This window comes from Rattus norvegicus, chromosome 7 (genome assembly GCF_021556685.1).
Source record: "Rattus norvegicus strain SHRSP/BbbUtx chromosome 7, alternate assembly SHRSP_T2T, whole genome shotgun sequence".
Classification (NCBI taxonomy): domain Eukaryota; kingdom Metazoa; phylum Chordata; class Mammalia; order Rodentia; family Muridae; genus Rattus; species Rattus norvegicus.
The window spans coordinates 77,716,632-78,870,064 of NC_141540.1; the positions used below are offsets into that span (position 1 = coordinate 77,716,632).

General features: G+C 44.9%; 5 protein-coding genes, 7 long non-coding RNA genes and 2 pseudogenes across 56 annotated transcripts in view; 9 read left to right on the forward strand and 5 right to left on the reverse strand.

Annotated features, from left to right (window-relative positions):
- The first annotated feature begins 84,534 nt into the window (after positions 1-84,534).
- LOC100910524 (uncharacterized) lies at positions 84,535-133,691 on the forward strand. Of its 7 annotated transcripts, XR_015625459.1 has the most exons (6): positions 84,535-84,591; positions 84,685-84,925; positions 85,081-85,284; positions 112,764-112,828; positions 116,837-117,473; positions 117,571-117,722. It is a non-coding gene; the product is annotated as an uncharacterized LOC100910524 (long non-coding RNA). The 7 variants fall into 7 exon arrangements; XR_015625462.1 differs by lacking the exons at positions 116,837-117,473; positions 117,571-117,722 and adding an exon at positions 132,676-133,691; XR_015625458.1 differs by lacking the exons at positions 116,837-117,473; positions 117,571-117,722 and adding an exon at positions 113,619-114,464.
- Positions 104,309-105,999, forward strand: LOC148004758 (uncharacterized). Its single transcript, XR_015625465.1, has 3 exons — positions 104,309-104,560; positions 104,729-104,873; positions 105,631-105,999. It is a non-coding gene; the product is annotated as an uncharacterized LOC148004758 (long non-coding RNA).
- Positions 133,692-139,532: 5,841 nt separating the features above from the next.
- On the reverse strand, positions 139,533-148,138 carry Zfp706 (zinc finger protein 706). Of its 2 annotated transcripts, none has more exons than XM_087558650.1 (4): positions 148,058-148,138; positions 144,117-144,253; positions 142,072-142,179; positions 139,533-141,417 (listed from the first exon to the last, which is right to left on the reverse strand). In XM_087558650.1, exons 2-3 carry the CDS (start codon positions 144,249-144,251, stop codon positions 142,084-142,086), a joined length of 231 nt encoding a protein of 76 aa, XP_087414776.1. In that variant the 5' UTR covers positions 144,252-144,253; positions 148,058-148,138; the 3' UTR covers positions 139,533-141,417; positions 142,072-142,083. The 2 variants fall into 2 exon arrangements, with proteins under 2 accessions (XP_087414776.1, NP_001381303.1); NM_001394374.1 differs by lacking the exon at positions 148,058-148,138 and adding an exon at positions 147,496-147,757 and having other exon boundaries at positions 141,107-141,417.
- A 25,342-nt stretch (positions 148,139-173,480) lies between these two features.
- On the forward strand, positions 173,481-181,793 carry LOC148004759 (uncharacterized). The gene is made up of 2 exons (XR_015625466.1): positions 173,481-173,668; positions 181,704-181,793. It is a non-coding gene; the product is annotated as an uncharacterized LOC148004759 (long non-coding RNA).
- Positions 181,794-219,777: 37,984 nt separating this feature from the next.
- Positions 219,778-227,454, forward strand: LOC148004760 (uncharacterized). Of its 2 annotated transcripts, none has more exons than XR_015625468.1 (3): positions 219,778-220,061; positions 221,343-221,397; positions 225,738-227,454. It is a non-coding gene; the product is annotated as an uncharacterized LOC148004760 (long non-coding RNA). The 2 variants fall into 2 exon arrangements; XR_015625467.1 differs by having other exon boundaries at positions 219,779-220,061; positions 226,843-227,454.
- A 46,292-nt stretch (positions 227,455-273,746) lies between these two features.
- On the forward strand, positions 273,747-274,375 carry Ftl1-ps7 (ferritin light chain 1, pseudogene 7; annotated as a pseudogene).
- Positions 274,376-365,943: 91,568 nt separating this feature from the next.
- Positions 365,944-495,946, forward strand: Grhl2 (grainyhead-like transcription factor 2). Of its 6 annotated transcripts, none has more exons than XM_087556497.1 (16): positions 365,944-366,598; positions 399,549-399,744; positions 403,461-403,528; positions 408,718-409,114; positions 419,150-419,205; positions 420,462-420,618; positions 423,393-423,504; positions 440,610-440,704; positions 457,763-457,921; positions 466,839-466,926; positions 467,939-468,078; positions 469,528-469,559; positions 476,109-476,200; positions 479,572-479,657; positions 491,111-491,175; positions 493,046-495,946. In XM_087556497.1, exons 1-16 carry the CDS (start codon positions 366,579-366,581, stop codon positions 493,158-493,160), a joined length of 1,878 nt encoding a protein of 625 aa, XP_087412623.1. In that variant the 5' UTR covers positions 365,944-366,578; the 3' UTR covers positions 493,161-495,946. The 6 variants fall into 6 exon arrangements, with proteins under 6 accessions (XP_087412623.1, XP_087412622.1, XP_087412625.1 ...); XM_087556496.1 differs by having other exon boundaries at positions 365,944-366,397; positions 476,106-476,200; XM_087556499.1 differs by having other exon boundaries at positions 366,240-366,397.
- A 2,403-nt stretch (positions 495,947-498,349) lies between these two features.
- Positions 498,350-933,634, reverse strand: Ncald (neurocalcin delta). Of its 14 annotated transcripts, none has more exons than XM_087558791.1 (7): positions 933,321-933,372; positions 872,843-872,895; positions 786,834-786,888; positions 675,783-675,856; positions 528,916-529,312; positions 504,994-505,099; positions 498,350-500,947 (listed from the first exon to the last, which is right to left on the reverse strand). In XM_087558791.1, exons 5-7 carry the CDS (start codon positions 529,291-529,293, stop codon positions 500,850-500,852), a joined length of 582 nt encoding a protein of 193 aa, XP_087414917.1. In that variant the 5' UTR covers positions 529,294-529,312; positions 675,783-675,856; positions 786,834-786,888; positions 872,843-872,895; positions 933,321-933,372; the 3' UTR covers positions 498,350-500,849.
- On the forward strand, positions 554,046-555,571 carry Nacc1-ps1 (nucleus accumbens associated 1, pseudogene 1; annotated as a pseudogene).
- LOC120093633 (uncharacterized) lies at positions 848,638-898,735 on the forward strand. Of its 9 annotated transcripts, none has more exons than XR_015625480.1 (10): positions 848,638-848,865; positions 853,002-853,135; positions 858,615-858,733; positions 868,852-868,967; positions 870,413-870,561; positions 884,026-884,073; positions 884,826-885,126; positions 885,462-885,597; positions 889,341-889,481; positions 890,121-890,349. It is a non-coding gene; the product is annotated as an uncharacterized LOC120093633 (long non-coding RNA). The 9 variants fall into 9 exon arrangements; XR_015625479.1 differs by having other exon boundaries at positions 885,465-885,597; XR_015625478.1 differs by lacking the exons at positions 889,341-889,481; positions 890,121-890,349 and adding an exon at positions 898,444-898,735.
- Positions 933,635-976,470: 42,836 nt separating the features above from the next.
- LOC120093634 (uncharacterized) lies at positions 976,471-1,004,055 on the forward strand. 3 transcript variants are annotated; one of them, XR_015625496.1, is made up of 5 exons: positions 977,164-977,491; positions 977,895-978,090; positions 992,917-993,622; positions 999,561-999,695; positions 1,001,478-1,004,055. It is a non-coding gene; the product is annotated as an uncharacterized LOC120093634 (long non-coding RNA). The 3 variants fall into 3 exon arrangements; XR_015625494.1 differs by lacking the exon at positions 1,001,478-1,004,055 and adding an exon at positions 999,817-1,001,036; XR_015625495.1 differs by lacking the exons at positions 977,164-977,491; positions 977,895-978,090; positions 999,561-999,695; positions 1,001,478-1,004,055 and adding an exon at positions 976,471-976,783 and having other exon boundaries at positions 992,917-993,210.
- A 3,059-nt stretch (positions 1,004,056-1,007,114) lies between these two features.
- On the reverse strand, positions 1,007,115-1,011,490 carry LOC148004761 (uncharacterized). The gene is made up of 3 exons (XR_015625497.1): positions 1,011,448-1,011,490; positions 1,009,860-1,010,012; positions 1,007,115-1,009,407 (listed from the first exon to the last, which is right to left on the reverse strand). It is a non-coding gene; the product is annotated as an uncharacterized LOC148004761 (long non-coding RNA).
- A 34,571-nt stretch (positions 1,011,491-1,046,061) lies between these two features.
- Rrm2b (ribonucleotide reductase regulatory TP53 inducible subunit M2B) lies at positions 1,046,062-1,077,306 on the reverse strand. Of its 3 annotated transcripts, none has more exons than XM_087556495.1 (9): positions 1,077,128-1,077,240; positions 1,069,338-1,069,493; positions 1,062,441-1,062,557; positions 1,060,527-1,060,660; positions 1,059,888-1,059,982; positions 1,058,786-1,058,919; positions 1,053,099-1,053,203; positions 1,050,699-1,050,812; positions 1,047,143-1,047,287 (listed from the first exon to the last, which is right to left on the reverse strand). In XM_087556495.1, exons 1-9 carry the CDS (start codon positions 1,077,173-1,077,175, stop codon positions 1,047,228-1,047,230), a joined length of 963 nt encoding a protein of 320 aa, XP_087412621.1. In that variant the 5' UTR covers positions 1,077,176-1,077,240; the 3' UTR covers positions 1,047,143-1,047,227. The 3 variants fall into 3 exon arrangements, with proteins under 3 accessions (XP_087412620.1, XP_087412621.1, NP_001124015.1); NM_001130543.1 differs by lacking the exon at positions 1,047,143-1,047,287 and adding an exon at positions 1,049,663-1,049,832 and having other exon boundaries at positions 1,077,128-1,077,306; XM_087556494.1 differs by lacking the exon at positions 1,062,441-1,062,557 and having other exon boundaries at positions 1,046,062-1,049,832.
- A 6,621-nt stretch (positions 1,077,307-1,083,927) lies between these two features.
- Positions 1,083,928-1,153,433, reverse strand: part of Ubr5 (ubiquitin protein ligase E3 component n-recognin 5) — a 109,600-nt gene continuing 40,094 nt past the window's right edge. The window contains 54 exon segments of one of the 7 annotated variants that reach the window (NM_001419542.1): positions 1,083,928-1,086,096; positions 1,088,001-1,088,086; positions 1,089,495-1,089,639; positions 1,091,069-1,091,182; positions 1,091,419-1,091,574; positions 1,093,722-1,093,806; positions 1,094,178-1,094,353; positions 1,096,077-1,096,137; positions 1,097,306-1,097,436; positions 1,098,215-1,098,359; positions 1,098,865-1,098,976; positions 1,100,602-1,100,845; positions 1,102,519-1,102,617; positions 1,102,718-1,102,838; positions 1,103,809-1,104,029; positions 1,104,956-1,105,069; positions 1,105,153-1,105,325; positions 1,107,004-1,107,077; positions 1,107,753-1,107,983; positions 1,109,485-1,109,696; positions 1,109,855-1,110,123; positions 1,110,619-1,110,876; positions 1,111,186-1,111,317; positions 1,112,665-1,112,776; positions 1,113,340-1,113,463; positions 1,115,009-1,115,248; positions 1,115,349-1,115,509; positions 1,116,573-1,116,702; positions 1,116,792-1,116,918; positions 1,117,002-1,117,120; positions 1,117,210-1,117,356; positions 1,118,614-1,118,705; positions 1,119,148-1,119,296; positions 1,120,360-1,120,457; positions 1,121,120-1,121,243; positions 1,121,604-1,121,699; positions 1,122,105-1,122,256; positions 1,125,967-1,126,093; positions 1,127,500-1,127,710; positions 1,130,380-1,130,577; positions 1,130,976-1,131,130; positions 1,131,349-1,131,460; positions 1,131,545-1,131,688; positions 1,133,599-1,133,711; positions 1,134,519-1,134,628; positions 1,136,569-1,136,753; positions 1,138,618-1,138,735; positions 1,139,462-1,139,616; positions 1,140,700-1,140,810; positions 1,140,898-1,141,014; positions 1,148,815-1,149,026; positions 1,151,597-1,151,746; positions 1,152,284-1,152,443; positions 1,152,625-1,152,814. In NM_001419542.1, coding sequence (NP_001406471.1) covers positions 1,085,884-1,086,096; positions 1,088,001-1,088,086; positions 1,089,495-1,089,639; positions 1,091,069-1,091,182; positions 1,091,419-1,091,574; positions 1,093,722-1,093,806; positions 1,094,178-1,094,353; positions 1,096,077-1,096,137; positions 1,097,306-1,097,436; positions 1,098,215-1,098,359; positions 1,098,865-1,098,976; positions 1,100,602-1,100,845; positions 1,102,519-1,102,617; positions 1,102,718-1,102,838; positions 1,103,809-1,104,029; positions 1,104,956-1,105,069; positions 1,105,153-1,105,325; positions 1,107,004-1,107,077; positions 1,107,753-1,107,983; positions 1,109,485-1,109,696; positions 1,109,855-1,110,123; positions 1,110,619-1,110,876; positions 1,111,186-1,111,317; positions 1,112,665-1,112,776; positions 1,113,340-1,113,463; positions 1,115,009-1,115,248; positions 1,115,349-1,115,509; positions 1,116,573-1,116,702; positions 1,116,792-1,116,918; positions 1,117,002-1,117,120; positions 1,117,210-1,117,356; positions 1,118,614-1,118,705; positions 1,119,148-1,119,296; positions 1,120,360-1,120,457; positions 1,121,120-1,121,243; positions 1,121,604-1,121,699; positions 1,122,105-1,122,256; positions 1,125,967-1,126,093; positions 1,127,500-1,127,710; positions 1,130,380-1,130,577; positions 1,130,976-1,131,130; positions 1,131,349-1,131,460; positions 1,131,545-1,131,688; positions 1,133,599-1,133,711; positions 1,134,519-1,134,628; positions 1,136,569-1,136,753; positions 1,138,618-1,138,735; positions 1,139,462-1,139,616; positions 1,140,700-1,140,810; positions 1,140,898-1,141,014; positions 1,148,815-1,149,026; positions 1,151,597-1,151,746; positions 1,152,284-1,152,443; positions 1,152,625-1,152,814 — 8,011 coding nt within the window. In that variant the 3' untranslated portion in view covers positions 1,083,928-1,085,883. 7 annotated transcript variants of the gene reach the window in all.

Here is a 1,153,433-nt window from a genome sequence, read left to right on the forward strand (position 1 = left end):
ATGTGGCAATACTTAGAAGGACTTCTTTCCTTCCTTCCTTCCTTCCTTCCTTCCTTCCTTCCTTCCTTCCTTCCTTCCTCCTTCCTCCTTTTTCTTTGTAGTGAAGTTTGTTTGTTTGAGACAGGCTGGCTCTTCTAGGTCCGGGCTGTCTTGGAACTCACTTTGTAGACCAGGCTGGCTGTGAACTCACAGAGCTCTGCCTTCTGTCTCCCAAGTGCAGCAGCTAAAGGCCGTGCCACATTTCCTTTTTAATGTCACACTTAGAAAGGTTCCCCTGACGTAAAGATTATAAAGAAAACCTATGTTTCCTTCTAGTGACTTTAAGATTTTATACATTTAAATCTTAGATCTATTTATATATAATTAATAATAATATTATATATTAATATATATCCTCATATATTAGCCTGATTTAGTCTTTTCCAGATGGCCATATTCTCTTGTACTTACTAACTCTTAACATTTAGCTGCATATATATATATATATATATCATACATGTGTATGCACATGTATGTATGTATGTATGTATGTATGTATGCATGTATCCTGATAGCCTGACATTATGAAAGAAGGGAAGAAGGAGGCTTGTTCCTTCATTCCCACTAGGTGATCATGCTATAGAGGTATTGGCCAAAGTTTTTGTTTTTGCTTTATGTCCAGCAAGGATTGGATTCTTAGCTTCAAATATTAGGGGGAGGGGAGGGAGAGACTCTACTGACAGGTTCATGAGGGGTGGGTTCATTCAATGATGGGTCCGCACTGGAGAACTGAGTCGACACTCAGACCTAGGGAGGGATGTTAGCAAGCACAGCTCCGGGAACTCAACACGGATTCCCAGTCATCGTGATTCAGCCAGAACCAACTTCCTGTGTGTCTGTGTTTAGGCTTCAGTTCCTGGGGGGATTGAGTGATGGGACTTGGTGACTTGCCTACTCCCTGGGAGCAGTGGTCGGGGGTCCTCAGATTAGTTGAACATCAGAGCCATGTGCGTGGTGGCGGAGGCCAGCTTCTCCAGGGAAGAAATGCTGGGTAACAAAACCAAACAAAGTCTGGCAGCAGCTGTCCACAGTGATTGTAAAAATAGCAACAATAAAAATAGCAACGATTTGCTGACTGTTTTCTAGAGGCTGGGAACTGGGCTAACTCTTTCATCCCAGTCACCTTTTTACCACCTCCATCTCCCTTTGACTGGTGAGAAAACTGAGGGTAGAGAAATCTTCTTTGAGACATAACCAGTGCATGGCATAATGGGGACCCGGAGCTGAGTGTGTCTGCCCAGCCTGGCTTCTGCATCACATATCTTATGGTATTGTCCCCTAAGAATGAAAGTGGGCTTTCAGTGTGCCACGGGTTCCAAGCACAGCTGTAGGTACCTGCTCTCACACCTAGAGTGCCCCTGCTGAATCCTTCTGGAGATGCTTGACTCTTGTGACAAGTCCCTGGTGCCCAGCGTATTCAGGGTCAAGCCTTTCCATCTATCTATCATCGACGCCATCTTTGGCCAATGTCTGCAGTGCTGTTGGCAACAGCTGTGGATGCTGCTTCTAGCCATAGCTGCATCCCTCCCTTTGATCTTCGGCCAGTGCCTGGGCTTTGTGCCTCTGCTCACTCCTGCCTCTGTCCCAGGGATCTTAGTCACCACATTCTCTAGGTCAGACATGCAGGTGTGCTGTCCAAGCACTACCTGCCCTGGGCCTCTGCAGCTGCGTGGCTGGGCAGCGGGTGGTACCCTTACCATGCTAGAGTGCTTATCCCGAAGTCTCAAGCCCCTGTCAACATCAGCAAGGGAGCCCTGGGAAACTACGCATTCCTCAGTGTGCCAACTCCTGGAGGCCATGCCCAAGCCTGCATGCCTTCTCCTCCTCCCTCCCTTTCCTGACTCAGAGATCTGCAAATCTTTGTCATCCCTTGGGTTGGGCAGCTTCTGGTGGGGTGTGGTCTGGATTCATGCCTGTAGAAACAGTGTGATTGAGGTGAGATCTCTGCTTGTGATCTCCTCAGGAATGGCTGAGTGCTTGGATTTCTGCGTCGCATGCCCTACAACCATCTGGAGTGAGCACAGCTCCATCTCAGCAGGCCTGGGGTCAACAGGACACTTCATCCTCCATGCTGTGGGGATGGGGAAGACTGTCTTATGGGTGTTCTTATGGGAGGAAGAGAATCCTCTTTCCCATCTGTGTCTTGGCAGAGAGCTAAGAGGACTAACCAGTGTTCAGATGGGACAACTGGGATTTGCGGCTGTCCTCTGCACAGACTTCAATAGACTACAAAGCCAGCCAGTTCACCCTGAGGAATGATACTCAGGGGTTGACTTCTGGCCTGTACATGGGGGCATATCTCCTGTGCATGTGTAACACTGTCTCCATCATTGTATCCCCTGCCACACACACACACACACACACACACACACACACACACACACAGAGAGAGAGAGAGAGAGAGAGAGAGAGAGAGAGAGAGAGAGAGAGAGAGATAATTCCTTCTCTTCAGGTGTGAGCTGAACCTAGTGACTGAGTGCCTTTCTAATGAGTACAGTGTGACAGACATCATCCTGTGTGACTTCCAAGGCTCTGTCCCTTGGCTAACAAGCTCATGAATTGCTCACTGGGGTGAAAGTGTGTCCCCATCTTGTTATGAGGACATTCAATCTCTTTGTCTGCTCACCACATGCATGAGCCAAATTGCAAAGGGTTCTCTGGACAAGTGTGTCCTGACCACACCTTAGGAAGATTCCTCTTTATTCATTTCTGTGACAAAAATACCTGAGAGGAACCAACCCGGGGTGGGGGGGGTGTCCCTGATTCTGGCTTATAAACTGAGGGTCTGTTCATCATGGCCAAGAAGGTATGGTGGCAAGAGAGGCTTCAGCTCTAATGACAGGAACCTGGGGTCCATCGCTCAGGAGCTGTGTAGCAGAGAGAATCAGTGCTGTGTCCAGCTTGCTTCCTCAGTTTCCCTTTTCTGTCCAGTCCACATTCTGGTGCACTCACACCCGGGTTCACCTCCCCACTCTGCCCTCCAGACTTGGCCAACCTTTGGCTCCCAGAGGAATCCCCAAATCCAGTCAAGTCACAGTGCAGATGAGGCATCACAGCACCCCAACCAGAGCTGCACAACTAAGGCACTCTGCCTGTCACCTGCGAGTACCATGAGGGTGACAGGAGACTTCAGCACTGTGCTCATCTGCCATGCTGGGAAATAATTTGCTATGTGATAAGAGAAAACATCTACAGCTTCACAGCTACCTTGTGAATTTTAAGGACAATTTCTTTTTTTTTTTTTTTTTTTTTTTTTTTTTTTTTTTTTTTGGTTCTTTTTTTTCGGAGCTGGGGACCGAACCCAGGGCCTTGCGCTTCCTAGGTAAGCGCTCTACCACTGAGCTAAATCCCCAGCCCAGGACAATTTCTTTTTTAAACAATGGGAGTAGTCCCAGCTTAATAGAAAAGAGGATCGGAGTGCACCGTGGCTGATATTGAAATGGGGGGCATGTAAATTTGACGGAGACATAAAAAATAAATAAATAAAATGACCATATTCCCCAAGAGGGCACTCATCTTGGAACTCGTGAGTGACATTTTGAAGGCAGCAAGTCCCTAGGAGAAGTGTCTGTTAGCCTTGAAGACAATATTGAGCAGCGCATGCTCCGTGGCAGCACCTGACCCCATATTCAAGTGCCCCTTCCGGTTTATTATTGGCGCTTGCTTGTAAGAGGGAGCTGGCCTCAGCTCCGGTCTGGATGAATCAAAGCCTGCAGCTGCCATTGTCTTCACTTAACTTCACAGTGACCTTAAATTATATCCCCAAGTGGTGGCACAACCAGAAAAGAATCCCACTGGGGGGGGGGGTGTTAATTAGCCCCCTGCAGGATACACAGAAAATAACCACTCGGAGAGTGCGCGGGCGCCTGCCGCCCCAGCAGCGCCACAGCCTCCATCATTCTCAGGGCACTATTACTCACTGCTGCGGATAGTGGCAAAGGAGAGGCTCTGGTGCCTTCTGGATCTCCCCTTGATTGGCTTGCTCATCAGCCCCATCCTTGCCCACAACAGGAATAGCAAATTCACATCCTTTGACTTACACAGTAGAGCACTCTCTTGCTCCTTGGTCGTCTGGGTGACTTCTCCTGTCTAGAAGCTAGCCCATGTCTAAGGCAGGGAAGACAGTGGCCACGAAGGAGATGAAAAAGTCCCGAGAGGGACTAGCTTTTGTTACAAAAGTGGAACGCTCACGTGGGTGTGAGCTGACTCTGAATATGATTAGAAAGGGCAGTGCTAGGTTGGTCATTCTCTCCCAGCTTTGAGGAAATCTGAAATACACTATAGTTCTTGGTTGGCCAATCCTGCTGTCACCTCAGCCATGGCAGTGATACTAAATTGGGCACAGCATATGGAAAATACTACAGTTTCATGCTGGGTGCCGTTGATTCTGGTGACCTAATGTCATCAAAAGCACATTAGGACAGACTGACAAAAAGTGAACTATAGGACAATTTTTCTCCAGTAAAACTTGCTAGACTTTGTTTTAGAAAGTCAGGAGGTAGATAATGCTACAGGGTGATCCCTCATGATCCAAAGGACTTCATTCTGGCAAGACAGTGTCAGCACTTGAAGGGAAAATTCTCAAATTCTCTTATCTGGGATATGCAAAGCATCTGGTCCTGTGTGCTGCTTGCACCTCACTGAAATTGAGTGATGAGCTTCTCATAAGCGTCTCCACTGTGAAAGGAAATATGGCTGTGATATGGTGACACACGTCACTGAGTTAAGAAACCCAAACTAGTGTGCAGTTGCTCACCAGTGGGAGAGAATGAGATTTAAATATTAATTTTTTCCAAAATTGATGCCTTTAAAATAGAAAAAAAATTGTGTGTCTGTGTGTTGTGTGTATATGCATGTGTATGTATGCATGTGTGTACACATGTATGTCTGTGTTTGTGTGTGCACATGTATGTGTGCATGTGTATACATGCATGTGTGTATTGTCTGTGTGCACCTTATGTGCACATATGTGTACACATGTATCTCTGTGTGTGTACAAGTGCAGGTGCATACATGCATGCTATCAGTTGTCATGTTATATTTTGGTTTTTGTTGCTGAGCTCTGCATTCCAGGCTAGCTCTCCTACAAACTTCCAAATGATTCTTCTCTCTCCCTCTCCTGTGTGAGGTGGGATTACAGATGTCCAGGACTGTAGCTGGCTATTCCCATGGATTCTGAGAGCAGACCTGGTACTGCCCAGACCCCCATGCCTTTCTAAAACAAATTTTGTTTGGAAAAGGTTTTAATATAGATTTAAGTATGGAAAAGAGAAAGCAGGGGGGAGAGGGGAGAGAGAGAGAGAGAGAGAGAGAGAGAGAGAGAGAGAGAGAGAGAGAGAGAGAAGAAGAAGAAGAAGAAGAAGAAGAAGAAGAAGAAGAAGAAGAAGAAGAAGAAGAAGACGACGACGACAACAAAGAGATAGCTGTCCACATCCGCAGGTACAGTGTGACAAGAGAATGGGTCAGCAAATCCATAATTTTTTTTTCAGATAATGTCCCTCTTTTTGGTCATGACAGACAGGAAAGATACACTGAACATACTTGGATGAAACTGAAAACTTATGAGCCTTTAAAAAATATGAATACATTTGATCTATTCATTCATAATGATATCTTTCCTTTAAGTAATTATTTAGCCTGGTGCATGATGGTACACGCCTCTAATCCCAGCACACAGGAGGCAGAGGTGGGCAGATTTCTGAATACAAGGCCAGCTTGGTCCTACATGGATACTTCCAAGACAGCCAGAGCTACATAGAGAAAGCCGTCTCAAAAGTGCCAAAATAAAAACAGTAACAACCACAACAGGGTAAAATAAAAGACATCCTAGAAGACAAGGGCTCCCATCACTACCCAGATGCTTTGAATTTCTCTGTAGAGATCAGCTCACGGCACCTTTACTCCGGCTCCCTTTGGCCACGTTTAACCAAATAGCGACGCTTCGTCTGATCACAGTCTCAGCTTTCACATTCATCATCAAAAGACTGAGGTCATTTTCATATAATCAAGTGCACGAGTGAATGGAGAGTCGGGCCATGAAGAACTTCTAAAACCTGCACGAGGCTTTAGAGCTGACTGTGCGGTTATGAGCAGTGTTGGACATGAAAGCCATCATTTATTTGTTCAACAGATGATGTCACCAGCCATCCAGCATGTGATAGCAGCCCTCCATTCTCCCTTACACTTTGCTGGTTGCCACAGGGTCTCAGTTAAAACATAATTAAGAAATCCACCAGTCAGAGAAGTGATCAGCTTGATGGTGAAATGCCAGGCCGATGGCAGAGTTCATGAGAGCCTGGTCTAAAGAGTCCTTGGGCTCTGGAGATAGTGGAGTCTATAAAGTGTGTGCTGTGTGAGACCTGAGCTCAGCCCCTAGAACTCTAGTAAAAGGGGTGGATGTGGGGGGGGCACACTTGTAATCCCAGCACTGGGGAGGAGGGGGTAGGCAGGTCCCTGAGGCACTCTGGACCTCTAGCCTAGCTGAGTTGGTGAGCTCCAGGAGACAGACAGACAGACAGACAGACAGACAGACACACACACACACACACACACACACACACACACACACGAACACACACACGGAGACGGAGACGGATTTCTATTCTGGTGGATCGAAAGCATTGGTCTGAGGGGTGAGGGAACAACATTGTCTTTGGTCTGAGGTGCAGAAGAATTAGAACAGAAGCCATTTCCCTAGTGTGGAAAGGATAACAGAAAGGAAAGTAACTAGGGCAGAGGCGTCAGCGTCTCCTTCTGTCACCTTGTTGGTGCTCCATGGCGAGCCTGGCACTTTCCCTGGGAGAGGACAGCTTTGAGGCTTTGAGGCAATCTTCTGTGGTGGCGCTTTCTCTAACACTGGCAGACTAAGGATAGGCAACCTCACTACTTTCAACCTGCAGCTGTCTGCGTCGCCTCTTAACATGTGGAGTGGAGCCAAGGAGCGGCCGAGGCAGGAAGTCGGCTCGGAGTCACTTGAAGTCACTGAAGTACGGATTGTTCCATTGGTCGAACAGTAGTTACCTCTGCGCCAGCCGGCATGTGTGTGACGTGTGTGTGACAGGTCACACCTGTGAAGTGCTGAGGGAGCCTGAGCTCGTGGCTCTGGCATTGAGCCCAGGGAGTTGGACTGGAGCAAAAAAATACGCTGTTGGGGGAGAACTAACTTAAAGTGCACCTGAGTCAGTCTTTTCCCCTGAAATCAAGTCTCCGATGGACTTGAACATTTGAATATTTGACAACCCCATAGCTGAGTTTGATTCATACCCAAATTTAAGAGCCTTTGTAGATCTGGGAGCCTCAAGAGCCGTGTTCTCAGCCCTCCTAAGGCTGCAACCCTTCAACACAGGCCCTCATGCTGTGATGACCCCAACAATACATTATTTTGTTACTGCTTCATAACAGTAATTTTGCTACTGTTAAGAATCGTATTGTAAATATCCGATATGCAGGAGATCTGATATTCAGCCCCTGTGGGGGGATCACTACCCACAGGTTGAGAACCACTGCAGCAGAGGAAGGGTTCTGAAAAGCAGTGACTTAAAGAGAAGATCACACGTCATTGCTCCATCAGAGTCCTTTTCAGAGCACAGGGCGAGACCATCCAGGAAGAACTAATGCTTGGCAGCATGCATGCGAGGGGGAGGGGTTCAAGTGCACTTAGCACATTTGTATACTGTATTGCTTAAAATCTGTTCAGAAGGGCTGGAGAGCAGCTCAGTGGTTAAGAGAGAGCACTGTTTTTGAAAACGATCCATGTTTGTCCCCACCGTCCAGGTTGGTGTCTCACAACCCTTATCTTTCTTTAATCAGGGCTCTGTAAAGGAACAGAACTAATAGAATACACAAGCGCACACACACACACACACACATCTGATATATATTCTATCTGATATACATTTTAGTTGATAGAATATATGTATATGTGATTTATTCTGTGAATATATATGTTATATATGCCATAATTCCATATATATGTATATATATATGACATTTATTACAGTAACCTACAGGTTGTGGTCCAAGTAATCCAACAATGGCAGTCTCCTGAAAGGCTAAGGATCCACCGAGACTGGAAGTCTCACCAGCCCCAGTCGGGTGCTAGAGTCCCAGGAAGGTCCTAGAGCTGCCAGCTTTCAGTCTACCCTGAAATCCTGAAGAAGTGGGTTCTAACATCGGTGAATGAATGGTTCAGCAACAGTGTAGATGAACTTGCCAGTGAGACAGAACAAGCAGGCAAAAGGCAAAAGCTTTCTGCTCCCTGTCCTCTTCTGATGTCAAATGATCAGGATTTTAGGTGGGTCTCCTCCTCACACAACCCAGCCAAGAAAACCTCCTCATAGCTGTATGGCCCATGGGGCCCCCGTCTTCGTGGGGTGCAGATGCTGCTAGCCTCCTTGGGCTCTAGAACTCTATTCACACATCTCTCTTCTATCCCCACCACATGATTTTTAAAAATCAAGACAGAAAAAATTTAATCAATGCCAGATACCTTTGTTTGTTTTTCTGAGACCTGGTTTCTCTGTGTGTCCCTGGCTGTCCTGGAACTCTCTCTGTAACTCAAGCTGGTCTTGAACTCAAGGAGAGCTGCCTGCCTTTGCCTCTGAAGTGCAGGGATTAAGGTGTGCTCCACCAACACTCGGCTTGGATATTTCCAGCTGAAGTGCAGTGCGTGGAGCGGACTTCTCGGGTGTTGGGATATCCCACATGGAGTGGTAGGTTTTACGTACAGAAGCTGTCTGGGGGCTGGAGAGACAAAAGAGAGGGTTTCATCGTCAGAACTGAGGGGTGGAGGGAGCCTGCCTTGGATGTTTGGCAGCTTCACACTTACCTGGGATGCCAAGAGGCCGCTCTGGCTTTCTGGAAGGAAAGCTGTTTGACCCTGAGACCGGGAATGTCAAAAGATACAGAATACGTAGTTGTTTAAAAGCAGGTGGTAGAACACCTGAGATAGACAAACATACACACATAGACAGACACACAGAGATGCACACACAGATACAGACCCATACATATAGACAGATACACACCATATATGCATACGTACAGGCACAGAGACACACAAACAGACACACGTAGAGACGTACGAGTCCTTTCCTGCCTCCTGCCTCCTGCCTTCCACTCATGTCCCCAAGCTGTAGACCCTAATTGGAAATTAGTTTGCAAGGGAATTTGGGGATTGTAATGTTGAGACTCCAAGTCTTCAGAATTACAGATCAGAATATAGCATGATGTGCATATACCTCGAGTGGTGACAGGTATGACACTCACATTGCAAGTCCTTTCCCATCCTGCAGTCCTGGAATCAGAGGCAAAATGCAAACCAGAAAGGCAACACCCTGAGGCTCAGCCCCTCCCCTTCCTTTAGCATTAATTGACAGTTGTGGTGTGCCCAGCCTGTTGTAAATGTTGGCTTAAGCTTTGCCTATTTCAGTTTTAAAGCAGTATGCATAGTACTGACGAGAAGCTGCTCAGTCAGCAGTTAAATGGTGGGGGGAAAGCACAAAGAATAAAACCTTATTTTTAAAAATAGGTGGGTCAGTCCCCAGCTCCGAAAAAAAAAGAAAAAAGAAAAAAAATAGGTGGGGTGCATTTGGCTATGGTTTGTTTTATGTACATGTGTATGTGCCTCTGTGTGCACAAAGGAGTCAGAGAAGGACCTCAGTGTCTTGCTCTAGCCATCTTTGCCTTATTCCTTTGAGGCAGAGTCTCTCACTGAACCTAGAGCTAGAGGATAAACTGTGTGGGATGCGTACTAGTGATCCCTTCTAGTGCAGGGATCACAGGTACCGAGGTGTCCACACTTTTGTTTTAATGGGCTCTGGGGATTTGAGTGGAAGTCGCTATGCCTGAACAGCCAGTTATCTGACCTGCTGAACCATCTCTCCAACCCTCCATGCCTGCTCCTTGACTTGTGAAATGTGTGTTAGATGGATAGATGGATGGATGGATAGATAGATGATAGATAGATAGATAGATAGATAGATAGATAGATAGATAGGCAGACAGACAGAGACTGTGTAGACTATTCAGATAGAAGGAAGAATTTCATCCTGTTACTCAGAGTATTCTAACCAAATTCAGTTCAGACAGAGGAGAGAGAGAGAGAGAGAGAGAGAGAGAGAGAGAGAGAGAGAGAGAGCTATTCAGTTACTAAGAGAAATTTCCTCCTAAGTTGCTTGACATTCTAACCAAGTACAGCTCATTTATAGTGTGCCTGGTGGGCGTGCCTTTGTGCCTGACACTAATCTAGAGATTATAGGGGATTCGGGGACATGTTGTCAGGACACGGCTCCTACAAAGCCAAGTGTCTAGGTTTGAAACCAAGACTTAGCTGCACAAAATGCAAAGGCCAGGAATGTGTGGAAAGTGTCGACTGGGGTTGACTGGGAAGGTTTGAGGCAGACATGATGGCTGAGGGGTTGGGGAAGGCAGCATGGGTATGAAGACATGAACAGAATGTGTCATGACAGGGAAGCCATGGATGAAAACATCCATCTGTCATCATGGACATCGGAGGAGACCGAGCCTGGTGACAGAAAGCAATGCCACATTGATGAGTGAAGCCAAAACTCCTTACCCACTTAGTTACCAGCATCCTGCTTTTACCATTTACATGTTTTCTGACAACTCTGTGCATGTAAATAATGTATTTTGATCATATTGATCCTCCATCACTCTTCCTGTGCCCCGCCTACTCTCCTCTGGACCCCTTCGTTTTTCATTACCCTCTTCCCACCCCCATCCCCACCACTGAGTTGAACTGGTATTTCTTACATGCATGAAGATAAGGATTATTTACTATAGCACCAGCAACTTGTCAATGGCCACACCACTCAAGAAAAGCACTCTCCCCTCCCCCAGTGGCCATTAACTGCCAATAGCCCATCAGCTAAGGGCAGGGCCCACATGTTTTATGTTGAGCACAGGGTCAGCCCCCGTTGTAGCTAGCTGTGAGCATGTGACTGGATTCCCGCTGGAGGGATAGCAGCAAATGTGACATCCTTTGCTACTAGTCCTCTCTTCCTCCTGCAGGCTGGAGTGTGGATGTGCTGTCAAGCCATTATGGACGGTGTGACTAAAGACAGCCTTGCAGGGTGAGCAGAGAGATAATCTTGACGTTTTCTAGACTCTCAACATTGACAGCATGCTGTACCTGCCCTGGACTTCAGCATTTGATCTTTCGAAAGCCACCATAGCCATTTGGAAAGACCTTTGAAAGAGTGGCTGCCTCGGTAGGAAGAGTGATTTTTCTCTCCATATGCCAGGCAAGGACACTTGAGACCTTGGCCAAGCCTGTTCTGAAGGAATCAGGGCTGGCTACAAATCTAGAAAGCGGCTGTGAGGTTTACAGTTGGTGTGGGGGAGGCATTAAGCACACTGATATTTCTGGAATGAAGGTTTTAATTGAACACAAGGAAGACATCACAAGTCTTTTAGAAATGACTTTTAGAAATGAAATCCATCGTTTTTAGAGGCCCTGACCTGTCCTTTTTCCCGGTAGAGGATGTGCTTGCTCTAACTCCGTGGGGCCTTTCTTTTCCTTGGTTAAGAATCCAACAGCTTAGGACCAGATTTGGGGCAGAGGGGGCAAAGGCAGTGGTTTCGACCTGGGTTCATTGGTAGAGGTTATGGGTTTCAAAATTGAGATGAGAAAAAGATAAGATGAAATTCACATAAAATGAACTCTGTGTGTGTGTGTGTGTGTGTGTGTGTGTGTGTGTGTGTGTGTGTGACTCTCTGTATCTCAAGCTGGCCTTGAATTTTCTAGTAATCCTTCTGCCTCAACTTTCCAAGTGCTGGCTGAGTTGTGTGTATGAGCCACCACCCAGTTAAAATTAAGCACTCCAACATGAAGAGTTTACTGGTGTTCAGCACAGCCACAGCACGCCAGCACCGCCTTTATTAGCTCTAAACTACTTCTGTCATTTGAAATGAACACCCACTATCCATGAGGCAGTTGCTTCTCACTGCCCCTTATGAAATCCTCTCACCAGCATGCATTTGCTTGTTTTAGACATTTTCATATGAATGGAACCATGCAACGTGTGACCTCACGCTCGTGGTTTTTCTTTTATTTAGCATAATGCTTCCGAGGTTCATCCAACTTGTCCTATGAATTGTTCCTTTTCTCTGCCAAATAATATTCCACATGTGGACATTCCATATGTTATTTATCTATCTACCCATGCGTTGATGGATATTTGGGTCACGTCATCTTTCGGCTGCTGCAAGCAGTGCTCTGATTAATGTACACATAAACATACGTGTTTGAGTGCAAAGCCTTATTTTTAATGACTTTGAACCTCGGTACTTTTGGACATGGCAATTAGGAGCTTCAGTTGCTGTTGCCTTCAGTATGTAGGGGCGCACGCCACGAGACAGGCCTGCCCTGTCCTAGGAGGCTGGCAGTGCCTCCGATCACGATGGCTCCTTTGCCACTCTTGCTGCATGCTCTCCGTGCTCTTGCTTTGTCTCTCCAGCCGGCCTACTGTCAGTCACCCAGGACCTCTCCTCTCTTTGCCATGTCCCCTGTACCATACTGTTGGGTTTTTTTTTCAGTGATGCTCTGTCAGTTGGCTCAAAGCCTGTTGTACACACACATCCTGCAAAATCCTTCCTGACTCAGGCTGGAAACCCAACTGCCTAAATAAACCAGAAGCGACCCTGGGCCTACTGATGGGAGGAAGGTTAACCACAAAAGACACTGGTTCTGCAACATTGTAATAATTGTTGTTTATGAGGAACCGGCTGGAAAATAGATAGTATCTTATTTAATACAACAAATAAAGCACCACTGTCTCCATCTACAGATAAAGAAACAATAAATACTTTCCAGGCAGTGCTGGTTAAGTCGTGGATTGAGCTCAGGCAGGAGGACTCCCTGACAGGTGCACAACCTCACCTTTCAGAAAGGCCATAGAAGAAAGGACTTCGGGTGAGCTCAGGTGCTGGGGATCAGATGGTATGTTGGACAGGAGAGCAAGGTACATCCTGGGTAAAAGCTGTGCAAAATGGAGCAGAAAGCCCATCTGGGCCCATCCATGCTTCTAGAAGGAGCAGGTCTCAGAGAACTGTGTATAGAGCGTCTCTCCACTGATGGCCCACTCATAGTGAACAGTCTGGAACACCGTATGCTGGGATATCCACTTTGAAACTGCATTGTCTTAGAGTTTTATTGCTGTGAAGAGACGCCATGGCCAAGGTAACTCTTACAGAGGAAGACATTTAATTGGAGCTGGTTTTCAGTTTGAGAGGTTCAGTCCATTATCATCATGGTGGTCGGTGCGGCAGAGCCCAGGTAGACATGGAGCTGGAGGTGCAGAGACTTTTACATTTTGATCCACAGGCAGCCAGGAGGAGGAAGGGTCTCTTCCACACTGGGCAGAGCTTCAAAGCTCACCCCCACAGTGGCACACTTTCTCCAGCAATGCCACACCTACCCCATCAAGGCTACATCTCCCAATAGTGTCACTTCCCATGAGCCAAGCATATTCAAACCACCATACACATCTTCTCAGGGTGTTTGTTTTGTCAGGGTTTACTCGTCACCCAGATGATGCCTGCCATGTGACTGGCATTCAGTGCAGAGATGTTCAGGGGAATGAAGGAGCACACACACACACACACACACACACACACACACACACACACACACACACACACACAACTCCATAGAGAAATACCACAACTCTATAAAGCCAGTCTCTCTCTCTCTCTCTCTCTCTCTCTCTCTCTCTCTCTCTCTCTTTCTCTCTCCCTTCCCCTCTCTCTCCCTCTCCCTCTCCCTCTCCTTCTCCCCCCCGTGTGTGTGTGTGTGTGTGTGTGTGTGTGTGTGTGTGTGTGTGTGTGTTGTGTGTAAATGATAATGACATGGGGGAATGTCTAGTTACTTTTGCTGGGCTCCTGCTTGCAGGTCACCACAATCTCAATACCTAGTGATTGCTGTCCCGAGGCGTGAGGACAAGGCTCAAACACTTCCTGAAATGAGAAGCCTGTGGCAGATGTGGGTGGTCAGTGAATTCACAGGCAGTTGAGGTCCCTGCAGTGGAAGCCAGTCTAGGCCAGCATCACTCAGAATGCTGTGGCCTGGAAGCTTTATGGCTTTATGAGCCAGCAGGATTTCCAACCTGAGGCAGAAGTGAGCCTAACCCTGTCTCAGGGACCTTGGCTTGTGAGGTCGCTCTGGTCATTTCAGGTCGAGAGTCTGGGGCTGGCCAGCCCACGGCAAGCCGGCCTTTTCTAAATCTGTCTCCAGTTAATTGAGAGGCATTGTTATTCCAGTCCTCTGTGGGGAGGGTTGGCACTCTGGTTTGCTTATGAAGATGCTGGAGCCGAGATCTTCTCTAGTGTGTGCTGTCCTCAAGCCCTCGCTGGAGCCCAGCAATTAGTATAAAGTGCACTCATTATCTTTACAGTGGCTTGGAGATTAAACCTTCACTTGGGTTGTTATTTCTGTGACTTTGCCTAATAACATTTCTACCTGTCCCAACACCAGGAGGCCAGAAAAGCCGCAGGCTCCCTTAGAGCACTGAGGGCTGTGTTTTGTTACATTTAACTCTGTTCCTATTCATCTGGTCAGAGGTGGTTTTCACAAGACTGTCCTAATGGTTTTCTAAGGGGACAGACAGACAGGCGGTGGGGCAAATCCAATACTTGCCCCAGTTTTCTAAACTTCCACTGTGTGTGTGTTTTTACAACTGTTAATTCGTATGTGTTGTTGCACATGTGCACCCATGTAAGTGCCAGTGCCTACGCATGTGGAGGTCAGAGGACGCCGGGTGTCATACCTTGTCACTTCCCACTCTTCACCACCCCTGACAGCACGGGTCTCACAAGTTCATCTGTGTCTCTGCTTGGCTTTTACATGGCTGCTAGGGATGTGACCTTGTGTTTGCACAGCAGACACGCTTATAAGCTAAGTCACAGTCCCAGGCCCAGATAAGTAATGGTGATTGTCAACTTGGTCACCAAGGAAACAAACCTTTAGGCAATTCATGGAGTGGTTTTTAGATAATTTAATTGGCTGGGGCAGGCAGATGTAACCCTGAGTGCTGGCCACAACATTCCCTAGGTTGAGGCCAAAATGAATAAAAGGTGCTGTCTGTGTGAGCACCAGTACTCATCCCTCTCAGCCACCTGACTGGACACATGGCGACCAGCCTCTTCTAGCTCCTGTCTCCATGGATTGCCTGCTGTGATGGGCTGTGTGCTGGAATTGTGAGCCCAATGACCCTTCCTTCCTAAAGTTGGTTTTATCACAGCGATCAACTAATTAAACCGATGCAGTACCTGACACAGCAATGTTTCTCTCAGAAGAAAAGCTTCTATGAGGCCTGACTACACTCAGGCCTCCTCTTCTTGTGTCAGGCTTGGGGGACAGATACTCCAAGGCGGTATGTAGGAAGCTCTGGCTTGCTTGCCTTACAGTTTAGGAAGGAACAATGTTCCTGCTCAGAATGCTCCTTTTCTTCCATAGCCTGGTCCTCAACTCCCCAAGTGCCCAGGATCGATCCCACCTGCTAACTAACACGCTCGCACAGTCTCAGCATGAGAGAAGAAGGCTGCAACCCTCTGTTCAGTCCCATAATTACAGATCAGGACATTTGTTAGTTCCTGTGCAGGTGGGAAATGGCACGGGAATCAGAGGTCCGGTGAGTTAATCACCGCTAGTCAGAGCCTGGGCATTCCTACTGTCTGTACCCGTTTATCTGTCAAGGGCAGGAGCAACACAGAGAGTGGAGCTAGGTCGCTAGTTCCACTCGATAGAATAAACTGTGGATGCTCACAAATGTGCAGAAGTTAATGGATGCTGTGTGGCTTGCCCTACTAAGAGAACATGCCACACATCTTCTTATATGTTAGATCTCTCCTTAATTAAAGTGGCCTTTGTTGTTTTAGCTACTCAGACCTGTTGCCTTGCTCCATCAGCCATCAGAAAACAGGCTTAGGGACAATGGAGACTGGCCCTCCTGTCACACTGGGATTACCCAATGAAGGAGGATGTGGGTGACCCCATGAGGTCCATGCTCATGTGCTGCTCATTTGTTTCCTGAAACACTTAAAGGAAACGGTCAAGCAGAGCATCTCAGTATGGCCAATGGGACTGCCCATACTGGCATCCACCCCAAGAAAACCCAGAATCTGTCCACTTAGGTTTTTCTGAATATCCACTAGGGTAGTTGTGATAGTGGCTTTAGCTACTCCAGCCTCTGGTGGCACCTGTGCCATGACAGGCATCCAGAATCACATGACGGCTTCTGGTAGTATGTCTACTTGTCAGCCTGGCCACAAGAACAGACTGTCTTCTCTGTATTGGGTCCAGAAGTCTACCTGTGCATCGGCAAGCTCGGTCTAAGTCATGTGATCACTCTTGACCTATTGCTGTGCCTAGACGTTAGTCTTGTTTGGATATGCCTAGGGTAAGTGTCTAGTCACAGAAATTTAGAAGTCAAATTCTCACAGTCACACAATTTCTCCAAAAGATGTGTTATTTAAAATGAGATGGGGAGGGGCAGAAATCAGAAGATGGTGACTACACAGCCCAAGCCATCCAGACAGGGATGACCCAGTTGTTTTCTAAACATCTGGACCTGAATAATCCACACAGGCTTCCAAGTTCCTGCGTTAGAGACTGGACTCTGCTTTCTCCCCACAAATTTGTATCCTCTTGGATACACCTCTCGATGCTGCTACATGCCATAGTCTCCCAGTCACACAAACCAGGCTCTACCAACCGCCATTGGCTTCTGCTGGTCCTCGATTCTGTCTGCCTTCCTTAGCCTTACTGCTGCCTCCTTGGTTGAGTCAAAGCATCTCTTCCTAGAGGAAGTAGACTCTTAACTGCATTCTTTCCTGTTAACCTTGCCCTACTCCAAACCAAGTAGGTCTTTCTATAGCTAACACAGGACCGAGTGACTCAGCTGCTTAAATCATGGGTGACTGACCAGTACCTTCAGGATACGTCTTATCTTTAGCTGCTGTGGACAGGTGTGATGTGTGTAGGTGTGTCCATGTTCAAGTCTGTGGGTGCACGTATCTGTGCATGTGTATTCATGTGGAGGCCAGGGATTGGTGTTCGGTGCCTTTCTTGATCACCTGCCACCTTATGTATTGAGGCAGTGTTTCTTTGTTCAGCCCGGAGCTTAAACCTAGAGATGGCTGATTCCGCTTGTCTAGCTAGTGCACTTGCCTCAGGAACCCTCTGCCTCCTTTCCTGAGTACTGAGGTTACAGGGAGGCCACCATACCCACCCAACATTTACATGGGTGCAGAGATCTGAATTCGGTCCTTACACTTAGGTAGCAAATGCTTTATCTGCTGGGTCATCTTCCATGTCACCAAGACGTTAAAACCTGGCCTATACTGTGGGGAAACACTTGCCTAGCACGTAGGATGTGCTGTACCGTACAAACAAGCACAACCAACCAACCCACCCACCATCCTGGGACGGCGAAGCCTCCCTTGTATGCACAGTCCCTCGTCTGGCTTGGGGAGCATTTCTCTGGCTTTCACAGCTCATCTGTATCACTCCGATAGCACTGTGGTGCTTGACTCATGACTCTCTCCCCAGGCTGGGGTTCTATAACAGAAAGGATTTTGGAGTTTAACACGGTCAATCCCATTCCACACCCTTATGGCTCACTCCCCTGCTGGATTTGAGAAGCTCCGAATGCACCCACGCCACTGGAATTCTTGTAACTGGAATACAGGTTTGTGCTACAGCTTCATCAAGTGTGTGAGACTTCAAATGGACACAAGCAATGAAGATGGCATCTTTTGGAAACTTCAGTAGGAGTATCCTTCTTCAGCCTGTGTCAAAGGCTTCCACTCCGAAGTCTCATAGCCCTTGAGTATTTCCTTAGCCCATACAGCTTTTAGTTACATTGTTGCTGCCCTCATATAGATGCTAGCTCGTCCTGTTCTGAGATGCCATTATAATAAATAAGTAAATAAATAAATAAATAAAAATGATAAAAGCCATTCTGCTTAAACTAAAGGGACACAGGTGTCTGTAGACAAGCATCTTGGTGACTATAGATCATGTCTAATACTCTAGTATTTTCAGTGTCCAGGACAATGGATAACCCAGAATTGCTTCCACATGCTCACGGAGTAAATGGACACATCCCCTTCTCTTTTTTCTCTCAGAGTATTCACTGTACGCCAAGAGAATCACCAAGGATAATAAATGGTTCAAAGCAACTGTGACAACAATGGTCTGCAAAGGCAATGGAAGTGCCAAGACCAGAGCACCAAGACGTCCTGGGAGTGAAAACTTTTGTGACAGTCTTTGATTGTGTGTGCCAGGGGACTGGAGTATAGCTGGATGGTAGAGTACTTCTCATGCGCATAGGGCTCTGAGTTCAATTCCTAACCCTGCAGGAAGAGCAAAGAAAAAACGAAAATGGTTTACACAAACACATCATCTATCCACATTTGGGGAACACGTGTTTATCTTACAAAATACCCCACAAACTAGGCGGGTTGAATGATGAGGATGGGAAACAGGTGTGGTGCTGCACACCTGCAAGCCAGCACTTGGGAGGCAGAGGCAGGCAGAGCTCTGTGAGTTCAGGGCCAGCCTGGTCTATAGAGTGAGTTCCAGAACATTCAGGGCTACACAGGAGGGTGGAGAGCTTAAGACTAGCCTGAGACCTTGTCTCGAAAACAATGAACATTAACTCCATAAAGTTGAGAGCAGAAGTCAGCGTTTGCAAAGCATCAGGAACAGAGAAAGTCAATATTCTGCAGTACTGCCTGGATATCTGCTAGTGAACCAATTCCCTTACTCACTTTATCTTCTTTAATTCTCGTGCTATTATTATTTTACAGGTCAAGTGCATTTTCAAGGTTGTAGGTAACAGAGTCCAGCCAAGCTGAGCTCTCACTGAATACCAAGCAAAGCAGGCTTTATCCTATATTGATAAAAATAAAGGATGGGGGCACCCATATGACCAGATTATGCAGAAGAACTGGTTAAAGGAATCCTAACAGGAGGAGTGCCTTAAGAACCTAGGGGAGGGCTAGAGACATATTTTAGGAACAGTGTTTGCCTAGAGTCCCTGGATTTGAGCCCCAGCACAGCGGCTCAAACATTAATCACTCCACGAGTCAATTATCAATACATCTAGATGTTGAATGTCTCCAGTCGTGGAAATAGGGGGCACTGACTAGCATTGGGAAATATTTCACAAGCGCCAGAGCCAAATTTGACACCAATCACCTGTTGAGGGTTAAGGGTGTAGCCAAGGGTGACAGGCATTTGGGCAACTGGAGAGATGCTAGTACCATTAGCCAAAAATAGCAAAACAGGTGAAGAAGCTGGGAGAGGGTTAATGGTGTGGGTTTTAGATGCCTTTAAGATTTCATCCCTTCAGAACAATAGCCAGAGGTCACCAAGCCATGCATGTGCCAAAAGCTGAGGTCCCCATGACCCTGGAGCCCTAAAGGCCTGGTGCCCCTGGAGTCTTGGCAACTGCTCAAACATGACTGGAATCTGGCTCAGCCCTGCTGGGTATTTAAAATGGCTGGCCTGACAAGGAGCAGTGGAGAGGAAAGGCTGTCAGAGAAGGCAAACATCCGCACTGTTCAATAATTCAGTGCAGAGGCTGCCCCGGCTGCAGAGCGACAGTTACAGAGAGTGCTTTAAAAAACCAAACCCAATCTCCCTGTTAAGTCACGCTGGGGGGTGGGGGGGCACTGGAGAATTGCTGAAAGAGAAGATTCTAGATCTCTAATAAACAGGTCCTGAGAGATACAGGTTGTTATAAAATCAGTCTGGTCTGGCACGTGACCCATTTGCATGTCAGTTCCTTCAGCTTAATTCAGTCTACGGTCCCCTGAAACCCGTGAGCAAATAAAGCCATCTCGTATAAGCTGTTACTGTGGGGACAGATGAGCTCACAGAGCGTGGTCTAGCCTCCTGTCCCTTTTCCTTATGCTGCTTTGGACCAATTCTGACAGAGATGGAACACCCCATCGAGAGGTGGGCCGGTCTGAGGGGAGCAGCTAGATGATCCTGCTGGGTCTCAGCTGCCCTTCCTACTCTGGGAGCACGGACTTTCTCAGTATGTTTCTCTCCAGCCAGTCTGGAGGGCAGGCTCTCCTGTGCCCGCTGTTGTCTTGCCCCTACTCAGCCTTGGTTTTTGCCTTTCTGGAGCCCAGAATCTGCTTAGATTTGAAGTCAATGAGTAAGCAGAGGGCCTTATAAGAGACCAGGACAGGATGCTTACAGCTCTGTCAAACATAGTGAGGAAGGGTCCTGATATTAGTAGAGTGGCCAGTTGCCTGGTGGGGGATTGACTTGAGCAGCTGTGGAGGTGGGCGCGGGATACGCAGCTTCCAGTGGGAATCTGCCGGGTGTGCTACTGATGTCCTGTCTTGCCAAGGGCCAAAGAACCCCACAGTCCAGCTCTTCCATATCAACCAGGGATATGGAAGGGAACACAGGGAGAGACAAGATAGAATTCTCTGTTGGCGGGCTTCTGCATGGGCTGTATTTCAGCTCTCTCTTGCCCCTTTCATGGACGTTTGTGCCCGAGGTGCTCCCAGCCTCGTGTGAACACCTGTGATCTGTGACGTGCTGGGCCATGAGCTCAGTTCAGGGCCTTTTGCAATCCCCCCAACTTTCCATCATTACGTAATCCAAAATAAAGCCAAGGCTGACCCTTGGGGTAAGAAACAACAAAAGTGCAGAAATTAAAGTGATTTTTCTTGAGATATTTAGATTGCAAAATTTTGATGGAGATTTTACTGAAGCTCAAGTTGGATTTTTTTTCTTCTTCAACTTTGTAGGAAGTGATTGGCTGCGGCCTGACAGCCCAGCCCTTTTGGGTCTCAACATTCTGTTTTAGAGGACAGATTGGACCTTCTCAGAGTTTGTGATGCACGTGGCTTCTACCTTGCTGGTTCCCTGTGTCTGGCGGGACCTTTGGGATCCCCTGAGCACGCCATTTCTTGAGTTTTGCCTCACACTTGCTGTTTAGATACTGAACTCTTCCCAACTGTGGCTAACTCCAAATCCAAATCTTGTCAAACGAGCCTCCAGTGCTGTGATGACTGGGTGTATAATAATCCGCTGTTGGGGGACGTCTCTGTGTACTGTGTACTCACACGCCAGCTTCTGTACCCAGAGATAGTTGCAGTCCAGACTTTGGTATGAGTGTTTTGTAAAGCGCTATGCTCCATCTAATTCTGATGGCTAAAAGCTGAACAGTCTATGGGTAGGCAGGAGAGGATAAGGCGGAATTTTCTGGCCAAGTGAGAGAGAAAGAGGGTCTCAGGCGGGACGCAGAGGGTCATCACTGGACACGAATGAGGAAGGAGGTACCAGGTGGAGACTAGGACGGCAGGTGACCAGTTGTGGTCGTATGGCTGGGAAGTAAGCCAGGCCAGCATTGCCGGGTTAGGATTGTTCAATATCTGCCCAGCTGTGGTGCCTGAGATTTTTAATGAAAATATAAGTCTCCACATTATTAATTCAGAGCTAAGCTGGACATAGGAAAGTCCCTACAGTTACACCCACCACATTGAGAGAGTCAGGTCAGTGGGAGAAATTGATGTCCTTTGTGGTTTCGAAAACAAAGATAGTGTGTGTTATTTCTCCCCTCACGATGCTGTGTGAGGACATTGCTAGTTAACTGCCTCTCAAGGAGATGCTGTTTCTCCCTTCCCTCTTTCCAGTCTTTCACTCTGAAGAATGCCTGCAGACCCACAAGGAGGACCACGTGGTGAGAATTAACCGGCCAGTGGCCAGCACTAGACAGCCAGGAGCTGCCTCAGAGTGGTGCAGTCCACTCCCAGTAAGCCGTCAGATGCTGACAGCTTGGTACTCTTGAGACAGCTTGAGCCTGCCCTACCTTGCCCTTCGAAAATGTTTCCCAACTTCAAGGTCATGAGGTCATGCTTATCGATTTAAGCTGCTAAATGTTGAGGCAATCATTACTCAGTCACAGAGAACTGATGCATATCCCAAGGATGGTACTAGGAGAGGGACAGATGTGATCTCTAGTGTTGATGGTTAACTTGGTTGGCTTAAGAGACACCTAGGAGACTAGTAAGGTACCACTTCTGGGTGTGTCTGCAGAGACATTTCCAGAGATGGTTAGGTCTTGAGAGCTCTAACCAGATGACTGGTAGATTCCAAATTCCATGAGCCAAGACAACTGGGATGTGGGACTGTGGTAGCTGGAGCCCTAGTGGTGTTGGGGCCAGGGTCACTGGGCTGTGCCCTTGAAGAATATTCTTTTGTTCTTTTTCCTTCTGTTACTCTTCTATCTCTTGGCTGCCTGCCGTGAGGTGAGTAACTCTGGTCCTGTGTGATGTTCTGGCCACGAACGATAGCCTGTAGCCATCTGAGGACCAGGATCTCTGCACTGTGAACCATAGCAAACACTTCCTCCCTGAAGTTGCTTTCTTACAATAACTTTAGGGAACACTGACTAAGTAACAGATCTCACTTCTGTACAAAGAGCTTCTTAGCTGCCCCTCTGCCCCCAGGATGACACACCCTAATGACTTGTGTGTTCTCTGTCCTCCAGATAAGCTTGTGTCCCTGAGAGCAAGGCCTGTGTCTTACTCATCCTTCATTAGCCAAATTATCAGGTGATGTATGAGTCTTCCTCTTTTCTATTGCTCACCCTGATTTGTGTCTGTCGTGAGGACAGAGCAGAACAGTTCTGGGGTCTTTCTCCTCTCAGCTTCTTCCTGGTGCCTGTACTCTGCAGGATGCAGATAATCCTGCTGGACATACTGTGCTGCTGGGACTCTAAAGTCAGTCATTTCCTTGTCCCTAGAGAAGGGACCACAACCGCTCCATCCTGTAACCCTTGAAGCCAATTTTCTCTGTCATTCACACTTAGATCCTTGTCTCCAACTTCCAAATAGGTGACTAAGGAGCTTTTGTGGATTGTGGGGTGTGTGTTTGTGTGTGTTTGTGTGTGTGTGTGATATGTATGATATATGTGTATATATATGATGTGTGTGGTGTGTATGATGTATATGGCATGTGTGATATGTATGATATATGTGTATGTGTGGTGTCTGTATTATGATTTTTAAACTTTTACGGAAAATTACAAAATATTTCAACATGCAGTAAAAGAATATGACACCTTTGTATCTGCTACTAAGAATAAACAGATGTTAACATTTTACCATATTTGTGTTAGATCTGTCTCTTTTTAAAAATAAAATTAATGACTACAGATAGTGCCAAAACCCCCCACTCTCTCCCACTCCCTAAAGTGATGACTAGACAGGAGCTGATGTGCCCTGAAGATTCTCCCTCTGCTGTTACTAGTTCATGTCTTTTCAAGACCACATCCAATGTTGTAACCATTTAAAACTTTTACGTTATCCTTTACGTTATCCTGCTGTCCACACTGACTTCCCACTTCATTCTAGTGACGATCCAGAGTAGATCTGTCACTTTAAAAGGTCACCACTTGGACCCTGATTTTTGATACCCAAACACTACACTGTAGTGAATAGGAAGCCATGTCTGAATCTTCTGAATCTCAGAAACAATCTGTGTCTGTCTGTCTGTCTGTCTGTCTGTCCGTCTTGTGGTGCTATTCTTTTGTGTCTGTCTGTTTTGTGGTGCTATTTTTTGTCTGAAGCAACAGATGCCTGTGGTGATGAGGAAACAGTTGGGGGCAGTGAGAAATTTCCAAGCAAGAGGCTCAATTCATCCACCCACATTAACATTGAAGCTAAAGATGGAGTCACAAGAAAGACTGGAAAACTAGCAAACGAATCAATGAAGGAAAAAAATCAGAACAACGAACAATGTCTGAATAGGGAGATGAGGAGGGAGCCACCTTCTGATCTCTCTGTGCACCAGAAATCACCAGAGGCTTCAGAGCCCTGTGACTGGTTGTCCCTGCTCTTCTGTTTCTGGGGAAGAGAAGGATGTCACCAAGGAGACAGGCATCAATCATCCTTACCTCTATCTTGCTCAATGCAGCCATGGTAGCCCTCGGACTGAGGAAGTAGCTCCTTCTAGGTCCAGCCCTGCTCTTGCCTGTGACCATTTACCCAAATAAGCCAGAAGCTCCTTGTCTCCTCTCTACAAGAAGAAACTCGGACTCCTAAGATTTTAAGTACCAATAAAGGCCTCTTAAACCATGACCCACAGGGTTTAACCTCACAGGGGAGATAATGTTCTCTCCGCTTTCTCAGGAGCCCAGGGACCTTTGTCAGCAGCTATGGCTCCCAGGGATGGTACATGCTCTCAAGGAGAGAGAGAAAAAGGTCATGATTGATTAGTGATGTCTGTGTGCAGCGTGGATAGAAAGCCTGAGAGGAAATACAGCACTGTGTGTTTATCAACCCTGACCTATGCTTTTCCTGCCACATTATTGCTTCTGTAGAATGTTCTGTGAACAAGCCCTGTGTGGCATAGATTCTCCCTGCCTCCTTCCCACAGGAAGTCTAGTTTCTTCAAGTCCCACAGCTCGCTGGTAGTGCAAGGCTTCCTAGCTGCGGCCACCGTGGAGGCATTCTTCCCGTGGGTGGGCTAAGGTGGTGGATGGCAGCGGAGCTGTCTTAATATTCCTGCAGATTCTCGGTGCTGCAGGCCATCCATGCAGATGTCTGAACTGGCCCTCACTTACTGAGAGTCTTGGCAGCAAGTCCAAGGTTTTCATTCCTTAGCATCCTGACTGAGGTGTACGCTTCTGTGAGTGTGTGAGTCATTTGGGTCCCACCGTCTCATTGCTTTTCTGATGGAAGGAGTCAGGCAGCCAGGCCTTGGGAATTTTAACTTGCAACAGGAAAACTGTAGCCACTCTCACGTTGCCTGCGCTGGTCCTGCTGGGGTGTGCTGTTCAGTAAGGGCTTGTGCACATCTTTCCCCTTGATAAGTCATGCTGAAAAGGCAAGATAGAATCTATGGGACTTAGAAAAGAATTTGCTAAAACATGAAAAGAGTTCCTGCCCTATTGGGGGTGGAGGTAAGGGAATGGAGGTGTCCAGCAGTGCCCAGTAGAAACAAAGCTTCGGCAACAAGAGGTGAGCCTTCACCCTACGTGGTTCCCAGAGGCCCCAGGGGAGACTGTACTGGGGAGCACAGCCAAGAGATAGCTCCTGAAGACCAGCCTTGGGTGGTTCCCCGCCCCCACGCCCAGCCCTTGTTATAAATCAAAGCATACTTGATGGATTCAGATTACATAAATATTGAATGAGGATGCTGGAAAGACCAGAATCCTTAAAGGAGTTGGGGAGGAGAAGGAGGAAGAGGAGGAGGAAGAGGAGGAGGAAGAAGAGGAGGAGGAAGAAGAGGAGGAGGAGGAGGAGGAGGAAGAGGAGGAGGAGGAGGAGGAAGAGGAGGAGATACAGAAGATGCTGACTGTCAGGTAAGGGCTAGCAGGAAAGCCAGCGACCGCAGAGTAAGGATGGATCCTGTCAGGCAGAGCCTCTATGCCTGGCCTGCGACTTGCACAGGCCTTGCTGTGAAGCTACAAGATGTGAAGGAATTTGGCCGACTGTGTCAAACAACTGGCAGGAAGAAAGCATTCATTTCTAGGTTTGATTGCTGGAAGTCAATCTTTTTCTTTATCTGAAAGCTCTGCCCAATGAGTGCATTCATCCAGACTAACCTCCCGCCCTTCACACACATACACACGCACACACACCATATGCACATACTCACACATTCTCACACACACTCACACATACATACACTTGTGCATACACACTATCACACACACGAACACACACTCATATGTGCACACACACTCATGCACACACGCACTCACACATACATGCTCACACTCACAGTCACACACACATACTCACAGTAGACACACACATACACATGCACACCAGATGTGCACACACACACTCACACACACTCAAGTACACTCAAGCACACACTCTGACACAAGCACATATACACACACACTCACCTGTATATATATACTTGTGCACTCACATGCGCTCACACACACACACGCATATATACACACACTTATGCACACACAGGCTCACACTCATGAGCCCACACACACACACTCACACACTCTGATCTCAGAGTGTTTTTTATTCAGCTACATCCTCACCTGAACCTCTAGTCAGCTGAGCCTCTGGACCGCCCAACACCGCCCCCTGCAGCTCTCCTCAGTCATTTGCCCACCTCCCTTCCTTTCTGTCCTTACTTGGGAAAGGCCTCCTGGTTTCAGTGTCTCCTCTTCCCCACTTGCCCTTTCTAGTGAGGAAGTGCCATCGTGACCTTGAGAAAGTGAGGGACTTACCAGGAGGACAAAGGGAAGCCTTACTCCAGGAAGAGGAAGCAGTTACTACAAAGGCCCTAAGAAAGCAAATAACAGAGACAGCCAGAAACCTGGGCCCGTGTGGAGGCGGGGTGAACTTTCCTTGAAAATAATTTTATGTTTAGTCATTAAAATGGTCAAAAGAGTTACTTATTAGCTCCACGTATGTTTAAATTAATTGTCTCTCTGATCATAGACAAAGAAGTAATCTTGATATTGATAAGAAAGTTGGAGAAAATTAGCAAAATATTTGATTTTTTTAAAATAGCCAATAATCCCACAGAGGGAGAAATGAGCTAATTAATTAATTAACAAACCAAGATTGGCTCACACAAAAAGAATGACAGCTGGCTCAAATACATATGAGACATTTGACCTCAGCTCAACAAACAAAATGCCAATTAATTCTCTACTAAGCTATTATTTTGACCTATTACATTGACAGAAATCAAAGACTTTGATAACATTTTCTGGCGCTCTCAGACACTGATGGTAGGACTTTAAATTAGCCTAGCTCCAGTGGAGAGCAATTTGGCAACATCTATCTATCCAAATTGTGGAACTTTGTCCAACATTCCTCTCTTTAGCTTTTGTTGAAGAGGGGCTCTCGGTATGTGTGAGGTAGTGTGTGTTGGGGTGTTAGTCACGCTCAGTTTCGGCAGCAGCTCAGCATCCATCCAGAAAGCATCATTAGGTAGCTTCCGTCCTGGCTGTGCACAGAGGGCTGTATGACTGGAAGAGTGAAGACATGCTCTCTGTATGAACAGAGCCCGGAAACAGGCTCGAAGGGCTAACAACACGCAGGACAGGCTCTGCAGAGCGCTGTGTGCAAAGTAGATTTGGAAATAGGAAGATACGTACTGTGTTTTCTGGTAAAGGTATAAAGGAAGTTGGGCTGGGTCCAAACGAGCTTAAGTGTTTGTCCCTGTGTACAAGTATGGGAGTAGAGTGGGGACCAGGCAGACAGGTGACTAGGGTCTCTACTCCGGCTTTGTTCCTTATCCTGTGAGTATGTATATCCTATTCTAAGCTATGCGTACTCTTGTGGACATGCACACGCGTGCACCCACCCACCCACACACACACACACAAACACACACAAACACACACACACACACACACACACACACACTATCGTGTATAGATAAATAAATAAATTCCCTTTTTTTGTAGTCTTTTTCAGAAAAATGATTTGTAGCCTGGCTGCTCAGTACCTTCGTTTATAACTCACAAATCATCCCCAGAAATTCTTAAGTAAACAAACAAACCAAAAGTACCTCAAAACAACCCAAAACGACTCCTAAATGTTTTTGGAGGCAGCTCTGACTTTTAGCCGTTATGACTCCTACTAGGTCAACAGGGCTCCTTCTCTGCCTCCTCTTTGCCATCCCCTCCCCCTCCTTCCTCTTGTCTTCCTCCTCTCGAAGCACTGATTTAGGGTCTTCCGAGTATTAGTTTCCCAGTCAAGTTTCATTTTCAGGTGACATCTCTGGAGTAAGACTATTCTGGTGTCTTTGTTCCTTGGCCATTCCTCTCCTGAGACAATTTGCCTGGGGAGTCTGTAAGAACTGGTCGCGCTGGGCCTTTCAATCATTTGTCCAGACCCCATATTGTGTGCATGTCAATTGTGTGGCCAATCTGGACGCCTTGTAAAAAAACATTTCCAACAACTTCGTGAAAATCCTTCAAACGAGAGACAGCTGTGCTGGAGAGCAAGGCAGCTGGTTGCTCACCGGCTTCTCAAACACGACAGGGAGCAGTGTCTGGAGATTCCTGGAGGCGAAGGGCAGCATTCAGCTACACACGTGACAATGGTCCTGTCAGATGTGCTAAGCAATTGCTCTCTTCAGATTTTATTTGTTATTATTGTGTTGTATATGGTGTGCGTGCGTGCATGCGTGCATGTGTGTTGTGTGTTGTGTGTGTGTGTGTGTGTGTGTGTGTGTGTGTGTGTGTGTAGAACAGAAGATGACTTCCAAAAATCATTTCTGTCTTTCCACTGTGGGTTCTGTGGGCAAGTGTCTTAACGCCATCCCAGTGGCCCCAATTGCTCTCTTTAAAAGGCACCATTAAGTTGGTCTGGTTGCACAGGTCTGAAATTCTATCTTTCCAGGAGGCTGAGGCAAGAGGATTGCAAGGTTCCAGGTCAGCCTGAGCAGCTTCATGGCATCTGCCTGAAAATAAAAACACAAAAGAGGGGTGGGGTTGGTGAGGAGACAGAACTCAATGGTACAGCTGCTTGGTACAGCTGGTCTCTGAGATGCTGATTTGAGTACTTAGTATCCTGAAGTTCTTCTAGGAGGTCTTTAAGTGAGAGAGAGAGAGAGAGAGAGAGAGAGAGAGAGAGAGAGAGAGAGAAGACCAGAGGCTAGAGGTCAATATTGGGTATCTTGGGTCAGCTAGATGTCTCAATAGGTAAAGATGTCTGCCGTCAAACTTGGAGCCTGAGTTCGAACCCTAGAACCCACATGGTGGAAGGAGAGAACAGAGTTTTTCAAGTTGTCCTTTGACCTCCAGATATACAGACCCCAACACCCCCATGTGTGTGCCTACACTCCCCATGCGTACCCCCATGTGTGTGCCTACACTCCCCATGCGTACCCCCATGTGTGTGCCTACACTCCCCATGCGTACCCCCATGTGTGTGCACTCACATACACATTTTTAAAATATTGAGCACTTTCCGTCATTCTCCATCTTTTTTTTAAAGATAAGATCTCTCATTGAACCTGGAGATCTCTGACTGGCTAGACTGACTGGCTAAAGAGCAGGAAGGATTCTCTCCCTCTCTCTCTCTCTCTCTCTCTCCTCTCTCTCTCTCTCTTCCTCCTCCTTTTCCTCCTCCAACCCCCAAAGTTTCTGTATGTAGCCCTGGCTATCCTGGAACTTGACGTGTAGACCAGGCTGGCCTCAAACTCCTTGAGATCTGCCAGCCTCTGCCTCCCGGGTGTTGGGGTAAAGGCGTGTGGCACACACCCGCACACAGGATTCTTTTGTCTTTCCAGCTCTAGGAAGGCCCGTGTAGACCAGAGCAGGATAGCCAGTCTTTTGCGTGGGTGTCAGGGTCTGAACTCATGTCCCTTTTGCTTGCTCAGACGTGCTTTTCCGACTGAGCCACGGCTTCCGTGGCTTCCCTCTCTGTGCTCTGTGGATGGCAGCTGCCGCTCCTTTGTCAAGCAGATGCTACGTGGAAGGCTGGAGAGCTCAAGCCTCACGGATGACTCACTCCAAGCTAACCTGGAAGGGCTCTGCTCATGTGTGTGTAGCCGTCACCCTCAGGATTGTGTCTCCGTCTCTGATGACACAGTTATGTTCCCAGCCAGTGACAAATGCCTCCAGCACAGTCTGCTCAGCACGTCTTTATTCCTCAGAGCCTTGCCTGGCCCTGGCCTTACGGCGTAAGTGACTGAATGCTTAGTCGGCTGGTTCTCTAGACTGTGTGCTTAGATCATCTCTATCCCGTGGGACTTTCTGTGACGATGTTCTGGGAAATTCTAGAGCTGTGCTGTTTAAAATCAAAACCACCCAGTATTTCAGCCATGTGGCGCCTGAGAACTTGCGAAAGAAACGTGGCTCGTACGACTGGGCTACCAGATTTCTCTTGATCGGTTTTGCTAAATGGTCAATTCTGACTAGTGCTGCCATAGCGAGTGATACAGATTTAGATTAATTTGCTGTCTTAGTTAGGGTTCTATGACTGTAATAAAATACCAGTTGTGAGGAGCAACTTGCAAAGGAAAGGATTTATTTCAACTTACAAGTCTCAGGGCACACTCTCCATCAGTACAGAACATCGGGTCAGGACCTCAAGGCAGGAACCTGGAGGCAGGAACTGAAGCAGGGGCCATGAAGGACTCCTGCCTACTGCCTTGCTCTCCACGTCTTACCCAGCCTGCTTCTTTTAGTACTCAGAGCCACCAGCTTGGAGTGTCTGGGCCCCTCACATCAATCACTCGTTAGAACACTACCCCACAGGTTTGCATACAGGCCAACTGTACAGGACAGCTGCTCTATTGGTGTTCTCTCTTCTCAAACAACTCTAGCCTGGGTCAAGTTGACAAGACAAATAGAGCCAACTGTGACTTTGGCTAATGGCTATTTATTTTGCTACTGGGAGACAAGGTTTCATGGATCATAGGTGGCCTCAAATTCACTAAAGTTGGAGAAAGAACCAGAGTGAGATCAGGGTGAGCTGTGCCCATGTGAGGAACGACCGCTTTACTTCCCAGAGCCTTAGATGAAGCATTGTTTGTCCAACCGATACGTCTCACACTTCATATACTGTATGCACTCCGCCCACCCTGCCTGCTGATCTTCACTAAAAGGCAGAAGAGTGACAACTTTGAACTCTGATCCTCTTGAGAGCAGAGGCGTACGCTGGCACACCAGGCATCAGGAAGAACACAGGCATCGTGAGGGCTCGGCAGGGACTCAGACAGGTGAGCTATCCCCTTGACCCCACATTACTGACTTTAGTACTTGATTATCTAAACTGACAAATCATCTTTTGTTCAAGCTTCCTAAGCAGCTTCTTCTTTTTACTAGACCCAGAAACGTCCAGCATGTTTTGGAGGTGTGAAGAAGCATCAGTGCTTCCTTTGGTCACCCGGCACACGGAGGCCTTAAAGGAAGAGAGTGAATCGGTGTTGCTTCACTGCTTTATTTTATTTTATTTCTTTCTGAGAAAGCCTTGAGTCCTCTAGGAGTGAAAATGGTCGGCCTCTTGATCTATGAGTCACCCAAGAGCCACCCCCACGACTGTTCTAAGCCCCTGACAGCAGGCGTTCTCAAGAGTCAGGGCTGAGCATGAGTTATCATCAGTTTCTCAGAACAGGTGCTCTCTGGCAAAACTCTGTGGATAGGGCTCCACCAGACCCACCTTTCACGGCGGGAGATGGTGGCAGCCCAGTGCCAGGTGAGAGGTTCACTCCCGCTGAGGAATGTGTGGGGCTCAATTATCCAGAACATTACATCCAGGAGTAGCCACTGTGTACAGGGCACTGTGTACCGGTTGCCCATCTGGAGACCAATTCCCCTGGCTGTACATCAGGAGCACCATTCCTTCCCAACAGCCAGGCTTTCTCTAGCAGTCGGATCTCCTGGTTATACCCATCATCCCCACTGTCAGAGAGCAAGTACTGGGGTCTCACAGTCACAAGCAGGAAGATGCTGGAGAGGACATACTTGTGTGTATCTATCTGCACACTTGCTTGAGCGGGGTCCCATAGCTGCCTCTGTGCTCTCTACTGCATGGTACAGGCAGACGATACACGTAGTGTCAGCAGTGTTTGTGCCTGCCTGCAAAATGAAATCTGTTCCCCTTTGCTTTTTGAATTAGAGAATGACTACAGAGCAAACCCTTGAAGCCTAGGCCACTAGCCCTGAGCTCTTAAAGCTGGCAGTATACTATCGTCTGTCCTCATTCCTCAGAGCTTGCCCCTGTCCTGTAGCACAGTGTCTCCTCTGGCATTGCTCAGAAGACAGAAACACTGCAGTGCCAGGTCCCTGGTATAGCAGAACTCTTAAGGTTCCTGAAGCCCAGGGCAATATTTGACTGAGGCATTGCCAGAGCAGCCTTGAGCTGTTTTAACACATCCAACACAGGACTCAGGCCAGCAGACGGGGTGGGCGGAGTGCATACAGTATATGAAGTGTGGGACGTATCGGTTGGACAAATAATGCTTCATATAGGGCTCTGGGAAGTAAAGAGGTCGCTCCTCACATGGGCACAGCTCACCCTGCTCTCACTCTGGTTCTTTCTCCAACCACAGCCTAAAGGCTTTGAGGCCAGGGCAAGCCGAGGTTTGTGGGATAACTGATGCTCATGAACCCAGTCCTTGTGTGAATAATATACAAAAGGCAGCAGAGGACGAGGCCGGGTTGGCAGAGTGCTTGCCCAGCATGCTCAAAGCCCTGAATTTATACCCAGCACCACACAGAGATGCAGACACTGTAATCCCAGTGCTATAAGGCTGGTCTGGGCTCTATGAGGTCATGGGACCCTCCAGTCTCAATAGAGTCTGGTGTCACCTCCCTGTCTCAGTAGAGAGTATGGGAGGCATGAAAGTCTGGTGTCACCTCCCCGTCTCAGTAGAGAGTACAGGAGCAGGAGACTCTGGTGTCACTGTCTTTCCAGCTTTTACTTCTTGAATTTCCAGCTATGCCTAAAGTCTGTGGTTGCCATGACTTCTTACCTCAGAACTCTTGACGGTGGGGCTGTTTCTGTGTTCTGTGTTGCTGAAGTGCTAGAGTGAGCAGATCTTCTTGACTGCCTGGAGAAACATGGCTACCGATCTCCTGGAGAAAAATGCTTTCCCAGCATACGGAGTGTGGCTCTGTGTGTATCTTCAGCTGCTGAAGAAGGTTAATTCCTGCAGAAATTATTCCCTTAATAAGGAACACATATGTAAGTAATCTCTGTGTAGCATGGTCTCAGAGCTGTGGCTTTTGATCTTTGTAATGAGGGAAAGGTAAAGAAGCAGTAGCAGTGTAGGAGACAGTGTATCCCAGCCACAACGAGTGCCTTGAGCTGACAGCTGACAACAGGTGTCAACAGTCAGTCAACCAATGAGATTAGGTTCCTGTGGAACCCTGGCCTGGGTCTTCCAGGTGGAGAGCTATGGATTCAGAATTCTCTTGCTTAATATTTGCTGTCCTCCTCACAGCATAAGATGCCTTAGAATTTACAGTTCACTAAGTGGGTTGAAGACCTATGCCCACTTTCATTCTAGGATGCTTTGCCTTTTCTTTTCTGCTAGGCTGCAAAGTTGGGTTTTTTTGTCAGTGGACCTTAGCTGATTGGTTGACTTTGATCACAAGACCTGAAAGAGGCTCTCATAGTCATCCCAGACCCATCTTCACCTCTCTAGGCTCTGGGAAACAAAGACACTGAAAGCTCTTGGAGAGACCACATCCAGGGTTAACCAGGATCAAAGCTCATTCACCCCATTCCCTGATGATGTGTCTGGTGCTATCTGGAGATACACGGTGGGGGAATGGGATGCCGCCACCCTTATGATTTGTAAGTTTTGGTTATGTGGACATCTTCAACCTACTGAGAGATGCTCTGAGCCCTTCGTGTGGAGGAGGGTACACCAGGAGATCAGTGAATTGTGCATTTTTGGAGTCAGGTGACTCCTCAGCATATTCTGGAAACGCAGAGGCCAGAACAGGGCCCCTCAAAGTAGGCTCTGATGAAAGGACATGCTAGCGTTTGTCCCATTTGCAGAATGTTACTTTTCTTTTGTATTGTTCTTCCAGAGGTTATAAAGCTCTCTTTAAGAAATCTGGCTGTCACTCATCCTCATGCCAGGCCAGTTCTAGGACGACAATCAGTGTGTCTGGTGATAGCGCAGTTATAAACCCGAGGTGACTGATGGCCCAGTGCCCCTCTCACCCAAACTCAGCAACACCATTAGGTAAAACTCTCTCAAGAGTTCACATATCTTGAACGCAGACAACATTTTTTATAATTTCTTTGTTCTCCCTTCTAATGCTTTAACCAAACACACTGCAGTCAGTGAACAATTTAATTTGAGTTTTTAAAGGTTTAAGTTAAACCCCAAAGTGCATTTATAATAAAATACATGAGTTGTTTCTAGTGTAAAAGTTAGTTAAAATATGGCGCTGCCTATTCAAATTAGCTATTGGAAACAGAAGTATTTCTCATAAAAATTACTTGGTAAGAGACTTTGGTTCCAAAAGGAAAGGAAAATTCCAAAGGTTGTCAATAATATCCCTCAAAGTATGTGGTCTCCCTGTACACAGGCAGTAGGTTAGCCCGAGAAGCTGCCAGCTTCACATTCTCGAATGCAAGGAGGAGAACCAACACCCCTTGAAGCCCACAGCAATCTTTTAGGAAGTTGAGAGATGCCATAGGTGCCGAACACATCCCCAAGAGCAGAGGGTAAACTCGTAATGCAAGAGGGCTCTCTGACCTCAAGATTACTGGTCAAAGTGTGACCGACAGCCACCATACAGCATGCTGTGAACAGCTTTCCCACGCCAGTGACCTGAGCGAAGGAGAGGTGCAGACTCTTAGGGCTGTTTGCAGCCTACGGACGCCTGCACAGCATAGAAAGCAGGTGCTCTCCCAGGTGAGTCAAAGGCCAGGCTGCCAACCGTTGGAATGCAATCCTTTCCACAGCACAGTCCCTACCACATCTGTTTTACAACAGAGAGGGCAGAGGGCATGGGGCAGAGGGAACAGGTTAGAAGGCAAGGGAAAGGAACTCCAGCTTTGGAAAGTAGCACTTTCTAGAGACAATGAGCATGAGTAGCTGTGATTCTTTAAGTTGAGTCACTCAGCTCTGGAAGGTTCTTTCAGGCTAAGGAAGGATGAGAGGAGGAGTTGTTCTTGCTCTCAGGGTTTTGACAGCAGATTGAATATCAGCAGTAATGCACACGATTCAGTCACTCCAGGGGTGTGTTCCTGTAAGTCCACTTATTGCCAGTTTGAGGTAAGCCAGTCTAAGTTGTTGCCTCAAGTTTTTCACCGCGTTTTTGCACTGGGCCTTGATCGCACTGTCACATGGGATCTTGGGGGGACTTTTCTGGTTTTGCAAACTGTTCCTTCCACAGGACCCCTTGTGCTTGTTTTCGCTGGTACAGCCCTAAGACTCCTCTGTGCCTGGAATGTTCATGTCCCTCTGGCCCAATTTTGTCCTGGCTTCTATTCAGAACCCAGAAGACTCCATCTTCCTCTCTCTGAAAGAATCCTGGTTCTGGCAAAAACCAACAAACAAAAATACAACACATGTAGTTGCAGTTAGTTAGCTCTGTGCTCCCGAGGGGTCCCAAGCTTGCACCCGCCCAAGAGCTATCTGGATTCTCGAATGAAACACACACACACACGAACGCACATGCACACGCATGTGCACGCACACACAAGCACACACACACACACACACACACACACACACACACACACACACCCCAGTTAATTTCGATATGCCTTGGCTAGCTCAAAGGTTGGGCACTTATAATCCCCCCTGGCTAGCAAACACTCCCCTCTGGGATTCCTGAGTTAACATCTTTTAAAATCTACATTTCATCTCTAATTACCCCAGACCCAGTCAGGGAAGTGGCCACTAGGGCCACTTACCTAAATTCTTACATGGCTGGCCTGTCCTACACCCCTTTCATGACGATTCTGCTTCTTCCTGCCTTCTTTCTCCCAAGTCCAAAATCCTAAAAGCCTCTGTCTGTCCTGCCCAGCCATTGGCTGCTGGCATCTTTATTTACCAATTGGAGCCAACTGTGGTCAGGGTCCCTCAATGTCTTACGCGCGGACACTCATGTAAGCAATTTTGGGGACCAAAATTAACATAACACAAGCAGTGTTAGGCCAAACCTACTTCAAACGTGGGCTTAGGAAATACCACACAGATTTTTTCCTGTTTCTGTGTTGTCAGAAACAGAACAGTCGTTGCTTTCCTCAAAAGGGTGTTGGAGGGTGATGGAGTCTGAGACATCTAAGCTCTTCCTTCCTTTCCTGGATGGAGCAGAGTCTCTGGCCAGAATCTCAGCGCCTTGAAGGCACCCACTGCAGACGGAGGAGTGCCATCTCTTGCTAGCCTTAGACACCACCTGGTGGGTACTGGTGCTGATGGTGTGCCCTGGGGCTCAGTGATCACTTTTGAACTTTGAAACGCATATGAGACGTCTGAAATGTTTGTGGCAAACATCTAACAACTGCCTCTGAACGGCTCCTGGATCTTGCTGGCCAGTCAATCTAACTGAACAGGTAAGTTGTACGTTCATGGAAGGGGACTTTCACCAAAAATAAGGCAATGTAAATAAAGACTCATTCTCTGACAGCATCTGTCTCAAAAAGTACGGAACTATAAACAAACACAACCCGACTGACTAAAAACTAATGTCCTGTTGTCAAACCAGCTTGCAAATTTCCCAAAAATTAACAATGGGCTATTGCAACCGAACCAGACTCCGGCTCATCACTGGCTCCAGCCCAGCCCAACACGGCTGAAACTGGCCCTGGACAGAGTACTGGCTCTGGAGCCAGACAGGTCTAAACAGGATGCTTAGCACATTATAATCCCCTTTCGATGTCTCCTACATTCGAAGCCCACCTGTATGGGAGCTGGTCCAGGCTCCCTCTGCTGAAGATAAATGACTGCTACTCAGTTCAGTTCAGGAGAGCAAGGTGGGATTCCACCACACATACCTTGGTGAAGTATTTTCTATGTCTGTCCTGAGAACTGGGAGGGACTCAGGAGGATGGTGACCTGTTCACACAAGGCCTCCAGCCTGAGTGGATTGGCACGGAGATGGTCCACTAACAGAAGAGAGAGAACTGTGAAGCAATGCTCTGGGTACTCGATCCAACATGGCGCTGAGAAAGGACCAGGGATAAACGATGCCTTCAGAACAAAGGATTGGGCACGGCATCGTGCATTTCAGACAAGTATGAATCCTCTAACAGAAGGTCAAATACACAATAGCCTTTTCATAAATCCCAATGCACATCTAGGTCCTTTCTACCCTAAGAGCTGTACTCCAAGTACAGATGTACAGAGAAAAACTCATAAATGATAGATGAGCCCTAACTTTGATTACCTGTGAAACAGACAGCACAAAACCAAGGGTCTCTTCGCTGTGAAGCCTGGCAGGGCCTAGTTGACCATCCTTGCTTCCTGAAAGTGGGGTACAGTTTCCTCCCATATATCTCACTGGAGTGGTGGCCCCTGGACCCCAATCACAGATACTAGGGTATGAGGTGGAGATGATAGCGGTATAGAAGAGATACTTGCAGGAAGAAGGATGCGGGACGAGGGGCGTTTTCAATAGCATCCCCTGTGCATGCCATTGCTGATGTGCTAGTCCCCAAGGCTCCAATAGACAGACACACCAGCCAAAATGGCATGCCCCTCTCTCTTACTTATGGAGAGGGAATGTGCTTGGGTGCCTGATGGAAGCTCTTCCTGGGGTATACGGAGGAGTGGAAAGGAAGAAGGAAAAAGATACCCTTAATTTGTGGAGCCCAGATTCAGGGACACCAAGTAAAGCTCTTGGAATACCTTGTCTACCATCACCTTCACCCTGATTTAGGTGCAAGTGCTCTGAGCTAGCATGCCCTCAGCCCTCCCACACAGCAAGAGGAAAACAGGCCACCCGGGAAGGATGCTCAACCAGTGCCCTTGCAGGTCTGTGTGTGGCCTCTCACAAGCAGCCAGAGTGTGGAGTCAGGGATGAGGGCGCACAGAGCGATGCTCTGGAGGGCCTCCTGAATCCTAGTTAGCGTGGGGTGGGGCAACTCTTTGGGGGTAAGAGGTAGATTAAGAAGGTGCTTGAAGGAGAACAGGGTAGCTGGTTCATTCCAAGGGAGCCAGGAAACAATGGTTTGCAAGATTGTGTGTGTGTGTGTGTGTGTGTGTGTGTGTGTGTCCGTGTGTGTGTGTGTGTGTGTGTGTGTGTGTGTCTGTCTGTCTGTCTTTGTGCACACAAATCTATGCATGTGTGTTTGTGTGTATGAATGTGTGTACACATGTCTGTGGTCACAAGAAGAAATTTGAGGAAACAGTCAATCTCATTTTTAGCAGCCTTTATGCTAATCATGATAATTAACATTTTCATAAATGGACTCGTTTGTTAGATCTGATTTGCTGATAAATTGGATTGGTGACTGCCATTCTTGCTTGCCAGTTTCCTTTAAAGATGTCGAAGAGTAAAAATGTGTGATGGAGCAGTCAGGGCTTCTCCCTCAGCAAAATGAAAACCTGCTCATAGAAAAGTGCTTTCTTCTACTGCTCCACGCTCTGTGATTGCTTCCTCTCCATTCATCTCTCCCTTTTCACCAGTTTGCCATGTTCATCATCCACTCATTCATTCATTCACTCATTCATTCATTCAACTAGGCAGTTGGCTAGTCATTGCAGGCACACAAGCCAGCCATTGGTATCTATGGGAAGACAAAGAACTTTCATTTTTATTTGGTTTGAATAAGAATTTTCTAAGCATTTTACTCAAAGGGAGCATGTGTTTTTCTTGCAGGGAAAATGTCTGGTTAATTTCAATATTCATAGTAGATGAGATCTCTTGGGCTCAAATCCTGGTGATAGTTCCATCAAAGTGGAGCTCAGATCTGCCTTCTCCCTAGCACTCACCCGGTCACTTGAGTGTAGGCTATGCAGGAACCAGGAGAAAATGCCATGTGGAACCTTTGGAAGAGGAGAGGACACAAGGCCTGCACTCCAGGGACTTCTTGAGCTCCATGCAACCCAACTCGGTGACACGAGCCCCTGCCTACACTCTGGCTTCTGGGGATCAGCCATTGGCACCTACAGGATGCAGGGGATGGTGGTCTGCAAGGTTGTCATCCCGCAGCCCCACACACCTCGTCTGCAGTTGCTGTTTGCTGCAGGAAATAAAACAAAAACAAAAACAAACAAACAAAAATGGCCTGGTCTTGCCCCAGTCCCTGTGATGAGCATGAGGATAATAAGTTCTGACTGCAATAACCCTTCCAGAAATGAAGCAGTTCTCTGCAGGGCTGGCCCTCCTTTAGGTGCTGCCTACAAATTAAATATAAATCAGAATTTCTTGCCTTTTCTTCCTGGTCCAAGGCTAAGCAGTGAAGCTGCACGAATCAGAGAATTTGCAATGATGTGTTTGTCAAAGGCTTGTTTTACAGTTGGGACCTGCCTGCTGTGGGGAATGAGGTAATTCCTTCTTAAGCTTCTGGTATCCATGGAGAAAATGGAAAAGCAAAAAAAAAAAAAAAAAAAAAAAAAAAAAAAAAAAAAAAAAAAGGCATGTTGATAAAGATTCACGAGCCTCCCTCTGGGTGTTTGGTGTTTTTAAAGAGACCTTCTAGAAGGTTGCTACCCCGCCTGAAAGCAAGCTTGTGTCAGGTTCATTTAAAAAGCTTCAAAGGCACTGGAGTCTGAGAGACCAGGAGGCAGGAAGAGAGCAGGGAGGGAGGGGGATGAGGAGCGGCAGGAGGTGGGGGAGCCCTGATCCTCTGATGTCAGAGGCATAACTCCAAGCACCAGCAGTTTGATAGCTGGAAAGAGCAAGAAAGAAATGTCTGCCCTTCCCTTTTCTCCTGGTCTCTCTTTGAAAGATGCGTCTTTTCTCCTGTCGCTTTGTTTGCTGGAATCCCCTTTCCTGCTCATCTGTGATCCATCCGTTCTACAGGGCTTCTTCAGTACCCTGTGCCCTGCAAAGCCTCGTGGATATCCCCAGTCAGATACATTATTCCTTCTGCAATTTTATAGAATTTTTATTAATAATTTAAAAACTCACTGTGGATATATATTATCATATTCATGATTTTATGTATGTGATATATGTGTGTGCACATGTATGCATGTGCATGTGCATGGAAAGGCCAGAGGTCAGTATTGGGTTTTTTTTTTCTATTGCTTTCCACATTCTTTTTTGAGGCAGGGTCTCTCCCTGAAGCTGGAGTTCACCAAATCAGCAAGGCTAGCCATTTGGTGAGCTCCAGAGATCCACCTAACCCTGCCTCCCCAGAACCACTGTTACAGAAGCACACACCATAGCTAGCTTTTTATGAGGTTTCCGGGGATCCAAGTGCAAGTCCTTATGCTTGCACAGCAAACACGTTGCTGATCGAAGCTGTCTCCCCAGCCTCTTAGCCATCTTTAAGTGCAGTTAAGTAGCATTGCGCATGCCCACTGCTTAATCAGGCTCCTGAGCATCTTTGTCTTGGGAAAAACAAAAAACAAAAAAACCTCCTAACCTATTAAGCAGTAAGTCCACACTTCCTAGCCCCTCAGCTGGGAAAACCTTCAGCTGTTTTGTCTCTGGAAGTTTGGTTAGTTCAAGTATCTCCTAAGAGAAACCCGGTGATCGCTGTCATTTCTTATTGACTTGTCTCACCCTGCACCAGCTGTCTTTAGAGCCTAGAATTGCTCTGGCCTAGGGTAGAACTACGTTCTTCTCCAGGAATAATAATTTGGCTTGTTTCCCAGTGACCTATATAATGTGCTGTCTTGTTTATGATTTCATCTTCTTTATACAGTTCTAAGCTTCTAGAGGACAGGGTATCAGTCTGTAGTCGGAGTCTTCAGTGTATCTATTAGCGTGATGCATGGCAGAGGGCATGCGCCATCTAGATCTGTGTAGAGAGAATCAAGAACAATTGCTGCCACCTTGTCTCAGTTAGACTCTAAGGGCCGCAGTGCCCCCACCCCCGATGTCCACAGCTCTAAAATGCTCAACATCTAAAAGCGATGTCAAAAAATCCAAAGCTAGAAGACAAAGAAGAAAGAGAACAGTTGCTCTCATCAATTTCAGGCCCATCTTGTTACCCAGCATCCCTGACCATCCTTGATTGGCCCTGCGTCTTCTTCTGGATGGAACTCTGTGCTTCCTTTGGGAAATAACTCCTTTGAGACTGGAAAGTGACTCAGTCATGGAGAACCATAGAGGAGTGACAGGGACCATTCATACAAACTGGGATGTAGATTTTTTTCCAACCTGCTATGTTTCGGTTATGAAAGTCATTGTTTTCGAAATGTATTTTCTGACAAAGATGAAGGTAGGGGTCAGAGGTCAGTGAAAGTCTTGTAGCTCCCAAAAGTTCACATGATAGAAATATAGTCCTCAATGAGGTGTGTGGAGATGGGGTGTTTCAGAGATGAGTATGCCTAGACTCATGCTGTTATCATGAGAGTAAGGTGGTCAGTTGGCCGTTGAGGAAAAGCGTTCCCGGAAAATGATGAGTCATGCAGGATGCTAGCACCTGTCTAGATTCTAGGCATTTGTGAGGCAGAGACAATTCACCTCTGGACATCACAAGTTCAAGACCAACATGGCCTAATTCTTGAGTTCCCAGCCAACCAGGCTATATTGCAAGACCCTTTCTCAAGAACCAAACACCAAACAAACAAAGGTGGCTGACTTGAGCCTCTCTGCCTCCACTGCCTCCTCCTCTCTCCTTCTGCCTCTTGTCAAGGGATGATGGTATCTAAAAAGCCCTTGGCAGGTGCCGGCCTTTTGACCTTGGACTCCTCAGAGCTGTAGGAAATACAGCAGCATTCTTCTTTATAAATGAACCAAGCTCAGATACTATGTTATAGCAGCCAAAATGGACTAATGGTACCTAACAGACAAACAGAATCTTCTCTTCCTAACTTGCCTGCCTAACATTTTGCTCATTGTGCCGGGCAGCAACAATAGGTAAAAGTTGCTAGAATCTGGCTAAGGATCGTGGAGAACTCACTGTGACTTCCTGCCTGGTCCATCAGATGGTGGTGTGATGTGGGGCAGCCACTTCTCCTCACAGAAGATGTGGAAATTGCTATCTTCCTCGAGAGGCTTCTCTGGGCCTTCAGTGAGATTATTTGCCTTCAGGCCCTTTAAGGTCTTACACGCTATAGGTGGACAACGCTGTCAGGTTTCCTCCTTCTTCTAAGTTGCTGCCCCTGTGCAGAAAACTGATGAATCCGCTTCATTTGGATCCAAGACTCCATGCTCAGACTTGCTGCCCAGGCTTGTTCTTCCCTAGCTTCCTATCTATCTCTGGTCACCTTGGCCATTCATTCTTTTGGAACAAACTCCTTACAGAACAGTACTCTGATGTGGAGTGGCCCTTTGAGACCCAGGGGAGCCTTGTTTGAAGATGGAACTTTCAGACTCATAAGAGAATTTACACAAGAAAGAAATACTCAGATTTCTCTCCAGATGTTTTATTTCTGTTGAGAACCGGTTCCTCGTTTTGTCTGTAAATGTTTGTCAGGGCTGGTGGGATTTAGCCTCCAGAAGGGTCCTCAGTCTCTTGATGCATACATTCATTCGTTCATTCATTCATTCATTCATTCATTCATTTTGGGATAGTCTTGAACTTGCTTCATAGGTGATGACCTTGAAGTTTTGACCCTCCTGCCTCCCAGGTGCTGGTGTTACAGGTATACACCACTACACCTAGTTTTGTGCCATACAGGGGATCGAATCCAGGACACTGCCAGCCAAGCCTCACCCACAACCCTTCACATACATCACTCATGTCAGAGAAGCCGTCTGCTAAGAGCTGGCATATAGGCAGGTGCCAGCTAACCCAACCCAAGCAGAGCTAGGACGCAGTCTGTGCAGGCATAGGAGCAGGTACCTGGATGCTCACTTCCTTCCTGGGAACCAGAGAAGGCCATGGCTGCTTCTTGACAAAGGGAGTGATTTGCAGAGGCCTCAAGGATGCAGTTTTCGTCTGGCCTTAAAGGATTTGGAGAAGCAGATCCAGAAGAGGAACCTTCGAGGAAGGAGCAGTAGCTACAGAATGCAGACACAGGAAGTCATGGCGGCAGTGGTGGAGAACACTCTGAAGAACAAAACACAAAGGGGGAACGATAGAAGCAAATACCACACGTTCAATGCCGTGATGGGCATTCTCCAAGACAGTGCCCAGTGGCCTCTGCCTCTGGGTTTCCAGAGTAAAGGACCCAGACTACCACGGGATGGAGCTGGGCTGTGTCTTTTCCCAGACCCAGCCAAGCCTTCAGATGAGACCGTGTGGCCAACTGCTTGATGTTCACAAAAGACGTTACTCCCGGAGCATCCATGTAAACAAATCCATTTTCTGATCCATAGAAACTGTAGAATGAAAGCTCCTTGTTGTTTTAAGCCACTTAATTTGGGGATAACTTGTTACCTAACAATTAGTGAGTAACAGAAATGTGTACATTTAGTACGCCAGACATTGTGGTAGTTGTTTTGTAGAAGTAATTAATCAACGGTGTTAGATGGGAATTTATAATGACTCGCATGTGAATTGTCTCCCGATAGGTTCGTATGTTTGAACACCTCAGTTCCAGTCAACTGTTTTGGGAGATTGTGGAAGTAATCTTTGGACATGTGACCTAGTTGGCAGATATGGGGTCACCCTGAGAGTGGAACTTACAGGTTGTATCCCATGTGGGTCTGCCCAAGTCTCTTGGGTATTATTGTGGTCTGGGAATCACTGCATAAACCACTCAGACACCGATCTCGGTCAAATAGGAATGGCTTATTGAAAGCCACTCCCCCCAAGACTGATTGATCAGGGCCACAGACCAGACTCAGGAGCTGGCTGCAACATTGAGTTAAAATCCTAGAAGGCTTTTAAGCCTAAAATCCACAAACGTCTGTGGCAAGTTATTCCACCAATCAGGGTTTAGGGGTAGGGATTTCCCTAGGAACATGTCTTTGTTGCATGTTTATCCATTGATTGGGGTGTCAACTGTAGTGGGGGCTTGTCTTGTCTAACAATCATGCCTTACCTTGCCAACCAGGATGTCAGTTACCCACACACATGATTCTCTCTGCCAAGGCAGATGGCAGTTCCCAGGGAGGTCTTGGGAACTTAAACTATTCGACCCCTACTCAAAATGGAAGTCTTATTCCAGAGAGCTTTTCATATTGGAGCAGGTGTCTCTCTTTTGTTGGGGTCCATCCCAGGGACAGCTTATAAAAACAAAATCATAAATCTTACCCAGGTGCAGGAAGTGCTGCTGGGCAGTTGGTTTGGGTCCAAGCTGATTGTGGCTAACTGGACAAAGCAGTTCTGACTGACCTCTATTGTGATTGGTTTCCAAGAACACCAAAGCACAGAATATAACAGAATATGTAATCAACTTGGGCATGAGAAAGTTTCCTAGTAACAGCAGTAACGATATATGAGAAAGTGTCCTTGTACTATTAGTAACAGCACAAAATGGCAGGCTAGCCAGGGAAGAGTCACCTAGGCCTTAACAGTAATGTAACAAGTAGCTACCACCGCATTTCCCCCACCAGGATGGTCTTGTATTCCCTTAAACTGGGAGCCAAGATAGGCTTCCCTTCCTTCCTATTGCTTCCTACTAGGTCGCAGTGGTAAGGATCTAACGTAGTACTACTGTCCCAGTGATTTCAGTAATCACACTATGGTTTAGGCGTCAGCACTGGCCCTGCTCCGTGGTTAGCAAGCAGAAGAAGGCGTTCTCCTAACTCAGGCACTATATATTCAGCAAGCCCCTCAAGACTGCAGCTAGCACACCCCTGTGGTCCTCAGTTCTGTTTCATACCTTAAAGTCTTTTAGTGCTAACATCTCAGCAGAACTAGAAAAGTTTGGGCTCCTCTGCTTGACGATCTTGACGTCATTATCTACAGCCCCATCTTTCACACAACAGGGACCTACACCCCTTGTCCCTTATTTCTTTGCCACAGCTGGTGCCCATGTAGTGCCTACCCATCCAGTGGTGGTACCAAGTTGATGATGGCTGCGTTTCCTTATATCACAGTTCTGTGAGGAGCTAGAAGGTCCTGTGCTCCCTGTAAGGGATGGGGGACTCCAGCCCTAAGAGCCTCTCCCTAGTTTCTGATGAGAAAATGAAAGTGTCCCAACCTTATTATCCTTCTTCCACCACTTTGCGGGGTGCGGGGGGCAGGGGGACAGTCATGTTGGATGCTGCATGTGCTACCTGAAACACCTCATATCGCCTACGAACAATCTCATTCAGACCTTTGACACAGTGGCCGAGTGGTAATCATGAATGATTACCTTTAGTGAAGATGAAAAACAAGAAAGTGAACTAAGTCAACAGGAGAGTAAGAAACGACCTTTGCACCCTAGTTCTCCATAAACCCTTGGCAGGAATAAGCACCGACCAACAGATCAGACGGCTTACAATGGGTGAGTCAAGTCCAAAGGCAACCGTTCCCTGGTGGTGAGAGAGCTGGGTTCTTGACTCAGTGCTAACATCCAAGGACTGAAGGATCCTGGGTAGTGGTGGTACTGCTCACGTCTTATTCATTAAATAAGGGATCTAAATCTGAACACCCCTATGTTCCCTTCTAGGACGGTTTTTGTAGGGCTAGCCTCAGAGCGGCATGCCTCTTTCTCTCTATTCACACTGGTCAACATTCTGACTCTGTTCCTGATGGCAACAGAAGTGTTCTGTGGATCTGAGGCTGAGACACTCAGCCCAGGCCTCCTGATAAAGGAGCAAAGTTTCCTGATTCCTGGATGGAGCTGAACAAACCAGGAGGCTTTGCAGAGCACAGTACAATAAATGGTCTTTAAGCACTAGAAACAGCCCCTCCTCCATCGTCTGTCTACAGCCTCACCTGCTGGCAGGTGGGAAGTAAGTGGGCAGTGATTGACACCCGGCAGCTTCCTACAGACACCTCTTCCCAGGGCCTGGACCTGGACTCCATTCTTCTGTAATTGGGAACTCGATGGCCATGTGGAGGCTCACTTTATAGAGGCGGGAAGTTAAAAAGGCTAAAATCAAGACTCAGAACTCAGCTCTGACCAAGGACCAAGAATGGAGAAACATGTACATCATCTTATTAATCAAACCCACAAACATTTGTTAGGATTAAAGGGGCCTCAAAGACCATCGCAGCTGGCTTCCTGGTGCTCTACTAGGCAGAGGCCTGACATGATTTGCTCAGGTCCACAGCAAGGACACGCATTTGGCTCTCACTGTGTGACAGTGATCTTCCACCACACCATCAGCTTTGTAGAGATGACTGGGAGCTTTCAAATCAGCACGGGAAACCGTAGGCTGGAAAAAGCCTTGCTCTGCCTTGTACCTGCTTCCTCTCAGGACTACTTTTTTTTTTTCCAGGGATGCTCTTTGACCTCCACAACAGAAGCCTCTCCTGGTGTAGGAGGCCCTGTGTGGACACAAGCTCCCTCTTATCTTACCCTAGCTGCTTAATCAGGGGTGGCTCACTCCTTGCAAAGACAGGGCTGACAGGATCTGACTCTCCACCCCCTGCACCTCCTCCTCCACCTCCTTTGCTCAGCTCCCTCCAGCCCTGCCTCCAGCAACTCTCTTCAAGGAGCTCTTTCCCTATCAGTAGCTTTTACAGGCAAATGATTCTGAGGAAGTCAGACAGCTAGGGAGGGGGGACGGTATAGAACTGGTCATGGTACAGGCTGGTGATGGCAGAGAAGAGAGCAAATGCTGTGAAACTTGAGCCAGATGACTGCCCCCACACCGAGGCAGGGCTGAGAGACCCTTGCTTTGAATCCCAGTGTTAGCTGCTCCCACCTTCAGTAGTTTTGAGGGCGAGACATCATTTGGTTTCAGGAGACTGTGAAGTCTGGAGCTATGAGGGTTAGAGCTTGCACTCTGGCAGTCATAGCAAGCAAGGCTCAACCACCTGTCCTGAGTAAACAACAAGCGACAGTGAAGAGCAGAGCAAAGAGACTAGTTTGCCCAGTGTGCAAGGAAGGAAAGGAAATAAATAAGGGGGAGTGCATTGCCCCTCCACCCCATCGCTCCAGCCCCTCTCCCCACACCCCTCCCCTGTTTTCTCAAGTCCGTGTTCTGGGAACTAACAGGAGGGTTCAGCTTAAATAGAGGGCAAGGGTTATACAGAATTATACAGGCCTGGTCAAGGTGTAGTCCTGCCTGTTACTGATCTGACTTTGTCTCCGGTTCCAGTTTGCCCTCCAAGATGGTCTGACGGGTTGTGAGAGGTGTGTGAAATCTCTTCAGAGGAGACGTGTTTCTCCTCATCTGGGAGCAGGCTTTAGGCTTTTCCCTTCCCCAGAGTGCGATTCCTGGGAAGTCCCAGTTTCCCTGCAGCCTTTTCTTTTAGTAGTCTGAGAGCTAAAGCAGCATAAGTGTCTCTCTTTAGATTCTTAGTAGAATGTGTCTTCCCTTTGCCCCGGGGCTATCTTTCTGGCCTTGAAGTCAGATGCAGACACACCAGCTACTTTCCCAAGCAGAGTAAACGGGTAACTCCCTCCTCGTGCCCCACACTCTTTTCCCAAGGACTTCCTTCTAGATGGTGTACAAAAAACATGGAATCTGAAGGAGGCATTGCTAGTCATTGCCCTTCTGCCTCTAGAGTCCTGCAGGAGAGAGAGGCACCCTACCTAGAGCAGTTCTGAAGAAGGCTACCATAATGAGTGAGGTCTCTGGGTCCTGAGTCGTGATGCGCCTGACCCAGAGGACAGCACAGGCTTTGCTGATCCCTGAGAGGTTCAGCCTTGGATGCTCAGAGTGAGGTCTGCAGGCAAAGGCTAGGGCAGGATCAGAAGGGAGGCCAGCACACAGCACATGGGCGGTAATCACCTGTTTCCGTGCCATGAGCAGGGCTACACAGGAAGGACTTTTAGGGTGCACTGCATATATGTTAGGGCATCTCCACCTTTTTGCCAAACAATGGGCTCCTTGGGCTCAGCCCTTAAGTAAGGATGCAAACGTGGGGAAATGGTTGAGCTCAGGTAAGAACAGGGACAGAAAGCAGGAGAGATGTCCTTGTTGCCTGCCTTCCCAGATCCTGCATGTCCCTTCGGGAGCCTGACAAGGCAGATCCTCCCAGCAAGAAGCCGCCCTGTGCCACTTCTACCCTGTTATGCCCCAGGTAAGGTGAGCCACCCACCTGAATGGTGAGTTAAGGGAGGAGGCTGGACTGGCAGGTGGGTGGCGTGGCAAGGCACCCAGCATCCTGAGGGATGGAAAGCCAGCCCTCCACCACACTCCCCTCCTCATTGATATCTTGCCCACTTGCCCATCCTCTGCATGGTGCCTGTTCTGGCGTTCTCTCTCTCTCTCTCTCTCTCTCTCTCTCTCTCTCTCTCTCTCTCTCTCTCTCTCCTCTCCCCCACTCAACATCTCCCTGGCTCTCAGCAGACTGCCACTATCACCATGGCTACACTTGCTTCTGCCTCTGCTTCTGCTTCTGAACCACACTCAGCAGGAGTCAGAGCTGGGGGAGGGAGGCCGGTCTCATTAGGCTTCCTGTTGAGCTGGGATCTCTCAAAGTCTGCTCAGCTCAGGGTTGCACTCTGTATGTTTGAGCCCAGCTGGTTCTTTGAGGGCTCACCTTCCATAGAAAACATGGGTTTAACTAAACAGGATATCCTAGTCCAGGGAAGCTTAGCCACACCCTGGAAGGATGCCACTGGCTTTAGTGTGTATGTGTGCATGTATGTGCGCGGGTATATGTATGTGTATAAGTGCACATACACCTGTGTAGCTTCATCAGAGGAAGGACCAGAACCTTGGACGTCATTTCTCACATGTTCTCTACCTTTTGTTGCTGCTGTTGCTGCTGCTGCTGCTGTTGTTGTTGTTGCTGTTGTGGAGGTCTCCCCTGGCCTGGAACTCACCAAGTGATCTAGATTGACTGGCCACCAAGTCCCAGGCAACTGTCTGTCTTTACCTTCTCAGCCCTGAGATTACAAGTGTGTCACAATGCCCAGATCTTTTTTAATGTGGGTTCAGGGATTTGAATGTGGTTAAATGTGGGTTCAGGGCCTCAGGCTTGCAAGACAAGCACTTTGGCAACTGAGACATCTCTGCTGTACCATATCGATGCACGGTAGTGGGTGAGTGTGGCTGATGCCAAAGGTCACTCACTGAGTGGTCAAGGTAGGCTTGATGAGGTTACGGCCGTCTGCATTGAGTTGTAGCTAAATAGGAATGGACTCTAATCCAGTGCCTTCTCATTATCAAGGCATGAAGTCACACAAATCAAGTATGGAACCCTGCCAAGGTTCAGTTTTCTTGTTTGTAAAATGAGGACAAGAATACTAGTTTTCAAATTAAAGGTAATTTATGCGAAGTGCCTGGCACACAGTAGGTGCTAAGAAATGCCTCATGTACTTTATTATTACAGAGTTCTGGCCCCTTTAAAAGGCAGCCTAGCATGAAAGGCTGTTTCCCCCAGACTTGAAGGCTACTGGGACTGGATTCGAAGATGGAGAGGTGGAGCGATTCCCACCCTCACCAACGGGGAGACGTAGCCTTGAGCCTTGGTGTGGGAAGACAGTTGAGGTAGAGTTACCAGAGGAAGTTCTAAGCCGAGGGAGGGTCTGGAGAGAAGCAAGTTGGAAAGTCTCAGGAATTAGGATTTGGGATGGCAGCCCAGGAAGGGAGCAGACGGAGTCTGAAATACTTCTAACAGCAGATAGACTTGCAGGGGCCAAACTACTCCCTTCCAGCAGGAGAGGGGGTTCCTCACTAGAGAAACGGGACCAGAGAAACTTCGTGCTAGGGATGTCAGATGCAGAGGGAAGCTGGGGTGAGATCAGAATTTGTGTTAGAAATGAGCTTCCTCCCTTGCCCCTGCCCTGGGCTGGCAGTAGACTGAGTTTCTTGCTGCAGAAACTAATCCACTCTGGAAACAGTGAGCCTGAGCATGTGCATGTTGACTGGGGAGGTGCCTGGTGACCCTGGAAGGACTGCAGCCCCGCACAGCACTCTGGGGCTTCCCTTGGACTCTTCAGGGTCTTATTGCTCTCTTTCTCCTCTTTTCTCCCCTCCTCCTCTTCCTACACCTCTTCTTCCTCAGAAAGGATATTGCTGTGAAGCCCAGGCTAGCCAAGAGCTCACCATGTAGCACAGGCTGGCCTTGAGGTTTTTGTTTTTGTTTTGTTTTCTTAAATAAGATCATCTATTTTACCAGAAGAGTCAGATGCCCTGGAACCAGAGTCATGGATGTTTGTGAACCTCCATGTATATACTGAGGTCCTCTGTAAGAACAAAAGAAGTGCCTTTTTTTTTTTGATATAGGGTGTCATTATTTAGCCCTGACTGGCCTGAAACTCATTATGCAGACCAGGCTATCCCTGAACTTGAAGCCTTGCTTCTAGAGGGCTGGTATTAAAGGCATGTGCCACCACACGAGTGCAAGTACGCTTAGCTAGTTAGCCATCTCTCCAGGCCCTGGCCTTGAACTTTTGATCTCCACTAACGAAATAAAGTCATGAAGTGGAGACAAAGTAAAGGAGACAAAGAAGGAACAGCAGAAAAAAATGGAGACAAATGGAAGTCGTTGTCTGGAGAAACAGGAAGACCTGCATCTATGTGCTGTGTGGAGCAGTGTAAGTAGGGCAGGAGTTACTGAGTTAAAAATATGAGAGGAGATCTCAAAGCTTTTAGCACAGCATTGAAAGGTAAAATTGACAAAATGTCCCTGGCCTAGTTTCTTCTCTCTTGCTGTGAGGAAAAACCGTGGCCAGAAACAACTTGGGGAGAAACAGGTTTAGTTCAGTTTATACTTCCAGGTAAAAGTTCATCATGGAGGCAAGTCAGGGAAATGATGAAGGAAAAGCTGCCTACTAGGTTTATGCTCAGTTGTTTTCTCACCCTGCCTAGACCCGGCTGCCTGGGGAATGATGCCGCCTACAATGGGCTCAGCCTTCCCACATCAATTAACAATCAAGAAAATGCACAGACACACAGGCCAAGCTCGTGGAGGCCATTCTTCAGTTGGGAGTCCTTCTTCACAGATGATTAATTGTTTTGTCAAGTAACAAAACAAATACCCTAACTAGTACAGACCCTGAAATAACTTTCTTAAAAGACAATAAAAGGCAAACATAAATAGGAAAAGCAACCCAGAAGGCTCAGCAGTTAAGAAGTGCTTCTAAGAGAAAATGATGGTTAGGGATTCATTAAACAAATAATATAAGAAAAATGGCCTGGATGGTAAAGACTGCACTGTCCCAGATACCTGTGAGCAATTGACTGCGCCATGTGACAGAGCAGGGACATGGGGATCTTAAGAGTTTTCCGGAAGAGATTGAATGTGTGACACTGTGCTTCCCACTAGTAACATGGAGAATAGATACATGGAAAATGTCCTTGGTATTCCAGGGGAGAGCTTTTCACCTAAGCTTCTTCCCCAACCACACCCCTTACAAAGTGTGACTGTTAGTGTCAGCCATTATCAATCCACAAAGACAGATGCGAACATGAAAAATGCACAAAGATTTACATCCAACTTATGTTGTATTAGAAGCCGCTAAAGACTCCATTACAAAACAGGAAGGCCAGTCAGACATGGTGCTGTCAGCACTGGAGAGGCAGGGGGAGGCAGATCAGTTTGAGTTCAAGGCCAGCCTGATCTACACGTCAAGTTCCAGGCCAGCTAGGACTTCACTGTTTCAACAAAACAGAACAGAACAACAACAACGATAATAAAAATCCACAAAAATAAAGCAAAAAAAGGGAAGTTTGTGATCTCGGGAGAGGAGAGAGACTTCCAGAAGGCAGCATTGTGCAGGACTGAAGCTCTAGAAGGCACCACATTAGTGAAGCAATAGAACATGGATTGGAGCACCCAGAAAGGGTGTGAAGTTGACCAACAAAGCAATAGCCAAAGACTCGGACGCTTTAGGAAAACAGAAAGCAAGATTTGAAGGAATTGTCCAATGCAGGAAGGAGGACACATTGAGACAAAGGATCTTTTCTCAATCTATAACTTGGTGCAGCAGTGGATAATATTTATTTCACAAAGTAACGGAAATTTACCAAAGGTTCATGAACAGTTACCTTGGAAGGGAAGCATGCACAGGAAGGAGAGGGAATGAGCTAAGCTGGTCACCCACAGTGACTGTGGTAGTGTACGCCTGCAGTTTCAGCTCCTGGGTGGAGGCCAGAGGGTACAGCAGTGCTCGCCTGCGGTAGGTGCCAAGCTCCAGTCCAGTTTTGACTACAGACCAAGCTCTAGGCCAACCTGGATGCGGAATGAGACCCTGTTTCAAATAAATATATATAATTTAGGAATATCCACATGTTATAGTGAAAAGAATTTAAATAAGTTCTCCAAGAAAGAAAAATGTGTGCCTGTATTCTTAAAATAGGACTAGAAGTTGAAAAATTAGCAAAGTTGTGAGTGGCCGTGTTGATTCCAGGGGTTGAGAATAAGACGCCTACCATAATTTAAAGGCACATTTGAAGCAAGCTGTAACTAAATACTGGCCAGGTGGATGGCTCTGGTGAGGTCCAACTCCGGGTTCCAAGACAATGGCCATGAGTCATGCTTTGCAGGAGCTTAAAACAGCAAAACCCAGAATTCACTGCATTTCCCATCACGTCCAATCAGGGGCAAGCATACATCCTGACGTATATCCTGCCCACCTACCTCCGGCCCACACATGATCAAGCACATCTGGTACAGATGAGTCAAACAAACGCAGGACGCAGGACGAATGGGAACTTTCTATCTTAATTAACTGTGTTAATTGCAAGTGGAACCCTTAACTTGCAAGCTGTATTTTTCCTGTTTTGGTCTCCCATTAACTTGCAAGCTGTACTGTTCGTGTTCCTGTTTTGGTCTCACAGTTGCTTCTGGAAATAAAAGGAAGATGAGGTAGAAATGTGGTTGAGAGACCTTGATCTGACAGTGCTAGTTAAGACTAAGCTGGGGTATAACCGTGTGGTAGGCTGGTCTGTGTGAACAAGGCCGTGAGTTCAATCTCCAACACACAAACAAACCTATGGTACTTAAATTCCCTAGAAATAACGAAGCTGGGTCAGATGTGGCCAGAGGTGTCTTTGCCTTCCAGAAGAGGCTTTGCAAAATTTTCAGTCAGTGTTAAGTTAGCAAAGAGAAGAGCAGATTTTCAGAATTTTTGGAATTGGCACTGTCTTTTCTGCCAATAGTAAAGGCCAGCATAGGGTGTCACATATTTTCAAGGCATCTTAGCAAGCTGGGAAGCAGCTTACCCCCCTGCTTTCAAAGGCAAACCCCAACCTAACTAGACAGGTTTATGGTTCAACAGCAGTCTCTGATGAAACAAACACCCAAGCGAGGGAGTAAACATCTTGGCCACACAGCCCAGCTCAGCCTTTAACCGACTCTCCCCTTGTCGCTGTCCGAACTGTCTTGTTGCAGCTAGAGACCCCAAGTGGAAACTACCCCTACTGCACAGAACCATCTGTGAGAGATAATGAGGCTGTTGTTTAAAGCCACTAAGTTTCGGGACACACACCTCTAGCTTAGTCCAGTGTGGCACTTTCAATGAAGTCAGAGCGCTTTCCATGAAGAAGCGGAATGATTCTGACTTTGTAGTCAACCTAGCAAGACCCTGCCTCAACTCCCCCACCCCCACCCACCCCCAAAAAACCATTCTGTACTAGTCTGAATTATCTTGAAGCTATGGTGAGAGGAAGGGCTCAGAGGAGCGTTGACATTTCCTTGAGAGTGGGGCCAGTATTAAAGGGAGGACACCGAAAAGAGTGTGTCGGAAAAAGTGTGTCAAGGCTAAATTATATCACCCCTGGGAACAAAAGGCCCAATGGTAGTGTGGAGTTTTTTGGCATAGGGAGACAAAGGAAAGATTTAGAACATCGGTTCTCAACCTGTAGGTCAAGACCCCTTTAAGATCCCTTTTTACAGGGATCACCTCAGACCATTGGAAAACACAATACAATTTATAACAGTAGCAACATTAGTTATGAAGTAGCAAGAGAAATGATATTATGATTGGTGATAAGTTATTTCTCTGCCAATGAAATGGGCCAATTCAAACCAGATTAGATTCTATTAAATTCAGGTTTATTTGGGAAACTGCTCTTGGGTGAGTAAGTTCATTGGCTCCAAGGAAGGAGGCCAGGGAAGTCACCAGGAGAAGGGGGAGAAAAGAGAGGGGGAAGAGAAAGAAAGAAAGAATGCATGTACAGAGAGAGGGAGAGAAGAGGAAGAGGGAGAGAGAAAAATGTCTCACTTATAGAGGCAAGAGCTCGGGGGGAAGGGTAGCCCAGACCCTGGGCTGGAGAATTCCGGGTTGGGTGCAGGTTATGCCAAACAAGGACTGAGGGATGCTGGGAGAACCTGGAGGCCAGGTCTGCTCTGCTTTGGCATGTGCAATATGCAACTTTGTCCCAGCATCTGAAGTCAAACAGTTGGGGGTCGCCACAACATGAGGAACTGTATTAAAGGGTCACAGCATTAGAAGGTTTAGAAACACTGACTTAGAGTGTCTCTGTCGAAGGTAACGTACAGAATCCTCTAGACAACGGCTTCAAAAGATCCATTTGTATGATTAGTCAGGAAGTAAAGAGCAAAGAGTTCAAGTGGTAACTGCATGTCCAGTGATGGCGGTGGATATAACGGCCACTAAGTGATGTGTGATCCATCTTCCTGGGCCTAGGCTGGCTGTCTTATGTATTAACTTGACTGTGCACTGACATTTAGTAAAACATCATTCTGGTTGTTCCTTTGAGGGTGTTTCTGACAAGGATAATGTCTAGGTTGGTTGAGTGAGCACAGCAGTTTGTGTGCTCTAAGATGAGAGGATCCCATGCAATCGGTTGAAGATCTACACTGAATGAGGAGTGTGAGGGACCCATTCCTGCTCGACTGATTTCAGCCAGGATGCTGTCTTCTCTAGGTTCCAAATGAAAACTTCTTACATCAATGACAGGCATTCTGTCAAGGTGTCAAGGATGAAAAATTAGCCAATCCCCAATCTAGCTATCCACTCATCTAATGGATGTGCTTCTCTGGAGAACCCAGTACGTGTGACCTCATGAGGTCACGATACTGTGAGAAAGGAAACATTGATGTTTTTCTCCAGATTATATAGATGAGGGAACTGAGGCACAGGAGTGCTGAGTTCACATACAGCCTGGAGCACAAAGTCAGTTATACTCCTGGGTCCCCAGGCTAAAGACTCAGGACACATCCCACACATACACAGAGAGGCTTGCTAAGCAGGGTCACTTCCTGAGAAAGGGGAAACTCTGACATCTTAGTAGGCCAGAGAGTCTGGCCCCTGGCAGCTCGTGATGGTCATAAGAGACATATTTAGGGAAAATGTATGTATGTATGTATGTATGTATGTATGTATGTATGTATGTATGTATGTATATTTGAGACAAGTTCTCTCAATGTAGAACTAGGTATCCTGAATTCACTACGTAGAGCAGTCTGGCCTTGAACTCACAGAAATCTACTGGCCTCTGCCTCTTGAGTGCTGGGATCAACAGGAAGTATGACCACAGCCAGTTCTGGTTGTGTGTTTTGTTTGTTTTGGTTTGGTTCTGTAAAGATTGCACTTACTATTTTAATTATGAGTGTTGGGCTGCATGTACAGAAGTCCATCACATGCATCCCTGGTGTCCATGGAGCCCAGAAGAGGGAGTTGGATCCTTGGACTAGAGTGACAGAGAGTATGACCTGCCATGTGGGTGCTGGGAATTGAACCTCCAGCTCTGCTCTCAACACCTGAGCCGTCATGGGAATCTTGGCAGTAGTGGGATTTGGGCATCCACTTCTGAGAACATGTCAGGAGGTTAGGCCAGTTGGAGTGGGCAGGAGGGAAATGGACAGGAAGGCACAGGAAGCTTTGTCGGGGAGGGGCTGTCCTTACCCATCTTCCTCCACTTCCTGCCTCTGCCCCAACCCCCCCACCCAAGGATGTCACACTCAGCCCTGGAAAGCTGATGCCCTGCATGCACCTCACAGCACCACACAGTGGGATAGCTCAAGGCCACCTACGCCTGCTTCAAATGCTGTGTGTGCAAAGAGAAAAGGAACTGAAAACCTTTTCTTAAAAAAAAAAAAAAAAAAAAAGAACTAGGTCAAAAGAAAAAAGAAATTATAAAAAAAATGCAAGTCATGATTAAAGCACTTGTCATTCTCAAAGATGTTCTTTGCTGTCTTGAAGTCAGGGGGAGGGGACAATAGCAACATTTCAGTGACCACTGACCCTTAGCACCTTCAGTGTGCCAGCATTGTGGAGGCTGCACTTGTGTACGGTCTCAGTCTGGCCTCATGGGTGCCTCAAAGAAGCTTCACAAATGACTATGGCAATGGTCACTGCTTCCTACAGGCAGGAGACTGGGGACCAGCTTTGAAGGTCACAGTTGTGGATCACCTTGGAATAGGTCTGCTTTGCTGATGGATTCAAGTGACCTGCTGATCTCTGGGACCATTAGTTCACACTTACCCACACTCCACCAAGCTTGGCCCCAGCAGAAGCCAGCCTCCATTGCTGTTCTACTCTGTGGGTTGGAGAAGAGGTGGCCCACCTAGCAGGTCTTCATGGGTTGGGAGTGGTCAGTCACATATGTGGCCTGGAAGGGGGACTTGTGAATTCTCTGGGATTCCATGGTGAACAGGTCAGAGTTCAGCTTCTGCTCCTGAAGGGTGGACCTGCTCCTCATCCTACCCCCTCCCATTCCTTCCACATCCTCTCCACACTCAGGGTGGGCGAGAAGGGGAGGCCTCATTTCCACACATTTCCCCTTGCAGTGAACAGTACCCTCTGGTTCAGCTTGCACACAGGAGCACATGTGGAGAAAGGGGTTCCACTGTCCAAAATACAGGCCCTGCAGCAGGTGGGCTAAAAGGCAATAGTCAGCAAGTCGTCATGCCTCAGACTGACAGCTGTGCCGGGTGCTATTCTGGAGGATAAGCTGGACAGAGGCCTGGTTACCTGGAGGTGCAGGGCAGGAGATGGGGAAGTAGCCAGTCAGAGGATTTGAGAAAAACAGTTTTAAATGGAACAAGAAGTCTACACACAGAGCCAAGTACCTTCCCCTTGTAGCTGGATCTGACTTCAGCCTCCATCTCTGCTCTCCCAAGCTCAGGGTACAGACAGCAGCACGTCTTCTTGCCCTCACACTTGGTCACTTAAGGTTCTGGCCTCTTTCGTTCTTATTTGGGTTTTACTGACCTGGCATTTCCTCAATTTTAACTGGACTTTTAAGTTCTTTGAGAGCAGGGAGTATTTTTTACCACTTCCCTGAGTCTCCAGAGGGCTGACAGCATTGAGTATACCAGAATGTCTAATAAACACCTACAGGAAGCAATACACAGAGCACAGAGCAGTAATTCTAGCAGCCTAAGACGGGAAGATTGCCATGAGGCCAGCCTGGGCTCATGGAGAGATTTCCAGGTCAGTCAGGGCTACACAGTAAAAACAGTCTCAAAAGGCAAATAAATAGGCAGACTAAAAACAGCCTTACAGAATTAGTAATGGGAGAGGGTTTAACTGGGCAGTGGGGGGTGAGGGCTGGGGAACCCCTCAATTTGACATCTGGTTCCAAGCAACATGAAATAATTCAAAAGAGGACCAAATAAGAATGCTTAGGTAGCAGGGGACAGTGGACAGTATTTAACTTTGCTCCCAGTGGGCTTTTCCCAATATAGTAGATGACCAAAGTCAAATATAACTATAAAAATTAATTTCAAAGTCAAGTACTGGGGTTACTGAGCTATTGTTCTATACAAAAGAGGAAAGAAGGGGTCAGACAACACACTCTGTCCAAAGACAAATGCCCAGGGAGGTGAAAATGTCCTCTGGGTTTTAGTTTTATAAAAGGAGGAAAGGAGCAAGTGAACTGATTCCGAAATTACCTTTAAAATTAATTTTTGTCACAGTGATTCTTCTAGCTAGATCCAGCTGTCAACTTGACACAGCCAAGAAGTCTGGGCGAGTCTCAGTTCAGCAATTGCCTTGATCGAGCAGATGAGTCTGTAGTTATGTCTGTAGGGAATGTCTTCATTATTGGTTGATGGGGAAGGGTCAAGCTCACTGTGCTGGCACCACCCCTGGGCTGGTGGCCCTGGGAAAGCTGGTTGACCATAAGCCATGGAGAGCAAGCCAGTGAGCGTCTTTCCTCCATGGTCCCTGCTGCAGTTCCTGCCTCTGGTCTCTTCCCTTGAGCTCCCACCTTGGCTTTCCTTTCTGACTGACTATAGCCTGTAAGCGAAATAAACCCTTTCTTCCCTCAGGTCGCTTTTGGTCAGTGCTGTATGATAGCAAAGTCAAAGGGTACAAGCTGGACCTCCCTCTGCCCGCCCCATCTCACTCTCTTGTCACCTGGGATACATCTTTTCAGAGAAAAACACTGTGCTCCCCTTTAAATGTGCATCTGGCATTGTCTTCCAATAGAGGTTCCCTGATTCTTTAATTTTAGACACTTATTAACTGTCTTCTATAGGAGGGAATTAGCCTTATGTCATGTACATGCAAGCACAACCTCAGGCTTCACTCTGTTATTCACATTTTGGGCAAATTAATAGTCATAACTTATGTTAATGTATTTTAACGAGTAACATCAAGTATCGTTCATAATTAAGCCTTAACATTTACTATATTTCCTCTCAAGGTGCATCGCTCTCCCCTTGCTGTGCAAAATGCCTGCCAGAAGTAAGGTAAGAAAGAATTTGTTAACTTGGTTTCCACTGCATTTATTACTACTGTAAAAATGTTTTCCGCCAGCACTCGTCTCTCCCACTTGTCCACACAATTCCTTGCTGATTTCCTCAGGAACAGCACAAAAGCCCAGCCTGTTAACTACATTCTTCACAGGAAACAACCCATGCCAGGAAAGGGACGGGGAGGGACAGAGGAGGAGGCTACTACCGGGTTCCATAGCAGGCCAACGGGAAATTCACAGCACTCAAATGCAAAACCAGTAGCCTCACCAGTCTAACAAAAATGGTCTGGGAAGACCTGGAGAAGGTGGCCTTCCCTCCTTGCAAAACATCATTGACCTGTGCCAAACCCAGAGCAGTGACTACCAGGAAGAAGAGAGGACTAAGCGGCAGCCTGTGTGAAGGCCACAGTTTCCATGTAGAGAGATAGTGTCTTACTCCATGACCATCATGGTGGGGAGCACAGCCGAAGGCATGGCACGGGAGCAGTAGCTAAGAGGTTACTTATATCCTGATCTACAAGTAGGAGGCAGAGAGAGCTGACAGGGAATAAAGCGAGCATTTGAAACCTCAAAGCTGATACCCCCCTCTCAGTGCCATACCCGCTCCAACAAGCTCACACCTCCTGGTAGTTCCACCTACTAGGAACCAAATATTCAGATATAAGAGTTTATGGAGGCTGTTCTCATTCAAACTACCACAGGTATGTAAAGTCTAAAGGGCACCAAGGGCAAACCCATTACTCTAGGGTTGGAGAGGTCACAAAATGTCACAGACAGTGAGAAATGCTTTGAAGGAATGAATGTTTAGCCAAGCATAGTGGCCATGGGCCACAACAGTGGGGTTCACACTACTGACACAAACTGTGCCTTCCAGGAGTCGGGTGGGGAGCCCTTCCAGGGAACAGCTCTGTGCCAGTTACCCGAACCTGATGGCTCGCTCAAACTCGATCCCACTTTCTGAAAACCTTGTGAGTTGCTGGGAGCTGAGGTGTCACATTGAGGGACTTAAGAAAAGACAGCAGACTGCTTCTGGGCTCACAAGAGCTGAAAGTGACATGTGGACAAGACGGTGCACCAAAGAATTCCTATTTGACAGTCAACCAGTGAACCAGAGAAAGGTCCAGGAGACAAAATGGGGTGTGAGGGTCAGCCTTGGGAGCCTGGGTCAGACAACAACACACAGCACGCACCGATAGTGGAAAAGCTCTGTATCCCAACTGGGGAGCTTCAGGACAAAGGTGGATGGGAGAGGAACCCCAGGAGCTGTGACAGAAGAGTGGAGAAGATACACTAAGTCCTCTAGGTCCCAAAGAGCTCCTTCTAGCTTGGGTGAGAGGGCGCAGTCTCACAGAGGAAGCCTGAGTAGAAGGCACAGCAAGCTTCAGGGCAATGGTTGCCCTGTTTAGAAACGTGTTGGCAGATGTGACAATTAGATTTGTCTTGTTTAACCATGGGTGGGGTATCCTTAACTGACAGGAGAGTGACTTTTGAACCATTAGGGTTTCTCTGCTTTTAAATGTTTTCCCTAAAGGGACCCCCATGACCTGGTCTAAGAAAAGGAGGTTCAACACTGACAATCCACATATATCAACTAGGACCATATGGGCCAGACCTGGGGCCAAGGTCTTTCCACTGCTGGGGGTGGGGTGGGGTTTGGGTGGGGGTGGGAGTGGGGGTGTGGAGAGGCCACCTCCATCCTGGGAGAGTCTGGGAGAAGTATTCACCTCTCCTCTCCCCTTCTCCAGGCTTTCTTCTTGAGCGGTAGGGGCTGTGGTGGTGCCTGCTGCTGCTGTATCTGCCATCATGGTTGCAGCAATGGCTTCAGCAGGATTTGCAGGGGAGTCTAGGAATATGATTTTGACTCATGGTTTTAATGTCAGAACATTGTGGTAGGGGGACATGTCAGAGCCGCTCCTAGGCAATAGAACCTTTCTTCTTCACATCATAGCACAGAGGGAGCAGAGAATGAGACCAGAAGATGGAGACAAGCTGTGAGAATCAAAGGCCCACTCCCAGCGACCCGCCTCAGGCAGCTGTGCCCCACCTTTCACAGGTCATCTTCGGGTGGAGCCAAATGCCCAAATAGGACCCTGTGGGGGACATTTCATATTTAAGTAATCACATATGCATGGCCTTGTTTGTTTTACAGTTTTGTTTTATTGTTAATGTGTATATGTCAGTTTCTGTGTATGGGTCTGTGCAAACAGGTGCTGGTGCCTGCAGAGGCCAGAAGAAGGCACTGGATCCTCTGGAGTTAGAGCCTTTGTAAGCCATCTGATGGAGATGCTGAGTCTGAACCTGGGTCCTCCTCTATGGCAATGTGCACACTTAACCAGAGTCATCTCTCCAGCTCCTTGGATTTGTTCTTTAGTATCTTAAAGGAAGGGAGGAAGGGAGGGAGGGAGGAAGGGAGGGAAGGAGGGAGGGAGGAAAGAAGGAAGGAAGGGAGGGAGGGAGGGAAGAAGGAAGGGAGGAAGGGAGGAAGGGAGGGAAGGAGGGAGGGAGGGAAGAAGGAAGGAAGGGAGGGAGGGAGGGAAGAAGGAAGGGAGGAAGGGAGGAAGGGAGGAAGTAAGGGAGTAAAGAAGAAGGAAGGAAAGAAAGAATAGAGGGATGGAGGAAGGGAGGGAGGGAAGGAGGGAAGAAGGGAGGGAGGGAGGGAGGGAGGGAGGGAGGGAGGGAGGGAGGAAGTCTCCCATTCTGCTTTCCTTTCTCTAGGGAACTCCTGCTTGGTATTTAGCTTCTTGGGTTGGTTCTCTGATTTTATCTGTCCTCTGCTGCTCGTCTATGTCCTGGGAGACTGTTCTCAAAGCCACTATGTCCACCTGCTCTAGTGAACCACTACAAACTACCCTCGCCTGCTCCAGTGAGACCCTGTAGCCCCTTCCCTTGCACTCTTGATATAGCATCTGCTACCTTTATTCATCAAGGTCTGAAAAACTTTAGGGAAAAATCCCAGATATGAGCAACAATACATTTTAAATTGTTCATGGAGCTAAGCAGTGCAATGAGATCACATGCTGGTCTACTCATCCTGCCCCAGACAGGAGTCATCCCTGTCCTGAGTGTCTGTGTTGTATGTAGTACCTGCTCTTTAGTTGGTTAGTAAGCCATCTCAGTGACTAGATCGACTACTGAGACATCACCATGCAGGCCTTTTTTTTTTAAGAGACTTAATTCATTTATTTTTCTTGTATAAAAACCCTTATGCCATAGCTGGAGCCTGGATCCTCTCAACTGAGACTCTGGTGTGGGTTTTCACAAGATGGTCAGTGAATTCTTGATAACACAGTCTCTTTCCAGAGGGCAGGGGTCAGGTAGCTGTTGATGCCATTTCCAAGATCTACAGCCACCGTGCAGGTCTTAAGTAACCCTTTGGCAGGAGCCTAAAGATGCCTCACAGTTTCCTCCTCATTCACATTGCTCCATCTTGTCCTACAGACACACCATCGTCTCCTGTCACCGTAAGAAGTGGAGGGAATTAGAATACGTGTCTTGAGGGAGACACAGCACATTCCAACAACTTTTGCTGCACCATCGCAATTGTCCCAGTGTATTACTGTTATTGTATTGTGTCCTAGTATATTATAGACACAATTTCTACAAATGCTTTCTTGGTTCTGAATGCCTGTGTTTACCCCACTCTTGTGTCATGGACATGGTTCTTCTAGTCCTTCCAGGACAATGGTTTCAATAGTCGAAAGCTTGCTTCTGCTTTTGGCTTTGTCTCTGCTTTGAGATGGTTGGAATTTTCAAGATTCTTCTGCTTTGTGCATTGTCTCTGCTTTGAGATGGTTGAAGTTGTTGCCTCTCTGTACCAGTTAAATGCTTTCCTCAAGAGTCTGAGCCTCGGCTGGCCTTTAAGGTTTTACAAGATGCTCTTAAAGGCTGTGTGGATGTTTGGCATGTGTTTTTGTTATCATTCCTGTGAGCCTGGCACCAACTAGTCTACTTAATCTTTGACTCTGTGGCCAGGGGTTAGTAATGTGCCCCTTGCAAGCCTTGCTCGCTTGCGTGTTAACAGTAATGGAGCTAATAGTTCCAGAGCCCAGGGCCAAGGCATATGCTCTCAGGGCCTGAGGCTACATTCAGTGACTTGAGGGTGGCTGAGCTGCTGCCTGCTCAATGTTCCCTGTGGTTCCCTGTGGTTCCAGCCACCTCAGAATCCCATACAGTAGCTTTGAGTATTATGCAGTACAATGTACTGAGGGCACATGGTGCTGAACTACTACACAGTAAATACTACAAAACCAACAGCAATCACAACATGAGAAGACATGCACAGAACACTCACTAGTGTGAATCACAACATGGTGAGACATGCATGGAACACTCACTAATGTGAATCACATGATAAGACATGAATGTAGCACTCACTAATGTGAATCACAACATGATGAGACACGCATGCAACACTTACTAATGTGACATTACATCACGGTGGCAAGGAAACTGGCACTCTAAGAAGTAAAAGGATGGGGCTGGGGATTTAGCTCAGTGGTAGAGCGCTTACCTAGGAAGCGCAAGGCCCTGGGTTCGGTCCCCAGCTCCGAAAAAAAGAGCCAAAAAAAAAAAAAAAAGAAGAAGAAGTAAAAGGATAAGAAGAGAGAGGGGGGAAAAGAAACAGAGAGGGAGGAAAACATGTGAAATGAACAATAATAAGGTAGGAAAAGCAAGAAAGAAACCATCAAAAACCTTAAGAAACACTAAACTGAGAGGTAAAGACAGATTGAAGGTGCAACTTGAAGGATTTTGGTGGTAAGAAGAACCCTTCATGAAGAGGGTAAGAACAGGGCTGGAGAGACAGCAAGGAGGTTACAGGCAACCTGGATTCAGTTCCCGGCACCCACATGGTACACTAACACCTGCAACTCCAGTTCCAGGGGACACAGCACCCCCGCCGGCCTTTGCAGGTGCTTACATTCATGTGGCATACACTTACCCAGACACACATGCACATTACAGAGACGTACATATAAAACTTAAAAACACAGTAAGAAAATCTGCATTAGCTTTCTCTCTTAGGAAAAGCAGCTTCGGCAGATTATCTGAGACATCTGAGGGAACGCCACAGCTGGTGACCAGGAGAAGACTGTCTTTATCCCCTGTGTCCCTGTGATTTTAATCAATGCCAGTCAGTTGTCAATGCTTCTGCATTTTAATTGGTTGTGACTATTCCAGGCTTCTGTCTCAAGGTGATTGGACTGACAAGTTGGGAAAATCTAGAGAAATAAATAAACACCAGAATAAGGCTGGATGGGGACTGGAATTAAACACTAGGAAAGAAACTGCTCCCTCAGTCTCATGGCCTTTCCCAACGGTGAGACCCAGTCCAATTTAGTGTGAGCAGAAAGCAACACTTACTGTGCTTTTAGAATTGCTGGAAGTCCCTTCTGCCTTCTGGGCCTAAATATTCCCCTCTGCAGAAATGAAGCCACTACGTCAGAAACTTCAGGAAGCCCCTGCCTTGGCACTGGCAACCTAGATCAATAAACAGTTTGACTTTCAAGAATTCCATCCTCTCTGGGTTGGGATGGCATTTAGGAGTGTGGCTAAGAGATCTAAGCTGCTTCGAAGTGCAATAGAGCTGACTGCAGGGACTTTATTGAGCCATTCAGACCTTAAGGAGAGACTTGGCTATCCGGGAGGCACTGGTGGGGCTGAAGGCTGTGTGCCAGGGCTAGGCATGGACGCTGGAGGGTGCACAGAGGCAAGATCCCTGGGAGGCCTGGAGCAGTGGGACTGTGTTCCGATAATATCGAATTCCCGCTAAGTGGCCCCAAAAGGCTCTTTACAGACTGGCAGGAGCTGAGGGGCAGTGCTACTGTGAGCAGAATGGGGTGGTGGAGGCAGAAGTAGGCTAAGCAAGGCGAGAGCCCCACAGAGCCCCAAGAGGGCTTTGACCCTTGCCCGGGTGGGAGCTCTCCGTACAGTCTGAGTTTCATAGTGACCCGAATGGAGAATAAACATGTCTGGAAGAGGGCAGTGCTGACAGGAAGTGGGTCAAAGTCAAAATGTGTTTTGAAGGCAGACACGAAATGGTTTGCCGAAGAGCTGTACATCGGTGACAGAAAGGGATGACTGGAAGATTTCACCTGGAACCTCGGAGGGTCAGTGTGACATCGTCTGAGAGGAATCTGTGGGAGGAAGAGTGTGAGCTAGGCAGTGCAGCCACAGAAATGACAGGGCAAGAGACACGCAAGTGCCGCGTCGGGTCCAGGATTGGGTGGATCAATCCAGTTGGGTACACGAGAAAGGAGAGTGGGGAGTTGTATTTGTTACTTTTCCTGTTACCAAGGCGCCGTCGCTGACAACGCAGCTTAGGAAACGGAGGCGTGTGCTGTGGCTCACAGTTGGAGGTGAGTCAGTCCTCCTCCGTGTCAGGGAAGGCTTGGCAGTGGGAGCAAGGTGGGTCACAGGCCATCTAAACCTCGGAAGCCGGGAGAGATGAATGTTCCGCCATCTTTTTCCCCTTGATGTTCATCCAGGAACCACATTCAGAGTGTTTCCTTCTTTAGTCAAACCTCTCTAGGAAAACCTTACAGACACACTAAAATATATCTCCCCTAGGTAGTTCAAAATTCAGTCAACTTGATAATGAAAAGTAGCCATCCCATTGACAGCATTTTTAGCCACCAGGCTGGATGGAACTAGTGGCAACAGGTAAAGAGAGTGACCCGGGGCTGGGGATTTAGCTCAGTGGTAGAGCGCTTACCTAGGAAGCACAAGGCCCTGGGTTTGGTCCCCAGCTCCAAAAAAAAGAACCAAAAAAAAAAAAAAAAAAAAAGAGAGTGACCCAAGGGTAGAGCCTGGGGCTCTGACATTCACAGACCCAGAAGAGGCAGATGAGGAGCCGGCAGAGCGGGATGGGACTGACCTGGTAATGTCCAAGAAGCTGCCCGGAGAGGAGTGGGCAGTTGTGTCACATGCTCTGGTGCCTCCATCAGAAGGCAAGCCAGGACAGCCTGAAGGATGTGGGCTGTCTGTAACCTGACGAGAGAACTTGGATAGTGTGACTGAGATGCTGGGCTAAAAGGCCTGAGTTCTGTGTGTTTAACAGAGACAAGAGTGAGGCCAAGAGTCGGATGCAGAGCTAGAACGGAATAGCCTCTCAAGGTTTATACTTGTGTTTTACTACAGACAAGAGAGAAACGTGTTAATGAGAAAAACCAGAAGAGGGAAATGATTTGCCAATGCAAAGGGGGAATGTATGGGAGAAGCCATCAATTTTAATTGTGTAATCAGGACATATTAGAAACACAAACTAGGCGTGGTGATGCACACACAAAACCCCAGATTCAGGAGGCTGAGGCAGGAGGATCCCAAGTTAGACGGTATGTGAACTACAAAGCAAGGTCCAAACCAGCCAAGACTGTAGTAAGACTCTGTCCCATGATTAGACAACAATGCACGTTTGTTACCTTACAGTTCTGAAGGCTACGAGTCCTAAAATCCAGGTGGGCTACATTTCTTCCAGAGGCTCTCAGAGAGTGACTTCCTGTCTTGCTGTTTCCAAAGCTTTTCTGCTTCCTGCCTCTTAGTCCCCTTCCCCAAGTTCAAAGCCAGCCCCAGAGACAGGGCTCATCTTTCTGTCCACTCATACATCACCTTTCTGACTGAACTTCTTGCGTCTCTCCCATAAGGGCTTCCTGATGCCTTGAGTCACACAGTTAATCTTCCCATCTCCAGAGCTAAAATACAGCTGCCAACCTCTGTCCACCATGGAGACGACTACTCACAGGCTCTGGGCATTAGGACACAGGCACTATTTTAACAGTGACAGGCAGGCTGTGGTGTGGTGGCTATGACAGGAGTAGACACTGTCACTGGGCTCTGCTGGAATCTTCTTCTGATTTTCTTATTTCCTAGGGGAGAGCAGGAGCCTTGCCCCCTGACAGAGGATGCAGAGGAGAGCTGGTGAAAGGTGAGGTAGGAGAGAGAGTGCAAGTGGATGGGTTTCAGTGAGCACCAAAGACTCATGGGAATCTGGAAGCAAAATTGACGTGTATCCATTTCTCCGTCTGGGTTGAAGTGCGTGAGTGGGCTGCTGAGCTCGGGGGAGGGGTGGGTATGAAGGAAAGAACTGGGTTCAACCAGACCTGAAACTGCAATCTTCTCAGCAGGACAAAGTGGGGGAGTTAGTGTGTAATATGACGGCCGACCACGGAATTCATGCTGGACTCGGGAGGAGAGAGGTTGCATGAGGGTGGTGATGGTACTTAGAACAGTAGGACTGGTGAAACATAGTAGGACTAGTGATTTTAGATAGCGATTCAGTTGAAGGACGATGGCCCTACCCTGGAGGAGGTGGGTTGCTGAGAAGTTAGGGGTAGATGAAGAAGCTGAAGACAGTGTGCAGCTCTCAGCCCCTCCAAAAGTCCACAGTCCATGAGGGAGAGGAGATGGAGGGGCAGGAGGACTGCTTCTGGGATGGGGGACATTGTTTAGTATAATATTCCCATCGCAGACACTAAGACCTGAGCTCTTACTCCAGAGATGCTGTAAAACAGTAGCAACAACCAGGTATGGTGATGCTTCAGCCTCAGGACTGGGAATGAGGAGAGAGGTGGCTCCCTGGGGCTTGATGGCCACCCAGGCTGGCCCACTGGGCAAGATCCAAGCCAACGAAAGGTCCCCTCTCAAAACACAAGGGGGATGGCTCCTGAGGAGTGACATCCACGGCTGACCTCTGGCTTCTACTCAGATACTTGTGCACATGCACCAACACACACACACACACACACACACACACTTGTGCACATGCACCAACGTACACACACACACTTGTGCACGTGCACCAACACACACACACACACACACACACACACACACAAAGGCCATTTCTTGAGTGGTAATATTGTCAAGACCCTGTGTGTGGTAGCTAACAGGGCAGCAATTGCTCAAGCCTGAGGAATTAAGGGGAGCACTGCAGGGAGCATCACAGGGATCAGTGGACACCTAAGTGTGGCCTCAAAGGCATGAGCTCCAAATCTATATGCTCAGAGCCTCCAAGGCTTGCTGTGACTGACAGAAAGTGCACAGGAAGAGTCCAGTCAGCTTCTCCCAGAGCTTGCTGTGGCTCAGAGAACATAATCACAGCCTGGCCAGCCTCTTCTGAGTCGCCCTGTCAAGGTAACCAGGATGTGCCCTACAATTTACTGGACCTTCTGAGGGTCAGGGGTGATGACAGAGGCTCTGCCAGGGAGGACCCTCTGCCCCATGCCCATAATACTCAGCCCCCAGCTCTCCCTCCCCCTCCCCCTCCCTTCCCCCCTCTCTCTCACACACACCATTCAATCAGTATGCTAAGTCTATTTAGACTTTAGAGTCTATGCTTTAAATCATACACTCTGGCTTCCAGGAATACACAATTGCTCTCACAATAAAGGCTGATTTCTCATTCCCCGCAGTGGGGTTTTGATTATGTGAGTGTATCATACTTTTCACTTAGCCATTCAAACAAAAGCTCCATTTGAGTGAAAAACAAAACTCCTGTCAGTGTGCTGATAAGTTACAGCCATGAGTCAACCCAGTAAGGAGGCAAAACCTCCCCCTCCTCCCCCTCGACTTCCGGACCACCTTGTTAGAATCCTGAGGAACTGAGGGCACCATTTCAGCTCTACTGCCAGCCGGCCAGGTCGAGGGGAGCATAAAGAGCACACTGGCCGCCTCCCCGCCCAGCCCACAGCAGCCATTACCCTCTTCCCTGCACACTCCGCCCGTCCAGAGAATGGCAGGCAGCCCACAGTCCTGCCAGGCTGTCCTGTCTCGAACACTCACACTCAACCATGCACACACTCACACAAGTTCATGCCTTGCACTTCATAGTCTGTAAAGTGTAGCCCAACAGGGGAAGCCTCGAGAAGGCTGGTGCTCACTGTTGGCCTGACTGGGCTTCGAATCACCGTGGAAGTCCATCAGTGGGCATGTCTGTGAGCATCTTCCAGAAGGTTTTACTGAAGAAGGAGTACCTACCCTGAATGGGGTGGGGCAGTATTCAGTGAGCTGGGGTCCTAGACTGAAGAGAATGGAGAAAGTGAGCTGAGGACCAGCTCAAATCTCTTTGACACCTGGCTACAGCTGAGATGTGACCAGCTGCCTCATGTCCCTGCTGCCACATCCCTGCCATGGCAAACTGTAAGCCAAAACCAAAGGCCTCCTCCTCTAAGCTGCTTTTGTCAGGTATTTTAGACAACAATGAGAAACAGAATAAAAGAAGCTGGAAGGAATGGACTCTCTTTCAAGCCCCAAATCAGGAAAATGCAACCTCCATTCCCCAGGCTGTAGAAACCCTCAGACTAGTACGGCCAGGACTACGCTTAAGACGTTTAATGGGCAGTGCATAGTTACCTCAATGGAGGTGAGCATCCCTGTGGCCACGGGAGGCTGTGCTTTTTCCTATTTTGTCTGGATCCACCCCTGATGGCATCCTGGACACAGCCTGCCCTTGAGCTAGTTCTCAAACACCCCTAATTCTCAATGTTCTTACCACTTTGAAAATCTCCATGCAGTTGTACCTGATCACATAGTGTAAACACGGAGACACACACACACACACACACACACACGTGCACACACACACATCTTTTACTTGTGCCGGTAAAATGGAAAACTCCTGGCCCTCTCAGTCCTGGTCTCTAAACAGTTTACCAGACTGTAAAGTAGGGAGCTGAAGCACCACCAGTTCTGCAACCTTCAGAGTCGGCAAATCCTCAGAGTCATGTCAGATATTCTATGCTGAGCAGTCAGAGACTCTGGGGCAGTCATGAGGACAGTAGGCAATCATCTGTCAAAAGGCTCTCCCCATTCCAAAGCTTCAGAGGCCCCTCTACTGGGTTCTGAACTCAGATTTGCCAATACTATCCATGAAAGGAAACAATGGCTTGCTCCCTCACTGTTAGAATTCCTGCGTTCTGAATGCTTGCTTTGGATATGCTATCTGCAGCAGTAGCATCCTCTGTCATAAGCAAGATGCCTTTGTAAGGCTTCCAAGACAGATATAACGCAACCATTGTCAGCCTCCAGCGTCCAGAGTGGTCCAATGTGTCTCCAGCCATTGTAGCCCACAACCATGAAAATAGAACTGAGATTCAGGGCTCATGGAGACAGCCTGGCCATCCTCCATGAAGGATACCCTATATATACAAGTCTCAGTGTCTGTTCTAAGAACAAGTTAATAAGGAAAAGCGAAGAAACCGGAGCCCAAACATTTCAGCAGTGCTACTGTGTGACAACAGCCCACAGGCATTGTGAGAGCTGAGGAATGGGAGGCAAATGGCCGGTAGTTCCCCGAGGATGCTTTAAGGAAGGGGTCTCGAAGGTGACGAAGCCGATTAGAAAGGAGAGAGAGATTTCAGTCAGTGACCAGAACATAAGGACTGTGAAGCCTAACTAAGGACCTGGACCACCAACTCTCCAGGTGACAGGCCACTGGCACTTTTCACAGCAAGGAGCTGCACGATAAATCTTAGGGTACTGTCAAGGATGGATATGAGGAGAGGCTGAAGGCAAGAGGACCAGGTGCCCATGGGAAGAACAAAATGGGGGAAGAGAAGCGAGTGTGTTGGAGGCATGACTCAATTGCTCATACAGTCGCTCAACCTGGAAAGCTGGACATTCATTATTCTGGGTCTGTGCACACTCTTGCTTCTTGTCCTCATTCAGACGAAGTCCTCCTTCCACCCTGACCAGTCCAATGGTTGTTCAGCTCCACCCCCCTCCATCAGTCAAATGGTTGCTCAGTTCCTGCCCCCGCCCACCTCTCTCCCCGCCCCCCACCCCGTCAGCCCAATGGTTGCTCAGTTCCTCCCCCGCCCCGCCCTGCTCCTCCCCTTGTCAGCCCAGTGGTTGTTCAGCTCAAAGAGTCCCCTCTTGGCTGCCAAGGCTTGAATGTCCCCGCTGTGTTGAAATTCAGCCCCTCTCAGGTATTAAGAGGCGAGGCCTTTGGGAGATAATTATGTCCGGGGGATTGTCGTTGTCAGCGGCTCAGCCCTGTCATGATTAGTTCCACCCATGGTTAACCGGTGATCTCTAGGGTAGGTCTGCTGTGTAGGTACCCGTCTCACCACAGGGTTTCCTGTGCCGTGTTGGAACTCTATAGAGCATCCCCATCGGTGAGAAGGCTCTCATCGGTTTTGTCTCTGCAATGCCGTACCTATGCACCTTCATTATAAATTATCCAGCCCATGGTATTCACAGAAAACAGATCAGAGCTGACTGTTTGGCCTTCCCGTGATCTATCTGCTATGCCAGTACCAGAGATTTCTTTAGATGTAGACCATATCATGCCAATCTCAGGCTGGAGCTCTGTGACTTCTCCATGCCAGGCCTCTGAGTGCATTTCTCTCCTGTTAGAAAACACTTTTCCTTTCTTGCCCTGGTGGTGGTCATTCTTTGTCTTCTGGTCCTATCCTGAGGGGAAGAGCTAAGTAGAAACTCTAAACTCCAGACACAGATCACACTCCCCACGAGGGAGGTCTCAGACTTGGTGACTCATGGGAACTTCAGACTCAACATGTCCAAAGCCAAGCCCTGAATCCCCTGCCTCCTACACACTGTGCTGAAACTGCCCATCCTGTGGGCGAGTGGCTCCAGGCCAGGGAGTCAAGCAAGCACTCTCTCTTCCTGGCCCTTCCATACCCTTACCTCCAGCCTGGACACCGAGGCTGACTGTGATCCTGGTCTCTACTCTTGTCTGCTCTGATTAAAGATTTTTTTTTCTAAGTAGTTTGATTTCAGTTATCTTCCCCGGACAGACTGCTTCGAGGACTGCCCTTAGTGAGGGACACGTTAGCTGTGTTGTCCAGTTTGGGGGAAAGTCATCAAGCTGAGAGGGCTTTGTTCAGAAATGAGCAGCCATGAGCCATGTTGGTCTAATAAGGTTAAACTGACTTTCCCATCTGTACAGGGAAATCACTATTAAATATGTAAGTTTTTATTCTCACGAATATCCCCACCTTCAGCCTTCAACCTTCCAACCGCCAGCTGCTTTAGCTGAACTTGGAAACCTCTGCAGATGTCCCTGCCCTCTCTGGGGGCTCTCAGTCAGTGACAGAGAGCAGTGTGGAGCCTTACCAGAGCCAGACCTGCCTAACACAGGCAGCTTCTCCTGGCTCTAAGCTTAGATTCCCAGGCTTCACTGAAGACTGCGCCCTCCTCCCCACCCCCTTCCCCTCCTCCCTCCTGGTTCCCCTTCTCTATTGTCCCTAGCTTTTCCTTCTTCCTCCCTGGGATGGTTGATCTCACTTGTTAACTTCTCTGGATCTGGAAATAACCAGGGAACAAGGTTCAGACACACCCATGGGGGTTTTCTATTTTCTTGTTTATGTTCTACTGTCTTAATCAGGATTTCTATTCCTACACAAACATCATGACCAAGAAGCAAGTTGGGGAGGAAAGGGTTTATTCAGTCTACACTTCCACATTGCTGTTCATCACCAAAGGAAGTCAGGACTGGAACTCAAGCAGGTCAGGAAGCAGGAGCTGATGCAGAGGCCATGGAGGGATGGTACTTACTGGCTTGCTTCCTCTGGCTTGCTCAGCTTGCTTTCTTACAGTACCTAAGACCACCAACCCAGGGACAGCACCACCCACAGTGGGCTGGGTCCCCCCTCCTTGATCACTAGTTGAGAACATGCCTATAGCTGGGTCTCCTGAAGACTTTTCCTCAACTGAATCTCCTTTCTCTGTGATAACTCCAGCTTGTGTCAAGTTGACACATAAAACTAGCCAGTACATCTACCAAAGTGGTAGCATCTTCCCATGTCAGTCAAAATATAAAGAGGTCCAAGGGAAAAGCTTTAGCCTGCTTACCTTAGTGTCTTGCTGGCATGTTCAACCACTTTGTGGGTGCTGTAGCAACTGCCACTGTCTTGCACTGATAATAGGATCCAGAATCTTCTTCCATGGACTAAAGAACAATGCTCTCCAAGAATCTTTCAGGCCTGGGTTACCAGATTGGTTATTATGGCAGCTATGGGGTAAACAGAACATCCAGTCACTCATCCTTTCAGTGTGAAGATGTCTCTGCTGTTGGCCTCCTGGGCCCACATCATCTAAACCTCTTCTAACACTTGTTCTTTCCATGGAGAACCCTGACGCAACCACACATTCAGCAGCTTGATCTCTGGATCCGTGTCCCCGTATACTTTTCTTTGCATTCTAGAGTACCTCATTAGTTTCTGTAATCAGAACCACGGGGGATAAGAACTTACATATTTAATAGTGATTTCCCCTGTACAAATGGGAAAGTCAGTTTAACCTTATTAGGCCAACGTGGCTGCTCATTTCTGGACAATGTCCTATCAGCTTGGTAACTTTCCCCCAAACTGGACAACACAGCTAACGGAACTCAACAGATCTGTATTTCTAGATCTGCCTAGGTGTTTGCTTCCCAGGGGGTCCAGAATGACACAGAAGAATACAAAGCTATATACACTATACTCTGACACCCTGGAATGCACAGTACACCCACACAGAGGGTACACTGGATGCATGCTCCTCGATTTAGAAATGGCATTTGTAAGGCAAAGTGTGGTGGCTCATGCCTTCCATTCCTAACACTTAGTAGTCTGAGGCATGAGGATTGCTATGAGTCTTAGGCCAATTTGGCTACTATATAGTATGCAGGTTGGGTACAGAATGAGACTGTCACACACACACACACACACACACACACACACACACACACACACACACTCGGCCGGTAATGGCTCAGTGGTTACACACTCACCTCTAAGCTCAATTAAACGAGAGTTTAAACCCCAGGACCCACATGATGTTGAGAGGAAACTGATTTTCACAAAATGTCCTCTGATCTCCACCAGCACAGATACGTATACCACAACACACATAACAAACAAATAGATAAATGTGACAACAATTTAAAATAAACAGCAGCAACAACAGGAAGTGTCACGTGTGTATTTCAGCGATCCGTCTACATCTGAACAACCCAAGCTGCACGGTCAAAGCCTTGGGACCTCCCTTTAGTCCTCTCGTGGTATTCTGGTCTTCGGTCTTGGTGATTACATGCAAAGTTTCTCTGAATAACTTTGTCCACACTAATTTTGAAATAATATAGATAAATTCATGGAAGAGAAGGACTAGGCCAGGGGTTTGTACACTTTCCTTTCTGATAAATATTGCCACATCTCTCCCCTTAGGGTCTGCATTGACTTATATTTCTACCAGAAAATATGCACATCCTCTGTTTCCCATGTCTTTGCCAACACCATGTATTTTCAAAGTTTATTTTTTTCCCCTTCTGAGGCTTATTGTGTAGCACAGGCTGGCCTTAAACTTGCAATCGTATCACCTCTTCCTCCCGAGTAAGGATAACAAGCCTGTCCCCCCAATAACTCTTTGCCATTCTGAGCTGTGAGAGAGTGGTTGTTTTTAAAATTAAAAGCTGCCAAGGGTATATAGGCGCATGCCTATAATCCTAGCACTCTGTAGGCTGCAAGAGATTCGCTAAGTTGAGGCCAGCCTCAGCTGTACATGGAGACCTTGCCCAAAAAGAAACAAGGTGGATTGATTAAATTAAAAGCAGAAGTCAAAACCTTTCACTTTCTTGCTTCTAATTCCTCAGTGGCTTCTGAGTGTCTGGCGACCATCCTGTCACTCACACCCACCCACTTTGCCCACATCTCTCCCTCCAGCTGCTCTCGTCCCTCCTCCACAGAACTTGTTCAGTTAGCCATTAAGCTCACCAAAGCCATTCTCAACTCGGGGCTTTTGCATGAGCTGTTCCCTCCACAGGGAACGACCTTGTCTGAGTCCTTCAGATCTCACCACCACGGCTACCTGCTTGGCTAGGGCCCTTCACCCTACAAGTCCAGACTGTATTGCTTGCTGCCAAGGCAGACTGTTGGCTGCCTTCAGTCTTCTTCACAATGTCTGTGTGCTTATCTTTCCTCTCTCTGGCTTTCAGGTTCTACAGTGTCTGCTCATCTAAACAGGCACTTACTCACAGGGCATATGAGCAGATAAGCCATGGAATGAATCGTCCCAGACTTCCAATGGCATTAAGCTGACCCATATCCTCTCAGATGCCACCACTTTTCCATAAAAGCCCTCCTTGTACTTCTGAACTGGAGGGCACCTCATCCCCCAGGGGCAGCTGGAGTCCCCAGCTGTTTTTAGTTTATCAAATGTCTTTTGAGATCCTCTGAGGGAGAAATGTGACTCAAGGTGTGTCACACCTGACACAGCTGTGTCTACTGGAGCAGACCAGGCACAGCAAACATTGTTGCCTTAGGAACCTCAAGTGGCAACATGTTATCTTGGAGAAAGAGTCTTTCTCTCTGGGCCAGTAAGAGTTTTCACTGTGCAACGTGAACTAAGAAAGTCCAAGGTTAGCTCTGCTGGGGAGCAAAGCAAGACAGTTCATCAGAAGAGAGTTGAATTGTGGGGCTCTTCCCACATCCATCTGTGAGGCCTCATCACTGCCTCAGAGTATGACTTTGTTTAGAAATAAAATCCTTGCTGATGCAACTGGTTAAGGTAGGCAGGGCTCAAGGACCCTAATTCAGTACGATTAATACCCTTATATTAAAGGGTATGATACTGTGTTCAGAGGTGGGAAAGGTCCATAAGCCTTAGTACACCAGAGGATTGTAGCAAGCCACTCAGTTTGTAACACTTTGCTCCAGTATCCTTAGTGAACCAATCACACTTCAGCCACACCAGGCCATCTTGGACAACCAGAGTAGGCATGCCAAAGATGATCTTGTACATTTGTCTGTGTAAACAACCTCCATCACAATCATGTCCTTGTTAGACATGAGCTCTGGTCATCCTGGGCTGTGGTCTGGGCATATCCCCTCTGTAGTTTCAGTGGTGTGGAAAATGTCTAGGGGAGGTAGCCTGTCAGCTCCCTCCCTCATTGCCACTGTGACTCAGTTCCCAAACTCCTCCCACTCCCCAGTGTGATTGTTTCCCATCAGATACACACAGCAAAGAAGTCTCACCAGCACTTTTTGTGTTAGAGGGAAGGCTACTGCTGGGACACCTTGCAGTTGGCTTGACTGACTGTATTTCCTCTCCCCACTCTTCCCACTAGCTTGTCTCTTCTGCTGGTATATTTGCAATTCTGTTTTAAGCCATTCCTAGGTAGCTTCATCTGTCTGGAGATCTCTCCCAGGGCTGTCCTTGGGAGTTACTTGGGGAAACTTGAAAGCATTTGAAATTGCCATGGTGGTCAGGAGAGGGGTTATCGGATACACTGGTACCGGTCAGAGATGTGCAGGCAGGTCCTAAAATTGAAAATTGTTCCATCCAAGTTCCAATAATATGACTGCTAAGAAACAGCTCTAAGATGGTGTGGAGGCAAGAATGCCACCTCGGCGTAGGATAACGCTTGGCTTACTTGTTTGTTTGGTTTGTGCTTTGAGGCCATAAACCTCAGACATGTGTGGCATTCTACCCGCTCACTCCCACCACCTCCTTGCACTTAAAAAAGAAATTCTCACTTCCCCTCTGGAGCGATGATGAGCTGCTATCATGCCTTCCACCCCCTCCAGTCATAGGCTGCGTATGTCCAGTGGCTGTGCCCACCAGCACCCCCCCCACACACACACACCCCTGCAGGTACTGGGATGGGACAGAGGAGCCTGGCTTCCAGGCAGGACAAGAGCCAGAGGTACTGTGCATGTAGGGCCAGCACTCAGGATGGAAGAAAGTGTAAAGTGACAGGAACAGGCAGCATGCAACCACACCTAAACAAACCTCTCCACACAGCCCCACCACCCCTCCACACAGCCCCACCCCTCCACACAGCCCCGCCCCTCCATACAGCCCCGCCCCTCCATACAGCCCCACCCCTCCATACAGCCCCGCCCCTCCATACAGCCCCGCCCCTCCATACAGCCCCGCCCCTCCATACAGCCCCGCCCCTCCATATAGCCCTATGTCTCCATATAGCCTCACCAATCTAGAGGACAATTTCTCCCTTGCTGTCTCTATATGATAGACAGGAAGATCTTAAGTGAATGTTGCCCAAGTAGCTTTCTCCTGGGTTTTACAGAGTGGGACAGGGCCAGTGCCCTGTCATAGAAAGGCGGATTAGGCATCACAGGGTTGAATCAAGTGTGCCTGGGGGACAGCAGAGTGGCTGGCACAGACAGCAAGGGCAGAACTTGGATGAGTAAAGTACCCGTGTGGATTTTGGAGGAGTGGGGGCAGTTTCTTCACCCCCCAAAAAATGGGAAGCCCCCAAGGTCCCTGGCAATGGGGAATGCTGTGGCCAGCCAGCTTCATATTTTAAGTTTATATTCTTTTCTTCTTTCCTTTAAAAGCTGCACCTCTGGACACAGCCACCTCCTACACCTCCTACTCACATCAGGAGCTTACAGTGCACCAGGGAAAGCATTTCATATTGGAACTCAACTAGTTCCCCGTTCCGTGGCCGTCAGGTTCCATCTTCTTGTCGAGGAAGTAAAAGGCCCCGTATTTATTACGGACATCCTAGTGAACGAGCCAGATCACCCCCTGTGACCTCACATTCAACCTACATGGGATTCAGATCCTCAGAACCAGAAGGGCCGCTGTTGGCTGATGCTGGCGGCCAACAGGAAGCCGAGAGCGATGGGCACTGGCACTCAGTTGGCTTTCTTTTGTGATTCAGTCCAGGCTGCAGTCCATGGAATGTTGCTGGCCACACTCAGGGTGGATCTTCCTACCTCAGACCAATCTACAAACTCCCAGACAGACATGCCCAGGTTTGTGATTCTAGATACTGTCAAGCTGACCGTCGATATGAACCACCACAAGGATGTTTGCTAATGTAGCCAGAAGGCGGGAGAGGGAGCAGAAATGACAGGGAATTGAAGATCAGATGGGCCAAGGAAAGGCCATAGCCCTCATCGACAACAGTGCTCAATGGTAGGCGATTTTGATTGTTGAAGCATGAGGAATTGTCACCATCACAGCATGGTGGGGGTTGTCACAACTCAATCCTAGCACATAGTGTCCTTAAGCATCGTTCCACACCCAGAACAATGCCAGTCTAATGGGCACTGATTGAGGACGCAGCTGAGCTAAGGGAACAGTAGCAAGAAATTGCAAAAAGAAGCCTTAGTAGAGGCCAAACTCTTCTCTCAGACACAGCTCGTTTCCTGGGTACCACCCCCAGTGAGCCTTAGGGCTGACAGCCCCAGGCTCTCTCCTTCCTCTCCTTCTCTCTTACCAGGCTTTTTATTTGACATTTATTTGCTTGCTTGCTTGCTTGCTGGGAGTGTGGACCTGTTCTTTATGTGAAGAAGGATAGGGAAAGTCTAGAGGTTTTCTGGGGCTGGACTGAAATCCAGGTTTCACGGTTTACAGACCCTCTGCATCTCAGTTCCGTGATCAAATGGCTACTGCTTCCTCTACCTGTCTTATTAGCTTCCGGTCACAGTGGTGATTTGAAAGAAAATGGCCCCATAGGCCCACAGGGAGTGACACAACTAGGAGGTGTGGCCTTGGAGGAAGTGTCTCACTGGGGGCAGGAATTCCCACAGGCTCAAGCCAGGCGCAGCGGCTCACTGTCTATTCCTGCTGTTTGCTGATCCAACGTAGAAGGATCAGCCGCTTCTCCAGCACCACGTCTGCCTACATCACATGCGTCCTGCTCTGATGTCAGTGGGTGTTATGGTTTGTCTATGCTCGGTCCAGGGAGTGGCATATTAGAAGGTGTGGCCCTGTTGGAGTGGGTGTGTCACTGTGGGTGTGGGCTTTAAGACCCTCATCCTAGCTGCCTGGAAGCCAGTATTCTGCTAGCAGCCTCCAGATGAAGATGTAGAACTCTCAGCTCCTCCTGCACCATGCCTGCCTGGATGCTGCCATGCTCCCACCTTGATGATAATGGACTGAACCTCTGAACCTGTAAACCAGCCCCAGTTAAATGTTGTTCTTATAAGAGTTGCCTTGGTCATGGTGTCTTTTCACAGCAGTACAACCCTAACTAAGACAGTGGGCTAAACCTCTGAACTGTAAGCCAGCTGTAATTAAATTCGATCCTTTATAAGAGCTACCCTGATACCTCTTTTCAGCAATAGAAATCCTGTTACCCTATTATGTAGGGACCATTGGAGAGTCAGGTTCTCCAAAAGGAGAAACAAAGGTTTGGCGAGGCCCCTGTGTGTCTCCGGGACCCAGCTAGAGAGACAGAACCCTGACTGGACTCCAAATCCCCACTCTTGCTTTGGAGTCAAGGGAAGTGAGACTCTGGTTTGGTTCTGTTATGCAGTTGTAAAGGTCTCCAGACATCAGCCATTCCTTTTAATATCTCTGGAGGGACACAGTGTGCTACCTGGATCTCCTGGAGCCCAGGGCTGTGAGCTGTGAGGAGCTGGGTGGATACACGCTAGAGATGAGACACCATCTCCAATTCTCTCCTAGCAGGAGCCTGCTTGCCTGATCTTGCAGCATTGGGCACATGCCCAGAGGTAACAATGCCCACTGTCCTTCTTCCAGGCCTGGTTCCTAGGCCTCCTCTCAGTTCACCTTCATGGCCGCCTGCTCAGGACTCATGCCCTTCTGACAGAGGGAGCACAGATCCCTAAGAACAGAGGAGGTTAGTCTTGGCTGCAGGTGGGAATTACATGAGATGCAAGAGAGCCCAGTGCTAGGCTGAGTATCAGGCCATTAGATGAACAGCTCTCCCTAATGCTGGCCCACCTGGGGAGGATGCCCTCGTGGCTGGGTATCCTCACAGGAGCAGTGTGTGGGAATGACACAGAGCAATGAAGAGTCAGCTGTCCTTGCTCCTGCCTTTGACCTCCTTTCTGGCAAGCAGTAGTACGTGGAGGGATTGTGTGTGGGGGTCTCCTGGCTCTCATCAGCCAATTCAATCCATGAGGGCAGCGGGAGCAGAAACGTCAAGCAGGGGTGGAGTGCAGTGCTTGGGAGCCCTGTGAATATGTATGGTGAAGACCACACCGGACCAGCAATCAGTAGGCAGATCAAGTTTATTTAGGGTGATTTAAGGCTTATGAAGTTTTGTCAGACTGAGGATAGGCACATGGAGGATGGGCAAAGGCCATTGGCTGGGGGACTTGGGGTACCTGAAATGTCTCATTAGCATTTGGAAGCATTTCAGGAATCTCAGGTGTTGGGTGAACAGGTTTTGTCAGGAGAAAGGAAATTGATCCTGTAATCTAATTGATCCTGTAATCTAATCTATGTGACAATCCTCAGGGAGAGGCCTATGTGTGAGCTTAGACTTCCCCAGGCAAAGTCAGAGGAGGGGGAAGCCCTGCTAATGAAGGGAGTCTCCCATGATGCACGGAGTCCAGAAGCTTTCGGTCATGGTGGACTTCGACCTTAAATAGCAGAGTTTCCCCACAGTGTGCTTGGGGTAGCCCATGACTTTCCCTCCTGCCCAACTCCAGACCCTTCCCACTGGGTGTTCTTGGTCAATGCTTGGCTCCTCTTAGCCTGTGTCCATGGCCATGTTTGAGTAGTTCCTTGTGGTATTTTGGTAAAGCAATTGGGGCCTCTTTATAAATATTGGCTACCTCCCTTCCTCTTCCTTCTTCTGTGGCCCATCTTTGTTTATTCACGTCTCCTCCAGGGGAAGTGAAACTCAGCCATCTTGTAGGCAGCACTGCCTGGGAGCTGGTTAAGCATCAGAACAGACAGAAACTTAGAAATGCAAATCGGTCTGCTGGCCACATGGACTCTCATGGTGTCTCTTAGTGGGTTCAGGACTGGTGGGTTCCCTTTTTAGGTTCAGGACTGGGCAGGTTGAGCTAGACGGGAAGACAGTAAGACAATATTCTGTGGGCTCCACCTAACTTTTCAAAATGGGTCTTCATTAGTGGGTGGAGACAGTGGCCCTTTCTCTTTCTGAAAGGTCAGGAGGCCAGGGAGCAGCCAGTTTTTTTTTTTTTTTTTTGAAAAAAAAAAAAAAGAGTGTACTTTTGATACTGAGGCATCCCACCAGACTTGTCACAGGATATTGGGAAGTCATGGTCCCCTTCTTGGGGTTCTTGGTCTCATCAATCAAAGAATTTAAGAGTAGTCATAAGAAAGCTGGAAGATGATTTTATTAGAACTTAAAAGAAAAGTTTCAAAGCAGACAAACTGTGATCTAGGCAACTGCTTGGAGGAAGGATACAGAGGCGAGGAACTCCATGTTCTTAGAGTTAGGCTAGGAGGTCAGCTGTGTGGACAAGTGTCCACATGCCAGAGAGGGTCGCTCTTGATGTCCCAGCTGTAGGGTACACATGCATATTAGTACAGATTAGGACAATTTCCATTCCTGTACAGGTGAAAGGAAATGTTGCACTTTTTTGAGTAATTTAGAGACTTGGGCAGAGTTAGGAAGCTGCATGTTGTGACGTCAGTGGGGTGAGACTTCTGGGAAGGAAGAAGACTTTCTCTCATTAAAGGGATAGTTATTCCTCCAGTATCCTTAACATTTCTTAGGGTAAACTCATCCTCCTGAGGGGTGGTATTTGGCCCAACTGGATTAACATTTAAAGAAAAAATGTTGTGAGCAGCTTTGAATGTTGGTTTGAATTCACAGGCCAGAGAAATAGCTTCCCCTAATGGCCTCTGCAGAGCACTGATCAAGGCTCCTGTAACACTGGTATGCCCTCGGGAGTTACCCCAGGGTGAGAATTGGCATGGTGCTTGCTACACCGTAGAAACACAGTCCAGTGTGAAGGCTGAAATATTTAGGGCTACAATGCCACAGGTATCTAGAGGAGGCTCTCACCTGGGGTTACAGATGGCTACTTCTCTGTGTCCTCACATGAGAAAAAGGGAAGGAGAGTGAGGAGGGCGGGGATCGGGGTGGGGACTGTGTACCTGTGGTCTCTTTGTTCCTCCCTCGTGACCTCATCTAATCCTCCCCAAACAGCCCACCTGAAATACCTAAATATGATCACCTGGGGATTGAGGTCTTGAACCCTTTTACACTGCTGTAACAATGTGATGCTGACCCAGTGATGTGTTAAGAACAGATATGTCTTTCTCACAGCCCTAGAGCAGCGGTTCTCAACCTATGGGTTGTGACCCCTTGGGGTGAGGGGGATGTCAAATGACCCTTTCACAGGGTTTGCATAGCATACATCCTGCATATCAGATTATGATACTATTCATAACAGTAGCAAAGTTGCAGTTATGAATTAGCAACAAAATAATTTTATGTGGTTCACCACAGCACAAGAAACCATATCAAAGGGCTGAAGCACTAAGAAAGTTGAGAACCCTTGCTCTAGAGGGTGGGAAAGACAAGGTTGAGAACTGCATGCAGTCAGCCTGCACCATCCTAAGGCAGAAGGGAAAAGAGCTCAAAGACATAGCCTCAAGGCTTTTACCCTGGATACCATTAATGATGCCTGAGTTCTGGGCCCTACTCACCTGTAAGCAGCCCAGGTCTTCACTGCTATTGCCTTGAAGGTTACTTAACACACACTTTTGGGGGTACATAGTTAAACCAACCCAGCTTCAGTGTATGAATTTGGGGGACTGGACATGTAATTCATCCCAAGGGTTAAGGATATAGGTATGTTCTACCTGTGGCCAAGAAGGGCTGTGAATACGGCTCAACACAAAATTGTTTCCACTATAAACATTAAGAGATTTCTGGGAGGATTGTTTTGTTCTGTTTTGCTTTTTTAACAGTTCTAGAGTATGAACATTGTAACACCTTCAGTGTAACAGTGTCAAAAGGCTGGCATGCCTGGTCAAGTCTTAAAGGTGACTCCAATAAACTAGAGAGACAAGAATAAGACTTCCCATCCTTCTGCCTCATCCTGTTGCTGTCCTCACCACAGACGTTCAGCCCCAGTCACGAGAAGGGGGCTCTAGACCAGAGGTTCTCTCCTTTTCCGACCCTGACACTCTTTAACGCAATTCCTCCTGTTTTGGTGACCCCCCCCAAACATAGAATTATTTTTGTTGCTACTTCATAACTGCAATCTTTATTGTTATGAATCATACTGTAGACATGTGTTTTCCAATGGTCTTAGATGACCCCCATGGAAGGACCCTCAAGGGGTCAAGACCCATAGGATGAGAGCCACTACACTAGAGGGTGGTTTGTAGCTTGACTTTGATGAGCGGAGACAGAAGAGCAGAGAAGAGCTAAGAGGAACAGGTTGGAATGTGGACTCCTGCTGTATGTATGGCTCTGGAGCTAGACTGTGGTCCAGGGTAGGGCAATCTTTGGAGGCTGTCAGTGGATGGAGTTTGTAAACCACCACTCCGCTGTGTCCTGGGAGCTTGTAAGTCCTGGGCTTGAGGGACAGATTCACAGTCCCTGAATCCCAATATGCTTTCGTTAAAAGCTAACTTTGGGTCAAAGTTAACTTTGGATCGGATGCTTGTTTGAACCCAAAGCTTTTCAAAGCTCCTCTAAATAACCTCATGTTGATGCCAATTTTCAGAGGCTAGAAGGGAGCTTCCTACATAGAGGCAGGGTGCTAACCAAAGTTGAAAGTCTTAACTTTGCTGTCTGATGGATCAAGTTAGAGGCGACCTCCTTCCTTGCTATGTAACCCGCATGATTACATAATATCATCCACACAATGCAGTGGTTAGGTACCTGCGCCTGAGAACGCCAGGCTTCTCAGATGTTTCTCAGAAGTCTCTGTGCTTCCGTTTCCTTCCCGGAAAGATGAAGATGAAACAATAATTCCCATCTCAGAAAGTGAGAATATGAATTGGATGACTTAACTCCAGCAATGTGTTTGTGCTGATTCATGGTACACACAGTTACTAACTACACAGAGACACAAGAACACCCAGAGATACATACTAGTCATTGTAATACTTCATGACAACACTCACAACAAAACAGCAAACCTTGTAAATCTTTTCAGGCAGCCTGTGGCATGTAGTCAGTCCACCTCAGTAGGGGAAATCTGATGTCACAAATTAGCCCAAGGTCATGTGACTAGAAAGTGGAATTGCTGAGATTTAAATCAAAGCCATCTGCCCTCAGATACATCTGTGTCCACACTTCAAGTTGCTCAAAATGTAATTTGTCTTTATTCAGATTTTTTTTCCCATTGTGGGCTGTTAACAGAGATAGGATGACATTTGCCAAATAAAGGGATAAATCTGCCTTAAGCCTAATTCCCAGTGAACTTTTTCTCTGTCCTCCTTTGACAGACTAGCAAGCCTTTAAGTTGGAAATTATGTTAAAACAAAAACAAAAACAAAAAAACCTCCGCTTGAGGTGATATCTAAGTAACAGACATCAGGACTTCATGTGTCTCCGTGTCTAGGAGGCTTAATGTTCAATAACCATGCACTGTAGCAAACCAGAAAAACAAAAAGCACCCACGTGGCTGCCGCTGGTTGCAGGTGGTGCTCATTACCACAGGGTACCCAGAAGTGGGTGCGGATCCTGAGGCGGCCTGCAGAGTTAAAGCAGGAATCACTGCAGGTCAAGCCCTGCCTTTCAAAACGAAGAGTTCAGAGTCGAGTTTAGACAACTTTTCATGCAGTACTGTAGAGCACCGCACTGGCTTGTGCTTGTAAGCACACATTTGGGGGGGCCTGGTGACTGACTCCTCCCTAACTGCTGACCCTAGTTTTGTTTCTCTAGGCACACTCCATAGATAAATGGTCCCATGACCACCCATCTTCTAAACACGGCTGATGTTCAAAGTGCACTGCACCAGCCACCAGTTTGAAAGAGCCGAGATATTTGTTAAAATGCAGGTGTCCCGGCCGTCCCCACTTTTACTGAACAGGGCAGTGGGCTCTACATTGCTTTCACATCCTCCACATGACACTGGGCCAGCCACTGGGGCTGTACCTATACCCCTGGCAGGGAGGAACCTTCCTGCACCCCCTCCCCACTCGCTGCTCCCGGTCTGTCTGAGCTTCGCCTCTAACTCCTCTAAGGGGTAGCGGTAACCCACGCTGGCTGGATCTCTCTCCATCCCCTAAGGCGCTTCACAGAAGCCACTTTGCCCTGTCCCTACCCTGTCCATCGCCACAGCTAAGCCTGGCTGAGCCAAGGGCTGCATCCACGCGGGTGGGGCCATCTGGCCACACACCCGTCCGTGACTCAGCCTTCGCGGGCGGCGCACAGCTCCAGGCCGTGCGGGGACAAAGCCGTGCCAGCGCGCCGCACCTGCAGGCCGCCCAGCACCCCCGCCCTCTCCTCCTGGGTGGGGGTGGAGGGGAGGGAGGCCCTGACTGTTGCCAGGCAGGCTGGGCCCGCGGCGGCTGCGGTTGGCTCCCGGTCGCCCGCCGCCCCCGCACCGCCTCCGCGCGCTGAGTCACCCCGCCCCACCGGCCGCCGCCCCGTGGCTCCCACACCTCTGCGCCTGCGCATACTGCTGCATTTTTTCCCCCACCCCACCCCCGCCACGGTCCTCGCCCCATCCGCCGCTCTCGTGCGTGTGTGTGCGCGCGCACTAGGCGCCAGGCACGCGGAAAGGTCGTCAGCTCTACTTTGTTGCCAACGCAACATCAGGTACGCCCAGGAGTCCCCTCGACACTGTCTTGCACTGTCGCTTGCTTGTCACCATGGCATCCTCTCTGATGCTGTTTGCAAACCCCTATCCAGGTTTTGGCTCTGCCGCAGTGACATCACTGCACAGCACTGCCACCACCACCTTGTTTTTGCTCGGTGGACCTCAAAGGTTGAAGCCCGCGACACTCTTCTGGCCGCAACATAGTCTGCACCCAGGCTCACCGACCCAGACCACCCAGTGGTGTGCGACCCTGGCCTTTGATAAAGTTGTTGTGGTGCTGCTTGGGCCAGAGTGCTAAATCACCAAAGGTGCAACCCCTTGGTGCACATAAATGTAAGCTTTTGTTCAGAGGACTGGGGGCGGGGATGGGGGTGGGGAGGAGGGGCCTCAGACTAGCATATCTAAAGAGCTAGGAGAGGGGGCTTGGGGGGGAGGGAGTATCCTGCTTCAGTCTTGTTTTACCCTTCAAAACAATATGGTGTCTCCAGGTGCAGCTCAATGGCAAATATGGCCAACATGGACGAAGGCCTGACAGACCACCAACTCTGAATCTTCCCTTTGGGTGATTGTGTGACACTGGGCGATGGATTTATGCTCTGGATCTCCTTTGTCCTTCTGTAAAATGGAGTTGCTATCATGGCTATCTTATAGGACTGTGGTGAGGACACACACGACAGTGCAGTAAGCCCCAGGTCAGTGGCTGACTCCCCTTGGAGGGTATGCACTTGTTATTCATCAAAAACATAGCCAGCTTGAGGCCATGTTTGTGCTGTTTTATCTTGGGGCTCTTCTCAAATCTAAACGCCCGCTTTAACCACTCCTGTGAACTACCCAGCCAGGTATGTTGGGTTCCTCCTTTGCTCCACTCTCCTGAGATCCCATCCAGAGAAGACATTAGAAACCAGAGGCTGTGGGTTAAGGCTTATTACCTCCCTTGGTACTGTAGGAAGGCCACATGCCCTCCCTGAGACTCCCTGAACACCCCCTGCCGCACAGGCTATGATGGATAGCTCAGTAGACAAGATGTTTTTAAGGTAAGCTTGTGAATAGGATACATAGATATCACTCAAGGAACTGGATGCTGATGTCTGGGGCTCCTGTCCTTGCCCTACCCCCACCCCAGCCAGGTTTCCTGAGCACATTTGGATCCTGCAGTTCTGTGGTGTTGCTTGTTCCACAGGACCTTCCATACCCTGCCTTGACAGTAGGCTTTGAGAGCAAAGACTATGTTCTATTGCACCTTGAATTCTCATCACCAAGCAAAATGGCTGACAGGCAGCCTAACTGACACTCATTCAGTCTTTGTTATCAATATAAGACAGCAGGAGGCTATAGAATAGGTACTTCTCTGGGCCTCAGTCTTCTCATGGCTTGGATTGAATGTGATCTCTTAGGATGCCCCTGGTCCTAGCAATCCTTAGGCTGCAATTACTCTTCATCTGGTCATGGTCTAGTGTGTTTTTACATCCCACGTGTGCTGGATAGCTTTAGGCCAACTTTAAGCAAGCTAGAGTCATCTAAAAGAGAAAACCTTGATTGAAAAATGTCTCCATGAGATTTGTCTGTAGGGCATTTTCTTAATTAGTAATTGATGGGGGATGGGGATGCCATCCCTGGGCTGATGGTCCTGGGTTCTATAAGAAATCAGACTGAGTAAGCCAGTAAGCATCACGCTCCATGGCCTCTGCATCAGCTCCTGCCTCCAGATTCCTATCCTGTGTAAGTTCCTGCCTTGACTTCCTTCCATGGTGAACAGTGATTTGTAAGCATATGCCAAAAAAAACCCTTTCCTCCTAGTCTTAGTTTGGGTTGTATCACTGTGAAGAGACACCGTGACCATAGCAACTCGTATAAAGGAAGACATTTAATTGGGCTGGCTTACAGTTCAGAGGTTTAGTCCATTATCATCATGGCGGGAAGCATGACAGCATCCAGGCAGACATGGTTCTGGAGAAGGAGCTGAGAGTTCGACATCTTGATCCAAAGGCAACAGATGGAAACTGTGTACCATACTGGGTGTAGCTTGAGCACAGGAGACCTCAAAGCCCGCCCCTCCAGTGACATACTTCCTCCAAAAAGGCCACACCCACTCCAACAAAGCCACACCTCCTAATTGTGCCACTCCCTATGACCAAGCATTCAAACAGCTGTGTCTATGGGAACCATTCCTATCAAACCACACTCCCCAAGTTGCTTTTTGGTCTTGATGTCTCCTCACAGCAACAGACACCCTAAGTAGGACAGCAGCACATGTTCCTGTGTTTAACCTTGTGTGTGTTGTATGAGATGATTGAACATGTCCTGCTAGTTAAGGCCCCATCTCCTTCCAGTTCTCGCTGGGTTTTTCTGCTGAGGCACTGACTGGCTCTGTCGTTGTTAGAGGCACACAGAGCTGATTGTTCTTGGCAGATGAGGTCAGTTTTGCCTTCCTCGCTTGGCAATCACTGCAGTGGCACATGGCCTCCGAGGGCTCTAAGGATAGGCACCCCCTGCCCGTTCCATTTACCCACAGTTTGTCTTGGCATGTGCAGTATGTGCAGATCGCTTGGGTCAAGGAAGTGTGTTCCACCTGTGCGAGGATCAGTTGGTCAGAGAACCACTAGACTGTCACCATCTGAAGGAACAGACAAATGGTGCCAGTGCACCTCTAACAAATACCTTCTCCTGTTATCAGTAGGGACGAGAGAATGAGGGAAATGTGATTTCTAGGGAAATCTTTTCCCGTCCAGCCAAGTGGCCATGGTGGGATTTTCTGTAACATCAGCCCATCATGTGGCCATCTGTCAGTACCAAGACACTGTGCATACAGGGCAGATTGACAAAGATGTTTACATACAAGGCCGTAAGTCTTACAAAGAAAATCTGTTCCACTTCCCTTGAATTTAGGCTAGCCTTTGACAGAAAGATGCAGTTTCCGTGTTTGACCTCGGCAGAGGCAGTGGGTAATGGGAGCAGCTGAGGTATCTGAGATCTGGCCATCTCACATGGAGCCATCCTGACCCTCACTGTCTGGATGAACACCACCCAAAGCCCTGGCTCACAGACCTGAGAGCAGCAGCAATGGCTTCTGGTTTAAGCCATGGCGTCTCCAGGCAGTTTTCTAAGCAGAATGTAAATGTTCATTCTCTCCTCCATCTCTAGTGCAGAACAGCAACTCCTTAGCTGGCTCAAGTCTCTGTCCAGTGAGCCTCTCAACATCTCACCCCAGACGAGAATCTGAAATTAGGACAATGTCTGAAGTCCTGGAAACTCCAACCCATGCATCAGGACAAGAGGACTATACTGCCTCACAGCTCCCTGTGGCTTAGGAATGGTACTGGGTTATGAAATGGGCTGCCAGCAGCACCAATGTTAATGTCAGGGTGCTGCTCAGCAGGGCGCCCATGTGTGGAAGGGATTTGACAAGCTGCAGCTATTCACTTCATGAGTTCACATGTGAGTATGGTGTGTGTCAGAGCAGTGCACCTCTGAGTGTAGTGTGTGGTGTCAGGGCAGTGTGTGTGTGTGTGTGTGTGTGTGAAGGCTGTTCACATGTGTGTGTGGTGTGTGTAGGGCAGTTCACATGTGAGTGTGGTATGTGTCAGGGCAGTTCACATGTGAGTGTGATTGTGTCAGGGCAGTTCACATGTGAGTGTGATTGTGTCAGGAAAGTTCACATGTGAGTAGTGTGTGTCAGGGCAGTTCACATGTGGGTGTGATCGTGTCAGGGAGGTGCATCTGTCTTAAGGGAGTGTAAAATTAACCAAAGCAAAACAACGTCTTCCTGTCTGAGACAGGAAGAAAATGAAATCCACACCTACCGGGTCCTCAATCAGCCCTCTAGGCTCAGAAAAATTGAGATTTCTGTGTGCTTAAAGGGGGTGGGGTGGGGGTAAAGTAATAGAAGGAGCAGAGAGGAAAGATGACGGGAGCAGTTTCTTCCTGGGCTCTAAGAGGCTCTTGCTCCTTGGATGTGTGAGGAAGGGAAGATTAAAAAGGGTTAAAATTCATGTGGCTTTGTTAAAATCAAGCACAATAAAGGAGAGTCTTGGTTAGCTCTTTTTTTTTTTTTTTTTTTTTTTTTTTTTTGAAATAAAAAGCAGTAGAACAAGAGAAATCAAAAGCTAGCCTTCTACCATCTGCCGCAGACCCGGAGCTCGTTAGCATCTTCAGGAGGCTGACTGTAGCTGCCAGCACAGCCGCAGTAATGAAGGAGCCCCACGCTCATTGCCAACCTGAGCCGGCTCTGCAGCTCCTTCTCGATGGCCTTTTGTTGCCTGGTCCAATTCCCTCCTTCAGACTCCAGAACCTCACGATCTAGTCAGACAGAAGCTCCGGTGTGGCACAGAGAGAGTTAGCTTTTATAAAGGTCCGCTCCAGGCAGTGAGAACCACGGAGGACACTGGCCCAGCAAGCCAAGAATAACACTTCAAACCCACATTTGCTGCTGGTCTGGGCCTCCTGGGCCTGCGCTCTCTGCCCTAATCAAAAGCTCCATACTGGGAAGCTTTGAAAAGCTGGGCTGTCAGATCCAGGTGTAGGGAGAGCATAGCCTCCCTCTGTTCCACCTTGCTTCCTAAAGGCAAGTAGGTCAGCACAAGAGTGTCCTGCCGCTCCCACCCCATGGCTGCCTGAAGGACTTAGCGCTTTCAGGTCAAGATATCACAGGGCTGAGGAGAAAATGTGAAGCCAAGGCATGTGGCCTGGGGAAGTTTTAATAATTCTGATTTATTTTCACTGTTTAAATTCTTCCTGGAAGAACTCATGAGGGTAGAACCCAAGTGACTGAGGGGTGTGTGTGTGTGTGTCCGAGTATGTGTGCGTATGTGTGTATGTGTATGTATATGTATGTGTGTATGTGTATATGTGTTTGTGTGTCTATGTGTGTATCTCTGTGTGTGTGTATATGTACATGTGTGTCTGTGTATATGTGTGTGTGTGTGTGTGTGTGTGTGTGTGTGTGTGTGTGTGTGTAGAGGGCATAGATCAAACTTGGGTGTACTTTGTTAGGAGCTGTCTACTCTTTTTGAAACAGGGTCTCTCACTGGGACCTGAACTCACCAACTTGGTGAGGTTGGTCAGCAAGTCCCAGCAATCCTCCTGCCTCCATCTTCTTCCCAGCACTGTAATTGAAATTACATATGAAATTACCACTTCTCAGGCAGTGGGGATCAAACTCAAGTCTAGGTTTGCATAGCAAGCCTTTCACTGACTAGGCCATCTCAGCACACCCTGAGCCCTCACCAGCTGGGCCATCTTTTAGTTTTTTGGGTTCATCATTCACAGAACCTGATAACACTAACTCTCACAGGAGTCTCAGGTAAGGGTGTGAAATTAGCGCTAGTGAGTCTAACATCCATTAGCTACACTTTGATGGCTGTGAGGTTCCCAACGCCAACAGGCTTACTTACATAGGCATTGCCAGAGAGTTCCCAGACGGCCCAGCCTAGACAGCAGGTGCCAAGAGCTCATGAGGAAGCACCAGCTCTGTCTCTCAGCGTGAGCACTGAGCTACAGCGTGAGCACTACACAGGGCTACACAGGGAGACCTTGTCTCTAAAGACAAAATAGAAAGACATCACAGTTCACTTGCATAAGGACAAGTCTAGATTTATCCTGGACCAAAGGTTGCCGTGGTAACGAGCATAAAAGGGTTCCTTTTTGGGACAGGCCTGTCCTCCTCAGTCCCGTGCCTGTACAGTCACGGTGGAGCCAGCAAGCCTGGCTGTGGAGACACGAAGCTCCTCAGCTTGCACTCGAGGCCTGCAACCTCTTAACTTGGTGACACCATGCTGCCATGTTGGCCAGCCATTGTCTCTGTGGATTTGTACTCACACTGCCCTATGTGGTGTGTGTGATTATCATTGCTCACCTCACAGACAGACCCTGGCGGAAGGCAAGCTTTGTCACACCGCGTCCTTGGATAATCTGCTTGGCTTCTTGGAACCTCAGTTCCTCCATCTGTAAAATGGATCTTCCAAGTTCTCGGTTATTCCTCGACTTCTCCATCCTCTTCTTGGCCTGCTTTCTCCCACTAGGTCATCCTGGTCAGCTTTCAAAGCTACATACGGGCTGATGGCTCAAGGGTCTGTCTTCAGTCTAGCTCTCTCCTCTGAGGAGAGTGGCATTTAGTCACGTGAACGTCCTCATTTGAGCATTCATTTGCACTGCAGGTTAGCAACTAGCACCATTGTTTTTCCTCGCCAAGCCTCTCTTGCTCAGTCTTTGTAGTCTCAGTGCCTGCTGCTGCCGTTTGCTCAGGTAGGGGCTCAGGCTGGCTGATCATTATAAACTGGACTCTTGTTCTTATTCACTTTGTAGTTGATCCCTCAGTATATAGCTTGTCAGCTCGGCCTCCGGGATGTATTCTCAGTGCAGTACACCTTCATGGCGAGAGCCAAGGCTGGCGTATCAGCTTGAGGTCCTTATTTTGCCTCTGTCCTCGATTCCTGGCTCATCCATGATTCTCACCTCCACTTAAAATTCCTCCATGATGGTCCAGGGAGATGGCTCAGGAGTCCAAGCCCTTGCCACGGAGTATGAGGATGTGAGTTCAGATCCCCAGAGCCCATGTGAAGCCGCACAGGTAGCAGAGGCTGACATCCCAGTGCTCCCGCACGACAAGAATGGAGACTAAGAGAATATTAGTCCCCAAAGCTCCCGGGCCAGCCGCCCTGGGTTATTGGAGGCCTGTTTCTAACAAGGCCAAAGCCAGGAACCAACACCAGAGGTCAATCTCTTACCTTTGCAGGCATACTGTGTGCTTGCATTCACATATACCAACACACACACCATACATATATACACACACAAACATGAGTGCACTCATGTGTACACATGCCAAGACATCAGACATACATACATAATACACACCATACACACACACCACACATGCACACATACCACATACACACATTCACACATACACATGCACACACACAGGCATACACCACACAGACATACATACACACACACACACACACACACACACACACACTACACAGACAAACCGCTTCCATGCCTTCCAGCACACATACCAGACATACATATACACATACATACATATACATACACCATACATATCACACACACAAATACACACACCACATGCACATACACCATACACACCAAACACACAAACATGCACAAACACACCACACCACACACACACACACACACACACACAAACACACACACACACACACACACACACACCACACACATAGAAGGCCTCTCTGCACTCACAGCCATGGCTGCAAAGCCAAGCCAAGCCTGTGGCCACAGCCACCACCATCATCAAGCAAGGATTCTCTCCCTGCCGGACCAGCTAGATCCAGCCCATGGGCCCCCACTTGGTTCTCAGCTCCTCAGCAGCTCCCTCTGGCACCTGGGTGTCTGAGAGCCTGAGAACCAGACAACCTGGCCTCCTTGCAGGCCGTGGACCCCCGAGCCAGCTCTGTCTGTCCCTCAGCTTCTCTATGGCCTGACACCTGCCCGGTGACAGCATGGAGTAAGCGCAACTCCCTAGTCCCTCCTGCAGTGGTCGTGCCATGTGGCAGAGCAGACAGGGACCCACATAACCCTACAAAGAAATATTATGTGTCTTGTCTTTGCTGTATTTCTTACCTAAAACAGGGCCTGGCTCAGAGATGCTGCTCCAAAAGTAGCTGGGAACTGATTGACAAACACTCAATGCTGTCATGAGGATTAAACACACACTTGAGCATGTATTCAAGCAAAACTGGCGGTTTACACATACTTGTATGACACAGCAACAGTCCTCCTAGGAAAACATGCAAGAGAAATGACTGTACACATGTGAAAGACACTGGCACAGCAATGCATGCAGTGAACAGGGGACAAGAGCCAAAGCCTGGGAGTAGGCAGATGTCCACCAGGAAGGGCACAGAGGTGCACAAATGTGTGCAGCTGAAAAGCCACTCCGTAAGGAAGAGCCTCGGTGCCGGTGTGCACAGGATGGATGACTCTTGTGGGCAGAAAGTTGATCAAAGGTGGCCACTCTCAGAAAAGGCACAGCATGTGAACCTATTCATACGAAATTCAGAATAGAGCCAACTAGTCCTGTGTGTGCCCAGCGACCCCTTTCCAGAGCCATTCATGGGCATAGGGTAGTGCACACAGTGTTTTTTAATACACAGCAGTGAGACACGCTGGTTAGGGGGTGGGGGTGGGGATTTGCATTGCCGATGGCACTGGGGTCTGCAGAAGGGTGCTGTGGGTAGAAAGAAGGCTTGGCCTTGGTAATTTGGGAAAGCTGTGTGCAAGGTTGCATTAACCAACAAAGGTTTGGGGACAGCTGGGAAAACAAAGCATCTTCAAAGACCTCCATGGAGAATCCTGGGACTTCACACAGGAGTCAGATGAGAAACGTAATGCATGTGGAGAATGCGACCCCGGCAGTGACCATTGCTGTGGCTGGTAGCTTCCTGCCAGGCAGGGAGGGCAGATGGTGGCAGCTGGGAAGGGTGATAAACAATTTCATACAGCCATAAGCCCTGGTCCTCACAGTTGCGCCTGGGGGGGTTGCGCTGGCCAAGGATGCTGCTCCATCCAGTAGCAGGAGATGCTTCTTTGTGGGCCCTTTCCACTTCACCACGGCAAGAGCACACAAACCAGGAAGAGGCCTGTACGGTGTCTATTAAGAAACCCAAAGATCACTCAGCGCTCCAGAGGTAAAGTCCAGACAAAGGCCTTCCAGCCCCTCCCAGAAGCTGCTCTGTAGCCGAGTCCCCTGACATTCATCTTTCTCGTTGCAACAGTGCCTTTAGCCGGTTGGAAAAAAACTGCTCAGTGTGTAACCAGGACCTGGTGAGACCTAGTCGGTCAAATTCAGAAAAGGAAAAAAAAAAAAGTGCGTAATGGCCATAGAAACAGACCGTGTATAGGGCTTCTTGGGGCTGTGGACACGGACCTGCTAATGTCAGCCATTAAGCCATTCATCTGTGGTACTTGCCATGTGTGCTCTCCTCAGATGTTCCTTCGCTACTGACTGGGAAAGAATTACCTGAAAAGTTGGGAAGTGTGTTTTGTTGTTCTTAACATCGGGTTTACAAAGGAGGGTCAGACCAGCACCACCAAGGAGGTCTTGGGTAGTGCTGTCTTTTTTGTTGTTGTTTAAAAAAAAAATGAAGGGTTCATTTCTTCAACCTAAAGACAGCCAAGTAAAGGAGATGAGAGAAGTTGGAGGAAACAGGAATTTGGATTTCGGTTTGTGCTGACAGGCTAAGTAAACAGGATTTTACTTTGTGCTGACAGGCTAATTGTGTACACAGGATTTCACCCTGTGCTGACAGGCTAAATGTGTACACACCTAGAGGTGACAGCATTATTGGAAGGATCATCCCTGAGTGTCAAGAGTTAAGATTTTCTGTGGGCATGACAAGGAGGCAAACTGGAGAGAATCTGCAGCTCCACCTGGGCTGTAAGAAACATTCCTGTCGGATGGCCCCACCACCAGCAGAGACTGAAGGACTAGGATTAAAAATAAAAGAGTAGAAGGTGAGAGATCAAATCTTAGATGGGGAAACTCTGAGACAGTGAGCGGCCAAACAAGTTTGGAAGGTCTTCAGTTCCTCGGATAATGCCAATGGGTTTCTCTAGTTCTACCCTGCTAGATCTCTGAGGGAAACTGCTGTCTCCATTCCAAATGCTAATGGTGAGTCACAGTTCCTGGCTCTGTAAGCAGGTTTGATCCTCGGCCTCTGGGGAATAAACGGTCTGTAATGGACCCAAGATGGCAGAACCATGAATGCCTGGAGAGCCGGAGAAGAAAGAGTGCCTGAGGTTGCGGATGGGCACAGGGAAAGGATGTGCTGATGAGAGGCGCGGAGGAATGCTGGGTAGAGTGAAAGGACTCGAATGTGAGAGCGCACTCCCATGCCGCCCACCCCTCTTCAGCCTTCATCTCTGGAATCACCTGGGGGGGGCCTGACCGAAATGCGGTGTCCTGGGGCCCGGAGAGTTCTCGTGGAAGAGTCAGCCACGTGGACTGGGCCTCAGTCAGGAGCACCCTGAGGAGCAGTCACCGACTGGAACCACTTGACCGGAAGTACCCGATCTCGGTCAGTCCTCAAGGCTTTGCTTCCAGAGCCTCCCCGATTCTGTCACCACTCGGGTATTGTCAGCCACCAGTCATGTCCTTCACTATTGTTTTAATTTGTGTTGAATTCCCGCTGTTTTCTGCCAGAAGAAATCTAACTGAAACACAGAAGCCATTTTGTGAACATTCCCAGCGTTGGTTCAGCCTCAGTGATGCCTCAGGCATGCGCAGAAAAGCCTCGCTTCTGTTAACTCATTAAAGTCCTTCTAATCATCCTGGAACTGGAAAACCCTTTTACCACTCAGAATGAAACATCAAGAGTGACCAGCCACAGTGCACAGCACCTGAAGGAAGCCAGCCCTTGTCTCTTCTGTAGAATGACAGGAAGGAATGCCTTGTGCTCGATTATTCTGTGTACTTCATTTCAGTAAGAGAAAGTGATTGGCTCTAAGGGGTGAGGCCAGTGTGGTAGTGCAAGCCTGCGTCTACAGCTCCTCAGCCAGGTAGCAGGGGACGGTGGCCTGAGCTCAGACAGGCGCCCTAGGCCAGGCTGAAGAGCATAGTGAGACCTTTTCCCAAAGATAATTATTATCAAGAAGAGGGGCAGTGTGTCTGACAGGAGCAAAGGCCTCCCTGGGCTGAGAACAGAACTGACCTCCTGAAGCTGCATCAGGTGAGGGAGGACAGGTGAGCCATGACACAGCTGTCACTGTGCCATCCACAAGCAGAAGAGATTCTGAATTCGGTAGGGACATCTCCTCAGCTCCCATGATGTTGACCTCAGGTCGGGCTATTTCTGGTCACTGCAGAGGCAGGAAGCTGTGCACAGCAGGGTTTCCTGTCAGGCCCATCCCCTCTCATACCTTGAAGTAGAGGAAGGCCCAGTTTAAGATTTAGCCAGCCAGGCAGATGGAGACGGGTCCTTGACAGGCCCCCACTGCTGTGGCTAAAACAAGCGGTAAGATGTTAGAAACACGTAAAGCTCTTGCAGAAACCAAGTGGTTGGCAGCCCTGGCCACCAGATTTCTCCCCTCACAGCGAAAGGGAGGGAGTTTTCTCTAGTTTCACAGCATGGCTTATGGAAAACTCCAGAGAAAGCAAGTCTCTCATGATCATGTACAGTCCATAGACTACCATGGATTCCTGCTTAAACCCATCCTGTTCAAACAAAAAGACCCAAGCCTAGGACCTCTACATACAGAAGAAATGCTGGTCGCTGTAGAGGCAGAGGTCGTGGTGTTACTGGGAACAGGGATGGTCCTAGTTCCTGGGTCACAGCCATCAGAGACATGGGCAGGAGCTCAGAGGTGCTGGAAAGGGCTAACAGGACTCCTGTTCTCTGCCCAAGAAGAGCTTGTGGTCATCCACTCAAACTTCCATTATGGAGCATTCACTATAGGTCTTAGGGTGCCAAGTGCAGTAAGTGGGCATGGCCCTCTCCTGGCAGAGTGAGTGGCCTTATCAATCTCTCTTCTACCTGTGACAATGTCTTCTTGATGCTTCTCTGTGTTCAACTAAACTTGACCAACTTCTGAAATGAGAGGAAAGTCATTACAATGAGCTATTAGACCCTTGGTTTTGAAGGCATACATGCGAAGGCAATAAGGCCATGGAGAGAAAGGCCAGTGAGATAGCTCAGCCATAAGGAATGGCTCCTGGTACTGAGTTCAGTCCCTGAACCCATATGCAGGTGGACAGAGAGAACAGACTCCACAGGCTGTCCTCTGTTGACACACACTTGCGTGCACGAATGCAGACAGCACATACCAATAAGCTATACACATACTCACGTGCATGCACATGCACATGCACATAAATAACAAATTTTAAATATTTTATATAGTTCATCTTATTTATTGGGTATGGCTGTGTGTGTGGGCACACATGTGGAGGTAAGAACAGAATAACTTCAGGGAGTTGATTCTCTCCTCCATTATGTAGGTCTCCAAAATGAAACCAGATTGTCAGGCATGGCAGCTGGTACCTTTACTTCCACCCAAAAGAGAAGGAAGAGAGGACCAGGTATGACAGCTAGTGCTAATTTTCAACTTAAAAAATTCCAGAATCATCTGAGATCTCTGGTCTTGATGGTGCTGAGCTATCTTGATTGTTTTGATTGAGGTATACAGACCTGCCCACTGTGAGCGGCACCATTCCCTGGCTGGATCTTGGACTGTGGTAAAAAGGCGACAGAGGCTGAACATTAGCAAGCTTGCATTCCTCTCTTTGTTTCCTGATTGTGGAGTGAGGTGACCAGATGCCTCGAGCTCCTGCTGCTTTAACTTTCCCCTGGATGGGCTGCACTTTGAACTGGGAGCTAAAACAATCCCTTTCTCCCTTGTTTCTTTTGTCAGGTTATTTGATTATAGTAAGGAAAGGAAAAACTAAACATTAGACAATCACATTGCTGTAGGAATAGTGGACTTTGCACTGGAGACACCTTTTGGGCATGAGGCAGAAAACAGGCGTTTTAAAACAAACTAACTTCTACTGTTAACTAGTCTGGCAATGTTTTCTTTTCTCAATTACTGAAGGAATGGTTTCTGTACTGGATTTGGGGATTACAGACATGAGCAAGTCAGCATCTTGTGCTCTAGGGCTGTAGTTCTTGCTGAGAGGCAGATATGTAACAGCTGTAAACAGTAGGAAGTTATAGGTGCTATAATGGAATTAGGGAGAGGAAGTGGAAAGGACCACAAAGGGAGCAGTCGGCTCTACCTTATCCCGCTCCATACCCAGAGACTAAAGAACTAAGCAACAGCATTGAGGCAGAGTGTCTTGATGGTGTGGAAGATAAAGGATGGAGTCTGGCTGTAGCTCAGCCTCCCGCGATCCATCGTCCCTCCTCAGGAACGCCCGTGATTGTGTAGGAGCTGCTCTGTGACCTGCTGCTAAGTTTGCTCTCACCACAAACCACCACATGGCCTTGGGTTTCTACCTTCCACACAATAGCTGTTTTTGAAATCCTGATCTCATGGTGTTTTAACCTGTTCTTTTTCTCGTAATTGTCTTCTCCTTCATAGAGGCCATGTCCTCCTCTAGTCTAACAAAGCTGGAAAACTTTTCCCCTAGAATTCTTTTTTGATTCCTGAAATCTATTATTCTTGGAAGTGCACTTTTCCACGGGGTTTCTAGATGACACTTTGCCTTCTTTTAGCTGCAGGGTCCCAAAATCTTGCATGGCAGAGAAGAAACTCTGTTCTGACCTCATGGCTGCCAATAGTTACAGTGTGTGTGGCTTTCTCTTGATTCCCTGGCCAATCCCTTCCTGGGATATACAACTGAGGGCGGGGCTTAGTGGCAGTTGTAGTGACTACAAAGTATGGATTCCTTTATTGTGGTTTTCTGGATTTGAGGAAGATATTTGACATTCTAAACCTGTAGTTCTCAACCTTCCTAAAACTGTGACCCTTTAATGCAGTTCCTCATGCTGTGACGTTAAGATTATTTTTGTTGCTACTTCATAACTGTGATTTTTTTTGCTACTGTTATGGATCGTAATGTAAATAGCTGTGCTTTGTCATGGTCTTAGATGACCCCTGTGAAAGGGTTATTAGACCCCCAAAAAGTCTGCGTGCAACCCACAGGTTGAAAACAACTAAGAATTCTAAACAGATCTGACTGTCTCTCTCTCTCTCTCTCTCTCTCTCTCTCTCTCTCTCTCTCTCTCTCACTTACACACCTCTGAATGTACTTTTAGAGGAGTCCTCTCCTCCCTTGTACTCCATTGGCAGCATTAGCTTTGTCGGCAGGATACTTCTCCAGCACAGACCACCCACCACCTGCCTATGTCCTTCACCACCCTCACATGGCCCCCCAACTTCCTGCACTATTGTTGGGGATTGCTGGCTGCTCTTCCAGAGGACTCAGGTTCAAGTGTCAGCACCATATGTTAGCCCACAACCATCTGAAATGCCAGCTCTAGAGGATCCAACAACCTCTTCTGGTCTCCTCAGGCACTAGGCTCATACATGGCACATAGACATACCTACAAGCAAAGCACTCATACACACAATAATGAAATAATTAAAATCCTTTCTTCTAAAGATTATAACGAGTCCTGCCTCAGAACACAGAACCAGGGACTAGGAAGATGGCCCCGTGGTAAGAGCTCTTGATGTGAAAGTGTGAAGACTTGGGTTTGAAGCCCCGGGACCTATTAGAGAGAGAGAGCGCTACAGGTATATACGGAAGGACTTCAATGTTGTGTGCTGCAGAAATGAGGGTCATTGAACTTGCTGGCCGCTTGCTTGGCTCCAGCCTCAGTGAAGACCCCATCTGGAGTGACTAAGGTAGTGATACCAATGGACACCGGTGTCCTTGGATCTCTACACATTACACAAACACCATGGATGTACACACAGACACACTCCATAGGACCAAGCAACAGAGAATGGATTCCATGTTTTTAGTTTATCCAGATCCTGAACCTCTAAGTCAGAGTCAAAATCTGGAAAAAAAAATAATCTAGCTTCCAAGCCCGCCTTACCAGAGGTGAGGACTCATGCTCAGGGCAGGCTGAGCTCATCTTGGCCTTGTTTTTTTTTTAAGATTTATTTATTTCACGTATGTGAGTACACTGTCTCTGTCTTCAGACACACCAGAAGACGGCATCAGATCCCATTACAGATGGTCGTGAGCCACCATGTGGTTGCTGGGATTTGAACTCAGGACCTCTGGAAGAGCAGTCAGCGCTCTTAACCACTGAGCCATCTTTCCAGCTCTCATCTTGGTCTTACAGCATTTAAAACGACTCTACATTTCTTCCAACTTTGGCTGTTAGGTTTCCCATAGCTGATTCCATAGCTGTGAATCATTGTGTACATCCTAAAGAGGTATTTAGCAAAGAGTCGGTAAAGGTTATCTTAGGTCTTCATAAAACCAGCAGATCTCAACCTTCCAATTGCTGCAACTCTTTAATATACTTCCTCAAGGTGTGGTGAGCCCCAACCATAAAATCTTTTCATTGCTACTTCATAACTGTAATTTTGCTACTGTTGCGAATCGTAATGAAATTTCTGATATGTGACACCCAAAGAGTCATGACCCACAGGTTGAGAACTGATGTCATGAACAGGCTCCATCTGAACCTGAATTACATCCTCATTGGCCCATCCAGCTGGCATTTACTGAATACAAGCAGGTGCTTAGCTCAGTGAGACACTGAAGCAAACTCCCAGCCTTTCCCCACCTCTGCCTCCCCCTCTTCCCCCTCCTCCTCCTCGTCCTCCTCGTCCTCCTCTTCCAGCTGACATTAATGCTTCAGGGCAGTGAGAGAGAGATTAAGTACCAGGAGCTGCTTCTCTGCTCTTCTCTTGGGGCCATGAATTCGACATTGTGGGAGAAAACAGAATGATAGTTTGAGGTTTGGTATTGAAAGTCTTGAATGACATGTTGAAGTGTAGACTTTGATGTGTATGGGCACTGGGGAAGGAAAGGAGCTGTGCTTTGGGAAGTTCATCTGAGTGGGTAAGTGAGGATAGCACTGGAAGACTAGCAGCTATGCACAGCAGAGCACAGCAGTGCACAGGGATGCACAACAGTGCACAGCAGTGCACAGGGCTACACAGAGGTGCACAGGGATGCACAGCAGTGCACAAGAATACACAGTGATGCACACTAATGCACAGTGGTGCACAGGGATGCACAGCTTTGCACAGTTTTGCACAGTGGTGCACAGCATTGCACAGGAATGCACAGCTGTGCATAGGGATGCAGTGAGAACTTGGCTTCCTAGTGAGAATAGTAGAAACAGACAAATGGGGCCTGGGAAGGGTCCGATGATCAAAAAGGAGCAAGGACACAGGAGATGACACCATATTTCAGGTTCCTAGACATAAAAGGTCAGCATGCCTCCAAACAAGAAATCGAGAAGATGCTTACTGTGTTGGGACATGAGCAAATATCTGACACAGCCAGACATGGTGATGCGCAGTTTTAATCCCAGCACTTGGGAGGTACAAGCAGACCGTGAGTTCGAAGCCAGCTTGGTCTTGTGAGTCCTTGTCTCAGAAGCAAGCAAACCTGGCATAAGCTACTTCAGCAGAGGGGGTGGTTCTGAAGTAGAGGGGCATCCAGGTAGACAGGAAACGGGAAAAAGGAGGGCCAGGATGAGATAGAGCCTTGCAGTGGTTTGAGTGAGCAATGTCCCCGTAGGCTCAGGTATTTGAATAGTTGGTCAGTGTTAGGGGAGCCCGGTGGAGGAAGTATTTGGTGGGGTAGACTGAGAGCGTACAGCTTCGCCCCACTTTGAGTACGTTGTCTCTGCTTTGCACATCTGGGTAAAGATGTGAACACTCACCTTCTTGCTCCTGCTGCCATGCCAGCCAGCCAGCCACATGCACCCTCCCTCTGGAACCAGAAACCAAAATAAACCTTCATTGAGTTATGTTTGCTCAAGATATTTGACCACAGCAAAACTAACCAATACAAACCCCAAGGACACACCCTAATGACCCACGTCCCCTAGGCCTCAACCCCCATGCTTCACTTCCAAAGAAGGCCATCATATATTGGCTCCTTCGAGAGATTAAGCCGCTGATTAGATCAGAACTCTCAGCCTGCAGCCAAGCCCCCGGTGCCCGAGGCTCTGAAGAACGTGTCGCACTGATTTTACTCAGCATACGAGGTCCAACTAGTACATGAGACATCTCACCAAGAGATCTAACAACGCCTTGGCACTGCCAGGGTGGGACCTCTAGCTGTAATGGTAGCTCATCTCTTTGTGTATGCTTTGGCTGTCCAAAATGTAACCAAAAGCAAGCTGGGGCTGAAAAGGTTTATTTGCCTTACACTCCACATTGTAGTCCATCACTGAAGGAAGTCGGGGCAGGAACTCAAACGGGCAGGAACCTGGAGGCAGGAGCTGAGGTGTGTTGATTACTGGCTTATGCATCATGGCTTTCTTATAGAATCTAGGACCACTAGCCTACGGATGATCCCATCCACGATGAGCTGGGCTCTCCCACTAATTAAGAGAATGCCCTACAGCTGGATCTTATGAAGTCATTTTCTCAATTGACGTTTCCCACCTTTCAGATGATTCTAGCTTGTGCCAGGTTGATATAAAACTAGCCAGGTCAGTGGCTGTCTTCATCCAAGTGAAGCCAGTGAGGCAGAAAGGCAAAATGTGTATTAGTTACTTTTTCTATTGCTGTGAAGAGACACCATGACCAAGGCAACTCCTACAAAGGAAAACATTTAATTGAGGCTGACTTACAGGTTCAGAGGTTTAGTCCATTAGAATCATGGAGGGAAACATGGTGGTGTGCAGGCAGACATGGTGCTGAAGAAGGAGCTAGGAGTTGTACATCCGGATCCACAGGCAACAGAAAGAGAACTGAACCACTAGGCCTAGCTTGAGCTTCTTAGACCTCAAAGCCTGCCCCCCTAGTATTGCATGGCCTCCAACAAGGCCACACCCACTCCAACAAGGCCACGCCTCCTCATAGTGCCACTTCCTGTGGACTTATGTAGGCCTTCTTTATTCAAACCTCCACATGTTGCTTTGCCCAAAGCACCGAGATTGTCCACTGTTGGGAAAAGAATGCTGTTTAAAAAGCTGATGAGTCTAACTTTAAAACTACCATGAATTTGAAGGGAATTGGTACTCAATATCTACAATAGGCAGACTCCCAGGAAAATGCTATTCTGGTTTTCCAATTCCTGTGCATCTGATGAAAGGAAGTTACAAATGAGAGTCAACTTTTGCTTTCAGGGAAAGAGCGTGGAAGGAAAGGGACATTGGGCATTAAAATCTACAGATAGCGCAAACACTGGTTTCAACCAGAGATCTCAATTCCTCCTCCACCATTTTATTTTTAAAGCTAGAGGTACCAAGCACCTGTCTGTGGGGTCTGGACCTCACAAGATGTGAATTCTCTAGAAGGCAGGCATGAGGAGCAAGAAGAACAAGCAGTCCAGGACTAACGGCCTCTTCTTGTTGAAAAGTGGCCTCTCTTGCCTGCTCCTCGATGGTTTCATGTGGAGGATGTACAGGCTCAGCACTGTGAGCTGCCAGGGGACATTTCTTTTGAAAAGCTAGCTCTGTGTTTAACATCAACAGCAACTCCTGGGTGGAGACCCCAGACTGTAATGGCTGTGCAGTGGCCGAAGGCAGAGGGATAGGAAGGATACTGCTCTCATGCACAGCATTTCTCATCTCAGCTGAGCCTGAAGCCCTACCAGTGTGAGCCTCCAATAAGGTACAGAGCTAACCAGTGTACAGTCGCTGCCATTTTAAATGTCATTTTAAATGTCCTGAGACCGATGCTTCCTGGTGACCTCTTTAAGGGCCTCTCCCATTTCGTTGCCCCAGTCAGTCTCCATGTTTCTGGGAATTGTGTTAGCATTGGGCAGACTTTGGCATGGCTTCTGGAACACACTGGTGTTCCCTAACACTCCATTCTTCTTACCATTCTGTGAACCTCCAGCTCTCCACATTCTTTCCCTGCTAAAAACTATACTTTCCAACTCAAAATGACAGTTCCTTCCTGTGTGACGCTTCATTACCATGTCTTCTTGACACTGTGCCGTACTTCCTATCATGTTACTGCAGCGTATTCCCCCTTCACTTAATGTTCTCTGAAATGTGGGTCATGACCTATTAGTGAGCTTTGAAATCACTTTAGTGGGTCATGACCTGAATTTTAAAGAATGAAACAGAAGAGCTGAGAACACCTTGGGATGTATCGAACACACATTCTAAATTACACAAAGGGTAAACATATTTCCTAACTTGATTTATGGCCAAAAAGCCTGGAAAACATTATCACATAGTAACGACGTTTTCAGCGTTTCTAGAACAGCAACCTTGATCCACCTAGGCTAAGCGACAAATAACGTATTAACTTATGTGACAAGAAGTCTGGAGACAGGGCAATACTAGCTAGCTTTGGTTTATCTGCTACTCAGCAGCAGCAAGGACCCAGACCTCTGCCCTTTTCTCCGTTGCAAGAGCTCCCTCCATCATAACACCAAGAGGCAGAAGAGAAAGGTGACATTAATAGTTTAGATCTCTTTTTTTAACCAGCTCTAAACTGACCCCAGCTCTTTCCACTACTCTTCAAAATGCATAACTGAAATAAAACAAACAATGTCTCTCTTTGGACCTAGCAAGGAAAACTGAAACGAGTATCTGAAGATAAGGTTGCCTCTCAGAAACTCTTGTCTGGTTTTATTGCTGGGGGAAAAAAAGGGGGAGAAACTGGTGAACTGGGGCTGGGCAATCCAAAGCATGTGTGGGCCACGCACAGATAAACGCATGGTGAGGTTCGCACCCGTTTCCCTTCATACTCTGCAATGCTTTCTTTGTAGCAAGTACCTCAATTCCAGTGATTAAGTTAAACCAATCACTTTGCTTCAAAGTATACATATTCATGGGGTACAGAGATTAAACGTCCATCCCAGATACAGGCGGCTGCACACAGAGCTTGGGACGTGTTGCTGTCTTTCCCCAGAGCTGGAATTTCTTTCTTTTCTAGGACTCTATTAAATGCGAAGAGCTAGAGGGGCACTGTTGGACACGGGGATGCTATTTCAGTAATAAAATGCATATTCGTCACAATGCAGATGGCACTCTGAGTTCCACAGATGGGACTGGGGCTCTGGGGAGTGGCAAACAGGAACGGTGGGTGTGGCGAGACATGACGTCATCCAGACAGGGCTTTCTCTAGAACCGCGGCAAGTTTACCGCTGAATCATCCTTGGGGCCAGTTATCGGCATGTCAGTTGGACAAAGGTCCCTGTAATTAAGCACTGTTACACCACTTGCCTCGGCACCATTCTGCTTATGTTGCCATTTGAGGCCAGACACGAAAACATGAATACATAAAATTAACCAATCTGCTAGAGCCGCGGTGGAGAGCAGAAGCCAACACTATTGTGAAACCAGTGCTATTGCTGGCCTTCTCCCAACGGCACAAATGTAGGTATGCAGACTTGTGTGTTCATTTACACACACACACACACACACACACACACACACACACACACACACCCCTCCATCAGAGAATACACACATTCTGGACTTGGAACTGAGGTAAATGTTCATTCCTGAAATAATTGGGATCTGTATTTGCTCTGGCTACAAACCCAAGACTCTCCTGCATGTCCAGCAGAGGAAACGACGTGGGAGAGCCATCCCAGTCCTCAAAGGTCAGCACTTTCATCCTTCTGGAGAGGCACAAACCTGCTCTCAGCTGCCAGGCTGCACCCAGTCCCAGGAAGGCAAGAGATATGGAGGTGTCTGGCTTTCTTCTCTGGGTTTAACTCATCACCCACTATCAGTCTGCAAGGGATCAGTGGCCCCAACTAGTCCCAGCTGGGCCAGAGCTTCTCCTCCATCCAGCTACAGGACGGTCCTTGTTAACACATTCACTGGCCAGCTAAGACAGCCATTGTGGGAGGCATCCAGAAAGGATGAAGAAGTCACAAGAGCCCTGGTAGCGTTTTCCTTAGCATCATGCTAGACTCAGTCTCCAACAAAGTTGAAGATATTTCTCTTGCCTTTACAGGAGTGGGAGTTGGGGGGTGAGGTGAGGGGGTAGGGGTGAGCAGAACAGAGCCATTTAACAAATGGGGCTTAGACAAGGAAGCAGTCATTACAGAGAACTGTCAGGGTTTAGCTTTCCTTTCTACAGAACAAGCAGTAATTGCTAAGAGCCAATGTGTATGAAGTGCTTGCTGTGTGCCCTGCACAGTTGAGAGCTTCCATACATTTAGACCCCAGGCCCGACAGGTCAGTGCTTCTGTTACTATTTTTAGATGAAGTAGTAAACCTTGAGGCTAGTGTAATGGCTCAGTGAATAAAGACAGTTGCTGTCAAGCTTGACAATCCGAGTTTGATACCCTGGGACCTACATGGTAGAAAGAAAGAACTGACTTCCCCAAGCTGCCCTCTGACCTCCACACACACACAGAAACAGCCATACACACAACAGACACACACAGATTCACACATACACACACATAGCACTAAACATGTTTTGTGTTTTTAAAGAAAGGAAGCCTTAGGAAGAGAAGAGCCTTTCACTGTCTGCAGCTACCCCGTTTTCCTGTCTGTTTCCAAAGCTTCCACTCTGGAGGATTCAGCTCTGGCGTTAGACAGCTTGGATCTTCAGAGGCCCCTAAAGGCCCACTGGCGCCTACAGTGGCTCCTTTGGAAGGTGGAAGCTAAGAGGGTGGGGTCTGGGGGAAGACCCTTACCTCCTTGCAAGCTGTGGGGCCCTGACTTTTCACTTCCTCTCTTGTTGTTCTCTATACGTGAGGTGAGTACTTGTCTCTCGCACCATGTACTGGCACTGTAGGCCCGAAGCCTTGGGGCAGATGTGTCCCGAGACTGCACTCGAAATAAACTTCTTCTCTGTCAGTGGACTGTTCAGTATACACAGCCGCCCAGCCCATGTCCCCAGTGACGCTTTCCCTACGCATCCATCTAAATGCAGCTCCCAGCCCTCTGGAATGTGCCCCCACCCAGACATTTTCTACATAGAAAGTCTAAGTCTGTAGGTCCCTCTCATTTCCTTGTTGACTCTTAGTCTCTGCTATTGAGAGACTTAGCTGTGTGAGGGCAGGAACTTTATCTCTGTCAGTTGCCCCATTCACCTGTGCAAGCATGCATCCATAAATGAACACAGTTGGTGACATGTGGACATGAACATGTCTCATGCAGAAACCTAGTGTTCAGTCCCTTTGTCTACTCTCGCCGTAACTAATCCATCCTGCCATCAAACATTTATTAATTACCCACCAGTGTCGGGCACCAAGGTAGGTCCTCAAGAACCAAATGAGCAAGACATAGTCTCTACCCTCGAAACCCCACCTCTGAGAGGGATGATAGCGAGGAACGATACCAGGGACACATCTCAGCAGAGAGCTTTGTGTCAAGTGACATAGCAACAGACAGCAGAGCTGCCTCTGCCGGACCAGGAAGACTTCCGCAGAACAGCTGGAGCTCGAACAGCTGGAGCTTGAACAGCTGGAGCTTGAACAGCTGGAGCTCAAACAGCTGGAGCTCGAACAGCTGGAGCTCAAACAGCTGGAGCTCGAACAGCTGGAGCTCAAACAGCTGGAGCTCGAACAGCTGGAGCTCAAACAGCTGGAGCTCAAACAGCTGGAGCTCGAACAGCTGGAGCTCGAACAGCTGGAGCTCGAACAGCTGGAGCTCGAACAGCTGGAGCTCAAACAGCTGGACCATGAACTGGAAAGTGGACTCTGGACTAGAGGCAGGGAGGGAGGTATGCAGAAGTGGGATGACCGGGGAGGATGCAGGATCCGGCACTAGACTTTACCCACCTTATCGAGCTCAGTCACGCTTCCATCTTGTGTCTCAGCAATTAGGAAGACCATGGACCAACTGATCATGAGGCTCACGGAAATGCTGTGAAGGGCACTTCTGCCTGAGGTGCTGTAGAGGAAGAGTGAGTGTATCTGTGTGTTGGATCAGATACCCTCCAACTCTGTCTCAGTTAGGGTTTCCATTACTGTGAAGAAACACCATGACCAAGGCAACTCTTATAACAGAAAACATTTAATTGGGGCTGGCTTACAGTTTCAGAGGTTCAGTCCATTATCATCATGGCAAGAAACATGGTGGCGTGCAGGCAGGCATGGTGCTAGAGACAGAGCAGAGAGGTCTACATCTTGATCTGAAGGCATCAGAGGGAGACTGTGTGCCACACTGGGCATAGCTTGAGCATAGGAGACCACAAAGCCCACCTCCACAGTGATGCACTTCCTCCAACAAGGCCATGCCTCCTAACAGTATCATTCCCCAAGGACCAAACATTCAAACACATGGAGTCTTTGGGGCTATTTCTATTCAAACCACCACAAACTCTTAGAGTGCTGTAAGTAGAGTGTCTGTCACATGAAGGTGTCAGTAGACTGTGTGTGTGTGTGCATGTGTACTGTGTGTGGTGTGTGTGGTGTGTATGGTGTGTGTGTGTTGTGTGTGTGTGTGTACTGTGTGTGTGGTGTGTGTGTGTGTGCTCACGCACTGTAGAACTCACCAGTCCTTTGTTCTGTCTATCTCATCACTGCCAGTTGTAGGCAAGGGCAGGAATGAGAGCATCCACAGAGTCCAGTCTCTTCAGAGATGCTGCCTGTGCTTACAGTTAGAAGCACGAGCTTACCTGACATCATAGCCTCCTCTCTATGTGGCTCTCTCCTATGGATGTGGATCTCGTTTGCATTTTCAGAGCAGCCTATCACAATGAGGACAGCCTCTTCCTTCACATCCTCTCGGCTTCACGTTCAGTGTTTGCTCCTTCAGAGTGAAAGACATGTCTGGGTCCTGCTTTCTACAGCCTGTACCAACCCAGAGTCCATGCATGAAATGAGCTGCCTACTAAGAATAATTAGAGCCCATGGTGCCCTGTCCCCTGCAGCTGCATGGCTGAGAGCTGGAGAGGGATGAGCCCACAGGTGGACTGCCCGTACTGCTCACCTGGAAAACGATGAGTGGGTGGGAGGCAGTGAACTAGTCAGCATCCCTTTACTGTAACAAAGAGTGCAGAAGCCAAGTTAGGCTTTATTTTAGCTCACAGGGCTGGAGGTTTTGGCTCTTGGGACATTGCCCCAAGTCATTTTGGGGCGATGTAGGAAGGCGGTGTGGTGGGAGCACATGGCAGAGAGAAGCACACAGAGAGTGGCAGGTTGTTGCCAGGGCCCTAATGACGAGCTCTCGGTCACCCAACACCTGCTAACTAGACGATCCTGCCTCTTAATGGCTACACTACCTCTCCATAGCACCATGGTTGAAAGACCATGCCTTTGACATCTGGGTGTAGGGGAGACATTTTTCCAAACCATGGCAAATGATGAAAAGACATCCATGGTCCTTTATTCAATTAATTGTGTGTGTTTCCGAGATACATGCTCCATAGCAATGCTCTTTAAACGCATGCCAAAAACCGGTTTTAGCTGTGCTCCAACAGTGCATTGATTTCTCTGTAAGTACACTCATGGGCTAATCTACCAATTCAGTGATAAAAGGATCCGGTGGTCCCTTCTTTCCTAATTCCTTAGCACAGCATTCCCCAGGGAACATGAGACATCCGAGACTAGACTTTATTTCTCAGAAACCCTTGCAGCTAATTGTGGACGTATAAAGCAGCCGGAGGAGGGTGTCATTGCACAAAGTGTCCCAGTTGGAAGATGTGCAGCTGTTTTCTTCTGCTGCAGCTGCCCAGAACGTAGAATACTGCCTGGATACAAGAGTCACCTGAGAAAGGAAGTGGAAGCCACTTGCTGATGTCAGAGCATCAGGGAAGACAGTCAGATGTCAGAGCATCAGGGAAGACCAGCTCTGGGCAGCTCACTACCAGGCTCCATGTAATGACATAAACTTCTCATTTAAGTCATTGTCATCTTGTATAGTCTCTTAACCCAGTCTGGTCCTACCTGATAGACTTGTGTACATTTAATACATATAAAAGGGAAGACAGCATGATATACATCTGTATATCTATATAAAGCATACGTTATGCTAGAAAAACTCCAGGAATTCTAGTCTATTTTGCACTCCACTGGATAGTGTCACAAACCTCCGGGATCTGAGGTTCCACCTTCCCTCGTCCACTTTAGAGATCTCTTCTCGTCTCCTTGGCCCTCGTTCTGCGAGTCCTGTAAATCTAGTTACATTTGGGAAGTTATTTGTCTCTTCTCCTCTGAATATACTTTGCTTTCTGAGGTGAGGACCCCCCCCCGCAAGAATTCTTTGAATCACCTAGCACAGCCAGGGCAGAATTCCTTTCAGGTTGAGCTTTGGCTACCTCTCCTGGCCTGTGCCCATCTCTCAACTCCGCTCTGGTCCAGGAGAGTTGGAGAGGTGGTGAGACACTGAGCCGAGCCCACAGGAGTGGGCAATCTGTAATCGTCAGAAGCACAGATGTGCTGGGAGCCTGTTCCAGCGCTGCTGTAAAGGTACACCCACTCACCAACTTCTCCCTGCAGGCAGGCATGTGATGACTGTGCCCTAACTGGTCACAAGACCATGAAGGAACAGAGAAGGCCAGGACAAAGCAGAGCTTCCCCATCTGAAAGCTTTGCCCAGGCTTCTATAGGAAGGCAGTGTCAGGGTGCCCCCACTCTTCATTAGAGATGCGCAGAGTCTGGAACCAATACCAGAACTCTGAGGCTGAGCGTCCGCACACCCCACCCCCATTCAGCCTATGCTCAGGAAAATGGGGTCTCGTTTCCTCCTCCCCAACCTGGTCCCTTCAACGCCAGGACAAGTCCCTCTCCACCCCCAGGAGGCATTGTGTCCTGTTGTGTCACAACTTCTAAATCCCTGACTCATGCCAGCCTCACAGTTTAGAGAGGAGGTTATTCAAGGGCTGTGGGTTGCATGTTCTCCCGCCCCCTGGCCCTGCCACACACACTCAGCTATTTAATTATAGGACCTCTGCAGGGCAGAGGGGATGGGGAAGGAAGGGGCTGGGAAGGAGAGAAGGTTCCTGAAACTAGAGGACCTTGAGGGACATTTGGCCAGATCTCACTGTGAAAGCAATGTATGGTGTGACTGTTAGACCCTAGGACCAGCAGGTGGTAGATGGGGCAGGGCCTGGAGCCTGGCTAAGGATTCATGCACAGCTAGGAGGCGAGCGCCTTGCCTCCCCTCAGTTTCATCTGTTCTCCTACACATCTAAGTAGCCAGGCTATCATGTGATTCTCCGGTAACTATAGCAACGAGCTCTGTCTTGTGGAATGTGTGGTGAGAAATCTCACAGAAAGATCCCAGTGCTGGGCTCGGTGCTGTGCCCAAGAGCAGCTCCCCTCCACTCAATCTGTCCTCTGGGGCTGCAAGGAGCACTGGGTGACAGTGGAGATGGTGACAAGATGATTCTGAGCAGCTCTCTTCTGAGCAGGAGACATTGATTTTCCCTATTCTCCTGATACTTGCCTCCCCTATTTTGAACCAATCCCTGAAGATGAGAGACAAAAATAACCCTCTCCCAAGGCGACCATGCTAATGCACACTCTGTGCTTTTGGAGATGGGGCTCTATAGTGAGACACCCACTCCAGCGTCTCAGACTGACGAGGGAAAGCACTCAGCGGTGCCAGGGGTCAGCATTCTGTCTCTGCCAGGAGAAGCTGCAGAGAAGTAGGCTGCACAATGGGAGGCTGTGTTAGCATCGAGTAGGCTCTCGAACCGGACACAGGCTCCGCAGCTCGCAGGCACAGTCAGAAGGAAATGGTTGCAAATGAAGGGCATGGTTATAATACGGTGACACACGCGTCAGAGGATTCAGCATGCCGCAGACAAGTGGCTCCCAATAACTATTCCTGTGGCAGCCCGAGTGGCACCGGCACCGCCAGCCACAGGGAGACAAGCCCTGCAGGCTGCCCTTTCAGTGGATGCTGCAGCTGATTCGGCTGCATCTGACCTTGACTGAGTCAGTCTCTTCAGGGGTCAATTTCTCCGTCATGGGAAGAGAGGCCTCTTGGGCTTTGGCTGCAATCATGCTTGATAACATGGAAAGGTACAAGGTACTAATCACACAAGAAAATACTTCAAAACGGGCATCATTGTAAGCCCTTCCTCCTCTTCCTCTTCCTTTCCCTCCTTTCCCTCCTCTTTTTTCCTCCCACTCATCACTCCTACCTCTTTCTCCTTCTACCCCTCCTCCTCCCCCCTCCCCTCCCTCTTCCTCTCCCTCCTCCCCTCCCTCCTCTTCTGTCCCTTTTCCTTCTGATTCTTGTTCATTTCAGAGGTACTTATTCTTAAGGGACTCAGAATGCTGGATGAGTAAGGAGGAGCTGCAACAGTGTGCAGCCACAGATGTGCTGCAATAAGGCTTTAGCTAGCCTGGAGTATGTACAGAGACATTTTTGTTTTAATCCCAACAACGCCCCTTTTAGGATTATTACATCCACTTATTTCAGACAAGACCCAGAGCTGCCTAGTCAATAACAGAGTCAGGATCTAGTCCTGGCCCCTCTGCTTCCCAAACCCAGACTCCTAGGGGCAGCTCTGTCTGAAAGACCCTCTGTGCTATTGGAGTGACCTTGCCAGGTGGATTCCCAGGAGCTCATGGAATGCCATGCTGCGTTTGTGCATGTGTCTGCCTGCTTCTTTGTTTGAGGGTACCCGTTGTCCCATGCTGACATGACCACCTTTTAGGGTCCCTGTGGAAGACTTCTGGCAGAGATCAGAATGTTGCTGTTCCGCATGGCTTCAACTGTGAGAACAGAAGCACCATTAGGGATACACAAAGCTAGAACAGCAGGGTTGCATGACCCTGCCACGGAGGCAGAGGAGCAGAGGCAGCAGTGCAAAGCCAGTGCCTGGGTTCACCAGCTCACACAGTCTCATTGGCTGCCATGCTCGGTTTTGCTTTCTAGAGCCATGGCGACTCTGGACACCCCCACACCAGAGCGGCTTGCATGCCTCTGTGTTCTATCTAGTCCATCCAGCCAATGGGCTCCTTGCAGATGAAAGGGTGGGCAGCTTTCTTCTTGCCCTGGTACTGATGTTTGCCTGTAAGTCACACCTTTAGAGAGGAGGATGCCCAGACAGTGCTGGCCTGGGAATGTCCCATGTCTGCTAGCAGAGTTCCTTTCCTCACTCGCCCTCCATAGACAGCCTTCACTGCCCTCTCCTCTGGCTGATGTACTCCTGGTACTGTCCTGAGAATGTCTACATTACAGTAAAGCACTCAAAGGCAGGGCCACAGAGTTGCATGCACTTAGCAGGTGAAGACAGGGCTAGTCAGTGCATTTGTAGATGGCTTCTCTAGGGCTACAGTTAGGTCAGCAAATTCTGACTGAGTGACAGGGTGTTGACTCAGGATCTCAGCCCCCATCCGGTCTTTAGCTTATAAAGGAAGGCAATGAATGTTAAAAACCAGGAAAAAAATAAGCAAAAGCATGTTTGCAGATGAAGGGTCAAATAGCACTTGCGTTATTAATTTATTTTAATATACATATTAAGTGCCAGTCATGCGTGCTTATAGTCTGGTGAGAATGACACTCTCAAGCAGGGTCTGGGGAAAGCTTCTCCTCCTCATTAACTTTGTTCAAGAGGAGGAACAGAGGTAAGGAAAATGACTTCAGGTTGAGCCATTACAGTGAACTACCCACCAAGAAAGACATCTCATCTGCACATCTTATCTCATTTCACAACACAGGGGAAACAATTGTGTTCTTCTTGCAACAAGGGAGCTGAGACCCAGCATTGACACAATTTATCAAGGTGGGTAATTGGTCAAAAGTCACTCATTAGGTATTCACTGTATAACTTTAATTCTGCTTTGTGTACAGTAGTGTCTCGCCTGCATGTATGTATGTGTACACACCATATGCCTGTAATACCCATGGTGGTCAGAAGAGGGTGCTAGATCTTGGAAGTGGAATTACAGATGATTTAAGTCAGAGTTTTGGGATCTGAGTCCAGGTCCCCCGCAAGAGCAGAAAGTGCTCCTGACACTGTTTTTGTGGGTTTTGTGGGATCCATTTGTCTGTTTGTTTTTTGGAAATTTATAGTCAAAAAGTATAGGTAGTAAAATACATGTTTTAAAAGCAGGGAATGGATGATGGTGGCGGTGTTTTAAGGACTTGCACAGCATGTGCAGTCTTAAGGGAAGGACAGGGCCTGCTGACTCTGAAGGAGTCGCTGCTAACACCATGTTGGAAACAGGTGGTCATCACCAAGGGGCCTCCCAGGGTGAATGTCTGTCCATCCGTCCATAATCACAGAATGCAGGTCTATGGCCGTAAGCAGAGCAGGGAGGAGCACTGGGCGGTGTAGACAGGGTCTGGGAGATTTCCATCCTTTATATGAGGAAGCAGATGTGGAGGCATGGGGCTCTTGCTGTCTCTGTCAAGGGACACACACCTCCAACTCAGCAGCATTCTGACTACAGACAGCAAGAAGTGTGGCCACGAGCCAAGCTGGGACCAAATTTATTCCTGGAAACTTAAATCTCCAATGAGCTACTTCTCAGCCTGAACATCTGTTTGTTCAGGGTTCCCCTCAATTCTAGGAACCACCTTGCAATCTGTCCTCTCTCCATGACTGAGGCAAGGCAGGGAGTCAGGGGAGAAATGAAGAGTTCAGCTCTGGAACTGGGTCCATGGGACACCCCTCTGATGACCACAGGCCAATGGGACACCCCTCTGATGACCACAGGTCAATGGGACACCCCTCTGACGGCCACGGGCCAATGGGACACCCCTCTGATGACCAGCAGCTCCAGCAAGTACGAACCAGAGTGAAAAGAAATGTCTGAGTTGAAATCATCAGCCTGTGAACTGTGGCTGAATCACATAGGGTGTGGGAGTGGGGATGGTTTCCCAGGAAAGCAAGAACATGTGATTCCAGAAGCAACAGCTTAAGCAGTCAGAACAGGGTGAGAACCTTTAGTCAAAGCCAAAGTAATTAGTAATTAGCTAGGCTGTGAACAATGAACAGCTGATGGTTGATGACCTTCAGGACAGTGTCACCCTGACAGTAAGACAGAGCCGGGTTGTGGGACCATGAAAGGTAAATGGTCCCGCTGAGCTAAGGCTGAAGGGACATCCCCTGAAGGGACGTCAGGAGTTTTGCCTGCTCCCAGGCACCAGGCTCCTGTCACTAGCTGCAGCCCATCAGTCACATAAGGGAAACACCCCAAGCTCCTCCATATGTGAGGCCATGACCTGTGGTCACAGAGGCTCAAGACAGATCTCCATTTTAATGAGGTACCAAAAGGCCTGAAGGCTTAGCCAATGAACTTTCCTTCCCAGACACTCCTCCCTGCAAAAAGTATTTAACCTCAGGCCCACCCTGAGAAGTAGGGCATGGTTTTCCTCATCCACTTTCCACCATGATAATAAATGCCTTAAAACCATGGGCTGTCTCTCTTCATCGGGATCTGCTGTGGGGAGTCATGGAGAAGGCCTTCGCCTACCGAGCCGATGTCTAATCCCCTGCAGAAGGCCTCTCTGCACTCCCAGCTGTGGCCACCACCAAGCCCAAGCTCAAGCAAAGGACTGTCCCTGTGGGATCAGCAGAACCCCCTTTCCCCATGGCCCCGGGCCCGATCCAGCCGGCCTCCCATTCTCAGCTCTTCTGCAGTGCCTGGGTGTCTGAGAGCCTGAGAACCAGGCAGCCCCAGCCTCTTCACAGGCCCAGGGACCCCCAGGCCAGCTCCGGCTGTCCCACATCTCAGACTGTGGTTTCCCAATCCTGGAGCCATGTGCTGGGGCTCCCAGAGTGGCTGTGCCCTATGGCAAAGCAGATGCAGGACCTCTAACCCTACAACATGGGTACTTGTGGGAAGTGAAGAGGTGAAGACTTAGGAGCTTTCAGTGAGAGGTAGAAGAAACCAGGTAACAGTAAGCAGGGAAGAGGTGGGCTCCTCAGATCTGAGGTGGGGATGCTAGCTAAGATTAGCCTCACTCCACAGGCCTGCATTAAAACTTGCTGTCCTTGTGTTTGGAAGCAATCAGGATTGCAGTGTGAAGATAACTCCAAATGCACCTCATGTTAGCTTTTCTTCTGCTGTGACTAAACACCTGATGGGAACAGGAGGGAGGACACATCTTGGCTCACAGTTTGAGAGAACACAGTCAGTCCATCATGCCGGGGAAGGTGTGGTAGAGTCAGCCTAGAGTGGCAGGACTCTGGTGAAAGCTTCTCACATCCTGACAGGGAGTAGGGCCAGGCTACTAACCACAAAGGCCTGACCCTAGTCCCTCACTCTGCTGGCTGCCCCACAGCCTCCCAGCACATGGCCAGTGGGGACCAGGATCCCAACACATGAGACCGGAGAACATTTAAACCATAACAGTTCTCATCATTCTTTTCTGCGGTGTTTAGACCGTTAGAATCTGGCCTCCTGGCAGACACATCGTGGTGGTGCTCTAACTAAGAGGCTGAGGGGAGGGCTGAGGGAATCTGGAAGCCTGAGACTGACTGGTAGAACGAGTCAGTCTCTTGCACCTCTGCCTCTCAGCCCAGGCTCTGCCATCCCCGATTCCCACCGGTCTTCTGGATGTTCTCCTGGGTACCATCACTTCTTGGCTGGCAAGACCTATGGGGCAAAGACATTTGTCTACCAGAGACTTTAAGGACTAAAGAAAGAGACTAAGAGCTTGGGTTCCGACAGCCAGCAGGGTCAGACTCAACACCAAAGCTACCCTGCATGGCCATTTAACCTTACTAAATTTGAGTTCCTTTTCTATAAAGTGGGAGAAAAGAGGGAATTTGTCCCACAAACGCACGCAGTGCAAACAGTGATAAAGGCCACAGATCCCTAGGTCAGAGTCTGGCTCAGACCAAGTGCTCAGGGAGAAGAAAGGAGCAGCCATTATGTTAACATTTGGATGGCTCCTGCCTTCCAGACAGGAAGACCTTAGAGACAGACACACAGGGATGTGCAGCAGAGGATTCTCTCGTCATAACTTTCCCCCCTCCCCTGGGGATGCAGAGCTGTGTGATAAGAATACCCAGCCATGGCTCGTTCTTTGGACACAGCCGTGGGTGGCCAGTGGCAGTTAGAGGTGTCAGCTCTCCTGGCTTGGAAATTGCTTAGTGAGGAGGCACTACCATTTAACAGGCATGAAGCATTGTCCTCGGACGGAACACAAAGCAACGGCCGCATCCTCCAAAGGGACACATCAAATCAGAGCACACAGAAACCCTGGTACAGTTGCGTTTTAAGAACAGAATAGATTCCTCTGGCGGACTCAGAGCAGGGAAAAACAAGCTGCTGGTTTTAAACATTGGTAATGTTTTTTTACTGAATTTGAACAAAAATGAAAAGCAGGATGGTGCTGGGGGCAGGGGAACACACCTCTGTGAGAACTACACACCTTCTCTTACACAGAACATGGTTTTCAGGGGAATTACTGAGGTCTGTTTCCTGGGCCTGGAAGAAGGTAGTGACGGCCACTCCCGACTGCAACAAGGGAGCTCCCTGGGCTTAGCTCCCGGAACCCCCAGGCTAGCGAAGCCAGCGTCCTCCCACATCTGCAGCCTGTCCCCAGCTATCTGACGTGAGGTGCATCTGGGTGGCTCTCTTGTTCCCACAGTAGGGCCACAGCCACATCCTGTCCAATTGTCTCCTCACTGGGAGTCGTGCCTGTCGACTGTTCTGTCTGCGCCTGTTTACCAGCTTCTCTTCCCATCCGCACCTGAACGGCTGACCATGGTGACCTTTCTGTCCCCGTCCCTCTAACTGCACGCTCCTCTGACCATTTTTTTCTTGATTACTTTCAGATATGGAGAGGCCTGACTGTCAGAACAACCCAATCTTTAATCAAACAACGGCTTGTCCCGGCCTCCCTCCTCGGGCGGAAGCCTGCTCTCCTTCCTGTGACAGAAAGCCACTTCTCTTCCCAATTGTCACTTTTCTCTTCTCAACCCATTCGCTGGGCAGTGAGCTATGGGGGTGACCACATCTCCTAGACTAATTTGGTCTGGGTATGGCCATGTGACAAAGTTGCTGCCAGGGTGACAAGAAGGAAGCTTCTTGGTTACTCCCTCACCAAAAGTGAGTGCCCTTCCTTCTGATAGAGATGGTGAGGGCTGGAGCCTGGGAGAGGCAGTAAAAGCTTCATGCTGAGGACTGAGCACGTGAGCTTTTAGTCTTGAGGTAGTCGGGTGTGGTGGGGCACGCCTGGAATCCCAGCTACAAGAGAAACTGAGATCAGCCTAGGCAACAAAGTGACGAATAGATTCTAAATGTTCATGGTAGGTTGAAGGGGCTGTGGGATAGCTCAGCAGGTAAAGGCATTTGCGAACGACAGTCTTGCCAACTCCAGTTTGACACCTTGGACCTGTGTGATAGAGGGAGCCAACCTCCACAACTTGACCTTTGACCTCCATAGGGACACCACGGCAGACACGCACACAGGTACGCACGCACGTGCGCGCGCGCGCACACACACACACACACACACACACACACACACACACACGCACACACACATAAATGTTCTTTTATTTTTCAGACAGACAAAATGAAAGGCTGGATGGAATACAGCTGAACAGACTGTCTCAACACACTTCCTGTTTTGCATGCCTGTAATTCCAGCACTTGAGAAAGAGAGGCAGGGGTATCCGGAATTCCAGTCTAGCCTCTGCTACATTAAGACCCTGTTTCTCAATGCTCCGTGGTTTGAACTCTGTCCCTGTAGCTAAGCGTACACGTCACCACTAATGATGACCACAGGCATTCTGAAAGTATCTTCCCAGCCAGACTGAGCCTCTCCACCAGTGGCCTCTCCAGAGCCCGGGCAGTTACCTAGGACCTGCCTAGCTCTGCGGTGCTACAGCTGTCTGTACAGATGTCTTAGCTGTCACTGTAACTTGAAGCAGGACAGGGACCAAACCTTACCCGCGGAGTCTTATTACCGAGCTGTACACAGTACATTCAGTAAGTGAGCCGAGTTAATGGATGGTTCCTCGTTGTCTGTACATGCTAAGTTATAATAAACCGAGGTGGTTAAGTAACTACTCAAAGGTGGCCAGACAAGAGGGCTGGGGAGGCGGCTTAGACAGGAAGCTCTCACCTGGCTTGAGAGATAAGAGATCACCTGGAGGCTAGAGGGTAAGGGTTACTGGTGGGTTACTGGAGCTTTCCTCTGTTTGAAATACACTTGCATCAGCAGCCCCCAGGGAAACCTGGTCAGTATGCATGCGGCACTGTGGAACACTGGAGAAGCCAAAACAAACAAACAAACAAACAAACAAACAAAAGCTGGGTAAGAAACTCAACCCAGGAACCACAAAGATCTGCAGTCAAGAACGTTGGATGGAAATTAAACATTAACTGACAGTTTGTGATTATCAGTCCAAAAATAGGCAAAAGGAAATAACAGAAGCATTATCTTAGTTAAAGATTACATTAGAAAAAGAATTAAGGGTTTTATTTGACTGGAAGCCCATCACGAGTCTAGAATAAGACGCAAGGGTTCAAAGTTCCCAATTCAATTCTGAGCCGGACAAATCTATCCGCAAGCTATTTCCAGGGTACCTGGTTAGTGCTGGGAGAGGAAGATCAAAGGCAGCGCCCACAGCTTCCTAAGCTGTACCCAAGGCACAAAGCACAGAGCATTTGGTGCTGTAAGAGCTAAATCATGCTGGGTGGTTGTGACACATGCCTTTAATCCTGGCATGGGGGGTGGGAGTGGGGGAGGCAGATCTCTGAGGCCAACCTGGTCTACAGAGCGGGTTCCAGGACAGCCAGGACAACACAGAGAAACTCTGTCTTGAAAATCAAATCAAATCAAATCAAAACAAAACAAAACAAAATAAACAACAACAACAACAACAACAACAAAAAAAAAAAACAAACAAGCCAAAAGAGGTAAATCATAAGGAAGCCTGGCACAGCTCAGACTGGGAGTGGCTGGGTCTGACCTGAGGGTGACTGTGGAGAGGAACAAGGCTGTGTAAGGTAGGTATGGTGGTTCTGACTCTCTGGAGAGAGAGGCCCAGTGCTGGTCTGACACTGCAGTTCATGTGAGAGGGAGCAACACAAGTTTCCAGTCAAAAAAAAAAAAGCAGAACAGCTGTGTTCTCTGGCCAGCATGGAGTGAGGTGGTCCAGAGACGGGCTCTCTAGAGCTGGATGGTCTTGTTCAGCATCGTTTTAAGTGAGAAATTGAAACTAATGGAAAAGGATACAGCTAAACTTCTGAGGGTGGTGGGGTATAGCAGAACCAGAATCTAGTGAGGTGCCAAGAGGACCAGAGGTGAACTGAACCAAGAATGACAGACTCACTGTCACTGTTGCAGTGAGGACAGTGTCCTAGAAAGACTCCACACAAGAACAGCAAGAGAGTCAAGTAGAAGACAGTAAGCAGAAGGGTAACACTGGGCCAACGGGGGAGACTGTAGACGAAAGGGAAGGAGACTGAGATGAGAGGATCACTTTTAGTTCAGGGCTAGCCTGTACTACAACAGTGAGTTTGAAGCAAGCCTGGGTTATACAATGAGACCCTTTCTCAAAACAACAATAGGAAAGAATGAAAGGAAGGAAGGAAGGAAGGAAGGAAGGAAGGAAGGAAGGAAGGAAGGAAGGAAGACGACGAATTTGGGGTGACTTTATATATTTGGAGGGCTCTGTTGCTACATTATCACACTACTTCCTAACTTACTTTAGTGGAAGACCCTACCGAGTGGCAGCCATTTGAATCTATGGGAAGAGAAGGGCCAGATGACTTGGGGCAGTGAGTAAGTTGAATACAGAGTTCAGGAGTTGGAGTCACAGAGGCCTGGGTCATTGCCCAGCTGTTAACAGCTGTGTGGACAAGTTGCCTTACACAGACACGCCAAAGAGGGCTGAGCTTCGGAGATCTCATGTGAAGTTAAAGTACCTTGGTTCTGAAAACGTGGGCTCTGTGCAGAGCAGAAAGGGATGAAGAAGAGAGGGCCATGTTGTTTGGAGTTGGCCCCTGTACTGTCAGTGATGGAGTAGCAACAGCCGGCTTGCTTGTCACACCCCACGATGACATGTAGTGATGGAAAGAGCTGACATACACACAAAAGCACTCTCCTGTGTGGGTAGGAGTGGGAACCAGTCCCCTCAGCTCATATCAACTAATTTTTAAAGAAAGCCATATGAGCTAGAGGATTGAGGAGGAGTGTAGGGCTGAGTCAACTGCATTTGTTGCACATCAGAAATGAGTTTCAAAGTTTCTTAGAGCCTTTAAAGCTTGTACTTTGCTTTCCAGAGAGCTTATCTAGAACCATGCTGAAACACATTTGGAAGACTCAACTGTACTCTCATTCCAGGGCGTTTTTGAAACAAAGACTATACATTTTGCTATTTTGAATATAAAATGCACCTTCAAGCAATACTGCAAGCAGGCAACTGGCTATTCCTTATATATAAAAAAATGAAACCACACAAACAAAAGCCAGTTACGGTCTCATGAGATACTCTCTTTTTCCCTTTTCAAATGGAGAGTGTTGCTTGTAAACACCCAGAATTTCCATCAGAAAGGAAACAATCAGGTTTCTGAAAGGCAATATATATATGTATATATATATATATATATATATATATACACACATGTGTGTGTATATATGTATATATACTTTAATCTTAATCTTTTTATTAATATTTTACGTGTATGGGTGCTTTGTCTGCATTCATGTCTGTGTATCACATGCATGCCTGGTGCCTGTGGAAGCCAGAAGAGGGCATCAGGTCCACTGGAACTGGAGTTACAGAGATTGTGAGCCACCATGTGTGTCCTGGGAGTTGAGCCGGATCTTCAGGAAGAGCAGAGCCCCTAACTGCTAGGCTATCTCTCCAGCTCCTTGCACTTTAATCTTTTTTAAAAAGATTTTATTTTATGATTCCGGTGTTGCGGAATCAAAGGGGACAGCCTTGGACTGTAGCAGGAAGAGAACACGCAGCACACTGTTACTGTTTAATGGTGATAACCATTTTTTTTAACTTAGACAATACTTGGAAATATTTCAGTCCATTCTCTGACACACTTAACCATCCATCGATTATTACCATCAGTCAGATGGGGGCGTCATTACTTCATTGCGGGGTAGCTGTGAGGCTGAGAAGAGATGCTAAGTGTGGTGCTTCTTGTCAGTCAACAAGGCATTGCAGGTACCCATGTTCTGCTCCTGTGGGTTCGAGGGGCAGCTCCTGGACAGTCTTTAAACCCTGGGAAGGAGCTTGGTCTAATACACTGCTTTCTGCACAAAAGCTGGGAGTGTGGTTTGGTGTGAAACGACAGTAAGAGAAGAAATCTGGGGGTTGGGGATTTAGCTCAGTGGTAGAGCGCTTGTCCAGCAATCGCAAGGCCCTGGGTTCGGTCCCCAGCTCCGAAAAAAAGAAAAGAAAGAGAGAGAGAGAGAGAGAGAGAGAGAGAGAGAAATCTGCTCCGCGGATCGCCATTGCGACGCACACGCTATTTCTTGGCACAGACCTCCCACTTGAACTATTTAAAGTTCCACACAGGTGGAAAAGAACCCTGACTTGCGATCCGCCATGTGGACGTGGAGATATAACCGTTGGCTCCCCCCCCCACCTCACCCCACCCCTTTCTTCTTTCTGGTAACAGAAAGCGACGTTCTGTTTTTAAAAGCAAAAGCGAGGGAAGGGAATGTATGTGGGTTTACTAGAATGCTGGGAGAAGAGGGAGGAGAGGCTGACTCTAGAAGGGTGAGACAAACGCCCAGGAGACAACGGAAAAACGCTCTGGTGACAAATGCGCGTGCATCGACAAGAAAACAGCCAGTGTTCGTACAGAAGAGGCACAGCTAGAAAACAGGTTTCTCTTTTAAAATAGCTTTGCAGCGGCACCCGCTTCCTCCCTTGCCTTTCCGACTAGCTCTTCACCTAGGACCTATAGGCAGGTCGTGCAAAATGCTAATGGGGCCACAGGGAGTGGGCGGGGCAGAAGCCGGTGCTCCGAGCCACCTAGCGGGAGAGCAGCCCACCACTAGCTTGAGGGCTGCGGAGAGCCAGACTTTCTGTGGGTGGAGCCACCTGAGGTCTGAAACTACACTTTTGGTAAGAGAAAGATGATTCCCTTCCTGGATCGCTCACTGCCTTGCCTCGTTTGGAACTCCCTGCAGGAATATTGTGGACTGTTTATTATCCCCTGGTATCTGTTCTTCCCCCCCTCAATAGTGTTTTTTCAGAATACCTCATAGTGACATTTTCTAGACTTCCTTTCCGTTGGTGGTGGTGTGGGGGCAGGGGGGGGCATGGGTACTTCCTCTCAGGAGGACCCTCCCTTACTGCTCTTTCCGGGCTTGGATCAAGATGTAGCTGCTAGGGGCATCTGGACTCTGCTCATGAAGGCCACTCCTCAGAGATTCTGTAGACATGAACTGGGTTCCCAGTCACTACCAGGGCCCTGGAGTAGGCCTGGGCTGCAGCCTGTTTCTCTATCAAACTAAGAAGAGTTGGTTATCATATTGTTTCCAAGATGAAGGTCTTGCTGCATGTAGCTGAGCTTGTAGTCCAAAATATAGACCTAAGGGGCCAAACAGAGCTTCAGAGGTTAACAGCACTGTCTGCTCTTCAGAGAACCTCAGTTTGATCCCCAGCGCCGACGACTCACAACTGTAATTCCAGTCTAGGGAATCTGGTTCCTTTTTCTGGCCTTCTTGGACACCAGACAACACGTCGTACATGTAGGCAAAACACCCATTACACATAACAAAAACCAAATAGAACTTTTGTAAATCGTCTTATGGTAAATGATTTGTATTTGGAGAATAAGCTTATCTTTTTCTACAACTAACTGACCTAGAAACAATGAAAAGGAATCAAGTTCTATGCTAGGTTATCTAAAAAAAAATAATAATTTCAGAAAAATCAATGTGGTTAAATATGTATCTAGTTAGGAGAGATAAATAAAAATGTCCCAACAATTTGCCATCTCTCCGGCCAGTTAGAAGTTGGTGAACTGGGCCAGCACAGTGTCAGAACACAGAAGCTGTGTGTATGCACAGAGCAGGGGCCGCAGCTCTCCGTGGTGTGGTTCAGAATCGAGTGAATAGTTAAAGCTGGAAGATCGCGCCCAGGGAGGTGCAGGGAAGCCAGCCAATGCCGAGAGTGCTGTGCATTATTTCGCAGTCTGTGGGAGAGGGAAAGGTCTGGAAGGGAATCATGAGGAGTGGCTGGTCCACACCCCAGCATACATTCATCCCTGGCCTCGAGAACAGCACCACTCTGAAAAGATCCACTGTTAAAATTCACTCCCATAAATACAGAGGGTCACAGCGACAGCTTGAATGCATCTCAGAACCAGACAGAGGGGGAGCTCTGCCAGATGTCAGGGCTAGTGCCTGATTGGACAGGAACAGGTTAAAATAGCATAAACACTGATCTTTGTTGCAGCCTCGGTATGTGTCCCAGGCTGAGCTAGAGTTATGGCCTTGAACTTCTGATCATCCTGCTTCTTCTGGATGCTAGAATGGACAGGAACATACCACCCTGTCCAACTACAAATCGCATGCTTAAATTACGCATTTTGTAGTTTTTTTAAATAAAGAACTCCTCTAGCTGGGTGCCTCACACTCGTTATTCAGCTGCCTTGCAGACACTTTGCTATCATTCCTCATAAGCTTTGAGAACATGCGGGTATCCACTTATATCCAAAGATATTTTCAGTTCCCTAACATGCTTTTAGGGCCTGGAGACACAAACGCATTGTACACATCTTCTATGCAGCGTGTTCTTTCAAACGCATTTGTTCCAGCTTTTGTAATCTTGAGAACAAGGTCTTTGATGGAGAAGCAGCAGAAAGGGTTGCTTGTTCACATGAAAAAAAAAATGGACGTCGCATAGGAATGAGCCTTCAAAAATGCTACACTCAGATGAATGGGTCGCAACTGTGGCCACGCTGACCCACCTGGAAAGCTTCAAGCAGTGGCACCACGCCCGGTCCCCAGCACAGTGACTTCCGTGGTCTGCAGGAAGCTCAGGGATTTGTAGTTTTAATAATTATTAAATACTCCAGGTGACTCTAGCACACAGAGCTGGAAATGCACACACCTTGCCATTAGGAAAGCTGCTGTGGGGGACAGGGCAGGCACACTGGGGATCTAACACAGGGCCTTGGCTCTAATATGCTTCCATTGAGCCATACCCCAGCCCCTAGAAAAATGTTTTTCTTTTGAAAGCTTACCCCTCCAGAAATCACGTCTGTGTTTGTCACATGAAGTAAGCTCAGCCAAGCTTTAGCAAGATGTTCAGGCTGTAGCCCATATACTCACGGAACCTGAGGAAGCAAGATGCTACCTGACCCAGCTCACTGTTGCGAAATTGTATTTCTAAGTAGAATCCAATATATTTGCAATGCAGAGTTCTGCAGCCGCCTCTCTCCCATCCTTTAGTACTCCAAATCTGATACAAAAGCGACTCAGAATCTGTGTTCTTTGCACCCGTGCAGCCTGTCTGGTGCTAGAGTTCACATCCATTACAGTGGGGTGTACCCAGCCTCTCTCATGCCTGGGCTGCTTTCCTCTTGCACTGGTCATGTGACTGACTATAGCAGAACCCGCCTTTTTAGGTCCCCATCCCTCATACTAAATTCACTTTTGTTTCTGTCCATGGAATCACCTATAGCTTTTAAAGTGTCCAGTCCAACCTCACTGAAACAGGTTTCTTCATCAGGAGTCTCCATGCGCCCTCAGAATGAGCTCAAGGGCAGCTGGGGGTCCTCCTGCTAGTGCCTGGACATTGTCCTTGCTTTTCTGACTGTTTCCACGCCACCTGCCCCGGCAGTCTCAATGTCCTTCTATATGAAATGGGAAACTCTTCCATCACATTTTCCTTCCTTTTGAAGTTAAGAACTTTATCAAATATACTTTGAGTAGACAGAACAATCTATCAAAGGCCCAAATGGGGCAGTACCTTGTTCTACATCTTATCAAGACCTATAGCTGCTGGGCAGGCCTGTGGTCCCCACTTTTGAACTGCTCCACTATGGTATCAACTTCTGATTCACCTCCACTGTTCCTCAGACGGGTTGCTGGGGATGGCTTTCGGACAGTCTCTGCTTCTCTGCAACCCTGCGCACCAGAGCTCTAGCATGCTAGCAGGAGCCTGGTTTCAGGGTATACACTTTCTACATATACTTCTGTCGGTAACCGTGGAAATGCTTTCATTTCACACACTGCTCACTCTTCCTCCCCACTACTCTCCCATGCAAATGAGGGATCCTTCAGCTGCTTCGTAAACTCGGGCTTCTCCAGGCACAGAGAGGCTGTGGCTTGCAAGGCTATTTGGTTTAGTCTTCCTGGTGAGTTCTGAATGGCTAACCAGCACATTCTTTCCAGGCCTTGCACAGTGAACTTTGATCCTCATTAACAGTCTAGCCCCTGCCGTTCGCCACTCAGGAGGCAAGCAAGAGTTTGGGAAACCTTTACAGAATTAATGACAATGGCCCCTGACATTTTGTGCTCACATCCAGGCTTTCTGCCCATGGACAGGAAGTCTGACATGGCGGTCCACAGTGTGGCTGGTTCTCAGACAGCTCTTGCTCCCTGCCCCTGGCTTAATGCTGCCAAGGCCCTTGCTCTTCTAGTGGTTGCTGGTGTCCTTAGCTGAAGTAGGAAAAACCTCTCCCCTTACAGCAGGGAGCAGCTCTTCCTCTCTGCCTGCCTACAGGAGCTTTTGCTCTGGCTCCAGAGCGGGTCAGAGGCACTCGGGACTATGCTTGGGCCCTCTCTTGCCCTCAGGAGCCTGTCCTGACCAGGCAGGTTTTGTGCTGCCTTTCTGTTCTCCAGACAACCTTTTCAGTTCTTTCAACGCGGAACTCTTGCAGAGGCCTGTACATGCTGGTCTGCCTTCCTACACTGCTTCTTTAACCAACTAAGGTAGCTTCTACCCCCGTCTGACAGGAGGCACAGTGAGACCTCTCTCCCCTTAGCCACCCTCTTCAGACCTCCTTGGACCCACATCCTCTTCCTCTCCTGTCTCAGCTCTAAATGCTGGGATTGATCTTAGGTCTCTTCTCCGCGTACAACCCTTTTCTCTACTTCAGCTAGAGTGACGTTCGGTATTGACGACTGAGTTTCTGGCTCCCCCAAACTCTCCCTTGGAGTCAAGTACATGTCGCACGGCGCTGCCACTTGGCTGACTAATACCCTATCAGGGTTCCTGTTCGCACCCCCTTCATGGCCCTGCCTGTTTCTGCAGAGTGCCACTGCCCACACAGTGATCCGAGACTTTGCTACCTCCTTTTCTCTCTGTTACCCTCAGCAGGTCCAGAGATCCTAAGGACTGACTTCCCACCATCTTTTGGTTTGCTCACTGTCACTGGATAGCTCCTGATCTATTCTCACGCCCCATCCCTTCCAGTTATCTTCTACGTCACAGGCAGAGCACTGCTTATCAAATAAAAGTCAGACCACCTCACTCCCCTGCTGAGGGTGGTTCTATCAGACACTTAAAGTCCAAACTCTTGGCCACCCTATCCTGTCCCTTGTTCTTTCTATCCTGGGTCTGGAGACAAGCAAAGCCTAGGTCATGCGGATCCAAGAAAGGGATCTGGTAAGTCACCCACTTTATAGCTGACCCCACCTGGCTGACAGCACCTCTGGTCAACACAACAGACTCTGAGCTGCATGGGGGCCAGAGTTGAGTACCTAGGTGGTCATTCTGACAGTGGCAGACAAGTGTTTCTGGCCACTCCTAGCCAGCAGCTCAGCACAGCAGGCGCGGTGCTGGCCCCATCTCGTCCAGCACAGGAGCTCCTTGCCTGAGCACATTTTCTTTGGGGCTCTTAGTGACACGAAGAAATCAACTGCCAAAACTGTGTTCCCGTCTTATACCCTTTTCTGCCCAGTCCTCCTTCACAGGTGAGGGTAACACCTTAGCATGGCTAAGGCTGCCTGGTCTCTTCCTGCTCCTGCCTCCATCTTTCTTAGGGTTTCCCTTTATACTTCAGTTTTGCTATCAGCTTCCCAGGGACAATATTAGAAGCTTGACTTATTTTTCCTGGGCATAGAACCCAGGGCCTCAAAAGTGCCAGGCAAGCCTACTCGAGGCTCCGGCTCTAGAAGCGTAGAACAGGGCTGGAGAGATGGCTCAGCAGTTAAGAGGACTGACTGTTCTTCCAGAGGTCCTGAGTTCAAGTCCCTGCAACCATGTGGTGGCTCACAAGCAAAAAAAACAACAACAAAAAACAAAAAACAAAAACAAAAAAAAACTGAGCTTAGAAGCGTAGAACACTGGCAATGTAAATCATGGCCTGTAAAATATACATAAAATCATCTGCTTAGTCCTCACACCATCCACTGGAGGACTGAACACACATTACAACAAACACTAAAAACAAAGACAAAACCACTTGTGTGCCCCACGGCCTCTGAATTACCACCTGCACTGCAGAACCAGTCTGTGGAATGGACAGTCATTGACCTGCATAGTAAATTCTGTAAAACCTTAAAACTACAGGAGAGCCGCACATTTATACTTAGGGTCTAGAAATCACTTAGTAACTTGGTCACCAATACCTGGCACCACTGGCAGCTTCACTAGCTCTGTGGAAGGACTGTGGTCACAGAATGCTGTTCCTGTCACCTGAGGAGTGGCACTCATCCCTGTTCTTCTGAAATCTGAACATGTCAGCTCCACACACACCAGAACTGTTGTCACCTGCGTCCCCTGCTGTGGCTCACAGAGGCCACTGAGTACTGTTGCTGATCCCCTTATCCTATAAGAGACGCTCTCACAGGCTCTCAATTAAGCTTCAAACAATGCCAAAGGCAGTCTTCACATACTAGACCTCAGAAAGACCAGGCCCTCTCCAAGATCACCGGGTACCATCCAGAAATTCAGACCTCAGTTACTCAAAGACATGCCTGCCAGGGTCAGAAAACTTGGTTTCTTAATTCAAAATGATAAAAAAAAAAAAATTATCATTCCTTCCTTAAGTGTCCAGAACCTAAAACAAGTGTGTCAGCAGTCAGGGCCTAGAAAGAATGCCTGCAGTGCTGTAAGGGCACTGACTCCCCCACCTTCCTTTAGGAAGAGTCTTCCTCTGCCGGAGACTGGAGGGACACTTTAGAAAGGGCGGTAGGGGAGGGAAGGCATGCAGTGGGCTTTTCCCCAGGTTTGGTGTCCTGGCAACCTTACACTGGCCGTTTAAATCCCCAGATTCTCTCCTGTGCTCAGCGTTGACTGAAGAAGTATCTGTGTGTGCTTGGGAATGCTGCAGTGCTGTGCTGCATGGCTGCTGCTACTGCACACAGGGGCGAACGGCCAACACCCAGGTGGCTTACTGTTGATGTTTTAGTCAGGGTTTCAAGACAACCTTACAACCCTGGTTATCCTGGAACTGTCTCTGTAGACCAGGCTGGCCTGGAACTCGGAGATCCACTTGCCTCTGCTACCTGAGTGCTAGATTTTTGTTTTTTTCAAATGACTTGTGTTTATGTGCATGATTGGTGTTGCACCTGCATGTGTGTCTGTGGGAGGGTATTAAATTCCTTGGAATTGGAGTTACATACCATTGGGAACTACAGTATGGGATCTGGGACCCAGCTCTTCTGGAAGAATAGCCAGAGTTCTTAACTGCTAAGCCATCTCTCCAGCCCCCAAACTCAGTGTTTAACAACTCCCAGGCAGTGTTAATCAGGAGTCCTTGGCCTCTTCAGTTGTGTCACCAAGTCTTTAAGGACAGAATGACTGAGGTGACTGCTATCAGTTGAAATGGGCCAGGCGGGGGTATTTCATGGCCACTAGCAGGGCCATGAAAGTCATTCAGCCTTGAACACAGAATGCTTGGGGCACTGCTTTCAACCTTGGAAGGACAAACATTTACTACTGAGCTTTTGTCTTTATTTTATATTAGACAAGTTAATGAAGAACCAGTTGAGAACACTAATAAGAGACAAGCCTCTATATTTAGACCTAGGGCCAACGTCCCCGTGTTGACATACTATTTTCTAGTCCATTTGCTCCCTGGAGTCTGAGGGGACACACAACAATCTCAAAAGGTACTCTGATGCTCTCAAGTTAGACTTTCGATAATCAAAAACACTAGCAAACCCCGCTTTTATGTAACCATGTGAGCCAGTATCCCTTATGTAAATGGAGCAGGAGAGCTGTGACAGGAGGCACAGGGCCTCCCTCACAGGGAGCTTCTGCAGTACCAGTGGGCTGTGGCATTTCCTTCAAGTGGCAGGGTCTATTATTAGAGCTTTCATAACACAGCTCCGTTAGACAGCTTTCTCCCGAGCTGCAGGCTCTGCTGCTAACAGCTTTTCAGGTACGTTCGCAGAGGCCCAGCACAGCCCAGCAGAAGCCACCGAGAGCCGGACGGCGGCCACGGGTCCTACGTCTTCCTTTCAGAAGCTGTGAGGTTGGGGGAAGAAATTAGGTGACACTTTGCATCTGAAAATCAAAACTTAAGCTGACCAACCCCCATCTATTACAAACCACCCAAACTCAAGAAGCATGGCAACACGGTGGCCCTGGAAGGCTCCGAGCCTTCTCAGCAGTAGGAGCAGCAGTTGTCTAGCTAGGCTAGACAACTTTCAGCGGTCGGAGGAGGCTACAAATGAGATGGGGTCTCAAAACTAACCACAGCAGAGCGAAACAAAAGAGGACCAGTGCCAACAGCTCGGAGGGGGTATTTCACTATCTGTCATGAAACATTTTATATTACTTCCATAATTAAAAATTATTCTTAATCACACCAGCCAACAAACAGATACTAACAAGAAAAATCTCAAACTACTTAAGAGCCAAACAGGATTCTCCTCATATGAATTTAAAATACAAAAACTCAAACATTTTTAACACTCATACCTAGCCCACCAAACACCCTGATCGAGCATGAATTTTCCCAGAGAGCTAGGCTTTAGATGGCTAACACACCCATCGTAAAAACATTTACCATGTGCAGCTTTAGGTAAATGCTCACAAGGGCTCAGCAGAGAGGCCCTGTCCTCATTTCACAGGCTGTGAGTGTGGCGCAGGCGATGTGGAGGTGAGCTTTCTACTCGGGTCAGACTCTCAGCAGCAGGGACAGTTGAGAAACCCTGGCCTATTTCCTCAGTGATGCTGCATATTTCCCCCAGTCGTTTGACATCCACGTATGGGACACGGGCATCAATTTAGATTTGAATTATAATTACATTTACTTTGTGTGTGGGTCAGAGAGTAACTGGTGGGATCAGTTCCATTCTTCCATCGTGTGGGCCCCCGGGACTTGGTCATCAGGCTTGGCAGAACATGCTTCACCACGGAACCATCTTGCCAGCAGCCCAGACATTGTATTTTGGATCTGTTGGCTGTAATTGAGCCCTTTCTCTAGAAAGTACCCTGAATCACTAGGGAGTAAGATTCTTAGCAGAAAACCCTTATATCCACTGATAAAATGATTACTAGCTAACCACACACCAGCACACAGCAGTGCCCTGGGGGACCCATGCAGCACCTCTCAACAGATTTTATATGCTACAATTCCCTGGGTTTTGTTTGTTCCTTTTTTTCTTTCAGACAGGGTTTCTTTGCGTAGACTTGGTTATCCTGGAATTTGCTCTGTAGAGCAGGCTGGCCTTGAACTAGGAGATCTACCTGCCTTCGAGAGGATCGAAGGTCTGTACCACCACACTCAGCAAATTTCCTGTTCTAAAAAAACAAACAAACAAAAAACAAAACAAAACAATCCTCCTCCTGCTCAGCCTGTGAGGTAAAAAAGAGATGGCTTCAATGCCAAGAAAGCTGGGCCTCAGAGGCTGCAGTCACTTGCCAATCCAAGCTGGTTTCTGAACCTCTATCACTTCCCCTTGCAAAAACTTGGCTGGCTAACCCCAGCCAAAAGACAGCTGCTATGAAAGCATTGTTTGCACTTTTTACCCAGGAACTTTATTCCCAGGAGGTTTTCAAGAAGATAACCACTACTGATTTCTTAACTGGAAGTAAGCCCTTGACTGGGCTTAGAGGTTGAAAAGGGCGTCGTGGGCCAGGTGTATCGCCCCTTTCCATCTACCAGTGAGTGATGCAGGAGTGCTTGTTTTCTTGCTAACCATTAAAATCTAGTGCATTTTATGTATGTGGCAGTATTTTATAATCAATAATGCATAAAATAACAGACTTTATAGGTATAAATCTGTTATGAAAATATATTAAAATATACAATAAATTATAAATAAAATGTAAGTATATAAAATAGTGAAGGCTAAAACACTGAAGAACATAGGCTGAACACAGCATAATCATTCCTAATTATGAATCATAATAATTTCAAGGCAACATTTTAAAATGCAAGTTAAGCTCTCGATGCTTAAAAAAGTGAGCAGGACACAACACAGTACATTTTAAGCCGTGAGTACTTTCTGTTAAGTGACAGACAGAAATACAGCTCCTCAGAAGGAGGCCATGGTCACTAGTTTTTGTTGTGTTCAACTACTTACTTCTCAAGCTGGAGACTGACATCTGCCAGCCTTGATAGTAGCTCGTTTGTGTGAAGCCCATTGCTTGACCCTGGAGGAAGGCTGGGAGTGCTGACTGCTGGTGTCAAGCATGGGGACCACTGATAAGTCCCCCGTCACCTGAGAGCCTTGACTTGACTCCCCCTTTCTCGCTGCTCCTCAGTTACTTACAGCTTTCTACCCATCCACGAGAACAAGGGCATTCCAACATTTTAATCTTGGCTTGTTTGTTCTTTTGACTACATATTGCCTAAAAGATATCATCTGTTTCTAAGATTTCATCTTTATGCATGTCTATGCAAATCTCAGTTCAGTCCTGATTTTGAGCTCTAGTACCATATTCCAAACTACATGCTAAGTGCTCAAGGAATGCCGAGGCCATGTCGCTTTACCAGTATGCTGTTTCACAGGCACACCATGCCTTGGCGTTTGACTTTAACACAGCATGAACCCTTATCATGTTTTCCTGTTAGTTTCTAAAGATTGTGAGTCGCTCGAAATGCTTTAGATTGAAAACAGGAAAACCAGGTCATTTGTCATAGGACAGAGGGATGGTCCCCAAAGCATGCTGTGCACTAAGATGATCCACTGGGACATCAAGTGTACGAGTGTTTATCTACACATACGTATGTTTACCACACATGTGCCTGGTGCCCCCGGAACTGAAATGCAACAGCTGTGATCCCCATGAGAGTGCTAGGAACCACACCCAGGTTCTTGGCAAGAGAAACAAGTACTTTTAACCGCTGAGCCATCTCTCCAGCCCTTGGTGAAAAAGTTTTGTTTGCTGATAGGACTTTTTGACTTCTCTGTTACACTGGCTGACCTGGATAGGTAATGGTCTTCATCTACTACTCATGATACTATAGTGGTACATGCCAGATGATAGGTCTTTCTACACTAGGCTTAATATCCAAAAGTCTATTAAAACGTGGCCCTGAAAGACCTAGTCAGAATGTACCTACCTTATGGTGTACACTTCTGCCCCTACAGACCCAACCATGTCAGTGAATGGTAGTTAGTTAGAAGCACAAGGCTGCTCAGTTTTCTAAGAATAAATGAGTGAGTGCTTGGCCTCAAATGGGAACATTTATACCACCCGTGAGGCTCAGAGAACACCAAGCAAAAGAAAGCAAAAGGAAGTTAACAGTCTGGAAAAGCACTGACAAATGCTCTCTTTAGGACAGGGGACAGCATTGTAAAGATGACCTCAGAGGAGCTGGGATCTCGTACACTGGACCTGCTTAAGACTGAGACTGTCAACAGCCAATCCCAAACCAAGGTGGAGTTCCTTGATGAACTACTGGATTCTAGGGAAGGGACAGTTATCTTCAGTTATGTACCAGACAGTGAGCCCACAGGCTCCTATGGACAAAGGTAGTCCTGGTTAAAAACAGTGGGTCACAAAACAAAAGCCATGACTGTAGGAAAGGCGCATATAGGGAATGTGACAGGGATGGGAGACAGAGAACAGGGGGTGGGTATGATAGTATCCAGAATGCATTACAAATGCCAAGTGCGACACCATGATTCTGACGGAATATTCTTCCCATGTAAAGTTATAAGCACAGGAGGATGAGGACAAATAGTCAAAAGGGTCAACAGAAGAACATAGAAGAAACTGGCTGGGAGTGAGATTCATCTGAGATGGCTTCCAGTGCTGTGGACTGTGCCTTGCAAACGCCAAGTGAGCCTGTTTACTGGCTTCCGAACAAGTACAAAGCCTCACCATACTGTACCTTCCCAGTCAGCACTAGGGACAGCAGAAACTCTAGGGAAAGTTCAAGGTCAGCCATTGTGACACTGAATAAAACCAGGTGCAAGTGCACCCACGGCTCTTGGATCAGGCCCCAGAACTACGGAATACATCTTCCTAAGGCTTCCCTTGTAGGCAGCATTATCTACTCAGACTCCTCCTCTAGCACACAAAATCCTGCCAAGCAATACTTCCCTGAACACAGCAGAGATCGAGAAGTGGGCATCAACTTCACAGGATAGCCAGCTATCTACAAGAAGAATGGTTTGTGTAACCTGTTTCCACAAACTTAAGCTTGCATTTTTCTTTTAAAAACAGAAAAGTCATGCTTGATCTGAGCATGCCTGCTAAAAGCTAACACAATGGCTCCCACAGGAAAAGGTGCCAGGACAGATTGCTGCCATATTTTGGGCTCATGGAATAAATTTTCTTAAACCCTAAATGAATTTGCATTTATTCCACTTAAACAAGTACTTACTGGTTTTACTTCAGTGTTATTCTGACCTAAAATCTCCCCCCATACTTTGTGCAAATTGACCATTTAAAAGAGCACTGGCGGTCCCCAGCTCCGAAAAAAAGAACCAAAAAAAAAAAAAAAAAAAAAGAGCACTGGATGGAACTGTTCTGGAACACTTAGAAAGTAAACATAAAAAACAATGACAAGTATTTGTTACAGTTGCACACTAACTCAAAACTCAAGGAACCAGAAGTAGGACCACTTCTGTTGCAGAGGGCCCTAAAGAACCTTACACAAAATGACAGAGATCAGGTTACTTCTAGTAGTTATGCATTCTAGGAGCAATCCCATCAGACTGGATAGGCTAAACAGAGTCTCACTAAATGGCAGGCAGGCAGGCAGGCAGGCAGGCAATGCAGAAGAAGTAGTTAGTGGCTCAAAGAATGCATGCTAGCTAACCTTGACAGGAGCTCATAATGAAGTCGTGGAAGAGCTGGATGTGCACACTGGGGCTAGACTGAGGAATGCCTGTCACTGACAAGCCACATGCTTCAGGAGAGGAGCAGGCTGGAATTGTGTTCTAGGAAAATGTCTCCTTACAAATGAAATACGGTGAGGGAAGATGCAAAATGTAAACTAAATATGATCATCATGGTTTATAGCCAAGATACTTAAAGACCAAGACCAAACTGATGCTACGACCTTTACTACTTTCTTTTTAAAAGTCAAGACATGAGTTACATTTGCTTATTTTTCTGGATAGCTTCCTGCTGTTAGCACTTTCCTGCACTGACAATGGTTAAAATCTCATATAAATTCTGTAAGCTGTAAAGCCCTGAGCAGGAGCAAGCATGAAGGGCATGTGGAAACCAGCAGAGGCATGTTCTCATCAGGTTCCTCTCCTTAAAAATGTGTAGTTGTCTGCGTGTGTGCGTGTGCGTGTGCGTGTGCGTGTGTGTCACGTGGCCATGGTGTCCTTTTGGATGGAGGCCAGAATACAACTTTTGGCAGTTTGTTTTTCCCTTCCACTGCAGGTTCCCAGGACCATACACAGGTCACCAGACTTACACAAGTACGTCTGTCTACCCACTGAGCCACTTCACCGCCCCACCGTTCACTTTCACAATGCTTTAAAAAACTTGCGGCAAGAAGACCAGAGGCAGGACCACTTAGCCCCATTCTTGTCACTGGGGGCTTCTTAGCATACTTCTAGCTTGCTGTCTTGTTTCCTGTATTGGTATGTGTCCCCCTCACATGTATTTTCTTTAAAGTGCTGAGCTTCATGGAGAGCTTTAAGGAACATGCACATTGCCACCAGAAGAGCCCACAGGCAGGTGAGGAGGAAGCAGTACAATCCCGAAAACAAACTAGAAATGGGCAGGTATGCGTGAACATGCATCACACACTAGCTTCAGCAGCAGGAAGCTGCAAAGCACTGAGCCGTAACGGGTACATGTGCTCACACATTTCCTTTACTTGAGATCCGACACAGGTCTCAGCTTCTCCATCTTCAAAGGTGACTAAAGACTAGACCCCCACCCTTTAATAAAAAGCAGACCAGAAAAAGGCCAAGGAATAGGAAACTCAACATTGCTACTAGTCTACTTTGCTACCTTAGGCTTACTTCCTCCAGAGCAAGAAGGTGCCAATAAATAAAATGTGGGGGTTGGGGATTTAGCTCAGTGTTAGAGCACTTGCCTAGCAAACGCAAGGCCCTGGGTTCGGTCCCCAGCTCTGAAAAATAGAAAAAAGAAAAAATAAAAACAAACAAACAGGTAAAAAAATAAATAAAAAAATAAAATGTGTTTACCGACTGAGTAAAATACATGTAAATACTAAGTTCACACTCCAGCCATGTGGTAGGTAAAGCTTGGCACACACCTGTAATCCTAATACTCTGGCTGAGGTGAAAGTGTGCACTGGAGGCCAGCATGGCTCTACGTACAGCACTTGGCTCTACAATAAGGTGTCTGAAAAATGGGGCCCATGAGAAGTCCTTCCGGCAACTACTGCAGACACAGCCCCCATTTTAGCAGGTTGTGGATTACGGCTTTCATTATCATGTTCCCTGGGAGCCTTCAGTTCTCCAGCTTGCTGTGGACAGCACACCAAGCACACAGAAGGTCCAACAGGAAATGGGTAATGGATAAATTGTACCTGGTAACGAATAAAGCAGAATGTTCCAAGTTTCACTAAACACCAAAGGACTACAGCACATTTAAACAAGTTGTGTGTGAGAGAGAGCTGGCCCTCACAAAGTACTGAAAGGCAACACCGCTGCCCAGAAAACCTGGCCTGCAGTTTTGGTTCTCCCTCACCCTCTCATAAAACACACTGCACATCTCATCATCTGCTTCCCAGCCGGAGCTGTCAGCTTAAGAAAAACTTATAACCAGAGAGAGGGGAGAAGCCATGGCAGGTGATGTTAAGATTCTGCTCTGTGTGTTTACAGGTTGTTATTAATGTTCTCAAGGGATGGAAGGTACCGGGCTTTGTATGTTTAAGTGGGCAATTATATCTTACCAATTGGGTCAAAAAAAAAAAAAAGAAAGAAAAAGAAAAACTTATAACCAACCACAGCTACACCTAGGCCAAGTCATGAAGACAACTGGCTTGCTATGCTATGAACAGCACAGTTCCATGACAGACATGACTACAGAATATGTACATGTGTGTCCAAGTCTCAAACAGACCATGGCTGATTTTTTATAGTTTTAAAAATTCAGTTTTATCATACTCTCCAAAACATACATACATATATATAAATATTTTTCAAATATATGACTTTTTAATCCAGTATCATGTACAGACTCAACACATCTGGATCTCTCAGTGTAGATGAAAACAGCAAGGTCTCTGGACACTACCAACATCACTGTACCAAAGCAAAGCGAAATACCTTTATTTATTTGTTTTTTAAAGACTTATTGTATTTATATGAGTATACTCTAGCTGCCTTCAGACACACCAGAAGAGGGCACTGAATCCCTATTACAGATGGTTGTGAGCCACCATGTGGTTGCTGGGAATTGAACTCCGGACCTCTGGAAGAATAGTCAGTGCTCTTAACCACTCAGCCATCTCTTCAGCCCAAAATTCTCATTCTCTCTCACTCAATATATTCTCTCCATATTCTCTCTCATTCTCTTTCTCATCCTCCCTCCCTCCTTCCCTCCCTCCCTCCCTCTCTCTTCCAGAACTGAGGACCAAACCTAGGGCTTTAAGCAAGCACTCTACCACTGAGCTAAATCCCCAACCCCTTGTTTGTTTTTGAGACAGGATTTCTCTGTGTAGTCTTGGTCGTTCTAGAACTTGCCCTGTAGTCTACTTGCTTCTGCCTCTTGGGTGCTGGCATTAAAGAGGTATACACCACCACTGCCTGGAAAATTCTTAATCTATATTTATAACTACCTGAAAAAATAAAGTTAAATTATAAACAGGTTAGCTGTAATAGACAAGGTACAAAACGGTGTATAAAATAATTTCTTTCAAAGAGTATTTTACCCTAACAGAATCTTCCTACCTCAGCTACATTATATCCCCACTGTCAAGTAACATCATACTATACACACTGCACAACCTGACTCCACTTTAAGAGCTGCTCTCCACTCTCACCCATGGGCTCAAAGGCTGCCATGCATAAGCCTAAGCTGACTAGCCCACCCACTCTCAGGCTTCTGCTCACCCAGCCACCCCCACCTTGTTTTCACTCTTTGCTCCTGTTTCTCTCTCCACAACCCTAGACAACTCCCCATCCCACTGGGCATAACTGACCTCCCTCTCTCCCCACAGAGGCTACCCACAATACACAATGCACTTAATATCTACCCTAGACTTATGTAAATAAATACATGTATTTCTCTAGACGATACTATCATGTGTGAAGTACAGAGGCTTGGGACACTTCTTTACACAATGTTGCTTTCATGTTTAAGTTTACAACCAGCATAAGACTCTCACAGCACCACCCTCAAGTATATCAGCAATTTCAATTTGGAGCCAGAGAAACAGCTTAGGGCTGGCCTAGCATGTGTAGGCCCTGGGCTCAGTCTCCCCTCAGCTTGGGGTATAGCGGGGGCATTGCTAGGTATACAAAAACTCAGCCAGAGAACCTGTCCCATAAACACGTGGACCAGGAGATTCTTCCTTCCCCCAAAAAATATTCAAGTAAAAATGCTAAAAGAAGAAAAAAAAATCTTCCCCCCAAAAGAACCATTGGAGAAATGCTTATTCTGGGAAGACAGTAAATAAGCCTGGCACTTGTTAGTCTTACAAACTGGGAAATTCTGAAAAGCCAAAACACGGAGTATCTGACACTGGAGCCAGTCCGAAAGCTGCTACCAGTCAAAGCTGGAATAATTTTAACAGGACAAATAGAGTACAATCCAGTAGTACTGGGCTGAGAACCCGTATGGATTCACATAGGCAACTGAACAAATGGGACTAAACAAAGCCTCCATAGACCTCCAAGTAACAAAGGCTGCTTCTTAGCAGCCAGAACTCAGCGAGAGGAGCGAGAGGCAGAGAGCGAGCACTGCGGTCCATACAACAGAAGCCATTAGCAATCACCATGCAGAGCGATGTGCAGGTTGGTGCACACCTGCAATCCAAGCAGGTAGAGGAGCACGGATGTCAGAGAGCATGCCGGGCTATACGAGACAGCGTCTCGAAACCCACACACAATTATGCAACAGCACTGTAAACACAGATGATTCTAAAGAGTAACTTTTACATTATCAACTCTGAAGATCACAGCCGTACAGGCACAGACAGCACGTGGCTGAAGTGTATAGTGGACACTTCAAACCTGGAGCTACTCTACACAGGAGATGAAGGAAAAAGTGGCTGCAGAAAGAAAACGACTCAGCTCATCAACAGAACGCTTACGAGGAGTGCTTTACTGACCACTCTGGCATGTACAGTGACATCACATAGGGCATGACTTGGTTCACTATCTATACACACTAAACAAGAACCCCAAGGTAGGAAACTGTACAAGTGAACTCATTCAGACCTGGTTATTTAAGTGTGACACTTTAGACTGTGCTTGATCAATATAGAAAGAGTGACACGGCCACTGCAGCAGGCAGTGTGCTACAAGTGTGAATAATGAAAAATAAAGGCTGGGGCTTTGGGTAACCTGTAGTTTTAACTATTATTTTATGCCATAGCTCAAATTGCAATTACTCTGCAATACCTTTGAAATATTTGTAATATAAATCCCAGTCACAGGGTACATGACTGGTGGCACAGGACTTTAATCCCAGCACTCAGGGAGTAAAGGAAGAAGGATTTCTGAGTTCCAGGTCAGCCTAGTCTATAGACCGAGTTCCAGGACGCCATGGCTACACAGAGATATCCTATCTCAAAAACAAAACAAAACAAAACAAAAAACAAACAAAAAACACAAAAAAACAAAAAACAAAAGCAAAAAACAAAAAAACCCTTACACCACCACCACCACCACCACCGACACATCCCAAGTCTTGCCTCAAGTCTTGAGGTCACCACAGGGTTAACCATCCTAGTCTAGCAGCTGGCCTAAGCAGTTTGTCGTTCTCGTCATTAAGTCAACTCTTTCCTTCCAGTGCAGTACACTGCACACAGCAAGCCTCGAGCATGACAAACCCTTTGTTCATTCGTAGGCAGTATCTCACAGACTCAGTCAGATACAGGGAAAACGATGGCCAAAAAAGAACGAAAAGAACTTACTTGCCGTCCTCTGGATTACCGAACTATAGTTCAGAGACAATTCTAAAATCGGAGAGGGAGGAGGGGGAAGAAGCCATGCAAAAACCTCTTAAAAGGTTCAAGAAATTAGACTAGTTTCATTTTAACATCTTCTTTAATAAGACATTACAGCACAGTGAGGTCCCAAGTGTGTCAGCTAAACATGGGGGTGAGAATGGAAACAGGCTTAATGTGAACCCCATTCCTTTCCACAACTAACGTAAATACAGAATACAATCAGATCAGTCCCTTGCTATTTTATATCACCTTTGAAGACACCAACACAGTTTCTAAACAAACTTGTCTGTTAAGATAATCTCCAAATTAAATTACAGAGATGTTTGAGCTGTCATTTTTCTCCTTACAACAGATTTAACTGAAACACAAAATAGGACCATGCTGGCAATCCCCATGCTAAGAATGAAGATCCATCAACTATTCCCTATCACTGAGATACAGAATGAAATGTGTCTTCAGCTGCTCATAAAACAGTTAAATACAAGATTGAAAATGTTTTATTTTGAATTACAACAGTGAAACGAACAAAAAGAATTAAACTGAAAATTGTGAACAGGTTCTAAATAACCAGTTTGTTACTAAAGGAAACATACATCTGTGTAAAGCACTTTTGAAAGCTCTAAAATTGCCTTTTAACTAGAATGTCACTAAGATCCACAAAAAAACAGGTAAAACTAGTCAGCAACATTTTAGCAGAGGATAACCAATTATGAAAGGCAGGAAATTAAATAAGGAACAGACAACTGTACTTATGTGAGGCTGGGGACAGGGCTGCTGTGGAAAGTACCAGCACTAAGATTCTCCCTTGAGACACCATCCTTCAAATTCAGTGGCACCCTGAGCCAGGTGGTCAGAGTATGTTAAGCTGTCCACTAACTGCCCAGGCTACATCACGAGGGATCCGAACCCCCTGTTATCCACAGGTCAGGGCTGCAGCTCAAAGCGGCTGTCAGGATGTAATGGGTTTCCCACTACATCAATTTCTAAACTTAAACTTTACAGCAGACTTGCTTGTAAATTACAACAGCAGAACTAGTCTTAACTGGCAGAACACTTTGCTAGTTCAGGTGAAGTCAGACTAGACAGTCTTTGATTTCAGGAGCCAGCACGACTAAGTCTCTAAAATTAGAGTTTTATTTGAAAGACAAAGAATGTTCTGGGAATTAGCCTGGAACAAATCACTTTAATCTTCCTGTTAATGCAAAAATCCATTCATAAAATTAGCTAAATAACTTTCAAAATCTTTCAAAACTTATAGTTCAATTTCCAATGACGAATCTGAACAACCCGCGAAGACCCATGTAAGACACAGGCCTTCACAGCTCCCATCGCCCCTTCATTCGCTGCCCAGAAGGGCTCACTGAACCCTACCAGTCTTATGAACTGGATCTGTCATCTACAGTGCACTCCCAGATGGACACACAGGAAATGACATGCAGCTGTGAATACTGAAGCAGCAGCTCAGCCATTCCTTAGCCTACATCAGCTGCTGTAGAATCATGTGCACGATTTAATGAATGAGCCTGCTCTAGTTAACAAGCCTGCCACTGAGCTGAGAAGGGAGGACTGCTCTTGCAACACTAGCTCATCAATTCATTTTTATAAGGCAAATAATAAGGAAAGTTAGAACAGAATTTCTAGAACCATTTATCCTGTGGTGTTGTAAAATCAAAGCACTACTTTATTAAATGAGTTATTTTACACAATATGAACATCAATATAATTACAATTGTAAAAAAATTTTATAACAAGAATGGACTGATTTTTCAGATTTCCACATCAGAGTCAACTGTACATTTACACAGAATTGTCTTTGCATGAAGCCCAAAGGGAACAGCATAAAAATGAGTGTTTCTGTAGCCCCTTTATTTTTTGCTGATCAACAGTTTGTTTAAAAAAGCAGCTGCAGGTTTGTTACCTAATGTCTGAGACAGTAGAAGAGTCCAAGGTGTCATGAATTCACCTGTAAGACATAAGAAAAAGCTTCAGTAAATGTAATCACTGACAAGCATTTCAAATATCTAAAATAAAAGTCTATCAAGATGTCGGTCTCTGGTGTATTATAGGTAGAAAGAACTCTCAAACACACGTGCAGTATGTATCACACTATTTAGGAGGGCAAGAAATCCATCTACACATAAAGTTAAAAATAACTTCAAGGGAGTTCCTACAGAGCATGCCCATATTTTGCTCTTTATTTTAATAGAGAAAAGCTCTGCCTAGCACTGTAAATAAAAGGACAGTAAAAATATAGTCAGTAAATTGCTGACTTTCTGGGAGAAGACCCTTATGACTTGAAATGGTAGTTTCTCCTACAGCTGACAAGTCTTTCATTCTTGGCTCAAAGTTGGCCAACACTCACTCACCCCTCCCCGATATTCTTGGCAATAATTGCAAAAACCTGAATGTTTTGAAGGCATAAAAAAGAAGGGCACAGAGAAAAGGCCTTTGCCAATCGTAAAGTGCTCTAGTACAACCATAGACACTATTGTTTAACTTTAGGACAACAGTTAGACATAAGGCTGCTAGAGGTAGAAACCCATTCCATAGCTGAAGAGAGAGTTTTGCTTCTATATTCAAAACCAAGACCAAAAAACCCAATAAAAAGATCAACTACCTGTAAACAACTTTATGCCTGAACATCAGCCAATTCTGGAGGAAGTGGAGTCTTAGGGTGCTTGCTCTCAAAGTGCTGCTTGAAGGTCTTGGGGTCAGGCATTTGTGTCTAATTTAGAAAGTGTGCAAAAGAAAAGAACCAGACTTTATGTAGGAAAGCAGTACATGTAACCTGTAAAAAAAACGTTGAACTTGCTTATGCTAGACTAGTAATGCAAAATGCTTTTAAATTTCTACTTGTGACTGGTATATGAAAAAGTATCTTACAAAAAGGAATTTCCTATCATTATACATACCAAGAGGAACAGCACATAAAATCAAGGGATTTTATGTCATTAGTAGCATTAGAAACCGTTTACTCATAGGTATGTTATAACTCTCACAGAACCTTGACAGTAGCCTTTAGCTTCTATTAGCTCATTTTACCTGCTAGACAAACTAAAGCCTAGAGCTCTCTCTGCCTGAGACTGAGCTGTTTCAGCTCAATTCTACGTTCTCCTGGTTTCATGTAACACAGAGTAAAACAGAAACTCCCTTTGGCAAGTACATTTATTTATAATTCAAAACGTTCTACTACATAAAACAAACAAAAAAATAAAGTGTTTTCATTTATTTTGCTTATTAAGTTTTTTAAAGTGTATTTCCAGGGACTGGGGAGACAATTCAGCAGGTACAAGAGGACCCGGATGTGGATTTTCAGCATCCACATAAAAGCCAGGCATGGACACACATTTCATGACCCTAGAGCTACTGGGACAGAGACAGGGATCTCCACAACTTGTGGGTCAGCCAGACTAGCCCACTGGTGAGCTGTGGGTTCAGGAGGAGACCCTGATTAAAAACTGTCAAGTGGGACCAATAACACCTGACATCTGCACATGTGTGCATACACAAGCACCTGCACACATATACCAATTCATGTATATACACACGCAGATCACACGTACCTGACAAAATATACCTTTAAAGTCAGGGTATGTCTTTATTACTAACCTAATGAAATTTAATTTCACCTTTCCTCTGTTAAAAAAAAAAAATCAGAAGTCATTCAATTTCATCATTAGCACCAAGGTTCAACATGCTTACAATACTGACTGTTAGAGATTCCCTCTTTTCACAAGAACCTTCGTGTAGTTAGGAACTCCTGTTTCATTTGTAAAGATTTCAACAGATAACTACCTTCAGTCTAGCAATCATGTCATATCAAGATCCCTTCCCATCTGCACCAAGTACAGGGCTTAAAACCACTGTGTCTATACACCAGCCCAACCCTATGTTTTTCCTCTAGCACCTCATTAACCTCAAGGGTGGTGAAGTCACAGAGGCCAGACCTTAAAGCTAGACTGCCTAGACTCAGGTCCTATCTCTTCTTACTGCTGGATCTGCAGCAAATTATACAGGTCAGTTGAACATCTGCACATCAGGAAGGAAGCAGCACAACCCTCTGGTTGCTGTGTGGATTAAACATATGACCACAGTAACACAGCTGCCTCCATCCTCACACATGGCAAACACTCCAAACAATTCTTTAAGCACATTAATTCTCCTAAGAGCCCTCAATGTGGATAGTCTGTGTGATATCACATGTGCCCACATTGCATCTGGTGGAGATGGAGGAAAAGAACCATCATATGGGTAGCATTACATCTGGCAGCACTATACAAGGTTAGCCCCATCAACTCTAAGAACGCAGTCGGGACTTTTTACAGCGCCCAAAGTGGATGATAAGCTCCACAAAGACACCTTTTATACACCTTTATACACAAGGGCAGGACACTGCTTTATCCACTTTTCCCAGCTAGCACTTAGAAAAGTGTGCATGGCCAAGGAAAAACATTTCTTGAACAGGTGACTGCAGATGAATTCCTAGGAAACCCACTCTCAAATCTACTAGTTCAAAGAAAGCATCCATCTTGTTGTGGAGGAATTTTAACCTCTCTGTTCCACAGGGTGAGAACTAGCTACAAGAATGCACCGTCCTGGGGTCCCTTGCCCCACAGACCTTGAAGGTAAATATTAAGGCAGCTTTGGTCTGGGGACCCTTACCCTACAGACTGTGCAGGTATATATTAAGGCAGCTTTGGCAGCAGCCTTTTGGTCATGTCCTTGTTTCTTCTTTTGTCCAGCCTGCTTTTTGGCATTTTTCTGCTGAGACTGAATCTTCTGCTGTCCACGAGCCATATCTAAAGACAAAAGAGTAGGCACCAAGTGACTTCTTCATTCTACAACAGAGCAATTTAAGCAAAGTAATATTCTCAAAGTTGCCTACTTAAATTTCAGACATGGTCAGTAAGCAGCTGTGAGTGGATTTTCAATTTCACACACAATGTTGCTAAATGACAAATGAGTATATTCCTCACAATACATATTCAACAGGATCAATGCATCAATGTATATACAAGGATGTTCACAGGACCTGTTCTAAAACTAGGCAGTTCAAATATCAGTGGTAAAAATAGATAACACACAGAGGGATGCCAGGCAGCATTAAAAAAAAACAAAACAAAAACAACAACAACAATAAAAAACACTTGTAGCCAGGTGTGATGGCACAGGCATTTAACCCCAGCACTGAGGGGCAGATCTGTGAGTCTGAGGGTTAGTCTGCTCTACATATAGTTCCAGATCAGCCAGGGATACAAAAACACACCCAGTCTCAAAAAACAAACAAAATAATTTTTTTTCTGTAAGTTTGTATCTCTATATCAAGGAAAGAAGTCAGTTAGAAAGAAACCACATTGTACAAAGTTCAAAACAGGCAAAACCACAGTTAAAGAGGTCACTTTGCTATTTATGGAGTAATGACTGGGAAGAGATGACAGGAGAGGTATTCACAGGGTGCTGAAAATATTCTTTATCTTGAACCGGTAATGATTATAAAGGTGTATTTGTTTGATGGTGATGATGACGATGATATCAACCCCCAGAGCTGCGTATGGAGGTACCTCCCTACCTAAGCAATTGGGAGGCAGAGGGAGGATACCTGGCCCACACAGCCAGACCACATCTCACTCCCAACAGACTCAAGTTTATTGTATATGCATAGATATTTAGGCCTTTTTTTCCTTCCACTTTACATGTAACCTTCAAAAGTTTGGTATTCCAAAATTTAGTCTTCCTTTATCGCTTGATTACAAAGGTAGCTTCTCCCTGCTAGCATCCACGACTATGACTTACAATTTGTGTATTTTAAAACTGTCAGCTAATCCTCCAAAATACATGTAGGGACACAGCAACTCCTTTTAGTACTCAGGTTTCATTAAACTATTATACTATTTGAAGTTTTCCTTAAGAGCTCTTTCCTGAATAGAAACACAAACACCTACATTTATTTGTGCGCGCGCGCGCGCGCGCGCACGCACACACACACACACACACACACACACAAAACACAGGCTCCACAGAGAGCATTTGTTGTGGAGTCCATTCTCCTTCCACAATGTGTTTTCTGGGGATCCAACTCAGACCTTCAGACTTGACAGAAAGCACCTTCACCAGCTGAGCCACCACACTGGCCCAGCTGCACACATTGTAAAGACAAATTAGAACCCCTGGTGTTAAGGGTACCTCTTACAAAGCTGAAAGGTTCTTTCTATTCCTCACTACTAATGGCCTGGAATAAACAAAAATTAGTTAAAAGAACTGATTTTAAAAGAATTATTTTCCTGTTAAAACCAGACTTCTGGTTAGACAGCACAAGTTAAACCTGTTCACACAGGATCTACCAGAGTAGTGCTTTTGAAGCATATTAAAATGAGATCCTATGCCATTTTAAATAGCACTGTAATTACACTTTAAACTTTGAAATCACTAAAAGACATGAATGTACAAGGGACCGTACTAAGAAGAGGGTTGGCCTTTCCTGACTGCAACCCTCTTAGCTACTGGATATAAAGTCAAGTGTTTCAGAGACAGTCAAAGCTCTTATCCTTATCCCCCAGCCCAACTTACTTGACATACTCCCAGTTGTATTACATAATAAACTGAAAAAGTCTAATAAAACAGGAGGATTGATGCTTTCTTATAAACCCTGTCCAGTCTTTCACCAACTACAAGAATGTTTAATATGCTAGCCTAATGTAAGAACCCCATTCCCACTCAAGGCAAATATCAACTGTTTGTCATCAAAACTATACTTCATTTTGTGTTTTTAAACCAACACTGCATCAGTTCTAAGTTCAATAGCATATGGAAGTGTGTGTGGGGGTGTCTCACTACATACTTCTGGCTGGCCTAGAACTTACCGAGATTTGCCTGCCTCTGCCTCCTAAGTGCTGGGATTTTAAGGCGTGTGCCACTATGCCATATGGCATATTTAAAAGTACATTTTGATGGTGGGTCTTCAATTTATGTACACCAAAAATTTGAAAAGTCTTAATTTCCCCTGTCTTAGTATCAGACCCTTACTAGAACATTCTGGTTATTTAAATAAAACATCTTAACTCTTCCATACAGTATGGCTTGTGTATGTGAAGACATTACTTGGTGAGCAGTCCTTAAGGGTTTTATGTTTGATTTTTTAAGTTACAAAACCGCATATCAGTAATTCCAGAATTTTCCTTGTCATCTAGAAATTAAAGCAGCGACTTTGGTAACCTTTTCATGTAGTGTGCTGTAAAAAACCAATGCCATCAGATAAGCAAAAACTATTTTTAACTTTTGCATTTAGGGCAACAGAAACATAACTGGGCACCTAAGATTTAACACATTTTCTTTACCACCCAACAACAGTTACAAAAAGGCATGCGCTTCAATAGACACAAAATGTAACACTAGGCAAAGGCTATCTGCTCTAACAGGCTAGCTGAGTGGGGCAGGCCCCTGACTTCTGACAGCACAGTGGCACGGATTTCCTTTCCGAAAGCAGAAGTGCAAACGATCCAACCACCTGCTTTCGGACAGCTCAACTTACGATTTGCCCTCGACCATCGAGTTTTCCACAAAATCTTACGTATAAACTGCTCCCTGATTAAGTGGGACAAATTGAAAGGCAATAAATCGTTTGCAAACGGTTACCAGCTGATTTTTAATAAAAGTTTTAGCTTTCCTGGGAGGCTGCAAATGAGCTACTAACCAGGGAGAGCTCTTGGAATACCAAGACTCTCGAGAAGGAGGCAACAAGTAAAGCTCCGGCCCTTAGGGGCTGCTTAAAGCCAAACAACTTACTCTGAGGCCGGGGAGCCAGGAAATGGGCTCACACTCTGCAACCAGTCAGAGCAAGAGGCCCAGGCCGGCTCCACAGCCCGATCCCAGCTTTGAACAGCCATTCGTGGGCAGACTCAACCCCACAGCTGCAGCCCGGCCCGCCCGAGGCCTCGGCCGCCCTCAGCCCCGCGCCTGCTCCGCTGGGAGTCAGCCGCCCGCCCCGGCCTCCCGCCGCCGCGTGCCTCCCAACCCGGCTCCCGCGTCCTGCGACGTCGCTCACCCGGGCCGGGACGGAGTGGCGTCCGAGAGACGGCGCAGCGCGAGAAGAGCTGAGCAGGACGAGCAGGGAAGGAAGGGTCGAGCCCCGCACCGCTTGGGGCCTCCGCCACCCGCAGAGGAAGGACCGAGCAGAGCCGGGAGCACAACAGCCCGCGCCTCGCACACCCGCCGCAGCGCGCGCCCGCCGCGCCTGAGCCCGAGGCAGGCCCGTCGCTCGTGCCCGCGCACGCCGCGCCGCACTCCCAGTCGCCTCAGCGCCGCCCGCCCGCCCGCGCGATCCCGCCCCTCACCTTCCTGCGGTGGCTTTGCCCCGCCCCTCTAGCATGCTCGCGTCCTTCCGGTCTGCAAACCAATGGCAGCTCTCCCCTGTTACATAAGCGCGCAGGGGCGGGGCCTAGGACGGGAACTGCAGAGCCCTCGCCCACCTCCCTCCTTCCAGCCCTCTCTCTTGGTGGTGCCTCTGCGCGGGGGCGCTTTGTCCTGCCCCTGCGGTGTGTGACCTCCGGCCTACGGGCGGTGGTAGGCAGAGTGACTCGACAGTCACTCCCTTGTTTCCCACTCACCAGGCCTGGCCTCAGCCCCGCCGCCCTCGTTCTTCCCTGGCTAGCTCGGAGCCCTGTAAGGCGCTAGCCGGAGCGGCGGGGGAGTCGCGCCCGGGGCCCCGCGTGGCCGCCGGTCGGCCGTGACCCCTTGCCAGACTCGCTGCCATTGTTCTCTCACTGGTTCCGTGCTCAGGGTATTTTGACCTACCAGGGACTTTCACATAGTTGGAGACTTGAGCCTGAAAATCCTGCTAAATCCATCCGAGCCTGCTTAGCCTGTGCAGGCAGGCTATTGGATTGCTAATATTTGGGGAAAGAATAAAAGGTCGCTCCCTGCCACCACTTGATTTAGACAACGTAGTAAACTTAAAATACCTGATTAAGAGCGATTGCAATTCTAACATCGAGAACATCTAGTGGTGATTAGAAATGGTGGTGGTAAATATCTGCATTCCTTGCCCTTGTACCTGCAACATGTTGCTTCCCAGTTAAATCTAATTGGGTTATAGTTATACTGCATTTGTGGCCTTAAAAAAATCACCTTGTGGGCCAGACTGTCCTAGAACTCCTGACCCTTTCACCTTCACAGGAACTGTGACACGTGTCACCATGACAAGTTGGAATCTCAAATTTGCCTGGCAGTGTCCAGAGAATTGGTTGAATATGAGGATAGTCTACTTTCCTTGGACTATGATAGCCTTGTCACAATATTGTTTCAAATAGCCAGAAAGACGTGAGCTTGCTGCTTACTGCAGTTGGGCCATGATTGGAGTGTATTTATCTTTGATTTCACTTTTTTTGTTCACATTAGTTTTGTTACTATTGCTGATGGTAATCAGTTCTGTAAGCTCATTTTTATTACTCTTTAGCCAGTGACCAACAAAGTGCTGATATTGAACAGAATGTGTCTGAAGAGACTGAGGTTTGGAAAAGACATGTCAAGAAGCTATACTATGGGCTGGAGAGATGGCTCAGAGGTTAAGAGCACTGACTGCTCTTCCAGAGGTCCTGAGTTCAATTCCCAGCAACCACATGGTGGCTCACAACCATCTGTAATGGGATCTGATGCCCTCTTCTGGTGTGTCTGAAGACAGCTACAGTGTACTCATGTATATAAATAAATAAATAAATCTTTTTTTAAAAAGCTATAATATAACTATTAATGGTGGTCACATTTGTTGTATTTTGGGTTGAGAGTCTTGGAGGATCTAGACATGAGAAACACAAAGAGCTGTTTGTCTACGCATGAGTGTCAACACTGGAACTGGACCATGAAATCTGCAGGGGTGGGTCAGGGTGGGGTCTGAAGACTTCTGTTGTGAAGTAGGATTGGTTTGTCGTTTTTTCCTCCCGCGGCCTGGGGAAGTATTCATAATAGCTAATATTCCTTGAGTTTTTAATTCATATCTCATTTGAGAACTTAATAGAAGCAATAGGTGGAGTTCTCCATCTCAGGACAGGGCTTTGTTAAACCGGGTCTATCAGGAATCACGAGGTGTTTGGGTTCTACCTGGCTGGTGCCAATAGCATCCATTTACACTTGAGGCAACTAAGAGTTGAGGATGCTTACAGATGTCCCCTGGGGAGTCAGAGTTTACAGCAGTTTCCTTTGCTGCCACCACTTTATCTGCATCCTTCGTGCTTGAGGTTTTTTTTTTTTTAAATGCCACCCAGATTTCTTGTCTCCTCTATGCTTTTTGTCCTTTTTGTCACTCCTGTGTTTAAGTACTGTTGCCTAGAGAACACGATGTGTTGATAATTGTGTGTGGCGATTAGGGCATTTGAAATATAAAGGAGAAAGGATGAAACCAGAGTGGGTAAGCTCCAGCATGTGTGCAGTGACAGTTGGTAGAAGGCGGGTGCCTCTGCTTTGCCACCAGCTAGTGTCTTTCTTGCTTTGGTTACAAAAAAGTGACAGTAAACTAGATGGGAACTCTTGGGTTTCTGTGCATATTCCGGCGTTCAATTTTTAATGCTACAAGTACTTCTGGTAATATTTTCCCTTTTCTTCTTATAGGTAGTCAGTCACTTTAAAATATTATGCGATAAGAACTTGCTGATTTTCTATCCAAAATCCACCTCATGAAATGAAACTGCTTCTCTGGAGATGAAAGATGAAAGGCGCATTGATCTGTTTGGATGCATGCTGGGGTTCCTGCGATGAGAAAATTGGTAAGTTTCCAGCATATTAATTTTCAATAAATAAGTTATTAAAAGATTTATTTTCCGTTGTAGCTGTTGTGAATTGATACCTAAATTAATAAAGTGGCATGAGATTTATTAGGAAACAAAAGAGACAAGGTCCAAGCTTACACCTATAATCCTAGTACCCAGAAGAATGAAGCAGGAAAATGGATAGCCATGAATTTGAGAGGCTATGTAGTGCGTTCATATCCTGTCAGAGTTCATATACCTGTTAGATCCTGTCTTTAAAAACCAAAGCAAAACAGCACTACCGTCAGTAACAACCAAAACGGGCTCACAGAGGGGCTCCTGTCTCTGTAGCACTTTCCTTGGAGAGAGCAGTAGAAAAAACAACACTGGTTGCTTCACTGCCTCCTCTTTACCTGCACACCTTCTGCTTGAGGCTTTCTGAGACTGCAACCCAGATCCTCTTGTCTCCTCTATGCCTTTTAGCCTGGAAGGAGTCTGATTCAGTCTTGAGGCTCTGAAGGTCACTCACTTGAGACAATCCCTGCATTTCCAGCTCTCATTACAGCCTCTCCTCTGAGTTTGTCTTGACAGTGCAGATGCCTGCTGCTCACCTCTGCCTCGGGGTTTTACAGCTACTTCACATTAGTGTCAGATTGTCCTGACTGTAAAGCCATCGACTTCAGGGATGTTTATGTGTTGTAACACTTTAAAACGGGCTGCCAGTTCACTCCTGGTTGTAAGATAAATCTTGATTTCAGCAAAATTAAAAGAAGTTTAAACAGCAATGTGGGGTGTTAGAATGCATCAGAACAAGTAAAGTACTTAAGCGTGGCCTTGGAGAGAGACTCAACATTTGTATTTTGAATGCCAAGCAACACTGATGACGGGCACTGCAGAAGACCTAAGTGAACAGAAAGGCACCTTAACTCTGTAGGTCAGAAGATTCAGTGATCTCTGCATTGATCTGCAAATTAAGTGTGGACCGGACCGAAACCCTGCTGGCATCTTTGCATATGTTGAAAACCCTATCTAAATTTATGGGAGTCGAGAATAGCTAAAATAATCTAAAAACTGATGATACGCATTTCCCAATTTCAAAACTTACTGCAAAGCTATGGTAATTGGTATGGCATGGTAGGGGAGGAGGACGGCCATACACATCAGTTCACGGAATTGAGAGTCCAGGGATGAAGCCTCAATACCGTTGTGCTTTGTTCTGTGACCACTGTTGTCAGCACTGTGACAGAATACCTGAGGACAATGACACCGGTAGAGAGTGCGCTCCATTGAGAAGGCTGGGCTGACTGCATGACAGGCTTGAAATAGGCAGTTCAAGAGACGAGACCTAAATCTCTGTCTCCAAGAACTGAGCAATTCCAGGCAAGTCCAGGCCTCAGAAGCTGCCCTGCATCTGGCCTAAAGCAAGGACAACGGTCAACAGCAGTTTCTAGACTTCCTCAGCTACTTCCTCAGTAACAGTCTCCAGACCTCCCCTGCAAGTTTCCAGCCCCCACACCCCAGTAATGGAATGTCTGTAGAGATGGACCCCATGTGCTTTAAATCAGGCCTGCAAGCTCACTTGGGCGTCTCTCTGTTCTGGAGTCAGGGTATCATTCTTCAGTGAACCATGGATCCTTACACCCGTGGGGGTAGGTATGCGGGGGTGAGTGGGAGGCAGCGGCTCACTGCCTCTGTAGTCAGGAAGTATGTTGATGAATGCTATTGATCAGCTCATTTTTTCCTTTGTATTCAGTTCAGGACTCCATACCATAGGATGGTACTGCTCCCCATTTAGAGGGGATCTTTCTACCTCAAGTAGTCTAGAAAATGCCCCACAGACATAGCCAGAGGTCTGCCTCCCAGGTGGTTCTAGCTCCTCTCAAGTTGACAATTGTAACTATCAGAGCAGCCAAATAAATTTCAACACTAGCATCAGAAACAATTCAGTGGGTAAGGAAAAATCTTGAATAAGTGGTCCTGTAGCAACTAGATGTCCACAAATGAGGATAGACTAAAGTACAAACCACCCAAGGTAACCAAGCCTGCTGTGGAGTGGAGAAGCTGAGGTATTTCTGTGCGTGTCCACATCACTGCTTGTAGGGAGCATTTAATATAACCCCTGGCATGATGTGGGTGCCCATATGTGTTTACAGAATGAATGTATGCCCTGATGATCCCTCCAAACTAGGTTAGAAGGCCTACAGGACATCCAAGAGCCTTCCTTCCACCAACAGCAGCAGTTGCCTTACTTGATGGTTCTAGCTTCTGAAACCAGCTTCACCCAGACAGGCTTTGAGCACCTTGTGGTTCCGATCTATATCTTTATTAATCAGCACCTAATGCAGCACATAGCAGGTACTCAGTATGTGTGAAAGATCAGTGACTATTGGTACAGCACATTTGGAATGAGTACTCTTTCTCTTGAGGGCCTACTAAGTACAATGGTAAAGAAGTTTCAAAGAACACAGAAGCCACCAAGATAGAAGACAGAAGGGAAGACCTGTGTCACAAAATTGAAAAATATTTGAGAAGTAGGCAAGGAGCCTGAGGGTTTCCATACTTTGGGGTAGATAAGCCAGCAATTCTAGGTTGAGAATCGTGGGGTTGAATCAAAGTTTAAGCTGATTAAGGAAAGCCCTTCCCCAAGCCGAACCTGGGAGCAAATGTACTTCACCTACAGTATGACAGTGGGAGAATTCTCCTAGAAATTATCTCAAACCAATAGAAATACCTAAAGATACTTGAAACTGCAGTTCTCCCAAAGAATCACATGGCCTGTTTTCCTGTTTTCATGAGCCCATTTGAGAAGTGCGAGCTCCCTGCACAAACCTTGCAGCTAGATGTCCAGAGCCTTGCTCTATAATGTGATCTAACAGCCAAGGATAACCAGAAATCAGAGACCCCAGACAACAACTAGGGAAGAAAGTAGCCTGAGCGACAGTCTGCTAGCAGAGGAAAACGTCAGAGAACCACTGGAGTCACTGCCTTAAGAAGACCTCAAAGTACTAGCCTGGTGCTATTTGAGAATAAGGAACAGTGGGGAATAGAATAGCAAACCCAATTTCAACGTTGCTCCATCACCTACTGGTAGAAGTGCTGGAGAAAGGCTGAAAGGTAAACTTGAAAAACATTGTAGAAAGAAGGCTGAAAAAGCAAAGAAACTGTGGTGTCAGGAGGCAGAGGCAGGCAGATGCACAAATGAGCTCCAGGCTGTTGGGGCTATGCGGTGAGACCCTGTGTAGACAGACAAGTGAGGAGGCAATCGAGGGCTGGTTTCAGGACTCACAGCATCCAACTGATAAGGATTCCAGGGAAGGAAGTCAGGGAAAGCAGAGAAGAAGGGAGCAATCGTAACATCTATGAACACTACACTAACCTGTTACTTCCGAGTCCCCATGAGTGAGTGCTGACACAACAGATGGGAAAACACACAGAGGCACAAGGGTGACACTGTAGAGCCCTGGACAGACAGCATAGCCAATGCATTCTGAGGAAGAAAATGGATTAGTTTCATCCAAGAACCAAAAGCTGGTGTTTGAGCAATATTGAACACAATGGAAAAAGACATGAAATGTATTGAAATATCTCCTTCCTTTGTGTTATTCTTTCTGGACTCCAATAAGGGGACAAACAAAAAGGGCGAGGGGCATATGCTCTAGACTGGGATTTAGCCCAAGAGTTGAAGGAAATATGGAGGAGGAGGGTGAGGAGGCCAAGATGGCAGCTGGCAGACCGTCAGTCAGGGTAGTTGAAAGCAGAAGAAATTTCAAGAGGATGAGATTGATTGCTTCATAAGTATGAGTTTGTAGGAAGATTATATAACTTGGATTTAATTGGTAATAAGGACATTGGGGAGGAAAAAAGCCAAAAATAAGCAAAACAAGTTTCAACTACTGGGAAGATTAAAAGTTACACAAGGCAACTTGATTGTCCCTCATCCTGTGGCTCAGCAGCTCATTTACATACTGCTGATGGTGAGCATATGGATCGGCTGTGGGTGTGTGTGCATGCGCGTGCTCATGCCACAGTGTACCCGTGGAGCTCAGAGGACGGCTTGGAGTCAGCTCTCTTCTTTAATCGTATGTGGGCTCCAGGGATCTAATGCTGGTCAGGCCCTTATCCACTGAGCCATCTCAGCCCATCTCCTGGGATATTTTAACCACAAATATAAGCTCCTTGAGATGATTAAGGAATATAAAAATCGCTGAGTGGCCACCCTGGTGTGGAGAAGACCTGAGAAAAACCCACGGTGTCTTCTGCCGTTGTGGGAGGTCCATTTATAGTGCCCAAGAGAAGAGAAAATCCCAAGAAGAAACAGTAAATAAGAGTGTTATTTAAAAGTGACATACCCACAAATGCCAAAAGACTGAAGTAATCCCAAGGAGCTGCTGCTGAGACGAAGGTAGCAAATTAGAAATAACTTTCAGAACTAGTGTTGGATTTCTTTAATGAGTTCGTTTTCATAAAACAACATATAAATTAGTAGAATGAAGCTTGGCTTGTGGTATGCTCCTATGATCTGAGACTCTGGAGGTAGAGACAGAAAGACCAAGAGTTCAAGGCCATCGTTGGCTACATAGCAAGCTTGAGACCATCCTGGGATACAGGAGACCACATTGGGTCCTAGGCAGTATGCTTGTCTCCCAGCTCCGGACTTGAGGGAGGTGTGTGTGACTAGGTGCTGTACTAAGGTTCCTGGCATCTCCTGCAATTATAATTCCTCCTTGTTGTTCTGGGGAAGGGCGTGCTTCACCTTCCACCATTCCATTTTTCCAGCTCCTTCCGTACCATTCTTGTTAGGTTTCAAGAAGAAGAACTCGAGGACAGACTGTTTCCATGTACCATGTCTATCCTTGCCTTGCTGCACTGTTGTTGGGCAACGAGTGGGATGGGAAACAAAACCAAACAAATTCTTCTCCAGGCAGAGATTTGCACAGAGATTCGCTGTGGGGGGAGGCTTCAGTTGAGCGTGTACACTTGGCTCAGTCTGATGGGTAGTCTTGATGTGTCTTAGTCCTGTTCACTGTGTTGACGACAGCAAGCCGTTACAGTACAGAGAAGTCTGTCCTAAGAATGCCCCAGTAGGTTTCTAACTTCCAGAGGCTTGGGGAGTTTTAGCAAACCACTTGTCTCTGAATGGTAACTTTAGAGGAGAGAACACAATGAGAAGGTTAGTAGCACCCCGAACATAACTGCTATTTGGATGGATGTGGCTCCTAGGGCTTTAGGTACATACTCCTTTTGCTATAAAGATATGCCCTGGTTTGGTTCAGCCATGAAGGCACAGAAGAATGTCTGCTGATTGAGCCCACGCATGGAGGAGTTGGTTGGAGGAACTCCAAGGCTCCTGCCCTTCCTTGAACTTCTCTGACTTGACTGGTCAGGGATTTCAGTGGTGGTGGTGCTAATGAATTTTACATGTAACAGACAGCAAAAATCCCCCATCTGTATGAAAACTTGAAAAGGAAGACCCCATATTACTTATATATAAAGTAAAAATTATATCTCTATTCCATGGATGTAGATCACATGGTTGAAGGATGAACAGAGAAGAATATGAATTAAGTAAAACTATTTGTTGAAATCTCTGTGACTTTATTAGTAATATTTTTCCTGTATTTTAGACGTTTTAGAGGGCTGACAGCCCTGGAGAGAGACTGCCCTTTGACAGGATGTACTGATTCCTAAGGTTAATACAGTTTGCCTGGGAGTACACATTTCATATGCAAACAGGTCCACTCCAAGGCCTCAAACGCTTGCTGCTCCTGTTCTTCAGGCGGACGGTCTTCTTCCTGCCTGGCCCACTACCATGCAGTCTGATAACCCAAAGGGAGAGCCTAGCTCAACAGCACAAGCCACTGCTGAAGCTGTGCAAGTGAGCCAACTCCTTCCTGCCTTCTGGAAGGCTCCAATAAAGGCTTTTGGTCTCAGCCTTCCCTTCTCAGCTCTTTTTACCTCTAACCAAACTCTGTGCTCCCCACATAGCCCTGAGGTGCTTTGTGGGCCTCTTCTCAAGCAGTGTAGTTAATACATTCTCTTCCCGTGGTGTTGGTCTCCTGTGTCCTCACACAGTCACTGATGAGCCAGCCTGTCTCCATCTCAGGCTTGAAAGCCATCTTGTAGTAAAGACAAACTAGGTCCATTCCTGTGTATGAGGAAACCTCTGTCTCTCAAGGACTGGGCTAGGCCCACCTGTAGCCTTAACTACAAATAGTTATGTACTGCCTGTTCCAGGAAATGGCAACCGTGCCTTTGTTTCAAAACATATAATAACCATCTTGTAACCCTACCTTTGTTTCAAAAGGTTACCTGACCACTGATGACTACCTAGTCATGACTACCTGGTTATGCCCACCTTACAACCGTGTCTTTGTCTCAGAAGGTTGTTAGGAGTGCCTTGTTCTGCTTGTGTTCTGCTCCTGTAACTCTGCCTGTTTTACTTGACAAGTTGCACATTTGGAGAACTCCCTACCTATATCCTATAAAAACCTTGTCTTCCTCATGGCCAGTGCTGACTTCTTGAACCCCACCTTAGGGGAAGGCATCCTGTGTACATGAATTGTTTTTTTCAATGCTTATTTTAATTAATTGTTTGCTTTAATTAATTTGGCCATGAAGATTTGGGTTGGTAGTCTTTCTCCTCCAGTCTTTGGGATTGACATCACCTCCACACATGAATTCAGTGCTTACAATGAGACGGCAACCTCCGTTTATCTGTTGTCTGCGTAAACTGAGGAGTACTCTACTTTTGGTGACCTCACAGATAAGGTGACTTGGTTCCTCTGAATAGATCATTGTCTCACCGATGCCTGACTGTACAACCAGTCCCTGGGAGAGCCAGGAGGCTTTCCAGGACTTCATGATAGTACATCACACCTGTCAGGATGGACAGACAGACAGCAAGGTGGCTCTGAGCTCCTTCTCTGGGACACTCAGTCATGGACTGTGTTACACTAAGCTTAGGTCCCTTGTGCTCTTCCTATGTCAAAGTCCATTCATTGTTACCTAAAGCTTCCTGAAGACAGCTGTAAAGGCTACAATCTATCCAGCAGCCCGCATGGTGTATCCCTACCCTTCACCTGCAGCCTTCAGAGCAGGTCTGATGCTCCCTCACATGTTTACTGATAAAGAAACAGACACCATGAGATTTCTCTTGTCACTCAGTTGTGGAGAGCTAGGATAGAGAATTCAGATTTACCTAATCCAGAACCTAAGCTCTAACCCCAAGCTGTGCTGCGGTTGGAATGAGAGCTTCATTTCCTTAGCCATCAGAGAGTGCAGCTTTGCTGAGGGTGCATGGTTAACGTGGTACACTTAAGAGTAGTCAGTGCTGGAAACTAACTTTATTCCCTGGCTATTGCTCTGGTTTACACAGGGAAATATTTGTTTCTTGTTTCTCAAGCTGAAGAATGAGAGATTTGAAGTATTCCTTTTCTACTAACAATTTGAATTCTTGAGATACAATTATAACTTTGTTATAATATACTCATGCCCTTCTTCATTTCAAGAGTTAATTCCAAGTATTTAACTGACATTTTAACTATTTTTCTTTAATTTCAGAAATTAATTAAAACATGAAACTTAAAGAGAACTATCATCATCGTCTTCAAATTTAAGGTCTGAAAAAAAATGAAACACATCTTTGATAAATTATGTGGGGTAAATGAAAATCTGTATGTGGCTTCATTCACAGCCATCAAAGCCCAGCACAGGGGAAATAGTTATGATTTTTAAGGTGGGTGTATGCACAAGTTAACCTTAGTCATTTATCACTGACTAGCCTGAGCTGGACTTTGTTCACACTTGCTCATGTGTCAGTGGGGAAGAGGAATGCACACAGACCCTTCTGTCACCAAGTCCATGCCTTGACTCATGGCTTACATACGCTGGATGATTATTTTACTGTAATCTGTGACCAGAACTGCATATCCCCTGTCCAGAGGTTGGGACCCCAAACCCTTGTCCTGTTGTCTCTTAGAGTCAGCTCAGTGATTGTAACCAGCTGCTCGGCTCAAGACCATGAACACTGGCTCTGCCTGTCTTACTTCATTTCCAGCCTTAGGTCATCTAAGTTAAGACTTCAGTGGTCTGGCTTAGTGGGCCTCCAGGAATCTGCCCAGAACACATAACTAGCTTCTGAAAGAACCACCCCTGACCAGAGAGAAGGATAGATAACAGATAGGGTAAAACTGTGCTGCGGACTAAAAGATAATCAGAATTAAGTAGAAATTGTCTGTCCAATAAAATGCTGTGAGTTTGGGTGACAGAAAAAGCTGAGAGCAAGGGACACATTGAAAGAAATGGGATGAGATTCATGTTTCCTAGTTTTAAGTCAGAAATTATGGGGGAAGCATACATACTTATCCTGGTTTTTATTTCTGTGGAACACACCATTTATTATAATATGAGGAGTCCTGGATTCCTTAGTTTTCAACAGGTGATCTTTTGCAGGGACATCAGAGTTTCAGTCATGAGCTGGTCTGTCCTAGCTGGCTCAGCAGCTCCTGTTGCATGCCGCAGAATGCTGGGTTGTGATCATGAAGCAGCAGAATTAAAGCTTCAGGTTGTACTAGGTATTGAAATGTGAATGAACTTAGCAGGTCCAAATTACTGGAAATGCAGCTGATGAGCATCCAAGGAGGGTGTGCTCCTAAGTGACACCAATACACATGGCTGCAGCCCAGTTAGGAAACCGATGGATGAGTCAACTTGCCAGACAAGTCCAACAGAGACTGAGCCAAAGCCCTGAGGTTGTGAGAGCGCTCTCCTGCCTTGTTCCCACAGATGATATGTTGGGTTCAGAAAAGAATAAGAAAAGAGCTGCCAAGAAACCCCCTTATCAGCACCTGCAGAGTAGGCCACAGGGGTGTCCTGCTGAGCAGTTTGATATTGGAGCAGATGGCTGCTATAGCAGCCGGTGATCAGTGCTCTATACGCCTTACACTGGAAATCCCTAGAGTGTCCCAGGCAGACCTGCAGAACAGGACAGGCATCTTGAAGTTGTCATTACATTGTTATACAGACACCTCATGAGCACCCCCTCCTGCCACACTCCCATGGATTGGTTTTCTTCCTCACCACAAATAACCCCTTCTGGTTGTCATGACATAGACGCACACGCACACGTACACACACACACACACACACACACACACACACACACACACACACACACACACAGATCATCCATATGAGGGAAAGAAAGCATGCAATATCCACCCAGTGTCTACCTTTCTGAGTCTGCCTTGCTTTGCTTAACATGGCACTCTCTAGCGCAGCCATTTCTCTTCAGATTTAATTCTTTAGAGAATGAATGGCTGATTAAGATCCACTCTGTGTGTGTGTGTGTGTGTGTGTGTGTGTGTGTCTGTGTCTGTGTCTGTGTCTGTGTGTGTGTGTCTGTGTCTGTGTGTCTGTGTGCATGAGCAACACAGAGATCTCACATTTTCTTCATCCATCTGTAATGGAAAGAAGCAAGCCAGTTTTAAAGGTAAAAGACCAGCTAAGGAAGATGTGGCCTCTCCTGGCCCCCAGCTGGCTGATGCGAACGGCACAGCAGGGAGCATGGCTGTGCCTGTGTCTCTGTGCTGTGCTGACTGGGCATGCGTTTTCAATGACCCCAAAATATTTTCTCATTGGTTTTCTGCTTCATAGACAGAAAGCAACCCAGACGTTTTCTTAAATCCCAGCTTAGTGTCATCACAAGGTTGGGAGGGAAGAGGAAGTGGCTTAATGGAGGAATCACTTTGGGAAATTATCGAAGACAATCAAGGGCTTCTCAAGCAGAATAATCACGAGCTTGGTCTTGTGTATAAACATGCTGATTTCTGTGAATATATCACATATGTTTGGTTTGCTCACATATTAGCCTCCTGGAAATTACATTATAGATTTTTTCCTTTACATCATTTTCTCAATTGCTACTTTGAAATCTTCGTCACAGCAGGTAAGGCATTTGCCCATGCAAGGGATATGTGCTTATGTGTCTGTGAAGAGTAATACATACTTTGGCCCGGCCTGGACCACGAGTGGCTCCTTGTCCCTGCAGGAGGCGGGAGAGCTGAACTCCCTGAAGATTAGCAGGAGTGATGGGTGCATCAGGTCCAGAACTTGTCAGAGAAAGGCCCTGTGTAGCTGCTTTTGCACATAAATAAAAATAGTCTCCACACAGTGCAAATGAGCACAGCAGACCTTCAGTCACCTCATTTTCTACTGGAGCGAATATCCCCGGGAAAGGTCACTCAACACAAAACTGTGTATTTTGAGTTAGAGGTCTGCTAGTCTCTCCCCGCATTATTCATTTGAATTAGAAAGGTGTCTATCTCCTGTTCCTCCTCCTCTCTGCCACCCTGTGGATTTAATTAATGTTGCAGTCACACGGTCTTGAAAGGGACAGGTTGGTTGATGATCACACTGTTTAGAATTATTTCATTTGAGTTTTCCCAAAAGATTGACATATATATTTAAAACATTTTTAAAGTCTGTGATAGACTAATCACAAAAATCCCAAGGACATCTAGGTCTAAGGCTTCCTCAAAATTTTATTTTAATATTATTTTTTGCTTTCATACATTTCATGCATGCATTTCTATGGGCATACTGATGCCCAGATCTATCTCTGGGCAGGAATTTTAGTCAAGACTTCTAATTTGTTTTTAACTTTTAAAAACATTTATCTTCTATCTAGATTTACCTTCAATACAATAGCTTTATTTGCTTTGTTATTGATCATCCATTCTCCTCTCTATACCATTTTATTATGTGTGTATGTGTGAGTGAAACGTGTCCATGTGGGTGTGCATTTGTGTGTGAGTGTGTGAGTGTAGACCAGAGGTTAATGTAGGGAGTCTTTTTCAATTGCTCTCCACCCCATTAATGAGCCATAGGGTCTCTCACTGAACCTGGAGCGCTCTGATTGGGTGGAGTTCACTGGCCAACGACCTCTGTGATCTGCATGTCTCCATAACCACATCCCCCAGCTCTGGATTCCAGATGCCACAGCACTTGACTTGGTGCTGGGGATCTGAACTCTGGTCCTCATGAATGTGTATGTACCTGTGCCCGACTCCGACAGAGGCGTCCGTTGTCCTCATTTTCTCTACCACAGATTGTCTCTTCTTGGACTTGGGTTCTTTGGCAAAGCTGTTTGCCTCAGCATAATGTTTTTTATAATGAAATGAAGACATTGTTATTGCATGATATCATCTATAAGCAGTATTTCTCTCTCTCTCTCTCTCTCTCTCTCTCTCTCTTTCTCTCTCTCTCTCTCTCTCTCTCTCTCTCTCTCTCTCTCTCTCTCTCTCTCTCTCTCTCTCTCTCTCTCTCTCTCTCTCTCCCAGCCTCTTACCAACTGTTACCTCCTGTTTTAAGGGGAGTATTTGTTCCACACTCATTTTCTCACAAAGTGCTTTCAAGTCTGCAAGCTATGAATGACAAATACTGGGCTGGAGAGATACCTTGGTGGTGTGAGCACGCATGCTCTTCCAGAGGACCTGAGTTCAATTCCCAGCATCCACATCAGGCCGCTTGTAACTGCCTCTAATACCAGCCCTAGTCAATCTGACAGTGTTGGGCTACATGAACCCCTGTGTATACTCACACACAGAGAGAGACATAATTTAAAAATAAATGTTTTCAAAAGAATGACAAATCCAGATAAATCTAGATTTAAAATTTTAAATGCAAAAATAAAATCATGCCTATGCACATTAGACGGCAGTATGGAAGTGGTACGCTTGGGGCTGTGTGTCTGAACAAGAGTCCATGGAGCTCAGCTCCAGCATGCTTTTACGTTTCCCTGTTTCTCTCCCTCTCTGGGCTTTGTCAGCATGATGTATTTGAGATCCACTCAAGCTTGGATCTATCACAGTTCTCTCATATTTTCTAATAGAATCCCATCATATAGAGGTATGCAAGCCCATGATCTCATTACAGAAGTCAAGCTTTTTCTAGCTTTTAATTGTTACAGTAATGCTGCTATACATGTCTCTCCACAATACCACGTGTGAATGTGTCTTTATTTTGTTTTCTTATGCGGGTCAAGATGACCTCAAAGTTGGAATTTGTCTGCCTCAGCCTCCCAAGTGAAGGTATTTTTAAAAAATATTACACACACACACACACACACACACACACACACACACACACACACACACACACAGTGTCACTGTCTTAAGATACACCAGAAGGGACTTCAGATCCCATTACAGATGGTTGTGAACCACCATGTGGTTTCTGGGAATTGAACTCAGGACCTCTGGGAAAGCAGCCAGTGCTCTTAACTGCTGAGCCATCTCTCTAGCCCCCAATGTATGTTTTTATTTATCTTTTAAAAATGTATATTTATCTCGAGTGAGCAGGAATGAAATACCTAGGTCATGGGACATATTATGTTCAGTTTTGCAACCAGACTTTTCTCCACAGTGGCCAAACTATTTCCAGTATTGATAACCACATGAGAGTCCCAGTTGCCCTACCTCTGATGCTGTCTAGGCCTCCCATCTGGATCCAGGGAAGCCAGACCTGTTTTCTTCTTGCAGAATAGCTTGGTACATCAAGTTTCAACATCATTAGCCCAGGGCAAAGAGCTTCTAGGCTATTTTCAGATTATGTACGTAACACAAATTTCTTTGCTGCTTTGTGCTGAGTCGTTTTATGTCAACTTCACACAAGCTAGTCACTGGAGAGGAGGAACGTCAATTAAGAAAATGCCTCTGTAAGATTGGGCTGTAGGCAAGCCTGTAGGACATTTTCCTAATTAGTGATTGATGGGATAGAACCCAGCCCATCCTGAGTAGAGTCATCCCAGGGCTGTTGGTCCATGGACTGAGCAGGCCATGAGGAGCAAGCCAGTAAGCAGCACACTCCATGGCCTCTGCATCAGCTGCTGCCTCTAGGCTCCTGCTGTGGTGACTTCCTGTCCTGACTTCTTTTGCTGATGGACAGTGGTGTGGGAGCATAAGGCAAGTAAACCCTGTCCCCCAAGTTGCTTTAGTCTTGGTGCGTCATCACAGCAGTAGTGACCCTAAGACACTCTTCTTGTCAAAAACATTATGTTGCACAGCTGGCATGATACAGACCGGCAAATCCCAGCATTCAGGACTGAGACGGAAGGAACCAGAGTTTGAGGAAAGCTCTAGTATGTACCAAGACAGTCTTAAAGATTTAAACTGTTTTTCTTTTAAAAGATTTATTTTGCATGTGTGTTCAGGATATATACATGCATGGTACACGTATGGCTGTCAGAGAACAATGTGCAGGGGTTGGCTTTTCCCTCCACACTGTTGTGTTATGGGTCAACGTCAGGTAGGCAGGCTTGCCTTTAATAACTCAGCCAACTCACTGACCCCATTTTTTTTTTTAGTTTTATTACAAAATCATCCTTTAATCCACACTCTGGAGGCAGAGGCAGGTGAGTGTCTCTGAGTTTGAGGTCAGCCTGGTCTACATAGAGTCCAGGGCAGTCAGGGATACACCAAGAAACCCTGTCTCCAAAAACAAACAAACAAAAATCATCCTTGAGATTATGTGGCTCAGTATATGCCATTCATTTCTGTTAAAACTGAGTTTCCTCCTGTGCCTGAGAGTGATCTGGAGCCTTTCCCCGACCACCTTTTCTGGATAATTCTGCACGATGCACCTTCTCCATTCTGTGAGCAGCACTGTCAGGCGTGTCCTTGGACCCACAGCTGTACTCAGCGTGAAAAAGCTGATAGACATAGTCTATTACACAGCCATTCTCCCCAGTGCAGTGCTGCGAACACCCGTGTTTACTCTCATGGGCTACTTGGGTTTTCTTTTTCCTGTTCAGTTCTCCTCTAGACCCTGTAACACAGCAGATCCTCTCTCTGCTTGGTCAATGGTTAGTGTCGGCCACAGAAACTGTACCTGCGTACCCCACACCGAGCTCCTCACTGCTTCACATCTTTTCCTGTCTGCCTTGCCATATGCTGCCATCCCTGGCTGACTGCTCACTTCTCTCTTTATCTGTTTTCAATAACTCCTCAAATAACTTCCCAACTTAGGTTGGTTCATGAGTAAGTTTAGGCTACTTTATTAATTTGGAGAGGCTCTAACTAATTGAAAATGTTGAAGGCAGAGAAGAGATGAGTCATAAGAACAGGTTAAATGCCATTCCTTTATAATTATGATAATTAGAATTGTCACTAGTCATCAGTTGTCATTGACATTAGTTGCAGGATCCAAATGAAAACAATCTAAGTATCCATCAGTAGATGAATGGAAAAAATAATTGTAGTATATATCTATAATGTAGTATTATTTAGTCATAAAAAGGAATGAGGTATGGATTACATGTTACAACATGGCTGAATGTTAAAAGCATTATTCCAAGTAGAATAGCAGATCCTAAAAGTAATATTGTGTAATTCCATTTATATGCAATCTCTAGAATCTACAATTTCATAGGGATGGGTGACAGAACAAGAGTCGCTGGCAGGGAGGGCAGGGAGGGCAGGGAGGGGAGGGAGGGCAGGGAGGCAGGGAGGTGTTACTCGGCAGTGATAGTTCTGCTGAGGTGATGAAAGAGTGTTTTAAATCAATAGTAGCAGTGGTCATACAGCCCTCTGACTGCTCACAAGGCCACTGAATTGTGCAGCTAGAATGCTAAGGTGGTAAATTTTATATGCGGATACTTTTCTACAATAAAAAACTTTAAAAGGAAATTAAATTTCTTCCTGTTGTGATTTAGAAGTTAGAGTTGCTGTCTTGGACCTGTGAGACGGCTCAATAGAGCCAGCCTGATGACAGTCCCTGGATCCCATGTAAAGGTGGACACAAAGGCTGTTACTCCAGTAAGTCAGCCTCCAGCCTTCACACACGAGGGCCTCCTCACTAACAAGTAAAATGAAATTAATTAAAAAAATTTGTTAGTCTTCTAGTGGATTGTTGAGTTTTCCCATCAGGTATCCTAGGTTCTATTCCAAACAGTTGAGTGTGGAGAACACCATGTTTGGTCAACGGGACAGGGTACAATAGAGTTAAAGTTAGGGAAACATAAACACAGAGGCAACGCTGAGTAACTTACAGAGATGGGCAGGATCACATCATAAAAACCAAGACTTTACAGTGACGTGATGGCTCAGGACGCTGTGTGCCCTGATGATGTTCACAAAGAGACAGGGCAGTGGGGAAAGGCATGGCCTCTCCCGCTGGATATTCAGGAGGTGGGAAAGGAGTCTGAGCAAGAGCCGAGAGAATCAGCTCACCGTGAGACAGACAGACAGAGCAGGGACAAGCGACCATGGCAGAGGCAGACAGGAATGCACTTACAGATTAAGGGAAGGACTTGCCCACCGGGTGGGGGAAGGGCAAGATCCAGGGTGGGAGTGAAGACCTGGGGAGGTGCACTTGCCAAGTACACAGGATAGGGTGTCTAGGGTGCCATGAGAATGCAGCTTCCAGGCTAGTTGTTTGCTCGGCTAGGAGTTTGTTCCACAGAGGCCAACATCCAGCACAAAGATGTAAATTGTAATACAAACATCTTAGAGCAAGAATGCTTAAAATAATAGAAAATTATGATTTGCCTAAATGTTCAGTAAGATGGAAATTCATATAGTAAATTAACAGGTAGCCATTAAAAGGCTGTTGTAGAAGATGTGTGTGTGTGTTTGAATTTTTGTATACAGACCAGACAATTCCTTGATTAGACAGCTTAGTGTTTAAGTCTTTTATTTAAAACAATTTTCTTTTTTATTTTAATAGACATTTTAAAGTTTGTTTTTATTTTATGTGCATGAGTATTTTGCCTGCATATATGTATGTATACCAGATGCACATGCCTACAGAGGCCAGACATGTGTATCTGACTCCCTAAACTCGAGTTCTCAGTGGTTGGGAGCTGCCATGTGGGTGCTGGGAACTGAACTCAGGTGCTCTGAAGAAGAGCCAGTGCCCTTAACCACTGAACCATCGTCTGCCCAGTTCCCGTGTCCTGGGCTTGCTCCTGCGCATATAAGCCCTCCACCCAAAACTAAAGTAGGCTGCGCTGTCAACAGCGGACTATGCCTCAAGCGGTCTGAATTGCTCAGAATTCTGCCTGATTGCACAGTGAGGCTTTGACAAAGATACTTCAATTCTTATTTCTTCTCATGCTGCTGAAGTGTTTAATTATCTTTATGGGTTATTTTTTCTTGTTTACAAAAGTTAGAACTGAAACAGAAGTTAGTCTTTTGTTGTTGTTGTTTTTTTCTTTTCTTTCTTTCTTTCTTTCTTTTTTTTTTTTCCGGAGCTGGGGACCAAACCCAGGGCCTTGCGCTTCCTAGGTAAGCGCTCTACCACTGAGCTAAATCCCCAGCCCCTTCTCCCCCCCCCCCCCCCCCCCAGCTGGGGACCAAACCCAGGGCCTTGCGCTTCCTAGGCAAGTGCTCTACCACTGAGCTAAATCCCCAACCCCTTGTTGTTGTTTTTTAAAGTTTGTTTTGTTTTTGTTTTTTTTGAGACAGGGTTTCTCTGAGTAGTCGTAGCTGTCCTGAAACTAACTCTCTCTCTCTCTCTCTCTCTCTCTCTCTCTCTCTCTCTCTCTCTCTGTAGACCAGGGTGGCCTAGAAATCAGAGTTCCTCCTGCTTGTCTCTGTCTCTGCTTCCTGAGTGCTGGAATTAAAGGCATATGCCCCCACTGTCCATCCAGAACTTAATTCTTAAGTATTGCCTGAACACAGGGGTCAAAGACTGTAATTCAAAAAGATTGCTTCTCTGTTGCCAATGGCACTGCTAAGTAGCACACCAGCCTTGCACCCAGATTTGCCTTACCTGTCAGAGAGTTAGCACCAGGTAAACTCCTGCTTATAGATAGATGGGTTACTATGTTCTAGAGGAGAGATCATAGATAAGTAAAACACACATGACTGGAGCAGCAATAAATATTGTTAAACATTAGACAGGAGAGGGCAGAACTAGGCAGAGGTGTGTTGGTGTGTTGTTGTAAAATATAAAAAATTTTTAAAAAAATGTATGGTTGTCTTTTATCCCCACTAGATCTGGCACCGCAGTATCCGAAGATATCTGCTGGATATCTTGCCAGAAACACACATTCCAATTCCACGGCGATCCACACTAGCTGCCCCACACTCCATTACACTTTAATTTACACATGAAAGAACACACAACACAATAACATTTGACCCAATTGGTAAGATATAATCGCCCTCCTAAACATACAAAGCCCAGTACATCCCTTAAGAACATTAATAACAACTTGTAAATACACAGAGCAGAATCTTAACGTCACCCGCCATATTGTCCTGCCACAGCTTCTCTCTCTGTCCCTCCCGTCTCTTCCTCCTTTCCGTTCCAGTCTCCTCTTCTTCCTTCAAACTTTTCTCCTGCCTATCCTTCCTTCTTTTTTTTTTTTAAATTTGGTTCTTTTTTTTTTTCCCCCGGAGCTGGGTACCGAACCCAGGGCCTTGCGCTTGCTAGGCAAGCGCTCTACCACTGAGCTAAATCCCCAACCCCGATTCCTTCTCCTCCAATGACAAACCTCCTTCTATCTTGTACCTGCCCTCACCTGTATTTTACAAATTAAATGGGGAGAAGGTTCTGGTGAAGTCACCTGAGTCCTGAGTGACTAGGCAGTGGAATTAGCATCAGAATACAGATAACTCCAGGGCAAACCACAACAGAGGTGCTGTTAGGTGGAGTGGTCATAAAAAGTGGCCCTGAGACTCTTGTCTAGGAGCAGTCCTGTGTCTGCAGGCTAGGAGGAGGTGCCATGTGCTTCCTTGTCTATCACACTTTTGATAAATAATATGCTTGCTACTTCATCGATGTATAATATGCCCTGTTAGGTATGGGAGGACAGAAGTAACTATGAATAAGTATCATTTAGTCACCTGTAGCCAGACCACTTTGCATGTGCTTCACAAAATGAACTTCAAATCTTCTATGCTCAGACACATTCTAGGACTTGACGGAGCCTCAACATTAATGTTTCCAGGGAAAATGACTGACTCTGCGGGGAGAGTTCTCCACTCACCCCACCCATCCCCACCCTCAGTCATCCTACGCCAGGCTAGAGAGAGGTGCCTTCCACTCTGCTAGAGACACACAATGCATTTTAATCACCCTACTCACTGAGCTGCGTGTGCCAGGCTCCAGGAGCCCATGAAGACGAGTGGGAAAGGCAGGAAATTACACATGCACTTGTAAGACGCTGTGCCAGTACTGACAATGTTGCCGTGGGGACGCAAGGCAAGAGCCCCTCCCTTGATCTGGAGGTAGTGGGAAGAGAGGACGGTTTCAGCCCAAGAAACCAAGAAGCAATCTGTGCAGAGGTAGGGAGGACAGGAGATAGAGGTCAGAGGAGGAACACAGATGCAGGGCCCAAACCCCAGGAGCAGGAAGCTTTTGTGGCCAAAGCACAGATACAGTGAGAACTGGCAGGAAATATATACATGTATATTTTTTAAAAAAGAGAAAGAACATGGACAGTAAGAGAAAGCAAAAAGGAGTGATAAGGTAGAAGAAGAGGGAAGCTGGGGCGTACTGATCTGGAAGGGACAGAACAGGAAGGCCGGGATTTTCATCACTTCTCATTGCCGTGCCAGGAGAATGCCTGCTGAAAGGAGCATTGCCCATCTCCTGCCAGTTCTCTGTGCCTCATGGGTAAAATGCCAGCCCTATGCAAGGATGGAAGTTGGTCTCAGCATATAACCCAAAGAGGGGAACAGAGAGGGCAAGAGAAAGTTAAATAAAATGCAGTGTTTAGGATCAAGTATTAGTACCAAGGAGCAACTGAACAGTGCAGGAGGGGGTGGGATCCAGATGGGGGCCAGACCCTGGGATGAGAACCTCTGTCTAGCTGGGAACTGGTTCTCTGCCCAGAAGAACTGGGCTGTGAAGAAACATAAGGGCTCTGAGCCAAAGTGTCCAGCACCTCTGAATGGTATCTAACAGAGGGCCCTATGCTTAGCCTCCTCAGAGATACTGGAGCAGAAGGACAGCCACCCATCCCCAGGCACAGTATGTACCCATGTGAGAGCACTACCTATTGCTCAAACGATGAACCAAAATAAATCCTTTTTAAAGTATCTTTTGTTGGGTATTTTGTTACAGCAATGAGTAAAGCAATGAGTACATTTCTTTTGTTGTTAAGAACTCTGTTAGGACCCTCACTTCCATCCCCAAAAAAGAAGATGGCTGGCTCTCTCTGTTGACAAGACAGCCTCTAATGAGGACATTGACTTGACTCAGGACCACAGATCTTTGCCGCAGAGATCCACCAGTTACGTCTTTCTGGGTTGTTTGTGATACAGATGGATAAGTTTCTTCCAGATTCTTTATAGAAATACCTATACCAAAGGACATGAGTAAATGACCTGAGTAAATGAGTTTCAAAGTGTGCATTGTGGACACCATCCATCTCTTAGAGCTGAATGTGACAGCTTATTAAAATGCACCTCACTCTAGGAGGGTGGTGAGGATGGACTCTGAACTTCATTCTGCATGAAGGAGAACTTGTCACATTGCGGTCTCTGGGGTCTTAAGGCCTTCTTGGATTGTCTCCTTGTAGATGCTGACTATTCAGACATCAACTTGCTGGCTTCTGGTCTGTACGCCAAGGCTCAAAGCCCCTAATGGAATGATACAGCTATAGATTACTGTGCATCATGGGAGTTAGTTCCAGATAAAAATGATTTCCCAGAGATGTAACAGCACAAATCTTAAAATGTGCAGATCACAGCCCTTTTAAAAAGACTGTTTTTGATAATATGTGTGCATCACCATGTTTCAGGTAACCAGATGGGCTGGGCCATGGCCTTGTCTTCTGATATGTTAATTTTGGATTCATATTAGACAGTTCTCATAGCATACTATGTGTGCCACGGAAGAATAATCATGCATACTATGTGTGCCACAAAGAATCGTCACAGCAAACTATTCGTGCCATGGAAGAATCAGCATAGTATGTGTGCCGCTGAAGAGTCATAGCATAGTATGTGTGTCACAGAAGAATCCTCATAGCATACTGTGTGGGCTACAAAAGAATCATGGCCTGCCTTTTTCACAGATCCAGGAAACTGACCAGCATAAAACTGTCTTTCTTCTACTCCCCTTTCCTGAAGTTAATAGTCTTACTTTTTTACCAGCCTCCCTCTAGTTTGCTCTCCTGAACCCTAGATATTCATAGAATGAGCATTTTTAGACCTACAAGGAAATTGGAGCCTCTACAGTCTTTGATTGTCAGCTAGGGCAGAACTGCAGGTTACCAAGGAAACTGAATAATCCAATATTGTTGGATTCAGAATTGCTCCCCATGCATCTGGAGGAACAAAGAAATAAGACTTTGCCTTAGTTACCTTTGCAGAGGTCCAGAGTCCCTTTTAACTTATTTACATCTTACAAAATACTCTGTTCATCTGAACTGGGCACAAGAGTGAGAGTTATTACTGCACCCCAATTTATTTCTATCTCCGTGTTTGGTATCGCCAGTGTGTCAGTTTGGGGTCATTTGATGAAATCAATGCTTGATTCAGCCACAGAGAACCTGAGGGAGATCAGGAGGAACATGAATGATCTGGGTCAAAAGTCAGGAAACCCCAAGGAGAAATGAGGGAGCCCACATTTGTTGCATGTTTATTGTTATGATACGACTGACAGATTAGGCTGTGGTTTCTAGAACCAAGAGACAATGTAAAAAGGAAGTTCCCAGAATTCTGGCTCTTTAACTTGGGTAGATACAAGCCAAGATGCAGAGCTCAAGGGAGAGCTCTAAAACACAGGTAGCAGGTTTGTCTTCCTAAAACTATCCAAGAGCTGAGGCACCTTCAGGGAAATAGTCTCCCTGACTTAACATTTAGATTTCAGTTACCCTAAGAGATGCCTCTTGGTTGGCCATGGCCGTGGCCGTGAACATCAGTGTCAGAACATAGTTCGTGAGTAGGGCGATGCTCATAGACAGGCCTTGAGAGGTTCTGTTTTTCTGAAATTAAAACAAACAAACATAAAGAACTTGTAAGGCCATCTACTTTCTTCTGCTTTGCCCTTCATGAGGGACGGCACGGTGTCTATCTGTCCCTTGATTTCCCGTCTGTCTTCCACCATGCAAGGACGTTGTAAGAGGAAGCTGACTGGGTCCCGGCACCTTGGGCTTTGGCTTGTAGCCTCCAGAATGTCAAGAAATGAATTTCTCTTCTTTCATAGCTCTGTTTTGTTGCTGTTGTTTTGTTGAGATGGGGGTCTCAAATAGCCCAGGCTAGTCCAAAATTCACTGTGTAGTTGAAGATGACTTTGGATTCCGGATCTTCTCAGTTCTACCTCACAAATAATGGAATGAATTACAGGTGTTCCCCCCACCATGCCCAACTTTTGTGGGCCTGGGGACTGAACCCAAGACTTCATGCATAAAAGCATCCTTAAAACAAATTACATCTGCATCTGAATGTCTATTACTAAACTACCCCAACACAGTGGCTGCATGGCTAGACATCTCCTCACCCCTACCCAGCTCCTCACCTATGGCAGCACTGTGGGCATGGGATACCAGTCGGCCGTGCCTGTACCTCCATGCCCGCTCAGAGACTGCACGCACTAGCCGGAGCGCAGTCCTTAGGCCTGGCACAGCTTGGTGCTTGTCACCATCTTTCCCTCCCCGGTCTGCGCTTACGATTTCCCAGTGGGGAAAGGCTCATATCTGTCTTAGTCACATCTTGATCATTGTCAAGAGGAACAAAGGACTCAGAACGAGAGTGCCTAGACTCAAAAGTCAGAGCTGCAGCTCCCTGTGTGGACATCTCTCCCAGTGTCTCCTGAGCTTGGTTTCCTTGTATACAGAATGGGATTTGTCATAACTCCTGATCATTTTCCTTCCAGGGAGCTCAAACTGACTGAAGCCTGACAGGGCCTTTCATCTGAGTCTCTCAGGATCCAGGTCTGCCTTGGGTCTACATTCCAAGCACAGGCAGAGCACAGGGTCCACGGTGAGTGGAGTCAGTGATGGAGGTAATCCATCATTGGATTAAATTTAGCTAGGACAGGAGGAGAAGCAGGCCTGGGAGCATGTCACCTCAGTATGTTGTGGCCTTGTTCTCTGGCTGTTCTTTTGGGGCTCTTTATACCAGACTGGATTTTTACTACCCAGAAATCTGGAGTGTTCCTTCCCTCCCCCAGTTGCTATTGAGACCAGAACTGCCTGCAGGAGCAGCTAGCTGAGCAGTCCACCAGGCCCTGCAGCTTGGCTGGAGATGTGAGCCTACTCCAAATGAGCCTTTCAGTGCTGCAGGGCTCCTGTGGGGTGTTATAACTTCATGGCTACAACATTACAGGCATTGCTCTAAGCTTGAACAAAAGCGTTTGCTCAAACCAGATGCCCTGACTTCTTCACCAACTAGCTGGGCAAACTGTCCATCCTCTGCCACACTCTTTCCAGACCAGTTTGCTGAGTAGTCCTCACAGGATTTCAGGGACGGGATTACCTGTAGAGAAAGGCATCTGGGGCAGGACTACCTGTAGACAGAGGCATCTGTCAAAGACCAGAAGGATTTTGTTGTTGCTAATTAAAACTTTGTTTTTTTAAATATAAAATTTGTATCTACTCCTAGACTTTAAGTGTGATACCCAATCAGGGCTGAACATTTCTGTCAGCCCACAAAGCCACCCTTTGTCTCTTTCCTTTCAATCTTGCTCCATCTACTAGACAGCAATAGGCCTGGCTCCCATCATGATAGGTGGAGTTAGCCTTTTGACAGTTTCATACATATGAAACTGTACACCATGTACTCTTTTTCTGTATGTATTTAAAAAAAAATATTTATTCATGTGTGAGAGTGTGTGTAAATGCATGTGAGTTTGTGCATGTGTGTTTGTGTATGTGTGTGCCTGTGTGTGTGTCCATGTGTGTCTGTGTGCATGCATGTGCACACACTGGTGTCTATGGCTGTCAGAAGGGAGTCATTGGATCCCTTGGTTTGTGAGATGCACTATGTATGTGCTGGGACCTTAGGCCCTCATAACTGAGCAAACGTCCTTGACAATTGCACCATCTCCCCAGGCCCTGTATCAGTTCTTTTTGTTCTGTTATTGCTTGGATCCATGGTGTGTTTTTAAAATTTTATTTATTGAGGAGTAATTTCCTATTGCACAAAGTACATTAGGTTATGTTTGTAGCTGAATAGGACATTTGGCTTCTTTTTTCTTTATTAGTTTTTGTCTATCACGAGTAGGGTTGCTATGGGGGATTTATGTAAGAATTTATGAAGATGTTTTCCCTAGCCTTGCTGACTCATGTGGCAGGAAACTGTTTAACTCCATAAGACACTGTCATGCAGGGAAGTCTCTTTTCTCACAGTCATATTACCGTACAGTCCCACCAACAGTTCGTGAAACTCCACTTGTTCCAGTCTTCAATCTTGGCTCCGGGGAGCTCTCCAGGGTTCTGCCTCAGGTTATCTCTGCTGCCAGACACTAGGGTTGCAGGGCCGCATCCAGCCATCGGCTCTACAGGGTGAACTCTGATCTTCTGAGGTAAGCTTATAGTTCCAACCCAAACCCAGATGTCATGACTGTCTGTGTGGTAGTCCAACCCCCCTTTTTAATCTCTCAACCAAACTGCCATGGCCTCCCAACTTAAGTGCATCTAAAATATGGGAATGAATGCCTCTGGGTCTTGTGTAGTGCAGATTCTTAATCTAGCTTTGAGAGGGACAATGGTTTTGCATTTGATTTAGCTCCCAAGTTAGCACAATAGCATCAGTCTGTGTGCCACACGGACCTGCAGCTTGAACTCATGCTCCTACTTCCACTCCTGTCCATCAGCAGCCCTGGGTGTCATTTTAAAACAGCCATTCAGTGTTTTGTAAGAGCACGTAGGAGAAGACCCAGACTCCTTACCGTGGTGGGAAAGCTTTGCCCCCTGCTAGTCTGCTTCTTACCTTTTCCACTCCAGCCACCTGGACTTTTTACCATTTTTCCGGGACCCTCATTATTTCCAACCCCAGGGCTAGTCCATGCCATTGCTTTGGTCTGGGGCCCTTCTTTTCAGGAGGACTTCCTAGTTCTCCAGGGCTCCGCTGAGCTGTTCCCCTCTTAGATAAAATCATCTGGAAAGCTGTTGCATGTAGCTTTCGCTACCCTGCCTAAGCTCCAGGAACGGGCCTCACTACCAGCTTCCCATAAGACCGGTTGTTACTGATACAACCATGTACGTCGCAGTGTTAGCCCGGGGTGGGCAAGCTGATGCAGCAGGCTTCTTTGTGTATGCAGAATAGCCAGGCCAGAATGTTAGATACCCACATGAGCATCCAAATCCTGGTACCTTACATGAGAAAAGGAATGTTAGACAAGCAATTAAATTGGAGATTTGAAACGGAAGAATTCTTTTGGCTTTTATTGGAAGAGAAAAATTCTATGTTTATGGTTTTAAAAGATAAAAGAGGGGGTCATGAGCCAAGACGTGCAAACTGGCTCTTCAGGTTTAAAGGAGCAAGGACATAGATTTTTCTATAGACTCTTAAGAAGAAACCCAGTCCTTCTGACCCACTTTAGATTTTTGATCCACAGAGATGTAAGATAATACATTTGTGCTATTCTAAGTTCATGGTAATTTGTTACACCAACAATGGAGAACTAACACAATTAGTGACATTGGAAAACTTCCAGAAGTCAAATTCATAGCTCCAGCCACAGGTCAGCTCCACAAGCAAGTCCTCAGAAAGGAGACCATCGGGCCTGTGATGCTAGCGCCTGGCAATCCTGTAGCCAGCTAATCTCCAAACGGGTGAGAGGAAGCTGCCCATTACCACAGATGCCCACCCACCTGCCCCAGCTCACAGCTGGCACAAAATGAGCTAAGCCGAGACCAGAAGAACGATAGCATCACTGTGGACAATGTTATTACCATGGGCAGAAGCAAATGCATAAGCCACTGGCTTCTGCCATGATTCTATACCCAATTTACGGAGTTCAGAACCTTCAGACAAGGACTGGAATGCAGCCCAGTGGTACAGCACCAACTTGGCACATACGATCCTATGTGTGATCCCGGCACTGCCAAAGATAATTTTAAAAATGAAAAAAGGAAGGAAGGAAGGAAGGGAGGAAGGAAAGAAGAGAAAGAGAGAGAGAGAGAGAGAGAGAGAGAGAGGAAGGAAGGAAGGAAGGAAGGAAGGAAGGAAGAAAGAAAGAAAGAAAGAAAGAAAGAAAGAAAGAAAGAAAGAAAGAAAGGCAGGCAGGCCAAGACAACGCAAAGCACAGAGCCTTGGAGGAGGAGTCTGGAGCCTTACTATTCTGTCTTTCCTCTTGTTCACAAGCTCTGTTTCCTCCATGCCAACCTGTTTAAACACCTAAGCAAGGCTTGCTGTTTACCTAGCTCCAGATCGTCCCTGTATCTGGGATGCTTTTCATCCATAGCTTTGCCTCCCATAATTGACAGGCATTTGGCACGTGTTTTTGCGAGCATCCTATTTCCAATTCTAGTCAGCTGATGCCATTTGGAATTCGCTTAGGATCAGGCAGTGTGTTACTGAAATTAAACGGGTTTGTAAGTCATTGCCATCTGTAAGCTCTCAAAAGAACAAATACTTTAGAAAACACTTCCCCCTTAGCCGAGAAAAGAGAGCTGCTGAGAGTTACCCAAGACATTGCCATTCTTTTTCCTGATGTAGAAAGGGTTTATTGACTGTCTGTGAAAGTGTGTTTCCTGAGTCCCATTGCTGGGCTGAGTGGTATCTTACTGACTGATTACTTCTGTCTCATAGATGTTACAGATCTCGTTGTATTTCAGTTTTGCCTAAGAGGCAGCTACAAAACCAGCCGCTGTTCTGGGGGAAAATGGCAAATCATGTACAAAATGGTGACGGGATAGTGTTCCCATGGAGTAGTCAAAAGGAAACACAAAACCAACATTTATGGAGTGCTTGTGCATGCTAAGCCTTGGGCTCAGTCACGGAGTGCAGAACAATATAGAAAGGGTCATTAGTCCACGGAACTTACAATACAGCCTTATAACACGTACCTAAGAATGATAATAATTTAAGTCTAAAGCAAAGTAATTTCTCTAATTCAGCAATGATATATAAAGACATTTGAAGGCTTAGAAAAATCTGGCATTTTCACCCCAAGAATGTCCCAGTATCCTTTGAATATTGTAATCTGTTTATTTCTAGTTTTGTGGTATATTACAAAATAATTCTGGTCAGTGAATGGCTACTTCAGTTGCATGAATTCCTTTATTCATGGCTGTGACAAAATCAACTTAAGGGAGGAGGGTTTTCTTTGGGTTCACAGTTTGGGGGGTGAGTGAGGGAGCTTAAAGCAACTGGCTATACTGCATCTGCAGGCAGGAAGCAGAGGTGGGGTGCGGAGGGCTGTGCGGGGCTCTCTCTTCTGTTTGTTCAGTCTAAAACTGAATTCTATAGACTGGTGGTGCCCACATTTAACATGGACCTTCCTACTTCAGTAACCCAATCTAGAAACCCCCTCATAGGCGTGGCTGTAAGTTATCTCCTAGGTGATGCTATATTTTGTCAAGTTAACCATCTGTACTATCTAACTTACACACTTGACACCAAGGAAAATATGAAAAACAGTAGATTTGAAGTCCCATGAGTTACCTGCCCCTTTGACTCTTACATTATTACTGACACTTCAATAATGAAAGACAGAGAGAAGAGCATAGCAGATCTATTTAGTCAATATTGCACATGACACAGGAGTCCTCAGAATTAAAAGAAAAGATCTAGGGAAGATTGTTTTTTGTTTGTTTGTTTTTTTCAGAGCTGGGGACCGAACCCAGGGCCTTGCACTTGCTAGGCAAGCGCTCTACCACTGAGCTAAATCCCCAACCCCGGGAAGATTGTTTTTATGCTTGGACTCAACAAAGAATGTTGAGTCCAGCGTTGTGATTAGACAAAGAAAAAATGGATGAGCTTATGTGACAAACTGAGGGGAACCCAGTCAAGTCTGTGTGGCAGCATTCATGCTGCTCTTTCTATATAACATTCCGTTCTTCCGGATGTCTTCAGAATCCTTCTGAAATGGTCTATCAGTAAGGAAGGCCAGAGAATTTGTTCTTGCGCAGAAAGACAAGGGAGGGTCACAGCAGGTGCATTCTTCAGCTTTGTGGCTTGCTTAAGAGAACGGGGGAGGGGTGGGGGGGGGCTGGGGAGATGGCTCAGTGGTTAGGAGCACTGGCTGCTCATGCAGAGGACCTGAGTTCACTTCCCAGCTACCACATGGTGGCTCACAACCATCTGTAATTCCAGTTCTGAGGGAGCCAATATATTCTCCTGGCTTTTGTGGGCATATGGCACACATACATGCATGCAGGTAAAACATTGGCATACGTAAAATATATTTAAAAACGAAAACCAAAGAGGAGGAGGAAGAAGAGGGAGGAGGAAAAGGAAGAGGAGGAAGAGGAGGAAGAGGAGGAGGAGGAAGAGGGAGGAGGAAAAAGGAAAATTCTAGTTTCTATGACTCAGCTTGTGAGTGATGAGAGAATTCTGCTTCCTGTGACTCCCTTTCAGGAAGACTAAGGGGCAGGAAGTCACTGCTGAGGTTTTCTCAGTGTTCTTTGGTCTTTTCGGGAACCTTCAGTTAAGGGAACTCAGGGTACCAGGGTAATAAATATACTTCGGTGTTTCTGAGCCTGGATACTCCGCTATTAAGATGGCCTTCATATTGGTTCTGTGATCTATTCGTTCATATAATCATTATTTTCATTCTTCTGTGCATCTTCTGGAAGTTTAATCTTTAAGACCATCTGTCTAGGTCTAGGGATGCCTCTAAGACGTAGGATCACAGAGCATGACTGTCAACTTGAGCATCAAGGGCATGAAGGAGCCGGAACCATTCACATATCCTAAGTGGCATCTCAGTATTTTGGGTATAGGGTGGGACCTGGCCCTCCTGACCACCTCCTGTGAGAGTCATTTGCAGTAGTTTCAGGAAGGACTATGGCTTCCTCATTAATTCCCCTCTTACCCATGCCCTTGAACCTGGAGTCTGGCTAGTCTGCCTGCTGCAGAGTCTCTTTCTCTGCCTCCCAAGCATAGGGATTCCAGGGCCAATGTTTCTTTCACAAGTGATCTTGGGAGCCAAGCCCACTGAACCATGTCCTCAACCCTTTATCGCTTATGGAATCCTGCGCATAACATTCTTGACAGCATGAATTGATGACTTACCTCTGAAACCCTGAGTGAAGAACGATGGCTTGGCCAGCAAAGTATCTACTGGGCCATCCAGGGCACTGACAGTCATGAGGAAGTGCAAATGCTGGCTGCCACCTGGCTGCCACCCTTAGCTTTCTGGCCTCTCTCTAATCGGTCCACATTTCTGTTCTCTCTACCAACCACAGTCATTATTTCAAGGACCCAGTTTACAAAAGGTACATTTGGGTTATCTCTACTTCAATACCTGTTTTCACATCTCCAGGGTCAGTGTTTAACCCAACTGTGATGTTGCCTGTGCCACGGCTGAATCTAGAGCCCTCTCCTTCTTCCTATCTAACTCCAACTATCAGCCTGTGTAGGGCACAATGGCTAAGTGCATTTTCTCTGTGCAAAGCCTGCAGATAAACAGGACACAAAGTGGTAGGAGCAGGTACTAAGACTGATGTGAGATGGACCTGGGTGTGCGACAGCTCAGCCACCTGCATCCTTTGCAAGTTGACCCCATAGCCCTCTGTTTCTTCATTTCAGAAGTGGACATTGCAGTTCTACTTAGAGCAGAGTGGGGTTATTAGGATCACATGAGCAAAGACACCAGAAGCCAGCTTGGGCATACGTGTGACATAGGCTTTACTGGTGTGGGTGTGGCACCCACAGTGCAAGCTGCATCATCTCGGGAGAGTTTAAACGAGGCCTGCAGCTTTTCACAAAGGCATGCTCGCAGTTAAGGACAAGGAACACTGCAGAACTGTTAGCTATAGTCACACAACATGTAACGGTGTTGGTCGGGGATGGGGCGCACATACTGCCGTGGGTGCTGAGGGTGATAGTGGAGATGGGAAGTTAGTATCCTCTGTCTGAGACTATCCTAACAGCACACAAGCAACATGTGCTGATGCTGTATAAACAGACCTAGTATTGCTCTGTGTTGCAGTATACACAGATCTGCCCACTGACAGTCATATTAAGCATGGTACATAACAATTGTGCACAATACATAGCACTTGACTGTTGCATGTAATTTTGTAAAACCACGCTTGCTCCTTGCTCAGTCCTGGGTCCTGTGCTGCACTCCAAGATCAACAGAGCCAATAGCTGACTGTCTTACCCAGCCCCCATGGCTAGCTTCACCAAGCCCCTTGGTTCTCACTCAGTTCTGCCAAACGGCCAGCTCTAATGCTTTTCCCATGAACACCGACCGGATCTGTGCTCCCTCTCCACTGGCTAACCACCCAGGGCTAGCTGCACTGAGCCTCTAACAACTGCCCAGGCTGTGCCCTTTCTCTCTCTTGCCCACCTGAGTCGCTGTGGATGGAAAACACCAGACAGCCGTAATATTTTAAAACCAGCCAGATAACACAACTGCTGGGCACAGGATCTACAGCCCTAATTCATCAGCTATCCTATATCAGAATTCTGTCACTGGCTAAGGTTGTGATTGGCTCTAGTAGCCCCCAGGCCTTACGTGATGTTGATGCTCCTTTCTCCAAAGCCTCATTGAAAAGCCTCTCTCTATCTCTTTCCCTCCTCTTCCTCCTGGGACCCAGAAAACCCACCTTTTCCCCTTCACCCAACGATTGACTTCTGCTGTCTTTATTGACATAATCAAGAAAAATTTAGCAAACCAGATTTTAGTACCTGCTCCTCCCGCCTACACTTGACAGTCGTAACAGACACTTTGTTGCTGGCTTATCTGTTTACTAGGTCACACTTTTGTTGTTCTTTTGATGTATGGATGTTAGCTGGATATCGTTACTGGTTTATATACCTATTGGTCTATACCTTTTCTCATTTTCAGCTACACTCACTTAAGAAGTGTATTCTCAAGCAGGATGCTGTGTCACACCAGCACCCTCCTCCTAGCTGTGTTCAGTAGCACTAGGGGCCATGAGGAATGACTAGTGTGCACATTCAGTGTGTCTGAATGCAGCCCGGATAACGCACAGTAAGGGAACTGCTGTGGTGTATGCCTCATGGCCGCCCATCATTAAGTTGTGCATGAGTGACTGACAGAATGAGCTCTGGACAGGTCAGGGAGGAGCACTCCCAGAACCCAGGAAGGGGAGCGGCTGCCAGCTACTAGTCTGACAGGAGCCGTGGCCTTCTTGGAAGAATGCAGCAGCCCACGACCATCTGCCAGACAGGAACAGCATTCCCAAGGCATTGGTGCTGCTCCTGCAGCCTCCTCCCCCCTCCCTCTCCCAGCTTCTACTAGCACCTCCTTCCACTTGACACCAATTGGAAGGGAATCTGTTTTTACAAGCCATATGAGTCAGCCTTCCAAGGCTCAAAGTTGGATGAGAAACTCTCGTGGAGCTGGGGAGACGCTTAGTGAATCCAAGCGCTTGCCGAGCAAACATGGCAGTGTGAGTTCACCTGGGTAAAGTCAAGTGTAGCCACATGTGCCTATAAGCCCAGGAGACAGAGACAGGCAGACCTCAGGTTCTGTGAGAGACCCTGTCTCAAGAGGCTAAGGTGAAGAAGAGTGATAGAGCAGGAAAGTTGACATTTTCTTTTGGACACACACACACACACACACACACACACACACACACACACACACAGAGGGGGGAGGGAGAGAGGAAGAGGGAGAGAGAGAGAGAGAGAGAGAGAGAGAGAGAGAGAGAGAGAGAGAGGTGATGGTGGTAGTAGTGATGATGATGATGGAAGAAGAGGAGGAGGGGGAGGAGGAGGAGGAGGAGAACTACTTTCTGGTAAAGCTGGCGTTCCTAGCTCATCTGCTCCTAATAACTGAACAGTCAGGTGGTCCAAGTATAAAGACCGAGCTGTAGATGAGGCAGGGGACACACAACTAGACTGTTTCCATCTGAAATAGGGGTTCTTGGGGTTTCCATCAGGAAGCAAATGACCACTTCTAATCAGACCTTAGCAGTGTATAAACAACACTTCAAAACCAAGTGAAAGCTGCCAAGCAATTTGTTCTGTTATGCAGTTTATGCTTTCTCTGGTATTGTTTACTCAGCAAACAGAGATAACACAGTGATCACATTTGCTTTGCTCTGCTCTGAATTCATTTTCTTCTTGATCCAACTGAATCTCGATGATACAATTGAATTAAAAATCTGGTTTGTTTCAGGCATGTCAAATAATCTATGAAATGATTTGAAACATTTAAACTTGTTTGTTTTCATTTGCTGTGGTTACTGTAACAAAATACCTCACATGGAAATACTTTTTAAAAAAAAAAAAAGTTCTCCCATAGTTCTGGAGACTGGAAATCCAAGATCAGGAGGAGGCTGCCCCTTCCTCTCTGCAGGTGCAGGAAACGAGGAGCTCTTTTGGCTGGTGAGACTCCCCTGGTTTGGAGCAGCATGACTCCAATCTGTGCACGGCCCTCATTGTGTGCATGTTATTTATCTCATCTTTTATAGGAACTCCAGTCTCAGTGGATTAAGGCCTGTGACGGCAACTGATGGAACAGCCTGACTCCATTTTAAGATTAAAAGCCATCATATTACAAATTCGTTTCTGTTTTCTGTAGAATTTGGATTTGAATAGGTCTTGACCCATATTCTGGAATGTTGACATGTTCCACACGCTATATCCTGACCTCCTCCCTGATAAGATGTTCTGCTAAATAATTTTAAAATGTTCTGCCAAGTTCCTATGTAACAAACAAACAAAACCGTTAAAAGCCCCCTAGCATTGCAGTTTGGGGGGCTATATAAGCCCCACTTTTTTCCTATGTTCAATGCTATTTTTCTCAAACCCCATTTAGGGGGATAGGCCTGTCTGACAGAAAATAAAACTGGCTTATCTTGATCAAAGAGTTTGGATAATGGTCTTGTCTTAAGAGTTTTACTTCTGTGAACAGACACCATGACCACCGCAACTCTTATAAGGAAAACATTTACTTGGGGTTCAGAGGCTCAGTTCATTATCATCATGGCAGGAACATGGCAGCATCCAGGCAGGCATGGTGCAGGAGGAGTTGAGAGGTCTACATCTGGATCTGATGCAACCAGAAGACTCTCTCCAGGTAGCTATGAGGAAGCTCTCTCAAAGCCCAGCTCCAAAGTGACACACTTCATCCACCAAGGCCACACCTCCTTATAGTGCTACTCCCTGGGCCAACCATTCAAACCACCACAGGTCTTCACTAGCATTTGGTGGGGTTAACATAATCTTGGTTGTCAACATCCAGGAAGAGGTCTAACTGCTGTTGTTTCTTTGTATACTTCTAAGGTATATTTGATTTCTCCAAATCTGTGTCAGACAGAGCAATGTGGTTTTTTTTTTTTTAAACAAGTATGTGGTACATGTCTACCATCTAGACATCGGGAGGCAGAGGCAGGAGGACACTGTACGTTCCAGGCTAGCTAGGGCTATATAATAAGACTCTGTCTCAATCCTGATTCCTTCCAACACACACACACACACACACACACACACAAACACAGAGAGAGACACACACACACACACATGTAGACTCACAGATATGCACACACGCTCACACTCACACATGCTCACTTACACACACTCACAAAAGCTTTGACACAATGAATGTTTCTTGACTCTGGTAGTGTGAGTTTCCTAACAGCACAGGATGAATAAGTCTTGTTTGTCGTTATGCTTTCTGGTATCTCCAAATGATTGTTATACAATTATCATTCACCAATTATCACCTCTTCTGTTTTGTACAAAACAGAGTAATTCCATAATGTTTGTTTTCAATATCCCTTCCAAGTGTTAGACACCTACAGGCCCCTGTCACTCCATGTTCCGTAAGTGTTCCTGCATCCAAAGCTCAGCCACTCTCAGCCTTGTTCGCTTTTTTCTAGATTGTTCTCACCTCACTACTGAACCCTGAGTGTTCTCTGCCCTCCCTCAGACTCCTTATTCAGGCAGTCAGGAGGGCCTTCTAAATCTTGCTCCCTCACCTCTCTGTTCTGGCCATGTCCCACTAGAATACAGACTCCATGCTGCAGGCGGGGATATTTATGTTTGTTCTCTGCAGAAGCCCGAGTTCCTGGATTAGATGCCACATAATGAAACTTCCAAAGCATTTGTTGAGTGAATGAATCCTGCAAACACGCCCAGTCTTGGCAAACACTGTCTACATCAATTATCTCTACATAGAGTAATTCTTGAAGACTTGGAGACTTAAAACAGTAGCTTGTGGTTTCTGGAAGGGGGCCCTTGGGTTGGTTTGCAGGGGTTCATATACATGACTTCAGGAGGACTCTCTGGTGGGTCTCTGCTCTCTGTGTTGCCTCTTGTCACCCAGAGGGTCAGACTGGCCTGTTCACATCTCCATCGTCTCAGGACTCCCAGAAACTCAGAGTCTCAGGACTCTTGGGAATGCAACCTTGAGTCAAATCCCATCAATTCCATTGACTGTGCTCTGATGAAGTCATCAGGTAGAGAAGATTCAAGGATGCAGGAGAAAACAGGTTCACCATCTTAAGGGATGTGTCACACGCTGCTGTGCTATGGTTCCCTCCAAAGTTCACATCTGTGCCTGGGGCAGGGACAGCTCTGCCCCGCTGCCTGCTTCTCCATCGAGGCCGTCTGCCCGTTGGTCTGTGAACTAACCTTATGAAAGAAGGCATGCTGGATGAGAAAATAAAGTAGGAGGGAAAATTCGGAAACAAAAGGCAGGCGGCTTGGAAGAGGTGACTCCTATGGGAGGGGGACCGAGACTATAGAGAAGTACTTTCCTCCATTCTATAGTTCCCTTGCAATAGTTAAGACCTGAAGCTGTAAGCTATGAGAGTCCACATCATCTCTCTTTCTATTACTGTTTTTTGAAACAGGGTCTCACTCCTGGTCAGCCTGGAGTTCACTATGAAGAAGCTGGCCTCCTAAGGATCCTCCTGCTTCTGCTTCCCCAGTTGAGATGAAAGGTCTGAGCCACTTCCTGTTATTTTTAATTGAACATATAGATTGTACATGTCTGAGAGACGCAGCAAGAATCACGGTTGCTCTGACTTCGTTACAGAGCTAAGCTGCCATCATCAGCATCCTAGGGAACGGCTTCCCATGTACTTGCCTCATTGCCGTATGGGTTTCTTTTTTCTAGTTTTGTTCCTGTGAAGGCTGTGAGGCATCCTGTAGGAGGGGCCACGGAGAATCTAAGATGACAGGGATGGCAGGTGAGGGCATAAGATGCACACACAGCTGACAGGCTGTGGGCGTGCAGGGTGGGGGCGGAACGATACATGGAGCTTGCCGAAGGACAGCCTTCTGGGAAGAAGTGGGCAAAAGAGGAGTTTCTCCTCTTCCCTTCATTCGTGGGCCTTGCTCTGGTGGGCAGTTGGCAGCTATAATTCTGAAGTGGAAGCTCTAGAACGGCAGACAAAGGACTAACGTTAGCAGCTTAAGGACTGGATGTTTGTCCACAGCAATGAGGAAGTCAGAAAAGAAGATCTCCAGTGACAGGAAAGGGATGCCCAGGGGCAGGTGTCACGTGGTTGAGGTGTGACTCTTTCCTGCCCTCCCCAATCAAGAAAGGACAGCTAGAATGCTCACATCAGGCAGAGTTTCTGAAGACTGGGCTTTGGAATGTGAAGACCATGGATAACAACATGTACCCTGCAGGGCTCTGTGCTGGGCTTGGAGACGCAGCCACCCTTGCTGGTCCACTGGGCCTCCCATGTTTATGCTTGGACCTTCAGGCAGAACTTGAGAGTGGAAGTCCAGCTTCTGCTCACAGAGCGGTTGCTGTGCACTGTAACACTCGCTGAGTCACACTGACATCCCCTGAAGGGTGGCGACTCCTGAGGTCCTATGGCTCCCTCAGCAGGAAGTGCATTCTTTGTCCTGCCAGGTCATCCTCTGAGACATCCACAGCCTAAGAGCACTGCCCCAGAGCAAGGGTGAGTTCTCAGGGAGGAGAAGGAGCAAGTTGTCTTTCCATGAAGCAGACCTGCTTTTTGCCATGGCTACCATGCTGTAAATGGGTGCCCAGCATCCCCATAAACTCCTGATCTACTTTAGAAAGATGGCCACCTCCAGTCAACCTTCAGTCCTCATTGGCCATGGGTTATTGGGCAGGACTGAGCCTTCTCTACTGCCCTGGACTCTGTCCTCTGTGTTCTATCCCTGCATCTTAGCCCTTAACACACCTTCCTGTGGCTATCTTGGTCTCCACCTTTGTGAGTTCCCTGCCTGATATGTAGGGTAAATGTCAGCTGGGAGACTGAGAGACCCTGCCTTGGGGGCGGCTCTAAGTTATGTTCTCATGCTCACAGAGACTGGGAAATGGGTTAGAAAAGACAAGGAGTACACGTAGGCTAAGAGCTTCAAGTCACACAAGGGTCATCAAAAATGCTATTTTAATGCTCTAGACACGAATAATTAGAAGACCAAACATTCACGTTTGTTTGTAAGTTAAAATCAAATGTTTTCATCACCTTTCTGCAGTTATGGTGACAAACAGCTGCTCTATCACTGCTTGGACTGGTTGAGCAGCCTAGCTAAGCAGGCAGAAGAATTAGTCTAGTGCCTAGGACTTTGCCTCAGCTCTCCTTCCACCCAAACACCAAGCTTGGCCCTCACACGAAAACCACTGACTGGGCCCTGAGATGGTTGATTTGTTTGTTGGATTTGATGGGGACTGACTTGGGCATTGTCTAAGTATTGGGGAGACACAGCTACATAGAGGCCATTCTCCGACTCTGGCATAATCAGCCCCACTTGGAGAGGCAGAGGAGACTTTCCTCAGAGTGGCGAGAGGCCCGCCCTTCCTCATTCAGGCCCGCCCTTCCTCATTCAAGCCAGTCCATTTCTTTCAGTTGGGCTGTGTGAGCTATGATAGTGTAACTCAGAAAGTCTTCTTACACAGGAGACAAACACACCACTCTTTGTTAATCAGGGCTGATGACTGCATAAGGCCCTGGGTTCCATGCCCAGCACAGGGGAAAATAAAACAAGAATACATCAACCAGTCATTAATGTTGGATACTGAGATATCTGCAATTTCAATATGTGAGGAATTTCTTGCACCTAAACCCTTGTGTTTGTTTTCCTGCAGGGCCAAAGGTTATGCCCTCAGCCCCCATTACTATATTCCTACCCAGAAAGGTTTATCAAGTGTTCTCTTTATGTGCACATATTTATGTATGTGTGCACGTGTGTGGCTGTGCAGCTATGTGTGTTTGTAGGCGGAGGCCAGAGTCTGACATCACTGTCTTGCCCAGCTATTGCTCTTTTTTTTTAAGATTTATTTTATTTTATTTATATGAGTACACTGTCGCTGTCTTCAGACACACCAGAAGAGGGCATCAGATCTCATTACAGATGGTTGTGAGCCACCATGTGGTTGCTGGGAATTGAACTCAGGACCTCTGGAAGAGCAGTCAGTGTTCTTAACCACTGAGCCATCTCTCCAGCCCCCACTCTCCACTTTTATTTTTGAGGCACTACCTCTCACTGCGATCGCCGATTCGGCTGTACTGGCTGGCCAGTCAATCAGAGGGACACTCCTGTTTCCTTCTCTCCAATGGAAGATTCCAGGCTTTTCCTGTGGCCGCTGGAGATCTGACTCAGGGCCTCACATATGCATGGCAGGCACTGTGGTGACTCTAGCATTCTTCCATCATCATTGTAAAAGGGTGCTAGTGTCTCCCTAGCAACCTGACTGCTAATTGCTGGTTTGGTGTTAGGATTAAGATACTATGCACCAAATGGCTTGACAATAATTATTACCTTTTTTCCCTATCAGGAAGCATTTTTTTCTCTCTTTGGAGGGAAGCAATTATTTAAGTTCTTAGGCATTTTGCTTACAGCTTTGTATAAATCATATGGAGTAAACTTTACCAGGTTACAGTAGTTCCAAGGACTAGGTTGGGATGTACCCATTTTGTGGATGGGAAAGCAGAGGCTCATGTGACTTAACTGATCTAGGTCAAAGTCAGAATCTGAACCCAGGCCAGTCTGATTTCAGACCCTCACTTTAGCCTTAGTAGATTAGGTCACACGTAGTACTGTGCAACGGAGTCACACATAGTGAGAGGATTAGCAAGTCTGCACATTACATAAACAGGAGCTCTTTCCAGGATGACTGAAGTCCCAGTTGATAAGAAGGAAATACAGCTGAGTGGTGGCACACACTTGTAATCCCAGCAGAGGCAGGCGATCTCTGAATTCAAGGCCAGCCTGGTCTACAGAGTGAGTTCCATGACGGCCAGGGCTACACAGAGAAACTCTGCCTTCAAAAAAAGAAAAGAAACGAAAGAAAAAAAGAAAAACAGAGAAAAAGAGAAAGAGAGTCATAACCCAGGAGCTGGTTCCCATGGTACTGTCCTCTCTGTGTCCTCTCTGCATTTGCCCTCTGAGAAGCACCTCAGCTCTAGGAGAGTCCCCACTGCTGACAAGACTGGACTGGGGCCAGGGGTGTTTACACCATTCCTATGGTTTATGGGAACTTACAAAGCCCTGAGATCTCCCGCCTGGCCCCTGGGTCTAATGAGTACACGACTGCTCGCCCCACTGCCCTGGTTTCCTCCTTTCCTCTTGCACTTTTTTTGTACAAATATAAAACATATCGCAGTTACAGAAGTGATGCATCTTTTTTCCTTCTCTTTTATTGGATATTTTCTTTATTTACATTTCAATTATTATCTCCTTTCCTGGTTTCCCCTCTGGAAACCCCCCTATCCCATTCCCCCACCTCCTGCTTCTATAAGGGTGCTCCCCCACTGACCCATGCTCTTCTGCCTCCTTGCCCTGACATTCCCCTACACTGGGGCATGGAGCCTTCACAGGACCAAGGGCCTCTCCTCCCATTGGTGCTCAACAAGGCCATCCTCTGCTACATATGCAGCTAGAGCCATGGGTCCCTCCATGTGTACTCTTTGGTTGGCGGTTTAGTCTCTGGACGGTCTGGTTGGTTGGTATTGTTGGTCTTCCTATGGGGTTGCAAACTCCTTCAGTCTTTTCTCTAACTTCTCTACTGGGGACCCCGTTCTCAGTTCAATGGTTGACTGCAAGCATCTGCCTCTGTATTTGTCATGCTCTGGCAGAGCCTCTCAGGAGACAGCTTTATTAGGCTCCTGTCAGTAAGCACTTCTTGACACCTGCAATAGTGACTGGGTTTGGTGACTGTATGTATATGGGATGGATCCCCATGTGGGGCAATCTCTGGACCTTTCCTTCAGTCTCTGCTCCACATTTCACCTCCATATTTCCTCCTGTGAGTATTTTGTTCCCCCTTCTAAGAAGGACTGAAGCATCTGCACTTTGGTCGTCCTTCTCAAGTGATGCATCTTTCTGCTGATAAAATCTCAGACTGTGAGACCGAGACGACGGCTCATCCTGTACAAGCCAAGAGTTGGAGTCCAAGCCCCAGATCCCACCACTGACAGATCATACCCACTCCTGAAGGCTGTCCTCTGACCTCCACATGCCCACCGTGACATGGATGTTTTCACTAGACATGACATCATGCACACACACTGATGATGATATAATAATAATAATATCAATTATTAACAATAAAATATCAATTATTATTATAACTCTCAATATATTTTGATCCTAGGCCTCTGGGGGGAAAGAAAGAAAAAACAAAATAATGTTTTGTTTAATAAAAAATAAATAAAAACTCAAAATATGAACCCAACCCATCAGGACAACTACTACTGTTCACTCCTTACAGCACCCTTCAGGATATTAGGTAATGTGAAAACAGCTCACAAGTGACAGCTAACGTCCAGTGTCCTCCCAGGCCAGGGCCCAGGTACCCAGGCTGCAAACCATGGCCACCACTTAACAAAGCTTAACCTTCTCAGACTGTGTGCCCAGTGCCCCAGGCACACCTGCCATACTCCCACCACTTCTGAGGCAGAGTGGAGTAAGATGGCAAGATGCCACCAAGGTGACGTGAGGCCTTGTAACTTTCTGGTGACAGAGTGTGGGAACTCAAGCATCTTTTGAGACTTGTGGCCTTGGTGTAGCTTTGGGTCCCTTGTCTGGAAATGGCTGGACGTTGTATTCGTTAGGGTTTTACTGCTGTGATCAGACACCATGACCAAGGCAACTTTTTTAAAAGACAACATTTAATTGGGCTGGCTTACAGGTTGAGAGGTTCAGTCCATTATTGTCAAAGCAGGAGCATGGCAGTATCCAGGCAGGCCTGGTACAGGAGGAGCTGAGAGACCTACATCTTCATCTGAAGGATACTAGCAGAATACTCACTTCCAGGAAGCTAGGATGAGGGTCTTAAAGCCCCACGCCCACAGTGACACACCTACTCCAACAAGGCCACACCTCCAGATAGTGCCACTCCCTGGGCCAAGCATGTGTAAACCATCATAGATTTGAAATACGGAAGTTGGTTGTTAACTAATGGGGCTTTGGAGAAATGGTTGGATCATAAGGACTCTGAGTTAATCCACTAATACATAAATAATCTGATGATGTCATAATCCAATGATATCATTGCAAGGTTATGGAAACAAAGAGGTGGGGCCTACTTGGAGGAAGTGGGGCCCCTGTCTGTAAACACATTATCTTTCTCTCTGCTTCTTGCTGTCATGAAATGAGCAGTCAGTCTCCTATTGCCATGATGGTTTGCCTAGCCTCAGACCAAAGAAACCTTGGACAGAATTTTTCAAACCATGAACCTGAATAAAGCATTTCTTCTGTAAGTTCCTGATTTTAGGTATTTTGTCACAGCGACCAACTCAATGAGCTATTCTTGTAATAAACTCTTAGTCTATGCTACGCACAAATAGTGTTCAAAGTATGCTCGTTAAAGAGAGGTTGGAGAGATGGCTCAGTGGTTAAGAGAACTAGCCGTTCTTCCGGAGGATCCAGGTTCAATTTCAGATACCCACACGGCAGCTCACAACTCTCTGTGAGTCCAGTGCCAGGGCATCTGATGCCCTCATGCCAACATGCATGCAGGCAAAACACCAATGCACCTAAAACAGGAGCAAAGTCATTTTAAAAAATAAAAAAGAAGGGTTGGGGATTTAGCTCAGTGGTAGAGCGCTTGCCTAGCAACCGCAAGGCCCTGGGTTCGGTCCCCAGCTCTGAAAAAAAGAAAAGGAAAAAAAATAAATAAAAATAAATAAATAAAAAAGAGCTGGGAACAAGAGAGGGAACCAAGACTGCTGTGAGATGTGCTGTGCGCCTCTCTGTCTCGCATTGCATTCCGTTGCCTCTTCTGTCTTCTGGGGAAGAGGACAGCACCTATGGTGATTTGAATATGCTTGGCCCGTAGGGAGTGATACTATTAGAAGGTGTGGCCTTGCTGGAGGAAGTGTGTCGTCAATGTGTAGGCTGGCTTTGAGGTCTCCCCATGCTCAAGCTCCACCCAGTGCGGGAGAGAGTCTCCTCCTGGCGGCCTTCGGATCAAGATGTAGAACTCTCCTTCCAGCACCGTGTCTGCCTGGACACTGCCATGCTCCCACTTTGATGATAACGGACTGAACCTCTGAAACTGTAAGCCAGCCCCAATTAAATGTTGTCCTTTTTAAGAGTTGCCTTGGTCATGGGTGTCTGTTCACAGCAGTACAACCCCAACTAAGACAGCAGCCCTGTAGGACTCCCCGGAGTTTGTGCTGCTCCCACCACTGCCTCTTTCCACAGTTCTCAGCCGCCCGACTGCATGCTCCTAGGTATCACCTGCTCTTGCTCTTGGCATCTGTGTTTCCCAAGAGGGACCATGGGTACTCCTCAGTCCTCACTTCACTTTGCCTCCTGTCGGGTTATTACGCTAAACGCGGAGAGCTGCAGGTCTTAAGAAAGGATGAAAATGTTGGGTTCATCCTGAGCTGCCTCGAGAAACATCTGCTTTCATCAAAGCAGAAGGTAAAAGAACATTCTTAATCTGTTTCAGAGTATTCAGTTATGAAAGTGGGAATCAATCGAGGGTTTGCTAACTGGCCCATCAGAGATCAGTTTTGAATAAACCCTTCCCCAGTGCATACTCCATGGGATTGCTCTTCTGAGAATGTGAGTAGGAGTTAACGCCATGTTGGAAATAATTTTTTGTTAATAAAGTGTAGGGCTAGTGGGTTACACAGTCTCCACTGGGCCTCTCAGAACCTTGAAACCTGGGCTGCAGACCTCTCAGGGTATGAGATATTTTCTAAGCTGATGTCCGAGCTCCCAAACTCATATCCTTCTAAACACACTTTGAAAAACAGATCTGAATCTCAGGGAGGTGAAACTGCACTTCCTAATTATTCTAGAAACACAACTGTGGAAGTAATTCTGTGTAAAATGCCAGAGAATTCCCTCTTTCTGTGGCCATATGTCAGGCATTTAGGAAGCAGGGGACGGCAAGCTTTGGAGACAGTGGCATTTATACAGAGTTCTTCCGCCTGACCACCTGTCATAGGTGTAAATAACGTGTGTCCTAAAGAGAGTGGGTCTGGGTCACTGCCTGGCATGCTGGTGTGGGTCTGTGGACCCAGTGTTGAGAGGTGAGGGCAGAAGGCTGTCACTGCTCCTCAGGTCTCTGGCATCAGACAAAGCAGTCACTTCCTTACAACTCCCCACAATGGCCATACCGAAGCTCTTGGTTATTGTTGGGTGCAATCACTGGACAACAGAGAAGTTTCTGTAGACTCAGTCTGGGTCCCATGTTCTATCGCTCCAATCAAGAAGTAACAATGAGGAAAATCAATACGCTGGTTAGCTACTGGAAGCAACTGGCTGCTGGTGACACAAATGAGAGGTGCCTGCCATGTTAGACAGGAAAGGCCTTTTAGCACAGAGGATAAGAGTGATGTACTGCAGCTGCACGTCCGGTGTTTAACCAAGTGTTCACCTTGTTACCTAATTGACAGATCCTGTAAGGTCATGTGCCTCCATTTTCTCTCCTGATGTGAAGATTTTTGTTTGCTTGCTTCTGAAGTTCTATATGCACACCCCTGAGAGCGCTCTGCAGGGGTCGCATGCTCTCTTGGTATTAGCTACTTCCCAGAAGACACATGGACTCCAAGAGACCCCTCAGATATGCACACATACTCTTCTGGCTCTCTTCTTGGGCTTTCAAAATCACGAAGCTAGCAGGAGCAACTGTGAACCAGCAAGAGTCAATAGAGAGCTGGGTGTTTCCGGCACTGGGGAACAAAGGTAGAAGAACTGCTCTCAGTGCAAGGCCAGCTTTGCTACACAGTGCATAGGCATACACATGGCCTAGTGGGTTCTAGGCCAGCCCAGGCTACAGAATGGGGATCCAAGCTAATAAGTAAACAGACGACTATGCATAAAAAGTATAAAAAGTATCAGTAAGGGCCAGGGAGATGGCTTGGTGGGTAAAGGCACTTTCTTTTTTTTTTTTTTTTGGTTCTTTTTTTCGGAGCTGGGGATCGAACCCAGGACCTTGCACTTCCTAGGCAAGCGCTCTATCACTGAGCTAAATCCCCAACCCCAGTAAAGGCACTTTCTATACTAGCAAGAGCACCTGAGTTTAAGTCCCAGACCCATGCAAAGGCCAGGCATGGCCCTGCGTGCCTATGACCCTGCTCTCGGGGATGGAGACCACCTGCTCCTAGGAGCTCACTGGTCTAGCCAAACCAGGGAGCTTCAGGATCAGTAAGAGACACTGTCTTAAATATAACAACAGTAATAAATAACAAGATACACACACACACACACACACACACACACACACAGAGAGAGAGAGAGAGAGAGAGAGAGAGAGAGAGAGAGAGAGAGAGAGAGACATCTGACACCCTCCTCTGGCCTTTGAATGTGCACTCATGGGTGTGTGCAGCCATCCAAACACAATATGCATAGTATAATACACACACATACACAGACGCACACACACACACTCCACAGCAAAAGTACATCCTATTGCTCAGCACACAGATGCACACCGGTTGAACAGGCAACTCCTGATGTGCCCCTGTGCTCGGTGCTAAGCCTACCAAGTTGAACGCCTTGTCTCTAGAACCCCTAGACCTGAGGGGAAGATGGGCATGAAACAGGTTAAGGATGCGCTCACTTGGTAGAATGCTTGGGTAGCATGCATGAAACCCCGAGTCCAATCCCCAGTTCTACTGTGGGGTCCTGCCAGAAAATGGATCACTGAAGACCAGACACCAAGAGCCTACAGGAATGTAACCCATCATGCAAGTGTGTGGTGATGGGTGGCGCCACTGTGTGGATAAAGGAAGAGAAGAGGGGAGGGCAACTTGACAGATATAGCAAACGTTTCATAGTTGTGCCTGCCTTTTACTTCTACAGATTCAGTTAAAGGAAATAGTCTATGAGGCTTAAGCTCAGGGGCAGAAGGCACTTGTAGCCTAGAAGATGCAAAGGCCTGGGCTTGATCCCCAACACTAAGAAAAGAAGATAAGCTAAACACTAGATTTCATCTTAGCTCTCGAAGACTAACCCCCGAGCTGGGCAGTGGTGGCGCATGCCTTTAAATCCAGCTCTCAGGAGACAGAGGCTCTTTGTGAATTTTGAGGCTAGCCTGATCTAATAGAGAGTTCTAGGACAGCTAGAGCTCAATAATAGCGAGATCCTGCCTAAAAGAGAGACAAAAGGAAAGAAAAAGAAAAAAGAAAAAATAGACAGGAGAAAAATATGTTTCATACTTTACTCAGCCAAAAGGAGTCATAAATCACTACCTCCAGTATTGCATAATGATGCCGTATGTTTACACAAGCGAGGTACTCACACACACACACCACACATACACACACCACACATATGCACACACCACACATACACAAACACAGATGCACACATACACACACACATACCACATAATGCACACATACATGCACATATGCACACATATATACACACGTACACCTACATACACACTATACACACTACACATACACATACACACACCACACATACACACACACCACACACACATGCACACATACACACACACATACACATACTCCACACATACACACATATACACACATACACACCACACATACACCACACATACACACACACCACACACACATGTACACATACACACACACATACACATACTCCACACATACACACATATACACACATACACCTCACACATACACCCTACATACCCCACACATACACACACCACACATATGCACACAGATGTACATACACATCACACATATACATACTATACATACACTTACATTGCACACACATGCACACATACACACATACCACACATACACACACCACACATACACCACACATATACACACATACCTCACACACACATGTGCACACACACACTACATATACACACACCACACATATACCATACATACACACACACCACACACACACATGTACACACACACTACACATACACACGCATCACACATACACACACACCACACATACACCATACATACACGAAAACCACACATACACACACACACCACACACACATGTACACATACACACCACACATACACACGCACCACACACACACACACCACACATACACACACACCACACATACACCATACATACACGAAAACCACACATACACACACACACACAACCACACGTGTACACACACACACAGACACATACATGCCTGCATGTATGCACCAGAGGGATACAAATTGTAATGACATGACCAGATATCCGTGGCAGACCTTGAAGCTATTTTGTTGTTTACAGTTTATGTTTATCCTTTATACACGAGTTTCTACTACAAACAATTATAATTCTCACTCTTATAATTCAGGGTGTGTATGTGTATATATGAAATATGTATTACATGTAATATTACACGATAGCATAGCAACAGTACTAGCTGTTGCGACCCAGGGACAGTGATGCCCAAGAAAAGGCAAAGGGGAGAAGGGGACAGGAGGAAGTCATGAGGACATGAGGAGGACAGAGTCATCAGGAGTGGGCAGGGGGGAGGGGAGAAAGAGAGAGAGAGAGAGAGAGAGAGTAGGATGGGTGTGGAGTGTGGTCTTTTGAAATCTCAAAGCCCACCCTCAGGGTCATACTCCCTCCAACAAGGCCACACCTCCTAATCCTTCTAATTCTTTCAAACAATTCCACTCCCTAATGACTAACATTCAAACATTCAGGCCCACGGAGACCATTCGTATTCAAACCCCCACATAGGTAAATGTAGACAGAAATGATTGTGAGGAATTCTGGGCATGGCCTGCTAGAGCAGGAATTATGTTGAATTGTTTAGAACAGAGACAGGTCCCACAGATCCCTGGTGTTGGCTGCAGTGAAAATACTTGTTACTTTTGACCCTCAGCAACAGAAGCTCACTAAAGCTGGTGAATTAAAAGGGACGTTTACTCCAGGTCTGTGTACCAAGTTCCCTCCTCCTGTACATCAGATCTCCCCAGTGCTCTGTACACTGTGCCCCCTGCATAGTGACTGACATCTTAGCAAGGTGACAGCTAACACTTGTTTGTTGAGAAGCTCAGATGTGGTCGTTTTGTTTTGTTTTGTTTTGTTTTGTTTTGTTTTGTTTTGTTTTGTTTTGTTGAAGAGCACTCTCCACTGAGTTTCCTTGTCAGCCTGATTAAGAACATTTGGGAGGAATCCCCGCTGGGCCTGGGAGAGAACTGCAGGCCTCTTCCGTTTCGCGTCTTTGTCTCCTATTCAGTCTTTAGACAATGATAAAAACCTTCAACCTCACCTTCCAACCACAATTGTGCTCTGTAGGAAGAACCAGGATGCTCACCTGGGCATGGATGGGAATCTGGTGGCTGGGGTTACTCTCTGGAGTCTCTCCTGCTTCCTTGAATGCTAGCAGTATTGTAATCCAATTTTCTCTCCCTAGCAGCTGTGTCCCCAACCCCACCCTCTTAACCTCCCTAGCATCCCTTCCTTCACCCTCCTTCTGCCCAGTAGCATCACAGGGTACCTTGCCTGCTGTGCACAATGGGTTCCCCGATTGTTAGTGACATAAGAGTGTGGCATTGTCCTACAGCCTGCTCCATCACGGCCTTGGACAGGTGGGCAGCCTAAGACTTCCCCTTCCCTCCGCTCGGTTTCCTCCTGCAGACCCTGCAGAGCTGTGAGCAGGTCTGCTGCGCTCCCCACACCCACTCTGTCCTGTTGCCTTAGCAACGAAACTGAGAAAATTGGGATTCCTGGTATCCAAGGTTACACCGTTCAGACAGCTGCTACGTGCTACCAGTACGCATGGATCCAGTTGGCGAATTGGAGGTTTTAATTGTATACAGGTGGCAGACCTGATCTGAGTCTGCATGTGAGACTTTTCATTGGGAACGAGAGCTCAATACTGTAAAAAAAGGACATCGGGTTCCCTTTTTCATGTTTTATGGTACCTCCTGTATCAATGGAAACAGCCCTCCTTCCTCCCCAGGCATTAGGGAATCGACTGTGGCTGTGAGAGCCCGGGAGAGGGAGAGGGTGGTAGAGAGGGAGGACTGATGCTTGGGTTTGTCCACTTAGATTTGCACAGCAAGAGGAGGAGGCTTCTTCTTGTTACTCGGCTTGAGTTACAAACTGGGTGGCCCTTTCTGGGTCAGCTCTCGGCCCAGCTTAGTCACATAGGCTCTTTAGTCCATGAAGTGTGTTCTAGAAAAACTGCACCGGTGGCTCATTCGATCCGACCAAAGCCTGAGGAACAGAAAGGTGTTAAGGGGCCAAAGTGAAGAATGGAAGGCTCGGGCAGCCATCCTGTGGGCTCAGAGCCTCAGAATAGGAGCACAGTCCTGCTCAGGGGGAGTGACCTCTCACTGGAGGGAGGTTTCATGTCTTCTTGTGTTTGCTTAGAGAAATTAAAATGATCCCATTCGCTCCAAACCAGCTTTCAATGAAAGGCTCAAGGCTATCATGATAACATTTTCCAAGCTGAAAAAAACAAGTAATCTGATCAAAGACTCTTTAAATTACAAAGAAAGAAAGAACGAAACAGCATAAGTCAACGTGCTTTTTTCATTATTACACTTACTCATGCAGTGCTCGGCAATGGGTTTGGGGCTCGGATTCGACCTGCCACACAGCTTGCCGGAGTGAGCGCTCACCTTCCACAGTCTACAGCAAGTGCCTTTACTCAGTGAGCCATTTTCTGCCCTCCTCAAGATGTCCCCTGCTAATTTAGCAATACAAAATAAATATAAAACAACCTCTCAGTCATGTGTTTAACCAATTGTCATCAGCAGGAAAAATACAATTATTAGTGGGACCCACACTCTCCCAGGAGGTTCAGCATGTGAGGGTAGGTACCATGTGAAAGATACCATGGAACATACAAGGAACATGTGAGGGATACCATGGAGCACACCAGGAACATGTGAGGGATTCCATGGAGCGAACAAGGAATGTGTGAGGAATTCCATGGAGGATACCAGAAACATGTGAGGCATTTATACCAGGGACATGTGAGGGATTCCATGGAGAATACCAGGAACATGTTGAAAGATCCCATGCAGAGAGACCCTTACTCAAGTCTTGGGAAATCGAGGACCCCAGACACAGAGAGACCATTTTGGATGTAATAAGCAAAGGCGAGGTTTATTACAGAGACCTATTACAGAGATCTCCGGGCCGACACTATCCCGCGCAGGAGACAGAGGTGTCGACCCTGAGAGGCTGGGAGAAAGAGCATTTAAAGGCAGAGGCTGTGAGCACCAGGGGATGGGGGGATGTCAAAGGGGAATGCACCGCAAGTTACAGGATTGTTTTATGGCTCCAGGAGATAAGGGGGCGCCAGAAGGTTTTATGGCCCCCTGGTTCCTGGAACAGAGCTACTAAATCAGGAGACCGGTTGGGTCTTTAGGTCCTCATTATTTTTAAAAGTTTGTCAAAATTGATGAAGCATTTGTATTTGAAACACCTCTGGTTAGGCTTGGGCCACCGGTTTCCTGGAGTGCTCTCTGCAGGACACAATGGCTGAAAAGCACAAGTAGGGGCTTATCAGGGTCTGGAGGACATCTGGTTAAAGTATGACTCTGAGTGAGCTGGGGGGACGTCTTTGGATGGTTTATGGGTCAGTCCTCGATAGCCTGAGCTGGATCCTGCATTCCTTTTCTTTATCTTTATGGCCTGCTATTCCTGGCGGCAGGGCTTAGCCCTGAGGTTGTGGCTTTTGGGGCTTACTCTTTTAATTTTATATTTTTAAACCTTAAATTTATATAATTTTCCTTTCAATGTGAGGGATACCATGGGGTAGATTCCCACTTTTATTCACGTTATTTTCTTTCAAAAAACTCAAGTGATTTTTGTACTAATCCTTTTATGAATATTGATACCAATGTTAATAGAAATTGAATATGAAACCAAGCTTCTTTTTTTAAAGATTCATTTACTTATTTTATGTAAATAAGAACTCTATCTGTATGTACATCTACATGTCAGTAAAGGGCATCAGATCTCATTACAGATGGTTGTGAACCACCATGTGGTTGCTGGGAATTGAACTCAGGACCTCTGGAAGAACAGACAGTGCTCTTAACTGTTGAGCCATCTCTCCAGCCCCAAAACCAGGCTTCTAAGAAACAGAACAGAACAAATGTTAAAAGGCCTAATTATTAAGTTCAGATTGGTAAATTCGTAAAATCAAACAGTCCAACTTCAAAAAGTGTGATCTTTGACTTGTGAGTCGTGATCTATTAAAACTTTATTTATTTTATGTGTTTTATGTTTTCTCTGTGTGAATGTCTAAGCGCCATGTGAGTGCACTGCCCTTAGACGCCAGAAGAGGGCGCCAGCTCACTTGGAACCTGAGCTACTGAGCACCGTCATGATGGCAGACAACTGTCCACAGCTCCTGTTTCAGGCTTTCTCCTGGCCGTCAAGAGCACTAGGCATGCATGGGAGTGCTGGGAACTAACCCTGGGTTCCTCTGCAAGAGCAGCAATTGCACCTAACCACTGAGCCATCTCTCCAGACCCCATGATCTATTTTCTAATGGGAATTTTATCCTACTTTCCAGGATTTAATAAGTATTTGGGTCAGCAGATTCTAGAGGTTTTAAGAATGAGACTGAATTCTTCGCACTACACCTATCTTACAAAGGCAGTGTGCTTTGTTTTAGGGGAATCAGAAGTGGCAAGACTTTAGTGGCAATTTGATTAAGCTGTTCTGAACATTTTAGGCAGCATGGCAGCTGTACCATCCTCTAGGCTTTTGAGTTAATAAAATTTAATAGTGCAATTTGCATTTTAATATTGCTTATAAAGTTGTAATTGTGAAAATACTAGAACACATTCCTATAACTCAAATTGTCTCATTTTGTGGAGACAGTAGGTTCTCAGACAACAACTAGCACTTTTAAGTTGCATATATATATATATATATATATATATATATATATATATATATATATATATAATAGCAACAAAATTAAGCACACACCCACCCTGCTCTGTTTCAAGGAAAACCAGATGAGGTTGTGCACATCTGCAATGAGGCCCTTGGGAATTGGAGGCAGGAGAAGTGCGAGCTCAGGTCCTCCTCAGCTGCAGGGTGAGGCCTGTCTCTAAAACCAAAGGAAAAGAAGCCAAGGGAAGAGCATATATATTAGTGTGTGTGTGCGTGTGTGCGTGCGTGTGTGTGTGTGTGAGAGAGAGAGAGAGAGAGAGAGAGAGAGAGTGTGTGTGTGTGTGTGTGAGAGAGAGAGAGAGAGAGAGTGTGTGTGTGTGTGAGAGAGAGAGAGAGAGAGAGAGAGAGAGAGGGAGGGAGAGTGTGTGAAGGAAATCCTCTTGAGACTTGATCAAATGCTCTGTGTATTTGTAATACAGACTTGAGTCAAGTGTGACAGTTCAAATCTATAATCCCGGCACTTGGAAGACACTGAGGATGACAAGCTGCAGACCGTCCTGGGCTTCTGAGGAAGATTCTGTCTCAACAGAACAAAATTTAAAATAAACCAAAGCAAACACACAACAAACAGGGAAACACCTGCACATGGTAGGTCACACAGACGACTGTCCACATAAGTCACGCAGATGCTTGTCCTCAGAGTATGTCACACGGATGCTTGTCCTCAAGGTATGTCACACGGATGCTTTGTCCTCGTGGTAGGTCACACGGATGCTTGTCCTCAAGGTATGTCACACGGATGCTTTGTCCTCGTGGTAGGTCACACGGATGCTTTGTCCTCATGGCTTTGGGTCCTCTCATTTCTCTTTGGATCCCAGGAACCTTTTGTTGTTTAACATATATTTGTGTTTTTTTATCTGTTTTTTAAAATGAAGGAAAACTTAAGGCCATAGGAAATATTTCCACACTTAAAACCTCAGTGTATCACCTTTAAATGGAATTTCCATTTTAAAATGTATTTGTTTGGGAGGGCAGTTGCACGCCATGGGTACGCACGTGGACATCAAAGAACAACTTTCACGAGTTCTCTTTTCCCCATGTGAACCTGGGGAACAAACTTAGGTTCTTGGCTCCACGGCCAGCAGGTTACCCGCTGAGCCACCTCAGTAGCCTGCATATTTTTACTTAAGTTTTAACACTGTAGCACTGGGGATGTAGCTCATGTCCAAAAACCTGAGTCTGATCCTTAACACTGCGAACATACATACATACATACATACATACATACATCATACATACATCATACATAAATACACACAACCATCAAAAACAGAATATTCCAGGCTATTTGTCTATGATCTCATTTCTTCCCACGTTTATCGTTGAATACTTTGAAGCTCACAGGGCAAACGGTGAGGGCATTTCCTTCCTCCTCTCTATCTGACAGGTGTCAGGGTTGAGCATGGAAACATCTTCCCTGGGCTGCGGAGTTTCCATAATTAAGCTGAGAACTACACAGAGTGGAACCTGGGGCACATGCCACCAGACTGAAGCAGGCTTCAGAACCAGCCCAGACCTGTGGTTTGACCCAGCACAGTGAAACTGGGCCAGAGGCTCAGTTTGCATTACAGAGGCTGGCGTATTCAGGGGTGCTATACCCGGGGATCCTTTTTCTCCTCCGTCCCATTTGTCCTTGGGCAGGTGACCCACACACAGCTGTGCCTTTGTTCTGCTGTCCCAGCAAGGCAGCAGACTTCCTAGTCTCCCCTCCCACCAGCACAACAGCAGCTCTCCTCCTGACTCACCCAGTGGGGAGCAGCCTTTGCTTTTAGAACCTCAACTGCAGGGGTGAAGAAGAGAAGAGAATCGAGCAACTTGAAATCAGTCCTAGGTGAACCTTCCCTCTCCCAGGCCCACCCCTCACACTCTGCCATGACACCTGGTGCCCCGATGCACTGTGGGAGATTTAGGCGGCTTCTTTTGGTTGTTGATTTTGAATATTCATTTTTATAATTGTTCATCATGTATACTTGCACACGTCTGTGCGGGGGGTGTGCACACGAGGAGAGTTAGTCAGTCGTGAGGTGCCCGACATGCATGCTGAGAACTGAACGCGGGTCCTCCACAAAAGCAGTTAGTGCTCTTAACTTCTGGGCCATTTTCCAGTCCTTTGCTTTTGGTTTTGGTTTTTATACTGTTGGGGTGGTTTGCTGTTTTTGTTTGGGTTTTTTGTTTTGGATTTGGACCAGGAGCTCAAGGCCATCTTCAGCTAACCAGCAAGTTAGCTCCTGGTCCTCTTGCTTCTACCTTCCAAGTGCTGAAACTGCAGGTGTGTGCCACCAACCCATGGCTTTGCACATGCCAGGCAGCACCCTGGGTAAGCACCCTAGCATGGGACGGCGACTGGAGCCCCAGCTATGCACTTGGCACAGCCTTTGGAGAGCAATCTGTTCTCATCTGTACTTCAGGCTCGGCCGATCATCCCACTAATCAACCCAACACAATGGTTGCTCGTTTGCCATCAGCTAGACATTGTGTAAAGGCTACACAGATTCATTCAACCAAAATATCAGGGTTGGGGATTTAGCTCAGTGGTAGAGCGCTTGCCTAGGAAGCACAAGGCCCTGGGTTCGGTCCCCAGCTCCGAAAAAAAGAACCAAAAAAAAAAAAAAAAAAAAAGAACAAAAAATGCTAACAACTTCCATCAGGGAGAAACTCATGAGGCTCCACCCTCTTCAAGGATCTCTGGACAGCTAATGGTTGTTGGGGACGGGGTGAGATTCTCTCTAGTGGCACAGCCACTGGTAAGGTGTCCATAGCCTCCTACCTTTTCTTTAAGACTCTCATTGAAACTCATTGGTGTAAACACACGGGGACATAAGAGCGTAATGGAGAGGGAGGAGGGAGGTCACAGGAGCGCTTGGGCGTGAGGGAGATGGGTGAAGATGAACTGTATTGTGTAAGTTATAACAATGTCATAATGAGTGCAGTGGTGGGCACTCCTTTAATCATAGCCCTTGAAGGGCAGAGGCAGGAGGGTCTCTGTGAGTTCTAGACCAGCCTGCTCTACAGAGTGAGTTCCAGGACAGCCAGGGCTACACAGAGACACCCTGTCTTGAAAACACAAAACAATTAAAAACGTCATAATGAAACACACAGTTACATATGGTTAGTATATGCTAACGAAATATTTTTTTAATTTAAGCAACTATTAGGTACTCTAGGTGTGAGTTATATATCAAAGAATAAAGCAAACCTTAATGAAGTTCATAGTCCCTGAGAAGGGAGATGGAGACAAATGAGTTATGTACCAGGTGACACCAGTGCCTCAAATAAAGGGACAGAAAGTGACATGCCCATGGCAACTCAAGGTTGGGGACAGTTGGGGATGAGAGAAATCAGGGTGAGGATGTAGATAAGGCAAGGGAGAGAACATGCCATTTGATACTTTGGTATGATTTATAATTTTATGCAATATGGCCAAAGGATGCTCGGGTAACTGAAGAGATGTTGTTTCTAAGTCTGCCTGTGTATTATCCAGAAGATAATGCCATAGTCCGCCTGTGTATTATCCAGAAGATAATGCCATAGTCCGCCTGTGTAGTATCCAGAAGATAATGCCATAGTCCGCCTGTGTAGTATCCAGAAGATAATGCCACTGTGGTCAGTTGGCTGAGGAAGACAATCCATGCTTCACATGGAGTCAGGCACCATCCAGTCCCCAAGGAACACAAGGGTCAGAGAGGGAGGGAGGCTTTGTCTACCAGGCTGGGACATCTATTTCCTGCTTTTGCACACAGAGCTCCTTGTGAGCTACAGCATCAGTTCCCTGGTTCTCAAGCCTTCAGACTGGAACCAGATTATACGTCAGGTCTCTGGGTCTCTAGCTTGCAGTTGGCAATTGCTGGACTTCTTGGCCAACACGGGGGTGGGGGAGGGGGAGTGTGGATGAGTCTTATAATCAATTTCCTCTTATGGGGTCATGTGCTGTTGGTTCTGAATCATGACTAATACCTGTGGGTGGAGCTTCCCAGTTAGAGAGAATATCCAGACAAAGGTCCTGGAGACAGGGCTGTGCGCGGTGAACTCTCAGGGAGACCTGTGGAGAAGCATGGTATGGCGAGACGGAGGCACGAAAGACAGGCAGACATACCAGGCCTTCCAGATAAGACAAGGACTCTGGCTTTAACACTAACAGAAATGAGGACACTTTAGGGTTTGGGGCCTGGGTGACAAGATCAATAATGATAAAAGCAAACCGATGTCCCTGGGTGTGTGAAGTAGAAACTTCAATTAAGCATCCACTGGCAGCCATGAGATGAGGTGGGCTGTGGGAATGGGGAGACAGAAGTTAGAAGTGACAGGATTCACTGCAGACCAGGCATGAAGTGCTAAAAATAATTGAAAAGAAAAGGTTTGTAATTCCAGGTTTGAGGCCTGAGAACTGAGAAATAAGGGACCCAACTCCAGCTCTCAGACATCAGGGTAAGGCGGAGTGCTGTCAGAGCTCTAACCTGTGTGGAGGAAGGAAGAGGGCGAAGGCAGCCTGGTCAGGATGGGAGAGTGTTCCAGGTTAAGAACTGAGCGAGATGCAGAGTGCTTATAAATGGGAGGCTAGTTATTGAGCCAACAGCTGAATAGGCCCTGTGTACCTGTGAGAGGCCATTGGCTTCAGTGGGGCACTCCCCAGCCCCCTTCTTTCTTGACCATTTACCACAGTTAGGAAAATTAACAATACATCTTCTCTGTATCTTCTGTAGCCAGGGGAGCCATGTAACAAAGTTCTCAGCAAGGACAAGCTTTGGTGGTCTTCAACACAAGCATGCGGGGTACTCCAAATGGAGGGCATAATTTTAGCTGATGCTTGAGATGCCTTCTTTCTACTTGGAATGCACAAATGATATCTAGTGAGAGTTTGCGCCCTTAAGGCAGTGAACCCATGTGCTAAAGAGCAAGAAGAGGAAGGGATAGAAGAGTCTTTAAGGGGAGTTGGCCACAGCTCTAGTTGACTGCCTACTTCAGGCTTCCTGTTACATCATTGGAACTTGCAGTCAGTTGTTGTAAAATAACCGTGTCCCTAAGTGGTGGAGCCAAGGCCTTCTGGATGATGCAGAGTTGGATGACCTGTGGGCGGTTGGGAGCTGCTGAGGAAGTTTACTCGGGAAGTGCTGTGATTGATTTCTTTACTAGAGAGCCCCTGCTGGCAGGTCAAAGATGGGGGAAGGAAGCCCTTGAGAATGTTGGGACCTCCATGCAGCAGAGCTCAAGGCAACCTGGGCTAGGAGAAGGGTGAGGATGGCTTGCACTTTCTTATGTTCTTGCTGCTCTGTCCTCTCTGCCTCTGTTCCCCTCCTACCCCAGCCTGCTTTGATGTTTGCCCTTCCATCTGGCCCTGATGGCTCTTAGCTACAGACAGTTCTACAGAAACCCGCCATTGCCTTTCCTATTCCTCCATCCAGACTCATGGCCCTTTCTGGATTCTGCCTTCCTCCATTCATTCTGGCCTTTGTGGGACTGTGTAGGCTGGGAGACCCTTCTTGGGCTTCAAGGTCTGCTTCTTACCCAAGCCTTTTGCTATCATAGAGAGTAGCTGTTCTCATAGTGAGTGAGTAGCTGTTCTCATAGTGAGTAGCTGTTCTCACAGCGAGTAGCTGTTCTCACAGCGAGTAGCTGTTTTCATAGTGAGTAGCTGTTCTCATAGTGAGTGAGTAGCTGTTCTCATAGTGAGTAGCTGTTATATCAGTGAGTAGCTGCTGTCACAGTGAGTAGCTTCAGACATAGTTCTTTAACTTTGGCCGCCGTGATGCAGATGTGGAGGGATTCTGCATGTCCTGGGTCATGTAGCCCTAAGTAGCAATCAGACAAACAGTGTTGGTGTGATGGACTGGAGGTGTTCCTTAGAACCTTCCTGGCCCTGATGACTTCCTGAGCTTGGTTTTCATGCAAACTTATCCTCAGTTAGTTCGTCCTTCCGGTCCTGGGACCTTTGGAGTTACTACCAATGTCAAGTCCACTGGAGAGGCCACCTCTGGTCCCCACGTGTGAGTTAAGGAGAAGGAAAGAGGAGGGTTTAACACAGTTATTACTCAAAGCAGCAGCTGACAGAGCATAGGCTATGAGGGAGGCAGATGTTGGATAATGCTAGCACCAAGCTATCCCAGCTCAGAAAAGCTCCATGGAATCACCCTCAACTCTAATCTCTTCCTCTATACTTTAGCTTTCTCCCCACCCTGAAGTTCAAGGGACAAGACTCTTTTTTTTTTCCTATTATTTTTTTTTTCCGGAGGCAAGCGCTCTACCACTGAGCCAAATCCCCAACCCCAAGGGACAAGACTCTTAATGATCCTTAAGGCCTTGGGATTCTGCCAAATGTTTGTCAATATTTTTAAGGAGGGAGAGGTTACATGAGATCCTTGAAGCTGGCAGAATACTTCCCTCTGACAGAACACATGTCCCTGTTTCCTAGCACACATGACCCTGGCCTCCTGAATTTCTCTTAAGGAGTATGACAAGATGACCAGGGATGGACCAGGGAAGAGCTAGCCAAAGGACTAGATCCCAAGAGAACCTCTACTTTCTGTGGAGGTTGGGGAAGCCAATTGCCCAAGTCTGAGAGACAGGTCTATCCTTAGTCTCTTCCATGCCTTCCCAGGACACGCTGTGGGAAGCAGCAAAAGGCACAGAAGGGACTCTTCCCAGCTTTCCCCAAGGCAGCATCTATGCTGTATAACAAGTTACCACAGAAGAATCAGCTGGAAGCAAGTGGTTCATTGACTCAGCATCTCAGTAGATCAGGGCCGGGATGGCGGCTCAACTAGTACAGTATAGCCAGCCTGAGGATCGAAGTTTAGATCCCGGTCATCCAGCAAAGGGCCGAGTCCTGTGGCGTTCTCTAGAGGAGGCAGAGATCCCTGGGTTTGCTTGACAACCAGGCTAGCCAATCAGTGGACGGACCCTGTCTGCCTCAAAAAATAAAGTAGGGAAGTGATTGAGAAAGACAGCAGTGTGCGCTTCTGGCCTGAACACACCCCAAGTCCATATACACGCACATTTTGGTTCATAACAGTAGCAAAATTACAGGTATGAAGTACTAACAAAAATAATGTTATGGTTGGGGGTCACCGCAACATGAGGAACTGTATTGAAGAGCACAGATTTAGTAAGATTGGAAATCACTGCTTTAAAGCAGCCCTTCAAAAGTTGGGTGACACTCAAAAGCTGAGTCAAGAGTCTGTCTGCAAACACTGAGAGCAGGAAACCAGCTCCTGCCTTGATGTAGGTGCTGAGGGGAGCATGGGGTAGCAACCCCTTTAGCTGCGATCTGAGCTCTGAATAAGCACCCAGTGCGCTAAATCAGATGGGACTTGTCTGTCAGCTGTCCTGCTGAGCACAGGCCTGGGGTGTCCGTTCACACAGCATGGATCCTGCCAGAAGGTTGGAGTGAGGACAGCTCCCACCCCTGACTCAGACACCAGTGCCTTTGTCTTCAATCTTTGTTGTTTGTGAAAAGCCTGAAAGGAGGCTTTCTGTGCCCTTAGGCATGTGACCTGGATGGACCGAGAGAGACAACACTACCAGCTTTGGGCTCAGTAGATTTCCTTTCTGTCTCTTTGTATCATCCTCCTATCTCATTTGGTTTTGTTTGTACCCTGTCTCTTTCTTTTTTTTTTTTTTTTTTTTTTGACTTTTTTTTTTTATTATTATTAACTTGAGTATTTCTTATACACATTTCGAGTGTTATTCCCTTTCCCAGTTTCCGGGCAAACATCCCCCTCCCCCCTCCCCTTTCTTATCGGTGTTCCCCTACCCACCCTCCCCCCATTGTCCCCCTCCCCCCAACAGTCTAGTTCACTGGGGGTTCAGTCTTAGCAGGACCCAGGGCTTCCCCTTCCACTGGTGCTCTTACTAGGATATTCATTGCTACCTATGAGGTCAGAGTCCAGGGTCAGTCCATGTATAGTCTTTAGGTAGTGGCTTAGTCCCTGGAAGCTCTGGTTGCTTGGCATTGTTGTACATATGGGGTCTCGAGCCCCTTCAAGCTCTTCCAGTTCTTTCTCTGATTCCTTCAACGGGGGTCCTATTCTCAGTTCAGTGGTTTGCTGCTGGTATTCGCCTCTGTATTTGCTGTATTCTGGCTGTGTCTCTCAGGAGCGATCTACATCCGGCTCCTGTCGGTCTGCACTTCTTTGCTTCATCCATCTTGTCTAATTGGATGGCTGTATATGCATGGGCCACATGTGGGGCAGACTCTGAATGGGTGTTCCTTCAGTCTCTGTTTTAATCTTTGCCTCTCTCTTCCCTGCCAAGGGTATTCTTGTTCCCCTTTTAAAGAAGGAGTGAACCATTCACATTTTGATCATCTGTCTTGAGTTTCATTTGTTCTAGGCATTTAGGGTAATTCAAGCATTTGGGCTAATAGCCACTTATCAGTGAGTGCATACCATGTATGTCTTTCTGTGTTTGGGTTAGCTCACTCAGGATGATATTTTCCAGTTCCAGCCATTTGCCTACGAATTTCATAAAGTCGTTGTTTTTGATAGCTGAGTAGTATTCCATTGTGTAGATGTACCACATTTTCTGTATCCATTCCTCTGTTGAAGGGCATCTGGGTTCTTTCCAGCTTCTGGCTATTATAAATAAGGCTGCAATGAACATAGTGGAGCACGTGTCTTTTTTATATGTTGAGGCATCTTTTGGGTATATGCCCAAGAGAGGTATAGCTGGATCCTCAGGCAGTTCAATGTCCAATTTTCTGAGGATCCTCCAGACTGATTTCCAGAATGGTTGTACCAGTTTGCAATCCCACCAACAATGGAGGAGTGTTCCTCTTTCTCCACATCCTCGCCAGCATCTGTTGTCCCCTGAGTTTTTGATCTTAGCCATTCTCACTGGTGTGAGGTGAAATCTCAGGGTTGTTTTGATTTGCATTTCCCTTATGACTAAAGATGTTGAACATTTCTTTAGGTGTTTCTCCACCATTCGGCATTCCTCAGCTGTGAATTCTTTGTTTAGCTCTGAGCCCCATTTTTTAATAGGGTTATTTGTTTCCCTGTGGTCTAACTTCTTGAGTTCTTTGTATATTTTGGATATAAGGCCTCTATCTGTTGTAGGATTGGTAAAGATCTTTTCCCAATCTGTTGGTTGCCGTTTTGTCCTAACCACAGTGTCCTTTGCCTTACAGAAGCTTTGCAGTTTTATGAGATCCCATTTGTCAATTCTTGATCTTAGAGCGTAAGCCATTGGTGTTTTGTTCAGGAAATTTTTTCCAGTGCCCATGTGTTCCAGATGCTTCCCTAGTTTTTCTTCTATTAGTTTGAGTGTGTCTGCTTTGATGTGGAGGTCCTTGATCCACTTGGACTTAAGCTTTGTACAGGGTGATAAGCATGGATCGATCTGCATTCTTCTACATGTTGACCTCCAGTTGAACCAGCACCATTTGCTGAAAATGCTATCTTTTTTCCATTGGATGGTTTTGGCTCCTTTGTCAAAAATCAAGTGACTATAGGTGTGTGGGTTCATTTCTGGGTCTTCAATTCTATTCCATTGGTCTATCTGTCTGTCTCTGTACCAATACCATGCAGTTTTTATCACTATTGCTCTGTAATACTGCTTGAGTTCAGGGATAGTGATTCCCCCTGAAGTCCTTTTATTGTTGAGGATAGCTTTAGCTATCCTGGGTTTTTTGTTATTCCAGATGAATTTGCAAATTGTTCTGTCTAACTCTTTGAAGAATTGGATTGGTATTTTGATGGGGATTGCATTGAATCTGTAGATTGCTTTTGGTAAAATGGCCATTTTTACTATATTAATCCTGCCAATCCATGAGCATGGGAGATCTTTCCATCTTCTGAGGTCTTCTTCAATTTCCTTCTTCAGTGTCTTGAAGTTCTTATTGTACAGATCTTTTACTTGCTTTGTTAAAGTCACTCCGAGGTACTTTATATTATTTGGGTCTATTATGAAGGGTGTCGTTTCCCTAATTTCTTTCTCGGCTTGTTTCTCTTTTGTATAGAGGAAGGCAACTGATTTATTTGAGTTAATTTTATACCCAGCCACTTTGCTGAAGTTGTTTATCAGCTTTAGTAGTTCTCTGGTGGAACTTTTGGGATCACTTAAATATACTATCATATCATCTGCAAATAGTGATATTTTGACATCTTCTTTTCCGATCTGTATCCCCTTGACATCCTTTTGTTGTCTGATTGCTCTGGCTAGAACTTCAAGAACTATATTGAATAAGTAGGGAGAGAGTGGGCAGCCTTGTCTAGTCCCTGATTTTAGTGGGATTGCTTCAAGTTTCTCTCCATTTAGTTTAATGTTAGCAACTGGTTTGCTGTATATGGCTTTTACCATGTTCAGGTATGGGCCTTGAATTCCTATTCTTTCCAGGACTTTTATCATGAAGGGGTGTTGAATTTTGTCAAATGCTTTCTCAGCATCTAATGAAATGATCATGTGGTTTTGTTCTTTCAGTTTGTTTATATAATGGATCACGTTGATGGTTTTCCGTATATTAAACCATCCCTGCATGCCTGGGATGAAGCCTACTTGATCATGGTGGATGATTGTTTTGATGTGCTCTTGGATTCGGTTTGCCAGAATTTTGTTGAGTATTTTTGCGTCGATATTCATAAGGGAAATTGGTCTGAAGTTCTCTTTCTTTGTTGTGTCTTTGTGTGGTTTAGGTATAAGAGTAATTGTGGCTTCGTAGAAGTTATTTGGTAGTGATCCATCTGTTTCAATTTTGTGGAATAGTTTGGATAATATTGGTATGAGGTCTTCTATGAAGGTTTGATAGAATTCTGCACTAAACCCGTCTGGACCTGGGCTCTTTTTGGTTGGGAGACCTTTAATGACTGCTTCTATTTCCTTAGGAGTTATGGGGTTGTTTAACTGGTTTATCTGTTCCTGATTTAACTTCGGTACCTGGTATCTGTCTAGGAAATTGTCCATTTCCTGAAGATTTTCAAGTTTTGTTGAATATAGGTTTTTGTAGTAAGATCTGATGATTTTTTGAATTTCCTCTGAATCTGTTGTTATGTCTCCCTTTTCATTTCTGATTTTGTTAATTTGGACGCACTCTGTCCTCTCGTTAGTCTGGCTAAGGGTTTATCTATCTTGTTGATTTTCTCAAAGAACCAACTTTTGGTTCTGTTGATTCTTTCTATGGTCCTTTTTGTTTCTACTTGGTTGATTTCAGCTCTGAGTTTGATTATTTCCTGCCTTCTACTCCTCCTGGGTGTATTTGCTTCTTTTTGTTCTAGATCTTTTAGGTGTGCTGTCAAGCTGCTGACATATGCTCTTTCCTGTTTCTTTCTGCAGGCACTCAGCGCTATGAGTTTTCCTCTTAGCACAGCTTTCATTGTGTCCCATAAGTTTGGGTATGTTGTACCTTCATTTTCATTAAATTCTAAAAAGTTTTTAATTTCTTTCTTTATTTCTTCCTTGACCAGGTTATCATTGAGTAGAGCATTGTTCAATTTCCACGTATATGTGGGCATTCTTCCCTTATTGTTATTGAAGACCAGTTTTAGGCCGTGGTGGTCGGATAGCACGCATGGGATTATTTCTATCTTTCTGTACCTGTTGAGGCCCGTTTTTTGACCAATTATATGGTCAATTTTGGAGAAAGTACCATGAGGAGCTGAGAAGAAGGTATATCCTTTTGCTTTAGGATAGAATGTTCTATAAATATCCGTTAGGTCCATTTGGCTCATGACTTCTCTTAGTCTGTCTACATCTCTGTTTAATTTCTGTTTCCATGATCTGTCCATTGATGAGAGTGGGGTGTTGAAATCTCCCACTATTATTGTGTGAGGTCCAATGTGTGTTTTGAGTTTCAGTAAGGTTTCTTTTACATATGTAGGTGCCCTTGTATTTGGGGCGTAGATATTTAGGATTGAGAGTTCATCTTGGTGGATTTTTCCTTTGATGAATATGTAGTGTCCTTCCTTATCTTTTTTGATGACTTTTAGTTGAAAATTGATTTTATTTGATATTAGAATGGCTACTCCAGCTTGCTTCATCTGACCATTTGCTTGGAAAGTTGTTTTCCAGCCTTTCACTCTGAGGTAGTGTCTGTCTTTGTCTCTGAGGTGCGTTTCCTGTAGGCAGCAGAATGCAGGGTCCTCGTTGCGTATCCAGTTTGTTACTATATGTCTTTTTATTGGGGAGTTGAGGCCATTGATGTTGAGAGATATTAAGGAGTAGTGGTTATTGCTTCCCGTTATATTCATATTTGGATGTGAGGTTATGTTTGTATGCTTTCATTCTCTTTGTTTTGTTGCCAAGACGATTAGTTTCTTGCTTCTTCTAGGGTATAGCTTGCCTCCTTATGTTGGGCTTTACCATTTATTATCCTTTGTAGTGCTGGATTTGTAGAAAGATATTGTGTAAATTTGGTTTTGTCATGGAATATCTTGGTTTCTCCATCTATGTTAATTGAGAGTTTTGCAGGGTACAGTAACCTGGGCTGGCATTTGTGTTCTCTTAGGGTCTGTATGACATCAGTCCAGGATCTTCTGGCCTTCATAGTTTCTGGCGAGAAGTCTGGTGTGATTCTGATAGGTCTGCCTTTATATGTTACTTGACCTTTTTCCCTTACTGCTTTTAATATTCTTTCTTTATTTTGTGCATTTGGTGTTTTGACTATTATGTGACGGGAGGTGTTTCTTTTCTGGTCCAATCTATTTGGAGTTCTGTAGGCATCTTGTATGCCTATGGGTATCTCTTTTTTTTTTTTTTTTTTTTTTTTTTTAGGTTACGGAAGTTTTCTTCTATGATTTTGTTGAAGATATTTACTGGTCCTTTGAGCTGGGAGTCTTCACTCTCTTCTATACCTATTATCCTTAGGTTTGATCTTCTCATTGAGTCCTGGATTTCCTGTATGTTTTGGACCAGTAGCTTTTTCCGCTTTACATTATCTTTGACAGTTGAGTCAATGATTTCTATGGAATCTTCTGCTCCTGAGATTCTCTCTTCCATCTCTTGAATTCTGTTGGTGAGGCTTGTATCTACAGCTCCTTGTCTCTTCTTTTGGTTTTCTATATCCAGGGTTGTTTCCATGTGTTCTTTCTTGATTGCTTCTATTTCCATTTTTAATTCCTTCAACTGTTTGATTGTGTTTTCCTGGAATTCTTTCAGGGATTTTTGCGATTCCTCTCTGTAGGCTTCTACTTGTTTATTAATGTTTTCCTGTGTTTCCCTAAGTGTGTTCATGTCTTTCTTGAAGTCCTCCAGCATCATGATCAGATATGATTTTGAAACTAGATCTTGCTTTTCTGGTGTGTTTGGATATTCCATGTTTGTTTTGGTGGGAGAATTGGGCTCCGATGATGGCATGTAGTCTTGGTTTCTGTTGCTTGGGTTCCTGCGCTTGCCTCTCGCCATCAGATTATCTCTAGTGTTACTTTGTTCTGCTATTTCTGACAGTGGCTAGACTGTCCTATAAGCCTGTGTGTCAGGAGTGCTGTAGACCTGTTTTCCTCTCTTTCAGTCAGTTATGGGGACAGAGTGTTCTGCTTTCGGGCGTGTAGTTTTTCCTCTCTACAGGTCTTCAGCTGTTCCTGTGGGCCTGTGTCTTGAGTTCACCAGGCAGCTTTCTTGGGGCAGAAAATTTGGTCTTACCTGTGGTCCTGAGGCTCAAGTTCGCTCGTGGGGTGCTGCCCAAGGGCTCTCTGCGGCAGCAGCAACCAGGAAGACCTGTGCCGCCCCTTCCGGGAGCTTCAGTGCACCAGGGTTCCAGATGGCCTTTGGTGTTTTCCTCTGGCGTCCGAGATGTATGTACAGAGAGCAGTCTCTTCTGGTTCCCCAGGCTTGTCTGCCTCTCTGAAGGTTCAGCTCTCCCTCCCACGGGATTTGGGTGCAGAGAACTGTTTATCCGGTCTGTTTCCCTCAGGTTCCGGCGGTGTCTCAGGCAGGGGTCCTGCCGCTCCTGGGCCCTCCCCCATGGGAGCCCAGAGGCCTTATACAGTTTCCTCTTGGGCCAGGGATGTGGGCAGGGGTGGGCAGTGTTGGTGGTCTCTTCCGCTCTGCAGCCTCAGGAGTGCCCACCTGATCAGGCGGTGAAGTGTCTTTCCCACAGGGTCTGGGAGCAGAGAGCTGCTGCGGGCCCGGGATCCGCGGGCGTGGGACCTCCGGCAAACACAGGACGTGCCTGGTCCTAGATGAACTCTGCCTCTGTGTGTCCCGATCTCACCAGGCAGCTCTCTTGCAGCAGACAAGTTGGTCTTACCTGTGGTCCCGAGGCTCAAGTTTGCTCGCGGGGTGCTGCCCAAGGGCTCTCTGCCACCCTGTCTCTTTCAAACTATGCCACTGAGTGATTCCACCTAAACACAAAGGTATCTTCCCCTAGATCACTGAGAGAGAGAGAGAGAGAGAGAGAGAGAGAGAGAGAGAGAGAGAGAGACTTAGAAGGTCCTCAGGTCATCCCAATGAACTGAGGCGGCACCCCATTCTTGCACCTTCAGATACTGTAGTTCTTCACAGTAAGCACTGTGGTGAAAGACACCACTGTCTACCCACTCTAGGAGATCAGGCCCCAGCACCCTGGCAGGGTCAAGCCTATGGCAGGCCAACCTACCCTACCAGCCCCTCTCCTGCAGAGCTTCATTCTGATGCTTGTTTCCGAGGGTCATCATCCTCTGCTCCTGGAGTCTGATGGTCCCACGTTCTGGTTGCTATGGTAACGGGAGAGCCCTATTATGTTTGAAGTTTAGTCAGAAGCATGAAGCTGGTGTGTCTATCTTCTCATAGTGACAGAAGCTACCCCTTGGCTTTCTCAGGCTGAAGGACTGGTCTGCCCACGGTTGTCCCAACCACCTGGAATGCTGTCATTACCATAACCACTTGGTAGGGATAGACGGTGTAGGCTAGAGTAATTTACTTGGGTAGATCAGAAGTGCCCAAGGGGTAGGATAGGTGATACAACTCTGGTCCTCTTTACAGCTGTGACAGAGAAGGCAAGCCAAGGTAAAGGACAGGGGAGTCAAGAATGAGGGAGGAGAAAGGGGCTCTTATCCTGGAGTCTCTCACCAATGAGGACTTAAGAATTTCACCTAACAGCAACAATAACAACAATAAAATTGCTGTGAGGCTAGCCTGCAGAGAGACAATATTCTGCTGAGAGAGAAAGAGAGAGAGAGAGGAGAGAGACAGAGAGACAGAGAGACAGAGATAGAGAGACACATAGAGAGACAGACAGACAGAGACAGACAGAGAGACAGAGATAGAGAGGCAGAGAGAGACAGAGAGAGACAGACACAGACAGACAGACACACAGAGAGACAGAGAGAGACAGACACAGACAGACACACAGAGAGAGACAGAGAGAGATAGACAGAGACAGACAGAGAGACAGAGAGAGACAGAGAGACAGAGATAGAAATGCCAAGGTCAAAGTGCGTTACCTTTTGTTTAACTTCTCCCCTTTCCCTCAGTAAATCTGTTTTTAAAGATTACAGTCTCTTCTGAGTATCCTGTAAACAAGAGGATAAACCGTGTTTATAATCAAATGTGTCTTGACCTCCTTGTGACCTCGTACAGCTTTACTTTTCATCAACAGAGTCTCACATAGTCCAGGCTAGCCACCATCAACAGAATTTCACGTAGTTCAGGCTAGCCACCGACTCACTTTGAAAGATGACCATGAACCTGTGATCCTCTTGCTCTCACCTCCCAAAAGCTGCTGTGTGGGCTGTAACTCTCTAGTTGTCCAGTGCTCAGGATAAAACCCAGGGCTTTGTGCAAGCCAAGCCAGCACTCTTCCAACTAAGCCCTCCCTCAACTATTTTACATACTTTTTAAAATATCCACCTGCAACCTGTATAAAGTCTTATTAAGACTGTACAAAATAACCCACAAACCACCTAGAAACATTCTTTAGATAAAAATAAGTCTAGCAAAATGTTTTACTTAATGTTTTAAATCCTATAAACAGTGTAACTTCAGAAGACACCAAAATCTTATTAGGAGTTACTGTTAAAACACTTAAGCTTCTCTCTCTCTCTCTCTTTCTCTCTCTCTCTCTCTCAAGCCTCTCTCTGTGTCTCTGTCTCTGTCTCTCCCTCTCTCTCATCTTTCTCTTCTCTCTCTCCTTTCTCTTCTCTCTGTCTCTCTCTCTCTTAAGCCTCTCTCTGTGTCTCTGTCTCTCTCTGTCTCTGTCTGTCTCTGTCTCTCTTTCCCTCCCTCCCTCCCTCCTTCCCTCCCTCCCTTCATACTCAGATGTGTACGACTGTCCTTTTCTTAGTTTCTGACACCTGTGCTTAAAACAAGACTGAATTTCCACTTCTGCTTCATGCTGACTAGTCTTGGACTTCCTTTTTCACGTGTAAGTCAAGAACCCCTGCTGCACCAATGTGAAGACACTTTCTTCAAGCTGCACAGCTGGGCTGTGTCTCCAGCTGCCCCTGCCAGATCCAGGTGCGTTCATCACCTCTGCACCTGAGAACACTTTCCTATCTGGATAAATGAGCTCATGGACTCCTTTTCTGATGGTTCCCCACATGACTCTCTTTCCACCTGGAGCTGCAAGGTGCTAGCTGTCTGCGTGCAGGGCCTGGGGTTCACCTGTTTATCCTCCTTCCCCCCCACCTATGTGCTTTGACTCCAGACTCAAGCAGGCACATAATGAATGAATTCCACCTGGCTAGTCAGTAACCCACAGCAGTGGACAACAGAGAGAGGGGGATCTTCCAGAAGGCTGGAAAGAGAAAGGTACAGGATTCCTGGTCTTTGGGGATCAGTGTGGGCCCACACCCTGATGAATAGGAGTTTTGACTCATCACAGCATCTGAAGACATGTCTACCCTCCCTCTACTCTGGAGGCTGGGGAATGACCCTCACCCTTCCATAGTCAGCCCAGATTAGCAATGCCATGGAGTTCTAGATGTCTCTATCATGTTTATGACCCATCGTATGTCTTTTCATTAGCTTGCTGCATAAATCATAGAGAACTGTCTCAGCTGTCAATCCCAACATTTTATAGAAGTCATAGGTTCATAGACAGCTAAGCACTGCCCTGGATCTTGGCATCACCTGATACAGGGAGTGATTCACATTGCTCTCTGTCCTGTACCGTGGGAAATGAGCCACAGGTCCATCAACAGGAAGTGGCTGGACTACAGTATCTATCTGGACTGGTGGGAACCTGGCTGGGAGTGGGGACGAGAAATGTCAGGGGTGTGAATGTGGTAGCTGTGGGTCAGAGCCCTGGAAAAGGGAAATATGGGACGTGAAAGCTGTGGTCAGAATAATTAGGAACACGCCACTGGAAAAAGCAGGTACCTTCTATCCCTCACGGATCTTCTACCTTTGTCTTTGATCTGCCTGTGAGTAAGGCCACATGTACCCACTCAGCTTAGTGCTGGGCACCTCCCACTCGTTCTCTCTAAGAGCCCTCTCCTCTTAGAAACTCAGTACCAGACCCTGTGGTGAGCATCACTTCTTGTGGTCAGCATAGTGCCTCCATCAGGACCCCCATCATGCTCTTAGCTCCACTTGTCAGAGAGAATTGTTTGCCATTTCCCAGGAGTTACTGTTAAACTTCGTCTTCATGGTCCTGTCCACTGCTAGGTGGCAAATAGCCGTATGGTGGCCATAGCATTCACAGCAGATATGGCTTTCCTTTGTAACCGTGTCGCAGAGTGGTCATGTACTTCCAGGGATGTAAGTGTGCAGTTTTTTCATGAAGGAGAATTTTTTTTTTTTGGTTCTTTTTTTTTTTTGGAGCTGGGGACCGAACCCAGGGCCTTGCGCTTCCTAGGCAAGCGCTCTACCACTGAGCTAAATCCCCAGCCCTGAAGGAGAAATTCTGATTCCTGGTCAGACTATGTCACATACCAACTTCCCTCAGTGGTCTCAACCCCTCTCCATTTCTTCTGTCACAGGATTCCAAATGCATACCAGAGACTCTCAAAGACACCTCCAGTTAAGACTCGATGGCATCGACCCATCGTTAAATACAGGAGTCTCTGGTGTTTGCTTTCAAAGGTGTGGCAAAGCCACTGTGATAACTGACCCCATGTTCCTCTCATGACACCGTTTAGGCAGTAATGGCTTCTGAATTTAGAGTTACCAACTCATCGAGCGTCCCTGGGATAAGGTAGTTTCCCAGGGGGTGGGTTTTTGGTGGTTCAAATTGAGAAAATAATGGGGCCATAGGAATGAATCAATCATTCATTGCCTCCATGTTTGATCCATCCCCTGATGTCCTCTCGGAAACCTCACTAGTTTGGGTTCCTTGCTATTTTTTGTACCAGTGCTCTGATCTCCTCAACTCCTCAAACTCATCCTCCAAGTGGCTGTTAGAACCATCTCTTTGGAGCCATTCTGAGAGGATCACTTCCCGTCCTGGCTCCAAGACCCTCTTGCGGCCTATGGGAGACAGCCAACCACACACAGGGGCCTGTGTGCTCAGGAGCCTACCAACCACTCCCAGCTCTCAGTAACCTTCCAAGCACCTTCGGTAGGAGTAAAACAAGCAGGTCTCTCGGATTCTCCACGCCCTCACTCCAGATGTTATGGGCCTTGTCTCTGTGTCTTTGCTCTCTATATCTACACAACAAGGGAGCCGAGAGACCAGCGCTGGAGACCTGGTTTTTGTGCCAAGATTTGTGGTGATGACTTTTTGTCATTTTTGACAAATGATCATGAGAAATGACTTTAAAAGAGAGGGAAAGACTCTTTCTGGCTCACAATTCAGAGACGTCAATCCATGGTCCCTTGGCTTTGTCACTTGAATCAAGGCTAAAACTTAGGGCAACGGAAGCCTGTGGTAGAATGGGATCAGTCATCCGGCAGCCAGAAGGCAATAAGGTGTCAATGTTGAGATACCCTTCTGAGCAGACCCCAGTAATTCACCTCCTCCAGCTCTGCAGGCCCCTTCTCCCACTCCCTTCAAGTAATGACAGCAAATTATCCATTAATGGAGTCAGAGCCAACACAATCCAATTACTTCTGAGTGATAGAATACACCCACTGGCTACCCAGCCTTCTAGCTGAGCCTTTAGGGGAACACCTCTTATCTAAATCGTAATACCATTTGGAAGGTGATTGGGGTGCACATACGAGAAAGTCCAGGGTGTGGGAGCCCCCCCCCCCCCGAAGAACAGCCACTCAGTCAGTCCTAGAAGCAAGAGACGTCCCTCAGAAGCAGGCACAAAGCCTGCCACCTTGGCACACTGCAATGCCGGGAGTGAGGCAGTTCTCTATCAGTTCTCAGCCCCTTCATGGAGTCACACCTCTAGGCATAACCTGACTCACCTTATGTGTTTAGCTCTGCAAAGTGCTTAGCTCAGAGATAGATAAATGCATAGTCATGGGGTGGTTAGGTAGATGCCTTCTTGGCACTGCTGGGTTTGACCCATTGCAGCTATGGCTGAAATCAGACGTGAACAGAGAGAGGCCCATCTGCCTACAGTGAACTTCCCCTTATAAAATGGTTTTGTGGGAGGGAGAGATTCAGGCCTGCTCTCATCCATCTTTAAGACCCCCTAAACTTGGGGCTGGAGAGATGGCTCAGCAGTTGAGAGCATGGGCTGCTCTTCCAGAGACCTGGATTTAATTCCCAGCAACCACATGGTGGCTCACAACTTTCTGTAGCGCTGGTTCCAGAAGATCCCGACCCTCGGTCAGGGGTATTTACTTTGAGACACCCCCACCCCCAACCCCCGAGTGAGGCACTGAAATGCAGAGCGATGCAAAAGCAAGAGGTTTATTTTCAGGGTCGACCCTCAATCAGTCCCTCAAGGTTGGTGACAAGAAGGCGACCCCCAATGGCTATAGCAAGCAGTTTTTATATTTTTAGGGGCACAGGTTACATCAGCAAGGTTACAGTTCAAACTTACTGGCAAAGCATATTGACCTTTAAATTTATTGCCTAGCAAGCATCAGTCAATACATTCTGAGAAATTTCTATTCAAGAATGTTCCTGTGGATGAAGAATGGAACTTGGCCTAGCCTTGACCCTAGGTGGGTGAGTGCAAGGCTGTCAAAAGCCCCTAGGGTCCTTCACTGACACTCACGCATACACATATGCAGGCAAAACACCAATGCACACAGAAAAAAAGACTCCCTAAGCTGTTATCTCTTCCCAGAATGCCTGTCTGAAAGACTTCCTACCAGTCAGCCCCTTGGCACTTGGGCACAGGTGAGATGTTCCCCTCTATGGCTGCAAGTCCCCAAAGCTTATGTTTACTCTCCTCAAGGCATGTGGGCGGTACTCCGTGGCGTCATAATCACACTACATGCTTTAACACTTACGAAAACTTTACAAGCTAAGTGTGGTTACCTCCCATTAAACTAAGGACACTGAACCAGGAAGGAGTTGAGTAACCTGAGCCTGAGGTCGTGCAGGCAATAGAGTTGGAGACAAACAGAAAAGCTGGCTCAGAATCGAGTCTTTTCTGCGCTCTATCCAGCTGTGACATAGGCCAGGGCTTCTGGAGAAGCCATGGGGCTGGGAGGAGCCTCAGAGCTCATTTCCTATGGCTGCTGTAAAGAGTACAACAGGCTGGGTGTTGAAAGCAACAGAAAATGGTTTCCTCACAGTCTGGAAGGAAAGAACTTCAAAAGCAACCGCTGGACAGGTGGGCAGGCTCTGATGGTTGTTTGGCATAGTTCTCTCACCTCTGACAGCCTCAGACAGTTCTGGGATTTTAATTCACATTCTCCCTCTCACACTGCTTTCTCTCTGCATGCCTCTGTGTTCAAATCCACTTTCCCGGCCTTTAAAGACAACAGCCACACTGGATGCTAACCTTCTCAGATGACTGCATCCTCACCAGAAGATCCCTTTCCAAATAAGAACATGTTTTGGGGTGAAGCAATTCAACTCACAGCAGTAGGGGATGTTTCTGAACTCACAGACCCCTCTTCTTCATCTGAAAGAGGGCGGAGGGGAGTGGGGTTCAGCACTTGAATGTCTAAGTGTGCTGGCTCAGGTGTGGGATGCCAGGGAACTCCTTCAGTCGGGCCTCAAGAATTATTTCTTTACTTTCTTATCAACGGCTACTTGTCAATGTGAGATCAGCTCTTACCTCAACCAGACTAAAGACAGTTTATTCCAGAGTCAGATGTGAATGACTGTGCATGGCTCTAGGACACAGATTTTGAGTTGCCCCAATAACATTCAAATTACAGCATAACAATGTTTTCATAAAAGTCTGGTAATTTTTAGAACAGAACAAAGAAAATCCCAAGTCGATACACACACACACACACACACACACACACACACACACACACACACATATATATATACCGACAGACAGACACAGGCAGACAGACAGGCAGACACAGGCAGACAGACAGACAGATAGACACAGGCAGACACAGACAGGCAGAGACACATAGGGAGAACATCAAGTAAGCAAATTACAGAAAAATGGGGAAATCTCATGTCTGCTGTAAGCTCAGATCTTATCTGACAGTATTCTTAGCACCCTTTGGATTGATGGAACCTAGAAGATTACGCCTAATGATCGTAAGGATTTTAGTTCAAGCACAGATTTGGGCAGCAAATGCATATTATGGGCTAAGCTCTCCCAAGCCTGCAGCCTCGTGACATCCAGCTCTCCATGTCACAGGCTCTTGACCAACCAGCCGCCCTGTATAACCCTTCACACAGTGTGTCTTTTTCTCCTCCTAGAATGTCAGTGCACAAATTCCTGTCGAGTGGAGCCTTTTGTTGCTCTTTGCTTACAGTGCTGAGGTGTGTGTGGCCAGGGCCCTGCACTTTATTACTGAGCTACATCTCCAGTCCTTCCCGCGGCATCAAATCTGCTCTGCTTGGCATCTCTGAGCTTCTGTACTCTCAGCAAACTCTCCTGCCTTCCCCTCTGACATCCTCTGTGCTTTTCTTGTCTCAGGGGCAAAATTACTCTCAACGGAACAGCACCAAGTCAAGAAAATGGACATCATGTGGTAGGTGAATTCCTACAGTGAAGGTCTGAGGGGAGCAGTGGGTTGCCCTGTCAGTGTCTGCCTCTCTGCCCACTCCTTAAGTGAACCCCTGAAGACTGCCCACAAGCAGACAGGAGGACGTGGGCATTTGCAGCCCTGGTGTCAGATCTCGGCTGCCTTTCTCAGGTGGGGTGCGTTTCTAAGATGTGCATTCTGTCCTACTCCATCTGCATTTCTCTACCTTGCCTGCCCTTCCACCTCCAGAAAAAACAAAAACAAAAACAAACAAAAAACCCCAAACTACACACACTTGAGTCCTTTCCCCAAATCTGCTTCTGGGAAGTTCCAAACTCAAACAACCACAGGAGGATGATAGCCTCTGGCCTTCTGGATTCTTCTATATCAACATGGCCCCAAACCCTGCTGCAGATGATGGCATAGTCTAGACTTTTGCTAGATCTATGACCACAGATAGTCACTAGGCACAGCTGGCGTCGGAGTGTGTGCTTTGTAGCTGATATGACTGAAGAGCTTCATTTCACACTTTTACTGAATTTTAATGAATTGCTACGTAAGGGTCCATTGTTTTCAGAGGAATGATACCTCAGACTCGAACAGTATGCAAAAGCAAGGAGCATGTTATTCTGCAGAAGACCAGCATGAGGGAGTTCCTCATTCCAAGATGGAAAGATCCTGAAATGAGCTCAAAGACCCAATTTAAAGCACATTAGGGGAATTCTGGTGTAGGTGGCTATCTTAGTCAGGGTTTCTGTTTCTGCACAAAACATCATGACCAAGAAGCAAGTTGGGAAGGAAAGGGTTTGTTCAGCTTACACTTCCACATTGCTGTTCATCACCAAAGGAAGTCAGGGAACTCACACAGGGCAGGAAGCAGGAGCTGATGCAGAGGCCATGGAGGGATATTACTTACTGTTTTGCTTCCCTTGGCTTGCTCAGCTTGCTTCTTATAGAACTCAAGACCACCAGCCCAGGGACAGCACCACCCACCATGGGCTGGGTCCTCTCCCCTTGATCACTAGTTGAGAAAATGGCTTACAGCTGGATCTCCTAAAGATATTTCCACAACTGAGGCTCCTTTTCTGTGATGACTCCAACTTGTGTCAAGTTGACACACAAAACCAGCCAGTACAATTGACCCCTTGTCAACTTGACACACAAGCATATCACTATTAAACCTCAACCCTTACTTTCTTATTCATCCCCAAGATCTAAATCTTAAAAAGTCCCAGTCTTTGCAAATTCTTACATATTAAAATTTCAATCCCTTTAAGATACCCAATCTCTCTTAAAATTCAAAGTCTTTTTTCAATTCAAAGTTTCTTAACTGTGGGCTCCACTAAAATACTTTCTTCCTTCAAGAGGGAAAATATCAGGGCACAATCATAATCAAAATCAAATTCTAACCATCCAATGTCTGGGATCCACTCATGATCTTCTGGGCTCCTCCCAGGGCTTGGGTCACTTCTCCAGCTCTGCCCTTTGTAGCGCACACCTTGTCTTCTAGGCTCCAGATGCCTGTGCTCTAGTGCTGCTGCTGTTCTTGGTGGTCATCTCGTGATACTGGCGTCTCCAAAACGCTCTGTCTCTCATTGCAACTAGGCTTCACCAATAGCCTCTCACAGGCTCTCTTCATGGTGCCAAGCCTCAACTCCTTTGCATGACCCCTGTAGTCCTGGGCCATCAATTGCAACTGAGGCTGCACCTTCACACATGGCCTTCCATGGCCTCTCACAGTGCCCAGTCACAATTGTTCTTCATGACACCTTCCCTTCATGCCTTCAAAACTAGTGCCACCTGGGTGACTCTTACACATTACCAAGTCCAGCCACAGCACGAGGTACAACCTTGGCTATCTCTGGAACAAAGCCTCTTTGTGCTCTCAGAAAATACTTCCCAGAAGATTTCACCTCAGTGATGGTGGTCTCTTCTTAATCACCAATTTCTTAGGTCCCAGCATCAATCATCCCAGTGATGCAAAGGTTTCACTTTGGCAGTTCTGGTATCTCATTAATCACGGCTAATTCTTCAGCCCCAGCTGACCAAAACCACAATCTTCACAATCAAAACAGCGGCAGCCCCAAAAAGAATCTTTAATCTTCCCTCTGAAATTTCACAAGCCAGGCCTCCATCTTCTGCACTGTTCTCAATATTATCTTCCAAGCTCCTACAGAGCATCCCACAGAGCTCTTAACATCCCAACATCTCTTCTAGCTCAAAGCTCCAAAGTCCTTCCACAGTCTTTCCCAAAACATGGTCAGGCTGTCACAGGAATACCCCACTATGGTGGTTCCAATTTGTCTTCGTTGGGGTTTCTATTCCTGCACAAACACCATGACCAAGAAGCAAGTTCCAGTCCTGCCTTCCTTTGGTGATGAACGGTAACAAGGAAGTGAAAGCTGAATAAACCCTTTCCTCCCCAACTTGCTTCTTGGGTCATGATGTTTGTGCAGGAATAGAAACCCTGACTAAGACAATACCCGTGTCCGTTTTGACATTTTTCTGTGCATGTCCCATGCCTCTCTTTTCCTGGCACTCCAGAGATGTTGAAGATACTGCGTTAAGGACAAATGCCTATGCCTGTCCCCCAGACGCTGAGACCAGCAGGCCCACCATAGGCTGGGCTCTCCCCATTGATTCCCTCAACTGGGCTTCTTCCTCTCTGATGACTCTGGCTTATGTCGAGTTGACACAGAAAATCGGCCAATATGCCAATGCTCCTTTAATAAACTCCTTTGGGACACAAGCTAGCCTAATGCCTCTGGTTCCTGGCTTGGCAACGTGCTCTTAGGGGCATTTCCCATGACCTCGATTTTAGTAGGCTGCAAGGAGTTAAGGGCAGTGTACTTTGGAGAATATTAAGCACATTTTCCCAGGAAAGAATGTTTGTGAATAACCGTTTGTGATCTGGACAAAGAAATCAGAATCTGTTCTGTGAGTAGGGTGACAGGAGACTGGCCATGCGGGGGTGAGGACCCTGACATTGTAGACAATGTCTTGTCCCCTTGGCTCCAGATTATCTTGGCCTACCATCGATGCCTGGCTCGTCCTCTCTGTGACTGTAAGACTTTTGGTCTGTTGTAGCAGCTACAAAAGGGCAGAATAATCATTCCTATCTGATAACACTGGCATGGGGTTAAATTAAGCTGTGTGGGCAAGGGCTTGGTGTTTGGAAGGTGCCAGGGCTGAAGGTGTAGCTCAGCCACTAGGGTGCTTGCCAGGCAAGCATGAAGCCCTGGCCTCCAACCAGAGCACTGCATAAACCAGGTACGGGATGCATGCCTGTCATTTTAGCACTTGGGAGATGAGTCAGGAGACTCAGAAACTCAAGGTCATCCTTGGCTACAAATAAACAGAAGCGCTTAGTTAATGCTCCCTTCCGATGGCTGTCAGGCAGGCCATCTGTCCTTTCTTGGTTGAGTGAACTTGGCCAACGAGTTTAACGTCTGCATCTCCGTTTCTTCCCTTTAAGATGGAGAAGATACCCAACTTTAAGGATCAGAAAAAAGTAAAGTCTGGGGTTGGGGATTTAGCTCAGTAGAGCGCCTGCCTAGCAAGTGCAAGGCCCTGGGTTCGGTCCCCAGCTCCGAAAAAAAAAAAAAAAGAAAAGAGAAAAAGAAAAAAGAAAAACTAAAGTCTCTATAGACAGTATGTGTCCCCAAATAGGCACTAATCCACAAATCTTTATAACGCGTTCTTTCTCTAGAAAGGCATGTGGTAGATATGCCACAGACCCCTCCTGACTTAATATCTTCCCTGTACTAAAAAGTACTATGAATTTTTAAAAGTGTTTTGCTGGAGTCCTTTTGGAACATTCTAGTGGATTCTGATTTGCCTCTTGTTTCTTTGTTAAAAATTATATATATTTAAATGTTAATTATACTGATGTTATTTATATTTTATTTTTTTACTTATGTTTATTTTACCTTATGTGTATGGGTGTTTGTATGTGCACCACATGCATGCAATGCCTGGGGAGGCCAGAAGAGGGCGACATATCTGCTAGACCTGGAGTTACAGACAGTTGCTGGCTACCATGTGAGTGCTGGAAAACTGAACCTGGGTTCTCTGCAAGAACAGTCAGAGCTTTTAACCTCTGATCTCTGCAGCTCCATGTTCCCACGTCTTACATTCTTTTGTTGCGGGTCAGGCATCATGCATGAACTGCATATTCCACATTCTTTTGGTGGTGGCTTTGTGCAAGTCTGGTCCAGGGGTAAGTCATCTAGACCAGCAACAGGAATGCAGTAGTGTGAGCAGAGCACGTTCCCCCAGGATTTCGCAGGTTTGTCCACACTGTCTCACTTTGGCCTTCCCACAATCCTTTGCTATCTTTCTAACAGGCTATCACTGTGACCATTTGACATTCGCCTGGGGAAGAGAAAGGTTCCATACACATTGATGATCGAAGTCAGGATGCAGCATCCCTCATCGGCACAGCTTGCCACATCCTGGACTGCTTTCTTCTTCCTCAGAATTTCTATTCTGAAATCTTAATGCATCCCTGAGACACATGTGAAGTGGAAATTCCTGGTTTCTTTGGAAACGCAGTTGTGTCATATGTTTTGCTGGGGCAGGCAGGGGAAAGGTTATTTTGCTGAAGTGGGCACAGGTGAAAGAACGTTTTGCTGAAGCAGACACATGAGAGGGTGCGTGACCCCACAGATCATGGGAGGAGGCGCTGGCACTGGTTCGCCTTGCTCTGTATCCAAAATCTTCACTTACCATGACTTCATAGAGAGTAAACCTTCCAGAGAGCTTCTTGTGATATTCCTGTGGCTTCTCACAGACTTGGGCCAATGCGGAGCCTCCCAGTTTCTTCTGGATCAAACTTGCGGATCAGTGAGTGGTGATTGCTAGAGGACTGGACTGCAGCTGCTGATTCATGTTTGGTGTTTGCTAGAGGACTGGACTGCAGCTGCTGATTCATGTTTGGTGTTTGCTAGAGGACTGGACTGCTGACAACCAAGATTGGAATCGCCCCAAAGAACTATTTCAACCCCGTTTGCCCTATTAACCTTTTCTTTCCACTACCTCTTGTGAGTGGTGGACTAAAACAGAGGTTGAAGCATTTAAGAGCCCTTACTAAAGTAGGTTTTGAAACAATCTAAGCTTATGCACCCACGAAGGCAAGCAGGGAGGGTTTGGTACTCATGGTCCTCAAGACACACATGAAGGCAAGTGACAGAGACGGTGCAGCCTCTTGGTAGAGCAGGAAAGAGACTCAGTCTTGGTCACCTCAGCCTCAATAACTCTCGGATCATCTCTCCTCTTTCTTGTCTCTGAACCTCAGGTCCTGGAAGTGAGTGTGCTCCATAGAGCAGCTGTCCACACATGCCTCACGTAGGGTATGACTCTGTGCCCACCGCCCTGCAGTTGGAAGAGCTGGTGAAGCACGTATTGGGGTCATGAACTATAACTAAATTGATTTTCTGTTCTCCACTGCAGGCATATGATGGATATGCTAGAGACTGCTGATGAATGGAAATGTAGTATGGGCTGACAGCCAGGCTGTGGAATCTAGAAGCAAGTCCACCAGTTGTTTCAAACACTGCTGCCTCTGTCTCCCATGTTCAGCAAACAGGATGATGTCACCTGGCAAACACAAACGTGTTGCAACCCTTTCCTTTCCTATTGAGATGGTGTCTGCTTGGATGTGCTGCAGTGGGTGGGGCGATGACCTCACAGGTGCTCGATCCAGCTGTGTCACACAGCTCCAGTGCTTGACCTCCTAAGTCATTATCTGATCTTTGTAAGAGCCAGCCACCTGTAGGTTCAGAAGACAGGAATCCAGATAAGTCCTCTCCATGAGGACAACTGTTTGGGCCCTTGTACCTGATTCTGAAGAGTCCCACATTTAAAGTAACGTGACTGAAAAGCTCTCCTTTATGTGTCTTAATCCCTTGCCGAAGTCGGTGAACATTTTTGGAACAAAAGACATATGGCTGCCAAGGGAGGCTGAATCCGAAAACAGAAAGCATGTCTTTAAATCCAAGCCTTCTTTAAGTGTTGAATTAAAAAAAAAGTTAGAGTTCAAAATAGCAACAGATTGTAAAATTACTCTCTGAGTGAGACTTTTTCTCCAGATCTAGTTGTCACCCCAAAGCGTTTCCTGTCCCTTCGAATCCCACCACTTTGGGTCAGACCCTCCTTCGGTACAGGTCCAGTCTCACCAGACCAGGAAGCAGCTGTGGAAACTCATGCACCGTTTTATACCTGCCCCTTCACAGACTGCTCATTCCCTATGGGCCGTGCCCTGCACTGTGTAGAAACCACATGAAAGGCAGTTCCAAGGAGCTCTCCTGAGGCCTATGGGGAAGGAGAGGGTGAGGCCCGGCTTTGTGGAGGTGAGAACACCCATTGCTTGCCTGATGAACAGCTTAGGTTCTGTCCCAAGGTCCTGGAACTTAGGCCACACAGTGAAGTTACCTTGGAAGGTAACAGATGAAGAAAGGTGGTGGGCGGGGCTTATAGAGAGATGGACAGCACATACATGCTTAGAGAAGGTAACCACCTTTACCTGTCAGTATAGATGTTATGATATGATATATTAATTATGTGATGTTATATTTGTGTGGTTTACATAGAGATGGCCCTCACAGGTCCACAGGGAGTGACACTATTAGGAGGTGTGGCCTTGTTGGGAGAAGTGAGTTTCAGTTTCTTCCTGCTGCCTGCAGATCAGTTCCTTCTCCAGCACTGGGTCTGCATGCCGCCATGACGGTAATGGACCAAACCTCTGAAACTGAAAGCCAGCCCCAATTAAACGGGTTCTTTTATAAGAGCTGCCTTTTTAAGACACCATGGTCATGGAGTCTCTTCACAACAATGTAAACCCTAAGGCTATATTATAATATTATATCACACCATGTTCTGTGATCTATCAACAAGGTCTCACATCTTATGCAGCCCAGAATGGGCTTGAACTCACTGGGTAACTGACGATGGCATTGACCCCTCTGATCCTCAATCTTCACACCCCGAGCACCAATATTATAGCCATGGATGCCACATCTGGCAGCTCCCAGGGTAGCACCTAGGGCCTTGTGCACGCCAAGCAAACACCCCACCAACTGAGCTTCAGCCCCAGACCACAGAAATAGAGATTTTTTTTAAATATATGAAATATTGACATTTTTCTTTTAAACAAGGTCTCAGTATATTATAGCCCAGGGTAGCCTCAAACATGGACCAACCCTCTTGTCTTAGCCTCAGTGTGTGGTTACAGACATGAGCCACCACACCCAGCTTCACTTTATCTTTTATCTTTAAAAACTTCTTTTTAAGTGTACATGTAGGTGTTTTGCCTGCATTTATGACTGTGCACCATACAGGTGCCTGGTGCTGGAGCAGGCCGGAAGAGGGTGTCAAATCCCTTGAGCTGGAATTAAACATGGTGGTGAGCCACCAGGTGGGTGCTGGGAATCAAACTCAGGTCCTCCGGAAGAGCAGTCAGTGCTCTTAACCCCTGAGCCATCTCTCCTGAGCCACCTCAGATTCAGTTTTGTAAGGTTGACAACTGCCGTGTCTTGTATCAGCCCCTGGAATGGCGAAGTGAGAGTTGGAACTTTAAGAGGAGGGCCCAGTGTTAGGTTGCTGGGGGTGGGGGGTCACTTAATGGATCAATAAGGACTTGCAGCATGAGTTAAGAGGTAGACTGCTGTGAGGCTCCAGGAGTTTGCTTCCCTCTGCACACACACCATCCTTTCCCTCTCTGTTCTCTGCCTCCCTGTGACGTGTGTGTGTGTGCGTGTGTGTGCGTGCGTGCGTGTGCATGTGTGTGTGCGTGTGTAGAGCCACTCAAGCAGCCTGAGAAACTTGTGCTGCCCGACCTTAGATGCTCTGTGACCCAAACCTCCCTCTATACCATGCTGAGCCTCAGGTAATTTGCTATAGTGACAGGACGCAGATCAACGGCAAACTGAAACCACACAGACACTATTCCCAAGACCCAAACAGAACACACTGCAGGCTGTGCTGTGCCTCTGAGCTGCCCCTCGGGCTGTGGGAGGAGCACACTGAGCGAGCACCCAGACCCAGCCTGTGCCCAGCCCAGCCCAGCCCAGCCCAACTCGAAAAGGTCTTTAGCATGACAATTCTGGTAGTTTATCATATTTCAATCTTAATTTTATGGTTTCTTTTTTCTTTGTTTCCACCCACTCACTTTATACTGTCCTGTTGTATGTGCCACTGGAGAATCCAATCAGGAATTTAGAAAGGGAAGTCAATTACTAACTGCAGAATCGCCTCATCCCGGTTCCTCCGGGCCCACCCATTGGGATTCATCTCCAAGTCAACGAACGCTAAAATGATCCAGGTGACTCCACTCTTCTTCAAGTTATTAGGTTTGACCTGGTCACATGACCCTACTCTGGCCACAGAGAAGTAAGATAAAGTCAGAGGGTGGGAATACTTCAGGAAATTTGTTGACTTGCCTGCCTGCCTTCCTTTCTCCTTCTCCTCTCCCTCCCCATCCTCTCCTGAGAAAGCTGTTGAAGCCACCATGAACCCTAGCTGACAATCCTGGGACACCCTCCATCTGTGTCTGCTTAGGGAAGAAAGTCAATTTTCCTTATCTCAGTCAAGCTATTTTTAGTCAGCTCTTTCTACTGAAATCTGATATAAAAGTCTCCAGACGGATACCAAAAGAAAATCGTGAGTTATTAACCACACCCAGGTCACAAAGTCAAACTATTTTCCTACAGAAGATGAAGGCCGGTTACCAGGAGGGCTGTCACAATGAGCCCAGATAGAGCCCTGTGTGTTCTGGTGGTGGTGGTTCTGTGTGTGTGTGTGTGTGTGTGTGTGTGTGTGTGTGTGTGTGTGTCTGTGTCTGTGTCTGTGTCTGTGTCTGTGTGTATATGTGTGTCTGTCTGCATGTGTGGTGTGTGTGTGTGTGTATGTGTGTGTATGTGTGTGTATGTGTGTGTGAGTGTGAGTGTGTGTGTGTGTGTGAGTGTGTGTGTGTGTGTGTGTGTGTGTGTGAGACTGTAGTACTTTCACTCAGTGAGCATAGGCCTGGCTAACTGTCGTGGGCCTACAGTGAAGAGAAACAGAAGAAACTAGACACATATTTAGACACAGCCTCATAAAATCCTGGGGATGAAAGGTGAAGGAGACGGCTGCTAAAACTGAATAAATACATTTTACTTTCACAGTTTACATTCTTATACTGTTAGAATTACTGCTAGGCTGTTGCTGATTTTTCTACTGTATTAAAGAACTTAACTATTTTTGGTTCTTCTATTTTCAAAAATGTGATTTGTAAAACTGAACTCCACAATCCTGGTTAGGGCTACCCTAAACAGATAGGCAGGAGTGGCCTGGGAGAAGCCACAGTCACTGCCATGAGGCTCTGGGCCCGGATACATCACAGGGTTGATCTGAGCAACCTCTCCCCAGCTTTAGGTTTCTTCCGCCATTGCCCATTGCTTACCCATCAAGGCTACAGAGACTGCTGTTGATGCTGCTGTTGACCATGGCTGATCCATGGAGATCCCGCAGCTTCGGATCTGCAGGACTGGCCCTTCACGTGGGCTACATATTGGGGTGGGCTGAATCATATCCTTGGGTCTAGGCTTGGAAGGTAGCTAAGGTAGTCAGTCCTCCAGTTCTCCTGGAAGCATTCCAACAGGGCAAGCTCTTGCCGCCTTAAGATCACCCAGTCCTGCAGCCAGCAAGGAGCAGGCCAGCTCTCCTGCCTTCACAGCCTTGGTGCATATTAATTACATAGAATACTGGGTTTTACCATGGCATTTCCATGTGTGTGCCCACGTGTGCCCATTCCTCCAGAGCCAGCCCTACTCGTTGACCAGACAAGGTGCAGGGCCCTCTCTCCCAAGTACCGCAGTTGGTGAGGGGCAGAGCCAGATCTCCTGTTCTCATGACCCTGGGGCCAGCTCTCCCACCTGCCACAGGTAGCACGTATAGTGTGTGTGTGCGTGAGTGCATGCATATGTGTGTGTGTTTGTGTATTGCATGTATGCTAAGTGTGTATGGATGCCTTAGGGGACCAGAGGTGTCTGTGCCACTGTCAGAGTCTAACCGGATGGTGGGAACTGAATCAGGTTCTCTAGAAGAGCAATAGTTTCTCTTAGCTACTGAGCTATTTGTCCTGCCCTTAAAGCAGACTTTTAAAAACCCTGATGCCTCAGCCCTCATCAGAGACTTGGAGTAGATGGGAGTTGTAGAGACCTACAACTGGTCAGTGTGCAGAGAACCAGAGACATCAGTGTGCTCATCCCTCCCAGGGATCTACTGAGGAGAGGCAGTAAGAGCTGGAGGAGGTGGGTGACTTCAAGAAAGCAGTGCCTTTCTGGCATGACAAAGCACATACACAAATGAACTCACAGGAATTGTGATGACATGGGTTACCTGGGTAATCTCAATCCAGAACAATCTCAGCATAAAGGGGAGGGGGGGAGGAAGCTTAGGCATCTGATTGTGAAGGGTTAAAATTTCTAAAAGTTAGGGGTTGGGGATTTAGCTCAGTGGTAGAGCGCTTGCCTAGCGAGCGCAAGGCCCTGGGTTCGGTCCCCAGCCCCGAAAAAAAAAAAAAAAAAAAAAAAAAAGAGAGAAAAAAAAAGAAAAAAAAATTCTAAAAGTTAGTCATGAACAAAGTCCAGACATGCCTGAGAGAATTTGAGATAGGGCTCACTGGCCCGACTATCAGCTCCCAAGGACACTGGCCATCTGGAGCCACCCCCTCCCCTTCCTTCACTCCCTGAGGATGGGTCATCCCCCTGCTGCAGTGAGATGAGTTGCCCTGCCCACATTGCTGAGATGCTAGATTACACGTATGCTTTGTTGATGTAACTCCGTGCCAAAAGTAACTGTGCACCCTTTGTATTAGCCAATTATGTGTGTCCACACAAAAACCCCTGGTTTTCCCTATATAAGCCCCTGCCTAGAGAGGCTCGGGGCTTGACTCAATCTCCTGTGTGAGATACGTGTCAGCCCGAGATCTCGTAAATAAAACTGCCTCTTGCTGATTACATCAAGACCGGCTTCTCGTGTTTCCTGGGGGTACCCCAACCCGTGACTGGAGCAAGAGTCTCCCCAAGTCTGGGGGTCTTTCAATTGCTTCTGGGAGAAAGAAAACTAAGTTCCTTTAAAGGTGTGAATCCTGGTATATTGACAACAACCAGGGTGGGCCCCATGCTTAATATCAGCCAACACAAACTGGGCTAAAAGGGACTCAAGAGTCCTTGGGTGTGGTGCCTTTGATCCTAGAAGGCAGAGGCAGGCAAGTCTGTCTGAGTTTGAGGACAGCTTGCTCAACATAGCAAGTTCCAGGACAGCAAGGGATACATGGAGAAACCTTGCCTCAAAACAAACAAACAAACAAACAAACAAACAAACAAACAAAACAGAGAGAGAGAGAGAGAGAGAGAGAAAGGAGAGAGAGACAGGGACAGGCATAGGGACAGACAGAGAGACAGAATATAAAGTTGGGTAGGGAGATGAGGATTTGAGAGAGGTAACAAATTATGATAAAAAATATTGTATGTACATCTCAAAGAATTAATAAAAATATTATTTAAGCAAAACCAAACAACAACAATAACAAAAAACAAAACAAACCACTGAGTGAAGTGAGGTGGAACTGTTTTCTTCCCTTTCCTTGACATTCAAGGCCCCCTGCAAAGTCAAAGGCTCAGATGTAGGCTCCTCAGCTGCCCGGTGGGAAGACTGACTTCAAAGACACCATACAGCTGAACAAAAGTGTGTCTCCTTCAAGGTTCTCTTCCCAGGCTTCTTAATATCTGTCTTATAGCTCAGTGCTGCACCTGCAGCTAATAGATAATGTATTCAAAGAATGAAGCAAATCCGAAAGGTCACCATTTCAACCCCGTCTGTCTTCAAGTGAAATGTTTGGTTCAAAGCAAAAAAACAGTCAAGTTTATTTAGGGGACTGGTGGCTTGGATAACGGTTGAAGAAAGGGGGTCTGGGTAGAAATAGAGACCCATCACTTCGTCCTTTCTAAAGCCCACATTTTATAACGACTGATTGGCCTTAAAGGGAAACATTTCACTAGATGGGGCTTGGAAAACAGCATGCAACCTGGATTCAGTATATCAGGACTTAGTTCTTATCTGTTCAGAACCGTCTCAAGAAGGTGTCTGCTCCTGTGCTCTGTGCTGCACGCACGACCCTCTCCGTGTGCACAGCAGACGTTAATGATGCTGTAGGATCCAGGCCTCTCTGTCCACCTGGTCACCACTGGATTCTGAGTGTTAGTACACACCATCCCTCCTGGACTCCAAGATGGACACCTTCCCCTGGGCTAGCTGTGGGAACTGCAGCAGGATGCAGTGTGGCATCCTCAGATGACTCCAGACACAGGAAGCCGTACGTCCATTCTCCAGGCAGGAAAGTCTAACTTAGCATAGTCAGAGGGCCTGCCAAGATGGGGACCTAACCCCCAAACCCCTTTGTGGCTGTGGTGTCCTGCTTTCCCAGGCTTCTGTCAGCACCTATGTGAGCACCTTCCCTTCTGCTTTGAGCTATTATGGGTTGGTTCGTAAGTTAACACCCATGTGCTGCTACTCCAAGAACTCTCTGTGGCTTCCTGGGTGAATATCAACATAGAAATCTACTATACGAGAAGGGTGTGTGTGTGTGTGTGTGTGTGTGTGTGTGTGTGTGTGTGTCTTCCTGTGTGGATATCAACACAAGAATCTTAATACACAAGAAAGGGATATGTGCATGTGGATGTGTGAGTGCATGCATGAATGTTTGTGTCTTTCTGAAAATGACTTTAAAATAAGCACACACAGCCTCAGACTCACACACAGCCTCAGACTCACACACAGTCTCAGACCCACACACAGCCTCAGACCCACACACAGTCTCAGACCCACACACAGTCTCAGACCCACACACAGCCTCAGACCCACACACAGTCTCAGACTCACACACAGTCTCAGACCCACACACAGCCTCAGACCCACACACAGCCTCAGACTCACACACAGCCTCAGACCCACACACAGCCTCAGACCCACACGCAGCCTCAGACTCACACACAGTCTCAGACCCACACACAGCCTCAGACTCACACACAGTCTCAGACCCACACACAGCCTCAGACCCACACACAGCCTCAGACTCACACACAGCTTCAGACCCACACACAGCCTCAGACTCACACACAGTCTCAGACCCACACACAGCCTCAGACCCACACACAGCCTCAGACTCACACACAGTCTCAGACTCACACACAGCCTCAGACTCACACAGCGTCTACAAACATGTTTTTACTACCCTGCAGAAAAGGCATTACTGCATGTGAAGCCGAGAAGACAAGTAAGGCAGAAGGGTCACTTCAGGACAGGAGAGGAATAAACTTGTCCACAAATTATATAACACATGAATTGCATAATACATTAGCAAGTAATATGTTACTTCTCAAACTCTCAGCAGAATAAAGACTATTCCCCTGATCTTTTTCTTCTGTTCAATATTAAAAATTAGTTAGGATGTAAAATCGAATTGTTTCAAACCTGTAACAATGCCCACACTTAGAGACAATACTAAAAGGATCAGAGACCTGCTATTCTCTCTTGTAACTAAGCTGAAACAGGCTTTCTGACACAACACAGTTGTTTTCTTAACATTTGCCGCCCTGAGCAGTTTTGTGACCCACCCCACCCCACCCCGCCCCCATCCATGGTCCCTGCTTTGGTTATAAGTTATCTTGTAGGGTTGGGGATTTAGCTCAGTGGTAGAGCGCTTGCCTAGGAAGCGCAAGGCCCTGGGTTCGGTCCCCAGCTCCGGAAAAAAAAAAAGTTATCTTGTCAGCTTTTCACATGTGGAGAGAAGAGGCCCACCATTGTCTTATGAGGTGGACTCAGACTTTATGCTGGACCCCCTTCAATCTCTACTCCCAGGATCTACAGCACGCAGCTAGCACTCAGTGTACTATGTAACAGTCTCCAACCAGTTCTCTGTTGCTGTGTAACAAAGAACCCCATGATATAGGGCTCCATATTGTGTTGCCTTTCCTATAACTCACCACTCTGTGTATCAGGAGTTCTGGGAGAACGTCCCTTGTCACCGTGAGATGGTATTCTCCCTCTGACAATTGCTCTGGTCAAGAACAATGGCCTCGCTCATATATCTAGTAGGGACAATTAGAACACTGTGGTGATTTGAATAAGAATGTCTACCATAGGCTCACATATTTAGTCGGCCCCCAGTTGGTGGCATTGTTTGAGGGGAATTATGGAGCCTGTGGAAAAGTTTGTTATTGGTCAAGGGCTTTGAGAGTTTATAACTTGGCCCCATTTTCAGTTCACTAGTTCATTCTCTGCTCTGTGTTTGTAGTTGAAGACGTCATCATCTATCAGCTCCCTGCTCTGGCTGCCTGCGGCCAGGACTTCCTCACCATTATGGAGTCTCCCTTCTAGAACCGTAAGCCAACAGAAACTCTTCCTTCACTGAGTTTATCACAACAGAAAGGAACTGACAGGCATATGACTTGGGCGCTTTGCTTTTCTTAGTAACCCAGGTCTTTCCCTGTGGGGGAGCAGAGGAAGCTCTGAGAGAGTGTTGTTGACATGATACAGCTACTCAAAAAGCCTCAGACCCACGGGGAGTGGCACCCCACCCCCACTACTCCCTCGCTACCCCGCCCCTCCCCTCGCTACTCCCTCACCCGGTGAAATCAAGGCATGACAAAGCCTTTTTCTCTCAGGGAGATGTCTGCAGTATGGGCAGAAATGAGCAGCTGCAGCTTCCTCCTGCTGGATGACTGCAGCCTGAGACTGCTCCCTCCAGAGGTCTATATAGACTAGCTAGCCTCTTCCACTGTGCTGCACTTAAAAACAAATGCGGAGCTTCTGGGTTGCTGTGCAGTAACGGGCTGTTCCAGCAGGGGGAGCACGACCTACCTGACTGTCCGTACGCGTGTCTCTAACCCAGTCAGGCCAATCCCGAAGCCTTACCAGACACGGCATTTCCCTGTGCCTGCCCCTTCCAGTCCGGCAGTTGGACTTCTTACTTTTGAGTCAAGTACCCCAGCAGCAGAGGTCTTCAACTGACAAAATGAGTCTTAACACTTGGATCTGGTCCAAGTAGACACACAGCCAACATAATTGAAGCAGAATAGACAACGTCCGTCTCCTGTAAAGACGATAATCGCCCAGCTAGTTATGAATGGGCGCTCACAGTTTTAAGGAATTTCCATATGCACAAGAGAGCTACATATTTTCTGCTTTTTAGCCAAAAGGCTCCCAGATGCCTCCCCTCAAATGAATGGCCAGCGATAGATTTCCTGGAGCACAGTATCTGTTGTCAGCTATTCATTCACGAAGATCTTCAGAGAGGGCACAGCTGTGAGGTGGTTGTGAGCCTGGATGTCTGGTAGGTTTTCCCTCCCCTGTGCTAGGCTCAAAATGGGCCGTAAAGATGTCCTACCTTCTAAGCCCACGAAGGCAGCTCTGAGTCACTGAGTCAAATTGAGTTTGCAGATGGAATTTGGTTAAGGATGCTGCAACAAAGTGCTTATCTCACGTTGCCTGGACATACACAATGTGACCACAAGGGCCCTTATAACTGGGATGGAGGAGACCAGGATGGCTAGTGGGAGAGGCAAGAATCAGAAGCAGTGGGCAGCCTCTGGAAGTTAGCACAGACAGGGAACAGGTTGTCCAGTTGGCGCTTTGACATTAGCCCCAGAGCTGGCTATGGAGAGCAGCAAAAGAGGGCTGGTGGTGGTGCCACACCCTGGCTTTCTCTTGAGGACTCCTTCTCTTTTAACGTTTCTGTGACCAGATAGAGTGGAAGAGAACTGTGGATTTGGGGACCAGGACAAATGAGGGGGAGGTGGCACTATGAAGTGTTCTCCTAGGGGCTGCAGAGATGGCTCAGTGGTTGAGTGCTTTCACAGAGGACCCATGTCTGGGCCCCCAAACCAGCTCACAACTACCCGTAGCTCCAGGGCCAGGGGATCCACTCTCCTCTACTGGCCTCAGGGGGACCCTTCATCACCCCTTGAAAGACACACATGCATGCATACAGTAGAATAAATCTTAAATGGAAAGGGCTCTTTTATTGGAGTCGCCTATCCTTGGTCTGCCAAGTTAACCTCTCTAGGCAGTTTTGAGTCTGGGGCAGATGGGTGTGGCCAGCCACCTTTTCCTGGTCAGCATCCTAGAAACAGGGTGTCTGTAGCTGGGAAGGACACAGAGATCCTTCAGACAGTTCAGTCCATCTGTCATCACGTCCATCTGACACTGGCACTGAGGGTCATGTCCCCCGAAGAAAACAGGCAGAATGCAGGAATGCCCGGACACAGGCCTGGAATCCCTCCGGCTTCAAGGCCACACGAGTGCTCTTTCCTGTCTCAGGGACCAGGGCTCCTTGTCCCTCTAGGACTCTGGATAAATAAGCAGGGTGTGCAGGTCCAAGGAGGAAGCATGGGCTGACATCAGTTCTAAGTCTGAGGCCTTGGATGAGTCTGTCTGCTAACAAAGCCCGCGTTCCCATCTCTGAGTGATGTTGGGATAGCTCCCTAACCAGGCCTTGGGAATGAATCCAAAGAGGGAACGAGTAAGATGACTCAGCAACCAGAGAGTGGCAGACATTTCTAGCTGCTGACCGAGCTCTGCTACCCAGTTTATAGGACTGCAGTAGCAGCAGTGCTGGGACACTTTGCTCTGAGATCACTGACAAGGAGCATGCTGTCCTGTCTAGCTACTCAGTCAATGCCCCCCCCCGGGGGGGGCTGAACAGAAACTCAAATCCCTCCGAACCCAGACCTTCAAAACCAGTTAACCAGGCATGAGAGTGGACTAAATTCGCCTACATGATTCCAATGTATGACTGAAGTCATACATTCAGGCCTCTGTGTATTATGTCACTTCCCCTAAATGCTTGCCCACCTGCCCCTTGAAAGCCTCCTGATTAGCTAGGTGGTGGTGGCGCACACATTTAATCCCAGCACTCTGTAGGCAGAGGTAGGCAAATCTCTGAGTTTGAGGCCAGTCCAGGATAGGACTACACAGAGAATCTTGGTTTCTAAAAACAAAACTAACAAACTAACAAAAAGCCTGCTTATTTTCAATGAGCATTTGAGGACAGCAAGTCGTCCAGAGCGTTTTGCTGTTGTAGTTGTTGTTGTTTAGCTGAGCCATTGGAAAACTCTTGTACGTGTGTAGACTTAACTGTCTGCTTCATCCTACCACTACCCCTAGTCCTTAGAATCAGGCCTGAGCCATGGAAAGCCCTGAGCTGTTGCAGACAACCGGCTACATAGCTAGACAGTTTGTACATTTCACACTCACAGGCTTGTGGTGAATGAATAACGTTTGAAAGATTTCAGAGAGAAGGAGGGTTTATCAATGCAGACTCCAGGCTTTGAGAGAAAAGCCCGCTGTTAGGGGGTTGGGAAAGTCCCTAAAATTACCTTCAAGTTGAGACCGGTCCACAGCGCCATCTGCTGGGCAACTGTAAACTAGGTTTAGCCTAAATTTCCCTCAAGGGCTAAATCCACAGATTAGCTGGAAAGAGAGACTGGTCAGAGGCATGCCTGACACACCCAGCTGCTTGAAGTACACCATTGTGTATGTGCAGTGTGTGTGTGTGTGTGTGTGTGTGTGTGTGTGTGTGTGTGTGTGTGTGTGTTTCTTAGTTTATGAATTAGGAAATTCAGACTTGGGAGTTTACAATGATTAACTCAAATGCCAATAAAATTAGAACGAGCTTTAAATCTAGGCCTTTAAAGTGGAGAACCCATCCATTTCCTCTGTGATGAGAATCGATAACCACATGACCCAGAGAAGCAGCAAATAACAAGGGGTCTCATAGCTGGGGAACAGAGTAGTGTAGTGATAAATCTGACCGATCTAGCATGCAGTTTATAAAAATTGTAACTGAGTTGTGTGTTTTTACATGGACTTATTGAGGTTGGAGATTTACTGCAATATCCGTGCGTACTTAAGAGCATTTAAACAATTACCATTATACTACCTTCTATCCTTAAAACCAATTAAAGCAAATTTCATTCATCTCTTTATCTGGTTGTAGGAGACAGGCAACTTCCACCATTTGTCTCTGACTGACTTTCAAGTAGCCTGTCTCTTTGCAAAGCAGGGGCTCCTAGTACCTCTGAGCCCAAACTCTCTGTACTAGTTCTAAACCCACAGGAAGAAATCCCCACTTGGGATTTCTTGGGCAAAATCTGTAGCCTACTAAGAAGCCAATTCTTCCCAACTCTTCATCTAAGTCATGGTGTGTGTTCTCCATCTGAGAATCTCTAAGTAATTTTCAACAGTGGGTATGTGCCTTCCATTTTGCATACCATCTGTTGTGGTAAATTATTAAAGAGTCTTCTCTATGCTTGGGGGGGGTGATCACACGTTCACAGCACCTACTCCAGAGGCTCTGGATCTTGGACAGGGGAAACACACACACACACACACACACACACACACACACCTTTAATATTTTAATATGTCTTGGCTAACTCAATGGATAGGTCACTCTTGTACTTCTGTGTGGCTAACACACTCCCCTCCAACGTTCCAGAGTTAATACTTGCTAAATCTTTATTTCATCTCTGCTACCCCAGACCCAATAGGGGGAGTGGCCCCTAGAGCCACTTTCCCTGATTCTAACTTGTCGGTGGGCTCTCCCTCCTGCACCTTTCCCCATATGGTCCATCTTCTTTGCCCTCCTCTAGGTGGAATTCCTCTTCCTGTTTCTGCATTTCTTTCCCAGGAATCCTAAAAGCCCCACCTCTATCCCCCTGCCCAGCCATTGGCCACTGCTTCTTTATTGACAAGTCAAAAAACCAACTGTTGGCAGGACCTGCAGTGGAAATGTGAATTCCCACGTAAGCACAAATCAAATCCCCAACAGTTTCTTGCAGGGCTGAAAATTTGGCTGTTTGCACTGTAGACAACCCTGCTTTCTAGCAATGGCGAAGAAATGGTATTGCTTGTAAATCGGTTCTTCTGGTTAGGTGGACAGGGAGTGGCATTAATGATGAACGATATCCAGGAAGGTTCACAGCAAGGATCTCAGTCCGTAGCACTACCAGCATGCGCCTGGACCATTCTTCGGTAACTCAGGAAACCGTCATCTTGTAGCTTGTTACTCGGCATCAGCAGAAGGCCAGTGACCCAGACAAGGAGCAACATCTCAATTTGAGCTTCTGGGAATTGAAACTCTAAACAATTTGAAATTTATTTTAAACGCACCCATAATGTGTTTATGTAGATGTGGGCTGTTTTGAGCAAATCAAATGTTACTGTGGCGTTCACACGCTCTTGGTTTTTGTTTTTTTTTTTAAGTCATTCTTTTTAAATTTTAAAATTAAAAACTATTTAGATAATTAAAATTTTTATTTTCTCTGTGTGTATATGTCTACATGTAAGTGCGTTATACATGTGTAGTACCAGTGTCGGTCAAAAGAGGGCGCAAGATTCTTTGGAACTGGAGTCACACAGGCTGTTGAGCTGGCACATGTGTGTTGGGAATGGAACCTGGGTCATCTGAAAGAGCAACAAGTGCCCTTAACCACTGAGCCTCTCCAGCCCTTGCTCTTAGGAAACCTTAAGCACTGACATTCTGGGCTCTGCTGGGTAACTGACTAGTTGCTCTGCATCCAAAAGCCATTCGGTGTTTGCATGGCTTCCACGGTTGCTATCTCCCTTTACCCAACAAACGTCTGTGGGACTGACACCCTGCTTTATGTTTTGTGTCTGCTCTGATCAGTTGGACACATGCCAAGCAAACTGCTAAATATGTATAATTACATTTTAATGATAATAAATTAAATATAATTACAATTTATAATTACTTTTATAAACTTTCAATAGAGGTCTTGGAACGATGGCTCAGTGGTTAAGAGCACCGACTGCTCTTCCTGAGGTCCTGAGTTCAATTCCCAGCAGCCACATGGTGACTTACAACCATCTGTAATGGGATCCGATGCCCTCTTCTGGTGTGTCTGAAGACAGCTACAGTGTACTCATCTAAATAAAATAAATAAATCTTTAAAAACATTTTTCAATTTAATAATAGGCTATAAAATCAACCAAGTACCAGACCTTGGTGGTATGCCTATAACTTAGAAAGCTGAAGCAGGAGGACTGTAAGCTCCAGGACAGCCTGGGCTATACAGTAATACTGCCTTTAGAGCCACACATGGCCAATGGCTGACCAACTCTTCTGCCAACAGCACCCAGATCCAGCGCTTTGAGTCAGCCTACCCCAACATCTACTCCATCTACAAGCACCTGGAGCTTGTGGAGAAGCCGGTCCTACAGAACCAGAGATCACTGAATAGGGCCATCGTAGGCCCGCGCTGGCCATCCCTCAGCTTGGAGCTGCTGTGACCCAACCTTCTCTGCTTGCCCTGTTGGGAGATCAGGAAAGAAGGTGTGCATGTGGTATTGTCTGCAGGCTATAAGCACAAAGGTAGAGCCCAGTGAGCCTCAGGAGGCAGACACGAAGGGCTGGGAGGGAAGCAGCCGCATGGATCCCTGCATCTGGATGCCCTGCCTAGCTTCGGGATCATCCTGACTGTGGCCCACAGCAGGATATTCAAGACTAATCTTGGCCCAGTACTTATGGTGCAGTATTTATGGTCCAGTATCAGAAACCACAAATCTTGAACCACACCAACAATTCATTGCAATGAGTATTTACATGTAGAGCTGTTTGGTCAAAAAGAGAAAAAAAAAAAAAATACTGTGTGACACTTGCTTCCAATGTCACTACAATGAATGACAGAGAAGTGGGGATGTTCATGTGCAGTAGAGAAAGGTAAAACTAGAGATGCGATGCACAGATAGGTGTGAGTGAAGGCTGCAGGTTATCACCAAGGGCCACTCAGTTTCTGTGCTCTATGCTACCGCCTGAATCCATGTTGCCCATGGGCATGATATGATAGTGAGTTGCTACAGAAAGACAGTGCTACTGGGAGTTGGTGACTGGGTTGGTAAAGTGTAAAACTGTTGTAACCTGTTGTGGTTAGAACACAATTCGTGTTTAAAAACCGATCACTAATTCTCATTCCTAACAAAGCATTTGATGTGCTTTCGAATCCATGCTGGCATTTTGGCCAGCAGGTGGCGATATTGTGTCACGGGGGGGGGGGATGAGACAACCTGTGGTTTTTGCTTGTTTTGTTTTTTGTTTTTTGTTTTTTGGGTTTTTTTTTTTTGTTTGTTTTGGTTTTTTTTGTTTGTTTGTTTGTTTTGGTTTTGTTTTTGATACCCACAACCAATTTCTGCCTAGGTTTGAGTCTGGTGGGTTCTGCCTTACAGTGAAGGGATAGGGGGCACGATGCTTCAGGCCACACACTCGTAGCCGCTAGATGTTGGGTGGCTCTCCCTAGGATCTCAGCAAGGAGTGGGTCAGCTCTGGAATCTGCATTAGGGTTGGATGGGCCCACCTGGGCACGGAAGAGCAGGCACAGTCAGAGTTCCCCATTGCAAAGGCAGGTAACAGAAAGGTGTTGTACTTTTCACTTCGAGCCCCTGGCCTGCCATTTTGACTATTAAAAGCCCATTCAAACTGTGATACAGACAGACGGTAAACGTGTGGTGACTGAGAGGTGGGAGCTCTGGCACACGTTAGGCCTTGGGATCAATCCCCAGTGTTGCATGAAATTGGTGTGGAGGTAGGAGCTGGAGATAAGGCTCCGCTGTTAAGAGCATTTGCTGCTCTTCCAGAAGATCTGGATTTGGTTTCCAGCACCTACGTCAGGTGACTCACAACTGTCTGTAACTCCAGTTCCAGGGTGGTGTCTTCCTCTGGCCTCAAGGAGGATCAAGCACACACGTGTCGCACACACACACATGCAGGCAAACATTCATACAATAAGATACAAATTAAAGAAAAAGATAAACAGGTGTGGGGTACATGTCTTTAAATCCAGTGCTCAGGGAGGGCAATGGGGAGGGAGGGATCCAGAATGATCTCAACTCAGGTCTCCAATTATATTTGAAAAACAAACAAATAAAAACAGCAAGCCAGGCAATGGCAGCCCTCAGGAGGCAGAGGCAGGTGGGTCTCTGAGTTCGTGGCCAGGCTAGTTTAAGAGTAAGTTACAAGATATCCAAGTCTACACAGAGAAACCCTGTCTCAAAAAACTAACAATAAATAAATAAATTTAATTAAATAAATAAAGTTACAAAAACAGATCCCAGGAAGTATCTTTTTGGGTCCTGATGGCGCCAAGTTTCCGTTGCTTATGGTCTTATGCTTGCCTCTTGCCATCTGGTTATCTCTGGTGTTAGCTGGCCTCGCTGTCTCTGACTGGAGCCTGTCCCTCCTGTGAGCATGGTTATGATGGACCTCCTTGAGTCAGACTGTCTTTGGGTGTGGGAGAGGGTCTGCAATGCCCAATCTATAAGAGCCCACTCATTATGTATTCCATGATTTGATGGCCACTGAGGTGGAGGGGGCCGTGGAGGATGGCTTTCAAACTTCTGGTTTTGAGTAACTGACCTAGCCTTAGAAGTGAAGCATTTGGGAGACCCACTCACCTTTTCTTCCTTTCCCCTCCCCATCTCACGGACTCAGTAGGCTGAGTGCTGACTAGAAACATCTCCCTCATCTCCTTATCCCCTTTGGAGGTTGTCTGCTATCCACCCTCCTTCAGCACAGCTTCCTGAAGACCAGGAAGACCCCAACCCTTCTCCATGCCCATCTGGATACCTGTCCTGAGAACCCTATCAGGACCCAGGTCTCTTTCTCACACCAGAAACACCTGGCTGAGCCCCTCTCAGGGCTGGGATTAGAAGCAGGCCCAACAGTTTCAGTGCAAACAGAACCCTTGGCAACCAACACACACACCCCTCACATACACCCCTCACACACACCCCTCACACACACACCCCTCAGTTTCATGGTACATGGTAGTATTCTCTGTGTAGCCCTGGATGTCTTGGAATTTGCTCTGTAGACCAGGCTGGCCTTGAACTCAGAGATCCCCCTGCCTCTGCCTCCTAAGTGTTGGGATTAAAGGCATTCACCACTACACCCCAGTGACCATGTGCGTTTTTTCTAACAGCTTATACTTCAACTGAACTTTTGCAAGTTGGCTCAAAAATGTCTTTGCAATATTTTAGAGAGACCAAACCTTTCCTCCTCTCCCTCCTATTGGATTTATACAGAAACACTGAAATTATAAGAAAAATAATCTTTTCTTAGTTTACATATGTTTGTTTTAAAAATTAATTGTTCACAAGGCCCTATGAAAAGCACTTAGTTTCTATGCAAATGGAGTTTGCTTCTGTGATGTTTACTATTGAGTGAAAATGTGGCAGGATCTAGAATCATATGGGGGATAGACCTCTGGGCATGTCTGTGAGATTTTCAAGACTAGGTGGACTGAAGGGCAAAGATCTACCTGAATGTGGGCAGCTCGGGTCATGGGCGGGGCCTCTGATTGAATAAAGGAGAAGGGGAGTAAAGCACCAGCGTTCATCTCTCTGCCTCCTGGCTGCAGATACAAAGTAGCCAGCTCCCTCGGGTCCGGAGCCAGGACTCTCTGTGATGGACTGAGACCTCAGAATGAGTTTTAATCTCAAGTCTCAGTATTTGTGTTCAACAACAAATGAACAAAGAAGATGAAGATGTTTACATTTTCATTTTCAAATGAAAGTATTAATTCAAACCCTGTCCTTTTCAGCACAATAAGAAGTGGGGGTATTAAGTGACATCAAATAAGCCAGATATAGAAACTTGATTACAAGTTCTATGTATACTGAAGATTCAAAGGAAGTCAGCTACTTGTTGAACAATGGTTGTTGCAGCTTGGTAAGGGTATGGGGATAGGGGTTAGAGAAAGGAAGGTTGCATTTGATTAGCACACGCTACACACGTGGACAGAACATCACACCAATCCCAATTAGCATGCACACTAAAAAACCTTTTGTTATTATTGATTGTTTTGTTTTTTTCAAGACAGGGCTTCTCTCCACAGCCCTGGCAGTCCTGAAACTCCTTCCGTAGACCAGGCTGGCCCAGAACTCTGCTTGCCTCTGCCTCCAGAATGTAGAGATTAAATGCTTGCACCAACAAATGTTAATCAAATATGAAAAGAAAAGGTTCTGTAGGAAAGGGGACTGTTTTCAGTGACGTGGCGGCTCCTCATGATAGGAGCTCTTTTAAGAGCTTGACTGTCCTGGGGAGACCACACCCTGGAAAAGCCTCCTTACTAAGCCAGAGGTGTAGAGGGAATGATTCTGTCCAAAGCTCAGCCCATAGAGGTACAAGTCCTGGTAGCATGGAACCTGTGCGTACTTCTATGATGCTAAATTCCATTTTTTAAACATTTATTTATATATAAGATTACACTGTAGCTATCTTCAGACACACCAGAAAAGAGGGCATCGGATCCCATTACAGATGGTTGTGAGCCACCATGTGGTTGCTGGGATTTGAAATCAGGACCTTTGGAAGAGCAGTCAGTGCTCTTAACCATCTCTCTAGCCATTTCTAAGAACATCCCTTTGTATCAATGGCTTCAGAGCATGGCTTTTTGCTGTAAACTTTGATGCCTTTGAGCTGGCTCCATTGAGTTCTAAAGACTTTTAACCCTTTAATATCCATCAAGATCTGCTAGTTATGTCTTAGACATAGTAATTTGGCTATATGCAAATGAACGTGTTTGTGGAAGCCAGATGCTAAGCATCTCATCTACCTGGTAGCTGGAGAAGCAGAATCCACCAGCCCTGCCAAGGAGAAACTTCCAGGCCTGTCTCTTCCTAACTGTGCAGCCAAGGTTCCAGGCGATGTCTTCGAGTGAGAGCCTTTGCTCATTGGCCTTTTGGATGTGCAATTTCACTTGCAGCACTCACCCACATTCCTAGTCTGACTGCATTCTTGAAGAGTTTTGGCATTTTCACTTTGGTGCAACTAGAGACTCCAAAACCTGCCACTAGGGGGCAGGCCGTACCTCTTAGCTGGCCGTACCCATCAAGGGAGACGTCAGATTCTTTCCTGCCTCGTCAATATTGACTTGTGGTTTTGTGTCTTGGCACTCAAGGTTTTTGCTGCCCTGACTGGGTCACACTTTGCACTTCGATTCCCTTCTCTATTGTCCTTCTGACTGTCCATTAGCTGTCTGTCTGCACACTCTCCTATGCTCCATAATCAGGTGGGGAAAATAGCATTCTATTCTGTTGAATTTGCTTAGTTCTTTCTTTGGTATCTTTCCCACTTCTACTCATGTTTTGATAGCTCGTTTCTTTTTTGTGGTAATATTTTGCTGTGGGGATGGACCCTAGTTTATTTAACTATTCATCCTTTAAAGGACACCTCAGTTGCTTCCCTGTTTGGATAATAAGTACAAACTGCTCTCACAAACATTTGGGTACAGGACTTTGTAATGAATAAGTTTTTAACGTCTTTGAGAAAACACCCCAGAACACAATTGCTGGGTTATATAACAAGAGTGCATTGTGTTTTATAAGAAACTTTCCAAAGCGACTCGCCCTGTAGATTTTATTTCTGCCCCAGCAGATGAGCCTCTTCTGCTCATCCGTGTTCTTGGGAGTGCAAGGTGTGGGCAGCATCCCAGAGTTTGGACACTCGGTTAAGCATGTATGAGTGCTTGCCTCACAGTCCTGGGCCTTGTGTTTGGTTACATCGTCCCGTATTATATCTTATTCGTGTGCTTCTACAGCAAAGAACACCGAATGCCAGTCTTGTTTGGTATTTACTTTTGTGTGAAGAATGAAGCAAGAACTAAGCTTTATGGGGTGTTTGTTTTCTTTGCCAAGCAGACAGTTTTCCCACAGTTTTTTTCTCGCTAATCTGACTCGTCCAGTGGGTTTGGAACAGCATGTTCATCAAGCACTAAAGACGCCATTGTCCTACCATGAGGAGCCGCCACTTGGCTGGAAACAGTCCCCTTTCCTACAGAACCTTTTCTTTCTTTCTCTCTTTTTGTTTGTTTTCTTTTCTTTCTTTCTCTCTTTTTGTTTGTTTTCTTTTCTTTCTTTCTCTCTTTTTGTTTGTTTTCTTTACAAAGTGTGCAACCTCAAGTATTTTATTGCAGCAACACAAGACGGACTAAAGTCCTATTTGGAGATATTTAACTTGATTACTTAACTTCCCCAAAATAAGATAAATCTATCTTGTACAAGCACCAAAAATTTTTTCAGTGAATGTTTTTTTTCATATTATCTTTTATTTGTTCATCCTAAGATAAAAAAAAAATCTTACTATGTAGCCCAAATTGGCCTTAAATTTGTAGAGATCCTCCTGCCTCAGCCTCCCAAGTGCTGGATCACAGGGATATAGCAACATGCCAAGCATCCCATCTATTTAGTTCTTGATTCTGTTTTTCTGCTGTGGTAAATGGAGTGCCTCTCTTCTACAGCTCAGTTTGCTATGACTTGTTTAATGTATTTATTTATGTTGGTGTTTCGAGACAGGGTTTATTTACCTTGTAGCCCTGACTGTCCTGTAGCTTCATGCTGAAGATCAGGCTGGCCTTGCACTCACAGGAAGCCACTGACCTCTGCCTCCTGAAAGCTGGGGTTAAAGGCGTGTTCTGCCACACCCCACTTTTTCATTTTTAGGCTACAAGTATGCCTGTGTGAGGAAGTTGGATCCAGTTGAACTTGAGTCACAGACAGTTGTGAGCTGCCATGTAGGTTCTGGGAATTGAATTCTGGTCCTCTAGGAGAAGGCTCAATGTTCCTACCTGCTGAGCCATCTCTCCATCCCCACAACCCATTGTTTATATGAAAACTTTGGTTTAATATATTAACTGCCTTTTGGTGGTTTCTTTCAAATTTTTAGAGCGAGCATCTTTAACTCTTTCAAACTATAGTTATATTATCAGCAACTCCTGGTATATTTGCTTTTTTTTTTTTTTTTATTATTTACACTGCTTTCTTTCTCTGGTTTCATTAAGTGATAGCTTCGCAACTCTCAGGCAAAGGGGGCAGAGAGCCCTGGCTTGTTCCTCGTTTCAGCTTCGCCTTTCTCTCGGAAGGAGTTACCTTCAGTTGATCAAGGTCAGGGTTCCTCTGCTTTGCTCAAGGCCATGAGTTAAAACATAACTCAGTGAGGGAGTTCTATACAGAACCTTGCCACCTTGCCCGGGTAACACACTGGATGTACAGTTTCTCTGCCTTGCTTCCCTGTCATGGGTCTCTACCAGAGTCTCTGTGTGGCCTGTGACTGGACCCTTTCCAGTAACACTGGTCAAAGTTATTAGCTACAACAGTTTGCCACTGATATTTCTACCCTGCATGTAATTATTCCAATGCTCTGTATAGATATTTTAATTCTAGGACCAAACCACCGATCTCCACATCAAGGTGTCCTTCACTTAGCCCCTCAGTGAGGAACTGAAGCCAAGTATGTGAGAGCGCTCATGTGAGGAAAGATCATGTCCTGGAAGACACTCGGGTTCTGAGCGATGAAGAGGACGGCCTTCCCATCATCCTCATTGCTTGGTGTCAGTTCTGGGGTCACGTGAGAGAGGGGATGAGACTGTGCTCTTATGTGAGACCGTACAACAGCTGACATATTTTTACACATGGCATAGTTTTTAAAAAATATCTTAATTAGAGAACCATGCCTGCAGAGCCAGCGATCAAATCCCATTCATCCTGGAGTTCCTAGGTCTTGGCCTGCTATGGGTACTTAATGCTTGTGAAAAATAGTGGAGCGGCAATCAGAAAAATGTGTTTCTCTAGGAGGCTTGCAGTCTCATTGTCTGAGGTTTACACAGAGCAGAGCTCCCACTTTAAATAGGCCCAAAGGCCCATCAGCTGGAAGAGAGGCCCTGTAAGGAAATGTCTGTGGAGGGTGCAGCCCACTCGTGTGGTGCCACCCCTGGGCAGGTGGTCCATGTCAGCAAGCCATGGGGAGCAAACCAGTAAGCAGCCTCCTTTGTGGCTTCTGTGCAGTTCCTGCCTTCGGGTTCCTGCCCTGAGTTCTGTCTTCATGGTGTGCTGAAATAGTCCTTTCTTCCTCCAGCTGCTTTGGTCCTTTTCTGGAGTGTGGTGTTTTAGTTCTCATCTTTCAAAGTACACCTACTGCTTCTGCCTCTGCTCAGGCGAAATGCTTGGTGAAAAACCTATTTTCTTTCTGACACAAAACAAGGTCACAGACTCTTCCAGGACATGGGAGAGGCTGCAGGGAGATGACGTCACAGTGAGTCACGGCTACCGAGCGCCTCAGGGAAGGTCCACTGGGGGCTGGAGTCCATGCGGATTGGAGCAGTGACTGTTGACGGCTGAGTTACGCCTTGTGTTAACATTAGAGAAGTTAAAGAATGTTTGTGCCTAGGTTTTCACGTTGTCTGTCTATTTTTAAATTATGTGCATATCTATGCCGTTATGCTATAGAACACATGCATATTTTAAAAATGGCCAAGCGTGGTGGCACATGCCTTTAATCTAGCATCCCGGAGACAGAGGTTGGTAGATCACTGTGAGTTTGAGGCTAGCCTGGTGAGTTCTAGGACAGCCAGGGGTACACAGGGAGATCATCTCAAAAAAAATACTCATCATTATTACTATTTTAAAACCCTGTAAGTATCCGAAATCTGCTGATTTCTACTCTATTTTTTTCTTTTTGGTAGATTAGATCTCTTACCTTGTAAGTTCAATTTCTTTCAATCCTAGGTTTTAAGACTACTCAAGTCTGAAATGTCACCCATGAGAAAGTGAAAGATGCTCGCTTCCCAAGGACCTTACTTCCTAACCTCCTGACCCCCACATCCTGGGAAATGCAGTTCTCAATCCTAGTCATCTTGCTTTACAGACAGAGCTCCCAGTGTCCTTAACTGCTGAGCCATCTCTTCAGCCCAAACTCTAGAACCAACGCTGTGCCTACATGTTGTGGCTGGTGGATGGAGGAGAGAAGGAAACCGGAAAGAGCAATCTGCTTCCAATTTGGAGCCTCCCAGCTGAGCACGGCGATTCCGGGAGACCCCTCACGGCCTGCTCCACAGTTGGGGATCACTCCTTCACTCCTCAAGTTGGAATCCGTCCTCTTCCTGGCAGATTCACAGTATGATCACCAGGCCTTTCGACTCTCCTTGTTTACCTTCTCAGTCATAAATGTTCAGGCATTTCATTCCTTGTGTGCAATGCTTATTAAAGCACATGCTGATTTATTAAGCTCTCCATGGCCAGAATTTGAAGTGAAGACATATATCACCGTTCAGTCAAGGAAAATCTCAGTAACAGAGTCAGTCAGAGCCCTGTGGGAAGCCTGGGAAATGGCCCACCAACACCCACCTGTGTGCTGTTCCGCCTACCTCCTGATACTTTCTCCTTGTTTCTATGACACGCCAATTCCAGGAACACACACTGTCACACCCACCTATTTTCCACTGGCCTCGTGAGAGGAGCTTTGATGAGACTTATGTGTCTCTGCAAACATCGGAGAACATGTGCTCCAAGTCCCATGGTGTAGTAGTCAGACTTCCAGTCCCCATCAGTTCAGCAGCCCCTCCCGGGAGCATGGCAGGGAAATGAGTTGTTTTGCATAATACATTGGCTTCTAGTGTACAAGCACACACACAGACACAAACAGACACAGGCACACACACCCCCACACACACACCCCCACACACCCCTTTTGGGAGGAAATTCCTCCCTGACTTCAATCGTGTGGTGTAGTTATAGAGGCCTGTCAAGTGTCCCATTCTGATGAAGCCATGACGCCTTCTAGGGTTTAGGGTTGTGGGTCTCTGGGGAGGTGGCAGTGGAGGTTTGCACGCTCCTGTCCCAGATGACTGGATTGGGAAAGCAGGCAGAGAGCATTCAGCAGCCATGGCGCCTATGTGGAATGAGCCTGCCTTTGCAGGCAAAAGAAGAGCTTCCTCATTCAGAGAAGCAAGCAAGTCCAGTCTGTTGTAGCAGCACCCTGCCTTTCCTATCAGTGAACTAAATACACCAGTGCTTACCTGAGCTAGTTTAAACTGAGTTCCCAGTCACTCAAAATTAATCTAAGACCACTCTCCATACTCTAGTGTGCTTGTCTTTCCCTCTCCCCTTCCCCCTTCTCTCTCTCTCTAACTCATGCAATCCCAGCTTAGGGAATAGTGCTGCCCACAGTTGGTGGTTGTTTCTATCTCAACTAACTCAATTAAAATAGTCCTAAACCCAAGAGATGGCTCAATGCTCAATGCTCAATGCTCAGAGCACTCTCTGCTCTTCCAGAGGACCCCAGTTTGGCCAGGCAGCCGATGCTGTTGTAACTCTAGCTCCAAGGGATTTGCTCCCCTCTTCTGGCTACCATAGGAACTACACTCACATGCACATTCCCATAAACAGACACACAGGGGTACTCATAACTAAAAAGAAAGGAAGGAAGGAAGGAAGGAAGGAAGGAAGGAAGGAAGGAAGGAAGGGAGGGAGAGAGGGAGGAAGGAAGGAAGGAAGGAAGGAAGGAAGGAAGGAAGGAAGGAAAGATCTACAAGCATGCCCAGATGTCTGTCCAAGTGATTCTGGATGTCACATAGCTAGTAATGGAGATTAACTGTTGCAAACAGGTGTCTTAGATTTTTCTTTTTTAAAGATTTATTTATTTCATGTATGTGAGCACACTATCACTGTCTTCAGACACACCAGAAGAGAGTATCTGATCCCATTACAGATGGTTGTGAGCCACCATGTGGTTGCTGGGAACTGAACTCAGGACCTCTGGAAGAGCAGTCAGTGCTCTTTAACTGCCGAGCCATCTCTCCAGCCCACAGATTTTTCTTTATCAGCTTATAATGTTTCACATCTTAAAATTTTTATAAAGGGGACACACACACAGAGAGAGAGAGAGAGAGAGAGAGAGAGAGAGAGAGAGAGAGAGAGAGCATTTGGGAGGTAGAGGAAGGTGGATCTCTGAGTTCGAGGCCAACTTGGTCTGCAGAGCAAGTTTCAGGACAGCCAAGACTACATAGAGAAACCCTGCCTCAAAAACTAAAAGGAGAAGGAAGAGAAGGAGCAAGAAGAAGAGGAGGAAGAGGAAGAGGATGAGAAGGAGGAGGAAAAGAAGAAGATGAGGAAACCCTCTCACAGACACACACACCTTTGATCCCAGCACTTGAGAGGCAGAGGCAGAGGCAGGCAGATTTCTGTGAATTCAAGGCTGGTCAAGGCTACATAGTAATGCCTGATCTCAAAAAAAAAAAAAAAAAAAAAAAAAGGAAAAAATAGTATTTTCCTTCAGTGACTAATAAGGAAACTATGAAGTTAAACCTTTCAGCTGAGTTACTGTGTTATCTCTGGTAATAGTTCACACAGTGGTCATAGCATCCCTTCCTAATTCTCATTTCATATTGTGAATTATTTCAAGTTGTGGCTATGACTCCCAAGCTTCTCCGTGTCTAGTCCGAAAGCCTTCCGTTTCTTCCTGAATTTCCTCGTCTGTAGGTCAGTGATCCCTGAACGACACTCACTGCTAAATGCAGGGTCTGTTGTCATTTCTGTCTCTGACTCAAGAGCTCTCCTTGTCTGGAATCTGCTATCTCGTCTGATGGACAGGAGGCCTCCTCAGAGTTTAGTGTGGTTCTTGTGCATGAATGCTCCAACCGCCCTCGGCTGGAACATGACCTTCTACCATTTCCCTCTCTCACCAGCAGTCCTGCATGACAGCACATGGGACAGGGGCTCTGCTGAGCTCTCATACATTCAAAAGTCACAGTAAGTAACACACATGTATACTCACACACTCTCACAGGACACCACATCACACCGCAAACATACACCACACACATGCACACACACTATATACCACACACAGCATACACAACACATACACAAACACACACTACACACACACCAAATATCACACATACACCACACGCATACCACATACCACACACATACACACACACATATACACATATGCACATCCCATACCACATACACATTCCACACATATCACACACACATCACATACACCACACACAACATGCACATACACAGACATACATAAAACATACCTCACATACTACATACACCATACACATACCATACACATTGCACACATGCACATATACATACACATACATGCACACATGCATACAGGCTTGCATTTGTAACATATTCTTTTTCTTTCCAATTTTATTTTAACATGTTTTTGTTGTTCTTATTGTTCTGTTTGAGACAAGGTCTCGTCACAGTGCACACTGTATTGAACTCTTGAGCTCTACCCCAGCCTCTGGAGTGTTGGGGTCACAAACATGTCTACCATGGCCATTTTTGCCTTTTCAGATGTTCTTCAGCCTGACTGATTCTATATGCTGTACTGGAGCTGAGTGCCCACCAAGTGCTTGCAACACTGTTTGAAGTTGGGGCAACCCTGGAGCGATCCCTGGTGCCCCCTTGTTCCCTGGCTGTTTGAGTTTTTTTTTTGTTTGTTTGTATGTTTGTTTTGTTTTGTTAAACTGGGTAGCCTGAAGCTTGGAGGAATTCTTAGAATTCTCGGCACTACAGGAGCCTTCCAAGTGCAAGACTGACTTTGTGGGGATGCAATTCAAACAGTTGTGTGCTGCAGTATCTGCAGACGTGCTCTTACCCGGCTTTACTGGTCTTCTGTGCTAAGATTACCAGCACCTCCACCACATGCATAAAATCACCAAGTCTGATGCTCTCCCCGTGGTTTATAAAACAGGTCCACTCACCCTAGATCCCAGGTGGTGGCCCTCACCTGGTTCAGAAATACTAATGTGAGTTCAAGCTCAGCCTGAACTCCATAGTGAGACCCAGGTCATCTTCAGCTATGGGTGAGACCTTGTCTCAAAACTATCAACTACAGAGAATCTAAGACAGCATGGAAGGTCCTGTATAATACATAAACATTGCCAGTGCCTTAAAAACTTCAGACTCTTCTGGTTGGCCCAGTGATCTTTGAGAGTTCTGATCCTCAATTAGATTATTTAGAGATTACAAACATCTCCAAATTCATTTCTCCACCCTGTCGTTGGATAAACAAAGAAGTATATTTATATTTGTCCCTAGCTTTTCTTTCCTCCTTCCTCCTTCCTTTTTCCTCCTTCCTCCTTCCTCCTTCCTTCCTTCGTTCGTTCCTTCCTTTCTCTGAAACTGTGTTCTGGTTCCCCTGGGGGAGGAGAATGAAAAATTCACCGAGGTGATAACACAGGACTCCATAGCCCATGAGTTTTTCCATCTCTCTCGAGCATTTGCTTGTTTGCTTGCTTGCTTGCTTGCTTGCTTGCTTGCTTGGTTTTGCTCATCCAAGTCATCAGTAGTTCTGCCTGTGACCCCTGCTCACAAGGCCATGGCAGTCAGGAGCTGGGTCCAGCACAGGGCTCAGAGCCAGCCCCTGGCAGAACTCATTTTGTACATTTCTTCCCACCTCCGAGTTGATAACTTGGTAATAGTGTTGGTCATGCTGTTGGCACCAAGAGAACCAGTGGGTGCAGAGCGCTGCTTTTGGAAAAACCCACTGCTCTTGGTTATTTATTCATTTATTTACTTAAGGTTTGTTTTATTTATGAGTATACCATTGCTGTCTTCAGACACACCAGAAGAGGGCATTGGATCTCATTACAGATGGTTGTGTGCCACCATGTGGATGCTGGGAATTAAACTCAGAAACTCAGGAACTCTGAGCAGTCCATGCACTTAACTGCAACTGCTGAGCCATCTCTCCAGCCTTATTTATATATTTATTTATTTATTTATTTATTTATTTATTTATTTATTTATTTATTTTTATGTGCATTGGTGTTTTGCCTGCTTGCATGTGTGTGAGGGTGTTAGATCCCCTGGAACTTGAGTTACAGTCAGTTGTGAGCTGCCATGTGGGTGCTGGGAATTGAGCCTGGGTCCTTTTGAAGAACTACCAGGGCTGTTAACCACCGAGCTGTCTCTCTAGCCCCAGGCAATGCCTATTATTAAACATTTGTTAAAACCCTAGAGATTGAAGCCCTAAGTATCGAGACCACAGTAGGAAATGCCGAAGAACAGGTCCTAGATAGGCCTGACTTCCCTTTAACCTTGACTGAGTGGGGCATGCTGTGAGAAAACAAGCCAATAGGCAAGCCAGACCCTAGAGAAGACAGACACAGCGCTGGGGGAGTGTGTGTGCTAAGGTAGACAGGATCTACAACACTCACTGCACTCTCACTGGACAGTGAGAGAGGCAGAGGCATTTGCTCATTCCTCTGCCCACCTACTCCATCACAAGAACTAGGAAGATATCTGTGGCCATCTTATCATGTGAGACTGATTCCTAAAACCATCTGATTGCAGATGTTGAGACACACATCTGTGATCCTCAGGAGGCTGAAATAGGAGAATTGGGAGTTCTAGACCAACCTGGACTACTACTTTGAGAGATATGCCTCCCCCTCAAAAACAACAACAACAACAACAACAACAACAACAAAACAACCCACCCCAAAACCTAGAGATAGTCCAGTTAGTAAAGCATGTGCCTCACGCACCTGAGGACTTGAGTTCAGGTCTCCAAAACCGATGTAAACTGCTGGGCTCTACAACACCCGCATGCATTCCCAGCAATGAATGAGAGTCAGAAACAGGGATTACCCTGGAAGCCCATACCGACTTGCTTTGCAAAGTTTTGGGACTAAGAAAGACCTTGTCTCAAACAGAAGGTGCAAAGTGTCTGAAAAATGACACCCAAGGTTGTTCTCCGATGTTCACTTGAGGACCATGCACTCTTACACACGTGTCCTGTGTCACCTCTGTTGTGAAGCTGTGTTTACAGTCTTCCACCCTGCTCTGTGTGTTTGGACATCCCGGTAGGATGCACACATGAAATGTGTTGAGGATGATGAGAGTACTTTCCTTCTTGCTGAGTCGGATGGAGATAAATATGGAATGCATCTGGCACTAAGGGCTGGAGAGCGTCCTTCCTCGTTGCTGCTGTTCTGAAGTCTGAGAGCTTCCATCCAGCACAGGCTGGCCAACCTGAGCAGGGGCCAGATAGGATCTGCACAACAGAGCCGCCTAGGTGAAGTGACACCCGGAAATGTGTTCTTCGCAATATTTTCCCCAGAAGAAATATAGTAGCTTTTCTCCTCCTAAAACTTTTCCGGTCTCCTGATTCATGACACTGTCACCTTGACATCCAGAATGGAAGCTTTCGGTCACATCGATTTTACTCAGATTTAATCTGTGAACATTTTTTAAAAAGATTTATTTATTCATTTATTATATATAAGTACACTGTAGCGGTCTTCAGATACACCAGAAGAGGGCATCGGATCTCTTTACAGATGGTTATGAGCCACCGTGTGGTTGCTGGGAATTGAACTCAGGACCTCTGGAAGAGCAGTCAGTGCTCTTAACCGCTGAGCCATCTCTCCAGCCCATCTGTGAACATTTTTAAAGTCACATAAGATTTTCACTTCAGAAATGTATGGGGACTTTTTATTTTATGTGGATATATACGGAGCACAGTCTGGCATAAAAGCTGCAGGAAGTATAATAATATTATTTGATTCAATATGTTCTGGTACCTAGAGAAATATTCAAGGATGATTCAACATTCAGGCAACAGCCATCTTTGCAGACCACAATTAGCATCTCTGGGGAGGAAACTCCTAGTCCAGACTTAATAAATGATACATTTCTTGCCATTAAAAAGGTTGAGACTGGAAATGTCAACTCTGAAATGTCAGAGAATCTTGATGTTCTCACAGCAATGTTAAGTTGCTTCCTGTCAGCCATTTTAGTGTTCGCCAAGACGAGACAACATGGCTCCCTCTGAGAGACTCTGAGTAAACTCATCTTAAGTACGCTACAAGGTTCCTCCCTTTCCTGGCTGGACACAGACCAGACTTTGTTGGTTCTACGGAACAAGAACAGAAAGGCTCTTTGTAGTCCTGATGGGAGGAATCTGTCTGGGAAGCACCAGGAGGAGAGAGGTTGTCCTGTCAAAATCCTCTGCTCATCATGACAGGGTGTTTGTGGCTTGAATGACTGAATGTGTTGTCCCTCCGAGAATTGTGACTTGTAGGTTTAGTGGCAGAGGATTTAAGAGATGGGACTTAGGAAAAGGAAGCCTGTTTCTACAACAGTTACTACAGTTCTCAGGGAACCCTGGTGAGTTAACTGAGAATGAATTGTTTTAAAGGAACATGACTTCCCCCCAGCCCTTTCCTGGCCCCTAGCTCACCAGGTAACCTATTTGGTTTAGTGATATCATCTATCTTACAATGTAGCTAAAAAAACAAAAAAAGATGTAGTGCTATGTTCTTGGAGCTTGAAAACTGAGATGGGGAAATCTTTTTGTTGTTTGTTTGTTTGTTTTGAGACAGTTTCTCTGTGTATCCCTGGCTGTTCATTATGTGGACCAGGCTGCCCACAAACTCAGAGAACTCCTGCCTCTGCCTCCTGAGAGCTGGAATTAAAGGGCATGTGCCACCATGCCTGCTACCCTTTTTACTTTTAAAGTATTCAACTTCAGGCGTTTTGTTATAGCAACGTAAGATCAAAGGTAACGACAACTTAATTTGCCTGCTACATTCACTGTGATACTTGTGTCTTTGGGACTTGGTGAGGTTTGGGATTCAGAAACATCTTTCAATTGTTACATGAGATCCTGTCTCTAACAGACAGAAAACATACACTAAAGCATCTCTAATTCTGCTGGAACTGTGAATGGTTGTTTTATAAAACGGGAGTTTTGTAGACCAGGTTAAACTTGGACTCAGAGATCTGGGTGCCTCTGCCTCCCAAGTGCTGGGACTAAAACCGTGCACCGCCACACCTGGTGAGTCTGCCTTTTGTTTTTAAATGATTTATTTATTTTTCTTTATGTGCACTGATCCTTTGCCTGCATGTCTGTGTGTCAGATCCCTTGGAGTTACAGACAGCTGTGAGCTGCCATGTGTGTGCTGGGAACTGAACCCAGGTCCTCTGAAAGAAGAGCCAGCGCCCTTAACTGCTGAGCCACCTGTCCAGCCCCGAGTCTGCTGTTTTAAAAAGCTTTATTTTTATTTCACATGTATGAGTGTTTTTCCTTCATGTATGTTTGTGCATGTACCATGCGCATACCTGGTTCCTACATAGAGCATCAGATACCCGGAAACTGGAGTGACAGATGGTCATAGCTGCCCTGAGGACGCTGGGGAACAAGCCCATGTGTTTGCAAGCACAACCAGCCATCTTAACGGCTGAGCCAGCTCTCCAGTATAAAAGTATAAATATTATTTATACTTTTACATAATGCACCATCCTGACAGGCATCCTAGTGGTGCATGCCTTTAATCCCATTGCTGAGGACCGGAGGCAGGTGGATTTCTGTGAGTTTGAAGTCAACCTGGTATACACAGTGGATTCAAGGCCAGCCAGGGCAACAAAGTAAAAGTCTGTCTCATGAAAGCAAGTAAACACACCATTCTAAGGGCAGTCTAGGAACTGCTTAAGCTTAAGCTTATTATGCAAAGCTGGCACTTTACGAATCAATCAGCCCCACCTGTTGGAGCTCCTGCGCTTTCTGTCTCTGAATTTGACTAGGTTTCTCTTAGAAACGGAAGCTTATACTAGCTGTCTCTCTATCACTGCTTATTTTCCTTAACATGATGCTTTGCCTGTGCTTTTTTTTTTTTTTTTTCCGGGGCTGGGGACCGAACCCAGGGCCTTGCGCTCGCTAGGCAAGCGCTCTACCGCTGAGCTAAATCCCCAACCCCTACTGCTTATTTTCCTTAACATGATGCTTTGCCTGTGCTTTAGCAAGCCTCGGAATTTCGTTTGTGAGGCTGAGTGTGCTGTTCCCTGGTGCGTCTACACCACATTCTGTTCCTTTGTATCTATGTGGACATGTGGTGTGTTCAGCTACTGGGACAGTTGCTGTTTCGAACATGGATGTACAGATACTTTTCAGGACCCCGCTGAGACTACGCTCAGCTGGGGGCTAGCTAGAGACATGCGCACATCGTTACCCTTCAGAAAAATTAACTTACGCACTGAAGGATGGTGTCGGGTTCTTGTTACAAGTCTAGGGTCGAGAGCCCGGCATTGCAAACTGTTAAGACCTCCTGGAGGGGGTTGTAATTGTCACAGGATTAAGAAGCTGTGACCTCACACACGCAGTTGTACATCCTTGGAAAGAGCTTGAAGAGTCTTTCCCATCATTCGGTGAGGTGGATTAAAATGGCTTATCCGTCGGTACTTGTGCTTCCTGTAACTGCAGATAGGTGGGGACCTCACACCAGTGTCTTCACTTCAGCCTTTGCAAGGAATACTTGTCAGGGCTGGTCTGCCTACTGCCATGGAGTAGGTAGGTGTCATAGCAACCCAAGAGGGAAGAAATGGGACCTCCCCCAACACAACTCTGTACGTGTGAGTGTGTGTGTGTGTGTGTGTGTGTGTGTGTGTGTGTGTGTGAGAGAGAGAGAGAGAGAGAGAGAGAGAGAGAGAGAGAGAGAGAGAGAGAGAGACAGGGGAGAGAGACAGACAGACAGAGATACAGAGAGAGACACATTGAGATTGATTTAGAGCTCTCAAATAGAAACCTCTTTAAAAATCAACTTGCCCTAGGTTTCTATGCGGACTGCCAGCCATTCAGGTCGTATTGTGACTTAAATAGATACTTTTCAATAGCGGTAAGACATGAGAGCACAGTTCAACCTCAGCACTGTTGACATTTGGGGCTGGAGAATACTTTGATGTGGAGAGCTGTGCACTGTCAGATATTCAACCACTATTCTGATCCCCACCTACAGTAGCACCCCAGCATGTTACCACCGCTAAGCATGCCTCCAGCTTTTGACAAAGGTCTCATAAGGGCCACCCCAGCTCCCTGATTAAAATCGCTGCTGAGAAGGAACAGAGTTCTTGAGGAAAGAAGAGATTTTGTTTGCTTGCTTGCTTGCTTGTTTGCTTGTTTTGCAAGACAGGGTTTCTCTATGTAGCCCTGGCTGTCCTGAGGCTTGCCCTGTAAACCAGGTTGGCCTCAAAATCAGACATCATGAGTGCTGGGATTAAAAGCGTGGACCATCCTCCACCCAGTTTAGGAGAAGAAATTTCAAAGCAGACAACGTGGAAGCTCTTAGGCCTGGTTACTACTGATACCCCATTTGCATCTCCGACTCAAACTCCACTGTCCTTTTAACTTTTGTTTGCTTGTTTATTTGGTTTGTTTTTAAGATAGTCTCACGATGTAAGCCAAGCAGACCATAAATTGACAGCCATCATCCTGACTCAGCTTCCTGAGTGCTAGGATTTCAGGCATGAGGCAGCAAAACTTCCTGTCGCAGAGATGAGAGACACGCGCATGCTCTGCATGGAAGCTGCCTTCTTCTCAGCTCTTACTACTTCCAAAATATGAAATGTTATACAGTGTAGATTATCCTGAGACTCACCCCCACTGTCTAAGTGACTAGGCTAAAGAGCCCCACCCCTACATCCTTATTCCCTCCTCCCAGCCCTGTTTCATCAAGATAACGGATCTCAGTACCGCTGTGTGAGAGGATGCAGGCAGGGGAGCCGCCCCAGGGTGCAGTCCCCGGCCCAGCTCCCGCTCGCCCGAAGCTGCCCCGCACCCCACGGGCCGCCATCTTGCGGTGAGACGAGCCATGTAAACAAAGCTGGGAGCTGGGCTGGGATTTAACGGGGGATGTGTGCCGGCTTCCAGCGCTCCTCCGCCCACAAGCCTCAACCACTGTACAAACTGAGCATGACTGTTTGCTTAGTGGCTTTATTGACTCAGGTCCCGCCTCCCGGGCAGGTGGCCTGGCGGCCACTGCGTCCTTGTTCCGCCTGGCTCTCCCCCAACGCCACCGCGGCCTCCCTGCTGAGGCGGCCTTTCTTTATTTCACTTCAGACCTTTGAAGAGTCAGGCTATCAGCTGACTCAGGTGTACTATTTCATTTTTAAACAGGCATTATTCGCTCTGGTCGGTATTTTCAGCTAGCAGAGGGTTTGTTGTGTAACAGGTACTTTTTCCTGGTCCCAGTTGAAGAACGTTTGGCTGAACTCTGCCGGGTTGCCCTGGCTCTACAGCGTTAACTCTTTGTGACCCCGGGGCTTTATTTGTCAGTGGCTTCCAAAGAGACCTAATGGGTCTTAAGATGGGCTACAGACCATCTTCTAACCAGCCAGGAAGCCTGGCTTCACTGCGGATTAGGCACAAAGTGACAGCTTTGAAAAAAAGGAAACACTGAAAAAAAGATTTTCCTCGTTCATCAGGACGAAACTGTCAATTATTATATCGCTTTCTGATGTGCCTTGCTAGACAGGGAAAGGGAGGGCCAGAGAGGTGGTGTGGCTTGCTCTCAGTCCCGGAGTGACTGCAGGCAGAGCATGAAATGGAGCTCAAGTCTATATGGTTCTAAACCCAGTCACGCCTCAGCTTTCTATGACAGAACACTATATTCTGCCACTCATATCTGAGAAAAGGGAACCTCACCAGACCCCAAGTCAGGCACTAGCTAGCCCATGGGGTGTTACGGGTAGTGTGCTGCGCGTCTGCCCACAGTCAACTGGCAGCTTCTGAGCAGTGTGGAATGATAATTCTCTCTTCTCTGTGCCAGAACTGCCCTTGCACAACTCCCTTAATCTTCCTTGTCAGAGAGTTGAATTCGTGTGGCACACACATAGTAACATGCACCCCGTACACAAATCGGTATGTATGTATGTATGTATGTATGTATGTATGTATGTATGTATGCATGCACAGACCATATGTACCATATGTACCCATGCCTTTTTAAAAGAGTAGCCTGTTACTTTTTTTTTTTATTTTATTTTTTTTTCCGGAGCTGGGGACCGAACCCAGGGCCTTATGCTTGCTAGGCAAGCGCTCTACCACTGAGCTAAATCCCTAACCCCTGTTACTTTTTTTAAAAAGGATTTATTTATTATACACACTGTAGCTGTCTTCAGACACACCAGAAGAGGGCATCAGATCTCATTACAGATGGTTGTGAGCCACCATGTGGTTGCTGGGATTTGAACTCAGGACCTCTGGAAGAGCAGTCGGTGCTCTAACCACTGAGCCATCTCTCCAGCCCGTACCCATGCCTTCGTATACATGCGGTGCACATTCACACACATGCACATGCACACGCACACACTCACACATGTGCATCCTCATGTAGTCATACAATTTTATATCCATACACTCCACACACTTACATATCCACTGTTGGCATTCCTTCTAGGCTCTGGCCCACAGTTACCTGGCAACAACCAGGTGTGCCTGACTCACTCTGAGGGGGTTCTTGCCCCCTCCTCACTCTAGTCTCTTCTCCTCTTATCTTGCTTCTTTACCCTCTTCCCTTCTCTCCCCATTCCCCTTCCCCTTCTCTCTCTACATGCTCATGGCCAGCCCCTACTCCTCTTCTCTCTCTCTCTCTCTCTCTCTCTCTCTCTCTCTCTCTCTCTCTCTCTCTCTCTGTCTGTCTCACTGCCTTTCTCTGTCTCTACTACCCCTTCCAGTCCCCTCCCCATGCCCCAAATAAACTCTATTCTATCCTATACCGCCTGTGACACTTCCACCAAACATGTCCCTGGCTTCTTTTCTTTTTATAAAATACAACATCTACCCTCAGCAAATTCATGCACACACTCATGCACACATAACATCTCCACGCACGTACAGATGCACTCACATAATTACAAATGTCACACAGCACACACATTCACATTTACACAGCCCTTTACACTTACCCATGCATATACACCAATATTCATCTTCACTTTTTTTACACTTTCTGAAGCTCTAGTGGAGGTCAGGAGGTCAACACCCAACATACATGAACTGATGGTAAACTGAGGTATGCCGTGACTTTTCGGAGTCTTACAGTGAGGACCCTCAACCTATTGCAAAGAAACCTAGTCTCTCTTCTGACTTTAACGCCCCTCCCCACACCCCTTATTCATGGGCAGGTGTTTGGCACCGGGCCCTTTTCTCAGGGGACCCTGTGGCACCTTGCATGCTAGCTCTCCCCCCACCCCCACCTCCGGAGCTGAGGACCAAACCCAGGGCCTTGTGCTTGCCGGGCAAGCACTCTACCACTGAGCTAAATCCCCAACCCTGGCACACTAGCTCTTAATAGTGTAACTCCTGCTGTTCGCTTCCCCTCTTCATCTATAATGTGGTTCTTCAGGTGGCTGAGGTCTACACCCTGACACTTGAAAAGGTTGGTGTTTGGGAGCTGCTCCTGTATCCTACTTGGTGTCAGAGCATCCATGACTCCCTAGGACAGTCATTGATAAAGCCAGTCACCCTGATCGGCAGGGCCACACTCCACTAACCCTCTCGTAATTATATTGATTTATGTTTTTGTGGGAACTGTGGGAAACCAATTGGAGAAGGAACCATGCAGCAAACAGGATTTTATGTTTATGCTCAGCGTCCAGCCACAGAACCCCGGAATAGACACCATAACCTGTGATAAAGGCTCTCGTTCTCAAAGTTCCTGGAGAAACCGAGGTTATGTAAGAGCACTTGGGCCAGGACATTCTGCTTCCTCCTGCTTCTTCCTCTGAAGTCTGAGGCCAGGGTTCAAGCCATCCAGTCCTCATCCTTTCCTGTTTGTCGATCTGCTCAGACCACTAGGGACTTACTGCTTGGCAATGTGATGGCCTCTGCTTTCATTCTGTGAACCTCTGAAAAAGTATCCCAGGGCAAGCAAACTGCCCCTCCTTCCATCTGCCATCCTGCCCCCCTCCCCCCCATCAGGTGGCTGCAGCATCAGAAGGGCCTCTGCCCTAGAATCTCAACTATGTCCTTATCAGAACTCTCATCTCATCAAAGGCGGGACCAGAAAGAGGTCATTTACAGCCCCCTGAAGTTCCTCTCTAAGAGACTGGGGTGGGAGTAACGATGCGATTCCTTTTTAAATTTGCTTTTGTTTCTGTTGACACCCAAGTTTACAAAACAGTTCCTATCCAGCCTCAGGGATTGCTGGAAGGGTACTTGTAGAATGGCAACCTGGGAAAGTGGTAGAAGGGTGATCTTTACTTTTACATTGGTTTTTTCTTCATTGATTGATTTAAAAACACATACGTCTCCCTACTGGTGTTGGGGGTGTGTGGAATTCAGGCTCTTGTGCATGCTAAGGCTCTGAGTTACATCCCAGTCCAAAACTAAAGTCTTTTTTGAAGGATTTTTTTTAAAAGCACACTTGAAAGGGGATGCTGGAGAGATGACTCTACAGTTAAGAACAATAGCGGTGCGTACTGGGTTCATGTACTGCTCCAGCTCCCATGCGGTCCTTATCCAGATGCTATGTGGGGTGTTGTTTTCTTGCCCCCACTTCCATGAACATCCATCAGCAGGGCAATAATGCTTACAGCAAGGGCAACACCTCCATCTGACCTGCTGCAAGGCATGACCTTGAAGATGAAGATCGCCTGGACAGGAGGCAGCATTCTCCAGCCCAGAAGACATGCTGGAGTGTTTTTTCACTCATGAAGCTTTTGTACAACACTAGTTGGCTTTGCTTCTTAGGTAAGGCTTAGGTTCAGGGAGGAAAAGACTGTCCAGCAGTTGCACAGCGGGAATCCTTCCCAGCATCTTTAAAAGGAAAAAGGTACTTCTAGTTTCAACTTTCCCACAGAGAGAGTCAGGCACACCCTGATAATATTCTCAGGGTTGATTTCAGCATTTATTTTTAGTTAGGGTCTTACAATGTAGCCCTGACTGGCCTGGAACTCACACAATAGACCAGGGTAGCCTCGAACTCATAGAGATCCACCTACTTCTGCATTCCAAGCACTGGAATTAAAGACATGTACCACCATGACTGGCAATTTGCATACATAAATCCAACTTTGGGATCGAAACACTCTTGTGCAAACATCACCCTGAACATTACCTCTAGCCCCCATTCTCTAGCTCCCCACCCCAATCCCAGTATAACCATACTCTTGCGAGTTACGTATTTTAGACAAATACAGTACTTCTTTTGCATGTGGCTTCTTTCATTCATACTCATGTTTGAGAAAGTCATAGATTGTCTGGCAGTCTCGTGCGATGACCGCATTGTGATTTACTGATCTACTCCGTGGGGAATGGGGCTTTGGTTAATTTACAGTTTTGAGCTCTTGCGTGAGTTACAGGAGATGAGCATTTTCACAGGCGTCTTGTGCTGAACATATCTATGCGTTTTCTTGGGTAGGTGCACGGGAGCGGAAAGGGCGTGCAAGCATTTACCTTTGCTTACTGGATACCACTAAGAATTTTTCAAAGTGGCCATAACCCATTTACATTCTCCTCAGTCCTGTATGAGAATCTCAGTGAGATTGAAATTGAGAATTCTACTTTTTTGCAAGATTCATATTGGACCGTAACCTGGAAACTGTTTTCTCAAACCCGAAGAGGATGAAATGGGTAGTTTTTCTGAAGCGTTGGAAGCGTCAGTCAATTTCCCCCTGCCACATATTTTTTTTTAAAGGACCCCATGGAAGAGACGAAGATACAGCATAGCCTTGGACTGAAGAAACAGGGACAGCAGAGGTGAAAAGGCTTTTACAAGACCTACCAGGCGCCTCCAGCTCACAGTAGCCACAGGGCTTGGAATTTAGGTCCCATGCAGATCTGAGAATTCCTTGGGTTCCTCAGGAAGGTCAAGTTCATATGCCTGCATCTCCACCGAACGCCCTGTTTCCAACAACAGAGTGTGTGGGATCTCCCATCCCTCAGGCATTAACTCCTTCCCTCTGTCCAGTCTCCTTTTATCAGTTGTTAGTTGCTGCTGCATAGATTAGAATGAGAAGTTTTCAGAGAGAGGGAGAGTTAAGCTGTAACATTCCCTAGGTGGGAAGACAGACCCTGGACCCTGACTAAACCAGCCTAGGTTTTAGGAGACTTATTTGGGCAGCATGGTCGACAGCAGTTTGGTGGCTTGGCATTGAATGTCATATCTTCCGATATAACCAAACTATTATTTTTACGTCTTCATTCATTCGTGTTTATGTGTGTGCATGCATACGGTAGTGTATTCGTGGAGGTGAGAGGCTAACCTGTAGAGTCAGTTCTCTGCTACCCTCTGCTGTGTGGTTTCCGGGAATTGACCTCAGGTTGTCATGTGTAGCTGAAGGATCTTGCTGTTTGGTCTCACTGACTGTGGATTGAGTTCTAGGCCTGGAACTCACTACGTAGCCAGACATGACAAACTTCAACTGCCTACCCCTCCCAGGCATCGGCATTACAGCTATGTGCTACCTTGTCCAGTTTTATCTGGTGCTGGGAATTTACCCCAGGCAAGCCAGTTGAGTCACATCCTTGGCCCTGACCGGACCACTTTGAGGAACTAAGGAGTGGCCCCATGAAGCCAGTGATAACCTTGAAGAAATTCACTAGGTGGTGTCAGTTATCTAGAACCAAGACCATGCCAGTCTGGCCAAATTAAAGAAAAGGAATAAAAGACCTCCCCCACACATTAGGAACGGTTGGATAAGGTGGTCTGATGATCCCCTGGGACCCTGGGAGACCAATACACTTGCTTGGAACCATTCAGTACACCCTTGGGTACCATTCAGTATACACTTGGATACCATTCAGTACACACTTGGGTACCATTCAGTGCACACTTGGATACCATTCAGTATACACTTGGGTACCATTCAGTACACACTTGGGTACCATTCAGTACATACTTGGGTACCATTCAGTATACACTTGGGCACCATTCAGTATACACTTGGGTACCATTCAGTATACACTTGGGCACCATTCAGTATACACTTGGGTACCATTCAGTATACACTTGGGCACCATTCAGTATACACTTGGGTACCATTCAGTATACACTTGGGCACCATTCAGTATACACTTGGGTACCATTCAGTATACACTTGGGTACCATTCAGTATACACTTGGGTACCATTCAGTATACATTTGGGTACCATTCAGTGCACACTTGGGCACCATTCAGTGCACACTTGGGTACCATTCAGTGCACACTTGGGCACCATTCAGTATACACTTGGGCACCATTCAGTATACACTTGGGTACCATTCAGTACACCCTTGGGTACCATTCAGTGTACACTTGGGTACCATTCAGTATACACTTGGGTACCATTCAGTATACACTTGGGTACCATTCAGTACACACTTGGGTACCATTCAGTACACCCTTGGGCACCATTCAGTATACACTTGGGTACCATTCAGTGCACACTTGGGCACCATTCAGTACACACTTGGGTACCATTCAGTACACACTTGGGTACCATTCAGTATACACTTGGGTACCATTCAGTGCACACTTGGGTACCATTCAGTATACACTTGGGTACCATTCAGTGCACACTTGGGCACCATTCAGTATACACTTGGGTACCATTCAGTACACCCTTGGGCACCATTCAGTATACACTTGGGTACCATTCAGTACACACTTGGGCACCATTCAGTATACACTTGGGCACCATTCAGTATACACTTGGGTACCATTCAGTACACACTTGGGTACCATTCAGTATACACTTGGGCACCATTCCGTGCACACTTGGGCACCATTCAGTATACACTTGGGTACCATTCAGTGCACACTTGGGCACCATTCAGTATACACTTGGGTACCATTCAGTATACACTTGGGCACCATTCAGTACACACTTGGGTACCATTCAGTACACACTTGGGCACCATTCCGTGCACACTTGGGCACTATTCAGAAGACACTGCTTACTCCTTTGCCAGCATCTCTTCTCTCCCAGTGATGAGGGAGATGACAGAACCTTTTCCAGACATGCACGGAGGAGGAACACTCCCTGGGATCTCAGGACAGCAGGGCCGAGGGGGCAGAACCAGTCACCTCTGATGTGTCTGCTGCAAGTTCGGGCTGTGAAAGTAGCAATTAGGAGAATGTGTAAAAATACCCACTTTAGTATGAGCCAAACCTGTTGTAGTGAACTTTGATCTTTTCTAGGTTGTCAGTCAGTTAGGCAAGAATGTCCGTAATCTCTTGTCCGAACTTGAAGGTGTCCAGACAAAATATCAAAAAGGAGCTTGTTCATGCTTCTTGTCCGCTCCCCATCAGTCACTGGATTTACTTGACTATATATAATTTTTATTTGGGTGCCAGAGACAGAGCCCCTTGAGGAAGCTTCTTATTTTTTATTGTTTTTTTAAAAAAAGATTTATTTATTTTATATATATGAGTGCTTGGTCTTCATGCACACCAGAATCGGGAGTCAGATCCCATTACCGGTGGTTGTGAGCCACCATGTGGTTGCCTGGAATTGAACTCAGGATCTCTGGAAGAGTAGCCAGCGCTCTTCACCACTGAGCCATCTCTCCAGTCCTATTTTTTATTGTTTACACTGAGAAGCTCCTCTAATATTTCCCAAACTGGCAGGCCTTTACTCTTGTCCTTACAGACATGTAAGTAACTTGCCTTGACTGGTATTTGAGCTAGAGACTCTCTCCTATCTCTGAGAGCTTCTCATCTAACAAAGGCATTAAGGCAAACAACAATTCACAGTAAAGGGTCACAGAATTTCAAACTTCAGAAAAGACCACACAATGGGACTTCAGAGTCAGAAATACAAGCAGGTTGAGTCAGAAGAATCTACTAAGAAGGGCATCGTTTTGCTGGCTGGGTAGGACTTTTCACCCCTTCTACATTGTGACAGTGGAAAACCAGGCTTGGGGGATATGTCTTTAAGAATCTCCAAAAAACATTTTTTATACAATATATTTTTATCATGTTTTCTCCTCTCTCTGCTCCTTCCAGGCTTCACCTCCCTCCAGGCTCCACCCTCTCCAGGCCCCACCCCCTCCAGGCTCCTCCTCCCTCCAGGCTCCACCTCCTTCCAGGTTCTACCTCCTTACCCATCCAACTTCTTGTCCACTCTCTCATAACAAAACAAAAAATGAAAATCAAGACAAACAAAAAACAAGACAAAAATATCAAAGGAAAAATCAAATAAAACCAAGATCCCTTAAAAAATCATGGAGTTTTGTTTTGGCCACTCTGGGTCATGGGTTCTGCCTTGGAGTGTCATTGATGTACCCACTGATATTCATTGGAGAAAACCGATTTTCCCTTTCATGGAAGGTATCAACTTCAAATAACTTCTTGGCTAGGGTGGGATTTGAGTCCTTTCCCTTTCTCAGGGCTGGGATTTTGTCCAGTGCAGGACTTGTGGGTGCTGCCCACATAATATCAGTCCTGCTGTGTTGGCAAGACTCTGTTTCCTTGGAGTTGTCACCCACTGCTGCCTCCTCTTTCATGTTGACCCCTGACCCCTGGGGAGAGGGCATTGATGAAGACATCCCTTTTAGGACTGAGTGCTCCAAAGTTTCTCCCTCTGTGCATACTGTTCAACTGTAGGCCTCTGTGATAGTTCCCATGTTGTGGGTAGTGTTCCTACTACCCCACTTTAAGCTCTGGGCAGACCTCACCCTGGTTCCCTTGGATCCATGGATGAAAGACACACACACACACACACACACACACACACACACACACACACACACGCTCATTTTTAATATACTTTTTAGCCCAATGGCTAGGATCTTCTAAGCTTCCCCTTCTCTTCTCTCCCAGTTCAGCACCTCTAAATCTTCCCTCAACTTAGATGCCCAGTTGCCTTCTCTTTGCTCAGCACCTTAAATCAGCCCTCAGCTTAGTTGTGTTTCTAATCTCCCGACTGCTACCTCTGACCCAGTTGGGGAAGTGGCCAATGGCCACTCCACCTGAGATCTCACATGGCTGGTGACTTTCCCTCTGAAGCATGGCAAAATCTTTCACTTTCCTGCATCCTACCCTGTTGTGGGTACCTGGAAGTCCCACCTCTTCCACCCAGCACTATCCCCTAGCATCTTTATTGACTGATCAAGAACCAAGTGGGAAACAGGGCCTTCAGGGTTCACACTCAGATCCTGATCAAAGCATCAGAACAACCCCCCACACTCCCATCTACTGCAAGAAAGTTCTCGAGTGAGGGTTGGTCAATGCACTGACCTGAGCCTCATGTGGTTGCTGGGGGAGGTGTCCCTGGTAGAGAAGGGTCTTGCAAGTCAGTAGATATCACAAAGAAATGGCGATGGGCTCCTCAGGACAAGTTTGTTCTTGCAGGGCACCGTCGCTCAGACTCCAGCCTCTTGTCTCTGTCCTGCCTTTGTAGGGGAGGGTCAAGGTGGCTTGTCTTTGTCTCTCAGGAGAGAATTGGCAAAACTTCTTTTTAAACTATGGATCTTGACATATTGTAGATCATATTGTGGATCATAGTGTGGATCACAGGGTGGTGGATCATAGGGTGGATCAGCACACTAGTACATAGCTAACCCTGATGAGGCCCTGTGTCAAACCCTTGTGCTGATTGGTTTTAAATGTCACCTCACCACAGCCCAGAGTCCCCTGGGGAAGGAGTCCCAACAGAGAAGGCACCTTCTCAGAGGTCAACATGGAAGTAGGGCTCCATCTGCGGTCTTTGATGACAAACAACAGAAACAGATGCTAATACGTAAGAAAAGAAAAGAGTTATAGAAGGGTGGGGAGGAGGATCCCAGGAATCACAGGGCAGCTGAGGAGGCTGTGTTAACAGACAGCTTGGGGGCTGGGGGACTGGGAACTGGGTTTTGAGGACTGGGATCTGGGGTCTTCCTGACCCATAAGGAAGAGCCACTCAACCCTTCGGCTCAAGTGGATTTCCATAGCAGGGAAGGAGTTTCTGGTTGGTGTAGCCTGGTCATGTGCTGTTTCCTGAAGTGGAACAGGATGGAGAGCTGGCAATCCTACAGGAAATCAGGGGAGGCTGGAGAAGAACCTGTGGGTAAGGGTAGCCAGTGAAGCAAAGCGGAGCATGCTAAGGGAAGAGCATCCATCAGTTGAGTCCATGGAGAAGCAGCTTGGGATTAGCCTTGTTTATCCTTTCTTGTGGCGCCAAGCAACCTGTGACAAGGGCTGGGCATGCTACCACATACCCTTAATCCCAGCACTTAGGAGGCAGAAGCAGGCAGATCTTTGTGAATTCTAGGCCAACCTGGTGGATATAGCAAGTTCTAGTCTAGCCAGAGCTACACAGCGAGACCCTATCTAGGAAGTAAATAAATAAAAGCTGAGCAGGGGCGGCAGACATCACGGATGCCCCTGTTATGCCCAGTTCTTCCCCTCTCTGTGTTTGCCAGTGGTTTTCCCATGGTGAATATCTCAGACTCTACCATTAGTTATTGCTTGGCACATGGTCAGGCTTGTGGGAAGTCTAGGCTCGCTGGGGAGTGTGTACCTTGGGAGTGGCCTACAACCAGTGTCAGAAGGAATATCTCAGCAACCTTGTCCTGTGGTGCAGTCACAGAGAAGTCTCCACCGTGACAAAGACACAGTCACACAGAGCAGTAAGCCGCTCTTCACAGCATGTTAGAGATTCCCCCTTTTGCCAGCTTTACTCTTCTGTTTCTCTGACTTCCATTCAAATCTTTGTAAGAGATTCGCTGCCTGAGTGATGGGCAAGGAGGAAGGAGCAGCTGGTAGTCATCACTAATCTCACGAAGAAGAGCAGTGCTATGAGGTAGCCCCCAGGCATCTGCCTGACTCACATTCTTGTGTCTGTCTCTCCCCTCCTGCCTTGCCCTCCCCACCTCTGGACCTTCCAACATTATCACTGCTGGTCTCAATGAGTGTGCATGTCCAGCATGGCGATTCGTTCTTCAGTAGTCTAAAGAGACTTGGTGCAGCGTGCAGACACTGCCTGCCCTCCTCACAGCCTGTGATCATGATAGCTCTTGGCTGCTTGGATGGTCTCTCCTGTGAGTTTGCTCCCTACCTGAGGATATGAGATGTCTACAGCTGGTCTCGCTCTCTCTCTTTTTTAAGATTTATTTATTATATATAAGTACACTGTACCTGTCTTCACATCATTAGAGGGCATCAGATCTCATTACAGATGGTTGTGAGCCACCATGTGGTTGCTGGGATTTGAACTCAGGACCTCTGGAAGAGCAGTCAGTGCTCTTAACCACTGAGCCATCTCTCCAGCCCCCTACAGCTGGTCTCTTAGAAGGCAATGCAGATTGTTCCTGAAGTACATAGCTGGAGGGATAACGTCTAGGACGGGACCTTGCCTCAGAGTGAGCTCACGTAAACACGGGGCTAAGGATGGGTTGCTTTTGTTCCTCCACGTTGGTAGTTGGTAGGCGGGACCTCAAAGTCTGGCTCTTTGCTCTAATCCACAGAGGCACCCCCATCACTGTTGGGGTTCCCAACATGCTGGGCTTCTCTTTCTGCCATTCTACAAACAAGCCACCTGTTCTCCTTCCAGGTGGCTTGGTCTCTGCTGCCACAGTCACTTGAGGGACCCTCTGTGTCTTCCACAAAGCTGTGAAGGCCATCCCCATGTCCTCTCTCTTTAGCAGACTTTACTGCAGTTGGTTGCAGGCCACACCAATCTCCCCATCAGAATGTAAACTATGACAAGGCCAGATGTGTAACCCTGGATTCCCTAGGTCACTAGAGCTCCATAAATTCTTTTATGTTTTAAATGAGTAATGAACGGTTTGTAAAAAGAGCCTCCCCTTTTATTGGGATTAGATCTTTCCAGAAGGGATATGCTAGAGAAATTGTCTCTCTTGAGATCTTGATTTAATATAAGGCTTCCTGAGAGATGGCCTGCACTAAACCACATAGCAGGCAGTAAGTAGGAGGAAATCTGGAACAGCCAGGAATGATGGCACACGCCTTTAATCCCAGCACTCAGGAGGCAGAGGCAGGTAGATCCCTAAGTTCGAGGCCAGACTGGTCTACAGATCGAGTTCCAGGACAAGCGGGACTGCACAGAGAAACCCTGTCAAGAAAACAAAACAAAACAACAACAATAGCAAACAAACAACAACAATAAAGAAATCCAGAACTATTTCCTAGTTCATACCTGGAGGTTCTATGGAGAAATGAGCTGTCTGTGGCCAGAAGTGAGCTCTCCTTTAGACGCGTCTAAGAGATGTAAGGGACTCAGGCACTTGCCATGCATGGGTCAGTCCTGAGACCCCCATGGTGGGAAGAACTGACTCCCACCAATTTCTCTCTGTGTTCCAGACATGCACACACGTACATGCACATCCATATACACAAAATAAAGATTTGTATAGTTTTTTAATAAAGTCATGTGATAAATGTCCTTCAAATGAAAAATCTGGGTAGAACATTTGTGCGCATGTGACCATCTTCGAAGGGAACGCGACCACATTCGGCTTTTCCTGATGATATTGTCAAGTCAAGAACCTTTGGCAACTGCAGCTTCTGTACACTCCATCTCTCTAAGAAACTGGTGTAGAAGCAGCACTTTGGAGATCCCGTGGCTCTGTATCTCGCTTCAACAGTGTTTGGACAGAACAGACCTGGGAACTTCCACTTTATTAACTTCCAGCCACCTTACGAGTCTCTTCAGTCTCAGCCTCCAGGACCATCTCCTTGCTGCCTTCGACGGACCACTTTTGCACTTAACCCTATACTCCAGACCAGTCATGACCTCTCAGATTCGTCAGAATTATTCCACCGAAGCGAACCGCCTGGCCAATGTGCACCTGCGGGCCTCCTACACCTACCTCTCTCTGGGTTTCTTTTTTGATCCGGATGAAGTAGCTTTGGAGGGTGTAGGCCATTTCTTCCACGAATTGGCTAAGGAGAAGCTCGAGGGCATCAAGTGTCTCCTCTCTTCCAGAATGTGCATAAGCCATCTCAAGTGAGTGGAGTAAAACCCAGGAGGCCATGGAAGTGCCTTGGCCCTGGAGAAGAACCTGAACCAGGCCCTCTTGGATCTGCATGCCCTGGGTTCTGCCCTCACAGACACTCACCTCTGTGGCTTCTTGGAAAGTCACTTCCTGAATAAGGACGAGCAGCTCACCAAGAAGATGGGCAACCACTTGACCAACCTCCATAGGATGGCAGGGCCATAACCAGCGCAGACTGGCGTGGCCCAGGCATCTCTGGGCGAGTATCTCTTTGAGTGCCTCACTCTCAAACAGGACTAGGCCTCTGCGCCTTCCAAGGGGCTCCCTCCTCTGCTCTGCACCAACCGCCTCAGCACCTCCACCCGAATGAACCTCTAACGCCACTAGGCAGCTTTGTAACCACGCTGGAGCCTCTCCCAAGTCTTGGACCAAGTAAAATTAAAGCTTTTTGAAACAGGAAAAAAAAAAAGAAAGAAAAGAAAAGAAGGAAGGAAGGAAGGAAGGAAGAAGGAGAGAAAGAAAGAAAGAAAGAAAGAAAGAAAGAAAGAGAGAAAGAAAGTGGTGTAGACTTGTGAAAAGAGAAGATACTATTATTAACACCATAGAAAGACTGTGTTCTCAATGGACAGGTAGGTGTTGGCTAAGTAATCCCGACGTCTCCTTCAGGAGAGGTCTAGACAGCAGCACAGCTGGGATGCTAACTCCTTGCACTGCTCTTGCACGGGATTTACACAAGCATCACAGAGCAGCTAGTCACACCCCCCATTCCATTCTTAGCATGTACTGCGTTGTGATCATGACCTGGAGCCCCATGCTTCTGAAGCCCATTTAATCTTCATGGAGACACTGGAGAGAAGGAAGACATTTGTGCCTTTTAGACTCATCCTGGAATCCTGGGAATCACACGACTAACAGCAACTGTAAAAACCAATGCGGTTACAGACAAAGCAGAGAAAGACAGTGCTTGTGGGAAAGAGTAGTTACAATTTAGATCGTGTCAGGAAATGGTTAAGAAAATGATTAGGAATAGGATGCCAATCGGTGCTTCTGAAGGATCTGAGGACGCTGAATAGATATTCTGGGGAAGTCTTCTGGACAGCTGTACAGAGCTTTCAGAAGGCTCCATGACACAGTGCTTAGTGGGTTCTGTCAGAATGCCCAGGCTGGAGAATTGGGGTAAGGGGGCAGAAGAGCGTCCCAGAATACCATGGAACCTTGTGAATCGCACTAATACCTCCCCTTTACATACTGGTCAGACTGACCTCACCGTCACCTCTGCTCAAACACACCATTCATCTTAGCATGAAAGTAGAATTGGCCTGAGCTACACTGAAAGCACGCCTCCGAGCTGGAGTGCTCTGGCAAACATTCCTGAACAGGGTATAGAGGATAGGGACTGAACTAAGAGGTGGGAGAGAGGACTTTGCAGGAAGCCCCTCAGGTGCCACAGGGTCCTCATTGCTCTAAGTCAAGGATGCATCCTAGGAGCAATTAAAGGCTTATTTTAAGAACAGTTCCGAGGATCTGCAAGCATTTTCTTCCCAACCCTCCCTTCATAAGAACCTGGCCATGTTTCCTCTTGGCTCAACTTCTTTTTTTTTTTTTTTTAAGATTTATTCATTTATTATATATAAGTACACTGTAGCTGTCTTCAGACACACCAGAAGAGGGCATCGGATCTCTTTACAGATGGTTGTGAGCCACCATGTGGTTGCTGGGAATTGAACTCATGACCTCTGGAAGAGCAGTCAGATGCTCTTAACCGCTGAGCCATCTCTCCAGCCCCTTGGCTCAACTTCTAATTACTATTAACATCATTTCCCCTTAGTCCAGGCTACTTGTACTTGATCAGCCAAGGAAACCTTGGGTCATCTCCATTAGCGTGATAGCCTTAGCCCACCTTTGACTCCAATGTGGCTGCTGTCTTAGGTGGTAACCACATTCCACACATGGCCTCTAGCGTACACTAGATTCACTTCTAGTTTACCTATCCATCCATCCTGACCATCTGGCCTTGGTCCTTCTGGTAGACTATTACCTGATGCCTGCTACCAGACCACCCCTCCAAGTAGACCTGTGTGGTGCCTCCTGCTGGGATGGACCTTGCGACTTGCTTTGGGCATGGGGAAATAAGATCAAATAATAGGCATCCTTGTGTGCAAACATTGAGGCTTATATTCTAGATAGAAGCCATCTGTTGTGTGGTAAGCTTGCTCAGGATAAACTCCTGCACAGAAATGGGGCTTCCGAGAGGAGAGGGAGAGGAAGGAGAGCTGGAGTTACCGCGGTTAGAGAGGAGCCATGTTGATCTATCAGTGACTCCTGGAGATGTCATATGCTTCCAGCCGCAGCAAGAGAGCTGAGCCCCAGCTGAGGCCCCTCACTTCCCAGACTTAGGACAAGTCAACAAACATTGCATTTGCTAAGTTGTTATGTTTTGTTGTGTCCAGTCATTCAGCAATATACAATCAAAACGATCATTGTCACTTCTTGACCAAAACCTGCATGTCCCAGGCCAGGCCAGGCCATCTGGGCTTGTGCCAGCCTCAGGTTCTGTGTGCCTGTCCACTGTCAACGACGTTTGTTGGCCTAGTTACGGTTGAACCTGAGCTTCTCAGCATGGGGATCTGGACAGTGTGACAGTTCAGCTTTCTGAGTAGATAAAAAGGGAAGGAAAACTGGGTAGAAATGGAATGTCCCTTGTGCTACTCAAGGACCGACTGATGGCTCCCCTCAGTGACTCCCCTCAGCCATTCTTAGGGCCAGTTTGGAGCTGGCACTGCACTGGTAATTATACTTCGATGATTTCTATCATTTTCAATAATGCTTCTCTGTGTGTGTTTGCACAGGGGCATGTGCATAGGAGTAGAGTGCAGTCAGTTAAAAGTTGCTCAAAGTGGGTTCTGGAAACTAAATTTGGAGTGCAGCCATAGTTTAGCTAAACACGTGTACCTGCCCAAGAGTTATCTGGATTTTCGAATGAAACACACACACACACACACACACACACACACACACACACACACACACACACACACGCACACACGCACACGCACACACACACACCAGTTAATTTTAAATATGCCTTGACTAGCTCAAAGTCTGGGCAGTTCTTTTTTTTTTTTTTTTGATTAATTTATTATATTTATTATATAGAAGTACACTGTAGCTGTCTTCAGATACCAGAAGAGGGCATCAGATGGTTATGAGTCACCATGTGGTTGCTGGGATTTGAACTCAGGACCTCCGGAAGAGCAGTCAATGCTCTTAACCACTGAGCCATCTCTCCAGCCCGTCTGGGCAGTTCTAATTCTCCCCATAGCTAGCACACATTTCCCTCCTATAATCCTGACTTAATGCCTTCTAATTCTGTATTTTATCTTTGTTGCACTGGCTCCTCTAGTCTTTGCTGCCCAAAATGCTTCTGGGCAGCCCTTTCAGGAGCTACCATCCTTCTCACCTACATATCAGATGATTTTCTTTCTTTCTTTCTTTTTTAAGATCTTCCTCTAAGCTTTCTTTCATCCTTTTTTTTTTTGTTCCCCTCCTCAACCACTCCTCCTTCCTGCCCGCTGACATTCCCCTACACTGGGGGGGGTGGGGGGAGATGTCCAGCCTTGGCAGGACCAAGGGCTCCTCCTTTCACTGGTGCCTAACAAGGCCATCCTCTGTTACAAATGCAGCTAGAGTCATGGGTCTGTCCGTGTATAGTCTTTGGTAGAGGTTTAGTCCTTGGGAGCTCTGGTTGGTTGGCATTGTTGTTCATATGGGGTTGCAAGCTCCTTCAGCTCTTTCAATTCTTTCTCTAACTCTTATAATGGGGGTCCTGTTCTCAGTTCAGTGATTTGCTGCTAGCATTTACCTCTGTATTTGTCATGCTCTGGCTGTGCCTCTCAGGACATATCTATATCCTGTTCCTGTCAGCATGCACTTCTTAGCTTCATCAATCTTATCTAGTTTTGGTGGATATATATATATATATATATATATTTGTGTACCCATGTGGGGCAGGCTCTGAATGGCCATTCCTTCACCTTCAGTCTCTGCCTCCATATCCCCTCCTATGAATATTTTTGTTCCCCCTTTTAAGAAGGAGTGAAGCATCCGTACTTTGTCTGTCCTTCTTCTTGAGCTTCATGTGGTCTGTGGTCTGTGGATTGTATGTTGGGTAATTCGAGCTTTTGGGCTAATATCCACTTATCAGTGAGTGCATACCTTGTGTGTTTTTCTGTGATTGGGTAACCTCACTCAGGATGATATTTTCTAGTTCAATCCATTTGCCTCGGTTGATTTTCTATAACTCTAAATATCATCTGTCTCCCTCTGAAACGTGGAGATTCTCCCTTCCTCCCTTCCAGTCCCTAGCCCACGCAAATCCAAAGGTCCTGCTTCAGTCACCTGCCCAGCCATTGGCCATTGGCTCTTTATTCATTGATCAAAAGCCAATTGGGGACAAGGACCTTCAATGTTTGGACATGCAGAATCCTGATTTGGGGGCCAGATTAATTCAAAGCACTAGAGCTAATCCCCAACATGGGCATGCTCTGCAAGAGCGGTAAGCACTCACAATTGCTGGGCCATCCCTCCAACCCCTCTCCATTCTCTCTCTCCTTTGTCTGGCTCTCATCTTCCTCCCAGCCTGTGGGAGAAAGACTTACCGTTCAGTTTCATTCATGTATTTCTTTTTATTTTAAAGCTACATTTGTTTGTTTGTTTATTATGAGTGTGTTTGCCACAGAACGAGTGTGGAGGTCAGAAGCCCACGCGTTGGAGTCGGTTCTCACTCCACCATGTGGGTGGGAGGGATCAGACTCAGGGCTTCAGGCTGAGCTGCCTGCCTGGTGCTTTTACTGCCACGCCATGTTGCTGACCCACAGTGTGGCTGCTGCTGCTGTTTTAAGGAGAACTGTGTTGAGTTAGGACTCTGAATATTCCCATTTTAGTTTAAGAAATGCTTACGAATGTTATTTTGATTTTCAGTAAGAGAGTCTCAGTTTTAAAGGATGACTTACAAGCTCATGTTGAGAAATTTCACAGCAAGAAGGGGCTCTGGGATGTTGGGGTATGGCTTCCATTGGGAAATTGGTTATACTGATTTGAATGGTAGACTGCAAAGTGTAAGCTGTGCCGGGAATGACAGGGACAGCAAGCATCACAAGAACAGAGGGTATTTCATGACCATGTCCTCATTGGCACAGGGCCTAGCATAGAGACAGGCTTAATAAATATTTATTGTCTGGGTGAACGGCACGCCTTTATGAGCTATTAGGTGTCTTGGATATCTTTCTACTTCCTACAGGAAATATCGTAAGTGTGTGTGTGTGGGGGGGGGGTGCAGATACTGGAACAAAGAGGTGTCTTCTGTCAGGAAGGTAAAAGTTCTATCCTGTCAGTTCCTGTCATGTTCAGTATGCAAACGAGTTCTGTAACAAATACTCTGTTGAGTGAGGACAGTTGTCACATGGAATCCTCTTTCTTTTCAACTTTCTTTTTGGTTCTTTGTGAGTTCCCCGTTGTGTACCTCAGCCCCACTCATCTCCCTTTCCTTCCATGTCCACCTTCTCCCCTGGCAACCCCCCTTGAAGGAAACAAAAAATAAAAAACATATCTCACATGGGAGTTGTGGTGTCACAGTGTGTCCCACAGTGCATCCCTCTGTCCCCACATCTTGACTTGTGACTCTTCATTGCAGTGAGTCATGGTCTGGTTCCAGGCCTCTGGCTTCTGTGACACCATCAATGTTGGATTCTTACCAGGATCCCTCTCAGGTACCCTGTGTTGCCCTGCGTCATGGAGATGCTGTAGTGTTGGATGTGCAGGACTGACCCCTTCACATGCTGCAGAGGACCGTAGCTGGGGTAGATGTCGGGTGGGCCAGCCCAAGGCCTTGGATCTGGGCCTGGGCGGTTGCTGAGCTGGTCAGCCTGCCACCTCTTCTGCCCTCACACCACCAGGCTTCGCTCAGGTGAGAGGTTCAGAGTGAATTCTTACTGCTTGCTGGAAATTTCCACTTAAATTTAAATGCAAAGATGAAAGTTTAGAAGTGGAAGTTCTTTTCAAAAAACGCCGTCTTTACTGTAGATATTTTAAAGATCAACAGAGAAATGAAGTGGAATACAATTAAAACTACTCTAAAATGGTGAAACTGGCGTGGATTGACCAGAGTCTTGCTGTCCTCTTTAACGGTAAATCACACCACTCTGCCCCGTTTGGTGAGGGTGCCGTGGGGTTTGCTTTTCGGTTGGTTTTGTTGTTGTTGTTGTTGTTGTTGTTGTTGTGCTGCTGCTGCCTTTGCTGCTGCTGCCTTTGCTGTGCTGCCTTTGCTGCTGCTGCCTTTGCTGCTGCTGCCTTTGCTGCTGCTGCTGCTGCTGCCTTTGCTGCTGCTGCCTTTGCTGCTGCTGCCTTTGCTGCTGCTGCCTTTGCTGTGCTGCCTTTGCTGCTGCTGCCTTTGCTGCTGCTGCCTTTGCTGCTGCTGCCTTTGCTGCTGCTGCCTTTGCTGCTGCCTTTGCTGCTGCTGCCTTTGCTGCTGCTGCTGCTGCTGCCTTTGCTGCTGCTGCCTTTGCTGCTGCTGCTGCTGCTGCCTTTGCTGCTGCTGCCTTTGCTGCTGCTGCCTTTGCTGCTGCTGCCTTTGCTGGGGAGCAAAGCCTGTTCACAAACACGTGCTTTAACCCTGAACTATAACTTCCACATCGTATGTTTTTAGTCAGTTCTCCAATTTGAGATGTTTAGACAGTTTTTGTTTGTATTTTTATTTTATTTTTATTATTTTTGAGACAGTGTCTCATTATGTAGCCCTGGCTGGCCCAAGACTTACTAGGCAGACTAGACTAGGCTGGCTTGGGGCTTGTAGCAAATCCTTCTGCCATTGTCTCCAGGGTGCTGCCTTTTTCCATGATCTCAGACATTTTAGACATATTCATTTATACTATTGTGGTTTCTTAACATTTTTAACTGCTTTAGGGGTGAGACAGTGAGGCAGGGTGTTGCTATATAGTGCTGGCTGGCTTAGAACTTACCATATTGTTGAGAAATTTGAATTTTCAGCAATCCCCCTGCCTCTGTCTCCTGAAAGCTAGGATTCAAGTGTGTACCTCGGCTCAGTTAAAAAAAAAAAAGTATATTACATTTTGATCATTTATTTTTATTGTAGGCACGTTCAGATTTTGCCTGCATGTATGTCTGTGTGGAGGTGTCAGATCCCCTGGAACTTAAGTTACAGGAAGTTATGAGCTGCTGTGTGGGCAGCTGAGAATTAAACTTGGGCCGCTTGGAAGAGCAGCCAGTACTCTTAGTCGCTAAGTCATCTCTCCAGCCCCCAGTTTTTGGTTTTTGTTTTTGTTTCTTTCCTTTTCTACGCAGAGGAACCTTTTCTCAGGGGGTGGGGGTGGGGTGAGGGGATGTGTCTCTGGCTGAACAAATCTTACCAACAATTCATGACAGTAGACAGTGTAAATAGACGACAGTAGACAGTTTAAATAGATGACAGTAGACAGTGTAAATAGTGCCTCTATTCAAACCCTGACGTTCACGTCTGACCCATTCCTTCCTTTTAGGTTGTCTTTTAGTCCTTTGAGCATGGTATCAAAAATTGTCCTATAGGTCCCGTAACATTATCTACTCTGGCAGATATTGTCTGGTTTCTGACTCTGGCACTTTTCAGAGCTCCTGTCCTAGGGCACACGTCACACCTGCAGGTAATGCTAGTGGTTCCTGGGGACGTAATCCCAGTAGGAATACTAACAGGTTGTCGGGAATCAACCTGCCACAGCCCTCTTCAGAATGGTGTTGTGGGACTCTGGCTGCTAGGGAGACAGGCAGTAGGTGCGTCCCTGTGGTTTCCAACACTGCTTGGCTTTAACGCTCCTTTTTCATTCTTCTATTCCCTCCTGTCTTCCTACTTTTCTTCTTTCCTGTCTTTTTTCCTTCTGCCTGCCTTCTCCTTCCTTCCATCCTTCCTGTTTTCCTTCCTATCTTCTTTCCTTCTGCCTGTTTTCCTTCCTGTTTCCTCCTTCCTTCCTGTCTTCCTTCCTGTCTTCTTTCCTTCCTGTCTTCCTGCCTTCTCCTTCCTGCCTTCTTCCTTCTTTCTTGTTTTCCTTCCTATCTTCCTGCCTTCTCCTTCCTTCTTCCCTTCTCCTTCCTTCCTTTTCCCCTTCCTTCCCTCCTTCCTTCCTTCCTTCCCTGTCCCTTCCTTCCTTCCTTCCTCCCTTCCTTCCTTCCTTCCCTGTCTCTTCCTTCCTTCCTTCCTTCCTTCCTTCCTTCCCTCCTTCCTTCCTTCCTTCCTTCCTTCCCTGTCTCTTCCTTCCTCCCTTCCTTCCTTCCTTCTTTCCTTCCTTCCTTCCTCCCTCCCTTCCTTCCTTCCTTCCTTCCTTCCTTACTTCTTTCCTTCCTTCCCTGTCCCTTCCTTCCTTCCTTCCTTCCTTCCTTCTTTCCTTCCTTCCCTGTCCCTTCCTCCCTTCCTTCCTTCCTCCCTTCCTTCCTTCCTTCCTCCCTCCCTCCCTCCCTTCCTTCCTTCCTTCCTTCCTTCCTTCCTTCTTTCCTTCCCTGTCTCTTCCTTCCTGCCTGCCTGTTTTCCTTCCCTGTCTTCTCCTTTCTTCCTGTCTTCCTTCTTTCTTTTCATCCTTCTTTTGTTGTGTGTGTCTGTTTTAATTTGTTGCTTGTTTCTTTGTTTGTTTTTTGAGTCAGGCATCAACTTTCTCACTGAGACCTTTGCTCTAAGCCTTACTCAGTCTGAGAGAGAGAATTCAGTGACTCCAATCTACCAGTCCTACCAATCCAGTGCTGGAAGTCCAGTTTGCATCTGCCCTACCTAGATAAGCATCTAACCATCTCCCACAGGGTGGGAGTGGGGACCTTCGGCCTGAAGAGAACAATGTGCACAGAAAGACAAAGACCAGAAAAACAAAAACCCAAGGGGAAGAAGACAGATGGGCAGACCTCTAGCGAGTGTGGCTGGATCCACTCGGCCCCCCACACTCCCCCCCCCCCCCCCGCCCTGTGGAGCTGATAATAAAGAACAAAGGATGGAGTATTTGCATGTGGCTCTTCTCCCAGAGGTTTTTCACTGGCAGCTTGGCACCTGGTGTAGAAGGGGAGATGATGAAATTGCATGAGAAGGGCCAAGGGGAGTGGCTGGCGGAAAGTCTGTTCTGGGATAAGTTCTCGGGAGAGTCCGTTGTTATGAGTGGATCCAAACACTAATAGCTTCCCATTTGGTAGTATGGTCTCTTCCCCTCTCATAAACCTATACCATTGCCATGAAGTCCTAAGCAGAGGTGAACTGAGCCAATTCCAGTGCTGTGCCTCCATAGCTGTGAACCACATAAGCCTCTTTCCTTATAAAGCCAGCCTGCCTCCAGCATTTTGTTATAGTTACAGCAAACAGGCCAATGGCCCGGGATTCTGTCTAGGATGGCTAGTGGCCAAGCAGGAGACCCTGAGCATGCTGTGGTGTCCTATGAAGAGAAGGTTGGAGAAAATACGTGCTGCATTAACGAACAGGGGTAGGCACATGGGAACTAGAAGGAAAGCCAAATCTTTTCACCTTGTTTGTTTTGGAAAGGGGACCCTTAGTTTTTCAGAAACCTGCTGGAATCAATACCCCGGACTTAGTCTCAGTTACGCCAAGACACCTGATATCTGTGGCACGTGATGTGCTAATTCCTTGATCCTAGCATACTAGGTCTTTGTAGGGAGCAGGCAGAGAGGAAAGGGTGTGGGGATCAAGCAACAAGGAGAGAGGTTTTGCCAAGTATCCTTACTATGGAAGTCTGATCATTTAATCTGAGGAATATCACATAATCAAATAAGTCTGTTAATGATGGGAAGCAGATCTGGCTCCACAAACTAAGACCAGAGATTGGGCCAGATATTGAGTCACCTTTTCCCCAACTAGGCCATTGTTTCTACCCTATCACTGATGAAGACGGGAGACAAGGCAGGGGTTTATGTGCTACCCAGAACTTGGGGCTGTGTGTGAGCCCTTGTCCAAATACTGGAAAGCTTGGCAGGAAACACTACTCAGGAACCTCAGTAGAGGGCAGCGGGGAAACAAAGCCAGACTACACTGAATCAGAAGGAAATCAAGGTGTCATCCTGGAGGGCAGGCAAGAGCCCCAGAGGCTGGCGTCTGTGCTCCTGGCTATCTTTGGAATGCACCTGGCCATTAGGAAACTACAGGAAGGGCAGGGTGGTGGTGGTACATGTCTTTAATGCCAGTCCTTGGGAGGCAGAGGCAGGGGCAGAGGCAGAGGCAGAGGCAGAGGCAGGGGCAGGGGCAGGGGCAGGGGCAGGGGCAGGGGCAGGGGCAGGGGCAGGGGCAGGGGCAGGGGCAGGGGCAGGGGCAGGGGCAGAGGCAGAGGCAGAGGCAGAGGCAGAGGCAGAGGCAGAGGCAGAGGCAGAGGCAGAGGCAGAGGAGGCAGAGGAGGCAGGGAAGCTGCCAGATGGTTGTGTTGGTGACCATGCTGAGAGCTGAGCACTGCCCGCTTCCCAAGCCCCAGAACTATATTTCCTCCTTTACCCCTCTCAGCAGCTCCTTGAGGGAATTCCTATTATCATCACTGTTTTACAGAAGGACACTAGACCTAGAGTTAGAGCTAACTACTCACAGTTCTGTGGCTCCTTTCAGGACTCTACTCAGAAGTGTTTGCATGGGGTTGGGGATTTAGCTCAGTGGTAGAGCACTTGCTTAGCAAGCGCAAGGCCCTGGGTTCGGTCCCCAGCTCCGAAAAAAAGAAAAAAGAAAAAAGAAAGAAGAAAAAAGGAAAAAGAAAAAAGAAAAAAGAAAAAAAAAGAAGTGTTTGCATTCAGATTCACACTCTTAGCTAAAGTTGTAGCCCATAATGAGCAGGGGATGGATATTTAATGACTTTCTTGAACATCTCAAACCACAAAACAGTTATAATAACAATAATTGCTAAATATTGATAGTTACATATTACTGTTATTAGGCCAGAGGTTCATGGGTAAAGGCTCTTGCTACATAAGCCCAGGAATCTGCAGGAGGGAACCAATGCCATAAAGTTGTCCTCTCACTCCACACAACACTGTGGTCCACTTGCACACACACATACCATGCACACACACATACCATGCACACACATACCATGCACACACATACCATGCACACACATACCATGCACACACACATACCATGCACACACACATACCATGCACACACACACACCATGCACACACACACACACACACCATGCACACACATGAGCAAGAATTTTTAAAAATCATGATAGATGGGGCTGGGGATTTAGCTCAGTGGTAGAGCGCTTACCTAGGAAGCGCAAGGCCCTGGGTTCGGTCCCCAGCTCCGGAAAAAAAAGAACCAAAAAAAAAAATCATGATAGATATCACAAATATCCAAGATTTCAATATCTCAACTCAAAATGTTCTTATGAGAGAGAGAGAAGAAGGAGGAAGAGGAGGAGGAGGAGGAGGACAAGGAGGAGGAGGGAGGGAGGGACAGAGAGAGAGAGAGAGAGAGAGAGAGAGAGAGAGAGAGAGAACACATGAGTGTCTGTGGAGGGCAGAAAAGGATCTCAGACTCTCAGACTCTGTGGAGCAACAACAGACAGTTGTAAGCTGCCCAGTATGAATGTGGCAACCAAACATCTGTCCCCTGCAAGATCCCAACCATTGAGCCATCTCTTAAGTTTCCATATTATTATTACAAAAAGAGAAGAGAGACTTGGGACGTTCTACACTCTGCCCAAGGCTACGTAGGAATTAAAACAATCCATCTTTGGATGCCATGTGGGCAGTCAGACTCACAAGCCCCCCTGATGGCCATTGAGTTATACTTGGCTGTCTTTCTACCTCTCCCTCCCAGCGGAGCACTTAACCTAAATCTCTGGCATTAACCTCACTGTTAGGCTTTAAGTCCTCGAGCACTGGGCTGGACAGTTAATGTCAGCTTGACACAGCTAAAGTCATCTGAGAGGAGGGAACCTCAATTAGGAAAATGTCTCCATGAGATCAGGTTGTAAGCAAGCTTGTAGGGCATATTTTAAATTAGTGATGGATGGGAGAGGGCCCAACTTATTGTGGTCTTAGGTTCTATAAGAAAGCAGTTTGAGCAAACCATGGGGAGCAAGCCAGTAAGCAGCACCCTCCATGGCCTCTGCATCAGCTCCTCCTCCAGGTTCCTGCCCTGCTTGAGTTCCTGCCCTCACTGCTTTTGAGGATGAACTGTGTTGTGGAACTGTGAGCAAAATAGACCCTTTCCTCCCCAAGTTGCTTTTGGACATGGTGTTTCATCCCAGCAATAGTGACCCTAACTAAGAGAAGGATATTTCCAAAAGAGAGTAATGTTTGGCACCGGACAAGACCCCCAGTAGCTTGGATCTTGAACTGGTTTCATCTCTCTCTAATCTATGCTTGCATTTGAATTATTGTATGCCAGCTGTAATCCCCTAAGGAGAGGCTATCTTCCCTGTGAACACCAAAGAGTTAAGTTCTACCTCCTCGCCACATGGTTAAGTGCTTTAACTTCTCCAAAACTGGTGTGCTCGTGACCAAACATTTATGTTGGTGCCATTTCCTGAGCTGCCAAGGATGGCGGTGCCGTTACTGTTGAGGGCCACGCTCTCAGTGCTGGCTGCTCCTCTGAGCCCATGGCATATTTGCTTACAGATTGAGAAGGTATCAGTTTCCCCATACAAGTAAATGTGGGGTCCTCCAGGGAGTCCACAGCTCCCCCTCACCTCTGTGTAATACACTGTCCTTTGACATTTGAGGAAGGGAATTTCTTTGGTGTCATCGTTTTTGCTCAGCACTAGTTGTTTTGTTTTGTTTTCTCTCTGCATGTTTCTTTTTTTTTTAAAGGCATGTATTAACTAATCATCTGAGAATGTCATATAATAGTTTTTTTATCATATTCATCCATTACTCCTCCCCCTTACTCCTCCTGGATTCATCCCTCACCCCCCCCTCAAGATTTATGTCCTCCATTTTTATTTTTAATAACTTACCAAGTCCAGTCTGGGCTGCCCATGTATCATGGTTGTGGTGATCAGCCTACCAAGAGCCACATCTGTAAAGAAAATGGGTTCTCCCTACCCGAGAAGACATCAACTGCCAAGTGGTCCTGAGGTAGGGATGGGGGATCATGAGCCCCTTCTCTCTCCATGCTGGGATGTTGATGTGATCTTGTGCAGGCCTTGTGCAGGCAGCCATAGCTGCTGGGAGATCATGACTGTGTCAGGCATTCTTAGCAGAAGATACTGCTTCCTCTTGGTCCTACCCAGGCTCTGCTTCTTAGAGTCTTTCTGCCCTTTATGGATCTGAGACTTGGGCTGAGGGAGTGTGATGCGACATCTCTTTGTGAGAACATTTCATAGACACTCATTGTCAGTACTTTGGCCAGTTGTGAATTTAACCACTACACACCCACACACACACACACACACACACACACACACACACACACACACACACACTTTTCTGATGAGTTCTGAGACTGCACTATCTGTGGATAAGGAGAAGAGTTTGATATTATGTCTGTTAAGAAAGATAATACTATTAGTGTCACCACTGGGGCCTGCCTCGCTCCAACTATGGATTCTTAGCCAGACTTACAGTACTAAGTGTGCATTTTCTCCTGTGGAGCCGGCCTTAAATCCAAGCAGAAATCTACTGGCTACCTTGCTAACATATGTGCCACTAATGTGTTTGTAGGCGTTTCTTGCTGTGGTGGTTTCTGTAGCTCCCTGTGTTCACAGCTGGATACAGTGTTCATCACACCCCATCACTCCCACCCTACGCCATCGCTCCCACACCAGCCCCGCAGCAGCTTGCTTGTACCTTCTACAAGACAACCCAGCAGGGAAGAAGCTTTTCCTGCTTAGCATCAACTTGATTGTTCGATGTTCCCATTTTTGGATGCTGATAACTACTTATCAGTTTACATCTTTTACTCTATAACTCTGCGTTTTCTTTATGAAGCAGGGTCTTGGCCAAATCAGTTCATTTCGAACATTCATTTCCTGTCTATGGACGAATTGGACGGGTTCAGTGGTCAGTGGTCAGTTACCGCATAGGGCTGGGTAGAGTTTCAGCTTGTGAGCTGTCTGCTGTTTCTGCAATCACTCAACACTGCTGCTGTAGTGCAGACACAGGGAAAGCCAAGTGTCAGTGTCGCTGGGTTCAACAACCCCAGCAGCAGACATGGAAATTTACATTTCATGTACAAAAGTAGACGTCCAGCCAGATTTAGGCCTTGGAACGAATGATTTACAGTTTTTCTTTTTTCAGAGTTTCATGACATTTCAGAACTGGAGCTGGAAGGATGGTCCATGTTGGTATCAGGCAGTGCTGCCACATGTGTGCCACAAAAACAATCGGTGGTCTAGAAAGTCCAGTTGACTTCTCCCCACTGTGTAAGCATTGCTTACTGGGCTCCACCCCTCAGCAAAACCAGGGAGCTTTAAGAGTAAGTCTGGAAAGAGCACTTTAAGATTTCCATATGTTAAGTAAGAGCACAATCATTTGAATGAATGTATCAGCTGCTGGATTCTATAAAGCACTCTTCTTGTTGTAGCGATGGAAACCAAAGCACACAGCTGCCTAAACTGATTCAGTGTAAGGCACAGATGCCTGACATTGGGATGTTTAGAATAAAAGAAAAAAGGGGCTAGAGAGATGGCTCAGTGGTTAAGAGCACTGACTGCTCTTCCAGAGGTCCTGAGTTCAATTCCCAGCAACCACATGGTGGCTCACAAACATCTGTAATGGGATCTGATGCCCTCTACTGGTGTGTCTGAAGGCAATGACAGTGTGCTCACATATATAAGAGATAAATAAATTTTTAAAAGAAAAAAAAGAAAAAAACGTACTGAGTAATTTTATCTTGAGACTTTTCTCGGTTGGATTGTATTAATGCCCTATAAGAGGAGTAATCACTTGGATAGAAGAAACACAAGGTGCTGGGGACTGTGTTTCCGATAAACAGTGCTCTGTCTCTGCATGCAAATGAATGAATCCTGGCCTCCAACTGTATCCATAAACCAACCCAGATCAAGGACTTAAATGTAAGACTCGAGACTACCAAACTGCTAGAAAAAAATGGAGAAATGCTTCATGACACTAGAATGAGAACACATTTCTTTTTTAAAGTGTGCAACATTCAGGTAACAAAACCACAACGGACAAACGGAATTTCATCAAACTGAAAACCTTCAACACATCAAAGGAAAAAGTAAAAGCAAAGGGAAAGCGACAGTTTACAGAATGGGAGAGGATATTTGGTTTCTCATGATACACCGGGATGGCACACTGTCACTGTGCTCTGTAAAGATGTGTAAGTCAATGTTGTTACCTTAAAACAGAGTCTAAAGGAGCAAAATAATCACATATAAAGAAACTTTTCTACTTATCTTTCCTAAGATCTGGTAAAACTGAGCAGGTGTGGTTGTACATGCCCTAAACACCAGCACTCAGGAGGTAGAGACAGGTAGATCTCTGAGGGCAAGTCCAGCTTGGTCCACAGAATAAGTTCTAGGACAGCCAAAGAAATCCTGTCTCAAAAACAAACAAACAAACCAAAAACAAAGTAAAAACAAACAATCAAAGCCTGGGAAAAATTAAAAATAATTATTAACAACAACAGTAATAATAATAAACAAATTACTGTAGACAGGCTGGACAGAGGACTCATCATCTCTGCCCCTCAAAAGCCTCTACTAGATATTAGCATAAGGAAAACATGGAGTGCAGAGTAGATACATCAATGCGGCATGAACTACATAGACTCTCTTTTAAAGCTCTGCTACCGTCCAAATGAACAGATCACTGAGACAGACAGTCAGACAGGCAAAACCTTGCTTCCCCTTCATGTATATTAAAAAATGGGTCAATGTGGTGGCACACGTCTTTAATCCCAGTCCTTGGCAGGAAGAAGCAGGGGATCTCTCCGAGTTTGAGGGTAGCCTTGCCTGCAAGCGATTCCCTTGCCTCAAATTTAAAAAGAAGAAGGCTAGTGTTGGGAGTGTGCACTTGTGATTCATGGGTTGCAGTGTGGGGACAGGGATGGCTGCTGCTTTACATGTTCAACGATCTGCCTTTCGGTTTGCAGATCGGGAAGATAGAATTCAGGGACAAGGAAGAGTTTCATAAAAGATAGCCATTCAAACAAACTTTGGGGTAATAGTGAGAAAAGGAGGAAGCGACCTACAGAAGATTGTCCAGCAGTTCCCATCTGGAGCAAGGACACTTCCAGAATTCCTCACACGGCCTTTGCAGTTTTCTGGCTTCCAGGAGAGTCTGTCTCTGCATTAGCAGCTAGCTCTGCTCTATCCTGTCTAGAGAGAGAAAGACCCATGCAGAGACAAGGACAAGACACCTGGGTAGCTTTTCAGGCTGCCTCCTGTGACCTGTGCACTCACACACAGACCTGCTCCCCCAGCCTCTCCTCTCACCCCTGGGAAGCAGAACACTGCAGGCTGGGGCAGACAGATGTGTGTGAGGCAAGGTTTCTGCCTGCGTGGTGGTGACATCATAACCTGGCAGGTTCTTGTGACTCAGGAATTCAGCACGATGCTGTGAAGCTCTAAGCCAAGAGGCCAAGATGTGCTCAACATGTGGAAACCTGATCTTACAAGTTTCTAGTCACTTCTTGCTTGGGCCTTTACAAGAGTGTATGGCTCTGTTACACAAAAGAGTCCAGCTTACAAATGACAGGAAGAAAACAGTGATACTCATTTCCTTAGAACTCGAAGGCCCTTAGACTTGGTTAATCATCTCCAGTGGGTTGACCTGTCTCCCTGTTTTCTTAGCTACACTCACCATACAGTCACTCCCTGAAAAGGGCACCCCATATCCATTAGCACAGAACTCCCGGCTTTCTTTCTTTCTTCTCAACAGCCACCATCGTCTGAACCGCTCGGTGCTCTCTCTTTCCCTAGTCAGTGTAGACCACAGTATCTTTGGTTGTGTGCAATGCCTCTCTTATCATTTCCATTTTTGCCATCTGCATGTGCAAGCCCCATTCCTGGAACACAAGGGAGGATGAAGATCAGGATAGAAGAGATTTTTGTGTTCCTGTATTTCCAGTCTAACAAGAAAGAAGACGACAGTAAGAGGTAGTGGCTTGACTAATGTCCTCGTGATGTGTGGACTCTGAGAAGATCCCTGTGGGAGCCCCGGAGGGATGACGACAGACCTACCAGCTACACGCTCAGCAGGGGCTGAATGTCTACTGCAGGATGTATAAGAACTGCAAACAGTCAGTGCTTAAACCAAGTCCATCCATGAGCGGGCTAAGGGCCTAATCTGTACGTCTTCTCACTAGACGAACTGTAAGTGCCTGGTAAGCACTTGAGAAACGTGTTTGGCATCCTTAGCCGCCAAGCACTAACTAAAACCACTCTGAGATCCCATTCTGCCCACATGATCTAGCTAACTCGAGTGTAGACCCAAAGCCCTGTCACTGAGATACCCAGACAGTCATAGGTACAGCCATGCTCTTCTAAGTAGACAAGAAGCAGAGGTTTCTATCAGCAAAGGGATGAGTAAAGGGAACGCTGCAGGCTGGGAGATGGCTGGGGTAAAGGTGCTTGTTATTAGCCAATGAGCCGAGCTGCATCCCTGCACCCACCGTGGAAGGAGAGAGCCCACTCCCGGGAGTTCTTTGTTGCCTTCCACACATGCACTGTGGTACACACACACACACACACACACACACACACACACACACGCACATGTAAATGTAATTAAATAAGTATGCATACACATCATAACGGAACTTTATGTAGTTATGAAGAGAGATTAAATAATGACCTTTGGGGTTGGGGATTTAGCTCAGCGGAAGAGCGTTTGCCTAGCGAGTACAAGGCCCTGGGTTCGGTCCCCAGCTCCGGAAAAAAAGAAAAAAAAATGACCTTTGCAGGAAGGAGAACAGATGCAACTGGAAAACCATGTTAAGCAAAGTAAGCCAGACTCAGACAAAATCTGCTTTCTCTAATGTGCAGAAGCTAGATTTAAAATGGGGTGTGTGTGTGTGAGTGTGTGTAAATACAGCATATACATTTATATGTGTGTTTTGTAGATCACAGAACTAGGGAAGGGACCAGGAGAGGGTAGGAAGTGACCCAAGGGGAGGCAGGAAATAGAAGAACGGGCTGTGAGTGGCAGCCGACACCAACAGTTCATAGCTGCACACATAAAGTGAAGACAGATAAATACAAAGGTAGGAGGGAAGAACTGACTGAAGAACTGAAGGGGGAAAAGGGAACCAAACAGAGTCGCTTGGAGAGGGACCAGGAGACAGTGGTGGGGATGGCGGTGGAGGGTGGGGAGTGGGGAATGGCAGGGGGAGGGGAACAGGCCCAGGAGACAGTGACAGGGGGTGGGGGAGAATAGATGAGCACAAAGTATGACTGTAAGTGGACAGATGCCATGATGAAACTCACTGCTTTGTACCCTGACCTATAAAATTAATTTTAAAAGGAAAGGACATTTGCTCATTCAGTCTTTCTAGAGACCTTGCCAGTGTCGTGCTGAGGACTTGATGGGAACACATTAGCCTCATGAAAGCAGACAAATGCTATGCTTCCTATGCGGACGTATAATGAGTTGCCTAACGGAGTCCCGAGAGTTACAAGTGGCTTCTGGAGTAAATTGTTTTGCTGCGTGTGTCTAAAAGGGAAGAGGCGGCGAGGCCCAGCCAATGCTTTTGACTTCTCTGCCACATGCACTGGGGTGGAGTGCTCTGGGCACCCTTCATGGTGCCTTTTTGTGGCCTTCCGAGGCCTCCCAAAGACAACTCCAGATCCTGCCCTGGCCAATTCCAAGGTCCCAGTTTGACTGACCAGTTTCTAATAGCTCATATCTCACAGTAGGACATGGACTCCCTTGATCTTGCTTAGCAGAGGCCCCGCATAGCATAGCTGTGTATATGTGGCTATGTAGGTCACAAAACTACACAGGGCACTTGGGAGGCAGAGGCAGGCAGATATCTGAGTTCAAGGCTAGCTTTTTCTAGAGTAAGTTCCGAGGACAGCCAAGGCTACAGAGAAAAACCTTGTCTGGGAAAAAGCAAGCAAGGAGGCAAACAACCAAAAAAAAAAAAAAAAAAAAAAAAAAAAAAAAAAAAACCAACAAACTGGAACGGAAACCATGAGAGGGAGGGAGAGTTACTCATTCTTTTATGTGTTTGTGAGTGTGTTTACACATGCGTGCGAAAGGTTAACACTGGTTACCTTCCCCGATTATTCTGCACTTCATTTAGTTTAACTTCATTAACTCAGTTGTTACATACGTGTGTGCATATCATAGCATGCATGGAAACCAGGCTTCATAGCACTAGGCATTGAACTACCTCACCAGCTCACTTCTGCCTTAGCTTTTGAGATAGGGTCTATCGTTGAACCTCCGAACTGCTGATTTGACTTCCAGGCTGGTTAGTGAGCCCCAGGGATCCTCTGTCTCTGCCCCACCCCCACCTCAGCCCCGTGCCTAGCTGTTCTACAGGGAACTGGGGCAACCAACCTGAGTCCTTGTGCTTCCCCAGTGCAGAACCTTCTTCCCAGCCCTCACGTTTATGATAATTAACTTTGTTCTTCTGTGGGTGGGAATCTCTCCCGTTCTTTCTCGAATTCCTCCTAAAGGGGCTACTTGCTGCTATCAAGCAGTAACAAAAAAGCCAATGTTTAACTTAGTTTGAACCCAAACTTCACAGCCATGCTTCCTTCATTGGCCTCTCTAGCCAGGTTGGAAGACTGACCTGGAGGAATGTTTAAAACAATAGAACACTCAGGCGGCCAGCAGGTGCAGGGGAGTGTGGCGGCTCTCTGGACCGAGGCGGGGAAGGGAGGGGTGGGGGGCGGGGTGGGGGGGGTTGGAGCAGGGGCATGACCAGACTAGATGACCTGGTGACAAATCTTCCACCTCTGTCACCATGTATCCTTTCAATTCTCACTTGCCACACACGTCAGCACAGAAAGAACACGAAGTTCTTGTCAATGTCCTCCCAGGGGGTCTCTGAGCAAAGCCACTTCCCTGCTGGGTCTCTCAGAGAAGGAAGAGTCACAAGACAGCCCCCCTGCCGAACTCTCTGGCAGCTGGAAGGGAATCCTCATTATGATAATTTTGGGAACATTTACAAAGATGAAGTTCAGGGTCAGTGCTCCCTGTGGTTCCTAGTAAAGCCTTTGGTTCTTTCTGGAGGGAAGCAGAGACCCAGAGAACATCCACAGGAGAGGCCCGGAGAAGCAGGCCTGGGTCAAGGGGCTGGCCCCACAGACCCTTTGGAGAACCCAGTCAGGAGTACTTGCACTTCACTACTGCTCCTGGCCAATAGGAGTGCGGACAGACCGCCAACCTGGCTGTGCCCAAGGCGGGAAGCAGTTCTTGACTTGGGTTTTTATTGAAAGCCTAATTCATTTTCTCAGCTAGGTAATCACCGTCTGTCTCTGTCTCTCTCTGTCTCACAGTCTCTCTGACAGGCCTCACTGTGTCGTCCTGGCTGCATAGTGACTAAAGAAACCATTTGTGGTCAAAGAAGAAAGCATCAGCTCTCCTACAACATTATAAATGTGAGAAGCCACGGGAATTTAGACAAAAAGAGGACACAGTAGTGGAACGACCTTGAGGCATTGGAAGTTTAGCCAAGCACGGCTCCTGGCTTGGCTCTTCTTGCAGGCACTTTCTCCCTCTGTTTTGACCTCCTGCTCCCGGGTCTCCCACTCTCTCACCTCTATCTGCCACTCGGAACTGAGATCAGCTCCTTCCCTAATTGTCAGCTGCCAAGGTTTCCCTTCTTTCCTCTTCCTCCTCCTCTTCCTCTTCTGCTTGTTTTTCAAAACAGGGTTTCTCTGTATCGCTTTGGCTGGAATTGACTATGTACACAGGCTGGCCTCAAATTTAATAATCCATCTGCCTCTGCCTCCCAAGTACTGGGATTAAAGGCCATCAGCTTCAAGCTCTCCTTTTTTATCACACAGATACGATGTCTTTTCAAGTCTTTAAAATGCACAGTTATACTAGGCAGTGGTGGCAGATGCTTTTAATCCCAGCCCTTAGGAGGCACAGATAGGTGGGCCTCTGAGTTCAAGGCCAGCCTAGTCTACACAGAGAGTTCGAGGACTGCCAGGGCTATGTAGAGAGACTCTGTCTCAAAAACAAACCAGCAAACAAACAAAACAACAAAAACAAGAAAGAAGGAAACAAGTTACTGTGTGATTGCTTGGTGGCCACTGTCCTGGCTTGAACTGTTTTGTAAGAACGACATCCTAGCAGGACCAGGAGGCTGTGTCTTGTGACTCTCCCTCCTTCGGCTTGTCCTGCATCTGGACCTCTCCTGTTTTAGGATGGGGGACAGATTCCCTATTCTTTTTATCCCTACCCACATTAGACCCACTCGCAGAGCCCACACCTCTGGGCAGGTAGCGGTTTCTTCAGTCCTGTCAGCCTCTTCCCTTTGCCTTTTCCCTCCAGGTTAACCCTTTAGGATGTGACCCTCCATCTCCCTCCAAGGGGAGTTGCTGAGTCCTTTGTTTTCCCCCCAAGGGTCCTCTGGCAGCAGCCACTCTCCCGTAATCAGAGGGTGGCGTAGTCTCCAGCCTGCAGGGAGAAAGTGAATGCTTCATAAAGCCTTCTGTTTTCTCGGAAGCTTGAATGGTGGTGCAGGGAGATGAGAATCATACTTCATCAACATTGTCAGTGCACACAGAAAACACCGGGCACCGAAAGGCTGTTGAGCCTCAAGCTGCAGGACCAATGGTGAGCTCAGATGTTATCACAAAAGGGTAAGGAGGGCTCTTCCTCTCCCTTCTCTCCCTTTTCCTCATCCTTGTGTGGCGAGTTTGCAGCTCTTCCTTGCCCATGCTTCCTGCCTGCAAGCTAGCCCAGTAAGACCATTCTCACTGTGGGGACGAGGAACCCTTAACACTGGGAAATGCTTGAGATGGAGAGAGGAGTGGCTATGGACACTGGAAGGGACCCACGCGGTTATTGCTCTTGAATTAAATATGCAGTGGGGAGCTGGTGCCCAGGCTGCCCCAGACTTGGTTGCAGGTACCGCCATCTTCTATGTGTCATGCGGATGCAGGGGGAGGGCATTAATTGCTTGAACATATCTGCCCTGCCATTCTGGGTTACCAGGTTTCTCAAGCTCGCCCCAATTCCTTCCCCAGTCATCGGCTCCTCTGATATTTGGAGGAAGGCAAGGTTCCATAAGCTGAAGATAAAGTCCCAGCAAAGATTCCTCTTTGCCCTTGAGGAGCTAGGAGCTAGGAGGTCGCAGACATAGCAGTGTATTCCATGTGCAGTAGGGAGGACTGGCTCAGTGCAGGACAACTGTAGCAACAGGGAGAATGGCAGTCCCTTCAGGCCTTCTCTAAGCCATCTTGAGATGCAAAGACTTGGGTCTTGCCCTCTTATCTCTCCAGGGTACCACTGGGGAAGAAGGTAGGACCAAAGCAGGTCTCCACCCCAGCCCCCAGTTTCTCTAGGAAGATCGTCATCCTGTCATCCTGTCAGAAAGGCCACCTTTTATTCCTTCAAGCCACTCCTGTTTTCCTGAATGACTTTTAGGTCTCCTCCTGGCCCTTAAGACTCAGCTGAGACCCTGCTGAAGGCTGACTGACTTTCTCCTGGAAGGAGGCTCCAGCACCCCCACTACAAGAATGTCATATACAAAGTCTCCTTTGCACTGTGGTCTGTCCCCTCAGGCTGTCAGCCCTAAGCAACTGCTTGGTCTACATTGCCTGAAATTTAGAAGCCGGGTGGGGTGACCCTATTATGCCCTGTTTCTTTTAGACCTCACCCTTTGCTCAGAATGCAGGATTCTGTTATCCCCTGGACTGTTACCCAGAGCGTGCTCCATGGTTCCTTCCTGATTCGGCCTGTCTCTTCCACCTACCTAAGTTCCGTTTCCTGTGCTCGCCATGTTCCCATGACACAACACAAACTCTTTCATAGTCTCACTTTGTGGAAAACCTCTCTCTATAAAACCTGGTTGTCTCCATGGACCCAACTTGTTAAGGGGGAAAAATTAAACTGGGTCTGCAGAGATGGTTCAGCGGTTAAGAGCACTGTTTGCTTTTTCAGAGGCCCAGGGCTCAATTCTCAGCAGTCATATGGCAGCTTATGACTGACCGTGTAACTCCAGTTCCAAGGGATCCAACACCCTCATGTGGACATATGTGCAGGCAAAACACCAGTGCACACAAAATAAGAATAAATAAGTAAAAACAATAGTAGCCTCTGTCTCCTCAGCTCTCACTCACCACACGACACAGAGCCTGTCCTTTGAGGCTCATAGATTCAGACTATTTGGGGAGAATGCTACCTTGGACTCACCATTGCTTAATAACAGATCCCCATCCATTCCCATCAGCCACGGAAGCACTGTCTTCTAGCTCATGTTTCTTTCCCTCTGAATCACACCGGCATCACGGGGACAACACAGTCTCATGCACAGCTGCTTCTAGCCTCAGGGTTTCAGGTACACTTGGTTTCACCCATACTTTCTATGCTGTATTCAGGGACTCCTCTCCTGCTTCTCCTCCACCCTTTCTTATCTGTAAATGGCCTTGAAGGTCTCCTGTCAGCACCTGCACTCCGGCTGATGTCCCAGGTCTGTGACATCAGTCCTCTCCTTGATCTCTCCTCTCCTGTGCAGAGACACAGATGCTCCAGTGTTCCCCGCTCTCAGAACTTTATTCATTTCCTGGTGATCTCAACTGGTCTGTAAGCTCAAAAACTCACCTTTGTACCGATGCCTCTCAAATCTGTGCCTCCCCCAAGCTCCAGTCTCCCATGGCTGAACCACGGCTTGGCTGACCACCATACCACTTTACTCTCTCCACAGGAGCTCCTAGGCTCCCATCCTTCCTTTCCTCACGCCTTGCCTGCAGCGTGTTCTCCCTTCAGGCCCTCTTCCTCATTGCTCAGGAGGAAACCCTGGGGCCTGCAGTGACTCACGTCTCTCTTCTCTCACGTCTTTCTGTGTTTGGCAAATCATGGATCTGGCCACTTCTCACAAGTTTCCCCCCACCACCTCTTCAAGCCGAGGTCAGATTCCTGACTGATCTGGTTCACAGCTGGCTCTTCAACAGCCTTCTTGATATAGGCGTCAACCTGAGTCAGACCCTGTCACTTCCTTCCTACATAGGCCTTGATGCCCTCAGAGTAAAAGGCCAAATACCATAGTGACCTTGGGGTCAGACCTGGCCTAACCCAACCTTCCTGACTTATTTCCTAGTACTCCTTGTAGCCTCCCTACCTTCTGGCTGTTTCTTGGACACCAAACACAGTCCCACCTCAAATCCTCCCTCTTCCCTGCGGGCAGTGCAGGCTTCCCTCACTTCCTGCACGGCTCTACTCCAGGCTCACCTCAGCAGTGAGGCCTCCTCTCACTACCCAGTATGAATAGACAGAAGCATGACTATTGTCTTTTACTCTATTATATTCTTGTCTGTGTCCGTCTTTCCAGGAACAGACGAACAGACGTTCATTGCTTAAGTCCTGACAGTCATGCCAGTTGAATGGCAGGCAGAGACCTTGTCTGTTTGACTGACGTCTCCTACAGAGTCATGAACTGGATGATGCTGGTGTGTGGATGTGTGTGCATGCACACACATAGCTTTTTCCTATGGGTCAGAGTCTTTCTTGCTCAGAACAACATTGAAAGTTCAGGGGGACAGTTATGGCTGTCTGGAGACCCATTCTTCCCAAGAATGTCTCCAACACGCCCCGTCTGAATCTGCAAGAGCACAAGTCTGAGACCAGTGATCCAAGAGATGACGTCCATCTTGTGACTGCTGATGTGGGTTAGAGGGTGTCCTGTTCTGTGGCAATGGCTTAGGACACATAAACAAGTTCTATCGAAATGTTCTCTATCTTAAAATAAGCTCGTGTGGGAGAGTATGGTGATAGACGCCTCCAGGCCTGGCACTGCCCATCGTCCAGAGAATGGATCAAGCTAAAACTTCCCTGTCTTAGACTGAGTCAGCACTGTACCTTATCATTCAGAGTGATTGTCCAGCTTTTTGTTTTTCTGGGTTTGTTTTTTTTTTGGGGGGGGGGGTTGTACTTTTCTGAGACAGGTTTTCTCCATGTAACCCTGGCTGTCCTGGAACTCACTTTGTAGTCCAAGCTGGCCTCAAACTCGGTAATCCACCTGCCTCTGCTTCTCCAGTACTGGGTGCACAACTGCCTGGTAGGGCTGAAGCTCTTAATCGAATCCTTACCCCCACTTTAAGAAGGATCAAAGGCGGAAAGGAAAAGGGACAAAGGGAAGGGACAAATAGGTCCTAGAAACACCTGTAGCAGAGTGTATAAAATCTGGTTAATGAAAGCGTGCCACTCTCCAAAACACCTGGCCACCAAATACCCACGGTGCCAGTGAAGCTGAATGGTGCCGTTTTGGTTTTTTTTTTTTAATGTGGAAAAAAAAAATCTAGGAAATGTTGCTAATATTGTATTCTTTTTTTCTCCTTTAAAAAAAAAGCCTTCTCAAGTGAATCTCTGAGTTCGAGGTCAGCCTGGGATAGAGAACAGCCATGGTTAAAGTGAGAAACTTTGTCTTGAAAAATAGATATTAGATTAAATTAAAAATACATAATAATTGCCTTCTGTCTTCAATAATGGAAGTTTCGGATGGCTTTTGTAAGTAATGTCGTATTTTCCCATGCATTTCATCTCATTATTTCTATTTTGGATTTGCGAATGGTATTTTCATATCTGTGATCTTTATATAAGCAGAAACAGATGTATCTGCAAAAATCACCCACTGGAAGGCCTTTCCTCAGGATAGCTCAGTGGCCAAGCATGTGCTTAGCAGACAGGAGGCCCTGCGTTCCTCCCCAGGGTCACCACCACCTCAACTACACATCTGTGAAAATTATAACTTAATTTGGATCAATGTATACGATCGCTGACTTTTTGGCATACCCCTTTTCCATGACTGTTTTGGTTCTCCTAGTAAACTACTAACAGGCACATATATCTTCAAAGAATGCGTCCAATTATATTGGGGTACTGATAGGTTCAGTGGTATAGAAGCTTCCTATGCATAAATACAGATTTCAAGGTCAGGAGTAGTGAACTGGGACAAAAAGGAGAATTTCCAGACATATTCTGTGTGATGGTTTGTATATGCTTGACCCAGGGAGTGGCAATATTAGGAGTAGCCCTGTTGGAGTAGGTGTGGCCCTGTTGGAGTGGGTGTGGCCTTGTTGGAGTAGGTGTGGCCTTGTTGGAGTGGGTGTGTCACTGTGGGTGTGGGATTTAAGACCCTCACCCTAGTTGCCTGGAAGTGAGTATTCTGCTAGCAGCCTTCACATGAAGATGTAGAACTCTCGCCTCCTCCTGCACCATGCCTGCCTGGATGCTACCATGTTCCCACCTTGATGATAATGGACTGAACCTCTGAACCTGTAAGCCAGCCCCAATTGTCCTTTTTTTTTTTTTTAAAGATTTATTTATTATATATGTAAGTACATTGCAGCTGTCTTCAGACACACACCAGAAGAGGGCATCAGATCTCATCACAGATGGTTGTGAGCCACCATGTGGTTGCTGGGATTTGAACTCAGGACCTCTGGAAGAGCAGTCAGTGCTCTTAACCACTGAGCCATCTCTCCAGCCCCCCAATTGTCCTTTATAAGACTTGCCTTGGTCATGGTGTCTGACCACAGAAGTAAAACCATAACTAAGACATTCTGTCACACTGGGTTTGGAGAGAAAACCAAGGCTTGGTCAGAGCCTCTGCCTTCCTAGATGTAACCCGCCAGTGTAGACAGACGAGAAACCTGTGGTTTAGAGGGCTCATACCTGTGAACCTGTGGCCATAGCTCTTAGATGCTAAAGTAGGAAGATCTCAAATCCAAGACCTGACTAGCCTACAAAGTCTCACCAGGCTGCACAGAATTTAAGGCCCAAGTAGCAACTTATTGAGACTAAATCTCAAAACAAACAAACAAAGTGTCAGGCAGTGGGGGCATGCACCTTTAATCCCAGCACTCAGGAGCCAGAGGCAGATGGATCTCTTGAGTTCAAAGCCAGCTTACTCTACAGAGTGAATTACAAGACAGCCAGGGCTACACAGAGAAACCATGTCTCAAAGACAAAACAAACAAAGCAAAAGTAAGCAAAAATGTGGGTGGGGATGTAGCACAGTAGCAGAAGGCTTGTCTTGCTCCTGTGAGAGCCTGGGTTCAGTCTCCATGTGGATGCCTCAGGGGCAGATCTGTCTGCCTCCCTTCCACCACCACACACACTTACACAGTAACCGTTACAGGACTGCATGCTGAGTGCATTTCCTCTGTTTACCTCATACAGCGGTACTGGCACACTGTACCTATTTTACAGATTCAGACTTTGAGGCTTAATTGCTTGATTTGTACAACAGAACTCAGCAGGTATGAGTTAGGATTCCAGCTGAGGTGTTCCATAAGAAACCCATTGCATAAAACTTTGCCAAAAGTGAAAAGACAGATCACACCAATAGAAATACCAACCTCTTCTAGAGTAGGTTTGAAGAGAGCTCACCCCCAGGACGCCAGAGTATCTCTATCCTGCTATACCTGTAAAAAGGAACAGACTCAGCCCAGCATGTCAGCCCATATGTGGTCCTGCATTCAGGAAGCAAAAGCAGGAGAATTGAGAATTCAATGCCAGCCTAGGCTATTTAGACTTTCGGGCCAGCCTAGGCTGCATGATTAAAGCCCATCTGGAAAGAAGGAGCAAACTAGAACCTCCACAAAGAGTCTAAACCTTGAAGTAGCGATGCTGATGAGGCGTCAATGGTGGGGATTACTGACACCCGTCATTCCCTGAGCACACTGTGCCAGGCATTGAGGTGTTAATGCTGAGTCTGCTGCCCCTTGACCCTTCAGGTTGGTCCTGCTGTTATTCTGAATGTGGGGAAGAAAGATGTCAGAGTCAAGCCCTAAGTGAAAGACATTTGAGCCTTCGTGAATTTGATGTTTAGTCCTTAACCACTAAAATCCAAGGTCAAGCAAATTAGGTCTCACGAGTTTCATCACTGACGGTGGGAAGACAAAAACATCGTTATCCCTAGGCAATCCGGTCCAGTCAAAAAGTTGTGCTGACAAATCTGGAAGAAAATGATCATTAGTTCAAACACTCAAGTCACCTCAGTCACCCCAACGCTCCCTCCCTCCCTCCCTCCTTTTCCCTCCTTCCCTCCCTCCCTCTCACAGAGCCTGTGGGTAAAGGACAGAAGCTTTTGAAGGTCAGCTGTCAGTGACATGCAGATCCTAAGGAAAAGCTCTTTGCTCCTCATTAGTGCCTTGTGGATATTTAAAGGTAGACTCAGCTCTTAGGAGAGTTCAAGGTCTTAGCAGGAACCAGGGTGGATGTTGGAAAGAAGATGGGCTCCATGGTGAGGTGAACCCCACAGCAGAGCAGAAGTCCAAAGGGTTCTCTGAAGAAATATGGCGGAAGGCATGGGTGTCTGGAGTGCTTTTAGGGCACTGCTGTTTAGCATATGTTTGACTTGTTGTCCATTTCGTTCTTGGCTACAGTTCACATTGTTTGCTTTCTGAATCTTGAGTAAAAGCTTGACATGCTGGTGTCTCCCTGGAAGCAGGAGAAGGAGATGCTATGAAGGCCACAGACACATCGGTGACGCTCAGTACAGGCTGACTGATGCTCCGGTCCCCAGGTGGTCTCAGACATGGTTATGAGGAGCTCCACAGAACCACCTGCCAGAGCAGACATAGTCCTGAGATGAAGTGAACAGGGAAATTCTCAAAACCTTGAACTTGGGGCAGAGGAGTGTGGAATCTATAAAACACCAAGTAGGTGCCTCGCACCCAAAGTCACTGGCAGATGGGAGAGAGCACAGAGGAGGACAGCACAGTGAATGATACAGAGATGACCAAGGCATTTGGCAAGCAAAGGGGAGGCTTCAATCCTGGAAGGACTCCTTAGATGACACTAGGCCTGGGTGAAGGCCAGGAGGACAGGGAAAGACAGGCAAGCGGAGAAAGGTGGTGTGAACATTTGGGAAAGTGGGAGAACGTGGTGGGTAGGCTCAGAGGAGCATGAACTTTGAGGTCTGTGGGAGCCTGGGGCTCCATGTGAGAAATTCATAGTGAATGGTGGGAGGACACGTGGCTGGGTGGTTCTCCACCCAGGTGCTCTGGTACCCAAGCAGTCTCTCGTGATGTTTTCACAAGGCCAGGAAAAGCAGAAATTACGGACACATGTCTAATTTGGGTTTGTTTCCCAGGTAATTATTATCTTGATTTTTTCTTCTATATTTGAAATAAACAGTCTTTTATAAAAGAAGAGAAGATCGTGAACGCTCATTGTTGGGTATTTTTGAAGATTTTACTTTAATTATGTGTATGTGCGGGTCTCTCTGTGTAGCATGCACACATGAGTGCAGGTACGCAAAGAGGCCTGAAGAGGGCACTGTATTCCCTGGGGCTCGAGTCTGCCAATTGCCAACCTCCCTATGTGAGTGCTGAGACCTGAACTCCTGCACTCAAGTGCGGAGCCACGGCTCCAGTCCCCACGGTTGGTTTTGAATGCCTTGCTTTTCGAAAGAGCAAGTTATTGGCTCCTCTACAGCGCACCAACATTTTTGTATTTTGTCATTTCTTTTGCTTTTACTTTCAGTTGCCTAATTCTCTTCTAAGCTGCCCTATCCAGCCCCGGTTTCTGAGAACGGGTTTGAAGATGATGGAGAAGCATCAAGGTAGCAATGAGTGTAAGAGGCCAATTTACAGGATGAAAACTGGAGTAAGAGTCCGGCACCCATGTGGGATCTGCCTGGGAGAAGAAGAGGGGACAAGAGCAAGAAATATTTGGAGGTAAAAAGCTCCAGGAACTAAAGAGTCCGCCCTGGTCACCCATGATGCTGGCCCAGTGGATGGCCTGTTCATGTTTACTGGGGAGTGGAAGCCATGGGATTGACCTGGTGACAGAAGGGAGTTATGGAAGGATAGCCTTATGTGATTCTATCCTGTGTCCCTGAGCAGAGGGTGAAGCCCACAGGTAATATGGAGAAGACAGAAAGCAGGATTAAGAGAGTTGATAAATTCTACTTTGGAGGTATTGGACACAGGGGCTTATAGGACTTGCTGCAACCACACCAGGTCTTCTGTCTGGTGGCATGGTCCACTTGCCCACAGTGTGGGAGGAATAGGTTACCATGGAGGCTTAAAGTGCTCTGATGGGGCTGGAGATATGGCTCAGTGGCTTCTTGCTCTAGCAGAGGACACAGGTTCAATTCCCAACGGCCACATGGACGCTCACATGTAGGGGGTGGTTCTGATGTTCTTGTCAGGAATGAATGCAGAAAATCCTGTTCCCCAATTGGTTCTTAATCCATCAATAAAGATGCTAGCAGCCAATGACTGTGCTGTAAGGGGTGGTGCTTCCAATTTCCCACAGGCAGGTTAGCAGACAGGGAAGAGGAAAGAGATTCGCCATGCTTTGGAGAGAGAGGGAAAGAGCTACCAGCTATGTGAGATCTCGGATGGAGTGACCACTGGCTGCTTCCCCGACTGGGCTTGGAGTAGCAGGCCAGAGATTAGAAACACAACTAAGTTGAGGGAAGATTTAGAGGTGGTGAGCTGGGAGTGAAAAGAAGGATATGCTAGCCGCAGAAGGCTTAGAAGAGGCCAGACATTGTGCTAAAAGCATATTAAATATAAGTTAATGTGTGTTTGTATGTGTTTCTTCTGTGGATCTGGGGTGGCTCCTGGGTGGTGGCTAGTGACACAGTCCACCTGGAGCTTAAAGTGAGGAAGTAGAAACTACAGGTAATATTCACAAACATCAGTAACTCTAGTTCCAGGAGATCCAACTTCCTCTTCTGACCTCTGAGGATATGTGAAATATGGATGTATTAGTCAAAGAGTTCTCTAGAGTAACAGAGCTTATAGAATGAATCTCTCTCTCCTTCCCTTCCTCCCTCCCTCTACCCCCATAGGATTTATTAGAATATATATGGGATTTATTAGAATATATATGGGATTTATTAGAATATATATGGGATTTATTAGAATGGCTTATAGGCTGTGGTCCAGCTATGGCTGCTTGTGAACAAAAGGTAGTAGTTGTTCAGTCCTTGAAACCAGATGTCTCAGTTCGTCTCTAGGACACGCCAGAATCTCAAAGGAGTAGGTGTTAACACCAGTGAAGGAATGGACTTGCTAGTTAGCAAGATCCTGCAAGTAGGCAAAGAAAGAGAGGTTTCCATCTTTAGAGCTTCCAGCAGAGATGTGACCCAGATTAGAGGTGGGTCTTTCCACTTCAAATATTTAATTAAGCAAAAATCCCTCCCAGGTTTGTCTAGCTAGTCTGTTAATTCCAGATGTAGACAGATTGACATAGCATTCACCATAAACAAACACACACATAAAAACAAACACATTTTTCCTCACTGTTCAAGGTTTATTTGCTATTTTCATTGCCACGACACCATATGCAAATCATACTTTTTACATAATATTGCAGTGTATACTACAGTCACGTATACTACACAAAATATCCCTGAGAGCATGTGTAATGGACTGCGATGGCCATTCCCAGTTGTCAACTTGACTACATCTGGAATGAACTACAATCCAGAAACGGAGGGCACACCTGTGATCTAGAACTTGAGGTTGGAAGACAAGGGCTTTTGATCTGGATCTTGACATGGGATGAAATATGCTTTTGATACTGATCTTGAGGCATAGTGGCCATGAAAAGCTTGGGTCCAGGCAAGGTGATACAGGCCTTTAATCCCAGGAGATTGAGGCAAGCAGATCTCTGAGTTTAAGGCCAGCCTTGGACAGAGTAAGTTCCAAGTAAAGAACAGCTTAGGTCCAGACCCACCTTTAATCTGGCCATACCTTCTGCTGGAGGCCTACATAAGGACAATGGAGGAAGGAAGGCTCACTTTTCTTTACCTGCTTGCATTTCCTGCCAGCACATCTAGTGGAACCTACTCCTTCAGAATTCCAGTTTACACAGAAGAGCAGCTGAAACAACTAGCCTTGTGGGATTGAGCAACTACTAGACTCTCAGACTTCCCAGTCACTGCTGCCCATTGTCGGGTTAGTTGGACTGCAGCCTGTGAATCATTCCAATAATTTCCCTTAATATTTGAAGGCATTCCATAAGTTCTGTGGCTCTAGAGATCCCTTACCAATATGTGGACTTACAGCCAGGTTATGACTAACTGGGAACTTGTTGGGCTAGGCATGTTTGCTGAGGGTCTGCAGCATAGCATAATTGAAGCCTGCCTACAATTGGCAGTGTGTCTTGGAGAGAGTGGGACTGTCACACTAACCAGGTTACCACTACACAAGTACCACTTAGCAACAGGGTAGAGCTGTGGGAACTGAGTGTCCCCAGATTACCTTAACACAACTGCACTAACATAGCTCAGATGAGGAGGTTTCTTCCTTTTTTTTTTTAAAGATTTATTTATTATATATAAGTACACTGTAGCTGTCTTCAGACACACCAGAAGAGGACATTAGATCCCATTACAGATGGTTGTGAGCCATCATGTGGCTGCTGGGATTTGAACTCAGGGTCTCTTGGAAGAGCAATCAGTGCTCTTAACCACTGGCCCATCTCTCCAGCCCCAGAACGTTTCTATTCCATTGGACAGTGACAGGCTAGGACACCAGGAAGACTTTAGAATAGTACCTCCTTCTGAATTCCTGAGAGCCTAGCTGTCATCCTCTTCAGGTGGGCTCCTCTTCAGGAATTACAGTCAGCTTCACAAACTCCATTTTGTCCCAGAACACAAGTGACACTGAGGAAGACATCATCATTGATTCCACAGCGAGAGAACTGAGGTAGGCTGACTCCATGACAGGCTGCAAAATGCCAGTTTAGACAACTAGGTTAAGTTTCTTTCTTGGAGCTGAGCAAACCAGTTCCAGGAAAAACCACACACTCAGGCAGTCAATCAGAAGCTACCCCACCATCTGACCTGAGCCAAGAATAGTCAACAATGATTCTGGAAAGTTCCTAAAGACTAAGCCAGTCACACAGACACTGGTGTCCCTTGAAATAGAGCCAACCAAGCAGGAGAAAGTTCACCTGTTCCTACCTGGAATTCCCCCAATTGGCTTTAAATTGAGCCTGTGCGCTTTCCTCTGGGTCACCATTTTGCTGAACAGTAGACCTCTGCATGCTGGATTTTTGCAGAACAAGCACGCTTTCTTTTGGGTCTGCGGTATCATTCTTCAGTGATTCATGGACTCTTACAATAGAAACCCTCAACCATGGTGGAAATGGGATGCACCCACCTAAATTTCTTCATTATGCTCTTGTCCAAGTCTTCCAGAGAGGCCAATGCCCTAGGACATAACTTTCAGTTTGATCACCTCATAGGCACCATCAACTCCTTCCACTGCAGTTCTGAGTTCAGATTCCTCAGGGAGACACCGCCAACATTCATGCCACTCCACATGGACACACTGGAGTCACCATGCTCCCCTAGGATCCATCCATGACAGCTCAGTGGGTGAACACCTAGCCTTTCTCCCATCAGGTAACAGCGCCCAGCTGAGTCCAGATTGTGATCACTCCCGGTAACTCTGTTTTGGGGAAAGCTACATAGGTCGTAGGTCAAGATATCCAGCGGGTGAGACAATGAGCGGCTTGCAGTGCGCACTGCACTTCACAGTTGGGAACGACGGACTTGAAGATGTTCACGTCTCGCTGAACCGTTGAGCCGGCTCTCTCCCTCCAGCTGTCGGCCCCCTTGTGACAATGATCAGTTTGGAGTTTGCAGTCACACTGTAGTCTTTGATGGAGACAGTTTCTGGTGTTCTATGGAAGAGGCTGCCAGGCTGGAGATCCATCATCTCTCCCTTCTGCTCGTCTTCCATGACATCGACAAGGGCGAGCTGAGCTGCCAAGTCCTTCATTAAGACACTGTTGGCATGAGCCTTGCCCCCAGCACCAACCCCAACTACTGTAATCTTGTTCCAAAGGTGTAGCGTGTAATTATTAAAAAAAAAAAATCCACGCTAACACTGGCTACGCATGTCTCTGCTCCCCCATTGGGAGCTGCAAGCTCCAGTCTTCCCAGGTTCTTGCGGTTTACCTGCCACAGAACAGAGAGCCTGCTCGCATTTCTGAAGCTATCCTTTCCCTTGCGAGCCCCTGTAGCTAGCCGGCAGAGACTGGCAGCAACTGGCTCTAAACCATTAGTCCTTATAATTAAGACTCCAGAGGCTTGCAATTTATCAGTCAGATTGGTAACAGTAAATTCTCAGCCCCCAAAATGCCCACACAAAGAACTCAAAACTCAACTGGTGCAGATACAAGCTGCCCACCTAGATTGGACAGATGTGCCCAATGTTATTCTATTGCTCTTCCATGAGATCCACAGCTACCTGTGGGTGTCTCGGGCCACGTGGATCTGGTTTGTCTTCTTCCTCCATCTTCTCCTGTCCTCTCTTCTCTCTGTCTGTCTCCTCTCTAAAACTTCTTAGCCCCGCCTTCTCTTACCATGGCCAAGTGACAGGCTCTAGCCTTTTATTTCATTTGGCCTCACCTGCACTGAAACAGCACTCTCCACGGAGGGTCCGAGTTTGCCATCTTGGACTTTGAGTGGACTTTTTGAGTGCACTATGTGCACAGCGATGTGGTCTGGGGTCATCGACAGTGGCTCTGCCACTCAGCGATGGCATTTTTAAGGGCTAGCTTGCCTGACCACAGGCTGGTCAATTGTATTTCAGTAAGAGGACCGTGTGCTGTGCTCACACCAAAGGGCTGATCCTGTCTTTTCTTCCCCAGTTCAGATTAACGTACAGCACTAACCTAATTTTTTTTCATTGTAAAAGTTAGAGGCAGAAATGCCATGGCTGGAAAGCATCTGAGGCCAGGGGTGCTGGTGCCCACCTTTAGTCTCACCACTCTGAAGACAGAGGAGGGTGCATCTCTGTGAGTTCCAGGGCAGCCTGGGCTATATAGTGAGTTCCAGACCAGATGAGCTAGGGTTACATATGAAACACATTCTCACATATGAACGATATTCTCTTCCACTTTCTTTTTTTTTTTTTTTTTCCGGAGCTGGGGACCGAACCCAGGGCCTTGCGCTTCCTAGGCAAGCGCTCTACCACTGAGCTAAATCCCCACCCCCGATATTCTCAACTGTCCTGGGTGTGTCTATGACTCCCTGACCTATACCTCAGAGCAAAGCCACAGACTCAGACTCAACCCTCTGTGAGGAGCTCCGGCCAGCAGGATCTAGGTTCACTGCAGTCTCAGCTGGTCTTGCAGGCAGACGGACTCACAAGTGTGGGAACAGACGAGTGCTGTTATAAGTCATAAGTTTAAGGGTGGTTCATCAAAGAACATATCGTGTAGCAATAGCTCATTGATACAACCAGTAAGAGCACCAAGAGGCTGTTGGAAAACAAAGCTCCCTCTTACGAAAGCCACTTCAGAACAACATAATGAGAAACAAGGAGCATTTGACCCAAATGCACCATGAAGCAGTCCTTAGCAATGATCTTCCCACACAGTTCCAACTCTCAGCTCCCACGGAACTCTGCAGCAGTCTCAGTACACACAGTTCTGCCTCTGAAAACAAGCAGTGCGCCACATGGGCATGGCCGTCTCCTAGGGCACACATAGCTCCACGAATCTTAGTCCTTGGCCTACTGATGGTCAGCCCTGAACTGATCCAAGGCAGAGATCTGCTTTAATCTGTATTCACCTGTTGGAATCCTTGTGCGTGTGCAGGCAAGTCAAGGGCTTCTCAGATCTCACCTGGACTCTGCCCACCAGACTGGCTCTCTATGAAGAGCAAGGCAGAGCACTCGGCTGTGGGCACACAGAGCCCAGGACTGCGTTGGAGGAAGAGGAACAGGATCCTGGCAAGGACCTTCCATGTGAAATGACTATTGCATCTCTCACAGGGCCTTGCTGCTAATTTTCTCCTCAAATGCTGTGCTTGGTAAGTTATTCAGAGCAGAACCAGAACAAGCCATCTCTCTGCCCACCCCACCCTGCCCCCCCCCCTGCTTCTTCATTGGGCATCCATCCCATTTTTCTTTCCGTGATCATTGTCCTCTGGTTGGGGGATGAAAACTTCAACTAAATGGCTTTACCCAGCTCTTGTTCTACTCAGTGTGTTTACCCAGCGCGCTCTCTCTCTCTCTCTCTCTCTCTCTCTCTCTCTCTCTCTCTCTTTTTCTCTCTCCGTCCCCCTGCCTCCCTCCTATCTTTCCTTTTGCAGTCCCCTCAATTTCCTGGGATTGTTTCCATTCCCATCGACCAGATCATTGGATCATCTGGGCTCAGAGTTGGGGACTTCATGGAATCAGCACGATGGGAAGGAGCTCACTAGTGAGCAGATTGTGGTCATTTAAGGGAGTTGGTCTGCTCTGGTTGCTACTCCTGTTATCCTCTGTCCCAGAACATATAACACAGTCGCTGAGTGCACACAGGGTACCGTGGCAGCTGTCGGTTGACGGACTGATTGGTTCAAGTAGCACTTCTACTCCAGAACAGAAATTTTACCATAGCAGTGATAATAAAATCAATTTCAAGGGACCAAGATTTTTCTTGGTATCTTCAAGGAACATACTGAACAAAACAGCCAATTAGTTGGTGGCCAGTCTCACTTCTGCAGGCTAGGTCCCTTCCCCACCCCAACCACCAGACACTGTCTGGTTTTTGCCTTTTTACTTCCTTCAGTGACAAATCCAAATCTGTGATTTTCACTTGCTATTCTGCTGTGCTCCTTCCTGGCTGCCTGAGTGGGGTGGTAACTTGGAAAACAAACCCAAAGCAAGCAATGGGCAGGGCTCCGGCCCTCATCGATGTTGGTCCTAGCCCAATCTACCTGTGTGACCTTGGCAAATGATTTGACAGCTTGGGGTTATTTCCTTAACCATAATACAAGGCCATGTGCTGGTTTGGTGGCTGAGGCCTGTGGTTTAGTACCAGGGGCAGCAGCAGGAAGAGTATCCTCCAGGACCACTGAGCAACAACAGTGGTGTGTGTGTACATGTGTGTGTGCATGTATGTGTGTGTACATGCGTGTGTCCATGTGCATGTGTGTGCGTGTATGCATGTATGTGTGTGCATGTGTGGTATACATGCATGTGTGCGTGTGTGCATGTGTGTATATGTGCATGTGTGCATGTGTGCTTGTGTGTGTACATTCGTGTGTGCGTGTGTGTGTGTGTGTGTGTGTGTGTGTGTGTTTGTGTGTAGGGGAGGAGATGAGAAGAAAAGAAAAAAATACAATAGAGTGCTGGTTTACAGACTCAACTCCAGGCGTTTTGTACATTTGCTGTCAGGCCTGGGAGCACCCATGGTGTGGGAGCTGACAGAGAACTGAGCCACCTTTAACCAACCTGGCACCTGTGTTTTGGTACCATCAATTGTAAGAGCAAGGGATTTGGGCAGAATGGCACGCGGCCTCTGATTCTTTGAGTTGAAGATATGCATATGAGTTGAAGATTTCGTGTGGCAGCAAGGAAGGCATTACAGTATCTTGGAAAGGAGTGACGCGCTGTAGTCTCACATGGGATGGGGAGGGTGGGGAGGGCCTGCTTTCTTCTGGGTGCTCCACTCTGCACTGGCTCCTGGCTTCCATCCTCACAGTTGCGAGTGTTTACTGGCTGGCTGTCCATTTGTGCTTGGATACTCACATAAACAGAGCTCTCTAGGGGTCTCTCCAGCCCTCCTGTCTGTGTGGTTTGTCTGCTTGCTTTGCTTTGTTTCTTTACAGGTAGCGAGTCCCACCTCTGGGCCCTCTACTTTGTGTACATCTGGCAAGTGTTACGTCAAGCACGCTGCGTGTGCTTCCCTCTGGATATGCAGAGCTGGGATCCTTAACGGGGCACTCTGTCATCCACTTCATCTTTCTGGTTATTACTCTTGAGTTCAGCTTGTAGCTGGACGAGCGGAGGGATGGGGAAGCACTTCATTCTGTCCTTGCCTCTCACCTTTAACTCTCGAATAAGATTTGGATTCTTCAGTCAGGTTTATGGAGGAGAAAAAGGGACAGCAATTATGCAGAGGTCTGGAGCACCAGGAAACTTGGAGGCAGGTTTGTAAGCTTTTAGTATATACATGGAAGTTATGTGCCAGATGAATCAATCTAGTAGATAATGTATGAATGACTACTTACAGGACAGACTGGGCTCAGAGCAGAACAGTGGACCGAGGAATGAGCTCAGAGCAGAATGGTGGACTGCAGAATGGATGGCAATGCCACGATGCATCACTGTTTGAGAAGTAGGTAGGAAAAGAGGATGTCGTGGAGAAGTCTTCTTCTTAAACTTGGAAGTTTTAAATGGAAGCTCATTAAAACTCTGGAACTAAACTCACAAATCTCAGGAGATCCCTGAAACTTACAAGACGCGTGGGGTCCCTCCAACTGACTACAAATCATGCAGAACACTCAGGGTTCTAGTTTTCATAAGCTGCACCCATACTGAGGGAGCTTGTCAGTGGTACAGCTGTCTTTGTGTCATCCATGTTCCTATAAGTAACCCCTCACTCAGACTCTTGTAAGTAACCCTTATAAGCTCATTGGCTCGGCAACTTGTACTTTGCTGGTGTTATCTCTTTACTGTTTTCAGTTTTCTATCTGGGGTGAGTGGATTTGTTCACTTCCCAGAAATAGTGTCATACAATAGAGTATGTCACAAATGAGACTGGATAGAAGGGCAGGCAGGAGGATAACACAGAAAGAAGACACAGTCAGCAGTATCAAAGGCATCAAGTCGAGAGGCCTCTCCTCTATTGTCTAGACCATCTGCTAGACTCAGAGGATTTCAGATGGATTTGGATGTGATCCTTACACTCAAAACTCTCTGAAAGAAGTGTTTTTCCAGAGAAATCTCCTTGCACATAGCAACATCCAGCCACCACAGCCCATCTTCCTCCTCTATAGCAGAGCTACTGCTAAATAGATACCAAAGAATGCAAGCAGAGGCCCTTGAGGCTGCTCATCAACCTGACAACATAAGATTGTTCATTCCCTGGATCTCACATGGTGGAAGGAGAAAACCCATTCCAGAAAGTTGTCCTCTGACCTCCATATGCAACCTCAGCACACTCACTAAATAAATGAATACATAAATATAATATTTTTTAAATTTAAGGAAGAGAATCAGGTCTCTGCCAAGGCTTTGTGTCTGGGGTGGTCCCAGCATTGGTCGACCTACAAGCACTGTAACCAACGTCAAAGCATAAGTCAAGGAAGAAGTAGGGGTTCAAATCGGGTCTCCACACTAGGAGTCCAGTTGCAACACTGTTAACCACGGCGCGTTGGTTCCAGAGACTGTGACTTGACCTGTTGAGAAAAACAAGATGTAAAAAGACTTGTGCAGTGAAATAAGGACCAATCGAAATCAGCTCTCTGAGCCAGGGTCCAGAAGGTACAAGTTCAGAGTCAAAAGCAAGAGAATAATTCTGGAGCTCGCCATCAGAGTGTAGAGCAAAAAGTACAGAGATCATTACAGACATGGAAGCTAGATGCCAGGCTAGAGACACAGTTTGGCCACAGTATTCCTTCCCCTAGCATGCTAGAAGCTTGGGTTTGATCACAAGCAGTACCACCAAAGACAAGAAGGCAGGCAGAGAGAGAGACAGAGAGAGAGAGAGAGAGAGAGAGAGAGAGAGAGAGAGAGAGAGAGAGAGAGAAGAAGAAGAAGAAGAAGGAGGAGGAGGAGGAGGAGGAGGAGGAGGAGGAGGAGAAAGGGGAGGAGGAAGAAGAGGAGGAGGAGGAGGAGAAGAAGAAGAAAAGGAGGAGGAGGGTAGGAAGGAAGGAGGAAGGAAAGAAGGAAGGAGGAAGAAGCACAAGCTAAGAGAATAGGGATGGAGAACTGATGAAGGTCTAGGAAGACTCTGATGGGCTGAGAGTGTGCCTAACATGTGCTGTTGTAATACACGTAACATGCTCCTATACTGTGGATGAATGACGTGCTGAATTACACTTGCAAGGATGGCTAACATGGGCTTGGGAAGGTCATTTTAGGCAGGGGAAAATGTCCGAACAATAGGCCAAGTGTGAGGATGCTTCTGGCAGCAGGTGGCTGGAAAGGAGACCGTGGGGCTGTGGCTCTTTGCACTCTTAGCATCCCCCGGGAAGGAGGAGCTACTTTTAGCCTGGTGCTGTTTCAGGGCACAGCCTTCGAGTGAAACAGGACCCGCTGTCCTCATCAATGCTGGCTTTTGACTAAGAGCCGGCTAAGCTGTGGGCCAGGCAGCCCAAATTCCCAGCTGCACAAAGCAGGTGCCCAAACTTTCCTGGCCCAGGCCACCTGTGCAGAGCTGCTCAGTAGAGCTCAGAAACTGTGTCCCCATGTTCTGAGCTCAGAAAGTCCCATTGTGCTGAGCTGCAGGCATCCAGGCAGGGCCCAGATGGTCCTCTGAGCAGAGGACATTGATGCTGGCCTCTCTGCCTAGCTGAGCAGGAGAACTCTGATACCTGCTTTGTTCCGAAGGACAGGTCCAGTTCTGTGGTTTTGTCAGCCGTCCTGAGGTCTCCTAGTCTACCAAACTGAGGGACAAGAGGTTCTCAAAGCTTGGTTTGAAGGGCTGAAAATGGAACTGGAGAGACAACTTAGTAGTTAAGAGGGTTGCTGATCTTCCAAGGGACCTGAATCAGCTCCTAGCATCCACATAGTGGCTAACTACAGTTTGTAAATCCATTTCCGGGAGATCTGACTCCTCTTATTGCTTCAGTGGACATTGTATGCGCGTGGTATACACACAGACAATATACTCATACACATACGATAAAAATAAATAAGGAAATAAGTAAAAGGTTGAAAACCCAAGCATAATAGTAACTTTGATTTGACTGATGTAATTGTCTTCTCTGAGTCTTACTGCTGAATAAGTTCACCTTTCTAGCTCTTCCTGAACTCTGGCTGACTGGTTCTACTCAGCTGTACTGGCTCAAACTCCTCTCCAGGGTGACAGATTCAATCTGGCTTCTCACTGAATTGCTCTGCTTGGCCTCAAACTAACTCTAGGATCTATTCTAAACCTCTGACTCCTTCCTATTCTCCAGCTCATTCTGTGTTCACCTGTGTCTGTCTGTCTTGGTCTCTGCAATCTGTCTCTCTACAGCTATCCCTGTACAAAAAGATGCCCCCTTTCTCTCTGCCGTTCCTGTGTAGCCTCACTTTCCTGTCTGCTCTCATGAAGGTTGGGCAGATTTAATTTCTGATTCCTTCTGTCGAATCTTTCTCTGATTTGTCACTTTGCCCCTTTCAAACATGGCTGCTCCCTTATACCAACTAATTTTACCTTCACTGTTTGGGATTAAAGGTGTATATTAAAGGCTTGTCTGCATTCTAGACAGTTTGTACTGCAATTCAAGGCGGATCTGTATCCTGGCCTTATCACACAGACCTAAAGTTCTTTGGCTGTGGTCTCATGCTAAAGCAGCCATGTTGCTGGATTAAAATTACTCTGCACGCAAGTTTGGTCCCAGCACCCATCTAAAACCACCAATCTATAGTATCCTCATTGGCATGCTCTAGGCACGTGAGAAATCTGCCTCAAGGGAGATGGATGGCTGCAGAAGAATAATACACAAGACTGCATGCACTGTAACACACACACACACACACACTGCCTTAGACACACACATACACTGTCACACACACACATATACACACACTGCCTTATACACACACACACACACACACATACACACACACAGAGTCTGCCAGTCTGTCTGTCTCTCTCTCTCACACACACACATACACTGTCACACACACATATATACACACACTGCCTTAGACACACACACACACACTGCCTTAGACACACACATACACTGTCACACACACATATATACACACACTGCCTTATACACACACACTCACACACTATCTTACACTCTGTCTTACACACACACACACACACACACAGAGTCTGCCAGTCTGTCTGTCTCTCTCACACACACACATACACTGTCACACACACATATATACACACACTGCCTTATACACACACACTCACACACTATCTTACACTCTGTCTTACACACACACACACACACACACACACAGAGTCTGCCAGTCTGTCTGTCTCTCTCACACACACACATACACTGTCACACACACATATATACACACACTGCCTTAGACACACACACACTGCCTTAGACACACACATACACTGTCACACACACATATATACACACACTGCCTTAGACACACATACACACTGCCTTAGACACACACATACACTGTCACACACACACATATATACACACTGCCTTATACACACACACTCACACACTATCTTACACTCTGTCCTACACACACACACACACACACACACACAGAGTCTGTCAATCTGTCTCTCTCTCTCACACACACACACACTGTCACACACACATATATCCACGCTGTCTTACACACACACTGCCTTACACATACACTGCCTTACACACACTGTCTTGCACACACACACATACACACACATACACACACACTGTCTTATACATACACACATATATACACACACTGTCTTATACACATATACACACACAGTCACACACACGGTGTCTCACACACACTATCACACACACACATATATACACACACTGTCTTATACACATACACACACACTGTCACACATACACTGTCTTACATACATATACTGTCACACACATATACACACAATGTCTTACACATACACACACTGTCACACACACACTGTCTCACACACTGTCACACACACATATATACACATACTGTCTTACACACACACATACTGTCTCTCACACACACTCTAAATAAATAAATAAATGTAAAATAAGTAAAGGCTGGGCGGGCCCGGTCACATGAGCCTGTGATCTCTGCTGAGTACAGAGAAGGATCACATGCTCAAGGCCAGTGCCTGCTGCAGAGCCTGCTCCAGGCTCAGTAGATCCTGCTTTAACATGTGGAAACAAACTAAACATGTTTCAAAACAAAGCACAGAATCAAGAGGATGGGAAGTTGCTCTCTTTTAGTTTGGTGGCCACCTGTGAAAGACTGGAGGAGATGGGAGGCCGAAATTGGGGATGATCTTCCTTTCCCGGCCTCCTCCAGCAGTGCTCTTTAATTTCTTGGTGGTTCTCATTTTTCTTGTGTTGTTTGTTTGTTTTTGTTTTTTCTGAGACAAGTGTTTTTGCTGTAAGCCTGGCTGTCCAGGAACTCATTCTGTAGTCTAGGCTAGTCTTGAACTCACAGAGATCAATCCACCCAACTCTGCCTCCAGAGTGCAAGGGGTCCAGGAGTCCCTCACAAACCACACAAACTCTGATCTCAGTCAGACAGGGATGATTTTTTTTTCTTTTTTCTTTTTTTTTTTTGGAGCTGGGGACCGAACCCAGGGCCTTGCGGTTGTTAGGCAAGCGCTCTACCACTGAGCCAAATCCCCAACCCCGGGATGATTTATTGAACACACACCCCAAGACTGATCTGATCAATCAGGAACACAGCTCAGACTTGGGAGCTGTGACCATAACACTGTCCAGGGTTGGTTTATATAGGGAAAAAATATAATGAGCTCATAAGCAGATACTAGGGGGTAGAGGGCTGCAGGGTGGCCAGTGAAGGCTACCTTGGGGAACATTCTAGAAGAAGATATTGGGTGAGTCAGTGACTGCTCTGCCATAGGACCCAGCTTTTATTGTCAGTCCCCATGTGATTGCTCACACCCGTGTATTCCCCTTTTGGGCCCTGAGTGCATGGGGCACACACACATGGACCCAGACATAGATGCTGGCAAACCCCTATACTTCATGAAATACATTTTAAAATAAATTTTGGTGATGGTCATATGACTATAAATTTCCCAAAAGTTATTGGATTATATATTAAGTGGAAAATTTTTATTGTGTGTAAATTTTTATTGTATGTAAAAATAATAGTAACTGTGTGTAAAAATAAAAATAATTGTATGTAAAAAAAGAGTATCTTTAAAAATATTATAAAGATTTTACAGTAACATGAGTAAATCACATAATATTATGCTAACTGAAAGGACTAAAATCTAAGACCAGGGCTGGAGAGATGGCTCAGAGGTTAAGAGAGCTGGATTCTGTTCCAGAGGTCCTGAGTTCAATTCCCAGCAACCACATAGTAGCTTATAACCATCTGTAATGGGATCTGGTACCCTCTTCTGGACTACAGACATACATGAAGGCAAAACATTGTATACATAATAAATAAATAAATCTTTCAAATTAAAAAAACTAAGACAAAACACTTAAATATTTCAAATGCATATATAGGACTCAGGCGCGTAACTCAGTGGGAGAGAGCTTACTAGAGACTCATGTAACCTCACTAAATAAATAAGTAAATAAATTACAGAGTCCATAAAGGTTTATAACCGTGAATAAGTGAGTAACAGAAGCTAACACAACAGGCGCTGGAGAGATGGCTCAGCCGTTCAGAGGGCTGGCTGCTCCTGCAGAGGAAGAGTCTAAGTCTTAGCTCCCATGTTTGGTAGCTCACCTCCAGGTATAACTCCAGCGGCAGGGGGTCTGATGCTTTCTTCTGGCCTCTGCAGGCGCTGCACACACGTCCAAATACACACACAGTGACACACAGGTACACTTTTTTTAAAAAAAGGCCTGACAGGAGTGTGGTCATGCCTTTAATTCCAGCACTAGGGAGGAGGAGGCAGGGGGATCTCCGAGTTCAATGCCTCCGAGTTCAGAGCCATCTCTCTGGTCTACACAGCAAATTTCAGGACAGCCAGGCTACATCGAGAGGCCCTGTCTTGAAAAACAGCAGCAACAGCAGCAACAACAAAGGTGTCCATGAAATGAAGAATTTTCTCATCTCTTTTCAGAACAGTGCTTACTCATGTCTTTTGACATTTAGACAGACAAAAGCCTGAAGCAGACCTCCTGTTGCCTTCGGCTTTGAAGGGAGAGGAAGGTGGCACTCCTCGCTCTTTGGGTCTTCTTTGCTAGAGAAGAACCATGAAGTCTCCATCTTCTTATGCTGGTTTATTCAGAGATGTGCAAGTTTAAATTAATGATGAAGACTTCAGGTGCAGTCATTCACAATTGTATTTCCATAGAGTGCAGGTAGTCACACATATACAGAAGGAGGGGGGCTTAACAATAGGCACCCCCATGTCTGTGTGTGCATGTGTGTGTGTGTGTGTGTGTGTGTGTGTGTGTGTGCACATCTGGGTACCATTTTTTTTTTTGGTTCTTTTTTTCGGAGCTGGGGACCGAACCCAGGGCCTTGCGCTTCCTAGGCAAGCGCTCTACCACTGAGCTAAATCCCCAGCCCCACATCTGGGTACCATTTAACTGCCCTCTGAATAGCATTTCACCTGGCTTTGCTTTGGGAAGGACTTACTTTTTCTCCATCACTATTAGTGGTGAGGTTCTGTGTCACTGAACAAAGGATTTAGGGATAACAAAGGTCGTTCTTTTTTTTTTTTTTTTAAGATTTATTTATTTTATTTTATGTGAGGACACTGTTGCTCTGCTCAGACACACCAGAAGAGGGCATCAGATCCCTTTCCAGATGATTGTGAACCACCGTGTGGTTGCCGGGAATTGAACTCAGGACCTCTGGAAGAGCAGTCAGTGCTCTTAAGGGCTGAGCCATCTCTCTGGTCACACAAGAATCCCACTGGATGTGCTGTCCCATGTCTAAAGTGCTCCATCCTTCCTTAACTGTCAAGTGAATTTTCTTTACCTCTTTAGGCCTGAACCAGCACCTGTTTCCCATCTTTTCCCTCTGGGTGCTTAATCCCCCCACCTTCTGTTCACAAATGGTCCCTACCCACTCTTTTCACACTGTATTATGGAAGCTAATGTCACCATCGTCTTTGGCCTTCAGCCTATATTGCGAGTTTACTAAAAGTATATCGCAAACAAACAAAAACACGGTGAAACGAAAACAGGGTGACAGACAACGAGTGTTTATTCTCACGGTTCTGAAGCAGGAAGTTGGTGACTGAGTTGTTACAGGACGGATTTTTCCCTGAGGTTGTGTGGATGAGGACATCGACCCATAAACTGATCGAGTGGGCAAGGCACGAGCGATTCAGCCACAGCGGTGACGATAAGGCGTGACTCTCGCTTGCTGAGCACTGTCTACACTGGTAGCACTGGGCATTCAGTGGCTGTCCCTTAGCCTTCAGAAAGCCTACAACTGAGGTCTGTCCCTGTCGGATTGGGCTGATAGGTAGAAGAAGAGAAGTTTAAGGAGACTGTGTTACAGCCTAGGCTACATGATTAATAAGCCTGAGACTTACAGAGGCAGCCTGAGAAATAAACCCACCCTAGGCCACATGCCCACGTCTTTACGCCGTTCTGCCTCAGATAGAGGTGGTGAAACTCAAAAATTCCTGCACCCATAGTGTGAGGGAGTACTCTCCTGGCAAGGTAGCTCTATAGTCCTGCAAGCCCACAGAGGCAGGAGGGATTTAATTAAGCTGTAAACCGGAAAGTTTCTAAAGACAGAAGCTGAGGTCATGCCGTCCAGGCTCCTCAGAGTTGAGAAACTTTGACAAAGCATCCTGCTTAAACATTGTTTCCCAGAAGAGGAAAGAAAGTTAGAGAGGGATCTGCTGACTGGCACACAGTTAATCATGTACCGTTTTTCTCGTTCTGCGGTGTCTGTGGTGTGGAAGTCTAGGTTCGTCTTTTCCTCAACATCATTCTGGAGTAGCTGGAGAGGTGGTAGGGCAACAGAGTTAATCCCTTTCTTCAGACTGACATTTTTACCCACTACGGCTCATGCAAAGATATGAAAGGGGACTTTTCCATACACTGGTTGAGAGGCCTGCTCTCTGACCCTTGCAATGGGAGAACAGAAGGAGAGAGAAATGCTGTAATATAGGACAAGCGCAGGAAATGACCTGCACTTAGATGCCCATCGCTCTTGGCACGTCCAGCCAAGGCACCAGGCCCTGTGAGCAAACCTTGGAAAGTCATAAATAATTAAAAAGGAACTCTGAATGTGCTCAGTCCAACTTCTAGAGATACTGTAGCGGTGACTGGTTCATGATTGATTAGCCAATTACTCATAGCATTGGCATCAACAGGCCTGCTGCACAGATCAATCAGGCATCCTTGGCTAGGTTTCACTGGCTCCCAGAAATCTCCCTAGAGTTAGGTGGCATTTCCTAAGATGATACAGCCTGCACTCACTCATGACTACTTAGCTCTCTCTCCCTCTTTTTTAAGGCCAACATTCTTCTTAATAGTTATGCATTTCAATTAATTTTAGAAAAGCGAGTCCCTCAAAGCTATAAATTCATGGATAAAATTCACTCTGGAGACTTGGGAGAGAGTAATAATTTTATTCATAGATAGTCGGTTCAGGTAAAAGTGAGTTAATTAGAAGGAAACAAGTCCAGAGGCTGGAGCGATGGCTGAGCAGTTGGGGACACAATGGAGGCTCATAACTAACTGTAACTTCAGTTTTGAGACTGGGTCTCACTTTGTAGCCCTGGCTGTCCTCATTATGTAGACCAGGCTGGCCACGAACTCAGAGATCCACCTGCCTCTGCCTCCTGGGTGCTGGGATTACAGGCATGCGCCACCACACCCAGCCTTAAGATGGTCACTCTGTCCCTTGGCCCTGGGGCTGCTCTCTTCTATGGTACAGACCAGGAATCTCAGTGACTTTAGGGACCCTGTCAAATGGAGCCTCCCCAACTGTGGATCAGTCATGTGCCACTTGTCTTGAAAGCTTATTAAGATTCTCATGTCTGGTGCTGAAATGACAGATGAGGACAGCCCCCCACTGCGAATGCTATGGCAGTGTGTCACCTACCAGATCCCAGGCTTTATCTGGGAGTTGGCAGATCGGACAGGGACCAGTCAACACTTGCTCTCCACGGCTGCTGCTCTGACATGTTTACCATGAACAAACACATTCTGTTTTTATAGGGTGAACGATATCCTGAAAGGGTGCTTTAAGTTTCTTGTTGCCCAATTCGAACTGGTCCCGGATAGCCTCTGTTTATTTAAAATGCCCCATTGAGTCTTCAAAATTCACAGAGTTGGAGAGTGGTTTAAGGTAAGGTTTTCTGTTGAGTTTTCTCAGATTTTTTTTTTTTCTTTTCTTTTTTTTCGGAGCTGGGGACCGAACCCAGGGCCTTGCGCTCGCTAGGCAAGCGCTCTACCGCTGAGCTAAATCCCCAACCCCGTTTTTTTTTTTTTTTTTTTTTTGTTTGTTTGTTTGTTTCCCCAGAGCTGAGAACCGAACCCAGGAGTTTTTCTTCTTCATACCACCCCCGCCTTGAAGATTTTTATCTGGGACCTTTGCAGCCAGCTACGCCCCACAGAGATGGGGAATCAAGCACTAATCCTCAGATTGGAAGCGGGCACCAGACCCAAACTGGGCTGAACTCCTGAGCCCACTCCATAGCTGTCTGTGAATAATCCATCCACCTCCCACTGTCCCACAATGAGAGGTGTGTGGAAAAACTATCTGAGACACTGTCAAAGGAATATTCCAGAGCAAATTGGAGTGGCTTAACTCGGCCCTGGGAGGAACGTCATGTGATCCTACAAGTTACAGACCGTCCTCTAGGCGGGCTTTCAAACCTCCCAGGGAACACTGTGTCCAAGGGCCCTTCTAAGGTGCCTCACCTTCCCTTAGGTGTGGCTGCAGCTTCCGACTCTTACCTCAGAAAGACACTTTGGTCAGAGGCCATGACAATGTAGCAGCTAAGAATTTGTTAGGGATTCAAACTGGGGTTGTGGCTGGCAGAAGAGGAACCCAAGGCTCTGGAGAAAAATCTGACTAGGCTCTTCCCTGACTACCTAGCCCAGCATTCACTTCTGCCAGGTCTCCACGCCCTTGAACCACTTTCTCAGTAGAGATGCTTCTGAGTGGGAAGGCCAGCTGTCCTTGGCTGTCCTTTGATCCTGGCTGGCTCTCTCTCCAGTGTCTTTCTGTCCCCACCCCCTTCACTTGTCTGCTCTGTCCATCCCCAGGCCTGAGCTTCTTCCTCGTACTTTGCATTCACCTGGAAAACAAGTCTGCTTTAGTACCGGCTCAGAATTTCATGGAGCCCACTAGGAGACAATTGCTTCAAGTGTCAATCCTGTCTTCCTCTCTGAAGGGCAGGTTCTGTGGTAAATAGGGGGTCTTCTTCAAGGGAAAGGACTTTGTAAGGAAGTAGAGGTGCTGTAACTAGTGGATATTCTCTTTTTATTTGTTTGTTTGGTTTTTAGGTTTTTCAAGATGGGGCTTCTCTGTGTAACCCTGGCTGTCCTGGAACTTGCTCTGTAGACCAGGCTGCTCCTGAACTCAGAGATTCGCCTGCCTCTGCTTCCTGAGCACTGGGATTAAGATGTGCCACAGCTGCCCTCCTGGGATTCTCTTTTTAAATTGCTTTTTTTTTTTTAAGATTTATTTATTATATTTGAGTACACTGTCGCTGTCCTCAGACACACCAGAAGAGGGCATCAGATCTCATTACAGATGGTTGTGAGCCACCATGTGGTTGCTGGGATTTGAACTCAGGACCTCTGGAAGAGCAGTCAGTGCTCTTAACACTGAGCCATCTCTCCAGCCCCTGGGATTCTCTTTTTAAAATGGAATCAAACAATGTATGATGGTTCACTTCTGTAGCCCAGAACCTGTGAGATAGAAGTAGGAAGACTGTGAGTTCAAGGCCAGCCTGGGCCATGTAGCAAGAGCATATCATAAAACGAGACACAATAAAACAGAACAATGCAGTAGAATAAAATGGTGGGAAATGTATTTCAAAGGCTGGAGGCAGAGGCAGGCAAGATCCCTGAGTTCGAGGTCAGCCTGGTGTATAGAGTGAGTTCCACGACATCTGAGGCCACACAGAGAAACCATGTCTCAAAATATCACCCCTTTCCCTGAAGCCCACCCCCTGAAATGGAAAAACCCAAGAGCGTGTCCTATATTTTAATTACCATTATGAAGTCTGAAAGTCTCGGGCTGGAGAGATGGTTCAGTGGTTAAGAGCACTGACTGCTCTTCCAGACGTCCTGAGTTCAAATCCCAGCAACCACATGGTGGCTCACAACCATTTGTAATGAGATCTGTTGCCCTCTGCTGGTGTGTCTGAAGACAGCTACAGTGTACTTATATATAATAAATAAATATTTAAAAAAAAAAAGAAGTCTGAAAGTCTCTTTGGGTGTGGTGGCACATTTGTCTGTTCTTGGCACTTGGGAGGCAAAGGCAGGCAAAGCTCTGTGTACCTAGTGAGTTCCAGGACAGCCAGAGCTACGCAGTGAAGCTACACGCAGAAGAAGTTAGAAGTCTAATGTTTCTTGACCAATGGACACCTTCTGCTAGATAGGCAACACACCAGGTGTGTTTAGCCTCTGAAGTGCATCTATCAGAAGAGCCAAGACATCCTGAAGGAGTTAGCTTCAGGGACCAGACCTGAGTGATTACACAGACTTGTTTATTGATAGCCATTTGCAGGCCATATGGAGCAGGGACAGAAGAGGAGTAAGAAGTGCATAGAGGAGACTGAGTTGTGAAGGAAAAGTTGTAAATGCAGAAGAACGAGTGGGGAGCTGCCTGGGCTCCTGCCCTTGAGGCCAATTTCCTATGCATCCCATGCATGCGGTACTCTGAGTAAACCTCACTGTTCAGGAACAGCTTAAGTGAACCTTGACTCCTGCTTAGAGCCACCATGGCATCTAGAAGAAAGGCAGTCTGTATAGAAACTTACATGGGGCCTCTAGAGCTCTTTCTAGGGCAGGATGGGGAGTGGTCCCGCTTCAGCACCATCTTGGAGAACATATGGCCTGTTCCTTAAATTCTTCATCATATGGCTTGGTTTGAGCATTTTCGTTATTGAGTGTTATCATTCTCTGAGAAGACAACCTTGCAGGCCTGGAGAAGTAGCTCAGTGGTTAAGAGCAGTTGCTGCTCTTCCATAGGAGCTCAGTTTTGTTTCCAGTCACCACGCTGGGTGGGTCACAACCATCTGTAACTCCAGCTCCAGGGCATCCAACGTCCTCTTCTGGCCTCTATTGGAACCAAAACTCATTCTACACACACACACACACACACACACACACACACACACACGAATAAAAAAGCTTTTTATTTATTTTATGTATATATGAGTACACTGTATTTTATGCATATATGAGTACACTTCAGACACACCAGAAGAGGGCATCAGTTTTCCATTATAGATGGTTATGAACCACCATGTAGTTGCTGGGAATTGAACCCAGGGCCTCTGGAAGAGAAGTCAGTGCTCTTAACTACTGAGCCATCTCTCAGCTCAGTTTCTTTTAATCTTAAAAACAAACAAACAAAACTTTTGCAGGTTTATTTTATTTAATAAAATGTTTTATTTTTAAATTGACAATAGCTATCTTTGAAAAAGGCAGGATGAACCTTTTCATATTATTATTACTTTTTATTTGTTTATTTATTTATTTATTTTTTTAGGATTCTTAAGATAGTCCCTGTCTTAGTCACTGTGGCTATACAGAGACACCAGGACCAAGGCAACTCTCATAAAAGAAAGAACTTTATTGGAGACTTGCATACAGTTTCAGAGGTTTAGTCCACAGAGGGCATCTAGGCTTCTTGCTGGAGAAGTAACTGTGAGCTACATTCCGATCAAGAAACAGAGACTGCGCCTGGAATGAGCTTCTGAAACCTCAAAGCCCATCGCCAAGAACGCCTTTCCTCTAACAGGGCCACACCCACTCCAACAAGGCCAGAACATCCTAATCCTTCTCATTTAGTGCCACTCCCTGGTGACTAAACATTCAAATCTATGAGCCTATGGGAGCCATCTTTATTCAAACCACCACACACCTCATACATCAAAACCCGGGCAGGTCAACTTGCATCTGTGTAGTGGTCAGAGCAAACATGGAAATGTTTCTGATTGATGGGACGCACTAGTCGTCAGAGCAATATATCACACCCATGGAGAGTCCTGCTCCAGAAACTTCAAACTTTAATTGGTTCCTCTCTATTTTCACAAATAAAACAAAGCAGGCCTACTATGTGAATGTACTACCTACTATGTAAATGCACTCTACCCTAGAAAATGCCCATTGTCCTTTTCCCATAGAGACCCAGATGCTGAGGGTGTCGTAGTGTGGCCAGAGTGTAGCAGGTCTCTGGTATGGCAGCTGGGGACATTATCAACAAGACCAGGATATAAAGTGTTTGTATGGTTAAGAGGCCACTAGGGGAGACGAGAGAGGTCCGGCTTTGGAGCCTGAGATAATCCGCAGACTCCATGAAGGACTAGAAAGACCAGCTTGGTTCTCTCTTAATACCTCTTGGTACACCTGAGGCCCACACGAGACTCCAAAGTTTATGAATGAATGAATGAATGAATGAATGAATGAATGAACTGCCGTCCATGTTCAGGTCCCAGCTCCTACCAGAAGGAAGATCAGCGGCAAGTTCTGGGACTTCCTCGTCCTTCTCTGTACAATGGGTGTCCTGAGGACGCTTGCCTCAGAGTTGTGATGGAGATGAACTGAGCAGTGTTTGAACCCTGACCGTGTTGTGCAGAATGAGTTCATCTACTGAGCACGGTCAGTGTTCTGACTTAATGTTTCTTTGTCTTGGTTTTCTACACAGGGTTTCTCTGTGTAGCTCTGGCTATCCTGGAACTCACTCAGTAGAGCAGGCTGGCCTAGAACTCACAGATCTCTGCCTGCCTCTGCCTCTCGAGTGCTGGGATTGAAGGTGTGAGCCACCACAGCCCGAGGGTGCCACCTCGGCAGGTCACACTGTTCTCACTTTTTATTGTCATTATTCATGACATTTCGGTTGTTGAAAAGCTGTCTTCATTAAATAACTGTGCCAGCAGCCATTTTGCCACATGCAGGAGTCCACAAGCAGGCTGTTCATTCGCTGTCGGCTTGTCTGTTTCCTGCCTGTTGCAAGATCTTCTAATTGGCTAGAATTGGCTCCTACTGGCCCGAGGGCTGCAGAGCTCTGAGCTCTCCTTGCAATCTGGAAGTGTCTGTGCTTCAAAAGGAGTGGGCAGAATGCCCACCATGAGAAGAAATGAGAAGGAAGGGGACCTAGGTTTTAGAAAACTAACTTGGAAACAGAAGTAAAAGGTTACTTGGAATTGTTCAGTATTGAGTTCCCTGGGTTCTCCATTACTTTACAATTTCCACAGCCGACTGGCATTTCCCCTTCTTAGCAGCTGTGCATATGACACAGGGAAGTTATAACGCACGCGCGTGCGCGCGCACACACACACACAAACACACACACACACACACACACACACACACACACACTCCTTTTTGCTTCTGTGTCTTTTAAGGCGGGGTCTCCTGTAATTCAGGCTGGCCTTAATGTCAAACCTGCCCTCCCAAGTGCTAGGAGACTCCAGACCTGTGTATGTGGCACTGGGATGGAACCCAAGGTGTCATGCATGCTAGGCAAGCACTCAATGGCCCCTACATGCCTTTGAATGTAGAATGTCATATTTATTATGCATATGAGACTCTGTATAGATTCTGCAATGTTCTGTATTATTCATATTTACATACACACATCTATGTACGCACACGGACTTTCTTCTCTCCTTCCTCATAGGTGTTGAAACTAATGGTGAACTGTGTGGGGTTTCTAGACAAGCTCACCAGGGCTAGTGTGTGTGTGTGTATGTGTGTGTGTGTGTGTGTGTGTGTGTGTATAAATATTATCCCAATTTCCGGTTATTTTAAACAATCCAAAGGAGAAACTTTATTTACAACTACTTGTCTTTGAGTACATTTTGTCAGAAACAGTCCCTCGCTTCTCTCCTGGGCTGAGAGGGTACAGGCCTTGCTCATTTAGGCAGTATTCTCCAGAAGAGCTCAAACCCAAGCCCCAGAACAGCTTTCAAAACGTACACGTTAGCTACAGTTTGTTGAGGGAAAAGAGCTTTCTCTTCTGCAGCAACTCTGAGAAAAACAATAAACATTTCTAGACTGTATCAGGCAAGATAGCCTCCTTCACAGAGACTGTCACAAGATCACAATATTCTCACTTCTTTAAAATGGAAGGGAAAAAGGAGGAGGAGGGAAGGAGGGGGGAGGAAGAAGAAGAGGAGGTGTGGGGGGAGAGATTTCCATTCTATTATCTTTGGCATTTTGTACCAGTCTGGGATTTCTCAAATTTTGAGACAAAAAGCACACATTTATTTTAGACATTAAAAAAAAAAGTTCTGAATGCCTTTGAGGTCTCTTCCTTGAGCTGTCTTCAGGGACCTATTTATTTTGCTTCTTTACGGTGCAGACTGTAACGGCTCCCAGCCAGGGCTCAACCCAACCCTCTCATGCCCTGCAGTCATCGTGGCTTTAAAAGAAAACCGAGTCTCTGGAATGCTGTGCGTGCACATGCCTGTCCTAGCAGCAGGCCCCACCTGCCGAGCAGGTAAACCAGATCCCCACCGCGGCCTCTCTAGCCACATTCCAGCCCTGCAAACTCTTCCTCTCTAATTGTTACCTGTCAAACAGGTCAACCCCGCACTTGGGGCCGGTCCAAACGTGCGCATGTTCCCACGAAACGCTAAACCTGCAAACCTTTGACCTTTCCATAGTTCCCAAAACCCCTCGATTATTTTCTCCAGGGCTGACAGAGATTCGAAGATGACTTAACTGGCACACGGGCTCTCTTCTCTCCTTCCTCATAGATGTTGAAACTAATGGTGAACTGTGTGGGGTTTCTAGACAAGCTCACCAGGGGTAATCCAAGATGACAGGAAGGCCCCTGGGGGAGCCAGGGCTCCTGGTGTGAAGCCCACTAAATCCTTCATGGCAATCACGGGCTGTCCCATGACCAAGTGGAGAACAGATGGGAACTTGGTGAGTCAGGAGTGAAAATCGTTTTCTTTTCCTTCCTAACCCTGGGCTGGCAACCAAGACTGTGGGCCCCAAATTTCTCTATCGATGATGTCTGGGAGGGCCCCAGTACTGTCTGGACCTCCATTTACCTCTCCAAGAATGAAGAAAACAGTTCTCTCAGCCAGAGTTCTATGGAGCTTGGTTACTGTTGAGGGTGTTTTGTTTTGTTTCTGTGCTGGATGAGCAGAAGGCCTCACACGGTTCTGGCAAGAGCTCTGCCAGTAGACGATGAGGTCTCCAGTCCCAAATCTGGTCTTTCGTCTCTTTGATGACACCCACAGTAAGCAGTCACGGCACTGGTGGGGGATGTGGTGTCCCTCACACTGTCGTGCTTTGGGTAGGGAATGGGACACCTTGGATCAACTGAAGATTTGTGTTAAGTTGCCAGGCTTGGGGACTTCCCTCAACTCTGGAAAAACCCCAAGCTTCCCCCTGGGGGACTTGTGGGTAGAACACAGGCTGTCTTCTTTGGTTCTTTTTTCTTTTCTTTTTTTTTTTTTCAGAGCTGGGGACCGAACCCAGGGCCTTGTGCTTCCTAGGTAAGCGCTCTACCACTGAGCTAAATCCCCAGCCCCGGGCTGTCTTCTTATACTCTGTATTTCCCCTCATGGTTCCATGTTGAACTGAAGAGACAGGGTACGCTTGTTTGTTTTTACAAACTCCGAGTCTTGTTTTGATTCTGCCCATAACAGAGACAAGACTATGATGTAAGCCTACTGCTTCCTAGCGCCTCATTGGCAGACTCAGACCTGGGGCTCAGAGAGGAGGCTCACCCGAGCTGTCTGGAGACTATAGGAGATAGAGAAATCGTAGACTGAAGACATCATTGTAACCGAAATAAGCAGCATGGAAAGGTGTCCCCAAGGTTGCTCTAGAGATAGAATTTCAAAACTCCAGTGTGAGAACATGAGCCTCGGCGTGGAGTCTGAGACAGTGTTGTGCAGTCAGGCCGGTTTGCTGGGAACCCTCTCCCCTTGGGCAGGACCCGTTCTGCTACAAAGCTCAGAGCTCAGAGCAAGTCGTGCAGAGTGGGAACTGGCACTTCCTGCTTGCTCTGTCCAGCTCAGACTTGTCCACCAGAGCCAAACCTGCTGGGCTGGCTCCCTGGAGAGCAAGCTCCTCAGGGCTCTGAGCTGGTGGAGTCTGGCAGTCTGCAGGCCTGAAGCGCATCCTCCTCCCACCCCTCTCTTTGGGGAGCTGACGGCCGGGCATACTCTCTGCAGACTGGTCATCCATGAGGCTGTTTGGTTAAAGGGCTGTGGGTACTAAGGGGACCATCAGGAGTCAGGGTGGGCAATAAGCTCTTTATCTGCTTGTCAAAATGGCCAATGACACATAGGCCACACTGTTACTGCTTTAAAATAACTTTCCAAAAGTATTTACTTAATAAACCCAATTTGTACTATTTCCTTCTTACTCAATATCAAACTTTCCACAAGTATATACGTTTACAAGGTATTTGTTTATTGATCAAGACCCAATTAAGTAGCTTTCCTGCATGTTTGACCATTCACATGTCAGCTGCAGAACACTGGAAAAGTTACCTGGACCCTCTGAGCCTACACTTGGCTCTCCATAAATGGAGAACAATGGTCCCATTTCCCTGAAAGCCTCGGTGTGAGGTGTTTGTGAAGCCAGGTTCTAAGCCTTACTTGGAGCTTGCACACAGTGAACAGCTATTTTTGACATTGTTGTTGCTACAAAACTTGCTAAAATAGTGACCTGGCTTCAGAATGCTGGGCCATCTTGAAAACAACGAAAAAGGACCCAGTTTAAGCCGTCAAGGTTAGATATAGCTCAGCTGATGGAATGCTTGCCTGTACAAAGTCATGGCATGTGTCTGGGAGGTGGAGCAGATCTTTGTGGCAGAGTGAGTTAGAGGCCACTATGATCTGCATGAAGCATACCCCCCGCCCCCTACACACACACAAGGGAGTGTCACACTGGTCCATGTACCCCTCATCTCCTGGCCATCCTCCTCATTACCCCTCACCCCTATATCTGCCGTTGGTGGTCTGGGATAAGTAACTTGAAATGTGAAACAGATTTTAGCATCAAAGGATACAAAGTATGAAAAGGGAAACAGTTTTGAGAGAGAGGATGACTATGGATTGAGGAATCTGTGGTGACTTCCGCCGCCCGTTCAGTTAATCTGCCTGACTGCAGGGTTGTAGTCACCTCAGCTGAGCAGTAGTTTCTTCCCACTCTTCCCTGATGCCACTACGCTGGCCCCAAAGCAGAGATCAGTGAAGGGAGACAGATCCAAACACAGAATCCGCTAACTGGGTAAGCAGCTCCCCAGCCCTCTGCGTGAGGGCTGACCTTTCTAAAATAGGCACTTCCTAAAGCTACCACTGCCCTGTGGGGAATGGCTGCCGATGGGCAGGTCAAGTGTGGTTTGCTGGACGTTTGACCCAGGGATGAGGAAGGAAGCAGACCCATCCAGGCCCATGAGCAACACAAGGCTGGTTCCTTGAAGATTTGTGGGAGCAACACTAACTGTAACCAGTACACGCAAGGAATTGCAAACCAGCCGGTTCTACTTCCCAGGTCTCGGGTGTACGAACTTCCTGTGACCTCATCCCTTCAGTGCTATGCAGACCACTGAGTCCAACCTCTGAATAACACAGTGGCCTCTTACCTGGTCTCTTAGCAGCAGAGACCTTTGGTGCTCTCGTTCAGTATAGCTCTGCAGACTCCCTGGTTTATCACTCTCTACTCCAAGGACACTCATCCTTCATCTCCATCGTGTTTCTGCTTAGATGCTTCATGCTATAAGAATGTCTCAACTCAGTGGCTCCTGGTCTGGGACTCCCTCCCAGCCTCTAAGCGGTATGTGGCAGGTCTGGAACCCATCCTGGTCGTGACAGGAGGCTGTGTCAGAGGATACGTTTGAGCACTGCGTCTTCTTATCCAGCCTCTATAGTTGTCTGAGATTATAAGAATAGTCAAGCCCCATTGACAGATGAAGAGGGTACAGTTTAGAGACTCCCCCAGGGTCATGTAGTACAAGGGTGAGATCACCTTCTAATCTGAGCAGCTCAAGCCTGTGCTTTGAACCTCACCAAGACACCGTTCCACGTGAGCTCAGTTTACTCTGAAGTTAAACAGGTCAGGGACCAGCCAGTCTGTGACTGAGAGTCTTAGTCACCTGTGATGGAGAGCCAAAGGTTCTAGCTCCCTGAAGCTCGACTCCAAGCAGACTGTGCCTACCTCTTGGGGCCTCTGAGCAATTTGGGAGCAGCCATGGTCTGTGCTGCAGGAGGAGTCAGTCTTACTTTTGTAATACCCAAAAGACACATTTCAGGTTGCATTCTGAAAACTGTCACAGTGACTGAAGAGGTTTGCACCCAGATGCAAATCGCTGCTTTTCCACTGGACTCTAAGAGTCGCAATGTTTTCTGAGAGAGAATCTGAAGGACAGTCTTCCACATGCAGAAAGGAAAGGCGAGGCCTTAATAGACAGTCTCCCAATGCACAATGGTGAGGAGAGAGAGGCCTTAATGTCAGGTTTTTCTTTGCTGTCTTTTAATTTTTTGAGGCAGGGTTTCTCTGTATAGTGCTGGCTGTCCTGAAACTCGCTTTGTAGACCAGACTGGCCTCAAACTCACAGAGCTCTGCCTCCCTGTGCCTCCCAAGTGCTGGGATTGAAGGCATGAGTCACCACCACCCAGTGATTTTTTTTTTATTAAATATCTATCACAAGAGAACTTGCTCAATATTTATAGGCCTTATTACACCTATTTATTGCCTTAGACTATGCAAAGCACATTACATCACTTAACTCCTACATCACTAACAAAAGCCTCTCTGACTGTGGGAAGGAAAGCCACCAGTGGGATCCGTAAGCAATATGTCCAAACCTGAATGTCAGAACATTCCGAGAATCAATCAGTAGCTGAGGGAAACAGCTGAGAGATTTCCAATTGCTTGCCTATGAAAGGTGAAATTTTGTAAGAATGTAGGACAATGACCTTCAAAGGTGTGTCAACACTGGGAAGCTAAGGAAAAGTGTTTAAAGTAACTTTTAAAATCACCTCTGGAGCCTGACAAATACAGAGGTGGATGCTCACAGCCAACCATTGGACTGAGCATGGGGTCCCCAATGGAGGAGTTAGAGAAAGGACTGAAGGAGCTGAAGGGGTTTGCAACCCCATAAGAAGAACAACAATAGCAACCAACCAGAACCCACAGAGTTCCCAAGGACTAAACTACCAACCAATGAGTACACATGGAGCGACCTATGGCTCCAGCCGCATATGTCGCAGAGGATGGCCTTGCTAGCATCAATGGAAGGAGAGGCCCTTGGTCCTGTGAAGGTTCCGTGCCCCAGTATAGGGGAATGACAGGGTGGTGAGGTGAGATTGGGTATGTGGGTGGGGGAGCATCCTCATAGAAGCAGGGGGATTGGGAATGACACAGGGGGGTTCCAGAGGGAAAATCAGAAAAGGGGATAACTTTTGAAATGTAAATACATAAAATATCCAATACTACTACTACTACTAATAGCAATAATAATAAAAAAAATCTCTGGGGAGGGAAATAGACCCGCAGGTAAAGTTGTTTACCAGCAAATTTGGCAACCTAAGCTAGATCCTTGCATTCCTGGGACCCACCTGGTGGAAGGAGAGAAATGACAACTACAAGCTGTCTCCTGACTGCCACATACAGACATACACAAATACGCAGAATTAAAAATAAAAAACAAAGGCTGAGAGGTTGCTCAGTGGTTAGAACACTTGTTTCTCTTGCAAAGGACCTAGGTTTGATTCCCAGCACCCATGTGGCAGCTCACAACCATCTTCAGGGGATCTGGTGCCCTTTTCTGGCTTCCTCAGGCACTAGGCACACAACGGTCCACATACATACATACATACATACATACATACATACATACATACAGCCAAAATAGTAACTCATAATATAAAATAGATGATCAAAAATTTTAAAAATAAAATGAAGGTGTATTCATTTTAGAGTATCATGGTTCACACCTGCAATCCAGCACTTAAGTGGCACCGAGGGGTTCATTGTCTTTTTTTTTTTTGTTTTGTTTTGTTTTTTGTTTTGTTTTGTTTTCTTTTTTTTTTTTTTTCCGGAGCTGGGGAACTGAACCCAGGGCCTTGCGCTTGCTAGGCAAGCGCTCTACCACTGAGCTAAATCCCCAACCCGAGGGGTTCATTGTCATCCTTAGCCATAAAGAAAGTTACAGGGCTGGAGAGATGGCTCAGCCGTTAAAGGCTAGGCTCACAACCAAAAATATAAGAAAGTTACAGATCCAGGCTAGGATGCCCAAGGTTCTTTCTCAAACAAAACAAAAACCCATTCTTACACCAGCAAGATTTCAAAAGTACTTCTTCACTGGGAATTTATCAAAGGCGTTCTGAGATACAAAGGAATTTCCCTCCAATTTTAATCTAGGTGGGTAAGTACAACGGACGTGCAGTAAAGCACTGACAGACCCATGCGCAAGTGCAGGAGGGTCAGGATGCAGGGAGTCAGAGGCTGTGTTACATGTGGGATGCAGGGAGTCAGAGGCTGTGTGTTTTATATAGGATGCACCAGAAATGAATCTAAAGCTATGCACAGGAACTAAAATGGGGTGGTTCTGACCGTCGCAATGATGCTGAGGATTTCCAGGGTCAACAATGTTCTAGGACATCTGACATGAACAGTGTGTCAGGTACATGCTTTAGGTGTATTCCATCATACGACTCTCATACTGACAACAAAAGACAGGCCCTGGTGCGGGGGGGGCTGATATTGGGATGTAAAGTAAATAAATAAATTAATTTAATTTTAAAAAGATAAGAAAAACAAACAAACTAACAAATAAACCAAACCAAACAAACAGAAAGAACAGGCCCTGACTCCGCTTTTGTTTCTCAGCAGGGGAAACTGAGGCCCAGAATAATATTTTTTTTCCAGATAGGGTTTCTCTGTGTAGCCTTGGTTGTGCTAGAACTCACTCTGTGTCTAGGCTGGCCCTGAACTCAGAGATCTGCCTGCCTCTGTCTCCCTGGGCAGTGTTGGGATTAAAGGCTTGCGCCATTCCAGCCTGGCTGCAAATATATTTCTTTTTTTTTTTTTTTCCGGAGATGGGGACCGAATCCAGGGCCTTGCGCTTGCTAGGTGCAAATATATTTCTAAATAGGTAAATATGCCCCGCTTAGTCAGTAGAATGTTCCTCACATGAGCATTTTCAGGGCTGGCCATTGCCTGATCCTTTTAACTGACTTCTTGTAGGATTAATGGTTTGGGTCTTTCTTGGCTGGGAAAGTTTCTGCTAAGATCCTCCAGAGTGAGAAGTAGTGTGACCATTAACCCTTTAGAAAGGCGAGGAATGGCCACAGAGAAATGGACTCTCATTCTGATTATTCAGTGGTCCCAGTGGGAAACTGGCTCTTCTACTAAAATCCCCCTGCAAGGACTCCAGGCTTAAACAAAACCAACATATCAAGATTGTTCCATGAGGAACATACATGTTCAATTTCTTTTTCCTTCTTTCTATTTTCTTGTGAGTGCACAGCTCCTAGTTGCCCAGGCTGGCCTTGAACTTGCTATGTTGATGAGGATGACTCTGACTCCTCATCTTCCCAACACCAGTTCTCAACTGCAGGGATTATAGAAGACAGAGTCTTCCTATGTAGCCCAGGCTAGCCTCAAACTCTGTAGTGTAGGCTAGCAAGGTCTGAATTTCCAGCAGCCCTCTTGCCCTCGGCTCCCATGTGCTGGGACCCCACGCCAGACTTCTGAATTGCTTCTTCCAGCCGTTCACATATATTGGTTGCAGTCCATCATGACTATTGCAAAAATCACTTGCTTTTCCTTTTTTTTTTTTTTTTTTTGGTTCCTTTTTTCGGAGCTGGGGACCGAACCCAGGGCCTTGCGCTTCCTAGGCAAGCGCTCTACCACTGAGCTAAATCCCCAACCCCTTGCTTTTCCTTTTTTGAATGTGGTGAAAGTATCCATTTTGTCAAGCACATAAATAATCTTCCAAAGGTCCTGAGTTCAATTCCCAGCACCCATATGGTGGCTCACAACCATCTATAATACGATGTGATTCCCTCTTCTGGTGTGTGTGAAGATACAGTATTCATATAAAATAAGTAAATATTTTACAAAAAGGACTATACTATATATTTCATAGACCAGGAAGATATTTATTTATCCCGGGGAAATTGTCGCAGGTCATCAGTGGATGTGAGAACCGATCACTGCTGTCTCTTGTGTTGGGGACCTATGGGCGGGGTGGCTGGGTATGAGAAAGGGAGGTGGAGACACACCAGAACCTTTGCAGCCATGAAGAAGTCACCTGGAACGAGGGACCCTCTGTGGAGGAACGGCATCCATCAGGCTGGCCTGTGGGCATATCTCTGGAACGTTCTTCTGGTTAATGATTGATGTAGAAGGGCCCTGCCCACTGTGGCAGTACCATCCCTGGGAAGGTAGTTCTGGATTTTTCTTGTGAGTGCAGAGCTCCTGTTGCCCAGGCTGAGTGAACCAAGGTAAAGACCCCAATAAACAGTTCTCTTCCATGTTCTTGACTTCAGTTCCTGCCTCCAGGACTTCCCTCCATGATGGTCTCTAACATGTAAGCTAAATAAACCTTTTGTTCCCAAGTGGGTTTGGTTAGCATTTCAACACACCAACAAAGACCTAAATAGGGCAGGTATAGCAGGCTACACATCACCACACAGTAACACAGATGCAGTGAAAAATTAACCATTGCGACAAGTCCTGAATACACACAGTGACTAAAATAAAGGCATGGACAGTAAAAGAATAGCAAAATACATTTACAAGGGTTCCAAAGAGCCCTTCTGTACTTCAGTGATACACACGTATCCACTGTGCTTCAGTGATACACACATATACACTGTGCTTCAGTGATACACACGTATCCTCTGTGCTTCAGTGATACACACGTATCCTCTGTGCTTCAGTGATACACACGTATCCTCTGTGCTTCAGTGATACACACGTATCCTCTGTGCTTCAGTGATACACACGTATCCTCTGTGCTTCAGTGATACACACGTATCCTCTGTGCTTCAGTGATACACACGTATCCTCTGTGCTTCAGTGATACACACGTATCCTCTGTGCTTCAGTGATACACACGTATCCTCTGTGCTTCAGTGATACACACGTATCCTCTGTGCTTCAGTGATACACACGTATCCTCTGTGCTTCAGTGATACACACGTATCCTCTGTGCTTCAGTGATACACACGTATCCTCTGTGCTTCAGTGATACACACGTATCCTCTGTGCTTCAGTGATACACACGTATCCTCTGTGCTTCAGTGATACACACGTATCCTCTGTGCTTCAGTGATACACCATATACACTGTGCTTCAGTGATACACACGTATCCACTGTGCTTCAGTGATACACACGTATCCTCTGTGCTTCAGTGATACACACGTATCCACTGTGCTTCAGTGATACACACATATACACTGTGCTTCAGTGATACACACATATACACTGTGCTTCAGTGATACACACATATACACTGTGCTTCAGTGATACACATGTATCCAAAACGCATGAGTGTGTGTGTGTGGGGGTAGTTACACAACAATAGTAAAGAGAACCCAGAGCCTGAAAGCACAAGTTTACACTGGTCTACATGCGTGCCTGCAGGGAGGAATGCTTCTAATGGGTATATAAAGCTAGAGAGGGGTTGAGTGTTATGAAGTGATAAGCAATTCACCTCCACAGCTCGGAGGCAGAAAGTCAGAGGGGAGAGCCATGGCAGCCAGAAGGGCTTCTGTCCTGGCGCTCGGCCTGCAGCTCCCAAGCCAGGTGTGGCAGAGTGAGGTTAATGATTGCCAGGTGGGTTTTCTGAGCTGTTTGGATGCACTTGGATGCTCTTGAGGCAGGAGGCTCTCGGCCTTGGCTGCTTACTAGAGACATTGGAGGAAATGTTAAAAGAAAAAAAAATACACCACCAGGTCCCACCCCAAAAAACCAGCTTAAAGTCACCTCTGGGTCCAAGAATAGTGTGTTCTCCCACCACCACCAACACCACCACCGTTGTGACTCTAACATGAATCTAAAGTTCACAGTCATTGCTTTCAGCTCGCTCGCTCTCTCTGTCTCTCTGTCTGTCTCTCTCTCTGTCTCTCTGTCTCTGTCTCTCTCTGTTTTTCTCTCTCTGTTTTTCTCTCTCTGTCTCTCTCTCTGTCTCTCTCTCTGCCTCTCTCTCTCTCTCTCTCTCTCTCTCTCTCTCTCTCTCTCTCTCTCTCTCGTTGCAAATATTTCATTCTTTGGCCTTTCTAAAGTCATTGCTAAATCAGATTTTTCCTTTTGCCAAACATCTGTTTCATTATTAACTGAGAACATCAAAGATAGCAAAATTTGTTTAGTTACACATATAAGTCATTTGCTGGGCTGCTATGTGAGTTGGGCACTGTATAATTCTGGGGGATGCACCCCCCAAGTAGCTTATGCAGATTGCTCCCTTCACAGTTGATCAGTGTTACATCCATTGCATATAATACCCTATGTGTTCACTATATGTAATGTCTGGGACTCAAGTACACTGGCTGTGTGTTGAACAAGATGATCATTAGTCCAATATGCAATTTCCAAGAAGTATGACAGTTCTGGTCTGGTAGCTCATTCAGGACCCCTCGCACAGTCTTGGGGGAATCAAAGGTTTGCTGTAAGAATTGAAATTTTAACCTGAACCTGAGGAATGAGAATTGTGGGCTGGAGAGATGGTGCAGTGGTTAAGAGCACTGATTGTTCTTCCAGAGGTCCTGAGTTCAATTCCCAGCAACCACATGGTGGCTCACAACCATCTGTAATGGGATCTGATGCCCTCTTGCAGTGTGTCTGAAGACAGTGACATTGTACTCATACACATAAAAAAATTTTAAAATGAGAATTGGCAGTGGAGAGGGGGAAGAGTGCAGAACCAGGAAAATGATTCTGAAAAGGCCATGCTCTCGCCACCAGGAAGGAGCTAGGTGAGCTATGAGGACAGCAGGAAAAGGTCTTGGGGGGTTTGTTACCACTGATGTGTAACTCTGGGACTCTATCCTAAGCAAGTGTGCATTGCTGAACTACAATCCAGCCTTATATGAATCATTGTAAAATATATTTTGGTACTTTTTAAATGGTGTCTTTATTGTGTCATATTCTAGACTCATTGTAACTGTAAACGTAGGCTGCATCCTTGTCATTGTGGTGACGTGAACCCTGTTGCCCCCTGTCCTAGTCAGGTCTCTGTTACTGTGCTAAAACATTGCTCACAGATCTGTGAGCTGAGCTGAGTAATGTGGACTTTATCACACAGGAGATGGGCATCCTGTTACCATAAATGAGACCTGGAAGCTCATGCTAGTAAGTGAAGTCGATGCAGGAGACAGGTCATGGGGCTGTTGTAGAGACTTGTGGGAGGGCTTGGTGGTAGCTCCGATGGGGCCAGCAGCCTGTGAAAGGAGAAAGCCAGATTGTGTGTGTGTGTGTGTGTGTGTGTGTAGGGGTAAGGCCACCTGCTGAGACTGCTCTGAGAGAGTGGGTAGGACACCATGATTTTGTATTGAATGTGTGGTTCTGATGGGCTGGTGCTGTCTCGTTGGTATTCATCCTAGGCTGCTCCTTGGCGGGAATCTCAGAGGCACAGAGGAGATGAATGCTAAAAAGCACCCCTAGAGACTATCTGAAGATGTTGGGGGTTGGGCCCTCTGCTCAGAGCAACAGAAAGGAACTAAGCAAGAGCAGTGCAAAGAGAATGAGCTCCCAGATGCATCTGGCTCCGGTCACCCAAGCTATCCTGTCAAACATAATTAATCTCACCTTCATCCCTCACTCCAGTCTTTGTCTGGACTAGAGGCTCACCAGGCAAAGAACCATTATTCTGAAGAATTGTATTTTGAAGTTGTTACCCCGAGGCAGGAGCATAAACAAGTGTGACCTTAGAAGGATAGGAAACAACGCACTGAGTGACAGCTAAGGCTGAGTACCAAGTAAGTGCCCTGCTTCAGGTACATGACCAAGCAACTGTCTCATTGTGCCTGCCATGATAGTTGTCACGTCCACAACTGTGAATGCCAAGGCCTTAGATGTTGGGAAAGCACCATCTCCAAGGACAGCCAATCTGTAGAGTGGAGAGGCCCATGCTCTGCCTGGTACTGCGCTCTGTATAGGAAGGACTCTGTAGCTTGTTCGCCATTCAGTGAGCATGAGGAAGCTCCACTCCACACCACACACCATTCTGGACACGGGCTGTTCACTTGTTTACAGCCCAGGAGGCCCATGCGGTCCTGACGTTTGCCATCTGGTAAAAGAGAGATGGGGATGAGGTCTAAATGCTAATTGTGCCACAACCTCTGGTTAGTGCTGTGAGAAGGAAAAGTCTGTGGGAGACAAGACATGCAAAGAAGCCATGAGATACTCAAGAAATAGGACTAGGGCTGGAGAGATGGCTCAGCGGTTAAGAGCACTGACTGCTCTTCCAGAGGTCCTGAGCGCAGCAAACACATGGTGGCTGAACCATCTGTAATGGGATCTGATGCCCTCTTCTGTTGTGTCCAAAGACAGCTATAGTGTACTTATATATAATAAATAAATAAATCTTTTTTTAAAAAAAGAAAAAGAAAGAAAGAAATAGGATTTAACAGCCATTCTTACCATGGAGAAGATGTTTAATATGGCCACATTGGGCAAAGTGGGAAAAAGAGATACTTTATCTTCAGCATTTGTAGAGTCCCTCCTCCTCCTCTTTCATTATTAAAAGGGATGGTTAAGAGGGCTAGAGAGGGATCAACAGTTAGGAGCACTCGCTGCTCCTGCAGAGGACCTGGGCTTGGTTTCCAGCACCCACACTGCAGTCCAGGGAACTGAACTATTTCTCCTGGCCTCTGTGGGCACCTGCATACAGGTGATGCATATAAGCTCCCACAACCACACTCGCATACACTTAAATAAAAAGTAGTTAGAGCTAGAAGTCTAGATTAATGGTAAGGCCTAGCATGCCAGGAAACCTCAATGGTAATCCTCAGCGTTGCCGCAAACAAACAACACTCAGCACGGTAAACATTTGACGGAAGAAGGGAGCAGATCACAAAGAAACAGGCTCTCAGTTCCAGGCCTTCAGTGGAGAGTGCTTGTCCAACATCTAAGACCCTGGGATTGACCCCAAACTCGGGGCAGTGGGTGGTGTGGGGTGGGGTAGGGGGATCATGACATATAAACTCATTCTTGACCTCCCGCTGTTGAAAGGCAAAAGCTCCTTTAACGTTTCCTCTAAATGTGTTTAGTCATTAGAAACAGTATCAAAGGAGCTTAACCTGTGGACTAGACTGGCACCTTTAAAACACATTGTAGCACTAGTGACACAAAGCTGACTCATCTGGCAGGAGAGTTTGCCAGTGTGAGCTGGGAGTGACAGGAGAGACATTTTACAGCTAATCAGCCAGATCACTGATAATAACCCCTATGGGGATAGCTTAGTCCTAGCAGCCTGGGATTTGACACCCTCCCCTATGCTGTGATGTATAACTTCAGTTTGCAGGAAAGGGAATTGGACTCAGAAGCTTAAGCACACAAGGTCTCAGAGTAATTTCTCAAAGCCCTTCTCACCAAGCCAAGCTGCCATGACAGAGGTGCAGGGGCTGGGGCTGGGGGTGGCAAAGGGGAACTGAGGTAAGCACTGGCTCCAGCTCCAGAGCTGTGGCCTTTCCCTCTAGAGTTGTTATTCAGCACAGTCGTGTCTGTTTGCAGCATCCTCCAGTCACACACCCATGTAACATGAGGGACAGTGTGACCAGGCTTAGCCCAGGGAGGAGACAACAAGATAGGCCTGGGCCTGAACACATTCAACCTGAAAGGGACGGGCAGGTCAGTGCAGCTGTGGCTGTTCTGACAGAGTAAGCCCGTGCAGGGAGTGTAGTGCATGTGTGTGCATGAGAGAGAGCGTGAACAGCAGTGTGTGTGTGTGTGTGTGTGTGTGTGTGAGAGAGAGAGAGAGAGAGAGAGAGAGAGAGAGAGAGAGAGAGAGAGAGAGCATGTTTGCATGTGGATATGGGATTGCCAGCGAGCTGGTGTGGTTTTGCACATGCCAAAGAACAAGTGTGAAAAGACTGTATGTACTGCAGTTATGGATAAAGGTCTGAGGGTGTGTGTGTGTGTGTGTGTGTGTGTGTGTGTGTGTGTGTGTGTGTCTGAGCATGGTGCACATCTGCATGCTCGCACCAAAGATACTTTCTCTGTCCTGCTTCTTTGGAAGAGCATCAGCCCCTGACTGACTGGAGCACTGGAATCTTCTCCCCCCCACCCCCACCTCTTTCTCTCTCTCTCTTTCTCTCTCAGAGGGTGAGCACAGAAGAAGCGCTGTCCCAGGACGACTCTGAGTCACTAATCCCCTGGAGAGAAATTCCTTTGCCCCAGTAGGTATCATTTAGAGCCTTTCTCAATTAGCAATCATAACACCCGAAGCTTTGAACATTGTATGTTTATCTCTCTCTTCAAGTTCACTCTGTCAGATCCCGTAGCCAGCCAAGTTCAGACAGCCTACTGTCTGGCAGCCATGAAGACAATCCCCCTCCAGCCTCAACTCCAGGCATATATAACCAGACGGAGGTGGCAGTCAACCCCATCGTCTCTGTGTGCGTTCTGCTGATTTTAAAACCAACCGTGCTTTTGAGGCAGCTTATGACGTGACAAGCCCACTCTGAACAGAACTCTTGCAAAGCCACAAAATGCTCACACGAAAATTCATTTCATGGGGTTGTGGAGGTGGTGGAGCGGGTAGAGGTGCTTGACAACCTGAGATCAATCCCTGGAGCCCACACACACTTTCTAAAGAAACGCATTCACAGGAAGGGAATGGTGTTCGGTGTCTGTGCTGGGTGGCTTCGTTTTCACATATGATAACATGAACGGTGCCATTCTGGCCAGGAGAGTATCTGCAGTAGCTCTCGTGCAGAGCAGTCACAGAGCATGTGCAAGCCTGGGTTCAGTCCCCAGCCCTGGAGTTAGGAGGAAAAGTAACACTCTGTGTAATTCATTGTGCTATTTGTTTTAATCCAAGCCTCCATTTCCCTCACATAGTAAGACAAGGATGATGCTAGAGCTCCCTGTTAAGACAGAAGAACAAAGTACTAAGTTGAGTGCCAGGCGCCCAGTGGGTCCTCAGCCTGTTGTACATCGGATTCAATGTTGGGCTGGGATTTGAATTATCCTTCCTTTGCACATTGTAACTTGACTAGGCCCTGATCTAGGGGGAATTTCATTTTCTATAGTCCAGCTGGAAGAGAGAAGATGTGGATGTCTTACCAGAATTCCATATCCAAGAGCCCTAGAATGAAAGCCAAGACTACTACAGCGAGATCGCTCTTGACTTGTTCCTCCAGCCCCTAGTTTTGGCTGTTTCGAAGTTCTGCTGAACATAATCATTGTTGTTTTGACCACGGGCTTGGGGACCACCATTCACAGCCTAGAAGATGCTGGATTACAGGCTAACCCCATTGCAACAGGAAGCACGGTCCTCGAACCTCTGGGTCCTTTCCTAAGGCCCACTTGAGTTCTATTGGTCTATGAAGCACAAGAGATCTTGAAGGTAACGTGTCTCAGAGAACACCGGAAGCCTGCCTGTCAGACACAGCCTGAACACAGACACCTCCACCGAAATACCTGGATGCATAGTCACCGTAGCCTCATACCTATGTCTCCACAGATACGTGAGAGGTTACTTGTCACACTCAGCTCTTCATATATAGTCTAGTGCTCAACAGAGTTCCACCAAGCCCCAGGACCCATTCCAGAACCCCGTGTCTGTCTCCTGGCTTCCCTCTGGTATTGCTTCAGTATCCTCTGGATAGACAAGCGTCATGAGTCACCTCTGAAGCTATGAGTCCCATCCTGCCTGGTGTTTGTCTTCCGTATCTACTCCTGTCTACACTTCTCTCCTTCCATCCAGCAGGGACCTTAGCCCTGCACCTCCATTCCCATCTAGTGCCCAGGTCTCCCTGGTGCCAGGCAGCTAGTTGACACCTGAGTGTTGGTTGAGTTGGGTACATATATGAAATCAAGCATACAACAATATAATGCAGAAAGAGAAAAGCTTGCAGGATTTTAGGGTGATTCCACACGATACAGGCAAAGACATAGAGGTTGTGATGGCTCTAACAAGTAAGAAGTTGAGTCACCAACAGAGTCCCACTGGCACTGGGGCCCTGTGCTGCCTCGTGTCCCCTCTCGTCTGCTCTTCCTCTCTCGTTCTTCTGAGTGATTATAGAAAATGGAAGGCTGACCAGGCCTCAGGCAGCTTCACCTCCCAACAGAGTCACTAGTACAATTACCAGGGTGCGGTTTAGCCTGGTCTCCTTACCAAACCAGGCCAATAAATGTTGATCTACATGTGTGGTGCAGTGCAAACCAGGTGAGACCAGGAAGGCAGGGGACAGAAGAGGGGCCTCTGGGCTGCTTTTTAGTCAACTTGAGGTCTGTTAGTCTCTGTGGACCACTGTCTTCAAGGCAACACATCTCAAAGAACACTCAGAGTCTCTTTTCAGGCACAGTGTATAGTTTACCTGCTGAATGGCCACTCCAACCCTCCGCTCATGTCTCCCCATGAGTGTTCTTACTCACCCTCCGCTCAGGTCTCTCACTCAATCCTGATCAGGCATACTGCATGCTTGTGTGCCTTCAGTGTGAAGGTTGTGTATGTGTTTGGCCTGACTCTAGAGAGAGGCCTTTTCTCTTATAAGCAAAAGTTGGGGGGCAAGGCATGAAAATAGTGCACCTGATCCTACACAGCTCATTAATAAAATTGCCAAGAATTTTAATAAATATTATTAAACTGTAAATTATTATTAAATTATAAATATTAATAAAATTGCCAACCTGCTTGTGGCGCTGGGGTGATCAATGTAAGGATGCAACTCCCCAGTGTCACCTTCTGTCACAGTCGCTTAGACACACAGGACCATAAAAAACCCCAACAGATGATTCAGTCAGATGGAAAGGTAACACTGAGAGTGATCAAAAGACTTGATTATTATGCTCTCATCATGTATTTGCCATAACCCTAGGCACATCAGTCAGTTGATCCAGCCTGCTGCCTGCTCGTTTCAAGAAAGTGAAATGTTAAGTATTGCTCTTAATCTGCACTTTAGGAGCTGAACTCTTTCCAGAGACGCTCTCATCTGGAAAAAGCAACAAGGAGACAGCCTGACCTACAACACAAAAGTATTAAGAGATGCACTTGACAACCTGAGTTCAGTTCCCAGCACTCACAGAGGAAGGCTCACAGCTACCTATAACCCAGCTCTGGAGGACCTGACACTTTGTTTTTTGGCCTCTGTGCTCTGTGGGTATCTGCACACATGCACGCATGCAGGCACACACACACACACACACACACACACACACACACACACTGACACAGACACACACACTAACACAGACACACACACACTCAAACAGACAAACACACACAGACACACACACAGAAACACACACACTCACACAGACACACACACAGAAACACACACACTCACACAGACACATACACAGACACACAGACACACACACACTCACACAGACACACCCACACTCACACAGACACACAGACACACACACAGACACACACACTCACACAGACACACACACTCACACAGATATACACACACAGACACACACACAGACACACACACTCACACAGACACACACACAGACACACACACACACTCACACACACACTCTCACACACACACAATTAAGTTTTTTAAAAAGTATGTCCTATTCTTGAACAAGTAAAATAATTGACTTCCATTTTATCTTCCATAGCAATCAGAAACCGCCCTACTTCAGCTCATTGAGGAGGTACAGGCTTGCGGTCTCAGGACTCTAGAAGTTGAAGCAGGAGAATGGCAGGTTTTAGGGACTTTTCTGTCTTTCTCCCTCTGTCTGTCTGTCTGTCTGTCTCTGTTTCTGTTTGAGACAGGGTTCTGTGTGTAGTCCTGACCATGCTGGAACTTTCTAGTAGACCAGGTTGACCTGGAACTCACGGGGCTCTACTGCTCCTGCCCTCCAAGTGTGGGAGTAAAGGTATATCCCGTGTGCCCAGCCTAGGGAGTCTCTTAAGGACGGCAAAGATGTCTCGTTTTAAGATACCTTGAGGTTGAGATTACGACTCCAAAGAGGATTGTACCTGCATTTTCTTGTTACTTACCAACAGGTTGGGGCTATACACAGATGTGGCAAGAAAGAATTTACGTGATGCGTCTGTAACTAGTGATTTGTTTTGTGTGAAGTCAGTAACGGGTAACAGTGACTTATTTGTAGTCAGCACTCTGAACAGGAAAAAGTAGACCCACAGAAGAGCAAAGTGGGCATTGTGCTAAGAGAATCCTAGAACATTCTGCCGCTTCTCTCAGAGGCAGGCGCACTGCTCTGGCTTTTTTGCAGCAGGAACCTAGGAAGCATGGCTCCACTCTCACACGTACCATAGTGTCCAAGCCCCATCAGACAAGAACAAAACCAAAATCCCAAGTCGGTGCTGTCAAGAGGGCTCCTTGCTTGGCAACGGTGGTGCATCCGTTTGTCCCAGCACTCAGGAGGCAGAGGCAGATGTGTTATTGTGAGTTTGGGGCAAGCCTGGTCTACAGGGTGAGTTCCTGGACAACCAGGGCTACACAGAGAAACCCCGTCTTGAGAAAACAAAAGGGAACAAGAGGAAGGCTCCTTGAATGAGCCACTGGCTCTACACCTAGGCTTTTGCCTGCGTAGTAGCTTCTCCCAGGCTTCCAGCAAGGGGGAGGCCATGCACGCTCTCTGTTCATGTGCATTTTATTCAGTCAATGAAAGGTGAACCCAAGGCAAGGCAGTTTCTCCTCGTATTCAAAAAAGGAAGGAATCTCGAGACCATAAAGTGTGTGTGTGTGTGTGTGTGTGTGTGTGTGTGTGTGTGTTGTTTATATTTGTTGGTGTCCAGGACCTCACACACACTATACAAGCTCCCCACCATTGAGCTACATGGACAGCCCAACAGATACTATTTTTTGATTACTTCCCGGATGAGGTGGTATTTGAAGTACTTTATTCTCCTTCTTGCCCCTTTCCTTCAAATTCCTATTTACTTCTTCCAGTGCCATCAAATAATAACAAAATTAGTAGCCATAAAAGGCTAGAAGAGGGCTGGAGAGATGGTTCAGTGGTTAAGAGCACTGACTGCTCTTCCAGAGGTCCTGAGTTCAATTCCCAGCAACCACATGGTGGCTCACAACCATCTATAATGGGATCTGACGCCCTCTTCTGGTGTGTCTGAAGGGAGTGACAGTGTGCTCACATACATAAAATAAATAAATAAATCTTTAAAAAAAATTTAAAAAAAGTCTAGAAGAAAGAAAGACAGACAAGAAGGGACCTGGTGTTCATAAACAATAAACCTTCTTCTAACAAAACAGGGAAATTGGGGTCTAAAACGAGATGATTGTTAGTGACAGAAGAATTTGCGTGTAAGAAAAATCTAGTGTGGGTCTAGCCTGATCTACATAGTGGATTGCAGGCCAGCCAGAGCTACATATAAAATCTAATTAATATGGAATATTATATTATTTTATATATTTAACATTATTTATATATTAATAACATTATATATTTCATAAAATAAAATCTAATTAATTCAAGGCCACCAAACAACAGATCTACTAAAATAGATTACAGATCTCCAGAGTGCCTAGATACTGAGGCTCTGAGGTCTATAACCTCCTGGAAAGGGCTTTTTGCTAAGTACTATACCCACTGAATGCTGATCTCGGGGCCAGAGCCCGGACACCTGGGTTTTAATCAGTACCAGGCAAACCCAATGCTGTGAAGGTGAAAACCACTAGCTCGCTTCCTGTGCTGGTGCAGCATGGTCAAGCCAGCACCTGACAGGGGCCAACCCTACAGCAGTGACTGTGGACAGAAGAGTTCTCACCCCACTGACAGTTAGAATGGCAGTTGGTGGTGTGCCCTCCCTGTGCATAGGAAGCAGCTAGCTCTGGGCATCCAGTTTAAGGGGATACAGGTAGTCAGAAGCTTGAGTGCTGAGAGGAGCTTGATTTGTCCAAGTAGGACAGTCGTTTCAGATGCCTGGGATGATTTCTGCCCATCTTCCCTCTCATCTCAGCCAGAATGGTGGGGTGTAAAAGTCAAGTATCCGTGCTCTATGGAGAGATGGGACCAGCCCCCTGCCCTCTGGCAGGCAGAGCGGCATCCCAGAGAGAGATGGTATCTCCCCATTCTGGTCCCTCACACACCAAGTAAACAAACAGCCATCTGAATCCCTTTGGTGTTTCTGAGGAATGATGAGGATTGGCCTTGTTTTAGGGCGAGAATTACATAAAAACGCATTCTGTCTTTCTCTTCATTTAAAGCTGCATTTAAATAAGTCAGTTTGCCTAGGTCAAAAAATGTTTAAAGCCTTGTTATTAATAAAAAGTTGGGACAGGAGATGTTTGCTTGCTGTGGCAGAGATGGGGGACAGGGAAACCATGGGTTAGAGCATCATAGTCTGAGGCACCGGACTGAAAGGCAGAAAGATATGTGAGTTAAAGAAGCCCACAGCTCACAAGTCAAGGAATCTCTCCAAGAAGCCGCCGTGAGCAGTAATTGCAGCTTCTGCTTCAGGACTGGAAGACCATGAGTACAAACAGAAACGCAGTTGGGAGAGCTCCCATACTTCTAAATAAAAAACAACAGAGTTGACTGTCCCTGGGAGCTAGAGGGAACTCTGGGTGATGGTGCCCTTGGCGTGTGCATGACCTCGCCTTTGGAAACCCTGCAGTCTGTATGCTCTATGTATTGACATGACGACCCAGTCTCTTTTGCACATTTGATAGCATGCAGCAAGACTGAGGTGCAGCACCCCCACCCTCACTCCTTTAACCTTCTGGTCGTTGTTTTTCCTTTGGAGACAGAGATGTCTGCTAATGACAAAGGGAGCAAGCCCCAAGGGGGGCTTTCCACCCCAAGACCTCTTTGTGCCCAGCATGGGCTGGAGTCAGGGAGGAGGCAGGCTCACTTCAGACCAACAACCCCTGCAGGGGGCGGTTGGGAGAGGTGGAGAACTGAGGGTGAGCCAGATCTAAGCAGAGACAGTGGCCAAGGCTTCTTAACCTTCCTTTGGGTTTGCATGGCACCTGACAAAGATGTGCATTGTGAAGAATGGGGCTGAATCGTTCTTCCATGCTTTTTTTTTTATTTTTATTTTTTATTTTTTTTTATTTTTTATTTTTTATTTAATGAAGAATTAAAAAATCTTTATTATTGTTATATAATAATTTGATAAAGGTTCGCCTACGGGATTCCTGAAAAACAGGATATGAAAAGAACCATGGATTTACATAGTTCTCTTTTTTTTTTTAAATTTAGAGAATACTTTATTAGTTTTTGTAATCAAACCCACGTAGATAAGACCTTACATATTTAATACAGTGTGTTACCCCTGTACAAATGGAAAAAACTTAAGTTCAACATTTCTAGACCAATATGGCTGTTAATTTCTGTACAGTGCCAACTCAACACAGTAAACGGGGATACTTTTTTCCAAAGTTGACAGCACAGCTAAAGTTTCAAAAAATTCAAATTATATATCTGTATATATATATATTTATATTTATATAAAAAGACCAATAATAGCAGTGTGTTATGCAGCAACAGCAGCAACAGCTTTTCCAGGTTCTGCAGTCATCTGAACAAAACTGTAGAGACATCCAGCACACTCCATTAAAAAAAAAAAAAAAAAAGTAAAAAAACAAAACCCGAGAAAACAGCACAGTTCTGTTACTCTTGTGGTACCTGGCACCATTTTTTTTTTAAAATTAGCTTCTCAATCATCATCTGGAAAGAAAACATTCTGAGCAACATCATTAAAAACAGCTCTGATAAAGCACGGTCACTACTACATATCATAAAGCAGGTACAAGCTATTTTACATCCACAGAGGTATGATACAGTACTGTCCTACATCTATAATACTAGAGGATACAATTTAAAAGGCATTATTTGAGACTTGATTCTACTTTTCCAGCAGAGGGCCCAAAAGATGGTGTGACACAGCTTTGTAAAGAAACATACTCTAGACAGGATTTCCTTTCACTAGTGGCACAGTTCTAAGGATTCATTCTCTCCATGAATGTCAGCTAAAACCGTTATTAAAAAAATGAAATATCCCTAGAACAAAACCGTATAACCACCGGATTCACATAAAGATGACCTAGTGGAAACAAGCTGGACCTCACCTTACCAACAAGCTATCAAATCTGTTATGTTTAAACAGTGAGACCTCCAAGGAAGGAGATGCCAAGTAGTGCTTCAAAGCTTCGGACCACAATCAAACACAGCATCCTTTTCAACAGAAGCAGAAGCTCATCTGAATATGCTCAAGGATGCTGACATCAACATTTAATCATCTCCTCACTCATCCAGGAAGAAGGGGAGATCAGTTACTACTGTACTTTATTGTGTTCAACCAAATCACCATGTTACAAAAATAGCAAGCTGCCATAATAAAAAATAAGGCTCCTCTATCCAGCACCAGATAGCATCATTTTACTTTCAAGCCTAGAAATTGCACACTTGTATATAAACCAACCGAAGATGAGGATTGAGAGTTCATCTTGGTGGATTTTTCCTTTGATGAATATGAAGTGTCCTTCCTTATCTTTTTTGATGACTTTTAATTGAAAATTGATTTTATTTGGTATTAGAATGGCTACTCCAGCTTGCTTCTTCTGACCATTTGCTTGGAAAGTTGTTTTCCAGCCTTTCACTCTGAGGTAGTGTCTGTCTTTGTCTCTGAGGTGTGTTTCCTGTAGGCAGCAGAATGCAGGGTCCTCATTGCGTATCCAGTTTGTTAATCTATGTCTTTTTATTGGGGAGTTGAGGCCATTGATGTTGAGAGATATTAAGGAATAGTGATTATTGCTTCCTGTTATATTCATATTTGGATGTGAGGTTATGTTTGTGTGCTTTTCTTCTCTTTGTTTTGTTGCCAAGATGATTAGTTTCTTGCTTCTTCTAGGGTATAGCTTGCCTCCTTATGTTGGGCTTTACCCTTTATTATCCTTTGTAGTGCTGGATTTGTAGAAAGATATTGTGTAAATTTGGTTTTGTCATGGAATATCTTGGTTTCTCCATCTATGTTAATTGAGAGTTTTGCAGGATACAGTAACCTGGGCTGGCATTTGTGTTCTCTTAGGGTCTGTATGACATCTGTCCAGGATCTTCTGGCCTTCATAGTTTCTGGCGAAAAGTCTGGTTGATTCTGATAGGTCTGCCTTTATATGTTACTTGACCTTTTTCCCTTACTGCTTTTAATATTCTTTCTTTATTTTGTGTGTTTGGTGTTTTGACAATTATGTGACGGGAGGTGTTTCTTTTCTGGTCCAATCTATTTGGAGTTCTGTAGGCTTCTTGTATGCCTATGGGTATCTCTTTTTTTAGGTTAGGGAAGTTTTCTTCTATGATTTTGTTGAAGATATTTACTGGTCCTTTGAGCTGGGAGTCTTCACTCTCTTCTATACCTATTATCCTTAGGTTTGATCTTCTCATTGAGTCCTGGATTTCCTGTATGTTTTGGACCAGTAGCTTTTTCCGCTTTACATTATCTTTGACAGTTGAGTCAATGATTTCTATGGAATCTTCTGCTCCCGAGATTCTCTCTTCCATCTCTTGTATTCTGTTGGTGAAGCTTGTATCTACAGCTCCTTGTCTTTTCTTTTGATTTTCTATGTCCAGGGTTGTTTCCATGTGTTCTTTCTTGATTGCTTCTATTTCCATTTTTAATTCCTTCAACTGTTTGATTGTGTTTTCCTGGAATTCTTTCAGGGATTTTTGCGATTCCTCTCTGTAGGCTTCTACTTGTTCTCTAAGGGAGTTCTTTATGTCTTTCTTGAAGTCCTCCAGCATCATGATCAAATATGATTTTGAAACTAGATCTTGCTTTTCTGGTGTGTTTGGATATTCCGTGTTTGCTTTGGTGGGAGAATTGGGCTCCGATGATGCCATGTAGTCTTGGTTTCTGTTGCTTGGGTTCCTGCGCTTGCCTCTCGCCATCAGATTATCTCTAGTGTTACTTTGTTCTGCTATTTCTGACCGTGGCTAGACTGTCCTATAAGCCTGTGTGTCAGGAGTGCCGTAGACCTGTTTTCCTGTTTTCTTTCAGCCAGTTATGGGGACAGAGTGTTCTGCTTTCGGGCGTGTAGTTTTTCCTCTCTACAGGTCTTCAGCTGTTCCTGTGGGCCTGTGTCTTGAGTTCACCAGGCAGGTTTCTTGCAGGGGAAAAGTTGGTCCTACCTGTGGTTCCAAGGCTCAAGTTTGCTCGTGGGGTACTGCCTAAGTCCTCTCCGAGGCGGCAGCAACCGGGAAGATCTGCGCCGCTCTTTCCGGGAGCCTCCGTGCACCAGGGTTCCAGATGACGTCTGGTGTCTTCCTCTGGCGTCTGGATGTGCACAGAGTGCAGTCTCTTCTGGTTTCCCAGGCGTGTCTGCCTCTCTGAAGGTTCAGCTCTCCCTCCCACGGGATTTGGGTGCAGAGAACTGTTTATCCGGTCTGTTTCCTTCAGGTTCCGGCGGTGTCTCAGGCGCAGGGGTCCTGCCGCTCCCGGGCCCTCCCCTACGGGAGGCCTTATACAGTTGCCTCTTGGGCCAGGGATGTGGGCAGGGGTGGGCAGTGTTGGTGGTCTCCTCTGCTCTGCAGCCTCAGGAGTGCCCACCTGATCAGGCGGTGAGGTCTCTCTCCCACGGGGTTTGGGAGCAGAGAGCTGCTGCGGTGACCCACTGTTTTTAACCAGTTTCACTCCTGAGTTCGTATCAGAGGTAACTGACAAGAGAGTCTGAAAGGCATCCGGCTTCCATAATTCACAATCGATTATATGCAGAAACAACCCAAATGATTTTGAAACATGAAGGGAGATTTCATAGACTGTAGGAGCACTCAGTGGGGAAAGGTGCTTGTTACCGAGCCTGATCCGCACCCCCCAGGGACCCCATGGTGGAAGGAGAGTTGATTCCACATGCCCTCTGCTGACTGCCTTCATGTGTGTTCTGTGGTACCCTCCCCCCAGGGAACAAATACATGTAAAAAAAAAAAAAGTTTGTTTTAGGAAGAAAATTAAATAAAAGGAAAGAAAGATTCAATCCTCAGGACAAACAAAAGGAGCAAAATGCAGAGTGAACATAATGGGATATTATTATTATATTATTCAACCTTGGAAAGTCCCGCCAAGGGCTACAATATGGGTGGATGCGGCAGACACCATGCCGAGGAAATAAGCCAGTCACAGAAAGAGAAACACTGTGTGATTCCTGTCAGGTGAAAAGCCAAACGGTTGCCAGGGCTGAGGAGGAGGGAGGAACAGGGAGCCATCATTTAATCGTCTGGACATCCATTTTGGAAGTTTGAGAAGAGTTTCTGAGCTGGGCGGTGGAGGTAAGTGACCACGTGAATACACACAATACAACCGAACTATGTGCCCGTAAAACACACTGAGATAACAAACGTTGTGCTACTTTTTTTTTTTTTGCCACAGTAAAAATATGTTTTAAGGAGAAATATGTCAATAGTAATTACAGGCGCCCTGAGGATGTGGGCAGAAGGCCTTCCCTGAAAGAGGAACTAGCAGCCTGCCAGGTGAAGCTTGACTCACCCATTTTTCTCTGGACTTCTTAGGATAGGGATTCCACCTCTGGCCTTGTTGGTTCTGGCAAACTTGGCTTGGGAAGCAAAGTATCAACAGACTCAGGTTGAAAACTAGAGCGATCCGGCTGAGCCTGCATTAGCGGCCACAGGCGAGAAGGGGAGCTGGAGCAGCCGAGAGAAGCTGGCCCACTAAGCCAACCACCAGCCTCAGCCTTCTGGGACCCTCGGTCTCCCTGAAGTCAAGCCAAGGAGGCAGGGACACTTGAGCCATCCATACCTGCGGGTTCTGTTCCTGCCAGCTCAGTCAGGCAAGGATCAAAAATATTCAAGAGGAAAAAGCCTGCCTCTGGACTGAGCATGCGCAGACATTTTCCTTGCCACTTCCTAAGCAACATGGCTATCACACAGCCTTGCATTGTAGAATATTAAGTCCCTAGGAGCTATTTAGAGATCATATGCATGTGCAGGAGGATGTGTGTTGGCTACATGCAAATACTAGGATATTTTACATAAGGGACTGACGCATCTGAGGTTTGGGAGCTGGCCCGGCTGAGAGGTTCAGGAGCCATCCCCAGGTGGCTGCAGAGTGACCCCAGGTGAAGCATCGCTGACTTCTAACAGAACTCATTGTGCTATAATGTAGCGTCTCCCAAAAGCACGCTCTCTTAGCCTAACCGTGATCTCCCCACCCCCAGCCAGTTGATTGGCAAACCTCACAAAGAGCTGTTTCTGAGGACAATTATCTGTCATTATCCATATATTACCTTACCCTTTTAATTAGACGATAATGCCCAGGGCAAACAAAGCTTGCTCCCTGGCTGCAAATGTGCACAAAGTAGAGGCTTTCCCCTTTCCAACTTCTCCCTCCCAGCGGGGATCTTCGTCAAATTTACTCGGGTCCCCTGGGCGTGGAAAAAGTAAACACCGGTTTGTTTAGTGTCTACCCTGAAGTTTCTTTGGACCAAAATGCAGCCCAGTGCCAGAAAGCAAGCCCCTAAGTCCTTGTCTTGGGCTACAACTGAGGGAACATGAACACTAACGGAAGTGCAGGAAGCTAACAGAAACCAAGGGAAAGCCCCCACGGCTTACAACTAGACACTAGAGAAGAGGAACATTTGGCCTATTTTCCGTTGCTTCCTGTGTCATGGGGAAGATAAGGGATTTTTAAATTTCTGTTACATTGTAGCTACGTTGGTTTTTACGTTGTTACAGGGTCCTTAATGGCAGAGTGAATTTTCCACAGTTACACTGAGGCAGGGACTTTATGTTATATTAAATTTCTGATGTCAAGATGTGAAGACATACACACATCAGGGACCTAGAAATACTTATACATTAAAAACAAAACAATAACAAGAAATCACAAACATGAGGTGCTTAGCAATGTGTGTGCACACATGTGCATACGTGTGTGTGTGTGTGTGTGTGTCCCTTATGAGTCTTATGAAGCTGTCAAGGGACAAATCACCTATCTTTGGGGAATGTGTCAATCACTCCTCAGGGTGCAGGTCCTCACTGGACACTACCTACTTGTATCTACCTCCTAGCACACAGGGATCGGGGGAAGGCATACCCACCATCTGGGTTGGGGGCAGGGATGCTCCACACCCACTTATTGGAACAAACACTTCCTCTTATTGAGTCCAAATGTTGCTTTGAGGTTAAAATTAGGCAAGATTTATTAGGTGGCATAAAGATGTAGGACAGAGAGGAATGTGAAACGAAAGTGTTAAGGGCTTGTGCTAGGAGTAGTTACTGTATCTTTCAACAGTGAAAACATAGGGCTGGAGAGATGTGTCAGTGGTTAAGAGCACTGACTGCTCTTCCAGAGGTCCTGAGTTCAATTCCCAGCAACCACATGGTGGCTCGCAACCATCTGTAATGGGATCGATGCCCTCTTCTGGTGTGTCTGAAGACAGCTACAGTGAATTTATATAAATAAAATAAATCTTAAAAAAAAAATAGGAACAAAGAAAATACTTGCAGTATAAGTTGCTTCAAAACACCCTAACCCACAAGTTGTCCTTGCCCACTGCCCAAAAATAAATGCTGGTAATATACACATATTTGAATTGATTGGTAAATATTGCACACAGAAATCTTTAAATGTATATGTGCTTTATTTGATCTATACGAAATTCAGATTAGGATTGGATTCCTGGGCTGGAGGACCTGGGTCACTTATCTTATGATAACTGACTACAGGAATTTAAAAGAGGGAGAGATTCTGGACAGCAGTAGCACACACCTTTAATTCCAGCACTCAGAAGGCAGAGGCAGGTGGATCTTTGAGGGTAGCCTGGTCTACAGAAAAAAAGGGGGGCGGGAATGTTTCAGCTCTTAGTTTCAGATGCAAAGAATGTTTTGGCAGGAACACACACACACACACACACACACACAGAGGCAGAGGGAGGGAGGGGGAGAGAGAGAGAGAGAGAGAGAGAGAGAGAGAGAGAGAGAGAGAGAGAGAGAGAGAACCTGTGCTAGATGGCCTTTGTTGTATTACTAGGGTTCCTTCCAGGAACAAAACCAATAGAATGAACACACACCACAAAGGAGATCATTGGGTTGCATTGTATAGCATTGTACAGGCTGAAGAGTCCAACACTGCCTGTGTATTATCCCTCAACCCCACCCCATACTGGAGAGTCTGAAAATCAATAGACACTCAGTCCCAAAGGCTGATTTGCTGAAGGCCTGGAGGACTCCTGGAGAGCAGCAGGTCTTTGGACATTGGAAGACTGGTATGTCCGGGCTGCTGCCCTGTGAGGTAATCCTAAGAAATGACCTCTTAGACCCTCCCTCCCAGTCAAGATGAGCATAAGATTAACATGACGTGTCCATGTCCCATGCCTCGGTTGGGGGAACCACTGGGGAAGCTGATTTAAGCTTGGAACAGTGGGTGTCTCTAAACAAGTGTATAATGTCTTTATTTCTGTGGAGAAATGGGATTTCTTATAGTGTTTCCAGTTTCCCCTCATTAATGATGAAGGTGCAGTGTAGAAAAAGAGATGTTAGAAAAATGTATCAATTATAAATGGAGGCTGTAGTCCAGTCTAAGGAGACACAGCACGAGGCAGGGGCTGAGCAAGCAGGGACAACCTACCTTTGCTCAGGTCCCTATTGTCACGTCTTCCAAGTATTCACAATGATGAGATTTCTTTTTAAGTAAATGAAATTTAGCTCGAAGTCTTTATTTTTAAGCCATTGAGTCTGTATGTCCACTGCATACACTCCTGACCTCTCGATCCTCATTGCCACCTCCCAGGCGATAAAGAAAAGTACTCTGCAATCAGAGAGACGTGGAGCCCCAGTGGCTGCTTGGCAGGACTGGCTGCCCCCTCACTCCTGATCCAGACTGACCTTCTAAAGGCTAAGGCTGGAGAGAACAGGGAGGGTTATGGCGGCTGCAGACTCATTCTGCATGTTGCCCAGGGCAATCTAGGGAGCCGGTGACTCACCAGTGCTTGCTCCTAGATTCCCGGCAGAATTCCATTTCCTTAAATTGTCTTTGATTACTGATCTATCCCTTCTAGTTTTGTTTATTCACACAGGCATGTACAGACACACAGACAGACAGACACACAAATGTGCACACACACACAAACACACACAGACACACATACATACAGACACACAGACACACACACAGGCACACATACATACAGACATGCACATAAACACACACACAGGCACACACATATACAGACACACACAAACACACGCGAATACAGACAGACACACAAACACACACATACACAAACACACACACCCACAAATACATACAGACACACAGACACACACAGAAGCATCCACACACAGGCACACACATAGGTACACACACATACAGACACACAGATACACAAACATGCACACACATACAGGGACACCTACATACAGACACACACACACACACGTGCATACACACAGGCACACACACATATAGACACACGTGCACACACACACACAGGTGTGCACACACACGTGCACGTGTGTGCATCAGTAGTCTGTAGGGATCAAACTGCTCTGTCAGGCAGGAAAGTGCCGACCTGCTAGATTGCAATTCACCAGTCATTCCGCATTTTAAACCAAAGAAGCTTTGGTAGGGGTCTGAGGTGGGAGGATACTTGGAAATTTCCTATCAGTAAATGACACAAATAGATATCTGAGACAAGAAACAAACAAACAAACAAACCAAAAAGGTTAGTTCTGTTAGAACAGTGAAATCTCTCTGAGATGAAATACAATAGTCAGGAAGGAAAAAAGAGATTTCATTTCTTATAATAAACACTAAAATAAAGTTGTAACCAGAAGAGATGGCACATTGGTTATCCAGAGTCTGGCGACTCTTCCGGAGGACCTGGGTTCACCCAAATGGCAGCCCACAACTGTCTGTAGTTCCAGCTGCAGGACCCAGCACTCTCACACAGACACTCATGTAGGCAAAACATCAATGTGCATGAAAACAAATGAATCATTAAAAAAATATCCAAGGGCTGGAGAGATGTCTCAGTGGTTAAGAGTGGAGGGTCGATGGGCTCCTTTTTGGCTCCTGCAGAAATGCTACTAGTGGAGAGAAAAGCCCATTGTACATCAGTGGGAACTGTACCAGGGCGGTAGATCGCTGGGGCCTCCTGAAAGCCGCCTACCAAACGCAGACGTGTTTCAGAGTCTATTCAAAAACAAAACAAAGCTGTTAATGCTAAACTCTAAGACAAAATGTGTGTAACAACTGGAAATACAAGGTATACTCTCTACTCTCGATCACGTCAAATCTCTTCTTTTTGTTTTGTTCTTGCCATTTTGGTTTTGTTTCTTGTTTTTTGTTTTTCCTCCAAGACAGAGTCTCATTATATAGTCCAGGTTAGCCTGGGACTCACTACGTAACCCAGACTAGCCCGGACTCCAAGATCCACCTACTTTTGCACCATGGCCAGCACCTCACCTCCCATTCTTTAACTCAAGAATTTTAGCTGACTCACATTTGTGATTTAAAAGACCCCAAACTTTTCTCTACCTATAGCCTTCAGCCCTCACTCAGCATACTGGACCTCACGGAAATGAGGTCTTCTTGAACAGCACAGATGGACTTAGGCAGTCAGGGTTCGGAAGCAGGTCTTTGTTCTGAAAATAGGCTACTCTATCTGTACTGAGAATTGCTGAAGGTTTCCAAACAGGGAAGGGCTGTCTCATGTTACCTGATTGTTTTTCCACGTTGAGATGTTTTTAAGAGTTTGAGACATCAACAATAAATTTACCTCTTTAAAAATCAGAGGGAACACTCTGTTCTATAGAACCCTGCCATGGTCTCTCGGTTCTCATTTGGTATTTCATCTTGGGTAAATGTCATCTTTCTTCTGTTTCTTTATAGTTGATTAAACCATCAAAGCGATGATAATAATAATGACCCCCAGGATTGGGAGAGCCACTATGGTCAGCAGGATACATGAAGAACATTCTTGTTGAGGGTGGCAGTTCAGAGAATGGAGGTGATCTGATATCACGATACCTCTCAGGCTGAATTTCTGCTAAGGCCTTTTCGAAATTGTGGCTCCTCTGTAAAAACAAACTTAAAAAAATTGACTTATTTATGTATTTTATGCATAATGGGGCATGCTTTGTATGCATGTATCCCTGCACACCAGAAGAGGGCATCAGAAATCATGGAGCCACAACTATAGAAGGTTATGAGGTGCCATGTGGGTTCTGGTAATTGAATTTAGGACACCTCAGAGAGCAACCACTGCTCTTAACCACTGAGCCATCATCCTCGCCTCCATGAAACCTTTGTTTGTTTGCTCGTTTGTTTAGAGACAGGGCCTCACTTGTACCTCTGACTATCCTGGCACTTTCTACGTAGGCTGGCCTGGAACGCACAGAGATCTTCCCGCCTCTGCCTCCTGAGTGCTAGGATTAGAGGTGTGCACCACCACACCCAGCTTTTAAAAGTGTTTTCTTTTAGAGACAAGATCTCTCATACTGACAGCATTTTCGGGCCTTTTGCTCCCTTTCCATTTGGCTTGCTGTTTCCTGGGTCCTGTTGCTGTATATTTCCTGGGCGTTCTTCCTGGTTTCCCCGGAACAATTCAGCATTGTTGTTGTTATTGAAAAGTCCGAGGGCTGGCTGGAGAGATGGCAGAGCAGTTAAGAGGCAGACTGCTCTTCCAGAGGACCCGGGTTTGATTCCAGCATCCACATGATGGGTCATAGTAGTCTATAACTCCATGGGGTTTGATATCTTCTGGCCTCTATAGGCTTCACAAACACGAGTGATGCATAGACAAATGTGTTGGTGAAACGCGTATGCATATAAATAAAATAAATCTTTTTTGTTTGTTTGTGTTTTTAGATTTATTTATTCTTTATATATAAGTACACTGTAGCTGTCTTCAGACACCAGAAGAGGGCATCAGATCTCATTATAGATGGTTGTGAGCCACCATGTGGTTGCTGGAAATTGAACTCAGGACCTGTGGAAGAGCAGTCAGTGCTCTTAACCGCTGAGCCATCTCTCCAGCCCTGTTTTTGTTTTTTTTAAGACAGGTTTGTCTATGTAGCTCTGGCAGTCCTAGAGCTTACCTTTAGACCAGGCTGGCCTCAAACTCAGAGATCTGCCTGGCCTGCCTCAAAAGTCCCAGGAGTAAATGAGTACTCCACCACTGCCTGGCTCCAGCTTTATATCTTAAATATCTATTAACTTATTAAAAACTCTCTGGTATTTGCTTTATGTACAGGGTCTCATTATGTAGTCCTGGCTGGCCTGCATCTCAGTATGTAGACCAGGTTGATCTTGAACTCATAGAGATCTGCCTGTTTCTGCCTTCCTACTTCTGGAATTTAAGGCATGTGCCACCACACCTGGTCCCAGCCTCTGTACTATCTGTTTTCCTGAATGCCATATTCTTCTTGTTTTTAAAATGTGTCCCAGGCTGGCCTGCAGCTGCCTGTGCTCACCATGTGGTAGAGGATCTTCAGCTTTGGACCCTCCTGCCTCCACGTCCCTGAAGCCTCCCCACTTTCCTGAAGAGATACTTTTTGTATTGTAGTGTAAGCTGGTACTCTGGGGTAGGGTGGGGAGAAAAAGAACAGGTCCTGACTTGTGCTTATGGATTTCCTTGGGATGTGAATGGCGTTTCCCACTTTCTCCCTTCTTCTCTCTTCCTTCTCTTCTCTCTGTCTGGGAACACCCACACATCAGTATTTTGTTCTAGGACTTTTAGTTCATGCAAGGAAAAAACATCCTCTCATCTCTAGCCTTGGGGGTGGTGAGGCCTGGGCGGTTGTTGTATAAACTTGGCTTCAGGCTCTAAAGTTGGAAGGAAGAAGCTAAGCGATGGTATCGCTCTGAGTAGCACGCAGCCTTTCACTTACTCTCCTAAGGACCCAGTGCTTCAGTCCCTGATGTACCAGATCTGGAGGACTTCCTCCTTCAGTGTTTGGAAAATGCAGCAGTATCCTGCTGCTTCGAGTGAGTGAAGGTTATGGAATGTCTCCCCTCCCCCAACTGTGACAGCACTGAAGGGCTTAGGAAGGGGTTGTGGAGCTGGCGCCTCAACTAGATGCAAAACCTGGTAACCAGAGTTCCATTCCTGCGATCTACCTGGTGGGAGGAGTGACAGACAGACAGATGGGCAGACAGGCAGGCAGAGAGAGAGGAGAGAGACAGAGAGAGGGGAGGGGGAGAGAGAGAGAAGAGAGAGAGATAGAGGAGAGAGAGGAGAGAGAAGAGAAGAGAAGAGAAGAGAAGAGAGAGAGAGAGAGAGAGAGAGAGAGAGAGAGAGAGAGAATGAAGGTAGAGTGAAGTCAGTGCCACAGGATAGATGTGTCTTGAAGACACAGAATGTGTTCACAGTGTAAAGAACATGCAGACTTGCAGAGGGCTCCGTACAGGCCAGGGATAGAGGCCTTAGAAGAAGCCCATTCTGTTGGCACTGATTAGCACTGGCCTTCGTCTGTAGTCAGGTTTCTGTGTGTGGTACTTTGCTGTGGCATCCCTGGGAACCTCATCCAACTCATCCAAACAGAGCCCTTCTGCCTGGCCGGGGACCCACAGATCTTACAACTCTTTTGTGGGTGGTGCTACTTGTGGTGTTTGGTGTCAGGGACTGAACCTAGGGTCTCGTGCATGATCAAGATGTATTTTACTGATGAGAGACACTCCTACTCTGTCTTACCAACTTCAAAACAAGCTTTGGGGTTGATTTTCATGGTACCATTCCTTCCCGTCCCCCTGACTGACCTTAAGTGACCAAGACTTGATGTTCTAAGCTCTTCTGAGGTTTTATAGAATAAACAGTTCTGATCTGCGCACAGATGCTCAAATTCACATTTCTGACACTACAAAATTGATGTTTCTTTCTTTCGTTACCTTGCAGTCTCCAAATCCTGTCATCTTTACATCTTTCTCAGCAGGTCAGAAAATGATTTTCAGAAATCAGTTTTCTTCTACTACTGTGTGGGTCTCCAGGAATCGAACTCACCATGTGAGACTTGCAAAACAGCAGAGACAGCATTATGTCTGGCTTTGCAGAGGCTCACTGGTGTGCTGGCTGCATCGTCTCTGTAGGTAATGAGTCCTGCCTGACTCAATCGGCAGCCTTCAAAATCTGGCCTTTCCTATTGCAACATCTGTGATTCACCATTATAGGAAGGCAAGGTCAGGCTGGTACACATGGTGGTATACATCTTTGTACTAGCACTCTGGAGGCAGAGGCAGGCAGATATCTGTGAGTTTGAGACCAGCCTGGTTTACATACTGAGTACCTGGACAGTCAGGACTATGTAGATAGAGAGACCTTGTCAGAACAAGAAGGAGAAGAAAAGGACGATAAAAAGGAGGAGGAAGGAGAAGAAAAGGAGGCAGAAGAAGGATAAGAAAAGAGGAGGAAGAAGAGGAAGGACAGGAGGAGGAAGAAGAGGAAGAACAGGAGGAGGAAGAGGAAGAGGAGGGAGAGGAGGAGGAAAAGGAGGAAAAGGAAGAGGAGGAAAGGTGGAGGAAGAAGAAAAGGAGAAGGAAGAGGAGGAAAAGCAGCATAGATATTAGATAATACTGTTAAAATATTTGCCATTTTAATAGATGCTAAAATCATTATTTAAATTGTAGTAGTTATCAATGTAATTTCTCTCTAGAGGGGATTTAAAGGAAACATTAATTGCTAAAATAAATTTGTTGGAGACTTGTTTTTCTGCACACTTCTGATATTTTATGGGACAGATAGGCTTGGTTCTAAGTGTCTACTGAGAGGGGTTGGGGATTTAGCTCAGTGGTAGAGCGCTTGTCTAGCAAGCACAAGGCCCTGGGTTCGGTCCACAGCTCCGAAAAAAAACAAAAAAGAAAATGACCCACTTGACAATTTCCTTCACACAGCGATTAGTCTGAGAAAAATAATTATCTAATCAATGTTGAGTCATTAGATGTCAGAAGAATCTTGATCATTATAAAACAGAAGGAATGATCAGTCATGATTTTTATTTTTTCCAGTTATAGAGACAGGGTCTTGCAGTACAGGGATGGTTCGGCAGGGGCTCACAGCAATCCTCTAGCCTCAGACTCCTGAATGTTGGGATTGCAGATGTGTGTTGCCACATCCAGCTTCAAACTGACCACATTCAGATCACACACTGATTTTGTTTGCACATACAAACGTGGTGCAATTTGGTAAAAAGCTTTATGGATAATGTTGCAAAAGGCATATTATTTAAAGAAATAGAACCCCCAACCAAGAGTGGCGGAGGGGACAGTGGCTGAAGGGAACAGCGGAAGTTACACATGACTGCTCATAAAGGCTCAGTTGTTCTAAAAACACAGGATGGCCTGAGCCTTGGAGGTGTCTGAGGCCACCATAAGGGGACTGTGACAAGGAGACTGGGGATCCTGGAAGCATAAGACACCTGAAATCAGGAGTCCAGGGAAACACTGGCAGCTGGAGGTGTTGGGTCCCTTGCTGAGTCTTTCCTTACTTGTCTGCAGACCTTTCTCTCCATGCACAAATGACAGCAAGGCCATAAAAATCTCTCCAAGGGGGGTGGAGAGATGGCTCAGAGGTTAAGAGCACTGACTGCTCTTCCCGAGGTCCTGAGTTCAAATTCCAGCCACCACATGGTGGTTCACAACCACCTGTAAGGGGATCTGATGCCCTCTTCTGGTGTGTCTGACACTGTACTTATATATAATAAATAAATACATCTTAAAAAAACAACAAAAACCTGTAGCAGTGCCAGATGGGTTTGCTGCCTGGCGGCCTTGCTGTAAGGCACTCTGGTGGAAGTTAGTTACCTCTTCATGGGACTGTACCCCAGAGTCAGACACTATTTTTCTTTGGGCTTTTTAGTTCCTAATAAACACTATTTTCAGATTCCCTGTCCTGCCCCTGGCAGCCAGCTGGAGAAGTGAAAAGCACTTACTCACCATCCACAGGAGGACAGGGGACAGAGCCCTCCAGGAAAGGAAAGAGTGAGAAAGGCTGCAGGGCGGCTCACCCAGTCCAGTCCAGACACTATGCGCCTGCTGAATGCTCCAGAGCGCAAGAGATCATAGCTCTCTCCTGATTAGTCTATGAGCTCCCAGGGAAAGACAGCAGGCCCATAGTGAGCAGGCCCATCCCCCACCTCCACAGGGTTGCTGAGGAAGTCCTCATGACCTCATTCCTACCTGGGAATGCAAAGTGAAAGGTCTGCAGACAGCAAGGGCTACAGGGGCAACAGAGCAAACTCAGAGGGAGAGGAGGCAGAAGCCAAGGAGAGGCAGGAAAAGTCCTGTAATAAAACAATACCTCAAAAGACAAAAGTATGGTGGCCATGACAAAGGCACAGAATTGTACTTTACAAATAACAAAAACTCAAGAGTAGTTAAAGTAGCCGAGGTGTGGGGATAAATGCCTGGAAACTGGACAAGAGGGAAATGGCCTCATCTACTCAGCTACTGTCAGGCCAGCAAGGCTACAGAGAGACAACTGCCCCCATCCCTACCACACACACAATGATATAAAACAAACAAACAAAAAAGAAAATACCACATGCCGTGGGAAATGCAACATAAACCCTCAAAGAAGGCTTACCACATAGATCAAGGTGTCTCAGGGTGAGCAAGCCATAAATCCAGTTCATCTCTATTGGATCAGGAGGGCAGGAGTTCTGCAGGCTTTTTGCAAGGAGCGGGGTGGGGGTGGGGGGGTGGGGGGTGGAGGTGGGGGATGGAATTGGCTGTTTGGCCTTCTGGAAACTAAATTTTACAGCCACTTGATAAATTTGTTATAGAAATATACCAGGATGGGTTCGGAATAAACTAAACAAAAGGTAAAAAGTTTTATAAGAAAACAGTCACACTATACCAGTGTTCTCTGTTGCCCCTGAAACTTGAACAGACACATACTTCTTAGTCTCTAACCTGAGAAGGAGCCCTGTTGGGGGTCTGGAACCAGAAGTGAAAGAGTAAAGGAGTTAGCAAGTTAGTAAGTAGCAAGTGGTCAAATCAAGTTGTTGATCCATCAAGAGATATGCACTGCTGAGAAACAGAGAGCAGGTCACAGAGCCACCGGGCAAGGGTGACAGTGGAATGTGCTTGTCTGCCTGAGGAGGGGAGAAAAATAAATTAAGGGGTACACGGATACGAGTTCAAACTGTGTTCACAACATATTGTTTCTAAGAAGTACGTGTATGGTTGCTTATGTTGTTATCTTAAAAAAATAAAAATGTGAAAGTCATTTGCTAAGAGTGGAAATAAGGAACAACCAAACCTAGTCCCGTAATTTAATCCCCCCAAACCATGTGACCTGCAAAAGTTTTAATACAGAAGTTGTGTCAGGCCTGACAGCTTCGGCGCTCCAGTGCTGACTTGACATAAGACGTGGCAAAGCTCTCCAAACCCTCCTGTGTTTCCACAATCCGCACGGATAGGCTAGGTCCCTGTCAGAACTTCCACAAGCGATTATAAAGTACATCAGGCTACTTCGAACTGTTCCGGAGCAGAAGAGAAAACCACACAAACAAGTCAGTTTCATCCTGCGTTGTTCCCCTGGCAACCATATTAAACTGCAAGGATAAAAGCGCCTTTGTAGTAGCTGCTTCTATTGAATTACAATGTAAATGTTGATGCTTGCCTAGAAATGTCAACCGGCGACAGGCTTATGGAACAGATGCAGTAGTTGTTCCGCAGTGCAGGAATCCCAGTCTGCGGAGAGATGCAAAAGGTGCGCCCGGGCCATCTTAAGAGTCTCTTCAACCGAATCTCCTTTCTCCATCAAAGCCTCGCCGCACTTCATAGATCCAGCTCAGGAAAGGTCGCTCGACTGTTTGAAAACTGAAAACGACCTGCTATCTTCTATGCTTCAGAGCACGAGAAGAGTTTGTTGTGGATAAGAATGCTAACAATGCAATTACGCAAGAGACCCGGCAATCTCTGTTTCTTTCCCACTCTTAGCATAGCGTAACTCTAGCTCCCTGACTCTTCTGCCCGTCACTCAGTTCTCGTCCAGCGGGTGTCAAGTGGCAGGTGGTGAACTGGCCATTTGGTTCCGGGTGGCTTGTTGATTCCTGGGTTCAGCCCTCGATCGTCCTTCGGTTTGACCCGCAGTACCTAGTGTCTGCAGGCGGTGCTCCCTGCTCCTTCTCTCCCATCACCTCTACCCCAGCCCCTAGTCAGGGAAGAAAGTCGAAAGTGGGTAGAAGTCAGCTCGCAGAGTCTCCAGCGTGTCACCGCTCCACTCAGGTAAACTTCACAGTGAGTGACCTGCACTTGGAGAAGGGCCTTACCTGAGCGCGCCTCTACCAATGGCAGCTCACCTGAGGGAGCTCCGTAGCCAATCACCGCGCAGCTCGGCCCTCGGGCTTGTACCCTTTAGTGAAAGAATTCAGCGCCTTGCGAGAAAGTTACCTGTGGCCGCCCAAGTCCGCCACTTTGCGCTCTGTGTCTGCCCATTGCCGCGATCCGGGAGGACTCCGCGCCGCCGGGCCGCCTCCGAGCGCGGGCCCCATGTGAGGGCTCCCTCCCCCCCATCCCACCTTTCCGGCTAGGTGAGGGCGCGAGCGAGCGGGCGAGCGAGAGTGGTGAGGGGGGACGAAAGCAGAATTACCTGTAGCTCTTGTTCTGCCATCTCGGGCGCTCTCACACACCTTCACCTGCACAGACTTGAAAGTCCAGTTTCACCAGAGGCTGAGGCTCCAGGAAAAGGGGAGCGAGTTCATTGGATCAAACATGTCACAAGAGTCGGACAAGTAAGTGGGTCGCACGCGCCGGCGGCGGCTGCCGCTGCCCCTTTGGGCTGATGGCAACTGGTTTGTTATTTTTTTTTTTAAGTCGCTATTGTTGGATTTTGGTTTTGTATTTTTTTCCTCTCTTTTTATTTTTTTCTTCTTGATGGATCCAGACCCTCTAGGATTATATTTCTACCCTGATTCAGGGAAGAGACCCTACACGAACGTGAATGTTTAATACTTGTTTTTGGGCCTTGCTAGTAAACGTGGGTTTTCTTTGCTTCCTCCCCGACGAATGAGCTCAGCTCCCACTTCCCCGACCGGACGGACCCTTGGGCACTGATTGAGGTTTTGGCAGATGGTGGCGGGAGGCCTGTAGTTATCCCCTTGCCTGGAGGTGCTCCCCAGCCTCAGATTTCCTGGGCCATTTGGAAGTTCAGTAGACTTCCTTCGATTAGGCCAAAGGGCCTGCTGGAAAAGCGGTCTGGGCCGCTTTTGTGTGCTCTCAACAAAGGGCTTTTATGCGATTGCAGACACGGCCATCTTCCCCACTGCGGCGACCTGGGGTGCATGTGCACCCCAGCGCGGGTCCCCGACGGGACGGAGGCGCGGGCAGGCCGCGATGGCGGGTCCCTGTGTGTGCTTGCTTTTCGTTCCCTCCCGCCCCCCACGCAGTGTCCAGCCACCTCGCGCAGGTGTGGGGCAGGACCTCTCGGGAGTGGGGACTGATTTTGAGGTCGGGTACGAAGGGGCGCCCACACTTAGGCTGGTCTCCCTGCGCCCCGACGTCGTTGGCTCGTACGCGTCCGATGACCGCGCGGCCCACACTTTGGAGGCCGCCACCTCGGGCTTGGGGCTCAATCGGCCTTCGCAAGGGCTGTCGATGGCAGAGGGATGGGGGAGGACAGTGGTGCACGGGGACTCTGGGTTCTCCGCGTCCTCGATCGGAGTTCTGGACTGCCGGGGAGCCGCGTGAGCCGCGGGGCGCGGGGCCTGGTCCGTTGCGGTCCCCGCCTTGGGGACGGCTTTGTGCGAGCCGGGGGAGGTGGGGCCGAGGGCGGGAGCGGGAGGGAGCGGGAGGTGGGTCCCGCTGCCCTCCTTCCATTCGGTGGCGACACTTCCTTCCCCCTCCTCCCGGGGCGTCCTAGGCCGGGAACTGGTTACGTCCTATTGGAAAGGCTCAGAGCCGCACTTTTGCTGCCCCTGGTAACTTAACCCGGCTGGTGTGGCCATTCCAAGGAGACCTTCCTGATAGTCTCGACCGAGAAAGGCGCAGGACCAGTCCCAGGTTGAGGAACCTGGAAGGGAGGAGGGCGGAGAGGGAAAGCCTGCCTGAGCTGATTTTTGGATGGGTAAAGTCGCGTTGCGACTTTCAAAATCTCCTACTCTGGTTACCCTTTAAGTGCTGAAGTGGATACCGGAATCCGAAGAACTAGTGTTAGGAACTCCGCCAGGGGTTCGAAAGCTTAGGGATGGGGAAGCGGTTGATTGTACGAGATAACCCCATCTACATCTCGACTTCCACTTTAGTTCTCTTGGTAGTGGAAAGAGTCATCACTTGAGTTTGAAAACTCGTATAACCCAAGTCCAAGACAACAACGTTTTGTTTTTCGTTTTTATTTTGGTTTGTTTTGAGTTTGATGGTTAAAAGGGGGGGGGTGCACATTTACTTTAATTGCACAATTAACTCTCAGTTTGACTACTTAGTTCTGTGGCACTACATGAGTCAAACGAAAGAAGAATGCAAGTGGATGGGTATTTATTTTCTCCAAGTTATACTTAGCACCAATAGGGATAATTTATTCAGTATTGAGTCTAAGTACTGAGTACTAACAATCTGGCTTAACGGGTATGTGTTATGTAGCTTTTATGGCTAATGTCTATCTAGAATTACACAGCATTTAATGAAAGTGGCGTTTATCTGGTGGTTTTTCAGGATTCCATGTTGCATTCTGGGAAAACGATACTATAAGGAGACCACGATCAAACCTCCCTTGCTTTCTCTGCTCAAACCGCTGAGAACACTTTGAAGTAGACCAAGATTTCTGGGTCACTTTTTTGAATCTGAGACACCCCCTTCCTTATCCCCCCCCCCTTCCTTCTTTCAAGACAGGGATTTCTGTGTAGGTACTGTGTCTGTCCTGTGTCTGTCCTGGAACTCACTCTGTAGAACTAGCTGGCTTCAAACTCAAAAATTGGCCTGCCTCTGTGACTGGGGTGTTAGGATTAAGACAAACATCATTATGACCGGCTCAAGATTCACTTTCTTTTTTTATCTTTATTAACTTGAGTATTTCTTATTTACATAAGATTCACTTTCTTAGTGTTATCATCTACTATGGCCCCTGAAGGGATGGACCGAGGTTGATGAGGCATTTGATGGGGTTGGGACTCAAGAGAGAGTGCCTGAATACTTAGCTGAAGCTGACAGTCAAGTGAGCATGGGAGAGTCCAGGAGCTGGACCTTACAGTGTTTCCGGGTAAATCAGCCTAGGAGGCCTGCCTATGTTTTCTGGAAACACCCCCCTAGAGCAAACTCCTAGAGATTAAATTCCAAATCCCAGTGAGATATAGGTAATCTTTTCAGATTGCCTAGGAAGCTCTTCTCGTTAGAAAGTTTACTTTGAAGATGAATCTTCATAGTATTTTTTTTTTCTTTTCTTTTTTTCGGAGCTGGGGACCGAACCCAGGGCCTTGCGCTTCCTAGGCAAGCGCTCTACCACTGAGCTAAATCCCCCACCCCCTTCATAGTATTTGTACCACTGTATACTTGTGTGTGTTAAAACGTGTACACAGAGGCACAACTCACCATCTGGGGGTGTCAGTATTGGCAGCAAGCACCTTTACCCCGAGCCATCGCACAGCCCAGAGTCAGCCTTTTGGTGGTGAACTTTTCAAATGGAGACGTTCTGCTTTCTGTGTTCCACCGTGCTGATGTTATCATTCACTAAAGCAAAGAAGAAAAGAGGACATTTTGTCTCTGTGTGCGTTTCAAAAGGTCCTGCTCTCCCGTCTTAGCCTTTTATGACAGCTGATGATCTTTAGCAATAAGTACATTTGTGAGCAAGGCTCTGTTTGATTAAAAAACTTCTGCGAGTCTGGGAGATGGTGGCACACAGTTCTAATCCCAGCACTGGGGAGGTCGAGGCAAGCGGATCTCCAAGTTGGAGACCAACATGATTTACAGAGAAAGAGAGTTCCAGGGCAGAGATATACAGAGAAACAAAACAAAACAAAACAAACAAACAAACAAACAAAAAACCTCAAAACTATCAAATACATCAAGAGGACACAATATGTAATAACAGATTCTGTATATATATTTAATAAGCAGAAAACATGCTTTCTAGTTAATGTACTGCTTGCAACGTATTACATAATACACTGCAAACAGGTCATATAAGGGGCTACACTACACTGAAGGTCAACTCAAAAATAGACAAGTTTAAGACAGCACCAGACAAATGCCTGAAAGTTACAATAATTTTAAAAGCAGTTTTAAAAACACAGTACAATTCATTGTTTTGGAATTTCAAGACTGGGTATGAGAACCACCACCTGACACTCCTGGCTATTAATATGTTTTCCCCTATCTGCCTACTACAACTACACTCGCGTTGTTGTGTTTCAGCTTAAGGGGTGGACTAAATATATTTAGTTTAAAATTTCCCTTATTTCTTTTTTTCTTTTTTTTGGAGCTGGGGACCGAACCCAGGGCCTTGTGCTAGGCAAGTGCTCTACCACTGAGCTAAATCCCCAACCCTAAAATTTCCCTTACTTTTAAAATGTCCTTTTCCATTAAGCTATATTAAATATCCTTTAAGGTAAAAATGCAAATGATTCATCACATCTCCTCTCTAACAGTACAAATAAATACCTACTCATTTTTTTTTCTCACCTCAAGTATGTTTGGATATTGGATATTTTGAATTAGATACTGAGATTCACAGGTGAACCTCAGGTTGCTTACAAGTTCAGCATGTGTTAGGAGAACAAGGCCAACCAATTGAGAAATAATCATTAGGCAAGGACAGAATCTGTGCTGAAAGCCATATGCACAAGAGGGGGAGGAGGTGTCCCCGTAGAGCTGTCGACCTCTCTTGAAGGAAGGCCTGAAGAAAATGAGGGGCCAAGCCCTGAAGATACCCAGAGTGGAGGTTTCCCCAAAAGAGCCTTGAGGTGCGCATGCTTTGGAGGACATTAATGTGGTCAGTTCTCTGCTAGTCCAGGCTCTGCATGCTCAATAACAAGGCTATGCTTGAAATGGGTGACCAAGAAGTGACCAGTGAGTACCCAGTGGGTAACGGAAGAGCCAACTGATAACAACGTCAGTCTTCCTCCTTTCCTAGCACACCTGGGGTTAAGGCTGAGGGTTCAGCGTTCTTTGCAGAGGGCTAAACCATGCATTCTTGTTATAGCAGAGTGAATACACACAGAAAGCCCTGGGTTAAAGCTGGAGCGAAAGGACCTCCCATAAATCTCCTGACTGAATTTCAAATGCCTCAGTCCTGTCCACCTCAGACCTGTCACGTTAGCCTGTACCAAACAAGCCGGTCGGCCTTCTCTTTCCCTTGCTCTCATTCAGCCTCTGCGAGCTGCACACATCAGAGGGGTTGGAGTTGTCACATGCACCTGGCGGAAAACGCTGCAGATTGCTTTAATTGGCACCCCGTAGCCCACCAAGTGAATTGACACACGGGCAAGGCTGATTTCCCAAAATAATAAAATGATTGGCCACACTACCAAAATAGAGTAAAAAAAAAAATCTGTGAATCAACTGTGTTTGTACTTAAGAATAGGATTCCACATAGCGATTCTTGATATCTCTGGTTGCTCAAACAAACAAACCACCTTCCACCACTGATAAAGCCTGGAGGTGGCAAATCGTTTCTCTGGATGTAACCCAGGAACCTTTACGTAAGCTTTGACCAGGCTTTATGTGACGATTGAGTTCATTATAGAACTAATTCTTTCAATAACCGCTTCACACAATAAATGTAAAATCTGGAACTTTTTAGATGCTAACGGACACCCAAGTGAAAGGAGACAGACTCCTGCTTTACCCCTGGCTACCTCTGGTGGAGCTGCTGCTGGTGAGATTTTAACTGGATGCAAGAATTCCTAGGCCTCCTCCCAAGCTTGTTTGTGTTCATTGTTTTGCTAAACTGTGGCTGAGGGACGGGTGTGTGCTGGGGTCTTTTTGACAGCTCGCCTGTTTACAGATCTGCTAAAGACCTGTTTGAAGTTTCCCCCACCCGGTCCAAGGCTGCATTAGGGTTAGAAACCCGACTGTCCTTCTTCAGTTTGACGTTGTAGCTCTTCCTGAGGGCCGTGGTTTCTTTGAATCGAGACTCCATTTTGCAGATCAGACTTCCAGTGGGATGCTGGTCCCTGCTGAGACAACTGGGCCAAGAAAAGGATGCTGTAGTTTTTTTTTTTTTTTTTCTTTTCTCTTTTCTTTTTTTCGGAGCTGGGGATCGAACCCAGGGCTTTGCGCTCGCTAGGCAAGCGCTCTACCGCTGAGCTAAATCCCCAACCCCGATGCTGTAGTTTTTTTTGTTTTTGTTTTTCTTTTTCCCCAGGGCTCTGGAAGTTGTTTTTTTTTTTTTTTTTAAAGGTTTATTTATTTTATGTATACACTGTAGCTGTCTTCATACACACCAGAAGAGGGTGTCTGATCCTATGACAGATGGTTGTGAACCACCATGTGGTTGCTGGGAATTGAACTCAGGACCTCTGGAAGAGCAGTCACTACTCTTAACCACTGAGCCATCTCTCCAGCCCCTGGAAGTTTTAAGTATGACCAGAAAATAGTGCTGGAAACAGACCATGAAGTCCAAGCTACCTAAATGGGCCCAGAGCTCCTTTAAGAAGCACTGAAAATAAGTCTGAGATGACAGAGCCTCTATGTAGTCCAGGCTAGCCTTGAATTTGAAGTTTCTTGCTTCAGCCTCTAGTGTGGCGCTGGAGTTACCTGTGGGCCTCACATCCGGGGAGTAGCGTTGGATAGAAAGTAGAGGGCAAATTTAGGAAAGCAGCCAGGAAAGTCAAGCAGAAAGAAGCATCTGAACCGAACCGAAACTAAGAACTCGGTCTGAGCCGGGCATTTGAAACTTTGTTCAGAGCAGACTTACTTTGGGGCCTGTGCTGTTAAATGTACTTGTGAAGAATTCTTAGATAAGTCAGGTGGTGGCCTCAGCCCTTTTATGACTCTGGTCTAACCAGGCATATTGTTTTTTCCTTCCTCCCTGCTTCCTTCTTCCTTTTCTGTGCATCTCCTTTTGCTTTTTTCTTTTTTTTTGAAACGAATGTCTCACGTAGCTCAGTCTAGCCCACTAGCTAGTGATAACCTTAAGCTCCCAGTCCTGCCTTTGCCTCTGGAGTCTTGAGATGTCAAGCGTGCACTTCTGATTTGTCTGGTTTTTGTTTTTTTTTTTTTTGTTTTTTTTTTTTGTTTTTGTTTTTCAAGACAGGGTTTCCTTCTGTAACTCTGGCTGTCCTGGGACTTGCTCTGTAGACTAGGCTGGCCTCAGAACTCGAGGTCTTTTTGCTCTATCTGGGATGCTGGGATTAAAGGCGTGCATCCCGATGCCTGGCTACATTTCTGGTTTTGTAAAGAATGCTTTGGCTGGATAGCGGCTTTTCCTCATTCTTGCCTGAAGCTCGACGTTTGTCTTCGGTCCCTCAGCCTCCCAGACTTCTCTTTACTCACTGTTATTCCTTCTGTATTTGGCGAGCATCGACCGTTGCACTTGTGCCTTACCAGATGTGTTTGCTCACTCAGGTTTATGAACTCCAGCAGCCCATCCTTGTCACTCTGCCATGTGTGGTCACGTGATGGCAGCAGGTGTTGCCCCATCTGCTTTAAATGGGTTAATTTTAATGCGGGGGGGGGGGGATCGAGTGTTTTTAATGTCAGGTTTATTGGGGTCTTTGCTCTGAACCTTGGCGCCTGTGTTGGGGTGTCCTCACAGTCTCTGTCATCCCAGGCGATGGTACCCTGGGATTGCTAATCAGCTAAACAGGCTGCAATCTAGGCTTGTTCTGAAACTGGAGCCATCAGCTTGGCAACCCTGCCCAGGAAGAATTCCTCAGCGAGCAGCGACAGGCTGAATAGGAATTTTGCTTTGGCCCATGAGGTCTGGTTGGCTGTTGGTTGCTCAGTGAAGACTCTTAACCTGGAAGTCCTTGATTCAGTAGCACTCCTGCCTTCCTTTTGGACTCTCCCCCACCTGCCCTATAGTGCATCTCTTAGATAAAGCCAGCATCCTTGCAATGGCTTTATATATTTATCCTTTGCCAGCAAGGTGTATTTTATGATGCTGCATTTCTTTTTCTTAGGCAATCCTGGGGATCAATACTAACACCTCTCACATGCCAGGCAAGCACAGTGACCTCCAGTTCCACTAAGAGTCCTCCTCTCAGACACCTGCTGCCATCTCTATATAGCCCCGGCTGCCATGGAACTCTCTCTGTAGACCAGGGTGGCCTGGAATTCAGAGATCCACCTGCCTCTGCATCCTTGAGTCCTGGGGTCAAAGGCATGTGCCATCACCTTACACACACACACACACACACACACACACACACACACACGTCTATGACTGTTTTGTGGTTTTTTTTTTTTACCCTGCATGTTTATCTGTGCACCATTTGCTCTGCCTGGTGCCTGCAGAGGCCATAAGAGAATGTGTTATTCCCTGAAACTAAACTCACAGGTGACTGTGAGGCACCTTGTGGGTCCTGGGAATTGAAACTTTGGAAGCAGCCAGAGCTCTTAACTGTTGAGCCATCTCGCCTGCCTCCACTCTAGCCTTCTTACCAGTAAACGGCACAAGGCTAGGTGGAATGGAGACTGGAAAGAATCTGAGGGGATCTTTACCCTCCTCCATCCCAACCGTATTAGAAAAAGAAATATTGTAATTCGGTGTGCTTCGGTGAACACTATCAATATTATTTATTAAACACTATACATTCTGAATTGCTCCTTGAATATCCACCATATCTTGAGAACTTTGTGGTGATTTCAGGGAATATTATTATGAAAAGAAGTCTGGTCTGTAGAGACTGGCTGGTGCACTTGAAAGGGCGTTCTGTGAGAGCAGTCACTGCCCCTGACGTTGTGAAGCTACGTATTATACTTTGTAATGAACTGGGGTGGCGGTGAACTTGGGCTGCAGCACTTTGCAGAGGTCTGATTTCACTTGCACTCCCAGGGAAATGCTTCTCCAAGCGCTAATGCTGGCGCCCTCCAGAGCAGAAGAGGAAAGCAGCACTTATTGCTTTATATTTTGGTCCTCGGGATTATCTGAACTTGTAAATAGAAACACGGAAGAGCCCACTTCTCCCACAAAGGCCCATGCTCAAAGCTTTCCAGTTTCTATTGTTGTATCTCACTATTATTATCGTTATTATTATTGTTGTTGTTGTTATTTTCAGCAGGGGACCGGAGCCCAGGGTATCTATGTGTTAGGCATTGAGCCCACCACCACCCTCCGCCCGAGTCAAGGCACAAGTTGGGGAAATACTCAAGTTGGGGAGAGAAAGAGGGAAGAGGAAAGGAAGGAATAAAGCAAGCATGGACAGGAGGAAGCCGCTTTAGCTACGTATGTAACCGAGTTAAGGATTTGGGGCTGAAAATTTCATAAGCAAAATGTTTGGCGTCCCTTCCGTGGTGCATGCTGGGATTGTATGCATGAGATTAAGCCTGCAGTGGTCTGGAAAACTCTCCTTTTTCTTTGAAGGAAGTAGGCGTAGGTATTGTGTGTTCTCTTCTTAAACCGTGGACGTGAGTCTGTGAAGGGCTGGCTCCGAGTGGGTCTGGAGGTCACCAGCGCTTTCCTTCCCACGCTCAGCCCTCAGCGTTGCCTCAGTTCTCAGTTCAGTGAACCCCATGAAAGCACTGCTTTTAGTACTTTTCCGGTCTGTCTTTCCAAAAAACCTGGAACAACATAGCATTTACCTCTTTCCTGTATTGCCAATAATGTAATTAACATAAGATTTTTTTTTTCTTTTCACCTGCAAAATGGAGTTGGATGAAGTGATCTGAGGATAATCGCCCTCACCAACATATGGAGTCTACTTTTTTTTCCGTTCAGAGAGGTCTGGGTTGGTGGAGGCTCCAAGGATCCAGAGATGCCAGGCTGTGGGCCTGACTCCTCTTCATGAGCCTCTCCAGAATAAAAGGTCATCTGATTAAGAACCCAAGTGATCCGAGGCCTCCAGCAGCCTGGGGGCACTGTGAGGGCACAGGATCCACAGGGCAGCTAGGCGGTGATATCAGTGGTTCACTGGAGGATTTCTGCCCTCGCAGCCTCCCAGGGCTGCTAGATAAGTGGTTCAGGAAATCAGATAAGCAGTGCTGGCAAGGACGCTGAGAACTTCTTTACAGACGGGTCCCTGGAAGTGGCTTCCGCTGGGCCCACGGAAGGAGAGGGAGGGACTGGGGGATGGGGAGGGGCGCTTAGGAAGGTGAGAGGCGTGGCCTGCTTCCCTCTTTCTCCTCCTCCCCCCTCTCTTTTTCTCCTTCTTTCTCTTTATTCTCCTCCCTTCTTCATGTTCTCTCCTTTGCCCCACTTCTGCCAGACCTCTGTTTTTCCTCCCTTCTTTCCTCTCTTCCCCTCCTCTTCTTCCCCCACTCCTGCCTTCTCTTTTTCCCTATGCTTCCTTTTAATAGAACGTAATTCAGGGAATTCAGGTATTGAGTTTTGGTTTCTTAAAATACCCAATTATGTGACTATGTTTTTATTTTAATCCCAGGTGTGGGGTAAGAGGCTGCTTCACAGCAGGTGATTACGATTTGCCTGGTGCACTGGTAGGGGTGTGTTTTTTATTTTGCTAGCTGCAGATAGTTTAATTCTGGGGACTCTGGAGAGCGAATAAACAGGAATGCCCCAGAGGGTCTGTGGCAGCCACTGCTTCCCCTGCTGCTTCTCCCCCTGCTGCTGCATTTGCAGTTGTGTTTGCTGGACTGCTGGATATTCACTTGATGAAGATTGGACTTGCCCTTAGGAACCGGATGCCCCTAATCAGCAGGAAATGGTCTAAAGAGGTCTACATACCCCTTTCCCTCTAACTTTCCATCTCTCCTACCTGGTGTTGGGGGGTTGGGGTGGTGGGAGGGATTAGGGTAGAATAAGGGTTGGAAGGGTGATAGAAGAACCCAAAAGACAGCAGCAGCAGTTTTACACCAGGTTCAGAGGACTGTATTAGTTCACATCAGGTGCACAGCTGTCATTGATTTAGGCCAGGAATAAAATCTCATATTGAGCTGAGAGATTAAGCACCTCTGGGGTGGGGGTATTCTCTGGTCAGTAGCCCCTGGAACTTGGGTTGGAAGGACCTTGTTTGAGACACAAGAGTCTGATACATACTTTTAAAGACGTACAGCGGGGACTAGAGGGACGGCTGCTCTTCCAACAGACCACAGTTTGATTCTCAGCACTCACCTGGGTGACTCATAACCACCAGAAACTCCAGCTCCAGGGGATCCAACTCTACTGGGTGCCATGGGCATCAGCACACATATGCACAAATGTCCTCACACAACACACACATATGTACATGTAATTAAGAGTGATAAAGTAGGTCTTATTTATGTATGCCATCCATGTTGAACGAGAGGCAAGCATGAGTCATGATGGAAGGGTGGTTAAGAATAAGCTGAGGTCATAAAACGTATACGAGTGGCCGATACACACAGGGAGCAGGGCTTAGCTTCATTAATTAGAAAACAGGTTTTTGTTTTGATCTCGGTTTTGGTTTTGGCGGTCTTGGAACTCTCTCTGTAGACTAGGTTGGCCTTGAACTCACAGAGCCTGCCTCTGCCTCCTGAGTGCTGGGATTAAAATCTTGAGCCAGACTTTCTAACCGGAATGATCCAGACGTACTCTGACAAGTTGGCCAAGATTACTAGTACTAGAATGAGGTGAACACCACAGCGGGAGCTCACAGATCATTCCTCGACCTCTGAAAGGCAGGTTAGTACACTATATATTCACGTGTGTCTGGTGCCTGAGGAGGCCAGAGTAGGGGGCTGAATCCTCCAGAGCTGGAGTGACAGACAGTTGTGAGCTGCTGTGTAGTGCTGGAAACCTGCAAGAGCAGGAAGAGGTTTTAATTGATGAGCCATCTTTCTAGCCCCTATTTTTTGGTGTGGTGTTGAGACTGTCATATAGTCTAGGCTGACCTCAAACCTGTGTTCTGGCTTTAGCCTCCTAAGTGCTGGGATTGCTGGCATATATATATATATCTATATATATATATGCCAGGCCACAAAGGATCTTCTTGGAAGCCGAGTTTCAGCAAGATAGGGGTATAAACATTAAAAGTCATTAAATGTTACATTGCCAGCCAAGTGGCGGTGGTACATGTCTTTAGTCCCAGCACCCAAGAGGCCGAGGCAGGCAAATCTCTGAGTTTGAGGCTAGCCTGGTCTACAGAGCAAGTTCCAGGACAGTCAGGGCTGCACAGAGAAGCCCTGTCTCTAGCCTCCCAATCCCATCAAAAAAAAAAAAAAAAAAAAAAAAAAAAAGGAAAAAGGTCGTCGTGTTACCTGAGAAATCCTGAGTAATACTGGGTGAGGAGAAATGTCTGGGCTGTGTCCTAACCGAATGTTGGGTGTTCTTAGCCTCTTTGCTTTTCTACTTCGTTGGAGTGAGCATGCTCTGCTTTTGTTCCGAAGGAGAAATTTTAAGGACTGCTTCTGAGCTGGATGGTGGTGGCACACATCTTTACTCCCAGCATTCCCAAGTCAGGCAGTTCCAGGTTAGCCTGGTCTACAGAGTGAGTTCCAGGACAGCCAGGGCTACATTGAGAAACCCTGTCTTGAAAAACATTAAAAAAAAAGAGAGACTGTTTTTAAAAACAGCCACTCTACCATGGAGGCATTTAAAAATGAGACTTACCTCCTCAGAAAAGCTTGCCCCAGCAAGTTGCCCTAGTACACAGCCCAGTCCTCTCTTCCCTTTCTGGTCAGTGTGCCGGGCTGCCCCTTGGCTCTGTTCCTTCACATGCCTGGAGATGGCAGGTTTTGTGTCATAATGATTGGGATTTTTGTGTAATTACAATTGTTAAATATGATTAGTTTTCAGTGTGGATAGCCAGGGGTTTCCATCATTGTGTACTTCGAAACTGGAGAATGACTGTGAAGTCAAGAAACACTTACTCTTCCTCTGGGCTGAGGGCTGAATGTGCGTGTCTGTTGTACATGTGGGCCCTGAGAAGCGCTCTCCAGAGGAAATTCTGCCTCAGTCTGAACTGTCCCAGACTCCACCCGGGTGATCTTGGGAGAGACGTGGTGTTGGCTCCAACTGTGTTCACTTTTTTATGAGGGATGTCACAGCAGAGGCAGGAAGCTGGCCCTCTAAAGCTGAGAGCTGAGGGGTTGTGTTAACGTCCATCCTCCCCGTCACTAACTGGCCTCTGCAGTCTCATGGCTCCTCCTGCAGCTTCTCCAAAGATTACTGTGGGCTGTTCCTTGAGCTTCGTGCTTACTGACTTCACTGTGGGACCTTTTCTGAAGCTTCCTCACAAATGTTCCATTTCTTACTTATCAACAGATCCAAAGAGCATCTACGGCAGAGAACAAAGATACACAATGTGGAGAAACTAGCTTTGTGAAATTGTTGATCTTGCCGAAGTCATGTTGAGAAGGGCAAAAATACCTTTAAACTTTTGCGGCAGACATGTAGGCAGAAATCAAACGTGTGAAGATCTAGAAGAGCTGCTTCGGGTAGTGCCTTCAAAAGTGAGACTTGCAATCTTGGCACACATTTAGACCCAAGTGTCCACACCACCTCATCCTACTCACTGCTGGTCAGAGGTTGGATTACGTGTTTGAAATAGTCATGGAGCATGGGAGATATTGAAACCATTTTTTCAGGGCTGGAGAGATGGCACAGTGGTTAAAAGCATTTGATACTCTTCCAGAGGACCCAAGTTCAGTTCCCAGCACCCACATCAGACAGCTCACAACCACCTGCAGCTCCAGCTCTAAGGCTCTGTCACCCTCTCCGGTTTCCATGGGCACCCACGCATGTGACATACACTCAACACAGGCATACACATATACACATAAAGAGATGATTCTGAAATACTTTTCTCAATTCTTGGATGTCTTAGGGTTTTACTGCTGTGGACAGACACCATGACCAAGGCAACTCTTACAAGGAAAACATTTCATTGGAACTGGTTTACAGGTTCAGAGGTTCAGTCCATTATCTTAAAGGTGGGAGCATGGCAGTATCCAGGCAGGCATGGTGCAGAAGGGGATGAGAGTTCTAGATCTTCACCTGAAGGCTACCAACAGAATACTGACTTTCAGGCAGCTAGGATGAAGGTCTTTTAGCCCACACCCCACAGTGACACACCTACTCCAACAGGCCCACAACTTCTAATAGTGCCAGTCCCTGGGCTGAGCATATACAAACCATCACAAAAAGATAACATTTAATTGGGTTGGCTTACAGGTTCAGAGGTTCAGTCCATTATCATCAAGGCGGGAACATGGTAGCATCCAGGCAGGCATGGTGCAGGAGGAGCTGAGAGTTCTACATCTTCATCTGGAGGCAGACAGGAGAAGACTGGCTTCGGGGCAGCTAGGAGGAGGGTTACAAAGTTCAACCATACAGTGACACACTTCCTCCAAGAAGGCCACACCTACTAATAGTGCCACTCCCTGGGCCAAACATATTCAAACCACCACACTGGATTTTTATTATATGGCATATCAGTCAGATTTTGGTATTTTTGAGACAGATAGGGTCTCACTATATAGCTGTCCTGGAACTCACTATGAGTATCAGGTTGGTCTTGAACTCACAGACTTCTTCTTGCCTTTTTCTCCAGAATGCTAGATTAAAAGCATATACTACTACGTATACTACTACCAGTAGTACCACGCCCAACTTAGATTAATATTTTACTATTTGTTTTGTGTGTGAGATGAATGTGTATGCGTGTGTGTGTGTGCATGTGTGCATGTGCATCTGTATGTATATATATGTGCATGTGTGTATCTGTATGTATGTGTATCTGCATGTGTATATGTGTGTATGTGTGTATTTGTATGTGTATGTGCATGTGTGTATTTGTATGTGCATTTGTATGTATGTGCATCTGCATGTGTATATGTGTACATGTGTATATTTGTATATATGTGCATCTGTATGTGTATATGTGTGCATATGTAGAAGCCAGAGGAAGATACCTTTTCTTCTCTGCTTTACTCCCCAGAGACAGGGTAGCCCACTGAGTTTGGAGCTGATCAGTTTTCAGCTTGGCTGTCCTCCAGCAATCCCCAGAGATCCTCCTGTCTCTGTCTCCTCTCCCCAGCTCTGGGGCTGTAAGTGTGAACCATGCCAGACTGTTTAAATGAGAGCAGGAATTCTGAACTCAGATCCTCATACTGCAGAGCAAGTGCCCTTACCCACTGATCATTTCCCCAGCCCTGGATTGTTCCCCCCCCCCCCCCCCCCAGAGCTGGGGACCGAACCCAGGGCCTTGCGCTTGCTAGGCAAGCGCTCTACCACTGAGCTAAATCCCCAACCCCCCTGGATTGTTTTATAATCACTGTTTTAAAGCACTTGTAGAGAGAGTCAGCTCCAGAGACTCTGGGTTGGGCCAGTGAGTCTGAGAATAGGTCCCAATATTCAGTTCTCTTTCTTTGTCACTTAAACTATGACACCAATCAGCATTTACACATCAGGGAAGGATGGGACTCTGTCTCTGAGCCGACCACTGGTGAATAAGCTCAGGATAAACAATGCCCGTGGCTGAGCCCAGATGAACCTCCCTGGCCTCGAGTGTGGAGAAACTAGACACACAGCTAGCACCTGCTGCATGCTGAGTCCTCGAAGCTGACACAGGCTACTGATGTAAGGTTTAAGGATGTAACTAGAAGGGAAGAATCTTAGAAATCTCACCCATCTTAGAAAACCAGTGCCATTTCATGGCTGGCTTCCGTTCTTCAGGTAATTGGGGAGATGGAGACAGGTGAGGAGACAAGTCCTCAGGTGTGCCCCCTCCTTGTAAAAGGGGTGTCACTGTTTTCATCTCTCAGCTCCGTCAGCCTTCTCTTCATCCCCCACCCCTCTGCCTATCCCTAGTGGTTAGGGAAAGCTTCAGTGGTCATCTACAAAGTAGGGCTACAGGTCAGCAAGAGGGCTTGGCTGTTAAGGGTCCTTGTCATCCAGCCCGGCCACCCAACTGCCCAAATTCAGGAACCCACATGGTAGAGCTTGTCGCACAGATTGTTTTCTGACCTCCACACCAGTGCACACTGTGCTATACACTTGTGCCATCCTAGCTTGCACACACTGAATAAATGTAATAATACACATTTTAGAAAGTAATGCTATTTCAGATGAGTCAATTTTTCAAGAATAAATTTCCAGAGCTGTGTAATTAAACTACACTTTATATTACATTTTGTTGTTGTTATTGTTGTGGGTGGTATTTTCGTTATTGTTGGGTAGTATTTTTGTTATTGTTATTATTGTTGGTGCCATTTTTGTTGCTGCGGGTGGCATTTTTGTTGTGGTTGAGGTGGTGTTTTTGTCATTGGGGTGGTATTGTTGTTGTTGTTGGGGTGGTATTGTTGTTGCTGTTGGGGGTGGTGTTTTTGAGACGGGGGTCTTGCTATACCAGTCTTCACTTTGTAGACTAGACTGGTCTCAAACTGGCGGCAATCTCCCTGACTCAGTCTGTTGGTTAGTTTTATGTCCACTTGACACAAGTTATGGTCATCTGTGAAGAGGAACTTTTAGTTAAGAAAATACCTTCAAGCCAGGAGTGATGGTGCAAGCCTTTAATCCCAGCACTCAGCAGGGGCAGCAGATCTCTGAGTCTGAGACCAGCCTGGTCTACAGAGTGAGTTCCAGGACAGCAGGGCTACAGAGGGAAACCCTGTCCAGAAAAACAACAACAACAACAACAACAACAACAAAAAGAAAATAAGACTGACCTTTAGGCAAATCTGTGGAGTATCTTCTTTATTAATTATTAATTTATTAATCATGTATTAATTATTAATGATTGGTGTGGGAAGTCCCAGCTCACACGCAGTCCTGAGTTATATAAGAAGCCAGTAAAAAGCATCTTCTATGGCTTCTGCTTTGGTTCCTGCCTTGAGTTCCTGTCCCAAAGATGTCTCTAGATGCTGGACTATAATCTGTGAGGGGATAAACCTTTCCTCTGCAGGCTGCCTTTTAATTTCGATTCAGGGAGGTCTCATGACTTAGGAGTTCTAGATTGTAAACTGGCCATGGTGGCTCACCCATAACCCTAGCAGGTGGGAACAGAGGCAGGATTATCCTCTGTACTGCTGAGTTAAAGAGTTAAGACCCCCTGCCTCAAAAGGAACAAAAGCAGCACAGCTACAGGCTGTCCCCGAGGTCCTGCAGGTTTACCTGCAGGTTGTACCTGTGGTTGAAGGTAATGTTAATGGAAACTTGCAGTTTTTGGAAGCCACATCAAACCTCTCCACCAAGACACAATTTGGGCATATCTAGAGCAATTAGGAATTTAGGTGAAAGTGTATGGCCTCCCCAGCAGGAGAGTGTCCACAGTCAGGTACCCAGTCCCCCTCTTGGCTAACTTTTTGGTTATGCGTATCTATATTTCTTTGCTAGCAGATCTAGCAAAGAGGACCTCTAAAAGTATTTCCAGTTTAATTGCTTTGGTCACCAATTAAGGGGACACATTAATTCCCGCAGAGTGTTAGGTATCGTTTCAAATGCTTTCTTAGTCACCTAGGATTTGCAATACCCCCCTACCACCCACATATACAGTGTTTATATGTTGAGATATTGCTTGTTGCTCACCATAGTCTGTCTTTGGGCTGTTCCTCAGAGATTTTAAATTCTTAAAATATTCATCTTCTTTTGTTTTATTTTATTCTTTTTATCTTTCCTATTTTTTGTTGGGGGGGTTCTTTTTCTTGTTTTTATTATTTTACTTATGTGTATAGGGGAGAGGGAAGTATGTGCACATGAATGCATGTGCCAGCAGGGGTCAGAGGTCAGACCTCCAGAGCTGGAGCCGATGTAAGCTTCCTGGTGTGTGTGTGGGGGGCTGGGAATGGAGCTCAGGTGCTCAGAAAGAGCAATGTGTGCTCTTAACCACTGATCCACTTCTCCAGACCTCTTGGATTTTCAAGAGAGTTCCTCTGTGTAGCCCTGGCTGTCTCTAAACTCGCTCTGACCAGGGTAGCTTCAAACTCGGAGATCTACCTCCCAATGCTGGGATTAAAGGCATGTGTCCTCACCTCCCAGCAAACTGTTGTTTTTCTTTCTTTCTTTTTTTTTCTTTCCTTTTTTAAATTAGATATTTTTTTTACTTATATTTCAAATATTATTCCCTTTCCCGGTTTCCTGTCCATAAGTCCCCACCCCCCCCCCCCATATGGGTGTTCCCCTCACCCACCTCCCTGTTGTTTTTCTTAATAAGTTTTTCTTTGCCCTAAAATTAAATATGGACAAACATATAAACCCTCAACATTCCCATCAAATTAAATTAAAGTAATTAAATTTTTGTACTGCTAAGAGTTGAGCCCAGGGCCTCAGACATACTAGACAAGCATTTCATCGCGTGCCCGCAGGTTTTACTCTGTGTCTTCCTGTGGTAGCTTCAGGGCTGTTGGGAGCTTCCATCCGTCTGGAGTTGGTCTGATGAAGAGGAGGCAGACTGTGTTCCTGCTTGCTTTCCTAGGTGGCCAGTTGACTGGAAATTCGAACTTTAATGCCTATCTCATTTCTACGTGGACTTGGGACATTTCCTTAACTTGCATCTCTGCCCCAGTGTGTGCTTCAGGAGGCTGCAGGCTCAGTGTGTGCAGGCTGCAGTGTCTAGAACCCTGGTCTTGCTGCTCTTTGGGAAGCTTGCTGAGTTTTGCACATGAGCTTTAAAATCCAATTCTGTTTGCTTCCATGGAATCCTCTTTTAGAGATAAGGGGAGAGGGGAATATGTTAAATGCTTTGGATACCTTTGGTATCCCGCTGCCATTTTATTAATATGTATATCCTGTACTAGCAGGATGACTCAATGGGTTTGGGAGCCTACCACCCAGCCCGATCCCCGGGACCTCCACATGTGCACCATGGCATGCACACACCTCTCCAATACATGAACATATGTAATCATAAGAGCAGTTATTCATATGAGAATGGCTCTCCTACCCCAACCTGGCATGCTGGTAACTAGACTCGCGGCCTGGTACACTCCATGAATGCCAACAGCCGAATGTGTTTGTTTGTTGCACCGATTTAAATAACTATTCTTTGAAGTTCCTTGGTATCATTAAAGTATTTTCCTAACATAGTATTCACATTTTTATTTAATTATTATCATACTTAGTTTTTAAATGTTTTTTAGTGTGGCCGTCTCAGTCTATGGTGTTATAGTTGGTAGTAGTTTATAATGAATCTTTGGTGTTTTCCAGACAAAATACCTTATTGTATGCAAATGATGTTTCTCTCTGACCCTTCTGAGTTGTTTTTGTTTTTGTTTTTGTTTTTTTAGTTCTTCCCCGACCCCCAAGGTTTCTCTGTGTAGCCCTGACTGTCCTGGAATTACTCTATAGACCAGACTGGCTTCGAACTCAGAGATCTGCCTGCTCCTGCCTCCTGAGTGCTGGAACTAAAGGCGTGAGCCACCATGTCTGGCTTCTACCTTTAACATTTATTTTTAAAGATTTAGTTATTTATTTTATATATGAGGCCCATTACAGATGGTTGTGAGCCACCATGTGGTTGCTGGGATTTGAACTCAGGACCTCTGGAAGAGCAGTCTTAACCACTGAGCCATCTCTCCAGCCCTCTTTAAAAACATTTCTATCTCCTGTCTGTGAAACAGGAAGCTGTGGTAGTTTCCCAGCTATTGCCTCATTGTATTCTGGTCTCTTGCTAGAACAAAACTGACATTCTGGGTGGTTGACTGGGATTCATCCTCAGGGTTCCATAGGCTGTAACTCTCAGATCAGGTTGCCAGCATGGCCGAGCTCCAGGGGAGGCCCTTTCCAGATCTGGACTCTTGGCTTGCTAGTTGTTCCTGGGCTTCCTCCCAATACTGTCACATTGTAGGAGTTATTTCAACAGGAATTTGGGAGACATGAATGCTACTGCAACTATTAATGATGATTTTCATGAACACACTTTTTCTTATCTTCCTTCCTCTTTTCCTTGGTGCTAGGGAAGTACTGTACCACTAAGGGGTATCATAGTCCCATTAATAGTGTGTCGTGATATTCATAAACTTTTCAGTTGTTTGAGCATTCTTTTTCTTTTCCCAGTTTTTTTGAGACAGGATTTCTCTGTGTACCTCCAGCTCTCCTGGAACTCGCTCTGTAGACCAAGCTGGCCTCGAATTCATAAAGATCACCTGCCTTGGCTTGGAGCATTCTTCTATGATCACAGTATGCTATCAGTCTTTGATAATAGTTTCATTTCATCAGCTTGGGGGGAATCTAACTATTTTATTTTTATTATTTTGAGAGCAGCATCTCACTATGGATCTCTGGCTAGTCTGGTGCTCACTATGTAGACCAGAGATCTACCAGCCTCTGCCTCCTAAACTCTGGGATTATAATTCTTGAAAAATTTCACTTTTGCTCTGTGGTAGTGGTGCATGTGTTTAATCCCAGCACTCAGGAGGAAGAGACAAGTGAACCTCTGTGAGTGGACCTCTACAGAGCAAGTTCCAAGACAGCAAGGCTACACAAAGAAACCCTGACTCAACAAATGAACAATTTTTTTATTTTTATTGTACGTGTATGACTATCTTGCTTGTTGGCGTGTTTGTGTAGTATTTGTGTGCAATGCCTGAGAAGGCCAGAAGAGAGTGCTGAACCCCGGGAACTAGAGTTATGGACAGTTGTAATCAACCACGTGGGTGTTGGGAATTGAACCCAGGTCCTTTGGAAGATAAGCCAGTGCTCTTGACTGCTAAGCCACTTCTCCAGGAGTATAATTCTTTTACTTTTAAACTCTTGTTTAACTTTTGTTTTTAATTTGAATATTATATGATGTGTGTATATGCATGCCTGTGCACGTGTATGCACATGTGTGTGTGTACGTGTGTGTGCATGTGTGCATGTGACTGTTCCTTTCTAGAAATGGCATCCAGAACCTTACATGTACTAGGCAAGTTCCTTACCACCGAGTACATCCTCGGCCTAAGGCACATATTTTGGCTGATGATGCTCTGTCCGTTCATCTCCATTGCGTTCTGTTGTGAACTTGTGTAGTTACTTAATCTTTCCGGGCTTTATGGTTCCCCTATATAAAAAGTAAGTGATCTTGTCTCCTAGCCTTGGGGATGAGATGTGTCCCTGTAGTTCACAGGCGTGGCCAACAGTGAATGTGAGCTATGACTAAGTGTGCCCCTCCTCACGGCGGGCTGTCCTCCATGAGTGCACTTCCCTTCGCTGTGGCGTGCTGCCTGGGCTAGACCAGCTGGTTAGAATGAATTGGGCACCATTCTTACAGTCTGCAGCTATTCCTACACTGTTGGAATTGCCTATTCCATGAAGGTTACTAGAGCCTATGAGTGTCCTCAGATGACCCTTTGGTTTCTTCTATGCTTCCTTTGTCTGCTCAGATTGTGGGTCGATGGCCATGTTAGCCCTTGTAGTTTGCAGAAAGCACCTATTCCACGTCCTCTGACTTCTCCCCCTTCATCAGACTTAACTCTCTTAACTCCAGGCTAACAGTTCCATATCACACACTGTGGACATATTACTAGAAAACCTGGGTCACAGTAAAATTGACTTATGCAGGAACTCCTACAGTTAGGACTGGAAGTGATAGGAAAAAGCCGAGGTGTGCCTGTTGTTCCTTATACATGGACCTTATACAGGTCCTCCAGGAGCCAGACACAGAGGTGAGATCAAACATTCAAAGATTTCATTAGGGAAGTCCCTGTGAGGCCGTGTAGGGAAGGCACCAGGAAAAGCCCCAGACCCTTAGGGAATCTGACTATGAGTCCAGACCAGCACTACAAAAAATGTTCTTTTTTTTTTTTAATTTTTAATACTTTATTTATTTATTATCTATGAGTACACTGTAGCTGTCTTCAGATACACCAGAAGAGGGCATCAGATTTCATTACAGATGGTTGTAAGCCACCATGTGGTTGCTGGGATTTGAACTCAGGACCTCGGGAAGAGCAGTCGGTGCTCTTAACCACTGAGCCATCTCTCCAGCCCCTACAAAAAATGTTCTTAAAGTTTAGTGTTCAACTTCCTGCCATCGGGGGAGTTAGCCACTTCAGTTTCTGGCTTGGAACAGTCCCCAGCACGCCTGGTCCCTACAAGGCTTCTTTCTCCAGAGCTGGAAGCTTTGGAATATTCTCCAGTGCCTGCCACAAAGTCCAAGTCTCTGAGCCAGCAGAGATTTTGAGCAGCGTAATGACCAGCTTCCTCAGGCAGCATCCATGCGTGTGTCAGCCGTGCTGCTGGCCTTCGTGTGACAGGGCACAGCCTTGGCTTACTGTTTCAGTCTCCCCTTTTTCTCCCCTCAGCCTTCATTTCCCTGCGCAAGGCCTGGTCCCTCCAACCTCCTAGCTTGTGCAGCCTGGGAGTCCCCGGAAACCAAGGCTTCCTCTCTCCCTGCCTCGCTCTCTTCTTCCCTTCCTCCCCTCCCTCCCTCTCTCTTCCCTCCCTACTTCCTCCCTCCCTCCCTCTGTTCTTCCTCCCCCTCTCCTCCCTCCATCCCTTCCTGCCTTCTTCCTCCCTTCCTTCCTCCCTTTCTTCCTTCCCCCTCCCCCACTCCACTCTCCTTCCTTCTCCCTTCCTCCCTCTCTTCACACACACACCACACACACACACACACACACACACACACACACCAGATATGCCTATCTTGGTGTGAACAGTATAAAACTTTCACAGTATAAAAGTATTATACACACTGAAACATTACATGAAAGAGTTCTTAGAAGCTTCCTGATAATTCTGATTCACTACAATTTGGTAAAGTACCTACCGCCCATCCTTGTAAGGTCATGTTCTCTTAGAGGGTACCTGCATATACTGACATGCAAGTGTTCCTTAGCCACATGCTGATCTCACACAGAATAGGTCAGGAGACCCCAGTTCCAGAAGGGCAAGGGTCATGGTCAGGGCATTACCTATCTTGTAAAACTGGTCTACGTACTGCACATGTTTAACTAATTCTCAGCTTGAATAGCACACAGATAAGTCAGCAGGTCACCAAGGGCAAAAGCTAACAGGCTGTGGTGCTGGGACTGTAACCTGGAGGTCTGACCCTGCCGGCCAGGAACCGTTCCTTGCCCAGTCCCATGTCTAGTGGTTGGAAACTGACAATCTCTGATGTCACAAAGGATCTGCATAATATTTTCTTAAAATATAATTAACACTCATTTTAAAAATACATACATATGTATATGCATGTGTGTGTATATATGCAGATGTATATTTATAGTGTGTGTGCGTGTATGAGCGTGCACACGGAGGTCTGAGTGCTATGGTTCAAGCGTGGAGGTCGGATGAAGTCCAGGTGCCAGGTTTGGTGGCAAGTGGCCTTACCTGCTGAGCATCTCACAGACCTCTCTGGTGATTTTCTTTTCAATCAAAGAAATGCGTTTAGTTTAACAGGTGAGATGATGCCCAGAAAGGAACAGCAGTTTGTGTCAGCATCTCCTGCTGGCATAGGTGTCGGCTTCACTCCTTGGGCTCTTTCTGTCTCAGTTCATCCTAGGTCCCTTCAGTATTCCATGCTGTCATTGCCTGAGCCATGGGCCTTAGGTTCTCCCAGCCCTATTGGCATGAACACATTGTTTTCTGTCACTCTGTGGGCCGAGGGGAGGGTCATTGTGCATGCTCTTTTGTGGTCAGCTTACACCAAGACTTGAGAAGACGTGGTACCACGGGGAAACTTGGCTTTGTGGGTCCTGGGAAAAGTACTCCATACTGAGTCCACTCCAGGTCTTCAGAAAAGTGTCCTCTAAGGGACAGTGAGTGTGTGTGTCTCTGTGTCCCTTCTGTGACTATGGAGTCATGAGTCCCTGCTTCCTCTGGGGACCATCTCTTTGTCTTTGCATTTCCAGTTTCCTTTCTCAGGCCTCTCAGTCACTACCGTGTAAAGGAAAGAAGCCCCTTGGGGGAGAAACATAGTGAAAAGTCACATAGAGCTTCCTCCTTCCTTCCTTCCTTCTGCTCCACCTCCAAGAGGGTTTTGTTCTTTTGTGGGTTTTTTTTGTTGTTGTTGTTGTTGTTGTTTTTTTGCTGTTTAGTTTGTTTTCCTACGAAGAGTCTTAATTGAGTTTATTGACTGTAGCAGCAGTGAGGGCTCTCCAAGAATCAGAGCTCATAGAATTTATTTAACCATCGAAGGGGAGTCATCAGATTGCTTACATGCACACGCCTTGTGTAACTGCTCTCCCGTGTTGTGTCTTACACTTGGCTAGAAGCTGCTTTCTCCTTTCTTGAAAAGTTAAGGTGCAGCTCTCCCAGGGAAGTCACTCCTTGCCTCAGAGGCAAGCTTGTGCAGTGCCTGCCTTTGGGTCCCTCCATCTATATGATCCAGTTTTCCCATCTTCCTTCACTTTACTTATGTTTGTGTCATTTCTCTGCCAACCAATCCTGAGCTGCCCCATCTCAATCCAAAACAAATCCTACCTTCCTCTGGATTAAGAAAGAACTGTACAAAGAGAGCCACCCGTGAGACAGCACCAGTGGAAAAGTCAGAAGAGACAGACTGTATCAAGATCTATCCCCAAGTGAAGGAGGGAGAGGGAATGTTGGGTGGAACCACCACTGTATCTTCCGTGGAAGTTCACAGGGCAGGGGGTTCCCAAGAACACGCCTACTTCAGTGGTCTGCCTGATCCATGCACAGTTACTGGCTGGGAAGAGTCCATAGAGAAGTGTGACCTCCCATCAGTAAGGTAACAGGTTCAGGGCAAGGCAGCAGAACCTTGGTCCACTCTGTTCCCTGTCCCCATGACAGAGTCCCTTCCAGTACCCTGTGCCCTATCTTCATCTGCACTTGTCACACCTACAATTGTGTATTCACCTGGAAAGGTGTCATCGGGACAGAGCCCCCACCTTTGTCATTGCTGTCACTCAATTGCCTATCGCAGCTGCACACCTAAGGTTTTTAAATAGGATGTCCCATCATATAAAACAAACAAAAAATCCACATCAAAACATGAGACCGGCAAGCCATGTCTGCTACGATGTTTGTTACACCTTTACACCCCAGTGGGTGGATGGAGGGATTGGGGTCCAGGATGAAAAAAGGCATCAACATGTGAGCAATGGGATGTTATCATTGCCATAGAGAGGAATCAATCTCTGGATAAGACTATATGAATGAATGAATGAATGAATGAATGAATGAATGAATGAATGGTGTCTTAGGGTTTTACTGCTGTGAACCGACACTGTGACCAAGGCAAGTCTTATAAAAGATAACATTTAATTGGGGCTGGCTTACCCGTTCAGAGGATCAGCCCAGCATCTTAAAGGAGGGAACATGGCAGCATCCAGGCAGGCCTGGTGCAGGAGGAGCTGAGAGTTCTACATCTTCATCTGAAGGCTACTAGCAGAAGACTGACTTCCAGGGAGCTAGGATGAGGGTCTTAAGACCATGCCCACAGTGATACATTCCAACAAAGCATACCTAATAGTGCCACTCCCTGGGCCAAGCATATACGAACCATCACAATGAGTCAGTAAGATTTTCCTAGACTTCCCTGGATGGCTTGCTCAGTACCCCTGACACTTAAACCAGCTCTGTGGAAGTCCCATAAACTTTGCCCGGTGAACGGGTAGATTCGGGGCTGAAGCTTTCTATGACGTTCATGTTGAGCACAAGCTACTTCTCTCATGGCAGTGTGCTCATGAGTTTGCAAAGGACAGTTGGCCCAGGTCTTGTGCTTCTTCCAACACTGATCTCTCCTCTGATCAAATTCAGCATCAACAGAAGTGACTTTGGTCCCAGGATAATGCCGTGATCTCTCTGGTTCGCTATTTGTAAGATGAGGGATTTTTTTTTTTTTTTTTTGAGTAGGTAATCACAAGTCTCCCAACACCTTTTGTGTTTATAAGCGTGAAAACAGGCTCTGCAGATGTGTACACGTGTACATAACAACCACAGGGGAGTTTGGGGGTCTCTGCTGCATAAAATGTGAGTTACCTTGTGAATTTCATTTCCTTCTAAATAGGCATTTTGGTTATAGGGCCAGTTGGATCTGGGCAGTAGAAATCGAATATTAAAACATTTAAATTATCCTGGCTTGGCATGATTGTATGTGCCTTTAATCCTAGGAGGAGCAAATGAATCTCTGAGGCCAGCTGGTCCACAGAACTAGTTCCGGGACAGCCGGGACTACACAGGGAATCCCTGGCTCAACCACCAACCCCCACCCCAAAGTCAAAATGTTTATTTGTTTGCTTTTTCCTTACTGCGTGTGTGTGTGTGTGTGTGTGTGTGTGTGTGTGTGTGTGTGTGTGTGTGTGTGCATGCTCAGGCCCTGCGGTGAATGTGTAGACACAGACAGCTGGAGGAGTCAGTTTTCTCCACCTTGTGGGGCTGGGTCATCTAACTCCCCTCACCCCTGACAGCCAATGTCTTAACTGCTGAGTCACCATGCTGGGCACTAGTAATCTCTTCCTCAAAGGAGTCAAATGGAACTCTTTGCACATTGGCGATTGTGTGACTTCCCTGGAAGAGACCAGGTTTTAGGGTGGAGCAGAGGAAGGGCCCCCAAGAATGCTTCCTGCTGTGTAAAGGAAATCTTTTCTTCCCTCGGGGTCTTCGTTCAGCCCTTCTCTTACACCTGGGGCCTTTTATTCTAGTGTATTAACAATATTCACAAATGCTGCTCAGGCAGACAAACCACGGCTGCCCCTTGATTTCAGTTTTGTGTCCTTACACAGCCTGTGACTGCTCCTCAGAGCCCCGTGCAACTAACTGTGTGTCCTCAAGCTCACTCTGTAGCCCAGGTTAGCCTCAACTCAGAAATCCTCCTGCCTGCGCTTCCTAGGTGCTGAGATTAAAGGGGTGGACCACCACATCTGGCTCAGAAATAAACCTTCTAATAATACACTTAGTAAGTCCTGGAACTGAGAAAGCTACTTCAGAGGCCTTGAGAGGGCTCTAGTCCTTGTCCCACACTGCCTGCTGACTGCATGACCTTGGACAAACCTGGTGGTTCAAATCTATAGGAACATGGTGTCTGAATCTGGCTTCAAGGGTTTTCTTTCTTTCTTTCTTTCTTTCTTTCTTTCTTTTTTTTTTTTTTTTTTGGAGGGGGGAGGATTATTTGAAAACTATGTAATTTAACTTGTTTTTTTTTTTTTAAGTCAGATTTGATGGGTTATTTCTTTAAAGGTTTTTTTAAAAAAAGATTTTATTTATTTATTATATGTATGTATGTGAGCACACTGTCACTGTCTTCAGAGGAGGGCATCGGATCCCATTACAGATGATTGTGAGCCACCATGTGGTCCCTGGGAATTGAACTCAGGACCTCGGGAAGAGCAGTCAGTGTTCTAAACTGTTGAGCCATCTCTCCAGGCCTTTTTTTTTTTTAAACAAAATGATTTATTTATTATATTTATATGAGTATACTGTGTTTGTCTTCAGACACACCAGAAGAGGGCACCAGATCCCACTACAGATGGTTGTGAGCCACCATGTGTTTGCTGGGAATTGAACTCAGGACCTCTGGAAGAGCAGTCAGTGCTCTAACCACTGAGCTATGTCTCTAGCCCCTAATCTAACTTCCGTAAGATGGTTAGAATACTGTGGTGGTTTGAATAAAGATGGCCACACAGGCTCTTGTATTTGATGCTTTGTCACCAGGGAGTGGAACTCTTTGATAGGATTAGAAAAATTAGGGGGTGTGGCTTGTTAGGGGAAGTGTGTCCCTGGGGGTGGGTTTTGAGTTTTCAAAAGCTCATGCCAGAGTAGCTTCCTCTCTGATTCTGTCTGTGGGTCAGAGTGTAGCTCTTAGCTGCTGCTCCGGGATCTGCCTGCCTGCCGCCATGTTCCCCACCATGATGATAATGAATAGAGTCACCTCAGAAACTGTAAGCAAGCCTGGTCAAATGCTTTCTTTTGTAAGAATTACCTTGGTTATGGTGCCTTTTCCTGGCAATAGAAAGGTGACTAAGACCCTGCCCATCAGGGGAGGCATTCCAGGAGTTAGTCAAACCTTTACCAGAAACTGTTCTATTCCCACAATGACATCTTTCTTCTCCCCAGTGCTTCGCCCTGCCTCCCATTTAGCACCTTAGTTTTACCCTTTAACCCTTTTAGCTTTGAACTAGAGTGTGTTTAGGCCATTAGGGGCTCTGTGGAGCACATATGCAAACCAATGGGACTGTAGGTTTTTGTGTCTGTGTCAGTCTTCCATCACTGTGACAAAATGCCAGAGGAATCGGCCTAAAGCAGCGAAGGTTTACTTTGACAGCGGTTCCTGAGTTTTCAGCTCAGTTTGGTTCCATGGCTGTGAGCCCGTGGCAAGGGGGACACAACTAAGCAAAGCTCACCTCTTGGAGGCTGGGAAGGAGAGGAGGCGGGAGGGAGGGAGACTGTGGACAAGGTAAAAGCTTTCAACTGGATTTCATCTCCCACAGTGACTCTGGCTCAGGTTGTCCTCTGGGTCACAGCCTTGTTTTCCGCAGTCCTCAATAGTCAGGGACCCAGCCCTTCAGCACCTCAGGGCAGTTTCTCTCGCCAGAGCTACTGAGTGAATGGAAGAATGGGAGGGAGATGGACTGGAGAGACCTGATTATAACCGTGGCAAGTTGTCCCTTCTGCCGTATAGTAAATACTGTTCATAAACTAATCCCGATGCGGTGTGGGAGGGGCTCTGTACCGGTGCGCATAGTAGGTGTCCAGGATGCAGAGGCTGCGTGGGAGGCGGTGAAACGATCCGAGAGTCAGATGGCGGCGGCTCGGATCAAGGGGCTAGCAGTGCGAGTGGGGAGAAGTGGGCAGGTCCTGTAGAGTGTCTGCAGCTGAAATTCGTGGGATTTTCTGATGAGGTAGATATAAGAAACTAGGACAGCATGGATGGATTCTAAGTGTAACTAGAGGCAGGCTGGAGCCGCTATCAATGGAGAGTGGGGAGGGGCTGGGACTGAGGGCGTGGTGGTGGTTGAAGATAAGATTTTTGGCTTTCCCACTTTGCTCTTTTCTAATCTCTGCCTCCAGTCAGAAGCCGCAGCTTTCTAATTAGTGTCAGTTAGGAGCATTGAGTGCATTTCTTTCATTTAATCTAAGGCACCACAGGTGAGGAAGGGGAGGTGTCGACAGGTGGTAGCTGGTTAGGACCTGAATCCACCACCATCTCTTGCACCATTTATTTGAAAACAGATCATGGATGTAGTTTAGAAGGTCTATATTAAATGCGTCTTGAGCGTTATTGCTTAAGGCCCATGAGGACTTCTAGGAGTGCTTATCAGGGGAGATATGCAGGGAGTGCACTTGGGAATAGGGTGGAAATTGGTGCTTCTGGAAGGAAGCCAAAGGCAAAGCTCGTGAGTGATCACAAGGCTTGGGAGCCCAGAGGAAAGTGAGGAGGACCTCAGGGAGGACCACACATGGAGGTTGCTGGATGGTTTTGTTTAGTGAAATGCCACTTTAATGGCACCTTTGGTGGGTTGTCCTTACGTTGTTGGCAATCTTTGTGTAATGAAAATTTAAAGGTAGATCATGTAGTAATAATACACATGCTTTGGAGCTCCAGCTATAGAGAGACTATAGACTGGGACTACATATGGACTGAGAGACAGAACCTGGAGCCTGGGCTAAGGCCTGGAGACAAGAATGGGTGTCTTCAAGGCACAGCAGGGAAGATGGTTTAATTCTCCATATTAAGCAAGTAGAAGGCACAAATTGTGGAGATTAACTGGGACCAGATAATGACAATGGAGAATAAGAATCTGCTGAGGGGGCTGGACCTGATCTAGGCAATGCTCACACTATATTCTAAAAAATGGTGTTCCATGAAGATTATTTCACCAGATTTCCACCCATCTGATGAGGGGGAAAGTTCTGGAAGATTAATGAGAATGCCTTGAGGGGCTAAGACTGAGGCTGTCATAATGGATATGGTGACTGGTTTAATACAGCGGACACACATGTCAAGTGCTGTTTCTAGAGCTCCCCAACAAAGCCTTTGTGCATGCAGCTCCCCTTATCTCTCCAAGCAGTGGGAGGGCTGTCCCTGACGGGGGATCCAGAGACTGTGGGAGCTGGCTGGCTGAGGTTGTCACCCACATAGTTCCCTTCACCCCTGCAGCCACGCTGCAGAAAATGTTAGCAGAAGTGACCTGAGCTCTGCTGTCCTCAGAGAGAGACCCAGAGATCACATTTGCTTAGAGTTCTGTGTGCGAAGCCACCCAGATTGTGAAGCCTTGGGTTTAGAAGGTTACAAAAGAATTGAGAGATTCTTAATGGACAGAAGCAAGCCAGGCAGTGGTGACACATACTTTTAATCCCAGCAGTTGGGAGACAGAGGCAGGCAGATCTCTTGAGTTTAAGGGATTGAGGCCAGCTTGGTCTATGGAGAGAGTTTCAGGACTACACAAAGAAACCCTGTCTCAAAAAACCAGAAATGAAAAAAAGAAAAGAAAAAGGAAGAAAAAAAGACTTGAGTGCAGCAGAATTAGAGTCGTCTTTCCTGTGAACAGACATTAACTGGAAAGCATTCTAGTTGGTAAGTGCCACTCTGTGCACTTTCATTTCTATGTATTGTACACGACTGTAGTCTCTGAAGAGTGAAGACAGGCATTGCATAGTTCAAAGGGAGAGCATAACTGGCCCTTGCTCTATCAAGAGAAAAAAGGAAAAAAGGAAAAGAAAAGAAGGAATCACCAAGAGTTTCCTGCTAGGGGAGACACTGGGTAAATTCCTAAAGTCACCCGTTCTGTGCCAGGAAGATTCAATCAGGAGGAAGGAGTTGGATACTAAGGAAGAGTCGAGAAAAATCTCTGCAGTGAATCAGGCCGCAGTTTCCTGCTAAATGTTAGAAATGAGCCATCGTTCTAGCCAGCATCCTCTTCCTCAGGAGTGACAGAGAAAACCACCCTTATTCTTTTCAATGGCAAGGCTTTGCAAGGCCACTTCGAAAACGGCTTTCTGGGATTTGGGGTTTAGCTTCAGAGTTAAATCTTATGATTTAACGCCAAAGCGATACACAGTCAGAACCCTGCTTCAAATTTTAAATGTCGGAATATTTGTCTACATCTTGGCACAGTTATGCTATGAGACTCTTTACTACTGCACTGAGTGTTTTAGGAAAGCGTGCGTGATGCCCGGATCTTCACGAATGGCTGGACTTCTGTTTTCTGTTTCACTTTCTCAGTGAAATGTGGGTAAGGCCAGCCCCACTAGACCCCACTAGAGGCTAGCACCATCACAGCCTGAGACCCAGCTCTCCACGAGGCCTCCCCTCTGCCTATAGACGCTTCCAGCCTGCATGTGTAACTCCAGAGTGGAAACGCCATACTCCTTTTAGGAAGAGTTTTTTTTTTTTTTCCTCCAGTGGACTTCCCAAAACATACATCTTTTATAAAAACTGTCATTCTAAAGGATGTAATGTATCAATTTCAAAATCCCCTCCAAAATCAATTTTCCCTCTCGGTCCCTCCTCAAGGAGCAGCACAGTCTCTCTGTCTTTCAGCTCTGACTTGCCCTCTCACACTCTTGGCTGCTGCAGTGGCTTCCTATCCTGCCACGCACTGTGGGTCACAGGGTCAGCCCTCTCACTCTCCATGTTCAACAGCAGCACCACCTCTGAGCACTCAACAAATACTTGTGGAATAGCACTAGATGGACAAATCTTGTTGTTTTCTGAGACAGGGTTTCTCTGTGTAACAGAGCTCTAGCTGTCCAGGATTCCCTTTGTAGACTGGGCAGGCCTTGAACTCTCAGAAACCCACCTACCTCTTCCTCCCAAATGCTGGGATTAAAGGGGTGTGCCACCACACCTAGGTTAAATGAGCAATTTTTATTTCCCTTTATTTATGATCTTATTTTACTATTAATAAATGATGATCAACTCTAACATGGCCCTAGAGGCACAGAAACTTGATAGGAACAACAGAGCATGGTGGTGGCAGTATTATTTAACTTCAGAGTTCTGCCTCCTCCCCAGGACCCACTTATCTGTTATTTATCTGTGAGGCGGGCTGGTGGGCATTGCTGTCCCTACCTAAGAACACAGGTATCCAGTCAGTTTTCCTTCACCATGGGCTACTGAACAAGCAGTCACCTCCAGAGCTGTGTCAGTAGGCATTTGTCTCATTCCACGGACACTCAGGGAGACATTTTGAAACCATGTTATTTGCAACAGAGTTGGCACTGCCACCTAGATGTCATATGACAGTGTGTTAAGGGAGCTGTTACTTGAACACAGAGTATCCTTCTGCTTCTGTTCCCTTTCAGTGAATAAGAAAAAAGAGCTATAAATGAGCGTAGAGTTTCTCCAGACTCAGTTCCTTGACACTTTGTATCCTGACGTGCCTGGGGAGCTGTAAGGACTGTGGTTTTTGAGTATGTGAGTCACTGTTGTCACATTGACCTTAAGACATTGCTGCTTTACACAAGGCTGACCTGGTTAGAATTGATTTCACATCCTGTCACTTAGGGAAGTTCTCCCTGTATGCCAACAGTCTCCTCATAGGGCTTCCTTCCATGACACTGCCATATTACGCCAATATAGTAGAATCCTACAGTGACGTGGGACTCGTCGGTAGAGTTCATTCCATCACTGCAGTCCACTGCTCTATTACAGTCTTATCTGTATGTAATGTGTTCTGTTTGCCAATAGCTTATGCTGCTATTCCAATTAAGAGATTTATGTTGATCTATAATTTGCTGGAAATTCCAAGCAAGGTTAAATTTAATAAAACAATTTTAATCATTAACCCATTACCTATACAAAATTAATGTTTTAAAATTAGGATTTAGTTAAAGGAAAATTATTCTCTCACAGGGTTCTATTCTAGTGCTCATTAACGAAGAATAATTAAATTACTCAGGATAATCAGATGCGGAGAGCTGTGTTTGGGGGAGACCGACATGAACTAAGGAGATAATACTTACTAGCTGGACACAGGCTGGAGTCATCAGGAAGGAGCCTCAGTTGAGGAAATGCCTCCATGAGATCCAGCTGCAAGGCATTTTCTCAATTAGTGATCAATGAGGGAGGGCCCAGCCTTTTGGGGGTAGTGCCATCCCTGGGCTGGTGGTCCTGGGTTCTGTAAGGGAGCATGTAAGCAAGCCAGTAAGCAACACCCTCCATGGCCTCTGCATCAGCTCCTGCCTCAGGGTCCTGCCCTGCTTGAGTTTCTGACTTCTTGATGAACAGCAATGTGGAAGTGTAGAACGAAGCCTTTCTGCCCAGCCTGCTTCTTGGTCGTGACATTTCATTACAGCAATAGACACCTTAACTAAGACATATACTACTCTTGAAAATATTTATTTGTGTGTATGTGTGTGTGTGTGTTTGTGTGTGTGTGTGTGTGTGTGTGTGTGTGTGTGAGAGAGAGAGAGAGAGAGAGCGTTTATGTTTACTATGTGAACGGGGTGTCTGGAGAGTGACCGACCTAGAACTGTAGTTACAGACAGTTCTAAGCTACCTGATGTGAGGGCTGGGAATTGAACCTGGTCCTTTGGAAGTGCAGTAAGCACTCTTTAACCACTGAGCCATGTCTTCAAGTCCAGGCTACCTTTTAAAACCTATTACTGCTCTTCATGCACAGTGAAGATGTAAGTTGAGGCTTTAAAAGTGCAGTATGGTTGTCATTTCAGCTTTAACATGTTTTATGCTGGGCAAATACAAATCAGGGTCACCACATGACCTGTATAGTATCAGCAGTGGTGGTGGTGGTGGTGGTGGTGGCGGCAGCGGTGGTGGTTGTGGTGGTGGTGGTTGTGGTGGTGATGCAAAGTTCCCTGACAATGAGCCTTATATTTCTCTTGTTTTTTTACAGTAATAAAAGACTAGTGGCCTTGGTGCCCATGCCCAGTGACCCTCCCTTCAACACCCGAAGAGCCTACACAAGTGAGGATGAGGCCTGGAAGTCGTATCTGGAGAACCCCCTGACGGCAGCCACCAAGGCAATGATGAGCATCAATGGGGATGAGGACAGTGCTGCTGCCCTGGGCCTTCTCTATGACTACTACAAGGTGGGTCCCTTGGGCCAGCCCCTGCCTCCAGGCCTCATTGCACCTTTGGCAAGATGCAAGTCTTTGTTCTAGGTCAGTGGCCCTAGGTCGTCCTTTTTTTTGTGTGTTTCCCCCTTCCCCCTTATGAAACCCAACTTCATGTCAACAGAGAAGTTTTAATTAAGGATTCTCTCTCCTTCTCTGTCTCTGTCTCTGTCTCTCTGTCTCTCTCTCTTGTTTGTGTGTGTGTGTGTGTGTGTGTGTGTGTGTGTCTGTCTGTCTGTCTGTCTGTCTGTCTGTCTGTGCAGAAGCCAGAAGAGGATGGCTGGCAGGTCCCCAAGAGCCACACCAGCAGTTCAACTGTCAACCTTTACTTGTCTCTAGAGTTTTCAGTTTAATAAGAACCGTCCTGGTGCCTCTATGTCTGCTTTCTGGGGCTCATCCCAGTGAGTGTGTTGGTGAGGGGCTCTCACAAAATCCAGCCCTGACTGCCCCCATTTTTTTTTTTTAAATTTTGGAAAAAGTCCTTAAAAGTCAATATAACATGAGAAGTAATACTGGTCACTCAGTTTTTAAAGTGTATGTCAGGAAATTAAACAAGAAACAATAGTGGATTTTAAATGTAAAGAATTATGACCTGCCCCCTGGGAACCATTGAAGTGTGCAAAGTCAACAGGTGGTGTTTAGCACTTCAGGAGCTGCACTGGCTGCTGTGGCTAGGATACCTCTAGCTACGCCTGGGAGCTGCCAGGGTGCTGGGATACTGAACTAAGAGCTAACCCTCTCCCCCATTCTCCTTCAATTGTAGGGAAATCAGGTTCGGATGAACCCACCAAGAAAAAACTGGTCTGTTTCCTATTGCCTCACCTAAGACAGAGAGCAAAGTCTGAGGGACAGGCATGAGGGATTTACAGATAGGGCCCACCAGAACATTTTAACTGGGCAGATTATTACCTCCGATGACTACATTATTCATTGTTAGAAAGTGCTGGTCTAAGTTGTTTTTCCCCTCCTTAGCTGGAGAGGATGTGTTGTCAAATACTGACAGACAGGTGAGCACATCTTTAATCCTAGCACTTAGAGGCAAAGGGTCCCTTGAGTTCAAGGCCATCCTGGTTTACATAGAGAATTTCAGGACAGCTGGGGGCTACACAGAGAAATCTTGCCTTGAGGGGGGAAAAAAAAGGAAGAAAGAAAAGAAAGTCACAAGCATAGATAGCTTTGATATCTGAAATGAAAGCATGTTGAAGTTTATAGAGAGTAATAGAGACAGAACTCATTAAATCAGAATATGTCACTGCCCAGCCTCTCCCATTCCCGGTGCACCAATCAAAATGCTTCACTTCCCAGCCTCGCCCATTCCTGACGCCAGTAGTTCTTGTTTCCAGTCCTTTGCTCAGAGAGAAATGGGAAAACATTTTTTTTGTCTTTTGTTTTGTTTTGTTTTTAATGACAGCAAAGTAGTTGAAATTTGACAGTTTTAGCAATTAAAAAAATCTATTGACAAATCATTAAATTGTTCCTGTTTTAAATATTCGGGTCATGACAATTTTTTCTGACTTTTATAATCAATATGACAATAATTTTAAAAGGCCTTAAAGGAATATATCAATATATTTAGAAGAAAAACATTGTTCTTATTCATTAGTAAATTTATTTAGCGTCTGTGTATGTGTGTGTGTGTGATGAGTGTAGGCGTCTCTTGTTTGTGCCGCTTTGCTGGCCCTTGGGTCTCTGGCTGCTTATCCTGTCTCTACCCCAGATTCACAGCAAGAATGCTGAATTACGTAAGTGCACCTCTGGATTCTGCCTTTTATGTGGGTTCTGGAACCCGGCTGAAGTTCCCAGGCCAGTGCTGCCTCCTTACCCACTCTATCACCTCCCTGCCCTATTGTTCTTTAAAATAGACTTTGTTGTTGTGGAATGGCCATAATTTTAAATACGTGATTTTGGTGGTGTACTGGGTGTGTATTAGTGAAAAAGAGAAGTTTACCTTGAGGCACAAGTAATTAGAAATTAGATTACAAAGGAACACATTTGGTTTACCACAGGGTCAGAGGATAATTGAGCAACTGAATATGGGCAGTTGAATGCTGGAACATGTGATGCTGGGTGTGTTATCTCCTCTGTACACATTTGCAAACATATTTGATTCAAGCTCAAATCTGGCTGTAATATTTGGAGCTACAGGGTGGATAGGTTATACAAAACCAACATTACATTATACCCAAATCTACTTTTTCCTCCTCATTTAATGACCGTCTCCTAAGTCATACGGTTCCTTACATTGCATTCAAGATTTGCTGTCATTTGTTTGAAGCTTTTTAGTGTCTAAGAAAAGGACCAGTCTCTTTCTTTCTTTGTTTTTGTTTTGCTTTGTTTTGAGGCGGTGTCCTACATAGCTCTGACTGTTCTGGAACTTGCTTTGTAGTCCAGGCTGGCTGCAAAATTCAGAGATCCTCCTGCCTCTGCCTCCTAAGTGCTGGGCGTGTGCCACAAAGACTGGCTAGGACTAGTCTTGCGACATTTGAACTGGATGTCAGAATGGTGGAGCTGAGGCCTCTTTCAGGCCTCTGTCCTCATACCTTCCTGTGCTGGAGTTAAGGAAGACTTAACTGTCCTGTGAGGACAGGGGACTTTTCTCAAAGGTGCTTGTTGATGAAATAGGATAATTCTTTTTTTTTTTTTTTTTTTCTTTTTTCGGAGCTGGGGACTGAACCCAGGGCCTTGTGCTTGCTAGGCAAGCGCTCTACCACTGAGCTAAATCCCCAACCCCAATTCTCTTCTTTTAAACTATAAACTTTGAAAGTTAAATTGTTCTGACACTTGCTGTTGTTATAGTAAATGTGAAATGGTTCTTTTTGCCCACCAGGAACCTCTTGGTCTCAGAGTAGTTTGTGAGACATAAACAAGCAGGCCCTTAAAAGCCGTCAGAGTCACTGGCTTTTGTATGCAACTTCCCCAGGTTCAGCTTAGGCTTGAGCATGGGTGGTCAGACTCTGGGTTTCCAACCTTGGACTCACCTTTGCCACTTCCCTAGTTCAAGCATCTCAGCTTTTGTACGTATTTGGCTGAATGGACACCATAGGAATTCCTTGAGGAATTTAGTAAGAGGAAGTTTGCCACAAATCTGTGTTTATCTCAAAACAGTGAGAAAACTGGTTCAGAAGAAACTCTTCAAGGTTAGCCAGAAGCAAAAAAAAAAAAAAGTCTATATACCCAAACAAATCCATCTGCAAGTAGTGGAGTTTCCTCTCCCCAGGTGGCATGCTGGCATCATGGTTAGGAATAAACTGTATCAGAAAGACTGGAGGCGAGCCTCCTCAGGCGTGGTTAGGGAATGTTCCTATGAGGTGCTCAGAATCACAAGAGCTGAACTGTTAGGCCCTGCCCAGTGTCTTCCCCAACCCCTCATCAGCCTTCCTTTCAGAAAGGAAGCTTACTCCATGTTCTCAGGGGGTTGCTCTCTGTCAAGCCCATCTTCACCCCATACACTTGGCTCTTTCCCTCACCCATTCCTAAGGCCGGTTGCACATGGCACAGTCTTCTATGTCAGCAGAATCATGGCGCTCACGAACCTACATCGGTTACCGCTTTGTTTCTGGTTGCTCTTAACCATTTTCTGACAATAACCTTCTACTTTGAAAAGAAAGCTCCTGTTAGTCTTTTGCCTGTGTTGGTGTCTCCATTTGCACATGGTCAGTAAGTCTGTCTGATGGTTTACTGCTGGTTTTCAGGTTCCTCGAGACAAGAGACTTCTGTCTGTGAGCAAAGCAAGCGACAGCCAAGAAGACGAGGAAAAAAGGTACAGTGTGAGGGAGTCTGTTTGCCTCTTAGAAAAACTCTATTTCTCTGGTTTGTGAAAAAAGGAAGCCAGGCACAAAGGCATATGACAGATCTCTGTGGGTTTCAGGCCAACTTGATCTACACAGTGAATTCCAAGCAGCTAATCTACATAGAGAGACTATCCACCCTCGACGTGGCTTGAAGAGAGGCTTACTGGTTTTGCTGTTCTTGCTCACGACCTGGGTTTGATTCCCAGTGCCCATACGGTGGTTCACAACCTTCCTAACTCCAGTTCCAAGGGATCTGTCACCCTATATTGATCTCCAAGGGGACCAGACACGCAAGTAGGACACATAAATGCAGTCAGGCAAAAACATTCATACACATAAAATTAAATCTAAAATATAACTTGAGTGGAGGTTTGGTTTTCTTTAGAAAAGGTTGGGTCAAAAAGCCTCTCTGTCTTAGGAACCTGGGTCACAACTTGTTCTCTGGCTAGGAAAAGCAAATGGCATAGTTTTGCCTGTGCATCCAGAGGGTCTTCAGCAGTTCTCTCAGATGAAGAGCTGAGAAAGCAGTTAAAACTTAGGGGCTAGAGGTGACTGCCAGGGAGAGCCTGCCGCTGCTGAATACGTCTTTCCGCCCAGTCCCACACATTCCTGCAGTCTAGCCCTGAAGGCAGTGATTACTCTGAGATCAGGGAGGCAGCTGGTTGAGACTGGGGAGCTGCTAGCCCCATCAGGATGATAGGATGACAGGAGATCATATATCATCCTGCCTGACAAGATGTGTGGCAAGAAGACACAGATGAACCGAGACGAGAAGGGGAGAGAGAGGTGATCGCAGCTTTTTTTTCTGATGAAGCCAGTTGGAACATGTAGCTTGTCACCTTGCAGGTGTGACTCAGGCTGTTCCTCCATCCTGTCTCAGCCAGCTTTACTCTGTGCTTACTCTGTGGTCAGGAGTGACTGGAGTGTCCCTTCTCTTTTGGATAAGATCATTGAAAGGAAAACAGAGGGCCAGAAGGGACTGATGCTTTGCTCAGCTGTCGTCCCACAAATCACCTTGCTGTGGGATGGATGGGGGTTCCTGCTGGAGATTTATACTTTGTTCTAATTACCCATTTGGGGGAGTTGTAGTTTTGAAATTGTGGTATCAAGTCCTAAAGTTAATACTGTTCTACAAGTGTAGTTCACCATAAAGTGTGATTCTTGAATCTATGATCTTTTTTTTTTTTCTTTTTTCTTTTTTTCGGAGCTGGGGACCGAACCCAGGGCCTTGTGCTTGCTAGGCAAGAATCTATGATCTTTTATACTAACAATTTGACTAGATTTATATAGCTCCGAGGTTTGATTTTTTTTTTTTTTTTGATAAAAGCCCTGAAAGATATTTTGACTTGTATGTTTGCTTAGAACTCATGTTTTTGTGGTAAGTAGAGAATGACTAAATCTGACTAGAAATAAACTAAAGTGAAGTTTGAATATTTTGGCAAAGCCAGGTGGCTTTGCCGGGTGGCTGTGTTTAAGTCTGTGTGGAAGAACCCATTTACAGCCAGCCTGCAGGATGTTACCCACAGATATTGATGGTCGTGGTTGCAGTGGTTAGGGAAGCCCTGAGTTACAAGAAAAGAGATGAAGGCCTGGACCGTGTTCATCTTGCTTGGGTCCACTCAGGTGTCCTGTTATGGCAACATGGTCTTTTCCTGTTTGTTTTTTAACATTGATTTTATAATGGACTCCGTTTTTGAGGATCTGTTAACATCCCGTTAAGTATTCAGAACAGCGGGCTTTAGGAAACGCTGATGCAAACGGGTGGTCTGAATTTTAGCATCATTTGTCGTGTGGGATTCACATAAAACATAATGTCTAACTCCTCCTGTGTCTTCCATGGGAGCCACTCTGTTATTTGACTGTAAGAACAGCTTATTGCTTAAAGCCAGGGTATTTGTAGACTAGATTTCATTCCTCGGGAGTTAACCGAGTCATTGTTGCAGGTTTGCAAGCCTCAGATGGTCAGGTATCTTTATGGATACCCATTCTTTCTGAAGCTTCCCTTTGAAGTTCTAGATAGAAAATCAAAGCAAAAATCACCAACTCTTGCAGAGACTATTGGATTTCTTTCTTTATGAACTGAAACGGGGAGAGCTTGATTCTTGAGAAAACTAATTTTATTTAAACATTTGTTTCTCCCAGCGAAATGTGCCAATTGACCCCCAAATAGCACATGCTATGTAAAGTAACTCAAACTCACAATGAAGACAAGGATCCATAAAGAGCATGTGCTTTCTTAGGGGTTGGGGATTTAGCTCAGTGGTAGAGCGCTTGCCTAGGAAGCGCAAGGCCCTGGGTTCGGTCCCCAGCTCTGGAGAAAAAAAGAACCAAAAAAAAAAAAAAAAAAAAAAGAGCATGTGCTTTCTTTTTTCTGTTCTATGGAGAACCATTCTCAAGTGTGCCTCCTCCTTCACTGAGTGTAAGATCATTACACACACACACACACTCATACACACACATACTCACACACACTTGCCCACTCACACATACACTCACTCACACACACTCACACAAATTCGCACACACTCACACACATACACCCACTCACCCAATCAAACCCACTCACACCCACTCACATACACTCACGCACTCATATATACTCACATGCACACATACACTCACACACTCACACATTCACACACACTCACCCACTCATATACTCACATCCACACACAGGTTTACTCACACATTCACACAAATTTGCACTAACACACACATACACACACTTGCCCACTCACACCCACTCACATACACACACACACTCACACACTTACATATACTCACATGCACACACATACTCACACACTCATTCACACTCACCCACTCACACTCACGCACCCACCACATACACTCACACATTCCCACACAAACTCACATATACTCACACACACATACACACACACACTTACACATTCCCACACACATATACTCACATACACACATTCGCACACATACACTCACTCACATACACACACTCACACACACACACAAACACTCATAGTAATCACAATTCCTCATTACTATCTAATCCTCACCCAAATTCTTTAAATGCAAGTGTTTCATTATATCCTGCTAAAACTTAACCTTCTAAATCATTTTCTTTCTCTGTACCACAGAAGTGGTCAATGAGATCATTCTACTTAAGCCTACTTAAAGATTTCCTCAAACCCTAAAGTAATTAAGTGCTGAAATAATTCATAAACTGTTATTTCTCTTGATGAAAATATTATAATGATAATTTCTTATTTTGTTCCACAGAATAGTGAGAAACATCCTACCAACTTTTCAAATTACCATGCCTATCTTTCCTCTCTCTGGTTGAGACAAGGTCTCACTCCATAGCCCAAGTTAGCCTGGAATTCAGTAAGTAGCCCAGGCTGGCCTCAAACTTGAGTAGTTCTCCCAAACCATCCTAACTGCTCCAATTGCAGCATGAGCTGCTGCGTGGTCTTTTTCTCCTTTTGAGACTCCCTGTCTAGGACAGAAGTGCAGAGAACAGTGCACCGAGCTCTGTCCCATGTAGTATACAGTGGTGATAGGATTTGCTAGTCTCCCTTGATCCCTATTCTCCCTTCCACCACCTTCCAAATCCCACTGTCGCTGGGCAGTGGTGGTGCATGCCTTTAGTCGCAGCACTTGGGAGGCAGAGGCAACTTGATCTCTGTGTTTTCAAGGCCAGCCTAGTCTACAGAGCAAGTTCCAGAACAGCCAGGACTGTTACACCGAGAAACCCTGTTCTCAAAGCAAAGCAAAGCAAAATAAACAAACAAGCAAACAAAACCCCCCAAACCCACAAGATGCAGACAAGAATCCCACTGTCAAATTATTCTCTCTACTTCTTACTTGAATCTCTGACACTAAGAACATTTTATTACATAAATTTAAAACCTTGTCAACACTTAAATTAACAATATCAAATACTGCCAAATTCACAGTCTCTAGTCAGCTGCCTCAAATGTTACATATGCCTCATACATACTTTGATTTATTTATGACCCAAATAGCACCCTATAATATTTACCTATGAGGTTTAGGTGTTCTCATTCTATTTATTTAAGATGGTGTTTCGCTATGTAACCCTGGCTGGCTTGGAACTTCCTACACAGACCAGGTTGGCCTTGAACTTGTGGACCCACCTACCTCTGCCTCTAGAGTGCTAGTATTAATGGAATGAGCTATCATGCAGGACTGGTTGTTAGTGTTTTAAAAGTCCCTTTTTAGGGGTTGGGGATTTAGCTCAGTGGTAGAGCGCTTGCCTAGGAAGCGCAAGGCCCTGGGTTCGGTCCCCAGCTCCGAAAAAAGAACAAAAAAAAAAAAAAGAAAAAAAAAAAAAAAAGAAAAAGTCCCTTTTTATCTAGACCAGCCCTTCCTTCCACTCTTCCTCTTCTTGTGCTTCTGCCTTGTTGATAAATTCCCCTTGTCCTTAAGGGAACCTGCCTCCTCGTCTTACTGGCCTTACTTGATATTCAGTTTCCCAGCTTTACCTCCTGAGAGCTGAAAGTTAGAAGTCAGTGATAGGTTTAGGACCACCTTCCTACCTTTTATGTTTTTAAAGTAGCATGTGTGTTTCATGGAGGGTTGAGACTTCACTGTATTTGCCACCCAGGAACACGCATACTGACAAAGATCCATTACACCCCATTGTGAAGTTCCTGTCAGTCCTTCTGCTCCTGATATAACCGGATGGCTGCCTGAATTGGTTGATTGTTCCAAAATTTATTTTGATTTTATGTACATTGATATTTTGCCTGAATGGCTTAGGGATGGCTTAGGGAGGGTATGGGATTCCCTTGAACTGGAGTTGCAGACATTTGTGAGCTGACTTGCGGGTGCTGGAATTGAACCCCTGTCCTCTGGAAGAGAGTCTGTGTTCTTAACTGCTCTCTCCAGCCCCTGTACTGTTTTTTTTAAAGCAGTTTTTTTTTTTAAGATTTATTTATTTATTATATATGAGTACACTGTAACTGACACACCAGAAGAGGGCATCAGATTCCATTATAAATGGTTGTGAGCCACCACGTGGTTGCTGGCATTTGAACTCAGGACCTCTGGAAGAGCAGTTAGTGCTCTTAACCACTGAGCCATCTCTCCGACTTTTTAGTCAGTTTTTGAAGTGGCGCTTTATTCTTATTCTATCCTGTCACCGGTCTGAACACAGAAACTGTCTTGGCACCAGCGAAGCCCAGATCAACTTGAGCGGAGGCGAGAACCGAGTGCAGGTTCTGAAGACCGTCCCTGTGAACCTCTGCCTGAGTCAAGACCACATGGAGAATTCGAAGCGTGAGCAGTACAGCGTGTCCATCACTGAGAGCCCCGCCGTCATCCCCGTGTCGGGCATCACGGTGGTGAAAGCTGAGGATTTCACGCCCGTGTTCATGGCGCCCCCGGTGCACTATCCCCGCGCGGACGGTGGCGAGGAGCAGCGCGTGGTTATCTTTGAACAGACTCAGTATGACCTGCCCTCCATAGCCAGCCACAGCTCCTATCTAAAGGACGACCAGCGCAGCACGCCCGACAGCACCTACAGCGAGAGCTTCAAGGACGGCGCCCCGGAGGTGAGCCCCGCTCCCAGCCCAGAGCACCCTACTAATCTCCACTTTCCATTCACGAGATTAAATGAAATCGAGTTTATCCACTCTCGTTATTTTTAATGCTTTGTTGGTGATTTGGTATTTTGAAACACGCGGAGGGACGTTCCTGTCTTGTCTCTTAGGTGTTATTTTGTTTTAAGTTTTTATGAGGGGTTAAGTGAAGCTTATGTGGAACTTCCGGCTTTAAAGGCTTTATCTCCTTGATCTTTTTTGAACTTTCCATGGTAGACACTAGAAATGTTGCATGTCCATTCTTTTTGTAAAAGTGGTGTAGCTCTTGGCAGCTTTTGGCAGACTGACGACCCCAACATCGGTTGTATTTGCCACCCAGTGGGCTTTTGTGTGTCCTTTCTGACAGACCGAGAGGTAAAATTCCTCTCAGGCCCACAAATGTCACACTAGATTCACATTTTCTAAACGCATAAACTTAGAAATTTGATAATTATTTACGTCTGAGCAGACTTTGTTGGAACCACAACCTAGAACGTTTTTTACCCTAAAAGGAGCCTCTCTGACCTTCACCTCTGCTTTCTCTTCGCTCCTGGCAGTTAGGAATCTGACTCTCATTGTAGTGCTTCCTCTTTTAACATTCCATGGAAATCGAATGGAATATAATCTTTTACATTGTCTTCTTTCATTTATCGTAGTTTTTGGTTTGTTTATTTATATTTACTTTTTCCTATGGGTAAATAGTTTTTCAACTGCGGGTCAGTATTCCAAGGTGAGTGCATATCACAATTTATTTAAGAAGCCGTTAATTGCTGTTTGCTGGCTTTCAGTTTGGGGTTATGCTGAATGCTTTTCTAAACAGACTGGCGTATGTTTTAGTAAGGTGTAGCCGTGCATTTTGTGTGGGTATCTGTGTGCATTGCCAGGTGCATGCATATAGCATTTATGAGTTAGTTTCATTCAGTGACGTTAACAGTCACTTCTGTTTTCCACACCCTGGCCAATACTTGTAGGATTAGTCTGCTTAACTTCAGGTATTTTAGTGACTATTTGGTGTCCATTCTGGTTTCAATTTGCATTTCTCTGATATCTTGTGAGGCGGTGTACTGTTTCATTGTGATTCGCTTTTCCTTGTATCTTAAAGTCTGGGCAATTTATGTTTCTTTTATTAAATTGTAAAGGGTTCTTAAGGTAATAGGAATAGATATCATCTATATTCTTTTAATCCCAGAGTCCTTTTGTTTTCTTAATTATGTCATTTAAAGACTATAGGTATATAAACAAAAGTTTTATCTAATCAAATTTGCTTTTAAATGTTAAGATTTTTTAACCCAGTGTCTCAACAGTTTTCTCTTGTATGTTCGTGTGTGTGTGTGTGTGTGTGTGTGTGTGTGTGTGTGTGTGTGTATGTGTCTAAACCAATGTGTCAGCAATTTTCTCCTGTGAGCAGCTAAACTAACATTTCAACAATTTTCTTGTTCATCTCTAGAGAGCGAGTTGTTTCTCCCCTTAGAGGTGGTTTTCTGATCCACTTAAAAATAACTTTATAGTTTTTCCTAAATTTATTTATTTATTTATTTTTTGAGACAGGATTTATCTATAGTCCTGGAACTCTATATGTCGACCACACTGTCCTCGAAACTCACAGAGATCCACACCTGCCTCTGCTTCTCCACGGCTAGGATTAAAAGCATGCACCAGTACATCTGGCTCAAACTTTGCTTTTATTTTATCATTATTAGTATTATTAATTTATTATTATGGGTTTTTGTTTTGTTTTGTTTTTTAGACAGGCTTCTCTGTGTAGACTTCCTTGGTTGTGTGAACTACCGCTTCCCATCATCATCATCATCACCATTATTGTTATCATCATCATCATCATCATCATCATCATTATTATTATTATTATTTGGTATGCATGTGTGTATATGCTTTCATGTGTGCACAACAGAGGGAAGTCAGAGCACAACTTTTGAGAGTCCTTTCTTTCTTCACTCCTTCTTTTTTTTTTTTTTTGGTTCTTTTTTTTGGAGCTGGGGACCGAACCCAGGGCCTTGTGCTTCCTAGGTAAGCGCTCTACCACTGAGCTAAATCCCCAGCCCCCCCCCCCCCCCCCCGAGTCCTTTCTTTCTTTCCCCCATGTGGCTCTTGGAGCTTGAACCCAGCTTGTCAGACTCGGCGGCCTCTACTGATGCTGAGCCGTCTCACAGTGGGAAGCAAGGCTGGAGCTCCCGTGGATTACCGAGATGTGTCCTTGTGTCCACTTACTTGCCACGAAATCTTCGTAGATGATCTCTTTGTGGGCCACCTCTCCGATTCTTGACCTAGAATGGGCAATGAACATGTGCTTTTTCTGTCATCCAGGAGCAGTGCCTCAAACGAGAAATAAGTCATTGGCTTTTTTGATTTTCAGCTTATCTGGGCCTGTAAAAGTAGGACATGGGGGCCGGCTGGTTTCCCAGGGAGAGGCAGATGCTGAGTGCCCTTATCTGGCTTCCTGTTCAGAGTCACTGGGACAGAAACACCAACAGCCAGGCCACATCTGATGATGGCTAGTTATATTGTTACAGGGCAGAAGGTGAATGGGCTGCATGCATGTAATAGATGGCTAGGCTACATACATGTGATAGATGGCTAGGCTACATACATGTGATAGATGGCTAGGCTGCATACATGTGATAGATGGCTAGGCTTACATACATGTGATAGATGGCTAGGCTGCATACATGTGATAGATGGCTAGGCTGCATACATGTGATAGACAGATGGCTAGGCTGCATACATGTGATAGATGGCTTGGCTACATACAAGTGATAGATGGCTAGGCTACATACATGTGATAGACAGATGGCTAAGCTACACACATGTGATAGATGACTAGGCTACATACATGTGATAGACAGATGACTAGGCTACATACATGTCATAGATGGCTATGCTGCATATATGTGATAGATGACTATATATGTGTGTGATACATGGCTAGTTTGCTTTTGTGACAGCCTTTCCTTTCCTTAGTAAATTCACTCTCAGTTCTTGAAGTTAATTTGTTCATGAGGAATGCCCTCATGACCCATCTCTCAACACTCCGGTGTTGGAGATCAAGTTCTTACATGTCACAGCACAGCAGCAACATTCTGAGTGACAGTCATGATGATTGTCATCTGTGTTTTCTTAGTGAGGAAGGTAAGGCAGAAAGGGTACTAATATTAGACACTGCAGCCAGTAGGCAAAGTGTCCTCTCCAACGCCTGTCTCCTTGACTCTCACCTCTCAGTCCTGGAGAAGAGTCTGTGGTCTTACAGAGTCTCAGTAACTCTACTGCACGAGACAATGGCCCACTCAATGTTTGTTTAAAATTGTAGTGTTCCTTGTCTATCTCTACAGATACTGTTTCTCTTTCTGGTAGGGACCAGAGACACAACATGCTGGCCAGCACTGTAGCTCTCAAAGGGACACTGGTAACCCTTCCACCCACTGCTGGCACCAGATGCTTATAAGTGCTGCTACCTTCTGTGAACTCCAGAGTGACCTTAATCAGAGCTAAGAAATTCTCTGCCCTTAGGGGCTATCGTATTTCTTTAAATTTGGGAGTTGTACAACTACACTTTTAATGACCTTGTAATAAAAAGGGGAAAAAAATCTGCCATTCTGCTTAGTATGTGACATCATGTAAGATCAACAATGACCTTTTGTAGTTTTTAAACGAAGTAAAGGATTTCGTGGTCTGATAGTGTTGAATACTTGATTCTCCAAGTACTCAGGGAGCTGTTGGAGAAAACCAAGTAGCTGAACCATCATTCAGTCCCACAGGACGCTCCAGATTTTCCACGGGAAGGTTGTTATTGGTGTACAGATATCTGTTAGTTACGGAAGGATGTGTGGATGTGGACCTGTATATGTTATCAGATGTGAGCATGGTTTAGATAAAGAAGGTTGTGAGAGGAAGCTATTGTACTGGGGGCTTATTTTGAAGTCCTTGAGTTAGCAAACTTGTTGGAAGCTGACACTCCAGTCAGCTGTTCTCTCCTCTCAGCGAAGTCAGTGTTTGCTTTGCTGATTGTATTTCTGCTGAGGTGAATTGAGTCGGTGATCTGTGGGCCTGTGATCTCTACGGATCCATGATGTCTAGTCATCTCCTCGCCAGGTGGTTGAGAACATGAGTGTGAAGTTGTTCACCAGGAAAAGTTGATTGAGGAAAACTTGTCTAAAAACCAGTACTTCTTTTCAGTAAACTACAGAAATGTCTGCCTCTGGCTGAGTTGACAATGTTCATTTGGAAAGTATGAGGAGGTGGGGGTTGGGTTGGATCTTGTCAAAAATGCAATGAGAACGTGGGCATCTCTGTAATTGTTGCTCTGTAGATGACATGAGTCTGCCACTGCTGCTAGGGGTGTCTTTGCTCAGAAGTGCTGCAGCTTCCTTGAGTAGCTGTGTTGTGTGAACGTGGTGATTAGCTGAGGATGTTGCCTCTCTTATGTCAGTCAGTGTTTGTGTTACACCGGAAGTATCAAATGTTAGGAAGCCAGGAACTAGCATGGGCTCCTAACCTTGGTTGTGATGTCCTGTCACCGACATCTCTAGCACCGTGATGGCTAGCACATGGTGTAGTGGGGATTGAACTTGGCCCTGCACATACTAGGCAAGTGTGAGCCACATCCGAGCCTTGGGAGTCTGTCTGTCATCTGTCTGTCGTCTGTCTGTCTATCATCTATCATCTATCTATTCATTTATAAATCTGTATTTAATTTATTTAACTATTCTATTTTTTTTTAAGATTTACTTATTTATTATGTACACAGTGCCTGCATGCATGCCTGCACAACAGAAGAGGGCATCAGATCTCATTATAGATGGTTAGGAGCCATCATGTGGTTGCTGGGGATTAACTTAGGACCTCTGGAAGAGCAGTCAGTGCTCTTAACCACTGAGCCATCTCTCCAGCCCCGAACTTCGTTAATATAGTACTATGGCATGTGGCTTACCAGCTGATGTGAAGAGAATGCTCCGTATAACTGAACAGAGGTGAGTGGGGAAAGGCATCAATCACATGGCTTAGCTGTGTGACTTAGTTGACTTCCCCACAGATAAAGAATTCTTGTCTCTTGTGGACTGTTCTTGGCAGGTGTCTTCTCTTTGCCTCCCACCTCAAGAACAAAACTAGAATGCTAATAGCCATTTTAACTATGCTGGCATGAGCACTCTGGAGGCAGAGGGAGGCAGATCTCTGAGTTTGAGGCCAGCCTGGTCTACAGATTGAGTACAGTCAGGGGTATACAGAGAAACCCTGTCTTGAAAAACAAACAAACAAACAAACAAACAAACAAAGAAACAAACAACAGCAGGAAGCCTCCTAAAACCCAGAAACAAAAATAGCTGATGTGCAAGGGTCAAACATACACTATCACACATCTTAACTGAACATAGATTTTTTTCTTCATGTAGTATGTTCAGATCACTGTTTCTCTCCCTCATGTCCTGCTGGATCCTCCCCACCTGCCCACTCATCAAACACCATGACTTCTCCTCTTTAGAAAAGGATAAGGCAAATGAAACAAACAAACCAGAATAAAACAAGGTAAACAGATGGAAGGGAGGGAAAAAGTCTAAAGAAAAAGCATAGGAAACACATACACATATATACATATGCAACACACATATACACATCACACACATACACATACAGACACACATCACACACGTGTAGACAGACACATACACATGTGGGCACATGTGCACACAAATACATAAGCACACACCTGCATACACACACACACACACACACATACACACACACACACAAGGGGGAGTGAGGAAAAAAAAAGAGAGAGAACCCATAAAAACATAAAAAAATTGAAAACCATAATATTTAAGCCAAGGATCAGTAAAGTTAGAAAAATATTAAAAATGTCCAGACAAAGAATATATGAAAGAAAAGTCCCCCCAAATACCACTGAGTTGTTTTGAGCTGGCTGGTCATGGCCTGCACTTACATGAGGTTGGTCATGGCCTGCATTTACATGAGGTTGGTCATGGCCTGCACTTACAGGAGGTTGGTCATGGCCTGCACTTGTATGAGGTTGGTCATGGCCTGCACTTATATGTGGATGATCATGAACCTGCACTTACATGTGGTTTCTTTTTTTTAAAAAAACATTTATTTATTATATATATATGAGTACACTGTAGCTGTCTTCAGACACACCTGAAGAGGGCATCAGATCCCATTACAGGTGGTTGTGAGCCACCATGTGGTTGCTGAGATTTGAACTCCGGACCGCAGGAAGAGCAGTCAGTGCTCTTAACCACCGAGCCATCTCTCCAGCCCTACATGTGGTTTCTATACCCACTATACACACATGTTCTTTACCAACTTCAGATGAGTGTGGAATCTGTAGAATTTGCATGAAACCGTGGCAAGGTACAGTGATCTGTGTCTGCTGGTCTTTTTATCATGCTATAAACACTACTCAGAGGTTCACATGAAGTGGTAGGCTGACAACCGTGATCAGAAACCCCCAGTTAGGCATTTGGATTCTAGTTCTCAATCCTAAATCATGTTTATGCAGCCTATCGAGTGACCACGTAAATGAGTGCGATGTTTAATAAGTGGATTGCTTACTTACTATTTATTTATTTGGATTTATTTATTTATTGAGGCAGTTTCTCTGTGCAGCCCTGCCTGTCCTGGAACCTGCTCTGTAGATCAGGCTGGCCTTGAACTCATAGAACAAAATCCACCTCCAGAGTGTTGGGATCAAAGGCATGTGCCACACCACCTGGCTTCTCTTAGTTTTAAAAAAGATTATAAAGATATAGAAGGAGATTAAAGAAAATTTAAGATTGAAGATAACCACCCACTTGTGTTGTGGTTAACATTCTGTGGCTTTGCTGTAGCCCCTTTTTGTGTCTAAATATCTATTAGGGGCTTCTACCCTGCTTCAGACCAGATAAAAGACACAGAAACCTTCAGATTTACAGTAAGCCTTAAAGCACTAGAGCTGGGCAGATAGCAACCCTCTGTGCTATTTTGTCTACTTCCCTGTGGCGTTCCCTGAGACATCACTTGCCATGCTCGGACAGAGTGGCTCCTACCCCAACAGGCTGGCCCTCATGGCCATTCACTCAAGATCCACCTACCCCATGGAGACTTCTCTCTGTTCCTCTCCTCCTCATCCCTGCCTAAGACCCAGCCCCGGAACTTTTGCCCAGTGGCAAGGTTTACACAACAAAAGCTGGCATTCCTGAGATATGAGGATCTCCCTATGGGGAGGGAGTGCAGTAGATCTTGGGGGCCATTATTTAACATTTGAACTTGTAGCGGCACCAGTCCGACCATACACACTTGGCATTAGCTGTTCTTTTTTCTTTTCTTTTTTTTCTCATGTACATAGACATTTATGTACTAGGGCAGAATTCTGTTTTGTCTGCATTAATTTTCAGTGTTTGAGAGTCTTAAGTTCTCACAGCATCATATGTTCTCACATCATTTGAGAGAGTAGAAGCAGGGCCTTCATGAGTCCAATGTGTTAAGCTTACTGTCCTATCCGTAGGCTGCCATGTGAGATGGCACAGGAGATTCATGTATGCCATCACAGTCACACGGACTCGCAGCTTCATGCAGCCCTGCTCATGAAGTAGTAGTTGTTGGCATTGTTGTAGCGTCCTTGAAGCACAAACCTTGGAAACTCATCCTCCCTATTAAAGTCAAAATTTCCTAATTCAAACTTATTTTAACAATGAACGTTTTCTTTTGTGCCTTCCAATAGGGTAAGTTTGGTAGCCAGATTTAACAGCTTATTGTTTACGTGTGTTTAGTTGACTGGGCAACTGAACGATTAAGGCTTTGTTAAGTTGAGTTCAGGTAGCACACATGGCTAACAGCTACTGCACTGGACTGTGAGACTCAGACCATCAATTACCCACTTCTCATTCTGTCCATGTTTGTACCGGTTGCTTCGCCTCAACTCAGGGTGCCTCTCTTTACCTGGTTAATTTCTCTCCGTCCCTTCTGTCAACCCAGGTTTTTCTTAACTTTGGAATCAGACCAAAGACTGATGATGGGAAGTGCACACATTTTCTGTTTTTCCTGTTAACACCCCCTCTACGCTATTCCTCTAGGATAGATACAAGAACGAATGCACGATCCAACATGGACTTCCGTGCATAGTAGTCTGTTGTATTCTAGTCTACTTTGCTGTTGCTTCTTATGTGAATTTATTCCTCTCGACCAATTTTTTAAAAAGGTTTATTGCGTACAGTGTTCTGCCTGCATATATGTCTACATGCCAGAAGAAGGCACCAGATCTCATTGCAGATCGTTTTCAGTCACCAAGTGGTTGCTAGGAATTGAACTCAGAACCTCTGGAAGACCAGTCAGTGCTCTCAACCTCTCTAGCCTCCCCCCTTCCCCCGCCACCCCCATATTTATTACTGTATGTCTATGAGTACACTGTTCCTATCTTCAGATGTACCAGAAGAGGGCATTGGATTTGGATCCATCCCAGATAGTTGTGAGCCACCACGTGGTTGCTGGGAATTTGGACTCAGGAGTTCTGGAAGAGCTCTTAACTGCTGAGCCATCTCTCCAACTCCCCCCCCCCCCCATTTTTTTTTTTTTTCATTATTTGAGGCTAAGACAGAGTCTTATTCAATTTCTATGTTTCTTCTGGTGCCAAACGCCAAACAAATGGTAAAGCCCTAGAAAACTCTCACGGAAGGGTTTTCAGACTGACTGATTGCAAAAGAGATACAAACTAATACATTTGATTCTTTGTCACGATTACTCAATAAACCAATATTTGTACAGTGTGCATGGGGTCATGTGGCTGGGTAAATGCTCAGGAAGGATTGTCTTTTTGGATCTGAGGAATAAGACCAGATAAGAATTGTGAATATGTCAACAGAAAATGCAGAAACTGCATGCTGAATTCTGGAGGTGGTGGGTGTGGTTTATGAAGAACATCTGAAAATAGCTGTGAGACCCTCTCCTGAGGAAGGGAATTCTTGAAACATTGGAAATGAGAGTAAGGAGGAGGTTCCTCAGACAGAACTCAAGGAAAGGGTCACAGAGGAACGACCACATATCTATGTATGGGAACAACATGTGGGTATGCCCCATCACCAACACTTGCTCAATATTTGCTTAATAGGTCAAGAGTTGTGTGGATCTTGTGTGAGCATGGGCGGTGACATGTGTGAAGGTCAGAGGACAGCTTACAGATGTCAGTCCTCTTCTTCCATTTTGTGGCATCTGGGTATCAAACTTAAGTCCTCAGGCTTGGAGGACTTTCACATGCTTCACATCCTACGCTGTCTCACCTACCTCGGCATCAAATTGTGAAACTGTCTAAAATGTAAAGACACACACACACACACACACACACACACACACACACACACACTCACCAGGATTAGGTTGCTGTTTGTGTAACACTATCCTTATAGTCTTCTCTCAAAATCTACTCTGAACACATCTGCTAGCAGCGATGCTTAGAGGATCCTGGTAGAGTTAAGATGTTGTTATTTACTAGTACTCAGTACACGTATAAAATGTCTGCTGTATGTATCATGCTTTTTGTATTTTGCTAGTCTGTTTAATGTAATCAAACTATGAGTAGATGTTTAACAGAGAATATACCTCACAATTTTAAATAAGTCTCAGATAAATTAGCTATCACTTGATTCTTGATGGTCCTACCCTAGAAATGATGCTTCTAACCACCCCGTTAGACTTCTTGCTGTGTCATCTCGTCTCTGTAATTGGTTTGCCATTAACTTTGATTCTGTAATGTTTAAAATAAAGTGTTAGAGACAACCTGAAATTGGAAAAAAAAATGACCGATCTGTTGGAAGGCTCAGCACGTGGCACCTGCACATATCTTGGAACTGCACTGATTTTCCTTTTCCAGGAGGTGATGGAATGATGAATTGGGAATAGAATATACTTCTACAACTGTTGTTATTATTGTACATTTGCTTTTTCTGTTGTTTTGTAATATATATGTATGCTCAGCCTGTTTGTATTAATTCTACCATTTAAAACTTTCAGAAATTTCGGAGTACTTCTGTTGGTGCTGATGAGTATACATATGACCAGACGGGGAGGTAGGTCAGCAAGAGATGTGTTTAACTGACAGACTTTAAACATTCTTATATCATTGTTTTATGCCTAGTGTTTGCCTGCCTGTATGCCTGTGCACCATGGTGCCCATGATTGTGAACTGCCATGTTGGTCCTGGGAATAAAACCTGGGTCCTCTAAAGGAGTATCCAGTGCTCTAACCACTGAGCCATCTCTACAGCTCCAAACTTCAGATTTTTTTTATCAAATAAGAGGAATTTTTTTAAACTTTAAATGATTTATAACTAAAAGATAAATAACATTTCAAAAATATTAGAAAGTAGAGTCCCTCTAGTTCTGTAAGTGGGATATTTTAAAAGATGGCATTTGTGAATAATTTTTGCTCCAAGTCTTTTGAAGACCAAGGTGAATAACTGAACCCAGTAGAGAGGGATTGGTGATTCAGAAAGTATTGAGTTTATTAATGGCCCACTTCTGTGGCTTAACCCACAGTTTAACCAAAATAATCATTTCTGAAAGAACAAATTGAATAAAAAAGTCATGATTTCCACCTATTATTAATTTTAAACAATTAGAAAAATCAATGATTTTGTCTTATAAATTGCATCTTAAAAATATGAGAGGAAGTATTTGGGCAAAGATCTTCAGCCTTTTCTGGAATGAGCTAGCCAGAAAACAGTAGATACTACTGTCCCAATAAACTTTATTTGTAAAGCCAGGCAGTGAGCCATTTGTCAAGAGCCGCCACACATAAGCCCCTGATTGGAGTAGCTTCAGCACAACTCCTACTGTAGGTTTCCAAACAGGAAATGGGCCAGTTTTACGGCACATGCTGTGATGTCATATTAGGAGTCAGAGGTGTACGACCATAACCAAGCTAAGGCTCCAGGGCATTTGTGGCCAGATACAAAGAAAACTGGGCAAATGCAGAGGCCGAGGGGAAGTGCTGCTGTTGTTCTTAGTACAAAAGTGGAGCTTCTGTCTAAGGCTGAATTCCCAAGATCTACCCAGGGTTCTCTGGTGGGAGTTTGCCCATCACATCCTGGACTTTCTCCCCCACTTAAAACTATCAGGTTTATGGGCCACAGCTAAAAAATGTATATTGCACCAGCACTGGCCTTTGGTTTGGACTCATTCCTTTTGCTGTATTCTGTATTTTGTCTGTAACATAGTAATATTTGTTAATATTTGCATAAAATACTGTTGACATGAAACTGCTCGGGAACGGGAACGGAGGAATGTCCAGTTAGTGAACTGACGAGTCTGTTTTCTCTTCACAGTGGTACATTTCAGTACACCCTGGAAGCCACCAAATCTCTCCGGCAGAAGCAGGGGGAGGGCCCCATGACCTACCTCAACAAAGGACAATTCTATGCCATAACACTCAGTGAGACTGGAGACAACAAATGCTTCCGACACCCCATCAGCAAAGTCAGGGTACGGGCCCCATTTCTCTGCTCCCTAGCATACCTGTGGGATGGCATGGAGAAAAGTTCCAAAATGAATAACTCAGAAAGTTTGGTGCAAGAGAACCTATTGCTCATAGTTTATCATTTTAATCAGTAACCAGTAAGTCCCCAGGGGAGCAGCTTGGCTGAACATGCTTTTTCACGGTGTCCAAGGGATCCTCTTGCCCCCTCACGGCTTGTAGGCTGTGTAACTATTGTCAGCTGATCTGTTGATCAGGGTATGTTTGTGGGCACAGCGGAGCAGAGCACATTTACAGCCCTTACAAAGCCTTCTGCAGCCCCTGGCTTACCCGGGATTCAAAAGTCAAGGTATCATCCCCACCAGCGGCAGCCTGGGGGCCTTTAGATTCATGGGTATTAATCTCACTTGTGGGAAATGACACTGGAGTTGTCACTGTCAGTCTGCTTTGGAAGCATGCCAGTCACCCAGCATGCCTGCTACTGCTAACAGGGAGGTGACAGGAAATTTATCTTTACTTAAAAATAACTTATAGCAGAGGTTAGAAAAGTGTTGAGAGACTTTCCTGCTGTCTTATAAACTGCTCCATGCCACTGTATTTGTGGTCCCCAGACTCTGTCCATGGATACGTCCTACTAAGAAGCAGGGAACCATGGCATGTCCAGAGCACAGTGCCCTTACCACATATAGGCCAAGTTCCCAAGTAAGGTGAGCCACTGGCAGTCAAAAGGTGCCCAAGGTTCAGTCTGTTGTGACATCAATGTGTTCCAACTCCGTGGCCAGGACCATGGAGGAGGACATCGGTATCAACAAGAATGCATTGCATCAACAAGTCCCCCAGTGATGGTGTCTTCCTCATCAGGAATTGCACTGGCACTGGATGTCCAATAGCTTATTGAAACTAAGCCACAGCCCCTTTTATTAATAATGATGATGAAGCACACTGTTCTATTACAGTACCATACATAAGAAAACTTGGCTTTCAAAAGCTAATAAGTGAGGTAACCAAGATGGGAGGGATTGATTGCTAGGGTAAAGGCCAAGCTACTGGCTTCTGGACTAACTCTGCTAGGCACAAGGGTGGGCTGCATGATGCTGTGTGTGACTGGGGGGTCTCTAGTCCTAGTCTGTGAGGCTTCAGGTTCTATTCCCAGCACCACCAAGAAAACCAAGTACAACTAGATACAGTGCTCTGTGGTGCTCCCTGGAGGGATAAAAAGTGAGAGATTTCTCCTTGGGTCTCGATCCAGACATGGGTGTCTAGGAGTTCACGTGCAATACAGTTTAATCGTATTTGTAAGAGCTCCACAGCCATCACTCTGAAAAGGTGGCAGCCATGTAAGTGACATCAGTTTGGATTTTCCCAATGGTTCCACTTTGGTGGGATCATGGAAGTCTTCTAGTATGGAAATCTAAAACTGAGTGCGGTGACAGAGAGGCTGGCAGATATCTGAAAGTTTGAGACCAGCCTTGTGTGTAAAGTGCAGCCAGTCCGAGAGGGCTCCTGTCTGGAAAAATCAAAATCAAAATCAAAATCACACACACACACACACACACACACACACACACACACACACACCCCTCCCAAACAATAAACCGAAACAAAACCCCAAAGCATTAATAACCAAAAGCAATTGGTTAAAATGGAAATTTTATCTCCTTTTGTCCATTTTGCTGAGAATGGGATCTGAACCAGGTATGGCACCTCGTATCTATAGACCCATCATTCTGGAGCCTCCGAAAGGGTCATGGCGACCTTAATTCCAGAATGACAGCAAGTGTACGTAAATTTATGCAAATGATGTCCATTTGTAATTTAGAACTGAAGTGATGTTTAGATTCTTATTTCTGTGAAATAGAATTAGTTGTTGTCGCTCATGTAAAGAACAGCCACGTTTTATTGACGTGCATAGCTGCTCTTGTACTTTTGGATTATGACTTATCCGACTTGAAATAAGTTTATCGATATGATTTTATCTCAATGTTAATTTCTCTGTTTCCTGTGCAATTCTCTTGTTACCTGCTCCACTCCAGCCTGAGGCACTTTCCTAGATGAGAGAGAGAGAGAGAGAGAGAGAGAGAGAGAGAGAGAGAGAGAGAGGCGCTGCTTCTTTACAAATGGCACCATTTAACAGACATGTTTACTCCCAATGTAGACCAAATGCTTTTCGGGTTTGAGTTAACCCTGCAAAATAACAACCGTGCAAGTGGTTACTTCATCTGGTTGTCATGATGCTGTAGTAGGAATGATAAGGGGTTCTGTTTCTATCAACGCTGTTTCCAGTTTGTGTGTGTATATGTGGGTGTCTGCATACATGCACAAATACCTACAAGGAAGGTAACTTCAAAAGTTGGTTCTCTTTCTATCTATCTATCTATCTCAAAAATCAAACTCAGGTCGTCAGGCTTGGGACAAACACCTTATCTCATTGAAGTATTTTCTTGCTGCATTCTCTGGATTTGGGGGTAGGACAGTAGGGCTTCTCTGTGTAGCCCTGGCTGCCCTGAAGACTAAGCTGGCCTCAAACTCAGATCCTTCTGCCTCTGCTTCATGAATGCTAGGATTAAAGGCAGGAGCCACCATGCCTGGCTCTTAAATAACAAAAGCTACACACCATGTTAGAATTGCCTGTAGTGGGAACTGTGTAGTGTTAGAATGTGAGTTGCAGAGGAGAATGGCCGCCTACCGGAAGTGGGAACCGGAAGTGGGAACCGGAAGTGGGAACCGGAAGTGGCAACCATGTGAGTCAGCAGAGGATAATGGCTGCTTTTCTCTCCTGCAGAGTGTAGTGATGGTGGTCTTTAGTGAAGACAAAAACCGAGACGAACAGCTGAAGTACTGGAAGTACTGGCACTCCCGGCAGCACACTGCTAAGCAGAGGGTCCTTGACATTGGTAAGTTGCCTATCCCTCTAGGCTTTGGCAACTAGCTGGGTTGCCAAACTCAGCCCACAGAGATTGTGTCACTCTCCGCTATGCCAGGTATTGAATTGTACATGTGACCTGTGACATTCAGCACAGATCAAGCTGAAAATCAGTCAGGCCGAGCAGAGAAGAGAGCATTTTCCTTTTCACCAGAGTCAACTTATATAATAATAACCACAACAATGCCTTGGTAACACAACGGCAGTTTCTGAAATATGTAATGCCCTGTGTCTGAGCCATGTAGGCAGTGAACAAGTCAGATCACTCTTGTCCCCTACCTACTACATGCTAAAACTCAGGCCCATGAGGCTCAAGGTCCCTCACAAAAAGCTGTGACTCTAGTGACCTCTAGTCTGTAGTTCTGCCCTAAATCCTTTCATTCCTACATAAACCTAATGCAAGCAGAAGTCGGTGGTCAGGAAAATATCTGTTTGAGAAACTTGCCTGCCAGACAAGAAGAACTGAGCCTGCAGAGTTTATTTTGTTTGTATTTCTAAGTACAATATCTACTCCCTAGAGATCAAGGAGCCCTCCTCCGGACAACCAAGTGGCCAGACGGAAAGGCAGATACTATGCTACCTGCTCAACTAGCTCCTCGCCAAGGCTAGAAAGGATGGAGTACAGGGAGACAATCCAGGCAGCACCTGTGGGGCTGGGGAATGAGGGGAACCGCCCAGCAGGAACTGGGGACCACAGTGGAAGCAGTTTTCCATTGGGAGGTGGAACCCGAGAGGAACTGCTGCCAGCTGCAAGCTCAGTGCCAATGGGGTGGAGAAGTACTCAGGCTTTCCTGCTCCCGAGCCCCCTCCCTGGGCTTCTCGATCAGACTCAAGACCGGGGAGCGCAGGACCCCGACAGAGTATCATTGGACACCACAAAATATTAAGCAAGTAAAAGGATAAAAGGATACTTGCTTTCATGTGTTATGAAGTGGAACAAAGGCTCTTTCCTTCATGGCACCCGTGATAGCTCCCTGGACCAATGGCAGAGATTAGCTAGTAACTAGGTTAATATTAGAGCGTCACCAGAGAACATTTTGAAACTAAATGTTGGTACAGCCTGTTGAATTTTTTTTTTAAAGATTTATTTACTTATGTATATGAATTCACTGTTGCTGTCTTCAGACACACCAGAAAGAGGGTATTGGATCCCATTACAGATGTTTGTGAGCCACCATGTGGTTGCTGGGAATTGAACTCAGGATCTCTGGAAGAACAGTCAGTGATCTTAACCACTGAGCCATCTCTCCAGCCCCCAGCCTGTTGAATGGTTAAGCTACTCCCATTCCTCATTTCTCTTACTGTCACACACCGAGGGGTGGCTACACAGAAAGGCACACTAGCCAAATACTAATCTAATAAACAGGGAAACTGAAGCCACGAGCAGTGTCTTCATGTCAGGAAAGCTGTCCTCGAAATCAGCTCAAGTACTGGGATAAGAACTTCTCCTAACGATAGCCAGTGTTCTGAAAGCCCGAGGCTGGAGCAAGGCACTAGGAAAACGTGCTCTGACCTGTTCTATAACCGTCTGTAGAACAGAGAAGCAATTTTATTTTATTTGAAAAGTTAGTCTTATAATTATTGCCCAAGAAAATGAGAGAAGCAATTAAATGGAAATATAGGCTCAGTTCAAATAAGGTAAGTAATAAAGGGGCCTTGCTGGCATGCCTGTTCACCAACTCCGACACTGTCACAGGCTTACGTTTGCAGAGACCGGAGTAATTTCCCGCTTCTCTAGTCCTTCCAATACATCTCTCTTTATTACCTTCCATTTGCCTCCATACTTTGCTCAGAGAGCCCCACACACATGTATACGCGAATGCAGAGTGTGTGTTTACAAACACGTGTATGCACACATAAACATATGCCTTGCTGCACATACATGCATGCAGGCAAATCATGCATACGTTTGTACATGCAGAACAAGTACATCTAACAACAAAAACAAAAAGACCGTTCCCAAGTTTCCACCAGTGTCTGTGGTGAAGTCCATCCAAGACCTGAGACAGTGTCCTTCAAGCTGGAATAAGAAACAGACAAGACCTCTTTAAAAGTTCACTGTATGTTAAAAAGAAAAAGTGTGTATGTGAGTGGGCACGGACGGGTGTGCCACAGTGTCCACGTGATAGGCAGAGGGCACTTGTGCGAATTGGCTTTTTTTTTTTTTTAATTTTAGTTTATGTGTGTGAGCACACTGACGTGTCTTCAGACACACCAGAAGATGGTTGTGAACCACCCTGTGGTTGCTGGGAATTGAACTCAGGAGCTCTGGAAGAGCAGCCAGTGAGTGCTCTTACTAGCAGCCATCATGTTGACCTAAGCCTAGGTTTTTTGTTTTTGTTTTTGTGGGGTTTTTTGTTTTGTTTCGTTTTTTGTTTGTTTTGTTTTGTTTTTGAATTTGAAACAGGGTTTCCCTGTTGCTCTGGCTGTCCTGGAACTTAACTATGTAAACCAGGCTGACCTCCTATTTATGGAGATTTGCCTGCTGTCTTCCAAGTGCTGGAATTATAAAGATGTGAGCCTCCCTCCATCTCAGCAAGCTTGAGTTCTTAATCAGCAGTCTTTAGAGTTGGGCATTGCAGGACTCACAGCCTCTAAGTTGTACCTGCCACAGTTGTGAGGCTGGGCACGAGTGCCTTCATCCCACATTGTAGGGTCCTGGGATGACTAGCCACCGCCTGTTTTCTCTCTCTGTACCTCCTCCCCTATTCTGGCCATGGCCACAGACCTGGCCCCTCCCACCAGAACTTTCACTTACCCACTCATGCCCGGGGATAGTCACTAGCTTGCATTCTGTATAGTGGGAGAAATTTTTGCCTCTCCTTACAGAAGCTCATTTTACTTGGACCAGGCTTTCAGCCATTCTTTGAGGCTGTCCCTTGTCTCCTGTCCTCATTCTTCATGTGGAAAGGTGTTTTGTACTTCCCAAGGCTCAGAGACATCCCAGGGGTCCAGTCTGTGGTTCTGTGGGAAAGAAAAGGAACGCAGGGCCAGGACAAAGGGCAGGAGGCTGTCAGCTTGGGTCTCTGTTCCCAGAGTCTGTCGTATTTAGTGAAGCTGATTCTTCATCAGCCACCCCACTGCCCAGGGAGCTCTTGGGATGAACACTTGGGAACTTTGTTCCCTCACTTCTTCCAAAGCCCAACAAGGTCCCCGTTACTGAGTTTTCTCATCACCCTGTGTCCGCTGTCTTTATCTCATATGAGAACACATATCACCCGCTCATCTGTTGTTCATTCACATGCTTGTACTTCTTGTTTCCTCTCTTTCTAGAAGGTAATCTCCCTGAGAACAGAGCCTTGTCTGTTTTGTTCCTCTCTCTGCTCTGTGCTTAGCACAAAGCCGGAGACGTAGTGAATGTCTGAATGAATGCATGAGCAGATGTGTGCATAAGGAAGGTCTTAGAATGTCGGAGGGTGGGTCTGAAGGAGTGGACTGAACCTTACTAACAGCTACTCCTTGGGTACAACATCCTTTGCTACAAACTTTTTTTTTTTGTTTTTACAAACTTTCTCTAGCCTTCATACATTAACTTCACCCCCTTCTCGCTGGGTGATGGGTGCATGCCTTTAAACCCAGCACTCGGGAGGAAGAGGTAGGTGGATCTCTGAGTTCAAGGGCAGCCTGCTCTACACGATGAATTCCAGGACAGCCAGGACTACACAGAGAAATGCTGTCTCAAAAAACAAAACAAAACAAATAAAAATCATCTTCAAAACTGAGATGGGAGATGGCAGAGATAAGAACTCCACCTAAGTCTTGGAGAGTGTGGGTAGATGGAAATCTAATGCCCGAGGCTGCTCCCACTCTATGATTCTGTGCTGTATCTCAGTGCTTGGCTTGCCCTGGTCTCTGGTCACCAGCAGTGGCAGAGGACACCATCCCTTGCTGCTCAGGGCTGAGGGCACAGTGCTGTCTGACTGTTGTGTAGGTCTGGAATATCTGAGAGCCAGGTCAGGTGTGTGGTTCTTATATGTTAGTTCAGAAAATGTTTGGGGTGGGGCAGGAAGTGTTAACACTGAGCCCCAACTCCATAGGCGTCAGTCAGACCAACACAATCAGAAACACAGAGAGTTCTCCAGCCAGCACAAGCTCTTTCTGTGAGCTCCTTGAATAATGGCCATGCTTTCAGGTTGTAAATAAGTTTCCATTCTGCTGCTCAAAAGCATTCCTTGTCGACTATGCCTCCCACTTGCAGAGAAGCCATTTAAATGACATTTGTCCTTTGTCTTTAAACCTCTTTCTGTTAAGACATTTAGTCACTGACTAGTCCATAGTTTTTCCACACCAGCTTGAGGAAATGCATGCCTAAGTTCATTCAGCTGAGAGGTACAGAGTTTCTTCTGTGGGGCAGGCCTTTTTCAGCTCTGGTGATTAAAATGTAATTAAGGTAGGGCCTTACCATCCCATTAACCTCACCTAGATGCAAGAAGATGAACACCCGAGATGTTAAAAGGAGAGTTTCTTAGCCCAGATGTTCTTGAAGGGATATCAAGGCCATGAGAGTCAAAAACGAATTGAAGGATCCTGCAAGCCAGACAGTGGCATCTGCGTAAATAAAATGGTCAAAAAGATTTTTAAAAATGATACTAGAGAACTACTTTATGCATCTGTTAAGAAAGATAAGAAAGATAAGTGAGACTCAAGCTGTCATGCACCCTAGAGTGAGAGAGTTGATGGACCAATGTAGCAAGTTGGGGACGCAGGGGATACAGAGTGGATGTGGGGGGAAGGTGGCTTTTTTGAAGGAGGTCAGTGGTAATGTGAGAGGGACAGATATATAATCCACAAATGGAACTTGATTTTGGAGGAATTGGATAAGAATTGTGTGCATCTGTCAGAGCTGTAACGGGAGACTAAATTCTGGGCTAGCTTGAGGGGATGGGACCCAGCCGGGACTGATAATCAGGAGGCTAGTGACAGGTAAGGAAAAACCAACCCACAGAGTTGGAAATGGGAAACAAGCCACCCTTCCTAATTGACTGGAGGTGAGGTTGAAGGAGGAGAGGGCCAAGAAAGGGCGTCACAGCTCTGTCACCTCAGTAGTCACTGTGCCCTACTCCTGAGGTAGTGGTACCAGAAGTGTGTGGTTGGTCCGTGGGGAGTGGAGGCAGGCCAGGCTGGCGGATGCACTCTAGGACAATAATTCACATGCAGAGCACGTCGGCAGGTCCCTTGGGAAGTAAAGAAAGCCACTAGGTTTCTAAGTGTGATTCTTGGAAAAGTACTGAATCACAAGTCTTAACAGTGAGCTGGACGTCAGGGTACCCACTCGATGACTAACTCCGTCTCTGAATGTGAGTGTTTTCTGTTATCTTTCAAAGAGGGAGACAAATAAGATCTCACAATTCATATTAATATCGTAAGAATGAAGCTAGCCTGTGCCACTTCTACATATGATCTCTCCTGGACACCCTCTCTTTCAGGGTTTTCTCCTTGCAATAGAGCTCAGACGGTCCAACATAATGCTCATCACAGTTTGTTTGCCCGTTCCCGGTGGGGGAAGCAGGGTTTGAAGTCCAAGGGAGCATCAATACTTCTCAGGGCCAATGGGCACCATTTTATAGGTAGCTGTCAAACTTACGTGTTCTAATTCGATCTTAGACTTAATTTTAGTTCACAGTCATATTTCCTATCTCAGAGTTTATTAGGTATAGTATTAATAGTAATCCTATAATTAGATATTTGATTTTCAATTATTAGCATGTCATTATAGGATTTGTAAATGTTATGTGCCCCAATACAAATTAATTTCTTCCTCTCTGTTTTAAAACAGAGTTTCCCTATATATCCTGGCTGTCCTGGAACTTACTCTGTAGACCAGGATGGCCTTAAATTCAGAGATCTCCCTCCTTCTGCCTCCCGAGTGCTGGGATTAAGGGAAAGTGCCACCACTGCTTATCCAAATTTTTTCTTAAAAGCCATTTTAAAATTGTGTCGCATTATAATAATTTCTGTGAAGGAAGACATTTGTCTGAAACCTCAGTTGTAATGACATGGAAACATTCGTGTGCTCAATTCTGTATGACTCTGTTTGAAGATCAGAGGAGTCTTTTAGAAGGGACTCAAGCCCAGAGTCCTATTGGCCATTGTGGATTATTTAGCTTGGAACTTCTGCACTAGACTCAGGCAAATAGGAATTGTATTCAAATTAAATCTTGCTCCCTTTCCACCCCCTCCCCACCCATGGTTATCCGGAGGATTCTGGCTCTAAGGTGCTGTGCCCACGAGCCTCCTTGCAGGTTTTATAAGGAATCCCATGCTGGCTGCTCTGAGAGGTTTGTAGAAAATCAAGTCAGGGAAGGTGGATTTTATGGCCCAAGGAAGACTTGTACACGAGAAGCTGTAGCCTACTTCTTCATTCACCTGAACTCAGGGCTGTCCTATCCTCAAAATGTTAAGACCTCCCCTCTCCCACAGTCTGGACAGTGTAGGGCTTGTCTCCTTAGCAATAAATTAAGTTCATCTTATGACTTTTTTTAGGCTGCTTCCATACTTCTAAACATACCTAAACTTGATTGATAAAACAAAACTGAGATCTCCTTGCTTTGGAAACAACCTGTGGGGTTGGGGATTTAGCTCAGTGGCAGAACGCTTGCCTAGCAAACGCAAGGCCCTGGGTTTGGTCCCCAGCTCCGGGAAAAAAAAAAAAAAAGGAAACAACCTGTGAGGGCTGGAGACAGAGAGGCTCTGAGCACCAAGCCAGAGCCCGCAGATCCCTGTGTCCTCTGTAGAGCCAGCTGTGAGGGGGCGTTCGGGGTGAGGGCCAGGAACCTCCCAAATCTTCCTGTTGGTTTGCCATATCCACATGCTGTGTAAGACAGGCTGTGCTTCAGAGGGCGGTGCTGAAGCTGCGGTCTCAGAGAATTCCTTTTTCATCTTTAATTTAGCTTTGGTTGGGAAATACTGATGTGATAAAAGCACCATCAGGTGTGAAGGTTAGGTATTTAAAAGTTATAAAATGCAAGTAGTCCTTAAAGCTTGATGTTTGTACAGACAGAAAATAATTCTGGGTAATAATAGACTCACTGTGGGTTTCTGTTTATTGCGTGCATGTCTCGATTTGAATCTCCGCGATTCATTGTGTCTGGGCCAGCACCCCTGGGGAGACCCATTTTTCATTTTCTCCCTGATATGAGTGGCCCTGGGCTCCCCCTTTCCCACCCAGAAGTCGAGACTCATTCCCAAACTCCAGCCCTTGATCTTTCTCATGAGTCTCCCTCATCCCAGGTTTCACACCAGATCCTAATCCAGTCATGTCTCAACCCATCGTAACATCTTCTAGTAACTGTTCAGTGCTGTCTCTGTAGGGATATTTTTACCTTTCTGACTTTCCACACTTATTTCCAACTTCCTTGTCCTCCAGGGCTCTTCTTGATTTGAGCCTTCACTCCTCCACCTGACCAACCCCACTTGGGCGATTTCCTGAGTTTCTCTGTAGAATAGGCAGCCCCTCCTGGGTTAGGATTGTGTCAGCCATTAAAACTTTGCAATATTTACTTGGCTGTCACTTTCATTCGTCTGTGTACCTGATGCCCAGTTATTTGAGTGAACAGAGATTCTGTTTTAACCTGTAGGAACCCGTGCCTGGTACATAGTAGATGTTGAACCCATGTTGAGCAGTTGAACAAGTGTTGGGGCACTCTTGAGTATCTAGGGCAGTTTGGTCAGTCATAGTTTGTCCAGTTAACACAGAGTGAGCTTGGGGTTGGGCTCCTCTCTTTAATGTGGATTCATTTTGGTGTCATTTTTCTGTTGGAAGGGAGAGACAGAGACAGACAGAGGGACAGGCAGAGAGAACAAGTGAAAGGTGGAGCTCCACCTTGGCTGTCAGTCCTCAGATGCTGACCACCTTGCTGTTTGAGAAAGCATTGCTCCTCAGCCTGGGTGACTGGTGGGCTCCAGGGATCTATCTGCCTGCCTCTGTTTCCCTAATACAGGGAGGGTTGCAAGCATGTCACCACAGGAGGCTTCTTTTAAACCTTGGTTTGGGGGAATTGAATTTGGGTCCTGATTTTGGCAAGGCAAGCATCTGAGGTGAGCTGTCCTCTATCTAGCTCAGCAATGCAGTTTCTTATATTAAATTGCCTTTTTATTAAACACCAGTTTTTGTTTTTTTTTTTTAGTTAAGGCAGTGATTTAATTACTTGGTGTAGAAACATAATGCACACTAATAAACCAGGGGAGATTCTTCTTTTAAACCTAGCTAGAAAGTATTAGTTTTATTGGATCAAGCAAATGGGGAATGGGTTTAAAAGCAAACCAAACAACAGGCTAGATTTGAAAAGTCAAGGTTGTGCTTCTGTAGTTTCCTTTCTGCTCTGAGGAGTCTTGTTTTTCCCCCATCCAGGCCATTATAGCTTAATGAGCCTTTTCTGATAAACAGCTTTTCTTTTCCAGGGAATATTGGAGCCCAAATGGCTCACCAGAAGGAATGTTCCATGGAGGACCAGGGTGTAGTGGATTCCTGAAGACACACCCCCTCCCCTCCCTCATGCTAATGAAGGGTGGAACTGCCCCTTAAACAGATGGTGCTAGATGATATTGAGAGTTCACCACACACCTCGTCACACGCACACGCACAAGCAGGCGCACACCCCAGCCCATCCCCCCACCCCCACACTAACCTAACAGCCCCACGTGTCTATGGCTGTAATTTGCTTTATTCCCCTCTGCTTCCCTCTCCTGTCCTTTACTGGACATTGAGTTGTTTGCCCATGGCTGCTTCTCCATGTGTATAGCTCACTCCGCTCGTCATGGGATTTATACTTCCATTTGGTTTAATTTTCGTGTTCTGCCTGAATCCTGATGTTATGACCTTATTTGGGGGTGCTTTAAATAAGACCTCAGGTAGTGTTTACACCTTTAAAAATGTGTGTATTGAAGAAGGCAAGGGCTTAATAAAAGTCTCCCAGAGTTAACTGTGATCTTTCTCTGAGGTACTAGTTCTCCAGAATAAGGGGTTGATCACGATGCCTGTGGCACGCATGTGTTGATCATAGCCATTCCCATATGGGTCAGGGGCCAGCTCAGACAAGTCATGTAACTTTCCAAGGCTATGACACTGAGGTGCCTAGATGATGGGGCCACCCTTGTAATCAAAAGGTAGCAACAGTTTCCCCTTCTAGAGGACAAATCTAACTCTAACAAAAGTGCATTTAAAAGAATAGCATTTCAATCTTGAAATAATATTAAAATCCTGTAACAATGTAAGAAAACTAGTAAAATTAAGCCAGAAAAAACACAAAAGATGTAAGCAGCCATATCCGTGTGGTCAGTCAGTGATTCCCTAAGCACATCCTCCCCTTCTCTCAGGGAACAGGTTCATCTTCCCATGTCCATAAGCTAGTCTGGTACCTGTGACTACAGCATGGGGACTAGGGAAGATGGAAGATGGAAGCTAGTGTTAACATATCCCTAGTCCCTGAAGGCATTAGTGTTAACATATCCCTAGTCCCCGAAGGAATTAGTGTTAACATATCCCTAGTCCCCGAAGGAATTAGTGTTAACATATCCCTAGTCCCCGAAGGAATTAGTGTTAACATATCCCTAGTCCCTGAAGGAATTAGGCTTGTTCAATTTAGTGACAGGTCCACCACGAGTGATCTGGATGTCATTTCTTCGTGTGGATCTGCTCGTTTCAGATCTGAACCACAGCTTGCTCTCTATATCTATATCTGTATTCCTTTCAAAGTTTTGAGAACGACAAGGAAATGTTTCATAGGACCTTAATTCCTGAGAGTCTTAGCAATAATAACATCACTTGAGAAAATCGGTTCTGTTGTCTTTTACCAATCAGTTGGTTTTCCCACAGGTTACTATTCCTGAAACTATTTGGTGTGGGGCGGGGACAGGCTAGGGTTTGTGCTGAAGGGAACACAGTAGCTGCTCTAGGATACATCAGCCATTTGCAGCAGTAGCTTCTGGTTCCAGCTTTGATGACTGCTCATTCCCATGTCTACCCCACAGAGCAGCAGAGCACCAACTAATGAAATGGAGATTGGAAACCTGGGGCAAATGATGATCGGTTCCCATCACACAGAAGTATGAATTATCACCAAAGCACAATTTGTATCTTTATTCATTCAGAAAACTCTCAGGTGTTTTATCTGAGAGTTTTATCATTAATCTGGTCCGCAGATTAATGTTGTTGGCCAGCAACAAAATAGTTAAAGCTCTCTGAGTCACTTAGACCAGCCAGAAAAATTTACGTCTAGCCACATTGATGAGGTGTGTAGTTGCAGCCGGGGTGTGCACAGCGGCTTGTGTGACCATGCAGTTATATGTTAATGCACAGTATATGATCTTTCAGTGACGTTACTACTGTTCTGAGTACTGTTCAAGTTTGGGGGTAAAGACATGGTTGTGTGTATGTATATATGATCCAAACCCAGTCTTCATGTTTTGCATAGTAAACATTGACTCATGAGCCCCAGGACCAGCCCTCAAACAGTATAGAGAGTAGAATATGCAAAACATAGTCTAAAATGCAAAGTATTTTCTTAATTTTTTTATATTGTTAGAGTCTGAAATCCGTAACATTGTTCTGTCTAGTTCCTGACCTAGAAATGAGAGCAAACATGTCTTAGTCATGTCCTTTGCTGTGAGGAGACATCATGACCAAGGCAACTCTTATAAAGGACACTTAATTGGGGCTGGCTTACAGGTTCAAAGGTTCAGTCCATTATTATCAAAGTGGGAAGCATGGCGGTATCCAGGCAGGCATGGCATTTGAGGATCATAGAGTTCTATCTTGATCAGAAGGCAGCCAGGAGAAGATTGTCTTACAGGCAGCTAGGAGGAGGGTCTCAAAGCCTAGTGCCACAGTGACACACTTCCTCCAACAAGGCTGGGCCTAGCACATTCAAACCACCACAAAACACACAAGAAAAGTATTAGGTTTGGTGCAAAGAGAATCCTAAGAAGGACGTCTCCCTGACTCACAGCAGGGAGACTCTTAGATCAGCCATGGTGAACAGATAGCAACGGTACACTGATCACTGTGGTTTAAGAACACCGAAGAGCCACTCAGCGCTGTCACTCAGTGTCAGTCATATTCTTACCACCAACATTCTGGATTGTCTACTGAAAAGATACACACTTGAAAAATTTTCATGTCACAGAAGCCAAAGGGGTTTGGCTTTGTGCGTAGACAGCTTTGTAGGTGCTGGTCCTAGCTCTTGTCCCCTAGTGAGGTTGTACTGCGTCCCCAGGAGTTCATGTGGCAGAAACCCAATCTCCAGTCCTAGTGCTCATGTGTTTGAGGTGAGGAGGTTGTGAGAGTCTGGTGTGCTGGTGACTGTAAAACTCCTGAGCTGGCATGTCCCCTCTGTCACCATCGACTATGATGAGAAGAGCTCGTATCACTGGCTGGTTGGGCTCAGCCTTGAACACCACAAGCTATTTAAAAAAAACACACACACACAATTTACTAAAGCCCACGGTATTCAGATACAACAACAGAAAAAAGACTTAAGACACAGACCAAGTGACAGAGTTGGAGAGGTACTGATCATGCTTATGTTTCTTACTTGCGGGTGAGGTTTACAAAGGGTCATGGTTGCCTGCAGGCTGTGTGTGTGTGTGTGTATTTAGCACAGAGCCTAGCTCACACTTGGCTCTTAAAGAAAGAAAGAGAAAGGGAGAAAGAAAGAAAAAAAGAAAGAGAGAGAAAGAGAGAAAGAAAGAAAGGAAGAAAGGAAGGAAGGAAGAAAGGAAGAAAGGAAGGAAGAAAAGGAAAGAAAAATGGTGGGCATTAGGACCAAACATACTCAGGGACACCAAAGTTACCTGTGACTTGTTAAGAACACTATGAAGAAAAAAAAACAAAACGATTTTGGTGAATTTTTCCATTAGACACACATGCTTTAAAATGGTGCTTTTTTGATTTAGAACAGGGGAGGGGAGACCTCAACTCCGGTCTGAGCTTCGTCCATCTTTTTCAAATCAGAGTGTCCTCAGATGATTCGCTTTCTTTCGTGTGTTATCTGCCCAGGCTGAGATGGGGGACAGGGATGTTCAGGACAGGCGGGCTGAGGTATGGCTGTTGTCCGCCATGAAGAAGCAGCTGTGCACTCTTTAGATACTGTCTCTGTTCTCAGAGGTAACTCACGGAGGGTCATGGAGAAGGGTTCCTATGCCCAGGGATCCACAGCTAATGTACTTGCTTGCTGCACCCTGTCTGTCACCCTGAAGATGGCTCACAGCTCCCCACCTTGTCCACCGTGCAACAGTCCCAGCTTTAAGGAAACAGCATGTGATGAGGCTGATGCACTATGCACAGGACTGGCCTGGCTCCTGGGTTTGTCTCCAGCATTCCAGCCTTATTATTTCACTAGTCCAGACAGAATCTCCAGCTTCCAGAAGAGTGCCATCTTCTGTATTAATTATACTAGTCTGTTTAATCTCCAACAATATATATAAAATAATTAAAGGGGGGCAGTTATAATTCTCCAAGCGCATGGGGCTTAATTAAGGCGCAGGAGTTAGTGGTTCCTTTGACTGCCATCCAACATCATGGTGTTCTTACCGTCAGCGTGAGGAAGCCTGAGCTTTCAAAAGTCTGAATTGAAACAAAACACCCAATTAACAGGCCACTCATTATCTGCAAAAGATAAAAGTAAGAGATAACAAAAGGATTCACTCACCCGTAATTTCTGTGTAGAATATACCTTGCCAGAAATGAATGTGGAAAGTGTGTGTGAAGGCACACTCAGCACCTTCTGGCAGACGTGGTAAAACTTAAGCATCGTTTTTCCACAGCACCAGTGCCTTTGACTTCCTTAGATGGGCTAGCTTGAACTTCTCCCTCAGCCCTCTCATGCTCGCAAGTTCTGGAAATGTTTTGTTTGTCCTCTCCCTGTTGAAGTATTCTATCCCTGACCTCCTTTGTTAAGTAGCTTCCCCTGGTCCCCAAACACCCAGGTTCACTGCCTCCTTCACCAAACATTCCCTCAGCACCTCATAATACAGTCGCCATTGAAACAAGTGAGGTGCTATACTATCGATATCCGCCAGTGATTTATGGTTGGAAATGTAGTTACAAGTGTGGCTGTTGGTATCAGACAGTCCTGAATTCAAATCAGAGCTGACTAGTTACCAGCTTTGTGACTTCCACAAACAGCTTGGTGTCTCTCTAGGAGAGAACACGTCGATTCCTACCCTAGGAGTAAGAACTGAGGGAGACAAAAGACCTCAGACTTCATTGTTGGCACAAGGCCTGCCTGGCTTGAGCATGTGTGCCCTCAACTAGAGCACACTTATCACCCCAAGAACCTTGGGGTTTGAATGCCAGGAGATGGCAGCGGCTTTATCAGAAGGAAACAGATGTCTCTGAGTCCACTCTAGGTATAAGGATAGTCATATCTTAGTGTCCCTGGTTGGTATAACTGGTCCTCCTTTATATAGCCTCGGGTCTGTCCACCAAGAGAGGAAGTGTTTTCGGGGAAGTATAGACTGTTACATGGACCTCATAGAGACAGATGAATGTGCTTCCTAAAACCACATGTGGCGTGGGCCAAAAGTACTCAAAAGATCCTCTTGGCTTTGTCACAGCACCAAAACTTCTCAAGTGTAGAAAAGAGGCAGTAAAGAAACTCACAAACCCTGTGTGAGAGCTGGCAGAAATGTAGTCTTGGCTCCACTCCATGTTCATGGGATGCGAGTACCTGGCAGTAGCCCGCATCTCTCCAAAGCCCTCTGCTGCCTCTGCTGGCCTCTAACGTGTGAGGATGTGCTTGCCAGATAGTCAAAACCCTGGGAATCTGTAAATTCCCATTCTGCTCTGGGGCATCCTAACACACTCTGGAGAATATCCACGGCATATATTTTCATACCACTTGCCCTAACTTGTACATCCAGGACATGGTAGCCTGGAGATTTGGGCTTTATGGCTAGCACTGCGGCATCAGGGGACCAGTTTCATTCGAACTACCCCCACCCCCATTTCAAGTCTTTCAGTATGCCTTGCTAACTATATATTTAGTTCTTTTGTGTGTTAACTACCATAATTAATAAGAACTGCCTTCATTCTATTTTTCTGGTTTTTTTTTTTTGATGGGCAAGGAACATTAAAGAAGAAAAAAATTCAAGATATTTGAAAAAGCAAGCAGATTTAAGATAATAATTATCTTGTTTATTTATATTTATGTGTTTATTTGTATTCCGGTTCCTATATTGCAAAAGCTAGAAGATCAGGGACCTAGGAAGGACAGTTCCTGGTACAAAGTAAGCATTTTGGCTCTCATGTTTGTCGCTTGATTGCTATATTAGAAGACTCTGGTGTGTTTATATTATATTATGAAATCCTTGCCTTTTTTTTTTTTTTTTTTCTTTTTCAAAGGGGAAATTAAGACTGGAAGACTAAAACCTTGTGATGTAGGACTCCACAGTGTCCCAGTGCTCAATCTAATCCCCTTGGCTTGTCTTAGTTTCCGGCAGTGACATTTGCCGTCTTCTTCACAGCTGACCTGCAAATTGCTCCTTACTCAACTGCAAGCTTGTCTTGCAAGGCTCTTTGGAGAATCGGGAACTGGATTTTAAATTCAGCTTTCTTCTCTCTTAGAAACGGGGGGAGTTTGTTGGCTTGCCTTTCAACAAAAGCACAAGCATGCGTCCACGACTGCCCCATTGAGTCTGCTCAATGCCTTGTTAGAAACTGTAGGGTGGAATGTTGGTTTTCTCTTTTTTTCTTTCTCATTTACCTTTTAGTATTTATTTTAAAATCAGCAGAAACTCTTGACTTACAAAAATTAATAGAATGAGAAGAAGTACAAATAGCCTGAGACCCAAGAATGGCTGTTCAACCCTTTAACAGTCAAGGGACTGCGGATGAGGATAGGAGACTGGGTTTTGAACATCAGTTTGGAAAGACCATATGAGAAGAAAGGATGTAGTTACCCCGAGTGTAAGTTGTTCTTCCCTGGAAGAGCTTGACAAAAAGTAGTCAGCTTTAAAATTATAGCCAGGCCTGGTGGCACAGATCTCTACCCCAGCACTAGGGAGGCAGAAACAGGCAGACCTCTGTCTGTGTCTGGCTAGCCAGGGCTACACAGTTCAATCTCACCTCAACAGGACAAAATGGAATAAGAAGCGACCTTATATTTGAGAACATGCTCTTTAAAATCCCTTTTGTTTTGTAGTTGAGTGTTGAACCCAGCTTCTCTTTACCCAGCCCCTGCTCCACCAACAAGCTATACCTTCTGCCCCCAAGAATTTACTTTAATAAAATATAACTAAATTTACATGAAATATAGCTGTAAAAGTAAGCGAAACATTGGTGTAACAATCTATTGGGCTGAGTGACACAGGGTCCGATACAATATTTGCAATTAGCAGTTATTAGCAATTATTAACAATAATCAGCAATAATGACCAAAAATTTTACAAAAGGTTTTAGATATGGGAAGATGCTAGAGATGGGACTGGCAAAACAAAATAGCAATGAAAAGATTTTCACTATATTGCTGTGTAAAAACATTTACATGTTTGTAGAGGAGCTAGATGACAGATAAGAGCACACAGATAAGGTTTAAAGTCAGTTAACTGTGGGTCAGTAGACCGGTGCTTTAATTTTTTTTTTTAAATTTATTTATGGTCTCTGACTTTCCTATGTTGAATATGCACACCCTTCTATATTAAAAGTTTAGGTGCTTTGTTTTCAGTGTAAAGATCTGGGGATGGGCTTGGTGGCTCATGCCTGTCCTTTAAGCACTCAGAGAACAAGGCATTTTGAGTTCAAGGCCAGCTTTGGGCTACACAGTGAGACTGTATCTCAAGGTACAGAAAAAATGAAACAATGCCAAAAAAAGAGTATTACCTTGCTATGCTGTTAGGGAGGGTAGAAGGTAGAGGTGTTCTGAGAAAGCGGCCAAAGAGAATTCAGCCTGAGGCTAGCCCAACCCATCTATCCTAGGGAGCCTAGCAGTCATTCCTGAGAGCACAGTGGTAGTTTGGTTTTTGTTTTGTTTTGTTTTTTGCAACCATTCAGCTCCCAGCAATAAGGAATCTTAACTGCAGTGCCCAGGTCTCAGTTTCATCACTGGGAAGAGAGAGTAAACAAATGATGGCTTTTCTGTGGAGCCCAACACGCCCATAATATACAGACATATGCTGATGGCCCACAATACACAGACTCATGCTGATGGCTGTTGTCTGGCCGGGGAGTCTGATGGGTTGGAAAGTGGGGGTTAAATCTTGTACGAGGAGTGAAGATAAGACAGCCCAGAGTGTTCAGCTGATGACAGCCAAAATGTGACTAACAAGTCTTTGGAGTACAAAAGTAAGGTTACGACTGTCTTTCTCTGGCATGTGGGTGCAATTCAGTAGTACAGCATGTCCTTAGCATGTGTGAGGCCCTGTGTTTGATCCCTGGTACCATCACTGCACGTGGAAAACTTTGACTCTCTATATTTTGTTTGCTACAGTCCTGGTGATGTTGCCTGATTGGTAGAATATTTTGCTTTCCAAAAAACACCCCTGTGGAGGGCCTGTCAAGAAAGTGAGTAAGGAAAAATGAACTAACAATCAAATCAGATAAAGACAAGGGTCACACGGGTTTAGTCTTTTAGTAAAAGGATATGTGTTATTTTTCACCCCAGTGGTAGAGTAATATAAGCTGGCATCTGGAGCTTGTCACACTGGTAGCCAGAAAAAAATAGGCAAATTTAAAACTTGGCCATGAGAAATAATGTATTATGGAGGGATCCTTCCTCTGCTGTGCAAGTATGTGTGCGTGTGTTCTTGGATGCATGCATATATCTATGTAGTATGTATGTGTGTAGTATGTACATATGTAGTATGCATGTTTGTATGTAGTATATGTGTAGTATGTACATATGTGTAGCATGTATGCTGTGTGTGTGTGTGTGTATGTATGTATGTATGTATGTATGTATGTATGTATGTATGTAATCAGCATGTGGTACATGATTATTTTGAACCAGGGTGTCATGTATCCTGGATCTCAAACTTGCTGTGTTCTAAGGATGACTCCGATCCTCGTGTCTTACTACCGTGCAGGGATTACAGGCATGTGCTTCCTCACTGCTGAGGCCTTTTTCTCTTTCCCTGTTGCAGCTGATTACAAGGAAAGCTTCAACACCATCGGGAACATTGAAGAGATCGCATACAATGCCGTTTCCTTCACCTGGGATGTGAATGAGGAGGCGAAGGTGAGTGGACCTATGTCGGGTGGCTCTGACTGACAGCCCTTTCCCCAAACCTTGTGAAGTACTTTCCCAGAAACTCAGAGAGAAGAACATGAACGCACACCCTTTGTATGAAAGCGCCTTTGCCCTTTTGTTGTGGAGGTGCAGCTTCTGCCCTGACAAAATGTGACGTCCCACCACCCCCCTCCCCAGTCCTGTAGGCACATGCTCCATTTTAGAACCAACCCTCAGAGTTGCCTAAGCCCTTGGGTGTCTCTACACCACCCTCAGGTAGCTTCTTGGTGAGTGGCCCACAGTTCAGTGGCTGAGGGGTGGGGCTCCAGAAGCAGGGCTTCCAATCGCCTTTCACCACTGTGACTGCAGCAATTCTCTGTTGACCAATTGACCCTTTTCTGCTCCTCTGGGTCTAAGTGTGGTTAGGATGTGCAGAGGTAAATAACATCTTTGATGACCAGGCGTCAAGGACAGACCCCGGCCCTGCCTGGGTTTGGATAAGGAAGTGTTTCCACAGATAGCTGTGTTTGTTCTCCCACTACAGCCTGGTCTAAAGGCTCCAAAGCCTATTCTGGGTCTCAGGGACTGATTCTTCAGCCTCATTTTGCACTCAGAGGAATGTTTCAGATAAAACCTAAGCTTGTTTTCTGCTTCAGTTGTGTACCATCTGGGCTAGTGTTAGAAGAGCTTGTCTCCAATCTCAGTAGGAGGTCAATGTAAACAGGGTTGTCAATGCCTCATTGTCCTGGGAGGGAAGGCTGGGTGAGAGGAAACTGGAGTGTGTAGTAGGCTCTCCAGTAGACAATGAGTCGCCCTGTGTCTCCTTCCACTCATGTAGAAACAATGCAGGGGAAACTGGCTTTAGGCCCAAGAAAGGTGGCCCAAATGGGCACGAAGTGACAGATCAGCAATGAGGCCTGGGGAATGTTCCAGAGAAGGGAACAGGCCTTTCTACAGGACGTAAGATCCAGCTTCCCAGAGAACTGCAGGCAAAGCATGGCACTGACATGCTTGCACATACTTTACAGCAGTGTTCCTGGCTGTCTGAGGCTCATTCAGCTCTGTCCTTACTCCTGAGACTGTCACAGCTCACAGAGGTTTGTCTACGCCATTCCAAGCCTCTTGCTTTAGCCTGAGCTGGCTCCTTTATGTTCTCTTTGAGGCTAGACTACTACACAAGGGGCAGTCAGTAAGGGCCCAGTCCTGGGTGTGGTGGAGTCTCTCTATTTGGTGGAACAAACATCACTTCCAAATGACCCTACAAGCATCCTGCAGTGGTATGGGTGATCCATCCAGCGAGGGGATCCTATGGGGAAACATTAGCCAAACAATAGTGTGACCAGGGAGAGGCCGGACCCACTTCACAGTCACTGAGAAGAAAGTGGGGTTCTGCCACAGAAGGTGTCCCACAATGTGAAAGCCAGCACTAAACATGAACCCTCACCATGATTTGGGCATCAGAGTCTGCGATAATGGGTGTTAGAGGTGAATGCATTAACGACTGTTTCGGTAGGGACCTTGGAAAGTACATGTGGAGGTCAGAAGTCACAGGCTCCATAGACATTAATGGGTAGTGACTGGGCTGAGCTAGCTGGCCTTGCAGTCAGTTCATTCCACTCCCTTGCCTGGTACAGGTGCTCACTTTCTTATCATGTGTCTGCACATGCATGCCTGGGTGTGTACATGTATATCTGTGTGTACACATGTGCTTGTGAGTATGCACACGTGTGTCTGGGTGTGTGCATTTGCACATATGTGTACAAGTGTACTTCTGGGTAGACACTGATTTCTTTCACTGACAAATGGCTTTCTGCAATGTTTCATGATACTTCCTGTAGCTGAGTTTTGTTTTATTTCCTTAACATCTATTTTTAGTGACTGTCTTTCTTTGTTAGCTGAGAAGTAAGTTTTAAAGGGTTATAAATGTTTATCCAAACTACAGAAGGGCATTTGAAGACAGACTCCATAGCTCAGCCCCTCAGCCAGAGCAGAGGTTTCACCTTCAAGTCCACCGAGCCTTTTGGCCGTTTAAAAAGAAAAAAAAAAAACGTTGCTGATTTTATAGTAAGCAGACTGCACCAGACAAGATAGGATAGTAGTTGTGGGAAAGATTTTCAGCAGAGCAGGGAGGGTGATGGCTTCATGCAGGGTTCCTCTTGCGTTCACACCCCCATATCTATCAGGAGGCTCCAGGAGGGGCTCGGGGTCTCAGGCCATTTCACAGCTGTGCACACTGCTTCCTCTGGAACTAATAGGAGAGGGCATCAACCCCAAGTAATTTAGCTTTCTTTAATTATGGTAACAACATTTGGCCAGGAAGGTGCCCAAGCTCTCAATGCCTCTGTGTGTGTGTGTGTGTGTGTGTGTGTGTGTGTGTGTGTGTGTGTGTCTGTCTGTCTCCGTCCGTCTCAGACTCTGGCTGGGGTCCCAAGCTGCCTGTCTGCTTCAGGCAGAGTGGCCTCAAGGTTCCACCTCTCAGAGCCGGTTTTTCCGGTTGTGTCACAGCGGCTTTCGGCTTAGGTGAGTCAAGCAGGCCAAACAGTCTTGGAACCGACCTGGTCCCCTCAGGGTCTGTGCAGTCTGGAGGACCTCATGCTTTTTTGCATTGTCTCTGATGAAGTTCCGAGTGTTCCCACTGCCAGAGCATGGAAACGGGTGGGCGTGGCGTGGGTCTGAGTCAGTGTAGCAGAAGAAACCTGCAGTGAGGTATAGACTCCGCCTTGTCCTGGCACCAGAGTAGCCAGCATCTGTTTCTTCTCTTTTCTTTTTCTTTCTTTCTTTCTTTCTTTCTTTCTTTCTTTCTTTCTTTCTTTCTTCCTTCCTTCCTTCCTTCCTTCCTTTCTCTCTCTCTCTCTCTCTTTCTCCTCCTCCTCCTCCTCCTCCTCCTCCTCCTCCTCCTCCTCCTCCTCCTCCTCCTCCTCCTCTTCTTCTTCTTCTTCTTCTTCTTCTTCTTCTTCTTCTTTGTGGTACGTGGTTTTCAAACGAGGTCTGTCTGAGAAGCTCAGGCTGGTTGTGAACTCGCAGCAATCCTCCTGCCTCAGCCTTCCAAATCCTGGTATTACAGGCGTTGTTAGCTTCCAGCATCAGACTTCCTTTTCTTCAGCTTTAGTTTGCCCCGCTGTGAAGTGGTTAGCACTCCATGGATGCCTGAGTCCCCCCGCAGAGGATTATGGGGCGGGGCAGAGTCTGTGGGGCCTTCTCTCACAGGACTCCCACTTGCTGGGATATTCTAACTTTAATTTTCTCTTTGTAGCCAAACATTGGTACTTAGAAAGCAGGCTTGTCAAGCACGAGTCTCCAAGATGGTGATTTCCCACACAAGATTACTGAGTTGCTGAAGAGAAGAGTGACTAGCTCAGAGGGGCAGGGCCTTTTGCAGTCAGTGGTCATGTCACCCACACAGTGCAGACTCAATTACAGCCATTTCCCAGGTTTTCGGGGAGAGTCTTGAAATGATTCTCACACCCCTACTCAGCGCTGCTGTCTCTGTTCACAGTGATTAATCCCAGAGTGCTGGAATGTCTGTCATGGCGACCACATGGGAGAGCAGCTCAGTTAGAATGCTGCGAACTGAGTACCTTGTACAGATATTGTGGATAAGTCTCCTCTTTGTCTTTTTACCCTATCCGGAAACCAAGACACCCACACCTCTATTCTGTGTTTGCTCCTTCCTGCATGCACTCTATTAAATGTTAGAATGAAGAATGCCCCCACCCCCACCCCAACTAACCCAGTCTTTAAAAACAATCTCTCTGTAGCCAGTGTTTTGGAAGAATCTCAATTCAGCCAAAAAAAAAAAAAAAAAAATTCCGTCATTATCATTGAGTCTATTGCTTTTATATTTTGTTAGAAATTCTGTTTATTATTGTTGTTGTTATTATCATTATTATTAGTAGTAGTCGTATTAGTATTGGTGTGTCTATATGTGTGTAATCATGGATACCCAGGACCAGGAAGAGGTCAGAGGAAATTGGATTTCTCTTTGTACTTTTGCCTCTTGCCTCTCTCTGCCTCCCATCTCCCAGGAGTGCTGGATTAAAGATACAGCAGGATACCTAACTTCCTGTGTAGGCAGTGGGATGGGTCTCAGGCGGTCAAGTTTGTGTGGCAAGTGCTTTTGCCCACCAAAGGCCTTTTTTTCTGGCCTTTCTTTTGATAATTTTTAAAGAGAACCCTGCCAGGCAGTGGTTCTGCACACCTTTAATCCCAGCTCCTGGGAAGCAGAGGCAAGCAGGTATCTGTGAGTTTGAGGCCAGCCTTGTCAACAGAGTGAGAAGCCCTGTCTTCGAAATTAAAAATTAAAAACAAAGACTTAACTTAGCCTCTCTGCTTACCAGGGAAGAAGAAGACCTCAGTTTCATGCAGCTGTCCTCCTTGCCTGGACACTTTCCTTTAGCTAGAAAGGACTTACAGTGTCCCATCCACCCCCTTTTCATTAGATCACCAGTGAATGTCCTTCCAGTTTGCTGGGACTGGGAGAGAACCTCTCAGGCCGTCGTTTTAGATAGATTCAGGGACACAATTGTGTCAACAAACGTTTAGGATGCAATTGGAGGTGCAGGACATTTCTCTGCATCTCGGCTTCTGGTTCCCAGCATCCCAGCCCTGCAAGATTGGTAAACAGAAGGGACAATGCTACTCCAGGCTCCCCTGTTACCCATCCTCACAGAAGCAGATCACCCACTGAAACAAGGCCAACCATACTGTAATTTTCCCTTTCCAAGGAACGCAGAGTACAATTTACATGGGTCCAGGGGGGTAATGGACGCCCAGCCCTACTTCCTCAAGCTAAGCAGCTTCAACAGCTCTGCCTGCTTGGCCACACCTTCACCACACTCAGCCCCCCAACAGAGATGGTGTTCTGTTTTTAACACTTCAGTGCCCAGAGATTTCTTTATTCTTATGCCTGGAACATTTCTTGTTTGTATCATAAAAAACATTGACCAGCATGGGCATAACTACTTCTTAAGTTGCTCTGCTCTCTGTACCCGAGTGCTTGTGTGTGTGCAGACGAACGTAACACCCATGTTGTGTGTATGTGCATGTGCATGTGCACCTGTATTGGCTGGCCACAGCTATAACTTACTCATACCCATAACCAGCAGTGCCCTCTAATCCAGCAGCTCTGTGATGCATCTGGTTTTTTTTTTTTTTTTTCTATCTTTACACATCTAATTCTCAACCTTCCTACCTCTTTAGCCCTCTGGTACTCTGAAATTTATTTTCACATTTATGACCATATGTTTTTCTTTTCTATTTTTTTCCTGTTATGAATAGCGGAATCTATTTCTCTTTTCTCTTTTCAAAACCGTGCAAGAGGTCCAGCATTTAGCAAACAAACAAAGCCAAGATGGAGATTAGTTTCCTCAAGGATGAAGGTACATGCAACTTAGGAAACCAAACGCATTGATAATGCAGTGGAAGTGGTGCTCCCATCTAAACGCGTACATAGGGAGCCGTTCTCTAACTCGGGGTCTTTCTATCTGCTTCAAATGATCTGCGGGCCAGTGTGATGGCTCAGTCAGAAATGGCATTTGCCAACGATGCTGATTGGCATTCTAGCTCGGCAACCTACATGGTAGAAGAGAGAACTGACTCCTGCAAGCTGTTCTCTGACCTTCACATGCATGAATTCGTGCACACATTCTCTCCATTTGTGTGTGTGTGTGTGTGTGTGTGTGAGAGAGAGAGAGAGAGAGAGAGAGAGAGAGAGAGAGAGAGAGAGAAGTGTGGGGGGAGGGGGAGGTACACAATAGAAACTTATCTGTAAGTTTGAATCTGTAGAAATCCATGAGGTAGTTGTAGGCATGGTATCCTGACATTTCCCCTGAGCCCTGTTTCCTTCCCTTAATAGTTTACTTTTAATCAGTTGTATCTGGTTTTGCTCTAATATCGAGAAGATGTCTTCTAAGAGCTGAGGCCATTTTTGAAGAGCAATTGTTGAGTTGGGTAGCTGACAGTGCCTAGAGGCCTTCATTCCTCTCTGAATCCATCTTTAAGAGAGACAGAAGCCAATGGGATGCTGGGGGCACTGCTTGGTGTAGAGCCTGTTCAGTAGGGCGAGTAGACAGAGTCAGAGTTCTGATCATCGAGGTCCAATGGAGCAACCTCCTTTGTCCGTGTGAAGCCCCATGTTTCTCTTTTCCCTCTGTGTGTTGGTTTTCTCTGTGAGGTGCTTCCTTCTCAGGGTGCAGCTAGTGGTGAGCAAGCCCCTCCCAGATGCTGCACAGGGGCAGGAGTAAAGGTTTCTCCTCTCTGCTCTTTAAGAGACAGCTTGGTAACAAATCAGCTCTCCGATGGCAGTGACATTTCTCTACAAGAAACAGTGAACTGGGGCGAACACAGTTATTTTCATCTTCTTGTTCATTCCCAACTTTATAGTTACTTTCAGTAAGTGAGATTATGCTAATTAAAGATTAGCTTAAATTCAGTACCTGATTGTGGTGAATCTGTCATGCCTCAGACGTGCTGCTGCTTCCCTTCCTCCTTTTTCATTTTAATTTTCATTTGTGTGCACGTGTGTGTGTGAGTGTTTGTGTATGTGTGTGTGAGAGTGTGAATGTGTGTGTGTGAGTATGTATGTGTGAGTATGTGTGCATGAGTGTTTGTGAGTGTGTGTGAGTGTGAGGGTATGTGTGTGAGTGTGTGTGAATGTGTGTGTGAGAGAGTGAGTGTGTGTGTATGTGTGAGTGCGTGTGTGTGAGTGTGTATGTGTGTGTGTGAGTGTGTATGTGTATGTGAGTGAAGCCAAAAGAGGATGTCAGTTCCCCTTGAACTGGAGTTACAGGCAGTTGTGAACCACCAGATGTGGGTGCTGGGAACCAAATCTGTGTCCTCTGGAAGAGCAGCGGACGCACTTGCCTGCTGAGCCGTGTCTCCAGCCCATCTACCTGTCTTTCCCAGTATTTCTTTTTCATGTGAAATGTCTGACGGGTGCTGCTATGGAGACCTGTGGCAGAGGCTGGCTGTGACTTCTTGATTGCCCTGCCTCCATTGCTCCGTGTGGGAATTACAGGCATGTGCAATCACATCCTGCATTATTGATGCTATGTGCCAAATACAGAACTCTAAAAAGGCAAACTTGGGGGTCTGGAGATGGCCTAATGGTTAAGAGCACTAGTTATTCTCTTTTGTAGAGGACCTGGGTTCTATTTCCAGCAATCACAACCATCTGTAATTCCAGTTTGGAGGGATCTGATGTTTTCTTCTAAACTCATAGGGTATGGGGCATGCACATAGTGCAGATACATACATATGCATACACATATATGCAAAGCATCCCTGTATATAGAGTAAAGTAAACACATCTAAAAAGTAATTTACAGAAAGTTAAACTTGGTAGTCACTAAGCACCTTCCTAGGGTATATTTCTTAAAGAACTCTTGGACACCAGAGGAGGGGGGAAGATGTGTAAATATTGGTTTTCAGGATGCACAGAGAGAACCAAAGGACTGTCTACAGGAGACAATATTTCTGAGATTCGTAGCTTTGCTGAGCCCCACCCCACAGCCCCTGTAAGTTGGAGCCTTTCCTAGGGCTCTCCTGAGGGAGTTGAGAGAAACTGCCATTTGAGCAGAGCTTGCTTACACCCCACTTTCCGTAAGTTAGTGTTTTGCCTGACTGAGCCGGTTTTAAGGTTATCTGGTGGAGAGTACTATGGGGCATCCCGTAGTCTCAAAAGCAAAGAGAACGTTGGGAGAGGCTCCTGGGAGAGGTCTCAAAAAGATTGAGTTACACAGGGCCAAGCAGGGCAAATGGCGTTTTTATGTGTTTGCCAGGGCGTGGTGTGGGTGGGGGGAGCTCTAAAAGGGAAAGGCAAACATTTGCTGGAGTCTTTGGTATTGAACTTAAACAAAGCCATGCCTTTGTTCCCCTTTTATAAGGCAAGGGCTGACAGGAAAAGCTCCGAGGCTGGAGCTAGTGCTGGTGAACAAGGACTAATCTCTGGATGGCATCTCCCTGAAGAGATCAGTTGATCTTTTTTGTTAGCGTGTGGAGTAGCCATGGTTTCTGCCCCTCATTCTTCTTATGGCTCTGTACCTAACAGCTCTGGACCATTGTGTTGTGCAGAGAATTGGATTACACACTTGGGCTTCATGACATAATGGTGTGTGCTTGTGTGTACAATGACTAATATTTGTCCAGCAATTACTATATCTCGGGCACCCTGCCTGGCCTTTATATATATATTACCCAATTATTCGTGTTTCTAAGCAGGTGACAGTCTTCATCTACTAAGGAGTGATTTAAAGTTAGCTTGTTTCCTTCAGTAACACAGCAAGTGCAGCACAGCCACACAAGCCGAGACCGTGCATGATCCTCCTGCAGTTCTGCTCCATGTAGGGAGGGTCGTCTCCACGCTCAGGGACAGTGAGACAGCCGCGTACTTGGGGCAGAACATGAGGTACAAGTTTATGGAGATTCGTGACCAGGCACAGGTCCTGTTCTCAGAGAAGTCACGACAGGCCTGGAGCTAAGACGAACTCCTAGTGGCCCTGCCTGGGATGACAGGCAGGATGCACTATGCCTGACCCTCTCTTTTCTTTTCTCTTGTCATTTCTGTATTTTTTTATTTTAAAACTTTAGATGAGAAATTAGAATAGTGTGATTAACGCCTCACAGGCTAAACTGAGGTCAGCTCATTTGTCCAGATTTTCTCTCCCCCTCCCCATCCCTCCTGTCTTGCACTTGGTCAGAGCTGTGGCATGCAGGAAGAGGAAGCCAATCCTGTGGGATCCGGGAAGGTGGGAAGGGAGGGGGTAGGTGAGGGGTGAGAAAGATGAACACATAGGATGGGGCTGGGAAGCGGGAGTTTTAATAAGGCTTCCTCGAGATCGAAGGGACTACATCTGAAAACCTGGGCCATAAAAAGCTGCTGCTGAGAAAGCCCACTTTCAGCTGAAGAAAACAGCATCAGTACCAAGTCACATTCCTGTGCACCATTGTATACAAAACCTACACAGAAAGGCTCTGATGATGGATTTGTTTATAAGTTAGAAAGCTGGAAACAGCCTGATGGGAGTACACTATGTTATATCTAAGCGTTTTGTAAAGAGACAGAACTATCATATCGGATTTCAGCACTGGGTGGGAGAGTGCGAATCAGGACCGTGTGTATTCTCTTCAGCAGCTTCCCAAACAGGGCAGAGCACAAGTTCCCACTGCACTTAACTGGGGAGCAGAGGAGGGAGGTTCAGTTTCACTTTCCCTGCCATTTGAGTTTTGTGTTGGATTCGAGCATTACAAACTTAAACTTTAAGATCTGGGGGTGTGGCCAGTTTGGAAGGCTGCTCCCTTAGCTTGTACAAAGCCCTGGCTTTGATCTCTGGTATCACACAGACCAGGAATATATGGGGCCCTGTCCAGAGAGAGGGAGAGGGAGAAGAGGAGGGGGAAGGAGGGGGGAGAGAGAGAGAGAGAGAGAGAGAGAGAGAGAGAGAGGAAGAAGAGGAAGGAGGAGGAGGAGGAAGAGGAGAGGAGGAGGAGGAGGAAGAGGAGAGGAGGAGGAGAAGGAGGAAGAGGAGGAGGAGAGGAGGAGGGAGAGGAGAGGAGGAGGAGGAGGAAGAGGAGGAGGAGAAGAGGAGGAGGAGGAGGAGGAGAGGAGGAGGAGGAGGAAGAGGAGGAGGAGAAGAGGAGGAGGAGGAGGAGGAGAGGAGGAGGAGGAGGAAGAGGAGGAGGAGGAGGAAGAGGAGGAGGAGAAGAGGAGGAGGAGGAGGAAGAGGAGGAGGAGGAGAGGAGGAGGAGGAGGAAGAGGAGGAGGAGGAGAGGAGGAGGAGGAGGAGAGGAGGAGGAGGAGAAGAGGAGGAGGAGGAGGAGAGGAGGAGGAGGAGGAAGAGGAGGAGGAGGAGAGGAGGAGGAGGAGGAAGAGGAGGAGGAGGAGAGGAGGAGGAGGAGAGGAAGAGGAGGAGGAGGAGGAGGAGGAGGAAGAGGAGGAGGAGGAGAAGGAGGAGGAAAGTAAAACCAGGAAGAATTTGCGTGAATGAATCTTTCAGTCTGCATTTACATTCTCACGGTGGGAGGTAGTCACTGCCTGAAGCAGCCAACCAACTGTTACAGTGTCTCACATCTTCCCAGTCCCAGTGTGTTGCGGAGCTCTGCATGATCTCCTTGGGTGGCAGACCTGAATGGTGCAAATGGAGACCAATGGAGGTTTCTGACCTAGATTGCTTTAAAAATAAATTTCCCTTGATTTAATGTTTGTTCAATTAATGGAATTCATAAGCTGACCCACACTGGAGTTTGCTTTACAAATTCCCCGAGGGAAAGTCTGGCTGGGGGAGAAAGTGTTTTTTGGGGAAGTGCTGGAGACCCCTGTGGTATAGTGGGAGCGACCTGACCCGCCCAGCAGTGGTCCCATGACTTTCCTCAGTAACTCACTGGCCCTCTACCTGGAGCTGTTCATTCATTCTACTTGGCCATGATCTACCCTTGGCTGCTCACTGATGGCCTTGTCACTGATTGCAGAGCTGCTGTCTCTCCATGGCCCAGGTCCCACCTCACGCTCTCTCCTGCCTTCCCCCATCAGCACCCACCCCCTCTACTCAGCTTCCTTCTTTCTTACTTCTCCTCTTCCTCTCTTATATCCCACAATTCCTACAGGTAGTCTTTCCTGTTAAGCTCTTTCCAAGTTCTTACAGCAAGTATGGTCTGGATTGTTCAACTGAATGTCCAGTTTGCTTGCTCCAAAACACTGACTAGAACTAGAAAGGAGCAGTGCTGTCCTGGGCTCATTGTTACGGGTTCTCTGTGCTTCTCCATGTAGCTCTTCCAAAGGTAAGCATGTGTGGAAAGGGAGGCGTCGATGGGTAGGCAGACAATCACGCAGAGTATGTAGTTGGTGCTTAATTTAGGTGTGCTGGCACCTCAGACCGTAGGTGTGTAGAGAAGTCTACAGACAAGCAGTCAGATGCTTCAGAGAATGCCTCTGTCAAAGCAGCTAACCCATGGTGTGATCCTGACGACGTCAGCTGCTTCTGTCGATCTTGGCTTTAGGCACCATTATGAAAGCATGATCCTGCACAGAAGGGAAAATGCATATTTGGAAAAATAATTCATGTTCTCTTAACTCATTGAATAAATATTTGCTGAGACAGACAAAGGGGCCTTCTTACGGGCCTTTTGCCCTCATGGAATAGACAGGTAATTAAACACGAAACAGCAAACGACTCATTAAATTCAAATAACATTAAGTATGTGAAGAAAACAGAAAAGAAAACCTGATAGAATGTCCCTCTGCGCAGGAAGGCCTTAACTGGTGTGTCTAAAGAGTTAGCTCTGAGCTGAAGTCTGAAAGAAGAGGGGCTGGTTCAATGTGGATCCACAAGGACAGCAGAACGTAATGACCCTGAAATGGACCAGATTTGATATACTCTTGCTTTTCTGCCTGCCTCAATTTGACGTTCCATCTACACTCAAGTGCAATCTTACTGAAGGGGAAGAAAAATGAGGAGAAAAAAAAAAAGCAAGGAAGATGTCTAAAGGGCCTCAGTAAGAAGCAAGAACTAACTTCAGCCCCTGGGACACAGAGGCAGGAGGATCTCTGTTAGTTCAAGTCAGTTTGTCTACATAGTGAGATCCTGGATACCTAGACCAACATGGTGAGACTCTGTCTTGGAAAGGAGGAGGAGAAGGAAGAGGAAGAAAAGAAGGAGGAGGGGGGTGAAAGAGGAGGGGAAAGGAAGAGGAAGAGGAGAGGGAGAAGAGGATGAGGAAGAGGAGGAGGCAGCAGCAACAGCAAAAACAGAAGAGGGGAGAGGGATTGACCTCACCACACTTAAGTATTTATACACCGTTTTTGAAGGGAGAAGGAGTGGGTTCTGGTGTTAAGCTTACTTCTCAGTGCATATTCTACCTGTGATTTTGGGGCTAATGCTTTAGATGACTTCTTTAGGATCTGGAGTGTTAGAAATACACAATATATATATAGCCTTTAGCCGAAAGATAGTACTAATATAAAATTCAATTTTTATGAAGTCAAATAAGTCCATGACATTGAATCATGGATATGAGGATTTGGTTTTAAATCTCAAATTGCTTTCTAAATTAATTAAAGGTAGGTCAATTGTTTTTCCTGGAAAGCCCAAGAAACACATTGGAAGTGAACCATGAGATCCGGGTTTCGTTCTATAGCTCACTGGTGTGTGTGCATTTTGACAGCCCTTCCTATTTACCTGGCGAACAGCTCAAGTTGAAACCTCAGCAAAGTCACGTTTGTGTTAGAAGCCACAAACCAGGAATTGTCATTCACTTGTAACAGAGGATTTTCTTTTTTTAAAAACTCTTGTGCATTGGACAGCTCTTTCTGGAAACAGTACTAGGCACACTAAGAAATTATCTGATTTGCTGTGAGCACATGGAGGAAATTGAAATGTTGTCTATTATCTGCTTGAACGCACACAATTTAATTAGTTTTCCAGAAGAAGGAAAGGGGGGCTTCTAGAATTAGAAGAATACACCTGAGGTTTGGAGAGTGTGGAAGCAGAGGCCTCACAATTGTTGGGCGTATAACTCAGAGACAGAGCGGTTATTTACCTGACCCATCTGTTCTTTGCATAGTCCTACTGAAGTCAGAAAGCCCGTTCTGTGCCTGTCATGTGGATGGATGGTCAGTGGGTGAAATCATTCCAGTCCTCATACCTCTCTAACACATTACACCCAGGTCCATGTAGAAAAACTTCCAAACAAATTGCTCCCTTGTTTGCCTGCTTCCATAGGAGCTGGGACTCGTTTGCAACAAGAAACAAATGAATGCTTATCAGCTCTGAGGCCAAGGTTTTAGTTAACGGCCTTCAGTGCCTCCCCACCCTGCACTGGTTAAAGTTCAACCATTTGGATTTGGAGCGTGGCACAGCCATGACTGATGCCATCAGACCCTGAAACTCTGCTTCCCAAGGGCTTAGTCAGCAGCAGCAGGAAGCCGGGCTGAGCATCCTGCCTGCCTGCCTGCCATGCTCATCTGGGAGGTGCAGACCCAGAAAGAGGACTCCTGTGGTTTACCTTTTATGGGATTAGGATGCCACCCTGGGCCTTCTGTGGAGACCTTTTCTCTTTTAAGAGCATTGAATCTAAATATCTCCAGATGGAACTCAATTGGCTTTTAGGAACTTTGTGTCCTGGGTGACTGACTTTTATAGCTGTTCCAAGGACGGTTGAGTCTATTTATTGTAGCACACTGCCAGTGAGTGTCTGTTACCTCACTGGCTTTAGATGACTAGGCGACTTAACTGGTCCTTGTCATGATCTGTTGCTCTAGCTCCCTTAGGTCAGACTTAGAGCTGACAGACCATAATTAGCATTTCTTCCTACCCATCAAATAGACCCACACTGAATGATGGGCATGCAAATCAGTGAGTTAGCCATGAAGCTCAGTCATGTAGGGCATATACCTCAGAACTCTGACTTTTCACCAGGCAGGCCTTTGGATGGGGGTGGAGGCAGCCAAGATTGTGGTCCTCATGGAATATGGGGAATATCTCTGAGAAATGCATGGCCAGGATTAGGGACAACCACACAGTTCGGCAGAGTGAACATTTAATTTGCTGATACAAAACTGTGTTCTGGCCAAGACCATCCCATTGCCAGCAATAAAAAAAAAAGTCAAGTGTTCCCAGAAAAGGACACCTCCTTCCTGACCTTCAGATCAGTGGTCAATGAAGCTATTGTCATCTTTAAGACACCACAGGTTTCTCTCCCCCACCTCACCCCTGCCTCCCAAGTTTGCAGGGCCCAGAGCTTATATATTTGTGCTACTATGGCCTCAGGAAACCTGAAACATTTGAAGATATCGGCTGCTTGGATGAGCGTTAAATACAATTTCTCTGTCATTTAGGGACTCTCCGAGGCTGGAGGTAGCATTTTTCTGTTACTGTGACAAAGTGTCTCTACACTGCAGGTTTGGTAAATGCATTCGCTTGCTGTAGACTTTGTTAGCAGCCCTCCCCACTCAGACTTTCACAACTTCAGCGGATCTCATCCCCCACCCCATACCCACCTTGCTCCAGAGGCTCTGTGGCTTGTATTTCACTGGCATCCTTCAGGCTGAGGACTTTGTGCTGTGCTCCTCAGGCCTCTCTCCTCACACCTTGGATTTGACCACTGTATGACGGTCATCGACGAGAACTTGTATCTGTCTTGAATTGTTAGCTCTATGAGGTAGACTTGGTTTTTTTCTTATTTCTAATGTCTAACACCATTTGATCCATCGTGGGCTTCTGTGGATACCTTTAGACTGAATAAATGAAGGAAAGGAGTGAATGAGTGAATGGGTATATATATTTAAAGGCATCTTGGGTTGTATATTTAAAATACACAACATGATATTGCAGGGTATGTATAAAGAGTGAGGTAGGGAAATTAAAGCATGCTTTACCTTACACATTTCTTTCCCTTTTGGTATGTGCGTGCATGCGCATGTGTGTGTACCTATGCTTGTGTCTGGGTAAAAAGGAGCTTCTTGTTGGGCATGGGGGATCATGGCTACAATTCCAGCTCTAGAAAGGCTTCATCAGGTGAAGCACCACAAGTTTAATACCAGCCTGGTCAAATAATGAATTCCAAGTTCCCAGCAACCTTGGGCTACAGAGAAGGACCCTGCCTCAAAGCCAAACAAACAAACTAGAACATTTTGTATTTAACGAGAATCTGGTGTCTCTCAAAGCACCTGCACATTATCTCATTTGGAGGGAGACCTTTAGTATTTGTTTTCTGGTGGTGGCTGGAATGGTGCAGACGGTGGCACAGCGGGCAGAGTTGTTGTAATTAGCACATCATTGAAACTTGTCACCTGTCCTGGACAGTTGATGGGTGTCTCGCTAATGCAGCTAAAATTACCAGGAGGAGCTCACAGAAACAAAGATATGTGGTAAAGCACTGGCGATTAGATGCCTGGTGGTGTAAATTACCGAAAGACTGCAGGACTTCAAACAGATCAGCCCGGGACTTAGAAAGAGCTCTGCAGCCTCTCTTCCTGCAGGGCAACCCTCGCAGGGGTGCAAAAGCTCTAGGTTCTGACACCCATTAAAAGCCCAGGGGACAAAACGTTTGAAAAGTTGTATTATACATGATAACATATGTCCTGGTTTCCCCGTTACCTACCACTTCTTGTCAGTGTTGTCTCATTCCTGTGAGAATCACCATTGAACCTTTGTGTCTCGGTGACCAGAACACGTGATTAAAACACAGTAATGAAAGAAAGGTGTTTCGTTTTCCTTTCTTTGCCCAGAGTTTCGGAAGGTCTCGGTCCACTGTGGATGGGAGGCATCACAGCAGGAGCGTGTGGCAGGGGCTGTTCACATCACGGCGGGAGCATGCTGTGGCCTTCTAAGGCCCAGAGACCTCGTTCCCAGCCAGGCCAACCCCTGAAGGCCACACAGTCTCAATCGGCACTCACTCAAGTCTCTGGGCGATGCGCATCCAGACATGGCATCTCTTGAGTGGGACCATCGGGGTCACTTTACCTCATGCCCTTCCATCCTCTGTCTCTACCAGGTTTTTACAATAAAACTCGTTTCGGCTTTTCCGTTAGTCAACTAGAACCCTTGGAATGTCTGCCCTATTGGGATGATGGCATTTCTAGTGTAGGTTTTTTGGTTTTGATTTTATTTGTTTTGGTTTTGTGCTTGAAGGTTTTTAAAAAAATTTTTTTTCTATTGTGCTTCTCGATGCCACATGCTATATGATGAGAATTTTGTCTGTCCCCTCCAAGTCCTCCCACTGGGCATAGTCTTGCTACATTTTCCAGGTTGCACGCAGCCCCATGATCCTCCTCACCTCTGATTGCTGGGATCACAGGTGGTGCCACTACTTCCGTTAATAGGAGGAGGTGGACCCTGCTGCTTAATCCCTCCTGAGTCATTTCTTGCCTTTGTTCTCACTGTTTTATAGGTTGTTTTTTTTTTTTTCTTTTCCCAGAGCTGAGGACTGAACCCAGGGCCTTGTGCTTGCTAGGCAAGTGCTCTACCACTGAGCTAAATCCCCAACCCCTTCTCACTGTTTTATAACTTGGATAAACTCGTATTTAGATTTTCTTCTGTAGCAAGAGGGATGGCAGGTTCTTCAGTGTGAACATTTGAACGCAGAAGGGACTGAGTGACTTGCGTAAGGTCCCTTAGCTGTTTACTGCTGGAGTAGAGGCTGAAGTCAGGGCCTTTGACCTGCAATCTAGTGGTCTTTCTACAAGTTTAGTCAGTGGTCTCTTTATGCAGTGCTCAGTGAGTGTCCTTTGCTAGACACTGCATTAGTGGCCAGTAATATTAAATAATACGAAATCATTCCAGACATCATGCCTCCCCGTCAAGGAAGAGAGTTTTGCACAGGGGTTGGGGATTTAGCTCAGTGGTAGAGCGCTTGCCTAGCAAGCGCAAGGCCCTGGGTTCAGTCCCCAGCTCCGAAAAAAAGAAATGAAAGCTTTGCACAAACATAACTGGGTTTCCACGCTATTGTATTGAAAAGGAAATTTTTATCTTTTTTTTTTTTTTTTACCTTGAAGGTCAGAGCTTAAAGAAAGCTATAACTATTAGAAGTGACAACTTTTAAAATTATTTATTAATTACATTTATGTGTGTGTTCCTGGGTGTATATACGTGTACCATAGACATGTGTACTACAGGAGCCTATGGAGGCCCTGCATCCCCTGGAACTTGAGTGACAACAGTTGTGACCCACCATGTGGGGCCTGGCAATCAAGCCCTAGTCCTGCAAGAGGAGCAAATGATCTTAAACTTCTGAGCTATTTCTCTAGCTCAGAAGTGACAATTTTGATATATATTGAGGAACTAATGTTTTACTAACCTCATTTATGATTAAGAGAGTAAGACTCTGCTGGTATACTTTCTAGGAGGTCATTAAATTGTCTATTTTAAGGTCATATATGAAAGCGAATTGTTTACAAGTTTGCAGCCATGTGATGTGTTTTGTGCGCCTGGCTGCTTCCTGTGGAAGAGCACTGGGTATTGTCAGTTGTCCTTACAGGTCCTTGAGGGGCTTGGACTTTGTGTGCCTGCCCACATCTCTCCTTGGGAGTTGTCTATAAGGCGGTTGTGAGCTTACCAGCTTCTCTCCCTCCTTCAGATCTTCATCACCGTGAACTGCTTGAGTACAGATTTCTCCTCCCAGAAGGGTGTGAAAGGACTTCCTCTGATGATTCAGATCGACACGTACAGCTATAACAACCGCAGCAATAAACCCATCCACAGAGCGTACTGCCAGATCAAGGTCTTCTGCGACAAGGTGAGCCAGCACGACAGTCTGTCAGGAAGGGCTGTTATGATGATCTTAACGAATCTGTTATGATCTCCTTAATGGCTGTCCTCCCTTGTCACGTTTCCTTGTCTAGCGTTGTCTAAAGAGTCGTTTACCCATCATGTGGAAGTGGAAGCTTTTCATCCAAGTCCTGGTGTGTGTTGGGGAATCACCCATCCGATGCCCTTTGTTCTGGCTTTTGTTTTCTTTCTTGCCAGTTTTACTATTAATGTAATGACTGGCATTGCTCTAGGGCTTAGTTCTCTCAGGTTGCTAAAACAAAATACCCCAGGCTAGGTGGTGTGAACATTAGAAACTTACTTACAGTTCTGGGGGTTAAAAACCTATGCTCAATGAGTTCAGTCCCTGGGACGGTCATCTTCTTGGTCTTGCCCTTAGCCATCTTACTCCCTTGTCCTCACATGGGAGAGAAAGAGATTAGCTCTCTGTGTGTCTTTTCCTAAGCACACCATCATCGTCAGGGATAAGCCTCGTGACCTCACCAGATAAGCCACTTCAGCACACGGGGGTAAAGAAGGAGCTTTAGTTTGTCGCATGCTGTGTGTCATACTGTGGTGAATATGCAGCTGAAATGGCGGATCTAGACTTTCATTGGGTGTAGATATTATTCTAGAATATATCACAGTCATCTTTGCCATTTGATGTATGGCATGAGGCCTCAACTAAAACTTTTGGGAATAGAAATCACACCTAGAGAATACGTTCACTACTTACACACTCAGCACACAGTGCTCTCATGTCCATTGTTGCTACCATAAACAAGAGAGACTGGTTAAAATAAGACCTTTTAAGGCCTGCAGGTCAGGTACGAGTGATTGTCCCCAGGGTGAGGATGAGTGTGGTGTTGCATTGACCGTTTGAAGACTGGTGTGATATCAGCCTCTGTGAGGGAAAGTACGGAGCCACTGTACTGAAGAGCGACTGCCGGAGGCACTCATGGGAAAGCAGAGTAGGGCTTTCTGAGGACAGAGAGGGATGAGGCTGAGAGCTCTGATTCTGAAGACCCCAGCTGGCCGCTGTGGGCAAACAGACTGAATATGGTGTTGTTTTCTGTGAGAAGTTACCAAGAGGGTCCAGGGAAAAACCCTCTTTTGAGAAAAAATGGTGAGAGCAAAACCAGCTGTTGGAAAGGGCAAACAGGTGGCCAGGAAGGAGAAGCTCAAAAGAAAATGAAAATTTGGTGGGAAGAGACACTCACTCTCCTTGTTTGTTTGTTTGTTTGTTTGTTTGTTATTTGACATAGCTGGAGTTTTCTGGGAAGAGAAATCCCAACCAAGAAAACCACTACAGTAGTGCAAGTAGCCTGTGTGCAGGTCTGTGGAGCACTGCCTTGATTGACGGTTGATGTGGGAGAGCCCAGCTTCCTGGGGTGGGCTATCCCCTGGGCAGGGCTAGCCCCTGGGCAGGAGCTCCTGGGGTGTATAAGAAAGCAAACTGAGTGAGCTGTGGGGAACAAGTCAGCAAGGAAGGTTCCTTTGTAGGCTGTGATACAGTTCTTGCTTCCAGGTTCCTTCCTGCCTTGAGTTTCTGTCCCCCAGAGATGGCCTGTACACGGAAGGTGACATAAGCCCCGTCCTCTCCAGGTTGCTTATGGCCATGGTCTTTATCATAACAAAGAAAGCAAACGAACTTATACACGGAGTAGGCAATATTAGAAGATGAGTGAGTAGGGGCTAGCCCAGTGCTGAAGAGCACTTGCTACTCTTACAAAATCCTCAGAGGAGTAGGGGCTAGCCCAGCGCTAAAGAGCACTTGCAAAGGCCTCAGATTCAATTTCCAGCAACCATGGTAGTTTTACAACCGTTGGTAATTCCAGTTCCAGGATTTTGGTACTCTCTTCTGGCCTCGGCAGGCACATACTACACACATGCAGACAAAACGTACATGAAATAGAATGAATAAATCTTAAAACAACAACAAAAGAATTTGCTTTTATATTCATTTGTGAATATGAGAAGAGGACGCATAAGAGTCAGAAATCCAAAGGAACTGTCCTGTCTTATGTCATCTGAAACTGACTCAGAAAATAGTCACCCCCCAAAAAACCCATTTCACTAAAAAGTGAGGTTAAGGTTAGACCGACTCCCCATGGGCAATGAATGAGCACACAAAGCTGTCACCACCCTGCAGGTGAGAAATAGCCCACCCTCAAGGGGAGTCAGTGAGTCAGACAACAGGAGCTGAATCAACAGGGACCTGAAAAGATACACCCGAGAATCGAAACGCGCAGGAACTCAGGGAAGAGCTAGAAATGAAAACTGAATTATTTCACAAGACTACACTAGAAGCAACCATGCTCAACAATGGGTCAGGTAAAGTCATAAGAAGGTACAGTTGGGAAAGAGCACTTCATGGAAGGAAGTTATGCAGGAGAAGACCAAAAACATCAGAGGACAGAACTAAAGCCAATCCAGGACTCACAGACCAATGGTCACTGGGAAGAACAAAACAACAAATAAAACAACAGCAGCAACAACAGCAAACCCCAAGCATCGGAATGGAGCGAGTGTGACAGATGCCGCGGCAGAGCATCCCATGAGGGTGCTGACCGCACGCTGGAGAGGGAAACCGGTCCGGCTAACGATGTGAAGTGACAGCCAACAGCCTTTTGTCTCAGCTCTTGGGAGCAGAGGCAAGCAAACCTCTGTGAGCCTGAGGCTAGCCTGATCTACATCAGGACAGCCAGGAGTACAGAGTGAGAAGCTATCTCAGGGGGAGAAAGGAAAGAAGGAAGGAAGGGAGGAAGGGAGGGAGGGAGGGAGGGAGGGAGGGAGGGAGGGAGGGAGGGAGGGAGGGAGGGAAGAATAACTTTTGAACTTTGAAAAGACAGAAAACTATTCTCCAACAATTGGAGGCAGTAGGGAGATTTTTTATCATCAAATTTTTCAACGGTAACTGAACCAGGAGAAAACAGTTGCCTGAATATAATAAAGTAAACGTGGCCAAGAATTTTTAATTCCTAGCTAAATTAACTCCAGTGTAAAGAATAGAGAAAATCACAAACTTCAAATAAAACGTATACAGCAAGTAACAGCCCAAGTGCTGTGACTACTCCTTTGGAAACACAGTAGAGAATTCACTTTAGACTCGGAATGTAAACTCACAGGTGATCACAAACTTATCTATAAATCTGACTGAGATGGGAGAGCGTGTGGCCGTGCGGCCTGCCAGTGTGGCCTAGGATGACTATTGAGAAGCTCAGTGAATGCTGGAGATGGCTCACTGGGTAAGAGTGCTTTTAATGTAAGCAGGAGGACCTGAATTTACAGCCTCAGCACCACGTAAGAATCTGGCATACAACATGTTCCTGTAACCTCGGTGTTGTTTCAGAGCCATGTGGGTTCCCAGAAATCCCCGACCAGCCACTGTAGCTTAAATGACAAGCTTCTGGCTCAGTCAGAGGCCCTGTCCCAAGGCAGTAGGTCCCAGCGTAAAAGACGAGAACATTCTGTGTGCTTCTCTGGCCTAGGCATGCACTGCGGTACAGATGCACATATCACTGATACACACCAAGTTAGGTAACAAAGATGGAATTATCTCACTGGGTGCTTTATAGGTGTGGACTGGTGACGAAGGAAAGGAGGCCAGCAGCCAACTCATGGCTGCCCCACACTCTTAAAGGCACAGCAGTCTGTTGCATTGCAATTCCTGTTTTAGCAATGAAGTAGCCAGGGGAAAATGGGTCCCTGTGAGCCCAGAGCACTGACACCAGAGAGGAAATGAGTAAGAGAGAGGAAGACACAGCCACAGAGTTGAGCAGGGATGTAGGTACAGCCATACTGCCCCAGACCTCAGAGACACTGAGGTAGCCGCCAGAGCCCAGAGGCCAACTGAGTCAGTGTACACAGTGAATGCATACATACACGTAGGTCAGAAGGCACAAGGCGCGTGGCTGGACTCACACAGCAGACATAGGTCTGCTCCAGAGCAGACTCCTTGAATGATTAACTTTATACACAGAATATACAGAATGTCAGAATGACAACGGGTCATTCAAAAAACCCAAAACTAAACCAACAAGCAAACACCCAGAATTTCAGAAGAGATGTCGAGTTCTGGTTGTGAGCCTACGTCCCAGAGTCTTTAAGAAGATATTTGTTTGCCAGTTTAAAAGCAGAGATTTTCACTCAGTTATTTGGGAAGGGGAGAGTGTATATTCCCTATCAGCCTCAAAGCTTTATTTTCTGAAGTCATGTGACGCAGGGCCTTCAGGAAGAACTTTTACTTGTGTGGAGATGTTTGTAACACTGAAACCCAGAAGCTATGTCACAGCTAATAGCTCCCGTTTTACATGCCCTAAGTCACTGAAAGATGGTGTGTAAATGGTTGGCATTTGTTCCACACGGCTGGTGATAGTGTTCCTGGTGGGTTTCTAGTATCCCAGTGTTAAGGACTGGGGATGCCGAGGAACTTGGGGATGCAAAGGATCATGTGACCGGGCAGAGGGTTAACTGCAATAGCTTCAGCTGTAGAAAATCTGTGCTCTTCGATGAAATAGTCTTCTTCCGTACGTAGAAGTAATGTTTTCTAGAAGTTTTGGCCAAAAATATTCCTAGGAAATAAAATAATCTTGGTGGAGGGGCATCTCTCTGTCTTTACTGAGTGCTTAATGCTTCTTTGTATCTTACTGAAGTCAGCTTTAGTTTAGAAATGAGAGTGAATGTCCCCAAGAGAGTATGTTGTGTCTTTTTCCTGAATACTATACTCCACATAATTATCTATCTATCTATCTATCCATCCATCCATCCATATATCCATCCATCCATACATCCATCCATACATCCATCTACCTACCTACCTACCTACCTACCTACCTACCTACCTACCTACCTATATTTGAGAACACTGTAGCCCTCCATAGACTCACCAGAAGAGGGCATCGGATCCCATCACAGATGGTTGTGAGCCACCATGTGGTTGCTGGGAATTGAGCTCAGGAGCTCTAGAAGAGCAGTCAGTGCTCTTAACCACTGAGCCATCTCTCCAGCCCCAATTCTCGTTCTCTCTCTCTCTCTCTCTCTCTCTCTCTCTCTCTCTCTCTCTCTCCTCTCTTCCCTCCCTTCTTTCTTTCATTCTTTTTAGGTAGATTTCATTCACTTTATTTTCCTTGTATAAAAACTGTGATATGTGGTAGCCACAGCTGGAGCCTGGGTCCTCTGAACAGAACCTCTGGTATGTGCTTTCACAAGATGGTTAATGAATTCCTGTTCTTCCAGAGGTCCCAGGGGTGAGTGTCTGGAGATGATGGATGGCATCAGAGATGGCCTTGATGAAGTTGCCCAGGGTGGCAGCACAGCCTCTGGCCTATGTGTAGTGGCCATCAATGCTGGCCGTACATAGCAGTTTTCTGGACACAGGAGCAGAAACAATGCTGTTGCCCAGTGGGGTTAGGGGTGAGGTACATCAGAAAAGAATCACAGGGGTCTGTCACCTTGCATGGAGTCTTCTCCCCCTTGTAGTCACTCCTCACAGTGACAATAGAAAGCTGGGCCAGGATGATACACCCTTAGTATTGGCTACATCCTTGGACCACTTAATACACAATCCAACATCGCCATTGAAGGTTCCAATAGCAACCAAAGCCTTGAACCTGGTCCTCATAGCAGCTTCTATGCTGGCATGATCTCCAGAACTTCATCCTTTAGGGGTGCTCCCAGGAGCCTTTAGGGGTGCTCCCAGGAAAAGGTTGATAGACTAGGATTCCTTAATGGACAGAGAGAACTGGTGGAGCTCCTTCAGGAACTTGATCATCTAGTCTTCAACAGGTGGTTCAGTTTGGTGACAGGGATCATCCACTCCTTGTCTTCAGCTTCACCTCCACAAGCCCCACAGACTCTACTACAACCTCAGGACCAAAGACCACTGCCGAGTCCTCTGTAGAAGCCTCTGCTGTTTCCCAAGCCTGGACGCTGGGTCTTCTGGGTCTTCTGGGTCTTCCCCTAGATCTGTATCATCCACCATTTGCTGTTTTCCAGAAAAGGAGGATGACACACATAATTTTTTAAAAATTTTTTATTGGATATTTTTTATTTATTTACATTTCAAATGTTATCCCCTTTCCTGGTTTCCTGTCCCTAAGCCCCCATTCCCTCCCCCTCCTCCCTCTTCTATGAGGGTGTTTCCCCTCCCTAATCACCCACCCTTTCCACCTCCCTGCCCTGACATTCCCCTACACTGGCAGGACCAAGGGCTTCTCCTCCCATTGGTGCACAAGGCCATCCTCTGCTACACATGCAACTGGAGCCATGGGTCTGTCATGTATGTACTCTTTGGATGGTGGTTTAGTCCCTGGGAGCTCTACATACATAATTCTTCAAACACTTCTTGGCTACTCTCAGAAATATACAAATAAAAAAAGTAGAGATAGGTGAAAATTCTTGGTATCTATCCATCTTTATTAATTCCTTTCTTGTGCTATGATAAAACACCATGATCACACCAGCTTATGGGCAGAAGAGTTTATTCTGGCTTATGGCTCCAGAGTTTATCATGGCGGAGGAACATGGCAGCCTGAAAGAAGGCATGGGAGTGGGAGTGGGAAGACGAGAGCTGCAGGCACAATGAGAGAGAAAAGCTGGAGGGGGAGAGGGGCTGTAACTCGCCGAGTCCACCCTGGTGATGGGCTCTCTCCCCAAGCATTTCTCATTCAGAGCGCTGCACGATCTTTCTGAGTTGGCCTGTCTGTCTGTCTGTCTGTCTGTCTGTCTGTCTGTCTGTCTGTCTGTCACTGTGATGAAGCCCATGACCAAAAGCAGCCTGTGGGAGACCGGGTTTATTAAATTTTATTCTTCCAGGTCATAGTCTGTCACACAGTGATGCAGGGCAGGAGCTCAAGGCAGGGACCTGGAGACAGAGCTGGAGCACTGGCCATGGGGGACACTGCCTACTGGTTTGCTCCCCCTGGCTTGCTCAGCCTGTTTTCTTAAACACCGAGGACCACCTGTCCACGGTGACACCACCGCCCAGCCTGGGCCCCTTCACGTCAATCAAGAGGGTGTTCCACAGGCATTTCCTCAGTTGAACCTCTCTCAGATGACCTTAGCTGTGTCAAGTTCAACAAACAAACAAAACAACAGACAAAACAGGGCAGTATTCAGTCTGGCAAGTCTATATTTTTACATGACCCTAACACTTAAACATGAAACAAAAGTTGACTGTGCAAAAATAAAAAGGAGTTGTGTAGCCTTGGGGTGTGTCAGCGAGTTATACTTTGTGGGTAGATAATAAAACCCCACACTTACTTATGTGAGGTACTAAGTCACGCAGAGCGCCCGACGCGAGGCTAAGAGCCGGTACGCACCTACAATCGACGCTGCCTTCCCCCGCATTGAATGAGGCACTGCTGGGGTGCTTCACGTTTCTTTGTTCAGATGCAAAGGCTCCACAAAACTTTAGTTCTGACGAGTACTGTACAGCAGATGTATCTGTATTTCTGAATGTCATCCTTGCTGCGAGTTTCCATGACCTGTAAGTGTCAGTGGTGCAGACATTCGTGGGAAAGCACAAGTGTCGCCCGTCTCCTCCCCTCGGGTAGCTGTGCCTGACAGGTGTGCTGTAATTGCCTGTGTCTCGTCTGCGTGAAGCGGGGAGCAATGGCCGATTCTTTAAGAACCCCCTCGAAAGCCATGGTGCTGCTGTTGACAAGTCCCCATTGCGTCCTAGCCTTGTCAGAACTAGGACTCTTCCTGTAAGAGTCAGTGTGACCAAAAAGTGTATCTTGTTCTTTTTAATTCAAACCAAGCCATCTGTATATTCTTGGTGCAAATTATCTATATATTGGTGCATATCTGTCCCTGGGTTTGAATAGATTTAAATCTTTTTCACATATTTGGAATTTGACACTTTATGTGTCAAATGTTCGAAATATGTTTAGCAATTTTGCCTTTTGACTTCCTTTTCCTTTTCCCCCTTTCTTTTCATTTCTTTTCTTTTTTTGACCCAGAGAGGAGTGCATTTTATTTTGTCAAATGTGTTCTGTCTGACAGTTTTAGGCCATTTCTGAAGGTTGAAGGTTGCTTTATGCATCCCTGTCCCCTAAGTGGCCACTGCAGGGGATTGGGATTGTTAACATGGACCAAGACCTAGGGAAGAAGCTGAGGCTTGGTGTCTCACGAATGTCACCTGTCTAGTGCATTGTGGGTGAATTCTCCTGAAGCCAGGAGAAAGCAAGAAGAAAGTGCTGGGATGTCTTTGACTGGGGACCAAGAGAGGAAACTAAGTTGACAAATGGTCCAAAAGGAAGGTGAGCCTCGAAGGTGCGGGCGCCCAGACAGCTGATGAGTGGGTGGAGCAGGATTGCAACTGTAGAAAACTATATAAGATGTCGGAGTCGGTGCATGTCTCTTCCGTGTGGTAGGCACCATTTCTGAGCACATAGGAGGATATCGGCACTTTCATGTGCTGGGCCGTCTCTCATCTTTGTGTGAGGACGACTTAGGGAAGAATGCATAACCCTATGCAGAGGACAACCGGCACATGGAAAGGCCACTCTGTTAATAGCACTGAGTTATCCAGCGGGTGACACTGAGTTAAGAGAACTCAGCCTGATCTTTCCTCATGGATTTAAAAATCAAGTTCAGGACACGGGCATGGGACAGGAAGAGGAGGTGATCCGGGTGAGTCGGTGTCACTCCAAGGCGCGGCATGCAGATCTGTCCATGTTCTCCTGCATTGCAGGGAGGAAGTCGAGGCTTCTTGGATTCCTCTTCCCTTGTTTTATTTCCCATCTTTGTGGTGTGTGTGCATGTGTGTTTTCAGGCATGCTCGTGTATGTGTGTGTGTGTGTGTGTGTGTGTGTGTGTGTGTGTGTGTGAGAGAGAGAGAGACAATATTCTTGCATCCTCTGAGAATATACTTTGATTGGTCTCTTTGTTTTCCCTATCAGGGAGCAGAAAGAAAAATCCGGGATGAAGAGAGGAAGCAGAACAGGAAGAAAGGGAAGGGCCAGGCCTCCCAAACCCAGTGCAGCAATTGTGAGTTGCCCCCTCCCCCATACTGACTGTGCTGTTAGGGCACTGCATGTTGTAAATTGCCGTTTCCTCTGCCCCATCCAAAGGGGAGCCAATACTCAGGTGAGGTCAGGTGAAATCTTAATTAGTCAGATAAGACTAGAGCCTGTGAATGGGCAGTGGAAGGGGAGGTGGAGCTGAAAGTTTTAGAGAGGAGGGAGAGAGACAGAGGAACCTATAGGGGAGGAAGGTGAGCCAGAACCATGTGGTCCTGGGAGCCATAAGTAATTGGGGAATTCTTAGCTAGACAATTAAATAATGTAGGGTACGTCTGTCCAGTCCAGGTGCGCAGCTTGTATCTGTATCACTTGAGTTTTGAGTTCTTTGTGTGGGCATCTTTGGGGTTGAAGATTTACTGTTATAAATCTGCCTGATAAATTACAAGCCTCTGGACTTACAGGGCTAGGTAGGGGATTAGAGCCAGCGGGGCGGGTGGTCTGAGAAGATACAAGTGGTTCGGTTCGACGGTAGCTAACCAGTAGCTAACCTCGGGAACCTGGGAAGGCCACGACTCTCGGCTCCCTGTGGGGGAGCCTGAGTGTAGCTGGACATTTCATAGATTGTTTTATTATAATTACACACAATTGCAGCCAGCAGGGTCTTTTGAGAAGACAGAAGGAAGCAGGCTGCAGGGGAAGGTACAGATGCCCAAGGCGCATGCTCTTTCTTGCAGCAGTAGAGATGGGAACATTCATACAGAGAGCAAACAGAAGTCCTCCTCTTAGACTCAGGACTCCAGGGTACCACAGGTCATCAGGAAGTGGAGGAACCTTCGCTCACGTTGAGTGGATTCTCCTAGAATCCCATGTGCTTTTTGGTTTTTGGGCCTGAGGAAGGACATTTAAAGCACATCGCATCCAGGGTGCTGAGAAAGCTTTGAGGGAGAATCATGCACTTAGGTTAAGACCACGCTGATAGCTGAACGTCCTCAGGCGTGTGTAACCCTGTTTGTGCGGGGGCTTGTGCTTGCATCTAGCCTCTGATGGGAAGATGGCCGCCATACCGTTACAGAAGAAGAGTGACATCACGTACTTCAAAACCATGCCCGACCTGCACTCACAGCCTGTGCTCTTCATACCAGATGTTCACTTTGCCAACCTGCAGAGGACTGGACAGGTAAGACTCCTGCTCTCATGCCCTCCTGACAGAGCAGACCTCAACTCTCCGAGTTTTGCAGCAGAGCAGTATCTTTCCATACAAAAAGTAGAGTTTTACAGAAAAGACTGGCTTGGGAGAAAATACTGGCACTCTAAGGCAAAAGTGTGAGCTGTTATTAGAAAATTGTTGGCAACATTGGAGACAGCTCATCACAGTTTTGTGTCAAAGCAGACTCTCTCAGTTCACATACTGCCACCTAGTGGTGAGAACTAGAACCGTATCAATAATTTCATACATTTGCCCAGTAGAACCGATGATCTTGTCAACAAACGTTTCCTTAATAAACTAATAGTTCTCATTGAATGGGAAAATCGTTTCTCATCTGAAGGAAAAAAAGAGTATTGTATCTTCCTTCAAATACACAAAAACTAAGCCTTGTGGTTAAAATCTACAAATGAAAGGAAGGATTGGAAACTGAGTAAGTGTTCAATAATTATATAATTATGACCAGCTTAGTTTTGCAAATGATTATGCAGATGCTAAAAGTTTAATGATGAAAGCTATGTATCCACAGGAGAATTAATTATGATGTTGCACAATGAAAACAGAAAGTGAGGTATCTAGTACTCCAGTACTGGCTGGGTGGACCTACCCCTGCTGAGGGCTTCTCACAGGCTAACTGATGACTGGGTCCTTTGTAATGGAAGGTTTACAGAGGTCTGAGATGTGGCAGGTTCATTTCCTCTCCTCTTTAAGGTCTCCTCTCCCATGGGAGAAATGAAAACTGGAGAAGATGTTTTTCAGTGTCAGCCACAGCTGGTTTTAGCCACACTCACTGGGGTTCTAATTTTGCAGTGATGGATTTTCTTTTAACTCCAGAGTTTTTGGGCTAAAAGACTGTTTAGAGAACTAGCATAATGACAGAGAAGTCCCCTCCCATTCTGAGTGCTGGGACCGACTTCAGTCTGAAGGAGAGAACTTGCTAGCTGCTGCTTCTCTTTCTGGAGAATACAGCCAGAGGCTCATGACACATGCTTGAGTGTGTACTTGCGTGTCTGTCTGTCTGTCTGTCTGTCAGTCTCTCTCTCTCTCTGTATGCATCTCTCTCTCTCTCTCTCTCTCTCTGTGTGTGTGTGTGTGTGTGTGTGTGTGTGTGTGCGCGCGCGCGCGCGCGTGTGTGTTTTTGCCTCCTTTTTAAAAGCTTTCAAGCATGTAGCTGTTTCCTATGGAATGAGGTTGTCTCCATATTTTATAGATAAGAAATAGTTGAGACTAACTGTCCTGCTTCCTGTTACAACTGGGCTAAGGTGCCTTGTCACCCTTGATAGACTGATAGAGCACACAGATGCAGCATTGCTAATCAAATGTATCCTCTTTCTTCTTGAGGGATAGTTTGCCTGTTAAGACACCTCATGCAGATTTCCACGTTGTATGCCTTTCCTATGTGTGCCTTTTGTTTCCCCACAGGTCTATTACAACACCGATGATGAGCGAGAAGGGTAAGCCAGCAGCCATTTCCTTCTCAAGCCCCTATGTTTGTTTGTGTGGGTAGCAATGGACTGTCTAGCCTGGGGTCACACAGGGGAGGAGTGGGACCTTTCCATGTGCTCATGACTTAGAACTGAGAAAGGAGCTGTAGGGTGACAGCCAGGTGATGACCTTTCTCCCTGCCTGCTCTTTCTGTGCCCCTCCCTGGCACCTGTTTCTATGATCTGCCTTTGAATAAACTCTAAGTTTACAAAGTGGCCCATTTCTTCCAGTGCACTGTTTGCTGAAATCTCTCTGATAATTCTTAACCATTGTTTGAGCCAAACATGAGATCTAGTTGAGACCTCGAGAGCTTTTCCTGCTTTCAATACTGCCCGAGACACAGACAGCTCCTGAAGTAGCCAGCTCTGAGTGGGGCCTAAGTAGGCTGAGAGCCTGTTCACTGTCCTGTGGCTTTTAGATAAGAAGTTCTCTCCCACTCTTTCTTCGAATGTCTCTGTATAACAGCGATAGGAGATGTTCTCCATCTTTGCAGAAAGCATATGCCCACCTGTAGATTACTAGGGACAGCTAACGCTTCAATGTGTTTCCTAGTCTAACTCACTTTATGCACTCGAAAGTTTGCAGCTGTGAAAGGGCTGCTTTAAGGCCACCGAGGGGACTCTTTCCTAGGCCTCAGTAGCATCTGTGCCCCTCTATTAAGCCGTAGGTGTTGAGCTGCCATTTGCTTGAGAGTTACCAGTGACAGAGTGACACAGTGCCCTCTGCGTGAGGAAACTGTTCTGTTTCATTGTTTCTAAGAACTAGACAGTTTCGACTGTTAGAATTTCAAGGGAGGAAAACTGTACTTTGGCTCACGGTTTTGAACAACTGTTGCTCTATTACTTTTAGGAAAGCAGAACATGGAAGCCACCAGGGTATCCATGTCAATGTTGTTCCCTTCTGTGACCTAAAGACAAGTTAGCTCAAGATTGACCTTTGCTATGTCATTTGGGTTTCAGCCCCTTCGATGACACTGACTTGTTTAGTACGGTCTTTTTTGGTTAATTTTTTTTGGGACCCCCCCCCCCCCTCACACACACACAGTACACACTCAAAAGTGTGCTTTATGAATCTCCTCGTGGGCTCTCATTCTAAATACATTAACAGTTGGGACTGTTACAGCGGCTTCTCTCTGATGAACAACTTTTGATTTCTGTCTGTTGGCTCTTGCTCTGTTCTCTGGAGAAACCCTTTCCTCCCTCAGCATTCAAACTTCTTTTCTTCCATGCAATTATTTTTTAGTTAAAATATAGTTACTTTTTAATTATTTATTTATTTGTTATATATAAGCACACTGTAGCTGTCTTCACATACGCCAGAAGAGGACATCAGATCCCATTATAGATGGTTGTGAGCCACCATGTGGGTGCTGGGAATTGAACTCAGGACCTCTGGAAGAGCAGTTAGTGCTTTTAACCGCTGAGCCATCTCTCCAGCTCCTAGTTATATTTTTTAACATCTTAATATCCCTCATGGGAGACTACTACATTCAAACAAACAAAATGCATATGGTCATTTGGTCTCTGTATGTGTCTAGGTACCAGTTGCCTGCTTGTTGCCCTTGAAGGCCAGAAAAGGGCACTCGGTCCCTGGAGCTGGAGTTAGAGATGATTGTGAGCTTCTCTGTGAATGCTTGGAATTGAACCCAGGTTCTCTGGAAGAGGAGCCCTTAACTTCCTAGCCAGCTCTCTCCAGCTAGGTTTCTAAGGGTTTTTGTTTGCTTGTTTGTTTGTTTATATCTTCTGAAAACTGGTTTTCAGAATAAAAACCATGAATTACAGGTTATATTGGGAACTCCCTTATAAGCTAGATGCTGTATTTTTCTCTTAAAGCAAGTTAAAGCTACATTCATTCTCCAGTATCTATTTTATGCCCATTGTTCTTAGTCATTGTATATAGCTAGCATCCCAAGGCCATCTTTTCCCCAAACTGTAGTTGGTCCTAGGCTTCCTCCTCCTCATGTGAGACACTTCACAGCTGGTGAAGGAAGTCTGGCGCATGCTGCTGATCTCCTTCCTGGAGCAGAAGTGGGCAGGTGACAGGTGGAGATCAGGTCTTTCTTGGTGGTAATGGCAGTAGTGGGGTCCTTGGCTGGCCTAACACACACCATGTAGATCGGGGTAGCCTTGAACTTACAGAGATCTACCTGCATCTTCCTCCTGAGTGCTGGGATTAAAGGCTGCCACACCCAGCCCAGTCACCCATGCTGAGTGGTCCACTGACTAAGAATGGTCTTCAGTAGTTTAAAAACCTCCAGTGAAGTCTGCCAGTGCATGGTGGGTGGGGTGAAGCAATGGGAACTTCTCTAACGAATGCTTTTCTGAAACAGCTGATTGTTAGTTCTTTATGTGCTGTCTAGGACTTCTTTGGTGACACAGCAGCAGACTTGCATGGTTTCACAGGAATCTGAAAAACCTAAATATTGTTGGGACCTTCTCAGACAAAAGCTGCCACCTTCCATCTCAAAGGAATTAATCAACATTCTGCTATGGCCGAAACTTGTCGGGGACTGAACCTCTAAAACTACTTGTAAATTCTCTAAGTATTGATCATAAAATCAAGCATGGTGGCTCATTCCTGACATCCCAGAAATCAAGGAACTCAGGCAGGAGGTTCAAAAGTTTGAGGCCAGCCTAGTCTGTCTACACAGTAAAAACTCCCCTCTCAGTGCCAAAAACAATTAGTTTGTTCTTTTTATCTTGAAATAGAAATAATTAAATTTTAGTGGTCAAACAGAAATGATGAGATGTATAAATTCTAATCTTTAAATCACATATTTTATAAGAGACAGCATGGCGTCGTGGGGAGGATGTTGGCTTTGGGCTCAGGAAGCCCAGTCTGGACTGCCCTACATCCACACGAGACCTCATGCCAGCCTCTGGGTCCCTGGCCTCAGTGTTTAGTCTATACTGAGGATGCCATAGCAGGCTGTCGTACAGATCTCTTACAGTCTCCAGCGCTTAGCATTTCTCCTCACAGTGCGCCTGAGGTAAAGCTCCTGGGAAGCCTTAGGAGAGTGTGAAGAACCTGGACTGGCCCAGTGTCTCATCTCAGCCTGTCCTTTGCAAGCTGACTAAGACCAAGTGGCCAGTGACCTACCTGCCACTCACTGGCCGAGTCTCTCTGTCAGAGTCGCCTGTGTTGTTGTGTGGTGATCTATTCCAAGACCCATGTCACGTACTTTCATACATCTTCTGCTTGAGCAATGGGGGCAATCGTGGTGCCTCTGTTAATACATGGTGGTACCTGGCTATTGCTATATGTGAAAGTAACAGCACTCCCTGGGTAAGAGCACTCCCTGGGCACCTGGGTAACAGCACTCCCCAGGTACCTGGGTACTCAGTGCTTTCGCATGCATTGTGTTCATGATTTCTTGCAGATTTCCCATTATCTGCTGTTGACAGTGAGGAAAAAAGCTTTGAGAAATTAAGAAGCTTCTTTAAAGTCATCTAGCTGGTACATGCTAGAAGCAGGGGTTGAACCAGTGCCTACCCACAATTCCCAGCACTCACCCTTGTGCACCTATTGCCCAGCTTCCTCAGTTCTCAGCCTGCGGCTGTAGAGAAGGCAGGCAGGTGTGGAGGGGCAGATCCTACCCCTTAGCTCTCTGCCCTCCACAGAGGCTCACCCTCATCTCGTCTTGTGAGTGATCCTGGCAGAGCAGACAGATCTCTGAGGTCCTAGGACACCGTGTGTGCTGGCCTAACCCTGAGGAGATGCCATCCTCAGTGGCATTGTCACATCGGGCCCAAGCTTTTCACCCCTGTGATTTTGACTCAGCTCCGTATTCCACCATGTGTGGTGGTAAAGCTGGTAAACACACCGGCGGTGCGCCCAAGTGTTTGGCTGCCTTCTCTGTTATTTCTTAGTTAGTCCTGGGTGCCTCTGGAGCCCTTAGCCTCAGTCTTGCTTCAGACCTAACACTTAGCAATACTTTTCCAATGAGTCTAAATGTCGTTTGCTGATATCAAGGGTCTTGTTTCTCTTGTGATCCATCCCACAAGCCCACGGCCGAATATGCCTCGGGTCATGGGTTTTTCTACCTGATGGCCCGTGGAATGGAGATGAGGCCAGAGAGAGCAGTACTCCACTGCTCACCCGTTTTTTGGAAAGTGTCAGACAATATCACTGGCCTGGGCACCAGAAGCCTGCAACCTGCTCTCTTTTTATTAGAGAATGGGCAAGTCATAATACCTTGTTTAATTTTTTTCTTTTTTTTGAAAAAGATAAATGAAACCTTTGAATTCAGAACACATAAAACTTACTGACTCCTACTGAGCTTATAGATTCGAAAGTGGAGAGAGGTGTATATGGTCTCCCTAGAGAATATATCTGAGATACTGTTTTAATGACAAAGTCTCCTGTGGCTTGGAATAAGGTATTCTCAAAAGGTAACTGAGCTGGAGAAAATCTAAGTGAATCTTGCTTGGTGAAGGCATTTGACTCACACAGCGTGAGACGGTGACTGGTGGCGTTTCAGGCTACCTACCAATTATTAGCTGAATGGCGCCTGGCTACTGTGTGGATGGATCTCTTTTTATCTCCTAGTTCTAAGTTCATGGTCACTCCAGTTCCCGGATGAGACAGAGAACCAGGACCTGCTGTTACCAGAAAGCAGAAGGCAGGACAGAGGGAGCAGTGCCTGAAGTTCATTGCTGCCTTCAGATGGGACTGGAGTTTAGATTTTTTTCCTTAGCTGTTTTCATTGCTTGACAGAGATAGACTTCATCCCCTGCCTTACCAGCGTCTCAGATTGCTTGGGTAACTCTACCGTGAGGCGGTTACCCCACAGGCGGCACAAATGAATAGTCTTCCCGTTAGCTGAATACCCTGTGTAGGCCGACAACACACTTGAGTTGAGCCTTCTGTCATTGTGGACATCAGGGCTAAGGTTGTTCCTGTTCGGCTGGCTCAGGAGACTCAGGTGAGCAAGGCAGTGGGATGTGCTCTGAAGCCTGGCCTAGTACTAAGGAACTTGATTGGCTGAGGCCCCCTTTGGAGGTAAATTAAGCACCATTGGTTTAGTGATGTAAGCTACTAGCATGACTAGAAATGTTTCTGGACTGGAGCGCAGGTAGCATGTCCTATGCTTTTATAACCTGGATTTCTGCTAACCTGACTTGGGGTGTGATGAGTAACTCTCTGACAGAAAGTCCACTCAGGAGTCTCCGGGTTTTGTGCTACTGCAAGACTGGGGTTAATACTGTCTATTTCCCATGGGAGACCATGCATTAATTGAACTGTTTGCTCTGGGTGGATAATCTAGTCTTTCCCTTAACCCTCTCCAGCCCGCCATCATCGTCATTGTCATCGTCATTGCCTTAGTCTAGCACCTACATGCTGCCTACCTCAAATCTCCAACACTCGTTGAGTTCTCGAGAGCCTCTTTTACCTTTTAAAATTTTAAATTTTTATTATTTTAAATTACACGCGTATGTTGCCTATGGGTGTGTACACATGCGTGCGGGTGTTCATGGAGCTGGAGTTAAAGAACGCTGAGTCACGTGACGGGGGCATGAGGCGCTTAAGTCCAGTTCTGCAAGTGCAGTGCAGTCTTTCCTGCTGAGCCACCCTCCAGCCTCCTTTTAAATTTTATTAAGTTAATTAATTTTGTTTGACACATAGTGTTTGTACTTATTTATAGAGCATGGAATGATCATTTGACAGTGTACATAGTGTGTAATGATCAACTTGGTGTAATTAATATTTCCAGTTCCTCAAATATTGTTGTTTCTGTGTCAACAGCCTCCTTTTAAAGATAAGGAGCCGAGGACCCATGGAAGTTGTCCAAATCTGTACAGTAATAAACTATAAAACAGGGACTTTAAGTCAGTTGAGGTAGCCTGCCCCCCCCCCCGCCCCCCCTAAGTCCTGTCCTAACAGTTCTGCTCGATGATCTGCCAGACACTGCTTCCTGGGCCAGACAATCCCCAGAGGAAGTACCATTTCCCACAGACCTGGGTCTACATGCCTGAGATTAAGAATAGAAAATCTTCACTTCTCTGACTTCTCTTCAATTTCTCTTCCTCTCAAACACCCCCTTCCCCCTTTCATGGCATGTCTGGAACGAACAAGGACTTTGCAAGCAAATGCAGAACTGACAGAACGGACCCCACAGACAATGCTCAGGGCTCAACGCCACCACCTTCCAGCCAGGAGTGCTGGAGTCCTCTGTGGGAAGAGGATAGGACAGGAGGCTGGGTTGAACCTCCACTGTGGCAGTTAGAAACAGGAGAACTGTAGGAAATCAGGTCAGTCCCCAACAGAGGTCGGTGTCACCTGCTGTGTCCTAGTGGGCCCTCAGGAGCACACAGGACAGCCAGCCTCAGAGCATGTGAAGGGGCTGCTGTGACTTGGGTGCCACGTGGCCACTGTAGCAATACCAAATTTCTGTGGCCCTGATCTTCTGAACAGAGAAGGGAGGCATTCTCACCTCTGTGCAGGCACTCTCTAGCTGAGAACTCCCCTCACTGTGGCACTCTGTGTATCTAATCATTTCTGTTTCTCTTCTCCAGCAGCAGTGTCCTCGTTAAACGGATGTTCAGGCCCATGGAAGAGGAATTTGGTCCAACACCGTCTAAGCAGATTAAAGAAGAAAACGTAAAGCGAGGTATCTCTCCATTCTGATGTGGCACTGACAGGGCTTAGGGCAGGCTGGGAGGGTATCTTGTCAAGAACTTATTCCCTGTGACAGAATCATTGCTAACCCTGGCGGGCTTTTCTCACATTGGAGGCTACAGGCTTTCTGTTGCCTTGGAGGAATGGTTGTATTGTATTGTATTGTATTGTATTGTATTGTATTGTATTGTATTGTATTGTATTGTATTGTATTGTATAATGGTACATCTCATTCAGCAATGAGATACACAGTTCAGAGAGACTGGCTGTGTATGTGGCTGTGCTGGCTCCATGAGCCAGTGATTGGGAATTATTCCATAGACAGAAACATTGACAACAGGTTCGGCCCACCCATGTGTGATGGAGGATCCCAGCTTGATTGACAACAGGTTGGGCCCGCCCATGTGTGATGGAGGATCCCAGCTTGCTGTCATGAATTTTAACCTCCAATCTGTTTCCTCTCTGACTTTACTTAGGGTTAGGGCAGAGTCACAGGGAAACCAATTGTCACACTGGTGACTGGTGTGCAATTGTACCTCACCTTCAAACTTATAGGCTGGGAGCCAGTCCAACTACTTTTCAGAGCTGGTGAAACTGGCACCAACATTGCCACCTGAAACTGTCTTAGGCCATAATTAAAACTTAAGGTTTCTGAACCTTCAACGACAGAGGGCATGGTGACCTACAAGCAGTAAGAAAATTGCCACTTCCCCTCCCCTCGAGAAGTTCTCTTTGGAGAAGGATGGAGAAGTTACTGGGCCCTTGCTTGGTACTCCGAGCCTGATCTGGGCTCCAGGGTCAATGAGCTCCTACTGCTCATCTGTCAGTTTCCTGCCGTCATTACTGGCTGTTTTTCCTGTGTGGCCACTTGTCAGGGTGACTGGGTTTCAATCAGTTTGGGTCTCCACAAGAGGCCGCCTGCCTTTGGCTAGAGCCTGGGGTGTTTGGTGGCTGTTTCTGTTGCTGTTGGCAGGATGATATTACCGTTGCCACACCACAGAACAGAGCTAGTGAAAACTGACTCTCTGGGCAAGCCCTCTAAGTGTGTGAAGCCCAGCACGCACTCCTGGATAGCTGTCAGCAGGCCCAGCTGGAACTGCCTGCCTCTCCCCCTCCACCCCCCCTCCCACTCCCTACCAAAAACAAAACAACAGCAACCAAAAAACCAGACTTGAGCACTTTCCAGCCATCTCCAAGCAACATCCAAGACAAGGGCTTGGACAGAGGCTCTTGTAGGTAGTGGCTCATTTTAACAGAAAGTAATCGCAGGTTTCCCAAGGGTCAGTCCTCATGGAAGTTGCTTTCTCCACTCTTTGTTGTTGAGAAGTTCCGGAAGAAATTACGGAATTTCCAGCAAATAATAGCCATCGGCACCTCTTGAATTTAATTTTCCTTATCTGGATGTGACTGTGGTCTGCATCCTATCTTTTTCTGTGCATTGCTCACATCCGCTCTGTTTATGACAGCCTTTGGGTTACTGGGTGGTTTTAACTGACGTGCAGGCTATGCAGTATTGCTTCAAGGGACTACGTTTGTAAGCTTTTGCCGATGTGGTCAGTCTACATGTTTAATTGGCACTTCATGTTTATATTTGATTAAAAAAAAAAAGTGCTGTAATGCCCAGGTCTTTCTGCCTCCCTCCTCCCTTCTCCCTGCTCCATCCCAGCTCCCTCCTCTCTGCTCCCTCCTCCCTCTCCTCCTTTCCCCACATTCTAACTGAACCTACACTGGCACAGAAGACGACATTGGGTAGAATCCCTGTCAGTGTGGCCTTTATAAGCACAGATTTAAGAAAGCCTTTGGGTTGGAGTAGGGAAGGGGGAGGGCAGGGGGGAGGGGGAGGGATGTCAGTTTGGGTTTAGCTGGTTTCATTTTCCAGTTCTGCTTTTGTTTTTCTGCTGACCGTGTTGGTAGCTGCGTTAACAGCAGGACCATTGTTGAGACCTAGGCTCATCGATGTTTTTGGATTTTTTTTTTGTGTTTTTGTTGTTGTTGTTCTGGGCAGTTTTCCTTAGTGTGAAGAGATGAGGGGTTTCAAGTTTTTCTTCTCTTGGAAGGGAAGTTACGCTGCTGCTACCGGACAGAAAGAGTAGTTCTCCCTCTGGGGCTGCAGGATTGTACCTGAGTAATGGTGGCCATCACTGGGTGCTGACCTCCCAGCGATTGCACAGGTCACGGTGATCAGGAGAAGCGGTACCAAGGGTGGCCATGTCAGTGGGGGCCCAGGAGGCATATCTGTGCCTCCCTGAAGTCGTTTATTTCACTCAGGATCTGTGGCCTCTGTCCATCCCGTCTCAGGCTGTATATTCCCCAATTCAGAACTTTTACAGAGAAAGGAATGTAAAATTCGTGGCCCAGCTTGAAGGCTCAGTAACCACAACTACTTCCTGGCGGCTTCTGCAGGTTGAAGACCAGGTTCTTATCTGTCTGCTGGGCCTAGACCAAGCCTACCACATGGACCTTATTTCACAGAACTGGCAGGCAACCCTATGTGGTAGTTGGTAGTATCTGTCTCACAGATGGTCCAGGCATGGAGAAATTAAATCATTAGGGCCACAGTAGAGGCTGAGCTGGACTCACACTCAGATCTGTGATTCTCCACTCCCTGGACCGTCCCAGGAGGTACCCCATTGACCTTCCAGGCCCAGGCACCCGAGGTTATCTGCCAGCCTCATCCTTCTGGTGACTTTCCTCTCTAGACAGCCACTCCTATGGTCTCACAACTCAGAGAACCTTGAGCTCCCACTTCTGGGCACTCTTCCTCACCACACAGTGGCAGGGCCTGGCTGAAAAGCATTGTCTCTTGCTTTCCCTTCATTACGTTCTCAAGCCTGCCTGCCTGCCTCTCCCAGTGGACCACAAACCTCCCTAAAGGCAGAGCTGGGGTTAACTAGCTCTCTGTTGCCAGCTCAGCTCTTGGTATATACAGCCTGTGGTACCTAGGAAGGAGCCTTCAGTGGTATTCACTGAATGAGCAGATATGCAAATACAAGTTACAGCAAAGAGTGGTCATAAGGAGACTGTGTGCCCACCCTGCACGACTCAAGTATGGATACAGTCACGAGAGCATTTATATCCCAGTAGTCATCAGCCTGTTAGCTTAGCAGGTGGTGTCAGCCTGACGTCCCACGTGACAGGAAGCAGAGAGTAGGTGGTGTCAGCCTGACGTACCACGTGACAGGAAGCAGAGAGCAGGTGGTGTCAGCCTGACGTACCACGTGACAGGAAGCAGAGAGTAGGTGGTATCAGCCTGACGTACCACGTGACAGGAAGCAGAGAGCAGGTGGTGCCAGCCTGACGTACCACGTGACAGGAAGCAGTCCCAAAGCCTCTGCTCACTCCGGTCTTTCCCTTGTCTTGCAGTGCTTTTATACGTGAGGAAGGAGAACGATGACGTGTTCGATGCTCTGATGCTGAAATCGCCCACAGTGAAGGGCCTGATGGAAGCGGTAAGCCACAAGCCCGCTGTAGACTCCAGGAGCCCTGTCCGGTTCACCCGCGCAGTACTTATTTAGTACAACGCAGCTACCAGGGTGGTTCCCGAATGAACTTTTGAAAGAAAGTGAAGAGTTGAGATGTTTGGGTCTTACAGACTTGTAGTTTGGTTTCAGAGTAATCGTCCCAGTCAGATGCTATGGAGGAAGGGTAACATGGGGTTTTTATTTAACTGTTTGCTCAAAGCCAGACTAGGTGCACATGGCTTCCAAATATACACAAACCAAAAACTATAAAACCAATATGCCATGGTAGCATATTCCAGCGTGAAGAAGACATGTTAAGGGGGAAAATGTGTGCAGAACTCCGGTGGCCGGAATTGATTCTCCTCATCACTGACCTAGAGCCGGGTTGGCAGCACAACCACGTGGAAACTGTTAATCACACTCTCTTGACCCAGCTTCAAGCATGCCACGGATATGAGCTATGTTCTCACGCTCGCCTCGGGTATGGCTGTGTAGTAGAACATAGAGTTTTAAAGTGATGGAGACACCAGCAGTGCCTCTTGCCTTTCTTGGTGGACAGCTAGTCTGAGACCGGTTCTGATGGGACATTTGGGCTTATGGCCAAACACTGCATCTGAGGGAGTGGAGCATACCATGTACTCGCCTGCCAATCACTTTCATCTGAACTTTTCGTTGGCTTCCATCCACGGTAGAATGCATTACAAACCAGTACTTCATTCTTTCTTAACAGCCAGCAGAGTAACTGTTCGTGGTGTGGACACAACGTTGGTTTTTTTCACTTACTCAACTCACAGACCACTGTTTTTTTTTTTTTTTTTTTTTTTTTTTCCTTCGCCGGTGCTGTTGAGAATGCGCTGCCATGGGGTTGGGGATTTAGCTCAGTTGGGTTCGGTCCCCATCTTCGAAAAAAGGAGAAAAAAGAAAAAAGAAAAAGAGAGAATGCTCTGCCATGAACATCCAGGGGCTGGTTTTTGTTTGGGTATCTGTTTCCAGTTCTTTGAGAGTATCTACAGAGTAAAATTGGCCAGGAAGTGTATCAATAATACCCAGTAATAATACTGAGCATAATACTCAGTGACTTTATGGAGAGGGAAAGCAGGCGAGTGGTTGCTGTGGTCTGTGGAGCATGAGGTAGAACCTGCAGGACTGATGGGGGTGCTTTAGAACCCGATTGAACAGCACTGTGAATGTGTTATGGTTGTCTGTCTGCAGCTCCTCCTGGTAACCATGAGAATGTGGCTACTGTGGGTTTCATGCTGCCCCTGAGTTGGTGTTTCAGTCCCCAGGTCATTCTGATCAGAGCAGCAATGTCACCCTCCAGAGAGCACAGAGAGGGGGGCTTGGCAGCTTCTTGTCTGTCACGATTTGTGGGGGAGCATTGATTTCTCTTCTACACAAGCCAGAAACAAACCCAGAAGAATATGGAATATATCACCTCTAATGAAACATTATTTTTCTTATTGTTTGTTTGTTTCATTTTGTTTTATTTTGAGACCAGGTTTTACCATGTAGCCTGGGCTAGCCAGTAATTCATTGTGTGAACAAGACTGACCTATAATTCAGACATCCACCTACCTCTGTCTCCTGAGCACCGGGATTAAAGGCTTATGTCACCACCACCACTGGCCTCTGACTTTATGCTGATAAGGAACAGATATTACAAAAGGCCTAGAAGGAATGAGTCAAGTTTTTTTTTTCCCCCAGACACAGTTTCTCTGTGTAGACTTGGCTATGCTGGAACTTGCTCTATAGACCAGGCTGACCTCAAACTTACAATAGAGATCCATTTGCCTCTGCCTCCCAAGTACTGACATTAAAAGCATGCTCCATTACTGCCTGACTGAACCAAGATTTTTTAAAAATGACCTTGAGATTGCTAAAGGATAAACAAATGGCCTACAAAAGCCTGTAACATCAAGATTTGTTTGAACGGCATTGGCCATTTCCATTCTCCCGTCTGGCTTTTAAGAACAGATGACAGTGGTGTTCACGGGAATGTCTGAAGGTTGTTTCAGCTTCGTGCTTAGTCCTTCCTGCTGGCTATTGCTGAGACTAAAATGACCTCCATTCTTGCTTCAGCTCCCCGAGCACTGGGATTATGGGATTGTAGGCACGAGTCACCAGGCCTAGCAGCATTCCTTTTTTATCCAGCTCCTCAGGACATTCTACAGGGTGGCTAGCACAGATCTAAACCAGGTCTGAGCTGCTGTGCTACGCTGGGATCATCTGCTCTTGGTCCTTGCTGTCTCCTTGTTTCCTTTCATAACATCTGGCCACTTTCAAAAATGCTCTGCAGATGTGCTCACAATGACCACTGAGGAACCAGAGGTCACCTCACTCTCCAGCAGCAGCCCAGCAACCTTGGCCTACGCTTCCCTTGGTCCCCTCCAAGAGGACCTCCTCACACCTGCATTGATTGGTGGATGGTGATAGTAGGCGAGGCAAGGTCCTGCGTAGTCACCTTTGAGCGGCAAGATGAAGTCAGGCTCCCTCCATTGCTGTGGGCAGTCTTGAGGCAACTCCGGCTTCATCTCCCTTCCTTAAAGTCCCAATACAAACTGTCTGCTTGCTTCCCACGTGCTGTAGAGAAAGGTGGTCAAGCAGAGCCCTTTCAAGGCCCCCAGGAAACTTGGGCCGGTAGTGGGCTGTAAACTGGACCTTCGTGGGCTGGACGGGTGTCACGGAAGACCACAGACTTCAAAGTGCATGTTGTGAACATAGTGTCTTTTAAAGAACATTAGATCTTGCTAATGTAGTTCTAGCCTGAATTTATTTGGGTCTCTGTAAGGTAAGAAAACACTGAAATGTGGGTCCTCTGAGGACTAGGACTTTTTATTACACTCACATTTACTAGTTCGTGTTTGATGTTACAATATATATGTGCCTGTATATATAATATACATATATAACATTAATATGTATCCTTGTATATATGTATGTATATATGTGTATATATACATACATAGAGAGAACATATAAACTATGCACTCCTCCTTCCATATCTAGAATTCATTCCACAACACTCTACAGTATTCCACTTTATAAGTGGAATATTTCTATATAATCTCTGTACATCCTTCTAAACGCTTTAAACCATACCTAGTTTACATGCCTAGTGAATGTAAAAACTATGTAAATAGCATTGCTTAGGAAATAATGACCATTAGTAGAATACACAACTTTCATAATATACCTTTGATCTGTGGTCAGTTAGACCTGAGGGTGCTAAACTTGCAGGCAGACTGTGTGCGTGTGTGTGTGTGTGTGTGTGTGTGTGTGTTACTAATACATATATTGGCATAAATATGGGTGATGTGTGTTTGTACAAAATAAGCCCACGTATGTAAATGTGTAGATACAACCGTTTAGTGGTCAGTATTGTAGTCTTCGGGTTCAGAAAACTTCTGTTCAAAAGTCTGGCAGGATTCCTTAGCAGCTAGGCAATGTTAGCCTGCTTTCATTCCTAAAATGGAAACGATATGATAATCTGGTTCCCCGGGGCCATGGTGAGAACTGAGTGAAACAATGCCAACAGGCGCCTCTCTCTGGCCCCAGTGAGCCATGATGACGGCATTGGCTGTTTTGTTTTGTTTGTTTTTTAGTAAATGAGGCTTTTGTGTATGAACTAGCATCAGAAAACACATAGTGCTGTTTGGATTCTGGGTTCTCAATTGCTCACTGTCTAAGAGGATGGAAAGTTATTTTGGATCACAGATCCATTGTATAGTAGACAGTAACCTTCCCTTAGGAAGTGTCTGCTCAGGTGGGGGAGGGGAAGTGTGGTGGGGGAGGGGAAGTGTGGTGGGGGAGGGGAAGTGTGGTGGGGGGGAGGGTATGGTGGGGGAGAGGAGGGGAAATGTTGCCAGCGTCTCATCCAAATTTCCTGAGTCAGAGGAAGACACCTGCATCTGAGGGATGGAATTCATGTGTTAATTTGTCCAGTGTCACACAAAGAAAGCTGGTCCTCAACAAAAGATGGCAGTGTGACCCTTGGCCTTCATACTTTTGTTTTGACTCAGTTTCAGAATAATGCTGTCACTTATAACTTATTATTTTTTGTGACAACTAAAAGTCTTGTAGGAAAATAAGAACTGATCAAGTGAGGATAGAAACCTCTGAAGGAATCTTCTTTAAGTAAGAGACTGTTCGTCCGAGCCATCCTTGCCACTGTCGTTGGAGGAAAATGATTTTCTATGGGCACAAACAGCCCCATCCCCTTCTAGGAAGGCAGTAAGGCTTACTTCTGTAGGTGGGCTCATTGAGGACCCCCCCACCCCCACCTAGTTCCAAAGATGCCATCTCAGAACCAATCACAGCCTTTGCTTCTGGCCCCATATGCCTATAACCTCCCCTCCGATTTCCCAGGAGTGGTCGAGGAATCACAAAAATAGTAAGTTCTTTGCTTTAACACTGGTGTTTGAGAACCATGGCCTCAAACATGATGGTGAGTCCTCACGTGAACTGGCCCTGGGTCTTCCCTAAGCTATTTCTGTGAAGTGGGAGCAGGACCTCTATATCTGTTGTGGGGGGTCTAGATTCCTGTGATGTGTTTGTAGCTAAGGAATGCCCCCTCAAGCCATTTCCTGAGTATACTTCTGCGGGTATGGAATTGGCCTGGCCTCTCCTCCATTGATCCCTGGTAGTTTGGGAAGACCAACCACTCTCTGTTGAGGAAGGAAGTCTTTTAGGCCAACAGACTTACAACTCCAAGAGTAAAACTATGACCCCTGTAGCACCCTTGAACCGTGCACTTACTTCTGAGACAGGACCACCTGTCTGAGAGTTAGAGTCCCCTGTTTGCCACATGTCCACATGGCTTCAGCGTCACCTCTAACATGGAGCCTTCAAAGGCACCGAATGGTGGTAGGAACTCTCTACGGAGCAGACAACAGACACCTGGGTGATGGGGCTGCTCTGTAGCTGAAGACTGAGCTGGCCTCCACAGGAGGCCTGCTCCTGCTTCCCTGTCCAGATCCCCTGTCTTGAGCCATGAGTTACTTGGTTATATGTGCGTATGTGGCCTTGGAAGATTCTTTTACTTATTTTAGCATGGTTTTTGGCATCAGCATCTCTCCTACTTCCTGTCTCCATCCTCTCTGGTAACCACCTTTGTTTCGCTTTTAGTAGCCTTTTTAGTTTTTTTTCTCTTTGAGGAAAGTAATTATTTTCCTTAATAGTGTGAATTTGTCATCTAGAAAGAAGAGAACTGTGTCCCCACCCTTCCTCAGGTGTGAACTGACATTTGCGTCAGAAGGTGCCGTATCAGACAGATTCATGAACCCTTTATGGGTGATGACTGTTTCTGTGGCCTCCACAGATTTCCTACAGCCTGTGAGCCAGGCTATGCGATGGGTGTGGTAGCTCTGTGTATGGGTGTGTACGTGCCTGCATGTGTTTTTTTGTTTGCGAGCTTGGGGCCCTGGCATCTCTGGAGGTCCTAGAACAACTCTGAGATCCCTTCTCACCAGAGTGAGCCAGGTCAGTCTTTGGTTTGTTGCAGCACACACTGTGCCAGCAGGTCCATGGGGCACCGAGGCTACAGGTGTGCACAGTAGCATCTGGCTAACGGCAGTTTGGGAACCCATACCCAAGTCCTCATGCTTGTGTGGCTACCACTCCACCCATGAGCCCTCTCTCCGCCCTGGTATTCTCGGTGTGTGTTCCCTGTCACTGTTTCAGTTTGTCTGGCTCTTATCACAAGCAGCAAGGTGAAGAAGGAGCGCCTTGGGCGAGCCGGCCCAACCTCGCTGGTGTTAACCATGGCTGTGTAGTCTTAAGCTGGATGGAAGCCCTAGTCTTATGAGAATTAGACGTGATCTCTTCCCGCAATAAAGAGGAATCAAATTCTTACTTAGCCTGTGCCCAATGAGGCTGCTTTTCTGTGGGGTTCATTGATTGGAAGGTTTTCTTCATGTGATGGCCCTGAAATGCTCAATTCTTTGTTTCACCTGTGGGAAATCACTCTGCAGAAGTTCTAGAGTTCTCATCTGTCTGTCTGAGATGTAAGATACTGAGGACTCATTCTGACACAATTAAGTTTTATACTTCAGGGCAGTGGGGTGGGGGCAGCGAGGTATTGTCTATTGGTTTGTATTGGTGGTTTGGATTGACTTTTACACAGCTGGGACTAAAACAAAAACATTCTTGTAATATTTGTGTCCTTTTTAAAGAAACCGAATTTCTAAAATTCTCACTACACATTCCTATTCAAACCACCACACCCAGTAACCTTACAGAGTAAGCTTTGACCTCTGAACCTCATTTCACACCTCAGGGCCTCTGCCCTCTGTCCCCTCTGCCAGAAATGCTCTTCCCCCATGTCTTCATGGGCCACAATTCTTGGTCTGTTCACACACAGCTTCTCATAGGGTCTTCCCAGACCATTCCCAGAAATAATATCTCCAGTTCTGTGCCTCTTCTTGATGTATTTTACTTCAACTTGGTGTCTTGGTTTGTCTTTAACTGTCCATTTGACATGATCTAAAGTCGCCTAGAAGAGAGATCTTTAGCTGAAGAATTTCCTCAGTCAGATTGTCTTGATTGATGATTGAGCTGGGAGGGCCCAGCCCTCCGTGGGCGACACCATCCCTAGGCAGGTAGGCCAGCTGAGCAAGAGCCAGTCAGAAACCAGTAAGCAGCTATCCTGCCTGAGCTTGTTGACTTTTGGCCATAGACTGTTATTTGAAGTGTAAGCTGAACTAAACTTGGGCATTTGGGCAAGAGCAGGTTAGCATTGATCAGCCCAGTCATGAGTTCAGATCCAGTTCTCTCCATCAGGAGGGGTGTGACCTTGGACAGATGAGACTGACAGTATTGTCAGCATCCCATAAAGGGATGGCAGGCTGCTTGGAGTCAGAGCGGTTAGTGTGTGTGATGCTTGAAGGGACATGCTTGGGAGTAAGTAATACGCAGTGGCAAGTCAGATGGCATCGTCTACGTGTGGGGATCGAAAGCTCTCAACCGCCAGCCCCGACGCAGCCTCCTGCAGGCGCCTCAGTAGCTCCTGGATCCCGATGGCGCCTGCTTGGCTCTGAGCTCAGAATCTGACACAGCCTACCTGGTGTGTCTCATCACTTACTAGGTCTGTACCACAATGGCTAGAAGCTCCAAGTTTCCTCGTCGGAGAGACAGCTCACAGAGCCTGAGCAAGCGCAGAGTCCCCTGCACCAGGGTATTAGACACACAGGGCTCGTTACTTAAACGCTTGCCGATGTGAGGGCTGTTACTGCAGCTCTCACTCGGGCAGACCAGAGTTGAAGATGCTATTGTCTGGTTCTGACTTCCGTCAAGTGATTTATGAGCTGAAATGCATCGTTTGTACTCGGAACACTGGAGAGTCTGATTGCTGAAGAGGAAGTACCAGGAATGGATTCCTTTCTCTCAGAAGTGGGGGGAGCGTGCAGATGTAAGAGTTTACTGCTGTCCAGCAAGCATTCTCAGTTTTCATTTGCAATTAAAAAGAAATTGCAGGTGACACTAACCGAAGGTCCGACACCAAGTCTTGGAAGCCACCTGAGAGAATAGTTAGGCGTCAATACTGTGGACTCCGGGGACCCCACACATGCAGCAAGTACTCTGCACAGAAGCGACTGCTCTGTAGGGCTTCCTACTTTTTTGTTTTATGTATGCCTTTGGCAATTTGAGATCCGGGGACTCTTTCAGAATAGTACTTTTAGAATTACAAAGAAAAGCAATGACATTGTGATAGGCAGTCACTAAGGTAAGGTGTGTCTGTGAAATACGAATGGCCAGGCCTATGCATCTAATAGGCTGCAGGCTGAGATGAAGCACACAGTGTGATGGGTGAGAGCAGTCAGTACCGGGAAGCGCACGCAGAGTTGTTCTTATATAAAGATGTAGTATTTTGTGTGTTTATCTGTGCATCACATCTCTGCCCTGTGCTAGGGAAATCATGAACCTCCCTGTGGGTGCTGGGTCTAGAACCCAGGTCCTTTGCTAGAAGCAAAAGTGCTCTTGACCACTGAGCCAACTCTCCAGTCTGCATGTAGAATTCTAATTGCCACAAAATTACCCATGATCCCCATTACTAACAAACACGCTAGTCGCTGTATCAGAAAGGCATAGACATGCAGTTCCAGTTGGAGGCTAGTTTAAGGATGGATGGATGGATGGATGGATGGATGGATGGATGGATGGATGTTGTCCCACTCCACTTCCCCTGCACCTCTCTGAGTACCTGCAAACCTCAGATTAGGAAGCTGTAGGCCAGCTGTGCTGAGGGAATAACTCAAGTAATTACGTGCAACAGGCTGTTCTCAAGTAGTTTCTGAGGACCAGTCCTGTTCACTGAGTCATTCTAGAACTCCAGGGAATGAATAAGAAAGTGAGATGACTCCTGGGAACTTCCTCACTTCAGCTAGAACTGCATTCAATTCAGGGCCTAAGGGGCAGGACTAGTTAATTTTCTTGGATCCCTCCCTCTTCCCTTCCTTCTTTTTCTGGGTCTCATGTATCTCAGGCTACCTTCAGAGCTTGCTATGTAGAGGAGGATGGCCCTGAACTTGTGATCAACCTGGAGTGCTGAGATTATAAGGGTGCATACCACACTGACAGCACAGCCTTGTGTGTGCTAGGCAAGCACCATATGAACCCGTCCAAAGCCAACATGGCTCCCTTTTGATTTTCATATACAAATATGGACACCAAGGGGGCTTGACACATAGTGTCCGGGGGCCTCACTGGGAGGAAGAAGAGAGTAAAAGTCACAGAAGTATTTCTGAGAGGCTGAACATCTTTGAACCTCTCAAGTTTCTATTTCTCATTTTATTGAATTACAATCCAGTTACCCTTGTTACATGTTTACACGACAGAGTCTCTTTGGGATGCGATATGTATATGGTATGCACTTTGTTATATAAACTAGATCAGTCCCGTTATTCTGACTTACCTATTTGATTTCTCAGCTCTGAATCAGCTGAGTCTTCCAGCACCGCCTTCCACTGCCTCCTGGTGTCTGACCGTTTCGTGACATCTGTCCCTTGCTCTTGCTTCTGGTGACGTCACACTGCCATTTCTGTGCTGCTCCTTTTATCTATCTGTCACGTGTCTACATCCCTTCAAATGGTCGCTTCCAGCACAAGTTCTAGCCATTTTCTTTGCTGTCCCCAGGCTCCTGTCAGAAACGTTTTCTTTTGTCATTTATTTACATGGCGTATGTGGGGGTCAGCGAACATCTTGCAAGAGTCACTGTTCTTCCTTCCACCTTGTAGTTTTGGGGGCTGTGACTCAGGTTGCCCAGCTTGGTGACAAGGGCTTCACCTACTGAGCCATCTCCCTAGCAAAGAAATGTTCTTGTTCTTAAAACAAACAAGCAAACAAACTCCTTTGTTCATTGGGGCTTATTGTGGCTGTGGTGAAACCGCCTCAGGACCGCCAAGGGTGTGCTCCACACAGGCAGGAGGCTACCTCTCTGTCCTCAATCCAGATGTATTGCTTTTGGGTGTACAGAGTTCTTTCTGCCCTCGGGGGGGGGGGGATGGGAGAGTAGGGACCTAGGATCTGCAGAACAGACTTTTCTTAGGAGCTCAGCTCTCTAATAGGGTTCTCCCCCTTTCGAAGTCTGGTCCCAGCCTCATCTGCTTCAGCTGCCCCTGAACCACTAGTAATGTAAGAGGACATGGTGCATTTTTAGGGTAGCTCTTTCCAGAATCCATTTCTCAGCTCTTGCCAAATGACGGAATCGTAAAAATAAGCAGTGCGGAATTATACAAGGTAGAAGGAGCTGCCATCTGGCCAATTCTCAATGGCAGCTACCTTTAAAAAGTTGGGGAAAAATTACATATTTTTTGAACACTTAAGCATATGGAAAGGTTAAAATGCAGACAAGATTATACTGAATAGACAAACATTCATTTATTTCACCCACCTAATATATAAAAGATTTCTAAAGTGTAAGCTGATATTAACTTCCCATGTTTTTAAATGAGGTCTGTGAAGAAAATAACAAATCTAATGGATGTTTAGTACGAACCTTTCTCTGTTATGAACAGTTATGTTCTGAATGTTTTAGGGTATGAGAGTATTTCTGTATGTCAGATTGCTAGAGGTGGAGTTTGTGGGTCAGAATGTATAGGCTTCTAGAAGCTATGCTTCTGCCAAACTTCCTTTCCAGGAGACTGAGGTCACTGTCCCATCGACAGAACCCGGAGATCATGACTTCTGCTTCGTTTTGTTTCGGTTTCTTCTTAATGTGTCAGTGTGTCTGCAGTGTGTGTGCAGGTACTTAGAGCGGCCAGAAGAGGGCGCCAGAGCCCTTGGAGCTGTGAGACAAAGGAAGAAAATACTTAAACTTGCCGAGCCATCTCTCTCCTCATTTGCATTTTGATAGTTAAGTTAAAAGTACCATCTTCCTATTGTTTTCATTTGAAAATTTTAAATAGAAGTGCAGCACAGTTTTTACACGCTTATCGCCCGATCATGTGATTACACTTTCTTCTTGGAAATGCCCGGTTTATTGTGTTTTCTTTTTAACAAAGGAGTTTGTGCTCATCTGCTGTTTGTATTTTAAAGTGTTTCCCAGCATGCTATTTCCCTTTGTGGTGTGTCTGATCTACCGATATTTTAAAATTGCACATTGTTATTAATGTTAACCTTGTCTTGCAGGTTTCATGTCTCCCTGGAAACACCGAACTTTCGGGTGATCGTTACACAAAGAATTAACTCGTTTATTTTGTTACTGCACTTTCATGGTCTCTTCTTTCAGATTGAAGTCTTTCATTGCCTGAGCCTTTTCTCACTACCTGTTGAGGTTGGTCTGGAGGGCTCAGTGTAGCTCACGCTGATCTCAGGCTCCTTTGGCCCCTGGCTCAGAGCTCTGGGAATGTAGGCGTGAACTGCTACACCTGGCTCCCTGAGCCCAGGAGCATAGCCCCCTGCCTTCGTGCTGGGATCACAAGCGTGTGCCAGCCACTACACCTGGCTCACTCGAAATCTGTTTTGACGTCTGGTTACCTATTTAATACGACATTGTGATTGGAAGCTTTTTAAAAACCTATCAGAAATGCCACCATTATCAAGATTGTTTTGCTGAGTGATTTCAGAATCAAAATAAGAGTGACATTAGATACAGACTCTGCACCTTCACGGACGATGTGCTCACAGCATGAGCTGCAGTTCTCGCTTCTTTTTCTCTTCCTGCTACGGGCAGAGGAATACGACTTGATACAGAGTTGGGAGCAGAGTTAGTTAGGTTGTGACTCCTTTGGTTGCTAACTGAGACATGGGGCCCTTTTCACTTCCTGGAATCTCATTTTGCTGATCTAGGAAGCCAGTGGCTTGGCTTGAGTGATCTTAGGAGGTAGTTCAGGGCTTTTGTTTGTCTTAAATGAAATCTCCCAGTGTGTCTCACTAGGGAGACTGTTGGGCTGACTGTGCCCCCACCCCGTTCTCTGCTGACCCCATTCCCTGTTGTTCATTTTCAGCTGTCTGAGAAGTACGGGCTGCCGGTGGAGAAGATCACAAAGCTTTATAAGAAGAGCAAAAAGGGGTAAGAAAGCAAGCTAGGCTCAGCTCTCTGCTGTGTCTGCAAGGCGCGTTTTTAAAATGGCTTTCTTTTTGATGTCCGTGGCCCATGATGCCAGTTACCGACCTTTAGTGACAGTCGGGGAGACCTACAGTGCCTCTCCGGGATGTCACCTGAGGTGCAGTCATCTAGTGACAATGAACATTATAAGTGGGCTGGAGTGGTCTAGACGTGTTGGGGACACTGGGGAAAAGGAGGTCAAAGAACCACATGGGGTTCTTCGAATTGGTTTCTGGGTGACAGAGCAGGGACAAAAATTAATTGGGGTCAAAGAAAATTACTCCAAGATTTTGTTGTAATGAAATCTCTGACGGTCCTGGGACCTGCTTGCCCATGTTGTTAAGAACAATCAGCCCTTCCCGGTTAGGCGGTCAGGTGGCTCTGGGTTCTCTGCTCAGGGCTTCATCTCTTTGCTCTCACTAATGTATCATCTTACTCATGAGACAATGGAGCCCTGGGGCCCGCTTGAGCATTCTGCCCCATCTCACGTTCAGTAAACAGCACAGATTCGAGGGGGGGGGGTATGGAAGGAGTGTGGGTGGCCGTGGCTCAAGCCTCAAGGCTCATGAGCTTCGCTCATCTCTGCCCCTTTCTAAAGCCTTCTCTGCAGGAGCAGGTCCTTTAAACTCTTCTCTGGACCCTTTTTATAAAGAAATTAGACCTGGGGTCCTAGGCTTTTGAGTCCCCGTCCTTGGGCCAACCGAGCATCAAACTTGAGCCCTTGTTGGAAACACAGTGAATGTGGGCTGCTGCTTTTGCAAGGTCAATGCAGTCAGCTGGGGAATCTACTTTGAATGAAGCCTTACGTCTCATGGGCTAGAGAGCCTCACTCAGTGTGGATAAACACACTGCTGACACCACTGACTTTCAGCCTCCAGTCTGAGGCCCTATCTATACAGGACTTTTATCCCAACAACAACCCCCTAAGCATGGGTGATTCTTATTTTTGTAAAAGAATAAGCTGAAGCTATGACATCTCTCCTGATGACACCACATTCAGTGAGTTATTCTTAAACAGAAATCTCCAACTAAGAGAATGAGACATGCTTCAATAGGACCCTGGTTCAAGTCTCGGCACCCATGTGGTCCCGGATGATGAAATGTCCTTTTCAGAGCTCTGATGGTACACATGCATTTGTTCAGGCAAAACACCCATATATAAAACAAAAAGTAAAATTAAATTAAAAAAATATCACAGACTCTGGAAGTTGGTTTTCTTGAAACCAAACTGCTATGGAGTAGGCAGCTGAGGAGAGGTGGAGTAGCTTAGGGGTGTGGAGTAGGCAGTCAGGAGAGGTGGAGTAGCTTAGGGGTGTGGAGTAGGCAGTCAGGAGAGGTAGAGGAGCTTAGGGGTGTGGAGTAGGCAGCTGAGGAGAGGTGGAGGAGCTCCAGAGTGAGGCAAAGCCAGCTTCAGACCGAGCCCAGCTGTTCACCCTTGCTGAGTTGTTTCTTACTTGCAAAGAACTGATGATCAACTTGGCCTTTAAAAGTGCTACGGAGCCAAGTGTACGTCTTTTGCTGTACACACACGTTCAGCCAAGGGCAGCTGAAGTTCATAGGAATCTAAGTGTGTTTGGATCTCTGCTAACTTACTTGAGCCTCCATTGACTAATGTGCAAAGCTGTAGGGTAGGGTTGGGCCATAGCTAGAAGCCTGTGTGATAAGAATCCCTGAGCGCAGTTCAGGGAAACTGAGCCCTGCTTTCTTTAACCTGTTTTGAGGAGGAAGAAACTAGAAGGTTAAGGGAACGTATCCCAAAGGCTGCCGTTGCACTGAGCTCTCTCTTCACTGGCTTTGTTTCTTACCCCACCCCATCTCAACCCACCTATGGCAGAATCCTGGTCAACATGGACGACAACATCATTGAGCACTATTCAAATGAGGACACCTTCATTCTCAACATGGAGAGCATGGTGGAAGGCTTCAAGATCACATTGATGGAGATCTGAACCCTGATGGAGTCCCTGACAGGAGCTTTTGGTGCACTCCTTCCTGGGAGAGATGTGATCTCTGCCGCCCCAGAACCTGGAGACCCATCTCACCCTCCTCACAAGACTGTTACAAGACTGCTGGGAAGGGGACGGGGCCCAAGGCCCAGTAACAGACTTCCTTCCACTCTTCCAAGCTCCCTCTGGAGCTGAAGCCTGAGCCCCTCAGCAGATTCTTTGAGCCTGGTAGGCCCTTATTTATTGCCCATTCTTTCCCCAAGAGCCCTCCAGGACTCTGCAAGTTACTGAGAGCTCCATGGGAGACCTCCAGAGTTTCCCCTTCAAGGGCAGCAGCAGCAGCAGCAGCAGCAAGTCCACTGATCTCGAGCCTGGGGAGCTGGTGTGTCCTTTTCTTACCTCTCCTCATTTCTTGAGTGGATGGACCAGATGAGCTGCTTCTTGGTGCAGTCTTCATGGATGGAGTAAGAAGGACCCCAAACCTCAGATTGCTCTGAGGAAGGTCATTTTGCTAAATACCTCCAGGGGACTCTCAGCAAATAGCCACTGACCGCGTTCGGGAAGACTGCACTACCATGTCAGCTTATTGAACACGAGAAAGAGTGTGCCTGACGACCATGTACATAATCTGTACATAACATTGCAGTAATATATTTACCTGTGGTTTGTGGGCATGTTTACTGCCATTGGCCTGGAGGAGACACACTGGAGATTCAGAGCGTTCTGCTCTACCCAAGGGGAGGTTAGAGAAGTGGCCTCTGGGATGTCATGTGATGGTGGTGAACACCTGGATGGACTCTCCACCGGGCCATGCCTGAGGACTTGTTTCCCCAGAGCCCTCTCTCCTCAAACATGACTCTCCCTCGAGGCTATGGCGTTTTATCTCATGGTGATATGTTGCCTAAGCTCGTCCTTTGAGCTGTCTGGGAAAGGACATAACTGTCAGTGCCTTCTCTAGCTTTGGTATGGGGCATCTCTTGAGCCTTGCGCAAAATCTATGCAGAGATTTTCGCTGGGGCCCTGTCACTGGGACCTGCTGCAGAACTGCTTGGCCGACACGGGAATCCTGGACACGGTAGCACCCCGCAGTTTACAAGCATGTCCTTCATCTCAAGTGGCCCCTTTAAAAGTCCAACTGCAGCGTTGTGAATCGAGCCAGCAGCTCTGCTGGGCTGTGAACAGCAGACAGTGCTTTGCCTTGCTTCTGACAGGAAGAAGTGAGGCTATCCACCCTGGCTGTGGGAAGCTTGGGAGCCCTTGCACTTCTGAAACCAACTCTGGGAGGCACTGGAGAGCTAAGGCTGTTTCATCCTCTCCTCACCCTTGGAAGGTCCAGAGAAAATGGCTTACCCAAACAGTCATGAAAGCGTGCCCCATCGTGAGCCTCTGTTCTCTTTGAGAGAACAGGTCAGTAGTTCTGTTAGGGTTAAGGACTGGTATGTGCCCCTGGGGCTGAGCACTATTAGTTTGGAGAGCCAGACACATCCCATCCCAAGGCCTAGATAATGAAACAGCTTTTATGGAAAGGTCTAAATTTGTCTGTGAAGCACTTTGATGTCTTACCTGGAGGCTCTGCTCTCCAGCCCCTTGCTCTACCTGCCCCCGAGGCCCAGAGCAGCTGAGGCTGACTCCAGCCCAGCTACTGCTCTTCCAAGCTGCAGAGAAATTGAATGGGATGGGGAGTAGGTGCCGTAACCAAGAGGATCCCAAAGGGTAGCAGGGGGCACCTTTCTGAGAGCCCACTGGGCTCCTTATCCTTCTTCCTGTTGCCAAAGGTTTGCATCCAGGGCTCTGCTCTATTCCAGCTCTGCACTCCAAATGCCAGTCCTTGAAACTAGCAGCCTAGGGACCCTCCAGGGTACTAGTGGATCTCTGATCTAAGACGGACAAACTCCGTGTTGGAAATATACGCTCTGTGCGCTTCCTGTGCTGTAGCACTTGGGCTTAGCTGCAAACGTGACCTTAGGGATGGGCTCAGGGTTCCAGAGCAGGGAGACAGATCTGTAGCAACCCGACAGGCGACCAGCTCTTCTCTCTGGTCTGTCTGGAAAATTACTGGTCCCACTGGGTCCGGAGACAAACCAGAGCCGGCTCTCCCTTTGTCCTGAGTCCCTACTCTATGAGGTAGCCATTGCCAGAAGAGGGGATAGGAAGGCACGAGGAGCAGTGGAGCGTCAGGTCCAGGAGTGTCTGCTGGTGGATCTCCATTCAGCTCGTCGCTCACTGCGTCCGCTGAGCTTTGCTGAGCATCACCTCCTGAACAAAAACACTCAAAGAAAAGTTTGCCTTGTCCTGAACTAATCTCACCCAAACAAGGAACTTTTTTATTTTTTATTTTTTGGTAATCCATAAAAGAGGGGGACACATGGAGCAGGTATTTATTTCCTTCTATGTCTCCACATTGTTGAAACTTCCGCGGTGTTTAGAGATTGGAACCAGTAGAGAAATGCACGGTGGCTACCACTGTGAAGTTGGTTCCTAAAAGACTAAGGCACGTCCCAGCGCAGAAACCCGGGAAGTTTGAAATGAATTAAAACATTTTCCTTCATATTTTAATAGTCATGAAAATGCAACAGGAAAAGAGGGTTTGTGCCAAATTCTAAGAATGGCCCTTTCTGAAAGACAAGCAGGGGAGACTCGTGTGTATAATCTGCTCCCACATAAAAAGAGTAAATGTAACTTAATAGTTTTGTAAATGGGAGAGGGGGGATCTATAAACTATAAATATGTTATTTTATTTTTTGTACATTTTTAAGAAGAAAAAATAAATATTCACAACATGAGTCAAACAGCTGTGTCTGGTACTTTCTGCTATTCTTCGACTTCGAGGAAGAGTTTCTGTAGGTGGGGTCCGGGCTGCTCCTGGTTCTTCAGGCCCTGCTTACAACGGAACACAGACTTGCTTTTCCAACATTCCCTCCCCCCCCTCCCCCAGGCCCCAATCATATACCAGGCTTATATGGGATGAGGGGTCAAAGGTCAGCAGGAAGCCTCCAGTGTAGTTCTTGACTGGTCCTTCAGGTGGGTTCTGTCTACTCTCTTCTTAGCACTGATTCTTTCTGCTTCTTTAGATCTGTGCCAACCTGTACAGAGACCCTAAAGCCACAAGACTCATCCTTCAATTCCAGCTCCATACTTTCTGACCCTCAAACTCATACCTCAGAGTACCACCTGTCCCAGGGCTCCCATGGTAACCACCCACACCGCACTAGCAGTCTTCATTGATCTCCCAAGAGCATCCATTCCATCAACTAGCTTGGTGGTGTTTGTTACAGCACCTCTCCCTGCCTCCAGGTACAGCACTAGAATCTTACCTCAAAAAAAGCCTTCCCTGGCTGACTTCAAGCCCAGTGAGATCCCTGTACTCTCTGCTCACATCCAGGGTAAGGAAGAATAGGCCTTGGGTGGGGTGTTTGTCATGGAAACTTCTGGAAAGATCATGGGATTAGAAATGGGCCATGAGCCTTTTTAAAAATCACTGTTGAGGCCTCCCCTCCCCCTTCCTCAGGTGTGACTGTTCACACTTGCCTGAATGGTTGTTTGGGGGATGTGAGGGGTCACCCCATCACCCCGTTTGCTGGTGGACGTTAGTGTGAACTGTGCTTCTTGGACTGGGGAGTTCCTTGGTGCCACATTCCCATCTGTTCCCAAAGGTTCTCCACTCTGTTTCTCCAGGTTCCTCTAAGTGAGTGCATGCTTAGTACTGGGAAATCAGGAGTTAGAGGAAAGATAGTGGGGGCTCTGATAAACCAGAAGCAGAAGAGAAGAGAGATAAGACCCTGCAGGGGAACATTTCCCCTGTGCTCAATGGGCATCAAATATCCATCACATGTCACTTGGAAAAGAATATTTCTTATTTGCCATTGGTAAATGCTAAATATTTATGGTGATGTTCAAGGTGGGACAGAAGTTTGCAACTGGTCTTGAGTCAAGCACACACACACACACACACACACACACACACACACACACACACACACCAGTCGACTTCTTTGTTGACAGTGCCCCTCTATCTCGCACATACACTTCCAAGCCTACCACACTTACACTGACTGGGGGCACCATCGAACACTCACATGAGCCTACCCATGTGATGAGATCCTGCTATCGATGTTCAGCTGGATGAGGGCCGAGTGGCCGTCTGCCTGTCTTTGTGCCTTGTGTGACTGACTCAGTGGAGTTTAGAATCACGTGAGCATCGAAGAGTTATTTAGAGGAGCACGGGCCACCTTAATCACACTGTTACACCAACGAAGGAAATGCCTCCCCTCCTCCAGCAACTGTTACTGCAAATAGCTCTTCTGGGAGGGGCGGAGCTGTAAGTCTCCCTCCCATCCCCACCCCCTACTCCCACTCCTGTCCATGGGCCCGCTCTTGCGCATGATGGTGAATATTTCACTAAGGGTTGGGGTTGGCCAGTCCACTACATTGCAGTTTGACTTGTTTTCACCATTTCTGCCAAAGAAATACTGAGAGAAATGTCAGCCATTCCCTGGGAAATCCATGCAGTTAATGAATGATTGGCCAGGTGCTCCTGTGGCCTGGGTGCTCTAAGCTGCCCAGTAGTTAGCTCCTGACTGTCACTCTGTTTGCATCCCAGGGATGTCTCAGGTCGTGCATCATGTTAACACCTGATAGGAAAGATTCCCAGGCAACAGGAACATTTAAGTTAGAAATGTAGGAAATGACTAGCTTGTAGGTATATAGGCTCCTTAGGGACTCCAGCCACCATCTCACCATCCCCATCATGGAAGACTTGATGTGTTTCAGACATTACTTGTATGCAATAGGAAAGGCTTCCTCTACATCTGCACCTCAAAGGTCTAGTTGGCCTGTGAGGGGCCTATTGTAGCTCCTAATCTAGGGAGCATTAGCCTTTGGGGTTGCTTTTTGTTTGAGACAGTTTCTTTGTGTAGCCTTGGCTGTTCTAGAACTAGCTCTGTAGATCAGGCTGGCCTTGAACTCATGGAGATCTGTCTGCCTCTTCCTCCCTAGTACTGGGATTAAAGGCGTGTAATGTCTGGGTAAGGAGAGGAAATGGGAGAGAGTGAAGACCAAGCTGGGAGAAAGTAGGGAAGACATACCTGGACCAAAGAGACTTCGGAAGTCTTCCACCCCCAACCCAGAACCTTCCCAAGACACAGTCAGCTGGGGGCAGTTTGGTGAGGAAAAAAATCTCATGCTGCAGCCCATAATATTAAATAATAAACATGCTTTAATGCCAGGCAAGAGCTACACAACCAACTGATAACGGGGCCACTCCACATAGCATGACATCTATATTATTAAATTCATCTGTAGACAGTCCCCCGGGGAGTATTGCTGGGGCGGGATAGTACCCACAGCATCCCTTCTCTATCTTAAGCGAGGTATGAACAGTCAGGCATTCTGAAACATCCTTCAAGTCATAAGCCATTTAGTCATTTAGTCCAGTCCCTTGACAGCACAAGCTGCCTTTACTTGGAACAAAACAGGCTCCACTTCTGCCAGAGATCTCTGAACACCAGGAAAACAATGCCTAGGCACAGGAGTGACAGATGTCTTCAGGCACTTGGCCCTCTTGATGCTGTGAAGTCCCTTGGTCAAACATACATGCATAAAATTACACACATCCAATGCCTTCCTGGGGCAAGGTGGGGAGGAGGAAGGAAACATACAGATAGGTCTGTTAGGTCTGTGGGTAACCACTTCTGGGACTCTTCATGCTTTCTGGTGACCACAGGGTTCGTAACCTCTGCATCCGGCCCTTTCATGTCCGAATAGCTGGAGATCACCTCTAGTTCCCACTCCAACTCTGAGCTCTAGGAAACAGGGTCTGGCTCAACCTGAGGCAGAGCCGAAGTCGATGAGCCTACCTCGCAAACACCAGCGTGCTGGCTCCCTTCCCCTGTTTATGTTCAACCACTTGAGTTGATTCTTCTTTGCAAAAACAGACTTTACCATTTGGTCCACAGGAGTTGGCAAGCCTTAGTACAAAATGTAAGGAAATGACACTAGGAGAAATTAAGATTACAAAATCTAGGTCTCAAAATTTCAACCCACTAAGGGATTCATTTTAATCCACCATTCAAGTTTAAACTTCTGTCAGGGACCTGCAGGGGGCTAGTTTACATTTTGCAGGTCTTGTTCTACAGACATGGCTTGACTGCTGCCGGACAGAGACCTTCCTGCCTCCTTTTAGGCAGGGTCTGCCACCAACACTCTTGAGTATTTAGGCCTTCCGATGGAAGCTGTGTGTGAGGCTTGGCTTGCCTGTGGCCAGGAGATTTTATTTCCAGCCCTCATTTCAAAGTAGTGTGCATGAGATGACCAGCCCAGGCAGCAGCTCAGCTTGGCTGCATTTGAAGAACACAGTGAGGAAGAGAGCTGTTGGATCTCCATGGTCTGCCTTGGACACTGCAGGTCCCTTTGTGGCTCTTATATTGGGTGAATTCCCTGGATATCCCACACCTGACTGTTTGAAGGGTACCTGAGGGCAGGAGAAATGAACGTTCTAGACGTGGCTCCTGCACCAAGGATGTGGGTTAAATTGCTAGGAAGTCTCTGTTTTTCTACATCTGTACAACCTTCGTCTCTTAGACTAGTGTCGCACCTGTGCTCCCTGCTGCCGGGCCTTGGCCGCTTGTCACTGGAGCTCCCAGTGCTGCTCTGATGGACAAGACGCCTAGAAAGCTGGCTTCCTCCGGTCCTCCAGCCACCCTGACACAAGAAAGCCATTCGAAATCAAACCTGGGCCCTTGTCACCATTCTTTTGTGACTTTATGGAGTATATAAAATATACTTGTTAACTGGTACATTTGTGCAAAGACAGCTATGACTTTAAAACAAGACATTGACATTCATCGTAGTTGGCTTCACGATAAGCTACTAGAACAGTCTTCTGTAGTAAGCTTGTATTAGCGCTCACTAAACATGCATTTACAAGGCAAAACACTTAATTTGGTCTGCAATACCCAATGTTTTATATACAGCAGTCTCACAAGTAGGCAGCAAGATGGGTCTGGTTATGGAATATGTGTTTGATTTTTAAAAGAAACATATTAGCTCAACTTATGTAAACCTCTGGGAGAAAAAAAAAACTAAACAGCTGAGCGTCTTTCCCATCTCTGTTAATTTACCTCGAAAAGTTCACAGCTTAGAAATTACAGCCTGCTGGGGTGGGAGTGGGCCTCTGGGGGGAATGTCCCTGCTCCCTTTAATAACCTTACCCCAGAGGGTAACCTGTTCTTAGGAAACTTAGCCTCAGGTGTCCACTCTAGTTCCGAAGGCATGCTTGACAACAGACCCAGGTTAGGAGTTTTGTATTTCCACAAAGCCCCTCAAAGCTTGCAGAAGGAGCTCTGGGCTGAATGTACTTCCCTTCTCTTGCCCCTCAAGTCTTGGGTTTTAAGGTAGAGACATTAGAATGAAAGGAAAGAAATTATTAAACAGTCATCCAGCAGGGAACACAACGAAGTGTGTGCATGCTTTCCACAAGCACACGGGCTCTGGGCATCCACGTCCGCCATGAAAGAAGCAAGGGGCACAAGTGTCACAGGAGGGCACATCTGACTGAAGAGGGGACAGTCTCACCATCAATATTGTTTGGCAAAAACAAAAACAAAAAAAAAAAGCAAAAAACAAAAACGAAGTAAGTTTAAAAGCTAATCAGGAGAGACACGAGCAGCTGTATCGTCCTTGAGGGTGCAGGGCTCAGAACTGGCCGGCACTGCTGGGGTCGCACTGCAGGAGACGCACAATGGATGGGTCGCTTTTGGCCCCTCGGATGAATTCTTCCAGGGAGAGTTTTCCTAGGAAGCAAGAGGACCAATGAGTGGGGGCCCATGGCCTTTGCACCTTGTTGGGAGCAGTGGAGCCTATGGCTTCCCTCAGTAGAGTCTGGGAGACCATGAAGCAAGAAGCCCACTACTCTCTTAATCATGGTGTACACACACACACACACACACACACACACACACACACACACACACACACACACACACACACCCGGCTCAGTGCACAGTTCAACACCACTTCCAAGGCAGGACCGCAGGCTTGGGGAGGGTATTGGCTCACCCTAGCCTGAATCTTTGTCCTAATAGCTCTTCTGCCTTTACCTACCCTGGAGGGGCCCATTCAGTATTTAGGAATGAGTAGCCCTAGCTACTCTCATCTGAGTGTGCCAGGCTCTTGAAGCAGCAAGGCTGTGCCCACTTCAGCTACTCCATACTGCTGTGCTCAGGTTTGTGGACAACCCTCTCCCTGTGTGGGCAGAGCAGAAGTGTAGGTTCTTTTTAACAGCTCTTTGAAGATGGCAGCATCTTCATCCAATGCCAGGAGAATAAAGGAGTGTGATCTAGACAGGGTGGCCCACTGGTCCTCAACCCGGTGGCTGGAGAAGGAAGCCAGGGGTTTGTTCCCTCACTGCACCCACCTTCCTTCCTTCCTTCTGTCCTTCCTTCCTCCCTCTCTCCTTCCTTCCTTCCTTCCTTCCTTTCTTCCTTCTGTCCTTCCTTCCTCCCTCTCTCCTTCCTTCTTTCCTTCCTTCCTTCCTTCCTTCCTCCCTCCTTCCTTCCTTCCTTTCTTCCTTCCTTCCTCCCTCTCTTCTTCCTTCCCTCCCTCCCTCCCTCCCTCCTTCCTTCCTCCTTCCTTCCTCCTTCCTTCCTTCCTTCCTCCCTCTCTCCTTCCTTCCTTCCTTCTGTCCTTCCTCCCTCTCTCCTTCCTTCTGTCCTTCCTCCCTCCCTCCCTCCTTCCTTCCTCCCTCCCTCTCTCCTTCCTTCCTCCCTCTCTCCTTCCTTCCTCCCTCTCTCCTTCCTTCCTTCCTTCCTCCCTCTCTCCTTCCTTCCTTCCTTCCTTCCTCCCTTCCCTCCTTCCTTCCCTCCCTCCCTCCCTCCTCCCTCCCTCCCTCTTTCCTTCCTTCCTTCCTTCCTTTCTTCCTTCCTTCCTTTCTTCCTTCTGTCCTTCCTTCCTCCCTTCCTTCCTCTCTCCTTCCTTCCTTCCTTCCTTCCTCCCTCTCTCCTTCCTTCCTCCCTTTCCTCCTTCCTTCCCTCCCTCCCTCCTTCCTTCCTTCCTCCCTCCCTCTCTCCTTCCTTCCTTCCTTCCTTCTTTCCTTCCTTCCCTCCCTCTGTCCTTCCTCTCTCACTCTTTTTTCTCTCTCTATCTCTGTCTTTCTTCCTTTCCCTCCTGCCTTCTTTTCTTTCTCTTTTTTCTTTTGACATGGAATCTCACAATGTAGCATATAGCCCAAGCTTCATTTTGACTCAAGATCTCTTACTTGGGCTTCCTGAGTTTCTCTGATGCCCAGTATCCCTCTGCTTAACTGCTTTCTAGTAAAGGTACTCTGTCACTGTCATTGTGGAGAAATGGGTGAAGGGGGCTTTCCCTATTCCTGGTTCTTTCACAGAGACCCATTAAAGTGACCCATACATGGGTAATTAGAACTAAAATTGCTGGGCATCTTTACCTAGCTCTGCCCTCTTCTTTTCCTGGAGATGTAGCCCTATTTGCTCTTCCAAAGGCAGGCCCCAGGCTGTCAGGCTCATCGAGGCCTGTGCACTTCTCTATCCCCTTAGCTGCTCTTCTAAGCGACCTCTGCTGGCATGGCAGGATGAGCAGGGGCATGGGAGCAGAAGCCCCATTTGAATACTTCAAAGTTGCAGGCACAGGTGCAGGCACCGGAGACCACAAGCCATGGAGCTTGGTGCTCAGCATGTAATCTCTGCCTCTCGCACAGACTCCCATGTTGACTTGCCTTATCTAGGGGCAGATTAATCATGGTAGAGACCAGCAGTGAAATACAAAGGCCGTTGACTAACAAGACTCTGATGGTAGCAGGCTTTACATGAAGCCAGTTCTGCTTCTGGTGAGAAGGGACGGGAGCCTCACATCTGAGGCCCTGAAGCCAAGCCCTGAGCTAAAGCAGTGAGTCTCCTGGGTGCTCAACAGCCCCCCTGCCCCCACTTCCCTTGCTGCCTCCATCCCCATAGCTTCCTTTATTTAAACAAATCTTTCTTCAGCAAAGCCCAGGGCAGTGGTAGTCATCCGTTCATTGGGAATGGGAACCCTTCTATCCTATAGAAGCGTTCCCAGTGGAGAGGCCCTGTCATTGCCTGTGAGCCACACATCTGAAGGTGGCTTGTCTCCTATCCTTTAGTCCTCCTCTAAGGAGGAGGTTGAGTCTTAAAGCCATTATGTTCCCCAAACTATCAAAACCTGAGTTCCAACATCAGCAAGTCCATTAACTGTTAAAACAACCCCATGTTTGTTTAAACTTTGCGAAACAAACTGCTGTGAATCAAGGCTCCTGAGGGGAAACAGGATGTCGGAGGATGCCAGGCAAGTTCATAGAGGAAATACAGCCAACAGATTGGCTTGCACCACACAAACCAAGATTCTCAGGGAGCTGGCACCCCACATGTGCATGTAGAAAGAGGCTTACTCTCTGCGGAGCCTCCTATATGCACACACCACAGGGGACATGGTCCATTAGTACACTGCTGACTAGAATTGCTAAACATCAAGAGTGAGGACCTGGGGCCGGTGAGATGGCTCAGTGGGTGAAAAGTATGTGCTGTCCGAACTCGACCACCTGAATTTGACCCCTGGAGCCCATGTAAATGTGAAGGGGGAAAACGGACTCCATAAAGTTGTCTTCTGACCTCTGTGTATGCAACATGGTCGTACAGGTCACATAAGAATACATGCAATAGCATACACAGTAATAATAAAGTAAAATTTATGTTTCAAAAATGAGTTGGCTGGAGGGATGGCTCGGTGGTCAAGAGCACTTACTCCTCTCATAGCACACGGTGTTAGATTCTCAGCACCCATGTTGGGTAGATCGCAGTTCCAGGGAACTGTACACCCTCTGTGACCTCTGTGGGTGCCTACAGGTTGTGTGCATAAACTCCCACAGGCCTGCATATACATACCCATAAATAATAAATACATGTTTGTTTAGAGAGTTGTGAAGCCTCAGGCACTGAAAACTCAGGTACAATTTCTGGAGAAGATTTCAAGATTTGGCAAGAAAAATAAGGATGATAAATTAAGTTTGAATCTCAGCTGAATAACAAGCAACTCCTTAGCATAAATATGTCTCAAATATCACATGCAGACATAGCATTATTTCTCAATTGCTTGGGCCTCCTGTATCCTAATTGGCAGCCTGACATGTAGAAGCCATATCTATTTATTTTACAGATAAGGGTTCCTTGTGTAGCCCAGGCTGCCCTCACACTTGTGGTCATCCTGAGTCACCATTCCAGACTTGTCTGTTTTGTTTGAAATCTGACTTTCCTTTCCACTTTGGTTTGTGCATCTGCTAGATGCATTTCTCTTTGGGGCAGCACCCTCTACCCAGTAGGACCTGCTGACCACTCCAGCCCTCTACCTGCTCCCTAATACTTGAGGGTTTCACTTGGACTGAGCATTTTAGAGCATGCTCATAAGACCTTTCAGGCAGGTTGGGATAAAACTTGGGGTTTGTAAGAAGCATCAAGCCTTTTGACATACTTTGTTTGGTTCAAGCCCATCCACATATTAGATCCAGCCTTCTCGGGGAGGCCTATTCTGACTGAGTGGCTTTTCGGTCCCTTTTATTTCTGAAGCAGAAATAAGAGGAGCCATGCTATTCTGAGGAAGGAGTTGAGAATAACCTGGAGAAGGATAGAAGGGCCTAGAAAATAAGGCTTTTCCTTAAGACTGGGGCCAGCTCCAGAGTCTACCCAGCTTCTGCTCCTTCATGCCCAGGATAGGTGGCTCTCGCAGATCACCTGTGGCTGACACTCAGTCCTCCGGTAGAGCTGTTTGGTCTCCACCAGCAGCCTGGCCCAAGCAAAGCCCCTCAGCCTCCTACCATCTCTGTTGGTGTCCATCTGGCGGAAGATCTTTTCTGTCCTTTTCTCTGGGGTTGATTCATCTTCAGGCATTTTCATGACCGAGGAGACCATCTTGTAGATTGCCTGGGAACAGAAGCGACAGACAGAGCAGTGATACAGAAACACAGCTCATCCCAACAGTAGCTCTATCAAATGCTAGAGTATCAGGGAGGTAAGTATGCTCTGCTGGAGCTTGGCCTGTCTCTGGGCTTGTTATTTTACAGGACAGGATGTGGTAGTGGTAGGCTATTTTTGTTACAACATACTGTACATTATGTTTCAACTCTTGTGTAAGATATTAGACCTATGTAGAGCATTTAAGTACAAAGTTTAGTTCTAGTTCTTTTTCTTTTCTTAAGATTATATATGTGTGTGTGTGTGTGTGTGTGTGTGTGTGTGTGTGTGTGTGTGTGTGTACACTGTAGCTGTCTTTGGACACACCAGATCCCATTACAGATAATTGTGAGCCACCATGTGGTTGCTGGGAATTGAACCCAGGACCTCTGGAAGAGCAGTCAGAGCTCTTAGCTGCTGAGCCATCTCTCTAGCCCTAGTTCTAGTTCTTTATAAGCTGTTATTACCAACTATTTAGGATAATTAAGTGATATAAGTTAATAGTTAATCAATCAAACTTATGGTCTTGTTAGATATTAGTCTATTACAAAAATATGTTTCTAAAGTTGAACAGATAGTAAATAGCTAAAAACAAGTGACATTTGCCTATTCAGATATACCATAGATAGATGGTCTTCAAAATGTCAGAGACCTACAGAATTTGGCATTTCTGTATTCTGTATTCCGACAGCTTTCTCTGTTGTTTCTGTAGCTTTGGAAGTGGCTTGCCTGCATTTCCTGAATACTCAGCTAATATTTATTCCTCTTCAAGTCTCTGATGGGGTTGAAGACTAGATAGCTGTAGTCTCACATATGAGTTTAAGTTGTTTAAGACTTAGATAAATGTTTTAAGGTCTATGCAAGTTACGATAAGAATGATTTGATATGAAATTATAAACTCACCAAGATAGGATAGATAATAGAATACTTTCTACCATGTTGCCAAATACATCTGGACTTGATTTTGGGAATGTAAATCCTACCTGGTATTTTTCATAATTGTTATTATTATATACAGTTTATTATAATGACAAAGAACCTTTTAATGGACTAAAAGAAGGAATTGTAGAGAAAACCTCTTGTGTACTAAATGGATGCAGCACCTGTCAATAAAAAGTTGATTGGCCTATAAGCATAGGCAGGAAATAGAAGGTGGGTCATCCAGTAAAGAGATGGAATTATGGGACATAGCCAGGGAGGAAGGAGCTTGGGAACGTGGAGGAGGACAGAGATGGGACTGAGCAGAGGTAACTAGCCATGAGGTAGAAAATAGATTTGAACACATTGGATATTAAATTATGGCCTTTTGGAGAACCAAAGCTTATGGCCAAGGTGTTTGTAGATATATTTTGAGTGTCAGAGTTGTTATTTCAGGAGCCTGGCAGTGGGAAGAAAAACTCAGAGGATGTACAGAACTCTTACTGAACTCCAGGGCTACTACACAATGATTCACTGTAGGAGCACAGTCAAGGCCAGCACCTTGGCCCTGTTTAAGGTGATGACTGTCAGCAACATCCAACTTTCCTGAAACAGCTCACCAAAGTGTCCCTGCAGTCAAGAATGGAGTCATATTTAGTCCTTCTTCTGGACCCTGTTGACAGTTCTCTTAAACCTCCATCTATGCTATGGGTTTAGCACCATAGGCCAAGATGCTGGTCACAGAGGTAGTCCTCTTTTCAAAAGTAGGAAAACAGAGGCCCTGAGAGCACCAAGATTTCCTATTAACACCAGACCAAGGTGAGGTGAGACCAGTCTATCTCAGGACTCGCAGAGGTGCCAGTTGAGGAGCATTTATAGACAAATGATGCATTTCTTTTTGCCAGGAGACTTCAGCCAACTGTAACTGTCTTTCCTCAGTCTCCTTCTCTGATGCATCTGCTTCGTCTCCGGAAGGTTCCTTTCTGGCTGTGGTCATGACTGGCCCAGGAGTGTCTTGCAACCAGATGTTCTCCTGAGACTTCTGACAGGTTCCCACAGCTTGCTCAATATGTATACACTTGGTTTTCCTGGATCCGTGGCTTCATTCAGTCCTTTCTCATCTGAGTGTTCAACTGCCCACCCCCACGCTCTACTCATGTCCTAAGGATAGATGGAAATGTGACCCTCCCACAGGAAGCTGCCTATGCCCTTCCTCCTGTCATATCAGTGTGTGATTTCCCTTCCTTTACACAAACACATGGATTCACTGCAACCTCCTCAGGATCACTTCATTCTACTTACCCTGCCCTCCTTTCATGACTGCCATCTATGCCTGGCTACTCACCAACCATTAGTTACTGCAAGGTGTTGTGTAGCATCTCCCTGCTCTCTTTTTACTCTGCCCCTCTATATGAAGTTCCCTCTTTGCCCTCACAGGTTTTGTTCCTTCCCTTCTCTTTTCCTCTGTAAATGTGTATCTAGACATAAAATTTAACGTTTATATAAAACCCCTAAAGGTTCTGAATCTGCCAAAGCGTCTTTCACACAAGCAAATGATCACTTACTGCAAACAAATGTAAGGACTTGAGATTTGGAAGCTCATCCACAGACACTGCTCCCCGACCCCCGCCTCCTTGTCATCCAAGCCCTTCCTCTCAGCTTCTTCTCTCCCCAGTTCCCAGCTCACTTATTCACCAGACATTTTCTGTGTGAGTCCGATGCACCAGGAACTGTGACTGCCCCTGCCTTTGTCCTCAGAGGCCTCCCTGTGAATCAGGCAGACACTGGAAGAAAGGAAAGAATGAGCCCAAGAGCACTGTGGGAGATGCACAGGAGGCTGTGTGGCACGATGGGAAGACATAGTGGAATTCGGCCTCGTAAGGAGGTTTAGTTGGGGTAGGCCTCCCCAGGGATGACTATGGAGCAAAACATGGGGAAAAGCCCAGGCCTTAAAAAGAAAAGCAGTTGGCAGGCTCATCCTCACACACCTCACATACCCTTTAGAAAGGAACCTGGTTAACACCACACTCACCCCTAAAGTGTCTTACCTTCCATGTCCACCATTTGGGTGGGTACAGGCAACCCAGCAATGTCTTATAGCTGTTATGGAAGCCTTCTCTCCATTCTTTTCAGCCCCACTCCCACCCTTGGAAGCCCACTGATCCTTTAAGAACTCTGGGTCTGGAAGGCTATGCCTAAATGAAACCCCTGTTCATGGGACTTCGATGGCAGCCACCAGTGACAATACAGAAGTCAGTCCATTAACACTTCTGTTTGAGCTGAGGCTTGAAAGATGAAACAAACACAGGGGCATGATGGGAGAGCAGCCCTGCACATGCGCTGTTAGGATAAAGGAGTAGAAATGGTTCAGTGAAATGGGGCCAACCTATGAGCAGCTCCCTCTCCGTACCACCAGGTCTACAAGAGCAATCGCAGAAGCCTCCCAAGAATGCATAACCAGCAGCTGCAAACAGGGCACATGGATGTGTGGACTCAGGAAGGTGAGGTTCCCTTTAAGAAGTTGCCCTTTCCAGATGACTTAGTTATGGCAATTAGATTAGATTAGATTTGTTCTTTGCACCAATTAGACAATAGGACTAGTGGACTGTTCCCCAAACCAAGTTTCTGATGTGGTTGGCACCAGGGCAGTGCACATCTGTGACAAGTGGTCTGAGGGTTGCTGGTCTCACAAGCCCACCCTTGAGGAACAATGATGTTCTTCCCCTTCCCCAGAGCAGGAGCAACCAAACCTGACTATCACCGAGCTTCAGTCTAGGGCTCTAGAGCCTAGAGAGACAAGACACAGCCCCAGGCAGTCTCTGGGGCAAACCCCATCTTTTATTAGCACTATTTCTCCCAAACTTAATGGATTGGACTGTGGAGGAAACGAGCTACTTCCGCATCTTACTGTTAGCAGTGTCATGATCTTCCAACAGGGCCTGGCAGAGGGGTCTGTTTTTAATTAAACTAGAAGGGTCCTGTTCTTGTCCTTGGATAAATGTGGAGCTTCCGAACACTCAGAAGCCCACCTGGGGTTGTTCCCTGCGAGGCTCAGGGAAGCACCTCACTGTGGCTAGATGCCTCCCTTATGGTCCTTGCTCCCCATCTCTCCTCCTTTCCTCTTCCCTCCCACCATTCATCTCTCCTTTCTTCCTGAAGGAACAACCTCTTAGGATGCTCATAGGAAAGAATCACATCCGATTGACAGAGTTGTGGCTAACAATTTTGAAACTCAAGTCATTTTCTCTGACAGAAACCAAACTGACTCTTTCCACCAGAAAATTTAGGATCTTCCAACAGAGAATTGGACATTCAGGGCTCTCTGATTGCAGAGTAAGGTCAAAGAAAATGAACAGTGCTGTCTGTGGATTATAGATAAGAAACAACACCCTATTTAGAAAGATTTGTATACCAGGATAAGAGACAGTGAAAATCTTTTTTGGAAATATTTTAAAATTACAATCCGTGTATACATGTCTGGAATGATATAAATCATCTCTCATGTTCAGTTGGAAAGGTAAAAAAATTCGTGTCTTTCACAGCGTTCTGTTACTGACAAGAGAACTGCAGTTATAGCATCCCCTCTTATTTTATTTTATTATTTAAAAGGTTTTTACTTATGTCTCTAAGTGTTTGCCTGGTGAGCATGGAGGCCAGAAGAGGGCACCAGCTCCCTTGGAACCAGAGCTACAGAATCCTGTGGGTTGCCATGTGGGAGCTGGGAATCCACCTCCATTCTCTGGAAGAGCAACCAAGACCTTAACCAGCCAGTTGTTTCTTCAGACCCTCTACTCCCTTTCTAAGCAAGACATCTATCTCATTCATATGCTATGTTTCATGGAGGTTTTTACTTAGGAAAAAACAACCTGTAAGTTTTTCCTGCTAAAAGTATGGTCTGAATCCACTTGCATATTTTTCTCTTATGATCTCCTAAAAGATCTAAGCCCAGATTCACATACTGACCCCTGCTTCTTACACAACAGCTTACTATTAAAAGGGCCCAACATAATACCGTTTTCATCATTTTAAGGGTGACAGACATTAGATGATCTATAGAAGAAAGTGTAGGAAATTAAAGTTATAGCATTAGGCTGGACAAACAGTGTGGATGCTGTGCTTTTCCTAAAATTCTTTTCTTATTCTTGTTCTCTTCCTCTTCCTCTTCCTCCTCCTCTTCCTCCTCCTCCTCCTCCTCCTCCTCCTCCTCCTCCTCCTCCTCCTCCTCCTTCTGAGATAGGGTTTCTCTGTGTATCCCTAGCTATCGTGGAACTCTCTATATAAATCAGGCTGGCCTCAAACCCAGAGATCTGATTGCCTCTGCTTCTCAAGTGCTGACATTAAAGGTGTGAACCAATATCACTGGACCCTTAAAGATCTTTTAAAGAAATGTGTCTTTCAGGGCTGGAGAGATGACTCAGTGGTTATGAACACTGACTGTTCTTCCAGAGGTCCTGAGTTTAATTCCCAGCAACCATATGGTAGCTCACAAGCATCTGTAATGGGATCTGATGCCCTCTTCTAGTGTGTCTGAAGAATAAAAAAGAAAAAAGAAATGTGTTTTTCAAGATGCCCTAAGACCGGCCATCACTGAAACAGGGTAGGAGACACTGACTGAAAGAGCACAGAGTGCATATGTTCAAAGGCCCCGAGAATTCTTGCACTCAAGATACCCATGGAGCTGTTGAATTCAGCATTTCCTAAACTGGTTTGCTCAATCTCTGTGTTACAAAGCCACTGATAAAATTAGCACCCCAAGAAAATTCTCTCTGAGCCTAGACTGAGTCTGATGTTAGCTCACTCTCCTGGTGTCTTCTGTCCACTTCTTCTTGGCAGAACTAATCATCCACAACCCATGATGCTTCTCTATGAGATTTCTCTTCCCATTGCTGTCTGTATTGCATCAGTACAGGGTATTTATTTATCTGTGGATACCCTGGAGTCTAGTACTTGCTTCCATTGATGGTTTTGTGATAAGCACAGAGACCAAATGACATCCTTTAGATTTAGAAAAGGAAAGTATGGTCCAGGTCAAGAAGCTCACAGTACAGAAGGCAGAGGAACAGGTAGTCAGATTGAATGTGAAAACGGGAACAGACAATGCTGCTTTCAACCAGGAAGGTTTAGGCAGGGATTAATCTCCTATCTAAAGCCATCAACAACAAAACCCCAAAGGCAATAATGTTACATGAATGGCATGGGTTAAACCCAACAGGTCACAAAATGAAAGAAAAAGCCATGAACATGGGAAAACAACTGGGGGTGGGGATGAGGCAGGGAAGGAGAAAAGAGAGAGGCTGGAGAGCAATCAGAATGGATTAGATACTGTATGAAATGGTTAAAAGAATAATTTAATTTTAAAAAGACAATATTCATAGAATCACAGCTTAATAAGACCCTGTAAATTAAGCAGCCCAGGACAGTGGTTCCTGAAGAACTGTAAACAGAAGCAATAAGCCTTGGACAGCTCCCTGTGATGCTGTGACACCTATGCAGGGGACTGACATGGAGTGAGCTTGATAGGCTCCCTTATGACAGAATGCCAAAGCTGGACTGACCAGTGCTTAGTGCTTAGTCTTCAAAGACAGGTTAGAACAAAGGAGAGAGCCACACGGAGAGAACTCTTGACAGCTGTTATCAGTCCCTGTGCAGATGGATAGAGCTACCAAAGATCGGTGGAAAGAGTCACAGGAAGGGATGAGAGGGAGAGGCTGGCCCCCAACCAAGGTCAAACAGAGTGTCTGCAGCATCCTCGGAAAACCTCTTGATTTGTGAGGCCCAGTCTACGTTGAAAGGTCTTACCTCAGCAGTGGAGAATAATTAGTCCCCAGTGAGCCCTGCTCTGTGTCACCTATCAAATTTTAAAAGCAAGATCTGGAAAGTTCAAGCTGTTTCCAAGCAACTTAACTACATCTGAGAACAAAGCATAAAGTTAGTTATATTTTAAAAATATTCAGCTCTCTACAGGATAAAATTCACAATGTCTGGTGCCCAATAAAAAAAAATGAACAGTCACACATGGAAACAGTATCATTTTATACAGAAGGACAGAGGAGAAAGATCCATTAAGTGACCTAGAACTGACATAAACGTTATAATTAGCAAAAGGCCATTGAAACAGATATAAAAACCGTGCTCCAGATATCCCAAAAATAGACAGGGGAAGACATTAAGAAGAACCCAAGTAGAACTTCTAGTGATGAAAGCTACAATGTGTGAGATGGAAAATACAGATTGAGATTGATGGCAAATCAGATCTTCTAGTAAAACAAGCTCTGATGTAGACATGAGGCTAAGGTACCCAAGATCAAAGGGAGGAAAATGTAATATCTGCAATCCAGCATGCCCGTGGATTGCGTGTGGGCTTTGGGCTGTATAGTATGTCCATCCTTAAAGACTGAAGGAGGGGAGAAAGAGATTTGAAGGCATAATTACTAAAAATATTCCAAAGCTGATAAAACCATGAGTCTACAGACCAAAATTTTGACAGACAAAAAGATACCATACTCACTCTAGAAGGGAATGTCTAATTACTAAAATGTAGCATGTACTTTTTGCTACCCTGCCTTAAGCTCAGGGAACAGGCTGTGCTACCGGCCCCAGCCCAGGTTCCCTCAGATCCGCAGATGAAAAACACACACACGTCGCTCAATTTCAACCTGCCTTATTGGCTCAATTGCTGGGCCCTTCTAATCTACTATGACTAGTGCGCCCTTCCCAATACTCTTAGCTCAGCACCCTAAATCTGCCCTCAGCTTCAGTTGCTCAGTTACCTTTTAGTCCCAGTTCAACAACCTACCTCCTGCCTCCTACCTTCTCCTGGGAGAAGTGACTTAAGGCCACTCTGCCTCAGATCTCACATGGCTGGTCACCTTTTTCTCCTCCGAACCACAGCAAAAATTGCTCTCTTCCTTTGTGTCTCCTTGCCTCCCCTGTGGGGGCCTGGAAGTCCCGCCTCCTTCCTCCTGCCCAGGAATTGGTCCCTGGCATCATTACTGATAGATCAAGAACCAATTGGGGAACAGGACCTTAGCATAAGACCCACCCCTCCTATATGAAAGCAGAACCTGCAAAGTGCCAATAATAGATGGAAGAGGAGGGTTGGGGAGATTGAAATTTTAAAAAGATGGGGACATTGGCCCACTTCACTCACGATGCCTGTTAATCATCTTTGCTTTGGATAAAGGTAACTGTTGCCTAGGCTTGTGGTCCACATTCACATAAGGTGGATGCAGCATGACACCTGTGCATCTAACCAATGACCGTCCTGATGTCATGTTGGCCTTGCAAGAGTCTTGCTTGGTGACTTTTCTTTCCCTTCAGAAGGGAGGTAAGTGTCATCCCATCTCTTATGTTCCCATGTTAAGAGAGTTGCTTCTGTCTCCCACAGTTCCAAGCAGTTCTATAGGTGGCCATTGGAGAACTAGTGGTGCCTTTCAGTTACCTCTTGGCCCTTTTGTTACACTCAGCCCATGCCATGGCAGGTGGTGGGTATTCAGACTGCCCCCAGCAGGGCAGAAAGGATTCTCCTTCTTCATAAAGCAGAGGGTAGACTGTCCCATCTAGAGGAGAGACTCTAGTATATGGTAGAGGAAAGGCACCTGCAGCCCGCTTTAAGACTCAAGTGCTTTAGCACGACAATAAAAACAGTCTAATAACTAGGTTTGTCACTTAAAGGAAATTGACATATAAATGTAAAAAAAATAAAGATGTTCATTTAAGGCTCTAAACCAATTCACAGATGGTTTTACTTGTTCATCCAGATGATGATCCATCAAAAACAGTGAAAATAGTTTTCTTTAAAAGAGCCACAGGCATACTCCAGCATAATGTGGTAGGCTGAGTAATACTCCCTCACGCATGTCCACATCCCAACGCTTGGAACCTGGAGTGTCTTACCTTACATAGTAGAGAGATTTCACAAACAGGAGGAATCAACCGCAGACGTGGAGACAGGAGGGCGCACCTAGATTGCACACATGGCCCCAGCAGAAATAGGAGCTGATGACTAATATTCATAACTGCGTGAATAAATGCATGAATGGAAGACACAAGCAGAGGCACGGTCCCAAGGTGGGGGTGGGGCAGCAGCATGTCTGCCACAGCTGACTTTGATGGTGAATGAGCAAGGACACATGCCTAGGAGAGCAAGCATCTTCTAGAAACTGGGAAGGATAAGAAATCTTTCCTTCAAATGGCTCCAGAAAGGGACGCAACCCCGAGGATACTTTTAGTCTAATGAAACTGAGGTCAGACATTCAAAATTATTAGATGAAAACTGTGTGGGCTCGTGAGGCTTGAGGTTTGACACTCCATGTTATAAAAGCCGTGGAGACTAATTCAGCACCACGCAGAATTCATAGCGGTGTGGTAAATTCTGGCCTTTCCTACCGATATCAAGTAAAAACAAATGAAGTCTAGCTTTTGGTCACAAATGCTATTCTGTGCCTACAGAAACTAAGTCACAGGAAATACCTAAGTACAGCAAATGAATGATTTCTGAACAGCATCCTTCCTTTGTCTGCTGAAAAACCTAATTAAAGACTCATTTTCACCTTGCTCTACATCCTGACCAACTATCAGTGTTTGTAGGTAAATGATCATAAATTTGCACCTCCACCCCCCATTAAATGGTTTGAATTTCTGAGTCTTGACAGGATGGGGGATTCAGTTAGGAAGTTGCATTCAGAGCTTGTCATTAAGCTTCAAGTGTGACTTTAGCAATAAGACCCTTGGTTTGTTTGTGGTAATTCTGGGCCACACCTCACTGCTTCCTAACAGTTGTTTATGGAAGTTCACCACACAAACTCAACAGTGACTGCTTTGATGCAAATGAGTTTTCCTAAATGGTGCAGACCAGCTAGCTCAGAAGACAAGAACACTATGGCTTCCTGTGACCGAGATAAGGCCTAGGGAGCATAGGCTTTCAAAAAGAGAGGGAACAAAAGATTTAAAAAAAAAAAAAAAAAAAAGAATGTGGATCTCAGTGAGATCCTACATTCATCCAATTCATCCCGAATAATTGAAAATATGGATTTGCATAAGAATGTGAAGGAATACAGAACTGTCAGCTTGCAGAGGAGACTTCCCTATGAAAAATGGTTTGAAATTCAGTTTAATTTCTTTGATGATCTGAAGTCACTTCAGGGTGCCTGTGGTATTTGCAATCATGAATATTAACTATCAGGGGTGGGGGGATGGTGTAAAGCGTCTTCCATTGGTTTCTTTTTTTTTTTTTTTTTTTTTTTTTTGGTTCTTTTTTTTCCGGAGCTGGGGACCGAACCCAGGACCTTGCGCTTCCTAGGTAAGCGCTCTACCACTGAGCTAAATCCCCAGCCCCCTTCCATTGGTTTCTTAAGAACCTCAAGATTACAGGCCCGTCTGAAGTTCAGATCTGGACACGTGAATGGCCTGGGGCACTTTACAGTGAAGCTCGCCTTTCCCAGGCTGAGCACATCCTGGCGCTGCTCACCAAGCTTGGTGTTCTCTGTTGAACATGGTGGGAAGCCCCCTCTGCTCCCAGGTATCTTCTGCTTGTCCCTGCAGTCTTCCCACTTTCTCTTCCAAACCACATTCCAAGGCCCAGGATGATGTGTCTTTCCTGAACACTGTTCCCCTTGCCAGGGTCCTTGCTGAGCTGTGGATGAGCACGCAGCTGCCTGCCATTCCCTTCAGGTCATGTTCTTTGAAGGTTCCTTCCAGTGTCTACAAGTTCATCAACAATGGCTGCAAAGCCCAGCAGGAAGCTCGGGCAAAACAATGTCAGGAGTAACACTCCCATGGGCATTTCTATTTCAGATTACAGTCTGGAAGTTCTGTCCAAAATGAGAACAGCCCTTTGGACTCTAACAAGCGGGGAGCCCAGCCCTCCAAAGTGGAAGGGCAAAATGAGAGCTGAGGTGTACAAAGCCCCTTGTTCTGATCTTAGCACCAGACAATAATAAAAATTTAAAAAGCATGACAGCCGAAGAGCCTAATTAAGAGGAAAGCTACAAGTGAATATTAAGTGCTCTCAAAGACCTGTGTCTGAAGGTTTGGTCCTGAGCCCATGGCACTCCTGACAGGTGGTAGAATATTTAAGAGGTAGTGTCCACTGGGGAAGCCTTCAGGTAATGGGAGGAGGGTGAGTCCTCTGAGGAGACTGTGGGACCACTGTCTTTTCCTCTTTCTCTTGTTTTCTGGCCCTGAGATGAGTGGTTTTTTTCTCTGCTTCTGACCCTGATGACCACAGGCCAGACCCACAGATCCAGTGCAAATCTCCAAAACTACAAGCGAGAGCAAACCTTTTGTCTTTGCAAGTCGATTGCATAGCACTTGGTGTAGTTACAGAAATCTAACACAATAACCTTGGAATTTCCATTTTTGTTAAACTAGCAAAGATTAAGGGACAGCTAAGGTGTAAAATGATGTGGTGATGTCCTACCTATGCTTGTGGAGGCATTAGGAAAAATACTTTGACCGGATGTACCAAGAGACCTTAGGAATACTCATGCCCTTTGACCCAGTTATTGGGATTCCATTCTAAAAAAATAACCCTGGAGGGCACTTCATATGGAAAGATTATTGATTTATTTTTAAAAGGTAAACCATTTTGTCTAATAATGAAAACTAGAAGTAGCCAATAGTAGAAAATTAAGTAATTATAATATACTGTGTATTATTATGTAGCCATGGACTATTATTATTAAACACTTCTGTGAGACATCTTTATAAATGCAGAGCTAGTTGTGTTACTTTGCTAAGTGGAAATTGCAAGATAGAAAATTACATTACAGAAATGTTTTGTTTTTGGAATTAGTTGGATGTTTTTAATGTATGGTAAGAGGGCAATTTAAATATGCAATTTTAAATTATCATATTAAAAATATCAAGAAATATGTCATTTAAGAAATTATCCTACCCACAAATAAAATTTTTAAAAATTAAGAAAAAATAATTTTGGGTAGGATGGAATACCATGATTTTCTCTTAATGTGTTTATTTTATTGTATGTATATGGGTGTTCTGCCTGCCCGTTTGTCCTGTGCTTGCAATGCCTGTGGAGGCCAGAAAAGACCACTGATTCTCCTGTAACTGGTGTTTCAGACAGCTGTGAACCACCGTGTGGGTGCTGGGAACTGAACCCAGGTCCTGTGGAAGAGCAGTCAGTGCTCTTAACCACTGAATATCTCTCAAGTCCACCCCATTATCTGCCCATATCTTATATTAGATGTCTCCCTATGCAGGGGGGTGCATAGCCTTTATTTCTGCTTAAGATCTATATTGCTGACTGATTATTTTTAATGTGACCTTTTCATATCATTACACTCCTATGTAAAAGAAAGACACTGGCGGCCATTCAGAAAAGAGAGGTGCATGGCGGAAGTATTCCTGGGTGAGGCAATGTCACTTGAGACCCTGTCCTTGCATCTTCCCAATGCTTGTGCTGTCCCGTAGTGAGATTTTTGGTTTCTTTAAACACCCAGTTACATTATGTGACTATGTTTTTGTTTTAACCCAGGTGTGGGATACGGGGCTGCTTCAGATTGTCCACACCACTGTGATTTGTGCTCTGGGAGGGATGTGATTTTTGCCAGCTGCAGATAGTTTACATTTGGAATTCTGGGGACTCTTGAGAGGGAACAAATGTGAGAGCCCTGAGAGGACCCGAAGCATCAGCCGCTCCCTCTGCTGCTGTTAATTGTTGTTGTTGAGGTTTGTCAAGTGGTTGTGAGCAAAGAGACAAGAAGAAGAAATTGTATATCCTGGTAATGAAGATCGAACTTAACCCAAGGAACCTAACACCCTTAATTAGCAGGAAGTGGTCTAAAGAGATCTCTGTCCCCTTTCCTCGCTAACCTTCTTTTTCTCCTACCTAGTGTTGGGGGCTTAGACGGGATTGGGGTGGAGAAAGGTGGTAAATAAAAGAACCCAATCAAGCAGTCAAAAAGTATGGCTATGGTGGTGCCCAGATGGGAGGTAGACAGAATAGGAAACAATCTCTAATAACATACAGGAAACAGCAGGGAAAAGGAGGTGAATATTCTGCTTTAGGATGTCACCAAAAGTTTAATTTTTTCCCAGAGGGGATGATATCATCATCATCATCATCATCATCATCATCATCAATCTTCACCACCACCACCACCATCATCTTCTCCTCTTCCTCCTCTTCCTTCTCCTTCCTATTGTGTCTCCAAAAAGGTTGGGAGAATGGCTGAGCAATTAGAAAAGTTGCAGGTAGATATGGAGGGGCCTGAGAAACAAAAGGTAGATGAATGGGGAAAGCAGAAGGCTCGCTCTAGCCTCTTACTTTTGAAAGGGTTGCCATGCCATTGCTGAGGTTATAGGTAGAGATCAGAGCACTTGGGAAGTGAGTAGCACTGGAAAGGGGGCAGCAGAAAGGTTCAGACCTGGTGACTGAGGGTGGGATCTTCCCAAAGGATGAAGGAAGGGTGCAAACTGGGCTAGAAGGCAGGCTGTATCCTGTCCTGTGCCATGCACTTACAATTTCAAGTCCCCACAGTCCCTGAGCAGGGTGAGGAGCCAGGAGAAACTGGAGGTCACGCAAGGTGACAGGGTTAAAGAAAAACAGCCTGTGTTGAGAGAAATGGTTAATCTTGAGCCAACTGTGCTGCCAGAGGAGGGTGCTGTGCTTACAAAATCACCATGGGTTTTCCCAGTCATTGTGCAGCACATGCCTGCTAATGGTGCAGATCATGATTTTGATGAGATAGCATGGCATCCTATAGAAATGATAGGCCTGAGGCGTTTTAAAGAGGCTATAGTTTCCTATGGAATTCATGCCCCTTAAGTTAAACAAATATTAAGTAACTGGGCTACCCAAAATAGAGTTATTCCCCAAGACTGGAAAGGTTTGGTCAGAGCAGTTAGCAGTGGTTAATGTGGTGGAGGGAGAAAGCCTTGAATATTGAACAATGAAATGGAGCAAGGGGAATGGCTATTGTTAAAGATCAACTGCTTGGAGAAGGGTGAGTTTCTGAACTACAGGAGCTGATTTGATGATGCTGTTAGAGAGCAGTGTCACTTGGCTGCTTTAAGGCTTGGGACAAAGTTGAGGAGTCCAGGAATAGATCCACTTCACTCACTAAGATTGTACAAGGCTCTGAGGAAGACTTCACAGATCTCTTGTGAAGATTGGTTTCAGCTGTAAACAAAGCCCCATCAGGCCCTGAGGCCAGACAGGTGTTGATAGGGACCTTTGAGAATGTGAATACAGACTGTGAGAGTGATTAGACCCTTAAAGGCTGAGCAGCAGCAGTGGATGAGTGGATGAGGGACATGACTGGTATTGGCTCCGTGAGGATCATGCCAGTATCACAAGCTATACCTAAAGGTCTCAGATACCAGAATACCTCATGCTTTGATTATGGTGAATAATGACATTTACAAAGAAATTCTGACCAAACTACTAAAAGTCTCAGAGCTCAAAATGTCCACTGAAGTGACTGTGAGAAATACAGTACTTTCTGAGACTGATCTCAAAATTACTGGTACATTAACTGTGAGAAATATGGTACTTTCTAAGCCAGATCTCAAAATGACTGGTACATTAACTGTGAGAAATATGGTACTTTCTGAGCCAGATCTCAAAATGACTGGTACATTAACTGTGAGAAATATGGTACTTTCCAACACAGAAGGGAACAAGCTGTTTCTGGTGTCAATAGGTTCTCTGAAAGAACACCTAGGCTTCCCCTGGTTTGTAGACACTGTGACAAAAGGTGCCATTGGACTAATGAGTGTAGGTCCAGGAGGGATCTACAAGGAAATTTCTTGCCATCTGGAAACAAAATGGGGTGGGCTGCCAGCTTGAGGTCATGCAACAAACATACTAGCGGTTTCCCTCTGGTTAGCCAAGAGATGGCAAGGAGGCAGAAACAATGTAACTAAGTATTGGGGACAAAATAACCACTGACATTTATGCCCCTTGCCTTAAGGGATCATAGGGATGATTTTTGGGAAGAAGCAGAAGTGGATTAACTTCCCAAAGATTCATTTGTGTATCCAGGTATTATAGATGGAAGGGAGAAATCAAAATTATGGCATATGTTTTTAAAAAGGTACAAATTAACACAGGGGATAGGATTGCTCAGCTCCTCCAGTAGAAAGAGCAGAAGGATTTGGGAGTACTGAGAAGTGTGTGTGCTGGCAAACAGTTGTCAATGATCAGAGACCTAAATTAAAATAGCAAGTGAATGGTGTTAAACAGAAGGTTTGGTGGATACAGGAGCTTATGTGACTATCATTCCCCCAAAATTCTGTAATGCAAAATGGCCACTTCAGAAGGTTTATGTATAGTTTATAGGACTCGGTAAGTTACCTCAAATAAACAAAGTGTACAAATGAGTTAAATCTGTGGGACCAGAAGGGCAAGCAGAAACCTTATGTGGCTGACATACCCATAAATTTATGGGGAAGGGATCTTTATAACAATGGAGTACTCAAATGAATATTCCTGTGATCCCAAAGACAGCTCATGATGAAATTAGGGGGAAATGGTAGATGCTCCTGGGGAAAGTATTGATACGTACCATCAAATCCAAACACAGGCTGCGCCAATTGTCCAAAACCAGAACACCACAGGGATTGAGGTGCCCTGCTGGAATATGAATGGCTCCACCCTTAAAAAGTTTGGCAGACAAGCCTGTATGGATAGAGCAGAGGCCCTTAACTAAGGAAAAGGTACAGGCACTTGAACGGCTAGTAAAAGAGCAGCTGGAGGCTTAACATATAGAAGAGTCTACCAGCCCATAGATTTCCTCTGTGTCTGTTGGAAAAGAGAAACTGGAAAATGGAGGATGTTAACAGATTTAAGAGCTCATAGAATGAGTCAACCAATGGGTCCTTTACAGCCTGGAATTCCTTTATCTTCTTTATTACCTAAGTCATGGTCTATGATGGCAATTGATTTAAAAGATTGTTTTTTTCACAATCCTTTTGCATTAGCATGATAGGGAAAGGTTTGCTTTCTCAGTACCTGCTTATAATTAGTGGTCCAGTAAAGAGATATCATTGGAAAGTTTTTCCACAGGGGATGTTAAATAGTCTAAGTTTATGTCAAAATTTTGTGCAGCAACCACTAGAAATAATTCATAGGCAATTTATTATTTATCATTACATGGATGATAGTTTGTGGGCTGATTCTGATACAGATACTTTAGAAAAAATATTTAAGGGATCACAAAGAATTCTGCCATGATGGGGGTTACAGATTGCTCCTGAAAAAATACAAAGAGGAGATTCTATTAACTACTTGGGTTATAAAATAAGTCAACAACAACAACAAAATTGACTATGGGGCTAAAAAGATGGCTCACAGGTTAAGAGCACTGGTGACTCTTCCAGAGGTCCTGAGTTCAATTCCCAGCAACCACATGGTGTCTCATAACCATCTATAATGTGATCTGGTGCCCTCTTCTGGCAAGTAGGTATATGAAGTTAGAGCACTCATACATTAAATAAATAAATAATAATAATAATAATAATAATAATAATAATAATAATAATAAATTCTGGTACCCAATGGAGGAGTTAGAGAAAGGATTGAAGGAGCTGAAGGGCTTTGCAACCCCATAAAAACAACAATACCAACCAACCAGAGATCCCAGGGACTAAACCACCATCCAAAGAGTACACATGGATAGACCCATGGCTCCAACTGCATATGTAGCAGAGGATGGCCTTATTGGGCACCAATGGGGGGAGAAACCCTTGTTCCTGCCAAGGCTCGATGCCCCAGTGTAGGGGAATGTCAGGGTTGGGAGGTGGGAAGGCTGGAAGGGTTGGATGGATGAATGGGGGAACACCCTCATAGAAGCAGGGGGAGGGGGGACTGGATAGGGGGTTTATGGATGGGAAACCGGGAAAGGGGATAACATTTTAAATGTAAATTTTAAAAATCCAATAAAAAAAGAAAATGAAAATAACTTTGGAATTGTAGTCTTAAGTTGTAGTCGAGTGCCACCTGCCATTTGTAGTAAAAAGCGGCTCTAGAGGCAGGAAATGTGCCTATAATACTTTAACCTACAAAAAACAAAATTCAACCACAAAGATCTGTAGAAATCATTTGCAAACTCTTGGTGATTTTCAAAATTAATGGGAGGTGTTAAATGGCTATGGCCTATAAGAGGATTAACTACTCATGAGTTAAGTAATTTGTTTCAAACTTTACAAGGAGATTTGAACTTAAACAGTCCATGATGGTTAACAACTGAAGGAGAGAGAGAGAGAGAGAGAGAGAGAGAGAGAGAGAGAGAGAGAGAGAGAGAGGGAACACGGAACACTCTGGTAGAACAGAGACTATAAGATACATATGTGGATCAAATTGATCCTAAGCTTCATTGTATTTTGGTTATTTTGCCTTCACTCATTCTCCTACTAGACTCCTTGTGGAAAGGAAAGATAGTATTATGGATAATATTTTATTATCACATAAACAAAGCAAAAAATTAAAGACTTCCATAGAAAAGTTTCTGAATTAATCATAAAAGGTAGAATAAGACTATGTCAGTTATCAGGAACCTGCCCAGCTGAAATCACGATGCCTTTTACTAATGCTGAGATTATGTCCTTATGGATAAAGCCATGAAGACTGGCAAAGAGCTCGTAGTATCTGTTTGGGAGAAATTAACAACACATATCCCAAAGCAAGCATCTATATTTTATAAAAAGAACTAATTGGATTCTCCCAGTTATTGTAAAGGAGACACCAATTCCTGAAGCACCTACATTCTATACTGATGCAAACGAGGTGGGGATGGCAGGCTCTAAGTCAGACAAAATAAACAAGGTAATCCAAAGTCCACGTACCTCAGTTCCAAAGTCAGGGGTGTATGCAAACCTTATGGTATTACTAGATTTTCCTGAATCTCCTAATATAATTACTGATTCTTACTATGCAGAAAGAGTTGTTTTGAATATAGAAACTGCTGAATTTTTCCTGATGGTTCAGAATTAACCTGATGGTTTGGAAATTGTTATTTATACAACTGCAATGGGCAATCAGAAATAGGAAGTGTCTAATCTATATTACTCATATTCAGTCTCATGCAGATTTGCTAAGTCCATTGGCACAAGGAAATGAGGAAAGTGATTGTTAATAGGAAATGTGTTAGAAGTCTCAAAATTTCATGAAAAAAATCATGTTAAAAGTAAATGTCTAAAGAAAGAATTTTATCACTTGGCAACACCATTATGAAAAAAGTCCTACTTATTCTCTGTATAAGTCCAAACTCCATTACCCACTGGAAGCAACACTAAGGGTACCAAAGGAAATGCAATCTGGCAGATGGATGCGTTTCATTTTGTAGAATTTGGAAAACTAACGACTATACACTGTACCACTGATACATATTCAGAGCCCCGGTGGGAAACTGCTTTGAATTCTGAAAAAGCTGATTCTACAATTACACATTTGTTGCAAATAATGAAAATTATGGGAATACTTGCATAAATTAAGACTGACAATGCCCCCTCACATGCTTCCAGTAAAATGAAGCAACTTTTTGCTTATCATAACACAAAGCCCATCACAGGTACACCACACAATCCTATAGGACAAGCATTGTAGAAAGATCTAATCACACTTTCAAAGAAATGCTCATGAAACAAAAAGGAAGAGTAAAGACCTCCAGGGATAGACTAAATAACGCTTCTTAACTCTAAATTTTCTTAATGCTGATGAAAAGGGAACTGTAGCAGCTGAGAGGCACTGGGTTATAGAAATAACTGAGAATTAAGTCATCCTATGTTCTGTAAGGATGTGAAGAGTCCATCAAAATGGAAGCATGTAATAGTTCGGCGTTGAGGACACAGTTTGGTTTATGTTTCTACTGGGAACAAAAAGATACGGTTATCATCAAAACTTACAAAGATCAGATTTAACCAGGGAAGACCTCCTACCAACTAATACATAAATGTCTCTACATAGCCAATTAATCTTGGTGGCTGCCTGGTGCTCATAACTTATTGTCACATGTCATCCTTTCATATGGCATGGATTGAGGTTTATATTACAGTTTGGTCACACAATCCAGAAGGACTTATAAAGTTGACAGAGGCTTCTCACATGCTCAAACGTAGAGCAGAGAATCATCAACTAAGTTGTGCACCTGGCATGGTCCATACATGTGTTAATGTAGAAATGTACCTACAATATTACCTTTAAAAGTCTGTGTGTTTGTAGAGGGAAAAGATCCGACACCAATGAAGACAAAGCAAGTAGCCCAGGCGATCCAGCCTCACAGACTTCCTCAGCTGCTGTTTTCTCAGAAACTGAATCCAGGACAACTTCAAAGTAGCTAGCTCAAATGGTCCAGCCTCAGAGACCGTTCCAGCCAGGACTTCAGTTAAGCCCTTTGCTTTCCTATCCCACAGAGACTGGGCAGCAAATAATACAGCCAGCTCTCCCAGGACTTGGCCAATGTAAAGATTACAATGTCCCAATTCCCAAGAGTTGGGATGGATGGTTTTTTGCCATTTTGTGGGTGATGAATGTTTGTCCTTGTTTAGGGGAGTTGGTTACAAGTTGTTGGTGGTTATGGTTAGGAAACAAAGTAAAGGAAGTTAGAACCAAAGATATCTTTCTCCTTCTCCCTCTATCCTTCTTTCTTTCTCGTCTAGTGTTTGGGGAAGAAGAGGGAAGAGGATAAAAGGATAAAGGGGGTATAGGCATGAGAGGGTGAAAGGATCATATCTCCTTTAAGATAGCAGCAACTAGTCTCAAATATTTTATACTGATATGCATTATTGCATATTGGCGGAAATTTAAGGTTATATTTGCTACAGCACATTGTATACATGTTTCAACTTTTAAGATACCGTCCATATGCAACTCAGTTAAAAGTTTGGAGTAAAGCTTGAAAGCTTCGAGTGTAAACTATTCAGAATAATTGAGAAATGCAAGCTAGTAGTTAGTTACCTATGAATAATCAAACTTATAGTCTTTTTAGGTACTAGTTTAGTTAATTATAGTAATAAACTTTATTTAGCTTCCTGAGCATGTTTTCAAAGTTAAGCAAAAAGTAAATAGCTAGAAACAAGCAATGTTTGTCTATTCACATCTTGAGACAGATGGTCCTCAAATACTTCAGAGATCTGCAAAATATAGCAATTCAGGTGTTTTAATAATAAAAGGCTGGGTTGGGGATTTAGCTCAGTGGTAGAGCACTTGCCTAGCAAGCACAAGGCCCTGGGTTCGATCCCCAGCTCCGAAAAAAAGAAAAAAGAAAAAAAATAATAAAAGGCTTCTGTGTGTGTGTGTGTGTGTGTGTGTGTGTGTGTGAGAGAGAGAGAGAGAGAGAGAGAGAGAGAGAGAGAGAGAGAGAGAGAGAGATCAGCTCCTGGTAGCACCCCAATCTATGTCAAAGAAGATGATGGGCACCTAAGAATTTCCACATGGAGTTTGCTTCAGTTGTGGCAAGATAGCCACTAGAAGGGGTGGGGATTAGGGGTGGGGGATAGGGGGGGGGGGTAGGGGAAACCTGCTCCTTGACTACAAAAGCACACTGTCTAAACTGTGAATAAGCAGGACAGTTGATTGACCCACTCTACTGAAACAAGGTAGGCCAGTCCTTCAAAATTCCTGCTTTAGAGATAATTTTGTTGGATATCCTGGGTCTGTTGTTGGAAGATTGAATGTCCCACCAATACAGAGGAACCTTGGGTGACTGACCAGGCAGTCAGCAGTCTCTATCATTTCTATAGTTTTGGAAGCTGCTTTCTCTACACTTCCTGTTTACCGAGGCAGCATTTATCCTTCTCAGGTCTCTGATGGGGTTGAAGACTAGATATAGTCTTACAGCTTTCCCTACTAAAGATTGAGGACATAAAAGCTTAAGTTGTTCAGGATCTAAGAAAACGTTTTAGGGTCTAAAAAGGTTTTCATGTTGATAAATGCAAGTTATGATTAGAAGGTGATTTGGGTACAAAATTTTGGACTCACCAAGATAGGTTAGGTAGAAGAATACTTTCTCCAAGGTTGCCAAATACAAACGGTATGAACATTATAATTCTTACCTAATAGTTCTCATAATTGTTCTTATTATATATATAATTAATTGATGTTAGAGAAAAAGCCATTTATTGGACTAAAAGGGGGAATGGTAGTATCATGGTTTCTTAACAACAACAACAACAAAAAAAAACAGTTATGTTATGTGATTATGTTTTTGTTTTAATCTTAGGTGTGGGATATGAGGCTGCTTCAGATTGTCTGTCCACAGCTGCTAACTATGATTTGTCCCTTGCTCTTGGAAGGATATTATTTTTGCTAGCTGCAGATAGTTTACATTTGTAATTCTGGGGACTTTTGTTGTGACAGCCCTGAGAGGGCCTGGGGCAGTGGCGGCTCCCCCTGCTGCCATTGGTGCTGTTGCAGTTTGTCAAGTGGTTGTGAGCAAAGAGAGAAGAAGAAGAAATTAGATATCCTGATAATGAAGATTGGAATTACCCCCAAAGAACTCTGTAGTGTGCAGTTTTTGCTACCCCACTTTAAAATCTGGGCAGACCATGCTACCAACCCCCGCCCAGGTTCCCTTGGATCCACAGATCAAAAAACAATACACGTATTAACTTAATTTTTAACCTGCCTTATGGATCAATTGTTTGGTGCTTCTAATCTCCCACGGTTGGCCTCCCCTTTCCAATACTCTCAGCTCCGCACCCTAAATCTACCCTCAGCTCTAGTTGCTTAGTTACCTTCTCCTTGTCCAGCACCCAAAACTGCCCTCAGCTTTAGTTGTGTTTCTAATCTCCTGCCTGGGGAAATGGCCCATGGTCACTGCCTGAGATCTCACATGGCTAGTCACTTTTTCTCCCTCCAAAGCATGGCAAAAATCCTTCTCTCTCCCCTTCGTCTGTTAGCTTGCCTGTGGGGACCCAAAAGCCCTGCCTATTCTGCTTAGCTCATTCTCCGATAGCATCTTTATTGATGGATCAAGAACCAATTGGGGAACAAGACCTTGGCATCAGCACCAACTCCTATAAACCATACTCCTCATTAGCAAGAGGTGGTCTAAAGAGGTCTATACCCCCTTACCCCTCTAACTTTCTTTCTCTCCTACCTAGTGTTGGGGGGCGTTTAGAAGGGATTAGGGTAAAATAAGGGTGGAGAAGGGTGGTAAATATAAGAACCCAATAGAGTAGCCCAAAAGGTACAGTTATACTGTCCCTTTAACTGCGCATGTAGGCTCCATCCTCCATCCACGGTTTAGTCACAGCCCTATAGTAGTCTTTTTAGCTCTGTTTGGTTTCCAGTGTCTTGTTCCCTGAGGCTCTCTGCAAGCTAGTTGCTCTCTACCCCAGCCCCATTCCTACCAACAGCTGAGTTTTTTCATCTCCTTGTTTTACCCCTCCCATCCAGCACAGCACCATTTTTTCAGGGCAGCAGCTCTATCTCAGTAGGGCATCTGCTCAAATGTTCTCCGATGAATTTGACTTCTGAGCTGAGCCCTCCAAGAAGCCAAAACCCACTCCCTTGACTCCTTGCTGACAGGTACTTCTGTACTGAGCTTCCCTTACTAGCCTAGACCTCACATGGCAGCCAGCTCTTGTTGGCTCTGTCACCCACCTAGTCCTTAATAATGCCTTCAGCTGAAGCCCTCCCAACCTCTCCTAAGGCCAGAATCTCCTTAGGTTTGTCTCTGGATCCCACCTACTGCTTAGCAAGCTGCCATAGCCACCAGCACCACTCTATCCTGTTTTCTTTAGTGAAGTTACTCAGAGTGAGTGGCTCCGGGAGGCCAAACACAGTCTCCTAGTAAAATGATGAAGCCCTCTATATTTGCATCCCGGAAGAGACGAAGCTTCAAGTCCAGAACCTACTTTTGTTCAACAGTCCACAATGATGTAAATTAGTGATAATTATCTTTTCTGTGGTTGTCCCTGGGCTAGGCACTTGTGGTACTTTGAGTGAAAATGGTACCCACAGGCTTATATGATTAAAATCTTGGTCCATAGTTAGGGGAGCTATTTAGAAAGGTTTAGAGGAGGTGTGGTCTTGTTGGAATATTGTGTCACTTGGGTGGTTCTGATGGTTTAAAAGCTCACACCATGTCTAGTCTGTCTGTCTGTCTGTCTGTCTCTCTCTCTCTCTCTCTCTCTCTCTCTCTCTCTCTCTCTCTCTCTCTCTCTCTCTCTCTCTCCGGTCTGCCTGTGGGTCAGGATATAAAGCTCTCAGCTACTGCTCCAGGTCCATGCCTGTCTGCTTCCTACCATGATGGTCATGGACTAACCTCTCAAAATTGTAAGCAAGCCCCTAATTAAATGCCTTCCTTTTGAAAGAGTTGCCTCGGTCATGGTGTCTCTTCACAGAAACAGAACAGTAAACAAGACAGCATTTAACATGGAGAGTTATGTATAATCTTAAAACAACCCCATGGCATGCCGCTCCATTTTACAGAAGACACTCTTGTGTTGACTCCTGACCAAGAGATGGTCCCTGAAAAATACAGGTGGGCACCCAAGCCAGGGCTTCATTTCTAACACAACTTCAAAGACATGACCCCAGACTTCACGTCTGAGCATGTTTTTACATCGATCAATGGGAAGAATGAAACAAAGGTGGCCAACACAAGAGCCCTGTCTCTCTGCAGTGTGAGAATCACCCCAGTGTATGGACAATGCTACCAGGTAAGAATGAGCAGGCAGTAGAGCTGAGCTCCTGAGTTTCCAAGAGATTCCAACCGATGTAGGTTTTTACACAATTTCTGTGCATGTGAATTCAAACTTTAAAAAAACTACCAAGTGGGTCAAACTAACTGTTCTGGTAACACCCAGGTTAACACTCTTAGTCCTATGTTCTCCCACATGCCTTCTGGGCCTCTCTTGTAACACTCATGCTTCTCTCTCTAACAGGCCAGGGTCCTTACCTGCACAATCTCCAGCATTTCTGCCTTGCTGATGTAGCCGTTGCCATCCAGGTCATACATGCTGAAGGCCCACTTCAGCTTCTGCTCCAGCTTGCCCCTTGATGTCACACTCAGGGCTATGATGAACTCTCTAAAGTCTATCGTCCCATCTCCATTTGCATCGAAGGTGCGGAAGACGTGCTCTGCGAATTTGGAAGCATCCCCATAAGGGAAAAAGTTCCCGTATATTTTCTTAAACTCTTCCATTGACAAATGTCCGCTGGGGCAGTCTCTCAAGAAGCCTTTGTACCACTCCTGGATCTCATGCTCTGTGAAGTCTGTGCTTTCCAGTAAGTCCTGCATGACTTCAGGGCGCAGCTTGCTGTTCTGTTTCCCCATTCTGGTAGCAAGAACTCAACTGCAGAGAGAAAAGAAAATACCTAGGTTTTCGGAGCTGTTCTTCAGGGTCATGTGATCATATGGTATTATTTCTTGAGAAGAGGGAAAAGCTAACAAACTTTCTACTAGCCCAATAGCTAATCAAAACGATGGTAAACCAGGCCAGTCAGAGATGCAGAAAAGCCATGTTGCTAACCAGACCAGCCAGAAAGCAAGATATGGATGGATGGATGGATGGATGGATGGATGGATGGATGGATGGATGGATGCATGCATGGATGGATGGATGCATGCATGCATGCATGGATGGGTAGTCAGGTGGGTAGGTGAATGGCCAGATAGAAGGGAGGTAGATGATTTGTTTTTGGCTTATTTGCAAGAGATCAAATGTGCCTTTAAGAAAACTAAGAGTCGGGGTTGGAGATTTAGCTCAGTGGTAGAGCGCTTGCCTAGGAAGTGCAAGGCCCTGGGTTCGGTCCCCAGCTCCAAAAAAAAAAGAAAACTAAGAGTCTAATTTTGAATCCTATAAGTATAACTAAATGAATGGGAGATGGGGGTAGGGAGGGAGGGATCAAGGAGGTAGGGATGGGGACAGGAAGGGAGGGAGGGAGGGAGGGAGAGAGCAAGACAGAGAGAGGGAGAGAGAGAGAGAGAGAGAGAGAGAGAGAGAGAGAGAGAGAATTTTAGCATGTTTCATTGTCACTTTGCTTCCACATAAAGTGTGGCTCATGGAACTGGATTCCATAAGTGCAGGAAGCAGGGCAGTGGGCACACCGTGAACCCCTGCCAGGCTACTCTAGTTAGCTACATCCTGAGGGAATCACTGCCCACTTTGGGTTTAGATGGTAAAGATGATGCTTCAGAGAGTTGCTCACGTTCTATGGCTTCAGGAACAGGTCAAAGCTAACTTCTTAAACTGCACATAACCTTGTATGTTCTTATCCTAATGGTAGCATATGTTCACAATCAAACAGCAAAATACTGCAGTGACTCATCCAGAAAATCCTAGCATCTTCCGAATCCCAACCACTGAGATAAACACAGCTAGTATTTTTGTGTATGTTCTGGATTATGTGTATGGACTTATCTCGGTATATGATCAATATCTAGTTCCCAGATTAACTACGTTTTCAACTTAACAGTGTCACAGAAGTGACATTTATCCCATAGGAGCTGTGTTTTGGTCTTTGTCCAGGTCAGGGACATTTGTTTCTTTTAAATGCTTGGCAGCAGCCAAGCCTCAGCTCTGGGCTGCATGGCCAGGAGGCAGACACAGACATGGTTCAGCAAGGCTTCCACTTGTGACTCTTCTTGCTCAAGAAAATTTTATGTAACCCTGGGTCACAAGGATATAAAACAGATACACAAATGAAACATTTGCTGACAATAAACCAGAAATTATTTTAAAACAATTCTTTTATAAACATATACACTTTCCCTGTGTTAGAGGCAACAGCAAAATTGTCTAATAAGATGGCTATGCTTGTTTGTCTCACACAATCTAATCCAGAGATACACTGATTCCAGATGGATATGAGGAAGGACAGCAGAAGGGAAAATGAAACATCTTTGTTCTCTGTGGTCAAACCATCCTGTTTTCACCAGAGTGGAAACCTTTGCATACAGAGTAGACGTCTTGCAGTTTATAACATAAAGTAGTCTTGAATCTAGGCTGAGCAGTTTCAGGCAGCCTTCCTTGGCCATGTGTGATACAGCAGCATGTGTGGTGTATGCTACAAAGTGTACATCATGCCTTCAGAGCCAATGCTACAGGGAAGTCCTATGATGCAACTCAAGCAAGCTCCACCAGAAATATCTCAGATTTATTATGTGTTTGATTTTGAGTTCATCAAAAATTATTTTTAGATTTACTTATGTGCTTGAGAGCTTTACTTGAATAATGTATATCATGTGTGTAATGTACCTATGTGTGTCTAGGATCTGTGGTCAGAAGAGGGTACTGAATCCCCAGAAAGTGGAAATATGGACAGTTGTGAGCTGACATGTGGGCGCTGGGAACCACTGGGATCCTCTTCAAGAGCAGCAAGTATTCTTAATGCCTGAGCTGTCTCCTCAGCTCCTCAGCCCCTGGGCCGTCTCCTCAGCTCCTGGGCCATCTCCTCAGCCCCTGAGCAAACTTCTCAGCCCATGAGTTAATTTTTAGTGTTCAGAAACCTTTTACCTGTTGTCTCACTTCCTCCATGTTTCCTTGTGGGATCTGATGTGCAGATCTGACCTACAGTGGAGAGCTCTGCTCCACAGTGGGCTGGGATGCTAGGTAGGTGAACTGTATTTGATGCATTTTCAGTGCAAATCACAATATTACAATTTACATGGGTTTAGCAGGATTTATCCTTATCATAAATTAAGGAGGTTGGTACTTTTCAATGTTTTTCTATGAATGTTCACTTATGTGTACATGTATGTTTGAATATGTATGGGTTAAGTGGACCATATAATCAGACAGAAGAACTGGCAAGGTTGTGCAGGCCCAAACCCCAGAAAATCTCAGAATTGAGAATGGCAGGCATGGAGCCAGGTCCCAGACAAACTACCTGATCTGAAACATGTAACCATGACACCCCGCTGAGAGGACTGTGATGATCAGTCATATAGCATGAAGACCTGGAGTTCTCCATGCTAGTGAGGTATCTAGACAGGCTGTGAGTGTTCAGCCAATGAGCTTCCTTCCTGGGTATTCCTTTCTGCAAAAGGTATTTCCTCCCTGGTTCACCCTGAGTAGCGTGTATGCATTCATATCCACCATCAGATAAAGCAGTCTGGACAAGCAAGGATTGTCTTCTCCCTCAAGGGATGCCATCGGGCTAGAAGGGCTTCATCATAAAGAGCCACACCTAAAACTCCCAGAGACTCTTCCTCTTCCAGCCCCTCAGCACTTACTCGAAACCAAACTGGATTCCACCCCTGTCCTGGGCTCAGCTATCTCCTTCCTGCCTGTTGCACAGGGAAAGCCTTGATACACAGACTCCTGTTCCTAGTTCCCTATGGTCCTCGGCAGTGTCTGGATACACAGGATGCCAAGAGCCACAGCACCCATCCCAGATCCCATTATCTCTTACCCAGGAAAACACAGACCAGGACCCCCATTATAGACTGTGTTCTGACTCCCTTGAGCGACTGTCTCGTGGTGCCTGGGCACCCAACAATGAGGCAGACACATAGCCTGGCAACTATGTATACATGTATGTTTGAATATGTGTGTCTATGCACATACATGGAGGCCCAAAAGCAATCACATGCTCCTTGCCATTACTCTTCACCTATGTCTTTGAGAAAGGGTCTCCCCTGGATCTGGAGTTCAGGTTTTCTTGGCTAGCCTGGAAACCAGGGAGCAATTTCCAGGCATCCTTCTGTCTCTGCCTCCCTCTGAGCTGGGATTACAGATCTGCACTGGGTATGAGCTGATGACATGGATGCCTGGATCTGAACTGGGCCTCACGATTGCACAGTGAGTGCTCTCAGCTGCTGAGCCGTCTACCTAGCCCCACGCTTCCATTTGTAAAACAGAACTGCGCACGTTTGTGTTGCTAGTTTCCTAACATGGTACAGGGATGGAAGGTCGATGGGGTGGGGGCATAGCTGTAAATACTGGCTTCCATTCGCACAGTCATTTAGCGTTCATTCAGCTATTCTCAGATGTCTGGAGATGTCGATACAAAGAGGAAGATAGGACCTTTCCCTTAGGACACTTAGCCATAGGAGCACAGGGTGCTGGTGGCAGTGAGGGTCACATGGGGTCAGAAGAGTTGAAAGTGAGCACAGTGGAGTATTGCAGGGAGGAGGGACACTTGTGGGGGGTGCCATCACAGGACATTGCTCTCAGGGACATTGTGTAATGTTCTACTTTCCTTTCTGTGATTGTGATACAACTCTGTAGCAAAAAGTCAACTTAGGGAAGGAACAGATTTGTTTCAGCTCAACAGATTTGATCACAGTTCATTATTGACAGAAGCCAGGGAAGGAACGTAAGCAGGAACTTGAAGCAGAAACCATGAAGGACTACTGCTTGCTGACTTTCTGGAAGGCTCAAACCATCTGCTTAGAGAATGGTGCTGCCCACAGAGGTCAAGGGTCTCCTATATCAGGACAGTGCTCCAAAGATACATGTTCACAGGCCAATCTGATTTAGGCAATTCTTTTCAAATGACTCTAGGTGGCCTGGAGTGACAGTCAACACCACCCCTTCACACAGTCAGGACACACCCCTTCACAGCCAGGACACACCCCTTCACACAGTCAGGATACATGCCTTAACACAGTCAAAGACACAACCCATCACATAGTCAGACACAACCCGTCACAGCCAAGACACACCCCTTCACACAGAAAGGGCTCTGCCTTTGCATTTCTGACTTCCTTTTTCACTCTGGGATATTTTACAGTTTCCGGCTGTCTCTTGAGCTGCTATCCGCCCTGCAGGCAGATCTTAATGGCAGTTAGGCTTTGTCTCTCCAGGGCCCATCCCACAGGGCACACAGTGAACTAAGTAAGACAGGCCAAAGGAACAAGTGGCAGCTATAGACAGTGACTAAGGACTAGAGGGACGTGCAGGCTGGTCTTGGAAGATGAGATTCCCTCACTCAAGAAATTCCTACAGGGCAGCATTTGAGCTCACAACTGCCCGATTGGTTGGTTTTGACCTTCTCAAGTTTTATTTTCTTCAAAATTGACATAATAGTTGCACTTTTGTCAATTACAATATGATGTTTTTTGTACAGAGCCATATTGGATTTGGGCCTAGCCGCTTTTTGAACTGCATGGCTCTAAGTGACTAGGTGACTCTGGGCTGTTTGGCCACAGATACTCACCCCTAAGATGACTGCCATAAGTCTTAAGATTGTTGGACAAAGCCTCTCCCATGAATTTACAGCACAGGAAGATAACATTCAAGGGATGCCTCAGCTCGAACAGATACCAGTTATCTCCTCAGTCTACACCCGGTGTCTCCACCACCTGACCTCATCGCCTGACCTCTTTGCCTCCAGCTATCACTGCCTATACCCTCATCTCCCCCTCCTTCATATTTCACAAAGGTCACTCCCCCTACCTGAAAGCCTTAAAAGCTGTAACGTTCATCCCAATAAACGAGACCTTGACAATAGACTCTTGCTTGGTCTCCTTCTTCTCTTCACCCCCATTTTGGCCCACAGGTAGAAAGTCTCTTCGGGACCCTGAATAACTGGGTCCACGCTGGTGGGGACAGTTTTTATAACACACGACCAGAGTGATGATCTAATCGGGCTAATTAGCATATGCATCACCTCAAAATTCACCATTTCACTGTGACGAGAACATTCAAAAGCCCCCTTCCTAGCTATGTGGAAACACAATACGCTATCGCTAATGATGACCCCTACTGTGCAGAACACCAGAGCCCATCTCCCTCCCCATCTAGCGATGGTACATTTTAAAATCTGAGTTCTGCATTGAGGACAGGACCTGACTCACGAGCAGGCAACCTCTGAGGGGTAGGTTGGGGAGGACTTTCCTTCTATTAGCATGAGCAATGGCAGCTGCAAGGAGGCCTAGTTCTCGGAGATCTGCATAAATGTGAAGTGGAGCAAAATCTACTTATACAGAGAAAAATTAACTTACAAATGAAGCCCAGGTCGAATTTATAAACTGAGTGTTCCAATAATGTCACTTCCCTCTTCTGGAAGTAAAAATCCTCCCCAAATAGACTGGTTTATCAGAATTTTAAAACCCTCATTTGGTTGCTGTGTTGGCAATTTGCCTGAGGCCAAACTTCAGAAACAAAAGCGGATACATAATGCATAGGCTTGCAGAGAGTCAAAGACATGAAATGAAATCTGCAATGATTTCAAGTTTCCCTTTTAGAGCTCTGTAGACTTCAGTTCTTTTGTTTGGTATCCAGTCAGATTGCACCACAGTTTCTAATGAGATTGCCACCATTATGGTTTTGTTATATGCCAATCATTCAGGGCCCAAGGAAGGGGGCAGGGTGTGCGTACATGCATACGTGCGTGCATGCATGTGTGTGTGTGTGTGTGTGTGTGTGTGTGTGTGTGAGTGTGTGTGTGTGTGTTGCTATTTATTTATTTTATTTTATTTTTTTATTAACTTGAGTATTTCTTATATACATTTCGAGTGTTATTCCCTTTCCCGGTATCCGGGCAAACATCCCCCTCCCCCCTCCCCTTCCTTATGGGTGTTCCCCTCCCAACCCTCCCCCCATTGCCGCCCTCCCCCCATGTGTGTTGCTATTTAAATCTACCTGTTTAAAGAATGATTTCATTTCCTGTAGAAACAGGTCTCTTTCTTCAAAACCAACTTAATGTCCTTCCCCAGACTTTACAAAGTCTTCTCACTTATTAGCTGGTTTGTACATTGCCTCAACGTTTTGGCTCAGTCTCTCACAAGGCTGATCTGTGCGAAGCTATTTTTCAGTAAACACTAATTAAACTACGTTCACAAACTCATTAGCACAGAAAGACCACAAACAAGAGCATAAGCTCAGTAGTTTGGGAATTGGGTATTTGCAGCTTAGTCCCATATCTGTTTCTGTAGTTGTCAACCAATATGTGACTGAGGACTGACTGACGTCTGACCTTGATGAAGCTGGCTGCGTTTGCCAGACCCCTCACAGGCTTTTGTTCACCAGGAATAGAGGAGGAAGACCTGAAGACTTTCTTTTGGAAAACAGGACCCTGTGCCTCTTTGAGTCAAAAGAAGGGCAGAGAAAATAACACTGAGAAATACTATATTAATCAGCAGGCGGGAGAAGACCAGTGCGGAGGCAAAAGTTTCATCTTGGGTCAAATTGTTTTCATTGCTTCAGTCGTTAACCGATTTTGAACAGAATGGGACAACCTCTCAGGACCAAGACAAAGTGCTTGGGTTCAGGGACCAGAGAGATAGTTTATCAGGAAAAAGCGTGTATTACTCTTTCAGAGAACCTGAGTTCAGTTTCCTAGCTCCACATTCCCACCCTGGGGAGGCTCCCCATCCCCTATAACTTTTTCTAGGAGATCTGTCATGGGCAACTTCACATGCATGCACATATACACGCATAAATAAAACAAGATTTATTTTATTTATTTATTTATTTATTTATTTATTTATTTATATTTATTTATTTTTATTTTATGTTTTAAAGAAAATGCTTGGTTTGAAGGCCAGCTCTGTTGTTTAATTGTTGAGCCAATCATTTAATTGAAATGAATTCAATAGCCCAAGTTCACATTTCACTGACTTGACGTGAGAATTCACTGAGGTAGTCACATATTACAAAGTTATAGTATTGAGTTAGGAATGGTTGTCATGGTAACCCCCAAAGACTGGTGTGTCGCAAGTTTGCTTCCCAGTGGCACTGAAGTGTAAGAGCCATTAAGAGTCTTGGCTTGGTAGAAAGTTATGGGGTTTCTGCATCACAAATGATGCAGTGCTGCTGTCTTGAAAGAGAGGCAAGTCCCATGGATTAGATCCTGAGAGAATGGGTTATTACAGCCTGCTCTTCCCAGATTCCTGTTTCCTATCTTGCCATGTGACCTCTCTCTGTCATACATGCTCCTACCATGTTGTGATATGATCCAAAGGCCCTCACCAGACTTCAGATAGCCATACCAAATCATGGTCTTTCTACCTCTAAAACGGTGAACATCCTTCCTGTATGAACACAGTCCCAGATGTTGTATTTTAGCAAAACAAAAGGCCAAGAAGATGGTCCTTCATATACAAAGTACTCTGAGGAATCTCCACCCTAGCGCTGTGGAATGGGCAGGGAAGGCCTTCCCCATTTTATTAGCAAGGAGATTAAGACTCAGGAAGACTAATTGACATGACCCAAGCCACACAGCTCGCAGAGAAGCCAGCATTTGAATCTGGACTGCGGTCCAGCGTTTTCACAGTGCCCTATCCGGTTACGAACAAGGCATATGCAGAAATTATAACAGTTTCATAATTTTTTAGAAGGAAGTAGATGGAGAGAGCAGATGGTCTCCTGTTGTAACACCTTTGTGCCACAAATAGACACTAAAGGTCTGTTGGGAGAGCCAGGAGTTCTAGGGATCCACCAGGGGACAAGCATGCAAAGACCCTCCCTTTTATGGAGTTTATAGTCAGTGGCAAGAGACATAAAGGGGACAAGAACAGCCAGCAGAATGTCGGGTGTTCACGTGTCACGGAGAAGGTAGAGAGGGGAGGGTCGAGAGGACGAGGAGTTAGAATTGGCCTCACTGAGATAGTGTGGGAGGATGAGAGCAGCCGACTGAATTTTTCTGAACTTGGGGCGTAGTTAGCATGACCCAGAATGTGACAGAGTAGAGAGCATGAGGGTAAGAAATGGGGCCAGTGGGGTCACAAGGGATCAGATCATCTGAGGATCCCAGAGGAGACTAAGGATTTGGCGATGAGCTGCAGAGGTGAGGAATAGCTGGTTTCCATCAGCACTGCTGATGCTGCTGGGCCGAGATAAGCTAAGGAGGAAAACTAGGAGAGACAGCCAGGGAGGCCCTGCAGTGATCTAGGCACAGGCGGTAACAGTGACAGGTGCTAGTGACGGTGACAGTCACGGCCGTGGAGGGGACATGCGGCTTGATTTCAGGCAAAGCTTCATGGTAGAATCCCTGAGTTGTAGGAGAAAAACCAAACCAAACCAAAACAACCAAACAAAAAACAGAAGTCAGCCTGATGCCAACTGTTTGGCTTCGGTAGCTCCAAGGACTGACACAGAATTGGAAAAATGCAGAAATACGGCTTTGGGGTGAGTTGGGGGTCATGGACATGGTCACTCAACTGGGTATATGGCAACCCCGAAATGTCTTATTCATCATCTGTAGCAGACAAGCAGCTAGCTGAGAACCTAGAAGTCCGGTGTTAGAAGGAGTCCAGGGAGCCATCAGTACACAGAGCTTACAGCCAAAGACCCGCTCAGTCTCCAAAGCCAATGCACCTGACGACGCTGACATCAGACCTTAGACAATGGGATGGAATCAACCCAGGAGAAGACTGACCTTCTCCTGGAAGGCCTGCATGTGGCCTTCATGCCCAGTTCAAGGCTGCACCCTGAAAGCTCAGGGTAAACCAGGACTGCTGCTCCTGGGTCCTGTCCAAATCCTGGTATCTTTCTCACATCCAAGTCTCCTCCATCTCAGTACCCTCCAGTGGCTCCAAGGCACAGAGGTCTCCTGTGATTCCTTTTGCTTTAATGCCTTTGGCATGGGACATTGATTCTCTAACCAAAATCTCAAGTCCACTCTGCCTCCCACGTTCATCACCACCCCAGCGAGATGCCGGTGGGTCCTTCCCGGTGTCTGACACCTTGCCTTGCCTCAGCCCCACTTTTCACCCTTCTTTCCTTCTTATCCCAGTTCCAAGCTTCTTCACGCAGAACCGAGCGACCTTACCAGACACAAACCATGCCCATTCCCACCTTTGCTAGGTCACTTGTTTGCTTTGCATTTTGAGACAGGGTGTAGAAGCAGAAATTGGTCTCAAATTTGAAATGCTCTGTGTGCCACATGCCTACCTCCTCCAAATCTTACAGGGCTCCACACCCCTCTGGGAATAAGGTCTGTGTTCCCTCTGCTTGCCCACAGCTGTAAAAATCTGTGTCATCTCCTTCCTCGAGTCTCTCCACCCCAGACAATTTACCAAATTCTTAAGGACCTTTGCTCAGTTCCTCCTTTCCTCGGGTAAACAAACATTCCTCAGGTGTTCCTTTAAACACTGGCATCTGATTTTAATAGTTTACTTCATGAAGGGCAGTGTGGAATTATTTTAAACTTATTTTGGGCCATACCCAATCTTCCAGGGGGAGGAAAAAAGAAAAGAAAAGAGAAGTGTAGATTCTGGTCGTCGATGGGAAACAACAAATACACAAGAAGATAGCAAATTATCAACAGAGAACCAGACCCAAAAACCTGACCTGTGAAACCAGCTTTCCAACAAAAAAGAAATCACAATTCAAAATGAACAAAAACCCCACCACACCTCCACTAAAGGCAATGCCATCTGCTCAGAAGATATTCTCTCAGAGGGCACGACCTCCCTTCCTCCCTTTCTGTGTCTGTGGAGGGAAGGCGGAAACCTTGCTCTTCTGTGATTCCCCAAAAGGTTTCGAAAACTCCATAGCTTCATTCCTCAGCTCCCAGAATTAGATTTTCCAGGGAAAAGCCCATAACTTACCCTAGACAGCCTGGCTAACTTTGGAGGAGAAGTCTCAATCTAAGCTGTACCGAGGTCTCCTAAAATGGAATTTACAAGGTACTAGCAGCCAAAGTCTAGCTTGCTGCTGTGAAGAACACAGAACCCTCGGCAGTCCCCAGAAGAGAGCAGGGTGATTAAAACGTCTGCCTCATGTGGGGAGCCTAACTAACCCTGTCTACTGAACATGACATTGACTCTTCTGTTTCAATTACAAAAACACAGCTAGAAAAACATCAGGAAGAAAATCACAAACACGATGGGTAAATGGAGAGACGTGACCTGACCTGTTTTAGATGCCTGCATCTGACTGATGGTTGAAATCCACAAATTCATCTCTAGGTTGATCTTTAGGGGGTGGGGGGGGCATGACTCAGCAGAAACCTGAGGGACCCGTGTTGCTTCAGAACTTCCCTTCAGCAAAACTGGTGGATGGTGACAGGAGATCACCCAAACCAACATCTGTATCCAGGCAGATTGAACAGAAATGCATCAAGGGAGGAGTTAGACACGACAGAGGGAAGACGGGGAGCTGTGTAATATTCCTACACCATATTTTTCTGAACCAAATAGTATTCTCTCCTATAGCTTGTGGTATAGACATGGGACTCATAGCTTGCAGAAGAGGTTGGCGAGATGGCTTGGCAGTTAAAAGAGGATGCAGGTTCAGTTCCCAGCACCCAAATGGCAGCTCACAACTGTCTGTAACTCCAGTTCCAGGGAATCTAATGCCCTCTTTGGTCTCATTGGCCTCCTGAACACAGGTGGTACACAGAACTTTGCATAAGCACACACTTACAAATGACATGGAAAGAAAATTTAAGTGGCGGGTGGATGTCATTTGAATAATTGTGCAGAGCCACTGCTCATAGAGAAATTCCAGGAGAATGGTCTGCACTTCCTGTGTGACGGTCCCACACCCGCACCCTCTTTCCCTGCATGAGCTAACTGGGCTGTCTCATAAACTGAACTGGCACAAAAAAAATGCAGCTGAGCTGCAGGCTTGTTCTTTCTTTTGTGTCCCCGACAGCATGAGATGAGACTCAGAATTGTTCTGTGTGAGCGCAGAAGCCACAGTTTCTAAGACATTGGAGACCTTGTTCAACAGTATATGATCTTAGGCTAGGGAAGGATTGGCCTTGGGCTCCTTTCAAAGTTTCAGTTTTTGTATCAATGTCCATAAAAACATGCATTATTGATAAAAATCTAGATAGGGCATCATCTAACAATATTCTTCCCCTCTCTTAAAGCACATAGACATTACTTTTAGCTAAGTACATCACCAAAGACTGCATCATTTTGGTAGTACCCTGCTGTCTGCATGGGGAATGTTCTAAGATCCTGTGTGTAAACCCATACATAACTATGCTGTTTTTCTTATACACAGATAAGGATGATAAAGTTTAATTTATAATGCGAACTCGGGAGTTTAACAATAACTTACAAGAAACTAGAACCATTATTGTACCACAGTAAAGGTCATTGAGCTGCCCATTGTTAGAATTTCCCTCGGGCAACATCCATTTTAGTTAGGCATGGGTAACTGAGACTGGCAGCAGGGAAACAAAGCCCAGGTAAGCTGAGGCAGCAATGAGATTGGCCATAAAACGTTTAACATAATCAGCACTCAGGAGGTAGAGACAGGTGGATCTCTGAGCTCAGAACAGCTTGGTCTACAAGTGAATTCTCAGCCAGTCAGAATCTTATGGTGAAAAACTGTCTTTGGGGGAAAAAATCTAAGGAAAAAGAAGCTGTAAAAATGAGAAACTAACTACTCTCACTCTGACACCGTGCTAGAGGAAATAGTCGAGTTTTCATGGCATCCCTCTTTCTAGCAACTGCTGTCCAGCTAGTGGCTAATTCCCCCTTACTACCTAATACATGGCCAGCAGCTGGCAGTGCACTGACCCTGCCCTCTTAAAGGACCCATGAGTTAGTGAACAGACCTCACATGAGATGGGGAGGGGGGGTCACTGCCCAGCCTGTACATACCACAGGGCTGACCCAGCAAAGAGACCGTGCGAGTGTCAGGAGTCAAGAGCTTTGGCCAAAGCCTTTATGGACATGCTGACTGCTGCAGCACAGGTGACTACAGCCATGTTAGGGGTCAGTGCTGGAGACGAATGGGGTGCTCTGTGGCCTCAGTAGTTTCAGGGCTGCTGCAGCCCTACCACATGGAGTTGCTTGGAATTCTGATCCCAACAAATGTCTGTTCAACTTAAGGCATGAAATATTCTTATTTTAAACCATAAACTATCATTTAACAGTAATCACTGTGACAGCAGACAAGGCACAGAGCTTCCTAGACCAGGGCAGCAAACGGATCCGTTTCAGTCACCCAAGGCCATGTCTCTAACTAGCAGCTGGAGGATAAGAGGCTCAAGTCCCCAATTTTAGACTTCCTCTGGGGGCCACAAATGCATTTAGCAAATGGGTCCAGGCCCCATGGAGTCCAAAAATAGTTCATAATTTAAAAAATCTATTTGGCATACTGTTTCCGGGCCTAGAAGGGACAGTTCTATAAAAATAATCCTACGTGGGGTAAGGAAGTAGCAAGAATCTGGGCTCTGGGATATAAGTCATAGAAGTTTCATTAATATTTTTCTTTGAAAGTCTGTGATTTCACTCCAAGTAGCAGAGTCATGAAGAAATGAACAGTTATGACAAGTTCATGCAGCTGTGGTCCCAGGGGAGGGTGACCCAATCTATCCTTCCCACCTCCACCCCCGCTGTATCCCTGGCCAGTGGCTGATTATGCTAAAAATGTATGCTGGGATCCCTCCCCATTCTGGCCAGCACAGCGGAACTGTCTGTCTGTCTACAAAAGGCATGGAATACTTGTCCGTCAAACACATGCTAAGTGAGGAGTCCATTGGCTAGCAAGGAGAAACTATAGGGGCCTATGTGACCCTTCTGCAGGGCAGGTGACAACTAGATCAGATTTTCTATTCTTATACTGTGTCATGTGACCTGGGGCATCTTTGATGTTTAGTCACTATTCAGTAAATAGACAGGATTGACACCTATATCCTCATGCCGTCAGGAGAACTTAATGAAGAGGAAGGAATCTCTTGCTACTGTGTGAACAGAAAAGAATGGACATCATGATGCCTAATAGCCTCCCTAAGTAAGATAAGGCTACAGTTCCCTGGTGTATTTATAGAAAAGAGTCCCCCAGAGTTGAAGGCTCTCTCCCACTGGCCTAATGTCCATGGGGAATTAGAAAGGACAAGAGAACGAAGGTGACACACAGAGAAAGAAGAAACAGGAGCCACATCAACTCTCCAGCCTGACTCCCCTGTTTGGATCATTGGGCAGATATGAAAGATCCTTGTGGGTCTGTACTCCAGGAGGCTCTGGCCAGCCCCTAGGTCAATGTTTTCCGTGTGGTGGTCATTATGACAACCAGAAGCGAAGCACGTGGGTCCCATGGGAGTCGTAGTCAATGAGAAGGCTTCTGGATTTCACTCTGCCCACCCCTGGTTCTGGGGAGGCTATGACTCTGTAGATGCCATGAACACTGGATGAGTGCCATGAAACAATAATCACCCGTGTGACTCTGGGTTGCCAGAGCAGAAAGTGGTGGTGGGTGCCTTCTGCAGGAGGAGCCTTCAGCTCCCTGACATCAGAGGTGCCCCTGACTGGCCTTCCTGGGTGCTACTGTTCTACCAGACCTCTCTTGTATGTGGAAGCCATGTTCTGTACCTGAAAGGTTGTGCTTTCTATCCAGTCACTCCCATTGTCTAACTGTTCACTGACCTGATTAACACATAGTCAGGCCTATTAGAACATCTTCTTTCTCCAGAGTCCTTGGACCATGGAGACCTAACTAGACTCCATGTACACACTTCAGTCACACCTTGCATTTAACTGCATCTGGAATCGACTCATTATGCAATTAAAGATGTTAAACCAATTGCAGGAGAGATTCTGTCTTGTTTTGTTTTCTGTCTCTGATACTGTGAGAGGAGGTGGGGAGGCAGCCATGATGAGCAGGGGGGAGGAGGGTGTCCTGCAGATCTACCCTTTTTGTTAAGTACATCCTGACTAGGTAGGCCAGGAATTATGCATGAGGTCAGCAAGGAAACCATTGTTGCTGCGTCTCCTAGTGGCCAAAATACTGCTTTTTGACTTGACATCTTGAGATGAAGTAGGTTTGCGCCACCATCTAAGAAATGAAAATGGCAGGGTACTTTCTTGTAGCCTACACGTACCCACTGGAGAACATCCCCAAAACCAGGAGTGGAAAATCCACAGGGACGTCTTAGCTCCAGAGCTTGCACAGTACAATGTGGTGAAATGAATGCGGTATCCAAAGGGAGGAACTTAGCAATGACATCACAGGGGGTGGGGTATAAGAAACTTCCTAAACACCCACCTTGGAGAACAGGATGGGCTGCTGCACTCACTTGGGGTGAGTTCAAATCTGTCTTTAGACTGTAATCTGCATTGCTAAATGAGCTTTTGCTTAAACCCTCATCTCTCAGTTGAAGGAGACAAGAATCCCGGAGAGGCCTTCTCCCAGGGCATGCGCCATGCTTGCAAACAATGCATGCTTAGGAAGCATCTACCATTATTGACAGACTGATGAGTATTGTCAAGGGCAAGCATTTCTGCTGCTGCGGCTCCCTCATTTCACTGAGGCTGAACTCTTAACTCTTCGCTCACTGGATCTAGGCATATAGTACTCCTTCCCCACATAGCTAACGTACAAGAGATGCATTCCTTGAAGTACCCAGGCCAACTCATAAGGAGCTCTGCTTCAAGAACCGTCAGTATCCAGACAAGACTGTACCACGTCTCTTCTACTAAAAGGAGAGAAAACAACCTAATGTTTCTCATCTTATCCTTTCAGGTACTCTCCAATGAGCTAGAGTAGAACCTATCCTCACAACCCACCGCTTGCTTCTCTCAAGGTAACCCCGATATCACCTCTCCAGTGGGGTCCTTGGTTAAAATTACACCAAGTCTTCTATGTATGCTTTACTGTCTGCCTTAACATTTAAGACTTCGATGAACTGACAGCTTTATTGTGTTTATTGTTCATCTTTCCCTGTGGAAATGGAGGGTTCATGGAGTCACAGACTTGTTTTGTTCCCAAGCCCCACAATCCCACTGCCTAGAATAAGACTCAGCACATATTAGTTGCTCAATAAAAACCCATTGATTAGCTGAGTTATAACTCCATTTGGTCAGTTTTTATTTGATCTGTTCTCTTTTGCTCCTCATTACACTGTTCGACTTATAAAAACTCTTAGTAAAACAGAGGATACTGCTTTTACCATCAAAGCCAGTTTATGTTTTAAATACGCTCATTCTTACCACCAACACTGACTGACACAAAGTAGGTGCCTATCAAGTGACCAATGCTACAAACTCAAGCAAAATACAGTACCTTCTTCATGTATGGTTTATAGGATGTTCACAATATTTTCTTCAGTAGATCCTTGAGATATTGTGTGAAAGAATGTCTATCTCCATATTAAAGAATCAGAGAGTAAAGATGTAAATATTAGCCTAAGCTTAGGGAACGGAGGGTTAATGGTAGAGGCAGAACACTATATTCTCCCCAGTCAGCACGGGGGCTCGGAAAGCAGAATAGAGGCTTAGGGAGGATGCTGTGTGTGCGTGCGCGTGTGCGTGCGTGCGTGTGTGCATGTGTTTAGGGAAAAGTCTTCTTGTCTATGTATTTTCTGGCTACCAGTTTGGTTCCATATTCAGAGAAGGTAAGAATAAAGGCTTAACTTAAAGGAATCCATGGTGAATATATAGCCATGGATGGATGCGTAGAGTGGATCCAACAAAGACTCCCGAGTCTGTCTCTGAAGGACAAGCTGTGGATGCAACCAGGACAAACTAGCTCTGTTTTGAGAGACCCTCTGGCACACCTGGATGGGTTTACTTTGAGCTCGCCCTGTGAGCCCTCCTTATCCCTCTCACACCAGAGACCACCAAAATGTTTCCTGCTCCTTCTCGATGCCGATAAGAGTTGTTCACTCTGCTGAACTCCCTTTGACATCTCTAGTCTTCACACCACAGTAAATGCCATTAGACAGAGAAAAGCACTAGAATAAATAAAAAAAAAAATTAAAGTGTTTCCAAGCATTGTAAGTAGGTTAAACAAGCTTCCCTCAGACTTTGTACCTGAGCTGGGGACAGCTGAGGCGGTATCAGTAGAGATACAGCATTAGTCACATTCCTCACAGTGGTGACAAAACATTCCACAGACAACACTTGTGGTTTTGTTTTTTTTTTTAATTTTTTGGGTTTTTTTTGGCTTGTGGCTCAAAGCGACAGTTCATCATGGTGGAGTGGTGCAGTCTGTGGCGGTAGAGCTTGTGGTTGGTTACATCATAGAGGCTGATTAGAAATAAAGAGCTTAAGAGACTGAGGGAATGGCCAACCAATAACTAGCCCAACTTCAGACCCATCCCATGGGCAAACACGGGATGTTCCTGACACTATCAATTATACTTTATTATGCTCGCGAGCAAAGCAAGCTTCTTTGAGAGGCTCCACACAGCAGCTGACTGAAACATGCAAACTCACAGCCAAACATTGGCTAGGGCTCGGGGAGTCTTATGGGAGAATTGGGAGAAGAACTGAAGGCCCTGGAGGGGATAGGAACTCTACAGGAAGACAAACAGAGTCAACTAACCTGGACCCTTCTGGGCTCTCAGAGACCAAACCATCAACCAAAGAACATACACAAGCTGGACCACCCCGCCCTTCACACACACACACACACACACACACACACACACACACACACACACACACACACACACGTAGCAGATGTGTAGCTCAGTCTTCATTTGGGTCTCCCAACAACTGTAATGGGGGCTGTCCCTAAGTCTGTTGCCAGCCTGTGAATCCTGCTCCCCTAACTGGATTGCCTTGTCTGGCCTCAGTAGGAGAGGATGTGCCTAGTCCTACAGAGACTGATGTGCTAGGGTTGGGGGATACCAGGGAGTTCTCTACCTTCTCAGAGGAGAAGGAGAGGAGGTGACCAGGAGGAAGGAGTTCAGTGATAGGGATGTAAAATGAATAAATAAATAAATTTGGGGGAAAAAAGAACTAAAGAGCTCAGAGGGAAACCAGAAATCACTAAATCCCCCTGCAGCAGCTCCACTCGGCAGGGAGGAACCATGTCCGTGAGGGTCTACAGTCATCTAAGACATCACCATGATCTGGGGACCAAGTGGCCAAGCACATGAGCATGTGGGATGCTCATCCAAACCTTAACACCTGCCCCTCTGCTACCCAGGCCTGGACAAGCAAAAACACCTTGCTGTCTGTGTCCCCCTTATATAGATAGTCACCCACTTAAAAATGCCCACATTGCAGGACCTGGAAAGGTACTGGCCTCCTTAGAGCCAAGTGTGAAGAAAACCATTTTCTGCTTTTTCTAGATTAATGTGACTTCTGGTCAGTCAAGCTTAATCTTGCTTGCAAAGAGTTTATTAGTAGGTGCAGCCTAGCAGTCACGGCGCCACCAGCCTCTGTGGCAAGCTGCAGAGATGAGCTAAGCAGAGGGGACATTAGAGCTGTGCTTCTGTCATGCATAACCAGTAAACACCTTAAATTTATGAGCAGGCACAGCATATACTCAAGCACCAATAAAACCATCGTGCAAACAGCTGGAAATGACAGCCTAATTCTTCCTTATTGAGGGTGTATCTGAAGACTCCAATATGTTTGCTCTCACAGCCAAACCCAGACTTAGAAAATGATCACAACTAAAGAATGCCAGGAGGAAATATGAAATTCAAGTGAATTACTTTATTGAAAGAGAAAGCAATAAAGGCAGGGTGTGGTATGGGGAGCAGCCACTCTGAGTAACGGCATGAACTGACCAATACCCCTCTACTTCTAGGGATGGGCAACCGTGTATGAAATGACAGGGAACAGTGTTCCAATTTCCCAAGCCAATTGCTTGTTTAAGAGTAGCGCTTTCCATCATGATAAAATTATGCAGAAGGAAGGTTTGATTGTTTTTACAGAGAAACTGATAATAAAAGGATATTTAAAACAGAGGGTGAGCGTGTTCATGGATTATTCAAAATCTTAAAAACTGTATTTTAACAGTGATATTCACATAGCACACTAACCTGATCCTTGTCTTATTCCTCATTAGTTTACAAAGGTTCTGATGTGCTTAACGGCTATTTCTATAGATTAAGCTTGTCCTTAGTAAGTTTAGTGATGGGTGGGGTGATTAGGAGCTCCCACCCTTGGAGAAGGCACCATCGACAGTTGCCAGCTTCTGGGGAAGGGGAAGTTGGTTTTCTTTAAGGATGTGGACCCTGTGTGTCAACCGTGTTCCACTGGATGGCCCCACACTGTTGGAGATTGGTGCTGATGCTTTGAATCTCTGTCCAGACACTGAAGGTCCTTGTCTCCAATTGGTTTTTGATCTTTCAAAAAAGATGCCAGCTGCCAATGGCTGGGCATGGGGCAGGACACTGAGAGTTGTGTGGGAAGGAGCAAGGAGATTCAGCTGGACTAGGGAATAAGAAGGGGTTGACATAGGAGTGGCAGGGAATGAAGTCACCCAACCATGGGAGACTTGGGGTAAGTGGTCACTGGCCACTTCCCGGATTGGGCCTGGGAAGGTTTAGGAATGCTCAGCCTTTGAGGTAGTCAAGGCATTTGAAAATAATCTGAAGTGTGTGTGTGTGTGTGTGTGTGTGTGTGTGTGTGTGTGTGTGTGTGTGTGTGTCTTTTATCCACAGATAACCTGGGCAGGTGTCTGGAAGTATGACAGCCTGCCAGGAGCTTAGAGTGGGGTAGCTAAACTCTACCACAACACCACCCAGATACATTTACAGACGGCACAAATTGGACCCAGAGAGTTTTATGTTTATGGGAGCATATGTGTGTATGTGTGTGTGTGCATATATGTGTACAAGTGTATTGTGTATGTGAGCATATTTCTGTGTCTGTGTGTGTATGTGTGTGTGTGTGTGTATGTGTGTGTGTGTGTGGTGAATATTTCTAAAAGGACGCTAACTTGAATGACGGTGGGAGCTAGATCTGAGGACTGGAGCTAAATATGTCTGAACTACATTGCATGCATGTATGTATGAAATCCTCAAAGGATTAATAGAAACTTATTTTTAAAAAGTTAGAATGAATACCATTCTTATCCTAAAAGTGTAAACCATGTCCTATCATATGCATACGAATTATGATATAATTTTTTTCTTAAAGAGAGTCTATATCCAGTTGAATTATTTCCCAAGAATTTCTTAAAAACTCAATGTATACCTGAATAGCCAAGTAGGCTGAAAACCAGGCAGGATGGAATGCTGAGGGATTCTGTCAGGTGGTAGACCAGATAGGTAACTGTTCACCTTAAAACCACCGTCTCTACATTTAAAAAGCGCAGACTAGGAAAGATTCCAAAACAGGAAAACATTTAGTAATAAGGATAGGAGTCGCCTTTGTGACGAGGTTGGATTCAGGGCTAGGTACAATGGTTGGTATCAGGCCTATAACCCAAACTATTAATAAATATTAGGTGGCTTTATGTGATCACTGTGGAGAGGACAGTGTACAAGGGGACGTTGTCAGGTGTGCTGGCTAGTGTTACGTCAACTCCACACAAGCTAGAGTCATCTGAAAGGAGATAACTTCAACTGAGGAAATGCCTCCATGAATTCTGACCTGGAGGGCAGTTTCTTAATTAGTGATTGAAGGGGGAGGGCCCAGCCCATTGTGGGTGGTGCCATCCCTAGGCTGCTGGTCCTGTAAGAAAGCAGGTGAGAAAGCCAGTAAGCAACACCTTCCATGGCCTCTGCATCAGCTCCTGCCTCCAGGTTCCTGCCCTGTTTGAGTTCCTGTCCTGACTTCCTTTAAAGATGGCCTACAATGTAAAATAGAAGCCGAATTAACCCTTTCAATCTCAACTTGCTTTTCAGGTGAATGCAAAGACAGAGCGAAGATTTCCTTTTGAGTCCCCCAAAGCCCTCATTCCTCAGCATTCCCCGCTAGACATAGCTGTGACATGTATGTGGCCATTTTATCAGTCACAGATGCCAAAAGAAGTAGGATGACAATAAGCCGGTCTCCGTACAGGTTTATGGGATGAAATTATAAAATGCCCCAAGGGTGAAGCCCGGGAGCTCTCTGAATGCAGCACCTCGTGACTGAGAGTGAAGGTGGCAGAGACAGCTCACCTAACACACCAGGAAGGGACAGCGGGGTCCCTTCAGGCCAGCAGACAGGACTGGAAAACTCACAAGTGTGTTCTCACATAGCCCTTAAGAGAGGCTGGCAAAATGTCCAGCCTAAGTAAGACTCAGAGGGGTCAGGCTGGGGAGCTGAGGCTTGCTGTATGCACTAGTCCTGAACCAGAATCTGCTCTACCTCTGCAGAGGTGCACCCCACCTCCAATCCTGAGCAGAACAGTGGTTAGCTTCTAGCTGGTGCACACTTTTAAATTCCAGCACTTGGGAGGTAGAGGTGGATGTCTGTGAGTTCGAGGCCAGCCCAGTCTACAGCGTGAGTACCAAGACAGCCAGAGCGACACAGAGAAACCCTATCTCAAAACAAACAGAACAAAGCAAAACTTCCAAGTTCACTTGGGTAGTGTTCATAGCCCAGGGAATAACCGGTATAGCCCAGAAGCCTCTCTCTGTAGCTTACACAAGTAGAGTGCAGGCAGAACTTTGACTGGATTGTCTTAGTGCTTGTTTTTGGATGCTGGGACTGAGCCTGGACCTGGGCATGCTAAGCACAAGGCCAACACATCCTCTCTGTTAGCCCCCTGCCCACAGAGTCACAGCCTCAGCCTGTGTGCTTTGTTGAAAACTTCTGCTCCTGAAGCTTGAAAGAAAACATTTGATGGTCTGAGCTTCAGGTAGGGTGGGATCCTGTTTTGCTGTTAGTTTATCTGCTGTCTATTTTCACTGTCAAGGTCAAACTCAATCAGGAAATTGCCTATGAGAATTTCTACTCACTTGTATCCCCACCGTGGGAGCAGGAAGCAATCACTCTCTCCCAGCATCCAGAGTCACACTTCCTGCCTTTTTCTAGAGGAGAACAGCTGTTTGTGCAGTGCTGGGGAAAGTGCAGGAGGGCGCTGAGGACTTGAGAAAGCCAGGCCTTTCTGGCTGCCCAGGGTAGACTGAGGGATGAACACCTCATTCCCAGCTGGTTCCCTGGAAAACCTCACAGGCAGTATGTGAAGTCCTGACTGAAACCACCAGAATAAAATACAGAGCTGAAGAGACAGCTCAGCGGTTAATAGTGGACAAACATTGTTCTTTGACCCTATTTCACTCAAGCACTCACCCTTGTGGGTGTGGATGAGATAACACTGTGTAACTAAGACCCGGGGGAGGGGCTGGCACCAGTGGCCCTGAGGGCATCTACACTTGTGTACACGTACCCCCACCCAGACACATAAAGAGAGTAAATCACAAAAAGGAAAATCTAGTAATTATATAAAAGATAAAATATCTCAGATGTATTGTTCATGCTCCTCCATTGATTCAGGATACTTTACTGTCTCTCTTCACTATTCTAACCTGTCATGGTGGCTGTCAGCATGAGCACATGTGGAGTCAGCTGAAGTCCAAGCATCTGGACCCCTCTGTGGGGGATTTTCTTGATCAGATCATTTGATGGGAACAGCCAGTGGTCACACCTTCTGGTGGCAGCCCACACAAAAGGAGATGCTTTTTGTATGCTGCCCTTACTCCCAGTGGCCATTCCCCTATCCTGTAGGCAGGCAGGCAGGCCTTCCTTCACTGGGTGCCAACGTAGACTGAAGACCAGCAGCTCTCTAGGAATCTTCCAGGACTCCAGCAGCAGACTAAGACTGCTGAGACAGCCAGCCTCATGGACTGAACAAGTCTAGTGTCCATGGCCTCCTGCCAGGAGACAGCTGTCGTTAAACTAGCTAGATCACAGCCTTTAAGCCATTATAATTATATATATATGTAATTTTATATATGTGTGTGTTTCATATATTTATGTATATATCACATGTGTGTATATGTATATGCATACATGTATATATACATATGTGTGCATGTATATGTAAATCAATCTATCTCTATCTATCTATCTATCTATCTATCTATCTATCTATCTATCTATCTATCTATCATCAGTTTTGTTTTTTTAGAGGATCCTAATGCACATCTCTTGCTTAAAGAGCTGCACATCGGCTGCTAACCCGTGGACGCCGCTGCTGCTACTGCGAAGATGGAGTCAAGAAAGAGGCTTTATTTTTTTTTAAAACTCACAGTTGCATACAAACTCTGCAAGGATTTCTTTGAAAATATAAAATTAGAGGGTGGGAGATGGCTTTGTCAGTAAAGTACTTGCCTTACAAGCTTGAGGATGTGAGTTCAATCGCCAGAACCTACACTACAAAAAGCCTGGCACTGTCAACAGTCCGTCAGAGATGGGGCGGAGCTCAGAGATGGGGCGGAGCTCAGAGATGGGGCGGAGCTCAGAGATGGGGCGGAGCTCAGAGATGGGCGGAGCTCACTGCTCCCTGAAGAGCTATTTGTAGTTAATGGTTGCTCAGCAGGGAGAGCGCCATCTTCCAAGGTGTAGGCAATGGCAAGCTGGTCACGATCTAGTAAGTAATCTTCGTGCCCATGCAAATAATCCCAATAAGCTCCAGTGGGCCACACAAAAGGAGGTGAACAAGAAAAAGGCAGCCTGGGGGAAGGGGTTCAGCAGGAGCGGGAAGGGAACAAGACAGAGCAGTGGAAAGCTGCTGTTACCACAGTCACCTCCTGCCACGAGACTCTATGTCCCTCATCATGGTGCTGGCACCTGCTCACTGTGTCCTGTACAATATGTCATTCGATCCCCATAACAACTTCACAAGGAAAGAATAGCTCACCTCACTCCACAGATAAGGCACTGAGGCTTAGGGAAATTAGATAATTTCTTCAAGATTGGACAGGGGTTATGAATTGGGGACAGAGTTGAATTCCAGTCTCAGGGGACTCTAAGTTCCTGCTTTGATCCCTAAGAAGCACCATGTCACATATGAACGGAATGATTGAAAAGGAAGCATCTATGGTAATCCTGCATGGCTACCACACGTCTTCACACGCCCCTCTTAGCTAACCTCCCTGGGCTAACTAGTGTCTGAATTAGTTATCTTTGTTGCAACAAAGACTCTAGAAGCTCAGAAAAAAAAAATCCTTGAGCGAGGATTTTGGTCTCTGGTGAAAAACACAAAATTTAGAAATACTAAGAGGAAAAAGAGAGAGGGGAGGGAGAGAGGGGAAAGGGGGAGAGGGAGGGGGAGGGGGAGGAGGAGAGGGAGAGAGGAAAATTTACATTTCTTTAGTCATTGTCCTCTCAGAAAGTATCCTAGGGTCCTTTTTTCCAAGAGCACCCTTTCATTTAACCTCACTTTCTCTTGAACTCCCACTCCAACACACCTTTCTGTCATAGCTAAACTTTCAAACGCTGAGAAATACCTGGTGCATCCTACCATTACCTTTTACTCATAAACTACCAAGCTGACTTCAAGATCTAGTAGTTTCCAGATTGTTGCTCAGGAGAAGCAGACAGTGCTTACAGTCAGATATGATTGCGGTGGCCACAGGTCTGTGGATGAGACCGAGCAGCTGAGAGAAGAGTCAGGGAGATGGCTGCTGTCATCACTGAAGTGCCAGCCGGGCTCCTTCCTGGCCTTCAGTGGTGTGAGGGAACTCTGGGGTGGGGGCCTGGGGTATGGTTTTTGAGTCTTGTGCCTGAAAACATTCTAACAAGAGGCATCATAGCAACCATCTTGGTCCCCAGCCCTGCAGCCTGCCTCTCCCTTCTGTTTGCCAGGGTTGCTCTCTGGGCGAGCCTGGGGGAGTGCTGTTTCCACATGAAACCATAGTAAAGCGCCTCTCTGAACTGCTTGCCGCCATCCACTCCAGCCCTTCCCACCCATGGTTAAACAAGACATGGTTATTTTAGAAAATACCCCGAAGGCTAGAGTTTAAGCCTACTGCTCAAGGGAGGCCTGGTTACGCCCCACCCCCCCCACTTGCTGGCTTATTAAAAAAGTGAAAAAAATCAGATTTGCAAAACTTATAATTGTAAGTATTTAATGTTTTAATGAGCTTATGCTTTTTGAGCATGTAATGATTTAATGTGCTATGATTTTATTATTGGCTAGTGGACTGTAGGATCCATAGAGAATACTCATGCATGTCATACCGTAGATACTGTGCCCACAGTTCCCTATATAAATGGCATGATGGGAACTCCTAGACCAACTGAATTGCTTTACCAACTTACAAGGAGATAGCAACAAAAGTATCAACACATCTTTTGTGAAAATGAGGCCGAGCTTATTAAACAATCAAAAAAGCCACCTTTTGCTTAGCAGACTCTGGTTGGCTGCTTAACATCACTTCTGATCAGACCCCAACAAAGCACCAGTTAAGAACGGTGTTGCACACACACTAATTTTTAATCCTCACGGACATCCACTGAGGTTGGCACTAAAATCACACAAGTTTTAAGATAATGAAAGAGGAGAGAGATGTGGGGGTAAAGTAAAACTAGGGGCACCCAGGGCACCCGGTGCTGCCATGGCACAGACCCTGCAGTTGAAGATTCCAAACTTTGGCAGCAGCATCCTTGAGTGCACCAATGAGTAGAGGCTACAGGGACTGTACTATGACGTGTCAGTGGTGGTGAGGGGCCATGCCTTCAAAGCACACTGTGCTGTGCTGGCTGCCAGCAGCTCCTTCTTCCGGGACCAATTCAACAGCAGCCACAGCGCTGTGGTAGAGATGCCGGCCTATGTGGCCAGTTATTCCAGCAGATCCTCACGTTTTGTTATGCAGGCCAGCTGCACGTGAACATGGGGGACCAGTTCCTGCTCATCTACACAGCCAGCTTCCTGCAGACCCAGATCATGGAGAAAGGCACTGAGTTCTTCTCAAAGTTAGCTCGCCAAGTTGCGACTCCCAGAGCCCACACCCAGAGGAGGCCCTAGCCTCAGAGCTTCGGAGTCCTGTAGCTCGCCACTGCCCCTTGTGTCACCGGTCAAGACAGAACAGGAGTTGGATTCAGCGCAATGCACACTCATGGCCAAGAGGCTGTGGGATAGCAGCCAGTAGGAGGCTGGAGGCAGTGGTGGCAACAGCAGCAACCTCAAGATAGCCAAGTGCTCCATGCCAGACCTGGCCCTTAACCGGATGCCCTAGTCAGTCTTAGTGGCCACAGCTACAGCAGCAGCGGCTGTGGTTGCAGCGTGTGTGTTCCCAGCACGGCAGAGCTGAGCAGCCCAGGTACCTCCAGTGCTTATACCAGTGACAGCCCCAGCTCCACCACAACAAAGAAGACGAAGAGGATGATGCAGGTGAGGAGGGCAGAGAAGAGCAGCACTGTCAGATCCACAACATGTATCCGTATACAGTGTATTGAACATTGGCCAGACGGCTGAGAAGGTAGAGGCCCTCTGTGAGTAGGTGGTCTTTGAGTCCTGCAGTCATGTTCAACGAGTTTGGCAAGACCCAGCGTCTCTCTCAGCTGAAGCTACCAACCAGACTGGCAATCGCTGCAACCCAAAGCTTATAATGAAGGTGACCCTCAGAGAAGCCGGGGCTCGTGACGGGCACCAATGTGTGCAACAGGACAAGGGCACTGCCACATTAGTACAGGCTTGCAGCACAAGGTCTTGCTGCAGCGGCTCCTGGCTTCCTTCTGTGACTGGAACACACTGGCCAACAGCTATGGTACCAGCATTTGTTCTTCCCCTAACACAGGATGCAAGCCACTGCGCTTTCCTGTCCTCCACGCTGCCAAGTTCTACTGCCCCAACTTCAGGGAGAGTGAGATGAGTGCCATCGCAGCCGACATGTGCACCAATGCTTGCCGAGTGGTACGTTAAAGCTGACTGCCCGAGACCAAGCCACTGCACCGGGTAGAGGGTGATAACTACAGCAGCTTCATCAGTGACACTGGCAAGATAGAACCGGACATGATGAGCATGGGGCACAGCTTCAAGACAGCCAGCCATGATGGCGAGGCCGGCCCCTCAGCTGAGGTTCTCCAGTAACGTTCACGTGACACCCCCTTACCCGATGTCACATTCCCCCCCTATTGCACCCCCACCTACCACCTACTTGGTCATGATCTACTGTCTGTCCCTCCCCAGGACCTGTGAGGGAGTGTTCCATGCCCTCTATCGGATACAAGAGCTGGCTGACCAAGCCAAACCACTGTACCTAGCAGAGGGCAGTGCCGACAGCAGGACCATGAGGAAGAGCCGAGCCTGGTAGGCATAGAATACAGCTTCCACACAGACAGCCCCTCAATGGAGGTCCTCCAGTACCTGCCCAGGACCCTCACATGGATGTCACACTCCCTTCTGTCACACACATACCCCCACCACCTTAGTCACAAGCTACTGTTTGTCCCTCCCCAGAAGCTGCAGGGGTGCTGCAACTCCCAGCTCCTTTGCCTCCCTGTCACCCCACACCTTTTCCCCAAAGTAAGCTGGGTTGCCAAGAGAGGACAGGCATCAGGTGGGATCTGTGACCTTCCTCAACACTCACAGGGAGCTCTGGTTCCCCTTCCTCTTAGGCATCTCCCAGCACCCGGACCAGCTAGGGGACGGGCAGGACTTAAGAAGAGCTTGTCCCTCACTGTGGCTGTCTGGGACTCCACAGGCCAGGGGTTCTCTGGATGCCTCCCACCATCCCCCAGTGCTCCCACGTCTCCAAAAGTGTCTTCTTGTCCCTCTCCTCTGTCCCTGCACCTTGGGGCTGGGGTAGGTGGGGCCAAAAGAGACTGTCCACTTTACAAACTGAGGAAACAGACCCAAAAGGCTTAGAGAAACTCTAGAACTGACCCTTACAGCCTTCACTGTGCCCCTCTTAATCCCACCTTGTTCTGCCTCTGTGGGTCCCCTCAGCCCAAGAGGTCATTTCAAGAGAACAGTGCTTCTGTGGGCAGGTGAGGGTCTCAAGACAAGTTTCCAGTGTGGCAGAATTTGTGTGAGTGTGAGTGTGTGTATGTGTGTGTATGTTTTGGGGCATACGTGCCTGTGTAGAGTCTTTGCTTTTAAAAACATGAAGATCATGAGGCAGCAGGACTGGGGCAGAACCATGCAGCAGGCTGGGAGGCTGCTGCCCTTCTCCCATCCGACCCTGGTCAGGACTCCCAGCCTCTACCTCCTGTACATAACTTTTTGAAACGTTTTTTTTAAGTGAATGAAATATTTAAGTATAAGGAAAAGAAAAAGAAAATGAGAGTGAAGCACAGAGACCCCAGTGAGCTAGTGACCCAAGATCACACAGCTAAGACTGGCAGTCAGGATTAAAGGGCGGGGGCATAATAGCAAATGCTTGCTCTGAGCAAGTCCATCATGGTTCATGCTGTCCTAGGCATAAAACAGGTGCAAGCAGTGTGGCCGGAGGCCCAGTTAGGTGAACCTTTCTGACGGCTCTGAGCCTACAGGGTTTGGTTCCACCAAAAAGTGTCACATGAGGTGGTATCTTCTGCTCTCCCAACCCCACAATGGCATATACACACCTGTGTGTGTGTGTGTGTGTGTGTCTGCGTGTGTGTGTCTGCGTGTGTGTGTGCGTGCATGTATGCGTTCATGTGTATGTGTGTTTTACACAGAACCTAAAGCCCGACTGCAGGATTTTCACAACCCCTCAGTCAAGCCTTTCAAAGCTACTGCTTTGCCCTCTAGTGCTTTATTTATTTACTTTTTAAAATCACAATTCCATGGGCGACTAGAAAGCAGCTCTTGGATTTAACCACCTTATCCTGAAACAAGGCCATTGGTCTTCTAAGGTATTTATGCTATAATCGCTTCAATTGTTTCTAGATTAAGTCACTTCACTAGCTGTGTGGATGGTCTCTACTCTCTATGGACAGATGAGCTTTTGCAAAGAACTCACTCTTTTAGAAACCCAGAGGCTGAAGCTCTGTGGTAGCGATTGCTTAGCATGCATATGCCTCAGATTTGATCTGTAACACCCGGAAACGAAACGCACATAAGCGAGCAAAAATTATGCCTAGCCGAAAGATGGAAACATCCCAAGAGTCAGGAGGAAAACGCCCCGAAAAATGTGGCTTATGTTACCGTGCAACACTATATCCTAAAAAATCATTTAGTAATGAACGCTACGAGTGTGAGAGACACTATTTCACACAGAAAATGCCTGTGTTATGTGCATGAGATGAAGGGGGAGGGAGCCTGTTCTCCAGGGGAAAGTTCTACCAGGCTTTCCAGAATCCACCCTGCACTGGGGCGAAACTCCTCCCTGTGACCGAGATGACATCAAAGCCAGTGGAAACCAGGCTCTTCCTAGACCCTGGCAGAGAGCACCGCTGAGAGCAGGGTCACTCCAGACTGTGGGCATCATGATGATTTTTATTTATTCAGGAGGACACAGGCCTTAGATTTTCCTCAGAGACTGAACAATCTTGTGGCATCCTTCATACTATATATTTATGATATCATTTGTTTCTGAATTGGAGCTATAGATTCACCAGGCAAAGAGATAATCTCCAAAGAAGGGCCCATGGGGAGGACAGGCTTTACCTGGGTTCATTTCTACACTGAGTAAAGGAAAGTGTCTGCCTGGCAACACTGAACTGTTGTAAGTTGGTTTCCTTAGTTTTGAAAACGTATTCATTTTCTTGATCTTCGAAATGATGCTTGCTAATAATACAAATATATAATACATATATTCCACATAATTATATATATTAGTATATAGTATAAATATAATATATAATATAATGTATATATTATACACACCATATATATGTAATGTATATATTAATTATATACACCATATATTATTATATATACATATGTTTCATCCATGAAAAAAGTGCAACTGCCAGTTTTAGGGAGAACTAAATAGGAAGAGCGCAATTGTAAGTGTGCTTTTTTTTATGCCTAATGATTAAAAAAAATAACTAAAATATTCTGGAGGCTGTAGCCATGGAGACAGTGTTACCTCTAAGATGGAGAACTGTCTTTGTTGGTGATGTAGAACAAGATAGAATGCAGATAGAAATGAACAACCTCAATTAGAATCTAGACATTCACAGTTTATCTTTTTTCCCCCTCAAATGAACCTGTAGCAAGTTTGGGGTACAAAGTGCCTGAAGCTGAGGGAGGTTTTCAGTATAGCAAGCCAGAAAAAAGCTTCAGTCCCATCAGAAGTCACAGCTAGTGACCTGCCGGAGTGCATGGGTAACATGAAACCTGAGCGAGCAGAGTTCCACGTCACCTGTCCATCAGAGTTGTCATAGTGAGCAGGTGACTTGAACTTTCCTTGTAATCATTCATCCTCAGATCCAGAGTTCTTTTTGCTTGTTTGTTTATTGAGACAGGGCCTCTCTCCACAGACCTTGAAGTCAGAGATTCACCTGCCTCTGCTCTAGAGTATAGGGGTTAAAGGTGTGAGCTCCCTCACCTGGTAATTGAGAGCTTAAGCTGTATTTTAAGTAAGTAAAGTGGGAGACAATGTTGTAGCCCAGTTGGGAGGAGGCAGCTGAGGTGGAAAGCCCTGCATTGGTCAGACACAGCCTCCGGTGGGCAGGAGACAGCACTGAAGTGCATGCGTATAGCATGAGCTTCGAGGAAGAGCCATGATCCTCATTAATATGTTACCCACGTTAAATATTTAAAAAAAATTGAGACTCATCTTAAGAGTGTATTTTATGTAACCAAAATGTATCTAACAGCATTATTATTTCAACATGGTGCTGTTTAGAAAAATCATTATGGGAATCTTTTGATAAAATTCTAAATATTTACGACTTAACATATATTTTATGACACAACCTAATTTGGGCGAGCCACATTTCGGATGATATATGTGACCAAATCGGACATAGGAAATAGCGAGAGGCACAACTTAACCAACCCTGGCAACAGTCGCCTCTGTCCCTTACTCTATGAGATGATGCATATACTAGAGTAAGGCAGTAGGAGCTATCTCTTCAGTTGACAGGAAAGGACTCTAGATAATGCCCTAAACACCCCAGCCACCAGCAGTAACAAAGTCTTCTGTGAGGTTAGTTACAACATAAGGAGTGCTATTACCCAGGCATAGTCCTGGTCCTCCTTTTTGCTTCTAGTATGATCCCCAGAATAGGAACCACAGCTATGATCTCTTGACCCCTTCTGCATCCGGAACCATTGAACATTCTGTTGACAACATCTTGTTTAATTTCTGCATTTACAATAGCACGAGGCAGTCCTATAGGAATTACTTTGGTCCATTTATGCAGATATACCCAAAACAAAACTCACGAACATGGCGGCTTATCAACAACAAAGCCATTCCCTGCAGTTCCAGAAGCTAAGAGGTCAAAGACTATGGTATTAGCAGAGCTGGGAGGGAGGAAGCAGACCTGTTTGTCCAGCACTCAGGAGGCCGATTTGATAGAAAAAGAGTTCAAGATCTAAAAGTAGGTGGCTGAGCAGGGCCTGAACCCTAGCATGTCTCTCTCTGGAGAGAGAGAGGAGAGGAGATGCGGTAGTTTGAACAGAGCATGTGATTCACTCGCTGGTCGAGTTATCAATCACTCAATCAACAAACCAACCCAAGTAGTGGATGTTCAGACCATGTACCTTGTGTGAGCACAAGGTCGGTGCCCAGATATAACTGAGCTGAGGCTTTTTCACCCAGGCTTTCCTGCCATGCTCTGTGAATACCGTTTGGTCGGCACTTGCTGAATATCACCTCGAATGGTTGCTGGCAATTGCCTTGTGAATGGCTCCTCCATACACATCTCTCCAATCATGTCACCGTTGGGTGGCACAGTTTGCCCCCTCCCCCAGCCTCCCTAGTAACCAGAATAATTTATTATTCACAATTATTGGCTCAGGCGATTCTAGCCCTGGTTTCCTTTCTGCTTACACCTGTGCCCTGGTTTTATTTTTACAGTGCTCCTTTTGTTCTAAAAGTATTCCAATTCGGATGATAAATTATGCATCTTGTTTGCTGAACAGACAAGGCCTCAGCTTGGACTGCTCAGCTATGCCCTGTTAGCTGCACCCGGAACAGCTGCTTTTGGAAAACAATGGGTCTGGCAGCCATCGGTCCTAATGCCCAATGCTGGAACAGAGAACTTTCTCATGAAGCACACTACCCATGATGCATCTCTCCAGGCTCTTGGCTCTACTGTCCTCCCCCCCCCCCCCTCCGCCTCTTCCCTTCGTCCAAATCTCTCCTCCCTTCATTGTTCCCCAGCTGCTCTTGCAGACTGCATCCTACATCCTCAGGTTCACCTGCAGAAATGGCAAAGTCAGGGAACTTTATGACAACATCGCTCCTCTGTCTAGGTGTCATTCTTGGCCCAAAGCCTTTCTCAATGAGTGATCAGCACCCTCTGTACACAGAATGGGAAGAATTGACCTTTGGGGGTTAGGTACTTACCTTTGATCTTTGCGGTAGTTGTGAACTTGCATGTACAGAGGGTCAGGACATAAAGTAAAATTTTCTTTCACCAGTGAAAATGGACTGCGGCAGTGACAAGTTCTCTAAGGTCAGATGATATTGTGAGCTCAAACGGTACCACCCATAGGATGGGAAAAAGCAAAGCAAAACAAACAAACAAACAAACAAACAAACAAAACCAATCCCAAAACACAGTATGTGTATTGAGGTTTCTAACAGTAGGGACCTACCAGACTTGAAATATCAGAAAATTCAGTTTCAAGATCCTTTATTTTGAGGATTTTATAGAAAATCTGGCCCACTGTTTGAATGAAGGGACTAGGAGGGTATTAGCTCCTTAGGTGGTAAATGTATAAGAAGCCTCGAATTAGCACAGCTGGGGCCGCCTGATTACTTCCGGAGTGGGATGGGCGTGGTTCCCAGCAGCACAGGGCTGTACTGGGGTCCTGTTAAGTAGCGCCACCATGAGGCGGTGAGGAGCAAATGCAGCCTAGAGCTGTAAAACCTCAGAGGAGGGGATTGGGAAAGCCCTGGAGAGTCCTGAATAAACTAAGACACTTAAGAGAGAGCCACTGCTGCCTTGGATTGTGCTGATCTCCATGGCCTAATTTGAGATAACCTCCACAGATAAGGGGTTATCTCTTTCTGACACAGACAACTGGCTTGCCTGCTATTATGACATATGGGATTTCTACGGAATTAACTAGAAAAAGAAAGATGCAACTTTTTTTGTGCTCAGTATATGGCATGCTTCTTCAATATGCACCCTACAAGGGTTATGCTGAAGGAGGCTTCCAATTAAGAATCTAGCTCAATACACGTGGAGTGTTTTGTTTCAGGATTATTAAATTTATCCCATTAGAATCTCTCCCATGCAATAAAGGACTGGCGCTGATTCACCCTGGCAATAAATTAGCCTACAGTCCACAGCTGTCTTTCCAATAAAGGCGCCTCTGGTAGTTTCTGGAAAGATCAGCACAGTCAGAGGCAATGGCAGCTTTGTTTTTTAGTGTCTGTCTTTTCCTTCAGATCATGAACAACATCTTTCCAATAAGCCAAAGCCATTTGATGCCATATCCCCTTTCCTATCCCTGTTTCCTGCTGGTTCCATATTTACACATCGCCACTCATGCCTACTGTTTACCTGAAATGGCCTTCAGAGCCCTCCACAAGCTCTCATCAAACAGCACCATATTTTCCTCTTTTCCATGATTCACGTGTCTCTGATAAACATTTCCATCTCAACAGGAAAAGCTACTTTGAAAAGTCAAATGCCAGTTTGCATTTCACAGAGAACAGACTGACCATTCAAGGTGCCACATGGTGCTGTAAGAACTCTGACCAAAGCTGCTGGTCCCTTTGTTGTCCATCACGGTTTAACTTTTAGAATATGTCTGGAAGTGAATCTGGCTCATGCCCTGACCTCTCTCTCTCAGGATTGCCAGAGCTGAAGAGAGGCCCGTCACCTGCTCACCCGCAGCTTCTGTTCCCAGAGAACGAGGAAGCACAGAGGAGGCTGGGAAGAAGAGGCTGTTTTCCCTCCATGCCTGATGAACAGCTGAGTCCCAGCATCCCCAGGGGTTGTTCCTATGTCAGGCTGTTAGACTTGCTGCTTCTTCACGATCCTACTTCTAAATGATCCCCAGGTTTAATTTTTAAAAAAATTTTTATAACATACATTTTCTTTTTTGAGATTATTACACTATTTTCCTCTTTCTTCTTCAAGTTCTATTCCCAATTCATGACCTACCTATCTACCAACCTGTCTATCTCTTGCTCAATCTGTATAATATTACTTGTAAGTATGTTTTCAGAGCATACTCTTTAAGACAGGGTCTCGGTATAGCTGTGAACTTGCTATGTAGACCATGCTGGCCTCAAACTCAGAACTATCCTCCTGCCTCTGTCTCCTGAGTGCTGGGATTGAAGACGTGCAGCACCACACCCGAGTTGTGCCCCAGAAAACGTTTATTATACTGTTTTCCCCTTCTCTCAGCACAGTGATTGACCTGGTCTCTATTTACAGTCAGGCACACCTGGGACATGGCAGGCCCGCGGCATGCTCTGGGCAAGCAAATGTGATTCGCCTCTCTTCTACAACTTTCTTCATTTCCAAACCAGCAACTCTCATAGCGACCAGAACAGATTTCAAAAACCTCCTCTTTGCTCACAGGCACAGCTAACTCACCACTGTTTTCAAGGTCAAGCTGACCTTAACGTTGGTATTCTGTCTAAGCTCCACCCCCACAGCTATCTGGGAACAGCCAGGTATGCTCCGCCCCCACAGTTGCGTAGCAACAGCCTGTTGCGCCTGACTCTATATAAGGGGCTGCTTGCCCCCTCCTCTCTCTCTCTTACTTCTCTCTTACTCTTTGTTCTTCTCTGTTCTTGCTCCCTTCCCCCCTCCCACCACATGCCCATGGCCGGCTGCCTTTCCTCTCTTCTACTCTTCTCTCATTAAATCTCTCCATGTGGAACCATATTGTCTGGGTGTGTTCTGTCCCGGCACGGGCCGAGATCTAAACCCCAACACTTATCAGTGACTTCACAATCTGGCCCATCTTGCCTTTCAAAGCATTTGAGTCTCTCACCACTCACTCCTGAGCCTACTGTAGAGGAACAGACTTCCTAGGAAAGCCTGGAGCCTCCCACCCTCACTGGGTCCCCTCTGATGCTCTGACACTAACTCCCCAGGAAGCCTACAACAGGGCAGATTGTCACTGAGAAGCCTGTTCTAGGTGTCACATACGGCCGTGAGCACCTTCTGTGACACCCCACTCAGCAGCGGGAAGAGGCAGCTTTAGCCCCAGGCCTGCACCAAGCACCAGGTGCTCTGACTCAGCCGCAGCTGAGTTCTCTCTCTCACTTCCTGCATGCACCTGCTGCACCTTGGATGTTACAGCAGCGCTCACAGGCTTCCTTCATGGACACGGATGTATGGGCCTTCACGAGACCCTAAACTCCACAGTACGAGTGGTTTGTATGCAACCTTGTCTAGCACAGCACTGACCTGTAGGTTGTGCAATCGTTATTTTGCAATTTGAATGGACACATCCAAGAGATACAATTGGAAGAGTTTGGTCTAACTCTGAACCTAGGAGTTGAGTCCCATGTAGATCTCAGGGCTCCTTTCCTGGAAAGTACAATGCCATTGGCTCCAGTGGATGTCAGGGAGGATACACCTCCATTTTTGTCTCCAGCCTTCTCTGCAGATTAATACTTGCAGCACACTTACAGGAATCTGGCGTTATAGTATTTATGGCAACCGTCTGCGAATCAATCAGCCAAACACGCAGGCAGAAACCTCCCACATCCTCAACAACACCATTGCTTAGTCTGAGATGCTTCTTGGAAGACAAAGAGGCATTCATAAAATGAAACAGTAGTGAATACTACTCGATAAGAAAGGTTTATGGCAACATGACTAGCTGATTTACACGGTACTCCCATGCCAATGGCTGGGGGCAGTTCTCAAAAAGATGTTCTCTGAAGCCTATACCCCAAGCCGGAGTGGCTTTAAATACAAGGATACCAAGGGAGAAAGGAGAGAAAAGAATAGAAGGATGAAGAGGAAATGGAGGAGGAGGAGGAGGAGGAGGAGGAGGAGGAGGTGAGAGGAGGGGATAGGCTGGGAGGGAGGAGCAATAGGGACAGCCCTCAATCTCTTGACACATAGAGGAAGCCATCATCAACAATAAAAGGGAGACATGATACTATATTATTTTCTGGAAACGTTCACCTCAACTGAGGGAAGCTTTCAAGCACAAGTCGAGACTTGCCTGCCTTGTGGGTAGGAAAGTGATGCTCCCCTTTCTTCTCTTGCCTCAATCTGACCACATGACAAAGGGTTCAGGAAACCAAAGTTCTAAAGCTACATAGACATCCCCAAAGAAGACCCCTCCCCATTCCAAACAAGTAAGCAAGCAGCACCTGGATTTCACAGGGAATTTCCAGAGTGACGGCTGTTCCACATGACAAATGCTAATGGCGAGCTGGCGTCGGAGCTTACCCAAGGGGAGAGAAAGTGTACCATTGATGGGAGCAAGCTGGGGGTGAGCTGGGCCACATTCCCGTAGATGTAAGACCAGCATTGCTCTCCCTTGGAATTCAGCTAAGAGCTGATTCCACGCCTGACTTCTGATGCAGAGGTTCCCAAGGTGACACCATATTCCCGGGGTGGCTCAAATCAAGAAGGTGGCCAATGGCAGAGCCAGTCTGTGGCTATGGCTGAGCTCCTGAGAGCTCATCTCCTGGTTTTGAGGAGATGTCCCAAGGGCTGTTGAGTGAGTCGACATCACACAGATTTGGGCCTTGAAACAGAGCAACTCATCCCGGCTCCCCACGCAGAACACCCCAGCTATTGACAATCTGTCACTCCGAGAACACATAGCCTGAAGTTTCCACTCCTCCCACGCAGCTTGGCTAGCCTGGCTAGCAACGGGTTTTATTTTTACAATGATTTTCACTCTGCAACATTACCTCCTGGCCAGGGGGCTCAGAGGCCGCTGGAAACGAGAGCCAGCTGGGAGCCCAGCAGCGCAGTGACCAGGGATCAGAGGCTCCCGCACTGGGAAGGAGGAAAGCACTGGCCAGAGGCCATGCCGCTGACTATTCTGGGAAAGACATGATGACATGAGGGGGCAGGGATCTCATTCATCCTAGGGGCAATGCAAACTGACCTTTGGATGGGAGCGGCTGAGGTTCCTGGTGCAGCTGCCTGTCCTAACCAGCAATAACTTGCATACGTGGAGAAAGTGCCCAAAACATCAGTGAACTTCCAGTATGTGGAGCACTGGCTGTTTCTTTTGAGTTCACAAGACAGCAAACTTTATGCTGAGTTCTCACAGGAGTGGGGCTGTGCCCTGTGCTGGGGCTGTGCTCTGTCCTGGGGCTGTGCCCTGTCCTGGGGCTGTGCTCTGTCCTGGGACTGTGCCCTGTCCAGGATAGGCATCTCACTTAGCATCAGCAGCATTTCAATTCAAATGGGTCGTGATGCCCTGCAAAGTTTGCACTCATGAATATGAAAACCGTCACCCATTTATCCTCTCGCTTTGCCTTACTTCTTTACCAGCTTGGCCTTTTTTCAAACGCACCACAGAGATAAGCCCAGGGCTAGGTCACGGCTCGTCGCCATAAATCTCAGTTAGCAGGGAACAAACGCAATCTTCCCTTTATGGCTCCAGGCCTGGTGCTGGGTCTCCTTCTGCCTAGGAGCTGTGAAAAGTTTGGACAGATGTTGGATTCAGGGGAGGGATGCCTTACTTCCTGTAGCAGGGACCCTTCTCATTTCCTGGGGAGCTGGGGGACACTTCTCCCAGCCTTATTGCTACCTGGGGGGAGGGGAAGCTCAGAGATCCCAGTTCTCGTGAAGCATGATGCCTTAGAAACAGAATGTGGGGTACCCCAATGCCTTTTACTTCCCAAAATTAGGTCAGCAGATTTGCCAGAGCAGGAGCCTTGCCTCTGGGTGCTCTAGTGGGGCAGGCGGTCAGCCCCTGCAGGCACTTGTCTGACAGGTGTCCCAGCTTAGGATGAAGGGATGCGGACACCACTATAGAGGACCTCTCTCTGACATTGGGACCCCAGGTCATTTACTCCTCCAGTATTTACACTAGGGGTTGCATCCTGTTTATATTGAGCACTATAATAAAAACTCCCCATGAAATCCCTTGGATGAGAATACATTAAGCAGATCTTCTGATCACAAACATTGATTGATAAAATGATCTAGGAGGTTACAAAACACACCCTGCTCTCTAGGCTTCGTTGTTTGGTCAGAAGTGACAGAGATATTTAAAGATGTGGCTGAGAAGGGACTTACTTGTTCCCCAGTGGTCACTTTGCCCTTCTTAGTCTCTCTTTCCCTCTCCCTCTCCCTATCTCTTGAATCACTCTACCTCTTGATAAAGTTCCCATCTTGAATTTTTTCACCTTGCGGGCACACGTAGATATTAATGTATCTGATACATACTGACCAATCAATTTAGCCTTACGGGTGAGCCACAGGTCCCAGCGAGAGAGAGATTGTCTCATTAAACAAGGTAGATGGCTCCTGGAGAAGGATACCTAAGATTACCCTCTGGCCTCTGCAGACACACATGCACGGGAGGTGCGTGTGTGTACGTGCACACACACACACACACACACACACACACACACACACACACACACACACTGAGTTGGGAGCCCTTAGGTTCAAGTGGACCATCTTGGAAGGCATCAGGTATGACTCTGGAATTGGGGATTGGTTTTATAGCTGGGTCTAAGCACGCCAGTAAGTACTGTTTGAAGGTGTAAGAACCAGTGAACGGGTTGCATTTACTGGGGTAATGAATGTGGTTAGAAAGAAGTAACATGGTGTTCTGTGTCCCCCAACTATTTCAAGAGCACGGGTGTGTTAGGAGGAAAGCAAAGATGTGATTATGAAGCCAAGGGGACAGCCACTCAAAGGAGGGGTAGCCTCTACCAAGCGCTGCTCCTGGTCCTGGTTATTGGTAAATGTCACTGTGTGGTAGTGTTGCTACACATGGCCACGGTGACCCTAAGAACAAAAGTACCCCTGAATAAGTGAGTTTAGGAGCAACTGTGAAGAACAAAGTAGGGGCAGTGTGGGTGCACCCAGGTCCCAGGTCATTTTCTGTTGCTGTGTTTGACATCATGGCAAAGGGCAACTTGGAGAGGGAGGGGCTTACTTGGTTTATCCATTCCCATCGGTCTATCACTGGGAGAAACAGAGGCCAGGGCTCATGAAGGCGGGTGTGGGCAGAGACCGTGGAAGAACACCACTTACATTGGCTTGCCCGCCCACCTCCATATCCATCCAGGACCACCTGCCATGAGGTGGCCCCTCCCACAGCTGCTGGACCTTCCTACTGGCCCTACAGGCCAATCAGATGCTGACATTTTCTCGGTTGATGCTCCCTCTTCCCATAGGACCACAAAACCCAAACCCACTCAGGAAGACCTTTGTGCTAAAGGGGTGCAGGACAAGAGAGTCACTGGCAGGGAAGGAGGGTCCAGAGAAAGGCTTTGGGCTGGATCTTGAAAGGATTTCTCCCAGCACGTTAATACTATTTCTGGAACACTCCACTGTGGCAGGTGCTTTACATGTGACACTCTACTTAATCTCAATGGCTTTGCAGTGTAGATGCTAATGCCACCGTGGGAGGAAACAGATGTTAAGAGAAAGTGAGAAATGTTTCAAAGCCAGCCAGGAAGTGACTGCACCACAATTTAAAACCATGTTGTTCTGATGAGTGGATTGCCCCATGATAGAGCCCGCCTCCTGCTAGGAGTCCAGCTGATGGAGGGGTGGGTATAGTCAAGTGGGAACTGTCAAGATCAGACTGAAGGAGCTCTCAGCCATGTAGAGAACTGTGTAAGGACGCTGCACCCTGACCTACTTCCGGCATTGAAGAATAAGGTGCCAAATGCAGTCTCTTTATAGGCTTCCCTCTGCACGGCGCTCCGTGCACACAGAACTTACATCCCACCCAAGAGGACAGACACCAGCACATCCTAGCAAGAGAGTGTAAAGTCCACCCTTTCCCACTACTTCACTGTGTGGATCCAAGGAGCACCAGAAACATTTGCTGCTCTCAGGTTGCTACATTGTACTGAAGGGGATACTATTTGGAAATGACTATGGTTCTTGGCAGGGAGAGCTACTGGGGCCTACAGCTCTTCTCAAAGCCCAATGTGCATGTGAAACAATCCAGGCAGCATAAAAACTGGTGAGGCTTCAAAATTACAGATTCCTTTAAAGAGCATTTACGAATACCCGACCCCCAGCGAAAAGTAAGATGCTTCTAGAAACTTTTTTTTATGTCCAGAAAGAGATTTGATTATGGAGTTTGTAGGAGCTCTTAAAATGAGGAGCAGGGTAAGCATGTGGCAAGGAACTGAGGGTGATGAGAAAGGTTTTCTAAACCCAGCCTTGGGATGAATGTACGAACTCATACGTACCAATAGGACGAAAACACCAACTCAACCTAGGCGTGGTGCATGCCTTTAATTCCAGCACTCAGGAGGCAGAGGCAGGTGGATTTCTGTGAGTTCAAGGCCAGCGTGGAAACCTGGTCTAGAGAGCAGGTTCTAGGCCAGCCAGGGCTACACAGAAAAACAACCCTGTCTTGGCAAAGGAAGAGAGATGGGGGAGTGGGGAGACACCAACTCAGAACTTCAGAGCTCAGGAGGCTACGTCTTAGAGCAGGTTAGGAGTACAAAGATCTCTTCTAGAAGTACCAGGGCATCCTGGAAACACCAACATCAATCAGTGCCACACTGAACTGCCCTGAAGATTCAGAGGCTGGTTCAGCAGCGACCTGAGGCTAATGTGCTAACATCCAGATCTTTGCTGCAATCCCTCACTGCCCTGGAGCCCCTCCCCCTGCAGCACACACTAACCTCATTCCTGTGCTGTTCCCACAGAACGTGCACACTCAGTTGCCAAGGTCACGTTCACAGCAGAGCACACCGAGACACCACCACGAGTGCTCTCTCTGCTCTCCTGAACCCTATCCTTTAGCTTCTTATTCTCAGTAATTTTGAACTTTTGGAGAAAGCTGCTTTTCAGACAAGTTGTACTGTGCTCACAAAGGTGTTCTTAAAGTGTTTTTTGAGGGGAACTGGTCATTTCTGGTTAGGATATGAGAAAACCACTAGACGTCTCTCTGTCAGGAGAAAAATGAGCAGTGGCCGAATATCTAACCTGAACTTCTAAATTGTGAGTGAAAATTTTGTTTGTGTGTTAACTTACACATTTTTAAAATTAAAACTAGATACGGTATATTCTGATAATGGTTTCCTCTCCCTCAACTCTTCCCATATCCTTCTCACTTCCTCACCCACCCAGATCCACACCATTTCCTTCTCTCTTATTAGGCTACAAAAGGTAATAATAATAATAACAATAATAATAATAACAATAACAACAACATCAATAATGAAATAAGATAAAAATAAGATCAAATTCTCGTAGTTTCTTGGAATCCACAATTGATGTTTCCTGGATGCCCAACAGACGGCCCTAAATTGATCTCCTTCTTCATAAAGAAAGCTAATCACAATTCCTGATCTACAACCTTTTAAGTGAATAGTCTCTTGGTATTTTCAGAACCTAATAGTGGAAGGTCATCTTTCTTCCCATGGAAAACCACTCATGTAAACTCTCTACTCATTCTGACCACACTTTACAAAACTAAACCAGCCGGCCATGTTGGCAGCAAGTGTGAATGCCCCGTCCCCACTGTGTCTGCTGAGAGACTTCCAACACCCACCTGCGCTTGGCTCTCATCAGCTTGGTTGTATGAAGGCTGAAAACTATTCCTAATTTTAATTCTAATAAAGACTTGAAGAAAAGTGTGTCCCTGTTTGTTTACATATACAAATTTAGAAGCACTGTGAAATCTCAAACAAAATTAGCCATGGTGGATGGGGGAAGAGGAACCAGACAACCCAGTTAACTGGAGGAGGCTGAGCCATGTCCATGCCAGGACTTTGGAGAATGCTGGCTGAAGGGGAGACCACCTCTGATGGGGACCCACTGGCCAGGGACAGCACACAAACATGGACAAAGACCATAAATAGATTCATGCTGTTCTTGTCATTGTGAAGGTCAGAACCTTGCAGTTCTGGAAGGTTCCTAAAACACCATTGCTATCTGAACAAGAAACCAAGAAATATTGGGGGCTGGGGATTTAGCTCAGTGGTAGAGCGCTTGCCTAGGAAGCGCAAGGCCCTGGGTTCGGTCCCCAGCTCTGAAAAAAAGAACCAAAAAAAAAAAAAAAGAAATATTGGACCCCAGAACTGCACACACGGAGGTCATATATTTTAGGAGACTATCCCTGATTTTTAAAAGCCTGCTTTGTGCTCCCATGTTCCAACAGGGCACCTAACCAGACCTCTGTGCAGATTCTAGACTTTGGAGTAGTCAAAGGAGCATCATTTGGTTGCCCCTAGAGATGTGCGTCACCTCTAAACAGCTGAATGTCGTCTGGGGTAAAGAACAATGCCTGGCATAGGAGATCAGCTCCCTCAAAGAAATTCAACCCAAGGCTGACGATATCATCGGTACCCAAGTTAGTGGAGATATCACGCTCATTTCTGCATATTTCCCCGTTATCCAAGGTTTCCTAACAAGCAAGGTTTTATTCTCTGGCAACCAAAGTTACATCGAGCAATGATTAGAGAAATGACAGATCCCGTATGCAAACTTGTTGGGTTCCTGCAAAGAAGCAGGTTGGCGAGTAATTGCTGTTTCTTTACCGAGGAAAAAAATGAAGTCAGAGCGAGTGAGTTGCCTGTGTGTGCCAGCTGTCTTCTGGGACAACTGGTACTCTTGACACACTTGGCAAGCATCATGAACTTCCAAGGCTTCCTTTTTCTCTCATGGCCCAGGGTAGAGGCAGCCACAGACGTTTTCCAGAAAGCCGGGGTTCCAAATAATTTTCAGTACTGATGTGCTTCATCTAAAACTAAATGTGGCTTATTCTTCACGTGAGTCGGAGACTGCGTATTTACAGACTTTAGACTGCACTGTGCCTCCAGTTAATATGTTCACTGAGGTTTTAAGCAGTATGCATAATAATGGGGCTTCCACATAACTCCCTGCTGTGGTGTGAATGTAAAATATTCACCCTGGGCTTCTGCGTTTGAACGTCTATTCAGCGATGGAGATGTCCGGGAAGACTGCAAGCTTAAGGAGGCAGATCCTTGCTGAAGAAAATATCACTGAAGGAAAGTCCCGTGTCCTCTTTGCACTCTATTTCCATTTTAGGAACAGCTGAGAGAGAGGGGGAGGGAAGGAAGGAGGGAGGGGGAAGAGGGCAGGAGGGAGGAAGGGAAAGAGAGAGAGGTGGGGGTGGGGAGATTGGGTGGGAGTTGAGACAAGGCCTCTTTATGTAACCCTAGCTGGCCTGTAGCTTAGTTTATAAAGCAGGCTGGTCTTGAACTCGCAGAGACCCACCTGCCTCTGTCTCCTGAGTGCCGGGATTAAAGGTATACTGAATCTCTTCCTCCTCTCCCTCCTCTTTTCCTCCTCTTCTCCTTCCTCTTCCTCCTCCCCCCTTCTTCTCTGCAGAAGCAATGATGCTGAACTTTCCCCATACAGTAGACTTCATCCTCTCAGTGTAAATGACTAATGCAAATAGACATGAATGTGAATAAAGCCTTCCTGTCTGAAGGGCCCCTTGTAGGTGCTGGGTCACAGCAATGGGAAACACATTCCCCCAGATGAAATGCCGCTTCACTTCCATTTGGACGAAGTGACTGCTTCCCTGGCACTTTGTGGCTTTGATGGAAGTCCCAATCCTCCTAGGAGAGTTGTTTGTGTTTCTTGCCACACACCCTCCAAGGCATAAAAAGTGAGCTGCTGCAGGCCGCTGCAGAAGGACAAACCTTGTGTATTTGAGACATAGTCTCACTTGTAGCCCAGGCTGGCTTTAATCTCATCATGAGATTAAAACCTCCTGAGTGCTGCGGTAACAGATGTGAGCCTCCCTCCTAGCCGCTCTGCAGAGTTTTGGCAGGCTACTCCAGTGCCGCGATGCCTCCAGATGAGGAAGTGCTCAGCACCCCGTTCCTGGGACACAGAAGCCCAAAGCACAGACAGAAAAGCTTTATTTGCTTAAAATAAACACTGCCTGTTAGAAAACAGTCAAGGAGACAGGCGAGCTTGTCTTGCCTCACCCCTTCTCTCCACTTACATTTGCGACCCCCATGATTATAAAATGAGCGTAGAGACAACCTTGATTACGCGTGCCTACGTTTGAACCTACTGTCATGCTGGCACGCTATGCAAAGGTCTAGCAGAACATCAATAGTCAAGGCTAATGCCTACAAAAACTGTTAGATTAGTCTCGATGTTTGTGGAGAGCTTAATTTTGCAAACGATTTCAACGACTGTTTTGAAAAGAGATGGGTAAGGCTTCAGCAAGGTAATTTTGGATGGATGACACAAGAAACATAGCAAGTTAGTGTAGCTTAAAGCCGCCTGCTTCAGGGTTCCATTCAACACATTCCCGGAGGACGCCTCTTCCCAAGAAGTGTGGGTGAATTGAGTGCATACTCCCAGCTATTCGAGGGACGCTATTTGTGGCAGCATCTGGAGTGGCTTGAATGAGGACAGACGCCCCAACCAGGCCATTCAAAGGATCTTCCACAGAGATAGCGTTTGATTCGCAACTGTGTGCAGGAGAGAGTATGAGCAAGGCGAGGGCTTCCCCTCTTGTTCAAAGCCTCATCTTTGCCTCTACTTGAATGAAAAGACTTGGGAGTAAGGCCATGTTCTGCTGAGAGTTGCCTGAGAACAGAAGAAGGGACCCATAGGCAGAGGTTCTAGGTGTTGAGATTGTGAAAGACCTATAGGAGTCGAGGATTCCAATTTTAGGAAGAATGCCACAATCAACCTTGGGAAACATCTTCTTTTTAATTAAATATTTATTTAATGTGTATGGGTGTTTTATCTGCGTGAGTGGTTTTGCACGTGTGCCTGGCACCCAAGGAAGCCAGAAGAGAGTATTGAATCCCCTGAGACTGGAGTTAGGGATGGTTGTTAGCCACCATATGGGTGCTGGGAATTGAACTAGGGTCTTCTGGAAGAGTAGCCAGTGCTCTTAACTGCTGAGCCACCACTCCAGCCCCAGGAAACATATCTTACCGTACTCTCCACTGAGAGGTTGATGACAAATTAAAAGCAATAAGAAGTCTCACAGTCAAGAAGCATGCCAGTTTCGTTCATCCAATGAATGCATTTACTGTGGAGTATCCTGCAGAACCAGCCTGCTCAGGACACTAGGTGGGAGGAGCGAATAGGTCTGTGGTCTTAAAGATGGGACAGATAAAGGGCATTTTCTAAGCAACACATATATTTGTCAAAAAAACCTATTGAGACACTCATTCCCTTGGCTCAGCCGTTTTTAAGGAAGATGACAATCAACCAACCGACCCCACTGGTTGCCTAGCACACTGCTCCTGAGTCCCCCTCCCTTTCCCATGAGCGTCTTCTCTGGATTCTGAGGCCTAGACTTTCTTGGGGCTTGGCTCCATAGCCTCTGTCATTAGTAGCTTTCTGTGCTATGACTCGAGCTGTATCAGTACCAATTTGCTATCCTGGTGCTTCTCTCATTCAGGCTTCTGAGGGCCTGACCTCGGATGCCACAGGTCCACTCTGTGCTTCTGAGGTCCACGGCCTCTCTTTTAAGGCTCTCCCATGAAATACCTCATGAAACGTGGTCTCTATGGATTATGAATAATTGAGGTTTTCATATGTGTTTTCCAAAATCAAGGAACTGATTATTTAAGGGGTGCAGGTTAGTATCCCCTATCCAGAACAATTTGTGATCACCATGTTATGGATTTTAGATTTTTTTCCTTCAAATTTTGAAATGGTTGTATATACACAATGACATGTCTTGAGGGTGAAATCCAAATCTATATACATTCATTTCTGCTTCATGGATGCCTTGTATAAAGTTGCATCCAGGTACAATCATCTGAAGGCAATTTAATCTAATATTTTAGATGATTTTGTTCATGAAATGAGTTTCTTGGTACATACATTTCCACTTGTGGTATCATCTTGGTGCTTATTAAAGCGTGTGGATTCTGGGATGTTTCTGGTTCTCATGGTTCAGTTTAGGGTGTTCAACTTTCAGTAACTTGCCTGAGGTCACAGAGTTTAAGGGCAGAGTCTAGACGGGATCCTCTTCTAACTTAGAGGGCTTGCGGCTGTGAATTCATGAGCCTTCAGTTTAACACTCACATCGAGGCTGGCAGCTCACCTGTGCATCCTCTGTCCCAGAGTGGGGCACCCCGAGCGGTAGGGGCGGGCTCCTGGCTGCTGTCCTCTCTCCTTGGTTTGAGTAGCACGTGTTCTCCTGGGTTAGCCCCTTTCTTTCCATCCCTTTGCCAGAGCCACCTACTGCCACTCAAGTTGAACGGCTAAACTGCTCTTGTGTAAACGTCCCCATGCTGCTCGCAAAATATTTGAACTCAAGCTGAATGTACATGTCTCCAGAAGATCTCCTGGGCAGGGCTCTATGCAGTGGGACACGTATGGGAGAGACTGCTGGAGTAGGTTTGGAGTCTGGGTGAGTCAGGGTTACCCGTTGCTCTGGATGGACATCCCCATCCCTCCCTGTTCACGAGCATTGCCTTGCTAAGTTTTTAAGTATGGGATCTACATTTAAATATCTAGTCAGACATTAGCAGTGGCATTGTACTTAAAGCTCTCTTAGTATTCTTAAGAGACCAATGTTTAATGTTCCCCTCTTTAACACAGGACCAATGGTGTATAGAGGACACATTTTCTAAGTTTTTAATCTACATGCATTTCTCCGAGGCTCACGGAAGACAATGAGTGTGCAGAGTTAGAGGAGGGAGGAGCTTTGAGGATCACGGGTCTGACTCTTTACTACGTGCTCTTGGGCTGAAGTCAACCCCCATGGGCTTTTGTTCTCTCATCTAGCAATGAGAGTTTGATGCTGGTTACCTCAGAGGTAGCAAGGCGTGACTAATTTTGATGGTCATGGGATATTGCTTAGGCACAGTGGAAACACAGTGGCAAGGAAAGGAATCTGAGTAATTTCCTCAATAATTTTCTACAGAGAGCTGGATGGAGTGCAGCGGTTCACAGAGCATCCTACACTCATCCACCGCCATGGATACTCTACTCATACCCTGTACACGCATGTGGCACCTTAAAAAAACAAAACAAAAATCATAGAATTTAAATAAAAAATTATATTTGTTGATTTGTGTATGGGAAGAGAGGCATACACCACAGCGTGCACACAGAAATCAGAATAACTCGCAGAAGCTGCTCTTCTCCATGTACCACACAGGTCCCGGGGGTTAAATCAGGAAATTAGGCTTGGTGGTAAGTGCCTTTCCTGCCAGACTGTCTTACCAGCCCCTATGTAATATTTCAAAGTTTGTTGGTACATACCCATGAAGCCAATCATTCCCTAGGAACAGGTATACTCAAACTTAGAAAATGGATGTCTACAATAAAAGAAATATCTGAACAAAGTATACTTTTACTCTATGGGGTTTGGAAATAAACACTTCCTTCATGTTCTGTAACTTACTTTTGGAGGAGAAGGGGGAAATTAAGATAATAAGGGTGTAAGTCTGAAAAGGTCATTGGGGAAAGGTGAACTAAGTTTTAAAATTCTCACTGTAACTTGTGCATTGCTGGAAAGTTGTTTCTCTCCCATGATACCTCCTCCTCCATGCCTACGTGGCCAGCCTGTAGGTCAAGCCGCTCAACACAGTGTCTCCTCTATAAGCCGAATGCTCCCCCGGGCTTCCTAAGAAGGCAAAGGCAGAATGCTTCCTACGATTTATGCCCACTTAGGTGGCCAGCTACTGAAGCCCGACAGCCTTAATCTTTAGTTGGCCATCCATACTGAGGGATCCACGTGGACCCTGCTGAGAAGAGGTTACTTGCTCAGAGTTGATTCTGGTTACAGGAGTCTGGACAGGTCACGCATCTCCTTGAACCGAGCGATCCATGTCTACGACAGTTTGCAGTGATGCTACATGGTTCACCCATGCTAGGTTGGTGTTGGGATTGTGACTGAATAATTTATTCTCCTAAAGGCAAGATGTACCCTTGATGCTTAAGGCAGACAGTACAGGACCTGCACCCTTCTGTCGTGTGCTGAGCAGCTGTGAGCTTTTGAAGAGCCAGACGCTTGTGATTTCTTTGTAGTTCATATCCTTACAGACTTGAGGAGGTAAGGAAGTGCAGGTGGCTCTCCAGGTTTCCTTGGTGTGAATTAAGAATTACCAGAGAGGGGGTTAGAGAGATGGCTCAGCAGTTAAGAGCACTGACTGCTCTTCCTGAGGTCCTGAGTTCAATTCCCAGCAACCACATGGTGGCTCATGACCACCTGTAATGGGATCTGATGCCCTCTTCTGGTGTGTCTGAAGACAGCTACAGTGCACTCATATGTCAAATAAATAAATCTTAGAAAAAAAAAAGAATTACGGGAGAAGTTTTAGAAAGGTGAATTTCACACCCTAGTCTATAGATTCTGGTCCTAAAGTCCTAATTCAACTCAGGAATCAGCATCTCTCAGCCATGCCATAGGTGAGGGCCTGTAGGTGGATGCTGTCTCTCTCCTTTAACCAGGGACTTTTGGGGTTACCTCAGGCTATCACTCCTCGTGGACCTAGCAGTTCAGATTCAGCCAAGACACAGCAATTTGAGGACCTCTGCATCTTTCTTTCCTCCAGACTTAACCCAGACTGCTGCAAGGGCTGTTGGGAGCACATCTTGTGATTCTGGGGACTTCATACTGTTAGCATCTCCAGATCCTCATTTCCTATTAAGCTAGCCTGGCACCTCACCAAGATAGCTTCCGAGTCACACAACTGGGAATATCCCATTTCATAGTGTCAAACGGCTAGCCTCACATCGCCAATGGGTTTTATAGCTTCATTCTTAAAAACGCTGGGAGGCGATAAACGGTCCCTTGGAATGGTAAGAAGGGAAGCATGGTGCCCAGACAATCCCGTGCGTGGGCAGATAAAGGGATTCCTACTTGTCTTCTGAGACCTTCTAAATCCTGGAGTAAATTAGCCTCAAAACCGAAAGATGCCCAATGTGTGCAGGACATGGTGGATGGGAAAGCAGTTACTATGGAGAATGGAGGACCTGTAATCAACAGCAGAGCCCTGCCTCGACCTGAATCATTCCTACAAAATGTGCTTTTCAGCTCCACTTCACGCAAACTCACTCTCTCCTTTAATCTTGCTTCCACGAACTTCACACATATTTATTGAGCTTCTTACTTTGTGCATAAAATAATACAAATCAAGATTAATAATAAAAATCAAGATTAATTTTGACTAACCAAGAAGCGAGAGCCCACTTGTTTCTGACAACTAGCTTTTTTTTTCTTTTTTTCTGAATGAAGTTATTGGAAATCGTAGGCAAAGATCTCTGAGGGAAGACTTTCAGAATAACAGAGAAACTTCTGAGCAAGGAAACAAAACAATCCTTCGAGTAGCAGCGCCTCACACTGGAAGGCCTTCACCCTCCAACAATTCCCAGCAGGCATCAGAAACCAAGGGTGGCTTGAAAGCCTCTTCCAAGCTATCTGTGGTGTTGAAGTGCTCCTGTGAGAGATGGGTCACAATAGAAAATGCTGCAAGTACAGTCACACTAAGGACTTGGAGCTGTTGGGATCCTTCAGCATCTTTTGGTGCCTCTAATTGCCAACACTGTCTTTGCATCTCAGTCTCCCGTGCATGTGTGCAGGTGTGAGTGGTATGCTTATGTATGCCTGTATGTGGTGGACATGTGTGATGAAGTGCCAGCCTAGGCTTCACTCTCCTGTCTCCCCCTCACTCCCTCTTCCCACCAATGTATTCCCTGCCCTGAGCATAATGGCTTAGGTGACTCAGGACCACACTGTGGATTTGGTTGGCTGCGTTTCAGGCCACCGTTTTCTTGCCTGTGGGATGATGCTAGTGTCTACTTGAAGATCCTTCAACTACATGAGAGATGTGAAGGGTGGTGACTCAGTGGCTGCTTCCTCACCTCTCAGGGCTCTTCCTTTACCCCAGAGGCACGGTAGGGCAACTGGAAGCCGCTGTCTGAACTCTATTCCTGTTATAACAGTGTTCAGCCCTGAGTTTGACACCTGTTACTACAGAGACATCCTTGGGCCTGCACCTGTCCCACAGCCCACTCTACCTGTGATCGAGGTTGTTAACCCCTCCCCAGTCCCATCTCAGGGCAGCCCCACACTGGAGTCCAAGTGGCTAAACTGAGCCCCTGAAGGGGAAGTGACCAGAGCAGAGGACATACTACTAGATTTGGACCTTCTGTGCTGCCTACCTGGGGTTCTTTGGGCTGAGTGGGCCAGGGCTGCCAGTCTTAACCTGGTACCTGTTTACCTGAGAAGGCCCCATTCTGTTGTTCAACTACAGCTTCTGAACCGAGAAATTTGGGACTTATTTTTCTGATTTTAAAAATAAAGTGCCACACCGTTTTTATAAAAAAAAAAAAAAAAGAAAATGCTGCAAGTAGATCCCTTAATGAAAATGCACAAAGAAAGCTGGCATAGGCTTTAAATAATGGTTATATTAAACCATGAAGAAGGCTTTACTGATGCCTACACAACTGAAGTGACGACAACGGCTCAGCCAAGATCTGTGCTCCCAGGCTGTGCTCCCAGGCTGGTAATAATTAAAGTTCTCAGCACACAGGGGCACGACAGAGATAAGGGGTTTTGTTCGGATGAAACAATTGACAACTCCCTGCAAACAAGTTCCAGTAGTCTCTTAACAACCAACAGTGCTCCAGCTTACCTATGTGCCTTCCCCAAATTATCCTTTATGCACAGAATCCCTTCCCCAGAGCCTCTCCCGATTACCAAGGATTCCAGGGGCCACTTCAGCAAGGAAAGACAATGCGCCCATTTCCAGGGTCAACATCAAGCTCATTCATTTCTTTGATCCTTCATTTAGCTTTTCACCACAGCCCTATGGAGGCTCCATGTTTACCACAGGGATCTTCGGGTTTTAACCGAAGAGGACAGGCTTGACACTGCACAACTGTTTGATTAGTAATATAACTGAGGTTTGGGTTATGCACAGGGGTGGGCCCAAGAGAAGGGCTGGAAGGAAGGATGGGGAGTGCTTAGTTGGGGCAGATACTTGGAGTCCAGCTCAGGTCCACTGTCTTTCAGTTTGTTCGCTTTGTAAAATGGCTCATATTTACAAGGCAGCCAGCAGGGTCAGAAGGGATGTCTGTAATAATCAAGGAAATAACAGCTCCATGGAAAGTTAGACGTGCGCCCTGGCCCCATGCCAGTCATGACCAGTACCCTCGGCCAACCATCCTGGAAGCCCATAGAATCTCATCTAAAAACACAAGGGCTTATGTCTCCTGGTGACTGAAGAGGTGTGAGAAAGAAGACACGTAGAAGAGGGCAAGTATCTGGAAAGGTTGCCACAGTAGAAATACAGAGGCTTTCTGGGAATTTATGAAAAATATCAAACAGGCCAATAAAAATTAGGACAGGAAACAGATTTCAGAGTGAGCTAAAGAGGTGAGTGCTCCTTAACTCCCAGAATCCTGCGGAATTTAAGTCTGAGTTTACCAGGAGAAGGCCATTAAAGGGAGCCTTTAAAAGGGCTCTGCAGAATGCTGGGTCCCACCTCCTACCCACTCTCCACTGCCCAGAAGGGTACACGGAAGTACTTTACGTCTAGAAACAAAGCATTCTTCATGCTGGCAGGTGGGACAGTCATGAGCTTCCCATGACTCATCTGTTTCTCACACATGTGCCTTCCATGAGCAGCTCCCAGCTCTGGCTTCCATGAGGAGCTTCCTACAAACTACCCATGGCTTCTTCCATCAGTCTTTATTAATCTGGCTAGGCCAAGTCAAACATTCTCGGGCATTGAAGAAACCTGGGGGTGGGAGGTATTGCTCCATGCTTGAGAACACTGGCTGCTCTTCCAGAGGACCCAGGTTTGATTCCCAGCACCCAAAGGGTGACCCACAGCCATCTGAAACTTCAGTTAGCTCCAGGGAATCTGACACCTTCTTCTGGTCTTTGTGGGCATCAGGCACATTTTAAGCAAAACCACTTATACACATAAAACAATTAAAAAATTAACGCAACAATCAGACTCACTGGGAAGGTTGAATAATTGCAATTAGTGGTACAAAAATGAATCTGTGACCTAAAGGACAAAATCAGGGGAAATCCTTGAATCTATGTAAAAAGGAGTGGGGAAGAGACAAGCAGGAGTGCAGTGGAGAGAGACAAAGGTATATGAGAAGAGCAGAGAGAAGGCCACACAGGAACCCTTTACCAAAGAACCCTGAGTCAACTGGGATGACATAGCTGGACCCTTTCTGTGGAATTTTATGATCAGCAACATAATGGGGAAAATCCTAAAAGCCCCCAGAGGTGGGAAGAATCCACCTCTAAAGGCATCGGGATGAAAATGGCATCCAGGCTCCCCTTTACTTTTTAGTTGCTAGAAGACAAGAGAACAAAGACCACGAATCCATGAAGGAAACTTAATCTGAATACATTTCCAATTGGGGGAATTGAAGATTATAGTCCTTTTAATACTAAAAACATCCTTATACATATATGATAACAAGGTTAAAATGATCTAAGAGAGGGGTAGACCTGGAGACAATGGGATTAATCCATTTGCCGTGGGAAAACACACCAGGGGACTGAATGAGTTTGAAAGGATACATAGTATTTCTTCTGTATTTTCTAAATGAACTACCACAACCGCCTATATTGTACCCTAAACATGTCTTTCCAGAATATTCTACCATAAGCCCATTTTGCTTTTATTCTCCTTGCCTAAATGAACTTTCAGTTTATCATGACCAAATAATTTAGAATCACAAAAGGATCCTGGGACATGCATGCCATAGACTTGATTTTCCAGGTCAACCGGAGAACATGAAGATCATGAGAAATGCTGGAAAACAAGTAGAGGACAATGGGAAATAGGCTCTAATGCTACAGTGGAGCACACACACACACACACACACACACACACACACACACACACACGAGTCTGAAGCAAACAGAGATGAGGGGGTAGGGGGAGGAAAAGGGTCTGGGAGGAGAGAAGAGTCTGGGGGATAGAAGGGGCAGAGAAGGGTCGGAGGTGGAAGAAGGGTAGGAGGAAGAGAAGGGTCAGGGGTGAGAAGCTATCCTGCATGCTCTGTGAGTCTAGCCCACTGTGAGGGTTTGTAATGACTTCCATTCAAGGTGGTTTACCCTCTTCTCTGGAAGTGACACCATGGGCCCAATTCCTTATAGACTTTTTTTTTTTTTGGCCAGGAGAACAGTTCTGCTGGTATAATTTTGTTTTCTTCCCCAGAGATAGTTTTATTTGATTAACCACATCTTTTCTAGTCTCCATGTGAGAGAAAATTAAGTATTGGTGACTGAAAATATAAGCCTGTATCTACTAAGAAGAAAGTCCTCCTTCAAAGTGAAACCCCGAGCTCTCAACGCTTGATTGATATTTAACTTTTAATTAACTTTTAAAAATAATTTAGTTGGAAACCCAAAATTCCAGTTTTACAGTCTTTATCTGGCCCCCAAATCTGCCCTTTCATTTTAGAGTTTGCTTCCCTTATTCTAAAGTAAAATTACATACAATTTGTTTCACTTAAAATATTAGCAGTGGTTATCTTCAGACAGCAGAATACGGTAGCTTTCTCTTCCTTCCTTCCTTCCTTTCTTTCTTTCTTTCTTCCTTCCTTCCCTCCTTCCTTCCTTCCTTTCTTCCTTTTTTTGCGATTTCCAAATGTCCTACCCTACCAAAATTCTTTTTTTTTAAAGATTTATTTTTATTTATATGAGTACACTGCAGCTGTCTTCAGACACACTAGAAGAGGGCATCAGATTCCATTACAGATGGTTGTGAGCCACCATGTGGTCCCTGGGATTTGAACTCAGGACCTCTGCAAGAGCAGTCAGTGCTCTCAACCTGCTGAGCCATCTCTCCAGCCCCCCCCTACCAAAATTCTAAACTGATTTTTATCTTTGTCATTTAAAATGAATATTAATCGAAGCCTGTCTTAGTTTCCTTTCTTGTTGCTATGATAAAATACTCTGACAAAATTAAGTTAGAGAAGGTTTATTCAGTTTAGATTCCAAGTCATGGACCATCACTGCGGGGATCAGGGCTGGAGCTGAGAGCAGTGAGTCACCGCCCACAATCCAGAGCAGAGAGAGCACGCATGCGCTTGCGTGTGCTCTGCTCACTTCCTTAAAGCTGTTGATCCCGAGCCAGGGAGTGGTGCTGACCACTTTCAGGCTGGGTCTCCCCACATCAGTGAACCTGTTCAGGAAAATCTTCCACAGACATGGCCACAAACAGTCCTGATGTGGACAATCTCGCGCTGAAATTTCCTTCCCGGGTGACGCTAGTTTGTGTCAAGTTGACAATTAGAACTAGTACAAAGGCCAATAACAGATGGTTCGAGAATCACACGGGAGCCAAACGACTTCTCAGGTGCGCGGATTTTCTTTTGATTGCTCAGGATGGCTAGCTAAAGGATTTTATAAAAGTGGTACCCACAGCGTTGTAGAGGTGCTACACAAGTGAAAGCTCTGTCTGATGACCTGACTTCCATCCCCAGAACCCACAGTGGAAGGAGGGAACATACTCTCAGGTCAGTCCTCTGTCATGTGTGTATTTGCACGCACTCATGTATACACACACACACACACACACACACAGACACCCATACATGCAGGCACACACATGCACACACACATAGACAAACACACACACACATGCACATACACATGCATGCATACAAGCACGCACGCACATGTAGACACACTGAAATTAAAAATAAAATTGAATTAAAATGACAGTGACTGTTTTCATTGCTCTATCTCCTCCTTCAGTGTCAAGAATAAATGCCTACTGCTGACATGAAATCTCTATGTCAAGAAACACTATATAAATTTTTCCACTTGTAAACACCTTAGGACAGCCCTAATTATTTCAGGAGTTTTAATGAAGATCTTATTAATCGAAGAACATATACAAGAGAAAGAAGAATGGTAGATTTATTCCAAAATGTTCCTGCTTAAAAAATAGTGAAATGACAGTTTACAGGCTGGTGGGAAGGGGCTGGTACGTTCATTCAATACAATGGTCTTAACCTGTGCATCAGGACCTCTTTGGGAGTTGAACAACCTTTTCAAGGGTCACATATCAGACACACTGCACACCAGCTATTTATATTACGATTCATTACAGTAGTAAAATTACAGTTATGAAGTAGTTATGAAAATGGTTTTATGGTTGGAGGTCACCACAACATGAGGAAGTGTATTAAAGGGCTGCAGCCTTTAGGAGACCCACTGCCTTAATGGGTCTGCAGCTTCAACTTGGGAAGACTGGCAAGTTCTGCAGACAAAGAGTGTGCCACGAGTGAATGCAATCATCACTGTTGAATTGTGCATTCAAAATTATTCAAATGGCGAAAACTGTGGATTTTACATCAGTGGAGAAAAGGTTCCTCTTCACTTTAAATCTACACTGTTGGTCTCCCTGTGGGGTTGTCAACTAACCTGGACCCCTGAGACTGAGCTACCAAAGAGCACACATGGGCTGGTCCACGCCCCAACACATCTGTAGTAGGGGACGGCCTTTTCTGGACTCAGTGGGGGAGGGTCTGCCTAATCCTGCAGGGATTTTTGTCCCAGGGTGGGGGGGACTGGGAGGGGCACCCACTCAGAAGAGAAGGGAAGGGGGATGGAGGAAGAACTCTGTGAGGGGGGATTGGGAGGGGGTGGCATTTGGAATGTGAATAAATGAAATAATTAATAAAAAATAAATCTAGGCACAATTCAACTCGAAACCTGCTCCTTTTTGTAATAGAAGATCAGTGTCTTTCAGACAACCAGTAACGCAGCCAAGTGTGCGCATTTGGTGATCTTCCTGGCAGCACGGTGAGGGGGCAAATCCCAGCCTCTCAATGAATTCAAGTCATTGACACGCATCTGTGGGCAACTTAAGGGTCAGGGAAGGAGAAGGCCTCCTTCTGAGTAGTCTTAATTGACCGTAAGGTGGAAACAGTCTGAGAGTAAGCTGGACACATTTGAAGTTTCTTTTAAAAGGTGATTTGGATTCCACCATATTAAGTGGCTTCCGTTCTGAAAAACATCTCAATATATCAGAAAAAGTACTTGGAAGAGACTATAACTTCCATTTAAATTTTGGCTAAGCTCTCTAGAAAGAGAATGAATGGCCCTGAGGGTGAATGGCCATTTGAGGCCACTGCTGGCAAATCACCCTATAGGGGGGCTCCCAGCTTGCCAAAGTTCCCAGGCCACTCCTTTCTGGGTAGGTAGCCAGGAAGAAGCAAGGAAGGCAGAGGGACAGAGCTCCCGGGACATGGCTATGATCACTTGTAGGCATGACCGTTGCCAGCAGCTTCGGTCAATGACATTTTGCAAAGGGCCCACTTCCCCCCTATCATCAGAGCCAAGCTAACTGTCTCCAACTGTTCTAAGACACTAGGTCGTTGGAGAGCAGAAATGACATTGTGAATTCAATTGTGAATGCTAGGACTCTAGATGACAGCGTGCATCTGCAACACGCTGCCGCTAAGCCATTGTCAATCCGGACGTCCAGCCTTGCTCCTGACTAGAACGATTAGCGAGCGCTTCTGTTGGCTGCACAAGGATCCGGCTTCTGTTATGCTCACGTTATATACACGAGTTAGACATACTTTTTCCATGTGTGAGTCGTGGCAGTTTTCTTAAGAATGCTGTGTTCTGGCTAAAGACATCTCATCATTGCCTAGTACAATATTGATGACCAATGTTTAAAAATGTCAGATATTATGAAAGATAGCTATAAAGAACTACTACTAAAACTTCACTAAACGGTCCAATTTCTCATTGGTGAATTGAGTCAAAGATTTTTTTTTTTCCCCTCAGAGTAACGGGGCGGGTGAGCTGCTGTTCTATGGCTGTGAAGAGACATCATTACCAAGGCAACTTATAAAAAGAAGCACTTAACTGGGAGCTTGCTTACGGTCTCAGAGGGTGAGCCCATAACCACCATAGTGGAACATGCTGGCAGGCAGGCAGGCATGGCACTGGAGCTGACAGCTTACGTCTGGATACAGCGGGCAGAGACTGGGCTTTTGAAACCTTAAAGCCCATCCCCAGGGACACACTACTTCCAACAAAGCCAAACCTAATACCTCCTAAAATCATTCAAATATTTGAGCCACTGGGGCCACCACACCACCGCACTGGTTTTTCATGAGGTCCAGGATTTTCACTAGGGCTACTAACTATAATTATATAAATATAACATAAATGAATCAGAAGGAGCAAGATCACTAAAGTTATCACTGTCCTGGTCACACATGTGCGCCTCAGTGTCTCTGACTTCCCTGTAGCTTTTCACATCCTATCTGATCAAATCCAGTTTTCGAGAGCCTCCGTAGACTTCCCTTATGAATTACATGTCCTTAGGCTTCCTATCCATTTTCTTGATTCCAGATGGGTGGATACTCTTATGGGTCATAATGTCACTCATGGGTCATCGCCTGATATCTAGTGATCAAGTCCAACATTTTCCACTTAAGGCTTAAAGATCATTTCCTGCTCACGGTCATCTCAATGCTTAGAACTCAATGAGCACTTTCTAGGTGTTGGTCATGATGCCAGGCTGTAGATGGTTTATCAGGGTGGACAGCAGAGCTCTGTCCTTGGTTGTGGATGCTATTCCAGCTTCCCTAAGCAGACTGTATGTTTTGCAGAGAGTGCCTGGTCCTAGCAGCACTCCACACAGTGGGGTATCTTTGATCTTTTGTATCTTTGATAAAGAAAGTGTCTTGATAACAATGGACAGAACAGCTAACAGTTCCTGGTCAAGATGGGCCACATTCTGACTGCTGACAGGCCAGCGTGCTTGGCTCACGCCAGCCCAGTGTCTCTCAGAGAGAATAAGGGATGACTGGAAAACTCTCACTCGTCTACAGGCAGACTGTAGTATCTTCATAGTGCCCCACTGTGCGAACGAATGAGGAGCTTCTCAGGGGAAAATGGAAGACCAGTAGGAAGGATTGAAGTTTAAGCAAATGAGAAATTTGGTTGTATTGATCTCTCTCCAGCAGAAGGCACGGAGTGCAAAAGGACGTTTCTGAGGATTCTGGAGCTCTGTTTAACTGGCACGAGAAGCCACAAGCCAGCAGGACACTTGCCATTTTGGCAGTCTGTTTAAGAGGAAAAGGGCTGCGGAGTGAGCTATTACCTCACCTAGGGGTTTCCCAAGTTTACCATTAGAGTGAAAAACGGTCCCCGAGTTTTGGGAATGGGCCAAAGGGAGTGTCAAGGAGACATCGGGCCGAAGGTTAGACAGAGTGTGCTTGTGTAGGAAAGACAGAGCACACAAAGAGGACCAGGAAGAAAGTACAAACATGGCCACACACACAGGGAGGAACGGCAGGCAGGAGGTTGTGAATGAGACTTCACTAGGGGCAGCTGATCATCTGCAAGCCCAGCAACAAGATGGTATACAGGCTGCTCTTCCAAATCAATACACAGGATGTGTTTTAAAGATCATTCATGCTTGTGTGTGGGGGAGTATAGTGTGTGTGTGTGTGTGTGTGTGTGTGTGTGTGTGTGTGTATGTGTGCGTGTGTGTGTGTGTGTGGTGTGTGTGTGTGTGTGTGTGTGTGTGTGTGTGTGTGGTGTGTGTGTGTGTGTTGCACTTGTTTAAATAGGCACACGTGGAGGCCAGAGATTGATGTCAGGATCTCTTCTTCAACTGGTTTTCCATCTTATGTTTTTGAGACAAGGTCTCTCATTGGGACCTAGAGCTCACCATTTTAGCTAGACTGGCTGTCACTGAGCCCCCAAGGACTGATCCATCTCCTACTTCACCCCACTCCACCCTGACCAACAGACGTATACAACTACATCTGGTCTTTAAGTGGGAATCTGAGCTCAGGTCCTCCTCCTTGCTCGGTAAGCTCCGCACAGGCCGAGCTATGCCTGTTCCTAAGCTGAGCAAAAGACATTTTTCCTCAGAAATTATTTCAGCTTAGGCTAGGTACTTGTATGGAAACACAAAAGCCCTTTAACCTTTATGTTTCTAAAGTCAAAACCCCCACATTCATATTGCACCGTTACCTTCTGTATTCTATTTACTCAGATGACCTAAAACATTAACCCCGAGCTTTTGGGCTTAAGGCTCAGAGAGGATAACTTATCAGCTGGGCATAAGGACAGGGGAGAGAGACCCCACAGCAGGGCACCGGAGTCATCTTCAGACTCCCTCATTCACGTATTTGGCAGTTGGTGCTAGATGTTGGCTGGGACCATCAGCTGAAACAACTATGACCTCTCCATATGTCTGGGCATCTTCACACATGGAGGCTGGGTTCCAGGGGTGAATACAACACATGAGGTAAACAAGAGAGCTGTAGAGAATGGGAAATTGTATCTTTTTGTGATCTACCCTTGAAATTTGTGTGGCATTTTCTCACTATGGTCCCTTAGCTGGACTAAGCTCCTTTAGGCAGGAAGGGTAATACAACAGAGTCTCTTGATACAGAATGACAATGTTTCACAAGCATCCACAGGAGTGATTAGGATTTTGTGACCACTTTTGGAGATTATAATCTGCACTTATAATAACAGCACTTCTAGGGGGAAAATCTGCCATATTCCAACTGCAAGAGCAGATCTGCATAGTGAATGGAGCCAGGGTTTTGGCGCCAAACACTAAAGGTTAGAAACTTGGGTGACACTGGAAATTTTACTATTCTCTGTCTCTCTGCTCCTTCATTTAAAAAACTGGGTGTTTCAGGGGGAAGTAGTTACTTTGAAAAGAACCCAGAATCTCTGTAGCCTCCTCAGAGTTGTCTATGATTCTAACACCAGGGACACAGGTCTCTAACCCTGGAAATGCCTTTGTCCAGCCTCTTGGATGATGCTGGCATCATTGGCAGATCTGTAGATGACTTACAGCACGTCAAGCTATTGTGTGCTTAAATCTGCCAGTCACTATTGGAGGGAGTTGATTCAAAAACCCCGTGCTAGGTACTAGTATTGTCTAAATGAGAAAACTGTTACTTCGATTAAAAAGAAGCAACATGAAGTGGCACAGACAGGATTTACACTCAGACTAACTTAGGAGGAGGTGGAGTCTCCGGGTGCCTGTGTGAATGGGAAACAGCATTTTTCTCAAGCCGGATTTGTGAGTGAGTGAAGATAGTAGCATTGTATTACACCATCAGAACCCAGGTCTGCTTCTTGAAGCAGCGAGCCTATTCTTACTGGTTAACACAGAAAACACAGGAGATATTTGGGTACCAGTGTAAAGATTGTTTCTAAAGAGTAATGCAGGTTCTATCTTTTAATAACCCTGAGTACTGGCATAAGAGATATCTGTTTTCTTGGTCACTTATCTCCTGAATGAGGGACAGATAACCTTTGGCCCACTGGGAACAGACACTCAACTGGAATCTCTGATCCTATCAGGGGGAAAGAGATTGCTCACCAATGAGGTCTCTTCTAAAGTTTGATTCTGGAATAGAATCATATGTTTTCCAGGCTATGTGACTGCAGTGAACAGTGCAGCTGTGAGGGACAGAATCCTGGTTTCTTGTATCCTCTCCAGTTAGACTGTGAGTGGCCCAAGGGCGGGGACCTGAGTTATTTTGTCCCATGTAGTACCTCTCATGTCTAGTCCAACATTGGTACATAGTAGGTGTTTAGGATTTACTGAATGCATCAAAGACAGAAGTCAAGAAGTCAGAGCCACTAAGGTTCTCTGTTCTAATGGTAGACACCAATCAAGGGCCATGGTAAGGAGGGACCCAAAACGCCTAACGTAATATGATGCGTACAAAAGCCACCTAGCAGATGATTGAGAATTGACTGATCCTGCCACAGCTGATCAGGGTGTGACATGGGAAGGTATGGGGTGCCATCACTTTTGTGGAACACTATTTGTTATTGTGCCTTCAGGATGCTGCGAATTCGATCATCACAGAACTGATTGTGGTCTATGGGAGTCCCCTTAGCACACAGCACACAGTCATACTCTTTGGCATTTATGCCCAATACATGTGTAACAGAAATTAAAACATTTCAGAGTCATCATTTAAAATGTTTAACATGATGTAGTGGTTAGTTGTGATTTTCAGCGTGACAGGATCTAGGATCGCCTAGGAGATAAATCTATGGGGTAACTCGAGGTGGAAAAATCCACCCTAACTGTGGGAAGCATCATCCTATGAGCCAGGACCCTGGACTAAATGAAAATGGAGGAAACAAGTTGAGAAACAGCCTTCATCTGGGTCTACTTCCTGACTGAGGATGTGATGTGACCAACTGCCTTGTGGTCCTGCTGTCATCCTGCCCCTGGCATGGTGGACCACATCCCTTTAACTGTGAGCCACAACACCTCCCTTTATTTTGGTTGTTGTTGTTTTGTGTCTGTTTATTTTGTGTTTGTTTTGTTTTTTGAGATAAGGTTTTTCTGTGTATCCTGGATTTGGTTTGTAGACCAGGCTGGCCTCAAACTCACAGAGATCTGCCTGCCTCCCAAGTGCTGGGATTAAAGGTGTGTGCCACCGTGCCTGGCCGAATCTGTCCCTTGTTAATTTGTCTTTGTTGGGTATTTTCGTCACAGCAATAGTAACCAGGTCATCTGCTTAAGGAGGATGTGCAGGTCTCGGCTCTGCTGGAGTTGCTGACCAGAACTCACAGACTGAGAAAAGCCTCCGTCTAAGAAAGGCAACAGCAGGAATGTCTTTCACATTAGCAATCTCTTGCCTGCAGTCAAATATAGGACTTTATCATGACAGGAGTCTGTTCCATTCTAGATTAACATAGGATGATTAATTAAAAATTGTCATTTCTATTTAATACACACGTGTGTGCCTGTGTGAGTGTATGGCACATGTGTGCAGGTGCTTGTGGAGGCCAGAAGAAGCTGTTAGACCCCCTGTAGCTGGAATTACAAGCAGTTGTGAGCCCTTTGACATGGTTTCTGGGACCTGACGTCCTTTGCAAGAGCAGCACATGCTCTTAAGCACTGAGCCATTTCAGCGCGACATCAATGGCATCTATAGACATAGTTCACAAAAAGCCATACATTTAAGCACAAAGATGAAAAACTGTATTGGTCTGGAGAATATAGCACCAGTGAACTCAATATTTATCATACAACTTCTGTATGAAAGTCTCAATGGACACTAACTTTCATGGCGTCTCTTATGGAGACAGTAAAAATATGCTGAATTTTGTAATGCTGTTGTTAGTTGCTTTCCATCCCAAGACACCATTTAAAGAAAAGTTGACTTCGTAAAAAATAATGACACATTCCATTCCCTGCCGAGGTTTCCAACACCTCCATCTAGAAGCAAAGGACAGCTGGGGATGTTAGACTTTCTCCAAGTTTCCCTGCAGGTTGCCACAGAGACCCAGGCTCCAAGCAGGTGTTTTTTCTAATCCAAAGAGCAAGAACTATTTGAGAACATCCTCTTTCGTAATCCCTCTGAGGCCACAGGAAAAATTACTCAGCTTCCATTTCAAATGCAAGGGATTTGGATTTAGTTTAAACAACAGCTAGTGCAAAACCATCTTAGCTCCATTCTTCTACACTGCCAGGGAGGTAGGAGCTGGTATAACTGAAAGGGTGGCTTTGGTCTCTCGAAACACAGGACTGTGGCAGCAGCCAATGGACAGCAAATTTCCCTCGTTGCACAGAGGAAAGTCAACACTATTTTTTTCTCATTCAAAACAATGTAGGGAACGAGAGCTTCTCTGACACACAGTAAACAATAGTGATTATACCTCCTGCTCGACCTTAAATACGTTGTGCATCCAGTTCTGCTCTTTTGGGAAGGGCCTCCTTTTCCCAGCATGCTTCACATAAGCACCGCTCACTTATCTTCCCTGTGTGGATAAAGGTCTCTTTGTAAACAGTGACGGTTCTCTGTGGTGCCTGGTTTGAACTTGAGTGACCTGCCAATACTCTGTTTTCCTCATAACCCATATCTACCCAGGTAAGAGTTCCTCAGTGCAGGCAACGAAGACAAGTAAAGATGGAGTCGGTGGGGTATTAGAGGCGAGTTGCAGATAGCAGCCGTTCCTGTCCATACCAGGTATTTAGAGTACACTGTGAAATTCTCATGGTCCAAGAATAAAATCAGATGCTGTGGAACCGAAATGAGGTTATAGACTCTGTCCAGGGGGTTCTACGTCCTCTGGCCCCACAAGCTCACATGTTAGTTACCTCCAAAGCAGATAGAATTCAGAAGAACCCCAAGAACTTTGGTGGTTAAAAACATGACATCTTTTGTTTCCACACCCCAAACTGAAATTTAGTATTTCCTTCCATTAAAATGTGGGTCACAAACCACAGTGCCTGGGATATTGCCAAGACGAATCACAGATATTTGCATTTTATACTGCAGTTCTTAGACTAACTCTATTTCAAAACAGCATTCGAGAGTAGCACCGCCTCAGTACTGTGGTAACTACTGCACGTGCCGGTCAGGTATACGACTTAATAACATATTAACAAAGCAATTATCCCATCATAATTAAAAGATGGTACATTTTGTTTTTATTATTTTTTATGTCTTGAGATTATACGATAATAACTTACCTCTCCTGTTCTCTTTCCTCCCCTCAACCCCTTCTATATACCCTCTCCGCTCCCTCTTCCCCTCCCCCTCTCTTTCAAACTCATAGCCTCTTTTTCTTTTCTTTTCCTTTTAAAGATACATTTTAATGAAAAGTAGTTCCCTTTGCAACCCAGCACACTTTGTCTTATGCATTTCATATATCATTCTGAAAAAGAGTCCACAGGCATTACCAGACTGCCAGACATGTTCATGGCACTGAAAGGGTTAAGGTTTCCTGAAACCAGACACAGAGCCCTTTAATAATTCAGCAGCCAGGTTTCTAGAGTAAATCATTCCATGCTGGCATCTTCTGAGGCCCAAACACACTTGACCTTGAAAGCAGCACACACTCACGGCTGCAGGTAGATGGTTCTTGAGAACCCCCTTTTCCTCTTTTTGCCCCCCCCCCCCCAAAAAAAAAAAAAAGGGCCCTTGGCTCATGGCTTTGAAAGTCTCTCTTCTCATCATGGAGGCTCTTTTCCCAACTTTATCACCGACATTTTGCCACTAACACCGACTCTCTCTCACATTTTTTATTGTTGGAATCCAGTCTCATGCAAGAGGCTGTCGTACATAATCATGTTGTGAATTTAAAACCCAGGGAGAGAACCAAGAAAAAATGAATGAAGGTATCATAGTTGGGACAAGAAAAGTTAAGCACCAAGTGTATGCTACAAGAGATGCCTATAAATGACAGTGCTACCTGGTCCTCTCCCTGCTCAACTGAAATGTCACGCACCAGTTGACACATTAAAGTGGTAGTGTCTGGGTTACGAGAACTGTGAGGTCAGTTAAATGACTGGAAGATGTCTTAGTAAATTCATGGTACGTACAAGCACATCAGACAGTGGACAATCCTAATGGAAGCCCTGATCAAAAGGTCCATTCACTGAAAGCTGCTTAGGAAAGAATTGATACAAGCAGTTATTCATTTACTTCTGCAGCTAAGGGCTTTCAGATTTCTCCCCCATGAGAGCAAAACATAGAACACACAATTCCGAACCCAGTAACATAAGCAAAAAACAAAACAAAACAAACAAACAAAAAAACCCAACAACAACAACAAAAAAAACAAACTAAAATATAACTATATCACCAACCCACAGAGCACATATGTAGTGTGTCGGTCTATGTTCCTTCAGACGCTGGTCCTATCCCAGATGGCTAACTAAAACATGCCTCATTGCTGTTACATCTCTAAGATGTAGAAACCTGTTTGTCAATCTAGGCTTCTGTTTGCTTCGGAGCCTGAGGTTTCCTTGAAATTACAAGCTGCAGAAGATGCTGGCAGAACCACAGCAATGCACACACAGCCTCCGGGAGCATGACGTGTTGGAGAAATCCTTGCGAATCAGAGTTACCGAATTGCTCAAAAAAGACCTGGAGCAAATTTTTATCCAGCATTTTAAATCTACATTTCAGTTAAGGTAGACCTCGCATCAATGTATATTTAGTTCCAGGCTTTTTTCTTCTCAAGATAATTATTTTTAAGAATAAAGATCAGAACCAGCTTACAGAGCTCCTTAGAAAAGGCCAGCCAGCCCCTCCTCTTCAGCCGGGTTTTCAGAGAGAGCCACAAAATAGCACTTCGCAGTAACACCCACAAAACAACCACAGGCATACACACGTAAAGGTCCCACCCCAACTTCCTTGGCACATTGCAGATTCTTTCTCTCTAAACAGGAAGCTGTTGACAGTTCCCCTCTTGTTTACAAAGTATCAAAAGCTCCCTTTACAATACTAACCACAACTTTCAAAGTCTAGAGCCTTTTCTCACGGTTCCCATTGTAGCTAATTATACACGCTGCAAGTGAGGTAGAAACCGAATTCCAGACTGCTGTGGGCTGACGCAGAATCAGCAGCAGCAACAAGGAAAAGTTAGCTGCTCCCTGCAAGGCGGTGCTGGAGTCACCAAACCCCAAACAACAACTGAAGGAGGGATTCCTAGAATTCGAGGGAGCAAATTTGGCTCACCCTGCAAAATGAGAATTTCTAAATAACATACGTTAGTAAGCGTTTCGCAAGGAAGATTACATTTTAACCTACTCCATGGGACATTAATCCAAATATAACCAAGTTCCTGAGACTGCCTGCAGTTCGTGACTGGGAGCTGCTTCACATTCTTTGGCTGGGTTCGTCAGTAACTGCTCTTGAAGGCAAAGTTGTAGGAGGTTACGAGGGGAGGGAAAGCCACCAGGGGCTGTGAAAACACGGAACTCCTGTGTATAAAGCAAACCGATTACCTCAAGCTGAAGAAGTGTGGGGTTTAGTAGTCCATGCTCCTGCAGCCCCTGGGAAGCAACAGCCACAGCAGAAGTGACAGCAATAGCGGCAGCGGCACGGTGGCAGCAGCAGCAAGGTCCAGCATCCACCAGATTCTCACAAGCCTTTGACTGTGCGGACTCAGCCACAGACTCTGCCTCTGGCTGACGTCAAAGTCCCTGTCACATGGCCAGATAAAAGCCAAGAGAGCATTGGTTGTCGTAGCAACCACAGGCTGGCTCTGAAATTATTTCAATAGGTCATCTGTCACTGATGTGTGTGCTCGTGTGTGTGTGTGTGTGTGTGTGTGTGTGCACACGCGCGTCTCTGTGTGTGCATGTGTGTATATATACAGAGTGCAAAACCATTGTGAATAGCGCCTGACAGAATCTCAACCCTCAAAGTTGTGACTCACGAGTGCCTGCAACTTTCACCATTAAAGCCTGCCTGTCCTTTCTCCGGTTGCCAGAAAATGCATGGTGTGACCCCTGGTCTTACTATCACAGCACAAAGCCCCTCCCCCTCCAGTCGAGGAAAGAAACTGCCAACATTCATGAGATAGTTTTCTTAGTGAATCAAATTCTCCTCTAAATAAACTGAGGGAAAACATCTTTTAAGGGGTTGTTGGTAGAAAAACTGTATATTCCTGAAGCTGAATTCTTATCATGTTGATAAAAGATGGAGTGGCTGAAGAATCCTGACAGGAAGCGTGGTGTAGAAAGCAGGGTAGATAAATCCAAGGTTTTATGCCACCTAAAATTCGTTGCAAAAATGATGTCCAGAACACTTCCGCAAGGACACAACTTTAAAAGGACCTGAAGATTATGAGAAAAGGGGCTGGACTCATAGCGGGTCCCAAGCTCTCCCTCCCACAACCCTTGGGTCCATAACAGATTGAGGGAGTTTCATGTTGAATGATTGGTTCAGCATCCTATGGACACTGAGGTCAGAGGAATCTGCCCACCACTGAGGAGTAAACGGTGCAGCTCACCTGTTCCCAAATTACAGCTTTATTTCCTTCAGGGCCACTTTAGCTGATCTTTAGCTCTTTGAGTGCATATGACCCAGTTCGTTCTCATTCTTAATTAACAGGAAGCCAATTAAACAAAATTAAATGAAACCCAAAGGAAGGTATTATGGAAAAAGCCTTTTAGAAAATGTGGACTCATTCAAAAAACAAGGGAGCTAAAAGGTGAGGAGAAGAAAGAGGTTGTTCTAAAAGGACCCTTATGTGCCTGGGTCATTAGGACTACACACACACACACACACACACTCACACACACACAGGCACGCAAGCATGCACACATGTTCACACACACATAAATGTGTGTGCACACACACTATGAGATATGAGCAACTCTGAGGCCAGTTGGTAAAACTACACTTGTGTCACAGAACAAAACCTCTTTAAGTAGAGTAGCAACTGATTTTTTCACAGGACTAATGTCCAATGTGCTTGGCCACAGAAGCACCCATTCTATCTTTTTCTTCATCGTCCTTGACTTCCCCAAGGAGGAGAGAAGATGGATTTTTATCAGAAGTTATTTCTCTGATGCTGTTGGTTGTACCCTGGCAAAGGAAAAGGCAAAGTTAAGAGTCAGATCCTTGAATTTCAGACTGATGACGGTTGGGGATGTACCTGCTTGTTAGAATGGCAGCAGATGAACCCAGTATGTATGCAGATTGGTTTGAATGCCTTATAAGGGGCAGACTTAAGCAACAGTTCTATTTTCCAGATTTGCATTCCGTTTATAGTTCTGGTTTTCTGTTTCAATGTGTGGGTCCTAGCAATGGGTTAGGAGGGAAGAAGCCCGAGAAGATGTAGGCACCCAGGGATCAAGCTCTCCCTGTGGCTGCCTGACTCTTAGCCCAGCCTCTGAAGCTACGCAGGCTACAGTTTAACATCAAGAGAATAAAACTGCAATGTCACTCTCTACCAGTAGGTGATGTCCTCTGAAGCAAGAAATTCTCAGAAACCTCTCCATTTCAATACTTTAAACAGATTCGTTTAAAACCCGGCAAAGCTTAGTACACCTTCATTCCGGGTCTCCTATCATTTTTGTATCAAGACAGGGTCTCGCTATGTAGCTCTGGCTGTCCTGGAACTCACTCTGTAGACCAGGCTGGCCTCAAACTCAGAGATCTATCTGCCTCTGCCTTGTGAGTGTTGGGATTAAAGGTGTGAGTCATCATGCCTGGCTCTCCGATCATTTTGTAAGTATGCTTCACCGTATGCAGACTTAGGTTTAAATTGCTGGTATATTAAGTCAGCCAGTGGACCATTATTTACCACTAGAAGATGTGTGTACGAAGATCTGTTTCCTGTAGCAGGCACCCATTCTCTTCTGTATACCACACAGGATGGAGACTTTTTGCTAATATATAAGGAAGGAAGCAGACTTCTGTAGGGTATAAAACAATAGCATGATCTCCTTGGAGCTCAGACGTTTAGCAAATTAATCTAAAGGAACAGGCAGCACACAAGTGCCTTCACCCGAGACACGGCATCACACTGAACGCGTCATCTCTTTTTCTGAATGCCAGGTCACTTTTGAGGTGAAGGTGATTCACCTGGTTTTAAAATAGGCACTCAAACACAGGTCTCCCCAATAATTTTACTTGCCCAAACTAAGGCAGGTCCACCTATTATTAGTCTGACTGCTTTGCCAGGAATACATGGTAAATGTCGATGAATGAGCTTTGCATGCCTCAGCTAGCATGTGCTTCGTGCCTCGAGGAGATAATTCTAATCAGCCCTAAAACCCCAACACTGCTAGGCAGTAATGGCAGTGATGTCAGGGTCTCTACTGTCTTCACACCAGTGGGAGGCTCTGTATCTATTCTCGGAGCTCTCTGCTTCAAATCTTATCTCTTATGATTGGACCTTGGGCATGTCACAAAAGTGCCCTAAGCCACAGTGCCGACATGATAAGGTTGTATTACAAGGGAAAGGGATGATACAATACGGATACCTGCCACAGGGCAGGGGCTTAGTGTGTGTCTGCCATCTTGTTCATCTGTCCAGCCCTGCATGTCTGAAGACCTTCAGGGCAGGGAAGTTATCTTCCTGATGCCAGCGGTGAGGACAGAGCCCAGACACAGCAAGGCTCACGGATGACTCATGGATTAGGGAAAAGAATGCAGAGCAATAGGAAGACAGGATGATTTTCTCTTTCTACTAACACCAAAGAGAGAGGCTTTCCCTGAGCCCTCTACAGCCCCAGTGAGGCAGAAGGGAAAAACAGAAGGCGTAAGTGTTGAGTTCTCACAAAATCTAACAATGGATGGTTCCGAGTGAATCAGTCTTACCCTGGCTAAGTCAAAAGCAAGTTGTACACTGACATTCTTTACTGGGTCTGCTGTAATTTACTTTTTAACTGGCATTGAGTGCTCACTCTGTGTGGAATGCTGCTGGATATTCCGCATATGTAATAAATCACTTCCTCTGTAACCCTGTGAGGCAAGTGGGGTTCCTTCTTTATTTTACAGCTAAGGAAGTCGAGCATGGAGCGACTCACTTGTCTGCCCAGTGCACAGCAGGGCCAAGATTGATATTCAGGATTGCCCGAGTTTACACAGTTTTAGAAATGTAGGTGGTAAATATTTACTAAGCACAATTAAATCTTATCTCATTTTGTTTTATACATGAGGGTTGCTTTATTTTTAAATTAATTTTTATTTTTAAATTTACATGTATGTGGTGTGTCTGTGTGTGAGCGTGTGCATGTGAGTGTGGGTGCCTGCATAGGGCGGAGGCATTGTGTTTGAGATCTCCTGGATCTGGAGTTAGAGGCAATTGTAAAACATGGGTGCTTGGAATTGAACTCAGGTCCTCTGCAAGAGCAGAAAGTGCTCTTAGCCACTGAGCCATTTCTCCAGGCCCCAACTTTTATTATTTATTGACTGATTGATTGGTTGGGGGTGCTGGGATCAAACCCAGGTCCTCACGCTTGCTGCAGAACACTCTATCAAATGGACTACAACCCAAGCTCCCAGTTTTAATTTTTTTACAAGGGGGAGAAAATCAGATTTTTGGCATCTGGGGATTGTAAAGTCTTTAATCTAGCCTTGGCTTAGGAGTAATAAGACATGTGGGGAAATGAAATGAGGAAGGTTTGGATGAAGGGAGGTGAATGAGGTGAGACAGTGAAAAGATTAACAATAAAATGATACCCATGTCATGGCAACCCCCGTGGGGTCACACAGTAGTCACAGGCACTGCTGGTTTGCTTCCTAGCATTCGAATTAGAATTCAGGAAATGTTATCACAGAGGTAATAGTTAACACCCATTGTTTTGAAAACATGCTTGAAAGACCTTACAGAGTCACAAAGGCAACTCTAAGTTCAAGATCAGCGATAAAAGAAAAACAGAATGTCTTGGCCTGCTGGTGTGATCAGAACTAAATACCAATAGCCCACTTGCTTCCAAATAACAGGTGGTGTCGTATAGGTCTAGAGGTGGGGAAGCGTAAAACCAAGACGCCAGCTCATTCACAGAGAACACCCCACACGTTCTGCATTCAGGACGCAGCCCGCTTCTAAAATACGTCGTAAGACCTTCAAATTAAGGCGAGGAGTTCAACACAGGAACTTGGAGGAGACACAAATATTTAATTTATGACATTGAGGACTTTCCGAATTATCTGCTATTTTCTCCGTGTGTGTGTGTGTGTGTGTGTGTGTGTGTGTGTGTGTGTGTGTGTGTGTACACACGCCATGGGTGTATGGACACAAGGCTGGTGCAGGTCTCCTTATGTGCACCGGAAGGCCAGGAGAAGACACAGCATCTTCTACTGCTCACTACCTTGTTCCCTTGAGGCAGGGCCTCCTGCAGAACCTTGGAGCTTGATTTTCAGTTAGGTTGGTAGCCAGCAAGCTCCAGAACACTCCTCTTTTCCTGTCTCCTCTCCAAGAGTTGGGTTACACATGCAACTCTTTTTGGGCCTTTACTATGTGTGTGTGTGTGTGTGTGTGTGTGTCCTTGTGTCCTGTGAGTGCACTTACCAACTGAGTGCTCTCCTAATCCCAGTGATTGGACTCCCAAGTGATGTGGAGCTTTTAAAAAATGCTCGGAAACTAAAGAGACAAACACAAACGAACAGGACCAAAGAGAAGAAATCCCAGCATCTGACCTGTCCTTCCCACCAAGCATTTGTTGGTTCTTAGGGTCCTAACATGAAAGGTCAAGAAGGAAGGGTTCCAGGTGCTAAATCAAGGCAGAGACTTGAGTTTGATGGGCCCAGGACACAAAAGGAAGTTTAGACCTCCCAATAGTCGGAGTGTGGTGAATAGCTTATGTTTTCGTCTCATAAATTAAAGATTAAATCCTAAAATTAACAGAAGGTGAATGAGACCTCACAGGGCCAAGGCCCACCAGCAAATCACCATAATACCTAATTTTATTAAAGTAATTTTCCCTATTCTCATTTCCCTCTGGAGCACATAATCCCTGTCTTTATTATAATCCCATCTCTTTATGCAGATGACACCCAGGGCCTATGAACATTTTCACACATCATTTTCAAATCAATTCAAGACTCCTCAAGCATCCAAAGATATCCTCTACCAAGCCAAGGTCTTTGATGGAAACAGTGGGAAGTAGAGACAGGCTCACAAGCGACATGACACATCTGTAGTCAAACAAGGGCCTGAGCGTACTTAGTGTGTAGAAGGAAAGAAAACCAACACAGGGAGTTCTCCATGTGAAAGTGAGGCCAGGAGCTGGAGAGACATCTCAGTAACCGAGGACCCAGGTTCAGTTCCCAGCACCACCTGTAACTCCAGCTTAGGCGATGTGGGCACTGCACATACATGGAGAGCCCCCCCCCACACAATTAAAAATACAAAATAACTCCTCCAGAATAAAATCTGAGGACGCAAACCTATTAAAGCTAAATAATTGAGAAATGAGCTCTTCCCCACTTAAAATTTACGTCTGAAGAAGAAAGGTAAGAGTCAGTTTGGAGAACAGAAGATACTTGAGAAAAGAAGCAGCAGGTCTGACCTGAATTGAGCGTGGTCAGAAGTTAAAGTCTGGAATCTACAGAAAACGAGGAAGACTGCTGAGTGTGGTTGAAATAGTAAATATATAACTGGAAGAAGAGAGGGAAGGAGCAAGAACAGAGAGCGATCTTGAAAGGCAAGTGGATAAGGAATTCCCCCAGATGGACAGAAAAGCCAGATCAGGTTGGGTAATGATAACTACGAAGGAAACAGACACCACGACCCCCAGGGTAGAAAGTGAAACTGAAATGCAGAGAACACTTCATTTTTCCCCCACTCTTGGCCAAATACTAAAATCAATAAGACAAACAACACATTCAATTAAAATACAGTGAAGACTTAAACTTTAAAGATAAGCCAGGCATGATGGCACTAGGGAGGCAGAGGCAGGTAGATTTTTGTGAGTATAAAGCCAGCCTGGTCTACATTGTGAGCTTTAGGCTAGCCAGGGCTATGTAGTAAGAACTTGTCTCAAATTTCCCCCCAAAGATAATAGAACAATAAACTTTGAAATCACTAGTATAAGAAAATAAGTGCTAATTGAAGCATATGGGTATGTTCGTGTGTGTGTGTGTGTGTGTGTGTGTGTGTGTGTGTGTGTGTGTGTGTAGAAGATGGATGCCCTTTAAAAGAGGAACATGGAAGGGCTTCTGTTCCTAAACTAAGTGCAGATTAAGAAGAACACTGTTCCAAACCTGTGTGAGATCACACACATAGGTCTAATGGCCCCAGCCTCCGAGTCCTCTATAGAGAAAGGAGGGGCGTGAGTAGCTAAACACATAGTGACTAAACGTGTCTTAAAATTTGCAAGAATAAGAACTTTAAAAATTCAAGAAGACAAAACCAAAACCTCCAAATAGGACCACCCATACCTAATAGGACCAAGACACACCATAATTAAGATTCTGAAAACTAAAGCCAAATTAAAATATATATATATATTAAAAGTAGCCAGAGAGCTATGGCACCTCTTCTATAAGGAGACACAATTAAAATGGCAGCCAACCTCTCCTGAGAACCTCAGAAGCAATAAGGACGCAGCACATTTTCAGGAAGAAAAGGACTCAGTTCAGAATCTCATATTCAGAAAAAAAAAGATATTTTTTCAGTAATAAAAATGAAGTTAAGGCACTCTCAAATGATTAAGAAACTGAAATAATGTGTCACCCACAGGCTTACCACAGAAGATGGACTACAGGAGACTTGGCAATCAGAAGGCAAGCATCACAAGGAATCCTGGCATGCCGTGAAGGAAGAAAGATCACGGAAGTCAGTTACAGCTAAAAGTCATAGATTTCTCTCTACTCGTTTTATAAAGTGTTTGGCATTGGAAACAATCAAAACAACGCCTGCTGTTATTCTAAATGCATATACAGGGAATAGTTACACTAATAGAAAATGTAAGGACACGAAGTTTCTGCATGCCAGCCGGATTGGTAAGAAGAGAAGAGCACAGTGGCGTGTGAGGAGTCGTGCTGTATGGAACAGTCAACAAGAAGGCTACAGTCGGAGATGGGCTTAGAACAGGCAGCGAATCTCAATGACGGCAGAGCAGTGTTCTGTCAGCCACAGCAGGTTCAGAAAACAACAAACTAGAACCATAGGAAACAGAAACATAAAGTAAATGGAGAACTTAATCTTAACAACATCGACGATCATATTAAATATCAATGGTGCGACTATATCGTATAAAAGACAGAGACTAACTGATTACACTTCTCAAAAAGAAGCCAGTAATATGCTGTCTACAAGAAACTCCCTCCCTTCAAAGACAGTTGTTGGTGCATGGTGAAGTTTTACTTACAAAAGACAGAAAAGGATGCATTTTGCAACCACTAATTGAGAAGTCAAGAGTGGGTGTATAAGTGTTAATAAAGACACATTTAAATCTAATTTAAATTCTTAGAGACAAAGATGGCCATTGTTGGTATCAGGAACTGGCTTTACGGTTGGTTGCAGATGGCCTCCGAACCCAGAAATGATGGTGATGTCACCCATAGGCGACAGAGACCCGCGCCATCTGTTGCCATGGCAATCGCCATACACTCCCAGCATCCATTTGGTTTATCTCCCACCTTTACCTGCAAGCAGTTACCTAACTGCATAAATAAAAGGCAGACCCTTCCTGACCTTCACCCCTCCTTCTCTCTCTTTTCCTCCTTTGCCTCCGTGGTCCCCTTTTGTCCCTTTCCCCCCCACAATAAACCTCTCTTTCATGGAACTGCATTGGCCTGGTTTAGTCTGACCGGTTGCGAGCAGCAATTCTATCACAACAGCCATGATATAATCTTAAAAGTTTCAATCACCCAAAAAGGTGTATCATTCTAAACGCATGTGCACTGAGCAACAGCCATGCAAAATATTTGAAGTAAAACCCTGCAGAAGTGAAAGAACAGGTGACCGCACAATTACAGTTCTAGCCCCTCTGCTCTTTCAGTCCTGGAAGTAAGCCGGGTCTCAGATATGCTAAGCACTTACTCTACCACTGAGGTAATGTCCTCATCTGTTGGAGACAGCAATGTCTTTTTCTGATTGGTAGAAGGAAAGAAATGAACGAACAAGGAAACAAATGAAACAGCTCAACACCATCAACTGATGGGGTTGAACCGGCATGTGTCAGGGTGCTTCTCTACCAGCAGGTGCATGCTCTTCCTACCCAGCCAAAAATCCACTGAAAGACACCACCCCTGAGCCACAAAGTTAATGTAAACAAATTAAAATTATAAAGAGGGTTCTCTGACCAATGTGGATTCACAGTGAAAACCAAAAACCAAAAAACAACAGGAGAAACCTCCACATATGTGGAGACTAGGAAAATATGCTTTGAAAATAATCACAAGTTAAATAGAAAGTCATATTTAAAACAAAAAATTAAAACTCAACTGAAAATGAAATTACAACATTCTCTCTCTCTCTCTCTCTCTCTGTGTGTGTGTGTGTATGTGTGTGTGTGTGTGTGTGTGTGTGTGGTGAACTTAATACAGTGTTGGAAGAAAAAGCATGGCACTAAAAGAAAAGATTAGAGAAAAAAATTCTCCCACAATAATCTGTTTTTCAGTATCAAGATGAGCAAGATAGCTGGGCATAGTGGCTCACACCTTTAATCCCAGAACTCAAGAGGCAGAGGCAGGTGGATCTCTGAGTTTGAGGCTAGCCTGGTCTATAGAGCCAGCCAAGGCTACACAGAGAGACCCTGTCTCCAAAAAACAAAACAAAACAAAACAAAATAAAAACAAACAAACAAAAAACAACCAAAAGTCAATAACCAAAAAATAAAATAAAAGGAAAGAAAAGAAGACATGTTAGACATAGACATAGGCAGAATAATGTTAATAAAAGAACAGAAATAAAAATAATTGAAAACAGAAAAAGTTACAAAACTGAGAATAAGCTAGCTATTTAAAACAGGCTTGATCAAGACTGAAGGGAAATTAGGTCTACAGACATGTCACCATCATGAAAGGGATGTCACTATAGAGTCATTATGTAGATGTGGCCAATGTTACAGCTATTAAATTGATAATTTAGGAAAAATGACTCATTTGTGGAAAATGAAAGCTATCAAACCTTACCCAATACAAATGCATGGTTTGAACTATTAACAACATTGAAATAATAATTGTATACTTCTTCTAGGAGAAAAACTCTATAACTACAGGAGAATTCTCAAGAAACAGAGAAAGACTCAACACTACTTGTACACAATCTCCTCAAAAAAAAAAAAAAGAAAAGAAAAAGAAAACCAACAAACACAAAAATGCTTGTTTATTTTAGAAATATGGTAGTATTTGGAGGCCAGAGTTAAAGGAAATATAAAGAAATCCATATGGAGTGTTGGGCAATGTAATCCCTAAGTATACACGCAAAGGATTGTACACTGCAATTGTTCAAGTTTGTTACCATGGCAAACGTATACACAAACCCCAGACTTCAGAGAGAAGAGTAAACATTTTCTCTCACATGAGGAACAAGGGGAGGCCAAGCACAGTTATTCAACAATAAACCAGAAGTTCTAGTAACCCAAGAGAAGTAGTGCAGAGAGAGCTGGTCAAAGCACCCAACCGGCATGCACAGCAATGTCAGAATAAAATCTTGCTTCCTGTAATCAGCGTACATTACTAAAAATAAATTAAACTTGTCCATCCCCCTCAAAGAAATTCAATTTTGCAGACTAAAAAGGAAGTAATAAAAATGTTCTCTATTAACTCTGGATGAAGTAATTATCTGTTCAGAAAATACTAGAGAATTCATAGCACAAACAACAGTGAAAAATCCTCTACGGTTAATGGGTGGATTCAGGAAGGTTGCGAGATGAAAAATAAGTACAAAAATAAAATGTATTCCTGTGAATTAGTAACGGACCCCCAGAAACTGCATCGTAAAAATTAATGGCATTTACAGCACATTTGTAAAACTGTGCAAGGGTCACAGCGAGAGGAGTTAAGCAAGGCTCCCGTAACAGAGAGGAGCTGTGTGCACACACCGGAAGACGCAACATAGTAAAGGCTTCAGTGTTCCTTTCACTGATATGCAGGATCGACTTGCTTCTGTTAAAAACTGAGGCAAGATTTCTTTAGTAGATATAACCAAATTTGTTATAAAATGATGTGGGAAAAGTATGGAATTCTAATAGCTAAGATAATTTTGGATAAAACAATTAAAACAGAAGAGGCCATGTTACCTGATTTTGAAATGTATCACATGGGTATAATTACCAAGAGTGTCGGCACTGGCTTAAGGAGAGCGACAGATCAGTGCTCCGGGGGGAGGAAAACTAGGAGCCTCATAAGTAGCCTCTGTGTACGCATTAAAGCATGAGCAGACTGTGGGGGAGTCGCGCTGTTCTTTGTCTTGTTTTGATTCACGCGGGGCTTTACTGTACCCTTCAGGCTGGCCTCAATCTTAGGGTCCTTCTGCCTCCACTTCCTGAACACTGGGAGGACTACTGGATTCCTCGTGTTTCCTTGCCCTTCCCCCGGTGGTCTTGAATTTGCTCTCTAGCCCAGGCTGGCCTCCTTCCCAAAATCCTCCTGTCTTAGCTTAACAAAAGTCAGTCGTGGAAGTGCAGGCAGGCCATGTACCACCACCATCTCTGGCTCAGGCCAACTGATTTTTGGCCATGATGTAGAAACAATTACATAGACTAAGGAAATTCTCCTCAGCATAATGTAATGGAGCAATTAGTTATCTATACGGGAGAAAGAACCTGATCCCGAACCCCTCACCTTAACGTACAAATTCATTAGGTGGGTATATGGAGCTGTACAACTTGGAAAAGAAACGTTAAGGAAAATTTGGGAGGTCTACGCGTAAGAGACACTGAGGTCCAACACTAAGGCACAACTTAGAAAGGAAGAGAGCTATACATTGCCCAAGGACCTGCTAAGACCATGAGATGTCCAGGAGCAGACTGGAAGGACACATGACTCATACCGAGGCCTCAGGAAGAACCCCCAGATCCAACAGTGATCAACCCAGCTAGAAAAGGGGCGAAAGACATGCGAATAAGTGTTATCAAAAACACAAAAAATAGGCACACAGAGAGAGTTTTCATGCCCCTACTTGTAAGAGCTTTTCTGTATTGTCACCTTGACTAGACTTAGAGTCACCTGGGACACACACTTGCAAGTGTGAGGGCATTTCCTGAGAGGCTTAACTGAGGAGGGGAGACCTGCCTTGTAGATAGGTAGCACCATTTACAGATGAGGACCTCAGACTGAGTAAAAAGCCTTATAGACATATTCGCCAGAAAAACAAGTATGATTGATTTTAAAATCTCCTGAAAAAATCATATTACACTTACATACACATAAATATTTAAGGATTTATTGTATCTGTATGTGTGAGAGCTTGTGTGTGTATGTGTGCATGTGTATGCCATGTGTGTGTCAGTGCCTGTAGAAGAAGGTGTCAGAACCCCCTGAAGTTGAACTTACAGATAACTGAGCAACTGTGTTGGTATTGGGAACTGAATCAGGGTCTTCTGCAAGAACTACTAGTGTCCTTAAACTGAGCCATCTCTCCAGATCATATATACATATACATATACTTATACATATACATACACATACATACACACACACACACATATATATATACATATATATATATATATATAAAATGGCTTAATTTCATGGAAGCAGATGGGAAGGAAGGGAAAGGGGATGAGGAGAACAGTGGGAACAGATTAAGAAAAGACCACAATGATTACATATATATGTATATATATATATGTATATGTATAATGTGTGTGTGCGTATGTATGTGTGTGTGTGTGTGTGTGTGTGTACGGCATATACACACATGTCCCAGTAAAATGTTTCTTTGAACCTAACAAAAAATAATAGCAGTAAAACAGCAGTAAAACATCACCATCATACGGGCATCCAAGAATGAAGAAATAGTTATTCAGGAGAATGTAGAACTCTGAAAAAGCACTGAGGTCTGTCCCACAGCACTAGAGTGATTCCTCCCTCTCTTCTGAGTCCTCAGCTCAGTGTGATAGTCATTCCTTTCTGAGAAGGTGGGGCATCCTTTTTTCTTCAATTTTAAACCAAGGGACAAACCTCTCCCTAGGAGAGGCAGACTCTCCAGCTGCCAGGTTGAATCCCTTGTGCATGTAGCCAAGAGACTGGGGGGCTTCTTCCTTCTCTCTTTTCAAAAAGAATGCCTTTAAAATGTAGTATTATTACTATTTATTGTCATCATCAGTATTATTCTATGTGTATGTGTGCGCACACGCACAGCATGTATGTGGAAGTCAGAGGACAACTTTCAGTTCTCTCTCCCATCATGAGTTCTAGGGATCCAGGGATTGAATTCAGACGGTCAAAAGTGGCTATGCTCTTTGCAAACAAGAGTTCACAGTACAGGAGAACCTCATTCAAACAGCCATGATGCAAAGACTTAAAAGCCTGAGGCAGGAGAATCATGAGTGTGAAGTTAGCCAGGGTTGCCTAGTTGCCACCCTAACTTGCATAATGAGACTCTAAATCAATAAGGAAAATAATTTAACCAAATGAACAGATTAAAAAAGCAGTGATAACAGAGGAAGAGTAAGGAGACTGGTGTCCCAAACCTCCACATTTACAGTGCCTTAAAGGGGCAGCTTTTCAGAAAAAGTCATAAAACAAAAGAGCATGTGACAGACAGACAGACAGACAGATGAGATTGGTAGGTAGACAGATAGGTAGACAGACAGACAGACAGATAGGTTATAATATAGACAAAATAGTCGCATGTGAGAAGATCCAGTCTGGTATTTGACAGACTTCACAGCAGCCATTATGAAGATGCTAAGTGAGCAAAGGAAGCCATGGTTTATGAGATGAAAGAAACTACCATGGCAGTGTCCCATCAAATGGAAAACACCAAAGAGAGGCCAAAGTTGTGTGAAAGAACAAAATGGAAATTCTAGGGAGTTTCCAGAAATGCTGGAGTTAAACTTCAGTATAGGAAATGAACAGTAGAAAAAAGAACCCATGAGGTTGAAGGTGGATTAGCAGGGATTATGCAACACGCAGGACAATGTACACACACACACACACACACACACACACACACACACACACACACACACACACACAAGCTTCTTCAAATGAGAGAAAAAAGTCTTATCCTGTGCCTCCAATACACTCAGTGAAGTCCAAGTGGGTTAGGCACAAAAGGTCCTATCCACACATACTATACGGAAAATGCTAAAAGACTAAGACAAAAGAGAATATTGGAAACAGCAGGAGAGGGCTGTGGTGCTTCTGTGGGTAAGTCACTTACTGAGAACTCTGGGGATTGCAGTTCAGAACCCACAGAAAATCAAAGCAGGCAGTATAGCTCACCATCCCAGCACACAGGGCATTGAGACAGAAGGTCCCCAGGGCGAGGTGGCCAGCTAGACTAGCAGACTTGGTAAGTTCTGAGTTTAAGTGAGACAGCCTGCTTCAACACAGAAGGCAGAGGGTGATTGAAGAGCGCATCCAGTGTAAACATAAACATACACACACACACACACACATACACACATACACACACACATACACACATACACACACATACACACACACACAGCCATATGCATGAGGCCATGTACACACATGCATACATACCATGTACATTACACATGAGTCTACATGTCCACACATGAGAACATGGATATACATACGTGTGTGCATATACATACACATAATAAAAGAAAACTCGCTCGTTACCTACAAGGGAACAAGATTAACAACTTACCCTCCAACAGAAATACTGGAGGACAGAAAGCAGTAGGAAGGCATAGTCATGCGAGCGGCTGAAACCACGGAAGGAATGGTCACAGAGAATGCTGAAACAATGGTGCACCTGCACCTCACAGTGCCTCATGCTTGGTGGCTTATGTGTTTAAAGCCTGTATTTCCACTTTGTACACTTGATGACACCTAAAACTGCAGCACAGCATTGTACTTGCTATTATGATTGCTCTTTTTTCAAAACTGAGAAAATAGAACAGAAATATGTTGGCTTGCTGATATTAGCTTTCCTCTTAAGGAAGGCATCCATTAAAAAAGCAGTACCACAGGGAGATAAAGAGATGGTTCAGTGGTTTAAACACAGACTGTTCTTTACAGAGGACCCTGATTCAGTTTCTAGCATCTACATGGCAGCTCACAATTTTTCTGGGGGATTCAGAGCCCTCTCTGACCTCTGTGGGCATCAAGCATGCATATGGTACACAGACATACATACTGAAAAAATGTTCATACACATAAAACAATCTAAAGAAATAGTAATAGTAATAGTAATAATAATAATAATAATAATAATAATAATAATAATAATAATAAACATCACATACAAATAACTACTGACACCTAGTTTTTCAAAGATGGTTCTATAATGATGTTTACACAGGCATATATAAAACAAGAGTCCCAGCATTGCAACCAATGTGAATCTTGCTTCAATAAAATCCAGTGTTTAGAAATCACAGTAGAGTAGCTGCGATGATGGGTCAATGGTTAAGAACACTGGCTGCTCTTCTAGAGGACCTGGGCTTAATTCCCATCACCCACATGATGTCTAACTACCTGTAACTCCAGTCCCAAGGGATCTGCCACCCTCCTCTGATTTCTTTGGGCACAGCACTCACTTGGTACACAGATGTACACACCCCCCAAACACCCATACACAAAAATAAACAATTTAAAAAAATTGTAAAAGTCTTGATGTAGCAAAAATAATCAGGAAAATCAAAGCTTATATCTTCTGATGTCTATAAAAAGTTAATTTCAGAAAAAAGCCTGTTTTATTGTATTTTCTCAGAAAGTTGTCTGTCTAAAGGATGTGGACATCAATATTCTTTAGATCATTCAGCTACTTATTTAAGTTATTCTGTTTGGGCAACGTGCCCAATGGATATTCCTCTGCTCCCACCCTTATCTTTGGAAGTAACGAAGACATCATTTTTCACAGAAAAGAGGAATTCAGGTCATCAAATAGCTGACATTAAACTAGCAATCTCTCAGACCACCTAGTCTTGCCAAATGTTTCCAGCTTTGAAAATGGATGAAGGAAGGGGCCCAGAAGCAAAATGAGGATGGACTGTGGAGTCTGGGCAGTGACAGGAAATAGATCATCCATTAGAGTCCACAGCACTAAGCTCAACGTTGAGTTTAGCCCAGTGAGACCTGTTTCAGGACCTCTGATCTGTAGACCTGGGATATAAACATTGGTGTGCCCTGCAGCTGTGAATCCCCAGTGTTTGTTACTGCAGCCGCAGGAGAGAAACATGAACACATCGTGGAATGAAGACGAGTCCTGCCTGGAGGAGCTTGTGGAGAGAAGGGGAGAGAGTCAATGTCTCAAAGGAAGTCTAAGGAAGTACAGTGGGGTTTCAGGTTTTGGCAGAGGGAGTAGTCCTTCCATCCGAGAGCAAAACCACTCTGCAAGGACTGTTGAGTGCCTTTAGGAAGCCTCCTTGGGACAAAGGGCAGCCTAGATGTATAAATGTTTCTTCTGTTTCCTCAGATGATGGGATGGGATGAGAGCCACACCCAAGCTTTATGAGTACATGGCTTGGACTGAGCCCAGAGTGTTTTTAACTATCTCTAGGACCAGGCCCAGAAGCTTCTAGCCGCTATACCATCTAATCTTCTGTTACCCCAGACCTTGAAAACTTCAGCTTACAGCCTCCATCTGCTAACCTAGGTTTTGAAGGTTTCAGCCTTTGAGACTTACTGCTGAATAAGCTCACCATTTCTAGCTCTTTCTGAACTCTGGCTGGCTGGTTCAACTCAGCTGTTCTGGTTCAAACCCCTCTCTAAGCTGACTGATTCAAACTGGCTTCTCATCAAAATTGCTCTGCTTGGCCTCAAACTAACTCAGGCAATCTGCTCTAATCTTCTGGCTCCTGGCTTCACCTGCAATCTGCCTCTGTAGAGCTGTCCCTGGTAAAAATGGCTCCTCTCCCTCTCTCTCAGTGCTGTCCTCTTCAATTGCCACACTTTCCTGTCTACTCTTGTGAAAGTTGGGCATATTCTATCTCTGACTCATTCTGTCAAATCTCTCTCTGATTCACCACTTTGTCTGCCTCTCAATTAGATATCACTTTCAAACATGGCTGTTTCCTTCTACAAACTAACTTCACCATCACTGTTTGGGATTAAAGGTGTGTACTAAGGCTGTGTCTGTATTTCAGTTGGATCACACAGACCTAGAAGGTCTTTGGATGTGATCTCTTACCAGAGTAGCCAGATCGCTGGATTGAAAGTCCTCTAAATGGATGCCTTTAGCAGTTTTTTTGTATTCCAGGTCAAAGGTTGTGTTAAACAGCAAGCAAGAAACAAAACCAAAGTCTATAAGCTGTGGGTTTTTTTTCTTGTTTGTTTTTTGTCCCGTTTAATGCTATTTGAAGGTTTATTTATTTATTTATCTCTATTTTATTTGGGTATGCTTCTACATGTACATCTGTGCATCATGTGTGTGACTGGCGCCAGCAGAGGCCAGAAGAGGGAGTCAGATCTTCTGGAACTGGAGTTAAAGGGGGTTGCACACCTCCATGTAGCTTTAGGGATCTGAATCCAGGAGGAGCAAGTGCTCCTGACTATTGAGCTACCTCTCCAGGCTCAAGGCAGTGCCTAAATCATCTCCACAGAAGGTCTGACCAGCACTGCAGGACAGGTTTGTCCCCAGAAAGGCTGGGATGGTAAATATGTGAGTTGTCCCAAGGAATCCTCTTGTCAAACCTGCCTGGAGGCCGTGGCAGTCTTTTGCATTTGTTGTGTGTGTGTGTGTGTGTGTGTGTGTGTGTGTGTGTGTGTATGCGTGTGCTTGTGTGTGGGTGTGTGGTATGTTTAAAACATAAACATCAACTAACAAATAACTAAGATTCAAGTTCTCTCTGAAGAGGCCATGTGGTTATTCAAGGATCACCAGTGGAGATCGAATTGTCTCATTCCAGCTCGTTCCCAAACACCTCCAAACCTTCCACAACTTGATTTCCTCCATGAAAGTGAGATGCTCATTATCAAGTTTCTGGTAACACAAAGCTGCCCATATTTTCTGAGACCTGCTATGATATTAGCAATTTCCACAAGAGCCAAGAGTCACTGTGCCCAGGTATGGCAGAGACAGGAGACTAAGACATCTTCTAGAGCAACAAGATTGGTACAGGCTTTTCCTCTAAGCAGGTATTCTCTACATCACTGTTGCCTTTTCTCTAAGCATATTTTAAAAGAAATTTTCTTATAAATCCTACTTCAAGATAGAAATGATGGGTGTGGAAAGGCAGATGGAAAGGTCCTTTACCAAACAAAGGGGAGTCTAAAGTCAAGATGAATGGAAGAACTTGTATTTAAAACATATTTATTTGTATATACTACTATTATTAGTGTTAGTGTTATGTGTATGTGTGGAGGGTACATGGGGTCCGTAGAGCATGTGTGGAGTTGACAGCCTTAGGAGTGGGTTCTTTCCTTTCACCTTGTTGAACCAAGCTCTCTCTTGTTTCTTCCAGCTTGTGTATTCCTGACTAACTGGATCACGAGTTTTCTAGCAATTCTCCTGTCTCCGTTTTCCACCTCGCCATAGGAATTCTAGGATTGCATATCTATGCACCACAACCAGCTTTTTATATGGATTTCAGGGACTGGTCAGGTCATTAGTTTGTGGGGTAAACACTTCCCCTAGTGAGCCATTCTGTTGGCCCTAAATAGGTTTCTAACCCATTAGTGCCATCCACTTGAGAATGAGGAGCAACAGAAGCCTCTATAAGAGTAAAGGCCATGGAGTCAGAACCTCACCAGCATGTTTCCAGACATCTTCTCCGAATTTTCCGGACCTTCCCAAGGCCTGCAAGCCCTTTAGTTCTCGGAAGCACATCGGCGTCATGCCAATACCTTGCTTTTCGCCTCAGCAGCTGTAGGAGACGTTTTCTGCTCAAATGCAAAGGTAACTTAGACAATCAGCCTGGGTTTCCACAATTAGCTCAACTAACATCTCAAAAATCGAAACAGACCTGGGACACGCCAGATCAATGGATAGATTCGTTTACACTTTTTAATGAGTGTTGTCTATGTGCAGGGCTGTCTGAAAAGCTGAAGGATAGGATGCTAAACGAAAAAGACACGGACCTTGGCCGTGTGGAGTTTCATGGTTGTCAAAAATTGTCAATAGGCTTTCTAGCAATTCTCTTGTCTCCACAAAAAAAAAAAAAAGCATCATTTGCTTAATGATGATGGCTATAGAAAGATCCAATGCTGGCCCGAGAGGATCTAAGCCAGCTTGGGATTTCACTGAAGGGACCCCCAGGACACTGAGAATTAGCTGGTTTCAACATAGCAAGCAGTGTGCCTCATGGATGCGAGACGTAGCTGGCAAATTAGCAGAACGGAAAGAGAGCATAGGATGGCAGACTGCTAATGTGAGTACATGGTAAACCAGGGCAGTGTGGAATATCGTATTGTTGATATAGTGGTAGGGATTCAATGTGTGCCCTTGCACATGCTGGGCATGAACATCCTCCACCGGGCTACATTCCCTACCTGGTCTTTTTATTTTAAGACAGGGTCCCACTAAACTGCCCAAGCTACCACTGAACTTGTGATCCTCTTGCCTCAGTCTCAGAAGTATCTAGGATTAAGGGCCCACCTTTATGCAATAATTTGCAAGCCAGAGGAACAAAGGGGTAACCAAACTCCTGATTAACATGTGGTCAGTAGCAGGTGAAAGTGGGGAATTTAGGTCATCTAACTTCAAGGTGAATTAGAAGATTTTAAAATAAGGCTTTTAAAGATTTCATTCCTCATTTCTAAAGATAACACATGCTAATTATAGAGCCAAAAGACATTTTACATTAGCAGGCAAAGGCACTGTGAAAATGCTACTCAGGTTGCAGAGTCTGTGACACACAGAAGACTTGTGTCCAACATGATCAATCCCAGGATCAAGACATTGTAAATATGCATTTAATCGTTAGGTTGCTCTAGTATACCTTAGAAAATCTAGGGTTATGATAAAAAAATCTTTAAACTAAGGTCCCCCTACCCTTCCAAAATGTTGGCAACTTGCTCAGTTCTTACTATATTAGTTAAAGATTTGAAGGTATTTATGCCCACAAAATGTCTCTGGAAAATGCTATCAGGATACATAACCTGAATAACTCATATTTTAAAACAATGAATCAATGATTAATAATCTTCCTAAATGGGAACGTAAAGGCCAGATTTTTCACTAGTGAATTATGCTAAACAAGGATGAAGTTACAGCAATTTTCTATGGTGTCTTAGAGGATTAAAGCAAAAGGAATCCTTGCTATCCCATTCCATAAGGCCGACGTCACCCTAACGTTGAATCCTTACAAGGAAACAGCAGAACAATTCCTCTCATGGATACAGTTGCAAAAATCCTCAAGGAAACCCTGCAAATCCAACCTAGTAGTGCTTAAAGAACTGTATGCTACAAGGAGCAAGTAAGAAGTCAGGTGCAGCTCATGGTTTTCACATGTTTATGTAATCAGTCCCAGGAATGGGTAAAAACGATGTTTCATATGATCATTTAAAAAGGCGCAGCAAAGCTCTTGACAAAATGCAACATTCGTTTCTGATGAGAACTTTCAGTAAATAAGACTAAAAGAGACCTTCCCAACTCAGTAAGGAATAACTTCAGAGGACCCATAGCTGCTCACATTTTAGCGTTTGATGCTAAAACTTCCCTACCAAGATCAGCAACAAGGTAGCAATGGTGCCCCGCGTCACCCCTCTCCAACATTCCTGCGAATACTAGAAAATTCAATAGAAAAGAAAAGTGATATTGAAAGTAAGAAAAAAAATCTGTTTGCAGATAGCACGATCCTATGTAACAGAAATGCAGATGAAGGCCAGGAAGTGGTGAATCATACCTTTAATCCAGGTACTCAGGAGGCAGAAGCAGGTGGATCCCTGAGCTCGAGACCAGGCTGGTCTACAGAGTGAGTTCTAGGACAGCCAAAGCTACACAGAGGAACCCTGTCTTGAAAACAAACAAACTAATAAATAAATAAAATAAAATTAAAAAGGAGAAAGAAAAATGCAAGTGAGTCAGCGATCTCTTCCTGAGAAAGTAGCGACAGCAAGACTGTAAGACACAAGGTTTGTTACAAACATGGCTACTTTTCTCATGTTCTGTATATTAATGGGCATGTAGAATTTGAAGTTAAAACCACAGTATCATTCCAGTTAGCACCTCCTAAAATGAAATTCCTAGGTCTCACCTAACTAAATACTCAAGGCACAAGGAGAATGCTAAAACTTGATGACTAGAGTCAAAGGACTGAGGACAGGAGACATTCCACGTCAGAGATAGGTAGTGTTGCCAGTGTCGCCTCTCCCCAGCACGTGGGGCAACATGGCAACCTTGTTCTGAACACACAGCATGCACATTTTACCCTGTGCCTGCTGTCACCCCAAGACAGTTCAGTGCAGATTCAAGGCTGCCTTGGTTATGACCTGTAGTGATTTTAATGTACAAAGTTTTTGTCCAGACCAAGTCATTTTGCTCTTACAGAAAAATAACAATTTAATTCCAGAAAACAAAAGCTGAGTATCTTCTTGCCATCACTCCTCAGCACGTATGAAATCAGTGTATCTTCGGATTGAATTTTTGTTATGAGATCCAATTCTTTAAAAATTGTCGTTTGAATTGTCGACTTGAATTTCATTAAAGTCATTAAGTGGATTTTTGGCTTAAGACCGAATTCCCAACAATTTCTGAAATGGCCTTAAACATTTGTCATGTTATACAAAGCAGTGTTCTCAGCAATAATGATTATAAAATCAAAATATTAATTAGCTGAAAAATATTGAAGATAATTCCCTCTACAGTATCAAATATTCATCCAAGACCTACTTTTTATGTAAAAATAAACATGGCCATCAATCTCATTAGTAATAAGTTTGCTTTCACATTTCATGAATGGTATAATTATGTGTGTACCAAGGAACAATTTTTAAAATAAACTTTTTGCTTTCTCTTCCAGTCCCAGGCGCTGTGGGAGCCGCGGGTTACCATGCAGACACCGCCACGTCCAAGAATCACACCACACACAAACGGTCCCGCAAATGGCACAGAAATGGCCTCAAGAAATTCTGATCATACAAAGCTCTTAAGAAGGTTGACACCCCCCCCCCCCCCCCCCCGCCAAGTTCCTGAGAAGAATGCACTTTGCCAAGAAGCACAACAAGGAAGGCTTGAAGAAGATGCAGGCCAACAACGCAAAGACATTGAGCGCATGCGCAGACGCCATCAAGGCCCTTGGGAAGTCTAAGTCGGTTAAACCCAAGATGCCAAGGGCCCCAGTTGCAAACTCAGCCGTCTTCCTGGGAAGCTTGGGAAGTGGATTCGAAGCTATGTGGCCAAGGATCATAGACGCTGCCAACCAAAGCACAAGGCTCAAGGCAGAGGCTTCAGCCCCAGTTCAGGCCCCCAAAAGTGCACAGGCCTCTGTGAAGTCCCCATAGCTTCTGCCAATGTGAGGACAGATGGGCGGTTGTGACATACCTACCTACACACTATTTGCAGACGACCAGTGTCTTATGCTGTGTTTTACAAATAAATTTGAGGCAAGATATAAAAAATAAAATACAACAAACTTATTAGCAATTTTTAAATCTTTATAAACCTGTAGACCTGGGTCACATTAAGATTCCATTGTGAAAAGGGTTGCAAATAGGAAAAGTTTAAACAACAACAACTACAACTTCCTATCTCTAGATGCAGTAGAGTCCAATCAAATTCCCAGAGGTTTGTTCGTGGGACGTCCACAAAGTGATCATGAACTTCCTCCAAGGAGGCTAGGCTAGACCACCACAAGATGGAAGGGAAAGCACAAAGGCTGGGGCTGCGGGTGAGTGAGGTCAAGATTTAAAGCTACACTGAGTATGGGAGCCGAGGCTCACAGACAGACTCACCTATCGTCACCTAATCAAACGGCAATGAGATGAAGCAATGACAGTCTTTCCAAGACAAGCCTGCTAGGTGCTGGGGATATGGTCAGGCTAGAGGGACTGCGCGATACAAATGAGGCTCTGGGTTCTGGAACAACTGAGTGACCAGATGCAAAAAAGAGAGAATTTAGCACTAATTTTATTAAAACCTGCACAAAAGTTGGCTACTAGTTTATCACAGTGGTGGGCATTTCGGAAGGCATAGGAGGAAGGAGTTGGGAATAGAAATGATCAAGATACATTGTATCCTCTCATGAAACTGTTAAAGAACAAATACATATTTTCAGAAGGATAATCAGTCTTAAGTAAACTGGAAATGCTAGCCACCCCAGAGCAGTGTTCTTAACCTTCCTCATGCTTAGACCCTTTAACACAGCTCCTCATGCTGTGGTGACCCTAATCGTAAAATTATTTTCATTGCTAGTTGATAATTGTAATTTTACTAATGTTATAAATTGTAATGTAAATAACTGTCTTTTCCAGGGGTCTTAGGTGACCCCTGGGAAAGGGTCATTCAGCCTTAGGTTGAGAACCAGTGCCCTAGAAGCTAATCAAGGAGAAGGCCGGTGTGATTGTTGCTGAATTGGGCTTTGGTCTAAATCCACAAGCATGAGTCATGAGAGAAGTACTTGATTAAAAAGTACCATTAAAAATTTATTAAAAATTTGTATTAAAACATCATTTTTATTATTTAAAAACAAAACAAAACCTTCTAGAGCTAGAGAAATGGTTCATCAGTTAAGAGCACTTGTTACCCTTTGCTCTTCTAGAGAACCCGAGTCACTCCCACTGAACAGCTCATCAACTCCTGCTGCTCCAGAGAGCTGATGCCTTCTCTTGTCTTCTGTGGGTGCATATGTGTGAGTACACATATGTATACACTCACACATACATGTGCACAAGTTCAAAGTAATTTAAATTAGAAAACTAAAACTTCTTATGAGGCTGGAGAGACAGTTCAGTAGGTAAGGTTTGCAGGAAAGCATGACACTGGGGTTTATTCCCGGCACCCTGGGCACCAGGATGACAGCATGTCAGAGCAAGGGAAACCAAGGCAGGGCAGATCAGTGATCTCCAGGTTCAATGACAGACCGTGTCTCAAACGTTAGGATTGCAGAGGACATCTAAAACCAATCTCCGGTAACTGAGAAAGTATGCAGGTGAGGACACACACATATACACACTCACACACAGACTCTCACACTCACACACACATGCACACGCATATACACACTCACACACAGACTCTCACACTCACACACACATGCACATACATATACACACTCACACACATACTCTCAGTCACACACACATGCAAACACACATACACACACTCACACATACACACATACACACATACACACAAACACACATGCACCATTCTCTGTGGAAATCAATGCCAACAATGAGAAGTTGCAGACTTGTTAGTGAGAAAACATTTCCCAAGGACACATCTGGAAGAGGACTGTTATCCAAAATACATAAAGAGCTCTCAAAACTTAGCAAGGAAAGGAACCTTGTTAGAAACCATCTCAAAGAACTTGACAGACACCACAACAGAGAAGATGATGTAGACAAAGAGCGTTGTGGATGTGTTTGTGTATCAGATGTCAGGGAGCTGGGAATCTGAACGATGAACACTACAGAGTCCTCAGACTGTCAAATCTGAGCCTTGTCAGCACCAAACTGGTGAGGATGTGAAGTGACAGGGTCTCTCGCCCACTGCTGGTGGCAATGCACACGGACAGTCCTTTGGGACAGCAGATTCACAAAATCTCACTCATACCATGTGATACTGACACTGCGTTCCTAAACACGTACCTAAAAGAGCAGAAAACTGGCCCATGACCATCTATAGCAGCTTCATTCATAGTTGTCAAACTTTGGAAACCACAAAGATAATAATAGGGAAATAAATGCAAAATATCTAGGCCATAAAATATTATTTACTATAAAAAGGAATTAGATACAAAGCCATGAAATGACATTTTTAAAAGCCCTAAATGCATATTACCAAAAAAGAAATACCAACTGGAAAAGCTACACACGATATCAACTGCAAGGTACTTGGAAAAAGCAAGTCAGTGGTTGTCAGGGAGGATGGAGAGCTGACAGGCAGGACACAGAAGATGTATGTATGTAAAACCATGTGAGAGGGAAGGGGGAGAATATGCACCCCCAAACACGTCCCTTTGATATAAGGATCACCTGGAGCTAAGGGCGCCAGGAAAACAGGAGAAGACATTTTAACCTCAGCCCTCCCTGAAAGCAAGAGATAAAAGGGAAGAAATACATTCTTTGAGCTTAGTAAATTCAGTATGGGCTCTGAAAAGAATTGCTTTCCTTTTCCTCCCCACATGATTTACTTTCCTATAGCTGCCTGTCTTTGACAGCTAACCATAGCTGCTCTTGGGCCATTTGCTCAGCCTTGATGCCCTTCTCCAGCACCTGAGCCAGGTAAGACTCACATGGATGCTTTTAGGACAGTCTAGGTCTGCCTGAATGAGCCATCAGAAGTACAGGGGAACTTTTCTGCCCCACAACACTGTATGGTGGGTACATGTTAATATTTGTACAACTCCCTGACCCCCAAATATACAATCAGCGAGCCCTGATCCTGCTATTTGGAATGCCCAGAGTGAACCCTAGTCCCACTATGTGCAACATTGAATGAGCCTTATAAACACAGTGCACTTGGGGAACTAGGTGTCAGTGCAGAGTAACAAATGCAGCCTGTGAAACTACATGCAGAGGGTACGCAGGGGTGGGGACAGGGCACAACGGGAGGTCTCTGTCTTCTTCATTTTTTTATGAGTCTAAAACTACTCTTACAAAATTTAATCTCAGTCAGGGAAATGACAGAGTTGTTAAAGTCCTTACCACCCAGATGAAAGGGATCTGAGTTCAAATCCCCAGCCACTCATGAAAGAGTTGGGTAGTTGTGGCTGCCTGTCTGTAATTTCTGCCTCAGAGGGAGGGGACGAGGGATCCCTGGAGCAAGCTGATTAGCAAGACTAGCCATATTGGTTTGACTGGGAGACTCTGCCTCAAAGAGTAGAGGGAGGGATGATGACCTAAGACTGTCTAATGGACTGCAGGCCTCCTCCACAGGCTGGTGCACACGTGTGACCCCTGCACACACATGAAAAGAAGAAAATAAAAAATGTAAAATTGGAAAGAAGTGCAGACCGACAGGAGCCGGATGTAGATCGCTCCTGAGAGACACAGCCAGAATACAGCAAATACAGAGGCGAATGCCAGCAGCAAACCACTGAACTGAGAATAGGTCCCCCGTTGAAGGAATCAGAGAAAGAACTGGAAGAGCTTGAAGGGGCTCGAGACCCCAAAAGTACAACAATGTCAAGCAACCAGAGCTTCCAGGGACTAAGCCACTACCTAAAGACTATACATGGACTGATCCTGGACTCTGACCCCATAGGTAGCAATGAATATCCTAGTAAGAGCACCAGTGGAAGGGGAAGCCCTTGGTCCTGCTAAGACTGAACCCCCAGTGAACTAGACTATGGGGGGAGGGCGGCAATGGGGGGAGGGTTGGGAGGGGGACACCCATAAGGAAGGGGAGGGGGGAGGGCGATGTTTGCCCGGAAACCGGGAAAGGGAATAACACTTGAAATGTATATAAGAAATACTCAAGTTAATAAAAAAAATAATAAAAAAAAAAGAAAAAAAAAGGAAAGTAAAAAAAAAATGTAAAATTGGTCTTTTGAGGCTGGGACGCAGTTTAGTTAGTAGAATGTCTGCTCAGCAGATACGAAGCCTTGGGTACAATCCCCAGAAATGCATAAACCAGGCACAGTGGGTGGCACAAACCGGAAATCTCAACACTCGGGAGGGAGAGACAGGAGGACCAGAAGTTCAAGGCTAATCTGAAATACATCCTGTCTTTACATTTTAAAAGTAATTAGAGCAGTTCGTCCTCTTTGCCTGTTCACAGCTTGCTCTTTAATAAGTGTTGTCTGTTTAGAAACTGGAAAATGACATTTTCACTATTTAAAAGACATTCAGCATGTCTCCCCCTTGCTTGTTCAACCCCGAACTAAGCTCTTGTTATAAGGATTCGTGTGCAGAATAGAAGTGCTCGCAGGCCTGGCAGAGTCAGCTTTGCTCTCCCCAGTGACGCAGTAGCAGCAGCAGCCTCAGGGGACCTGATTAACACCGTCCTCCTCACGGCTGATCGGTAGATCGGTTTTAGAGTTCATGCCTTGGGATTTGTTCTTTCCGGGCCATCATTTTAATTCCTTGCCACCCCCATAAGACAAAGTCTCTCTTCCTGTTCTCACAGTTCCCAGGCCTACTAGGAATGAACCTATCTTGCCTCTTTTGAGTCCCTGACAGTCGGAGGAACGAGGGCACACAGAAATGCAAGGTCCATGCAGGCTTTCGCTTCTCCTGCCAAGAAGCTACCAAAATGAAATATAAAATAGAGAGGAGAGACTGAGTTGACAGAAAGATGCATTTCACTGTCCAGCTGCCAAGAAGGCCTTGCGGACAGAGCAGATTTTCAGAGTAATCGCCCTAAAGAGAAGAGCTGAGAGCATCCTATTCATTGGCTGTAGCCTGAAAGGCCCATTCTTCTAGACAGGTCAGGTGGAAGCAGCCTCCTGTGAATGCAGCCTTCTGAGGCAGCGAGGGGCCATCCACGTCTTAAAGGGCCCTCTGACACCAGAAATTTCAAACAAAATTTGGTTCTCAAGGAGCGACACTATATTCTCACAGGTGTGGAATAATCAGACCTCTCAAAAGGCAGATTCTCTAAGCCAGACGCAGAAAGGCTCAGGATACAAGGGGACCATTTTTCCTGGTGGACTTTTTGAGCCAGGGTGGGCATGTTGAGCCAGTGTGGTGGGTTGTGAATCCAGGGGAAGCCCCAGGGGATTTCACCCTGGTGAATGTTTAAATTGAGTAATATCCTTGAAAATACTAACGTTTAAAAATTATAAAAATACTGTAAAATGAAATCCTAAAGTGAACACCTCACCCGCTCTGTTGTCACAAACGAGGCATTTTCTCTATTTTTTTTCTCATGCTTTATTTTGACCGTCAGTGTGGCAGAGAGCACGGTAACAATGGCTGCAGGACATCACTAGGGAGGGCCCCCTTGGCCTGTGTGGCTGGGCTGCCCTTTGCTGGCATTCTCATGTTCAGCTTCATGCCAGACACACGCGGGAAGCACCACAAATTCCAAACTAGACAAAGGTTGAGCCTTGGTAGGAAGTCCAAGTTACATGAGGGGCCTGGTGCTGGAAAGCTCTTGAAGGGTTGCTACTCAAATCAAGAATTGTGAGAAACCAAACATGGCTCCTTTTCTTTTTTGTGCACTGTAGGCTAATGGGAACCTCCAACCAGCTTTCTCTCTTTTCCAGTTGCAGACTAAATTCCAATAATTCTTCTGCATTGATCAGCAACCATCTTCTGACTGTGGCTGGTTCCTTTGCTTCCTCGTTTCTCTATTATAAATAGCAATGTGGGGGTTGGGGATTTAGCTCAGTGGTAGAGCGCTTGCCTAGGAAGCTCAAGGCCCTGGGTTCGGTCCCCAGCTCCGAAAAAAAAAAAAGAACAAAAAAATAAATAAATAAATAGCAATGTGTAAACACCCTCACCCACTGCTTTCTCTTCCTTAAGGGAATAATCTTTGGGAGGTGTGGGTATGAAGATTATTAAGCTTGTTAATAGATTTTCTCTTCGGACATTTAAGTGAATTGTCATTGTTCCATGGTCAGTAACAAGGACTAAACACATAGACTCTCTGTGGGTTTCTTAGCACTGTGCCTAAAATATATGTGTACAGCATAGAGTGTTCACATTTGTTTCATTATTCTTCGTTTAAGAGTCCAACAAATGGTCATTGTTTGCAATTTTGGAGAAGTTGAACAAGGGTGAATGTGTGCATGCTTGTGTGTGCACTTGCATTTCCCTGCCTTTGAATTTTGTCTGATGGCTGCTCCTGTTGTGACCCAGAATTTGATCCTTGATAAACAGCTTTACACAATTCCAAAACTAATCTCCTCCCCCCACCCCCATTCATCCTTACTGTCATTACTGCATTAGCTCCCTGTTGATCTCTGCTCCAGTCCCTTCTCAGCCATGGCATCTTGTCAGAATAATCTGTTAAATCTGTCTGCCCATTTTGGGCACTCCCTGTCATGCATATATATATATATATCTAATTAGGTCTTCTTTGAAGAGTTTTGGACCAGAATGAATGAATGAGTTCCTCTATAGATACTCTGTTCTAATGTTTCATGTAACTCTGGCCTGGCAAGCAAAGGAACCACAGCACTTGTGCTGCAAATAAAAAAAGACCAAGAGAATCCATTGCCCATGCGTGGAGATGTCCCACGGACAGTTCAAATGAACAGCCTAGGGGAGCAACAAAGGAACAAGAGCCAATGCTGTATTGCAATCAGCCATTAGCCAATATTTGTCATTGTTTATCTGAACACACAATTCTAAGGCAGACCAGTGCCATAATCTGCTTCATGCACACACAGGTACGCATCCACGTATGCACATGACTGTGTCTAGCCACTCTTGGATGTGAAAACTCGGGTTACTTCAGATTCATTCAGTTGTTTTCTCAGGGAAAGCAAATGCTGTTCATGTACAGGTGGCTTCTCAATTATACATTTTCAAGATTTATTTACTGAGTTATTTATTGAGATGGATTTCTATGCATGTTATAGTCAATAAGAGGTGATACCATAAATACCATCGGTGAGCTGGTAGTTATTAAATATTCAGCATATTCTAACGATAACGCTGAGAACACTGCACAGCGATGCTGAAGGGGAAGGTTCCATCCCCACTTGATTTTATGCAAACATTAGTAACTTTTCCAAGCTTGTTCAATTAACAGGTGATAGCGACTAGATTTGAATCAAGTTTTCTGGAGATCATGGGTCACGTGACTGATCTCACATGACCGATCTCACATGGCCCACAGACACACAGAGCTTCTCAGTATCACAGCTAGGCAGCCACATATTTGTTAAGCCTCTTTAAGTGCCAGCCCTGCCACTAAGCCCCATGTGGGCTGCATTGGCAGGAAATGGTAGATGGGTCCATGAACACTAGAAAGACGCCTGGACCTGTGTTATGGTGGATGGAGATTTAGGCAACGAGCTTCACGCCTTCCCCTATCCACTAGAGAGAAGTCTGTGTCTTTGAGACCATAGAATTGTTGTTACCGAGTAAAGAGGAAGTACATCGGCAACCTACATAGAAAGCCATTCTTCAAGGAACCTCTCAAGTTGTAAGTGAAAATAATAATTCCACCAGGGTGTGAGGCTGCCATTTCGGCTAGAAAGGGAGGCCCAGAGTTTCCATTCCAGCTCTGAGAATAAGTGGTGACATCTTCTTGGAGAGACACCTTTAGGTAGATAAAGGCAGCCTTTCCCTCACCAGGCTCTTATCAGTACTCAGTGGGATGTACCTTTGAGTCAGTTCGCTCCTTTATGAAAGTTTTCATCCAGATTAGTTAGTTGCCTTGGCTCCAACACTTGCAAAAACAAAACAAATGGTGAAGATAAACTAGAGATTCACAGACTGACTGCTTTAACCAGAGTCTATCATTAATAGGAGACAAACGGAAACTACTCAAAGCCAGGGCGATGGTTCAGGGGGTAAAGAGTTTGCCGTGGGTGGGTGAAGAGCTGAGTTTGGGTTCGCAGAGATGTAATTACTCACATTTGAATCCCAATGTTCCTCTAGTGGGAGAGAAGGTGCAGACAGGAGATTGCCCAAAGTCAGTTGGTCTGGTGGCTTCAAAGACACAGAGAGCATCTCAAAGAAGGTGGAACAAGAGGACTGACGGCCGTGCTCATACTCATGAATGTGAGCATGCACAAAACAAACACGCACATGTATACACAGACACACATGCACACAGAGACATACACACAATCAGTCAGACCCTCACACAGAGAGACACATGTACACACAAATATAGACACACACGCACACAGAGATACATAAGCATTTATGCATACACACATAGACACACACATGCACATAGAGATACACATGCAGACACACACACAGACATGCACACAGAGACATACACAGTCAGACAGTTGCTCACACAGTGGCATACATGCACACATACACATACATACACACATGTACACACACACACACACACACACACACACAAACACACACGGCTTGGGGAGATGGCTTAGTGAGTCAAGGTGCTTACTGCCAGGCTGAAACCCTGTGATTCCCAAAGTCCACATGGTGCAAAGACAGAACCAACTCCCAAAATTTGTCCTCTGACTTCTACATGCTATGCCATGCATGCACACTTCCCTACACAAAATAATAAATCAAAATGAATAATCACTTTAATATTTTGGGAAACAAAAATAAACAAAAAAGCCAAGCCAAATATTTTCTCACTGATGGAGCTGGGTGTGAGAATCTAAGCCACCTACCGCCCCAGTCAATGCTCCCACTTCCACACGGTCTGCTCTTCGGTCTCCTTGCTCTCAATTCCCTGCTTCCCTTCCATGCTTGACTATGCTTCATGGTGCTGAAAATTGCAAGCTACAACCCCCAGAATGCTGCTGACTTCCAGTTAGATCCTCACTATAGCAGCGTGGTCAGCACTTGGAGTGTCTGTGACAGCACAGGCCTCAATCTCAGCATCTGGAGGCAGAGGCAGAGGCAGAGGCAGAGGCAGAGGCAGAGGCAGAGGCAGAGGCAGAGGCAGAGGCAGAGGCAGAGGCAGAGGCAGAGAGGCAGAGGCAGAGGCAGAGGCAGAGGCAGAGAGGCAGAGGCAGAGGCAGAGGCAGAGGCAGAGGCAGAGGCAGAGGCAGAGGCAGAGGCAGAGGCAGAGGCAGAGGCAGAGGCAGAGGCAGAGGCAGAGGCAGAGGCAGAGGCAGAGGCAGAGGCAGAGGCAGAGGCAGAGGCAGGTGGCTCTCTGAGTTTGAGGCCAGCATGGTCTATAACTCTTCCTGGAGTAAGTTCCAGGACAGCCAGGGCTACACAGGGAAACCCTGTCTCAAACAAACAAACAAACAAACAAGCATACAAACAAAAGAAACATAGACTGGACAGTTGGGCAGGCTCCCTCCTGCCTTAAGGCACCTTCTCTACGGTCTTGTCCTTCAGTAGTGGATTCGTTACCCTGTGCCCTGTCCTATTTCCCTCTGTGTTGCTTCAATTCCCAACATGCAGGTTCCAATTAGACTTCCTTTGTTTGACACAACAAACATGATTTCTGTTTTCCTCATTAGAATCTTGCTGATATTATTAATCAAAACAGAAGAAAAACCTGAATGAACAAGAAACCTCTTTCTAATGACTGGAATCATATTCAACACAAAGCCCGTAACACACGGCCTGATTGCTTTTGCAAGCCTTGTTAGTATATCCACATTCTCTGTGATATTTTGCATAGAGTTCAAAAGTTTTCTGATGATAAATGATGTCTTTTTACAGAATGACAATATAACTCTGCAAGTTGTTGTAAGTTTAGGAAATTAAAATACACTGGATTTTGTATAGCTTTAACTCCTCACCTCCTACCCAGCTGTTAGCAAGGCCAAGAGAGGAAAGACAGACCTGGGCAAGGGGTGATAAACAAGTTCCTGGGGTGAGTTTACAAAGCTGTAGTTTGAAGAGTCTTCAATGTGGATGACAAGAAGAACCCTGCAGAGTCTTCTTGTGTGTTAAAAACTTGACCAAAAGTAATGTGGGGGAGGAGTTATTCCACATTGTAGCTTACAGTTCACCATGGATGGAAGTCAGGGCAGGAACCCAAGGAACCTGAGGGCAGGAATGGAAGCAGAGACCCTGGCAGAGCACTGCCACTTCCTGTGTTGCTCCTATAGCTGCTTAGCTTGCTTTCCTACAGAACCCAAGACCACATGGCCAGCGTGATACTACTCACAGCAGATTAGGCCTTGGTTAGTCAATCATTAACTAAGAAACCGTCTCACAGACTTATCTCCCCACAAATCTGATGGGAGGCAGTTCCTCAATTGAGGTTCCCTCCCCCTGTGTATCTCTAGTTTCTGTCAAGTTGACAAAAATTAACCAGCATGATTCCTGTGGGAGCATGAAGATGTGAATTTGAATCCCTAGCACACACATAAAAAACCAGGCACAGCATGGCACACCAGCAATTCCAGTGTTAGGGAAGTAGAGACATGAGATTCTTGGACCTCCACCAGCCAACTAGTCTGGCCAAATTGGTGTGCTCCAGTTACAGTGAGAGACCCCACTACAACAACAACAACAACAACAACAACAACAACAACAACAACGGTAGAACAGCAACTGGGAAAGACACTGGGCATCAACCTCTGGCCCACACACACACACATACACACACACGCACACACACACATACACACACATGCAAACACACACATAGACACATACACACACACGCACACATGCACACACACGCACACATGCACACACACATACACACACATGCACACACACATACATACACACACACATACACACACATGCGCGCACACACACATACACACATGCACACACATACACGCGCACACACACACACACATGCACCTACCCACATTTGCACGCATGTGTACATCCACAGGGAAAGAAAATCAGGGAAGGAACCATTCGACATTTTTAGGTTGGATGAGCTCTTGAAATGCTGGAAAATTCAATATTATACCCAGAATGTGCTTTTCTCCAGGGTGGCTTGGGACCAGAACGCAATAAAGTCCCAGAATGGGCCATAAAAGTCCCCAAGTGTGGTGGGAGATGACAACCATGCAGGGGGCAAGTCCAGAGAAGCACGCATCCAGAGGAGTACTGACTAAATCCATCAAGGGAACACTTCTGGAAAGACCTGTCCGTTTGCTTTCTAAAACCCTGGAAGAAAATTGAATTCAGTAGCTTATTTGTTGATCTTCATGGGGGCAGTTTGCCTAGCAGATTTTAATTTCCTTTTTGATCAACTGACAAAGAGAAACAATATGAGTCCTACAATTATGCTGGACAAAGTGTCATTTTCTTGTCATGAGACTTCTATATTCAGTCAATTGTTCCTTTGTTCTCAGCTCAAATTATAAGGGAAGGAAAGAAACCTACCTCCTGTGCACGGAGAACTGAAGCTGTGCTCTGTGCTGACAGCCATCTTGGCCCTTTTCCAACCTTTATATAGAAGCTGGCCTTTGTTATTACCACTGGCAGCATCTGTGCCAACCGTCCTAGGTACTGAGCCTCCTGGTTTCTGCTGGCCTTTTGTGCCATGGTCCTGCTGGGGCCCAAAGCTGTACCCACATACAAAACAATATTGCTGCTTTCAAGCTGACAGCAGCTTCCAGATTAAAAATAAACTCAGTGTTGGGTACCAACATCCCGAGCCCCGCCTCCTTTCAACAATGCCAGACAAACCTATCATCACCGTTTTATATAAATTCTATCATTTCTTCAGAATTAGCTCAATAAATTCATTATTCCTCTTGTTTGGTTGGACAATAGGACGTGCTGGAAAGGGAAAACAATTGATAAACTCCTTGCCTAGCAGCATGGATGTTTTTCTATGAACTTGACCTGCCCCATAATGGGAACACTATGAGTCAAATCATCCTCATCACACAAGGATCACTGAATGGTCTGGTTAGACAGGGGTCATCTTACAAAGCACAGAAGAGTCGAGTAAGCCCTCTCTGGGGTGTGGGCCTCTGGGTCACTAAGGCAGCTCAACAACCAACGGCCATTCTCAACTTCACGGAAACCCTAGTGGGTCCTCTAAGCTAATTTAGGCTCCCAGCGGTCTCTGGATGTTCTACCGCAGTCCTTAACTTGGGTTCTGTCCTCTCTGCACCTGCTACCCCTGCTGGAAGGGAGACAACTCAGAGTCGCTTCCCTCATGGTCCCTTGATTCAGAGTGCATGACTGCATTGCTGCTTTCTCGGTAGAGAGCCTGACTGTGAGGATTTTAAGCTGCCCACATCATCCCAACCGTGCCACAGCATCTGTGCTGTCACAGAGGCAGCAAGCTACTCCAGACAATACACAAACACATAGGCATGGTCACCTTCTAATCAAACTCCAATAACCCCAGACATGGCATTGTAGAACACTTGACCATGGAGTGCAGCACCGAGCTGCTATAAACCAGGCAAGTTAGTACCCAAAGGCTAGAAGACCCAAGCATTACTGATCTTCCTATATGGGTACATACATTGTAGGCAAGTATTTTAAATCACTAGGCAGGGGCTGGGGATTTAGCTCAGTGGTAGAGCGCTTACCTAGGAAGCGCAAGGCGCTGGGTTCAGTCCCCAGCTCCGAAAAAAAAGAACCAAAAAAAAAAAAAATCACTAGGCAGTGGTGTCTAGCAGAGGGGAGGGGGAAGGTAAGGAGTGCAGGGAGATACGCAGTCAGCATTCATGTGCAAGAGTAGATGCTGGCTTATGTGTATATGTGGTCTTGACATTTACCAGCTCTCAAGGCTGTTTCCCATTTTCTCTCTCTTAGTCCTCTAGTGGCTAAGGTCACAGTAGTATTTGCCTGTGCCATGCTCTTTACGAGACTTCCAGATTCTTATGTGTCTGGCTTTGCAATGTTGTGATGGTTCAAGATGAAAGAAGTCTAGATTAAAGCACTGTGTGAGGGCTGGGCACCGAACTTGAGACCTCTGCAAGAGCAACACATGTGCCTTATTAACTGTTGGGCCATCATGCTAGCCCCACCACATTATCTTGTGATACAGGGTCTCTTCCTTGAGCATGGAGGCTGCCCTTACAGTAGGCTGGCTTGCCAGCAGTCTGCCTGTCTTTCTTCCCCAGCACTTTTCCTTAGCTAACTTTTTATGTGAGTCCTGGGGATTTGAATTGAGGTCCCAAATGGTCTCTGCCTCTCTTTTAGAAGGACGCTTATGATCTTGTGCTTGCACTTCAGACCTACCTTCATAATCTACACTATCTTCCCCATCATACCCTCAAAGAATCCTTGCATACACGGAAACATTTACAGGTTCCTGAGATAGGCGCCATTAGTTAATCTATTATAATGACTTAAATAGCACGACCCTGAGCAAATGATATGCAAGCCACGCCCTCGCTGCTCCTGCAGTTGGGTGGATTCATGACCCTGCTCAATGGCTGGACATATTGCCATGCATTGACTGATCGGTGTCATGAAACGTTGCTTCTCTCCACAACCCCGGGGACCACACTGTACTCTGTGGGGAGGTCTGCCCTGGAATCTTGAAAGATCCCCAAAACTGCATCAGATTGAGACGGTTTTCCTTCTTTGGCTTGTAACGCCAGAACTGTGTGGAAAATTTCCTTAAACCTTACACACTTTAGCCAAAAATACATGTTCTCAGTTATCTGCTTTTCCGCGTTAGCTATCAACCTAGCTTGGTTACCTTCTGACAAAAGCAGCTTAAGGGAGGAAATATTTACTTGGCCCTACAGTTCCAGGGGAACACAGCCACCAAGGCCTGAGTATTAGTTCCTCACACATGATATTTCCTGCATGGATTGCTGGAGAGATCCATGTGGTATCCTAGGGATGCAGACGCCATGGCAGCAGGCAGGGAGGGTGCAGAGGCTGAGGAGGAGGCTGGCTGGTCACATCTGCACTGAGGAAGCTGAGTGTGGACAGGAAGTGGGTCGGACATGAAGCTTCAAGTAGCTCCTGCCACCCCATTCTCCAGATAGGCTGTGTGTCCTAGAGGTCCCCAAACAACACCCCTAACTGAGGACTGAGTGTCTCAATTCTTAAGTCTATGGAGATCATTTCCCACCCAAACCACAACATGGCCACTGTTGTTTCTGTCCCAGCCGCCTTCCACTCACTAGTTAGATGATGCGTTCAGTACGGTCCTACAATGGGCAGAGTTATTCAAGGCGCTACTGTGATTTTTATGGACGAGGCATTGTGACAGACACTGAGGCTATCCTGCATAGGCAGGGGACAGCCAACGGTTCATTCGATGTATCACTAGGTTCGAACACCAAACCCTTCCACCACCTGGACTCCATCCCAGGTCACTTTGAGCCATTTCTCCCTGTGATGACTGTGGTGGATCCTCACAGCTCCCCACTGCATGCATCTGCATCAGCCTGCCCTGTAACATGGCCCGAACACTCCTGCAAAAGCAGGAGACAGGACACATGGCTCCGTCAGCATGGAGCCCTGCAGTGGCTTTCCTTGGAGTAAAACCAAGTCCCTTGCATCTGTCTGGGCTTCTACCAAGTCTAGGGGGGCATCCTTCCTCTTTCCTGATTGCAGCTTCCTCTCTCTCCATTTACTTCTTTGGTACTAACTAAAACTCCAAGCGGAGTCCTCCTCAGGTGCGCACTCACTCTCCCTCCCTGAAGGCATCTGTTGGTGTAGCCTGTTGGTCTAGTGTTCACATCCTTCAAATCTTTGCACAGTACCACCATCTCAATGATGTCCCCTTTGATGGTTGAAGTTAATGTGACAGAGTGTCCCTGACACTGCTTAATTTCCTTTTTGGCTGTTTTGTTTTATTTCCCTTCAACATCTGTCACATTTACATATCTTATTTATTTCTAAAAGTATGGTTCTCCCACTTAACCATCTTGAATAGTAGTTCCTCACACATGATATTTCCTGCATGGATTGCTGGAGAGATCGATGAGGTACCTTAGGGATGCAGGAGGTATTTAACCTAAGATGGTGCATTTGGGAGGACAAAGCACCCGGCTACCTTAGTCACACCTTCTTGACAGCGTGCGCCATGAAAATTCCACAGTGGTTTTTTTTTTAAAAGCTATTTACTAGATGGCTAGTATAGAGTTTTGGGTTTTTTCCCAGAAAAGGTCAACATAATTGCCTCTCATTTCCTAAGAAAAATGCCTAATCCAAGTTAAATTTATAATCCCTTAACATTCTGGCAGGAAATAATGTGAGGAACCCAGTCTGTATGGTCCAGGAGATGTTGATGGCAGGACCCGCTTCATACAGACTTTGCATTAACATCATATTACGAGTTATGACATGCAGTCTTACCGTTAGAGATCAGTACACGTCACATCACTTTGTGTTCTCCTAACATTTGGCTCTGGTTCAAAAACTTTCCTGTGAGTAGGTCAAGCGGTGACTGGCATCTGCTCTCAGTGAGTACACAGCCCAAAGTTTCCCATAAAGCATTCTCTGAGTAGAGAGGTAATCCAATCCAACTGGGGAAAAGCTATCTTTTTAAGGGAGGTTTTCTCACATGCAATAGGACTGCACATGCATGGGTATATGCGTGCATGCACGCACAGGCACACGCACGCGCACACACACACACACACGAAAGAGACAGAGACAGAGAGACAGAGACAGAGAGACAGAGAGAGACAGACAGAGGAGGCTCTAACCTCTGGGTTGTGAGTTACTAAAACAGGCTCCAGCAAAGCCCCTGTACGGAGACAGGTGGTAACACACATGCTTGCAAACAACTCCATGGCAAACATCCCACCCTGCACTGTCTGTCTGCATCCTTGTCTCCTCATAGTTAGTAATAGTTTCTATCCCCAGTCTGACAGCATTAGCTGACAAGACAGGCATTTCACATGCCGTGTGTGTGTGTGTGTGTGTGTGTGTGTGTGTGTGTGTGTGTGTGTGTGTATGTGTGTGTGTGTGTGTGTGATGTGCCTCCGTGTGTGCACTAGTGTTTGCATGTACCTGGGCACACATGTCCAGTGTGAGTATGTGGAGTCCAAGGCAGGTGTCAAGAGTTTTCCTCCACAGCTCTCCATCTTGTTAGTTGAGGCAGGGCATCTCAATCAAACCCAGAGCTCACTGATGCAGCTAACCTAGCTACCCAGCTTGCCAGGAATCCTGTTTGCATCCTCTGAAGAACTGCGGGTAGGTTGCTCTACCCACCTGGCGTTTATGTTGCTTGGGAATCTCAACCTCAGTGTCTGAATATGATCGGCATGGCAAGCCGAACCCCCTCCCTAGACCTCTGAATACTTTTTAATCACATTCAGAGGGACAAGCATTTACCCAGTTACAGGTGACATAGTTTCCTTTGGCTGGAAACAGTAACTCACACGGGAAGCTTTTCAGCATTAGTCACTAGTTAGGTGAAGTGGGCCTCATGCCTACAGAGGGTGGGGTCAGGGAACTACTGGCTTTGTCTCTGGTGTCTGTGCTCTGTAGCTAAATCATTGGCTGATTGCCATGGTTTGCAGTGAGCGTACTTGTGCTTTTATCATAAGGTACCAGGGATCCTGGGTGGTGTGCAGCACCAGCAGTGAGAACAACCCACATTTCAAACCTGACTCTGGAAACCATCTTGGAACTGATTAGCTCAGTGTCGTCGTCATCGTCTTCAGTGTTAGGGGCAGCATTTGCTTTGCTATTTCCTGGGCTTGGTTCATGTGTAACATCACCTCAGCCTTACTATTCTCTGTCTCTCTCTTTTGCAAAGTAGGTAAGCTATTAAGAAATAGTTTTATCTACTCTGTCAAAGTAAAGAAGATAATGAAATCTATAAATTCACTACTGCTAAATAAACCGTGGCAGCATTAGATACCATACTTAGTGTGCAACCTGTTGGTCAGGGGCACCAGCCTGATCCTCGGATATGTGCCAAGTCCCCCATTTGAAGGTGACCTCATAGGATACGTGCAACACGAAACTGTCTGGCATACAAACCGTGGGATATGCGGGGCTCAATCATACAGCAATATCAGTAAAGCTTGATTTCCTTCTTCTCTCTCCTTCTTTTACTTAAAAGGGTATTGTTCTATTTCACATGTGTGAGTGTTTGCCTGTCTGTACATCTGAGGGTCACGAGTATGCCTGGTGCTCACAGAGTTCAGACGAGGGTCCCGGATGTCCTGGAGATGCACTGCCACACCTATCCTGGGAATTGAGCCTGCGGCCTTTGAAAGTCCAGGACCTCGGTCACTGAGTCCTCTTCCTTACCTTTCCAAAAAGCATTCCTACATTGTTTGCCTTCACAGCATGGATTCGGAGGCCACTGGGGGGATGGGGGTTGGGGGAGAAGAACAAGAATAACATGACTGATTAGGAGGACAAACCGCATGTTAGACCACCGCCAGGACACCTCTTTAAGACTGTCACCAGAAGGAACTGAGAAGTCTACACCGCGAAAAGCCTGTTGATATGGTGTGACTGTCTCTGCTTACACACTCCGCCTTGCCATCTGATTGTCTGAGGTCGATTATCTTGCATATACTTACCTCAAGTTCATATAAATTCCCTAGTCAATCACCACTGTGGCAACAGTCTGAGAGATAGAATGTACTAGAATGCTTGAAATTCTAAGCTCTGTGGGGTACTGTCACTGTTTACCCAAGTATTTTTAAAATATTTTAATTGCATTTATTATTTGTGTGGAAACACACACAGGCATGCACACATGCACACACGCATGCATGCACACACACTGAAGTGTGCACATGGAGATCTAAGAACACACTGTGGAATCGGCTCTGTCCTTCCACTGTGTGGGAGCCTGGAATTAGGTGACAAGCACCTCTACTCTACGACCCCTTTCACCCACTCACATAGCTCCATCTCACTGAGGCGAAACACAGCTCTCATCTCAATGGGAATAAGAGGTAAGTTACTCTGGAGCCAGATATGACTGACCATGGCCTGGGGTGTGGATGCAGTATGTTCCCTGTTCCCGTCTACGTTCTAATGAGTTCATGAAGTGGTTACAGTTACCCGGCAAAACCCAGCCTTTTAAACATTGGTGGAAACATTGGATAAAAGGTTACAACAAGGTTTTTTTTAGCTATAGTTTTCAGATATCATCCAATGACATGTTTAGTTTTTTGGTTTTTGAAAGCTGTTACATCCCAAATTTTTGCTATGTCTGTTAATATGTCCCCTAAGTGCTTCATATGACAGTCACAAAGAGTTTGTGAATAAAAGGGACTGAGAATAGCCCAAGATAATGTGACCCTAGACCTGCAACATTCTAACTCTCTACAATCATGATGTTCAAATAAGTCAAGTAGCCGCATGGTGTCACAGTAGCAGTTTGGGCTATAAAGGGAACAGTACTTCCTTCTGGTAAAGAGAATAGAAACTTTAGCCTGTGTAGAGCCCTAACACTCTTGTTTGGCAAAGTCAATAGCCAGCTAAGGGAGCATCCCTAGGAAGGTGGGGGAGAGATGTTTCACTTTAAGTCCTATTAGCCCTTTAGTAAGATGATAGAATTTTCCTTTCCATAATCCTTAGCCCCTAGAGCAGCCCTACAAGCTGCCATGATGTGCTGGTGGACCTGACAGTCTGTCAGAACTCAGAAGGGAATAGCTTCTCCTTTCCCTTTTCTTCTCATCTATTTTGTTTTCCCAGAGCAGGCCAGACCCTAAGTATGGGCTTTGTCTGTCTTTGAACTTCAGGTGCTGAACCCCTTCTCTGAAGTTCCCCTGTCCACCTGTACTCTTGTCTGCCTGTCCTCCTGTCTTCCTGTCTTCCTGTCTGCCTGTCCACCTGTCCACCTGTCCATCAGCCCACAGTGTGGCTGACCTCTCTACCTGCTTAACTCCCAAGCAACAGCCATTTCTCTTCTCCGTCTTCCTCCTCCAGGCATCTGCTAAGATTTACTCCTTGGCTGCTCTGGGATTTTCTCTTAAACTCTAGAAAATAGTCCTCAAGTTCTTGCTAGAGTCTGTTCTTAAATCATTCATTTATTTATGGGACTAAGAACCCAGAGAGGACCCTGATTTCTTGGTACATGTGTCAACTCTGGTGAGACTCTCCAAAGTGTCTACTAGTAATGGAGTCTATAACATAGGTGTGACTCAGTGTTATCCTTCAATTTCACAGTGTGCATCATTGACATCTATACTCTTCCTGAGAAAAACTCGAGTATCAGCCTTGCTCTCCCTTGGAGGTCATTTGCTTTGTGAATCCTCTTTAGCCTTTCCCATGAGCTCCCGGAGACCTAAAGAACCACATCCTGGGGTTTGTGTTGTCACCACCTTAAAAAGGGGGAATCTAGAGCAGCAACGAGAATGGAGAACTGTCAGTTATCCCTGCTGACTTCGCCCTAGAACTCATGAGTCAACAAACAGGCACAATGGGCTCTGCTATCCTTTCAGACTGAGGCCTCAGTTCTAGCATGTGCCAGGAAACCCACTGTCTCGAACTGCTGCTGCTGTCGCCAAGCAACTGTGACTCGTTTATTAGGAACAATTGGGACCTTTTCTTATGCTGGGCTGGTGCAGACTGAGGGCTCTTTAGCCAAATCTATCTCCCAGGCTTGCCTGGACTGTGCCGTCAGCGACCAGGCAGAAAGGAACGGAGAAGGGAGGGCTGCCTTCTGCTCAGCTTCTGCTGCATCTCAGATAGAAACATTCATCCTCATTAACACTGCCTCCTCCTGGGTGAAAAACTCCCTCTTCCTCCAAGCCCAGGAAAGTGTGGGATTCCTGCTTCAGGCTCTGCCAGCCTGACTCTTGTGCCCAAGGCAGGGACTTCAAAACTATCCACAGGCCAGGGCAATTCTCCCTCTTTTGTCAGAAACATTTAACATTTGACCTCCCAGCAAGGCTTCTAAGGTAATGGACTCTTTGCTTTTCAGTGCACAGCAAGGTTGGACAATGAAACAGGCAAGCAGGAGTCTCTTCCTCCTCCTTCTCCCCCTCCTCCCCCTCCTCCTCCTCCTCCTCTTCCTCCTTCTCCCCCTCCTCCCCCTCCTCCCCCTCCTCCTCCCCTTTCTCCTCCTTCTCCTCCTCCACCTCCTCTACCTCCTTCTCCTCCTTCTCCTCCTTTCCTATAAGGACAGATGTTAGGACATGGACACAGGCCATTCAGGCTATTCTATGCATAGTCCTATTTGCAGTGGTAAAAAGCTAACCAAGTCCGAGGAACAGGGCTGACTTAGGTAGTAACTGCAGCAAACCTGACATCGGAGAAACAGTTTCTGTTTATTGTTTTAAGTAAACACCTGACTTCAGGAGCCTGTCAACAATAGACGTGTTTGGGGTTGGTGGAGTTATTTCCTTATATAAACACTGAAAACTCCAGCATCAATATTGTGGGTTTTGATCTGCTTCCCTGTGGTCCTTTAGAAGCTCTCCACAGCCCATGAAGAAAGTGATGTGCTCCTCACCTGTCAATGTTAAAACTGTCACGTCAGTCTTTATCCATGTGCTGGGCTAGTCTTTTTCATCAATTAAGAAAGTATGCACCATGGAAGGTGTTCTAGAACATTCCTTAAGATCGTAATCATCGTAAAGTGTGGTGTGAAGAAGGTGTGGTGGATTTTCAGCAACACTGTAACCTGGATGTGGGGAGGCTACAGAGCTTGCTGTCATGATGTTGCCCTTTACCACGGCACATGTTTTGACTCTGAGCTGGGAGAAGCTGGCTGGTCCTCCAGTTTTCTCAGATGACAAATGAAAGTCTCAGACTAGATCAACAAGTGCACACGTCACCTGACTGAAATGCAGGTTCTTGTCAGGCTAGAGACAGAGGCAAATCATCTGCATTTCTAGAATGTTCTTGGGTGGTGCTGATGCTGGCTGTCCTGTGACATACCCTGAGTGGAAAGATGACTTCTAAAGACTGCCAATAAGGAAGATTTTCTTTTCTTCTTATTCAAAAAATTATGTCAAAGATTAAATAACCAGCATTGCAACATACTCAAACCAAAAACCAGAATATCTAGTTTGAGCATCTTAACAATAACATAATTCAGTGGATTTATTGAATTGTCTTGGCCAAGGGCTATTTATGGTTTAGTTGGCAAACTAAACAAAACACAGAGGACCCAAGTGTCTGCAATTTCCTTTCTCTCTCTCATGAGCAATGAATATGATTTAAAAAAAAACAATTCTATTGGCTCAGTACTACTGAACAATTAACCCCCAGTGCTAACATCCTGGGGCTAAGCTTTAATTCCAAAAACTGTTATTCAAACTGAAAGAAAGAGAGTGAAATACTTAAAATTGGGGACTATCCCAGTTAAAATAATTTGTAATTTTTATACTTGTTCTTCTTCCTGGAGCAGAGTTTTGACTGCAGGAAGAGCTTGCAGGGGAGAAATCCGCAGATCCCACTGCACTCGGCGATGCCAGCCGGCTCGCAGCCTTCCCTGGCGGGCGGAAACCTGGCTTCAGCTACCGCTGAGAATTTATAGGAACATAAGCACCTGGAAGAGATGCTCATTGTTCTGTAATAACTTCTAGGAAGGCAAACCCATCCTTCTCCCCATAACTGGCAAAAGGAAATGAGAAAGGGCCTGGGTGATGGGAGTCTTTGGGAGACTGTAAACCCAGGAGCTGCCCCAGGCTGAGTCGGAGCTAAGCGAAGTGATGAGATGGATCGGATCACCTTGCTCCACAGGGCACTTCTCTAACAAACTAAGAAGTGCCCTGCTGGTGACATGCCTGTGTGGCACCGCCCACCGCCCAAGGCCTCTGTCCACAGAAAGCCAGGCTTCAGGCTCAGTTGAAGGCACCTTTCTGCTCTCAGGGTCTCAGCAGGTACCCTCACCTTTCCTAGTCTCTTGTTCATTCAGTCCTCCCCTTTCCCAACCAGAAATCTGTGTTGGCTTTTCTCTGGGGACTGACCTGCTCAGTACCCTGCTTTAGGTCCCATCCCGTGTGAAGATGGATGGCTTATCTATTAAAGTGCTCACTCTCCTTTAAAGGTAGCACATCCCACGTCCTTTCCTAGCAATCTCATCAAGAATCTGAGGCATTCCATCCAACCATCTGTGGGCCATGCAGGTAAAACGGCAAAAAGGTTGTGATCTGTGTGTACATGCTCATGTGTTTGTGGAGGTTAGAAGTCAAGCTTGGGTAACATTTCTAAGGCTTTGAGAAACATTTTTTTCTTTTTTTTTTTTTTTTTTTTTTTACAACAGGGACTCTCTTTAGCCTGGAGCTCACTAATCTGGCTGGCCACTGGCCCCAGGAATCTGCCTATGTTAACCTTCTCAGGAGTGGGATTAAAAGCAGGGGCAGCCAAATTTAGCAACAGTTCCTCCTCTTCCTCCTTCTCCCCCTCCTCTTCCTCCTCTTCCTCTTTCTCCCCCCTCTTCCTCCTTCTCCCCCTCCTCTTCCTCCTCTTCCTCCTTCTCCCCCCTCTTCCTCCTTCTCCCACCTCTTCCTCTTCCTCCTCTTCCTTCTATTCCTCCTCCTCCTCTTCCTCTTCCTCCTCTTCCTCTTCTTCCTCTTTCTCTTCCTCCACCTCCTCCTCTTCCTCCACCTCCTTTTCCACCTCCTCTTCCTCCTCTTCCTCTTTCTCCTCCTCCTCTTCCTCCTTCTTGTCCTTCTTTATATGAGCTCCGGGGGTCTCAGGAGGTGGAGATCTCCCCAGGCCCATGAAGGTTGTTTTCTTTGTTTGTTTTGCTGGGCTTGGGATTGAACTCCCATCCTTGCATGTGCGAGCCAAGCTCAACCATCAGCTACATCCTCAGACCCTACACCAGAGGCTTTTGTTTTAAATTGTATGTACAAGGAAACGGTGACGCTTATGAAGGTCAGAGGACGTTGAGTTCAGGTTTATCAGAGTTGGCAGCAAGCACCTTTACCCACTGAGCCACACGGCAGGCCCCGTAGCACAGTCTCTGAGCCGTGCTACCTCTCAAACACGGCTTGCGAAGAACAGGTCCTGCAGCTCTCATCTCTAGGACGGTTTCCCGTGTCCCCACAGCAGAGAGGCGTTCACGGAAGGGCTCTTCTCTCTAGCAAGGATGAACTCAGTCAAATCCAGTAGAGAAAAAGATGCAGGGAGGCTAATGTAGTCTCTCTGCTCAGAGCATGCATTCTTTTCCCAGTCACTTTCACTAAGCAGACAAAGTCCAATTCCAGAAGCTACAGGCATTTGTAAACACAAATGAAAGATATGCAAATCATGGTGACTCTCAGAAGAAAGCTCAAGGAAAGAGGCCAAAGTAAGTAAAACAAACCAAAACACAAAACAAAACAAACCCAGGCTTGCTTCTGCCTGCCAAGCAGTCCTCTGCAGAGATGGACACGCACTTCTGCTCCTAGGACCTTTGTACTTGCACTCTGGAAACTGACCCAGAACACTTTAGACTGTGTGCTGCGTACCCTGGTGGGTGGGGCTTGGAGATTCTAATGGAGGATGTTAATAAATATCACATCTCCCTTCCATCTCTGACCTTGGCTGTTTGGCACACCATACATCATTGGAAAACTGTTTAGACAAAGGAGTCCAGAGCTAAAGAACCCTTGAAAAGTTCCTAGTAGGATTCCATAACCCCAGCATCCTGATTAATCAACAAGGCTACAACCCCTATTTCTCCACCTATAAGATCATTTTTCAACTCCCACTGAGAAAGATAAAATTAGGCTGGATCCCTCTCATTCTCCACATATGCTTGTCAGACCCTCAGAGATGTCATCATTCCTGTAGATTTGTACTGAAATCCCCCATGGCCTGAAGAGAATCTTTGTTTTATTGAAGATTAACATGTTAGACATAGGGAATAGTGAACTGAAATATTTGTAATAAGTTTGAATTTGTAGTGTGACCTTTGTTATTGTGATCAAGTTAACACCTGCTCTCAAGCACCTTCCATAATCCTCTTGTTTTCCCATTATGAATAAAGATCACCTTCAGTTCTGACTGGCATTCTCTGTGACTTTAAGCCTGCTTGCCCTGTGTTCTTGTACCCAGTCCAAGCTGTAAAACCACTGAAATCAAAACAGAACTCCCCACACACCAGACAAAGTGGTGCTGCCTGGAATCGCCACACTCAGTGGGGGTAGACAGGGGGATGAAGCCAGCTTGGTCTACTTAGTGAGAACCTGTTTCAAAAAAAAAAAAAAAGAACTTTCTAGTATAAATAAAACAGAGGACAGTAAATGCCACTGAGGATTTGGGGAGGGTGGGACTCTTACCTACTATCAGTGGGGCTGTAAACTGCTGCCATCATTATGGAACTCAGTGGGGGGGTGGTCCTCAAAAAGCCAAAAAGAGAACTTCCATACAATTCAGCTATGCCACTCCTGGGCACACGCACCCAAGACTACCTCCTCCTGCAGGGACACACGGACATCCATGCTCATTGCTGTGCTAGGCACGATAGCCAGGAAATGGAACCAGCCCAGATATCCCTTAACCAATGGACAGATAATGAAAATACACACACACACACACACACACACACACACACAGAGGAGTGTTATTCAGTTGTGAAGGTCTTAGGAAAATGGGTGGAATTAGAAACTATTATATTGAACGGTGCAACTCAGGTCCAGAAAGACAAATGCCAAGTGTTCTATTCTCAGATCTGGACCCTACCAAAGAACTCTTAGATTCTGTATCTAGCTCAGAGCACCTTCTGAGGCCAGAAAGATAGACAAGGGCCATTAGAGGGAAAAGAAGAAAAAGGAGGCCTTGTGGAAGGGGGATAGAGCACAGGGGACATGAATATGGAGGGGGATATAAGGCAGGAAGGCTAACTAGGAATGGGAAGGTAAAGGCAGGCACAGGGGAAAGCCATATGGAAACCTATTTCAGAAGCTTAGTAAAATATAATTTTTAAAAAGGAGTTTTCCCAGGGGTACCTTGCATGGATCAATAATGCTTCCTCTGAAGTTGAAGGTTACTGAACAAAAATACAGTTCCAGGTGTAGTTGCCTGGAATGATCCAGAGGTCCCCCAAACAATTCAAGTTATTGCTACTGCCCAACAGAATTTCATGGTAAGACCCTATTACTGAAGACGCCACATACTTTGGTTGTAAGGCAGAGTCATGCTGGAACTTAGCTAGAAGTTTCCTCCCTCCTGGCTAGCTTTCATATTTCTGCAAAGTACTACAAAGGCTCCTGAAATTTAAAAGTCATCAATAGTGTTACCCAGGGCTCACCCTGAAGACTGCAGTACTGACCTTCCGGGAAATATGTGTCCACAGATGTATTAGTGGCATCATTGTGATGGTGGTAACCAACCATTCGCTGCTTGAATTTGAGGGCCACTCCACAGGAGGGAGTCCATGCCTGTTACTGTAAACTTGGCCAAGAACTGGCTGCTGGGGAGGTAATAGGCCGGGTGGGGATCTAAATATTGTTGTTTTGCTAATTAATCATGCTTGTTTATCACATTGACTTGTCCATGCTCCAGGTAAAAAATCGTTTGATGTAGTTTTAATATGTGTGTCTTACCCTAACATTTAGTGAGAGATAAACTTGTTGGGAAGGAAGGTCTCATCAGGAGAGGGAAGGGAGATAAGAGAAGACAGTAGAGAAATACCAATGACTAAAATTTAATATGTGCTTGTATAAAATTGTCAGAGAGTTAAAAACAATACGAAGTCCTGTCTTAAGACTTTTTTTTTTCTGTGATAAAGCACTGTGACCAAAAGTAGCTTGGAGGGGAGGGGTTTATTCATCCTGCAATTCTCAGATCATACTACATCACTGAAGGAAGTCAGAACATGAACTCAAAGCAGGAACTTAGACGAAGGAGCTGATGCAGAGGCCATGGAGGGTTGCTGCTTACTGGTTTGCTATTCACAGTTTGCTTGGCCCAATTTCTTATACAATCAAGACCATGCACCAGAAGTGGCACTGCCCACAGCACTGGGCCCTCCCACATCAATCATTGATCAAAAACAAACCCTACAGACAAACTTACAGGCAATTTTATGGAGGTGTTTTCTTAATTAATATTCCATCTTCCCTGATATGTCTAGATTTCTGTCAAGTTGACAGATCCAACCAGCACAAGGGCCCTGGTATCTTATGTGGTCATTTAAACACATTAGGCAACTCATAAATGAACTAAATTTAGTTAAGTGTAGGGTAAGGCACATATACTCATGACTAAAACCATAACAAACTCTTTAATCCTATTTTAACATCTAGACAGCTGCACCAGTGAATCATATTTCGATGTATAAGTAAAATGTACCTCAGAGCCACGCCCCAACCCCTCCAAGGTAAGAGTTTCTGTTTCCACTCCAGCAGGACTCAGTTCCCTCTTCTCTGCCTAGGCATAGATAGTTCCTTGGAGGCTCCTGTGGGTAACTACCACCTACCATTGCTCTGTCACTCTCTCTGAAGAAGCTATTGAGATTAGACATACAGATCCCGAACAAAGACGGCTCTTCAGTTTTATCACAAAACATCAAAATAGAGAAGTCTCTGTGACCCCCATCTAAATGTGGGACCTTGCCATTAGAACAGCTCCACGTGCCCTTGTCTGGGCCATGAAGGGTCTCTTGAAACAGCACTGACACTGCTGTAAGAATTTTGAGGGTGTCTTATAAAGGTGACTGCTGTCTTCTGGGCTACTGTAAGCTTCAGAACAGAAATGTATCCCATGGTACCACTCCACATGTTTGTCAATATGTCCTCTAACCGTGAAGACTCCCAAGGCAGATATCATGCCCATTTTGTTCACTTAGACCTTCATATGAGGCAAAGCACACAACAGTCATTGAATAACCGAACGCATAAAAATTATGGGTGTACCATAATTAAAACAGTGCACAACCATTTTTGCTCTGATGACAACCTGGTTCTCTAAAGTAGAGGAGAAAAGTACCTCATCAGAAGGGTCACACAGCCGAGGTCACAGAACTGTCCACAGTCGCTGCACATGTAAAGCCTTTCTTTCTAAATATTAATAATTTTTAAAATGTGAGGTTTTGGTGATGCTCACATTCATAATCTTGGAAAAGAGCAGTATATTCTAGATGTCTAATAAGCCACGTCAACCTGCAGACTCTCATTGAAACCGAACTGTGACAAAATAGAATGACATTTGTGCTTATTGGAAGGTCACAGATGAGCCAGGCCTGTGTTTTGTCAATATGTACCCTGTATTTACAGATGCATTAACGGGGCCGTCTCAGGGCACCTCCACAGCTTTCTGTGGAGCACGGCTAAGTGAAGAATGGACTAAGCCTTTACCAGGGGAAGGGCACACTACATCTCACCATCGAGAATGGCTAGCAGTCACAGAATCATGCTTCTGCTACCCTTCATGTGCTCCTTTGGTACTGATGCTGGCAAACACAGGGTTCCATGGAAACAGAAAGAGCTTCACACAACATACATCAAATGTCAGTCAAGTCCAGAGACCCTCTGAGCACTTAGATCGTCTTGGTTTCCTTTCCAGAACTCCTGATACAGGGAAGATGTGTGATCACCAACCAGCATTTCCTGACTGACCTGTGGAGACTAATACTGTGGAGGAAGAGAGGGTGTCAAAGGGGAGAGAGGGATGGACCAACAATCAGGAATGCCCCGACTAAGGAAGAGACAAAAGGAGGAAGCCTTGTATTCTGTTCTTGCCATGGTCACAGTGTGGCTGAGGGAGAGGCTGGTCTGATCAGGAGCAATGGTGTAAGCTCCAGGTGACAGAGGGATACCACAAACTAATTCAGGGGGCGTTCCCTTCAGTGGTGGCACCAAATGGGTCATTCTGTGAAGAGACCAGGCAAAGGTTCTGCCAACAGATGATTGCCAACCAACTACTCATCATCTTCCCCATAACTGCCTAAAAACAATTTAAACAAAACAAAAATGTTCGTCCCACAGACAGGGATCCAAAACAAGTCTGTTAGCCATTTTTTCTGTCTACAGCTCTAATCTTGGAAATTCAGAAGCTGCCCTGAGGGCTGCCGTATTCGCTGATGATGAACACTGATAAAATCAGATCTGGGAAGTAGTTTGCCCCCACAGTTTCAGTGATGGCACCAAACTCAAGAGACTAGGGATGGCGAGGGATCTGGAAAAAGGAAAGTGCGTCTTAGATTTACTCCTGGAGGTCAGAGACCTCATCAATTAGCTGAAAGCTCCCCGTGGTTTGAGAGGCACATATTGGCAGTAAAGTAACTGAGAACCAATTGTGTCACCACAGGCAGTGCCAAATTAGATGTACAGTGCATCTCCAACAGCTATTAATAGCAAGCAGCCTGGAGCCGACACCAGATACGTCTGCGTAATAAGGAAATGGAAGGCTCTTAGACGTGTAAAACATCATTAGCTGTCATCCATCAGCAACCGAACAGGAAAACTCGGCCGAGGAGTGTTTTCAGGCTGAAAGGAGATTAGGTTTATACCAAACCGGAGACTGAGTTGACCTTTAGATACTTCTGGTTAAGTATAAGAAATGGATGTGAGAAACGCATGTGAGCACATAGGAATACGTTAGGAAATATACCCACAGCAACTCTGTGAAGAGCATTTATGCAAATGCACTATTTAGTGGGTTTTGTAGCTTAAGCTAACCCTGTCCTCCATTGTGCATACAAAGTTGATTCCTATAATGCACAGGCATCCGTTTGTGTGCACATGGCGTTAGTTCCAGGACCCGCCGTATTCTAGCTGCATGTCCGTTGCTGTGACAAACACTCCAGCTAAATCAACTTAAGTGAGCAAATGGTTTATTGGCACTGTTAGGGGAGGTCAAGGAAAGAACTCAAGGCAAGAATTGAATACAGGCCTGCTTGCTATTTCAAGACATCCACTTCATAGTCAATGTGCAGCAGGAACCATGGGGAAATACTACTTGCTATCTGGCCCCAAAGCGAGTGTATACTACTCATCTACTTCTCTAGGGATGGAGCCACCACAGTGGACTGGGTCCTCCTGAATAAACATTCAAGACAATTCCTCACGGGCCGATCTGATCTGGGCAACCACAACTGCAACTGATACTCCCTTCTAGGGTGACTCTAGGCAGAGTCAATTTAGCAGTTAAGCTATCTCGGAACACATGTACTCACCAAAATCTTTGGGTGTTCAAGTCCACAGAATGTCAGAGTATTTGCATAAAACATATAAGCAAACTCTCATATACATTAAGTCATCTCTAGACTTATTCTTAAAATAAAATCCAGGGTAGTGTAAATTACATATAGATCACTGGTACAATGTCTTATGTAGGGACTAATGTCAAGAAAAGCAAAGTCTGTAAATTTTTCCTGCAGACATTTTCAGTTTGCAGTTGTTTGATTCAAAAGTTGCTGAGTCCACGTATAAAAAATGCCAACTACTTTTAAAAAAATAAGGTGCACACTGGCTTAAAAAAACAAAACAAAACTCGAACATCTTGTCTGCAATGGTTAATTTAAATTGTCAACTTGACTGGATCTGGAATCAACTAAGACACAACCTCTAAGCATACCCACGAGGGCATTTCTTTATGGGGCTGAGGTGGGAAGACACACCCTAAGCAGGGGCAATGATTTTGGGAATGGCCCAGAAATAGAGAAATCTAAGGGGAACGCTTTTGATTTTTTGCCTGTTCATCTTCTGGTGCCATTGGAGAGCTCATCTACTCTGCAACTGCTACTGAGGCTGTCTTCCACTAAGATCAGAACCAGGTCTCTTCAGCTTCCCACACGGACGTGACGAGAAGCTCTCCAGGGAGACTCCAGGCATGTAGTGTCAGCTTGCGACGGCCGAGACATCCAGCTCCTGGGCTGAGCAGCCACAGTGTTCTGAGTCTCTTGAGTGGGAGATAGCCATTGTTGGTCAATCCTGACAGCACTCTGTGGCTAACCTAGTAAGTTCTCCTTTGATGAGTGTTCCCTCTCTCAGGCCTGTTCCTGGGGAGAACTCTGACTCATCCTGTTGATCAATCTGGCCATCTTTCCTGTGCTGCTGCTGCTTCTTCTTTTTAATTTTAAAGGTGAAATATAAGATGCTGTAGACGGTAGCCATGATCCAAACGGAACATGATGGACACGGGAAGTGACAGGTCCCACACTGATTTATTTTTAATCTTGCTGTCTTTGTGGAAACAAGCATGCCTGTCATTCATTTATCTAAACAGCATTTAAATAACCTGGCAAAGAAGTTTTAAAATTGCTGATCTGTAATCTAAACTACAAATACACTTCACCGTATCATTTATTACTTATGATAAATGTCACCGTGGACAGATAGAAAAAATGTAATCATTGAGTATAATACTTAAAGAGCCACTTTTTGAAATCATGAATGTATTTTAGGCATATACTGACAATATACAAAAGCGTAGCTATTAATATCTTTTAAATGTGGGAGCACAATGCGTCTACACAGCAACTAAGATCTAATTATATTTAGAGCTAGCTGAAATTTAGTGATTACAGTGGCAATACCATATTTTCATAATTTTAGCTTCGCTTATGTGTCAGACTGCAGCCTCAGAGGATCTAAATTGGCATCTTCGAGTTTATTTCCAAATAATCGTTTTTCATCTCCTCTTCTAATTTTAGTCGGCGCAGTTCTTCCTGCTTCACTCAGGTCTCTGACAGACAGGTGTCGACTGGGATCAGGCAGGCAGAGTGATCAGACAAGCTCTGCCTTCTGGGACACTGCAGTCTGATGCCGGCTAGACCCACAGGGAGCCTGCGCAGTGCGGTTCCAACCGCAGCAGCCATGACTGCCCTCCCAACTCCTGACCGATGTAATCCTGTTGATCGATTTGGCTATTTTTCTCTATGATACTGCTTTTACTTTGAATTTTGGGCTAAAAGGAATGCCGCAGATAGCTGCCATGTCCAAACAGGAAGAGCCTCCCTCCTTGATCAGTGCTTCTGAGCTGCAGCTCTACTCACTGGCGGGATGATTTACTTTCGGAGGGATTTTTCTGTGCCTTAGCCTATGTGGAAGGATCCCTCTTCACCAGTTGTAGGCCAACAGCAACTATACCAAGCTCTGACAATGGAAAATGTCTTCAGACATAACCAATGCATGCCTGCAGTTGGGGGCAGGCAGAGGGAGAGCAAAGTCGCTCCTAGTTCATGAGGTTTGTTCTTTCAGAACTGTATTTATGATCTCGTTCCTGCTATTCTGAACCTGTGAACTGCTAGAAAGGCAAGTTCCACTCTAGCCAAACAGGGTGACCTTTGACCACCCAGGTACATGAGGTGACTCCCTCTTGTTCCCATTTCTCTTCTGCTCATGAGCAGAATGCAATACAGTGGCGGCCAAGGAGACACAAGAGGAGGTCCTTGACCTGGTCAACATTCTGGCTCTGAGGTGAAAAGGTTAGCTTGGGCTCTGTGTTGGAGGTTGCAGGTTGGTGGTAGACCCCAGTGGACATGCTGGATGGTAGGAACATCATGGCAAAATAAGACACTGACCAAATCAGCCCAGAAACAACAGAGAAAGGAAAGCAGAGGTTCACAGCCCCACTAAGGACCTCAGTAAGCTCTACCCTAGAAACACTCTCTGACTTCCCAGAAACACTACTGTGTTTAAGGAAAAGACCTTTGGGGGACCAGTCATCATATAACTGCAGGAGGCCTCACTGAAGAAGGCCTTGCTCTTGAGTATGGCTTAAGCCAAGCAGAGGAATGAACAGTATATATTCATTAATAAGACAAACAAAGTACCACATACCTAGTCAACATAAACAGCAGAATTCCAGTGTCATAGTCCTGGAAGCTGCACATACAAGATCAAGGAAATGTGTCAGCCAGGCTGATTCATCTGAGGCCTGTCTCCTTGGCTTAGAGACAGCCAACTTCCCCTCCTGCCTTCTCAAGGCCACCCCTCTGGGAGTGCTGCATCCAAATATCCTCTTCTTCTAAGAATGCCAGTCGTACTGGACTGGGACCAATCCTAACAAGTGTGTTTTAACTGAATTACCTCCATAAGACTTTCTCCCCAGATACAGGCCCATTCTGAAGGCCGGTAAGTCAGGAATACAGCGTATGGGTTGGGGGCACAGTGCAGTACACACTAGGAAGAAGCAAAGGACGAATCAAGGTAGAGGAGAAGAATATGGGGTGCATTCATTGAGAATGTATTCTTCTCTGGAAGATGAGAACAAGTGGGTTCAGACAGTGAAGCTTTTTTAGCATTACCATGGTCTGAGCATGATCTGCTAACTTAGGTCCAGTAGACCAAGAATGCCATCAAAGGCCAGAGTTTTCATTCTCATCCTGGTTGCCTCATGGTCACAGGAAGGCCTTTGAGCTCCAGGGCAGAAAAACTGGGAAGCGAACTGTGCCAAGGATCTCCCTCATATAAAAACAACATCTTTCTATAGGCCCTAATGTGCTTATATCTGAGTAACCTCAACAAGGACATGGAGGAGCCCAGGAAACCTGCCAGTGCAAACAGACTTTTCTGGAACCTCTGCTAATGGGCATCAAACAGAAAGGGAAGAGCATATAACATGATGGATTAGTCAACCGACTATGTGAGGTAAGACAGAAAAAATCAGACAAAGGAGAGCAAATAGTAGGCGGGGATATGGAGAAGTTAAGAATAGAAAGGGAAAATTATCTCCAGTTATAAATAAATAGTATATATGGAATAGTTTCCATACCTAGCTTTCCCCAGCGTGTACTCATATCCAACAGTTTGCTCCATATCAAAATAATTGCTTAACTTTTGCCACAAATATGTGATTTGTACGTAACAGCTGCTTGCAGACCAGGAGCTATATGTGTGCCCTGAGCAGAACATGGGACATAAACACAGTATCTGGCCTAGAGTAGATAATTATTAAATTGTTCTTCAGTAAACGAATCAACTTAGTCCAGATAACTATGGAAGGGCACAAATTTATTTGACAAGAAAAAAAACTCACTCAGATTTCTTTTTATACTTTCCAAGGCCACCTACTTAGGGGTGATACCACCCCACTGTGGGCTGTGTCCTCCCATGGCAATTACCAAACAAGAAAGTGCCCCAGAGACACACACACAAGCCAATCTGATGGAACAATCTGAGGGAATCCTCAATCAGGATTCCCTCTTCTCAGGTGTGTGTGGAGTTGACAGAAACTGACAACAAATTAGCCTTCTGAAAGATCCCGAATAGCTGGTCTCATGGCCATCCAGCCTGGGGAAATACTCATTTCCTATGGAGTCCTGCCTTCTCTGGAACATGCCCTGAAGCACCCCTTTAAAGGGGTACAGTTGAGATGGCCCAAGTCAAGGAATTCCAAGGTCCTGGAAATGATTCCTGGTGCAGAGATGGGTTCAGCAGCTGACTGCTGTACACCGGAACTTAGCACAAAGCAAACCACATTCTGATAGGCTATGTTCTTTGTGAGTAGCCAGAGGAAAAGAAGACAATATCATCGTGAAAGCTTTGTACTTATCTCAAGAACTTGCATGATGTAATGTTCTCTCTGAGTGCAAGGCCACGTGGAGAAGAAAGGACCATGAGAAGACTGGTTGTTGAGGGCTCTGATAATCTAACAGAGACCAACAGAACCTGGAACAAAGTAACTCTATATTATAAAATCAAAAGATAAAAGTTTGAAAGACTCAGGCCATTACTAAAATGTGCGATTTCTCATTTTTACCCTTACGTATTCAAACATGTGACTTCAAGGGTAGAAAACACAAACTCTGGTCTCTGAGAGTTAGAAATCTAAAATATGGGGGCTGGGGATTTAGCTCAGTGGTAGAGCGCTTACCTAGGAAGCGCAAGGTCCTGGGTTCGGTCCCCAGCTCCGAAAAAAAGAACCAAAAAAAAAAAAAAAGAAATCTAAAATATGACACTTTTAATGAGAGCACCAGCAATAATAATCAGCCCGTTCCAAGCTCAGAAAGCCATATACTAATTCAATTTAGATCAATATTTTCCTACTAGATCCAGCAGGGTATTAATAGGGCTTATATAAGAGAAGAAACATTCCGAGGTGTAGCATAGCATGCTTGAGAAACACCATGTTACAAGTATTTGTCTTGTATTTTTCTTCACTTTAAGACAATTCATTGTCTTGACTATGTTTTTTGTTGTTGTTTTGTTTTGTTTTTTTACTAAAACCACTTCATTCTAATGTGTGTGTAGTTATGGGCAGACAGGTACAGTGTCCACAGAGGCCAGAGATGACAGATCCCTTGGAAACTGGAACTACATGTAGTCATGAGCTGCCCAAAGTAGGTGCTAGAAACCGGACTTGTGTCTTTAGGAACAGCAATGTGCAGTCTTAACTGCTGGGCCACTTCTCTAGCCCCAGGCATCGAGGAGATTTTAGCATGCAAAGCAAGTTTCCAAAGCAGGAGAGAAAATATCAGAATTCTCCCAAATTTGTTTGATCACAAAACCCCTTTACTTCTGATGGAGCTTATGATATTAGCAGCCTGGGGTCTTACATTTTAGGAAATGCTAAACTACATGAAAAGATGGACGTGAGGACAAAGAAGGAAAGAAATAATAAAATGAAGAACTAGATCTCTTGGGGCCTCATGCAGTGAAACTGTCATGGAGTATTCCTGGTCTAAAAGGAGAGGGAAGTGTTTGCCATTTTAACATAACTGTATATAGTCATGTATAGTGAGTACGGTTAAAATAAAAAACAAGGCTTGGTATCATCATTCACAGTCCACACTAGTTCTCCAATCTGGCTTTAGATTTGAAAATGAATATATATATATATATATATATATATATATATATATATATATATATATATATATATATATATGTGTGTGTGTGTGTGTGTGTGTGTGTGTGTGTGTGTGTGTGTATGTGTATATATATATGTATACATTATATAATATACTGAAAACTAAATGATGCTAACACAGATATTAAGGCAATAAGTCATCCCACCCTGGGTTGGATTTACTGGTAAGGGACTTAAACCTACTGATGCCCCATGTCCTCCTTTACTCATAGAAAAATTGAAGACATCTAATTGCATTCCCTGGGGGCACCTGGGACCTCCTAGGTGCTCTGGGTGACCAGCGACCACCACAGGCACCACGCCAAACACTAATCTCTACAACGCTATGAATCTGGGACACTGCTGCCATCACAGAGGCTGCATGTCCCTCCGAGTTTGATGTTGAAAGCTAATCTGCACCCCCTGGTTCTTAAGAAAGGTGTGGCATTTGTAGAATTTGCTAAGTCTTCGGGGATCTGCTCTCAGGACTGAGAGGGGAACTCTAATGCAAGAGGCTGAAGGCAGTGGAAGAGCGCAGTGTGAACGCTGTTCACAGGCAAACAGGTCCTCAGAAGCCTGCACAGGGGCCGGCACCTTCATCTTGGCTTTGCGATGTGTGAATGATACATTTGCTAGTGTTTATAAATTACTCACTTACAGATTAAGAAATTTTGTTATGGGTACAGATAACACGTCTGCCAGTTTTCCATCACTGAGACAAAAACACCTGGTTAGGCCACAGACCAGATGACAAGCTCCTATGACTGAACCAAGCTGAAACCCCGGGGTTCGTGATGGCCACACAAAAGGGAAATGTTACCAAGGAGAGACCTCATTCCCAAAATATCTTTGGTGTGAGCCCAGAATGAACCAGACGAGCTGTGAAGTCATAGAATTTGCTCTTAATTAACTTAAAAGTCACCAGTTTGGAGGCCGCGTGGCTGAAGCACATGAGCTCCCTGGAGAGGACACATCTGCTGTGGAGACGATAGCAACTGTTGCCGGGGTTACTCTGCATAGATTTGAAGGCTGTTTGGCCATGAGAAGTGACTCTTGCATGGAGCTGTCAGATAGCTGACGGATGACTGAAGCAGGTCATGAGTATGGTAACTTTGCCTTCATGTTTTCTGGTCTCTTTATGGCCTCAGCCTTTGAGTCAGATCGTACTCAGTTTTGAATGCAGCCCTGTTGACCATTTGAAAAAAAATAAAGCTCAAGGCTCTCATTCAGGATTCTTTGGCTGTTAGAGCTGGTCTGTGCCTTCAGCAGCTGGAGCACCAGAGGTCCTCCAGTCTTCTCAGGAGGCTGATACCAAACTAAATCCAAGGACATAAGATAAAGGTGTCAGGAACAAGAGACCCGCAGGAGGTCCACGGTGAGTTGGCCACCTGACTGCACACCTCAGGGCCACAGTGCTTAGGCAAATGAAGGGAAATATTTTTTAGCACAGTGCCCTAGCTGGATAGACAATTATCAATGTGTAACCGTCCACAGGAAATCAATTTTACAGCTTGCTAGTCCCTTTATTCAGGGAAGCAGCCTGCTCTTCTTGCAGCCCTGTGGCATCCCTTTGACCGGCTTGGGCTGCTGACTCAATAGATGAGCTCTGTCTGTCCTTTTTATTGTGTGTGGCCTGGTGTCATTTTTACTGTTTCCATGATCTGTAGTTCAGAGTTTTGGAATCAACCTGGATCTCCTGTGTTGGGGGGCCTGTGCTGAAGCAGGACATCATGTCAGGGAACACAGGGTAGAATAAAGCTACTCATGACATCTGGGAAGCACGGGGAAGGACAGGAAGGGACCAGGTCTCAATGTCTTCCACACGTGCATGCCACCAGTGACATCTCTAGCTTCACAGAGGCCCTTCGTCCTACAGCTCTTCCACCCAATGGCATCCATGATAGAGACAAAATCTCTAGCATGTAAACCTCTGGGAGCATTTAAGTGTCAAATCATAACGCACAAAAAAATGTAGACTCACTGGAGATTGAGTGGCACTCAGAAGGGCGTGGACACACCCTACAGATGCTCCCTCTGACACTGCATTGTATTGTGTGCTTTTTGCTTGCGTACTTGTCTAAGTCCTGGATTCCTGGCCTCTGTGATGCTCCTGCTTTCCCAGACGATGGCTTTGAAATCATCTCTCTGCGCTGAATGAAAATCTGGCTTCTTGTGGTGAATCTTTCCATAGCATCAGCCAAGTGATGAAAACCTTCGTCAGCACAACACAAGTTTGGGACCCCAGGCAGCAAGTGACTCATTCTCCTTCAGTTTACACCATCAGATTAATCACTAGACAGAGCTTACCAGGAATCTAATTATGGGGAGAAGCAAGTTTGGTGTTGAGGACATCAATAGATGTGTCTTGGAGCTAGTTCATGATGTCCTGGAGCAAGCAGTACAAGAGTCCAGGGCCCGGAAGCTTCTAGAAGGCGGCCAGGAAATTAACTTACCTGTTACATGCAGATTGAAACATTTGAAAACAACACCCCAGGCAGTCTTGGAACTTCCTGGAAGGCAGACACATTAATATTTCTCATGTGGCCTTAGCTTTACTGGGATGGAAAACTATTTGGAAATAAAAGATTCTACAAAAATAAATATAGAGATAAGAGAAACTTCGGTTTGGCATTTATGGTAGCAGAGCCTAGACAAGAGAGATCAAAGCCTCCCTGCACTAAACTCTGATGGTTTTATGTGGAAAGGAGGTGCGAGCTAATTAGAATGTATTTCTTCCTGACGTTAATGACCCTCCACAAGACTCTGGAAGCTTTGAACGGCAGCAGCAGCTGGTGCCTCCTACACACCAGAAGAAGCAAGCAGCTGCCTAAGTTCCTCATTGTGATAGAGCAGGCTAGACCTACAGGGTGGGTGGGGAGGAGGTGGGAGCTGGACAAAGTTAGGGAGTTGCTGCCTGCTCTCTGCTGACAGGCTAAGTATGGACCGTGAGCTCAGCAGCCTAGTCTCAGAAACAATTAACGTCCATCTGCTTAAACCTCCCAGGGGACCCCTCCCAGGGGACCCCTCCCAGGGGACCCCTCCCAGGGGACCCCTCCTTGCCCTCGTTCCATTTAATCTCCTTCCACCACCAATCCAGGGTGAAATTTTAAGAAAACCAAGGGTTTTATACATCAAAAGTCATGGGAGAGGCCTGGTTGACCTACAGGTCACCACAAGAGTCAAAGAAGCAAACAGGGACTCTGAGGAATGACTATTGCTTTGAGGATTTTAAGTCAGAGACGGAATATCTGAATTAGCCCAAGAGCCAACTTGAGCCCCATAAAATGAGAGATAAAATAACGTTTTAAAAATGAAACCCTTATTTTGACATAGTGATTACCCCAAAAAGGTTAAAGCTGTCCTTTGTGCCCAGGTGATCTCTCTGAGTTGTTTGAAACCCAGATCCAGACGTTCAAAGGATTTGGACTTAGGGTTTGAGCACCAACTGCTAGCACAGAGATCACTGTTACTCCTAAGTCTAAGCCACCTTGACTGAGTCTTACAGACAACTGTCTCAAGGTACTGCCAGCCTGGTTTCCAACAATCTGATCGCTTAGAAGTAAAGACTCAAACACCCTTTAAGGAGACACTTACATTTCAGAAGAATGTGGGCCAGAAAGGTCAGAAAGGCCACTGCCCTTGGCCTCTCTGTGTCCTCTTGCATCTGCTTATGATTTTATTTTCGAGTTTTCCCTGATCTTCCCTTTTCTTGATGTGCTTTTCTCTGTAGTATGAGATCACAAATTTGAACAATCTATTTAAGTTCAAGATTGTATTGTGCTCTTAGACAAGCAGATACTTTGTGGCTTACTCCCAGGGCTTAGGTGAAATATCATCCCCTGCCCCCGTGAGTTGGCAAATATGTTGCTATATCATTATAATGACCAATGTTCCTACGAAGACAGGATGGCAGTCTTCACTCTCAACTGGATTGGATTTAGAACCATGAAGAAAACACACTCCTCTGTCTGTAAGGGTGTTTCCAGACACGCTTACCTCAGGAGGGAAGACCCACTCTGAATATAAGATGTGTTAATACAATAGGCAGGTATCACTCTCGCATTTGACAAACTGTTAAGGCCATGTACATTGATTCCATACTAAATATGACAAATTAAACACACCCGCTGACCTCTTTCCCCAATATAAAACATGTACAAAACAATTAGAGAGTATAAAACTTTATATCTACAGTCCAAAGAAGAAAAGAGATAAAATAATAAAGGAAAGATAACAAACACAATTTCAAGAAATGGAAATAGAATTGACAAGATGTTGGGTCTACACCACAAGGAAGGCTGAAATCAATTACCTACAGATGTTATGGGACCTGGGGACATGCTGAAGGTGGGGTCACCTCTGAAGATGAGGACAGAATGGAACAGAGTCAAGGGAGAGATGGAGAGAAGAGTTAAGGAAGTTACTTCTCCTTTGCTGTGACAAACTGCCTGACAAAGCCATTCCAGGAAGGAAGTGTGTGCTTGGCTCATGGTTTAAGGGCTCCAGTCTATCCGGATGGCAAGGGTGTGGCGGTGGGAGCCTGAAGTGGCTGCTGGCATTCAGTGTACAGTAAACAAGCAGAGAGAGACAATCGCTAGGGCCCAGCTGGGTGTTCACACTCCCCTAGTTTGTTCAGTCTGGGACTCTAACCCCCAGGGTAGTGCCAGCCAGCCATATTCAGGGTGGGTATTTCCTCTCAAAGTTAAACCTCTCCGGAAACACCCTTATGGACATACCCAAGAGTGAGTCTTCTAGGTGATTCTAGTCCAACCAAGTTGGCAGCATAGACAGCTACCACAGCCAGGAGGACATCTGTCTCATGCATCCTTCCCAATTCCCCAAGGCAGTTGCTGTCCTGTCTTTAGCAGAACTCTGAAGGTTTGCTCACAGGGCACAGGGATTCTGAAGAAGAAGCTCAGCAGGGAAGTGTGAGGCAAGAGGCTGAAAATGGGATTTACAGTCTCTGCCCTGTCCCCAGCACCAAGGATACCAGAAGCATAAAGGGAAATTAGAGGATTTCTCCAAAAAGAAATAGAGCAGTCCCAGAAAAAGAGCAATAGCACAGATAATTATGGATTCCCCAACAAGCTGAGCAAGTGACTAGTTAGAACTGCCTCAAAGAGTCCCTCAGAGCGTCCAGGCTACACAGTTGCCAGTGAGCTTTTCCTCGCTCACTCTTGACTGTGAATGCACAGCTGGGGAGTACCAGACATTTTAAGAAAGATTCTAATGAAAGGCAAACAACTAAACAAAGAGAGAATGAACTTGGAGAAAACAAACAAACAAACAAACAAAAAGTGTAGGCAGCTGAAGAGAGCTTGAAAGTGGCCATAGAACAGCCCAGAAGAACAAGACAAGACAGCGTGTCTGAGACGCAAGACTAAGAAACTAAGGAACTGAAGGAAGTGAGGAATGAGTTCATAGATATAAAAGTCTTAGAACAAGAGTCTTTTGATGCAGTGAATAGTTCTAAAGACACGCTTAGGAAGTACCTTCACATATTGAAAAGGGAGAGGGTACTAAAAGTGGAGGAAGAGAACACAGAGTAAGAATGAGAAGGAGAGTTGAAACAAGACGTCCAGTGCTGGATAAGGAATGTTCTGGAAGAGAAAATGGCAGTGAAACATTACAAGAAGAAATTTTCTACATCAACAGCAACTGTGTTTCTTCGCTGCATGTGCTCACAGACATGATACAGTGTCTCAGACAACATCTATATCAGTCATGTTAGGTGGGTATGAGGCAAGACGATCACATGAGCTCTGGGACAGTCAGCACTAGGATGTGAGTCCTAGCTATCCAGGGCCATAGAGTAAGTCTCTGTGCCAAAAACTTAAGGGAAAAGGAGATATTATTTGACATTTTCAGAATGTCAATAACAGAGATGATCTAGAAGTTTCTAGAAAGAAATAGTAGGTTATTATAAAAAGAGTTTTAGAAACCAGAATGAAAAACTTTCAAGGCCAACATTGGAACCCTGACTTCTTGAGGGAAAACGAGCCTCTGTAAGTAATTAGAGCAATGAAGCTAATCTCTACATCATGAATTTGATTATGGTATGTTTTCATGCGTGTCAAACATAATTACCTCTGATGTATCCAGTGTCAAGATACTTCCCAGGAAGCATGGCCCCTATTTTCCTTTTCAAAGCAACTGGGAAAATCAGGGAAGATGAAAAGAAGATTCAAGGAGAATACCCAACTCAGGAAAGAGGGGAGTCACCTCTAGATGGAAAGAGGGGGAGCACCTCAGATGGGAAGAGGGGGAACTCATTTGTTCCTCATGGCAGCTGTGGTGAAATCATGTCAAAAAGTGCTTCAAGAGACACAAACCCACTGTGAGGGAAAAGAGTGACCCTGGCCAGATAGGGAACTATTTAGGTAGAGGGTGAAAGAAGCACTCCTGGAGACAGTGACATTTGACAAAGACCCAGAGGAAGCAGTGAAATGTGTGAGCATTCAGAGGAAGGGTTGGTGGGAAAGAGCAAAGTAGGGTGATGATTCAAGTACCCAGGGAGAGGGGGCTTCGAAACTTGTGATGCTAAGGCTAGTCCTCAGCTGTGAAGTCAGAATTTCATGGAGGCTGGGGCTGAGACATTAGGGTTTTTTCTTTTAAAAGTTCCTCATGCGACTCTAACACACTGCGGGGCAGAGAACTATGCTAATCAGCAATCAGAGCACCCTCTCGTGCTAGACTCTGAGACACACTCTGTCATTACCATTAGCTCCAATCAAGCTCCTGAAACACAGAGCTAGGCTACTTACTGCCATACCCGGGTGACACAGGGACACACAGAGCTTTCCACAAGTCACTGATGAAGACAACCCTGCACTGCACCCCAGACTTTCCCAGAGAGCCTATCAGGTGTGGGAAATGAGTCTCCTCCATACACGAGCAACTCAATGTTCAACCAGACTGCAGGGAGTGCCACCAGCCTGTGAGGGTGCAGGAATCCCAGGCTGACTGAAGCGAGTAGGATTAATTATGGGTGCTTTCATGTGGGTTATTTTATTATGAGCCAGGGTCTTACCATGTCTTACAACTTCACGTTATTTTTTCCCAGGTGGCACAAAATGTACAATACTTAAAATTATATATATATATATTTATTATATATCATATATATACATGTACACACACACACACACACACACACACACACACACACACACACATACACACATGATAGCCTCGACGCAGATTGGCTGGACTCTGTGTCTGGCTCTGCATTTCTGCTGTCTGCTTTAGGGGAGTGGGCTGCTCCCGTTAACTATAGCTCAGCTCTAGGTTTCCATTTACACTGTCTGTTGGCAAAATCAGCACCATCTCCAGTAACAGCCCCAGCTTCAGATGGTGCATCTGCCTTCATTTGTCTGTGATCCTTTGGGGTCAAAGGGTCCCAGCCCCCAAACTATGTGCCCTTATTAAACTCAAATTGACCTTCTAAACCCTCATCCTCTGGATATTTGGCATCCCACAATTCCCTGTCCAGTTGGCCTGAGTTACTTGAGTTACTTTTAGGACTTGTGGTAGCCTTTGCCTGTGTGTGTGTGTGTGTGTGTGTGTGTGTGTGTGTGTGTGTGTGTATGTGTGTGTGTAGTATAGTGTGTGTATATACATGTGTGTTGTGTATGTGTAGTGTGTGTATACATATGTGTGTATGTATGGGGATAGGTGTATGTACACGTGTATATACATATGAGGGTGAGGGGATAGAACAGGGTGGTCCTGTATGAGGGGAAGGTGGAACAGTAGGGTCCTGTATGAGGAAAACTTCTAAAGATGTTTACCTCCTAGCTGAGAACCTGCAAATACTTTCTTTACATGGAAAGAAGGTTCAGAAATAGGATGTGTCAAAGCTCTCAAGATGGGAAGATCAACCTAGACTCCCTGGTGGACCTCTGTAATTACAAAAGTCTCTATAAGAGATGCTGAAGGATCAGCTCAAAAGCTGAGGTGAACACTCAGGAGCAAATGATTGGAATGGTGAGAGAGGGTTTGTGAGCCAAGGAATGCAGGCAGTCTCCAGAAAAGACTAAGGATGGGTTTTCCCCTCTAGGCTTCCTGAAGGAGCCCTGCTCTGTCCAGACTCCAACTTTCAGAACAGTGAGATACAAACTGGCATGGTTTAGATCCTTAACTTGCTAGATCGTGTCATAGAAGCTAGCTCAGAATGCATGCCTGAGTATCCTGACAAGAGATCAAGGAGTGGGAAGGGAAGAAAAGGCAACAGGTCCCAGGGTGACATGTTGAAATGCTTGCCTCAGGCACCATTACTGACAGACTATGCCATAATGCAGCCTCAAAATTAAATAAATAAATAAATAAATAAATAAATAAATAAATAAATAAATGTGCTATGTACTGAAGGGTTTAAATTTGCTCATATATTCTAGCTTTTTAAAATTATTAATACTGCTACTACTATTATTTTTATTTTTATTATTAGTTTGTTTATTTGCTTTTCAAGACAGTAGCCCTGGCTGTTCTGGAATTGTAGACCAGGTAGTCCTTGATCTCAGAGATCCTCCTGCCTCTGCCCCCCACATCGTCCACGTGCTGAGATTAAAGGTGTGCCATGTTCTACCTCACCAATTCACCACCAGTTCATATCCTACATCTACGCCATGCTACGTAGCACAGCTGGCATGGTGTTATTTATCCCTGTACTTATGTGTGACCCATGGGACTACGCGGGCATTGTCCAGGAAGACTGAGGCCTTCCAATCTGGTTAAACCAGATGCAGGGAAGATCAGCATTACTGTGGCTTCATTTGGTGCATCCTTTTGAGAAGCTTCAAACCCACTTTCTCTATATCAAATTTCTCTAATATTTACTTGTGTTTTCTGTTTCTAGGAAACAGAAGCATATTATGTTCTCCTACAGTTTGAAAATTGAGGAAATTAAAAACAGAAAACACATCAGGCCGTCGGCATGGGTGCCATGCTAATTTGCAGAAGCAGGGACGGTCGTCTTTGTTTCTCAGCCTTCTGTGGCCCTTCTCATGTCATAAGCTTATAAGTGATACCCCACAGCAATGACTGCCTTAGTGGCTTAGATCTGCGGAGAAGTGGCTTTGTCCCCAACCAAATAGCCATCTGTTTCCAAGGGTAATCAGATCAAAAGCCCAATAAGAAAATGGCTTCCCAAGGTTCCTGTTTTCTCCTAGGGGATTCTTTTCAGTTCTGGCGTGGGTGTGTATATAGTCACTGGAGTTGATTTGCTCACATCAAGTTCATATGAAATAAATAAGAATTGAAATCACACACGGAAGACCACACAGGAATCCAAGAGCTTTTTGGTTTAGTTTGGCTTTGCTTTGGGTTTTTCTGTTCCTTTATTGAATTATCCCAGGACTGTGCAAAAGTAACGAGGAGTGCCTGGAGCTCAAGGTCATTTGGTGATGTACACCATGGTCAGAATTAACTTCTGGGAGTGGCCCAGTCTACCACTGCTGCCTCCAAGACCCACAGACTCTATATGATTGTTTGCTTTGGAGAAAGCTTTGACATGATCTTGAAAAGCCAAAAGAACTCCATTTATTATGAAAAGAAAGTTTTGGAGAAATGAAATTTGTTCGAGGGTCTGCTTTAGACCAAAACAAAGTAAGGTGGGTTGAGTGGAGAGATGACTCAGTGGTTAGAGCATGTGCTGCTCTTACAGAGGATCCAGGTTCAGTTCCCAACACCCCCATGGTGGCTCACAACAATCTGTAACTCCAGCTCCAGGAGCTAGAACACCTTCTTCTGATGTCCACAAGCACTGTGCATGAATGCAGTACTCACATGTATGGAACTGCGGTCAAAGCTTCATACACCCAAGACAAATGAGTAGGTCATTAAAATGTTAAATGAAGAAGGGAGATGCATGAGGAAAGAAGACCTTAAGTAAGAATGATCTGATCAAAACGGACAAGGAGAGAAGGAAGTGTCCATAATGTATCTAGGAACACACCAGCCAGTCTAATGTCAAGGGGGCATCCCTGCAAGACTGGAATGAAACCAAGAGCGCATTATAAATACACTAGTTCAGGAGAACAGAATATGAGACTATGCTCCATGTGCTTCAAGCGGAATTTAATTCTTGAGGTTTCCCTGCATTCCTCCCGGAAAGGGTGACCAACGGCGTTCTTGGCAGTTAACAAAGTTCTTGTATTTTGGCAGAGTCTGTTCTCTGAGGCCCACAGTCAGTTTCCTCATCAGTCCCTGTGCCTTTGAAAAGTCGGGAAACCATAGCGACAGTAAGTAGAAAAGTCTGGGAAAATGCAAAGTGGTAGAGGTTCTCCAAGACTGCTCTCTGGGCAGTTAACTTGGATCCTTACAGTGCTTCTCTCCCCATCATGGAAGTTCTACCAGCCCCTGCAAAAGCCTAGTGCACTGCAGAGGAGACCGGACACAAGTCTTAGCAGGGCTATGCCCCTCTGCCAGCGTTTACTTCAGCTGTGTGCCAAGGAAGATGTTCCTAGACAGTTTAACTCCTCTGTAATTCAGAAAATTCTGAGGGTTGTTTTTTAAGCATTTACTCTTTAAATATAGCTAACTCTTGAGAATGTGTGGGCCTGAGTCCATCGGATCTGTATTATGATAATGCCTCATCAAAGGACGCTAGAAAAAGAATCTAGTTCATTGCTAGCTGGTGGCACCAAATTTGTCTTTCAAGCCAAGACTGTTTGTCAGGTTATCAAGCACTGAGGATGCAGGAAGATTTCTGGGAATCCCATCCCCTGCTTCCCCTGCTTTCCCTGCATCCCCTGCATCCCCTGCATCCCCTGCATCCCCTGCATCCCCTGCATCCCCTGAGTGTTACCAGAAGCCAATCTAAGTGGTGGATTGCATGGTGACGCATAGCAGTGTTCTTGTTTTAATGTACTTGAGGAAAAATAGAATTGGCACATTTAACTGGCAAGTTCATAGGAAGTGCTCTGTGGGACACATGTCAAGTCAATGCATAAAGAGGAAGTGAGTCTTTTTAAAAAGATATTAAGTTTATTTCTTAAGAATTTTATTTAATATGCATTGGCATCAAACAGTTGTGAGCTGCCATGTGGGTGCTGGAAATTGAACCCAGGTCCTCTGGAAGAGCAGCCAGTGCTCTTAGCTGTTGAGTCATCTCTCCAGCCCTAGATATTAAGTTTAAAAATAGCATAGATATCAGCTTTTAGGATAATCTCTGCTCCAGTTGTCGGGGGATACACTAGGTCCAGTCTGTGCATGCTGTTTTGGTTGGTGGTTCAGTCTCTGAGAACCCAGAAGGGTCCAGGTTGGTTGACTCCGTTGGTCTTCCTGGGGAGTTTCTATCCCCTCCGGGGCCCTCAATCCTTCCCCTAACTCTGCCATAAGACTCCTCAAGCTCCATCCTATGTTTAGTTGTGAGCTTCTGAATCTGTTTCAGTCAGCTGCTGGGCTGATCCTCTGAGAGGACAGTTATGGGAGGGTCCTGTCTGCAAGAATAACCGAGCATCATTAATAGTGTCAGAGACTGGTGCTTGCCTGTGGGATGGGTCTAAAGTTGGGCCTGTTATTGGTTGGCTGTTCCCTTAGTCTCTGCTCCATCTTTGTCCCTGCATTTCTCATAGACAGAACAAATTTTTGATTGAAAATCTTACGGGTGGGTTGGTGTCTTTTGCCTGGCATCAGTGGGAGAGGATGTGCCTACCCCTGCAGAGACTTGATGTGCCAAGTTTGTGGGGGTGGGGTGGGTATCCAGAGGGAGCCTCCACCCTCTCAGAGAAGGGGAGGTGGCTTAGAGGAAGAGACTATTTGAGGAGGGGGTCAGGAGTGGGAGCGCCTGTGATTGGAATGTAAATTGAGCAAGTAAATTAATTAATGGGAAAGACAAACAACCAAACACAAATAGCAGAAATAGAATGTGATACAGTGAAAAATCATGAAGCTAAGACTCAGGTGATTAAGGCTTGGGAAACTGTTTAAGGGAATGAGTTAGTCGGGGAAAGGTGGCTCAGCCATGGCTCTCTTTCCTTCTCTTCAGAAGCCTTGAGTACGGAGCAGAGGGTGGGAAAGCAGCTGCTTCCCTATGATTCAATGGGTTAGAATTCACAATTTCATACTGAGGACAAAGTCTGTAAATCATCACTTCTGAATGATTAAGCAATTAGTCAAGGACAGCCTTTCCGTGAAGTCCCCCACTGGAAGCACTGGTCCGTTCTTTACTGTTTGGAGGCTAACCGTTCACCCTGATTAGTCCCAGTATTGTCCTAGTGAAGAGCAGTCGAGCTAAAGCTTAAAGACAACCTTTAGTCATTCTAGACCCACTATCACATCACTGCTGCTGAATGAGTCTTTCTGGTTTCCAGCAAGGCCTAGCCTTCTGGGGACATTTAGCTTGATTTAAGAGAAATCAAATCAGAGAAGCAACTCTAGGTGGGTGAGATTGGACTGTGAACCAGCTTAAGGACTTGCATGGTTGCTCTCTAGACACTGGAGCGTTAGCACTGAGTAAAAGGAGACACAAATCTTTCCCATTGGGAAGGCTGACATCTTAACAACGGTGAGGTATTTGATCACTGGAGTTGTAAAGCATCGGTGTCCCAGTGCTGAATCAGTAGCAGCTCAGGATGATAGAATACATGTGGGAATGGTTTCCAGGACTTATTTGGGCAGCTGTAGCCTGGTGACCATCATTCAATATTTCTCACGAATCTGTTTTAGTCCAAGTGAAGGTCTTAGCTGAACAATTGTACCTACTGAATTTAAAAATTCTTGTGTCCCTAAGTGGAAGAGAAAGGGCACTAGAGACAGAAAACAAAGTGGTCAGTAAAAGTATAGAAAGGACGAAAAAGAAAACCAGCTCTTCTTGAGGGACCTTAAATCTAAATTTGTGCCGGGCTAAGCACATTCCTGTGTTAATGTTTTATTATTATTGCATCATGACATAAATAACATAACTTCATATTAATAATGGCTAACTTGGGCTTTCTCTGTACAGGAAGTGGTCTGGACACTCTCCCTAACGTGATCTCACTTATTCCTACCATAACTTTATGACGAAGGGACTATGTGGTTTTTAGCCACAGATGAAGAATTGTGGTTCAGAGAAGGTAAATCATTTGCTCTGAACTCCAGTTAGAAAGTGGAAGAATTCGGTACAGATGTCAGCATGTTTGGACTCTAAATTCATTCATTTCTTGACCCTGTTTGGGGAAGCTTCTACCTCAGCAGGAGGCATCAGCCATTGCCTGATGCACAGACAATATGTCCTTCAGACAGGTTGTGCCTCCTCAATAAACTTCTATTAAAGACCAGTCCACCTACAGGCCTCAGGAGGAACTTACTATGACTATTTTGCTAAACGGACATAGGTTAAAGTTTCCTCTAAATTCATATCTGTATGACAATAGATTCCTGGGACTCTCAGGCATCATCTTTATGCAACAAACAGCAATTAATTCAGAAACAACAACTGCTCAGAGTGAGGACAGTGTCAGTGGTGTGCCCAGTCATGGATGAGATGTCTATATCGGCCCATTCAGAAGGCGTAGGGATCATCTGGAAGAAGAGGTGGGAGGACTGTAAGAGCCAGAGGTCAGGGAAGACCATGGTAAAACTGTCTTCTGGATGGGACGGGACTCCACTCACGAATGCATAGCAGGCGTGGTTTCCAGTAGAAGGCGAGGCCAGTCGACACTCTGTTGTGGATGAAGATAGAGCTCGTGAGACCCCCAAAGTTAGCTAGGAACTGTTGATAAGGTGATGGCTTCCAGTGGGGGAGTGCCAAGAGTCCGTTCTCTTTAAGGGCATGGCCCCTGTAGGTCAGTCATGCTCCAGCAGATGATCTCACACTCATAAGTATACGGGCAGTCCAAACTGGATTTGGTGAGTTATGTTTTTTTTTTAAAAGGATGAAAGGTTGGGGTAGGGGACGTATGTGGAGGGATGATCACGGAGAAGGTAAGGAGACAAGTGGAGGTAATATAATAAAAATACATCGTATGTATGTATGTATGAAGTTCTCAAATAATTAATAAACAAAATATTCTCCTCCTGCTGATCCCATCTCCCCCATCAGTTCACTGTGAGTTTATTTTCCAGCCTCTCTGCCCCAGAATTCCCTCTTGACTACTTACTGGAATGGCAGCCACTTTGGGTGATTTTTGCTGTATTTTTATAACCATTGTGGTCTATCTTGCCCAGCATCCCTTAGTCTTTTAATTCTGTACTAATTATTTGAGCCAGCATGGTGCAATCTTTCAAAACATCCAATTAGCAAGTGCACAGAGGAAACTGGGACCATAATTAATTAGTGACTCTAGGACACAATGCAGGAAAAGCAAAGCCAGGGTCATGGAAGTGGGAAGACTGAAAATGTGTGAGGAAGACATAGGCATCCAGGTCCTTCCTCGAAAAGGACAAAGACTTAATCCCTGTGCACACAGAGTCCGATCTCTCAAGTGGTCTTAGAACATCACTGAACAAATCAGTCATAGTGTTCATCTCCCCTCCCAGCTGAATGGCTACCTGTGATCTGCTGGCAAACTGAGTCTTCCCCCGTTGTTTTTAGAAAAAAAATACTTGTCCATTCTTTCTTCTCAGAGTTGCTCAAGCATCTGGTCATATGAGATCTTAGATCATCCTACCCTAGTTTCTGGGATTGCTTCATCTTCCCAGAGCAGATCAGAAATGTGGTGCTTTAAATGAGGATGACTCCTTAGGCTCATATGTTTAAATACTTGGTCCCCAGCTGCTAGAACTCTTTAGAAAGGATTGGGAGGTGTGGCCTTGTTGGGGAAGGTGTGTCACTGGGGGCGGGGCTTAGGAAAGACTCATGCCACTCCCATTGTGCTCTCAGCTGTTCCTGTTGCCTTCACTTCACTCTCCCATTGCATTTCCTACTTTTCAAGTACTATGATAAAAATCATAATCAAGGTAACTTATAAAAGAAAGCATTTAATTTGAGATTCATGGTTCTATAAGGTTAGAATTCAATCACCATGATAGGGAGGATAGTGACAGACAGGCAGGCCTGGTACTGGAGCAGCAGCAGCAGAGAACTCATATCTCAATGGAGAATGGCATGGATTTTTGAATCTCAAAGACCAACCCCACTGACAAACCTCCTCAAACAAGGCTATGCTTTCTAATCTTCCCCCAAACAGTTCCACCACCCATAGACTAAGCATTCAAATACATGAGCCTCGGGGAAAGGGGGAATACTCATTCAAACCACCACAGCTGGCATGGGCTCAAACCCTTTGAAACGGGAGTCTAGTAAATATTTATTTTTTAATTAGTTACCTTGGTCATGATGCTTTGTCACAGAAATAGAAAAATAGCTAATATAAAAACTTAATCTGAGGAGAGTGGGGCAACAGTAGAGGGATGCTGGGATGCTGGGATGTTGGGGTTCACCAACAGAATGCTGCTTCTTGATTCCGAGGAGGCCTCAAGTGAAGTCCACTCAGATCAGACTCTCCCAGGCAAGCTTAGAGCCGAAAGCGAGAGTCTGGACAATGTGACATCGAGATCCCACATCTCACAACTGGACATCACCACCATGACACAACAGCAGTGAAAATTAGAACCGTAAACAGGATGTAGGCATTCCGGAAGTGCTTTGACTCGTTGCTGCTACTGTGTTTTGTTTTGTCTCTCCTTCTGCATAGTCCTTGGTCCTGGATGGGGTTAATCCCAGCTTCAGGGCTGATCTCTATCTGTGATGAGTGATGCCTAATTTATAGACAGTGCACTTTGCTTAATCCCATATAAAGCCAAGAACGAATATCCAATGAGAAGGAATAAAGATATCCCAGATGACACTAACACCGCTGCATCCTGATGGCCGGTGCTGCTGCACTGGGATGTGTCTGGCCTTGCACTTTCAGTCCTTATCATAATAACTATGAGTAACAAGATGGGAGACTCTACATCTGGATGCAGATGAGATATTTTGCCTCATCTGCAAACAATCTACCCTGGCAGGCAATGGCACTATCCCCAAGCACTTACCCCATGTGCCCTGGCTGAGGCATGCTCAAGAGCTCAGTGGTAAATGTCTTAGAGAGAGTTCTCTGCTAATTCTTGAAGGTCTTCAAATGCCTCCCCATGGAAACAAGCACATGCTACGGATGTAAGGGAGAAAGGTGTTGATGCTGGGAGCACCTTGGACCAGTTTATCACCCACCATTTTGTTCCATATAGAGCTGCTGACCTGATCTAGTCAGAAATTGACAACTTTGGAATTCCTGCTTAAATCATATTGTCAAAGATTTCATTCTGTTACTTTTATCCAATGTATTTTCTTCCAGTAGAAATGGCAGTAGGAGATGGTAATCTAACCCTGTAAGAGTCCAGTTAGGAAATAAACTTAGATTCGAGAGCTTCAGTGTATCCCAAGTTTAAAAACAAATTTCAGGTTTGCACTAGGAAGTTCATCTCAAATAACATGGCTATTTAACAAGCCATTTCAGATTTCTCTCAAGCTCCACCTATTTGAATTAAGTGAACTTGAATTACATGGATTATTTTTCCAGTGCTGGGGAGTGAACCAGATCCTTACGCATGCTAGGCAAGTACTCGACCACCAGGTTCCACCCCAGCTCAAACTAAGTGAAATTTTGCCACTATACAGTTAGAGAAAGTTAAATTATTGATCGGGTGGTATTTGCTATGAGGTGTATGCTTTGTATTCAATTTTTTTACTGTAGACTAAGATTTTAAAAAATCAGTAAGTGGTACGGTGTCATTTTTCCCCTGTTGTAATCACGGCATGTTAATTCCATTGGCACTAAAACTTGACCAAGACTTGAAAAACGACTCTTAGAGTAGGTGCTGCTACCTACACAATACTCAGTTCAGTGTATGGCCAAGGTTCTTCTTACGCATCAGGCAAGGCCAGGAACTGGGTCATGATGACACAAAGGAATGCCTAGGTATCTGTCCAGGCTGGTGCTACTTCAAACATGGCCTGTGGACCAGCTCCATTAGACCAGAGGAAGACAAGCACATCAATACTCCCCATGGAAGTTGTGATATCAGAGGTGTGATCAAGTGGCTTCCTGCCACCAATAGGATCCGAAGTGTTTTGGCTTCTATTAACATTGCTTGTTGGCTTTCATGAGGATCTAAGTGTTGGTCCTGGTCAGAAAGACACACCTTCTCATAGAGCATTTGAGAAGCACTAGCCCAGAGTACTCAAAACCTTCTGGGAGGGTCTAGAGAGATGACTCAGTGGTTAAGAACAGCTGCTGCTTTTCCAGAGGTCCTGAGTTCAATTCTCAGCAACTATATGGTGGCTCAAAACCATCTACAGTGAGTTCTATGCCCTCTTCTGGCATGCAGGTGTACCTGCAGACAGAGCACTCATATACATAAAAATAAATAAATCTTTAAAAATTTTTAAAAAATAAAGTCTTCTAGAAGGTAGATCCTTAAACAACCCTGAACATGACAGCAATACAGAAGACAGCTCTATTTTACAAACTGTTCTAGCTTCATATGAGCCACATGGGAAAAATTTTTTAAGTAGTCATTTTCTTTATGGTACCATATATTAGTCATATGCCTGTGTAAACATACACATTCTGAAGCCTTTCGTGGGCTCAATGGCATGGCAACATACCTCTTTGGGAGAGCTAGTCATATACGATTAAAGTGACTTTGAAATGCCAGTTCTTAGCTTTATAGTAACAAAATACAGTGTTTTCATTTTCAGAAGTTTTGATTAAACCATGAGATATTAAGGGAAGATTAAATCAACATACATATATTGTAATATAATAACTTACATGAAAATGCCAAGCGTTGGCACCAGAGGACACAAGAGTGGCTTCCCTGAGCCCCTCGTTGTTTGTAGCTTCCTATAAAACCAGAATTGATCTCATGTTAAATGTGTTTGTACATGTTACCCAAAGGCTGGATACTCGTGGGAGCATTGGAGTCAAAGACTTCTTTGGCACTGAAATTCTCAAAAGTCTATCTTGTAAAAGATAATAGAACCACACATAAGTTCTAAATTCTGACGTTAAAACCCTAAGACGGCAGCAAATAGACTAAGGTTCTCGAGCGTACTCATGACCCCCTGGAAGGTGCGTTACTGTGTTAGCCTTTCACAAGCTGGGTGAGTAAATCCCTGATGATGTGGTCTTCTAAGTCTAGTTTCGTTATATTCTTTTTGATTATGCTGTAAGAACAGGACTGTAAATACATTGCACTGTTGAAGACACATTCGCCATGTACCTGTGACGCAAAGCTAAAATTCATCAGTGAGTCACTGATATGACAACAATGCAGTGATTCTCTGCTGAGGGTGATGTTGTCCCTCTCAGGGGACATTTGAGAGAGAGGTGTCATGATCAAGGTCATAGTCTACTGTCCCTGAAATGCTGCTCAACACCTATATGCCCAGGGCAGCTCCTGCAACGGAATTATCAAACTGATTCAAAATGGTCAAATTCATATGCTGAAATCTTAGCCCCATGGTGGTGAGATTTGAAGAAAATGATTAGATTTTAAAGGCAGAGTCTTCATCAGTGAGATGTAGTGTTCATAAAAAGTGGTCACAAACACATGCATACACTTGGACTGTAGAAATGGCTCAGGTGGTAAATTTGACATGAAACATGAAGATCTGAGTTTAAATGTGTGTTCTTTAGAGCACATGGTAGCACACACATGCAATCCTAATGCTAAGAGGTAGAGTCAGGAAGGTCCCTGGGATTTATTGTTTAGCCCATCAGTGTGGCCTACTTGGTTAGTTCCAGGTCAGTGAGAGAAAAAAAGGTGCACATCACACACACACATACACACACACACACACCACAGACATATACCACACACACACACACACACACACACACACACACACACACCCCACACACATACCCCACACACACTACATATACATATACCATACACACACACAGCCTCCCCACACACACACTCCACACACACACATACCCCCCCACTACATATACATATACCACACACACACACACAAGCACACACACACACCCCACATACACTACATATACATATACCATACACACACATGCACACACACACACACCACAGACATGTACCACACACATATACCACACACACATGCATACACACACATACCACACCACACCACATAGCCTATGTACTATACACCATAACCCTCTTATCCACACAAACTCATTCACACTGTCACCCATCTATTCCATGACAACACTGGCAAAGGTGCAGTCTCTGAACCATGAGATAGGCTCTCCCTGGATGCAGAATCTGCCAATGCCTTCACTGTAGATTTCCCAGCCTCCAGAACTGTAAAATGTAAACTTCTGTTGTTCACAGCCTGCTGTGTTCATGGTGTTTTCTTGTAGCAGCCCATGCTAAGACAGTGACCACTACTGACCTAGCCATGTTGATTCCTACCCTCTGAAAGTCTGAAAGGTTGATGTTCCTGATCGCTTTGCTATTATGCCTCCCTTTGATAGAATGAACCCCTTAGATCAAGCCTGACTTTTGTATCCCTGTGACCCCCCCGTAGGTGCCCTGGCTTGACTCCATCTATGTCTATATCCAAGCATTGCCAGGAGGGATCCTTTCCTGTAGACCAAGCAAGCCTTGGACTTGCAATACTCCTGCCTCAGCCTCCTGGATAGATGAGATTACTGACCTGTGTCAACCAGGTCAACTGTCATGAGGAACTGTCAAGCAGATCTCCAGAGAAGGCAGACTCACTGCAAACCTATGAAATGAGACTTGATCTTATTAAATGTGCCTTATTTAAGTTCCTGTGTGTCAGCAGAATTGGGGCTCACTCAGACAGGGCTCCAGGGATGTGTGGCTCTCCCAGTGATGAGCACAGAGAGTTTTAAGATACACCATCAAATAACAGCTTTAGAGAATAAGGGGAGAGTATGATTTTCCCTAAATGTGTCCACTGCCTGTGAGACCCAAGCCTTGTCTGGAGGGGATGAATGGGGAAAGTCTAGGAACCACATACATGTCTAATAAGTTCTACTCTATCCATATAAAAGGAAACAGAAGAGTCCGAAATGCTCTGCCTCTCTATTCTTCCTCAGGTCTCATAGGTGGATTGTTTCCCTGTAGACTCGCACTGTCCCCTGGTCCTGCCCCCTCCCCTCCAGAGAGAAGTGTCAGAGCATAAGGAGAACAGTAACTGCATTCTGTCCTCAGGATCAAGAGTAAACAAGTTCAAATCTCACCTTCCCTCTTTTACTTGTCTCTCTAGAAGTTCTCTGCAGCGTCTGACTGACTTGACTGCTAAGAGCATCCATGTGTTTTCCTGACAGCTCGGACATGGACAGTTTACTCAACAGAGGAGTCACATACTTCAATGCAGTACTGTATATATTTAATCTTTATCTACATACTTCTTTGATGACATATTCATAAATAAAAACTTGCCACAGAACTTATATATCTCTGTGTTGGTTTATTGTCATCCCATCCCACCAGAATTTAATGCCTATGCTAACATGGTCTTTTGGCCTCATGTTCTTTTGGCTGGGTAAGTGAATGAATAAAGGAAGGAATTCTTACAACGGACAGAATTGTTGGCCACTGTGAGCTCCTTTCATTCCCACAACAAGGAGAGGAAATAGTAGAGTCCCTCATCACAGACTATTCGTGCTTGTGTGCTCATCCATCCTCTTCACATCGATCAAGTCTTGACGTCATGGTCTCTTGCTTTACAGGAGCACTGGCCATGGGCAAGGTTCTACAGAGCTTTGTCTTCCTTCTATCCTCCTATCAAATCTTAGCCAACACCTTCAGAACCCTCACAGAACACATTTCCTCTTACCCCCGGGGAAGCTGGGTGTGATGTCATGTTTATAGGCTCACAGTTCTCTGTCCCCACAATCCCCACTGCAACATTCAATGCATTTGCGCAATGTTTCCATGTGATTATTTGTCTATCTCCCTCCTGCTGAGATATCCGCGCTGGCTTTGCATCACTGTGATAATCACCTGAGATCAATAACAGACCGAAAATAAAGGTTTGGTTTGGGCTCATTGTTTCAGAGATGTCAGATGAGCTCAATTAGGCCCGAGGGGAGATAGTCCAACATGGCAGGAGTAGATACTGGAAGAAACTGCTTGTCTCACGGCATCTGGAAATCAAGAAGGGATGGAGGGCTAGCATGCCCACAGTGCGTTGACTTCCTCTAGTTCAATCTACCCAATAAAAGCACTATTACCTGTCAATAAATAGTTCAATGGGATGGGAACTGTCTCCATTTCATGGGCCTTTTGGGAGATCTAAGGGCCAAAGGATAGCCCCACCTTACTGAGTGGTGGCAGAAGTCATACCTTCCTGGTCCCCAGCATCTGCCACAGTGCCTCACACGTAGTGAGGGTCAACCAGTTCTTGTTGAATGAGTAAATAAAATGCACTTCTAGGAACATGCACTGCTATCAAGTGGGTGGTACTGCGTCATTTATTCTTCTCGAGGTCTCAAGTTAGTGGATGCTGAGTCAACACACACCCATTATTGAAATGAGCCTTTATGAGCTTCAAGCAATGCTCCCTTCTCTGTACAACACCAGGGCGTCTTGTTACAAACTTGTTACAAACAAAGCTAGTAAATTAGCTGCCCCTGTTCTATGCTTCTTGTATGTCCTGAAGAAAAGGCAGTTTTTGTTTTTATTGACTGTATTAGTTGTTCTGGAACTTCATGCATGATAGGTAGAGAATGGCCGACCTAGACTCAATTATGTGACTGGTCAGTAACCGTCTAGGCTCGAACTTGAATTGTCTTCTGAATACTTGGCACCCTGTGTACTCTGTCTCAGAGACAATCTCTCTCCATTATTAGTTCAGAATGATGGATATTTCAGTCTGTTGGAAAATATGTGCTTTGTGACATAGGACCATTTATGGGACAATGAAAATAACATGTGGCGAGTCCTCAGGCTAAAAGCTGTTATTTGATGGCACACCTTAAAATCATTGGTGACTTACTGTGCAGGATATAATGTGTCCCTAAGATTTTCCTTCCTGAGGGAAGTGGTCATTAATGAAAATAGAGGAAAAGAAAGAAACCCACTGCAGAAAAACGTGTAATTCTTCATAACATTCTGTAGTGGAGAAGCTGGTTATCTGGGGAGACTTGGGGGATAGGAGCAATTTCTTGGAACTCCAGAAGAAGCAGTCCTTGCATAGAGAGCTAAAGCTAGACCATCACTGTCGCAATGTTAGTGTACAAGCTGCGGGCTGTCCAGGGACTTAACTCTAAAGTAATTCCTTTTTATCTTTATTTTTTATTGAAAATAGATTCTTCCCTCATACGATACATCTTGGCCAGAACTTCCCTTCCCCCACTCCTCCGAGCTCCACTCCCACATCCCTTTTCCCCCAGATCCACTCCCTCTCCATTTCTGCTTCAGAAAAAAAAGCAGACTTCCAAGAGACAACAGCCAAACAGAACAAAGATACAAGACAAGGTGAAAACCCTCCCATCAAGGCTGGACAAGGCAACCCAATAGGAGGAAAAGAGTCCCAAAAAGGTCAGAGATACAACCGTTCCCACTGTTAGGAGTCCCACGAAATCACGGAGCTGACTGCTATAACATATGCAGAGGGCCTGGTGCATGCTCATGCTGGTCCAATGCTTGCTGCTCCAGTGAGCCCATGTGAGCCCAGCTGAGCTGAGTCTGGAGGCTGATAAATTCTCCTGGTGTCCTCCATCCCCTCTGACCCAATCTTTCCTTTCCTGCTTCCATGGGGCTCCCTAATCTATGACATGAAGGACCCTATAGAGACCTCCAATTTCGACTCTCTCTGCATCATGTACAGTAACTTCTTTACACATAGTTTTCCTACTTTCAAGGCAATTCTTCTTTGTGTCTGAATTTCTTACACAAAATTCCCCAAACCCCACAAAATTTGGGAGGATTTGCTAACTTGCCATTCTTTTGGAGAAACCCAGGTAAGAGGTCTACATCTGCACAGAACAGACACTTTCCCCTTAGATTGCTCCCCTGCTCTCTCTAGCCAAGAGCTGTCCATTCAAAAATGCCTCCTTCATTCCTTTGAGAGCTTGCCTGTCAATCTCACCTACCTAGTCTTCCTTGGGCGTGGCAGATGCTACATGTGGGAATCTCTGGGATCTCCCCACATCAACCAGAGAGCAAGCTGAACATTCTTTAGGTCCACTCTGGAAGAGATCTACACTAAAGAGTTTTCTGAGACTACAGGCACAAAGGGGATGAGGACGCTCAGAGAGATAAGAATAAGCCAGTGCCTGTTCTCAGGAAGCTGAGCAGGACTCTGAGTTCAAGGCCACTCAGGGCTACATAGTGCAACCCTGTCACAAATAGCAAAGACAAAACTTTAGAAGCTAATAGAGTGATTCTTCTCTATGCCCCCACATTTAAAGAGTGGGGTGCCTATGTTGGGTCTCACACATTGTCTGCTGTCTTTAGGCAACACACATTTTCTATGATGGTTTAGATTGACGTCAGAAAGACGTCTAGTGCTATGACACCCATAAGCAGTTCACTTGTCACAAGAAGAGAAAACACCTCCAGCTGTGTTTAATGGACTTAAATGCACAGTTGTTTCAGCCTCCAGGAGAAACACAATAGAGCCAGTGCCAGCGGGGAGAAGGCCATTAGATCCGAGCAAGACTTCTGGCAATTCAGTACCGTCCTACAGGTTTCCTTCAAGGGACTGGCCTATCAAACTTGGATCAAAGAATTTTCATTCACCCAGAAGAGGCAGATCAGATGTGTGAATAAGCTAATGCTTAAATCAGAAAGACCAAAGGGGAAAGAAAGAAGGTCATTTCACATAAAAATTTCAGATTGACATCCATCCTTGTAGGCCAACTTCATGTATATATTCATCTTGGCCTCATTTATTTTAATTTTTGCCATTTTCTCCTCACACAAAACTGTCCAAGAGCACATGAAATCAATAGTGATGCTTTGACTCCAACACACACACACACACACACACACACACACACACACACACACACCCCAACACCTATGTCATATTAACTTGCATCCCAATCTTGGCTGATTCTCGTCTGGGCCCATTAACTTATTCTGAAAGTTTCCCAAGAAACCCATATACCAGTAGAGTCCTCTTCCTGAAAAGCCAGTTTGCTATATAATCAAGGGGATGGCTTTTGGGACTCTCATCAACAAGTTAGGAAAGTGACAATGCCCCTGCCTCAGCAGGAGGCTCATTATTGCAGTGAGACCCTAGCTGTACTGAAAGAAATTCTTAGAACTATTTGGAATCAGAAACAAATTCCAGCACTCGCAGTACAGTAGATTCAATCTCCCATTACAAGTATGCGGAGTAGGGAGGTTTGGACGCCTTCCTCTAGGAAGCAATACCCAGGCTCCTACTTCACTGCTTGTTTCCTATTTGGTTTTTTTTTTTTTTTTTTTGACTTGCTTTTGTTTTCCTGAATTCAACACTTAAGTGAGGTTCCCTTCTAACCAGGTACCGCAGAACAGAATAGTTTTCCTTTCTCCTCTGAAAGTTCCAACGAATGCCCAGCTTTGGCTTTTGGTACTGTATAAATTCCTCCCGTTAACCATGGCAATGGACACCCTAGGACAAAGCTTCGAGGACAGGCACAAGCCAGTGCTGTTTACCAAATACAAACACGAAGTCCCAGCCATCTAACGGGCATAAACATCTTTGTGTTTTAAATCAGAATTTACACAGACTAAAATCCAGGAAAAGAACTCACTGTGTGCAGTCCCAGCACCTCAGGCCCCGGAGCTGCTCTGCCCAGGCAGGTCCTCTCAGCAGTGGGCTGCGGCTCTGTAATTAAAATTGTGCATGGTCAGTCACCCTGTTACCAGAACGCTCAGCAGCAGCGAGAAAGCTCCTGTCTCTGGCGTTGTCTTTGCAAACAGGAAGCAGGAAACACACCCATGAAAAGAATCAAAGCTCAGTCCTTCCAGCAATTGCCTTAAAGTACTCAGGGTGGGTGTCATAGGCACGGTCTCCTCAAAGAGCAGTGCCCGGCGTTTCATTGTCTTAGGTGCTTTGGGCTGATGCTACACAGACAACGCAGTGTTAAGGGGAACAAGGACTCAGAAAGAGCCAAGGACTATCAACTTCAAAATAAACTTATTTATATATCGATGTACGCACACACACACACACACACACACACACACACACACACACACACACACAGAGGTAGTGAGAGAGAGAATATATTGTCAAAACACAGAAATTATTTAAAATAATAAAATATAGGAATTGTCTCTTGAGAATCATATATTGGCAATGAAGAGTTCAATTTAACTTCACTCACATAAAAATCAATACAAGGAAATATTTTGGTGCGTTCAGCTGGAAAAACAAATAAAATAAACAGGAGTCAGGGCAGGTAGGGAAAGCAGAGGTTTGCTTTCCTGTTTGACTTTCTGTGGCTCTCCTGCCATGGGCTTCTCTGCAGGTTGGCTCTGCAGGTTCTCAGACCATGTCATATTTCAATGTCAGCCTCGTTGGTCCTAACAAACTAGCCCAGTGTCACTCAAGGCTGATCTGTAACTCCTTGTTTGTGAATGACCTAAATTAATCTGAAGCTAGCCCAAGAGGCGAGGCTAGAGTTAACTTACACAAAAATGACATGGGGAGGCATTTGGGGCTCTTTGAGGAGGAGAAGGGGGAGAGGAGAATTATGAAAAAGAATCCACACATTTTCCCCACAATAAGGCTCAACAAGAGGGGAGGGCTGACATCTTAGCATGCTGTCCACAAAGACACTGGACTAGCCCTCGGACTGTCAGTTACTGAAGCCAGGAGGAGCAAGGCTAGGTGAGGACTGTTTCCCAGGCCTGCTTCACTAGAATTTTCTATCCGCACAGGGTTCACTCTGAGGAAATGACTCAGAACCCCATGTTGGTTATGAAATGTAGTCTACAGTGTGTGAATTTCCCCTGCTTTCCATCTTTCATTTGTCACCCAGACGGCTCTGCCAGAGTGGGCTGACATCACAGCTGGAAGCAGACCATGACAGATGTAGCAGGCTGCCTCCCCAGTGCTCAGTCTGCGTCTCTCCCTCCAGAACCCTAATGTTGTCCAAAGCAGAAGCTCTCAGCTGAGAAGGAGCAAGTGAGCCCACGTGGCTCCTGGACCTGTCAACGGAAGTTCTGTGAATGGAGGTTACTTGACAAAAGCCACACTCTGTAAGACCTAAACCAAAGGAGATTCCACATTGGGCTGGCCTGCCCTGCCTGCCCCTGGGCTGCCACCTGAGAATACGTGAGTACATTTGCTTAAGGCATCTAGAAGGGTTCTTTTTAGGACACAGAATATAACTCCGGGCCAAGAAATTTTCACTAACACCTTGACAGTGAGATAGTGAGAAATCAAGACTCAGGTCAGGTCTCCTGACCTCCACCAGTGGTAGTTCCCATCTCAGGCATAGTCCGTCCTCTGAATACCATACAATGGTGCCTCTACTCTTGAGCTTTATCATGGTAGGGACCTGTGAATCCTTTTTCAAACTTGCTACCCAAGGCTGGCAGTGCAGACTTGTAACCCCAGCACTTGAAGATGAGGGGCTCTAGAAGACCTTCATTTACATAGCTAAATTCAAGTTCAGCCTAGGCTACCTGAGACCCTGGCTTCACAAAGGCCTGCCTTGTTCCTCCACCAAGTAGACTATTTAAATGACTTGAGCCATAGTTCAAACAGTGGCGGAGGGCTCGTTTCCCATCCCCCATTTTTTCTTGCTTTCTTTTCCCTTTTTTAATATGTGCTGCTCAAGCATTCTAGTTGCGAAAGCCCGCCTTGGCTGAAGCAAAGGCCACCTGTCTCACTTCAACACACTTCCTCTGCAGGGTGTCTAAGGGAGAACCAGCCCTCCTCCCAAATCTTGTTACAGAGGAGGTTTCTCTCTTCATTTTTCTCCTTCACTAAGCTATTAAAAGATATCAGAGCTCCCATGAAAGTTGGAAAAACTTACCCAGCCAAGAAGAAATCATACCCAAAGATTGATTCCACGGGACTAAGGGTTTAGCTGAGAAAAGCAAAAAAGCTCAAATGTTTAGAGGGAGATTAAAAAAATAACATTTTCTGACCTTAGAATGGAAAAGGAATCTTCAAGGCATATAAGGGTTAACCATAAAAAGAAAGATTGACATATTTGCAACTGTAATATTAAGGTATGACAGAGAATGTTAAGAAGGGAGGGGTCTGTGAAATGTCTCAGCAGATAAAGTCATTTGCCACCAAGCCTGGGGACCTGGCTTTGAACCCTAGGACCTATGTGGTGGAAGGAGAGTAACGGCTCCTGAAAACTGCCCTCTGACCTCCACTCCTTGCTGTGTGTCAGGTGCATGATCCCCATCCACACTACCCCCTGAATAAATGTAATATTTTCAAAGTTAAAATAATAAAGACAGGGCAAACCAGTATTCAAATTGTCTAAAGAAATGCTACGAATCGGTCATAAAAACAAGACAATAACAAAGCAAGCAATAGATCTGATGGGCACACCACAGAGGAGACAGGCAGGCTCAGAGGAGGAAGTCAGGCATGGAGGAGAGAGACAGGTATGGAGGAGGAAGGCAGGCTCAGAGGAGGAAGACAGGCAGGCACAGAGGAGGGAGGGAGGCTTGGAGTGGAAGAGGAAGGCAGATACAGTGAATAGACCCATGAAAACTGAACAATTACATGTGTCATCGAAAATGCAAATTAAACGTCCGGATGGGTGTAAATTGATAGCAGCCAAGGATCAATTTTATCCTATGGAATTAAGTGCCAACACACCCACTGACAGTGTCCAGTGCTGTGGTCTGGCTGATGTGTGCCCTCCATCCTCCATGAAACTTAATGTCTGATGCAACACCATTAAGGGCTGTGGGCCTAGCATCATCAAAAAAAAAAAAAAAAAAAAAAAGGCTTTGCATTCAAGCCCTCTTGTCCTTTGCCTGTCTACTGTTATACTCTGTGTGTGTGTGTGTGTGTGTGTGTGTGTGTGTGTGTGTGTGTGTGTGTGTGTGTATGCATGTGTTTGAAACATGGCACGTAAGTGGAGGTCAGAGGACAACATGGGAGAGTCGGCTCTCTCCCTTCAGCCCGAGGGTCAGGTCATCAGCCTTGGTGGCAACCATCTTGCTGTGGTTTGAATGCAATGGTCCCCATAGGCCTTCTTAGAATAAATGTGTCTTTGTTAGAGAGTGTCACATTGGGGTAGGGGAGACTTCAAGGTCTCAGAAGCTCAAGTCAGCCTTAGTGGCGCTCAGTCTTTTTCTGCTGCCTGTGGATCAAGTTGTAGAGCTCTTAGCTCCTTCCTGAACACCATGTCTGCCTGCGTGTCACCATGCTTCCCGCCATGATGAAAATGGACTCTTGGGCATAAGCCAGCCCAATTAAATGTTTCATTTATAAGAGTTGCTGTGGTCATGGTGTCTCTTCACAGAAATAGAAACCCTAACTAAGACACATCTTTACTCACTGAACTATCTCACTGATCCCAACTCTTTGTCGCTAACCTAGAGATATCCAGTTACCCAGAGCTACGTGTTTGAGAGAATATTTCTTCCAATGAGTTACTTTGACACACTGACAAACTTAGCTGATCTTTATTCATGGTCACTTCCGGGTCTTCTGTGTTTCTCTATTGCATTGATTACGGTATATTAATTGTTTACTATAAATAAATCTTAAAATCAGGTTCACTTCATTCCTTTGAAACATGGCTTTAGGGATTCTAATTTTAATTTAATTATTAGAAATATATATTGTTTATATTACCGAAATTCGTTGTGAGATTTTTAAAAATAAAAAGTATGTGAAATCTAGGATTGAATATAAATTTGGGAAGAAATGTCATAGTTACCCTATATGCCTTCTATCCCACAAAGAGTATATTTCTTCATTTACTTAAATATTCTTTAATATTTATTGGAAATTTGTAATTCTCTGCATTAAAATTTTATAATCTAATTTAGATATATAGGTAAGTATTCCAGGTAAGTATTTCTTCTTTTAGTACCAAGGCAACTATTTTGTATGTCCCAAAGTGATTATAAGTAAAATTGAATTTTAATGTGTGTTATTATTATACATATATAATTATATATTATTATATATAATAATACATATATATTATTATTATTTTATTCTGTAACTCTACTCCTTAGTTCTAGGGATGGCTTTGCAGGGTGGTTGTTAATTTATTGGTTTGGGTTTTTTTTGAAGATAGCATTGGATTTTCCCAGTAGGACACCATGGCTTCCCTGAGAAGGAAGAGCTCTCTTTCCTCCCTCTGCTTTACATGATTTTACTGCCTCTTCTTGGCCTTCCTGCAATGTAAGATTTCAGGTGCTCCATTGAGCATTGAGAGGGAGCTGTGAGAGGGTGTCCTTACCTTGGCCCTGATCATAGCATGAAGGGCTCAGTCTCTTCACTAACGTGTAGCACATTAGCTGCGGGAGTTTGTAGGTTTCCCACAGTAACTCAAGATTCTCCCTCTCCATTCTGAGTCTTTATTGCTAATGGTTGCTAGATTTTGCCCTTCATGTTGGTTTTTGTGCATCCAGTCAATAAGGCTATGATTTTTCCTTTAGATTTCTGAATACATTCTCATTGAACTTGGAATTTTCACTGATACTCCTTCTCAGCATGTAAACATGTCTGCCCAGCTAACGTGTTCTGGTGGGTGATGTACTGCAGAGTTTAGGGAGGATCTCCTTCTGTTAATCGTTTTTAAGGTTTCACTAGAACGTTGAGTCTGTGTGCCAATGTCTTGTGGCAAATTCTGGGTAATTCTCAGACATCATTGTTCTAAGCGCCTTTCCAGCCCTACCCTGTACCATCCATCTCTCCTCTGTCTCTACTGACCTCACTCTCACTATTCCCTTTTCCTTCTACTGCTGTGAGAAACCACATGACCAAAAGCAACTTGGGAAGGAGAGGTGTGGCTTACACTTCCACACCACAGTCCTTCATGGAAGACAGGGTGGGAACTCAAGGCAGAAAGAGCAGAGCAGTGGAGGAGGATGCTTACTGGTTTGCTCCTTGTAGCTTGCTTAGCCTGGTTTCTTAGAGAACTCAGGGCCATCTGTCTGGGGTGGCACCTTCTTTAGAGATCTGGGCCCTCCCATATCAATCATTAATGAATGCCCTACAGACTTGCCTATAGGACAATCTGTTAGAGACATTTTCTCAACCATGGTTTCTCTTTCCAGAAGACTCCAGCTTGTGTCAAGTTGACAGAAAACCAACTAGGAAACAGCCACTCATATGTTCCTAAGGCTGGTACAGCAAAGTAATGCTTTTCTTCTTTAAGTTACCAAGAGGAACCATTTCTCTCTGCTTCCTGGGAACTAAATACATAGATGAACCGGAAGGAAGCTCTGTTGCCTGGAGGTAGCTGTCTGTTAGAAGGCTTCTGGGAGTTTTTCTACAGAGCAGCAGTGCTCTGGGTGGAGTTTGTTACAGTGCAAGGCTTTTCTCCTCCCAGTACCAGACTTGTCCAATGTTTTCACAGCCTTCAAAACTCAGCTGCTTACACGGAGTTTTTACTCTTCTCTCCCCTAGGATCTCCCTCCCCCAGACTTCTTGTTTACCTGGCCTCTGACCCAGTTCAGCATCAGAACCTCTCCTGCATGTGAGGATTCCCTAGCTCGTGACCCGACTGAACTTGCCTCCCAGATATTCTAAGAGTTTCACATTCACCAGCATTCATTGCCACCCTGCCTAACAGAATCCAGATTGTTCTTCTCTGCAAGGCTGGGATGAAGAAGATTAATTTTAAAGACCCAGCCTCTTCTCTCTGGGACACATTTCAGTGAGGTCACCAGCTGCCGCTGCTGCTGCTGCTGCTGCTGCTGCTGCTGCTGCTGCTGCTGCTGCTGCTATATCTTTCCTAAACCCAGCACAAGGAGGCGGGAAGATAAATGAGTGGGAGGACAAATTAGCACTGCAAAGCTTGACAAATAATAACGCTGATCCCAGATGACAGCTCCCTGCTCCCAAACACCATGGAAGAGAGAGCTGTTGGCCCAGACGTGTGGGAAATCCTGAGACTGCAGGGCAGGAGAGGCCACCACTTCTGCCCACCTTTGCCCACATCTCAGGCCCAAGAGGAAACCGTATAGGACCTCTGGGCACAGGAAGATAGGGGCAGTCAAGCTGCAGGAGCCCTGCAGTCCAGACTGTGCCCGGATCTGAACGGACCTGGTCAAACAGCTCCCTGCACCCAAATCCCTTAGGAGGGAGATCTACACCTTCAGAGGGGCAGACACACCTGGGAAACAAGAGGAGACTACTCTCTGCCCACATTTCTGACTCTAGAGGAAAACACCTAGCACCATCTGGGCTCCCTGCGCACAGGGACCCAGGAAAAGTAGGGGCAGGCCCTTCTGGTTCCTACCCACAGGGACAGCTGAAAGCCAGTGGACAGAAACACTGAAAGCAGAACACTCTGTTCCCATAACTGGCTGAAAGAAAACAGGAAAACAGGTCTACAGCATTCCTGACACATGGGCCTATAGCACAGTCAAGCCACTGTCAGAAATAGCAAAACAAGGTAACACCAGAGACAACCTGATGGCAAGAGGCAAGCGCAGGAACCCAAGCAACAGAAACCAAGACTACATGGCATCATCAGAGCCCAATTCTCCCACCAAAGCAAACACTGAATATCCAAATACATCAGAAAAGCAAGATTTAGATTTAAAATCACATTTGATCATGACGATGGAGGACTTTAAGAAAGGTATAAAGAATTCCCTTAGAGAAATGCAGGAAAGCACAAGTAAACAAGTAGAAGCCCTTAGAGAGGAAACACAAAAATCCCTGAAAGAATTACAGGAAAACACAACCAAACAGGTGAAGGAATTGAAAATGGAAACAGAAACAACAAAGAAAGCACAAAGGGAGACAACACTGGATATAGAAAAACAAAGGAAGAGACAAGGAGCCATAGATACAAGCATCACCAACAGAATATAAGAGATAGAAGAGAGAATCTCAGGAGCAGAAGATTCCATAGAAATCATTGACTCAACTGTCAAAGATAATGTAAAACGGAAAAAGCTACTGACCCAAAACATCCAGGAAATCCAGGACACAATGAGAAGATGAAACCTAAGGATAATAGGTATAGAAGAGAGTGAAGACTCCCAACTTAAAGGACCAGTAAATATCTTCAACAAAATCACAGAAGAAAACTTCCCTAACCTAAAGAAAAAGATGCCCTCTCCTTCCTTGGAGGTCTCACTGTTTAAACATAACGGATTTGATAGCTTGTTGGTAAGGTGAGGTCCAGCTTGTCTCCACTAGGTCATCTTCATGTGAATCCGGTGGTTATACGGTTTTGTTCTAGGGATATTTCATTTTTTTAATAACGGTTTTAGCTGACATTCATGGAGAGAATGAATCCTTAGAAGTGTGCCACTAGTGAAAGGAAATCCTGTCTAGAGTATGTTTCTTTACAAAGCTGTGTCACACCATCCTTTGGGCCCTCTGCTGGAAAAGTAGAATCAAGTCTCAAATAATGCCTTTTAAATTGTATCCTCTAGTATTATAGATGTAGGACAGTACTGTATCATACCTCTGTGGATGTAAAATAGCTTGTACCTGCTTTATGATACGTAGTAGTGACCGTGCTTTATCAGAGCTGTTTTTAATGATGTTGCTCAGAATGTTTTCTTTCCAGATGATGATTGAGAAGCTAATTAAAAAAAAATGGTGCCAGGTACCACAAGAGTAACAGAACTGTGCTGTTTTCTCGGGTTTTGTTTTTTTACTTTTTTTTTTTAATGGAGTGTGCTGGATGTCTCTACAGTTTTGTTCAGATGACTGCAGAACCTGGAAAAGCTGTTGCTGCTGTTGATGCATAACACACTGCTATTATTGGTCTTTTTATATAAATATAAATATATATATACAGAAGAAAAAGATGCCCATAAACATACAAGAAGCCTACAGAACTCCAGATAGATTGGACCAGAAAAGAAACTCCCCCCGTCACATAATAGTCAAAACACCAAATGCACAAAACAAAGAAAAATTATTAAAAGCAATAAGGGGAAAAGGTCAAGTAACATATAAAGGCAGACCTATCAGAATTACACCAAACTTCTCACCAGAGACAATGAAAGCCAGAAGATCCTGGACAGATGTCATACAGACCCTAAGAGAACACAAAGCCAGCCCAGGTTACTGTATCCAGCGAAACTCTTAATTAACATAGATGGAGAAACCAAGTTATTCCATGACAAAACCAAATGTACACAATATCTTTCTATAAATCCAGCCCTACAAAGGATAATAAATGGTAAAGCCCAACACAAGGAGGCAAGCTACACCCTAGAAAAAGCAAAAAAACTAATCTTTTTGCAGTAAAACAAAGAGAAGACAAGCACACAAATATAATCTCACTCCAAATATGCAGATAACAGGAAGCAACAATCACTATTTCTTAATATCTGTCAACAAACATCAACGGACTCAATTCCCCAATAAAAAGACAGAGATTAACAAACTGGATACGTAATGAGGACCCAGCAGTTTGCTGCCTACAGAAAACACACCTCAGAGACAAAGACAGATACTACCTCAGAGTAAAAGGCTGGAAAACAACTTTCTACCAAATGGTCTGAAGAAGCAAGCTGGAATAACCATTCTAAATTGAATAAAATCAATTTTCAACTAAAAGTCATCAAAAAAGATAAGGAAGGACACTTCATATTCATCAAAGGAAAAATCCACCAAGATGAACTCTTAATCCTAAATATTTATGCTCCAAATACAAGGGCACCTCCATAAATAAAAAAAAAACACCTTACTAAAGCTCAAAGCACACATTGCACCTCACACAATAATAGTAGGAGATTTCAACACCCCACTCTCATCAATGAACAGATCATGGAAACAGAAATTAAACAGAGATATACACAGACTAACAAGTTATGAACCAAATGGACTTAATAGAATATTGTATCCTAAAACAAAAGGATATACCTTCTTCTTACCACCTCATGGTACTTTCTCCAAAATTGACCATATGATTGAGCACAAAACAGGCCTCAACAGATACAGAAAGATAGAAATGATCCCATGCATCCTATCAGACCACCACAGGCTAAAGCTGGTCTTCAATAACAATAAGGAAAGAACGCCCACATATACATGGAGGTTGAACAATGCTCTACTCAACGATAACCTGGTCAAGGAAGAAATAAAGAAAGAAATTAAAGACTTCTTAGAATTTAAGGAAAATGAAGGTACAACATACCCAAACTTATGGGACACAATGAAAGCTAAGAGGAAATCTCATAGCTCTGAGTGCCTGCAGAAAGAAACAGGAGAGAGCATATGTCAGCAGCTTGACAGCACACCTACAAGCTCTAGAACACCCAGGAGGAGTAGAAGGCAGGAAATAATCAAATTCAGAGCTGAAATCAAGCAAGTAGAAACAAAAAAGACTATACAAAGAATCAACAGAACCAAAAGCTGGTTCTTGAAGAAAACCAACAGGATAGATAAACCCTTAGCCAGACTAACCAAAGGACATGGAGAGTGTGTCCAAATTAACAAAATCAGAAATGAAAAGGGAGACATAACTACAGAATCAGAGGAAATTCAAAAAAATCATCAAATCCTACTACAAAAGCCTATATTCAACAAACGGAAATATCTGGAGGAAATGGACAATTTCCTAGACAGATACCAGATACTGAAGTTAAATTAGGAACAGATAAACCATTTAAACAACCCCATAACTCCTAAAGAAATAGAAGCAGTCATTAAAAGTCTCCCAACCAAAAGAGCCCAGGTCCAGATGAGTTCAGTGCAGAATTCTATCAGACCTTCATAGAAGACCTCATACCAATACTATCCAAACTATTCCACAAAATTGAAACAGATGGAGCACTACCAAATTCCTTCTATGAAGCCACAATTACTCTTTTTTTCTTTTTCTTTTTTTCGGAGCTGGGGACCGAACCCAGGGCCTTATGTTTGCTAGGCAAGCGCTCTACCACTGAGCTAAATCCCCAACCCCCACAATTACTCTTATACCTAAACCACACAAAGACCCAACAAAGAAAGAGAACTTCAGGCTAATTTCCCTTATGAATACTGACGCAAAAATACTCAATAAAATTCTTGCAAACCAAATCCAAGAATACATCAAAACAATCATCCATCATGATTAAGTAGGCTTCATCCCAGGTATGCAGGAATGGTTTAATATATGGAAAACCATCAACGTAATCCACTATATAAACAAACTGAAAGAACAAAACCACATGATCATTTCATTAGATGCTGAGAAAGCATTTGACAAAAATTCAACACCCCTTCATGATAAAAGTCCTGGAAAGAACAGGAATTCAAGGCCCATATCTAAACATAGTAAAAGCCATATACAGCAAACCAGTAGCTAACATTAAACTAAATGGAGAGATTTGTGCTTTTGTGTGGGGGCCTTGAGAAGGGAGGGGACACTTTAAAGCAGGACTGAAAATGTTACCTGGAGGCAGAAGAGCTTCCCTGCTGGCAGACTTGCCCACCTCCTCCTTAGGATAATTCTCTGTGCTCTCTCATTTCTGCAGGTCTATAGTGACTCCCACCCAGGGCTGCACCAGGCACCCCGCTCCTGCAAGGAGACAGGTAAAGTGCCTGGGAAATTGCAGGCATGACCTCATCTTTTTCCCTCTGCAGAATTTCCAGTTGTTTCCAGAGAAAAGGAAGACTGGGGACCCGTGAGTATCTATCTGAGTGTCCCTGTTACTTTAGTGCATCACAGCAAGGCCCTCATTCCCACAGGCACAGGCTGAGTGACAGGAACAACTCCAGATTAGGACTCTACAAGACTCCAAACACACTTTGATGGTTTGGGGCCGAATATCCAGGTTTAATACAAGAGAAGAGTAAGCCCCTTTTTGATTCTGTTGCTGTTGTTTCCCTCCCCCTGGTGAATGAGTCCACCCACTGTGAGCGTGTGCATTGCTAACAGAGAAAATGCAGGTGGAGGGAAACAAAGCACAGTCCTGGTTGGGCACCTTTGAATTCCTCATCTTCTCCCTGCCACCATCAGCAGTTTCCCTCCATCCCATTCCCTCTCCCTGACAAGCAGCCAAGAGGGCTTTCTGTCTCCTTCTCTCCTCTTGAAATACATCTAGACCCGCTTCCTCTGTGGGCCTGAGGAACAGGATGAACAGGGAGCATCCTCTTGCAAATGTCAATTTATTCGTAAAACTCCCTGGCAGGGTACCCACATCTCCCCATCACTCCTCTCCCATTTTGCATCCACCTCCCTTTCTCTTCCTCAGTCTCACTCAGTCACACATGAATGAGTTCTCCATGACCTTTGCAAGCATTCTTTCCCTCCTCCTACCCATCACGCTTCCCAACAGGACTCGTATCCCTTCTCCACACCTCTTCTCCTGCACCCACCCAGGCCAGCTCTCCACTTGCTTTCCACAGTCTGCCTATGGATTCCCAAACTGTCAAAAGCAAGGCCTGGTCCTTTCTGCTCAACTCTCCCCAGTGCACTCTGCCTTTGGATTCCATGACAATGAAGCACCATGGGGACTGTGTATCTGTTCCCAGGCAGCCGCTGTCTCCTCCTCTCCCGACCAGTGTGTAAGGAGGCATTGCCACTGTCTAGAGTTGCCAGGTTGAGCAAATAAAGATATTGAACTTGCAGTTAAATTTGGATTTTAGATCAATATTAAATGCTGTTTAGTATGTCTAAAGTGTATGGGAATTTTTTTACACTAAAATAGTGTTCTTTTCTATCTGAAACTCTGAATTCTGGGTTCCCTATTTTTTAACCTGACAATCACTTTAGTTTTTCCTTCAGAGTTTTTCTCTAACTGCCCCCCTTTCAATTTCTAGCTCCATGGCCCTGGTGATGGTTTTTGTCTCAGAAGAACAAAAACAAAACAACCCTAAATCATCTCTACCTGCATCAGCCTCTGCGCCTCTCTTCCCTCCCTGCCTCCGTCTCTCCCTTGCTCTCATTTCTGTTTTTCTGTGGATATGTTACAGCATTTCTAAGTTCAGTTGAGACTGACATTACTATTTGACCCCAGTCTCCTTGGTTTTGTTACTGTCTCTCTGGCCTCCCAATCACATCAACTCTGATCTCACCTCCCTCCTCACCTCCATCCTCCTCTGGTGGCTAGCTCTTGGTTCTGCCTTAGCTCTCTCAAGTCTGCCTTCCCTCCTATATCCCTGGGGCCCATGGATATGAGGTCATCATCAAACCCTACCAGTCTTTTGAATCCGCTTTCAACTAGTTCCACTCTCTCTGTTCTCCTCACCTGCGATGTCACACACTAGCAGAGAATGAGCATCCTAAGGTCTAAGTGTGGGTGTGCTGCTCCCTTGCTCAAAGACGCTCTTGGCTACTGGTTGGAGTGTGCATTCCCCAGCCAGTGTTCAGAGCCTGTCACAGGTTGGTCTTTCTCAGCTCACCTCCCTGGTCACCTTGGGGACCTTCAGGATACAACCTAAGGCCTTCCTCTGTCCATTGGTTCCCACTTAAGCTTTAGATCACTTTTAAAGGGACAAATACTGTTCTGGGGTAAATATGAACTATTTACTGAATTTCTAAGGGGAGTCAGTTAGAAGCAAGCATGTTTGGGCAAGAGCGGTGGCTCAGTGGTTAGGAGCACTTTACTGTTCTTGCTGGGACTGAGGTTTGCCTCCTAGAACTCGGACAGTAACACACATCTGTAACTCCAATTCCACAGCATCTAGTGACCTTTTCTGGCCTCTTTGGGCACCACATAAAGGAAACACTCATACACATAAAATAGAAGTAAATAAATCCTTTTAAAAGTAACCACTGAAGTAATTAAATAAGCACGTCACTGGCAGCTGAAATAAAGAATTTACTTTTTCACGACCCTAGTGTCTACCAGGCATGGACAATGTCAAGTTCTCGTCAGCATCGTTTGTCTCTGTGGTACCAAGTCACAGCTGGACTCTGAGAGTCTATCCTGGGAAGGGAGTCCTGGTGGCAAGAGCTTTAGACAGCTAGTCATGTCCAAAGTCAGAAGGCATAACGAGATGGATGCCTCACCTGGGCAACACAGTAGAGCTGACCTCTGATGGGGGCACAGGTGAACGGGTCCTAAGTGTGTGAGCACAAGAAAGCTGTATCCACAACTTGTCTTCCATGGGGTGACATGGGCAAGGAAAAGATGACCCTCTCCACTCTTCTTGCCCCTTACTGCAAAGGGCAGGCAGGAGAGCTGGCCTCAAGGCCAACAGAGTGGTAGAGCAGGTCCTGCACCTCACCTGGGCAGAACAGAAGAGCTGGCCCTCAATTTGGAGTTTGTGGATGAGCTGGCCCTAAGGGCATGAATAATGAAGAGATGGCCTTGTCTCTTGTTGGCTGGACAATGGCATGGATGAGGGAGAGACACCCTCATCCATTCTCTCATTCCTTGTCATTACAGCAGGCGGAAAAGCTGGCCCCGAGGTCGTGAGAGTAGGAGAACTGGCCATGTCCCTCACCAGCTGCAACCAGGCCCTGCACCTCATCTAGGCAGCAGGGTAGAGCTAGTGACCCAGCCCCGAGTGCATGAGAGCAGGAAAGCTGGCAGCTGACCAGCTCAGATACCTCTCAGGCCCAGGTTCAGGGCTTCGAATTGGCCCACGCCAATACCTACCCCATCCGTGGACTGCTGGACCGTATGAAGGGGCTGGTTCTACAGATCCAAAACTACAGGATCTCCATGACACAGGGCAATAACAGGATCTCCGAGAAGAGTGAGGAGAAGTGAGGATCCAGTATCAAAAGTGTATTAGAAGTAGAGGCCTTGTAGGAGACCAATGACTCATTGCAATGAACATTTGCAAGCCAAGTGTGGACAAAAGTGTATATTGTGGGGCACACTGACACTCTACGACCTCCATGAGAAGATTGTTTTTTTTCTCTGTTCAGGGGGAGGTTGCAAGGGTGGAGGGTGAGTACGAGGAGAGGGGGAGATGAGTGGGATTGTGGTGCATGATGTGAGATTTACAAAGAACCAATGGCAGAGAGCCGGTGGGCAGCACCCCGCGAGCAAACTTGAGCCTCGGGACCACAGGTAAGACCAACTTGTCTGCTGCAAGAGAGCTGCCTGGTGAGATCGGGACACACAGAGGCAGAGTTCATCTAGGACCGGGCACGTCCTGTGTTTGCCGGAGGTCCCACGCCCCCGGATCCCGGCCCGCAGCAGCTCTCTGCTCCCAGACCCTGTGGGAAAGAGACCTCACCGCCTGATCAGGTGGGCACTCCTGAGGCTGCAGAGCGGAAGAGACCACCAACACTGCCCACCCCTGCCCACATCCCTGGCCCAAGAGGAAACTGTATAAGGCCTCTGGGCTCCCGTGGGGGAGGGCCCAGGAGCGGCAGGACACCTGCCTGAGACACCGCCGAAACCTGAAGGAAACAGACCAGATAAACAGTTCTCTGCACCCAAATCCCGTGGGAGGGAGAGCTAAACCTTCAGAGAGGCAGACAAGCCTGGGAAACCAGAAGAGACTGCTCTCTGTGCACACATCTCGGACACCAGAGGAAAACACCAAAGGCCATCTGGAACCCTGGTGCACTGAAGCTCCCAGAAGGGGCGGCACAGGTCTTCCTGCTTGCTGCCGCTGCAGAGAGCCCGTGGGCAGCACCCCACGAGCGAACTTGAGCCTCGGGACCACAGGTAAGACCAAATTTTCTGCCCCAAGAAAGCTGCCTGGTGAACTCAAGACACAGGCCCACAGGAACAGCTGAAGACCTGTAGAGAGGAAAAACTACACGCCCGAAAGCAGAACACTCTGTCCCCATAACTGACTGAAAGAGAGGAAAACAGGTCTACAGCACTCCTGACACACAGGCTTATAGGACAGTCTAGCCACTGTCAGAAATAGCAGAACAAAGTAACACTAGAGATAATCTGATGGCGAGAGGCAAGCGCAGGAACCCAAGCAACAGAAACCAAGACTACATGGCATCATCGGAGCCCAATTCTCCCACCAAAACAAACATGGAATATCCAAACACACCAGAAAAGCAAGATCTAGTTTCAAAATCATATTTGATCATGATGCTGGAGGACTTCAAGAAAGACGTGAAGAACTCCCTTAGGGAAACACAGGAAAACATTAATAAACAAGTAGAAGCCTTCAGAGAGGAATCGCAAAAATCCCTGAAAGAATCGCAGAAATCCCTGAAAGAATTCCAGGAAAACACAATCAAACAATTGAAGGAATTAAAAATGGAAATAGAAGCAATCAAGAAAGAACACATGGAAACAACCCTGGATATAGAAAACCAAAAGAAGAGACAAGGAGTTGTAGATACAAGCCTCACCAACAGAATTCAAGAGATGGAAGAGAGAATCTCAGGAGCAGAAGATTCCATAGAAATCATTGACACAACTGTCAAAGATAATGTAAAGCGGAAAAAGCTACTGGTCCAAAACATACAGGAAATCCAGGACTCAACGAGAAGATCAAACCTAAGGATAATAGGTATAGAAGAGAGTGAAGACTCCCAGCTCAAAGGACCAATAAATATCTTCAACAAAATCATAGAAGAAAACTTCCCTAACCTAAAAAAAGAGATACCCATAGGCATACAAGATGCCTACAGAACTCCAAATAGATTGGACCAGAAACGAAACATCTCCCGTCACATAATAGTCAAAACACCAAATGCACAAAATAAAGAAAGAATATTAAAAGCAGTAAGGGGAAAAGGTCAAGTAACATATAAAGGCAGACCTATCAGAATCACACCAGACTTCTCGCCAGAAACTATGAAGGCCAGAAGATCCTGGACTGATGTCATACAGACCCTAAGAGAACACAAATGCCAGCCCAGGTTACTGTATCCTGCAAAACTCTCAATTAACATAGATGGAGAAACCAAGTTATTCCATGACAAAACCAAATTTACACAATATCTTTCTACAAATCCAGCACTACAAAGGATAATAAATGGTAAAGCCCAACATAAGGAGGCAAGCTATACCCTAGAAGAAGCAAGAAACTAATCGTCTTGGCAACAAAACAAAGAGAAAGAAAGCACACAAACATAACCTCACCTCCAAATATGAATAAAACGGGAAGCAATAATCACTATTCCTTAATATCTCTCAACATCAACTCCCCAATAAAAAGAAATAGATTAACAAACTGGATACGCAACGAGGACCCTGCATTCTGCTGCCTACAGGAAACACACCTCAGAGACAAAGACAGACATTACCTCAGAGTGAAAGGCTGGAAAACAACTTTCCAAGCAAATGGTCAGAAGAAGCAAGCTGGAGTAGCCATTCTAATATCAAATAAAATCAATTTTCAACTAAAAGTCATCAAAAAAGATAAGGAAGGACACTTCATATTCATCAAAGGAAAAATCCACCAAGATGAACTCTCAATCCTAAATATCTATGCCCCAAATACAAGGGCACCTACATATGTAAAAGAAACCTTACTAAAGCTCAAAACACACATTGGACCTCACACAATAATAGTGGGAGATTTCAACACCCCACTCTCTTCAATGGACAGATCATGGAAACAGAAATTAAACAGAGATGTAGACAGACTAAGAGAAGTCATGAGCCAAATGGACCTAACGGATATTTATAGAACATTCTATCCTAAAACAAAAGGATATACCTTCTTCTCAGCTCCTCATGGTACTTTCTCCAAAATTGACCATATAATTGGTCAAAAAACGGGCCTCAACAAGTACAGAAAGATAGAAATAATCCCATGCGTGCTATCGGACCACCACGGCCTACAACTGGTCTTCAATAACAATCAAGGAAGAATGTCCACATATACTTGGAAATTGAACAATGCTCTACTCAATGATAACCTGGTCAAGGAAGAAATAAAGAAAGAAATTAAAGACTTCTTAGAATTTAATGAAAATGAAGGTACAACATACCCAAACTTATGGGACACAATGAAAGCTGTGCTAAGAGGAAAACTCATAGCGCTGAGTGCCTGCAGAAAGAAACAGGAAAGAGCATGTGTCAGCAGCTTGACAGCACACCTAAAAGCTCTAGAACAAAAAGAAGCAAATACACCCAGGAGGAGTAGAAGGCAGGAAATAATCAAACTCAGAGCTGAAATCAACCAAGTAGAAACAAAAAGGACCATAGAAAGAATCAACAGAACCAAAAGTTGGTTCTTGGAGAAAATCAACAAGATAGATAAACCCTTAGCCAGACTAACGAGAGGACAGAGTGCGTCCAAATTAACAAAATCAGAAATGAAAAGGGAGACATAACAACAGATTCAGAGGAAATTCAAAAAATCATCAGATCTTACTACAAAAACCTATATTCAACAAAACTTGAAAATCTTCAGGAAATGGACAATTTCCTAGACAGATACCAGGTATCGAAGTTAAATCAGGAACAGATAAACCAGTTAAACAACCCCATAACTCCTAAGGAAATAGAAGCAGTCATTAAAGGTCTCCCAACCAAAAAGAGCCCAGGTCCAGACGGGTTTAGTGCAGAATTCTATCAAACCTTCATAGAAGACCTCATACCAATATTATCCAAACTATTCCACATTGAAACAGATGGATCACTACCGAATACCTTCTACGAAGCCACAATTACTCTTATACCTAAACCACACAAAGACACAACAAAGAAAGAGAACTTCAGACCAATTTCCCTTATGAATATCGACGCAAAAATACTCAACAAAATTCTGGCAAACCGAATCCAAGAGCACATCAAAACAATCATCCACCATGACCAAGTAGGCTTCATCCCAGGCATGCAGGGATGGTTTAATATACGGAAAACCATCAACGTGATCCATTATATAAACAAACTGAAAGAACAAAACCACATGATCATTTCATTAGACGCTGAGAAAGCATTTGACAAAATTCAACACCCCTTCATGATAAAAGTCCTGGAAAGAATAGGAATTCAAGGCCCATACCTGAACATAGTAAAAGCCATATACAGCAAACCAGTTGCTAACATTAAACTAAATGGAGAGAAACTTGAAGCAATCCCACTAAAATCAGGGACTAGACAAGGCTGCCCACTCTCTCCCTACTTATTCAATATAGTTCTTGAAGTTCTAGCCAGAACAATCAGACAACAAAAGGAGGTCAAGGGGATACAGATCGGAAAAGAAGAGGTCAAAATATCACTATTTGCAGATGATATGATAGTATATTTAAGTGATCCCAAAAGTTCCACCAGAGAACTACTAAAGCTGATAAACAACTTCAGCAAAGTGGCTGGGTATAAAATTAACTCAAATAAATCAGTTGCCTTCCTCTATACAAAAGAGAAACAAGCCGAGAAAGAAATTAGGGAAACGACACCCTTCATAATAGACCCAAATAATATAAAGTACCTCGGAGTGACTTTAACAAAGCAAGTAAAAGATCTGTACAATAAGAACTTCAAGACACTGAAGAAGGAAATTGAAGAAGACCTCAGAAGATGGAAAGATCTCCCATGCTCATGGATTGGCAGGATTAATATAGTAAAAATGGCCATTTTACCAAAAGCAATCTACAGATTCAATGCAATCCCCATCAAAATACCAATCCAATTCTTCAAAGAGTTAGACAGAACAATTTGCAAATTCATCTGGAATAACAAAAAACCCAGGATAGCTAAAGCTATCCTCAACAATAAAAGGACTTCAGGGGGAATCACTATCCCTGAACTCAAGCAGTATTACAGAGCAATAGTGATAAAAACTGCATGGTATTGGTACAGAGACAGACAGATAGACCAATGGAATAGAATTGAAGACCCAGAAATGAACCCACACACATATGGTCACTTGATTTTTGACAAAGGAGCCAAAACCATCCAATGGAAAAAAGATAGCATTTTCAGCAAATGGTGCTGGTTCAACTGGAGGGCAACATGTAGAAGAATGCAGATCGATCCATGCTTATCACCCTGTACAAAGCTTAAGTCCAAGTGGATCAAGGACCTCCACATCAAAGCAGACACACTCAAACTAATAGAAGAAAAACTAGGGAAGCATCTGGAACACATGGGCACTGGAAAAAATTTCCTGAACAAAACACCAATGGCTTACGCTCTAAGATCAAGAATCGACAAATGGGATCTCATAAAACTGCAAAGCTTCTGTAAGGCAAAGGACACTGTGGTTAGGACAAAACGGCAACCAACAGATTGGGAAAAGATCTTTACCAATCCTACAACAGATAGAGGCCTTATATCCAAAATATACAAAGAACTCAAGAAGTTAGACCGCAGGGAAACAAATAACCCTATTTAAAAAATGGGGCTCAGAGCTAAACAAAGAATTCACAGCTGAGGAATGCCGAATGGTGGAGAAACACCTAAAGAAATGTTCAACATCTTTAGTCATAAGGGAAATGCAAATCAAAACAACCCTGAGATTTCACCTCACACCAGTGAGAATGGCTAAGATCAAAAACTCAGGGGACAACAGATGCTGGCGAGGATGTGGAGAAAGAGGAACACTCCTCCATTGTTGGTGGGATTGCAAACTGGTACAACCATTCTGGAAATCAGTCTGGAGGATCCTCAGAAAATTGGACATTGAACTGCCTGAGGATCCAGCTATACCTCTCTTGGGCATATACCCAAAAGATGCCCCAACATATAAAAAAGACACGTGCTCCACTATGTTCATTGCAGCCTTATTTATAATAGCCAGAAGCTGGAAAGAACCCAGATGCCCTTCAACAGAGGAATGGATACAGAAAATGTGGTACATCTCCACAATGGAATATTACTCAGCTATCAAAAACAATGACTTTATGAAATTCGTAGGCAAATGGTTGGAACTGGAAAATATCATCCTGAGTGAGCTAACCCAAACACAGAAAGACATACATGGTATGCATTCACTGATAAGTGGCTATTAGCCCAAATGCTTGAATTACCCTAGATGCCTAGAACAAATGAAACTCAAGACAGATGATCAAAATGTGAATGCTTCACTCCTTCATTAAAAGGGGAACAAGAATACTCTTGGCAGGGAATAGGGCGGCAAAGATTAAAACAGACACAGAAGGAACACCATTCAGAGCCTGCCCCACATGTGGCCCATACATATACAGCCATCCAATTAGACAAGATGAATGCAGCAAAGAAGTGCAGGCCGACAGGAGCCGGATGTATATCGCTCCTGAGAGACACAGCCAGAATACAGCAAATACAGGGGTGAATGCCAGCAGCAAACCACTGAACTGAGAACGGGACCCCTGTTGAAGGAATCGGAGAGAGAACTCGAAGAGCTTGAGGGAGCTCGATACCCCTTATGAACGGCAGTGCCAATCAACCAGAGCTTCCAGGGACTAAGCCACTACCTAAAGACTATACATGGACTGACCCTGGACTCTGACCTCATAGGTAGCAATGAATATTCTAGTAAGATCACCAGTGGAAGGGGAAGCCCTTGGTCCTGCTAAGACTGAACCCCCAGTGAACGTGATTGTTGGGGGGAGGGCAGTAATGGGGGGAGGGTGGGGAGGGAAACACCCATAAAGAAAGGGAGGGGGAGGGATTAGGAGGATGTTTGCCTGGAAACCGGGAAAGGGAATAACACTCGAAATGTAAATAAGAAACACTCAAGTTAATAAAAAAAACAAAACAAAACAAAACAAAAAAAACAAAGAACCAATAATCAGTGAGTAGGGAGGGGAGGGATGCCTACGCTCTGTTCACGTTTTTTCTTTTTGTGCATTCCAGGAGCCCAGCTCTTTTTGCTTCCTTCCACATTTAGGGATTGCTTGTCTCACTCAATTAACCTAATCTAGATAACCCCTTTCCATGGTATTGTAAGTCCTATTAAGTTGACAATTGTGATGAACCATCACAATCACAAAAGGCAATTAAGCTAAATAATGTTTAGTACAAATGTTCTTAAAAATCAAAATGGATGAAAGATATCAATGAGAAGCAAGCTTCAGATGTTTGAAGAGAGACAGGCTCACTCTTGCTGAGTTTTTCCTGTTTCCGTGAATTCAAGAGTAGCTCAGCATCGTGCCGTTTCTAACCCTGTTCTATTTAAAGTCTTAACACTTTTCCATTGTGGGTCTTCTGCATCCATTTTGATTTGTTTAAAGTTATCTACACTATCACTTATTGAGATTGTGACATTTTAAGCAATGTCTAGTTCTGGAGAAGCAAACTCTCTGCTGGCTTCCCTCCCACCACCTGGTCTCATCCCCAGGATGGTGTCTGCAATGTCAATTCTGTCTCCATTTTAGGAAACAGTGTCCCTCTGTGTGACGCTACCTTCAGTCTAAATCGTTCTTGATGATTGTGTTGATGGTGTTCTCAGACATTTGGGTGTACCTCAGACACAGGAAACTTTGAAACGCTTGGGATCCCTTGTCCCAGTCCTACAGTTTTTTCTAAAACCCATGCTTAGGAGACAGGGACCTAACAGTTCAATTGGTGTGTACTTACAAAACGCTAAGCAGACCTCTTCACCTTTCACTTAAACAATTTTCAGTTTCACAGTGCTAAGGAAACAATCTACATTTAATAGAAATTTCAAATTTTGAATTTGAATCTTTTCTGCACCATCATATTGGGCCACTGTGACTGACAGTAGCATGAGCCTCATGGTCAGAAGAGGAAAGAACCCATGTTCTGCAGCCTCCAGTGCCACTAGACAGTCATGAAGTCATGAGGAGGTGAGGTAGATTTCTCCTCTTGCAATAACCTTATAACTCAGTCATATGTTAAGGAACACTTTTAGTTTTCAAGAAAATCCTGTGAGTTTTGACAACACCTAGTCCTGTATGGTTAAGAAAGCAGGCTCAGACAAACAGAAGTTATTCATTACAAGAACAAGGAAGGTTGAAGTCCTTCTGCTCTATCATATTCTGCTAAGAAGTTATGCCTTTTATACAGGAGTATGATACTCTCTTGCCTTTCTCCCTGTGGTGGTTTGATTGAGAAATACCCTGTGTAGACTCAAGTATGTGAATACTTGTTCCCCAGTTGGTGACGTTATTTGGAAATGGAGGTACAGCCTTGCTAGAGCATGTATTGGAGGCACATCACTGGAGGCTTGCACAGAGAGTTGATAACAGTACCCCACTTCCAGTTCACTCTCTGTGTTTGCTGTCTGTGGTTGAAGATACAATCTTTCAATTTCCTGCCCTTGCCACTATGCCTGCTACTTGCTGTCATGACTCTCCATCATGAATCTTCTCAGATTATAAGCCAAAATAGCACCTCCTTCTATAAGTTGCCTTTCATCATGGTATTTTGTCTCAGCAACAGAAAAATAGCTAACACATGACTTGCATTCTAAGAGAGCCTCTCTTCTTAACAAAAGAGCTTTCAACCACTCCCTCTCAGTTGAGCATTAAACTCCTCTCAGTTGAGCAGGCCAGGAGAAGGCCCGATGTCATTTAAGAGGTGAAAGCATGGACTCACCAGTGTCATTCCAAAGATTAAAGTTTAAGGAACTTAATCCCAGGTCATCAGCTAGAAAGTGGCTGAACTAGAACTGAAGGCCCAGGCTTCTGACATCTGATGACATGGGCAACAGCACCCAGTTCAGGTTCTATAGGTTTCTTCCTGAAGGCTCTGTAGCTGCGATGCTTTGTGGGGGGAATTAGCACAGAGGGAAAGACACAGAAAGTGTGAAGCAGCAACTGCCCCAAGATGAAGGTCACAGCTGGTAAAGAGTGTCATCAGAAGCAGAGAAAGTACCTGTCTAGGGAGGGAATGGGAAGGAAGGTAAGACAAAGCCAAGAAGGAACTCCAGGAGGTCAGGGGCAAACTTGACTCTGCCCATTTGCCTAAATCCGTCCCTCTTGATACAAAGAGCCATCACGGTTAAACTTAAATCAAATGTAGCATAGCAAGTGCCCCTCAAGCCTTTCTTCTGGATTCTGTGCCTCAGAAAATCAAGTCAAATCTACAGTGTCCATTTCCATTGCGTCCTGGCCTGGGGGCCACCATAACTGTGTTACGGGTGAGCATCCTCTAAACACAGATGCTAGGATCACGGCAATGAGTGAGGTGGGTGAAGATGTGAGTGATGTAATGGAGAAGGGAGAGGAAGCCACGGAACTTCGCTTCCCACACAGAGCCAGGAGGAAGGTAGCAAGGGCTCTGTTTGAAGAGTCCCGTTTCCTTCAACCCTCGGTCGGCACCAACCCACGAGAGATGTTCTGTAATGAGAAACCCAACAGATACATTCAAGCATTCAACAGACTTGGATGTGCGAAGTTTTACAGCTGGTCACAGGTTCATAATAACTATGTGTCTCTGTGGTGGGGGAGATGCTGCCCCATGCTGAGAGTCGGCAGGGCAGCACAGCTCCCCTGGTTTTCCAAATAGAGCAGCTTAAAGACTCCTTTGGCAATTTTAACTGCACAATAATAGAAAACACCCCAGGCAGAGTGTGAGAGACCAATCTTGTAAACAGCGGGATGGGAAGGTGTAAACAAGAATGGAAAGAAAACATCCACCCTTAAAAAAAAACAACCCTGCTTTTGACGAGGGAATAGGGATGAACTCAGTCACAAATATCATGGAACAAAAGCTCAGAGAAGTGTGAAATCACACACCAGGCGACTTCGAGGATCCATTCCAATCTGCCAGCCCCTCCCTTTTGGCAGCAGGCTTGCTTTTACATCCTTCTAATTTTATGTGCTTGCGTTGGGGAGTTAGTTTCTCTTTCCAAGCAACATGACCAGCATTTTGAGGCAGTTGCAACTTTTCCAAGCCTCTTCTTCCTTCACTGAGCCCAACAGCATTGATTTGGAGGATCATGGCATCCGGGAGGCCGTGCATGTCCATCTTTCTTTGTACCGTCCTTGTATGCAGTGAAAATACATCCATAATCTCATACTGCATCTCCATGTAATTCTTATAATTGTGTTGTTAGAAAGATCCAGAATTGTTTATCTTTTCCAAAAAAGCTACTGTTGACTAAACATGTTCTCTTTACAGTGGATTGGGGGTAATAAGAATAAGCAGACACTGGCCTTGAAGATCCCATAGACCACGGGAGAGGGGAGACTTGGGAACACATGGTGTCAATCAAGGAGGGAGTCACCTTCATCCCTCGGCTGCAGTGATAAGATGCGCAGTAAACGAGTGTTTATAGGAGGTCATAATTTTGGACAGGGCGCATGTACTAAATGCACACAGAGCAGCTCATTAGAGTTTATACATGCTAAGTACTATGTACACAAACTGAGGCTTGAAATGTGTTAGGAGGATGAAGAGGAAGGGAAAGAAGAGGAGGAGGAGAAAGAGGGGAGGAAGAAGAGATAGAAGAGGAGAAGGAGAATAATTAAGATTATTTACAGCAACCAATAAGAAAAAATCCGTTTATATGAGCAGGCATGATAAGGATAGACCTCTTTCCATCCTGTAAGATTAGTAAGAACAGGAACTCTGAAATAGCCAAGCTGTCCTTTGGTTCTTATTTCCTTCTACCTTCCCCCACTGCAAAGCCAACCTTTGCTCATCCCACTGGAAACGGATTTTTTTTTTTTTACACAATAGATGCTAATTGACTGCAGAATGATAAACCAGGTAGACCTCCAAACTAAACTGCTGTAATTTTGTCTCTGGATCTCCCACTTGGGCTATGTACCACTCCCCAGAAGGTGCTTCAAAAATGAATCATGGATGAAGGAGGTACCCGTGGCTGAACAAGCACAGCTGTGGGCTAGCAGCCGTGCTTTCTAGAAGATGGAAAGTGCTCTTCTGTGACGTTCTTCAATACCCACCTCTATCTCTCTCTTGCTCAGCAGACCTGCTGTTGACCTTGACCTCCAAACTGCCTTGCTCAAATTTATTACTGACAGAACTGTGTCATGCATGTTTGATTGTATCAAGAAGGCTGTATCATGAACACAGTGACTTCTCACAGCACCTATGGATTGTGTTAAGAAGGTGCTGTAGATAAAGATAGACCAGGAGGAACAGTCAGTAAACAGGAAAACTAAAGACTAGAAAGAACCAGGATCAGGAGACGAGAAAGGCTACTTCAGTGCCAGTCAGCCTTGGCTGCATGTGTACTTGGATTTTTCTTCTAGGGCATCTGACCCTGAGAGTGAAAGTTAAGGTTTTCATTTTTTTGAATAGTTCCCAGCATAAGCAACTGCATTTGTGATATGGTTGAAGGGAAGCCAGACGGGTCAGAAATACTTCCACCACTCCAGAGTCTGGGAGTTCACTACTGGAGATGTGTGACTTTGGGTCTTGAAGTCATCTGTCCCACAGATTTGATTTCTTAGCACATGCTTCACTTAGGATGGCTAATCCTCATTTGGAACCCTCTCAGGGAGAAGACTCAGAGGCCAAGATGTAAAAGAGATGCCTAGAGAGATGGGGAGAAGGGGGAGACTCCAGGACAGGCAGAAGAAGAGAGGGTGGTCCCAAAGACAGTGTGGATGACTTGCTTGGCTGACCCCAACCTTGTGCTCCTAAAACAGGGAAAGGTTTGTACTCCATTTTATAGCGTTAGATCGAGGTAAGAAAAAGTAGCAGGGTTGAGGGCAGATGGTACTGAGTGCTGTGGAAACCGAGCATAACATTGTGGGTTATTAACACAGCAAGCAACAATGTTCTTGCTTTAGAAGATCTTGTTGTCTTGGATCTTAGAGAGAAACTGTCCCAACGGCAAGCAAAGTAAGAGTAAGGTGGATGGGCAGGGAGTTCAGGATCCCTGTGTGACCTGAACCTCAGTCAAGGAGGGGTCAGACTTGGAGGGGGTAATGGCAGCTTTCCAGAGACACCAGTCTCAGAGGCAGTGGCGGATAAAGGGGGAAACATGAGTTGGTAAGTGCCTGCCTAGCTTTGCAGTGTAAGCCCACACTGTCAGATCCAGGTGCTACTTGGGCACTCCTGAACAAGGAAAGCCAACTTGGACTTAATCACTGGCCAGCAAGGTGCCATCAGCATCCCCCAGAAACAGACGCCTGATAGCAGACGCACTACCCTGAGGTCTGACTCATACAACGCCCTGCTTCCACGTAGAGCCATCTCTCTCCATATAAAACCTAGTGATCATTACTTCAGCCAGCAGCTAAATACATCTAGAATTTCAGTAAGAGGTGAGTTTCCAGATTTATATGTTAAGAGGTATATCAAATAAATCCGAGGAAACCAGCAGGCCCACGCCCCACCCAGTAAAGAAGCACATGGGAGAGTTTAAGTGATACCATAGCTCAAGAGCTGAGAAGATTCTAGAACCTTCTACCGGGAGGGAGGCTGCCTGAGGAAGATGCACTCAGAGATAAATGCACCCCTGGGCCTCTGCTTGCCTCAAACAGGAAAGGTTACTTGTGTTTACCTTCACTTAGTGTCTGTGTGTTTTTAAAAGACACCTTTATTTAATTCCAACAAAGAAAACAACCCCAAAGGAAGGAAGGAGGCTTTGACCTTTCCGTGATAAATGAGTTATTTCGCCAACAGCTCGCTGCTCTGCGAAGCAACAGCTCTTTAAAGCCCTTGGCGTAAGAGAAGCCAACACCTACAGCCGGAGGCTTACTGTGAATGAGTGAGGAAAGTCAAGGGGGATCTGGAAAGAAGGGAGGGTGAGCACTGAGTGCCCCATTCCCTGCAGGTGTCTTAACTGAGTGAGCCCATCGTGGTTCCCTCTGGCTTCACCTTAGACACCCTTGGCCGCCCTGTCAAGGCAGCTGCAGATCTGGGCCCTAAATAGCAGAGACCTCTTGTTCGTGTCTCATGTGACCCAAGCCCACCCACAGATGCGGGCCGAATCCCGAGTTCAGTGCCAGCCAAGCAGCTGCTGGGCAGGTGCACTTCTGATGCCTAAATACGGAGTAAGGACTCTGAAATGATTCGACTTTGTAAGGAGCCATCAAACCAAGATGAGGAAAAACAAACAAATGAGATTCCAAATATGCAGGTGGTGGTTACAGTAATCAGTGGACAACATGGTAATACCACATCTCTGGAAGTGCTGTTTTGTAAGGACTCAGAATTCATAATAAGAAGTCTGCAAAAATGAGTAATACATTCAAAATATAACATTTTATAAGCAGCATGCAAAGCGTAAGACATACAACTTCAATGGCAGCACTCTATTAAATTAGTTATTGGTGAATAGAAGTTTAAAAAGTATTAAAAACACCAAATAGCCTTAAAATGAATACCCGTGAAAAGCTAGCATTGCTATTATATCATCTGAATTCTGATGAAGTGAGCTCTTAAAATTCACAAACATGGTTGCCATGGAGTCAAGGGCATATTTATGTGCAAATTTATGTGCTTTAAAAAAGGCTAGTCAGAGAAATACTGATAGATTTAAGAGCTATCTCTAAATATTTGCCCTGACTCCTCGCTCTTCCTATAACACCAACTCTCATCTGCTAACTTTGGGGAGCATTGTAAGCTGTTGACAACTTTTTGGCGGGTGGGTGGGTGGGGTGGAGTGAAACCCTTTGTTTACCTCCAGCCGCAATCTGCTTGAATGCAGGCAATGAGCACATCCTAGATGCCAACAATCCAGGACTCACACCCTCAGGTGGTCCCCACTGATCCGTGCCAGCACGACGCTGGCCTGTGGAGTGCAGCATAGCCCATCACTCACCTTTAGCCAACTGGATGGATACTTTCCTAACTGCTCAGTAAGAATCTACCCCAGCAGACCAGAGTCACTGTCTTCTGCTGTCCTGTGGAGACAGGGCTATGAATGCCACAGGGCAAAGAGCGCCTCATCTAGGGTGGTTTCTTGATGAGAATAGATCCAGGTGGCAGCCACAAAAAAGACAACGGTACTTGGAGTCTCGTTTTGTGGTAGTTTTTATGATTTTGGTTTTTTGTAATGTAGCAATAGACAACAAAAACCGCATGGGCTTTGTTGTGGTTTGGATCTTAAGTGTCCCACAGGCTTGGGTTCCAAGCAGTAGGCCCTCACTTGTGGCACTGTTTTGAAGGCTGTGGGGTCTTTCAGGCCTAGCTGACAGACTTAGGTCAGTAAGGACAGGTCCTTGGCAGTTATACCATGGTTCCAGCTAGCTTTCTGTGCTTCATGGTCTGCAGCTGTAAATACTGTTACCTTGCCCTCCTGCCTCCACAGATGGAGCCATTTTGCCATGATTTCGCTGCTAAGTTGGACCGCTATCTCTCTGAATCCATGAGCCAAAAGAACCATCTCCGCTCTTCAGTTTCTCTGTCAGGCGTCCGCCATTGGGATGCAGAAGAAACAGATAGAATCCCAGTTCTCATTGCACTCAAATAATCATGTTTCGCCTTTGACAATTATTTTGTTCTCTTTTTTTCTAATTGTATTGTTGTTTGTTCATACTTTTGTTTTCTAAGTGGGGACTCATGCAGCCAGTCAGATCTTAAACTCAAGCTCCTCCTGCCTCACCCTCATGGGTGCTGAGGTTATTAATGTGCACCACACCCCCCAGCTTGTTCTTCCTTCCCAGGATAAGAATACAGCTGAATGTTCTGGAAATGTATCTAGCCCATTTAATTTCAAAGTTCATCGATGAGTATCCTCCTCCAGGTAGGAGTCTTGACACACAAATGAATTACACACCCAAGTGATTTTTGGTTTTTTGTACTTAAAAATTAGCAGGTAGGGGCTGGAGAGATGGTTCAGTAGAGAATGACTTGCAGAGGTCTAGAGGGTTCCCAGCACATGTTACTTGGCTCACAACTGCTTTTGAATACAGCTCTTGGGGATCTGAGAGCTTCCTCTAGCTTCTGTGGTGGCTACACTTATGTATACACATGTATACACACATATATATTTTTAATTAGGAGGTGTTTCTCTAAACCAGTGCCTGGTTTATTGATGTTTTGAGGGAAAGGTATACTTCGGTTTAAAAAATAAAATTTTCTTTTCCAATATTTACACACTGAGAATTTGTAGAATCATTGTGAAGACAGATTGAGGGTACCTGTAGACTCCGAGCTCAGCTTCCCAAATGTTAACATCTTCCATTAATAGAACAATGACCATAAAACCAATAAACCATAAACGATGCTGTAACCTCATTGCTGACCAGCCTCTACTCTTTATTCATGCTTTGTAGTTTTATGCCCTGTCCACGTCCTGGTTCTGTCCCAGAGTCAACCCAGAATGCCTTATGACACTCAGTCACAGTGTTGGCTTAGACATCTGCCTGGAACGATTTCTCATATGTCACTTGCTTTTAATCACAGTGCTGGCCAAATATTTAGAATAGACAAATATTAGAATTCGTTTTATGTTTTCCTCATGTTTGGAGTCAGGGAACACGCCAAGAAGAGAAGCACAAAGGTGAAGTAAATGCCTTCTCACCTCTTAGAAACGTGGCAGCCCATCTGATGTGGACCTCAACCCTGGGGGCGGAGGGACAGAGCCTGGCAGGCAGGGATGAAGCTCTGCTCTCAGTCCTGTCTCAAGCAGCTCTGCCATTGTCAGGCTCTGCCATAGACTTTAACCCTTCGAATTCCACACTCGATGGAAGAGAATCACGATGTAGTCTGTGCTTAGCCTCCTGTCTGTAAACTAGCTGGGATTCTTCTACAGGACTGGGGGCAGGAACAGGGTCTCCATCGGTTATGTACTTATCTACCCAACCTTTCACCTGAGTTTCGCTCTGTGTCACCCACTCTAGGTTATTTTATTTATCGTGTGGAGCTCTTGCGACGGGGTCCCACATTCGTGTGAGGGGAGGTGAGATGCTTTGCTTTGTCTTTTTTTCTTTTTCTTTAGTTTCTGGAGCTGTTGAATACTCCTGGCTTATCTTGCATATTTCCTGCCCTTGTCCAAATCCACCCTTTCTCCACAGAACCAGGCTTTCAGTGCAGAACAGAATTGTGTCAATTCTTCTAAAACGAACCAGCACTTCAGTCTCCTCATAGGACCTACACATAGTACTATGTTCATTAATTTTTTCTGAACACAGTAGCTCACACCCTTAATCCCAGCACTTAGTAGGTAAAGACAACAGAATTTCTGTGAGTTCAGTGCCAGCTTGGGCTGCACAGTGAGTCTGAAGCCAGCCTTAGCGGCAGACTGAGACTTTGTCTTTAAAAAAACAAAAGAGAGAGAAAACAGAGAACACACACACACACACACACACACACACACACACACACACACACACACACGACAAGCATTTTTAAAGAGCACCTGACCATGCTAGAGAACTTTGCACAAATGCAAGTTCAGTCAGTTCTTGTAATGGCATCGTATCACCAAGCAAGCCAGTGCTATTAGACCCATTTTAAGAATGAGAAAACCAAGTCACAGAAGGAGCTGGCATATGCACATCCACTAAGTAGCAGAGCCACGGATAACACTCAAGCATCTAGATCCAGATCTGGCACACTTCCCACTACTCCACACTGCCTCTCGGTAGGGGTCAGAGGGCTCAATGAGCTGCTATCCCAAACTGCTGAGTCAATCGTGTGCATTCTCAAAACATATTTGTACCGAGTAAGTACCAGATGCTGCTGTAACTTCTACCGAGAACCATTTGAAATGCCTCTTGGCCTACGACCCAACTTAACATGGCAGGGGAGGCAGCTGGGGTGTGCTCCTGGAGGTAGTCTGAGCCCTATTCATTTTATCTGTCCGTTTATTAGTTCTGTTGACTTTAAAGCGATGGCTTAGTGTCTTTCTTAAACATAAAACCCCATTTGTTATACTGCTGTCCACTGACAACATATTTGAAGGAAAGGATTCTTGTGAAAGCCATTGAACAAACGCCCTGTTCCCTTGTGAAGAGAATTTTAAATGCTCATTTACTTTATGGATGTCAATTTTAGGTGGCTCTACGAGACCAGATTTGAGGTGACCTGAAAGAAACATACAACATAACGGAAGTGAGTGAAAACTCCTTTTAGGGCACATCCTCACCTTGTTAAAGGGCCTGATGGAGGCTTGGTTTGCTTAGCCACTGATGCATTTTGGGAAAGGATCGCAGAGCAACAAAATAATACAAAAGACAGAGGCTAAATAACAAAGGAGTCTGGGATTGACTTCTTAATGTTTGCATGCTCCTTGAAAAGGTATAAAGCATTGGAGAAAAAGGACACTGGAGAAGAGGGGTCCTCATGGTGAGCTCCTAGTATCCAAAGGCTATATATATATACATATATATATGTATTATATATGTATATGTATATATGTATTGTATATGTATGTGTATAATATATACATATATGTATATATGTATATGTATATGTATATATATACATTTTTTAAAAAGTCAATACAGAATGGTATGGTAGATGGCTCAGTGGGTAAGAGGTCCTGTTGAATAAGCCTGGTGAGCTGGATTTTATCCCAGGAACCCATGATAGAAGCAGATAATGAAACCCAGAGAATTGGTTAGACTCTCAAGGCAGGAGAGTCTCAGAATAAGACATGATCCAAGGGAGCTGCCTTCCACATATGTACAACAACATAGTGAGATACCACAGGAGGATCCATCCACAGTGCTGAGGAGATAGCTCAGTCAGTAAGGAGCCAATAAAGATAGCATGGGTGTTTATTAGGTTGTCTAGACTGGTGGCCCCAGAGGTATTAAAATGTACTGTCTTTGAAGAGAAGGCTTAAACACCAGACCTGTCCATTAGTGATGGGACCCATCTGGCAAGCATGAGGACCCAAGTTCTAAGTCAGGACTCCACATAAAAAGGCAGGCATGATGGCACATATTTGTAAACCAGTGCTGGAGAGGCAGACACAGGCAGATCCCTGTGCTGGGACCAGCCTAGCTTACAGTTACAGCCCAAATGATAGAGTCTGGCTCAAAAACTAGGTGAATGCCTGCTGAGGAATGACATCCAAGGTTATTCTCTGGCCTCCATGTGCATACTGCATACACATGCACACACATACACATACTCAAATACATGCACACATATTCACACACACATACATACATACCCATATGCACACACACTCACATACACATGTACTCATACACACATGCACACATACTCACATACACTCATACATACATGCACACATATACACACATACACTCACATATACACACATACACTCACATACACATTCACACAACACACACACACACACACACACACACACACACACACACACACTTTTTTTTAGGTCAATAAAGAACAGTAGATGGTTTAGTGAGTAAAAAGTCCTATTGAATAAGCCTAGGTTTCTTTCCATGAACCTATCTATGATAAAGGCAGGTAACCAAGTCCAGAGAATTGACAATATTTGTAGGGAATGAGAGTCTCAGAAGAAAGAAAATGATCCAAGTAAGCATCCTGGGAGAAGACTAACTCAGCAAGACTGAGGAAGAAAACTTTGAGGCAGCTGTGGTCTACAGGTCCCATCACTAATGGACACATGTCTGGTGTTTAATACCTCTGGGGCCAGCAGTCTAGACAACCTAATCGATCTCTATCATAGTATTCCATAGCTATCAAGAAGGCCAAAGCCCTCTGGGAAGATCTGCTTTAAAACCCCCAACTGACATCATTGAATTAATAGGCATCTGTGTTGCCTTTATTGGGGGTAAAGTCCCAAGACCTGTACCGTTGTCTTTATGTCTAAAGGTCCTTCCTGATTTTCTTTAAAACATCAATTGTAATAATTCAACATGAAAAGGTAACTCAACTGGCATGTTAGAAAACGTAACTACTAATTTCTATGTGTTTGTGGGATGTACCAGTGGCCGCCACAGTCACCTCTGCCAACACACACACCAAAGACTCTTCTGAGCCTTGATGGAGAACTGAATTCAGGTGAAACAGAACTCAGAGCTTTATCAAACGAGTGAACCAATTTATCCCATTGACTACAGAACAGAAGCAACGTATTTCAGTGGGGCGAAGGATTGAACCTCTGTGTGCTCCAGAAGTGACAGCTTCATGTTTAGTTTCAGTCAACTAATAATTCTGATTTAAAACAGACTTTTGTGGCTTTCTTACTCACAGTCTATACATTCAATAGATATTATTGAAAAGCTTCAGTTTAAAGAAAAGTGATCTCTCCAAGTACATTTAGAACTGAAAAGGGGTACTAGATAGTTTTTATGTCCCTTCAACTCAAAGTTACTTTGGTGACATTCAAACGTATCCTAACTTTAAGAATGACATTCCGAAAATGTTTCATTGCTAGGATTTGGAAATAAATCCACAATGCTTTATACATTTAAAATATATGGAGTGAGCTCTGTCTCAGGCTTTAAGAACTTATAGGGGCAGGGGGATAAAATGGCAATTGAATGAGCTGACCACTGTGGGGCCCTTCTTCAGCATCAGACCCAACAGCCTACAGTGAATCGAGCTGGCTGATAAGCTACCAGCACAGGCCAGGAGAGTCTTCTCTAAGCCTCTGCACAAGCTTTAAATCTACTCACAGACCACTGTACATGAAACGCACTCTATTTTACCCATTCTTGTCTCTGACACTAATGGGAGAATGGGCAAGGTGGGGTGGATAAGAAAGAATTGATTTCTATAGGCTGGTCTCTGACTTCCAAAAGTGTATACACTTCCCCCATACATACACCACATTCAATACATATATTATACATAAAAGTATTATATGTACATATGTAGATAGATAGATAGATAGATAAATTTTATAGCCTGTCTACATTTATAGTCCTCCAAATGTATGTGAGATTCCCTGTCTGATACAATAGTACAGAGATGATTATATCATGAGGACTTTCCCTCCTAAATGGGATAAAGGCTCCTATAAAAGGAACCACACAGGGCACTTAATCCCCTGCCCCTTGTCCCTTCTTCCAAGTGAGACTCAAGAGAACCAGTAGCCCTCACCAGGCACCAGAGTCTCCAGTAACCTGGTCTTAGGCTTCCCAGCCTCCAGAACTATGAGAAGTGATATTTTATTCTTTACAGCAATGCAAGGAGAAAGGGAATTAAGTTTGTGTTGGTAACTTTACTCATTGCCATGACTAAATGCCCAACAGAAGCAACTTAATGACAGAAGGCTTTATTTTGGCTCCTAGCTTCCAAGAATGCAGTCCACTGGCAGGGAAGGCAGGGGAGCTGGGGTGATGCCACCTGTGATGGTGGAAGTGTGAGAGGCGCTGGCTCACATCTTGACTGATCGGGAAGCAGAAAGCTCAGGCAAGTACTAGAAGAGTCATCATCTTCAAGGCCCACCCACTGCAACCGACTTATGCTAGCTGGACCACAGTCACAAAGGTTTCATGATCTCCCAAAATGGCGCCAGCACTGGGCACCAAGTGTTCAAACGTATGCACCTGGGGGCAGGAGAGACATTTCGCATTCAAAACCATCTGCTTTGTGTGTTCCTGATTTGCATTATGACTCTGGAAAGGGAAGAGGATGAAAAAGATGGCTGTGAGACCATGAAATATGGACAGAGCGGAGTATGCAATTGTCCTAAATCTATTTCCATTTGGTTTTAACGTTTCCTTTAAGATCTCTGTTGGGAAGTTTATACTTTATGAAGAAACAAATAAATGTAGCTGGTTAAATTTATCTTTTCAGCAGCCTGAAGTAAAACCTTTATAGTAGTGATAATGGTTAAAATACTTTATATTTGAATATGGAAATTTCAAAGTTTATGTGCTCCTGAAGCTACAGAAGTTGCAAACATCTGGATGAAACACAACTTTGAAAAGTTTTAAATGCTATGAGAAGATATTGTATAGTTACAACACCACTTAGACACTATTTCTTTTTATTTATTGAATATTTTTATTTACATTTCAAATGTTATTCCCTTTCCCCACTTCCTGTCCATAGCCCCCTATCCCATCTCCCTCTTCTTCTTATATAAGGGTGTTCCCCCTCCCCAATCACCCCACTTTCCACCTCCCTGACCTGACATTCCCTTACAGAGGATGATCCAGCCTTGGCAAGACCAAGGGCTTCTCCTACTGGTGTCCAACAAGGCCATCCTCTGCTACCTATGCAGCTGGAGCCATGAGTCTGTCCATGTGTAGTCTCTGGGTAGTGGTTTAGTCCCTGGGAGCTCTGGTTGGTTGTTCTTATGGGGTTGTAAACCCCTTCAGCTCCTTCAAGGCTTTAACCCCTCCAATAGGGACCTGTTCTTAGTTCAATGGTTTGCTGCTAGCATTTGCCTCTGTATTTGTCACCCTCTGTCTGAGCCTCTCAAGAGACATCTACATTAGGCTCCTGTTAGCATTCACTTCTTGGCTTCATCAATATTATCAAGGTTTGGTGGCTGTGTGTGTGTGTGTGTGTGTGTGTGTGTGTGTGTGTGTGTGTATGATCCATATATATATATACATATGATTATGTATATATATATATGTATATACATATATATATATATATGTATATATATGATTCTCAGGTGGGGTAGGCTCTGGATCGCTATTCCTTAAGACTCTGCTCCAAACTTTGTCTCCATATATCCTCCTATGAATATTTTTGTTCCCCCTTTTAAGAAGGACTTAAGCACTTGCACTTTGGTCATCCTTCTTCTTGAGATTCATGTGGTCTGTGGATTGTATCTTAGGTAATTCGAGGTTTGGGCTAATATCCACTTATCAGTGGGCGCATACCATGTGTGATTTTCTGTGATTGGGTTACCTCACTCAGGATGATATTTTCCAGTTCCATCCATTTGCCTATGAATTTCATGAAGTCATTGTTTTTGATAGCTGAGTAGTACTCCATTGTGTAGATGTACCACATTTTCTGTATCCATTCCTCTGTTGAAGGGCATCTGGGTTCTTTCCAGCTTCTGGCTATTATAAATAAGACTGCTATGAACATAGTGGAGCATGCGTCTTTGTTGTATGTTGGAGTATCTTTTGGGTATATGCCTAAGAGAGGTATAGCTGGGTCCTCAGGTAGTGCAATGTCCAATTTTCTGAGGAACATCCAGACTGATTTCTAGAGTGATTGTACCAGCTTGCAATCCCACCAATAATGAAAGCGTGTTCCCCTTTCTCCACATTCATGCCAGCATATCTTGTCACCTGAGTTTTTGATCTTAGCTATTCTGATTGGTGTGATGTAGAATCTCAGGGTTGTTTTGATTTGCATTTCCCTGATGACTAAGGATGTTGAACATTTCTTTAGGTGTTCCCAGCCATTCAATATCCTCAGCTGAGAATTCTTTGTTTATCTCTGAACCCCATTTTTAATAGGGTTATTTGGCTCTCTGGAGTTTAACTTCTTGAGTTCTTTGTATATTTTGGATATAAGCCCTCTATCGGCTATAGGTTTGGTAAAGATCTTTTCCCAATCTGTTGGTTGCCATTTTGTTCTAATGACAGTGTCCTTTGCCTTACAAAAGCTTTACAGTCTTATGAGGACCCATTTGTCAATTCTTGATCACAGAGCATAAGCCTTGATCACAGAGCAAAGTGTTCCGTTCAGGAAATTTTCCCCAGTGCCCATGTGTTGGGGACTCTTCCTCACTTTTTCTTCTATTAGTTTGAGTGTATCTGGTTTTAAGTGGAGGTCCTTGATCCACTTGAACTTGAGCTTTTACAGGGGGATAAGAATGGATTGATTTGCATTCTTCTACATGCTGACCTCCAGTTGAAACAACACCATTTGTTGAAAATGCTCTTTTTCCACTGGATGGTTTTAGCTCCTTTGTCAAAGATCAAGTGACCATAGGTGTGTGGGTTCATTTCTGGGTCTTCAATTATATTCCATTGATATACCCGCCTTTCTTTGTACCAATACCATACAGTTTCTATCACTTTTGCTCTGTAATACAGCTTGAGGTCAGGGATAGTGATTCCCCCAGATGTTCTTTTATTGTTGAAGATAGTTTTCACTATCCTGGATTTTTGTTGTTGTTGTTGTTATTACAAATGAATTTTCAAATTGCTCTAACTCTATGAAGAATTTAGTTGGAATTTTGATGGAGATTGCATTGAATCTGTAGATCACTTTTGGTAAAATGGCCATTTTTACTATATTAATCCTGCCAATCTATGAGCATGGGAGATCTTTCCATCTTCTTTCTTCAGAGACTTAAAGTTCTTGTCATACAGATCTTTCTCTTGCTTGGTTAGAGTCACACCAAAGTATTTCATATTATCTCTGACTATCATGAAGGGTGTTGTTTCCCTAATTTCTTTCTCAGCTTGTTTACTCTTTGAGTAGAGGAAAGTTACTGATTTATTTGAGTTAATTTTATACCCAGCTACTTTGCTGAAGTTGTTTATCAGGCTAAATCATTCGATGGTGGAACTTTTGTGGTCAGTTAAGCATACTACCATATCATCTGCAAATAGTGATATTTTGGCTTCTATCTTTTCAATTCATATCCATTTGACCTCCTTTTGTTGTCTGATTGCTCTGGCTAGGACTTCGAGTACTATATTGAATAAGTAGGGAGAAAGTGGGCAGCCTTGACTAGTCCCTGGTTTTAGTGGTATTGCTTCAAGTTTCTCTCCATTTATTTCGATATTGGCTACTGGTTTGCTGTATACTGCATTTACTATGTTTAGGCATGGGCCTTGAATTCTGATCTTTCCAAGACTACAATGAAGGGTTGTTGAATTTTTGTCAAGTGCTTTCTCAGCTTCTCATGAGATGATCATGTAGTTTTTGTTTTCTTTGAGTTTGTTTACATAGTGGATTGATGATGGATTTCCATATATTGAACCATCCCTGCATCCCTGGGATGAAGCCTGCTTGATCATGATGGATGATCATTTTGATGTGTTCTTAGATTAGGTTTGCAAGAATTGAGTATTTTTGCATCAATATTCATGAGGGAAGTTTGTTTGAAGTTCTCTTTCTTTGTTGGGTCTTTGTGTGATATAAGCATAATTGTCGCTTCATAAAAGGAATTGGATAGTGCTACTTCTGTTTTTATTTTGTGGAATAGTCTGGAGAGTATTGATATTAGGTCTTCTATGAAGGTCTGATAGAATTGTGCACTAAATCCATCTGGTTCTGGGCTTTTTTTTTTTTTTTTTTTTTTTTTGGGTTGGGAGACCTTTAATGACTTTCTATTTCTAAAGAGATACAAGACTGCTTAGATGGTTTATCTGATCCTGATTTAACTTTGGTACCTGGTATCTGTGTAGAAAAATTATCCATTTAATCCAGCTTTTCCAGTTTTGTTGAATAAAGACTTTTGTAGTAGGATCTGATGATTTTTTTTTAATTTCCTCAGTTTCGGTTGTTATGTCTCACTTTTCATTTCTGATTTTGTTAATTTGGATACTCTCTCGGAGTTCTCTGGTTAGTCTGGCTAAGGGTTTATCTATCCTGTTGATTTTCTCAAAGAACCAACTAGTTCCTGGTTTTGTTGATTATTTGTATAGTTCTTTTTGTTTCTACTTGGTTGATTTCAGCCCTGAATTTGATTATTTCCTGCCATCTACTCCTCTTGGGTGTATTTGCCTGTTTTTGTTCTAGAACTTTTAGGTGTGCTGTCAAACTGCTAATCTATGCCCTCTCCAGTTTCTTTTTAGAGGCACTCAGAGCTATACATTATCCTCTTAGCACTGCTTTCATTGTGTCTTATAACTTTGGGTATGTTGTGCCTTCATTTTCATTAAATTCTAAAAAGTTTTTAATTTCTTTCTTTATTTCTTCCTTGACCAAGTTATCATTGAGTAGAGCATTGTTTAACTTCCATGTGTATGTGGGCTTTCATTTTTGTTGTTATTGAAGACCAGCCTTAGTCCGTGGTGATCTGATAGGATGCATGGGATTACATCAATCTTCTTGTATCTCTTGAGGACTGTTTTGTGACCAATTATATGGTCAATTTTGGAGAAGGTACCATGAGGTGCTCAGAAGAAGGGATATTCTCTTGTTTTAGGATGAAATGATCTATAAATATCTGTTAAATCCATTTTTGTTCCTAATTTCTGTTAGTTTCTCTGTGTCTCTGTTTAGTTTCTGTTTCTCTGATCTATTCATTGACAATAGTGGGGTGTTGAAATCTCTCACTATTATTATGTGAGGTGCAATGTGTGTTTGACCTTCAGTACTGCTTTTTTTATGGATGTGGGTGCCCTTGCATTTGAAGCATAGATATTCAGGATTGAGAGTTCATCTTGGTGGATTTTTCCTTTGGTGAATAAGAAGTGTCCTTCCTTACGTTTTTTGATAACTTTTGGTTAAAAGTGGATTTTACTCGATATTAGAATGGCTAGTCCATCTTGTTTCTTGGGACAATTTGCTTGGAAAATTGTTTTCCATCCTTTTACTCTGAGGTAGTGTCTGTCTTTGTCGCTGAGGTGTGTTTCCTCACATGCAGCAAAATGCTGGGTCCTCTTTAGGTATCCAGTCTGTTAGTCTATGTCTTTTTATTGGGGAATTGAGTCCATTGATGTTAAGAGATATTAAGAAACAGTGATTGTTGTTTCCTGTTATTTTTGTTGTTAGAATTATGTTTGTGTGGCTCTTTTCTTTTGAGTTTTTTGCAAGGAGATGACTTTCTTGCTTTTTCTATGGTGTAGTTTCCTTCCTCGTGTTGGAGTTTTCCATCTATTATCTTTGTAGGCCTGGATTTGTGCAAAGATATTGGGTAAACTTGGTTTTGTCATGGAATATCTTGGTTTCTCCATCTATGGTAATTGAGAGTTTTGCTGGATATAATATCCTGGGCTGGCATTTGTGTTCTCTTTCTGTCTGTATGACATCTGCCCAGGATCTTGTGGCTTTCATAGTCTTTCATGAGAAATCTGGCATAATTCTGATAGGTCTGCCTTTATATGTTACTTGACTTTTTCCCTTCCTGCTTTTAATATTCTTTGTTGTTGTGTGTATTTGGTGTTTTGACTACTATGTGATGGGAAGAATTTCTTTTCTGGTCCAATCTATTTGGAGTTCTGTAGGCATTTTGCATGTTTATGGGTATCTCTTTCTTTAGGTTAGAGAAGTTTTCTTCTATACGTTTGTGAAGATATTTACTGGCCCTTTAAGTTGGGAGTCTTCACTTTCTTCTATACCTATTATCCTTAGGTTTAATCTTCTCATTGTGTCCTGGATTTTCTGGATGTTTTGGGTTAGGAGCTTTTTGCATTTTACATTATCTTTGATGGTTGTGTCAATGTTTTCTATGGTATCTTCTACACCTGAAAGTCTCTGTTCTATCTCTTGCATTCTGTTGGTGATGCTTGCATCTATGACTCTTGATCTTTTTCCTAGGTTTTCTATCTCCAGGGTTTTCTCCCTTTATGATTTCTTTATTGTTTCTATTTCCATTTTTAGATCCTGGATGGTTTTATTCAATTCCTTCAACTGTTTGGTTGTGTTTTCCAGTAATTTTTAGTGATTTTTGTGTTTCCTCTTTAAGGGCTTTTATCTGTTTACCTGTTTGCCCCTGTATTTCTTTAAGGTAATTATTTATGTCCTCCTTAAAGTCCTCTATCATCATTATGAGATGTGATTTTAAATCCAAGTATGGCTTTTCTGGTGTGTTTGGATATACAGTATTTGCTTTGGTGGGAGAACTGGACTCTGATGATGCCAAGTTGTCTTGGTTTCTGTTGCTTATGTTCCTGCACTTGCCTCTTGCCATTAGGTTGTCTCTGGTGTTAGCCGGTCTTCTTGTCTCTGACAGTGGCTTGACCCTCCTGTAAGGCTGTGTGTCAGCACTCCTGTAGACCTGGTTTCTTTCAACTGGATCTGGATACAGAGAGCTGTGGGACTGGGTTAGCTCCAGGTGTAGGCAGAAACCTGAAGGGTCCTGTCCCAGACTACTCTTGGGTTTCTGTGTTCTGAGTCCTCTAGGCAGGTTGCTTGGAGCAGAATTGGTGGTCTTATATCTGCTCTCAGGTATGTCAGTGCTCCTGTGGACTGGCTTTCAGCTCTGGGTTCAGGCAGAAACTGGAAGGGTCCTGCCCCTGACTGCTCCTAGGTTTCTGTGCCCAGAGGGCACAGAGGGTACTAGGCAGATTCCTCTTGGGCTAGGAATGTGAGGAGAAGTAGTTGTCTCCTCTGAGATTTCAGGATTGTCTGCACTTCTGAGAGTCCAGCTCTCTCTCCTACAGGATTTGGGTACCAAGATACTATTTCTAACCCCTGGGCCAGCTGTACTAATCATTCATGCTGTTGAGAATCATTTCTGGTCTGTCAGATTTTGTATACAATTTTTCATCTAATATCTGGCATTTTCACAGAGCAATATGTTTCTAAAAGTTCTTATAAAATTCCCATCACTCCTTACATTTCATTTTTATGGATTTAAAATATGTTTGATAGCTTGTGCTTCAAATTCAGCCCTAGCTTCCTCAGGAAGTGGGAAAAGCTTAATATTTATTCATCTGGAAAAAATGTACCATGCCCCAAACACAATTAAACTGAAAACAGATGATATTTGTCCTCCCAGGGGCATTTAGCATAAGCTAAATATACTCACAACACAGCTGACCATCCCAAACACAGCTACCAGAACCAAAGCTGTGTCAAGGGCAGTCCTGTCATTGAAGAAGTACACATCCTGAAGGCGGGGACCACATCTGAGCGTCACACAATCAACCGGATCTGGTCCACTTAATAAAGGCATCTAATAATTGTTCTCAAATTTTCTTTCATCTTAATTAAAAATGACTGTGCAGGGGGCACAGTGCACATGTGCCACTGCACACACGAAGAGGGATGGGCCTGACTTCTAGACTTGCTTCTTTCCTTTGAGGGTTCCAGGGATTGATCTCAGGCTGTCCAGTTTGTGCAGAGGACAGCTTTACCCACAGAGACATGGTGCTAGCACATAAAAACATTTCAAAGCATTTTCTCATCTCATTTTCTATTTTTGGCCTAATTTCTTAGACAAGGATTAATCTAGCTCTTGCAAATTTAGTAAACATGAGCATTAACTTTAGATAGGGCAGATTTAGGAGGATTCTAACTTGCCTTTAATAAAAACATTTCTGGGCCTACAAGTGTAGCTTGGTAACCAAGCCGGTGCTTAGCATGCACAAGGTTTTGGGTTTGACCTCCATTACAAACAAAATAAAACAACACCTGTTACTGCCCATTATTAACCATTTTTACCTGGGCTAGGTTCTCCCAGAGCTGGGATTTATTCTCATGCTGTTATTCTGTGACATAAGTTATATGGCATGGTTATTTTTTTTATTTATATCCTACAGTTGATCTAAAGTTCAAAAAGTATTTATGGGGAAAGAATTTAAAAACAAATACTAAGAAACCAACCTGATTCCAGAGAACAGAGATTGGCTGCATGGGATTAAAGAAATGTCTTCTTTAGATAACCACTATGTTCCCAACTATTAGAGTTCTTGGAGGCCCCGAAGTTGTTCTCTCCTCTGTCCAGCCCACCTGCAATGGGCCACTCAGGAGAGGACCTGGCTACCTCAATTAAGGAAAAATGCCATCACCCAGTAGCCAGACCACATGGGCATCTTATCTAGGGAACATTGCTTGCCCCTGAGGAGAAGAGCTAGCTCATTAACTATGGGTCTCCCTTCTCCCAGGGGTCATTGGCCACTAGGTCACAAGGACAAAGGGAACAGTGTCAATAAATGGGGTTTCAGAAGGCCCATGAGTACAAATGGAAATTACAGCACTCTGGGATCAGATTCGGGGAGACAGATAAACTTTATTTGGGTTGAATCAAGGGTTATATAGTTTTAGGGGAGGAGGTAGGAGTATCCTGGGTAGGCAAAGGTCATTGGCTGAAGGCTTAGGTACTGAGATGCCTCATTAGCGTGGGAAGGCCTTCCAGGAGCCTCCGGCACTTGCTGAATGTATTCTTATTATGGTGGGAGGGAGCTGAACCTGTAATCTCACCATGGCTACTTGACATTCTACAGGGAGAGCCTGGCGGTTTTGAGCTCCCCAGACACAATCAGAGAAGGAGAAGCCCTGCTGGTAAAGAGAGTCCCAAGTTTTGCGCCAAGCTCAGAAGACTGTATAGACGACGCTAGACTTCGACCTAAATTAGCAGGGCCAACAATCATTTATGGCAGACAAATGAACCAATAGAGTCCTCAGAACAGGACAGGTGAAAGACAGATTCATAAATAGGGGAACGCCCTCCTCTGTTCTAAAGTTTTCCATCAGTGTTTGACTGTGAGCCCTGGAACTGCATGATGCTATGTAGCGTCTCTCCTCACTAGGAAGGAAGTCCTTGAGGGCATAAGAATTTCTTTGATTCATTGAGGCAAAATCGTCTCTGGAAAACAAGTTGATAAGTGCTAAGAATTCCGTCAGCGTGTGTTGCCTAAAGGAAGGCGTAAGTGAATCAATCTTGTAGCAGTCACTCCAAAGAAAGTTCCTTGGAAAGACAGAAGGAAATAATCCTAGGTTACAATAGAGAGCAAGTCAATGTGGTCATGGAAGATGCTGAAAATAAGTCAAGAGGAGCCTGTGTGAGAAGTCCTTAGGTCCCTAGTGATGGTCTAAGGACCTCAGGGAATTTTGTCTAATCAACATGTGGCCTTCTAGAACTGTCTGCCCTGGGTCTCCATGCTCCTCTGGTCACTGTGGATGAGCCCAAACACAAGGCAGGCCATCTGATTCTCTCCAGTCATTTAATCTGCAGCTAACAAGAGCATAGGAAGCTAAACCTCCAGTCACAGCAGCACCTTGGGAAGATGGTTCGTAAATTCTCATGCCTCAGACTCCTTCTTTCCAATGCCTATTTATTCAGCTCTCAGCATCCATTAAGCCGTTGATATCCCTCCGATAGCCTCTAGTTTTAAAAACTAATGCTGGTTTTCTCAGCACACCCCTGTTGATATAGTGTATGTTTCTATGGTTACAAAGGTGATTTACAGGTAATTGAATATGTTTGAAAGGCCTTGCATCAGTGAGCTAGTGTGGACCACTAACTGTTCACAAGCATCGAGCTAAACCCCTACGTGAGTTGCCCAACTCGCTGTGTAGAAGCATCTTTGGTACTGATGATTCCTAGTTTTTAAATTAAAAGAAGTTCACGCATTCAGACGGGCACTTGGCAAGTTGCAGGGCCAGATTGACTCCAGAGGCCAGGGCTGAGCAGCCAAATCTCCTCCCGTGGCCATTAAGAGCTCCTGGGTATCCTGAGTCTCAGCAGGAATAAGGGGAAATGGCCCTGGTAGCCAAATTAGGTAGAGCCGAGATCTCAATAGAGTGGTGCTGGGCTTCTCAGAGACTGGGTAGAACTAAGGACAGAAACACTAGCTTCCGTAACACCCACTTCCCGAACTCTGAATTGCATTATTTATGTTTTTCTATACTGTGCAAGAAAACTAGGATGCTTTCTACCGAGAAGTGTGCTAAAATGAGTGCACAGAGAGGTGGTACCAAACAAATGGTTCCAAAGCTGCTCTTCATCTGACGGTCCCAGATCTTTTTCTTTTGTTCCAAGGACTTCTGATTAGTAATCACAGGGGCAAGTGGAGTTCATTGTCCTCAACCTGCCACTCTCTGTGACCTAGGTCTGCTTATCCCCCACCATCATATTCTCTCTTCACCATTTATGCGTTTATTCATTATGAGCCACTTAGAAAGCAATCTGAATATCTGACTATGCCAAGCAATGGGAGTGCACAGCCAATAAGAAGGGTAAAATCCTGCTCTCACAAAACATAAAACCTAGATAGAGAAACAAAAGTATCAATATATCACAGATGTTAAGCCCTGAGATCAACGGCAGATTCATATACACAAGTGTGCATTGTTAGGAGAGGAGGATTCAGGTCTGGGGTGGAATGTGATACAGAAGAATCTACATGAGATGGAGGGCTCTCAGGCAGTTCAAGGGGGAGCCTGTTAGCAGAGAGTATCATCTATGCAGCGGGAGCCTCTCGTACAGAGGCCCACATGTGGAAGAGCCTACTTACTCGTTTTAGTCACTGAGACCAAGATACAACTTACAGGGGGCGTTCTCATTGTGGTGCATGATTGGAGGGTTCAGCCCACTATTGTTTAGCTCCATATTCATGGGGAGAACACCATGATGACAGGAATGACTGGTGGTAGAGGAGAATTTTCACCTCATGGTGGACTGGATGTAGAGAGAGAGACAAAGAAAGAAGCTGGAGGAAGAGACTACCAAAGACCTGCCGGCAATGACCTGCTTCCTGGAGCAAGGCCCCAAATCCTAAACTTTGCGTACCTTTAGTGCCACTGAGAACCAATTATTCAGCATGAGCCTGAGAGGGTGCTTTTAATATTGAAACTGTGAAGGCCCAGGCCTAGTTGTCTGGAGGACAAGCAGATGGCAGGAGCTGAGGCTGAATGAGTGGGCAGGCTGGATTGGAGTTTGGACTGTGTTCTGAGTGCAGCCTATTCTCCTGTAACTTCCAGAAGAAAACATGTTAGAGAAGGCAGAGCTAAAAATAACAGGGCAGCAATGGTTTCAAGCAAGATGTTCCCGTGTATTTCATGCCTAAATGGCTCTTAAAATGCTCTGAGCTTGCCACAGTGGTAGTCAGTCTGGGCTGCGTGTTAGATGATAAAGCTACTGGGGCCTGACTGGAAGGCAGTCTTACAAACCCTCCCAGAGTAACTCCTCCTCATTCAGAGAAACGAACATGGACAACCTCTCCCAGATCCTGAGCTTAAAACTAGGGCCTTCATTTTGCAGATGAGAATGAACCTCAAAGGGACCCTACAGCTAATTGGAATACGTACAATTAAAGTACTTGTTAAACTCTCAAGCGGGGTCTTAACCATTGTCCTAGTTACTTTGCTGTTGCTGTGATAAGACACCATAGCCAAGGCAACTTCTAGAATAAAGAGTTTATTTAGGGCTTGTGGTTTCTGAGAGCCCATGACAGCTGAAGGCTCATATCTTGATCTACAACCACATGGCAGAAAGAGAGCGGCACACTGGAATGACGCAAGTCTATTGAAACCTCACAGCCTAGTGTCCCAGCTCCTCCAACAATGCTATACCTCCTAATCCTTCCCAAACAGTTCCTTTGGCTAAGAAACAACTAGCCCAATACATGAGCCCATGGGGGTTGTCCTCAGTCAAGCCACCATAGCCAGTAAGTTATACTTAACCCTAATTCTAGGAACATAGAGGTTGCAAAGAACCCCGAAGAAAGAACTTGCTGGAGTAATGGAGGGTGAAACTCTGAGAGAAGTGAGGTCCAATAGAAGAAGCAGAGACTATGGGGCTGGGCAATTCTTTTGTCAGGAAAGGGATTATGTAGGACTATTGCTTATAGGATAGAAATGTCAAAAAAAAAAAACAACACACAATGCATAAAGATGAGAACTGTCGAGAGAAGAAGATAAAATTAGTGAAGGAAGAATGATTGGGGGCCAAGTGGATGAGCCATGTCCTAAGCAAGAAAGGATTTGGGATACTGGGTTCACACTCAAGGCAGAAGCTCCTACCCCAGGCTCTGTGCTAGATCTGCTTAGGGACCAATGCAGAGAAAGCAGTATGAAACAAAACAGTTTCTTTCCAAAAGGAAACAGAATCAAAGCCCCCAAGGGTGAGGCCCAAGCATCAGCACAGTTTGCTAGTTAATTTGCTACATACCCAGTAGGTTTCCATGTATAACCAAGGTGGGATTTCATTAAAATCTTACAAGAATATAGTTTTGGGGTCTCAGATCAGCACATGGCCAGTAAATCCAAGTCTTTTGCACACTGGTCTGCTGCTGTTTTGTTTTCCTTGGCTGTTATATTCGATCTGAGAAACAGATTTAAATCTAAACATAGGCATTCCAAATTTGCCTCTTCATTCATTTACTTTCCTTGCCTGGAGTTGAGATAATTTTAAATTTTATTTTATGACATTAGATATGTCTTCCAAGTTCTGCTATTGATAGATAGAATTAGCATATTTTCTGACTTCAAAACAACAAAACTGTTTAGTGAACCTAATCAAATAGAACCTGACGTTCCCCTAGTAACTGCTTACTAACAATGTAGTGCACTGAGTCACACCCTTACCACCAGCTAAGAACTTTATGATTTTGAACTTACAGATAGTTATTGATAATCCGTTACACTCTAGGTCTCATGCCAGCTCCTGAGGCTGCAGGTGCTGTCAGGACTGACACCCAGTGCCTGCCCTCCTGGGGCTTATACTCTTGTGAAGAGAAAAAAATCGTAAAAACAAACGCACCACAAAATCAGCACAAATATCTAGCTGTGTAGTAACTAGAGAACTGGGGTTGTGTATCGGCCCCAGTTTGTCAGTTGTCACATTACAAAAGACAGGATGTTTCTGAAAACCTTACACTTGGCCATTGTACCTTCTGCATTAGACACAACTTGGAAAAACTTTTCTTTATGAATCCTCAGTGCTTCTGAATCTTTCCATACATTTAAGGGAGAGACAAAGAAAGAGGCTCGGGGAAGAGACCACTGAGAACCTGCCTTCAGTGACCTACTTCCTCTACCAAGGAAATCCCAGATCTCAAAGTTTATACACAGTGCTACTGGATGGAAACCAACTATTCAGCAGGAGCCTGGGAGGGTGCGTTTAATATTCAGACCATGACAGTATTGGCGTGTTGTTCAGAGGTCTGAAAGGGCCGCCTATGGGGCAGGCTAGTTCAGGAACGCACTCCAGATCTTATTTTTCCACCATACAACAGTTTCTCATTTGATTCCTAGACATATCACCCACTAGACCTCTACCAGCAATGAGAAATCATTACGACTTATTTTATGTGTATGGACAAGCAATATAGCATATGAACACAATGATGCACTTAAAGACTCATGTTAAATATTTTACAGCTGGCCTTTTATGATGCATGCTCTTGACCTGTCTAAGAGATACAGTCTCCTAGAGATGTTCACTGTTGGCACAGCTCTGCCACACTTTGCCAAGGCTGTGGAGATTTCAGTCCAGCAATTGGACTCAGAGCTGCAACTCCCAATGACCATGTTCCATGGAGCCTAGGAACCATCTTGTTCTTAAAGAGAGCATTGCCTTTAAGCCAGACAAACCTGAATGATAAAGGCAGACAAAAATCCAAACTGTAGAGTCAGGCTAAGCTGGCAAACACATGGCCCAGCTAGGTCTTGTTATCTGTCTGTCAACGATGAGCAAACAGGAACAACAGTAAACACTTCTAAGTGGAAATAAAAACATGCTTCAGGTAACCACTCCTGGGACATTCAAACAATGGCTTTGACATATGGTGCGTCCTCAAGCCTGAGGGTGAGCTCAGACCCTCGACCTGTGCTAGGTACAGGGTTATCACCACGGGTTGTTACCTGGTGACTGTCTGCATCTTTGTAGCTTTGCCACAGTAACCTGTGTTCATTGCTGCAAGTCAAACAGTTAAGTGTTGCTTCACCCAGAAAATGGATATAATACACAATCGCAGCCATTATTAGATGCCCTGTTACATCTGCACTGCCAGTGTTTGGCTCCAACTCGGATGACCACATATGAGAGAGAGAAAGCCCAGTTTCCCTATCATGTAGAAAGCAAGATTGATCTCTGTGCCTTGATGTCAGAAGAAAAAACATTTCATTTGAATAATTAAGTATCCGGTCATCAGTGGCTGTTGACAAATGAGGATTAATTGAGAGACAGGGAATGGCAGTCATCAAAGAAATCAGCGGGTATTAAGGGAAGTTCTCCCCCAGTTCTGGGGGCCAGTGGACGTCGGTTCCCTGTGTTTAATGATCTAGTGTTTTCAGGGTGGTAGGAACTTCCCGGGTCTTTGAAAGGAGAGCCCGTCATGGCTGACAGGCTGTCTGAAGTGTAGTTTTAATGAGGCATGCCTCCCTAAATCACACAGAAACTAATTGCACAGGAACCAGCTGAAGACATCACTAAGTAGGCTGTCTCCCGGCTCCTTCAATGACTTAATGATTGTTTTTAATTAATTCTCTCTCTTTATTTGCAAATTGGAGTTTAAAGGCTTTCAAGTAGCTCAGCCTTCCTTCTCTCCATTTTGTCTGACAGAAGAGTTTGCTCAGCTAACCCTTTCTTCTTAGAAAAACAAAAAAGAAAAAAAAACACAAAACAAAACTGCAAACCTCTGTTCAATCAATCCAAACAGCTACAGGGTCTGATTTAATTAATAATGTTTATCATCATTAATGTAGTGTGCTTATCAGCGTGTGACAGGACAGACACAGCTCTGACAAGCCTGGTGCAAAGGAGCTGACATAGCAGGGTGCTCGCCTTTTGCAAGGTCTCTCTCCTTGGTACTGTCCTTTGATCCTCAGGACAACTCCGAGGCAGCTGGGAATCTCTAATTGAAATGTGAACTAATGGCCTGAAGGCCTGACTGTCATAGGCAACACTGTAATTTTCCATCACACTGGTTTTGTTTGTTTGTTTTTGTTTTGTTTTGCTTTTAAAGACTACCCATGATGCCACTCAGAACAGAAAAACAGCTTTTAGGAGAGAGGCCTTTGTGAGCAGTTGCTGCTATTTTTTTTTAAAGCACTTAACGTTCTTTTCAAGGTTGAAGTTGGCTTTTGAAAGAACATGCATCCACATTTTGAGCAGAGCAAACTTTCCCCGTTTTTAATCTGGAGAGGAGGAGGATGAGCTGGAGAGGAGGATGACAAGCACTCCTTGTCACCGCCTTTTGGATATGTTGATCAGAGGTTTGTGGAAAGGGATCATAAAGACTTTAGAAAACCAGTTCCTGAGGCTAAGATCCAAGCTGTCCTGGGTGACAAGGAAAAGGTCCTGTCAGATCTTAAGAGCCTTCTAACAACACAACAAGAAAGGCCCTTATCGGAAACATGAAAATGAGGGGAACCCTTGCAGGATTAGACTGCATTATATCGTATTACATTATACTGACTGTACTATATTATACTATGTTTATAGCCATTCCCATCCAAGGACCGCCCACTGGTGTACAAAGTCTAGGTGATGCTAGAAGACCTCAGCCTATCCCCATTAAGCAATGATACAAATAATTAAAATGCAAATACGGTAGACAGCACTGGCTACGGGGATGGGAATGGAGCATCTTTTTAACCTTCTGGGCTGCAGGTTTTTTTTTGTTTTCCCCACTGAGGCACACAGCTGCAGGGACAGCAATTGTGATTCAGCAGGAGACAAGATGGTGACAATGACCAGGGCTGTGAAAGGACAGCCAGTCCACTCGCCAGTCAGGGCAGCACACAGTGAGCTGACAGAACGCAGTCAGTTGGTGAGGAAGGTAAAAAGCTACACAGTGGAATGGTTTACAAGCAGAAGTTACATCACACAGAATGACCAACTGCCATTCCTGGAGTGGGTCAAGCAGCTGGGTGGAGTTGGAGGCTTCCAAGCAGGATCTTGAGTTGAGAGAAACTTTCACCAGCACTATGAAAATATCTTAGGTAAAATTCTTAAAAAGAAAGTTTACAAGTGATCTTATTTTTCTGACAAGAAGATAAATTTAAACTTCCCACCAAGGAAAGGACTCAGGATATTTAGAATTTTCATATATGAAATACTAACAAATGAAATAAAGAAATCCTTGGGCTGGAGAGATGGCTCAAGGGTTAAGAGCACTGGCTGCTCTTCCAGAGGTCCTGAGTTCAATTCCCAGCACCCACATGGTGGTTCACAACCATCTGTAATGGGATCCGATGCCCTCTTCTGGTGTGTCTGAAGACAGTGACAGTGTACTTATATATAATAAATGAAAAATAAATAAATAAATAAATCTTAAAAAAAAAGAAATTCTGTTGAAGGCATATGCTCCTGCAATTTAGGCGCTAATAGATTTTAAAGCTCAAGGGTAGATTATATGTCCCAGTCATCAGAAGTCTGATGGAATATCTGTCCAGTCACTAGCTACATAAACTGATGCTTCACAAAATGTTGCCACAGAATATAAATGTGTGAGGCAGATTCTAGAAATAACTGTGGATCCTCCCAACTACTGTGATAGACAAGGGCTCACACGGGGACATTGTGCTGTAGCTGTCATGACCAAGCACCTGCAGAGAACTTATGACAGTCTGGGCATGACAGAGGACAAAGCAGCGACTGAAAACTCTCAACCCGCTGTAGCAATTCCCGAAATAAGTCATCATTTGGTGTCTATTCTCCACAGTCATTAAAATGTCCCAGGTACAGGTCAAATGGTTTAAGGTAGAGAAAGACATGCCTGTGTAAGGCAAGCCAAAAGCCGGAAGTGGTAAGCTGTTACTTATTTTTTTTCCCTCCTTCCCAAACATCTGGATTTTATTTTATTTTTTCCCTAGTGAAGGAATCCAGTTAGACTCTACTGGAATGAGTCATCTTTTGGATAAAACTTCTTTCCAAGCAACAGTTCTTCATGGTGGTAGGTAGAATTTCATTTTCAATTATGGGTATGAAATTGACATTTGAAACCAGGCAAATATCTTACAGAGAGCGGTGTGAAAGGGGAGCCGTCCCGAGTCTCTTTGATATCATTCATCTCCAACATTGCAAATAGCTTCCAGATAAAGGAACTTTTGCACCCAGCCTCACCACCAGCTCGAGTTCCCAGCACCTCAACCCACCTGCTACAGGCCTCTCCCTAACAAGACATCGAGATCCTGGAGTTTGCTGGGCTATGGCAGTTTTTCATCTTTTTAAAGATTTATGTATTTATTTTATGTATGTGAGTACACTGTAGCCATCTTCGACACACCAGAAGAGGGCATCGGACCCCATTATGGATGATTGTGAGCCACCGTGTGGTTGCTGGGATTTAAACTCAGGACCTCTGGAAGAGCAGTCAGTGCTCTTAACCTCTGAGCCATCTCTCCAGCCCTGGCAAGTTTTCAATTTATAGTCAGTCTGAAGCAGTGAACTTCCCAGTCTTGCCTGTACATTTTAGGACGGAAAGCAGAATCTAACAGACGGCACCGATGAGGAATGCTGAGAGCAGCCTGTGTGGGAATCCAGGAGAGGTGCAGGCCCCGCCCCTAGCCCATTGTAGAAAACAACAAACATAGTCTACTGGTGTTGGGGGCATAGCTCAGTGGCAGAGAGCTTGTCTCAAAGGCTCGCAGCAGCACGTTGGATCCTCAACACCCACAGACACACACTGCAACATAAGGACTTCTAGTCTTTAGCTTGGAGGGCTGAACTGGGGGCGATCATGATTCCAAATTCCTTTTCCTTTTTACCGAATGGAATCCTTACAAATCAATGAGATATATAGTAATAAAGGTAACATCCATCAGAGGTACTATTCTAAGGACTTTCTCTTCAGTGCATTTAATCCCCACCTCTCCCTCTCCCTCTCCCTCTCCCTCTCCCTCTCCCTCTCCCTCTCCCTCTCCCTCTCCCTCTCCCTCTCTCTCTCTCTCTCTCTCTCTCTCACACACACACACACACACACAATCATTTATGTTATACAGACAGAGAAACTGAGGCACCGAGAACATTAGTTTGCGGTAGGTCATAAGCTGGTGGGAATGGTCCTTCGAAATCAGATAGGCTGTTAGCAACACCCATGTTATGATATCCATGTTTACTCATCGCTGTCTATATTTACAGATGAAGTCCTGGTGGGACCAGAGAGGTGGCTTACAGGCTAAGAGCTCCTGCTTCTCTTGCTGATGCCTCTCGTTTCTCAGCATCCACATGGTGGCTCACATCTGTAACTCTGATTCTAAGGGATCTTATTGACACGCTCTTCTGGCTGCCGCAGGCACTGTATGCATGTGGTGCACATATGTGTGTGTAAGCAAACACTCATACACACAAGACAAAAATAGATCTTTCTGCTGCCTTTTAAAAGAAAGTCCTGCTGATGAGTGGAGAACCAGACATAGAGGTGGCTTGCCTGCAGAAACTAAACTCTACCAACAGCCAAAATGTCTGCCATCTTTTGTAAATTCAACTTTTAACACAATCCAAAATGCTAAAACAACACTCCATTTCTATCTGTGCACTTTGCAGAGCACTTCAGGCTCCAAAAGCACGAGCCCCTTTGCCTGCCATCAGAAGTCTCACTGGCAGCTGTGTACCTCGTATGAGTCTAAATGAACCATGGCTGTTCTGGCCTGCAGCAGTACAACAGCATCTCAGAGAGCTCGGTCTAAGCATAGCACGGGGCAGGGCCAATACCCAGCCAACCCTGCAGCTGGGGACAGAGCTGAAGACACACCTATGACTGGAAGCTGGTGGTTTCCAGGACTCGTCCTGGGTTACCCTCACAGGGCATATCATCTAGTTCTTTCTATGAACCTAACATTGATATTGTCATCCCTTCCCTCTGAGGATGTCACCAGTAGGATAAAGGGCAGGGTGACACGGGTCTGTCTCCTCTGAGTCTCCTGCTATTCAACAGCCCACTTTGACACTCTCCTTCACAGCCCAGCCTTGATGCTTGTTAATCAGATCTAGTGCCTTACTCGAAGGCACGTTTTACAGGCTGATCTGGGAATACCTTGTCTAGTACGGGGGGGGGGGGGGGGGGAGAATCATCACATTTTCTTGGTTAGAATTCAAATGCAAGAGATATTAAAAAACAGTAGAGAGGTAAGCAGTGAGCAGGAAAGCAAGGGGGGGCTGGCTGAGGTCGAGAAATAGCCTCCCCTAGCACTGACTGCACAGGTGAGCAGAAGAAGCCAGTGGCAAACCGCTCTTAGTGAATGAGACTCACCAACTAAAACAGGCGTGTACCGGCTTCCTCCTGCTCCACTGGCCCAGCTTCTGTCCTCAGTGTCCCAAGAGCTGACTTCTGTAGTTGTCCCTGAGGTCCTTTACCCATTGGGCCATGCCAATTGGAGATGGTACAGGAGATCAAAGGGCAGGAGGAGAGAGAGCAGGGCAGCCCTGCCACACTGTGGGCATGCCTTGCACCATGCTCTCAGGGTAGCTGCATCTCCCCAGAAAGGCCTCTGCAACGATGCTCTGCACACCTCCAGTTCTCCCAGACTTCTGCTGTGACCCCCAGTGTCACAATAGTGTCTCACTACTGCAGGTATTGGAGCAGCCCACCTGCTTCCCCTCCGTCTGCCACAGTAGTCCCTTAATTACATCATCCTCCAAACTCATGCCTCGCAGCCTCTTATTCTGTTGGAAACAATGTATGCAGATAACTATCACAAAAATGGGGGAGAGGAACGGTCTATCCAAGCAGTGTTCATGTTCTCTATGAGGGCTGTGGAGAGGTTTCTCACTGTGTGTGTGTGTGTGTGTGTGTGTGTGTGTGCACGTGTGCCATTGTATGTAGAGGCCAGAAGTCAGCATCAGGTTTTGTTGTCCCCTATCATGCTCCACTTTACAGAGCTATGAAGATGGCAATGTCTTTGTTAGGCCTGAGGGCCTCTTCAGGCCTCTTCAGGCCTCTTCAAGAGGAGTGCTGACTTAGTCTCTGTCCATACAACACAAGTTTGTATGTTTGCCCCCACACCCGTTCCTCGTTTGCCTCTCTCGTCCTTTCTACTATGAACACCTGAGCAGGACTCTGTGAATCCCCACTCCCAGATGCAAGACTCAGAGTGCCAGACATTTTGTTAGGTTAGGAATAACGGTTAGAGCAATGAGTTAAGTCACATGTTCCTAATCACAGTGTTCATTAAACCCACTACCTTTCAATCAGGTACTTGTCGAGGCCCTACTGTGTGTCAGGCACCATTCTAGACTCAGGAGACAAATGGCGAACAAGATATACACAATTCCTACTAGGAGTGGTCAGGGTTGGGGCATGAAGGCAAGGAGAGAGGAAGAAAGGCTCAAATGGGGAGTAGAACAGTCAATGAAAAAGTGTGCGAAAATAGGCTTCTAATTATGAGCCCTGCCACACAATTCACGGGAACGAGATAGGCAGGTAACAGATCTCATGGGTAATTTCATCCCTGCTGAAAGGCTAGACCCGCCACAGGCCTCGTCCTTAAGATGAAGAAGCTTTGTCCATCTGCAGGAGAGAGTAAGCCCTGGTGACTGTGGACAACTTAGTAAAAGGACCTGGGCTAATGCTGCCATCCGCTGTGTCCGACAACACATCTCCTGCTACTGAACATGGCAGTGTCTGTGTAGGATGACTATGCGTTTGGTCATCAGGGTTCAAGACAGTGAAAGTGAGCGCAATGCCCACACCCTGATTTCAGGGTTTTCTAAGTGTCCAGTGAGTCTTCTGCCCAGCAAGGATTTTAGTGCTTGAAGAGTTGTGGGTAAAAGTTAAATGGAGCAGCAGGTGCCATCTGCCTTCTGGGAGGAGCAGGCCTGGTGGGGAGAAGAAGCTCCCGGGTATATTCTTTTGTTTTATTTATTTATTTTTTTTGTTTCTTGTTTTTGTTTTGCTTTGTTTTGTCTGAGGAGCTGGAGGTGATTTTCACTCAGGTGAAGGCAAGAAGCATTTGAATCTATTCCTCTGGAAGCCATGAGAGAGGACAGAGTCAGATACTTGATTTTGAGTGCTTCTCGCTTCCTGGAACATGGTGCACTACAGCCCTGTGCATTGCTCATGTCTCTGACCACTGCTTCACCAGCGTCTTGCTGCTCTGGGGATACAAATGATCAGGGCTAACTGTGCGTCTACACTTCTGAAGAACGAGGAGAAACAGCTGCCTTTTACTTTCTTTGGTTTCCCAACATCTTGAATAAAACAAGGGTTTGTCTCCAGTGTGTCTCCTCACTCGGTGATCTGATCTACTGGAGACAAAAGCATTGGATTTTGGGGGGTCTTATTTGAGTAATTTGTACCTTTTGATGGTTTTATGTAACATTCAATATTCAATAGAGTTTTGTTCTGTGCCAGACATTTTGTTAGTTTCTAGGATTAATGAGCTCGGACCCACATGGAGCCTAACCTTAGGGGATTTACAGCGTAGCCACAGAGGCGGACAATTAAACTAGCAATTGCAATAAATTATGCTAAGTGTTACATAGGGTGATCAAATGCACTTACAGCCTCCAAAGTCAGGAAGGCTTCCCAGGGGAAAATCTCTTTAAATGAATATCTAAAGAAGGCAAAGATCTGGATGTGGAAAGGTAGTGAGTGGGAACTAAGACTGTTCTCAGGACAGACCGTACGAGCTTTTCCAAAAGCGATGTGCAAAGGCTTTAGGTGAGAGGGACGTGCTCAAGGAGATTCACTCTGGCTGTAGAAAAGCACGGGAGAAAGAGCAGGAAGGTAGCTCCCACCTGCCTCGGGAGCCAAGGTGAGCAAGGTGGCTTTATCTGAAGGTCACTGGGAGGCTCTGAAGGGGTCAAAACATGAAAGTTCATGGTTACTTTCATGTCATAGATCTTGTTTTCTGCACTGTGCAGTACAGGCCAGAGGACTGCAAAGACTGGAGAAGGGTCACCATTGGATGATACGATAATCCGGCTAAGTGGTAATACCAATCTGGACTAGGGTGTTGGCTCAAGACACACATATTGACAATGTTGAGCAGTGTAAGTAAGGCAAAAGGACATATTGATGAACTAGACAGACACAGAGATGAATAAGGACACTGAAGGCTGTTCTCACACCTTGAGCCTGCCTGCCTCCGTGAAGTCTACCCTGAGAAGGAGCAGAAACAGTAGGAACATCATTAGTAAATTTCACATGCAAGGACTTGGGAGAGGTTTTAAGGTACTCAAAGAAAGACAATAAGCGTTTGGATCAGCCTCTCTGGGAACTAAGAGAGGGGCCTGGGTTAGATAGGAGTCAGGAATTCATTAGCAGATAGATGGTGTTGTGTCTTCATGGGAACTGTCCCCCAGGGGCTCATGTATTTGGACATGTGGTCCCCAGCTGGCAGTGCTATTTTGGAAGCTTGTAGAACCTTTAGGAGGCAGAGTCCTGTTGGAGAAAGTAGGTCATGAGGGGCGGGTCTTTCCTAGCCTGGCTCCACTTCCTGTCCCCCTCTGCTTCCTGACAGCAGATGCCATCCACTGCCATGCCCTCCTTGAGTGATGGACTATATCCTCTCTTGCACTGTAAGCCCAAATCAACTCTTCCTCCCTTCAGTTGCTTCTTGTGAGGTGTTTGACCATAGCAACAAGCGAAGTAACTAATAGAGATGGCACTTAAAGCCACAGATATGAAGGGTGTGTGCAGGAGCGGGTACTGGGAATGAACCCTTGCATGCAGTGAGCCTCAGAGGGAGAAGAGCCTGGAAAGGAACATTAGAAGAGAATGGTAGTGTGCATAGAGGTTGCCCCAGAGCCCCAAAGCATGGGCAATGCTACCCTGGAGGCAAGCTGCTGGTGGGTACATCCTGGATGCACTGGTCATGATGGTTTGTATAAACTTGGCCGAGAAAATGGCACTCTTGGGAGGTGTGGCCCTGTGGGCTCGGGCTTTAGTACCCTTGTCCTAGTTGCCTAGGAGCCAATGTTCTCCTAGTAGCCTTCAGATGATGATGTAGAACTCTCAGCTCCTCCTGCACCATGCCTGCCTGGATGCTGCCATGCTCCCCTTGATGATAATGGACTGAGCCTCTGAACCTGTAAGCCAGCCCCAATTAAACGTTGTCCTTCTAAGAGTTGCCTTAGTCATGTGTCTGTTCACAGCAATAAAACCCTTACTAAGACACTAGTTAATGAGGTGGTTTTCACCAACACATGTACCTTCCTGAGCCTCGGTTTCCCTCATTTTAAAGCAAGAGCAATAACACTACTCTAACACCCACTTCACCAAGTTGTTCCAAGATGACCTGATCTATGCAAAGTGCCTTAGAACACAGCTTGCTGTGTGCTGCAGCCTTACCAGGAGTGTATCGGAGAGTAAATAAATTTGCGGCATTCAGTTTCCAATGTTCCCAGAGAGCAGGGGTCTCCTAACAATGGCTGCTTGCACTTATCACATTCTATAAGCTACTGATATTCACAAGCACCTCCAAATCAGATTTGTCTCTGAGTACTGCATTTACTTAGCAAACAGAACTCCTTTGTCCCATTAGTTTCCCCAACAATCCAACAAGCAAAAAGACTTGTTTCTCAACTGAGATTAACTTACTGACGTCATATGGAGCCTAACAGCCAAATGGGACTTTGAACCCCAGTTTTCTGATTGCAGGTCGGTCCCACTCTGCTCTTTCTTGGAAATGTTTATGGCCCATCTCACCAGCACTACGAAATGTTTTGAGATGATTTGTGCCTGTAGTAACTCCTTCCATGTTTGCTGTGAACCCCCAGTGCCATCAGCAGGGCTGTGGTTAAAAGGCATCAGGGCATGTTTTGTACCACCATGTTCTTGAACCTCTTTCTCCCATGTGTACAATATGAAAATAAACAGGTCAGTTCCTGTAAATACTAAATCACGGTCAAGCCCTGGTGTGTAAAGTATTAGCACCATGGCTAATAAACTGGGAGGGGAAAAAAGAAACTGAAGTTTAGATTCTTTTCATTTTACTCGATGTTTTAGTTTTACTTAGTTTTTACTGCTGTGAACAGACACTATGACCAAGGCAACTTTTATAAGGAAAACATTTAATTGGGGCTGGCTTATTGGTTCTGAGGTTCAGTCAATTATCATCACAGTAGGAACATGACAGCATCTAGGCTGCATTGGTGCAGGAGCTGAGTGACAGCATCTAGGCTGCATTGGTGCCGGAGCTGAGTGTTGTATATCTTGTTTCAAAGGCAAACAGAAGAAGACTGACTCCTCAGATAGCTAGGAGAAAGGTCTCAAAGCCACACCCATACTTCCTCCAACAAGGCCACACCTCCTAATAGTGCTACTCCCTGGGCCAAGCATATTTAAACCATCACACTTGGATCTAAGACTATCTAGCAGGTGTGTGTGTGTGTGTGTGTGTGTGTGTGTGTGTGTGTGTGTGTGTCTGTCTGTCTGTCTGTCTGCCTGCCTGTCTGTCTGCCTGCCTGTCTGTCTGCCTGCCTGCCTGTCTGTCTGTACATAGTCTGTTTTAAGACCCAGGTTCAGATAAAATATAATACTATATGGTTAGAACACCAAAGAGATAGACGGTGTCTTCAAGTCTGGGTTTATGTACACAAGACTGAGTCCCAAAGGGTTGTTCTACAGTCACGCTGTTCCTACAATCCGGACTGGGAGGTGAGTCACCATGACATCAGGGATGCACTGCGATGATGCAGTGCTCCTGCAATCCAATCTGAGAAATGAGTCACCATGAATGACATCAGGCACTTCATCAAAGTTCCTCAGTTTGGTTGTCTCCAGGCAACATGGTGGCTCAGAGAAGCCCCAATTAAAGTTAGAGTAGCTGGTGTGGGAACGGTGCTGATGGGACTGCTGATGGGTTAAAAGTGGGCATTTAGCCTTGCTTTCCTCCCAAAGTCTACAAATGACAGTAAAGGGATGTTTATTACAGGCAAACACCTACAGGGACAAAGAAGAAGAGATAACTGCAGTGAAATTTTGGATCTTAGAAAGCAGATGGGCAAGTGGTAAGTGACTCAACCAACCTGAAAATGTCTGAGGGGGTGGGGAGAGTGAAGAACCAACCAGACTTGCGTTGTGTAACTGCCACATGGCTCAGGAGCTTGCAGGACTAGGTATCCTGAGAATCCCGGTTGACAGTGACACTGAAGGCAAAGGGGATGAGAGAGAAAGTCTTCCTGGGAGTCTGCTGGACCCATATGCCCTTCCCCCACACAGCTATACAGCCAACAAATGGCCCTTGTCCCCCAACCCACCGTTCCTGGCTCTGCAACGGGACCCTGGAGTGGCTCCGCTAGTAGCCCAATATGTGTCTCTGTGGCTTGGCTCTGCCACAGAAATATCCTTATCTCCTAGGAGGCTTGCTTGGGTTCCTGGAACATGGGCAGAAGTGACAGTGAGCAGTGTCTAAGCTCTCGGCATAAGACACATTGTATCCTTCCACTTCCGGTGTTGATTTTCTGATACAGTTGCAAGAAGAATACGCCCTGGCCACCTGCCAGCCCAAGAACAAATGTCTGTAAGGCAGACCAGATCCCAGGAGCCAAGCCCAGCCAAGCCCAGCTAACGTGCAGGCTCATAAACCAGAGGCAAGCACCTGTAGCTGTCATCTGCTCCTGAAATTCTGTGGGATTTGTTCCGCAGCACTGTTGGCAGGGATGAAGATAGGGACCAGAAATAGAATGTTGCTGTAATAAAAACAATACTATGTGCTATTGACATTGGGAGCAGGTGGCAATACATCATGAATATAATGTGTTGCAGTGTATATTCCTAAGCTAAAATACGATGAAGAAAATAGAATGCAAGATTATAACCTGTGTTGATATATACATATAAACATACACATGCACATATACACGCACATACATATATGGTATAATTGTTATTGACAGAAACATGAGAGAGTTTTAATCTTCCACATGTACCTAAAGCCTTGAGAAAGAAGGCCTGGAGAAAGACTATTCACAGGGCATGCTAGATAATTTTACATCAACCAGACACATGCTACAATCATCAGAGGAGGAAATCTCAATTAAGAAAAAGCCTCCATAAGATCAGGCTGTACACAAGCTCGTGATGTATTTTCTTAGTGATTGATGTGGGAGGTGTCATCCCTGGACTGGTGACCATGGGTTCTATCAGAATGCAGGCTGAGCAAGCTATGACGTGCGTGCAAGCCAGTAAGCAGCCCCCTTCCATGGTCTCTGCATCAGCCCTTGCTTCCAGGTTCCTGCTCTGCTTGGGTTCCTGTGCTGACTTCCTTTAGTGATGAACAGTAATGTGGAAAGTGTAAGCGAGATAACAAACATTTTCTTCCCAAGTTCTTAGTCATGGGGTTTCATCCTAGCCATGGAAACCCTAAGACACAGGGTGTCTTAAGACTAGAGTGTGTTCAGCAGGCTCAGGCCAAGGCAGTAAGGAGCTTGGACACACAGAACAGGGAGAAGCCATGCTCTACAGGGATGTGGAAAGGCCATTCCACTATGGCCTCTATAAGTCTGAGCTTTAAACTATGCCTCAGAAATCTACCAGCAGGACCCAGTGACTATCACCTTCCCTACTGAAGCCTCCCTTCCCTCTGGAGCATGGAGCCCCAGGTCAGGCCACATGCACTGCTGGCAAAGTGTAGGCTACACAGAAGCAAGGAGAGGGGTAACCTGGTATGTGTGGTATTTAAAGACTTATTTCTAGTCCAGGAAGAAAACTTTAGTTGGTCATCCCATCTAAAAAGGAAGACATTCTTCTTTAGACTACCTCCAGGAAGTAACAGCAAAGCCCGTGGTGCCTCATGAGCCAGTTAGATGATACATGTGACAACCCCCCAGATTGGATGAGCAATGGAGAAATGCCTCTCTAGCTGGGCCAAGGGAGTATGGATAGAACAGTTGACTTCTCACTAGCTCACCCATAATGCACCCTGCTGCCAGGGCAGTCAGTGGTAGATACAAATTCATCCCTGGAAGATGCTGGCCAGGAATGCAAGTGGGAGCTGAGAGGAAGCCCCAGATGGCTGCTCATTCTCACGCTTTCTTTCTGAGGCAAGCAAGAGCACAAGGCCTTATCCATATAAAGAATGTAGATATGAAAGACTCGGGGTTGCCTGTCCATCAGATGAAGTCACTAACAATTCACATCTTCCTGGGCTTCTGCCTCAGCCTAGGTGAGCTGGAACCCCAGCGGTCTTACAAACACCTCTCCACAAGGCATGGACCATGTTTCCTGACCCAACGCACCCTCTCCATATGCCCTAGCTTGCTGAACCATACTCCCTTCTCTTCCCTATTTTCCCTGGTTACAAACACCAGGCAAAGCTATGGGGGTAATGGCAATTAGATAGAATGCAGCCCTCCATGCAGAAAAAACATGGGACTTGCTTCCCCTTGCTCATCTCTGAGCATAGCTGCAGAGCACACGTGTGCCCTGGGGATCATGCAAGGCAGGTCTCATGAGCCTCAAGCACTAGCCTATGTAGGCAAACTCAGTGTCTACCATAGCATGGGTGGAGAGAGAGCAAAGGAATGGACAGCAGACATTTGATAAGAACAGTGTGACCGGCGGATATAAGGGTGGATAGCATTGAAAAGAACCTTGAGCTGATTCTCTCCAGGGTGGCAATAAAGCAAAGAGCTCCTGGACCAGATTAGACTCCTCCACGCAGCTTGCCAACTGCCTGTGTGGGCAACTACACCTGCAGAACTGGCTGGAGGGTGGCAGCCACAGGATGCTCCCTTTCCTAACCCACACCTCCCCCTTCCCACAGTTCCCGTCTGTCTTCCTGCTTCCTTCATCCCCACAGGTTGGGAGGAATGTGGGTGGGTGTATATCCTGGGTACCTGGGAAGGAGCCCAACTTTCTCTTAGTAAGGCTTCTGCCACTGGCTTAGATGCAATGGCCTCACTCTGTTTAGTGTTCCTGTAGGGACAGCCACACATTCACGTTTGAAAGAGGCACATTTTTCGTCCAACCTGAGTGGTGGGGACAGTAGTTCATCCTGCCTAACATCTCTGTGGCCAGAAGAACAGCAGCCATTGCTGGCATGAGCCCTCATGTGGGCATCTCTGATGGCTGACTTTCCCCAATTTAAGGCATATCGTGGGAAGCAAGAGATTGCCAGTCTCAGTGAAGTCTTTGGGATGTAAGTCAAGGGACAGGTGGTAGTTATTGGGACTGTTTGATACGAAATGCCCCTCCCAATCATGTTTTACATACCTAGTCTGTGGCTGCTATTGGGGTAGTCATTAACCATCCCCAGGAGGTAAGAGCAGGGCCCATGGTGCATCATGAACCAGTTGGATAATACATGGGACAACCCCTCAGACTGGGTGAACAATGGAGAAATGCCTCTCTAGCTGCCAAGGGAGTATGGATAGAACAGTTGAGTTCTCACTGGCTCGCCCACAGTGCATTTAAAAAAATGACAGGTCTCAACAAGTCCCCATCCCACTCCCACCATGAAACTCTTGAGAGACCACTGGGCAGCACATTGGCATGTCTTCCATGGGCCCTCCCACTCTCTAGAGTTCTTTCTTACTTTTCCTTAACTAATCCACGTTCACCCTGCTCACTGCTTGTCTTTCCTTGATCTTCCTGAGCATGAGATAACGAACTTAGAACACTGTCTTTGGGATACTGGTTCAGTGTCCTAACTCTGCAAGTTAAGTTCATCCAGGGCTGAGCCAACTGGCAAAAACTCTCATCAAGGAACTAGGGCTGAGGTGAAGGAAGGAAATCACTGGAAACCTACCCTAGAAGGTTCTATTGTGTTGCCGGTTCTCTTCTCTCTCTCTCTCTCTCTCTCTCTCTCTCTCTCTCTCTCTCTCTCTCTCCCTCCCTCCCTCCCACCCCAGTCCACACCCCTTTTTTGTTGGTCAAGAGGTGGTTTCCTCTACCACATGTTTCTGACTCTGTGACATCTTGTCCAAGCCCGCAGGACCAATTTACCATGAAGTGAACTCTCTCTAAAGTCGTGAGCTAAACGGAATCCCTGCTCCCCTAGTTGTTCATCAGGTATTAGGTCACAGCACAGAATAACTAAAGGATTCTGCCCTTAAGCTAGCCATCTTTGTAACCATGGCTGACCTCCATCTGGAGAAACACAGATCCAGCCACCGGGTGACTTGTAAAACAACATGGCTATACAATAATCACTATACCCTTCTCAGGACTGAGGAAAGGAGCCATGAGGACGGCTCAGCAGATAATGATGCTGCCAAGCCTGACAACCTGAGTTCGATCCCTGGGACCTACATACTGGTGGGGGAGAGAGAACTGTTTCAAATCGTTCTCTGACTGTCACATGCACACTACAGCATGAGTGCTTACACACCACACCACACACACACACACACACACACACACACACACACACGTGTAATTTTTAAAAAGTTATAAAGAACTGAGGAAAACAGCTCAGCGATAAAGCACTGTCTAGCATGCACGAGGCCCTGGCTCAATGTCCAGCACTGGGGCTAAAAGTAAAAAGAGCTAAGCCAAGCTTGGTAAAGGAGCAGGAAGTTCAATATGAAGTGTTGGGGTGAGGGTTCTATCAAATGAGCATTTGTAAAAACCCAGGCTCAGCCCCGAGCTTTACTTATGAGAAGTACTTGGTAAAAACACGCTGTTCTCAATGAGCAGAAAGGGGAACAAGAGCCAGCGGACTTCATAGACACAGCCACCTTTGCCACACAGCCCGGAATGGCTTGCCTTTCATGAATACACCGAGGGACTGGAATAATCAAATCTGGATGACAAGTCGTTGTGCATTTAGCGTATGCCTGATCTTCTGGTCCGAACCTTCAATAGCTTCCTACTTCACCTGAATCTCAATACTGGTTCCTTGGTGCTGACTGGAATCTGGCTCCATTTGTTTTTAGCCATTTTCTTAGTCCTCTCTCCCTGTCCTTCATGTTCAGAGTCACATTAAGGGGCGGGTCAAGCAGTCATTCAGTCTGGCACATTAAAAAGTCAGATATAAACAAATGTAGCCAAACCCTCCACAGTCATTTGAAAGTCTGCGGCATTCAAGAAGACAGAAGTGAGCAGAGCCTGCAGGTCCACAAGCTTAGACTAAGATACAGAAGCACAGGAGGAGCCATTCTGAGGGATGGGGAACACGGGTGTAGAGGGGGAAAGAAAGGAAGTGGGAACCCTGTGCCTGCAAGGCGGGGATGGCATGAGAGGAGACCCATCCTTTCAAATGAATAGTTCCTTTCTCTTTCTCTTTGAAAAGAGTAGTAGCAATAGCATGGAGCCCTATATCACAGATTCAATGGCAGGGAGCACTACATCACAGACTCAGTGGCAGGGGGCACTGCATCACAGGCTTAATGGGAGAGAGGATTGCATAACAGACTTAGTAGGAGGGAGCACTGCATAACAAATTCAAGGGCAGTAGCCCACTGCATCACAGACTCAGTGGCAGGGAGCACTGTATCACAGACTTAGTAGGAGGGAGCACTGCATCACCTCATCACAGACTCAAGGTCAGTAGGCCACTGCATCACAGACTCAGCAGCAGGCAACAGAGCAGGTCATTGAGCTTTTTAATTGTGTAACATACCCATCAGGAGGCTGCTTCTATTGTCCCCATTTCCTTCCCAAGAAGATAAAGAACAGAACGTGACTTAGTGGCTTGTCCAGGTCACATGAGACAAATGCCAGAGACAGGGCCAGCTCCAGGCTGCGTGCTCCTCCCCAACCCCTAGAACACCTCCAGTCAACTCTTCTCTGTTCTTCCTCTGCTGCACATTGTATAGACTTGGTCTGCTTTAGAGGCAGCCCAAAAAAGGGTAAGAAAAGTACCAGAGGATATGTGGTTTAAAACACAGGAAGGACTGATGTGTGCCCTCTTTCATGAAATATAGATAGAAACCCTGTATGAACAATATTCAAGAAAGGACACAAAATGCAGGTACTTCTAGAGCAAGCACACGTTCCGAGTCACTAACGGTGGTGTCCCCAGATCCTGTGCTCTAGAACACACACTGGACTTTCTCCACTGGAACCTTCACTACCAAACTTTCCCACTCCACTGTTCCTGTCCCTTCTGTACTGCATCTGCCTGTCAGGACCCTCCACATATCCCATGTCACTCTGGTTCAGCATCTGTGAGTACCGAGGACAGAGTAGTCATCCTCGGGCATGGAACAGTTCTACAGGCTTACATATAGACATCTATAAAGGCCTCTTTATCTTGGAACAAATAAAGTTTTCTAGAACATTCTTTTTGTCTACCAAAGAAGCAGACTAGTCTCTGCCCCTGTTACCTCTAAACTAATAGTCTTCACTAACCAGCAGGAGTGTTTTGTTATTCTTTATTTTTAAAAATTAATTATCTGTATGTGCATATGTTTGTGTGTTTGTATACATGGATGCAATGGCATTGACAATCAGAAGAGAGTTTTGGATCCCCTGGACTAGAGCTCTTGGCATAGGATCCAAGTACAGGTGGGTGCTAGAATCAGGTTTTTTGGGAGAACAATGACTGTCATTCGTCACTGAGCCATCTTTGTTATTTTTAATGGCCCCACCCCACATCTGAATTTAAAATAACATGGTACCTATAGTCAGCTCCTAGGTAGTTTCTGAAGGATGACCACAGTCTGAAAAAATCACCCACTGGTTCATGATTTAGAGCTTTGAACTACTTGGTAGCAACTTGATCTCCAAGGAAAGGAGAGAGAGGGGGAGATGAGACCAGCATGCGGTCAGTGAAAATGAGTCCCAAGGAAAACCCTGAGATTCAAAAACTCAGGTGAGTTTTCTGATTGGTGAGACATCAATAGGTCAAGAAGATGATGTGTCTTAAAGACACAAACGCTTCCCATGTGGGCTCCTCCAGACATTGTCCATGACATCTGTTTATTTGCCTAGTCCTAACTTCGGTCCTTTATAATTAATAAAAAATCATAATGATAATACTGCCCTGAGCCCAGTGACGCATCCCCACAATCGTCCAACCCAAGGAGCTGGCTATAGGTACCATGTTATTTTAAATTCAGAAAACTCTTTAATTGTAACCCAATGTGAAAAGCACGTGTGGTCTGAAAATCCCAGAGCTTCACTTGGTGTCCCAGAGAAAGGCTTCTGAAGGACAGAGGCCTTTACAGGACTTTGACCTGGGACGAGAGATCTGTCTCTTGGCAGTTAACAACAGAATTATGTCACAACTCCCCAAGACTCTACAGGCAAATGACAAGAAAGTCAGATACAGACTCTGGTCTTTTCACCCTGCAGAGGCAGCCCAAATGGCACATACTTACTAAACAATCGACATGAGAAGATTTGGTTATAGAGACTGATAGTACAGGGCAGGGCCTATGTCAGAAGGAGCACTCCAGAAGGAAGCCATGGCCGTGCCTATATCTGAGAGCCTCCTACAAGCCATGCATGATCTCAGAAGACTGAGCACCTCTGTAGGGATTGTTCAAGGACGCTAACCATTGCTAGTAAGAAATGGGGCTGGGTATGGAGTTTTGTCCCTGTAACAGTCTATCTGGCTTCTTCTGAGACCTATCCTTTCTGAGCCCCAGTCCTTCATGTAAGCAGAGCTCAATCCATACTGGAAATCACAGAAACATCAGTGAAGGAGCTTGCAGCCCAGACAGCTTCATCCGACTGCCAGCTCCCACCATCCACTTCAAATTGCTGCTGTCTTTTGCCAACTGGACAGTAGCAGAAACAATAAGGTCCCAAGAGGAAAGAATGATCATGAAGAAAACACCTCCTGCAGTCCTTTTAGTCAACGATTAAATGCCAGGTTAGGGTAGGACATAAAGACTCTAGGTCTGCTTTTATATTTTTAATGGAGAAGACGATCCAGATCTTGAGGGAGCAGAAGAGGGGTGCCTTCCCTAGGGACCCCAAAATATGTCCTTTGGGGACAGGGCCTCACAAGAAAGCACAGACTTTAAACAGGGGCGTTCAGGGGCCACAGGACAAGGGAAACAAACACAGGAAAGAATCCACATGGGAAAGAGTCACGAGTCATTAGTAACCACAACCCAGGCTTCTGGGGCCTAAAACTGGATCTGTAGTCACTGGTTCATTGAGAACTCGTCAATGAGCCCAGGGATCTGGGAGACAAAAGAAAGGCTAAGAAGCTTGCACTTAACACATATTTCCAAAAGCTTCCAGGAAAACCTAAGCCAGCACTTGGTTTTCAGAAACCAAAAACTTGTAATGTATTTTCCATTCAATTAAGAACAGTAATAGATGGAGAAATGTAAGGCAAATGGGTAGCAGGACCCAACATAACGATTTGAAACATAATTTACTAAAATGCAGTTACAGAAGACACTGCAATGACAAACGGACACAAATCATGTCTGGATTGATAGAATTGAATTTGATCTTAGAAAATATACATTTAATTATTTCAGAAAAAAGGGGGTATTTGTCTCCAACTTAACTCTCAAATAGTTTTTAAGGGAGAAAGATGATATAGCTGTCTCCTGAGAGGCACTGCCAGAGCCTGACAAATACAGAGGTGGATGCTTGCTGGCAATCATTGAACTGAGAATGGGGTCCTCATTGGAGGAGTTAGAGAAAGGACTGAAGGAGCTGAAAGGGTTTGTGACCCTCTATGAAGAACAGCAATATCAACCAACCAGACACCCCAGAGCTCCCAGGGACTAAATCACCAATCAAAGGGTACACATGGAGGGATCCATGGCTCTAGCCGCATATGTAGCAGAGGATGGCCTTGTTGAACATCAATGGGAGGAGAGTCCCTTAGTCCTGGGAAGGTTGAATGTTCCAGTGTAGGGAAATGGCAGGGCGGGAAGGCAGGAGTGAGTGGGTAGGGGAACACCCTCATAGAAGCAGGGGGAGGGAGGATGGGAGAGGGGAAACCAGGAAATGGGATAACATTTGAAATGTAAATAAATAAAGTGTCCAATAAAAAAGGTTAAGCTATGATCCTGTAAGACAAGAAATATCTATTGTACAGAGACTAGCATTCATCAAGCACAAAACATGTAAGTCTACAATACTGAGAACCTTATTACAGTACATATTTAGGATTAAATCTGTAATCAATGAATCATTTGAAAAGCTTTTATTTGTAACAGAATGTAGATAAGAAATAATGGGTTCAGTCTAATCTGCTGCTACTACTAAAAATGCAATTAAGAAAATGCTATCTTTGAAGAACGGCACATTGTTCTTAGGTAAGCTAAATAAAAATTCTGTTGTAAGAATTTTTGTGCTTGCTAGAAAATAAAAGAATAAAGTGAAAAAAAAGAGAAAGAAAGAGAGGAGTAAGGCAATCAACCAAATATGTAATAAAATAAAAACCAAAGTATGATTTTCAGAGATGCAAGGTGATGGCACTAAGAATAATTATTGTGCCATTCTTAAATGTTTTCTATACGTTTGAATTATAGAGTTTTTTTTAAGTTTCCCCAAGCCCTCACAATGTATGTAATGAACACAGACATTAAAGGAACATCATCTACTCCTGAAAGGCTCAACTTGGCTAGCATCATACCTGAATCACACAGGAAAATGCCAGACTTGGAAAGGTAGCAGATTCACAGTGAGTCCAATGACTGTGTTCCAGCAAATCAATTCAGTCCAGTTTCTCTTATGTGCCTATCCAAACCCAGAGATGCTCCAATCACAGAGATGTCCAAGTCACAGCAACGGCTGACCTCCAAGTGTCCCCAAACCACAAACATGGCTGAAGATACAAAACAAACAACAGCTTCCTAGAAACTGTGTAGCAATAGAGCTATATGTCTGTATACTATAATGGAAAGAGGAGAGGAAGGATGGAGAGGGGAAAGGAGAAAGAGAGAGAGTTGGGGGGAGGAGAGGGAGGGAGGAGAGGAGGGAGGGAGGAGGTGGAGAAGGGGAAGGAGGAGGTGGAGGAGGAGAGGTTGCAAAGTCATGGTTACCTGGATGTCTGTGAAGAAATAACTAATCTGTCTCCCTAGTCTCCTGCTCATTAGACCTCACAGGACTTATGAAAGACTGAGAGTGGCTCCTTGACCCACAGCAGTGTGTGCAGCGGGAAGGACACGACCATGATGCACCACTTGTACTTGACTCTATTCTGAAGACTCGCTGCCCCAGCCGCCATTTTCCTCTACTAGAACATAGCGATTCTGAGCAGGAAACAAGGCCTAAATGCCACAGTTTAGTAAACTGAAGGAAATGAGTGAAAATGAGAGGTTATTCACCAGTGTCTGCCATGGAGATCCATGAATGTAGTTTGGAGTTTTACGTTGAAGAAGTTCTAGCCCCAGTACATTATAAATTCTAATTAGACCAACAAGGGGAAAAGATTTTAAAAGGAACAATGCAATCAAACATGGACACTCTATTTAGAAGCAGTAATGTTAGCATAACAAGGGAGCTTAAAAAAAGAAAAGGCAAAATAAATATTAAACAGATGGGTGGTCAAATGTTGTTTTTCTTTTTAAGCACGGAGCCTTAATCTAAAGCCAAGCAGAGATGAGATAAACAGCAAGTTGCCCTCCACAGCCAAAGAGCATAATACCCAGGAAATTCAATGAAATCAGTCTGAAATACCAACTGCGGTTCATATGGGCTTGGAGCCCCGATGCCAAACGAAACATTAAAGGGAGTCTGCTATTTTTAGGGCTTTGTATCTTGGTGGCTGTGTAATGAATCAGGATGTGTCTTGGCAAACACACTGGCAGACGGAAAGATAACTTGTTTTCTTCCCAAAAATAGTTGGAGTCTCCTAAAATGTAGCAGGGACAGAGCAGTTAGGGTGTGTGGAATCTGACAGCCATTGACTCATGGCCATGGTAGGTCAGACCTCAGGTCAAGGCCTGATACCTTGTCTACTTGCATAAGAGCCCACAGAAACCCAGGGGTGTCAGTGAGAAGGCAAGACAGCTCTTTGATTTACAGCATATGAGACATGTTACACTGTGTACAGGATATTCTGGGGACACTCAGAGATGAGATATCATCAGGTCACTGGCATGAAGATCTCAAGCTGGGAGATTTGCTAAGTCTCTCTCAGCTCCATTATACACATTTCGTCAAAAGAAAAGATTCTCTCCTTCCATGAGGCCTCAGCAAAACCCAAACCACTTCAGTGTCTGATCATCTCAGAGTTCTGAGGTGTATGATCCCCTGCAGGGCGTCTGTCACAATGCTCAGGCTCAGGTTTCTCTGGGGTCCTCCTCATTCTAAAAATGGAATTTTCTATGGCCAAGTGTGGATTGCAAACCCTGAGACACTCTAGTGCGTGGGGGTGGGTGGGGGTGGGAGCAGGGGTCACTAGCAATCAGCACGCTTTAACTTGGTGATACCTTGCAATTGTTTCAGGCTGACCAAAGATAGCCCAACCAGTTCTCTAATAGCTCTTATTCAAGCCTGTAATCCCAATGCTTCTGGAACATTCTTGGCAGCATAATGGGCCCTATATAAGTTGGGCTCAGTTATAACACTCTTGAGCATAAAAAGGGTTTCTGAGAAGGGCTCTCGGCAGTCATGCGGCCAGCTAGGAGGAAGGAAGTATGGAGATGTTCTGCCCGATGACAGCCATGCCTCTCTGTTGACCCTTGGCAAGACATGAGCACTTCTTCTCCAAGAGATGATCTCACTAAAACAAGTTAATAAGCACCTGACAGAAGTAAACAGGTAAAGAGCCCGGATTCAAACCCAGACAGTTCAGTTTCAAGCCCTCAAGGTTCTTAACACGACTTTATTATAAATAAAATTGTGCATATTAGGAGAGACTCCGATTACTTAGCCTTATGATCCATTTTTATTATTTGTGTGTGTACATGTGTGTGCAAGTTCATGTGTGTGGGAATCATCTGTGTACATATACAGGTGTGGATGTAGAGGTCAGAGGATGACCTCAGGTAACTTTTCCCAGGCACCATCCTTCATGTATTTTGGAGGCTTCAAGACCCATGGACCTAGAGGTTACTGAGTAGACTGGGCTGGCCAGCCAGCCCCACGAGTCCACATTTCTGCCTCCCTAGCACTGGGGTTGTGAGCAAGTGGCACTATGTCCCGCTTTACTTACACGGGCTCCGGGGATACAAACTCATGTCCTTGTATATGCAAAGCAATCACTTCCACTTCCTCAAATGGACACTTCACAGTCCTACTTTGACTTACTTCTTTTTTTGGAATTATTTGTTTATTTTATGTATATAAGTACACGGACACTGTACTCAGACACACCAGAAGAGGGCATTAGATCCCATCACAGATGGTTGTGAGCCACCATGTGGTTGCTGGGAATTGAACTCAGGACCTCTGGAAGAGCAGCCAGTGCTCTTAACCTCTGAGCCATCTCTCCAAACCCTTGACTTAATTTTTAAATACTTTATGTGGAAATAATCACACACCTATGTGGAACTGCAGAAGCAGAACATTTAGCCCTTTGAGTAGAAATGCTGGCCTCAAGCCTCACCCGTGAGTGTTTCCGTGTCTACAACCACCACAAGGCATCGACACTGGGAGAGCTGCATGTTATGAGCTGCATTTCTCTGCCTCCCTATTTCCCTTCCTACAACCAGTGACCTTCTGGTCTTTCTTCTACCTTTCTTCTACTCCTAAGACCATGGTATTTTTTTTTAAGATTATAGTTGATTTATTTTAAAGACTAGACCTCAATTTGAGTTTTCTTGGTGTACGCTCACAGCTCAACTCAGGGTAGGCATCTTTGACAGCAAGGTCACAAACATGGTGCCACGTTTTTCTTTTGCCCTGAGTGGGTGGCACAGACTTCTGATTTCTTTTCATTACTAGTACTGTTAGCTAGAAAATACCGACAGACCTACCATTATAAATTGCTCATTTTCCTTCTGCGATCTATTGGTATTTCACAATTAGGTACTTTAAAACCACGTAAACCTTCCATTCCTCAGGAAACTTACAAGATATGTATCTGGTAACTAATTTATGGACTCAGATTTTGTTTTTTTTTATTCACTGAACTAAATGTATCATTTTTTAACGTTCAAATGATTCCAGATTTGGCCAGTAGGAGGTCTTTCCAGCTGGCTTCTTGCCGGTGTACTGGAAACTCTCTGCTGAGATGGTGCCTGAGTGACGAAAGAGTTGTGCTCTCTGAATTGGAGCAGGAGCTGATCTTCTGGGGCCACCACTGCTTCAGAGTCAGTGCAGTGAGCTGGAATGGGGAGTCAGAGCTAGGTGAGTGACCGTGTCTGGCCATTGAGCAAGCAGGAAGTGACGACTTCTGTGGGACCCTGGAAGGCACCTGGTTCCCCTCTAAACTAAGGCTAGAAGCCCCGGAGACCCTGAAGGGATGGCAGGAGTTTCACCTGTTCCTGGGCACCAGGCCCCGGTCACTAGCCACAGCCCCCATAGATTTGTGGCTATCAGTCATGTAAGGGCAACACCTCAAGCTCCTCCACAGGTAGAGGATGTGACCACAGGTCACAGAGGCTCAAGACAGATCTCCATTTTAATGAGGTAACTAAAGGCCTGGAGGCTTAGTCCAGAAGCTTTCTTTCCCAGACACTCCTCCCTGCACAAGGTATTTAATCTCAAGATGACCCTGATAAGTGAGGTATGGTTTTACTCATCCACTTTCCACCATGACAATAAATGCCTTAAAACCATGAACTGTTTCTTTTCATCAGGATCTGCTGTGGAGAACCATGGAGAAGGCCTTCGCCTGTAGAGCTGCCATTTAGTCTCCTGTAGAAAGCCTCTCTTACACTCCCAACCAAACCAATCATCCAGCCCACCACCATCAAGCCAAGGACTCTCCATAAGGGACCAGCTGGAGCTCCCCTCCCCCATACTCCTGGCCCCAGGCTCAGCTCTTCTGCGGCTTCCAGCAGTGCCTGGCTGTCCAAGAGCCTGAGAACCTGACAGCCCTGGCCTTGTACCAGGCTCGGGGAACCCGGAACCAGCTCCAACTGTCCTCCACTTCAAACTGCACTTCCCAACCCTGGAGTGGTGTCCCGGGGCTTCCCCATGGCCGAACACCTGCCCGGTGACAGTGTGGGGTAAATACAGTCAACTACCTGAATAGTGGCCAAGCTCTGTGGTGGAGCAGAGCAGGACCCATTGTCCTACACACTTCCAGCGGTGAAAGCTACGGGAGAGAACTCCCTTTCCCAAAGTGTTACCGCTCTATAAGACAGACATTCTCAGATGGGTCTTTCATGAAGTAACTCTCATGTGCTTCAGTCCTTGTGAACGGAGTCTTATATACATTTTGGGGTGGGTTGGGCTCTAAAGGCGAATGTTTTCTATTGGCTTGGTCTGAGATGTTAGGGATGCCTCATCTGCAGTTGGAGGGACTTTGGGTGCTGCCCCTTCATGACTGATGGTCACAGTCCTTTCCATGGAGTGTCACGGCCACCTGTCCCAGGACAGGAGCCCGTCAGGAGTAGATGAAACACCTACCATCTTCAGGTATGAGGTACCGGGGTTTCTGAATCCACTTGACCTTACCAAGTTTTCTGTCTGATGGCGTGGTTCACTGTGCCACAGCCTCTGTGTCCTTCCCAACTTTGGCCAGTAGGGGGCCTTTCCGGTTGCTTCCGTGTCCTTTGCCATGGTCCCATCTATCACTGAACCTTATTTTTTGGTTTAACATAATGCAGGCCCATCCTGCCCTTGCTTGTCCTAGTTCTGAAATCTGTCACATCTCCAAGTACCTCGCTGGTATTCTGTCTAAGTTCCCCCCCCATACTTCTTGCTCTTGCTTCTCTGCTCTTTTCCCCTCTGTCCCTGTCCCTTCTCTCCCCGTCCCCCCCCTCCCCTCCATGTGCCCATGGCTCTTCTCTTCTTCTCTCATTAAACCTCTCCATGTGAAACCATGCTGGCTTGGTGTGTTCTGTCCGAGCACGGGCCGAGATTTAAACCCTAACAATAGCCATAGGGGCCGGCACTGGGATTGCAGGGATAACGACTTCCATGACCCAGTATAATGAGTTCACTTACAAGCTTTACAACGGTTTTTGAAAACTGTTTGAAACCATACTTACCATCCAGAAATAGATCGATCCTTTGGCAGCTGTGGTGCTTCAGAACCGACGGGGGCTGGATGTCCTGACAGCTAAGGAAGCTGGTCTTTGCCTGTTACTCCAAGAAGAATGCTGTTCCTACCTCAACCAATCCAGGACAGTGAAAAGTAAAATCCAGGAACTTCAATCAGACATGCAGAATTTCAAGGAAAGTGAGGTCTCCAGTTCCTGGACTTTCAAAAACCCTATATGGAAGTGGATACTCCCTTTCATAACACTCTTTCTAGTCATCTTTCTGGCGTTACTATTCACTCCCTGCCTCATTAATCTTGTCTCTGCATTCCTTCAATGACAGATAGAAAAAAATTTCTAATCAAGCTATTAATCAGTTCCTGTTACAGGATTACCAGCCGCTGTCCGCTGAGGAGCCCCAAGACAGTAGGAAGTAGCTTAAGAGACACGGCAACCTCTATCCCCCTTTCACCAACAGCCTCCCCCTCCCTTTTTTCTTTCTTTTTATGATTAAAAAAAAAGGGAGGTATGCTGGTATCAGGAATTGCTTTCACCTCCAGCAGCGACACCATTTGGTCACTGTTGCCATGGAAATGGCCACACATTCCCAGTCTACCTTTGCCTTAGTTCCCAACTTCACCTGGAAGCAGTTACATCACATTCCAAATAAAAGGACCCCTCTCTCTTTTCCTTCTCTTGTCCCTTCCCCTTGTCTCCCATTAAATCTCTCCGTGTGGAACCGTGTTGGCTTGGTGTGCTTTATCCGGGCGAGGGCCGATATTTGTTTGTTCGGCTGGCTGGCTGGCTGGCTGGCCTGACTCGGTTTGATGGAAAGCAGTCCTTAAGAGCTCAAATCTGAGCTTTAGGTGTGTTCATAGCTACAGCCACTGCCGCTGTTGCCCCACTTCATGCCTTGTAGCCATACCTGGCATGTCTCCGGGCTTTGGTGCCTCCCGACTGTGTGAATCCCCTCGTCATCCACAAGAGCTCTAATGCCTTGCCCTGAGCCACCAGCACATCCCTTACTGTTCCCACCATCCCTGACCCACAAACACTGAAGAGAGTCTCCCTTCTCCAGCCCTTCCTAACAGCATTTGCATAGGACGCACAGAGGACAGCACTTGGCCTGCCTTTGGTGGTCCTTTATGAGTTCTTTCAAGTTCAGGAAGAACCCCTAGGAACCCTCCATTGTTCACTGTACTCCACACATTACAAACAAAAGGTCTCAGTGCCTGCCTCCCACCCTAGGCATTGGCTTGACCAGGGTCCCAAGGAGTGGCAGCACTAAAGCTCCTGAAGCAGCTGCAGGAAGACTTCCAGCCATAGGCGTCTACACGAGGAGAATAAAGTTCCTTCCATCTCAGGGCATGACGGGGTGACACGCACACACCCCTGGGCCATTTCTCAAGGGGGAAGAAATGGAACATTTCCTAAACATTATGTATCATACTAGTCCTACTATTTCATATTTCACATGTAGGAACAGTGTGGGTGCACGTGCCAGAGAAGGTGGGACACAGCGGCGTGGAATCTGAAGTCATTCAAACTCCAGCAGATGCCACCTGTGCCACTCAACAGAAGATGACTTTGGGAAAAATCACAGAGCCTCTGTGTACCTTGGGCTCTCACTGCTGTAAGTAGGAAGTAGTTTGTAGAGAGAATATCTTGTGTATTGTATGGATGCATCATCTTTCGATTAGAAAGTCCATGACCAATGGCTTAGGCAGGAAATGGAGGTGGGATATCTGGGAGGCAGAAAAATTTCCGGGATAGAGCTGGGCATGGGAAGACTCACCCAGGAAGATGTGAGAGATGGACCCATAGTACCTGAGCACAGGCACGAGGGAGAATGTAGATTAAAATAAATGGGTTATTCTAAATTACGGTTCTAGTCAGAGAAGAGCCTACCTATGTGGTCAAGGTATTTGCAAATATTTTTTGAGTCTGAGTCTTATTTCTGGGAGCGTGGGACTTGGGGAGGAACTGGACCTAACTTCCACAGTAATGGAGAGACAACTACAGCAATGTTCACATACGGGGTCACCTCGTTTCCATCATCCTTCTGTTTGCCTTCGCCAGCAGAGTTCCATCACCCCACCCAGCCCTCACGACTGTTTCGAATGCTGCCCCTGGGGATTTGTATCTGCCGGTCCCTCAGCCTTAAACACCACGCTTGCCCTGCATGTCTTCACCCAAATGTCACCACCTCAAATTTTAAGTCATCGTCTTCCCTCTCAGTCACTCTCTCCCTCACTGTTGAAATGCTCTTATCTGAGCCAGCATTGTTACATATATCTGTAATCCCAACCCTTGGGAGGTTGAAGAGAATCATGAGTTAAAACCCAGCCTGGGCTATACAGCAAGATCTCGTCTCCAAAACAAAGAAAGGACGTTCATATTTGTTGGCTTAGGAAGACATGGTCTTCGTTTTGCCGAGACTATGAGAATGAGAACAGATACCAAGGCTATGTCCCAGGACCTTGGACAGTGGCTGCTATACAGTAGGTGTGTAAGAATCACACATGGCACAGGTGATCAAACGCAGGGAAACTTTTATATAATTTTTGTGAGGATGAAATAAAATAAGCAAAATGTTTAGCACAGAACCCAGTGCAGTAAATCAACAACATCTGTTGTATTAAAGCTACCAGGAGCCCTGAGCTCCAGTCCTGCCGACTTCAGGCACCAGTGTAACTTCAGGCAAACCAGATCATTCTCTGACCTGCACTGTTCTCATCTATAAATGTTGTCAGGGACTTTGCAGGACAAAAGTTCATTGTTTTGCCTATAAGGTCCAAGTGCTCATCCAGTCCAACGCCAAACTGATTCCTGATTGGTAAGAGTTGGACCCCTGTTGCCCCAACAGTTGCCCCAGCAGCATCTCAAAAGTGGACCGTGGTATTTATTAGGCCCCTTTACCAGCTGCCCGCTTGGTCAGGCTTACAAAGAGGTTCGTAGTCCTCTCTGCACAATCCTTTGCACTTCCTACTGTGCCGTCTCTCTCCTCACCTTAATCTTCAGTCATAAAACGAGTGAGTTTTAGCTTAACAGCCCTTTGCCCCAGGCAAAATGAAAGTTTTATCAAAACAGAACTGAGAGAGATTTGAGAAAGAACAGTTAAAATTGGCATTTGTCTCGGTTATATTTAATGAGACTCCTAGCTAGACATCTACAATTCTACATGCTTCGGTTTATCTCCCAAAAGAACGTTCCTAAAATATTTAAGCAAAAGTTTAAACGGTGTCTCATTCATTTAATGTCCAAAAGAGGTGTAAATCTTCTCAGATGCCCCACGACAACTTCCTCAATGACACCAATCTCAGTGACCCTCTTAGAAACAGGACGGACTCCTGGGTAACAGTGTTAAAGCAACTCAGGCCGGGGCGGGGGGCACTCAGCAGGTAAGAGCCTGGCTGCTCTCTTGGAGAACTCAGGACCCAGCATCCAAATGATGGCTCACAACCACCCATAACTCCAGCTCCAGAGGGTCCGATGCCCTCCTCTGGCCTCCGAAGGCATTGTGTGCTTGTGATAGGAGCACACACACATAAAATAAAAGTAGATCCCCAGAAATAAGTTTTAAAAAGCAAGGCAATGTGTCAGGTAAGCAAAACCATGCCGGGGGATAGTCTGTTAACACAAGTTCATCTTTCCATCCTGGTGATCTAATAGGGTAGGGAATCCACTGGCAACAGAAGCAAACATAAAAGAAGGAAAAGGTCCCTCCAGTCTAATATACACCTTGAAGCATGCCCTCCACCCTGTGACTGTGTCAAATGTCTTCCGAGTGCATAATGTCTGAATTTCCCCTCATTTGACTGTGAGAATAAAGTGTTCACTAAAGTAACACCAAAACCCGTGTCTTCACTTAATAAGAGTGTAGTGCTCCTCCTCATGGATTTAGAAGACGTTTCTAACGGATGGTAGTTTGGGGGCCCCAAGTCTGCAGCTTGTGACCCATTTATTTTTATACTTGACTTCTGAAGCCACCATGAAACAGAGTAGAGGATCAAGAAAAAGGTATGGTCATGAGTCAAGTAAGGAAGGGTGAACATAGGGCTTCATTGGCCATTGTCCCATGGGTCAAGTAAGGAAGGGTGCACATCGCATTTCATTGTCTATAGTCCTATGGGTCAAGTCAGGAAGGGGTGCACATCAGAATTCACTGGTCATAGTCCCACAACACGCTGCAGCTAACAGCTCAACTGAACAATGTGTTCTGCTGTGGGACAGCACTAGGAGGAAGCACGCTTGGAGAATGGCCAGCCACCTCTGCTGCTAAGTGCCATATTTAGCCATCAAAGCCTTTGTCTAAGTGACTAGATGTTTATAAAAATCCCGACTGCCCACAGGGGCAGTCAACTATCACCTAATGTTAAAGGATGAGCAGGGTCCGCAGTAGAGAGAGCAATACATTCTGTAAAAATAGAAAGCATTTAGGCGGAGACTAGGACACAGCTGCAAGGTTGTTTCCAAAGTGTCCCTCAGGAGCACACTAGGGAAGCCTAGAGCACAGCAGAGGAGCCGCAGCAGGCCAGAAGTGAGAACACATCCTCTGGGGTTTCTGTGGCCTGAACCATTGGGCTGGAGAGATGGCTCAGCAGTTAAAAGCACTGGATGCCCTTCCAGAGGACCCAGGTGGAAGTTCATCCCTGTCTGTAACTCCAGTTCAAGAGCATGCAACACCCTTGCACAGACATACATGCCGGCAAAACGCCGATGCACATGAAGGGAAAATCAATAAAATAATTAAAACGATTTTTATTTTTTTAAACATAGCAAGGCTATGCTCACAATTTTATTCATGTTTATTACTTAATAAAATGAGCTATAATAAAAACGGTAAGTTGATAAATTTGACTTGTAAAAATAAAAGCATTTTATTTTTATAGATAGTATATTATTAGGGGAAAATGGAATTATTATGAAGAAGCGATTGCCTAAAATATAAATAAATGCACCTGCAAATCATAAAATAATAACCCTAGCGAGAAAAAATGAATAAAATGTGAAAAGGCTGTATAATAAAATAGTTTGACTCAACACCAATAAAACAAAACAAAACAAACAAATGAACACGCAAGAAACAGCAGCCAGACCCCATGCAGATGGCTCAGCCGGAGCAGTGCTTGTCCCCAAGCCTAACGACCCCGTTTGACTCCTAGTCCCCATGTGCAGAAGGCTGAGAACCTATTTCTATCATAGTCTCTGATTTTCATTCACACACAGTGCAAGCATGAATGTACACACACACACACACACACACACACACACACACACACACCATAAATAAATAAATAAATAACTAAATAAATAAATAAATAAAATGTAAAAAACAATGTAAAAATATGAAACAAACTTCTCATCTAGAAGCAGGAAGAGGATAACCTTGTTTAGAGCTCCAGAAACTTCATAGACTCCAGAGACTCTCCCTTGAAGAAAAAGAGTTAGAGAGGCTTACAGAGATCCCCAGCCTAAGAGATGCGTGGGGACATTGCTTTAAATATAGGGACAATGATAGCTAAGGTGCCTAAAGATTGTTGGGGTAAGTCATGATACATTTGGCAAGGTGACATGACCTGCCCTTCACATTTGTGCTTTTGAAACTAGAATGTGAAATAACGGTGAGGAGGCAAACTAGGTATGAAACCACACGGATCTCCCTACACGGGTGGCCTTGGTCTTATGAAATATTGCACGGATGGCCTTAGTTTTACGAAATGTAGCATGATAACAAGCTTAATGATGCCATGTGCTTGGAATGCTTCATACGGAGAAAGAGTTGGAAGCAAGATATGCTGAAGACTGCTGGCACAGAACAAGTCAAGCTCCTGCCTCGCTGTTAGTGGTAGGAGTGTGTGATAGTTTGCACATGCTTGGCCCAGGGAGTGGCACTATCAGGAGATGTGGCCTTGTGGAGGAAGTGTGTCACTGTGGGGGTGGGCTTGGAGACCCTCCTCCTAGCTGCCTGAGGATGCCCAGTCTGTTCCTGGCTTCCTTCAGATGAAGATGCAAACCTCTCAGCTCCTCCTGCACCATGCCTGCCTGGATGCTGCCATGCTCCAGCCTTGATGGTAATGGACTGAACCTCTGAACCTGTAAGCCAGCCCCAATTAAATGCTGTCCTCATAAGACTTGCCTTGGTCATGCTGTCTGCTCACAGCAGTAAAACCCTAACTAGTCCAGAAGTGAGTTGCTTTTGGCTTTAAAGCTGTAGTGACTGGCAGGTGTCAATGTTTAAAACCAAAACAGAGGTTGATAAAGAAAAACATTGAATTTCTATTTTGCCAAAAAGATGGTAGGACCAAAACTTTCATTATTGAAATATGAAATGTCTCCACAGGCTCGAGTGTTGAAGGTTCAGTGAGAGGTGCTGAGAAAATGAGGAGGTGGGTGGAATCATTAGGTGTAGGTCTTACCTTGCCCTCTGCCTCTCTCTCCCTTCAGCCTCCCTCTCTCCTTCCAGCTGTCCTAAGTGAGCAGCTCTCTCCTCTACCACACACTTCTCACCATGAATATGCTACCTCACCACAGTGGGGCCAGCTGGGGATGGAAATCTCTGAAATGATGAATGACAACCCAGCTCTCCTTTCTTCTTTAAGTTATTTCTCTCAAGTACAATGGGGCAAAGCACAGAACAAGGGGTTTAAATTCATTTTTATTGTTTTTTAATTACGTGTATGCGGGGGTGTAATAGGCACATGCACATGGAGTTCAGAGAGTGTGGAACCCCTTGAGCTGGAGCGCAGGCAGTTCTGAGCAGCCTGATGCGGATGCTGGAAGCAGATCTCTGGTCCTCTGCAGGAGCAGTATCTGCTCTTGACCACTGAGTCTTCCATCCAGCTCCCAAAAGGATCTGCTAAAATTCAAAGACTTACAAGGGCACACTTAAGCTCCTTACCACATTTTGACTTTAAAACAATATGACTCCAAGATTCCTTTGCCTTTGGACGAAGGGCCCTCTCTCCCAGGTTCACATTCTTGGACTCTCCATTCCAAAGCAGCCCCATGTTTTTAGCATTTGAGTTATTTGTTGACATAGCCCTTCCAACACATGGGGCAAAGCGAGGGAAAGGGATTCAAAGTAATTTTTAAAAAAATATTTTAAAATAAAATTTAAATTGTTATTGTTTTTAATTATGTGTATGTGGGGGTATGATGGGCATGTGCACATGGTATTCACAGAGTGTGGAAGCAACAGACACACACACACACACATAGATGCACACTCAACATACACACACGCACATACACAGAATTACAAACACACACATGTACACATGCATATACATATATACACATGCACACACACATAGACAGACACACATGCACACATGGATGCATACACACATACACACACACACTATTTCAGGTTGGAGCCCCATGTAGGGAAGGGTAGTTACAGCATCTGCAGCTTCCTCTACAACAGCTCTCATGGAATATGACTCCCAGGTCACCAGCCAAAGAGAAACAGGATATAGAGGTTTGTCCCACCAGCTGTGTGCATATTTGTGTGTCATTCTGTCAACCAATTCTTAGATTCTGCATAGTCATTTGAGCATCCCTCTCTACCCTTCATACTCCACCAAACCCTTCACACTCTTTTCTAATTGAGAACAAGAAATCGGGCATTAGAAGATGGTTCAGTACTTAAGGTCATGTGCTCCACAATCATAGGACCAGAGTTTAGGTTCCAGCATCCATCTAACATTCTTGGCATCTCCACAAACACCTACACCTGCCTTAAGAAGAACAGAGACAGGAGGACTGGGTGCTTGATGGCTTTGAGGAGACCCAGGTTAAGGGAGAGTGAGTGGCAGGTCAGAAAGGGGGATGCTCCTGTCTCTTCTGGTCTTTACATGCACGAATAACTAGGCAAGCACACATGCACATGTGCATACCTGCTCATAGATGATTGCACACATATGTGCACACATAAATACCTACTCATAGATAACCACACATACACGTACACATGCATACCTACTCATAGATAACTGCATATACATCCACACATGCATACATACTCATAGATAAACATCTTTTTTTTTCTTTTTTTTCAGAGCTGGGGATCGAACCCAGGGCCTTGCGCTTGCTAGGCAAGCGCTCTACCACTAAGCTAAATCCCCAACCCCATAGATAAACATCTTTAAAAATTATGTGACCCAGTGGCATGTGCGTCCTCTATTTTGTGCTCTTTAAGTCCTATCGATAGATAATTTCCTAATTCTCAGCAAGTTCCCAACTACCCAGACTGATGAGCATGCTCGTGAAGCCACCCATGGAAAACACCTGTTAGCGAAGCTACTTCTGTAGACCCAGGTTGCTCTAGAGTCAAATCTGCATGTTCTCCTGGTAAATATCTGTGCTCATAGGAGGAAAGGCAAGGGGCTTTTATTGGCTCAGCCACCAAAGCCACCTTTGAATTTTGTACTTTGCTTGTGAGAGAAAAACCCCCAGGGTGAAGCTGAGCGCACCACCTGTCTTACTAGATCCGGTTACAGAGGGAACCATTTGTCCCTTGCTGCACTCAGCGTAAAGTTGAAGATATTTTTAATTAAAAGAATTACTATGGTGACATCTGAATGATGTCTCCATTTTTATCCAAGCCAAGCTCCACAGGACCATTCTCACATATGAGATGTGTCTCCTGCCTGTATTAGCTTCTCTGTAGAAGCCTTCTGCTCAGAGAAGTCTCAGATGTATACCTACTCATAGAAGGCAAGCACACATGCACATGTGCATACCTAATCATAGATAATTGCACACATATGTGCACACATAAATACCTACTCATAGATAACCACAGCCTACTTTGAGAAGCCTGGGTCTTTCTTATTCTCCTGTCTAAATCCCCAACTGAATCCTGTCCCACTTTTTACCACTGAGAACACATTGCCTATTGTGGTAATTATTATTTGAGGGATTGTACCCCACTTAGATCATTTAGCTCCAAATAAAAGACACAAAACCTTTATATTCATAATAAGCCTTACAGCACTAGAGCTGAGCAGATATCAACCCTCTGTGCTATTTTGTCTACTTCCCTGTCAGTAACCCCGAGATATCACTTGCCATGTTCTGCATGAACCACATCGACTTCAACAGGCGGGCTCTCATAGCTGTGTGTTCGAGATGCACCTACCCTACAGTGCCTTCTTGTTGGGGTACAAGTGTCGGCTCGTGTCCATACAGACCACAGCAAACCAACATAGTTCCACATGGAAAGGTTTAATGGAGAAGAAGAGTAGAAGAGGGGAGAATTAAAGGCTGGCCATGAGCATGTGGAGGGAAGGAGGTTGGGGAATGGAGAGAGAAGGGACAGGGACAAAAGGGAAGAGGGCAAGAGAGCAGAGAACAAGAGAGTGAGGAGGGGGCAAGCAGCCCCCTTTATAGTCAGGCATACCTGCCTGTTGCTAGGTAACTGGGGGTGGAGTATACCTGCCTGTTGTCAGGTAACTGTGGGGTAGAACTTAGACAGAATACCAACACCTCTACCCTGAACCCTCCATCCCAGGACTTTGGCCAGGCCACCCACCCCTCTTGGTTGGTGTTCCTCTCTTGCTCTCCCATGCCTCTCTGTCCTCATGTGGCGCAGTCTGACCATGCTTGCTCTGGACTTTCCCAGATGTCTTTACCTCTGCCTATTCTATCCCTTTAATCTATAATAAACTTTTTCCTCCACCATACCTAGGAGCAGTCATGGCCTTTTTATTTTTATTTTTAAATCTGGTGCTGAAACCAAGAAACCAGCTTAAGTCCTAACCCAACCATCTATAAAATATATAGGTCTAAGATTAAATAGATATTAGATCTATTTGAGATCTGGAAAAAATAAAACTAAGAATCAATCAATCAATCATTCTCTCTCTCTCTCTCTCTCTCTCTCTCTCTGTGTGTGTGTGTGTGTGTGTGTGTGTGTGTGTGTGTGTGTGTGTGTGTGTGTGTGATAAAGAACAAATCATTCAGTGATCTTAGTCTCTCAGGTATAATTTCCAAAATATATGTGACTAATATTATTAAACTATAGAAAAATAATGAAGAAGGACAAAGAGGAGGATATAGAGGGGACACAGCCCACAAACATTAAGTTGCCTTTTGCTAACCTTGCTTTTCCCAGTCCCTGTGGTGACTTGGAGATTTCTAAGGCAAGTCCTTGCCTAACTCAGCATCTATTATCCAGATCCCCGGGTGCAGGCGGTCACTCACTCTGTCATCCTTTTACCTCTTATTCTTAACAAGCAAGTGGTGGAAGTTGATTCATTGATTTAAACTGTTTGGGATGGTTTCCCTTGTCTCTCCACCTCTTTTCACCCACATGGGCCCTTCAACTGCATTAGGTTACCTCAAAGATATCACAGCAGGAGAGGAAGGTGGAGAGATGTGCATGAAGAGTAACGTCAAACCAGTAGGGAAGAAGACTGGAAGCCCCACCATGGCTACATCTAAGGGGCAGAGGGTGGGCAAAAAGTGTCTACTATCCAATGCATCAGATGGCAGGCATGATGAAAGCGACTCATAGAGGGCCAAGACTCACAGAGCCCTGACTCTCTGCCCACCTGGCCCACTTCTATCCTTGGAAGAGCTCTTAACATTTCTAATAAAGTGTCTCATTTCCTACCATGACCCAGGTGTCTCTGGTCTAGTTCTTTCAGAACATAAGAATCTGGAAACACCAGTGTGTGCTTTCCTGACTCCCATCCATACCTGTAACAATATTACTCTAGTAACTGAAGCCTTCTTTGCAAATTTTTCTTTTGCTGTTACTGCCTACCCATCCAGAAGAATAGTCTCTGTCATTCAAAGAGTCTGAACATCGTATAGAATTCTTCAGCCCTAATCAAAACAGCAGTACCCCAATACATCCCACCTGTGAGGAAGAAACACATTCTAATGATGTGCTGCTATATAGAGCTGTTAGGTCTCAAGGACTCTGTCTGAAATGGGATTTAAAGCCAGCTGTTTTTAAGAAGATCCGCTTCTACTATTTTGTTTTGTTTTGTTTTAGCTTAGAAGAAATCCATAAGTGTCCTAATCAAACCCACTATGCTGTTGAAATGTTTTCTCTAGAAGCAATGGCATTTGGCAACTGTGAAACCTGCCACTTGGTGTACTTACCTTCAGAGGGACTGTCACTAAGGGTATTTGTCATGTCTTTAGCTCCAGTGGCTTGTGTTCTCATGCTAATTGTGTTACCCAAAAAACTTGTTTGCAGTGTCCCACAATAGGCTAAAGGAAGCCTGCCCCCAGTTGGCTCTGATTGGAAAATAAAGTTGCCAATGGCTGGGCAGGGGGATAGAGGCAGGACTTTTAGATTTCCTAGAGAAGGGACAAAGGGAAGGAAAAGAGGAGAATTGCCGTGACGGGGAAGCAGAAAGATCAGACTTAAAGGCCCACCAACATTTGAGAATCCAGGAAAGTGTTCCTAGGGGCCACACCCTGATTGGGTCTGGGTTAATAGAGATGAAATATAGATTCAGAAAGTGTCGCGGGAATACTGTAGGGGAGTGTGCGCTAGCTGCAAGGAACTTTAGATGTGCCCAACCATTGAGTAAGTTAGGCATAATTAAAAATAGTGCTTCATGTTTGTGCGTGTGCCTGTGTGTGCCCACGTGCGTGCGTGTGTGTGTGCGTGCATGCATGCGTGTGTGTGTGTGTGTGTGTGTGTGTGTCTTTCATTCCTGAATCCAGAGCTCTCGGGTAGGTGCAGAGGAGACGCATGTGCCCTGCCGGGAGGGAGCTCAGAGCAGTTTAACTATTCACTTAGCTCCTGACACCACCCACAGTGGAAGCTTCTTTTTCCCAGCCCAGGTACATGGTTTAGAGATCTATCAATTATGGAGGTGAGAAAACAAGCAATTGCCATTGTGACACTTGAAAGTTGAGCCATCCATTTATCTGTCTAGGAAATTGTCCATTTCATTCAGATTTTCCAGTTTTGTTGAATATAGGCTTTTGTAGTAGGATCTGATGTTTCTTTTTTTAATTTCTTCAGATTCTGTTGTTATGTCTCCCTTTTCATTTCTGATTTTGTTAATTTGGATACATTCTCTGTGACCTCTGGTTAGTCTGACTAAGGGTTTATCTATCTTATTGATTTTCTCAAAAAAACAGCTCCTGGTTTTGTTGATTCTTTGTATAGTCCTTTTTGTTTCTACTTGGTTGATTTCAGCTCTGAGCTTGACTATTTCCTGCCTTCTACTCCTCTTGGGTTTTTTTTTTTTTTTATTTCTTTTTGTTCTAGAGCTTTTAGGTTGCTGTCAAGCTGCTGACACATGCTCTCTCCTGTTTCTTTCTGCAGACACTCAGAGCTGAGTTTTCCTCTTAGCACAACTTTCATTGTGTCCCATAAGTTTGGGAACGCTGTATCTTCATTCATTAAATTCTAAGAAGTCTTTAATTTCTTTATTTATTTATTCCTTGACCAAATTGTCGCTGAGTATTGTTCAACTTCCATGTATATGTGGGCTTTCTGTCATTATTGTTGTTATTGAAGACCAGTCTTAGTGCGTGGTGATCTGATAGGATGCATGGGATTATTTCTATCTTCCTGTATCTGTTGAAGCCTGTTTTGTGACTAATTATATGGTCAATGTTGTCGAAAGTTCCATGAGGTGCTGAAAAGAAGGTATATCCTTTTGTTTCAGGATGAAATGTTCTATAAATATCTGTTAAATCTATTTGGTTCATAACTTCTGTTAGTTTCTCTACGTCTCTGTTTAATTTCTGTTTCCATGATCTGTCCAGTGATGAGAGTGGGGTGTTGAAATCTCCTACTATTATCGTGTGAGGTGCAATGTATGCTTTGAGCTTTAGTAAGGTTTCTTCCATGAATGTAGGTGCCCTTGTATTTGGAGCATAGATATTTAGGATTGAGAGTTCATCTTGGTGGATTTTTCCTTTGATGAATATGAAGTGTCCTTCCTTATCTTTTTTAATAACTTTTGGTGAAAGTTAATTTTATTTGATATTGGAATGGCAACTCCCGCTTGTTTCTTCAGGCCATTTGCTTGGAAAATTGTTTTCCAGCCATTTACTCTGAGGTAGTGTCTGTCTTTGTCTCTGAGGTGTGTTTCCTGCATGCAGCAAAATGCTGGGTCCTCTTTATGTATCCAGTCTGTTAGTCTATGTCTTTTTATTGGGGAATTGAGTCCGTTGATGTTGAGAGATATTAAGGAATAGTGATTGTCACTTCCTGCTATGTTCATTGTTAGAGGTGGAATTATGTTTGTTTGTCTCTCTTTTGGTTTCATTGCAAGGAAATTATATTCTTGCTTTCTGTACGGTGTAGTTTCTCTCCTTGTGTTGGAGTTTTCCATGTATTATCTTTTGTAGGGCTGGTTTTGTAGAAAGATATTGCATAAATTTGGTTTTGTCATGTAATATCTTGGTTTCTCCATCTATGTTAATTGAATGTTTTGCTGGATACAGTAACTTGGGCTGGCATTTGTGGTCTCTTAGAGTCTCTATGACATCTGTCCAGGATCTTCTGGCTTTTCTGGTGAGAAGTCTGGTGTAATTCTTATAGGTCTGCCTTTATATGTCACTTGACCTTTTTCCCTTACTGCTTTGAATATTCTTCCTTTGTTTTCTGTATTTGGTGTTTTAACTATTATATGATGGGAGGAATTTCTCTTCTGGTCCAATCTATTTGGAGTTCTGTAGGCTTCTTGTATGTTTATGGGCATCTTTTTCTTTAGGTTAGGGAAGTTTTCTTCTGTAATTTTGTTGAATATATTTACTGGTCCCTTAATTTGGGAGTCTTCACTTTCTTCTATACCTATTATCCTTAGATTTGATCTTCTCATTGTGTCCTGGATTTCCTGTATGCTTTGGGCTAGGAGCTTTTTGCATTTTACATTATCTTTGACAGTTGTGTTGATGTTTTCTATGGTATCTTCTGCCCCTGAGATTCTCTCTTCTATCTCTTGTATTCTGTTGGTGATGCTTGTATCTATGGCTCCTTGTCTCTTCCTTTGGTTTTCTATATCCAGGATTGTCTCCCTTTGTGCTTTCTTTGTTGTTTCTATTTTCATTTTCAATTCCTTCACCTGCTTGATTGTGTTTTCCTGTAATTCTTTTAGGGATTTTTGTGTTTCCTCTCTAAGGGCTTCTACTTGTTTACTTGTGCTTTCCTGCATTTCTCTAAGGGAGTTCCTTATGTCTTTCTTAAAGTCCTCCATCATCATCAAAAAATGTGATTTTAAATCTAAATCTTGCTTTTCTGGCATGTTTGGATATCCAGTATTTTCTTTGGTGGGAGAACAGGGCTCTGATGATGCCAAGTAGTCCTGGTTTCTGTTGCTTAGGTTCCTGCGCTTACCACCGGTTGTCTCTGGTGTTTGCTTGTCTTGCTGTTTCTGAGAGTGACTTGGCCCTGCTGTAGGCCTCTGTGTCAGCACTCCTGTAGAACTGTTTTCCTGTTTTCTTTCAGCCTTTCTTGAGAACAGGTGCTCTGTTCTCAGCTGTGGTGGTGCTCCTGGAGACTGTCTTCCAGCTCTAGGCACAGGCAGGAATCAAAGAATCCTGCCCCTGATTGCTTGTGTAGGTCCTTGCACCCCTTGGGCACAGTTGGCACTATGTGATTCCTTCTTGGGTCTGGACTGTGGGCAGAGGGTATCCTCCTCTAACTTCTCAGGAGTATCCACACTTCTGAGGTTCCATCTCTCTCCCCCATGGGATTTGGGTGCAGGGAGCTGTTTGGCCAGATCAGTTTGGTCCTGGGCACAGATCAGAACCGCAGGTATCGGCAGCTGTCTGTTCCTGTATCCCTGTGTCCAGAGGCACTATGAAGTTTCCCCTTGGACCAGGGATGTGGGCTGAGGTGTGCAGAGGTGGCAGTCTGTCCTGTAGCCTCGGGATATCTGCACTCCTGGGTGGTCTGCTCTCTTCCCCACGGGATTTGGGTCAGGACTGATTCTTTCATTAACTGGATGCTTATTGTTCAATAAATACTGGCTGCTATTCGACAGTAAATTGTGCTCTCTTTAAGATCTACAGAAATGCAGGCCCAGTGCAGTTCACAGTTCAACCTTCTTTCCTACCCTGTGCACACTGCAGCCTGGGGTTTATAAATTATAAATTCTTCTTAAATTACAACTGTGTTGAGTGCTATGCCAAGAAATACTGGCAGGTGACCCTGTGACCCACATAAAAGAAAGGACCAGTAGAGGGAGGAGGAAGTAAGAGGCGGAGTCTCGTGGGGAGGTTGAGGGAAATCCTTGACTATGTTGGGTAACTAACAGTTTATAAGGTTGTATCTCATTTCACTATGGACTTTTCTGAAACTTTTCAACGCGAAATTTACACTTAAAGAAAAGCAGACACAGAAGTATGTGTTTTGTGCTATTTGTCTTTACCAGTGCTGGATCAAGCCCCTCCCTTGCAGGTGCCAAATTCCCTACCACCGAGTCCCAAATTCTGTGAAAAGGTTGAAAAGGGTAATCACCAGAGGGAATGGAGACATAACCGTGGGCTGGGTACGATGAAATATCACCAGGCTACAGCTAGCATGAAAGCAGGAAGTACGCTGCAGCTGCGGCAGGAGAATGAGTCTCTGTTTTCTATTTTGCCCTCTACAATCGTTATAGGATATTCAGTACTAGTCCGTTTGGATCCTTCTGCTAAAGTGCAAAATAGGCTTCTAAGAGACTTGGGAGGCTATTTTCTGTCTTTTAGTACATCTTTGTTGGAATTGTCCTGTTTTCTATAGACTCGCTCTTGGTGCTTTGACAGCTAGGAGAACTCATTTTAAAGTTAACTCAGTTTTCAAGCAATAAACCTGCTGTGAAAGAGAGAGAAACAACTTGAATGCTTGGTCACTCTCGAAAGTTCTCATCCCATTAAAGGGTGACACATGAGCATGCAGATGCTCTGTCTTCCCACTGTCCTCTCCTGGTCAGACAGCTGTCATCAGAGTGTGGGACGATTTTCATCTTATTTCAGTGTGCTGTGACTAAGCGTAGTCCCAGTACTTCAAAAAGATTCTGCACATTTATAGATTAGGCTGTAAGGTGAAGCGCAACGCCGGCACCGGAAGTGAGGGGCTCAAGCCCCGCCCTCTCTCCTTTGCCTTCTTCAGATCCTTGGAGATTACGGGATTGTGCATCTCACCAAGGCAAACGCTCCACTGGCTGCCAGCTATTATCCCTGTCCTCATTCTGAGTTCCTGAAGTGAGTGAGTCAGGTTTGGCTCTGAGCTGTAACATAAATTCATTTCATCGTTCTTCCTGTGAATCTCGTAAAGTAAATGCTATTATTTCCCCCATTTTACGGGTGAGAAACACGAAACCATAAGAGATTACGTTCCGGTCTGAGGTCACAACGCAGGGAACAAATGCTTTATACGGTGTGTCATCCCAGGTCTGTCTCTACGCCAGGGACCACAGTCAAGATGGAACCCAACCTTTTCAGCGGAGCCTGTATTGTGACTATGAGGTAGTGGTGAAGGCAATAGAAGTTTCTAGTTATCACTTATGACCACACTCTGAGAGGGCCAGGCGTCCTGCTTCTCTCATTTGTCATTGTGTCTCCAGCATTGAGTATGGGTCAAGTTACATAGTGTGTTCAACAAACTATTGCTGGAGAGGAGGTGGGGGAGGGGAAGCAGGTAAGAGGAAGAAAGCAGGGGGAAGGCGTAGGGAGAAGGGCTCTTAAAGAAAATAGTGTGCTTACCAAAATAAGGTACATAGAAACATATAATTGTTTTGCTCGTTTGTTTGTTTTGAGACAGAGCCTTACTATGTAGCTTTGGCTGTCCTGGAACTCACTGTGTAGACCAAGCTAGCTTTAAACTCACAGAGATCTGTTTGCCTCTGCCTCCTGAGTTCTGGCACTAATGCCTGGCTAGGAACGTATACTTATACTGAAGACACTAAGCCTTTTCTGGAGTGTTCTGTCCCCAGAAGAAATTCAAAAGTAGTTCTGTTATTCAGGAGGGGTGGCCATTTGTCACATTCTGGAGACCTAGTCCCCAGCACATGTAAATAGATATACATGCTAGGTGAGTGAAACCCCAGGGGAGAACAGCAGAAGGCAGTGTCTTGGTCCAGAAGATTCCAAGAGCAAGGGTGGGCAGGTAACTCCATTGGTTGTGAGCAACACCAGGAGTAAAGAACCAGGAGGGAGCATTCCAGTAGCACTCAGGGGGAAGATTTTCCACTTTTGTTAAAACCTGACAAGAGCTTATGGCCACCCTATTCCAGAATGTGCAGAGGAATGCACATCGTTGTACCAAGACCGAGTTAATAATGAGACCGTTTCACTCTACGGCACTTCTGCCAGATGCCCAGGACTGGACCAGAGGGATAAGCAATGATAGCATCACTGCGCTCCTTCAGCATGCAGAAGTCAGCAAATGAATGAGAAGTGTTGAGAAACGGGTCTGGGGAGAGGGCTCAGTGTAAAGTACTTGCTGTGCAAGCTTGAGGACGTTAAGTTCAATTCCCACCACCCACATAAAAGTCAGCTGTCGATGTACACATCTGTAACTCCAGCGCCAAGGGGAGGCTTAAGGAAGTGGCCTCTCCGGTCAACATAGCCCATCAGTGAGCTCAAGCTTCAGTGAGAGGCCCTGTCCTAAAAAGTAAGGCGGAGAGAGAGATAGAGTACACCTTTTGTCAACCTCTGGCCTCTACACCCACGTGCATGGGAAGGAGCACCACAGCCATGTGCATGGGAAGGATCACCACAGCCATGTGCATGGGAAGGAGCACCCACGCCCCCATGCATGCATACTCATCTCGCCAGCACGCAATTCTTTTTAAAGAAAGAAAAATGTCAATAAATAATTAAAACTATGCAGAAGATAAAAATAGGGTTCTGTGGCTTTCACCAAACCAACAACCAAATACAAAACCTATCAGAAAAGGATTTGGGCTCCACAAAGAGGCTGTGCTACCAGATTAAAAATGGCCCGGAAGGAAAGCATTAAGTCACTCTGGGTTTACCCCATCAGACCAACAACTACACTCCGTTCCTCTTTCTGGGCCTCTATGTGCTGTTTCTCAGGATTCTGGAAGAAGTTAGACTGTAGCAGCTCACACTGTGCAAGAACGAGTGGAAGTAGCTCGTGCACGCGAAGGAAATTCCACCTACACCACCGAGGAGGGGACTCAGTGACCCATGCTCACCTGTCTTCTGGAAGCCGCCCATTTTCCCGGTCCAGCTAGCTGCTGCGGAAGATTCAGCGGGCTCTAGCGTCTTGGAAAAGAGAAACTCATTTCACGTGACTCTTGACCTAACTCAAGGCCGTGAGTTTCACTGCTCTGGCCAAGAAGCAGTAGCTGGAAGCAGAGAGACACAGAGCTTACGCCTGAACTGGAGGGAGGCTGGGGCGATTCCAAATGGGGCCAGAACAAAAGCGGCACTGAAGCAGTTGACTTAGTCCATCTCCAAGCAAGAGAAAAAATTCCTAACCACAGAACCCCTCCAGGTCTGCACAAATACCTCGGCTGAACCCAACTAATCAGCTCACAGGAAAAGTGAAGACAGTAGGCAGGGGAGCCGTGGGTCACAGCTGCGCCTTGGCTGTAGGCACAGGTGGTACATTACAGCGGTCCAGGGCAGAAGGCAAAGATTTTGGTTCCCACTGAAGAACTACATCATGGCTGCCAGGCAAGCCCTTTCTCTATGGGCACAAGCGAACTGCTGAAGGTTTTCAGTAGGACTGGGCTCAGATCCATGAGAAACATTGTCTGGAGATGTATAGAGAGAGGTGATGGAGATGGTGACCCCCTAGAAGGAATGAAAGGGAGGAATGCCTGAGAGGGCCTGCAGTGCGCACCTCAGCAAGCAAGACGTCATCCACCTGATACCTCAGGCCCTTCCACATGGAGTGGGAATCAACTTCCCTGCAATGAAAAGGCTGGGGCTGATGTCATCTACAGAACAAATATGAGAACTTCCAGTGAGTCTTGTTGTGCAGAAATAGAACAGGAGTGGCTCTGGCAATCTCGGTCCATCTGAAGCTTGTCGCAGGCTTCCCTACCGTAGAGCTAAAGCCTTCCTAAGTCAAGCCACGTCACGGCCATCCTTACAAGCTCAACTTCAGTCTCATCCCAAAGGTGCTGTGGGCTTTTCCACGACCCTTCCTCTTTTCTAAGAAAGGTGCTTACCACCTCCAGCACTTACATGGCTTTGTTTTGTCTGAACAGTCATTTAATTCTTGTATCTCACTAGAGAGAGAGAGAGAGAGAGAGAGAGAGAGAGAGAGAGGAAAAATGGGTACTGATGCACCTGTATGTATGTATGTATACGGTACATATGTATTTATGTGTTTGTGTGTATGTATGTGTGTATGTATATATATGTGTGTATATGAATGTATATGTGTGTATGTATGCATGTATGTATGCATGTGTGCATATGCATGTATGTGTGTACATATATTTATATACATATATGTGTATATGTCTGTATATGTCTGTGTGTATGCATATATGTGTGTATGTATGTGTGTACGTATATATGTATGTGTGTATGTATATGTGTATATGTATGTATTTATGTATGTATGTGTATATGCATGTATGTGTGTATATATGTATGTGTATATGCATATGTGTGTATGTATATGTATATGCATGTATGTGTATGTGTGTATGTATGCATATATGTGTGTATGTATGTATGTGTCTATGCATGTATGTGTCTATGCATGTATGTGGAAACCAGAGGACAATCTCAAGTATCATTCACCAGGCACTGCCCTCCTTTTTCTTTTCTCTCCCTGGCCTGGAACTCCTCCAGCAAATGAGGCTGGTCCCAGGATCTGCCTGTCTCCACCTCCTCGGTCCTGTGATTTCAATCCTCCCTACCACGTGGGATTCTGGGGCTGCAGCTCAGAGCCTCAGGCTTGCAAGGTGGGCACATCCCGAGTGCTGTCTTCCAAATAGTAGTCACTCTTAGTAGGTTTACCTCTGGCATCAGATCTGTCCCTCAAGGGTAATTAATAACTTTGCATCTCTCAAACTAGCCTTACAACTAGGAAAAGTCCAACTCACTCACTGATTGCTCTCAAAAACCTGCAGGCTTTAGTGTAAATTTCTGTGCACAGACACACCAGAACCCTGTAGGCTCTTTAAAATATTTTATCTTAATTATCTTATTTCCTGATTATGTGCAACCATATTTTAGTTTTATTGAGCTAAATATTTCTTCTAATTACAATAGTATTCTTCCATGGTATATTTTTAGACAAGAGGGCAGGATGAAAATGTTTTAATTAAAACATTTTATAACTTTACTTTCCATCACAGGAGCTCTGTCGCATCATCCAGAAAACCAGCTGCTCAAGAAGGGATTAATTTCTCTCATGGATGAATCAGACAACTGAAATGTACACAGCTGGTCATCCTCCTGCCAAGACGCTTCCTTTGAGAATATTTGAACCCAAAGCCTGTGAAAATTAACATGGCTTCCAAATGAAATGACCATAGAAAACTTCCCAGTCCAGCGATATGGGATCAGCTATACCCAGTGAACACAGCTCCCTCATAGACTAGAACCCAGCTTCAGGAGGATGCCTTGGTCTAAGCGTTGCCCTACTGCCCTCTCTGTGGATAGTTTCTCAGTAATAGTTGCTGAGTTTACTTTTATTTATTTTATCGTAAGGAGTCCACCTCAGCCCCAATCCTGAAGCCAGACACCAGGTCTGCCCTCAGACACTGCTTTGGAGTAGGCGTCCTGCCTGCCACATGCCAGCTCCTCTTCATACTTTGGGACTGAAGATGTTCACAGAGCAAAGATGCCTCGACCCTCTTTGTGTGCTGAAAGCAAGGGAGGCTGGAGCAATCCTGCATGGTGACAAGACAACAGGGTACTTGTGCAGTTGACTGCTTCTATCTTCAAGAGAGAGAGAGAGAGAGAGAGAGAGAGAGAGAGAGAGAGAGAGAAGAGAGAGAGAGAGAGAGAGAGAGAGAGAGAGAGAGAGAGAGAGAGAGAGATCATAGCCACAGAACCCCTTCCATGTCCCCACAAGTACCTTAACCAACTGAGCATTTGGGCTTCTTATCAAAGGCTGTAACCTTGAAAATTCCTGTGCCCTCTTTTTAGCACATGTCAGAAAGTGTAAAGGTGTCACTAGGCACAAGTTCTTTTCTTGCACACCCAAAGGCAGCCCACGCGGACCCACAGTGCAAGCATAATAGAGATAAGTCCATGTTCAAGGAAGAAAGAAGCTGCAGAATAAACAACTCCATATCCTCATGTGGCCAGATTCTACCAGATCAACAACTCCCAGACACAATGGGCTTCCCTTTTGAGCACATTTATCAGAGAACTTCACCCACCTCTAGAGCCCTGTCCTTCTGCCTCTCGGCAGCACTAAACATCTCTCTCCTCTCTCTGATGGGTGTGTGTCCCCCACCCCCCAACCCCTGACAGCTATCTCAGGGACTTTCTCAAGATTTAGGACAGCTAAAAGGCCGTTCTTTAGGAAAAGCTCTGACTATCTTAGTTCTCTCCTCTACTCCTTATTTTTATTTAAGGTTTATTGTTTATTTTAAATTGTGCGCATGGGAGGGGGCAGTGTGCACGATGTAAGCATAATGCCCACAGGGGCCAAAAGAAGGCATCAGATCTCCCCAGGTTGGAGTTACAGGCAGTTGTGATCTGCCCAACATGGGTCCTGGGAACTGAACTCTGGTCCTCAGCAAGAGAAGTACATGTTCTTAACCACTAGGCCGCCCCTCCAGGCTGTGGTCTGCTATTCTCCTCCAGCTCCTACACAACCCACCCTTAACCTATTAGACAGAAAGTGGTACTCGGTTCACCATGCAGTTAGACCCATTTGACGAGCCTGACCTTGTATGAAAAAACTAGCAAGCCAAAGCTATAGAGCTGTGTCTGCCTGCTGTGGTGGATCGTGGTCATTGGCCCTCCAATCTACTCTCCAGCCATCTCCAGGCTTCTCTCTAAGAGGCTGAGTGTTACGGAATGTAGCATCAGGCTCTCTTGTCTTCTCTCTGGGTTGTGGCTAGTATATTCCATGAAGGATCTCTACAGCTAATCAAAAAGAAGATATCTTCTGACAGTCTTCCTTGCTGGGTCACATGCCATTCTGCTGAAGGCACAGCCACTTCCCTATGTATAACATCTTCCATAACATCTTTGTGTGGCTTCAGCCATAAGGGTTATTCATTGGATTTTGAGCCACAAAAACACCTTTGCAAATAAGTCTTAAGTCTGAATTATTTTCGAATGTGTAACTCTTCCCTGCCTGGAATCTGCAATGTTATTTTCAGTCTTGTATTCTTCATAAATGCCTCTATGCGACATTTCTAAAAAACCATGCACACCGAAGGACCAGGAACGGAGGAAAGAAATCAACTGGTTATGTACAGTTGATAAAAATTGCCCATTCTTTATTCCTTGGGTGGTTCTGTATCTCAAATTCTTTAAGCTATCTAATAATTTTAATGCCAAAATATCTCTACTTAATGGGAGCCATCATTTACAAGAAGGTATCCTCCAGCCTATGGTATAATGGCATAAAGAGATTTAATACAGCAATTTATATCTTGGGATAAACAGTTTTGTGTATAGAATACATGATAAAAAAAACCTTAATAATAAAAGTAAAATCCTGCTCTCTAGAAGAGGTGATAAGTGTGGAGGTTTTTAAGTGAGAACAGTTGAGGATTTAATTCAGAAAATGTTCAACTATTTCTAAATGATGGGGAAAAAAACTCTCAAAAACCTGGGAGATCAACAAGTATTAAGGGTGTTTTTCCCATCAATGGACAGGGCTTAACAGACTCCAGACACACCCTCCCCTCAGTGCTTTAGATTAGGGACAAGCTAGGAGTCAGTGAGCATGGCAATAGCTGGGCAGAACCCATTTGAGGAAATCATAGCACACCGATCGCTTAGTTAGGTTTCCTCAAGGGCAAGGGGTGGGGGGAGGTAGCGCTTGATGCCCTCCAATCCAAAGAAAGTTATTTGCTGATTGTCTATGACTCTGAGGGACAACTCTACTCAAGGAGTCCATTCCTGCCACTATCTCAGATGGCACATTTGTGACTCAGTTGCCCATGTAAGTGACAGCTCAGGCATTCCATGCATTGGGATGCTGGACACCTCTCCTTGACATCATTCCTCTTGGTGACCCATGACAAAAGTCATCAGTTAGACTCAGGAGCATGGAACTTAGAGGGCACCTAAAGATTTTCCATTTCATTAGCATGTTTAAGAAGTTCTCTAGACCACTTCTATTCACATTCCTGGCCCAAGAGGAACCTGCCTAGAGCCCTCTGGACACAGAAACCTATGAGCGGTCAGAGAGAAGATTCTTCCAGTCTCTGCCTGCGCCCAGAGCTGAAACCCAGTTGCCAGGAGCGCTGACACAACTGAGAGCAGAGGTAAGACCACCACTTCTGCTCTGAGGGACCCACATGCAGTCCTCAGGACATACGAACCTAGGAGAAGTCTGGGACAGGACCTTCTGGTTTCTGCCTGTGCCTGGAGTTGACCTGGTCCCACAGCCCTCTGGACCCATATCCCACTGGGAGAAAGCCAATCTCAAGGAGTGCTGACACACAGCCTTACAGGAGGGTCAAGCCACTGTCAGAAACAGCAAGACCAGCTAACATCAGGGGCAGCCAGATGACAAGAGGAACAGAAACCAAGACTATTTGGCATCATCAGAGCCCAGTTCTACCACCAAAGCAAATAGTGGATATCCAAACATACCAGAAAAAGCAAGATTTGGATTCAAAATCAATCTCATGATGATGATGATGATAGAGGAATTTAAGGACATAAATAACTCCCTTAAAGAAATACAGCAGAACACAGGTAAACAGATAAAAGCCCTTAAAGAGGAAACACAAAAATCTCTTAAAGAATTACAGGAAAACACAACCAAACAGGTGAAAGAATTGAACAAAACCATCCGGGATCTAAAAATGGAAATAGAAACAATAAAGAAATCACAAAGGGAGACAACCCTAGAGATAGAAAACCTAGAAAAGAGATCAGGAGTCATAGATGCAAGCATCACCATCAGAATACAAAAGATAGAACAGAGAATCTCAGGGGCAGAAGATACCACAGAAAACATTGACACAACAGTCAAAGATAATGTAAAATGCAAAAAGCTTCTAACCCAAAGCATACAGGAAATCCAGGATACAGTGAAAAGACCAAACCTAAGGATAATAGCTATAGAAGAGAGCAAAGATTCCCAACTTAAAGGGCCAGTAAGTATCTTCAACAAAATTATAGAAGAAAATTTTCCTAACCTAAAGAAAAAGATGCTCATAAACATACAAGAAGCCTACAGAACTCCAAATAGATTGGACCAGAAAAGAAATTTCTCCTGCCACATAATAGTCAAAACACCAAATGCACAAAATAAAGAAAGAATATTAAAAGAAGTAAGGGAAAAAAGGTCAAGTAACATATAAAAGCAGACCTATGAGAATTACCCCCAGACTTTTCACCAGAGACTATGAAAGCCAGAAGATCCTGGACAGATGTCGTACAGACCCTAAAAGAACACAAATGCCAGCCCATGCTACTATATCCAGCAAAACTTACAATTAACATAGATGGAGAAACCAAGATATTCCATGACAAAATCAAATTTGCACAGTATCTTTCCACAAATCAACAAAATTCTCACAAACCGAATCCAAGAACACATCAAAGTGATCATCCATCATGATCAAGTAGGCTTCATCCCAGGGAATGCAGGGATAGTTCAATATACAGAAATCCATCAATGTAATACACTATATAAACAAACTCAAAGGAAAAAAACCACTTGATCATCTCATTAGATGCTGAGAAAGCACTTGACAAAATTCAACACCCCTTCATGATAAAAGTCTTGGAAAGAACAGGAATTCAAGGCCCATACCTAAGCATAGTACAAGCCATATACAGCAAACCAGTGGCCAGCATCAAACTAAATGGAGAGAAACTTGAAGCAATCAAAGTCCCTAAAATCAGGGACTACACAAGGCTTCCCACTCTTTCCCTACCTATTCAGTATAGTACTTGAAGACAGAGCAATCAGAAAACAAAAGGAGGTCAAGTGGATACAAATTGGAAAGGAAGAAGTCAAAAAAATATTACTATCTGCAAGTGATATGATAGTATATTTAAGTTACCTCCAAAGTTCCACATAGAACTACTAAGTCTGATAAACAATTTCAGCAAAGTAGCTGGGTATAAAATTAACTCAAACAAATCAGTAGCCTTCCTTCACTTAAAGGATAAACAGGCTGAGAAAGAAATTAGGAAACCAACACCCTTCACAATAGTCCCAAGTAACATAAACTACCCAGGTGCGACTCTAACCAAGTAAGTGAAAGATCTGTAGGACAAGACCTTCAAGTCTCTGAAGAAAGAAATTGAAGAAGCTTTCAGATGATGGAAAGATCTCCCATACTCATGGATTGGCAGGATTAATAGAGTAAAAATGGTCCTTTTGCCAAAAGCAATCTACAGATTCAATGCAATCCCCATCAAAATTCCAACTCAATTCTTCATAGAGTTACAAAGAGCAATGTGCAAATTCATTTGAAATAACAAAAAACCCAGGATAGCTAAAACTATCCTCAACAATAAATCCTGACTTCAAACTCTATTACAGAGCAATAGTGATAAAAACTGCATGGTATTGGTACAGAGACAGGCAGGTAGATCAATGGAATAGAATTGAAGGCGCAGAAATTAACCCACACACCTATAGTCACTTGATCTTTGACAAAGGAGCTAAAACCATTCAGTTTAAAAAAGATAGCATTTTCAACAAATGGTGCTGGTTCAACTGGAGGTCAGCATGTAGAAGAATGTAAATCGATCCATTCTTATCACCCTATACAAAGCTCAAGTCCAAGTGGATCAAGGACCTCCACATCAAACCAGATACACTCAAACTAATAGAAGAAAAAGTGGGGAAGAGACAGAACACATGGGCACTGGGGAGAAATTCCTGAACAGAACACAATGGCTTATGCTCTGTGATCAAAAATCAACAAATGGAGCCTTATACAATTATGAAGCTTCTGTAAGGCAAAGGACACTGTCATTAGGACAAAACAGAAACCAGCAGATTGGGAAAAGATCTTTACTAATACTACATACAATAGAGGGAAAATATCCTACATATCTATATCTATATCTGTATCTATATCTATATCTAAATATCAAGAAGTTAGACTCCAAAGAGCCAAATAACCCTATTAAAATGGGCTACATAATTCTCAGCTGAGGAACATCGAATGGCTGAGAAGCACCTAAAGAAATGTTCAACATCCTTAGTCATCAGGGAAATGCAAATCAAAACAACCCTGAGATTCAACCTCACACCAGTCAGAATGATCAAAGTTAAAAACTCAGGTGACAGCAAATGCTGGTAAGGATGTGGAGAAAGAGGAACACTCCTCCATTGTTGGTGGGATTGCAGACTGGTACAACCATAAAATTGGACATTTAACTACCTGAGGACTCAGCTATACCACTCTTGGGCATATACCCAAAAGATGCCCCAACATATAACAAAGACACATGCTCCACTATATTCATAGCAGCCTTATTTATAATAGCCCAAATCTGGAAAGAACCCAGATGCCCTTCAACAGAGGAATGGATACAGAAAATGTGGTACATCTACACAATGGTGTACTCTTAATACAATGACTATTAAAAACAATGACTTTATGAGCTGAAGGGGTTTGCAACCCCGTAAGAACAATACCAACCAACCAGAGCTCCCAGGGATTAAACCACTACCCAAAGAGACTATACATAGACTAACCCATGACTCCAACTGCATATGTAGCAGAAGATGGCCTTGCTGGACACCAATGGGAGAAGAAGCCCTTGGTCCTGCCAAGGCTGGATCCCCCAGTGAAGGGGAATGTCGGGATGGGGAGGTGGGAAGGGGGGTGTTTTGGGGAGAACACCCTCATAGAAGAAGAAGGGGGGATGGGATAATGGTTTTAGGGATGGGAAAGCAGGAAAGGGGGTAGCATTTGAAATGTAAATTAGAAAATATCCAATATAAAAACATTGACACCATCACCACCAAATGCTTTGCACACATGGATTATTTGAATCTTGCTTTTATAAAGCTCATGTTTCATCTGCAATTTAGTTTATTTTTTCCACATAGGAACAATAAGCCTCCATCCAACAACTAAAAACCTGCCATCTCATGTATAGATGTCACATTAAAGGACACTTTGAAATAAATGCTGAGCCATGAAATAGACATTCTCTTTAGACTCATGAAATCATTGACATAATTAGGCAAACCATGGAGAGAAAAACAAAACCATTCTAACAACTAATGCTCACATTGGAAGGCCCAAGGATTGTGGGAAGGGAAGAGAACTTTTAGCAGAAGTCTAAACTTGCTAATATCTCACCTGCTCATCTCCAGTAAAGATGGGTTTGCTGACAGAACTATAGACCAGCTCCTGGACAGGTACTGAAGAAGCATAGCTTGACTTCCTCTCCCTTTGAAGAATATCTTTGTGTATCCATTTCCTAAGGCAGATTTAAAGACCTGCCTACGTCTGCCATGTTTCCCATTAAGTGCTGTGCAGATCTCTGGATGAGGCCACATATAAGAGCCCATAAAGGGACAGTGCCTGGTCCTGACATCCCTCAGAGAGTCCATTCCCGTGTCATCTGCGGTGCTTTTGAACATGACTGTACGGGAATACTGGAATACTTTAAATGTAAAAAGAGTATTTAATCCCAGAGCAAATCACCATTTTCACTTTCTGGTAATTAACGGTGAGGCCAAGAGTTTGTTCTATTGTAATGAGAGCAGAGCAGACGTTGGAAGATGTTTTCCTTGTTTCCTTAGAGAGGATCTAAGTTGTAAAGTGGTGTTGCCATCAGGTGTAGAGAGGTGTACTTCAGGGGAGAGCAAGGGATTTGTTAGGTAATTTCCAGGGGGATACATTACACTATTTGTTGTCATCTTGCAAAATCTGGCTGACATCAAGACAGACCATCACCATGCAATCTGGAATCTTGTATTATCCCATGTGTGGATAAGGGCTGTTTAGTCTAACAAATCAAACAACAAAAGCCTGTGTTCCCTTCCCCCCATGACTCCTTGGGTTATTCCATGGTTGATTTGTTTCCAGGTATATCATGACTCATTTTCTGAGTCTCTCTCTCTCTCTCTCTCTCTCTCTCTCTCTCTCTCTCTCTCTCTCTCTCTCTCTCCCTTACCCACTCTCTCTCTACTTTTGCAAGAGCAACCAAGTTATATGAAAGCCAAGAAGCTGTGGGCAGGTCCACACAGAGAGAAACCAATGTTCCCATGACCTTCGATCTAAAGATTTCTACCCCTGACCTTCAAACACTGTTAACAGTCTGGACAGACTTGCCAGCAACGTTGGTATGGCATCTAGGAGGTGGTCCTATAGCTTCCAGATGAAGCCATGAACAGAGTTGAGCCTTCCCATTGGGACCATCTTAGATCAGAGACGGAGGGAAGATAAATAAGTGAGTTTGTGCAAGTCCCAGCTTGGGAGTCATTTGCTATGTGGCAATAGCTAATCCCATGTGGTATTGTTAAATAGGTCCTCAGTTACTGGTCAGAGAAATATGGGATGAGGCAGATTCTATAGTTTTTGTACTTTTTAAAGCATGGGGGTCTAAATATATTTCTCCAAAAGCAACTGTGACTTTTTACCACCTAAGACACTTTCCATTTTGAGAGCTAGAAAAGTCAGAGAGGAAAGGAGATACAGATTAAGGTCACCTAGAATGGAGAACACACATGGCGGATGGCCCAAGCCCCACCCCTGCTCTTTAGGATCCTGGAATATTTCTTTCTTCCCAAGCTGCTTATTTTTGCTGACAAGAGTATTTGTACTCAGTATTTATCCCTAGAAACACCACGAGGTCAAATTCTGAAAAAGCCCATTCACTATCACTCAAGGGTGGAGGTTAGAGCTCTGCAGGTTTCCTGGATCTTTCCTCTTCAAATTGTTTGCTTACCACATAAAGTTCCCGAAATACCTCTCTTATGAGAAATTCTCTTCTCTGTTGTTGGCTGAGCTAAATCTGGTTTCCTTTGCTCAAGTTTTACAGCACCATGCTTCCACCTTATCTGTTGAGTTGTTTCCAAACCACCACAGTGGGTCCCACCTCTACACTTTAAGCCACGCAGGCCACAAGCCCTTCCTTACTTATCTCTTTCATCAGTCTGCCTTCTCACGAATTCCTCTTCAGGCCTGATTGTGATTTTTAAAAACAGAAAGCAGAAACTAAACCCTGGCTACTGTAGCTGACAGAAACCCCACTCCCCTTTTCAACTCTGTAACTTTAACAATAGTCAGTCCAGTGTTCACCTGGCATTCATGGAGAGACACTGATTATAGGTCCTGGAGGAACAGAGCCAAACCCTATTGTCTTCACCTCCTCCCACCCCTCCAAACCCTGCTCAGTACGGACAATCTCTTTTATGCTAGATTATTGCTACTATATTAAATCAATTGAATAATTAAGGCACATTCTAATGAAGAGACTCCAGGGAATGTTCTTATTTTAACAATAGCCTAATCTAGAAGACATATTCTCTAATTGGACAGTTTTGACTGGCCAGACAATTGGAATTAGTATTGGGGGCATGTGAGAGTCACTTCACATGTGAGGGTGGGTCCTGATGCCCTGTTAGATACATCAAGAGGCCTGGAGAAATACCGTCATAGATTAGACCTTAAAGTTTTCCAGCACTCAACATTCTCTTGTGTTAACTGTTCTTGATAGGAAACATTTAGTATAAACCCCCTTTTATAGATAAAGGCAGTAAAACACAGGGCAAGTATTGAGCCCATAGCAGCTGGTTAGCAACAGAAATGGCCTTGACCTCAGGTCTCTTGACACCTAACCCAGACACTCAAATGATTGCTGCTCACCTCCGTCAGCGCCCCTCACTGAAGAGCAGGGCCTAGCAGCATTTTAGACAGAACATTTGAGTGATGCTTGAACACCAGCTTTGCTTGTGAGGTGTGACCTCGATTGCTAGACATTTTCTTCTCAAGCAAAACCAAAATGAAACAAAATGCCTATTTATTTTTTTCTGAGGCAAAAAAAAAAAAAAAACCTTCCTATATCTAACTTGCAAGCAAATTTTGCAAAAGAAAAGGGATTCGTATCTGAGTGTTTTTTCCACACTCAGTCTTTCCATTGGAAAGCAAAAGCCAGTCGGAGGAACCAGCATATCCCAAGGAGCAAAACAAAGATGGAAGCCGGTGCCTTAAAGTCAAACCAAGGGCAGGATCACACACTTACTCGAGAAATTGCTTCTTACAAAGCAACTTAAGTCATAACCTGCCCTCTTCTTTAAGACACTGGGCACCCTGTCAGCAACCCATCAGACCCTTTTACACTAGATGTACAGTTAGTTTCGAAGCTGTCCTTCTGCTGACCGCAAAGCATCTCTTTCTCATAAGAAGAAGTAACGAAAACAATATGGAGATACAGAACAACAGGCTCTCACAGGTAGACAGCACAGATAGCGTCTAAAACAAAACAAAGCCAAAAACCCTTAAACTGTGTTTAAAAAAGAAACTCATAAGAAATGGGTAATTTCTATGATTTTCAAATTCTATTTTAACAAAAAAAAGATTATATGTATAATCATTTAATATTTATTATTATATTTATATTTATTTATACTATATTTATGTTTATGTATAATATATTTATATTTATTTATAATACATTTATATTATTTATATATTATATATATGTAATGTGTATGTAACATGTGCATACCCATGTAGATGGGGGAGAGCTCTAAAGAATGAGTGTTTCATGTACGTAGTGTCTGTAGCTATTCAGCCAACCATAGACTGAAAATATAGAGATGTATATAATAAATATAGAGATCACAGGGAACATACACAGAGAACTAACACAAACACCAATGCTGATCTGATAAACAAGGATCTGCTCCTCCCCAAACTGCATCTCTATTGAACATGTGTAGACTTTCTCCCTTGTCACCATTCCCAAGATGTTATAATAGAACAGTCATTCACCATGTATTAGGTGTTCTAAGTAATCTGGAGTGGATTTAAGCAGAGGAATATGCACAGCCATAGGTAAATACTATGCCATCTCCTATGGGTGGCTTCTGCATTTGAAGATTTTGATATCTGAAGGTGGTCCTAGAACTAATTCCTCTGAATGCTGAGAGCTGACCACAGCTTCGGGGTACAATAGTGTAAAGCCTAGGCATTAGAGCCAGACAGGCTAAGTCTCTTTATGACATTTAGAAAGCTCCTTGAGACGTTTCATGGTCAGTTCCTCCATGGAAAGCAAAGTCATGAGGACGTTAGTTAAGTCCTATAGCTGTGAGCATTGGGTGAGAAGCTGTAAAGGGCAGGGGACAGTGTCTGGCTTGTAGAGATCACAGGGAACATGCTGCCAGTATGACTGTCTTTATCTTGTATCAGAGACCGATGTGTTACTGTGCAACTGGGGAACATCCCCTCCTTTCCTCCTAAGGAAGGCAGACCCTGTGCATCTCAGAGTTGGAATTTGTATTAGCTTCTTCTCAAATGCTAGGATAAAACACCATGACCAAGGCAAGGTATTGAAGGAAAGGTATATTGGGTGCTTAGGGTTCCAGAGCAATGAGAGTCCACCTTGGCAAGGAATTATAGCAGCAGACAGCAGACATGGTGGCAGTAAGGGCTGAGAGCTCACATCTCAAACCACAGACATGAATCAGAGAGTGCACTGGGCGCAGCCACTTGACCTTTGAAACCTCCAACCCTCCCCTCAATGCCCACTCCCCTCCAGTGCACACTTCCTCCAGCAAGACCACACCTCCTAATCCTCCACAGGCAAGACTACCAAGTAGGGACCAAGTATTCAAATGTCTGGGACTCATGGGGGGCACTTTTTTTCAAACCACCATGTGTTTTTCTTACTGTGTGAAGTATGAGTGTGAGTAAACACTCCAAGGAACCTTCCCAAGGAAGGTTCTAGACAGCAAGGAGAGTCATGTCTTGAGTGGGCTGGGATTGGTAGGCTTCTGGGAAGACAGCTGAATACCTGAGCTAGCCAGTAAGGAGCGACAGAAAGGCAGCGTCGAGGCCAAACAGACACAAGAGAGCAAATGTGCACACAGGTCCTCCGGAGGCGCTCTTCCCTTCCCAGTCCAGCCATGCGGATGGAGCCTGTTTTGTTACATGTTCTTTGCTAAATATAAGCGACATTGGTGTTTGCTCATTGGCTTGGGCATTCATTGTCTGTGGTGCTACACTGAGACCCTGATGGGGTACCCTGCTCTTCCGTGGGCAGTGCGGTACATGACAGAGAATGTGATCTGGAGGACACGGTTTCAGACTTAGAATAAGAACAGATGATCAGGCAATGGTAAATACCACTTCACTGAACGGGGCACACAGCTTTCAAAAGGAGCTAAAGGTTCCCTAGATGCATCCATTGCAGCCCTTTGAAAAGTACTGTGGCACTAAGGTATCCAGAACCGTGGGACTGTCTTTCCTTTTTGGTGTAGCACACAGTCATCTAAAAGCAAAGCAAGAAACTTGGTGCGTGAAAGAGGCTCATAGAAGCATGATTCATAACAGTTAAAAAAATAGAATCATAGCACGTTGACTTGACAGGATGCTATGACTTTAACAAAACAATTTTGCAACATGAAGAAATGTTATGATATAATGCTACTGTGTAAAAACCAAGGATTCCAATGCTAACTGTGGGGCCCATTCAGTTTCAAGGACACAAAAAAATGTCATTTCTCTTATCAGAGGCTAGGGTCAGCAAGAGGGCAGAGCAGGTTGGGGCACTGGCCTCATTGTAATCCCAGGGACCCATGGGATGGAAAGATAAAAAGAGCCTACTAAAAGTTGTCCTCCTCCATACATTCACTGTAGCAGTCCATACCTTCTCCACCCCCCTGCACATAAACAAACAAGCAAACAAATAGAATCATGGCTATATTCCACAAGAGGAAGCATATGTTCGGCACTGTAAATCTGGCCAAGAGCCCACGATTGGGGAGAACACAGGCTAGGAGTTAACCTGTGTCTATTGTTCTGCCAAATGGACAGAGTATAAACTGCCCTCAAATTTATATCCTTATTAGTGCAGCTTAGTCCTCATCAGAGAAATTTCCTAGTTCAGTGAATTGTGGTTAGTGCAGAACCTCACAGCTGGTCAAAGGGAAGAGTGAGCATCAGAGGAGAGCTTGGCGACATGGGACAGCATGCCTCCTCTTCCCAAGAGTCAGGGGACCTCTTGGAACCAGGGGATGGAATGACTGAGCCAGCAGGTGAGGAGGACTAGAGGGAAGTTGTCTTCAGCACATGACAGGACCACTGCACTCATCTGCACATGACAGGACCACTGCACTCATCTGCACATGATAGGACCACTGCACTCATCTGCACATGATAGGACCACTGCACTCATCTGCTCATGAAAGGATCACAGCACTAATGACCTCAGTAGCTATGGTCGCCTGCACAAACCAAGCCATTTAATATTCTAGCATAGAGTAGGAAGGGGCTCATAAACCTCCAGCCTTAATGGTCAGCCATGCACAGTTGATGGCTTGTAGGAGAACGGTTGTCAGTTTCTTTCGAGGGAGTGTCTTCTGGTAGGTGGACAATGGTCCAGTGCATGGCCCCACACCCAGCAGTATATGGGCTGCCCAAATTAGAGACAGTGGATTATTTTTTAAAGGCAAAAAGGACATGAAGTTATGGGTTGGGAAGGTGGGGTTAGATCTACGAGTAATTAGGGTAAGAGGTGACTTTGATCAAAGTATCTTCTATGAAATTCTCAAAGAATTAATAACAATACTATTTCAAAACATCTTGGGCTATATATAAAGCCTAGTTGTGAATTAAGTCACTTTCTTCTGGCTCCCTCACCCTTTCTCTTCCTCAGTCAAAATGGCTGCATCAACTTCATAACACGTGCAGCCCCCTGCCCGAGTGAGAAAGATGTGGCCTGGCCCCTTTGTTCTCCTGGCTTCTAGTACAGGAAGAATAAGAAAAGGCACCGGTGCTCGTTCCGCTGATTTTGAGGCTTTTTAAAGTTTCATAGTCTCAGACAACCAGATTGAAAGGGCTAACAAAACCTTTCACAACGCATTTCTTTAAATACCAGCCCAGCTCACCTGAACAGCATGCAGGCTGAGCACAATATGTTTGTCGAGAGCCTTCATGAGTCACCGTGCTCTGCGCAGCTAGTCCCAGCTTTGAATGTAAAAGTGAAGAAGAAGAAGAAGAAGAAGAAGAAGAAGAGGAAGAAGAAGAAGAAGAAGAAGAAGAAGAAGAAGAAGAAGAAGAAGAAGAAGAAGAAGAAGAAGAAGAAGAAGAAGAAGAAGAAGAAGAAGAAGAAAGAGGAGGAGGAGGAGGAGAAAGAAGAAGAGGAGGAGGAGGAGGAGGACAAAGAAGAAGAAGAAGAAGAAGAAGAAGAAGAAGAAGAAGAAGAAGAAGAAGAAGAAGAAGAAGAAGAAGAAGAAGAAGAAGAAGAAGAAGAAGAAGAAGAAGAAAAGACGACGACGGCGAAGATGAAGACGAAAAGCGGAGAGTCAGTCACTGTGCAAGGGAGCACCAACCATTGCCAGACTGTGCTGTGGGTGCCAATCAGGTCAGAGGGCACAGAGCAGTTCATCCCTGTCAAATGCTTTCAGAAAGGGCAAACAGAGAAGGCACAGCTGCCCCAGAGACAAGGTGGCATCCTATGTCAAGTCCAAAGTAAAGAGGTGAGAGATAAATGAAGATTTAGGCATTATAGAGATTCTCTTTAGATACGTGTGTGTATGTGTGTGTGTGTGTGTGTGTGTGTGTGTGCGTGCGTGTGTGTATATCTTGGGTATTGTTACAGGGTCTTAATGAGACCTGGGGCTCACTGATCAGGCTATGCTAGTGGCCAGTGAGTTCCACAGATCCTCTTAACTAGAATCCCAGGTGCTCACCACCATGCCTGGGGATCGAACTCAGGCCCTCATGCTCTCCTGACAAATATTTTATTGACTAAGCACTTTCCCCAGAGGTCAATAGTTTTGTTTCTACTCCATGTTCTCTTAGACACCCAAGGCACTAGGGTGAACAACATTTCATAACAGAGACTCCAGAAACCATTTCAATACCAGCTAACACGTGAGCAGTTCGTGGGACAAAGTGCCCTCCGCAAACAACAGACAGACCAGCATCCTAAGACTGCCTACCATGGGCAAAGGCTAGTCTTGCCTTTTGATGTCTCTCTTAATAAAAATAGTTCCCTCCAGCCATCCTAGCTTGGCTTTAGTTTAGCTCTTTGCCTGGCAATTGTAGAAATAGTTTGATTTAAAGCTTAGGCAGAAAGGAAGACATGTTAAGAACTTATTCACAACTTATTTCACGGGAACTTTCCAAGCCAATTGTCAGCAATTCCAGCACAGCTCGAAGTTTCTGTCTAGGTCCTGGACTAGATTCCAATTTCTTGGGATAAGAACCTGCCAAAGTAGCTGACTTATGAGTCAGGTTATATGCAAAGTACTTAGTAAAGCCTCATGTGGCGACATGCTCACACAATGAAACCACTCAGATGTGAGCCATCTGAGTAGTGAGTGCAGCCAGGAACTGCCTCTGCCTTCACCCGAGGAAGATGGCCAGGCAGAGGGAGATGCTGGATCTAGCTCGATGACCAAAGGACTCATCCTACTCCCCCTCCCCCCTTTCTGTTGTCCTGATCACAGACAGTTAAATTCTTTTACATAGAAGTGTAATCACGTCTCAAGATCAAGTAAAATTATGAATTTTTATTATTAAAATTATTGGAAAGCTAAAACCTGGGGCTGCCAAGATGGCTCATTGCAGTAAGACATTTGCCACCAAGCCTGAGAAAACTCACTGTGGCACATATGCAAACATGTATACCTGTGTGGGCACACACAAGTCACACACACACACACACACACACACACACACGGCACAACACAGTAAATTAATATAATTTTAAAACTAAAATGTATGCATTGTTCACAAAGGTTGAAAATGTCAACATATTCTAAGAAATACTAAAAAACATAAAGACAGCCAGTACATGCTATGTTAACAATTGAAACACAAACAAGGCCCCTGAGGTTGTCCCTGCCTTTGTGACAAACAGCCAAGAGGACAACTCTCCAGACTCATGCCCTAATGGCACAAATGGCTCTCACAACAGCACTGACAGCCAGATAAACCTGAGCATGTCATGAGCATCTGTGTCGTTCACAAGCACGGATAAACATGGATGGGAGTGAAGACTAAAGAGTTCATACAAGGGAGTTCTGGGGAAGGCCACTATCTGGGTGATGACAGGGGTGCCGGGGGTCCATTTCCTATCGCGGGAGCTGGGCAGTGCACCGTCTACACCCAAGCCCACCACACAACAGCCATTTCCTGGGTATTTACTTTCCTGTCTTTTGCTGAGTTCTCACTACGTACTGAGTAATGTGTCTGCCAAGTGATCTGCACGGATTGCCTAGCCTAATCATCAGGATAAACTGTGAGGTTAAGTCTTCGCATTACCACATCACAGAATGGAAGATCTTGGGGCTGGGGAGATAGCCCTGTCAGTGTAGTGCAAACCCAGAAACCAGGGTTCAATCCCCAGCACCCACGTGAAAACCGGGTGTGGTACATGCTGATAATCCCCTGAACAACCCCTGAAATCAAGCCCTGTTCTCCACGTGCACATATAAACCCACACAGAGAGAGAGAAATGAATGAAGTCATTGCAGAAAGTTTAAGGAACTTACCAACGTTGATCCAAGGTGGCTTCACTCTGTCTCAGGCTCTCATAGGACACTCCACCTGCCATTGGCAACAGGGACAGAGGGAAAAGTCATTTTTACGGTAATTAATAGAGCCAATCTATAAGTGCATTCTGGGGGGGGTGACCTACAAAAAAACATCCCTTTGCCTCAAGAATACAACAATCCCTGTGTGTCACTTCCACCTTTTCTCTGCCACTGCAAGTATTTAGAATGCCACACACCAAAATTAACTAAGTTCACCACTAGTCCCTAGTCAGCAAAGACCTTCGCTGACTGCACCTCCTGATGAGGGCACCTGCTATTAGTTAGGGAAATCAGTGAAACACTGGTCACTGAGAGGGAGGACAGCATGAAGTTAACCGATAATTAGCCAATGAACTGGTATCCCCAGGAGGAGCGCCAGCAAGCAGCAAGCAGGGACCAGGATTTTAGTCTGAAGCTTCTGAAGAACAACTTGAGATCTAAGGACTGACACTCTGCTGAAACAGCTATTTTAAGCCAGGAAATTCCATGGTGGGAGGCATGCAGAGAAGAATAATTCTGAGCTGGAACTGGGAAGGGATAAGTTGACTCTGAAAATCCCTCTTGCCTTGGTTCAACTGCCACCCCAGTCTCTCTAGGACACAAAATTGCGGTGTGTTGGAGGCCTTTTGCATAGCCTAAGCACACATTTCCTAAGACACAAACCTCTTGAGGCAACAGAACAAAGGCTAGAATCAAACTGGTTGGAAGCCTTGGCTTTACCTCCCACCCAATACCTTTGAAGTCCCTGAGGCCGCTCTCTCACTTACATAATTAGGACATGAACAGTGTCTACCCTGTAAGATTGATGTTAACATTAAATGTGTGTCACCTCCCCAGAACTAAAAAAAATGTCCTTTCAGACTCAAGACTGATTGAAAGCAGGGACATCTTTTATCATTAGCTTTCAGGGACATAGACATTAAAATGAGTGTCGTGCTCCTCAAAGCAATGGTTTCAGGACCGTCCCAGCACCACTCCCTTCTTTCCAGCAGCTCCTTTTGTTTCCTACAGACTCGAAACTCTGAAGTTGCCTTCAGCAGAGTAGCCTTGCTGGTCCCTTTCCAGAACGATCATTTGGAGCCAAGTGTGATGTTGAGAAGTGCATCCTTTTGTGTCACATGTGAGAAAAACGAAGTCCCCAGTCTGGTCCTTACTCCTACCTCCAGCTCTGCTGGTTGCCACATACGCCCCCTACTGTTTCTCCATCTTTTGCACTCAAAATCTCATTGTTCTCTGGCCCAGTAGCACCACTCTGGTTCCCTGGGCTACTCAAGCCCCCCTGCCTGATGGAATATCAGAGCCTGATCCATACAGAAATCATTCTATCTTTCCTCCAAGCCCTACCTCATAGTTCAATGCTTCAGTGGAGTTCTCTTCAGGTCCTGAGCTGTTCAGTGGCCAAGAACAGTGATATGGAAGTCCAGACCACAGGACAGGGCTAAAGAGAAGTCCTGAATCCACCGACAGCCTCATTGCCTGACTCTAGATCCTCCTCTGCTGTGTGTCCAGTGTGGTGATCCCAGGGCAAGCTCACATTCCTGCCTCTCAGTTCCCTCCAAGGTAACGGCTACTTCTAAGTTTTATTTTCTGAGATTACAAGAAGCACGAGGAGAGTGCCCTGTAAATGTTTGTCTAATAGAGTCCAAGGCCCTTGTGTCTCGGCAGGGTAACCAGGAATGCGTATTCAACCTTTTTTCATCTCAGTTTCTTTACTTTAAAACAAGAGTAAGAAAAGTATCATCAACTTCCAATTATTAGAATTAAAGAAAATAAGGTGTGTAACTTGCTTATTGTATAATGTACATAGAACCTTGTATATTAGAGAATTTCAACAAAATGGTATGCTTAGTTAGATGTGGTGGCACGTACCTGTAATCAAGGGTACCTGGAATGTCGAAGTGGGGGGGAGGGGTCAAGAGTTCAAAAGCCAGCCTTGGCTACAAAGTAAACTCACAGCCAATCTGAGCTAAATGTGACTCTGTCTCAAAAAATAACAGCAAGGACAACAACAAAAAAGGTATGTTAAAAAAATTAGTAGCTTCTTCTGAGCTCGGGAACACATTGTTCTTGCCTCTATTATAACATATATCAATCACTGGGGAGTCCCCGGAGAGAGACACTGTGTTGGTATTTCTTCTTCTTTTATAGTAAAGTCATTATAGCCAGCATGTGAAATGGGACGTGGAACTAAAGCAAAAGCCACAGCTTGTAAAAGTGTACAATGACTCGTAACACAGACAACTGCTCAAACCACAGAAGGTGGGATGAACTAAGATCAGACACAGCACTAGCTCACTCAGACCCATGACTCTTAGTATGACTGCATTACAGCCTGCATGACTCTGCTCCGTTCTGCATCCTAAAGACAAGACCTTTGATTATTCCAGAAACTTCTTAGTCTGTAAATTCTGACCAGTCACAGACAAAGAACTGCCTGTGATCCTGGACACTCTGCCCATGTTCCTCCTAATGTCACATCATTCCAGGACAGACATCTTTTGATCCTGCAACATGGTAACAAACCCGTGTTTGTCTATGATGAGGGGCTCCTCATTGTCTTTCTTGGTGGGACCTTACTTGTCATATATGCCAAGAGTTTGATACAGTACCAGGTAGTAGGTTGACATCCATGAAAGTGTTCCTTAAATCAAGACTGAGGTGGTGCAAAATTGTTATAACCTGCAAATCCTTAAAAGAACTCTAGTTAAAAAAATATCAGAGTCCCATTGGGCCAACTGGGGGGCACCATGTATGTGATTTTCTAAGCTATTCACCCTATCAGTTTCATGGGCTACAATATATAATAAAGACTAGAAACCTGATTGGTCCTGTGTGTTTCCAGCTAACAAATGCAATGCCTGTTATCCAGGAAATCACAAGCTGAAGAAGAACACAGTGTAGAGCCAGCAAGGTGACACAGTCACCTTCCTACAGCACCTCCCACAGGGTCTTGCTCACAACATGTGCAAACAGAAACTTCTGTTGATCTCATTCTGTCAACTGTCACTGTGAAGCGACTGAACATGTTTAAAAAGAGACACAGCCTGATCCATGTGGTGTCCAGGAAGACTATTGGTGGCAGGAGCCAGGGCACCCTGTGACAGGCAAGCTGACTAGAGGCTAGCTTTATTGCTCAGGCCGAGGGAGGGACTCTGGCTACAGAGCTAACAGAAAGAAGGGAAATGGGTCTTCTCTAAAGGACTAAGGAAGACAATATGATGTCCAACTGACCTTGAGGGATGCAAAAGGCAATAGAATTCAAGCTGTGCTGTGATTGCCACCAACTAACATAGGAAGCCACCTTGAAAGCAAGCAAAAGGCACTGTAAAAGTCAGGAGCATCTATATATCACAGCCAACGCCGGAAGTCAAGGGCTTCAGACTCTTGGGTCACGGGCAGCCTATAGCGTGCTGTGGTAAGACCAAAACGACAACAAAGGTAACGATGTTTGCTTAAAATAGGAAACGGTGAGTCACTTATTAAATCTTGGGAAGCAGTGACAATCCTTTTGTAACGTGTGCTAGACAGATTTTTTTTTAGCTTTGTTTAAAATTTCAACTAAATTCATTTAAGCAATGAGAGTCAAAGACCCTGGTCTGGCTCGCTGACCAGTAGAGTGACTCACTCATGAGATTATGACCATATTTTGACCTTTTAGCTCAGTATTTTCCTGCATGGCTAAAAATGAAGATACACCAGATATCCTTCCTGGGCTAAGGAACAATAAAAGCACAGTTTGGCCTAATAAGATTCTACATAAATGTACAACGTGAATAAATAGTATTTTAATGAACATGATTTTTGCTTTCAGGAACTTTAAATAAAGGGAGCTTTGACCAAGAACCTAACACCAATACGGAAAGGAAGCACTGAGTTATTTAGAATAAACATATCACAGTATCACAGTAGAGTAGGTGGCAAGCAGACACTAAGGCTTCCCAGAGATCATCTAGGAAGAAAAGGGAAATGCTATATGAACTCCTTTTCCTGGAGGTGCGTTGCCCATGTGTCACCCATTGAACCCAAGGTTAAAGAAGAAATCTTCCGGGGGGGTTGGGGATTTAGTTCAGTGGTAGAGCGCTTGCCTAGGAAGCACAAGGCCCTGGGTTCGAAATCTTCCGGCCCCTTCCCTGAAATTGCCACGCTAACTATTTCTGTGTCCCTGAGCCTTAGGCCTGAAGGTCTACAGCAATCTTGGAACCAGGTTTTGTGTGAGTTGCCATAAACATTTAAGGTCGCTCTGTGTTTGTTTTCAAATAACCTGCCACTAGGGTAAGAGAAAACACAATATTTTCCCCAGAAGTCTTTCCATGGCTGCAGCATTTGGGTCCATTTTCATTAAATATTTCATGCACAAACAATCAACGGGCAACTGGAAGTGATTATTTAGTAATTACATTTAGCTCTAACAGAGCCAACCCATTAGGGCAATAACACACAGGCCGTGATGGCCATTTTAACTCTGAAATTGCCAGTTAGGGTAACTGCTGTCTTGAGGGCAGGGTTCCAGAAATAAATGACCTCCATAGTGCTGAAGGATGATATGTTTCTCAACATTCTAAGAGGCTAATCAACTCAAGGACATGGGTGTTTACAAACTATAACCTCAACAGGCTAGGGGAAGAGTAATTCATTTTAAAACTCTAAAACTGTTCTTTAAAGACTTAATTTGCTCATTAGTTTAATACATCTAGATTGGATTTCCTCCAAACCTAAATTTATAGTAATCTGGGCCAGTTAGCTGGTATTGGGGGCGGGGGGTTATTCCTTTGCGATGGACCAGTTAGTAGCATCTTGTACACCCCACAGCACATCCCCTGACCGGTATTGCCCACACTCCTTCCTTCTCACTTCTCTGGGGTTTTCCCAAGCAGGGGAGGGCAGACAATGGCTAATGTTCCCCTCGCTCTCCTCACACTGTAGAGTTTGATAACAGCACTATCCCCTCGCCCATGCAGTTTCTGCTGAGTGACCCTTTGCCTGGGATTACAGCCCTTACCAGGCCCCGTTGTTTGTTCTTTCACCGCCCTGAACCAAGATAAAAATGGCTTCCCACTCCTGCTGATTTCCCACCAGAGATGCCTCATTTATTTCTGTGAGCCTGCCCTCAGGTCTGCAGTTGACCTTTCAGTTAACTTTCTTCATTCAAACCTTGAGAAGAAAGCTCCATCTTGCTAAAGACTCAGTGCAACCACGCTCAAAATGAATGCACAAGGGATTCTTTCCAAGAGGAAGATGAGGAGCTAATGCCCAAGACCCATACATATTCGAGATCTGTACTCTGGGAGGGGTGGGAGGGAGGTAGCAATGAGTCCACACAGAACCTTCTGTTTGGGGCAACTTTAATGTATTTAATGTCAAAAAAGCAAACACTGATTGATATTCAGCCTTTTGAGTTCCTACTCCTCATCTGAAACACAGAAACGAAATCTCATCCGCTCATTGCCACTGTCCAAAACCAAAACAGCACAGCATAAAGCAGCAGGGCTGCCAACACCCGGAGAGTCACTCATTGATGTGTCCCCTCCACCCCACACCCCACCCCGAGCAACAAGAGCTCCTTTGGGTTAATTACGGTGCAGTTCAAATAAAGAGCAAATTACATTTCCAGAATCTTTTTGTTCCAAATTTTAACTTGCTCTTGTTGGGAAGAAGTAGCCATCACTTTTTCAAAGCCCAGAGCCAAGTCACAAACTAGGGGAAAAAAGGAAGGAAGGAAGGAAGGAAGGAAGGAAGGAAGGAAGGAAGAGAGGGAGGGAGGGATGGAGAGAGGGAGGGAGGGAGGGAGGGAGGGAGGGAGGGAGGGAGGAAGGAAGGAAGAAGGGAGGGAGGAAAGGAAGGAGGGAGGGAGGGAAGGAAGGAGGGGGGAGGGAGGGAGGGAAGGAAGGAAGAAAAGAGGGAGGGAAGGAAGGAGGGAGGGAGGGCACTATTTTATGCAAATGTCTTCAGGTTGTCGATTTCTCTCCAAAAACCTATTATCGATGCCATAACTACCTGAGGTGATGCTTCCTTTTTCAGTCTGGATGTTTGTTTATTTAGCTGGACAGAGCAGTTTTCATGCCATTATACTTGCTGAACCTGCCACATGTTGATAAACTGGACAGTTTCCAAGACTGAATAGGAATGTCTTTAATTTCTTACCTTTCCTTTTGTGCCTGTGACCAGGAAATAAGACGTCTATCCCTGCCTCCTGTTTACTAAAATGGTTTAGGAGATTTAGGTGAGGGAGCGGAAGCCCAGGTCTGCTTTCTCACACACATTTGGACTTCACGCTCCTCACTCTCTAAGGGGCTACTTCTCTAATACACATCTCTGACAACTAACTGCTTGGGCAGTCTCTGCTCCCAGCACGGCTCCAAAGGAGAGTAAATGCTTGTAGAGACCTCCAGGTTGCCTTAACAACCTTCATCTTTTCCCTTCCACCTATCTCCACGGTGTGGTAAACATCATTTTGTTCAATTTTCTCCAGGATGCTCCAATGTGTACAGACGTGCTCTGTTAGGTCCCTGACTGATAAGAGCTGAACTTGGGAAGAGTGCAACGTACTACTCCAAAAGCAGCAGAACTTGTTAAAAGTGAAGAAAATACTGTGCACCCAAGAAAGTTAAGGAGACAGAACAGTTATAGCTCAAGAGACATCTAAGTTTGAACAGAAGGGAGCATTAATAGGAAATCTTCGGAGCAGCCTGAAGCTTGGCACATATATATCATTTACATATATATTTACGATATATATATATATCCACTTACTAGTTTTGATAATATATTGTGTTTTTTGAGATATTAATATTAGAAGCTAGAGAAAGGAAGCTTAGGAGCTCTTTGCACTTTCTTTCAGCTTTTCTGTATATATAAAATTATTTCAAAATGAAATCTTTTCCTTTAAAATTATGTGTATACACATGTAGGCATGTGTCTGCATGTGGGTAAGAGCATGTGAGTTTAGGTGAGCAGAGACCAGAAGAAGGAATCAGATCCCCTGGAGCTGGAGTTACAGGCAGTTGTGAGCTGCCCAATGTGGGTGCTGGGAACTGAACTCAGGTCCTCTGCAAGAGCGTACGTTCTCCTAACTGCTGAGTGATCTCTCCAGGCCCCCCTCCCCCCAATAAAATCTTATTAAAGAAAAATAGGATTTCAGCTCCTGAGTTAGAGCTTCAGTAGTTGGTCCTTCATTGAATATTTTGAAAAATGTGGTCCTACTGAACTCAGAAAATATTAACCCAGGTTGGGATAAAGATGGAAGCAATAATTTATCAATGCTAAATGCTACATAATTACTTGACTTTTTAAAGAAGACAGAACTGAAACTATGTCAAAGTTCATCTTCTCTTCCAATTAACTAGAATGATTCATCCTTCAACCAGTCGCTGGATTTAGTTTCTTACATTAAAAGAAAAAACAAAGAAGAGAAACCTTGAAAAATGCTGGCTATTGTTTGTCGGGTGTGGCAAACAGATGGAGCATGCAAAGGCAGGGGTGGAGTGTGCAGAGGCAGGGGTGGGGAGTGCAGAGGCAGGGGTGGAGTGTGCAGAGGCAGGGGTGGGGAGTGCAGAGGCAGGGGTGGGGAGTGCAGAGAAAGAGGTGGGGTGTGCAGAGGCAGGGGTGGGGAGTGCAGAGGCAGGGGTGGAGAGTGCAGAGGCAGGGGTGGAGTGTGCAGAGGCAGGGGTGGGGTGTGCAGAGGCAGGGGTGGGGAGTGCAGAGAAAGAGGTGGGGTGTGCAGAGGCAGGGGTGGGGAGTGCAGAGGCAGGGGTGGAGAGTGCAGAGGCAGGGGTGGAGTGTGCAGAGGCAGGGGTGGGGAGTGCAGAGGCAGGGGTGGGGAGTGCAGAGAAAGAGGTGGGGTGTGCAGAGGCAGGGGTGGGGAGTGCAGAGGCAGGGGTGGAGAGTGCAGAGGCAGGGGTGGAGTGTGCAGAGGCAGGGGTGGGGTGTGCAGAGGCAGGGGTGGAGTGTGCAGAGGCAGGGGTGGAGTGTGCAGAGGCAGGGGTGGAGAGTGCAGAGAAAGAGGTGGGGTGTGCAGAGGCAGGGGTGGAGTGTGCAGAGGCAGGGGTGGAGAGTGCAGGGGCAGGGGTGGAGTGTGCAGAGGCAGGGGTGGAGTGTGCAGAGAAAGAGGTGGGGTGTGCAGAGGCAGGGGTGGGGAGTGCAGAGGCAGGGGTGGAGTGTGCAGAGGCAGGGGTGGAGAGTGCAGAGGCAGGGGTGGGGAGTGCAGAGAAAGAGGTGGGGTGTGCAGAGGCAGGGGTGGGGAGTGCAGAGGCAGGGGTGGAGAGTGCAGAGGCAGGGGTGGGGAGTGCAGAGAAAGAGGTGGGGTGTGCAGAGGCAGGGGTGGGGAGTGCAGAGGCAGGGGTGGGGAGTGCAGAGAAAGAGGTGGGGTGTGCAGAGGCAGGGGTGGGGAGTGCAGAGGCAGGGGTGGAGAGTGCAGAGGCAGGGGTGGGGTGTGCAGAGGCAGGGGTGGGGAGTGCAGAGGCAGGGTGGAGTGTGCAGAGAAAGAGGTGGGGTGTGCAGAGGCAGGGGTGGGGTGTGCAGAGGCAGGGGTGGAGAGTGCAGAGGCAGGGGTGGAGTGTGCAGAGGCAGGGGTGGGGAGTGCAGAGGCAGGGGTGGAGTGTGCAGAGGCAGGGGTGGAGTGTGCAGAGGCAGAGGTGGAGTGTGCAGAGGTAGGGGTGGGGAGTGCAGAGGCAGGGGTGGGGAGTGCAAAGGCAGGGGTGGGGAGGGCAGAGGTAGAGGTGGAGCATGGAGTGCTGGTATTACTTTTATTCTTTCTCTCCTTTTTCCTTTTTCCTTTCTTTCTATTTGGAGACAAGGTGTGGTTTGAATGAGAATGGCCCCATAGACTCATAGATTTAAATACCTGGTTACCTAGGAGGGACACTATTTGAAAGAATTAAGAGGTGTGGCTTTGTTGGAAAGTGAACATAGGAGTGGAAAGTGAGATACAAGCCTTTCCTATGGGTCCCTTGATCCTTTCATCTGAAGGGGGCAGGGCCTGAAAACAAACAAACAAAACTCTCCAGTCTCTGCCTCCAGGAGGTTATTACCCCCCTCGTAGTTCAAATAACAGTGGTTTTAAAAGTGCTTGCCATAGCCAACTGGTACATGAACGCACACAATAGAAATTACTGGCTTAAACGGTCCCTGACTCCTAACTCTAAGGCAAAAAGCTTGTGGTCCCGAGCCTTGCAATGCAGCAGACGTTTCAAACAATGAGAATTTATAAGAGCCCAATCCTTTCAATAATTTAGTTAGAAATTAATGAAAATTAGATTAACATCAAAGAATTATTTCACTAAAAATAAGAACAGTTTACTCTTGCTTCTGTGCGAGAACATGTTATACATTAGCTCAAGTAGCGAGGGCCGGGAAAAGCTAACAGCGTTGGGAATGCCATGCGGGAGGATGCCGAGATGAAGCTGGAGCTTCAACGCAGCTGGCATGGAAGGTAAATGCTTGCGATCGAGCACACGGGTGAGCACCAAGGTTAATAAACTGTCCTTGTGCTGCAGATTCTCGTTAAAGTCAATTTTTGAGGCTCTTGTCAATAAAAATGATCGGCTAATAAATTTGCTCATCTGCTTCACAATGTCAGCCAGCTTATCGTCCATCCCGTCGGACTGCGTTCCTAACCGGAAATATACATGAGAAATCTGCAAAAACAAAGAACTCCACAGAAGGGAGTAGGTGCTCAGAGAGAACAAGGATCTGTCTTTCTCTCCTGGGCAGACTCATTTTCGCTCCGGAATAAACAGGGTGGCTCGATTGCTTTAACCTCTCCCGGCAATGTAAAAGGATCTCCTAGCCGGGGTCACTCCCCTTCTATTTTATTCAGAAAGAAGCTTTCAGATGAGAGATGAAAGAAAAGCTGCCGCCAGTCAATGCAAAGTCCACAAGCCGCCGAACAGTTTTTGGCAGAAATATTAAAAAGAATTATTCTACAGAGGAGTCCTGTAAGTCAGTCTCACTGCCTCGGATAAATACTGTTTCTATTCTTGACCGCTGAGGTGGAGAATGCTCCTTCAAAGCAGTTTACCGCCTCTGTGTCTGGAGAAGTCGATGAGCTTCCAGAGGCTGTCTTTGGATACCATGGTAACCGCATGATTCGGGTCAAGTCTATCATGTCTAGGGGACAGTTAAAGAGATTTCAAAACATTACCTGAGAAAATAAGCACTGAGGACACATGCTCCTGGCAGGATAAACTGGACACGGGATACACTCATGTCTAGACCCTTGGGTCCCCAGCACCTGAGAGCTACAGTGAGATGCCACACTATCTCAAAGGACGCACGCTTGCTTATGACAATTATAAAACACATAAGCACTGGGAGAGATGCTTCAGGGTTAAGAGCACTTGCTCCTACAGAAGAGCCATGTTGGATTCCCACAAGGCTCACAACCATCTGTAACTCCAGTTCTAGGGAATCCTGTACCCTCTGCAGACTTACGCAGACACTGCATGAGCATCATACACAAACATAAAATAAAGCTTAAAAATACTTTGGAAGAATGTTTCAGGCCTGAAGAAGTACCTCAATAGTTAAAAGTACATCCTATTCTTCCAAAGGACCTGAGTTAGGTCCTTACATCCACATTGGGCAGTCTATACTCAGGATCCAGAGGGATCCTCTCCTTTGGCTTCCATAGACACCTCACTCATGTGCACGTACACACGCAGGAACAGAATGAATGAATGAATGAATGAATGAATAGAATTTCTTCAATTAAAAATACACAATGCATATACAGCATGTCATCACAGATGTTGGACTTCTATATTCAATTTTTAATGTAATTTTTTCTCAGTTTTTGCTTTGGCTTTAGTTGTGGAAGTCTTTTGTGAGTGTGCTAGGCACAGCAATAGACACAGTAGTTCAAGCTGCTCGCTCCCACAGGCCTTCAAATGAGAAAGGATGGCTCGGCTTTACTGCTGCTGCAAAGGCTTAGCAGGCATGAACCTCCCCTAACCTCCCAGGGTGAGAGCACACCCTTTGCACACCCTTTTCACACCCCTTCTCTTGAAAGCACTGAGGGAAGCGTGTCACACATGCTACAGACTTCCTCTTCTGTGTAGTGTGTCGGGGTGAGTTAATACTACCATAAGGTCACTTCACAAATCACACAGAGCCCAACATGCACCTGAACATATGCACATACGTCAAGAATCTTGATCATTGAAATTGATTTTCACAAATCCCACGAACGAGACAAACTGCCCCAGCCTTTGTCACATTCAGGAAGAGAGAGCATCTTCCTGAAGCAGGCTGCCTGGCCTTGTGTTTTCTCTAAGCTGAGGAAGCAAAGCCAGACACCCATTCCTCTTGCTTCTGTGCTTATTGGTTTCGTGGAGTGCATGGACTCTACTTGCCCCTCCCCCAACCCGTGTCCTTTAACCATGTTCTCTACTTCAGACCAACCCTTTCTTCCTCTGGAATTCTTAAGGTCAAATCCTCAGTCAATTCTGCACTCTTTGTTCTCTGCTCCAATGTTGAAAATTCCAGAAAAGAACAGGCACCCTCCCAGACACCATGGAGGAAATCAGGAGAGACCACTTGTAAAGGTTAACTTTGGGAACAGGGACCATCTGTTCGCATTGTTAACTGTAGGCTACCCCAGCAAGCTTGATCAACTTTTGATGCCAGGAGTTAATTCCAGAAATAGGGGAAGGGAAGGGTTAACGCACACGTGACAATCTCATCTTCTGAAATTCTCAGACCTAGTTTATGTGCAGGTACACACATGAGCTGCACACATGCTAGTCTGAAATAAAGCATTCAAATAAAGTAGCTATGAATAGGGTGCTTCCCCTCTAACGGCTGGTAAAAGGTACTCCGGTAAAATTTACTAACCAAAATTATGAAACCCTGAAAACGTACATGTTTTCTAATTTAAGACTCTTCCTCTCAATTAAGTTGGTATTGATGCCATGATAGACTGTATGGGAAACCATCATTAACGCTTCCCCCAGGAGGAACCAAGCGTAGATCATGTCTGAAGAAAAGAAGATTCCCTTGCTAGATACAAAAGCAAGTACCAAATGACCCTGCGATCTCTCATTTCCCAAAGAACGAAGTGAGCACTCCATCAGGTCACGGCCACTGTGAGGTGTGACATTGTCATGAACTGTTGCCTGCATGGGTGCCCGTGATGGAGGCACGGGGACATGAAATGTTCTCCCGTTGACCCACAACAAACCTCCTCAGAGCTGGCTGTGGACCGCTATTCTGGCAGCAGATTGTGGCACAGGCTGCCAGCCTCAAGCCGGCTTGGCAGGAATGAACCCAACGTCGCCTGAAACTGCTACAGATGTAATAATATCTGACAAGAGGATGATTGGACAGTGCACAATGCTATTTCCTCTAATTAAGGAACTCTCGAGAAAAACCCAAAATAGACACAAAGCTCTGTCAGCAAAGCAATCAGTGGTGACAATTATCTTTCGACTTAAACTCTGCGCTGAGCCTCTGTGGGGAGCTGGACTAGCTGCTAGGAATTTACAAATCAGCATGCAGCAGAAGTCAGGGATGACAAGGACACAGGCTGGGGGCGGGGTGCAGAACCTGCTGCTTACTAGCGGTGAGCATCTCTTCACCTGAGGGGAACAGCAGCAGGCAGGCTGCTGGAGGAGCTGCTGCCCAGTCGGAGGGTGTGTGAGTGTATGTGTGTAAGAGTAGGACTGTGTGAGAGTTGTTTGTGTGAGTGTATGTATATGTGTAAATGCAGGTGTGTGTGTGTGTGTGTGTGTGTGTTAGAAAACTTTGAAGAAGAATCAAATGAAGAATCCTACAGTAACTTGACGTCCACTCCCCCGTGGCCTGGGGTGTTTACTCATCCTGAATCACTATGTCTTTACCTGGAGCCGTTCTTCACAGTCTTTAACATCTTTAACAAGCAGAGCGAGCCCACTCCTTTATGCGGGTACCACATGACTTGTCCCTCTATTGACCTCCATAAGAGATTATAGTATAGATTATACTAGGAGTTCATGAGAAACAGGAGTTGGGAAGTTTACATAAAGCAACAAATATGATTCAGTCATCATAATACATAATTATCAAATCATAGCTATCCATACAGACAGGGAGACCTTATATACATAGATATAGATGATATAGATATATAATGGCTGTCATTAGGAGGTTCAGTACCTTTCCTTCCCAACATTGCTGCCTGTGTTCAGAACTAATAGTAAGTGTGTCTTCTTGAAATCCTCTTCCCAGTCATTGCACTAATTGGGTTCTCAAGGAAGCAACTCCTGAAACTGCCCAGACTGCACAAGGACACGTGCCAACAAGTTTGGGCATCCTCCTTTTTTTCCCATTTCTTGTCTCAGTCACGTGTAGTTTTCTTTTCCATGAAAGATTCCAGTAGTAAAGATCACAGAAGAGTTGACCTGGCCGAGCCTCCACACAACTAAAGCTCATTCTCCATTCTCTTAATAAAGCTTGTATGTAGCCCATGTTGGTCTGATGTCTATGTCCAGCTCCACATGAACAGCAAAGCCAGACCTGACGGCCACTGCAGGAAGAATACACTTACCTTAGAGATGAAGCTCATCAGTCTCTCCTGCAGCTAAGAGAGACCGCTGAGATTAAGCAGAGATCATTGGTCCATGCAGCTAGCCTAAGTCTTTACCTGAACTAACATAGCTATCACTGTGACACATGGACTGGGTTTTTCTCTGTCTACTTGTTTAGAATAGACATGATGGTGCCAAACTGAACAAAATACATTAAACTGACTTAATGGTAATTGCTAGAACTACATGACTTCAGGTCTTTGACTGAGAGGGGCATGGGCTGAAAACCTTAGTACACACTAAAGAAAGACAAGAAGAAATAGGTTCAATGGAATTCAGCTTTTAGGGCCTGCTCTTTTCTGCCATCAATGGGGGAAATGCATATAAAATAGAAAGCTGAGATAACTACAAAATCAATCTTTATCGAAAATTAAGAAAATAACAGTTGGTGAGCACATCCCTACCATTATATGACAAGACTCAAAGTCAGGAAGATTTGAGAGCCGGGAACCCTTTGCAAGATTCTTGGCAGAAACATGGGTTCCCCTTGCTAGCGCCCTGTCTTTGTGCCAGGTTTTAAAGCATCAGATGCAGCTTTACACAGGAATCTTGACCAGAGTGGAGAGAAAGGTAGAACCACTCTTAGGAGGTGAGATGCTCATCTCTTTATCTATCTGTGCTACTGTAACACAATGCCATATTCATGTTAGCTTATGAAAAAGAACCATTCCTCACAAGTGAATGTAGACATGAGCACTTTTAATCTCAGCACTCTGAAAACAGAGGTAGAAAGATCTCCATGAGCTCAAGGCCAGTTCTTTTTTTTTCTTTCTTTTTTTTTTTTTTTTTTTCAGAGCTGAGGACCGAACCCAGGGCCTTGGGCTTGCTAGGCAAGCATTCTACCTCTGAGCTAAATCCCCAACCTCAAGGCCAGTTCTATATAGTAAACTACAGGCCAGGCAGGGCTACACAGGGAGACTGTCTTAAAACTAAACAAGAGTAGGCATTTCTCACAACTCTAAGAATGAAATGTCCTTAAATGAGCCTCCACACAATTAAAGCTCATTCTCCAATCTAACATCACTCGTTGTAAAGCTAGTGCGTGAAACACTATCAGATTTAGTGGTTGGTGGTTCAGAAGCAGTCCTTCAGTGGGCAAATGAACTCCCCTGGCTTCCTTTCAAAAGGCACTAAGTTCATCTGTGAGGGCTTTGCTGTGCTCCAGTTATCTCCCAGCACTCCTACCTCTAGCCTTGCCCCTTCACAATTGGGTCTCAGCACATGGCATTTGGGGTAACACAGAGATGCAGACTACATGAGTAGGCTTATCCTAGAGGAAAGAGCTGAGCTTTTGATAGCTAGAGGGACAAAGCTCAAAGAACAATGGGAAATAAGAAGCTTTAAACATGTCCACTGGTGATAATTGTTCAGTTAGAGTGCATAAGCTGACTGTGAAATGAATTTAAATGTCTTAATTCTGTGCCTTAGGCCCCGGGGTATTCTCACATAGAGTTACCTTCACAATATTTTGATATGAACTATTTTAATCTTATTATCAGAAGTACATGCGACTATTAAAAAATAGAAATAGTGATTATGTAAAATACTGCTCCTCAAACATTCAAGTGCTTAAGAACCACTCTCATTAATCTTGTGAAATGAGGATTCATTAAGTCTGAGGTGGGATCTGCAGTGCTGCATCTCCTTTTTAAGTTTCATGTTGTGAACCCTTCACCACACTTAAAAGGGACCTTATGAATGCTGGGAAGTGCCCTACTATTATGCTATGTACAATTCAGCCCATGCTTCTGTATTTCTAATGGGCTTTCAGGTATTTGGGTGGCCCCAGAATAGCCACTTACTGGAGTGAACTGATGTGGCAAACATGGAGCAGTGGTGGCTCATGCTACAATTAATCCCAGCACTGGAGAGACTCAGATATGATTACCCTTGGCCTGTGCTAAACAGTGAGTTCTGGGATACACATGAAACCCTGTGTCAAAAATAAACAAACAAGGGAGAGAAGGAGTCAGGAAATATGTTGGGGAGCTAAGGCAATCACTCCCCAAATGGCCTTACATCATTCAGCTGTGTCTGGAATTGGGACAACACACCTCTTAGCTCAGCAATCATTAAAAATCCTTCCTCAGGACTTTTCATTTCACAAGGCTCTTCTGTGGAGCTGGGATCTGTAGTGTCTGTTCTGTTGCCTCATTCTTCACTATTTTCACTTGTCTCTTTCATTGTCTCCTTGATTCTTTCTTTCTTTAACAAAAACATTTCTGGTTGGGGAAAGTACCCCTTTCTTTTTCCTTACCCCAAGCTGAGGAATAACCTCTCTATCATGCCCCTTCCACTGTAGGCATGAATTTCCTGGGTGTAAACAACCTAGACTGTCAAATAGCACAACTCAGGAAAAGAATAAGATTTGAACCTTCAGTTTGCCTATTAAGCTTTAGGTTGTGATTTTTATTATTGGTTTCTTGTGATTCAAGCTTTGTTCTTTTCTGATCGGCATTTTTAGCTACCACCAAATTTTTCCTTTAATTCAAGTGATCCTTTAAATGTTATAAAATAGATGTATGATATGGAAAGTCATGGTAAATATCATTCTTATAATCAATAAAGTTATGCCTCAATTCAAGCCCATCAGAAGGCAGTGATCACAAGGCATTTATAAGAATTAACATACAAGGGTTGGGGATTTAGCTCAGCGGTAGAGCACTTGCCTAGGAAGCGCAAGGCCCTGGGTTCGGTCCCCAGCTCCGGAAAAAAAAAAGACTCAAAGAAAGGGATAAAAGCAAGCACAGACAGAGCACTCCAGTGGGTGCTGGGATCTAGACAAGGATCAGATGGGAATTCCAGAAATAGAACGCAACATCACATGTGAGAGAGTTTGCTCAGCACATACCTGTGTTCCAGTATTTCCCAGGCAGGGCCAGAATTGCCAGCTCAATGCCAGTCTGGGCTAATTAGTGAGTCGTCATAAGAAAGAAATAAAAACGCCTTAGAATTAATGAATCATGAATTCAAAAAGGGTCTTCAAAGATCAAAAGAAAAAGAATGCGATGTCTCATTCCTCCTTTCTTTTTCTCTTCTCTTCCTCCCTGTCCCTTCTCTCTGTTGAGACAAAACCTACTTAATTCATGTAGACCTGAACTCAATCCTACTGCTTCAGCCTCCTAAACACTGGAATTATAGGCCTGAACCACCACACCCAACTGAGTTTCTTCTTTCTTTTTCTTTTTCTTTTATTTGTCCCATTAAAAGATTTTAAGATAGTTTTTAAATTTTTATTGTGTTTTATGTGTATGGGTGTTTTGCATGCATGTGTGTCTATTCACCACATACATGTCTGGTATCTTCATGGACAAGAAGAAAGTGTCAGATATCCTGGAACTGGAGATTGGAATTATAGAAAATTGTGAGCTGCCATTGGTTGCTGGGAATGGAACCCAGGTTTTCTGAAAGAACAGTTAGTGCTTTTAACCACTGAGCTATCTCTCCAGCTCTTAATATAGTGTGTGTGTGTGTGTGTGTGTGTGTGTGTGTGTGTGTGTGTGTGTGTGTGTGTGTGTATGTATTCATGGTGAGTTTCCTAATCTTAAGTACTTCATGATCTCAAGATTTCATTTGTGAACATTCAACCATTGTTTGAAAAATGAAAGGGAACTGGGAAGAGGTAGGTAGATCACTAGGACTAATATTCTCTACATAGTGAGTTCCAGGAGAGAGAGAGAGAGAGAGAGAGAGAGAGAGAGAGAGAGAGAGAGAGAGAGACACACAGAGACACAGAGACACAGAGACACAGAGACACAGAGACACAGAGAGAGAGAATAACAAACAGACAGACAGATGGACAGACGGAGACAAAGGCCGTTAGTCTTCTCTGTGACTCCATTTCCTTTTCTGTGTTACAGACATATGGGATTAGGTGACATATTTTTTCTCAGAGCCCCAGCAAGAAAGAAATGACATGCTTAGATCAAGGCTTTAATGAAGGGGATTGTTTACAAGGTGTATAAATGTGCTGTTGGGGGGTTGGGGATTTAGCTCAGTGGTAGAGCGCTTGCCTAGCAAGCGCAAAGCCCTGGGTTCTGTCCCCAGCTCCGGAAAAAAAGAAAAAAAATGTGCTGTTGGAACTTCCTGCTGGAACTTCAATACTCATGATCATTTGGGACAGAATTAAGTTCTGCTACACAAGAAGAAATGTCTGAATGTTTACTGAAGACCCAAGGAAGTCTATCAGAATGTGGCTTCACCTCACGTGATATGCTTTGTACATGGTCTCTTCTGTCTCAGTGTGCAGAGTTCACCGTCTCTTTGATGTAGCTTGCAGTCACCTCTCACTCAGTCACACAGCTTGGATGGCAGTGCTCACTTGCTGCTTCAGAAACAAGTAAGCAAACACATTGTGATAAATGACCCTGGTTTTCTCTCACTGAACCCTGACCAATGTAGTGGCATTCTGTTATGAGCTAGTAGAGATTTGAATGAGAAATGTCCTTGTGGGCTCCTGTATCTGAAGACTTGATCACCAGTGGGTACTGTTTGGTAGCATCGTATAGAACCTTCAGTGAAGTCTTGCTGGAGGAAGGATTCCTGAGGGGCAAGCCTCCAGGGTTTATAGCCTTGCCCCACTTCCTGTCCTTTCTCTGCTTTCTGTGTGTGGGTGAGAAAGTGATCAGCCAGCCTCCAACTTCTGCCACTGTGCTGTCCTTGCCTGGTGCCATAACATCCCCACAAGTGGTGACTTTACCCCTCAGGAAGTCAAAAGAAACCCTTTCTTCCTTACATCGCTTTTATCAGTTTGTTTTATCACAGCAACAGAGAAGGAACTATTCCAGAAAGTGTTGTTCATTTCTTCTCTTGACAGCCCAAACTCTCAACACTCACTGTGGTTATCAATTTGATGGGATCTAGAATCATCGGAGAGATAAGCTTCTGGGCATGTCTGTGAGGAGCTGTGTAGATCGGGTTATGCTCTGGGTCTGTCTGTGAGGAGCTGTGTAGAACGGGTTATACTCTGAGCCTGTCTGTGAGAAGGTGTAGAGATTTGGTTATGCTCTGGGCATGTCTGTGAGGAGCTGTGTAGATTAGGTCCGTGCAGGGTTATTGTGAGGCTAATTGATGAAAAGACCCACTCACTACAGGCTCCACCATTCTGGCGGCTAGGATCCCAAATGGATATAAGCATAAAGTAAACTGAGCACAGGCATTCACCTTCTTCTACAGATACATCGAGGGCACTGCCTCAAGCTCTTACCACCATGACGTTGTCACCATAATGAGCTGTAACCTGGAGCATGAAGCAAAATAGACTCTTTCTTCCTTATATTACTTTGCTCCAGAATGTTTAAATCACAGCAAAAGGAAACTGGTTGCTATATCTTCTGACCCAGTGCCTTCCCTTTTTCTGGAAGCAAGATCTTACAAAACCAGTGGTCACTGCCTCAAAACCCAGCTCTAATGAAGAATGAAGAAAAGACTCTTGAGTTGCAAGCCAGGCCCTTAGCATCTCAGAACATAAACGAGAAAATCTGGATTCATACTTCCCTCCCCTGTCCTTGCAAATGCATCCTGGCTCACCAGCCTCCTTCGTCCATGTGCATACACATCCTGACCAGAATGATGACTCTCTGAAATAGGAGGATGGAGAGAAAGTTTTAATCTCTCCATAGACATTCTAATCTCTCCACAGACAGTGTATCTCCCAATCCTTTCTCACAAATCCAAGATGGTGAAGGGTAAGTGCCTGAGGGTAAGACAAACCCATCCCTCATCTCACACACACCTCCTTTTAAAGCTCCCATTCCTTCCCCCGACTGAGCTGCTGCCCCAACTGTCACTTGTTCATGAGTGTCTTCTCTCCAGTGCCAGCCAAGACTCATGGACGTTCAGGAGTTACTGAACCACACAGGTCCAGGAAAGTATAAGCCTTGTAATTTGAAGATTCAAGGATCCTTTATAAAGTTTGCCTTACACACATAACTGCTTCCGAGGGAGCTCGGTCCATTGACAGCATTGAACAAACTGGCGTCTGTCCTAGGCATCCGCTATGTCCTGAATTTAAAGGTGATGCTTGCTTGCTGGAACCATTATACTGATGTCCAACTAGGAGCAAGGCCATTAGAGAGATGTCACGCTGGGCTGTGAAAGGCTCTCAGAATAGTGGGGAGTCATGCTGGGGTAGAACGAAAACCCATCTGGAAAGAAGCAAAACTAAGTTTCCACAGAAAAGCACTTGTCTTTCCAGTGAGTCGGATTAACTCCTAGAGGCTCTATCAGGTAGAGAAAGACTCTACCTTTTGGCAAAGAACAGAGAGGTAGAGGCCTGATCATTGTCTACAGGAGTTTAGCTGGGGCAGAGAGTTCACAATTAGCCAGCCAAAGGACCATGACTATGGTGCTTAAACTCTTTCTGCGGATGACTTTTCCCCCCAGGCGTTTGGGTTAAGATCATTATTGAGGTCCCTTCCAACTCTCAAAAAATGTGAGTCTCAAGCTGGGAAAGGGACTTTCAAGTTCAGAGTCCAATGACTAGACATTAAAGACAGAAGAGCAAATGTCCTGCCATTATCAGCTGACAAAGAACAGAGGAGTTCTATGCACTTGCTTGGCCTGCTGCCTGACTAAGTCCCCAGCACATCCCCACCTCAGCTTTAGATGATGCCATACAGAGCGGCTATCCCATGGAGACCGCTCAGCCAGCCATAAAAGGCCCTCTCCTAAGTGGCCTTCATAACATTATCCAGTTCGGTTCCCACTGCCCTGTCTTGTCGAGCTGCTGACCCAGCTCATGATGAGAACATTACAACTAGACATTTTGTCTAAGTCTAACTGCTGTTGAGTCCTTATAAAGAAGAACAAATTCCAGATGTTGACTTGTGGATTTCATGGGAAACTGAATGGGAAGAAAACAGAATGTAGCAAGCTTCATTGTAAGATTTAATTCTTAAAATCAAATCAAAACAAAACAAGACAAAAAAAACCTCATCCTCTAAAAAGGCCAGAAATAACATATTTTCAAATCTTACGAAGTTGAATGTCTCTCAAACACATGCAAAGAGTCTGTCATGAGTCATTCCAAGCCAAGCAATCTGTCAGTTGCGAGAGGCAAACACTTTCATAAATAGTTCCCGTGCCTCAAGTTCCCTCAGTAAGTACCATGTTAACATATCAAAGATATTCAGTCAGAACATTATCAACCCTGGAAACACTAACTAATGGGCTGCTTCATAACATCAGGCTGGCTTTCCCATGAGCGCTGAGCACACTGGGGCACACTGAAGTACCTTCCCTTGATAGAGTCAGTTTCTCTTCTTCCTGCCTCTTCCTCACATAAGACAGAAACCTTCAGATGTTCCTCCTGCAGCAGCTTTCAATAAGAAAATCTTGTAGCTTGGGCCTCCCAATGAGCAACCCAGCCCCCACTCACCATGGCCTTAGGTCAGGTGTGCCTCACCTGTGTTCCATGATCCTCCTGTGCTCCACAGCAACCATGAACGACCACAGTGTCGAACTGCAATGCCAAAAGGCGCCCTGCCATACATACAGCCTTCGTCATTCACCGGACAATTGCCAGATCTCCCAGCCTTCAATGTCTTCAATGAACTCATCTGTCTCTGAGACTTATCTTTTTCAAACTCAAATCTGATAAGCCACCCTCGACCATACCCACTCAATTGCTTGTAGGATACACTCAAAGTTCAGCATGGTGCCCTCCCTCGTGCCTGTGTTTTAGCTTTATGAAAGCAGGGTTCTAGCTATCCTACTTGAGACCTCCTGTCCCAGCAAGCCAAGTCATCCCATTTCACATCCCATGGAACCACCCCTTCTCTCTCTCTGTCCACCTCTATCCCTATTCCTTCTTTCTCTCTTCCCAGGCCCCTTAAACTCCTTCTCCTTCTCTCTATTGTCCCGTGCCCCCTCCACTCTTCATCCCTCTGGGAGAACCACTTCCGCACCAGTGAAGTCATTGCTGCATGAGGGAGACATTTCTCAACTACCATCCTCTGTTTAACTTGAATTCATTCCTCTTACTGTGGTTGAATGTGATTCCCTTGGAGGGCCTTTCCCTCAGGCCGTTGATCTTGAGAAGTAGCTCTTGCTCTCATACACATTTTCTTCATTGCATTTACCACAGTGATGACTACAGTGTTGTGAGTGTGGCCATTGCCTCAGGGCTTTTCATATACAAGGCATACTCATCTCTCTGAAGGACAAATAGTCCACATTTATCACCAGAGGTAACCCAATTAGCACTTAGTAAAGATTTTTAAAAAGAGTTTACTTTGTTTTAATTACATATATGTGGGAAGATGGTACATGCAAGTGTTCCTGCAAAAGGCAAAAGAAGCCATCAGATTCCTTGGTGCTTGTGAACCACTCAGCATGGGTACTAGGAACTGATTGTCAGTCATCTGTAAGGGTAACATGTGCTTTTGATTATTGGGCCATATCGCTTCTCGACCTTTTGGCTAAGATCAAGTGTGATTATTGGGCCATCACTCTACACCAATTCATTTTTTTAAAAGCACCATGTAATAGCACCAGCCTCCTCCCTTTCTTTATCAAAAGTCTCCAGATGATTTCTACCATAAAGGTCAAAAAAGCCGCCATATTTCTTGCAGCTCATTGGTGCCATGTGCTGACATAAATCTGAGCACCTATGAGGCCTAACACACCTCCACGTCATTCTCCTAGACTACAAACTTCTTGTGAGCAAGAGTGTTTGGACATGTATCTCCTCTGAGTATGACAAAGAGCTACAGAGGAGGCATATGAATCCATAGGTGTCAGTTATGAAGGATCAAAATAACATGAACAAGATAATTTTGTACATTTGTAATTTAGAGGGCTTTCCCAACATAATCAATAAGCATGAACCTACTATGTTTATTTATTCATAGGTAAATTCTAGATGGCACAAGAGAGAAAGGACACATATGTCACACTATTTTCAGGTATTCTCCCTCTGCCACTGGTCTCTCCTCAGAATCCAATGCCATGCCTACAAGTTATAGGCACTCAATAAAAGCTGGATAAACATGAGAATAAACATGTTAACAAGGAAAGGAAGGAAGAAGGAAGGAAGGAAGAGAGAGGGGGGGAGAGAGAGAGAGAGAGAGAACTGATCTTTTTTTTTTTTTTTACCAGTAAAGGATTTAGCAGGTAGAAAAAGAAACAGAAAACAGATCAAAATTCTGAAATCTCTACATGCAACTTCATTTTTAGGTTAAGCCCAATTAAATTGCCTTTGTCGTAGGGCAAGTCTTATCTGATGATAACATGTGGGAGAGCACATGCGTACATTTTCCTACTTCGTTTATTTATAATTTTATTTTCAAGGGTCTTTGTAGCCTTAATGAGCTTCAGTGGTTTATTTTAGGCACATTTCAGCACAGCCCAATTCAGTGAAATGGATTCTAGTGATAATTAGCTCAATCCTGAGTGCACAACGAAATATACATAAATTCCTTTGAGGAACAAAGTAAGCCAAATACAGATCAGATGTGACTACATAGAAACTCTTTGTGAAGTCCATAAAGACAGGGTCAGTAGATTTACTGAGAGAAGCTAGTTCATCATAAGGACCTGGGGAAGGATCTGGTACCAGAGGTCTATAGTCATAAGCACTTCTGGTTCCAGTTTTCTGGGTAGACAATAGTTATTTCCTTCCTTCCCTTGAAAGAACAACCATGTGTGCATAGCATTCCAGATTCCCCTAATGCTTATCTGTGAGCACAGGGACCTCCATGCCTCCTGTATTGATTCACTTGAACAAGACCCTTTGCAGAGCAAGTAACAGTGGCATAACTACCAGGTAGAGCACGTGCCTTGGGTCGCCAGGTACTCTTCTGGTGAAAGTCTGCTGCCCTGAACTAACTACCGAATTTCATTAGTAATTTACATTTTCTGTAAATATCGCCCCATCAGAAATATCCTGATTTAGATCACAGACCTCTGAACTGCCTGAGTCCTCTTCAGATAGTCTAAGGCACTAGAACAGAAGCACAAGAAAGCTCTTCCTTGTAGATGTTTTCTCTTCTGAAGAGAAAGGACTGGGTGTGACTAGTCCCTGAGGCCTAGATATCCCAAGGGGAAAGGTGACATTTAGGGCTCACCCTGTGAAAGAAACCAGTAGGAGGACCTAACACTGACTGGTATCTCTGATGAATGAAGAGAAACCAACCTGAGACCCATGATAGCCCCTTCTATTCTTTTAACTTACTTCCAAGCTCCTCAAGTCAATGTTAGGGAAGGGGAACAGGAAAGATCCTTGGTCTGGTTGAAGCCCCAGGATGAATGTCTGCTGAACATTTCTAGTCCAGACCAGTCTTAACCCCATCTCAGGATTCCCACTGGAGACCAGGGAGAAAACCTGATAAAGGTCAACTCTCTCCAGAGCAGAGGAGAGGAGCACAGAGCTAAGCAGATAAAGGCAGACTTCTGGGATTAGCAAGAAGGGGGAAGACGCTTTAATACCACAGTCCTGTTTCCCAGCTCAGCTCATACACAAAACTGACAGCAGTCAGAAGGACACGTTGCATTTAAGGGCCTAAAAGAGGCCATGCAAGATGACTCTAAAGGTAAGGGTGCTTGTCCACAAGACTGATGCCCGGAGTTCAACCCCTGGTACCCACATGATGAAAGAAGAGAAACAACTCTCATAAGTTATCTTCTGCCCTCCACTGGCATGTGTGTGCATGAACATAATACACACTAGATGATAGATAGATAGATAGATAGATAGATAGATAGATAGATAGATAGATAGATAGATAGATAGATGATAGACAGACAGACAGATACATAGATACATAGACTATAGATAACCAGATAGGCAGACAGACAGACCTTATTTGAATTATTTTTTAAAAAAGAAAGAACTTAAAGAGATATAATAGATCTAGTAGAATCCAGATCCAAAAACGGTTTGGGGAAATCTGAATATTTTTGATGGTTTTGTGAAATTTCTGCTTACTTCTTTTTTTTTTTTTATTAACTTGAGTATTTCTTATATACATTTCGAGTGTTATTCCCTTTCCCGGTATCCGGGCAAACATCCCCCTCCCCCCTCCCCTTCCTTATGGGTGTTCCCCTCCCAACCCTCCCCCCATTGCCGCCCTCCCCGCACCAGTCTAGTTCACTGGGGGTTCAGTCTTAGCAGGACCCAGGGCTTCCCCTTCCACTGGTGCTCTTACTAGGATATTCATTGCTACCTATGAGGTCAGAGTCCAGGGTCAGTCCATGTATAGTCTTTAGGTAGTGGCTTAGTCCCTGGAAGCTCTGGTTGCTTGGCATTGTTGTACATATGGGGTCTCGAGCCCCTTCAAGCTCTTCCAGTTCTTTCTCTGATTCCTTCAACGGGGGTCCTATTCTCAGTTCAGTGGTTTGCTGCTGGCATTCGCCTCTGTATTTGCTGTATTCTGGCTGTGTCTCTCAGGAGCGATCTACATCTGGCTCCTGTCGGTCTGCACTTCTTTGCTTCATCCATCTTGTCTAATTGGGTGGCTGTATATGTATGGGCCACATGTGGGGCAGGCTCTGAATGGGTGTTCCTTCAGTCTCTGTTTTAATCTTTGCCTCTCTCTTCCCTGCCAAGGGTATTCTTGTTCCCCTTTTAAAGAAGGAGTGAAGCGTTCACATTTTGATCATCCGTCTTGAGTTTCATTTGTTCTAGGCATCTAGGGTAATTCAAGCATTTGGGCTAATAGCCACTTATCAATGAGTGCATACCATGTATGTCTTTCTGTGATTGGGTTAGCTCACTCAGGATGATGTTTTCCAGTTCCAACCATTTGCCTACGAATTTCATAAAGTCATTGTTTTTGATAGCTGAGTAATATTCCATTGTGTAGATGTACCACATTTTCTGTATCCATTCCTCTGTTGAAGGGCATCTGGGTTCTTTCCAGCTTCTGGCTATTATAAATAAGGCTGCAATGAACATAGTGGAGCACATGTCTTTTTTATATGTTGGGGCATCTTTTGGGTATATGCCCAAGAGAGGTATAGCTGGATCCTCAGGCAGTTCAATGTCCAATTTTCTGAGGATCCTCCAGACTGATTTCCAGAATGGTTGTACCAGTTTGCAATCCCACCAACAATGGAGGAGTGTTCCTCTTTCTCCACATCCTCGCCAGCATCTGTTGTCCCCTGAGTTTTTGATCTTAGCCATTCTCACTGGTGTGAGGTGAAATCTCAGGGTTGTTTTGATTTGCATTTCCCTTATGACTAAAGATGTTGAACATTTCTTTAGGTGTTTCTCAGCCATTCAGCATTCCTCAGCTGTGAATTCTTTGTTTAGCTCTAAACCCCATTTTTTAATAGGGTTATTTGTTTCCCTGCGGTCTAACTTCTTGAGTTCTTTGTATATTTTGGATATAAGGCCTCTATCTGTTGTAGGATTGGTAAAGATCTTTTCCCAATCTGTTGGTTGCCGTTTTGTCCTAACCACAGTGTCCTTTGCCTTACAGAAGCTTTGCAGTTTTATGAGATCCCATTTGTCGATTCTTGATCTTAGAGCGTAAGCCATTGGTATTTTGTTTAGGAAATTTTTTCCAGTGCCCACGTGTTCCAGATGCTTCCCTAGTTTTTCTTCTATTAGTTTGAGTGTGTCTGGTTTGATGTGGAGGTCCCTGATCCACTTGGACTTAAGCTTTGTACAGGGTGATAAGCATGGATCGATCTGCATTCTTCTACATGTTGACCTCCAGTTGAACCAGCACCATTTGCTGAAAATGCTATCTTTTTTCCATTGGATGGTTTTGGCTCCTTTGTCAAAAATCAAGTGACCATAGGTGTGTGGGTTCATTTCTGGGTCTTCAATTCTATTCCATTGGTCTATCTGTCTCTGTACCAATACCATGCAGTTTTTATCACTATTGCTCTGTAATACTGCTTGAGTTCAGGGATAGTGATTCCCCCTGAAGTCCTTTTATTGTTGAGGATAGCTTTAGCTATCCTGGGTTTTTTGTTATTCCAGATGAATTTGCAAATTGTTCTGTCTAACTCTTTGAAGAATTGGATTGGTATTTTGATGGGGATTGCATTGAATCTGTAGATTGCTTTTGGTAAAATGGACATTTTTACTATATTAATCCTGCCAATCCATGAGCATGGGAGATCTTTCCATCTTCTGAGGTCTTCTTCAATTTCCTTCCTCAGTGTCTTGAAGTTCTTATTGTACAGATCTTTTACTTGCTTTGTTAAAGTCACACCGAGGTACTTTATATTATTTGGGTCTATTATGAAGGGTGTCGTTTCCCTAATTTCTTTCTCGGCTTGTTTCTCTTTTGTGTAGAGGAAGGCTACTGATTTATTTGAGTTAATTTTATACCCAGCCACTTTGCTGAAGTTGTTTATCAGCTTTAGTAGTTCCCTGGTGGAACTTTTGGGATCACTTAAATATACTATCATATCATCTGCAAATAGTGATATTTTGACTTCTTCTTTTCCGATCTGTATCCCCTTGACCTCCTTTTGTTGTCTGATTGCTCTGGCTAGAACTTCAAGAACTATATTGAATAAGTAGGGAGAGAGTGGGCAGCCTTGTCTAGTCCCTGATTTTAGTGGGATTGCTTCAAGTTTCTCTCCATTTAGTTTAATGTTAGCAACTGGTTTGCTGTATATGGCTTTTACTATGTTCAGGTATGGGCCTTGAATTCCTATTCTTTCCAGGACTTTTATCATGAAGGGGTGTTGAATTTTGTCAAATGCTTTCTCAGCATCTAATGAAATGATCATGTGGTCTTGTTCTTTCAGTTTGTTTATATAATGGATCACGTTGATGGTTTTCCGTATATTAAACCATCCCTGCATGCCTGGGATGAAGCCTACTTGGTCATGGTGGATGATTGTTTTGATGTGCTCTTGGATTCGGTTTGCCAGAATTTTGTTGAGTATTTTTGCGTCGATATTCATAAGGGAAATTGGTCTGAAGTTCTCTTTCTTTGTTGTGTCTTTGTGTGGTTTAGGTATAAGAGTAATTGTGGCTTCATAGAAGGAATTCGGTAGGGCTCCATCTGTTTCAATTTTGTGGAATAGTTTGGATAATATTGGTATGAGGTCTTCTATGAAGGTTTGATAGAATTCTGCACTAAACCCGTCTGGACCTGGGCTCTTTTTGGTTGGGAGACCTTTAATGACTGCTTCTATTTCCTTAGGAGTTATGGGGTTGTTTAACTGGTTTATCTGTTCCTGATTTAACTTCGATACCTGGTATCTGTCTAGGAAATTGTCCATTTCCTGAAGATTTTCAAATTTTGTTGAATATAGGTTTTTATAGTAAGATCTGATGATTTTTTGAATTTCCTCCAAATCTGTAGTTATGTCTCCCTTTTCATTTCTGATTTTGTTAATTTGGACACACTCTCTGTGTCCTCTCGTTAGTCTGGCTAAGGGTTTATCTATCTTGTTGATTTTCTCAAAGAACCAACTTTTGGTTCTGTTGATTCTTTCTATGGTCCTTTTTGTTTCTACTTGGTTGATTTCAGCTCTGAGTTTGATTATTTCCTGCCTTCTACTCCTCCTGGGTGTATTTGCTTCTTTTTGTTCTAGAGCTTTTAGGTGTGCTGTCAAGCTGCTGACATATGCTCTTTCCTGTTTCTTTCTGCAGGCACTCAGCGCTATGAGTTTTCCTCTTAGCACAGCTTTCATTGTGTCCCATAAGTTTGAGTATGTTGTATCTTCATTTTCATTAAATTCTAAAAAGTTTTTAATTTCTTTCTTTATTTCTTCCTTGACCAGGTTATCATTGAGTAGAGCATTGTTCAATTTCCACGTATATGTGGGCATTCTTCCCTTATTGTTATTGAAGACCAGTTTTAGGCCGTGGTGGTCCGATAGCACGCATGGGATTATTTCTATCTTTCTGTACCTGTTGAGGCCCGTTTTTTGACCAATTATATGGTCAATTTTGGAGAAAGTACCATGAGGAGCTGAGAAGAAGGTATATCCTTTTGCTTTAGGATAGAATGTTCTATAAATATCCGTTAAGTCCATTTGGCTCATGACTTCTCTTAGTCTGTCTACATCTCTGTTTAATTTCTGTTTCCATGATCTGTCCATTGATGAGAGTGGGTGTTGAAATCTCCCACTATTATTGTGTGAGGTGCAATGTGTGTTTTGAGCTTTAGTAAGGTTTCTTTTACATACGTAGGTGCCCTTGTATTTGGGGCATAGATATTTAGGATTGAGAGTTCATCTTGGTGGGTTTTTCCTTTGATGAATATGAAGTGTCCTTCCTTATCTTTTTTGATGACTTTTAATTGAAAATTGATTTTATTTGATATTAGAATGGCTACTCCAGCTTGCTTCTTCTGACCATTTGCTTGGAAAGTTGTTTTCCAGCCTTTCACTCTGAGGTAATATCTGTCTTTGTCTCTGAGGTGCGTTTCCTGTAGGCAGCAGAATGCAGGGTCCTCGTTGCGTATCCAGTTTGTTAATCTATGTCTTTTTATTGGGGAGTTGAGGCCATTGATGTTGAGAGATATTAAGCAATAGTGATTATTGCTTCCCGTTATATTCATATTTGGATGTGAGGTTATGTTTGTGTGCTTTCATTCTCTTTGTTTTGTTGCCAAGACGATTAGTTTCTTGCTTCTTCTAGGGTATAGCTTGCCTCCTTATGTTGGGCTTTACCATTTATTATCCTTTGTAGTGCTGGATTTGTAGAAAGATATTGTGTAAATTTGGTTTCTCCATCTATGTTAATTGAGAGTTTTGCAGGATACAGTAACCTGGGCTGGCAATTGTGTTCTCTTAGGGTCTGTATGACTCAAGTTTGCTCGTGGGGTGCTGCCCACGGGCTCTCTGCAGCGGCAGCAACCAGGAAGACCTGTGCCGCCCCTTCTGGGAGCTTCAGTGCACCAGGGTTCCAGATGGCCTTTGGTGTTTTTCTCTGGCGTCCGAGATGTATGTACAGAGAGCAGTCTCTTTTGGTTTCCCAGGCTTGTCTGCCTCTCTGAAGGTTTAGCTCTCCCTCCCACGGGATTTGGGTGCAGAGAACTGTTTATCTGGTCTGTTTCCTTCAGGTTCCGGTGGTGTCTCTGGCAGGGGTCCTGCCACTCCTGGGCCCTCCCCCACGGGAGCCCAGAGGCCTTATACAGTTTCCTCTTGGGCCAGGGATGGGCAGTGTTGGTGGTCTCTTCCACTCTGCAGCCTCAGGAGTGCCCACCTGACCAGGCGGTGAGGTCTCTTTCCCACTACTGCTTACTTCTTAGGTAACAATAATGCTATTGTGTGAGGGATTTTTTGGGGAGGGGAGGGGAAGTCCCAATTGGGGGGAAAGTATAATGATTTTCTTAAAGCCTACTCAATTGATTCTAGAACAGAATTTGAAATCTGCAAGTAAATCTTACTTAAATACAAACTTAAATCTATGTATGTATGTATGTATGTGTATGTATGTATGTGTATGTATGTATGTGTATGTATGTATGTGTATGTATCTGAAAGAAGCCAAAAACAACTGTAGCAAAATGCAGAGACTGTTAATCATTCTGTCAGCTTCCTTATAAATGAACTTTTAAAATAAAAAGGAATGGAATATAATTAACAAATAAATTTTCTTTCACATGTGGACTAAGCATTTTGCACAATACCAAGTGTTCTTCTTTGAAGCTCTAAGAGGAAGCAGTGCCCGCAGACCTCCAGTTAGGAGGGATTATTATTAAATCCTCAGGGAACCCAACTTTCTGACAGGGAAATAGGAGCTTCTGGGCAGTGAGTGTCATTAGGAAGACAGTTCACAGAATGAAAATAAATGAGGGAGTCGCCCAGTGGTCCCAGCCCAGCCTCTTTCTCCAGCTCCTTTAGCCATCCCATGAGTGACATCATCGTGTGTCAAGTGACACAGTTCACACATGAATGAGATGCTGCCATCCCTCCATCCACTTGTCCTAAAGGTAACCCAAACCATTCAATTTCTTATCAGACAGGATCTGGTAACAACAGGTATAAATGGGGGCTGTCCTGGGAGAAAGGGTAACTGTCCTTGGTCATACTGCTCATGCACCACAACAGGATGACAAACATGTAAAGAAAGACAGTCACTGTTAACCAGAAAATAAAATAACACAAAGCAACTGTTGCTAAAAAGTCATTTGGAATTAAAGAAATGATAAAGACATTCCTTTGAAAGAATTGGGAAGGCTTCACAGAGGAAAGTGAATTTCATTTGGGCTTAAAAATAGCAACTTCGTATGTGGAAATGAAAGGCAGGATCATTCTAGTTAGAAGGAATTGGGTGAGTAAACATCCAAAAGGAAAGCATGGGTTGTGTGTGGGGAGTAGAAAAGGGTACCATTGCCCATCCCAAGGTGAGTCCATAAGAAGCACGGGGAGAGGAGTCTGCAGAGAAAACAGGCACGGGAGAAGTCCATACTTTACCCATAGAAATGGGGAGTCTCTCTCTCTCTCTCTCTCTCTCTCTCTCTCTCTCTCTCTCTCTCTCTCCATCTCTCTCTCTCCATCTCTCTCTATCTCTGTGTTCTGTGTGTCTCTGCCTCTTTCTGTCTGTCTGTCTGTCTCTCTGTCTCTCTCTGTGTGTCTCTGTCTTTCTATGTGTGTGTGTGCGTGTGTGCGTGTGTGCATGTGCATGTGCACATGTGTAGTCTGGGGACTCAGGTCCTCTGCTTGCATGGCAAGCACTTCCTGACTGAGTTATTTTCTCAATCCTCTTAAAGGCTGTTAAGGCAGGAAAACAATTGCAAAGGCCTTGGAGGAAAGTTTGTAGGCATAGAGAATCAGCCATCTTTTTCAGAGGGCTTTCCACCCCAAAAACATTCAGAAGTATGAATCCATATCACAAGCCCATGGACATCAGCTACATATACCCAAAGCTATTGTCACAGACAACGATGTCACTAGCTATTAAAAATGACCTTTGTTTTCTCTTGTGAGTTTTCAGTTTTACGTGCCGGGTCAAGTGTTACTTCTGTCAATTTTGCTTCATAAACCTTTTCATGCCAGAGCATTGCCATCACAGAAACAAAAATGAGAGTTGAAAGGCTCAGAATTGTCCAAGCCAGAAAATGGGAACCAGAAATAACATTTGCGTTAAAGAGCAGCAGTCGGCTGAAAGGAGATGCAACCAACTTCCTCTGAGGATGGGAAGTGACATTTCCAAGACACAGTGCATTTCAAATCCAGGTCTTTCTCAGAAGCCTGAAGCAATCACATGGTTGATAAGTGTCTCAGCTTTTGCCTAAAGGTTGACTTGTAGGTATCTACTAGTTTACACAGTGAATTTGGGAGGAAATGATGTTTTAGCATTCACAATCTTATCCCAGATATTTGACGAGACAAGGCTTCCTGTTTCATAGAAGAATAAGTCATTCTAGAGAGAACTATAAATATCAGATCTTTCCGGAAAAGGTGCACGACACTGGGGAAGCAATCTCATTTCCAAAGGAGAATACCCCGCCAGGAAGCCAGTGTTCTGGCCAGCAGCATTTGTAAACAGAAACCACTACTCCCTTTGTATGGAGGGTGTTCCTTGCTCTTCCAAACAAACTCACTGGTCAGTTAAGGTCAGGAAGGAGTTGGAGCAGCCTGAGCTACATTAGGTTGTTGACTTCTCAGCTTCTGGAACTTCATATCCACAAAAGACCTCCAGGAATTATATCCAGGCAAAATGTCAGGGAGTCAGCTTTAAGAGGTTTCCATGTGAAGCATGTTGTTGTTGTTGTTGTTGTTGTTAATTTCTCCACTTATGGAGCTACTGCTAATTTCCCCTCTCTAAAACCCATTCTTAAACACCCGGGGCATCTGACCAGTGTATGTTCAAGCAACTCACTATAATCTAACTGATCATCTTTTGATCCCCAAGACATAGCATCAGGTAAGTGCTTCGGCTTCTCTCACCCAGCGGAGGTGACTCACGAGTCTGCAGCAGGTCCTGAAGACCTGAGTAAGTTGTATGGCCATCTACTGCTCTTACATTGCTCTCTTTCAAGTCATGCCTGGAGCTTCAAGAGGGGTTCACTGTAACCAAATGACGGTGGGGGTAGAGGATTCGGATGCTGCATTACTTACCATGCTGTGACAAGATGTCTGACCTAAGTCAGTGCGAGAGCAGCAGGGTTTATTTCGGGATAGAGTTCCAGGACACAGTTCATCATGGTGGGTAGTCATGGTGGTGGGAGCCTGGGATGGCTGGTCACACTGCACCCTCGGTCAGGAAGTGGGGAGATGAATGCTGGTGCTCAGTTACCTCTCGGCCCCAGAGCCCAGCCCACCGAACGGCACTGCCTGCACTTAGGGAAGGCCATTCTCACTGTGCAGAATCCCTCACTACACTGCCCAGAGATCTGTCTCTAAGGAGATTCTGGATGCCACCACGTTGACAGTCCTTAGCAGCCTTCACAGCTGCATTTCACAGATGCTCCTCCGATGTTTACCAGCCCTATCTGGAGCAGGCTGTACATTATCCACTCACTACCTGGTGAGATGAAGTACCTCACGCCTTTGAAGCAAATGACAAAGAGGGGGTTCGTGGTAGGGAGGTGACTGGTACAGTTCTTAAGGTAAAATGAGATTGCTGCTGACAGAAAGGAATGTCCGGCATCCAGAGAATTTTCTAGGCTGCTGTGTGCTTCTTCCCTGTGCAATGGTAAAGTCGGTAGAATATTTTAATAGACCCATAAAATGGAGTGAGTAAAGACACAAACTCTTCAGCAATGAAGGCTTGTATGAAAAAAAAAAATTCTTGCCAACCAAGTGTCTAGTTGGAAAGAACAGAAACAGGGGAATGGATAAGGAAAGAAAGAAAACACACAGACAGGAGTGCACACACACACACACACACACAGACACACAGATAGGCACACACTCACACACAGACAGGCACACACATGCAGAGAGAGAGCGAGAGAGAGAGAGAATATATATATATGTTCATATATATATATATACATATACACACACACATTATATTAGATGTGGTCATTGATATATGCCCTATTTTTATCCATATACCATACCTATATCGATGATGACTTTGCCATCTATTACAGAAATAGAGTCCGTATTGGCTACAGTGTTTTCTTCCTTTTATAGAACATACATATTTACAGAGAGATACTATTTGTCTCCAGTTGAGGCTGTAGGTTTGGTATAGCACTAGCAAGACCCTGGCTTGATTCCTAATACTTGGGGAGAAACACTAGAAATCATTTTCTCCTCTTCTTCTCCCAGTGTATCACATAAAGACTATTATTGGTTCATAGTTAAATTTATAATTTAGACTTTCATTAAAAGCTAAGTGGGGTAGTGGGGAATAGATTAACTTGTAAGAGGAACTAGAATCTGGGCACCCAGACTGGTAGGTTGGTGCCACCTTTACTGGGCAAAGGGTCAGTAGCCCTTTCTGTGCAAGGATTCTGCTGGGTGCTGCCTTGGCAAAAGCATTAGCACATCCTTAATGTTTCATCAAGTTTGCATTTGATTGAAAGCAATGCATGGATGCAGAAGACACAAAGGGGCAATGGGCAGGGCCTTGGGTCTACTAAGACCACAAAGTTGGCTTGTATGTGGCTCTTGGATCCTACTTGGTACATCAGCTGTGATAGAACTGGACTGTGAACCAACAGGAGGAAGGGATTGCCTTGGACTTGTGTGTCCCCTATACTATCTGACCCAGGATCAATTCAGAGTAGGCACACGAGTTTACTATTTTGTTTCATTCTTTTATTGTGTAAAAAGAATAAACACACGACATAAAATGTATGGTCTTAACCATTTGTTTCACATCTCTTTTTGTGTGTGTATGTGTATGTGTGAGTGCCTGTGTATATGTGTGGTATATGTATGTGTGTGTATATGTGTGGTGTGTGTGTGTGTGTATGTGTGTGTGTGAGTGTGTGTGTGCATGTGTGAGTCTGTGTATATGTGTGGTATGTGTATGTGTGTATGAGTGTGTGTGTGCGTGTGTGTATACACATACTTGCATGTACAAGTCCATGCTCTACATAATATATGGAGACATCAGAAGACAGCTTGCAGGGGTCAGTTCTCTTCTTTCACGTGAGTTTTGGGAATTAAGCGGATGTTCTCAGGTATGGCGGCAAGTGCCTGTTCTAAGTCTCTATGCTCACTTCTGTATGCATGCCCGGAACTTCCTACTATTACAAATCCAAATATCTGAAAAAGCCTTAAAAGCAATCTACTCTGGGGCCTGGTATGGATCCTTCATTTTTCATCTTTAATTCAGTAACCTTTACTTCTTGGTAACATAGGTTCTGCTGGAAGAGAACTGAGGGCTGCTGGGAAGGCAAGTCTTGCCATGGATGGCTGCTTCCTGTAATAACAACCTCTTCCATATATTAACCAAACGCCGACCCTCTATCTTTCAGTTAGGTGCAACTTCAAGATCAGAAAACACTCCTCCATCACCCCCAGTTCATGTGTTGTTACCCTGCAGTAAATACCAAGATTCACTTAGACAAATTCAAGAACAAACGGAATATCAGCCTCAGCTAGTAGCCAGCCCCCAGCAACAGCACACTACATAGCCCGAGGTCTCCCAGGCCAGCATATGGAACTCAGGGAGTAACTAAGCCCCGGGTCGCCGAGGGTATTCCCTCTTGCTTAATTGTGCTGTGAAAAGTCAGTCTTCCTCCACCTGTTCAGGGACTACTGAGAACTTCCCATGAGGTGGCTTCTCCTCACTTAATAAACAGGCTCTTTCCGGGGCACTCACAGTATTGACCACAGTTGTAAGATGACAATTGCCGCTGACGAGACCTCATCCCCCAAAGCCCACCGATCTGAAATGACTGCAGAATTCACGGCACGGTGCTGCCTTGGTTGTGTGGCATCGGTAGCACAATCCCTTCCTTAACTGCACGCCTGTGTGACTTACATGAGACATTCACGCTGTCACTGTACAAACATAGCTCTGCTGCCCAAGTAACAGACCACCACAGCATGCCTCTGATAGAAGGTCAGAGACAGCACCAGCCTTGCGTGGAAACCAGTGTGCATGAAGCCTCAGTCTGTGTCAGTTAGACATGACAAGTGCCTTGAGCAGCTGTAGTGGTTAAACACACTCGATGTCTTTGATATATGGAAACCACCTCACGTCACTTTAATAGAGAAATTAAACTAAGTAAAGATCGGGGAGTGATAATTTATGAATATGCAAAATTGCAAATAAATACATGGAAAATATCTGTCTAGCTTGTAGTTAAAGAAATGCAAATCAATACAACACATGATCCTAGTGCAGCCTTAAACAGAAGAGGAAATACAGCCAACCCTGCATATGGAGGAGTAAGTTGACGCTGACTTTCACAGGAAAAAACTGCCCCAAAAAGACAAAAAAACCTTTAAAGGGAGGTCTATATTTTGGTCACAGACCTTTACTTCCTAGCATGTAACTTACAGAAAGAATTTTAATGGGCATACAAAAATGTATAAATGGAATCACATCATTTCTACCCATCAAAATTGGGAACATTGAAACACTGGCCCATGTTAAATAAATTATAGTTAGCACACTCAAGGAGAACTGTATATAATGTCAACAAAGGCAAAATATTATACAGCAATCACTGTGTGCCGGGCTATATTTTAAGCAAATTCGTAAGTGTGTATACTCATGTACTCGTTACACTAATCCTCTGGAGTAGTATTGTTGTCTTTATTTCACAGGGAAATGGGGGTAATGCAGAGAAGTTAAAGAACGAGCACAAGGCAAAGAAAGTGGTGGTGAGCCAGGACTCGCTCAGACTCAAGAATTCTGACTCAGCGATGCGTGCTCCTGACCGCTGTGATCTCAGCCATGGAAGGAGACCTAGTCACATGTCGCCGGACTGTTGGCCATTTGATGGGTTCCTATTTCTACCACCCTTCTCCACCCTGATCCCTTCCAAACTCCAACCCTGAGTAGGAGAGAAAGAAGGCTGGAGTGGGAAGTGGGCACCAATAGTGTTAGATTACTTCCTTCTGGTTAGGGGCATGAGCTCCTTGGGGTAAGTCTGATCGTCACCATTAGGATATGCAATTCCTTCTTATCTCTATGCACAACCACTTAACATACCGAAACTACAGCAACCAACCACCAACCAGCCATCCAGCCTCTTCTATCAGGGCTCTGACGTTTATAGATCTTCTGAAAAGTCCCCAGATTCCCAAACAGCATACATCTGTGAAAATTATCTGCAGCTGGCAAACCATACCCCTGCCAGAGCAGGAGGCAGATCCGAGTCAGCTGCTGGGGACAGTCTGAAGCAGCCATGTCCTACACCTGGATTAAAGCAAAAGCACACGTCTGTAAAATAAATGCTCACTACAGTTACATGTCAAAATCTCAGGGTTTTAGGGGAGATGACTCAATGAGTAAACTGCCCGAGGACAAGAATATGAGTTCAAATCCCCAGCCCGCACATACATGGGTGCATGAGTCTAACCCCGGTGCTTGGGTGTGGGGAGACAGGTGGATCTCCAGGCTTGATAGCCAGACAATCAAGTAAATGTGAGTCCCAGGTTCAGGAAGAGATACTGTCTGAGAAAACGAGATGGGAAGCGATTGAGAAAGACACCAGACATGAACAGTCGGGCTCCACACAAGCATGCACACGCACATACAGACTAGTTAAAACATTTTAAAACTTCAAAACATAACCGTATAATACTTTAAAGCTACCAAACTATGCTTCACAGATATTGAAATATTTATCATAACATAGACAAGTAAATATGCATATATATTACATGTTAATTATAATTATAACATATATAATTATTAGTGTAATTAATATATGTAATTGTATATAATTTATCTATATCATCTTTAAATATATATTATAATGTATAAATGTTACATATTACTCCATTACATATAATGTAATACATAATATAGCATATTACATATCAATTATTATTAATATGCTATGTCAACACATTAGTATGTCAAAATATTAATATATTAATTTTATAATATTAACACAAATTAATATATCAATATATAAATATATTACATATTGTATGCATTAGATAATATATTATACAAAATATTGTATATAATTATATATTATATAATTAATTATATATATTTATATATACATATATACATACATGTATATAATAGAATATATGGCATTTATGTGTTATATATTATATACAATATGTTGGAGTGGAAACTTTTAGTCCTTTGGAAAGTCAGTCATGTCAAATGATGTTTTGCTGGGGCACACAGGTGAAAGGATGTTTTTTTGAAGCAGACACAGGTGAAAGGGTGTTTGGACATAGCAGACACGTGAAAGCGGGCTTGATGAAGGAGTCTAACTATGACCAGGCAGACAGTGGGAGATGAGCATTGAGCATTGGTTTGGTTTGCTCTTCCTCACTACTTTTTGTTAATGACGTGCATGTATTGGTTCACCTTTTACAGCACGGTTGAGCTCAGCTGTGGTAACGCAGACATTGAGAGAAACTCGACAAAGAACTGCTTGTGAGGTTTCTCAGACAGCTGGCTGCTTCAGAAACCTCACCTCAGGCTGGTTGGCAAGCATTGTAGTTTCTTCAGGACTGAATTACAGCTGCTGGTTCCTGCCTGGTGTCTGCCTGTCCAGAGGACTGGTCTGAAGCTGCTGAGTTGTATTTGGTGTTTGCTATAGGACTGAACTGCTGCCAAAGAGGATTGAGCTCACCTCCAGGGAACTACTGCTTAACAGGTTCACTTCACCTACATCTTAATAACTTTTCTCTTCACTACCTCTGCTGGGTGGTGGGCTAGAGGAGAGGGTGGATGCTTATTAAAGTAGGCTGCAAAAATTCATGCCTGCAATATGTATATATTATACATAACATTCACAGGCATGCTAGAATAGTGACATTTGTTATATGGGTGCAGGAACTAATGGACTTTTGTATCACCTCCTCTATTTTTCCAATTTCATCTTTTACAGCTAACATGTATTATACTTATCATAACAAGTGCAAGAATGCTTTCACTATCCCCCACATGTTCCCAATAGCTCACTGCCTTCAGCCTAGAACTTAGAAGACAAGAATTCTCAGCCTGACCATTGGAGGACAAACTGAAGAACTTAGTAGGAGCCTCGGCTCTTATCTAAGACACAGGGTTTTCTTCTTTCTGAAGAGAAAGAATACAGATGGGAACACACAGTATTTTATAAATAAGCACCTCTCACATCAATGAAAGATTTTTTATTATTTCAACATCTGTGATTTCAATGTGCACACCACGTGTCTAGATAAGGCACCTGCATTTCCTCACTTCACCCCTAGGTCATCTGAGTTTAAAGTCTGCAGACATTTAAACTCCACAGACAAAAATCTCTGCTTGGTAAAGATAAGGCCACTTATTTGAGGGACAAACAACCCACACGGGTGTCTTAGGGTTTTTGCCTCCCTGTTACTAATTGACTCAGAAGTTCCTCCATGGCCATGCACAGCTGGATCAACCTTCACGTTAAAACTGCTCCGGGAGAGCAAAGCAAAAGACAAACAAAACAACAACAACAAAACCCCTCAAACCAGAAAAACAAAAATAAAAGCAAACCAACAACAAACCCCCTCGAAACCAGAAAAACAAAAACAAAAAACAAGAAAAAAACCAACCCAACAACAACATCACCCCCAAAACCAGAAAACCAAAACCAAACCAAAACAAAACAAAGAAACAACAACAAAAAAAAAAAAACCCCAGAAACATCAACACCAACAACAACAAAAAGGATGGGACAGAAACGGAAGCAGTTCCTCCTCACGGACTCTTCCCATACCATAAAGAAAAAGAACAGTTGCCAAGCATCAGCAGGACAGACAAACTGACTATATACATGTATGTGTGCGTATGTGTGTATTTCCTATGTTTGATGAAGATGAGAACTGTGCATCCCCCAAGGCTCCACCCAGAGCCCACCGTCCATAAGAAGCAGACGCTCATCAGGACCACAGCCATGGGACAGCTCAGCAACTTCACTACCTGGCATTTAGTGGCCCTGTCTCCAAACAGACAGACAGACAGACAGACATGTAAAGGAATCTGCGTGAATGCCTAAGTATTCCATTTATTTACTTTATTGCTACAATTTCTGGTGGTCAGCCAGTTTTCTCCCTTTCTCACCAGCACAGCGCAGGACACGCACACAGCCAATCTCTCCTTTCTTTTTCTTATTTCCAAAGCTCAATCCTCCCGACAACAGGTTTTGATACAGGAAATGAAAAGCCACTGCTAAAAGCGCTTTATCTGATCTCCTGTTCACGCAGAGGTACATTGGTTTATTTCAGAGTCTACCTTAATTCACTGGGAAGATGTCCAAAAAAGATGCCAGAGGAGGCAAAGGCAGAAAGACGTGGTGCTCAAACCTGGGCAGAAATAAAAAGTCAGAAGGAGCACATCTACAGACCTTAGGGAGTACCAGAAGACCGTTCATGGCCCATAGCTGCTGGGGGTGATGACCTTTGACCCAGGCTAGTTGTGACAAGGATTGAAGACCCCTTCGCAGAGGTCTGAGGGGCTCAAAGATAAAATCAGAATGAGAACTACTTCCTGAAAACTGTCATCCTACCTGACCTGTGAGTTCAGAGTGGCCGTTTGCTGCCTTAGAAGGCCCAAGGAAGCGAGAGGAGTTCTTCCTCCAGCCTGCATTTAGTTCTTCATGGCGGATGCCTGAGTGATTCTCACCATGAGATGGACACCACATACCAGGTCTCTCAAGATCTCCCAGAGCATGCTGAAACCTCAATAAACCAAAGCTAGAGGCAGCTTGCAGATTTTTGGAGCAAAGACTTAGAGAAGAGAAGGCGAAATCGTGAGCCAGGGGCAGGAGGGCGTGATGGGGAGGAGCCTGAAAAATCCAGAAAAACACCTGGGAGACCCAGAGAGTATAAAGCCATCCAACCTCAATGACCCCCGAAAAGAAACTCTCTGACTCCCCTCATCCTTGCATGTGGAGGACAAAATGGAGGAGAGGCAGAAGATAGTGACGACTCAGCAAACTGCGTGCTCCAGCCACACTCACACCACAAGCAAAGAAGCAAGAGAGCATCCTCCCCTCCCAAGTAGTCTCACCTCACACAAGGGAGTTGCACTGGTCAATCCCTCTTGTTTCAGTCTTATCCTCACATCACACAGTAAAGTGCATTTAAAATGTAGCAGATGTGCGGCTTGGTCTTCGTGTGGGTCCTGAACAACTGGAGCAGGGGCTGTCCCAGAAGCTGTTGGCTGTCCGTGGGATGTGTTCTTCTAGCTGGGCTGCCTTGTCTGGCCTCCGTGGAAGAGGAAGTGCCTAGCCTTGCACAGACTTGAAAGGCGGGGTGGGGGTGAGGGTGGGGGGGATACCTAGTGGGCCTCACCCACTCAGGGGAGGGGAGGATTGTGGGAGGGGGTGACCAGGAGGAAGGCAGTGAGCATGATATAAAGGGAATAAGTAAAAAATTAAATTAAAGAAGTTACTTCCCAGTGCGGTCCATGGGTGTTCTTCAGCCATTACCATTCCCCCCTTTAAAAAAAAGATTTATGTGATGTGCTTACTTACTATGTCTAAGTGTGTGTGCCTGCATGAGCTTATATGTACCATGTGGCCAGACTGGGGGGTCAGATGCCCTGGGATTCAAGTGGTTCTGAGCTGCTGGATGTGGTTGTGGAAGAGCAGTTAAGATTCTTTAACACTGAGCCATCTCCCTCCCCAACCATTAGCTGCTCCCATTTTAAGATAATATTTCTATAATTTAAATGGCGGAGGTATCTTTTAGAGCATTCAGGTTTGGGGGTAGAAGTTTCCTCTGCTCGGAGCCATTTGAAGCTCTTCTGCACCTTTCTGACACGGTTCCCATAGAGCTGACAGCCACCTTGCCCCTACCCCAGCTTGTGTCTGTGTTCTTGACGAAACACTTGTTTCAAGAGGAAAGCTTGTCACAAACTGAAACTCTGAATGGCAACATAATCCTGTTAAAGTCAAGGTTGTGGATCCGGAGTTTGGAACAGGAGGAAGAGAGAGAAGAGGAAGAAGAAGGCGATGAATCCGAACGCTTGAGGAATGTCCTGAAGTGTAAGGTGTGACAGTGGTGAGCTGTGCAGAGGTAGCAATCTGCTCTGTCTCGGGAGAGACATTTAAGAGCTTTTAAGGTGCATTAAGTCAGGCTGGAGCTGGAAGAGCGGGAAAAAGAGAATGCACTCTTTGTTCCTTTGCTGCCCTGGTCCCATCTTAAAAAAAAAAAAAAAAAAAAAAAAAGAAGGCAGCGGTGGCTCCTGAGCTCCAGGACTCTGCTTGTATCTGTAAATGGGAAAAATAATCCAAGCATCTGGTCAGATTTTGGCTGGCCTCAAAGGGCTGAAATCAAATGCTGCAGACTCTCTGAGCTCCTACACTTGGGATCTCAATGTATTTTCCCTTGTAGTCATTTACAGACTCATTATAAGAAGAATATGGCAAAGCGAGGGGAATCACTACATGTATTAAGATAATAATAAACCAACTTTAAAATAACTAAAAATGTATTTAATTCTGTTTAAAAACTGAGGGAGAATTTAAGAAGAATGAATTTATTCTTACAAAGAGCCGGAAGAAGTAGGTATTTGTTTTAATTAAACAGATAAGAACCTTAGTCCTCCACGGGACTTGAAAAACACATAGAATTTGGTTCAGAGGGAGGATATTTAGGAAACTCAAGCTCCTTCAGCTTGAAGGAAGCAATGGCTGCAGGCGCTCTGAGAAAGGAGCCTGCTTGTCCCACACAGAGATGGCAACCGAGGGAGTGACAGTGTGGCCTTGTTAGGTGGAGTGGTCACTTCTGCAAGCTCAAAAGAAAAGTCACGAGTCTTCAGAAGAGACACAGAAGGATGCTCAATACGGATGGGGAGAAGCTCAATGTTTGCGGGTGTTCAAGCCCCTGGGTTTGGGTCCCCAGCATTGAAAAGATGGAGAAAGGAGAGAGGAAATAGGAAGGGAAGAAAAGGGAGAGAGGGAGGGAGGGAAGAGAGAGAGAGAGAGACGAAGGGAGGGAGGGGGAGGGAGGGAGGGAGAGAAAGAGAGGAAGGGAGGGAGAGAGGGAGGGAAGGAGGGGGGAGGGAGGGAGAGATGAGAGTGGAGAAAAGAAAGATGACCAAAACTTGAGCTAGAACAATTTAAGGACTGCTTTAGGATACGGGGAGTCCATGTCGCCAGGGTTAGTGGGTAGCTCTGGGGCAGGCCTATGTGGGTTGGATTCCAACACTGCCTGTGTAGTTTTGGGGGCTTAGGTGTCTCCGGTGCCTCGTGGGCTTCAGGTTCAACATTAGTAGAATAGAGATGCTGACAGAAGCGAGAGGGAAAGCTCGGTAGGGATTCAGTGTGACAGTTCATCACATGGTGGGTAAGGGACATGAGGGCAGTGTCCCTTAACTAGACAACAGCTCTACAAAATAAAAGATAATGAGGAGAAGGAGGAGAAAGCCGTGGCTCAAAGGTCAGCAGCTGCTCTGAGTCGGATTCAACCTTGTCTGTGTCTGAATTCAGGGCTTTCTGCCGTAATGGATCACGGGAGATCAGCCCACTACCAGAGGGAATTGAGTTGGTTTTATCTCCTTTCACTTCGATGGCTGTAGGCGACGACAGGGTCATAAAGCAATGGTCAAGAGGTTGAGAGCTGCCTTGTTCAAAGGACTCTTAAAGCATAATACAGCATTCTAGCCCATTAACCCTGAAGACAGTCAGTGCGAACCATAGCTTGACATCTCCTGTGGCCTTGAAGACACATTTGACCTCACAGGAGTGCTCAGGCCTCGAACTGACACTGGCACTATTATATGCCCACCTTACTGGATGTTTGTGCAACTGATAAGTGGAGGAAGAAAGGAAGGAAGGGAAGGGGAGGGAAGGGGGGAAGGGAAGGGAGAGAAAAGGAAGGGAGAGGAGGGGAGAGGAAGGGAGGGGAGAGGGAGGAGGAGAGAGGGAGGGGAAGGAGGGAAGGAAGGAAGGAAGGAAGGAAGGAAGAAGGGAGGGAGGGAAGGAAGACATCCCTTCACTAAGGTGAAAGCGAACTTTCTTTTGCAGAGCTTGCTCCCCACTCAGCAGTTTAAGCTGCACACTCCCTGCCCTATCCCCTTACAAGATACAAGGACTACACTAGAGCCGTGTGAGGCCCAATTCATTCTTCAAGGTGGAGAAATCTAACATGCTAGCCACAGTCTTCATATTATATATGTATCGGAATCTATCTCACAGAATGCACTTCGAATGTTAACCCAGTCATGTCCAGTCTGCTATTAATTCCACTAATTAGACAATGGTGGAAATGTCAGGACAAGGGGCAGGTGTTCTCCAGAGCAGAGCCACCTTGCGGAGTAAAGCTACTTCACAGTGTATGCTGGGGTGACACAAGGCTCCAAGTTACAGTTGCACTGAACAGTAGTCATGGCCGTGTGCTGGGCTAACCCTTCGAACTGTGACTAATGTACAGAAAGACTGACTTTCTGGTTTTATTTCATCTTCATTAATTTACATATACAGTCACACGTGACACAAAGCATTAGTGCAGAAGGACAGCATTTACCATAGGACATGTCATCGACCCTGATGATAAGGGCAGTTACAACAGGCGGCTCACTGAGTTCACTCGTTCAGCGATCCTCTGTGGTAAAGCTCTGCCTGTCTTTCTGTTGAATAAACTGAGACACCATTGTTAATAGCACAAAATTAAAATTCAAACCCAAGTCTGCCTAGAACTCAGACCAGAGCTCTACTGTTCCCACAGCACTGACTGTTCTCTTTCCCATCTCCTCTCCTCTCCCTTCCCTTCCCCTCCCCTCTCTTCACCTCTAACTACCCCCACCCTGTGCTTTTCTCGTTCCAATGGATAAGAAAACAAGATGCCTCTAAGACTTAAGAGTAAACTGTCTTTGAATTATCATTTTAAAATCTCCACTTAGTGCCAAGGTTGGCCTCCGAAGAAAGGAAAAATCTCCAATAGAGAATGCTTCCAGCTCCAATAACAAACGTCTCTGTGATTTAAAGAAGAGGTCTAGGTTCAAGGGGTGAACTGGAATTCAATTATATTTATGATTTGAAGACTCTGCCCACTTGAGGACAAGCTACTATTTTTACATGTACTTAAGATTTATTCCTGCCTGTCTCTGAGACTATTTGAGCAGCTTATAGATCACAATTAGTAAGGCATGTAAGGATCATAATATGCAGACATTTCTTGGGGGGAGGAAAACAGATGAGATGAAGCTTTGAAACTACCCAGCTCTGAGACAGACCACAGAGTCCCAGCTAAGAAAACATGGTAGTAACTTGTTAGCTAATGACTCACAGCATCGGGCTTTAGGCCATGCAGAGAATCTGTTCATTTTTTGACAAATAATCAAGCTGAGGGTTAGAGAGATGGGTGAGTAGATCAGAAATGGATCAACTGCACAAGGACCTGAGTTCAGATCCCAGTACCTCTGGAAAGAGCTGACTCTGGCCCCATTGTATGAGCCCTGCAGAGACATGAGATCACTGGATTGCTGAATGCCTGTCTGCCTGGCCAGAAGGGTATAAGCTCCAAGATCGGGGAGAGTTCACCTCAAAGAATGAGGGCAAGGCGTGCCAGACAGGAACACCAATACTTCCTCCGGCCCCTACACAGTTACATACGTACACATACACCATACATAAATTAATAAAATTCAAACCAATATTAAGGTTTTACCAAAGATACCAAACATCTGACTCTTGTCTCTTTCCTCCTCCACAAAAGCAGACGACTCAGCAAAGGAGCCATTCTGTCAGGAGAGAAGCTGCACCAAGCTCTCCTCACAGTAGAGCTAACTCTGACGTGCTGCTCCGCTGGTGTCCTCTGAGCCGCTCTTGTATCTATGGCTGCCGTTGGCCCTTAGAAACTCTTTCTCTGGGCTCAGGTGCACATCCTCCTCCACTTACAGAACAGAAGAAAAGGAAATGAGCCAAGGGCCACTTAGCTGGATGAGAGAGCTATTTTATAGCAGAGTGGGAGATCTTATAAATAACTGCTCACTGCCGCCTACTTGAAAGTGAGCTGAATCTCTGTGTGTATAAGGTATGTGTGCATGTATTCACATGGTGTAGACACATAGGACATGCACATATATATGTATATATATATACATGTATAAGGGGTGTATGTATGATGTGAGGGGCATGCATGGTATATACATGGTGCATATGTGTGTTATGCATATATGGTATATGTATAGTGTGTTTGCATGTTTGTGTGTGGTACATGTGTGTATATGTTGTGTGTGAGGTGTATTGTGGGGTATACGTGATACATGTGTGTATAGAGTTTGTATATGGTAGTGTACATAGTTTATGTGTGTGGTATATATGTATGCAAGTACAGTATGCAAGTAAATGGTGCATGTGTATGTAGAGTATATATATGTACATATATATGCATGGTATATATGTATACTGTGTGTGCATGGTGCATGTATATGTAAGGCGTATATGTATGTGGTACATGAACATACATGGTTCATGTATATGGTATATGTGTGTATGTGTGTTTGTGTGTGCACACACAGGGTATATATGTACAGGGTGTGTGTGTGTGTGGTAAATCTCATTAAGTGTCTTGAATTTATTTGTGGGTTATGTTCCTTCACTGCCTCTTTTTATTATTTGGAGAATAAAAATAATTATGAAATCTGTACACACACATGTACACCTACATGTGAATACACATGCACATATGTGCTAATACTCATATGCATACACATTCATGTCCACACACACTCAAACACATATATTGCAGACATACACATGCATGTATATTGTACACAGCTGTAACTTTGGGGTTCCCATGGAAAATCCCACAGTTCTCTATCTCGCCAATATGCCTAGCTCACTCTATTGATTGGAAATATGTTCTCGCTTCTCCTTGTCATAAAGCTACAGTCGTTCTCCTCTCCTGACAATGGGAGGACCACTGGTCCTAAGCTCCCTGCTTGACCTCTGGGATAACGACCTCACTCAGTAGCACTATACCCAAAAGTCCAACAGGGAAAAGACGAAAAGAGTAAATAGCAGAGTGAACCTCACAATCCTTGAATAGTCTCAGCCAACCCAGCTATCAGAACAATAGAGGTCAGAGGTCAAGCATGCCACTCAGAATCCACACCAACCTAATGTTCTGTTGGTTCTGTTTTTAAAATGTGTATCTTCTAGAAAGTATCCTTTCTGTGACGTGCTTACTCTACACAGCCATGGAATGCTAAGTCATGGAAGACATTTCAAGAAAACTTGAAGTAAAGGAGAACCCAAAGGGCACAGAAAAAAACGAGTCAAAATGGCAGCAGCCTCAACAAGTACATCCTCCAGGATTTCCCACCTATAGGCAAGCTGACTTCCTGCTCCTTGGATTCTTGTTTTTATCAACAGCAAAGTAAACAAAATGAATGTCTCAGAAGCACTTCATAGAGTTATACACAGACTGTTGGGTTTTTGAAGATTTCACGGTTGGCAGCCTACGATAATTTTCTGAAGGAAATCATACATTTCCTCTGGTATTTTGAGACTGTGTACCTCAGATTTCAGTAATTACAGTTGCTGAATCCTGATGAAGAGTTGAGACTGTGGCTTTAGAATATCAGAAAATGAAACAGAAGACCCTTCCCACTGGGCTAGGCCCTTTTTATCTGGTGTATTTGGGCCTAAAGAAAATTACGAATTCTATTCACTGATTTCCTCCCGCTGCCTCCACACCAGACCTGTGCACCATGGTAGCCTCCCAGTGACAGCTCTGCCAGCATTGGCTTTTCTCTCTCAGGCTGCTTCACCCCCTCAGTCTTTTCACTACGTTATCTCAGACCACAAGTAGGACTTGAAGTGGTCAAATCCATATCTAAACCAGGCACTTGACTTGACTTAGAGGCTCCATGTAGAGGGAGGTGTTGACTTGACTTAGAGGCTCCATGTAGAGGGAGCCTAATTGGTTCTTGATTGTGTCAATAAGACAGCAGAAGCCAATCGCTGTGCAAAAGGAAAAAGGTGGGACTTCTGGGTTCCAGGAGGAAGACAAGGGGATGAGAGGGAATGGCTGAGCAGGTGGAGGAGCAGAGGAAGCAGGAGACGAGTAGGTCTCGGGGCACTGTAGTTTGTAGCCTTTGCTGATGGGACTTTGCCCAGCCACTGAGTTATCTGACTAGTTTTAAAACGTTAAGGCTGTCTGGTGTTTTCCATCCGTGGCGACTCAGGTGGGCAGGAGAAAGGGCACAGAAGGGCAATTGTTGGCAGATTGGAGGCTCTAGCTGCGAGAGGTTGAGGGTGCTTGGGCAGAGCTCTCGAGAAGGCGCTAGAGTGCTTTTAAAATTACATGCAACAGCTCCATCAGTTCCCTCACCGGCTACCTGGTCCCACCTGGACTAAACCAAATGCCTCTTCTCTGGGTTTGTTTCTCCGCACTTGGTGTGGAACTGGATTTGATAAACTTCCCTTGCAAAGAACAGACAGCAAGCATTGTAGGATTCGTAGGCTATACAGTGCCTGTCAACTATCCCAAGGGTGCAGGGCAGGGATAGCCCAAAACCAGCCACAGAGAAGACAGGAACAGCCCAATATCTACATTCTAATAAAGTTCTAACCACTGAAACTTGAACTTTATATCACTCTTATGTGACATGAGCTTATCTTTCTTTTGATTTTTCCTAGCAAACATATGGTTGGAAAGGTGGTTCAGCAGTTAAGAGCACTTGTTGGTCTTACAGAGGACTCAGGTGCAGTTCCCAGCACCCACATGGAAACTAATAACTCCAGTTCCACTGAATCTGATTCCCTCTTCTGGCCTCCACAGGCACTGCACATACGTGCTATGTGCATACATGCAGCCAAAATGCCTACACATATAAAGTAAAATTAAATCATAAATCATATATACATATGTAAAATATATGCTAAAATATCTATATATGCATAGACACTCATCCATACTCATGGTTCTGAATCTTTTTAATTCAACAACCATATCAAACATATTTCATAAGATCTTAAACAATGTATATATATAAACATTTTGGTGCCATTACTCTTAAATAAGACAGTATAACTGATTACAGCATATTAAATGCTATACATAATGCAGAGATGACAAAGTGTATTGGAGGACAGTGTGCAAGTTCTATGTACATGTTGCAGTGCTTTATATGCTGTCTGCGGGAGGCCTTGAACCAGCGCCCTGGATGCCGAGAGGTGACAGTATATACCACCGTGGTGCAACAGTACTGTCCCTCTATTGCTTTGGAGATCTTGACAAATTCACACTTCCTATAGTCTACCAGATAAGATGGAGGAAGTATTACATTTCTCCAAGTACCGTTGCGATATACACAGGAACTTTTCCACATGTCTGGTGGAAAAGACTTTACAACCACTCTAGGATAGAGTCTGCCACTCGCTAAGGAAGATGAGGAGCTGATGATCATGCTGTGGGCCAGCAAACACGGCGCTTAGCCAGATAGCTTCTGAACTAGTTCTGCTCATTCAAAGAAGAACACAGCACCCCATGGTGTGGAATTCCATGATAGACAGCAAGTAGAAGAAAACCAAGCTAGAATCCACCCATGCCCTCACCTGTCTTAGGGCTCCTTTTATTCCCTAGCGAGCCTTCATGGAAGCACACTATGGTTAGAGCCCTGCCTTGCACAACTCTGTTGCTGTAGATCAAAGCTAAGATTTTAGATCCTGACACCAGGAACATGGGTTGCCATCGAACACCAGAGTGCAGAATGCTACATTCCTATGTCTTTTCAATGGGGTTCTTGTAATGAAGAACATATATCCTTGGAAGGTAACACAGGACTCCTAAGATGTCAGTTCAACAGACATATTTGAATGCCTTAACGATTCTTATGTTCTTTCAGATTAGATAATTCCATATTTTTAAAGGACCCAAAAGCATAAATAATATCATAGAAAATGTAGAAGGATTTAGCTGCATTTTCTTAAATGTTGAAAGAGAATGCATGCTCTAAGTATTTTAGTAAGAGAGCCTAGTGCTCTAGGGAGATGAAAGGGTGATTGCTACACAAGTGTTAAGATTCTGAGGTCAGCATCACATATAAAAGGAAGGGCAGGCACACACATGCCCACACACATGCACATACACTCACAAACACACATGCACACACAAACACACATATGCACACACACATGCATACACAGGCATGCACACACAAACACACACATGCACACACAGGCATGCACACACACAGGCATACCCACTCATGCACATACACACAAACACACACACATGCACATATGTACACACACATACACATGCACACACAAACACACACATGCACACACAGCCCTAGTGGTGGGGGGAAGGAGGGCAGAGACAAGATCCCTAAGATCTGCTGGTCACTCAGTGGAGTCTGTCTCAAAGGTGTAAAGACTGAAAAACAGGACACACAGTTTCTCCTCAGGACTCTGAGGGCACATTGGCACATACACTTGCAGGCGGTTGCTTGCGCGTGCACTCTCTGGCACAGTGGGCAGACAATAGAAATTACATTTGTCTGCTATGTCTTTGAGGAACTTGAGCAGTAAGCAGTAGTAAGTTAGAACTCTTAGGCTGTCCCTTGAAATAGACCTTAATCTTAAGGAAATCCCCTCTCTTCCCTGAGTGCCACCCTCATATTTATGAGGGGGGTGGGGAGATAACAGATGTCTCCTCCATGTCTGTTACAAAGTTGGGTACACCTACATTTCACATTTTAAAAATGCAGTAAATGTGCCTGTGAAAGAATCTATATGTGACTGAGGAAATGAGGGGCAAACACTCCCCACCCACGTTCTCCATGAAGCTGGTCAGTCGTACTGAGTAGTCTGGGCTCTCCCGTGGACGAGAGACTTCTGTCTCCAGCCCAAGCTCTTTGGGCTCAGGGAAAAAAAGGTCCTGAACTATGTCTCTTCTTGTCTCCTCTCTCTTCCCCCCTCTCCAATCCCCCTCTTTCTACTCTCTTCCCCTCCCCTCCCCTTCTCAGAGATGGTCTCAGTCCCACCTAAGGTCTGTTCCTCTGTCCTGCCCTGTGGCTTCGGGGGCTCTAAAACTCTGGTGACAGAAGGCTGTCACTGTGCACCAGCCATGCTCAGGTAGCAGATGGGACATAAGATACGTGTGAGATAAGTGTGGTTCCCAGGAGCAGCACTTGGTGTGGCTTCTTCAACAGTAAGACAGGACTTACACTGTTGGCTTCTCATGCTTGGAAACACCACCGCAAGAAACTAACCTTCATAAGGAACCCTGAAACCTGAAGGATTAAAAGCTGGGTTTAAACACCGCCTGCCTCCAGGCAGGATATGGACGTTTCCCTGGCCACAGTTGGGTGAGGGTTCCTGGGTAAGCTTGTGTCTGTGTGCTTCCACAGTAATCCGTGTCTCTCCTGTGATGCAAGGCAAGACATACCTTAGTTCTCTGTTTTAAGAGTCTATTCTTACAGATGGCAAGATGACTATGTTCCCCCATTCATTTGATGAATGTAGTAAGAATGTGGGCTTTACTCAATACTGGGACTATAATGGGACAATAAAGAAACAAGGCTTTGTCCCTGGACACAGTGGAGGAGAGGGACATCCATCAAATGAATACAAAATCGTGTCTGTGAGCAGCTGCATAGGTGCCCTGGGAAGTCCTCTCAGCACCGGGCTGAAGTGAGCAGCTGCAGTTATCCAGGGTTCTCTAGAAGAGAAGCAGCCACAAAATGGTTCTCAGGGGCAAAGACGTTTTCTATCTCCATGGTGGGGACACAGAAGCATAGGGTGTTGGGGCTGAGGAAGAAGTGTTGCACAGTCTTGCTCAGAGTTAGCCCTCCCAACCTACTAACTGGGACTAAACTGTTGAAAGAGTGAGCAGTAATCTGAGGCAAGTAAGAAAAGAGAAAGAAAGAATGGTCTGTGTCAAGTCTAGTAAGAAAGGAGAAAGGATGCTCTACATGAACTCTAGGGCCCCAAGTCTCAGAGGACGGAAGAATCCCTTCTCCAAAGCACGGAGGAAAACAAAAACAAAACACAACCTGTCGGAAGAGCCTTTGAAGCTGGTCTGTGTTGCTGGCGCCAACTTCTCCTTCCAAAGCAAACGCAGCAAAGCCAGAACTGGTGTGACCAGCTGCCGTCCCAGCGTCTGGAAGGTGGAAGTAGTGTCCTGCATAGTGAGTTCAGGGCCAGCCTGGGCTACAAAAAGAATAGCATAATATTCTTTGTACCATCATGAAGTAGTTTATGTGACACTTGGCCAATCTAGGCTTCAAGGACCTTCTGCATTCTGTTAAGCCAACTCCAGCCACCATTTTTAAAAGGAGAAACAAAATAGGAACCCCATGGTGCTCTGGAGAAGAGCGCTCTACAGAACCTTGACTATTTTGTTAATTCTACCTAAACCACAGAAAACGAAAGGGAAAGGTTAGCTTTAGGAGTTTTGATGTTTGTTTTTCCTCTAAAACTTAACATCCCACAGTCACAGATGTGTAGAAATGTCTTTGTTTGGTGTAAATCTCTTCTACCTCGAAGGATCATCAGTAGGTTAGGATTACTGGGCAGCCTTTTCCTTGCCAGCTGAGCAAAAGGAAAGGGGCTATCTCACAGACTTAAGGGGGAGAAGAGCTGAGGGCAGAGGTGCAACTCTGGTTCTGGAGGGCACAGAAGTTGAGGCCAGCTTGAGCTATAAAGAGAACCATGTTTCCAAAGCATCAAGGGCTTGAATAAGTGTTCTGCCAGCTCAGCGGTGTGTGCTGTGTGCAAGGCTCCAGGTCAGCTCAGCAGTGTGTGCTGTGTGTGCTTAGTGGTTTGTGCTGTGTGTGAGGCTCCGGGCTCAGCATCCACTATAGCAAAGGAATGAATGAACTGATAAGGATTAAGCAAACAGTAAGCGGAGGACACAAGGATCAGGGGTATGAGAGAAGGGAACAATTGCCAATCAAGTCTTGAGGAAAATGTTTGTTTTATGGTGGTCTGTTTTTTATTGTTTTGTTTTGTTTGAGTGGGAAAACTATTGGGTATGTGATGTTCTCCCACCATACCCCTAACCCCATTCAGAACTGTTCAGTGAATTTCATGGAGGAAATGCAAAGAAAATACTAAGTCCAGCTTTAGGGTTGGCACAGAGACAAGGCTCTGCATTGGGAAGAGGAGAAACATGGGTGAGCCTCAGCAGAGACGGGCAGGGAGTAGCTAGTGACTAACAGATAGTGCTAACCGAACTCGCCCCTGCTTGCCATCCGCAGACCCTGCCAGGCTCTTCTCTCTGCTTTAGACAGGACACTTCTGACAGCTGCCTCTCAGCACTCGCATGGAGATTGCTCTAAAGCCACCTTCAGCCCAGTGGCATTACCAATGGTCAAACCACGTACAGAATATGTCCAGCTCATCTGTCTGGCTCCTGCATCTCTTCCTTAATTGTTTCCAAACTCAAGCAGGAAAGGGAAGCTATTTATAGACTCGCTCTGCTGTGTCTTCAACATCTGTAAGAACGCCGAGGGAGCTCTGTGGGAACACGCAGCGGATGGCTATGCACACATTGTCTGCCATGCACTTGACAATAGCTTACCACTCTCCTCCTAGAAACTCACACCACTCACATTCTCAAAACCCAGCCTTTATTTAAAATGTATATTTGATGTTTCTACCTTGTAGGATTTTTAATATACTTTTTATATTTATCATGTGTGAGTGTAGAGAGGGTGTGCCCTCCATGGTGCACACATAGAGTTCAGAGAACAGCTTTGTCCGTTCGTTCAATTCTCTCCCATGTGGGTCCTCATGATTAACCTAGGGTCATCGGTCTTGGCCATAAATCTCTTTACCCATTGAGCCATCTTGCTAGCCAAACATGATAGGCTTTAAATGTAAGTCAGTGTGCATCCAAAATTTGTAGGTTTTTCTCTGTGTCACCAAAACCATTCTATCATTCTGACTCACTATCCTTCTTGGCTCTGATTTCTGTGAAGTCTTTTGGCTCTGTACCACACCCTCTGTCTGTCTGTCTGTCTGTCTGTCTGTCTGTCTGTCTGTCTCCTTCCTTCTCTCTGTCTCTGTCTCTGTCTCTTTTTTTCCCTCTCTACCTCCCTCTCTGCTTTGTTTCTCTCCGTTTCTCTCTCTCACTCTCCTTTCTCTCTCTCCTCTCTCTCTCTCTCTCTCTCTCACTCTCCTCTCTCTCTCTCACTCTCCTCTCTCTCTCTCTCACTCTCCTCTCTCTCTCACTCTCCTCTCTCTCTCTCACTCTCCTCTCTCTCTCTCCTCTCTCTCTCTCACTCTCCTCTCTCTCTCTCACTCTCCTCTCTCTCTCTCTCACTCTCCTCTCTCTCTCACTCTCCTCTCTCTCTCTCACTCTCCTCTCTCTCTCCTCTCTCTCTCTCTCTCCTCTCTCTCTCACTCTCCTCTCTCTCTCTCACTCTCCTCTCTCTCTCACTCTCCTCTCTCTCTCTCCTCTCTCTCTCTCACTCTCCCCCCCCCCCCCTCTCTCTCTCTCTCTCTCTCTCTCTCTCTGATTACCCTAACATTCATCACTTGACTTTCCCTCTCTCACATTCCCCCTCAGCAGGAAGCATAAAGGGGAAGTTTTGAAAGACTGATGACCTACTTACAGGCAGGACAGTTTGGTAGCATGAAGCCTTGAACACTAAGCCCTTAAAAGCTGAGCTTTTAGTACAATAAAGCACTCACTGGAGAACAGGTAGGCAGAGAGTCTAGGTTACGACCAACTGGGAGTTCATCATTGTGCATAAGTATTCAACAAACATTGGTTGGTTCATTTCAAAATGCATGCAGGGTTCAAAGTAAGATGACCCAGTCAAACAACTTCAATGTTAGGGTCTCTATTACAGGCGACAAGCTCTCCTCCCACAAAGGGGATAAAGAATGAGGCCACAGACAAAATGTTTCAATGACAAGAAAAGTGAGCAAGGCACCAGTCCAACATAACAGAGGCTCCTGCTCAGTCTGGATGTGCCCAACACCCAGGTCATGTGAATATATTTGCTTTTTAATTTTTTAAAAGATGTATTATTTATAAGATTTTTTATATTTGTTATTTTTAAGGATTTATTATTTATGCGTGTATGTGTGTGTGCATGTGCACATGTGTGTATGCACGTGTGCATGTGTGCACATGCGTGCATGTGTTTAGGGAAGCCCCTGGAAGGCAGAAGAAGTGAGATCCCTGGAGGTGGAATTGCAGATAGATCCCAGACAGTAGAATTGTGAGCTAACTGATGTGGGTGCTGGGAACTAAACTCAGGTCCTCTGGAAGAGTAGCCAGTGATGTTAACGACTGAACTATCCTTCTAATCCCCAAAGTTTCCTTTCTTGTTTCATTTGGTTTGTTGTCATTGTTGTTGTGGTTTTTAAAAACATAATAATTCAGTGGCCCACAGAGCCACATACACACTCCGTCGCTCCACAGAACTCCCTCACTTCCTCCTGCCATAACATATCTGCCCTGCATTCTCCACACACTCAGACACCCATGCTGCCCTTATGGTGGGCAGAATAACAGCCTCAAAGATGTTCTTGCTTCTCTCCTCAGAATAGTGTGAATTGTTACCTCACCAGGAAAGGGCCAGGAAAGAGTTAACAACTTCAAACATTTCATGAGTCTAGAAACACAGGCAAGTGGTGTGAGGACTCTTACCGTTGAAGATGGGAGATGAGGTATCATGCCAAGGAATCCAGGCATCCCTCTTAGCTAGCAAAGCTACCCAAATGCATCATTCCTTATTGCTTTACAGAACAGCATGCATGAATCCTGCCAACACCTTGATATTAGTCCAGTGAGACCCATGGTGGTCTTCAGATCTAAGTCAGTTTCTTGTATTTAAGCTATCAAGTCTGTGGTAATTTCCCAGTTTGTATTTCCTCCACCCCAGTGTTCTTCCCTACTATGAGCTGGTAAATGCTGGCCCCCATATGTCACTCAGCTACAGTCATTCCGTGAACACTTATCTGAAGCTGTATTCCAATCAGGTTATGCAGTCGCTCTAAAAGATGTGCTTCCAGGTCTCCGTGCAGCCTCCTTGAGTGGACATAGTGACTCTGTTACAAACAGACCCCACCATCTTCCCATAATACCCCATCCATGGCAGCCAAGACCATGCTTTTTTCTGTAAGTTCATGTTCTATCACATAACAAGACATTCCGTGGTCGTGAAAATGAATGCATGAGTGGACGTTTAACACAACAACTACAACTAACAAAGCCACCCATCTGCTAACCATTAGGTAAAGGGGAAAGCCCTCTTCTCCATGACAAGACCTGGGTGACCTTCCACAATCAGGTTGGGGGACATATGTGTCATCCCTTGAGCATTCTAGCTGTTTAGTGGGCTGTAGTACCCCAACTTCGTGCATGGGGCTTGTTTGGATGGCCCAGTCCTGAAGAGTACCAGGGGAGGCAGGTATGCAATGGGATAGACTAGTGTGGTCCTAAGAAGCCCGAGAACCACTGTTGTATGGCCTGGCTGATGCGGTCTCAGGTTCTGACCACCTGTGGCTTCTCTGGACAGTCTATGCAGACTTCACTTCCAAGCCCAGGTATTTCCGAGCATCACCCCAGGCCCTTCCTCTCTTCCCTAATCCCGGAGCCTCTCTGATGGAGCCGGATGCTCAGTTCCTCCTCAGCTGCCTCAGTGCGTGGTCCTTTCCTAGGAGTGATTCCCAGGAATTGTTGCCACACCTCTCCCTTGTCTGAAGCCTAGAGCTTGGTGATGAAAGCAGAGTGGCAGCAGCATCTGGGCCTGAGAAGCACGAGGCTGCCAGACAAGTGTGGGAAACCCAGCAGCCCGGAGAGCAGGCCTCTGGGATCGCATTACAGTGGCTCATCTGCACCGGGGCTTAACTCAATCAGAACAAAGCATTAACTCTTTTACCCAAAATAAAACATCATCTGTGGCTGACTGAATTGTTTCCAAAACCTGTCTCAAGCCTTGGCTGCATCGTCCCACTGGGAAGCGAAGCAGCTGATGGGCCTCATTTCCACCCTTCAGATTAGGGCATTTGTGGTAGAAAGACGCTCCATTGTGCCTTTCCATGGGTGAGAGACATACTGTTCACCCCGTCACCTCTGTCACACTTCCCCTCCCACTTATTTTTCCATATTCCCCAGTCTTGCAAACCTGGTATGATCCTAACATCCTACCTAAGCCCTCCTGAAACACAGTCCCTCTCTCTGAGGTGAAAGGTGGATGGGACACAGAGGCTCTGAGGGAACAGGGACTCTCTTGTGAACGACAGTGGCAGGTCAGATCTGCACAGTGGTCAAGGCAGGTGTAACAGGGTCCTCAGTGGGACCCACAAACATCCCTGCCAACAAACCTCCCAGGAGGTCAGAGAGCCAGTGTACAGTATCCCCCAGCAGGCCGAGGCCACCCACACTGTGGCCTACACACACCGAAAGCTGGTCCTGCAGGCAAGAAAGGTCCCGTTCCACTGCATTTCAAAGTGTCACCAACTATTTTTGCAGTTGCCTCTTGCCTGTGACTACGCTCCTGACACCAGCGGAGACAATGGTATCTCCCTTTCCGGTTAAATCCAAAATGGGACTTGCAGCATCACGGCCTCAGAGCTGGGTATGTCCCGGATCTTCGGAAAAAAATGAGAAATATGAAGTGTTGTTCCAGGTTTCCAGTTGTTCTGATTTCATGAAACTGAACTTTTGCAGTCATTTGAATAATATTTTAAATGTATTCAACACTCCATTCAAATTCTCTTCCCATGACTGTTTTCACTCCAGATCGGCTGCTGCAGACCTCCGTTGTCGGCAGAATTTCCAGGCATGCATAAATATAAGCACATACACAGCCACTTACCCGAGAGAAGTTTCACGTACACAGGGAAGTTATTTTTAGCTACGGAACCCAGTCAAAACTTTGTACGAAGCAAAATCAGCCAAGAATGAAATCGGTAGACCAAATGATAATTTTCATTTTATCTTCTATTTTTACATCCTTTCTAGACATTTCTACACACGAGTCGAAAGGAGCAAAAGCCTCACTGACGGTGGTCTCGACAGCAATGGGAAGAATGCCAGTAGCCGTGTTATTTGCTGACGCTTCTGTTCAATGTAAACCCATTACATAAATGGGCTCACATCTCCCTGGTTACACCTCTGCTCTTTAAAAATGTCAGAGTGGAAAAGAGAAGGAGAAAAATCGGCTGGGCATGGTGGTGGCTCTCACCTTCAATCCCAGTGCTCAACAAAAATTATTGGCCTTCTGAGACTTGGTCGCCTTTTCCCCTGATGTGGCCCTAACGACTATGATCACCCCCATAAGATGTGCTTGATGAAGCCCGTTGTTTAAAGGCTAGGGATGTAGCTAGCTCAGTGAGGGAACACTTAACTTCCTGGTATGAGTTCCTGGGTTGGATCCCCAGTACTGGGAGGACAAAAACCACTACACTTAAATGCTGTTATGGTTGTCCACCACAAGCTCATGTGTCTGAACAGTGGTCCCTGGCACGTCCCGGTGTTTTGGGAGGCTATGAAACCTTTAGGAGATGGGATCTGGCTGGTAGAGGTGGGTCACCGAAGGCAGGCCTTGGAGGGCTACAGACCAACTCTGTTTCCAGTCTCATCTCCACTTCTGGGTCCATAAAGATGAGAACAATATCCGCTGTAGCTGCCCATCGCCCAGGGACCAAGTCACACCAAGCCTTTCAGACCTTGATGGGTTGGTGGCCCCTGAAACCATGAGCCAAACCACACACTCCTTCCCTGAAGTCGCTTCTACCATACATTTTGGCTCTGGCAACCAGAACAGTAACTGGTGCGCACACCCTGGTGTGTAGCTGCCTGACCAGTGCGCTAAACGGTAGAGCTCACTTTGCCCAACAGTGCTTTGCAGCAGACAAGCCTAGGCAACCTCTCTGATCGCTCACCTGTTGCTTGGCCAGAGTTTAGCTGGTCTTGGTTGGGACCAGCCGGATGCAGGCAGCTGCCCGTTTTCTACAGTACCTGAAGCAGCCAAATTTCTTCACAGAAAAGGAGTACTCGGTGAGAAGCTGAGCCATGAGTGTCTCTCAAACCTACTTCCATGTCTGGCCACAGCAAGTCCTATGGCTGGCTCGGTAGCCCGGAGATAGGAGACTTCCGAGAAGAGGTGGCTCAGGGACCTATCTCCCACTGCGAGGCTTCTCCAGACCTCCAACAAAGTGCTCCCCACTTAAAAAGAAAGGAACCCTCATGGACCTCCAGAGCTGACCTCCAGAGTTTTATTTTAACTCAGTTAAACACACAGAAATACAAAACAACGTAGGCAAGCCTTGCGTTTGCTGTCTCAGCACTCTAAGAACAGCAGTACAAATTAAATTCAAAACTTCAAAGCTAATAAACCTCAAAACAACAGTAGCTGCACGCCACAGACTCTATTGTTTCCTTGAATCTAAATTGCTGTTCTCAGCTTGCATAAGGCATTGATTGATGAGGCCCAATGTGAATGCGCCAGGGGAAGACCTGCTTCCAAATTCTCTTCTTCAACAGAGACAGCACTCTGATGTCCCCTGGCCTGCATGCCACACAAGTGCACTCTTGTGTTAAGCATGTCTCTGGATCTTTCTCATTAGACTAGGACTGCGAATGAATCCCTACTTACTGCCTGGGTTTCAACAAGCGGGGGGAATGGAAGGATAAGCATTTATTGTATTAAGGGACATCCAAAATAAAGGGACACTTTTTAAAAGGTTATCATTTCACTGAAAATTCAGAATATTTAAAGTTCTCAATGAGACGTCTCAGAGAAAACGGACCCCTGTTTAAGGAATATTGAGACCAGAGCTATGGTTTGAATGCGGCCTTCACACAGTTGCCCTTCTGCCTCTGTGAGTTTGAGGCTAGCCTGATCTACAAAGGGAGTTCTAGGACACCCCAGGCTACACAGAGAAACCCTGTCTCAAAACAAAAACAAAAACAAAAGCAAAAAAAAAAAAGGACTTGAAGAGGAGAGCTCACTTCCTGCACCCTCTTCAAGCACTTGCAGTCAGTGGTAGGCCTTCCTGTCAGGGAGGGCACAGGGATGACCCAACCAACAGACTCCCAGGGATCTTAGGCTCCATACAGAATATCAGGAAGCAAAATGGTTGCTGCTGCTTCCTCTTGAAGTGAGTCCTGGAAAGACTCCCCTCAGGCCCTCAGAACCATCCCATCTTTGTCTGAGGCCACCCTGTGCAGTTCCTGCACTTCCCTCAACCTCAGGAAGAGCCCATGGCTGTCTTGGCACAAGTAGCCAGAGTTGCTTGTGGAGCCCCAACTGATAAATATTCCAGCACGAGTTTCTAAACATAAACAGCCTCAAACAAGGCAATGATTACAGGAACAAATGTAACTGTGTTTGCCTTTAGGTTCCCAAAACAGAAGTGATCTCATTCCCAAATGCTGCTTATGCTGCCTGTTCAGCTGCTGCAGCCCTGAGTTAACTCTTTATCTGCCATCCTGCAGCCCCCAGAATCTCCCCACTGCCAGGGATCAAGGTTTGGCCACAGAGGCTTGCCTTCAGATTCCTCAAACAGATAGGGGCAAAAGTTGATTCTCTCTAAAACCTCAGGGTCAAGCAGAAGTGTGAGCCTATGCAGGCTGCTCAGTAAACCTGTTCACTCTGGTACACGATGGACTTACCATTCTGCCCACGCAGAACTTACCAAAGTGCTTCTAGAACACAATGCGAACAATATCAATAGTAGTGCAAACGCTGGTATGCCACTCTGTCTGGGGCCATGTTCTGGGGACAAACAAGTGTTAGCTTACTAGATCCTCATGACGGCCCTTACTGTTTTCTGCCCACTTTCATATATAAGAAGGAATACAGAGACGCTAGGTAGCTTGCCCAGCTCCCTGAAAAGCAGGAGGAAAAAATTAAGACCCAGGAGACCCACCACCAGTTTCTACTTTTACCCAATCCTTGTCTTGCCTTCCACGTGACAAGAGCATGCCAGGCCAAGGTCACCAAGGCCCTGGAGAACAGAGTCGCTGCTTTTAACCCCCGAATCACCTTACGGAAGGGAGATGATCATCCAGACGGCTCTTAGGGCACACGGTTCCTTCTGTTCTTTCCTTTTTGCCGTGAAGATAAAAGCAGCGACAGACTGTATCTTAATTTACTTTTAGACAGAGACTCTCTGGCTAGACTGGAACTTGTTATTCACGGGCTGTTCTCAGATTCACAGATATTTACCTGCCTCTATCTTTATTACGTTTGATTTAGGGACGTGCATTGCCACACCCAGCTTCAATGTGTATTTTAAAGATATAGTGCCAGCACACCTCAGGTGCCCATGTAGACTTAGACCCACTAGCTAGAACTATTCACGAAGTTCACTCAGAAACCCAGAACGAAGCCCTTCCTCCGGCCGCAGCTGAGACGCTGCTGGAAGACTTCTTATATATAACATGAGAACTTTAATGAATTTATGCTTGATTCTAAAAATAGGGATAAAGTGTCCTCCGAGAAGAGAGTGGGCATGTGAGTTCCAGGGAGAAAGGGTCTCACAGCTGATACTACAGTGTCACTTAGATTGACATATATAGAGAGAGATGTATAGTTCACATTGAAACTGTAACCAATTAGCATAGAAATGGAGTCGAAAGCACTTTGCACAAATCAATGAATAAATGTAAGCTTAGTCTTAGGGAGCCTCAATTTAGCAAAGTTGGTCTACATGGGTTAAAAAAAAAAGGATAAAGACTTACTTAAAATTTTAGTTTTCTCCAGGAATAAAGTATTAAAATTAAAAACTGATGGAAATATCTTATTTCTTTATCCTTCCTCGAAATACCAGAAAGATCTCATACTTCAGGGACCATGATGTGGAATTTAGACACCTGCACAGTAGCTCAAGCCTGCAGAAGCACACACACACAGAGAGGCAGATGTGGGAGGGGGGAGAGGGAGGGGGAGGGAAAGGGGAAGGGGAGAGAAAGAGCAAACCCGTTCAGGCAAGCATACGTGGATCCCTTAGTCAGATATCTGTTGTTGTCTATAGTAACAAAACTAATGTTCTAATTATACAAATACCCACAACAGGCTAGAGCAATGACGGCATCTATGAGCACTGGTTGTTTTTCCAGAGAACCGGGATTTGATTCCCAGCACCTACTTGGAAGCTCACATCTCAAATTTCAAGATACTTGATGCCGAATCATGGCTTTCACAGGCCCCAGGCATAAACATGGTAAATGGAGATGTATGCAAGGAAAACATCCGTACACATAAAAGGAAATTTAAAGTTAGTTGTCCAAGAATTTCATATCAGCCAGCAATGCTGGTTTGTCCTCTCACAGTGCGCAAGCTCCGTGCGAAGATCTGAGGATGGGAGGCGCCCTAGCGGACTCCGTAGCAGCAACCGCTGCCTAGTGAGGCCCGGTTAGTGAGGCTCCATGCTTTATTGGATGGAGGTTTTCCTCAGCTAATTTCATTCTGTGCCCACACTCTGTCATCCACTTAGCATTCCTGGAGAAGCCAGCACAGCTCCTATCGGGGGACTCCGTATGACAACTCACACCCCGGCTAACAGCTAAGAAACCTCAAGGTACCAGCTCGAAGCAAACCCATACCAATAAAATAAGGAAACTAAAGAGCAGAGGGGCTTCGAGGTCTGCGGAGGGTGTGGGGAGAAGAGGAAAGAAACAGTTGGGGAGATGTTCTCTGGGCTCAAAATAGAACTGCTGAGCACACGCGACAGATTTCCATCTGCTAATCTGGAAAGCCACATTGCTCGGTCCTGATTCCATCAGCCAGGCTTCCTTCTCACATCCGCCAGCCTGTTTCCACTGCCCCACACACAGACGACACCTCCCAAGAACGTGCTTGCCCATTAGCTCAGGGGTGGAGCCATAGCAACCTGCTCCCTGCCCAGCTACAGGCTTATTCCCAAGGAGCTCTCTCTGCAGACCTTCCCAGAGGGTGTTCCTACGTCTTCAAGGCTTAAAGATAGAACCTAGACTCATATTGCCTTCAGAACGCATTCAAAGAGTAGGCAGGATCCGTCTGGAATTCAGTTTTTCTATCTCACTGTCTGAATCTGCTCTTCCAATCTTGTCCCCAGTTTCAAACTCCCCTAGGGGCTCTAGTGGCTACCTACTATAGGCACCAAGATTATAAATTATGAATCCACTGCCCTCCTTCAAAGAAAACAAAACCAGCCATTTCCTATAACACCACATTTCCAAGCAGAGAGGGCTAGTGGCTTTTGGAGATTTTAATGTTTCATATTGATATATAATTTCAAAAGTATATGTGACTCTCAGTTATTCTTAGAAGAAAAGTCTTTAGAACACTCTGGGATTGTTTCAGCTTTGTGGATGGGCACAAGGTCAGGAGAATAAACTTTTCTTTATTCTCCTCTTGGCTGCCACCGTAAACACTGAACTGACCCAAGGGGGACACTCAGGCAGAAGACAAACCAGTCACAGGTCTGTCACAATTGTTCATTTTGGTTTGTTTGAACCAGGGTCTCACCATGTAGCCCTGGCTAGCCTGGAACTTGTTATGTCAACCAGGCTGGTCTTGAACTCACTGACTCTGCCTCCCAAGGGCAGGGATTAAAGGCTTGACCCCAAGATGGCTCACTTGATCACTTCTCCAAAATGTAATTGAAATACTGAATGCCTGAGTTCTGGCTTTTCGTGTCTTTTATTTCAATTCTTAAACAGGTCTCAAGCCCTTGTTATATAGTCCAGGATGATCTTGAACCTCTGATCCCCTGCTCCTACCTCACTGAGTGCTGAAATTATAGTGATACATCACCATGTCTGGTTTTTGTGTGGTGATGGAGTTCAAACCCAGCTTCTCGTGCATGCTAGGCAAGCACCATCTGCTAAGCCACGCCCCAGTCCTTCTGGGGATGGCTTCAGTTTATCACCACACCCTTACTCTGTCAGTGATGTGGCATCAGACGAGACATCAAATGTAAGAGACCAAGCTTTGTCCTTGTAGAGCTTAGGGCATAACAAGAACAACTTTTATTGCACTAATTACACACGTTATTACTCATGCCATTTATTTTAAAAGGAGATACATTTATTTACAAATTCTCCTTAAAGGAGACCAGCAGCAGGGTGAAGCTCACATAGCCTGTGGTGCATCCAAATAGGAAGGTTTCATCTGATGCTTGGGAAAGGGCCGTGAGCTCTGCAAGCCCCTCATGCAGGACATGCAATTGGTGTTCAAGCAGGATGACAATGCACAGGACCACAGAACGCAGGCTTCGGTGCACAGCCCCAGCTCCGGAAGGAAGCAGCTGGCTGGCTGGATGCTCGTTCCTAAGGTCCTGTGACTGTTTAACCTCTCTAAGCTCTACCCACCTCCAGGGACTGCAATCCCTATAAGATCATTTCTATTCCTTTTATCTGCATAGATTTAAATTGATTATATTTATAAAAAAAGATTTCCCAAAGACAGAAATATTTACATTTTGAAAAATCAAAAGACAAAATCAAGCTATCTGCTTGACCCATCAAGCCACCCCAGTTAGAGTCATCCCAACCGTCACCTGGTCCTTAACATGGGGAGAAGTGGGCCCACCACTCTGATTGACATTGCTAAAGCTTTTCCATCCGGGGCAAGAGATCAAACTCAGAGCAACCATCATTGGGAGAAGATGCTACTCAAAGGCTGTCCTCTGCTGCAGCTTCTCTCATTGTTGTGCTCTAGTGGTTCAGCAGCAGCTTGTGCCAAGCATGCATGCACATGTGAGACATACGCACGCACACACACACACACACACACACACACACACACACACACACACACACACCAGCTGCCCTTATATAACCTTGACATAATTTCCTTTTAGAAAGGGCATTCAAGGAAGAAATCCTCATAAAGATATCACAGCTGCCTCCTGCCACTGGAGCAGAGGGACAGCTTTTGAATTGTGGGAAAGCAGGCAGCAAAGTCAGGGCTGAGCTCATGCTCCGGGCAGCCTATGGTGTACAGCATAGGATGTGTAAGAGTAAAATGTGCGCATAACTGCACAAGTCAACATACCTTGACTCCTGCAGGCAGGAAGTACACAATCAAAGAACAGGGTAGAGAACAAAGACCTCCCGATCTTATCAGGCATTGCCTGGATCATTTTATCCAGCCTGTGCTGCCCTTCTCCTTCACACCCTGGCAATGTTACTTTCCATCTGGACTCCCAGTTGCGAGAAGCCTTTTCCACACAGGGTCCATGAATGCTGATTTCTGTTGAACTGCGCCCCCTTTCCAGTCTTGCCCTGTTGTGGGTCTTGTTAGACATAGTTAGAAAGTGAAAGCCTTTCCAGGATTTCACTGATCTCATGGTCTACTGTGACCAAAAGCTTGAGACATTTCAAATAAATCCAGGTGTGCACACCTGTAATCCCAGCACTAAGGAAGTGGGGACAGGAGGATTGGCTCTCCTCAAATACATAATGAGTTTGATACCAGCTCTACGGTATGAGTAAGCCTGCCTCAGAAGCGAGACAAACATCCAGCACTGGGGAGGCAGGAGAATATCTGTGAGTTCACAGCCTATTCTACATAATGAGATCCAGAACAGAAAGGACTACATAGAGAGTCCTTCATCAGCCAACCTCAGGGCCTTTGCACCTGCCCATAATGCTCCTCTCTGCCCTCTTCACTAGGCTCCGGTTGCTGCGAAACAGTACCACCCCTGGGCATCTGGTGCATGCAACTTCTTGTTCGAGGTTCCATCACCTTCTGACCTCTTCATCCCATTGCTTAGTTCTAAAACATTCTAGTCTTTAAAAAAAAATCTACCGTGATTATTGGCTTATTTCAACTTCCTGATTTATACTTAGTTTCCCAACAGAAGTTATTTAATAAATATTTGCACTTCAGGAGAGTTACATTTTTAACTGTGGTGTATGTGTGTGTGAGAGAGAGAGAGACAGAGAGACAGAGAGACAGAGAGAGACAGATACTCATACCACAGTATGCATATGGAAGGCAGAGGACCACTGCTGACTCTTGGCTTATGTCTTACTTGAAGCATAGTTTCTTAGTTGCTTGCCCCTCACATATCGGACTCTCAGGCCTGTGAGCTTCCTGGAGTCTCCTATCTCAGACTCACTCCAATCTTGCCACAGGGCCACTGGGAGAGCAAGCACACATACCTGGCCTTATGTGGGTTCTGAGGATTTAGGCTCAAGTCCGAACTAATAAGTAACTGTACTGTGGTCTTAAGCTGTTGACTAAGTTGCCACCCACAACCTACTTGACATGATTACTTCAACTCATCTATGATTAAAATTATCACCTTACTCCCATTGTGTTCTTCCAAGCAGGAAGACTGAAATATCAAGTGATGAGTAACCCAGGCTTACACCTTTGTGATCGATTTAAAGATCAGTTTTGTAATTCCCAGGACACCTTGAATTCTTGCGAGCATCTGGTATTAACTATTTGTGAATCCAAGAGCAGCTGACATTTAAAATCTAGCAGATTTTCTTTGGAACTTTAACTTAAATTTCATAATGACTTTAGACTTTTGGTTTGGATATGAAGTTGCACCATTTAACCAAGCCTGTACTTGACTATGGTATGCTCTATACATCAGTTGTGGGGGGAAAGCATTAGAAGAACACGGTAGGGCAGAGTGGGGCCCTGCTGTAGACCTATTAGTGCTGGTGACATGGACTGGATTGTGTCTTCTTTCTGTTCCCTTTGTGTTCTCCACAGCTCTTCCTCCATCCGGAAACATGGCTTCATCCTGCTGTCCTTGAGGATTTCAGCCTGTTCCTTTTGCTCTGTTAGCTGGCCAACATCCATGGAGCCAATTCCAAATACGGAATCTCTACTATGAGAAGCATCTGGTATAGTTTCCCATTTTCTGACTTAATTCTGACTCATTTAGTTTATAATTCTCTTGAAGATACAAATACACCAAAATTCAAGTGAAATTTGACAATAAAGGCTGGAGAGGTGGCTCAGTGGTGAAGTGCATTGGCTGCTCTTCCAGAGGACCTGGGTTTGATTCCCAGAGCTCACATGGCAACTCCAGTCTAAAGATCTGAGACCTTCTTCTGTCCTCCAATGTTACTACCTACATACAATGACCATGCATGCAGGCATAATATATGAAATAATTTCTTTTTTTTTTTCCAGAGCTGGGGACCGAACCCAGGGCCTTGCACTTGCTAGGCAAGCGCTCTACATGAAATAATTTCTAAAATTCACAGTGAAACCTGACATGGTCTCTACAATCACTTATTGTCTCTGACCTCAACAGCACAGTAAGAATACACACAAGAAACACACCAAGCTAAAGAGCTCTCCTACAGTGAAGGGAGCAACTGAGGAGACCTCTCAGACTGGGAGAGAACGTGTTCATACAAGTTTTTTTTTTAGTGCGCTAAGAGCCCAAATGGACATTTATATTCAAACACACACACACACACACACACACACACACACACACACACACACATACACTTAATAGTTATATGAAAAAAAATTCACTTTCACTTATAAAAGAAATGCAAATTAAGCTGCAATGCGCTATCACATCACATGCATGTCGGAAACAGCAGCAAGAATGTGGAGAAATGGACTCTTGAACAATGTCGGTGGGAGCATAAATTAACACAGTAGCACGGGAAACGGCAGAGCTGGTCCTTATAGAACTGCCAGGACCCAACAGGCTCTCTTCCAGGTATATTTTCAAATGAGTTGAGAGTAGTTAGAATCAGGCATAGTGGTGTATGCTTGTAATCCCAGGCATTGAGAGAGAGGGGTGGGAGGATGGGGAGTTCAAGGTCATCAAATTAAAAAAGAAAAAGAAAGGAAAGCTAGTCTATCAAAGGCGCATCGCCAGCCTCACGCTGGTCGCAGCTGCCCACAGTAATCAATAGGGGGAATCAACCTGATGGATAAATGGATTTTTAAGATGTGGTGCTGGTGTGGTGTGTGTGTGTGTGTGTGTGAGAGAGAGAGAGAGAGAGAGAGAGAGAGAGAGAGAGAGAGAGAGAGAGAGAGAGAGAGAGACTAGTGCACCTTAAAGGAGAATACAATTCTATTGTTTATGACGGTACAGCTGACCCTGGGAGACATTACGCTACAGCAGGCACAGAAAGAGAGGTACTAATGATCGTATGTTCTACAGAGCTAAACTCACAGAGGTCCAGACACAAAGAGGATCGCTGGAAGCTGCTGGTCTGGGAGAACAGGGAGATGTAGTCTCAAGTGTCAAGTTAGTCAGGACCAATAAATTTTAGACAATTGTCGTACAGCAGAGTGATGATGTATTATGTAATTTCAAATTGCCAAAACAGATTTAAATGTTCTTGCCACAAAAGGATTAAAAAATGTGAAATAATAGATTAATTAGATTGATTTAATCATTCTAACAATACAAACGCATATGGAAATACCCCCACTTTAATCAATACATTTATGCAATTATTTTTTGCCAAACAAAAATCAATTTTTAAATCTTTTAAAGGACTCACAAAAATAATGTTGGCAATAGTGTAATTAAGAAAATATTCTCCATTTGATGTCAATGAGAATATAAATTAATTCAGATTTTCTGAAGGGAGGCTTAACAATATACACACACACACGTGCATGCATGCACTTTCACAATGAGGTCAAGTTCTGCACGTTGTCTCTGAGACGTTACTCTAGGAAGTGAGCAGACCTGATGGGGGCTCCAGACTGATGTCCGGCACCCACCGCAATGTTCACATCAGTAAAAGCAGGAAACAAACCTACAACAGAAATGTCCACCACGGGAACTGGTACTTACTTCCCACCACATCTACACAAGCCTCCACAGCTACCGAAACACTCTGGCTGTGCAGCTCTGGACGCTCTCTTACCTCGGCATCAGCTGGGTGCTAATAGCAATGGCAACTCTTCCATAACTAGTGGTTACAGACAGTATTTCTAGGTGGTAGAAACAAAGGATTGTGCCAATTGTTGAAGGCAAACAGTCCCGAAAATACAAGAACAACAGAACAGTTTTAGTGACAGTGCATAGAGGCTTACGAGAATCACATGCATACAGGATTTGAAGTTTTCGAGAATTTTCAAAACCATTCTGCAGTTATTTAACTTAAATTTCCAAGAAAGTCACTCTGATTTTTCTCTTTTTCTATTATGTTCTTATCATCTTCAACTTTTCTCAATTAACTCAATCACAAAAATGTGACATACATATATATATGTATATGTATATGTATATATATATATATATATATATATATATATATATATATATATATATCATGACAGAAAAAGGTCAACCAAGGAAGAGGAAAAAGTGAGCAAGCCTGTGGCCTGGGTGTCCATCTGGGCATCCAGCTGCCTTAGTGACTTGCCCACCCACTGTGTAGTGCCCTACGCACCCTGCAGCTTACAGACAGACAATGGAAGGATTTCCCAGGAGGCAAAGCCTCCCAAAAGGTAAAATGTAAAGAAGAAAAATGACCACAGCAACCAAAGGCTAACTCCAACCCACCCTTATCAGAATCTACCCCACCCCCACCCCCAACACATCCCCACCCATCCCCCACCCCGGAGTCCTTGTAACTCAAGGTTGCCCTGGTTATCACCTCAGCTTCAGGAACTTCAGAACCCAAAGGTTCCTACTACCTGGAAAAAAGACCACCAACTACCCACTCAGGTCCACATTCCCCTCCTCAATACTATAGACTCACAGACTCTGAGTGCATAACAGAAACCTAAAAATAACACTGCCTGCCGGAATGTAAGGCCGAACGCTGAGATTTTCCTGGGCTTCACTCCAGCAATATTGAAAATGCAGGGGGTGGTTTGGGGGATTTTCTTGGTGGTGTCTCATTTTCTGGGTTTTTTATTTGTTTGTTTGTTTGTTTTATTTTGCTTTTTCCCTATACCAACAGAAGCTTGGGGAGTTGGGATTGAAGTCAGTGCAGTCCAGGGATCTTTTTGCTCTGTGTTATCCTAAGGAAATATAGTCACGGCTGTTTTGGATGTTTCAAACTGCTAGCAAAAGTATACAGAAAAAATAGTAATACAATGAATGCCAGCATAACACTGACAGCCAAGCCACAAATCCAGATGTACCAACTCAAAATAAAGAATAAAGAAATAAAAATAGTTTGAAGCAGTATTCTTTTCCCTGGTTGGTTTACTGATCGGACTGAAATTAGACTGCTATTTAATTCCATCCCTTTCCCTATTATCATGCACGGTCAAGCCCAGGGCTAAGTTTCCATGTTGAGAGTTTCAGGCCAACCTCAAAGTTTCTCTCCTCCAGTAGCTCACAGTTTGAAGGGGGTAAGAAATACACAGAAACTATGGAGCCTGGTGGGAAAGGGGGAATTCGATGCCAGAGAGAGAGAAGTGGGCTTCCTTTTCCAGTAGGTAATATGATGAGGTCGCAGTCCATCCTGCACATATGACGGAGAGAAGTTGTATAATATGTTGTGTTTCTAAGACATGAGTTAAGAAGGGAAACGAGATAGGGTGGGTATGCCAAAATATGCTATATCTCTACATGATGGCCATCAGAAAAAAATGAAAAACACAATACACAATTATATCTTTTAAAAAATCATAGAGAAGAGATGTTTCACTGCTTGAAGGGCCTGTCCTAGTGACTTGCCCGCATGAGACCTGAGGTCCAGAACATTGGTACCCAACCACGTGAAAGCTAGTGTGGAGGAGGAGACAGAGGAACAGAGTCCCGAGCAAGCTGGCTGGTCAGTGATAGAAGCAGCAAGCTCCAGGGTCCGTGAGCACATGCATGTGCACACACATGAGAATACATACAACAGAAGCAGCACGCTCCAGGCTCCATGAGCACATCACCTGCACAACATGGGAATACATACAACAGAAGCAGCAAGCTCCAGGGTCCGTGAGCACATGCATGTGCACACACATGAGAATACATACAACAGAAGCAGCAAGCTCCAGGCTCTGTGAGCACATGCACATGCACACACATGGGAATACATACACAGCTACAGCATACGTACTTCAAAAATCAAATATGTGGGGATATAGTTAACAAAAGATACCTAAACTTCTATACTGACAATATTGATGTGTGAATACACTGGACGTGTGAATTACTAAAATATCAGTTCTCTCAATTAAACCAAGTCTTTCGACTGTCAGGTTCCAAACCTCAGCGGACTCTTCTTTACGAAGTTGTACACACTTGGTCCAATGAGGGGTGACAAATCACTAAACATTGCATATTGAGTGACCCGGGACAGAGGAGAGAGATTTGGTCTAGAGAGAGAGGATGTTTAAGTCAGACGGCCATAAGAAACATGTCAGGTTTATCCACACAAACGTTTCTGCCAATCTACCATTTCTCAACTTCCTAAAAAGTCATAGTTCATACGATTATGACTCTGCCTAATTAAAATAAAAAATAAAGGCCAAGAATAGTTCTTTAGGTCACTCTTCTGTTTGGAGAGAAGAAGAAAGGCCAGCAGAACTGTAAACAGGAAAAAGAAAGAGAGAAAGAAAGAAATTACAGAACTATAATCCATTTAAGAAGCATTGTGCACTTGGGGAAATGAATCACCTTAATTAAAACCCAATTTGTTAAAAACTTCTTCACAAGGCAAGAGAATCATCATTTTACAAAAGGTAGGCCTCCTCCCGAGTTCAAATCCCTGCAACCACATGGCAGCTCATATGTAATGAGATCTCTTCAGTTGTGTCTGAAGACAGCTACAGTGTACTCATATATAATAAATAAATAAATCTTTTTAAAAGGGGGGGGGCTGGAGAGATGGCTCAGAGGTTAAGAGCACCGTCTGCTCTTCCAGAGGTCCCGAGTTCAATTCCCAGCAACCACATGGTGACTCACAATCATCTGTAATTGGATCTAATGCCCTCTTCTAGTGTGTCTGAAGAGAGCAACATTGTACTTACATGTCAGAGCCTCCTGGGTCCCCTGCAATGTTTCACCCCCTTGTCAGACCCTTCTGGGTCTCTTGCAGGGTATGACCCCCGCTGAGCCCTGCTGATGCATGTGGAAGCCTTTTATTCCTAACAAAGGAGCGGTCTGGCCTGGTACCGACACACCTGGACGGTGGTCAATTCATACCTGTCTCTTGTCTTCCCAGTCTTTTGTTTTTGAGATTTAGGCTGGTCTTCCTAGATTTCTCCCTAGTTAGGTCTTTTGTTACTGAAGTCTCAAGCCAGGGTTTCCCATTGTGCTTCCCAGATTTTTTCCACCTGGTCAACTTGGGGTATATATATTCGGTGAATAAAGCTACAGGAGCCCCTTCCTTTTCTTGCTTAACACGAATAACCTGTGTGTGTCTATGTTCTTTAATCCCACAGGCTTACGCCCGGTTCTTGGTGCCGTGTCGGTGTGGGCATCGACAAATGGAGGTTCCACCAAGATCAGAGAAGAGAAGATTTCTGAAGGCTGGCCAGTGAGGAAGCAGGGACATATTGGGGTAAGATGGGCTAGAAAAGGCCTCGGTGATTTGGGCTAGCATGAGTAAATCTTGTAATAAGAAAGAGACAAGGTAATGGTAAAGTGTTTTTGCATATGTGTTCTTTTAGAGTTATGTTTTAGTCTTTGGATCCTGACTAGAGATAGTTTACACCCTAGACATGAGAGAGAATGAATGGGTTTGGGAAAAACAGTCTTCCCAGACTCTCCGCAGATGCTTTGGAGAAAGAGTAAAACTTTTTCAGAGCTCTCCTAGGAACAGAAGGAAGGCAGTAGATGTCCTACCTTTCTGCTGGCTCCTTTTCTGGGTTCCATAGGTAGGATATCTGGGTCCCTTCGGTGGGACACCATCTAGTTTTTTCCCTCTATGTCTATTGTCTGTCCTTGGTGGACCAAGCTGTCCATGTCTGTCAGTTTATGTCTGTGGTTTTTGTTTCTTGTTGCTTAAATGTTTTATGTTTCATGTTGAAAAGAAAAAAATTGTAAAAACTTTATTTGCTAGTCATTCACACCTTGATTTGTTTTTAACTCCTTTCAAAAAAGGAACAAATGAATAAAAAGCAGTTTCAATCGGTCTTTGGAGCCCTGCACCTGTAGCTAGGAGCCTAGGTCAGATGGAGAAGCTGCCTGGGGGCCAAGTGTCTGCACGAGCTTATCTTAAAGGCGCCAGCAGCTCCTCAGCTTCTATGTTAAGAGAGCTGATGACTGTTTCTCTTAGAAAAATCCCTGACTTATTAATGGACTTAGCAGGTGACAAGGTGCTTCTCTTAAAACTACAGCTAGAAAAGGTAAAATGGTGTTTGGTCTAAATATTAAAGGTATGTGTAGCCACTTCAATTTTGTTTCTGAACGGTTTTAAATGTATAAATATGCTCTACATGCCTTGGTTATGGACTATTGGCTTTTAAGTTATTGGATATGGCTAAAAAATTGTAACATTGGTAACAGAAAGTTGGCTTAAAACTTGTAATTTGAATGGAGTCATTCTAGACAACATGTGGCATGAGCCAACCTAGGGATGGAACTCTTATCCTAGAAACCAGGCTTCTAAAAGAATTTAGGGCAATGTCTTTTGTTGAGGTATTGGAGACTGCACCATTGTGCATTCATATGTAGGAATTGGCAGTCAAACTTTATAGCATGAGGGATAGACTCGGTGTTTTGGAGACTGGACTTTGGAGGCTAGATTGTTTGTTGGAGGTTGAGTTTTGCTTTCCAAAGTTGTGGTTGTGCTCTGGTGTTACAAGGAGAACTTAAAGGTTGTGGTTAAGGATTGCCAATGTTACGTTGACTAACTCAAACTTATTTGTAATTTAAAAAAAAACAAACAGGTAGAGATTGTTACAGGATTTATGAAGGATTGATGAGGTTTTAGAACCTGTGAGAGCATTACAGCCTGTTTGCTTACTCCAACTGCCATTTCAAGATAAATTTAGAGGACTGTTTTTATGCAGTTTGTTTATGTCCTGGCGATTGTGAGGAGTTTTCATTTTGTGAGCTTGCTTATAATTTTAGAGAGCCCATGAAGTGCTATCCTTAAAAAATTTTACAAAAGAATGGCTAACAGCCTTGTATTATGTAATTTTGTCGCTTCTTCAGTGTAAGAAGTTGAAACTTTGAATCTTTCAGTGTATATGGAAATTTTACTACAAACCTTTACTCTCACAATGAGCTTTAATATTTGGGGAGTAGCTGTTGCTCCAGAAAAGATTCAATATTCCTTTTTAATATTTGAAACTAATTTTAAGCTTCTAAGGATATGTTAATTGGTTAAGTACCTCACCTTACCAGAGGACTTAAGCCTTTGCTTGTTGTCCTCATTGGAGATAAAGCTTTTGTTATGTTGATACAGAATTGTAGGCTAGAGTCATGGAAGTATTTTAAAAAGAAACCTGGTGGGGTTGGGGATTTAGCTCAGCGGTAGAGCACTTCCCTAGCAAGCACAAGGCCCTGGGTTCAGTCCCCAGCTCTGGGAAAAAAAAAAAAAAGGAACCTGGTGAAACATACCTTATTCCAAACAGCAATTAAATTGGTTATTACAAAATACTGATATTTGGCATATACAAATTTTTTGACATATACAAATTTTTCAGGCAAAATTGATAATTTTACTCTTTGCATGCTTTTGTATTTCCTGTAAATTTGCACATGGAACCCATAGAAAATGCACTTACTGTATTTATAGATAGTTCATCTAATGAGAAGGCTACATATATGATTGGATCACATGTTTATTCTCTTGAGTTTCCCCCTGCTTCAACAGAGATTATTGAATTATGTGCTGTAGCTGCTGTTTTTTAAATGTTAAAGAATCAAGCTTTCAATTTATATACTGATAGCCAATGTATGGCTTATGGTTTACGATTGATGAAAATTTTTTCCTTTTTTGTATACTACTACAATTACTTAATGCTTTATCGGTGGCAAGTTTTCTACATGAAATCAGTGAGTGATGATTTCAGTGTGAATATATGACAACTCGCTGCCCTTTCAGAGCTCCGGCTCAGACAACTAAAGAAAACCATAGACTCATACCCAGCTCTTTGAAAATGGTAATGGAGTTAATAGCACACCCTCATGAAAAGAGGAAGACTCCGTTTGCTTACTCTCAACTCCCAGCCTCGCCCTGCCAGCTCAGGGATTTCTAAGGCTGAATTTGGATTATATTTACAGGATTTGGCATTTCTCATTAATGCTTATGTTTAGGTAAATAAAGCTTGTGAGGGGCTGGAGAGATGGCTTAGTGGTTTAGAGCACTAAGTACTGTTCCTTTATAGGCCATTTAAGAACTCACAGTCAGGGACCTGAAGAGACCTGATCAACAGTTCTCTGCACCCAAATCCTGTGGGAGGGAGAGTTAAACCTTCAGAGAGGCAGACACGCCTCAGAAGCCAGAAGAGACTACACTCTGCCGACATTTCGGACTCCAGAGGCAAACATCTAACACCATCTGGGACCCTGGTGCATGGGGGCTCCCAGAAAAGGCGGAACAGGCCCTCCTGGTTGCCGCCGTCACGGAGAGCTCAAAAGCAGCGCCCCCCCGCGAGCAACTTGAGCCACGGGACCACAGGTAAGACCAACTTTTCTGCACCAAATGACCTGCCTGGTGGACTCAGGACACAGGCCCACAGGAACGGCTGAAGACCAGTAGACAGGCAAGACTACACACCCAAAAGCAGAACACTCTGTTCCCACAACTAGCTGAAAGAAAACAGGAAAACAGTTCTACAGCACTCCTGACACACAGGCCTATAGGACGGTCTAGCCATTGTCAGAAATAGCAGAACAAAGTAACACCAGAGACAATCTGATGGCGAGAGGCAAGCTCAGGAACCAAAGCAACAGAAACCAAGACTACATGGCATCATCGGAGCCCAATTCTCCCACCAAAGCAAACACTGAATATCCAAACACACCAGAAAAGCAAGATCTAGATTTAAAATCATATTTGACCATGATGCTGGAGGACTTCAAGAAAGACATGAAGAACTCCCTTCGAGAAACACAGGAAAACATAAATAAACAAGTAGAAGCCTATAGAGAGGACTCACAAAAAACCCTGAAAGAATTACAGGAAAACACAATCAAACAGTTGAAGGAATTAAAAATGGAAATAGCAGCAATAAAGAAAGGACACAGGGAAACAACCCTGGATATAGAAAACCAAAGGAAGAGACAAGGAGCCGTAGTTAAAGCATCACCAACAGAATACAAGAGATAGAAGAGAGAATATCAGGAGCAGAAGATTCCATATAAATCATCGACACAACTGTCAAAGATAATGTAAAACAGAAAAGCTACTGGTCCAAAACATACAAGAAATCCAGGACTCAATGAGAAGATCAAACCTAAGGATAATAGGTATAGAAGAGAGTGAAGACTACCAGCTCAAAGGACCAGTAAATATCTTCAACAAAATCATAGAAGAAAACTTCCCTAACCTAAAGAAAGGGATGCCCATAAACATACAAGAAGCCTACAGAACTCCAAATAGATTGGACTAGAAAAGAAACTCCTCCCGTCGCATAATAGTCAAAACACCAAATACACAAAACAAAGAAAGAATATTAAAAGCAGTAAGGGAAAAAGGTCAAGTAACATATAAAGTCAGACCTATCAGAATCACACCAGACTTCTCACCAGAAAAGCCAGAAGATCCTGGACAGATGTCATAGAGACTCTAAGAGAATACAAATACCATCCCAGGTTACTGTATCCAGCAAAACTATCAATTAACATAGATGGAGAAACCAAGATATTCCATAACAAAACCAAATTTACACAATATCTTTCTACAAATCCAGTGCTACAAAGGATAATAAATGGTAAAGCCCAACATAAGGAGGCAAGCTACACCCTAGAAAAAGCAAGAAACTAATCGTCTTGGTAACAAAACAAAGAGAAGAAAAGCACACAAACATAATCTCACATCCAAATATGAATATACCAGGAAGCAATAATCTCTATTCCTTATTATCTCTCAATATCAATGGCCTCAACTCCCCAATAAAAAGACATAGATTAACAAACTGGATATGCAATGAGGACCCTGCATTCTGCTGCCTACAGGAAACACAGCTCAGAGACAAAGACAGACACTACCTCAGAGTGAAAGGCTGGAAAACAACTTTCCAAGCAAATGGTCAGAAGAAGCAAGCTGGAGTAGCCATTCTAATATCGAATAAAATTGATTTTCAACTAAAAGTCATCAAAAAAGATAAGGAAGGACACTTCATATTCATCAAAGGAAAAATCCACCAAGATGAAATCTCAATCCTAAATATCTATGCTCCAAATACAAGGGCACCTACATACGTAAAAGAAACCTTACTAAAGCTCAAAACACACATTGGACCTCACACAATAATAGTAGGAGATTTCAACACCCCACTCTCATCAATGGACAGAACATGGAAACAGAAATTAAACAGAGACATAGACAGACTAAGAGAAGTCATGAACCAAATGGACTTAACATATTTATAGAACATTCTATCCTAAAGCAAAAGGATATACATTCCTCTTACCATCTCATGGTACTTCCTCCAAAATTGACCATATAATTGGTCATAAAACAGGCCTCAACAGATACAGAAAGATAGAAATAATCCCATGCATCCTATCAGACCACCACGGGATAAAGCTGGTCTTCAATAACAATAAGGGAAGAACTCCCACATATACATGGAAGTTGAACAATGCTCTACTCAATGATAACCCAGTCAAGGAAGAAATAAAGAAAGAAATTAAAGACTTCTTAGAACTTAATGAAAATAAAGGTACAACATACCCAAACTTATGGGACACAATGAAAGCTGTGCTAAGAGGAAAACTCATAGCGCTGAGTGCCTGCAGAAAGAAACAGGAGAGAGCATATGTCAGCAGCTTGACAGCACACCTAAAAGCTCTAGAACAAAAAGAAGCAAATACACCCAGGAGGAGAAGAAGGCAGGAAATAATCAAACTCAGAGCTGAAATCAACCAAGTAGAAACAAAAAGGACCATAGAAAGAATCAACAGAACCAAAGGTGGTTCTTTGAGAAAATCAACAAGATAGATAAACCCTTATCCAGACTAACGAGAGGACACAGAGAGCTTGTACAAACTAACAAAATCAGAAATGAAAAGGGATACACACTACAGAATCAGAGGAAATTCAAAAAATCATCAGATCCTACTACAAAAGCCAATATTCAACAAAACTTGAAAATCTGCAGGAAATGGACAATTTCCTAGACAGATACCAGGTACCGAAGTTAAATCAGGAACAGATAAACCAGTTAAACAACCCCATAACTCCTAATGAAATAGAAGCAGTCATTAAAGGTCTCCCAACGAAAAAGAGCCCAGGTCCAGACGGGTTTAGTGCAGAATTCTATCAAACCTTCATAGAAGACCTCATACCAACACTATCCAAACTATTCCACAAAATTGAAATAGATGGAGCACTATCGAATTCTTTCTATGAATCTACAATTACTCTTTTACCTAAACCACACAAAGACACAACAAAGAAAGAGAACTTCATACCAATTTCCCTTATGAATATCGACTCAAAAATACTCAATAAAATTCTGGCAAACCGAATCCAAGAGCACATCAAAACAATTATCCACCATGATCAAGTAGGCTTCATCCCAGGCATGAGGGATGGTTTAATATACGGAAAACCATCAACGTGATCCATTATATAAACAAACTGAAAAAACAAAACCACATGATCATTTCATTAGATGCCGAGAAAGCATTTGACTAAATTCAATACCCCTTCATGATAAAAGTCCTGGAAAGAATAGGAATTCAAGGCCCATACCTAAACATAGTTAAAGCCATATCCAGCAAACCAGTCGCTAACATTAAACTAAGTGGAGAGAAACCTGAAGCAATCCCACTAAAATCAGGGACTAGACAAGGCTGCCCACTCTCTCCCTACTTATTCAATATAGTTCTTAAAGTTCTAGCCAGAGCAATCAGACAACAAAAGGAGATCAAAGGGATACAGATTGGAAAAGAAGAAGTCAAAATATCACTATTTGCAGATGATATGATAGTATATTTAAGTGATCCCAAAAGTTCCACCAGGGAACTACTAAAGCTGATAACTTCAGCAAAGTGGCTGGATATAAAATTAACTCAAATAAATCAGTAGCCTTCTTCTACACAAAGAGAAACAAGCCGAGAAAGAAATTAGGGAAACGACACCCTTCATAATAGTCCCCAAAAATATAAAATACCTGGGTGTGACTTTAACCAAGCAAGTAAAAGATCTGTACTTCAATAAGAACTTCAAGCCTCTGAAGAAAGAAATTGAAGAAGACCTCAGAAGATGGAAAGATCTCCCATGCTCATTGATTGGCAGGATTAATATAGTAAAAATGGCCATTTTACCAAAAGCGATCTACAGATTCAATGCAATCCCCATCAAAATACCAATCCAATTCTTCAAAGAGTTAGACAGAACAATTTTCAAATTCATCTGGAATAACAAAAAACCCAGGATAGCTAAAACTATCCTCAACAATAAAAGGACTTCTGGGAGAATCACTATCCCTGAACTCAAGCAGTATTACAGAACAATAGTGATGAAAACTGCATGGTATTGGTACAGAGACATACAGATTGACCAATGGAATAGAATTGAAGACCCAGAAATGAACCCACACACCCATGGTCACTTGATTTTTGACAAAGGAGCAAAAACCATCCAATGGAAAAAAGATAGCATTTTCAGCAAATGGTGCTGGTTCAACTGGAGGTCAACATGTAGAACAATACAGATCGATCCATGCTTATCACCCTGTACAAAGCTTAAGTCCAAGTGGATCAAGGACCTCCACATCAAACCAGATACACTCAAACTAATAGAAGAAAAACTGGGGAAGCATCTGGAACACATGGGCACTGGAGAAATTTTCCTGAACAAAACACCAATGGCTTATGCTCTAAGATCAAGAATCGACAAATGGGATCTCATAAAACTGCAAAGCTTCTGTAAGGCAAAGGAAGGACACTGTGGTTAGGACAAAACGGCAACCAACAGATTGTGAAAAGATCTTTACCAATCCTACAACAGATAGAGGGCTTATATCCAAAATATACAAAGAACTCAAGAAGTTAGACCGCAGGGAGACAAATAACCCTATTAAAAATCGGGTTCAGAGCTAAACAAAGAATTCATAGCCGAGGAATGACAAATGGCTGAGAAACACCTAGAGAAATGTTCAACATCTTTAGTCATAAGGGAAATGCAAATCAAAACAACCCTGAAATTTCACCTCATACCAGTGAGAATGGCTAAGATCAAAAACTCAGGTGACAGCAAATGCTGGCGAGGATGTGGTGAAAGAGGAACACTCCTCTATTGTTGGTAGGATTGCAGACTGGTACAACCATTCTGGAAATCAGTCTGGAGTTCCTCAGAAAACTGGACATTGAACTACCTGAGGACCCAGCTATACCTCCCTTGGGCATATACCCAAAAGATGCCCCAACATATAACAAAGACACATGCTCCACTATGTTCATAGCAGCCTTATTTGTAATAGCCAGAAGCTGGAAAGAACCCAGATGCCCTTCAACAGAGGAATGGATACAGAAAATGTGGTACATCTACGCAATGGAATATTACTCAGCTCTCAAAAACAATGACTTTATGAAATTCATAGGCAAATGAATGGAACTGGAAAATATCATCCTGAGTGAGGTAACCCATTCACAGAAAAACACACATGGTATGCACTCATTGATAATTGACTATTAGCCCAAATGCTTGAATTGCCCTAGATGCACAGAACCCATGAAACTCAAGATGGATGATCAAAATGAGCATGTTTCACTCCTTCTTTAAAAGGGGAACAAGAATACCCTTGGCAGGAAGCAAAGTTTAAAACAGTGGCCGAAGGAACAACCATTCAGAGCCTGCCCCACATGTGGCCCATACACATACAGCCACCCAATTAGATAAGATGGATGAAGCAAAGAAGTGCAGGCTGACAGGAACCGGATGTAGATCTCTCCTGAGAGACACAGCCAGAATACAGCAAATACAGAGGCGTATGCCAGCAGCAAACCACTGAACTGAGAACGGGACCCCCCGTTGAAGAAATCAGAGAAAGGACTGAAAGAGCTTGAAGGGGCTCGAGACCCCTTATGAACAACAATGCCAAGCAACCAGAGCTTCCAGGGACTAAGCCACTACCCAAAGACTATACATGGACTGACCCTGGACTCTGACCTCATAGGTAGCAATGAATATCCTAGTAAGAGCACCAGTGGAAGGGGAAGCCCTTGGTCCTGCCAAGACTGAACCCCCAGTGAATGTGAGTGTTGGGGGGAGGGTGGTAATGGGGGGAGGATGGGGAGGGGAACACCCCTAAAGAAGGGGATGGGGAGGGGTTAGGGGGAAATTTGCCCTGAAACCAGGAAAGGGAATAACAATTGAAATGTAAATAAGAAATACTCAAGTTAATAAAGATAAAAAACAAAACAAAACAAAACAAAAAAACCCTCACAGTGGATTGCCTGGACCCCTTAGCAAGGGAGGGCAATGATACCAGGCAGATTATAGCCCTTACATAGGAACAATTAATCAATCTCATTCTTTATATCACCAAAACAATAATGCTAGAGACAATAATTTGGTATACAAGTCAAATTATAAATACAAGTGCTCAGTGTCCTCAGTTTCTTCCTGTATCACATAATAGTGTTAATCCTCAAGGACTTATCTTAATAAATAATATCTTAACAATATCTTAATAAATAAAAAGGGGGAGTTATATCCCTGTGTGCTATACAATTATTTAAATAATGCTTTTTTTTTTCAAATTTAAAATTTGGATCCAAGGAATACTCTGAGTGTTTATGGCACCCTACAACTAGGCATACTTCTGCCTAGGTGAAATAGAAAGATCCACATATTGGCATGATCCTGTCAAGGTATTTTAAATGGGGAAGAGGGCATGTTTGTGTTTTTCCTACAGGATGCTGCAGGAGTGTGCCAGCTGCCAGAGGTGGCTGGTGAAACTTGCTGATCCTGGGAGCATGAAGATTGAGTTCTCATGGTTCGGGTCCCTGGGGTCATTCCTGTGCCCTTGGAGGTAGATGGAGGATTCCCCCTCATCTTTTGTCATCAGAGACTCTGGCATTGCTGCAGTCATTGTTACCGCCTCGTGTGTCCCGTCCCACCTCGGCCTGCTCTCCAACCCTCTGTGCACCACTGCTTGCCGGAGAAGACTGGACTCCAGCCTTTATCCCTGCCCTTCCTCATTCTCCTGGTGGCTCTTGCCGCCGTGACTGGTGTTGCCATTTTGCAGTCTGTGGCTTCACAAGCATGCCATTTGCATGAAGTTGCTGGAGACCAGGGAACTCTGCCCTGGTTATGTGGATCTCAGATATGGTTCCATTGCCTGCCGGTTGTTCCAGAAAAGGATGTCCGATCCTGAACTGTCCTGGGAAAGACTTTGGCATTTTTGCTGCTATTGTAGCAGCCATTGCTGCTCTAGCCACTGGGTCTGCAGTGTCTGGAGTTACCCTCCCCCAATCTATTGTTAGGCAAGCACAGTAGGTGAACTTTCTGGAGTAGTTGCTGACAATTGTGAATTCTAAATTTTATTACAGGAACGACTTGATGATGGCCCTTGGTGTTATGGCCCTCCAAGTTTTGGCCCTAGGGCCCTTGTGCTTCTTATCACATGCGCAAACAGCACTTCCAGTCCTGGGCAGCAACTAAGCAGGTATTGTTCTCCTAGGTAGGAGAAAAACCTTCTGCCCAAATTGGGCTCAGCCTTCACGAGAAGCAGTTAGCTGACGGCAACTCTTTGGGACCAGGCCTCTCCTAAGGCAGGAAATTCTGAGACTGGCAGAATTTTCCAGAGATGGGAAAGAGGCTTGTTATCTCAAAGTGACCTAAGACAGGCACTGCTTAAAATTAATATAGGGGGACTTGCTTAATAAAAAATAATAATAAAATAGGGGGACTTGTCAGAGCCTCCTGGATCCCCTGCAATGTTTCACCCCCTTGTCAGACCCTTCTGGGTCACTGCAGGGTTTGACCCCTGCTGAGCCCTGCTGATACATGTGGAAGCCTTTTGTTCCTAACAAAGGAGCAGTCTGGCCTGGACACACCTGGGCGATGGTCACTTCGTCCCTGTCTCCTGTCCTCCCAGTCTTTGGTCTTTGAGATTTAGGCTGGTCTTCCTGGATTTCTCCCTAGTTAATTCAGGCATGTAGTCGGTCTTTGTTACCGAAGTCTCGAGCAGGGGTTTCCCACTGCGCTTCCCAGACCTTTTCCACCTGGTCAACTTGGGGTATATATATTCTGTGAACAAAACTACAGGAGCCCCTTCCTTTTCTTGCTTAACACGAATAACCTGTGTGTGTGTGTGTGTGTGTGTGTGTGTGTGTGTGTGTGTGTGTGTGTGTGTGTGTGTGTTCTTTAATCCTTCAGGCTTACACCCGATTCTTGGTGCCGAGTTGGTGCGGGCATCAACACTTACATACATTAAATAAATAAATAAATCTTAGAAAGAAGAAGAAGAAGGCAGGCCTAAGGGCTGGAGAGAGGTGCGCATCCTCACAGCCATCCCTGTGATCCCAAAGACTCTTAAACTCCTAGTGCATGTTTCTAGAGTGAGAAGACGCTCACACACTCCTTCCCAGAACACAGTTTCCGGAGAGCACCCTATCCTCATGAGGAAGATTCTGCACACCCTTCATATTCTGTGACTCAGTAATTTTACTACTAGGAATTTGTCCTCGGATTTTATTATGTAAATAATGAAGGAAAAGGAATCAGATGCAAAAGATATTCAGATATTTCTATATACATATAGATGTAGATATTGATATAGACGTGACATTAAATAATCAAAATATCCAACAATGAGAACCTTAGAATGTTATACTTTTTTAAAATCCACATATATAAATATGTAGAGAATATTATAGAATATATACACTCTATTAGAAAATAAATATATTCTAAATATACATAGACTATATTTTTTTAAAGGAAATGTACCAAGTGGTAGGATTACATTTTTTTCCTCTTTGTACTTACTCTCTTAGGATTCTCATTCTCTCTCTCTCTCTCTCTCTTTTTTTTTCTTTTTTAAGAATAGCATGGATGAGCTAAATTTCAAACTGACTTTTTTTTTTCAAATCTCTCTCTACTTGATAGGCAGTTTTCAAATGAAGCCAAAGAGTGATGGACGAATTGCCCACGTTTCCCTTGACAGCAGCACGAAAGGCATCGGTGTTGGGATGGGCATTTGGAGGATCTGGGTATGAAGCCATTGAGTTCCAGAGTTTACAGGACAGATTGATGAGGTTTGTAATCCTTCCTAAGGGTAGCTAACTGGGGCTCTCCCCAGGTAGACAAGACGGCAAGGCTATTCCCCTCATCCTCTGTGCAGACCCACCTGGAGTTATGTACCATTGGTGCCAGGCCAGAGGCCATGGCGAACCTGAGGAGCACTGCCTTGGAAGAGCAGGCATATTAGGACAACGGTTAGATTTAAAATGTGTGTGGTCAGAAACCAGTCTATGCAAACCACCTCTTAGCTGTGGCCCATGTGACAGAAGGCAAAGTCCTTACTGTTGTCTGCTCTCCAGTTTCCAGAGTTGGGGACTCTGGTGCTAAGTTTGAGTAGGCATCGGCAGAGGAAACAGCTCTGGAAGTGTGGACATAGGCATAGGGAATAGGAAGTGTGGATGTCGTCAGAAGAAATAGCCTGGAAGTGCAGCCTCGGATCTGCTCCCACCTCGGCAGTTCACGTCTTTGGGAAAATTCATCTGTAAAGTTCTCCACATCTTTACCACATCTAAGAAGTTCGTGACCTTGATGTGACAAGTGACACTCAACCCCTAGAAACAGGACTTAACTTTCTGCTTATATTGTTACTTTCCCTTGAAAGCTATACTGGTGACATATATTTTTTTCAGTGGTCTTTGCATCTCAGGGAGTAAGTTCATGGCCAAGAACCCTGACGGTTCTGCAGCTTTCACAGCCATTTTCCTGGGTCAGCCTCAACTTCCTACTGAGGAAGCTCTTTGCAGTGCACTTGCCGCTCACATATACATACATATGTAAGCACACACACACACACACACACACACACACACATGCATACACACCCACACACATACACACACATACACACACACACACACACACACACACACACACAAGCACACAGGCACACTGTGCAGACCTATCTCTTTCTGAACTTGAAGTTCATGGGAAATACATGCTATAGCAAATTAAAATGGGAACTTTAGATCAGTTTTAGGTATGCAGTACCATCAGGTCATCTGTGAAACATATCCTGCTGTACAAGTCCTCCTGTGTGACCTCCTTTCACAACATTATAGGAAGGCAACTGCATTTCCATCCACAAACGCTGCATCCCTGGCTAAACAATGAAACACAGAGAAGAAACTGCACTGTGGGCCTCTACTTGCTTTTCATAGGTCAGAGCTACTCCATCTTGCCACCTCTAGCTGCAATGTAAGATAAAAATCTATACTTTTCTCTGGGTCCATTGATATCCTGAACCAGATCAGTCCCCATTAAAAAGGGGAACACTTATGAAGGAGGCTATTCACAGTGAGCGTCATGCCAAGAGGGATCTAAGTAGGGAACTGGCTGTGGTGGCACACACCTATAATCCCAGCACTCAGGACGCTAAGGCAGGAGGATTATCAAATTCAAGAGCTACATAGTAAGACTGTCTTGAAAGAATAAATTGTGACCAGATGGATTGTGACCAGGTAGCTATAATTGTATGGGAAGAAAATGTCATGGCCTCTGCTGCATTTCAACTGAGCTGCATGAAGAGGAGCAGGTGGTGAGAGCTGAATCTAGCCACCTGCTCAGAAATGATTTGTAGAGCATTTGGACCATAAGGAGTTGAAAACACCGTAGACCATTTAATGGTGAAACCTAATCCCACAGAGACTGTGCTACAAGGTGTGGCCTCCTCGAGGTGGTCAGGTTTTAGTGTCCCTGTTCCAGAGATCTAGCACCCTTCCAGCATCTGCCATCAGAGGACACCACAAGAAGGCAGTGTGCATGAACCATGAGGATAGCACTCTGAAAGACATCTAGAGTGCTATGGCCACCATCTTGACTCTCAGTCTCTGGAACTATTAGAAATAAGTTTCTGATGTTTGTTCACTGTGAAAGAATAGCACACTTTTCCCTTTCACATCATGAGGACTTGTCTTGTTCTATGAGTGGATTCACAGAATCTTCACTTGTCAGCCTATTGTTCCTCTAACAAATGCATTTAAACAAAAAAAGAAAAAGAAAAAAAAAACCAAAGGAAAAACTCAAGGTAGACAGCTCCTTATGTTGACTCCCAAGGTTGACTTTTGACCTCTACTTACATGCACACACATGTGCCTGTGAATACACACACACACACACACACACACACACACACACACACAAATGATTTAAGAGGTTCTGTGTGTTTTTCTCCCAGTGTTTGAATATCTTTCTAAGTTTTGTGAGATATTCTGCAGAGTGAACTAGATTGAATTATCCTTAGTCTGGACAAGCTAATAAAAGACCACAGAGGTTTGCAGACAGGAAACCCAGTCTCACCCTCTCCAGGAAGGCTGGACCACCTGCTGTTCCTGGTCATGACAGGATGCCTCCTGAAAATAAAGCAGGAAGAAGTTGGGCACTGAAACCAAGGAAGATTTTTGCAACCACATTGCATTTGGCACACAGCAGTCCAAGGGTGTCAAACTCTATCATTAGAGGAAGAAAGGTCAACTCCATTAACACAGTTTACAGACAAGAACTAGACCCTGCTCAAAGTGACTCTCCAAGGAGAAAGTTGCTCTCACAATAAGCAGAGCACAGAAACAGATATACAATAGTTCAAGTGTCATCTGAAATGCTGTGGGACTGGGAAACCCCACTGAAGATGTCTCTGAGCTTGAACCTCAGGTACTGACGACTGGGAAACTATAGTTCTTTGTGACGAACGGCAATGCCTTTCCTCTTCAGATAATCTATGCATTGGTTTTGGAATAGGTGTTGTTACTGACAAAGTTAGGCATCATCTCCTAGCCCTTCCCTGTTTCCTTTGAGAGAAGCTGTACACATGGCTGTCTTGAATGCCTTAGGACGTTCAGATGAAAGGCTCAGCCTGACAGAACTTGTGTTCGTTGAACAGACCCCTCTACCACTTCCGGGAATGTGATACTATGGTGCAATATGGACTATCAGGAATATGATGGCCATCCACTCTAAGACTTCTCTATAGGGTACAGATAATTGAAGTATTGAGTAGATTCTGTATACACATGGGAAGGGCATTGGCAAGACTGGGACCAAAAGTAACGGGAAGAAATTCTGGTATCTATGGGACAAGGCGTTCTAAGTTTCTTTGAGTTTTCTCATAGCTGTGACCAACCCTTGATAAGACGTATCCTAAGGGAACAAGCCCTTCTTTTGGCCAAGGAGAAGGCATGGTAGCATGATCAGCTTCTGCCTGAGGTGGCAAAACCAGCTTTCATCTGAGGTAGCAGGAGCTTGCAGTGTTACTGGCTCACATCTTAGCAGCCAACCAGAAAAGCCTAGAAATCACGGCTGGGAAAAGGGCTCGTCTATAAGTCCTAGGACCTGTGCTTCCAGCAACCCAACTCGTTCTTTAAGATCCCACCTCCTGAAGGTTCCACAATCCCCCAAACAGGACCATTGTGTAGTGACACGTGAGCCTGTGGAGACATTTTACATCCAATCTTCAGCAAGAAGTGATCTCTTTAAGGGTCTGACAGAAAATTCTCAGCTGTATTTTGATGGGTTTTAGAATACCTATCCTAGCTCTGCCCTTTCTCAAGAAATCTGGTTCTGCCTACAAAATCTGATTGACGGATGAAACAGGCTCACATTCATGACCAGCACTGGGTGGGACGAGAGGTCAGAGCAGACATGTCCTGCTCCAGAGTCACACATCGAAGCATTGGTCTGACATCATTTGCTCTCTAATTGGCATCACAAACTTAACACAGCCACCACACAAATTTAATCCCCTGCCCGTCTGCTCTTGCTTTCCCAGTCTTCCCCATGCATACAGTGCCTCCGGTAGAAGCTGTGTGGTCAGCATCGATATATCCTTCCCTCCTCAGCATCCAACTAACCCACAAACTGTGCAGCATCCCCATGACTGCTTCTCACCAACTGTGCTACCAGCCCGGGGCCAAGCCACTGCTGCCTCTCAAGGGAGATTCCTTTAGTTACCTCCTACCTGCCTTCCTCACTCCTGCGCTTGCTCTCTACATCCTGTTGTTCACACAGACACTGGAGTACCTTTTGAAGCGATACTGCAAGTTTCAGGTCTTTCCAATCCCTGACTCCTCCTTTCTCCTGGGAGGTGAAAAACTACATATCCCAAAACATCCTACAAGTCCTTCTGTGAGTTCTCACGACCTCTCTCAGACCTTCCATGCTGCCACATCTCTGTGTGCATTTTGCTCCAACTACCATGGCTTCCGGGTGTCTCTTCAAAGCATGAGTCACCTTGCTTACGGCCTTGGCACAGACTGACCCCTCTGCCAGAAGTCATCCTTCCTCAGATTTCTCCCTTGATGCTCTGATTAGCATTCACGGCTGAATGCCTCCTTTGACCACACCTTTTAAGTGGCACAGCATGCTCTTCTTCTGTGGCCCTCTCTCTATCTCCTTTCCTCACGGTACTTTTCTGCACCATCAACATTGTGTTGACTTGTTTGCTCTGCTTTTCCGAGTATTGTCTTAACTTCCACTAAGGGGAATGGCTTGACCCCATGCCCAAATGCAGCAGGCATTCTTTAGTATTTAGTCAGTGGAGGCAGATGAGTCTGGGCATCTATAGACAATAGAGAAAGCTAGACCACATGGGTCAAGAACATGCAAGGTTGGAGGCCATGTTGGATCTGCTGGAGGAAGCTGGCTAAGGAAGGAGCTAGAGAGAGGAAAAAAGTAGACAAGCCTGATCATTGCAGACTGTTTCATTTCTAGTCACTTCCCTCCTGTCCCTCTGTTCATAAGTCTAGCTGTCTCATAGCATCTTTACCTGTAGTGAGACCTACCTTTGGAGGTTTTCTGTTAGATCTTACCATGAAACCTACTCTATCTGAACTCCCAGCCATTTTTTTTTTGTACAGCCAGCAACACTGAGCACAGGCTTAGATCAGACACTGTCAAGTTCCCATTGCCCTGCTATCTTTTCCCTTTCTAATCCCAAAATCGCAGCCGGGAGAAATGAGCTAAACAGCCATTGTGTTTCCTACCTTACATGGTATCAAGAGCCTGGCGGGCACACATCTTTCCACTGCCCCACAGTAGTAGTCCCTACCAGAGGGAGATGACAAAACCAGAACAGACCAGTCCCTCCTCTAATAGAACAGTCTACAGCTTGAGTGTGGGACCCACTCTTTGGACAATTGGTCAGTGTGGAATAGCCTTCTTTCTCCACAAAGGGAATTCAATCATCCCTGCTGCTCAGAGCTTATTTTTATTAAATAACTAACGCTTGAAAGAGTACCCTCTGTATTTCCTCAAAGATTCTGGGCGTACCAGCAACGGGCCCTATCTATAGCAACAACGGCTGTTGTTTGCACAGCCCCCTTCTCACACACCTCCTACAGCTGATCGTTTGACAGCGCTAAGTGAATATTAACTGCGTAGCATAGTTAATAAATAGGCTTACTTTCCCTTTGCACACATGAACACATAAAGCCAACACTTACGGAACTCCTATCATGCCATGAGGAAGTGAGAAGATGAAGACATGAGGATAATGGCAAACTCGCCCAAGCATCACAGAGCCCACTCAGGGACATGTCGCTGTGATGGGGCAAGCTACTGATTCCTCTGCCTCCAATTATCACATTTCCCGTCAAAGACTAGGAAAGACTTGACTGCAAACAGAACAGTTTTTACTGCATTTTGCCAACCTTTTTAATAAAAATAGATCTATGCCACCACCCACATTCTCAGGAAAAAATTCTACCCAGGAAACATAATTCCTCTCTTCCAGTGACTTCACATGAAAGGTTAACGGTACACTGTGCTGTCGGCAGCCAGCAACATTCATATTTTCACATCTCACTTAAGAGCTCCATTATTCTGTAGGACCATAAGCAAATGACTTTATTTCAACCACCACCAACAGACCTTGCTAGCCTAATACTAACTAGGCTCACTTTCACAGCTTCCTACAAGCATTCATTTCAAGACTGGCCTAAAACAATAAATGTTACCACCTATTCCTGCAGATGGCAGGGACGGGGAAGGCAAGCCAGTTGTACCACAGCAGGTCTGCAGCCTGGGCTATTAAGCAGCCCATTGTTTTGTTCCTGTTAGGATTGGTCACTGAACTTCAAGGAACCTCAACCCCACGGGACTCAAGTACTCTTGTCTGAAATGGGTAGGGAGAAGGAATCTAGCATGGATCCCTGCTCATTAAAGGGAAAGCCGCTGGGTATTTCTTTCTTCCCTGAAAGAACCTACCTGTGGGCTCTAGAAACAGAAGTTCGTGGATACTTGTCATAGTGGCCATTAAGGAACTGGAGCTCCAGCAACCCATGCTATCCCAAAGACACACTGAGACTGGCATGTGTCACACTAAATGGATGGTTCTCAGAATATACACAACCATGTGCTTCAAGAAACTCTAGCTGGCTCAGGCTGCCCACTTGCTTTATAAACCTTAAGGCCAAGTGTCTGAGAACATGAGAGGGCCTGAGGGTCCCAGATGTGTGATATATTTTGTTGATAGAAAAGGTTTGCAGGAAACTGTTCGAGAGATTGGTGGTGTTTCCCTTCTGCAATGTGGTACCCAGAGCACCTGTACCGTGTTCATCTACATCACATTCGGGCTCCCAGCTCATTCCTTGGCTCCAATTGTCTAACAGAAAGGCATTATTTTAGCAAGACCTGTATCTAAGCGCAGTACAAACAAAGAAGAATATTTATTTAAAATAACAAGCTCGAAGAGACAAATGCCTTTTAGGACAAGGCTGACACCTGCATGTTTGTTTATCTGTTTATTATTACATTCTCAGAGACAGGAAGGGGCTGGTCTCTTGTACAGGCCCAACAAGTTAGAGAAATGCACCTTTAGGAACAGAAGCAATGCAAGGGTCTTTCAATTTATTTATTGTTATCATGCTTCATTCCAGGTCTCCCTTTGAGACATGAGTTCATGAGTTCTTGTCATATCCATTGCACAGTTATTTAAGAAGCTCTGTGGCTGAGATATGAGTCTCTGTCTCTATCACAAAGTGATACAAATGGCAGTGTCTCTCTGAACAAGACAAAAGTGGCTCATCCCCCCTCAGCACCTCCACTTCCACTCCAAATAGTCAAATGCTCATCCTTCGTACAGGCCACAGAGTACACTGCTGAATACAGGAGATTCGAACTTCATTAGTCATCCTAGAATCATTTGTTCTTTACGCCATAAGTGAAGAAATCAGCATCTATATAATGGTGAGGGTGGTAGTAGTGTAGTAGAGTAGTAGTAGTAGTGGTAGTAGTAGTAGTAGTAGTAGAGCTCTCTTCCCCTACAGGGTGCAGTGGTGATGGCTGCAGAATTCCTTCTGAATTCAGCTGTGGCTCCATCCCAGCCGAGGCCGTGACTCAGATTCAAGGCCATTCACTGGGCCACTTTGAATAATGCAGCAGAAAGCTAGAACAAAGTAAAAAATTACCCTGAGGTCTGAGCATCCTCTCTCCCTGCTTCCAAGAGGCCAAAAGAAAAGTCCATTCGCTTCATTCCTTGTATTGATTAACAGTAATTTTCCCCCAGTAGTTGAAGAAGAAGACAATGACAAATACTCATCAGAGATGAATCTAATCCCAGGGTCTTCTTTGCTTATGAACTCATAAAGCCTGACACAGCTCTAATGTGTGGGCTGGCCCACAACCTTTACTCTCAATTGTCTAATCAAATCTACAAACGAAAGCCAAGAAGATACCTTCCTTCCCTTAAAATCATCCATAAACCGTAGATTACTCAAGGCACCTCAGCATAATTTAGGTTTATCTTTGCAATAAACAGAACATTCCAGAACATACCTTCTAGATCTTTCCTGACCAGCCAAGCCTCATAACTACAGTCATGAAATTAAACAAGAGAGCAAACTGCCTCTACCCAGCACAAGCTGAAGGGCCTTTTTATTTTTCCTCTTTATTTAACTAACATATTAACCAAACTAAAGCTTATGTGTACTTGTGTATTTTTTAAAATATGTCTCAGTTGTTAAAGTGCTTGTCAGGCAAACACAGGGACCTGAACTCATATTCCTAGCATCCACATTAAACACTGGGCATAGTAGCATGCACCCAGAATCCATTTTGTGCTAAGGAGATGGAGACAGGAGCATCCCTAGAGGTCCTGGGACAATGAGCCTAAACAAATCAGTGAGCTCAAGGACCAGAAACCAGGTCCCAAAACAACAAGCACACAGACAGAAACAATGGAGTATGCCAGAGAAGCCATAGAAAGATATCCAACACGTGTGCATGCATACCAAACACACACACACACACACACACACAGAGAGAGAGAGAGAGAGAGAGAGAGAGAGAGAGAGAGAGAGAGAGAGAGAGAGAGATCCACAAAGCTAAAAGGAAAAATTCAAACGTAGCCTATACCAAGCCTTACCATTCGCAGCTCTGCTACCTCCAATTCCATAATTTTATATAAATTCTTTTTTATCTCATATTTCTCTTTGTATCTGGGCATTGTCCATCATTTCCTGCTTTGATAGCATCATTTGGCCGTGGGGCTTCCTCCATTTCCCCACTGTGTCTGGTGTCTACACAGGAATATCACCTTTGGATGACTGCTTCAATATGGTATTCTCATTGCAATAACCATGAACCCAGACGGCCTTGGTCCAAACCTAGCATCCAATGGGAACTAGCCCCATGAACTCGAGTGTGATATGAGGTGTGTATGAGACAGAACCAGCATCCACAGCTACTTCTTGGGTCTGTGGTGTTGTGTCAACGGATGAACCATGCCCTGGTGTGCTGAGCAGAGCCTGGGAAAGCACTGTCTCACCGAGAAGAGAATGACACCCGACCCTGGATTACTTTCCCTGTGCACTCCCCATCTGACCTTGCCTTGATTTTCATTCACTTACACTGTCACATAACTTTATGTATCCTGTAAATTCCCCTAAGACTCAAATTCCTCTTGCTACAGATATTGTTTTACATAGTTTTTGTTTGTTTTCCTTGAAAACATTCTTCTGAGAGCATTTCATCCAATTCCCAGGAGCCTGATGTACACATCAAATAGGGGATTATTTCTCCCAGAACTCACAGGCTAGGGATGGGTCATAAGTTCAAAGGTAACCTGAGCTACACAGAAGTAAAAGCCTGTATTGAAAAGGATTTACATTCCTTTGGAGGGGCTGTTTGTTTGCTTTGTTTTTATTTTGTTTTGTTGTTGAGACAGGGCTGACTGTGTGGCCCTCGGCTTGCCTTGAACTCAGGAAGATCCATGGGAGGAAAACGCTTTCAGCCAAGTGGCCTTGGAAATGTCTCCATTACTTATGAGGTGGCATATGTATGAATGGAATTGTTTCCAGCCATGAATGGAGGTGTGTATTTTACAGAAAAATGTGTGTGATCAGAGATGACCATGTAATGAGGATCAAGCCAGACACAGAGCAGTATATGCTCTCGCTTAGATTTCATACAGATACAGAAAGTCACACATGTACAGACACAGAGTATTATATGCTCTCCCTTAGATTGTATTCAGATACATAAATCATACGTGTACATGATGTGTGATAAAAGCAAAACTGTCTAGATGTACAATGAGGAGTAAGAGCAGGGGCATGGAGGAGAGGGGAAGACCTGGAGGGGTGTCCAACGTGCAGTGTGCACTTGTGTGCCAGTGACTTCTGTATCACAGGAAAATGCACAATGCATATCATTGTAAAATGTGAAAAATGAAAATGCCTTTGCTCCTCCTTTGCACTGGCTGGATTTCTGAAGACTGTGAAGTGCAGAATTCTAAGCCAAAACAATTTGCCCCAAAATGTTGCAGGCAATGCTCTGCTGCTGCCCAGACTCCAGGGCTCCCACCGAGGAGAAGTCTAGTGCTGCTTGGAAAAATGATTTCTTTTTTCTCTTGCAGCTCAGAAGACTTTCTTCACTCTGGTATAAAATGTCATGAGGACATGATGTCATGAGTTCTTGTCATATCCATTGGACCTAATCAGCCTGCCTCCATCTTGGGCTTAGAAAGCCTTCTTAGAGAAAAGACAAACTAGGCTCATTCCTGTTTATGTGAAACCTCTGTCTCTCAAGGACTGGGCTAACCCTAACTACAAGTGGTTATATTTGTACTCTATACTGCCTTTCCAGGAAACAGCAACCCTGTCTTTGTTTCAAAAAGTTGTTTATAACCATCTTGCAACCCTAACTCTGTTTTAAAAGGTTTTATGAGCACCTATTACTACCTTGTTATGACTACCTGTTGTCATGACTACCTGTTGTCATAACTGCCTTGTAATTCCCACCTAGCAGCCATGCCCTTTGTTTCAGAAGGTTGTTAGCTGGTGTTTGGTTTTGGACCAGGACAAGGGACTGAGGTGCATATTTTACAGAACAAAGCAGCCTGGCCTCCTCCGGGTTCTCTCAGCATCCCTCAGTCCCTACCTGGCATACCCTGTCCCCAACCTTGAACATTCCAGCCCAGAGGCTGGGTTGCCTTTCCCCAGAGGATCTTCCCTATATAATCCAGATTTTGCCCCCCACCCCGTGTGTGAGTGTGTATGTGTGTGTGTGTCTGTGCATGTATCTGTGTGTGTACACAACTGTGTTTGTGTGTGTGTATGAAGGTGCTTAAATGTATGGTTGTGCACATGGATGAAGAGGCTAGAATAGGACATCAAGTGTCTTCCTCTATCACTCTCTTGCATTACTGCCTTGAGACATGCTCTTTCACTGAGATAAACACTCATCCCTAACAGGTCAGCCAACTTTCAAAATCCACCTGTCTCCACCCTATGCCACCCCAGCACGCTGGGGATTCAAACTCAGGTCCTCACACTTACATAACAAGTGTTCCTTATGTTCCACTCCTTATGTTGGCCCTTCTGTGCTGTCTTGGGAATCTCCATTAGTTGGCAACCAGTTAGCATGCCCCTTCCCACTACTGCATTTTCTGACTCCTTACCCAGGGTCTTTCTGTTCAACTTCCAAAGATCTCTATGTGTTTCGTTTTGTTTAGAGACAAGGTCTCAAATCCTTCGTTGTTACTCATTGTCTCATGGCTTCAACTTCCAATAATGATTTCTGTTTTCCCAGTGTCTCATCTGTATCACTAGCACACTATTTTAGTTCAAAGAGTGAGAGAGCCTCTCTTAATTCTCTACAGTACCACTCTGAAGCTATCTTGTTAAGGTCGTCTTCATTTATTTATATTTTTTTTCCTTGGAATTGCTTTTTTCCCCTTCCCCCATTCCTATCTCTAGTCTCCAAGCAAAATAAGCTCCTCAACCCTCTGCTGACAGTTGGCTTGTTCACAATCAAGAGACTCATTAAGAAGATAAGTGTAAGTGCTTCTTCTACAGAGTGGGAGGAACTCGCAGTGGATATGGCTCAGGAGCCTGTCTTATTAGAGGAGGTGCAGCATTCCTGCTTTGTTGTCAGTTTTCCCAATACAGATAACCTCCCATTCTTGCCTTGTTTCTACATGAACACTGTTGGGCATACCACCATCACTAATGGCCAGTGAGACATGTTTCCACCACTGCCACATTTTCCCTATGTACATGCTCCTAGTAAAGCCCACCATCATGGCCTAGCCTGTCACTGTCTCTATGCCAACTAAGACACAGCCATTTTGTGTCCTCTCCTCCCCAAGAAAATCTCTTGCATAGGTTTTGTTGCGTGGTATGATTTTTATGGTATTTCTTGGCCCCTAATCAGCCAGATACTCTTCTGCCACAAAGTCTTTTCAATCCAGGGCCATCAGTAGATAAGTCTATCTGGAATTTGGGAGCACAACCCAGTTTAGTATTGACTGTAAGACTTATGCAAAACCCTAAAACTCAAGCCCATTGACACTCACCCATAGGCTGCTGGCAACCCCAGCTGTGTTCATTCTTCTTCACATGTCATTGTTTCTTTCCCCATCCCTCATACACTTGGTGTTTGTAACATTTGGGTAATAGTCAGTTACCTTCTCTATAGAAAGTGTCTTAGCTAGGGTTTTACTGCTGTGAAGAGACACCATGACCAAGGCAACTCTCACAAGGCAAACATTTAATGGGGCTGGCTTACAGATTCAGAGGTTCAGTCCATTTTCATCATGGCAGCAGGCAGGCAGACATGGTGCTGGAGAAGAAGCTGAGAAGTCTACATCTTCATCTGAAGGAAGCCAGGAGAGGACTAGCTCCCACATGGGGAAGGGGCAGAGTTTGAGCACTAGGAGCCCTCCAAGCCCACCCCACAGTGATGTACTTTCTCCAACAAGGTCACACCCATTCCAAAAAGGCCACCTCCTAATAGTAGCACTCTCCGTGGGCCAAGCATGCTCAAACCACCACAGACAGACCAACAATAAACACTGTTTGAAGAAGCATGTTTAACATCACACAACTCAGGTCCTTTACTTTTCATATTCTGATGAGTGACAGAATCTAACTGAGAAGCCTAACTCCATGACATGCTTCAAATTAGCAGTTTGGAAGACTAGGCCTAAGAACTAGGCAAGTCCAAGCAAGTCATATACTAGAAAGAAAGAAAAAAAAGAAAGAAACACCCAGGCTTTAGGCAGCCAGTCAGAAACTGCCCTGCCATCAGAAGCTACCCCATCACTTGGCCTAAGGCAAAGACAATGGGTCAGCAGCAGTTTCCCGGACTTCCCCAGCAACAGTTCCCACCCCTGGTAATGGTTCTGGAATGTTCCTAGAAATGGAGCAAGATAAAGGTCATCCACCCTGGAATCCCCCTAATGTGCCTTAAATCTGACCTGTGAGCTCACTTGGTTGTCTCTCCATTTTGGATTGGGAGACCCCAGCGTGCTGGACTTCTGCAGAATAAAACACTCTTTGCGTTTACAGACTATTTGAGTCTGGGGTGTGATTCTTTAGAGAATCACAGACCCTTACACAACGATCTCAAAGGACAGAGAAATATCACCTAAGCATTTCTCGCTGCAGTGTGAGCATGACACAAGTCTTCTGTGTACATTTTACCAACATCCAGAGCGAAGGACTGTAGAAATAGATTTCAGACATTGCACTAAGACCAAACCAGCAACAAACCTCACCCCAACCAGGTCTGGTAAAACCTGGGTCATTTTGAAATTGACCAAACCTCTGACGAGGACCTTGTTCATACTAAAAAGTCTAATATAACCACTTCCATAACGAAAATGAAATTGACCACCTCAGAAGTGCAATCTGTGAAAATGTCAGACATTGAAGCAAACACCGGTACCGTGGCACCGAGACAGAGACAGTGAACTCACCAGATCCTAGGCTAACCAACCAATGAGTTCCAGTATCAATGAGAGACTCTACCTCAAACGCTAAGATGGAAACAGATGGAGGATGCCCAACATCCACCTCTGGTGTCCACACACACACACAGATGTGCACACACACAGATGTGCACACACAGATGTGCACGCACAGATGTGCACACACAGATGTGCACACACACAGATGTGCACACACAGATGTGCACACACAGATGTGCGCGCACACAGAGGAACACATATGTGTAAGAGATTTATTTATTTCTTTTCTTTCAAACAGGTTTAATGGTTCCGCTTGTGTGCCTCCTTCTTCAGGGTCCTTTGTCAGGTAAGCCTTTGTGATTTCCTGGAATTCTGATAAGCTTAAACATCACTATTTCTTCATTTATCGTCTCCCTCCCTGTCCCACTCCTTTCTAAATTAGCCATTCAGAAGGGGAGTGAGGCTCAGCCATAAGGAACATGCAAAGTCCCCCTGCGTTAGGGATAAAAGGCAAAAGATGATGTCTAGAGTACGCGTGCTACGCGTGGCCCCGATCGAGTGTGCTTACACCCTTCGTGTGCAAAGAAATGGCCTGGCTGAGTTACTCTTACTTTTACCATGTGTTCCTCTGTGCAATACCAAAATTATTCTTTCCCAGCCCACAGGCATACAACACACACACACACACACACACACACACACACACACACGCTGCATGCTGTTTTTTTTCTTCAAAAGGAAGACTGGAGTCCCTGTCTCCTTTCATGAGCCTCCTCCTGATCTTGGTGACACAGCCTTAGTAAGTACTATTTTCCCAGGCCCCATCATGCTGGCTCTCCTTGGGAGTATTTTTTCTTCCTGGAATGCCTGGAATTACTGGAATGCTATTTACCCACAAACTGCCTTCAACTAGTCATTTCCTACCTATTCAGCAACTGTCCTGGCTTGCTTCCCCTGCTCTGAGACACACTCTGACTAAAAGCAATTTGGGAGGAAAGGGTGTGGGTTTGGGGGTGAGGGGTTTGCTTAGGCATCTGTCACTATCAGATGCCAAGACAGGACTGTCCTTAACTGTACTGCTCCTCTTGGCTCATTCAGCTTCATTCTTACCCAACCCTGGCCACCTGTTCAGGAGTACCAGCTGCAGTGAGTTGGACTTTCCCTTATCACTGATTAATCAAGTGAATGCTCCAAAGAAGTGCCCCCAGATCAGTTCTCAGTGGACGTTCTCTTCGACCTGGTGACTCTTGTTTTGTGAAGTTGACCCAAATCAACCAGCACAGTGGCTCACCTATGGAGTTTTCAGGCTTCCTTAACTGGACAAGAGAATTGGCTTCACTGCCTTTCTCCATAATTATCTGTTATTCTTTGGCTTCAGACTCTGCAACAAGGGACTGAGGTGAGTTTTCAAGTACCAAAGCTGACCTGGCCTCCAGGTTCTCCCGGCATCCCTCAGTCCCTACCTGGCATACCCTGCCCCACAACTGTGAACTTTGCAGCCCAGGGGTTCTTCCCTATATAATCCAGACTTTCTTGTCTTCTCTCTCTCATTCTCTCTGTATACATGTGCTTGCTTGCTTTTTCTTCCCCTACTCTCTCTCTCTCTCTCTCTCTCTCTCTCTCTCTCTCTCTCTCTCTCTCTCTCTCTCTCTCTCTCTTCACATAGCAAATTCCCTGACCTCCATCCTTAGGGTCAGTAAATCTGGCTTGAATTGAACTGGCTCATTTCACCAGCAGAGAACTAACTTACCAGATGGTGCGGAACCCGGGAGGAGTTGGGTCCCCAGTCTGATGGCTCCAGTCTTTCCTGCCTGTCCAGGGACCACTTCTCTGCCCCTATCAGTCTGGAGACATCATTTCTTCGGACTCTGTGAGTACCCGTCCCCAGCTACTGCCTAATCTCCATCCAGGATCCTCTGAACTTCCTCAGTTGAGTCGAGGCCTGGTCAGAGTTAGTTCTATTCCTGAACAAAGACTGGGTCTTTGTTAGGGAGGATCTTTCGAAAGACACTTGATCTGAAGATACCAGCCCCCATATAAACCTTTCGATCCCAGACGACCAAATGGACCACCATTTCCATAGTTTTGGGATCTCCGCAAGGCCTGGGGAATAGGTGCCACCAAATCTAAAACAAAAATTTATCCAAACTGTTCTGAACTCTCCATGTCCAATCTTTTGGAGCTGGCACTCTCACCCCTTCCCCTCCTCCTTCACCAAAAACACAGCTTCAGGGCTGCCCCAAACCAAGCTGCTGATCTGATCTGCCTGAGGCACAGCACTCAAGGTTCCAGGTGCTGCCTCCCTCTATCCACCCCCATCCCACATAAATACACACATTGTATAACATTGCAAAACACCAGGGCAAGGTAATCCATTACACCTAACTCAGGGTGGCTACAGTCAGGTCTGGAGGTTACTGGAGCATCATCTGTATTAGATGCACTCTGATTCCAACAGCTTTCCACTGGCTACGACTGGTCCACAGCAGAAAACTGAGAACCTTCACTGTCCCTGAAATCTTCAGAGGCAGGGAACTCCCTGGAATTTGAGGGGCGGAGACATACTCCCTACTTTCCAGGCCTGTTTGATCAAATCCAAGACTTGGAAGCGCTCCAGGTGGCTTGATTTCACCCATTATTTTTTCCTTTTTGCCACTTCAAATTTTCAGTAGAATTGGAGCCGAGGAGTCTCCTTGCCCTTTCAGTGCAAATTTGGCCTCAGTAAACACTGACAAATGGCTGCCGTTGCTCAAATAAGAATGCTTGATTCTTTTTTTTTTTTTTTTTTTTTTTTGGTTCTTTTTTTCGGAGCTGGGGACCGAACCCAGGGCCTTGCGCTTCCTAGGTAAGCGCTCTACCACTGAGCTAAATCCCCAGCCCTGCTTGATTCTTAATATCTAAACTGATTTAGAGAATTCCACAAGATAGAATGCCACCATGGTCCAGAGCCCCTCCCTACAGAACTCCCAGTCTACTTTAATCTTTCTCAAGGCCCGGGATTGCAACCACAGTCAGAGCCACAATGCCTGCCGCTGTTCTTGCTTGACTTCCAAACGTGTCTATTCCTAGCTGAGATAGCATAAAAGCCCTTCTGCTTCCTGGTTTTGGCCTATGTCTCCTGCCCTCCAACCTGAAAAATCCTGTTTGTATCTTTACCATTCCAAAATCACATACTATATCAAAATCTGTGAGTGAGATTTTAAAGGGCTGTATCAGAATCTGTAAGTCTGGTTTTTAAAGGGTCCAAATTCCACACAGAAAAGTTAGCTTAAACTCTAATTAAAAAAAAAAAAAGAGTTAACAGTAAAAGGTCAATGTCTAAATCATTTTAATTTGCTACAGCATATTATGTGTGTCAGTTGAATTCAACTCTTAAGAAACCAGTGTGTGCCTGATCGGGCCCTGGAGTCCATTGGCTTAGAGCCGTCCTGGCTGGTGACCTCATCAAGATGGAAGCCAGGTGACCTTTCTGCCATCTTGGTTAAGGTGGTCACGTGGTACCCCCTGCTTATCATTCTATCCCTGATTTTAGACTAAGGAGGCGATAATAATCTTCAAAGGTGGTTTTATTAAAACTGAATCATAGAAAAACTAGGGTATTTGTGAAGTATGTGTTAAGCTTTAGCTGTTTGGAGAAACTTGGTCATATTTTTTAAAAAACTGGAGTTTTGCAAAAATACATTACAATAAGATCTTTAGTTCGAGAATTATGTTTTTAAAGGGTCAAACTTAGCAGGGATAAAAATTGTAAAATCCAAGTTTTATAAAAGGCGCCAGCCCATAAACTGTTAGGGAGAACTAAACTACACAAGTTAACGATCAGTCAAGAACGGTGTAAGTGCCATTCCTTTAGAGGGCGAGCATGCACAGAGAGACCCGTTTTCTTCTCCCACCATACAATATTCTGTATGCGTCATCAAAACTAGACCTAAAACAAGTGCGTCAGAGCAAGTAAACTTTCAAGTTTGCTCAATGTAAAGTAATATCAAAAATCGGTTATGAGATGGAATGATAGAGTAAATGGGTAAAAGCTACTGTGTGCTTGCATGGCAGGACACTCCCTGGAAATTCCCTTGGGTATAACACAAATCGCCCCCAAAGAATAGGCTGCATACAAGCCTCATTACAGGACAGAGGGACGCACGGCTGACGTCTACTGCTTCTGCCCTCAGCGGCATCAACCTGGCCAGCTCTGGCTGTGAGGGTCTGACAAACTTTAGCCATGCACCCAAACAAGAAAAAAGCAAACTAGACAAACAAAAAAAACAAAAACAACTTCGAGTAAAGATGAATAACTCCTTGCGTCTCACGTGATGGGGATAGATCCTCATGCCCAATGGAAGATCTTAGTCTTCACCCACATTCTGTCATGTAACAGAGATGCAGACAGCAATTGTTCTGCCCTCAGTGTTTCTGAAACTGACACATGGGGACGCTGTGAACAGGGGAACCTTGTACCTAAACCTACCACCCTACTGATCTGAGACCTGCATGCTCTTGGTCATGCCCCTTACCCTGGCATCCAATGCTTCCTCTTGGCAAAAGCTAATTCCAGGATCTATACCATGACTAGCCATGTTCCCTCATTAATGAAGGCTGCCAAACACTCTGTCCTCAAACTCACAGCTTTGGAAAGTTACTCAAAATATCCATGCCCTATCTTTGACAGTTGGATTTTTACCTGTAGAGTTAACAAATGGTATGTCCCAAGCCCTCGGATCCTTCAGGAAAGGATGACGTAGATAAAGGAGATTCTCTCCAACCTGGGCTACCCACGACTCTTTGCAAATGTAATTTAATAGATGCCAGGGTAAGGGGCATGACCAAGAGCATGCAGGTCTCAAATCAGTAGGGCGGTAGGCTTAGATACAGAGCTAATGGGCTAGCCCTAGGCTCACCGTGAACTACAGGAACGTGTAGCCAAGGCTACAGTGCATGGGCATGCTTTCTAGGAAATCCAAAAGCCAATATTTGCTAAAGCTCGTTTAATGTGCTTATCTTACTTTACAAATTATGCCTCTAAACATCCAATCTGTTTTAAATAGAGTGGTATTACAAAATATGCTTACTGATGTCAGTATGTGGTGACCTGGAGATTTGTCCATTGACAAAAGGATTAAGGAGTCAGCTTGAGCCTTCTCCGCCAATTCAGTCTGTTATAGGTACCTTACTTTCTACAGATTTGACACGGCTGGCTGCTTTCATCTTTTGTCTGCTGGTTGAGTATATGGAATGAAAAGGTTGTAGAGAATTTTTAAAGGTCGTTTTAATCCGGTTAATTTTAGGAAATGTTGTAAAAGCAAGCATTTACTCTTGACACGGCAGCCATTGTCTCTGGAAGTCTACCTTTTAACTTACAAAGTGAAAATTATTTATCTGTGGGAAATACTACTTAGAATTAAATTGTCTTTTCATGCAGCCTGATATTTGTTGTATAATCTTAGAAGGCAGGTATAACAGTTTGATGCTAACAAATACATATAAAGCCATGTTTTCAAATACTAGACGTGGTCATGTAAGGTAATAGTCCCAATGTTTACAAAATTCAACCTAGCAAATTGTTTCTAACCAAAACTTGTGTTTTATATGAAATACTCTGCTTTTCTCCATTAGATAATAGCTGACGTTGTTAATATTAAAACAAATATAAAAAGTTTATCATACTTGGGAAGAAGGACTATCGCTTAGACACTCTGCATACAGATTCACTCCTTGGGAGCTGGCTTTAACGGACTTCTTTTACAAAGCTCTCAGGTGCTTGTTCTGTGGGCAGGAGTCTGGTGTGACCAACAGCTAACTGCTTGATGGTGGTGGGCTGGATGATTGGTTTGGTTGGGAGTGTAAGAGAGGCTTTCTACAGGAGACTAAATGGCAGCTCTACAGGCGAAGGCCTTCTCCATGGTTCTCCACAGCAGATCCTGATGAAAAGAAACAGTTCATGGTTTTAAGGCATTTATTGTCATGGTGGAAAGTGGATGAGTAAAACCATACCTCACTTATCAGGGTCATCTTGAGATTAAATACCTTGTGCAGGGAGGAGTGTCTGGGAAAGAAAGCTTCTGGACTAAGCCTCCAGGCCTTTAGTTACCTCATTAAAATGGAGATCTGTCTTGAGCCTCTGTGACCTGTGGTCACATCCTCTACCTGTGGAGGAGCTTGAGGTGTTGCCCTTACATGACTGATAGCCACAAATCTATGGGGGCTGTGGCTAGTGACGGGGGCCTGGTGCCCAGGAACAGGTGAAACTCCTGCCATCCCTTCAGGGTCTCCGGGGCTTCTAGCCTTAGTTTAGAGGGGAACCAGGTGCCTTCCAGGGTCCCACAGAAGTCGTCACTTCCTGCTTGCTCAATGGCCAGACACGGTCACTCACCTAGCTCTGACTCCCCATTCCAGCTCACTGCACTGACTCTGAAGCAGTGGTGGCCCCAGAAGATCAGCTCCTGCTCCAATTCAGAGAGCACAACTCTTTCGTCACTCAGGCAGCCATCTCAGCAGAGAGTTTCCAGTACACCGGCAAGAAGCCAGCTGGAAAGACCTCCTACTGGCCAAATCTGGAATCATTTGAACGTTAAAAAATGATACATTTAGTTCAGTGAATAAAAAAAAAACAAAATCTGAGTCCATAAATTAGTTACCAGATACATATCTTGTAAGTTTCCTGAGGAATGGAAGGTTTACATGGTTTTAAAGTACCTAATTGTGAAATACCAATAGATCGCAGAAGGAAAATGAGCAATTTATAATGGTAGGTCTGTCGGTATTTTCTAGCTAACAGTACTAGTAATGAAAAGAAATCAGAAGTCTGTGCCACCCACTCAGGGCAAAAGAAAAACGTGGCACCATGTTTGTGACCTTGCTGTCAAAGATGCCTACCCTGAGTTGAGCTGTGAGCGTACACCAAGAAAACTCAAATTGAGGTCTAGTCTTTAAAATAAATCAACTATAATCTTAAAAAAAAATACCATGGTCTTAGGAGTAGAAGAAAGGTAGAAGAAAGACCAGAAGGTCACTGGTTGTAGGAAGGGAAATAGGGAGGCAGAGAAATGCAGCTCATAACACGCAGCTCTCCCAGTGTCGATGCCTTGTGGTGGTTGTAGACACGGAAACACTCACGGGTGAGGCTTGAGGCCAGCATTTCTACTCAAAGGGCTAAATGTTCTGCTTCCGCAGTTCCACATAGGTGTGTGATTATTTCCACATAAAGTATTTAAAAATTAAGTCAAGGGTTTGGAGAGATGGCTCAGAGGTTAAGAGCACTGGCTGCTCTTCCAGAGGTCCTGAGTTCAATTCCCAGCAACCACATGGTGGCTCACAACCATCTGTGATGGGATCTAATGCCCTCTTCTGGTGTGTCTGAAGACAGTGTCCGTGTACTTATATACATAAAATAAACAAATAATTCCAAAAAAGAAGTAAGTCAAAGTAGGACTGTGAAGTGTCCATTTGAGGAAGTGGAAGTGATTGCTTTGCATACACAAGGACATGAGTTTGTATCCCCAGAGCCCGTGTAAGTAAAGCGGGACATAGTGCCACTTGCTCACAACCCCAGTGCTAGGGAGGCAGAAATGTGGACTTGTGGGGCTGGCTGGCCAGCCCAGTCTACTCAGTAACCTCTAGGTCCATGGGTCTTGAAGCCTCCAAAATACATGAAGGATGGTGCCTGGGAAAAGTTACCTGAGGTCATCCTCTGACCTCTACATCCACACCTGTATATGTACACATGATTCCCACACACATGAACTTGCACACACATGTACACACACAAATAATAAAAATGGATCATAAGGCTAAGTAATCAGAGTCTCTCCTAATATGCACAATTTTATTTATAATAAAGTCGTGTTAAGAACCTTGAGGGCTTGAAACTGAACTGTCTGGGTTTGAATCCGGGCTCTTTACCTGTTTACTTCTGTCAGGTGCTTATTAACTTGTTTTAGTGAGATCATCTCTTGGAGAAGAAGTGCTCATGTCTTGCCAAGGGTCAACAGAGAGGCATGGCTGTCATCGGGCAGAACATCTCCATACTTCCTCCCTCCCCCTTTTTCTATGAGGGTGTTCCTCTTCCCCATCCACCCATCCCTTCCCCGCCGCCCCGCCCCTGACATGCCCTGTAGGGCACTGGGGCATCAAGCCTTGGCAGGACCAAAGGCTTCCCCTCCCATTGATGCCAAAACAAGGCCATCCTCTGCTACATATGCAGCTGGAGTCAAGGGTCTGTCCATGTGTACTCTTCGGATGGTGGTTTTGTCCCTAGGAGCTCTGGTTGGTTGGTATTGTTGTTCTTATGGGGTTGCGACCCCCTTCAGCTCCTTCAATCCTTTCTCTAACTCCTCCAATGGGGACCCCGTTTTCAGTTCAATGATTGGCTGCAAGCATCTGCTTCTATATTTGTCATGCTCTGTCAGAGTCTCTCGAGAGACAGCTATATCAGGCTCCTGTCAGCATGCACTTCTTGACATCAGCAATATTGTCTGGGTTTGGTGTCTGTATGTGTGTGGGCTGGATCCCCAGGTGGGGCAGTCTCTGGATGGCCTTTCCTTCAGCCTCTGCTCCAAACATTGTTCCCCCTTTTAAGAAGGACTGAAGCATCTGCACTTTGGTCGTCCTTCTTGAGCTTCATGTGGTCTACGGATTGTATCTGGGGTAATCTGAGCTTTTGGGCTAATACCCACTTATCAGTGAGTGCATACCATGTGTGTTTTTTGTGATTGGGTTGTCTCATTCAGGATGATATTTTGTAGTTCAATCCATTTGCCTACAAATTTCATGAAGTCATTGCTTTTAATAGCTGACTAGTATTCCACTGTGTAGATGTACCACATTTTCTGTATCCTTTCCTCTGTTGAGGGAAATCTGGGCTCTTTCCAGCTTCTGGCTATTATAAATAAGACTGTTATGAACATAGTGAAGGATATGTCCTTGTTATATGTTGGAGCATCTTTTCAGTGTATATCCAGGAGTGGTTAGCTGGGTCCTCAGGTAGTACTATGTCCAATTTTCTGAGAAACTGCCAGACTGATTTCCAGAAAGGTTGTACCAGTTTACAATCCCACCAACAATAGAGGAGTGTTCCTCATTCTCCACATCCTTGCCAGCCATCTGTTGTCACCTAAGTTTCTTACCTTAGACATTCTGACTGGTGTGAGGTGGAATCTAAGTTGTTTTGATTTGCATTTCCATGATGACTAAGGATGTCGAACAATTCTTTAGGTGCTCAGCCATTCAATACTCCTCATTTGAGAATTCTTTGCTTAGCTCTGTAACCCACTTTAATAGGGTTATTTAATTCTCTGGAGTCTAATTTCTTGAGTTCTTTGTATATATTGGATGTTAGCCCTCTATCAGATGTAGGATTGGTAAAGATGTTTTCCCAATCTGTTGGTGGCTGTTTTGTCCTAATGACAGTGTCCTTTGCCTTACAGAAGCTTTGCAGTTTTATGAAGTTCCATTTGTTGATTCTTGAGCTTTTTCCCCAGTGTTCAAGGCTCTTCCCTACTTTTTCTTCTACTAGATTGAGTGTATCTCCTTTGATGTGGAGGTCCCTGGTCCACTTGAACTTGAGCTTTGTACAGGGCAGTAAGAATGGATCGATTTGCATTCAATATGTGAATCTCCAGTTGAACCAGCACCATTTGTTGAAAATACTATTTTTTTCCACTAGATGGTTGTAGATACTTTACCAAAGATCAAGTGGCCATAGGTGTGTGGATTTATTTCTGGGTCTTCAATTCTATTCCACTAATCTACCTGTCTGTCTCGTACCAATACCATACAGTTTTTATCACTATTGCTCTGTAATACTGCTTGAGGTCAGGAATGGTGATTCCCCAAGAAGTTCTTTTATTGTTGAAGATAGTTTTAGCTATCCTGGGTTTTTTGTTATTCCAAATAAATTTGCAAATTGCTCTATCTAACTCTATGAAAAATTGAGTTAGAATTTTGATGGGGATTGAATTGAGTCTGTACATTGCTTTTGGCAAGATGGCCATTAGATCTTCTTCAATTTCTTTCTTCAGAGACTTGATGTTCTTGTCATATAGATCTTTCACTTGCCTGGTTAGAGTCACAGCAAGGTATTTTATATTATCTGTGACTATTGTGAAGGGTATCGTTTCCCTAATTAATTTCTCAGCCTGTCTATCCTTTGAGTAGAGGAAGGCTACTGATTTCTTTGAGTTAATTTTATATCCAGTCACTTTGCTTGTTTATAAGGTTTAGGAGTTCTGTGGTGGAACTTTTGGGGTCACTTAGGAATACTACCATATCATCTGCAAATAGTGATATTTTGACTTCTTCTTTTCCCATTTGTATCCCTTGACCTCCTTTTGTTGTCTGATTGCTCTGGCTAGAACTTCAAGTACTATACTGAATAAGTAGGGAGAGAGTGGGCAGCCTTGTCTTGTCCCTGATTTTAGTGGGATTGCTTCAAGTTTCTCTCTGTTTAGTTTGAAGTTAGCTATTGTTTGCTGTATACTGCTTTTACTATGTTTAGGTATGGGCCTTGAATTCCTGATCTTTCCAAGACTTTTATCATGAAGGGGTGTTGAATTTTGTCAAATACTTTCTCAGCATCTAATGAAATGATCATGTGTTTTTTCTTTCCTTTGAGTTTGTTTATATGGTGGATTATGTTGATGGATTTCCATATATTGAACCATCCCTGCATCCCTGGGATGAAGCCTACTTGATTATGATGAATGATCATTTTGATGTGTTCTTGAATTTGCTTTGTGAGAATTTTATTGAGTAGTTTTGCTTTGATATTCATAAGTAAAATTGGTCTGAAGTTCTCTTTCTTGGTTGGGTCTTTGCATGGTTTAGGTATAAGCATAATTGTGACTCCATAGAAGGATTATTAGTGTTTCTTCTATTTCTATTTTGTGTAATAGTTGGGACAGTATTGGTATGAGGTCTTCTATGAAGGTCTGATAGAATTCTCCACTAAACCCATCTTCTGGTCCTGGGCTTTTTTTTGGTTGGAAGACTTTTTAATTACTTCTTCTATTTCTTTAGGAGTTCTGGGACTGTTTAGATGGTTTATCTGATCCTGTTTTAACTTTGGTACCTGGTATCTGTCTAGAAAATTGTCCATTTCATCCAGATTTTCCAATTTTGTTGAGTATAGGCTTTTGTTGTAGAATCTGATGATTTTTTTTAATTTCTTCAGTTCCTGTTGTTATTTCTTCCTTTTCAGTTCTGATTTTGTTAATTTGAATACTCTATCTGTGCTCTCTGGTTAGTCTGGCTAGGGGTTTATCTATCTTGTTGATTTTTTCAAAGAACCAGCTCCTGGTTTTGTTGATTCTTTGTACAGTTCTTTTTGTTTCTACTTGGTTGATTTCAGCCCTGAGTTTGATTATTTCCTGCCATCTACTCCTCTTGGGTGTATTTGCATCTTTTTGTTCTGGAGCTTTTAGGTGTGCTGTCAGTCTGCTATTGTATGGTCTCACCAGTTTCTTTTGGGAGGCACTCAGAGCTATGAGTTTTCCTCTTAGCACTGCTTTCATTGTGTCTCATAAATTTGGCTATGTTGTGCCTTCATTTTCATTAAATTCTAAGAAGGCTTTAATTTCCTTATTTCTTCCTTGACCAAGTTATCATTCAGTAGAGCATTATTCAACGTCCATGTATATGTGGGCTTTCTATCATTTTTGTTATTATTGAAGACTAGCCTTAGTCTGTGGTGATCTGATAGGATGCATGGGATTATTTCAATTTTCTTGTATCCATGGAGGCCTGTTTTATGACTGATTATATGGTCAGTTTTGGAGAAGGTACCATGAGGTGCTGAGAAGAAGGTATATTATTTTGTTTTAGGATGAAATGTTCTATAGATATCTGTTAAACCCATTTGTTTCATAACTTCTCTGTGTTTCATTGTTTCTCTGTGTCTCTGTTTAATTTCTGTTTCCATGATCTGTCCATTGATGAGAGTACAGTGTTGAAATCTCCCACTATTATTGTGTGAGGTGCAATGTGTGCTTTGATTTTTAGTAAAGTTTCTTTTATGAATGTAGGTGTCCTTGCATTTGGAACATAGAAATTTAGGATTGGGAGTTCATCTTGGTGGATTTTTCCTTTAATGAATATGAAGTGTCCTTCTTTATCTTTCTTGATAACTTTTGGTTGAAAGTGAATTTTATTTGATATTAGAATGGTTACTCCAGCTTGTTTCTTGGGACCATTTGCTTGGAAAATGGTTTTCCAGCCTTTTACTGTGAGTTAGTGTCTGTCTTTGTCACTGAAGTGTGTTCCTTGTATGCAGCAAAATGCTGGATGCTCTTTACATATCCAGTCTATTAGTCTATGTCTTTTTATTGGGGAATTAAGTTCATTGATGTTTAGAGATACTAGGGACCAATGATTGTTGTTTCCTGTTATTTTTGTTGTTAGAGGTGGAATTACGTTTGTGTGGCTATCTTCTTTCTTGCTTTTTCTAGGGTGTAGTTTCCCTCCTTGTGTTGCAGTTTTTCCATCTATTATCCTTTGTAGGACTGGATTTGTAGAAAGATATTGTGTAAATTTGGTTTTGTCATGTAATATCTTGGTTTCTCCATCTACGCTAATTGAGAGTTTTGCTGAATACAGTATCCTGGGCTGGCATTTATGTTCTGATAGGGTCTGTTTGACATCTGCCCAGGATCTTCTAGCTTTCATAATCTCTTATGAGAAGTCTTGTGTAATTCTCATAGGTCTGCTTCTATATGTTACTTGACCTTTTTCCCTTACTGCTTTTAATATTCTTTCTTTGTTTTGTGCATTTGGTGTTTTGACTATTATGTGATGGGAGGAATTTCTTTTCTGGTCCAATCTATTTGGAGCCCTGTAGACTTCTTGTAAGTTTATGGGCATTTCTTTCTTTTGGTTAGGGAAGTTTTCTTCTATAATTTTGTTGAAGATATATACTGGTCCTTTAAGTTGGGAACCTTTTCTCTCTTCTGTACTTATTACCCTTAGATTTGATCTTTTCATTGTGTCCTGGATTTCCTGGATGTTTTGAGTTAGGAGCTTTTTGCATCTTCTTTGATGGTTTTGTCAATGTTTTCTATGCCCCTGACATTCTCTCTTCTATCTTCTGTATTCTGACTCTTGATCTCTTTTTAGCTTTTCTAGCTCCAGGGTTGTCTCCCTTTGTGATTTCTTTATTGTTTCTATTTCCATTTTTAGATCCTGGATGGTTTTGTTCAATTCCTTCAATTGTTTGGTTGTATTTTCCTGTAATTCTTTAAGGAATTTTTGTGTTTCCTCTTTAAGGGCTTCTACCTGTTTACCTGTGTTGTCCTTTTTTCTTTAAGGGAGTTATTTATGCCTTCCTTAAAGTCCTCTAACATCATCATGAGTTGTGATTTTAAACCAAAATCTTGCTTTTCCGGCGTGTTGGGGTGTCCAAGGCTTGCTGTGCTGAGGGAACTGGGTTTTGATGATGACAAGTGGCCTTGGTTTCTATTGCTTAGGTTCCTGCTCTGCCACTCACCATCCATTTATCTCTGATGTTAGCTTGTCTTGCTGTCTCTGACAGTGGCTTGACTCTCCTGTAAGCCTGTGTGTCAGCACTCCTGGAGACCAGCTTTCTCCCAGCAGAATCTGGGTACAAAGAGATGTGGCACAGGATCAGCTCTGGGCACAGGTGGAAAAGGGAAGGATCCTGTCCCAGACTGCTCCTCAGTTACTGTCTTCCTGAGGGCTCTGGGGGAGTCCCTCGGAGCAGAAGTGGTGTTCTTACACAGCCATCAGGTGTGTCGGCACTCCTGGAGACCAGCTTTCTCCTGGTGGGATCTGGGTACAGAGAGCTGTGGTCCCTCTGAGGACTCTTAATGGCTCATAACCCTTCTGTCAGCCTTGAAGCAGTCACAGAGAGATCAATGCCCCTAAACCCCTAAAAGCAATTTGGGTTGACTTTTGAAAGGGGACAAATGGGCTATGGACCATCCAGCTCATCCCTTCTTGCCACTGTAGACATTCTTTTGGGGACTCAACTAAAACATCTGGACTGAAGCCTCCTTTGTGTCAATTAATATCTATCCTACCAGCTTGATCAGCATGACATCCTCAGGACCAGCTTGACTCCGACTGCTGCAATATCCACAATTAAAAAGGACCAGCCCCTACTGCTGCTGAGGCCAGGACCTGTGCCATCATCTGTGAATATACTGCTTCCACAGCAACAAATTCTAACTGGGTTAAAACAGGGTCAAAAGAGACAAGACAGGCAAAAGTCTCTTGTGATTCTCTCAGGCTCTGGCCCCTCCCTGGCTCACTCCTTTCTCCTTTATTGTTCTCATATTTATGTTGTTACCTTGTCTTTAAATATTTTACCTACCGAACTTCCCCCACCTTGCCCTACAACAGCTCCATTTATTCCTGATGCATCTGCACAAAGACCTTCTATATGCCATAGAGATACTTTGACTAAAGGGATCTTCTTCCCTTTCAGTCCAGGCCAGAAGCAATTCCTTACATCAGTCCTCTATTTTCTCCAGCTCCCTGCCTTTGCTGCTCTGTGCTCCCTGCTACTTCTGCTGGCTCAGTTTCTGTGAAGTGTGTTGGCGATGGGAACAGTCGCTGTCACCTTGAATCAACTCAGTGCCCACTTCCTGTCACTTTCCCTCTCCATTTCTTCCAATCCCTCAGTTTCACCAGGAAGTCTTTCAGTTTCACTCCAAAGATGAGACATCTGCTTATGACCCTCTAATAAGCATTTCCCATGTCTCCTCAGGAATACAAGACAGCAGTCACCTGATCCACTGCGCCTCATCAAGTTAAGACTCTGCCTTTCTGGTAAAGACCCTCTTCAACAGAAAACAGCTATAACACCCCTGCCTCACACTTGTATATCCTGTCAGAGTTAGGAAGTATAACTTCTTGCTGAAAGACTACACTTGCCTTGCTGACTATGAAGTCATTTCCACCCCAGTAAGAGGCCACACCCCATCTTCTTCTGTAGGAACCTTGGCCATCTGCACAGATTGAGTGGCTAATCTGCTTCCCTGCCTGAATGAATGTGATCCCACCTAAGGGCAGACCCAGCCTCTCTTCCTTCCACCTCCCATCTCTCCACAGCTGCCTTTAGTAACCTAACAATCACAAGAAAGAACCCTGTGTTTGTGAGTGCATCTTTGGCCCATGCGTCTCTGCTCTTCCCCCACCTGTAGGTCTAGTAGAGCTCGATGTTCCAGGCTTTTCAGGTTGCGAGGCATTCTTAGTGAGTACTAAATGCCCATAAGCTAAAGAAGTATGTCTGACACTCTAGTGTGGTTTTTCCTGGGTTTTTTTTTTCCTTCCCCAGTTCCAGAAATTAATGCAGGCCTGTGTGTGCTGGTCTGCCTCCTAGTCTGAATGAGTCTGTTTAATTTCTTTTCCTATAGTTATTTCTTTTACTGCCTATGGAGGAGTGGTTTGCCTCTGTGTATGCCTTCGTGCACCATGCATGTGCAGGGCCCATGAAAAGGAAGGAATTGGATCCCCAGAACAGAGTTACAGATTGCTGTAAACCACCACGTGGGTCCTGAGAATCAAACACTGGTCCTCTGCACAAGCTGTTAAGTGTTCTGAGCTGCTGAGGCAGCTCTCCAGCACCTAAGTGGGTTTTTATTTTTTCTTTAACTCCCTCTTCATGGATGGTGATAGAGTGCCTCACCCGTGAAACAGGATTTCTGCAAGGTGACAGACAATCTCACTCCTCCTTGCCTGGCTGTCCTAGAAAGAAGTATCTGTTGGAATGTCCTGTCTCACCCTGGGTGAGCAAGCACGGGAGAGAGACCACAGGGGAACTTGGTGCAACTCTTCCAGACCTCATCCCATCCCATAAAGGGTTACGGCCATCTTTTTTTGTCTCTGGGAGACCATTCAATTTCCCTCAAGAGAGATTCTGCCTCTTGCCCTGTATCTCTTGAAGGTCCCTTGTCTCTTTTATGCATCCTGTCCCTTTAAGCAGCCGTAGTTCTCTAAGAGGTAGAATTGCTGCTTTTCATGGCACAGTAGAGATTGTTTTCATCTCGAAGAGGGTGTTGACTGAACTGATCAGTAGAATCAGACGTTTCTAGCTGCCAATATGTCCATTTTCTTCTATTTATTTTAGTAAAGGGCCAAGCTCTTACGTGTTCTTTCAACCTGTACAGAGCAAGATTAAAACAGAGGGCAAAAAGAGAGGCTGGTATGAGTTTGAGCACAGTGGAGTCTGTCTTAGCATTTGCTTTTTGAAGTGGTGTGTGTGTGTGTGTGTGTGTGTGTGTGTGTGTGTGTGTGATGTGCACAAGTGCCATGTGCATGAACCCCGAGAAGGAGGAAGAAGTGCTGGAGTTCCAGGCAGTTGTGAGCTACCTGTGTGGGTGCTGAGAATCTAGGTCTCCCGCTAAAGCAGAAAGTGCTCCTAACCACTGTGCCACACCATCTCTCCAGCACCCCTCCCCCTTCTTGGATTTTGGTGAGTTTAACTTGGGAAGCTAGAGCTTCTGAAAGCTACCTACGCAACCCTGAGCTGGAGGTTTCCAGTGTTCATCATCTCACATTCAAGAAGCGTGGAAAAGCAAGGAAGAGGAGCAGGCAGACAGGTGTAGTGTTAGAATATGGAGAATGTGAGAAAAGGCTGAGGCTGGGGGAGAGCTCTGAGGAAGGAGCCATGCCTGCTGGGCTTGTACGGAGGGTGAGGTAATTGCACAGAGGCTGAGGTAATTGCACAGAGGCTATTTTAGAGCTGGTTCACTTCTGAGTGTACCATGGTCCAAACCAGTATGAGTCTCAGACCAACTCAAGAGTTTCTGTGCCCTTTCAGGAAAGGTGCTACATTTCTGGTTCATGATCCACCATGGGCCCACCCTTACTCTTAAAGAGAGTTCTCTCCTGTCTCAAGGCTTTGTATAAAAATCCTTAAAGAGGCTTTATTGACCGGCTACCTGGCTCTTTGCCTCATTTTCTAACTTCTACTCAAAAGAAGGCAGATGTGATGCTTCAAGCCACGGCGGCCATATTGGACTACAAGGCCCTCTTTAACAACATACCTAAAAACTAAAAACAGAACAACAACGGAAGCTGGGAACCTTGGGTCCTGAAGGGACACACACAGCCTGTCCTGCTCTGGTTACTCCAGACAGTTTCTGTAAGAAACAGATGAGAACAATCATTTAGGTTGCTGGTGTCAGACCAGTGTCCAACATCCAGAAAATTCCTAACTGAGGAGACCATTCATCATAGAAATAAATGCAGCTCCTCCCACTGTGCAACTTCCTGAGGAAGAAATAGATGGATCCAAGGAAGCAAAAAAAATCACCAGGAATGATCAACGCAACTGCATCCCCAGAGCAAGCGTCTTAGGAACTGGGTAGTTACTCATCTGTAGCTTTTCCACATTCTTCGAGACGAAAGACGTTTCGTATGGCTGCTTTGAAGTAACTTAGCATTAGCCAGATAACTATTTTTAAACACGGGTGTGCATGTATATGCATGTCGGAGTGTATGTCCAGGTGCGCATGCCCACATGCATGCAGCATGTGTTTGGAGCAGAGGACCTTAGGGGCCATCCCTCAGAAATGCAGTCCACCTCCTTTCGAGGCAGCTTCTCGAACTGGTCTGGAGCTCACCAGCTGGGCTACACTGCTGGCCAGCAGCCCCGGGATGCTCCCTCTCTGCCTCCAAGACTGAGGTTGTATGTTGCCATGGTCTCTGGCATTTCTACGGAGACCCTGGAGATTGAGCTCAGGCCCCATGCTCATGTGGCAAGCAGTTTACCATCTGTCATCTCCCTGTGACTTTTACTTTTGAACTCTATGGCTTATATCATGAAGTTTGCAACTCTGTGTACGTGAACTCAGCTCAGTGAAAGGTAAACAAGTAAAAGACAATAGTAAAGGAGCATGGTGCGTGCCGGGTGGGGACTGTGTATATAATTTTTGTGACCCTTACAACAGTTCTAAGAGGTTGACATTGGGTTCGCTGCCAATAAGGAAATTAGGGGAAGTGGGGTTACCAGGAAGGTAAGTAACTCTCCTCGGGTCTCTCAGACACCAACAAGATTGGATTAAATCTGTCTGCTTCCTCATGCTGTGCTATGACCCTTGACCTCACTGTGCTTCGAAGGCAGTGACACTTCCCTGGGTCTACTAAGAAGTAAATGACATCCTCCATGAGATGTATCATGAGAAACTGTTTGTGGGTGACTTTTATTCCACAAATGGTACACAGAAGTCCGTGCTCCCAATGGGAATGTGGCTGTACTTGGAAACAAGAACTTTGTGGTTATAATTAGTCTAGAGGAGGCCATGTTAGAGCAGGGAGAGCTCTAGTCAGTAACTACTGTCCATCATAAGGGAACTCTGGATGCAGAGGCACATAAGGGGGAGCAGCACATGAGTGAGTGTGGAGAGAGGTTGGCAAGCATCTACAAGCCACAGAATGCACCAGATGACATGTGGCCACCAGGGGCTGAAAGTAACTAGGAAGGACAGTCCCCACAAGCCCCTGGAATCAGAAGAGCCCTGCTTATTCCTTGGTGTTAGATTTCTGGCCTTCATAAGTGCATAAAACAAAACAAAATTGCTGTGCCAACAAAGGGTCTGTATTTGTGGCCATGTGCCACAGTCCTGGGAAACTGAGAGGAAAGTGAGTCGCTGGGTTTCAGTAGTCACGTATTGGCTGAGTATAACACTGTGCCATATTCTATCGTAAGAATGGGATACTGGCCAGAGGGACCGGTAAGCTGCCCAGTACCTGCTCCTGCCTGTTCCAGAAATGCCCCGAGAAGATGAGAGGGACTAAGGCTGGCGGCTGGAGTGTGGGAGGAAGAGTCAGTGTGGTGGACAGCCAGAAGCAGACAGCTGAGCTGGGCCAGGAAACAAAACAGTTCCTGCACAGAGATGCAGATGCCCCCATCACTGAACTGGGAAGAGCTCAAGAGTTTCCTCCCCAGTTGCCCTCAACAGACTGAGGAAGGTAAACCAACTTGGTCTCGTGTCTGGGTTCTGAGCGTCTGCTGCATTTGGACCAACTCAAACCTTCTGAGTAGAGATTGGCTCTAGTCTCTGATTTTGTACAAGGCCAAGGGTCTTGTTAATGAGTTCATTAAAAGTCCAGTCAGCTGAAGCAAATGCTTAAAATCATGGGGGAGACAATTACTCAAACAGTACACCATGAAAAGTGTGAAGTCATTAGCAACAGAGATTTGGCCAAATGAACGTTCTTCTTAAGATGAAACTAGGCTGAGGAAAAGGGCAGAATGGCGTCTCGGCTCCAGTGCCTTCTCCTTGTTTGGCTTGTCTCACAGTTTGAGCAACTTCATTAAGGCTCAACCTCTATCCTTACAGTGTCAGTCACTGTGGGAGATAAAAACAAAACCAGTTCATTCCCGTTGGGGACTTTGTAAATCTGTGATCAACACTATGGGAATAGTTCTTTTGTCTTTTTAATACCAGACCCTTCCCTTTCCAAGTGGGACGCTCTCAAACAACTGGAATTTAGCTAACCAGTGCCCAGTCCCCTGCTATTTTGCTCTGTGTGTACAGGTGCTTGTGTGTGTGTGTGTGTGTGTGTGTGTGAGAGAGAGAGAGACAGACAGACAGACAGACAGACAGACAGACAGACAGACACAGACACAGAGAGACAGAGACACAGACAGACACAGACAGACAGGGAAACAAACAGAGACACAGGACCAGAGACAGGGGCGTGTGTGTGTTCATGCATATGCAGATGTAGGAGCCCATGGGACTGAAGAGGACTTTAAGAGTTCTGCTCAGTCACTCGGCCTGGTTCCCTTGACAAGCACAGTCTCTCACTGGCTCCAGAGTCAGGCTGGCAGCCAGCAAGTCCCAGCTACTCTCCTGTCTCTGTTCCACTCTACACTGGAGTTTCTAGTGTTGCAGCCACCCAGATTTTTACAGGAGTCCCAGGCTTCAGACTTAGGCCTCCACACTTGTGCAGCAAGTGTTCTCCCTAATCCATCTCCCCATCCTCCCTAACCCCTTGGTCCCTGAGAGTCACGTGACAGAGGCTGGCCAGCCATGGTCCTCTACCTTCCCGTGACAGTGATAATCTCCAGGAGAAGAAGCAATTTAACTGGGCCTCCTCTATGTGTCTCATGCTAAGTGTCAGAACTGCTTATAGCCGTTCCCTTAAGAGCTATGAGGATTCTGCCCACATGAAACTGCTGTGGCCCTTGCGGGCTGTGTGAGGAGCAAACAGGCTGAGATCTAGGTCAAGAAGACAGAAGACATTGTGAGGAAAGGAGACGCCTCCATCCCAGGGACCCTGCAGCCTAGAAAGCAACCTAAACAGCAAACACACGTCCCCTGCTGAACCCATGCTAATCCCACAATGCAGGGTCTCCGGGAGCTGTCATGGGAAACTGAATCACTTCCTACAGCAGCGAGTACTGTCAGTCCTCGTAGTGTGGGAAAGCGGAGGAGGTGGGAGGGTATCTGGAAAAGAACACCTTGGGTAGAGCAAGAAGATGAGATCTTACTTCAGGTGTCTCCCCTACATATCTTAAAGTTTAGATGTATATTTATTTGTTGGGGGTGGGGGTAGGTACCCACATGCCCCAGCAAGGGTGGAGGTCAAAGGACAACTTTTGAGAGTTAGTTTTTAGTTCCCAGAGACCAAACTCAGGTCATGAGTGTTGACAGCAAGTGAATTTACCCTCTGAGCCATCTCTCTGACCTGTAAATTTGTTAGTTTACAAATAAATAAGCAGGAGGTGTTACCTCACAGAAGACTCCACCAGGCCCCTCCGAGGGACTTAGCAGCAGCTTCAATTATCATCTGCCACCATTCCCTGCCACCGCCTGGTGCACAGGTGCAGGTGGCACAATCTCTCTGTTCCCATGTGTTCCCAGGCAGGCACTGCGCTCTCTCTCTCTCTCTCTCTCTCTCTCTCTCTCTCTCTCTCTCTACTCCCTTGTCCCTGTTTCTCTGCCCCATGGCTCTGCTCCTGTCTGTCTGCTTCTACCCCTTCTCCAGGCTTCCGCTTCCCCCTCTTTCCTCAAGTAAACCTCCCTTACACCAGGTCTGCTGTGTGTATGATCTCAGGGGTCACCTCGGCATGGGACCACCAGGTACCCCACCCCCGCTACTGCATTATATTTCATAACAGGAGGGACCAAACACTTATCAGGTTATATGTTCATGTCAAGATATAGGATTGACCCTTGAAATATGATTTAATGTTTAAGCTAATGTGGGTAAACCGCAGGGAGAGGCAGAGGCAGAGGGAGAGGGAGATTAGTCTGTTTTCTAAAAGCTGCATATTGAAAGGTTCGCTGCATTACTTTAAAAGTTCAGGCTATTAAAAACACTTTTAAGGAACTGTAATCATAAGACTCCTGAGGAGACACTAAAATGGAACCAGGCTTTAAAACTCCTCTGAAGCCCCAGGAGAGCAGGTATGAATGTCCAACCACAGGGGAGAGAGCAGGAGGATCGGGATCAGCACGCCAAACTGCCTGCAGACTCCCTTTTCTGTCGCTGTGGCTGCTTCAAGACAGCGTGTTTCTTAGGAAGTTAAATGCTCTCTGCCCAATCCTGACTGCGTTCTTAATATCAAAATCTTACATCTATGCTGGGTATGTTTGTGTGTGCCTGGAACCCTAGCATTCAGGAGCCTGAGGAATTGTTGCAAGATTTGCTCATATAACAATGAAGCTGACTCATGCCTGTGTCAGATAATGTGGTGGTTTGAATGTGTTTGGCCCAGGGAGTGGCACTGTTAGGAGGTGTGGCCTTCTTAGAGGAACTGTGTCACTGTGGGGATGGGTTTTGAGAGAGCTCCCCCCTATCTGCTTGGAAAACATTCTTCTCCTGCTTGCCTTCAGAACAAGATTTCCTCTAGCGCCGTATCTATACGGCACTAGAATATGTTATGGATATTCTTAAGAGATAGCGCCTGGATGCTGCATGCTTTGCTTCCCGTCGTGATGATCATGGACTGAGCCTCAGAACCTGTAAGCCAGCCCACTTAAATGATGTCCTCATAAGAGCTACCTTAGTCATGGTATTTCTTCACAGCAATGGATACCCTAAGACACCCTATTAAAACCACATCAGAAACAGTCAATTCTGCGAGGAGCTAAAACTCTGTCTACTGAAGACACAGTGAAAAAAAAACCACATTTCCCTACCATAAGACGACCTGAAAGTTCAGAAATAAAATCTAAATTCTTTGTATTCCAGTGTTTTCCAGGCTCTAAAACAAAAGGATCTCACCAGCATGCACAGTGCACTAGAGAAAAGCAAACTAGCTTCATTCTGATCAAGAAAATCAAATACGTTCAAATTTCTTTCTCAAACAGGAACTCTTCAGAACTAAATCCAGGGCTAAATAAATCACAAGATGATGTTTCCAGACATTTTATTACTGTGATATCAAGTCTTAGAGAGGTCCCCCAGCCGCTACATATTACGATGTTTGAGCATCTCCATCACTTCCATGAGATATCTTAGAGAATGTTTCTCCGTTCCCCCTCTAGAAGTTTATTCATGAGCCGGAAGCCCATGCTCCAGGGCTGTGTGGGTGGAGCCGAGAGGTCAGCTGATAAATGTTAGCTGGATATGGTGACATATAGGATGTCATACAGGTGAAGGCAGGTGCAAGATAGAATGAGGACTGTCGTTGGACAAGAAGGAAGGATGGGTGGGAGAAAAGTTTTAGAGGGAGGAGGAGACTGGAGGAAGCAGAAGAAGCAGCCGAGAGAACATGAAGGCAGATGTTAAGATTCCTCTCTGAACATTTACAGGTTGTTATGAATATTCTTAAGAGATAGATGTGTATGGGGCTTTGTATGTCTAGATGAGCAAATTATATATTATCAATTGGATCAGAGGTTATTGTGTTGTGTGTTCTTTCATGTGGCAATTTAAGTTTAAAAGAGTTGGTGGTGGTAGAGACACTGGGCTGCCACGGAATTGAGATGTGTGTGTACAAGATATCTTGGGGCACTACAGTGCCAGACCTAGTGTGGGGTAAAAGATAGCATTCTTTTATAATTTTACCACAATTTTTTTGACACATGCCTGTAATTCCAGCATTCAGAAAGCAGAGACAGGAGGATTGCTGTGATTGCAGGTTCATTCCAGTCTACATAGTAAGTTCCAAAGACCTGTCTTAAAAAACATTGTCTTCCAGGGACTTGGCGGTTTCCTGCTAGCGTGGTCATGGGCATATTACTCAAAACAGACAACTCGAGTCTGTCTACTAGTGATGAATGGACTAATAGACAGACTACTGAAATCCACCCGGACAGAAAGGGAATCCCAACACCTGGTACAAATATGGATGAGAGTTATGGCTGCTCTGATAAAGGAAATAAGCCCATGACAAGAGACAAATACTGTCCAATGTCATGTGAGATGCACGGAGCAGTCAGCTCACAGAAACAGGAGGTAGAAGTGTGCCTTGCAGGCACTGGAAGGAGGGGCAGGAGTTGTTTAATGGGTATAGACTGTGCCTGAGCACTCTCTGTTAGTCAAGTGCCACCAGGCAGGAACTGGGCCTAGTACTATGCACATATTTCAAGAGAAGCCTCAAAGCCACATTTTTAGATAAGAACTTCTAGAGGGAGAACTGAGAAACATTCTCTAGGGTATCTCTTTTTTGGTTGTTTTAAGTTGGCAATAAGTTTTTCATGATTTTAAATTAAACAGAATGTGTTCACAGGCCTCTGGCTCAGACAGTAAGTTGACAACTGTTACGTCCATCAGCTGATGCCACCAAGCACTTCCTGTGGGGGGAGCATTTCCTGTCGTGCTGAGATTCTCCTTCATGGGAGGAGGCTCACGGGTGCATTCCAGCCACAACCTTTCTCTGGGAAGCTATAAGCCCATGGAAAGAGGAGTCTGATAAGTGTGTGCTATTTCATTTCTGTTTATATTAAACATGAGCCTCTAGAACTCTCTCTTTTTCTTTTTACATTTACTTTCTGGGGTACCACTCTTTACCCACAGAGGTCAGACAACAACTTGGGAGTCTGATTTCCCCCTCCACCTTAGGGGTCCCCGGGATGGAGACCAGGTCATCCAACTCAGCCGCAAGTTCCTTTACCACTGAGCCGTCTTGCCAGTCTCCTTGACAACTCTATGTAAGGAGAGGCATGATGGACTCTCACATGAGCCTCACTGTCTCCCTGAAGAACCCAAATTAACAATCACAAGCAGCTTTTGTCCACGGCGACGCAGGGCGTCTGAGAGCGATATGCACTGACTCTTACAGACCAAGGGGCCTGAGCGTTATAGAAAATAAAATAGCACGTTTTCCTTTCTGTCTTACGAAGGTGAAACCGGAAGTAGAACTAAGAGAATAACAACTTCTAAGTAATAAAATGCCTTAGCATAAGCTCCATAAGTTATCACCAAATGCAACTAGAACACATCTATTAGACAATCGAAAATTCATCTGTTCTTTAAAATAACCAGGCTTTTAATGTTTACTGTGCACCATATAGATGAAGCAAATATTATCTGAGAATAACCACACAATTTGAATTAATTATTGTCAATTCAATTTAACAGGTTTATCTGTGCTCAGTATTCCAGTGGGAATAGTGCATTAGAAACAGGAGCTCTGTCAAGGTCCTGCAACTAACTACTCATTCCAACCTGCTTTTACCCTCCCTCCCATTCCTTCTTCCCCCACCCCCAAACCCCCGACCCAGTGTGGTTTTCTAATAATCTTAACTGGCTTTATTTTCTATTCTAAAGTTGAGCAATTCTTCATCCCACAAAGCAGACGTTTCCTTAACTCATATTAAGGCAACAAGGAAAACAGACTTGAAGGAAGTCAAGCCCAGAAGACAGCATAACCTTCCCTGTGGTTCCTGGGTTGGCTTTGTAAAGAGAACCATTTGTGCTATGGCAACGCTTGGAGGCGGGGCTTGACGTAAGGTACCAGAGTTGACATCTGAGATGCCAGGGGCCCTCAGCTGTCTTCACCTTCAGGTTCTGTCCTCACTGCTCAGGGAACCCACCTGGAGCTCAGTTAAGAGCTCTACCCAAAGGCACATGATAAACAAGAAGTCTGGGGACCCACGTCTACTTCTAGGAAATGACCCGTCCTGCGGCAGAGCCCTACGTTGCCCCGTGACCTCATGCACCCTTTCCCCATCGTTTGAGAGCACCACGGGAATGTCTTGCACCTGGCAGGTTCTGCCCAATCCCATCAGATGTTTGAGATGCAGCTTTTAAGGTTATGAAAGTTTCGGAACAAGATCGAGGGTGAGAAGAACAGGGTGGACCAACTCTCTGTTTCCTGCTACACCTTACAATGCCCACGCCTTAGATGGGTCACCATGGGTCCAAGTCCTGGTCTTTAGTTTTGTACATTAAGGAATGTGATCTTATCTGATTGCTCAGACATGATGACACTCTGGGGGACAGGCTCATGCCAACCAAAGGCTCAAGATACTGATTGATAAAGCAGAAGGCCGGTTTGTGTGAGCACAGTTGAGAAGCACGTTAGATGGGTCAGGATATGTGATTTGGCTCTGAAGCCCTTAGGAAGCCAAACCAGGAAGAGGAGACTTCTCAGTAAATTTGGACTCTGTACTGTGGTGTAGCTCTGACAGAGCACTCACTCATGCAGAAAGCCTTCAGTTTAATCTCCCATGCAAAATGAGGAGAGTCAGGAGTAGGGGGGAGTGGGAGGGGGTCAAGGAGGAAAGGGAGACAAGGAGGAGGACTGTGACCAACTCTTGGGCTCACACACATCCCTGACATACAGCAGCTGCCTCCCTTCTCCCCAAACACATCCAATGCCGTCTGTTCTCTGCCTGTGGATGATGTGACAGTTAGCACCTGTACAGAACTCACTGGAGTGTGTCTCGCTCTGCTCCCTTACATGTATAACCTCACTTAATCCCCCCAACACTGTGGGACAGATACAGATGATTGGACCTTTTAAGAAATGGAAGCCCCATGGGGTTGGGGATTTAGCTCAGTGGTAGAGCGCTTGCCTAGGAAGCACAAGGCCCTGGGTTCAGTCCCCAGCTCCAAAAAAAAGAACCAAAAAAAAAAAAAAAAGAAAGAAATGGAAGCCCCAAAACAACGTGTCTATCACACAGCTAGCCTACCACCTCCAGGGCTCTGGCCCAGGTACTGAGCCCACGCACTCACCCCTTTTACCACCAGAACCTGCTCACAGCACCCAGGGTCCATTGATGTCTATTGAAGAGGATTTAAAAATCCTTTGGCCAAAATTGTCCCCATTATGTCCCTGTCTCCTTTGCTCCTAAGCTTTTGCTACACAAGAAACTGCCACTCCGCCTATCCAACGATGGATGAATTGTGTTCTAAAATAAACCATGTTGTTGGAAGGTTCCAGGATTTAAAGTCTCCGTGTATAACTGCTTCATCTCTGTAAAATGTCTTTTCAAGCCACATCCATAGGAGCAGAGACACAGATAGCCCATCTCTCCTCTTTGAAGAGGGTCTAGGGCAGGGTTTGGGACTCAACCGAAACCCCGATGTCCCTCACCATGCTATCTCTACTCTTCTTTCCTAACCAAGTGCTACAGCTGTTCGGGAAAGGGGCTGTGGTGACAAACTTGGTCTCTGAGCACCAGCTGCCTCCTCTGTCCTTCGGAGGACACCTTTATGTAGGCACAGAGACATAGTTATCTGATATGGATGAAGACGCCAGTAAAAAGGTAGGACACTTCATCTTCTGTTCCCTGCCACATTGAGGTACAGTCAAAATGTCACTCACCAGAGCCAAGCCATACCTAATCTTAGATTTCCAGCCTCTGTAGCCAGATAAACCTCTTCTTTACGAAGTGCCCTACATCAGATGTTCAATTATAACAACACAAAACAGATTGAAACAATGGGGTCAGTGATTCAGACACGACAAAGCATCTGTAGTTAAGATAAGAGATGAAGCAGTTATACACGAGACTCCCTTGAGTCTGTGGGAGAACCCTTGAGAAGTGTCCTACTCTACACATCTGCGCCTTCCCACGATACTTTCCCTCCATAACTTGCTTGCATCTGCGCACAAGCATATGGACTGAGTCGAAGAACAGCAGCAGCCTAGAGAAGTTCTCTTCAGAAAAGAGTGAGCCACCAACACTGATTTACGTGTGTCCCCATCTTCGGGGCCACCTAGCCTGACTCTGGTCCCCCGGAAACTCATATGAGTTCTGGAAACTCCTAAGTTACTTTCTTCTCATAGAAGCTGAAGGAAGCCTTGCCGTTTGCATTTGGAAGCCCCTAAACAGCATGGAACAGAATAACAGCTGTACCAGGAAAGCAAGCGAGAAGCAGTTTGGCATAGGAGAGCAGATTTTTCATCCTATTAACTCAAGTTTTTAAGTAGTTGCGTCAGTGGTTAAGAAAGTTGCTGTCCTTACAGAAGACCAGAATTCAGGTTCCAGCACCCATGTCTGGCTATTCTTCATTGCCTCTGACTCCAGCCCCGGGCTGCTATGCTCTTTCCTAGCCTCTGAGGACACCCTCACAATGTATATATTTACATATACATACAGATGTGCACTCACTGTACACATTATACACATCATATACATGTATACATATAAAAATAAAATAGATCTTTAATTATGTGAAAACCACTGAATGTTTGACAGAGAAAGTCAGCCAGCAACGGTCCATAAGGACATCTGAAGTTATCACTGGGGGTACAGTAGGTGAAGGGGTATGGACACGCACACACACATGTGCACACACACAGACACACACACACACACACACACACACACAGAGACACACACACAGGATATTCTACTCAGTAGCAGAGGTTACATGGAACCACCCTGTATCTGTAAGCAGGGACGTTTGCTGGTTCAATCACAAGACTTGGGCTTCCTGACTTATGAAAGGCTCTAACACTAAGCACTGACTTCCTAGATGAAGCCCACTGTTGAATAATCAGGGCACTTTACCCATTAGCTGAATAAGCTGAGCCCTTAGTCCTAGGTCCTGCTGAGGCTTCACCCAAAGCCTTTGTGTAATTCAACAAAGTCATCCCCAGGCCCGGGCAGAGCAGACTTCTGATAGAAAACCAACAGAAGCAGTTCACGTTCCCAGCATCCTACACAACAGAACACAAGGATCAACCCATCCTGCCGCTGACCTTCTCTGGGACCAGGCTTGCTGATTCCTCCCCTGCTGCCTCTGTCTTTCTAATTGTCACTTAAGAGATGCAGGAGATCAGGGCTTCCCCAGACTTTAGATGTCCTAGCTATTTAGATTTACCATGCACAAATAAATGACAGCTGAGACTGCCACTCTCCATTAGGCTCGACCAGTTATTTGACAGAAGCCTGAAAGTGTTTATCCTTGGTTCTGGTTCCTTTGGGCTGTACACAACCCGTTTGCCATTTCTCTGGTATTGATGTCTGCTGTTTCTTGTCCCAGCTTCAGTTTTGTAAAAATACTCAGAGAAAAGCAGCTACGGCAGGACAGGGTTTACCTGTCTCACAATCCTAGGTTGTGTCCATCACTGCTCATCAGTCACAGAGGTGGGAGCTTGTACACTTGGTCAGGCTACGTCCACACTCAGGAGCAGGGAGATGTAAATTCACCCACGCAGCCTGCTGGCTCAAACTCTCTTCATTCTCCTCCACTGAAGGCCCAGTGTGTAAACAGTGCCATCGCACAGACATACTCACAGGACAAACCCTCAATGAGACCGTCTTCCCAAACGATTCTTGTTGTAGAAACTTTTACTGTTAATGGCAGGTTCTCCCCTGCCTTGATCATTCAGCTTCCAGTTAAAAGTCATACAATCTTTATATTTATAATTAGTCTTTAATGCACTAAAGTTGGGCAGATATCTACCCTTTGTGCTATTATGTCTGCTTCCCTATCAATAACCCTGAAATATAACTTGCTAAGTCCCATCTGGGCTACTCTTAATGCCAATTGGCTTCATTCATAGCCATGTTTTCCTGATTTACCTAACCATGGCTTTTCCTCTCTCCACCTCCTTCTCCCTCTCCTGATCCTCCTCAGACCTCCAGTCCTCTCTTCTTCCTAGTTATAGGCTGTCAGCATCTTTGCTTAACCAGTACACAGCTGTAGGCTATATCCAGGTGAGGGCTGGCACCGGTTAGGTCAAGGCCATGATTGGACAGTAAAAAAAATAAGGCGGGGACAAAGTTTTTGTAAGGTGGGAGAGAAGGAGAAGGAAGGAGAGTCGAGATGGAGATGGAGAAGGATGACCCAGATCCGGGTGGTCTTGTATTGCCAAGGTAGCTGGGATGGATTTCTGTAGGCAAAGTTATCTTAGCAAGGTGGGAGGTTTACATCCTTATCAATTGGTTATAAGTTTATTGTGGATGTATTGCGGATTGAGAATTAACATATAAATCTCATTGTTCAGTTGCAGTTTGTTGAGTCTTGATTTTTGTCGGGTTGTTGGGAGTTTACACCATAACTATTAGGGGGCAGATTTGAGAATGTAAACAGAGCAGCGGCAGAGAGCTACGACAGAATAGCAGCCTCCGGGACCAAAGGGTGGACGCCGGAAATGTGAACAGAGTCCACAATAAGAGAGCCCAGAGATAGGCGGTCTCTGTCTGAAACTGGTGTGGCAGTGACCCCAGTGGGTCAGAGAGTACTTTGGGGGCAGCGTGGAGCCGCTGAGATAAATTAGCGCTAATTCCTATGGCCCGCTGGAGCCGGAACAAGTGAGGCTGTGACCGCAAGGGTACGCACGGAAACCTGTTCTGCCCATTTTTTTTTTTTATTTTTACCGCAACACACAGCAACAAACCAAACCTCAACAGATTCTGGGGTGTACAGAATTGACAAAAACTATACTGCCCAATTCTCAGTCCTCAGACTGTCATGGAGGAAGGAAATAACCACTCTCTTAAGAATGGGCCTCGGCTGGCCAATCAGCTTGGCCATCATGTTTGATTGACATGAAAGGTAGGCACGTGACCAACTGAGGGCAATAAGTATAAAGTCTGGGGATTTCGATGAAACTATGGAGAAAGGGAAGCTCTCTGCTGAGGTGGCTCAGTGACAGATACGCCAGAGCTTTCTGGAGACTTCCTGATATCACGAAACAGGAATCTACCTCAGAATGAAGCCAATCAAGAGGAGCCTGGAGCCAAAGCGATGACCAGGATAGGTCTCTGATGGTTTTTCTATTTGAGGCCTTTGCCTTTCCAGTTACACGAGCCAGTTTTTCACTATTACCTACATCCCCTGGAGTTAGGTTTCTATTTCCCACCTAAAGAAAAATGAAGTATCAGTAACAGATACTGATGCTTTTAATTTGGGATTTGATACAGATAACAAACATGTTCGTTGATATGGTTTGATTTAGAAATAATACTTTTCTGTTGTGAACCACTTCCTATCCCAGTGTGCATTTCATAGCCATGTCCCCTGTCCAGGAAAAGGCACTAGAATGGACAGTCAGCCCAAAGCCAGTGCATCACTTGCTGGCCCCTCCGGAGATCAGTGAGGCCTTGGATCTGAGAACTGGTCAGTGGGGCTCGCTGGCATTTAGTCTAAGCTCCGCCCTACAGTTACCTGGCAACAGCCAGGTGTGGTGGACTCAATATAAAAGGGCTGCTTGGCCCCTCCTCTTTCTTGCTCCCTTTTCTTCTCCTCTTGCTCTTGCTCCCTTACCCTCTCCCCCCTCTCACCCTATTCCTCTCCCCCTCTCTTGTCATGTGCTCATGACTGTCTTCTAAGCCTCCCCCTCTGCCTTTCTCTGTCTCTACTCCCTCAACTCCCCTTCCTCATGCTCTGAGTAAACTCGATTCTATACTATATCATCGTGCGGCTGGTACCTCAGGGGGAAGGGAAGCCTCATCATGGGCCTGCAAAATCACTCCCTTCCCCCACACATGCTGTGCCTCCACCAGACATATCCCTGGCTTCTCTTTGTTTTTATAAAACACGGCAGGGGTGTCTTGCTTACAGGTGTGAGCAAAAGTTGCTCGGGGAGCTTAAAGTCTCAGGCTTTGGCTTTATGGAGCTGGTTGATCATTCAGGGACCACATGAAAGCTGAAGAAACAGGTGATAGGAGAGAGAGAAACTGAGCAGAGGTCACATGACCTCGGAAAAAGAGAACTCCACTCTTAGCTTTCGGTCTTTGTTCTTGCACTGCAAGGCCCAGCTGCACTTGGATTCAGTCTTGGGTTCCTTCCTAGCAGAGCAGTGGCCAGAGACCAGGTCTCTGTAGTGGCTGTCATGAGTCCTGACTCTCCCAGGCTGAGGGCACAGGCTGGGGAACACATACTCTGATACTCTGAGCCCTAACGCCTTACAGTGGATGGGCCAGCAAGCTCTGTAGCTCCTGTTCCCAGACCTAATGGCCTGAGTGTGTGATCCCCAAGACCCACAGGGCACACAAGGAGACAACTGGTTCCCAAACACTGCCCTCTGACCTCCAACTGCATGTTGTGACATGTGAGCCACTGGCTTCCCATACACACAAAATATTATGAGTGTAGTCATCTCTGTTACAGTGAACCCCATTTTCTCCAAATGATTTGAGCAACATCTTAGCCTTCGCTCTGAGGAGACCCAATCAAAACATCAATTTACAAAATGGTTAGCTTAAATCAATGTGTGTGTGTGTGTGTGTGTGTGTATGCACGTGTATATGTATGCATGTTTATGTATGTATATATGCATATGAAGAGCAAAAGTTATTGTCAGATGTCTTTCTATTGTTCCCACCACCCACCTTTAAAAACATTTTATGTGTATGGGTGTTTTCTCTGTGTATTGTGTGTGTGCCCAGAGCCCACAGATGTCGGAGGATGCCTTGTTCTTGTGTTCACCCATATCCTCTTGCTCTACTGTTCCCTGGGCACCAGTTACTGTATAAGTCAGGTCCATAAACCAGCTCCCAAGACTTCTCTGCAGCGGATGTAGGCTGAGCCTCCTCTCCGTGCATGAAGGCCCTGTGATGCCTGCTCTCAGAGAAGGTGCCTGGGCATCACCCTCCAGAAGTGCACAGATGCCTGAGAAAGGGGGCTTCCATGAACCATCTTGTCTTCCCACTTGAGGAGAGCAGCTCAGCTGGATCCAAAATCTTCTTCTCAGTACCCACACCACTGTCCCATGATCACTTCCTGTCTAAGGGACCCATCTCTTCTGAGGTAGGAAAAGTCATTCACCTAAAGGCTGGGAGGCTTTGCATGTAACTGTTTTGTGTCATTCTGCTACACAAAACTGCAAGTGCTTTGTCCTCTCCAGATAATACCATTTAACCACGCCAGGCTGCTCATGTATGCTTTCAGGCTTAAAAAGAATACTGATGTTACTAAAGGAGGATGGTGCAGATAATTTGCAAAACACTTTATTTTTTAAAATCTATTTCCATGGGAAGAAAGTTTTTTCAAAGAAATGACCTTCAGATCTGTTTCTTTAAGTGCACTAAAATTAAGAAGCAAGTTCTTTGGGGCTATCAGTCAGTCAGTGGCACAGCGCACACTGTCATGTTCCATCAAGCCTTGGGTTCCGTCAAGAACAAGGGAAGTATGGGGGGATGGGGATCCTGAAAGGAGAATCTTGGATTTGCTTGTTTCTACGTTTGTTTGTTTGTTTGCTGAGGCAGGATCACTTGTAGCCTGATCCCCCCTGATTCTGAATTCTTTGCTTAAAGGTAGTAAGTAATTAGGGAATTGAATATATATCCTCAAGGTCTTTTCTCCTCTCTTCCCTGGTAAAATCAGGAAGTGAATGATTTAATACAATTGCTAGTCTAAAAATCAAAGAAACATTCTTAGAACTGCAGAGATGATGGGGACCAAATGGGCTGGTGCACTGGGCATGGACCACAGTGAGCGCACTGGGCATGGTCCGCAGTTAAGTACAGGAACAATCCCCGTGGGAGGAAGCTAAGCCTTTGATTCAGAACCAGCCACTTGCTGTATGAGTCAAACCTGTTCTCAGTTTCTTCGCAACCCGAATTCTTATCCAACAATGTGTATGATGTATGGCGCCCCACAGGGACTTTCTCACTGAGAGCTCCTCGAGAGTTAGTCACCCTCCTCCTGCATATGCCCCATCCCATAGTCCACCCACAGTTTAGACAAGTTCAGATGCAGCATCTCAGTGCCTCTGACCATGCTCAGCCTCAACAATGCCAAGATGTCGGTTGTGGCCAAGGTTTGCCCTCCTTCCTCTCACGGCTCCTCCCATGCTGACATGAAAGGGAAAAGCTCCTCCCATAAGTGTGGGAGCAGGCAGGCTGCCCTGTCTCTCTCTCTGGTCCCCACACAGCCACCAGTAAAGAAGGCAGAAAGCAAGAACTAGAGGACCACAGAGCACAGGCTAGTGTAGGGAAGGATAGCGGAGGGAAGGGGCGCCCACTGGGACTTGGCTGGTGAGCAGCCTCACCCCAGCTGAGACGGTCTGCACTATTAGCTTTCATTTCCACTGTTGGTTGCTAAGCACTGTGCATTATGCAAAAGTAAATAGTTATACCATGTGGCTTAGAACTCACGTCACTCGAGGCAAGGGGAGTACCTCTCAATGTTTCTAGATTTATTTTTAGATTCTAGTTGATCAAGTGACTAACCCACTGTCCAAAGATGATGACATTAAGGCTGAGAAGTGTGCTTAGAAACAAAGGCCTAGACATCCAAAGTCGGTCACCAAGACCACCTCAGTTTATAAATTACGCATCATCAAGTCCTCTGACATCCCCTGTTGACTGTACACGGCACTCAGAGGCTCACAAGACCTGTGTGATGGAAAGCACCTCCCCGCTTTGGCTGAGGGTGTGGTGAATGCACACAAGATAAAAATATCCCTCAGCGAAAGTCTGAAGCCACGAAAAGTAACCAAAACCACATGAAAGTAAAATTTTGAGGAAAAGAAAAGCATGTTTCTCACAACCTCTGGTTGGTGCCCTGGACTACGCAGGTGCAACAGTGGTATGTTGATGTAGATGAACAATAATAAGACTCTGGATGGAAGAGAGTCTGATCTCTAGAGAAATTCCCCTAGTTTTCCACATGGTGATCAAAGTATCCCACTGAAGTCCCAAAACCGAATGTGTTCTGAGAAATAGGAATCAGAAGAGCACAACACCAAATAATGTAACAATGTGGAACTCACTAACTCCCAGAATGCAAAGTAACAGTCATGGGTAGGGGCTCAGGGCGAGCCTGAGGGGATCCCTGAGATCCGCGCAGCCTCCTCAGCTGAAAACAAGGTTGTCTTTGTGTCCCTTACAACTGGCAAGATAGCGGTGGTGGCTGAGAAGTCATGCGGGTGACCTTAGGGTTCCGTGGACCATGGAGGCCCTCAGCATCTCAAGGCAAAGACCAGGGGCTTGAAACCAAGTTATTCTCGGTGTGGCCTCAGAATCTCTAGTCATTACAGAACTGTCCTTCCCCACGAGGCTTCCCGTTGAAGGAAATGCTCAAGACACACCATTTAAAAGTAGCATTCAATAAAGGTGGTGGGGTCATTGTAAGTATGCTAAAGAAGGAAACAGGCAGTCTTGATCCTCATTTTCTCCTCATGCTACACCAAAACAAATTACAGTCAAATTAAAAATTTTTTTTGCAGTTAAGAATATTTTATAATCTGCAGACAAGAGAGCTGAGTATTGATCCAACTCTCATGAGGTAAAGCAGGCTGTGCTTCAGGGAAGAAATTGCAGGGGATTGTTTCCCCAAACCATAATGCAGACTGGCAAATGGCACATGGAAAGTATATGCAGCAAACGTCCCAAAGACACTGCTGGCTGCTGAAGAGCTCATGCCCACAGGCTAGGTCTAAGGTGAAGAAAACACAGCAAGCCACAGGGTAATGTCTTAACAATGCATCTGTTTTGAGAGCCAAACCTCTTGGCGTCTTTGAAGAAAAGTATTTATCCATGGCTACATTTTGTTTATGTGATAAAATACCATGGCTAAGAGTAACCTGGGGAGGAAAGGTTTACTTCAGCTTGTGCCTGAGAGTCCACCACTGAGGAAAATAAAGGCAGAAAGTGAAGTAGAGATCTTAGAGGAATGATGTTGGCTGGCTCACTCCCCATGGCTTACTCAGCCTGCTTCTTATGTGTGGACAGCATTGCCTGCAGTGGTCTAGGGCCTCCTACATCAACTAGCAATTAAGAAAATACCTCACAGGCATGGTCAAGGCCAACACCATCCAAGCAACTCTTCAACTGATGTCCTTTCTCCCCAAGTGAATCTAGGTTCCAGTCAGGTTGACAACTGAAGCTAACTATGGTGCTGTCACCCTTCCTTTATGGATTCCAAAGTTAGCAGGTGCTCAAGGGTCCTGTGGTATTGGCCCATGACACGTGGACTACCTCCCTTCATTTAAGCCATCTCAAGATTAGTCAGACAATACAGCATGAGTGCTAATACACAGACTGTGTTGTTTAAGTGATAATGACTGTGAACAAGCCTGGAAATATTCGGTAGTAGGACAGTTCTGGTTTTGAAAAATATTCTACCAATTTATTCATTTACTTAGCATTTCTATCTATGTTTGAGCACATAGAGCTTAGAAGAGAAACTCACACGTGGTCTCTAACACCGCCTTCTTTAACACCCAGTAGTAGAGCTGAGCCCAGACAAGCTGGACCTTGCACACCCATGCCTTGAGTTGTATCTCATTACTGAAAGCACACACTGCTTCTTTCACTTGAAAAGAAGCCATCTTAACTGACGTGAAAGACATCTAAGGCAAAAACTGTAACTGAAAGTCAGAGAAAGGAAAAATGTCATAGGTATACAGCAATAAAGATGTTCAGCCTCATTCACAGTCAGAGAAATACACACAGGAAGCCACTGTCTCTGGTTCCAAAGTCATCGAGCATGTTCAGTGGTGGTACTCCAGGCACCTGGTCAATACAACACCCAGCAGGGATTGTCCTAACCCATGGAGAAAGCAAGCTGCCAAACTGTGTTAAGGATTTTCATAATACTCAAACCTTCAACCTAGAAATGTAGCCCGTGGTACAATTCATACCGAGAAAGGATGTAGCAATCATAATGACCAGAACACTTCTGAAATTTTTAACCAAATGATCAAAAATAAAATCACTAAGCAGGAATTCTCACTCCATGGGATATTATACATGCAGGAAAGCATTGTCTACCAAGATTATAGAATAAAATGAAAATTCCTGTCACATATACTCACATGAAAAAATAATTTTAAACTTCATATAAACATTACCATTCAACTAAGATATGTTACCATATAAAACAATTTAGAGAAACACTCCAGGTTGCCTTTTAATATATGTATTATGAGTGACCTTTTCTTCTTATTTTAAAAAATTTATTTATTTTATGTATGTGAGTACACTGTTGCCATCTTCAGACACACCATAAGAGGGTGTCAGATTACAGATGGTTGTGAGCCACCATGTGGATGCTGGGAATTAAATTCAGGACCTCTGGAAGAGCAGTCAGTGCTCTTAACCACTGAGCCATCTCTCCAGCCCTGACTTTGTCTTCTTATAAATGTTCTGCATTGTGAAGAGGTCCCTATGGCAATGCATTATATTCATACTTTCGAAGAAAGCAGAACAGAGAAGAACAGTTCAGGGGCTGGGGACACAACCCATAAATGTCTTCCTGTGCACATGTGTGCCAGCCTCAGGGGGCAGGACAGATTGGATTCTCACTGTCTGATTTTTGGTCCAGTGTGGAAACTTTCACAGGCAGTGGGAACCCAGTGACACAGTCTCCTCCCCACCCTCCACCCCCAGTTCCAAGTCATGTGACAAATGCCTATCGAAGAGCTTGTGCTTTAGGCTAGGAGATGGCTCAGTGGGTAAAGTGCTGACAGGACAAGGAAGAACTGAGTGAGTTCAAATCCCCAATGCCCACATAAGAGTGGCACCATCTGTCACCCCAGCACTGGAGGACAAAGAGATAGGAGGATCCCTGGGGCTCACTAGTCAGTCAGTCCAATCAGTGAATCCCAGGTTCAGTGAGAGACCCTGTAAGGTAGAGAGTGGTAAAGGGAGACACATGATGATAACCTCACATGTGTACACACACACACACACACACACACACACACACACACACACAGGAATGTGTACCTAGACACACATGTTCATACACACTGCACACAAGCACACATACATCACACCATACATTCTCCTAAACACCACTCATATACATATACATATGCACACATACATACATAAACACCACATACATACATTACACAGATACATGCACACATATATACATATGTGCACACAAATACACATGAACATCATGCACATAAACACACACTCATACATACTCATGCACACACATACCATAGACATGTGCATATATGCCACATACACACATAAACACACACCACATGTGCACATGCATCACATATATACACATAAGTACACATATACTCACATGCACATATGCATACATGTGCACAGATGTACGCACATGTACCACATATACACATAAATAAGAAGCACATGTGTACACATACAACATACACATGTGCACACATACACATGTATGAACCATACATGCACATAAACACACAATACACATGTGCACATATATATCACACACATACACAGAAATGCACATATACACATGTGTACCATATACATAACACACATATGTACACATACAACACACACACACACACACACACACACACACACGAAAATGGAGCTCATGCTCTAACCATCCCATCAGAACAATTAGTTCACATGTTCAAAGAGGGAATGCATGTGTGCACATGTGTGTATCTGTGTATATTTGTATATATGCATGTGCATTTCCATGGATGCAGTGTGTATATATGTGCATCATGTGGGTGGTATATGTGGGGAGAGGGTACAGGCTCCTCCCCCTTCTTTCTTCAAGCACAGCAAGATACACTCTACAGCAATGCCACAGCCACCTGTCCTCCAGCACCAGAATAATAACGCAAAAAAGTGAAAGTCAAAATCACCCAGTCCAGACAACACTGAGCTATTAAGCAATTTTAAATCATAACACATTAAAGTCCCCCTCTGTGCTCACACTCACCACTAATGTACCCAGCCGAGACCTCCCCTACAGTAGTCACACCCTCTCCCTAGTACTGAACAAGGTTAGTTCTCCTTTAAATGCATGTAGTGGTCAAGCAAACTTTCAAAATTGTCTTCCATAGCACTGTGGCTACACTATAGACCCCCTATTCATTGACTCATGCAAAAATCTTTACATGTAAATAATAACAGAAAGTACCCCAAATGCTAACTCTGGCTGCCTTCAAACATCAGACGTGTGCATGATAACCTTCTAGTTATGTTCCTGAAGGCACAGATGTGGATGGAGATTTTTCATTTCAATACTGTTGTAAATAGCACCCAAGAATACTGACTGTCATAAGAAAGTCTCTGAAACATTTGTTAAAACAAAAGCATTAGTAAGGAGAACAGCAAGCCTCAGACGTGTCTCTTTAATCTAGGTCCTATAATAATTTGCATACAATTATTTTCCAAGAGGTAGGGTCGCCTGTCCTCTGACCTTATGGAGAAGCAGCATACGGCCTGGATGAGACATCCTGCCTGCACTTGCACGGGTAAGCCCAGCTCCTTCTCTCAGCCCTCGGCACAGCTCCATGGGGCAGTGACTACTATTAGTATTGCTGGACTGCTGCTGTGACAGCTGTCACCTGGGAATCAAGCTCCATGGAGCCTCACAGCTCCCACCTAGCAGAACTAAGTGAGGAGGTCTGGTTAGTCTGGCTCCAGAGGGGTGATGTTCACCCCACCACAGACTGCAGAAAGACTCCATGTTTGCTTTTTCTTATACCGAAAACAACAACAACAATGACAAAACAAAAAACAAAAACAAACAAAAAATAAAAACCAAACCAAACAAAAAACAAACAAACAAAACAAAACCTTTGTTTAAATTTGGTCTGGCCAACCTGTGTAAGGACATGAGGCGTCCACACCTAAGAGACAGGCGCCCATACACAGGGAGCCACAGGAATGCAAGAACTGGTTCACTCTACCAAGTCACCAACTGAAATGAGCCCCCAGATTAGAATGACAGGAAGGGAGCCATACATGGTCTTCAGATCATCAAAACAAAACAAAACAACAACAACAACAACAACAACAACAACAATTAAATGGTTTGGCAGAGAAAAGAAAGAGAGGTAGAAGGGTCTAAAAATAGTTTCCACCATATTTCAGTTTTAGTAATAGCAGATTAGCAATTGCCACCCAGGCAACCAGAAATGTGAAGGTATTTGGGGTGTGTGTGTGTGTGTGTGTGTGTGTGTGTGTGTGTGTGTGTGTGTGTGTGTGTTTGCCATCTCTTGAACATCACTTTTTGATCACTACTATAAAAACTTATTAATTAGAAGACTATATGAAAAGAGTAGGCATAGAGGGAAACATCACTAATAAGTAATAAGTATTCGTTAGTAAGGCAATAAAGGGGTCTCTATCTAGGAGGCAGAACACATGACTGCCTCAACTCTGGACCAACAGTCTGTTAAGAAAGATGTTCTTTAAAATATTCGGGGGCCAATGAGATGGCTTAACTGATGAGGACACCTGCTGCTACACCTGAGGGCCCGAGTTCAATCCCCAGGACTCACATGGTGGGGGGAGGGAACTACCTCTTCTGCCCCAGACCTGCTTTGTGTTCTGTGGGGCATGCATACAAGCACACGCTCACGTGTTCACATACTAAACATACAAGCACACACTCACGTGTTCACATACTAAACAAATGTTTACAAAACCTCTAAAGAAAGACACCGTGGGTTTGAAAATGAGCGGGGGTTAACTTAGGAGGCTTTGGGCAGAGGGAAGAAAAGGAGGAGATGATGTAATTATGTTATAATTTCAAACATTTTTTAAAAACTTAAAATGTTTTAAATGAATGAAAAACACCTGGGCTGCAATAGGACTCAGCGGGTTGAAGTAGTTGCAGCCTAAGCCTAACGGCCAAGTTCAAGTCCTGAAAAGGACATAAAAATGGAAGGAAAGAGAAGCAATCGTCAAAGCTCTCCTCTGACCTCCGTAGGCACACCATGTCACCCACACATACCTTCCCACATACCCAAACTCACATACACTAATAATAAACAATAACTTTTAAAATTTAACTCTTTTCTGTCTTTCAAAGTTCATATTTTCATTTCATAAACCAACATGTAGTAGGTTGGCAAAGTATAAAAACATCTTTAGATAATTCTCTTCTGTCCTGGTTAGCTAGGGTGTCTCTGCGCCGCCACTATCTGCCTAACTAGGGTGTCTCTCACCGCCATCATCTGCCTTAACGGTCACTCTGTGTTCCTTTCCCCTCACAAGTGGGTTCTGCTGTGGATGCTAAATCACATGATCACCTTATATTCAGCCTGGAAGCCCTTCTTGACTGTGTACAACACGTTAGCAAGGAGCTGGAAAGTCAGATGAGCAACCACAGCCACTGGGGACACACAGGACCAGCCCCTCATCCTCCCTCTGCCCTCAGGCCACCAAGAAGGGTGCTGCTTCCTCAGCCACAGGCTCGCAGCAACAGCTGCATTCCCCTAGGCTAATCAATGAAAATGGACTGAAATTTCCAAAATCTTGAGTCCCAACAAATGTGCCTTCTTTTTAAATGCGTTGCCACAGCTATTTCATTACAGTAACGTAAAGCTATGTAATGCACCCTGCCTGTCCAGCCCTGCCCTGAAGCTGGTCCGGAAAACTCACTCGTCAGAATTATTGCTTCGCTTTCTGCTCTGCATTAGCGCAAGGTGTGGTCAAACCCTGGTCCAGAGCTGTTGAGTCCATTAGGACCTGGGCCAGACTTCAAGGACTGTTCTTGAGTCCTGCTGAGAAATAGGGATCAGGTAAACAGTGAAAGGCAGGGTAAGGCTCTAGGGTGACTTTACCATGTCTGCACCTGTAGGCCTAGAGGAAGTGTGGCTGAGGGAACTCAGGATGCTGCCGCATGGAGAACGCAGCTGGCAGGAGCCGAGCCGGTGTGGCTTTGCCATACAGGCACAACCTCCAACATGCTGGACAGCAGAAGGAACAGGAGAGTTAACCCCTGCTTCCTCTCACAGGTCTATCTCCTGCTGGACCCAGTGTTGATCGGAAGACAGATACTGACCAAGGCTGCACAGGGCCAGGAGAGAAGGGAGCCAGCCAAGGCGATGTAGAGGAGACAACTGGAGTTACCCAGCCCACACTGCCCTGACCCCTACCGAGGAGTTGTGCTCTTAACAGGCAAAGTAAGCTGCCCTGGTCACTCTCTGAGAGACTGGGCATCATCAGTAGCATTTGTGTGGGGCCAGGCCAGCTTCGTGGTGATCTGTGCGTGGCCCCATACTAAGAAGGGTCTCTCTCTCTCTCTCTCTCTCTCTCTCTCTCTCTCTCTCTCTCTCTCTCGTAAAATGGCTCTAGTTTTTATTTCTTTCAAACCATACAGTTTATGTAGCTGATCTCCTGTTGTAAGGAAAACCTTTCAGCTGGTGAAACTCAATTCTCTACATAACTTTGATCAAGACAACAAAGAGTCAGCCAGTGTAGCAGGATGAAACAGAGCGTGGCTCACCTGTTTATTTTATTTTATTTTATTTTTGGTTTTCTTTCTTTTTCTTACTCTCCTTCAAAGTCAAATAGCAAAGTGGTTGCAAAAACCAATCTCAGCCCCAACGCCGCCCTCCACCAGGGAAACAGAACTCGATTACGACCGTCTCTCAGTGGATGGGTATTGGCTCTTCCCCGGGTAGGTGTTCAGTGAGTGAAACCAAACTGAATAATTCATGCACTAACGTGGGCGTCCCAGTTGATGGGCTCCTGTCATCAAATTAGTAACCTGTACCCTTGATACATGGATCCAGGCACCAGACCCCAGGCCCAAGGTCGGCAGTGTTGGCACACAGTAAGGTTGGCTGAGGACTCTGTATAGAACATTTCTAAGCAGTGCTTTTTCTCTAAAGGGAGAGAAACACGAGCCTGGCCTGCCTCTGTGTTCCTTCCTTAAGATGTCCCCGACACCCTGAGCCTTCTCTTGAACTTTCTCACAGCATTTCTGAAAGCACTGGGGTAAGCCGTAAGCAGGCAGTGTCTGCTGCCTCTCCCCTTCGTTTCCCTCCAAGGCTATCCAGCAAAACCAAGTGCAGAAGACTCTCAGTGACATCAGGTAGGGCTAATGTTAGCAGCACCCCCAGCCCGCACTCAGTTTAGAAATAAGGAATGGTGTATTCTAGGATCTGGACGGGAGATAAAATCCAAGTGTGACACAGATTAGCCCTGTGGTTAATAATGCCCCTTAACTATGCCCCAGAACCAGAGAACATTAGCTTTTTTAGAAAATAAAGGGGTGGGGGTTGCAGATGCAAGTAAGGATACTGAAAAAGACCAGTGTGGATGCTGACGGTGGGCCCTGCATCCCATGCAAGTGTCCTTAGGAGAGATCACAGAGGAAAGGGACACAGAGGAGGGAAGGACAGACCTTGGAATCCAAAACACCCACAGCCAGCAGAAACGAAAAGAGACTTGGTGACACACGCCTGGGGTCCCAGAGGCTCAGAAGGCTAAGGAAGATCTGAGCCCATGAGTTCAAGAGCAGCCCTGGCAACACAGAACTGTCCCATCTCTAAATAAGTTAATTAATTGTAATTAATTAATTAAAGGTAAAGAACTAATTCTCTTTGAGCACCTAGAGAAAATGGGCCCCAGCAACACCTCTGGCTGGACATAGAGCCTCTGCAGCTGTGAGTGAATCGGTGGCTACCGTGTCAAGGTGCCTAGTCTGTGACAGTCTATTCCACGGATACAGGAACGAGCCCTGACAAGAACTCTGCAGGCGGCGAGCGGGGAGGGAGACTCTGAGCCCCCTAAAAGCAGCATTTTTCGTGTGCCTCAATCTAGTTCCAGGACAGGACTAAGTTCTCCCCACTGCAGCGTGGCATGCGCTTGGTGGGGGCACTAATATCTGGTTCTCATGGACCTTTCTCGGGCTACCGACCCCTCAGCCATGCCTGGGTGTTGAGGGGGCCAGGTATTCAGCAGAACCACACCAGACCTCAGATCTCCCGGGTCTAGGGAGGGTCTGCTGCTGGGAGCTGGAAGAACAGGAAGTGTCCCTACTGCCTCCACGTCCAGACTCTCAGCCCCAGTTCCACCAACTGCTCCCTGGTCCCTGAACATCGGTCAGTCCCTCCATCTCTGGGTGCCCTGGTTCCCTGCACCCTTTACGTGGGGCGGACCATGGGGCTCCAAAATGCCATGCTCTCTGCTCCCCCATCCTCCAGCCTTCCTGCCGTGCCCAACAACAGCACCCTGGCTACAGCCCGTTTGGCCTCTGGCTTCAGGTCAGCTTGGCTACTGGGGAGGTGTCAGGGGGTGAGAACGAGAGTGGCTAGGTACTTCCTGGACTACACACCGCCCTGCCAGGACAATGCTGAAGAACACAGCTCTGTGGGCAGCGCTGTGACACCAACCTGACTCCCAAAGCACTCCGAAAACTGTTGTCACACACCCCTTGCATTACACTGTGCACACACCACACAAACACCACACACATAAACACACCACACCCATACACCATACACACACAAACACACCACACACACACACACACACACCACAAACACCATACACACCACATACATACCTACATTATACATACACACACCACACAAATACCACACACAAAAATGTACTACATGCATACATCATACATACACAAACACACACACATCACATCACACCACACATACACACATACCACATACACACACCACACAAACACCACACACATAAACATACCACACCCATACACCATACACACATAAACACACACACACACAACACCACACATACACACATACCACACACAAACACCACACACACCCCACACACAAACACACACACCATACCCTACACACACACACACACACATACACACCACACACACACACATACAGAACACATACACACACCACACACACCATACAAACACAACACACATACATCATACACACACAAACCACACACACAAACACACACATACCACACACACACACACACACACACACAGCATACATACATACATGCACACACACGGACAGACAGCCATTTCACCATCCCAACAGCTGTGTAAATAGCCCATTAACCTAAGCTTGCTTTGTTTCTGCCACCATTCATGTGTGCTATCTGCCTCATCATGGGACCCTGGCAAACAAATGATAGAGTTTACCAGAATAGATTGAATACACACTTAGAGCTCCAGTAGGTATTTACTATGAACTATATACATGGTCAGCATGTCTGAAGAAAATGTCTCAGAGCCATGTCTACTTCCATTCCCAAATTTAATACCACACAGGACAAAGATGGCCATGTGTTTGTCTCTCGGGTGTAGAAAACCCCTCACTCTTCTTCTCCTCCTCCTCCCTCCTCCCTCTCTCTCCTCACTCTCCCTGTCAGGATCCTTCTGCTGGTGCCATTGTCAGAGGTGACCGCTGTCCTGTGGCTCCCCACATCTCTAGAATCAGCTTCAAATTCTGGCCTCCCTCACCGGCAGATTCCAGCCTGCCTTCAAGGCTTCAAACCCTTCACTCCCAGGAGGAAAGCCGTTATCCACAAAGAGGAGAGACTGAGAGCCAGTTGTAAAGGAGCCTAAGCCCCTGTGGCCTGCCGGTGGATATGTGAAATGGAAGCATTCCAGAAAACAGTCTGGGAGTTACAAGAGATTAAATATAGAGTGGCGAGCGACCCGGCAGTTTCAGCTCTGAGTGCTTAGCCGAAAGAATCAAAGGAGAAAGTTGAGGATACACCTACATGCCTGTGTTTGTAGTAGTGCTATGCACAAGATCGACAGATGAAAACAGCCCGCCACACCCAGCACCAGCAAACCGATAGCCAGTTTGCTGTGTGCAATCAATGGAGTATATTCAGCCATGAGAAGGAAAGAAATCCCAGTATCTATCACAACCTGGTGACCCTAAGGACATTCGGTTAAGTGGAATAAATCAGTCACATGGCATCCTCACAGTGCTCTGACTCACAGGGGCAGAAAGGAGGAAGGTTGTTGTCAGGGGCTGAGGGGAGAGAAGAATGGGGAACTACTGTTTAATAAGTCCAGAGCTTCAGTTCAGAGAGAGAAAAGAAAGAAAAAGGTTGTAGAGAGAGATGGCCAAAGCCACAGTAACACATGCTCAGTGGCACAAAATGGTCCACTTAAAATGGCAAATTTTATAGTGTTTATACATGGTCACACTTTTAGTGTATTTAAGGAATATTTATTCATCATTTAGTACACAAGCCATGTTTCTGGGGCTACTTCAACAAATCTTAAGTAAAAAGCTCGTTGTCCCCACCAGATGAGCCCAGCTCTTACGCTAGCTACCCCATTACGGTCCAGGCTCTTGTTGATCTGTTTCATGCATTAATTGAAAGACGGAAGGCTATGGCTGCAGTAGGACAGATCTCCCGTAGACTCACAGGCCTGCGTTTGGTGGCAATTTTGAGAGAATCTTTACATTTTCTCAGGTGGACCTAACCAGAGTGGGTGGGGTGGACCAATGGGAGCATCTTGCCCCACACTGCTCCTTATCCCATTGCCTGTTTCCTAGCCATCGTGAGGTGAACAGTATGTGCCACACACTCCGGTTCCCAAAGTTTGTTTCCAAAGCACTAGGCTACAGAAAACCTTCAGAAACTAACCATGTGTACTTCCTCTTTTAGAGTTACCCACAGTAGGTATCTGGTAACAGCCACAAAAAAACGGCTAACACAGGAACTCAAGCCAGTTCGTCTGCATCCTGAGAACCCAACACAATAAAAGCATGTCCAAACTGCTCTGATTCATCCTTTGAACGCACGAGTTTGCAAAGCCCATCCAGAGAAGCCTTTCCCTGTGTCTTCCCATCGCCTGGTGACATCGGGTTTCTGCAAGAGAAGTAGGCTTGCTCCTCGGCCTGTGGCTCAGTAGTTAGAGGGATCTAAGATACAACGATGAACTGGGGAAAGCCACTGTGAGCAGAGGTACAGGATCCCTCTCTCTCTGCCTGGATATACAAAACCCAGACTGTGCAAAGGTTAGCGCCCCTCCAGCTAGCCTACAGTGAGATGGAGCACAAAAATGCCACCAGCTCTGAGTGAGCAAACCAAGATGAGCTAGAAGTCAGGTCCTTTAACGATGCTTGAGTCACAGCTGCAGTTCCAGGGGATCTGACTCACATGCATTACATATACACACATACAAGCAAAACATCCACATAAATAAAACAAAATAAAATAAAATAGGAAAGAAGTCTGCATTTGGGAGTTCCTGACACAACAGACTTGAATTCTACTTTGAATAAGGTTTTCTGGGGCTGGAGAGATGGCTCAAGGGTTAAGAGCCCCTGTCGCTCTTGCAGAGGGCCCAAGTTTGATTCCCACTACCACATGGTACCTCACAAATGTCAGTAGTTCCAGGGAATCCAATGCCTTCTTTGACCTGTTCAGGCACCAGCGCCATGTGCACATACATACATGCAAGCAAAACATTCGTAAACACAAGATAAAGTCAATTAGTCTAAAGAAAAAATTTAAATGTTTCCAAGACGGAAAAAGTTACTGCCAAGATGACATGAGGCACTCCTGGCAAAGCACATAGAGCTCCCAGAAAATGTGTTGTCTGTGTGGTTGTCTGTCATCACAATGGAAACTTCCTGCCTTCTTTTAGGGATCACTTCTGCCTTCACTGTCCTCCATTGAGAGTCTTTAGGATAGGAAGAATGCGGACAAAAGCTATCACCACCTCCTAATCCCATACCCTGACAGACATCACTAATTGACCACAGCCTCCTCTCCCGCTGAGCCTGGCCCCAGTTTTCTAAGCAGCCAGTACCAATCAATCAGAGATGACAAGTAAAATGAAACCCACTCCTCTGGCTCCAGCCTAGTGGCTGGCCAGGCTTTTCTATAAAAAAGGAAGTCTGTACTGCACATTCTTATTTCTGTTTTGTTTCATTTGCAGTTTTTCTTAGAAACAGGCATAGTACTCTTTGCTCAAACCTCCTTGCTAAGCCTTGAAGCCAGCTTGAAGGTACCATCCTAGCTCCCTGCAGGCTCCTGTGGGCAGTTGCAGAGTGCTCGAAATGCAAGCTCTGAGACATATCCTAAGGACTCAGCAAACTGCCTGAAACGTGACATCAAGATTTAAGGACAGGAGGTTTCTTACTTTCATTGGACCCACCAAAACCCACACCAGAAGGAAATTATACTCTAAGGAAGGGCTAGAGGATCGGGCTGGTCCTGACCTTTCTTACCCCCTGAACTGGATGGGTATACTTCCACCCTATGGCCAAGCTTTCGGAAGAGCTAAAGGAAGAGGAGTTGAGTTTTTCTCCACTGCTAGTCAGCCTCTCACTGGAAGAATGCACCTGAGCTTGGGCTGGTAGCTCCCAACCATGAGCCCAGAGTGTAGTATATGGACGCAGAGGGTTATGGGTCTACAGCTTAGCCTCAGCTACAGAGCAAGCCGGGGCTAAGGCTGCTTAAGATCCTGTCTCAAAAATAACGGGAGAAAAGGGACACACATGGAGACCAAGGTGGCATGCCCTGCTTGTGACTCCACAGCACTCTCTGATGCTTTTCTTGTAATGAGTGAAATACAAAGACTTGCCTGGCCCTCCCTCCTCCTTATACTCTGTATTCAATTCTGCCTTCAGAGAAAGTGACTGAATTTTGCTTAACTCATATAATTTATTCATTCAACAGATATCTGACTAAACCCCAAATCTCCTTTCCCAGTCCTAGCAGGAAGGAAGATTGACCCATGGACCACTAAGCAGATTGGAAAGAGGGTTCTATACCTGTGTACCTAGGCGTAGGATGCTACAGCAGCCACCTGGGAGGGCAGTATCCAGCGCCTGCTGATTGCAGTAGGTAGCTTCTGGATAGGAAGTGGATACAAAGTTGACAGGAAGGAGGGAGGCTGACAGGTGCTCTGGCCAGTGTGGGGGGCAGGGTGCTGCCTGACTGGTGAGATTGGGGCACCATTGCATATGTTCTTGGAGTCTGTGTTTTATCTGGAAAGCTTCTGAGAAGCCTTTGCAGGACATCAGCCAGAGAGACTAGCTTAGATTTTTGTTTTCAGAATAACTGTCCACAGGATGAAGAATGAACTGGAACAAGAAGGTTCTGATTGGGAACAACGAGCCAGCTGGAATGCAACCCCAGCAATTCAGGCAAGAAGGAAATCAATCAACAATCACAAAAATAGGAAAGGGTCACATTCGCTTGGTTCTACCTACACCCATCTTGATGGATCTGAGGGCTATGTCCAATGTGCACAGCATCCCTGTGGTAGCTTTGATACCTACCAGCAACCTCCTTCTAGCTCCAGGAATCACAGGAGAGGCCAAGAAAGCCAGCTTAAAGGAGCTGTTCTGATCTGAGCCAGAATTCAAATACAACGTCTGGCTGCAGAGCCATGCTGGGAATGTCCACAGCGGTGTTGGCTTGGATATCTGGATATTGAGTTACAGCTTCTCTACCCCACCCCACTGCACTCCACCCCGCATCTGTGTGCGCCCCCTCCCCCTCTCACCTTTCTCTCCACCACACATGCCCCTCCTTTGCAGTCCCTGGCATCACTGTCTTGGGCATGTAACTCAAGCATAGAGTAAAACCTGTCACAAGTCTTGCCAATTCGGCCTGACCAACCCCTACTAGCAACCCTGCTCCAGGTAACACAGTGCCCTACGACTGTTCTTTTCAATTAGTCAGAATCAGGAAAACTTTGAGCAGAGGCTTGTGTGGTTTCCTTCTCAGAGAGCTGAATTTGGCAGCCCAGCTTCTGTATTTCATACTAGTCGCCTACAAAATTGAGCCTGCATCTTCCGTTGTGGGGCTGGCATTTAGGAACACAAGAATCCCCGTAGCTAGCCTAACCTGCAGCCTCTAACAGATCCACCCGCAGAGGAGCCAAATCGGCAGGAAAGTTACAGCAGGCATTTTGCAGCGAGAAACTTGTGTATTGTTTCCTGCGGACAGGGAGACCTCCTGCCCCTCCCGAGCTGATACAACCCACTTTGCACATCCTGCTTCTCCAAAGCTAAAAATAAATCGGTATGCACTGAAAACTCTCCACGTCTCCCCAGCATACACTTCCCCCGCCTCGCGAGGTTCCAGACACGAGAATCTTTCGCTTCAAAACGCCGTGGATTTCTGCCGCAGGTTCCAGCCGCGCCTTCGGCAGCCCCTAGCCCCCTCCCCAGCCACCCACATCCCCCACGGGCCTCCTGCAGCTTTCAATGCAGACTCTGCAGGCCCGGGCGGGTACCGACGCCCCTGGCACCGGGCGAGCATGCTCCGGACATCCCCCGGCCGCCAGGCTCGCTAACGCCCCCTTTCGAGTCAGCGCGCCTCGCCCGGTACTCAGCAAAGTTGCTTTCTCCTCTCGAGCCACCAGCTTGGGGCTTATGGGTTTAAAGCTTGTAGGTCCCTGAGAGGTGCCGGCGTGGAGTTGTGGGGGAGGGCAGGGAAATTGACAAGGTGGGTGGCACCTGGGGAGGAGCTGCAAGGACCCGGTTCTGGGGACCCGCGATCCCCGCCATCCTGGGCTCGCGCCTCACCGAGTGCGCCTTTCCCCTGGCCACCGCTCCCGGCTCAGGTCCCCCTGCTCGCCCGCCCAGCTGCGGCTCCCGCTCCCCGCCAGAGGAGGGAAGGCGCTGCGACTCACCGCCACGGCCGCTCCCAGCGTCTGTGTCGCCGGCGGCAAGGCGGCGGCGCCTTCCCTCCTCCCGCCTCCCCCTGGACAGCTCGGCCGCAGCCGCGCCCCCCTCCCCAGCCTCGCTCGTCGACCGCTCCCCACCGTGGCCGTGGCCTCTCCGTGGGATGGGTCTCAGCTGCTGCTGTCGGGGTGAGGGAACCAGCCTAAGCTGGGATGCACAGGTGCAGCGGCTGCCCCGCCTTGCCCTGATGCAGCCGCCGGCCTCAGCCAGGTACTCTCAATCCCAGCCCACCGCCCAGGCGTCTAGTCAAGCAGTGCTCAGTGGGTGTTATCTGTGTGCTATTAACGTCAGATTCAACCTAGAATTATCCTCCAAGCTTGCATTGGTAGACCTGGCGTTCCTGTCATTTCTCAGTCTATTCAAGGGATCCCCCAGAGCCTTTTTAAAAGTACCCCCCCCCAAAATAAAACCCTCTCTTGCACCCATAGGTCGACGAGGTGGGAAGCCTCCTCTTTCTCAGTAGCCTATTCTCTTCTCGGAGCTGCCTTAGCAAGGACTCACTCTGGAAAGGTGGACAGCAAAGAGGCGGGTTTCTTACACCATCCCTCCCTGCAGAATGCCACCAACCCTTCCATCCCTACTGAAAATTAGTGAGAAGCAAATGTCTTGTCAGTGTTTATCAGGTGCCTTCTTGCTGTGTTGGTCACTCGTGACCAACACACTTTAGCTTCTCGTGTTAGTCAACCCAGGTGACCTTTCTTCAATTACATTTTTTTTTCTTAAAAATAACAAAGCAGTAAAGCAACGGTGCCCCCAGCCATGCGTGTTAGCAAGATTCCTTCATAATGTGATCAGAGAAACCGAATTCCCAGCCGGGGAGATAGGTCCGGCAAGCACGGCCACTTCAGCTCCATCACCAGAACCTATGTAAATGCCTGGTGAGGTGGTATGGGTTTGTACCCATACCTCACAGAGCTGGGAGGTAAAGACAGGCAGCTCCTGAGGGCCCCCTGACCAGCTAACCCTACCTAAAATCATGCCCCAGGCCAATGAGGGACCCTCCCTCAAAACAGCCTGAGGAATGACACTCAGGAATGACCTCTAGCTCCTTTCCCCTCTCTGCTGTCCCCTCCCCCTCCCGAGAGAGAGAGAGAGAGAGAGAGAGAGAGAGAGAGAGAGAGAGAGAACATCAGCCAAAGGGTTCATCTAACTGAAATCATTCTTCCCTAGGTCCAATTCGATTAAAAAGCAAATTGAAATTCAGATTTTTGCCTGAAGTAGATTCAAAGATTAACCCAGCATTTTAGGCAAACTCTGAGTTACCTGGGGAGTTGTATTCTTTTTTTTAAAACAAACAAGCAAACAAACAAAAAAAAAAAAAACATTAGTCCTGGACCCTATCCCAGGGAGAGTCGGATTTTGTAGCTCAGGGGTGTGACCTAACGTGAATGTTTTACAAGAGCCCTCCAAGAATCTGTGGTGCATATAGGATTGGAAGCCACCATAGGTTTAGCCGATCTGAAAACAGAGCCTGAGACAACTCTAAAACTCAGTTTTGAGGCCAGAAAAGGTCTCAGCTGCTACAGCAAACCCAATTGTCCCTAGAGATGGATGAAGGTGATGGATACGTGACCTAATATGGGACTGGAGGACTGCTATGATCCGAGTGTGTTCCCCCCAAATTTTATACCAACTGCAGTTGTGCAGTGTGGCAGTTGGGAGGTGTGTCCCAGTGGGAGGGGTAGGGTGGGGGCAGGGAGCCCTCCATTTCCCCAGTGAGTTTCAGATCTCAGGAGCCCCAGCTAGTTACCGATGCAGCCTGGCTAAAAGCCCAGTCAGCCCTAGCTTGGGTATTTCCCAGGGTGCTATTTGCCCTTCCATTTTTCCTACCATAAGTTGAAGGCACACGTGGCCCTCACCAGATACAGTTGTTGTGTCTTAGACTTTCCAACCGCCAGAACCATGAGCCAAGATAAACCTTTTTCTTTATAAATTACTCAGCCTCTGGTATTCTGCTATGGCAACGGAAACAAACTAAAGCAAGGCACCGTGGTTCTGAAGCCTTATTTTTCCGTGTGAGAAATGCGCGTCTGGTGTAGCCATCATTTTTTTTCCATCTTATTTTAGTTTAGGTTGATTTTTCCCCCGCCCAGAGGAGTCAGAAGTTCACTGTTTAATGTGGTTCTTTTTTCCTAATTTTAAAACAATAACTAATTTCAAGTTACTTTCAGGCTATGTAAGCAAAAGAAAAGGGTTTGTGGGCCACGGAATGCCCCGGGTCAACAGTTTCTCACCTGTGGTACCCATGCTCCCAGTAAACCAACAGAAGAGCAGTGGATGTAGACCGTGGTGAAAACAGGGGCTCGTCTACCAGAGAGTTCTTATCCGCCTTGTAATTATTTAATGGGCTTAACTTTCTTTTTTAAAGCTTTATTGAGGTGCAATGTGTTAGTCCCTTCTTATCTGACGTTTTGGTTCCTGCTTAGTTTGTTCAAAGTCAGCCCAGTCCAAAGTGTTGAATAAATAATTTCAGTTTTTAACTGCAAAATGTGTTGAAGAAATCCCACACAGTCCTACCCAAGATATGGAACAGTGTGCTCACACCTCACACTCGCCAGTCGCTCGCCAGTCGCTCGCCAGTCACGGCAGTCAGGCCCACGTTTCAGGTCGGCCTCATAGTATCTCAATGCCTGTGCGATCCTTTCTTTACCTAGCCCAAAATGCAGGAGGCTTGAGGTATAGAAATTAATTAGTTAATTAATTAATTATTCTCGGCGGCATGATTTTCTACCCATCCCAATGGTTTATGCTCCCAAATGAAAGATACACACAGCCTTTATATTTTAATATTCCTTAAACAGCATAATAGCTGGGCACTGCCTAACCTCCATGCTGTTAATATACCTTCTGCTGATAATCCCAAGTTATAACTTACTAATTCTATGTTCTACCTGGGCTGCCCTCTGGACTGCGCTGTCCTAGCTTCTTCAACGTGGTGGCCATGCATCTCTGTCCTGCACTCTTCTCAGGTATGGCGTCTTTCCTGTCCTCCACACTCTCCCAGCATGCCGGATCTCCCTTTCTCTCCTCCTAGTCCTAAATCCAGGGATCCTAAAATCCTGCCACCTCTACCTGCCCTCCCCAGCTATTGGCTGTTGGCATCTTTATTTACCATCAGAACCAACTGGGGCAGGTTCCCAGAAGCTATATGCAGACACTCTCCTGCAAGCAGGTTTTTTGATAGCATAATTAGCATTTGTAATACAAGCAGCTACACTGAGGCACAAGAAGCAACTGGGCATAGAACAGGAAAGGAGTCCTTAACTCAGTACCGTGCCTGTGTCAGGATGCAAGTAAAAAACATTCTATAGACAGGGTTCAATAATCCCAAAAAGGGAGGTCACCGCATCTGTCCCAACACCCAGAGTAACTGGGACCTCCAGGATCCAGGGAGGCAGGAAACCCTGCCCAGCCAGAGGCATGGGTTCCATCCTGTTTGCACCTGTGCCCAGGGTGGACCCAGGGCTCTGGCTCCCCACTTATTCCTGCAACACCCAGAGAAATCTTGACTTCCGGGAGCTCTGACACAACAGGGTCTCAGGATCATAGGATCCTAGAATCACAGTATTACAGAGACAACTGGACTCCCAGGAGTTCTAACACAACCAGGCTCATAGGAGGGACAGGCTCCAGTCAGAGACAGCAAGGGCAGGTGGCACTAGAGATAACCAGATGGCCAGAAGCAAGCACAAGAACATAAGCAACAGAAACCAATGCTACCTGACAACATCAGAACCCAGCCCTCCCACCACACCAAGCCCTGGATACTCTAACACACATCTAAACAGTCCCATATCTCTTTAGAAATAGAAACAGTCATTAAAAGTCTCCCAACCCCCCCCCCAAAAAAATGCCCAGTACCAGATAGCTTTACTGCAGAATTCTATCAGACCTTTAAAGAAGACCTAACACCAATACTTCTCAAACTATTCCATAAAATAGAAAAAGGAAGAATGTAGAGAGCTGTGACGTACCGCGCCTCAAAGATGGCGCTGGTTTCCGCCTTCCACCCTCCCAACGGTGAGCACTCCTTGCAGTAAACAAGTCCTTATTTGGCTATGTCTGCCTGGCCTGCTAGCTTCCGCATAGTGACAGCCTATCTACATGACCCATGTGGCTTGCTAGGACTGGCCAGTGCTAGCTATTTAAGTGTGGTGCAGGGCGTTCCCCGGGGAGAGAGAGTCAGAAGAGATAGAGGTCAGAAGATTGTATCAAGTTTCCTGAGTAAAACTGCTTGAAGAAGATCTCCTGTGGTCGTGTCTTCCTTGCTGGTCGAGGTTGGGCACAGCAGCAGAACACTGCCCAATACATTCTGTGAAGTCAGTTACACTGATGCCTAAACCACACAAAGACCCAACAAAGAAAGAGAACTTCAGACCAATTTTGCTCGTGAATATTGATACAAAAATACTCAGTAAAATTCATGCAAACCGAATCCAAGAACGCATCAAAAATGATCATTCACCATGATCAAGTAGGCTTCATGCCAGGGATGCAGGGATGGTTTAAAATATGAAAATCCATCAAAGTAACCCACTATATAAACAAACTCAAAGAGAAAAACCGCATGATCATCTCATTAGATGCTGAGAAAGCACTTGACAAAATGCAATACACCTTCATGTTAAAAGTATTGAAGAGATCAGGAATTTAAGACCCTTACCTAAACATAATAAAAGCAATATACAGGCTGAGAATGAAATTAGGGAAACAACACCATTCACAATAGCCACAAATAATATAAAATACCTTGAGGTGACTCTAACCAAGCAAGTAAAAGATCTGTATGACAAGAACTTCAAGTCTCTGAAGAAAGAAATCGAAGATCTCAAAAGATGGAAAGATCTCCCATGCTCATGGATTGGCAAGATTAATATAGTGAAAATGGCCATTTTGCCAAAAGTGATCTACAGATTCAATACAATCCCCATCAAAATTCCAACTCAATTCTTTACAGAGATAGAAAGAACAATTCTTAAATTTATCTAGAATAACAAAAAGCCCAGGATAGCAAAAACCATTCTCAACAATAAAAGAAATTCTTGGGGAATCACCAACCCTGACCAGAAGCTGTATTACAGAGCAATGGTGATAAAAAACTGCATGGTATTGGTACAGAGACAGACAGGTAAATCAGTGGAATAGAATTGGAGACCCAGAATTGAACCCACACACCTATGGTCACTTGATCTTTGACAAAGGAGCTAAAATCATCTAGTGGGGAAAAGATAGCATTTTCAACAAATGGTGCTGGTTCAACTGTCAATCAGCATGTAGAAAAATGGAAATTGATTCATTTTTATCTCTTTGTACAAAGCTCAATTCCAAGTGGATCAAGGATGTCCACATAAAACCATATACACTGAATCTAATTCAAGAGAAAGTGGGAAACAACTATGAACACATGAGCACAGGGAACATTTCCTGAACAGACACCAATGGCTTATGCTCTAAGATCAACAATCGACAAATGGGATCTCATAAAACTGCAAAACTTCTGTAAGGCAAAGGACACTGTCATTAGGACAAAAAAGTAACCTAGAGATTGGAAAAGATCTTTACCAATGCTACATCTGATAGAGGGCTAATATCCAAAATATACAAAGAACTCAAGAAGTTAGACTCCAGAGAACCAAATAACCCTATTAAAAATGGGGTACAGAGTTAAACAGAGATTTCTCAACTGAGGAATCTTTTTTTTTTTTTTCCGGAGCTGGGGACCGAACCCAGGGCCTTGCGCTCCCTAGGCAAGCGCTCTACCGCTGAGCTAAATCCCCAACCCCAACTGAGGAATCTTGAATGGCTGAGAAATACTTAAAGAAATGTTCAACATCTTTAGTCATCAGGGAAATGCCAATCAAAATGATCCTGAGATTCCACCTCACACCAGTCAGAATGGCCAAGATCAAAACCTCAGGTGACAGCAGATGCTGGCGAGGATGTGGAGAAAGAGGAACACTCCTCCATTGCTCGTACGATTGCAAACTGGTATAATCACTCTGGAAATCTGTCTGGTGGTTCCTCAGAAAATTGGACATAGTACTACCTGAGGACCCAGCTATACGTCTCCTGGGCATACACCCAAAAGGTGCTCCAACATATAACAAGGACACGTGCTCCACTATGTTCATAGCAGCCTTATTTGTAATAGCCAGAAGCTGAACACAATCCAGATGTCCTTCAACAGAGGAATGGATACAGAAAATGTGGTACATCTACACAATGGAGTGCTACTCAACCATTAAAAACAATGACTTCATGAAATTCTCAGGCAAATGGATAGAAATTGAAAATATCCTGAGTGAGGTAACCCAGTTAGAAAAGAACACATATGGTATGTACTCACTGATTAGCGGATATTACTAAAAAGCTCAGAATACCCACGATACAACTCACAGACCATATGAAGCTGAAGAAGAAGAAAGACCACACCAAAGTGTGGATGCTTCAGTCCTACTCAGAAAGGGAAAAATAATCTCAGGAAGTAGAAGGAGACGAGTGGGAGGGAAAAGAGGGACAGTTCAGATATGGGAGGAGATGGGAGAAGTACAGAGGGACAGGAAGTTGAAAGGAGGTATGTAGCAGTGAAGGAGGGAGAACACTGGTAAAACTAATCTCTAAGGTTTCTGGCTTCCACCAAGAGCCATGGGGCACACACCCTGAGAATACAGGGGCAACTGTGCCATATTGACCCTCACTTAAACATTTTTAATGGATACACAGAATTATATGACCAGTGTCCCAACTGTGTTTAGAATTAATGCCATCCTTCCCCCAAAGAAATCTCATATCTGTCAGCACTCACTGCTCCATTCCTTAGCCCCTGATAGTCACTGACTCATTGTTACAGAGAGACATTTACCTGTTGTGGACATTTCAAATAGATGAATTGTACAGTACTTGGTGACTGGCTTCTTTTACTTAGCATGTTTTCCAGGTTCATTGTCATTGTGATGTATCAATATTGCATTTCCTCCTCGGCTGTTCTTTATTTCCTCCTTTTCATTTCATTATCATCATCATCATCAATTATTTTACATGGCATCTCACTATGTAGCCCTGGCTGGAACTTACTATATAGACCAAGTCAACTTACACTTGTAGAGAATCCACTGGCCTCTACCTTCCGAATGCTGAGATTAAAGGCATGAGCCACCAAGCCTCGGTCCATTTCTTCTCATTAACAAACAGCGTTCCCTGCATGGCAGGCCTATTTTGTTTATCCATCTATGTATTGCCTGACAGGTGGGTTCTTCCCAGTTTTCAGAGACTGTGGCAGCAGTGCTGTGAGCATCCGTGCTGAGCGCAGAGCCTAGAGCACTGCAGGTAAACAGACTGCCAGTCCCCTGCCTCTCATTTCACTGTAGGTGTGAAGTGACGTGCTGCTGTGCGTTTTCCGGTGCGTGTGCGTTGAACTCAGGACCTGGCGTGTCCTCCGCAGGCTCTCTCTACCGCTGAGCTTTAGAGGACAGAGGTGTTGCTCCTATTGTTCTGCATTTACCGTGCGACTAAGGATACCAACCGTCTTCTCATGCACCTTTGGCAAGTACCTAGACATCTTTGGAGAAATGCATATGGAACCCAACCCATTATCAGTGGAATTGTTTGTCTTTTTATTATCCTGCTATGAGTTCTGTGCACGTTCTGTATGTTAGTCCCTGGTCATATGTAGGACGTCCCAATACTGCCTCCATCCCTGCAGACTGTCGTTTTCATTCTCTCTGTCATACTCTCCCATCCATCAATCCTCTTGATCATGGTGAATTGCATTTCTTGCATTGCATTTTCTTTGGCTGTTACCACTTTTGTGTGGTATTAAAAAGCTTCGCCCAACTTAAGGACATGGAGATTTATGCCTCCATTTCCAGACCTACTTTTCTTAATGCTTTTTAACAGGTACAGAGAAAGAGAGAGGGAAAACAGATAAAGAACGTTAAGGACAGTTGGAGAAGGCACAGGGAAACATTATCCTGTAAGTTTACTTAACAATATGAATATGACATTTGCGGTACTGAATTAAGCCTACGAATACTGACACTTTGCCTTTTGGTCCACAATCGAAGCTCCCCACTTACAGAGCTCTGATTTTCTGGAACCGCTCTCTCGCTTTCTCGCTGTCCCCTTTGGTCAGCCAAGAACTAAGTAGCTAATTTCTAATCAAGAAGTAGCTAAATGTATTGATTTTGGATTAATGAGGTTACAATGCCAATTTTGCGTCCACTTACTTCAAAGTATTTCCTAAGGGCCTCCCAGAGGTTAACACTGCTGTAGTCTCTCCCCAACAGCACTAAACAAGACAGTGCCCATGTTCTTGTGGAATTTATTATTTGCCAAGAAAAATAACAGACAGACATACGGGGTAAAGGGGATGTAGCTGATCAGTATTCATGTCAACAATTTGTATAGGCAGACACCTTAAAATAATAGGGAAAGAACCAGGAGGAAACCATGCAAAGGCGCTCAATTGGGGGCGCGGCGGGGGATGGGGGAATCCATGGCTCATTCAGAAACAAAGCTAATGTGGTATCTTGGGAGTCTCTAGAAAACAGAGCATGTGCTCATGATCAGGCATAGCAGAAGAGAAGCAGGGAAGCCGGATGGAGATCAGAGAGGCAGGGACTGGGTGGGCAGGTCTGAGGGGCGTGTTACCTCCACGGTCATTGCTCCAGACTGCAAAATCCTCAGCTTAGTAGCAGACTGTGCACCCGTTACTGGGGAGGTTGGAAGGGATTCAAGACCGGAGCTGGTTTCTGATTGTATCAGTTACTTTTCTCCTTGCTACAACGAAATGCCTGACAAAATCAGTTCAAAGAACGGAAGGTTTACTTTGGCTTGCAGTTTGAAGAGACAGTCCTGTCATTTCAGGAAAGTCACTGGAGCAGGAGCAGCAGGAAAACGAGAAGGCTGGTAACATTGCACCGCAGTCAAGATGCAGACAGCGCTGAACGCTGGTGTGTGCTCATCGCCTTTTTATTCCGTCTGGAATCCTAGCCCCTGCAGTCATGCTGCCCACATTTAAAGCACGTCTTCCCTTCTCAGCTAAACTATTCCAGAAACGGCCTTACAAACAGGCTCAGAGTTTTGTTGCTATGGTGACTCTAAATCCCATCAAGTTGACTTTGGTCTTCATAGAAACAAGGCAATACTCCAAATTCCTCGCAAGGTGGAGGAAGCTTCACTTCGCCATTGTTCAGCCCTAATTTAGCACTGCTGGGTGGTGTGTTAGTGTAGGTATCTGCACAGTACCAGGGAAGTGCCAAGGTAGAAGGTGCATTTCCTATACTCGAATGTACCTTTTAGTTGGGAGGACTGAAAGCAGCCGCACAGCAAACTCCTTAGTCTGAGGCAGCAGACTGGTAGAGGTAGTGGCTGGCAATAAAGTTTGCTATGGCCCACTGGCCCTTTATCATCAACCCAAGGTGACGTCAAAGAGAGTTTGCAACAATGGCCGGGGTAGGGGGTGGGGTGTGAGACATCAGAGTCAGCAGGAGGAAAGCAAAATCATATTATTTTGCAAGGAAGGGTAGAAAATATAAACTATTCCATTTTGGAATCTATTCTAAGAATAACACAAAGCCAATGGGAGGTTCTTTTTAGAGCGGTTTTTAGTGTATTTGTATTTTTGTGCGTCTGTGTGTGGGACTAGGGATATGTGCAAATTAGTGTAGATAACAGGGGCCGGAAGAGGGGATCCTGTCCTCTGAAGACAGAGTGATGGGCAGTTGTGAGCCACTGGGGTGGTTGCTGGGAGTTGAACTCAGGCTCCCTGGAAGATCTGACGTGCTATTAACCATGGAGACATTTCTTCCAGACCTATTTTTTAGTTTTTAACTGACATGCAGTAAAATGTGCTTTCTTAAGCGGTGTCATGACTTCCAAACTGTGGCCGCCCATGTCGCCAGCCCCTGGAGACCACCGAAGAGCTCTGGGCTTCCAGGTGTCTTGTTGAGGAATGTCATCAGTGGAACGAGGACACTTGGTGGAACGCTGTTTACGTGTGTCACGTACTGCACGCACACATTATTCCTCTTTATCAATGCACTGTGTGTGGTTTGCTCACCAGCTGAAGGAAATTTCTGTTATCTCCAGTATCCGTGATTGTCAATAAAGCTGCTATGAATAGTTCTTATAGTTTTATGTCAATAATGTTGTCATTGCAGCTGGATAAATACAGGGGCCTGTGCCGTGATCTGTTTAACTGTGTATTAATAAACTTCCAAATAGCTTAAAGTTACATTCTCAGCAGCAGTATACAAGTAGAGACTGCAGACACCAGACACCCCTGGAGCGCACAAGCAGTTGTGAGCTGCCCAACATGGGTAAACCATTAACTTCTCTGCCACCTGTCCTGAGAGGTGATTTACAGTGTAGATATTTATTTCTTTAAATTTGTTTGTATTTTGTGTGTGTGTGTGTGTGTGTGTGTTTGTGTGTGTATGTTTGTGTGTGTGTGTTTGTGTGTGTGTTTGTATGTGTGTGTTTGTATTGTGTGTGTTTGTGTGTGTGTGTTTGTGTGTGTGTGTTTGTGTGTGTGTGTTTGTATTGTGTGTGTTTGTATGTGTGTGTTTGTATTGTGTGTGTTTGTATTGTGTGTGTTTGTGTGTGTGTTTGTATGTGTGTGTTTGTATTGTGTGTGTTTGTGTGTGTGTTTGTATGTGTGTGTTTGTATGCGTGTGTGTTTGTGTGTTTGTGTGTGTGTTTATATGTGTGTGTGCTTGTGTGTGTGTGTGTGTGTTTGTGTGTGTGTTTGTGTGTGTGTTTATATGTGTGTGTGTTTGTGTGTACGTGTGTGTGTGTGTTTGTGTGTGTGTTTGTGTGTGTTTGTGTGTGTGTGTGTGTGTGTGTGTGTGTGCCTGCATGATGTTCATGTACCACGTGCATGCCTGAGTGCAGGAAGAGGCCTGAGACTAGAGTTACAGAAGGCTGTGAGCCATCACTTGGATTCTGAGAATAGAATCCGGGTCCTCTGGAAGAGCAGCCACAGCTCCTACTAACTGCTGAGCCATCTCTCCGGCCCAATGAGTTTTGATTTACGCATACAGTGTAGAATAACTAAATCTTAATAATGTATTAACACTAAATCTGTCACCTCAAACACCGTCTTTCACAGTGAAGGCATCTGATAGTCACACTAATTTTTAAGGTCTCATAACGTATGAAGCATAAACTTTTGTAGCACACTGTGTTGTAGTTAAGTCCAGGTTCTGTCTCCCCCTCCCCAATCTCCTAGAAATGAGACTTAGCCTCAAACTGTGTTTACAAATACCCTGGCCATATAACTGACTCTACTCTGACTAGATCATAAAGATACCCATTTATTTTAATCTACATTTTGCCACATGACTGGTTACCCATGCTTAGGTACCATGTGTCCGTGTGTCTGTCTCCTCATAGCATTTTGGGCTCCTCACCTGACCTTTTTCTCCTACCCATGTGCCACCTCTATTTCCTGCCTAAGCCATATATAGGATTTAACTTTTTGATTGACAGGTGAGGCATCCATACAATGTACAAGACGATCTCTCTATAATGTGCTGTGAAGCTGGACAGAGAAGAATTCATTCCTCCTGCCTAGTCAGACCTGTGCTGTTTGACTGTCATCCCTGCACCTACCCCTCGGCCACTGTGGCCGCTCTCTATTCGCTGCTTATGTGAGTCTCACTGTTTAGATTGTGCATGTACGTGAGAGCATGTGGCATCTGTCCGTCTGCACCTGCCTGATCCATGAGCCTCACTGTTTAGATTGTGCACGTGTGTGGCATCCGTCTGTCTGCACCTGCCTGATCCATGAGCCTCACTGTTTAGATTGTTCATGTCTGCACCTGGCTGATTTCACTGAGCACAATGCACTCCGAGGTCACCATGCTGTCATCGATGACATTTCCTTTTTGAAAAAGGCTGAAAGATATTCCGTCAATACCTGCATGTCACCTTTCCTTTTTATTTGCATCGTATGGATGCTTATATTGGCTCCAGAATTTTCTTAACTGTTCCTTAAGCACTATCGTGAATAGTGCTGCAGAGACCATGAAGAGTCCAGCCCAGCATCTCTTTGGCATACTGGACATAACTCCAGAAGGGGATTGCTGGGATATATGGTAACTCTATTTGGAGTTTTTAAAGGAATTTTCATAATGTTTTCCATAAGGAGTAAACTAATTTGTATTCTCACCAACAATGGGGAGCACTTCTGCTCCAGACACTGGACAGCATTGTTTAAAAATATTAAACTCACCACTAACATCACTGGTGTGTTCTTTCCATTCTGTGCTAAGGACTCCTGGTGCTCCTGATCCTGTAAATAAGCAGACGATGTGAAAGGAGCCATCTGACTCCCTCTCTAGCAGCTCCTGGACTCTTCTTTGTTGCCCTCTCTGTCCTGAGCAAAGGACGGCCAGTCAACAGAAGAAACACTACTTTAACGCCGCCACACGAGCCATTCTGAGCATGCCATAGGCTCCCAAGAAAGCTATACAATGAGCTTAGTTGATGTGCCAGTTCCTGAAGGTGCAGCCACAGCCAGGGCTATTTCAGCTAGTCATGGAGTTGTGAGTATCAGACTTCCAGATGACCCAACAGCCATTTCCCCCTACACCAGAGGGGAAGTGCTTGTTCCTGCCTGCCAGAGGGGGAGCACCTGCTCCTGCCTGCCATGGGGGGAGCACCTGCTCCTGCCTGCCAGAGGGGGAACACCTGCTCCTGCCTGCCATGGGGGGAGCACCTGCTCCTGCCTGCCAGAGGGGACCACCTGCTCCTGCCTGCCATGGGGGGAGCACCTGCTCCTGCCTGCCATGGGGGGAGCACCTGCTCCTGCCTGCCAGAGGGGACCACCTGCTCCTGCCTGCCATGGGGGGGAGCACCTGCTCCTGCCTGCCAGAGGGGGAGCACCTGCTCCTGCCTGCCAGAGGGGGAGCACCTGCTCCTGCCTGCCAGAGGGGGAGCACCTGCTCCTGCCTGCCATGGGGGGAGCACCTGCTCCTGCCTGCCATGGGGGGAGCACCTACTCCTGCCTGCCAGAGGGGGAGCACCTGCTCCTGCCTGCCAGAGGGGGAGCACCTGCTCCTGCCTGCCAGAGGGGGAGCACCTGCTCCTGCCTGCCATGGGGGGAGCACCTGCTCCTGCCTGCCGTGGGGGGAGCACCTACTCCTGCCTGCCAGAGGGGGAGCACCTGCTCCTGCCTGCCAGAGGGGGAGCACCTGCTCCTGCCTGCCATGGGGGAGCACCTGCTCCTGCCTGCCATGGGGGGAGCACCTGCTCCTGCCTGCCAGAGGGGGACCACCTGCTCCTGCCTGCCAGAGGGGACCACCTGCTCCTGCCTGCCATGGGGGGACCACCTGCTCCTGCCTGCTATGGGGGGAGCACCTGCTCCTGCCTGCTATGGGGGGAGCACCTGCTCCTGCCTGCCAGAGGGGGAGCACCTGCTCCTGCCTGCCATGGGGGGAGCACCTGCTCCTGCCGGCCAGAGGGGCTGCTAGAACCTGTGCTAAAGAGGCAAGTCTGTGGTGGGTGCCATCTCACCGTGCTATTAATCTTCATTTTCCTAGTGGTTAGCAATCATGAGCATTTTTCATGAATCTTTTGTCCACTCAGGTATCTTCTTTTGAACAATGTCTACATTCATGTTCGTCCTGCTTTTTGTGTTTTGTTGAGACGTGTTCTCACTATGTAGCCCTAGATGGCCTGGAAGTCACTAAACAGACCAGGCTGGCCTCAAACTCACAGAGATCCCTCTGCTTCTGCCTCTTGAGTTTTGTTTTTGAGTAGTTTGAGTTTCTTGTCGGTTTTGAAGTTTAAAAAATCACATTCATTTATTTACTTGTTTATTTGTGGGCGGGAAGGCACATTCCACACATGCGTGCTGAGGTCACAGGACACTCTTTGCGAGTTGGTTCTCTCCTCCCACCGCATGGAGTAGGCACTGAATGGAAGTTGGAAAGCTTGATTGTAAGCATCCTCTATCTCCTGCCCAAACCCATAGATGGGATATTTGTTCCTTGCTATGTTTCAAATCAAAGATGTTCCCACAGGCTCATGTTTTTAACAATCAGTCTTCTGGTGATGCCTCTATTTTGAAGATGTTAGAACCCTTGGGTTTGGGATCTGAATGGAAAAAAAGATATCCAAGGTTGGGTTACCTTTACAGGTTACTAACCTCATCCTTTCTCTCTGTCTCTGTTTCTGTCTCTGTCTCTCTGTGTCTCTGTGTCTCTCTGTCTCTCTCTCTCTGTCTCTCTCTCTCTGTCTCTCTCTCTCTCTTCCTCCCATGATGGACTGATCCAGCTGAAACCATGAGGCAGATCATTCATTCCCTCCCCCGCTCAGCTCTTTCTGTCTGATACATTGTTTATTACAGTGATGAGAAAGATAACCAGTACGACCCGACCCTGACCGGATATCCGGCTTGCATTCTTCTTTCTCCTGGCCCATAGCAGCCGCACATTCATGCTGCTCTTGCCTCTGTCAGGGGGCTTTAGGTTGATACGCTCCCCGAGAGTGTTCGAGGTCCATACAGTCCCACTTGCCGATTTCTGTTTTTGTTGCCTATGTTTGGGGATCAAGTCTTGACCTCCCCACATTCCCCCAAAACTCACTAACCAAACCAATGTTGTATGCTCTCTCCCTGTGTTTTTCTTCAGCTCCACAGTCTTTAAATTGCTTTGAGTTAACTTTAAATACAGTACAAACAAATGGCCAGCTTCCCTCTTTAGACTGACACCCAGTTTTCCCAATACTGTTTATTGAAATGCCATCCTTTTTTACTGTGTGCTCTTGGTGTCTCTGTGGGTTTGTTTCTGGAGACTCCATCTTGATATATTAATTTATGTGTCTGTTCTTATCCCACGTCTATGCTGTTGTTAGCACTAGAGCTTTGAAATCAAGTAGTATGGTTCTTCCACTCACATCTGTTTATGATTACCTGGGCTATTCAGGGCATTTTGTGCTTTCATATGCATTTATATGCCATTTGAACTTTATTTTTATTTTATTTTAGATGTATGGGTCTTTTGTTTTGCAAGTATGTGTGTATGTGTGCCACATGTGTGTCTGGTGCCCTCAGAGGCCAAAAGAGGGCATCAGCTCCCTGCAACTGGAGTTGTAGATAGTTGTGAGCCACCGAGTGAATGCCGGGAATCAAACTCAGGTCCAGAGCAATGACTGCTCGTAATTGAATTGTCTCTAATTGAATTGTCTCTCCAGCCTCATGCACGCCTGCCGTTTTGTTTCTCTTTCTCTTTTCCTAGAGTCCCAGGTGTCCCCCTGAAGTAATGACTATGAAGGACTCATGAGGATCATTCATTGTTACTGGGATTGGAAGGTGGTTTGCTCACTTTGGAGAACCACGGGCAGCTCCTCAAAGCATTAAGGATAAAATTATAGGCTATAAAGTTAGAGTTCCATGCCAAGGTCCAGGCAAAGGAAATTAGAACATGCGCCCACACAGCATTATGCATTATAAAAAAATGAGTTCAACTCAAATACCCAAAAATTGATGGATGGAAAAATACAACCTGGTATGTCTATAAATGGACTAATACTAGTATTGGGCCACATAATAATAATAATAATAATAATAATAATAATAATAATAATAATAATAATAAACAGTGTATAATATAAAATAATTATTATAAAACAACAGCAGCAGCAGCAGCAATAATAATAATGACGTGCTATCATACAAATAAACATTGGAAAACATCATGTTGGGTAAAAACTTTGCATCTCAAAAGGCCACACATTGTATTTATATGGAATGTTAACAAATCTACACAGATTAAAAAAATAGTCCTTCTTTAGGATTGGGCATTGAAGGGCTTTGCAGAGTGACTGCTTTTGGTAATGAGCTTCTCTTAGGGGTGATTAGGTGGATTATGACAATAATTATGGAACACACTGCAAGCAGTGGATTGTACATGCAAATGCACCTACTGTTTGCTCTATGGAATTATCTTAATAATATTGTTTCAAAAAATATACAAATATAATATATAAGCAATGCATAATGATTCATATGCTGTCAAGACCACACAGAGCAGCCCCGAGTTCTGCAGATGTCTTCTCTTAGGGTGGCATGCTGCAATCTGGGCAACAGAGAGAGCCAGCAGGGGGCGCTGCTCAGTAGAAACGATTCTAGGTCTCCTCACACATCCTTACCATCAAAATGGTATGGTTCAGTGGTACACGGCTTGCCTGGAATACTTAGAGCTCTAGGTTCAGTCCCCAGCACTACACACGCCACACACACACACACACACACAAATGAAGTCCACTTGGAAAGATGGAGCTGAGGTAAACAAGAGAGGTGCCTGGGCCACACACTATTATGTCAGATGTCAGAGATCTGCAGTGGTCAGGTCGACTAGGTGCACACTTCCCTTTGGAAGGAGTGAAGTGTGTGTGTGTGTTTTAGAGTCAGTAGTCACAAGCACACCCGGGGCTCCCTCAGGTGATCCCAAGCCTTTGCGTGCAGGAGACCTGCAGACTAGGAGCCTCCTGTTCCTTCACTCTGTTCAGCCCTCAAGCTCTGTGAGACAACCTGCTGTGCTCTACATAAGTGTTTACTCATGTTTTCTTTCCTTCAGTTCCAGATTTATTGACTAAAAACAGCAAAACATCACAAGATGTGCGCGAATTCGTAAAGACTCTTCCTCGCCTTCACAAATACAGCACTCTCACTCTTGCGTGTTACGACAGTCACTTGTCTTCTTTGTCTTCAAGCCTTGGAATCGATCAGTTTGAAGGATGAGAGACTTCAAAGGACCATCTGCTCACGGGAAAGTCTCCAGAATGGCTCTTCAGCATCGGATCTGCCCATTCTCTTTTAAAATTTCATCACAAATTGACAACTGATTGCTGCAACACTGTACAGGACACAGAGTGGAATTATGGCTTCTCAATACAATGTGGAGAAAGGAGCTCGAGTGGCCAAATTGTTTGGGGTCTTGTATATGCAGAAATCAAAACTAAGACCCACCTTCACTAACCTTGGGGTTAGAAGGAAGACATACTTAAGCCCATGTCCCAGGACAAAGCACGTACTTCCTAGAAAGCACAGACATGCTTCTGCTCACCACACCTGACTCCTGGCCCCTGCAGAAGGCTCATCAGCATAGAGCTTCAGCCGGTTCCAGAGATGTAGGTCAACCTGACATCCCTCAGGACCATCCAATAGGCCCATGTTCCGGGAGGGCAGGCCCCTGCCCAGGGAGTATTCCTCCTGTTGTGTATCCCCTCTGGGTTTCTATCTCCCTTGAGATAATTTGAGCCTGTTACTCTAATTAGAACTTTCTCATTTTCCTTCATATCTGTATTTTCCCTTCCAATTTACATCCAATATTAAAAGGATTGTATTTCTTTGAAATGTCTCTCCCTTCGTCTTTAGTCAAAGATGATCAATCATGTCTTTACACCTTTCACCTTGATGGTGGTGCTTTTCTTCCTCTTATGTGCGTAAGATGTAATAATATGGCTTCAGTCTATTACAGTTCAAGCCCATTTGCTGAGGATATGCTGGCGAACCCCAATCACACCGCTGAGGGGATCAGGGGGCAGAGAGGCGTTCATTGAAATGCACTGTCCACCAGTTCCAGGGGTAGGTCACTCTTCATTTCCAAAGAACCGGCAGGAACAAGCTGAGACATTTTTTCCTTTTCTATGATTCTGGGGATTGAACTGTCCTGGCTAGTTTTATGTCAACTTGACACAACCTAGAGTTATCTAAAAGGAAGGAATCTCCATTGAGGAAATGCCTCTATAAGAGCCTACTGTAGGGCATTTTTTTAATTAGTGACTGATGTGGGAGGGCCCAGCTGTTGTGGGTGGGGCCATCCCTGGCTGTGGCCTTGGGTTTTATAAGAAAGCAGAACTCCTCCACAGCCTCCGTATCAGCTCCTGCATCTAGGATCCTTCCCTATTTGATCCTGTCTTGACTTCCTTCGCTGATGGACAGAGATATGGAAGTGTAAGCCAAATAGAGCTTCCTACCTCAAGTTGCTTTGGTCATGGTGTTTCGTTGTAGTACCAGAAACCCTAAGACATGAACCAAAGTGTACTCTAAGCCTGCATGGCTGCTGCTCCCTACCCGGACTAGTCACTTTCAACAGCAGTAGCTAAATGTTTTCCTTAGTAACAATTGTTTTGTGTCTTCCTCGAAGATATCATGGAAGGGAATGACAGGATGTCCCTCACGCTGGAAGAAAATGAGACAGGAAACCATCAGGCATCTAAGAACACCTAAGTCCTTGATGTCTTCGCAATGCCGGGGGTCAAACCCAAGGCCCCATGCATGCTGGGAAATTGCTCCATCCGGATCTCATGCCCAGTGCTTTTCATTTGTCTTATGGTTAGAAGAAAAACCAATTTCCTCTCTTAGTGGTAACACTTCAATCCAGTCATTTCTCGGGAATTCCTCCTGTGGTAGGCCAGGCTAAAAAGATATGGGACTGTTTAGTAATGGGGAGATGTTCAGCAGATAACATTATAGTGTTAAGTGTGCTATGACCAGGAGAAGACAGGCTTCTGTGGAGTTGAGAAGAGGGGTTCTATCCCAGGCTCATCATGTATACGATCTCAAATAAAACAGCCAACACTCACTGAGCGCCTGTGTGTCCCGGATGCTCTATGACAAGCACATGGCCTCTTCAGCAAATCTCCCAAGACAGTTCCTGCTATTACCCTACCACTAAATAAAGCTTTGGGAAAGATTAGACTTGACAGTGTCTCTGCTCGATGATACAAAGTTAGCATTCATAATAAGGCCACTAGGCACTTTAACAACCCCTGTGATAGCCCGCCACAGTCCCCAGGACCTGACGAAGAATCAAAGGTGACAGGTGGAAATAAAATTGATAGTGAGGGTTGGGGTGGTGCTGGAGAAATGGCACAGCAGTTACTTGATGCTTTCTCTAAGTTGGCACTAGGTAAGAAACCCCATGATGCACTGTGCTTGCTGCTCTATTCTCTGCCTCACTGCCACCCACACTAGAGTTATTCTCCAGAGCGCTGAGAAACTTATCTGACAGCCTCACTCATCACGATATCCCTACAGACTCTCGTCAGCAGGGTTTGCTCCGCAACGGCTATGGCTGGGGATGTGGCTCAGTCGGTAAAGGTCGTGTCTAGTATGTCTGCATGCACACACGTCTAGGCTCAGAAAACCAGGCGTGGTGGAGCGTGCTTGTAACCCCAGCCAAGAGGAAAGAGACTGAGAAGTCAAGGTCAGTTTTGGCCAGAAAAAGAGTTAGAGACCAGTCACGAAATACAGTAAGTAAATATCAAGTTTATTGGCACACATCAAAGTGGGGTGTGGTGATCATCGGGCCTTACATGAGTGACGTTACACTCCACTAAAGAGACCAGGAGAGCTTTAGAGACAAAATGGGACTGGAGCTGCACCCCGAAGTGCCATTCAGGTTCCTCTTCCCCACTCTGATTGGCCCACGATGGCAACTAGGGGATCTTGGGAGGGGAGAGGGGAAGTAGCCGTCAGGGGTGGGAGCAGAAGAGACTGCAGATGGTAGTGAGCTGAGCGCCCCTCTCAGGAGACATCTTCAGTGAGACAACTCCTTCAGTGGGGGACAGAGACTTTAACCTTTGGAGCTGAGTATGGCTTCTGGGGTGAGCGTACATCATTGTCTGGGCTAGGGTGCTGGAGATGCCTTTATTAGCAAAAGCAGGAGTTCCAGATGCTATTGGCTGGCTACTGGGCTACGTGACCTCCTCCCAGGGGGCAAAGGTGAGAGCACAAGGTTTTGTAGGCTGGGACACAGAGGTCCAGGGGAGGGCTCCATCCTACTCCTGATGATCTCAGGATGAGATTTCCGGGGTTTAGACATGCCTGAACCCCATTCTTGTTCTAGGTCTGCTCCCCACCCCTCTCATGCCTCCCCAGCCCCACACGCATAGAATGTGTGGACAGCAGACAAAGAGAAAGGGCACCAAAGTTTAGACAGACCGGAAGTAACGGGCTTCTGGGAAAGGCCCGCTAGTATTGTTCAGAGCTGCGGTTCTGCGGGCAGGAGCATCTTACCTTTTTCACTCTTTCAAACGGTGATTGGAAATGGAACTTTACCACGTCTTCTTGTGGCTCAGCATGGCTGGGGACAGCATGGCAGAGCAGGAATGTTTACCCGGACTTCCCCTGGCCCTGTTTCCCAATTCAGCCAGTATGTTTTATCTTCTGTGCCTGTGTGCTTTCAAAGAAGACAGGTCTCGATTTCTTGCCTGACTTTTTTCTACGTGACAATTAAATTTTGTTGTTTCTTTAGATTTCGACTTTCATGTTTAAAAACAAAGCATTTCTTTTACTTCTTAAATGAGCTTTCACTTGAGAGATCTGAAACCGTACCATATACAGGCTTTCAAAATAAAGGCTAATTCTTTATTTAAGAGCACTTCTGAAGTAGTCTTTCATCGACGCATTTGCAGGACATGTTCGTAACTATGTCAAAACACAACAAGGCCATGGTTAATGAGATGGAAATGGGGCGATTTTATTTCAGCTTCGAGGTAGAAGAAATCTCTTTTGAGTCCTGGAATGGCATGCTAAACTTTAAGAATCCATCGAAGCAATTGGAATAGCTGTAAAATACTCTGAACTGCATTCAATCAGGCAATTACTAAAACCCAGGGCGGCCTTATCACACAGACTCTCACAGTGCCTTCTGCCGCTGGCTTGCCTGGTCTTGCTCCTCAGGTCTTTCGGACTGAAAGACCAGTCCATGCCTCTCTTTCCTACCCTGTGATTTAAATACGAATTTCCTTACAGAGCACATCTTTATTTCCACTTAAAAGGCACACCTGCACAATCCTTTACCTGTCATGCTCTGATCAAGGGACATCCCATTTTATCTCCACTGGTAATAGGAACTGCCCGTCTTCAAAGCTTCAGAAACTTTGTACTTAACCAGGGCTGGTGTGTTAGAAGCTGAGACTCTGTTATATGAGATCCTACGGTGATAAAATTGAATGGGGATAAATTATGTTGATCCAGGGTCCATTTCTTTTTAAGAAGTCCTAGCAAAGCAAATACATCGGTGTTCATGTCTGAGTAAAAACTTCGCTTGTTAAGCTCAAAGCCTGACACAGATTCAGACTTCTGTGCTAAATAGCATGATTTCCTGAGATGTGGCTCACCCCACCTCCCACAATTTGCTGATCATCATATCTATCGATTGGCGATAGCTTCACAATTTACCTCTGTGCAATGGAATACTCATGTGGTCTTGTGTCCAAATTTGAAAAGACACAACCATAGCCCGTCATTTCCTCCAGGGGGACGAACTCCATGATTTTAGAAACTTTCTGTCTCTCCATTTTTTTTCTTTTTCTTGAGATGGGGAGGACTCTTTTTGGCCATGTAAAAACATTTGTACTTTCTTAAGTGGAAGCACAAGGAAGTTTGGTTGCTGTGTGGAAATATGAGCATGTATAGAAGAGTGAATATAAATTCAGTGTAGCCAGAGGTTAACTGTGTCCGTTATTAAACTATTATTTTTTTCAGGCCACTGAGAATCTCCAGCCGGAAGTCTAAGGTGACAAGAGCATGCATGTGTGTTTCTTTTGTGTGGCACTGTGGTGTGTGACCTACACAGTTCATACTCGGCAGCTGTGCAGATTACTTTTGTGTTGGCCACATTTATGGTTATTATGGGCCACAGGCCACAGGCCACAGACTCAAGTCTGTTGAGTAAATACGCTGGTGCTTGAAAACTCAACCTGCCTCACTTGGTAATTAACAGAATACACAGAAACAGAGTCTTCGGGGACACTCAGGTCCTGGACAGCACTCGTGACTTCATATCATTAACACACTAGAGCAGTTCGCACAGCAGTTACACAATGAGCATTCTTTTTTTGCCAAGACCTGTTTGGCCATGTGAAAGGAACCATGCAACATGATTTCCTGGCCCTGCATGGTCCTCATGAGTATTGACAGTTGCTGGGTGTAAGGCTGGTCTGTATAAATAAATATATTATATTACTTCATGTTCCTCTTTTGAGAAATATTCTCCATGCCAAGGCTATTGGGGAATGCTCTCCCTGCCAAGATTGAAGACTTAATGATAATTAGAGACAGCATGAGTCTGGGAGTTGAGGTGTGTCAATGTCCTTAACAAAAAATGGTGAATACTGTGACTTTCAGGACAGCCTGTAAGGCTGTGGTAAAGAACTCTGAAAATATGAGTTCAAAATTATATAATTTCTCAATTATGTAAAATATAAGGATGCAATATTAATTATATAAGGGACTTCATGAACCTAAAAGTGGCAGTTGTCCTGTGAGCCAGCTTGTCAGAAAAATACAAAGGCAGGAAGATTCCTGAGTTCAGGATTAGCCTGGCACAGAGCTAGTTTAGGCCCAGGAGAGGTAGGGATTCCACCCAGCTAGCTCATTGTCTATGTTTGCAAAGGTAGGTAGATCTCTGAATCTGTTTGCAATGTTTAAAAATGCGTTTGCTGTATTTTTCTAAGAGTCAGGGGTCTGAGGTCATGGAATGCTGATCCATGGGATGATCAAAAGGGAAGAAGGAGTAAATGAATGAATTGATGTGTAAATAAAAGACTGGACCTTGGTCTTTGAGAGCTGAACTATCTGGATGAGCTGTCTAGAGATCTCCAGAGAAAGCTGTCTTGAGCAGAACACAGGCTGTCTGCTTGGACTCGCGATAAATGATACCCACTCAAACATCTTTTCTCTCAGAAACCCTTCTGTAAGCTGAGGCTGGTCCTTGGCAGTATATGGCTCAGTAACCATGATATAATAGATTCTTGGCTATAAACAAGCTTTCTTGACTTTACAAGGACCAGAATTATGCCCTATATATTCTCTGAGCATGAAAAGGTTAAAGCAAAATAACAGAAAGTTACCTTGGAAAATCCTGAAGTGTTTGGATATTAAGGCTCCAAATATTTGGAAAATAAACATCACATTACTCCCTCCAGCATTACTTGTTGGGTAAAGAGGCAGTTCCAGGGGACTAGAGAAGCACCGGGGAGAATATTGCCAAATGGAACTGAAGTTATTTATCTGCCCATGGAACCAAACCTCCAGTCCCTTGCTCTGTATGTTAGAGTCTCTCACGTGTACTTACATGAAGATGAGGAAAAAACTCAATAAAATGTCTTCATTTCATTTCTTTTTATTTAAACAATTCTGTTTTAAGGCATTTTTGAAAATAAACCTGACTTATATTTCCTCTTATATATTCTCCTTCTTCATTCACCTGTCTCCAGTTTGACTTTGCTTACCATCCGCCTGAAGGACCTCCTCTAACATTTCCTCTGGTGAGGTCTTCTGTTAGAAGAGTCTTTCAGATCTCGTGTGTCTGGAAAGTTTATCATTTACATGCCATTGGCTGTGTGTGCACTTCTGAGCTGCAGACTGAGTGGGCAGGATCCCACTGTCTTCTGTCTTCCGGTTTCCCCTGAGAAGCCTGCTTTCGGGCTCTAGTGTCCCTGTGTCGTTTTTCAGTGGTGACTTTGAGAGCTTTTATGTGTGTCACTAGTTACAAGAAGTGCTACTAAGATATATAAGACATGTGTTTTTCTTTGTGTGTGTGTTTTTCTTTGTGTTTAAGGTGATTTGGAGTTTCTTTGATCAATACATTGTTTTTCCCATCAAATTTGGAAAACTTTTGACAACTCTTTCTTAGAATAGTCTTCTACATACATTCTTTAGGAACTCAAAATACATGTGTGGAATGTTATAGAAAGTTTTCGTACCGCTCAATGATGTTCTGTTTTGTTTTGTGTTTACAGTAGAACACTCTGACTCTCTTCTCTCCTTTGGTATCCAATCTAGTTAAGACTATCTAAGGACTGGGGAGTTGGCTTAGTGGTTAAGAGCACTGACTGCTCTTCCAGAGGTCCTGAGTTCAATTCCCGGCAACCACACGGTGGCTCATAACCATCTATAATGGGATCTGGCGCTCTTTTCTGGCTTTGGGCCCACATGTAGGCAGACTACTATACATAATAAATATTTTAAAAGAAAAGACTATCTAGTACACTTTTTACTTCTAAAATTAGATCCTAGGTCATCTTAGATTTTCCCATATATGTGCATGACATAAGTAGTCTTTACGGTCTGAAACACGTTATAATAAATTTATTATATTGCTTATTTATTATTTATTATATATTTATTATATTATTATATTGCTGTAATATCCTTGTCTGTATCATTTCTAGGTCTCTACTTTTCACTCCCATTTTAAGTTCTATTTTCTGAGATTTGCATGACTGATGATTTTTCCTGAATGCAAGACATAGTGAATTTCACCCTTTCGGGTTTTAGATGTCTTGTAATTTAACTATTTTTGACCTTTGCATGAGGGTGGGATTCAGTAACCTGGCAACCGTTTGATGCCAGCAAGCTTTGCTCGGCAAGTCATAGCAGCCCTGACTCTGCCACGAAGCCGACTCCCTTGAACACTCCGTGTGTTCCTAGGGAGTGTGAGCCATGGCCCCTGTCTGTGCGAGCACTCGTGTTCTGCCGTCTACTGATCATGTTCTCTTCCGGCTTCATCTTCACCTCATGTTTCAAAGTCTCAGGGTGGCCATCTCCTGGCCTCTTGAAGTCTTCTTCCCTCAGCTCTTCTCTCTCAGCTGTGCAGCCTTAGAAGTCCAGTCACCTGCAGTGACTTTTCAATTCCCTCACTGCTTCTCTTCCACTCGGAACCACTAGGTCTCTTCTTGAGCTTGGGTGGGAAAACTTTCCAGGTCCCAAGCCTGGTTCATCTTGCTTAGCTCCCTTCTCTCCAACATCATTGCCCTGTGCTCACTGCTGTCCTCTGTCTGGATAACTCTGTTCACAGATTCTTGCTTTTTTTTTAACTTTTTTTTTAATTCATTTATTATATATGAGTACACTGTAACTGTCTTCAGATATACCAGAAGAAGGCATCGGATCTCTTTACAGATGGTTGTGAGCCACCATGTGGTTGCTGGGAATTGAACTCAGGACCTCTGGAAGAGTAGTCAGTGCTCTTAACCACTGAGCCATCTCTCCAGGCCACAGATTCTTGCTTCTTAAATCATTGATCCAAGAGAGCAAATTCAGTCTTTGTTACTTGACCATTGCCAGAAGTGGAGATCTGATTATTTTAGGCTGAAACATACTTGAACACGGTAAAAACAAAGATTCAAAACAACAAAAAGCAAGTCCCCCTAAAATGTCACACCACTAGTCACCCCCGATCTCCAGCTCCCTGTTTAAGATTCAGAAACATTGATTTCTTATAAAGTGGTAGGAATATTCTTTGAGTGGATCCGCATACACGTGAGAATTCTGCATACGACCTCCTGCCATCCACACTTCTTTGCACTTGACAATATGTGTGGAGAATCTTCTATATGAGCACACACAGTTGTATTTCCTTAGTCTCTGTGGCTATAGAATCTTTATGGTGTGGTTGTAACATGTTGTATTTAATCCATTCCTCATTAGTAGACATCTAACTTTTTAGACTTGTTATTATAGACAATGATGTAATGAATACATCCATACATACATTTTATTATTATAGACAATGCCATGATGATGGACATTTTTGTACATACATTCTGGGTATATATATGATAACCCTTTTGCTTTGTCTAGTCAGGATTCCCTCACAAGATACCAAAGACAATATAACTTGTAGGCCATAAAAATTTATTTCTCACATTTTATAGAAATTGTAATTTCTTGCAAAATCAAGAAATTGTGAAAAAAATCAAGATACCAGCAGATTTAGTAAGTGATAAGATCATATATACTGGCTCATATGTGATGACATCTTGTGTCCTCTCATGGTAGTGGGTAAAAAGTCTCCCAGGAGGTTTTTTTCATACCAGCACCAATTCTACTCAAGAAGGGTCCACCTCTACAACCAAATCACCTCCCCAAAGCTTCAGCTCCTAAATCCATCGCTTTGGGGATTGGGGTATTTAACCGTCGGATACTTACAGAGCAAGCTCCCTGAGTAAAAATCGCTGACCAAGAGGAGTGAGTACTTAGAAAAGATAGCTATAGTTCAGTTGTCCTCAGGAGAAGCCATGCCCACTTGCCTGGGTTAAGACAGGAAGTATTTACAGTGGATGTTGCAGGAACTGGGAGGCAGAAATAGCAATGGTCTGAGCATTGACAGGATGAACTAACTATGTTTTCTTAAAGCTTAGAAAGTCACAAGGAGACAAGAAAGGAAATACAGATTTCAGGTCATGGGCTGTCAATAAGGTTTTTGTCCTGGTCTCCTTTCTGTCACTGTGATGACATAGCATGATAAAAAGCAACTTTTCCCTTAGGGGAAAGAAGTTTATTTGAGGTTACAGTTCCAAGTGGGAAGGGCAAGGCTTACATTGGCTAATCACGCCACACCCATAGTCAAGAGCTGAGAGAGAGTTGATGTGTGCTGCTTACTGACCAGCTCTACTTCTATACAACTTGTGACCCAAATATAGGGAATGGCACCCCCCATTTTTAGTCTGGGTATTCCTACACCAATTAATATTCAACACAATACTCAGAGACACGCCCGTGGTCAACCTATCTTAGTCCCTTATAAAGACTCTCTTCCCACATGACTCTAGACTGTGTCAACTTGGTAAATAAAACTAACCATCATAGTTATTTTTACGATAAAAACATAATAGACAAATGATCTTCTCTTAAGTTTCAAGGTTATTCATATTGGAAGAGTCCTTACATTATAATGACTTTAGTGTATGTAGAACAGTGCATATGAAATTGTACCATAAAATGTGGGGGAAAAGTCAGTCGGAAAGCCAACAAATGTAGCTGGAAAAAATGGCTAAAATGGCTCAATGGTTAAGAACCCTAACTGTTCTCCCAGAGGACCTAGGTTCAAATCCCAGCACTCACATGGTCTCTCACAACCATCTGTAACTTTAGTCTTTGGGAGCCCAATGCTTTTCTCTGGCCTCCAAGGACACTAGGCGCACAATGATGCACAGATATACACGTGGACAAAACACCCATGCACATAAAATATATAAAATTAAATTTAAAAAACGTAGACTGTGACTGAAGGAATTGCAAAGGTTCCAACCATTTAAAACTTTATGGAAGCCCACAGGGCTGACAAAGCGAGGACAATAAAAGAATTCATTAACGTCTTCCACACAATTTAGCAAACATTAACTTCAAACTTGTCTGCCTAAGATGCATTTCCAGCATATCATGCTTTCTTTCAACAGAAACCTACAAGACACACAAACATACAAGGGAAACAAAACACAACCATGAGAACATTGAGGTCAAAGGTGCCAAGCAAGGGTCACACCTTCCACAGCAATGCTCACTGGCCTAGAGGCAGCCATCTTTTCTTTGTGTTGTCACATGATCTTCTCTTGATTCTCTGTATCACACGGGTCAACCTACACCAAGGCCATTATTTAACCTTTCTTGTCTCTTCAAGGACAATGAAAGATGGTATCTATGGCGAGAGGCCTTGGGGACTAAGACTTCTTCACAACTCATTCAGGGAAATATTTAACAAAACCCCTGGCTTGTACTCCTTCCTCAGAAGTGCTAAGTTATAAGAAATGAGGGAAATACAAAACAAAATCATACATGGTAAGTTGTACGCTCATTAAAATAACTCCATATTCACCCTAACAAATGTTAGCCAGGACATAGATTATCTAGAACTCCCATTGACTACTGATGGATACAAAAAAAATATTTTCAAACCAGCATGCTAATTTCTTAGAATATTAAATGTGTCCCAATCACAGGACCCAAAATTTCTACCCCAAAGCATTTACGCAAGGAAAATGAAAGCTCATGTCTGCAAAAGGACTTTGCACATAAGAATCATTGTTGTTTTACTTGTAAAATCCCCAAACTCATAATGACTCAAATATTCATCAATAGTTGAATGTGTTAAGTACAGTCAGTGACCCGACAACTGAATATCCCTTGTCAATAAAAATGAATGTTGAGTAGAGACAGGGCTCAGAAGAGCTCAGATGCTCTTACAGAGGACCTGAGTGAAACAACACCCATGTTGGGCAGGTCACAGCTCTCTGCAAACCCAGCTTCAGAAGTTCGAACACCCTCTTCTGGACTCTGAGACAGTGAACTGTGGCATCAGTGGGGGTCAGCACTAAGAGGGGCTGACAGGTTCAGCACTGAGAGGGACTGACAGGGGTTGGTCCAGGTAGCGACCAACAGAGGCTGCTGACTATGGTAGCCAGCATTAAAGAAATTACTCATCTGACTTTTCTCTGAAGGAACATTGGAGCTGGCATTCCCTGTGGTCAGAAAAACTCTTAGGGGCTGGCTAGAAAGAAAAGGAAAGAGAAAAATCACACACACACACACACACACACACACCACTGAGCATAGACTCCAACAACCTCATACATACAAATACATACATACATGCAGACATGCATACATATATATCATCACACATTGAATGCCTGTAGCAAAGCTCCTGAAGCAGGCTCTAAGTATTACACAAACACACAGACACACACATATACACACACACAAACATACACACACATACACATACACACAAACATACACACCCACACAAGCTTTACATATATACATGCATGCAGATTAGACGGAAGGAACAGAGCTCCAACAACTTTATTCTTCTCCCGTAGCGTATATATCCCAGAAAAATCTTTCAAGCAGTATGAAATTACAGTGTGGTTACGATTTAGTTTTCTTCTAGTGAATGACTATGAAAAACAGTATTTCCCCAATACTTTTACAGGAAAAAAGATTGCACAGTACAGGTAGAGAAAACAAATTATTCCTAAGAACCCATGTACATCTGTAACTAAGCAACATGTTATAAATTAACAAACTGTGAGCAAGCAAGATAGTTTTCTCAGCCAGCTTCTCTTACTGTCAGACGGCAGTTTGTGATTACAAAGAAAGGATTATTTTATTGCTTATCTTTAAAAGAATCACAAATCTAAACTTTTACATAAGAATCAGTCATATCAACTTTAAATCCTCAGAAGACATGTCTACTTATTAAATCATATCAGGAAGCTGAGGTCAAAAATGGGCATAAGAAATCAGTCATCACCAGTCCAGCCTCAGTGAGAGTCACAACAGCCAGTGCTGCCATTGTTCTTGTTCCCTGGTCTTAAAAAGTCCCTAGCTTAACTAATAAGAGTGTGCCTTTCTGAACTTCAAGTTATTCCCTAAGATTTTTCTACATCAGAGCCAGTAGCAAAAGCAACTTAACCGAGCTTCACTAGCAACTTTATTTTTCCAAATGTTTTCTAAGAACAGCGGTCATTACTAACAATCGTCTCCTAGTTCTTCCCAAGGGTGCTGACTGGATCATTAATCTGCTCCAGCAGATGCCGAAAAGAGATCAAACACCATTATTGTGAGTCCCAGTGAGATTGCCCAGTGAGTGGCTGGATGCCCCCTTGGAGTTTTCATACAGTTCTTAGATTAACAGGGATGTGAAGGCAGCAAGCAGAGAGAACTCCATATCAGCATGAAGTCCTCAGGACTCACAGTCCTCAGGGTTTAGCTCTCCAAGGCTCACCCATGTAGCTGTGGTGACCAGTGGGCCGAATTCTATCAGTTCTAAAGCCATTTGTTCTTCCTGCACAGCCCTGGGCAGCATGTGAGTGCACACGCGCGCGCGCGCGCGCGCGCACACACACACACACACACACACACACACACACACACACACACACACACACAAACACACAGATCTAAATAAGGAAATAAGATCCATTAAAAGCTAAAGTTGGTGAAGGCAAAGCGCACACCACTGCAGATGGGTGCGAGGTAGAAGTAAGAGACTTTGGAGGTGATAGACAAATTTCATTGAGACATAAAATCATTAAGTTACAATTCTAGAATTGTACCCTTTGGACAGATGCAGTTCACTATGTCATTTATGTCTCGATATGGCATTGAAATATTTTTTGCATTATTTTTCTTGTTTCTTTGAAAAGAAAATGCTTACCAAAATCAACTAAAAGAGGAAGAATTCATCTGAGCTCACAGGGAGACGGTGCTGTCTGTCACAGCAAGGGAAGGAGCCTGGGGTGGCTCATTGGGAAGCCGAGATAGGTGAGTGCTGGTGCTTGCCTTTTTCTCCTTTTTATGCAGTCCTGGCTGCAGCTGGGAGAATGGGGCTGCCCATATTCAGATTGGGTCTCCCCTTCTCAGTTAAGCTTCGCAGTTAACATTCCCTGGGGCTTGACTCTGAGATGATTCTGAATCCTGTTAAGTTAACAATAGAGATTAGTCATTACATTTACTAATAAACCGTCTTTAGGAAAAAAATAATAAAATAGATTTCTGGAATTTGATTAGAAAGACCCTTCAAAATATGACTCCTTCCTAGTCAGCAGGATGTACATTCCTCTCTTGGTTCTCTTTCCTCTCAGATGGGCTTGCCTAAATGAACCACAGGAAGGTGGCTCAGCTTTGATGCCCCACGCCTCACTCTGCCTGCCCAGCCGTTCAGCTAATGACATTGAAAAATCTACAATCAACAGAGCCCGCTGTCCTAGTTTGTTTCCCTGCTCCTGAAATAAAACATTCTGACCGAAAGCAACTGATAAAAGGAAAGGGTTTATTTGGCTTACAGGCTACAGGAAGCCAAGACAGACACTCAAGGAATATTTAAAAACTCCCATTCCCACCTCATTTCACATTTCCCCAGACCCTCCCCTTTCTGCAGCTCTTCAGCCTCAAGAACTCTCAGTGGTGGCAGACTTCTGAGTGGCCTTTGTTTTCCACTCACTATCATACCCTTGAACTAAACTAGGGGAATGATAGGATGTAGCCTATGACGCCTGTGTGCATGGTTAGCAGAATGTCCTTACGAACCCTTAAAAACCACTGGAAACTATGAGAAAGGCCCAGAGAAAGTCAGAAAGTGAAACCTAGGAAGAAAGTAGGTTCTGGCTACCCAGGCAGACAGATTCTCTTGAACTCTGATTGCAGATGAAAGTGTCTATAATTTGCTGCTCTGAAATTGAAAGGCATTAGAAGAAACTCACTTTTGCCTAATGTCGAGGGTCTGCATGTATTCACGGCCTTTTTCCTGGCTATATTTATAGAGTTATGAGGCTAAAGGGAAATAAATTGCACCTAATTTACATGGAGACAGAGGCCTGGGAAGAAAGGCTTTCATCTGACTGCCTGAAGTATTGCAGACAGACAGAAGCACGTACACGCAATTATTTTATTTATTATGGGCTCCTACTTATTGAAGGATAAAAGAACCCTAAACCATTTCTGAGCTTTTTACTCCTGCTTAGTGCACTACAGAAAAATCAGAGCCACTTAGGGAAGAAAGCGCTGTGTGCCCTGCTTTGTCTATGAGCTGCCTTTCAGCAGGTCCTCCATTGGCAAGGACTGAAGAGCAATCACCCACCCTGCAAGAAGCCTGGAGCCCACGGTCTGGAAGGTAGGCAGACCCTGTTCCTGGTCCCTGCTGGAACTGCTAACTAATACATAATAGCATTCCCGAAGACCCAACCTGACTATTGTCTAAAAATATTAAAGCTCCCTGTACCCAGTCACTATGGAAACCTAGAGCAAAAGAAGCTCCTTGTCCCATCAGGTTCCTTTCTGATTGATTCTGCCCTAAGTCAGGAGTTTCTACATTCACTGTCATTAGCAGAGTTTGAGACATTAGAGGAGGTTACTCAGCACATGACAGACTAGGACACACAATAGTCCGTGAAGAGTGGGTTTGTATTGTTCTTGTTCTGTTGAATAAAAAAAAATGCTTATAGGGATGAGCGCAGCAAATGTTGACTGAGCACATCCTCCATAGCTCAGGGTCACTAGAAAATTGAGTCTGAGGCAGGGTTCTGATACCGCCTCTGAAAGGTACAGGGCCAAAAGAAAATAGGGAAAAGAAAATTAGATGCAGAAGTAGTGACCCCTACTGTGAAGCCTATTCTTTGAAAGTCACACACGCATACACACAGACACATGCACACAGAGACACATGTGTGCACACACATACATCATACATGCATACACACTTACAGACAAACACATATACATCCAAACAGACACAGACACACAAACACACACAGAGAGATACATGCACAGAGAGAGAGAGAGAGAGAGACATACACATGCAGACACATGGTGTATATACATACATGTAGAGACATATATACAGAAACACACCCAAGATCTAGCTTTGCTTAAGCATAATCATTTTCTGAGACTGAGGATGTCCTGGAAGGGCTACAGAGCAGAACCGTCTATCAGACAGGAGAAAGGGAGTGGTGCTTATCTGCCCAGCTCGTCTCTCCCATTCCCGGCAGGCTGAGGCTTACCTGACAGGCAGCTGCCTTAGTTGCTTTTTCCTGTTGCTATGATGAAATGCCCTAATAAAACTTAAGAGAGAAAGGGCCTTTTAATCTCTCAGTCCCCTTGTACAGCCCACCATGGCTGGAAAGCCACAGCAGCCGGACCTGGAGGCTGCTGCTCTCTCTGTAGCCGAGAGAACAGTGACAGCATGTTTTCAGATTGTGTCAGGATTCTAACACAGGAAATGATGCCATCTGCAGTGGATGATCCCATCTCAATTAACCTAATCCAGATAACTCTCCACGGGCATCCCAGAGGCCCTCTTTCCAGGTGACCCTAAAACTCACAAAATTGACAGTTGAGAGTCAACGTCACAGTTGCTAATCTCCCTCTACTGTCAGGATGTGACACCCAGTCCTCTCATGACCACTAGGAAAGCCAAACCCCACAGTTACAGGGGAGCAGTCCATCCAGATTTAGAAGTAGAAAGAATGACATGTTGGGGTGGAGGGGTTCAAATAGAAAAAACAAGTCTGTGGTAAGACTCATGTGTTTAAATGCTTGGTCCAGAGGGAGTGGCACAATCAGGAGATGTGGCTTTGCTGGATGAAGTACGTCACTGTGGGGGGCTGGCTTTGAGGTCTCCTATACTTGTTATGTCCAGTGTGCCACACAGTCTCTCCTTGTGCCTCAATATAAAGATGTAGAACTCTCAGCTCCTTCTCCAACACCTTGTCTGTCTGCAGGCTGCCATGCTCCCTACCATGACAATAATGGACTGAACCTCTCAAACTGTAAGCCAGCTCCAATTAAATGCTGTCCTTTATAAGAGTTGTCTTGGTCATGGTGTCTCTTTATAGCAATGAAACTCTAAGACAGAGGTTGATTCCAGGACTGGGGTATATGATAGGCCTGACCATGTATTTGTTTAAAGGAATGTAGATTTTGGAATTTTACACTATGAAAGCAGTGGGATGCTTTTAGTGCTACTTAATGGGCCTAGTGGGAACATGAAGGACAGTGGCTCTGAAGGTGATTTGAACCATGAGGACCTGGCTCGGGAGGTTTTGGAGAACAAGAATTTTAGTATGTTGCCTAGAGGTCATTCTTGTGATATTTTGGTGAAGAATGTGACTGCTTTCTGACCTTGTCTGAAGCGTCTGTCTGAGGCTAAGCTGAAGAGATTTAGATTAATTGTATTGGTAAAGGAAACCTCAAAACAGCCTAATATAGACACTACCCTATGGTTCACTCTTATGAAGAGGGTCTTGATGAAAAGGGGCAAGCTGAGCAAGGAAAAATACAAAATGTATGCTTCAAGGAGAAAAGAAGCACCAGAAAGTGGAAAGGAACTAAATCCTATATTCAGGGAGGTAAACAATTAACCTTTAAATTAACATTTAAACAAGGTGTTAAATGGAATAATGGGGTTGGTGATCTCAGGACAGGAGTTCCACCCAGTAAGCGTCCATATTGTGAAAAGGAATTGGACAACAGTTTAAGTCCAGGCAATGTGGTACGCGCCTTTAATCACTCAACCCTGAGGAGACAAAAGCATGCTGACCTCTGAGTTCAAGGTCAGTCTACAGAGCAAGCTCAGGACAGCCAACCTTAGGAAACCATGGAAAACAGAAATCTGGTGAAGATGTATTTAAACAAGGGGGCCATATTTCAGCTCCCGCAAGCAGCAGAACTTGGCAGCTTTGGCCACATGGTTCTAGCTGTACAGTCAAGGACAGAAGAAAGGGGTTATGGAATCTCCTTTCACAACTAAGAAAAGCAGCTAATGTTAGGCATGTGTCAGGAGTGCTCCTGTATGGAAGCCCAGAGAGGTCATTGTATGAAGCTATGAGGGTGAAGCATGGATTACCTTGGAAACCACAAGATGTGGATGCCAGATCCATGGAATACCTGCCATGTCCCATCCCTGGCACTTGGGGAAGCAGAACTGGGGGAGTTTGACTTCACTTACCCCACACTGCTATAGGGAAATGCTGAGACACAGCAAGGGGGTGGGAAAATGCAGTCTGAGATGTGGAAAAGCCAGAGCTCCTTGAGGGTCCCCAGGCCTGCCATAAGGCAGGTGTTGTGGGTTCTCTGACTCTTGGACATCCAGGCATCGCTGAGAGTCATGGAAGAGCAGAAAACAGAGTCAGGGGCCCTTGGGCAGGGGGCATTGTCTAGCCTGGGGCTGGGGCCTGGGCGTGTCAGGGAAGGGGAGCTCTGACTTGTCTCATGGGGATTGTCCTTAGCTGGGCGGAGGCAGGCTTGGTGGTGGTTGTGGCTAGGAGCACAGAGAGACCTTCTACAGGAGATCAGACTGCAGCTCTGTAGGCAAAGGCCTTCTCCATGACTCCCCACAGTGCATCCTGATGAAAAGAGACTGTCCATGGTTCCAAACAGTTTATTGTCATGGCAGAAAGTGGATGAGTAAAACCATGCCCACTCCTCAGGGTCAGCCTGAGGAGTGTCTGGGAAGGAAAGCTTATTGGCTAAGTCTTTTAGACTTCTAAGTACCTCATTAGCATGGAGAACTCTGTCTTGGGCCCACATGATCACAGGATACATTTCTTTTATGTGAGAAGCATGGCACGTGTTCAAGTCAGGAGTCTGGCAGGGAGCTGGAGTCACCTAAACCTCAGGAGTGTGTCCATCCAGTCTCTGGGTCTCGACCTGCTCTACCTTACCAAACTTCCTGGCATGGTTTTACATCCTACAAGAAGAGGTGCCGCCAAGGAGTGGAACCAGCCCAAGAGAAAGAGTGTGCTTCAGTCAACAAAGATAAAAGAAGTAGGAGATCTGAAGAGCATTTGACATCAGACAGGGAAATGCAGTGTTTGGATTTGTCCAGTTGGTTTTCAGTCTTGCTTTGGTCCAGGATTTCCTCACTGGGTTCCCTTTTCGAAAGTAATGTATATCCTGTGCCATTGTACATTGGAAGTACATGATCTGATTTTTTTATTTTTATTTTATAATGGATTAAGAGACTGAAATTTAGATTTTTAAACATTGTTGAGTTGTAACAGACTGTGGAGACTTTTGAAGTTGGAATAATTGCATTTTTTATTGTTATGGTTACAACACTAGGGGTGCAGGGAGAGGAAAGTGGTGGTTTGATAGGAAGAAGGTGTTTAGGTCACAGTTTTGGAGATCCAAGGACATGCATGTTACCTGCACTGGCTCAGTTATGCTGGGGTACCATGGCAGAGGATATGTAGGAGGAAGTGAGTGGCTTTGTCTAAACATGAGCAGCAGAACCAAGGCACCGTGTCAGCTCCTTCCCATAGCAGCTCTGTGAGGAAAACCACCAGCTGAGAACTATTAAGGACCATTTGGAAACTGCCCCAGTAACCTTAGTGTAGTGGTAAATATTAAAAAACAAAGCTACCATCCCGCACTGGTGCTGGCTACTATCTGAGCCCGGCAGCAGCCGCTCTCTTGAAGTTCTATCATCTACTTCCCAAGGCAGCTCACCACCACTCCAGCTCCATACGGAGTCCGTCTATCCCTTGGCTTTCTTGCTATGGACTCTGCTCACATTCTCAGCATCTGCCCACTGTGGATATAGTCACAACTCCCAGTCACCTGTTAAAATCAAAACTCAATAAGCTTGTAATTTAGCAATCAGATTTATATCTTAAATTCTCAACCCACAAATTGTCCACATAGTAAACTCACCAACAGTTGATAATGATATAAACTGCCCACCTAGATAAGACAAATTGTCCTCTAAAAATCCATCTCTTAAGAAATATTCATAACTACCTGTGGCCATTTAAGGCCATAGGGATCTGGGTCATCCTTCTCTGCCTCCATTTGGTTCTCTCTTTTTCTTTTTCCTCTCTCCCACCTTACAAAAACTCCATCCCCACCTTACTTTTTCATTGCCCAATCACAGGCCTTGCCTTATCTTGTACCTATCCTCACCTGCACATAGACATCAACTACAATCCACCCTTTCTGTCTAATTTTTTTAAAAAAGAACCTTTTTCTCAAATGTAATCTGAGCACAGCTGTTACCATTTTGTAATCTACAAAATATAAAATATACCTAACACACAGCCCATCATTTTTGTCAATTTACTAGTACATTTTGTTATCTAGCTTAACTTAAGGCTTAAAAATCTATGTGTTGTGTCTAAAATAGCTTGCATACTATCTGAAAACTATCCAATTAAATATGTATTCTCAATGTAAAATAGCCTGGGTGGGCTATGAGACTATAATTAGTCTTCCAACCCCGTCAGAAATCTGAGAACTACCAATGCTGTCTGAAAATATGGGAAGCCTAACATGGCTTCCGGAACTGAGACAAGTTGAAGAGGCAGCTGTCTACTGGTGTGCTCCCCTGTTAGCAACATAAGAGCATCAGTCTTTAAGACTTCTGGCTCAGTATCATCTGACAGACCTTTGTAACACCAAATTTTGAAGGACTTATTATTCTTACTTGGCAGAGATTATCAGTCAACTAGTCTTTTCTGACAGTATTTGTCTATAGATGAAATAGGCAATTTTTACCCAGTGGCTACCTAGCCACAATGTATTACCTCACCCGGAGGTAAAGATGTTCGATTTCTTCTTTGAATCCACAAAAGGGAATCTGCTAGGAGTAGATATGTCTCAACAACAAAAGAATAAATAACATTAAATGTCACATTTTGTGCATTTCTGATGTTTTTGAAAACTATCTCTTATCTATATAAAGTAATCTGAACTGTTGTCCATTAACTACTCTCAGCTAATTCTAATAAAATGTCTTGAAAACACCCTAACAGTAAACTCAGAGCCATGAATTTGCTATCTGGCCCTTAACTCACATGTTTAATCATCTTGGCTCAGTTTATAATAGCAGTTAAAGGACTGGGTCTAAGCCTGGTATTCTTAAATGTGTTATATAGATACAATGCCTATATGATGTGTGCCTATAATAATGTGCCTAGTGACATTATTAATTTCAATTTTATATCAATAAGAAATTTGTACCAATGAAAACTTTAAATTTGTATCAAATAAATCCCGTACCAATGTTAGAGATTATAACTCCAACTTAGTAACAAATATAAGGATTTCTACCAAATGAGATTATGGCAGCACAATCAATTCTAGCTAATGTCTCCCTATTGAATTATGGCCATTTCTAAATTCCCCAGAAAGACTACCTTAGAATAACTACCTCCAGCCTCCCAAAGTTCAAGGAACTGGGACAAACAACAAACAACCCTTCAATAACTTCTTCAAGCTGTACGTGGACATTGAGACATCTCTGGGGGGTTGGGTAGGGAAAATGGGGAAGAGTTTCTATCCCTTCCCAGGGGCACCTCCACAAACCAAAGCTCCAGTCACAGTGGACTTCTAGGGCATTCCTAAACCATTCCCAAACTAGTGGATCTTCAAAGCCACCAAGTCTGACAGCCAGTCAGGGTACATAGGGCTAGAGAGATGGCTCAGTGTCAAGACTGCTGCTCTTGCAAAAGGCTGGAGTTTGGTTCTAACTCTAACTTCAGGAGATCTGACAACCTTTTCTGGCCTCCACAGACACACACACACACACACACACACACACACACACACACACACAGACACACACACACAGACACACACACAGGCACACACACACACACACAGAGACACACACAGGCACACACAGGCACACACAGACACACACACACAGACACACACAGGCACACACAGACACACACACACACACAGGCTGAGGGGAGAAAAAGAGATGATAGATAGATAGATAGACAGACAGACAGATAACAGATAAATTTAAAATGTCATGACATTTGTCACCTATTCCTATGGTCACATGCCATTTTACTTGTGTTTTTTTTTAACTAGGAAACAGAAAAGTTTAAAGTCAATAATACAACTTGATAGCAAACAAAACTAGCAAAAACTAATTGATTAAATCTAAAATAAGCAGAGCCACAAACATGCATAATAAGAATGTAATGGATAACGATAAGCTATAAAAACAGACAACACAGAAAATTAATGAAAAAATATTAATTCATTAAAGATATCAATATATAGCCTTCTAGCAAATCAAATCAAAAGAATATGTACACTAATATCAGGACTGAAAGAAAGGCTGTCTCTACAAACCCCCAACATTAAAAGTATATGCTGTATATAATAGAATGGGTGTGATCAATTTTATACCGATAAATTTATAAACATAAAGTGGGTAATTTTGGGGGTAAGTCAGCTTCTTGGGCAGTGTGATCCATAAGCAACAGGAGCTTCACAAGTTGCTGTCAAGTATAGAATCTAAAACTGCCAAAGAACTATGAGAAAGATTAAATTCCTTCCGAATAGAAGGGACTGGGCTTTCATGGAACCTCAGATCTACTGAAAAGAATGAAGAGCTCCCTCCATACGTGGACCCAATAAATTATGTAAAGCCTTATTGTGCTTTTCCTCTTCTTTTCATGCAAAAGACATTTCATGTTCAAAACAAAAATTACAAACAGAATAGCACTGTTGGGCTCAAACTTTATATGCATGTCATGTATGCTGCTAAAAGGGAGTGTCCAGAATAGGCAGGTTTGTAGAAAATAAACTGCTGGATTCCAGGGGTGAAGGGGGATGGGAATGGAGTGTGACGTTATTAGTTACTTCTCTCATTGTTGTCACCAAACACCCAACAAGAGGTAACCTAAAGAAAGAAGACCTTGCTTTGGGTTAAGAAGATAGAGTCCACCATTCAAGGTCACACATGGCAGACACTAAGTAGTCTCTAGGGTGGAAAACTGGCTAGTGGCTCTTGAGACATCAGTCAACCAGGCTGAAACACCAATCCTCCTCTATCTCTTTGACGTCTGAGCCTCAGTGCATTTTGAGTAAGAGCATGCACTCTCTCTTAAAGTATGGACAGATTTGATAAGGCAGAAAGAAACGTGATCAGACCTTCTGATGGAATAAAAGGCAAGAGAGAGGCTGAAACTAGAGGTTTGTTAATCACAAACAAAACATACTGGGGCTGGCTTCCAGTCAGGAGCAGTGGTACCCTCCCAATGGTGCAAGGATTGACAGGCAGTTCTCAAAGGGTGGGGAAACTGGATTTATCCAGAAGGCCAAACTAAGCCCTTGGACGGATGCTGGCAGGGACTCCACAAGATGAAAGTGAAAGGCTTCAAGTGAAAGACAGCCAGCTGCGGGCGTGGGCTTCACTTCTAGAACAGAGGCAGTGGCTGCTGCCTTTGCACTTGACAGGCTGAATATGGTAGAAAATAGCCCAGAAGACAGTGAAGGATAAACAAAGAACAAAGCACATCAGCTAGAGGCAGGAGGCCAGAGGTGAAGGTGGATGAGGCTAGACCCAGGCAAGAAGAAGGGACTGGGAGGGAAACAGGGGTGAGCTACTGGTTCATAGTGACCATCTTGAAACCAGCACACAGGGAGGACTTTATAGAGATAAGTACCTTGATAACCAAGGTTAGACCGTATCACTCAATTGCTGAAAACCTTCCTGGTGTTCTTATCCCACTCAGTACAAGATCCAATCCTTCCTAAGCCTAGAAGCCCCTTATTTTCTAAATCCAGAGCCCTGCTTTCATCTCCTACCTCTCCCTTTACCCCAGACTATATTTCTTCACTACTGCTTTCTTTTTCGAAGAAGAAAAAGGGAATTTAAACAGGTATGTTCTCGCCGTATGGCCTTTGCCTTGTCTCTTCCAGACTGCAATTTTTTAACCTGGCACCCTTTGAACTGAGATGGCATGCCGGAGGTATCAAAGCAAAGAACTGAACCCTGCTGAGTGTCAGTTGGGAGATCTTGGTTACTGGAGTCTCCCCACTTACAGAAGATTTTCTTATCATACCTCCAGCCAGACCACAGCCAGATCACAGCCAGGTTGGAAGGCAATGCCCACACCAGGATCCATTCTGCAAATAACCAAATAGGCAGGGATGGGGGCCCTAGGGCTCGAAGACCTTTGTTGCTTTCTACGTGCCTGCCTTGTTCTCAAGCCCCTGAGCTATTTGCTCTGCATCATTTGATAAAGTTGACAGTAAGCTTGGATCTCTGCGGACCATGGACTGTACCCGGCAGTATCATGAGAGGAGGGGTGTGTGGCTGCTGGTCATTTAGGGAGGTTGGTTGTAGTTTGTTAGTAGCTGTGGTCAAAGAAGAAACAAAAGGAAAAAAGTTAGATTCAGGAATTTTCCTAACTCCTCTCTCCTTGTTTCTCTCCTATCTAGTGTTAGGGGGTGAAACTGGGGATGGGGGTGGATAAAGGGTGGGAAAACAAGAACCTACCAAGTACCAAAGGCCAGCTAACACGCTCAAGGATCTCTTTGCCTACGCATGACTTACAATGACAAGCTTCCAGACTTTGCAACAAAACCAAAGAATGTGCTTTGGGGAAAGAGGTGAGTGTGGTTTTGTGTGGAGGAGAAACCGGGACTGGTTTTGGCCATGGATGACTGTGGTAACTATTACCCGAAGGTTATATCATATTTGATTCCACTTGACAACAACAGATAAGCTGAGTCAGGACTGGCTTTATGATTAATATAATTAATATTGTATGTATTTTGACCAGGGCCTTTGGGTTCAAGCCTTAAGCTTCCATTTCCCTCACCTTAGACCCCATCATTTCATTATGGAAGCCCTAGCTCGAAGCAGACCACACGGAAGAAAATTCAATATTCCTATTTGACAGGCTCTCTGCAGATCTCAGCCAATGCCAGAAACCTGTCACAAGTCATGTGATCAGCCATCTTAAAAACTTCGGCCAGTGACAACCCAGAGAGTACAACCACTGCCAATACTACAGAAGAATTTTCAAGCCGAGCACAATTAGCCTGAAGAATTAAGGAAGATAATAAAAGTTGTTTCAGGGGCTGGAGAGGCAGCTCAGTTGGCAAAGTTCTCGCTGTGAAACTGTCAGGACCTGTGTTCTGGTCCCCAGCGCCCACATAAAAAGTGCACACAGACACCGTGACCAAGGCAACTCTTCCACGGGACAACATTTATTTGGTACTGGCTTACAGGTCCATTATCATCATGGCAGGAAGCAAGGTAGCATGGAGGCAGACACCGGTGCTGGAGGAGCTGAGAGTTCTACATCTTGATTCACCGGAAGCAGAAAGGGTCTATGTGCCACAGTGGGCATAGCTTAAGTATGGAAGACCTCACACACCCCACAGTGACACACTGCCTCCAACAAGGCCACACCTCCTGATAGTGCTGCTCCCTGCGAGCCAAGCCTTCTAACACTTGAGTCTATGAGCTTCACATTCAGTGAAAGACCCGGTATCCTCAAGTAAATGTTTGCTAAGCTAAACTGGATGGGTGAATCCTCTTTTGAGACGTTGAATTAATATTTAATTAATAAATCCTAACACGGGGTTACTACCCATTGCAATAGTTTATGCAGCTGGTATATTTTAAAATATGTCCGAGGTAGCACAGTAGCTGGGCAGCCACCTGCCCTCCATGCTGTTAGAATCTGCCTCCTGCCGATAATTCCGAGTTACTAATGCCTATGGTTCATCTTGGCTGCCCTAGTCCCAGTTGGGCAGCCCTCTGGGCCACACTCGCCCTGCTCTTTCACATGGTGGCCATGCCTCTCTACCCTGCATTCTTCTCAGGCATGGTGTCTCCCCTCTCCTCCACATCTCCAGGCATGGCCCATCTCTCCCTTCTCCTTATCCTCTCAGTCCCAAGCCAAGAAATCCTAAAATCTTATCTCTGTCTGCCCGGCCCTGCTTTGGCTGTTGGCATCTGTATCTAACAATCAGAACCAATATGAACGGGGGTGGGGGCTAGGGTGGACAGGTTCTCAGAAGCTATGTGCAGACCTTCTCATGCAAACAGTTTCTGGGGAAGATGATTAGCATTTGTCATAAAAGCAGCTCCACTGGAAAACTGTGAGCTACTAAAAATGTCTTCATGAAGGCAGTCAGTTTATGCTTCATAATGCTTGGGGTTCTACCACGGTGTGCTGGGTAGCAAATGCTCTCATGAGATACCCTTTGGCTCCAGCAAATGTGTCAGACAGCTGTGCTCCATGATGGTCAGAGGCCTCCATTCTGACTTGGGTCCCCCTGGGAATAGAAGCAGTATAGAGCAGACTCCCTCGGCTATGATTGTCACTTTTGTCACTTCTATTGATGACAGGCTTCTTCCAACAATGCTGCCTGTTTACCTTAAGGAGTGATTTTGTGTCAGCTCGAGCAAGCTTACAGGAAGAACTAAACGTGCTAGAAAGTTGTTATGCCCAGATTAGTTTTCAGCTAGTAGCAAAGCAAAGATTTTTCTGGGGATTGGTTCTAATGCTTTGAATTTATCCGACCTCCAAAATCAGGAATCTGCATATCCAAACACTGAAGGTCCTTGTCCCCAATTGGTTTTTGATTGGTCAATAAAGAGCCAATGGCTAATGGCCGGGCAGGTAGACTGAGGTGGGACCTTTGGATTTTCGTGGGCTAGGAAATGGGAAGAGAGGAAGACAGAGAATCACTATGACTCAGGGGAGAAGGATGGGAAACAGGAGCTGCGGAGAGAAAGCTGACCAGCCATGTAAGAATTCAGGAAGTGGCCACTGGCCACTTCCCCTATTGGGCCTGGGGTAGCAGGGAAGGGTTTAGGAGTCTCAGGAGAACTGGAGGGGAGTGTTTGCTAGCAAAGGAAGGTTAGGAGTGCCCAACCTTTGAGCTAGTCAGGGCATGTCAAAAATTAACTGACACCAGTGTGTGTGTGTGTGTGTGTGTGTGTGTGTGTGTGTGTGTGTGTGTGTGTTCCATTCTCCAATCCCGATAGCCCCTGGATGGGTGTGAGAGTGCAACTGGCCAGGAACTAAAGCAGTGTAGTTATATTGCTGCCACAAGGAGTGATGTAGGAGAACAGGCTCTGGAATGTGGTTTACCCCTGCTTCCAAGAATTCCCTGGGAGGATAATGTGGTGGTTTGAATGAGAATGGCCCCTCCTGGCTTCATATGATGACGGTTGGTTCTCTGTTGGCGGAACTGTTTGGAAAGGACAGGAGAGTGTTCCCCTCTGGGCTCCTGACAAGGCACAGACCACATCCAACTTCTGAGCACAAATAAGCACAGTGAGATCCTTTACCAAGCAAGGCAAAGAGAAGGCAACTCGAGCTGAAATGCACAGAAACAGCGGTAAGCAGCTCTGCAGATGTTAATTTTAAGAGGGGAAGTGGGGGTCTGTGTTAGAATGAGCAAGGACATGTTGGTAAGTTCTGATTGGATATTTTAGGTTAGTCAAAATGATAAACTTGGATTTCTGGACCTTGATGTTTTGATATCTTGACCTTGGTGATCAGCCTCAGGAATGAGTCAGGCATAACGAAACCAAGGAAGAGACCTTGGTGGTCAGCTTTAGGAGGGTAATCTAATAGTTTGGCAAGGGAGAGGGAAGGGAAAGGCAAAACCTGCCAGCTCCACGTTTGCCATTCTCAGACCTGTGTTGGCCACGCTCAGGTCTGCTAGAACCCTTCAGAGAGGGAGCCATCAGCTCAGATACAGACACCCACAGCCAAACAGTGGGTGGAGCTTGGAAACTCTTATGAAAGAATAGGAGGAAGGATTGCGTTTCCAGAAGGGGATAAGATCTCCACAGGAAGACCAACAGCGTCAACTAGCCAGGACCCTTGGGGCTCTCAGAGTCTGATCCGCCAACCAAAGAACTTACACGGGCTGGACCTAGGCCCCCTGCACATATGTAGCTTGGTCTTCATGTGGGTCCTGAACAACTGGAGCAGGGCTGTCCCAAAAGCTGTTGACTGCACATGCGATATGTTCTTCTAGCTGGGCTGCCTTGTCAGCTGGAGAGGAAGCAACTAGCCTCCAAGAGACTTGAAGTGCCAGGTGAAGGGAGTACCCAGGGGGCCCCCACCCGCTCAGAGGAGAAAGGGAGGGGCAGGGGCAAAGATTGTGGGAGGGGGCAGTGAGGGGGATATAAAGTGAATAAGTAAAAAATTAAATTAAATCAAAGAAATTACTTCCCATGGGGTCCGTCTGCTCAGAGTAAATGGCGAATGGGGAATGGGGGAAGGATTGTGGGAGAGGGTGGCCAGGAGGGGACAGTGAGTAGGATATAAAGTAAATAAGTAAAAAAAAATTAATAATAAAATTAAATTTTTAAAAAGCCAACTGCCTGCAGCAGGTCCTGATTGTTATGTTTCTTCTGAGTGGAAATTAGAACTCCTGACCCATGGCTTAGCGCTGAACTGACATGGGAAGAGCAAGGCTTTTTTTTCTTTTTTTTCAGCTCTGTCAGTCTCCCTTGGGGAAAATGATGTTCATGGTCTTTCCCTTCGTGGAGTAGTCAAAGGTTGTATATTCTAAGTACAGGAAAGAAAGCTTTCAGGGCTTCTTCAAGAGCAATGACAACAGGCAGTAAGGCCGGAGTTCACCTCCATACAGAGCCAGGCTGCAGCCACGTGAGAGTCCCCAGCAAAGCCCAGGTATGTGACTGCTGCCGCGTGCATCCTGGGAAAGATGGTTATTATCTCTTGTCATGCTGTGCACACGGAGATTGTGATTTCGTTTCTAGGGATGCACTCTTCTTGCCCACAGACAGGTGTGAACAATAACTGAACGGGTCTGACATGTTTCTGGGAAAACAGGTTGTTGAATACCAATCGCAAACTTGGTCTTTCTCCTCCTTCACACACAACTTGCATCCATTATCTAATCGTGTCAGCTTTGTCTGGCTGCTGCAATGAGCTTTCATCAACACAGTGCCTCAGAATAGCCGAACTCTGAGTTCTACATTCTGTAGGTCAGAAGTACAATACGGGTCTCTGTGGGAGAAAATCCGAGTGTCAGTAGGGCTGACTGGAGTTCCTGTCCCTGGAGTGACAGCAGTTCTGCTGGAGGCTTTACTGAAGAAACTTACCAGGTTTTGGGATCTGCCCACATCCCTTAGTTCATGGCCTCTTCCTCCGTCTTCAAGGGCATTGATATTCCATTAGTTGAGTTTTCTTATGTAACCACAGTTCCCTCTGATCAAACTGAAAAGTATTCTCTGCTTTAAAATATCCATTAACTACACTACCCAGTTCCCTTTAGTCTTCACAGCCTCTTGGGATAAGGATGATAAGGATACACACACACACACACCACACACACACAAATAAATGGAAATTTTTAATATTGAGAGTAGTAGAAGACAGGAGACAGAAGGCACATCCTTGCTGGCAATTAATGATACACATTTAAAGCAACCACAGTGCTGTCTTACACCTTATAAACCAGAGGAGGGAGAGGAAGAAGGAAAAGTCCAGTGTGAAAGTGGGTTTGGGGAAATGCTTCTTCAGTAGTGCTGTGAATTCAATGTCGTTAGAAAACAAGCTGACTGAGGGGATCTCTCTCTCTCTCTCTCTCTCTCTCTCTCTCTCTCTCTCTCTCACACACACACACACACACACACACACACACACACACCATTCAGAGCTATTGACCTAAGGAAAGGAGACATTGGTCTAAATAAGCTTTCACAATCGCATTGTTTAGACAGGAAGAACCTGGAAACCCCCTGAATGTCTAATAGCAGAGTCAGGGATGAGCAAAATGACAAGCTTACATAATGACTGCTCTGAAACCATCTGACGATGTGTTTATGGACAGTGTCGACTCTAGGTTACATAGGACTGAAACATTGTTCATAAAGAGGCAAAGTATACAATGTTAAGTGCAAAGCTAATATCCATAAACAGTCTTTGCATCATCATTAGCAAAGTAAAACATGTGGATGTAATAATTTAATGTATAGTGTGTATAAATTAAAATACTTGACTCAATATCCCATTTTGAAAAGGGTGACGTGTATGGTCTGTCTAATTATTCGAAAAAGTTATTTCAGGGACACTAGAATATTTATATACACATATGCAGGAAAATATTCCATCTATTTTTATTTATTTTTGAGGTAGGACCATTCTATATAGACTGGTTTATTCTTGAACTCACAGGGATATCTTTGCCTCTGCCTCCCAGATACTGGGATTCAAGGCATGCACTGCTCCAATATATTTCTTTTTTCATTACTTTATTCATTTATTCATTCACTTTGCATCCTGATCACAGCCAGTATATGTCTTAATTTAAAAGCATTGCTAAAATGAACCCTCTTTTGAGTCCAACACTCAGCAGAGGGCCTGAGGCAATAAATACTCTGGAAACAGAAGGTCGAGGTGGATTCTAATAGGGACGGTTTTCCGTTCAGTTCTGCAGAGAAGACTAAAGGGGGTCTGCTTGGTTTAGGTCTATGTGTGGCACACTGGAAATTGAACACAGGATCTCCCCCATGCTGAACACAAGATATACCACCCAGTTATCTATCCCCAGGCCCTAAAGCAGCAGTTCTCAACCTGTGAGTCATGACCCCTGGGGGTAACATATTATATATTTCCATTAAGATTCATAACAGTAGCAAAATTGCAGTTATGAAGTAGCAACATAGTAACTCTATGGTGGGGGTCGCCACAGCAGGAGGTCGTGGTGGTTTGAGGGGTTGCAGCATTGGGGCGGTTGAGAACCACTGTGCTAAAGGTTTTCTTTTCAATTGTGGTTTTGGTAACTTTATGTTTCAGGAACACTTGCCACAGTCCTGTGAGATGGTTTGTGAACAGAGCAACAGACCTTAGTGAAATCACTTACCTTGAGCTGCTGTTTTTATTTTAAACGCTGACTTTGGCTGTTGTTTACAGTGAAGGAAAAGGAGCAAAGAGGGAGGAGACACGTTGCCTGAAACGCACCTCACAGGCTGTCGTTGGCTTTCCACTCCTGTGGTGGAGCATCAGACCAAAAGTCACTGGGGTGGGAGAGGGTTTATGTCACCTTACAACTTACTGTCAAAGCAGGAACCCAGAGGCGGGAACCGAAACAGAGGCCACAAGCCCTCTTTCTGATGCTATCCCGGATCACATACCTGGGATGGCCCCGTGCTCAGTGGCTTGGGCCCTTCCACTTCAATCATCATGAAAAAAATGCCCCCACGACGTGCATACAGACAATCTGATGAGACATTCTCCCAACTGAGGTTCCTCTTCCCAAATGACTCTATCTTGTGTCATGTTGGTAAAGAAAAACAAATAAACCAAAAACCTAACCAGGACACCATTCTTAAGAATAGCAACCACTAAGTTTGTAGTCATCAGCCTGATTACAGATGTCCAGTTCATCCCCATCATAGTTCAGCGGAGATCAGACTTTGGGGAGATGTGTGTTGCTATGCTTCTTGTAGAGAGTCAGTTTACACAACTTCAGGAGCTGGCTAGCCACGATCAGGAGCCACAGGCCACAGTAGCAGGGAGGGCAGGACAGCCACCCTGAGAGGAAGCAGCTCAACAGGCAACATTTGTTCTTCCTCTGGGAAGCTGAAGCTCTGCTAGCAGGTCATTTGACTAAATCAGATATGTACCTGACCTAAAGCCAAGTGGCTATGAATTTAAATCAGAAGGGGGTGGGGTGGAATACCTCCATGCTGCATGCTGGCACCACCATGGAGAGTGGCTAATGAATAACTCAGTTCAGTCTAATGAAGTCATGTGGCAAGAGGACCTCACATTCTACCCCTGGAAACTTGACTTTGAATATGTCTCCTTAAATTATTTACCTATAAATATGGCAAAAGCAATGCCATACTTTTGCTTAATGTGATACAGTAATCCTGTGTACAACCAAAACTAAACCAACCTTTCCCCAAAGGAAGATACAAGGCCATCTCCATGATTCTCTGTAAACATGTGTTATATCAGACAATAAGAAGTAAAACTTGTCCTGGCCCTTGCCAAAAGCAGCACTCTAGAGATTTGTCCCTGCCCCTCATCTGGGCAGTGCAGGAGAGATGGCCCCAATAGTGTGGATGTAGGAGAGATGGCAGGCTGACCAACTTACCTATCAGGCCCAGGTCCAGAGCTTTGAGCTGGCCCACACCAACATCTACCCATCTATAAGATGCTGCTGCAGTATATGAAGGGGCCGGTCCTGCAGATCCAAAACTGCAGGATCTCCATACACAGAGCAACGACAGAATATCTAACAGGGTTTGGGTAATGATCCAGGGTAGCAGAAGCCAGAGTTCTTGAACCAAACCAATAAATCTTTGAAATGAACACTGCAAGTACAGCTGTTTGGGCAAAAGGGTGTACTGTGGGGCACATCATGCATGACACCCAAAAGTGTCCATAAAGAATAAGTTCCAAAGTGTGTTCTTCCACTTTGTTTTTTAATGCAGGGTCTCTCACTGAACATAGGGAAAGATAGAAGGGTGGAGGGCAGATATGGAAGGACTGAGAAATGAGTGGGATTGGGATTTATGATTTAAAGTTCACAAAGAATCAGCAAAATATGGGATAGTAATAGTGGTAATGATGATGATAATAAAGAAGTAAGACTGGGGAGAAAATAATACACTCTCAGCAGAGTAAAGCAGACCTGTGGCAATAAACACTAAAGAGACAAACGGACACAATGGGTTTAGACAAGTATCCTGTATCTATGGGAGTAGATGAGTATCCTGTGTTTATGGGTGTAGACGAGTATCCTGTGTCTATGGGTGTGGACAAGTATCCTGTGTCTATGGGTGTAGATGAGTATCCTGTGTTTATGGGTGTAGACGAGTATCCTGTGTCTATGGGTGCAGATGAGTATCCTGTGTCTATGGGTGTAGACGAGTATCCTGTGTCTATGGGTTTAGACAAGTATCCTGTATCTATGGGAGTAGATGAGTATGCTGTGTTTATGGGTGTAGACGAGTATCCTGTGTCTATGGGTGCAGACGAGTATCCTGTGTCTATGGGTGCAGACGAGTATCCTGTGTCTATGGGTGCAGACGAGTATCCTGTGTCTATGGGTGCAGACGAGTATCCTGTGTCTATGGGTGTGGACAAGTATCCTGTGTCTATGGGTGTAGATGAGTATCCTGTGTCTATGGGTGCAGACGAGTATCCTGTGTCTATGGGTGTGGACAAGTATCCTGTGTCTATGGGTGCAGATGAGTATCCTGTGTCTTTGGGTGTGGACGAGTATCCTGTGTCTTTGGGTGTGGACGAGTATCCTGTGTCTCTGGGTGCAGATGAGTATCCTGAGTCTATGGGTGTAGATGAGTATCCTGTGTCTATGGGTGTAGATGAGTATCCTGTGTCTATGGGTGCAGACGAGTATCCTGTGTCTATGGGTGCAGACAAGTATCCTGTGTCTATGGGTGTAGACGAGTATCCTGTATCTATGGGTGTAGACAAGTATCCTGTGTCTATGGGTGTAGACAAGTATCCTGTGTCTATGGGGTAGGTGAGTATCCATAACATGTGTGTGCTGTGTATAAGGAAAATCCATACACACTACAATCCCTGTTTCTATAACAAGTTTCCTGCTCATCGTATTAATACACCTTATCCCACTGCTTTAAATCCTCTTGCGCTTAGCAGGCAGTGCCGCTGACTACGTGTTAACCTATGGACATAACCCACTTTCATTTCTGGGGCACGTGCAGTCTGAATTGGAAGTTAACGATTCTCACTGACTGTCATCTCTGTGGGGAGGACTTAGAGAAATCCTAAGAACTTTCTGTATTTCATATTTTCTTCTTTTCCTTTGGTGTGATGTAGAATTAATCTGAAAACCAGGATCAATCACCCCAACTGGCCTCATACCTGTCTGATGACTCCCAAGCACAAGGAAACGAGGGTGACAGTGTGGCTGTCTCAGCTCCAGGTGAAATGCATATGCGACTGGTAGTAATTTCCCACCCTCTGAAACTAAACCCTCTAGCTCAGCAGAGCTGGAGGGTGTGGGGACAGAAGTGAAACCTGCTAGTGGGTTGCCAGCTGCTCTCACTCCTTCCCTTTGACTCATGGCTTCTTGAATAGTGATGGAGAGAAGCTGCATCCTCACATTGTGTGAGAACCTACTTACAGAAAGAAGGTGGGCTCTGCCCCAACATGCCAGGCACCTGCAGCAGCTGGACCTTTAACTGAAGCTCTTCTGACATCTCACCAAAAGAAATGTCCGTGTGTGTGTGTGTGTGTTTGTGTGTGTCCTTATGTGTGTGTTCCTCTGTGTGTGTTCCTCTGTGTGTGTGTCCTCTGTGAGTGTTCCTCTGTGTGTGTGTCCTTGTGTGTGTTCCTCTGTGTGTGTGTATGTGTGTGTTCCTCTGTGTGTATGTGTGTGTCCTTGTGTATGTTCGTGTGTGTGTGTGTTCTTCTGTGTGTGTTCCTATGTGTGTGTGTTCCTCTGTGTGTGTGCCCTTGTGTGTGTTCCTCTGTGTGTGTCTGTGTCCGTGTGTCCGTGTGTGTGTGTGTGTGCACCTGTGTGGAATGTCTTCTTCCACTTTGTTTTTTAATGCAGGGTCTCTCACTGAACATGGAGTTCATTGATTCGCTGGACTGGCTGACCAATGAGCTCCAGGAATCTGCCCATCTCTGCTGTCTACCCTCCCACCTGCTGTCTACCCTCCCACCAGAACTGGGATTATAGTGAGACTTCCCACGCCCAGCCTCTATGTGGCTTCTGGGGATCACACTTGAGCTCTTGTGTTTTCCCCAAAAGAAGGCACTTTGAGGACTGGTGTATTTCTTAAGTCCCAAGACATGGAGAGGAACATGACCAAAGTGGGGACACCATCATACAGAGCAAAGAGCTAAAGTAATTACAGTAGTCAGATTCACTATTTATTGATGATAGTGTCCCCTGTGACAGATTGCTATCACCAAACGCTAAGAAAGACTGGGGAATAATGGGCACAGGGTGATGGGTGCACTGAAAATGTCCTGGAATTAGTGGTGGCGGTGTAAAATTGGTGATTTTACTAAAAACAGCTGAATTGAGTGTTTTAAATGTGTTCATAGTATGGGATTAATGGGATGAGTAATAAATAAATAATTTACTATGCTCTAACCAAACAGAACATATTTATATTTCCATCTATAATCTCTATACAACCAAAACATAAAGTACCACAGTAAATGGGAAGCACATAGGGTGTCATTTGCAATTCACGACTGAGCATTTACGTACTCCTGTGCTAACACGAGCCTAGGAATAAGTAAGGAAGAGGCTTATTTGAAGAAAAGTGAGAAGAAACATAAAAATAAAACATTACATGTCAATAGTAAGACAATTAAGTTGATTAACTTACTACTTGCAGGAAAAAAAAATAAACATTTTAGAAAAAGATTCTTATTCTGTAGCCAAACCTGGACTGGAACTCACAGTGTAGCCGAAGCTGACCTCAAACTAGCTGCAATCCTCCTGCCTCAGCCTGTGAGTGCTGTAGTTAAAGGCATGAGCCACTCTCTCCAGGTAGTAAAAGTTTGTCTGAAAGTGCACCATTAGCAAAACTACACAATTATCTGTGCTACTATAGGAAAGGGGGCTCTAGAGCTTTACTCCAGTTAAGAAATCTACTCATATGACATCAACTCATTTACTATGTGCTCATCAGTGAAAATTAGAAGAGAAGAGAGCCCTGTGCTACAGGCCTGGGCTGACCAACCAGCTTCCGTCCCAGCCCAGATCCGCTGCTTTGAGCTGGTCCACTCCAACAGCTATCCCATCTATGAGCTACTGAAGGGCCTGGAGGAGCCAGCCCTGCAGAACCAGATGCCATTTCTGAATAGGACTGGTCTTGGGCCTTCTAGGACTGGGCAACAGCAGCAAATCCAAGCTGGGCCATGGTGATGATCCAGCATTGTATGGTATGTCAGAGACCGAAGACCTTAAACCAGACCAACGACTCATTGCAATGAATATTTATTTGCATGTAAAGCTGATTGGACAAAAAAAAAAATACACCATGTACCACACTGCGGTTGGCAACGCCACTGTGACAAACGAATATGTAGTGGAGAAGAGAAAGAGATGGAGGGACGGAGTGCTACATGCGCAGTGGTGAGAGGCAGAACTAGAAATGCATCGGCGGTGATAGGTTTGAGAGACAGTGACCTGAGAGAAGACTGCAGTCAACTGGAACCATCTTGCCAAGTAAGGTGGTGTGCAGCAGGCTAGGGCTTGAGCAGATTCAGTCCGGCAACATGCTGCCCAGTCACACAATCACCGGGGCTCTGAGCAACGGTGGGAGGCTCTTCATAATGCAGAACTGTTCATTTTCTGTACATGTTGGTATCTGTGGTCCTCGGTTCCGGGTCATGTTAAACCTGAAGTTCATGTAGATGTCCGTGGTCTGGGCTGCCACTGGAGGCCATGTGGGTGTCCATGGTCCATGCTATCACCAGAAACCATGTGTAAGTCCTCGATCCAGGTTCCCACTGTAAAAGACAAGGAGGCTACATTTGCAGTGGCATCAATGACTGCAGACTCACAGTTGAAAAAAGGGAAATAGAAGGCTTCTGTGAACCCCTCCCTCACTCTACGCCACTCCCCAAAAAGGAGCAGCCTAGATAGGAAGCCATAGAAGAGAACTCTTAAAACTTGTGATAAAGATGCTGAAGTGTAGCTCTCCACAATTGATGGGGAGTGGCATAGAGTGGGGGAGGGGTTCACAGAATAGAATTCTTCTTCCTCTTCCTCTTCTTTTCTTCTTCTTCCTCCTTCTCCCTCTCCCTCTTCCTCCCCCTCCCCCTCTTTTTCCTCTTCTTCCTCTTCTTCTTTCTTTTTTTTTTTTTTTTTTTTGGTTCTTTTTTTCGGAGCTGGGGACCGAACCCAGGGCTTTGCGCTTCTTAGGCAAGCGCTCTACCACTGAGCTAAATCCCCAGCCCCCCTCTTCTTCTTTCTTGTCCTCATCCTCCTTTCCCTTCTTTCTCCTCCTCCTCCTTTTATTTTTCTTCTTTTTGGAGGGATGTCACAAGAGTCAGGGGGTGGAGTTGAGAGGACTGGAAAGTGTGATCCAGGTGCATGATGTGAAATTCCCAAATAATCAATAACAACCACTAACAATATGTTAGAAAATGTCACAGCCATTTCCTAGGGCAATGGTGAAAGTCGTTTGACAGGCACCAGTGAGGCTGAGCCACCCGCTGAGATTGCTGACCTTTACTTTCAGTTTGAGCCCCTGCTGTTTCACTCTTAGGGTGGGGGTGGGGGGCTGTTAGCACAATGATGCTCCCTATCTTTTCTGACACTATTGTTTCTGTACTCCCCTGAGAGTCCTGACTGTGCTACCTCCTCCCACCCACAAGGAAGTGACCTCGGTCCACCCTACTTGGGAGTCTTCTCTGTGCCTTGGAGATTGTTATCTACCCCTGAACAAATTCATGAAACGAGATAATTGGAATAGTTTGAACTTGGAGGAGGCTGACAAGGTTCAGCAGGACAGGAGAAATGACAGCAGATTAGAACGCAGAACTCCTTTTACAGTGTATTTAGAATTTCTGAGAATTGTCACCTATGTATAAAAGATCATACACAGTAAGCTCCTAGTGAGAAGTCAGCAACGAAAGCTAGAAAGACTGAGGTAAGACAATAGCAAGTACGAGTGGTATAAAGGGATGTAAGAAAAATAAGGTATTAGGGATTTGTCATTCTTAGAAAGATCGGGTTCACCAGGTTGCTGTAATGTTAATTAATATTGAAACAAAACAATTCCCTTATTAAATAAGTTCTTACAAGATTATAAATGACAGCTACAATGATACCTAGACCTGACTTCTGAGGCTTAGGCGAATCCTTGATATGATTAACCATTAAAACTTAATAATATACTGCTTAAAGCAGGGTGATTCGCCTGGTCTGACTCGAATTCTATGTATTCTCTATCTCAGCAAAGTGCTGCCAGCCAGAGAACAGGCTGCTACATTATGCGCTCAAGCTAGAATGATTTGTGGAATTTTAGGAATAAGGATACGGGGTTGATGATCTTTCTGTCTGTGCTTAACCTGTAACCCTGGGCATACTAGAAACATATGCCCAGGACAAAATGATAGGATCTGTATCTCTTGAAACCAACCATGAATGTTTTTTGAAGCTGTATAAAGAAATTTTCTGATTGCAAGTCACTCAGAGGTACAAAGCCTCCTGATCTTGGTATCTGACTCAACCCTTCCCTTTGCCTGATCTTAATATCCTCTCTGGAACCCATTCACTGCTGGTGCTGACCCCAGGGGGGGAATTAGAAAGCTAAAAAAAAAAAAAAAAAAAAAAAAAAAAACAGAGGAAATGAAAAAAACTTAAATTAAAAAGGACGGATAGAAGGGTGTGGCTAATTCCAGCTCTCTAGAAACTTGTGTTCAGGTGCTTCCTACCAGTAATGAAGAGCAACACCACACATAAATCGGTGTGGGGACTGTGGCCCTGTTCTCTCAGGCATCCAAATTCCCTGGTGATCTTTTCGAAGATGTTCACAGATGGCACAAACTGCCTGCCAGCCTTCCAGCCTCACATCTATCCATGATAATTGATGAGGAGATTCCAACTGCGATGCCGTCTCCAGAAACAAGTCTTCTGCCTTCTGCCAGTGTGCAATGATGGCTCTGAGCCAAATGACATCTATGAATCTTACTCGAGTCAGGTGACTTTGCAAAGAACTTCTCACCTTTGAAATTTTTCTTGTGTAGGAGAGAAAGGAGAAATAGGCTCCAACATATGTGCCACAGAACATGTATGGAGGTCAGAGGACAACCTTAGCTTCGGTCCTTGCCTTCTGACTTCTTTGAGACATGGTCTCTTGCTTGCTATGAACACTAAGCTAACTGGTCCTTGAGGCTCTGGAAACAGTCCTGCTCTACCTCAGGTCCCATGGTAGGAGCAGTGGGGTTACAAACATGTGCTCCCACGAAGGTGTTAAATAGACTCTAGGGATCTGAGGCAGGTCCTCTGTTTACACACCAAGGGCTTCTTTCACTGACCCGTCTCCCAGTCCAGTCTTCTATAAACTGTGATTCTGTCTACAATGCATAGCAATCCTTGTTACTTGCTGTTTTCTGTCTTGAGTTTCCCGGGGAAGCCTATAAAGAACAAAGAATAGTACTAGCCAGAACCCTCTACTATGCTCTAAGTCCATCACAGCCTTTCATCACACACACACACACACACACACACACACACACACACACACGGGAGGGGGAACACAGAGACATACAGAGAGAGAGAGAGAGAGAGAGAGAGAGAGAGAGAGAGAGAGAGAGAGAGAGAGAGAATAGTTACTGAAGCCCAGGGAACTCAGAATGCCCTCAAGTGTGTTATACTTTGGGCCATATCTGGTCTGCTGTTTTGACATTGTTTGGTCTTTCTGGGATATCAAGATGAAACATCGTGGAGTGTTTTAAGTACTCTCCGGAGAAGCTAAAGAATCATTACAGCTGTGTTTCTCCAATCTCCCCCCTCCCAGCCCCTCCCTTTACACTCCTCAGCCTGCTGGCACCTCCCATAGGCTGCAGCTGGGGAAAGCTTCTCTGAGAGGACTCTTCCCCCCCCAATCCCACATTGAGGGTGCTGTGCATATGGTTTGCATTTTCTATCCATCACATTTGCCTTGTGCCAATGTAGTCCAAGAACATGTCCTTCCCCTGACCCTTTCTGCACTGTTTTGGTTCAGAGGAGCCAGCTAAGTGCAAGTACCATATAAAATCTGTTTGGTAGATAGAAAAGGAGAGGCTGTTGTGGCAACACTGAGAGAGAGAACAGGAAGAGGCTAACCTCCAGGCATCAAAGGCCTGGTTCTCTTAGTACTCACCTCCCACTCTCTCCTTTAATTATCTATTCTTTTGTTTCTGCACCCTGGCAATCTGTTCATGACAGAGGGAATTGTGTTGTGAATTTGCTCCTTGTGTTTTCCTAGTTCTATGACTACATGAGTTCATAGAATATAAAAAGATCAACCTGAACAAAATGAGAGGTGGTAGAAATGAGGAAGAGACCACACTCCAGGAAAGCCTAAGACAGATAGCCCTTGAGCAAAATTAGCCAGTGGGGTACGCAGGAGGTGGGGGAGTATTGATTATACACAGGTCCAATTGTATAGCAAGGAGATATGTAGCTTGTCTTTCTCAACTTTGTGGGTTATTCTTTCTTCCACCTCTCTCTGTCCCTTTTCTTCAACCCTTTCAACCCCCAATAGTAGATATGAGAGAAAAAAAAGGATAGAGAAGAAAGGAAAGAGATCCCTGAATAAAGTCAGGGGTTGGAAAGGGGGCTACATCAGTAGATTACTTCCTGCTGATTAAAGTCCTTGGAGCAAGTTTGATCCTCATCGTCAGGATATATAATTTCTTCTCGTTGTTTCTTCTTTGCTTATGATTACTTAACAAACTATAACCAACTAACAACCAATAATTCACCCCACATCTAAGGGTCCTAACATTTATATACCCTCTAAAATGTCCCCAGAATTCCAAATGTCAGGCAATCACAGAAACTATCTGCGGATAACAAAAATTACGCCTCTGCTAGAGCATGAAGCAAATCACAGCCAGCCGCTGTGGACAATCTGAAGCAGCCCCATATTCCACACCTGGTATTAAAACAAAGACATATTTTATAATATTGTATTGTATTGTATTGTATTTTCTAAAGAAATCAAAATTCCAAAGTTGTCACTACTATGACATATTCAGGGAAGGAGTATGGACAGTACGATACATTCTGATCTAGGTTAAAGAGGTCTAGTGGTTGGGCAGGGTTATATTAAAATCCTCTTTAAGAGGGTTATACAATTTTTCATATTCATAAATGCACACACACATAAATGCACGCACACACACACACACACACACACACACACACACACGAGTTAGGGCAGAGGGTTTGAAAAGCTTACTTGATTATTCTGCTATATAATAACATAGCCAAGCTCTCTCACCCGTGCTCAACATGAAAAGCCATAGTTAACTACCCTTTCCCTGTCACAAAACACCACCTCCCTCAATGTGCAAGCTAGGGCCACAAGCACCCCTCACACATGATTAACACATACATTAATCTAGTTTGCTCTCCTTTGATATGATAAAACACTCTTGCCAAAAAACAACTTGGAAAACGGTTTATTTCAGTGTATACTTCCGTGTCAAAAGTCCTTCACGGAGGGAAGCCAGGACAGGAATCTCAGGGCAGGGACCATGGAGGAACGCTGCTTACAAGCTCACTCAATGGCTCATACTCAAGCCCAGACACACCTAGTCAAGGAGAATGCCACCCACACAAGTCAAGACAGTCTCTCACAGACAGATCCAAAGCACATTCTTAGCTGGGCAGTCTCTGAGTTGACATTATTTCATTCCAGATGGCTCTAAATTGTGCCGAGCTGACAATAAAGCTAACCAATGTAAGAGTATAGTGGCTCACTTCAGTGTGAAGTGAAGTAAAAGTTCAACTCAAATAGTGTCACGTGTTGTGCATTTGGTTTGTTTGGTCTTTTTTTTTTTTTTTTTTTTTTTTGGTTCTTTTTTTCGGAGCTGGGGACCGAACCCAGGGCCTTGCGCTTCCTAGGTAAGCGCTCTACCACTGAGCTAAATCCCCAGCCCCTGGTTTGTTCTTTATGTTATGTTAATTGGGTTCACAAATTACATAAGAATGTACACGTTTGCACGGGAGATGCTGGTGGTCCTTGTCTCCAGCTGGTTCTAATTGGTAAGTTAAGTTGCTGGTGGCCAATGGTTGGGCAGGGAGAAAGAGGCAGGACTTTGAGGTTCCTGGGCAAGGAATGCAAGGGAGGAGGAAAGTTGCCATGCCAGGGAAGGAGTAGGATGCAAGCAGAGAGCTGCAGAAGACAGAGAACCAGTCATGTGAAAATTGGAGAAGAGCGACCCAGAGGCCACACCCTCTATTGGGTCTGGGGTAGCAGAGATGAAATATAGATTTCAGTAAGTAATAATTCAGGAATATCAGAGGGGAGGTGTTAGCAACTCAGAAGTTTGTGAGTGGCCCTGCCACTGGGCTTCTTAGGGCATATTAAAAATAAGGCTCTGTGTGTGTGTCTTTCATTCTGAATCCAAAATGTTTGGGTGGGCATTGAGGAGCACACACACACACCCCCGGGGAGTTTAGAGCAGAGTTACACACTACCGCTTCAGATGGCGCCCAACATGCTAGGCTTGTACTCACTTTTAAAAATTAATTAAAGATTGCAAAATGGAAGACATATGCCATGACATGAGATTAGGAGTTGGGGATAATTAGTTTCTTAGGCAAGCTGAGCCGAGCCAAGCCATGTGGTCCCTCCCCAAACCACACAGATTCAAGCTAGAACAAAAGGTACACATAATTCTGAGGTTCAGGCATGAGTTGGAACACAGTTAAGTCCCCCAAGTTGACCCACACAAAGATGGGTGACAGGGATTTGCCCCAGGCCCTTCTTTAAGGCTTCTGACTGCCTCAGAGAGTACTCAGAGGTGCTGGGAGCCCCTGCTGTGCAAACAGACAGGATACTCAGAAGGCAGAGAAAGGCAGACAGTAGAGTATGATTGCTCCCAAAGATCAGGTAAACAAAGGATAGGGATGAATCAAATTTGATGTAATTGTTTTTAAGGATAGAAGGGAGTATAATGGTAATTATTTAAGTGTTTTTAGGTATACGTGGAATAAAGAAATCCAGGCCTCTGATCTCAATAGGAAACAAAGTCATGAAGATAGAAAGAATAGAATAATGAGAAAAATACATTGAAAGAAATTTGGGAAAGTCTATGCCAGGGCAGAACTTGGGAACCTTTGACCAGGGTCTACACAAGATTTCTGGAATTGCTTAGTCTGGAATGACAAAGTGATAGCCTATAGGCTCATACAGAAATATAGAAGGTAATTTAATTGAAGTTAAATATATAGGAAAGGATGTTAATTCAAGTTATATAAAGAGAAAGAGGAGATATATATTCACAGAGATATTAATCTCCTCAGAAGTGAGAGTGATTGAGAAAAATAAGGAAAATTTGAAAAGGCCTAGAGTTCTTTTGAATGAGGTCTACACAGGAATTCTGGGATTGCTTAGCCTGATATGACAAATTAATAGCCTAAAATAGGCTCATGCAAAAATATAGAAGGAAATTTAAGTGAAGTTAAATATAAAAATTATACATATATGTATATACACCACAGAGATATTAATCCCCATTGAAGGGAGAATTTTAATATACATAGATGAATAAATATAGGCCTTGATCTGACTATTAAAAATTAATCATGTAACAACAAGACAGGAGATAGTGGGAAAACACTGTCTCAATGGATAATATTATTTGTTTAGATTGCTTTAATTGCTTTGAATTGCTTTAATTATCAAAATGCATGTGGTTATAAGTTTGGTGGTTATAATAGTAAAAGTCTTTTAAGATAAGGTCAAAATAGGACAGGACTGAAGGAGGCTGCCAATTTCAATCAATCTTTACTTTTGATGATTTCAGGCTACTGGACCAAGGACATGCTGTTGTGGAAGAGAGACTCTGTATTTGTGATAATAGGAAAGAAGAAAAGGCTTTGGATCCCTTCCACGGTGATATGGATCAGATATGACAGGGGAAGACCCCTTGGAGATACTGGCTACAGAAAAGAAAAATTCAAAAACATCAAAAGTGACAGCTAACTTGATTTGCTTGATTCCTACACTTGGGAACAGCCCTGTAACTGAATTAGACATAAAAATGTCTCTAGCCAAAACTTCAGCTAAAATTAGATAATAAATCCCGTTGGTTATGGAATCCTTCATCGTGCCATCCTTCACATGGCACGAAGGATGATTCATTACAATTGGTCATTGACCAAATTAACTCATAAAGGGATAGTTGTCTTGAACCTCCCAAACAAGGAGCAAAAATTCATCCTTGCATAATCCATTCGAATATCTTAATAGCACTAAAATTTTGGTTGTAAGATCCATATATTACAGAATGTACACCTCTGACAAGATTCATCCACCAGAACACTAAAATGACCTGCTGCTCCAGATTCCTGCCTCCCAAAACAGTACCAGGAATAGCTGCAGATTCCTGATAACCTCGGTTCATCCAGCTTTGCAGAAAGAGCCAGTCAGAACTTCAGTCAAATCCTGAGCCTTCTAAGCATACAGAGACTGGATAACTGGCTAACAGATGCTAAAGCTAGCTTTCTTAAGTACTACCAATTTTTCTAATTTTCCTACTCCTCTGCACCACGTTAAAAAATATTTGTCACCCCTATTCAGCAGGAAAAAGTTGAGGAAAGTCATCATCCTGATCCCTTGGGTTTGGGTGTCTGGTTATGATTATTTTATAAATTATAGACAGGTTGTCGTTTTAAGGCATAATTTGGAAATGGTCATAATTTTGAACAGGAGAAAATAGATGGGACAGATTACTAAATTTATTCTTGAACAAAACATTATATAGCCATAACCTTACATTGATAGAAATATTTATAATTGATGCAAAATTGAAGTTATAATTTCTTACATTAGTACAGAATTCATATATTGATACATATTTAAGATTTTCTTTGGTGTAAAACTTTGTATATTGATACAAAATTTAAAATTAATTTTGTTACTCTTAGATAGGCATTGTGCCTATGCAACTCATTTAAGAACACAAGGCCTTGGCCATTCACTATTACAAACCATTTAGGATGATTGAGTAACACAAGTTAGGGGCCAGATAGTAAACTCATGGTTATATCAGATTCTAATTTAATTATAATAAAGTGTTTTCAATACTATTCAAATAGAAATAGCTTACAGCAGTCAAGGTTTAACTGTTCAGATATACTTGATAGTCTTCAAAAACATCAGAAATCCACAGAATATAGCATTTATAATCATTTCATTATTACTAGGTTTTTGACTAAAAGACACATCAGCTCCTGCGGTACCCCCTTCATGGTTCAAAGAAGACACTGAGTATCATAGCCTCCATATGGAGTTGCTCCAGTTGTGGCAAGGGAGCCACTGGGCAAGAATTGCCCTAATTCATCCATAGACAAAAATACAGTCTAGGAAAGAACAAATGATGCAAGATAGTGGATAGCTTAGCCCTTCTAAGGCAGGGTAAGCTAGTCCCTCATAGTTCTTGCTTCACTTAAGCTCTAAAAGATGGTTCTGGGACAGAAGACTGAAGACAGATGTTCCTATGTTCTGAGGAATAGGGGATTGTTCAGGTAATCAGCTGCCTCTACAAATTGGTTAAGTTTTGGAAGCTATGTTTTTGAACTTCCTATACAGATAATATTTAATTCATTCTCAGATCTCTGACAATATGATGACTCTCAATTTGTCTCATAATAAGACTTAAGTTGTTTAGCATTGAGGGAGATGATGTAGATTTGAAAGGATGATTTTCAGATGGTAATATAAGTTAAAATCAGAACATAATTCAGGGATAGGCTTGTAAACTCTTTAAGTTAGGATAAATGTTAGAATAATGTACCTACATTGACAAAATTGATGGACTGGACGTTACTAGTGTATATCATATCTTATTGTTTACATAACTGCTATGACTGTGTTCAGTGTATATCTGAGAGAAGGGGTCTTTTTAATGGGTGTTGGTTTATTGCTTATACTATGTTAATTGATTTCCCAAATTACAAGAGAATTTGCACAGCTGTGTGTGAGACCCTGACAGTCCTTGCCCCCAGCTGGTTCTAATTGGTAAGTTAAGTTGCTGGTGGCCAATGGTTGAACAGGGAGATGGAGGCAGGACTTTGAGGTTCCTGGGCAAGGAATGCAAGGGAGGAGGAAAGTTGCCATGCCAGGGAAGGAGTAGGATGCAAGCATGAGAGCTGCAGAAGACAGAGGACCAGCCATGTGAAAATTGAGAAAGAGCAGCCCCAGAGGCCACACCCTCTATTGGGTCTGGGGTAGCAGAGATGAAATATAGATTTCAGTAAGTAATAATTCAGGAATATCAGAGGGGAGGTGTTAGCAACTCAGAAGTTTGTGAGTGGCCCTGCCACTGGGCTGCTTAGGGCATATTAAAAATAAAACGCTCTCCCTCTCTCTCTCTCTCTCTCTCTCTCTCTCTCTCTGTGTGTGTGTGTGTGTGTGTGTGTGTGTGTGTGTGTGTGTGTGTGTGCGTGTGTGTGTGTGTCTTTCATTGTGAATCCAAAAAACTTGGGTGGGTAGCAATGAGCACTCACACACCCACAGTGGAGTTTAGAGCAGATTAACATACTACCACTTCCATCACCAGGCAATGACCTTCATTCCTCCCATTTATATTCCTACTTCTCTCTGTCCCCATGTAGTCACTGATGGCTTTGCCATTTAATGTAACTACATCCCCTCTCATTCATGTCCCTCTAAGCGAGAATAAGATGGCCTTTCCCAGGATTCCTGGTAAGCATATTCCTGGTTTGCATGTCATTGGCTTATTTCTGAACTAATCATTGAGACCAAAAGAATTGATCATAAAACACTGCAGCAGCAACAGTGTTCCATAATAGCTTCCCCTTCCCTAAGGGAGCTCACTTCTGTCTACTTAGAAAACTTTGCACTGGAGCGAGGGACAATGTGGATATTTCAAGCATATCTACATTGAGGTTAATACTCAAGAGCCCAAAGTGCTCTCTAGTTTCATACTAGAAAAGGTGGTCACAAAAGAACCAAACAGTAAACGTGGTTATGCTCCATGTCTGCTCACAGGGGTGGGCGGCACTCAGGACTGTCCAGTGTACTCATGTTTCTCATTGGAATGGATATACTTGGAGGTAAGCAGAATGGAATGCTTTCATTGGTTCCTTAATCTGTGGAGTATGTTACTTAGGGAGAAAGGCCAAATAGAATTCTCTGAAACTGCCCAAGTTCCTAACAGTGGGAGTGCATGAGCACTATGACTGCTTCATGGGGAAATGACACAGATTGGTGTTGACCTGAAAAACTATTCTAATGTAAAGCTTAGTCATAGCCCCATCCACTTTGACCTTGGCAAAAACAAACAAACAAAAAACAAGCAAAAAGATGAAACATGGCAGATGACAGTAGACTATCACTACACTCAGTCAAGTCATCTGTTAGAGCAGACTGGCCTGGCCTCCATGGTACATAACCAAGGCTGCATTGGTATTCATTCCTATCATGAAGAAAATGCATAGCTCACATGCACAGGATAGAAAATTCAACACAGTTGCAGTCTCACTCCAGGGCTGTGCCAAACTGCTTGCCTCCTGGCATTGTTGGCTGCTTCTCTCCATGCTGTGATAAAACCCGACAGAAGCAATTTAAAGGAAGAGAGCTTTGTTTTGGCTCACGGTTTTGTAGAGAACAGTCAGTCCATCTTGGTGGAAAAGGCATGATGGGCAGAACAGTGTGTTCAGTAGTAACAGGAGCTTTTGGCACAATTTGGTTATATCTTGATGGATCTGGAAATGAAAATTTCCAGCCAACACCAGGAGCAGATGTCAGTTTCCAAGCCTGTTTTGAACTCTGTGACCTACTTCTGCTAGCAAAGCCACATATCCCAAGGGCTTCACAACCTTCCAAAACAGTGGCGCCAGCTGGGGACCAAATGTTGAAACACATGCATGTGTGGAGAACACTTCAGACTCAAATTATAGTAGGTGGTATGGTATGGTATGGTATGGTATGGTATGGTATGGTATGGTATGGTATGGAATAATATGGTATAGTATAGTATAGTATAGTATAGTATAGTATAGTATAGTATAGTATAGTATAGTATAGTATAGTGGCACCCAGACTGTTGAGATGTTCTAAAAAACACAAGTAAGGTCTCCTGTATCAGTGTCATAATACTTAAAACTGATGATCAAGAGTTGAAAGTACAGCATGCTAAGATGTATAAATTTTGAAGGATGAAAGTCAAAACCTAAAGAGATACAGGAGGCATGTGTCCAGAGAGTATAGATTGTTCCAGGGCATGCTAGAATATCCCCTTCTGTAGGAATGTTTGCATTTTACACTTCTCACTACTAAGACGTAATCATACTTGGTATGGTTTTACAAAGTCTGATAGAGATTGCCTACAATGGAACAGAGACCAAAAACCGACGTGACAGTCCGCTGGCTATGATATACGGTGACGACAGAACAGTGGCTATATGTAGAACCAACAGCATGGACTTACATTCACTAAAATGGTTTACCTACTGCCACTGATACACTCTGCCAACCCCAAAGACAATTTCCCTGATATGGCACCATCCTTGAGGGAAACCAGATGACCAGATCTTTCCACCTAAAGGCAGAAATGTATCCCATATAAAACAAGAGACGTTTTAATGTAAGTTTGCCCTTCCCACTTTAGGACTTTAGCCAGGATCACCAATCAAATACTTACAGTGCTTGACTCTTCTATACTGAATACTGTCAGGTCCAAAAGAAAACTCAGAACAAATGACTAACTGTGGTGCTTATTAGCATACCAAAGCACATGTTAGCCTCCAGCCTCACTCAGTAACTGTGGCCCTTCTCAGCTCCTCTCACCTCTTTTCACCCTTCCCCCTACTCTAAACTTCTCCAGCCCATGGGTTTCTCTTTCCCCATCTTCTCATTCCTGTATAAGCTTGCCATTTTGACCATACACTCTCTTGTTTTTGTTCTCTCTAGGCTCTCTTCCTCTTGCCCCTCTCTCTTGGTCCTCTGTCTCGCTTTCCATGCACCCCTCTCCTTTATTGCCCAGACCATTCTGTCCACGTTAGTCTTCTACTTTCCCTACCTCTCTAGACTTTTCCAGGTGCCTCAGGCTGTTCCCTCCCTCCTGCTTACAATAAAAACCTTCAACCATACCTTGAAGCAGTCATGGCCTCACTTTACATATCTGGTGTCAAAACACCCACATAGCATTGTCTCCTTATGAAAAGCCCACCCTCTGAGAATGGGATGAACCACCCTGCCTCTATTTTAGGTGTAAAAGTCATCTTACAATAAAGACAAACTCATTTCAGTTTATGATTAAACCTGTTTTTGAAGGACTGGCTTATATCTCACCTTAACTACAAATGGTTCTGTATTGCCTTTTCCAGGAAATGGTAATGGCATCTTTGTTCCAAAAACCGTAATGAGTGTCTTGTAACCCTACCTTTGCTTCAAAAAGTTATAATGATTACCTTGTTTTGACCACATCTTATGTCCTGTTTCTGTAACTGCCTATTTTGCTTACCAAATCCCCCATTTTGACTATCCTGAGTCATAAAAACCTTGTCTACCTCATATCCAAAGCTGACCTCTTGATTCCCACATTAGGGGGAGGCAGCCTATGTACTTATTAGCTTGGCCATGATGATTTGGGTCAGTAGTTTTTTTCCTTGCATCTTTGGGATTAACATATGGAGGCCCCAGCAATATCAAGACCCCAGTCCAAATTCAGAAATTCAGAAGCTGGACCCTTCCCTCTGGTCCTCCCAAACTGAAGAGCTGCTCGCTAGGGGGTGCATACTTTGAAGACATTCCAAGGTCCTGAGACATCCCTTCAATTCATCAACCCCCTAAGCAAACAAGTGTATCAAAAAAAGAAAAACAAGAAGCATCTTTTTTTTCCATTTTTTTAAAAAAGGCCTCTCCTGGTAAGTCATAGGAACATTTTTAACTTTGTTTTTGTGACATCTGGTTCTGTTCTGAATTTGTGGGATCTTTCTCTGGGAAAGTGGGAAGAGCTGATGAGATTCAATATTCCTAGATGCAGGGCATCAAGGGAGATGTCACACAGCCCGTTTTGTTATCTCTGGTTACTTGGGAGTTTGGCCAGAGCTACCAATTCCTTTTATGACCGGCACTGGGAGACTGGGGTCTGAGAAATCAGAGAGGCCTAACTTCTGAGTGCCCATTGACAGGGTTTCAATGCCTAGGGTGCACAGAAACCCTGAGGACCATCTGTGATACTGGGTGCCAAGAGATTGGACAAGTTCAGCATAGAATGTCAGGTGTTACAGGGTATTGAGACAGAAATTAGAGAGGCCAGCCTAACTGAATCACAGAAACTGAGACTTAGGAATCCTCTGGTGGGATCTCAACACTTGGGTTATGCTAAAAACATCTCTGTCCAATTTATATACCCAGCCTTCTGTACAGAAAAAAAACAATGTTCATGCTTTTTAACTGAAAACCATGATTCTACCCCAGCTCTTTTACAAACATCTGCTGGCTGCTGCTCTTTTCTACAATATGGACTTTGATGCAAATTACAAACAAGCTTCAAGGAGTCAAGAAAGTCAGAATAAGACTAAAATCTACCTTTCCTAATCTAACAGACTCCAGGTAAGTATTCTTGTCTATTATCAGCCTAAGTTTCCATGCATATTTCCTATTCTGAGGGGGGAAGCTTTAAATGTAAAAGTTTGCTTTAGGTATTTATTTTAATGTTAATTTCTGTATCTAGTCTCTATCTATCTGGCACTGAGCTTGTAGACACCATCCAGATATCAGCTATGGACTACAAACTGCTCCGGATATACACCAGGCCAGTGGCCTTCTGAGGAAACCAACAAGCCCTGGACTTGCTGAAAGTTGATGTAGACCAGCTGATATGATTGCCCCCTGTCTCTTCAGCTGGATCAATGAAAAAGATGCTTCTGATGAATAAATACTTAATTCCTTCCTTCCTCCTCCTCCTCCTCCTCCTCTTCCTCTTCCTCTTCCTCTTCGTCATCTTCTTCTTCTTCTTCTTCTTCTTCTTCTTCTTCTTCTTCTTCTTCTTCTTCTTCTTTTTCTTCTTTAGCTAATGTTCCAGTCTTCCTGGGCCCTGACAACAGCATCCTAATTTCAGCAGGAGGTAGTTACAGAGGAGAGCACATCGCCCCTTATCCTTAACAAAGGGCTGGACTATTAAGTCCAAGGGAAACTCCCTAGCAAAGGGGACAAAATGGCTACTTATCGTAACTATTGACATACCAAGATTAAATGACCTTTAAAATTTTGTTCTTCCTATGTCAATCAGGCTGGTATAGCTTCTGAGCAGGCATGCATCCTTTCAAGGCATTGAAAATTTTGTTTCCTCCCAGATAAATAATGCTAAAAACCCTATCAAGGATTTAACAAGGTCATCCATATAATACAAGTGGGGAATGACAAAACAGCCTGCCTCAATGTTAGGATTAAAAGCCATGTTATAGTAAAGACTAGGACTGTACTTGTTTGTTTCTCAAGAATCAGCTATGTCCCCATACCCTTAACTACAAATGGTTCTGTACAGCCTGTTCCAGGAAATGACAATTATGTCTGTGTTTCAAAAGGTAGTGGCCATCTTGAAAATCCTACTGTTGTTTAAAAAGATTGCAATGACTACCTTGTTGTATTCTGCTTCTGTAACTGTGGTGATTTGAATAAGTATAGCCCTTCTAGACTCATGTATTTGAATGGTTGGCCCAGATGTGACATTAATTGCTGAGCCCTTGTTGGATTAAATGAGTCACTGTGTTGGCAGGCTTTGAAGTTTCTTATATCCTCAAACTATGCTCAGTGTAACACATGGTCTCCTGGCTGCCTTCTCCAGCACCATGTCTGCCTGTGTGCTGCCATGTTTCCCTTCATGATGATAATGAACTGAACCTCTGAAACTATAAGCCAGCCTCAATTAAATGTTTGCCTTTATAAGAGTTGACATGGTCGTGTTTTCTCTTCACACAACAAAACCCTAACTAAGACAGTAGCCACCTATTCTGCTCCCAAACCTCCCATTTGAAATCTCCTGAGCTATCTTCATGCTCAAGGCTGACCTCTTGAACTCCACTTTAGGGGAGGTAGCCCGTGTATACAAATTTTTAAAAAACCTGCTTTAACTAATTACTTCCTTTAATTAGTTTGGCCATGATGATTTGGATGAGTGGACTTTTCCCTGGCATCTTTGGGATTAGCAGAAGTAGAGGTCAATTGAAACAGCCATGGTTTCTAATCCTAACAACCAATTCTCTTGTCACTAGACACATGGCTTGATAATAGCAGGGTAGTTTCATAAAGACAGGAATGAGATAACAAATTAGAAATGCTATCATATGATGTTACTGAACCAACATGTCATAGTAATAATGATTTTTATGCCAGGCTAAAAGACCTACAGGTGATACAGAAAGAAGTCTGGTCACAGCTGGCAGCAGCCTATGCCCCGGGGACCCCCAAGACATCTCATCAGTTCCAGGTCGGAGACTCGGCTACATACAATGGCACCGAACCCAGATACTCGAGCCTCACTGGAAAGGACCATACCTGGTGCTGCTGACCACCCTGACAGCCATCAATTCTCAGCCCTCACCAGCCGTGTACTAGCTGTTGGGGCTGAGAGCTGGGACCTAGAGGGACACTCAGCATGTTTGCCCTGGGTTCCATCGAGATAGGTATAGAGATAGGCTTGATTTCTATTACAAATGATGTAACATTGCATATGTTAGTACTCCTAACACTTCTTGGGACTGTGCCTCAGGGATCACAATCTGTATAAGTTTAGAAGTTCTAAAAGCTAGTCATGACCTTGGTGTGTAGGTTTAGATAGTGTCCAGATTGGAATCCTGATGCTAAAGACTTAGTAAGAAAAAAAAAGGAGTTGAGAATTACTTAAGGCTATCTAGGTGCTGCAAGGGCAGCACAAGGACATCTGCCATTGCCCTGCAATGCAAGGCTTATAGAGAATTCAGAACTGCCATTGACTTAGATATAAAAAGAGTGAAAGACTTTTTAGCTGACCTCCAAGAATACCTAACCTCCCTCTCAGAGGTAGTCCTTCAGAATAGGAGAAGATTAGACCTGATATTCCTTAAAGAAGGAGCCTGTGTGCTACACTGAAAGAAAAATGTTGCTTCTATGCAGACCATTCAGGAGTAATTAAAGACTCCATGAATAAACTTAGAGAAAGGTTAGACAAAAGACAGAGAAGCGCATCAGGGATGGTTCGAGAGCTGGTTTAGTAGATCTCCTTGGATGACTACTCTGATATATTCCCTTATGGGACCCTTCTTAGTTTTGCTTCTGCTTCTGATTATAGGTCCATGTGTGTTAAAGAAACTAGTTAATAGGTTTGACTCCTACAAAAAGATAGAGATGCTCAACAAGGTTGGTTTGAGTCTTGGTTCACTCGGTCTCCCTGGATGACTACCCTACTCTCTGCTATAGCTGGGCCATTACTAATAATTTTCTTGGTTTTAGTTTTTGGCCCCTGCGTGACAAACAGGTTAATTGCTTTTGTTAAAAAATTGAGTGGGTGCTGTGCGGTTAATGGTTCTGAGACAACAGTACCAGTCAGTTAGGACAACTGGTGAAACCAAATATGAGATTTGATATCAAAATTCTAAGATTAGAATTACTTAGTAGAAGAAGAGGGGAATGAAAGGAAAATTATACAGATTTAAGGTTTAAAAATATGAAGTTAAAAGAATAAGTTTCAAAATTCAGACTCAGGGCTAAACACTGTGAAAAGCAAGTCCAGGCAGCCCCGCCCTGCCGCTAGGACTAACAGACCATAAAGATAAAGAAAAGGAATGCAGGAACCAGCCCGAGTTATCAGGACTGACTCTAACCATCTGGCAGAAAGGCACCTCCCCCAGCTTACTCAGAGTCACACCTTAACCAGATGTCCTTCAAACCCTAATACACCCCTAGCTTCTAAAATCCTGAACGCCCTAGTCAATACGTACTCTCCTGCTGTGCTGTAATCTCACTGCCATGTTTAAATGAGCCAATCACTTATAGCCGAACCAGAAATTAACCAATTGTGTGTAACCGCGCCAAACCCCCTAGCCTTCCCTATATAAACCCCTGACTTTTGAGCTTCGGGGTCGATACCTCTGTCTCCTGCGCAGGATACGTGTTGACCTGGAGATCCCCGTAATAGATCTCCGTAATAAACCTCGCCTTTGCTTATTACAAAAAAAAAAAAGAAAGAAAGAAAAAAGAAATGCTATCATAAGAGACTTGGGTGCCCCCGAAGTCAATACCCACTATGTTGTACTAAATTCCCAATAGGTAGAATGCCTATGGGACAGGAGACCAAAAGATAGAGGTAGGAGTGGCCTTTTAATCAGCATTCCCCAAAACATGTTTAATCAGAGTCCTATAAAAGCCATTTCCAGGCAGGCAAACTTGTTCCACGGTTCAAGTCAAGGAAGATATAGTGTGGCAGTAGAGGGCTTGCCTATCATCCATGAGGATATGTGTCCAACTCCCAGTACAGGAAAGAGGGTGGGACAGCGGGATGGGGGAAGGAATCACATCAGCCTAAAAAATGCAGGGAATCTACAGAAATCCATGCAGACCTCTTTGGGCTCACTAACAGCCCATGACTGTGTCTCTTACGAATACTTTCCCGGCCTCAGAATTAAGCCTTGTGCAAGCTTCTGCCCCTTTCCAGACAGCAGCCTATAGTAACAATTAATTGATTTTAAAGCCAAACCTCTTTGCATCTAGGTAAGACAGTTGAGTTTCCCCACATCCATGGCACCTCATAGAATGAATTAAAGCCTCAGATGCTGCATGTGACTGGTTGCATCTTGCTCTGACCTATCATGTATTCCTCAGGTTCTTACAGGTACAGCTGCCTTTGATATGTAACTCTCTGTTGTACAACATGTTCCCAGGGGAACCCAGTATAATTTCTAACTCATTTATTCATTCTAACAAGTAAACACAATGGAAAACCAGAGGACGGATTCCTTTAATTTTAAGTTAGGACTGGGTGCAGTTAGATGCTCATTTTTATTTTTGGCAACTTTGTTGTTACTGTTTTTAAAGAACTATTGTACAAAGTTTAGAATTCTCTAAACTACTTCTCCCAGTTCTTCCTTGGCATGTTAGATGTTCACAAGTGTCTTCTAGGCAGCCAAGGAGCAAGTGTGAACTGGCATCTGGAATATCCCAGTCTGGGAAAGTGGGGCTGGGTCTAACCAGTCAGAAAGGAGAAGGTTGGGAGTTTGAATAGTCCACACTTACATTATCAACTAGACGGTTCTGCAGAATTTGTCATGCTCTGGCAGAGCCTCTCAGGAGACAGTTGTATCAGGCTCCTGTCAGCAAGCACTTCTTGGCATCCTCAGTATCATCTGGGTTTGGTGTCTGCATGCGGGCTGGATCCCCAGGTGGGACAGTCTCTGGATGGCCTTTCCTTCAAGTCTCTGTTCCACTCTTTGTATCTGTATTTCCTGTGTTCTCAGGTGTGCCAGCACTCTTGGGAGAGCAGCTCTGTCCCGGTGGGATTTGAGCACAGAGAGCTGTGGCACAGGGTCAGCTCAGGGTGCAGACAGAAACGGGAAGATCCTGTCCCAGACTGCTCCTGGGTTCCTGTGTCCTGAGTGCTCTGGGCGGGTCCCTCGGAGCAGAAGTGTTTGTGTATATGTTTGTATATGTGTCTGTGTCTGTGTCTGTGTGTGTGCGTGTGCGTGTGTGTGTGTGTGTGTGTGTGTCTGTGTGTGTGTGTCTCTGTGTATGTGTATGTGTGTGTGTGTGTGTGTGTGTGTGTGTGTGTGTGTGTGTGTGTGTGTGTGAGATTAGTTATGGTGGCTATTGTGGGTTACCAGCTTCAGTCCTGGACAAGCTCCTCCTACACAACCCCCAAAACCTTATGTAAGAGACCTTACTTGTAATTGCTGAAAGGTGTGGAGTTCTGGGGTAGACAGCTTTATCATCTTTTCCATAAAAGACAAATCTGAGTACAGAAAACCACCTGTGGCATCTAATAATAACAACAAACTTGGGAAAACAGTATTTCTGATTCATGAGATGTTAGTGGAATTATAGCACTCCAACTGCTTAATGCAGACGTCCCTGAAGGAAGATCCTGCAAAGCAGGAGAAAATGAAAAGGGACTCGATCTCAGTTCTGTTCACCACAAACAATTAATGACAACCCATCCACAGAGTAGCTTGACAACTAGTCCAAGCCTCTGGAGTTGCTATGACTGCTCACGAATTGAGTGGCTGTCCTAGTTTCATTACCTAAACTGTGATAAAATACCCTGTGCGGTAGACTATATATGTTTGGCCCTCATAGACTCATGTGTTTGAATGTTTGGTCTATAGGTAGTGGCACTACTAGGGGGTGTGGCCTTGGAGTGGGTGTGGCCTCATTGGAGTGGGTGTGGCTTGTTACAGTAGGTATGGCCTTGTTGGAGTAGGTGTGGCCTTGTTTGAGGTGTGGGCTTTGAGTTGTATGCTCAGGCTGTAATAATAAATATTAAAAACCCCAGCAGAGGGTTTCTTCCCTACTTTAGACTATGTTCCAGATGAAAGACACACACAGCCTTTATATTTTTAAATAGCCGTAGGTAGCACAGTAGCTGGGCAGCTGCCTACCCTCCGTGCTGTTAGACTCTACCTTCCTGTCGATCACCCCAAGTTATCACTCACTATCTACTATGTTCCATCCGGGCTGCTCTCAACTCCAACCAGGCAGCCCTCTGTGTCGTGTTCTCTTGGCCGTTAGCCCACATTGGCTCTCCTCCCTCCTGCAAGTACTTCTTCCATGGTGACTTCTCTCTCCTCCTTCCCTCCTCTTGGTGCTCTCTCTCCAAGCCTGGGGAGACCTTAACCCTACCTATGTCTCTTCTGCTGAGCTATTGGCTGTTGGCATCTTTATTTACCAATCACAATTAACTGGGGGCCGTGCCACAGGGACTATGTGTGGATTCCAGATCTTGGAGGCCCACACTTAGCATTACAATAGACAGTAAAAGAAAACCTCAACAAAGGCTCTGCCCCGTGTGGAATCTGTTCTCTTGGCTGCCGTGGAACAAGATGTAGAACCCTCAGCTCCTTCTCCAGCACCATGTCTGCCTAGATGCTTCCATGATTCTCACCATGACGATAATGGACTGAACCTCTGAAACAGTAAGCCAGCTCCCACTAAATGTTTGCCTTTGTAAAAGTTGCAATGGTCAAGGTGTCTTCACAGCATTGAAATTCCAAGACAAAAGTACCCTGCAAACTACAACCTCAACTTATGGGGGAAAAGGGTTTTGGTTTTGGTTTTGGAATCCTGCTTCACAATTCCAGGTTGCAGACCATTACAGCAGTGAAGTCAAGGCAACAAGAACTTGAAATAGCAGGTTACAGCCACAGTGAACAGCAGAGAGTCTATGAATTCATGCCCATGCTCAGCTACCTTTCTCCACTCATAAAAGTCAGGATTCTCTGCCTGGGAAACAGCAGCAGTCATATTGGATGAGTCTTCCCATCTCAACGTAATCTAGACGTGCTCCACAGACACCCCCAGAGGCCAAACCGGTCTAGACAATCTCTCACTGAGACCACTTCCCAGGTTATTCTAGATTATGTCAAATTTTTATGTAAAATGACAAAAATTGTCTTTGAAGTCAAGCATACCTGGGTGTGTCATTCACTGGCCATGTGACTTTGAACAACCTAACCTCTCTGAGTGATTTCCAATTCCCTCCTCTGTAAAATAGGATTAATAATAACTCTTATTTATGTGGTTGTATCAAATATATAATGAGGTCATACAACCCGGGAATTGTATCATCAAGTATCAGTATCAGCACTTCTACCTCTACCCCCCCTACCCCCTGATCATGTGGATCCATGTTATGAGAAGAACTGAGAAAGTACTCATGTAGTTTAATCATGAAGTAATACACAGGCTGACAGAAGATGCTAATCTTCACAAATACTCCCATAGTGACTCTATGTCCTAGATTTCTGATTTCAAAACAATATGATCAGTGTCATTAACCAACTGACTAGAGATTTAATGTTTTATTTAAAAGAGTTTAGAAAAATATCTGGGTATTACAATGCTAATAGTTTTTCAATTAAATTCAATAGGCACCATATCGCCATGCACAAAGCCTAAGTGTCTTCATAATCAAACTGTTTGCATTCTCACTGAGAAGTGTCTGAAATCTGTGGTCTCATTAACTGGAAGGATTCTTTGTCCTCATTTAGACAGAGAAGGCATCTGCTCCCTAATAACAATGCCACGGGAAAACTGCCTCCGAAATTATTTTGCATTTCCTTCTTGGATAAATTTGCCAAACTTGGTAACTTTGTAGGGTTCTCTCAAGGGAAAAGATAAATTTATATCCATCCAAAAATGTTGCTTCTAAATCAAATTGCTCCCAGAGTGTTTTATTTGCATACTCAGATGATGAAGCACAGTATGTGGTTTTGTTGTTGTTGTTTATGTTTTTGTTTCTTGTTTGGGGGGTGGCAGTCAGAAATATATATTGACAGGGAATTAATTGGCGATCCGAAGTTTATTAGCCCAACAGAATAAAAAAATATGGGTTCGTGTCCTCGCTAATTTTTATGTTAACCTGACACAAACTAGTCATCTGGGAGGAGGGAGTCAACTGAGAAAATGATTTCATCAGAGCAGGCTGTAGGCAAGCCAATAAGGTATTTTCTTAATTAGTGATTCCTGGGGGAGGGCTCAGTCCATGGTGGGTGGTGCCATCCTTGGTCTGGTAATCCTGAATTCTGTAGGACAGTAGGCTGAACAAACCATGATGAGCAAGCAAGCAGCACTCCTTCATGGCCTCTGCATCAGCTCCTGCCTCCAGGTTCCTGCCCCGTTTGAATTCCTGTCTTGACTTCCAACAATGATAGCAGTGATGTGCAGGAATAATCTTTCTTTCCCTTTTACTGTTGGTCATGGTGTTTCATCACAGCAATAGAAATCCCAGCTAAGACAATAAATGACATCACATGAATAATTAGAACTCACGGGTACACTTCCCTCCCTGAGAGAGGAATGAGGTTTTTTCTGGTTACTTTGGCCTCAGTGGCTATAAGTTTGGAGTGTTATGATTTGAATATGAAATGTCCCCAGTAACAGTGTTCAGAGGTGGGGCCATTAAGAAGTGATTGGATCATGGGGTCTCTAACTTAGTCAATGAGCTAATGAGGCTCAAGTTGAGCGTGTGCCTTCAGACAGCCACCTATTGCTTGCTATGTGACTCTGGACAACTTTTTCAAAATTCCTGAACCTCACAATCCTCATGTATTGCTTACATGAGAGTAATAATGTCCGACTGTTGCTGTGAAACTTTGTTAAGACGAGCTCACAGTTCCACAGACTGTTGAAGAAGAGCCTTCCTTAGCAGCTGGAGGATATACCTTTGAAGGGTGTGTGAGGTCCAAATTGAACTTCTTCCAGGACCTCTTGAATGAGACTCATGGAGACAGTGATTGATGCAACAGCAAGAGGAGTTTAATTCCAGCATGTCGGGGTCCTCCCACTTCAAGGGGAGGTGACCCTGAGCAGACTCTGACAGGGAGTTATATACCTTGCAAACAATTGGGGCAGAATTCAAACAATTGATAACTAGTCAGGGTAGTATTGGTGGGGCCAAGTGACTTTCAAGCTGACTCATGATCAGTGGACAGTTCTGGACTTTCCAGAGAGGATGGTTGGGAGTTACAGCTGACTTTGTTTGACAGTTTGGTTTGCAGTTGCTCTGGGAACTAACTATTCTCTGGAAGGGAGGGGTCTTTGTGCTTGGAGGTTTGTGGTGGAACTTTCCCACTGGCCTTAGATTGACCCCAGCTCTAGCTCTTTCAGGTGAGGTTTGATCCTAGCTGCCATGAGGTAAGCCACGAGGTTCCATTGCACACTCTTTCCCACACTGTTCTGCCTTAACACGAGCCCACAGCATCCAGCCATGCAACCAGGGACCAAATCTTTCCAAAGCTGTGAGCCTTCCTCCTTTCAGTCTTCCCTCCTTCAAGTAGACTTTGCTGAGGAACTTTGTCACATTGATGGACTAACACAACAATCCATAAGTGGTAGAAGGCATTCATTCTCGTCAACGCCAGGTGGGTCGCCCCAGGCTTCATACCATCCAAACGCCAGGGAGGGCACGACAGGGTTCATTCCATCCAATGCCAGGTCATATCAGTTCTTTACTCAGCCATTTTGCTAGAGTTTAATCTGAATTGCATTTTCTTACTTGAAAAGATAAAAATTGGATATGCTTTCTTCATTAACTCTCCCCTCCTGCTCCACACCCAGAAGAGGCTACTGTAGGTGGACACTTTATGGAAAGAGGCAAGAATCAGAAAACAAAACTGAGAGGACCAAGACCAAGAACAAAGCAGCACTGTTCACAAATAACCAACATGGTCAAGAATGCGGAAAAACAATCTCACTTCCTGTGGCTAAAAGTGTCGTCTTACATAGTATCTGGAAGATGAAAATTGAATTTTCAAAACTACGAGTCTGGACATCTTACAAGGCAAATGACGGCCAGGGCCTCTGGTGGACAGTGCATTTTCAGATTCCCACCTACTATCTGCCAAGAGGTCTGCTTCTCCAACTTCCCTGAACCTCATAATTTTCATTCATAAGACACAGAAGAGTAATGTCCTCAGCCTTACAGAGACTACCACTGATGGTCGCTGTAAGGTATTTACCAGGATATATTAGCTTTCTGTACTGCAAGAAAATGTTACAAACACAGTTCTTAAAACAAGATACATTTCTTACCTCATGGGGTCTCTGTCCTGGGACCTGAGCATGGAGTCTGTGTGAGGCTGTCAAGTGCAGTGCAGGGCTGCATTCCCATTCAAGACTTCTCTGAAGACTGATCCATTCTTCCATTTTGGAAGGAAGGTACTGTCAGCCCCTAAAGGCCACCTACTTATTCAGATCCAACACAGTATTAGGTTTCAAGCCTGGGACAAAAGGCTATTTAACACATCAAAGTGGATCTCTGCCTCCTTCAGTCCCTACCTGTTACAGCGCCTCCTTGTGGGCATACCCAACCTATCCTAAACTTCTCCCACCCAGAGTGTTAAACTAATAATTTCAGTTGCCAGTTCTCTATGACTTTGGCCCCCTGGCTGCTGCGCCTGGTTTCCTTCTCTCCCTTTCTTTCCTCCTCGCCTCACCTGGCCTAGCCCAGTCTGGTAATGATCAATCAGGACTCCTCGGCTGTGTTTTCCCTTTATCTATAATAAACTTTCTCCTCCACCTAGGAACACTCATGTTTGCTTTCCTCTTTTATTTTCATTCATTGACTGCCAAAAGCCCTGAAATGGGAAAAATTGAATTCCTCCCCAACAAGGCTTCTGCTACTCCCAACATTAGATTCCAAACCCTTGAGTCTGACTGTTCAGATGCTGTTAGCCTCTACCTGCTCTAACTGCTGCTCTCCCCTCTGGGCTTTGGCCTGCTGTGCCCTCCATGAGAGCACCTCTCTGGCTGCTGCAGCCTTCTGTCTCTGGCCTGCTACACTCACTCACTCAGGACATTTCCTTCTCTCCTGCTCTCTTCCCTGTCCTTCCAAGAAGGCTAAGCTGACTCCATGACAGGCTTCAAATTGGCACTTTAGGAGACTATGCCTAAGAACTGGGCAAGTCCAGGCAAGTCAGTTACTAGGAAAAAAAACCTTGGACTTCAGGCAACCAGTCAGAAACTGCCCTGCCATGAGAAGCTACCCCATCACCTGGCCTGAGGCAAGGACAATGGGTCAGCAGCAGTTTCCAGACTTCCCCAGCAACCGTGTCCACCCCTGGCAATGGTTCTGGAATATCTGTAGAGACAGACTCAACAGATTAAGGTAGAGGTCACCTACCCCAGAATCCCCCTAATGTGCTTTAAATCTGCTGGCCTGCAAGCTCACTTGGTTGTCTATTTTGGTAATGGGAGACCCCAGCGTGCTGGACTTCTGCAGAGTAAAACGCTCTTTGTGTTTACGTGCAATTTGAGTCAGGGGTATCATTCTTTGGTGAATCATGGACCCTTACACTTTTAAACTGGCTCTCCCCTTTCCCTGAAGCTGCAGTCCTGCCTGCAACAGCCTTACTTGCTTCCTCCCACTTGCAGCTCTGTGTGTCTGGCTCCTGGAGCCTGCTACTACACCCTTTTAGGCCACCCACTGTGAGGGCAACTTTCTGCACCCCTCTAGGTCTCTCTGTGAAAGACACCTACTGCCCCTCTCCTGTGCTCTCTCCTAGCTTCCTCTCACCATCTCCTAGGAACTACAGCCCACATGCTGTCCTACTAAGCTACTATCTCTTGCTCCGGTCTACAGTCCTCCATCTTCAGCTCTCAGCAAACTCTTGGCACTTACCGGAACACGCCCTTCCCTGGTGCATGGTATTTGGCTTTGTGACTCTTTCTTCTTCCATAGACTCAGATTTTATTACTACTGCTTGGCCTCAATACAGATCAATGTCCAAAAATTGGCACATTTGTTTTCCAAATTCTCCCAGAAGTAACAGAAGTAACAACTTCTGCCACAAGCCCATGATCCCCCTCTTAAAAATTCTTTATTTCTATGATTTCTCTGGACTCTGGTCTCAAAAAATATCTCTTAAGACTACACTATAAACTATATTTATATCTTAGGATTTGTAATGTCATTGAATATGATTTAAACACTATAAAACCTGTAACAAAATTTGCCTTTACACTTACAACAAAAAGGCTCAAACTAAAAACTATACATGGACTGGAGAGATGGCTCAGTGGTTAAGAGCACTGACTGCTCTTCCAGAGGTCCTGAGTTCAAATCGCAGCAACCATATGGTGGCTCACAACCATCTGTAATGGGGATCTGACACCCTCTTCTGGTGTGTCTGAAAACAGCTACAGTGTACTCATAAATTAAATAAATAAATAAATCTTTTTTAAAAAACTATATATAGGTAATTTTAATTTGCCTATATACTATATACATAATTCAACTCTTGTCTAGAATATACTGTATATATAACTTAGATTCCACTCATTTAAGAAAATAGATGTTTTTAAATAGCAACCTAGTAGCATTCCTCCATCTTGGCTGATGACCTCGTCAAGATATAAGCAGCTACAGCTACTTTACTAAGACATCTTTACTAAGATTAAATACTGCATGCCAGGTGACTTCACCATCTCAAGATGACTCCATGGCATAAAGTAGCAATTATAAAAGTTCTCAGTCCTACATGAGTCCTCTGCTTGTCACTGTCTCCTTTTAGAGTAAGAAAAAAACCACAGGTCTCTAAAGTATTTTGGATTGGTATGGATGATAGTAAAAATTTTAAGTTTATTTGCAATAATAGTATATATATATGTATATATATATGATTTTCAACTCTGGTTTAGAATATACTATATATGATAAAGTTGTAAAGTAAAGGGCTATTGAGACTAACAAAAGGTGACTGAGAGATAACTACTTACGTCTTTGCTAACTGTTCAACATCAAGCTTCTAGAATATGTAGATAAGTAACAACATATGTTTGATAAATAAGATGTGATGGTTTGTATATGCCCAGGGAGTGTCACTATTAGAAGGTGTGGCCTTGTTGGAGGAAGTGTGTCACTCTGGGGTGGGTTTGGAGACCCTCCTCCTAGCTGCCTGAGGATGTTTATTCTGTTCCTGGATTCCTTCGGGTGAAGATGTAGAACTCAGCTCCTCCTGCACCATGCCTGCCTGGATGCTGTCATGCTCCCACCTTGATGATAATGGACTGAACCTCTGAACCTGTAAACCAGCCCCAATTAAATGTCCTTTATAAAACTTACATTGGTCATGGTGTGTATTCATAGCAATAAGACCCTAAGACATAAGATATATTTGATAATAGATTTATAAATTTCTGAGGTCTACTCTGGTTCACAATGGTAACTGTCTAGCTTCTTCATTTTTGCTCACTTTGTCAAGCTACTAACTTGTAAACTGTTCATTTAGTGGCAAGCCTTATTTAGCCTCCTGCATGTGTTTTGAAGGTTAAACCTAAAATCAGGTATATTTAATAGATAGATGGTCACAGACTCCAGAGATCCGCTGAACCTGGCATTTAAAATGTTTAAGTTTTCCATAATAGATAGGCTCCTTCCTACTGGGAATCCCATGGTCTCTAAGGATGACATATTGGGTGCAATGACTCCACCTAGATTGTGGTAACACTAACCATTGGCCCATGCTTCACCTACCACTAGGGCTCTGCACAAACTGTGGATACTTTTGGGTTGATTGCTCTACTCTACCTGGTCAAAGTCAAGCAATTTCTCCAAGTTCCTCTACAGGAGAAATCTCTCAGACCTGGGTCTGACAGCCGTAGGCTAATGCTGCTCTGTAGGACACCTGAAGATTAAATGATGTCCTGTATGACAGCGGAAGACCTAAGACACTGCCCCCAACAAAACTGTGGAGATGACCAGAGCCTAAAGCAACCTAAGTAATGGTCTCTGCTGTCTTAACTGGTTCATAGGCCACTTAGATTTACTTCCAACTATAGTTTACCCTTCTCAGACCTCTGGTGATTTGAGATCTGTAGCTTTAACTGCAGTGTGCATGCTAGCTCCTGCCCCAAGGCATGAACTGCCTTCTTAACTTTCTTTATATGTAATAATCGGGCCTTCTTTACCCTGAGATTCTAGGACTCAGCTGAGAAAGACAGTTTACCTTGCTACCAGACCCCAAAAAAGAGATAAACTCATAAAACAGGTTTCAAAGTAACTTTTTAATGTTCCTTTATTTTAAGGAATTTTCTTTACAATGGCTGCTGTCAGTAATGTACCAACTGTGTCTCATGGTAAATAAATAGATTTTTTTAAAATGTAAAGTCTATATAGGTTCTAAGGGTCTAAAAATGCTCTAAGGTATATAAATACAAGTCGTAAAGGTCTAAGGAAGTGCTTTAAGGTATATTTTTAAAATGCCTCAGATTTTTCTCTTTCTGTGCTATTGCTATATTAGGAATTCAAAAGTTTAAAGTTTTAACATTAACCAACAGAGTTCTTATAAGCTGTTAATCTAGTTCTAGTAAACTACTGTTAATGTTATAATCACAACCTCAAGATGTTATATTTCCTTTGTTTTTTTTCCAAATATAAACTCAAAAATTGCTTCTCATTATGCTAAAATACATTCCTGTCCAGCCTATACCTCCAACAGTCAGGAAAGCATGTTGATGCTTTTAACCCACAATCATTTTGGGGTGCCCAAAGTTTTACTATAGCTCAAAAGCATGTGTCCATTACTTTCTCTACAATGTGGATTTCAGTACAGATTACAAATAAGTGTTATGCTAACATATCTAAAACTTTTGTCTCTACTTGTAAACTTAAAAAAAAAAATCCTGTAAGCTTTTCAAGGAACCAATTTTGATCCACCCTGTCAAATGGACTCCAGATAAAGTGCCTGTTCCTGAGAGTGGGGATCTCCTCTCTCTCTCTCTCTCTCTCTCTCTCTCTCTCTCTCTCTCTCTCTCTCTCTCTCTTTCTCTCTCTCTCTGTGTCTCTCCCCCTTGTTTAGTGACTAAGTTTCAAATGAACACCCAAGATAATAACTTTTCCCCAAATTCCTTAACTTTACCCTAGCTCATCCATCCCAACAGATTTCGAATCAGTTATTCTAACACCAGCTGCAGGTGTTCCCTCAAAATCTGCATCCCAGACAGCTGCAGAGCAGCTAGGCCCAGGTGGTCCAACCTCAGCAACTGCTTCAGCTGCTGCCTGCATGTCCCTGTCTCCCCACATGGCCAGCTCCGCCTGAGCACATCTCCCCTGGACTCTCTCTCGGCTGTCCCTGGCTCTGGTCATGCTCTCCCATGTATCTATTACAAACCTCTTCTCCACCACACCTAGGAGCAGCCATGCTCCTCCCCTTTTTATTTCTTTTTCATTCACAGGGAGGAAGTCTCTACAACGGGTCTTATAGGAACACTGAGGCATGCATAAGGTAACCACAGTAGTGGCCTCCCTCCACCTCTGCCATATTCCGTCAGAGACAGAAACAAGTCATATCTCACCAATAATCAAGATAAGGGAGTGCCACAAAGCCATGAATACCAGGAGCTGAGATTATGGGTACCATGTTGAAGTCTACCTAGCCACACAGCTTCTGTCAATAAAAAATATCTGTTGTTATATGTGAAGAAGTTCAGCACAGCATCATTCACAACAATGGAACTATTTAGATAGCCACCACAGAAACGCAAACTCAATTGGCTGAAACACGCTATCTGAAGTATGTGGGAGGAGAAGAACTACTAAACCAGGAGGAACAGGCAACATTCTTCTGACTCTGACAATTATTTGGGACCACAAATTCATCACCAGAAAGTTGACCTCAGCACAAAAGTAATAGGACCCATAGGCAGAAGTCATGAAACAGTACTGGTCAAGCCTCAGCCTGCTGTGCACAGTCTGCCCACTTCCCTCCCCATGTCAGATGTCACTGTACACCAAACCAAATAGGTGAGGCAGAACCTGGGATAAATAGGTCTCCAAGACTCTGGTCTGACCGGGAGTGCCAGGAGTGTGCTACACCTCTTAAAAGAGAAATAAAGAGCTTCAGGCGGCCCACAGTAGCAACAGCAGTGATGTGAGCTGCCCTGCTCTGATGTGACCCTTTGCAAGGAAGCGAGAGGCTGAATAGTGTGTGTGTGTGTGTGTGTGTGTGTGTGTGTGTGTGTGTGTGTGTGTGTCCGTCCAAGATCCAGTCATGAATGCTTTGGGAGAGAGAACTCTTGCCCCGTGTTAAGGCTCAGTAAAGACAGCTACTCCCAGATGATTCTCGGTGAAATAACTCGTGCACTTTATTCCATGTAGGCAAGGACTATAGGAACTTTGGGGAGTGGGATGAATTTGGGGGAAACACATTTTCTATTGGCTGTTTGAGATATTGTTGATACTATATTGTTGCGCTACAGTATGCACAAGGTCCTCTCAGTTAGGTGCCATGGTTACGTGTTCCAGAGCATGTACAGAGACATTCCTGGTATTCTCTAATCTCTGAGAGTCCTGGGGTTTAAGCTCACCCCCCCTCACCATTTCTTATGACATCTGGTGACTCAGCCCTACAGTGTCCGTCTGGCCATGCTCACCTCCTCCTCGCTGTCATCGGCATCAGATTCTTTGTCCCTTAAGGACACTATTGGGTGTCGTGGTTATGTTCTCTAATTCTGCATCATCATTATCATCAAGTCCTTCAAGGTCTAAGTAAATCACGCATCCAATATTCTGGTTTCCTGAGACCTTGGAGGCTCCCAACCCACTCCAGCCAAGCTTTCAGTCATGACAGACTAATTCACAGATTTTCAGAATCATCTTCCCAGAGTATACCGTCTGATTGTTCCTGCTATCTCAAACTTTTACTTCTGATCTGTCAGCGTTTTCCCTTGATAATTCCTATCAAGGCTGGGGAAGTCATTTTAGGTTTTGTAACACATATAGACTGCCCTGCAGCATTGTTACAACATGGTGTTGTATGTTCTGGTCTTCCTCTCTATCTCTCTGTTAATATGCATGTTTTTCCTCCTGACCCCAAACTCCTGGAATAATGACTCAGACTCAAAATGCACTTACAGATACCTAGGCCATACAGCCAGGCCCTTCTCTGACAGGCTGATAACCTAAAATAGCCCATGTACACTAGTCTACATTCTGCCATGTGGCTGGTCACCTCTGCTCAGGTACCATGCATCTGCCCTTCTCACATCTTCCCCAGCAACTCCTCCCACAACTGGCTCTCTCAGTCTACCAGTTGTCCCACCTTCTATTCTACCCTTTCCTATAGGTTTTCTTAATTAGGAGGTGATTCATCCATAGAATACACAAGCTATTCTCTCTACATTCTTCACATCCTACTGCATCAGAGTCTGTGTGCATGACTTTCTCAATCCAACCATATCCAGTGACCTCTTCCCTAAACCACTCTCTCATCACCTTTTTACCTTAAAATGCACATTGGAGAATTTCAAATGTAGTTCCTTCCACAACCTAAATTCTGTCTTTAACACTCTAAAATTTAACTTCTGGTATCAGATTATGAGTTCTCTGTCTCCAAACACAAGACAGGGATATTTATCCTTTCTGACTGTATGTTCAGTACATAGATCCTGGGGAAAAAAAAAACCCTTTAAAGATTGCATTGTTCAGTCCTTAAAAATGCTGTCTCCTGCCACTGAACAGACAATTTGTTATAATTCCCTGTTTCCCTCTAAATGCTTTCTCCCCTGACTGTTCAGAACCAGAGTTTTAGAGTTGAATTCTGCCCTCTATGACTAATAGAACTACAACTATTTACGACTAAAGAAATACTTCATAATCCATTTTACTTCCCTCCCTCAACCCGTCTCTCTCTTCCAGCACAAATAACTTTTAGATCTGTCAGGTGAGTTCATCAACCCAACCCAGCCAATGTATTAGCACAAATTGATAGCAATCAAAATATGGGTTCACATTTGTCTCCCAGTGACATTTGAAAGTTGGTCCCTAATCATTATGTAATGACCTGGCAAGTACCAGTCTTTTCTAGTCCTTGAGTTTAGACTCTCTCAAGATCCTTAAGAAGAAAACAGATGTGTTTTAGAGTGGTTTCAACTTACCTCCTTTTCTCCTGTTTCAACACATTCCTGCAAAGGCAACAAAACAAAAACAACAACCAAAAAAACCCAACAACAACAACAACTGATACAGGTGGCTACATGTTGAGACAACTGTACACAGATGTACAAATTGGAGACCTCTCAGATAAGGAGAGAGGACTACCATTCCCATCATAGACTTTCCCCCTTGCTTTCATGAACAATCTGCTGGGGAAGGGATCATTTCCTGGCCTTCTCTAGTGTTTGTGTGCTTCAATTGGCTTACATCAGAACAGGGACATAGGTCCCGTAAGAGACAGGAAATGGCCCTTAAATCTGCTGCCCCCTTAATCTTATGGGTTTCATTGCTGTTAGGACCATGGCAACTCTTATAAAGAAAAACATTAGTTAGGGCTGGCCTACAGTTTCAGAGGTTTAGTCGGTTATCATTGTGGTAGGCAGCATGGAAGCAGGCAGACATAGTGGAGAAGATTTAAGAGGTCTACATCCAGATCAACAGGCAGCAGAAGGAGACTATATCACTAGATATAGCTTGAGCACAGGAGACCTCAAAGCCCACCTCATGGTGACACACTTTCTCCAACAAGGCCACACCTCCTAATACTGCCACTCCCTAAAGGCCAAGCATTCAAACACATGAGTCTATGGAGCCCTACCTACTCAAGCCACTACACATACTATGGATTTAGAGATGCATGACTGGAGGGGAGAGATAATAACCTCATTCTGAATTGCTTTTGAAATAGGAGGTTGTTTTAATTGAGGTATATTTGATATAAGGGATAGAAGCCACAAGTAAATAAGAACAGCTTAGGTCATCTTGGTCCTTATGTCTCAGAACAGAAATGCAGAGGTGGGAGGTTGCGAGAAAGTGTTGGTAAATAGTTTTGTGCTCTGTGTATTCAGATGCTGATTACTATGGCCAGAGATCTGGTTATAGTTTAGACTTTGGCTTTGTCAAGCATCTCCTGTCTCAATGTTGTGCAAAAATTGTTTTCTATTACTCTGATTGGTTAGATTGGTTAATAAGGACTGATAAGTCAATATCTGGGTAGGAAGAGAAGGGAGGCAAGATTTTCCTGACAAGTCATGGAGTCCTGAGAGAGAGGGCAAGGGAGAGAGAGAGAGAGAGAGAGAGAGAGAGAGAGAGAGAGACAGACAGACAGACAGACAGACAGACAGACACAGACACAGACACAGAGAGAAACCATAACTATGTATAATAGTTCATATACATATGCACACAGAGTGAGGTGGGAGGGAGAGAGGAAAAACATGGCTTTGTATAAAATAGATAGATAGATAGATAGATAGATAGATAGATAGATAGATAGATAGATAGATAAAAACCATGACAATATATAAAATGTCATATATATGTACACACACAGAGACAAAAGGAGAGAAAGACAGACAGAGACAGAGAAGAGAGGGGGGAGAGAGGAAGGAGGAGAGAGAGATAGGAGGGGAGGGAGGGAGGGAGGGAAGAAGAAGGAGGAGAGAGGGAGAGAGAGATTCGTTACAGATGTTTATGATACAAGCATTGAGACAACCCACACAGTCTTACTCCTTCATCTTGCTCTACCAGGTACTAAACTGGCCTGGAGCAGAATGTCCTTCCCTCCATGTGTGTGTTAAGGGTTCCTGAAAACACTCTTGAGTGCTACCTTCACCTTCTTCTCTGTCTGGGGGGGTTTGCACAATGGCTTCCATGATACATTTAGGATCTCATCCCATCCCATCCCATCACTGGAGCAAACCTGTCAGGCTTGTCTCCTTCCTCCTTCCAGATACACACGGCAGGCAAACCACCCCATGACAGGCTGCACCAAAATCCTAATGTGTGTGGGGTGTGGGGTGAGATCCCCCGGTGCTGAGGCCTCTCCTTAGAGCAGTAAAGCACATGCTGCTGAAGCTCCTTGCCGAGTGTAGTGGGAATTATCCATTATTGGGGCTTATGACTTATTCATTAGCCATAAAAGGAAACGGTCATAATTACAGCAACAAAGGATGTTGAGCCTGCACAGATAATTAATCTAAACCAAGTTTCACTTGTTCTGAATGCCATAGGCAGAATAGTGGTTAAGAAAAGAGAAGGAAATACTTACTCCCCAGGTAGCAAAAACTGATATGCAATGTTACATTTTTTTCAACCCTACTTTTAATAATGGATTTAAATGTTTTGACCTCCTTTCCAGCCCATCACCCACCAGAGGTAGTAGAAAAGAAAGGTTGTTAGGATATAGGAGAGGTGAACCTGTTTAGAAATAGTTTTTTGGAGCAAATCTCATCTGCTTGTCAGGAAATCAGCAGTTCAGTTCACAGGTCAGGAGCAGAAGCTTGATCCACTCACAAACACTTCACGGATATCCTAGCAGTTCAGTTCAGTAGTGTCAGGATAACAGCAGTGGTGGCACAACCTAGCAGGAACATCCAGGTCTCACAAGTCAGCAGGAAGGATTAGGACCACCAGCTATGCCAGGAGAAATTCTCAGCTGTGTATCTCTCAACAAACTGAAGGTCAGCAAAGACTCGAGACTGAGAAGCGTTGCAGGCTAGCTTTTCAAGCAAGCCCCTCTCACAGTCTATTGAGTCCTATTTATACTCCCTCCAAACATCACGTGTCCTCCATAGGTTTTGCCTCACCATACAAGTTTGTCTTACAAAACTCCATGTCAGTCTATCTCAACTGACTTCACTCTGCCAGTCGGCCTGAGTCAATGGAAGCAGCAAGAAGCCATCAGCACACCACCAGAAGTTTTTTAGTGCATTTCTTTCTATGGAGTCACAACAAATGGAGCTCAACTATGCAACGTAAGGCAGAACAATACATGTGTGTTGTTAGTGAAGAATCCTTCATCACTCGTCCTTTCACATGTTTGCTTTAGCAGAACATCCTTTCTAATGTGTCCACTTCAGAAAAATACTCCATCACGTGTTTGCTCCAGCAAAGCACCAACCATCTAGCAAAACTGACTTTCCAAAGAATCCTTAAATTTCTACTTCAGTGCCCTTCTGCCTGGTCCTTTCTGCTGGGGCAGACTGCTAGCTAGTTTGCTCCCTGGAAGAGGTTATATCCTCAGACATACCAAAAGAACCACTGCACTCAAAACATTTGATACCACATCCTGAGGCATCCCAGGAGATCCACTGCACCCAGGACACCACAGCTTGAAGGGATCCCAGGAGTTCCTCTGTACACAGGGGAACTGGGCAATTGACACCACAGTCTGAAGACCATCCAGGGGCTTTGAGGCATGCATGGCAACTGACTCAAAAGACTGACTCCTTGGAGTTCTGCTGCACAAAGGAAACAGAAACCACAGTCTATCAGCCACCCCCACCCCCACCCCGGAGAACAGCTTCTCACAGGACAAGTGTGACTGTTCCTCTGAAGACCCAACAGTCTGAAGGCCTCCCAGGAGATCTACTGCAGCTAAGACAACAGATCAGCAGCTTCTCTGCCCCTCTGAAGACCCTCCAGGTGGAAGGCCCCACAGGAGGTCTGCTACAGCCAGGGCCACAGGTCTACCAGGAGACCTGTTGCAACCCAGGCACAAAAGAGGCAGACTCCAGACAGAGTCATCCAGTCCAGCAAACACTAGGAACAACCAGATGGTGAAAGGCAAGTACAAGACCATAAGCAACAGAAGCCAATATACGTGGGCATCATCAGAACCAGTTCATCCACCCTGAACACACCAACACACCAGAAAATCAGGAAGCTGACCTAAAATCCTATCTCATGAAGATAATAGAGTCCTTTAAGGAGGATATAAATAAATCAATGAAAGAAATACAGGAAAACACAAGTAAAAACACAGGTAAACAGGTAGAAGCCTTTAAAGAGGAAACAAACAAATTCCTTAAAGAAATACAGAAAAACACAATCAAACAGGTGAAGGAATTGGACAAAGTGGTCCAAGACCTAAAAGTGGAAGTAGAAACAATAAAGAAAACACAAATGGAGGCAAATCAGGCAATGGAAAATCTAGGAAAGAGGTCAGGAATTACAGATGTAAGTATCACCAACAGAATACAAGAGATAGAATAGAGAATGTCAAGTAAGACACAGTAGAAGAGATTGACACAATGGTCAAAGAAAATTTAAAACATAAAAAAACTCCTAACCCAAAAATTCGGGAAATTCAGGACACAATGAAAAGACCAAATCTAAAAATAATTGGAATAGAGGAGAATGAAGATTCCCAGTTCAAAGGACCTGAAAACATCTTCAACAAAATCATAGAAAAACCCCAACCTAAAGAAAGAAATGGCCATAATAGTACAAGAAGCCTACAGAACACCAAATAAATTGGACCAGAAAAGAAAATCCTCCTGCCACATAATAGTCAAATCACTAAACGCACAAAACAAAGAAAGAATATTGAGAGAAAGAGACTATGAAAGCCAGAAAAGCCTGGTCAGAGGTCATGCAGACTCTAAGAGAAAACAAATGCCAGCCCAGGCTACTATACTCAGCAAAACTCTCAATTAACGTAAATGGAGAAACCAAAATATTCCAGGACAAAACCAAATTCAAACAGTATCTGTCTACCAATCCAGCCCTACAGAGAATCCTAGAAGGAAAACTCCAATACAAGGAAGATACCTACACCAAAGGAAAGACAAGATATAAGCATCTCAGAACAAAGCCAAAAGGAGAAAACCACAAGCACATAAAGCTACCTACAAAAACAAATATAACAGGAACCAACAGTTGGTGAGTTGAGTGCATTAATATTGAGAGATATATTAAAGACCTATAAAAAGACATAAGCTAACAGACTGGATATGCAAACAAGATCCAACATTTTGCTGCATACAAGAAGCACACCTCATTAACAAAGACAGAAACTATCTCAGAGTTTCTGAGATAAAAGATGGAAAAAGTCTACCAAGCAAATGATCCCAAGAAACAAGCTGGAGTTGCCATCCTCATATCCAATGAAATAGACTTTCCACAAAAAGTTATCAAGCGTGATGAGGAAGGACACTTGATATTCATCAAAGGGAAAATCCTCCAAGAGAAAGTCTCAATTCTGAACATCTATGCCCCAAGTGCAAGGGCACCCAATTCATAAGAGAAACCTTAGTAAAGCTCAAAGCACACATTGAACCCCACACAATAATAGTGGGAGACTTCAACACCCCACTCTCACTAATGGACAGGTCATTGAGACAGAAACTAAACAGAGACATGTGAGACTAATAGAGGTTCTGAACCAAATGGATTTAACAGATATCTACAGAATATTTTACCCTAAAACAAAAAATACAACCTCTTTTCAGCACCTCATGGTACCTTCTTCAAAATTGACCATATAATTGGTCACAAAACAACCCTCAACCAATACAAGAATATTGAAATAATCCCATGCATCCTCTCAGATCACCATGGTCTAAAGCTGGTCTTCAATAATAGCAAAAGCAACAAAAACCCACATACATGTGGAAACTGAACAACTCTCTAATCAATGATAATTTGGTCAAGGATGAAATAAAGAAAGAAATTGAAGACTTCCTGAAATTTAATGAAAATGTTATGTATCATACCCAAACCTATGAGACACAATGAAAGCAAGAGGAAAATTCATAGCACTAAGTGCACTGGTGATGAAACTGGAGAGATATTATACTAGCAACTTAACAGCACACCTGAGAGCTCTAGAACAAGAAGAAGCAAACTCACACAAGAGGAGTAGAAGGCAGAAAATAATCAAACTCCGGGCTGAAATCAACCAAATAGAAACAAGGAAAAAAATACAAAGAATCAACAAAACCAAAAGCTGGTTCTTTGAGAGAATCAACAAGATAGATAAACCCCTAGCCAAAGTAACTAAAGGGCCCAGGGGCAGCATCCAAACAAACAAAATCAGAAATGAAAAGTGAGACCTAACAACAGAAATGGAAGAAATTAAAAAAAAAAAAAAACATCAGATCCTACTACAAAAGCCTATACTCAACAAAACTGGAAAATCTAGATGAAGTGGATGGTTTTCTAGACAGATACCACATACCAACGTTAAATCAAGAGCAGGTAAACTTTCTAAACAGGCCCATATCCCATAAGGAAATAGAAGAAGTCATTAAAAACCAATTCATAAGAGAAAAGTCCAGGGCCAGATGGATTTAGTTCAGAATTCTACCAAACCTTCAAAGAAGACTTGATACCAATAATCCTCAAACTATTCCATTAAATAGAAACAGAAGGAATACTACCTCATTCATTCTATGAAGCCACAATTACTCTGATAATTAAACCACACATGGACCCTACCAAAGGGGGGGGGAGAACTTCAGACCAATCTTGCTTATGAATATCAATGCAAAAATACTCAATAAAATTCTCGCAAACAAAATCCAAGGACACATCAAAACCATCATTCACCATGATCAAGTAGGCTTTGTTAAATCAAGATATCTGTTAAATCCACATGATCAAGTAGGGATGCAAGGTTGGTTCACTATACAAAAATCCATTAACGTAATCTACCATATAAACAAACTCAAAGAAAAAAATCACATTATCATCTCCTTAGATTCAGGAAAAAAGCATTTGACACAATACAACACCCCTTCATGTTTTTTTTTAAAGATTTATTTATTTATTATATATAAGTACACTGTAGCTGTCTTCAGATACACCAGAAGAGGGCATCGGATCTCTTTACAGATGGTTGTGAGCCACCATGTGGTTGCTGGGAATTGAACTCATGACCTCTGGAAGAGCAGTCGGATGCTCTTAACCACTGAGCCATCTCTCCAGCCCAACACCCCCTTCATGTTAAAAGTATTGGAAAGATCAGGAATTGAAGGCCCCACACCTAAACATAATAAAAGCAATTTACTGCAAACCAACAGTCAATATCAAATTAAATGGAGAGATACTTAAAGCTATCCCACTAAAATCTGGGACAAGACAAGGATGCCCACTCTCCCCATATCTATTCAATATAGTACTGGAAGTGTTAGCTAGAAAAATAAGACAACAAAAAGTATCAAGGGAATACAAATTGGTAAAGAAGAATTAAAGGTATCACTATTTGCAGATGATCTGATAGTATACATAAGTAAATTCTACCAGAGAACTTCTCCAGCTGATAAACAACTTCACCAAAGTGGCCAGATATAAAAAACTCAAATAAATCAGTAGCCTTCCTTTATATAAATGATGAACAAGCTGAGAAAGAAATTAGGGAAACAATTCCCTTCACAATAGCCATAGATAATATAAAATATCTTGGGGTAACTCTACCCAAACAAGTGAAAGACCTTCGTGATAAGAACTTCAAGTCTTTCAAGAAAGAAATCGGAGATCTCAGAAAATGGAGAGATCTCCCATGCTCGTGGATTGGCAGAATTAACACAGTAAAAATGGCCATTTTACCAAAGGCAGGTTCAATGCAATCCCCATCAAAATCCCAACACAGTTCTTCAAAGACATGGAAAGAGCAATTCTCAAATTCATCTGGAAAGGCAAAAAACCCAGAATAGGGAAAACAATTCTTAAAAATAAGAGAACGGCTGGGGGAATCACCTTTCCTGACCTCATGCTACTACAGAGCAATAGTGATTAAAAACTGCAAGGTATTGGTACAGAGACAGACAGGTTGATCAATGGAATAGAATTGAAGACCCAGAAATAAAACCACATACTTATGCACACTTGATCTTTGACAAAGAAGCCAAAAATATACAATGAAAAAAAGAAAGCATCTTCTTTTAAGCATCTTCATTTAATAAATGATGTTGGTCTAACTGGCTGTCTGTATGTATGTAGAAAAATGGAAATAGACTCATATTTGTTACCATGCACAAAGCTCAAGTCCAAGTGAATCAAGGACCTCAACATAAAAGCAGATACACTGAATCTAATAGAAGAGAAAGTGGGAAAGAGCCTTGAACTCATAGGCACAGGGGGAAATTTCCTAAACAGAACTCCAATGGTTCATGCTCTAAGACCAAGAATTGGTAAATAGAACCTCATGAAACTGGAAAGTCTCTGTAAGGCAAAGGACATGGTCAATAAGACAAATCAGCATCCTTCAGATTAGGAAAAAACTTCACTAACCCCACATCTGATAGAGAGCTAATATCCAAAAATATATAAAGAACTCAAGAAGCTTACCACCAAAAAAGTCAAATAACCCAATCAAAAAATGTGGTATAGAACTAAACTGAGAATTCACAATAGAGGAATTTCAAATGACTGAGAAGCATGGAAATGTTCAAAGTCCTTAGGAATCAGGGAAATGTAAATCAAAGTAACCCTGAGATTCCACCTCACACCAGTGAGAATGGCTAAGATCAAAACCCAGGTGGGTGTCAACACGTGTTGGTGAAGATGTGGAGAAAGAGGAACACTCCTCCATTGTTGGTGGGATTGCAAACTGGTACAACCGCTCTGGAAATCAATTTGGAGATTCCTCAGAAAATTGGAAATAGACCTACCTAAAGATCCAGAAATGCCACTCTTGGGAATATACCCCAAAGATGCCCCACCATGCTACAGGGGTACAGGTTCTACTATGTTCATAGTGGCCTTATTTGTGATAGCCAGAAGCTGGAAATAACCCAGATGTCCCATGGCGGAAGAATAGATACTGAAAATGTGGTTTATTTACACAATGGTTTATTTACTATTACTCAGCTATTTAAAATAAGGACATCCTGAGTTTTATAAGCAAATGGATGGAACTAGAAAATGTCATCCTGGGTGAGGTAACACAGATCCAAAAGGACATGCACAGTATGTTCTCACTAATAAGTGGACATTAGCCAAAAAGAAAAAAGAAAGAAAGTACAGAATACCCAAGGTACAGTCCACAGAACTCAGAAAGGTCAACAAGCTGAAGAGCCCACGTGAGGACACCTCAGTTCCACTTGGGAGAGAGAAGAAAGCAACCACAAGGGGAGGGGAAGGAAAGGGGATCGAGTGCGGGGAGAGGGGAACATGATCTGGTATTGGGGTGGGGGGGAGCTGAAGCCCTGAGGCCCAGCAGAATGAATGGAAACAGGCGACCCAGGGGGGAGGATGTTGGGAGAACCTTCTAGAACGTACCAGAGACCTGGGAAGTGAGAGACTGTCACAAGTCAAAGGGGGACCCTAGATGAAAGGCCCTACAGTGGGGAGAGGGAATTTATAGAATCTACCTCCAGCAGAAAGACAGGGCATCAAGTGAAGGATGGGTTGCTATCCCACAGCCAAAGCTCTGACCCATAATTCTTCCTATCTGAAAGAAATGCAGGGATGGAAATGGAGAAGAGCCTGAGGAAAAGAAGACCCAGGGACAGGCCCAAAGTGGGATCCAGCTCAAGAACAGGCCCCAAGGCCTGACACCATTACTGAGGCTAAGGGGCATTCACAAAAAGGAACCTATCATGACTGCCCTCCAAAAGACCCAGGAAAGAGTCAGGTGCAGGTATTTGCACCCAATCAATGAACAGGAGCTGCTGACCTTTCTGATTGAATTAGGGAAAAGCTGGAAGAAGCTGATGAGGAGGGCAACCCTGTCTCAACCAGCAGTCTCAACTAACCTGGCCCCCTGAGATCTCTTAGATAAGGGATCACCAACCAGGCAGCATGCACCAGCTGAGATGAGGCCTCCAACACATATAGCAGAGGACTGCCGGGTCTGGGTTCAGTCAGAGAAAATGCATCTGACCCTCAAGAGACTGGAGGCCTCAGGATGTTTAAAGGTCTGCTGGGGTGGGTGGGGTGGGGACATCCTTGGGGGGTAGGGGAAAGGGGGGAGTGCAGGGGGTTGAAGAGGAGGTATCAGATGTGGAACCCTCGGGAGGTGGACCAGGAGGGGAATAAAATTTAGAATATAAAAATTAATCAATTAATTAATTAATTAATTAATTAAACAAAAATTCCCACCTCAGTGCCCTTAGAAATACATTCAGTGTTGGAAATGCAGGCTAAAAATGTCAATCTGCAAAGTGGAAATATATGCATGAAGAAACTGTTACCAGGAAGGTGTGTACACCTGTAATATCAAGAAGTGGGATGCTAAAGCAGGAAGATTGCCACAAGTTCAAGACCAGCCTGGGCTATGAGACCCTATATCCAAAAAGAGAAAAGAAAGATGGAGGGAAGGAGGAAAGGAGGGAGGGAGGAAGGGAGGAAGGGAGGGAGGGAGGTGTAGAGGGAGAGAGACAGAGACACAGAGAGAGACAGAGACAGAGAGGGAAATCAGAGAGACAGAGAGACAGAAGGAAAACAGGAAGGTACCTTGTCAGGTGACAACTTAGCCCTAGTTAACCTATTGACAGCATTTTCTTGACTAACAGGCATGTTCTAGCATGAAGTTGGCATTTCAGTAATTGGTAGAAGTTTTGAGATAATAGCTTTGTTTGCCTCGTACTGTATCCTGAGTACTACTTTAAGTACGGTTAAGTACTTGTACCACACAAGAGACCTATACTGTTTGTTATTCTGCCCAGTGACAGGTCATTAACTCAAGGCAGAAAGAAGGCAAGTAACGTGTCGAAGTCACGGCCAGTAATTTTTGAGCCAGAGCTTGGCTCTACACCTGGCTCCTCCTTCCTCACAGTGCAGCAGCACTCCACAGTTTGTAGTATTTTCTGTGAGTCACAAGTGGATGAATGACAAGACAAGACAGAGTTATGACTCAAAAGATCAAGATCAAGTGTTATTTAATGACACCCCGGCTCCCGGGAAAGCCTCCTCCCACACCCAAACTACAAATCAGTACCCACCCATTGGCTTGACTTCACACGGGGATAAGTGACCTTCGCGTACACAGAGCCAAAAGGACGATGCAGCAGCCCACCCCGGCTGACAGCAGTTAGAACACTTCCTCTCAGTGGGAGTCTCCTGAAATGCAGAAGGCTATGCCCAGTCTTCATTTCTCACTCCCTTTCCACCCAGCTGATGGCCCAGCGACTCTGTGACTGACTGCTCCAGGCCTCCTGGCACCTCGCCGCTGTCAACTTGACTTTGGTCTCTGAACTTCCAGAGGTCAGGGATGTAATTCCCCAGGGGTTCCTTCTGGAATTCTGTCCTGGAAGAGAGGGCCTGACACACAGATCTTTGTGTCCCGGTGTCCTAAGAGAGAGAGCGGCTTCCTGAGACCATGCAGCGAAGGGAGCCACCCTCCCAGCTGAGATACTGGCGGCTCAAGAGCGCCACCGTGTGGAAGTCAGGCACACAGCTCTAAGCAATACAATTCCATAGGTGCTGGTAGCAGGTGCTTCCCACGTGAGCCCCAGGGAGCAAGCTGCAAAGACAGGTCACCCTGTCGCCCTTCTCCTTCCCTCTGTTCGCGTCAGGCCCCAAAGAAGGCAGGAGACCACAGAAACCTCTGCTAGCTAGCTTTCTTCCATCCCCATGCTGGCATGTGGGGCTAGCAGCTCTGAGCGCAACTCAAAGCAGGCAAGATGCTAAAACTAATCCTCCCTTTAGGAGAACAAGATAGAATTGAATCAGTAAATTCTCCATTAGCCACATAACACTAAATCAGCACTGATGACAACAGCTCTGCTGGCCAGCAGCTAGCAAGGGCGTCCTCACCTCTGCTCTCCTGAAGCCTGGCAAGTCTCCGCCCACCCAGCTCTCACCAGCCCCTTCCAGGCCCCCGCAACCCTTAGAGGTGGCTACCCACCAGCGCAGCACCATCTTGACTGGGGCTCTCTAAGGAAATTCCGTGTGCTTTGATGTCAGAACCTGCCTAGAATTCGGGCCTTATCACTTTGAGGCACAAAAGCTCTTCAAACAGACTTGAAAAAGAAGACAGTATTTCATGCCCTTTGCTTACAATGTGTCGACTCTCCTAGGAAAGTAGATCTTGATTTTGTCTCCAGCAACTCTACCACGCCTGGCCCAAGAAGAAAGAAAGAAAAAAGACCTCCTGCTAGAACCGTTAGCAAATTAAATGACGATTGGGAATAGCATGTGAATAATAATAGCTGCCTGTTACTCTGACCGCATAACGTCAAGCTTCATGCAACTCATTCTGTTGCCTCATTGTTCACCAAGTAATTGTTACTGAGTGTCAGCGACTTGTCACCCGGGACAGCACAAGGGTGTTGTGGCTACTGATGTAGTCCTTTGCATTGAACCACTGAGCTATATCTCAGGACAATACAAGTACAAAGGCCATAGGTCCCAGTCACAAAAATCTCTGCAGCATGTGCCAAAATAATTATAATAGCAAGGAGCACAGTCACCATTAAAGAAGGCAGGGGTCACAGAAAATCCAAAACGGTAAAAAATAAAAATAAAAAAACTTCTACTACCGTGACCCACAGCCAGTGATGAGGTGATGAATTTTAACATGCACATTATAGAGCTTGTATGAGTCTATTCACTCAGAGGTGGGAAGGCTAACTCTATCTGTATCTCAGAAAGCTATGCCAAGAACACTGTGAGCCCTCTGAGATTTTAGGACTCAACCAGGTATGTTGGTTGTATCAACCTGATAGAATCTAGAATCGCCTGGGAGACGGGCCTCTGGGCGAGCCTGCAAGGGCTTATCTTGCTTACATTGATTGTGTGAGTGTGGAGAAAGCTTTGGGGTTAGCGCGCATGTGTGAATTGCTTTCTTCTGCCTGCAGAAAAAACTAACAAGCTGCTTCAAGCTCCTGCTGTTGTGAGTCCCCCCACCACCCCTTCCCATCCCCCCTCCCGCACCCCCGCACCCCTCACCCCACCCCACCCCCCGCCATGATGGACTGTAACCTGATCCGTGAGCCAGAGCAGACCCTTCCTCCCCGCTGGTGCCCTTGTCAGGGATTTCAAAGCAAAGAAACCAAAACACCTAGAGAAATAAACCAACAGATTTAGGAATGAGATTGTCCCTCCTTCCTTTAGTCCTTCCCTTTCTCTGTTGTTGTTGTCAGTAGTTGGTTGGTTGGTTTTTGTTTGTTTGGCTTGGTTTGCATTTTAAAGACAATAGTTTTACTCTGTAGCCCAGTCTGATCTTGAACTCACAGTTCTACCTCAGCCTCCTGGGTGCTGGGGTTATAGGTACAAGCCATTCCACGTAGCTTTTAGACTGGGTTAGTTTTTTGTTTTGTTTTGTTTTGTTCTGATAGGGTGTGACTACATAGCTCAGGCCGGCCATTAACTCTCATGCTAGGACTCCAGTCATACCATACCATGTTTTATTTGTACCCAATACTTTGAAATGAAATTACTTTCTTCTTAAATTTTTTTCCAAGGCGATTGGAGCAAACAAGTATCAATTTTCCTCACAGGTCAGGCATCTACAGGCACTACACCTGCTCCAGCCAGGTCCCAGCAGACAGACCACTTCACTCTGTGATTGCTCTGTGATTTGATGCTTAGAAAGCTGTGGTGCAGCGCCTGGAGAGACAGGTGAGACTCTAAGACTACACCTACCCGTGGAGCGTTGTGAGTGTGCACAGACCAAAGGATCTTTTGGAGAACGAGTAGCAGTGGGACAGAAATCTGGGTGCCCTCAGTGATCGGATGAAGAGATTTTGAGCCATGCCACCTTGGCTTGAAGTCTTGTTGCAGATATGTGCAAGCAGTATGGCCCTAGACAAGGAACTTGATTTTTCTGTGCCTCAAATCTCTTAACAATAATAGTGTCACACTTATTCTTCTTAGAATTAGTGAGCCAATGAAGTGATTTCAATGACAGATTGCAGAAATCACCCCATGAATGCCTACGCTTTCATAAATGTTGATTTTAGTGAAGAATAAAACTCACGATACATGAAGCAAGCAAGCTTATCCACAGAACTTTGCACACTATCATTCTTGATGAGGGGCCATTGAGATCATGGCTAATGTCTCCACCAGTACTCAGGCAACCTGAGCAAGAGCAACTGGAGGCTCCTTCAATTACCATTTGCTCCTATGATGTGCAAACTCACAATGTGGACAAGTGAACAGAAACATAGGGTGTGGCTGTGAGAGCCCATCAGTCAGAACACAGAAAGAGCAGGTACACCACAAATACCTCGTCACGACCAAGTCTCATGAGCGGCCTTGGGGAATAGAACAGCTGTTTCTCCATCACAGTGCGCTAGTTCTTCACTGCTGCCATTTTAACAAGTCATCTCACCCTTTTCCCCACAATGTTTCTCCATGCCCACTCTTCATTCAGCTTTGCCTGTCCAGTCCCAAACTAGTGAATATCTCCTCATCTCTCTCTCCTCTCCTCTCCTCTCCTCTCCTCTCCTCTCCTCTCCTCTCCTCTCCTCTCCTCTCCTCTCCTCTCCTCTCCTCTCCTCTCTCCTCTTCTCTCCTCTCCTCTCCTCCTCTCCTCTCCTCTCCTCTCCTCATCTCTCTCTCTCCTCTCCTCCTCTCCTCTCCTCTCCTCTCCTCATCTCTCCTCTCCTCTCCTCTCCTCATCTCTCCTTTCCTCTCCTCATCTCTCCTCTCCTCATCTCTCCTCTCCTCTCCTCTCCTCTCCTCTCCTCTCCTCTCCTCTCCTCTCCTCTCCTCTCCTCTGCTATCCAAAGAAGGCTCTGGAAAGTTTGCCTCATGCAGCCTTCCTTCCCAAAGACTTCCCCCTTTCTTCACACGGGGTCTATGACAGGAGGAAGGGCTCTCACAGGTGTATGCCCAACCACATTCTTCTCTTTCCTCTACGCATCAAACTGAGTTTGCATATCCATCATGTTACTAACAGCAGCATCCTATGAAGACCCTGAAGTCAGTTCATCCTCTGCACTGTACTGCATAGAAAGATCCAAACAGATCCTCAACCCTGTTTTAATGCAACAATCCTGTAAGTTCCAGTGGCAGGTTCACTACCCACCTCAACGGTTCATGTTCCTGAATGAAACACACACACACACACACACACACACACACACGATCTTTATATTTTAATAAGTCTTAGGCAGCACAATAGTTGGGTCACTACCTAACCTCCCCTACCTCCTGCCAATAATTTTGAGTTACTACTCACTAAATTCTACACTCTGTCTTGGCTGCTCTGAACACCACGGGCTGCCCAACTGGGCCGAGCTCTGCACCACACTCTCCCGGCTCCTTCACATGGTGGCTATGCCTCTTTATCCTGCACTTTCTCAGGCAAGGCAGATCTCTCCTCTCCTCCACCCTCTCCCAGCATGGCCAATCTCCCTTCCTTCCTCCTCTTTCTTCCCAGTCCCAAGCCTAGGAATCCTGAAGTTCCAACTCTGTCTGCTCTTCCCAGCTATCAGTTGATGGCATCTTTATTTACCAATCAGAACCAATTGGGGGCGGGTTCCCAGAAGCTATGTGCAGACTCTCTTGTACAGTGTTTTGGGGAACATAATTAGCATTAGAATACAAGCAACTGCATTTCCCCTTCTTGTCCAATTAAAAAGGCTCTTTTCTCTCTGATATACATTGGACATAATTATAATAATTATGTAAATTATAAAGTATGATATACACTTATAACATCTAGTCTATCATATTTGGCAGTTTAGAAAAAATGTTCTACCATCGATCCTAACCGAAAGAGTCTATAATTCTATACCTGAATTTTGATTTTAACTTGCATTACCATCTGAAAACCATCCTTTCAAATCTAGATCATCTTCTTTAATGCTAAATGATGTAAGTTTGATTATGAGACTGTAACTAGTCTTCAACCCTGTCAGAGATCTGAGAAGGAATTAAATATTACCTGACTCTGTAGGAAGCACAAAGACATAGCTTTCAAAGCTTATACAAATTGTAGAGACAGATGGCGACCTGGACAGTCCCCAATATTCCTTAAAATGTTGACGCATCTGTCTTCAGACTTCTGGCCTAGAAACATCTCACAAACCTTGAGTGAAGCAGGAATTATGAAGGACTAGATTACCCTGTCTTTGCAGATTTTAGCAGTCAAAAATCCCACATCTGTGTGTCCTTTTTTGGAGAGTAACTGTCTGCAGAATGGAATTAGAGTATTTCTTACCCAGTGGCTAGCTTGGCACCTGAAATGCCTCCAATTGGAGGTAACGATGCTCAATATCATCTCTGAAGTGTGAAGGGAGCACTATGAGGAGCAGACATGCCTCCTAGTCAAAAGATCTATTGATAATGAAATGATTTTAAATGCCATATTTTGTGGATCTCTGAATTTTTTAAAGACAATATATAGTATATCTGAATTGTTAAACCTTGGCTACTCTTAGATATTTACTATTTGAATAATATTGAAAACACTTATTTGTAATTAAATCAGAGCCTAATATTACCATGAATTTGCTATCTGGCCCTTACCTTGCATTACTTAATCATCCTAAATAGTTTGTAATAGCAGCTATTAGAAGGACTGGGTCTATGCCTTGTATTCTTAAATGGATTTCATAGGCACAATGCCTAAGAGTAACAAAATTAAATTTTAAATTTTGGATCAATATATAAAGATTTATACCAATGAAAACCTTAAACCTGTATCAATATATAAATTCTGCTGATGTAAGAAATTATAACTTCAATTGTACATCAAAATATAATGGTTTCTACCAATGTAAGATTATGGCTGTAAAATGTTTTGTTTGAGTAAAATTAATAATCCATGCCTATTTGTCTAATTTCTATAATATTACTCTATCCCCCCTTTTTTTCTTTTCAATCCCCTTCCCTTTACCTAAAAAAAAAGGATAGAGAAGAAAGGAAAGATAGAAACCCCTGAGTCTAAGTGCTCTATTTAGTTTCCTCCCTGTCCAAAATTATGACCATTTCCAAATTATCCCTTAAAATGACAGCCTACCTATAATGTGTAAATTAACCATAACCAGACACCCAAACCCAAGGGATCAGGATGACGACTCAACCACACATTCTTCCTGTTGAAGTCAGGTGATGAATTTTTTAAGGGGTGAGGAGGGAAGGAAAATTAGAAAAATTGGTTAGACTTAAGAAAGCTAGCTTTAGGATTTGTTATCTAGTATCTATGTTTTGAAAGTTCAGGGATTAACGGAATTTCTGACTGAATTTGTCTGAAAGTCTGGATGAACTGAGGTCATTGGGAATTGGCAGCTATTCCTGAAGACACTCCGGAAGCAAGACTCTGGAAACAACATCAGGTGAGGCAGAATCAGACAGGAGCTGGACCAGCAGGAGGTCATTGCCGCATCCCCATGGATGAATCTTGTCAGAGCTGCGTCTCGGTGTTTCATTCATCGCTGTATGAATCTTACAACCAAAATGTTTGTTCTATAAAGATATTTGTGTAAATTGTGCAGGGTGCACAGATCGGTTAAGGATGAAATTTGCTCCTTATTCAAGCAAGTGAAAGACAGCTGTTTTTTTTTAATGAGTTAATTTGATCAATAACCAATTGTAATAAATCTTCATTCATGCCATGTGAAGAATGTCATGATGAATTTTAAGGATTCTGTAGCCAATAAGATTTATTGGCTCATTTTAGCTGAATTTTAGCTAGAGACATTTTTATGCCTAAGCCAGTCTTAGGGCTATTCCCCTGTGGAAGGATAAGCAATTCACGCTACCTGTCCTGTTTGGTCTGCTTAACATTTTCTGTCTGTAGCCACAATCTTCAGGGATCTTCCCCATCATATCTGATCCATATTACTCTGGAAGAAGTCTAAAGCCTTTTCTCCTTTCCTGTTCTCAGGGCCTCTTCTACTCTGACCTCTTTCCAGAGGATTAGTAATCTCATTATTATCATCAAAATTATAACCATCTTTATTTTGATAGTTAAAACAACTCAAAGTAATTTAAACAGCTTTAAACAATTATTTTTATCCGTTCAGATAGGGTTTCTTTCTATCTCTGTGCATTTGTTTCCTGTATTTGAGATCAAATTTCTTTACTCCTCCCTTCAATAAGGATTAGTATCCGTGGATGTACAATTATATCCCCTTTCTCTTTATATAACGTGGATTAACATCTTTTCCTGTGTATTTAACTTTAATTAAATTCTCTTTTAATTTTTGTATGAGCCTATTTTTAGGCTAATTAATGAATTAATGTCATGTTAAACTATTCCAGAATTTTCTCATTCTAAGAATCTGGTTGTCTGCAAAGCCTTGACTTAATTTTTTGTCAACTCCTTTATTTCTGTCTTGTTCAAACTCTCTGTGGCCTGTCTTGTCTTAGCAGCATGTCTGTCTTTTCCTAGCAGGAGCTGTTAGCATTTCTGGGTTAAGCTCTCACAGCAGCCCAGAACCTAAGAGAGAGTCCCACTAAATCACTAGCCCACCACCCACATCTCTCAGTCAGCCTGGGCATGTCCTCAATTCATGAACCCCAGAATCATGAATGCCAAATTAGCACAAAATTCTATCCTAGTTTTCTGAACATGTGCAGCTTGGAGAGGAACCACATAGCTCATCTTGGCTTGGCTAAGAAACCAATTCTCCCCACCTCCTAATCTTAAAGGGAAGATAGGTGTAATCCATTTGGGAATCTCCGATTTTTAAAAGTGGGTCCTTGCCCTACATTGGACACCATCTGTTGAATTAAATATCTAATTAGTAATAAATCCCAGTTGCAGGTTCACTACCTGCCTCAGTGGTTCATGTTCCTGAATGAAAGGCACATGCGCGCGCACACACACACACACACACACACACACTTTATATTTTAATAAGCCTTAGGTAGCACAATAGTTGAATCACTGCCTAACCTCCCCTACCTCCTGCCAATAATTTTGAACTACGATAGTAAATTCCACTTTCTATCTTGGCTGCTCTGAACTGAGCTGTGCTCTGGGGCCCATTCTCCTGGCTCCTTAGCATGGTGGCCATGCTAGTCCTGCAGTCTTCTCAGGCATGGCATCTCTCCTCTCCTCCACACTCTACTAACATGGCCGATCTCCTCTTGTCCACACTCTACCAACATGGCCGATCTCCTCTTGTCCACACTCTACCAACATGGCCAATCTCCCTTCCTCCCACCTCTTCCTTCCCAGTCCCAAGCCTGGGAATCCTAAAGTTCTGTCTCTGTCTGCCCTGCCCAGCTATTGTTTGTTGACATCTTTATTTACCAGTCAGAACCAATTGAGGACAGATTCCCAGAAGCTATGTGCATAATACAAAGAACTACAATCCCATGTTCCTGTATTTGTGTCCAGCAGCCAAATTCTAATAGAAGAAGACCAAGCAGGTCTATTTATCCTCCTCCCCAAGTGTGTCCCTCACATCTTCCTCCTTTCTGTCTGTACCCCAGTGCACTAAGGAAACCAACTGAACACAGGAAATGCTCAGTGTATCACTTACTTCCTCTCAAATGGGTTTCCCTGGAAGGAGACAGGAAAAAAGGAGCAAACAATGAAGTTACTTATTCCCAGGCTTCTTCTCAGCAAAGTTGTCTTAGGCTACTGCCTCCCTCGAAATGATGGTCACCCCTAGTTAAGGCCACCCCCTCATTACCATTCTCCTCCTCTGATACAAACTCTCCTTCAATCAACTTCTTTAGCTGGGTAAGAGTAGCAATCGCTGCTCAGCCCCACCACACCCCCAAGCACTCTACACCTCCTGTGGACTCCTGCCTACAACTCTAAATTGTCCTGTAATTAAGCCCCCCTTGAGTCATTCTAATTTGAGCCACCACCTGTTTCCTGAAGTGCCCAACTAAAACACTTCTGACCGCATAAATCTTGATCCTTTCCATTCTTTTTTTAATTCCAGGAACGGATATTAAAAACCCTACAATCAGTTTAGTTGCTAACCAAAGCACTTGATCTGTATTCTGCAAAATTTAACGTGACCTGTGTTCTGCCAAAAGCAGTCATTTATCACATTGATAGTGAAAGAGAGCTGAGAACAGGGTTTTTCCTCTCGCTGCTATCCTCAGATAAAAGTGATCCTCTCCTTTCAGTTTCAGTTAGAGAGCATGAGGGTAAGGGGCAGCCCCAGTGGACCCCACCCCTAATTCTGTACAGACAGTGAGGACACAGGTAGAGTAGGAACAGAAGACTCCAGAACTAAGTGGCGGTTAGACCCAGGTATGTGCACACAACTTCCTGATTGTAATGACTCCACAGACCAAACCATATGCAGAACTTTGTAATGGGAATCTGTGACATCCAAAGGAAACCCATTTGCCCAGATTCTGGGAGGCAGAAGGGACAAATAGCTATCCGTGGTGCCTATTCACTTACAAGCACATGCTGGCCTTCAGGCTCTTTCAGTATCACTAGTACTTGTTACACATTTCAAAATCCAAAAAGCATCCTAGCTCTTCCCACCTCCCGCTGCCCTAAAATGTCCCAGCTCACAGGCTTCCCTCTCCAGATACTCATTCTCTTTATAACCCTGCTATTTTGGCTATACTTCCCCACCCCACCCCCTTCCTCTTGCCCACTGTGTTCTCTGTCTGTCTCTGTCTCTGTCTCTGTCTCTGTCTGTCTGTCTCTCTCTCTCTCTCTCTCTCTCTCTCTCTCTCTCTCTCTCTCTGTGTGTGTGTGTGTGTGTGTGTGTGTGTGTGTGTGTGTGTGTGTGTGTGTGTGTGTGTTCTGTCCCTGCTTCTCTTCTGGCCAGTCTGCTGGCCATGTTCAATCTGTGACTTCCTTTGTCTGCTCTGGACTCTTCCAGCTGTCTCTGGCCATTCTCTCATGTATCTACAATAAAAAAAAAATCCTTCCCCTTAACCACACCAGGAAGCAGTCATGTCATGGGTTTATGGTCTGGTGCTGAAACACCCCTTTCCAAGAGTCCAGCATCTCCTAACCAAGCTGCTGCTTGACTCTCCCAGGGTATGGATCATGTATTTCTGCTGGCCTCTGCCACCTGCTATATTCAATCTCAAATGTCAAAGTCCACCCCTTCAGCTGCTTCTTCCCTCCACCTGCTATGTTTCTGCACTTTGAGTCAGGGCACCTCTTGGTCTTTTTGGCTCCTAGAACCTGTTATGCTCCTCTGGGTGCCCAACATGTGGAAAGGCTCTGTCTCTCTCCTGGTATTAGTTACTGCCACCTCTGAGTCCCCTGCCCTGTCTCTCCTGGCTACTGGAGTCTACTACTGTTACAAAAGTCATGCCAGTGTGCCAGGTAGTGTCTCAGCCTACTGGGCCCTAGCACATGAAAGGGATACCTCTGCTTTATGAGTTGGGACATTTCTCTCGGAAACCACTCAGTCGACTTGAAGATACCCTTGATTGACAATTACATCACTAAGACACTGTCCCCATCCTTGCTGTCCCTCCCCACATGGCCTCAGCTCACTCCTGGAGCTTATTAGAACCTTCCTCCTTCTAGTGAGTGCAGTTCCTATCTACAGCCCTTTCCCCTGAGCCATCCTACCTCCTAAGCATGCACTCTCATACTCCTCACCTGTGTTCTGTAAGCTCTTTTCCTCCTCAGACTCAGAGATTCCATTAAGCCTAGCGACCTGTAGGTCTCAAGTGGGTCAGCCTCAGTGAAAATGGCTCAATGACCAAAGATGACACACTAGTTTCCAAATTCCTGCAGACCGTAACAATGTGTGCCACTGTACAAGTAAACAATCCCCAAATATCTATAAATATCTATAAGCTTTCTCTACTCCCCATTTACAAAAATCTCTTATCTCTAAGCCTTCTTTGCTCTGCTTCACTGGTCGCTAAATTGCTAAATTCAGGTGACTTTTGGGTGTGCACAATACTTTTTTTAGAAAATACTTTATTACATTCTACTATCCAAAAAAAGCTGGCTTTTGGGTGAGTTGCCCCACCTCCGACCTAAGCATGCTTGTTAAAAGTTTTCTTCAAAATCTCTGTCCAGAGTCAGGAGAGGCACATGACTCTGTGACAGGGAGAAGAAAAGCGAATCAGAACAGCACGAGAAAAGGCCCTGCGTGTGCTGTGCAACAATTACAATGTAAACAGTTCTCTATAGGAATCACTGCTTCTTATCTCACTCTCTTCCTGGTTTATGTAAATATTCCTCTTCTTATATCTCTAAACATTTTTCTAAAATATGAACTTTATCTCAAGATTTGTAAGACTATTGTGTAAACTCTCTTTATCTCAAGATTTGTAAGTTCATTGGCTGTAGTTTTGAAAGTCTATAAGACATGTAATGAAATATTAGCTTAAAACTTGTCACAAGAGGCATGATTGCCAGAGAGCTGGCCCAACCCTCATCTGCCATGAGGTGGCATGGGCTCAGGAGAGATTCCCTATCCTGCCCTTACCCCTTGCCAGCTGTGGCAAATGGGAGAGCTGACCCTGAGGTCAGGAGAGTGGGAGGGCTGGAAAGTGAGTGCTGCACCTCACCTGGGCAGCACAGTAGAACTGCCCTGGTGGTGAAGGCACAGGTAAACTGGCCTGAGGGCATGAGAGTGGAAGAACTGGCCCCACCGCTTGCTGGCTGTAGCGCTGGCTGATCTAGCCAGGATATTGCTGGAGATCTGGCCCTGGCGATGTAGGTACAGAAGAGCTGGTAGGCTTACCAACTCAGCTACCACACAGGCCCACCCCAACATCTACCCCATCTATGATGTGAAGGGACCAGTCTGGCCGATTTAAAGCTGCAGCATCTCCATGACACCAGGCAACAGCAGGAGAGGAGTCCTGGTGAGGATCCAGTATTGATTGTGGAGCGAATGAGAGTGCTTGAACCAGACCAATGTCTCATTGCAATGAATATTTGCAAGTAAAGACACATAGACAAAAGGAGATATTGTGGAACACACTGTGACACAGCCTAGCTTCCACCATGAAATCTTCTGTCATGGTTCTTGTTTTTAATTTTTAATTTTTTTGAGGTGGGGAGGTTGCAAGGGTTTGGGGCAGGTATGAAGGGATGGGGAGATGAATGGGGATTGAAGTACATGATGAGATGAGAAATTCACAAAGAATCAATACAAAGTTTAACAAAATTATAACAAAAAAAGGTTTTTTAATCTATACATAGGTAATATACAAGCTAGAAATACTCGCATGTAGCTTAGATTCAATTCCTGTTTTAAAAATAGATCTGCTACAGCGTACTATACATGCAACTCGGATTCAATCTTGTCTATAAAATTAAGAATTACTAAGAACATATACTTGGTGAATAAGGTATGTTTGATAAACAATGTTTATACATTTATAAGGTTACAAAGGTAACTTGAATTAAAACACTGACTTAGAGATGCTAAGTCTAGCTACCCTCGTCTTTGCTTTGTTCAACGCCAAAGCTTCTAGAAAATTTTAGGTAAGGAACAACATATGCTGCATGAATAAGGCATGTTTGATAAGGAAGGTTTTTAAATCCTAAAGCCTGTCCAGGCCAGCAGAAACTAACTTAAAGATGTAAAACTAGCTTCTGTGTCTTTGTTAACTTTGTGGCACTTGAGATATCTGAATAAACTTAGTCATACAAGAAACTGTGATATTTGTAGAGGTACACTATGAAAAGATCGTGAAAATAAACTTCCCAGTCTCTCTGTGGACTTTATATATGGTTTAAAGCTCTATTTTGATGCTAAAGAATCTTCAAATCTTCAATTCAAAATTTTAAGACTCAAACCTAACAGGATAAAACTGTAAAATCCTAATCTGATGTTTTTAAATCCTAATCTTATAAAACCCACTAACTTATAAACTATTAACTGATAATTACAACACAAAAGTTAGTAGTCAGTCAACATATAAATGACTGCTTCAATTATAATTTATGTACAGGGACAAAATTTAGCCTCTGAATCTGCTATCAAGGTTAAGCCTGAAGTATAGTGGGTTGATCTGGTGCTGATACATATTCAAATGTTAACTTCTGTACCCCAAGATGCTCTAAGACAAGGAGATCCTCACATATAACAGATTTTGTTGTGTAAGCCTTGCCCCCAGGTTACCCTTGCTTAACAACAATGTCTATAGCTTGGCTTAGGCAGAGGAGATGGAGCAGAGTGAAATTCTGGGGCTTGGGGTCTCAGGCCGGGATGAGAAGGAGAAAAGAAAGGACTCGGGGAAAGAAAACCATCGTGGAGGTAGGTGGATCATGAATGCATGACCATGAGGGCCAGCCTGTTGGACTAGGAATGGCCCAGACAAAATGGCAAGTGTTATCTTGGGGTTATTGACAGGGAGGTAGAAAATGGTATAGAGGGTTGATAACTGCCCAGCTCTAGTGCTTTAAGGCTTATTATAAACATAAAGACTTTGTGTCTTTTATCTAAGAACTAAATGATCTAAGGTGCGATAGAAAGCCCCAAATCATATTTACCACAACCCTGAAGCATGTAACTGAAACAAAGTTTGTTTAAACCCAGTACCCAAATGATGACCCTCAAACTTCGCAGACAGAGCTGCTGGATGTGGCATTTAAGGTGTTTGATGGAAAAGAGGAGCAGGAACTTCTGAAAAGGCTTCCTGTGCTAGACAGAAGTGCCAGCTCCTAGCGGTGACCCTTCCGAGGCCTCCAAAATGAAGGAGTACAGATACTCCCCGGGGCTCTCTTTAAATGTGGCAAAAACTGGCCCAGAGTGAAGAACTGCCCTTCACCTTGCCTGGCACCAGGACCCTGCCCCAGTTACACACAAACAGAACACTGGAGAATTTCCAGTCCTTTGCTTTACTGAAGCAAGGCAGTCTCCCAAGTTCCTCATCCCCAGGGAAGACTTGGATCTTCTGGGCCCGATGGCAGAAGCTGGATGACACCCTGAGATCTCTGCCCACAATAAAACTACAGGAGCCCAAGGTAACAATCCAGGGAGCAGATACTTCTCTGTCAATTTAACTGATACAGAGTCCATTTGGAGTACATTTCCTGTGTAAATATTTCCTTCTCAGATCTCTGATGGTGTTAATGACAAGCTGTAGCTACCACCCTAGAAGCAGCTAGTAGCCAGCTTCTCCCCCTAATGGCTGCGGCTACCTGGTCAGTCCACTTCATATGTAAAAGGAGGCCGTGCCTCTTCTAGCGCTACTAGGTCTGCTGAGAAAGGCAGGCCCACAGGTTTCACACTAAAAGAGAGAAACTAACAAAACAGGTTTCAATGTGAGAGCCAATTCAAGCTATGTGCTGCTATTCCTAACATTTTACTTTTTATTATCCATTCGTTTACAAGGACTTGCTTTTCAACAAGTGTTCTCAGTAATCAACTACCTACGTCTAGTGGTAAATGATTAGATGGGGGAAAGGTTTAAAGTTTATTTAAGCTGTGAGGGTCTAAAAAATGATTTAATATGTGTAAATGCAAGTTGTAAAGGTCTGAGGATATTTAAACTTAGGTAAGTTGCAAGGGTCTGAGGAAGTGATTTAAGGTATGTAAAAGTGAGACTTAATGATACATGATGAATTTAAAAGTTCAAAGTTTTTTTTTAAGTTCAGAGGTTTTTTTTTTAAAGTTCAGAGTTTTAACATATTAGTCAGCGGAGTTCTGATAAGCTATTAATCTAGCCGTTACTATTATAATTACAGACTCAGAAATTTAAAGTCTAAATACAGAGTTTAAAGTGTTTCTCATTATGCTGAAAATATTCAATATATTAATGCATACACGTGCGTGTGGGCACACACACACACACACATATGGTAGGAGTTCCGTGAGTGTGTGTGTGTGTGTGTTTGTGCGCACATGCGTGTATCCAGTTCTCTGGACAGAGAGAAAAATGTCCTTGCTTAACACAAAACCATTCTTTTGGGTCCCCTAGGTTTTACTATGATTTAAAGATGATTGTCTACTCCAGCTGTGGACAAACACTGGTTAACTGCATTTTCTACAATGAGGATTTCAGTGCAGATTACAGACAGTAGTCATGCTAATAAAGCTAGAACTTTTATCTCTTTTTGTAAACTTTAAAATCCAAGTAAGCTCCAGGAAGCTGAGACTTGGATTCAGATCCACCTGTACAGATCAAACTGACTCCAGACAAGTGCTCCTGTCCGTCAACAGCTTAAGGTTTCCTGCTGCTAAATATCCCTGAAGGTGGGCTTTTCCATTCCCCTGGGCATGGGACTCCTACCGCCACCACCACTCCAATATCAGGACCACAGGCCTGGAGGTCTCAAGTGTACACCCAAGACAAAGATTCTCCTCTAAGCTCCTGAACTTTACCTTCTGTCCCTAGTCTGTATCTGTTCCGGCAGATTTCTACTCAGTCAACAGACAACATCCAGGAATCACCTGTGACCTGCAAACTGCTCCAAAACTGCCTGCGACGTGCCAGCCTCAGGTGGTTCTGCAGAACCAGAGATCTCTGGGTTTGCTGAAGGACAATGTAAACCATATGCTTCTGACAGAAATGTCTCAAGTCTCCCACCATTGCCTACCCACTTGAGCCCTTGCTTTAGACCAGCATTCCAGACTGTTCCAAAGCAGCTTGCCCTATGACACCCCAAGTGACCCTACAGAACCTGGACAGCAAACCAGATCTCTCCTGCTCTTGCCTAAATCCTTTTCCCAGTCTGGTCCTGGACCCATCTTCTAGCCTTCCTGGGCCCACATAACAACATCCTAATTTCAGCTGACAAGCAGTTACAGAAGAGAGTACATTGTCCCTCATCACAAACAGAAGGCTGGAACATCAGGTCCAAAGGAAACTCCATTTCCCCATTTCAAAAGGCAGAAGGGACAAATAGCTATCCATGGTGCCTATTCACTTACAAGTGCATGCTGGCCTCCAGGCTCCCTCAGTATCACAAGTACATGTTACACATTTCAAAGTCTATAATAGCATCCTAGCTCTTCTCACCTCTTCCCTCCCCTAAAATCCCCAACCTCGCTGGCTTCCATCTGTCTCCCAGCTACTCATTCTCCTTATAACCCTGCTATTTTGGCTGTGCTCCCTCACCTGGCCCAGTCCTGCCTGTCCGTCTCCCTCTCCCTCCTCTCTACTTCCCACACCATCCCTCTCTCTGTGTTGTCCCTCTCTCTGCCCCTGCTTCTCTTCTGGTCCACTCTCCTAGCTATGTCCAGTCTACGACTTTCTCTCTCTTCTCTGCACTCTTCCAGAGGCCTTTGGCTATTCTGTCTCTCATATCTAAAATAAAAACATTCCCCTTAACCAAACCACAGAGCAGTCAAGTTGTTTATACAGAATTCCATGGCCAACTTCTTAGTTTCCAGACTTAGGGTTTCTATAATGTCAAATCTTCTGCTAATTTTTATGAATATCTGTGTCAAAAGTCCACAAATAATGAGCTCAGAGATTTGGGAATGAGGGTACAGAGAATGTACGAAAAAACAGTGGTGGGTGTGCTGATAGTTTTATGTCAACCTGACACAAACTAAAGTCATCTGAGAGGAGGGAACCTCAATTTAAAAAGAAATGCTTCCGTAGCTCAGGCTATATGAAAGCTTGTTGGGCATTTTCTTAATTAGTGACTGATGGAGGGCCCAGCCCATTGTGTGTGGTGCCATCCCTGTACTGCTGGGTCTGGGTTCTATAAGAAAGCAGGCTGAGCAAGCCGGTAAGCAGTATCCATCCCTCCATGGTCTCTACATCAGATCCTGCCTTCAGGTTTTTGCCCAGTTTAAGTTTCTGTCCTGACTTCCTTTGATGATTAACAGTATTGTGGAAGTGTAAGCCAAATAAACTTTTCCTCTCCACTTGCTTTTGGTCATGGTATTTCATCACAGCAATAAAAACCCCAATTAAGACCATGGAGAATGGATTTACCAGACGACTGCAGTAGAACTGCCAGATAGTGTTGTGTTCAGGCAGGCAATCATAAGTTCAGAGGGAATCAATCTACTTTGATCCATTATATGACTTTTTAAACATTCTGATGTGTTACTACTGTATATGTGTGTAAGTGTGGGAGTGCACACTGCAGAGCATCTGTGGAGGTCAGAGGTCCAGGGAGCTAACTCAGCCAGCATGCTTGCAGAGCAAGCACGTTTACCTGCTCAGCCACCTCACCAACCCGACTATATGACCTTTTCTTTACAGCATTTGACTTGCTACTGGGCAGAGACAGAAAACCAGGATTGTTCCATTGGAATAGTGTTGGGGAACTTGCTGGATTTTTCTATACTCAATGAAATAGAGGAGAAACAGTTCAGGGATTGGTAATAATGGTATTCTTAGTAATGTGGTGGATGAGGTGGTTCTCAACTTTTCTAATGATTCAACCCTTTATGCAGTTCATGCTGTGCTGACCCCCACCAGACAAGTATTTTTATTTCTACTTCTTAGTTGTAGTTTTGCTACTGTCAGAAATTGTAATGGCAATGTTTTTGGAGATAGAGGTTTGCCAAGGGGATTGTGAGCCACAGGTTGAGAATTGCTGGTCTAGAGGATCTTAGAAGAAAAGAAACGAAACAAAAGAAGACAGGGTATGGGCCTGGGTGAGTGAGAGGTCTGAGGTTGTCATTAGATGACAGAACTGTGGTGTCTTGAGCGCCTGAACAAACTGCATCAATGTGTTGTACTAATCTGCATACACAACTAGAAATGCAATACACCCCCTCGGTTGACATTGAGGGGCCTGCACAAACCAAAAAAAAAAAAATCTTACCCATAAAAAAATGCACAAAATGATATACTATACAATTTATTTCAATAAACTTTATTTTAAAAGTCATATTTTTTGGAGGAAAAAAACTGAGTCTCTACATGCACAGTTGGTTCGACTGACCATAATGTATTTTAACAAAATATATTTAGGAACGCCATGGGGTTTGTTTGTTTTTTTAACACCATGTTTAAATAATTAGGAATTTAGTTAAGTGACCAGACATTTGAAAAAAGTCAAAAGATAGTTGTAAAATAGTTAAATACATGTTTAAAATAATGTGAACTCACTTTTCTTAAAAAACAAAACAAAACAAAAAAAAAAAAACAGTCATCCTCTAGTCTGCACTTTTTATAGGTCTTCTTTAATAGAAGTGAACCACACATCATTTGAAGGACTACATCTTTTCCCCCTAGGTTTTCAGGAATATTAAATTCTCCTTCAGACCCAGAGCGGTTTACAAAGGGGCAGATCATTTAAAGACAAGTGATAAGACAAACAGACAATTTACCTCACTTGTGAGTTATTAGCCAACTCGCTCAGTGAGTTCAAAGCATGATACTTGATTTTAGAACTAACTTTGCCTGAATGTACACCACCTAGAATTTCTTCATCTCTGAGGTGACACTGGGCTCTCTGCTTAACTGTGAAAAGTAAATCTGGAGTCTATGAGAATGACATAAATATATTTAAATATAAATACAAAATTTGAATATTATTTTCGAACACACATTTCTTCATGCACAAAACATCAAGTGGCAGCTGGGTGCGGTGGCACATACCTATAACCCCAGTGTCTGGGCACACACCTATGACCCCAGTGTCTGGGCACACACCTATGATCCCAGTGTCTGGGCACACACCTATGACCCCAGTGTCTGGGCACACACCTATGACCCCAGTGTCTGGGCACACACCTATGACCCCAGTGTCTGGGAGGCTGAGAGCCAGGCCAGACCATATGATGAGACACCAACTAAAAGAAGGAAAATAAATATAATAAAGTGGGTAAGTAGAATCTGGATAATTTAAAATGGATGACTGTAAAGGTTCAAATAATAAGACATGGCAGGGAGTGATCTACATCATAAAAATAACTTTATTATTGAAACTCAGCCCTGCAAAAAACCCGTCCAAAGTTCCTGTAAATCACGATTCTATGTGCTGACATGTATTTAAACTATGGTTATAACAAAGTGATTTATCATCTTAAAATATAAAAACATAGTTCTATGATAAATTGAACTTCTTTGAAACACATGTGGTTAAAAAAAAAAGGAGAGATATTTTGATATCGGTGAGACACTAAAGAGACATTTTGTCACTTGGTTCTTCCATATCTAAGAACCAAAATACTAAGCATAATAAGTAAATGTGCAGCCTGCAGGCAATGAGAGGGGACAGAATACTGGAAGTAACAGTGTAACAGTGTGTTAAGAACTCAGTTTTTCAGAATTAAGACTTCCCTCAAATACAGCTTCGCTTCTTGCTATATTAACATGCATCAGATAAAGGCCCTGTCACTACTCTGAGGAAGAGCTGGATTTAAAACTTTGAGATGTGCACTTTTAAAGCTTTTGCTTCCAGTCTGAGTATTAAAGTCTTAGCCATTTTTGTATGACAGTAGATTAATACCTGGGAACGTACTGCCCACATACCCAAGGTCTGTGACATTTCGACCCCCTCAGTAGTAGTATGTGATGGCTTAATAAATAAAGGAATAGGTAGATAGATCATGATGGATGAAGTTTAAAGGATGTGACAGCCCGACATATTATAGCAGGGCAGTGACTGTAAAATATCGGTCATGTTTTTTAGCTTCTCCGACGCTCTCCTCCTCTCCATGTCTTAGTAACAGCTACTCTGTCATGCTTAGAAGGTTACTGGGTGAACATATGACCATAAGCCAAAAGGCTTCATTTCAGGTACTCCCTTTAACAGTGGGATTATGGCCTGCTTCTCTTGCATTCATTTGGGATCCCAAGTTTTGATCAGATAGTTGTAGAACAAATAGAATTAAAACTTAAGCAAAGATAAATCTCTGAATTTCAGCTGCCACAATTTTATTTGTATTTTGTGTGTGTGCATGTGTGTGTGTGTGTGCATGTGTGTGTGTGCATGTGTGTGTGTGCACAGGTAGGTGTATGAGTGTGTGCTGTTATGGCTTTTATGGGGTGCTAGCGATCTAGACTCAAGGCCTCATGCTTGAGTAGCAGCAACTTTACTGAGAAGGGAGCAGGGTTTGCTGGGTTGGGCCTCCTCTTGATCCTTCCCTGAAAGTGAAGAAAGGCATGTGCCCAGTGTCCTGGCTCCTGGCCTTTCTGCATCTTCCTCAGAAAGACTTCCATTTCCATCATCATATCATCATCCTTATCCCCATCCTCATCGTCATAGTAATGCAGCACAGACAGGCCATTAAAAAAACATTCCTTGTAACAGTGTAGAGACTTAAGAGGATAAGGACATAAAGATGAAGTCAGCCTTAAATCACTTTCTCAGATTGACACAGATCCAAAATGGTTCAGCTGCCCCTCACAGCTCCTGCTTCCTGTCCATTTCCAGTGTGTATGGATGAGTCTAGGCCGGCTTCCCACAGTGCACTCAGCTGTGGGAGGTGTTGACAGCCGCTGTGCTGACTGCATCCTAAAAGGGATGGCGTGCACAGCACTTCCCCAAACCCCGGAAGACCTACCAACGCTGAGAAGAAGACTGGGAAATGCCCACCTACCCAGGTTCCCAACATTCCGGGCTGTACCCAGCAAGTGATCCTTTTAATTCCTAGAGAAGAACCACTTTGCTTACAAGATCCAACCATGGTAGCGTGGATTCTACTCCACAAGCCTCCCACACTAAGCAGCTAAGAGCTGTATAGTATTTCTTTACTGCAGATGGATGAATTCAGAGCAGCTGATGAGAATTATGACCTCTCTAAGGAGATCCTCATATTCCTTCTGCAAGCATTTAAAACACAAATATCTAATGAATTCTTCATCTCAATCCAACCCCGAGTGCACTCACTCTGGAGAGAAGTGACTGCATCACAATGTCACTGCAGTTTACCTTATGAAGAATATTAATTAGCAGTCAAGGTAGTGGAGGTAAAAGTACTAGATAAACAAACTATTTCTGTACACTAATCCTCTGGTCACCTCCATGAATTTGGGACTTACTATTACACAAATTCTACAGGTAAATGTTCTCGAGTTTACACTGATTAACTGACTTGCCAAGGTCACGCAGGAATAAGCCAGAGCGTGAAGCTCATACCTGACTCCTTAGCATATGCTCTTAATGCTATCTTATGACAAAAACAGAGGTGTTTAGGTCACTCTCATTGTGTGAATAAACTGAAGTACATTTAGATAAAGTCAAATCATTCACAATTTAGCTTTGGATTTCCTCCTATTTAAACTCTCATTCTCTTAAATGAGATACTCAAAGTTTCAAAGCAACAGAAAAAGAGATCGCTATTTGCCAACAACAGGTTTCCATGTGTTTTGTTTGTTTTTGCTGTTGGTATTTGCTTTTGAGACAGATCTCAGTATGTATCCCTGATTATCCCCAAACTCACAGAGATCCTCGCCCCCTTTTGAGTGCTGGATTGAAATCGTGCCCCACCGCAGCCAGATTCTATCATCGTTTTTATGAGGAGGGCTTTAGAAATCTGCATCCAAGGTGAAGACATTATCTGTGGTTTCTGCCATGACTGCAAATCGCTGATACTCAGAAACTCGTTTCTCAAAGAAATTTGTTTTCCCTTCTAACGAAATGTTCTCCATAAAATCAAAGGGATTTTCTGCCTGAAAAATCTGAAAAGAAAAGAAATGTCATTAGACATTCTGAAGAATCCTTATTAAACCTCACAGCAAGGGCAAGCCTGATAAAAACCAGAGGGAGGGCAGGGCTCCACTCCCCTACAGCCACACTACTCCACTAAGTGCTGAGGGCTCCTGATGGCTGGTCCCAATTTCAAGTTCCAAAGGATTCTGCAAAACCCTTTTTTTTTTCTTATAAAATAAGTCTCTGTCCTACAAACTCTATTTATTTCTCTGTTTATCAGAGATGGGGCATGTAGCCCAGGTTGGCCACAAACTTGCAATCCTTAGAAATGCTAGAGTTACAGATAAACATCAGACACCCAACGTGTCACTGGTATTTTAAAAGTAGACTAGTGTATTACAAATGCTCTCAGTAAAATAAACTTTAGAGACCTTGCTTGCCTATAACACTTTGTTGGTAGTATGGTGGTTTAAATGAGAACAGACCCCAGAGGCTGGCCTATTTGAATGCTTGGTTTCAAGCTGGGGAGCTGTTCAGGAAGGATGAGGACGTGCAGGCTGTTAGAAGAGGCTGTCACTGTGGGTGTGCTTTTGAGGTTAGAAAGCCATGCCCAGCTACTCGCTCTGCTTCCTGTCTGTGTCTGGATGTAGCCGCTGCTCTAGCACCACACTAGCTACTCGCTCTGCTTCCTATCTGTGTCTGGATGTAGCCGCTGCTCTAACACTTGACTGCCTGCTTCTCTGCCCTGCATCGTAGCCATGCACTCACTCTCAAACTGTGAGCAAGCCTCCACTGAGTGTTGTCTTTCCTGAGCTGCCTTGGTCATGGTGCCTTGTCACAGCCATGGGACAGTGACTAGGACCAGTAGTAACATGTTTTAAAACACTCTATTTACCTTTGAGAATCCAAGTTCTCCAAGTAATCTGTCAGCTACAAACTCAATATATTGTTTCATCAAAACACAGTTCATTCCAATGAGGCCAACAGGCAAGGCTTCTGTTAAAAACTCCTGGAATACAAACAGAGTCAGAATAAGGCTCACAAAGATAACAATAAATAAATATATATTTCCCAAATACAAAGTGTTATGGTTGGAATTTGAAATGTCCCCTCTACCTGTGTAAGAAGGCCATGGACCCTTAAAGAGCTGAGACTTGGCTGACAGAAATAGTCACTGGGTGGGAGCTTGAGGACCCTTTTCCCACCCCAACTCTACGTTCTTGTTTAGCCAAAATCTAAACAAACTGTGCTTTAAGCTCCTACTAGAACCTTCCTTGCTATGACAATACCTTCTGAGCCATGAACCAAAATAAGTACTTCTTCCCCAAAATTTCTCACAGAGGAAGTGGCTAACATGGGGGAGTTAGGCAGGATACGCCAGGACAGGTGACAGTCATCTGTTTACAAATGTTTGTGATAGTACTAATTATATGATTTCACATCCTCAGGGCCCAAAATTAAGTAGAAAATAGCAAATTATTGGATCCTTTAAAGTAGTATGTGTGGGACCTGGCTCCTGGGTCTCCTCGACAGAGAGAAGGAGAATGTTCTGTCCCGAAGTAACCCAGACAGAGCTTCTACAAAGGCCACCACCATGGGACGCAACAGGAGCCAAGAGAAAGACCTCAGCTCCAGAGAGTATAAGGAAGGACAGTCACGATGGGGCTTGGGAGATAAACGAAATCCACCTGAAAGACGGTGAGTGGTAAAGCGGTAACAGTGGAAGAGTAAAAGCACATTAACGAAATTCAAGGATGAAATTCATCCTCAAAGTGTTAAAAGATACCAAAATACGCACACCTTTCCCCTCACTGCATGAAAATCATCCTATAAAGTAATACTGTTTAAAAAGAAGGTAAGCAAATTTACTGTTAGGTTAGTTCTTGCAAGTGATAAAAATACATTTAAAGTAGACTAGAAGCGGCTTCTAGTCACAAAACTTTGCTGCCATGAGTTAAGTTTACTTCATTAACTCACTTACTCATCGTTTGTACTGTTCATTAATTCACTTACTCGTCGTTTGTACTGTTCACTAATTCACTTACTCGTCATTTGTACTGTTCAGTTTGTTCTTCAGCTAGGCAGTCTGCTGTGTTATCGAAACCATGAAACAAAAACTACCATTCCACAGTAAAGAATATAAAAATAAGGGCTGGAGAGATGGCTCGCAGGTACAAGCACTGGCTGCTCTTCCAGAGGCTCTGGTTTTAATTCCCAGCACCCAGATGGCAGCTCACAACTGTCTGAAACTACAGTTCCAGGATCTTACACCCTCATATAGATATACATGCAGGCAAGACACCAATACACAGAGAAAACAACACACACACACACACACACACACAATTAAAATGTCTGTTATAGCCCTGAAATAAACCAGGTATACAGAAAACCTTGATTTATAATGAACATTAACTTAACAAAATCATAAGCTGAGGTAACAACTTCAATACTTCCTGTCTCAGCACTGCTGTGGTTTGATGAGAACAGGCACCATAGGCTCATATATTTTGATACTTGGTCCCTAGTTGATGGAATTGTTTGGGGAGGGTTGGGAGGAATAGTATTGTTAGAGGAAGTGTGTGTGTCACTGGGGATAGGCTTTGAAGTTTCAAAAGCCCATGCCATTCCCAGTTAGGCCTCTCCAGCTCCTACTTGTGGGTAGGATACAAGCTCACAGCTACCTCCAGTACCATGACTGCCTAATGCCATGCTCTGCACCATGATGGCCATGCACTCGGCAACCTTGAGCCCCAAGTTAAACACTTTTCTTTTATAAGTTAGTGTTTCGTCCCAGCAATAGAAAAGGAACTAAGATAACTGTCAAACTGGACTATATGCATTTGCTCATATTGACCTACAAATGACAACTTAATAATCAAACACTTCTGGGAACAGTGGCACAGTGCAGAAAGATCAGTTAGAGGTGTGGATTAGCCCAGGAGTTCAAGGCTAGCTCACACAGTATCATGCCTTACCATTTCAAACAAATTTTAAAAAGAAAATGTCAGGACTGAAGAGATTGGTCAGTGGTTAAAAACACTGGCTGCTCTTCTAAAAGACTGGGCTTTCATTTCCAGCACCCACAGGGTACCTTGCAACCATACACAACTCTATTTCCAGGATACTTGATTCCTTTTCTGGCTTCCATGGGCATCAGGCATGTATGTGGAGCACAGACATACATATGAGGAAAACACCCATGGACATAAAACAGAAACGAAGCAAAAAAATTAAATACGAAATAGAATGTGGTCATGTGATGATGAGATGTGCTAACCACACAAGTGCTTACCTGCTCAATTTTAACAGCATCAACAATGATTTCCATGACCCTTTCTTCTGAAGGCTTGTTTACCAGGTACTGAAACATCAGGCAGGCAAAGTCACAGTGAAGTCCCTAAGGCAGAAGACCAGTGCTGTTGTTAAAGAACTTGAATTAACTACTTGTAAACAGTGTGCCCATGCACAGCCTGAAGTAGGAACATGCAACTTCCTGGAGATGGAGAGAATAATCGATCCAGGAACCTCTCCTTTAAATTACACTGAATACCAATTCAATAACTTAAAATAAAAACTTTCAATGACAGTACATCTTAATTTATTAACATGAAAACACTAATTTACAAACAAACCAAAAAAAGTTGTAACAAAAACATTTTGGAAATGAAAACAAAGTAAGAAGAGAGAATATGAGAACTGATTATTTTTAAATGTCAAAAATTTAAGAATGATCGAAAAGCAGTTGGTGTTGGTTGCCAATTCGATGGGGGCGAGGATCACCGTAGAAACAGTCTCTGAGCATGTCTGCGGTTTTGCTAAGGTAGGCAGGGGAAGGTGGGAAGGTGCAGGTGGGCTGAGCAGCAGCTGCCATCACTGTGCTTCATGACTGGGGATGCTGCCCCATGCCCTCCTGCTGTGGTGGCTGCACCCCTGGCCCATACGCCAAAGTAGCCCTTCAGTCCTTAACTTGCTTCTGATTCACAGCAATGGGAAAAGCAGCTAATAGAGTAACATTTAAAGAACAAATGAAACTCACTCACAGAGACTCCAAAAAGACAGTGTTTCTATTAAGTAATATCTCAAGATAAAAGAGAGTTTGCAATGGAATTGGAAAAGCGGGATGCACACCACATGAAGCCATTGTAGACTCAGAAGAAAATAAATGTGGGAACCAGGCTCAAGCACAACATGATCACTGGTGTAAGACCTGAGTAGCCGCAGAACAAAGCAGTCTGCACTCGGGATTCTAAATCAGAGTGGATGATAACAAGCTGAAAACCCAAAAAACACATTTCATAAGTACAAAACAGGAAAAACAAAGTAAGGCCACATATAGGAAGATGATGAAATTCCCAATGATGTTAACTATAGTGTGATGCCAAGGTAGAGCCAGTTAATATTTTTTAAACTACAAAGAAAGAAATAACTTTGTGAGTGAACAAGGAAGGAAAAGGAAAGCGTACTGTAAGAGGTTCCAACTCAGAGTTACTTAGGTTTTGTAAGCGAAACAACAAAACTCAGACAAGAACCTCACATCAAGGACAGTTATCTACCTACTTACTGTTCTCTGTCAAACCGTCTGAATAAAAGGCACCAACAGAAAACCCTGCCTTTGAAAGCTAACCTTGGACACTGTACTAGTTATTTTCCTGGCAGAGCTGACTTAGAAGAATGCTTGGGTTAGCAAAGGCAGCATGAGAGATGTTAAATGTGGATTAGAACTAGCTATCTCCACAGAGTAAGTCAAAAGTAAGCATGACTGTCAAATCAACACATGCATACAATTAACTTTGCAATTTAAAGCAAAATCCTGAGACTTTTTTTTCAATCCAAACACTATTCTGGAAGGGTAAGTGTAAAGAACCTTAAAAACAAACATTTTAAAAACAAACATTTTGAGATGTAGTCTACCAACTACTAAAAGATACCAGTGCCCACTGAAGTAACAGGCTTGTAATTTCAGCTAGTAGAGTGGTTGAGGCAGGAGAATCAAAAGACCAAGGCCTGCCTAGGCTACAGAATGTGTTCAGCACTGATCTGAGCAACACTGAGAGGAGGAGCAGGGAACAGCTCAGAGGGAGCCCGCTTGCCTAGCATACTTGAGGCCCTGAGCTTGTTCCTCAGCAGAACTGTGTGTGTTGGCTCACATATGTAATTCTAGTAGTCAGTGAGTAGAGGATCAAGAAGTTCAGGTTGTCCTCCGCTAAGCAGTGATTCTGAGACCAGCTTGAAATACATGATAACCCTATCTTTAAAAAAATCAGAGCTAGCAAGATGGTTCAGTGGGGAAAGGCTTTGCTGACAACCCTGGTGACCTGAGTTCAGTCCCTAGGACCAAAGTAGAAGGAGTAAACCAATGCCTACAAAGTGTCCTGACTTCCACACGTGTGCCATGGCAGGTGCCACCCAGGCAGACGGGCACACACACATAGACACAAATCAATAAGTACATGCAATAACTTTTTTAAAATCATTTTGAGAAAATGTTTAAAATAAATATAATAGAATTGAAATTGTGATCTTACACTCACTATACATATCATATATATCAAATATATAATGCAAATTTAATAAACAATGTTAAAAGAGATTAATCAAGTGAAGCACGGTGTCACACTCCTTTAATCTCAGCACTCAGGAGACAGAGACAGGTAAATCTCCGAGTTCAAGGCCAGCCTGGTCTTTATAGCAAGTTCCAGGGCAGCCAGGGCTATGCAGAGCAGCCCTGTCCTGAAAACAAACAACAACAGCAGTAATAATAAAGGAGGCCAATAGATCACTGTACTTTAGGAACAAGCCAATGACCACGGTAAATATGACTTTCCTCTCAGGATTACAGAGTACCAATACAAATGACCGTTAACTAGAGAAACAAGAAAAATAAATACACTCCAGGAACAAAGGCAGAGAGCAAGATCAACTGCACGAAATATACAAATGGTTCCCATAACTCTGAGAAAGAGCTCAGCATCAGCCACAAACAAGTGAAGACAGACATAACAAAGTGCCAGTCTCCCTATCAGAGAGGCGAGGACGTGACAAATTAACATAAACTCTCGAGAGGATAAGGTAGGAAAATGTCCACGCATGGCTAAGTGGAGCTGGAAACCACTATAAAATTTCTGGAAAGAAATCTGCAAGTGATATAAAAGGCCTGCTAATTGTTCTCTGTGATTCAATTTAAGAAAATTAGAAAGCTAAGACAAAGTTTATACTCAAAGTTTCACTTTAGTAAAGCAAGACAACCTGGCATGGTGGAGAATGTTTGTAACCCCAGCACTCAGGCAGCAGAGGATATCCGTGAGTTCAAGGCAAGCCTGGTCTACATAACGAGCTGCAAGCAGTTAGGGTTATGCGGTTAGATATGGTCAAAAAGTAAAAAGCTAAACAAAAGTTGTGGAAACAAATTTCTAATTAGACAAGTAAATGATACATTTATTCATCAGAATATTATGGCCCTACCAAACTGTTTTGAAACAATGCCTTTAATAGAAAAAGGCTCACAATGTTTGCCCACTGGAAAAAGAATGGTATAGTGACTCATGCCTGTAATCCCAACACCCAAGAGGTGGAAGCAGGAAAACATCCAATACAAGGCTAGCCTGGGCTACATGGTGAGAACCTGTCTCAAACAAACAAACAACATAAAAACTACAAATCATGGGTTGGGGATTTAGCTCAGTGGTAGAGTGCTTGACTAGCAAGCGCAAGGCCCTGGGTTCGGTTCCCAGCTCCAAAAAAAAGAAAAACTACAAATCATAAAAATAGGATATACACACATGGGGGCAGGGATAGAGAAAAAGAAATAGAGAGATTTAAATGTACAAACATCTATAAAGGACTATAACAAAATACTAAACATTATTACCTCTGCTTTCATTGGCCTTTTGATAAATTCTTTATAGTATTCATGGCATTTGCTGTCCAAATGATTAGAAAGTTAAAGATGTCCAACAGAAGAGTGTAATTATATGAAGCATTTATGCACTTAAAAATACTACCCGTGGGGCTGGAGAGTTAGCTCGGCCGTTCAGAGCACTTGCTTTTGAAAAGGACTGGGCTCAGCTCCCAGCACCACCACCCATGTGCTGGCTCACAACCCATCAGTAATTACAGTGCTGGGAGCTCCAACTCTCTTCTGAACTCCATGCCTAAGGGCACACACCCATACCTTTAGGAAAAACATCTATACACGTAAATCTCTGGGACCAGCTGGACACCTGGGATGGGAGGGGCTACGGGAGTCTTTAGGGGTGACCCTAGCTGAGATTCCTACCAGCGGGGGATGCAGACTGAAGTGGCCACCTCCTATAGCCAGGCAGAACTTCTGCTGGAAAGAGGGAGACATCAACCCACTCAGCAAAGCTGTCAGCCAAATACTGCCCTGCCTATAAGATGCACAGGGACAAAGGTGGAGCGGACACCGAGGGAACGGCCAACCAATGACTGGCCCAGCTTAGACCCACTGCATGGGAGAAAGCCAACCCCCCACACCATTAATGAGACTTCGTTATGCTTGCAGACAGGAGCCTAGCAGCACTGTCTCCCAAGAGACCTCATCCACCAACCAGTGGAGACAGATGCAGAGACACACAGCCAGACATCAGGAGGAGCTCCAGGAGTATGGTGGAAGAGTGGGGGAGAGAGTAAGCAAGCAGGAAGGGTCAAGGGCACCACAAGAAAACCTACAGAGTCAACTAACCTGGCTCCATGGAGACTCATAGAGACTGAACCACCAACCAAAGAGCATGCAGGAGCTGGAACTAGCCACCCCCACATTTGCAGCAGATGTGCAGCTTGATATTCATGTGGGTCCCCTAAGAACTAGAGCAGGAGTTGGGAGCTGTTGACTCTGTTGCCTACCATCGGATCCCCTTCCCCTGTCTGGACTGCCTGGTTGGGCCTTAGTGGGGGATGAGTGCTTAGTCCTGCTGGGACTAGATGTCCCAGGGTGGGGTGGTACTCAAGGGGGCTTCCTCTTCTCTAGTAGAAAGGGAAGGGATAGTACAATTGGGATGTAAAGTGAAAGAAAAATAAATTATGGGGAGAAAAGCTTGGAGTCTAACAAAGTGGGGAGATACATACTTTTATGCTATGAACTCTTAAGGACAAGACAGGCTTAGATTTCAAACAGATGTGTTAAAAAAAGAATTTTACCTAATGGGATAAGAATGTTGAGCTGCCTCTTTTGAAAAAGCAATTAACGGGCTGGAGAGATGGCTCAGCAGTTAAGAGCACCCAACTGCTCTTCCAGAGGTCCTGAGTTCAATTCCCAGCAACCACATGGTGGCTCACAGCCATCTGTAAAAGAGATCCAATGCCCTCTTCTGGTGTGTCTGAAGACAACTACAGTGTACTTATATATAATAAATGAATAAATCTTTAAAAAAAAGCGGTTAACAGGTGAAAAAGATAAAACATAAAACTGGGAGGAAAAATAAAGGGGTATTGAAAGCAAAAGAAGACACAACTTAGTTAGAGATGTATGTGGCAGAAAAAGAAGCCACTTTAAGTGGCTCCCAGGATGCCAGGGTTGTGACATCTGCAAGACAAATCAAGCAGCACATGTGGGGGATGATAATGAATCTCGACTCCTGAGGTACGTGTTGGAGATATGTGTGGAAGCTACCAGGAAAACACAGCTAGCATGCACTGGAGTGTAGGTTTGGGACTTGGAGCTTGGGGAGTCATAAGCACTTACATGGTAGCTGACTGGACAAGGACAGACAATAGCCAGGAAGTCACACAATGATGCCCAAGGCAAATCTGTAAGTCCATTCCTATTTAAGGATTCGTAGAGACCAAGGAGGAATGGTAGGAGATGAGGATGGGAAACAATGTCTCGCAGACCCAGGAAGACGTGAGTTTCTATTTCCTTCTCATTACCAGAATACTTTCATCAATACACACACTTTCTCCAGGGGAATGAAAAACAAGTGACCACATATAACATAAGTGGAAGAACACGTTTTTCCTTACTTCATCCCTGCTGATCAGTTCATTTGAAAAAGTCAGCCCAGGCATGAGGCCTCTCTTCTTTAGCCAGAATATAGCAGCAAATGATCCAGAGAAGAAAATCCCTTCTACAGCAGCGAAGGCCACCACTCTTTCCCCTAGGAGACAAAAGTTCCATTTTCTAACTAGATGCTGAGGCATTTGCAAGTTTATAAATACATGGGGCATTTTCCTAAGAAACAAAACAAATGTGAGTATTGCGCACAAAGCTCTCCAAAGCAGGGGTTTCCATTCCTGCCTGCTAGGGTGGAAAGACATGTTTATTTCAAACTCTGTGACAAACAGACTGGAGTAAGTGCTGCTGTCTGCACACACACACACACACACACACACACACAGACACATGGATCTCCATACACCAAACAAACAAACAAATCAAAGAGGTGATTTGCCTGTAAAGGCCTGTGTGAGAGTTCCCTGTGTGTATACTAGAATGGGAGGTACAACACAAACGCTATGACAACTGTCTGTGAACGGGAGGAGCGGCTGCTAAGGTTTATATTTTTGCTAGCAATCTATTGTTGCTAAAAGACTACTAGTAAACATTTCTAAAACATTGTTATCATTATAGAATAATTTAAAAATCAGCTGAAGGCAATGAATTTACCTAGAGCATAAAATGCTGTTAAAGATGAGCCAACTTGGGGTTGGGGATTTAGCTCAGCGGTAGAGCATTTGCCTAGTGAGCGCAAGGCCCTGGGTTCCGTCCCCAGCCCCGAAAAAAAGAAAAAAGAAAAAAAAATTAAAGATTAAAAGATGAGCCAACTTTAAAGTGTACTTACTGTTAGGCAAGAATTCTGTAGAAACTCATTCCTAAAATGTCTTTAGTAGCATCATATCTGTGACACTGTCTCCAGAATGTTTTTGGATTATAACACACACACACACACACACACACACACACACACACACACACACACACACACACACAAATAATAAATTTTTTAAATTTAAAATTTATCCTATGGAAATGTCCAATTTTTATGTTAAAACCCAGACTTTCTGATCTTTGATGTGTCATGACCCCATAAGGCTTGGCTGATACATACAAGTTAACACTACATACCAAAAGTAGATTTCCTATCTGCTATCCAGCGCAGAGCCCAATCTGCTTTTTTCTTAACATACGGCATTGTTTCAATTGCATTAAATAAAAATTCCCTATAAAAAAAATCATGAAAAGATTATTCATTCATTTTATTAAATGGATTGTTTCAATAATCAGAGACAACAATTATAACTCTTACAGTATACTATCAAATCTAGATTTTCTATATTTTGTATGTTCATAATGGTGAATATAGAAATAAAAGTAAAACTCAAGATTAGTGACTTAGATATAAGTTGATATGAAAATCAATGAAATGCAAATATTCAATTTAGTAATACCACAAGGTTTTAAGATGCTATGAATCTAAAGACTAACTGGTTCTACGCCAGGTTTTACTTGAACACATTATTGAGCAATAGGAAACTACACTCATGATCTCCCATATGTAAATCATCTTTAACATTGTAGTTTTGGAATGAATTCTACTCTTAATGTAAGCAGAAGGCTAAGCCTTTGTAAAGAAAAGCCCTGCTGGGGTTGGGGATTTAGCTCAGTGGTAGAGCGCTTGCCTAGGAAGCGCAAGGCCCTGGGTTCAGTCCCCAGCTCCGAAAAAAAAAAAAAAAAAAAGAACCAAGAAAAGCCCCGCAGTAATACCTCTTCTTTGGATCTCTGATGTAAGTGTCTATTAGTAAACTGTACATCTCTGAGTGAACATTCTCGATGAGAATCTGAAAGCCATAGAAGCAGCGAGCCTCTGGAACCTGCACCTCTTGACTAAAACGCTCCACCTGAGAAAATAAGGGAGACAGAAAGATCCAGTGAGCAGGCTCTCACGAAACACTGCTCACACAGCACAAGGACAGCTTAGACATCAGAGCTCTCATTTAAAGTCTTTTGTGTTTTCCAGCACTCAAGAAGCTGGACAGGATTCTGATTTCAAGACCAACCTAGGGAGCATAGTAAGATCTTGTCTCAAAATATAAAAATGTGATCAATATGAAGGCTTATCAGGTAAAGGTGCTTGCTGCCAAACCTAACGACCAGAGCTCCATCCTTGGAACCTCATGATGGAAGGAGAGAGCTGATTCCTCTGAGTTGTCCTCTGACTTCCATACACATGCCGTGGGATCACGCACGCACGCACGCACGCACACACACACACACATACACACACATACATATACATACATACACGCATACATACACATATACACGCATACACACATACATACACACATATACATACACATATACACACATACATACATACATACATACATACATACACACACATACACACACACACGTAAAGTTTAATACAACATTTTGGGGGGAACATGCCTGTTATACCACAAATGGACATGAAAGCATTATCGTCTTTTCTTCTTTTCTCCTCTTGTCTTGTAGTGCTCAGGACTGAACCCAGTGTCTGACTCATGCTAGGCAAGCACTCTATTCCAAGCAATACATACTCTAACCTCTATGGATCCTTTAAAGCAGCAACTTTAACAGTATTGTTCAGCTGGCAATTCTGGTGCTTGAAGTTGAGCCTGGCATTTTACTTACATTAGGCAGATGCCCACTGAGCTGTGCCTACAACTCCAACGAACGTACTCCAAGTGGAATGAATTTATCTTTAATGTGGAATCACTACTTCGGAACAGTAAATTTTAGAATAACTCCAAAAACCAAAACAGTGATTTTGCTTTGTCGAACTTCTTTCCCAATGGTAGACTGATTCGTTTAAGTTCTTCTGGTTCATTATTGATGCTCCTAATTCTGTCCTCCTTACCAAGATCCCATTCCTCCTGACTGATCACATGATTTCTAAGTGGGGGAGACCTACACAGACCTGCAGAGGGTCATAAAGGGCAAATTCTCTATAAAGTTCGTTATCTGAGGGGAAAAATCAAGTTTATGAAATCTGTGCATTTTCTGGATTTTGTTTTCACGTCACTGAGGATAAAACTCAGGGCCTCTGCAATGCTAGGAAGCAGTATATAGTCACAGGGGCATCTTCAGCCCTTCACTGTGTGTAGCTTTAATTGGTATAATTCATGCTTGATTTTGTAATATATTGCTAGTCATTTGACAGTTACCTATCTTTTTCTGGGAAACTTCATGAGAAAAATATACTCAGAAATTAAACTTTGATGTTTGGGGAGACACCTTTGCTGGATAAGAATGCTACATCAGCTGGAGAACCTAGGTTTGGATTCCCTGGCACTCACGTAAGAATCTGGGCATGTGTCTGTGAGCCTGCAATCCCAGGGCTGTGGCCCCAGAGACAGAGCGTCTGTGAGGCTCTCAGCAGTCAACTTAACCAAGTAATGGTGAGCTCCAAGTTCAATGAAGAGACTTGCTCTCAAGTCAGACAGCAACAGAGGATGACAGCTAAGGTTTCTTCTGGCCTCTGCCTGCATATGCACACATACCCCGTATATTTTTAAACAGAAGTTGATATTCATCTACTCCATTACTGAGCCTTTCTTTCCTCAGGCAGGAGCTATGGTGATATTACTGTCGTTCAAGTACAAAATAGGAACAGCGGTAAAATAAAAATCTTACCAAGTTTTCATTTACAATTCCATCGCTGGCTGCGAAAAATGCTAAGATGTGGGAGATAAAATACTTCTCTTCCGACTTAAGCTTGTTCCAATGAGGGAGGTCCTTGGACAAGTCAACCTAGAAGGAAAACACTCCATTTTTTCCACTTAGACAGTTTAGAAAACGTTCCAGACAAGCTATGGCATTGCAGCAATGTGAGAAAGAAAAGATTAAAAATCACAAAAGTCAAAGGAAGACAAGCATTGTGCTAATAAGGAGTTGTGCGCAGAACATCTGCCTATTAGTAGATTATAATGTTCCTGCCACACCGGAGGAAACGGGTAAGTGTGTGAGAGAGTGTACATGTGTGCTAATGGGAGAAAGTTCATACACATGTGCATGCGTGTGTCTCTGTGCGTGTGTATGTGTGTGTGTGTGTGTGTGTGTGTGTGTGTGTGTGTCTGTTCTACATCATCATCATCCATACCTTAATCATATCAAGGAAAATTTGTTTAAAGAACACAAAACAATCCTGGCACATTCAAGGAAGTGGGGGTGGGGGAGGAAGAGAGGGAGAGAAGAAAGAAGGGAAGGACATTTGCAAAGGAACCTGCCTTCTTCTTCTTCTTCTTTTTTTTTTTTTTTTTTTTTTTTTTTTGGCTAATTTAGTTGGCCAGGATACACTTTTAAAATATTAAAATTAACAAAGCTAGTGGCTTGGCACCAAGTGAAAGAATGGACAAAAAGGAGAGAGTGAAAACTAGTCAAGTCCGGAAAGTAGATCAACTGACATCAGGAGTCCTTTTTCATGAAATAGTTACTTCGTTATTAACAGTAACTCAGCACCTGCAAACAAGTGATAGCCTCTATCCTACTGCCAGCTACTCCTCCTTCCTGAGAAATCCTCACATCAGGAAGGGTCACCTGCGTTCTAAAGCAGTTTATAGATATGGCTTCTTCGAGAATAGAACTTACCTATGAAAATGCTCACTAGGATTACTCTTTGGAGCTAGGAGAGTGATGCACTCTAAGATTTGGCAAATCCAAACTTTCCAAGTGGTCCTTAAATGTTCCTTACTGTTTCTTAGCTGGCTCTTGCTGCTAACTCATCACTACAGACCTAACAGCTTAAAACAAAACCAAAACGAACAAAACACTGTAGGTTGATGTCTATATGCAGGTGTGGGCTGGCACAAATTAGGTCAAGGCCCATGATTGAACAGTAAAAAGTAAGGCGGGGACAAAGCTTTATTAAGGTGGGAGAGAAGGGGAAGGAGGAGAATCAATATGGAGACAGAGAAGGACAAGGCCTACCCAGATCTGGGTGGTCTTAAATGGCCCTAGGTAATTATGACTATTTCCTAAGGGACAGACATCTATAGGTCAATTGATCTTATCTAGGTGGGCAGATTACATCTTTATCATTTGGCTCTGAGTTTATGGTGTGGACAGTCTGTGGGGTGTAAGATTTGCTAAATAAATCTGAGATAAAGCCATTGTTAAATTACAAGTTTCTGGAGTTTTGGACTTGTTGGGCATGTTGGAGTGTGGGCAGAGATCGAGGCTAGCAGAGAGGCAGCCAGGACAGATACCAACCAGGGATAAATTATGGTTAGTTCCATATGGCCCTCTGGTGCCAAAACTAACTCTAGGGACCAGCATGGCAAGGTGCCACACTGGAATGGCTCTCAGACCACCTGGGTCAAAGAGTACTTGGGGGCAGTGTGGAGCCACGGAGATAAATTATTGTTAGTTCTATATGGCCCTACAGTGCTGGAACTAACACCAGAGAGTGATCGCCCGGGTCAGAGAGTACCAGGGGGCCTGTGTGGATCAGTGACAGCTGGGACAGGAGACTGCTAAGATGAAGGTGCTCTGCAGATGCCAAGTGGTCCTATAGTGCTGGCACTACTGCAGGATAAAGGCACCGACTTTTCAGTAATTACCGCAACAACAACAGCAACAACAACAAACAACAACAACAACAACAAAAACCCACAACACAGTTATGAAAGCTGTAAATCCAAGATCCAGGTGTGTGGGGGCTAAATTTATGTCCACTTGACACACGACACAGTCATTTTGAAAGAAGAAACCCCAGTTGAGAGCGATACAGACATTGGTGGCCTGGCTTGTGACATTTAGGAGGGAAGTTTAAGAGTCCCTTGAAAGACCATAGGGCTGTATGCTATTTTGAATTAGGAATGTGTGTTTCCTGGTCAGATGAAGCTGAAGAGTCAGCTGTGATTACCATGAGACCAGCACCACTGAAGCAAGCCTTTGTTTTCCTGAGGCAGTTGATGCTGGTTAGCTGGATAAGAAATTAGCAGTGATTCTGAAGAATGCCGGCATCAGAGGATCCTAAGTCTGGAGCCCTGGTGATTCTGCTGGGACCAAAGCTGCCAAACTGGGGAGTATAAAAGTCACCCAGATGGTACTGGTTTTGAAGGCATGAAGGGGTCCTGAAGAGCAGCTGAGGCCTGGCCGTGTGTGGCAGGGCTAGAGAACCTAAAAGGCCAGGCGATGCCAATGAAGGCCGCCCAGGTACAGCAGCAAGTCCGAAAATTTGGAGATGCCAGTACCATGGGACAACTACCAGGAGCAGCAGGAGCTGTGGAGGGGACAGCCTGAGGCCAGGGGACACTGCAGTGTGGCAGAGGGGACAACCTGAGGCCAGGGGGACACTGCAGTGTGGCAGAGGGGACAACCTGAGGCCAGGGGACACTGCAGTGTGGCAGAGGGGACAGCAGGGGAGGCCAGGAGACACTGCAGTGTGGCAGAGGGGACAGCAGGGGAGGCCAGGAGACACTGCAGTGGCAGAGGGGACAACCTGAGGCCAGGAGGCACTGCAGTGTGGCAGAGGGGAGAGCAGGGGAGGCCAGGGGAGGCACTGCAGTGTGGCAGAGGGGACAGCAGGGGAGGCCAGGAGACACTGCAGTGTGGCAGAGGGGACAGCAGGGGAGGCCAGGAGACACTGCAGTGGCAGAGGGGAGAGCAGGAGAGGCCAGGAGACACTGCAGTGTGGCAGAGGGGACAGCAGGGGAGGCCAGGAGACACTGCAGTGGCAAAGGGGACAGCAGGGGAAATGCAGCACAAGTCCTGTGGTGGAGCCCAAGACACTGAGTGAACCTCAGAGGAGCAACACTGAACTTTTTACACTGCTAGACTTTGATTTGGTTGTGACTGTGCACTTTTCTTCCCTCTGGGAGTAAGAAAGTACTTAACTTTTTTTTTTTTTTTAACAAGAGGCTACTGTTAAGAGACTTAACTGTAAAAAATTTAAAGTTTTGGAGAAACTTTGGACTTTCAAAGAGATTTTGAATATTTAGAGAAAATGGATATTTTAGAGATTTTAGAGATTTTAAAGAGGCTAGAACTTAGAAAGATTGGATATTTTAAAGTGATTGAATTGGTAAAGACTATGGGACTTTTAAAAGCTGGAATGTGAGGCTGGAGAGATGGCTCAGTGGTTTAGAGCACTGACTGCTCTTCCAGAGGTCCTGAGTTCAATTCCCAGCAACCACATGGTGGCTCACAACCATCTGTAGTAAAGATCTGTAATGCCCACTTCTGGTGTGTCTGAAGACAGCTACAGTGTACTTTACATATAATAAATAAATCTTTAAGAAATAAAGGCATTAATCCATGCATGAGATCTCTATCCTCATCATCCTCATTACCAAATACCTTCCGGTGCCCCGCTCCAAACACCATCACACTGGGGATTAAGGACTCAACTTAACAAATTTGAAGAAGACCAAACAATAGCTCTTGTAAAATCTCTACCTATGTTCAACAACAATATGACAAATATTTGAAATCTGTACCTGTCCTTTGTAAACTCTGCTGGTTTGCTCTCCTTTTAATTATTCTAACAAAACCTCAATCTCTCTAACACTTTTCCTGCTACTTTTAAGCGTTCGTTGAGCACTCAATACATGCAGGTGGTAAGTTCTGGAGATACAGCAGGATGAGGGGGATTCCTGACAGTATTTAATACTGCAATGTCTAGTCCTAAATATTAAACTTGCTTCTTTAAACACTGGGCTTTAAAATGCTGTTATATAACTGTGGTTATATTCTCTTCTAGAAACACAAAATCTCTTGTGCAGTTTTATTTGAGCTCATCCTCAATTTTATCATCTACATATTAATTCCAGACTTGCCCCTACAGTTTTAGATCCTCACTGTTCCCCATAGACCCATGTGTTAAAATAAAGTCTTGGTTGCTACCCCGTGGCACTATTACTATATAACTTTATTTTCTTAGGTATTTTTGTCATAGTAACAAAAAGCTGATTATAGGAATTGTCTAACTGATTTTTTAAAAAAAATCCCCAAGCCTATATAATTTGTCTTCTGAGTCAGTGCCTAATATTTGGTAATTAAATTCCACCACAGATCTTAAAACTAGAATATAAAGTTAACTGTTTTTGCATAATTTGTTTAATATCTTGGACTAAAAATATCTTTGACTTCCTTTCAAAACAAGCTTTCTGCAAAATCCATATCAACTGTGTTTTAATTTTTTTAATTAGTATGTCTTGGTCATGAGATATTTATTACAGTTTCAAAAAGAAGAAATTAATTTCCAATGTATTTTTCAGAAACCCAAATATCACAGGTACCGTTTTAAAACATGACAAATGAAAAGATAACTGTGTGCTCTACTTGTTCTCTGAACCATATCTAACAGAAGCTTTCTAAAAACCACAGACAAATAGTTCCCTATTTGTCAGGTGTGCAAATCATACTGAGTACTTGTTTCAGTTGGATGTTTTGCTCTATATGTCAACTATAATACATAATAATAATTTTGACAATATAAGAAAGGTAGATAAATATCCAAAATAGTGTAGAAGAAATTTCAGACATTGGTGTCTTTTAAAATTCTAGGTTAAAACTTCTCCATTCTTTGTAGGAAGTCACATTTTACATTTATTTAGTGTCAAAGATGATTGTAACTATTTCATTGATCCTCATAACAACTCGATATGTTGCACACTATTAGCCCGATTTAGAATGAGAATGCAGAGAGCGGTGCATTCCACAGACAAGTCTGCGGCAAAGCAGGATTAGCACTGAAGCAGCCTGGCCTCAGACCCTGCACTCTTCACAGGGTGCTATTTCCACAGATATATATGGTCTCTTTCCAAAACCATCTGTTTATCTACTTACTTATTGCACACATATGTGTGGGGTGTGGAAGTGTTTAAGAGGTGGAGTGAGAGAGATCATGTGCGTGCTACAACACATGTGTAGAGATCAGAGGAAAATTCAAAAGTTAGCCCACTCCTTCCACTGTAGACTCACGAATCAAACTCAGGCCATCAGGCTTGCTTAGTGAGTGCTTTTGTCCAGCCCAGATTTGGTCTCTTGACTGACAGGCATACAGATCCAATGGTATTTACTCACATAGATACGGCTATCCAGAGATGAGGATGCTTACTGACTCATATACAGAGCAAGGATGCTGTGTTGCTATCATGAATAAGAAATAATTAAATAATAAAGACAATAACTATTTGTGTGTTTAATTAAACTATACCACAATCATTTGCAAAATAATTGTTCTTATTAAACCAGCAAGTATTATCTAACTAGTGTGACTAGTGTGTTCAACTCCCTTTGAAGGGAAAAAACTTACATTCCCAGTAAGTGATCAGTAGTTGCCTGCTGGGGCAGCTGCCTCAGGTTTGCTTCAGCTGAAGGCAGAGTTAGACTGTGAACTCAACCTGGCAGGCTTAAAGGTGCCCTGCAAAGATGACCAAACTGCTTACATGACTGCACCTTTGTCTAGCCAGATCCACCTCTCAAGCTAGTGCAGGGTCCTCACAGTTTTCACCCTTTCAGCAGCTTTTTGTTGTTGTTCTTGGTGTTTTCTTTTGGAGCCAGGGTTTCCCTGTGTAGCCCTGGCTGTCCTAGAACTCACTCTGTATTCTAGGCTGGCCTCAAACTCAGGGATTCAGGAGGCCTCTGCTTCCTGAATGTGGGATTAAAGGTGTGCACCACCACGCCCATTTCTCACCCTTCATTTCTTAAAACTATAGCTGCAACTCTGTTCATTGTGCTGGCCCTATGTATGAACTGGTGTTAGGCCTGACAAGATGACTCAGCAGGTAAAGCTATTTGCTGCCAAGGGCTTAGCCCGCTGATGTCAGTTCAATTGCACAAACACATGCACTCTTAAATGAGTATAAAAACAAGCAAAAAGGCAACACTGGTCTCATGTAGTCATAGCAAACCAAGAACCTATTTAAAAATAAAGACTGTGGGGGTTGGGGATTTAGCTCAGTGGTAGAGCCTAGGAAGCACAAGGCCCTGGGTTCGGTCCCCAGCTCCGAAAAAAAAGAACCAAAAAAATAAATAAATAAAAAAATAAATAAAAAAATAAAGACTGTGGGCTAGCTGCAGAGCCCGCTCAGCGGTTACGAGCACTGGCTGTGGCTGTTCAATTCCCAACACTCACATGACAGCTCACATACACCTCTAACTCCAATTCCTGGGAACCCAGCAATCTCTGCTGCTCCCTGAGGAACCAGGCACACACACGGGCCATACAGGCACATGCAGGCAAACACTCATCATGCACACAGAATAAAAAATAATAAATCTTAAAAAGAAGAAAATGGCCCACAGTTTATTAGCAGTAAAGGCAAGAGGATCATGACTGTGGACTTACAGAAAGACCTTAGAAACAAACACAAAAATCTAACAGAATGGCTTGTCATTTTCTTGTACCAAGAAACTTATGTACAGATACTAATCCAATTATGTTCAATTTAAGTTGATGAATTAGTTATATTTATTCCTGATGAGCACTAATAATCTATATTAATTATGAGCCATACTTATGAGTAAAAATCTTTCTCTATTCTATGAGGCAGGAGCGAATGAGATCCGAGCGATGCCACATACCTCCTCTGCTGTCCAGAAAGATGCCTGTGCTTGCTTATACATCTTCCAAATATCAGGGTACTGGATTGGAAAGATGACAAACCGTCGGGAACTCTTTCTGAGGAGTGGCTCTTCATTTGACCTCACCTCGTTTTCTTTTGTCTCTGGACACAATTGCTTTTTAAAAACAAAGCACAAATGCTATTATTACATGGAAATTTCTCTCTGACTCAAGCTTAAATAGATGTCTGGGGAAAGTTCAGGAGGTATCACAGGGTGGGGAAGCACTATGATGTATAAAATGCTTTCAGTTATCTGAGTAGTGGGCGACCATAGACAGCTAGTTTCATGATTATAGGAAGTAGCTTAATTTCTCTAAGCCTCACTTTCTGCTGCTATAACATACTGAATAAGATTGTTCGGATTATTAAAAATCCTCTAAGCTATACCAGATACATAGCAGGCATAAAAATTATTGTGATCATTGCTACTCTAAGAGTAATACAAGCTAAACCAACAAATTATAACAGTGAGACCATATCTAAGTTTACAAACAAAATGTCCCTTTGGTGCCACTCTGATTTAGAATGCTGGTGTGAATGAGGCATTGTTACAGGCTACATTTTTAATTTTTCCTAATCTTAACTGAAATACTACAATACTTACCTGAAAACTCCTTATCAACCATGTTTCTCCTTTTCTTTACCATAACATTCCCATATACCAGTTATTCTTATTTACATTCACATTAGTCTTTATAGTACAAAATTGTTTTTACTTGTATGGACAAATTAGCATCCTTGCTCACAAGTTAGCAGTTGTCACACTTGTATGAAAAGACTGCTACAAAATGTGTTTTTCATGGTTTCAAATGCTGTATTCTTTTAAAATTATTTTGTTACTATTGATTACTGAGATGCTTCTGATTGGCTTTTTAAAGGTTGTTCCTATGTTTGTGGAATTATTATAGTTGATTTTTGATCCATTAGTACCTCCTTATAACTCCCAGAAAGGAACTTTCACTCAGCACTCTATATTGTCACCATGACAAATAGAGTAAGTCTTAGCAAGACATACTGGCACATGCCTGTAATACCAACACTCAGGAGTTGGTTGAAGCAGGGAAGATTGCTAAGCTGAGGCCAGTCTGGACTACAGTGAGACTCTGAGGAGATGGGGAGAGACACAGACAGACATTAGCTAAACCTGAGCACAAAATAAAAGGGCAGAGCGCGCTCTCTCTCTCTCTCTCTCTCTCTCTCTCTCTCTCTCTCTCTCTCTCTCTCTCTCTCTCTCGTGTGTGTGTGTGTATGTGTGTGTGTACTGGACTATTGGGAATTTGAACTGAGGTCCTCATACTTAACACAGCAGGTACTTTACCACAAAGACTATCTCTCGAACTCAATCAACAGGTGTTTTGAATCTATGTGGCCCATATAGCTCTTTTAATTTTCTGGAAATAAATTTCTTGTCTTTTATTACTGTTCTGAATTTTCCATGTGTAATGTACTATATTATTGAGGTATCTGTTCAAGATTGAAATCTCTACCATTGTTCTATTTGTAGACAGGGCATTCTGATAGTTGGGAAGGAAAACACAAGTAGTAACCTTTTGGAACCAAGCATCTGAACCTTAGAGTTTTTACAACCTAAGAAAAAACTAGTCAGTCTCAGAATCTGGGAACCTTTTGGAGACTAGTACCTTTAAATTGGAATGTAAGTTACATGTGTATATACTGTCTTTCCGTTCTACCCTGATAAAAGTGCAACATAATAATATGGGCATAGTAGTATTCATGAATGCCAATGACATTAATTTATGAAGGATTAAAAGAAGTTACATCAGAAAGTATTACTAAATATTTTGCCATATGAAGGGAGTTAACTAACATAAACCTTTGAACTCAGTCAGAGTTGACATATTTCATAATGCAGATGTTAATACAATTTGAAGAGGTTCAGGTAAGGCTCTTCAGGATACACTTAGTAGACCTGTGGTAAGAAGCCATATTTTAGAACAGTGGTTCTCAACCTTCCTAATGCTGTGACCCTTTAATACAGTTTCTCATGATATAGTGACCCCCAACCATAAAATTATTTTCTTTGTTACTTTATAACTTTAATTTTGCTAGCGTTATGAATTATAATGTAAATATCTATGTTTTATGATAGTCTTAGGTAAGCCCTGTGACAGGTCATTTAACCAATCCCTAAAGGGATCACAGCCTACATGTATTTCACACGGTTGTCTGATTAGTAGCAAGATGATTAAGAGAACTTCTAATGTCAGGTATTAGCCCAGTATTCAAGAGGTAGAAGCTAGTGGATCTGAGTTCAAAGCTAGTCTGATCTACAGAGTTAGTTCTAGGCTAGCCAGGGATCACAGAGAAACTTTGTCTTGAAAAAAAGAAAAGGATAATACACAAAGAAATTGTTGGCTAAGTCAGATATAAATCTTTACCCTCCATTTATATCTGAATTCAAAACAAATTTGTCAAGTCTCCCAATTCCTTTGAATAACTTTATAATTTTACAAATAGAAACTTAATATTATTCTACTAGACAAAAGTGAGTTTATCAATTGGTATTATAATTATGATTTTATTTGAAAAATGGGCTCAGGTATTAATGCCCATGGAAACCATGGAAAGGGCCTTGAGTGTAAATATAAATTTTGCTGTATCTATTTTCCTACAACCACTCTGAAACAATGCTTTGCTACACACAAAAAAATTTCACTGTCATCGTTTTAAGGGGGAAAAAAAGACAAATTAACCTTTGGATTCTAAAATATTACTCTTTGGCTAACTTTTATCTGAAGTCAGCTTGGGTATGCTGCATACTAAATGGAAATTAAGTTTTAAAAAACGTTGGAGCAGGCCATTTAACTTCTAAATGTAAAGTTTTGGAAGTCAGTGAAGATTTTTTTTCCTTTTCTATTTTTCAGAGCTGGGGACAGAACCCAGGGCCTTGCACTTGCTAGGCAAGCACTCTACCACTGAGCTAAATCCCCAGCCCCGTCAGTGAAGATTTTTAATCTGACAAGTAACATTATTGGATATGCATTTCATGATCACTTGTAGAAATAAAGCAGATCTGAAATGAACTGGAAAGAAAAAAATTAAATTAGTATGTTTTCCATTTCTTGCCCAATGGGATATGTGCACCCACCCAAATGCACACATATATTCTGCTCCTGATACATACATACATACATACATACTACACACACACACACACACACACACACACGCACAAATAAGTTTTTAAAAATAAAACAATTAGTTCTTGCTAAAAATATTCAACCTTTGCAACTGCAAGATTTTTTACAAGAAATAACAGAAACATAGAATATCCTCAGTATGTGGGAAATAGCTGAATATTCAAAAACCTGTTCCTTCTCAAACTAGTTTAACAAAACTTGAATCACCACTAACACAAAGCTGTTAATACAAACAATCTATTGTCGAGAGAAAGCTCCCTCAGTCTAAGTTACTCCATAGGAAAGTGGCTTGTTTAGGCTGTGCCCAGAGAGACATTCCATTTTACAGGCAGCCTTTGACTCAGTTTCATGGATGGAGGAAGACAGTCCTCCTGGGTGGACAAGTAAAAATCACCATCTGTCTAGTGCTACCCACGTGGTACAGTGGCAAATGACTTACTCCTGGTAGTAGAAGGGTACCTCTCAGACAGTTATCAGTGAATTGAGGCCATAAGGGTACATGTACTAAAATCATATCAGGAAACCCAGGCTCAAGAACTAATCAGACAGAACAGATTAAAGGAGTATAAATCTCTCAAATGAACTTCATAAAGTTGTATTTTCCTAGCGTTGTGATGATAATGGCTCCATACCTTCCTGTCATCTGATACTTGGTGTGCACACTGCATATGCGTGCACGAATATGTTTGTGTGTGTGCGAGTGCCTGTGTGAAGGACCGACAAGCAGAAAACTCTTGATTTTCTCTGGGGCTTGAGCTCAGCTTGGTCCCTTCTGTTGACATGGCCTACTTGATTGGCCTCCACCCATCTGGACCAGAAGCCACTAATTCTTGTTCTAAAACAGTTCTGTCCTCCTTGCCTCTATAGCCAACTACATCTTCAGCTTCAATCATGACTCTCCTGCAGCCTGATCTCTACAACAACAGTTTCTTCAATATGGCGGATTCTGAGTTCATTATTTTATCAATACACACTCTATTTGCATTTCTCTCAGGCCTCTTCTGAAACTCTGTCATAGTCACTTAACTTATATTCATTCTGTAAAGCGCATACATAGAGAAACGTTTGCTTGCAATATATTATATGAGAGTTAATACTAATAAGTAAGATTGAAGCAAAAGAATGTACCTTTTCCTCAGTCAGATCACCAAAGAAGGCAGGGTTAACTGGCAAATTGCTGCCACTGAAACTGCTGTACCTTGTGAATTTATTATCATTCAATAAACTCTGACACTGTAGAAGGACACAAACATGTCCATCTGTGTTTTTGCCATAGCACACTTTCAACAATCTATAAAGTGAAATTTGTCAATAAATATAACAAAATCGGGTTCAATGTTTCTAGTAGGCAGATGAAAATATAACACTGTAGCACAAGAGTGATGGGAACCCTATTAATAATTGTCAAGGAAATGGACTATCTTGAGAGAACCTATAGGGAACAGGAAGACAACTGAGAACACAGCCTTGGAGGATGTTAAAGAACACCAACCTTTAGAGCTTGAAATGTAGCTCATTTGGAAGACTGTTTGCTGAAAAGTGCCTGCCTACCATGCACCAAACCCTGTGTTCTATCCCCAGTGCCACATAAACTAGGCCCAGAAGATTGATGAAGTTCTAGGTCATCTTCTGCTACATAGTAACTCTGAAGGGTAGCCTGGGATGTCCAGGCTGAGGGGAGGGAAGGGGAGGGAAGGAGAGGGGAGGGGAGGGGAGGGGAGGGGAGGAGAGGGGAGGGGAGGGGAGGGGAGGGGAGGGAACGGGAGGGGAAGAAGGATGGAAGGAAAGAAAGGAAGGGAGACAGACAGAGAGACAAGGGGATAAGGAAGAGAATGCTAACCTATAAAGAGCAGATAGTAGGGAAGACAGGGGAGACAGACTGGAAAGGATGTAGAACAAACAAAAACAGAGATGACCTGATTTAGCTAAAGCCTCAATGAGAGAAATTCTATAAAGGATCCAGACTTTGAATGTCAATCAGTCTAAGAGGGTAGGAAATTAATTTTGTGGGCAAAAAAATTATTTTCAAAGATGTGGTAGCATACAAAAGCTCTTATTCTAACTCTCCTTGCTCTTAGTTTCTACCTGCTGACATTCATTGTAGGATACATTATAAAATGATTCCTATGGATGGAAAATCAGGAAGAGTTTCTGAGTGGAAATCACCATGAATAAAGGTGGCAACTGTTAGAAAGATATTCCATATATATGAAGAATTAGAAAAAAAAACAAGATTTTGCTAATGTATGCTAAATGAATTTCAGAAATGATATTGAGAACATGAGAGCATTAAAATATGAAAAATACCTGGGCTTTTATAAGACTTTTCTAGAGGACCTTTTTTTTTTTTTTTTAAATGGGAATTGAGATCTTAGAATTAGTATAAGGAAGTAACAACAAATCACCAAGTTAATGAAAAATACACTTGGCAATGGTAAACAAAACTGGATGGCAGGGAAGACTGAAAGCAGAGAGACAACTAAGTTATAGCTGCATAAAGGTGAGGTGATGAGAACCTGAGGTAAAGCTGGATAAGTAATCCTTAGCAAGAATCCACCATCTTTTCCAAAGTTGTGCTTTCAGTTTCGTCTTAGATTCTGGTCATCTGGTATGGAGTGTTGCTGAAACAAAAATCTAGCTTATGATTCCCCGGTAAGCACCTACAGTGGTCTAATCTAGACTGGCATTCTCCGTGCCTCCAGTGTGGTTGCCTATTGTGTCTTTTCCACTTATTTGCATGTGGCTGCAGTATATATATATATATATATATATATATATATATATATATATATATATATATATATATATGTATATGTATATGTATATATATGTGTATATATATGTGTGTATATATATATATTTTTTTTTAAGTACCATTTCAGTCTTGTATCAATCAACAAATCTGAAAAAGCTGGTGGAGCACTGGACAAGAAGCAACAACTTGGAGAGTTGAACCCGTTTCTAGTAATGAGTCTTAGGATCATCATTCTGGCCTAAGTTTACTAATCTTGTGAATTTTGAGGAATTAGTAAATGCTGTGGACCCTGTTCTCTGTAGATTCACATGTGAAATCTACATAGAAGGAGACTAATAAACCTTATCTACTCCCCTTTAAGATGGCCCTTAAGTCAGCTGTGCTAAGATCACCTGAAGTGCTTGCTACAAATGCAGGTTGTGGGCTTGGTAATTTAGGTTTTATTAATTACTCCAGATGGTTCTGATATAAATAGCCCACCCTATCCTATCATATCCAGAAAAACAAAGTGCTTAAGATACCCCTGTATCTTAAAAACTCTTGGATTCATTAAAAGTACTCGCTAAAATTTATTCTAGGTTTAAAACTCCTCTGTCTTTATGAATCAAGAATAATAAAAAAAAGTTAACTTTCAGGTGTTAGGCTAGAATGACTCCTGATGTCATTGACAAACCAGAGGAGTTTGGAAATCATCTGAATGGAGAAACAGGTACTAAGTTATCTTTGTTTCCAGGGGAAGCATTAAGGGATAGTCACAGTTTATTCTTAAATGCTTACAGAATAAAAAAAAAATCAACTTAGAATCTCCATCTTTACTTAGAAATGACCAGTTTAAGCATGAATTATGTGGGCTGAGACTTTTATGACCCTTCCAACTTGCCACAGTATTAGCTTCAAGACACTATGCAGAGAAGCAGGCTAACATACAAAAAAGTACTAGTCATATTCTAGATAGTTTAGAATATTTGTCCCCAAAGTGGGGTATTGGAAATTGTTCAGTAACAACTTACATCACTATAAAGCCCTATAATTTAATATTTATTTGCTGTTATTACATTCTTCTTTCTACTAGCACAGAAGCAAAGAGGATGAGCAGGTTAATTTTAGATTTATTGAGCACCATGGCACTTTGCATAAAGCACTTCATTCTTTCTTTTTTTTTTTTTCGGAGCTGGGGACCGAACCCAGGGCCTTGCGCTTATTAGGCAGGCGCTCTACCACTGAGCTAAATCCCCAACCCCAAGCATTTCATTCTTTGTGAAGGAAGCAACACTCCCACTGCTGAAATGAAGAAACAGACACCCGGAAGATTCAGTTAGAAATTCGGTGTGAGCAAAACTGGTCTCCCAGTCTAACTTTTTCGCTGTAAGGCTTTCTCGCCCTCTCTCCACCATACGTCTCCTCCCTTCATCCACCTATGTCAATCTCCACACGAGTTCCTCAACTGCACACGGTGGTAAGCCTCTCTTGGGTACACCCGTCACAGCCCTCTTTCACCCGCCAGGGTTCCAAGAAAAGACTGGAGAGCAGAGGTTGGAGAACAAGGGGACACGGAGCCTTCCTGAACCAGGACCTCAGAGCGCTGTCCTCGGCCAGCCCTGAGCAGAGCAGCACAGCGTCTTGCTCGCCCTTCCCGAGGGCCAGCTTTCCCGACTCCCCCAACACTAGCCTGCGGTGAGGGCGCTTCCTTCCGGCCTGCATAGTGTTTCTGCTGGCGACGAATAAAATACCACTCTACAGCAGACCTGCAACTGACTTGCAGGTTCCCACAACTCGCAACCTAAAATCCGGGCGTGACCCTGGGGTGGAGGATGAAGCTACTGCGACATTTACCTCACCCTCCTCCGGCCTGGCCGCTTCCGGCCTTTCCGGGTCGCCCATCGCGCAGACTCTGCCAGAGCCACCCGAGCTGAGGAACTGAGAGCGGCAGGGCAAATCCGAGTAATACCGAGGTAGCCAACAAGTCTGCACTGTGTGAACCTCCTCCTGCTCCGGGCCCGCCCAGCTGCACCGGTCCTGGGTTCTAGCCAACCCATTCGAAGGGCTCTTCCTGCAGCGGCTCCGCCCAGGCACGCTATTCCCGGCGCCTCAAAGATCCGCCTTTCCTGCGGGCTCCGCCCCGCGCCCCAGAGATCCGCCTACCCCAGCCGGCTCCGCTCCGCGCCTCAGAGACCCGCCTACCTCAGCGGACTCCACCCCGCGCTTCAGAGATCCGCCTACCCCAGCCGGCCCCACCCCGCGCCTCAGAGATCCGCCTACCTCAGCCGGCACCACCCCGCCCCTCGCCTTAGAGATCTGCTTCCTCAGCAGGCCAGCTTCTCTTGCCTGAGCAGGGCCTCACTCTGGAGACAACAGCCCAAGTCCAGTCCTCAGTACCAGAGCACTTCAAGCCTGTTCTTCGGTGACCCTGCCCACTCTTGCTCCCCCAACTTCCACGCCCTCGCCCTGCCTGTCATCTGTCATTCTGGAGCTTGGAACTTGCAGTCTGCCTTACTTGAGCCAGGCATGCTGGTACATTCCCTAGCCCTCGTGGTGTCCCAGTGACACGGTAGGTTCACTCAGACTGTCAGAGTGGCTGTAGAGCTGCCCACTGGATAGGATGTGGAGAGCCGGGTGGGAGGGCGACACTGTTAAAAACTCCAAGGAGAAAGAAACTCTGATATTTCAGCGACCAAAAGGAGAAACTGGAGGGGGAAAGTGTGTGCGTAAATGGAGCTTGAGAATGAAAAGGAACATTAGCTAAATTCAGGGAAATCTTTGTGAAACTATTTAAGCAACTGAGTAATATTTAATTGAACTTTCACAGCCTGGGTTCTATACTGCTAAGCCTTTTAGGCAAATTAATCTTTGAGACATCTTCCTATAGTCGGTACTGCAAATTTCTTCATGTTCCAGATTAAAAAACTGAACCTGAAGATAGATAACCAAGGTTAAGCAGCCAAAATACAGTAGACTCCAATATCCTTGCTATGTGTCTTTTCAAGGCAAAGGTTAAAGTGGTAAAGAGAGACGACACGTCTGTATTGTAAGGTCCAAAGACAGTGAACAAAGATGGTGGCGATTAATCTTGGTTGAAAAGCTTTTCAGGATATGAACAGGGCTGGGGATTTAGCTCAGTGGTAGAGCGCTTACCTAGGAAGCGCAGGGCCCTGGGTTCGGTCCCCAGCTCCGAAAAAAAAGAACCAAAAAAAAAAAAAAAAAGATATGAACAGAAAAAATATCCAAATATAGTAAACAGGATAGACTGTAGCTTTGTGATGGAGCATGGGTTCAATCCCTAGCACTACCCCTACCTACAAACGGAAATAAGATAAACAAATTAAATAAAAATAAGGTGAAAGGTAGTAAACACCTCTGATCCCAGCATTTTGGATAGGGACAGGGGGTTGGGGCAGGGACAGGAGGATCATGAAACCAAGGTCAGCTTGGATAATCTCAAAAACAAACCAAAACCAAAAATGTGAAAAAGAAGTAAGATTTTCAGTAGGTTCTACAGAGAGCCCTGCTATGACTCCAACGTCCGCCATCTGCTTTGTGGTTAGCCTCTGAAATATAAAGTAGGATAGAAATTTTGCTTTGAGCTCTAAAGCCTATCCTGAAGTGGAGAGTTACCCTTTCTTTCTTAGAGCAGTATGATCAAATTCTGAGTGAAAACTTTTTATATATTACATTTGGAGGAAAGTCATTGTCACAAAAGATTTTAAAGTCATCAAACAATGTCTCAAAGCATTTGAAGAGTAATTCTGTAGGAAGACATAGAAGAGAGAGCATTCAGATGCAGATAAAACAGCCTGCATAATACTCCCTGAAATCTGTTATGTTGGAAGAAAATGAATGCTTAGCATGGCACAGAATTCCACAATCTACTTCAAGTAAGGGATATGAGGCATCGCCAATGATCCTCCCTTCTCAGGGCAGACATGGAGAACCATTCCTTCAGTGCTTTCCTGATGCTCCATTTGTTTTGACTTCTTACAACTTTCACTGTTCAATTGAAGTCTCTTCAGTTTGCAGAGTCCCACATGGTCTTTTCACAGGACAGACAGTATCCCCTAACCCTACACTCAGCTGAGTATGGACACTGGGCAGCACTTCCCCTCTAGTACCTGCAAGAACATCTTTGGGCCTACAATAAAGAAGACCATTGTTTAAATACTTTTAAAGTATATGCACACTATGTCTCTGCGAGGAGGGAGGGTGTGTAGGTGCCTGTGAGGTTCAGAAAATGGTAGTGGATGTTTTGGAGCTGGAGGTACAGGGTACTTGGAAACTGAACTTGTATCTTCTGCAAGAGCAGTTAATCACCCCAAAGGGAATGCTCGTATGTGGAGCAGTAGGGATCTCTGTCCTTGGTGCTGATGTATAGTAGCCCAAGAGACCAAGACAAATCAACTTTCTATTTTCCATCAATTCTCAGCTCCTGAGATACTGAAGTACAAAAGCAACCAAAGACAAAGCTATAAGCAGTGGTCAGAGACAAATGCCATTTTGATTTCAGAAATAGACAAGGCCGAAATCACTCCTTTTGCCAGTTGCACTAATAGTTTGTTTCCCTTCTAACTTGATCTTGATACTTCAGCCCATAGAACTACGAAGTGCAATGTGACTTTCTGGGGAGTGGCAGCAAACATCCATGTAGTAAACGGGTGATCTTTGCTGTAAGAGCAATCAGTGAGAAAGAAAATATGTTCCAAGGGAAGAAAACTCAATTTTAATATCAGAAACCACAAGTACCAGACAAGCACAATGTTAGGCATTGAGGAGAGAGAGAGAGAGAGAGAGAGAGAGAGAGAGAGAGAGAGAGAGAGAGAGAGAGAGAGAGAGAGAGAGAGAGAGAGAGAGAGAGAGAGAGGAAGAAGAAGAGAAGGAGGAGGAGAGGAGAGGAGAGGAGAGCAGAAGAGAAGAGAAGAGAAGAGAAGAGAAGAGAAGAGAAGAGAAGAGAAGAGAAAACATGGAACAGAAAAGGGACAAAGAGGAGGAAACCATTCAAGGGAAAATCTTGTTTCCTCAGGTAATAGCAGTGTTGTTTTACTAAATACTTCCTATCTGCTTAGGAACACATCAATTTTATCTTCAATGAGCATTTCCAGTGCTGTATTGTTTCCAGTGATGTGTTATGTGTTATAACGGTTGGCTGCCTACTAATCCAGTCAATCTCACTGACAAACTCACAATACTTCATTCCTTAACTAAATGGTGCAAGCCTCTTAAATGATCACTCTTAAGTCTTGACTTCTTTATTAGACTCTTCCGAAATCACTGCGAATAGAAACGTGTATTTACTGTTTCACAGAAGTGGCACCCGGTCTAGAAGAGCACACAAATACACATGACTTGGTTCCTTATCTAGATTCCTAGGCTTTCCTTTTGAAATCTAGACAGATGCAAATCTGGACAACTCAAGTCTACAAAACCAGCACAATGAAGACAGTGCAAAGATCTACTGCCTGTTCAGATAACTAGCTACAGTTACTTAACCTAGAAAAGGAATTCAGGGGAAAATTCAATATGGGGGAAGGAGTCCCCTGTGAAAACAATTACCTGAGTAGCCTTGTGGGAGCAATGAGCCTTGAGTCTCTCCTCTCAATTAAAATAAAATCCTTGCAGAAAACTGGCAAACACCAAACTCTTGCTTTTAAACCATGGGAATATATGGAGTTATATTTCACAAGCCATACTTACTATTCAGAAAGACCTCCAATGGAGAGGAGGGTTGCATATTTGGAAATGTAGAGATTACAGCCAATTAGAATAGGTTATGTGCAGAATAGTGCAAGCTTCACTTAAGGCATTGGGAATTCAAGTAAGAACAAGTTAATACTTGTTAACAGCATCATCCTAGGGTTGGAGAGATGACTCAGCTGTTAAGGAGCACCTTTAGGTTCTAGGTTCAATTTCCAGATCCCACATGGAGGGTAACAACTTTCTGTAACTAGTTCCAAGGGACTCAACGCTCTCTTCTGTGCTCCATGGGCACTGCATACATGCAGTATAAACACACATGCACCTGTATGGATAGAATAAGAATATATCTTTGTTTTTTTAAAGAAAAAAAGGAACATCATTTTAAAATGCGTTCATCAGTGACATTAATAAGTAAATGATATTAAACTACAGGTTTAAAAACATGGGCAACTAGGGAATCAGCAATGCCTTTGGCAATGAATTCTTGGTTCTAAACTGGCCAGCTGAGTATTCCTCAGTCTACAAGTGTGGCCCAACCTTTTTATTTTATTTTATTAGCTGTTGTAGCTGTGACATCTTCAACTTCATTAACTCAAATGAATCAGCAACCAGTAATACAGATTGACTGCTTCAAGTTTCAAGAACGGTATGAAGAACATTTTCCCACAGAAACATTTTAGGTACTGGCACATCCAGGACAAACACAGTACAAAGTGGGCATAGTCCACATTAGTCATTGTAATTCATTAATCTAAAAATGTTGGGTGATCAAGATGGTGGTTTAAGTTTGATCCCCGAACTCGCATAAGGAGAACCAACTCCAAAAAATTGTCCGTGGACAATCTATGTAATCCAGATTACAGACCTTTTAAGACACAGCTGTGGGTGTACTCAAAGGTTTCACACATGCTAAATCATGTATTCATGTTCTACATTCCCCACCCCTATACCATTTACCTTTTAAAATTAAGCATGCACTCTTGCCTTCTTAGAGTATACAGACTGTTTTAGCCAAACTATGACATGTGCCTCTGACACTCAATGTCCAAATAATTTAGACCAATCTAGTGTTACCAAACGTTTCTACACAGACCAGCTCCGGTGCTGCATTTCTGAATGTTTATCACCTTCCTGGTTCGAAGTTTTGCTACTTCAGGAATCTAGTGTTCACACTCCACACCTGTGCTTTCACTCTTGGACTTGCTCAGTGCCTACAATTGTGCCTCATTTTTATTTACTCACCACCCCTACCCATTTCTTGGTAGTTGGAAGATTATGCTTTCCTGTGGGTAGAATTTTTCTAATAAAATGACAAAAATGTGTTTATTCCCTAAATGTACTAAATGAATATGGTAGTGAATAATGACATAAGCCTTCCATTTCTGCAGGCTATGATTCCAAGAGACCAATGAAAAATAGCTGGCTACCTAGGAGCGCGAGAATTTTAAAGAGTCTAAATAAAGCCCACCTAAACATTACCATTCAATCTTGGCACACTTTATGTGTCCCTCCTCCTCCTCTTCATCACCATCACCATCACAGGGGCAAACATCATCATCATCATCATCATAGGGGCAAACAGGCTGAGGTGCAAATGTAGAAGTCAGAAGATGACTTGCACTTGGCTCTCCTACCTTGTGGGTTCTGAAGATGAAATTCAAATCATCAAAAGCAAGGCAGTGTCTTTACCCATTGAGCCATCTTTTTGAGTTTGCAGCCCCTTTAAATTTTAAGAGAACTTAGAACAAAATTATATCCTTTCTGTTTTAAGACAGTTGGATTTAAATAGATATAACATGACTGACTTTAGAGCATCTCCATATGTTCAAAGGTCTTGAGACCACTAGGGAAAATGAAATTTAAATCTTTAGCAAGCTTATGAATCACTGCTTTTTCAAAATAGCAAAGTCAGAGAATCAGGATGGTCTAAAGCACCAGACTGCATCTAATGCAGCTAGAACCTTACTGGCACATGTCTTTAGTCTCTAACCGAGTAGCATGATCCTGTCTTCCACAAAATACTACTGCAGTCCAATGTTAGGAATGCAAACTCCACAGTGCTTGTGACAGAACTTGTCAGTTTAGCACTTCACAGGTGGATAACCTTCAGTTCCCCAAGGATGGCAAGGAAATACTGAGACAGTGCTTAGCACATACTGAGTACTTACGAAAAACAAGGAAGAGAAAGTTACTATATAATCAGTAAATCTAATGCTTTTGGACTATCAGGTAACATAACAGACTTTGTATTCATGTTTTAAATAAATCACGTTATAAATAATGTGTGGTAACTGACTGGTATTTTATCTGTGTACTCGTACCCATTTTAGTTGATGCAAACATGTGGAAGAACCACTCCCCAAGCAGTCCACTAAAGGATATTCATCTAGCCCTGACCAAGTGAGAGCCAGGACTGATCAACAGTTGCACTTTTTCATGGATTCCAAGTAGGAAAGGCTTGGTTAAGAAAGTTTGCAGTGGATTTATATTCATGAGTGAAATGAAATGCTCTTTGGGCTGAGTTTTAGAGTTTACTTGGATGCTGCTCTATTATAAAGACTGTTGACTTCTACCATTTAGTGTTATCAGAAGTGACCAGAAGACAAACAGTGCCCAGGAATCTGGAATAATAAACTATGGAAACAAGAGAATTATTCCCTCAAGGAAGAGTTCAATTTTAGCTTGAGTCTTAACAGTTGTTACACTCATTAAAGAGACCCCATCTTACAGCAGAGATGCTGTCTGGGAACAAGTATTAAGTAGTAAAAGCTTCCTTTTGAAGCATCCTCTCAAGCCTGAGCAGGAAGCCCTTCCAGAGCCTCCTGCCATCCACACTTTAGGGGATGCAGGAAGTAGCCCGACTTCCAAAGCTCCAGTGAAGGTCATTCTCAGTTTCCAAAATTGTTTCCACTTCTGTTTTACTTAACAAGACCAAAAGAGAACTTTATTTTATATGACTTTATTTTACATTTAAACCATTTTATGCTTTACTGAAAAAAAAAAAAAACCCACACACACACAACAACAAAACCCTCATGCACACACAAAATTAAAAACAAAAAAATCTTACTATGTTTTTATTACTAAAAGCATTTTAACTAAAATGGAAGACCTCAGACATCTTGCACTTTAAATATTGCATTATTTTAAATATTTTCATTCTTTCAATAGCTATTAAAAATAAACTTAATTAGGGTTTAAGTGTCCTCATCATATTTAACTTGTTCTCATTTAATAAGTTATCAAGCCTGTCAAGTGCACACAAGGGGTATGTTTGTTTTATTCCTTTTAGCCACATTGATGTTTGTTAGCTCTTAATTCAGTGTAATATTTAGATGTATAAACCAATGTGTCACTTTGGTAAGTTTACATATATCTAATACAGCATGGTGCTGTATACATTTTATATCTTTAGTGTCAACAGGGCTGAGAATGCCATGTGATTCAGTCTTTTAAACGAAGTTATGTAATAGAGTATGGTCCCTTTATAAACATGAAAACTATCAAAGGCCAGAAGTCCTAAACAGGCACTGAAAAGATAGGTGAGAGACAACAGAACAACTTCTCTCACTATTCTCTTTATATTTAAGTAACTAGTTTAAATCCTAGTAGGGACTTTTTATTCCTTGTTATCCCATCAAATAAACCTGATAAGTCCACAAATGTTAAGGGTATTGGTTCCAGACAACAGTCTTTGAAAACAAAACAAAACACCTGTCCCTTAGTTAAAGTCAAACCATCTGTGCTGATTAATAATCACACTTCACCTTGTAAAAAGAAAAGGCCTGGCTGGGTGCCACTTAGGATTCTCTGCTAACTGTAAAATGTGGACTGATTTTCTTAACTTTCTTATAGTTCACATGTATATGACTTAAAAAAAAGGTATGACTATAACCATGTCAGTGCATTGCCCCTAGCTTAAAAAATGTACAACTATGTAAATAAAAACTGTATCTTCAATGTTACTTGACATTTCTTCTGTAATTTATTTAAAAAAGTAAAATGTAACAAGATACTTAAAAAAAAGGCTAGATACAAAAGTAGTTAAGCTGCTCACCAACATTTAAAATTTTCCAAAATGTATTTTTAGTAATCATGATCTTATAAAACATTTTACAGTTATCAGAAAGTGCCCAGGCTGAGTCACCTTCATACAGATGTCTGGTTGTTACTCAAGTGCAGCGTGACCTGTCCACCTGCACTACAACAGATACAAAACAAAAAAGGGGATGTGATAAGGTACTGTGCATTGGCCCATCATATGTACAGAAAAGTGCCTCTCTCAAAGGAACACATTACATGTAAAATATCAGTGGTGTTTAGTATCCTAAAGGTCAATGAAGCTGAAATAACCCGCAACACAAGTGGGTTTTCTATAGGTAAAAGTGACTTCGTCTCTAAAATCTGAATGTCAAGAACTTTCTAGAAGTTCCATATACATGATACACAATTGCAGCCAACCACAAAGAACACCATAAAAAAGTTAAAATGAAAACACAGAACATACTTAATTTTTTATTTTGAAATTCCCTATTCCCTCTATACAAGAACCTTTGCTGAAACACTTTCCACAAAGGCAGCAGTGAATTTTCAGAACATTTTACATTTTTTCCCCCTCAGCAAAAAAGATAAATCACAGTGTAAATTATGTTGTTCTGCTGTCATCTTTGGCTGGGGTTAGACCTAGAAGTTGGCGACTAGCAAACCATCATAGAGAAAAGGTGCCAGTGCTTCTTAGGCCTTTAAGCTACAAACTCAGCAAGGAATGTTTGCATTTAATCTCTGTAAGGTACCACCAGGGGGGTATGACAGCATTAACTTCCATAAACTTTTATAGACAAATGGGAAAAAAAATCTACAAAATTAGCTAGTAATATTACACAGCAATACACACTTTTTATACTCTACACAAAACCAAAATTCTTGGTCTTAATGGCGAGTAGTAATTTTTGTTTGAGAATCTGTTTAGAGGAATAGAGTGGGACATAAAGTCGAGAAATACAAGTATTTGCAGTAGGAAGATGTTGGTCATCTGGTGGTCTTATTGTGATTGAGGGCATAGGCTGAAAACCTTCTTCACTGGCTGGCAATGATGGGCTTGATGTCCAGAAGTAAACCTAAACAAGAATAGATAATTATAATGTTGGCTTTAATAGATTAATAGTCAACTTTAATTCTGGCAACACAAGCAATCCCACTGTGATGTTTTAAAACCCAGTTAAAATTAAAGCCTCACTAACATACAAGCTAAGGAAAACAACAGACCTGTTAATATGGAAGGGAAAAAGCCCAGGAGGCTTCAACCATAGACGAATTACTATCAACAATTAAGGAATGTTGGGAGCAGGAGAAATAGTCAGTAGAAAGCACACTACTGATTACCTAATATCAAACGGCCAGCCTTTAAAACATCCATCTATCCAAATAATATCATACAGACTGAGTGAGTTTTACTTATGTGTTTAGGAACATGAACACACAAAGACGAAAACGAGAGAGAGAGAGAGAGAGAGAGAGAGAGAGAGAGGGAGGGAGGGAAAGGCAGGCAGGCAGGCAGGCAGGCAGGCAGGCAGGCAGGCAGACAGACAGACAGACACACACACACACACACACACACACACACACACACACACACAGACCCTGAATTTGAAAAAGGACAAGGGAGGGTTTAGAGAGAAAAAGTGGAGAAATGATGTAATTATCTCAAAACAATTAACAAAATATCCCTTTAGTTTCAAAATTATTTTCTTGTACTAAAAGACCACCATCAATTATACTTCAATAAAATACATTTTAAAAAAAATGTTCAGGATTAAAGGGGGGGAAAGGTGTCATATTATGGGTTTTTTTTTTGTTGTCTTAAGGCCCGAGTTTTCTCATCTGAGTCATAAAGTTATTGTGTCAAACAATCACTAAGGGCCTTTACTAAGGGATAAGTTCTCTGAGTAACTCTTGGGGGGTGGGGTGGGGGTGGGGATGAGGGTGGGGGAGAGGAACAAGAAGACACATTTCCAAAGAAAAGAACCTACCCCCATCCCCTCCCCGCCTAGCTAAGAAATCATTTTATAGCAAACTACCAAAATGACAGTTTTATTAATGCTAATATAGTAATTTTATAATAATAACTGAATATTGGGAAATAGCTACAATGGATCAAATTTCATATAACAGCATATGGATTTCTAGCACAAATTTACTTTGTACAACACACAGTGTAAATCAATGATGCCCAGTAAGTGTCTGTTACTCTATTACTAAACATACCAAAGAAATGCCTTTTTGCAGAAATATGTACTTTATGAATATAAAACTATGTAAGATCTATCCTTCCTCACATTCACATACCAATCTTCTAGAACAGAGTTTACTCTATAGCATTTACTTTGTACAACTAAGCAAATAAATCTAACTTTCCAGAGTGACTCAGAAACTTAATTGGGATTATTTTCTAAAACATAATTGTGCAAGAAACATCATCTTAGAATGCTACAAAAGGGAAAAGATGAAACAAATCCTCTGCAAAGTACCACAGCACAACTGTTAAAGAACTAGGAACAAAGCTGGTCCCATCTACTCATTTAACAGGTAAGAAAATGCTTAATGGGGAAAAACTTCCAGAATGAAGGAAGGGGGGCTAGAGTGTGGGTCAGCAGGTGAGTGTACTGGATGGATGCAATATCTTCCAGAAGATCTGGGTGAGTCCCTGCACACTCAATGACTCAAAACTACCTGTAACTCTAGTCCCTGGTGATCTGACACCCTCCTTCTGGCCTCTGAAGGTACTACACGCATACGGTGCACAGACATACACGCAGATAAACTACATAAAGGAGAAACTGAACAAAGAGGGGAGGGAGGGAGTGAATGATCAACCAGAGTGGTAGATTTCACAGCACTTTTATCAGTAAACTGTCCTCCAAGAGGGAGATCCACCATCCCACCCCCTAAAACAGCAAAACAAAGCATAGCAAAACCCTTGTGTGTCTTTCACCCCACGAGCTGTGTGAGGCATCTGACCTACCAGGTCCTGCCGCTCAGTCATGCTCATTCTCTCTACTATTGACCAGAACCAACGTTTGAACTGCAGGAGCTTCTCAGCATTCTCTCCTGAGAACAGAAGTTCAATGTGTTGTATTAGATGTTGTTTCTTTTGAATACTGGTAACTTACATAAACAGAGATAAATTAAACTTTAAAATTTATGACGTCTAATTCCTAACAGGAAGTTAAAGCTTTTTGTTAGTTATGAACCTTTGTAATTAATTAGGTCATCCTGACTTGAGATGAGTAAGAGAGAAAAAGTGACCTGTCACCATCAAGGTTGATGTAAATCTCATCTGTAAACCCTGATTCTTCTCCTGTGACTTTAAGCCAGTGCTTCTCAAACTACTGAGTTTATGAGACCTTTTTAAAAGGCAGATTCTTATTCATTCACTGAATCTAGAAGGTGGAAGAAAAAGACACCAAAGGGTCTGCATCTCTAAAGTTCCAATGATGCAATGATGCAATGATGCAATGATGCAGATGCTGCTCATCCGGTACATTTACATATGTTGCTTGTTTTCCCTTCTACAGTTTTGGTTTTAAAATGAAATAAGTTCTTCTAAGTACTGACATTAAAATGTGGCACAAAGCCCATTACATAACAACCTATGAATTACCAAACACGGAAGGTTAATACAGTGCAAAGCTTTCTGTACTTGGAGCTTGTCAGGACGGCACATCCTTAATCCCATACCTGTCATAACTCAGAAGCAGAGGCAGATGGGATCTCTGTGTGCACAGGAACAGTCTAGTATGTGAATTCCAGGACCCTATGGATCCTCCATAGACCCTACTTCAGAAAACCCAAATCTATAATTTGGTGAAGGCCATTTAACAAAACAAAATACACAAAAGTGGAAAAGTCATATTCATGTATGTAGAAATCTTGGTATAGCTATACTGTTTTCATAATCAATTTCTTATAGCTTTAAATTCTACACTGTCTGAATGTCTAAAAAATAAAAACAACTTTAAGGCAAATCACACACTGAGATAAAGCTTATTTGCAAATGATTATAATCATTTTTTTTCTTTTGCTTCTGGAGTCATGTGAATTTTGTCTTTACAATAAAGTGACCACCCAGTCACAACTCTAGAAACCAAACATTATGTGATCATGTTCTTTGACTATCGGAGGTACAGGAAACATTTATTATTTTTATTACTTTAGCAATAACATCATTTTCCCACCACGAAAAAATTTTACTGTGTTCAAAATTTGTTTGGATGTGAGCACACACACACAGATTTTTTTAGACAGGTTCTCACTATGTATCCAAAGCTGACCTCGAACTTCAGATCCTCCTGCTTTGGCCTCCCATAAGGAACAAAAGAATAGCCTAATTCTAAGTTAACAAAATACTTAATCATACCTTTAAATGTAATGAGAATAAAAACTCAGGCCTGATTGCTTACAGGGCTTGGGAAGAAGACTTGGCTTTTACCTCTCAGAAAGACGTGCAGTTTCCTACCTGACTCATCATTGAAAGACGTGAAACTGATGAGCATCTGCACATTGACTTCACCACAGCCGTTCACCAAAAGTCGGAAATCCTCTGCTGTTAAGTCTTCTAAAGAATTTTTTGGAAGCACATCTAGTAGACCCTTTCTCATTGCCTAGAGAATTTAAATTATTTCTTTTATTGTAAGAAGTACTTTATTTTCCAAGGCATCTGTTTATACTATTAAAACTCAATATCTAATTTTAGCAGCATTCTCTAAAAACATTAGTTCTCTAATGCGAGGAGAAAGAGTAGGGCTGAATTATTGTGACTTTCCTCTTAACAAAGTCAAGAAAGAACAATGGAAAAGTTGAGCACAGCAAACAGGCTGCAGTTCAGAAGTTGCTTAGTGTTCTTACATCCCAGTAGAAAAGGGAAACTACTTTTTAAATTATAACATATTAAATATAATTATATTTAATTATAATTATAAATAACACAGACAGCATATGAGTTAAGCATCACTTCAGTTGGTGAAAGTGCATCCCAGAAAACAATAAAGACAAACCTCCCAGACTCAAACCCAAAATCTATTGGGAAATGTACCACCCAGAGCTATGCTAAGTATCTGGGGTGCATTAATGGTTCGATCTTGGCCTCCTCATTTTGCAGAAGGAAAGCCATGAGCAGAAGTACTAAGTAGCCTGCCAAAGTGCAGCTAGAAAGTAGTCAGGAACTTCATCTCAGTACAACAATTCCCAGCACAAGAATCAGAACCACTCTTGGCTTACAGGAATTTTATCCTGCAAAGGGAAAGCATTAACACCGCAGGAACCATGTGCTGATTCTTCTGAAGGGGCCTGAATGCAGAGCTGGTCCTTGGGTCACTGTCTTGAGGACTTATGTTTGGAATGCCTCTCCACTGCTGTGACTAGGGCAATGACCCTTCTGATAGATAAGCCATGTTATTTGTGCTGACAATATGGTGGAAACATGCTTTCCTCTAAAACTGCAGTAGTGGCAGCTGGCTGTACAGCGAGGAAACACTAATAGGACTAGCCACCAATAAAAACCCTGGGCTGTGACTCTCTGAGGCTTCCCTGAGCAACGTTCGTCGTACATGTGCTGAAGCACTTTATACTGAGTATATTGTCTGTGACAGCCTATATGAAAACATGTACCCTGAAGCTTGTACATGAACCCTTCAGGTTCTACCTAACACAGCCTCCTCCTCTGCTTATGCTGCTGGGGTGTCTTTACGTTTACTAAGTGTAACTGGCTGAAGTCAGTGAATCCTTCTAACTAGGATATTCGTAAGGAGAGGTGGCCATAGGATGACTTAAGAAGTGTATTTAAGTCCTACAAGCCCCCTTTCAACTTTTGCTCACCAGAGCTACTCTTTTTGATTATACAGTTTTTCCAACAGTTATAGCCAAAAGTAAACGAGTACTTAGTCTGAACTCTTGAATTTAGTTGTAAACTCATTTTAAATTTGAAAACTTTGGCCTTTTGCAGAAGAACAGATTACTGGGCTAATTTACCACAATGCAAAAACAAAAAGTTTCACCACATGACATCCATTGAACTTTCTAGAAAATACTTACGTGCAATGGCTGTTCTGCAACCACCAGCATTCTGTGCTCCGCATATTTCCTTACATACTCATATACATTCTGCGGAGTGACTGGTATATTTACACCATTTGGAATAAGTTCAACCTACAAAAAGTTCAGCAGTGACATTTAAAAGCAATTCTGACAAGCAGTAACAGCTCAAGAGAACTTTCTACCTCACTCCTTCTTGATTCTTCTCTCTGTTCTCTCCTACAATGCTCATTTCGGGCATGTGCCTTGTCTCAATCTTTCTCTCTTGGTTCCTGCCCCAAACTGTCCTGTATTTGTCTAACAAATAACCCGATCCTCTCTCGAAGATCAGAAAACTGGGTTTGCTTTACCTGGCCTCCACCCTCTTCTTTACACAGGTCAACTGCAAACGCCAAGTCCATTGCTGAGAAAACAGCATCGGCATCTGAACTCTGAGATGCAAGGATCAGTTGTCGTAAACTCTCATACATCACAGGGTCGAAAAAAGCAAAGTCATGCCAGTTGACCTGGAGAATAATCATAAAAGTCAAGTGAAGCGTCCTTTCTCCATGCAACAGCAAATTAATCTGTAATGGCTTTACCTTTTCGGGGAGGGGAAGTGATAAGGATTGAACCCAGGAACTTGTGCACGCTAAATAAGTGCTCTACTACTGACCTATATCCCGGCCCTAATTTTATTTAACTTACAGGTACAGTGATAAAAGAATTTCCCACAAGATACATAAAACTGCTTTAAAGAGAGAAAAATTAGAAAGTCTTTGGCTTTGACAATTCATTTACTTTTTTTTAAAACAGGAATTAAAAAGTTAACTGCTATGAGGTGAAGCCAACAGCGTGCTTTTGTAGGAGCGGTAGTAACAAAAACAATAATTAGTTTCAAAAATAACTGGAAAAGCCAGCACAACTTATTGAACATTGATCTTGACTAAATATCCCATATGCTCTTGATAGTCACCATATGATACAGGTCACTAAATCCAAGTGACAAACTGGACTGTTCTAAGAAACTTGGTAACTTACAAAGCTCACATCACCAAGTTAAACTGAGGTCTAGCAGATCTCATGAGCTAAAGGGTCAACATATGAGTATTTGCATGTTTGAGAGCTTTGGTTTTCAAATTCTATGCATAAGAGCATTTAAACTTAAATTTGGTCTCGGCTAAAAAGGAAAATACATACTTCTCACTAAAATATCCTTATTTCTGATATATTCAGTGGTTTGGTTAAAAGCAATTAATTTGGTACTATTAATGTGATCACGTATCTTGGGATGAAGAGTGACAGGCTTCTGGAGTTATTTTGTGGAATGGATATGGTGTAACCATTTAACTGTGTTCTAAAGATTGTACGTTTAGTGCTGCTGTCGACTTTGTCGGAAGGGTTTTGTAGCCGTCAGTGTGACGGAAGACTCACCTGGTCAAAGTACAAGGATAACTGCTGAATGTCCAGCTATAAATAAATGAGAGATCTCTACCACCCTACCCAAGGCTCGATGTTCACTGCGAGAAAAAGTGGGTTGTGAGAGGTGTGTGTGCACCTGTGCGTGCATGTGTTTGCATGCGTGCAAGAACGTGCACGAGTGTGTAAAAGCCAGAGAAAGCAACACTGTAGAAACTGAGGGCTGACTATGTAGCACAGCAAGGCTCTTAAGATACCAAACTCAGAACAGCTGTGATTACCTGCTCAAGACTGGGTCATCAATACCCAGTCACCGACTGGAGAGGTTCACAGTGCCCACATCTCCCTAACAATTTATACAATTAATGGCTGATGTGGAAAAACAGACCATTTTCTTCAGTGATTTAACCACTGGTCAAGTGTCCATGCTCCTGTAAACAATCTTAATGGTACATAAACCACTAGGTCACAAACAAAATGAGACATGAAAACAGAAGGTGAAAAGGGGGCAGGAAGGGGATAAAACAACGGGGAGAATGGGGATGCAATCATAATCAATTATTTACACAGGTGAAAATGGCATAATAAACTCATTATTGTGTATAATTAGTATGTCTAATAAAACCATTAAAGGGGGTAACTAGTAGACTCCAGCTTTAACAATGTGATTTACAGTCGATTTCTGGCCCAGCCATCTCTACAGAAGACTGATAATTAATACTTGGTGTCGGTTGCTTTATCACAGCTTTAGGGATTGTTCTGCACAGCTGGGTAATTACCAGCACAGACTCTTTCCAGGCTACCAGACTATCAGCACACAGAGCAAAGAAGCTGCCTCTGAGCCACAGGAGTACCAGCCACGCCTTACTAGACTCTTGGCCCACTGTGGCCCTTATGTGTATTTTTAAAGCTGAAGTGTCATTTAAGACTATCTCTATACGTTACTGCCACCCACCTATGACCCATTACAGTGGCTTAGGGTTCGGAGCACTGTGTGCAAAGCGTTACAAAGTTGCCAAGAGATTTCTCTTCAGTGGGATGGAGGTCTGTCAGGAACCAAGCATAGTCCTGTTGTTACCTACTCTGCTGTGCCGTCTCCCCATGTACAAAGACTTTTCTATGCCATTCAATACTTGACGATTATTTATGATTATCATGCTTTTAATACAAAGTGAATGCTATACATTGTACTATCGTTTATTTTGCAAAAGAAAACGTTTACAATTGTAATAGCAGTTATATGCATCAAACTTACTTTTCTACCAAGCAACACTTTAATTACATGCCTATTCAATGTGATAGGACATAGTTCATTTTGCAACAGACATAGTCCAAGAATCCTAAAAATAAGAACAGAAATATAATTTAAATTCAAAACTAATTAAACAATTAGTCCCACATACATAAACATAAATAAATACATAATATTTTGAGAAAATCTCTAGGGCTTATTTTTATCTAATATAAAATAGAATTCATACCCAATTTAAAAGCTAATTAATAGTCTATTTTTACCCTGTGGTGACACACCTTTGATTCACAGCCCTGCGAGGCTAGCAGGAAGATCTATGAAGGCTGGCCTACATATAGAGCTTGGGGCTGGAGAAGCAGCTCAGTGGTAGAGCATGTGTAGCACTGACAAAGCCCTGGGTCCAATCCCCAGAACCCCATGTCCCCAGATTCAAGTAGGAAGAATAAATAGTGAGTTTACCTGCCGATGTTTCTGAAACAATTCAGCCTTGCTTCTGTGTTTTTGCCAGGTCTCGGAGTATAAAACCCTCGCTTTCCAGGTTGGTAAAACAAAGGAGCATTGTCGTCACCATCATCGGTGTCATCTAAATCCATATCTACCACACTTCTGCTAGAGCCATGACGCTTTCGGTTTTCCTACAAACAAAATTATGAGAAGTGAAACTCCTGAGCTCATTTTAAAACATAAAATGGTTCTCTGAAATTATTCAAAGTAAAAGGCAAACAGAACAGCATCCATGTTTAAATGTGTGTGCATAACAATATTAAAGGTAAACTTTAAGAAATAATAAAGGCAAAGCTACAATACATAAACAAACCTTATGTGCATTAAATATTTTCGCTACATTTATTTATTTACTAATTTATCTTTTGCTTTCTTACTTATTGTTCTATGTGTATGCGTTTTGTTTGCATGTGTGTCTGCACGTGTAGTCAAGGCAAGGAGAGGGCAGCAGATTCCCAAAACTGGAGATGCAAACAGCTGTGAGCCATGTGGGTGCTGGGAATTGAACCCTGGTTCTGTAGGAGAGCAGCCAGGTGGTCTGAACGGCTGAGCCATCTTCTGCCTTCTGTATGTTAAATATTAATGTCTGTTATTCAAATAAAAACACGTTGGGACCTCAGGTCAATTGGGAGAATACTTGTCTCACAAGCACAAAGCCCTGGGTTATCTTCTGCTGCATAAAGTAGACATGAGAGCACATGTATGTAATCCCAGCACTAGGAGGGCTGAAATAGGACAGTCCCCCAGGTAAATTCCAGGTTAGTCTGGGCTAGAGTAAAACCCTGCCTTCAAAACAAAATGAAACAAAGACCACCCTTTACCTTAATGCCTAGAAGGTATTCTTTTTACTAGCTATAGGATTCTGGATAGACAGTTCTTTCAACTTATGGACGATGAAGTTCTACTGTCATGGAGAAACTACTATGTGTAGTTTCTGGTAAGAATCCATTGTTTTTCAAACTACTGTCTCCCTGCTTTGAGTATTTAACTGTGTCTGGACAGTTTTAGGACAGGATGCTTCAAGTCCACTGACCTTGAAGTTTGAAGAACTGGCCAGTCTTGCCTTGTTCTTGTTCTGCTGAGTAGTTTTAGAGCTTAGGAAGATTGGCAGCTGGTACTTTGTGAGTATTAGGTGTGACACTAAGTTGTCTTAACACTGCATTTAGGGGAGGGGGGCTTTTAAGACAGAAGGAATCTCAATGTAACAATTATACCTCGAAACTGTTGATATGCTGGACACTTGGACAGTGTTTCCCAAGCAGGTAATTCTCAAAGCCTTTGCCATCTTTCAAGTAGGACAGAAGAACAAGGACCACCGTACCCTCCGAGCCACCGTACCAGCCATTGTCAAGTTGGACTCTTTCCAGTCTGTGTGCTCTATACACTTGCTCAGAACATGCATTCTGTGCTGGTGTTCATGGTAACCAATGAAGTGACTGCAGAGCTTGTTCCTCTCAGCTAGCACTAGAAGCTTACTTACGAAACAAACCACACCATTCCCCGTTCCCTACTGCTGTACTGTGATAGATTGTTTTCACTGCATCTTTGGCATCAACAGCTTCCTGGGAGTGGCTCCTAAGACTCTAGAGTGCTTCTTTCCTCTGCTACTCAGCTCCCTGGATCTCGAAGCACACTTCAGTTAGTGTTTATGCATAAAGAGCAAACAGACTAGGTTTTCATTAATGTCTAACTTAACCCATTTTATATTTGATTCTGTATAGTACAACTACATGTCTTTCTCTTTCTGTACTATAAAACATGATTTGTATTTACAAAGGCAGCTCCTAAATCCTGGGGAAGGGGAGGGTTGTTGTTGTTCTAATTGTCCTTTAACATGTACTGAAAATCCCTTACCTGTACCTTTTCTGAGGAGTCTAATAATCCGAGGTCCAAGATACTGTCAGCTCCATTTTCCCTAAAAACAAACAACACCCCCTTTACAATCCAGAGAGGTGAAATGTCTAAAACTTAGTGTGAAAGTATCTGTTCATATTTACTACACAATTTAAAACCCAATTTAGCTCAAAACCATGGAATATGTTTATAATCACATTGTTAGCCTGTAGTACAGAGCAAACTCAAGGCTAATTCTTGTGTTACACTAGAAAGGATACCATCTCACAAGTAAAACAAACAAAAAGCAAAAAGCAAACAAAACCAAAATTAAACAAAACCCCCAAAATTCCATTAGCCACCAATGAATTCAAGACACAGCTAAGGCTCCCTGATGTAACACAAGTCTTTATTGGGACTAATAGAAAGCAAGCATGCAGAAAAGGCAGAAGAATGCTCAGAACACTACCACTGGAATTGAATTCTCTAGCACTAGGTCTAATATACTACTGCTAAATTTGCTATTCAATCCATAAAGCTAGGTGTGAGTTCTGCTCAATAGACAGTATAAATTAGCAATGCCTATAAATATTTACAACGTCTTTTTATAAAAGGTAACTTTCAATGTTTTGTATAACGGGCTAAGCTGTCTGCTTACAGTCCCAAAGACAAGGCAAAGGAATAAAGAAACAATACATACAAGTCCAGAGAAAAACAGCAGCATCAACAGCAAAGGAAATCATCAGTACATCAACAGCTTTTGACTTGGACCATTCCAAGGCCTTGAAAAATGGCTTTTTAATTCTGATATCCAGCCCCACGGTGTATACTACTACAACTGCAGCTAATCCTGTTCTCCATCCAAAATTATGATCAGGAAGACACTTCACCTAGGGTCTGGGATGCTAACATTATGCTGCTATCTAGTACAGTGGTTTGAATAAGAAAGGCCCCCATAGGCTCAGAATATATTTGAATGCTTTGTCATCAGGTAGGGGCACTGGCAGTGAGCTCTGAGGTTTCAAAAGCCCAAGCATGTCTCACCTAGTAGCACATGGTTGTCAGCCACCGTATGGGCACTAGGAAACAAACCTAGGTGTCCTGGAAAAGCAACAAATGATCCTAATCTCTGAACTATGTCCAGACTAGTCATAATGGTTAGGATGTGTTGACAAGGCCTAGATGTGGCAATGGTATGGCTCATGTCTAAGTGAAGCCCTATCCCACCATCCCGCCATTCCTCCTGTTACCGTCCGTGGGCGACGATGAGCTCCATGGCCTCCTCAACTCTCGCCCTCAGAGAGTCCTCACTCGCCAGAAGGAGAAGCAGCTGAGCTGGGGACAGCTCCAGCAGCATGCCGGTGATTTTACTGGCAAAGGCCTACAGAGGATGAGCAAACGTCACTTCATCAACTATCTGCTTGTTAGAAGCTACACTCAAAAGAGGGGAACTGACTCGAGGAGCCAAAGTAACACAACTGTCTCGTGACTAGCAAGGCTTCTTATGAAACTGCAAGGTCCGTCAGACAGCTCCGACAGGGGAGGCACAGGCCAGAACCCACAGTTTTGTTGGGGCGAGAATATTTCTATGAGCCTTTTTTAAAAAAGGAGTTTGAATTCCAAGTAAACATATATACAATCTCTGTAAGTTTTGTCTTCCTCAAGGAGCCACACACACTCTTTCTCATTTAGTACAGAAAAGAGGGAGGGAGGGAAGGAGAAAGTCACCTATTACTTAAGGCTAGCTTGCTGCAAGAAACAGATTTTCTGTCTTACAACATATGCACATAATGCATAAACACCGACAACTAGCATGTAGGTTTCACACTATAGGAGAAAATAGATAAAACATTCAAACTGAAATCTTCAGCTATTTTATGACCAGCAAAGGACTGCCATTTTCCCCCAGCTACAACTTGCTAATAGATCATGTCTACTTCAAAAAGTAACAATCATTTGTGTAAGTAAACATACAACTAACACAAAGGTATTTAAATTGGGTACAATTAAAGTATATTGAACTAAGTAAGTTAGTGGAGGGAAAGACTCAAGTTGTATAGTTTACTTTCGAGCAACTAAGCAGCTGACAATTACAGAGAGACAGAGACAGAGGCAGAGAGAGCGTGCATGCAGTTAGGAGAGGAAGGGCCCGCACTTACAGGCTGCATCGCTTGCACTCGGGGGTACAGCCTCTCTCCGAGTGCCTGCCGATGAGCTGGAAGAGGGTCAGGGTCATCACTAGGGTTCCCCTCAGAAGCAGGTCTAAAAGGCCTGGTGTCGATGGACAGCTGTCTCCTGAAGTCTCTGTCAGGGAAGAAGGTGATTGCTCCAGTATTAACACACCTTCACCAACAGAAAACTAGAGTGCATGGAGATGGTGCCAACCCTGACACCAGGACGGTATGACATCTAATACAAAGTGTTTATCTAGGTTTGTCTCTAAAAATCTACCTGTAAAGTATAATTTAATTCTAAGGGAGCAGGACCAGACTACCTATAATTCCTAGAAATTTTTTTTTTTACACAAAAGTGTACCCCATTCTAACAAGAGAAAATTAAAATATAGTTTGCCACATTTAAGACTTAATTAAAATAGGAAAGCAATAACTGCAACAAAATATCAAACTTAAGTGAAAAAAAAAAAAAAGAAGGCATGTAATTTCAAATGTCCTAGAGTTGTTAAGCAGAGTCTTTCATTAAGTAACAGACTACGGTTACCATGCATTCACCCTTACAACAAACCTTACACTGATTTACACAGCCTTTATCCAATGTGCCAAGAATTCAGTAAGACCTAGATCCATCATACCGATCGCGGTCTCTCCGAGATCCTGCTCGCAAGCCACTGCTCCTCCTCATTTCCCGTTCTCTTTCTCTTTCCCGATCTCTCTCGCCTCTGTTCCTCAATCTTTGCATTAAACCTAGAAGAACAGATGAAACACAGCACATTGAGAGAAGTACAAGATGAAAAACGTTATATTTCATTCAATGCTAAGATGAGAGGAACACAAGAAAGCATGGCTGCTTGAAACCCTCTGTGCTTTCAGTGCCTTTCTCTTCCTTTGGGGCTCCGGTGTACAGCGCGTTGTTTGTGTGATGTATGCCTAGGCATGTAAGACGCACGTACAATGTGCATACTGTCTATTGCTGCACCTTTTGATATAGCTCTCTCACAGAAATCTGCCATTCTACAACATGGGTTATAAGCACATGCAAATAACGCCCAGCTTTTAATGTGCTGGGGATTTAAACTCGGGTCCTCCTGTTCTCACAGCAAGCACCTTGGTTTCTGAGGGCTACTGATGCCTGTATAGGATGTTCAGGGCACACTACACTTCACTTTAATATGCAACTACAGCTAGATGGATTTCATTCTATTCAGTTGTAAGCTGAGCCTTTACCAGCTGAGCCATCTCTCCAGTCCTTGATTTTATTATAAACAGTGCTGAGATTTCTTACACAGTTGAAGCCCGACGACGACGATGATGATGATTATTATTGTTTTTATTATTATTATTATTATTATTATTATTATTATTATTCCTCATGTTTTTGGCTTTGAGCACTAGAGACCACCAGAATATTAACTATTATTATTTTTAAATTCCAATGCTCAATCCCGACTATGGTTGCTTTCTTTCCTTTTTAAAACTTGCATCTTTTTGACTGTTGTTCCCTAACAAACGAGGCAAGACTACAACCCCCAGAGCTGGTTCTCTCCTCCCACCATGTGGACCCTGGGGCTCGAACTCAGGTAATCAGGTGTGGCATCAAGATCTATCTCACCTGCCCTTGAGTATGGCTTCTTAATGGTGTTTGAAAAAGGTTATTTCTAAAATGTCAGGATTGTGCAGGTCTCTCTGCTCAAGTCTGTTAATCTACTTTTACTGTAAGTAAAATGGTAAAAGTGATGACCAAGGCTGGCAAACTCCCCATTTGTTCACCTGTCTGTTTCTGAAACCCACTCAGTCTTCATGGCCGGAGTAGCCTAAGTAACTCCTGTGGCCATCCTCTGAACTTTTACTCCAGTCGCTTACGAAGCTAGAGATCCTGACCGTGCTTGGTGTGAGTGTGTCACCAATTATCATCTATGCTTTTATTATTTTCACAAAGCTATGAACATACTCAATGAAAGCCAGGGAAGAGGCCTAACCCCCTACTGAAGCTACAACACTCAAAGATGTTAAGTAAAGCCCTATTTTTAACAGGAAAACAAACAAACAATCAAAAACCCCATTTAGGTTAAAATAAGCACGGTGACACTGCTGGTTTACACGTCTCAGCTCTTTACCTCCCTGGGATCACAGCATGTTTGTGGTGAATCAATCTTAAAGCAGTTTACCTGGAGAGTTCTGTTCTCTCTTTAAGTGAAAAGCTAATCACAAACACCCAGGAAAAGGTTTTAACAATAGCAAACTGTCAATTCAAATAAATCATAACCTAAAGTAATGTAGAATGTAATATTTAGAGACATATAGAATTATGATTGCCATTGCAGTAACAAACGAGAAATAATTATAATGCTTAAAATCTGTGGAGTACGTACTTGTATGAGTACCTTTGTTGGCATTTTGGATACAATCTAGATTTGGCAATTTTTCATTTGATAAAAAGGCTTGTGCAATGGCTGTATAGAAACTCCGTGCTACACCACTGCCCTCTCCTGGTTCATCCTTAAATGTGACTTTAACTCTGTGGACAGCCATTGGTGTGGTAGCACATCTTCGACCAAAATGATTGTTGAGTTGTCTCATAGTCTGCTGAATGAGAAGATCTCGATCTCGATCAACCTGTTAAAATACAGCACAGAGTTAATCCGGGCTAGAAACCACAAGGTTTGCTGTGTAAAGCCTAAAATAGAATCTCACCTTTGTAGCACAGCATAGGAAATTTGAGGTCTCAGAAGCTTTTACACTCCAGTGCAAAGAATAACGTCCTACATTAAATCAGGCTAATGAAATTTAACTCAATTTAGGGCCACCTAACCTTTCAAAGATACACCAGAAAACAGTATATAAGAGTAAATCCAATTGGATCAGAGAAATGAAAACTGCCCCTCCATCTTGTTATGTAACTCAGGCTAGTCTAAAATTTATTTTATAGCCCAGAAGGGTCTCAAACTAATGAACTTCCTACACTACTGATGCCCAACCACAGAACTCCCCAATGACAAACAATGGAAGCGAAGTGTGGAAAATGGCATACTAGAGAAAACACCTGCAACTCTATTGCACACAGAGACAATCATGAATGCACGTCGCCCAAACACTGAAGAACAACTGCTAACATTTGAGGGGTTCCAAAGGGGCTCGGCAGCTACAGGAAAGAACAATGAAGCACTCTAACTCGGATATAGTCTACAGACAATGAAGCTACAAATTAATCTTAAGCTGTAAGCTATTATAAATAATCATTTTAAACCAGATGTGATAGCTCATGCTTGGATAATCTCAAAACCTGCTAAAATGAATCCAGAGAATTGCCAGAAGTTTAAAGCCAGCCTGAGCTACATAGATGAGTTCTAAACCAACCTAGGCAATAGAGTGAATCCTGTCTCAAAGCAACAAAAAGGAAAAACTTTATTGGTAGTAGTAGTAATATTGTAATTCTACAATGTAATTGTATGATGCAGAATAAAAGCATCAATGGTCTAGAAGAAAGGCATTTTCAAATTGAATTTGACATCTCAGTATGAATTCACAGTAATTTCTTAAAGGACTAGAAACGACCAACTTAATAGAATATGTAACCTCAAATCAGAGCCCCTTTTTAACCTTATAGTACATTTTCTAAAGAATGAGTCAATTTAAGGCCTGTGGCAGGAAATGTACAAGACATACACTGGAAAAGTAACAAGGAAGGTTATCATGGATAATAGTCATTGAGGCAACAAATGACAAAACACTAGCCAACAAGACAAATTAAGCTCAGTAAGAATATTCTGCATGGAATTAATTCAGTACGTCAGAAGTTTTGCAGTTCTGTTTATGTAATGGTGTGTGTGCATGCACAGGAGCACGTGTGTACATGGTGTGTACAGGGTCATGTGTTTGTGCACTTATGTGTGTGAGTATGCTTGCCCATGCAGACATGTGAGGTCCAGAGGCTGACACTGGGTTTTTCCTCTATAATTTTCTACCTTATTTTTGTGAGATGGGGCTTTCACTGACTTTAGCAAGATTAGCTGACCAAGGAGCACCAAAAATTCTGTCTGTATCTTCACAGCAGGCCACACACGGGCTTCTTAAGTGGGTGCTGGATTTCTGAACTCATGTCCCTAAACACATTACCAACTAAATCATTTTCCAGCTAAAAACTATTTAAAAAAAAAAATACTGCCCTAAATTATTTCTTTAAAATTTTAATTATAAACACATATCTATCCCGAGCAATATTATTTTTTCTGAATGTTTTAAGTGTCTCGTGGCATGCTATAGGTAGAGAAAAATCTAAATACTTTTACCTCTAGTGATAAATCTCTTGATTGCTGGTTTCTCAGTTTTTCCATCTCTCTACGGAACTTTGATTCTTTTACCTCAAAACCACCCAATTCAGTTAAGATCTTTAAAAAAAGAAAGAAAAGGAAAGAAAGAAGCAAAACGATTATTCACTAAATTTGTTCTTGGCATGTAGAATAGAATTAAAGTGCACGAAATACACACCGATCCAGGCTCCGCTCCAACATCTTCCATGAATACTCTGCCAAACAGTTCTAAAGAGAGGCGCCAGCGCCCCAGCAGCATGTCATGAGAGATCACCATCCCCATGAAACTGCACTGGGGCCTGGGAGGAAGTTAAAGACAGACAAGAAAGCAATTAATCAACTCCTCAAATCAAACTTTTGGTCAATAATAGTATCTTTCCTGGTTGTTTACTATTTTGCTATCTTAAGTATTTCAAACCATATCTTATTTAATGAAAGCAGCTTTCTATGGCTGAATGTTCCTGGTGTGTATGTGACTATGTGTGTCTGTACAACCACATCCACATCATCACCTTCTAACTGCAACTCCCATTTTATTTTACTTTCTCTCCTCAGAGTCAAATGTCCATCTCGTGGATCCTCTCTAGAACTTGTTCTCTCCATCAGTGGTACTGAATTACCATGAACATATTATGGCTTCAAGACAACAATATTTCCTTGTAATTTTTATTCATCAGTACTATTCACTGCACAGACTTGAATCACACTTTCCTACCTTCTGTTCCTCCACAGTGATACAGTCCATCTTCCTGTGACATAATTTCCTTTCTATGCCTAAAGCTAATTTGCTAACCCAACTCCATTTCCTCCTCACGACGTGGAACTACTACAGTTTTTAACTGGACTTCCTACCTCTAATTCTTTTCTCCATTCTGGTCTATATATTCTGACCAACTCCTCACATACTTCTAAGTCTAGGCTACTCCAGTACAGAAATTATCCCATGCCCTTTAACGGTTAGTAGACACAGTATACTCATTCATTAGCTGCTTAACTCATTCTAAGCATACCTTTTTTCATTAACAAGTAAGCAAAAATAGTCTTATACTTCTAGCCAAAAACTAGGGCATAAACAAGGGCCAACCGTTGGTGATTAAGCAACAGTATACACCAGTACTGAAAACCTACTATGTCCAAGATGCCATTTGTGAACCCTAATTAAATAAGTCACAAGTCGTGAGAATTCTATTCTTCCTAGTATTCGCAGGTTAGTTGAACTGCTGATGGCGTGCGTCTGAGTTGACAGTTTTATACTTCGTGTAGCCATACCTGAAAGATGTAAGGGGAGGCCCTTCGCTTTCTGTGAGTCCTATCTCTGCTAGTAAACTGCTTTTCAACTGGGCGGCAACATCGTGAGCGGATGGCCCTGGCTTTGAACTGTCAGCCTCTTCGGCCAGCATGCTCTGGTCTTCCCCTGCTTTCTTCTGCCGGTTTTGCATGTTCATTACATTTTTTAGATTGGCAGCATAAGACATTTTAGTTGGAAGAACCTATGCAATATTAGGTTTAAATAAAAAGTTACACGTTAAGGGGGTATGGGGGGAGGATTGATTTTTAACTTAAGAGCTCCACAGAGATCACATAGATAATTAAGACGCTCCTTTTTAGAGCTTTCACCACCAAAGTGCAGTCTGCTCTTAGGAAGCCAAAGCCCTCCCTGGACGATCACAGATCCCGTGTACTCACCAGAGGTGCCTCCGAAAATTTCAAAGCAACTATTTATACTCTTTCTGGTACTTCAGCCTCCTATCCAATAACTTAATGCTACATTCTTCATAACCACTTAATTATAAATATCTATTCAGTTGTATTTTTCGTATTCTGCCTTTAAACGAAATACTGCTTTTTTTTTCATAAAAACAACAAAATGTGATTTCACCTCTGAAATCAGACATGACTTTCCAAAACCTAAATCTGTCATGTAATTAGCTGTGATAACTGACATCCCCACGTGAAATTCATAAACTCTTCAAGCTTTATTTCTTACTACATGCTTCCTTGGTAACAAAGGAAGAGGCAGCACCAACAGACGTTAACTATTTGGGTATCCCTGTTAAAGCCGCCTCATTTACTGAACTTTATTCTTCATTCAAGTAATTGAGCACATCAAGAAAAAAAAATTGGAACTAAAATGACAAATGCTTATATAGAAGTATTTTTATTTGGAAACCTAACTTTCAGCATCACACATTGATAACTCTTGGGAACAAACCAAGCACATAAGAAGGCTATATGGTGTATGAAGTGGGGTGACGTTACAAGTCAGTGAAAATAAGCTCCATTACCCTGACAGAAAGGGACTTCTGGCACGTCTACAGTAGGGAAATGCATATTCTGCATTTAACAGAGCTCTTCAAATTTGGATGCTAGGAAAACTGCTAATTAAGAAATGTATTATAAACTTTGACTATCTTACCTCGAGACAATTTCTGTCCATTGTAACTTCCACTAAGCATTTCCCGCTACCGGCAGATGACGAATAAAGACCCTGACTTGGGCGACCAAAGAGATCTTCCTTTCTAGCATTTGGCTGGAATTTTGACAAGACATATTATAGTTAGATTGAACACTTCACAATCAGCTATAAAAGAACATGAGATCTGGTTAGTTCACCTGCAACAGATGAGGCTGATCAGCCAGGGGTATGGCTTCAGCCAAAGGCACTTCAAATGGATTTGGAGGTATACATCCAAGGAATGTCATAGAATCTGAACGTCGGAAAAATGGATGGTTTTGGCCGGTTTCTGCAGGAAGAGATTCATCATCCTTATCATTCAAAGTAGCGCCTAAACATTAAAAAAAAAATTGTAATTAGAAAGGATAACAATATTAATCTCTTCAATCTAAAATGACTGAAATCTCTTATAAAATATTAATACACTAGAAAGCAAGTTAGGGCGTGGAGATGAAGTTCTGGGACAGAGCTCTTGCACAGACCCTGGGTCTGACACCTGCAATGCATGCACACATACACCCATGCACAAGTGCACACAAACACACATGCACGCATGCACAAGTTAGTGGTCGAAACTTTTGGCATTTTGTGGGGCTTTGTTTTGGAAACAGGGTCTCCTTTGTGACGTCCTTGCTGTCCTAGAATTCTCCATGAAGACTGACCAGGCTGACCTGCCTCTGCTTACCTCGATGCTGAGATTACAGGCCTGGGGCACCACACCTAGCTTTTGGTGTTTTTTTAAAAGTGACAATCCAAAATAATTGAATGCATTATTTATCATACAATAATAAAAATGTAAGTTAAACACTGTAATCAATACTGGACCATTCTATTTGGATAGTTTTCTTACATCTTCTCTTTAGACAGAGAATGAATAAAGCTAGTTTCCTGAACATATTTCAGGATCCAACCTGGTAAAGGAGATGACCAGAAGCTGAAGTCTATTTGCTTCCCATCCTAAAGTGCACAAGGAGCTGTGTGAGCCATTTATTTACACTGCATTCATGCACACCAGCACAACCGCAACAGCTCTTCTTAATGGAATTAAACTTCAGCAGGCAGTGCTAAGCTGCAGAAAGTGAATTTTGGCGGGATTTTCAAAAAAGGAAAAAAGCCAAACCCACTACTACAAACATTATCACCATCACCATCAATAACAACAACAAACCAGACTAGTAGTTGTCTTTCCTAAACTAATAAAAGGATTAGCTGGGAATAATAAACAGGAAGCTGGACTATTCGACCCCTTTTAAATCTTTAACAGTCAATCAAAATAATGAAAAACGACAAGTTGTCTCTATAACAGTGGCTCTCAACCTTCCTAATGCTACAACCTTCAATACAGTTCCTCATGTTGTGGTGACATTACCATAAAATTATTTTCATTGCTACACCATAACTGTAATTTTGCTACTGTTATAAAGTAATAAAGTAAATTATCTGTGTTTTCTGATAGTTGTGGGAGACCCCAGTGACAGAGACATTTAAGAGGTCCCAGTGCACAGGATGAGAAGTGCTATTCTAAGGGTTGGGGATTTAGCTCAGCGGTAGAGCGCTTGCCTAGCGAGCGCAAGGCCCTGGGTTCGGTCCCCAGCTCCGGGGGGCGGGGACGACAGAAGTGCTATTCTACAAGATCCTTGAACTTACGGCATTAAAACTTTTCTCTTAGTTTCTATGCTTGGGCAGAATTTACATTGTCTTAACTAAATATATTTTGCACTGATATTAGCAAAGGCTTTCGTAAGACTTAAAGTAATGGTAAATATAAACTGAGAATCAAAACAATAAAGTAAAAGTATGGATATTGGAAAATTCAGAACATTAACTCTTAATTATGAAATGAATAATGCAAAGAAGTGTAAGAAAAATGACAGGAAGGTAAGAGATTCAACACAAAGAAGAAAAGAGCAATTCCCACCCCGACAGAAAAGAATGCAGTTAAAAAGCCTGGAGGAGCCACTGAGGCAGCCATGTCTGAAAGAAGAGTGGGAGGCGCTCTGGGCACTAACTTTGACTGGTGTCATCATCATTCTCGTGTTCTGAATCTTCATTATCAATACCCAGTTCCAGAAGTTCTCGTGTCCTTAAAAAGAACAATCAGAGTCATTTAAATGAACTATTTGTGTAGTATGAAAAGAGCACAGGGGAGGGGGACATTGGAGATGTCACTGGGTATCTAACGTGTGTGTGTGTGTGTGTGTGTGTGTACACGTGTGTGTACACGTGTGTGTGTACACGTGTGTGTGTGTACACGTGTGTGTCGCAACATGTATACAGAAGCCAGAGGACAATTTGCAGGGATGAGTTTCCCCTTCCTCCATGTGGGACCTAGGACTTGAACTCAGGTTGTTGGGCCATCGTCATCGGACATCTCACTCTGGAACCTAACACTGCTGTGTGGGCTCAGATAACAGGAAATGGTAAGGTAGTCTGCACGATGCCTCACAGTAACAAAAAAGGCTAAACAGAAGTCCCCCACCACCACCACCAAATAAAAAGCCCTAAAGAAATACTGTATGTCCACACAAATTCTCCCCCAAAATATGACAAGACTTAAACACAAATAACTCAACTATTAGGTTTAATCAGATTCTTATTTCTTATTTTAAGTGAACAGGTTACTGATAAAGAGAAGCACACTTTTCTTTGTTCTCTTTTGCACTACTGATCTCCTTAATCCAAACTGTGACTGTTTACTCAGCCACCACACAAAGTAAGTAAGGAGTTCTCAAACAACACCCAGTATGTATGGATATACCTTTTGCGCTCCAGTTGAGGGGTGTCTAAAGTTGTCTGTTGATTCATTGCTTTAATCCAATATATAAGGGCTTGAAAAACATATGCCACATGTTTCAATGAGCACACATCCAACACTGGAAGAACGTCAGAATGCTCATCATTATGAGATCTCATTAAAGACAGGGCATAATTGAGAAAATCTCCTCGAGCAGACATCATTCCCTGCCGGGCACTCAGCAATGTGGCACGTCTATTGAAGCAAAAAAAAAAAAAAAAAAAAAAAAGATGTTTATAAAAACCACAAGTACGAAATTTCCTAAATACGTACAATTAAGAAATGCAGACATGGACACTGATCAGCATCAGTTAAGAGCACTGATACTCCTGCAGAGGACCCAGGTCAGTTCCCGGCACATACATAGTGGGACACAGCCACCCTGTAACTCCATTTCCAGAGGGATCTGACACCCTTTATGGCCTCCTTGGATACTGCATGCACAAAACACTCAAACATGAAAATAAAATAAATCTTAAAAAGAGACACCAGAAATTTATAAATATTCTTTAAAAATAACACTGCTTATGATTTGGTTTTTTAAGAGCATTTCATGCATGAGGGTTTTGCCTGCTAACATGAAAGTGCACCATGTGGGTGCACTGCCAGAGGAGGCCAGAAGAGGGCATCGGACCTCCCGAGACTGAAGGAAAAGATGGATGTAAGCTGCCACATGTGTGCTAGGAATTGAACCCAGGTCCTCTGCAAGAGAAGTGTTGTTAACCACTGGGCTATATCTCTAGCCATGGTATACTGGATTCTTTTACAGCAATTGATTACAGCCTAAGAGGGCTCCTAGAACTGAACTGCTTGCTATTTCCCAATCTCCTTCTAATGCAAATGTGTCTCTACCAACCAGCCCACCAAATTTGTTCCCAGTCCCTAAGTGCTCAAAAGCAAGTATATTAATTCTATTCCTAGACTTTTCTTACTTTCAGGTAAGTTTAGAAGCAAGTATCAAGCACAAATCTCGCCTCACCCTGCCCTGTGTCAACAACTGTTAGCATTTCAGTATTTGCTTTCATCTGGGCCTTTGTTGCTGCCCTCCAGACTGTGTCTTCTCTCACTTCTTTACCTGCAGTAAGAGAAAGAGCCAAGCCCCTAGACTCTGCTGCAGACCCTTTCTCTCACTGGATGGTACGGCTACTCCTCACTACAACGCCGGGCGAATAGTCCTAGTCTGAGAGGTGGTCTTCTGTAGAACTCAACACAGAGCACATACAATTACCTAAGTGTATTTTATGATTTCATACACATGTGGTGAACACCTAAAACCAACAGCACACTTGACCCTCCTGCATTCCTGTTCAGCTCTAGTCAAAACCAAACCCCGGAACTCTGATGTGATCTTGACTGGTGTCGGCGTTGTTTCTGCCTCCACACCTTAGTCATTATTACATTATAAAACATCTGCCTGCCGTATAAGGGGAGGCAGAAGAGGAACAGGGCACACAGGAACAAGGACACAGGCTACCAAGAGCTTTTAATAACAGATTCCTAGGATGACATGAATGGACTGTTAAAAGGTAACTTGGCTAACTAAATTATATTTTGTTTCAACTGCCTATCAAGTAAAATGAGGCAGCTGCCCTCTCCTGTGCCATTAGGATTGGCTCAAATGTAGAGCAGTAAGAAAGCACTGACTTAGGCTTTAGGGGTCTGGTCCATACATGAATGCATATGGAGGCGTTCATACCGTCTGCCTTCAAGTGTTCTTAAACTGGCCTCTTCTCGTGCAGTCATCCTCTCTCTTCTAGCTGAATTCTGAGAGGCATGAAGGGGATGATTTGGATGTCCTGGATCACCAGCAGATGCTAATGCAGAACCATAACGTAATTGAGCTTCAGTAGAATCCATAATACTGACCATCCAGTTCCACGTAGGAATAAGCTTTTCTTCTACATAGTTCTATGAAGATCAAACTATAATAGTCAAAACTATCCAAGCAAAACTAATTTTGATATAGTATTAGTATGTCAATATTTAAACATTTGCAATATAACCATTTATATTGAAATTCTCCTAAGTGACAGGCAAAATAGTAAGTAACTTTTCAGGTCTCCTACCTGTAAGTTGACTGCATCTTGGTAAGTCAGTTTCACAGCTGCTGGAATCTGAGAGTATACTAGGTGATTATACTTAGGAATAAGGCCCATCAAGTCGGAGATTTGTCTGATGACAATGCTGTAAGCCCTGGCTAAACTGCTGGCCGATGTTAAGTAGCTGCTGGCATTGCTAGCTTCCAAAGCAGCCGCCGCCGCCGCAGCACTTGTACTGATGGTGCCGCTCCGGCGTAAATTTGAAGGATCAATGTAAATCAAACCTGCAGAACTTGCTATAAGGAGAAAGGACAATTACCATGAGCTTTTATGGTTGCTAACTGCTAGTGACATTGTATAGGCTTATACAAATCTAAACGGTCAATTATTAATATATACATGAGCCAAAAAGTATACCTCTACTATAGTCTAGGGGAGGAAGAGTAATTCTGCAACTTCACAACCACCACAAAAGGGAGCATTTGGCAATGTGTGCAGACACTTGGTTGCTACAAGGAAAGAAGTAAAGAACATAGGACTGGGAATAATGGGGACATATACCAGGTTAAGGCAATGGATATATTAAACGTCTGACAATGGGCAAAAAAACACCTTAACAATAAAGAATTATCCAGCCCAAAGCAATAATGCAAAGATTAGGAAATCTTGATATAATCCTATTTATATACGTCTTATATTTGAAACTCAACAAAAGTAATGTTTATAAAGCTTTGTTGTCTAAATAAACAAGTTGGAGTGCTCCTAGGAATAATGCACGTTTCCAGACTTGCCTGCCGGTGTAGATGTACTGGACGGAGCTGTGCTAGCCGCTCGCTGATGTTGCGTATTCCGGACAGCCCACTGCATGGAACGAGGGGCCTGGGCAGCACCGTTCGCATGGGAGCTATTCGTTGTCCTCTCTAGTGGCTCATCTAGCATAAAGGTCTCCTGCTCTATGTCATCACTCTGACTGCTACTACTGTCGGAGTCACTTGAGTCATTTGACTGAGAGTCATCTTCAGAAAAAAAGGCAGGAACACTGCTCGCTCCTGTTTTAATTTTTAAGACAAAAAACACTGTAAATCCATTGATAATTAACTTCACAATGTGTCTCTCACTCAGGATAATATTATATTCAACCCTGACAGGTAGTGTATAATACTGAGATGCTATCATAAAAATATTTTAATTAGAAAACTCTTTTAAATAAAGTATAAAATTAATCTGTTACTGAAAAAACAAAAGCTAATAAGAACAGTCACTGAAAAAAATATAAAATCACAACAAGTCTCCAGCTACCCATATGCATACAATTATCAACTCACATTGAAAACAGCTTCTCCCATAAGGCAACATACCTGCCTCAGAGCCTGCAGTGGCTGCAGTGACAACACTTCTGCGCCCACTAGCATTATCTTGGTTACTATGGTTACTTTCACTGTCACTTTCCGTCTCAGCGGCTGCTAACAAGTCTAGCTCCATGTCACTTCCTAGAAAAGTATTAAATAAATAAAAAGGGCAAAAGTTTCACCAAATAATCAACATCGGTCTGACAAGTGGGTACATCCTAGGAGTAGAAACTAAAAAGGCACGGTGGTAAAGAAGGGAGAAAAAAAAAAATCAGAGAGCCAGGGATAACAGCTATTCTTCAGAAAGAATTACTGGCTACTCACAATGGAAAAATTACTTAAGTACTACTATTGGTGGACTTTCAGACAGCAATTCATGTCCTGCAGAGCCCTAGTGTCTGGGCAGCACCCACTATCCACCTGCCCTATTTTCATCTTTTTCTTTAAAGAAAGAACTTAAAAACGTGTTTCTTTGTATTCACACTAACATGTCAAGATAAATGAAATTCTAATAGTGCAGTTCAGTTACCTTAAACAGAGCCATAAAGGTGGTCTATGTAATCTTTAGGGAGACTGCATGGAATCCACCAACACAGAAGAGCGCTGGCTGAAAGCACACATCTGCTACGCCTCAGGAGGTTACAGACTGTTTTACTGTTCTCTCCACTGCACATTCTCCACTGATAAATTAGGACTGATTTACTTTTTACTTTTTTTTTTACTTTTACTTTTACTGAGGTAAAAGTCAGACAGGCTCTTGCTATGTAGCCCAGACTGACCTTAAATTCAAAATCCTGCCTCAGCCTCCCAAGTGCTGAATATTTTACCACTGAGGCTGCATGAACCAGTGAACAGGCAGCGGCAGTGCAAGGTCTGAAATCCGATCTCACATAGTCCACGAGACACAAAACAATACGTTTTAGCTGACCTCACACTCAAATGGTGGCAAATACATGCTTATATACTCACAAACACACACACTAAGCAAATGAATAATGAACTCAGGTCACAGCCTGGACAATGGTGTCTTTCCCCACTGAGCATCCATCAGTTCCCGTAAGAATGAGAGAGAAGAAGGTGGGCTAGGGACACAGTTCAGCTGGGAGAGCGCTTGCTTGTTGTGCATGTAGCTCTGACTGGATCCCCAGCACCAAACAAACTCGGCACAGTCAGGCACGTCTGTGATCCCAGCACTTGGGAAGTGGAAGCAGGAGGATGACAAGCTTAAGGTCGTCTACAACAGTGAGTCTAAGGTCAATCTGGGATACATGATACCCTGACTCACACAAACAAGCTCCTTGTACAAAAATGGGGAGGGGTGTTAGATCCACTTATTTTATCTATGTTTACAGTTACTTCCTAATCTGTAAAACATACTACAGAGTGCTTCAGCAGAAAATAATTTGGTTACCCACAAAGCAAATGAGGCTTCTCTGTCTAAAGGCACCTGACTTCCTCACACTACAGCACTCCCAAACCCCTGCATACCGTCCTCATCATGTTCATCGTGATGCCCCTCAGCCTCAGCGTTCTCTTCCCCATGCTCTTCCTGTTCATCGTGATGATCCTCCTCTCCAGCCACGCCTTCCACCACCTCAACCTAAACCCAGAATCCTAGTTATAGATAATCACAGCACATAACAAACCTGTCTCTAACAGTTTGGTCCATAGAATTAGTGAACTAAAATTGTAAACCTGTCTAAAATAAGGGATTCTAAATTTGTATTATGCAGTTTTAAAAGCATTTACTAATGACAATTCATTATGAAAAATTCATCAGTTTATCCCATAGTTTGTAATTAGTGTCTACAAACAGGCTTCAAAATTATTAGTATAAAGCTGCTCTGGGAAAGTAGGGCAAGGGGTGAACTTTTTATATACCTCAACCATTATAAAATTATAATTTCCTGTCTTCCAAATACATGGCATTAAACTACTAAAACAAATGTCAACATTGAGACTATCTTTAGTCTCAGTCTTTAGGTAAAAAACAAGTCTATGTGTCCAATTTCCTGGTCCTCAATAAATGGAAGAGTACTGCCATCACTGTAATCCATACAGCCACAAAAGGTTAACTAGCACCATCAATACTGACTTCTAGTGACTGCTCTTCCTCCCATCAAATCAAAGTATGTCACCTGTACTTAAAACAATTAAAAATACCTCTTCCACATCTGCTGACACAATATCATCCTGTTCTTCCTCCCGACCTCTGACAGGCTGTGACTGGCTGATGCGCCTCTGCTGTGGATTCCGGATGATGTAAGATGACTGAGATTGACTGGAGCTGTAAGGAGTCAGGGGTGGGGAGAACACGGCTGTCATGGCTGGCTCACACAGCGCACTGCTCACTGGGATCCTTTCTGCTGCTCAATCCTTATATTCCTTCTGCCCTCCAGCGCCCTCAGATGCCAAAAGTGCTGACACCAACATTCATGCATCAGCACACAGCTTCTATCCTGCCTTAGCTTGTTTCTCACTGACTGGTTAGGGGTGGCCAAGGCAAGGGAAATCATACCCTAAAACAGTGTAACAACCAAAGGTAGAGTGATCGAAGTTTCACTTCTCCTCAAATTTGACTTAGACATAACCAAAGGCAGGTGCACCCACATTAAAGGAAGCAGTCACCAAATTGAGTTTTAAACAGACCAGAAACTAGAAATGTGATATTCAACAGCCCTCTGGTCACTTCATTTAGAGATTCAAGAATGAGCTAAAAGAAATTAAAATATAAAGCTTTTAGTGTCTTTCTTCTTAGCAGTTTTCCTGAGAAATGAGAATCAAAGAAACTATGAGAAACAACTAGGGTAGCAGTGTCTCCATATAAGCATCCAGGTACTTACCTCACAACCAGGATTCCAGGATCTGCTAAAGCAGATGCACCATTACAAAGGTAAAGAAAAGCTGAGAGAAAAATCTTTAGAATATAATAATTTTTAAAAAAATTTTTTTCCTTTCTTTTTTTTAAAGACAGGGTTTCTCTGTAGCTCTCTCTGGCTGGCCTTGAATTCTGAGGTCAACCTGCCTCTGCACCCCAGACTGGGATTAAAGGTGTGCACCACCACATCTGTGAAAGGCGCAGTTCTGATTCAAAGGTCCTGTCCCCCAATTGGTTCTTGATCTGTCAGTAAAGAAAGTTGGGGGCAAACTGCTTGGCAGAAGGTACAGGCAGGGCTTCTAGGTCCCAGGAGGAAGGCAGATGAAAGCAAGGAGAGAGGTTTGTCTGCCATGCTTTGGAAGAACAACACAGCAGCCATGTGAGGTCTTGAGGGAAGCTGGGGCCTATGGCCACCACTACAGGTGAGGCTAGGGATGTTTGGCAGAAGCTAGGTGGGACTAAGCACTGAGGTTTAGGGCAGGTAGAGATGAAAATAATAAATTGGTAAGGGCACACTTTTCTAGGCGGGAGATATCAACGCGCAGCAACTGTGTGTGTGTGTGTGTGTGTGTGTGTGTGTGTGTGTGTGTGTGTGTGTGTCTTTTGTATGAGGATTCAGGGGACTCTGAGTCGGGGCTGGTAGTGCTACCCACTTCCTGGAGCAAAGGCCATAGCACAAAACTACAAAGTAACACATCTGGCCATCTGGCTATCAATTACTTTCTTTCTGAACTCCTGTTTTGACCTATTTTTCATTTAGTAGTGAGGTGTTCAATTCCAAAAGTTTGTAAGGTTTCTGTTGTTAATATTTAGCTTTAATCCATGGTAATCAGATAGGTATTAAAGCATACTTACATTAGGTGACAAAATTAGTCTTGTGAAAAATGTTTCTACTGCACTCAAAAGCAGCACTTTGATAAGCAAAATAAATTTCCATATAAAACATGAACATACCTGCTTGACTGATCTGATGAAGGCCGTGGTGGTAATGGTTCTACTGAAAATAATTCTTCACTGCCTTGCATAGCATCTATGCTAGTACTGGCCAGTGTAAACGGGGCTGTAGGGCGGGCAATCCCCATTCTGACAGGAACAATCAGAGACTCTGCTACATTACACAATTCTTCTACAGCGTAAGGAAGTAGTGCTTGAAACACACGTTTGCATTTTCCAATTGGCTGTGGAATAAAGTTGCTACAGCACAAAAAAAACAAAAACCTCTAATGATTCTTCTCATATATATACTAACATTATCACACTAAAAATGTATGCCAAAGTTCTTTAAACGCCTTACTTTTTCTTTTTGGATGAAGCCATTTCCACACTAAGAATGACAAACACTCTTGCCACTGATCGTAGAAACCTCATTGTTACAGCAATTGCTTCTTCTCGGCGTCCAGGTGTGTATTTGTTTTGGAGTTCTTTCACTAATGTGCCTAGTAGAGTATCTAAAAGCTTTAAAAATTGTAATCATTCTATTAATACTGAGATAGTTCATACGATGGCTAAAGTACAGTATTCTAATACTTTTAAAATATTAATAGTTCCCAATAAAATGTTAAAAATGGTTTTTATTTGTGTGTGTGTGTGTGTGTGTGTGTGTGTGTGTGTGTGTGTGTGTGTTTATGATGTATGTACCTGTGTGCATATGGAGATGAGAGAACAGCTTGCAGGCAGGCGGTGGTCCTCTCCTCTACCATGTGGGTCCCAGTCACTGAACCTAGGCTGTTAGGCTTTGGTGGCAAGCACCTTTTACTAGCTAAGCCACCTTGATAGCCCTTGTAACAAAATTTTGAAACAAACTGAACTAAACAATTTACAGGTATACATCAACCTCTGTTTGTCTGATACACAGTGGATCCCAAATGTATACTAAGTTGGCCTTGTCCCATAGTCCTGCATATACGTATCATGCATATTTAGAAGAGAATATCAAACATGTAAAATCAGTCTCTCAAGTACACTTATTGCAGATCTGATTTACTACTTTCTCTTTCCTGTGCATAGTTTAAAAAACACAGACCAGCTATAAAGAAAGATTACCCAATGTTCCGGTTTTTAATGTTGCTTTTAACAGTCCTTATATCAAAACATGTTACATTTCATTTCAGTAAATAACTAGGCTATAATTTAAGATCTACTGTAGTTAGAGTCAAAAATCATGTTTATTTTCCTCAGTTTACACTACTGTATCCTAACTTCATGCTGCCACTGTAAACCACTAGTGCAGTTTGGAAGGGACAGGTTAGAGCAACACCTGACAGCAGTAACGAAGTAGCCTGCAGAGAGGGTTCCACTCACTGTCCTGCCAGTGCCTAAGTTAACATCTTTCCACCATGGGTCTTATCTAAATTTCAGTTTACAAAACAGAAAAACAAAAATTTGTATTTAAAATAAGATCCTTCTATTAGAAAGCATCCATGTTAATTAATGGACTCCCTTTAACGCAGTCAGCAGACTTATAAGTATGACTTTTAAAACCATGGGATGCTAAGAATAAATTCATTTATGAACTCACCAAAATATCTGCTGTACACTTGACAATAAGGCAGTGAGTGAAACAGTCGAGTCGAATCGTGCCACTTTGCTGATTGAGGTACACCTGCTCTTCTGGCAAAAGATGACCTATCCTACTGCTGGCACTCAGACTGGAGAGGCAAGGAGAGACAGACTACATAAAAGCAACACTAACACAGGAACTGAGGAAAGACTTTAAAATGTTTGAACAAATACATACGGGTCTTTATTCTCCTGTGACCCAAACATAATCATAGACCTCAAAGCATTCCAGTCCTGAAGGACACGTTCCAGGGCGAGCTGTGCAAACCGTGGGGGCTCTAAGTCATGGTCGGGCATGTCTGAATCTGAAGAGGAGGAATGGGTCAGACTAAATAGAGCTCAGTGTTCTGTCTCTCTGTCCATCAGCACAACTGAGTAACTCACTCACCGTCAGGACTGGCTGTTTTCCTGTTGCGATCCTCCCTGATCCGCGGAGGCCTATACTGACAGTGCTCCACTGTCTGCCTGGCCACGGTCTGCACTAAGAACAGCAAGAGGTGCTCTCCCCTGGAAAACGGCATGTAGTGAGGGTGAGAGACTAGCATGTGCTGAGCCCTTCCCACCTACCCAGTGTGCATCCCAGTAATTCTACTTGCCTGCTGTTTGGTAGGGTGACTAGATTGGTAGCAGTGAGCAGGCGATAGAGCAGATCGAGCCGAGCGGACTTCTGTCCAGCAATCAATGTTTTACACTTACATTTCTCCCAACAATCACAGTAAGCTGTTGGTGAAGTCCGCTTAAGTCTGTGAAAAAAATAAAAATAATTCACAGAAAAGTTTATATGAAAAAGTTTAAAATACAGATCTACCGTACAATAAGGACCTATAACTTTATAAAACTAGAAAACTCTTGTTGGTATTTAAATGAAAGGGTAACTGTTATCAGCTACAATAAATACTATTTAGTGGTGCAAAGTTCAGACAGCAACACAAACTCCCTGTGAAGGCTAACTCGCTGTGACATCCTGGGACAGGCACGTCTGCTCTCCTTCCCAATCCTCAAATCCGCACCCTACCCTGCAGACCTCACACGGACATCGAGTCAACTCTAGCCACAGCAAGCACATGTTTCTTGCATGTGCTCATCTGACGGGCCGAAATGCTGTCAGAAAATGCAGTAGCTGGCTCACCCGGCACTGGCAGCCAGTGCTGCGCCGAGGACACTAAACAAACACAGTGTAAACACAGCCTGGATGCGGTGCGGGAGCGGAGAAGATCATCTTGTACTTCCTACGGAGCAGGTGAGTGAGGGGCAGAGCACACAGGCACCACAGAGCGCGTGTGTAAAGTCTCCTCTCACCTTACATTGTGTCAGCCCAGGGACCAAACTCAGCTTCAGCAGGCTTTGCACCAAGTGCCATTACCTGCCAATCCAACTCAATAAACCGAAATGGATTCTGATGGCCCATCTTTCTATAACCTACCACACTTTTTTGTACATTTATAGCCAGTGTTCCTGTTGGTACACTGAGACTCTGCAAATAAGCTCAAGTCATACTGCTTAGGGCTGTGAAAACAAACAAAGCCAGCTAGAATGACCTTATTATAAAATATGAAGATTACTGCATCTAAAAATAAGTAAGGCAGAGTCCAGTTACTTATCCTAACACAGTAAGAGGCCCAGAGACAGGGATGGTGGTACTTAAGACTCTGGCTGTAGAAGACAAAGGCAACTATTCTGTAAACACACTTAAAAACATGAATCTGACTAATTAACAAGATTAATCTGATTCTAGTCACACATTCCTTAGCCTACTGTCCCACTTTTAGTTATGAGGAACTACACTATAAGTAACAGAATACAAGTATTTAACAATACTCTTTTATTTTTTTGGAGCTGAGAACCGAACCCAGGGCAAGCACTCTACCACTGAGCTAAATCCCCGACCCCTTAACAATACTCTTTAAACTCGCCATATTTCTTTAAGTAGGTGCTGAAATATGCCACAATTGAAGCATAAGTTAATAGCTTATGAAATGCTGAACGGCGCTAGAACTTACTTGCAATCGTGGCCTTTATGACAAACCCTTGCACATTCTGTACAACAACAAAGTGACTCCAGTAAACCACAAGTCCGGCACTCAAAAATGTCCTGGAATTAAAAAGGTCACTTTTGAGACAGAGTAATCACATGTATAGCTCATTACTACCAAGGTGCTTGGGAAGTGGGCGTGGTGAACACGCAGCTGACAATGTAAAAGGATGAAAACGAAATACAACGAGTACATCCAAACTAACTTCACCTCAAAGAACACACAGTGACTTAATTATATAGCCTGCATCGAAGCCTACCACCCGTGCAGACCTAATTCTTATAACTGCCATGTTGAATTGAGAAATGAATGAGCTTTTTTGTTTGGTTGGTTTTTTGTTCGCCTATTTATGAAGGACTCAAATCAAAATTAATCCTTTGATAATTAAAAGTTAAAGTAAAAGAAAACAGCAGACATATTTACAGGCTTCTAACTCTTGTCAAAAGAGGGGTAAAGAATCCTGAAAACAGTGCGGCCGCAGGGAGCATTTAGATCATTTACCTGGTTAATGTGTTCTGCTCCGGTCCACGTAAAGCTGCAGGTGTCATTACAACATAAGACGTACAAAGGAGAGTCGTCAGGATTGGTGCCTGACGGGCAAACCATTCCCATAAATACATCTTCCTCCTTTTCACTTCCAGATACCTCAGCTAAAAACAGTAAAGACACAGAAATTCACCTATTAAGAAAGGATTTAATCACAACCACAACTGAAGAGCCTTAACATATATACACACATACATAGTATAAACTATAGAAACCACTACATACCAATTAAAATTTTTTGTTAGTCAAAATTTCACAAGTCTGGCTGGAGATGGCTCAACTGTTAAAAATCCTAGCTGTTCACCACAGTCCTCAAAACTCATATGGCAGCCCAAAACCGTTGTTAACTCCAGCTTCCAGAGAGCTAATGTCTATTTCCTGCCTTCACAGGCATCAGGCACACACATGGTACACAGAAATACATGAATGTAATACCTATACACTTGAAAATAAATAATTTGCTTTTTTAAAAATTTTAAAACCAATGTGTGAGAAAATCTAACCAATGTTAGATAGAGCAAAGCAGGCAAAACAGAACCACCCTGTAACTGTACGTGGCAACAGCAACAGTCCAGGCACTGGGATTCTTAGCCCTGCATCCGTCCAATAGTGAAGGCCCAAGCTGTAACCAGATCTGACAGTGCACACCCACAATCCCAGCACACTGGAAGCAGCAGCAAGAGACCTGTTAGACTGTACTATACAGTGAGACAGTCTAAAAAACACTAAGACTCAGTCTGTTTCATTTAGCAAGTAAGACCGCATCACAATTTATTAACACCAGTGTTTGGAAAAGGATTAACCCATCTTTTAAGAAATCGATATCCCTTTAATTCTTGCTTAAACTCCTACTGTGGCAGTCCGTTATGGCCACAGAGTCTTACCACATCCATCAGGTAATACTGTAAATTACTTTTATTAAGATTTTACACTATGAATTGTAAGCGTAGTCTTATTATTTTTAAGTCAAAACTTTATACTAATTGTTTTTTGGATAAAAAGTTAGAAAATGGATTAACAAAAATTTTTAGACATACGTGATGGAATCTCAATGATATCGTTTATATACACAAATATAGTTTGAATAATCCCAGTAGTAGATATGAACAGAATCCACTCCAATTTTGAAATGAGCATTTTTTGTAGGCCCTGACCTACATCCGTTACCTTTGGCGATTTTCTGAGCTGTTTCTAAGATGGTGATTGCAGCAGGGTAGGCCCGGCCACTTACAGCAGACATGAATGGGGTCATCCCTCTGGCATCCCTAAAATGACAAAGGATTACACCTTAGGATCCTATCTTCCAGGCAAGGTGTGGTGACACACGCCTTTAATCCCAGCACTCTGGAGGCAGGGGCAAGGGGCAGGCAGTCTGTGAGCAACCAGCCTGGTCTACAGAATTCCAGGCCAGCCAAGATTACACAGTGAGACACAGTTTCCTCCCCCCACCCATCCAAAAAACCAAACCAAACCAAACCAAACCAAACAAAAAGACCCAAACCATAAACAGAAGTGATCTTCCTATTTTACTGGGAAGGAAGTACTGATGATAACTTTTGTCTGCATCACAGAAAGACGACTCTATAAATCCTGCTAGAGAAACAATCTTACTGATCATGATCCTCCTGCCTCAGCCTCCTAAGTGCCAAGATGATGGCTGTGCCAACATCATTTTGTGCTTTTTTTTTCCCACAAAGAAAGCTGCACACAGATTCAACTCATAGAAAAGTTGGTCTACTCATTCAGTATGGTCTCTGATGCTGACAAGTTCTTTCACTGAGGAACACTGAGTAGCAGAGGAAGGACAATCCTGACACTCTGAATTCACATGAGCGGTGTTTTAGTGACAGAGGAATAATACTGATTGATTCTGGCGTGTTTACTGAGTCACAGGGTCTTTACACAGTAAGTCTGTCAAGCCTCTTACTTGGCAGAAAGAAGCTCTCGTAGATAAGGCTGCAGAACTGCACTGTCGCATAGCAATTTTAATATAAAATGAGCATTTGCCTTTCGATCCTTGGATTCTACTACAGAAGGCTCTGTGGAAGGACCTGTAATTAAGCAGAATCATTTAATACCAAGTAAGCAAGGCAGAGTTCTCCAAACTATCAGATACATACTAAGTCAATAGAACAATAAATATCCATAGACTAATTAACTTATTACAGAGAATTAAATCATATTAACATTTTGTGAATCTCAAATGATTTCTTAATGTATATATGCAAACACTGTGCCATAATGCATATAAAATATATATGTATAGAAGAGGATGCACACAGAAATACTTTAAGCAAATTTAAAAAATCCAAAACAAAAGAACAAAACTTTATTCAAAGCCCTATTAAAAAGTGTGTCCTTTTTAATTCAAAAAGCCCACATAAACATATAGACATATAGTGTAGTCTTACCTGGAATGGTGGAGGTGCTTGGTCCTTGACCACCGCCAGTCGCTGCTGTGGTAAGAGATCCCACAGCGGGGGCCAGGATAAAATCAATGTCACCATCTTTCAGTAAACAGAACAGCAGGATGCATATCATTAAGGGCATATACCCTAACCATTCTCTTAACAGGCCTTAAGGATTTTCTCCGTAATCCAATGACCAAATCCAGCAAAAGGTTAAGTGGAAATTTCTTTTCCAGACTACAGGAGGAATCCACTGGATAAATCATTATTTTGATGTATTATCAATCAAGAGGCAGTCTTGCCTCTTACCAGTACAGAAATAAATTATGTCAAGAGAAAATTCTAAAAAAACAAACTCTGTAAACCAATTTTTCAACTAATCCAGTTGTTGTGTTCACCATGCTACATTCACAATTTTTTAAACATTTCACAAAATGTTCATTCTTTTTTTCCTTTCACAACCTTGCCTTTTTATTAAACACTGAATAAAACAAGAGCTCTTACCAGGATCCATTGAAGGAGGGTCAGGAACCCAACTAGGGGGAGCTATGGGGGGTGAAACTGGGTCCTGGTGGTCACTAGATGAAGCTCCAGCCTCATGTCTACCCAAACCAGCTGCTCTCAGTGACCGTCTCATCATTTCCCGTAATCTCAAACTGGAAGGACACGGACAAAACCACAACTGGTTACCATGGCTCACTAACAGGAGGCGTGTACACAGAAGTTCTCATCTGAGAAGGTCAAAGACTGGTCTACAAGCACACACTCCAGGCAAGGGAAGGAAGGGCAAATGGTAATTCTGTAGCTCACAGAATGAGTCAGCAGAGACAGGGAGGAAGCTTGGGAGTCTAGCACCCAGGGCAACACTGAAAGCATTACAGTAGCTGCCTACAGACTGAAGCCAAGGGAACAAAAGCCTCAGTGAGGAAGAATTAGAAAGTCTTCTGTGCGTTTAGGACAAACGAACAACTAGACATTAGAAGAGTTTTTCAGTCCCATTTCCTAAAAATTAAGTTTAATAAAAATTATCAATAAAACTACTTATTAGTACAAGATCAAGTTAGCCTACTAAATCCCCACTCAAAAGCAACTGAACTAATATCCACATGAGCAATTTTAAAACAAAGAACAGTTTAAATGTTTTAATACCCAAAAGTCCCCCAAAACAAAAAACAACAAAACCAAACAAAACAAAAAGTCTCAATAGTACATTCAAATCTTCAAGAAATTGAACTAAAATTGATACTATCCGGGGCTTGATTTGATTTTTTCTTTTCCGCCTGCTATGAAAAAAGATCACTGTACAGGTGGTTTGCATCACTAAAAAGATTACTCACAAAGACCTCGTTATGGGAACTGGTGCCTTTCTACACAGAAACCTGTACTGTACCTGAAAAAAAGCTTCCAACAGCCACGTAACCACACTAGGAATAATAGAAATTAAAAGAGCCCAAATCCCTCCCTCCATTGAGCCAGACTTGTTAAAGCTCCTAAATAAAAACTCAGTTGTTAGGGCAAGATAACACAGGGGACATCTTTTTTTCCATGCAGCCAATGCCAAAGACATGACTTCTAGTGTGAGACCTGATAATTTACGACAACATAAATGGCCCTAGAGGACTGTTAAAGTTTGAGTCTCCAGCTGGAGTAACTATTTAATCTCAGAGTAAATGTTTTCCCACATCAACGTATCATTGCTTTAAAAAGGAAGAGCACATCCATGTCTTTTAAGATGCCACTTCCAGAATTACGTTTTTAGAAACTTATTTGTGCTGTCCTTTTTGGAGTAAACACTGAAAGACCCCCACAAAGTAAATTTTAATGTCTCAAGTAATGTATTACCTATTATAATATTCATTCCTATAAACATCTATTAAACATTCTCCCCCCTTCCCAGTTTAAAAATTTAAGATTAAAAGTTTTTGTAAGACAGAAGAAGGGAGCAGAGTGTCGTGACTATTTCAGTCAAAGTCATCACTCAGAGAGAAAAGCAGATTTCTTCCCAGTGACAGAATCCTCAGTGATTGTACACTGTGATGATAAGACACTGGGCATGCCAGCATGCTGTACTCAAAGTACAGATGGGGAAAATGCAGTAATGACCTGAAAATAAATGTGTGCTTGGGGCTTCTTAAGGAGCGTGCTCATTTCAAGTTCACAGTGAAATGCCTACTGGGTAGGAAATAGGAAACAGGAAGTACGGGACTGTAAAGGAAGTCAAGTATGAGGTAACACACACAGACAGTGGCAAACTACAGGTATACATGTTCGTCTAAAGGCATTCAGATTTTTAAAAAATTAACGCTACAAAGGCCAAGGAAAACACAAGTGGGGTGTTCTCCAACTGCTAGCTTAGAGTACATTAAACATGAAGGAAGGAAATTGAGACCACAGTCTCATCTTGAACTTGCAAACTCCCAGCATTGTTGTTGTGATGTAGTCAATTCAATATTAATGAGGGGGTCATTCTTTGCCATGTTTTTAAATTGTCCTTAACCTTTTTCTTCATTAGGTCTTGGGAACATTTTTAAGTATATTGCCCAGCTCCTCATACAGATTCTTAAAAAATAAAAAAACAAAAACAAAAAGAAAATTCATCTTCAAGATGCTGTACACAATTCATGGATTCACCTGGATCCTCAGCCACTGAGGACAACACTGAGGCGATGCTACCTTGGCTGCTAAGATTCAGAGTTTTGACATTTCTTCATATAGGCTTGCCTGGAGTCATCGTGTTTTCTGACAATATGGAAGAATTCAAGGATGATGTAATTCCTCTTTGTAAGCACGTTATATCCATGCTACAGAAGCCTTAGAATCCAGTCATGTTCAAATACACCACTGTGACAAAAAAGTGAAGGTCATGTGTCTTCCAGATTAACAATCGCTAGAGTATACACACCTGCAATCAGATGCACCAACCAAGCATCCACTAACCTGCCCTTGTACTCAGGAACTAGTGAGTCACAGAGCACCATCTGGAGTCATTACAGTATTCCATTGACCAGTGCGACTGCATCGGTTCTGAGCTCACAGCTCAGGAATCCCAGCCTGCATACTCATCAAGGGGCATTGCCTAGAAAATCCATTGTAGGCTATGGAGGGTTTCACTTCAGTGAAGCAGTCTGTGGACTTCCTACTGCCCGGCGTGGATAATAAGCCTCCTGTGCTGTCATCTGTTCAGCCGGCAGCCCTGAGTTTGCACTGGGTAAGAGCACTGCAGTGGAATCTTCGGCAAATTCCTCAAAGGAGCTTACTCTGCAAATTTATTTCTGTGAGCAACTCTTCGCCCACTCTTGAAGCTCCTTTTAGTCTTTGCCTTCAAAATAATCCTTACATGAAAAAGATGGCGGCATTGACACTGGACCAACCATATCAGAGTCCAAAGTGACTGGCACCTGCAATTTCCCTGAGGAAATGAAATACCTGGAATAATTCAGACTAATTTCTTCATGAAGAATTTAAGTTGTTTTCCATTTTGGTGTCAACACTTTGCTTAATGTACTTCTAAATAAATAAGCTGATAATAATTTCCATCCTGTGTAGTTATGATACATAAAGTTTCCTTGCTATTTAAAATTATAATTTGATCAGAGAGTTTTTGTAAAGTATTTGGATGTCTTTGAGCTCAGGAACCTATCAACCTGTTAGCCTTCCTACTGCCAATTTAAGGAAGGAAAAAAAAAACAAAAAAACAAAAAAAAAAAAAAAAAAAAAACACTTAGAAAGGGGAAGGTGAGTGTGTAGCAGAAAATAGGCCAGTAAAGCCCTGACCTGAAGTAGCTTTCTACCTGTCACATGACCACCCAGTAAGTCATATGACCACCTAGTAAGCAGCGCTTTCGCCAACCACTTGTCAATACCAACAACTCTGACTTAAATATCTAAATCTGTTTCCCCCCACAGGAAACTACTGAACTCTATGTTATCATATAACCAAACACTTAATAATTTTAAATAGGTTATTGAATGGGTTATATAAAGGACAACAGCTCAGAAAACCTAAAAAATTTAATATCAAGCATTCAAAATACACACCAGCCTTTCATTTCTTTCCAGACCGTTAAGGCATCTGAGGAATGGACCTCAAGAAAACAACTACCTACAAAGAATGACAAGTTCAGAACATGTTTAAAAGATGAAGTCTGAGCCGAGTTTTCAAATGATCCTGCTTATCAAGTGTGAGAGATCCTAGTGTTACGAGCTGAACTCTAATTAGTCAGACATTGTCCCAGTATTACAGGAAGAAGCCAAAACAAAACAAAAGAGACCCCACCAAGCCATGCACACGACAGTAAGAGACACACTGCTTCTGTACTTGGACGTTTTTCCTCCAATTAAAGTTTTCTGGTAAAAATCCTATTACCTTCGACTACTTGATGATCCAGCCCGATTACCTGGGCCATTACTTGAAACAACTGATATTGCATTTGCAATGGCCTCCACAGCAGAAAGCCTTTCTGCAAATGTATTTCTTTCTGAGCGCTCAGCTTCTGAAATATGAGAAAAAAAATTGGATTTAACCTTTGAAAACAACTGGCAGTAAGTACACACTGGCCACTAAGCACAACTCAGCCTGTTAGTGCTTCAATGAACAAGATAAGTGACCACTCTGCTAAAAGCTGCATGTTAGTAAGAGGAAACTAGGACCATTATTCAGTTTCTCTACTCTGCCTTATTTCAACAACATACAAACATATAAACTCAAGGGAACTTAAATTTACCTTTCATTCTTACGTAAAAACAAATAAATAAAAAGACTCAATCATTAGTATATCAGTCTTAGTTTTTATGTTACTTGTGAACATACAGTGATTTTGGTGACATTAAAAATAAAACCTACAGATCACATTTGAAAATGCAGTATCTACAAATAACAACAGCAGAATTCAAAACAATTACAGAGCTGCACTTTAGGGTCTTCATTTAGCCAATAAAAAACTCCATAGCAAAAAAAACAAAGGGGGGGGGTGTGGTGGGGGTGGGGGTGGTGACGAACACCCTTATTTATTTTCCATTAAAATCTTTTCCCTTCTAAATTCCAAACAACAAAACAAAATCTTGATGCGGGTGGCTTAAAATGCCACATTCCTATGGTGAATTCATTGGGGATTGCAGGTGGGACGTGGCCAGAGAGACAGGCATCTCACAGCTATTAAGAGCACTTTTTGTCTCAGGGTAGTGGTGGCACAAGCCTTTAATCCTAGCACTCAGGAGGCAAAGGAGGTGAATGTTTATAGGTTCAAGACCAGCCTGGTCTACAAAATGAGTCCTGGGACAGACAGACAGGGCTACAGAAACAAACCCTGCCTCAAGACCACAGGAACCGAGCACTCGCTGTTCACATTCACTGCAGCTCCACCTCTAGGAAAGCTAAACCCTCCCGCCTCCCTAGAGCTGACACACAGCAGACAGACAGAAATATATATATATATATATATATATATATATATATATATATATATATATATATATATATGTAAACTAAAAATAATGTTCCAGGGGTGGAGAGATGGCCCAGCAATTAAGACTATGCACTGCTCTTCCAGGGGACCAGAGTAAGGTCCCCAGCAACAGTTTGGCTCACAGCTGGCTCCATCCAGGGTGTCCTCTGGGTCTTCTTCGACACTTGCACCCACCAATGTGCACATACCATAGACATACACATGTACATGTAATTTAAAATATGAAGGTTTTTAAGTCATTTTTACTTATAAAATCAGTTAAGTTCATTTACTATCAACGCTGACCAAACTTATTGTCTGCTTCAACATCTAACCCTTAGAAATATTTCCAGCACATGATTAAGGTCAAATCAAGTGAAAGAATGCATCCTCGCTCCCGGAGTCTCCTTGTCCTACTCTTGTTGCAAAGGCTTCGCTATGGTTGTGAGTCTTACCCTCTTCTTCTTTAGTTTCCTTATTGCTAGTTGGAAAGCAAACTGATACACAAGCATGTAAAATGTTTCGGTTCCCATCACATCGGTGGCTGATGAACGTCTGTAACATCTGTAGGTTCTGCTCTAAAACAACTGCTTGCTCCAGATTCACAAGATACTGTCGGCAGGCCTCATAGTCACATCTGAGAATGTGCTGCATTAAAGTTTGCTTCTGTCCTCCGGCAAAAGAGGGCAAAAAACACTTCAGTGAAACTCAACACCAAACATGTCAAAAACTACGTACATCAGAAATGCCTCATGGCCACTATAATATAATCGTATCTCCAGGGAAGTAGAAACTGATCGCAAGTGGTCTGTCAAAGGAGACAACTCAACTGTACACTGTAAGGAGAGTGCGCAGGTGAGGACAGAAGTTTCAATGTTCCGAAGCAACTCACTTGTAGCCAGTGAAAGAGCGATGGATACACTGAAGATCTGAAGGAGATGCCTGCCGGTGATATGCAGACAACTCTAGCAATACTGTCGGCCAATTAGGCAAAGGATGTCTGTTTTACTCCAGACTTATTTACCAGCACCTCATTGTTTAAGGGTTACATTCCAGGACCTATGAGAAGGTCCAGGGGTAAAGCACCAAGCCAGACCACCTGAGCTCAACCCCCAAAACCCACATGGTGAAGAGAATCAACTCCTACAAGCTGAGATCTGACTTCTACATGCACCTCTATCACCCCACCACAACCATGGATATATACAATAGTAAAGGTTTATAATAAGTTACATTATGTTGTAATACATAAAATACAAAACTCTCTAGGAATAATGATAGGTGTAATTTCCAAAGTCAATGACAGATCTATGAAAGACATTAACAATGCTGTAAGGTATACATAAAAAATATCATTAGCTGTCTCACAGCAAAAAGTAGTAGTTTAATTGCTGGGAAGATGGTTCAGCAATTAAAAGTACATGATATTCTTGCAAAGAACCCAGATTCCGTTCCCAGAACCTACAGCCCTCTGTAATTCCAGTTCCAAGGGATCTGACACACAACTCTGACCTCTGGCACCAGAAACACACATGCGCATGCTGCACAAACACGCATGCATGCAAATATTCATACACATATAAAATAAAATCTTATGAACAAACAAACAAAATATAGTATAGAAATTAAAACTAAAGATATGGAAAATTTAATAGCGTATAAAGCACTTATTTTATTTTAAAAAAGACCATTATTACCAGAAACAAACAGGTGCATATGAAAATACAAAGGGACAGAGGAAAGGGCAATTAACAACTTGCCAGACAACTGCCTAAGCTAAGTCCTCCTTGCCTGAACTCATGGGGGAGAAGGGGCCATAGAAGGATCACTGTCCACAGGAGAAACCAAATCGTAAAGGACTTGGCATGTGCGAGAAAAGCTGTTTTCACTGTAGAATTAAGTACACTCTGGGCGAACTTACGCTCTGAAGCCAAAGACAAAGCCTTCCCAACACCAGAAGCCCAGCATATGGGCAGCACGCGGTTTCCTTTTGTTCTGTGTACTAGGATAGTGCACACTAGTCGTAGTAATGGGTTAACACGTGTGTTTCCTGGTTTTGTATACTAGGATACACAGCGCACTAGTCACTTGGCTGGCACCAGCAACTCTACATACAGGAGACTCTCATAATCAGCCTGTATCGTGCTGCAATGCTCACCCCTATGTCAAAGGGCACAGGGAATTAAACTTTTAAAAATATCTGCAGCTCTACCCTTGTCACATCTAAATCACTGAATTAGGCTCTGTCACTTAGTCTTCAGGTTTCTATTTTTCTTTTTTATTTCCATTGCCCTCATACATACGTGATAAACATCCCGAAGGTCACATGTCTAAAATCAAAATACCTACGCTAACCCCACCTCCTAAATTCCTTTACAGGATCTAAAAATAGCAGCTTCATTCTTGCAAACCTTCAGCTGTAGGTAGCTCAGAGTGAGCGGTGTTTTGTTGTGGAGTCCTGACAACTCTGGCTCCATCCCCGGAACCCAAGTAAAAAGAGAACCAACTCCACAGAGCTGAGTGCTGACCTCTAAATGTGCACCTTGGCACACATGTACACACGCATGTGCACACAAACAGAGGTAGATAATTGTGAATTAATAATTAAAACAAGATCTTTTGTTCTTTCTTCTTTAATTTGATCTCTTGCATTTAGCGAATTAAAATTGGCTGATTCTATCTGTGACACCAAATCACAACCTAAATCTTTGTGAGCTAAACTGCACGGAGAGCTTAGTAACAACTCTACTTCTACAGCTCACAGCTTTACACTCTCTACTTCCTGTCTATCCTAAGAATTCAAGTTTGCTTTGATTCTGACTTGGATTAGACATTAGCCTTTATCTGACTTACTAAACATCTATTATCTATGACTTAAAATTCTTCTGTTAGTATACATTCCAAATTTAGGTGCCTCGGGCAAGGACACATGCCACCCTGTGGCCTCCCCAGCCACACCACCTGCTTCTTCTGACCAATAAATCCCTCCCCTCCTGGCTTAATACATTTTGCTAACATTGCCTAGTCCCATAGATGACATCTAGTACCATGGACAGCAATCTCTCCTATCACCCTCACCAAATGTCCTCAAAATCAGTCTGATTTCTATCTCCATCCACGTGTGGTCCCAACAGTGTGTGCCCGTGCGCGCACGCATGCCTTTTCAAGACAAAGTTATACCATAATCATCAATTTTTCATAATTACCTCTACTATACTAACAGACTATTAGCTCTTATAGGGAAGGAACAATGAACGATCTTTCCATAAATTTTCTCAAGATGCCAGTATTTTCTTCTGAATTAAAATGCCAAGTAATTTCAAAAGCTAGATTACCTCTACAGCCATGATGATAATAGCTGCTTTCTTTTTGATTGTTGAATTGGCAGGAAGATTTATTAAAGAATGTACACCCATCCCGAGACTACTAATTGGTGGGAGATCGAGCCAGTCAGGGTCCCTTATTCCTCCCATACAGTCTTTGGCCATTGGATAGATAGTACCATTTCCATCCCGAAGAATAATAGGAGACTCCTGTAATAGATAAAGGCAATAAATAATGCTTTGACAAAGTCACAAATGATCACACAAGCCTAGCGTGACCACACACGCCCAGATTCCAGTGCTTGGAAGGATAAACAGCTCAAGTTCTGCCTAAGCTTGGGACCTTATCATCCAAAAAAAAAAAAAAAAATCTGAAAGAGAAAATGAAGGGGTGAGAAAATGAAGGTTTTACAGAAAGTGTATTTATTTTAGAATAAACTAAATGTTAGAAAAAACAAGCTTTTCTAATAGAATTGCCAAGTATTATGAATTGTTCATTAATCTCCAATAGGCAAAAATGGTACAAAAATGTCAGTCTTGCATCTGTTCTTAAAAAATAAAATGAACAACAAAAAATAAAAATAAAAAAAATAAAATGAGTCTCTTACCTGTCCAGCAGTGAAAATAGCTACACTTCTCTCATTCTGACCAAGAAAAGCAACGCTGCTTGTTGGAAAATTATTTTCTTGTTCAGCTTTTCCTGTAGCAAGATCAAAGATACAGTACCGTACCCAGTTTCCCGTCTTCAAAACAGCATGTACACCTTTCAAAGGAACATAAATAAAAAGAGAAATTAGAAAAATCTTACCCAGTTCAAGCATTTTACAAACTTCAACCTCTCCAAGCCCAACTGTGAATACATCCAGCCACATGTCACTCTGCTGTGTTACACGCCACGGCAAAACTGTCAATCACCAACAATGGAATCCTAGTCCCATAAGTGACATAAGATGTAAACTGTAGGAACTATAAAAGGCTTACCTTTGGAATCCACATTCACTGCTAATATTTCAGTCTTCTCAGGTATACAAAGCTTTTTGGGAGTCCTCTGGAAACAGTCAGGAACTTTTGGGGTGCCACCAGTTTTGACAACCTGCACAACAACCAAAGTGACTTTGCTCTCCCTGTGACACTCTCCATGCGTCCATGCCCACATTCTCAACTCCCACACAAATACCTGCAGCTCATCGATTCGAAGTAGCCTGCAGTCCTGCAGGAGTGAAGACGGGTCAGCATCCGGCCCAGAGCTGTTCTGACAGTTGGTGTTACTAGATGTTCCTGGAAACTTCACAGCTACATAGGCGCCATCCACCTTCAGCACCTGGAAATAAGAGATGGATACAATTAGTAAATATTTTAAAAAGCTTGAATGAAAACATGCAAATTCTGCTTGCCCAACTGACAATACTAAAGACATTTAAGTCCTTGTAAGTATGTATCAATGAACACCACAGTGTAATGTCAACCTGGACAAAACCATAGAACTTTGCTCTTTATATCAACAAATCAAAACAAAGAAAAAATTCTCACAGCCGGTAATCACAGTAAGTGTGAAGCTATTCACTGACACAAAACTAGGTCCACCCATATAAAACCTCTCTTCTTCTGTCTTCACTGTCTAAGCAGCAGTATCTGACAGACGGGTCTTTTTGGGGGGTCTCATGTGTCCTACACTGGTCTTCACCATGCAGCTGAGTGGGGCCTTGAACAGTTTCTGGGTCCTTCTGCCCCCACCTCCAAAGGAATGACATACAGAAATACCCTCCATCCGTTCTGGCACTTACGGCACCCATCCGGTCAGCAGCCTAGAAAGCCACAAATCTCTTCAAATGGGATTAGCACGACTGAGGACAAATATATGTTACTAATATTTTATTTAATAAATTCAAATTACCAGATCCACAGCTTATGGCTACACAGCTGTCAAACTGGAGATGAGAGAGATCAACAATTCAGACAGACAAACAGAATTGGAAGCAGGACACTTAAATTTCACCTCTTCTACTTAGTATTTGTAAGATTAAGCCAGCCTGATTTTCCGAAGTGAAACTACAGTTAATCAAAGGCTTTATAAGGCCCTTATAAATTGTAGATCTTGGTTTATCTCTTTCCATCGTGTACAAATGAAAAATATTTTCCAAGGTTATATTTTACAAAACTAAAAAGCAATCAGAAAATCTTTACTGTGCAGATACTGTATATCTATAGGGAAATTTAAATTCTGTACTGAGGGACAAAAGGGTCAATTAATGACATTCAAGCAAATGGCTTCCATTTACTTGGCTTCTTGGAAGAAAAAGAGGAAAAAGAAGGAGGTAGTTCAAAGACAGCAGAGCTCGGGGCTACAAGTCAGCACTTGCCTCGGTTTCCCAGTTCCAGGAACTCAGAGTGCTGTGCTGGGGCAGCGGAGCCAGCTCAGCAGCTGAGAACCCGGCACAGTGCAGGGGACCAGTGTCCACAGAACAGAGCAAGCATCACCCAAGGGCCTGTTAACTCGAGTACCAATGCATTCAACACACAGGCACACATGCCTGCATGCTCTCTCCTGAGTGCACACTCACACACCTCACATACACATAAATAGTCTTACTTTTTAAAAAGAAATAGTAATATATCTTTCTGTAACTTTTGTATACATCAAAACTTAACACAAGTTAAGCTAAAAACACCCCAGTGGTTCAAGGCACATGTGATGGCTATTCCTGGTTGTCAGTTTGACTACATTAGGAATTAAATAAAACCTGTGAGGAACTTTTTCTTAATTAAGTCAATTGAAGAGGAAAGACCCACTTTTAATCTGGGCCACACCTTCTACCTGCAGCCTACAAAAAGGAAGCAGAAAGAAGGAACTCTTTCTTTCCCTTTGCCTGACTGCTCTCACTGGGAATCCCTTTCCTGCAATGGCATTAAAGCCTAATTCTTACAAAACTCCACTGTATACAGAAGGCCAACTGAGACAGCCAGCCTCAGGGTCTCAACAACTACTGGCTCCTTGGACCTCCCATCAGTGGACAGCCATTGCTGAACTCTAGAGAATCCTAATATAGCACAGAAAAATCACTTCACCTCCAGCAGAAACCCATCTCAATCAGAACTCAGAGTAAAGGAACCACTAAAGGAGACAATTTACAGGCAGCCCTGAAGAAAGGGGCCTCAGACACTACCCATAAAAACCCTCAAGGAACCAAAATGCGATAGTAAGTAACTGATTCTCATCTATTTTGAGCAAACCTTGCCGACAGGAACATTCTTAACATCTTCAACAAAAACAACTTCCCGCAGGGACCACTGCTCTTCGTTCACCTTCTCCTCTTCTTTTGGGGCAGGAGTTGATCGACGTCGTTCTTAACAACAAAATGTTAAGTATCAAAAGGAAAATATGAAAAACATCTTTATAGAGTTTGTCTAAGCATGCCAGTAAGGACAGCTGGCAAAGGAATGAAATTGAGGCTATAACATCAAACTCTTACTTCAAAAAAATGCTACAACTGGTTACTGCTTAGCTTATACTAAGTTATTACAAACAAATACTAAAATGAGCCAACATGTGTGTATGCTACATTTAAAAAAGAATATATTCGGGGCTGGGGATTTAGCTCAGTGGTAGAGCGCTTACCTAGGAAGCGCAAGGCCCTGGTTCGGTCCCCAGCTCCGAAAAAAAAAAGAACAAAAAAAAAAAAGAACAAAAAAAGAATATATTCTACATTCTTCTTAAAACTACTATGTAGTTTCAATGTGTGACTTTTAAGGAGCTTGACATCTATAGGACATTGTTCTAAAACTAGGCTACAAATTCTAAGACAAGTTAAAATTATGTCATAACAAATATACAAAGTAGTAAGGGTCTCAAAAGGAACTGTAACATGTTCTGGGTAGTGGAGGTGCTCCCATTGATGTTGTTCCCAAAGAATTTTACATATTTTTAACTATAATTGTTAAAAAAAAGAAAAAACTGAAACAATTAGGACCATAAATACTGTCTTTCCACTTAAACCTGTACTAAAAACAAAAGCAGAAAACACCAAGAGAACACACAACATCTATAAAAAGTTTTTAAAAGCTACTGAGTTGGCTAGTCAGACAAAACCACAGCGCTGCTGTCTCCATGGGGCTAACCTACTCTGATAGCACACAACACACATAAAGCTTACTATATGGCATGGATGCGCTGCTGGCAATGGAGGAAGCATCGCTGCAGGTGGATGCTGGTGATGGGGGAGGACCCATTTCCGTTTTCACAGGTTCCTGCTTACTCTCAGGCCTAAAATGAGAAAAGGAAAGAACTCTCCTTGTAACTAGGAAATAAAACAGAAATAAGTTTATAAGAGAGGGCAAAATTCTTACTAAATGGATAGAGTTTTAAACATCAAATGTATTATTTTATGGCAACAGTTCCATATTAAAAAAAGAAAGAAACATGGTGCATGTAAGAAAGACAAATGCAGTAAACGAAGCTCCCCACAACTCAGGTGGGCAGCACAACACACCTTCTCTAGGAGACGCAGCTCTAACCACAACCCCCTGAGGGTCTACAGGCAGCACACACTCATATAAAGTAAGATCGATCTAGACGCTGCTTAGCTGCTCTCACACCTATCAAAATTATTTTATCACGTGTAAAAAATAATTTGGGTCTTCATCTTAACCTTCCTGCCTCCTATTGCCCTCACTGGGAATTTCACCAAACAAAATGTCGACTAAAAAAAGTTTTAAAAGAAAAAAAGGGAGGGTGGGGAGAGGCCAGGGTCTCATTATGCAGCCCTAGCTGTGGCCTGGAACAACTCAGACTCCAGAGCAGCCTGGCCTCTGCTTCCCGAGGCCTGGGATTAAGGTGTGAACCAGCATGGCATCTGAATTTTGAAATGATTCTGAAATAGCAGTACTCTAACCACCTTGCTCCATCAAGGCGGTCAACACTGCTCTGTGAAGCGAGATGGGACAGACCAGTATGTCTGACGGCCAGCACACTGGAAGTGAAGGCCCTTCCATGGCAGGCATGAAATTCTACTAATGTAGAAAAGGCTATGTTCTCAACATAGAATCTTACTTAACTTTATTGGTAGAAATTGCTAAATCCTGGGCTGGAGAAATAGCTCAGCAGTTAAGATCACTAAACTGACTGCTCCTCCAGAGGTCCTGAGTTCAAATCCCAGCAACCACACAGCTTACAACCATCTGTAATGAGATCTGATACCCTCTTCTGGTGTGTCTGCAGACACCTACAGTGTTCTTATACAGAATAAATAAATATTTTTTAAAAAGAAATTGCTACATCCCCAAGAGTTTAAAAAATCTTTTTACAGAGTTTAAGAGGCTCACCTATGAATCTCCTTAAAAAGAAAAAGCGCTAAAATTATAAATCTTAGGTTTTTAATGCCATAGGCTTTTTTTGTTTTGTCTTCTTTGCTTTTCAAGATAGTGTTCCTCTGTGTAGCTTTGGCTATACTGGATCTCATTCTGTAGACCAGAATCTACAGAAGAAATCTGCCAGCCTCTGCCTCCATTGTGCTGGGATTAAAGGCATTCGACACCAATGCTCAGCAGTTCGAGTTTTAAATGACTGACAAACCTCTGGGCTGCCAAGTTTCAGCTTGCATTTTTTGCATCAGGAAAAATAACAATCACAAGTTAATGAATGTATAATCATTACATTTATTTGGACATGAAGCACACAAAAATTTCAGAACTATAGACACCTATGTATCTGGTGGAAGCACAAGTTTCCATGTGTAAAATGGTGTACATTTTCTAATGTACCCAAAATTTAGCAAAAACACGTTTCCATGTTACAATGATGGTAGCATACTTCTATCAGGTTGCACTAACAACTTTATTGTGTAGGAATAAGGAGTATATTAATAACTGCAAAACACACAGGCTAATGACAACAAAGTAAGACATCAAGAAAGAACACTTCCTTGTCACTCTGACCGCCATCAAAACTCTAACAATCCTGGAGAAGTGGCTCGGCTTAGCTCAGCTCAGCTGTTAAGAGCACTTCTCTTCCAAAGGACTGGGATTGGCTTCCAGCACACACAGCAAGCAAAACACTTGTACATATAAAATCAAATGTTTTAAAGAAGAAACTGGAAAGTATAATAATAAAAAAAACCAGCGAGTCCCCCATTTCTCTATCAAATTTTTAGTGACCATGCTCACATATACGGAGAGCTGAGGGGCCAGCAGAGCCCCAGTACTCACTTTGTTTCAATAGTTTTGCTGGCTTTTTCCATGCTTTTCAGGCTCTCTGGAGACCGAAGTTGAAATCTACAGCTATCATTCATATTCCAGACTGACTCCATTAAGACACCAACTTTGGGAATCCCAGCACTAATTGAAAAGGCGACTGCTCCAGCATGATAGAGAGGGTTATTTCTTAAGCACACCTAGCAAACAAAGAAAATCAGTCAGGATGATGTAATGAACACTGAGAATCCGTTCAAACGTGCAAGAAAGTGCACTTCCTGTGTTTTCCAACACAGACTCACAAGCAACAACCCTCCTCCATCCAAAGATTCCTACAACTAACAAGCAGGGACGCCAGCCTGCGTGCTGGAAATGAGTCACTGAACTCACGCAGCCATGCCAGCCATTCTACCAAAGGGAGAGTAAACAGAAGAGAAGAGAACAACTATACTTTTCTGTTTCATGCCATTTTCAACTTCTTCTTGCATAATTCTGATGCTCTAATATATGGTCTCTGTGGATACTTTACTCAGCCTTCAGTGAACACTGGAATCTTCTAAAGTACTACAGTGTGGTAGAAGAAATATGCTCAGCAAAGCTGGAGCAAGACTCCTAAACAAACAAATGAATATGAACCGTGCAGCAGGGGCTTAAACAGGTTCAACTGTCAACGACCTGTAAAATTCTTGCTGTTAGCTAAAAATAGGAGATCTTAAAGGATCTTGTAAAACTAACGCTACTTCTCTGAAGCTTAAAAAGTCCAAGGTTCACTCACTGGCGGCAGTTAAGGCGACTGTCAACCAAACCACAGCAGTGGCTCAGTTCTCCTCAACAACAAGCCCGCATCATCAACTGTGGGTTTTGGCATAAATAAACACTCTCTAAAGCAAACCTGCAACCTGGAAAAATGTTTAGCCAGAAACTTTCAGGAAACATCTGTCCTGTCTGCCACCTTCCACAAGCCAAAGCCAGCTACAGCAGGGCATGCTCCTACCTTCTCTTAAATGTCTCTCCCCTGACATTTAGTGACTGCACCTACCTAAATTCATACTAAAAACTTTTCTTTCCAGGCATGGTGGTGCACCCTTTTAATATTAGCAGTCAGGAGGCAGAGGCAGGGGCATCTCTTTGAGTTTAAGACCAGCCTAATCTACACGGCAAGTTGAAAGCAAGTTCAAGGACAGTTGGAGCTTCAAGGCGACACCCCATTTCAAGAAAATAAGTAAATAAAACTCCCCACAAACCTATCCCTAATAAACTCCAACTCTGACTAGTGAAAGCTTGGAGTCCAATAAATGCTCAACAAAAGCACTTTAACTGAAATCAAAGCACTGATTATCATCAACTGAAATTCTTTATTAGCATCATCTTATAACTAATGTGCCTCAAAGACAAGGAACAAATCAAAGTCTGGGCCAGAAGCGTTCAATTAACAGTTGGTAAATACATCATTCTCAACTACTACGATCTACGGATGCAGGTGACCAACAGTCCTTGCTGTTGTCAGAAAGTCAATGTATACGATTTTGTGGCTCCCTAAACCTCTGGTTTTAAAGCAAAACCTTACTTGTACCTCAAGGTACCCTGATGTGCTTTATCCTCCAGCAGTTACCAGTGTTCCTTATTTTAAAATGTCCCTTTGTCTAGAGCAGTGGTTGTCAACCTTCCTAGTTCTTCAACCCTCACTCTTCTATTTAGAGTTAACCCGTGTTATGATGAACCCAAACAATAAACTTATTTTCGTTGCTACTTCATGACTTTGCTACTGTTATGAATCAGAATGTAAATATCTGTGTTTTCTAATGGTCTTACATGTTTGCTGTTAAAGGTTCACTCAACCCCAAGGGTTGAAAACCGCTGGACTAAAAAAAAAAAAAGGGGGGGGGGGGAGGCTAAACAATTAAGAGCACTTATTGTTCCTACAGAGAACCTGTGTTTGGAGTTGTCACTTGTTCTTTAAACAGCTAGCAACACTCACCTACAGAATGGCTTGTTAAGAGGGGGGTGGGGTGGGGGACCACGGGACTATTTTTTAAAGAAATAGCCTCAACTCTGACCACTTACCTGAGTTCCAACAGTGATGTTTGGCATAGAGGAAATACCAGCACTGGATTTGGGCTTTTTATTTTTTGCTCTAGCTTTCTCTAACATTTTCTTCCTTTGACTAAAAGGAACAACACCCCTGGGGAGGGAAAAACATAAATGGGTCAAAAAGCAAAAAAGAAGTCCATTAGTGAGCTCTAAAGTTCCTTAGCCATGTAAGTACTGGTGGTGCCCAGCTTCTCAACAGCTTCTGCCTCCGCTCAGCTCTGACCTGCAGCTCCTGTTTATTTACACCTTGCTCAAACTTACTAGTAAAGAGCCACATCCAGTTTTATTCAATTCAGGATTAAATTCTATAGAAAATACAACCAACATTCTCTTTACAATTAACCTTTCCTACGAATAATTACTGGTAACCCCTAAAATTACAACAAAGATTAACTTTAGAGCCTTATTAACAGTGTGTGTGTGTGTGTGTGTGTGTGTGTGAAAAACAATTCAAGCAATGAAAATTTAAAATATGTCCCATAACTTATAACTGTGTAATAACATAGTAACATAGTACATATGAATATGTAGAAGAAAAGATTAAAACTACCTGCAAATCCTAGCCGTAGTTATCTGTAGATATAGGAATCTGTATAATTTATTCTTTTTGTGCTCTCATGAAATTTAATAACATGGTTCTAACAGTGTTAGAATAACAGTGTTAGCGTAAATGTAGTCTTAAGTTGTTCAATGGAACGGCTTAAAAGGGATCCTTCCTGAGTCTACAAAGCACTGTCTTCACAATGACCTTATGATGGCATTTTTCTCTTCAAAGCTGCTTTCTATATAGCAACGATATTTTGTGAACCACACTTACCACCAATATAAATTATTCTCCAGCTGGGCGCAGGTATAAAGGGCACAGCAATGTAAAGAAACTATCCGTTCTCCTTGAAGTTCAGAGTAAGTCTGGGCTGTGTGTTCTAACTTAGAAGCCACAGAACTTAATGTTTCATCCACCCATGTAGCAACCTAAGGAAGATGATAGGCGAGGCTTAAGAGCTGTGATCAACGCTAGAGAAAGGTATAATGTATATTCTATCAACTCCAAGTCTAAATTGCTTAAGAGTTCAATACAACAAAAATAAAATACTTCAGAAAAGTCTCCTGGGGGCTGGAACGACTGCTCAGTTCCCAGCACCCCATGGAGATTCACAACTGTCCCTGAGTCCAAGTCCAAGAGAGCCTGTGATCGCACTGATATATGTGCAGGTACTCATATACTCATTTGCATCAACGACTACAAACTACTGCACTTTATCCCCTTGCAATCAAACACCAACCATGCCTAAGGCACTACCATGTGCTCTTCTCTGGGGAGTGGGAGAATGAGTCAAGTTCTCACTACTGTCCAGGCTGACCTCAAACTCCTGCTTTTCCCTCTTCAGCAGGCTGGAGGTCCATAAATTATTCTCCAGCTGGGCACAGGTATAAAGGGCACAGCAATGTAAAGAAACTATCCGTTCTCCTTGGACCTCCAGACTGGCTCACTCTTAAGAATTAATAGAACTTGATTGCTTTAAAGCCATGCTGATCGCCTAATGTGTAATTCCAGGTTACAGCCATACCATGAACAGGCCTACTATCAGCTGAAGTAGAACATCAATACAGTTTCAACCAGGTTTTTCTAGTTTGAGCCTCTTCTTCTGTCTTAAACACTTTCCTTTCTAGCTTTTCTTGGGTATTTTCTTCTTTCCTCAACTATAGAAAGGCACTTTAAACACTGAATAATAAACACAAGCTGGCAGGATGGCTGGGAAAAAGTGCTGGCCCTTAAGCCTACAAGTTTAGTCAGCAGACCCCACATGAGGACTGACTCTAACACACCGTCCTCTCACCTCCACACATCGCCACGCGTCCACACATAGCTACAGTAAGCAACTTTGAATTACAGTATATGCTAGCCAGCAAAAAGATTGAGAGGCAGGATTATTGCTGTAAATGTTCAAAGGGTTTTAATATGGACCTATGTCAAACGGAAAGATGAAAAGAGGCAGAGAAAGCAAGTCACGGCTTTAAGCATGAAATGTCCATCAATGTGAAAATGGTCCCTACCTTGTTATTTTCAGTAGCTACGGTTGCTCTTATGCTATTTGCAGACAGGAGGACTATCTTTTCATTGGTCAACCCCAAAAATGTTGCTCGTGGATGATGCAATGAAGGATTCTTGGAAAGCATAAGAAAAGTGATTACTACTTCTTATGTAGACGTGTAGAGCCATTCATTCCAAGGCGTACTGTGACGAAGACTTACCTGGGCATTTCTGTAAGGCTCAGACTCAGTCCACTTCCATTGGTAAAGCTCTCCTTTACTGCTGACCGCCACAAGCTCAGAATACAGAGCCCCAATGCAGGTAAACTTGGTTCCATCCTATAAAACAAAAATAAAGCAAACTGTGAATACACAAGTTGCCAGATTCCTACAGAAATTCAGAATGCTTATTATATAAGCACATTCACCACAACTCCCCAGCCCTTGGCTCCCTTCCACAAACTCTCCTTCAGCAATGATGGCCTGCTTCCTGTTTCCAGATGGACGTCCACCAGGGACTCTCTCTCACCAATGCTGACGTTCTAACTCCCATCCTGCCATCTTTTCAGTTCATACACCCCACCCCAAAACGTTTACCAGTTTATCTCACACAAATGGGAGATTTTGTTTACCACTGTAACTCCAAACAGTCCAGAGAAAGTACTAAGTAAAGGTGCTAAATAAAGTGTGCGTGTGTGTGTGTGCGTGCGTGCGTGCGTGCGTGCGTGCGTGCATGTGTGTGTGTGTCTGTGTCTGTGTGTCTGTGTGCGCGCGCGCTGAGGGGGGTGAGGGTCGGGGGAGTAGTAAGATTCCTTCCCTGCAGACACTTCTAAGAGTGTCCTGCCGAGACCTTGCTGAAAACAATGTCCCTATTTTGGTTTTTGTGGTAAAAGTTCATTAACTTTTAAGGTGAAAAACATACAATAAATTAAGATGCAATTATACCAACAAAAAGAGCAATGAATATAAATATGATTTTTTAAATGTAAGATAATGACTGACTAAACCCATAAAGATGATATGCAGATACCTTAAAGCAAAACTTACAATAACAGAATCTTATTTGGTCAGATAAGCTACACTGTTGACATAACTTGGGGATATCTATCAAGCGTTCCAAGCAACAGGTTATAGCTCAGAATTTACAAAAAGGTCTTACTGAATCTGCTCTAACTACTTCCACTTCAAGTCACCCTACAGATGGCACCTAAAGGATGATACTCATTTTTAATTTTATCCTTCTTGGATATCTTATGTATTTATATTTCAAATGTTATCCCCTTCACTCCCCTCTCTCCCTTCTCCCTGCTTCTACAAGGATGTTCCCACTCCCACCCACCCACTCCCACCTCAATGCCCTGGCATTCCCCTACACTGGGGCATCAAGCCTTCACAGGACCAAGGGCCTCCCCTCCCATTGATGCCAGATAAGGCCATCCTCTGCTACGTATGTGGCTGGAGCCATGGTCCCTCCATGTGTACTCATTGGTTGGTGGTTTAGTTCCTGGGAGCTCTGGTGGGGTCTGGTTGGTTGATATTGTTGTTCTTCCTATGGTGTTGCAAACCCCTTCGGCTCCTTCTCCAACTCCTCCACTGGGAACCCCATTCTCAGTCCAATGGTTTGCTGCAAGCATCCTCATCTCTATCAGTAAGGCTCTGGGAGAGTCTCTCAGGAGACATCCATATCAGGCTCCCGTCAGCAAGCATTTCTTGGCATCAGCAATAGTGACTGGGTTTGGTGGCAGCATATGGGATGGCCCCAGGTGGAGCAGTCACTGGATGACCTTTTCTTCAGTCCCTGCTCCACACTTTGCCACATTTTGTTCTTCCTTGTCTTGAGCTTCATATGATCTGTGAAATTTTTTTTAGGTATTTCAAGCTTTTGGGCTAATATCCACTTATCAGTGAGTACATACCATGTGTGCTCTTTCTGGAATTTCAATTCAGGTCACCTTCCTGATGGCCCGCCCCGCTTGCTCTCCTGGTAGGTAGGGGCTGCACTGTGTCTTACCTCTCTACCTCACTCGCGCTTCTCAATCCTTTAGTTAAGACTAAACATAATGAATGATGTCAGCACTGGGAATCCAAAACCTAGGTCCACTTACTAAAGCAACCGACCTGGGATCAGTTACGTTCCTCCAAACCCTATTTCACATTTGAGATGACTGCATTTTAACTACTGTCTGAGGGGTAGGGAGGACTAATATGCAAAGCATAAAGCACAGGACCAACTACAGCACAAGTTCTTCATCAGATTTAACAACGTCAGGCCGCTCCCCACTTCACCTGCCTGCACAGCCCTACCTGTTACACAACGAAACACCTCTCTAATTTCCTGAGCACCCCCCATCTCCAAACAAAGACCCCTACCTTCCTTCTTTAAAAGCCACACACACAGATGGTCCACCACACTAAACATGGTCCCTTCCTCTCCCCCTTTCCCACAACTTTTCAACTGACATATCCTTCAGCGCAGTCTCGTGGTAAAGTCAAGTCATAGTTACACTATTCCATCTTGCCAGGCTTCTGAAACACATAACATAGTACTTCTCGTTGCCAAACGGACACCTTATAATCTGTCAATATATTCTCTATAAAATGTATGGTGGCATAAACCTCTAGTCCTAATACTCAGGGAAGAAATCTAGAATTCAAGGCTAACTAACCTGAGCAACAGAGCTATTGTACCCTGCTACATGGCCTCTCTTTTTTAAGTCACTAGTAGCTTTCTCCGATTTCCTTACCACATCATCAGTCTGTTTCCTCCAAACTGTGTCTCTGTCCCCTAAGGCTCCACCATCATTTTGAAATATGATGTCCACATTATTTACAAAACTCTCTGCTGACATGGTTTATTTCTTAAAAAGTAAAGAGACCTGTGCTATAATAAACATAATTGACCACAGGCTTAAGCATAAGGATTAAGAGAGGTATAGAGAAGAAAACGCCAGCCTCACCCAAAACCACGAGTATGGCTTCTCAGGGAAAAGTGGTGGAAACTGAGGCATGTCCAAATTGGTAGGTAGGGCTCCTAAAGGACAGATCCATCTCCTACAAGGTCCACATCATCTGCAGTCCCCACTCTACTGATGACACTGTTTAACAGTGGATCTCACCTACTGATGAGGCCCACTGCCCACCGTCTAACAGTGGATCTCACCTACTCATGATGCCCACTGCCCACCGTCTAACAGTGGATCTCACCTACTGATGGTCCACTGCCCACCGTGTTACAGTGGATCTCACATTCTTCTCTTCCTTTTCTCTTATCAGTCTAGCAACTAATCAAAGAGCGCTGCCTTTGCCAAATTCCTCACAGTCTTCTTTCCTCTGGATCATACTTTGGTTAAGGTTTCCACATTTGATCCAACAATCCTACCATGCTCAAACTGACTAGATTTTCCTTTTCCTGTTTCTCTAGCTCTCTCATGATTGTTAACAGTTTTCCTTTTTTAAAAACAAACAAAACCTCACTACCCTCACCACAAACCTTCTCTAGAGACTCTGATGGACCATTAGTCAATGAACAACAAGTCCTTAACTCCTTGGCAAGTCGACCCTCAGCCATCCACAATCTACGCCATCCTGCTATCTCTACTTTGTAAACTTCAGCAGTAATTCTGTATGTTTACTGTTCTACAAACGCACTGTGAACTTTCATGACTCAGAATCCATGCACAAGTATGGCTAATGCCCACTTCGCATTGCTTACAAGTCAGATCCTCTGGGAAGCCTTTCTCTAGACTCTAAAATGGAATTAGTCATCTCCAATCAATCCCCACAGAACTTTCTCCAGACCTTCAGTTTAGAGGTGATGCTGCCAACACATCACACTCTATGGAAGGGCTCCTCAATGAGCTCTACCCTACTGTAGGCCATCACGACACAGGGCATATCAACCAATGCAGAGCCAACAAACCAAACAACTTCAACATCGTACTGCACTCAGTGAACCATCCTAACTGTGACAGTACAATGACAGGGTCCTCTCAGAACTGACTTATTTTAAAAATGACTTTCTACATCGTTCCATGATGGCCCACTGTTCACCAAGACAAGTGCTAAAGGAGCCAGCTGAGCCGATCAGGACCTGAAATCTGCTATGGACCCGTGCTCATGAATGGCGCAATAATCAGCCTAAGAAAGGGACTAAAGGATCACTTATGCACACTCACCACTGAGTGCACACAGTGTGCAGTACAAAAAGTGCTGTGATCAGAAGGAGCAGCAGCAAGAGTCTGCTGTGTCAGCTGTGGATTCCGCCTCATCTTTCCTAACGATGTCCCTTTTTTATTGCTTCTTTTCTGTGGTCCTGTCTTATTTTACTCATTTTCAAATTACATTTTGTTTTTGTCTTGCTGGCCTGGTATTCATTATGAGATTCAAGGAGTCCTTGAAGACATGGCAATCCTCCTGAGGGCTGGGATCATAGGTACGTGCCACAATGCCTGGATGGAGCTAACATTTCATGGACCGTTCTTAGAAATTTCTAAGTGTCAACAAAACAAGCTTCCATTTCTAAAGCTTTGTCCTCATGCTCATTCATGTGTAAACCAAGGTAAAGAAGAAGCAGTGCAGCCATTAGACATGCTCCAGTACAGCTGGCTTCTCTAAGAAGCAGTTATCACAGGCTAGCCCCCTCTCTCCACCATTAGAGACAAGCCCATATCTTCATATTTAAAGAGCTGGCAGGAATAAAAATATCCATCTCTCTACTCTTTCTGGAAACATATCCAGGGCAGGAAGGGACGTAACTGCTAGGTAACAGTGCTCATCTGCAGATCGTGTCCAGCCTTTCCTGGGAGCTTAGCACATGAAGAACAGAGGCATCCTTTCAATGTAAATAGTGTGTCCAGTCAGAGGACATATCAAAGTGTTTGTTTAGTGAGTTTTACCTTTAGAGATGTGTAATTTATTTCACACCTTTGAAGTTTCAACATGATATTCCAGCATATTACAAGAAAACGGTTGCCATGGTTGAGCAGACTCACACTGATCATCTCTCAGAGCTGCAATGGAGCTAGCTGACACCACTTATTTAACACAGTCCTCTAGAGGAAGTGAGACATTCATTACATGTTTATGTCATGTGTGTATGCATGCTACTTTATCTCTTCTACTGTATATTCCATTCACATATCATCTATGGCAGCCAATGTCATTCTGTCTCAGAATATCTGGCTTTTCTTTTTTGAAGACTCCACATTTAAGTGAAATCACATAGAATGCATGTTTCTATTTGTTTCACTTATTCCACTTTCCTCTAATTCTATCCCTATTGTGACAAATAGGATATTTTGTTGGCTACCCACTCCCATGTGCGTGTGCGTGTGCGTGTGCGTGGTGAGTGTGTGTGTGTGTGTGTGTGTGTGTGTGAGACTTACACACCATTAACAAACAACTTTCCATATTCTGGTTATTGTCAGTAACTGCAATGAGCAAAGGAGTGCCCACCCCTTTTCAAGGTGACATCATCCCCTTAGCGCATATTCCTGAGTGTAAGTCTGTTGACCTCTATGCACAAATACATACTGTGGCACACAACCATCCACAAGGATAAGTACAATAAATTAATCAAATGGATGAATAGAAAAAATAATTAAGGAGAGTGAATTAGGTAACTCCCTAAACTCCAATGAGATATATACGTTCTGACTCAGAAGAGACTGACTGCTTCTATTCTGGAATCCTAATCGTGCTTGACTGCTGGCCTCAGCACCAGCAGGCCACATTACCACTGACAAGCTTCCTTACCAATCAACAGGCCTTAAAAGCTTATAGCAAATAAGCAGAAGAGACAGCTCGATAGTTACAAGTTCTCTCTGCCCTTCCAGAGGACCCAGGTTCACTTCCCAGCACTCATGGCACCTAACGACTTTCCAACACCTTCTTCTGATTTCCAAGAAAACCAAGCAAGCACATAGGACACAAACATACATGCAAATATTTGATATACATAAAAAAAGAATAGTTCAGACATAAGATATAAAACTCCAATGACTGTAGTATATAAAATTAAGACAACCTTCTCCTATACAGACAAGCAAAAAATGTAGAGACACATTACCCTATGAAATGCAAGAGCTACCAAATTTTAATTTAAAAAGAAAAATCTTACCACAATAACAAAAAAGTCATATTTAAAGAGTAATTTGTACCAGTGGTTTTAATCTGTCTCTTGCAATAGACTTGAAGTTTTTTTTTTCTTTGGATTGTTTGGGGTTTTTTTTGGTTTTCGAGACAGGGTTTCTCTGTACAGCCCTGGCTGTCCTGGAACTCAGAGATCTGCCTGCCTCTGCCTCCTGAGAGCTAGAATTAAAGGTGTGTGCTGCCATCACCTGACTTAGACTTGAAGTTTTATAAGAAAAGGTTTTAGTAATCAATATAGACTTGCTATGCACAGCACAGCAAAGCACAGGCTCTAGCAGCAGTCAACAAACGCCTGTGACACAGAAGGGACGAGATAGGTATGTGCTCTTCATTTGTTCCCAAGTGTTCACTTAAGCTACACTCCAAGGCCCCCTTTAGGCCCACAGTTCTCAACCAAACACAGTTGTAGCAAATACCAAGTGAATCCCAATGCTGGTCTCCTGCTGCCCACTCACTTCCTTCAGCCTGCTCACGTGTTCCCCTCAAACCTTTCACTCAGGAATCACAACCCTTAACCAATCTGGTGGGGAAAAAAAAAAAACAACAACAACCACAAAACCATGACAGAGCTCTAAAACAAGAAGCGAAGGCATGGGAGACAGAGTAATGACATCTGACTCCACAGTTAGAGACATGAGAGACACAGAGCCATGGCGTCCAAGTCTGCAGTTAGAGAGAGGAATGAAAGGAGGGAGAGGGGGAGGGGGAGGGGGAAGAGAGGCAGAAGGAGGGGAGAATGGGGAAAGGAGAAGAGAAAAACAAAAGGAGAGGGAGGGGAGAGTGGAGAAGGCAGGGAGGGAAAGGGGAGAACAGAAGGGTTTAGACATTCTGCCACCAAGAAGGAGCAGGGATGTTTCTGGGCTCTGTTACGGACTGAGAGAATACGGTTCAGGCCAAGTATGGTAGTTGCCAATAAAAGCAGTCCAAAGACAAGAATTAAAGTGCACACCCCTCTTGCATTCAAGTTTCCCACATGGCTACGTAAGCAAAAACCATATTAACTGTATTAAATTAATAACTACAAAAATAAGATATGCAAGTTTTAACATCCTTCCAAATTTGAGGTCAAAGACATGAAAAATTCAGGTCACACTCTTTTATCTGCTAGTAATTAACTTCCAAGTTGTACCGACTCCCTTTCCCCTCCTTAAGACAGGGTCTCATGTGGACTTGGCTGGCCTGATTCTCCTGCTTCCCAAACACCAAAATCAGAAGTGTGTACCAAAAATCAAGTTTATTTATGTTTATGAATTAAGTTCCACTCAAACATCTGTGGAAAAAGGGAGGGAAGGAAGGCACTGTTTTTAGTATGTGAAAATCATGCATTTCTAAAAAAGCCTATGAAAATTAATTCACCACTTGGGACAGTGAAGCACACACCATCAACGACTCTATTTGTGGTAGTGATGGACCTAGAAACATCCAAATCAACTTCACCAATTTAGGTGCCCTCTAGAACTGTTCTATTTTCCTGGCCCTCCGCCCCTTCCCTACTCATTTGGCCTCCTTTGTCTACAGCCTTAGCATCACAGGGTCTTCAAAACTTCATGAAATGGAAACCCATATCCCTCATCTCATCCCTATATGCACCTGCACCAATGACTAGAGCTTACCCTGTAGAAACTAGGGTCCATTCGACATTTCAAACCTGGCAGAGTCAAAATCTAGCAAAGAATATAACAATTATTAAAGTAATGAGCAGCAGGAAAATGCCTGAAGGACGGATGCTCACATGTTAGTTACTGAGAGCACCACCCCAATTCTCGGACTCATTTCACCAAGCAGCAAGTGTTCCGCATGGCGCCTGGCTTGGGAACACATCAGATCTCTAGTGGTCTGCCTCGAAGCAAAGGCAGAGGAGCACTCTAAAACTGATACCTCTTTCCAACAGTCCTATAAAAATCCAATCAATAAAAGAAGCACTTTATTGGAGGCAATGATTGTTAGGATGCTACTTTTTAATGCAAAGGTATAAACCTTTCCCAATACCTTATCAGGCCACCACTGTAAGTCTTCTCCCAGAGACACTGGACTCTGCACAGGCGTGTTCTTCTTATCCGGGTTGGGCTCTCCTTCTTTGCTGGTAGAGCCCCTTTCGTTATCAAATGAGGCTCCATCAAGCCACCGTCGTTCCCGTAAGCGTAGAACAGATTCCCGCTCCCGCAAAAGCTCGGAGTCTCTCTCTAAGGGAAGAAGGAGAACTGGTATGCAATCGGGTCACACCAGTGGGATAAAAGTAAGCCACTCTAGTCCACACCCTGCAGGACGCAGCTAACAGCACTTTATCTACGCAAATGCACACAGTCAGTAGCTAACTAGGCTGTCACGCAACATTCAAAACATTAGCCCTTCAAGTGACTCCAGGAAAATTATAAACCAGTATTTTTTAAACTATGTAGAGGCAGTCCAATGTTTTCAGAAGATGTATTCTAAGTTTGATTTAGTGGGCATTTTTTAATGGATTTAAAGATTCTGGAATTATGGGCTGGAGAATAGATGGCTCAGCAGTTAAGAGCACTGGCTGCTCTTCCAGAGGTCCTAAGTTCAATTCCCAGAACCACATGGTGGCTCACTAACATCTGGTAATGGGATCTGATGCGCTTTTCTGTTGTGTCTAAAGAAAACTATAGTGTGCTCATATAAGTAAAAATAATAATTTTTTAAATTTTATTAAAAAAGGTTCTGGAATTATATTATTTGTATGAAATTACTATTTCATATATTTGTTAAAAATACTCAATATAAGGTTCTTTGATTTATAAATTTTAAAAGTTCATAAATTAAATTTCAAAACATTAAATACATGTAAGCAAATTGGGCTGGCTAGTTTTTATGTCAACTTCAGACAGGCTAAAGTCATCTGGAAAGAGAAAAATGCCTCCATAGGGAATTGGCCCTAAATAGTGGTTGAGGTGGTAGGGCCCAGCCCATTATGGGTAGGGCCATCCCAGGTAGGTGTGGTCCTGGGCGCTATGATAAAGAAGGCTGGAGGAGTCATAGGAGACAAGCCAGTGAGCAGCAAGCAGTAAGCAGAAAGCAGCACCCTCCATGGCCCCGCCTCCAGGCTCCTGCCTGCTTGAGCTCTGGGCCTGACTTCCCTCAGAGACTGCAATATGGAGGTACAGTAAGAAACCCTCTCCTCCCTAAACTGCTCTGGGTCCTCGAGTTCTCCATCAGCAACAGAGATCCCCAAGAAGGCACAGACCAAGAGTATCTGTTAGAACTCCTCAAGGCTTGACTTTAAATGAAGAACAGAAAAACTTAAATAGGTTGAACTATAAATATATTAGGAATACAGAAAATTTTTTGATAACTCAAGTCCCTGTTAAAGATAAATTTGCAAAATGGATTTTATGGATAAATTTAAAATGTTTTGAGGAACAGACATTTTTTTTTAAGGTGGGAGGGAACTTTCTAGAAGTCTTTTTACACTTTCCTAAAAACTGACCTCAAATTATCTAAAGCCACAGCCACATTTACAGCTGTTTGTAAGTTACTTTTTAAAATAGCCAAAATAGTCAAGCATGGTGTTGTACACCTTTCTCTCCTGCACTTGGGAGGCAGGGGAAGCTGGATCTCTGACTTCAATGACAGCCAAGGCTACACAAAGAAACCCTGTCTTGAAAAAATAAATAAGTAAATAAATAAATAAATAAATATTGATATGGTAACTATAAACCATATTTTAAGAATACAAATCAGAGACAATCCATAGTTAATGCACACAGCACCATGCACATAAGGCTAGACCTATCAAGGTAAAGCACTCGCTCACCCAGCACCTGGGAGGCTTTGATTCCCATCCCCCAGCACCACTAAAACATCAAAAAAACTGCTAAGGTCAAAGCAGTTAAGTGCCAGCTATACCATATGATTCAAGTCAAAAATATCTGCACAGAATAACTTAAGTAACAGGTATTTAGGAGTTGCTAATGTTAGAAAATAAATCTTTGAACTTCAAATTCAATAACTGACAGTTAAAGCAAGTTAAGTGTGCATTTACCTTAAAAATTTATGTTCACGTGTTAAACAGTCCACAGATGTGTTATTTTTAAAACTCAACTTCTAAGCACCAAGCCTTAGCACAACATGGTATCTTTTCTAGCTTACTAATAAGTGGGAACTATAGCTTATTTTGTCTACTATTTAGATAAAGCAAATGGATGGATGGATGGATGGATGGATGGATGGATGGATGGATGGATGGATGGACGGACAGACGGGCAGGCAGGCAGGCAGAGATAAGCAAGCTAGCTCACTGGGAATCATAACATAAGCTAAGGCTTATGGAAGCCGTCAAGAGTTTGGCTTAAGTGGCTCAAAATCTGCACTGCATACCGTTCACTGTCTAACAGTTTCAAACTTGTATAAATAGCAGATTAATAACCTAACACATCCATACATTGAATACTGGCCAGCCCCATTCTCCTAAATCTTTCATATTTCACTATTACATCTATTCAATATTTAAAATGAACGTGATTACATTGTTTTAATCAAATTAAGAAGTTTTCTGAGTGCTGCATGTCGCTGAGAACTAGAATTCCACTTTTAGTTCAATACCTAACTCATAGGTAAAAACATACTTAACTCACAGCCTTTGCTATGTGTTATACAGTGTTAAAACTGAGTTTTAAAGCCAAAGTACCCCAAACCACTGCCATGTAATGACTTTGTCCTACTGTAAGATCTAAGTTCAGATACAGGTGAGTTTCTCACTAGCTTTCCACACAGCCAGCCCACAATCAAGAAGAAATAAATGCAAAATTACCTCGAGATGAGCCTAGCCTAGAGAGTGATGAACGACGAAAAGAAGGGTAACCAAAATAGCTAATGTCCTCAGAAAACATGGCATCAGCATCAATAATGACACTTGGGTGGGCAGAGTGAATGTCAGCATCAAGAAGGGACATAAGGTCTTCTACGAATAAAACAGATAAATATAAATGAAGCATCTACAGATAATACAATCATAGGCCACTAAAAGATCTCTAAAATTTAAAATACATTAAAACCACAGGCAGCAGTGGGAGGGGCATTTCCCCAAGATCTGGGAAATAAAGTTATCATTAGAAACTCAGACCTTGAGGACGAACAGCATGTGCAACTGCTACAGGAGCTACTTACTAAACTAAAGACCACTTTCAAGATACGATACTTAATGACCTCATGAAACAAATACAGACAGAAATAAGTACACTTCAGTAAGTACCAATGTTCAGCAATGATATCAAAAACCAACATCTACATGTCAGCCAGGGATAAATCTATGAAATGTCAACATGTCTTAATTAGGATTAAATCAAGTCCACTGAGTGAAAATATTCCCCTTAAATGGGACATAATAATCAAACTGTATAGCTTCCAAACGACAATTATCATCAGCTATAAACCTCCGACCTCAGTCAAAGGAGCACCCAAGCGGTGAAGCGGGAGAGCGAGCGAGCGAGGCACCGACCTCCCGGCAGGTAAGATTCACTGGCTGTATCATCACCGTCATCTCCATCCTCATCATCCCGGCTCAGTAAATTATTTACAGCAAGGTTGACATCAAGATTTGTTCTCTGAAGTTCTCGAATAATGACACTTCTTGATTTGCCTTGTAAAACAACTTGAGCCTAAAATAAACAATGAATAGTGCCAGTTTTCTCTTATTTACTGAAGTTAGTCTTCTAAATGGATACAGAAAAAAAAAACACATTTTTCAACCCTCAGGAGTCATGAGGATGAGCGGTTGCACTCAGTCAGCCTGGTCTCGCCCTGGTCCGCCTCTGTAGTTACGGTTCTCTAAGCACACACCTGCGAAATCAGCTCCTCAGGAATGACAGATGCTGGAATAACTGGCTGAGGCTGACTGCCCAGAAGTCCAGATCCCCGATCCCGTCCAGTCCGAATGACTCGAGTCTGTCGCCGGGAATCACGGGCTCCAGCAGACGACCGACCAGAGGAGCCTCCTCCACTTCCACCGACTCCAGAACTCCAGCGGCTTCTAAATATTGAACAATTTGTGAAATTAAATTTTTTAAACCATTCGTTCTTTAAAGTCATTTTAAGTCTCAATCTTGTACATTAACTATCAGTTAAGATTCTGGAAAAAACTTTTTTAAAAAACTGTCTAAATTTTGTAATACTTAAATATAAACTCACTTTATAATAATAAATACAACACCATTTCCACCACTGTTGAATATCTGCACACAGAGCGGGGCATGGTAGTATTTCCTTATAATTCCAATACTCAGAAGATATTAAAGTCCAGCCTGGGTTACATAGTGAGACCCTACCCAAAACCAAAGGGAAGGAGCAGGCCTGGGAAGATGGCTGAGTTCATAAACAGGAGGATCCGCCAACTTTCTCGGCCAGCCTGGCTAAGTAGATGAGTCCGGTTCAGTGGCCAGACAGACCTTAGCATCCACACACCCTACAAAGGCACATGCACACAAACACCCCCACAGATATGCAAACCGAGGAGGAACCACACCAAGGAGTCTAAAAAACACATTAACCAAAGTAACTTTACGTCCCAGTTTTCCTGGGAGAGGGTAACCTTAAACCTACTGTTTGAACCTAATTTTAATTTGACCTAAAACTGTACTGGTTTGGTTAAT

What these genes read in the sequence shown, in the direction of transcription:
- Zfp706 (XM_087558650.1), bottom strand. Translation starts at nt 144,251, where the DNA reads ATGGCTCGTGGACAGCAGAAGATTCAGTCTCAGCAGAAAAATGCCAAA. An exon ending in ATACCTGCACAGTCTGTAGG is followed by an intron (nt 142,180 to 144,116) that starts GTAAGGGTCCCC and finishes TTTCTAAATTAG; the next exon opens with ACACAAATGCCTGACCCCAA.
- Grhl2 (NM_001134527.1), top strand. Translation starts at nt 366,579, where the DNA reads ATGTCACAAGAGTCGGACAA. An exon ending in TTCTCTATGACTACTACAAG is followed by an intron (nt 399,745 to 403,460) that starts GTGGGTCCCTTG and finishes GCTGGTTTTCAG; the next exon opens with GTTCCTCGAGACAAGAGACT. An exon ending in GCAGAGGGTCCTTGACATTG is followed by an intron (nt 423,505 to 440,609) that starts GTAAGTTGCCTA and finishes TCCCTGTTGCAG; the next exon opens with CTGATTACAAGGAAAGCTTC.
- Ncald (XM_087558795.1), bottom strand. Translation starts at nt 529,293, where the DNA reads ATGGGGAAACAGAACAGCAAGCTGCGCCCTGAAGTCATGCAGGACTTA. An exon ending in AAATGCTGGAGATTGTGCAG is followed by an intron (nt 505,100 to 528,915) that starts GTAAGGACCCTG and finishes TTCTGTTCCCAG; the next exon opens with GCAATCTACAAGATGGTCTC. An exon ending in GATGGACACCAACAGAGATG is followed by an intron (nt 500,948 to 504,993) that starts GTAGGAGGCTGA and finishes CTTGCTTCCTAG; the next exon opens with GAAAACTCTCCCTGGAAGAA.
- Rrm2b (NM_001130543.1), bottom strand. Translation starts at nt 1,077,175, where the DNA reads ATGGGCGACCCGGAAAGGCCGGAAGCGGCCAGGCCGGAGGAGGGTGAG. An exon ending in AGATAGGAAATCTACTTTTG is followed by an intron (nt 1,058,920 to 1,059,887) that starts GTATGTAGTGTT and finishes TTTGTCTCCTAG; the next exon opens with GGGAAAGAGTGGTGGCCTTC. An exon ending in ATGCTGTTAAAATTGAGCAG is followed by an intron (nt 1,050,813 to 1,053,098) that starts GTAAGCACTTGT and finishes TTTGTATTCCAG; the next exon opens with GAGTTTTTAACAGAAGCCTT.